This window comes from Staurois parvus, unplaced genomic scaffold (assembly GCF_062004578.1).
Source record: "Staurois parvus isolate SC_StPar_1 unplaced genomic scaffold, SC_StPar_1.0 ptg000349l, whole genome shotgun sequence".
Classification (NCBI taxonomy): Eukaryota; Metazoa; Chordata; class Amphibia; order Anura; family Ranidae; genus Staurois; species Staurois parvus.
The window spans coordinates 3085154-4068992 of NW_028318145.1; the positions used below are offsets into that span (position 1 = coordinate 3085154).

General features: G+C 40.7%; 5 protein-coding genes, 3 long non-coding RNA genes and 1 pseudogene across 13 annotated transcripts; 7 read left to right on the forward strand and 2 right to left on the reverse strand.

Moving 5' to 3' along the window:
• Positions 1-9351: 9351 nt before the first annotated feature.
• On the forward strand, positions 9352-34893 carry LOC149456749 (methyltransferase-like protein 21E). Of its 2 annotated transcripts, XM_089684530.1 has the most exons (6): positions 9352-9515; positions 11818-11882; positions 19096-19230; positions 24457-24617; positions 28708-28825; positions 34170-34893. In XM_089684530.1, exons 2-6 carry the CDS (start codon positions 11867-11869, stop codon positions 34580-34582), a joined length of 843 nt encoding a protein of 280 aa, XP_089540656.1. In that variant the 5' UTR covers positions 9352-9515; positions 11818-11866; the 3' UTR covers positions 34583-34893. The 2 variants fall into 2 exon arrangements, with proteins under 2 accessions (XP_089540656.1, XP_089540657.1); XM_089684531.1 differs by lacking the exon at positions 19096-19230 and having other exon boundaries at positions 9357-9515.
• Positions 10071-10185, forward strand: LOC149456750 (U2 spliceosomal RNA; annotated as a pseudogene).
• Positions 34894-141555: 106662 nt separating the features above from the next.
• LOC149456751 (protein-lysine methyltransferase METTL21C-like) lies at positions 141556-175662 on the forward strand. Its single transcript, XM_089684532.1, has 4 exons — positions 141556-142019; positions 152576-152730; positions 171244-171361; positions 171510-175662. The coding sequence occupies exons 1-4, from the start codon at positions 141851-141853 to the stop codon at positions 171902-171904; spliced, it is 837 nt and encodes a 278-aa protein (XP_089540658.1). The 5' UTR covers positions 141556-141850; the 3' UTR covers positions 171905-175662.
• A 9473-nt stretch (positions 175663-185135) lies between these two features.
• Positions 185136-272705, reverse strand: TPP2 (tripeptidyl peptidase 2). 3 transcript variants are annotated; one of them, XM_089684533.1, is made up of 30 exons: positions 272411-272703; positions 259005-259133; positions 256270-256365; positions 254302-254406; positions 251208-251332; positions 250692-250855; positions 249976-250130; positions 244524-244600; positions 243548-243675; positions 242812-242911; positions 241966-242114; positions 241697-241812; positions 238612-238780; positions 237076-237233; positions 234717-234793; positions 233131-233237; positions 229924-230078; positions 228050-228166; positions 226818-226918; positions 225615-225711; positions 224107-224244; positions 222953-223197; positions 219569-219647; positions 209802-209840; positions 202725-202876; positions 195349-195445; positions 192588-192718; positions 188659-188866; positions 186752-186871; positions 185136-186479 (listed from the first exon to the last, which is right to left on the reverse strand). In XM_089684533.1, the coding sequence occupies exons 1-30, from the start codon at positions 272699-272701 to the stop codon at positions 186390-186392; spliced, it is 3915 nt and encodes a 1304-aa protein (XP_089540659.1). In that variant the 5' UTR covers positions 272702-272703; the 3' UTR covers positions 185136-186389. The 3 variants fall into 3 exon arrangements, with proteins under 3 accessions (XP_089540659.1, XP_089540660.1, XP_089540662.1); XM_089684534.1 differs by lacking the exon at positions 209802-209840; XM_089684536.1 differs by lacking the exons at positions 185136-186479; positions 186752-186871 and having other exon boundaries at positions 188691-188866; positions 192577-192718; positions 272411-272705.
• LOC149456753 (uncharacterized) lies at positions 217828-223715 on the forward strand. Its single transcript, XR_016313808.1, has 4 exons — positions 217828-218004; positions 219085-219185; positions 221115-221278; positions 223543-223715. It is a non-coding gene; the product is annotated as an uncharacterized LOC149456753 (long non-coding RNA).
• An 18490-nt stretch (positions 272706-291195) lies between the features above and the next one.
• Positions 291196-339297, forward strand: LOC149456754 (uncharacterized). Of its 2 annotated transcripts, none has more exons than XR_016313804.1 (4): positions 291196-291328; positions 300911-300999; positions 320453-320641; positions 339027-339297. It is a non-coding gene; the product is annotated as an uncharacterized LOC149456754 (long non-coding RNA). The 2 variants fall into 2 exon arrangements; XR_016313805.1 differs by lacking the exon at positions 291196-291328 and adding an exon at positions 292510-292683.
• Positions 339298-348080: 8783 nt separating this feature from the next.
• Positions 348081-387821, forward strand: TM9SF2 (transmembrane 9 superfamily member 2). Its single transcript, XM_089684537.1, has 17 exons — positions 348081-348372; positions 353479-353546; positions 360161-360254; positions 366540-366664; positions 369491-369620; positions 369802-369926; positions 371024-371132; positions 372441-372520; positions 374239-374347; positions 377980-378112; positions 378381-378500; positions 379931-379988; positions 381088-381247; positions 385065-385216; positions 385699-385810; positions 386167-386338; positions 387171-387821. Exons 1-17 carry the CDS (start codon positions 348229-348231, stop codon positions 387236-387238), a joined length of 1959 nt encoding a protein of 652 aa, XP_089540663.1. The 5' UTR covers positions 348081-348228; the 3' UTR covers positions 387239-387821.
• Positions 387822-402447: 14626 nt separating this feature from the next.
• On the forward strand, positions 402448-899431 carry CLYBL (citramalyl-CoA lyase). Of its 2 annotated transcripts, XM_089684538.1 has the most exons (8): positions 402448-402596; positions 702106-702313; positions 814167-814355; positions 825994-826095; positions 838397-838490; positions 851932-852099; positions 869161-869285; positions 899164-899431. In XM_089684538.1, exons 1-8 carry the CDS (start codon positions 402553-402555, stop codon positions 899257-899259), a joined length of 1026 nt encoding a protein of 341 aa, XP_089540664.1. In that variant the 5' UTR covers positions 402448-402552; the 3' UTR covers positions 899260-899431. The 2 variants fall into 2 exon arrangements, with proteins under 2 accessions (XP_089540664.1, XP_089540665.1); XM_089684539.1 differs by lacking the exon at positions 814167-814355.
• Positions 773591-821347, reverse strand: LOC149456757 (uncharacterized). Its single transcript, XR_016313809.1, has 3 exons — positions 821139-821347; positions 814067-814338; positions 773591-775067 (listed from the first exon to the last, which is right to left on the reverse strand). It is a non-coding gene; the product is annotated as an uncharacterized LOC149456757 (long non-coding RNA).
• Positions 899432-983839: the final 84408 nt, after the last annotated feature.

A 983839-nucleotide genomic window follows, 5' to 3' on the forward strand; every position in this document is an offset into this window, starting at 1 on the left:
AGGCTGTCTTCCAAGGCTTCCAGGCAGGGGAACTAAAGACTCTCTTATGTATTAGGCCTTGTGCTTCATACATTCTGCTTAAGCCTGGTCAGGCATCTGCTTATTCAGCACAGTCGTTGAAGCCCTGATTCTTAAAATGGGAGCCCTAAAATAGTCATTCAGGCCATACCCACATACAGTCATTCTACCATTGCACTTGGCATTCTTATTTCAGGTGGTGTAAACAATGGAAGGTTCATCCCAAGAAATTAGTTTTTGTATGCATAATTTTTTTTTTTTTTTTTTTGCTTTCTGGCTTAAAGTGGTTGTAGACCCTTACTGTCCTAAATTGTTCAGTGTAGCTATTATTGCAATACCATATGATCTATATGCCCTAAAATACAAACATTTTTGTTGTTCTACCTTTTTCGGGTTTAAGTATTCCCTGTCATGTGATCACAATCCCCATGCTTTGCTAAATGAAAAGCGGTCGGTGGGTGTGTACAGACCAGAGCTGCAGAGCATAATTTCCAGGAGACCTTTTCCTGCCAGAGCTTGGTCATGAGTGAGCATGATTATGTGTGCTCATTTGTGAGCTTTGACATGATCGTGGATGGGGTTGGACTGGGTGGGACTGGCTTGCAGTGATCGACAGCACTTTTAGGAAGTATCAGTGAGCAGCCACATTCGGCTGCACAGATCAAACATCGTCGGCCACATCAAGAAGGGTTGCTGAATGGCTTGGTTGGACAATTTTTTCTGATCAGCCTTTAAGCAATCCAAAAAGTGCATAATACAAATGTTTGTTATTTATCAAATACAGTGGGGAACATAATTATTTGATCTCCTGCAGATTTTGTAAGTTTGCCCACTTACAAAGAAATAAAGGGTCTATCATTTTTATCACAGGTGTATTTTAAATGATAGAGACAGAATATTAACCAAAAATCCAGAAAAAACACATGATATAAATTGAGTTGCAGTTCATGGAGTAAGTATTTGATCCCCAAGCAAAACATGACATAGTACTTGGTGGAGCCTTGTTAGCAAGCACAGAGATAAGATGATCCTTGTAGTTGGTTACCAGGTTTGCACACACACAGGAGGGATTTTGGTCCACTCTTCTTTACAGATCTTCTGTAAATCCTTAAGATTTCTTGGCTGTCACCTGGCAACTCGAAGTTTCAGCTCCCTCCATAAATTTTCTGTAGGATATAGGGCTGGAGACTGGCTTGGCCACTCCATGACCTTAATGTGCTTCTTGAGCCACTCCTTTGTTGCCTTGGCGGTATGTTTTGGATCATTGTCATGCTGGAAGACCCATCCACAACCCATCTTCAGTGTTCTGGCTGAGGGAAGAAGTTCTTATCCAAAATTTTACAATACATGGCCCCGTCCATTGGCCCTTCAATGCAGAAAAGTCAGCCTGTACCTTTTAGCAGAGAAACAGCCCCAAAGCATAATGTTTTCACCTCTGTGCTTGACTGTAGGGATGGTGTTCTTAGAGTCATAGTCAGTATTTTTCTTCCTCCAAACATGTTGAGTCGAATGAATGCCAAAGGGCTCAATTTTGGTTTCATCTGACCCCAGCACTTTTCCCAATCCTTCTCTGAATCATTTATATGTTCATTGGCAAACTTCAGACAGGCCTGTACATGTGCCTTCTTTAGGAGGGGGACCTTGTGGGCGAAATCTTGCATGGAGCTCCATACTGAGGGCAATTGATGGTTATTTTGGATTACTTCCATTTGCGAATAATTGCTCCAACAGCTCTCTCTTTCTCACCAGGCTTCTTGCTAATGGTCTTGTAGCCCATTCCAGCCTTGTGCAGGTTTACAATCTTGTCCATGGCATCCTTTGTCAGCTCTTTGCTCTTGCCCAGGATAGTGAGATAGAATGAGATTCTGTGGACAGGTATCTCTTATACACAACCAGTTGTCGTTAGGAGCACCTTATTAACCTCTTCACGCTGACGGTAAGCAAATGTGTGGCCTCTCAGCGCCTGGGCCCTGACGCCAACCAGCCGCATGTTTGCGTACCATTTGTAAACAAACGTGCTGAGAGCGCATGCCCTGCGCACTCCCAGCACATAAGTCAGTGTCCCACGGAAAGGTCCTTGTGATCAGGACCTTTACGATCATGCGACTACCGTGACAGCTAATCACAGCGGTCACATGACCCTAAACCCTGCCCTGCCTACCAGCGTCAGAAACCTCTTAAAGGGCTGGGAGGCACTGGCATGAAGGGGTTAAATTGACAGGACTCATCTGTGTACCACATGAACACATAGTCAGTCTGTGGGAGCCAAAAATATTGCTGGTTTGTAGGGGATTAAATACTTTTACTCGCTGAACTGCAACTCCATTTATAACGTTTATATCGTGTTTTTTTTCTGGATTTTTGGTTGATATTCTGTCCCTATTATTTAAAATACACCTATGATAAAAATTATAGACCCTTCATTTCTTTGTAAGTGGGCAAACATGCAACATCTGCAGGAATCAAATAATTATTTTCCCCACTATAAATGCAGGGTTGATTTTGATTGGAATTCCACTTTTACCTTGAGTGCTTCAAGGGTAAATTGTTACAGATGTGAGAGAAGAAAAAGAAAATCTGTAATTCTCACATGTACAGTTGCAAGAAAAAGTATGTGAACCCCTTGGGATTACGTGGAGTTTTGCATGAATTAGGCATAAAATGTGCTCTGAACGTCATCTAAGTCACAACAATAGAAGAACACAGTCTGCTGAACATAATACTACACAAACATTACATGTTGCCATGGTTTAATTGCACATAACATGTAAACATTCACAGTGCAGGGAGGAAAAAGTATGTGAGGCCCTAGCTTAATGACTTCTCCCAGAGCTAATTGGAGCCAGGAGTGAGCCAACCTTGACTCCAATCAGCGTGATGATATTGGATGTGTTGCTGACAGCTGTCCTGCCCTTAAAAAACACACACCTGTTTTGGGTTTACTGGTTTCAAGAAGCACTGTCTGATGTGAACCATGCCTCGCAGAAAAGAGCTCTCAGAAGACCTACCATCAAGAATTGTTGACTTGCATGAAGCTGGAAAGGGTTACAAAAGTATCTCCAAAAGCCTTGATGTTCATGTGTCCACAGCAAGACAGACTGTGTACAAATGGAGAAAGTTTATCACTGTTGCTACTCTCCCTAGGAGTGGTCGTCCTGTAAAAATGACTGCAAGAGCACAGTGCAGAATGCTGCATGAGGTAAAGAAGAATCCCAGAGTGTCAGCTAAACACCTACAGAAATCTCTGGCACATGCTAACATTTTTGTTGACACATCTACAATAAGGAAAACATTAAACAAGAATGGAGTACATGGGAGGACACCACGGAGGAAGCCATTGCTGTCCAAAAAGAATATTGCAGCACGTTTGAAGTTTGCAAAAGAGCACCTGGATGTTCCACAGCACTACTGGCAAAATATACTGTGGACAGATGAAACCAAGATTGAGTTGTTTGGGAAGAACACACAACACTATGTGTGGAGAAAAAAAGGCACAGCACACCAACATCAAAACCTCATCTCCACTGTGAAACATGGCGGAGGGAGCATCATGGTTTGGGGCTGCTTTGCTGCCTCAGGGCCTGGACGGATTGTTGTCATTGATGGGAAAATGAATTCCAGAGTTTATCAAGACATTTTGCAGGAAAACGTACGACCATCTGTCCGCCAACTGAAGCTCCGCAGAGGATGGGCGATGCAACAGGACAATGACCCAAAGCATACAAGTAATTCAACAAAACAATGGCTGCAACAGCACAGAATACGCCTTCTGGAGTGGCCCAGTCAGAGTCCTGACCTCAACCAGATTGAAATGCTGTGGCATGACCTTAAGAGAGCGATTCACACCAGACATCCCAAGAATATTGCTACACTGAAACAGTTTTGTGAAGAGGAGTGGTTCAAAATGACTCCAGATCGTTGTGCAGGTCTGATCTGCAACTACAGGAAACGTTTGGTTGAGGTTATTGCTGCCAAAGGAGGGTCAACCAGGTACTAAGTCCAAAGGTTCACATACTTTTTCCTCCCTGCACTGTGAATGTTTACATGTTATGTGCAATTAAACCATGGCAACATGTAATGTTTGTGTAGTATTATGTTCAGCAGACTGTGTTCTTCTATTGTTGTGACTTAGATGACGTTCAGAGCACATTTTATGCCCAATTCATGCAAATCTCCATGTAATCCCAAGGGGTTCACATACTTTTTCTTGCAACTGTATGCTGGCTAGTTAAAACTCCACACACGGGAAAGCATAAGCGTGTTGTCACCATTCAAAAATTATGGCTTTGTGAGAGACACACACTCCTGGCTATTTTATCATGGATATATTTGTTATATACCTTTAGACATCTGTTTTTCAAAGTTCTAATAAAGCCACCTGGTCAGGTGTATGTTCTTTCAGTGTTTTACAAATACTATCACAATGGGCACTGCGAGTTTTGAGCACAAGTTATTTCAGGTACATATCTAATTGGGTGGACCTAGATATCCCCACTGCAGTCCGTGGTAAGAACTGAAAATCCCACTGTTGCCGTCAGTCACTGACATCAATGTCAGGTTGGTCGTGATACACTATATATTCTATATAGTAACACCTGTGCTACCCTACACTTTAAAATGATGAACAATTCTAGCTGCTGTCCTTAAACAAGTAAAAAGTTGTTAATATACAAATCATAAACTCCTATACAAATTATATAAGGCAAGACAGAGCTTATAACGTAAACCACCTTTAAGACTTTTTGTGCAAGTTATATACAGTACAGGCAAACTAAATCAATCGTGAAATTGTGATTGCTCTGTGTACTTATTGCTAGTCAAATGTGCTCAGAGGAAATCATGCTGCGTTGTGCCACTCAACATTCCACTGCACTCTCCGGATCATATTTACCCTTAGTATAATGCAAGAAAGTCAAAGAGCACTTCTTTTAACTGGACGTTCCATAAACTGGAATCTGCTGCACTCAGCACCCACTATATACACCATTAACCCGATCCTCCAGATCTTTCTAAGTATAGGGAAATGCACCACTGTCCCTCTAAGCCCTCTTGGACCACCAAACAGTTTTCAGCCAGAACATAAAGAAAGGGAAGCCTCTCATAATGCAATCTGCTTTTTATTAAACCCTGCACAGTAAGAAGTCAGTATTGCACTCATAATGTGAATATGCATAAAGGCCTTACGAATTGAAAACCAGGAACCTCTGCTGTGTCCTCCAGCGTCAACTGGAAGTGATGTAACCAGAATTCCCAGCCAATATAATTTGTATAGGAGTTTATGATTTGCATGATACACTAGCTTTTGCAGTAAAGTAAAGGAGAGTGATAGAGGTTAGTTAATCACTTGTAATGGACAATACTAATATCCCTTTGTGTTCAGAATTTCTGTAGTGTAAATTAGTACAATGCACTACTGTTAACAAGACTGGAAAGGAGTTACATAGCACAGTGTCGTTTTTGCCATGTGTTTCTTTAGCTATCTTCCCAGATGGTGGACATGATGGGTTCCATATTAATTACTGCTGACACTAAAATTTACTCAGGGAAGTTGAATTTAAAAGAGGTTAGAAATAGACCAATCCCTTCAGAAGCTAATCTTCACATGTTAAAATTGCAGGTGGTCCCTAAAACATTATTTTTTTTTCACCCACCAATACCATATTTACATAATTTCCTTGGTTGAAGGTTTCTTTTTTGCTTTGCATAATGCATTGGCTATTCAACTATTTAAAATATGCTTGTCAAACAGCCTGATAACAGCATTCTTATCATTTGTTATGACAGTTTAGCCAAGTGCAAACAGCTCAGCTAACTTAGGAACTTCTGTTCAGGAGGCTGATTTAGCAATGCTTGTAAAACTAAAAATAGTCTGCTTTTGTATACAGATAACTTCCACAAGATTAATTGTTATACCAGCAAAACGAAAAGTTCTCGGACTCCCTGCATTTTTTTCTTATTTGCTGTTAAATGTATACTGGAAAAAAAGTATTCATACCCAATCTTCTTGTATATGAAACATATTCATGATATTAGTGCACTGTTGCATATCTGGAAAATGTAAGAAGGCTTGGGGAGTGCAGAAAGTTTACTAAAATACAACCATTAGTGTATATATGTACACATTACAGTAATCACCAACCATTTCACACTACTGCTGCTGCACAGTCATGGGTCTTTCAGAGTGTTGTTGCACTTTTTCATGGCATATGTGTTTTTGGCCAGTGAATGAATAGCAAGATCTGCTATGATATTGTTGCTACTGGGAAGAAATTGGTAAGCACACAACCCCACAAAAAACATGATAAAAATGCATGTGCATGCATTTTTTTTAAATATCTAAGTGTCTGACAACACACTGATTAGCACTAAAAGAAGCGCATGCACCTCTTCAAAAATCGCACTGCACCATTTTGCATTGATGGGAGCGAGCATTGTAAAGAATAATGTGCTTTTTATTTTTATACAGAACATATCTCACTAATGTGAAAGGGTACTTATAGAGGCCCCTCGGCAACGTTTCTTGCTGCAGTCTAAACAGCTCAGAAAAAATGTATGAAAGCTTGTTGCTTTTTATACATCTACCTCCTTTAAACTTAGGGGCCAATTTAATAAAATATAACAAATGTGGTCTTGTTACGGCATGCTATTTCCTCATTTCAGTGATCTAAATCCTTTTTCTTCTTTTTTTTCAATACAATCTAAATTGTATAGATCAGTTTATCTTTACATGCTACTTTTAGCTGCAGGCAGACTATAATTCTGTTTCAGTGAGGTGTCTATTGAGGAGAGCAGGCAAAGTCAGTTGGTGAAAAAGTATCAATTTCTTAAGAAATAATGACCTTTGACAGTAAGTAGTCTGGTGATCTTAAAACACACCCTGTAGACTTCTTATTGCTTCCAGTTAGAGAGCCCCAGTAAAATATATGCCAGTGCTTAGAAGCTTCTCACAGTCACCACATTCAAACTTTACAAGTCTGGATGTGATTGGTAGCAAAGTAAGCAAAGAGAGAGGAATTTACCCAGCACAGGCTCATGGAAGTACCATCCTACTGTTCTCTTAGTGAGCCTGTTAGATGGTCTGTGAAGGTTCTTGCTGCATATTAATATAGAGAATTTAGATACGGGTATAGGTTCACTTTTAGATCAATTAGGGGAGTGGGTAGACATACATTTGCATCACTTGTTATTATAATTGTCAGTTTACATTCAGGACACAAGTAGTGTGGTGTCCCAGGTGGTCTCTTTGCATCAGGCATGTGGATTTCAGTGGGTAGCCTTAGATGTCTGGGCTTTGTATTCCTCAGTTCACCACAATGCTGGGATTAATGCCTAATATTATCTAAGTATACTTTCTATTCATCAGAATTACAGGAGTTCCTACTTCTATCAGTGGAATACCTGTTAACCTATAACTTTTTTATGTTTGATGGCCAATTTATAAATGGGGTGGTGGGAAGAATTATTTCTGTTTTCCCCCCACAATCCTTTTAAGCAGTTCATTGGTATGGTCATTACATAGACGATCTTGCAGAGCTTGCAGAAACAGAGCAGGCCTATAATGAGGACATTAGCACTCATCTTATTCAGAGAGGTTTTCATAGGTGGTCCATTAAAGTGTTACTAACCCAGGACCCTGCATTCACTGTATCTGGTCTCCCACAGTGCACAGAACATGGAAATGTAATTATTGTAGTAAATATAAACTGCTAAATACCTTTTCTCATTAGCAGTTAGAGCAGTCTTGTGACTTCTATCAGTGTCCAGCTGAGCACTGGTTAAAGCTTGTAGGAGAAGTTTTCATTCTCCTCTCACTGCCATATGGATTTCATAACCCCTGACCCTCTGTCTGGACAGTGCTGATTGGTCCTGTGCTGATCACATGCACCCTCCCAAGCAAAAGAAAAACTCTAGCAATACACACCAATCTGAGCATGTGCAGAGTGTCCCCAAGGCTCTTTTCTATCAGGAGATAAAATGGGGAAGAAGGGGAGGATCAGAAAAGTCAGAATCAAACATCCTTTTTACACAATGCAGAGAATTAACCCCTTAAGTTCCACAGTGAGTATAATAAGCATGCTTTACAGCATATACAGACGGATTTTATTGTTGTGGGTTTAGTAACACTTTAAAAGGGGCATGGTCTTGAAATAGGGAGGATTTATTGGCGGGTGGAAAAGGGGTGAAAGGAAGCAAGGGTACCTCATGGAGATCTTTCAGCACAGCCAGTCCCTTTTGTGACTATATAAAAGAATACCAATGGGTAGTGGCTATTATAAAAGGGAACTTGCCTGTTTTGTATTCAAACAACTTTTTTCTTTGATTCAGAACTTTGTATACTTGGTTGACATGTCTGGGCTCTTCCCAGAGGTGAACCATGAAGGAAATCCCCTCTGGATCAGTGGCAGTGATGGAGGGGGGTAGGATAGATGACATGGCAGTACTGGGGGGGTGACCAGTGCTGGAGGGTTGATGGGATCAGTGGCAATGCTGCGGGGTTGATGAGGTGAGCGGGGATAGGGAGGGAATAGGATCAGTAGCAGTGCTGGTGGGATGGGCCGAGTGGTAGTGCTGTGGAGGGGGGATGGGATGAGTGTCAGTGCAGTGCTGGAGAGGTGTGATCAGTGGCAGTGCTGGGGGATTGATGGTATTATGGTGGGGGAGGAATGGGATCAGTGGCAGTAGTGTTGGGGGGGATAGGATGAGTGGCAGTGCTATGGAGATCGCTTTGCCACTCTGTGTCTGCTTTTTTATTCAGTATTAATTCTGTTTTACATTGATACTTTTTTTGCATATTTATTGGAGCTGTTTTGTGTTTCAGTTTGTTACAACTAAGACCCAGGAAGGGGCTGAAATGCATCAGCCTTGCTTTGTATTAAATTTAAAGAGTATTCATGTGTTTTTCACAGCACAGTGAGTGAAATCAATGTAAGGGGAAGCTATTTTTTTTACAAAAAATAATGCAATGCAATATGCAAAGGTATTCTTTCGTCAGAGTTTAGGTCTACTTTTTTTAAATCGTCCTTATGCCAGAATGTATAACCTTTGGCTATTTCTTTCTTTTTCCAATTTTGAAGGATTTTTTTTGTACTCTGCCTAACATTTAATAAAAACTGCATTAAGAAATCAGTGTCATAATATCTCTGCATCATTACAATATCAAATAAAATGCAGCAGTTACACCTACAGGGATACAAGTTTCCTTTGCTTTTCTTCTGAGCTGTGGTCGCTGTACACTGTCTTGAGCACAACTTCACACTCAGCCTTTTTCTGGAATGTTGTGATAGGACGTTGTGTGGAAGTCGCAGCTGTCAGTATCAGGATTCATTAAGCCTTGCCCTTGTACGGAGAACATCACCATGACATTGCCAGTGTGTAACTTACACTAAGAGTACGCTGCCTCTGGAGAGAATATCCAAGGCCAACATCCAAAGTGTTTTTCGACAAGGAATGTTTTTGTTATCCTGACACTCCATGTCTCCAAGCGGTCCAAGAACAAGGTAATGTCATTGTCATACTATTTAGCCACTAGCTGAATGTCTCTCTGTTCTGTAAAGCTTTTAATAGAGGTCACTTTTAACAGATCACATAATCATGACAAGAAGAAACAGGTGGTTGACTGCGAAACTTGGCTAATATAACAAATCCAACATTCTAGCTGCTAAAATTATGGTGGATGGGTCCTTACAACTGTTACAAAAGAGTAATGACCTAAAAATTTGTATGCGTTTGTTCTTTTTTACATTAGGCTTTCACTTGTGTGCTTTGGAAGGAGAAGGAACAACAGCGCTTTCTGAGCAAAGTAGCTGTATAAAATCTCATTTATTAAAAAGTAATCATAATAACTCACAAGGGAAGACTTGTATAAGGCAGATCACTACTGGACCAACTCCTGCTTGTATGGTCCGGTGGTGGTGTGTATCCCAAGGCTGCATGGTCACACTGGGTGGATAGGTGGACTGGAGGCGCTGGGCTTCCGCGCTAGTAGTGGTGACGTCACCAGATCCGAACCCGGAGAAGCGGCTTGTGTGCTTTGTATTGATTATCATTAAAATATCGCTTCTCGGCCTTTTGGCTAAGATCAAGTGTAGTATCTGTTCTTATCAGTGTCCAGTGGGGGTGCTACCGACCATTCTAGTTTACGGGGATGGTTGTTGTACAGTACCCTCACTGGTATGATGGGGGTCCGGAAGGCTAGTACCGGAGGGACAGAAACCAGGGAGCGCCATGATTCGTTCTGGGGCCTTGGGAGTAATTCCTCTGGGGAGACCGGAAAGACCCAGTTCCTCCTGGTTTGAGCATGCTACCTTGGTCTGGCCTGGGGTCGGGGACGCAAAAAGTCCGCAAACTCAGTGCCCCCTGGGGAAGACGCTCTCAGGGGTGTCACTAGTAACACTTGGGTGTGGGACCCCACGGTGTGAAGATGACACATGGCCACTGTTTTTCACCTCTTTTTGCACAGCGCCCTAAGGACCAGGTCTTTTGGCTAAGTCCAGGGCAATTTTTGCTACAGGCCTCAGGGCCTGGTCTGTGCACTATTAGGCACGGTACCACTTTTTTATTTTATTCTATTTATTTAAACCACTCCCACGTTTTGTCACTTTTTGCTTTCTTATGTGTGTGTTTTTCACGGATGGAGGGTGTGGGTCCTCGGGCCTTACCTGAAGTCTAGGGGGAGGATGTGTGGCCATACGGTTCCTTCCTCCCCTGATCCCTAGGGGGTTTTCTCTTCGGGAGAACCCCCTTGCCTAGTACTGGATGTCCGGCTTCGGCTGGGCATAAGGAACGGTGGTCCACCAGGCCTTTTGGCCAGGAGGACCAAATGGGAACCTTGTCCCTGTCAGGAGCTTCGTGCCCCGGGGGATCGGGTGAACGGTCCAACCCTTTCGGGGGTAGGACAAACACACCCCTAAGTGCACGTTTTTCGTGTGTGTGTTTCTGCACTTGCACTTTTTTGCGGACACTTACGGGTTTTTACATTATAGTTCCACGTTTGCGGACTTAAAAAAAAAAAAAAAAAAAAAAAAAAATTGATTATCATTTTAATGCTGCATAACATCCTGGAAAACGTAAAGGCCACATAAACATAATCTGACAAAATGGTCTATATAAAAAAAAAAAAAAAAACTGCTATTAGTGATGTCAGATGCTCTTCGCTTTTTGACATGCTAATGTCTCTACAGAACTGGTCACAAAGTCTATGAACTTTGTCAAAGCAGCAACTATTGCAGAATAAAATATTTATATTTCCTTTGAATATTTTTTGTAGTATACATTTATGAAAATATAAATCTCAAAATTGAACTTTAATCAGAAATGTAAGTTCTTCTAGATCACTTCAGGCTGCCTCTTTTGCAGGTATAGCTATATAAAACATTAAAAATAAATGCCTATACCGTTTAAAATCCATTAATACATTGTATCACTCTGTTCTGCACATGCTCAGTTGCTCTCTATTTTCTGGACTGTGCTGAATTTGTAGAGGCTGATTTTGCTGACAGCTTAAAGATCTACTGCTGCTCAGGGGCTCTGGGTTTCAGCAAAATGGCAGACTCAAGCAAGAAGAAACAGGAACAATGCTGGAGGCAATTTACAGCACACACTGATTTTGGTAGCACAATTATTAATGTAGAATGTTCCTTGCTAAAGAACACTCATTTTTATCAACTTGTTAAAAGTAAAGTTCTACTTTAAATGGTAGACAAAAGCAATCTCCCAAATGGCATTTATTTCCACTAATATCTTATGGATTTTAGTTAAATTATCAAAAAGCTAAAACGGGCATTTAAATTTTTTTTACAGCTTTGAAAATTAAAGGTAACAAATAGATACTATCTTCAATAACATCAGAATGAGTGAGGACACAGGTAAGATCAATTTACGTTTCCATTTCTGATTCTATTTAAGGAACGCATGCTGAAATATACAACACTTATAGTTGAACCAGTGCATACCATAAATTACTGAAAGCTGAAACCTGCTCAGCATATACAGTTAGGTCCATATATATTTGGACACAGGAAGAATTTTAGTTTTTTTCAGGTATTTACCAAAACATATTCAAGCTATAGTTATATAATGGATATGGGCTTAAAGTGCACACTCTCAGGTTTAATTTGAGGGTATGTACATCCAAATTGGAGGAAGGGTTTAGGATATACAGCTCTTAAGAGTAGCCATCCCCCCTTTTTCAAGGGATCAAAAGTAATTGGACAGTTGAATATAATCATAAATAAAATGTTCATTTTTAATGTTTTGTTGTAGAATCCTTTACTGGCAATGACTGCCTGAAGTCTGGAATCCATGGACATTACCAAAGACTGGGTTTCCTCCTTTCTGAGGCTCTAACTGCAGCTGTCTTCAGTTGCTCTTTGTTTGTGAATCTTTCTGCCTTTTAGTTTTGCCTTCAGCAAGTGAAATTAATGCTCAATGGGGTTGAGAGCAGGGGATTGACTCAGCCATTGCAGAATATTCCACTTCTTTTCCTTCAAAAGCTCCTGGGTTGTTTTGGATCATTGTCCATCTGTACTGTGAAGCACCGTCCAATCAACTTTGCTGCATTTGGCTGAATCTGGGCTGACAGTATATCTCTAAACACTGCAGAATTCACCCGGCTGCTTCTGTCTTCTGTCACATCATCAAACACCAATGACCCAGTGCCACTGGAAGCCATGCATGCCCATGCCATCACACTGCCTCCATCATGTTTTACAGATGATGTTGTGTGCTTTGGATCATGAGCTGTTCCAAGCCTTCTCCACACTTTTTTTCCCTGTCATTCTGGTACAGATTAATCTTAGTTTAATCCATCCAAGGAATACTTTCCCAGAACTGGTCTGGCTTTTTAGATGTTTTTTGGCAAAGTCTAATCAGGCTTTTCTATTCTTCAGGCCTATGAATGGTTTGCACCTTGTGGTGAACTCTCTGTATTTGCTCTCGTGAAGTCTTCTCTTGATTGTAGACTTTGACAATGATACGCCCACCTCCTGGAGAGTGTCCTTCACTTGTCTGGATGTTGTGAATGGGTTTTTCTTTACCATAGAGAAGATCCTGTGATCATACACCACTGTTGTCTTCCGTGGATGCCCATGCCTTTTTTATGTTGCTGAGCTCATGTCAGGGCAGGAGACGAGGAACGGACAGGCAGGCCTAACAATGTAACGCACTGGCTGACGACAACCACCACCCACAGACCGAAGTCCCTCAGGGCGCGGAGTCTAAGTCCCAGGCTGCCGTTCACCAGGGCCCCTGATGGTGGGGATGGACTTGACGCAGCCAGGAACCAGGTCGCGGCCCCCGAGACACCTCAGCTGCGGTAATGGCCGCCGCCAATGGCGTGTAGCTGGTGGAAGAGACAAAAGAGTAGTCAGACAGGCCGGGGTCAACAACAACAGGACAAAACAGTACAGGACAGCAGACGAGAATCACAGGTCACGAGCCAGGTTCAGCAACAGAGGGTCAGATAAAAGGAGAATACAAAGAATAGTCAAGTCACAAGCCGAATCAGATACCAGGAGAGTCACGAGAGTCAGAACAGAGTAATAGCAACACAAAGACACAAGACACAAGTGCAAAGAGCATGTGCGGGCCACAGGCTTATATGTCATCAGCCACGCCCCTCTGGGGGGTGGACCTAAGAGACCTGAAGGCATAAAAGGATTCCCACCATGCACAGCAGAATCCAAGATGGACGCCAGCACATGGAGTAACATAACCTCAGGGAAAAGGTAGGACCTTGACAGTACCTCCTCCTCAAGGGCCCCTCCCCCTCCGCGGCTCAACAAAAGGTTTCTGAGGAAAGCGGGTATGAAAAGCACGGAGGAGGGCAGGAGCATGGACATCCGCGGAAGGAACCCAGGAACACTCTTCAGGACCATAACCGCGCCAATGAACCAGGAACTGTAATCGACCGCGCACCAATCGAGAGTCCAGAATCCGGCTCACCTCATACTCCTCATGACCGTCAACCCGGACAGGACGGGGCCGAGGCAGAGAGGTAGTGAAGCGATTGCAGATCAGAGGTTTCAACAGGGAAACATGAAAGATATTGGAGATCCGCATCCCAGACGGAAGGGCAAGGGCATAGGCCACCGGATTCACTTTGCGGAGAATGCGGAAAGGACCGACAAAACGGGGAGCTAGTTTGGGTGTGGGCACCCGAAGATTGAGGTTGCGAGTAGACAATCACACCCGATCGCGGACCTGGTATGAAGGAGCGGGCAACCGTCTGCGATCAGCCTGGAACTTCTGGCGCTGAGCTAAGTCCCTCAAGGCCCTCTGGATCTGCCCCCATGAAGAACGCAGGGCAGCAAGATGGTTCTCCACAGCCGGAATGTCCTGTGGTGAGAACCTCTCAGGTAATACCGCGGGTTGGAACCCATAGTTGGCCATGAAGGGAGACATCCCGGAGGAGGAGTTGACCGCCAAGTTCCTGGCAAACTCTGCCCAAGGCAGGAGATCGGCCCAATCATCCTGATGGTCTGAAATATAACACCGAAGGAATTGTTCTAAGGCCTGATTGGAACGCTCCGCAGCCCCATTGGACTGCAGGTGGTAGGCTGAGGAAAAGGAGAGACTAATACCCAAATGGGAGCGAAGGCATGCCTGCACCGTCAGGGTTCATGGCACTTGTGTAATGTCAGGGCAGGAGCTGAGGAACGGACAGGCAGGCCTAACAATGTAACGCACTGGCTGATGACAACCACCACCCACAGACCGAAGTCTCTCAGGGCGCGGAGTCTAAGTCCCAGGCTGCCCTTCACCAGGGCCCCTGATGGTGGGGATGGACTTGACGCAGCCAGGAACCAGGTCGCGGCCCCCGAGACACCCCGGCTGCGGTAATGGCCGCTGCCAATGGCGTGTAGCTGGTGGAAGAGACAAAAGAGTAGTCAGACAGGCCGGGGTCAACAACAACAGGACAAAACAGTACAGGACAGCAGACGAGAATCACAGGTCACGAGCCGGGTTCAGCAACAGAGGGTCAGATAAAAGGAGAATACAAAGAATAGTCAAGTCACAAGCCGAATCAGATACCAGGAGAGTCACGAGAGTCAGAACAGAGTAATAGCAACACAAAGACACAAGACACAAGTGCAAAGAGCATGTGCGGGCCACAGGCTTATATGTCATCAGCCACGCCCCTCTGGGGGGTGGACCTCAGAGACCTGAAGGCATAAAGGGATTCCCACCATGCACAGCAGAATCCAAGATGGACGCCAGCACATGGAGTAACATAACCTCAGGGAAAAGGTAGGACCTTGACAGCTCACCAGTGCGTTCTTCTTTCCTCAGAAAGTACCAAACTGTTGATTTGGCCATTCCTAATGTTGCTGCTATCTCTCTGATGGATTTGTTTCATTTTTGAATCCTTACAATGGCTTGTTTCACTTGCATGGACAGCTCCTTTGAACGCATGATGTAAGTTCACAGCAATAGATTCCAAATGCAAATACCACATTTAGAATCAACTCCAGACCTTTTACCTGCTTAATTGATGAAGAAATAATGGAGTAGCCCACACCTAGCCAGGAAACAGCTTTTGATTCAAAATTGTCCAATTTCTTTTGGTCTTTTGAAAAAGGGGGGATGGCTAATTTTAAGAGCTGTAATTCCTAAACCCTTCCTTAATTTGGATGTACATACCCTTAAATTAAACCTGAGAGTGTGCACTTTCAGCCCATATCCATTATATAACTATAGCTTGAATACGTTTTGGTAAACACCTGAAAAATTGTGCCTGTGTCCAAATATATATGGAACTAACTGTACCTGCCTGGTGCCCCATGGTCTAGGCCACAAGGACTTTCCCTGTAATGTTGACACTGTCATGTGACTTCCTCAGCATTCCATTATTAATAAATAGAATAGTGCAGTGCTAAAACAATAAATCAGAGTTCAATGTAAGCAACAGTCTGTGTGACTAAAAGTGCCAGGTAACTGGCAGGATCAATGGCAGTGCTCCGTGAGAAATAGCAGAATTACGCACTCACCAGATGCGTAATAGTTATACACATGAAGTATCACATCTAGGGATTTCCTCATCAGATAATGGTCTGGTCGGGGTTAGGTACTCATCCTTCAGTGTGATAATCAGCAAAAAGCCCAGGTATCAGATAAATTGGATTCAGGTACCAGAGGTCCCTTTAAGGGATAGGTAGAAGAGGGTGCCTATTTACAGGATATCTTCCTTCTCTGGGGCAGGCGACTGGATCTCAGTAGTGGGATGCCCATAGTGTAGTACTTCAATAAGGTATTTATTAGGAAAAAATGGTGTTTGCAAACATAAAATATTGGTAAAAACAGCATCAGGGGAGTAGGGATGAACTAACCCTCCAAAATCAAAGATGGCCACGGGCCTCCACGTGGCTCTGGCGGCTTAGTGTCACGACATCCTGGCTCCTCCTTACGCATTACGTGCGCACGCACTTCATCAGAGGTCACTTTTTTACCTTTTATTAGCATTCCATTATGGAGTGAGTGTCAGGTGATCTCTGTGGTTCTTTAAACCCTTTCTGGAGCAATGTGTGTGTTTCTCAAGGTCCTGTACAGTGGTGATATCTGAGCTGCTACAGGGAACAGTTCTCCTGGTGGCATGTGCAATTTCACCATTTTGCATAAGTTAGGAAAAAATCTATACATTCTGTTCTAATTTTTGATCACTAAAAAAAAATAGCACAAAATAAAAAAACCTTAAAGAAAAATTGTACCACATGATGAAAATGATAATAAGCCTAGCACACTTATTGAATCAGCAGTATAATTTCATATCTTTTTTACAACATAAACTGAACCCAGGACCCTGCATTCATTATATCTGGTCTCCCACAGTTCACAGAACATGGAAATGCTATTATTTTAGTAAGTATAAACTGCTAAATACCTTTTCTCATGAGCAGTCTTGTGACTTCTATCAGTCCACGGCAGAGCACTGGTTAAAACTTGAAGGAGTTTTCATTCTCCTCTGATTGTCCTATGAGGATGCAGGACCCATGGCCTCTGTCTGGACAGTGCTGATTGACCCTGTGTTGATCACATGTACTCTCCCCCCCAAAAAACTCTCTAGGAATACACATTAAACTGAGCATGTGCAGCTTGCCCCCAAGACTCTGTTCTATCAGCAGATGTATTGGGAACAGCAGAAGAAGGAGAGGATCAGAAAAGACAGGATCAAACATCTTTTTTACACAATGTGGATGATTAACCCCTTAGGCTCCATGGTGAGTATATCAAGCATGCTTTGCTGCATATACAGACTGATTTTATCGTTGTGAGTTTAGTAACACTTTAACCAATTGCCGACCACCCGTAGTAATTTTAGGCACTGTCACGTACCTTCCTTCCGGGTTCAGTGTCCAGAACCCGGCTGACTCCTGCTGTGATTGGACAAAGCAAAATTTTTGTCATCAGGTTTCAGTCAATGGTTCATGGCTAAGGCTTGCTGACTGGTTGTTCCCAATCACAGCCCAGAGTTCTACACACAACACAAGGCTCTGTACAGAAGGAAAGATATATGTTTTTCATGTGTCTGCAAAGCAGGGAGGAGGAACAAACAGATTTTTAGTAAAAAGCAGCACATATTACACACATTAACACTTGTAAGAGCACACTTAACCCCTTGATTACCCCGAGATTTTAACTTCTTCCCAGCCAGTGTGACAGTGTATAGTATTTTCACTAATTACTGTACTAGTGTCACTGGTGATGTCAGTGTCAGTCTACCTCTCAGCCAGCATCAGTTAGTGTCAGATTGCTTGCCACACTGTCAAAGTCCCACTATAAATGGCTGATCACCACCATTACTAGTATAAAAAAAAATTCCATTATATATATACCATAGTTTGTAGATGATATAACTGTCACACAAACCAATCAATATACACTTACTGGGATTTTGTTTTATCAAGGACATTTAGCAGAATACATTCTGGCCTAAATTTATGAAGAATTTGGTTTTAATAAATTTTAAAACAGAAAGTAAAATGTATTGTTTGTGTTTTTTTTTAATTTTCGGTCTTTTTTAATTTATATAATAAAAAATAAAAAACTCAGTGGTGATCAGATACCACCAAAAGAAAGCTCTATTTGTGTGAAAAAATGTAAGTTTAATTTGGGTACGGCATTGCATGGCTATGCAATTACCAGATAAAGTAGCTCAGTGCTGAATAGCATAAAAATGCTCTGCTCATGAAGGGGGCCTTCCAGGGCTCAAGTGGTTATATTTTGAACTTTTTTTTTAAACTGGTAATTTTTTGGAGAGCTGTAAAAAAAAAGAGTGTTCTGTCTCTCTCTGACAAAGAAAATACATTATTTGCACTGAGAGAAAAATGAAGGCTGCTACTGCTAGACACTCCCTGGCAATACTAGATGCCTGGCCATCTCTCACTTCAATATTTTCTGAGTCATGGACCTGTAAGGCATACCAGGAGTGTAAGAGTTAGATTAAGTTCACATGGTGTTGAAAGGAAGTACATTTTCAATTCTTCTTAAGCCACTTCAGACCCATGTTGCTTGCATTAAAAAGCATTATGTGATGGTATTTGTCACTTTTTTTTGTAAGGAAAACAATTTAGAGAGGAAATGTTCTACAGGAAGCAATCTGCTTTGAGGTGTGGTTGATTTACGGATTGTGATCTGGAGTTTTTGTCATTCCAACTTGAGGACCTTGGGGGGAAGAAGATACACCTTAAAATCTACAGCAAAGTTTGTAGAGCTTATCTTTTTCTTGTCCCATGTGCTGCCCCCACAGAAAGCTGACAGCCTGCAGAGGCTTTGTATTACATAACACAAGCGGCTGTAAACATACACATGACATCAGTTAAAGAGGAACTATACTCACCTTGACTCCAGCGATGCAACGTCCTGGAGCACTGCCTGTTTGCCCTTTTTTTATTTGTTACCTAAAGTTCCACTTTAAAAGACCCTTTTTAACTACTTCCCATCTGCCCACAGCCTATAAAAGGAGGATGGAAAACAGCACTGATGCTGGTTAACGTACCTGTACATGTATATGTGAAATGCTGTGATACAGTAATGTTTTACGATGTGATTTTAGTGTATTTAGTGAATGTCACTTTTTAACAGTTTTAAATTTCCTGCTGGTTTCGGCCCCCGTACTTCCTGTACGTCCCGACGCTTGCAGGGACTGGAATCCGGAAGACGGCCAGAGGAGATGGTCGGGGACGCTGCAGGGGGGACATCGCGGGAGTGCAGGACAAGGTAAGTGAAACAGGGATCCCAGAGCAACGCTGCAGGGTAGTCCCGAGTGTAGCTCGGGGTTACCTCTTTTGGCACTGATAATTAACCCCGAGCTACACTCGGGAATACCGCCAGGGAGGTTAATATAGCAAACATTCTTCTTGCAGCCAGTAGCTCATCACCATCTTACTACTTTGCTGTGAATAGGCTGTAATTTGACCTGTTTTTCAGAACATACACAATTGAATAGGCAGGGTACGCACTTCATGGTCTCTACTCTGCATATATAGCTCCATGTGAAGTTGCAGTTAGACTCAAGGGACACTGCAGGCATCAATAAATCTCCTGGACCCAATTCTCCAAGGCCTTCTCCGTCTGAACAAGAATGATTATGCTGTGGTAACCTCTGCCTCTACTGTGGGGATGCAGGGCACTTTTTGCGAACTTGCCCCAGAAGACGCATTAGGAGCCCTTCTCCCCCAACCCGCATAGTAGCCGCTTTGGATTCTGGTCGAGCTTATACTATTCTACCAGTTTCCCTTAAGCTACCAGAAAAGACTCTTCCTGTTTCTGCTACTGTGGATTCTGGGGCCTTTAGCTGTTTTGTGGACTCCTCATTTGCTGCCCAGCATGAGCTACCTCTCTGTGCCACGAAGAGTAGTTTCTCAGTCCATCTGGTATGTGGTTCAAACATTAAATCTGGGCCTGTATCTATCCTATGTTCTACAACCTCAGAGCACTGTGAGTTTTTACGTCTGGATGTTATGACTTCTCCTTTGATTCCAATTATCTTGGGTCAGCCATGGTTGAAGGCTCATAATCCCTGCATCGACTGGTCCACTAGGGAAGTGACTTTCCAATCTAGTTACTGCAAGAAGTTTTGTCTTCCTCCAGCAACTAAGCCAGGAGAAATACTCCTCAATTTTAATATAAACTTTGAAACTGCTAAACTGGTACCCGCAGTTTACCATAAGTACCTTAATGTCTTTAATAAAAAGAACACTGACTCTCTTTCTCCTCATAGACCATACGACTGTCCTATTGAACTTTTTACCGGGAGCTGAAACTCCCTTTGGACAAATTTAGCTGCTTTCTGAACTAGAATGGGAGGATCTGCATAAATACATTGATGAAAATCTTGACAAGGGGTTTATCAGGCCCTCTACATCACCAGCTGGGGCTGGTATTTTCTTTGTTGAAAAAAAAATGAAAAGACACTTCGACCGTGTGTGGACTACCGAGATCTTAATAATGTAACCATTAAAAACCGGTACCCCAGAACTATTCAAAAGATTTCAAGATGCATGAGTATTCTCCAAGCTGGACCTGATGGGAGCATACAACTTAATTAGAATCAGGGAAGGTGACAAGTGGTAAACGGCCTTTCGGGCTTGCTTTGGGCACTTTGAATACCTTGTGATGCCCTTTGGACTCTGTAAAGCGCCAGCTACTTTTCAGCACTTGGTAAATAACATCTTTTGGGACTTCCTGGACTTGTTCATTATCGTCTACTTAGATGATGTTCTAATTTTTTCTGCTTCACTAGAGATCCATCCTTTATGCAAAACCCCAAAAATGCAAATTCGAAAGACTTTCCATTCAGTTCTTGGTACTTATTATCTCTACAGATGGAATTGCCATGGATCCTCAGAAGGTGTCTGCAATACTCGATTGGCCGGTCCCCACTGATAAGAAAGTGGTGCAGCGGTTTGTGGGGATTGCCAACTTTTACAGAAAGTTTATTAAAGACTTTTCTGGTATCACTTCCCTGATTACGCAGCTGACAAAACACAGCACAGCTTTTTCCTGGACTTTAGAGGCTCAAGCTGCATTTGAAAGACTGAAGGGTTTCTTTACATCTGCACTTATCCTTAAACATCCTGATCTTGCATTGCCATATGTCCTGGAGGTGGATGCTTCTGAGAATGCCGTGGGGGCCATACTGTCGCAACGAAAGAGAACTAAGTCCTTACTCCATCCTGTTGCCTTTTTCTCTAGGAAGTTAAGTCCTCCAGAGAGGAACTATGATGTAGGCGATCGGGAGCTACTTGCCTTTAAATCAGCTTTGGAGGAATGGCGATACCTGCTGGAGAGAGCAGCACATCCTGTTCTTGTGTTGACAGATCATAAGAACCTTGAATATTTAAGGGTAGCTAAATGTCTAAGACCCCGCCAAGCCAGGTGGGCACTTTTCTTCTCTAGTTTTAATTTCCATATTACGTATCGGCCTGGGTCAAAGAATGGGAAGCCCAATGGCCTTTTTCAAGTGTTTCAAGGTACTGGGGTGCCTCCTGAACCTGACACAAATCTACCTGCTCAGAAATTCTTGTTATTACAAGCTGATCTCGTATCTCAGATAAAGACAGCAGTCCTGGATCATCCTCCACCTCAAGAACTTTGTCTCGAACTCAAGGAGGGCCTCTACTTCTATGATGAGCAGATCTTTATTCCAGAGCAATTTCAGACAGCAATTCTTTACATGTGTCAAAATCATCCTCTGGCAGGTCATTTTGGAGTTCATAAGACTTCACACTTAATTCTTTGCTCAGAAAGGATTTACCACCATCTTAGTGGTGGTGGATCGTTTGTCCAAGATGGCCCACTTTGTGCCTTTAAAAGGAACTCCTTCTGCTGCAGAGACTGCATCTGCCTTCATCAGGGAGGTAGTATGCCTACATGGTGTCCCCAGTAACATCATTTCTGATCATGGGGTGCAGTTCACTTCCAGGTTCTGGAGGTCCTTATTTGAAGTGTTGGGCATTGAACGTTTTCTCTCTTCGGCATACCATCCACAAACTAATGGTCAGACGGAGAGGACAAACCAGACCTCGGTGCATTCCACCACTAAACAGACACCATTCTTTGTGAATTATGGATTTCATCCTTCCTTTCAGCCAGATTTGCCTTGAGTATCTTCAGTACCAGCTGTGCAGGATCGCCTAGAATTTTGGAGGTCCAATAAACAGTTCTTGCAAGAAGCGATTGTTAAATCTCAAGCAAACAATAAAAGGTTTTTTGATAAGAAGAAGATGGGTAATCTGGATCTAGAACCTGGAGATAAGGAATGGCTATCCACTGCTAACTTAAAATTGACCTGTCCCTCAAAGATGTTAGGACCAAGATATATCGGGCCTTTTCTTTAAAGAGGCAGTGACTTTTGAGTTAACTGTGCCTAAGAGCTTAAGAATTCATCCTGTGTTTCATATTTCATTATTAAAATGGACTGTTTCAAACCCATTTCCTGAGGAACCAGAGGCTCCAGCTCTACTGCTTGCTGAAGGAAGTGAAGAATATGAGGTTGAAGCCATCCTAGATTACAGGAAGAGAGGGAATCAGTCTCTCATTACATGGAAAGGCAACAGCCCAGAAGATAATTGTTGGCAACCTTCCTCCTAACGTTCACGCTCCACGGTTGGTGCAGACTTACCTCCACCTTCATCATAAAAAACAGACTATGGTTGGCATCCAGAGGCTGCCCCTGGGGGGGGGGGGCAATGTAAGGGAATTCCTGTATGGCAACTGGCGCATAGAAATGCACAGGCGCACAACATCACGCATAGAAATGAGCATAGGCTACCTATAATATCAGCGCCGGTTGTCTTGGTGTGTTCCGGTCTCATGCTTATCAGAAGTTCCGGCAAGCCACGCACCCAGATCTTGCAATGAGCACTATGTTTCGGTCTTTCTGTTGCATGAGATCAATTTTGGCCTGATGTCAGAGTGAGTGAAAGGTGAGAGGAGATAAGAAGATATGTCACTGTGACTGAGGAGTTGAGTACACCCAGATGAGCACATATTTTCTTTTCTTGGGGTGAGCAGTTTTTTGCCCTGGTGTGGTGGAGGATCACTGAATATTACTAAAGAGGATATTCACGGAAGTGATACACATCACTGAGGGGATTATTTATGGACTCTTTAGTTTATCACTTGTATATGTTTTTCAAAAGAAGTATTTATGTTTTCTAACAATTATTAATTTAGAGACTTGCACTGCATTAGTAATTTGTAAATATATTCGGTATAAATATATGACTATAAAAGAGTTACTACCAAACAGCAGGCACCCTAAGGTAACATATAATACTATTCAGAGTCCTCAGAGAGCTGAAAAAGTACCCCCTCCCTGAAAGAAAAGACAATTTCTCATTGTGCAAATAATAGACATCAGGAAATTGCCATCTATTGTCACTCTATAGGCATCTTCATGGAACAATAAAAGGTCTCATTTGACTCTTTTCCTGACTACACATTTACTAGTTATTCAATAAGAGTACAAAATTTATTGTGTAGTAAGCCACAGCTACAAATCAGAATTCACTTTTACCAAGAAAGACCAGCACATGCTAGATTCACACTGGATGATATGAATATTAGTCTACTTTCTGTGTTCATTCTCTAACGCTTTATTAAATAAACCAGGTAACGTTTTACTAAACACAGGACCCTGCATTCACTATATCTGGTCTCCCATAGTACGCAGAACAGGGAAATGCAATTATTTTAGTAAATATGAACTGCTAAATACCTTTTCTCTTCAGCAGTTAGAGCAGTCTTGTGACTTCTATCAGTGTCCAGCAGAGCACTGGTTAAAGCTTGTAGGAGTTTTCATTCTCCTCTCGCTGTCCTATGAGACTGCAGGACTCCTGACCCTCTGTCTGGACAATGCTGATTGGCCCTGTGCTGACCATTTGCACTCTCCCAAGAAAGAAAAAAACTTTCTAGCAATACACACCAAAATGAGCATGTGCAGCTTGTTCCCAAGGCTCTGTTCTATCAGTCGGGGACAGTGGAAAAAGGGGAGGATCCAAGACGACAGGATTAAACATCCTTTTTACACCCTTTTTAACCCCTTAAGTTCCACAGAGAGTATAACAAGCATGCTTTACTGGATATACAGATTGATTTTACTGTTGTGGGTTTAGTGACACTTGAATGTCTTGGAGACATACAGTACCTTGTTTTCAGATGCTTTATTTGCTGGAAAATTAGGTGGTGTATCTAAGTGACACTGCCAGCTGTTTGTCAATATCATATTATAATATAATATCAAAACCTACTTTTAGAACTTTTAAATGCAAAATTGAATATCCACACACCCAAATCTTTTGTACAACCTCAGATTGTCAGTTTATCTAGTTTTCCTATTTGTTTATTTTTCAAATTTGTTTATACTGTGACCCTCTAAACTCAGTAGTCCTGAATGTATATGATATATAATGTCTTTATTTGATCTTCATTTGTTTGCAGATAGTCAGAGCAAAGATGAATGGCTAGTGCCCAAGATCTTGGAGCGGCGTTTTGTACCAGCATACCTTACATGTGTAGCTTGGGAAGGTTTCAACTTTGTGGGACATGAGATAAAAATAGTAGAATCCACAGACCTCTTTGGAGCAACTGTATGGCCCTCAGTAAGTATGAAACACTAATAGGGTCAGTCCATACATAAGTTGAATTTAAATTTTGGGTGGAGACAGGCTTGTTGAATCAACCAATGTCTTCATGTATGCATTGTAGATTCCAAAAGCAAAACCTCATTCCCTATGATATAGCTATAGTCAGGAAGGCATCTTTCTTTTCATCCCTCTCGATTTCACTTTCTTTCTCATTCTTTCTCTTGTTTTCCACTTAGTTTAAACTACCAAAAATGAGGCCTACAAAAGGAAGAGTGAGACTCTATGTTGTGAGAAGGGTACAAAGCCAGAAACAACTTTGGAGAAGTCTTATTAATATTAATTTGGGTAGACTTATCCTTAAAACTCCAAATAGCATGGTGGTTAGGATGCAAGTATCAAGTAAAATTGATGCTCATGCGCAAACTGTCATTTGCTGTAATGTCTTTTATACAAGAGTTTTCAGTTCTGTGCCAAATGATAATTGGATATCGACTGTTTTTGATTATGATGAGGTCCCACAGGCACTGGATACAAAATTACAATCTAGCACTTGTACTGCTTTGGTTGGCTTTCCACCTCAGGATGATCTTCCGGCAGGGCTTGGTTTCAGAATACAAAGGGATGCCCTCCCCCTCTTTTTTATTAATGCAGAAGTGATAAAGCAAAGTGAGAGGTAGAGCTTGACTTCTTCAGTCACAATCAGGTGGGCCCTTTTGTTAAGGGAATGGGCATTAGTGTCTGATTTCGAAATTGCATGCTTCAGAACCTTCAGAGTGCTGCTAGAGCATTTTAGAGCCTATAGAATGGAACCCCTGTCTTTTGGCCAACCTCCCACCCTAAAACAAATGATTGTCTGCAGCACCTTACAAAATTCATCCATGAGTGGTAGATCTCCCTACCCACAAAAACAGTGTGTGCAGAGTTACAACAATCTCAGCTTACCTACAGGTTTCAAGGTGGTGCTTCTGTGCACCTGTGCCATGTGATAGCTGTGGCTAATCACAGCTATCACAATTGTACACAATGGCACATGAATGGATGCCATTTATAAAAAATGATTGCTTATAACAGTGATCATCCCGATGAGGACGGTGATCCAGTTGATGCTGAAGTGCCATGAGATTTTGGCAGCCATCTTGATGTATATACTGTATATATAGGGGACCAATGTCTTTTGGCACGCCCCCCAGTGTTGCAGTGGGTAGGGAAAGAGCTCAACTGGGCAGAGAAAGCACAGATGCAGTACTAGGAAGAGGTTCCAGATGTGTATGGATGTGCAGGTTTCCTTTCCAGAGTGTCCACACTGCAGCATTCCCAGATTGAATTTAGCCGTGACGTTCAGCAGCAGCTTTGCGGAATCTAGCTACAGTTACTTTCCCACCACCCCATCCAATGGAGCACTTCTCTGGCACAGTGAAGTTGTAAGAAGAATTGGTATTACTGGAGAGTTGAAATCTAGTGCCTTACTAGTATTCTGAAGACAAGGAAAATAGCAAATCACAGCCTAAGTAGTGTCAACATTATATTTGACTGTTGTGCCCTGTTGGTTGACTGTTGGACTTGTTAAATCTTTTTTTCATAAAAAAAACAACTGACTGGTTACACACTGTTAATAAAGAGCAATTTTGTACAATGTAGGAAAAAAAGGGTAACTGAACACTGGATGAATAAGTAACAGCGGGAAGGATACTTGGAGTTAAGCTGCATAGAGCAATGAGTTGTTTGTTTGTTATCATTGTTATCATCCAAGCATATTCGCAGTAGTACTAAAAACTAGGCTTTTTTCAGTTGTTGTTAGTATCAAACTCTTCTGCAAAAAAAAACTTGAGTGTTTAATGTCACATTAAAGCATGGATGGGGATTATTATAGGGGATAATAAGATGAATAAAGGAATAGCACTTAGACCTGTAAAAGTTACACTAATGATATGCAGAGGAATGTTTTCCAAGTCAAGACATCTTGGAAACCTTATAACTGTATATTTGTATTAGAACATGCTAAGGAGGGTTAGGCACCGTACACGCAATGAAAATATCAAACAAATGATCATCCATTTTTTTTTGCATGCTAGTCTCATATTAATAATAAAAAGGTTACTAAAGTTACGAAAATTTTCGTACGACAGAATAAAAATTTGGAAGTGATGTCATGTATTTGTATTGTATTTTCAGACAAAATCTGTACTGATTAAACTAAAAGTATACGACCTGGTATCGTACGAAAAAAAAATTTGCGCTTGTGCCTTCCAATAATTTGGGATGAAAACTGTGTACTAACGATCAGATTATTGTACGATCACTTCGAAAGCTTTATTTTTTGTACAATTTCCTGATTCAGACATTTGTAAAACAGAATCCTTTGTATGTTTGCTTTTGAAGGATGTACCATATTTGGTCTTAATTATTGTGCTTATACAGAATGTTTGTGTGACTACTTGATGTACTGTATATTTCTTCCAAAAAAAGACCACAAATGTATCAATAGAATTTTAGATAAATGTGCAAACACAGGATTTCTTGTATGTATAGTTGAACTGTTTCCTATTAGCATAATTTGAGAGTGGTCATTTATTGTTTACTATTGAAATGCTTTTTACAGGTGATTTCACTGGTGATTGGTAATGAATAATAATAAAAAAACTGACAATTGGTGCATACCTCTTTAAACCGTAGGTTTGGGTATGCTTGGAGAACTCCAACATGACCAGAGAAATCTTCTGAGGTTTTGCTGCTTGGATCACAAATGGTTATCTTGTAGCTGATGTGAAACAAACTAATACATTACTGGAGAGAGCCTGAACCAATGCTAACTAAGGAAGATATATCTCTGCTAGAGCAGAACTGATCTTCTGTAATACGCTGTCCTGGAGGAGCCATGCATGGAAGGATAGGGAGAGCTCAGACTAGCCTCGAGCAGAACAGTCTGAGCACATACAGGAACCTGGCCATTGCAGAAATATTGTCTATAGGGCGGGGGTCTACAAACCTTCTAAACAAAGGGTCAGTTTACTGTTCTTTTGACTTTAAAGGGACAGTGCCCCATCTTTGGTACTAGGGGGAGGAATAGTGTCCCTTTTGTTGGTGTCCGTGGGAGAAATAGTGCCTCATTGTTGGCGTCAGTGGGAAGAAGAGTGCTCCATCATTGGCGTCAATGGGAGGAATAGTGCTTCCTTGTTGGTGTCAGTGGGAGGAATAGTGCCTCATCATTGGTGTCAGTAGGAGGAAAAGTGCCCTATTATTGGTGTCAGTGGGAGAAATAGTGCCCTGTTGTTGTTGTCAGTGGGAGGAATAGTGCCCCATCATTGGTGTCAGTGGGAAAAATGATGCCTTTTATCATTGGGAAGAATAGTGCTCCAAGGGCTGGATAAAGGCAACATTTGGCCCTGGGAATAGTGCCCTTATCATTGGTGTCAGTGGGAGGACTAGTACCTCATTATTGGTGTCAGTGGGAGGAATAGTGCCTCATTGTTGCTGTCATTGGAAGGAATAGTACCCCTATTGTTGGTGTCAGTGAAAAGAATACGTGCCCCATCATTGGTGTCAGTGGGAGGACTAGTGCCTCATTGTTGGTGTCAGTGGATGGAATAGTACCCCCATTGTTGGTGTCAGTGGGAGGAATAGTGCCCCATCATTGGTGTCAGTGGGAGGAATGATGCTTTTTATCATTGGGAAGAATAGTGCCCCAAGGGATGGATAAAGGCAAGCAAAAGGCACCATTTGGCCCTGGGGCCACAGGTTAGAGACCACATACTAGTCATTTGGAGATTGTGAAGATGGAATATAGAGCAAGTTGAACTGTGAGAAATTATGATGCGAACACATTGTATATATTACCACCAAAATTTCTAAGAAGATATATCCTGTATCAAAGCTGGTATATTAGGATTCTAGGTGTACAAACTTTTTGACATAAAAAAAACTACCTATAAATCGGAGTATCGATTTGGATAAAAAGAAATACCCGTGAAGTGCATTATGTTTATAGATTTTTTAATATCATGTTTGTACCCTAACGTAAAAGTTGTTGTAAGTTTTTTGTATTACACTTCAGTATGTTTTTAATACTTGATCGATATCTTTTGATATGTATTTGTGATCCCTACAGGCACTTGTACTTTGTTACTTTTTGGAAAAAAATGCAAAGCAGTTGGGCTTAGAGGACAAACGCATCATTGAAATTGGATCTGGAACCGGGCTAGTTTCTATAGTAGCTAGTTTACTGGGTAAGTATGATTTAATTTATTGGTTGGGATGTCACGATAAACTGTAGCAATCTGATTTTTAAAAGTCAGATCGGGTTAATGCGTTTTGATGTTTTGGATGGAGTGATAAATCCTTACATGGCCTCAGCTTGATATTGCAGTTATATTATTGTATAAAGTACCTTCTAATAAATGCTTCATAGAGATATAACCTAGAAGCCACTGGTACTGCCAGCCGAGCTCTCAGCCTATTGTTGACGTGTTGAAGATGAAGGGAGATCTCAGGATCTCTATCACTGTTGTAATAAGAGAAAACTGCAGGGAAAAGCAGTGAGCCAATTGCAAGAGAAGGATATGACATTTCTGTTGACATTCTGTGCACAGTCCACAAGTCACAAATTAATGCAATTATGTGTTCATTTATAACATCTTCTTGTATTTTATTTTTTAATCAACTTGGGAAGATACCTGAATTTTACTTACATAAAGAAGGAAGTCACTGCAAACTGTTAAGGACCTATTTGCCAAGATGCGCTGCAGCAAAGTAACATTATTATATAAATAAAAAGTAGTACAGGCGCGCACAGTTCTTGAGCAGGAGTATGTATCCAAACAAGAGGAGTGGATTGTGTCTAATGTTTTGAAAGATCGCAGTCTATTCTTTCCAATGTTACGATGGACTGCTACCCATCGTAACATTGGAAAGAATAAATTCCTCCTCAGTATGTATGAATGGTGCTGCTCAGTATTAATAAGATAGTGCTAAATACTTTCATAATGTGCTCAAAGAAACTAATATACTTCTGGCAAAAAAAAAAAAATATCCACATGTACCTATTTAAATATCCACGTGTCACTTTAAATGTGAAATGCACAACCACAGTACCAGTTGCAATCTCGAATGTGTTCAAATATAAGAAAAATGGAAAATATACTGGAAACAAAATATGCACGTGTACCTCTTCAAATATCCACGTGTACTACTTTAAATGTGAAATGCACAACTACTATGACAGTTACAATCTCAAAATATCCATGTGGACTTATTCAAATATCCACATGTACCACTTAAAGTGTGAAAGTGTACAACTACAATGACAGTATGTGAGGGGAGTCACTTTGGGTGGGAGGCCCATGGAACCAAGCTCACTTTGGAGAGGTGGGGAGACCCCTGTCTCAGCTCCCCATATCCCTCTTATGTGTGAATCACCCTGTGCCTGTTAGGCGTACAGGGTGATCTGTCCTAATATTGGGGTGGGGGGTTGTTGATTGTTTAATGTCATGGCCGCTCACACACTTCCTGGTAGAGGCATGATGTCACCAGCTCCGCCTTATGTGTGTTGTCAATCATGTGACTTCCTCAGGTAATTTTGTATTTCCTTTTAATAAATTCCTCCTGTTTGGACATATACTCCTCTTCAAGACATGTGAGTGACACTAAGTTCTATTTATCCATTGAGTTTTACTACAGGCAGACATTCAGTCTCTTGCCTCTCCCCCAAATAGCTGAAATCCGACTGTGAGATCAAGGAGCAGGATTTGGAGCCAATCAGGTGTGCTGCATGCAAATGTGTTAACAAGAAACGTGTTGACAAAAGGAGAAAGCAGAGCAAGCAGAAGGCAGACCCACCAGTCCGCTGCTGCTCTTTCACTGTCCATTCAGAAGGCTATGGTTGGGAAGAGGGCACCCTTGTATTTTTTATGGGCCCACTCATACCAGGATATGAAAACTCACCCTGCTCTGTGTTTTTTAATGCAGTTCAATACACGGTGTGCCTCATTGCGCTGAGGCACAAGTGCATTCTGTAGATGCTCCGAGGCGGAGTTCAATATTCATAGCATCATAACAATTTGTACCATGCACTGATTACTACTGTGCTTTGTGGTAATGCAAATGTCTTACTACACATTACCATAACACAATGGTGTCAACAGACCCAAAGTGTGATATCATCTGCCTGGCTGTACTGCATGGCTGTGTATGCTTTAGGACTGGAAGGACATAAATGCAAATCATTTGGTAGGTAAAACCGCTCCCTTGTATGCATTCCATCAAAAGTCCAGCTTTGAAGTAAATGAAAACCCTAAATATAACTATTCTTAAAAATGTTCCCTCTTCCCTCCTCCTATCTATCCTGCATAAACAAGGTCTGTGTAATTACCTAATTTTATCTTGCTCTAATCCAGTCACAGGGGAGATGAGGGAGCTCCAACAACAGCTGGGCCATGCGATGGGTGATGTCACAGCTTCTGGAATTCACAGCCATTGTTGAGCACTCACACAGAGTTGCAGGATCATGTGACCAGACCAGAGCAAGGAAAAGCTCGACAACACAGTCCCAGAGCTTCGGTCATGTGATCCTGTAAATCTGTGCAAGGGAACGCTCAAGAACACAGTTCCAGAGCTCTGGTCATGTGATCCTATAAATCTGTGCAAGGGAACGCTCGACAACACAGTCCCAGAGCTCCGGTCATGTGATCCTGTAACTCTGTGCAAGGGAACGCTCGAGAACACAGTTCCAGAGCTCTGGTCATGTGATCTTGTAAATCTGTGCAAGGGAACGCTTGGCAACACAGTCCCAGAGCTTTGGTCATGTGATCCTGTAACTCTGTGCAAGGGAATGTTCGACAACACTGGACCAGAGCTCCAGTCATGTGATCCTGTAACTCTGTGCAAGGGAAAGCTCAACAACACAGTCCCAGAGCTCCGGTCATGTGATCCTGTAACTCTGTGCAAAGGAATGTTCGACAACACAGTCCCAGAGCTCCAGTCATGTGATCCTGTAACTCTGTGCAAGGGAATGTTCGACAACACAGTCCCAGAGCTCCGGTCATGTGATCCTGTAACTCTGTGCAAAGGAATGTTCGACAACACAGTCCCAGAGCTCCAGTCATGTGATCCTGTAACTCTGTGCAAGGGAAAGCTCAACAACACAGTCCCAGAGCTCCGGTCATGTGATCCTGTAACTCTGTGCAAAGGAAAGCTCAACAACACCGAACCAGAGCTACGGTTATGTGATCCTGTAACTCTGTGCAAGGGAACGCTTGACAACACAGTTCCAGAGCTCTGGTCATGTGATCCGGTAACTCTGTGTTTTCGAGTGTTCCCTTGCACAGTCCCAGAGCTCCGGTCATAAGATCCTGTAAATCTGTGCAAAGCAATGCTCAACAACACAGTCCCAGAGCTCCGGTCATTTTTATATATATTTATTTATATTTATTGAAATAGCTCCGGTCATGTGATTCTGGAAATCTGTGCAAAGGAACGTATGACAACAGACCAAAGCTCTGGTTATGTGATCCTGTAACTCTGTGCAAGGGAACACTCGACAACACAGGAACCAGAGCTCCAGTCATTTGATCCTGCAATTCTCTGCAAGGGAATGCATGACAACAATCGGACCAGAGCTCTGGTCATGTGATACTGCAACTCTGTGTATGCGAGCCAGAGCTTTAGGATCATGTGACTGGACCAGAGCAAGCTAAAATAGGTAAATACACAGATCTTTTTTTATACTGGTTAGGCAGAATAGGTAGGCAGAGGGGTGGGGGGGCATTTTAAAGAACAGTTATACGTTGTAGTTAGATATCTTCCAATTTAACTAATGTACAGATTATACACAAAATAAAGGTTTTCCACAAAAAAAAAAAAGTGTTTATGTACAGTTGTGTTCAAAATAATAGCAGTGTGTTGAAAAAAGTGAATAAAGCTCAAAACCTTCTAATAGCTTTTATTTCCATACACACAAATGCATTGGGAACACTACACATTCTATTCCAAATCAAAACAGGAAGAAAAATATATCAAATTTGTGTTGTTCCTCTAAAAAAAATTGAAGAAAAGTGAATATTAGTCTGTTCAAAAAAATAGCAGTGTTTGTATTCTTCTTTACAAACTCAAACATTCACTATATAAACTGAAAAATGTTTGAAGATTCTGCTTTCCTTTGAAGCACTTACTTAATATTTAGTTGTATAAGCACTGTTTCTGAGAACTGCTGTACATCTGTGTTGCATGGAGTCAACCAACTTCTGGCACCTGTGAACAGGTATTCCAGCCCAGGATGATTGGACTACATTCCACAGTTCTTCTCTATTTCTTGGTTTTGCCTCAGAAACTGCATTTTTGATGTCACCCCACAAGTTTTCTATTGGATTAAGATCCAGGGATTGGGCTGGCCACTCCATAACATCAATCTTGTTGGTCTGGAACCAAAATGTTGCACGTTTACTGGTGTGTTTGGGGTCGTTGTCTTGTTGGAACACCCATTTCAAGGGCATTTCCTCTTCAGCATAAGGCAGCATGACCTCTTCAAGCATTCTGATGTATTCAAACTGATCCATGATCCCTGGTATGCAATAAATAGGCCCAACACTGTAGTATGAGAAACATCCCCATATCATGATGCTTGCGCAACCATGCTTCACTGTCTTCACAGTGTACTGTGGCTTGAATTCAGTGTTTGGGGGTCGTCTGACAAACTGTCTCCGGCCACTAGACCCAAAATGAACAATCTTACTTTCATCAGTCCACAAAATGTTGCGCCATTTCTCTTTAGGCCAGTCAATGTGCTCTTTGGCAAATTGTAACCTCTTCAGCACGTCTTTTTTCCAACAGTGGGACTTTGCGGGGTCTTCTTGCAGATAGCTTGGCTTCACATAGGCATCTTCTAATTCTAACAGCACTCACAGGTAACTTTAGACCTTCTTTGATCTTCCTGGAGCTGATTGTTGGCTGAGTCCTTGCCATTTTGGCTATTCTTCTATCCATTCGAATGGTAGTTTTTCGCTTTCTTCCACATCTTTCAGGTTTTGGTTGCCATTTTAGAGCATTTGCGATCATTTTAGCTGAGCAGCCTTTCATTTTCTGCACTTCTTTATATGTTTTCCCCTCTCCAATCAACTTTTTAATCAAGGTACGCTGTTCTTCTGAACAATGTCTGGAACGACCCATTTTCCTCAGAATTTCAGAGAGAAATGCACTGTAACCAGCATGTACAACATTTGCTGCTTTCCTTCCTTAAATAAGCGCAATAATTGCCATCTGTTTTTCAAAGAATGAATGACTTCACTAATAGAACTCCACACTGCTATTATTTTGAACAAGCCCCTTTCAATTAGTGATTCAATTACACAGAATCAGCAGCATGCATGTTATGACTGTTGTGTCTGTTGGATTTCTATTACTCTACTACACCTGCTAGTAAATTATTTGCCATGTAGAAATATCATTTCTACCAAAAACAGTAATTGATCAGGTTAGTGATGTCTGCTATTATTTTGAACACAACTGTATATAAAGAGATTGTGCACTTACTGAGTCTTGTTTTAAGTTTGAATTTTGACACTTATTTTCTTAATGCAGGAGCACAAGTTATAGCAACAGACCTGGAGGACCTGATTGGTAACCTACAGTATAATGTTGTTCGAAATACAAAACTGAAATGCAAACATGTACCACAAGTTAAAGAGCTGACTTGGGGATCCAATCTGGAGGAGAAATGTCCTGAATCCTCCTCACACTTTGACTACATCCTTGCTGCAGACGTAGTGTACAACCATCCGTACCTGAATGAACTTCTGGAGACATTTGATCACTTGTGCCAAGAGAAGACCATTATCCTGTGGGCCATGAAATTCAGAAAGGAGAATACCCTTATACAAAACAATTTTTTTCACAATTTTCAGAAACTGTTTGACATGGAGGCTATCTATGATCTACCAAGTCTAGGTATAAAACTTTACAAGGCAAGAAGAAGATGTACGTTTACTAAATAAAGATGGATCTGGCATGAAATACTTTGGTTAAAAATAGGGCATTTACAGGTATTAAACATTCACCTAATTTTCAACTTGGTCAGCACATAGCTTAAAATATCATTCAAACTGAGCTGCATCAGCACAGGAGATAAAATAATTTTTATCAACAAAATATATCAAGAAAATTATAAAAGATTAACTGTTTTTTTTCCAAATAATAAAAGATTTACTGTTAGTTTGCAGTTGTAGATTTGATCATGTTACTATCACAGAAAAAATGTTAATTCTTTAGAAATAAAAGTGAAATCAAAATTATATATTATAATTAGGACATGCCTATATTTGTGATTTTTTTTTTAAATTTATTTTACTGGAAACCTGACAACCCAATTCTAGAGAAACACAGTCACCTATAGTAGTTTATTTAGCAAGTGTGTGTGTATAAGATGGTGCAACGACATTATAGGTTGATCTGACAAACTGGAATATAGATTTGACGAGTATTTATGGTACAAATGACATCTTGAAGTGAATTATTAACGAGCTCTTGTAATATGTAATTTTATATGCTAACATTTGCATACCATAGTATAAAGCTTTCGTAGGAATTTATTCTGCAGGGAAATGCTACGCATGGCACACACATTATATCCTTACTGTATATGTTATGCCACACATGTCTAATGTTTACACTTGTTAAATTCTATATCGGTCACATACTATGAAGTAATGTGTGCACCATTCCCTAGATAGAACTAGCAATTCAAAATGTCATATGTCACTTTGTTCCTTTAGTTGCTCTTTCATGCCCGCTTAAGCCCAAGGGCTAATAATTAGTAAAGTATTTATATAGCATTTACCATATGCAGTAGAAAACTGGAGCAAGACATGGCAACCAATGACAGCCAATGACATTAATTTAGAAATGCCTTGTCTGATGGTTTACAGATCAATAAATATTTATGAATACTATTTCTCTTCATATAATATTATTGTTACTCTATTATGGATAGGTGGGGGAAAAAATATGTTTAACCCTTTCTCTGCCAGAGCCAATTTTGTGTTTTTACACACCTATTTAAAAAAATATTTTTAGGCCTGAAGACTACATAAAACCTCCAAAACATTATATATTTTCTGAAAGCAGACATCCTAGAGAAGACAGTAGTAGTTCCAATTTTTTTATGTCACATGGTATTAACACAAAGGTCTAGGAAATGCAACATTTCAGTAAAAATACACTAAAGTTAATTTTAGCGCACACAAGTGCAAATAATTACTAATTTTTTGTGAAATATAAAAGATGAGGTTGCCCTGAGTAAATAGATGCCCAACATGTCTAACCTTAACCTCTTGGCGTTGGCCGCACGCAAATGTGCGGCCTCCCAGCGTCTGGGCCATGACGTTGAGCGGCCGCACATTTGCATGCAATTAAGAAAAACATATGTGCTGAGAGCGCGCGCCCTGCGCACTCCCAGCACACATGTCTGGTACTCACGGAAAGGTCCCGATCTCCTCTTTCAATCGGGACCTTTCCTGATCATGTGACCACCATGACAGTGAATGACAGCAGTCACATAATCCTAAAACCCCGCCCCGCCTCCCGGCTTCTGAAACCCTTAAAGGGCCAGGAGGCGCCGGCGCCAAGGGGTTAAATTTGCATGCACCATCCATGAAATAGCAAACTTCAGTACCCTGGATTTTCTATAGGCATTGCTGTAAAAGCCCCCTATAGGTCATCAGTTTATGGTTATGGAGGAGGTCTGGTGCTAGAAATATTGTCTCACTTCAGCGTGTACAGTGATATTTAAGGTGTGTCGCAATTCACGTTTTCGTGCGTAGGCGCCCTCGACACACGTGTTCACGTTCGTACATGCATATATATATCGGGGACCTCAGAAATTTTTGGGGAGGGGATTTTATACGCTTGGGTGTAACACTGACTTTTTACAATTTAAAAAATAAATTTTTTTACTTAACTTTTTTTTTTTTCATCACATTGGGGAAAAAAAGTCCCCTATGTGATGATTTTTTTGTGACAAGTTCTCTTTAAGGAGACATTCAGGGTCTAAATGACCCTGGATGTCTTCTCTGTGATCCACTAAATGTAAGAACAGTGCAGAACGCATTGCAATACATTTTTTCCCCGCCATACTGGCTGGGAAAACTGACACCAGGACCCGGAAGTGACATTTAACAAGTCGCTTCCAGGTCAGCAACAAGAAGGGGAGAAGCGTGGATATGTGTCTGCCCAGCGGCACCTGCTATGTCGATCCTGGGCCCACAGATGAGCAGAGAGGTAGCACATTACCAAGGGTGTGTGGATGCAATTGGGCGGCAGCGCAGCCACCAGAATTCTTCCATCTGACAGGCAGGAGTCAGCTTGTCAGATCTGCACACACTCCTGGTGGCTGCAGCCACCAGGAATGTGTGTAAAACCCATATATGGGATGTACAGACCTGGAAGCAAAAGGATTAAACTGCTGCTGTAATTTTGTATAAGCATAATGTGGTGAAGAAGGAGGACAGGAAAAGGGCACAAAGTTCTTGCTGTGTATTTTATTTAATTCATACTCTAGTCCTAAATGAATTCATATCATTTCATGTTTGATGTAGCAGTTGCATAGTACATAAAGTAATGAATGGTACAGCTGTAATTCTTAAAATAATGCTTGTCACTTCACTCTGTTCTTCACCACCATAACGTGCCTTCCTAGAGCTGCCAAGCAACATGGATCATAGTGCGTACCTGCAAATCTGCAAAAACACTAAAAAGCACAAAGATGTGAACCTAGTCTTAGTAAAACAAAATAAAGCTCTGACAGGAATGTACAGTACCCAAACCACCCAATCAGAATCTGTTTTGTATTGCTATGACCAGGGGCGGACTGACAAGTCATGGGGCCCCCGGGCAATAGGGGATTATGGGGCCCCCGTGTCCTCGCCCACACCCAAAAAAGCCTATGAAAAAGCCAATGAAAGGTACCAGGGGCATCTCATGGGGTCCCCTACTGACCCTGGGCCCTTTGCCAGTGCCCGAGTGGCTAAATGGCCAGTCCACCCCTGGCTATGACTCTAGTTAAATCAGACTTTTCCCACCTTCATTAACTACTTGCCGACCCGCAGATAGCCAAATGACGGCTGCACTGCGGCCGGCCAGTTCTGGGTGGGCGTCATATGACGTCCTCCCAGAACGTGCTCTCCGGCGCGCATCTGGCGATCTCCATGATCTCTGTGTCCTACGGACACAGATGATCACGTGATGTGGTAAAAGGCCAATCACAGCGGCCTTTTACCACGTGATCAGCCGTGTCCAATGACACGCTGATCACCGGGAAATGCAATTGCCGGTTCTCGGCTGAACTTTCCTTGCGCTGTCAGATCGTGAGGAAAGTACTGCCGAGAACAGGCAGTTGTTAGAGCAGGGATCGGCACCGATCATCAGGGCACTGATGATCAGTGCCCTGATGATCGGTGCCCAGCAGTGCCACCCACAAGTTCCACCTACTTGTGCCCAGTAGTGCGCCCACTATCTCCTCCCACCTGTGCCCAGCAGTGCGCCCACTAGCTCCGCCCACCTGTGCCCAGCAGTGCATCCACCTGTGCCCAGCAGTGCACCCACCTGTGCCACCCAGCAGTGTCACACAAGTGTGCCCAGAAGTGCCACCTACCTGTGCCCAGCAGTGCCACCCACCTGTGCCCACCCACCTGTGCCCACCAGTGCCACCCACCTGTGCCCAACAGTGCCCATCAGTGCAGCCCAGCAGTGCTGCCAGTTAGTGGCACCAGTCAGTGCCCAGCGGTTGTGCCAGTCAGTGCCCAGCAGTGCTGCCAGTCAGTGCCCAGCAGCGCTGCCAGTCAGTGCCACCTATCAGTGCTGTCTATCAGTACCCATCATCAGTGTCACCTATCAGTGCTGCCTATCCTTGACACCTCATTAGTACTGCCTATCAGTGCCACCTATCCATGCCACCTCAGTGGTGCCTATCAGTGCCCTTCAGTGCTGCCTATTAGAGTCGCCTATCAGTGCCCATCAGAGCTGCCTCATCAACGCACATCAGTGAAGGAGAAAAATTTTATAATAGAAACAAAGAAACTTTTATTTTAAATTTTTTGCAATTTTTTGTTTATAGCGCCCAGCGGTGTAAAGCGCCCAGCGGTGATTAAATACCACCAAAAGAAAGCTCTATTTGTGAGAAAAAAATGATAAAAATTTCATATGGGTACAATCTTGCATGACCGCAATCTTTGTCAATCAAAGTGCAACAGCGCTAAAAGCTGAAAATTGGCCCGGTAAAGAAGGGGTATAAGTGCCCTGTAGGCAAGTGGTTAAAAATCAGCAGGCAGCTCTGAATGCTGATATGAAATCATCTTAAATTCATTATTAAACATTTTTTGCTTTTACTTAAAGGTATTGTTTTTCCACTTTCTGGTCAACTGAGGCAGTGGTGATGTAGCCAATGCCTCACAAATACATCCTGGGAAGGCTACATCACCTGTGCCTTCCCCCTCAGATGATGTACACAGTCACATGCCCAAGAAGGCAGAGCCAGTGTTCAAGGAAGTAAAGGGTGATAGATTCATCTGCCCTTGGTGAAAATGTCCACTCTCAGTAGAATGGAGATATAAGAAAAATAAGGTATGCACAAAATTAAAAGGGTGCAATTATATGTTTGTAGATTGCCAAACATTACTAAACATTTCTAAAGTAGCCTTTCTTGTGATTTTAGGATGGGGTGAAAATCCTCTTTAAGTCCTTATCTAGACAAAGTAACAAGCTTCCTGAGCAACAGGCATTATGAAGAGCGTGTACTGAACCTCCACAGAACCCCCACAGAATTGTTAAATTCCAACCATACACTGGTTTGAACTTACACAGGGCTAAGAATCCTGCCTCAGACCCCACAGTACAGATTGGTGATTGCTTGCTTAGGACCCTAAGGGTAAGTTTAGGCGTAGGGCTAGGGGGCAGTAAAATTGTGTGGGTTGAGGCACCTTTCAAGTACCCCCCAAATGCCCCCCCCCCCTTAAACTGCAAAGGCAGTGGATGGGGGTGTTTACATTCTGTGGTTGTGATGCTTTGATCTCCACCCAGTAAAATTGTGTGGGTTGAGGCACCTTTCAAGTACCCCCCAAATGCCCCCTCCCCCTTAAACTGCAAAGGCAGTGGATGGTGGTGTTTACATTCTGTGGTTGTGATGCTTTGGTCTCCACTCAGTAAAATTGTGATGGTTGAGGCACCTTTCAAGTACCCCCCAAATGCTCCCCCCCTAAACTGCAAATGCAGTGGATGGGGGTGTTTAAATTCTGTGGTTGTGATGCTTTGGTCTCCACTCAGTAAAATTGTGTGGGTTGAGGCACCTTTCAAGTACCCCCAAATGCCCCCTCCCCCTTAAATTGCAAAGGCAGTGGATGGGGGTGTTTACATTCTGTGGTTGTGATGCTTTGTTCTCCACTCAGTAAAATTGTGATGGTTGAGGCACCTTTCAAGTACACCCCAAATGCCCACCCCCCCTAAACTGCAAAGGCAGCGGATGGTGGTGTTTACATTCTGTGGTTGTGATGCTTTGGTCTCCACTCAGTAAAATTGTGAGGGTTGAGGCACCTTTCAAGTACCCCCCAAATGCTCCCCCCCTAAACTGCAAAGGCAGTGGATGGGGGTGTTTACATTCTGTGGCTGTGATTCTTTGGTCTCCACTCAGTAAAATTGTGTGGGTTGAGGCACCTTTCAAGTACCCCCCAAATGCCCTCTCCCCCTTAAACTGCAAAGGCAGTGGATGGTGGTGTTTACATGATGTGGCTGTGATGCTTTGGTTTGCGCCACATGTTGCGATCGGTGGGCAACAAGCCTGCCGAATGTGACCCATTCAAGGAAATGAGAAAGTGTCACAAATGTCCTGCAACCACTTGCAATGCATGCGGTTGTGGTGTGCTTGCTAGCAAAATGGGGTAAAACAGGTGATGAGGAGTCATATCGCCTCCTCACCACCAGACTATTGCCTCTGAAAAGTGATCTGAACTGGATAGCTCTTCAGAGGAGTGGGGGGTTTAGATGTAAAAATCTAGCCTAAACCAGTAAAATGAGGGTTTGTGATGGATTTGGTAAAATGCCTATTTGGTTTTCTGTTTAAAATATATATTTTATACATATTTACTTTTATACTTTTTAAATTTCTAAATATATGTGTTGTGCGTATATATATATATATATCTCAACCCCTCCCTTCGCACTGAGAGGACCTTATACTTAGACTTTGAGAATGTGAGGGGGAGTGAAAAAAAAAAGATAACGGGCGAGAAGCAAGCATCAAGTTTCTACATTTCTCCTATATTTCAGCCAAGCAAAATGTGCCTTTTAAAATGTGACTGTATTTAAGTGATAGTGACGTATACTCTATTGTTCTTTATGTATAAAAGGTTAAGCACCGCCCTGCAATAAACAGAGATGATGTGAAGGTGGTTGTACTGGACAGTTGTCTGTATAATTATTTTCCAGCGTGCACGCAATCTATATCTCAAAATTAGGAGCAGCAGCAGAAATCCTACCCTGAGCCCGATTGTGGTTCTCACAACCTTTTTAGCTGGTGCCCAACGTGGGGCCCCAGGTTTTAACCTTTGGAAGTCCGCGTGAGGGACTGAGCGGCTGGCCGGGACAGACCAAAAGGGCCTGCGCAACCCTAAGTATGGTAGGTACTTTTTATACTTACCACTGTACGATTTGTTTCTGTCCAGTCTTAGCTGCCAGTTTTTGTCGGCTTCCAGAGGTCATCTAGAGCGGCAGGTAATTTTTATTTCTCGCCTGGGGCTGTTTCACGAACCTGCCATTGGATCTCTGCTGACTGTGTATTTGTTCAGTGTCTGTCGTCCTGTGCGACTGTGATAACTCAGTAGACTGAAAGATAAGTTGCAATGAGATTTCTGACCAGGTGAGCTGGTGGCCCCTGGAAGATGGAACCTTGCAACGAGTTGCAATGAGATTTCTGACCAGGTGAGCTGTTGGCCCCTGGAAGACGGAACCTTGCAACAAGCGTCTACGGACGGTGACTTGGGGTTGACAGTGTGGGAGACCCCTGAGGGTTTAGTTCAGCTGCTGAGGCTTCATGGAGCGAGGGGCGGCAGGTGTAATATCCTGTTCTGAGTGTATTTATGGATTACTGTTTGTTCTGAGATAAGACAGAAAGCAGCGGAGTAGGGATATTAATCTAATAGTTGCCCGCGCTGCCTCTGAAACCGTTAGCTGAGACTACGGTGAAAGAACAGACAGAGGGAGAAGAGCTTGGATACCAGTCGAGTGACCCAGAGAGAATGGGGGAAGATGGGTCAGAAGATAGCCAAGCCACAGCAAGGATTGTTGGCATGTGATATTGTGAAGAGTAGAGAAGGAAATGAAGCAGTTAAAAAGTTATCTAAAGTAGCGAAAGTTTGTAAGCTGAAGGTCAACATTGCCCGACTTCAGCTGGAGGACTGGCGTAAACTATTGCAGGAACAGAGAGGAATGTTATGTGATAAAGGTTTGCTGAACGTAGCAGAAGCCTGGTACAAAACTGCAAAAGCGTTGCATAAAGAAGGATGGTTGGAAGAAATTCAAGAAAATGGCGATTGTATAATGTATGTGTATCACAAAATTGAAAATGGAAGTGTGCTACAACCACCGCCCTATGATGATAGAATTCAGAACAAAGGAGGCCAGGAACAGCCCTGCCCTTCATCTAACGCCCACTTTATGCCCACCACCCCAGCCCTGCCCAGTACACTTCCTGCTAGCAGCCATCTTGCTGCACCTGTATTGTCGCTTCCTGTCCAGCCCAGTGCACTTCCATCCGGCGGCCATCTTGGTACACCTGTAAGGCCTAAACAAGGCGTTTATCCAGTTCTCCCTGTTCTAAACCAGGATGGCTCCTACCACACTCCCGTTTTCCCCAATATGGAAGTGTCACCTACACAAGCCGGATACATGAATGACAATGTATTCGAGCCGAATGATCAACATCCGCAAGCAGGAAGGATGCCGATAGGTATGACTCCCAAACCTATGCCAGATGTCCAATTGAATGACGATGCATCTGAATGGAGTGATCGACAGCTGCAAGCGACAAGGGCGCCAATAGATTTGACTTCCAAACCCACGCACAGTGGAGTACAAACTAAACAGGAACAGTACACAAGACAGCCCCAACATTCAAGATTACCAGAAGCGGCACCGGTAATGTATGTCGCTTTTACCCCATCACAAGCAGCGGCCTTAGTGACGAGTCTGCCTGACCCAGAGAAACAGCCAATGCCCTTTTACCGCAGGGTAGTGCAGATACAAGAAACTTACTCAGCTGCTTGGAAAGACCTGCTCAGTCTATGCCAAATTAAAGCAGGACATGTTTTCTGGCCGGTTATGCAGACGGCCTTCAATGATGCCTGCCTGACAAGTGTTATTTCCTATTTTTCAGGCGTGGAGTTCTGTGCCCAGCTCCATGACTGGGCAAAGGAGAAATTGGCGGATCAGACTACCACGATTCAAGACATCACCCAAGATAAAGGGGAGTCTGTGGAGAAGTATTATGCCAGACTCATACAGGCCTTTGATGATCTGGGCTTCTCTCAATATGAAAAGGCACATACAAACATGCCCTCAACTGCTTTTGTCTCAGGGCTCAAAGAAGATATCAGGAAAGGTCTGATGGTGGCCCGCCCTGAATACCGCTCTATGAAGATGTCTGATTTACTGTTGGTGGCCAGAGGCATAGAAAACCAAAAAGGGAAAAAACCAGCGCCCCTTATGGTTGTCAATGATGAAGATCCCACCTACACTCGTCCACCATTTTTTAGATCCTCGTCTCAGCAGTTTGATCTATTGCTAGACCCAGGATCTATTTTTACATCCTCGTCTCCACAGTTTGATCTATGTTTAGATCCTCGTCTCAGCAGTTTGATCTAAATTTTGTTCTTCGCAGTTTGATCTATTTTTAGATCCTCATCTCAACAGTTTGATCTATTTTTAGATCCTCATCTCAACAGTTTGATCTATTTTTAGATCCTCGTCTCAACAGTGTGATCTATTTTTGGAACCTCGTCTCAACGATTTAATCTACACCATGTTCCAAATTATTATGCAAATTATATTTTTCTCATTTACCTAAATAATTGATGTAAATAATAGTGAGCATAATTCTCATGTTATCAACTATTAAGAGTACAATTCAAATTTTATTGAACAAACCTCCTAATGATAACAGTATTTTTTTTAAACATAAAAAACTTACAATGCACTGTTCCAAATTATTACGCACAGTAAGTTTCAAAACACTTTATAGGTTGTAAAGAACCGAAAATTGTCATTTGTTGTGTTTGCAGCATATTTACTGAAATCAAAAGCTATTTCAATCAAACTTTTAACAACATTTTAACTTTTTAAACATTTTAACAGGTCACGTTACATTGTAACATAGGACCCCTTATTTGATAGCAGCTTCACAAGTCTTGCATCCATTGAACTTGTGAGTTTTTGGACAGTTTCTGCTTGAATTTGTTTACAAGATGTCAGAATAGCCTCCCAGAGCTGCTGTTTGGATGTAAACTTCCTCCCACCCTCATAGATCTTTTGCTTGAGGTTTTGCCAAAGGTTCTCAATAGGATTGAGGTCAGGGGAGGATGGAGGCCACACCATGACTTTATTTCCTTTTATCCCCAAACAGCCATTGATGCAGAGGTATTATTTGCAGCATGAGATGGTGCATTGTCATGCATGAAGATGATTTTATTATGGAAAGCATAGTTCTTCCTTTTGTACCAGGGAAGGAAGTGGTCAGTCATAAACTCCACATACTTTGCAGAGGTCATCTTTGCACCTTCAGGGCCCTTAAAGGGGCCGACCAGCTCTGTTCCCATGATTCCGGCCCAAAACATGACTCCACCACCACCTTGCTGACGTCGCAGCCTTGTTGGAACAGGGTGGCCGTCCACCAACCATCCACTACTCTATCCATCGGGACCATCCAGGGTTGCACGGCACTCATCAGTGAACAGGAGTGTTTGAAAATTAGTTTTCATGTATTTTTCTGCCCAATGCAGCCGTTTCTGCTTGTGAGCATTGGTTATTGGTGGCCAAATAGAAGGTTTATGCACAGTTGCAAGACTCTGGAGGATTCTACACCTTGATGTCCGTAGGACTCCAGAGGCACCAGCAGCTTCAAATATCTGTTTACTGCTATGTAATGGTATTTTAGCAGCTGCTCTCTTGATCCGATGCATGGATCTGGCAGAAATCTTCCTCAATGTGCCTTTATCTGCACGAACCCGTTTGTGCTCTGAATCAGCCACAAATCTCTTAATAGTGCGATGATCACGCTTAAGTTTTCATGAAATATCTAATGTTTTCATACCTCGTCCAAGGCATTGAACTATTTCACTCTTTTCGGCAGCAGAGAGATCCTTTTTCTTCCCCACATTGCTTGAAAATGGTGCTCTGCTTAATAATGTGGAACACCGTCCTTTAGTAGTTTTTCCTTAAATTGGGCTCACCGGCCAATCTAATTATCACAGGTGTCCGAGATTGTTTTCAGTGATCAAAAGAGCCCTGAGACACAATGCCATCCATGAGTTAAACTGAAAAACAAAATATTTAATCTTTGTGACACTTAAATAGAATTTGCATAATAATTTGGAACACGGTGTATGTTTAGATGCTGGTCTCAACAGTTTGATCTATTTTTAGATCCTCGTCTCAACAGTTTGATCTATTTTTAGATCTCATCTCAACAGTTTGATCTATTTTTAGATCCTCGTCTCAACAGTTTGATCTATTTTTAGATCCTCGTCTCAACAGTGTGATCTATTTTTAGATCCTCGTCTCAACAGTGTGATCTATTTTTAGATCCTCGTCTCAACAGTTTGATCTATTTTTAGATTCTCGTCTCAACAGTTTGTTCTATTTCTAAATTTTGGTCTCCATAATTTGATCTATTTTTAGACCCTCATCTCAACAGTGAAATCTATTTTTAGATCCTCGTCTCAACAGTTTGATCTATGTTTAGATGCTGGTCTCAACAGTTTGATCTATTTTTAGATCCTCATCTCAACAGTTTGATCTATTTTTAGATCCTCGTCTCAAGAGTTTGATCTATTTTTAGATTCTCGTTTCAACAGTTTTTTCTATTTCTACATTTTGGTCTCCACAGTTTGATCTATTTTTAGATCCTCGTCCCAACAGTTTGATCTATTTTTTGATCCTTGTCTGAACAGCTCAATTGATTTTAAAAGCTGGTCTCAACAATTCAATCTATTTTAGATCCAGGATCTATTTTATGATCCTTGTCTCAACAGTTTGATCTAATTTTAGATCCTTGTCTCAACAGTTTGATCTATTTTCAGATCCTTGTCTCAACAGTTTGATGTATTTTTAGATCCTCGTCTCAACAGTTTGTACTATTTCTAAATTTTGGTCTCCACAATTTGATCTATTTTTATATCCTCGTCTCAACAGTTGGATCTATTTTTAGACCCTCGTCTCAACAGTTGCATCTATTTTTAGATCCTCATCTCAACAGTTTGATCTATTTTTAGATCCTCGTCTCAACAGTTTGATCTATTTTTAGATCCTCATCTCAACAGTCTGATCTATTTTTAGATCCTCCTCTCAACAATTTGATCTATTTCTAGATCCTGATCTCAACAGTTTGATCAATTTTTAAATGCTGGTCTCAACAGATTAATCGATTTTTATATTTGTTTCTCAACTGTTTGATCAATTTTTTAAAATGTATTTATTTATTTTAGATGCTCGTCTCAACAGTTTGATTTTTTTAGATCCTTGTCTCATCAGTTTGATTTTATAGATCCTGGTCTCATCAGTTTGATCTATTTTTAGATCCTCGTCTCAACAATGTGATCTAATTTTAAATCCTCTTCTCAACAGTTTGATCTATTTTTAGCTCCAGGATCCATTTTTATATCTTCTTCTCAACAGTTTGATCTATGTTTAGATCCTCATCTCAACAGTTTGATCAATTTTTAGATCCTTCTCTCAACAGTTTGATCGATGCTTTAGATCCTCCTCTCAACAGTTTTATCGTGTTTCGATGCTCGTCTCATCATTTTGATCAATTTGTAACGCCAGGAACTATTTTTAGATTCTCGTCTCAACAGTTTGATTTATGTTTAGATCCTCGTCTCCAAAGTTTGATCTATTTTTAGATCCTTCTCTCAACAGTTTGATCTGTGTTTAGATCCTCCTCTCAAAAGTTTGATCTGTGTTTAGATGCTCGTCTCATCGGTTTGATCTATTTTTAGGTCCAGGATCTATTTGTAGATACTCATCTCAACAGTTTGATCAATGTTTAGATCCTCGCCTCAACTGTTTGATTGATTTTTAGATCCTCCTCTCACCAGTTTGATCTGTGTTTAGATTCCATGAAGTGGCATCCTGCCATTTATAAATCCTATTAGTTTGGTAATCTCCCATATCTCTCATATACTTTTTATTCATTTTCTTTTTCACCTCGAGTTCCTTTTTTGCTATTTGTTCCTGTAATTGTTGCATCATATTACCATACTCCTTGTTCTCCTTCAATAATTCTATTTTACCTCTTATTTGTAATAATTTACCCTCTACTTTATGTAATTTTCTCTTCTTTCTCTCGGTAAGCATATGAAGCAATTGTCTCTCACAAGTTTAAAAAAAAAGCTTTCCATTCTTTCTCTGACTCCTCATCTACCAAACCTTCTTTAGGAGCTAAGTCCCATCTCAGGCGTCTAGGTGTAATATTTTCAGTGAGATATTTTTCAAAAGTCACCATATCCCACCATGATTGAATCTGTTTCTCCATGGCTTATCCAGCTCTTTTAATTAAATTCGCCAAATCATCTTGTGGGGGTAATCGTGAGATTGAAAAAACTTCTTACAAATTGACCTTCCGATTATTGACAAAGTTGAAAACATCCATTGTGAACCCAGTTATTAGATTTAAATATCAACCCCCTGTGATACAATATAATCCAACCTAAACAACACCATGCAATATATATCACCCAACTCTTGGTCGCCAAGACCTTTTCCTCCCCAGGAAGTCCAAATTATTTCCCAGCATCCAATCAAATCAACTCCATCAATGTATATCCTTCAGTGTCTTTACAATTCTTCAGGATTCTCTAAATTCTTAATAAAGGGACATCCTCCTCTTCTTCTTTTAACCCTCAAAAAATATCACATAGAGAGCGCACATAGTGCATTATCTATGCCTGACCATATAAATCAAACTAAAATATACTCACAAAAAGTGCTCAAAGCATGTAAAAATTTATGTGATATCCATAATTCCTACTCTTACCCTGTAATAATGAATAACTTGCTCAAATGTATTTCCAACTCGTGTGTTCTTGCTTCCAAATCACTCCTTCGGAATAATCGTTCCTTCCAGAATTTAAAATCCATATGCAGTCAGGTCCATAAATATTGGGACATCAACACAATTCTAACATTTTTGGCTCTATACACCACCACAATAGATTTGAAATGAAACAAACAAGATGTGCTTTAACTGCAGACTGTCGGCTTTAATTTGAGGGTATTTACATCCAAATCAGGTAAACGATGTAGGAATTACAACAGTTTGCATATGTGCCTCCCACTTGTTAAGGGACCAAAAGTAATGAGACAGAATAATAATCATAAATCAAACTTTCACTTTTTAATACTTGATTGCAAATCTTTTGCAGTCAATTACAGCCTGAAGTTTGGAATGCATAGACATCACCAGACGCTGGGTTTCATCCCTGGTGATGTTCTGTCAGGCCTCTACTGCAACTGTCTTCAGTTCCTGCTTGTTCTTGGGGCATTTTCCCTTCAGTTTTGTCTTCAGCAAGTGAAATGCATGCTCAATCGGATTCAGGTCAGGTGATTGACTTGGCCATTGCATAACATTCCACTTCTTTCCCTTGCTTTTGCAGTATGCTTTGGGTCATTGTCCATCTGCACTGTGAAGCGGCGTCCAATGAGTTCTGAAGCATTTAGCTGAATATGAGCAGATAATATTGCCCGAAACACTTCAGAATTAATCCTGCTGCTTTTGTCGGCAGTCAGATCATCAATAAATACAACCAGTTCCATTGGCAGCCATACATGCCCACGCCATGACACTACCACCACCATGCTTCACTGATGAGGTGGTATGCTTAGGATGATGAGCAGTTCCTTTCCTTCTCCATACTCTTCTCTTCCCATCACTCTGGTACAAGTTGATCTTGGTCTCATCTGTCCATAGGATGTTGTTCCAGAACTGTGAAGGCTTTTTTAGATGTCATTTGTCAAACTCTAATCTGGCCTTCCTGTTTTTGAGGCTCACCAATGGTTTACATCTTGTGGTGAACCCTCTGTATTCACTCTGGTGAAGTCTTCTCGATTGTTGACTTTGACACACTTACACCTACCTCCTGGAGAGTGTTCTTGATCTGGCCAACTGTTGTGAAGGGTGTTTTCTTCACCAGGGAAAGAATTCTTCGGTCATCCACCACAGTTGTTTTCCATAGTCTTCTGGGTCTTTTGGTGTTGCTGAGCTCACCTGTGCATTCCTTCTTTTTAAGAATGTTCCAAACAGTTGTTTTGGCCACGCCTAATGTTTTTGCTATCTCTCTGATGGGTTCGTTTTGTTTTTTCAGCCTAATGTAGGGTTGCTTCACTGATAGTGACAGCTCTTTGGATCTCATCTTGAGAGTTGACAGCAACAGATTCCAAATGCAAAGAGCACACTTGAAATGAACTGTGGTCCTTTTATCTGCTCATTGTAATTGGGATAATGAGGGAATAACACACACCTGGCCATGGAACAGCTGAGAAGCCAATTGTCCCATTACTTTTGGTCCGTTAACAAGTGGGAGGCACATATGCAAACTGTTGTAATTCCTACACCGTTCACCTGATTTGGATGTAAATACCCTCAAATTAAAGCTGACAGTCTGCAGTTAAAGCACATCTTGTTTGTTTCATTTCAAATCCATTGTGGTGGTGTAAAGAGCAAAAAATGTTAGAATTGTGTCAATGTCCCAATATTTATGGACCTGACTGTAGTGTAGTATTATCAACAATTATTATCATTCCACACTGTGCTCCAGTGATAACAGGCCACCAATGCATGAGACAATAAGAAAATCCACCACCTTCTAAACCATGCACCTTACCAAATAGTAAAGCAAACACAGATTTTCACAAATAGACTGCTCCGTAGCCAATATTGCTCTTGTTGTTCTGTCACTATGCCCATATGTATAGATCAAAACAGAATAGACACCATCTCGTAATATGTCAAAACAACTTCTAATTTATTAGATGACAAGCGCATACATGGTTGTAATGTACCTCAGCGTTATTTCAAATAATTTGGACCGGACCTCATCCAAAATGGCCACCACGCAACTTCCGGTTGGCGTCTGACGTCAGGAAGTCATTACGACTTTTTCAAAGGATGCGTCTGTCAGACAAGCGGCCAGCTTTATACTTTCATCCTGCCCTTACACAAGCCTAGGTCACCATCTTGGAATTGGGCTACAGCGCTGACTAAACTAAAATTCCTACACTCATCACAATATTTTATTAGACACTCCTAAAATATATATAAAATGAAATGGATCAACTAAAATTAAAATGAAATAAAATAAAATTAAAAGCATCCCCAAAGTGAACTTCAAGATAAAATATAAATTATAAAATAAATAAGCCTAATTACATCTAGTGGTGAAATATATAAATGACATCATTAAATGTTAACTCATCCATACAATGGAATTAATACCTCCTCTTCATCTATTTTTAATTTTATGGGTTCCCTATTTAACCACTTGCCTACCAGGCACTTCTACCCCCTTATTTACTAGGCATATTTTCAGCTTTCAGCGCTGCCGCACTTTGATTGACAATTGCGCGGTCATGCAACATTGTACCCATATGAAATTTTGGTAATTTTTTTCTCACAAATAGAGCTTTCTTTTGGTGGTATTTAATCGCCACTGGGCACTTTACTTTATGCGCTATAAATAAAAAAAGTGCAAAAAATTTGAAAAAAAAAAAAAAAGTTTCTTTGTTTCTATTATAAAATTTTTCAAACAGGTATTTTTTCTACCTTCACTGATGTGCGTTGATGAGGCAGCACTGATGGGCACTGATAGGCGGCACTGATGGGCACTGATAGGCAGCACTAAAGGGCACTGATAGGCAGTACTAATGAGGTGGCACGGATAGGCGGCACTGATAGACAGCACTAATGAGGTGTCACGGATAGGCGGCACTAATATGCAGCACTGATAGGCGGCACTGATAGGTGACACTGATGATGGGTACTGATAGACGGCACTGACTGGCATCACTGCTGGGCACTGACTGGCGGCACTGACTGGCAAAACCCCTGGGCACTGACTGGTGGCACTGACTGGCAGCACTGCTGGGCTGCACTGGTGGGTGGCACTGCTGGGCAGCACTGGTGGGTGGGCACAGGTGGGTGGCACTGGTGGGCACAGGTGGGTGGGCACAGGTGGGTGGCACTGCTGGGCACAGGTGGGTGGCACTGCTGGGCACAGGTAGGTGGCACTTCTGGGCACAGGTGTGTGACACTGCAGAGTGGCACAGGTGGGTGCACTGCTGGGCACAGGTGGGTGCACTGCTGTGCACAGGTGGGTGATCTTCTGGGCACAGGTGGGAGGAGCTAGTGGGCGCACTGCTGGGCGGAACTTGCGGGTGGCACTGCTGGGCACCGATCATCAGGGCACTGATGATCAGTGCCCTGATGATCGGTGCCGATCCCCGCTCTGACAACTGCCGGTTCTCGGCAGTACTTTCCTCACGATCTGACAGCGTGAGGAAAGTGCAGCCGAGAACCGGCACTTGCATTTCCCTCTGATCAGCGTGTCATTGGACACCGCTGATCACGTGGTAAAAGGCCGCTGTGATTGGCCTTTTACCACATCACGTGATCAGCTGTGTCCATAGGACACAGCGATCACGGAGATCGCCGGGTGCGCGCCCCCTGGGGCGCGCAGGAGAGCGCGTTCTGGGAGGACGTCCACTCAGAACTGGCCGGCCGCAGTGCAGCCATCATTCGGCTATCTGCGGTCGGCAGCTAGTTAAATAGAGTAAATATGGGAGTATATAATCACTGCACACAGTGAATAATACCTAACATATGAACTAAGAAATGGATATATACAATTTATAATAATTACAATCCCAATACACTGTTAACCCTAATGGATGTGTGATGTTACCAGGAGGGGGAAATAGCACTACATCCCATTACTGGAGCCCTATTACATGTATGATGCTATCCAGGAGGGGGCGATAGCACCACATCCTATTACAGGTATTATTCATATACCTCCAAGGACAACAAAAATCTATCAGATGGAAATGTCCCAGGATAGGTAATAAATGCTCCTCCAACCTACTACAGAATCAACACAAGTTCGTATAGTTAAGAGTTGGAAATGAAACAATTCAAGTCCAATTCCACATTAGGCCCTCTAGGTTTCATAGTACTGATCTCATACTGTATATCCAAAAGGATTCATTCTTTGAAATTTCCCTCCTTTTATTTAACCCCCTCCAATTATCCTCAATTTTATTGATTCCACAAAATGTTAATAGAGATGGGTCACAATTATGAACATCCCTAAAATGTTTAGATAAACTGTAATCTTTCTTACCCTTCTTTATATTAGTCACATGTTCCCTTAATCTGATGTATAGCTGTCTTATGGTGTGCCACACATATTGGAATTTACAAGGGCATTCAAGCAAATACGTTACACAAGGGGTGGTGCATGTAATGAACTTCTTGATATTATATTCCTTGCTAGTCATCTGGGATATAAAACTATCTATCTTCCTTGCTTTCATTCCTGTTATCCTACAAATATTACATTTGCTGCAAGGAAAAAAACTTTTTAATTCAAACATCTTCTTGTTACTTATTCTGGGTGGTGATACAATGCTCTTCACTAATTTATTTCGCAAGTTGGTTGCTTTCCTATAAATGAATGATGGTTTCTTGGGCCCCTTACTCCCTAAGGGCATAACCCTGAGGACGTGCATGCACATGAAATGCTTCGGGTGGAGCCACATTTGCTGACGTCACGCCGCTGCTGAAGTCCGGAGTGATGGCCATCTTGGTATTTTCTTTTGCATATTTACTTATTTGACTCCATGTGGATGCTTTTAACTTATAATTTATTTAAATAAATACTAAACTATATACCATTTCCTGGCTCCTGTGGTGAGCTATTTCCATTAGGACAAAGGCTTATCTTTCAACCAGTGCCCAAGACGAAGCAGTTAATTTTAACCTCTTGGCTGCCCCCTGCCTCAAGATGTGTTATGCTTGAATGCCTGTTACCAGTTTTATTCTGGTGAGTGCAAATCCGATAGAGGTGGTAGAGTCCCTTGTGTGATCAATACTATACTTGCACTCAGCACCTTTATTTTGTTGCACCTTATTGCTCTACAGACATCCACTTGGCATTTTATGGTTTCAGTATTTTATCAATATCACGTATAATCACGGACATTATCATTATCCGTTTATTTTACCTTAATCTTGCATTTTAGTGCGCGTTATATCTTGTAACATCGTGGACATTATTATATTATCCTGTTTATGATGCACTTCACTGTTCCGTTCTATTCTTTGAAGTTGATTTGCTGACAGATTTGCACTTTTATATGATGCACTTTACTGTTCCTCTCAATCCATACAGTTTATGATGCACTTAAATGTTCCGTTCAATTTTCAGAGTTGATTTGCCAATAGATTTACACCTTTATGTGATGCACTTTACTATTTTGCTTAATTCACCAGTTCTTTTTGATGCATTTCTAGCGCTGGACTTTTTTACATACCGTATTTTTCGCTCCATAAGATGCACTTTTTTCCCCCCAAAAAAGGGGGGAAAATGTCAGTGCGTCTTATGGAGCGAATATAAAGCGGCCGGTCCGGTATTTCCGCCGCCACCATGTCAGAATAGCAGGCCGGCCGCTCAGCTGTTCTCTGCAGCAGGAACTCACCTGTTCCTCGGTCCAGCGCTGTAGTCTTCCCGCAGTCTCTGATCATCTCCTGTACTGTGTCCGCAGTCTCTGGTCATCTCCTGTACTGTGTCCACAGTCTCTGGTCATCTCCTGTACTATGCCCGCAGTCTCTGGTCATCTCCTGTACTATGTCTGCAGTCTCTAGTCATCTCCTGTAGTGTGTCCGCAGTCTCTGGTCATCTCCTGTACTGTGTCCGCAGTCTCTGGTCATCTCCTGTAGTATGTCCGTAGTCTCTGGTCATCTCCTGTACTGTGTCCGCAGTCTCTGGTCATCTCCTGTACTGTCTGCAGTCTCTGGTCATCTCCTGTACTGTCTGCAGTCTCTGTTCATCTTCTGTACTGTCCACAGTCTCTGTTCATCCCCTATACTGTCTGCAGTCTCTGGTCATCCCCTATACTGTCCGCAGTCTCTGGTCATCCCCTATACTGTCTGCAGTCTCTGGTCATCCCCTATACTGTCTGCAGTCTCTGGTCATCCTCTATAGTGTCCGCAGTCTGTGGTCATCTCCTGTAGTATGTCCGCAGTCTCTGGTCATCTCCTGTACTATATCTGCAGTCTTTGGTCATCTCCTGTACTGTGTTCGCAGTCTCTGGTCCTTCTCCTGTACTGTGTCTGCAGTGTCTGGTCATCTCCTGTACTATGTCTGCAGTCTCTGGTCATCTCCTGTACTGTGTCCACAGTCTCTGGTCATTTCCTGTACTGTGTCCGCAGTCTCTGGTCATCTCCTGTACTGTCTGCAGTCTCTGGTCATCTCCTGTACTGTGTCCGCAGTCTCTGGTCATCTCCTGTACTGTGTCCACAGTCTCTGGTCCTTTTCCTGTACTGTGTCCACAGTCTCTGGTCATCTCCTGTACTATGTCCGCAGTGTCTGGTCACTTCCTGTACTATGTCTGCAGTCTATTGGTTCAGAATATTTTTTTTCTTGTTTTTCTCTTCTAAAACCTAGGTGCGTCTTATGGAGCGAAAAATACGTTATATAGTTTTATCTGTGCTTAGATGCTTGTCTCATCAGTTTGATAAATTTTTAGCTCCAGGAACTATTTTTAGATCCTTGTCTCAACAGTTTGATCTCTTTAGATCCTCGTGTCACCAGTTTGGTCTGTGTTTAGATGCTCGTCTTATCAGTTTGATCTGTTTTTCGCTCCAGGATCTATTTTTAGATCCTCGTCACAACAGTTTGATCTATTTCTAGATCCTTGTCTACACAGTTTAATTGTTTTTTTTTTAAAGCTGGTCTCAACAAATTCAATCTACTTTAGATCCAGGATCTATTTTTAGATCCTGTTCTCAACAGTTTAATCAGTTTTAGATCCGGGTCTCATCGGTTTGATCTATGTTTAGATCCTCATCTCAACAGTTTTATCTGTGTTTTGATTCTCGTCTCAACAGTTTGATCTATTTTTAGATCCTCGTCTCAGCAGTTTGATCTATTTCTAAATTTTGCCCTCAGTAGTTTCATATATGTTTAGATCCTCATCTCAACAGTTTGATCTATTTTTAGAACCTCATCTCAACTGTTTGATCTATTTTTACATTTTGGTCTTAACTATTCTACTTATATTTAGTATATGGATATATTTTAAGATCCAGTATCTATTTTTAGATCCTGGTCTCAACATCTCAACAGTTTGATCTATTTTTTAGATCCTGGCCTCAACAGTTTGATCTGTGTTTAGATCCTTGTCTCAACAGTTTGATCAATTTTTAGATCCTTTTCTCAACATTTTGGTATATTTTTAGATTCTTGTTTCAACAGTTTGATCTATTTCTAAATGTTGTTCTCGGCAGTTTGATCTATTTTTAGATCCTTGTCTCAGCAGTTTGATCCATTTCTAAATTTTGGCCTCAGCAGTTTGATCTATTTTTGGATCCTCTTCTCAACAGCTTGATCTGTTTTTAGGTCCTCATTTCAACAGTTTGATCTATGTTTAGATCCTCTTATCAACAGTTTGATCAATTTTTAGATCCTTTTCTCAACATTTTGGTATATTTTTAGATTCTTGTTTCAACAGTTTGATCTATTTCTAAATGTTGTTCTCGGCAGTTTGATCTATTTTTAGATCCTTGTCTCAGCAGTTTGATCCATTTCTAAATTTTGGCCTCAGCAGTTTGATCTATTTTTGGATCCTCTTCTCAACAGCTTGATCTGTTTTTAGGTCCTCATTTCAACAGTTTGATCTATGTTTAGATCCTCATCTCAACAGTTTTATCTGTGTTTTGATTCTCGTCTCAACAGTTTGATCTATTTTTAGATCCTCGTCTCAGCAGTTTGATCTATTTCTAAATTTTGCCCTCAGTAGTTTCATATATGTTTAGATCCTCATCTCAACAGTTTGATCTATTTTTAGAACCTCATCTCAACTGTTTGATCTATTTTTACATTTTGGTCTTAACTATTCTACTTATATTTAGTATATGGATATATTTTAAGATCCAGTATCTATTTTTAGATCCTGGTCTCAACATCTCAACAGTTTGATCTATTTTTTAGATCCTGGCCTCAACAGTTTGATCTGTGTTTAGATCCTTGTCTCAACAGTTTGATCAATTTTTAGATCCTTTTCTCAACATTTTGGTATATTTTTAGATTCTTGTTTCAACAGTTTGATCTATTTCTAAATGTTGTTCTCGGCAGTTTGATCTATTTTTAGATCCTTGTCTCAGCAGTTTGATCCATTTCTAAATTTTGGCCTCAGCAGTTTGATCTATTTTTGGATCCTCTTCTCAACAGCTTGATCTGTTTTTAGGTCCTCATTTCAACAGTTTGATCTATGTTTAGATCCTCTTATCAACAGTTTGATAGATTTTTAGATCCTGGTCTCAACAGTTTGATTGATTTTTATAGATCCTTGTCTCAACAGTTTGATAATTTTTTTTATAAATCCTCCTCTCAACAGTTTGATTATTTTTTTTATATCCTCATCTCAACAGTCTTGTTTATTTATTTGTTTTAGATCCTGGTCTGAACAGTTTGATCTATGTTTAGATCCTTGTCTCAACAGTTTGATCTATGTTTAGATTCTTGTCTCAACAGTTTGATTGATTTTTAAAAGCTGGTCTCAAAAAAATCAATCTATTTTAGATCCAGGATCTATTCTTAGAACCTGGTCTCAGCAGTTCAATCAGTTTTAAATCCAGGTCTCAACTGTTTGATCAATTTTTAAATGCTGGTTAAATCTATTTTAGATCCAGGATCTGTTTTTCTCGTCTTAACAGTTTGATCGATTTTTTTTTTAAATGTTGGTCTCAACAATTCAGTCTATTTTTGATCCAGGATCTGTTTTACGATCCTGGTCTCAACAGTTCAATCTTTTTTTAGGTCCAGAATCTATTTTTAGATCCTGGTCTCAACAGTTTGATCCATTTTTAGATCCTCGTCTCAGCAGTTTGATCTGTTTCGAAATTTTGGCCTCAGCAGTTTTATCAATTTTTAGAACCTCGTCTCAACTATTCGATCTATTTTTACATTTTTACTATTCTACTTATATTTAGAATACGAATATATTTTTAGATCCTTGACTCAACAGTTTACATCTTGACTCAAATGATTTACATCTTCATCTGAACAGTTTAATCTATGTTTACATCCTGGACTCAACAGTTCAATCTATTTTTAGATCCAGGATCTATTTTTAGATCCAGTTCTCAACAGATTGATCAATTTTTAAATGCTGTTCTCAACAATTCAATCTACTTTAGATCCAGAATCTGTTTTTCCTGGTCTCAACCTTTTTATTGATTTTAGATCCTGGTCTCAACAGCTTAATCGATTTTTAGATCCTTGTCTCAACAGTTTGATCAATTTTTATAGATCCTCCTCACAACAGTTTGATCGATTTTTTTATTTTTTATTTTTAGATCCAGTTCTCAACAGTTTGATCTATGTTTACATCCTCATCTCAACAGTTCGATCTATTTCTAGATCCAGGATTTATTTTTAGATCCTAGTCTTAACAGCTTAATCGATTTTTAGATGTTTGTCTCAACAGTTTAATCCATGTTTAGATCCTCATCTCAACAGCTTGATCTATTTTTAGATCCTCATCTCAACAGCTTGATCTATTTTTAGATCTTCGTCTCAACAGTATGATCCTTGTCTCAACAGTATGAGCTATGTTTACATCTCCATCTCAACAGTTTGATCCATGTTTACATCTTTGTATCATCAATTTGATCTATGTTTACATCCTGGTCTCAACAGTTCCATCAATTTTAGATCCTCGTCTCAACGGTTTGATTGATTTTTAGATCCTCGTCTCAACATTTTGATCTATTTTATAGATCCTGGTCTCAACATTTCGATCTTTTTTTAATCCTGGTCTCAACAGTTCAATATATTTTGGTTCATGGTCTAAACCGTTTGATCTATTTTTAGATCCTGGTCTCAACAGTTTGGCTTAAATTTAGTTCAACAATCTATTTTAAGATCCTGATATCTACAGTTTGGTCTAAATTTAGATCCTTGCCTCAAGTGTTCGATCTATTTTTAGATTTTGGTCTCAACTATTCTATTCATTTATATGAATTTAGCTGTTTTTAAATTCAGGGTCTATTTTTGGATTCTGGTCTCAACAGTTCAATCTATTTTTAAATTTTGGTCTCAACAGTTCGATCTATTTTTAAATCTTGCGCTCAGCAGTTCAATCTTTTTTTAGATCAAGGATCTATCCTTGTCTCAACAGTTTGATCTTTTTTTATATTCTGGTCTCAACAGTTCAATCTACTTTTAGATCCAGAATCTATTTTTAAATCATGGTCTCAACAGTTTGATCTATTTTTAAATCCTGGTCTACACAGTTCAATCTATTATTAGATCCAAGATCTAGTTTTAGATCCTCGTCTCAACAGTTTGTTCTATTTTTAGATCCAGGATTTCTTTTTAGAACTTGGTATCAACAGTTCAATCTATTTTTAGTTCCAGGATCTATTTTTAGATCCTGGTCTCAACAGTTCAATCAATTTTTTGATCCTGCTCTCAACAGGTCAATCTATTTTTTGATCCTGGTCTCAACAGGTCAATCTATTTTTTGATCCTGGTCTCAACAGGTGCATCTATTTTTAGATCCTGGTCTGAACAGGTCAATCTATTTTTAGATTCTGTTCTCAACAGTTCAATCTAATTTTAGATCCAATATCTATATTTAAACCCTGGTCTCAACAGTTCAATCCATTTTTTAGATCCTGGTCTCAACAGTTCAATTTATTTTTAGATCCTAGTCTTAACAGTTTTATATGTAATGTTAAACCCTGATCTCAACAGTTCAATCTATTTTTAGATCCTGATCTCAACAGGTCAATCTATTTTTAGATTCTGAGTCTATTTTTAGATCCTGGGCTCAACAGTTCAACCTTTTTTTAGATCCTGGGCTCAACAGTTTGATCTATTGTTAGATCCTGGTCTCAACATTTCAATATGTTTTTAGATCCACAATCTATTTTTAGATTCACAATTTATAGATTCAGGATCTATTTCTAAATCCTGGCCTCAACAGTTCAACCTATTTTTAGATGCTGAGTTCAACAGTTCAATGTATTTCTAGATCCTGGCCTCAGCAGTTCAATCTCTTTTTGATCTAGGATCTATCTTTTGATACTGGTCTCAACAGTTTAACCTATTTTTTAGATCCTGGTCTAATCAGTTTGATCTATTTTTAGATCTGGGCTCTATCTTTACATCCTGGTCTCAACAGTTCAATCTATCTCTAGATCCTGGTCTCAACAGTTCAATCTATTTTTAGATCTTCATTAGAGATGAGCGAAGTATTCAAAAATTCGATTCGGCTGATTCGGCGAATTCGCGGAATAAATTCGATTCGAGTCGAATATATTCGCTGCGAATTTAACTTATAAAAAGGGTGTTTCTAGGCTTCAGAGAGCCTTTATATTAGTGCAGAACACTGTACCTTTAATTTAAATGCCCTTGGAGTCTGCTGGGGAAGAGAAATAATACTGTCAGTCAGTATGACATGCAGATGAGTGCCGTCGATCTTAGAATCACCGCACACTTCACTCATTTGGGCAGTCACGGGGCCAAAACCAGAGTGTGGAGCCACAGTGTGGCGGTGGAGGCAGCAGCAATGGGAGGCCATACAGCACCCTATGACAAAATGGAACCCACCAGCAGTGTGAGGAGACCTGAAAGTGGCACATGGCAGAGTGTGGCGATGGAGACAGCAGCAATGGGAGGCCGTACAGGGACCCATGAGACACTCTGGACCTAACAGCAGCATGAGGAGGCGGTACGGGGGCCCATGGCAGATTACGGGCCTGGCAGCAGCAATGGGAGGCCCGTAATCTGCCAGCACCCTATGACAAAATGGAACCCACCAGCAGTGTGAGGAGACCTGAAAGTGGCACATGGCAGAGTGCGGCGATGGAGACAGCAGCAATGGGAGGCCGTACAGGGACCCATGAGACACTCTGGACCTGGCAGCAGCATGAGGAGGCGGTACGGGGGCCCATGGCAGATTACGGGCCTGGCAGCAGCAATGGGAGGCCCGTAATCTGCCAGCACCCTATGACAAAATGGAACCCACCAGCAGTGTGAGGAGACCTGAAAGTGGCACATGGCACAGTGTGGCGATGGAGACAGCAGCAATGGGAGGCCGTACAGGGACCCATGAGACACTCTGGACCTGGCAGCAGCATGAGGAGGCGGTACGGGGGCCCATGGCAGATTACGGGCCTGGCAGCAGCAATGGGAGGCCCGTAATCTGCCAGCACCCTATGACAAAATGGAACCCACCAGCAGTGTGAGGAGACCTGAAAGTGGCACATGGCAGAGTGTGGCGATGGAGACAGCAGCAATGGGAGGCCGTACAGGGACCCATGACAGATTACGGGCCTGGCAGCAGCATGAGGAGGCGGTACAGGGGCCCATGGCAGATTACGGGCCTGGCAGCAGCAATGGGAGGCCTTTAATCTGCCAGCACCCTATGACAAAATGGAACCCACCAGCAGTGTGAGGAGACCTGAATATGGCACATGGCAGAGTGTGGCGATGGAGACAGCAGCAATGGGAGGCCGTACAGGGACCCATGACACACTCTGGACCTGGCAGCAGCATGAGGAGGCGGTACAGGGGCCCATGACAGATTACGGGCCTGGCAGCAGCAGTGGGAGGCCCGTAATCTGCCAGCACCCTATGACAAAATGGAACCCACCAGCAGTGTGAGGAGACCTGAAAGTGGCACATGGCAGAGTGTGGCGATGGAGACAGCAGCAATGGGAGGCCGTACAGGGGCCCATGACAGATTACGGGCCTGGCAGCAGCATGAGGAGGCGGTACAGGGGCCCATGGCAGATTACGGGCCTGGCAGCAGCAATGGGAGGCCCGTAATCTGCCAGCACCCTATGACAAAATGGAACCCACCAGCAGTGTGAGGAGACCTGAAAGTGGCACATGGCAGAGTGTGGCGATGGAGACAGCAGCAATGGGAGGCCGTACAGGGACCCATGACAGATTACGGGCCTGGCAGCAGCATGAGGAGGCGGTACAGGGGCCCATGACAGATTACGGGCCTGGCAGCAGCAATGGGAGGCCCGCAATCTGCCAGCACCCTATGACAAAATGGAACCCACCAGCAGTGTGAGGAGACCTGAAAGTGGCACATGGCACAGTGTGGCGATGGAGACAGCAGCAATGGGAGGCCGTACAGGGACCCATGAGAGACTCTGGACCTGGCAGCAGCATGAGGAGGCGGTACAGGGGCCTATGACAGATTACGGGCCTGGCAGCAGCATGAGGAGTCAGTACGGGGGCCCATGGCAGATTACGGGCCTGGCAGCAGCAATGGGAGGCCCGTAATCTGCCAGCACCCTATGACAAAATGGAACCCACCAGCAGTGTGAGGAGACCTGAAAGTGGCACATGGCAGAGTGTGGCGATGGAGACAGCAGCAATGGGAGGCCGTACAGGGACCCATGAGACACTCTGGACCTGGCAGCAGCATGAGGAGGCGGTACGGGGGCCCATGGCAGATTACGGGCCTGGCAGCAGCAATGGGAGGCCCGTAATCTGCCAGCACCCTATGACAAAATGGAACCCACCAGCAGTGTGAGGAGACCTGAAAGTGGCACATGGCAGAGTGTGGCGATGGAGACAGCAGCAATGGGAGGCCGTACAGGGACCCATGAGACACTCTGGACCTGGCAGCAGCATGAGGAGGCGGTACGGGGGCCCATGGCAGATTACGGGCCTGGCAGCAGCAATGGGAGGCCCGTAATCTGCCAGCACCCTATGACAAAATGGAACCCACCAGCAGTGTGAGGAGACCTAAAAGTGGCACATGGCACAGTGTGGCGATGGAGACAGCAGCAATGGGAGGCCGTACAGGGACCCATGAGACACTCTGGGCCTGGCAGCAGCATGAGGAGGCGGTACGGGGCCCATGGCAGATTACGGGCCTGGCAGCAGCAATGGGAGGCCCGTAATCTGCCAGCACCCTATGACAAAATGGAACCCACCAGCAGTGTGAGGAGACCTGAAAGTGGCACATGGCAGAGTGTGGCGATGGAGACAGCAGCAATGGGAGGCCGTACAGGGACCCATGAGACACTCTGGACCTGGCAGCAGCATGAGGAGGCGGTACGGGGGCCCATGGCAGATTACGGGCCTGGCAGCAGCAATGGGAGGCCCGTAATCTGCCAGCACCCTATGACAAAATGGAACCCACCAGCAGTGTGAGGAGACCTGAAAGTGGCACATGGCAGAGTGTGGCGATGGAGACAGCAGCAATGGGAGGCCGTACAGGGACCCATGAGAGACTCTGGACCTGGCAGCAGCATGAGGAGGCGGTACAGGGGCCCATGACAGATTACGGGCCTGGCAGCAGCATGAGGAGTCGGTACGGGGGCCCATGGCAGATTACGGGCATGGCAGCAGCAATGGGAGGCCCGTAATCTGCCAGCACCCTATGACAAAATGGAACCCACCAGCAGTGTGAGGAGACCTGAAAGTGGCACATGGCAGAGTGTGGCGATGGAGACAGCAGCAATGGGAGGCCGTACAGGGACCCATGAGACACTCTGGACCTGGCAGCAGCATGAGGAGGCGGTACAGGGGCCCTTGGCAGATTACGGGCCTGGCAGCAGCAATGGGAGGCCCGTAATCTGCCAGCACCCTATGACAAAATGGAACCCACCAGCAGTGTGAGGAGACCTGAAAGTGGCACATGGCAGAGTGTGGCGATGGAGACAGCAGCAATGGGAGGCCGTACAGGGACCCATGAGACACTCTGGACCTGGCAGCAGCATGAGGAGGCGGTACGGGGGCCCATGGCAGATTACGGGCCTGGCAGCAGCAATAGGAGGCCCGTAATCTGCCAGCACCCTATGACAAAATGGAACCCACCAGCAGTGTGAGGAGACCTGAAAGTGGCACATGGCAGAGTGTGGCGATGGAGACAGCAGCAATGGGAGGCCGTACAGGGACCCATGAGAGACTCTGGACCTGGCAGCAGCATGAGGAGGCGGTACAGGGGCCCATGACAGATTACGGGCCTGGCAGCAGCATGAGGAGTCGGTACGGGGGCCCATGGCAGATTACGGGCCTGGCAGCAGCAATGGGAGGCCCGTAATCTGCCAGCACCCTATGACAAAATGGAACCCACCAGCAGTGTGAGGAGACCTGAAAGTGGCACATGGCAGAGTGTGGCGATGGAGACAGCAGCAATGGGAGGCCGTACAGGGACCCATGAGACACTCTGGACCTGGCAGCAGCAAGAGGAGGCGGTACAGGGGCCCATGGCAGAGTGGCGAAGCGTAAGCAGCTTAAATTGAAGGCCATACAGAGGCCTATGTTAAAATAATAACATGTTTGGGGCATGATTCATGGCGGATTTAGTCAGTTGTGTCAGGAACTGGTGGTTTGAAATCCAGACTAATCCACGCCTGATTCATTTTCACAAACGTGAGTCTCTCCACACTTTGGGTGGACAGTCGTGTCCTCCGCGGAGTTACAATACCTCCTGCCGCACTAAACACGCGCTCCGATGCCACGCTACTGGCCGGGCATGACAGCCTTTCAAGGGCAAATTCAGCTAGTTGGGGCCAAAGGTCAAGTTTCGTTGCCCAGTAGTCAAGGGGATTGTCTACCTCGGTTGGCAGGGTGCTGTCCAAGTAGGCCCAAGCCTGTTGTTTGAGGTCCTGCTCCAGGTCCACCTGATGCTGCTGCTGCTGCGGCTGGTTAGTAGTTTCCTCACTGCGCTGGTGAAGAAAGCTACTCATCATCGACTGCAGACTGAGGCAGCCGCTGCTGGTGGAGCTGCCACTGCTCCTACCACCCCACCCCTCCCCTGCTGCCATGGCAGCGGAACGCGAGTGCACAGGGCCCACAGTGTCTGAGGATGGACGTTGGCGCAGAAAGGCAGAGACCAACTGACTACATAGGTGGTTTTTATAGTATGTTATTTTGGCCTCCCTCTCAGCAGGTGTGAAAAAGGCCACCATTTTTGAACGGTAGCGAGGGTCCAACAAGGTGGACAGCCAAAAGTCATCCCTCTGTCTGATGGTTATTATTCGGCTGTCGCTACGCAAGCAACCGAGCATGCTATGGGCCATTTGTGCCAAAGAATGTGAGGGACTCCCTGCCTCCATCTCCACAGCATACTGCCACGGTGCGTCTGGGTCCTCTGTCTCCTCCTCCTTTTCTACCAGATGCTCCTGCTCCTCCACTCCTGTCCGCTGAGTGGAAAAACCACCCATTTCACTCAATAATTCCTGAGCACCAATGTCCTCCTCTACCTCCTCCTCTTCTTCCTGTCCTGCCCCCACAGGGGTCATGTGGCGTTGAGATCTGTGCGCCACGTCTACCGCACCCTGACCAGCCATTGTTAACAGCATTTGTTCCAGGACGTGCAACAGAGGAATGACGTCGTTCATCCCATAGTCCTGCCGACTCACGAATAGCGTGGCCTCCTCAAAGGGCCTGAGCAAGCGGCAGGTGTCACGCATGAGCTGCTGACATGTAAGTTACACAGGGGAGTACCTTTATCCGCTTGTAACATCAGGAAATCGGTGATGGCCTTTCGCTGTTCGTAAAGGCGGTCTAACATATGTAGGGTTGAATTCCACCTTGTTGCAACGTCGCAGATCAGGCGATGCTGTGGAATTCCGTTCTGCCGCTGCAGCTCAAGGAGGGTGTGCTTTGCGGTGTAGGAATGGCTGAAATGCATGCAAAGTTTACGTAACATTTTAAGGATGTCTTGCAGTGGGATGGTGGATTTTAGGAACCGCTTGACAACCAGATTGAACACGTGAGCCATGCATGGCGCATGGCACAACCTTCCTTGACGCAGAGCAGACACCATGTTCTTTCCGTTGTCGGTCAACATGGTTCCGATTTTCAGTTTGCGCGGAGACAGCCATCTGTCGATTTCTCTGTTCATTACACTCAGAAGTTCCTCCCCTGTGTGACTACGTTCGCCAAGGCATACCAGGTGCAGCACAGCGTGACACCGTTGCGCCCTGCACATGTGATATGCCGGTCGGGTAATGGGACTTGGCACGGGGGTGGCGGCTGAGGACACGGCGGAAGAAGAGGTGGTAGAGGCGGACATCTTTTCTGGACCAAGGACGTGCAAACGTGGAGGCAAAAGCGGCGTGACCTGTCCAAGTTGCTGGTGCGGCTGTGCCGGCACCACGTTCACCCAGTGGGCCGTAAATGACATGTACTGTCCCTGACCGTAGTTACAGCTCCACACGTCGGCGCTGCCGTGCACTTTGGCAGAGACCGACATGCTCAAAGATTGGCCCACCATCTCTTCTACATGTGAATGCAGGGCTGGCACTGCCTTTTTGGCGAAGAAATGCCGGCTTGGCACTCTCCACCGCGGCGCGGCACAAGCCATCATTTCTCGGAAAGGTGCTGAGTCCACCACTTGGAAAGGGAGGGACTGCAGCACCAGCAACTTGGACAGGAGGACGTTCAGCTTTTGCACCGTCGGGTGCGTGCTCGCAAACTGTTGTCTCTTGGAAACGGATTCCAAGAAAGACTGCTGACGGAATCCGTGAAGAGGAGTAGCAGGAGAAAAAGCATCTGAACGAGCAGAAGATGCCAACGAGCGACAACTCCCCTCAGCAGAGGTGTTGGAGCCTTGACTGGCTGATAGAGGGCGATTGACGTTGGGTGACGGAGCAAGTAACGGAGCAGGTGATGGAGCGGGGGCTGGGGCAGGCAGAACCGCCGTATCTTTATCACAGTTTTCCCAGGCCACCGAATGGCGACGCTGCATATGCTGACGCAACGCTGTAGTCCCAACATGGGCCCCCTGGCCACGCTTGACTTTCTGGCCACATAGTCGACATACGGCTACGTTTACTTCCTCGGGCGGCTTGACGAAAAATTGCCACACCGCCGAGTAGGAAACTTTGCCCCCGCTACTCCTCACTGGCTGACTGCTACTTCCTCCGTGCACACCGGCACTACTACTGGCCGTGGTGGTAGGCTGCAGTGGAGCTGGTGCTCTACTCCGTGGCCGTTTGCCTCCACTGACACTGCTGCGACCCTGCTGCCTCCTGGGCAACCCACAGACTGTTTTGCTCGCTGCCAAGCTGGCACCCTCTTCTCCTGATGATGCGGAAGCAATAGCCTGATGACGACGAGGCTGCCAAGTGCGATCAGCCTCATCATCATCAATTAGGGTCTCCGCCTCACTACTAGCCCCCTCGGCTGCGTGTGGGTCAGGAGACAGACCTGTCTCTAGACCGGCTACCGAGCCACTCTCCTCGCCAGTACTTCTTCGCCTGGCTGCTGAAGAGGCGGATGTCTCCCCCCGTTCCTGACCGCCCTCTGTTAGCTCTTCCTCACTGTACAGTGGGGCTGAGCCCACAGCATGCGATACTTCGCTTGGTGAGGGAACACCAAAGGACAGGGGCAGGTCGAGGACACGTGATTTCAGTGGGCTTGCTCCCGGGCCATGCCAACTAACGGTTGTGTCTGACGTACCCACCGACCGTTGGCTGTAGGTGTCAGAGGTGACCTGGGAAGAGGAAGATGACCGAGCCAACCAATCGATGACGGCAGGGTTGTCGGTGGAGACACGACCGCTGGATGACACCGGGAGCACTGGCCTCTGGCTGCGACTAGTGCTGCCTCGACCCCTTCCTCTGCTGCCACGTCTGCTCGCTCCTGAAACATTGCCTCCTCTGCCACTCCTCTGCGTGTTGTCTGACATACTCTTTAATTCAACGATTCTGTGTCCCTGAGTAACAATTCTGTGTCCCTGAGTAACAATTCTGTGTCCCTCAGTAACGATTCTGTGTCCCTCAGTAACAATTCTGTGTCCCTGAGTAACGATTCTGTGTCCCTGAGTAACAATTCTGTGTCCCTCAGTAACGATTCTGTGTCCCTCAGTAACAATTCTGTGTCCCTGAGTAACAATTCTGTGTCCCTGAGTAACAATTCTGTGTCTTTCCCTGAGTAACAATTCTGTGTCCCTGAGTAACAATTCTGTGTCCCTGAGTAACAATTCTGTGTCTGTCCCTGAGTAACAATTCTGTGTCCCTCAGTAACAATTCTGTGTCCCTGAGTAACAATTCTGTGTCCCTGAGTAACAATTCTGTGTCCCTCAGTAACAATTCTGTGTCCCTGAGTAACAATTCTGTGTCCCTGAGTAACAATTCTGTGTCTGTCCCTGAGTAACAATTCTGTGTCCCTCAGTAACAATTCTGTGTCCCTGAGTAACAATTCTGTGTCCCTCAGTAACAATTCTGTGTCCCTGAGTAACAATTCTGTGTCCCTGAGTAACAATTCTGTGTCTGTCCCTGAGTAACAATTCTGTGTCCCTCAGTAACAATTCTGTGTCCCTGAGTAACAATTCTGTGTCCCTGAGTAACAATTCTGTGTCTGTCCCTGAGTAACAATTCTGTGTCCCTCAGTAACAATTCTGTGTCCCTGAGTAACAATTCTGTGTCCCTCAGTAACAATTCTGTGTCCCTGAGTAACAATTCTGTGTCCCTGAGTAACAATTCTGTGTCCCTCAGTAACAATTATGTGTCCCTCAGTAACAATTCTGTGTCCATCAGTAACAATTCTGTGTCTGTCTCTGAGTAACAATTCTGTGTCCCTGAGTAACAATTCTGTGTCCCTCAGTAACAATTCTGTGTCCCTCAGTAACAATTCTGTGTCTGTCCCTGAGTAACAATTCTGTGTCCCTGAGTAACAATTCTGTGTCCCTCAGTAACAATTCTGTGTCCCTGAGTAACAATTCTGTGTCTGTCCCTGAGTAACAATTCTGTGTCCCTGAGTAACAATTCTGTGTCCCTCAGTAACAATTCTGTGTCCCTCAGTAACAATTCTGTGTCCCTGAGTAACAATTCTGTGTCCCTGAGTAACAATTCTGTGTCTGTCCCTGAGTAACAATTCTGTGTCCCTGAGTAACAATTCTGTGTCCCTGAGTAACAATTCTGTGTCTGTCCCTGAGTAACAATTCTGTGTCCCTGAGTAACAATTCTGTGTCCCTCAGTAACAATTCTGTGTCCCTCAGTAACAATTCTGTGTCCCTCAGTAACAATTCTGTGTCTGTCCCTGAGTAACAATTCTGTGTCCCTGAGTAACAATTCTGTGTCCCTGAGTAACAATTCTGTGTCCCTCAGTAACAATTCTGTGTCCCTCAGTAACAATTCTGTGTCTGTCCCTGAGTAACAATTCTGTGTCCCTGAGTAACAATTCTGTGTCCCTGAGTAACAATTCTGTGTCCCTCAGTAACAATTCTGTGTCTGTCCCTGAGTAACAATTCTGTGTCCCTCAGTAACAATTCTGTGTCCCTGAGTAACAATTCTGTGTCTGTCCCTGAGTAACAATTCTGTGTCCCTGAGTAACAATTCTGTGTCCCTGAGTAACAATTCTGTGTCCCTCAGTAACAATTCTGTGTCCCTCAGTAACAATTCTGTGTCTGTCCCTGAGTAACAATTCTGTGTCCCTGAGTAACAATTCTGTGTCCCTGAGTAGCAATTCTGTGTCCCTCAGTAACAATTCTGTGTCTGTCCCTGAGTAACAATTCTGTGTCCCTGAGTAACAATTCTGTGTCCCTGAGTAACAATTCTGTGTCCCTCAGTAACAATTCTGTGTCTGTCCCTGAGTAACAATTCTGTGTCCCTGAGTAACAATTCTGTGTCCCTCAGTAATAATTCTGTGTCCCTCAGTAACAATTCTGTGTCCCTCAGTAACAATTCTGTGTCTGTCCCTGAGTAACAATTCTGTGTCCCTGATTAACAATTCTGTGTCCCTGAGTAACGATTCTGTGTCCCTAAGTAACGATTCTGTGTCCCTAAGTAACGATTATGTGGCTCTAAAGTCTCTCTGGCCCTAACTCTGTCCCTAATACAGACAGGTCTGTCTCTCTTGAATGACCGCATGCTAATGGAGAAATGTAAGATGGCCGCAATTTATAGCTCCACCATTACACAGTGCTGGCTGGCTGGCTGCTGATTGGCTAATGCGATCACATGTCATGAATGAATGCATTATGGGTCAGCGCGCCTTGTCTGCGCGCCTTCCCAGAGATCCCCGCTCCGTCGCCACACATGTCGCCGCCATTTTTGGGAAAATTCGATTCGTGCATCCGAAGTTTGCTAATTTTCGGATTCGGCGCGAATCGAATATTTCCCAATATTCGAAACGAATTCCACTTCGCCATGTTCGATTCGCTCATCTCTAATCTTCATCTCTGCAGTTTGTTCTATGTTTAGATCCAAGATTCACCATTAGACATTGGTCTCAACAGTTCAATCAATTTTTAGAATCTGGGCTCAACAGTTCAATCAATTTCTACATTCTGGTCTCAGCAGTTCAATCTATTTCTAGGTCCTGGTCTCAACAGTTCCATCCATTTCTAGATCCTTGTCTCAACAGTTCGATCTATTTTTAGATCCTTGTCTCAACAGTTTGATCTATTTCTAAGTCCTATTCTCAACATTGCAATACATTTCTAGATCCTGGTCTGAACAGTTCGAACTATTTTTAAATTCAGGGTCTATTTTTGGATTCTGGGCTCAACAATTCAATATTATTTTTAGATTCTGGTCTCTACAGTTCGATCTATTTTTAAATCCTGCTCTCAACAGCTCAATCTATTTCTAAGTTCTAGTCCCAACATTGCAATACATTTCTAGATCCTGGTCTGAACAGTTCCATCTGTTTTTAGATGCTGGTCTAAACAGTTTGATCTATTTCTAGGTCCTGGTCTTAACAGTTCGATCTATTTCTAGAACTTGGTCTCAACATTTTAATCAATTTTTAGATCCTGATCTCAACAGGTCAATCTATTTTTAGATTCTGAATCTAATTTTAGATTCTGGGCTCAACAGTTCAACCTTTTCAACCCTCCAGAGGATTTAACCCCTTCCTGACCAGGCAATTTTTTGTGATATGGCGCTGCATTATTTTAACTAACGAATGTCATTTATGTACAGCGTTGCATGACCGCACAATTATGTCTTTTTTTTTTGCCACAAATAGAGCTTTCTTTTGGTGGTATTAGATCACCTATATATTTATTTTTTTGCACTATAAACAAAAACCCCCCAAAACTTAATAAAAAAATATATATTTTTGACTTATTGCTACAAAACATATCCAATGAAAAAAATGTAAAAAATCTAATTTCTTCATGAATTTAGGCCAAAATGTATTCTGCTATATATATCTTTGCTATAAAAGAAATTCCCAATACGTGTAAATTAATTGGTTTACGTGAAAGTTATAGTGCATACAAATGGCAATCAGCGACCTATACTGGGACTGCGGTGGGCATTCTGACACTGGGTGAGAACTGGCTAACTGCTACTGACATCCTCAGTGACACTAATACAGTGATCAGTGGTAATAAAAAGCACTGACTCATGACACTGGGCAGGAAGGGGTTAACATCTGAAGCAATCAAAGGGTTAATAATGTGTTATGTGTGTTTTACATTGTGTGTTGGGTGCTGTTTTACTTGGGGAACATGCTGTTTTGTATCTGCTTTTGTGCAGAGAGATGCAAAGCAGCATGTCCATACTGACAGGAGAGAGATCTGTGTTGTTTGCACACAGATCTCTCCCCTCTCAGCCTTGGTGATGATCACAGAGTCCTGGCCGGGAATGACCAGCCAGGACCCGGTGATTGACATCCCCACCCAGCAGCCAATAGCACCGTGGGTATGACGGAGCACACGCCCCCCTACCCAGAAATGCAAATCGCGTATATATACATGATTTCGCACAGCCGTGCCACTTTGTAGCAGTACTTCTGCTATAGGGCGGAGGGCAACTGTATGACAGTCTAAACAAGTACAAAATCCATTTATTATATGACATACAATTCTCATAAGAAACAAAAAAATGCCTTTACCTTGCTTGAATGCGCAGATCATCCTTCATTTGTGTCTTACATGCTTCCCCTCCCAGACACTGCAGCTCAATAAAGTGGGGTCTTGGCAAAAGAGGCAGCACTGTCAATCCAGACAGCAGTGAGTAGGACTAAGGGCCAGTTCACACCAGAACGTGGTGCAGGAAAGGCGGTTCTGTACGTGTTTCCTGAACTGCACCCAAAATGCACTGCCTGTGTGATCTGCTTCAGGTGTCAATAAATTCTTAAGGACAACCCAAATGCAGATTGCAAACGCAATTTGGATTTCAATTCAGCAGTGCTGTATGGTCTTCATAGTACAGATTACAGGAATCTACCACATGAAGTTTTAAACAAACTAAATTGGACTGCACAAATTAGTATTTAAAGTGAGAGCAAGGTTAAGAGTTTGGAAAAAGAATAAAAAGGGTTGAAGAGAACAGGGGAGCACGATGGTGGGCATTAAGTGATTCATGGATGAGATGAATAGGAATCTGGAATGTAATTCTATCAATATGTTGGAAGGTTTTTACATTTTTCAACACTCTACTAAGGCAATTTTTAACTTCAGAAAAGCTTAATATTGGCTTTTAGCCTAGACAATGTAATTTTTTTTTTGGTCGAGGAAGATACTGTATATTTGGTCGAGAGTACTGCTAACTTCTGCAATAAAGGCTCTCCATATCAGGTAGATCATTAGATGTGTCTACCTGAACTCAACTTCATCAGGAATGGAGACCACATTGGTTTATCCTGCATGTAAAAAACTGATTTAAAAGAAAAGACTAATATAGTTTATGTTGTGAGCTTGCAGGATTTCAATGTAATGCTTAATTTTTCTCTGCTTTAGAATGGTCTCCGAAGAACAGATGGGAGTGTCTTCCTTGGAAACTTAAACTGACACTAAAGCTTCATACAAACATGACTATACTTACCTGCTCTGTGCAGTGATTTTGCACAGAGCAGCCCTATTCCTTTACAGGTCCACCCCTCAAGCAGTACCCCTGGGGAAAGCCACTCGCCCTGATGGCATTGCTGTATGCTCATCCCCAAGCCGCTGCTCTATGGATCCATAAGACACATAGAGCCTTGGCTCAGCCCTGCCCCTCTCGCTCTCTCCTCATTGGCTCACTGGCTGTGATTGACAGTAGCGGGGGGCCAATGAGGAGGAAGTGTCCCCAGACAGCAGAGACTGTCAAGGTCTCTGGATTGGAGGGAGCTTAGGTAACAATTGGGGGAGGGGGGGGGGTGCTGCACACAGGTTTTTTTAACTTCATGCATAGAATACATGAAGATAAAAATACTTGAGTCTTTAGATCCACTTTAAATGACCACACTATACTCGTATGTATACATATGTAATTATGTTGCCTACAGTTGGGTATTCTGCCACCTTGGTCCAAAACCATTACAAATGCTATAAATGTTGAGATGGTCTAATGCGATGAACGTGAACCAAGCCTAATACTGCATATTATTTATTTATTTATTACAGGTACTTACAGTATATAGCGCCATCAATTTATGCAGCGCTTTACATATATATTGTACATTCACATCAGTCCCTAACCCTCAAGGGGAGTACAATCTAAGGTCCCTAACTCACATTCATATACAAGGGCCAATTTAGACAGGATCCAATTAACCTACCAGCATGTCTTTGGAGTGTGGGAGGAAACCAGAGTGCCCGGAGGAAACCCACGCAGGCACAAAGAGAACATGCAAACTCCAGGCAGGAGGTGCCATGGCTGGGATTTGAACCAACGGCCCTAGTGCTGCCAGGCGGAAGTGCTAACCATTTAGCCACTGTGCTGCCCCAAAATAAAAATAAGTTTCTCTGCCTAGGCTCACCTCTTTGATTTCTGCATGCTTTGTCCTGAAATCCTGGGATGGGGTTGTGACACTAACAGCAACAAAGCTTTTTTTAGCTTCCGATCCAACGATGGGTAGTAAGCTTACTGGAAGCTATTATGAAAAAGAAAAAGAGAGAACGCAATATTTTATGTAACATCATTTGCAAACCAGCTTGCAAAAGCTAGATCTTTTCTGGAAAAAAAATTAAAGAGACACTTTGAAAACACATCAGATCTAAATGAGGAAAAATATCATGCTGGATATCTATACTGATATGGACTGGGTAATGTGTTAGGAATGTAAGGATGCCCCATCATTTGATGGAAATGAAAATTATCAACCTACAGAGGACTGAATTCAAAGACACCCCGAAAATCAAAGTGAAAACATGATGCAGCAGGCTAGTCCATTTTGCTGAAATTTCACTGCAGCAACTCAAAATGGTACTCAGTATTTCGTATTTCCCCCACATGCTGGTATGCATGCCTGACAACGTTGGGGCAGGCTCCTAATGAGACGACAGATGGTGTCCTAGGGTATTCCTCCCAGATCTGGACCAGGGCATCACTGAGCTCCTGGACAGTCTGAGGTGCAACCTGGCGGCATTGGATGGACCAAAACATGATATCCCAGAAGTTTTCTATTGGATTTAGGTTGAGCATGGGGCCATTCAATGGTATCAATTTCTTCATCTTCCAGGAACTGCCTGCATACTCTCGCCACATGAGTCTGGGCATTGTCATGCACCAAGAGGAACCCAGGACCCACTGCACCAGTGTAGTGTCTGACATTGGGTCCAAGGATTTCATCCTGATACCTAATGGCAGTCAGGGTGCCATTGTCTAGCCTGTAGAGGTCTGTGCGTCCCTCCATGGATATGCCTCCCCAGACCATCACTGACCCACCACAAAAATGGTCATGCTGAACGATGTTACAGGCAGCATAACATTCTCTGCAGCTTCTCCAGATCCTTTCATGTCTGTCACATGTGCTCAGGGTGAACATGCTCTTATCTGTGAAAAGCACCAGTGGTTGACCTGCCAATTCTGGTGTTCAATGGCAAATGCCAATCGAGCTCTGTGGTGCCGGGCAGTGAGCACAGGGCCCACTAGAGGATGTCAGGCCCTCGGGCCACCCTCATGAAGTCTGTTTCTGATTGTTTGGTCAGAGACATTCACACCAGTAGCCTGCTGGAGGTCATTTTGTAGGGCTCTGGCAGTGCTCATCCTGTTCCTCCTTGCACAAAGGAGCAGATACCTATCCTCCTTATGGGTTAAGGACCTTCTACGGCCCTGTCCAGCTCTCCTAGAGTAACTGCCTGTCTCCTGGAATCTCCTCCATGCTCTTGAGGCTGTGCTGGGAGACACCGCAAACCTCTTGGCAATGGCATGTATTGATGTGCCATCCTGGAGGAGTTAGACTGCCTGTACAACCTCTGTAGGGTCCAGGTATTGCCTCATTCTGCCAGTAGTGACACTGACCCTAGCCAAATTCAAAATTAGTCAAAAACAGTCAGAAATATGAGGAGAAAAAAAATGTCAGTGGCCTCCACCTGTAAAACCATTCCTGTTTTGGGGATCATCTCATTGTCGCCCATCTAGTGCACTCGTTGTTAATGTCATTAACACCAAAGCAGCTGAAACTGATTAACAACCCCCTCTGCTACCTTACTGACAAGATCAATAATTTAACTGACTTGATGCTATACTCTGATTAAAAATTGTTCCTTTATTTTTTTTGAGTAGTGTATAAACTATATACCTTAGATTGTACGCCCCTTGAGGGTTAGGGACTAATGGGAATGTACAATATATATGTAAAGCACTGTGTAAATTGACGGCGCTATATAAGTACCTGAAATAAATAAATAAAACTCACCGGCCACTTTATTATGTACACCTTGCTAGTACCGGGTTGGATCCCCCTTTTGCCCTCAGAACTGCCTTAATTCTTCGGGGCATAGATTCAGCAAGGTGTTGAATACATTCCTCAGAGATTTTGATCCATATTGGCATGCATTTCTTTTGCCTTTCTATCATCTCGAACCAGTCTGCCCATTCTATGGCACAGCCTTTGATTGGCAGAACCTTCTCCAGATATCTTTACAGTTTGACCAAAGTTAAAGCTATTGTCAGTCAACTTAACCTCCACCTACACCAAGATGTAGAAATAGGAAGAGTCGGGTCATCTCTTCCTATTTCTACAGTGTGCTTTGGGTCTGGATGAACCTTTCCCCAGCCTGCATCCTCACTAGTCCAATTCATCGGACCTGGTTATCCTGAGCGGGCGCTACTAAGCACCTACCCACTTACACCATATTATTGCAAAAAAAAATATTACTAAACATATGCTCTAAATATAGATTAGTATGAAGCTTTAAATACTGTTCTTGCAATTAATTATTTAATTCTCTATTCTGAAAGCTTTTCTTAATATCATGTGACTGGCACAGCATCAATCAGCGCTGTGCAGACACAGATTTATACATCAGCAGAGTACTGGGAAACATCATGTGACCTGAATAGCAATGATTAAATAAGGTCATCAGATGATTTATTTTTTATTTTAAATTAAATACAATGGTGTGATCTTTATACATAAATAGAATGGATGATAGCAATTAAACATTGTATGTTTAGTATCACTTTAATCATAGCTACAGTAAGTTCTGCAAGACACAAAGCTCAGTACAAAATAAACCCCACCTCTTGTATAGGTGGGAACAATCCTGACTGCACCCAGTGTGCATGGAACTTGTCAGCTTAATTTTTTGGAAAACAGCCCCAGCCCAAGTAGAAAAGCCTGTTCCCCACCGATAGTCTGCAAAGAAGGACTGCTGCTCTGTGAAAAAGCAGCAGTCCCTCTGCAACTGGCTGACAAGCCCCCTGCTGAGTCAAACCTACATTTCTGCAATGAACAAGAAGCCTGAGCATTGATGCACACTGAATGTATTTAGGACATTTAAAAGGAACTGGGCTTTAACCCAACATTTCAGACCATCACTTTTGCGCAAACATCAGAACCCACAAGCATACATCAGAATAGCTTACTCTATTATCGAGGTGTAAAAAAAAAAAATTATCCCTTAGGGTTTTTTCACAGCAGATGCGTGGAAACTACGCTTGCAGCTACCCCAGGGCAAAGACAAGGCAAAATGCCTTGTTTCCTATGCTTTCAGCTCACACCACAGCATACTGTGACACACGCCACCACATTGCAATGCTGCTTCAGTGAATAGTACTGCACCTTTCCATAGCACACCAACAACCATGCGTTCGGTGTGAAGGAGCCCTTAATTAAAAACACTGCTCTGTTTCAACTCTGTGTTTTTATGTGTCTGGGTATTAAATAATTTAAGTTATTAGTTAGGGGAAAAGTACTGTAAACATGGATGCAACTTACCCAAATTAAACCCCAAAATTGGCTCATCTGGGTCTTGAACGTTTCCTGCAAATTAAATACAGGTACAGTAATTTAATAATCGGTAACATTTTGAAAAAGAAAACTGTAAAGCAGCCTGCATGTACAGGAAGAAGTGGTTTGTGAAATTTTGGATTACAGAATTGCAAATAGGCATATAGTCACAAAGAGAATTTAAGCTTGCCAATGACACTAGAGAACATATAAAGATGCAGTGCTTGTGAGCTACTATGGTGTATTTATATGAATTTGTGATGTGAAACAATGTGTATTAATCCTGTGGTTCACTTACACTTATGCAGGCCATAGACGGGTCGAAAATCAGCCGATTTTTCGTCCGAAAAAAAAATTGGCCGATTTTCGCACCGTTAATGGGTTAATTGGTCGGCCGCTTCTCGAGGTTTTGGCACATTTTTTTTATTGGTATAGTTGAAAAAAATTGGCCGATTTTGCCGATCGACCGATTTTCCCAGCAATGATGGTTTTACCGATCCTTTTACCGATAAAAAATCTGTGCATGAGCCGTGACCTGCAAGAAGAAGAAAAAGAAGAAGAAGAAGAAAAAGAAGAAGCAGTATTCCAGTCTGCTATTATATTTGGCATGAAAAAGTATTGCGGTTGGAACAATGTATCTATTTGTATCCGAATAAAACCATCTGTATCCTAAATGGATACAAATAGATACATTGTTGCAACCGCAATACTTTTTCATGTCAAATATAATAGCGTAGCTCTCTGAAAGGTGGTTGGTGGTAACGTAGGCCTATTGAACAACCGATTTTTCGTTTTTTGTTTTTTTTAAATGGCCGGTTTTCGACCCGTCTATGGCCTGCATTATACACACACCCATATAAATGTGTGCCATGTAATACTCCTTTAAGCGTTGTGATGTCAGAGCCCCTCCCCTTAAAGGAGTATAATACGGCGAGTACACACAGTGTGCAGAGCACACAGAAGACACCATTACTATACAAAAAGCGTTTTTTATGTTTTAAAATGTGAGTGGATCTATATTTGAAGCACAATAAATACTATAAAAAGGATAAGGCGCTATATTTATTCTTTTTGCATGGTACCTAAAAATATGGAGAAATAAGGAGAAGAGGAGAAGGAAGTGGAAAGACCCCTGGAGGAGAGGGAGAAATCCATCCATCCATATTAAATCATCAAAACAGGGATCAGCAAGCCAACGAGACCCCCTGTGGGAAAAGTTTATAACTACATTCATTTACCCATCTTTCTGGAATAAAGATAAAGCTTGAAAATTATCCACTAGTCCATATTAAGGACACAAGCTATTTTAGCCTCACTTAACGGTTTGGCTAAAAAATAAGGTGAGCGCATAGAAGAGAAGGAATATTATTCTGAAAATAATCAAGGAGTGGACTTTTCTGAATTTATATATTTGAATCTTGAACACTAATATATTTTATTTTAATTTACTTTATTCATTATTGATCACCATTATATTCTATTTATGAAAGTTTTATAATCAGAGCACAGATTGCACTTTAAAGATTTAGGTTTTAAGAATCTTTCTTATGTAAATAATGATTGTTATTTCATCACACAACACAATTAATATATTTTAGTGGAGCGTGACACTAATTTAATATAATTAACACTAGAGATCAGTTGGGTATGTAGGCATAATTCAAATTCTCTCAAGCATCTGTGCCAGTCAATATATGAACACTCGTGCTATGGTTCAGGTCTATGGGTTAAAGCTGGAAAGGTTAGTTGGAGGCATGGTTCTTAAACTTGTCCAAGATACCCTCACTGCCATTGTTGGTATGCATCAGTGAACAGTGTCCTGTAGACATAAAATGACCATTTAATTCACCAAATTAAAGTAGATCAGTAGATTGTCATCCATATGGGCACTGTTAGCTACAAAATGATCCAAAGGCTTGATAACATGCAGTGTTAAGTCAATCCAGTTATTAAAGACAAAGAACCAGAAGGCACTTTTAGGAATGACATGTGTTTACACTGAAATAAATACACATTTCTAAGGTGGAAGGTGGAAAAAACATAAAAAACTACAGGAATTGCTGAGTAATTTGTACTGCTACATTCATTTAAAATAATTTTTGAAGAAGACACATAATGCACACAATTTCTCAATATCAGAGACTACGTTTTTCACGAACTTTGACAGAAACAATTGAGTACTGTCCGTGATACTTTTTTTATTTGCACTAACATACAATTTTGAGGACAAGCTTTCGGGGTACGTCCCCTTCTTCCAGGTCCAAGCAGTACTAAAGAAAAGAAGAGGCTAGAGATAAGAGACAGCAAAAGTGAGGGGGGAGAGGGGATACTACACTCACACAGAGGGAGTCACGCTTGAGCTGATAGTCATAAAACTGTTGGATAATGATTGAGGAATCCCAAGTCCAAATTAAGGCCATTATCTCTTGTGTCAAATAGAATTATCATTCTTAGTTCAAAGGTTTTTCTTTCCTGAATGGATTTGAAATTTCCTTTAAGAACTAAAATATTGAGGTCTCCCAGTGTGTGGTATGGTTGTGCGAAATGGTGTCCCACAGGTGTGCAAAAGTCATCTTCTTTATGTTCCTTGATGGTATGTCTGTGCAAATTCATCCTTGTTTGCAACTTCTGTTCTGTTTCGCCAGCATAAGATCCTTTGCTGCATTTTCTGCACTGGATAAGGTACACAACATTACTGGAGGTGCAGCTGTATGATATGGAAATATTGAAGATCCCTTTTGAGTGTCTGACACTTTTTGATGGATTTATTTGGTTGCACAGTTTGCAGCGTTTTCTATTGCAGGGTGTGCTTCCATTATTTGTGACATCTTGATCAGAAGGAAGTTTCCTACTGATTAGTTTATTTCTGAGGTTGGGGGGTTGTCTGAAGGCCAGCATTGGGGGTTGCTGGAATATTTCTTTCAGAGTTCCATCCTCTGTTATGATGAGTTGTAAATCTTTGATTATATTTCTTATCCCTTCTAGTGCTGGGTTGTATGTGGTTACTAGAGGTACACAGTTGTTTGTTTTTTTCGCTTTGTACTGAAGTAGGTTTTCCCTTCGGGTTCTCAAGGCTGTGTTTATGCTGGTGTTGATAGTTTTGTCCTTGTAACCTTTCTTATGGAAGGCGTCTGCTAGTGTCCCGAGATGTTTATCTCTGTCTCTTGGGTCAGAACATATTCGGTGGTATCTAATGGCCTGACTGTGTATGATGGCACGTTTCATGTGTTGGGGGCAGGGGCGGACTGCCCTCGGCAGTGCCCGAGTTTCCAAATGGTCAGTCTGCCCCTGATTGGGGGTGGAAGCTGGAACTGTGGAGGTAGTTGCATCTGTCAGTAGGTTTCCTGTATATTGAGGTGTGAAGCATATCATCCCTGATGTATACTGTGGTGTCTAGGAAGTTGATGTGTGTGTTTGAGTATTCCATTTTTAGTTTGATTGACGATATGTTGGCGAAACAGGACAGAAGTTGCAAACAAGGATGAATTTGCACAGACATACCATCAAGGAACATAAAGAAGATGACCTCTGCACACCTATGGGACACCATTTCGCACAACCAGGCCACACAATGGGAGACCTCAATATTTTAGTTCTTAAAGGAAATTTCAAATCCATTCAGGAAAGAAAAACTTTTGAACTAAGAATGATAATTCTATTTGACACAAGAGATAACGGCCTTAATTTGGACTTGGGATTCCTCAATCATTATCCAACAGTTTTATGACTATCAGCTCAAGCGTGACTCCCTCTGTGTGAGTGTTGTCTTCCCCCCCTCCCACCTCGCTTTTGCTGTCTCTTATCTCTAGCCTCTTTTTTTTTTTTTCATCCCTTCTAACTTTCTGCTGAAACTTTGTGATTTGTATTTGTATAGTACTGCTTGGACCTTGAAGAAGGGGACATACCCCGAAAGCTTGTCCTCAAAATTGTATGTTAGTGCAAATAAAAAAAGTATCACGGACAGTACTCAATTGTTTCTGTCGCAAATGCACTAATACGGCTACAATCACCTCACGAACTGTGACAAATGCACTGTATTGCCAAAGGTATTGAGACGCCTGCCTTTACACACATATGAATTTTAATTTTAACTAAACAGCTCATCCACTCCCTCATCATATCACGACTCGACTACTGCAACTCCCTCCTCACTGGCCTGCCTCGCCGCTGGCTATCCCCGCTTCAGTCGATCCTGAATACGGCTGCCAGACTCATTCACCTTTCCAACCGCTCCATTTCCGCCACCCCCCTCTGCCAATCCCTCCACTGGCTTCCGATTGCGCAACGGATCAAATTTAAAATCCTAACACTGACGTACAAAGCTGTCCACCATACTGCCCCGAACTACATCACTGACCTAATATCCAAGTACCGCCCAACACGCACACTCCGCTCCTCACAAGACCTCCTTCTCTCTAGTTCCCTGGTCTCCTCCTCCCATGCCCGCCTCCAGGACTTCTCCAGGGTGTCACCCATCCTCTGGAACTCCCTGCCCCAACCCATCAGATTATCACCTACTCTCCTCTCCTTTAGGCGCACCCTGAAAACCCATCTCTTCAGGGAAGCCTACCTCACCCCCTGCTAACTTGCTGACCTCCTCCACTCTTCCTACCACTCCATCCCCCACAGCTATCTCCTCCTGTACCACTATCCCATCCCTTCTAGATTGTAAGCTCGAAAGAGCAGGGCCCTCGATCCCCTCATGTTTTGCATTGTATTGGTATTGTTCTGTCACATGTTCTGTCCCCCTTTGTAATGTACAGCGCTGAGTGAACTATTGGCGCTTTATAAATACTGTATAATAATAATAATAATAATAATAATGGCATCGCAGTCTTAGTCAGTAGGGTTCAATATTGAGTTGGCCCACCTTTTGTAGCTATAACAGCTTCAACTCTTCTGGGAAGGCTGTCCATAAGTTTTAGGAGTGTGTCTATGGGAATGTTTGACCATTCTTCCAGAAGTACATTTGTGAGGTCGGGCACTGATGTTGGACAAGAAGGCCTGGCTTTGCAGTCTCCACTCCTATTCATCCCAAAGGTGTTCTATTGGGTTCAGGTCAGGACTCTGTGCAGGCCAGTCAAGTTCCTCCACCCCAAACTCGCTCATCCATGTCTTTATGGACCTTGCTTTTTGCACTGCTGCGCAATCCTGTTGGAATAGGAAGGGGCCTTCACCAAACTGTTCCCACAAAGTTGGGAGCATGAAATTGTGTAAAATGTCTTTGTATACTGATGCCTTAAGAGTTCCCTTCACTGGAACTAAGGGGCAAAGTCCAGCCCCTGAGAAACAACCCCACACCATAATCCCCGCTCCACCAAATTTTATACTTGATACAATGCAGTCAGGCAAGTACCGTTCCCCTGGGAACCACCAAACCCAGACACATACATCAGATTGCCAGACAGAGAAGCATGATTTATCACTCCAGAGAACATGTCTCCACTGCTCTAGAGTCTAGTGGTGGTGTGCTTTACACAACTGCATCCGACACTTTGCATTGCACTTGGTGATGTAAGGCTTGGATGCAGCTGCTCGGCCATGGAAACCCATTCCATGAAGCTCTTTACGCACTGTTATTGTGCTAATCTGAAGGCCACATAAAGTTTGGAGGTCTTTAGCTATTGACTTTGCAGACTTTTGGATGACTTCTGCACACTGTGCGCATCAGCAAGCACTTACCCCACTCTGTCATTTTATGTGGCCTACCACTTCCTGGCTGAGTTGCTGTTGTTCCCAACTGGCTTCCACTTTGTTATAATACCACTAACAGTTGACCGTGGAATATTTAATAGCAAGGAAATTTCAATGATAGACTTATTGCACAGGTGGCAACCTATCACGGTACCATGCTTGAGTTCACTGAGTGCCTGAGAGCAACCCATTCTATCACAAATGTTTGTAGAAGCAGTCTGCATGCTTAGGTGCTTGATTTCATACACATGTGGCCATGGAGGTGATTGAAACACCTGAATCCAATGATTTGGAGGGGTGTCCCAATACTCTTGGCAATATAGTGTATGTTAATTAGCTCGGGTTCATGCCAGTGCAACTTGTCATGTGACTTGCTGGTTCGTAGTTGCATGACAAGTTGCATCCCATTACTGGCAATGGCCCCATTCTAATAGCTGTGGCTCAAGTTGCAGCAACTTTGAAACAGATTTCTGCACTATTTTTGTGCAACTTTACTGCGACTTGCAATAACATCTGTTAATGAGGTCACACTGAGTGACAGCAAACCACAATGAAGTCACACAGAATAATTGGCTGTCAAAGTTGAGTGACTTTAAATCTGCATTGATGTGAGCTGGGGTTTAGTATCATATGCAGAAGCAAAAGACAAGATTCAGGACTCTACAGAAGAGGATTCTACAGAAAATAAGCTTTTGAGACCCAAAACACAAACGCATTTCACTATTAGTGATAAAACCTTCAGGTACCAGAATCACACATTCATCAGAGGTTCCTTCTGACTGAGACAGGCTTATGCCAATATAGACAGACCCCTGCACAACACAATATAACTCTAGATAAACAAGTGCAATGGAGGAAAAGGCCTGTGTGGTCAACGGCATCATTTTGACATCTGTAGCATTTGAACTGCATTTGATCTGCTGACCTGCTTCAAGCAGGTTCTCCATTCTTGTTGACTCGGACACTAAGGAATACAGTCTATTCCCTAAAATAAGCAGAATAAATATAAAAACACTATGCAGAGCACACCTTTCTAAAACACATGCTGCAAGATACAATACAAAGCCACATATACGTCCCACTCTCACTTTACTTTCTTCACCCTCCTTCTTCTCCTAACCTCTGGGAATATCTCCCCAAACCCTGGTCCTCCACTATCTCATCCTCACACTAGGCACCCTCCTTCTTCCAGGAATTCACTCAATTTAATCTCTATCCCCATGCTCCTAAAAACCACCATCCCTTTTTCATGTGCATTCTGGAATGCACGCTCTGTCTGTAATAAGCTCACCTCTGTCCATGACCTTTTTGTCTTACACTCCCTTAACCTACTAGCAATTACAGAAACCTGGCTTCAAGCATCAGATTCTTCTTCTCCCGCAGCACTTTCCTATGGAGGCCTTCTCTGGACCCACTCACCCAGACCCAGTGGTCGGAAAGGTGGTGGAGTTGGTTTGCATCTCTCCCCACTAAGCACCTTTCAAGTCCTCCCTAACCCTCCCTCTCTATCCTGCTCTTCTTTTGAGACTCACTGCATCCGGCTGTTTTCTCCCATTTCTCTGAGGATTGCAGTGATCTATCAGCCTCCTGGACCGGTATCTCGCTTTCTGGATGACTTCTCTGCCTGGCTACCCTACTTTCTCTCCTTTGAAATACCCACTATCATTCTTGGAGATTTTAACATCCCCATTAATGTGAACAACCCAGCTACATCCCAACTCTTCAACCTAACCTCATCTTTTGCCTTAACACAATGGACACAGTCCTCCACTCACTCTGATGGGAAAACATTAGACCTTGTTTTCTCCCATCTTTGCACTCCCTACAAACTCACAAGCACCCCCTTTCCTCTCTCTGATCACAATCTCAACATCTTCACAGTGTCCTCGTCTTCAAACACCTATCCCTTCAAGCAGCAAACATTTACCCGCAAAAACCTTCACAACTTTAACCCTTCTCTTTTTCATTCTGCAACTGACCACCTCTATGACAGAATCTCTCCCCTGTCCGCGCCCCGACCTGGCCACTGCTGTCTACAACAGTTCACTTTCATCCACATTAGACTCACTTGCTCCTCTAACTACACGAAGTATCAGGCCCTGACCATTACAACTGTGGCAGACTGACAACACCAGAATTCTTAAGCAACATAGTCGTGCGTTGGAGCGATTGTGGAGTAAAACCAAATCTCAGTAAGCTTTCACCCTAGAAAAAATCTGCTTTCTTAACCTACAATTCCTCCGTCCATGCTGCCAAACAAACCTACTTTGTCGCTCTCATCAATAGCTTGTCATCCAGTCCTCGTCATCTCTTCTCTACTTTTAACCCTTTGAGGACCATAAGATTACGGAACGCCAAAAGAATCAAGTTTTTGTTTTTAAAGTTCGTACACTTCAGTTGCTGTAACTAAGCCATTTCATGAAATAATTGGCAAAAAGCTAGATCCATTTGTTGATAAGAAATAATATTTTGACTCAAACCAAAAAAAATAAAGTATTTTAAGTTCTTAATCAGATGATACAGGCAATTAAAAACATACGTAGCTTGGTCCTCAAAGGGTTAACTCTCTACTTTCTCCACCTCCACCCAGTAGCTCACTCACTGTTCACGAGATTGCAAATCATTTCAAAAACAAGATTGATGCAATTTGTAGGGGCATCTCCAATGCACAGACATCCATCCTATTTAGCATACCTTATACTAAATCACCCTCAACACTTTCCTCTTTTAACATTGCTACTACCGAAGAGGTCACTAAGGTTTTCTCCGAAGCCCTTTTTACTACCTGCCCCCTGGACCCTGCACCCTCACAACTACTACGGTCACCCTCTTCTTCTATCCTATGCTCCCTCACTCACATCTTCAATCTCTCCCTCTCTAACGGTGCCTTCCCCACCCCTCTAAAGCATGCACACATCACTCCCATACTTAAAAGCCCTCCTGGACCCCACCAACCTGAACAACTTAAGACCCATCTCCCTGCTTCCGTTTACCTCTAAACTCTTAGAATGCTTAGTCTACAATCGCCAGAGCTCCTACCTCACTGACAACAACCTTCTTGACCCTTTACAGTCTGGCTTTTGCTCACTACACTCCACTGAAACTGCCCTACTAAAACTCACTAATGATTTACTAACTGCTAAAAGCAATGGCCACTACTCCGTACTCCTACTACTTGACCTCTCTGTGGCTTTTGATACTGTTGACCATACCCTCCTCCTCAAAAAACTCCACTCTCTTGGCCTCCGAGACTCTGCTCTCTCCTGGTTCTCCTCCTGCCTATCGCAGCGCTCCTTCAGCGTTACCTATAACTCTGGCTCCTTCTCTCCACTCCCTCTTTCTGTAGGGGTCCCTCAAGGTTCTGTCCTTGGACCCCTTCTCTTCTCCATCTACACCTTCTCCCTTGGTCACTTGATAGACTCCCATGGCTTTAAGTACCATCTCTATGCTGATGACACACAAATCTATCTTTCTACTCCTCACCTCCCCCCTTCAGTCTCCTCTCGCATTACTAACCTACTAAGTGACATATCGGCATGGATATCACTCCACTTCCTCAAACTCAATCTTTCTAAAACTGAGCTCATACTATTCCCTCCAGCCCATGCCCCCTCCCCTAACATCTCCATCAAGATTAAGATTAATAACACAACCATCACTCTTTCCCTTCATGCCAGGGTATTAGATGTAATCCTAGACTCCCATCTGGCCTTTCAGTCCCAAATCCAATCACTGTCCAAATTTTGTAGACTTCACCTTCGCAACATCTCCAAGATACGCCCTTTCTTAACCTCTGAAACCACTAAGCAACTTATTCACTCCCTGGTTATCTCTTGCCTTGACTATTGTAACTCCCTCCTCATTGACCAACCTCATCGCAGGCTGTCCCCTCTTCAGTCTATCATGAATGCTGCTGCCAGACTCATCCACTCTAATAACCATTCCATATCTGCCACCCCTCTCTGCCAATCCTTCCACTGGCTTCCCATTGCCCAACGGATAAAATTCAAAACATTAACAATAACATATAAAGCCATTTATAACTCTGCCCCAAATTACATCACCGATCTTGTCTCCAAATATCACCCAAACCATACTCTCCGCTCCTCACACGACCTCCTGCTCTCTAGCTCCCTTGTCTCCTCCTCCCATGCTCGTCTCCTGGACTTCTCCAGAGCTTCCCACATCCTCTGGAACTCTCTACCCCAATTTATCAGACTGTCACCTACGCTGCTCACTTTTAGGCGATCTCTGAAAACCTCTCTCCTCAGGGAAGCCTATCCTGCCCTCAGCTAACAATGGAATCTTCTATTCCTCCTACCAGTCCATCTCCCACAGTTATTACCTTTTGTACCACTAGCCCCTCCCTTTTAGATTGAAATCTCCAAGAAGCAGGGCCCTTCTTTTTTTTTTTTTTTTTTTAATTTAAATATTTATTAAATTTTTCATGTTAATACAAAAACTCAAACAGGGAAGTAATTCTCATACAAGTATACATTTATAACATTTCTGTCTTTCCCTTACTTAAAACTCTTTTCTTTCCCATCCCACTACCCCTCCCTCCCACCCCTCTTCCCCCTCTGCAGACTCTATCCCATTCTATTCTCTTGAGGCTTTTTAATGTTATGTTAACATCCTAGTTTATGTTTTCTTATATCTCTCTTTCAATCCTGCTCTTTCCCACTTTTCCCATCTCCTTAGATACACTCCCATTCTGTCTTCCTGCATATGATATGATCTTTCCATTCTACCTATCTGGTTTACTCTGTTAATCCAGTCCACCTCCTTCGGTACCTCGACTTTCCGCCAAAACTTGGGTATCAACCCTTTCGCTGCATTCAAGAAGTACCAAATACCTGAATCTTTATATTTATTTACAGATGTCTCCACAACGTGTAGGAGACACGTCGTTGGATCTAATCCTATGTCAATTTCCGTTATTTCTTTAATCAACTTGACTATTGTCTTCCAAAAAGCCTGGATTTTCGGACATTCCCACCATATGTGAAACACCGTGCCTATATCTCCACATCCTCTCCAACACATATTTGAACTTTCCCCATTCATCTTGTGTTCAACACTTGGTGTGATGTGCCATCGTGTCACAAACTTATAATTAACCTCCACCTCTCTCATACTAACATTATCGTGTATCAATCTAAACATCTTTCTCTGTCTATCCTAATCAAACTCAACTCCCATATCTCTTTCCCATTTTGTCATAAAATTTAACTTTGTGTTTGTGTCTAATTCTGTGAGGATTCTATACACTTTTGAAACACCGTGCTTCCCATCCCTTCGTGTCTCCAGCAACCTTTCAAACATATTCCACTCCTGTTTTATTCTCAAAGGTTTCGGTAGTTTTCCAATAAAACTTTTCAATTGATGGTATTTCCACTCATCCATTCTAAAAAAAATGTCTCCCTTCTTCTCTATTAACTCTTTAAGTGATCTCAATTCCCCCTCCACCAATACATCTCTCAATTGGGTATCTTCCTTTCTGAACCATCTCCCCGAAATCTTGTTCTTTCCCGGAGGAAAGTACTCAGAATTCGTGAGAGGCATTAATGTTGAATTAAATTCCCATTTCATATTTTTATGTAAATTGTCCCATACCCTAAAGACATTTAAAGTGTAAATACTTGTGCTTTCTTTGGTTCCCCTAAACTGTGGTGGGACCCATATCATCTGACTCAATCCAATTCCACTAAGCTCATTCTCTATTGTTACCCAACTTTTCCCCTTATGGTTAAATGTCCAGTCATATATTCTTGCCAAAACCACTGCTTTATAATATCTCTTGACATCTGGTAAACCCAATCCCCCTTTCTCTTTAGTCCTACTCAATGTTTCATATGCTATTCTAGGTTTTTTATTCTTCCATATGTATCTTGTTAACATTTTTTTCATTATCTTAAAGAAGGCTTCTGGAATTTTAATTGGTACCATTTGAAATCTATACAGTATTTTAGGCATAATTACCATTTTGACTAAGTTTATACGTCCTATCCAGGATGGATTTCCTCCTTCTAGTCTTTTTAAATCTTCCCTGATCTCATTAATCAAAGAGATATAATTTACTCTATACAAATGCTTGGATGAGGCAGTGATTTTTATTCCTAGGTATTTTATCTCTTTTTCTCTCCAAATAAAGGGGAATTCTTTTTGTAATTTTTCTTTTTCATTCTTTGATATATTAATATTCAGGATCTCTGTTTTCGTTGGGTTAATTTTTAAATTTGATAGTTCACCGTACTCCTTCAGAATCTTCATTATATTTGGGAGAGTTATTCTGGGATTCCCCACATAGAACAATAAATCGTCCGCAAAGGCCGCTACTCTATGTTCTATGGATTCTATCTGAATTCCCTTTACCGATCCACTATTTCTTATTATTGACAGCAGAGGTTCGAGTGACAATACATATAGCAGGGGAGACAGAGGACAGCCCTGTCTTGTACCATTTGACATTCCAATGGGTTCTGATCTCTCCCCATTTACCGTGATGATTGCAGTAGGCTCCCTATATAGTTTACTTATCCACTCTCGCATTCTATCTCCTAACCCCAGCACTTTTAAGTTGTCCATCATAAAGCCCCAGTCCACTCTATCAAATGCCTTCTCCGCATCAATTGACAAGAGCACCACCGGGGCTTTCCCTCTTCTACTCTTCTGAATAAGCATCAGGGTTCTCAAGCCATTATCTCTACCTTCTCTCCCCGGTACAAAGCCCACCTGATCTCCGTGGATCCATTCAGGCATCAGATCTCTCAACCTGTTTGCTAACACCTTTGCATACAGTTTAGTGTCTGTGTTCAATAATGAGATCGGTCTATAGCTGGAGCACTGCGATGGGTCCTTTCCCTCCTTGTGAATAAGTACTACATGTGCCTGTAGGGATTCTCTCCTCATTTCCATCCCACCTCCCAGTGCATTCATATATTTCTCCAGTTTGGGTAACAATACTTCACTAAATTTCTTATAGTACCTAACTGTATAGCCATCCGGACCTGGACTTTTTCCCCCTCCTGTACTTCTTAATGCTATTTTAATTTCTTCCTGGGAGATTTCTACGTCTAGGGAGTTCAACTGTGCTTCACTTAGTTTTGGTAATCCCGCATTTTTTAAGTATGTCATCTTTTTTTCCTTAATTCCCTCTTGGATTTCCTTTAGAGGGTCTTGGGGGCTAATATTATATAACTTTTTATAATACTCCGTAAACACTTTAATAATCTCTTTATTTGAGTGGGCCAGCTCCCCCTTTGAACTTTTTATCTTTTCTATATAATTCCTATTTTTCTTTTTATTCAAAGCTCTCATTAAATATCTTCCTGGTCTGTCTCCCCATCTATACCTCTCGTTCAAAACCCTGTTGTATACTCTTCTCTTCTCCTCATCCATCAACCTCTCTAACTCCTCTTTTTTATCCAGTAAGTTCTGTCTCGTATCTTTTGTTATTTTCTTCTTATGGATCTGCTCCAAGTCTAATATTTCTTTTAAGAGCCCACTGACCTTCTCTCTTCTTTCCTTTTTCTTCCTTGCTCCAGCCGCAATCAAGATTCCTCTTATGAATACCTTATGACTTTCCCAGACTGTAGCTATCGATACTTCCTCTGTTTCATTCTCCTTAAAGTATTCTTTAATCTCTTTCTCGATTTTCTGAACTACATCCTCATCCAGAAGAAGGGCCTCATTTAACCTCCACCCTAATCCTCCCGTCCACCTTCTTCCCCATCTCAACTTCATCACGACCGGAGCATGGTCCGAGAACGTCCTTGTCTCTATGTCAATTTTTACCAGGTGATCTATTAGTTGATGGTCTATTAAGATGTAATCTAATCTCGAGTATATCTCATGTGCGTTCGAGAAGAAGGTATAGTCTCTGTCTTTCATATGCCTTATTCTCCAAGTATCCACTAGTTGATATTCATGCATCACTTTTTTCATATCTCTCAGAGCCCTACTCCCCTCTCTTTGCACAGGAGAGGTATTGTCTTTTTGTGGGTCCATACAAAAGTTTAGGTCTCCAGCTACTATCAAACGCCCTTTTTTAAAGTCCATTAATTTTTTCAACAAGCCCTTCATATACTTCTCCGAGTTTTTATTGGGACAATATATATTGGCTAAAGTACAGTCAATCCCCTGGAGTCTACCTTTTAAAAATAAGAACCTCCCCTCCGGGTCGGTTCTTCTATCCTCCAACTCAAATCTCATGTTCTTTGCCACACCTATTGCAACCCCTTTTGCTCTTTTAATTGGGGAATCTGCGTAGTACCATGTTGGATAGTATTTGGATTTCAATTTCACGTTTGCCTCTATCTCGAAATGCGTCTCTTGTAAAAATACCACTGACGTAGCCCTATGATGTAACTCTTTAAACAACCTAAATCTCTTCCCTGGACAACTCAGCCCGTTCACATTATAGGTTATAAACTGTAATTCTTCCATCTTTCCCAATTAAGTCCATCTCTCTTCCAGATTGCCTCTTCCTCTTCATCTCTTCTGTCCTGCAGAGTATTGACCCAATACCTCCTCTCCTCCCTTCCACCCACCCAACTCTCTTCCCCTCCCCCCTCCCTCCCCACCTCCCCCCACCCCTCCCATCCCCCCTTCTTTTTTCCCTACCCGTTTTTAGGCCTATAATCTGCCTACAAATCATTTGTGGATCTATTTCCACCATTGATTTAAAGTTTAGGGCGTCAGCTCCGCCTATGTACGGTTCACCTCTCCTCCAACCGCCCCGATTCCCTCTCTCTGTCAAAAAGTCTTTACTCTTTACCTCCCTGCCTTAATCGGAGCCTCCAAGCGGGTCTCGGCATCCGGAGGGGGAAGGCTAGGGGTGAGAGGGAGAAGTAAGAGAGAGAGAAGAAAAAAAAAAAAAAAAAAAAAATTCGTTTTCTACTTAATTCTCCCTCTCCTCCTCCTCCACCCCCGATGCCTCCCTCAGCCCGACCTGTTGCCAGTCCTCTTTTCTTTTAACATTTATGTTTCCTTTATCTTCTTCCTCTTCTTCCCAGCCAGCTATCTTCATTCTTTGCAAGTCCAGTCTATCACAAAAATCTCTTAAATCATCCGGAAATCTCAAATACGCTGTGACCCCATTTTTCCAGCCAATCAGAAATACTGAGGTACCCCATCTATACTGCACATTCTGTTTTCTCATTTGCTCCAACAGGGGTTTCAGGGATCTCCTTCTCCTTAGGGTCTCTACTGTTAAGTCCGCATAGATTTGGATAGTCAAGTCTCCATACTTAACTAATGGTCTTCCCTTGGTCTTCTTCCAGATCTCATCTTTGGCCCCAAAATTTTGGAACTGGACAATTATGTCCCTCGATCTTTCCTTCTCAGTAGCCCGTTTGAACTTTCCTACCCTAAACACTCCATCCAGGTCGATCCCATCAGATTCCGGTTTATCTCTTATGGAGTTTAGGATTTTTTTAACTAGTTCATATAGTATTTCCCCTTTAGCAGTCTCTGGGATTCCTCGTATTCTAAGATTACTCCTTCTTTCTTTATTTTCTTGAACTTCCATCCTATAGGTCAATTTTTTCTGGTTATTTTCTAATTGGCTTATTCTTTCCTTTAAATTATCTATTTTCTGGGCCTGGATTTTAACTTTCTTCTCCGTTTCTTCCATTCTCAATAGAAGGTGACCTAAATCATTTCGAATAGCTGTCATTTCATGTTTTATCGTTTTTTCCAGATTTTGAAACATTTCTGCCATCTCCTTCTTATTTGGTAGTTGTAGTTCACCTTCTGGTTCTTTTTTTCCCAAGCCCTCTACTATTTGTTGGCTACCGCTGCTATTTATGCCCAATGATAACCTAGGGCTATTTCCTGAACTAATGTCCATTTCCCCCTTTGCACCTTGGGCCCTTTCTGGTGTAGTATTTCCATAAGATGTAAATTTCTTTATTGTTCCTGTTTGGGCCCCTTTGGGCCCTGCTCCCTTGGAACCTTTGTTCTTCATATCCTCTATATATCTTGATAGCCTTGCAGTTTTTCCTATTTCCTTTACTCTCCTGGGACACCTGGACCTCCTTTCTTCTTCTTTTCTAACCCCTGGGAATCCTCCCCTCTTTAACCCCCTTGGACGCCTGTATCACTCAGGGGTTCACCATGCAATAGGCCCCCAACAGTTTTCACTCACCCTTCCCCTCTCCGGACGGTGGTTCCAGGCTTATGTGGAGGGCCTTCACTGCTGCTCAGTCCTGGGGGGGATTCCTTGGGGTATCCGATATTCAGTTTCTTTCTTTCCACCTCCTTTCTCTCTCCTTGAGGATGGTCTTGGGGAAGAAGAATAGCTGTCCTAATATTTATGGGTCTCCCTGACCCAGGATTAAACAGCCGGCCAGGGGGATAAAGGAAACTATAAGGTGGCAACACTTTATTTCATTAGAGCACCGACCAGCCTCCTCTCTCCCACCGAGGTCTTCCTCAGCTGGTCCCTTTCTCCTGCTTCACTCCTCCACTGGCCGCACAGCTTTCCAGTCCTGTAACACAGGGGGAGCCGACTTGTCACTGCCGCTCTGACAGGGAGCCGGCCGGCGTCTCTGTCTCCCAGTGATGCCTTGCGGCGAGCAGCGTGCTCACACCGCCCTGCTTCGTCTCCCCGGCAACCCGACAGCCGCCCTGGAGTCTCCGCAGCGAGATCACCTTCCGGAGGTCCGTGTCCGCTCTCCTCTCTCCTCCACGCGCCAGTCTCTCTCCGCTTGGAGCCCTCCTCAAGCAGGCAGGGCTTCACTCCATGAGGGTCTCGGAAGGTTAGTTTGGAGGTTATCGGAGAGCACTCACATCGTGCTCTCCGACGCCGCCATGTTTAGGCTCCGCCCCCCACCTGACAGATGCACCTTGATGGCCGAGAGTATCTAGAAGCAGGGCCCTTCTAACCCTCTTGTATTGAACTGTATTGTTGCTGTATTGTCTCCAGTTATATTTTAAAGCACTGAGCAAACTGTTGGCACTATATAAATCCTGTATTATAATAATAATAATATAGTAAGGGCATAAACTGTTAATCATACTTGTTCCACGTTCCAGCACTGGGTCGAGGCCTCAGTGTGCCTAAGACAGCTTCCTGCTTCTGTCGACACTGCAGCCAATCACAGAGTGGGCTCTGTCTTAAAGGGCTAACAGCTTGAACCCCTGCCCCCCCCCCAATCTCTTCACATCTCTTCCATGGGTTACAGCACTGTCATGCTTCATGCTTCATATGCTGCTGCTCCAGGTGGGTACGTCACACAGTCCCTTTCACCTCCAGTGTATCGAGGTGCAAGAACCGTTCAACTAGCCATGAGGAACAAATGCAATAGGATCCAGCGGGCTGCACACTGCATCCACTTTATTGACGATCCTTAAAATACCATATACAGCAGCAACAGATACCATGGGAGCAAGGAAATACAGTCAATGTATTTCATGCTGCTAGGGATTTTAATCAGAAATAAGCACTAGCACTAGCAGTGTGAAACACATTGGCTGTGTTTCCTTGCTTCCATTGTGTTTATTGTTGCTGTATATGGTGTTTTAAAGATTATCAATAAAATAGATGCAGTTATCAAGTGTGCACCCCTTTGGATCCTATTGCATTTGTTCCACTGCCTGCTCCAGTTGCTCTAACAAAATCCCAGTTATTTAGTCAGCTCCCTAATGTGGACAGATTCCTCTTCATTTGAATCTGAAACAGTGAATAAGTTCAATAATTAACATACTTCCATCAGAATGCAAACAAAAAGGACAGAGCCGAGTTATCTTCAAATCAGACCAACACTGGTCCCAGACTTTGTCTCCAGATGCACTTTCAAGTTTTTGATTCTCTATGAAGTTGTTTAAAGAGGAGACTCGAGGCAGGACATGCACATTGCATCGTTTTGTCGATTTATATGACAATTTATTGATATTTTGAAATATTAGAAGTTGTTTTTATAATTGTGATTGCAGCCTGTACTATTCTTCCTTTTTTTTATTTATGCGATGAATTAACTTAAGGCAGCCAATTCATTTTTAATGGGCTGCCAATGCAGCCCAGTTTGTCCAAAACCAGAAACGACCCTTTTTTCTGTAAAGCAAAGACCATGTAGTAAATGTAAATTTATTAGGCCATATACAGACAAACCGATTTGTAAAAATTTTTCTTAGATTTAATTCAGAACACTTTAGTTGTTAAAGGAGAAGTACAGCCAAAGCTCTGATATTCACCTCTCTGTGCCCAGAATGGCTGTGAGAACTCAGCAATCAGCAGTAATGCAAACATTGAGTTCTTACACTTAGAGTATAGGTAAGTATAATTGGGGGGAAAAAGCAATCCCATACTTCTCTTTTAAAGATCAGGATTTAAAATTAGTTTTGCACATGACAAAGTTACTCAATAAACACTTTCAGCTACAAAATGAGACCCAGGTTGACAAGATAATATAGAATTCAGGACTCAGCCAATCTGGTTATTCAAGCCAAGAAGCCAGGAAGCACTTTGAAGAATGGTAGGTACTTCACTACTCTATGCACACTACAAATCCCATAGTTCATAGTCTATTTTGGAAGTGAGCAACAGAGGGTGGCTATGTTCCTACATACAGTGGGATCATGGAGAGCAAATGTAGCAACCCTCTAATAGGAAGTCAGATCACAGCAGCAAAATATAAAGGAATTTAGAGGAGGGTGAAAGGTATTTTTTTTAGTAAATAATACATACATTAAAAATACATACTTTGATAAAAAAAAAAGCATATGTCAGATTTGTCATATTGAGTAAGTGAACTGCATCTAAATATTTAAATATCTAAGTAAATGATTGCATTGATGTGTTGCTTTTTAAGATTATATATTTTAAAAAGATTTCAAATGAAAGGTTTGAAAGTTGGAATGTATGAAATGGCACGTTGTCAAATATGAGTACATAAAATATGTCTCCGTGACTTGCCACAATGCTGGGTGAATACCAGTGTGAAATTCTGTTCTGGAGCAGGAGGGCTCTAATACCCTGAAAGCAGACAGCCTTAACAGTTTATATACAGCAGTTTCAATTACATCAGCTCAGCTGAAGCTCCCCTGACACATAAACAAGATGACTTATCACTTACCAACACAAAGGTCAATGACCCTCACCATGCATTCAGAAGAGCCCAAATCCTGCAAACAGCAGATTAGATTATGTTGTGCTAAATAGATATGTATCCTCTATTCTGATTTCTCATAGGATTACTGTATTGGTCCTTTATTGCTGCTCATCATCCTAAGGCTGCATGCACACTGAGCTTTAAAAAAAATGCCAGTTCCCTTGGCAGAAAAAAATGCTGATATAGAGCGTTTTTTTCCACAGTTTAGGTGAGTTTAGTAGAGTTTAGCGTTTTTTTCTGCCAGAATGCTCCAATCAAAAATGCAAACCAGAAGGGTTGTTTTTCCTGCCTCTAAACCAGGGTTTCTCAACCAGGGTTCCTCCAGAGGTTGCTAGGGGTTCCTTGAGCAATCAGCAACTTTTGCCTCTCAGGTAAGCTCCCACTGACACTATGGATCTTTTTAGCAATCTGTAATTCTTCCCAATGACCACAAGTGTAAGGTAAAAGTACGGCTTAGAGCTCTTATATTAAAGGGTATCTCTGGCAAATATGTAAAAGTGGTTCTAAAGCCAAGACTTTTTTTATCTTTAATGCAGGCATCTCCAAACTGAATGGACTGAATGTGGCTTTTTGCTTGCCATTATCTGACCCTTGGAGTACTATTCCTTCCACTGATACAAGGCACTATTCTTCCCACTGACACCAATGATGGGGCACTATTCCTCCCACTGATACCAGTGATGGGGCACTATTCCTCCCACTGACACCAATGTTGGGACACTATTCCTCCCACTGACACCAATGATGGGGCACTATTCCTCCCACTGACACCAATGATGGGGCGCTATTCCTCCTACTGACACCAATTATGGGGTGCTATTCCTCCCACTGACACCAATGATGGGGCACTATTCCTCCCACTGACACCAATGATGGGGTGCTATTCCTCCCACTGACACCAATGATGGGGCAAGATTCTTCCCACTGACACCAATGATGGGGTGCTATTCCTCCCACTGACACCAATGATGGGGCACGATTCGTTGCTCTGACACCAATGATGGGGTGCTATTCCTCCCACTGATACCAATGATGGGGCACGATTCATTGCTCTGACACCAATGATGGGGCACGATTCCTCCCACTGACACCAATGATGGGGCACTATTCCTCCAACGGACACCATCATTGGTGTCAATGGGAGGAATAGTGCCTCATCATTGGTGTCAGTGGGAGGAATAGTGCCCCATCATTGGTATCAGGGGAGGAATAGTGCCCCATCATTGGTGTCCGTGGGAGGAATAGTGCCCCATCATTGGTGTCAGAGCGAGGAATCGTGCCCCATCATTGGTGTCAGAGCGAGGGATCGTGCCCCATCATTGGAATACCATACCATATTGAAATCAAATCTTAAGTTTTTTAATTTTTATTTGGTGTGCGTTGGAAGAGGGGTAGTCTTATACAGCGAGTATAGCCCAAACACTATATTTTAACAGGAAAAGTAGGGGGTCGTCTTATATGCCCAGTCGTCTTATACGCCGGAAAATATGGTACTTGTACAGGCAAAACACAAAACTCCTGTAGAAGCAGCATTTTTTTAGCCAGTGTGCATGGAGCCTAAGGAAGAAAAATGAAAAGGGCATTGGGGATTGTGACATTATTCTATACCTTTTGTGCAATGTAAAGACTTTTTTGATACATCACTTACAGGACATTAAAGAGAACCTCTACTAAGAAAATATGTACACTGCTATTCCTGACCTCTCTTCCGATAATGTTACTTGGCTGTCATGCTGATCCAGTCTACCCAGAATACTTTTTGAGTCACTGACTTGGACAAGTATGCAGGTTGGGAGTTTTTATTTCATTATTTCAGTTTAGCAAACTCCAGCATGAAATAAAGAATATTTGTATAGCAACCTACAGAATTGTAATGTTGGCCTGTTATATGATAACATATTATTTGCTGCTTTTCTACTCTATGTGTCCTTTCTCTGGTATTTCTTTGCAGCAGCACCGTGTTGCTCTTCCAAACTTCAACATTCAAAAGAAAAGGAGAGCTGCTCATCATGTAAAAACTTCCAATCTGATTTATTTAGACTCTCCAAAAAACAGCACTTCATCCACATCATAGGGTCCCTATGTGTAAGCGCTGATAGTGAAACACGCCAGCCCTTTGTGTTCAACCAGGAGGAACTGTCTGTATTTTGAAGAGCCTAAATAAAACAGATTGGAGATTTTATAGAGTGAGTCCCTCCCCTCTTCTTTTAAAGTTGCTGTTTGGAGTTCTGATAGTAGCCAGAGCCTGCTTCTGAAGTTAAGGTTTGTTGGAGTGGTGCCTGCAACGGAACATTGGATTTCAGTTTTCAACCATGTAGCTCAGGGGTGCTCAACCTGTGGACCTCAGAGCCCTCTGATGTGACCCTCTACCTCAAACCAGGGAAGTGCATGCCTGTTGGCAACCTGTTGATCTAGACATGGGTTTGCCATCCTGCCATCCTACAGCATTAGAGTGCATAAAGCCAGCATCAGCAGTGAAGGAAGCAAGCAGCCACAGGGACAGTAGAAGCCACAAAAGACAATGCTTCCTTATTAGTGCCAACTCCTATCCCAGGAGAAGTGATACCAAGTGCACTTCGCCTGGGTTCTTTTTAGCAGCCTTGAGAGCAATGCCAGCAGAAGCTGGAAGATGAAAAAAAAGGTCAGCGCATTAAACAACACATACACTGCGCTTTTGCAATGGGCATATTAGCACCTAAAATAGGGTTACCTACTATTGGGCTGCTTTCACACTGATTCACGGGTGCATTGTGTGGGTTACCTTCACTGAGCCATTCACTTCTATTATATCCTGTGAGTTTGGTGCGCTTTCAGAAAGTGCACCACACATGCAAGATACAATAGAAGTCTATGGCAAAGCACAGCTAACCCGCAGTAAAGCTGCAGGTGCACTGCGCTGCACCTGCGGTGTAGGTAAACCACAGTGCATTATTGTGAAAGGAGCCTTATAGGGGGCTCATGACAGTAAGGACTTGTTTACATTTGCAGTTTGGGGGTGGTAAAACCACACACCCCCAACCACTGGTGTAGCATCAGGGGTCTCAAGGGTGACCCACTCCATGCTCCAGGGAGCCCTTGCAGCCTCCTTATTACATTCTGTTTTACACCTGGACAGGAGGGACATCGGGAACGACATATACAGGAACCCGTTCTCTCTACTTACCTCCTGCAACACCGAAAGCCAGCTTCTTCTCCTCTCTCTCAGCGGCTGCAGGAGGAAAACTTTCATTATGTACTTCAAAATGAAACAAAAATTGAAATTCTGAACCATTTAATTTCATTGTGGCCCATGACCAGTTACCAAATCACTTAAGTGGCCCTCACTCTTCATAAGGTTGAGCACCTTGTACTGTAGCTATTGCATCATGGGGCAGGTCTTGTCCCTTGGAGGTTTAATATTTCTAAACAACAATAGCTGTTAAAGCTGTGAACAGTATTAGGACTCATTCACACAAGCAGAAAAACGCTACTCTTAAAGGCATTTGTGATGATTTTTATGTCTGTGGACGCAGCTCTATTTTAACCAATAGTGTCCATGCCTTTGTGGTATTTAATTTATTGTAATTTAAGTTAAATTTTGTTTTTTAAAGCAGCTTTAAGAAGGTATAAAAAATGCTCCAAATCTGTGTTCAGAGAGGAGCTCACTAACATAATTTATGCACATAATTATAAACATGCATAAACGCATATAGATGCATGTATATACATTCTAGTGGCTATAATGAATGAATATGGATGGACTATAATGTGCTTCAAATGTTGCAATTTATGGGAGGTTTTGTGAAACTGTAAACTGACTCTTTAGTAGGCTTTACAGTTGTGTCCAAAATTATTCAACCCCCACTGAAATTGAGTGTTTTGGCCAGTTTGACATTGCTTTTGATCATTCAGTCATCTTGCTTACATTTACATTAAAGAGGCACTTGTAGGTCAGACAAATATAACATAACAGTTATAATGAAATAACCACAAATGTCTTTTCTGTGCTCACAGCATTATCAGTTTTATTCAACCCCCAAGTGACATTCAATCTTAGTACTTAGTACAGCATCCTTTTACAGTTATAACAGCTTTTAAACGTGAAGCATAGCTTGACACAAGTGTCTTGCAGCGATCTACGGGTATCTTCGCCCATTCTTCATGGGCAAAGGCCTCCAGTTCAGTCACATTCTTAGGCTTGCGCACTGCAACTGCTTTCTTTAAGTCCCACCAGAGGTTCTCAATCGGATTTAAGTCTGGTGACTGCGATGGCCACTCCAAAATGTTCCAGCCTTTCCTCTGCAACCATGCTCTAGTGGACTTGGAGGTATGCTTGGGATCATTGTCCTGTTGAAAGGTCCAACGTCTCCCAAGCCTCAGGTGTGTGACGGACTGCATCACGTTTCCATCCAATATCTCCTGGTACTGAAGAGAATTCATGGTACCTTGCACACGCTGAAGCTTCCCTGTACCTGCAGAAGCAAAACAGCCCCAAAGCATGATTGACCCTCCACCATGCTTCACAGTAGGCAAGGTGTTCTTTTCATCATAGGCCTTGTTCTTCCTCCTCCAAACATAGCGTTGATCCATGGGCCCAAACAGTTCTAATTTTGTTTCATCAGTCCACAGAACACTATCCCACAACTTTTGTGGTTTGTCCACATGGCTTTTGGCATACTGCAGTCGACTCTTCTTATTCTTTGGAGACAGCAAGGGGGTACGCCTGGGAGTTCTGGCACGGAGGCCTTCATTACGCAGTGTGCGTCTTATTGTCTGGGCTGAAACTTCTGTACCCACATCTGACAAATCTTTTCTCAGTTCCTCAGCAGTCACACGGGGACTTCTCTCCACTCTACGCTTCAGGTAGCGCACAGCAGTCGAAGTCAGCATCTTCTTTCTGCCACGACCAGGTAGCGTTTCAACAGTGCCCTTTGCCTTGAATTTGCGAATGATGCTTCCTAAGGTGTCTCTTGGTATGTTTAACATCTTTGCAATCTTCTTATAGCCATTGCCCTTCCTGTGAAGAGAAATCACCTCTTCTCTTGTCTTCCTGGACCATTCTCTTGCCTTCACCATGTTTGTAACCACACCAGTAAATGTCTAGAAGGAGCTGAGTATCACAGTCATTTTAAAGCTGCCTAATTGGTGCTTATTATGCTTGATTGCTGCTCGGTGACATCCACAGGTGTTTTCAATACCTGATGGAAAGCACCTGTATGAACCTCTGTTCTTCAGAGTGGTAGTCTTTAAGGGGTTGAATAATTGTGGCAATGAAGAAACCACATAAGAACCATTTACTACTGTATTACATAAACAATTGATGTCATTTTAGTTGCATTTGGGTAGTTACAACGTCCTTGTAGGATTTGATTCTGAATACAATTCCAAATGTACACTATAGTCCCTAAACCCCTTTACAGCATTGGGGGTTGAATAATTTTGGACACAACTGTAGATTCAGGATTGTGATTGTGCAAGAATCTGAATACTCACCCTTGACTTACTATAAATATGCAAATTTACCTGTACAAATTTGAACTCCCAAAAATTTAGGATGGCCAGGAACAGAGCCAAAAACTATGATCCCACCAACAGCAGGATGGATCAGTTCTCAAATTGCACAAATGCTAAAACCATTCAAAAGTTTCAGTGCTTTCTGAGAGACTGACTAACTCGTGGATAAATATGCAGATTTGGAGCTCTTTTGCCTCTAACTTCACTGGCTGCATGGTTGTTCTAGGTCAGTGAATCAACAATATTATAAAGGTATTGACACCAAGCCTAGGCAGATAGCATTTGCAGAAGAAGGTCAGCAATGTAAAGAGCATATTTTTTTTCAATACTTTTCTTAAGAGGGTCACCAAAATATATATAGAGTACAATTACATTGAATAGCCAGAACTGCTAAATATAACTCTAGTATTGTACAATGAATAAAATAACATCACTTGGTAACCAGTGCCCCAAGAGCTCCATTGCTCATGGGGTGAGAGTCAGCTTGAAAGATAAAATGTTTAAGAGTCCAAAGGGAAAAGTTTTAAATTTTTTGAACAGGGTGAACCTTAAGAGCAGGAGGGGAGGGAAAGGGATCTGGACAAAAATGAAAGTAATTATGGGTAAAGCAGGGAATAGGCATAGTTAAGATAGGACCTAAAGCAAAAACACTATCAAGGTTTGGACCAATCTCCCCTTAACTATGTTAGGTAGAATAAATATTTTTAAAATGATTTTACTTTCACGCTTCCTCCATATTCTTAGAAACTCTCAAGTGTATATACCCAAACACCGCTTTCAGGAACTTGACTCCATACTTACATTCTTTACTTGCAGAGGTAAAGCCACTAGAATAGCTAAAGACACCCAACAGTTGCCTATCCTGGAAGAGGGCTTGGCCGTTTCCAGCCTCCAAACCTGCTACATTGCCGCTCAGTTGGCTCATGCTGGTGGTTTTACCCTGAGACTAGTAATGCCACCTCTGCCCTGGAGGCAGCTAACCTTACCTCTTATGAATCCCTACAAAACATAATGCATAGGCAATCTACCATGCACTAGGAGAGCACTATGATACTGTCTGCCGCTACGTAAATTCAAAATATCTAAGGTGATTAATCGTAGGGAGGATCATGGGTGTTCTCCTAACGCTGCTCTCTGGCAAAACCTATGTCTACGGGAATTTTTCCTGCACACTGATGGCTCAGTCTAGGTAAGGTGGGGTGAAACTAGTTTTCCATGTATTCTCCCAAAGTACTTTTTGGTCCTTTTCAGACTTCCAATGGAATTATAATCTCCCATCCACAGCATACTTCAGGTATTTACAGTTATGACACACCACAGCTGCCCAATTTGGATTGACCAATGTACCCTGGCAGGTCTTTGCACTGAAAAAATTGCTGTCTCACCCCTCATCTCTACATGTTACTCTTACTTACTTCACTCCAAAACTAATAGGCTTTTGAATATGGAATCTCATGGAAGAGAGGATATTCCAAATCTCACAGAAGAGGCTTGGCAGGAAATTTTTAGGAACCCACAATTACTGTATCTCGTCCAGAGATAAGGTTGTTCAAACAAAATTCCTTTATCGCTAATATTATACTCTCTGTCTCCTCTTCAAATTTTATCATATAGTATGGAAATTCCCATATACAGTTGCAAGAAAAAGTATGTGAACCCCTTGGGTTTACGTAGAGTTTTGCATGAATTGGGCATAAAATGTGCTCTGAACGTCATCTAAGTCACAACAATGGAAGAACACAGTCTGCTGAACATAATACTACACAAACATTAGATGTTGCCATGGTTTAATTGCACATAACATGTAAACATTCACAGTGCAGGGAGGAAAAAGTATGTTAACCTTTGGACTTAATAACTGGTTGACCCTCCTTTGGCAGCAATAACCTCAACCAAACGTTTCCTGTAGTTGCAGATCAGACCTGCACAACGATCTGGAGTAATTTTGGACCATTCCTCTTCACAAAACTGTTTAAGTGTAGCAATATTCTTGGGATGTCTGGTGTGAATTGCTCTCTTAAGGTCATGCCACAGCATTTCAATCGGGTTGAGGTCAGGACTCTGACTGGGCCACTCCAGAAGGCGTATTCTGTGCTGTTGCAGCCATTGTTTTGTTGAATTACTTGTATGCTTTGGGTCATTGTCCTGTTGCATCACCCATCCTCTGCGGAGCTTCAGTTGGCAGACAGATGGTCGTACGTTTTCCTGCAAAATGTCTTGATAAACTCTGGAATTAATTTTCCCATCAATGACAACAATCCGTCCAGGCCCTGAGGCAGCAAAGCAGCCCCAAACCATGATGCTCCCTCCGCCATGTTTTACAGTGGGGATGAGGTTTTGATGTTGGTGTGCTGTGCCTTTTTTTCTCCACACATAGTGTTGTGTGTTCTTCCCAAATAACTCAATCTTGGTTTCATCTGTCCACAGTATATTTTGCCAGTAGTGCTGTGGAACATCCAGGTGCTCTTTTGCAAACTTCAAACGTGCTGCAATATTCTTTTTGGACAGCAATGGCTTCCTTCGTGGTGTCCTTCCATGTACTCCATTCTTGTTTAATGTTTTCCTTATTGTAGATGTGTCAACAAAAATGTTAGCATGTGCCAGAGATTTCTGTATGTCTTTAGTTGACACTCTGGGATTCTTCTTTACCTCATGCAGCATTCTGCGCTGTGCTCTTGCAGTCATTTTTACAGGACGACCACACCTAGGGAGAGTAGCAACAGTGCTAAACTTTCTCCATTTGTAGACAGTCTGTCTTACCGTGGACACATGAACATCAAGGCTTTTGGAGATACTTTTGTAACCCTTTCCAGCTTCATGCAAGTCAACAATTCTTGATCGTAGGTCTTCTGAGAGCTCTTTTTTTCTGTGAGGCATGGTTCACATCAGACAGTGCTTCTTGAAACCAGTAAACCCAAAACAGGTGTGTGTTTTTTAAGGGCAGGCCATCAACACATCCAATATCATCACACTGATTGGAGTCAAGGTTGGCTCCCTCCTGGCTCCAATTAGCTCTGGGAGAAGTCATTAAGCTAGGGCCTCACATACTTTTTCCTCCCTGCACTGTGAATGTTTACATGTTATGTACAATTAAACCATGGCAACATCTAATGTTTGTGTAGTATTATGTTCAGCAGACTGTGTTCTTCTATTGTTTAGACTTAAATGAAATTCAGAGCACATTTTATGCCCAATTCATGCAAAACTCCACGTAATCCCAAGGGGTTCACATACTTTTTCTTACAACTGTATCTGTGCTTTTTGGTCTGCGGTCAACACTTATAGGTATTATGTTGCTCACCCAACTGCCTAATGTTTGCAATCCTTTATGCTGCCTATTCGGCTACATAAATGATGATAGTCTCCCTAAATTACCTAAACTTCTCCTGCGTTTAGTACTTTTCTGTGCCAAGAAATCAATAGCAATGCATTGGGAATTGCAAATCCCTCTCATAATTACTCACTGGCTTAATCTAGTTAAGCAGGCAGTTCCCTTATGTAAACTGACGTACAATACGAGGCTAGAGGCTGTGCTAAGAAAGTGCACAAGATCTGGACCCCATGGGTAGATTCTGTGGCTACTATACCACCTGGTGGCTGATGTACTTTTGTTGGCCAAAGCACATCTATATAACCTTAGCTAATGCAAAGCTATTCTTTGTTTGCATGACTTATGGCCCTATGATATTCCTTTTTATTTTCGATTTATGGATCCTTATAATATTGCATATGTATATGCTCTGGTGTATTTCTCTAATTCGTGTGTGCTTTGATATAATATGATAATATATTGTATGGACATTTTGTCTCTGTATTGCACACTGTTTATACAAGAGCTTGCTTGTGTTTGTATTTTTCAAGAAAACAATACTACCTTAAAAAAAGATAGGACCTAAGGCAGGGGTGTCCAAACTTTTTTCAAAGAGGGCCAGATTGGATGAAGTGAACATGGTGGAGGGCCGAACATTTTTCCGAACATTCTTTGAACCATTACAATTAAATGCAAATAAATTATTTTATGCCAAGTTAATTGCAAACGACATACTTTTCCTTTCATAACATTAAGATCAACTGACAGCTGAGTTTTCACAATGTATTGAAAATAAATTTAAAAAAAACTTACCTGCACTAATGTGAAGGGTGAAAAAGGTAGCTGGAGCTGAAGTCTCTACTCGGCAGCCGGGAGGGGAAGAGAAACACACTTCACGCTGGAAGCCCGGCCCTGACGTCACCGCCCTCTGTCGCTCCCAGCGCGGCGCAGTCACGCATGCGCACTGCTCTCAAGCAGAAGACTGTCTGCCACAGAAGGGAGGGCCGTGCGACAGCCGCATTTACACAGACCAGGGAGAATGCTCCGCAGTCAGGCATGCGCACTGCCCTCTGCTCTCAAGCAGAATACTGTCTGCCATAGAAGGGAGGGCCGTGGGAGGGCCACATTACACAGAGCAGGGAGGGCTGTTGGAGGGCCGTATTAAACCGACCCCCGGGCCGTAAATGGCCCGCGGGCCGGACTTTGGACATGCCTGACCTAAGGTAAGGGAGAAAAAGGAGGAAGAGTTGGGGGAAAAGGCAAGTGCGGCCTCCTTGAGCCTTTGCAATATCTTTGAATCTTTTTCAAGTGTATAGCAAGTATTCAGGGGTGTATCAAAATTATTCTGAGTAAAACCATCTGGCAGTGTATTCCTCTGAATTATTTCTGAGAGCAGAGGTAAGGTTTTCCATATTTTGTACATAATTTACCCTAGCAAACCACTGCCCCAGTGCTCGTGGACTTGTTTGTTTCCATTTATAGGGGATACAAGCCCTCGCTGCATTTAAAGGATGGATAAGTACTGATTTTGTGTAGTTTTTCCTGAACTGTTGTCATGTTTAGGAAGACGGCAGCAGGATTAAAGTAAGTAGAGAGAGGTATGGTTGATTGGGGTACCCTGCTGCCAAGAAGGAAGCAACACCAGGCATTCCCAAAAAATATGTATCAAGGTGTCCTTTTGAGCATTGCATCACTAACATACATTTGTTGCGAGAACAGTTTGTTACTAGGACAGACTGTGTCCTACACCATTAGGTCATGATCTTATAAGTGGTCTCCTGGTATTTGCTACAAATGGAGGCTTGAGCAAAGATCATGATCCTGCATTTCTGGATGTCTGTGAATGTGATCTGTAAGTCTCATTCCTACTTGAGAAAAGATCTCGGCTCATGTCGGAGTATATGTTACTGTAAGTAGTAGCTGATAAGAATGCGACAAGGTTTGCCTGATTGTACCACTACCTCCATACAATTTTTTAAATGGTGTTTGGGGTTTTTGAACTGGTCAGGTTTGGGTAGTGAATGCATGAAGTGTAGTAGCTGTTGCTGTCTCCACAAAACCCCACACAGAAATATCGGGGACAGTGTAACAGGTGAATTCCAGTATCTATAAAAAGTGATGGCGGGATTTTTGAGACAACTTACACCGATTCCAATATAAAGTTCAACAAGTTTTTATTTCTTGAATTAACACAGTTTCAAATGTAGTCCAACAGTCCATGAAAAGCAATAGAGGATACCCCCACTTGTCATATTTAGTTGATCAGCACAACATACATTAAATCAGAGACACATAGTGGAAAAAAAACACCTCTCTTTCATATCTTAGTAGACACGCCATCAGGGGTTTAACTATCTTGACGCGTTTCTTGGATGGTATTCATTTCTTCAGGAGAAAACAGAGAGATGACAATAAACTGCTCTGAAACCCCCAAAGGGGGAAGATGACAAAGATCCCACCTAGATGGACCAAGAGGGGGACCCAAAACACAAGACAAAAGTATACTTCAACCAGGGGCAATGAACACCCATGAACAGCACCCAAGGCAGCTACACTATATTCTGGGAGCAATGCTTCAGTTTATCAGTGTAAGCCTTTAATGAGCTAGATGTCTTCAGAATAGAGAAATGTGTTAGTCAAAGATCTCCCATATAGTACTGGATTTTCTCTTCAACAGCTATCTGCTTTATGGAGGAGTGCTTTTCTTACAGGACAGGGAGAGCACAAGACAGCCCACACCTCCTCTCGGCTCTCTCCTCTAGGTCGCTGTCACTTCTCCTGTAGCAAGTTTCCACTTGTAAGGTTCATGACGGGAGAAGAAATGATATGAAAACACAATGGGGAGGGGGGGATACAATCATTTATACTTGGAGTGAGAGGTATGTGGAAGAGGAGGGATTGGGGAGTATTTGTGCTGGGAAGGGTAATTTGGGGGGGCTATCTGTGCTAGGTGGATCAGCTAGGAGGGGAGACTTTGGGGGGGATTTGTGCTAGGAGGATGTGGGAGGATTTGGTTGGGGGGAAAGTGTGCAAACCCAACTGGGACAGTGACTTTTGGAGGGGACTAGGGGCTAGCCTTCTGCCCACTGATTATGGCCCATGGAGGAGACTGGGGATTTTGCCTGATTCTCCTGGTCAGACCATGGAAAAGAACTCAGTTCACTCTCTGACCACATGATGAGAGCAGATCATTCTGTGATGATAGATAATAACATGATGAATGCTGAAAGCGAGGCTTGGATTAATTCTCTGAATAAAGACAATAAAGCTTCCCTTCTGGAGTAGATGGAAAGGTGTAGTATTGACCTGGTACAGGTTAATGGTCAGAGGAAATATAGGGGCCCTAGTGCAGACTGGGTTGGATAAGCTTCTTCATTTGGGGCAGAAAAAATGATCAGCAATCTCCTTCAAGGAATCTATGAAAATAAATTAATTCCACTTTTTCAGACTGTTGGAATCTTTTATGAGTTTTGTCTTGTGATGACATTTCTAGTGGACAGTGGGCACCTGAAAGACAGCTTGTGTAATGTACTTTGTATGTCCAGGGGTGTGAGCTTGTTGTCGGGTTGTCTGGGGTGGGCATCTGGCTGGTCTGGGTGCCTGGCTATTGATTAGCTTACTGTTATTTAGATCACTGTTGGCTGCTAGCTGTTAATTAGATTACTGTTTGATTAGATCACTGTTAAATGTCAGCTGTTCATTAGATGTACTGTTAGATGTACTGATGATATTACAGTTTACAGGTTGCATTGTGTAGGATCATGTGATCAAGCTCTTATCTGATTTTGTGTGGTATACATTCTGTGTCAATTTTTAATAAAGTTGCGTTCCTTGTTGCACCTAAGCTAGTGTCGCCTAGTCCTTGGGTGAAATGGCCAGCTATAATACCTTGGTCCTGTGTCCCAGTGGCGAGGAAGCAGTTCTCTGATGGAAGCACCCAGGCGGGGTGCCAGGCGGTCCATCACAGTAAGTATTAAGGCTAGGAGGGGGTTTTTGTGGGGGGGAGATTGGCGCTAAAGGGGGGATGGGGGGGGGAGTTGTGCTAGGAGAGGGGATGGGGGAATCTGTGCTAGCAGGGGATGAGGAAATATGGGATTGGGGGAGTTGTGCTAGGAGGTGGTTCTGCCCTATGAACTAAGTCCACATGATAACCAGTCAGCATAGTCTCCAGGAACAGACAGAGAGAGATAGAGAGTAAAACTTTGAAGAGAATAATGAGATATGCGATATGAGATATATAATCAGAGCAGATGTGTGTGTGTGTGTGTGTGTATAGGTTAAAAAAAAGAATCTCACAGTCAGTAAATTTGAATTTAAAAACAAATTTATTTTAAAAAAAAAAGTGTCCGATGTAAACCCAACATCAATCACATCATCACTGATGTAGATCTACCTCAGTCATGATGTGTTACAGCTAATGACGTTGACCTGTCGGCACCAGAATGTTGCCCCATTGTGGTGTTATGGTCAATGATGTCTCCAAGGATCCCCGCCACTGTGTTTACATTCTGACAGTGCTGGGGAGATGCTCTTTGCAATAGCAGTAGCGGCAGGGCAGTTTCAGCATTATAGTGGGTCGTTGTGATTGATGTGGATTGTAAAAACAGTGGCAAGATTCCTGGGTGGCATCATTGATCAAATATACTCATGACTATATTGATCAATGATGTCTCCCCAGGTCCCCAAGTGTAGGAGAGGAGGATCGGGGGGAGGATGAAAGGAAAAATCCTCAAATGGGGATACTAATTGTGGTCACCCTGGTTATAACTGGGGATTCCCTCAGTTTGGAGGGATTTCCTCTCACTTCCCGTTTTGGCTATGAGACAGGAAGCAATAGGACATAGAAGACAAGAAAAAAATTATATGAAAAATAAAATTTAGTTTAGTTCTGCTTTAATGGCTTGAATGCCAGGTAGGTGACAGATTGGAAACAATTGAAAACTTTTAAAATGCTGTAATTGATTTTTAAATTTTGGTGATTGAGATTATTCACGCCGTTAGTGGGGCCAGCCCGTTGGCCATTTTTCGTGGATCTTCTTGTTTATTTTTATCGGTCATGCTGGAAAATCCACGAAAAACGGCCATTTTCGTGGACATTGGTGGCAGCAACGGCAACTACCGATTTTTCGTTTACCAGCAGACAATTCGGCCGATAAACGGCCCGTCTATGGCCTGTTTAATACGTATGCAAACCATTCAAGTACCCACTTATTCTGATTGAGCAATTTACTTAATCCAGTTGATAAAAGATGAATGTACTGTATGTCTACCAGTATCACTTACACAGCAGCTCCACATCACAGTAGCAAGCTTACTGATGATAATCCTTGAATTCCATTCAGTATCACAATATTGTTAAGTATTATTTATTTATTTATTTATTACAGGTACTTATATAGCGCCATCAATTTACGCAGCTCTTTACATATATATTGTACATTCACATCAGTCCCTAACCCTCAAGGGGCGTACAATCTACCGTCCCTAACTCACATTCAAACATACACATACTAGGGCCAATTTAGACAGGATCCAATTAACCTACCAGCATGTCTATAGAACAAAATGTCAAAACTAAAACAATATCTCTTTACATCCCCACAGATATATAATTGGAGTGTGGCTTCATAGGGAAACAATAAGAGAAGCAAGACTGATCCAATTGTTATAGTACAAGGTTTCCTTATCAACAAATCGCTCCAGATACTTGCTCCTCCACTTTCCTGAAGAGATTGCGTACTGGTATGTAATGGTCTAATATTCTAGTAACAATTTTATCTCCCTACTCTAATACATTTTTATCTGGTGTCAAAAAAGGATTGATAGGCATATCAGTTACAAGTTACAGACAGGCTACATAGCATTTAGTTTCTAAACTGTGCAAACAAATGTAGGTAATTTCCTTAATGGCAATCAATACTTGGGATATATTGGGAACTAGATGTTACATAAAAAGATGTAAAATCTAATTTTAACCTTGTTTTTTTATTGCTTCAGTTTTTTTGGCAGAAGACGCTTTGTCTCTTTGCCCATAAAAACTAATTTTCTTTTAACTAGCCAATGTTTTATTTTGAAACACTACCTGCTTTACTTGCACAATGCAGTGTACACCCACAGCATCTGTCAGATGTTGACGAGTGAAGTCTAGTGCTGAGATGGTGCAACTCAATTGCTCATGTATGAGAGTTGCATCATCACATGCTGTCCTTTTGGCAAAGGAGTGGGAGAAGCTTAAACAAATCTAGTACCTGCAGCTGTGAAGCAGCAAAGGAGAATATGTAGCTGTAAGATTGGATAAAAATATATATCAATGCAGCTTGAACGTGAACTAAAATATGGCTTCTCCAGAAGCAAATTGCGATGGACTATGTATTAAGGCCTCTTTTACATGGGGCAGATTGCATTCTGATCAGCAAAGGATCAGTTCACAGATTGCCTGCTGATTGGAGCAGAGCAGGCAGATGACACAATGGAGTGTCCATGTCCATTCTGCAGAAACTGAGCAGACACAGACACATCCATGTGCACAAATTTTCTGCAGAGTGGACATGGAACAAGCCTGCTCTGCTCTAATGGCAGCTTGGAGCAAACGGATTCCACTGTCTGTTTACACCCGACTACCCTCTGATCTGATCCGATCCACCTAAACAGAAGAAGAGGGATCCCTTTCTATCTATTTTAGCAATCCACATCGGACCTGGAGGTAGGCGGGTGTAAATAGACACAAGTCCATTTACACCCACTTGTCCATAGCAATGCATGAAACATCTGACCAGATCTGAAAACTGAAAGGCAGACCTGATCAGATTGCCCATGTAAAAGGGGCCTAAGGCAGATGAAGATTGCACGGCCAAAGCCACATGAAAGAGAACTAGATAAATGAATAAGATCATTAGCACATTGAATAGCAGGACCCTTCAAGGTGTTTAATGCTCAAACCTGGCCAGAATGACAGCATGGCTCTATCATGTGGACATCTGCTCAAGAACCCAACTCTAAGGTAAGTCATAGGTTATACAATATTCTTTCCTTCCACCACAGGTAGAAGGAAAGAAAATCACCCAATTCCCCACTGAACACTGTCAGTATTGATGGGGGAATGCCTCTAGCAGCAATATTGTGTTCTGACAGCAGGGAGTCTTCCTGACCAGCAGAACATAATGATTACTGCTAGTAGCTATAGCCATGAGCAGTAATTGTATACTATAAATCTGACATGCTGGCTGTGCTGAAATCGATCGATGGATCTACTTTGGTAAATCAGCTTGCCCATAGATAGATCAAGTCTCAGCTGGTCCCTGCAGCACTGGCTAAGATTCATCCTTCTGTGACTAGCTTAAGCCTGGGAAAGGAATGAACACTTATGACCTTTGGTTGAAGATGTCTTCAATGACTGCAATTAGCAACACCCAACTGAGGGTGTGTCCCAAGTCTGGACAAAAAGGGCCCTGGTATGAGGGATTCAGTGAGAATAAGTATGTGTTAGACTAGAGAGAAGTCCCCTTTCTTCCACGTCTCCCATCTTCGTTACCCTATTCTTTTCCTCATCTCCCTATTTGTAAATAAATTCAACCCTTGTTTCAAGATCTAGTGGTCCTTTATAGGAATAAGGCACTCTAAACAGAGCACATTTTACAGTAACTGTCATCAAGAAAACAGAACAAATCAAAAGTTATATTTATAATAATGTCAAGTATGCTGTGCATCCCTCCCAACCATCCCCATTTAGTTTTGCTTTAGACCCCAGACATCATATGAGTGTCAATCATGTTTTAAGAAGACAACACTGGAACATCACTGATGGAACTAGCAGTAGGCTGGTTAGACCTTCTAAAACAGCAAACCTTTTCCCTCAATAAATGCTATATCGGTAGAGTCTCTTGTTCCTCCTACATAGATAATATACATGACTGGATTAATCCCAAAATACGACCATTTAAAAAGACCTTCAAAGATCAGACAATGCCTGCACATCCAACTACCATCTAAACTATATATAGCTAGTGTGTCTTCCATATGCAACTGATGCCCCTTCTCCATTGTGCTGTTCTTGAGATACATAATTAATTCTGCAAATCTTTATACTAACCTAGTAAATATATAAACGTATTATCTAAGCTACCTCTACGATGTCTTTATTTTCTAAACTGAACATTCCAAAAATTCTTACCACTTGCAGCCCTCTTAATTTAGCTGCCTACCTAAGAGCCCTGTGAAAAATGCCTCTTTACAAATTAGTGCTAAAACTACCACCTAAATGTGGCCTTGCAAGTCATTTATATGAGGGCATTTCTATAGTTGCATCACATTTTTATTTGTCTATGTATACATCCCAAGATTTTGTTCACTTTCAAAGCTGCCTATTGACATTATAGAGGTATTAACCCCCAAAACAAACTTTTTTTTTTATTGCAGCTTATCAATTCTTAGAAGTAAGTATGTTTTTTTACTTTTTGTTTTGCAGGCCAAGCTGTCCAGCAAAAGTCCTAGTTAGAGGGTTGAGACAAACTATTTAACGCTGACAGGGGTGCTTACAACGGTCAGTTTTTTTATATATATAAAATCTTTACCTCAAATAAAAAAACAAACTGTTGCTCTAACTGCTTAAAAAGTGTTAGCTGGAATTCGGCTTTCATTTGTTATATAAGTCTATCTAAACCTGCTACTGCATCAAATACTACCCTCTTGATTTAAAATGTTGTTTTACAGAGGTGACTCTATTGCTCCTCTCCTCTATTCCAAATGGAAACACTAAGATTGGAAGCAGGGAGACCCTGCGGTGAATAAAAAGTGGTTGGTGGGGGTAGGCTTTACACAGATACTGTCACTTTTCTGTGAATGAGCGAGATGACATTGTCCCTTTTGAAGGCTCATTGGCTTTTCAGAAGTAATTATTTCTTAAAATGTGAGTATCTGAACATTAGCTATGTAGAAAACTCAGACTATTATTCAAAAGTATTACTTTGCACTTCTTTGTCTCTTCCAAAAGAGTTTTTAATGCCTTCAGAAATATGGATTTTAGATCTCCTGACAGTCCACATCAGGTAAAATGTACTCTACAGGTAATACGAACCTGACTGGTCCCCTATAGGCCCTGTTCACATTTCGCATAGCAAGTACATGTGATTTACAGGCATTTCTGCCTGTTGCGCCTAGGGCAGCCCATTCATTTGAATAGGCTACCCTATGCATGTTTGTCGTGCCAAAGAAGTAACAAATTTTGGCTCTGAGACAGGCGCAGTTTTTTACACTAATTTTTCCATGATTTTCTGGCGTTTTGTCACATAACAATTGTGGCAAAAATCGCACCACATTTGGGGTGCCATTAATAATGAATGGCACCCATATGCACATTGTGCATTTTGCTGTAATTTTAGTGGGATTTGAAAATATGGGCAAAATTGTGCTGATTCTGTTCGTGATTCTAAATCGCTTAGATGTGAACAGGGCCTTAAAGCTTAGGCCTAGCAAAAATCTAAACTCTAAGTAGATTATAGTAGGGTGTATCAACCACCGAACTCCCATAAGATGACTAAAGTAATGAAATCTCCCTGCAAGATCCGTACTATAAGTCAACCCTAAAATGTTAATGGCAAGCTATCACTGAATATGATTATAGGGTTTAAAATAGTAGGCATCATGACTGCCTGTAAAGTGTGGGTTTTATATTCATCTCTTCACCTCTATTTTGAAAGGTGTTAAATAATGTGACATTTCATTGAAGAACAAAACCTGCATTAAGTGAAAGTAATAACATTTTCACAGCAAAACAATATATTCTGAATGCAATCCACATATTCTTTCCAGTGCAGGCCATCCACCATTGGGCACTGAAGGGAATTAATGCAACTATGTGCAGGAAATACAAATACTCCTTTAGTAATTTAATTCCTTAACTAAACAAAAATATTCACTAGGGTTGTATTTCTTGAATTCATCTTTAAATTAATATTGCCAGTTCACAAGTCCAGACATACCCCAGCATCGTTGGTAATTATAGAGGAGGTACTGTAATGAGAAGGTTCCTCTTACAGTCCTTAACTTTACACGAAGTGTCTGTAGAAAATCTATATAACATCTATTTCTAGTTTCTATTCTGGGAACAGCAGCTATATAACAACATATAATTCAGTCCATGGTCCATGCAATGGATGAGCAGCTCCCAAGTAGACAGGAATTAGACTGCACAGTAAGTAGAATTACCTAGAGTACATAGTAATGGGTTAAACATATATTTTGTATACATTTAGCTCAAATCAAAAAGCAATAATAATGTTGATATGATGGAAGACTCTTTAAGAAGTATTTCTAGGAATTTTAGTGCAGCACAGCCTGATACCTATGGTTTCAAGGGGTAAACATAATATTAGGAGTTAAGGTTATCGGGTTAAGTTAAGATTTCCACTTAGGGGTCAAGGTTAAGGTTCAGTGTTACATTTTTGGAGATTAAGTTTTAGGATTAGATTAGGAGTTGAGGATAGAGTGAGACTTGGTGTCAAGGTTTTAGAGTTGAACCTAAATTACAAATTTACAAATCAGCACAAGAGTCATAACTTTCATTTAGTATGATGTGTTCCTTGTGCTGATTTTTCTTGGTTTAGGAGAAATTTCAGGTTAATACAATAGGCAGGCTGTCAGGAGCCCTCATCAAGATAGCTTCTGTGAATGACACAGGATATTTGAATGGGGGCAGGGGCTGTTAATCATCCATTAGTCCCCTATTCAGAGATCCTATGTCATTCATAGAAGCTGTAGTACTGGGTAGGGAGGATGAAAATTTCTCCTAAACCAAGAAGAATCAGCACAAGGGACACATATTACTAAATGTAAGTTATGTCCCTTGTGCTATTAATGCTAAACTTAGGCTTTAATGGTTCATTTAGTGATTTGATCAAGTTATAAAGCTTGAGTAAGGAAATGGTTTAAATTTAGATTGTAAGCTCTCTGAGCAGGGTTCTCCTATTCCTAAATCACTGCGCAAACCATTGGCGCTATAAAAAAACGATATAATTTAATAATAAGAGATGACCTAGACAGGTAAACTTGAGAAGACCACTTTATTTCTTAAAACACTGCCTCAATAGCTAACTGGGATGAAGGCACTAAAAGCCAAAGTATCCACATGTTTCTTATAATGAAAGACACTTGCAGACTATCCTTGGTTGTCCATCATTGTTAAAACAGGATAGTGGTAAACATAGGGCTCTCCAGGGAATTTTTGATGTTTATTGTAAATAGAGTTTGGTAAAAGGACAAAATATAATAATTTGATCAAATGATATTTGGCATATCTTTAATTTTAGAAAATAGAGATAACAAAGATTGTTTTACATGTATCCAACCTACATAGTTTACTGTTCATAGATTAGATACTTATTCTTTTTCTAGTCTTAGATCTTCAAAAAGCTGGACTAGATGCTAACAAAATATGTAAAAATCACCACATCGATTTCATTTCAATGAGGTTTTTATTATTTGATATGTATTATTTTAGGTATTATTTTATATTCATTGTTCAAATACAAAAAAAGTTGTGATGTTTCATTCATATGACACCAGTTTACTAATCTTACAAGTAAGAAAAATAGATGAAAGTTAAAAATAGGAAGAGAAATTAAGAGTACCAAAAGAGCCTCACGTCCTCTAGCACAGAGAGGTATTTTGGGAAGAACTTTTATGTAAAGTTAAGGAAGTCCTAGTTGAAAAAAATATCTAAAGGAAAAAAAAAAGTCAGATTTAGTAATTTTCTTTCTCCCCCACATGGAGGTTTCACTGGCAATGTCTCCAGAGGTATCTGCCAAATATAGACGTGACTACTGGGAACTGACCCTCTTCATTGATCCTAATCCTACTTACAGCACAGACTTGTGTAGCATAATTCCTTTATCTGTACAGCAGAGAGTTGTCTCCGGAATAGTCTCTTTAAGTGATTTGTGATGCGTTTAGAAGATAAAGGCCCATTGCATGCACTGAATTAGAAAGTAACTTGTAACTTCATTATATGTATGACATATTTTTCAATACTTATTTTATCAGGGTTGAACTCTCCCATTTAGCTGTACAAGCTCATAGAGTACAATAAATTAGGGAAATAATACTAATTTTAAAATCAAGGATTTAAAGTGGTAATAGACGAAAATAAAACTGTATTATATTGCAGGTTATCAATTCTTAGATGTGGTGGCTGCATTGGGTTTCTTTTTTAAGCTTTTTTCCTTTATTTTCACCTTTTGATCCTGCCACTTCCTTTAACAGACCAAGCTGTCCAGCAAAAGTGGCAGTTAGAGGCTTGAAACAAGCTGTTTAACACTGACAGGGGTGCTTACAATGGTCCTTTTTTGTTGTTCAGATCTTCTTTATTTAAAGATAAAAAAGAAAACATTGCACGGATGGTATACCATATAACTGCTAGTAACAGTTGTCTTCTTACAGGGAGGGACATCATATATGAGGTACAAAGAATAACGTCCAAGAAAATATGGTCCCACTGTGTGCTTCATGGTAAATTATTAAGTAAAATACACAACAATCTAACAAGTAGAACCAAAAGAAATCATGATGAACAGAAAAGAGGATTCCACCTGTCCTTCACCAGCCATAGCTCGGGGTTCTGTAGGGACAAGTGGTTCCCGAAGAAAAGCAGAAACAAAATAGTTGGGGGGTAAGGGAAGGGATGGGGTGGGTCAGGTTCCCTTGGATTGATATGTTGTACTCAACAAGAACTAATGCAAAGGTCAGAGTGGGTGCTATGTCTCAAGGCTCCAATAAAGTTGTATCAAAGTCAGGAAGGAAGAAATTATTGATACCAAACTCGCTGATATTTGCAAACTCTATCATGCAGGGTTACCTCAATATTGCCATGGGCCATGATGATCCTATGCTTGGTTGCCAAGACACAAAGGGGTTTATTTACTAAAACTGAAGAGTGCAAAATCTGGTTCAGCTGTGCAGAGAAACCAATCAGCTTCCAGGTTTTTTTGCCAAAGCTTTACTGAACAAGCTACCATGCACAGCTGCACCAGATTCTGAGTGCATCAGTTTTAGTAAATCTACCCCAAAGAGTCAGAGTTTTCCTGCAATGGTCCTTGTTTATTAATTTATGTAAAACCTTTATACCAAAAAGGAAAATAAAACTGATGCTATAACTGCATAAAAAGTGTTAGCTGGAGTTCAGTTTGAATTTATTTGTCAAGTCCATCTAAATATGTTAGTACATCTAATCAATGCTGCTGGCCTAAGGTGTTTCTGTTTCTCCTCCATCCAGAGTGGAGACAACCTAAGAAAGGAAGTGTGTTACTGGCTGGATTATCAAATAGAAGAAAGGAGATTAAAGGAAAAAAAGGCCTAAAAAAGAAAAACTAATACAACCACTACATTTAAGGATTGTTAAACTGCAATACAATAATACATTTTAAATTTTGGATTTCATTCTAAGCTGTGAGAAATATACAAGGGACACAACCCACCTGCCTATTGCTTTTGTTTTTCACCCAGGCATTATATCACCCAGGCATTATATCACACACCCATTCTACTTAAAACTGCCTGGTCTCTGGCCAGCTAGTGTTCTGGGAACATCGTTGTATGGTCCACAAAAATATTTAGGCTCGATATTCTCAATTGTGCTTCATTTTGGATACTACATATGCAAAATCTTCTTTCAAAAAATAATTACACTGGGGTTGCTTTACTAAAGGCAAATAGGCAGTTAACTTTACAAGGGGATTTTCACTATTCAAAAGAATTTGCCTTAGCTCAATGAATAAGGTGAAGCTCTTCTGACTATTACTATTATTATTATGCAGGATTTATATAGCGCCAACAGTTTACGCTGTGCTTTACCTTGTAAGGGCAGACAGTACAATTACAATACAATTTAATACAGGAGGGATCAGATTTCCATCATCCAATTATGTGCAAGGAGAAAATACTGTTTTTTGTATTTCCTTGCAGGTGGTTGGGTGGATTTTCACCAAGTTTACTAAGCTAAGTAAAACATTTTCTTGCAGACTGAATTTCCTGTTGTGAATTGTGTCCGTTTATGGCACAGAGAATAGCTGCGATTCAGAGGATCGCAGCTATTCTCTGGTCATTCACAGTTTATGACACTCAAGAGATCAGCGGAGAACATGTTCAGCCCTTCACTGGCGATCTGTGTTCTCCCTCCAGATTCTCCAGCTCAGACCTAGAGAATCGGAGGGACCGCAAACTAAGCAGCGATAATTTACCTCTGTTTCGTAAACTGATCTTTTACTGTAATCTTGAGAGATTACATCACATGTGCCAATCACACTACCCCTTTCCATCATATGTGCCCATCAAAATATAGATAATGTATCTATAATGTATAAAGTCACGAGCACCTTAATCTGTGATGAAAGCTGATGGGGACTAATTGATAATTCTCTACATGAAAATACTGACGCATCTTTATGGACATCTATACATTTATTTATGCAATATAATATGTTTACATGATAATGTTGTCACTTTATTAATATATACTGTCTTCATTAAGACATCATTTTTTTTTACACTTTTGAGTGCATACCTTTGCGCTTTCATCACTTTGTCACTTTATCAATATTTGAGCGCTGCATCTTGATTTATATGTGCCCATCAGAGTGCCCTTTTACACAGTATGTGCCCATTTGTGCCCCCTTAACATAACATGTGCCCATGAGAGTGCCCCCTTAATATAAAAGATGCCCGTCAGCATGCCCCTTAACATAAAATGTGCCCGTCAGAGTGCCCCTTAACATAAAATGCCCGTCAGAATGACCCTTATCATAAAATGTGCCCGTCAGAGTGCCCCTTAACATAAAATGTGCCCGTCAGCATGCCCCTTACCATAAAATGTGCCCCTCAGCGTGCCCCTTACCATAAAAAGGGCCCGTCAGAGTGCCCCTTAACATAAAATGGGCCCGTCAGCGTGTCCCTTAACATAAAATGGGCCTGTCAGAGCTCCCATTAACATAAAATGTGCCCATCAGAGTGCCCCTTAACATAAAATAAGAGGCATTCTGATGGGCAAATTTTATGTTAAGGGGCACTCTGATGAGCACATTTATATTAAGGGAAACTGATGGGTACATTTTATGTTAAGGGGCACTCTGATGGGTAAATTTTATGTCAAGGGGCACTCTGATGGGCACATTCTATGTTGTGCCCACCAGAGTGCACCTTAACATTAAATGTGCCCATCAACATGACCCTTTAACATTAAATATGCCCATCAGACTGCCCCTGTAAGACTACACCCTACCTTGAGGGCAGACAGGAACTGCGCCGGGATCCTTGCTGAAAGATGCTTTTGTACAGTCAGGGAGCGGGAGCCGAAGAGACAGTGAGCTGCAAGGGGTGGGGCGCACACATGATGTCATGTTGCCATGATGACCGCCCTGCTCAGCAGCAGATCTGTCATTGCGGGCTGGGACCCGCAGAATGGAGCGCTGCTGGGGCTGTTCTTGGACCGCGGTCAGCCATTTAGTGACCGCTGGTCTAGGATGTTTGTAACAATAAATGTTTAAGGTCAGATATTATCTCTATCTGATGTTCTGTGATAGCTTAGAACGGGTTAAAATTTCGAGTCCAGACCTACTAGCCGGTCATAAAACTTACTCTCCACCAGTTGCCCCACCCAACCTTGCCCGGTTCTGCCCCCAACCCCACCCCGACCGCGCCCCCTTAAAGCTTATCAAATTACATTTTTCTTTGGAATAAATAGTCCAAAATATAAAATTGTACACAGTAATGTATATCCCAGCTCCCCTGTACTCCATTATAGTGATATGACATGTACTCAGTAATGTATATCCCAGCTCCCCTGTACACCATTATAGTGATATGACATGTACACAGTAATGTATATCCCAGCTCCCCTGTACTCCATTATAGTGATATGACATGTATACAGTAATGTATATCCCAGCTCCCCTGTACACCATTATAGTGATATGACATGTACACAGTAATGTATATCCCAGCTCCCCTGTACTCCATTATAGTGATATGACATGTATACAGTAATGTATATCCCCCCTCCCCTGTACTCCATTATAGTGATATGATATGTATACAGTAATGTATATCCCAGCTCCCCTGTACTCCATTATAGTGATATGACATGTATACAGTAATGTATATCCCAGCTCCCCTGTACACCATTATAGTGATATGACATGTACACAGTAATGTATATCCCAGCTCCCCTGTACTCCATTATAGTGATATGACATGTACTCAGTAATGTATATCCCAGCTCCCCTGTACACCATTATAGTGATATGACATGTACACAGTAATGTATATCCCAGCTCCCCTGTACTCCATTATAGTGATATGACATGTATACAGTAATCATTACTGTATACATGTATTAAAGGGACATTTTGAAAACACAACATATTACAATGGAGAAAAATATCATGCTGGATATCTGTACTGATATGGATGGGGTAATGTGTTAGGAACATAAGGATGCTAAATTGTTTGATGGAAATGAATATTATCAACCTACAGAGGACTGAATTCAAAGACACCCCGAAAATAAAAGTGAAAAACTGATGAAGCAGGCTAGTCCATTTTACTGAAATTTCATTGTAGCAACTCAAAATGATACTCAGTAGTTTTTAATGCCCCGCACTTGCTTGTATGCATGCCTAACAACATCGGGGCATACTCCTAATGAGAAGACGGATGATGTCCTGGGGTATTTCCTCCCAGATCTGGACCAGGGCATCACTGAGCTCCTGGACAGTCTGAGGTGCAACTTGATGGTGTCCGATGGACTGAAACATAATAGAGGTGTTCTATTAGATTTAGGTCAGGCGAGTGTGAGGGACATACAATGGTATCAATCCTCCAGGAACTGCCTGCATACTCTCACCACATGATGCCGGGCATTGTTGTGCACCAGGACAAACCCAGGACCCACTGCACCAGCGTAGGGTCTGACAATGGGTCCAAGGATTTTATCCTGATACTTTATTGCAGTCAGGGTGCCATTGTCTAGCCTGTAGAGGTCTGTGCGTCCCTCCATGGATATGCCTCTCTAGACCATCACTGACCCACCACCAAAACGGTCATGCTGAACGATGTTACAGGCAGCATAACGTTCTCCACAGTTTCTCCAGATCATTTCCCCATCTGTCACATGTGCTCAGGGTGAACCTGCTCTTATCTGTGAAAAGCACAGGGTGCCAGTGGTGGGCCTGCCAATTCTGGTGTTCAATGGCAAATGCCAATTGAAATCCATGGTGCCAGGCAGTGAGCACAGGGCCCACTAGAGGATGCCTGTTTCTGATTGTTTGGTCAGAGACATTCACACCAGTGGCCTGCTGGAGGTCATTTTGTAGGGCTCTGGCAGTACTCATCCTGTTCCTCCTTGCACAAAGCAGAGCAGATACTGGTCCTGCTTATGGGTTAAGGACCTTCTACGGCCCTGTCCAGCTCTCTTAGAGTAACTGCCTGTCTCTTGGAATCTCCTCCATGCTCTTGGGACCTTCTGGCAATGGCACATATTGATGTGCCATCCTGGAGGAGTTGGATTGCCTGTGCAACCTCTGTAGGGTCCAGGTATTGCCTCATGCTAACAGTAGTGACACTGATCCTAGCCAAATGCAAAACTAGTGAAAAACAGTCAAGAAAGATGAGTAGGGAAAAAAATGTCAGTGGCATCCACCTATAAAACTATTTCTGTTTTGGGGGTTGTCTCATTGTTGCCCATCTAGTGCACCTGTTGTTAATTTCATTAACAAGAAAGCAGCAGAAACTGATTAACAACCCCCTCTGCTACTTAACTGACCAGATCAATATCCCAGGAGTTTCATTGACTTGATGCTATACTCTGATTAAAAAGTGTTCCTTACATTTTTTTGAGCAGTGTATATGCAATTTTACCCAGAGTTTAGTGTCACTTTAACTAAGGACTACACAGAAGGTGTTTAGCTGTCAAGAGCCTCCAATTTAGAAAGGAATAGAAGGTCAAAGATCAATTGACCAATCCATCATACTGTCAGCTGGTATTAGAAAACCATTTATATTTAACCAATCTGTTAGCACCAGAACCTGTGCAGCCCGCTTATCAAAAATCTATTTATATATTGCATTGTTTTGACTGGAGAATAAATTAAATACAAAAACATAGGCCCATTTAGTCATGACAAATTCCAGCCCCAACGTCTATCGTTGCAGAATAGTTTTCCTTGGCAAGAGTGCAAAACATTTTGTCTGGTATTTGGTATCTGTAATGTGTCTACAAATAGAAACTTATCCAGTGGCTCAACTTGGTAGGAGATTACCCCAGGTATATAAATCAAGGAACTGGGGGTTAAAATTATGGCATTGTCAAAGTGGTCCTTATACTATCTGGCTAAATAAAAACATATGTATCCTATAAATTAATATACTAATATATCTGAAAAATATTGTAGTTTAAGCAGCATTAAACCCAAAAGAAAATATTTAATAAATTGCAGCTTACTGATTCTTAGATATGATGGCATTAGTTTTCTTTTTTATGCTTTCTTTCTATTTTCACCTGGTGATATTGCAGGTAAATCTGTTGTTTTCCAAAGAACAAGCTGTTTTGCAGATGTTTCAGTTACAGAGATTAGACAAACCATATAACACTGGCAGGGGTGCTTGCAATAATCAGCTTTTTTTTATTTATGTAAAACCTTTATCCAAAAGGAAAAGAATGCTGTAACTGATTATAAAATGGCAGCTGGAGTTTGGCTTCAGTGTGTTAGTGTATTTAAATCTGCTAGTACTTCTAACACTCCCCTCCCCCAGACTGACAATGCTTCTGTCCAAAGGTGCCCTCTGTGCTCCTTCATCCGGGGGGGGCACTCTAATACAGGAGTTGTGTTATTGGCCAGATCACCAGGTGAATATAGAGAGGGAAAAGGCCTAAAAAAGAAAACAAACACAGCCACCGCATATAATGATTGGTAAGTGGCAGTTTGTTAGTTTTTTGGTTTTGGGCTTATTACATCTTTAAAAGATACCTGGTAGGTATGTTGAATTGGCATGTAATAGGTGCTCATCATACGGAATCCTATTGAAGAACAGGTATCCATCCATGTCTAGATCATTTTCATGAGCTCATCACCATTTGCCAGCAGGATAAAATGGCATACTACATGTCTAATTATTTATTATTTATTATTATTATTATTATTATGATTATACAGGATTTATATAGCGCCAACAGTTTTCTCAGTGCTTTACAATTTAAAAGGGAGACAATACAGCAACAATACAGTTCAATACAAGAGGGATAGGAGGGCCCTGCTCCTTGGAGCTTACAATCTAAGAGGGAGGGGCTAGTGGTACAAAAGGTAGTAACTGTGGGGGATGGACTGGTAGGAGGAGTAGAAGAATCCATTATTAGCTGAGAGCAGGATAGGCTTCCCTGAAGAGATAGGTTTTCAGAGATCGCCTAAAAGTGAGCAGAGTAGGCGATAGTCTGATAAATTGGGGTAGAGCGTTCCAGAGGATGAGGGAAGTTCTGGAGAAGTCCCGGAGATGAGCATGGGAGGAGGAGACAAGAGAGCTAGAGAGCAGGAGGTCGTGCGAGGAGCAGAGAGTACAGTTTGGGTGATATATGGAGACAAGATTGTTGATGTAATTGGGGGCAGAGTTATAAATGGCTTTATATGTTATTGTTAATGTTTTGAATTTTATCCGTTGTGTGGAGTGGAGGGATTGACAAAGAGGGGTGGCAGATACGAAATGGTTAGTAAGGTGGATGAGTCTGGCAGCAGCATTCAAGATAGACTGAAGAGGGGATAGCCTGCGATGAGGTAGGCCAATCAGGAGGGAGTTACAATAGTGAAGGTGAGAGATAACAAGCGAATGAATAAGTTGTTTAATGGTTTCCGAGGTTAGGAACGGTCGTATCTTGGAGATGTTGCGGAGGTGAAGTCTACAAGATTTGGACAGTGATTGGATTTGGGGCTGAAAGGACAGATGGGAGTCTAAGATTACACCTAGTACCCTGGCACGAGGGGAGGGACTGATGATTGTGTTATTGATCTTGATGGAGAAGTCAGGGGAGGGGGCACGGGCTGGGGGGAATACTAAGAGCTCAGTTTTGGAAAAATTGAGTTTGAGGAAGTGGAGTGACATCCATGCCGATATGTCACTTAGTAGGTTAGTAATGCGAGAAGAGACTGGATGGGTGAGGTGAGGGGTAGAAAGATAGACTTGTGTGTCATCAGCATAGAGATGGTACTTAAAGCCATGGGAGTTTATCAAGTGACCAAGGGAGGAGGTGTAGATGGAGAAGAGAAGGGGTCCAAGGACAGAACCTTGAGGGACCCCTACAGAAAGAGGGAGTGAAGAGAAGGAGGCAGAGTTATAGGTAACGCTAAAGGAGCACTGCGATAGGTAGGAGGAGAACCAGGAGAGAGCAGAGTCCCGGAGGCCAAGAGAGTGGAGTTTTTTGAGGAGGAGGGGTTGGTCAACCGTATCAAAAGCCGCAGAGAGGCCAAGTAGTAAGAGTACGGAGTAGTGGCCATTGGTTTTAGCTGTTTGTAGATCATTAGTGAGTTTTAGTAGGGAGGTTTCAGTGGAGTGGAGTGAGCGAAAGCCAGACTGTAAAGGGTCAAGAAGGTTGTTGTCAGTGAGGTAGGAGCTGAAGTGATTGTAGACTAAGCGTTCTAGGAGTTTAGAGGTAAATGGCAGTAGGCAGATGGGTCTTAAGTTGTTCAGGTTGGCGGGGTCCAGGGAGGGCTTTTTAAGTATGGGAGTGATGTGTGCATGCTTTAGAGGGGAGGGGAAGGCACCGTTAGAGAGGGAGAGATTGAAGATGTGAGTGAGCATAGGATAATAATTACCAGTAAATTTTGTCAAAACTGGATTTCTGTCACCATGAGAAAATGGCATTGTATTAACAGGCAGAAGCCTCATAACAGGACCATAATGCCTGCCATACACTTAACAATATGATAGTATAATGACTGCTCAAATAAAAGATTCTGATCTATCAGCAGTCAGTTGCAATAAAAGGGTGGATTGTTCAAGAAAGGATCATTTCCACTGCAACAAATACACATAATGCTATTGAAGCTCATACGAAAAATCAGCCAAAGCCCCTCTACACACATGATCAAAACTCCTGATGACACTCGGGAACATTTAGACTGATATTATAGCTGAACTCCAAGAAATCAGTCAAATACTTTGATGAATTATATTTGCAAAAAAAAAGGATCTGCAATCATGCACAGCCACTATTGTGATCCAGAAACTCCTAGCACAGCCAGACTGTCCACTTACCACTTAGCAAAAACACAGACCCAGCTTGCTGACTGGACAATGCATACAGCAGTGTTTCATTGGCTGCTGGTGTTGAACCTCCCCTCCTAGTGTGAGTATTGCTGTGAGGGGATTACAAGAAGCTATTTTAAGACAAATTCTGGTACTTATACTAGATTAATTTAACCACTTGCCTACCGGGCACTTTTCCCCCCTTCCGGACCAGGCCAATTTTCAGCTTTCAGCATTGTTCCACTTTGAATGCCAATTGTGCAGTCATGCAACACTACCAAAACTACATTTTTCTAATTTTTTTTAGACAGATAGAGTTTTCTTTTGGTGGTATTTAATCACCACTGGGGTTTTATGTTTTACTAAACAAACTAAAAAAGACTTAACATTTTTGGGAAAAAAAGTTTTTTTTCTTAGTTTCTGTTATAAAATTCTGTAAATATAGTAAGTAATTTTTCTGCTTCACTGATGTGCGCTAATGAGGCTGCAGTGATGGGCACTGATAGGCGGCACTGATGACGAGGCACTGATGGGCACTGAAAGGCAGCACTCATATACGGCACTGATAGGCGGCACTGATTGGAACTGTTAGGTGGCACTGACTGACACTGATAGGCGGCACCGAAGAACACTGATAGGCGGCATTCTCTGGTGGCACTGATGGGCACTGATAGGCAGCACTGATTGCCACTGATAGTTGGCATTGAAAGGCAGCTCTGATGAGCACTGATATGTGGCATTGATGTGCACTGATATGTGGCATTGATGTGCACTGATGGGCACTTGTATGTGGCATTAATGGGCACTGACAGGTGGCACTGATAGAGCTACACTGATAATCAGAGCACTGATGATCAGTACCCTGATGATCAGTGTAAATGTCCTCTCTAAGGAATGCAGAGCACGCTGTCAGCGTGAGGAGAGGACTGCTGATAACTGGCATTCCCTATTTACATGTGACAAGATGTGATTGGACACAGCTGATCACATGATAGAGCTAACGTCATCGGCTCTTTACTGCGATCGCTGACCCGCTGTGTCCCAGGGGCACAGTGCACTACCGGTCACCACGTGACCCAGGGGGCACGCATGCAAAGCTCGAGTGGGAGGACATCATATGACATCCTCCAAGAACAAGAGAACCGCCGCCCTCCCGTTATTTTCTTATATGGCAGGTGGGGGGCGCTTGAAGAGTAACTCCCCTTCTGTTGAGAAAATAAGACATCCCACTCTGGTTTATCAATGTACATTGCAGGAGGTTTAGTAAACCTTGTTGCAGATTCTTACCTTTTGTTTTTCTGAAGAAATAGCTATTTGTTTGCCTGTGTCCATGTGCAATGTGAATGTGAATGGGAGTGAACACCTGCAATGTTCTAATGAGGAAAGTGGCAGGGTTTGCATCCCATTAGACGTGTTTTCCCATGACGCATCAAAACATTGTAGTATTTATAATCAGAGGTTACCCTTCATAATAATAATGTGTACATTATCAGTTCATCCAGCGCATCCAGCACCATTTTTTTAAACCCTAAAGATGGTAATGCATAGACATTGCGATAAAATAGATGTAGCAAGCATCAGCTGTGACACCAACAGTCATTGCATGTTCAGTGTCCTTTACACATATCATGTATGCCATGCGTTTATAGGAAACAAAAAGGTGCAATAAAGCTATGATTAACTAAATGGTAATTCTAAACACCAAACTCATGGAATCTTGAACATTGGCTGCTACTTGAATTGTTATGCGTTTTCATAAAGATGTACACATGGGCACTACCATACCCCTCTGTAAACAGTTTTGGCTTTTTTCACATAAAGGGTTTTGCAATACCCAATAATTATAACAGTGTGTGCTTAATGCAGTTTTATTACCATATAGTAGAGTGTAACAGTGGTTAGAGAGAATATACACAAACGAATGTAGGTGGGCTTGCAACCACACTCTCTTTGCTTTCAATTTACCAGCTTTGCCAAGAGGAAACATGTAAGGATGCTACCATCTCTCTCAGTAACTGCTCCACCCAGTGCTCAGACTCAAGAGTAGCCAAAATTCTCACATGAAGTACATGAAGTGCAGGAAAGGCCATGGCCATAACTAAGGACCGACGTGTCCGAAACGCATTGGAAATTTTTAGCCTTGTACAGTGAGGAACAGAAGTATTTGAACACCCTCCGATTTTGCAAATTCTCCCACTTAGAAATCATGGAGGGGTCTGAAATTCACATTTTGGTGCATTCCCACTTTGAGAGACAGAATCAAAAAAAAAATTCAGGAAATCACATTATATGATTTTTAAAGAATTTATTTGTCTTGCACTACTGAACATAAGTATTTGAACACCTGAGAAAATCAGTGTTAATATTTGGTACAGAAGCCTTTGTTTGTAATTACAGAGTTCTTGACCAGGTTTGCACACACTGCAACAGAGATTTTGGCCCACTCCTCCACACAGATCTCCTCTACATCTGTCAGGTTTCGGGGCTGTCGCTGAGCAACACGGAGTTTCAGCTCCCTCCAAAGATGTTCTATTGGATTTAGGTCTGGAGACTGGCTAGGCCACTCCAGAACCTTGATATGCTTCTTACAGAGCCACTCCTTGGTTATCCTGGCTGTGTGCTTCGGGTTGTTGTCATGTTGGAAGACCCAGCTACTACCCATCTTCAATGCTCTGACTGAAGGAAGGAGGTTGTTGCTCAAAATCTCACAATAAATGGTCACATTCATCCACTCCTTAATACAGTGCAGTCGTCCTGTTCCCTTCACAGAAAAGCACCCCCAAAGCATGATGTTACCACCCCCATGCTTCACAGTAGGGATGGTGTTCTTGGGATGCAACTCATCCTTCTTTTTCCCCCAAACACGACGAGTGAAGTTTAGACCAAAAAGTTCCACTTTGGTCTCATCTGACCACATGACTTTCTCCCATGCCTCCTCTGGATCATCCAGATGGTCATTGGCAAACTTCAGACGTGCCTGGACATGTGATGACTTGAGCAGGGGAACCTTTCATGCAATGCATGATTTGAAACCATGACGGCGTAGTGTTCTACTGACAGTGATCTTTGAAACTGTGGTCCCAGCTCACAATTTTGTCTCTGGTGTCTTTTGACAGCTCTTTAGTCTTGCCCATGGTAGTAGTTGGCGTCTGACTGACTGTGGGGTGGACAGGTGTCTTAAAGAGCTCAGACAGGTGCTACTAAGTTAGATTAATGAGTGGAGTAGAGGTGGACTTTTTAAAGGCACAGTAACAGGTCTTTGAGAGCCAGAATTCTTGCTGTTTCTTAGGTGTTCAAATACTTATGTTCAGCAGTGCAAGACAAATCAATTCTTTAAAAATCATACAATGTGATTTCCAGAATTTTTTTTTAAATTCTGTCTCTCAGAGTGGGAATGCACCTACAATGTGAATTTCAGACCCCTCCATGATTTCTAAGTGGGAGAACTTGCAAAATCGCAGGGTGTTCAAATACTTCTGTTCCTCACTGTACATGCTTCCATAAAAGATATATACAGTTGGATTTCATCCTGAGTGCCAGCCTTTCCTGAGCTTCACCAGCTTTGCCAGACCTTAGCAACAAGGCTTAAGATTGGGTGAAATGCATCAGATTTTTTTGGTGCTTACTTTAATAAAGTCCCCTGGTTCCAGTCTATGGATGCTATTTGTGAACTCAGTGGTTAGAGAGACCCAGAAAATTAGAGAAGATCACAATTTATTTTAGGCACACCATGGCTTGGATGGCATATCTTGGGAGGCTGGAGAGTATTTTCCATTGCAATCCATTTCTCAACCAGATAAAATGAGTTGGGAGCTAGTATAATTACAACAAAGATTATTTGTGATTTTTTTTATTTCAAAATGAAAATCATCTAATACATCTTTAATTTAAATCTCACTCTTTGTTATTACTAGTTTTTTCTGCCATTTACTATTATGTAATTCATGTAAATTACTTCAACATATTGTTTAATTTAAATTTCATCAATTGTAATAATTATAATTAATTCTTTCCCGTAGTGTTCCAGATCATTTATGCTCCAAAGCCTTTTCCTGAGAACACAACAGAAAATATAGCAGACTCTAGAAAAAAAAGCCATGTGCTGGTTTCTTAGCATAAGGCTTGATCTTCTGTTTATTCAGGACACTAGTTTAAAAGCATATTGCTGTCATTAGATTTGCAACCTGAATAGTTTGTGTTTGTGTTGACCTATGAAAATAATAGGTCTGCACTATTACTATGTTCTCAGAAAAATGAAGACCTGTGCTAAGTAGCTGAATAATGCCTATGTGAGCTGTTTCAAAATGGTTTTATTTTGTTCCGTTTGTAAAGCTGCTTTTTTAAAGGGGTTGTTCACCATGGAGAAAAAAAATACAAATACTACAAATACTGTAGCTGCTGACTTTTAATAAAATTACACTTACCTGTCCAGGGATCCAGTGCCATCCTCACTCGGGATAATTCTTCACTAGCCTTTGGGTTTCTGGTGCCGGCATACCAACAGGGGGCAGCCAGCTATGTTGCTCTTGGCTTCAAAGCCAGCTGCCCACTGCGCATGCACGAGCCACACTACACTTTTTGAATGATCCCTCAGTCATCTGGGATCTTTAATGTGTCCCAGAAGACTGTGGGGAGGGGGAGTGGAGAACTTTCATTTGGATCGCCTAGGTGATCCAAGTGTATGTTAGAACAGGTAACCTCTCAAAACTAGGTCCCTCCAAAAAAATGAATAGGGGAGGAGGACATAAAGTAGAACTTCCCTTTTTAGGTGAAGATCCACTTTAAATTCTGACTACTACCTTTAAAATCTAATGGTTCTCTATATGGGGTGGGGAGGGCAGATGAATGTTTCCTCTGTTCTAGTCCAGACCTGTACCTCTGTCCTTCTTTCCTATTTCTTATCTTTTTTTTTTCTTTCCTTTTTCTCTATTGAGGCTGTCGATCAAGACCAGTGGAAATACATTGGAAAGTCTATGGCTGAAACTGAGCTTTCCACTGACTGTTTATTTGTTATGTTGTTGGTTCTATTCTATGGCTACAGGGGCAATATTATTGAATGCTATGGTTCCAGGCTTAACTCTTCACCCCTGTGTTATCTGATGATGTTCATGGCCCACCTGAATTTTGCAGACTGGGGAGTGTGTCCATGTTTGGCTCTCTGCTATCTCAAATTTTTCTTATATATGCAAAGTATAATTTACCACTTTTAGTGGTTTTGTATTCTGTTAAAATAAAAATTGTTGAAAGTAAAAACTGACTACTGCACCAATGATTGCTGAAAATAACACAAAATACTGAGGAGTAGGTAATGTTATAAAACGAATACATGTGCTTTGTTAAAGTAGAACTCTTGACAAATTCTGTTTTGGACAGTATTAAAAAAATAACAATGACTCAGTTTTATGCAGATATCTGTGACTGCTTTGGGGAAATTTCTCCTCACTTCCTGTTCTAGTGACCACTATCAACAAGAAAGGAAAAAAGAGAAATCTTTCCAGCCAGGACACTAAAAGCCGTATAAATTCGATAGAGGTTATAACCCTTTCCTTAAACACGTTAACAGTTTTAGCGTGGTGACATTAAAAACCATACTTTCTGTCATTCTTCTGTAGTCTTTTTTTGTGGGGTTATGAGAAATGACCATCCTAAAACAGAAAATTGCACTACATGTAAGTAAATAAGAGAATAAGAACTTTTGCTAAATGGAAGAGTGGGTTTGATAACAGTTGGCAGTGCCTCCACCCAGGACAGGGATCTATGAATAGAGGGATTCCCTTCCTGGAAAATTAACCAGTAATCTAATCAAAGTAATTGGAAGCAAGGGAACTACTGCACCCAGCATATAACATTAACCATAAGTATATAGATGCACTCCAGAATGGAAATAATGCAAGGTTTATATAAGAAAAGATTAATAATAATAGTTGTACATCCAATGTACAAACAGGTGTTATCAGCAAAGGGCCCGATAGGAGTCTTGGTGGAATTGTGTACATATTGTATACCCAAGTATATACAGTATATTTATTAATATAATAACGGAGATATCTCCAAATGAATGTTGCAATAAGTTCAATTGCAGGTCCCTGAGGATGCAGTGTCCATCTTTGTTTTGGAGACCTGAAGACAAGATCAGTGGTAATGACAAATCCTCTAAATGTTGTTCAACCAGCCTGGAACGCAGTTTCTCACCAGCACAAACCGTGGAGTGGCACTGCAACTCAGAGTCAACCTATCTTCTCTGTGTCTTAGTCCCTAGTAGACTCTAATCTATCATTTAACTAGACCTCTAACTACCAGAAGTGGCTATTGTATGCCTAACCTGGCTCCAATCTATGCTGGTTATTGAGCTTTAAGCTAAAACTAGCGATAGAATCCCACACAATGAATATGTTCAACTACTAAAACAATCTGACCACTACACACATACAGTAGCACAGACATAGTTATCTGGCACTGTAAATGTAAAATAATAATAGGACAGAGATAAGTCTGTCACAAGGTTTTAGATGCACACTGAAGCTAATGGAAACTTCAGTTAAACTATTAGAACATAGGAATACTTGCCAAATAGTCTCTGCTTCTGGTCTCGGTGAAAATGCAGCAGGACCTTTGTGCTTAAGGTCATGTGGCTCAGTTCAATTAATATAACACAAGTCCTCCAATTAGGATTTCTGACCCAGTTAGCAGTGACAGGAAGTACCTGTCAGTAACTAACTAACTCTATGGTAATTAATAAGCAAAAGTTATTTACATATACATACATTAGAGGACAACAGATCCCTACACTTCAAATATTGTTAGTGCTCTATGGAAGCAACTTTTAATACTATTACTGTTCAAAAGGCCTCTTTCAGGTAGATGGAGATATGCTGTGGATCACTTTTCAGAGGGTGGTATAGCAGTGACTAGCAAGCCTTCAGAAGGCTTTACCACTGCCTATGTGGTTTTTTTTTTGTTTTTATTTTTTAATTGCTGAACAGCAGTTTTACATTGTGGGAATGTGCTACAACCCCACTGATCTCAAACGGCAAGTTTGACAGGCTGTCAAAACTCTTTAGCCCAAGGTAAAAATGCTGTGGTTGCCGTAAATACATCATGGCTATGGCATGTGTGCAGCCCTGTCAGGCTGTAATGTTGTAATGTTAGTATTAATATGGGCAACCGGGAGGCATTAAAACTGCAGCTCAGCCTTCCAACCCAGGCCACCCATATAAAAACAGTTAAACCAAGAAAGTTAAATTTAATGAAAGCACAGGGATCAACTAATTCTACTATGTTCAGAAGGACACTAACTGATTATACTACATTGAAAAGTGGATTATTACGCTGTTTATGTGCTTGCTATATTGGCTCCAACATACAAAAGAATGATAAACTACTTAGAGCTGTTCTGCCATTACTGTTGGTGTGTGCTGTGACTTGTTTCCCTTTGCCACTGTATTAAACACTCATCTATATTAATAAGCCATACACATAACCATCTTATATTCCCTTAAAGTGTATAAGTGTATGTATGACCAAATGTTTCTTGTTTTTTAGTTTTAGATAGCTTAGGTAAGGGTTAAAAACCTGTCCGACTGTCTTTTTTTTTTTTATGACAGTGTGCTAATTTAAATTCAGCTTCTTATTGCTCTATCTTGCCTGTGTACTCTGTTTCAGCATTTACTTCATATACAGCTTGGCAATGCCAGAAGGTCATTGAGCAGGAAGGAGTGTGGTCAATGGCCATTTCCCTAGTGGGGACCACTATTGTTTGTGTGCATAGTTTTCTTGAGACTTTGCAATGTTCTCAGTTCCTCTGTGCTGAATAAATTATGGCCATATTTAGCTGCTTTGGAAGACCAATATCAAAAGGCAGTGGGCTCTTCATATGCAGGATGTACATGGGGCAATAAATTATCCCCAGTAATGGGAGATGAGGGGAAAAAAATATTCTAGAAAATCAGTGTCCCATTGCAAAAAGTGTAGTAAAGTTGAGTGTGGGATCTCAGGGCAATGCTGAGGTGAAGCCAGGAAATATGGACTGGGGAGGATTCCATAATTATAGGAGGTACAAACAGGTAGTTCTTGTGTGGTGAGGAAGGTCTCTGGGGGCAATATACACTATATTGCCAAAAGTATTGAGACATCTGCCTGAACTTTAATGGCATCCCAGACCGTAGGGTTCAATATTGAGCTGGCCCACCCTTTGCAGCTGTAACAGCTTCAACTCTTCTGGGAAGGATGTCTACAAGGTTTAGGAGTGTGTCTATGGGAATATTTGACCTTTCTTGAAGAAGTGCATTTTTGAGATTAGGCACTGATGTTGGCTCGCAGTTTCCTCACTAATTCATCCCAAAGGTGTTCTATTGGGTTGAGGTCAGGACTCTGTGCAGGCCAGTCAAGTTCCTCCACCCCAAACTCGCTCATCCATGTCTTTATGGACCTTGCTGTGTGCACTGGAGTGCAGTCATTTTGGAATAGGAAGAGGTAATCTCCAAACTGTTCCCACAATGTTGGGAGTATGACATTGTCCAAAATGTTTTGGAATGCTGACACAATAAGAGTTGCCTTCACTGGAACTAAGGGGCCAAGCCCACCCCTGAAAAACAACCCCACACCATAATCCCCCCTCCACCAAACTTTACACTTGGCACAGTGCAGTCAGACAAGTACCGTTCTCCTGGCAACCACCAAACCCAGACACGTCCATCAAATTGACAGACAGAGAAGTGTGATTTATCACTCCACAGAACACGTCTCCACTGCTCTACAGTCCAGTGGCGGCGCTCTTTACACCACTGCATCTGACACTTTGCATTGCACTTGTTGCTGTAGGTCTTGGATGCAGCTGCTCGGCCATGGAAGCCCATCCCATGAAGCTCTCTACGCATTGTTGTGCTAATATGAAGTCCACACAAAGTTTGGAGGTCTTTAGCTTTTAACTTTGCAGACAGTTGGTGACTTACGCGCACTGTGTGCTTCAGCATGCGCTGACCCTGCTCTGTCCTTTTATGTGGCTGTTGTTGCTCTTGTTCCCAGTTGCTTCCACTTTGTTATTATACCACTAACAGTTGATCGTGGAATATTTAGTAGCAAGGGAATTTCATGGATGGACTTATTGCACAGGTAGCAACCTATCACGGTACCATGCTTGAATTCACTGAGCTCCTGAGAGCGGCCCGTTCTTTCACAAATGTTTGTAGAAGAAATTTGCATGCCTAGGTGCTTGATTTTATACACCTGTGGACATGGAGGTGATTGAAACACCTGAATGCAGTGATTTGGAGGGCTGTCCCAATACTTTTGGCAATATAGTGTTTGTTACTATGTTAGGTACTCCCTGCTCTCTGGTAGGTTTGTGCCTATATAGCAAGGGTGTGCAACCTTAAAGAGGTGGAGATCTACCTGATCAACATGGTAGAAATCAAAGATCACCAGGCACCTCCTCACCGCTTGATCTAAACCTTTAATTTTTGTACTACTGCAATCACATGCATTGCATAGCAATTATAGGTTTACACCAGGTGGAGAGGAGGCAAAATATTGTTTCCTCGTCACCTACCAAAGTCTCAGATAGCTTTTCAGAGGAGCAGCAGTGTCTGCTGCACTTGTGAATAAGGTCATTTGGCGGCGGCACCTATAGGGCTTTGTTCACATGTGAGGTTGGGGGTGGTAAAACCCTGGTTTTCCCACCCCCAAGCTCTACCTCCTTTAGCTGCAGAGGCAGCAGCCAAAGTTGTACACATGCTGCAGCAGAAATGATGCTCCTTGTCACTTTTGGTGAGCGCTACTGCCTGCCATTCGCAACCATTCAAGTAAGTGGGGTCACTCTGCAAGCACCCTGCAATTGCGTGCTTTTGTGGGGTCCAAGGGGTTAAAACAGGTAGTGAGGAAGTGATACAATGCCTCCTCACTGTTTGCTTTTACCCCTTGGTTATGCTATTGTGCCCATATAGATGCTGGGGTGCCTATATAGCTGATATTGTGCATGTATTTGGGCACAGCAGCATCTATATGGGCACAATAGCAGTTATATGGGCACGATAGCAGTTATATGGGCACAATAGCATCTTTATGCTATTGTGCCCATATAGCTGCTATAGCTGCTATTGTGCCCAAATAAATGCAAAATAGCAGCTGTATGGGCACAACAACATATATATGGGCAGAAAAGCATAAGATGCTATTGTGCCCAGTGCCACATAGCTCCTACTGTGCCGTTATTACAAATGTAAGACACTGTCACTGACCTTAACCCTCATGCAGCACTGCAAGGTCACCCCTTTTTGAAGAAGTCGGATGTGATGAAACACGCCAAGGACGTGGCGTCGGACATAGGCGTAAACCGAACATTACGGGGTGGTCATCTTGAGATGTATGCTGTTACTGAGGTTCTGTATGCTGTTACTGAGGGGACACATGATTATTGATCAAAGCGATATGCGTTTTAATTCCTTTTGATTGTAAACACAATTTTAATAAAATAGACCCATTTTAAATACATACTACACCATATGGCTTTTGTTTCTGACCCATGTTATGACGCCATGAGGATATTGAAAGCTGAAGTAGTGTCGGATGAGGGGAGCCATTAATATCTATGCTTGTGGATTGTACAGTCTGGTAACATGCATGGTTTGGAAGGTGGTGGTGAGTGGATTCACGTTGCACTAGTGTTGTGGAAGAGGGTAGCACTTAATAATATATACCAAACGATATTACACTATTATACATTTTTTCGGAGGTATTCCTTATGGAGGGAAGGACGCGTTTAGAGCATCAGTTTTTGTGAAATTTTGCCATGGAATGAGATTTAAAGCTATACACAAGTCTAGATAGGGTAAGAGTATTTAATACAGCCACTTACAAGTGGACATTGGGTGGAATTTTTGCACACATTATGCACTGGGTTTTGAATTGATTTTGTTTTATGAAATAGGGATAATGCACTATGTATAGTTTTTTTCTTTTTGAGGTACATGTGGATTATGAAGGAGTGATTTCATGAAGGTGGATTGATTAGGAGCATAAATTTGTATTGATTTGAGGATTTCACAGACGCTGAGGTTTTATTTTGACTTTGGACTTTCAGGGGGAGAAAGTGTGACTTTTTTGCATCTAGGGTGTTTAAAAAAATCTTCATTATTATTTTAGTGTTTTGTATCATACTTTTGGGTGAACCAAATTTTGTTATTGTATTAATTTATCTGACTGGTTTGTCAGCAGTTCAATTTTTTTAGTTCACTTTTGTGAGATTTTTGTTATTGTTTTTTGATCTACCAGTCACCCTACCGCAATCGACTGGTGGATATAGGATTTGCCTAGTCAGTCTAGGCCTAGCTGGTTCTCTTATAAATTTCAGGATTGATCCTTAGAATGTGGTTTGGGATTGTCATCGGGAAAGTTCTTAGGAAGTGTAGTAAGTCTGGATGGAAGGTCTACCATTGTCACTATTAGGAACCTGGTCATGACCATCAGCCAAAGCTGGGACAAGTGCATGTAGACAGGAAGTGGTTGCAAAGTGTCTGAGGCTGATATCAGCAACACTGAGGTACAAAACAGGATGAACAAAAGCTCAAACACATGTTTTATGAAAAAGAACCAATGTTTATGAGACACAGTACTTTATTGTCTCTGCCTAACCAAAACACATTTTTAAGTCTTGAATAGAATGGAAAAAGTATTAGAATCCCTGTCATTTTTTTCTGCTATCCCACGCTCCATTTCCCCTCTCTTACTGTCATTATGACATGAACTTCACCAGACAGGAACATCTGCTACGGGAGCACAGACAGCAATAAAAAACTTAAAGGGGTTCTACCCTTCCCCTTCTCTACTTGTCTGTCTCTGTTGCTCTTGAATATTCTCCCTCACTTCCTTTCTAGTGAAATTGTTGTCACTGTGACTGTAAAGCTAAGTTCACACTTCAGCTTCAGCTTCCTCAAGCAGTTTTTGAGCATTTGGACATTTTCAGATCTTGAGCACTTTTGTTTTAGCCAATGGAAAACAACTTACTAGGTGGAAAGGCAATAAACTGCATAAAACACGCACGTTACACATGAAGACCAAAAAGACCAAAAACACATGACACTGGACTTTCTCTAAAGCCTCATGCACATGGGCTCATGAAAATAAGCAGCATTTTTTCTGCCAGGATTTGGCAGAAAAAATGCCTCTAATGTTACAATATAATGCACATTTATATATGTATGTATATGCATTTATGTGCATATGGCTTTTGAGTGTAAGTACATTCTACTGGCCAGTAGAAAGATGACCGCCGCTCTGAAGTCCAGATACGGTGGCGTGACATCAGCACCTAAAGCCCTTCCCAATGCATTTCATGCACACGCACATCTTCAGGGGATACGCCATCGTGTCTGGACCTTGGAGCAGCAGCCATCTTTGTAAGCCCGGCTGGACTTTTTCTTATGATGCTGGTTTTATGTTATTTATTGGTCATTTAATTTTAATAAATACATCCCCACTGTCAGTAGAGATATCTGTGTTGTTTACCAATACAGATCTCTCTCCTGTGATCTGCTCCGCCAATCAATGGGTTCTGGCCATGAATCATTGGCTGGAACCCACTGATTGGCATGTGCTGGAACCAGTGACAGCACAGCCAGGTCAGGGGGCGCACGCACGCCCCCTACCCAGAAATAAACAATCACGTGTGTGTATACACACTGCTCAAAAAAATGAAAGGAACACTTTTTAATCCGAGTATAGCATCAAGTCAATTAAACTCCTGGGATATTGATCTGGTCAGGTAAGTAGCAGAGGGGGTTGTTAATCAGTTTCAGCTGCTTTCTTGTTAATGAAATTAACAACAGGTGTACTAGATTGGCAAAAATGAAATGACCCCCAAAACAGGAATGGTTTTACAGGTAGAGGCCACTGACATTTTTTTCCTTCCTCATCTTTTCTGACTGTTTTTTACTAGTTTTGCATTTGGCTAGGGTCAGTGTCACTACTGGTAGCATGAGATGATACCTGGACCCTACAGAGGTTGCATAGGCAATCCAACTCCTCCAGGATGGCACATCAATACGTGTCATTGCTTGTGTCTCCCAGCATAGTCTCAAGAGCATGGAGGAAATTCCAGGAGACAGGCAGTTACTCTAGGAATGCAGCAGATCAGCAGGACTGGTATCTGCTCCTTTGTGCAAGGAGGAACAGGATGAGCACTGCCAGAGACCTACAAAATGACCTCCAGCAGGCCACTAGTGTGAATGTCTCTGACCAAACAATCAGAAACAGATTTCATGAGGTGGTCTGAGGGTCTGACATCCTCTAGTGGGCCCTGTGCTCACTACCCGGCACCATAGAACTCGATTGGCATTTGCCATTGAACACCAGAACTGGCAGGTCTGCCACTGGCGCCCTGTGCTTTTCACATATGAGAGCAGGTTCACCCTGAGCACGTGACAGATGTGAAAGGATCTGGAGAAGCCATGGAGAATGTTATGTTGCCTGTAACATCATTCAGCATGACCGTTTTGGTGGTGGGTCAGTGATGGTCTGGGGCGGCATATCCATGGAGGGACACACAGACCTCTACAGGCTAGACAATGGCACCCTGACTGCCATTAGGTATCAGGATGAAATCCTTGGACATATTGTTAGACCCTATGCTGGTGCAGTGGGTCCTGGGTTCCTCCTGGTGCATGACAATGCCCGGCCTCATGTGGCGAGAGTATGCAGGCAGTTTCTGGACGCTGCCAGGTTGCACCTCAGACAGTCCAGGAGCTCAGTGATGCCCTAGTCCAGATCTGGGAGTAAATACCTCAGGACACTATCCATCATCTCATTAGCAGCATGCCCTGACATTGTCAGGCATGCATACAAGCACGTGGAGGCTATATGAACTACTGAGTACCATTTTGAGTTGCTGCAATGGAATTTCAGCAAAATGGACTAGCTTGCTGCATCATGTTTTCACTTTGATTTTTGGGGTGTCTTTGAATTTAGTCCTCTGTAGGTTGATAATTTTCATTTCCTTCAAACGATGGGGCATCCTCATATTTCTAACACATTACCCAGTCCATATCAGTATAGATATCCAGCATGATATTTTTCCCCATTGGGATCTGATGTGTTTTCAAAGTGTTCCTTTAATTTTTTTTTTTTGAGCAGTATATATATATATATATATATATATATAACTGTGTGATTCTGTGATTCTGCCCAGCTGGTCTGCGCTGTAGCAGTAGAACTCGGCAAGTGGATAGCCACCCTTCAACAGGAATTTGGTGATTTGGAGGAGGCTGAGAGCAACAGAAGATACTTTGATTTAAGACAGACTTAAACTAGAGTTTGGTGTCACTTTAATATTCCTTTAAAGGAGCTCAAGGGTTTATCCTTCACTTTAATTTTATAACATCAGTGTTGTAATAATAGCAATACAAACTTCATGTGAAAAATCTAATTTTGTGCTGTGAGTTCTGCATCTTTGCTGCCATCTCCTTTCAAAATGTCCTGGATTCCTTGCATGCTTTGCAGTTTCAACTCAATGTCTAGTCTAAGGACTACATATCCCATGGTACCTTGCTGCCTACAAGCAGTGATTTCTGAACTGACTCTGCCTCCTGAAACATTTCCTCTCAGCGCATCTGCACAAGGCAGGCTCTGTGAATTCAGTGACACAGCAGTGCTACTCACAGGACATAGTGAATATGTCTCACAGCATTCTAGGAAGTAAATGTGCGGGGGGGTTTCACAAAGTAAGTTTACAGATTTCAAGATCATTCAGACTAATAGGCGTAGGCTAGAATGAACTGAAATACAATGTGGAAATTAAAACGGTTGTAAAAATTAAAAACATTTTTCTAAAATAATACCTATTATACTTTCCTGCTCTGAGCAATGGAATTGCACATTGTGGCTTCAGACCTCCTCTTCTTGGCTCCACCGCAGACACTCTCTGCTCCTCCTCTTCTGTGTCTGCTACCATAGCAAACTGCTTGCTATGGGGGTCTGACATTCAGGCACAGTCCTAAGACAAGCTCTGTGCATCCATAGACACTAACACTACCTTAATGCAGAAAATGCATCAAAGCAGGGGTCTCCAAACTTTTGAAAGAAAGGGACAGTTTACTGCCCTTCAAGCTTTAGGGGGGCAGGACAGTAACCAGTGGAAAATGACCTAGCATCATTGGGATTAAGCAATGCCATTGGTTTCAGTGGGAGAAATAGTGCCACATTGTTGATGTTAGTGGGAGGATTAGTGCCCCATTGCAGGTGTCAGTGAGAGGAATAGTGCCCCATTGTTGGTGTCAGTGGGAGGAATAGTGCCACATTGTTGGTGTCAGTGGGAGGAATAATGTCCCATTGTTGGTGTCAGTGGGAAGAATAGTGCCCCATCATTGGTGTCAGTGGGAGGAATAGTGCGACATTGTTGATGTCAGTGGGAGGATTAGTGCCCCATTGCAGGTGTCAGTGAGAGGAATAGTGCCCCATTGTTGGTGTCAGTGGGAGGAAAAGTGCCCCATTGTTGGTGTCAGCGGGAGGAATAGTACCCCATTGTTGGTGTCAGTGGGAGCAATAATGCCCCATTGTTGGTGTCAGTGGGAGGAATAGTACCCCTTTGGTATTGTTGGTCGGAGAAATAGTGCCTCATTTTTGGTGTCAGTAGGAGTAATAGTGCCCCATCTTTGGTGTCAGTGGGAGAAATATTGCCCCATCATTGGTGTCGGGGAGAAATAGTTCCCCATCTCTGAAGTCAGTGGGAGGAATAGTACCCCTTTGTTATTGTTGGTGAGAGAAATAGTGCCTCGTCTTTGGTTTCAGTAGGAGTAATAGTGCCCCATCTTTGGTGTCAGTGGGAGAAATAGTTCCCCATCTCTGGTGTCAGTGGGAGGAATAGTACCCAATTGTTTTTGTTGTTTGAGGAATAGTGCCCCATCTTTGTTGTCAGTGGGAGGAATAGCGCCCCATCTTTATTGTCAGTGGGAGGAGTAGTGCTCCATCATTGGTGTCAGTGGGAGGAATAGTGCCCCATCATTGGTATCAGTGGGAGGAATAGTGCCCCATCATTGGTATCAGTGGGAGGAATAGTGCCCCATCATTGGTATCAGTGGGAGGAATAGTGCCTCATCATTGGTGTCAGTGGGAGGAATAGTGCCCCATCATTGGTATCAGTGGGAGGAATAGTACCCCAAGGGTCAGATAATGGCAAGCAAAAAGCCACATTCAGCCCATGGGCCGCAGTTTGGAGATGCCTGCGTTAAAGATAAAAAAAGTCTTGGCTTTAGAACCACTTTTACATTTTTGCCAGAGATACCCTTTAATATAAGAGTTCTAAGCTGTACTTTTACCTTCCAACTTCTCAGGGAGTGTGGGAATAGTGATGTTTGGTTCTAATTTGCCATCAGTCCTTAGTGCATGGAAAGGCAGAAGCTGTCACAAAGTGGTATGTGTGCTCCATCATTCGCCATGATCATACCAGTGATAGAATCCTACTAGTGTAGGGTTATTACTGCAGCAGGGGTGAAATATTGGGTTACTGACAGCAGTACACATGCCAGGAGAAGGCTTTGTGTCTCCTTCCTAGACGTGGATCAGATACATAATCAGGGTCCACACTGCAATCCCAGCCACAGCACCATCCATCTGCAATCTCCCCAACATCTCCTCCAGATCCCAGCCAGCCCCTAGGCTCTCAGGAGACCCCCTCCTAGCTCACAGACGATAAGAGGATGAGCTCCACTGACTGATCACTACTGCTTTGTCTTCTCCCCTGTGCTCAGGGCACCTGCTATGGATGCTGAGCGTTTGGAGTGTATGTCCTGTGTGCAGCCTGAGCTCTCCCCTGCAGAGGAGGAAGACAGCTGGGAGGGATCTGATGAAACTGTGGGTGATCAAGAGGGAAGAGAGCAACAAGAAGTGTCAGATCCCCAATTTTTACAGACCCCTCAACTGGGGGAAGGTAGGTACACGATGTGTGTGTGTGTGTGTGTGTCTGCCTGTCAGTGAGCTGATCATTGCATGCCAAGCTGGGTCCAGTCCCCTGATCTTGTCATCTGTCATCCTGATATTCAGCACTGATGACTTGGAGATCAGGCTACAGAAGTGCATGCATGCCAGCTCCCCCACATGAATTTATTATGCCTTTGCTTATACTGTATGTGTTGTAATCTATCAAGCATTTTAAAATACACAGGATCTATGATGATGTGAAGCTTTTCAAGCATTACGTTATATAATATTTACTGGGCAGAGGAATTCTGTGTGACTACCTGTAGATGCAGTCCTTGGAGCAGCACACCATTCTGTAATGTGCCTGCATGGTGAGCACAGCATGGAGGCTGCTCTGGGATTCTAATGAGGCAGGGAGACTGAAGATTGCAGGGCTTTTGTCTGTTTATACTTGATAGATAATATTTAGCATTTGTTGTTCCTCCAGAGACATACACAAAAGCTTTGTTTATGTCAATAATATACATATATTTACCATTGTAGCCAAATCCTTCATCACAACACACAGATGTCACATTTACTAAATTGTGTATTCATGTGGTGCATGGTAAAACTGAAATCCCTTAGTTTATAGTTCACTGTGCAGGGCTAGCTGCTCTGATGTGGTCAGAGAGATTAAATACTACAGGATATGGCTTTCTTAAAGTGTATCCAAACCCAATAGAAAAAATTTTATATATTGCAGTTAACCAATCATTAGATGTGGTGGCTGTATTAGTTTTCTTCTTTTTTTACATTTTGCTCCTTTATTTTTACTTGTTAATCCAACCACTAAGTCTTTTATTATTCAGTTTCCTTTACCGGGCCCAACTGTCCATCAAAAGTGGCATTTGGAAGGATGAGACAAGCCGTCTAACACTGACAGGGTGCTTACAATGATCAGCTTTTATTCATTTATGTAAAACCTTTATCCCAAAAGGGAAAAAAACTGTTTGCTATAACTGTTTATAATGTGTTAGATTAAATTCAGCTTTAAATTGCTTGTGAACTCCATCTAAATCTCCTAATCTAAGGCTGGCCATACCTTATACAATTTTCTGTCCAATTTCTGCCCAATTTCCTTTACATTTACCTTCTATGTAGTGCAAGAGCCTGTCTAATTGAATACAATTGAAACTGTTGTTAGGTTTGACCTCCTAATATATGGTTTTTGGTAAATCAACATCTCAACAAAAATGTATAATGTTTGGCCAGCCTAACCTTTTTCCCAGACTGACAAGGCTGTTGTCCATGGGTTTCTCTATTGAGCTTCGATTTAGTGAAGACACCCTAAGGCTGGCCATACATGATTAGTTTCTTTTCATCAAGCCAATAGATTCCCCTATCCACACAAATGAGGTAAAGGGAGGAATACACACACACTAGAACTCTGTATTCTGATAGCAGCACCCATGAATCAGTGGCTGCAGTATTCTTCTGCTGTATTCTTTTAGAACAACCCATGAGTCAGTGGCTGCAGATGATTGACTGATTGAAAAATTCCTAACATTTCCCTTTGACAGAATTTGATTCATTTCTGTTGAGAGGAAAGAGGCCACACTGACTGAAATTCAGATGGTTCCTGCTGTATCAGTGTATGGCCAGTTTAAGACATGTTACTGTCCAAATCAACAGGTGAACATTAGGGAAAAAAGCCTAATAGAAGAAAACCGATGCAGCCACTACATTTATAGATTGGTTAGCTGCAATATATTACATATTGCTGCATTAAAAATTCCCAAAAAGAAGGACTTATTACTGCTGCCATATGGATAGCAATGATCTCATTGAGAGGCTCTGCTCCTCTGATATCTGAGCCTCTCCTTCTAGAGGCTACTGAGACCAGCCACAGATATAAGCTAGCAACAGCACCATATGTAGTTAATCTTTGTGGAAGAAACCTTGCATGACATTTTATTTGCAGTCTTTTAGATGACTATATTTACATTTTTAGATAAATGAAGAATCACACACAATAATTTAGCCTGTTTCCTGAACCTGGAATTACTGATATAGTATTTGAGACTGTTACGTGTGTTAAAATAATGTACTATTTTCTTGGTATAGTAAAAAGTATGAGCGCTGTCATCACTATATTTGTGACACTGTGATTGATGTCTTCAGTCTATATTCGACACTGTGATCACAGTCTTCACTCTGTAGGTGACACTGTGATCGCTGTTTTCATTCTACAGTGAAGGAAATAAATATTTGATCCCCTGCTGAATTTGAATGTTTGCCCACTGACAAAGAAATGATCAGTCTAAAAATAGAAATGGTAGGTGTATTGTATCACTGAGAGACAGAATAGCAAAAACAAATTCAAAAGAAATGCGTGTCTAACAAATTATGCACTGATTTGCATGTTCATGAGGGAAATAAGTATTTGGTCCCCCATCATTCAGCAGGATTTCTGGCTACCAGGTGTCTTTCATACAGCTAACAAGCAGTATCTTAAAGGGAGTGCTGCTAATCTCATTTTGTTACCTGTATAAAAGACACCTGTCCACAGGAGCAATCAAACAATCAGATCCAAACTCTCCACCATGGCAAAGACCAAAGAGCTGTGCAAGGATGTCAGGGACAAGATTGTAGACCTACACAAGGCTGGACTGGGCTACCAAATCATAGAACATGTCCAGGCCCATCTGAAGTTTGCCACTGAACATCTGCATGATGCAGAGGAGGACTGGTTTACAGTGTTGTGGTCAGATGAGACCAAAATAAAGCTCTTTGGCATCAACTCAACTAGCCGTGTTTGGAGGAGGAGGAAAGCTGCCTATGACCCCAAGAACACCATCCCAACTGTGGATATATTCTGCTTTGGGGGTGTTTTTCTGCTAAGGGGACAGGACAACTGCACCACATCAAAGGGACGATGGACGAGGCAATGTACCGTCAAATCTTGGGTGAGAACCTTCTTCCCTCAGTCAGGGCATTGAAAATGGGTCGTGGATGGGTGTTCCAGCATGACAATAACCCAAAACACATGGCCAAGGCAACAAAGGTGTGGCTCAAGAAGAAGCACATTAAGGTCCTGGAGTGGCCTAGCCAGTCTCCAGACCTTAATCCGATTGAAAATCTGTGGAGGGAGCGGAAAGTTTGAGTTGACAAACGTCAGCCACCAAACCTTAATGACTTGGAGAGGATCTGCCAAGAGGAGTGGGCCAAAAGCCCTCCTGTGATGTGTGCAAACCTGATGGCCAACTACAGGAAACGTCTGACCTCTGTGATTGCCAACAAGGTATTTGCCACCAAGTACTAAGTCATGTTTTGTGATGGGGATCAAATACTTATTTCCCTCATGAACATGTAAATAAGTGCATAATTTGTTATTTATTGTTAATTTGTTGCTATTCTGTCTCTCAGTGTTAAAATACACCTACCATTCGATTTTTAGACTGATCATTTCTTTGTGAGTGGGCAACCATTCAAAATCAGCAGTAGATCAAATACTTATTTCCTTCACTATATATGTGGCACTGTGATCTTTGATTTCACTCTATATGTGGCACTGTGGGGTTGATATACTAAAATAGAAGAGTGCAAAAGCTAGTTCAGCTGTACATCTTAGCCAATCAGCTTCTAACTTTAGCTTGTTCAGTTAAGCTTTGACATTAAAACCTGGAAGCCGATTGGTTTCTATGGAAAAGCTGCACCAGACTTTGCACTCTCCAGTTTTAGTAAATCAACCCCTGTGGGCACTGTCTTCACTCTATATGTGATTGTTGTCTTTGGTTTTTGTGTGACACTGTGATTGCTGGCTTCAGTCTATGTGTGACACTAGGAGCACCCTCTTGAATCGACAAGTAACCTTAACTTGGCTTAGTGCCAGAGATTATCCTCTCCTCTTGAGGTTTGACTGGAATCGTTCATACACAAACTATCGAGCTAGTTTAATCAAGTAGTAATTTTTACCTTTGTTCATGTTTAACTTCAATTAATCAGGTTTAGAGGAATTCCAAGAGAGAGTTTTTTCCTTCAATCAGCTATACATTCAGATCCTATGTTTAATAGTACAGATTCAACATCTGTTAGAGATTCTGTTAGAGATTCTGTATATAGCCCTACAGAACAGACAGCGCAAAGTCCACATGTGTCTATCTACTGCATCTCTGCTAACAAGAAACAGGAACTTTATTATAGAAAAAAGACTGTTTCAGTTCACTAAGGGATGTCATCTCTTCATTGGCAGCTCTGGTCCACTTTTGTTTATCATGGGTTGGAAGTCTTTGCATCTCATCCCATGAATCTGGCTCTGGTTTTATTGCTACGAGAGCAACATAGGACAGATGTTTGGCTGGGATGCCTTTATTGCTTCTGGTGGATTTTTTGATCGAAGACTCTTATGATTTCTTCTTTTACAGTATTTGGATTGTCTGCATTAATTTCTATTTCTGTGTCACTTTGCTGCTTATCTTCATGTGACACTGATGTGGAATTTCCCTCGGTTTGAAGCATTTGTGTTCATGAAATTTTGAACATACTGAAGTTTCTTTGACAATTACACTTTTACTGATGGTTGCCTTGTTGGTGTATTGGTCTAGAATTCTGTATCCCTTTTGAGATTCACTGTACCCTATAAATACACATTTCTTTGTGTAAGCATCCAAGTTTTTGCTTTTTTTTTTTTTAAGATGTGCACATAGACTTTGCTTACAGAAATTTTCTAGATGGTTTAAAGCTTTTCCATTCCACAGTTCATATGCAGTTTTCTCAGCTGATTTTCTTGGCAATTTTGAAGATGGCATGCAGTCATAATTGCCTTCCCCTAGTATGTGGATTGCATATCTGCATTAAACAGCACGGTTCTTCCACTCTTGCAAAGAGTACGGTTCATTCTTTCTGCAACCCCATTTTGTTCTGGGTTGTAGGGTACAGAAGTAATATGCCATGCTTTCTGATAATCCTCTGTGTCTTATCACCTGTATTTTCTGTTCGATTGTCTGTGCACAATACACTTAGCATTTTGCCAAATGTGTTGCATACTTGAGCCAAATACTGTTCAAGTTTTTCTGGTACTTCACTTTTGTTGTGTAATAGATATAGTGTAGTATACCTGGAGTAATCATCTATAAAAGTGAGAAAATACCTGTTCTTTCTTGGAGTAAATTTTTCCATTAGATTGCAAAGATCTGAATGAATTCCTGAGTCCTGAGGTTTCTTAGCTCTGCTGTTACTCTACTTTGGAAAGGTTTTATTGTCATTTTTCCTTTTATACAGCTGGTGCACTGCTTTGTTTGATCACATGGACTAATTTTAATTTCCCTTGCATAGTCATTTTCTGTTAATTTCTTTATTATGTCAGGACTTCTGTGCCCAAGTCATTTGTGCCATGTGTGAATGCAGTTTGAATGTTTTTCCTCCCTGGAAGTATTACCCACCTCATTGCAGTTCAGCTGTCACAGTTTATCTATAATTTTAGCTTTTTGCAGTTTAGTTTGTTTTTGCATTCTAGCTTTCCAGATTCTGCAATCTGCTTTTAAATGGCTTTGTTTTTGCACGCAAAGCATTCACGTGTTTCCTGTTGCACCGTCACTATTAATGCTTACTTTTTATAATGCTTATATTAATCCACAAGCTTGTCCTCAACATATTCCGATGTCAGTTGCATCAATGACATGCATCAAGTGCTGTGACAAGTGTTTCATAACTTTCTCATAAACCACAAAATAATTGTGCTGTGACATGAAAATCTTTTATTTCTTCTGCTATACCTCTCAGGCATTTAACCATTTCCAAGGTGTGCCTTATGTAATCCCTCATATCCTTGCCTTTCATCAGCTTTGTTTAGTATAGCTTTCTACTCAAGTACAGTTTATTGCTAAGATTAGCTCTTTCATGCCCCTTTTGCAATCCTACCTACATTTGTTTAGTAGTATCACAATTATATATATGTATGGTTTGATCATCTTCTATACTTAGAGAGATTGTGCTGTGAGCTTTCTGATTTTTCTCTATCCACTGTTCTTGCCTGATGTAATTTTATACATTTCCAGGTACCTTCTCTTATTAGCAGCATTTTCATCTTGAATTTCCAAGACTGGTAGTTCTGGTTTGTCAGATTTGCAAATTAAAGCTTTGTTGCAGCTGTGTCACTGGCCATTTTCTTTTATTCTGTTGCAGTCTTCTTTCTGATGCTGTATCTTGCATGTCTTTTCTGTAGTAGGCTATAACTCGGTGTCTGAGCCTATAACCTGCTAAAGATTCTAAATATAGGTTAACAGAGCAGACAGTGCACAGTACACATGTGTTAATCTACTTACTTCTCTGCTAACAGGAAACAGGAACCTATAGAAAAAAGACAATAGAGTATTCAGTACCATAAATGCAGCTAAAAACTTATAAACACTGCCATCTACTGGCTGAAGAATATATCTCTACTGAGCATTGAAGTAGTTGTTGCAAAATACATTAACACTATTCCAACAAAATCTATACTGTTTTATATGAACATGCATCAATTTCTGCCTTGCCAGTAAAAGATGAGGAAAACCTTGGTTCTCTGTAGCCATATAGAACTAATATTAGAAGGGAAATGCAGCTTAAAGGAAACCAGTGGCAAGAAGCCACCATGTTATATGCTGATTTCAAGCTATTGAAAGTTATTGCAAGGACCATTTTGTTATTTATATAATAAAATAAATAAAACAGATGAAGCTGTAAAGTGATAGAAGCTGAATTACACACCAGGGATCCATATTATCACTTGCAAAGCTGTCACTCATTTTAAAGTGATAAAGTCAAAGACCAGCTTTACTGAGTAATTATTTATTATTATTGGAATAAGTGATAACATTGTGCTGCTTCTAAATCCTTGGGGGGAAAAAGATCTGCTTGGTCTCCATGTCTACCAACCTACAGCAACAAACACTAGCAAAAGTCTCCTACATATGTAGCCTTTGTCTTTTATAGTGATATATTAAACATGCAAAATCAAGCCATACCTGTAAAAGAAAAGATTACATACCTATCCTGCTGCCATGCCACTAAACATAGCCCAGATGGTGAGAAATCATCCCCCAAGGTCCACTGGGAAACAAAATCATATAGGAAATTTTAACTTCCCACTGGACTTCAGGGTCACATTTCCAGGATTGGAGTGATGTTCAGCAGCATTGTTAGCAGCAAAGGTATGTTAATAATATTAGTATTATTATACAGGATTTATATAGTGCCAACAGTTTGCACAGTGCTTTACAAAATGAAATGCAGACATTACAGTTACAATACAATTTGGTACAAGAGGAATCAGAGGGCACTGCTCGTTAGGGCTTACAATCTAAGAGGGGCGGTCAAGTGATACAAAAGGTAATAGCTGATGTTTTAAGTATATTGTCCCTTCTTTAAAGGTATGGCTTGATTTGGCAGGTTTAATATAGAAATAGTGTCACTTTACAGCTGAACTACATGCAGATAGAAAATATAATTTGTTCAACTTATTTAACCATTAGCCGCCCCGGCAATGGCCGAATGGCGGCCGGCAAAATCCATTAGCGTTCCGGGTGGACACCATATGGCTGCAGAGCCGCGCAGCAGCGCGATCTGTCACCGGCCGTGTACGTCGGACACGGCCGATGACAGATCTGAGTACCGCCCCCGTTGCTGATACCATGTGACCTGCTGTGACCAATCACAGCAGGTCACATGACAGTTGTATACAATGGATGGCTTCATTCATGCCATCCATTGTATACTAGTGTGTGTAGCTGTGATTGGTCACAGCTATCACATGCACAAGCTGGGCCAATCACAACCCAGCTGTGTCATGTGATTAGCTGTGGCCAAATCACAGCTAAGCACAAAAAAAAAAAAAAACCCTGAATGAATCCATGTCATTCAGGTAAATGCTTGCTTATAGCAAAGTAATTCTTTGCTATAAGCAAATTGTGTAAAAAAAAAAAAAAATACTATGGTAACATTGTACTACTTTGGTCATAGTGAAATATGAAAACAAAAACGTAAGAAAAAGAAACAAAAATAATAAAAAATTAAAAATAATACAAAAATTAAAAAAAAATTATATATATATTTTTTTTCATACTGTCACCAATCAGTGTCCCTGATCACCGCCATGCCAGTTATATGATGACGCTGTACTGCACTGGTGACAGTATGTAAAAAAAAAATAGTGAAAATAATTTTTTTAATTTTTAATTTTCCCAAAAATTATGACAAAAAATACAACTTCAAAAAACTCGCCATGCCTCTTATGAAGTACGTCGGACTGTCTACTTTGCAAAAAGGGGTCATTTGGGGGATATCTGTACTGTTCTGACATTCTTGGACCTCAAGAAATTAGATTGGCTGTCAGTACTTCAGGATTGATCAATTTTCAGATCAATACTATAGTTTGTGAACTCTATAACTTTCCTACAAACTAAAAAATACATCCTAATTTGGGTTATTTTCAACAAAGACATGTAGTAGAATACATTTTGGCCTAAATTTACGAAGAACAATTATTTATTTGCAAACGTTTATAACAGAAACAAAGAAAAGCGTTTTTTTTTTTTCAAAATTTTCAGCCTTTTTTTTTGTTAATTTAGCAAAAAATAAAAACCCCAGTGGTGAAAGCTCTAGTTGTGTGAAGAAAATGATAAAATTTTAGTTTGGGTACAATGTTGTATGACCGCGCAATTGTCATTCAAAGTGTGAGAGCTCTGAAACCTGAAAAATGGCCTGTGCAGGAAGGGGGTAAAAGTGCCCGGTATGGAAATGGTTAATAACAAATCAGTAAATATACATCTAAATTCAGCTAATGTAAGTACCTGAATTTGTCTTGATATTTTCTCCCGGTGATCCCCCTGTAGAGCAGACCTCTGACTCTCAGAGGAAGGGGCATTAGTGTAAATTGATTGAGGCTCTGCTGCGCTACACAACATGGTCAAACAGAATGATGACCTCATCCGTTTGCTGTTGCTCCATCTGTATGTTACCCCATTGGATGGATTTCCACTCGTTTTCTTTCTCAGTGTCCACTATGAATGGTACCAGTAAACAAGGGAATTCCTTCAAAGCAGGGAAAGAGCAGAAAAAAAAATCATGTCAGGTCTTCCTAACTCCCATTTACAAAACTAAAAAAAAATTGGTTGCAGTTACACTATAAGAGAAAAGATTAGAGAAGTAATAGGTGATGACAGAATATACCGTTTGTTCCTTTATAACTGAAGCATGAAAGCAGTATTAAACCAAGAAACAAAAATGTAATATATTGCGGCTTACCCATTAGTGATGTTGTGGCTACATCCATTTGATTTTCTGTGGCTTTTTTCCTCTCTGTTTTCACCTAGTGATCTGACCAGTAACATTCCTCCTGTATTAATGAGATACCACTGTGGATGAAGGAGCACAGGAGGTACAGCAAACAGCAGCATCATCAGTCTGGGGGGGGGGGCATGTTAAATGTACTGGCAGATTTGAATACAATAACAAGTTAAAGCCAAACTAGCTCACACTTTATAATCATTTACAACAACAGTTTTTTTTTCCTTCTGGGATAAAGGTTTTACATAAACAAATAAAGGAGTATAATTGTATGCACCTGTCAGTGTTAAATGGTTTGTCTCGTCCATATAAATGATACATTCTGCTGGAGAGCTTGTGCTTCTGAAAAACAACAGAATTGTTGGCTGGATCACCAGATGAAAATAGAAGAAAGAGAGCCTAAAAAAAGGAAACAAATACAACCATCATATCGAAGATTTGGTAAGCTGCAATATAATAAATGTTTGCTTCGCGCTTCTCTCCTTCCTCTTTTTTTTCTCCTCTCTTATGCTTGTACAAGCTCCAGATAATTATTCCGCAGAGCATTAGGCATGATGTCAACATCTTATCTCCTTTCCCATTAGCGATTTCCATGACAATCTACTCCCATATACGCTCTCCGCCACCTCCACTATCTCAAACCTGTAGTTTGGACTTCTGCTTAGATATTGTACGCACCCTCCTTTCCTCCATAGCACCATACTTTGAGACATTACTGTAGAACGCCTGGTGCCTCCTTGCTCTAATCGTTTGACAAGCACACTGGAATATTGCAGGCACAACCTTGTCGTGGTTTTACTCATCCAATTTGTTCATTTCTGCATTGGATTTCATGCTCTTCTGTATGATATATGTTTTGCCATATGACCTATGTTCAACCCGTTTGAAATTTTATTCTGTCTTGTATCAATCTGTGTGTTTTGTTTTCAATAAACACCTCTTTTTTGGAAAAAAATAAATGTTTGCTTTTGGGTTTAATACTGCTTTAAAGGCATACTTCATTCAGAATTGAAAATGTAGCCTTGGCATGCATGTAGGAAATACACCGTATCTGCGTATGGTTTCAGTTTTCAATCAAGGTGTCTGTTGATTGCGCTAGTCCCCTTTTCAGTGGGGAATGCACAGGTGCCAGTAAAACTTGCCTGCAGTGGACTGCACAGAGGTCACAATAGGACTTCCTGACTGTAACATAGTTGCAGTGGAAAACATCTACTGGCTGGTATTGCTCCTTACCATGAAACAATGTGTTTTTGTTTTCAGATGTCACATGTGACCTCAAACCATGTATCCAGCCCTTCAAGGCATGGGCTCCTACTGTCTACTCCTGTTTTGGGAAAGAGCACCTCTGGTTTGCAGGGTACGAAATTATTATCCAGGAGTCCTTGGAAGGTTACGCAGGAGTGATCTGGCCTGGGGTGAGCAACACTTTCTATTATGTGATTAATGCCATGTATGCAGTGTGTATTTACTTTACCTCATCTATATGTTCATGTATTTATTTAGTATGTGCTGGGACTTGTCTAGAAACTGGAAAGAGAGCTAAGACTAGATTTCCAACACAACCCATTGTATAAATTAGAAGACAGAGAGAGCGTCAGATGTCAAGTATATTGTACATGATTTGTGGTTGGAAAACAAAGTTCTTACCAATAACATCCTTTAAACTGGAAGAAAACCCTAACTATATCTAATCTTAAAAATGTTCCCTACAGCTCCTCTTTGCTATCGTACCCAAACTGTATTAAAAAAATCTGTGTACCTACCTATTTTTAATCTGCTCCACTCTGGTCACATAATCCTGCAGTTCTGTGTAGGGGAGTGCTCATCATCGGCTAAGAATTCCAGGAGCTGTGACAATCCACCAAAGGCTCCCGTGGCACAGTCATTGTCGCCGCTCCCTCCTTTTCCCTGCAGCAGCTGCTCACTGACACAGGGAAGATGGAGCTGCAAAATCATGTGACTGGAGTGGATTAAATTAGGTAGATATACAGATCTTTTTTTTTATACAGGTTGGGCAAGATAGGTAGAATATGAGTGAAGGAACATTATTAAAGTGATATTAAAGCCTCCCGCTGTTGTCTCAGCCAATGAGAAGGGTAAGTCTCCAGAGAGCCGAGGTTCTTGTGCACATCGCTGAATCATGATGGGGCTCAGGTAAGTGTTGGGGGGGAAGGTGCACACAGAAAGATTTATACCTTCATGCATAGAATGCCTGAAGATACAAAATCTTGGGCCTTTACAACCACATTCAGAATAGACATAGTTAGGATTTTCTTCCACTTTAAGATGCCCACTTTCACTTTCTACCTTGTATTAGAAGATGGCAGTCTTAAACTGCATTCTCTGCATTAAGGTAAAAAAACTTCCAATACTAGATTCCACCCACTCTCTTCCCCAACACATACCTGAGTCCTGTATTTAGCAGAATTAAATTATGATCTGTTAGACACTGTCAGGGAGCGTCTGAACAATTATTTAGTCAGCTAAATAGATAAAACCACAGTGCAATACAAAAATAATATATAACATTAATTTAACTGACTTATTTAATTATTTTGAGTTATTTTGCCAAGCAGAAATCTTTTAAAAAGAACACAATAAGATCGATGTAATTATAGACTGCGGCTTTCAAAAATAAATTATTATTTATTTACAATAAGTCACTTACAAACACCACTAACAGTTTGATTAATAGGCTGACACAGACACTATAATTTACAATGAATTGCTAAAGCCTTGGGATATTTGTTAAATTAAACTAAATATTTAATTTCCCCTATTGTAGCTATCCTTACTTGTTTATATAAAATTTGGCAGATAGTAATCTGCGTTTGACTAACTTGACCTGTGAACAAATTACTGGGTGAAGTTCCAATACGCAAATTAAAACAATCAAAATTTTTGGGGTGTTAGGATATCTAATGGGGAAGCAAATCAGCTAATATAAAATAATTGCACATAGAAAAATCAATAATATATATGAAACTATAGTTACTCTTTAAAATGGCAATTGGCTAGACTCTTCTAAGATGGCTGCCGAATAATGGGTAGAGTTTGTCTTCCCCAAAATGGCATCTAGCTAGGCTGGCGCTGTTCTGGCTTTAGTGAAATGTCAGATGATGGGACGGCTAGTTGATGTGATCTGATGGTGCAGTCTCCCAGATGATGCAATCTCTAGATGATGTGATGTGAGTCTTCTCTCCAGTCTACCTGACTTGCTATCTTATTGCGTGGCAGACAATACACTAAAATTTTGATAAACCTGGTCCAGAAGGTGCAAACTCTATGACTGGTGAAGCAGTATAATCAACTTCAGTTTTATAGTGGAAATGGATCTTATAAAATAATCTGTTTATAGGATAAATTAATATTTTACTATAACAAGCTGGACTGTGTGATTCTATCTAAAGTATATAGAATGCCTTGGAGAGTCTGGTGATTTCTAATTTATGATCAATTACTTTTTTTATGTAGTGGTAATTAAATGGAAATATCTGACTACAGATATGGCATAATTTCATAATCAAATATTATTGATATACATAAAATCCCCACACTATAAACTATTAGTAGGGTATTGCTACATTATAAAGTACACATTTCTAAAATAATAATTAAAAATAAACAATAACTATAGTAAGCTTAACAGTTCCTTTTAAGAAAATATGCTATTTCATCCTGATTATGTCTTTCTATATATCATCATGTTTTATACATAGAACCATTAGGGCCCCTTTTGATAATCCTTTCCAACATTGTACTCAACCATAGCATGGTTTTGTTTGATAAAAGTTAAGTTGACACTTGTTTCTCTTTCTCTGGATTAAACTGTTTATTAACCAGTCTCATCCATTTTGCTTGAGGTGATTGTAGCCGTATTAGTGCCCCGATACCCCGAAAGCTTGTCCTCAAAATTGTATGTTAGTGCAAATAAAAAAAGTATCACGGACAGTACTCAATTGTTTCTTTAACCAGTCTCAGAATGTTTTCTTTAAACTTCCTTTGTGTGCTCTTCCCAGCTTAAAAACAGTGACCAATAACTAAATGAACATTCCTTATTTGCAAACATTAAAGAGTTGCTCAGGGGCGGACTGACAACTCATGGGGCCCCCGGGCAATAGGGGATCATGGGGCCCCTGTGTCCTTGTCCAAACTCAAAGCACATCCAAAAAAGCCTATAAAAAAGGTACCAGGGGCATTTCATGGGGCCCCCTACTGACCCTGGGCCCTCGGGCACTGCCCGAGTGCTCGAATGGTCAGTCCGCCCCTGGAGTTGCTTGAATTAAGTCTTTGCTTTCTGAAAAAAAATGGTGAAGTTGTTGAGCGTTTGCAAACATGAGACAATTCCACCTTTCCCAGATATGCTATTCCCCTCAGGATCCAGGTATAATCATGTTTTCATGTCAATGTTCATGTTTAAACAACCTTGGCATTTTTTTTAGAGTCTTAGAGTTCTCAGGGTTAGAGGAAAAAATATTCACGGGTTCAGACTGAGTTAATACAGTAGAATTCATTAACAAGGTCTACATGGTAATTGTTATATGTATACATTTTTATTCATCAACAACACCAAATATGATATAGATCTTTTTTACAATTCTTTTAAGAGGCCTAATGTGTGTTACTAGCTTTCTGGATATAGGTGCGTTTTGGGTCCTTTTCCCTCAGTATAAGGTAACTCCATTGCTGCAGTAATTATTTATTATATACAATGATTGGCACTAGGAGTTCAGTTTCAGTTAAAAGAAAATAGGCTCACACATGTGTATTGCTTCTAGATTGTTTATGACAGACCCTTTGAGGTTTATTTACTAAAGCTGGAGAGTGCAAAATCAGACTCCCTTCTGCATAGAAACCAATCAGCTTCCAGGTTTCATTGCCAAAGCTTCATTGACCAAGCTGAGGTTAGAAGCTGATTGGTTTCTATGCAGAAAGGAGTCTGATATTGGACTCTCCAGCTTTAGTAAATAAACCCCTTTGTGACAGGGCTTAATTACAAGCCTTCTGCAGATCCTTCTAGTGGAGGGTTGCTGCTTGCTGCATTCCTTCTCAGCTGGTCTGTGTTCTGTCAAATGTTCTTGAACTGTGATTATCAAATGTCACACCTTCTATGGCTGCTTGTGGTGGTACATGAGATTTGTGAATTTTGGAGAAATGAGGTGGCATTGTGTTCAGTACAACTTCCCTACTTCCGCCACAGTTTGGAGCTTGTCAGACCTTACTTTCATTTGGGAAAAGTTAGATGAATTGTAGCATAAGATGCATTGCTGTGTTTATATTGTCAAGGTGGCACTGACACAGTACAAGTGACTTGTTCCCTTTATATATAACAGTGTATAATATGTGGAGTGAGAGCCCGAGTTTAAATTCAGTCTGTGAGGCTCGGTTTTACTGAAAAGCAGTGCAAGCCTGGATACAACTGGAGTATTATGTTTCACAAAGTCAACAACCTAGTAAAGAAATGCCTGCCTACTAAGATGAAATGTAAAGTACCCTACACCAGCACTTCCAGAACATCAGTGAATGATAAGGGTTTCATCCAGTGGCTGTAGGATTTACGTAATAGGTATAGTTCAAGACAGATAGATCAAGGGGGTATTCTGTACGAAATGACATGTCCAAATAAAATATGTGTTTCTAGGGGATGTATGTAATTAATATATTTTTTATGGTATTATTAGATATGGCCCTAGTTTGTGTTTACAAGATTGTCAATGCTGTCTCCTGCCTCTCAGGGAACAAAAGCTTTTGCTTTGTGTCTTCAATAGCATACTACTTAATTAGGATTACCTTTTTGTCTATAGGACTGGTAAAAAGGTGGTTAGCATACACTGCATCCCTGTTTGGTCAAAGGGCATTAGCATGCAAATTTGGAGTCTGTTTATCCAAAAGGCTAGCATGATGGCAGTCTTGATATAGTAGTAAACAGCATCCAAAAAAAAAGAAAAAAACACCCTGCAAGGTAAAGGCATAATGTGCTAGAATGTATTGCATACTAGCAGATTATGAAGGGTTTACCTTGATACGAAGCCCTCCAGTAGAGCACTCTCACGGCTCCTCGGGGCTTCCATCTTCACCCGGTCTTCCTACCGGGTTCATGAGCTCTTGCCAGCCGACTGATCGAGCTGCGATGATGCGTGGGAATCCCGGGCCACGGCACAGTGCTCTGAAGGAAGGGGATGAGTATGCCGTTCGTTCAGAGCAGATGCACCAGCTATCAGAAAGGGCTAATGTCTCCTAAACGGTTCACGTTTAGGAGACATTTTTACCTACAGGTAAGCTTTATTTTAAGCTTACCTGTAGGTAAAATTATTAAAGAAGTGTTACTACCACTTTAATGATTTAATTGCTGACCTACCCCTAAAAAATGGTGAGAAGTGGGAGCAGATTAATAATGTAGCACTACCCCCTTAGGGATTGCTGATGAATTTGGGTCCCCCTATAGTCCTGCACAGCCAGTCAGTTAGCATTTTCCACACAAGCTTACATTTATAGACAGAAATCAGGCCTTGAGCGTCTGTTTTGTTATTTTATTGAGGGGATTAAACTTGAATGGGGTAAGGTATATATAGGATGCCCAAGGGAACTGAAATCTGAGGACAACTTCCTGAACTATTCACAGCTTCTTTTCTCTGACACAGTCTCTGTTCGAGTGCTAGCCAGCAGCCCCCAATTGTATCACCCCAGACCCTAGATGAACTCCTCGTCATCCAGCAATCTGGAGACTTTCTTCCTGAGCAAAGGATCTGGCTCCTTTTCCTTTAAATGGATAACAGTCACTAGTAGAGGGCTAATCTGGTTTCCAACCAGAGTGCTTCTATCCATCCAGGGGGTGCAGGTGTACTCACTAAGATCCTTTCCTGTACTACTTGCGGAGTGGCTGCTGCTACCAGGCCTATCAGCTGGGCTGCTCCTTCCCTGCCATACAGGCGGTCCTTGCTCAGGGAGCCAGTGAGTCCTGCATTTTCCTCCATTCCAGCTCCAGGATCAGCTCCAGGATCACAGGCAGGCCCCATCCCACTAGGCCTCCTGGCAGCTTTCCTCCTCCAGCCTCACATCTTCCTGCTTCTCACTCCTCTCCCACCACCTCACTCCTGCTACTAAGCAGTCTCCAACACTTTTTAAGGGAGTCCAGCCCCTTGCCAAACCTTCTGTTGAGGATTGTCTGAGGTCCCTCAAAAGTGAAGCCAACCACTCCTCAGATCCACCCACTGCCTCCAAGGCCCTCCTTCGAAAGCTTCAGAGCAAGGGGAAATTCCAGAGGGGCTGGCTGCAGAGTCCCTCAGTCCTGACCAGAATTTGACCTCTCTGACTATCTCACCTGAGCTGCTAATCAGCTCCTCACATGCCATCAGGGTCTAGCTCCCCCTAGCTAAACTAGGAGGGTGCTACATAATATTGATGTTATTAATTAATGTCCGTAATATTACTAATTGAATCACCCCTGATTTTCTTACTTATTTGGCGAGCCTACTGCTATAAAAGGAACCTTAGGCCCTTTGACATAGACCGTTCACATCCTTTTGCTCTATGAAGAATATTGAATCAAACTGCCATATTACTGGCGAGTGGTACAGAAATCTTGCGTTATCAGCAAAACATTTTTTCCTTGTGTTATGCTTTCTAATAGTTATTTACTACAGCATTTTTAATACTGTAATGAGTCCTTATTAGGAGACATTTTGCTAACATATGGCCGTTATGTGCTTTAATGTTATTTCCTTAGCTGCTGTTGTGGAACGGTACAAGTCATAAGGCATAGAAATCACATGCACAATTCAAATGAACATCTGGACCTGTCTTGTGCATTGTTAGTCTAGCTGCCTTTGTAAATGAGAACTACAGGCAAAATACAGCCTTCAGTAATAACTAACAAGAATAGCTGCTTAGCCATGTCTTCACTGGGAGACATTTATCAATTCTGTTTCTCAGAAAGCCAATGCTAAACAGAAGCAGTGAGACAGATCATGCAACAGATTTATTAGAAGCTGACATCCTGAATCATAAATTCCTTACTCAGCTGCTGTAAAGTAGCATTGACACAGAATGAAACCTGACCATGTGTGTCTGTTAAAGTGAAAATCTGTCCCATCTTCAGTAATAAATCTGTCGCAGACCTGTGCAAATCTGTCACTGTTGGCTGCCCAGGAATACAGTCACACCCTGCATTGTAAACTTTCCCAAACTTTTCTGAGAGACAGGCTGATTGCTTCTATGTCTCTAATTTGTATTACAGTTGTCCTTTTGTGTTTTTGATGTTCTGTTTGACTTAAGCTGTATCTAAAGGCAAAACCTCTTATTTTTCTTATTTTTTAAATTGGGTAAAGAGGTTTTAATTGCTTTATGTTTTTTTTGCTAGTGAGATTCAATCCCTCTGCTTTTTCATGTGACAAATGTCATCAAAAATTCAAACACTTTAAACTGTCACTGGAATAGGAGAGAGAGGGGCTCTTAATCCAGAGACAACTGTCTGATAGGTATTCCCCCACTGGGAGAAATTTCATCTCACTTCTTATGGGGTGTCAGAGAAAACAAATGATGGGAAATCTTACAATGGGATCACAAAACATAATTGATGGGGTTGTCTATTACCCATTCTATCCAAAACTAAAAAAGATTTGTCTAGAGTTAAAAGCTATCAGTTTTTCCTGTTCAAAAAATTTTTTTTTTTTTCCAAAAAACAAGATACAAATTATCACACGAAAATGTACAGAGGAAAGGCACATAGGACAAACAGCAAAACATAAATCATACAAAGGCAAATGAGGTCCAACGCAAGACCAAACAGTGTGGATGAACTAGGCCACGACAGGGTTGTGCCTGCAATATTTAGGTATGCTTGTCAAGTGCTAAAAATAAAGAGACGTCTGGCCTTCCACCATAACGTCTAGCGATAAAAATCTGTAGGGGGGAGAAGAGCAAGTACGATGCCTATGTGAGAGTCAATACTACAGAATACGATGGTGGAATTGTGCGAATGTAGGAGTAATTTTCGTGGGAACCGCGAACGAATTGCGGGAAGTGATGCTGACAGCATACTCAGTGTGCTATCGGAAAAATTGTCCAAAACGTGTAAAAGCATATGAAAGAAAAGAAAAGAGAAGGCGAGAGAAAAAAAAAAAAAGAGGGACAGAAAGAAGAAGAGGGGGAGAGAGAGAAGAAAAAAAAAAAAAAAAGGGGGGAGGGGGGGGGAGGAAGGGAAGCAAGTGGGGAGGGCAAAATAAGAGAAGGGACAACCGTCAAAAAGATCTTATCCTCCAGACAAACAGTAGCGGGAGCGGTTGGAACCTAAGCTATCATCGGCGTCAAAGGAAAGCGTGTGTAACACAGGGGGGAGTATGATGGCACCCTCAGGTCAAATACCACTAAATAACACTATCAGGAAGTCCAAATTAGGTTTTAGACAGGTTGGTCCATGAGGGATCGATACTCCGGGGTAGTCAGAAAATGGGTCCAACAGGCCCATACATGAGAGTATTTCGTAGGAGTATCGCGGGCAGTCGCAACCAGTTCTTCCATGTCCGCCGGTTTACCCAAAAATTTTATTAAGAAGCGAAGTAACATGAACATAAAACCTATCAATTTTTATTTCAATTTTTAGTTATCGGAAGTAACCTCAAAGGTCTGTTGACTTGGTTTTGGTGTATATTCTTGACCGACCACTGTAAAAAAAAAAAAAAATTTGTGATCTTGCTTAAAGTTCACCTACTCAAATGCAGTGAAGACAATTGATATTTGCATCTGGAAACTGCAAATGCTAAAGTTTAAAAATACATTTGTTCTCCATTTTAAACTTGTGAAAGTCCTGTCTAGGAGTAGACAACAGAATATTACAACTGTTACCTCTATTAGCCACAAAAGCCTCTCCTGTGCTGCTTTCTGCTTTTTTTTTCAGTTTGCCACTGAGACTTGACTTTCTTAGACAATATATCTAATCTTCCAGCTATATACTTTTTCTCATTCTTGCACCGAAGGTACACTTGTCTTTTAAACCTAACTTCACTTACGTTCAGCTAAATACATGTTATTTGTATCAAAACAAAAGGCTTACAAAGTCTTACAGTTTGTATACTTTAGAAAGCAGCAGCAGCCTGAGTAGAAAGCCTGTCGCCTGCCAGCATACTACAGAAAAGAACCATTGTTCTCTGTGTGGAAGAAATGGTCTCTTTGCAGAGGTCCAATATGTTCCCAGACTGAGTTAGAGCTCCCCAATCAGCAGGAAGATTGAGTTTTCTATAGGTATGCTGTGGCCTTTACAACTGAGCAGTTTTTTTGTTATTAAAGTTGCTATTTCATGAATATGACATTGTTGGTAAAAATCCACACTTAATTACAGAATGTTCAGATGTAAAGTAGGTTAATTGAAAGTTGACCTAAAAACGTAATTTTATCATAACATTATAGCCTAGTATTTTTAATTAAAATATAGGACAGTGGTAATGGGAACACAATTCCAAAATTCTCATTACAGCTTTCAAAAATGTTTTCAGTTTAATAATCTGCAAAAGTTAGGGTTAGCTAAAACTTCATACACATCAGTTAATAAGAATGAGTAGCATATTTCCTATCTTTTTTGTATGAAAATGTTCTCTTATTTTTTTTTAAATTTTGTTCAGAGGCCAGGTATAAAGCACCCAGCTAGAAAAGAACATGCAAAGTTGTAACAGTCATAATGAAAAAGACAAACTTACATAATACAGTGCCTTGAAAAAGTATTCAGACCCCTGGAAATTTTCCACATTTTGTCATGTTACAGCCAAAAACATTAATATATTTTACTGGGATTTTATGTGATAGACCAACACAAAGTGGCACATAATTGTGAAGTAGAAGGAAAATAATAAATGGATTTCACATTTTTTTTACAAAGAAATATCTTAAAAGTGTGGCGTGCATTTGTATTCACCCCCCTTTACTCTGAAACCCCTAACTAAAATCTAGTGGAACCAATTGTCTTCAGAATCACCTAATTAGTAAATAGAGTACACCTGTTTAATCTCAGTAGAAATACAACTGTTATGTGAAGCCCTCAGAGGTTTGTTAGAGAGCATTAGTGAACAAACAGAATCATGAAGGCCAAGGAACACAGCAGATAGGTCAGGGATAACATTGTGGAGAAGGTTAAAGCAGGGTTAGGTTATAAAAAAATATCCCAAGCTTTAAAGAGGTATGAATACTTTTTCAAGGCACTGTATAAAGCAATATTATTAATTCCTGGGTTCAGTGGGACCCTAGAGTTCCTCCAGAGGTTGCTAGGGGTTCCTTGAGCAATGGACAATTCCCACCTCTCAGATAAGTAACCATTTGATAACAATGGTCTTTTTATTAATCTGTCAGGGGGATTTACTTCCAATGACTACAATGTAAGGAGCCCTCTTCCCAATTACCATCACACCAATGTATTGTGAACTGTAGATAAAGTAATTATAAGTAGTGGTTCTGTCACATACCTGATGGGAGACTGAAATGACGAGGTCGGCCTTGTGTCACTAGCCCTGACCCCGCTGATGTTGGAACAGAGGGAGGCTGGGACCAGGTGGACAAGAGCGCCAGTAGCTGTTGTTTGCAGCTCTTGCAGATGATGACCCTGGATCTTCTGATTCAGGCACAGTAGTAGAAAGCAGAGCAGGTCTTGTAGATTGCCAGGCGTGCGCCAGAGCAAGGCAGGTAGTGAGGGTAAGAGACAGGAGCAGTGTCATAGGAATAGCCAGGGTCACCAACAGTCAGGCAGCGTGGTACAGAATCAGAAGGAAGGCCAAGGCCAGGAGCAGAGCCGAAGTCAGGAACCAGTATCAATCAGGAGGGCAATCAGAGTCAGGTGATGAACAAGCCAGGTCAGCAACAAAGGAATCACACAGGAACAAGCAGGACACAGGGGAGCTGAAGACCAGTCAGTATCTAACATGGGGAGAGACACTCTTTAAATAGGCTGTCTGGCGCCAATCTTCGCCGTGCATGTGCACGTGCGTGTGCGCGATAGCTCATGTCTGCGCACGACTGACAACTCTTCTCCAGGAGTTCCTAGGCGCATGCTCATTTCTAATCGCGATTTGTCTTGCCGGAAATCCCTTACAGGTTCCCTACGTCTGTAAAGTTATTTCAAGGGTCCCTCCCGGTTAAAAATGTTGAGAAAGGCTGATATAAAGTGTTGCAGTATCCTCTTTGTCTGTAGCTCGCTGCAGTCTATGGGTGGCAACTGCTAGTCTGGTGACCCATGAAACAGTGGTATGCACACCTTTCAGTGCCACCACTAAGCCTGTTCTGAAAGGCAAGGGATCTCAGTTTTGTGATATCATCATATGATCTGTTGCTGACATTTTCTGCTTAGTCTTCTGCCCCTCTGCTCAAATTCAGCCTTTTACATTCAAACACAGCCCTGCTCAAATGCATGATTTTGAATGCAAAAATGCAGTGTTTGGCAATAATCAGTTATGTTTTGCCTGCAATTCAAATGTACCTCAGTGGGACATGCTTCATCCAAAGAAACGCAACACCAAGCAAAACAAATGCAGCCTCTGAACTGTCATCTACTTACCCAAAAAGTCAATAATTACCTAAATATCTGCATTTGATGTGTATTTCAAACAAGCTCTAAATGCACCAAAACATATGTATGTGTACATGAGCTCTAATTGTGTTGGGAACAGTAAGTTCTGTAAGTCTCACATATGTCATTGCCACATTCCAAGTCTTGTGATGGAAAGACTTCCTCAACTCCAGTGCAAGATTGGAGATCCACCATTTAGGGGAGCCCTTGGCCTGACTGGGCAAAAGCAGTATGTGATCCAGGTATTGGATTTGTTTGTTCCACATCTTAAGGGTCTTGGATCAAAGGGGTCTGGAGTGCAACTGGGCTAGGGGAACTGGCTTGAAGGAGGCCACCATGAGAGCCAGAACCCTTGTAGAAGCGAATTGAGGGGTAGTGTTGTAACTTGAGGGTCTGAGATCTAAACCTTAGGGAGGCAGTCTTCTCCTGAGGGAGGAAGATTCTGGCCTGGGATATATTCAAGATTATAACCAGGTACTCCAGATGATGAGAAGGCTCGAGGGCAGACTTTAGAATATTATTATCTATACAAAAGTTTTAAAGAACTGAATGGTTCTTTGGATGTTGGCAGACAAAGTTCTGGCTGAAGAGTTCTTCTGCCAGAGATCATCCAGGTAACCTGAGATAGGAATTCCTTGGGTTCATAGAAAAGTCAGAAGAGGGGGCAAGCACTTTTGTGGACACTCATGGTGTAGAGCAGAGCCAGAATGGCAGTGCCACAAACTGTAAGTGGTGGCCTCCTACAGCAAAATGCAGAAACTTATATAAAAATCAGGCAGAGCAGTGTCATAAACCAAACAGTGAAATAGTAAATAATAATAAATATACTAATAACGTTTAGCCCTCCACAAAGTGAAAGAAGCTTCTGCAGTGAAAAATGATATCTGTAAAAAGTCTCTTAAATTAAACGGGATCCATAAAACATCCTCCTATATTTTTCAACCTCTTGAAAAGGTGCCAAACTTCAACACTGTGTGTGTCTGCCACCTGAGTTTAATTATCCACTTACCAGAAGTATGTGACCTTGCTATTATTTCAGGTCTTGTGCACTTTTAGTGGGGTATCGATCCACTATAATTTTGATTTTTCTTCCAATTCACCATTGTAACAGCCACATCACATTGTACTCAGACAGCATATAAAAAAAGTTATGCAGTGCTTCAAATAGCAATATACCATTAAAAAAACACATTTTATATCAAATCACAAACAAAAACACAACTGGGAAAATTCACTCACATTTTATGGTGCTACAGTCTGCACTGATATAATAAGCTCCATTTGATTCACCCTCTGTGTCACTGCAACAAATCTATCACAGTTATATCAAATATCTTTTTACCAGTACCTCCGCATAACATTGCACCTCTGCTTGGCTCCAGAGTGCTACACTTGAAAGCTGTTGGAATGTCAGTACCAGTACGTTCCTTGGCCACACCTCCCGATGTGGTGTTTTATCACAAAAGAACTTTGTCTAGGGTCTCTGGAGCCAAGCAGAGGTGCTGTGAAGAGATACACATTAGTTGTGTTTTTGTCTGTGCTGTGAAATAAAAGGTGTTTTTAATGATATAATGGTATTTACAGTGCTGCATTTCTTTTTACATGCTGCTTGGGTACATTGTGATGTGGACTTTAAGGTGGTGAATTGGATCTAGTATACAGAATGTTAGTATATTTTCTATTATTAATTGTTACACTGTTTTGGTTTAAGATCCTAAATTACCTGATTTTTTATATGGCATTATTAGAAAGAGCAGATAGAGCACTTTTTTTGGTAATGTGGTTGTTTTCACATTTATAGTATTCTTAAAATAGTGCTGATTCTTTACATAGACATGAAAATGGGAATATGGAGATAGGCATCTTGTATGTCTACTGATGCCAGAAATTCTTCTTGTCTGAGGGAATTAATGACAGAACTTTGGAACACAAAGAAATCTGTTTATGAATTTTAAGTCCAGTAGATGCCCCCATTTGGTTTTGGGACTGTGAATAGGTTTGAGAAGAAATCCTGAAACCATATTAAAATAGACCTGGACAAATTGTGGCCTCAGGCATGCATTCAGCCCTTTGGCTGGCCCTGTCTGGCCCTTGATGCTACTCTCTGTGTAAAAAGAATTAATCGCTATCATAACTCAAATTAAAGCGGTTAGTAAACTCCCCTTGTTCTCTAATACCTACAGGTAAGCTTATAATAAGTCTCACCTGTAAAGTAAAGATCACCTAAACATGAACTGTTTAGGAGATATTTACATGTGTAGCAGCTGGTGATGTCACCGACACGTGTGCACTGCGCTCTCGATGGACAGCATGCCGTCCATTGACAGAGCTGTGTTGCAGCAGTGACTCCCGCGCACATGCATGGGAGTGACGTCATAGTGGCTCAGCCATTCAAATGGCCAGAGCCCGCAAGCCCAGATGGAAAACCAGGTGAAGATGGATTCCCTGTCAACGGTTACAGTGCGGTGCTGGAGGGATCAGTTTTTTAGGCAAGTCTGTCATAATGTGCTAGTATTCGGTGCATATTAACACATTATGACATTACCCTGTGGGGGGACCTTTTTTTATGTGGTTTACTACCCCTTTAATATTAAAACTTGTGAATAAAAAAAAGTATATGGTGTTGCACATGCATAATACCATGCAATCATTAACAACAACTTGTGCAATATAGTGAAAAAACAAATCAAGTCCAAAGGTTCAAACTGCTAAGGTGAAAACATACTGTGAATAAGTCTATGTGATAATCAGCCACCTGGACACTTCTCTTCACAAATCACTCTGTGCATAAAAAAATATATCACCAATTCATGTCATCCAATTGTGTTCTCATATGTATAGTACTATGCAAAAGTTTTAGGCAGGTGTGAATAAATGCTGTAAAGTAAATATGCTTTCAAATCAATATTTATTGTGAATACCCTTTGGATTCAAACTAGCATCAATTCTTACACTTGCATACTTTATACACTTGCACAAAGTAAGGGATTTTGTTGGATTAGAGTCAGGTGTATGATTAACCAATTATACCATACAGGTGCTTATGATCATCAATTTCATATGTAGGTTGAACCACAGTCATTAGCTGAAACTGAAACAGCTGTGTAGGAAGCTTAAAACCAAGTGAGGAACAGTCAAACTCTGCTACTAAAGTGAGTTTGTGGAAGACGGTTTATGTCACAGATCATACACCATGGCAAGAATGAGCACAGAAGGTAGTTATACCGCATCAGCAAGGTCTCTACCAGAGAAAGATGCCTAAACTGACGGGTTTCAAGATGTGCTGTTTAAGCTTTTTTGAAGAATCACAAAGAAACCCACAACATTGAGGACCCTAGAGGCAGTGGTCAGCCAAGGAAACTAAATGCAGCAGATGAAATACATCATGCTTACTTCCCTGTTACATTGGAAGATGTCCAGCGGTGCCATCAGCACAGAACTGGCAGGAACCAGAGGGACCCAGGTACACCCATCTACTATGCAGACAAGTCTGGCCAGAATGGCCTTCATGGAAGAATTTTGCTAAAAAAGCCATATCTCAGACGTGGAAGCAAGGCTAAGCAACTCAACTATGCATGAAAACACAAGAACTGCGGTACAGAAAAAATGTCAGCAGGTGCTCTGGACTGATGAGTCAAAATTTGAAATATTTGGCTGTAACAGGAGGCAGTTTGTTTGCTAAGGGCTGGAAAGCATAGTTGCCAACTAGTCCCAAAAACGTTTTTAGGGACACCCTTATTTTCTGTGCATCCAGAAAGCCACTGTAGGCAGGGCATTACTTTAATTAGGAGTGAGACATTCTTTTATTATAGGCGTGGCTTACAAAAAGCAAGGAAAAGAAAAATGCAGCTTAGCGCAGTGAAAAGTGGGTGTGGTTTAAATTATGTTAAATATTGGGTGTGGCTTAAAGGGGGTGTGGTTATGTGTGTTGTGGACCATTGAAGATCCCTGTGCTTTAATATCTCTATAGTGGGGTATGAGTAATCCCAGTCCTCCCAGTACATACCAGTAAAGAAGAACCCAGCAGCAGGCTGTTGTTCAGGGCTGACCCCATGTGTTGCAGCTAGATGGATATAATATTCCAATCCTATTATAGCTCCTCCCAGTACATACCAGTATAGAATTCTCCTATGGTGGGGTTGGAGGGATCCCAGTCCTCCCAATACATACCAGTGGATACCAATATAGCATTGTCTTATGGAGGGTATATGTGATTCCAGTCCTCCTAGTACATAACAGTATAGAAAAATTCCCTTATGGGGGGTACATGTGATCCCAGTTCCTCCCAGTACATAACAGTATAGAAGAATTCCCTTATGGTGAGGTACATGTGGTCCTAGTCCTCACAGTCCCCCCAGTACATACCAGTATATACAAATTCACCTATGGTGGGGTAGGAGTGATCCCAGTCCCTCCAGTACGTACCAGTATAGAAGATTTCCTCTACGGTGGGGTATATGTGATCCCAGTCCCCCCAGTACATACCAGTATAGAAGAAGCCGGCAGTGGCCAGTTGCTCGGGGGAAGAGCCTGGTGTGTCGTGGCCAATTGCGAAAGGTCCCCATGCGGTTGGTCATGTCCAGTAGTTTGGGGTAGACAGCATCGTTGTCTTCCTGCTCCCCAGGCAGTCGGTGGATCTGGCTGAGGATGTGTCCATCCACTATGTGGGGTTCCCCAGAGACAGGGACATGCTAGGCTTGGTGCCCTGGAGAAAGGGACAGATTTGGAAGTTTTTGCGATGTTTGGTTTGTCCCCGGACTCCCAGCTCTGGAGGATCCCCCCACAGGAGAAGCACGGCACCCAGTCCCCAGGAAGAAGAAGCTGGCCCAGGCCTGGTGATGGGGGGACCCTGAGCCTGACCAGTCCCAGAATGTCAGCAGGCGGCTCATCTCCCTCTCAATCCCAAACTTCACCACAGGAACCCAACACCTCCCACCCTGAGTCCATGGTCAACCGCTCACACTGCCCACAGTCACTGGGGGAGAGGAGCAGCGGAGGTTCTGGAGGAGACCAGGACACAGTCAGCATCACACCGGGGGATAGGAGAGAGCAAAACAGCAGTGGTGCCGGCCCTGTACATCTCTATGTTGCTTCACACACAACCTCACATGTGCACCCAGCAGAAGGCAGTCCAGGAGCTCCCCCTCGAGTCCCACCCAATCAGTCTTCAAGCCATGCTGGCCCTGCCCCTCGGGGATGTTCAGTCTGAGTGGAGCCACCTGTGAGAGCTCCTTGAAATGGGGGAGCAGGTAGGTGGGAGGGATTTCCATCCCTGGGAAGCAATGACTGGAGGTTTTCTGCCTCTCGAACAGCCAATCTTCTCTCTGAATGTTCCCATGTGAGTGACATAGTCTGCGCCGGGCACCTGCGGCACTGGCTGTGACTTTCCGTGATTTATATGGATTTTCTGGACTCGGCCCGGGACAACGTCAAGCCGAGACAGCTGTCAAATTTCCGTGATCACCCCAGCTAATCCGTGACTGTTGGCAATTATGAGAGAGCAGTACAATAATGAGTGTCTGCAGCCAACAGTAATGCATGGTGGAGGTTCTCTGCAAGTTTGGGTCTGCATTTCTGCATGTAGAGTTGGCGATTTGGTCAGGATCAAAGGTGTCCTCAATGCTTAGAAATACAGGCAGATTACCTATCCATCATGCCATATCATCGGGGAGGTGTGTGATTTGTCCACAAATTTATTCTGCAGCAGGACAATGACCCCAAAACATACAGCCAATGTCATTAAGAACTATCTTCAATATAAAGAAGAACAAGGAGTACTGGAAGTGATGGTTTGGCTCCCACAGAGCCCCGATTTCAACATCATGGAGTCTGTCTGGGATTACATTAAGAGACATAAGGATTTTTAAGGCAGCCTACATCCACAAAAAATCTGTGGTTAGTTCTCCAAGATGTTTGGAACAACCTACCTACCAGGTTCCTTAAAAAACTGTATGCAAGTGTACGCAGAAGAATTGATTCTGTTTTGAACACAAAGGGTGGCCATACCAAATACTGATTTGATTTGGATTTCTCTTCTTTTCATTTACTTTCCATTTTGTTAATTGATAAAAATAAACTATTAACACTTCTATTTCTGAAAGGATTCTTAATGTACAGCATTTTTTCACACCAGCCTAAAACCTTTGCACAGTAGTGTAGATCAGAAAAGGATAATAGATATTCTCACAAATAGACAAGATCAAAATCATTCAAAACAAATGAACAGTGGTGAGAAATCAAACTCCATAGAGCAGCTGTATCTCTCATTTGTATGCTGGCAAATACCTCACTCTGTGGTAAGGAGGCCACGCCTCTGTAGATACCTGATGATGTCAGGGGGATGTGGCTCTGCCCTCATGTGTTTATATCCCAAAGGCAGGACTTCATAGGACAGTGATCAGACACATGATATGTGATATATATGTTTGAAACACTGCACAATATTAGTATTATTTTAACATTTACTATTTATGCGTGTGAATCACAGGGTGTGCAAGCCTATTCATAATCCAAATAAGATTTTTGTACATTTGGTACTGTGCAGTAATAGCTAGGGAGTTTTCATTATTTCTTAGGAACTGTATGGTGTTTAATTGAGAACTGAAATGGCAGGGTCCACTACCAGAATAGACCATTACTTTTTAAAATATTTGCTGTAGGATAAATATCATCAAAAAGCTTAGAAGTATAGACCTGAAATCATAGTCATTCCTCATGAAGTGCACTATCAATCTGTGCATGTGTGGAAAAAGTCTTTTTAGACTTAGCCAGTTGCATACTACCCACAGCAGTCTGATTTGGCTGTGGAGAGTAAGGTGATGTTTGGCAAAGACTAGTGTGCACACCAAAATTAATGTTTTGACAGTGAAGGCATTTAGCAAGAAGCCATAGCTTGTATCTCAAATTAAAGGAAATTCCTCCACTGTCTCTGATACATAATCCTAACTAGGATTGTAATGTTGTCACCCCAGCAGTGATGTTACCCCTTGCCGAGTTCTCTTCTGCTCAATTATAGAACACTTCCCCCACTGTTTTTGTGATATAAGTTCAACAGAGGCAGAGAACACAGAAAGTTGGGATCTCCCTGGATGTCTGGTAGGATCAACAGTTATTATTATTATTATTATTATTATTACTACGAGTTTATATAGCGCCAAAGGGTTTGCTCAGCGCTGTACAATAGGGGGGGACAATACATGGCACAGTACAACAAAGACAGACAGCGTACGAGGTTATTGTATATTATTCATTTTGGGGGAAATGAGTGTGGATTGCAGGGATGTGCTTAGTGTTTTTTTTACTACACATAGACATATACTTTAGTGATGCACATGTGTATTCAGATCTCCATTGTATGTCACTTGTTACTCATCTCTTGCAGGCCAAGGCATTATGTTACTTCTTGGAAGAAAACCAAGATGGATTTGACTTGAGAGACAAGAAGGTTCTTGAACTTGGCTCTGGAACAGGACTGGTATCGATTGTTGCATGCATCTTAGGTCTGTGACTGGTCTACTATTTGGTGTGCTTAAACTAACTACAGGAGAGATTACATCTATAATTTAACCATATTTTAATAGTTTGTTTGCTTCAACATGCATCACTAACGCTTGTACAGTACAGTATGATACCAATTTCCTCTTCCAGGAGCTCACGTCATAGCAACTGACTTGCCCGATGTACTTGGCAATCTGAGATTTAATATGTCAAGAAACACAAGAGGGCGTTGTTTGCACATGCCCGAAGTGAAAGAACTGGTATGGGGTCAAGACCTTGAATCCAACTACCCCCAAATCACTTGTGCGTTTGATTATATTCTTGCGGCAGATGTAGTCTACCACCATACCTGTCTGGACCAACTTCTGGAAACTATGAAACACCTGTGCCAGCCTGGAACACAGTTAATATGGGCTAATAAATTCAGATTGAACACCGATTTTGATTTTTTAGCAAAGTTCAACAAGTCTTTTCAGACAGAAGTGCTGGCAGAGTTCCCAGATTTAGAGGTTAAAATCTTCAAAGCAAGACATAAAATAGATTAGACATACATGGCAAGTCATTTATTCATTAGGATTGTGTGTATTTTTAAATGACTAATATTTGTTGCCAAGTTTGCAGTAATAACTGTCAGCGACACCAGTAGCTGAATTTCTTATAAGTAGCTTAACATAAAGTAGAAGAAAGTATCCAATAATTCCATCATGAATTAAGAGTAAGGATTCACTAAATAAATACTTCATTTTAATCACTTTCATTAACACATTTTTCTACTTTTTAAAAGCTGAATTATGGGCACTGGCAAAAATGACATACAGTATACGATATGATAGTATATGATCCACTCTAGTCAACACCATGGAAGTGTGTCTAAATCTTAACACAAATTTCCATGTATTGCAGTTAAGTGGCCTTAAATGTGGTTGCTGTATTCGTTTTCAGACAGAGATCATTTTCAGTACGTACAGAAAATACCTGTAGATCTTGTCAGAAATGCATTGCCCTTGTCACTTCCTTTGAACTGAAAAAAGGCACAAATATCTTTATTTTTATCGGCTAAACTATTAGTCCCCTCAATCCCCTCATGTAATGGAAATAAACAAGGACAGATACAGTATGTTTAACTGCTTCCCGACCACCCTATAGGAGAAATACTGTAGTGCTACAGAGTGGCACGGGTGCGCAAAATCACGTATATATACGTGATTTTGCATTTTTGGGTAGGGGGTGCGCGCAAACCCTACCCGCTGCGCCATTCAAAGCCACAGCTGTCAATCATCGGGTCCCAGTCGGTGATTACTCGCCGGCGCCCTGTGATTTCCGAGGATCTCCGACGGGGGGGGAGAACTCTTTTGTTTACTAACAGTTCTCCTCCCTGTCACCTCGGGCACACTGCTTTGGATGGCTGTGCACAACACAGCCATCCAAAGCAGTGTGATTACAGTGAAGCACACTGACACTGCCCCCTAGTAAAACACTCCCAGCACACAGTTAACCCTTTGATCACCCCTCATGTTAATCCATTCCTGCCCAGTGCCATTAGTACAGTGTCAGTGCTTTTTTTAGCACTGATTACTGTATTGGTGTCTCTGGGGATGTCAGTGACACCAAGTCAGTTCCCCTCAGTGTCAGAATGTCCGCCGCAGTCCCGCTATAAGTTGCTGATCGCCGCCATTACTGGTAAAAATAAAAAATAAAATCCCAGTATATATACCGCCATTTGTGAGCACTATAACTTTCACGTAAACCAATTAATTTACACATAAATGGGATTTTTTTTAGCAAAGATATGTAGCAGAATACATTTTGCTATAAATTTATGACAAAGTTTGATTTTTTCCATTTTTTTACTGGACGTTTAATAGCAAAAAGTCAAAAATATTGTTTTTTTTTTTTTATAGCACAAAAAATAAAAAACGCAGAGGCGATCAAATACCACCGAAAGACAGCTCAATTTGTGGGGAAAAAAGAACGTAAATTTAATTTGGGTGCAGTGTTGCATGACTGCACAATTGTCAGTTAAAATAACGCAGCACTGTAACACAAAAAATGGCCTGATCAGGAACGGGAGTAAATCCTCAGGAAGGCAAGTGGTTAAAGTCCAGCCTGTCACATCCATGGCTACCTCCACCAATGGAGAAATGAGTGTAGACCTGGAAAAAGCTTGAAAAAAAAACAATGCATCAACCACATCTGGACTGATAAGCAGCAATAAATTAAATTTTTTGCTTTTATGTTTTTATATGCTTTAAAGCAAAACGAAACCCATTGATTTAACGGTTTTAAAAAACAGTTACATTCCCTGCATGTCGGGAATACTAACTGTCACATTTGCTCTCAGTCAAACTGTTAAACCATCAAATGGCTGGTGTCATAACTGATCACATGTGCAGCACCATGGCAGTTGCAGATCAAATAGATGCCAAGATGGCAGCTTTCTTGGCTGAAAAAGGCAGGAGGGTTTAGTTCCACTTTAAGCAGTCACAGTAACAGGTTTTCTTTTGGAAAAGGTAAATGAAAAGGCTGACCATTGTAAGTACCCCTCTGAGTATAACAGTTTGTCCCAAATGCTGTAGCTGTCATTTTTGCTGGTCAGCTTGGTCTGCATGTAAATGTTGAGAAAAATATAAATAAAAGCATGTGAATTAACAAAAAGAATACAAAGTATCATTACAATTATTAATTCCATACAGTTACCAGAATACAATATTTTCCTTTTAAAGTGAAATTTCACTAAGAAATCAAAGTTCTGTTCATTGCATTGCAAGGATTTTAGTCAACTTCACTGTAGACCTGTGCCTGCTCTGAGTTCTGCCTGCTATAATCACCTAATCAGTCTATGTGTCAGGAAAATTAGGAAATTACAGGAACTTACTGTGCATACAGAACACCCTATATTACCATTTTTATCAGCTTATACATTTATAACCGCTTCAAACTGAAATGGAAAGGAAATGTTAAATATCAATAAATTATAAAATTGGTCATGTTTAACAAGTTCTCACCCAGTCAATAGCAGATTGATGGCCAGTCAAGCCCTTCTTCCCTCCGGGTGGACGTCATATGACATCCACCCAGAGAGACGAAAGGTTTGACCGGCCATCAACGTCCTCTGGGTCACGCCGTTCATGTGTGCCCCTGGGGTACGCAGCACGGTGATCGGTGGTGCGCTGTATCTAAGGGATAAAGAGCTTATTAGCTCTTTACCATGTGGTCATCTGTGTCCAGCTGTGTCCAGTCACAGCTGATCACATGTAAACAAATGCTGGTTATCGGCATTTCGTTTCCTCAGAGCTGTCACTGTCTGTGCAAAAGGAAAGCCAATAATCGGCTTTCTTGTGATAGGGGACATTTACACTGATTATCAATGCAGTCCCATCAGTGTCAATCTGTGTCCATCAGTGCAGCATATCAGTGCCTATCAGTGCAGCATATCAGTGCCTATCAGTGCAGCCTTATCAGTGCAGCTTATCAGTGCCCATCCGTGCCACCTCATCGGTGCCCCTCAGTGTAGCCTCATTGGCGCACATCAGTTAAGAAGTAACTTTACTTATTTGCAAATTTTTAGAACAGAAACTAAGAAAGGGATTTTTTTTCATAATGTTCTTTTTTAGTTTGTTTAGCAAAAAAAAAAAAAACACTGGTGATCAAATACCACCAAAAGAAAGCTCTATCTACTCAAATTAATTTTTTATTATTTTTTTGAGACACAGTGTTGCATGACTGCACATTTGTCATTCAAAGTGTGACAGCACTTAAAGTTATATAGGTTGTATCGGCGTGTTAGGGCTCATTCACACCAATACTGTTTCTTAACATTATCATTAATATTATGTCACACATTAACATGTTAATTTCAGTGGACTGCCAACACACGTATAAGGGACCTAAAATGGACATGCACCATTTTTTCTGACACGGCACCTGGTAGTGGACTGTGGACTTCCAATATCTAGAGATTGTATCTCTGTGTCTCTGGCTGCTGTCAGGCAATGCCTGACCTAGTTACATTTGAAATTTTTCATGCAGCCAGGGAGTATGGAGAGTATTGTAACTTTGGAAGAACCAACAATTTTGTAGATTGCATCTTGTTGTAGGCTGCTGTAACTATTCACACCTTCATCATATATTGGGGTGTCTTCCATATGATTGTAGGCATCTGTGCCAGGCACCTGAAGACATGAGGAACAGACACTAAAGAGTAATAGGAAGAGTAGTCAGTACGAGTGCCTAGGATTGATCCTCCTCTGATCAGCCTTCCCAATTTCCTACTCCCATTCTGCAAAAAAAAAAAAAAAGGGAATCTCCCTTTAAAGTGCATATATTGAGTGTCCTGGTAACTCCTCCCTCAGAAAAGCAGAGTTACTCAAACTATGTAAAAGGGTGATCTGCATACGATATTATCATATCTGATGGTTGGCTGGTTTTGTATAAAGCTTTCATATTACATTGGGAGTTGGGTCCAGAATGTTCTCAGAGGGTACTTTGTGTTGGAGTCAAAATGGTTTATTTTCTAAAGCCGAAAAAGTGCAATATTAGGCTTGTGTCTGCATAGAAACCAATCAACTGCAAGGTTTTATTGACAAAGTGTAATTGAACAAGCTGAGGTTAGAAGTTAATTGGTTTCTATGCAAAATAAGCCTCATTTTGCACTCTCCAGCTTTAGTAAAAACACCCCAAAATGTCATGAATCTGGGTGAGTAGAGAATGTTCCATGTTCAGGATGTTGATAGAGGTCATGGCGGAAAAAAACGGATATTAGTGAAGATGGGGTTGAGAGGTCTATACCATGTGGATCAAGGGAGAATAGCAGGTGATCCCGGCATTGTAGTTATAGAGAGGCTAGGAAGAGACTGCATTGATTGGGGCCTATGAGTTGGTTCAAGCTATGGCAATGCTTACAGAATAGAGGAGATCTGTTTCTCCAAGACAGAGAGTCTTGTGATCTTCTGCATGGAAGCAATCTGCAAAGTCTGGCAAACCTGTTCAACTCATTTGTTTGGTTGTGGACAATGTGTTGATACCTATTCAGGGAGGTTTATATCAACAAATGAATGACATTGTCTGACAGTCTTATACGATTAAAGTAGCAGGGCATGGAAGTGCAATAGGGATTGCCTAAAACATATAACAAAGTCATGGAAGGATGTTCATCTTGAGGACACTGACTCTAGACAAAATAAAAATTGTGGAAAACAGCAAGGATAGTGCCAGAGGGTTCTAAAAAGTAAATGGAAAGTAGTTTTTTAGTAGTGACATCAATACTTTTTGTGTCAATGACACAAAAATGCATGTAGGTAAAGATTTCCTACTTTTCCCAAATTTCCCAGTATACATATCAAATTCAATTCAGCATAATAGCCAGTCAGCCAGCATTTTCAGGAGATCAGCACTGGTTGTATTGAGGAATATACAATGCGCAAAAAAATTAAAGGAACACGTTGAAAACACATCGATCTCAATGGGGAAAAATGTCATGCTGGATATCTGTACTGATATGGACTGGGTGATGTGTTAGGAACGTAAGGATGCAATATCTTTTGATGGAAATGAAAAGTATCAACCTGCAGAGGACTGAATTCAAAGACACCCCGAAAATCAAAGTGAAAAGATGATGCAGCAGGCTAGTCCATTTTGTTGAAATTTCATTGCAGCAACTCAAAATGGTACTCAGTAGTTTGTATGGCCTCCATGTGCTTGTATGCATGCCTGACAACGTCGGGGCATGCTGCTAATGAGATGACAGATGGTGTCCTGGGGTATTTCCTCCCAGATCTGAACTAGGGCATCACTGAGCTCCTGGACAGTCTGAGGTGCAACCTGGCAGTGTTGGATGAACCGAAACATGATATCCCAGAGGTGTTCTATTGGATTTAGGTCAGGCGAGCGTGGGGGCCATTCAATGGTATCAATTCCTTTATCCTCCAGAAACTGCCTGCATACTCTTGCCACATGAGGCTGGGCATTGTCATGCACCAGCAGGAACCCAGGAACCACTGCACCAGCGTAGGGTCTGATAGTGGGTCCAAGGACTTCATACCGATACCTAATGGCAGTCAGGATGTCATTGTCTAGCCCAGCAATGGGCAAACTACGGTCCGCGGGCCGTATACGGCCCGGTGGACCTTTTAATCCGGCCCGCGGAGCTAGGCTCCCGCTAGGCTCCTCTCACAGTGCGCCCTGGAGATTGCCGATCGGCTGCTAATGCCTGAAACTGGCACATGCGCAGATACGTCGAGGGGGACAGATCCTCACAGGAGACAGATTTTCATGCTACACGGGAACGGCGCGGGAACACGGCGAGAGGAACGCGCGGAGCAAAGGTAAGTGAATTGACACAGGGGGGACTTGGGGACTTAATATGGGGGATGAATTAATATGGGGAATGAATTACTATAGGGGGGATGAATTACTATGGGGGATGAATTACTATATGGGGGATGAATTACTATGGGGGATGAATTACTATATGGGGGATGAATTACTATATGGGGGATGAATTACTATAGGGGATGAATTACTATGGGGGATGAATTACTATATGGGAGATTAATTACTATGGGGGAATATTACTATACTTACTATGGATGACACATACACATCATTCATCTACTCTTGGTCCGGCCCCCGGGTCCAATATATTAATCCATTGCGGCCCTCAAGTCAAAAAGTTTGCCCACCCCTGGTCTAGCCTGTAGAGGTGTGTGTGTCCCTCCATGGAAATGCCTCCCCAGACCATCACTGATCCACCACCAAAACAATCAAGCTGAATGATGTTACAGGCAGCATGATGTTCTCCACGGCTTCTCCAGATCCTTTCACGTCTGCCACGTCTTCAGGGTGAACCTGCTCTCATCTGTGAAAAGCACAGGGCGCCAGTGGCAGACCTGCCAATTCTGGTGTTCAATGGCAAATGCCAATCGAGCTCTGTGGTGCCGGGCAATGAGTACAGGGCCCACTAGAGGCTGTCAGGCCCTCAGGCCACCCTCTTGAAGTCTGTTTCTGATTGTTTGGTCAGAGACATTAACACCAGTGGCATACTGGAGGTCATTTTGTAGGGCTCTGGAAGTGCTCATCCTGTTCCTCCTTGCACATAGGAGCAGATACTAATCCTGCTGATGGGTTAAGGACCTTCTACGGCCCTGTTCAGCTCTCCTAGAGTAACTGCCTGTCTCCTGGAATCTCCTCCATGCTCTTGAGACTGTGCTGGGAGACACAGCCAACCTTCTGGCAATGGCATGTATTTATGTGCCATCCTAGAGGAGTTGGACTGCCTGTGCAAATTCTGTAGGGTCCAAGTATCACCTCATGCTACCAGTAGTGACACTGACCTTATTCAAATGCAAAACTAGTAAACAACAGTCAGAAAAGATGAGTAGGAAAAAAATGTCAGTGGCCTCCACCTGTAAAACCATTCGTTTTGGGGGTCATCTCATTGTTGCCCATCTAGTGCACCTGTTGTTAATTTCATTACCACCAAAGCAGCTGAAACTGATTAACAACCCCCTCTGCTACTTAACTGACCAGATCAATATCCCAGGAGTGTAATTGACTTGATGCTATACTCTGATTAAAGTGTTCCTTTAATTTTTTTTGAGCAGTATATTTATTTTCCAATCTAGCATCTCTTGTGTAGATGAATACCAGATTCACCACATTCTGAATAGGTCTTGGTTGGTAGCTGGTAAACAATTAATGGGTTCATATTCCTCTTTTTGTTGGTCTCTGCACGCATGGAGGCTTGAAGAGGGACACCTAAAAGTATGAAAGCAAAACCATCACACGTTATTTTGCTGGTCCGTGAATGCAAGGGATTTTGCTCTGTACCTTGACCTGCATTTTTTTTCAGGCAGTGGGCTTTGTGTAGCTGTGGCTTTTTGTACGACGGTATCACAGTGTCACTCACACAGGGTCCAGGAGTCCCACCTTCAGACATGTGAATAGCCTGATGAATCTGATGACTAGAAGCTCTGGTTAAACTGAAACTTAAGTACTTTTAAAAAGTACATTAGAAATAAAGATGTCATTGCCAACATGCATGTTGCAGGCTCTGGTGCTGTCTCTTTGATCCTGTTTTTATTACCTAGTGAGTCCTGATTTTGTTTTTATTCTTCTTTTATTAACCATTAACCATCTTTAAGCTTCTTTCATTTTGTTCGCTCATTTTCTTTTTTGTCATTTTTTTTAAAAAACCGCAAATTTAAAAAAAAAACCTTTATTTAGTTTGAAAATAACCATGCTTTGTACCAGAATCATATTAGTTACACATTTTATTCTATAATGTGTACTGTTTAAAAAAAAAAATGAATTTTTTTTCTACAATAACTTTAACCAGTTCCCGACCGTGCTATAGCCAAAAGACTATTACAGTATGGTTGGCTAGTTCTGGGAGGGGTACATGGACATCCTCCAAGAACCAAGCCCCCTGGGGAGCATAATGGGTGCAATCTGTGTTTGCTGTGTCCTTCTAATCACGGATCCAGGTAAAGGGCCAATCAGAGCGCCCTTTTGCCATATGATCAGCTGTGTCCATTCACAGCTGATCACAGTGTAAATATGAAATGCCGGTTATTGGCAGTCCACGCTGACAGCACGTGATGAGAGGAGAGCTGGTAAGCTGCATTCCTCAAAGGGAACATCCACACTCATCATCCTGATGATCATTGTAGCCCTATCAGTGTGGCTAATAGTGCCTATGAGTGCTACCTTATCAGCACACATCAGTGAAGGAGAAAAGTCACTTATTTACAAAACTTTATAACAGAAACTAAGAAAAACTCTTTTTTTCAAAAGTTTTGGTCTTCTTTTGTTTAGCAAAAAATAAAAACCCCAGTGGTAATTAAATACCACCAAAACAAGGCTTTGTCTCAAAAAAAATAAATAGCATTTGGGTACAGTGTTGCATGAGTGCGCAAATGCCATTCAAAGCGCTGAAAGCTGAAAATTGGCCTGGGCAGGAAGGAAGTAAAATTGCCCAGTAGACAAGTGGTTAAATGTACACTAGGGGAAAAAAATACTTTTTGTTTTAGGATTGCATTAAAGAAAAAAATGTTTAGAATAAGACACCAAAAAAAGAAAGCCTTGGTCTATGGGGGTATGCAGGTGAGCGGGAAAGTGGTCAATGGCCCTTCAGGAAAACATATTCAGCCCATGTTATCAGGAAATGGCATGCTGCTCTATTTACACGCCATGCAAAGAAACGTTTTTATAATGTAAAAATCAATGGAGACTTTTTTTTTTTTTTTTTTTTAACTTTAATGGGGGAAAAAATGTTAAAAGATCTTTGCATAAAATGCAATTCTACAGCACTTACCAAGTCTGGGTTTTATTACTTTGAACAGTGTAGACATTCTTCCACTGGACAGGATGATATAGAGCTAGACAAGAGGGGTGAACCCATCAGCATGCTACTGCTTCAATGTCCAGTCACAGGCTGGAGTTGGTTCTGTTGCAGGCTGTATTGCTTATCTGCAGAATAGCGTTGAAACTGCCATCACATTAGTAATCTTGATGGTGGTGACAACTAGCCAGCAACAGGATTGCTATCTAAGATAAGATTTGTCATTGCAAGTAAAATAAAAAAAAAAAATTACAACTTAATTTTCAAGTGAAGGGTCTTTTCACATGGGGCGGGCCTTCGCCTGCTATCCGTTTAATCAGCAGGGGATTTGTCTGCTAATCCCTGCTGAGCAGGCGGATGACAGGTCCATGTCTGCTCCACTTATGCAGAGCGGACACAGACACAGCACGCACTCCTCTTTGGACAGCCAGCTGTAAAAGGATCCTATCCAATCCACGAGACCACAGGTGTTAAACTGGCGGCCTCCAGCTGTTGCGGAACTACAAGTCCCATGAGGTATTGCAAGGCTGACAGTTATAAGCATGACTCCCACAGGTAGAGGCATGATGAGACTTGTACCTACACAACAGCTGGAAGGCCATGAGTTTGACCCCTGCAGTAGATGGATCCTGTCTGTTTTTAGTAGATCGGATTTGATTGGATGTAGGTGGCAGCAAACTGACATGTCTGTTTACACCTGCCGCTCCACAGAGGAGAATGAAGGTTCCGATCAGGTCCATCTGAAAAACGGACAGGCAGACCCTATCGGTAAGTTCGTGTAAGAGGCCTAACTCCTCACAAATTAGGAGCACAAAGAATGCTTAACACTCACCTCCATACAAACATTATGAAAAGTAGATGGTAAACTGCACTAAAATAGCTAAACACTAACCTAATTGCTGGTTCCATATCCTAAGTTAATTTAGCATTTATTGCCTTAGTAGCCTGAGGTAAAAAAAACTCTGTCTATATCTATTTGTTCCTGTAGCCTCTGCCAATGGTAACAGTTGAAATAAATAAAACCAGACTCTACATGTACAGTACATGTATTTCAACTGAGTATTGTTATTTTGCCAGCAGCTGCTGTAAAGCTAGCTGTACACATTATGTGGTTTCCATTACTGTATGCAAACGTAAAGTATAGTAAAGGCAATTTTTTTTCCTTTGTTTTGGATGGCGTACTGGGGAGATTTCTTCTCATTTCCTGAGACACTGACTGCAACAAACAAACTCAATAAAATGGTAAAAGAATAAACCTCAGTGAAAATCTTCCCAAGTCCAGCATGTCCATACCATTTCCATCTGATGGGCTTAAAGTGACCCATTCATTCAAGGCTTAAAAGGCAACAAATAACAGTATGTGCAGAAAGAGGAGACACTATGTTTATATTTTCAGAGGTGCATGTCTTGAAACCCTTTAGCAAGTATTTGAGTCATATACCCATGTCCCCAGCCACACAGAGAGCTTCCTTCTGCTGAATGTCATAGTAGCCTTTCTCAACCTTTTAACCCCAGAGGATCCCTGAAAATAAATTTTAGGTGCTTGGGAACCACTTTTAAAACCAAGTCATCAGGTATCAGTGGAAAAAAAATGCCCCTTACATTGATGGCCAGTGGGATACTTGCTCCTTTACTGTATTGTCAGAATGTTACACCTTCAGGCACCCACAAAGATAATTGCTGCTGGCTCTACCAAGTGGTCTTGGTCCTGAAACTTGGCAAAAATAAGATGCGTGGTTAATCAGCCATAAACTCAAGAGCAACCTCTCAAGGGACCCTGGTTGCGAGTGGCTGTCCTGTAGTAAAGTATGAGCCATTGGATGAAGAGTAGCAGGAATTCACGCAAACCTGAAGTGTTGAGGCGGCTGGGAAGCAGCACTGTGGAGGCTTTAAGGGCTAGTTTATACTAGATGCAGTTCAGTGTGCTTTTTTTTTATTTTGCATCCAAAATGCATGCACAGTGTTTTCCAATGACCTTGGTTCACACTAGTGCAGTCAGTTTCTGACGCACAAAACAAAAGTAGAACATGCTGCATTTTTTGCTGCATCAAAACTGCACTGGAACTGCGTGTGGTGTGAGCTGTAAGAAAAAACGTATCCAGAGTACATTTTTGTAGTGTGAACTAGCCCTAAAAGATGTTACCAAGTTCAAACATTTCAGGTAGAAGCACAGAAAAATCAAGTATTATACAGCATTTTCATATATACACAGTGAGGAACAGAAGTATTTGAACACCCTGCGATTTTGCAAGTTCCCCCACTTAGAAATCATGGAGGGGTCTGAAATTCACATTGTAGGTGCATTCCCACTCAGAGACAGAATTTAAATAAAAAAAAAATCTCATTGTATGATTTTTAAAGAATTTGTCTTGCACTGCTGAACATAAGTATTTGAAAACCTGAGAAAATCAGGGTTAATATTTGGTACAGAAGCCTTTGTTTGCAATTACAGAGGTCAAACGTTTCCTGTAGTTCTTGACCAGGTTTGCACACACTGCAACAGAGATTTTGGCTCACTCCTCCACACAGATCTCCTCTAGATCTGTCAGGTTTCGGGGCTGTCACTGAGCAACATGGAGTTTCAGCTCCCTCCAAAGATGTTCTATTGGATTTAGGTCTGGAGACTGGCTAGGCCACTCCAGAACCTTGATATGCTTCTTACAGAGCCACTCCCTGGTTATCCTGGCTGTGTGCTTCGGGTCGCTGTCATGTTGGAAGACCCAGCCACGACCCATCTTCAATGCTCTGACTGAAGGAAGGAGGTTGTTGCTCACAATCTCACAATAAATGGTCACATTCATCCTCTCTTTAATACAGTGCAGTCGTCCTGTTCCCTTCACAGAAAAGCACCCCCAGAGCATGATGTTACCACCCCCATGCTTCACAATAGGGATGGTGTTCTTGGAATGCAACTCATCCTTCTTTTTCCTCCAAACACGACGAGTGAAGTTTAGACCAAAAAGTTCTACTTTGGTCTTATCTGACCACATGACTTTCTCCCATGCCTCCTCTGGATCATCCAGATGGTCATTGGCAAACTTCAGACGGGCCTGGACATGTGATGACTTGAGCAGGGGAACCTTCTGTGCAATGCATGATTTGAAACCATGATGGTGTAGTGTTCTACCGACAGTGACCTTTGAAACTGTGGTCCCAGCTCTCTTCATGTCATTCACCAGCTCCTCCCTTGTAGTTCTGGGCTGATTCCTCACCTTTCTTATCATCAGTGATACCCCACGAGGTGAGATCTTGCATGGAGCCCCAGTCTGAAGGAGACCGACAGTCGTCTTTAGCCTCTTCCATTTTCTAACAATTGCTCCAACAGTTGATCTATTTTTACCAAGCTGCTTGGCAATTGCCCCGTAGCCCTTTCCAGCCTTGTGGAGGTCCACAATTTTGTCTCTGGTGTCTTTTGACAGCTCTTTGGTCTTGCCCATGGTAGTAGTTGGCATCTGACTGACTGTGGGGTGGACAGGGGTCTTTAAAGAGCTCAAACAGGTGCTACTAAGTTAGATTAATGAGTGGAGTAGAGGTGGACTTTTTAAAGACACAGTAACAGGTCTTTGAGAGCCAGAATTCTTGCTGTTTCTTAGGTGTTCAAATACTTACTGTACTGCTGAAGTACTTAATGTACTTCAGCAGTGCAAGACAAATCAATTCCTTAAAAATCATACAATGTGATTTCCTGAATTTTTTTTTAAATTCTGTCTCTCAGAGTGGGAATGCACCTACAATGTGAATTTCAGACCCCTCCATGATTTCTAAGTGGGAGAACTTGCAAAATCGCAGGGTGTTCAAATACTTCTGTTCCTCACTGTATGTATATATATATATATATATATATATATATATATATATATATATATATTTTTTTTTTTAAGTAACTTGCAATGTACCTCTGAACATGCTAACAAATTTAACTAGTCATTTCCTTAGCATAGCCCTCTCCTTTTTTTGGGAGGGTGGAATTTCTTTACCTGCTATGTGATCACCAGGAGGGGGAGTGAATGGGAATATTATAGTCAGTAGAATGATAGCTCAGTCAGTTACTGGGCACCACTATCTCAAATGTCATGTCAACTATCACGGGGCTTTTGGATGTCTGTAGGCTTTCACATAACATACCTAAAATGTGTTAAATGCACAAAAAAATCATATGCGAAAATTGTTGTTGAAAAGTCTGGTGACCGGCTTTCTGACAAGACATGGGCTGACGAAAAGGTACGTTTTGAGACTCTTCTTTCTGCAGTCATTGCCATTTGCTTTTTTTTGATCCTGTGACCCAGGGTCACTTTAAAGTGCAGTGCAAACTTCGTATAGAATGGGAAGCCATGACTTTTGGAACCTTTGTCAGGCAGACATGACATTAGATATACTGTGTTAGCCTTCCACTTTATCCCAAAAAATCATATGTGGAATAAACATACACAGACAACTGTAGGTCCCATAATCATTTTATAATTGTAAAAAAACAAAAAAAAAAAACCCACTAGCATTTGTAACATTTTTTTCTGTGCATGACTCTTGTTTTATTTTACATAATTATGATGATAAACATATGTATAACTGTACAATATACCCGATTAAAGAAACATTAAATGCCTGGCACGTGTCTTTATTTTCATTCATATACAGGTTATGATACTGCCTAAAAGAAAAAAACTCCTTGATGACCGATATTTCATTTACATACAATGAAGAGTAAATGCTAAACTTGTAATAGTACAACTACTCAAACATGAAGGGTCCTTACTGACACTGATAACAAAAAACTCTGAGATCCATTTATCCCAAAAGTCAGTGGATGGTAAAATAACATCTGTGCATTTTTTTATTTAATTTTTTTTAAGAATTCTACCCAGCATTGCACACTAATCAGTGGGGCTTGATGACTATAAACAGTCTGCAGGCATTTACAGAACGTATTTCCAGTCATACACTACCACCTCCCTCAATCTCTATTTTTCCACCATTTTGCATAATGCAAAAGTAAAATGGCCCTACCCAGTTCATGCTTTTTCCATTGGAACAAAGCAATCTGGGGGGAAGCAGTGGCACTGGGCAGAAATTCAAGAGCACCACGTGGATAAATGCACACAAAGTGATTTTACTCCAATTCATCAACACTAAACATTGTTAGGTGGGATCTTCTTTTATATAAACTATAGCATGTATTTAAAGTGCACCTGTTGTCTACACATACTGAAGACAAACATTTTGTGGAGCAAGCTAAAATCTATTAAAATGTAGCAGATTACTGCACTAGAAACAATGCCAGTTGGTGGGCCCTTAGAGTAAGTTGCATTCTAATTTGCTCAGGCTAGAAAACTTCTACCTCTACATATGTGGGCAATGGATATGAATTATTTAAATATCCTTCTATAAATAAAATATTACTTTTTTGAATCATTCAGGCCTTCATAACCTCAACATAAAAATGTTAAAAATATGATTACTGTAAAATCCAGGTCTCAAGTTAAAAAATTACCAACAACACATGCAACAACCCTAGGCCATCCAAATACCACACACAACAATGCACATGGGTGCATTGGCAGATAAATACATAGTTTAACCATTGTATTAACAGAAAACATGCTTTAAAAAAAAAAAAACATAGAAGTCTTGGACAGCTAAATATTTTTATAATGTATAAGACATTTGTATCAAATGATATTGCAGCTGAAAGTTTAGAAAATGCTGTAATCCGGGGGATACATTACTGGGATCCAGTTTTCTGTAAAAGTAGCACAGTGGGTCCACCCAAGCAATTTCATTAACTGTGTGAGGGAAAAAACACAGTACATTATTAATGTATAATATGAATAAATATTCTCTCACATGAAGATACACATACTGAAAAAAACAAACAAAAAAACAAACCCCCCCCTCCTTCCTTTATTCACTCCTCCCAGTTTGACAGTAAACCTTCTAAGCTCTAATTACATGGGTCTAACATTTCTATTAAACACTGTAGAGCTAGTCCAGAATGATAAAAGAACCTGTTATGGAGAACATGTGGGAGCAACACAGTGAGAAAAACAATTCTTACCTGAACACAGTTTTTCCAGTTTTCTTTAGTTGGCTTTTCTTCTACTATCTTTGTTGCAGCTTTAATTCCTCGTCCATATAATTTATTTGCTAAAGCATGCTTATAGACAAACGGTAAAACCTTTAGGGAAAAAAAAAAAAAAAAAGACTAAAGTCTTACGCTCTAATGAAAAACTGAAATGCAAAATAAAATTGAAAACTAAAATGTTACATTTTTACATAACAAACCATAATGTTGTGCTAAATCACATTACAACAGTTCTAACAAAGTGCTACATTTTACAAAGTTCATCTTTAAAAAAAAAAAAAAAAAAAAAGTGCATTCCTTTTTTTTAAAATTTTTTATTAGGATCCTGTTAAGCATTGCTTAAGCACTGCTGATTGCGGGTGCAATCCAACGCTTCTTCCATGACAGGAAGAATCAATGAACCACCTAGTCTGCTCACCAGCACTCTGGTAGTTTACTGAACACTACAAGCCAAAAGGCTGCCAAGGCTGGAAGTAGTTGTAGTTTTCCCATCCACAGAACTCTGTGAATGAATGTGTTGGTGGGTGGAATTACTTGAGTTGTAAAAAACGTTTGGGGAGAAGATTCCCAGCTCAATGGCATTAGACGCAGCAGATCAGGGGGAGGCTGCAGTAGTGGGAACGTGTAACATGTTCCCAAAGGTGAACGTATCCTTTAAAGTGGTACTCCATTATTTTTTTTATTATTTTAAATCAGGTTAGAACCTCCATCACCTTTTAACTGTTGGCTGTTTCCTTACTGGACAGATGTAATTTTATGTCCTGTACAAGAGACACTTTTTTATTATGCTATAAAATACCCTTAACAGGCTTAATGACAGCAGTAAATACCTACCAGAGGCTGTAACCTTTCCTGTCTAACTATGTGATGAGGAACTGAATTAAGAGATAACATTTCAAACATTGACAGACGGCATAGAAATGTGTTAAGAGGCTCCAAGGCTTCCCTAAAATTGTAGCAGGAGATATTCAATGTAATGTTTGATTTGTACCTAGCTACTGCAGAAATATAAAAGGCAAGTAGCTCCAGAGGAGGTAGTGATCCCGTTCTAAAAGGGAATTTTAACTTACCTGTAAATGCTTTATTTAGGGAGTACAGTCTAGGACAGTCTTGATATTCACAGACCATGGACTGTAGGCTGGTACTTTCAGGTGATTGGACACTGGCAAAGTATTAGACGGCATGCCTCCTGGGCATCCCCCTTTAATTATACCCCATTTTGTGAGTTCTCAGTTTTTGTTTTTTTTAACTAAGCAATGCAATGTAACACTGGAACAGAGGAGAGGGTGGCCTGTGCCCTGTACTCCAATATATGAAATTTAGAAGCAAGCCAAAATTCCTTTCATCATAATTATACAGTACAGGACACAGGTTTGATATTCATAAACCCTAGGACATCCCCAAGCAATGAATAAGGGTAGGGACAACAGCAAGGCTAACAGAAATGTGCCAGCAGGCCCAACGATAACAAGGGTCAACAAACCCAACTCAGAGTGCTGCTGCAAGAACATTGCTGCTGAAAGCTGCATCTCAACCTGAACCTCAACCTTGTAGACCTTCGAAAAGGTATGAACAGAAGACCGAATGGCATGCCGCACACACTGGAAATCACTCCCGCCCTGGGAACCGCACTGCACTTGCAGTTCCCATGTGGGCTGCAATTCCAAAAACGGAGAAAGGACTTTTCCCTGCATTTCAGAAGGAACGGCAGCCCCTTCAAACGAATGCCCGCACAAAACACAGTTCACAGAGCCACATCCGTGTGAACCAGACCTGAACCCTGTGTGCGCTTCAATGAAAGAAAGACATATATTTTGGGTAATGTATATAAAGAAAGAGATATAGTACCATTGGTTTAATCAGATAACACAATTACTTACCTTTGAATCATATACATCAATCCATTTTGTAATTTCCCAGTAAGTATCATTTAAGGCCTCTAGAGCAGCATCTTGATCGTCTTCTCTCCCATCAATGTCACATGATGCAGCACCATCTTTGGACTGAAGATGGAGAACCTTCTCTGCCAAGCCACAGCCTTTTCGACACAGAACATCAATCAGTGTGCCCTTCTGCTTCTCCATGTCACTGAGAACGAGTATACAGTGAAGGGACAAGGTTAACTACCGAACAGCGAAAATACACACCAACTTAACAAGTCAGCATACACAAACACAGCAATTTTTACAAAATCCCTGCTAAAAGTTAAACCTGTATGGAGTTAATATATAACAAATATTTGCAAACTTTAAATTGCAGCTTTTTGTGAAATGGTGAAAATGGAAGGTACACAAAACTGTAAATAACCCAAATTTCTATACAAATCTGGAGGCTTTTTTTTCCCTCCTTACAGTTTTCAGAGTTGGTAAAAGACCCACCAAACCATATATGGCCCTGTTATATTTGCACCAATGTTTATCAAAACAATATTTTTGCTAAAAATACACTAACATCATAGCATAGCAGGTACAAAAACCGCAAATTTGACAAAAGTCCTGTAGAATATGAAAGCTAAACCTGTACGGAGTTAATAATCAATATTAAATTGTGCCTTTTTGTAAATGTAAATAAACAAATTTCACAAAAAATCTGGGAGGTGTTCATTTTTCACTTACAGCTTTCAGAGTTTATAAGTTACCCCCAAACCATACAATAGATGCAGAAAATGTTTATCAAATCTATATACAAATAATTTAAAAAAACACAACACTAAAATCTTTATTTGCACACATAAACACAACATAAGTTACAAAATTCCTGCTAAGGCTTTGTTCACATGAGGTGTACTAAAAGTGTATGCCCATATGGGGATGCACAGGTGTTCTGTGCATCCCTGTGCAGGCAGTCCCATTCAAGGACAGAGCTACTGCTTCCTATCTGACTGCATTTGGGGCCATGCACCTACACCTGCACGCATGACAGTGTGAGTTCAGGGACACGCACAGACACAGATGTCAAGTTGGGAGCAGTGGCTGTGTCCTTACAACTGCTGCATCCCAACTGACATGAATGGGACTGCCTGCACAGGAATACACAAAACACCTGTGCATTCCTGTGCAGCCCACTGTGTCCCAACTAACATCAATGAGACTTCCTGCATTGGGAGGCATGGAACATCTGTGCATTCCTGTGCAGCTAAACATGGACTCGCCTTAGGCCTTGTTTAGACTTGTGGTTGAGGGGGCAAAAATGCACAGTTGTGTTTTTGCCTCCTGCCAACTGCCAGCTTCTTAGGCAGGGGACACAAGTGTTTACATGCTATGTCTATGGCAAAGCTGACCTGACTTGTAGCGATCGGCGGGTGGCAAGCCCACCGAACACTACACATTCAAGTCAATGAGGAAGAGCAGCAAACACCCCATAACTGCATGCAATGCATGTGGTTCTGGCGCATTTGCCAGCAAAAATTTTGATTAAAACAGGAAGTGACAGGCAGTGAGGAGGCGTTGCATTGTCTGTCAGTAATAATATTATTATTCATTTATTTTTTTAAACGGGTCCAATTTTAGTTTTAATTTAATAATTTTTTACAGGTTTTATGGGGGTGAAATATCATGGGTCTAAACAGACCCCTGATGTCTCTTTTTTGAGACAAAGGGACTGAACACAGTCCTTTTCTCTGCAGCCTCAGCTGCACTGTAGGTGAATGAATAGATGTCTCTGTAGAGAGACTCCTTTTCATTCACAATCTGAATCATAGTAAACACAGTTTACTATGCTTCATTCACAAATTGAAGTATAGTAAACCCAGTTTTTTAATGCTCCAGTGATGAATGAACACAGGAGCAATACGTACCGAACGCTCAGTCCATATGCTGTACAGACCCGGCAGCAAGAGGGTTAATCCCCTTTAGCCAGACTGCTTGCCATCACTGGTCTCAGCTTGTGCAATGCATTGCTATGGAGCATACACAAGAGCGCACATGTCCTATGCACTAGCAATCTGGCTCCTGAGAATAATCCAGCCTCTTCTCAAGTAATTTAGAGCAGTTTTTTAGGGATAAAAAATAAATCCCATAGTGGAACTGCCCTGGAGTGAAAAGAATAGGGGTTAATTGGCAAGAAATATAAAGTAGGCAACCATAGATGACAGCCCTGACCCCACCCATAAGGCAAATATGCAGGTGTTTGACATGCCTTCAAGGCAAGACATGGGGAGGGAGAATGTTATTACCACAGAGGGTGATAAGAGCCCCATGGAAACAAGGCAGACAGGCTTCCAGGATACGTTGACCCCTTATAGCACAAGAAAAGGAGGGGGCCCTGAAAAGAACACTCTATTCTTTCAGAGGACCTTTTAAAGGAAGTAACCCTTTTGAGCACAAAGGGATGGCTCTGTGTGGACAAGAACAGCTGAGGAAGGCCCCAGAGAGGCAAAGAAAGTTGCAACTGGAGATGAAGAAGTACAAGTTCTTACAAAAGTTAGCGTACAAGGAGTGTAAAGGGCTAGGACCAAGGGCTAGTTGTTTAGGGATTCCAAGCAGAGGAAGTACGAGGAATGGAAACTATTTTTAGGATGGGCTTCCCCATCATCACACTCTGTGAGAATTACCTCACGATAGATTACAGAGTATGGGTGAGTGATCTGATTGTGCCCAAGAAAAAGGGGCAACAAACGTAGAAGTTACGATGTGTCTGAATTGTAAATATCAGGGATACTAGCTGGGGGATCTATGGCGACAGTGTGTTTGGTGAGATGGGTGGGCAAGTGCAGGGTCATCAACATCATGTGGAGAAGAAACAAAACAGGGAGAATTGAGTAGAAAAAAAAGTAACCTCCATACATAGTAAAGAGTAGTGTTTCAGTAACCTTGAGTGAGGAAGCTGAGAACCGGATGTCCCACAAAGAAGTCTGCCAACAAAGCAACTGAACAGCAGTTGTCAACTCTTTTTCTGGACAGAGAGCAGGCTCAGGGGCCTCGCGCACACACAATCACCAACATATTCAACCTAAAAACAGCTGGATCTAGATTTAGCCCTGGTTCACATTTGTGTAGTCTGCAATTTGCCCAGGCACGAGAGCCCATTCATTTGAATAGACTCCAATGCCCCGGGACACACAGGGAAGAAGTCCCTGCATTACTTTGGAAATCGCAGCCCACACGAGAACTGAGGTTCACAGTACAGTTGCAATTTCCAGTGCGGGCGGCGTGCCATTAGAATTCATGGCACCTGCCTGCGGGTCCCGCATTCCTCTGTGTGGGTGGTGCGGCTGCAGGTATTTGTGCGGGTCCTGCAGCTGCACCACCCGCACAGATGTGAACCAGGGGTTAGAGACTGTGAAACCAGTCTCACATGACTGTTCTGTAATTCCTGCTCCTAAAATGTAATAGTAATAGACACACTCCCTTTTTTAGAATACACTTATTGGTACTGTGTGTTCTCACCCTTACTCAAGCCTAGGTAACTGTTGGTCCCCCCCCCGTCCTTTTCTACGCTCATTATTCAAAACATTGTAATTTTGAAATCTTACAGTATGTCTACAAAGCTTAATACTGTGTGACCTTTGTTTTTGTTTTATGTTATATTCATCATGTAAAAATCAATAAAAATATTGAAAAAAAAAAAAAAAAGGATGATGTATCAAGTGACGGTCATCTTAGGTCTGTGGGTAACCTTATCTAGTACAAAAGGGGTCTGAGAACAAAAAGAATGAAGTCCCTATATATGAGTATGCGTAGAAACTTTGTGTGGAGAGGCATCAAATGCAAAGCCCTAGAAGCAATTTTATTAATCACAAAGACTGTGATTTGTACATAAAACAGATTTGGAAAAGGGTCAGAAAAGAAAATATTTACTGGTTAGGTACTTTTTTATAGTGGCCGCATCAGGTCTTGGATCGGACTTCATGGCAAAAAACAAGGCAAGAGCTGTCTGATCAATTCTAGAAATTACTTCCTCCGCAGCTGAAATTATTTCATTTATGAGCTTGATTCTTTCCTGGAATAAAAAGGAGCAACAATTAGAAGCAAACTAAACAAATACCATCCAAGCCCTTATAATATCAAGCAAGAGCTACATACTAGTCTCTCAAGCAACATTAATATTAGTTCAGAGCAATTAAAAAAAAACCAAAAAAACAAGAAAGCGTTTTTTTAATGCATATTAATAAAGCAAAGAGAGGGTAAGATTACACATTTCAATTACAACTGTTTATACAAGGAAGCAGGTGTTTTTATTGCCAGAGCTTGAGTGGTAAATGCAGCTTAATAAAAGATACAATGACGCTATAAATATTACTACAACACTGTGTTAATGGTCTTCTTGAAATGCATAAAAAGGACTATTAGATTGCATACATAGAAGTATTAGAAGGGCTTTTATATTTACCTTACGTATGCTGCTTCTGAAGAGCTCCCGTGACCAATACCCAAGCCTTTACTACAGAACAGAATTTGTTCCATGCAAAGTGAGTGTTCTATTCCTTCTATTTATCCTGATTTATGAATTCCTTACAGCTTTATGTTAACATTTGACTATAATGCCTCTTATCTGAAGCAGTCAAACAAGCAATTTTTGGAACCATCACTCCTAGTTGGAATACCCTCTAAAAAAGTCAAGCCAGCTTACAGTGGCAGTAAGCACATTCTACTGAGTATTACCTATAGCAAACAATATGACCACATCATGCTGTTCTTTTTTTTCATTCTTTTTAAAGTAAAAAAAAAGGTATACATGTTTAAATTCCTACAAAAGCCATTTTACTAAAACTAATAAAATGACATTTGTCATTTTACTCTACAGCCATTAATCTCAATTTCTCCTGCACACAATTGGCTCACTGCTTTGCCTAGAAGTCCCGTGAAATATGTGTTTTCAGTTTAGCATTTTAGAGTTTTGCACATATAGCTGCAGACACTGCTGCTTTTCTTGCTGCCATCACCAAGATTGATCAGGTGATAATAATGATGGCAGATCCCATCACGTGGCAGGTGCCAACAGCAACTAAGATTTCCAGTCCATAATCGGACAGCTACAGGCAACATATCCACTTTCCATTCATCCAGTCTTTATAGAAGAACATTGCTTCTTATAATCTGAAGTTAATAAGGCCCTATAAAAAAAAAAAAAAAAAAAGGTTTTCCTGAAAATATCCATATATATATATATCCATATATATATATATATATATGTATATATATATATATACACATAGATGGTTTACCATGCTGTGTTACTGGTAAGACGGGGGGGAATAATGCAAATAAAACTTGCAGCGAGCTTGTAACTGAAGATAGCTTGTGTTAAAGTATGGATTACTTACTTTTGATTTTGAAGTGCCCTTCCTCTGGTAATTTGCAAGGAAACACATAGTGGGTGCTTTAAATTATTAGGATTATATATTTGATCCTGATAATGCTACACTTTAAAACTGAAGTGTTCATATTATTATTATTATAGTTGTCCCAGATGAAAAAACAAAAAAAAACACAAAACGGAAGCTTTTAGCAAACAGGCAAGTTAACAATCACTGTATCTGACAGCACATAGTACATCCAGCAAGGATAGTACACATTAACAGCTGATAAGAACTGCATTGGCCTGCATACACTACCGAGTCCTATAGTATGTAAACAGTGCTGATGACATATGACAATGTATCAGATACAAATATTTTTTATATATATATATAAAATATTATTATTATTATTATTATTATTATTATTATTATTATTATTATTATTAAACAACCAAAATAAGTTCTAACCCTTCTCAAAATTACAGTTTTGGAGCTGGTGCTGTGGTTCTCCATCTATCCCTAACACGCTATGTCACAGTTCATGCCCAGAAAAGGTTGCTTGCCCAAGTTAAGAATAGTAAATTGCAGACACACACCCGAGATCCAAAGTAGACAGGAGACAATTAACCTATTGTAATGCTTTGGAGTTCTTAGAGGATAGAGTACAGTGTGGAAACTCATAGGAGGATGACTGTAAATACCATGCAGGGCCTCTGGGGTATGTAAACTCTAAGACCATAGAGTGGCAAGGCATAACTGCTTTTGCGATGCCAGTGCAGGTGGATATGATTTTGAAAAAAAGCTATAAAAATTAAATATTTATAGGACAATCCATGTAAATACAAGCAAAGAGCATAAAAAGGGCGGTGTTAGTAATTTATTCCTTAAAGGGAAACCATTCTGTAGTTTCAAAACTACTTTATTGTATAGCGGATATAAATGTCATTTTAATGTGCATTTCATAAGATTGCTATTTAAATGCAGATTTGGGAATACTACACCTAGCGGATGACTACTTGGTTTGAGTACCCATTCACACTAAAGGTGGTATGTTTGTGGGTTAACTAACCATATTTCAGATTCATGTGAATGGGTGTCCAATACACCACAATTGGCTAAAATCACTCCTGTTCCAAGTATGGCTAGCACAGAGTACCACAATATATGGTAGGCTCACTGGGGAGGGGTGTTAAGTGCAAATCACAATGATCAGCACCTCAGTTGACTGGTGTAAATGGGATCTGACTGTCGTAACTGAACAAGCAAGCACACATTTGCTTAAAAAAAAAAATCAACATTTTATTTTTTTTTTCATCTCAAAAATTGTTACCTTTTCAGAATCCAGCTGATGAAGCCTTGCAACATACAGGGGAAGATGGTTTGGAAAAGCTTCCTTCAATTCACTGAAGATATCATTGCTATCAAGCCTTCAATAAAAACATGTCAAAAGTTTATTTGCGCATAAAACCTACAGTATCAGAATGATACCTCAAAATATTACTGTCCCCCTTAGCCCCATCCACATTGAAATTGGTATCATCTGCCTGAGAAATCTCCAGAAACATTTGTCTCCTGCTTGCTTTATGTTAATACCATGGCAAAGCAACAGAGCCACACCATTTTTTTTAAGATTCTAAAAACAGAATATTTCTACATATAAAAAAAAAAAAAAAAAACTTAGGCCAACGCATTTCCTGACCCTCCAAACTCTCTTTCATCAGAGCTGATGAAGGGATTATTTGAAGATTTCCTCAAAAAACATTTGCTTAAATTAGGCCCTTCACAAGACCAACACAGTGTATCCATGGTTTTCATGCAGGTTACCCACACTTTTCCATAGACTTCTACCAGATCACGAGATTTGGGAGCGTTTTTTAAAGGTACACCAAAGATGCAGCATGCAGGACTTTTGGTACGCTTTCAGAAAAGGCGCCATTAACTCCTGATGTAAAAGAAGTCTACAGGAAACCTCAGCGGATAGAATGAAAGGGGCCTTATATGGAAAAATAAATATTCTGGCTTAGGACTAGGTATGGCACTCCAGTCGTTTTCCATGTGTGTTTCAACCAAAGTGCCCATTTGAGGCACCAGTCAAGAGACCCAACAGTTTGTAGATCCAGCAATTCAAATCTAGGTCACAAACTCTCCATGAGAATTATTTATTATTATTATACAAGATTTATATAGCGCCAACAGTTTACACAGCACTTTACAATGTAAGGGCAGACAGTACAATTACAATACAAATTAATACAGGATTCAGAGGGCCCTGCTCCTTAAAACTTACAATAGAAGAGGGTCAAGAGATACAAAGGGTGATAACTGTGGGGATAGGCTGATGGACAAAATACATGTACAGTTGTTAGGTGGGGGCAGGATAGGCCTCTCTGAAGAGATGAGTTTACAGGGATCCTTTAAAAGTGGGTATAGAAAACCCTTAGTGCAATAGACTTCCTGCAAAACAAATTGTGCGGCTAGCATATAATGTGTTCCCACATGTAAACCATAAAGCAATAAAAAATGCAGCGCAGCAATATAAACACAAATATGGTGCTAATAATATAAACATGCATATATGAATAGTTAAAACAGAAATTGTGTTTGTGGCAATAAATATGTGCTACACCAAATGTCTTATCAACGCATACACATAGATACCCATAGAACTGCACATAACAGTGCTGAAATGAATATAGTGCATACAAATACCAAATAAAATGTTCCTAATAGTGGACTGTCCCTTTAAATCTCAGATATCTTCACGTATGCTTGTGCGGTATATCTCCTATATATCGTGACCCAAATACACCAGCAACAAGTGTCTCATAAATAAAATCTCAAAACAATGGTGAACCGTTCCTTTAAACCCGCTGTGTTCCAAGTGGGTCAGTGTAATCACACTACTGCATACACGAATACGGTGCTCCAGGGTCACCCCTTAGTGCTCATCCACCTCCAAAACACTATTGCGCTCACCTCCAGGTTTAACCCGTAATGCCAGGTCAAACTACTCTTTTCCCTTTAACCTGAGAGGGTATACTGGTACACAGATCTTCACTACCATCAGCACTTTAAAATGCTCCAGAATGCTCCACAATCGTATGAAAAAACTGCTCCAAATAGTATAGTATTGCCAAGTAAAACGGACTTTATTAAAATAATCAAAATAAACGCACATTTAAAAGTGTCCTCCTGGGACACTACAGGATAAAAACTCACTATACAGTATGTCTTGTGAACAATGTATAGGAATCCCTCTTTCAAAATGGCCACAAACCGGAAATGCACATGCCACCAATTTGGAAAAGGGATTCCTGTACATTGTTCACAAGAAATACTGTATAGTGAGTTTCTATCCTGTAGTGTCCCAGGAGGACACTTTTAAATGTGAGTTTATTTTAATTAAGTCCATTTTACTTGGCAATACTCTACTATATGTAAAAGATAGGGTTCAGTGAGCGCTTAAGGATGGGAAGCGGCTAGAACACTAAAAAGGAAAACCATATAACCTTCTAAAATCACATAAAACATGTAGTGCAGCGCTATAAATAATAATAAAATATGATGCGGATGCCTGAAGCTAAAATACACAATATAAAAATAAACGCAGAAAATAATTAAACCGCATAAAATGTTAGGATATGAGAATAAAGTCCGTGTGACAGTATATAAGGAATAGGTAGTGTATATCTCAACACCTATGCACTATATGCAAATAAACAAATATTTCAATCAACATTCAAATAGTGCAGAGAGTGATGTTGGTATCAATATTCCGATAGGTGACTTCTCTAATCCCATATACACTATATACACTACCTATTCCTTATATACTATCACACGGACTTTATTCTCATATCATAACATTTTATTCGTTTAATATTTATTTTCTGTGTTTATTTTTATATGGTGTATTTTAGCTTCAGGCATCCGCATCATATTTTATTATTATTTATAGTGCTGCACTACAAATACTATACTATATGGAGCATTTTTTTCATATGATTGTGGAGCGAATTTTAAAGTGCTGACGGTGGTTAAGATCTGTGTACCAGTATACCCTCCCGGGTTAAAGGGAAAAGCGTAGTTTGACCTGGCATTACGGGTCAAATCTGGAGGTGGGCGCAATAGTGTTTTGGAGGTAGATGAGCACTAAGGGGTGACACAGGAGCACCGTATACGTATACCGTATACGTGTATGCAGTAGTGTGATTGCACTGACCCACTTGGAATACAGCGGATTTAAAGGGATGGTTCACCATTGTTTTGAGATTATATTTATGAGACACTTGTTGCTGGTGTATTTGGATTACGATATATGAGATATACCGTACAAACACACGTGAAGATATCTGAGATTTAAAGGGACAGTCCAATATTAAGAACATTTTATTTGGTATTTGTATGCACTATTCATTTCAGCACTGTTATGTGAAGTTCTATGGGTATCTATGTGTGTGTGTTGATAAGACATTTGGTGTAGCACATATTTATTGCCACAAACACAATTTCTGTTTTCACTATTCATATATTCACGTTTATATTATTAGCACCAGATCTGTGTTTATATTGCTGAGCTGCATTTTTTATGTATTTATCGTTTAAAAGTGAACAGAGATGGAGATAGTTGGACACATTGGGGAAGGGAGTTCCAAAGGATGAGAGCTGCTCTGGAGAATTCCTGGATGCGAGCATGGGAGGAGGTGACAAGGGAGCTAGAGAGCAGGAGGTCTTGGGAAGAATGAAGAGAATGGTTTTGGTTGGTATTTTGAGACCAGGTTAGCGATGTAGCTAGGGGCTGAGTTGTGGATGGCTTTATAAGTAATTGTGAGTATCTTGAATTTTATTTGTCGGGTGAGTGGGAGTCAGTGGAGGGACTGGCAAAGAGGGATAAGCAGATACTGAACGGTTAGTAAGGTGGATGAGTCTGGCAGCAGCATTCATGATGGACTGGAGGGGGGATAGCCTATGCAAAAGGCAAGCCAATGAGGAAGGAGTTGCAGTAGTCATGGCGGGAGATGACCAGGGAGTGAGTTAGAAGCTTTGTGGTGCCATTGATTAGGAAGGGGCGTATCTTGGAAATGTTGCGGAGACTGAGGCGGCAAGCTTTGGACAGCGACTGGATGTGGGGTCGAAAGGATAGTTCAGAGTCCAGGATTACACCTAGCACCCTGGCATGTGGGGGCGGGTTGATGGTTGAGCTGTTGATTTTGACAGAGAAGTCAGTAGAAGGGGCATGTAGGGGAGGAAATATTATGAGCTCAGTTTTGGATAGATTCATTTTCAGGAAGTGGTGTGACATCCAGGCTGATATGTCTGTTAGTAGATTAGTGACACATTTGGAGACAGAGTGAGCTGAGGGGTAGAGAGAGATTGTCATCAACATAGAAATGGTATTGAAAACTATGGGAGGCAATCAATTGACCCAGAGAGGAGGTGTAAATTGAGAATAGGAGGGTTCCCAGAACAGAACCTTGGGGAGCCCCAAAAGGAGAAAGGAAGAGGAGAAGAGAAAGTAGAATTGTAAGCAACACTGAAGGTGAGATGGGATAGGTAGGATGAGAACCAATGAAGAGCACAGGCAGAGACCAACAGAGTACAGGTTTTTGAGAAAGAGGGAGTGGTCCACTGTGTCAAAGGCAGCAGAGAGGTCCAGGAGTATGAGCAGTTAGTAGATCACTTGTAAGTTTGAGGAGAGCAGTTTCCGTGGACCGCTGAGAGCGAAATCCAGACTGAAGAGGATCAAGAAGGTTACTCTCAGTGAGGTGGTTGCTCCGTTGGTTGTAGATCAGGCGTTCAAGGAGTTTGGAGGAAAAGAAGAGTAAGGAGATGGGTCGTAAGTTAAGATTGGGGGGGTCTATTGAGGGCTTTTTAAGTATGGGGTTGACTAGTGCATGGTTTAGAGAATTTGAGAAGAAGCCGGAAGAGATTGAAGATGTGAGTTAGAGAGTATAGGATAGAGCCAGAGCGTGGCCGTAGCATTTGCGATGGAACAGGGTCCAGGGGGCACATGGTTATGTGGGCGTTAGAAAAAAAGTTTAGCAACCTCCTTCATAGTAGTGGGGTTGAATGCAGGAAGTAGTGATTGTCCCTGTAAATGTGCAGTATTAAGTAGGGGAGGTATCTGCGCATCACAGATCTCCTCACGAATAGTATCGATTTTCTTTTTGAAGTGATTGGTGATCTCCTGGGCAGTGAGTAAGTTAGTGGGTGGAGGCAGTGGAGGATGAAGAAGAAAGTTGAAGGTAAAGAAGATTTGGCGGGGATTCATTACATTATTTCATTTCATTACTCTCAAGTGTTCATGAGAGTAATGAAATAGGTCTGCTTGGCAGTGTGGAGGGCAGATTTATATTGGTTGCAGCCTTTAAGAGACTTCGTCTTAAGCCACATTTTTTTTGAAGCCTTTATGTAGGGGTCAGGGCCTGATTGCATGTAGGGAGGGGGACGAGCTTGTCTAGGGAGGATGACCGTGAACTGCTGTAGACAGAAGTGGCTAGATCTGGGCAGGACAGGGATGATATTTTGTCATAGAGGTGGTCAGTAGCAGAGTAGAGAAGGATTGAGGTGGCGAAGGTTTCTACGGGTAGCTGTTAAGTAGTTGGAGGGAGAGGAGGCAGGAGACAATGAGAGAGTGAAGCTAATAAAGGTAGTGATCAGAGAGTGGGAGAAGGTTGTTGGAGAGATTGCACGGAGTGTATAGATAGGCGAATACAAGGTCAAGGGTGTTGCCACTGGAGTGTGTAGATGCCTGTATCCATTGCTTCAGGCCAAAAGAGGTGGCTAGATTAAGAAGTTTAGAAGTAGCAGGAGTGTTCGCATTAAAAGGGATGTTGAAGTCACCGAGAATGATTGTGGGGATTTTAGAATAAAAGTAAGGTAGGCAGGCAAAGAAGTCATCAAGAAAGGTAGATACCGGTCGAGGGGGTCGGTAGATCACAGTAATTCTTAGGGAAAAAAAAGGAGAGAATAGATGTATACAATGTGCCTCAAAAGAGGAGAGTGTCAGAGAGGGAGGTGGGTGAAGTACTCAATAGGTGCTCTGTGGGGCAAGGAGGATTCCAACTCCACCTCCCTTACGTCCACTGGGTCTGGGAGAACGAGTCCAGAGAAGGCCACCATGGGAAAGGGAAGCAGAAAGAGAAGACAGAAGGGAGGGTGATGTATATAAACTGTGGGGTGGAGAAGAGGGATGAAGGAAGGAGACATTCAGGAGAGCAGACAACTGTCAGAAGGAGTGGTAAAAAGCACACGAATAGAGAGATGGTCACCTGCAGCCTGTTTGGTGCTTTTCAATGCAGTTTGCTATGTATGCTAGCTTCGTGCAATCTCTGAAGTGCAGTCTGAAGTGAAAATCACTTGTATAAAGCATCACTTCTAGAAAGTATCACTAAAGGAAAGAACTCGAGCAAAGTCCTTCCCCATAAAGGTGCTCTAGATTTATACTATTAAAGGTGGGGGTGGTTGGTTGTTAATTAATCTTGAGCGAATATAGGGATGGCTGGATAGTAGAGCAAGCTTTTGACAACTAAGCCAAGCTTGCAAGAGGGCAGAGAGAGTTGTAAAGATAAGACCAGCCATAACTTAGGTAAGACACTTACAGAGCAACAAACATAATGAAGCAGAAAGGGCAACAGATGGTGAAGGCAGCAACATACCAAAATGCACAAACACACAGTGAAAAATACACAGTCAGTGTTCAGTTCTAGGTGGATGTAAGCAGCAACATACCAAGATACACAAAAACACAGTGAAAAATTCACAGTGATGATAATAAACAGGAACACTCAGCGAAACATTCAAGTTTATGGCAGCATTGGCTTTTAAACATGCAAGAGGACAATTAAAAGAAATAAAATCTGACCACTGCTTTTAAGTAGGTCTAGCCTGTATAGGGTTTATACAAAAGTCCCCAACCTCCTTATCAGCAGTGTTCGGATACTTTCACACTGCTCCGTTGCAAAAATGCAGTAAAAACACATGCGTTTTTGCGGCATTTTTGTTGCGTTTTCAGTGAGTTTTTCACCTGTGAAAAAAGGACGTGACTCAAAAAATGCACCAAAAACACAACAGCAGGAGCATTTTTTATGTATTTTTGGTCGGTTTTAAATTTATTTCAATGGGGAGGAGCATTTTTGGTGCATGTTTTTTACTGCACCAAAACTGCAACTGACTGGTGTGAAAAGATCCAAAAGGATTTAATGGTCATTAATTGCTCTTCTGCTTTTGGTGAGGTACTAACTGAAGAAAAACTGATCAACGTAAAAGCAGCCTTATATGCACAGATTTTATATTTTGAGAGATTAATTCAGTGTGCGTGCACCCTTTTCCATGGATAAAGGGAACAAGAACACGTTTGAGAAAGGATTGCAATGGGCATCAGCAGCACATTCAAGTCACCTACTAAATGAGACAACTGATAGTGTCTGCCCTAACTTATTAAATACCCATCCAAGACACCAATATATTAACATTAACGAAGATGAGCATTTTTCTGCTATGTTGACATATTTAACTTCAAATGTAACTTGTTATTTAAATAGTTTAAGAAAATGAAAAAAAAAATATATTTTCAACTCCTCCCTGAATTATTGTGGCACAAAATACCTTGCAAAACATTTCTAACATTGTTTATTAAATTTTCCACTGTTTGAGTCATTAGGTGCCAATGCCTGTACAAATAATTCCATCATTCTCCTGACATACTTTGACATCCACTGAATCTTTAGGTCTCTGAGAGCGTCTGCAAATTCTTCTTTCACATCCTTCTCCTTTTCTGCTTCTTTCTCTTTGTCTTTGCTGCCATTCTTAGGTTTTGTTGATGAAGGTATCAAATGGTAGTGAACTGAAATCACATCCTGTAAAGAAAAGAAAAGAGAAAAAACAAACAAAAAAAACAGTTAAAAGGTTCCCAAGTAAAACAACCAAAAGGCTGTAAAAGTACACAAGGGTAAATACGTGTTAAAACAAGACAGGAAAAGATTGTTAATGTGACTACTCTAAACTGAGAAAAGCTGAACTCTGACACTAGTTAAAGCTAGCCAGAACCAGCATAAAGTAGATTAAAACATTGTCAGAATTAGTCTGTTCTAAGTATGTCCTTATTAACACACAATGCAAGAACCCCAGGATCTAAACCTTTAACCCTTTATTATGGCAGCCAGTGTTCAAATCTAGTTACAACTGATAATGAAGATCTGCCTGCACAGTATGGAATGAGTTAAATTACAGCAAACACAGCTGCCCAGCTAAGTTAAGCTATGTGAATGAGAAATAAAAAAAAACAAATAAAACAAATATAAAAAGTAGATGTTATCCCAATTTGGCTGCAAAACTGGAAATACACTTTAAACCAGCACTCAGATGAAATAATCACTAATGCAAATCAAGTAAGTACTGCTTTGCGCAGACAAGCTTACAGGAGGGGGGAGCACAGTCAGGATTGAATCAATGTGTTGCTGCTACTTTATCGTCCAACCAAATGGATAGGGCAGGTCCTGGACCCAGATCTGTTACCTTATAGTCTCTAACCCAGGCTGTGCTATCTGGCAGCACTGACTATAACATAAGAATTGTAAAACAAATTCTCTCCCAGGAAAACAGTTCACATTATATGTATTTGAACAGTGTATTTAACAATTTGCCTGGAGCTCAGCTTTAATATGTGACAAACCTGAAAAACTCAAACTGAACATAATGCAAAGCAGTAAAAGCAGAGGCTACCTCCAGTAATACCATGTATCAAAATGATGTGTAGATCTAGAGATACAAGCAGCTGAAGCTGTCAGCAAAAGTATTTTCTTGTAAAAGTCACCGGAAGTCATTCAGCTTCAAGTTATACTGTCACCTGTAGGGCAGCCCGTGATATTCCCTCCTACCACCAGCATGCCTAGTGTGACCTATGTCTCTCAACGGGCTCCAAGAAAAGGATTATATTGAGAGGACACTGAAGTCATTCATCTTTAGAACATCCGAAACCCACCCAACTGAAGGGTGGGAAACACAACAAACATAACCAGGCCTAGAAAAACAAGGAATGGCAGACTGCCTATAGTTTAATGTGCTGCCTAAAGCTGGTAACAAACTAAGTTGCACTGTCTACCTGGTAGAACATTTGAATAGAACATCAGGTGAGGCCCTTGCAAATCTGGGAAAACATCTGCTTCATGTCAAAAAGCCCAAGAGGCATTAACAGATCTAGTAGAGTGCACTCTGAAAAGCTGGAATCTGAGCTCTCGATCACGTAAGCTCAAATGATGGTCTGAGCTACCTAAAGATTTAGGCGGTGGAACGAGAACTGGTGTATACTTACATGAACCATCCAAAATGACAACGGAATCTGAAAGAAGTGGAGATAGCTCGAATCCCATCTAGACATGGGAGGGAATTTTTCTTTTGGCAAATTGAAGCCGGACAAAGGGGGCAGAACAATGATGTCCTGCTTGGCAAGAAGTGCTAAGCCTTAGAACCACCTTGTTCCTATGCAAAACCATAAAAAGGTTCCTTAGAGGATAGGGTGGCAGTTCAGACAGATACTCTCTGGCCTCATGCACACAGAGCTCAAAAAGTGCTTCTTATATAGATGGTCAGCTTTTTTTATGCTTGTAAAGCACCTTTATATTTGCCTGTGTGGCAATGCACATATAGGTGTTTACAGGAGTATTTGAAGAAGGGCATTTAAAGGCAGACAAAAAAAAAAAAAATTAAAGTAGGTACCAAAATGCATTCTGAGAGGAGCTTTTGAGCTGAAAGTGCATAAACGCGTCTAAATGCACGCATATGTATTCCAATAATGAAAATAAATTCATATTTTGGCCAAAGGAATGCTCAGAATGCCATACGTGCATACATATTATAAATAGAGGTGTTTTTTCTGCCAAATTCTGTCAGAAGAAATGCTGCTGTGCATGAGGCCTCCTGGCGATGGCTACAAAGAGTGACTAGAGAGGAATGTCTCTTAGGTCCCTTGCACATGGGAGTAGAAACAGCCATGTTTTTTCCTGATCTGAAAACAGGTGCACTGTTGTCTGTGAACAATGCACACAGCTGTGTAAAGAGCACTAATACAGTGATGAATAAAGCTGTAAAATAGTAACGTTTATGTTTGAGTACAGTAATTTACATGCATACCTATGTATATGTTTGTGTATATTGCAACAGTGGCAACACATCTATACGTAATGTCTAGACCCGAAGTATAAACATCAGTAAAATGTTACATCTATGTGCAAGAAAGGCCTAATGGGTTAAAAGTGTGGTTTCTGGTGAGCAGAGGGATCATATGCAAATCCTTTGGAGTCACAGGGTAACAGGGAGCTAAATAAGGGAGTACCTCTAAAAAAAGTCAATAGCCGCTGAAAGGAGATAAAAGGGCACAAAAAGGACTTTAGGGTCTCTTGCACACAGACCTAAACATTTACCCATGTTTATACTCAGATCTTGCTCACAAAAAGATCCTGAGTAAAATGTTCTGTAAAGACCTTGCATAAATGTACATATGCGTATACATTCTTAAAATTGATCTACATCCTCCTCTAGTTGCCAGTGTTGCAATATAGGCATACACACATATATGCGCATAAAGTACTACACTCAGGAGTAAAATTTTCTATTTTCGTTTTACGGCTCCATACTCATCCCTATATTACAGATCTTTACGCAGCTGTGTGCATTGTCCATAGACAACAGTGTTGATATCAGTGGTTTTTTACTCCTGTGTGCAAGAGGCCCAATAGCACTGAGAGCCAAACACTGGTTTCAGAACCAGCCACCAATAACATTCATTCATACTTCCAGGCAGACCTAGGCACCAGATAACTGTAGGTCTTAGGTCACTAAAGCAACCACAAACTTACAGCCAGTGAAAACTGCAGTGGACTTAAAGCGGAGCTCCACCCAAAGGGGGACGTTACGCTTTAAGCCTTTGCTCCCCGCTCCTCATTAAAGATTGGCACCTTTGGGGAGTGGGTACCTGAATTTGACAGGTATCCGCTCCCACTTCTGCTACGATCGCCTAGGCGATTGGAAGAAGTTGTCCTCCACCCTCCCTGCAGCTGTCACAGCCGGGTGCCCACACCAGATGCCTGCGCCAGGGAGAGAAGGTGGCCAGTGAAACCAGCGGTGGTGAGGACACCGCTGGACCCCAGGACAGGTAAGTGTCTGTATTTTAAAAGTCAGCAGCTACAGTTTTTGTAGCTGCTGACTTTTATTTTATATTTTTTTTTCCAGGTGGCGCTCCACTTTAAGGGTTACTGAGTGGGCCTGCTACAAGCAGTTTTTTTCTGATGTAACTTTTATGTCCAGTGGCAGTAAAGGGATTTAACCCAGCAACCATGAAGCAGAATGGCAATCTGTCCCCGATACACCAGATCCTGATGTTCTGGCAGAGCCCACTGAGCACCCACCACAAGTGTTACCAGGTTAGTTATCAAATCTATCACATCAACAGTAGCTGGCACGGTCTCTTAGTTTGCAAGCGATACCAGAAGACTGCGGCTCCTGAAAGAAAAACTTGTGGCAAAGACTGGAGTCAGAAGGCCTCTGCGTCAGATGGCTCACAAGTTGCTATGGTCACAGATAAATCTGATACAGATCGAGGTGAAGCACAGGACTGTGCTTGGGGCCTCTGCAGTTTGCAAATATTTGGGTGATTTGGTGCATATAGCTCTTGTATACCTGTAGTGAAAACCTCAGTTGAAAGGGCAGAGAAACCTGCCACATCCCGAAGAGCTAAAGTAGAGTCATGTAACGGAATAGAGACTCTAGAAGTAGAAAGCACTGCGTTTTGTGAATGGCCCCCGTAGTCTTTTGCGACTGGTCACATGTCGCAAAAGACTATAGGGAGGGAGATCAACTTCTCCTTCTGATCATCTAGGCGATAGCATCGCAAGTGGGAGAGGGTACCTGTCAAATTCAGGCACCTCCCCCACCCCAAAGATGCCAATCCTTAACGGGGAGCGGGGGACAAAACCTTAAAGTGGAACTTTCCCTTCTGGATCGAGCTCCGCTTTAATGAACTCTCATGATCTTTTAACTATAGAAAAAGCATGTTTAAATACATTAAAATCAGTTCTATGAACTGCAATCATTTCTGGCACAAAAACCCTTATTTCTTTATTCATTCCTTCTTTACTGCTCCTGTCCATAAAGATTGCTTATTTGGGTCTGTTATTTTAGTGAGGAGGCAGCAGAGAACAGCTGCCAAAACCCCCATTGTATAGTAAGTATGCCTGTAAACATTGAGAAAAAGAAAAAAAAAATTCTAATCATCTGTACCCAGGGCTGTGGTCAGTGAAATGAAGATGGAGCCTCATTCTCACCCCCAAGCCTCCACCTGCATCCAACAAACTGTGTATCACAGGCTCTAAACTATGCTGTGCCTTGCTCTGCTGGGAATGAGCAGAGTAAAGTCTGACTACACAGCTAGCCATTCTCCACACATGGGACAAAAGTACCACATGTATTCTGTCTCCTGCAATGACAGAAAACATTAAAGAGAAAGTGAAACAAATTCTTTAAGGCACAGGATATGAGGCAAGGTCTAAAGTATTCACCAAAACAAAACAGCTGGTAGCATATGAAGGTGAGAAGTTTGGAGGTGACCAGTGACTGTAGAAGTGCAACAGGAATGAACTTACGATCAGAGTTTCATGTGGTTCTGTGCAAAGTAGGAACAGCAGTAGCCAATGGGAAGATGCTTCCTCAATATGTATGATGGAAAAAAGTGCAGGTATGCAACACTGCACCCAGCAGATGACGTCAGTGCTCAGTCCCATCGCATTAACCAACTTCTGTGGTGGGAACTGCCAGGGAATTTAAAAAAGGCACCCAATGACCAGTGTAAATGAGGTAGCCTCCCAGGGTCCAGCCCAACTAGCCTATTCACTGAGTGAGTCTTTACAGGCTGAGGCAATGCTGGCAGCTCTGGACTGCTAATTTGTTACCAGAATTCCCTAAGCAGAACCCATTGTCTGAAGTCACTACCAGGCGATCTATCCCTGCAATGTGCAGATCAGAAGGGTCTGGATGCTGCACTCAAAGCCAAGCTTAGGACAGGCATGTCACAATTGGTTGCAATAAAAAAGTACTTCTCTAGCAATGATTTAAGAAACACAGAAACATTTTTTACTGCAGTAAAAAAAAAAAAAGAAGTGTGCTAGTAAAAATAAATAGGGGGGGGGGGGGATAGGCATGCTGGTAGTAGGAAGGGGTTATCCTGGGCTGGCCTAAATTTATTTCCTTTTTGCCAGTATGAATTTCTTCTGTAGGAAATGAAGGTGAATGACGTCAAGTGCCCCCCCCCCCCCCCCCCCCATGGATGAGAATGAAACAAGGTAGAAACCAAGATCAATAGGGAGGTTCCAGAAGTGGAAGAGGTTGGGACATGTGGTTTTCACTGAGGGCAACCTCTGCTTACACACTTTTTTCAGGTTAAGTTGAAATTGCCAAGGTTCGTGTAAGGTTTACATAAAAAAAGGTTACTGCTTTTAAATGTTCATTTACCAAGTTTTATTAAATGATAAAGACACATTTTCTAGAAAACGCAAAACGGAGCAATGCTCGAAGACACAGCAAACAGGTGTAGATAAAATAGGCAAAGTGCATTTTATGTGATAGTGTCTTGGAAATATTTTTGAATAGAAGTGCAGATGTTATGCCCCCATTGCAGAAAGTGTATGTTTGCAATTCTTGCGTCTTTAGAGAGAATTGTAAAAAATATTGGGAAGAAGTCAGAAATCTGGGAAATTTTTTTTTTCTTTGCGCTCCTGCTTTGTTTTGCAATTTTATGCCATACAAAAGCTGCGTATTGAACTACTCTGCCAATTGCACTGGTTCTTTGCTGAAACTACCACACTAATTTCCTTGGAAAACTATGTACAACTAAAGATGGCCCTAGATGGATCGAAATTTGGACGGTTCAGCAGGGACCAACTGAATTTCGGTCAGTGTTTGGTCCGTTCAGCAGAAGTTGAGCTTTACAAAAAAAAATAGGCTAGTCATCCTAAGGTTAGCAAAACATGCCCTTGCAGGGTAGTTATATGTGACCTGATAAAATCAAGCAATGTGATAAATTGCCAGAAGTGATCACTAGAAGACAGAGTTTTTCTAACATATTGAAAAATCTTTGTGACTGGCCCCTAATCATGTTTAAATGTAGAAAAGGTTTAACCCAACATGTTCCACATGTATTGACTGTACTTGGAAGAATGCTGTAGCATGACCTGACAAAGCAGCTCTTATTTGAGAATAAGTAGATACTCTACCAACCATTATTCTAAGCACGTCTTCCTGTGTGCAGCCATCTTTAGACATAAGATAGCACTTTGATCATTAGACAAATTGTTTATAATATGTGCAATTTCATGCCTGAATTTCTGCTTTAATCTGACGATACCCATAGAAATTATCAAGCACATGGATCAAGTAATGATCATCTAATGTCTGTGGTCTTCAAACTTACCACAGCAGGCTGTTTAAATTGCAAATACAATTCAAACAGTTTAAATCATTAAAAACGTTTTTCTTTGGGTTGTACTTGTGTATAACAAGTGTATACTTTGTTTATAAACACATTGGACTACCTAGCAAATCCACCTTATTCAACTAATAACCTTATGTCTTATGCTAGGGCTACATACAGGAATTTACTATATCCGTAAGTGTGCAAAATCGGAGACAGATGTTACTTTCTCTGCTACAAATCTGTCTTCAAAAAGGTGTTGGCGACAGATTCAAATGAACAGATATGCAGATATATGAGGTTAGAGTAACTGACAAGAGTACCTTTTTATATTTTCCTTGTCGCTTTGCTGCAGACTGCCCCTGGGAGTTAGAACAACATACTGTAAGAATACATGTACTCTACAAGGAATGGATAAACTGTCTCCCTACTATAGTAAATGGTAATACATATGGTCTGCTCATACGAGAACTTAAAATCTTCAAAGACTGAATACTTATTAGGTATTGCATTGCATTCATTCACTTCTCAGATTTTTATGTAGTGCAGCTGCAGTTTGGTGCATGTGAGACCCTCTTTACATGCATTATTGTTTGTTAACAGAAAATGTACCAAGACTGCGGCAATTTTTTTTAAATGCACAACACTAAAACAGAGGTGTGAATGTAGACACAAGTTTCAACTTTCCATGGAAAACAGGGCATTGTGAACTGTGCTGCCGTCCTATGTGGTCTACACATGTAATATGCTGCTCAAAAGGCCAGGCACTAGATCAGGAGTTAAAAGCCATTTGTGGCAGTAATATGGTCATTTTACCAAAAGGGACTTTTCTGGCTGGGATGTCTGCCTACCACATAATAGAGGTCAGGTTTTCTTTTTTAATCAATTCATAAAATGAATACCTTAATGGCATTTGGTTCTAGTGATGAACTACTGTTTATAACATTTTTAACATAATTATTCTATTCACTATTTTAATAATTATGATGGAGAACTGAACTGTTTTTCACTGTACTTGTACAAAACAGAAAACAAAATGTGTTTTTCTTGGGGACAGCCAAAATCTAAACTAGAGTATGTTAATGTACAAGAACAGCAATGGTCGAGGACAACTAGTCAGTTGCCCAAGTCACCCCACACTGTATTGGACATTTCTGTATAAGACAATGTAACACAGACTTTTCACACTTTGTAAGGTATATTTTTACACTTTCACCAAATAATAAACAACTTCTATATACCCAATATGAGTATGTCAACTATCAGGTAAACTGAAAATGAATAAGTTGAAAAGCAATCAGGCAATCAAGCACAAAAACTAATTTTAGAGATTAATTTTAAGTATTGCGCTCAAAAATACTCAAATTCTGATTTTCCACTGTAGACTGATATCACATTGCTTCCATGGCATTGCAGGAAAGCTTAGGATGAGACAAATAAGTAATACAGGACTATCAGGTACATACTCCTAAATAAGAAAGTTGAATACTTTCTATAAGCACCTTTATAATGCAAAACTAGCAGAAATCTACCTGGCAACAAATCGATAAGTTAAAATAAATTAATGCTCAAGAGACATTTTTTGAGAAGACGATGGATATCTTAATAGCTAGAATGGAAGTATAACCTGTGGGATAGTTAAAGACCTGTGATTATAGACTAATCTAACATTACCAGTTGTTCACAATATGTCTGTACATTCTAAATTCACGACATATATGATGGGGGGGGGGGGGAGAGAGCTGTCTGAAGCTCCACACAATAATATAATGTATTATTATTATAATACAGGATTTATATAGCACCAACAGTTTGCTCAGCGCTTTACAATATAACAGGAGACACTACAGCAACAATACAGTTCAATACAAGAGGGATGGGAGGGTGAAATCAAGTATCAGAAATGCAACTAAAATTCCTTTTGAAGTCTGTCATAAAGCCTTAGGCAGTGTCAAGGTTGCTAAGTTGTGTTTAAAAAAAAAATGCATAGACATAATTAGAACTTAGATTTGCAGAGATTTCCTGGGAATGGTACCAATCATATTTTGTAGTTAAGTGAGGCACCATGACCCATTTGTATATTTAATTAGGTGTTTCTCAACTATTAAAAGCATAAAAATAGCATTTTGTATTCACCATAAAATCCTTTTCTCATGGTCTATTGAGGGACACATTTTAATAAGCAAGCAACCTAGGGTTATACTGCTGCTTACAGGAGAACTGGACACTAGGCACATAAAAACCCTCTTGAGCCTATGACCTCTCCTTCCTTACACCAACTCAGCTGCAGCAGGCAATCCACAGAGAACATCAGGAGAGAGAAAGAAGCAGTGTTCCTCAAATGTAATGAAAAAAGGACTTGACATTGAATACAAAAATCCTATTTTTTCTATTGTTCATTGAGGAACACAGTTGATGATAATAAGCCACCTAGGGATGTCAAAAAACAGTCACAACAAAAAGGAATCCAAAGGCATTAATCACTTGCAGAACATTTCAACCAAAAATAGCATCAGCAAAAAAGACACATTGACCATGTAAATTTTAGAGAAAATATGTGCAAAAAGATTAGTTTGCAGCCTGATGGGGAACCCAAGGAATCCTTACCAGCCTTGTGGAATGAGCTTTAAAGTAAAATTACATGCAAAAGCAAACATTTATTATATTGCAGCTTACAAATTCGATGTCGGGGCTGCACTAGTTTTCTTTTGTAGGCTCCCGTCTTATTTTCAGCTGGTGATCTAGCTAGTAAGTCTTGTTTTTCAACAGAACAAGCTATCCTGCAGATGTAGACGTTCAGACAAACCATTTAACACCAAGAGGGGTTGCTGACAATGGTCAGCTTTTATGTAAAATCTTTATCCCAAAAAAAAAAAACATACAAAAAAAAAACATACAAAAAAAAAAACTGTTGCAGTAACTGCTTAAAAAAGGTGTGACCGCAAGTTTGGCATCAATTTCTTAGGCTAGGTTCACATAATATGTGAGTGCACAACTACTTGTAATTGCTAACAGCAGCACGTTTTTGGTGTAGGAAAGCGTGCAGACGCATGGGGATGCCATTCTCTTGAAGCCTGAGAACCTCTTCTGGACTGGATAAAAAAGGAGATCATTCTGCATCTAAGAAGCAGTAGCATAAAGGTAAACCAAAAAGGGTGAACCCTTGGCAGATGCCTGAATGGTAACAGAATATCCTCATTAAGGTGAAAAGCAGAAAACACTTAGGGTAAAAAGAAGGTTCTTGGTCTTAAACACTACAAGATTTAAATCTCAAAGTTGTAAAAGGAGACCTAGCAGGTTTTAACCCTTTGCATAAAAGTACAAACTGGCGAATGATTAGCAAGGGGACACCTGAACTCTGATGGTGAAAAGAACCAAGGGTTCTACATCCAAGCACTGGAAAGAATATATACACAGCCCACTCTAAAAGCATGTGGGAATGATAAACCCTGTTGGAGGAAAAATTAGGAGCTTTTAAACATGGTTGAGAATAAAGAATCTGAAATGCCCTTGTACTCAGAACCTGGGTCTGAACAACCAGGCAGTTAAAAGATAGCAACTGAAACAGGGCAATATTGAAGATAATAGATGTACCTGATCTGGTAGAGGCCATGAAGAATTGGCTAACGGGGGAACAGTGTCAGCGTACCACAATCTTGAGATAAATCAGAACTATGAAAATGACTTAAGTGCACTATGCCTCGGTCCTTTGAAGTAGATGAGGTAAAAGTTTCAGCAGTGATCAAAGTAAACTGATCGCACGATGTTGCCAGGGCATCTGCAGCAACCACTGTCAGGCCCTACGTCCTGAAATAAACCTGTCCAGCTTCTTGTTAAATCAAGGTGATAATAATCATAATCTGTGTCCTTCAAAGCAGACATATATTCTTAAACACCACCTAATGAAGAGACTTTCCCAGGTCCAGATGCTGTCCACCAAGAAAACCTGCCTACCAGTTTTACTCCCTGGGAATGTGTACAGCAGAAAATCCTAAAACATGAAAATTCCACCCAGGAATTTTGCATGTAATTGAGGATTGATGTTAGCCACAGCTCTGGCCCTGTCCGATTGAATCCAGACTGGATGGTTGAGGAGAACAGGGGTCCAAAGAAGTAATATCATAACTGGTTGCAGCTCTAGGATGTTGATTATTTAAGGTGGTTGTGATCAGAAAAAATCAAAGTTTACAAACAAGATGCTCCAAAATTCCACCCAAACCCAGAAGAAACCATCTGCTGTGACAACCTTCTATTGTAAGGGAAGAAATAGCCCTGCACTTTGACAATGCCAGAAACAGAAGCTACCATGACAGACATCCTAATTTGAGGATGTAACCAGATCATTACATCCAGAGAAAGAATGGAATTGTCCGACTCCCTGAAAATGTTAAGTCACAAGGTTCCTGAATGGAATTACACAAATTGACCGCTTCCCAGAATTCACATGCAGTTCAACAGGGAAGACCAAACGATGGGACTAAAGTTTCAGAAGCAGACTTTGCGATTTCATCAACTTCTCCTGTGTCAGAAGGAGGAAGAACTTGGTCTGAAAGTAATACAGGAGGAGGCCCTAGCACTCAAAGTGATGTGATAGAACCAGAATCCATCCAAAGGTCTCCAGTGTGACACAAAGGAGTCCAGGGCCAAGGAGGTCTGCTTTAGCTACATAAGATCCTCCAGTAATCTGATAACTGGAATGTCAGTGAGGTTAAGACAACCCAGAACTGGTGCGTGAACCTTGTGATTGCTCACAGGTCCAAGGTGAGGGTCAAGGTATGAGCCACAAACAGTAAGTAGTCATCAACCATAGCAACGTGAGGAATCACCAACAGAGAAGCAAGAACTGAACAGTTTCCATATGCAACTTGACATACAGAGAATCTTGAAATCCAACATAGAATGAATGCTTCTTTTGAATTTTAAAACTAAAAACAAGCTTGACTAGAAAAACCTTCACATTTGTACAGTTGAAGGAAAAAGGAATTGCCCTGGTTCATGAACCTTGAATGGCTGACAAACGGTCCACCCGACATTGATATTTTGCATTGCAACATTTTGGATGTTAGCAAAGTGGAGGACGAAAACAAAGCTATTTTGTAACCTTAAGGCAGCCCAAAGATTATGTGATTTTCTTTCCTTCCACCATGGGTGGAAAGAAAGAAAAACGCTCAATTCTCCTGTCAACACAGTCAGTGTTGATGGGGGGAATCCCTTCTGCAGCGCTAGTGTATTCTGCCAGCGGTGGAGCTTGGGGAGCCTACCCGGGCAGCAGAATACAATGGTTATGGCTAGCGGCTATAGCTGCTGGCAGTAATCACATGCCGAAAAATCAAACAGGCTGGCTGTACCCAAGTCAATCGATGGATTAACTTGAGTACAACCAGCCTTCCTATACATGGTTCGAATTTCGATCCAGGTATGGCTGTGCTTTACATACAACCTCCTACATCTGTGTGTGTCGGCTATGTGAGTTGCAAAAGCCATCAGGTGCCGCTGCTCCTCCGCTAAGATGGAGCATGGGGGAACCAGCCTTCATGCAGAGGTGGGTTTATCCTTTATTTACTAAGGGCGTTTAAAAACCCAGAGCCCAAGGAACTGGAAGATGTCTTGTAAGTCTGGGAACTGGAACCTGTTTTGAAGAAACTTTTTTTGATGCAGGATAATGTGTCAACCTGTGTGGGTAATCCTTAGCTTTGCACAGTTGAGATACTCTTACCCTAGCTGCAATTAATTTTATTTGTCCAGTGAAGAGCCAAACAGATAGCCTTCCACGAAGCATTTTACACTGTTACTCTGATGACCACCACTTAAGCCAGAGCACCCTGCAGATCTGGAATTAAGAAAGGGTTTAACACGACAATCTAGTCAATGCTTTGATAAAATGTCAACATTAATTGCCGCTAAATCGCTGATAGGCAATTTAAACCAGTCAGCAATGGACTGGGTAGCGAGTGCAGAGGCAAACATGAGTTGAAGATCCTACCAAGGAGTAGATGGATTGAGAAATTGCTTCAAGTGTGTGTAAATGTAACAGTGATTTTCTTATTTGCTCTCTTTTGGTCTGTTATAATAAAACACTTTCAATAGTTTATCTGTTTGACAAACTACAAAACACCTCCCCCTATTAAAAGAGAAGAGAGGGGGAGTGATATAGGCCTAACAGTGTTATGTACTCCTAAAACACTACTTATCCTAGGGTGACAACACTGCTTGTACGGTAGTCACCCTAGGACAGAAGTATAATAAAAGGATTTTCCGGTAAAAATAAAGAAAAGTGTGAAAAAAAGAAAACTAATGCAGAGCTCATATTTAAAAGAGGCAAGCTGCAATACTATCAATTTTTGTACTTGAATTATGATGCACTTTAGGGAAAGACACAGGTGGTAAAACTATGGGAAGAAATGCTGTCCCCAAAAGGATAGAGCAACAGGAATGATTTATAGGCAAGGAATAACAGAAACCTCCCATTTTAAAGTTGAGGCACAACCTCAATAACAGAGACAGTTCTGTTGTGCGGTTTCCTCCTCTAAGGAGAGGAGGGACTCGGCATCCAATAACAAGTCCACTGGAGGATCCTCAATAGAATTAAACATATTAGGCATCGGAGTTAGATTCCACTGGGGAATGTGGCAGTGGGTATTTTAAGACCAAAAGAAGAAGGGAGAAGAGGGTTTTAGAAACAGCTGGAGAAGCATACAGTTCTGACTAAAAAGGTGCAAAAAACAACAGTTATTTCCCCAATATCCAGCAGAAACTCAATAGCGGTTTATAGCAGACAAAAAAATTTAATAACAAAAATGTAAGTCAAAAAATGTCACAAAAAGAAAAGTGACATCCATTCTTCTAAGAACACCAAGTGAAACTGAGCAGGTGTGAGGTCAGAAGAGTTATAGACTCAAGGGGGCTGGCCTTTAGCTGTGCAAAATGTATTTCTTCAGTATGCAGAAACATAACTCTAGTTCGCTTAATACCTTCAAGGTGTATCCTTCAATGAATGATAAAGAGTCATTTTTAAATTAAAGTGGCATTCCCAACTAATCTTCACACCTTTACGATTGGGTAACATATGCGCACTCCTAGTAGAGAGACTGGGCAGTCAGTGACAGCCCTGGGTCTCCACAAGCGATCGGGACCTAGGGAAACCAAATCCCGATCACATGATCGCTGTGAAAGTGATCATTCAATCTGGAACCCGCTCCTGTGTTTTTCCTCTGTGAAGAAGATAAATAACTCACTTTCCCTCTAGCGACGAGGAGAAAATATGTTGAGGGAGATTTACTGAAACAGGTTCTCACAGAATCTGGTTCAGCTGTGCATAGCAAGTCTCCCTTAATGTATTTTCTCCTTGCTAAAGGGAAAGTGTGCTGTATATCTTCTTCACAGAAAAGAAACCGCACAGGAGTGGGTTACAGACTGAATGATCACGGTGACAGCCAATCAGAGGCTATCACAGCAATCGTGATCGGGATCTGGTCTAGATCACTTGTAGAGACCCAGGGCTGTCCCTGACTGCCCAGTCTCTATGCTACAAGTGCGCATATATTACCCGGTCATATTGTAAAAGCTTGACTGACCAAGCTGAAATTGAAGCTGATTGGTTACTATGCACAAGTGTACCGCATTCTGTGTGCACCAGTGTTAGTAAATCTCCCCCATTTTCCTCCCCTAGAGGACATGTCTGCAAAAAAATAAAGGTGGACTAGTTTAGTGCTCAATCTAGTGCAGTGAATGCTAGTGTGTTTTAGGCAAGAAAAAAATGTTTTATATTTATAAAGTGCCATTACGAATGTTTCAGTGTATTCAGGTAGGACAAAAAAAAAAAAAATGGTACTAGTTTCTTGGCCCCACGGGTAAAAAGAACAAGTCACACATGTGGTATTGCCGTGATCTTCAGAAGTAGAATTTGTTTTGCAGTTTTTTTGGTGGCGGTACATGGTAATGGCACAAAATTATACAGCTAAATTAAGGAAAAAAAAAAAAAAAAATACAATCTTTTTTACTATTTTGGGCCAGTTTTCCTTTGATAATAATAAAAAACAACTATCAGGGGATATCTATTAACATATCCCACCAAATGAAAGCCCAATCTGCCCTGAAAGAAAGAAGGTATAATCCTCCAGGACAAACTAAGTAGTTGCAATATGTACAGTTGTACCAACACATATCAAAGTTGTGAAATTGGGACTGGGCGTTATGGTCGGTTTTGACCCTGGCCATGGAGGGGTTAAAAATGATCTCCCCTCCTAGCACCTATGTTGACTAACTTCTGTAAGAGACGCATATACTTGCTTATTTTTAGGCCGCTGTGGTCTGGTCACATGATCCGGCTCCCCTGCCAGTCATCGTTGGCTGCAGGGAGAGGAGGGATCACTGACAGTGGATAGGCCAGAGGAGCCTATGGGTACCTGTGATGTCCCTGCTCTCAGGCATTCCAGTCATTATCAAATTCTCCCTCTGCTCCACTGCAGATGCCACTGACTGACACAAGGGAGATCACGTGACTGGACTGAAGCAGCCTGAAAATAGGTACCGTAAGTATATATAGTCAGCATAGGCATAAGGAGGGAGCATGTTTAGGATCAGTTGGGTATAGCCAGGAATTCTACTAACACCCAAATGCAGTGAAACTAAAACTCCTTCCCTTGCAGTGGGGCTGCACCTGTATTACAAGGTTCAACTGTTTGTTTGTGTCTAAGGGACAGGAAAACCAGTTTTATTACCTGAACCTCAACTCCTTAAGGTTTCAGGGGTGGACAGTGTTTTAGATGTCATCAAGACCAATGCAGGGTCCATAGCCTGCAAGAGGGAGCTGAGGACTTTAGTCTGCCAGAGTATAGGAGGGAAAAAAAAGGCTGTAGGGACCGGTCTAGCAGCCTGGAGGATCAAGCACAGTAAATAAAAAGTGCTTTGCCAAATCCCATAGATCTAAATGAGCAGTTTTAGCTTTCCTAGAGTTCAGGTATAAGTACACGCCTGATAAAAGTTATTGTCCTAAATACCTTTTAATACGTGTATAATTTGTAGTTGTACTGATTTAAGTGTATGTATAGCCATTTTTTTAAATTTTATTGTTTATTTTTTTTTTTTTACACTTTTTAATAGAAAGGGATTAGAAACCCAGTCAGGTTTATTTATTGGTGTCTGTATTCCTGCTGGGGAGACTTTCCCTTATATTTGTCCTAGTGGCAAACACTGGCAAGAAAGAAAAATTAAGGGAAAACCAAAGTTAAAATTGTCACCAAAAAGAAGAGGTAGGGGTAAGGGCTAACACTGACAAGCATTGTTTTCCTACATTTGATGTATGATTGGAACACACAGCGAACACAAGTCAGCAAAATCCCAGGAATTATAACTGAGCAGTACACTTGTCAAAAAACAAAACACAACACTAAGAGGGATATTCCCTTAATGTTTTTAGAGATATTATTACGTGTTTCATCTTGGTATGGTTTCTGTGTTCTAGACCAGAGGTTTTTTTACATGAAAATATTTACATTATTGTATGTCGGCAGTCAGTCAGAGATCGTGCCTCAGCCAGTCAGAGAAAGCTTTGTATGCAAAGAATACAAAGACACCTATGAATGGACCGACACTATTTTGTTTCAGGTGTGAAATGGAATTCTGATGGAAGGCTAACATCTAGGACCCAGCACTACTGAAGCTACATACACTTCATACATTGCTTAGAGCTTGGGTTACATTTGTATGTAAGTATATTCGGGGGGGAGCCCCCCCCCCTTTTTTTTTTTTTTTAGGTAGTCTGCCTGTCAGATTTATATAGAAACCTGGTGGCTGCAGCCATTGGATAAAAAAAAACCCTGCTGGCAGGTCCGTACATTGTACCTGGCAGCGAAAGGGTTGAAGCATTTGCCCGTCTACAAGTCCAACGCCTGTGGACACAGGTCCTTTGAGCACTTTAATATAATTTTAAATGCACTTTAAGCAAACAGATGAGAAAGCAGCAGACTGCTATTTTAGATTTTGTAAGCTACACAAAAAATAATAGCGCGGTTAGCTATAATGTGGTAAAATCTGATCAAAATTAGAAAAGATAAATGTGAAAAAAAAAAAAAAAAAAAACACTACTCACCGCTTTTTTGCCAAGTTCTGTCTTCGACAGCGTCAGAGTGCCACTGAGGTAGCAGCCTGGTCCAGCACCTTTAGGTATTCTGTTGAACAGAAGACAGAATATGAAATAGAAATATCCAGATACACCTACATTGTTACACACAGCTGCTCTGATGTTGCTTTCCAAGTTAAATTGGTATTTTACATGCACTTTCATTTCATAAAATGATATTATACCTGTAGATTCGTAGCAAACAAGGTTCCTTGAAGAAGAAGATGGTGTTAAAAATAAATGTTGCCTCAATTTTTTAGTTAGAACTGCACTCTGGAAGGGTGACATTAAACCCCATTTTTTGCACAAATGCCACACACTGTACCCATGACAGTCTACAATCATCCCCTTAATATCTGCCTCTGTGTATAAGGAAAATAAAGAAGTACAACTGTAGAATAGTTTGATGTTACTGAGGGTTTATGTACACTGATGATTGAACAATTGTATGAATTTGGCTGCCAACAATGAACGCCATTGTGAACTCATTTTGCAATCCAATTTCAATTACCAGCCCTGGGGTGTTTTGGCTTCTTTGGTCCTAGAGACAATAGTTGATTGCCCAAAGCTGGTCAGATAGATCATAATTTGGCTGGTTTAGCAGGAACCAAATGAATTTCAATTCAATCGACTTCGGTACAACCAGCCTGTCGGTATTTTTTGTGCGATCACTGCTGATGGCTATAGCCTCCAGCAATGATCATTGTATTCTGACAGCTGGGAAACTTCCCACTGTCAAAATACAATAGTGCAGCGGGAGGGATTTCCCCATCAACACTGATTGATGAGAAAATCAAGCGATTTTCTTTCCTTCAACCTGTGGTTACATCTTGGTGAAAAGTCAGACAAAGCCAATCTGTTTTGATGGTCCAAGACTCCACCCTTCATCAGGGATAGGAAGCTGGCTATAATCAAGGCTTATACTGGACACTCAATTCTGTGGCAGCACAGGTTATGACAGTAGTGTAATCTCCAGCTGACAGCCTGGAGATGAGAGCTTGGCTTTGTCTTCTCACTTTTTACCATTAACTAATAAACTGGACTTTAACTAAACTGTGGTGCTCTCAACTTTTTACACTTACTTTGTTAGATACCTCACATAAAAGAGATCTAGATCTATCTCCCTTTAACTGGAGATCAAACATGTTTTTCCGTTTTAGATCCAATGCTCGAAACACATTTTTTTTGACAAGTGTGTCTTCTATGGGACTGGTCACAGTCTTGGTAATCTGAGACTCAGGTCAACTATGGGGAATAGAAGACCATTTCCTGACTAAATCCTTTGCAAAAGGATAAAGTGCCAGGAAAAGTTTGGTGGCAAGAAATTGTTTCCCAGGGTGTTACCAATCTTTGTAGATAAAGATCCTTTGAAAGTCTGAATCTATGCGAACAGAGTCCAGACATGTTGGGAGAAGGAACAGTGGGCTTTCCCAATTCTAAAGTGGACCACAAAGCATTGATTAAATGGGTTCCTTCTATTTAGATGAAATTCAGCTGATGAACACTTTTCCTCTAGGGAAGGGAGGGACTATGTACAAGAAGGAACCCGCTTGTCTCTACACCAAAGTCTGCTGGAGAAGACAGAAGTGGGCGTTTTAACTTGTTCTCAGGAGGAGACACAAACTGCACTAACTGGGTCATAAATTCTTGAATGCCAGAAGAAAACACTGCTGCCGTAAGGTAGGTAGAGGAATGAGCAACTAAAGATGATAAGATTGCGGGTCAGAAATGGCCGATTATGCAGACAGTTTCAACTAGGATACGCGGAAAGCACAATCTTTCCCTGAGCCAAATTTAGTCTTGAGTTGGTGGATTGACTGCAGTCATAGGGCACCTACTTATTTGTTTAGTACCAGACATAGTTGCATTTTAAGAAATAGAGCTAACCCAATGCCCAAGACCTCCTACTCAAGAACCAGCTGAGCTGTAGAGGGTATTCCAATGCCACTACAGGTACTGTGAAAATCATCTGTCTGAGTCTTCTGCATCTTATGGTTCAGGCTGTCAGAGGAGGTGCACAGAGATTGTGAGTGGAGACGAAAAAAAATAAAATAAAATAAAGCAGCAGTGGCAGAAGTGCTAGTTCTCAGCATTGTTTCATGGGCAAACCCCCTGGTGAGAAGGAGAGCTGGAAGCATGTATTGTGCTCAATCAATGTTGCATCATCCATGTCTGACCCTAACAGGAGGAGCGGCAAGAAATTGAAAAAGGCAGTTTGAGCAAAACAAAGCTCAGCTGCTCTCGAGTTTCATGTAGATAGACATCAGCCCTGGACCTGTATAGCGCACTCTACAGCTATCTACACTGAACCAAGTGCCGAGATGAGCTCACAGAGGATCCAGTGCCTGAAGCAACATTACAGGCTCTCTCAGTGGAGTGGGGTCCAGGTAGTTCCCAAGGTTTTACTGAATTTGCACTGATCTGGACACACTGTTTCTACTGTTGTAATAGAACACAGTGAGAAGTTTACTGAGTAATCCAAAGTAAAACAAACTATGTGAATGCTCACCATGGATCCCTTATTTCTGAAAAATAGCAGCTGCTGTTTAAAGAAGTATCAAACCAATACTTCCTGACAAATAATAAATGGAATTATACAACAATGCTAGCCCGAAAGGTTATATCAATTGGTATCATGTGAAACCTAAAACAATAAATCATATCCCATCAGCGTATGTATATGTGTGTGTATATATATATATATATATATAAAAATAAATAAATAAAACAATTTGTTAATATGCATATAACAATAAATCATTGCAGATATGTCATAATTTATTGATATAACCCTTGGGATAGCACTGTTACATATTTCCATTAATTCAAAATAATAAACTAGTTTAGCAAAAAATTATTTCTCTGTAAGGTTTATCACCAAAGGGCACTAGCAAAAAAAACTGTGGTCTAAGGGAGTGTGGTAGGATTATAGGGGTATGCCCAGGGGATGTGTCCAGAAAATATTTGCCAGTGTCCAGTTACTCGACAATACCAGCCTATTACCCAGTGGCAAAGAATATCCAGCCTAAGTCCTGTAATGTACAATTAAGATAGGAGGGTGCTCACAAATCTCTAGAACACCATAAATAACTTTCATGATTCTACCAGTAGTAGTTGATATTAGAAAAAAACACCTTCCAATGTAAGCAAAAAAAAAAAAAAAAAATAGATGGGAAAGAAGCATCCAGTCTCATAAGGGCACTAAGTGCAATTAAGCAAGAGTGAGGTGGAAAGTGTTCTGTAGGTAGCAGTATAGCACTAGATTGCTTATTAGAAAGTGGTGTCCCTTAATGGATGATAGAAAAGATAACATTTTTGTTACAATAATTAATGGTTTGCTCACCGGCTACTTACTTATCATCAGGCAACATTGTAACGAAGAAAGGCTGGCTGTGTTTTGGTGGCAAAGTTATTGTATTGACCTTTTTCTTTCCCAAAAGAGCCAAACTGTGACTTTCATAAACATCCAAACTCAAAGTGTTTGACATTCTATGAGAAACCACAAAAGGAAGGTCTTTCAATCGTTCCAATTCAGATATCTGCTCATGGCGGACCTGCATTCGGATTGTATAATCTCCTTTTTCAAGTTTCACAGAATACTGGAATGAAAAACCACACAGAAGATCAAACATCATGTAATAGATCTGTAGATCTCCCATCGACTGCTTTATTCCCTAGTCAATGTTAGCCCTACCACCATCCTCAAATGATATAGTATTTCCAGTGGGTTTTTTTTAAATACATGGAAAAAGAAAGAAAAATATAATTATTTTTGTGTTAAAATACACCTGAATATAACATGCAGAACATTCAGATACATTAGGCACATGCTAAATGCAGCAGTGTGTACTGTAAAATATGTTTATGGAAAAAAAATTTAAATGCAATCAGGAGTGATCCTTTATTTACATGACCACTACAAAACTGAAGTTTGTTTGTTGCAGGTTACTGCACATCCTTGCTTCCTTCACTGCACTGCCGAAACTCACAGCAACAGTCTGATACAATCTAGAGAAAGAACATCTGAACCTTTCCTTCAACCATCAGCTTGCCAAAAAGATATTCTCTCCACTGAGATAAAAATGTAATCCTTTAAAAAGGCAAAGTTCACCTTAAAAAAAAAAATAATAAAAAAGGAGGTATATATTTTTGTTATTCAGGCACCTGCAAAGCATTGCACCACAATCAGCAGATCGCAGGTGCAATGTCAGGCTTCTGCAGACTCTCAGTATAGCAGTCTGCCCATACCTCAATTGCAGGAAGAATCAAACTACAAGCTGTCTGTCGAGGTGGCAGATGGTACTTGTAGTTCAGTTATCTGTGAATGAATGAATGACATGGCTGTGCTGGCAGAGCGCTGATGGGCATGCATGGGAAGATGATTTCACACCCGTTATCACAATGGAGGACCAGGGAGGTGTGGGCAGGTGACATGTTACACCCTGAATATAGGTTACCAAAGGTGAAGTTATCCTTTTCATATTAAGCCGAGAAGAGATCAACAATACCTGGTGCGGGTAGGCATCTCCTGCTCCCATCTGTCTTTTGTTCTGGTCGTAGATAATCCATAACTGGCTATCATACTCTGATTCGTACAACAACTCACAAAGCAGCGGGCAGCTAGGTGTCACTTCTCCACTTTTGGGCTTAAATTAAAACACATGAAGAACACTCACTTTATAAATAAATAATTTCATTATGAAAAAGTAAGTAGTTTTGCATATAAAATGCATAACTATGATTACATGGACCAGCCAACCGTTCCAACAACTCACATGCAAGAATTCATGCCAATTTATATTAGAATTCTTAGTATCCATTTAAAACAAAACAAAAAAAAACACCATGGAGATAACCTGTGGAAAAGTGAAGGAGAGTGGCCCCATCTGGCTTTTTCACAGTTAAAAAAACTTAACCATTTGGCTGGATTTCCAATTTAAAGTGTTTGTAAAGGGCAAAGGTTTTTAAAACCTCCAGTGTACAGCTTCCCTTGCACCCCACCTAATACTTACCTGAGCCTGATCTTGATCCAACGATGTGAATGACAGCAGCGGCTCTCCCAGGTCGCTCTCATTGCCTGAGATACAGCAGCGGGAGCCAGTGGCTCCTGTTGCGGTCAAATCACAGCCAGTGAGGAGAGAGCGGCACTGTCCCCATAGACATACTGAGCAGGCTCGGGAGCGAGCCTGCAAGAGTGCCCTAAGAGCAAGTAGTTGGCAGGGGACCAGGGCTGCTCTTTGCAAATCTAGCAGTAAGTATGTGTTTATTATTTTAAAGAAAAGAAAACTGAGCATTTAGAACCAAATTTTAATCACTTATTTGAAGCAGAACTGAAATTAAAAATTAAAATTATGGCCACTAAATTTAACTCAGAATTTTGTGGTGGAAAGGATTCACGGAAGCAGCTCTAGACTGAGGTAGGTATTGCAGGAAAAAACGTTTTTTTTGTTTTTTTTTACTTTTAATTATGCTATTCATTTGCAAGCCAAATTCAAGGAATTTAACCACTTAGCTACTGTCATACATTTTTCAACAGCGGATCGGTGGCTCTTTATTTCCCCTAAGCTAGATATATGGGCACTGTACCCAGTCAATCTGAGGGGCTGGGTACCATGTGATCGCTGTGATTAGTCATCACAGCATTCACATGGTACTATTTACACTTCTGATCCCTTCTCTTCCCCTTACAATAGGGGCAGGAGAGATCAGATATATGAATAGGCAGAGAATGCATGAATCAACTGCAGATCCATTCATTCATTCTGTTGCAGTGACAGAGGGATTTTTGTTTGTTTGCCTGTTTAACCACCTCACTACCACCATATGTATATATACGGCCTTGTCATGGGTAGTTATACCAGGATCATGGCTGCAGCTACAGCCATGATCCTGCATGTAATCGCTAACAGCTTCATTCACAAATGTTAAATGCCTAAATACACCAATGCAAAAGCAAAACAAATCCACTGCAGGCTAAAAAGGATTTTTTTTTTTTAATAATTAACTCACTGCTCACCTGATGGAAATTATAACTTAAAACTATTTCATATAATTGACGGTTGTTTGGCAAAATATCACGGGCTCCCAGAGGTCTCGTCTTGGAACTGACAGGCCTGTAAATAAACAGCTTTTATTAGCTAGATGCAAAATATGAATATTTAGACTCCTGTGCCCCCTTTTACATGAAGCAGAGATTATGAGGTTGCATACTAAAAAAGCAGCATTCAATTGACTGAGCTTAATAAAAGGATGAAGCTGTGTTCACTTCAATCATGTCTTAGCAAAAATCGCCCTCCCCACATATGATATGGTATTTAAAGTGAACATAGGTTCTCGCTACATAAGCCTGGTGTTCTAGCATTTCTTGTAAACTGGCCAAAACGGCACAAAGGCTACACATTGCACAGAAAATCGTCCCACCCTTTATGTAATCTAGCAAGATAAAAATGTGGCAAGGTAGGTGCATTTCACCTGCTTTAAGCCACTTTGCATTCCTACATCAGGATATAAGCCGTTCTGAAATTTACAAAAGCCCATTGACACAGGCTTTTATGAAAAGGTATCGTGTGATCCAAAAGGATTTTTTTAAAGACACACTAATTGTGTATGTAAAGAAATACAATTGCACATATTGGAAGATCTCTGCCACTCTGGTTTAAGTTACTTCAGGACTTTACAAATCCTAGAATGTGGAAAACATTGAACAGCTTCAAAAGTCTGCAAGAGTATGCTTACTGCTGACCTGCACAACATGTAGCACTTTATGAGGATGCCACCAGACCTGCATTGTTTAATGGATGAATGTATCAAGGAGGGGAAATTAAACCCCCTAGGGTCCAATCTTATGTTTCTTTTTACAGGTACATTGAAACGTTGTACAATGTACTAAACACATGTTAAACAATTTAAGTCAGGATTAGTTGCCATTACTCCAAGGAGCAACAGATCTCCATGCAAATTGGTAATATTGTGCTTGTGAAAAGATACCAAACCAGACAGCATAGAAAATCACATATAACGTCCTCATAAATTGGGAGAACTTAGTTAAGTGAACATGAAAATGTAAGCCTTCTCATACAAGAATCAGTAAAACTACCAAAGCCTATTAGCCACCATTTTCAGCCCCTACTGAAAACCGTGCAGCTGAAAACATTTGTTGCAGTCAGTATCCCATACAAGCATTTTAAAAGAAAACAAGAAAGTTAAAAAGGAAAAATACCTTAAAGTTTGTACCCAATTTTTCAAACTAATGCTGGGAGACAAATCCTCATACTTTAAAGTAGAGAATACATCAAAACGTGCTGTGCCTTCAGATGCATGCTGCAAAAATTAAAAATATATAATTATACAAGAGAAAGCAAACTAAACTAACAAAATAAACCCATATAGCTATTTGAAGATCCTAAGGAAAAAGTAGACTGCTCATATATGGGCAATATGCATTAAAGTGGTAGAAAACAAATTTTTGCCTAAAGGTTAGCTTACAATAAGGCTTATCTGCAGGTAAAAGGAATGTTTCTTAAACGTTCACCATTTAGGATATATTTTAGTGAGTGGCAGCCAGTGACATCATTGGCGCATTTGCTCTGAAGGAACAGCATGCCTTTGCTGTTCCTTCAGAGCTGTGTGCCGCAGAAGTGACATCATCACAGATTGGCCATTCAAGCAGCCGCAGCCTGCAAACCCAGAAGGATTGGGTGAAGATGGAAGCCTCTGCAGCTTTGACAGCGCACAGCTGGAAGGCTTTGTTTTTTAGGCAAGTCTTTTATAATGTACTATTATGCGGTGCATACTAGCACATTGTAATATTGCCTTGCAGGAAGAAACTTTTAGCGATTAGTGAATTGAAGCAAGACAACAAAACCTACAGTAGATGTTTCAATTTACTCAAATATATAAATTAAAGCTACACTGAACAGCGCTTATTCCAAAGCACAGTAAAAACAGTTATATACACACACATACTGTATATATTTATGAATGTATCACCAAACAAAAAACAATTAAATACAGACCATTGCCTTAAGACATAAGTCAAGAATATTGGGTACAAAATTTATAACAATCACAAAATTAACTTAGAACTTATCATACAGTTGACTAGCTATAATAAAGGCAGCAGCAGCGTGTTGATAAGTCATCACATTAACCTGTGCACTGCAGCAGCAGAGCCAAGCTGGCTTCTAAAGGTAGCTCACCTGCTCCCGGTTGAAGAGCTGCAGTGCAGAGTATTACAGGAGGCTAAAATCAAGTACTTAAACTAGCTGCACATCTGCAAGGAACTTAATTTTCATAATGCTAATATAATTTTATGTTTAAAAAATAGAACAGTATCTGCACAAAATAATTATATAAAGCTCTGCAAGACAATCTGAAATGTTCTCTCATATGATGACCCCATACAGCTGTAACTGCTGATTAAATATTACTGTAATGGAAGACAAAACTTACGATGTTCAGCTGAGATTGTCCACAAACAAGCCCATGAAAGGAAATCGAGTAATCAATATTCACATCACTGAGACTTGCCCACCAGCGTGCAATGCAAAATTCAATGGTTTTGCCACTCTGCAATAAAAACAAAGAAGAACCAGCTAAAAAAGTTAACACAAAAAAAAAAACAAAACAACACTCAGGGAAAAAAAAAACAACACACACACACACACCTAGAAAATCAAGGACATAGGCATGCAGACTGCTTCTACAAATATCTGTGAAAGAATGGGTCGCTCTCAGGAGCTCAGTGAATTCAAGTATGGTACTGTGAAAGGTTGCCAGCTGTGCAATAAGTCCATTTGTAAAATTTCCTTGCTACTAAATATTCCACGGTCAACTGTTAGTGGTATTATAACAAAGTGGAAGTAACTGAGAACAACAGCAACTCAGCCACAAAGTGGAAGGCCATGTAAAATGACAGAGCGGGGTCAGCCCATGCTTAAGTGCACAGTGTGCAGAAGTCACCAACTATCTGCAGAGTGAATAGCCAAACGTCAGATTAGCACAACAACAGTGTATAGAGAGCTTCATGGAATGGGTTGTTATGGCCGAGCTGCTGCATCCAAGCCTTACATCACCGAATGAAATGCGTTGGAAGCAGTGGTGTAAAGCACACCTCCACTAGACTCTAGAGCAGTGGAGACATGTTCTTTGGAGTGATGAATCACGCTTCTATGTCTGGGTTTGGTGGTTGCCAGGGGAATGGTGCTTGCCTGACTGCATTGTTCAAGTGTAAAGTTTGGTAGAGGGGGGATTATGGTGTAGGATTGTTTTTCAGGGGTTGTGCTTGGCCTTTTAGTGCCAGTGAAGGGAAGTTTTAAGGTGTCAGCATACCAAAACATTTTGGACAATTTCATGCTCCCAACTTTGTGGAAACAGTTTGGGGATGGCCCCTTCCTGTTCCAACATGACTGCGCACCAGTGCACAAAGCAAAATCTATAAAGACATGGATGAGAGAGTTTGGGGTGAAGGAACTTGACTGACCTGCACAGAGTCCTGACCTCAGCCTGATAGAATACCTTTGGGATGAATTAGAGTGGAGACTGCGAGCCAGGCCTTTTCGTCTGACATCAGTGCCTGACCTCACAAATGTGCTTCTGGAAAAAATGGTTAAACATTCCCATAGACACACTCCTAAACCTTGTGGACAGCCTTCCACGAAAAGGTGAAGCTGTTCTAGCTGCAAAGGGTGGGCCAACTCAATATTGAACCCAACGGACTAAGACTGGGATGCCATTAAAGTACACACACACACAATGGTTGATGTGCTTATAATTAGTACCTGTACTGTTAACACATTAAAGGCACACATTGATATGTTTGGAAGCCCATTGAAATGAATGGGCTGTCAAAACTGCAAACATGGATAAAGTAGTGTATGCACTACTTTTGCAAATACGCGGTACTGCAGTTTCATGCTGTTTGGTGGCCGCAAGCACACTACATTTGGAGTGGCCAGCACTTTAGTTGTGGGAAACATCCATGAAATGTGCCTTTCCTGCACCACGTTCTGGTGTGAACAGGCCTTAAATCAAGATAACAGAAGCAGTTTAAAAAAGATGTAGAAATTTGTCTACAATTTTGTAGAAAAAAGCCTGCAGGAATTCAAAGTCACTGGTTCAAGCTTGCTCTTCAACACTGTCCACTGCCATTAAATCTCCCCATAATTTTGAGAGACAGTCATGGCCAGTATAAATAGAGGCTTTTATAGAAATGCTTTAGCAAAAGATTTTACCACTGCTTAAGCTATGGATGCAATTAAGAAAACAAATTATAGGACGACTCTACATTCATAGCTTGCTGTACCACAAATACAAGTATGTCTCACCAGAACAGGAAATGCTTCTGTCACTGAGCCATTTTCAGGTAAAGAAGTGAATTTGTAAAACTCATGACTTCGGTAAGCCTTCTGCTTAACCAGCTGAACAGCATGCAGAACAAACTTAGAGGCCACATCAGAAGAACGGGAAGTCACATTAACCTCTGGAAAACAGAAAGTTGACAAAGAGAAACACTTGTTTAAATGATATAACCTGCAGTGTTTTACAGTATCATTTTTAATATTGTGGAAATGCAATTGAAGTGAAGTGTATCTGTAGCCAATTTTGAGAAATCGCCACTACATCTATCTCTACAGCAGGCATAGAAAAGAATCACTCCCCTTTAAAATCACATTTTGTTGATTTGCAGTCTGAAATGAAGACAGACACAGTTTTTGTTTTATCCCTCTGTATTTACTAGGGATGCACCAAAATTTCAGCGGCTGAAACATTTGCTGAAAATAGCCCTATCGGCATTTTGCCAAAAGGAAAGAATGAGCCGACGTGCCAAACTGAGAGACCTGGCCCCAATGAGGGGCAGACTGACTATCGGGCTGGGATTTTTTGGGGGGCTGTGTGTACTGCAGATGGGGGAGGGGAGGCAGTAGAGGAAGTAAGCAGTGAATACAGCAAGGGAGCAGTGTATACAGACAGGCTCCTTCACTTGCAGCAGCTAAATGTCATTGCCGGTTTTTACATGCAATTGCATTTTTTCTTCATTATAGCTCCCAGAAGGAGCTCTCATTTGCCGCTAAGTAAACAAAGGGGTGACACCGACTTTTGTTTACTTTAGCGGCGGGGCAAATGACAGCTCCTACTCAGAGCTATAGTAAGGAAAAAAAAGCTAGTAATTGCATTTAAAAACTGGCAATCCCATTTAGCAGCGGCCAGTGAGTGAGCCTGTCTGTATACACTGCTCCCTCACTGTATACACATAAAAAAACCTTCTCGGTGCAGCAGCTCCTCCAGCCCCCCCCCCCCCCCAATACTCACCTGAGCCCCCTCTCGAACCATTGCTGTGCACTGGAGTCTCGGCTATCCCGGGACTCCCTCTTCTCATTAGCTGAGACAGAAGCAGGAGCCATTGGCTCTGTGTGTGAATGGACATGTGGAGCAGCGGATGCCCCCAAAGCAAGCTGCTTGCTGTGGGGGCACCAGACAGGAGGGAGGGGCCAGGAGCACCAGCAGGGGACCCAAAAAGAGGATGATCTGGGCTGTTCTGTGCAAAACCAATGCACACAGCAGGCCAGTATAGACACATTTGTTATTTTTTCTTTAAAAAGCTTTAAGAATCCCTTTAAAGACTGCAGTCCACAAACAGTCACCATCAAATTTAACTGAACTTGAGTAGTTCTGCAATAAAAGAGTGGGCAAATATTGCAAAGTCTAAATGTGCAAAGTTAGCAGAGACACATCCCAACAGACTAAAGGCTGTAATTAATGCAAAAGGGGTTTCAACAAAATACTGACACAAGGGAAGATCCGTTTTCCAACTCCGTGACTCAGTTTTTTAAGTTTTAGTTTTTATTTCGTTTTTTTTGTTTTTTTTCCCCTGACATGTTGGTGTTCTATCTTTCACTTGGATGTTGTAAGAGTAAATACAGCTGGATAAAAACAAAAACTGCGCCTGTCTTCATTTCAGGGTGCTAAGCAACAAAATTTGATAATTTTAAAGAGGGGGATGATTCTTTTCTATACCCACTGTATATATTTGTTATGTGTTCCTTTTCACACAGCATACCAATAAACAGGAATTTTGAATTATCTGTAAATTCCTTAACTACTAGCACAGGAAAAAAAAACAGACAGGAGGGGGCAAAAATACAGAAAATGTAACTGCTAACAAGTCAGTCCACAAAATACAAGGGTTAAGAACTGAAACAAAGCTTGAGCAACTTGAGGCCAAAGCTGGCATCTGCTTAGGCTTGAACACCCACCTATTAAAATTTAGAGAATCTGTGAAAGATGATCAGGTGACAGCCTTGCAAATCTGAGATACAGATACCTGCTGTGGAAAGGCCCAAGAGATACCAGTAGATCTGGAGGAATGAGCTTTGATGGAGAAGGGAAGAACCCTTAAGTGTGTAGGTCCTAGAAACTGTCCGACTGACCTGAAAGTGGTGGAGTGGGAACCAGGATGCTCTCTAGAAACAGGCAACAGAGAGAGGGACTCAGTTTTGTAAGCAGAGGTTGTGGCTGCTAGATAGACCCCTGAAAGCCCTTATCACATTAAAGCAGTGTATGGCAATTTCCTTGGCATGTCCTCAAAAGGTTTTGGTCTCAAGACCACCTTGTCCTTGTGCAATTCAAGAAAAGGCTCTTACAAGAGCTGCCAACTCAGAAATGAGCCCCACAGATGTAATGACCACCAGGAAGGCATACCTACATTTCCAATTGGTTCAAAAGAACCAAGTTCATTTTCCAGGGTGACACAGAAGGCCGAATGTGGGGATTCATATGAGAAACTTTTTGTGAATCTAAGTCTGGCCTGTTTAAAAGAGGCCAAGGCTTGTCTACCAGAAATTTGAGAATGTGTGAAGCACATCCTTCTGGGCGAATCTGGTGTAATAAGAATTACAGGAGCCCTTTCTACCTCAATCTTCAGAGGGAAGGCATACATCAGTCTGAACTGAGTCCACAGAATCACCAGGGCTTCTACTGGGAAGCCCAGAGAATCCCTGGTCTTGGCTGCAAATCGGTTCGGCTTGCTAATGAACCTAGAGGCCAAGATGTCCACATCCCACCTTTGAGAGAGACCTTTAAAGATTCCTGGAGGCAGAGACCATTCCCCAGGGTCTGTACACTGGCGACTTAGGAAATCCGCTTGCCAATTGTCCAATTCAGCGTTCTGGAGGGCCAAGAGCTGCTAAGCGTGTGTCTTCCCAGGAGAGTATTGCACTTGTTTCTCTTAGGGTATCTTGACTTCTGAAGACCCCTGATGGTTTATCTATGGGTGTCCCCATGGAACATGGCTTTCTATGGAGGCACCCACCGAAGAGGGGGAGCCTGTAGCTCCAGTGCGGGATCCCAAAAGAGGAGCATCTGGGCTGCTTTGTGCAACACCACTGCAAAGAACAGGTAAGTATAACATGTTTGTTATTTTAGTTAAAAAAAAAAAACCCCAAAAAAAAAAAACACACACAAGATTTAATGTTGCTTTAATGTTGCAGAACAACATAGTAATGTGCGTGGCCACCAGTCAACATTTATCTTACCAGCCCAGGTTGCACCTTGAGGAACTTCTATGAAATGACGCTTTATTTGCCCAGATTTGAAAAGTACATCTTTACACTCCAAATCATACAATGCAGACTCGCTGAGCCTATACAGTACGGAAATTAAAAATAACAGTAAATAAACTTGAGAAAAAATTCACGTTAAAAAAAACATAATTACCAATTAATCAATATGTTTGAATATAGATTTGCTAAGTTGGTGATGCAAGATAATGTTTAGATGGACTGGAGCACTCTTTTCTGAATATTTTCAGTGCTGATATCGATATCAGATATCAATGAATTCCAGGGTTAGTTCACCTTTAATAACCACATGTGCATGCAGGTAAGGAGCACTTCTAGATAAAAACAAACTGCACAGTTTTCACAAAAGTTGAATGATGCCCTTGCTATAGGTTTAGGCTATTTATGTACCTCCCAAGGCCAAGCTTCCAATGTGCCTCCTTCCCTGCATAGGCAATTCTTTTGTAAAGGTAAAATAACCCATTAAGATCTCCACATATATGCAGATTATGCATTTGGTGTGTGACAGTTTATACAAAAATAGAAAGTATCTTGTTACAGTTTTGACAAATGGAGTAAGTTAATGTTAACTTAAAGCGGAACTTTACCTATAACAACTTAATAAAAAAATAATTAATGTTCTTTAATAAGGAACATACATAACACATTAATAATTATGCTACAAAAATTAGTGTGTGCTGTAAATTGTCTCCAGCATTGGTCCGATTTCTTCTTGCTGAAGGCTGCCATTCTGCTGAAGCCCAGAGACCTTGAGCAGCAGTAAATCTTTAGACTGTCAGCAGATCAGCCTCTAGTGGCTCTGATGTTAGGCAGTGTCAAAAAAATAGAGAGCAACTGAACATGTGTAGAGAAGGGTGAGACAGTGTTTTACTGCACTTTAAACAGTATGAACACTTATTTTTAAACGTTTTACATAGCTATATCTGCAAAAGGGGCCAGCCTGATGTGATCTAGCAGGACTTAATTTTCTGGCAAAAGGACCGCCAAGTAGTAGTTTATGTGATATTTTCAGCATTAAGGGGGTGGACAGAGTTAGGGTCAAGTAGAAGGTGTAAATTTCAGGTTATATTGGGTTTATATTGTAAAGAGCTGAGCAAACGGCGCTATATAAATCCTGTATAATAATAATAAAAAAGTGTTTACAGGCCTGTCTTGAGCGGCTTTTGGGCTAGTGTTGATAACAGTTTAAAAGACTCTTCCAAGATCATTAAGAATACACTGACACATGCATTTGACATGCATCAAGTGGGTGTGGCATTCCCATGGGCTTGTTTGAGAAAGTAAAACCAGGCCGAAAAAGCCCTTCACCAAGAGAAATATGTGGGCTATCATTGCTGACCTCCTGAAAATGTTGGTTGTCATGCTGATGTGGTTGCTGCAGTACTCTGAGTCACTGAGCCAGAACATATATGCAGATCAGGACCAAGTTCCCTCTGAATTTTCTGATCTATTTGCTTGTGGTAGGTTAGTGACTATCTCTGTATTGCTTCCACAAAACAAATCCATATATAAAACTGATAACTTGTTCTGCCATTACTCACCTTGCTGGTATGACAACCGTTATAGGAACTCTGAATAATGGACCAGAAGTAGGGGCACATATATCATATCCACATATCTGCAAACAACAGTCGTATAAATATTATTGCATTTAATTTATGTGAGTAACTCTATTCTTGGACAGTGTCAAAGTAGGTTTATGTAAGCTAATGAGTATTAAAATCACAGTTATCTGTAAATATTTTAAATATTACAAAAAACATGCAATGTAAATGGTAACTTGAGTGTCTTAACCTAAACTTATGAGACAATCGTATATCTGTGGCACCTAATTACATATGCAATTCCTGCAAATAAAAAAAAAAAGTTACTAAACATCCTGCATACATTTGTAGGCCAAGTGAGTGAGAAAGACCTATTTAAAACCTATTTAAAACTATCCAAATCAGAAAGGCCCCTGTAGTACATACAGTAGCTGCTGGTAGATCTAAAGAAGATTATATAATCAGATTGTAACGTGTGTGGTGAATTTTAAAGAGGATTGCTCTTGGTGACAGATTTGTACATCTAGGAAATCCTTAAGGAAATTTTCTGGCATACATGCTAAGTGATGTACAAATTTACTACTCAATTATCTCTGGCACAGATCAAAGCACTGCCTCTGATAGGGCTTTAATCTCTTCTCTTCAAAAAGACAGAGCATGCTTTAAATGCATTTTCCAGGGTCAGCATCTACTTTCAGAACTTTCAGGCAGGGAGGACGGCAGGTGTGACAAAACACATAGGGCGGAGCTTGTTGTGGTCAGCGCACAACCAGAAGTCTGTGGGAAGCCATTTTGATGTTACTGGCCGATGCCTGTTTACAAGGGCTTTTACTGCTTTTAAAAGTGAGTGTTCTACTTTTAAAATAAGTTACAGTTTGACTGGTATACACTATGTAAAAGCACTCTTTTTTTTTTTTCCAATCTTCGATATGTTAATACTGGGATGGATGCATGGGTGAGGAGGTTCTCCCAAGTGCATTCTGTGATGGTTATGGTTCCCCTTGCTTTCTGATGACTCCATCTAAGATGATTACCATGATGACCTGCAATTAAGGTGTTGACCATTCTTTAATTAGAAGGTCATATAGATCTGGTAAGCCTTGCATGGTGTTACCTGGTGGAGGATCCTTTAACTTTTTGGGAGATATCTTTATCTCATAGCTGTTTGTGGATTGGTATACTACTCATCACATCCTTGATTTTGGGACTTTCATATTTTTCTACTTCACTTGTGGATTTCGATAGTTTCGAAGCATTGGATGTATATCAAAAATTGCACATTAATAATATTTTTTACATTTATGAAGTAGTGCAACAATTTTTTATTTATTTTTATATAAACCCCGTTGTCCGCAGTTTTTGGACGTATTCACAAATATCTGAAACTGATAATCTGCTTGCCTGAAGACTCTCCCCCTGCAACTTCTACAGTGATACAGTCTGATCACTAGAGTGGAGGAGGAGCTACTCTCTTCTGCCAGCAGCAGACTGATATCATCTCAGCCCAGGAGCAGGTTACCTAAAGCAGAGCTCCAGTGTCTGGCAAAAAAAAAAAAAAAAAATACAGGTCAGATGCTAATAAATTTTAGCTGCTGTCTTTTCAAAAACAGCCACTCACCTGGCTTAAGATCCAGGAGTGTCCTCACCGCAGCCGGGTTCACCGGCCGTCCTGTGTCCCCAACATCCTAAGTGTGGACACTGCGCATGTGCAAGCAGCGCAATGCATTGTGAATGGTCCTGCAGTCCTCTTGGACCTGTCACATGTCCCAGAAGACTGCGTTTGAGATCAGTCTGAGGTTCTTCTCACTTCCTTTCTGAGATGCTTCCTTATTCCTATTGACTTATATAGAGAATTTTAGGTTTCCTGGAATTTCAAAATAACGTTGAGCTTTCAAAGATTATCTGAGGTCAGTGGTATAATAGTTCTTCCACCACCAGCCTTAGCACATAGACAGCATTCCTACCCCATTTTGCACAGTTTTCACTCGATTTTTGAAGAAACAGTTCGCACCTAACCCTCGGAAACGACTGAGTTGGTCAAATCCCACTTTGGATATGGAAAACTGCTGGCCTTGAGACAGGATAAAAACTTTGAAACCACTTGGAAACCTTGGATTCAGTGGGTGGGACAAGTTTGATATTGTGATACTTGTTATTACAGTTCTAATACGGTCCTTACATGCTGCATGCCATTGTAGTTATTTTTACAAACTTATGGCTTTCCCTTACCTGAAGTAAAAACTTCTATTTAAATACAACATCCTATGACATCTTAACATAATTGGTGGATAAGCATAGAAAACCAAATCAGTATTGTATTGAAGAAGACATTCACAGATATGTGTAAAATGCCCACCTCTGCATAATGCACCCCTTCTCGCAGACCTCGGGGATCTACACGGACATTTATGTGTCTACACTGGTTCATCAGCTCCAGGTGGCTAGGATACTGAATCCAGGTGGCACTGGATGTAAGCGCCAAGTGAAGTTGGAGGGAAATTCTCTCGAAATTACCTGACAAAACACACATAATATACAGTGAATCATTTAAGAGACATGTTCGTTTTGCAATGACAGAGAAGATGAAAGATTTCGCATGAATATATGATTTTTGACTGGCCTGTAAAATCCTTTTCCTGGAGGAAACCAGTAAAGGACACAGGTTCCTTTAAAATTATGAAGATGGGTACATATGTTGACACCTTCAGGTGGGGGGAACATTTTTTTTAGAACAGACCACAGAACCCCCATGTACTCCAAGAAAAGAATAAATTACAGGTAAGTAAAAAATTCTTTATTTCTTAATCATCTAGTACAGAACAGAATCTTAATTATTATCCATAGGATGTTTCGAAAAAATTAAACTGAGTGTTGGGCCTAAAAAAAAGGGAATCAGATTCCCAGCTCAAAGAGCGACTTGAAGCTCCTTACAGCCAAGGCCAGTACATCCACCTGGAAAATCGCAGGTCAAATGCAAATATGAGAAACGGATGCCTGCGCTGAAAAGCCCAAGGGGTACCAACTGAACAAATTTAGTGAACCTTAACAGGGAACTGAGAAGGACTCCTATCCTTCAAGGCACAAGTCTTAGTGATAAATTGCCCTCTTGGACCAATGTAACAATGTAATATACTATACCTGGCTGAAAGCTGTAAATCACAGAAGCACACATCTCTATGTGCAATGTGGAGCACCTGGTCATGTTGCATTCTGAATACAGGTGGTCGATCATTCAACACAGGTACCATTCAGAAAATGCTTTGCATTTCCTGAATGAATGCAAAAGGTTCAACTGGATGGATTTGTGTCTTTTTTACAATTAGAAAAATAGAAATGTAACTAAGTTCTCTGATTGGATGAGGTGGTGAAGTAGGGAAGTAATGTCATGCTGCTCTCCGCCTCTTCCAATCAGAGAGTACTTTGTTTTCTGAATTAATGCAATGAATTAAACCATTCCAGGTATGTTTCCCAAAGGCACTGCTTTGGAGGGGTTGGTGAATTTGGAAGCTTCAATCCTACTGAGACAATGCGGTCAATGATGCAACAAGGGGAAGAGGGGATTTCTACATGTGCAGAACCAAATAAAGTCTCCAATCTTCTTATATACAGTAAGCCTGAATCCTAAGCCAGAAACCTGCTCTCAGAAAGAGGTCTTCTATCCTCTAAGGACACTAGAAAAAAAAACAAAAACTGGAGGATTACAGGAACCAGGAGTTATATGTACAGTTGTAAAAACTTTGTTTGCTAGTGTTCTCCCCTGAAGGTGGCAACATTTAACCCATGGTCAATATTTAAAGGAGCCTGTGTACTGTACAGCTAAGAAGTAAATCTTACTGCATTATTATTCACCCATTTTATAACACCACCCTTCTACAGTATTACTGCAGCTTACCTGTATTTTCTGGGAACATTGGCTCAATGCCCACACCATGGTCTGAGGGTGCAGCAACCTGAACTGGATCCCTGAGATAAATTCCTCGGCCATTTCCAACAGAAACTGTAAAACCTATCTTATTGATTAATGAGGTGTTCTGCATGAGGTAGTCATAGGCTTTGTCAACCTACAAACGAAAAACATATAAATCAATAAAATAATGTGTCTGCCTCGCACACGCCCCCTACCCGAAAATGCAAAATCACGTATATATACACACACACGTGATTTTGTGCACCCATGCTGCCCTGTAGCAGTATTTCTGCTATAGGGCGGTAGGGAAGCGGTTAACCTATTAATAAAACTGAACGCCAGAATAAGCAAATGTTGAAATACAAGAGGTATGTGTATTTTTACTTGACACTTGGTGTTCTTTGTGTATTTCTTCCAGGTCTGTGCAGCAATCCAGTGTGAATCTTTGCCTCTGTACAGAAGCTTTATGTAATAAAGACCAGTCACTGTTGCTGTCCTTGTGCAGTGTGACTGGTCTGGTCTCCACCCCTCCCTGCGGTTTTCTGCAGGCAGCCTGTAGTGGGTGGGGCCTGCAGGGCCCCTCCCACAGCTCTGCACAGGCCCATGTACATCACAGTGATGCTACTTCTACAAGGCGACAGCTGGGTGCACACAAAAAGTCGTTTTATATCCTTTGTGGCTACTGAAGAACACATTTAAATAAAGGTTTTTGTGCCCAGAGATTAGCTCAAACCTTTCCTTAACTCCCTCCTCCTGTTAGGCATTTTCATACCAATTTACTCTTTTACCCACTATGTTATAAAGAAGAAAAAAAAAGAAAAAAAAGAAAATGTATACTCAAAACCAAAAAGAACTGCACTGCCTGCAGCTCACAAAGTGGGCTAAGATGGCATCAGTTGAGGAGTGAACTTCCTCCACCTAAAACTTGGAGAACATATGAACAGAAGACCAGGTGGCAGCCTTTACTGGATCTGTGAACATTTCTTGGGCTTTTCGGCATCCAGCCACTATTACTCAGATTTGTAGAATATGACTTGACAGGACTGAGTGGACACATACAATTGACAGATGGTCTGAGTCACCGAAAAATGGTGGAACGAGAAACAGAATACCCTTTACAGGGACCATCAGAAATAAGAAACTGAAAACCAGTCTATCTAGCAGTAGCTGTAAGGTAGACATGCAAAGTAGGAACTACATCAAGAAAATAAAAGGGAAATACAGCCGGACAAAGAAGGATGAAAAAAAAAAAAAGTCCTGGTTTCGGTGAAAGAGAGATGGAGGCATTTTTAAAGCGCTGAGAGAACCAGATTTTGTTCCCATGGGGCATTTCGGTGATCCGAATCTGTGACTTCTACACTAGAAAAAGGCATGGAAGTCCACATTCTGCGAGGTCTAAATGCTTTTGATCCCATTCTTTGTCTAAGGCTCTTGTACCGAGAATCTCGTCGCTCATCCTGGGTCTAGTACTGCTGGAAAATTCAAACTAGCCAAAGTTCCAGAACATAAATAAGGATTGAAGGTTCCTTTTGATGTCAGATTCCCTTGTGATGACAGGGTGTCCAGGACTACATCCCAGCCTGAAAAACTGGCATCCATTATTAAGATCTTCCAGGAAATTGGAAGAAAGGACTCTCTGAACTCCAGCACAGTATTCCTAAGCTACAAGGCCAGGGACAACCTTGGTCTTTGGGGTTAGGTAAATTGATCCATCCAAGGGCTGAACAACATAAAATTACTCCAGAAAAGAAAGAAAAAAAAAAAAGGGAACAAGAGCGCAGTACACTGCCAGCTGAAGGAATGTAAGCAACTGTCACCCATTTAAATTGGTCAGTAGAACTATATACTAGTGACATGGCCACCAGAGAGCCATGAAATGTGTTCTTTTTTAAAATCTGCTTTCACAATCAATACATAACTTTATGGTTATACAAAATGAAATTTTCTTTCCACATGGGTGCCTCTGCTGAGCACACTTTTGGTTCCTTTTTGGGGCCCTATCTTCCATACCCAGGATGGCAGAATGTTATGTTAAAGGGGTCTGAAGCAGATCTGGGCAAATGGGATTGCTTCTACAGGAGGCCAACATCAGCCCCAGACCTCTCAACCAGAAGCAAAGAGCTGAGTGACTCCTGGACGGAAATCCATTCTGAGAGTGTAGAGTTTGAAGCTTCTCCTTAGGAAGAAAACTCTAGCTTGACCAGTGTTTAGAATGAGACCTAGGTATTCCATGTGATGAGTTGGCTACAGTGCAGACTTGAAGGTTCAGGATCCAGACAAACCTTCAATCAACATTGTTGGCAAAGATTTGTACCAACTGCTCGTTCAACAGGAAATCATCCAGATATCCAACAATGGGGATTGCTCTGGAAGTGCAGCAAGGCTACCACAGGGGTCAGTACCTTGATGTACAGTCAAGGTGCAGAAGCTAGACTAAATAGCAGGGCCACAAACTAAAAATGCCATGTCCCACAGAAAAGCAAATTACACTGATGTGCTGGAAAAATAGGGACAAGTATGTCCTTGAAGTCAGAAAGTCTCCCCGATGAGAGGAGGTGATGACAGACCTAGTGGGTTCCGTGCAGAATTTTTGTACTTGAATTAAGACAATCAGACATTGAAATCAATGATGGGGCTGTCGCCCCCTTTTGATTAGGAAACTGGGTGGAGTAGAACCCTTGAAACTGTTCCCACCACAGGTACTGGGGTGTTGAATCCCTGCTCCGGAAGACATGTGAGGGCTGTATGGAGATCTGCTAATCTGTGGGGTGACACAGGCAAGTCGAATGCCATGAACTGAGGAGAGGGATGAGGCAGAATTCTAGTATGTAGACACTAGAAACCACTTGTTTAGTGTCCCAATTTTACCTGAAGATGGCAGTATAAATCAACAGTCTCTAAACAGCTGTGTCCCTCAATGGGCAATAAAGTAAAGTCTTTTACGCTGTGAAATTACAAAAACAGCAGTGTTGATCTGAAAGTCATTATTTAAAATGTTTTTTTTTTGCCCCCATATACACAGCAAGTTTTATAGAAGAGAACATATTTGTGTTTCTAGACAACGAAATACCTGAATAATGCCGTGCCCTTGGGCAAAAACTTCAATGTTTTCAGCTTTCAAAGCAGTATTCTCCAACGCTCTTCTCACTGAATGCACAGTGTAAGGAACACCATTTGCTTTAAGACCTGATAAAACAAAACAAAAAAAAAAAGTATGAACACAGTATTTAAATTTTGCACACAACCACTGAAGGTAAAAGGCATTATGTAAACAAGAGGCACAAGAGATTAATTATGCATTTCACAATCTTCTACTAGAAGTGTGCAAATTATGCTTGCCTGATAATACTAGTGCAATGCCTCCACAAGCATTCGGAGAAGACATGGATGTTCCATTCATTAGCTGAGTACCCCGCAATGTCCAGTTTGGCACGGATGCAATAGCTCCTCCTGGAGCACTAATACTGACTCCAAGAGCTCCATCAGTGCTGATAACATCAAAATAATAATAAAAAAAAAACAAAACACAGAAACCTTATTTATTAAAATGCAATTAATATAACACAATGATTCTTGTACATGTATTACTGTTGGAAATATTACTAAAAAGTTAAAATTAGATAAAGATACAACCCACTGTGACAAAGGGAAACTAAGATTATAGGAATCAGCCAGCATTCAGGCTAATCATATGTCAGTTGTAATGAGAGAGTTGCTCTATTATTTAAAGGATGCCACAGAAGTTTGGCTGTAACGTTCTCATACAAATTTCTTTGAATGCAAATTTCAATTTTCACTGAACACAACCGCTAGGGTCCATTGTAGTATGAACCCAACTACCTTCATATTAAAAGGGAATGTATACCCAAAGCCCATTTTATGGTACGTTAGAAATCTGTATACAGTGAGGCACAAATTTCATAGGCAAATAATTTATTGTGAGATTGTTGCAAAGTTTTTTACCTGGAAATTCTGTCAATAACAGCACGTCCTGTTACAGGACGTCCATGCTAAATCACTGCCTCTCAATTAGCAGCAGCATTGTCAGCCTACCCTGTGTGCACCTTTGGCCAACTGAAATGGCTCACATTCAAACATGTGAAACTTTAACCTAAAATCACTTACTTTGCCATAGAACAATCTATGACTCCCTAAGACTAGTACAGATCTTAGATAAAAACATACCTAGGACCTCTTGAAGACCATGTGTACTGATTGGCAGGAAGTTTTTCACGTAGGGAATATTCTGCAACCATCATGTCCGGCGAAACATAGGCACCCACACCTATTAGGTAACAGGAACACAATACTAAGATTTTCCAGCCTTCTTAGAGTATTATGTAACAGGGTCAATCATCACAAAATATTGACAGAAGCACCAAAGTAGAAATAAAAGACAGGGAGGTCAATTCACCAACCCATGTATCATTTACAGTAGCGACCATTATTTTCACCCATGCAGCTGTTTTTCAGCTTGCTGCCTGCATCAGCTGAAACTGGTTTGAGTAATTTAATATTGCTTTGTCATTGAACATAAAGAGGAATAAATTTTAATTGATTTGATGGCTGTGGAAGTGGAACTCCACAACAGATAACGGTTCTAACAGCCATGTAAAACTGTAACACTGTAAATCAGTGAACATTCTATGTACTGCATGTGCATTCTGGAGTGCTTCAGCATGAGTCCATTAGCATTTACAGTACTTATTGTTGATGTTGAATTTTAAATGAATGAGTGTTACTAGAACACAACAGTATGACGTCAGCCTAAGAGTATTACATTCCTACCTCTTTCCCTGTCCTAGGAATTAGCACTGCATTTGTATTTTGGGTTAAAGTCTTAACATTTTTTTTGGGGTGAGAAATGGGGGCCACAATTTAAAAAAAGCATTGCTGTTTTCCTGAAAAATCACCAACTTACCAATGACACTGGAGGTAGTTCCACCTGGACAGCCAACAGTGGAAAGACATGGACCATTATTTCCAGCACTTGACACATAAATGATGTTATGCTTCCACACTGCTTCATTTATTGCCTCACATACTCTCCTGTATAATGACAAATTAGGTGAGAGAAGCGATTGTACATTTATAACATGCAACCTATTCAAAATTTCTGAAGGGACTGCATACTCAAATAGCCAAGCAACTTAGGTTCAAATATCTCCTTTTCAAATGACTGACAGTCTTCCTTGGCTCCTTAGCCAGCAGCTTAGCATCCAGAATTAACTGAATTTGCTGAAATGTGAGTGTGGGTTGCTTCTGAAAGCACAACCCAGTACAGCAAAAGTAATCATCCGGACAATGACTATCACATGCACATGCAAGTACTGTGACAGCAACACAGGCAACCATGGGTGTCGCAGCTGATTATAAATAGCCATGAAGCATGGAGTAGGGAATATATTAAGCCATGTGTGACTAGCCTAAAGGCGAAATCCACAAAAAAAAAAAATTATACATACATACATATATATATTAAATCCACTTTTTTTTGCAGGTAAAAAAACTGCTTTTACTTTTTCCTTTTTTTTTGTAGGAGCCTGGAAAGCACAGCACTCTCAACCAGATCGCAGGTGCAATGCAGCGCTCCTGCAGAGTGTAAGCTGTAAGGCTGTCGGTACTTGTAGTCCATGCATTCACAGAACGGATTCACGTTAAGCAGTGAGCAGCTGCAGTGGTTGGAACATGTTACATGTTCCACCCTAAAAATGAGTGAAATGTAACATATTCCCAAAGGTGAACTTATCCGTTAACATAGCATATAATTAACTGCCTTCTGAAAGAGCAGCAGTCATAATTTTACCAAATCCTTCACTGTGGTCAACCTTCATCACAGCCAAAGTTTCTGCATGCACTGATTTTATCCATGATGCTTAGGCTTGTCAGAAACATACCCAGAATTCGGCCAGTGTGTTGCTTCACCATAACTGTAATTGACCAGGTCACATTTATACTTTATTGCTTCAATCATCTGTGAAAGAGAAAAAAAAAAAAAATGTTGCAGTACAAAAGGAGTACCAGACACACAAAAAGAACAAGTCAGTTAGTTGTAACCCCCCAGGGAAAGCTGTATCACACCATTAAAAAAAACCTTAAAAAGCAAATAATGAGTTGCAAAGTCCTAGCAATCAAAAAAGCAATACTGAGCAGTTTGAGTACTAAAAAGGAAACAAATGAAAGACTACTACTAAAAAATTCCTGATAAGGCTGTGTATAAGTGAAAAAATAGGGTAACTATTTGGCAGCCAGGGGGCTGGGCAGGTTCAATATACACTCACTGGCTACTTTTTTCGGTACATCTGTTCAATCTCTCTCTCTCTACTCCTCGCCTCACCCCCTCTGTCTCCGCCCGAATCACAAACCTACTAAACGACATAACAGACTGGATGTCGCTCCACTTCCTTAAACTGAACCTCTACAAAACCGAGCTCCTAGTCTTCCCCCCTGCCCCCAGACCACCCCCCACTGACTTCTCCATCACGTCCAACAATGCCACTATCAGGCCCACCCCGCAGGCCAGAGTACTTGGTGTCATTCTGGACTCCAACCTATCCTTCCAGCCCCAAGTCCAATCACTAACAAACTCATACAGACTCCACCTCCGCAACATCGCCAAAATCCGCATGTTCCTAACCCCAGAAACCACTAAGCAGCTCATCCACTCCCTCATCATATCACGACTCGACTACTGCAACTCCCTCCTCACTGGCCTGCCTCACCACAGGCTATCCCTGCTTCAGTTGATCCTGAACACGGCAGCCAGACTCATTCACCTCACCAACCGCTCCGTTTCCGCCACCCCCCTCTGCCAATCCCTCTACTGGCTTCCGATTGCACAATGGATCAAATTCAAAATCCTAACACTGACATACAAAGCTGTCCATCACACTGCCCCAAACTACATCACCGACCTAATATCCAAGTACCACCTAAGACGCACACTCCGCTCCTCTCAAGACCTCCTTCTCTCTAGTTCCCTGGTCTCCTCCTCCCATGCCCGCCTCCAGGATTTCTCCAGTACATAACCTATCCTCTGGAACTCCCTGCCCCAATCCATCAGACTATCACCTACTCTCCTCTCATTTAGGCGCATCCTGAATACCCACCTCTTCAGGGAAGCCTACCCCACCCCCCGCTAATTGCCGACCTCCTCCACTCTTCCTACCACTCCATTCCCCACAGCTATCTCCTCCTGTGCCACTATCCCCTCCCTCCTAGATTGTAAGCTCGAAAGAGCAGGGCCCTCGAACCCCTCGTGTATCACATTGTATTGTTTTCGTACTGTCGCATGTTCTGTCTCCCTTTGTAATGTACAGCGCTGAGCGAACCGTTGTCACTTTATAAATACTGTATAATAATAATATAATAATTGCTTGGTAGCACAAATTCTAATCAGCCAATCACATGGCAGCAACTCAATGCTTTTAGACATCTAGATGTGGTGAAGACGACTTGCTGAAGTTGAAACTGAGCATCAGAATGGGTAAGAAAGGGGTTTTAAATGACTTGGAACATGGCATGGTTGTTTGCGCCAGATGGGCTGGTATGAATATTTCAAAAACTGCTGATCTACTGGGATTTTCACACACAACCATCTCTAGGGTTTACAGAGAATGGTAGTTGTGTGGACGAAAATGCAAAACACATTAAAATGGACATCAAAACAACACAATGCATAACCCCCCCCCCCCCCCCCAATGTCTGTCAATGTGCAATAGAGGTGGTAGGAATCCAGGGTATACCTAAAGTAGTCAACAAATACTATAAACATGCAAAAATGTGGTTCTCATATGTCCTAGCCATTTGGCTCTTGGTAAGAAAGTCTCACCCATGCAGAAACAGGCTATCAGCAGAGATATTCTTGAATAACCTTATGTGGCCATCATCCTAGTACGGACAGCAGTGAGCCAAATACTTCTGCTAGACTTGTCATCCTACCAGAACTGTTGCTATACCACTGTGTAATCATTTGTGAAGCTCTGCTGTGAGTGATTTTTAACAAAACATTTGAATAAAAGTAATATAGTTCATGTTTGTCAACACCAAGGGCCAAATTCATCTAAGTTTTAATTACCATACATTTTTGCACCTTCAAACTGCAGTGTATACAGAAGTTCTGTACCACCGTTTTGAAGTTATTTTATAAAAATCCTGTTTTCTTGCAATTTAGGTACAGTGTCCAGCAAGTGCACCATACAGACTAACAGCACCACACCCTATATTCATGTTATGTAGGGTTTTGATAAATTTCACCCAGAACGGTTTTAAAAACCTATGGGCCACCACTACACAGCCTTTAAATAATTATATACAGTTGCAAGAAAAAGTATGTGAACCCCTTGGGATTATGTGGAGTTTTGCATGAATTGGGCATAAAATGTGCTCTGAACATCATCTAAGTCACAACAATAAAAGAACACAGTGTGCTGAACATAATACTACACAAACATTAGATGTTGCCATGGTTTAATACTACACAAACATTAGATGTTGCCATGGTTTAATTGCACATAACATGTAAACATTCACAGTGCAGGGAGGAAAAAGCATGTGAGGCCCTAGCTTAATGACTTCTCCCAGAGCTAATTGGAGCCAGGAGTGAGCCAACCTTGACTCCAATCAGTATGATATTGGATGTGTTGCTGACAGCTGTCCTGCCCTTAAAAAACACACACCTGTTTTGGGTTTACTGGTTTCAAGAAGCACTGTCTGATGTGAACCATGCCTCGCAGAAAAAAAAAGCTCTCAGAAGACCTACGATCAAGAATTGTTGACTTGCATGAAGCTGGAAAGGGTTACAAAAGCCTTGATGTTCATGTGTCCACGGTAAGACAGACTGTCTACAAATGGAGAAAGTTTAGCACTGTTGCTACTCTCCCTAGGCGTGGTCATCCTGTAAAAATGACTGCAAGAGCACAGCGCAGAATGCTGCATGAGGTAAAGAAGAATCCCAGAGTGTCAGCTAAAGACCTACAGAAATCTCTGGCACATGCTAACATTTTTGTTGACACATCTACAATAAGGAAAACATTAAACAAGAATGGAGTACATGGGAGGACACCATGGAGGAAGCCATTGCTGTCCAAAAAGAATATTGCAGCACGTTTGAAGTTTGCAAAAGAGCACCTGGATGTTCCACAGCACTACTGGCAAAATATACTGTGGACAGATGAAACCAAGATTGAGTTGTTTGGGAAGAACACACAACACTATGTGTGGAGAAAAAAAGGCACAGCACACCAACATCAAAACCTCATCCCCACTGTAAAACATGGCGGAGGGAGCATCATGGTTTGGGGCTGCTTTGCTGCCTCAGGGCCTGGACGGATTGTTGTTATTGATGGGAAAATGAATTCCAGAGTTTATCAAGACATTTTGCAGGAAAACGTACGACCATCTGTCCGCCAACTGAAGCTCCGCAGAGGATGGGTGATGCAACAGGACAATGACCCAAAGCATACAAGTAATTCAACAAAACAATGGCTGCAACAGCACAGAATACGCCTTCTGGAGTGGCCCAGTTAGAGTCCTGACCTCAACCCGATTGAAATGTTATGGCATGACCTTAAGAGAGCGATTCACACCAGACATCCCAAGAATATTGCTACACTGAAAAAGTTTTGTGAAGAGGAGTGGTCCAAAATTACTCCAGATCGTTGTGCAGGTCTGATCTGCAACTACAGGAAACGTTTGGTTGAGGTTATTGCTGCCAAAGGAGGGTCAACCAGTTATTAAGTCCAAAGGTTCACATACTTTTTCCTCCCTGCACTGTGAATGTTTACATGTTATGTGCAATTAAACCATGGCAACATCTAATGTTTGTGTAGTATTATGTTCAGCAGACTGTGTTCTATTGTTGTGACTTAGATGACAATCAGAGCACATTTTATGACCAATTCATGTAAAACTCCACGTAATCCCAAGGGGTTCACATACTTTTTCTTGCAACTGTATGTAGCTGAAAGATATATAGCTAAAGTGAAAATATTTTTTTTACCTTAATACATTCTCTGCATTAAAGGCAAAAGGATTCCCCACTACTCGACCTATCCACCCCCATCTAAAACACTTACCCAACTCCTCTCCCACCTCCAGCACTGTCCCAGCTGCAGCAATGCTCCTCCCACTTCCTGGTCTCACAAAAGATACTTACAGCATCGGGAGCTGTGGGCTCCTCCTGCTGCTGTCAAAATCTTGTGAGGAGGTAACAGTGGCCTGGCTTACCGGCACTGTGTGTGTCTATAGACACAGTCTGGCTTGGGAGCGCATGTGCACAGGTGCCCCTTAGCACCTGGCTTGCGAAAGGGGGCACTCGCAAGAAGAAGCAATCAATGCTGCCAAAGAGGAGGTAAAGGAACACTCTGTGCAATATTGTTGGACAGCGCAGGTAAGTATAAAAAAATTAAAAAGACAAATTACTTCACAGCTAATAGACTCTAAAAATTGTGGGAGTCGGATTAGAAAGGTGCAAACTGTAAATACCTGCAGCAAGAAAGACATGTAACTGAACTCACAGCTGACCATATAAACTCAGCTTACATGAAATAAGATCAGACCTGCTTGAAAAAGTAAATACACATTTGCAGAATAGGGTATAAAGCAGACAATCATGGTACCGTGGCAGAGTACTCCTCCTAATCAGATGTCAGACATGTGTTTTACATAACATAAGACTTCTTAAAGCACAAGTCTAAGGAAGTAATTTTTCTCTTACTCACTAACCAAAAAACACCAAATTCTTTCTGATCCTATGCTCTGTTCCTGACCAGGTCTGTGCAAGCAGACACTGAAAGAATGTATTTAGGGATGAGGAACTGCCATGAACCAGACCCCATCAGCTGTGAAGGAAAGAAAAAGGAGCTCTAGAGGGACATGGCCCAACATTTCCATCCACTGCACTGAGCAACTCCAGTAGGGAAGAGCAGTAAACAAAAAAAGTGCTGGTGATTAGCAGTGGAAAAACTAGTAAACATGGAGCCAGATTTCTTTAGCAGTTCTCCCACCCAGGACACCAACCTCCTCCTACTCCTGTGCAGCTCCAATATGTCCACACTTCCATCAGCACAGCTCTGCCACACTTCAGACATGGGGGACAGGTAGAAAAGCAAGGGCCGGAGAGGTCAGCAGGTATGCCTTGTCAACACCACAGATCCTGCCAGGGGAATTTGGCATAAGAGGGGGCTACTCAGCATGAATGCAGGCCGTCAAGGGTGGTAGAAGGCAGAAAAGGGCAGAGCAAGGCTTCTGGGGTGCAACACCCCTAATGACCAGAGCTTGCTTAATGGAAATGGTCATGAACAAAGTAGAGCTTATTTTAGACTCCCAATACAAAGTTATATGCCATACCGCTCTAATAAGTCCTGTGCCAGTCTCCATTGTGCTGAGCCTAGTATCACCGATCTTTATAGCTAGGATCTGGGCCCCTGGAGCTACACCATTTCTTTCAGGTTCATCAGGAAAATAACCAGCAGCAATACTAGCCACATGTGTTCCGTGAGCACCTGTAATATACACACAAATATTACAATTACCAACATTACATTTATATAAAGAATAAGAGTCATCTGAAGAATCTAAAAGATTTAGTGAAAGCTCAGCATTGAGTGTACAAGCTGCTAAGTATACTGTCATCTTAGTTTATTTGTTTCAGGTACTTATAGAGAGCTGACAATTTACAAAATGTTATATACATATAATCACATTTACAAAAGTCCCTGCCCTCAAGAAGCTTACATTCTAAGGTCCCTAACTCACATTCAATCATAATGGCTCACTGTGCCAGTGTGAACTTAAACCGTAAAGTGGGAAGCAGCATTTAAGCTGTGCCATTGCAGGATGGCAAATACAAGATCAGCAGTATTTACAGAATTAATGTCAAGTTAGGATTTTACTAAAATAATAAGTCTGTTATGCTATACAAACAACTCAACTTCACAGTAGTGACTTTTGTATAATGCACCCTCTGGCATAAACAAGTCAAAGAAAAAAAAAATTAAGCCATAGCAGTCACATCAGTGGCAGTAAAAACAGTCTAGACAAGAATATCAAAATTGAGACCTTACCTCCACTTGTTACAATAGACAGCAAATTCCCTTCATCATAAATGTTCACTGAGTAGTTTAGCATTTCTGATGTACCAAATGATGCATATTCTTGTATTTCTCTGTAACTCCCTAACACAGTGCAAGCTTCAAGATCCCCACATTCACTTGTGTCCATGCAGGCACTAGAAGGAAAAAATAAAATACCCAAATTCAGAAATTCTTATCTCTGAAACCTAAATGTATTATGGGATCTTAAACAAAAATTACATATTATCCTATAGTGGGAGGACAAGCAAATGATCAACTTTTTTTTTGGTCATATATACATTGTATCATATGTCACATTTATAAAACCCACTTAGTATCCAGGTTTTATGTTGCATTGCCCAGCTAAAATCACATTTACTGGCACCCAGATTTTCCCATCCGAGCTACAGTAACCTTCAACATATTTAGATTTGTCAGCCACAATCATTTGTTTTCAAATAGCCAACTGATTTTTCAGTGATCCACTAGGTCCCTCTAGGGACTTACCGCCACGTTTCCCCATCATGCCACACCAAACAGTCGTACACTGGACCCGGGTCACTATACTTCTTCTCAAATGAGTTTAGCAGTTCTACTTGATTTTGAACATCTTCCTTGATCAGTTTTCCCATCTATAGGAAAAAAAAAAAAAAGTTGATCTCAATATAAAGTAAAAAAAATTCACAGCTCTAAAACAGGCGTGTGTACCAGAAAACATGGTTGTGCAATTAAAGTGGAAATAATGCTATCCTGCCTTAAATGAGCAAAAAAAACCCCAAAAAACAAACAACAAAAAATAATCACTGTACACTAACCAACTTTAATCCGCCCTGGTCCGGTCACATGATCCCACAGCCCTGTGTCAGTGAGTGGCTGCTGCAGGGAAGAGGAGGTTGCGCTGACAACAGTTGGACATGAGAGAGTATGGGTGAGGTCAAGGCTCCCTGAATTCTTGGCTGTTGCGGAGAGCTCCCTCACACAGTGGAGCTGCAGGATCAGGTGACTGGACTAAGATAGAGTATACAGATCTTTCTTACACCGGATAGGCAACATAAGCAGCAGGAAGGGGAGGGAACATTTTTAGGCATAGTTAGTGTTAGGCTGGAATTCCACTTTAAAAAGGTCCATTACTCATAGGCCTTTTGGGGTATTTAAGGTCCTTAGCACAACTGCATTCTCCAAAAAAATTCTGCTGGACACCTTTTTAAGCAATAAACAAGCATCCACTTACTTAGACTTAGATATTTTCAGCACTGAGAGAACCGTCAGTTAGTGGAAGGATCACTAAACATTTGGGTAGCCCAAGCTAATGTAGGAACATGCCATTATATTTCAGTATAATAAATGTAACTGGCCCAAAGACCTATTCTGAAAACAATTATTCAGGTACACTTCAAAAGTGCACATTACGCTTAGCAATTTTCAATATGCTGATTTACCTATGCATTAAAAAATGCACAAAAAAATTTGGATTAAGTAGAATACTAAATCACAATGAGTATGAGCTACATTTAGTTATCAGAATAAGGACTCTCTAGGGTGTTCAAAATGAAAAAAAGCACACACTTTTGAATACGGAATTAAAAACGTATCCTATAAGTGAACCTGGGCTTAATCCATGCAGAGCAATGCAACAAGCCCACATTGATGAAAACTCACACAGCAGCACATATTTACCTTCCTTCCACTCACTTGCTGCTGCCGTGTTCTGCCCCAGGAACAAAATTTAGATTCTGTGTAAACAATGAGTTATAGCTTACACAGGTCTAAGGTCTGCATGGTGCAGACTTTAGCTGTGATCGGTTGCTTGATTACGGTTTCAAAAGCAGGTCCGAGAACATAATCAAGCAACTGATGGCCAGACTGCATAGCTAAACTCTACACAATGCAGTGTCAGCTCCCTCCATGAAACACGCTCATCTAAGGAGTTTCCTGTGATGTTTTCTCACAGTTTTGCAGTCAGCAGGAAGTTGATGTATCACCTTCATTGCTGACTGTTATGAAGAGCTGAAAATGCTGAAAAAAAACAGCTGCAATTACTGGGATGGGCTGGATAGGCGCACATTTTCAAAGTAAGAAAAATATTTTAGTACTAAAACATTTTGATTCAGCAGTTCATGCTCTTTATTAATAATTAATTTAGTGAATATAATAATAATAATAATATTTAGTGCAGCGCTACAACATCAAAGACAATATACTTAATACTTGAATAAGTGATATGAGATAAATAAATCTATAAATGTATAAAACATGCAAAAACCCCCAAAAAAAACAATAATATGGTGATAAGATCAATGCGGATCTATTTAGTGCCAAACAACACTAAAAGTGCCCAGTAATGTGTAGTGAGGTCCTCTCCACGGCCTCTTAAAGTGCAATCAGATAACTCAACATAAGTGGCCAATAATCTCTACTAAAAAATAAATAAATTATATATTTTTAATTCTTATCAAACAACCCCTGAACACCCCTGCAAATGTAGGATATCTGTGAATCCCCTAATATAGGGGAATAAATACCACACAAAGTGACCCATGCTTATATCAATATATAAAAGAAAAATATATATAAATGCAGTGACCAATTCATGAAAACATAAAAATAAAAAAAATATAAAAATAAAAATCTCTAAATGTCCAACAATCTTATATGAATTGTGCTCCAATAAAATTCAGAGTGATACAGTGATCATGTGTTCACACCAGCTTCACGAATCCTCAGTGGCTAAAATGCCCCCTCACCACCTCCTTTTAGCGACCCACTGGGCCACCTTACTTTCAGGATCACCCCAGGATCCTTCACAGGCAGTATCTGGTTACTGGATGGTATCCAACCATAATCCCCCTCTCTGGTGGCACTTAGGCTTCTCCAGTCCTCTCCCAATATAAATTTCTGCTACATAGTAAACTCTGATAAAATTTAAAATCTTAAAATAAAACCACACTTTGCTCCTTCAGCTTCTGGCCCATTACAGGGTATCTGGACTACATTAAAGACAATTTCTTCAGACCTGTATTCTGATATCGGAAAACAACCTAATCCAGTCAGGTAGGAAAATTGCTTAGCACTATCATATTGTTTTGTTTTTTTTTTGTTTTTGCATGTTTTATACGTTTATGGATTTATTTATCTCATATCACTTCTTCAAGTATTAAGTATATTGTATTTGATGTTGTAGCGCTGCACTATTATGATTATATTGCACAAGCTTGAAAGGTATTAACTAGAGTGTTGGCCACTGTAGTACACACTGATCACTCCAAATAAACACAGGAGGAATTTTTTAGTTGGTTTTAATTTAGTGAATATGACGTTAGCACTCCTTTAAGAAAAGGAAACAATGTATGCCAACTCTGTAGCAAGTGTTCTGTTGTTGTTTTTGACATTATTGTAGGTTAGCACAGCATATCAGTAGCTGGCTCTAGCAGTTAAAAGTTACAGTGGCATGCTGAAGGATTTTACAGATCTGAAATCCCAGAATAAGGTAAATAATATTGCTTAGTATAGTAAGCAATAGCCTTTGGCAGACAACTGCTCTAATAAGCTACAACACATTACCACATCATACAGGCTTCTATCACTCAAGTTTATTTCCGACCTGGGTTTGACTGCTAGAGCCTGTGTCAATCTCCTCCTGCTTCCTGCATGCCTCTGCTAGTATGGCTCGATGGGTGGGATCCCACAACTTCTCTTTTCGCTCTTTCTAGAACAGCAAAAAACAAAAGTTCATGTAACAATGTCAAACAATAAATACTGCCAAACATAAAATTTCAAATCACAATAATAAAATCCAATTCTACTAAGGTTATGTGTATTTATTGTTTATGGTTGTAACACTTGAGAAATTAAAGAAAAAAAAAAAAAAAGTGTGCTAGTATCAAATGGATTTAAGGCACCAACTATTTAACTTTAGCACTAGAGCAGTTTTTCATTTTTTGCACATGCAGAAGTGCAAATATCTGAATTTTTGGCTAGAATATTTACCTTAAACCCACAGAACATGATATATTTTATTTTCTAAAAGCAGAGGCCCTGCAGGGTAAAAAAGACAGCTGCTGCAATTTTTTTATGACGCATGATATTTGCGCAACTGTTTACTAAGCACAATTTCAGGAGAAATATAAAAAATGTTTTGGTAAAATATTTTTAATAAATGAGGTTGCATGAAGTATATAGATACTAAACATGTACCCAAAAATCTAAATAGGTGAGGCTTTAAAAGCTTTTACAGCTCATCAATTTAGAGTCAAGTGTGAGATATGGTGCTAGGGTTATTGCTCTCACTCTGACATTTGCCTCACATGTGTCATGATGTGATGGTATTAGGCAGATGACAAGTACTATTTATGGAGACACTGGGGGTCCAAACGGCTCCCCTGCCTTCCAAAGTAACTACCCGAGCAGAGATCTGCTCTATTAGATGTATCCCTGGCTGTATCAGTTAGAGAATGACGGCTCTAAAACCAAAGTGAAGAAAGCATTGTTGCCTCCGACTTCATTCCAGGCAGAGGAGATCATAGAATGGATGTTCCTCTATCTTCCATGGCCCTCTGTTTTGAAGTCCTCCAATGTTTGTGATCATGGTCTCTCGATAAGGGCCAACGTTGGTGAACAACGTGGGTGGAGGAATTGCACCATCCACCCTGTGAAAATGATCAGTGGCTATACAGCTGCCAGATCACTTCCACTTTGAAGCTTGGCACAAGCTCTTAACTGCTGCTGCAGCTTGTGCTTAACCCTTCACTCTTTTGGACATACATGGTATGCCCAAGAGCAACTAGTTAAAGAAAAAGTCTGGCCAAAAGATAAAAAAGCTTTTTAAATCTCCCAGGGAAACCAGTGACAATCACAATGTGCAGAGGTTGCTCAGCAGTGTTGCTGGATAGCGGCTATCTGACCACACTGGAAGGAGATGGAGCTACCGCTGACAGTCCCTCCTTCTGTGAAAGCTGCCAGACGAGAGGGGAAAATCTGCAGGTCTGCCATCTCATAGTAAAGCCCTGTGTCTCCTATGATTGCGTGTGAGCACAAACCAAAAACGCCTACCCACCAGACAGCAGCCTGCTATTTCAGATCAGAGGAGAGAGAGCAAAATTGTAAAATGTTAGTCGCTTGTGTTGTTGTGAATGGCCACGCTGAACAACAGGGTCACAAAAACACAAGCCCATAACAATCTATACCAGCTACTACAATAGACTAGTGCTGTGTTAAGAGTAGCACCTTGATGAAAGTAAAAAGGTGCTGGACGCCACCTGCACCAGTTCCAAGTTAGTGTCTGCTGTTAATTTGGACAGTGACCACCTAACATGGCACTGTTGTGAAATTATAGTGTTTTCCTAAAAAAACTCTTTTTACCTTCGGACTATTTACCACCTTTGTGTTTTGTTGCATTGTTGCCTGAAATAAATGGAAACATGTCAAAGTACAAGTCAACGCATGTCGACTGTTGTTACTCCAGTCACAAACAGAAAATATCCCTGGTTATGAAGATGTTAATGTATAAATTTAAGGCCACTGTTTTGTTTTTACGATAGAAGTGTTTTGAAATTACTATTTTTCACATTACCTGCAGTCGCTCTTTGAGGGCCTTTGGATAAAAGTCAAATCCATTTTTTACACCAATATGATATCTGCCTGAAGGATTTTTCCAGCTTGTGGGAATCTACAAGAGGGAAACACATGGCTAGCAATCTTCTACGAAAACAACCAAATATAATGCTACAAATTATCTACAAAGAACATTATACAGGGGCACCATAGTATAAATTATGGCTCATGGATTACCTAGAGGGCAAAAAAAATAACAATTCAAACAGTCTGCTTATTTAATGTCAGAAGAATACCAGCTATAAATAGGATTATTAACGCTGTTCTACAATAGATGCAGCATTTCTCAAAGTAAACCCAGGAAGCTCTGAGTCAGGATAAGACATCAAGGATGTCTATGCTGCTCACAGCAAACTATGCTTTAGCTGCATTGCATTTGCTGAAAGAGTTTCAGTTCTGCACATACTACACCGAATATGTTCCCTGAATGCAACACAATCAATGTTTACTGACAGCTGCAGCAAGGATAAACATCAATAATGTCTGACCCTGCCTATAAGACATGTAGTGAATGAGCTGTAAAAGCAACTTGCTGAATTTAAGATGTTAAGGCCTACAATATATATGATTAGGAAATGCTTTGCGGATCTGAACTCAATGAGTGAATACCACATCCCACTGTGTTAAAAATAAAGAGGTAAACCTTGAACTGGATACATTATGTAAATCTCTGCTGTTAACACAGACCGTTTGATGGTGTAACTTTTTTTTTGCTGGCAAGCTGGTAGGTGTGCTGAGACACACACTGGGGAGGAACCCCGAGCAGCTGTACATAGTAACCAATCAGCTACTAGCTTCAGCTTGCTCAATTAAGCTTTGAAATAAAAGCTAAAAACGGATTGGTTGCCATGGACAGCTGATGCAGATTCTGTTTGCTCCAGTCTTAGTAAATTCCCTATTTGTCTTTTTTGTGCTGTGCCAAGTCCTTCCATGTGCACCTTGCTCTAGGGACCTGTTTCCACCAGAACACGATACAGGAAATGCAAGCACTGCACAGCGCTGGAATGCATTGTTTTTACGATCTGCTGAGGGTGCAAATGAAATGTTAATGGCACCTCAAATGCGATTTCAAATGTAGTGCCTATGTGAGCACCAAATCACATGGTAACTCAGTACCATGCAATTTGGTGCAAGGTGTTTTTAAAAAGTAGTGAATGCACTGGATCGATCTACAGCCCATTCAAAAAATTAGGCTGTCTTCCTGGTAGCTTGGAAAACAGTGGCTAGGGCAGGGCACCAGGCATTTCTTAACTTTGCTGAGGTCAAACAGCATCCTATGGGAACCATGGTTCACAAGAAACTCACATCTACCCTTAAATATACCCACGTCAAGCTCCTGAAGATCTGGGACTCGTGGATAGTCTTCCACCAGTCACTTAGGCCTGGACCGTTCCTTGCTTTCTATATGACTACCTGCACAGTTTGCTCAGAGTAGGGCAGTGAAATGGATCTCATGCAGGCATGTATTTCTAACCCCCCCACCCCCTTCCATAGGTAAGTCTTTCCTCTTCTTCCATTTTCCTTCTATTCTTCCCCTCATGAGCTGTGATAGACAATAGGCAGCGGTTTCTCCTCTTTCTTTCCTTTTTGCCTGCTACTAAACTCCTCCCCTGGACGTTGGCACCCTTCTTGTCTTTTATTTGTGTCATGGCAAGAATTTTTGGGTATATTTTCCTACTGGATGATCTTCAGTATTGGGTCTTCCTTGGATCTGTTTGCTTATCAATCTCTTTTCCCCCAGTATAGTCTTATGATGTAATGTTTTTGGATCTAGATGGATTGTTACCCTGTACTTGCTTCTGTTATACTATGCTTTGTTCTGTGCAATGTTTTTTATGCTCTCTCATACCTTTTAAAAACCCAATAAATTCTTTGTAAAGTAGAAAGTTTGGCTGCAGAATTGCACAGAAACCTGGCAAGTGTTCCTGTGTGATTCAGGTGTGAACTGGTACTAAAAGAGCTAGTTATAAGTTGGAGTGGTTGCCATTTTTGTTTAGTTTGTTGGAATTGGTTAGGGGACACATTGGATACATTTGGCTACCATTGAGCGGGGATTCATCAAGACATACCTGCCGTTAATTTATCCATTGCTAATTATGCTCCAAAATGGAGATTCAGACCAGTCAGATACGCACTTTATGGAGGGATCTTAACAAGGCAGTGTGGCTTCTACATTTATTTGAAAATATTGTGCATTTAAAACCTGTATTTAAGTCAGACAATGTAATTTGTTTGCTGGCTGCAGGACGATGCATTTTTTTTTTGTTGCTGTAGATAAACAGTAGTGTTCTCTTCACATAATTCACACACACACACACACCCCCTCAACCCAGTGGTATACTCTGTCCTCCTCACATCAACCCCACTTCACATCCCTACTCCACAGTACTGTCCTCCACCCCTTCCCCTCCACAGCAATGCCCCCCCCTTTACATCATCCCACAGCACTGCACAATACTGTGCTGTTATTCCACACTTGCTCCAGAAATGTTCTGTCTCCTGCTGTCCACTATGCTGTTATAACAGCAGTGGAGGATGGAGGGAAAAGAAGTGGCTCCTAAATGGTGTGACTGGGTCCAGATGAACATTGGCTAGGTCCGCCATTTAGTTTTGCCTGCTCTAGATTATGTAATAACCTACCAAGCAAATATAGGCACTTGTACACCATCTAAGATAAGTAGCATGGAGCTTTACCTTTAATGTCCTTCCGGAAAGGCCAGCTAAAACACCATCTTTTGGTTCAACCACAGTACTCGTGCATACGTCACCACTTCCAGTTGTATCAATGATATCAATAATCTTGGGTTTCCCGTCTGTTGTTTGCTGAGAGGGAAAAAAAAAAAATAGTATTAGCGACTTTAGAAAGGAATTTACTGCCACTAGATCACCATAGCTGTTGCTGGTTTGTGTTGAAACTTTATTCTTGTAAAAAACTGGAAATTAGCTCTGACAGATAACAGAATGCCTTAGAATATTCTATACAGGTTCATAATGACCAAGGTCCAGCTACAATTTAAAGGATTAGCTCACCTTTCCAACAAAAAGGTATCATGCATTCAATCTTCCCCACTAAAAAAAAAAAACAAAAACAAAAAAAAAAAACAACACACTGCTTAGCTATGAAAAAAGGGAGTTTTTTCCCCCCATGCCATAACTGTAGGCCTATCGCCCAAACAGCCATAAAAATTTCTAGTTGAGTGATTAGATTTCAGGAAAAACCATACGTTAGACATGCACTCCCAGCTACAAATGGTATGGCCAAGGGAGGGGGGGGGGGGGGGGGGGTGTAAGGAAAAAAATTGGAAACAAATTTTTTTTTTTCCCTATTTTCCAAAGCTGTTTATTTTTTCTGGAAAAACTGGGGGAAAAAAAAAAAAAAAAAAAAAAAAAAGGAGTGTGGAATGTGTTCTTTCGATAAGTAATACCATGGTATTCAAACTATATAACATGAAGACCTTAAAGTGCTTCTAAAGGCTCGTGGTTTTTTACCTTCATGCATAGAATGCATGAAGGTAAAAAACCTGTGTGCAGCCTCCTCCAATACTCACCTAAGCCCCCTATCGATCCAGTGATGGGCACTGGAGTCTTGGCTATCCTGGAACTCCCTCTTCTCATTGGCTGTGACAAAAGCGGGAGCCATTGGCTCCCACTGCTGTCAATCACAGCCAGTAAGCCAATGAGAAAAGAGAATGGGCGGTGCCGAGCCACAGGTCCATGTGTGAATGGACACACAGAGCAGCAGGTGTTATGTTCTATGTTGTGCCCATCAGAGTGCCCCTTAACATAAAATAAGGGGCACTCTAATGGGCACGTTATGTTAAGGGGCACTCTGATGAGCACATGTTATGTTGTGCCCATCAGAGTGCCCCTTAACATTCAATCTGCCCATCAGAGTGCCCCTGTAAGTCTACACCCTACCTTGAGGGCAGATAGGAGCTGTGCCGGGATTATTGCTGGACGCTTGTGTACAGGCAGGGAGCAGGAGCGACAGTCAGCTATAGGGGCTGCGGCACACACGATGTCATGTTGCCGTGATGACCGCCCTGCTCAGCAGCAGATCTGTCATTGCGGGCTGGCAGTCCAGGCAGCAGCGCTGCTGAGGCTGTTCGCAGACTGCGGTTCACCATTTAGTGACCACTGCTGTAAAGCATTGCAGCAGGGATCAGCAGATCGTGGGTGCAGTGTCAGACTCCTGCAGACTGTCAGTGTAGCTGTCTGCTTGTACCTCTGAGACGGGCAAGCAGTTACTGAATGACAGAAACATCAAAGGATTACCCAAGCGCTCATCAGTGCCATGGTAGTTCACTGAGAACTAGAAATCATCAGCCACAATGGATATTAGTACTTGCTGAACATGTTACACCCCAATGACAATAGCCAGCGATCGAGACCCCAAAGCTGGCAGCCCACAGGAGGTCAGAGACCAGGCAGCGAGCTTGGGAACGCCGCATCTAAGGAGCGAAGGCGACTATTGTTCTGCTTTAATTTACAACTTGGAATAAACAGTGTTAACAGCTATTGACTAAGGCTTGTTACTACCTGTTGCCACTGACATGGATATTGAATTTACAGTATATCGCCCAATGCCAGGGACATGTAGTGCCGGGCAAGTCGTTTTTTTTCAATCTTTAGCCCTGCTGCGGGCAAGCAGCAGGGCTCACCCGTCAGGTGGAAGCATTCGGGCAGCAGGGCTCACCCGTCAGGTGGAAGCATTCGGGCAGCAGGGCTCACCCGTCAGGTGGAAGCATTCGGGCAGCAGGGCTCACCCGTCAGGTGGAAGCATTCGGGCAGCAGGGCTCACCCGTCAGGTGGAAGCATTCGGGCAGCAGGGCTCACCCGTCAGGTGGAAGCATTCGGGCAGCAGGGCTCACCCGTCAGGTGGAAGCATTCGGGCAGCAGGGCTCACCCGTCAGGTGGAAGCATTCGGGCAGCAGGGCTCACCCGTCAGGTGGAAGCATTCGGGCAGCAGCGCTGCCGCTGGTTGCTGCCACACAGTGCCAGTCTCTCTCCCCAGCTATGTCTCCCGGGCTCCGCTTGCCTATTTCAGGGTCCTAGATCGTTTTACCGCTGTCAGCTAGAGGGGAGGGAGGAGAATGCACACGTTCGCTCCCCTCCCCTTCTTGCCCTGACCTGGAAGAAGTGACGTTATGTTGTCACTTCCGGGTCCCCGTTGAGAGATTCCCAGTCATGGAGGCCAGGAAAGGATGTAATGCGGTGCAATGTGCACTGCATGACATTCAATGGAGCAGAGGGGAGATGTGCAGGGTCTTTTAGACCTTGGATGTCTCAATAAAACAAACTGTCACCAAAATTTTTATTGTAAAAAATAAAAGTTACACCCAAGCAAAAAACGTCTCCCCCCCATCCAAAAAAAATTGAAGTCCCCTGCCTCCACATATACCACGGGTGTGGAAATTTTTTAAAAAACTACTTGTCCACGAACTAAATCGGTGTCCCAATCTACTTGCCCTCATAGCAATCTACTTGTCCTGATAAAAAAAAAAAATGTTTTTACCCAAAACTGTATTTAAATCTGCTTTAACCCCTTTGCGCCGGCCGCACACAAATGTGCGGCCTCCCGGCGTCTGGGCCTAGACGCCGAGCGGCCGCACATTTGTGTCCATGTAACTAAATACATATGTGCTGAGAGCGCGCGCCCTGCGCGCTCCCAGCACACATGTGTGGTACTCACGGAAAGGTCCCGGTCCGCTCTTTCGAACGGGACCTTTCCCGATCATGTGACTGCCGTGACGCATCATCACGGCGGTCACATGATTCCTAAGCCACGCCCCAACCGCCCCGCCTCCCGGCGTCTGAATCTCTTAAAGGGCCGGGAGGCATCGGCGGGAAGGGGTTAAGTAATGTCTGGAACTTTTAAAAACAAAAAGGGCTTTATGGCGACTTAAATGTTTAATATTTTTAACATTGCGCTGTTTATCTCCTCCTCCCCTCCCTTCCTCTCTTCAGAACAGCACCCGGGGACTAGTAGGGAGGGGAGAGACCATGCAGTGTAATGAGCACTGATTGGCTGCTCCTCAGGAAAGGGGAGTGTTGGGCTTATCCTTTATCCATTTTGCTGCCAGAGCCATTTTTGAGGTATTTGCACACGTTTAAAAAATAATTTAAGGCCTAAAGATTACACAAAACCTCCAAACATTATATATTTTCTAAAATCAGAGATCCTAGAGAGTAAAATAGCAGTAGTTCCAATTTTTTATGTCACATGATATCACAAAGGTCTAGGAAATGCAAAATTTCAGTAAAAAATACACTTAAGTTAATTTTAGACCACAAAAAGCAATAAACTATCTAATTTTTATGTAAAAAAATAAAAGATGAGGGAGTAAACAGATATCCAGCATGTCAAACCTTAGAAAAAGGGGAGAGGAGTGGATGTGTCCCTCCCCTATACCACATTCCACCGGCGCACACTGAGCCAGTCCCGGGCCCGCAGATGGGCAAGTGGAGCCTGGAACATATAGTGGGCAGGGGGTGAGGCTGACACTGTGGGCTGTGTGGAAGCAATCAGGCCCAAATACTTCCACCTGACAAATGAGCCCTGTTGTTTGCCCGCAACAGGACTGAGGGCAGAAAAAAATACCCGATAGGAATTGCACATCCCTGTATACAAACGTAAAATCATACACTGGGGCACGTACGTATGAAAATGTCGACTGCAATACACGTTACATATCACCGCGCACGCTAGGATGAGAGCGATAATTCTAGCTTGAGACCTCCTCCATACACTATACTGATGACCTATAAGGGGCTTTAAAAATGTTGACTATAGAAAATATAGGGTACTGAAGTTCGTCGCCATTTCACGAGTGTGTACAAATTTAAGGTTTGACATGTTGGATATCTATTTACTCGGTGCAACCTCATTTTTTATATTTTACAAAAAAATAGGGTATTTTATTACTTTTTTTGTGCCCTAAAATTAACTTATTTGTATTTTTTTACAGACGTTTTGCGGTAATATCATGCAACATAAAAAATTGGAACTACCATTATTTTATTCTCTAGGGTCTCTGCTTTCAGAAAATATAACATGTTTGGGGGTTTTATGTAATCTTCAGGCCTAAAAAAAATGCAAAAACGTCTCTGTCAGCGAAAGGGATAAAGGATAAGTCAGACACTCCCCTTCCTGAGGAGCAGCCAATCGGTGCTCCTTACACTGCAAGGTCTCTCTCTTCCCTGCTAGCCCCCGGGTGCAATGCTGGAGAGAGGCAGGAAGGGGAGGAGGAGATAAACAGCGCAATGTAAAAATTATTACACGTTTAAGATGCCATAAAGCCCCTTTTGTTTTTAACCACCTCCTGTCCGGCCGTTGTATATAAAATGGCCGGATGGTGGCAGTGCAGGGGCAGGTGGCTGTTTATAAATGGCCTCCACACCCCCTGCTTGTGCGCGCTCCCTGGGAGCGCGCAGCACCGCGATCCGGTGCCCGCTGTGTCCTTTTGACACAGTGGAACACCGATCGTCGTTCGGGACCTCTGTGCGAGGTCCCGATCATGTGATCACTGATTGGCCAATCAGTGATCACATGCAGAGTAGTAAGCAAGATGTCACTTCTGACATCATTGCTTACTACGTGTGAAATCTGTGAATGATCACAAAGGTCATATGGTACAAGGCTATTCACAACCTTGTACCATGTGACAAGCTGTGACCAATCACAGCCTTTATGGGTGTAAAAGCAATCAGTGTAAAAAAACAAAAACAAATTCATCAACCCCCACAAGTAGTACAGTGTCACCATGGTGACACTGTACTGCTAGGGTAACAGTATGTAAAACAAAACAAATAATATACAAAAGTAAAATAAAAATGTAAAAAAATGTTTTTAAAAATTATAAATTTTTGGTTATAAACTAATTTGGGTTATTTATTTTTTTACTAAAAAGATAACTGAATACATTTTGGCCACAATTTATGATGAAATATTATTCATTTATAAGAAAAACACTTTTTTTCAAAATTTTTGGACTTTTTCATTTATATAGCAAAAAAATTAAAATCCCAGTGGTGAATAAATACCACCAAAATAAAGCTTCATCTGTCTCAAAAAAATGCTAAAAAATTCATATGGGTACAGTGTTGCATGACCGCGCAATTGTCAAAGTGTGATAGCACTGAAAGCTGAAAATTGGCATGGGCAGGAAGTGGTTAAAAGCCCCAGACATTCCTAAAATCACCTCCGATTTAAATACAGTTTTGGTTAAAATCTATTTTTTTTTTTTTTTTTTTTAATCAGGACAAGTAGATTGTCATGAGGGACAAGTAGATTGGGGCACTGATTTAGTCCCTGGACAAGTAGTTTTTTCAAACATTTCCACATTGCTGCACTGAGCACTGTATAATGCATGCCCCCTGGTATGTGATATGTAGGGGCAGCTTGTTACATTGTTACACCGCATTGCACAGTTTACCTTATGTTTTTCTAAAGTTATTGAAAGATCAATAAATGACATTCTATTCAACTCTGTGCACCCCAGCACATTGTAACATAGTGCACTGCATCCTAAAGGATCAATTCCCCTTTCCCAAAACACTTCATATGCAAATAAGGAGCTTCTGTAGATAAAAGCAAGCTGTGCTTGCCATAGGTGTAGGCCAGTGGTGGGCAACCTTTTTTTTCAACTGAGCCAAATCTCGCCAAAACCACGATTGAAATTTATTTTGAGAGCCACATTTTTAAAACTGAAAATACATCCCCCATATAGTAATTCATCCCCCATATAGTAATGCATCCCCCATATAGTAATTCATCCCCCATATAGTAATGCATCCCCCATATAGTAATGCATCCCCCATATAGTAATTCATCCCCCATATAGTAATTCATCCCCCATATAGTAATTCATCCCCCCTATAGTAATTCATTCCCCATATTGTGTCAATTCACTTACCTTTGCTCCGCTCGTTCCTCTCGCCGTGTTCCCGCGCCGTTCCGGTCTTCAGGGCGGACTGTGAGAGGAGGAGTTCGTCACGCTGCCCCGCCTACATCCTGACAGCCAATGTTTGCCACGCTCCGCAGGCCGGATTAAAAGGTCCGCCGGGCCGTATACGACCCGCGGGCCGTAGTTTGCCCATTGCTGGGCTAGCTGCAGAGTCCTGACTTTTGGGGCGGCCGCCCGAGAGGAGGGAGGGGAGCGGGCACCCGGCACACAGAAGAGCCGCATTAGAGTGTGTAAAGAGCCGCATGTGGCTCGCGAGCCGCGGCTTGCCGACCACTGGTGTAGGCCATTTACATACCTCCTGATGTCTGACTGGAAAACCCTCAGGATGTTGCTAAGAGAGGCCTAGCTGTTACTGTACCATTACAGGACCCAGCTCTTTCTCTGATTTAAACCTCCTCATATGCACTCTCTGTCCTGATGCATTAGCTCTGGCCTCAGTGTTTGACAGCTCACCCCTGTGATGGTGAAAGTAAACAGTAGCTAGGCCCCCCTTAGCAATGTCCTGGGGGTTTTCCAATCAGGCTTTATAAGGTAAGTAAATGACCTACAGCTATAGCAACAGCACAACTTTAAGGCTTGTTCACACTTGACTAAATTTCTAACTCTTAACAAACGCTCCTATAGCATTAGCATGGACGTTACAGACGTTAACCACTAGCCTACAGGGCACTTATACCCCCTTCCTGCCCAGGCCAATTTCCAGCTTTCAGCGCTGTCACACTTTGAATGACAATTGCGCGGTCATGCAACACTGTACCCATATGACATTTTTATCAATTTTTTGAGACAGATAGAGCTTTATTTTGGTGGTATTTAATCATCTCTGGGTTATTTTTTCTTAAACAAACCAAAAACCACTGAAAATTTAGAAGAAAAATGTTTTTTCTTAGTTTTTGTTATAAAATTTTGTAAATAATTTATTTTTCTCCTTCACTGATGTGCACTAATGAGGCTGCAGTGATGGGCACTGATAGGCTGCACTGATGGACACTGATAGGTGGCACTGATGGGCACTGAGGAAGAGGCACTGATGGGCATTGACAGGCATCACTGATGGGCACTGAAAGGCAGCACTGATATATGGCACTGATAGGTGGCACTGAAAGGCAGCTCAGATGGGCACTGATATGTGGCATTGATGCGCACTGGTAGGCACGGATATGTGTCACTGATGAGCACTGACAGGTGGCACTGCTGGGGCTACACTGATCATCTGGGCACACTGATCATCAGTGCCCTGATGATCAGTGTACATGTCCCCTCCGCGGAATGCCGATTACCGGCTCTCATGCTGACAGCTCGAGAGGAGATAAATGCCGATAACCGGCATTACCGATAACCGGATTTCCAGCTGATCACATGACCGAGCCAACATCTTCGGCTCTTTCCGTGGAACGGTGATCCGCGAGACACAGTGCACCGCCAATAGCCGCGCGCTCCAGGAGCCACGCTCCAAAAATGCCCTATGCACAGTTTTGAGGAACTGTACAAGCGTTAAAACCGCACCACAAACACCTATAATAAACTGTAATGTTATTAACGCGCCACACCAAACTACAAACGCCTGCCAGCATGTTTGCGGAGCATCACCATAGACTTGAATGGGAGGTGTTGAAAGGCTTCAAACTCCTCCAGACTGAACAAGAGGCTTCAATTTTGAAGCAACGTCAACAACCTCATGTTTTGAGAATGTGAACAGCGCTGTGTGCTGTCCATAGTAGTATTTGCATAGGCATTTGAGGAGTGTTAAAAACGCCCCTCAAATGCCCGCTTCCAATGCCAGTATGAACTAGGCCTTAGTCAAAGCTGCACAGTTTGTTATTATCTACAAGGGCACCTTTTATTCAATTGAACCAGCAAAGATTCGATCCATCTACGATCAGGCTGGTTATATTGAAGTCGGTCCATTGATGAACTTCAGTAGAACCAGCCTGTTGGATTTTAGGCATGCGATTACTGCCGGAGGCTATAGTCGAGGGCAAACCACAATAGCACAGCGGGAAGGATTCCCCATCAACATTGACTGTGCTGATGAGGAAATCCAGCATCAATGGCTTGCTTTACAAGCTCACCTGTAGGTTAGAACAAAGCCCAAGTGTCCTCTCACATGGGCGTTGCTTTTTTTTTTTCATCAGTTCAGTCACGTTTTTAATCAGTTTATATCCGACTTTGAAATCATGCGACTTTGATGTGGCACGATTTCAAAGTCGGATGACATGCCGATTTCAGGTGTGATTTGCAAGACATCTGAAATCAATTCACAATAGGAAATAAATAATTAAAAGCATGCGGAAATTAAGTAGTGGTCCAGGCACTTTGTATGTACTGTATAGGAATGGGTGGCCGCCAAGTCCCTAACAACCCTTTCTGCTAATCACCAGTGCACACTGAGTATCTTGGAGGCTGTATTGGATCTGAACGGAGCTAATATCGTCTGGACTTTTGTCCTTTACTGATATCTGGTGGTGGAATTGAAAATTGATCCTCAATTAAAATCCTTTTTCCCTACATTTTCCTTGCTACTTGAATTGCAATATTTGACAGATGGATGTTTGATGTCCATTGCTTCCTTTCTTATGGTTGTGAACGTATAGGTCAAATAGATCTTTGTTAGGTTATACCTATATATCCTAAAGCATTTAACAGATGATATCTGATGCCCATTATATCCTCTACAACTGTTTTGGACGTGTAGACCAATTAAGATTTTTTAGGTCATTTTCTTCTAGCTCTGAGCTTTCACATCCAGGACTGCCTTGGCATAGAAATTTCCTCAAAAATCTTCCCTGAAGAAGCTAGTGAGGGCGAAACATGTAGGGAGTATACTACATTTACCTAACCAAGTATGAATCTCAGTTGGTATTCTTAGAATTGAAATAGTTTTTATATCTTTTCCTTTCTTGTTTTACCAAAATATGAAATAAAAATTATATAACTTTTAATGTGTGGTATTCATGTCTATGCACCCTGAAAATCCCATCTTCTCTATTGATTATTTGCAATTTTAAGAGATGTGGTGCAATAATCATATCTGGTCACTTGCTCGCCACTTCACTGTTTCACAAGTCCCTAACAACCTATAAGTCATCAGCTGTCAGCGGGGTTCCCCACTGACAGCTGTATGTAAACAAAAAAAAAAAAAAAAACAATTTGCCAGCAATTAAAAAATAATTTTAAAAAATGGCATGGGGTCCCCTACCTCCACACCAAGCCCTTCAGATTTGGTTTGGATTTTGAGGGTAACCCCCACGCCAAAATGTAAAAAAAATTGGCGTGGGGTCCCCCCCAAAATCCATACCAGACCCTTATCCAAGCATGCAGCCCAGCAGGTCAGGAAAAGGGAAGGGGGGTGGAAGATGGAGTGCCTCCCCCCCTCCTGAACCATACCAGGCTACATGCCCTCAACATGGGGGGGTGCTTTGGAGCACAGAGCTCCCCCCTAAAGCACCTTGTCCCCATCTTGATGGAGACAAGGGCCTCTTTCCCACAACCCTAGGCTGTGGTTGTGGGGGTCTGCGGACAGGGGCTTATCGGACTCTGGAAGCCCCCTTTAGCAAGGGGGCCCCCAGATCCCGCCCTCCCCCATGTGAATGAGTATGGGGTACATGGTACCGCTACCCATTCACAAAAAAAACAAAAACTGTGGTGTAAAAAAAAAAAGACAGGAGACAGTCTTTGACAAGTCCTTTATTAAAATAAGAAAAAAAAAATGTCCCCCGAACAATGATGCCCGCCACCACCCGAAATAAAAAAAAAAAAAAAAATGGCTCCGCTCCCAACGCTGACTCTGACTGCTCTGCTGCCTTGACAGTTCTTAAATATGTAAGGAGCGGGGTCATCATATATGTGCCCCCGTGTCACAACATTTACCCAGCATGCCACGGGGTCACAAGAGTGATGTCACCACCAGCGTCAGGAGCAGAGCCTTTTTCTTTTTTTTTTGGGGCGGCGGGCATCGCGATTGATGTTGGATCCTCTTCGGGGGACATTCCTTTATTTTCCTTCTTTTAATAAAGGACTTGTCAAAGACTGTCTCCTGTCTTTTTTCACACTACTTTTTTGTGAATAGGTAGCGGTACTGTGTGCCCCATACACATTTTGCAGGGATCTGGGGGCCCCCTTGCTAAAGGGGGCTTTCAGATTCCAATAAGCCCCCTGCCCACAGACCCCCACAACCACAGCCTAGGGTTGTGGGGGAAGAGGCCCCCCACCCCAAAGCACACCCCCATGTTGAGGGCATGTGGCTTTGTATGGTTCAGGAGGAGGGGTGCTTGCTCGTTCCCCACCTCCTTTACTGACCTGCATACAATCCGTTGACATCCATTTTTCGTCCGTTTTGGGCTTTTTTGCAGACGAAAAATAGGGTTTTCTTCCGTTCAAAAAACTGGATGTTAACGGATGCGGACATGACTGGATGATCATCCGTTTACATCCGCTAGTCCATACAAATACATGGATGTCTGTTTTTCATCCATAACGGACAGATGAAAACCAGACACACAGAACGCCCGTCTGCCTCAGAGCTGGCTTGATAGTTCTTAAATATTTAATGGGCAGAGCCACCCAGTGGCATCATGCGTGTGGGTGGCCCCACCTCCTTGTGACATTGACCCAGCATGCCCCAGTTGATGACACTACAAGGTGGTGGGGCCACAAGCATGATGTCACTGGGTGGCCCCGTCCCTTACATATTTAAGAACTGTCAAGCCAGCGGAGCAGGCAGACGGCAGGGAGCCAGTGTCGGGAGCGGAGCCTTTTTTTTTTAAAAATTCTGTTTCCGGGTCGGCAGCAGACATCGTGATTGATGTTGGATCTACTACGGGGACATTCTTTTAGTTTCTTTCTTTAAATAAAGGACTTGTCAAAGACCGTGTCTTGTCTTTTTTCACACACTTTTTGTTTTTTGTGAATGAGTAGCAGGACTATGTACCCCATACTCATTCACATGGGGAGGGGGCTGGGATCTGGGGGCCCCCTTGTTAAAGGGGGCTTCCAGATTCCGATAAGCCCCCCTGCCTGCAGACCCCCACAACCACCAGCCAGGGTTGTGGGGAAGAGGCCCTTGTCCCATCAACATGGGGACAAGGTGCTTTGGGGGGTAGCCCCCCCTGCCCCAAAGCACCCCCCCATGTTGAGGGAGTGTGGCCTGGTATGGTTTGGGGGGGAGCTCGCTTGCCCCCTTCCTTTCCTGACCTGCCGGGCTGCATGCTCGGATAAAGATCTGGTATGGATCTCGGGGGGAACCCCACGCCTTTTTTTTTTAATTTTGGCGTGGGGGTTCCCCTCAAAACCCATACCACACCTGAAGGACTTGGTATGAATGGAGAGGGGACCCCATAACGTTGTTTTATTTATTATGGTGCCGGTTTTTAAATGTAATTACTGCTTTTTTTTTCTTCACTATAGCTCAGAGATTCAGCTGTCACTTTCCCTCCAGCTAAAAGAAAGAAAGTTTCCTTTTAGTTTATTTCCCCCAGTTTAAAGAAACAATGCTTCCTTTTAATTTCTTAAAAGAAACAGTTCCCTTTAACTCCAGGGAAAATGACAGTTAATTCTGTGAGCTATAGTGAAGAAAAAAAAAAGCCGGCAATTGCATTTAAAAATCGGCACCATCATACACTTCGTATTGCGAAAAGAATTGGTAAACCGAGGCATTATTTTCAATGGATTTTCATTCGTTAACCGAAAATTACGTTAAGGGAAGCGTTCGTAAACCGAGGTACACCTGTAGTCCATGTTGATTGAGAGAGTGAAGTTCCGCTTTAAGGGAAAAGAAGACATCTGGGGCCTAAAAGACCCTAGATCTCCCTATAAAGAGGGCCTGTCACTGCCAATGTTATCACAACGGAAGTGTCAGAAATGGTGTTGAAGAGGGGATTCTGACAATAAGAAGTCACCATACACTGATCAGCGCTGTAGCTGATTTGCTGCACGTGCTGATCAAACCCAAATTTTCCAACATTTCTGATGGTGGGCTGTTGATCACTAGGGTTTTAGCCAGGTGGACCAGTGAGTACCTTGGTCCCTATCAGGAGCAGGAGCGGACTGACCATTTGGAAACCCGGGCACTGCCCGAGGGCCTGGGGTCAGTAGGGGGCCCATGAGATGCCCCTGGTACCATTTTCATAGGCTTTTTTGAGTTTGGGCAAGGACACAGGGGCCCCATGATCCCTTATTTCCCGGGGGCCCCATAAGTTGTCAGTCCACCCCTGATCAGGAGCCTTAGCCCCAGGGGATCAGAGCTAGGGCCCAACGTACACCCTGTGCACTTTTTCGTGTGCTTCACTTTTGTGTACTCACTTTTTTTTTTGCACTGGGTGTTAGTTTTGTGACTGTATTCACTACACTGTGGGACAAAAAAAAAGATCTCCTGTTGAAAAGGAGCGGTCATAGGATGGTCATTGTTTGGAAACTGGGCTTGTCCCCACTGAACTGACTGAATTTAGATTCATGTAAAGCTTTAAGGCTTGTACACACAATAGGAAAATTGTATGAAAATGTTTGTATAAGGATAGATCATCAGATAATTTGATCTTTAGTACACAGCTTTCGAGAGCCGATCACAACAATTCATGTGACAATATCCGAAGGGACAAGTGCAAAAAAGTGTTCTCGTATGATACCAGATCATACGATTTTTGTTTAACCAGTGCAGTAGTCATCTGAAAATAAAATACATTACATCACTTTAGAGCTTACTTTCTTTTGTACAAGAATTTTTCATAAGTTTAGTGCCCTCTTCATTATTGATATATGGAGACTAGCATTAAAAAAAAACCAAACCATGTACTGGGCATTAGGGTCTGTGCAGATCAGACAATAGAGGGTGGTGTCAATGGGGTCCTTCCAATTGGAGTCATTGGATAGTCTCCAGTCTTTGTGGGTGGAAGGGAAGAGCATGGAGTGTAATGGCATGCCCCAGCTGTCATCTGTAGGACAGGGGGGTAGGTGACATCAGGGATGGGTAGATGACTAGCAGTAGAGGGCTATGAAAGTGGAAGTACTAGCCCCTTATATATCCTGTACAGAGGACACTTCCTCCTTTGGTGTGTACAGCCAGCACAGCACACAGCTCATCACACCTAGGCCATGGCACCACCACCCCGGCTCACCCCCCCTCCACAATGTCTATACCTGCATCCCCGGAGCCCCCGGGTCCACCCCGGTGTCCAGCACAGCAATCAGCACCCCGCGGCCATCGTAGTTTGGGTACCGAGTGAGAAACGAGGCTGCCCCGGTCTCCTTTTTGGGCAGCAGGCCATGGAAGGGGAAAGTCTCTTCGGTGCCGGCAGCCATGATAATGACAAGGAAGAGGGCCGATCTTAGATGGCAGTTAAGGCAAAGAGATAGCAGCAACCTTTCCCGGCAGTGCTGCCTTCCAGGGAGACGTAAGACAAGGTGGCCACGCCTCCTCACATTGAACATACGACCAAAGAGATGGACGGACACGGTGATTGACGTCACCAGCTCCACCCCCCGATCTAAGGCGGAAGGGACAGCATAGAGCAGGAAGCGGAGAGGGGGCGGGATGTGGAGTATGCTCAGCTGTAGGTATCACAATACAATGTAGAGCAGTGCTGGGAGAGGAGCCTATGGTGCGACCACTCGCCTCTCCAAGGGCTACACATTATAATCTCCTAATTCAATACTACACGGAGAGTCTACAGACATGCTGGGAGCGTGGTAACAGAGACTGCACACATGCTACCATAGAGACCGGGAGCACGGTAACAGAGACAGCACACATGCTACCATAGAGACCGGGAGCACGGTAACAGAGACAGCACACATGCTACCATAGAGACCAAGAGCGTGGTAACAGAGACTGCACACATGCTACAATAGAGACCGGGAGCACGGTAACAGAGACTGCACACATGCTACAATAGAGACCGGGAGCACGGTAACAGAGACTGCACACATGCTACCATAGAGACCGGGAGCACGGTAACAGAGACTGCACACATGCTACCATAGAGACCGGGAGCACGGTAACAGAGACTGCACACATGCTACCATAGAGACCGGGAGCGTGGTAACAGACTGCACACATGCTACAATACAGACCAGGAGCACGGTAACAGAGACTGCACACATGCTACAATACAGACCAAGAGCGTGGTAACAGAGACTGCACACATGCTACCATAGAGACCAGGAGTATGGTAACAGAGACTGCACACATGCTACCATAGAGACCAGGAGTATGGTAACAGAGACTGCACACATGCTACCATAGAGACCAGGAGTATGGTAACAGAGACTGCACACATGCTACCATAGAGACCGGGAGCACGGTAACAGAGACTGCACACATGCTACCATAGAGACCGGGAGCACGGTAACAGAGACTGCACACATGCTACCATAGAGACCGGGAGCACGGTAACAGAGACTGCACACATGCTACCATAGAGACCGGGAGCACGGTAACAGAGACTGCACACATGCTACCATAGAGACCGGGAGCACGGTAACAGAGACTGCACACATGCTACCATAGAGACCGGGAGCACGGTAACAGACTGCACACATGCTACAGTAGAGACCGGGAAAACGGTAACAGATACTGCACACATGCTACAATACAGACCAAGAGCGTGGTAACAGAGACTGCACACATGCTACAATAGAGACCGGGAGCACGGTAACAGACTGCACACATGCTACAATAGAGACCGGGAGCACGGTAACAGAGACTGAACACATGCTACCATAGAGACTGGGAGCACGGTAACAGACTGCACGCATGCTACCATAGAGACCGGGAGCACGGTAACAGACTGCACACATGCTACAGTAGAGACCGGGAGCACGGTAACAGATACTGCACACATGCTACAATACAGACCAAGAGCGTGGTAACAGAGACTGCACACATGCTACAATAGAGACCAGGAGTATGGTAACAGAGACTGCACACATGCTACCATAGAGACCAGGAGTATGGTAACAGAGACTGCACACATGCTACCATAGAGACCAGGAGTATGGTAACAGAGACTGCACACATGCTACCATAGAGACCAGGAGTATGGTAACAGAGACTGCACACATGCTACCATAGAGACCGGGAGCACGGTAACAGAGACTGCACGCATGCTACCATAGAGACTGGGAGCACGGTAACAGACTGCACGCATGCTACCATAGAGACCGGGAGCACGGTAACAGACTGCACACATGCTACAGTAGAGACCGGGAGCACAGTAACAGATACTGCACACATGCTACAATACAGACCAAGAGCGTGGTAACAGAGACTGCACACATGCTACAATAGAGACCGGGAGCACGGTAACAGAGACTGCACACATGCTACAATAGAGACCGGGAGCACGGTAACAGACTGCACACATGCTACAATAGAGACCGGGAGCACGGTAACAGAGACTGAACACATGCTACCATAGAGACTGGGAGCACGGTAACAGACTGCACGCATGCTACCATAGAGACCGGGAGCACAATAACCGAGACTGCACGCATGGTACAAGAGACTGTCAGGCTGCAGACATCCCACGATAGAGACCAGGAGCATGGTACAAGAGACGGTCAGGCTGCAGACATCCCACGATAGAGACCAGGAGCATGGTACAAGAGACAGACCAAGAGCGTGGTAACAGAGACTGCACACATGCTACAATAGAGACCGGGAGCACGGTAACAGAGACTGCACACATGCTACAATAGAGACCGGGAGCACGGTAACAGACTGCACACATGCTACAGTAGAGACCGGGAAAACGGTAACAGATACTGCACACATGCTACAATACAGACCAAGAGCGTGGTAACAGAGACTGCACACATGCTACAATAGAGACCGGGAGCACGGTAACAGAGACTGCACACATGCTACAATAGAGACCGGGAGCACGGTAACAGAGACTGCACACATGCTACCATAGAGACCGGGAGCACGGTAACAGAGACTGCACACATGCTACCATAGAGACCGGGAGCACGGTAACAGAGACTGCACACATGCTACCATAGAGACCGGGAGCGTGGTAACAGACTGCACACATGCTACAATACAGACCAGGAGCACGGTAACAGAGACTGCACACATGCTACAATACAGACCAAGAGCGTGGTAACAGAGACTGCACACATGCTACCATAGAGACCAGGAGTATGGTAACAGAGACTGCACACATGCTACCATAGAGACCAGGAGTATGGTAACAGAGACTGCACACATGCTACCATAGAGACCAGGAGTATGGTAACAGAGACTGCACACATGCTACCATAGAGACCGGGAGCACGGTAACAGAGACTGCACACATGCTACCATAGAGACCGGGAGCACGGTAACAGAGACTGCACACATGCTACCATAGAGACCGGGAGCACGGTAACAGACTGCACACATGCTACAGTAGAGACCGGGAAAACGGTAACAGATACTGCACACATGCTACAATACAGACCAAGAGCGTGGTAACAGAGACTGCACACATGCTACAATAGAGACCGGGAGCACGGTAACAGAGACTGAACACATGCTACCATAGAGACTGGGAACACGGTAACAGACTGCACGCATGCTACCATAGAGACCGGGAGCACGGTAACAGACTGCACACATGCTACAGTAGAGACCGGGAGCACGGTAACAGATACTGCACACATGCTACAATACAGACCAAGAGCGTGGTAACAGAGACTGCACACATGCTACAATAGAGACCGGGAGCACGGTAACAGAGACTGCACACATGCTACAATAGAGACCGGGAGCACGGTAACAGACTGCACACATGCTACAATAGAGACCGGGAGCACGGTAACAGAGACTGAACACATGCTACCATAGAGACTGGGAGCACGGTAACAGACTGCACGCATGCTACCATAGAGACCGGGAGCACAATAACCGAGACTGCACGCATGCTACAACAGCGAACAGGAGCATGGTACAAGAGACTGTCAGGCTGCAGACATCCCACGATAGAGACCAGGAGCATGGTACAAGAGACGGTCAGGCTGCAGACATCCCACGATAGAGACCAGGAGCATGGTACAAGAGACTGTCAGGCTGCAGACATACCACAATAGAGACTAGGAGCATGGTATGAGAGCAGGGGCGGACTGACAAGTCATGGGGCTCCTGGGCAATAGGGGATCATGGGGCCCCTGTGTCCTTGCCCAAACTCAAAAAGCCTATGAAAAAGGTACCAGGGGCATCTCATGGGGCCCCCTACTGATCCTGGGCCCTCAGGCAATGCTTGAGTTTCCAAATGGTCAGTCTCCCCCTGTACGAGTGACTGTCAGAGGCTGCAGACATCCCACAATAGATAGACTAGGAGCATGGTACAAGAGACTGTCAAGCTGCAGACATCCCACAATAGAGACTAGGAGCATGGTACAAGAGACTGTCAGAGGCTGCAGACATACCACAATAGAGACCAGGACCATGGTACAAGAGACTGTCAGAAACTGCAGACATCCCACAATAGAGACTAGGAGTATGGTACAAGAGACTGTCAGAAACTGCAGACATAAGACAAATCGATAGACTAGGAGCATGGTACAAAAGACAGAGGCTGCAGACATACCACAATAGAGACTAGGAGCATGGTACAAGAGACTGTCAAAGGCTGCAGACATACCACAATAGAGACTAGGAGCATGGTACAAGAGACTGTCAAAGGCTGCAGACATACCACAATAGAGACTAAAAGCATGGTACAAGAGACTGTCAGAAACTGCAGACATCCCACAATAGAGACTAGGAGCATAGTACAAGAGACTGTCAGAAACTGCAGACACACCACAATAGAGACTAGGAGCATAGTAAAAGAGACTGTCACAAACTGCAGACATACCACAATAGAGACTAGGATCATGATACAAGAGACTGCAGACATGCTGCAGGAGATACTCATAGATTAGAAGCATGGTATAAGAGATTGTCGGAGACTGCAGACATTTTACAGGAGATAGAGGCTAGGAGCACAGTACAAGAGAGTGTCTGAAACTGCACACATGTTACAGGAGATAGAGCTTAGAAGCATGGTACAAGAAACTGCAGGCATGCTACAGGAAATAGAGGTGCATGAGACTGTCAGAAGCTGCAGACATGCTATAGTACAGTAGATAGAGACTAGGAGCACAGTACAAGAGACTGCAGACATGCTGTAGGAGATAGAGACTGGGAGAATGGTAGAAGAGACTGCAGGCATGCTACAATAGATAGACTAGGAGACTGCAAACATACTAGATGCGATAGAGACTAGGAGTACGGTACAGATGTCTGTCGGAGTCTGCAGACATGCTATAGGAAATAGACACGGAGATCATGGTACAAGAGTCTGAAGACATGCTACAGGAGATCAAGACTAGGAGCATGGCACAAGATACTGTCAGAGACTGCAGACATGCTACAGGAAATGGATATGCTAGGAGACTCTAGATATGCTGCAGCAGATGGTCAGAGACTAGGAGCATAGTACAAGAGACAGAGATTAGAGACATGCTTTAGGAGACGCTCAGAGATTTAAGATACATTACATGAGACTGATAGAAATAACAGTCATTACAGGTCCAATTGTGCTCAATGTACCCCCTGCCCCCATACCACTAAAAAAAGTAAGAAAGTAATAAACCCAACTATTTATGGTGCCATCAAAATACTTAAGGGCTGTAGCTTAGGAAGACACCTCCCTGTGGTTTGTGTCTGTACGTTTATGGTGCCATCAAAATGCCTTAAGGCTGTAGCTCTACGTTTATTAGGAAGATACGTCTGCACTCTACGTTTTGGTCTGTTGGCACTTATGCATGCACACCAGTCTCTGGTCAAATGACAAGGAATCGGGCCCTTTTTACTGACATTAACAACAAAAATATGTGAGGTTAGTCTTTTTGCTGGCCAAAAACATGTCACTGCCAAGACTACCAGAAAATGGCATGTTTTAAGAGAAATGAATCAAATGAAAGTAGTCTAGGTGTTATGCCATCTCCAAGTGGTCATCACTAGTAACCAGTTATTAGGCTGCAGGACAGGTTAGGAAGTACACTGCTATTTTTCAGCAGGAAAGACAACAGGTATATTTCCAGGGTACTGCTGAGGTGCAATTAATATTTCTAGATGTTATAGATCCTAGAGGGCGGCACAGTGGCTTAGTGGATAGCACATCTGCTTTGCAGTAAATGGGTCATGAGTTTGATTCTTGACCATGGCGCTGCCTGCATGGAGTTTGCATATTCTCCCTGTGCCTGCGTGGGTTTCCTCTAGGTGCTCTGGTTTCCTCCCACACTCCAAAGACATGCTGGTTAATTGGCTCCTGTCTAAATTGTCCTAGTTTCTTCCCTGGCCATGCGGGATCTCTTGCATGGTAGGGGTTGGGGAAAGACCTGGCAACCTACCCTGTAAAAATAATTGCTAAGACAATTCATAGAAAAAGTCGCTTGCGAGTGACGGTCCATGCAATCGCCAAGGGTCGACTACAACTGAATGGATAGATAGATCCTAGAATCACTTTTTGAGTCCAGATCCCCTTTTTGTCTGTAGTCAGACTGCAGTGAGCATAGACCCCAGCCAAGGCCAAATGGTTTCTTATTTGGTGTGAGATTTTGTACAAACATTTTTCAGTACAAATATGATAGGCTACAAAAGCTGTATTTGACGTTTTTAAAACTAAAGTTTTTACAATTTTCATACTGAGGGATAAAATACATTTATCTTCCAAATTAGATAAAATCTGAAGTAATAATTTTAATTTAAAAAAGTACAGCATTTAACCTTTTGAATGGGCTGTCCTAAAGTTAGGCTACGTTCACACTAGCTTTGTCAGCAGGCTTCAGACAGGCACATGGCAGCACACAGTGCTGTTCACATTTAACCTCCCTGGCGGTATTCCCGAGTGTAGCTCGGGGTAAAGTTTCAGTACCAAAAGCGGTAACCCCGAGCTACACTCGGGCTTACCATGCGGCGTTGCACAGGGATTCCCTACAGCGCTTACCTTGTCCTTCGCTCCCGTGATGCGTCCCCTGCAGCGTCCCCGGCCATCTCCTCCGGCCGATGCCGGCATCTGGCTTCCATGTTCCGGTCCCTGTGACGTCGGGACGTACGGACGCCGGCGGCAAATTTGAAAATTAAAAAAAAATTAAATTTTTTTTTAAACGATTATTTCATAGCAAAACATTCCTGTATGAAAGCATTTCCCATACATTTTGTCCCTACTGCTTTGTCCTGTGCCCTGCCTGTATTTTGACTGTTCTTTCTGCCTGGAAACTTAGAAACGTCCATGGCGTCCAAAAAGTGTCCCTTTAGGTCAGTGGTGGGCAACCTTTTTTTTCAACTGAGCCAAATCTCGCCAAAACCACAATTGAAATTTATTTTGAGAGCCACATTTTTAAAACTGAAAATACATAGGATGGTACACTGTTTTTAGTTTCAATAAGTTTTTATAGTAATTCATCCCCCATATAGTAATTCATCCCCCATATAGTAATTCATCCCCCATAGTAATTCATCCCCCATAGTAATTCATCCCCCATATAGTAATTCATCCCCCATAGTAATTAATCCCCCATAGTAATTCATCCCCCATATTAAGTCCCCAAGTCCCCCCTGTGTCAATTCACTTACCTTTGCTCCGTGCGTTCCTCTCGCCGTTTTCCCGCGCCGTTTCGGTCTTCAGGGCGGACTGTGAGAGGAGCCTAGCTCCCCTCACGCTCGTCACGCTGCCCCGCCTACACACATCCTGACAGCCACATCCGCGGGCCGGATTAAAAGGTCCTGACTTTTGGGGCGGCCGCCCGAGAGGAGGGAGGGGAGCGGGCGCCCGGCACACAGAAGAGCCGCATTAGCGTGTGTAAAGAGCCGCATGTGGCTCGCGAGCCGCGGCTTGCCGACCACTGCTTTAGGTCAAAAGCGGTTTTAGACTGGCTAGAGAACAGCGATAGTAAATCAGAACCACTTGCAGAGTTGAGTGATAATGATTCGTGGGGAAATTCATCATCAGACACTGAAAACGATTTTGCGACTTTGCTCATTGATGTGCGAACTTGGTGCTATATTTCAAATTTCAGTGTTTTTGGTTTGATTATATTATTGAATTAAATGTATAATTATTATATTATTATTTTTTATGAGTATTTATTCAATTCTAATTTATTATTTCGTGTTTCAAGTTTTATCATATCCGGAATGTTTACTAGACTCTTGTTCGGACAGATTTCAGGGAGTTATTCCTAAATTACAGGCCTACAATAAAAAAAATACATATTTGCATGCAAAAAAATGGTACCGCTTTGAGCACCAAAAATCTGAAATAATCATACCGCCAGGGAGGTTAAAAAAACGTTCGCGTCGCAGCAAAACTGACGCCTCGTGTGGAGTCAGGAGGAGTTGAAGCCTCCCATTCAAGTCTATGCTGCCGGTTGCGGAGCGTTAATACCATTTAACTTCATTATAGAAGTTTGTGGTGCGGTTTTAACGCTTTGTAAACGCCTATCAACCACCTCAAAACCACCCAAATGCCTGTCAAACGCTATAGGGGCATTTGGCAAGAGTTAGAAATAAAGTCAAGTGTGAATGAGCCCTTAAGGAATAATTGCTGACAATATAATGTGTCTTTATTTAAAGCAGTAGTAAACTCTGCTTTTGAAGTTGTCTATAATAAGGCTTACCTGTAGGTACAGTGAATATCTCCTAAACTTGCAGTGTTTAGGAGATATTCACACTGGATGTAGCTAGTGATGTCAAAGCCTCATGAGCGCCGCCATCCCTGCCATGCCATCCCTTCAGAGCCGTGTGCCGTAAACCGCGATGCCCCTGAGCATGCGCAGGAGTGACATCGCGAATTAGCCATTCAAAGGACCAGAGGCAGAAAACCCAGAAGGAAGACCAGATGAAGATGAAAGCCCTGTCAGTGGTGACAGTGCACAGCTGGAAAGCTTTGTTCTATGGTAAGTATTTCATAATGTTCTAGTATGCGATGCACATTACTGTATGCCATTGCTTTTCAGGGGATTTTTTTTTTTTAAGAAAAGCAGCAGTTTACTAGCACTTTAAAGACACATAGAGAGACCAATATTAGCATGCCTCCCACACTCTATATCGAACTGCAGGCAGCAGTTGCAGCTTAAAGTGGAACTTTACCCATAACAACTTGATAAAAAAATAATGTTCTTTAGCAAGAAACATACATTCCACATTAATAATTATGCTACCAAAAGTAGTGTGTGCTGTAAATTGCCTCCAGTTGTGCTGAAGGCTGCCATGTTGCTGAAGCCCAGTGCCCTGCACAGCAGTAAATTGTGAAGCAGAACTAAACCCATAAATTTAATGGTTTGAAAAAACAGTTACATTCCTTGAATGCCGTGATTGCTAACTGTAACATTTGCTTGCGCCCTCAACCGAATCGTCAAACCTTCAAATGACTGGTGTCATAACTGATCACATGTGCAGCACAATGGCAGTTGCAGATCAAACAAAATCATCTTCCTCTAAAGGATAGGAGGGTTTAATTCAGCAGATCAGCCTCTACAGATTCAGCAGTGAATAACTGAGCAACTCAGTTGCAACTGAGTGTGCAGAGCAACTGAGTGTGCAGAGCAGGGTGAGATGGTGAATTATTGGATTTTAAACAGTGCAAATGCTTATTTTTAATGTTTTACATAGCTATACCTGCAAAAGGGGCCAGCCTGAAGTGATCTCGTAGGACTTAAAGTGGTTCTAAAGGCTTAAGGTTTTTATCTTCATACATTCTGTGTTTGAATGTAAAAAAACCTCTGTGTGCAGCAGCCCCCCACTCCCCTAATACTCACCTAAGCCCCCTCTTGATCCAGTAATGTGCACTGGAGTCTCAGCTATCCCAGGACTCCTCATTGGCTGAGACAGGAGCGGGAGCTTTTGGCTCCCACTGCTGTCAGTTACAGCCAGTGAGCCAATGAGATGAGAGAGGGGGTGGGGCTGAGCCAGGGCTCCATGTGTGAATGGACACATGGAGCAGTGGGTTCCTGCATAGCAATCTGTGTGCTGTGGAGGCAGCTGACAGGAGGGAGGGGTCAGGAGAGCCTGTGGGGGGGGGGGGGACCTGAGAAGAGGATCCAGGCTGCTCTGTGCAAAACCACTGCACATGGCAAGGAAGTATAGACATCTTTGTTACATAGTTAGTCTGGCTGAAAAAAGACAAAAGTCCATCCAGTTCAACAATTAAAAAAAAAAAGTTATAATCCTATACCCACAGTTGATCCAGAGGAAGGCAAAAAAACCCAGCAAAGTATGATCCAAATTTGCTCCTGCAGGGAAAACAATTCCTTCCTGATCCCCTGAGAGGCAATTGGATATTCCCTGGATAAACTTTACCTATAAATATTAGTATCCAGTTATATTCTGTGTATATAAGAAAGAATCCAGGCCTTTTTTTTAAAGCAATCCATGGAGCTGGCCAGAACCAACTCTTGAGGCAGTCTATTGCACATTTTCACAGCTCTCACTGTGAAGAAACCTTTCTGTGTTTGAAGATTAAACTTCTTTTCCTCCAGATGTAAAGAGTGCCCCCTTGTCCTCTGTGATTACCTCAGGATGAATAGCTCTACACCGAGTTCACTATATGAACCACTGATGTATTTATATATTGACCATATCCCTCCTTAATCTCCTCTTCTCAAGAGAGAATACATTCAGTTCCTCTAATCTTTCCTCATAGCTGAGCTCCTCCATGCCTCTTATCAGTTTGGTTGCTCTTCTCTGTACTTTCTCCAGTTCCCCAATGTTCTTTTTGTGAATTGGTGGCCAAAACTGAATTGCATATTCCAGATGAGGTGTTATTAATGATTTGTACAGGGGTAATATGATATCTCTCCCTCTGGAGTCTACACCTCTTTTAATACAAGAGAGGATTTTGCTCGCTTTAGAAACCACAGCTTGGCATTGCATGCCATTATTAAGCTTGTGATCTACCAGAACTCACAGATCCTTCTGGACCAATGATTCCCCCAGTTGTACCCCCCCCCCCCTAGTATGTATAATGCATGCATATTCTTAGCCCCCAAGTGCATCACCTTACATTTATCAACATTAAACCTCATTTGCCACATAGTTGCTAAATTAAACAGTGCATTGAGGTCGGCTTGTAAATTGAAGACATCCTGTAAGGACGTTATTCTACTGCACAGCTTGGTGTAATCTGCAAAGACTGAAATGGTATTTTTAATCCCAGACCCTATATCGTTTTTAAATATATTAAAAAGTAAGGGTCCCAGCACTGAACCTTGGGGTACACCACTGACGACCCTAGACCATTCAGAGTATGAATCATTAACCACTACTCTCTGAATATGATCTTTTAGCCAGTTTTCTTTCCATTTACATACGGATTTTTCCAAACCTGTAGACTTTACCTTACACATTAGCCATGTGTGGGGAACTGTGTCGAACGCTTTTGTAAAATCCAAGTATACCACATCCACAGCCACCCCTCTGTCCAAGGTTCTGCTCACCTCCTGATAAAAAGAAATCAGATCTGTTTGAGAACTTCTGTCTTTCATGAATCCATGCTGTCTGTTGCTTAAAATTTTTTTTCCAGCAAGAACTCATCTATGTGGTCTTTTATTAAACTCTCCAGTATCTTCCCAACTATAGAAGTTAAACTAACAGGTCTATAATTACTTGGTAAAGATTTTGATCCCTTTTTAAATATTGGCACCACATTGGCCTTGCGCCAATCCAGGGGTACTATGCCAGTCATTAAAGTGTCCCTAAAAATGAGAAACAATGGCTTTGGAATGACAGAGCTCAATTCTTTAAGGACCCGTGGGTATATGCCATCCGGTCCAGGTGCTTTATTCACCTTTATACTGTCTAAATATTTTTGGATCATATCAATTGTGAGCCAATGTGGATCATCTGGAGCTCTGTTAATACCATGCCCATTATGGACAAGAGCTCTCCCATGCTTCTTTGTATACACAGAGCTGAAGAAGGTATTAAATATATTTGCCTTCTCTTTGTCCCCAGTCACCCACTCTAGATCATTTTGTAAAGGGCCTACATGCTCGGACCGGACCTTTTTACTATTAATATATTTGAAGAATTTGTTGGGGTTTGTCCTGCTATCTTTTGCAGTCTGTCGTTCGTTTTCAATTTATGCGGCTTTTATTTCCTTTTTGCATATTGTGTTATATTCTTTACAATGTTTAAATGATGATAACGTTCCCTTTATCTTTATATGTAATAAAAGCTACTTTCCTATTATCTATAGCTTTTTTAACTTTGGCCGTAAGCCACATAGGTTTGATTTTTAGCCTTTTAAACTTGTTGCCCATGGGAATATATTTTGCAGTGTGTTCACATACAGTCGTTTTGAAGAACTCCCATTTCTGTGTTGTGTTCATCGATGCCAATATTCCCTCCCTGTCTAACCCTTTTTCTTAAAAAAAAAAAAAATAAGCCTTTAGAATCCCTTTTCTGACTAAAGTTCCACTTTAATAAATAAACACAACATTACAACAATATAGAAAATAAGGGTAAATGTGAGCGCCTAAAGATACTTAAAAAGCAGCCAAGCACAAGGTAACCAAGCAAAACCTCCAATAAATGAAACAGACTAATGTGTGGAGCTAAGATCAAAGAAATATTCTATAAGTTAATAGATATACATAAAATACACATAAAAAAATGATTGCTGTTAAAAGTTCATCAGGTGACTCAAGTGCTCAATAATCATGCGTCTTCCTGGACCTGGTGGATGTACATATAGGTGTGTAAGCAATGCGCACTCACCAGAAAGCGCATGTAAATGCGCGTTTAGTAATTATATGATGTCATCAAATGGTCATCATGGGATGATGGCAGGAATCCTAAGCATTTCCTCTATGGGTGGATGGATTCTGAGGTATGGATTCACTAGTATCAAGGTCTTCCAGAGTTCCCTTTTATGGGATAGGTGGGTGCAGTCCTCTGTATCTAGTGGAGGCTCCCTCTCTGGATGTCAGGACAGCTGTAAATCAAAAACTCCTCAGGGGAGTCAAAGCAAAAGGATGCCCATAGTGTAGTAACTTTGTAAACATTTATTGGTTTCCAGGTTAAAACAAACAGCAGGGCATGTAAAACCATGTGGACTAACCGTCCAGAGCTAAAAGATGGCCGCCAGAGCGCCTCGTTGCTCTGACGCCGTTGACGTCACGCCGCCAGAGCAACGTGCTGAAAAAGACCTGGACTCTTCGGATATTTCTCTCACATTACGCTTGAAAATATACAGAAGACCTGCAACCAATTAAAAGATTTGTTCACTGGCTTTCTCCTATCCTCAGATTTTTCATCCTTTCTGTCAGCCCTATGGATGGTCGACAAATTCCCCCTGCCAAATCTTCCCCCTTAGGCTAGCAGAAAGGTGAAATCCGAGCGGAAACAAACTACAAGGTAAAATTTCTTTGACATTTAACCATGTTGGACTGCACCTGAAGATGTGTGCAGGCCAGAAGAAAGAATATTCTGACAGTTAGTTGAAGAACCACAAGATGGCACCCACATTAAAGCCGTAGAATCCCTATCAGCAGAGTCACCAGTATAATTTTCATTCTGGACAGGGGGACTAGGTACACTAACAACTGTTCTAGAACCAGGTAAATTATCTGTTTCTAGCTGCATCCAGTTCCCTCATTGTCCTAACACTTCAGTAAATAAAACAGTTGTGGAGGAAACTCACCAGCACCGGGTACAGACAGAAGAGGTCCTGCATGCTGATCCACCAAAGGGCAGATTACTGGGACTCATCTGCCGCCATCTAGCTGTCTGTGCTCCCAGTGTTCTGACCTTTATATTGGCGATCTTCTGGCTTGACCTCCACTTCCATCAAGTGTTCCTTAACTACCAGGCAATGCCTCTTGCATTGGAACCTGTCTTCTTGCGGCAACATCCCCAGCTCTGCTTCCAGCAGTGCTGCACCTGCAGAGACAGTGCAGGGCGGTGAGTGGGAGTATCGCTTGCGCTGGGAGCACCACCTCTTTACCGCCTACCCCCCCCCTCCCAGGCTGGAAGGGAAGTGACTCCGCACCTTCCCTGACCTGAAGCTTTAACTGCCAGATGACCTTCTGCTTCCTCCGGGTGCAACCTGTGGCTACAATCCACTTCCTCTTCAGTTGGCGATGCTGCCTTGGCGGTGGCAGCTTCTCTGGCCTATTCTTGACTCGGAGAACGTGGTGAGTCCAGGTGTCCCCATCTTCCTTGCTGGCTCTCTCGATGAGCGCCTCAGGAGTGATGCCATTCTTCAGCCTCAGAAGGTGCTGTTTGCTCTGTGGAGACTCGCTAAGCACCACAGATTATGCTTTCCAAGGCGACTGATCTAAGGGAGAACTAACCCTCCTTTCTTAGCCCTGTACCTGGCTTCCAGAAGGTTCCAGGAGTGAAACGATCATCTGACCTCTGGAAGGTCAGAAGACCTATTAGTGGGCTTCTCACTCACCCCAATCTGTGGGGGAGACTTGAAATTGTGCTGCCGCGGGGCCTGCAGCCTTTTTCCCTCTTTTTCTTCATTGTCTTCTGAGTTAAAATATCACTAAAGGCAAAATTTTTTTTGGTTTTGAACAAAATGGAGATGGATTCAAACACCTGTCAGGTATTTATTGCTACCTCTGCCCCTATTAGGGGAATTCACCCTCTCTATTTTTCCTACTTACCATTTTCATCAAAAGTAAAAGTGAAAGAAAATCCCAAATTTTGGGTTGTCCTCAGAACAGAAAATGAGGGGAAATCTTCAGTGGGGACACTAATTATGGTGATCTGGGGGATCCCAATGGATTCCCATAATTTTCAGGGATTTCTTCTCACTTCCCATTTTGGCTATGGGACAGGAAGTGAAGGTAAATCTCCCCAATGGGACACAGATGGCAAAAAAAAAAACTGTCAGGGGTATAGCCCTCCATTACTCTATCCAAAATGAAAAATAAAAGTTTTGCCTATAGTTCTACTTTACCATAAGCAATTATCTGACAGAATACTGCTTAATAAAGAAGCATTAAAGTGGAACTTTAGTTAAAGAAATTAAAATGGGCAAACAGTCAGGAATTATAATGCAGAAGAGAAATGCTTTGTCTCTTCTGCATTAAAGTTACCTACGTGCCTGTCCAACCCTGTACAGCGAGCTGCACATGCGCAGCTCATTGTACAAATTTGGCGATGCCGAATCTGACCGATCTCCCACGCATGCATGGGAGTGATGTCATCCATGCCTGGCCAATTACAGCAGCCAGCAATCGAGACCCAGAATCCGGCTGCCCGAAGATGTCAGCAGCCAGTTGGGGAGCTCTGGGACACTGCATTGCTGGAGAAAGGGTAAGTATAGTTCTGCTTTAAGAATACATTTTACTGCATTCTTAAATGGTCAATATCTCTGCAAATGAACTTTAAAGTGGAGCTAAACCCACAGATTTAACTGTTTCGCATGCCATGAATGATAACTTATACAGTTGCCAGTGTGCTTAGTTAGTGCTCAACTATACTGTCAAGCCTTCAAGTGGCTAGTGTCATAGCAGATCACATGTGCAGCATCCTGGCAACAGCAGATCAAACAGAGACTAAGTTGGCAGCTTCCTTGGTTGGAAAGGAGTGATACTAAGCGCACACTGTTTTAATTTACATTATCCATTCTCTTTCTGTATGAGGATGATGCCACTGTAATTATTTTGATTAAAAAAACAAAAAACATCTAAGCACCTTTTTTCCTAATTGTTATAGAACTGGCACATGACCCAGCTCTTTCCCAGCCTGTCTGCATGAAAACAGTGGCAGGAGGAGGATCTAGTCCTCTCCTGCTGGTCACATCTTAAAAAAAAAACAGCATTTGGGATACAGAGTAAAAATAAATAAATAATGTCAAAAAACTGTTTTATGTTGTCAAATATATCCTTAAAATAAAATCTTTATTATTTTTGGCAATAATATGGTGTGTCTCGCCCATCCAGCCTGTGTCTTAGAATAGTAGGGGGGCAAATCCTTCGTCAGTTAAGATGTAATATCCCACCCTCCTTGTGTTTAGCTGGTTAGTGGGTGGAGATGAACTGAACATGTGCACTAGTTGCCAACACTGCTCTGCAAATTCCCCAACTGCATTGGAGACATGGGCAGGAGGGGGAGACTCAGAACAGCAGGATCAACCAGCTTTTTTGCATAATATAGAAACTGAATCCCATAGTAACTTAATGAGTATGAAATTATGAAGACCATGTAATACAGCATTTATTGACATTTTTTATTGATGTGGGTTTAGAGACACCATAAGTGCATACATAACTATCCCTTTATTAAAGGAAGTGTTTAGTGGTTTTTCACATACTTTATTTATTAGGGACACTGCAATCCTCATGTTTAGCATGCATTAACGAATGCGCGTTTGCACTACGTTGCAATTTACATGTGTTTCATTGTTCTTTTTAGATGTGTTATAATGAGTTTTTTCATTTAAACAGTCTTTATTTAAAGGAATATTTCCTGTTAGGTCACTTCACCTTCTTCTTTACAATAATGTTTGATTTTCAAGTTATAACAAGCACAAAGTTGCCCACACAGGGGGACAAAACAGTTGTACAAAGTATTATTCAAACAAGAAAAGAATGCACATAAAATCAAACAAATCCACAGAATATACGGGACTCCAGGCCGGTAACAAAATGTGCAGGGTCTGGTAGATTGCCCAGAGGCCAGAAGTCCAATTGTACTTGCATTAGAGAAAGAGAAGAGAAAGTAAAAGCTAAACAGGAGAAGAAAGGAGGACGAAACAAAAGAGGTGGGGGGGGTGGGAGTAGCCTTTGCAGACTCAGGACCAACATAAGACATATGTCACAAGCGGTCTAGACAGACCAGGTTTATGGTGGGCAAAGAATAGTTAACCCAATTTTCACAAATCTTAAGACATTTGGAGTGGGAGTCATACAAAATGCTAGTCATTTTTTCATTTACCATTAAGGTGGTCGTGCTGTCCTTCACCCCCTGAAATAGGACTGATGGTGTCTTCCAGGCCTGAGCAATGGTCCACTTAGAGGCAAAAACCAGGTCAGAAGCTAATCTGTATTGATATGCAAAAAGAACTGGAATAGAACAATGTAGAAGAGCCAATTTAGCATCTTTCTGAATTGTCAAATAAAAAAAGAGTATGCAACAGGCTAAAAACTCTGGACCTGAAACTCATTAGATGCGGACAAGACCACCATATATGTAGTACATCCCTTCTTTGACACAGTTCCTGAAACATCCGTCACTGTATCCAGTGATTGCACCGGCTAGTCTAGCAGGTACCCAATACCAGTGCATGAGTGCTTGATAGGCAGATTCCAAAAGAGTATGTGTTAAAGGAGCACTTTGTCACAGTCGTCCAGTGCCCCAGATCTTTCTCATTTGCCAGGTCCCATTCCCATTGTGTGACTTATGTGAGGGATGATAAATGCGGTTGGGTGCTTAAAGATGCATATAATGATGAGATAAGGCTCTGAAAAATTCCGGTAAAGGGGCATCATGTATTTCCTGAAAGGAAGCCCATGTCAAAAAGGTACAGGTTGTCAAAAAGCATTATTCATCTGATTTGAGCACACATTACTAGCTGTGTGGAGTCACTTTGGAGAACCTTCCTAGTTCATTTACGATGTCTGCATTTACAAGCATTATCATAGTACTTGCTATTGCTTTTTGCCATTTTAAGATGAGGTACTAGTCAGAGGTGTTTTTTCTTGGTGTATCTTCTGATGACATCCCCAAACATCCCCAGTTTGGGGATGGGTGTTAGGTGGTAACCAAGGTTATGACCAAATCCCTTACAATTTCATACTAAGGTCAATAACCTTCAATAGGTACAGGTGGCATCCTAGCAACTGGCAGTTTAATATTTAGAATTATATTCCAAACGCAAAGATACCAAACATAGCGTACCCTTATCACCCAGGATAAAATAGACTGCTTCTTCTCTCTTGTAGGTACTAATATAGGGATGTAAGGTCTTGTGTGACTCATATTAAAATGATCTGCCCGAATATATACTTCATATTAATGTGCCCAGTTCCTGCTGAAGTTTATGAATTGTATGAAAAATTACTCATGTGGAATGTATTTTTTATAACATGCTCTAGCCCTAATGGCCTAACAGGCCATGACTGACTGAGTTATTGTTTTATGATCGGGCAGAGGACAACGGGTTTTCAAGCAGACCCCCTGGAACCAGACTAATTAGCGGTTTACAGCCCTGGAGCTTTATCTAGCTGTGTTTTATTTAGGATAAGAGGCCCTTTTGACCTCCATTCAACTTACAGCCTCACATTCCATTCAAAAGGGAGGAGGGAGGACAGGAGGGAACATGGCTGAGACCTAACAAGATGGCTGTCATGTACAGCGCCCATGTCTCTAGTGCGCACAATCGTCACATGCTGCACTAAATTTCTAGGCTTGGTTCACACCAATGCGTTTTTTAGTGCTTTTTGCAGAAATGCACTACAGTCCATTTAACATGGTTTCCTATGGGACACGTTCACATCTATGCGTTTTTCAGCTGCTGAGTTTTTTTGGAAAGGGTCAGAGACCTTTTGGTTCAATAGACTTCATTGCATTTTTTAATCTTCCCAGCAAGAAGTTGGTCAAAAAAAAAAAAAACATAAAAAATGCAAAGTGCAAAACACATCAAAAACGCATGACAGTGTCAAAAATACTAAAAGCACTGCAAGGAGCACTGCAGAGATGGATCAAACGCAAACTACATTGGCGTGAACCAAGCCTTATACAACCTTTAGGTTACTGCGTCTCCTATTTTCAAAAGCCAATATAAGGTAAATATAGAGGATATAAAATCACTTGTATAGTTTAGCCAATTTTTCTCTGCATATTAGATCTCTATGGTCTGTGTAACTGGGGCCATGGCAGGGATGTGTCGTTTACCTACATAAAATATGCTAAAAGGTGTCTCCCTTTGTCATTTTAGAGAATTGGGAGGTATTTGATAGTCGTGGCTTGGAGAAAATGGGTTGAATGACGCTGGCTCTCATTTAACCTGCATTACTTGGGAAATCTAGTGATGGAAAAGAAGTACTGTACTGGACAACTGTTTTGTGAAGGTGAATATTACAGCAAAAGCTGCTTTTTTCTCTTCAAATGGACTACCGTAATTATTTCATTTTATTTTTGACTGCTTTTATATTGTGTCGTATTTCATCGTGCCAGCAGGTGGTGCTCTAGTCTTCTTTTAACATATAAAATATTAGCTCAATATCACCTATGCTAAAAGAAATACTTTATAGAACTCAATGAGTTCATTGTTAATCCCTTATCAGACATGACATCTACTGAGCCACATCATTAAATAACCCATAGTGCTTTGGCAATACACTGTCATGCATGAAATGTTTATGCAGTGCTTTTCCAGGTTTGGCAGTGGACTGATGCTCATGCCATCCTCATGTTCAGAACCAGTCTATGGGTGTGATGACATCAGGAACGGTCCACTGCACAAGACCACTAGACTGCAGGATGCAGGAGTGGCAAGGCCTGGGAGGATTAGAGGATTAGGTAAGTATATCTCTGCTCTGCAATCCCCTAGACAAAAATGAGTTGATAACCTGTACTGTGTGGGCATAGCCCCACTGCATGGGTGAAAAAAAAAATGTTTCAAGTAATCACAGAATGTTGTTGTGTAACATCTGAGCAGGTGCAGTAGGGTGTGTAAATTGCACACCTTCCTGCACCTGCAAAGCAAAACACGCTGCTGCTTTGTGGAGATGCATGGAGGTACCATTAGCCTGGGTTCACATTAGAATGCAACAGTATCACAACAGCAATGGAAAACTCAGCCTTTCATTAAGGCCCTGTTCACATCTAGCGATTTGGGATTGTGTGCTGTGCGGAATCGCCGCGATTCTGCCCACAATTCCAAATCACACTACAATGCTGGCACTGGAAAATGGCAACACACGTGACGTACTTGTGTTCAATTCATTTTTCGCGGCACCTCAAAACGTGGTGTGATTTTGGAGTGTTTGTTGTGTGATAAATTGCTTAACAATCTCAACAAAACCACACCACATTTCGATGCCACTAAAAATGAATGGAACTCAAACACGTCATGTGTGCTGCATTTGTCCAGCATTGCAGTGCAATTTGGAATCATGGGCAGAATCACAGCAATTCCGCCCATGATCCCAAATCGCTAGAAATGAACAGGCAGCAATGGAAGACTCAGCCCAGCCTCAATCACCAACTTTGCCAGTTTCTTTCTTTCCACGCAATCTCTTAGACTGAATGGAATTCAGCAGCAGCACACAGCAGTGGTAAGCTAGCCTGGCCCTGAGGAAAACACAAGAGAAAGAGGGACACACACCTGAAGTCTGGACTGATTGGAGAGGACTCAGAGGAGAGCAGCAGCCAGCACTTCATCCATGCGACGGGCAGCATTCTGCACTGGTAGAGGACCCAGGTAAATCTCCTCCCCCAAGCCAAAGGATGGAGGTGGAACTGCATCCAATAGTAATAAAGTGGCTGGCGGGGCGGACGCCAGCCGCTCCTTCTCTGCTCAGTTGGCAACCAGAACCAGGTGGGCAGGACAGACGCTCCCATTTTGCTCATTGCTGCTACTTTGGATGGGGGTGAGAAGCAGTGAGTGTCACAGTCCAGACTCAGCCAACAGCTTCCTCCCTTGGCCCATGGCCCAATCCAAGCCTGACAGTAGTACACACTGCCCTGTGGGCGGTGCCAGTCTGGACTCCGGTGGTGTATAGAGAGAGACAGCAGTGAGTGAGTGCCTGCTTCTGAATGCCATCCCAGCATTGCACACATGCCTTACTATGACAATTAACACCCGCCTCTGCCTGCCGCTGGGGTCAGTCCAGAAATCAACTGCATGGTGTCCCTGCTCTGCTGCTGGCTGCACATGGCACTAGTGACAAGCAGCACAGCAGGGACACCATGCAGTTGATTTTTGGCAGGATGCTCTTGGAAGGGGGGAGTTGAACCCCCCTTACCCCCCCTTATCTGCGTCACTGAGCTAAGTTAAAAACCTGCGGGGTGTGCGTGAACAAAGCACACCTTTGTGCCCTACAAGCAGACATTATTATCAGTAAATAAATGCTGACCTTCAGAACTGCTACACGTAGCTTAATAAAATGAAATAGCTTATTAGCAAATTGTCAGCTGCAGGTTCACATTAGGCAAAGTTATTTTGTAAATGACCAAAAAAAGACAACTCAGATACAGCATACAGCATATCTAGCAGCTTCAGCAATGGAAGGAAAGTGTAAAAAAATCAGTATTAGTATGTGTGACGGGAGTGACTTTTGGGGGTGGGGGGACCCCTGTATCATCTTCTCAAATTCCTCTTATGTTAGGGGACAGGGTGAAATGTTCTAATATTGGTGTGGGGGTTGTTCATTGTTCTCTGCCATAGGGCTGCATCCCATTGTTCTAGAAAACTATTATGAGATGCATGTGTTCCACTATTGTCTACTGCCAGGTGGTGTATCCCTTTGTTCTATTATGTGTCTTGGTTTGGTGGGGGGGTGTTTCTGGCAGCCCTTCCCCCTGATGGGGATGGCCTGTGATGTGTTTCCTGTTCCTGGTTGTATTTCCCCGCCCTGTGTATATATCTTGTGTTTGTGTTAAAATAAAGCAGTTGACTTCCTGTCCTAAGAAGAGTCTGATCCTGTCTTATTTCCTGCATGATCAGCGTGTGGTGTCCGGGGATTTTGTGTACGGACAGGGAAGCTGGAGTGTAACGGAAATACCCAAGTGTGGTCTGGGTCCAGTTCAGTTACAGTATGATTGGCTTGCTGTCTGCCTGTGGATCAGTGCTGCCTCAAAGGATTGTCTTTTTGCATTTTTGCACAACCTGCTTTTGAGTGATGACATAAAAGTCATGTGGCAAACTGTATCAAATAGTAAGTGTAAGGAGCAGGTGTTGTTAAGTACTGCTAGGAGAACTACATGCTAATTATGTGTTTTGGGTCTTTTAAGCAATGATGTAAAGAACAGTTACAGTTGGGGTTTTAGGAGAATAAATGATAAAAAAAAGTTCAGAGTTTAAAATATACACAGTCCCTGTGGCACAGACAGATTTTGTAAAAGTGTCTCTCATGCATTCTAAAAGTGGTGAAGAATGCGCCAGATTCATGTATCTGTCTAGAGCATGTACTTGAATTTGGCTAATGCTGCACCACTTTTAGAATCCATACAGTAAGAGACACTTTTGCAAAATCTGTTTGAGCCAGTTTTTTCTCTGTACACCAAAAGAGAGTTGGTCTTAATTAGCTCCACTCTTAGATTTGGGACATTCACGGTGACACAATATAGATATGTTGCATTCATTGTGACACAATGTAAAAGTTGTGCATTTTAGAACTATCTGAATTTGGTGCTGTCAGACCCAAAAGTGTTGCAAATGCTTCATGAATTTGGCATAATACATTAAAGTGGTAGTAAACTGAGGCAATACAAAATCCGCTGACAGGCAGGGCTTTTATAACAAAAAGACCCTAGAGGTCTCTTCTGTCATTAATCTCCCCCTGCCTGTCAGAAGGTAATGTGATTTGAGCTGCACATGCACAGTTTGACCACATTTATGGCCTGCTCTGGATGTGATTCCTGTGTACATGTGTGGGAGTGAAATCACAGCTACCCGACCATTCAAGTGGCCAAAGATTCTGAACCTCAGAAGGAAGAATGGGTGAAGATGAAAGTGAAGGGGAGGCATGACAACGCAGCACTGGAGGGCTCTGTTTGTAGGTAGATCTGTCATAATGTACTAGTATGCAGTGCATACTAGTATATTATGACTTAAACCAGCAGGAGGACCAGTTTTTACATTTTCTACGAGGACTTTACTAACACTTTAACAAGAGAGTTTGATGCCAGTGGTGCAGTATATTTATTGCATTTCCCCTCAGTGTGTTTTTTCCTATTTTATGGTACAAATAGCCTAAAGTAGGGTTTCTCAGCCAGGGGTCCATGGAACCCTAGGGTTCCTCCAGAGGTTGCTTGGGGTTTTTTAAGCAATGAGCAATTTCTGCCTCTTAGATAAGTTCCCAGTAGCACTATTGATCTTTTAAGCTATCTGGATCATTCTTCCTACTGACCATCACAATAATGTTTCATGAGTTGTAGATATAATAACTTTTAAAAGGGGTTCCCTGAGACCGGGACTTCAAGGGTTCCTCTGTGTTGAAAAGGTTGAGCAAGGCTGGTAAACCAATATCCTTTTTGCTCAGGTACTGAGATACCAATAATAACAATTCTTACAGCATGGTAGCATGGTAAAGAATAAGTTATCTTTTAAAAAAAATAAAAATAAATACACATCTTTTTGCAGGTAAAAAAATGTGCATTTATTATTTTTTTTTATTAGGAGCCTGCAGAGCATTGCATTCACGATCAGCAGATCACAGGTGCAATGCAGGGTTCCTGCAGACTGTCAGTGTAAGCTGTCTGCTCATACCTCATAAGAGCAGGCAATTACACACTGAAAGGAAGAGTCAATGAACTACCTAGAGAGCGCCCTGGTAGTTCACTGAGAATTACAAGCCTTCAACTGCACATGCTGATGGTAGTTGTTCTCTCATTCACAGAATGGCCAGGTTTTTATAAAATTGTGATTGCAGGTGCAGGGAGAAGATCCCTGACCCGTTGTCACAGGGAAACAGACAGAGACAGAAGGATTTGCGGCAGCAAACCCCTAGAAGATCTATGGTTAGATCTCCAAGATGTCTGGAACAACCTGCCTGCCGAGTTCCTTCAAAAACTGTGGGCAAGTGCTCCTAGAATTGAAGAACTGATGCTGGTTTGAAAACAAAGGGTGGTCACGGCAAATATTGATTTGAATTGGATTTCTCTTCTGCTCATTTACTTTCCATTTTGTTAGTAAATAAAAATAAACTATTAACACTCCTATTTCTGAAAGCATTCTTAATTAACAGCTGGCTCTAAATTTTGCACAGTACTGTATGTCTCAGTTAATGACCTGCCCATAATAAATCACTACAAAATCTATGGAAATTTACTAGTGGGATTTTTGAGGTACAACTTACAAAACATTCCAATATAAAATTAAAAAAACTTTCATTATATGTTAACAGTGATTAAAATTAAGCTAAACAATCCATAAAATAGTAGAGTAGGAAATACCTCCTTGTGTAACATTTTGTTGATCATCACAAAATACATGCAAGAGTTGTATGGTGAAAAAGACCATCTCTCTTTTTTATTATCTTAATACACAGACAATTACATTGTTTGGCACGTTTCTTGAATGATAATCCACTTGATCCACTTGGGGGTGAAGCTAAGTCCCCCTGTGTAAGTCTATGGAGTTTGGCTCCATAGACACACAGCTTGGGAGCGCGCAGACACTATGTGCCTCCATAACAAGCAGCTTGCTATAGGGACACATGAAGAAGAGGAGGAGCCAGGATCGTTGCCCTGTGAACCGAAAAGAGGAGGATCGTGACCACACTGTGCAATACCACTGGACAGAGCAGGTGAGTACAATATGTTTGTTATTTTAATGAAAAACATTTTTATTTTAGTAACACTTTAAATGTTTAACAATCACTGAAGAAAAGCAGCTACAGAATCTCAGCTTGGCTACATTTATACTTCAATTTTGCTCCAGCTCCAGCAATCCAGCTCTGCAGCTGGTCTAAAAAATTTGTTTGGCACTACTCTAGGTTCTGCAATGCAGTTATGCCATATAACTGACTGTGTAGTCCGAGATTATGATGGTGCATGAGCGTAGCGTCAGGGGTCTCAGGGGTCACAATTATGACCCCGCTCATGCTCCTAGGGGGCTCGTGTTGTCTTCCTGTCACTTTGATGGGCAAAGCCGAATCCAGAGAATATCGGAAGCTCTGAGTGCTAGGCTTTTGGCTCCATTTTCAAATCCTGAGCAGGAGAGTAGCGGGGGAAGGATGGGGTGAGGCCAGCCCTGCTGGATGAGAAAGTGTCAGTGCTGACAACCAGGCGGGAATGGACACCTAGCTTGCACCGGGCTGAGCAAAGGAGGAGAGCACTGTCCAGGAGCTGGTACTGCTGTCATTGGGGAGGTAAAAAGATACTGGTCGGATCCATGCAGAGAATAGACACACACCACCCCTCCCCACAACTCCCGCTGACACAAATTCTCACAAAATCCTGTAACACCTCCTGAGGAGCCCCCAAGGGACTGCGGGCTCCAGAGGCTCCAGATTTTACTGTGATAGTTTGAGCAGAGGGGGATCTGGACGGGTAATCTGTCATTGTCAGCATGGGGGGGGGATCAGTAATTCCCTGGGGAGCCATGTGCTAGGGCACCTGAAGGTGGGGGTCATCCCTGATGGGGAAGGGGGTCATCTGTCATTACCTGGTGGGGGAGGGGGTATCTGTCATTACCTGGTGGGGGGGTCATCTGTCATTACCTGATGGGTGGGAGGGTCAACTGTCATTGCCTGGTGGGGTGAGGGAGTCATCTGTTATTACCTGATGGGGGGACATGTGTCATTACCAGGAGGGGAAGTCATCTGTCTTTACAGGAGGAGGGGGCCATCTATGGTCAGTTGAAGTGGGGGGCTCTTGAAGGAGGGGTCATCTGTCAATACCAAGAGGAGGCAGGTGTCATTACCAGGAAGGGGGATGTCACTTTTCCCTAATATCCTGCACTTCCATATCACTGCAGCCTGACCATAAGAGCGGTAATAACAGATAAAAGAAAGGTGTTTAACCAATTGCCTACCAGGCACTTTCACCCCCTTCCTGCCCAGGCCAATTTTCAGCTTTCAGTGCTGTCACACCTTGAATGACAATTGCGAGGTCATGCAAAGTGTTGCATGACTGCCCCAAAGAAAATGTTTATATTTTTTTTTGACATATAGAGATTTCTTTTGGTGGTATTTAACCATTAGCCGCCCGGCCAATGGCCGTTTGGCGGCTTCAGATGTGTCTCTTCACTCCGGGTGCTCCCGCACATGCGCCGTTTGCGCTAATGCAGAGCGGCGCAGCAGTGCGATCTGTCACCGGCCGTGCACCTCGGACACGGCCGATGACAGATCTGAGTACCGGCTCCCGTTGCTGGTACCATGTGACCTGCTGTGACCAATCACAGCAGGTCACATGACAGTTGTATACAATGGATGGCTTCATTCATGATGCCATCCATTGTATACTAGTGCCTAGCTGTGAATGGTCACAGCTAATCACATGCACATGTCATGTGATTAGCTGTGACCAAATCACAGCTAAGCACAAAAAAAAAAAAAAAAAAGAAAGCTGAATGAATCGATTTCATTCAGGTAAATGCTTGCTTATAGCAAAGTAATTCTTTGCTATAAGCAAATTGTGTAAAAAAAAAAATACTGATCACTTCCCCAAAGTAGTACAATGTTACTATGGTAACATTGTACTACTTTGGTCATAGTAAAATATGAAAAAAAAATCTTAAAAAAAATAAAAAAAATGTAATAAAATATTAAATATAATAAAAAAAAAAAATATATATATATTTTTTTTTCATACTGTCACCAGTCAGTGTCCCTGTTAACCGCCATGCCAGTTATATGATGACGCTGTACTGCACTGGTGACAGTATGTAAAAAAAAAAATAGTGAAAATAATTTTTTTAATTTTTTAATTTTCCGAAAAATTATGACAAAAAAATACAACTTCAAAAAACTCGCCATGCCTCTTATGAAGTACGTCGAACTGTCTACTCTGCAAAAAGGGGTCATTTGTGGGATATCTGTACTGTTCTGACATTCTTGGACCTCAAGAAATTAGATTGGCTGTCAGTACTTCAGGATTGATCAATATTCAGATCTATACCATAGTTTGTGAACTCTATAACCTTCCTACAAACTAAAAAATACATCCTAATTTGGGTTATTTTCACCAAAGACATGTAGCAGAATACATCTCGGCCTAAATTTATGAAGAACAATTATTTATTTGTAAACTTTTATAACAGAAACAAAGAAAAATGTGTTTTTTTTTCAAAATTTTTGGTCTTTTTTTGTTAATTTAGCAAAAAATAAAAACCCCAGCGGTGATTAAATACCACCAAAAGAAAGCTCTAGTTGTGTGAAGAAAATGATAAAATTTTAGTTTGGGTACAGTGTTGTATGACCGCGCAATTGTCATTCAAAGTGTGAGAGCGCTGAAACCTGAAAAATGGCCTGGGCAGGAAGGTGTAAAATTGCACGATATTGAAACGGTTAAACATCACTGGGTTTTTTTATTTTTTACTAAACAAACTAAAAAAGAAAAAAATAAGTTTTTTTCTTAGTTTTTGTTATAAAATTTTGTAAATAAGTATTTTTTCTCCTTCACTGATGTGCGCTAATGAGGCTGCAGTGATGGGCACTGATAGGCTGCACTGATGAGGAGGCACTAATAGGTGGCACTGATGGGCATTGACAGGGATCACTGGTGGGCATTGACAGGCATCACCGATGGGTACGGAAAGGCAGCACTCATATATGGCACTGATAGTTGGCACTGAAAGGCAGCTCTGATGGACACTGATATGTGGCTTTGATGTGCACTGATGGGCACTTGTATGTGGTATTGATGGGCATTGACAGGCGGCATGATTGGGGCTACACTGATCATCCCTGATGATCAGTGTAGGCTTCCCCTCTCAGGAATGCTGATTACCAGATCTCCTCACACGCTGTCAGCGTGAGGAGAGGACTGCCAATAACCGGCATTTCCTTGTTTACATGCGATCAGCTGTGATTGGGCACATCTGATCACATGACAGAGCCGACGTCATCTGCTGTTTAGTGTGATTGCTGCATAGAGTGGGAGGATGACGTCCTCCAAGAACGAGAGCCGCTGCCTGCCCGTTATTTTCTTATATGGTGGGCAGGAGGCGGTTAAAAAAAAAAAAAAAAGTGTGATATTTGCAGTGGCACACTCTAATCAGCCCCCCACCCAGCCCAGTGCAGCACCCCCTTCCTGCACCTGCTCAGCCTACACGTGCAGACAAAGTGGGGGCAGGCAGGCCACACTGTGAACTGCTGGGTGAAAGTGGTGGGCTTGTATGTGGATCTGAAAGTTAGAGGGCCTGCCGAGTTTCCTCTTTTACATACAAACCTACCGCTTTCACCCGACAGCCCCCACCTTGTGTGCACATGCAGATGGCAGCAGGAGAGAGAGAAGAGAGAGACAGCCACCATACAGCTATTATATCTTGCGCACGGTGGAAGCTAGTGGGAGGCCCCAGGTCAACTTTTGCATCAGGGCCCACAAGCTTTAAGCTACACTTTTGTGATGGTGGCCTCTTGCAAAGTTCCCATCTAAGCACACCTGCTCCTGGAGACCAGGACTACTGGAATGACAGAAGGGTAGGTGCCAGGAGACTGGAGCAGTGAACTTGAGCTTGGAACAAGGGTGTAGATATGGTGGAGGTTAGAGGGTCCAGCCCCCCCCAGAGCGTCCATACAAAGTGCAGCAGCTAAGCTATTGTAGCCTTCCAGCTGCAAGATCTGCACAGCCACCTGTCTCCTCCACATGCTGATAGGACAGTGCAGAGGAAGAGCATATTTGCCCACAGTCCAACAGCAGCTGCATCCCAACTGCATCCTGGGATTTGAGCCATGCCATAGGGACAGCTGTAGTGTCTCCCTACTTCTGTATGTATCTATGTTTGCAGCAGGATGCCGGCACTGATACGCTTTATGTTTCAGCAACCAGAACTGAAATCAACACTCAATTCAAATCAAGCAAAGTCCCGGCCTGGAGGGAGAGAGAGAGCAGCGTGGGAGCCTGTGGACAAGTAAGTGTTCAACACATGGGCGGGGAAAGGGCTGCGATTGAGTGGTATTTAAATGTAACCCCCCATGACCATCAATGCAAGGGTGTGGAGATTGTGGTTTAAAATGTCACTGAATCTGCCATTACAACCAATGCACAGGGGGTGGGGACATTACCTTTCACTGCCATGACCACCAATGCAGGATGGGAATGGGGGGGCAAACTTTCACTGCCACTGCCCCCCCTCAGCATTGGGGGTGAGTGGGAGTGAACGTTAATCCTCCATCCCCTACCCACCATGCATTGGAGTTCACAGCAGTAAAATTTTAATTCACCATCCCCCTTCTGCATTTGTGGTCATGCAGTGAAAGTTAAACCCCCCACCCCACCTTGGTGATTATGGGGTTAAATTCTAATGCCACTGACCAATGTGGGGGTTGGGCTTAAAGGTGCTGGGGAATAATTTTGCATCTACTGACACCAATGGTGGGAGTTATTAATGCATCCACTGGCACCAGTGTTGAGGGTTATTATTGCGTTCATTGACACATGTACTGGGGGTTATTATTGCATCCATTGATACCAAAACCTAGGGTATTATTGTGTCCACTGACCCCAATGCTGGGGGTTATTACTGTGTCCACTTGCACCACTGCTGGGGGTTAGTAATGCATCCACTGACACCAATGTCGGGGATTTTTCTTTTGTCCACTGACTCCAGTGCTTGGGGTTATTGTGTCCACTGGCACCAATTCTGGGGTTATTATTACTACCACTGACACCAATACTGGGCTTATTATTACTGCCACTGAGACAAATGCGGACGTTATTATAGCCTCCACTGACACCAGTGCTCGAAGTCTTTCAAGAGCGATCTGCAGTGGATCTATTTTTAAAGAATTTTGCAGGCATGGCTGACAGGCATTCAGGAGGCGACAGTGCCGCCTTCTAAAACACTGTTTGTTTTTTGACAGCTGAATGGGCTTTTTGAATGGAAATACTGCACCACTGAGGTGGGTGCATAATCCACCTCAGCCAATCAAAGGAAGCCTTGTACTCACTGATACAATACAAGAATTCCTGTGATTGGCTGAGCAGTGCTCAGCCTGACTCAATTTTGTTCTGGCAGCAGATAGGAAATAACTGCCCTGCTGCTGGAACACAACTTTCCATACTGTATGCAGCTGAGGCTACAAACAGTTTACACAGCACCAACAGCGAGCACATCCATTAGCAATGGAAACTGTTCATTTGGACCAATTTGGCCCAAACAAACTATTTAACGAGCATATCTAAATAATTGAAGATCAGAGGATCAGGCAGAAGGATGGTCAGGCAAGCCAGGGGTTCAACAGGAGACGGTCAGCAGAGGTCAGGATCAAAGCAGGGTCAGCAACTAGGCAGGAACACAGGATACCAGGTACAGGGGCTCATGGGAAACATACACCAAGGCCCTGACTGCAGGTCTGGCCATTCCTTAAATACACCTCCTGCAATCAGCCCCAGGTGTTGGCTGATTGCAGGAGTGAGCTTCTGGCTGCTGAGAGCACCCGCTGGTCAGCCCTGGTACTGCAGCCCACACGGCAGGTGAGTCCCACCACCAGTGCTGAGTCCATTCCTGACAGGGAGCCTGTCTGACCAGATCCTACCATAGCACATCCAGTTGAGTGCAAGGCTGAGGGACATCTCTAGCACCCACATCTGTAGAAGAGAGGATCCAGTCCCAGGCTGTACCTTAAAGGGAACCTCCGCTTCTGGCATATTTGACCCATGCGCATTAAGATTGTGCTTCTGGTGAGTGGGCAATCTTTCCATTTGTCGCACATCACCGGATTATTCTGATGCACACCACAATATAGATATACTGTATATTTATCAGCATCAAGGTGGACTGTCACTTGAGATACATCATATTACTTGGAGAATCCTCCTATTCAGATATTGTGTCGCTTTCTTGAGTCAGAACGAGATAGCAATATAGTTTATTGTATATTTTCTGTTTTATATATTTTAGAGTGCTGCACTCATTTTATATTGTCTGATTTGTTAAGGTTTGTGCTTCCTTTTCAGTGCATAGCTGCTATCGTAAGCGCTAGCTTGATTTCTTATTTTTCTACGCTGCCTAAGGCTGTACAGCCTAGGGAAAAAAATAATCTATGACCCTGGCTTGGAAATGCAGAAATCCACCCAGAGGCACTATGGAATTAGGTCGCAAACTATGATCAGCAGCAGCAAGGCCGATTGGTACAGAATCATGATCAGGTTCTAGTTGGGAACAGGCAAGAGTCAGTAATATGCTGGCAAAGAGTTACACAGTCAGACGTCCAGGCCCAGGTAAAGAGACAAAGAGAGCAGCAGACATAACAGGCAAGGGAATATTGAAGAGAAGCCTATCCATAGTTGGGTTATTAGTAAGATCAGCAGGTTTCCAGGAACACAGTACACAGGGATGAGAGTTGAAGACAATCCAGCAATGAGACTAGGAAGGCCTTAGGTTTTACTAGTCTGCCGGATGCCAGGATCTGTGGGCACACCTGTGCATGAGCATGCGCGTGTGTGTTCTTGTCCTTGCATGTCTTGTTAAACTCCTATGCCCATGAGTATGTGCACATCCATGAGCACTTGCTGCAAAAGGTTCCTGACAAACCAGCTCTAAGGCTTGCAGCCAGAGCCCTGCCAATGCTATGGGCAACTTACAGGCAAACCTTCCCTCATTTTATTCATTCCTTTGTATGTCTCAGGTTAGGAGTTCTGGTAGATTAGAGCTGGTGGCCACACTTCAAAAAAGGGTCTTGACGTGGCAGTGTGGCTCCCAATATGTTTGCAAATATATGTAATAAAAACTTCTGTTTTAACACAAAAAGTTGATAGAGTGTAGAATTTTCTTTTCCTTTTTTTCTGGCTAATTGGTAAATGTGCTGGGAAACATTTTGTATTGTATTTTTCTGTGAACTGCCCTGTCCATGTACACCTTGATATACATTGATTAAAGTAGCTGCCTTTTTTGTTTTATAATCCTAAGCAAAGTTCTCCTGTCAGGTCAGGAGATCTGATGTGCTGATTATACAGATAGTTCAGTAAACAGTAGCACATACCATGAGCAGAACTGCAAGCACAGTAGGCTGGCTGGTACTTGTGTTGCACCGCCACAGATGTCAGCAGGGCAACAAAGACTGGTGTGTTGGAGGAGCAGGACAAGCAGCTGCAGCGAGTGGGATAATACAGGAGGGTCAGGCAGAAGCGTAGTCCAGACGCAGTGATACACGAGATCTGAGTTCAACTGGTACACAATCTTAGAGAAGAGAGCAGGATCAAAACAAGCTGGGTCATACATGGTAATACACACAGCAAATACAATCTGGGTCATGCAAGTGCACACTAGGTAGCGTCCGCTATCACATGCACTGGTAGCTTATGCAACAGGTGCTTTAAACAAGGACAGCAGGAAGCTGGACAATCACCATTGTGATGAACACAGATGTCAGACCCCTGCCCTTCTCACCAACTCATGACAAAGGACTGGTCAATCTCACACCACGCTATCACATACAATGTCACTCTCAGCTGCACACTGCACAAAGATTTTCCAGCAGCAGAACCGTAATCTAGGTGTCAGCAGCCTGAGAGCGATTGTCACTGGGTTAACTAAGCAATTAACTCTTTAAGCTACCACCACCAGCTTTTTACTGAGGAGGAAACTCCCAATCTGAGCAATAACAGCTATGATTTTAGAATAAACGTCTACAACACACACTGTCACCACGGACAGGTATGTTCAGAGATGTATTATAACACTCTTCAAGAGACAGGGATTCTTTAGTTTGCCTTAAAGACAATTCAACACTTTTCAAAAGATGGTTTAATAATGAAAAGATCAAAATGTTGCAAATGGAACAATAAAATATTTACAGAAAAAGGGTGTTACAACGAAATAAAGAGACAACACAGCAACATAGAAATAAAAAGTAGTTGAAAATGAAAAATACTTGAAAAATCCCTTGGTTTTAGCAGAGTCTGACTGATCAAGCAAAAATGTTACAGTGGCTCTCTCAAGTCTGGTTAGTTGTTCCTTGGTTGATGTTAAACCAAGAGCTGTCAAAAGGTCTTGACATTCCATTTTTCTGTGGTATCAAAGGGGTGTTAACAGAGACCATCTGACCAATCATCCAGTTTAAAGGGTGGTGGCTGGGAGGTCCAAGTCCCAAATACAGTTTCCTTTAAGTATTCATATTTCTGAATACCTACCATTTACAGTCTGCTAACATGCAGAATATTATCCAGCATGAAATTAGATTCCAAATAGGTATAAATATGACAAGTTCCGGATATCTAGTTCTCATAGGAGGGGTGTAGAGGCTTAATCCACTCTGGTACCTCCTAGCATAGCAGAGTTTCAGTTCAAAATGCTGCAAATTAACTGAGGGATGGAAATATGTCCTTACTATGGCTGTGCTGTTTGTATTCCATGAGTTATGAAATATGCTGAAGTTTTAGAATCTTGGCTGCTAACCATTCTAGCTGAAATGTGGATTGGCTATTCCCTTCAGCTGAACTATTCACGAGAGGATAATTGTTAGTTCTCTGTATTGCTCAAGCTTGGAAGAGGACAGTTTTATTAGGGTTTTCAGGCTGAAATTGTGGATTGGGTAATGGAGAGGTCTGGGTGTCCAGTCAATGGATTGATAACAAGGTCCTGGCATCAATTAACAGTTTGTATATTGTATAAGCTGAAGGATGGGGGGTCACTGTGCAATGCTTCCTTATGAAGAGATAGCATAGGAGACTTGTGACGTGAACAAAATGACTGCTACCAATACAGCTATTCATGTGCCCAGTACGCACGGCCATCACAACCATTACTTCCAGGTAGAAACTGTCTCAGGTGGAGTTTGCTCAGCCTCAAAGGAACAGCCTGAATCCTGGTACTGCCAGTGAGCAGAGAAAAAGTCCTAGCCCTATTGTATATACTGTATGCAGAAAGGAATATGTAATGACATTTAAAAATTATACTTCGTCTTGAAATTTATGTGTATCTCTGGGATTAGGGCTCGTAATTTAGAAATATCTTGTGTGCACTGGCCGCTACATGTTGCACTTTACAGCTTTTCTTTCATCTGGTTGTTCCTGATCCTTTACAGACCTACAAATGGTATTGCTGTATTTTGTGTAGTAGTGTATATAGCAAACAAAAATGTATTTAAGCTAGTGACTAGGCATAAAGAATGGACTATAACAAAAATCTGCAATTTACTTATACTACAGCATTTAAATAATTTAAAACAAATTAATATTTCCCCCACAAATGTGCTGATTTACTCAATCTCACCACTGTTTTTGTGAAGTTGGGTACCTAAAAGCAAATTTTTTAAAATTATATTTTGACTATTATTAATACCTAAAACATAGTTTCTATTTTAAACATTGAAATACTAGTTTTATTCACCAGGGGTCACCAGAGACTTCAAATTTGCTTACTGACAAATTGAGTTGATATATAATCCTGCAAAAAGAAAAAATCATGAGTAGAGTTTGGTGGGGAGGGGAATGTAAGGAGGATGGCAAAATGACAAATATTTTTAATGCTTGTGTTGTGGCAAAACATACAAATTTATTTTTCTTTTGCAATGCCATGCCATGTGTTGCAGATACTGTAAACCCTGTTTTTCAGTTTTGTTTTTCAGGATGAGGAAGGGGGGAGGATTATTATTATTATTATTATTATTATTGTTGTTGTTTATATTATTTACAATACTTTTATTAGATGATATAATTATTATTATGTTTATTATCTGCAACATATTCAAAGCATCATACCTAAACAAAACCATAAAGAAAGTTATTGATTCAGGAATTGTATTTTCTTATATACTGCTATTCCTTTCCTCTAAGGATGTACAGTATGTGACTATCCTTTTATATATTGTCAGCACTGGCAGGCTGGACGCTTTTTTGGCACAAAATTAAAAAGACCAAAACAGTACCAAAGAAATCAAATCATAACTTCACATTTCTTAGTCAGTTAAATCAGAATACAGGTATCAGGATCAGGAATATGTGCAGGAACGTTGTAGACTAGAAGGCATTGATTTTACTATTAAGCAGGTAGCCCACCTGATGTGAAGTGTGCTCTTACTGCGCATGCGCGAGTCTTCTGCCCTACTGCGCATGCGCAGCCGCACGCTTCCGCGCCTGCGCACTCGCACCGCTGCGGCTCGAGGGGATCCGTCGCCGTCGCACCACTGCACGGCGACAGGATCCCTGACAGTATTATCTGAGAGACAATAGCCACAAATTGTGTTCAGTGGCTGGACAGTATGTAAGCAGTTTGGTTAGGTTGTAATATAAGAGGGAGAAACAAGGTAGGTAGTAAATTGAAATAGAAATTAGAGTGTTTTATTTGAGAGACTTTAGCTATACATATTGTACGAGAAAAATAATATATAAATTTCATTTATGTACAGTGTTACATTACCATGCAATTGTCAGGTAAAGTAACGCAGCTCTGTATAGCAAAAAATGGTCTGGTTGTGAAGGGGCGTAAGTCTTCCGGAGCTCAAGGGGTTACAAAAATAATAAATGGATATCGTTTTGCAGTTATTATTTGTTTTATTAGAAGCCTGTAAAGTGATCAGCAGATTGCGGGTGCAATATAAGGCTCCTGCACACTGTCAGTGTAAGCTGTCTGCTCGTCTGCAATGACAGGAACCATCGATGAATTACCTAGAGCACTCACCAAGGCTCTGGTAGTTCACTGTAAACTACAAGCTGTCAACAGGCTGAGTAGTTGTAGTTTTCCCATTCACAGGCTTTTTTTATTGTGATTGTGGATGCAGGGAGAAGATCCCCGCCTTACTATCACTAGAGGTGGCAGATCGGGGAAAGGATGCAGCAGTGGGAACATGTTATATGTTCCACCCTAAAAACGGGTGAAACATGTAACATGTTCCCAAAGGTGAACGTATCCTTTAATGTTTTGTAGGTTTGTTATGTTTAGTTCTGACTTGTTAGTACAGTATAGTACTGGAGCTGTCATCCTTAAGTAAAAGTAAAATCATAATGATAAAGGGGTGTTGCAGGGCAATTTATGTAGTTTTAAACCACCTGAGAGATTCTTTGTCTCTGAGGGACTGTGAGGTGATGTGTAAGGTGTCTGTGATTAAGTTTTTGTATTCTTGATGGATTTTGAATTTTGTTTATATTATGAAAACTGAAATAGGAGGTACTGGGAAAAGTAGGTTGGGTTGGAACACAGAAAATTTCCAGGTTTACAGCAAAATAGTAATGTGATTGGACTGCCTTGATTGTTGCCCTAAACAAGTGGTTAGCACTTCCGGCTACCAGCACTAGGGACATCGGTTGAAATCTCAACCATGACACTACTTACCTGGAGGTTACATGTTCTCCCTGTGGTTTCCTCCCACACTCTAAAGACATGCTGGTAGGTTAATTGGCTTTCTGTCTAAATTGGCCCTAATACATTATCTCACAGAAGTGAGTACACCTCTCACATTTTTGTAAATATTTTATTATACCTTTTCATGTGACAACACTGAAGAAATGACACTTTGCTACAATGTAAAGTAGTGAGTGTACAGCTTGTATAACAGTGTAAAATTGCTGTCCCCTCAAAATAACTCACACACAGCCATTAATGTTTAAACCGCTGGCAACAAAAGTGAGTACACCCCTAAATTAAAATGTACAAATTGGGCCCAATTAGCCATTTTCCCTCCCTGGTGTCATGTGACTCGTTAGTGTTACAAGGTCTCAGGTGTGAATGTGGAGCAGATGTGTTAAATTTGGTGTTATCGCTCTCACTCTCACTCCCATACTGGTCACTGGAAGTTCAGCATGGCACCTCATGGCAAAGGACTCTCTGAGGATCTGAAAAAAGAATTTTTGCTCTACATAAAGATGGCCTAGGCTACAGTGGGGCAAAAAAGTATTTAGTCAGCCACCAATTGTGCAAGTTCTCCCACTTAAAAAGATGAGAGAGTCCTGTAATTGGCATCATAGGTAGACCTCAACTATGAGAGACAAAATGAGAAAACAAATCCAGACAATCACATTGGCTGATTTGGAAAGAATTTATTTGCAAATTATGGTGGAAAATAAGTATTTGGTCACCTACAAACAAGCAAGATTTCTGGCTCTCACAGACCTGTACCTTCTTCTTTAAGAGGCTCCTCTGTCCTGCACTCATTACCTGTATCAATGGCACCTATTTGAACTTGTTATCAGTATAAAAGACACCTGTCCATAACCTCAAAGAGTCACACTCCAAACTCCACTATGGTGAAGACCAAAGAGCTGTCGAAGGACACCAGAAACAAAAAATTGTAGACCTGCACCAAGCTGGGAAGACTGAATCTGTTGGTGTGAACAAATCAACTGTGGGAGCAATAATTAGAAAATGGAAGACATACGGGGGTGTGTCCAAGATGGCGCCGGGAGCAGACGCTTCTTTCTGAAGCTCCGGCACCCTAATCCTCCATCCGTTACCATCCGGGATACGGAGGCTGCCCACAGCGGATCCCCGGCTGCCCAGACACCATCCGACATCTGAGGAGGGGTGTCGAGTCGCTCTGCCCCTTCTCTGAGCATCTGGGGCGCGGGGCGGATTGAGGCCTACCGCGGCGTGTGAAGCCACGGTGTTTCCTAGATCTGCGGCTGGAGCGGATCGCCGTCGCGGCCGGACTGCCGCCCTATCGCCTTGCCCACCAGCCCCTGGAGTCCCCTGGAGTCAGGTCAGCTATTGGGGCAGGTTGGGTGGGCTCCTGGGGTCCTCCTGGTGGCCTGGTGGACTGTGCTGTGTCCCTGCAAGATTCCAGCAGGATACTGGAGGTCTGACCTGCTACAGGAACGGTGCTGGCTGGGAGAGGGCATCCTCCTGCATAGTCCCCTTCCCCAGTGGATAAATCAGGGATGTCTGGGATATTTTCTGGCAACCTCTACACAGTCTGCATACCTGGCCTATATATCATAACCATCTATATTTCACTGACTGTAACATTATGTTGAACCTTCTGTGAATACCTCCCCGGCGGGGGACACGTACACGAACCAAGGGGGAAAATGCCGGAGTGACCTCCTTGGGCCGCGCCACCGTGACATTCTTCTTGGCCATTGGGCTTCTACACCTTAACATTACACTTCAATAGTCTGGGGGTGACTTGGAAATCTGTAGACCGCTTTCAGAAATGCACCGCACTCCCCGCACTAAACTTAAACACCGGGCCAAACAGCAATCCCCTTTACAAGGCCACATTGCCAAGTTGATACCTAGCCCGCCTGAGCCTGATGATAACACCCAACTTCCAGGGGACCCTGAGTCTGATGGCGATAGTCAGCGGCAATTCCCGTCGGGGATGGTTGACCCTCTTGAACATCATCCCGAAGCCTTACTACACAAATTCCGTGCTATAGTGCGAGAGGAGATTACTGTTGCTTCGCGTAAATTATCTTCTGATCTGGCGAGAGGCCTAAAAGAGCTGGGTCTCCGCGCCCACCAATTGGAACAACACATGGATCTGGCAACTACAGTCCTGGAGGGTCACGAACAAGAAGTGGAGGATCTACATGCTGAGCTGGATACTTTGAAAAATAAGTTGGAGGATGCTGAGAATAGAGCTCGCAGGGATAATCTCCGCATCCGTGGAATCCCGGAGGCAATCACCGATTTGCAGGGCACTGCAACTGCCCTTTTCCAGGAGCTGGCCCCTGAGATTCCTCTGGAGCGTCTGGAGTTTGATCGTATCCATAGAGCTCTAGCACCTAAGCCCACGGAGGGTCCTCCCAGAGACATTATTATTAAATTCCACTTCTATCGCACTAAGGAACGTCTACTGCAGGCAGCTCGGAATCGTTCGGCTTTGGAGTTTCAAGGTCATTCTGTCCATCTGTTCGTGGATCTGTCCCCCGTCACGATTGCCAAACGTCGCACCTTGAGACCTTATCTTCGGATTCTTCAGTCAGCTGATATTAAGTACAGATGGGGCTTCCCTTTCAAGCTTTCATTTTCCTTCCAAGGTCGTCAATTTCAAGCTTCTACGCCAGCGGATCTCCGGCGTCACTTTCGGGAGCTCAACTTGGAGTTGCCACAATCCCAGAGTGAGGAGACTTTACTACCTACGCGTCATCAAAATTCTCAGTCTTTACGTAAATCTCCTCCTAGTCAAAGTGGTTCACAGGCTCTTCGATCCTTACAGGCCCAGCGCTTTCAGGAAATCTCTGCGACCTGATGTTTATGTAGCTTAGTCCCATGTGGTTTATTTTTTTCTCGCCACCACTCTCTGGACTTGAATTTAGATTTGTTCAGGGATTTTATATTTCCGTGTGCCATATCTCTTCCGGTCAAGAGTGGATGTTACTTTTCTCTACATTGATTGGTTGAGATCTTTATTGTCTTGCGAGTTTTGGATTGCCTATTCACAGGTGTATTAGCCTTAGTTGTTTGTATAATGTTTATATATTCTATATCAATGCCGAGTTGTTCCGGTGGAGGGTCGTGTCCCCCTCCGAGCTGGCTAGTGGTCTGGTCTTCTGTCCCGCCCGCTACCTAGCCTTTATGTGGGTGTTTTACCCACAGGTGATTACTATATTGCTTGAATCAATCTCTATGATTTACAGATATCTTGCTTGTGTATTAGAGGTCTTCTTGTCCTCTCTTTTCTTCTTCGTTTCTTTCTCTTTGTCCTTTGTCATGTATGTCTTGTGTTTTTGCAAATTTTTGTTTCCAGGGCTCCCGGGGATCGTGGTGGATTTTATCTTCCTTCCTTTTAGATATCCATGTCGTTGAACTGGTTATCACTGAATGTCCAGGGGATGAACTCTCCACAGAAACGGGTAAAGATATTTAAGTTTCTTCGGGCTCGCAAAGTTGACATTGCTTGTTTGCAAGAAACCCACTTCTCCACTACTTCTGCCCCAAAATATTTTGATGCACCTTACCCTCAGATATTTCAAGCTACTGGTCCCACTAAACAGAGAGGTGTATTGGTTGCCTTCCATAGTAAAACTCCATTTGTCTGTGTGAAGCGTATTGCTGATCCCAATGGCAGATACCTTCTGCTCCAGGGCACGATCCATGGAATAGATGTTACCATAATGTCTTATTACGCTCCTAACGTCAACCCTGGACCTTTTCTGTCACATCTATGTTCTCTCCTGGCCACACATCAAAGGGGTACGCTTCTGATGGCGGGGGATTCAAATTTAGTGTTAAACCCTGCACTTGATAAATATCCGACAGAACGCTCTGACCCTTACACTTCAGTGAAGTCCTTTGTACGGACGTTAACTACCTATGATCTGGTAGATTTATGGCGTGAATTTCATCCTCAGGGGAAAGACTACATTTATTATTCACACCCTCACCATTCTCATTCTAGAATTGATCATGCCTTTGTTTCACGTAAACATCTCCCTCTGGTTCGTTCTGTCTCTATCCTAACAGTCCCATGGTCAGACCATGAGCCTATTTTGGTTGTCTGTCGAGCTCTCCTTTGCAGGCCGACCTTCTCTTCATGGATAATGAATGATTCCTTGCTTTCACTGAAGGAGATTCAGACGGAGCTACATTGTAAGTCTCAGGAATATTTCCAATTAAACTCAGGTTCTGTCTCTTCTTCGGTAACATTGTGGGAAGCGTACAAGGCAGTTCTTAGGGGGCATATTATCCATATAGCTTCAAGGCGAAAGAAGGAAAGACAGCTTAAGCAATGTCAGTTAGAATCGAAGTTAACTTCCGCGTCAGCTCAGTTTAAACAGTCACCTTCCCCGTTAAATCGTAGAATGTTGGATCAGGCTCGCTTAGAATTAGATCTGTGTTTAACAGATGAGGCTGAGCGCTCCTTGCGTTAGACTCGCCAGAAGTGGTATAGCAAAGCTAACAAACCAGACTCTATGTTGGCCCGTAGATTGCGTTCTTTTGCACAACACCCCAAACCGATATCTTTACGTACTCGTCACAATACCCTTACGAGCAACCCAGTAACGGTTTTAGAGGAGTTCCGGCACAGACTAGCTAAACTTTACTCTGATCCCACCCGGGCCGACCCTCAGTCTATTTCTGACTTCTTATCTAGTTTGTCATTACTTACTTTAACGTCGGCCCATAAGGATCTGATGGATCGAAATATCCAAGTATCTGAGGTTTTGCAATGTATAGCGGAACTGAAAACAGGCAAACGCCCAGGTCCTGATGGATACACGGCACTATATTATAAGAAATTGGCTGATGTGCTCGCTCCCCACATTGCCGCTATGTTTAATGCGGTGAAGGGAGGTTCAAATTTTTCCCCGGACTCTTTAACTGCTAATGTGGTTATGATCCCTAAACCGGATCGAGATCATTCTTCCTGGGCTAATTAGGCCTATCTCTCTTATCAATATCGATATGAAGATTCTTACTAAGATTTTGGCTACTCGATTGAATTCCTTCCTTTCTCGTCTGATTAAAAAGGATCAGGTGGGATTTGTTCCCCATAGGCAGGCCGGAGATGCTATCAGACGTATTTTACAATTGCAACATTTGGCCCATACTCGTAAAATCGATATGATGCTCTTATCCTTAGACATCAACAAGGCTTTTGACACTTTATCCTGGCCGTATCTCCTGTCGGTCCTCCATCGTTTTGGTTTCGGCCCTTCCTTCCTACGATGGATCTCTTCGCTATATACATCCCCTCAAGCGAAGCTTAGATACTACGGATTTGAGTCTTCTACGTTCTCGGTTGCTAGAGGTACTAGACAGGGCTGCCCGCTTTCCCCTTTACTTTTTATCCTAGCCCTGGAACCGTTGGCAGAAGCAATCCGTATACATCCTGATATTAAGGGAATTGATGTGGCAGGCTCCCAACATAAATTATCGTTGTTTGCGGATGACATATTATTGTCAATCTCGAATCCGGGGGTTACTTTGCCTAATCTGCTAGCAGTTCTCGATTCCTTTGCCACCCTCTCAGGTTTACATGTCAACCCAGCTAAATCAAGAGCTATGTCAGTTACCCTCCCACCACCACTTTTGACTACTTTGAAGCAAACGTTCCCTTTCCAATGGCTTTCAGCCTTACCATATCTAGGAATTAAGCTTACCCCGACATATGATGGACTGTATCAGGCTAACTTTCCCACTGTTTTTCATGAGTTGACTGAGTTTTTGTCCTCTTGGTCTCATTTCCCGTTATCATGGTTCGGCAGAATTAATGCAATCCGTATGACCTATCTTCCTAAACTACTATACCTATTTCGTGTTCTGCCAGTTTCAGTACCTTCGCATGTATTGCGTATACATCAGCGAAAACTTTTGTCCTTTATTTGGGGCTCCTCTCGACCTAGAATTAGTAAACATATTTTATTTGCGCGGCGGAATGTGGGCGGGTTATCTGTTCCTAATCTCCAGTCCTACTATTTGGCGGCTAATATTGCTCCTTTAGCTCATATTCATGCTTCTCACCATTTCCCCCTGTGGGCTGTAGTAGATATGATGGACTCTCACCCGATACCGCTCCCCTCCTTGCCCTGGCTCCCTAATTCTCAGCGTCCACCTAACCTTAGCCCAACGCTGACTCTTTCGCTTCGTCTTTGGGATTCTGTAAAATACTCCACTGGCCTTATCTCTCCTCATCTGCCTCTGATACGTCTATTGCATAACCCATTATTCCCTCCGGGTAAGGATAACCCTAGGCAGTTTGTCTGGTGGCAGACACATGGTTTTTATGATGTCCATTCACTCCTATCCCCCACCAGAATACTTACCTTTGACACTTTGCGTTCTTCTTATAACATTCCCCTCCGAGAACATTTTGGTTATCTTCAACTTCGTCACTTTATTCATTCTCTAATACGTACGCATCCAGGATCATACCGTTTATCCCCTTTTGAAAGCCAGTGTAGACATAGACCTCATGCTCCAGGTTTGATCTCCCTGATTTATTCTTCCATTATGTCTTATAGAACCCCTCCGGTTCGTTCTTATCATCAGCGTTGGCAGTCGGAATTAGGGGGAACCCTGGATCAACAAGACTGGCAACTCATGACCCAAACATTATCTAAGTGTTCCAGGAATGTCATTATTCTTGAGAATGCCTACAAAATTCTATACCGATGGTACTATACGCCTGCCCGTCTGGCTAGTTTTATCCCTACCTATTCCCCGGTTTGTTTTCGGGGATGTCAACAATTGGGTACCATGGCACACATCTGGTGGACTTGCCCTAAGGTAAGCAGGTTGTGGATTAGGGTATATGCACTCCTCCACACTATTCTTCATACAGACATTAAGCGTAATCCATATGAAGCTCTTCTATTTAAACCACTTGAGGGCCTTCTCCGCTCTGAACGGCAGCTGGCATCACATTTATTTATGGCAACTAAATTGACGATTGCGAGGGCTTGGAAGACTCCTGTCCTTAGCTTTGAGGCTCTCAAAAATCGGATGAACTTCATAATGGTCAATGAAAAACTGACGGCCATATTGTTGGATACCCATACAAAATTTCTGCAGATATGGCGTCCCTGGCTGGATATAGCTCAGCCCTCGAGATTCGACCAGTCCCTTTTATCGATATGAGGATGGATTCTGCTGTGATCCCCCCGGAGCCCCTCCCTCTCCCCTTTTTTTTTTTTGTGTGTCTGTGTGTGTTGTCCATGTCTCTCTACTATTTGTCTTTTTCTACTCTTCTGTTTACTCTGTCCTTAAACATAATTTACAGATTGTACCTGCTGTTCTCTGCGCTGCATCCGTAAAGCTATTTATGCAATCTAGATTTCTTTTTAAATCCTAGGTCATGAATATGTACTGTTTTTTGATGCTGCCTTTTCTCGGGCCTCTCCTGTTTATTATAATGTTGATGTAGCAATACTTCCCTTTGGAGTTTACATTATCATTGACCCACAAAGGTCTGTTACCCGTTCCCTCCCAACCTCCCTCCCCATCCCTTCCCTCAGGGCACCTATGTAAACTTTTCAGATTTTGCCTTTATCGATGCATGCCTTGCACCAGCTTCCCTTCATTTATTGTAATATGTAAATGTTGGTCATTGAATTTTTGCTACGATTGTCTGTTCATCTTTGCTTATTATTCAATAAAGCTTTTTGTAAAAGAAAATGGAAGACATACAAGACCACTGATAATCTCCCTCGATCTGGGGCTCCACGCAAGATCTCACCCCGTGGGGTCAAAATGATCACAAGAACGGTGAGCAAAAATCCCAGGACCACACGGGGGGACCTAGTGAATGACCTGCAGAGAGCTGGGACCGACGTAACAAAGGCTACCATCAGTAACACACTACGCCGCCAGGGACTCAGATCCTGCAGTGCCAGACGTGTCCCCCTGTTTAAGCCAGTACATGTCCGGGCCCGTCTGAAGTTTGCTAGAGAGCATTTGGATGATCCAGAAGAGGATTGGGAGAATGTCATATGGTCAGTTGAAACCAAAATAGAACTGTTTGGTAGAAACACAACTCGTCATGTTTGGAGGGGAGAGAATGCTGAGTTGCATCCAAAGAACACCATACCTACTGTGAAGCATGGGGGTGGCAACATCATGCTTTGGGGCTGTTTCTCCGCAAAGGGACCAGGACGACTGATCCATGTACAGGACAGAATGAATGGGGCCATGTATGGTGAGATTTTGAGTGCAAACCTCCTTCCATCAGCAAGGCATTGAAGATAAAACGTGGCTGGGTCTTCCAACATGACAATGATCCCAAACATACCGCCCGGGCAACGAAGGAGTGGCTTCGTAAGAAGCATTTCAAGGTCCTGGAGTGGCCTAGCCAGTCTCCAGATCTCAACCCCATAGAAAACCTTTGGAGGGAGTTGAAAGTCCATGTTGCCCAGCGACATCCCCAAAACATCACTGCTCTAGAGGAGATCTGCATGGAGGAATGGGCCAACATACCAGCAACAGTGTGTGCCAACCTTGTGAAGACTTACAGGAAACGTTTGACCTCTGTCATTGCCAACAAAGGATATATAACAAAGTATTGAGATGAACTTTTCATATTGACCAAATACTTATTTTCCACCATAATTTACAAATACATTCTTTCCAAATCAGCCAATGTGATTGTCTGGATTTGTTTTCTCATTTTGTCTCTCATAGTTGAGGTCTACCTATGATGCCAATTACAGGCCTCTCTCATCTTTTTAAGTGGGAGAACTTGCACAATTGGTGGCTGACTAAATACTTTTTTGCCCCACTGTATAAGACGATTGCCAAGATCCTGAAACTGAGCTGCAGCATGGTGGCCAAGACCATACAGCGGTTTAACAGGACAGCTTCCACTCAGAACAGGCCTCGCCATGGTTGACCAAAGAAGTTGAGTGCACGTGCTCAGCGTCATATCCAGAGGTTGTCTTTGGGAAATAGTGTGTGAGTGCTGCCAGCATTGCTTCAGATGTTGAAGGGGTGGGGGGGTCAGCCTGTCAGTGCTCATACACTGAACACTGCATCAAATTGGTCTGCATGGCTGTTGTCCCAGAAGGAAGCCTCTTCTAAAGATGATGCACAAGAAAGCCCACAAACAGTTTGCTGAAGACAAGCAGACTAAGGACATGGATTACTGGAACCATGTCATGTGGTCTGATGAGACCAAGATAAACTTATTTGGTTGAGATGGTGTCAAGCGTGTGTGGTGGCAACCAGGTGAGGAGCACAAAGACAAGTGTGTTTTGCCTACAATCAAGCATGGAGGTGGGAGTGTCATAGTCTGGGGTTGCATGATTGCTTCCGGCACTGGGGAGCTACAGTTCATTGAGGGAACCATGAATGCCAACATACACTGTGACATACTAAAGTCTCCCTTTGGAGACCGGGCCGCAGGGCAGCATTCCAACATGATAATGACCCCAAACACACCTTCTAGATGACCACTGCCTTGCTAAAGAAGCTGAGGGTAAAGGTGATGCACTGGCAAAGCATGTCTCCAGACCTAAACCCTATTCAGCATCTGTGGGGAATCCTCAAACGGATGGTGGAGGAGCGCAAGGTCTCTAGCATCCGCCAGCTCCATGATGTCATCATGGAGGAGTGGAAGAGGACTCCTGTGACACTCTGGTGAACTCCATGCCCAAGAGGGTTAAGGCAGTGTTGGAAAATATTGGGGGCCACACAAAATATTGACACTTTGGGCCCAATTTGGACATTTTCACTTAGGGGTGTACTCACTTTTGTTGCCAGTGGTTTAGACATTAATGGCTGTGTGTTGAGTTATTTTGAGGGGACAGCAAATTTACACTGTTATACAACCTGTACACTCACTAATTTACATTGTAGTAAAGTGTAATTTCTTCAGTGTTGTCACATGAAAAGATAGAATAAAATATTTACAAAAATGTGAGGGGTGTACTTATTCTGTGAGATACTGTATGTGTATATATGAATCTGAGTTAGGGACCTTAGATTGTACGCTCCTCGAGGGCAGGGACTGATGTGAATGTACAATATACATGTAAAGCGCTGCGTAAATTGACATTGCTATGGAAGTACCTGTAATAATTAAATTTATTCACTGAAGGGATATAAAAATGTAAAATGTGGGCATTGTCTTCATAGAACTGTCTTTATTATTATGACATAGATAATATTGTATTTTAGAAGCCAGTAATGCAAAAATTCACATACATCCTGAGAGTTCTAATAAGTATATGTTGTAACAGCAGACTAAATGGCTACTTTGCCCTATTTTAACCACTTCCCGACTGGCCGTTGCATATAAATGGCCGGACAGTGGCAGTACAGGGTCGGGTGGCCGTTTATGAACGGCCTCCCCGCACCCTGCTTGTGCGCGCTCCCTGGGAGCGCGCAGCACCGCGATCCAGTGCCCGCTGTGTCCTCCGGACACAGTGAAACACCGATCGCTGGACGGGACCTCTGTACGAGGTCCCGATCATGTGATCACTGATTGGCCAATCAGTGATCACATGCAAAGTAGTAAGCAAGATGTCACTTGTGACATCATTGCTTACTACGTGTGAAATCTGTGAATGATCACAGAGGTCACATGGTACAAGGCTATTCACAACAGCCTTGTACCATGTGACAAGCTGTGACCAATCACAGCTCACTCTGTATTTCTCAATGAGTGCAGGAATGCACACAGAGAGAAAGAGAAATGATTGTTTTTACATCCTATATGGGTGTAAAAGCAATCATTGTAAAAAAAAAATAAAAAATCTGCATCACCCTCCACAAGTAGTACAGTGTCACCATGGTGACACTGTACTGCTAGGGTGACAGTATGTAAAAAAAAAAAAAATAAATAAAAAATAATAATATAAAAAAATAAAGTAAAAATGTAAAAAAAAAATGTTTAAAAATTATAATTTTTGGTTATAAACTAATTTGTTTTTGGTTTTTTTTACTAAAAAGATAACAAAATACATTTTGGCAAAGATTTATGATGAAATATTATTTATTTGCAAAATTTTATAAAAAAAACACTTTTGTTCAAAATTTTTGGACTTTTTTATTTACATAGCAAAAAAAATAAAAATCCCAGCAGTGAATAAATACCACCAAAATAAAGCTTTATCTGTCGCAAAAAAATGGTAAAAAATTAATTTGGGTACAGTGTTGCATGACTGAGCAATTGTCATTCAAAGTGTGATAGCGCTGAAAGCTGAAAATTGCCCTGGTCAGGAAGGGGGTAAAAGTGTCCGGTCTGGAAGTGGTTAAGGTGTATGTTCAACTTTAAAAATAAAAATAAAAATCTCACTATGCTGTCCCATATCAGTATAGCAGCCTAGTGTGCTAAACCTACCTACCAGCCTAGGCTTCCCATCGCGATGAGCTCAGCAATTGCACTAAGAGAGAACATATCATGTGCAGCCCAAAAGAACAGGATGGTGCCCCCCTCCTGTGCCACTGGGAACGCTGGTTCCAAGGGCTGCTCCATCCCTACAATACCTCGGGACAGAGCCCATGCTGGCTGCATAAGATTCAAAGAAATTTCTTCTAAATGTGGTCATGAACTTTGTTGTTTCAATAGAAAGGGAGCCCTTGCTGGTTGGTAGGTTTAGCGCACTATGCAGTCCCATATGGGTATAGCAGCACAGAGTATATTGTAAAGATGAACCTACAAAATGGTGTTTTTTAAAGACAAACTAAAAGGAATATTTATAAGCATCAGGAAGATTTAATGATGCTTTGTCTGAATAACCAATAAGGCTATAGTCACAGTGGGATTACGTTTTACCTACAAAATTACAATCAAGACACCATACGGCTTAAACTCTCATGAAAAGTGTCTAGCGTCACAGTCTGCTTTTCACCATCAGTGTAAATGAAAATCAAGATATTAATTTTATGACTCATTAGGAAAAGGTGCATGTTAATGTGCTAGATGTTTGATGATAGGTCTAATAAACAGCATCCTCACATCTCTGATAACATTTAATGAATATCCTGTTGTTTGAGCAATTCCCTGCAGCCAATCAAGTTTGTCTTTCTTCTATCTTCTCCATAGGAAGTTCTCAAAAAGCCAGGAAGCTCACATTACTGGCTGTAATTTGACTTACAACTTTGCTATGTGCTTCTAATTCACTGATCTGAAGCTCATTCCCTGCTGCTGGAAGCTCTTGCATTCATGGGGATAGCTGTCTTTCATTGGCTCTTGCACTGGTGGAATAATTACCCAGTTTTCCGAACAGCTCAGGTAATTAAGTCCTATATTCTGTAATCACTGCACCGCATGTCATAGTTGAACGATGATGAACACAATGGGCAAAACTCCAAGGCTGGTCTGTGCATCTAAAAAGAAAATGCTGTTTCTTTCAATGTTAGCTAGAATGATTACATATTTTCAGTGTTTGCTTGCTTATGTTAGTAATGTTTAAAAAAAAACCTCAACAATATCAGCCAAAATTTAAAAGCTATATTGCTGTCTCATACCTTCAACTTTACCTTGCATTTACCTGATTTTTGTAGTCAGAAAGTGGTTTAAAACAAATATTTTGTTTCCCCACCTCTTCTGTTTCTGGTGATAACCACTTGAGATGCTTTTCAGCTATTATCATATTAACTTTTTTTGCATTGGTTGATACCTATGGGAGTGGTGATACTGGTGAAAATATAGTAATCTTAAAGAAATACCGCCAAAGCTCTTTTGGCTGTACTTCTGTGGATCACAGGAGTGCAGTTCATTCTGCACTCCTGTGACCTGTTTTGAGCCGACAGCAGGCTGAAGCCTGCTGTTGGCTGCCGTCACTCAAGTCAGTGCAGGCTGGGCAAAGATTCTGACTTCGTAGTTGGGATCCACCCCAGAGTCTGGAGCTGCACCCGGCTCAGGCTGTCAGCAATCTGCTGAATGTCTGAGCCAGCCGCTCCCTCCCCCCCCCCATCCACAGCCCAGCGCTACAATGATCTCTGGGGGGGCAGAGGAGAGAACGGTGACTGACAGTCACTGCTCTCTGCTCAGAGCGGCTGTATTAAAAGAGGTATAGACTCCAGAGAGAGAGATATCATATTACCCCTGTAGAGATCATTAGTAACACCTGATCTGGAATATGCAGTTCAGTTTTGGGCACCAATTCACAAAAAGAACATTGGGGAACTTGAGAAAGTACAGAGAAGGGCAACCAAACTGATACGAGGCATGGAGGAAATCAGCTATGATTAATAGAGCCAAATCTTTTTATGCTGTGTACTTTGATGTGATTTTCCTTTATATTCATAATCCATCATTTGATATTTATAATTGAACAGAGTCATTCCAGGTTTATCCCCTCTTTTAAATTATAACCAATAATAAAAAAAATATTTTTAACTCACACTCCTGATCGGCACATAACCATTTTTACGTGGAGATATAATCTCCTTCCATTCGCCTGGCTAGTAGCTAGGAGGCGCCATATACATATACTCATAAACTGTAATGAAGGCATAATCTACCACTGCATATCAATAATATTTTATCCAGTATTGCTGAACCATAAATATGGAAGGATTATTGGCAATTAATCAGCTCCCTGTTGTGGACGTTTTCTCCTCTGTTCAATTATCTACCTGATGTATATGCTGTTGATTCCTTATGTGAACTGATCATCAGTAAAATGGCCACCGCCGGCGCTCACTGCGCATGCGCAAGAGGTCCATTCTCGCTACCAAGCGAGCTTAAAGAAAATGGCAATCACTGAGCATGCGCGAAACGTCCGCTATGACGCGGCCACTACGCATGCGCACCGATCAGTATAAATCGTTCTTTCTTTGAATGGGCACACTCCCTTTGAAAAAGTGTCTGAACATGAAAGGTGTTAGGGAGGTGCCCCTAATCATTGTGCACACACCGCATGGCCTAGTTCAGGAGTGTCCAAACTTTTTTCAAAGAGGGCCAGATTGGATGAAGTGAACATGGTGGAGGGCCGAACATTTTTCCGAACATTCTTTGAACCATTACAATTAAATGCAAATAAATTATTTTATGCCAAGTTAATTGCAACTTTGGACATGCCTGGCCTAGTTGGACGGCCGGCGGCCATCTTGGAGTTCTATGTAAGTCTGATTCATCCTTTATATGTTGCTATTTTGTCTAATAAAGACATACTACACCATTGGAGGCTTTCTCTTGGGCTCTTTTTCCTTGTGAGCCCCCTTTTTGAAGGTGACACCTGTTGACCTGTGGCTTGGTATTGTGCATGATCCCCCTGGTGGCTGTTATCGGCATCTCTGGAGGCTGGATACCATATCCGGATTTATGACACCTGGTGGTTGCAGCGCTAATGACTTCAACTGTCTGCAGTGTTCCAGATCCAGAGAATCAGGAGTAGGTCTTATATACTCCATGCGCAAGTGATTGCGCTATCTGGTTAGTGCAATATATATCCATTTCCACTATCACAGGAGTCACGGATATTCTTCATCACAAGTTAATTGACTTTATTGCACTTGTCACTTTACACATCCCATTTCATTGGGATTCAGCACCTTTTATGATATCTAAGACTTTGGTATAGATGATTGCTTGTTATAGTTATACCAGCGCTGCATAGTTTTTATACTTACCATTTTGATTTGTGGGTCCTTGAGGTTTACCTTCATATGCCAGCAGCTATTTATAATACTCACCCAGGGCTCGAATATTTCTGCTTTATATGAGGAAAGATTAGAGGAACTGAATTTATTTTCTCTTGATAAGAGTAGATTAAGGGGAGGATATGATCAACATGTATAAATACATCAGTAGTTCATATAGTGAACTCAGTGTAGAGTTATTCACCCTGAGGTCATCACAGAGGACAAGGGGGGCACTCTTTACATCTGGAGGAAAAGAAATTTAATCTTCAAACACGGAAAGGTTTGAAAATGTGGAATAGACTCCTTCAAGAGTTGGTTCTGGCCAACTCAGTGGATTGCTTCAAAAAGGGCCTGGATTCTTTCTTAGATACACAGAATATAACTGGATACTATCATTTATTGTTAAAGTTGATCCAGGGAATATCTGATTACCTCTCGGGGGATCAGGCAGGAATTTTTTTCCCAGCAGGAGCAAATTGGATCATGCTTTTCTGGGGTTTTTTTTTCCTTCCTCTGGATCAACTGTGGGTATAGGATTATAACTTTTTTCTTTTTTTTATGGTTGAACAGGATGGACTTTTGTCTTTTTTCAGCCAGACTATGTAACGCAGCGATCAGCAGACATGTGATCACTGAGCTTTCACCCTTAGAGCCAATGGGGGACAGATGCAGCATTGGACCTATGCTGCATCCACCTAGGTAAGTGTAATGAGGGGAAAAAATAAAAAGCCATTGATAAATAGCAGTATGCACATAAAAAGGTAAGTAAAGGATTAGGTCAATCACAGTTCACTAGACAATATGTTCACTAGGCTATAGTAGCATAAAATGGAGTTCTATGCAGCTAAATTAGAGTAAACCTGGTAATCCACAAAATCAGCAATAAGTAGTGGCATTAGAAAACAGTAACAGCAATGATATTCAGTACTATGATAACTCCTCTGTAATCAGTAGGCTATAACCACTTTAAGGTTCACTCATTCATATGAATGACAGCAATTAAATATGTAACTCCCTACAGGGATACCCCTTACCATAGACAATAAGCAAAGTTCTTGTGAAGCAGCTATCCGAGTGAGCAGTCTTTAGCCCTGGTTCTTCAGCTAGCGCTGGGGCCCAGTCTTTACAGTGGTGTATATGAGTACAGTCCCAGTAAAGTCTGCATGCAGTAATTAATGCTGCTAGTTAGATGGCCATTCCCTGTGTGCTCAGTCTCTGCTATCAGCAACAGGTTAATGGCAGCTCTCATCTGTGATACAGAAACAAGGGTCCTGCTGTTCTGATGTCATCTCACTTCTGGAACTGTCTGGGACAACTCCAGTCCCTGGCACATGGCTGCAGGCTTGTAGCAGGTTGAGGTGCACACAGGAGCAGCTCCCCACAGCAAAGAATACATCTGTCAGTATTCAGTCTGTGAAAATACAGCTCTCTTTCTCTTTTTACCCAGCTTGCATTGGGAATTGTGATCCAATAGTCCATTAACTGCCATATTAAAGTTTCTTTCCCAGGCTTCACAGCCGGCTCTTTTGTATGCAGCAGACTTAGTATCAGGAGGATGAGGTAACAGTATCATGCCTCCTGAGTCATTTTCCGCTGAAAATGCACATAACATGTTACTATACTCCTGCTGCCATGTTCTATAGAGACACAGAAGTACAATCAGTGCAGCCCGTTCAAGCCTCCACCACCCATAAGAGACAGAAAGACTACAGCTGTCTCTTCTGTATGCAGCATTCCCTCTCCCTGTCCTCCTGCCCTCTAGGGCCTAAGCAAAGCTGACTACATCTGTATTCTGGTAGGGTATCTAGACTACTGCACTAGGCTCCAACCAACCTGGCTTTTATTTATACTGTGTGTATATATGTACAGTCAGGTCCATAAATATTGGGACATCGACACAATTCTAAAATGTTTGGCTCTATACACCACCACAATGGATTTGAAATGAAACGAACAAGATGTGCTTTAACTGCAGACTGTCAGCTTTAATTTGAGGGTATTTACATCCAAATCAGGTGAACGGTGTAGGAATTACAACAGTTTGCATATGTGCCTCCCACTTGTTAAGGGATCAAAAGTAATGGGACAATTGGCTTCTCAGCTGTTCCATGGCCAGGTGTGTGTTATTCCCTCATTATCAGAATTACAATGAGCAGATAAAAGGTCCAGAGTTCATTTCAAGTGTGCTATTTGCATTTGCAATCTGTTGCTGTCAAGATGAGATCCAAAGAGCTGTCACTATCAGTGAAGCAAGCCATCATTAGGCTGAAAAAACAAAACAAACCCATCAGAGAGATAGCAAGAACATTAGGCGTGGCCAAAACAACTGTTTGGAACATTCTTAAAAAGAAGGAACGCACCGGTGAGCTCAGCAACACCAAAAGACCCGGAAGACCACGGAAAACAACTGTGGTGGATGACCAAAGAATTCTTTCCCTGGTGAAGAAAACACCCTTCACAACAGTTGGCCAGATCGAGAACACTCTCCAGGAGGCAGGTGTATGTGTGTCAAAGTCAACAATCAAGAGAAGACTTCACCAGAGTGAATACAGAGGGTTCACCACAAGATGTAAACCATTGGGGAGCCTCAAAAACAGGATGGCCAGATTAGAGTTTGCCAAACAACATCTAAAAAAGCCTTCACAGTTCTGGAACAACATCCTACGGACAGATGAGACCAAGATCAACTTGTACCAGAGTGATGGGAAGAGAAGAGCATGGAGAAGGAAAGGAACTGCTCATGATCCTAAGCATAACACCTCATCAGTGAAGCATGGTGGTGGTAGTGTCATGGCGTGGGCATGTATGGCTGCCAATGGAACTGGTTCTCTTGTATTTATTGATGATGTGACTGCTGACAAAAGCAGCAGGATGAATTCTGAAGTGTTTCGGGCAATATTATCTGCTCATATTCAGCCAAATGCTTCAGAATTCATTGGACGCCGCTTCACAGTGCAGATGGACAATGACCCAAAGCATACTGCAAAAGCAACCAAAGAGTTTTTTAAGGGAAAGAAGTGGAATAATTTGCAATGGCCAAGTCAATCACCTGACCTGAATCCGATTGAGCATGCAATTCACTTGCTGAAGACAAAACTGAAGGGAAAATGCCCCAAGAACAAGCAGGAACTGAAGACAGTTGCAGTAGAGGCCTGGCAGAGCATCATCAGGGATGAAACCCAGCGTCTGGTGATGTCTATGTGTTCCAGACTTCAGGCTGTAATTGACTGCAAAGGATTTGCAACCAAGTATTAAAAAGTGAAAGTTTGATTTATGATTATTATTCTGTCCCATTACTTTTGGTCCCGTAACAAGTGGGAGGCACATATGCAAACTGTTGTAATTCCTACACCGTTCACCTGATTTGGATGTAAATACCCTCAAATTAAAGCTGACAGTCTGCAGTTAAAGCACATCTTGTTTGTTTCATTTCAAATCCATTGTGGTGGTGTATAGAGCCAAAAATGTTAGAATTGTGTCGATGTCCCAATATTTATGGACCTGACTGTATATATATATATATATATATATATATATGCACACTATATTGCCAAAAGTATTGGGTCATCCCTTCAAATCATTGGATTCAGGTGTTCCAATCACCTCCATGGCCACAGGTATATAAAATCAATCACCTAGGCATGCAGACTGCTTCTACAAACATTTGTGAAAGAAAGTCCATCCGTGAAATTTCCTTGCTACTAAATATTCCACTCTCAACTGTTAGTGGTATTATAACAAGGCAGAAGCAACTAGGAATAACAGAAACTCAGCCATGAAGTGGTAAGCAACGTAAAATGACAGAACGGGGTTAGCGCATGCTGAAGCACACAGTGTGCAGAAGTCACCAACTGTCAATTGCTGAAGACCTCCAAACTTCGTGTGGCCTTCAGATTAGCTTAACAACTGTGCCTAGAGAGCTTCATGGAATGGGTTTCCATGGCCGAGCAGCTGTATCCAAGCCTTACATCACCAAGATCAGATGCAGTGGTGTAAAGCACCCTGCCACTGGACTCTAGAGCAGTGGAAACATGTTCCTCTTTTTGGTCTGACAGACGTCTATACAGAAATGTACTACTTAGTTACTAGAAGTGTTAAACAGAAATGCTGGTAGAAAGAAAATGTGGTGAATTCTTCATGGTGCATCACAGGGGTTTGTACTTCATCTACATACCTTAGACCAAGGTGTCCCTCTTTCTCATCTAGGAAAGTTGGGCAGTATGTGAATACATATTTCTGTAACAAGAGGTACAGAACCACTTTAACCTATTCTAAGCTAAACCACACTCAAGTGCCTACTTACCTATTTCTGATGACAGTGGTTATCCTTGGTTCAGAAAGCCTCTCTGCACTGCCCATGTCCGCGCTGAAACTTCCTATAGATTTGATTGGGGGCCTCATTCTAATGGGTATGGCCTAATGATGTCAATAGGAAGTTACTGTGTATGTACAGGCAGTGGCAAAAAGCCTTCTGAACCAAAGATGTTGTCAAAAAAACTGAGTTCATGACGATGCTCAAAGAACTGTGCATGTGCACAGAATGGTCTACAGAAGTGCACAAAGTCAAGACTGTGCGTGTATCTATATGTGAGCATTTGCATGCATGTGAGCATGATCATGCACATTTGAACTGGCTTTGGTGCCCAGTGAACTATTTAAAGCACTGCAAGATTCAAGATCATAGCGGAGTGGTCCTCAGGTCCTGTGGCTCATGAGCAGATCCATCTTGTTATTGTGATGTACCAGATTTGCTCTCTGACTATATCTGATCTCCATCTCTCTAGTACCTGTCCTCTGGCTTGCTTCTTATATTTGAACCTGTACCTCTGCTGCCTCTCGTTGTCAACTTCTGCCTGTCTGACCACGTTCCTGCCTCCTGCTTTTGCAAGCCCTTTGATGACATTCGGCATGAGCTCCTGTTCTTCAGCTTGTACTCCATCGCAAGATCCAGTTTCTCTGCTGACCAAAACCTACTATAGGCACTCGTGACACTCCATGTCCTGTCCTACCCTGTTATCAAATTTGGGGAAGAACAAGACAGATTTAAGGGAGAGCCCTCTCATCAGTTTGGCCTCTACCAGGTTGTTCAGCCAGCTAACAGGATGTGAATGCTATGAAAGGCTTCCAACGTTGATCAAAATTAAAAAGTACTGTATGTAAAAGCCAGCATTTTTTTTTAGTTTTGCCTTGAATGTGAAAGGATTAGATTCCCTGTTTCATTGCTGTCTGTGCCCCCACTGTGAGCATTACCCTAGTTATTGGTCCTGGTGACCAATGTCTACAATTTATAAGTTGATGAGAAATTCAAACTTTTAGATTTAAAAAAAAAACAGGAGGTAAAGGGAAATGTTCTAATGGAGACACTATTTCTGTTAACAACTGTTTCATGAAGGAGCATCCACTCGCTTTGGAGAGATCTCCTTTTACTTCCAGCATTATCCCTTGGACAGGAAGGGAAATCTTCCCAATATGACACAGACATTGAAAAATAAACAAACAAATAAATAACCAAAAAACTGACGTGGGTCACAATCATTCCCTAATTTAACTAAAGCATAAATGTTGGCTTTGCATGCTCTGTTATTTTTATGAGAGAATGTTTTTCAAATATGGTAAACATTTTATGTTGGTAAACATAGATCATATAAATATTTTTTTTCATTTTGTGACTTGTGAAACCGCTTCTCCGGGTACTGCTATAGTTCCTGTAGTCCAGTATTGAGTGTAGCAACTGGCAGTTAGGTTGCCAGCAAATGCTTCAAGGTCTCCTGCAATTCATATTCATATCTAATAGCCCAGCAGCAAGAATGGTAGGCTGACCTTGCTGCTACTAATTGCAAATTGCAACCCGGAAATGCCGTTGTGCTGTTACTGGCAGGATCTCCAGGTAGGAAAGTTTGAAAATGATTTTGCTTAAGAAACCTGTATACAGTAAAGAGTAATGCTAAACATACACTGTGGGTTTTTGAAGTAACCTGGTTTACGCATCACTTGCAATAATGTAGCAGAGCAACAGAACTGTGTAAAAAAAAATAACTTGCCTGAATAATGGTCAAAAGAACTTGTTAGGGCGCACAAAAGATTTTCCATGTTTAGGGATTGTTTACTTCTCATTGACATGTGATTATTCTTTTACTATATGTGCCCTAGAGTTTTAGGACTGTAATGTTCTACTGTTACAGTGGTCATGGCAACAAAAACAGATTTGTAATGTTCTATTGTTATGTATGAGAGATAAGGCCATCTGAAAGAAGTTTTGCACAGAACTGTAAGAGTTGATCTGCTGATAAAGCAACTGTGACTATTGTCGAAGATAAACTACAATAACTACCTCTTGAGAGGCTGGCCACAAGCAGCTTTATTTTGGCAAGCAGTGCTCCCTTTTTACTTTCATTGTTTGCAACTGGCAGACCTGTTTTTTTTCATTGTGGTAACAATGATAAGCCCCTCCAGATTAGAAAGTCTTTTGTTTGCTGATCCTGTTCCTTCCCTACACTTTAGAGTAGTGTATATGGACGTTTATTACCATGAAGGAGTCACTCACATGTGAGAAGAGTATAGAAACAGGTTTTGACACTCCAGCAACACAATTCAGTGTGGTGTGAGCAGGGCACACCACACTTTGTCAGGCGTGTCAGGATCCCATGCTTGACAAGGGGTCCTGCAGGACTCCAAAACGTTGAACTCTTTTGTTTGCGATGTGATCATACTTCAATAAAAAAAGTTTGGGGACAGCTTATGTATGGGGGCACTCTGATGGGGACAGCTTATGTAGGCTGGCACTCTGATGGGGATACTTGATGTAAGCGGGCACTCTGATGGGGACACCTGATGTATGGGGGCACTCTGATGGGGACAGCTTATGTATGGGGGCACTCTGATGGGGACAGCTTATGTATGAGGGCACTCTGATGGGGACACTTGATGTAAGCGGGCACTCTGATGGGGACACCTGATGTATGGGGCACTCTCATGGGGACACCTTATGGAAGGTGTTCTCTTTTTTTTTTACTTGAAATTAAAAAAAACATATAGTGACTGGACCTCCTTAAATTTTAATTCATTACCCCTATTTTACATTGCAGGAATGTGCACAAAATTACCATGTAGTTTGGTCCAGTGTGATTTTTAAATAGGTTCTTTTGTGTTTTTACATGTAGGGCAGCCTATTGAAAAGAATGAGCTGCCCTATATGTGCTGCACAAAAACAGGAATGCTCCATCACATCTGCAAATTCATGAATGGAGCCTTAGGGCTGGTTATACTTGCAGTAGTTCTTAGAAGAATGATTTGCATGAAATCACTTTCAGAGGGCATTTGACAGATGGTGAAGACACATTACGTTGCCTCCTCACTGCCTGTTTTAACCCCCCAAAATCCTGCACTACCGCAACAAAACTGCATGAATTGCATGCTGTTGCAGCTCAGCCGCATTATCTTACATGGGTCATGTTCAGTGGGCGGTACTGTCTGTAAAACAAGAGGGGGGATCATTTTCGCTTCACATGTGTATACCCCCATGGCTCAACTTTCTGTTTTCAAAGCCCCGTACCCCCAGTCCCTCAACCACAAGTGTAAACAAGACCTTAGGGGCTTGTTCACATGGGCAGACAAGAGGGCAGCAGTTCAGCTACGTTTTTACTGTCCCATGAGCACCCACCTGAACAAGGAGATGCAGTTGCTCTGGGCTGTACACATGCCATGGCCTGATGCTTTGTTTCATGGCCATGGCAAAAAATAAGTGAAACGGAGTCACACTTCAACTGCTTGCAATGAACACAGCTGCAGTGCAGTGGTATAAAACAGTCAGCAAGGAGATGACATATCATCTTCTCAATCAAACGCCCTCTGAAAATCTGCCACGGATAATTTTTCAGAGTGGCAACAATGATAGCTGCACATCTGAACATGCCCTTAGAGCCCTTTCAGCACTCTTTCCTCACTCAGAGCCCCCCTAGGTTACATAGCTACATAGTTAGTCTGGCTGAAAAAAGACAAAACTCCATCCAGTTCAAAGTTATAATCCTATACCCACAATTAATCCAGAGGAAGGAAAATAACAAAACCAGCAAAGCATGATCCAATTTGCTCCTGCAAAGAAAATTTCCTTCCTGATCCAATATTCCCTGGATCATTTTTACCTATAAATATTAGTATCCAGTTATATTGTGTGTATCTAGAAAATAATCCAGGCCTTTTTTAAAGCAATCCACTCTTATCAATTTGGCTGTTGTTCTCTGAACTTTCTCCAGTTCCCCAATGTTCTTTTTGTGAATTGGTGCCCAAAACTGAACTGCATATTCCAGATGAGGTATTACTAATGATTTGTACAGGGGTAATATGATATATCTCTCTCTTCGTCACTGTTAGACCCTTATCTGTGCATTTTTTCCACAACTATTGGTAGTATTTCAGTGCTTGTGATTTTTGCCATAAGCACTGGATGACCTTTTTCCTGTCACTGCTGTTAGGAAAGGGGGTGGGGGCTAAAGTCCCTCCGTTTTAAAACTGATAGGAGTCATTCTGTCAGAAAAGTCCAACCAAATATGGTGAAGCATGCCAGGATGATGACAAATTCCTCCTTAAAAATGTAATGTTTGTTGTAAGAAATATTCATATGTGTACAAACAGTAGCCTTTCCACAGCTCTTTTCATGAGTTTAACATGCTCTGAGTCATCTAGAACTTGTATGCAGACCAGGAATTCCAGTATTTCTTGCTTCACACTTATTCTAGTTTTTACTTATGAAGTATTAAAGAGAGACAATCAGCATTACATGACAGGTATGCAATTAGCACCTTTAGAAAGAAGTGGTGAATTCTTTTGGAATCAAATCCCTCTGTCCCTCAGTACCCCTCATTTGTTCCTCTTTTTGGTCTGACAGACGTCTATACAGAAATGTACTACTTAGTTACTAGAAGTGTTAAACAGAAATGCTGGTAGAAAGAAAATGTGGTGAATTCTTCATGGTGCATCACAGGGGTTTGTACTTCATCTACATACCTTAGACCAAGGTGTCCCTCTTTCTCATCTAGGAAAGTTGGGCAGTATGTGAATACATATTTCTGTAATGACAGGTTTATTGTAAGAACCCTTGCAGAACTGGTTTCCTTAGAAATACTGTAGCCTACTATTTCTTGTCTTAAAAATAGAAGTGAATGAATGGATAGCACTGTGTCTGTGAAAGGTTAGAGATGGGCATGGAAATGCACTTGTTACATACGGTATAACAGAGTTCGCATTGTGCTGCTTGTCAGAATATTGACAGCCCTGATGACCAAAAGAAAGTATTTCATTTTCTAACGTAGACCTGCGCATGTGCACGTGCAAAGCTCACCTCTTAGTTTTCCCTCCTCCAGCGTGGAAAGGCCCTTGCTCCCCTATGTTATGGCTGCCATGTTCTCCACCATTTCTCCAACATTTGACGGTTTTGTTCTTTGTTTAGTTGGCCACCAACTCCTATGCAACGGAATTACATTATTCTCCCATTCAACTCCACTCTTGGCATCTTACAGATGAGGGTTATAACAGTTGTCAACTGTAATGGCTATTTTGGGCCTATAGTAATTTTCACCATCTTGGGCCTATAATAATTTTTAATATTATTGTGAACTTCTGATAGGGGTCTCAATTCCTGTAACTTATTTACCATCTGTTGCATCACCTCAACACCCCCCTTAGAAGGTTTCCTGTAGAGGTTTATGACAGTAGGGCCATCAGGCTGAATAAGCCCTAGTGTCATCATTTCTAACACCTCCTAGGGAGTATTGTCATAGATTTTCCTGTGGGAACTGGTTTCAAAGGACATATGCTTCCTGGACATTGGCCTATCTTAAATTCCATCTGATGAACTACAGTTGGCCAATATCTTTCACAAATCACAGAGCCCCCCTTTGAATAGAAATGGCAAAATATTGGAACCTATTGAAGGGTGTGACTACCTGGAATGGAGGGGGTATAAAGTATGCCATAGCTCACATTTCTGCCTCTTTGTCCCCTTGCCTCTTTGGAAGACCAGTCATCAGGATGTCTGCGTAATGTATTATTCTGTTTTTTTTTCTGTAACATTCTTTCCTGTAGTCATCTTTCTTTGTATTGGTAACATTCTGTATTTGCATTGTAATATTACTACTTTTAGAGTTACAACAGCTATATTATATTTTGTTGTCTTTGATTGATAGCAAGCTTCATTTTCTGTGTAAATAAATTAGATCTTTATTTTTTGCACAGTTGTTATCCTTTGCTATTAACATTATTGGTATGAGCCACATGAGGACTGGCTAAATTCATGTCTAGACAAAAGGTTGTAATCACTTATTACATTTACAATCTTAGATAGAACAAGTGAATAAGTGTGGTAGCAAAACCGCCAAAACACAACATACCAGACTGAAATTCACTGACATGACACTCAAATTTTATTGGCATTTCCAAGAGTTACAAAACTACAGTTTTAAGTGCAAAGTTTAGTATTTAGGTTACAAACAAGTACAATATGCAATTAGCAATGTGATTTAATGTAGATATTAAGGAAAAAAAACATATTTCTTATTTTATTTTCAATATAGTAAGTAAGTAGCTCAGGGACAGGACTCAGGAGGGCAAGAAATTAGAATGGGCAGGCACACACAGATGAAATTGACTCTCACAGTGACACTGACAGCAGTGTGCAACAGCACAGATGATGATGACACCTCACTGACGTGACACGTCCCCTCCAGAATCACAGTAAGGCTTCGTTCACACCAATGTATTTTTTAGTGCTTTTTGCAGAAAAACACTACAGCCCATTAACAATGGTTTCATATGGAACATGTTCACATCTATACTTTTTGAGCTGCTGCATTTTTGGAAAAGGTCAGGTGCTTTTTAAAAGCAAAAAGCAGCATTAGTGCGTTTTTGCAGCGTTTAGCATTTTTATTCTGCCCAGCACAAAAAAAATCCACTTTACTTTAAAAAAAAAAAAAAAAAGCTGAACAAAATTGCGGCACAAATGTGTGTAGAAAAATTAAAAAGGAACTGCAAAAAACACTGCAAAACGGACAAGAAGCAAACTGCGTAGGTTTGAATGGAGCCTTACAGTCTCTCTCCACATCAAGTGGTGGTCCTTTCAGTCCACACAGCACTGACAGTGCCTTGCTCCCGTCCCGCAGACTCACACATGAATCTCTGAGCACTCCGCTCAGCCCCCTTGCACCATGACATCACACGACACGCTTCAGCTACTGCCTCCGTCAGACCTTTCCCGCCCCCCCCCCCCCCACCTGAACGCACTGTAGCAGGCACTCAGATGGTCTCAGCCAGCTCTGGAATGGAACTGCGCATGTATAGTTATGAACCGAACGTAATAGCAATATTTTTAACTGCCAACCTTTTCCTGTCACTGTCATTTACTGGCAGGAGAAAAGTGCCGTTTTTTTACTAGCTGCTAGTGTAAATTTACTGACAGATTGCAACACTGGTTATAACTTTGCTGTTCAGGCACCCCAGGCAGTTTACAAAAAATAAAAAAAAATAAAATTGCTGGAAGCAGAGTATAGATGTCTTCTCTACCAAAAACTTTACCTTATAGCAATTTTTTTCTGATCCTCTTTAAAAGTGATCCTGTCAGCGCAGTAAAATAAAATAAACTAGCTGAACCCTATAAAAGAATGAACATATGAGTTGGCCGCACTCCAGTTCTCTTTGGTACCCTATAAAATAAGCAGCGGTGTGTAAAATTTTCATTCTCTTGAAGAACTACAGGTGCTGGTGTTATCAGTACTTCTGAGTGCCAGTTCACATATATACGGATTGGATGCCGTTCAAACCGCATCCAGTCCTCATGCCCCGTGAAATAACATTGCTTCCTATGGTGCCTGTTCACATATGTCCTGTGCACTGGCAGTTCAGATTCAGTGCGGATTGAAAAAGAGTACTGCCCGGTCTCTGAACAGTGTGGTCCATTTCAGGTACGGATTACAGGCTATTGATTTCTATGGGAAAGTTTCTAAACTGCATATGTGTGAACAGGATAAAATCCTGACCTGAACCTGATGTAAACCTGACCTGAACCACTGAACAACTACTGTGTAGATTAGCTGTGAAACCTGAGCTTCAATCCGCACCGCACATGCGTGAATCAGCTCTTAGTGTATTGGATAGCGTGTATCCCATTGAATGCTGTGGTTCCTCCTGCTGATACCCTACAGTGCTACTGTCCTATGTAAGAGATGGTAGGAAGAACCCCAGCACCCAGTGGCAGACACCCTATCTGATACAGCAGTGCAAGGATCTCTTCAATAGGATGAAGGTTTAACACACCACCCACCATGAAGGTACGTATGAAGCTGCATCCTTTACAGGGTGCCTTGCTTATTATTATTTTTACAATGCTTTTTATTTACCTGCAGGTCTGTGTAAGGTTGCATTTACACAGGCAGAAAGTACCCTCCGGTGGATTCCTACAGCAAAGTATTCTGTGGATAATTGCAACTGGGATCCCAAGTGTCCTGATCAGTGGTGGCTGCTCAGCCTGTATAACACAGAAATGCATTCATTTAAATAGGCTGCCAAAAGCCCCAAACAGATTTAGAATAGTACTTACTGCCTTCTTGGTAACAACAAGCAATGCAATGCCATTCCAAGTGAGGATTTGTTTACACTCAAACCTAATGATGTGGTATAAGGAGGGCAGAGACTGACAAGCAGGGCAAGATGATGGTGACTGAGAGGGAGTAAATGGGATCTTCTGTAAAGTAGGGGTACTATAGCCCCATTTACACATCCGGCACATGGACAGCTGCTGTTAGGAACAGGTAATCAGTCCTGGATGCAATCTTTCTGTATCCAAGGCTAGTAATCTGTACCTGGCTGCAGTTAATGACTGGATGAGCGGATACACGCTAACAGCAGCAGACAACCATGACTCTATTCAGCCTCTCATTGCTTTGTACATATTTGTGATTCACTGATTTTTGAGGCAGAAATCTGCTGACGGCCCCAATCGTAGGTGGGCCTAAATTTGTATGATTAACCAGTTTAGGACCACCCCATAGCAGGTGTACTGCGCTGTGCAAAATCACATAAATATACATGATTTTGCATTTCTTTACAACTTACCTTTTCTTGGAGTGGGTCTGGGACAACTGCGAATGTCCCAGTTTCAGGCAGGATCAATCGATGATAGCAGTAGTTCTATCATCGATTGATCGTGCCTGAAACTGGGACATGCGCAGTTGCTTCAGGCGGGACATCTACATGGGAGACACATTTTGCCGCTACACCGTATAGGTTGCATGCTGACGATCCCCGCTTCAGCACATGATTTCCCAGGACACACAGTCATCTACTTCCAATGCGCACAGCCTGTAAGAGGACCTAGCCTTCTAGAGCTTGAGCTTCAACCCAGAGGCCTTCTATCAGGCACACAGCCTATTGGTCTAGCACCTCTACCAAAAGAACTCCTCTAGAACTGTTCTCATATTTTTTCTTTAGACTTGATCTGACCTTCAGCACTTGGAAGCCTTTTGCAAACCAGCAAAAACACAAGGCTTGAACTGCATTCATACTATACCACTATGAAAACAGGACAGAATTGTGTATTTCTGCCCACGCTTTCAGAAACGTGGCAAAAACACGCAACGCACTTGTGGTACCATTACGTCTTAATGACACCCTAAATGCAGTGCCATTTTGCCATGCTTGTTGCATAGCAAAGTGCACGTCACCAAAACTGACTGACTCATTGCCAAAATTTGACTCATGAAATTCTTTGAGTGTTTGTTGCGCATAAGGCAGCTCTTTCAAATGAATGGGCTGGTCTATGCATGACACGTGGAATCGAGCATAAAGACACAAGTGGGAATGCATGTTCCAGCCTCACAAAATGTGAATGGGGCCTCAGGGAACACATCCTTACTACAGTATATATTATATAGTGAGGACCGGTTTGAAAGCTATTGCTTCATTTATTTTATTTATTTATTTCAGGTACTTACTGTATATAGCGCCGTCAATTTACGCAGCACTATATATATATATATATATATATAGTACATTCACATCAGTCCCTAACCCTTAAGGGGTGTACAATCTAAGATCCCTAACTCACATTCATACATACACATACTAGGGCCAATTCATTCCACTTGGCAGAATACATTTTAGGTTTTTGCCCATTTTTATTCATTCAAGGAATAGAAAACAGAATGGTTTATAATAAGTCCATTACAAAGATGCAGTTTTCTCAATGATCAAATACTATAGCAACTAAAAAACCATTTCAATATAAGGCCCTGCAGAATAAAAGATAAATGAATTTCTCTCAAACATGTAGCTGTTCATAATATAAACAATGCTAATATGATCCATCAAACCGCAATCAATTTTTTATCTAACATTCTCCTAACAGGTATAAATAGTACATATCAGGCTCCAACATTAATTTATTCTTTTATTAGCATAACTGTATTAGGGTGAGCTTATAGAACCGTAATTGGTATTGGTAAATGCATAAGGAAAGATCAGTTTGCTAATCACATTTCATATGAAATTCAATTCAATTGAAGCATGCTGAAGAACATAATTAAATGATCTGTTCATTATCTTGCCTGATGTAATTGCTGTTAGTAAAAGACATGCAGTATATGAAACTGTACCAATTTTTTACAGTATGTACTCAAAAGGTACACAATATAGCAATGTATGACAGCTCCTGTTTGCAGAATCTCCAGTGTTCCACTGAATAATCCTAGAATATACCTTGTGTACGCATTAAAGTTGATTTAGCAGCATCATTTATCTGTATATTTTTTATGCTAAGTACATATTAGGTAATGAGTCAGTGTAAACTCACAGACATTTATCTTTAACAGAGTTCATTGCATTTCCGCTGACAAAGCCCTTATCAGATTTTCTTACAGGAGGGGAGGATCATCTATGTGCAGGCATTATGAATGTTTGTAATCTACTTCCTAGACTGAGATGCTGGTTCAGAGATGATACAATGTAGAGTTTAAGTCCTCATGCAAACTGCACATATTTACAGCGGCTGTTTTTGGCAGGTTTTTTTTCTACAGCCAGTAAATTTCCCAGCATGTGATCCCATGTGTCCATGCACACATAGACTGTAATCAGCGTTTTTTGGCAGGGGTGTTTTTTGGCTGGAAAAAAACCCTCAGAACAGAGGAGTTTTTTAGCTGTAAAAGCGCTCTAATACTGAAAAATGCGGCAAAACGTGGCAAACCAGCGTTATTGGACTTTTTTTGAGTTAAAAAAACGCTAAAAAACACAAACGTGGCTAAACACTAATGCAAAAATGGTAAAAAACTCATGTTTTTAATGTGACTTTATACAGTGAACGTTATAAGCGTTATTAAAATGCCCAGTGTGCATGGAGCCTTATGCCTGTTAGACATGTGCACGTCGGAAATTTATGCTTTGGATGCATCCATTCATGAAAGAATTTAATTTCGTCATATTTGTTATGTTGAACCAATTTATTTTCAGAATTCGATTTGTATCTTCGGCATTTGTGGATCTGAGTGGATTAAAAAAAATTAGCATATTTTTTGAAGATCACTGTATATATTGGGTAGATTTAATATTCATATATCAAAACTATTCTAAAGGATTCAATATTTTCGGATGCAACAGTATAAATCATGCAAAATTCGGTGGCCCCGAATTTTTCAAACCTAAGAAATGCATTTCACTGTGAAACTGAACTGACTGACAGACAATTACATATTCAGTTTAAATCACCAATTTACTTGAATCCGAATTACTGAACAAATTTGAAAATTGAATTAGTTTCGACATAGGCCCAAACTGCTATCGCCTCATGTGACATCATCCAAATAAAATGAATTGAATGAATGCATTTGCTAATTTCATTATAACTTTTTTCGGATTTGTTGACATTTTTTACTATATCCATTTGGAGATTTGTATACATCCTAATCTCCAAAAATTTTCATTTGAAAATTGATTTGTTATGAAATTAACTTTATATGCCTAGTGCTTGTGAATTTTGCCTGTTTTCACAGATGTCTACCACAGATCATACACTTTCTGGGGCCCCTCACCTTGTGATTTGCTGTAAAGTTACAATTTTGCAATATGTTAATGGTGGGAGAAGAGACTGCGGAAATGCTTCTACTGGCTAATGCAGACTGGAAACATCATTTCCTCCAACAAACAGTCACTGAAATGGAACCGAAGAACTGTTTGTAAAGCAAAGTAAACTGTATCCAAGTGTCACAAACTGAAAATGCTATTTAGTTCATTTGTAATATTCAATGCAAACTCACCCATCAATTAATACCTCCATGCTTTATTTTGTTGAGGCCCAAAATGATCAGGTAAAAGCACAAAGATGCTTTGATGCTTTGTTATGGGACACAATAAGACATAATCCTATGCACTTACAAAATGCAATCATCATGTCACATACCTGGTTGAATAGCCTGAAAGCTCTGGCTCAGGGACTGCTGGTAGTGACACAGTGGCCTCAATAGCATGGTACGGTATGAGTGCCTGTAAGGTGTCCAACAGAATGCGCCGGTAAGTGGCTGGTGCTTTGCCAAGAACTGATCAGATGGCCAGGACAGCAGATGACAACAGGTGCAGGCCAAGGTCAGCTTTATTAATCAGGCAGATGAGCAGAAGGTAGAGCAAGATCCAGGGACAAGCCGAGGTCAGGGCAGGTAGCGTTCAAGCATGGTCAAGAGAAGTCGAGGCAGTCACAGAAGTCAGATACAGGAGCTGGCACAGGAACACAGGAAACACTGTAGATCAGACAGCAACTAACTAGGGCAGCTGCTAAACTTAAAGTCAATTTGGCGCCAGTATCAGCAGTGGGTGTTTGCGCATATGTGCACATCTGTGCACAGAAAAACAAGCACCCGCAGCCCCGCACCTGCGCATGCAACTTCACTTGTACTATGGGCAGAAATGGCCTGACACATCAATATAGCGGTTCCAGCAAATTAAAAATGTGCCAATCTTAGGGGGTATGAAAAATTGTTCCCAGGCCCCCATAAAAATATTAGCATATGATGGGGCAAATGTGCAACCCATTGCTGACCCTTTCAGATGTTTGTAATGAGACCCCTAAAATTATTATTTTCCAACACAATATGAATGGCATCTATTAAGAAACATTTTTTCTTCTCACTTATCACAGTGCTCTCCAAAGCCTCTTTCACAGCTTTAATACCTCTGTCATGCTCTATTATATTATAGCGTGATTTCACATCACAGGTGGCAATGAACTACCCATCCTGCTATTCGATTTGTTGCAGGCACTTCAAAGTGTCCTTAGTAGCTCTCAAATATGATCCCATCCCAGAGGGAGAACGCAAATTACCATCAGTTTATTATTTAAGCTTGTCATTTCTTTCTCTGCTTTCACTGCTTAGCAAAAGTTATGTGAAAGTCTAATCCTAGATAGGAAGGGGAGCACAGGACATACAGTATGTCCTTACTAAACCATAGCTTTTATTAGCACAATCGCTAAAATTGCAGCAAGAGAAGCCTACATGCTTTGATAAACAGCTTTAGTCATAGCAACGCTGTGCTATGATTAGAGCGGTTTGCTGAAAATGTAAGCTTCTCTTTACTGAATTTTACAGGTTGGCTAATAAAGGTTATGGTTTAGCAAAGACATATGTTGGGTGCTCAACTTCCTATCTTGGATTAGTATTGCTTGTTGGGGATTAGCACCCCAGGCTGTAGCGCCAACCTCTACACCTACCTCGTGCCTGACATCAGAAATGGTGTGTCTGTACTTAAACCCTAGCCAGAGTTACCATCCATTGTGTAAATAATTAAACCTCACAATAATTGTGGCTGAGCTCTGCCATTCAAACTTCTGTGGAGCAGCCTGCAAATCAGTGGCCCCTCCTCGCTCTTCTACGTTGACAGCAGCCCAGAGCTTCACTTCTGCCAGCTCTCTGTCATATCCCTCTCAGTCTCTCCTGCATGTTTTGCCCCACAGCTGAACCTCACCCCTAAATATTCAACATTACACTCGTGCTCTGAGTTAGGTATGCCTCTAGGTCTTGAGCCCCATCTACTCCCTTAGTGGATAACTGTTCATGCCTGCCCACATGTTTAGCCAAACATGCTTTATTTTGTATAAAGGTGATTCAGCGAGCGCTAAGATGATGAGAACATAAGCTGCTGATACACTACAAGGAAACCATATAACCTCTTGAATATATACAATATGAAAAAGTGCAGTGCTAATAAACAAATTAAATGTGCTATATCAGAGACTGGCCACACCCTCAAATAGACAGTATGAAGTCCATAGGAACAATGTCCGGTAAATGACAAATGGATGAAATGGTGACTTTGTTACTCCCAATGAGGCACTCGTCAAAACCGTGTAGGAAATATAAGAAATGCGCACTCACCAGATGCGCATTAGGTAAGTGCAATATTAATAGCCAGAGGTCCCCTCTTATCCTGTGGAAGGTGCAGTTCACACTGTACAGGCTGTCCCACAATACTGGCGCCTCGAAAGATCTTTTCTACTGGTGGAAGCTGCGATGGGGATCAGCTTATATGAGTTACTCTCCTCTGGGCTTCAGGGTGGTCACCATATGGTCCTGGGGGGTTAAATGCTCGATGTGGAGCAGAGAATAGTGACCATAGTGTAGTAGGTCAAAATATAAATTCTTTTATTAATGGTTAAAAGTGATGAACATACATAAAAGCAAATGGAGGCTATTGCAAATGAAATGTAGACAAAGCATGCAGCAAAACCGTTCATAAACCATTTAGAAAAACTGACCAGCTGGATAGTTACGGGGGCCACCGGACCTCCTTGATGCGGTGGCGTGACGTCTCAGGCGTGTATGGCTCCTCCTTAACACGTTTCGCACACAAAGTTCATCCTCAGAAGGGGTGATGACAAAAGTTATGGCATCACCCCTTCTGAGGATGCACTTTGTGTGCGAAACGTGTTAAGGAGGAGCCATACACGCCTGAGACGTCACGCCACCGCATCAAGGAGGTCCGGTGGCCACCATAACTATCCATGCTTTATTTTGTATTGCTGTTGAATAGTTTTCTTAATTTCCTAGTTGGGGAAAAAGATGTCTCCAAGACAATGAGTAAGGGGAAATCTCTTCAGTGGAACAGTGAACAGCAGTTCACTCTATTCAAAGCTGAAAAAAAAACCAGTCTATAGATACGCTTTATAGTATAAGTTCATCTTTTCAGAAAAAATAAAACACTCTTCCCGTGCCCTGGTCCCCGTTGTACTTACCTCCATGGATGATGAGCAGTCAGTGCCTACACAGCTGGAGTAGTAGTCCAGTCCAGGGATTTGAAATCCCCACTCTCCTTCCTCTTATTCCTGCAGGGCTTCAGGGACAGCTCAGAGCGATTCTGATTGGTCAGCACCAGGACAGAGAATCATTCTCATCCTTCCCTTGAAAATCTGCATTAGGCTAGGTTCACACCTATCCAGGTTGTGTTTGAGCCGTTTCTGCCTTTGCGTTTTGCTCCTGCATTTTTGCTGCGTTCCGCGGGGGGGGGGGGGGGGTCATTTTTTTTCTTGTTGCTAGGCAGATATAAAACGCAGCAAAAATGCAATACATGCTTTTCTGCAGCGTTTCCATTGAAGTCCATAGAGCCAAAAATGCAACTTTTTGCGTTAAAAAAAGTCCCTGAAATGCACCCGGTAAAAACACGCAGATGTTAACATGTCCCATAGGAAATCGTGTTAAATGGCCTGTACTGCGTTTCTGCAAAATGCTAAAGAAAACGCTTCGGTGTGAACCTAGGGTAAGGAAGGGGGAGAAGAGCAAGAATTTAAGTCCCCGGACTACTACAGTGGGTGCGTGGGCACTGGCAGCTCATCAGCGATAGAGGTAAGTAAAGCAGGGTGTAGGGTGTTCATTCACTTTTTAATTTTTTTCTAACAAGTTGAACTAATTCTTTAAGCATGCCCTTTAAGCGAGTTTCAATATTCATTGTAATGTAGCCATGCCCATTTTTTGCTGCTGCATGCTTTACAAACCACATATCTATTCACCAAGATATCCCTGTTCTATATACATGTACTATATCCATGCTCATCCACACCCACTTTTTTTAGGTCACATTGCACCCGTCCCATTCAATTTGCTCTCAGTCAACTACTGGCAATCCTAACTCTATATCAAAGAATGAATAGTGCCGATCTCTAATTCACTCTATATACAGGTGAAACTCGAAAAATTAGAATATCGTGCAAAAGTTCATTTATTTTAGTAATGCAACTTAAAAGGTGAAACTAATATATGAGATAGACTCATTACATGCAAAGCAAGATAGTTCAAGCTGTGATTTGTCATAATTGTGATGATTATGGCTTACAGCTCATGAAAACCCCAAATCCACAATCTCAGAAAATTAGAATATTGTGAAAAGGTGCAATATTCTAGGCTCAAAGTGTCCCACTCTAATCAGCTAATTAAGCCATAACACCTGCAAAGGGTTCCTGAGCCTTTAAATGGTCTCTCAGTCTGGTTCAGTAGGAATCACAATCATGGGAAAGACTGCTGACCTGACAGTTGTGCAGAAAACCATCATTGACACCCTCCATAAGGAGGGAAAGCCTCAAAAGGTAATTGCAAAAGAAGTTGGATGTTCCCAAAGTGCTGTATCAAAGCACATTAATAGAAAGTTATGTGGAAGGGAAAAGTGTGGAAGAAAAAGGTGCACAAACAGCAGGGATGACCGCAGCCTGGAGAGGATTGTCAGGAAAAGGCCATTCAAAAGTGTTGGGGACTTTCACAAGGAGTGGACTGAGGCTGGAGTTAGTGCATCAAGAGCCACCACACACAGAGACGGATCCTGGACATGGGTTTCAAATGTTGTATTCCTCTTATCAAGCCGCTCCTGAACAACAAACAACGTCAGAAGCGTCTTACCTGGGCTAAAGAAAAACAGACCTGGTCTGTTGATCAGTGGTTCTCTTTTCTGATGAGAGCAACTTTTGCATCTCATTTGGAAACCAAGGACCCAGAGTATGGAGGAAGAATGGAGAGGCACACACTGCAAGATGCTTAAAGTCCAGTGTGAAGTTTCCACAGTCTGTGTTGATTTGGGGAGCCATGTCATCTGCTGGTGTTGGTCCACTGTGCTTCATTAAGTCCAGGGTCAACGCAGCCGTCTACCAGGAGATTTTGGAGCACTTCATGCTTCCTTCCACAGACGAGCTCTATGGGGATGCAGACTTCATTTTCCAGCAGGACTTGGCACCTGCCCACACTGCCAAAAGCACCAAAACCTGGTTCAGTGACCGTGGGATTACTGTGCTTGATTGGCCAGCAAACTCGCCTGACCTGAACCCCATAGAGAATGTATGGGGCATTGCCAAGAGAAAGATGAGAGACATGAGACCAAACAATGCAGAAGAGCTGAAAGCTGCTATTGAAGCATCCTGGTCTTCCATAACACCTCAGCAGTGCCACAGGCTGATAGCTTCCATGCCATGCCACATTGAGGCAGTAATTGCTGCAAAAGGGGCCCAAACCAAGTACTGAGTACATATGCATGCTTAATACTTTTCAGAGGTCCGATATTGTTCTATGTACAATCCTTGTTTTATTGATTGCATGTAATATTCTAACTTTCTGAGATGGTGGATTTGGGGTTTTCATGAGCTGTAAGCCATAATCATCACAATTATGACAAATCACGGCTTGAACTATCTTGCTTTGCATGTAATGAGTCTATCTCATATATTAGTTTCACCTTTTAAGTTGCATCACTGAAATAAATGAACTTTTGCACGATATTCAAATTTTTTGAGTTTCACCTGTATACTATTATCATTGCATACACCAAAAATCCTGCCTCATAATACATACACTCTTGGTATACAGCAATCATGCACAAATGTTTTCCAGTGTGTATTTAGTTGTGCACAGGGGCGGACTGACAACTCATGGGGCCCCGGGCAATAGGGGATCATGGGGCCCCTGTGTCCAAACTCAAAAAAGCCTATGAAAAAGGTACCAGGGGCATCTCATGGAGCCCCCTAATGACCCCGGGCCCTCCGGCATTGCCGAGTTTCCAAATGGTCAGTCCGCCTCTGGTTGTGCATGGAGCAACACTCCTGCCCTCAGGCTCACAGCTTGGCTCCCCTCTGTGCTCTATATAGTGTGATGAGGTCACTGTGGGAACTCTGTCTTATGTGTCAATAAGGACATCATGGCTGTACTGCTGGCTGCAATATATTTGTGCATGATCGTTGGATACCTGGAGTGTTTTTATTATGATACATGTGAGTGCGTGGCTGTTACATTTATGGCACGCTGTATGTCATGAGAGTTTGAGTGGTTATACCGGGATGATGCCTGCAGCTGCAGTCATTATCCCGGTATCTTTATTTTCAGCTGGCAATGGACTGTTTTTTTAAAAGTGATCCTAGCAGTTAATTAGCCACTGGATCCCTCCACCCACCTCCTTTCCAGGCTATCCCGTCCTACCGGGCAGCCCAGGAATGCAATTTCACCAGCTAACCATAGAGATGATTGAGGACCAGAATGTCCCTGATTATCTCTATGGTCCAAGAAATCGGAAGCAACAAGTATTTTGTCACTTCCAGTTTTGCTGGGTGTAAACAAGCCATTAGTGGCTTGGGAGAGCATCGGATCAATCGATCTTAGTTTGACCAGATGCTTTTAAGGGCAGAGGAGAGATCTGGGTTCTGAGAAACCCCAGATCTCTCAGTAAAGAGTACCTGTCACTAAGCTATTACAAGGGATGTTGTTCAGAGGATTTACCCCCCTTCCTGACCAGGCCATTTTTTGCAATACTGTGCTGTGTTACTTTAATTGAAAATTGCACGGTCATGCAACGTTGCACCCAAATTAAATTTATGTCCTCCTTTTCCCACAAATGGAGCTTTCTTTTGGTGATATTTGATCACTTGTGCGTCTCTTATTTTTTGCGCTATAAACAAAAAAAGACCGACAATTTTGAAAAAAATATATATTTTTAACTTTTTGCTATAAAATATATCAAGTAAAAAAATTTAAAAAAATCTAATTTCATTATAAATTTAGGCAAAAATGTATTCTACTATGTCTCTGCTAAAAAAAAATCCCAATACATGTAAATGAATTGGTTTACGTGAAAGTTATAGTGTTTACAAATGGCACTATATATACTGGAATTTGTTTTTTTTATACTAGTAATGACGGCGATCAACGACTTATAGTGGGACTGCGGCGGGCATTCTGACACTGGGCGAGAACTGTCACTGACATCCCCACTGACACTAATACAGTGATCAGTGCTAATGAAAAGCACTGACACTGTACTAATGACACTGGGCAAGAAGGGGTTAACATCTGGGTGGGGGGGGTCAAAGGGTTAACTGTGTGCTGTGTGTCTCACATCATGTGCTGTGTTTTACTGTGTAAAACACAGTGTGCTGGAGCTGACAGGGGAGAGATCTGTATTGTTTACATACAGACCTCTCCTCTGTCACTGTTCCTCAGCGATCCCTGGGTGCCAGCGGAGAATCTCTGATCAACAGCTGTAGCCGACAATGGCACGTGTCCCTTACCCAGAAATACAAAACCATATATATACGTGATTTTGCGCAGCCCTGCAGTTCTGCTACAGGGCGTTCGACAAGCTGTTAATTACTAATCAGCCACAAAACCTGTGTAATTAATATGTGTTCGGTTTTAAAGGGATGAAGTGGCAAACCTAAGCAAAGGTCATCAATGGCAGACAAAAAAAATAATGTTCTACTGCGCCCTTATGCAGGCCATAGATGGGTCGAAAACCGTCCGTTTAAAAAAAAAAAAAAAATAATGAAAAATGGGTCGTTCAATAGGCGACGTTACCACCAACGGTAAAAAAAAAAAATCGGCCGATTTTCATCCCATCTACGGCCGGCATTTAATTACTTCTGTCCCTTGCAGAGAGCTCCGCTATTATATTTGACATGAAAAAGTATGGCGGTTGCAACATTGTATCCATTTCAGATACAGATGTTTTTATTTGGATACAAATAGATACAATGTTGCAACCGCCATACTTTTTCATGTCAAATATAATAGCGGACTGGAATTCTTCTGTTTTCTTTTTTCTTTTTCTTTCAGGTCACAGCTCATGCACAGATTTTTTTATCGGTAAAACGATCGGCCGATTTTTTTTCCGGCTGAAAAATCAGCTGATTTTTGACCTGTAAAAATCTCACAATTTTTCTTCCGATAAATGAAATATCGGTTGGTCAGAGAGCCAATGTAACCACTAATTACAACAAAAATCGGTGGATAAATTCTTTTAAATCATAACGTCTATAGGAAATGATGTCGTTTTTTTGTGCGGAAATTATGTCGTTTTGGTAACCTTTGTGGCCCTCCCTCTTACTGCTTTGTATCCTGCCAACATGTGTCAATAAAGCTTTGCTGCTTTAAAAGTATATTGCTGTTATTATATATATATATATATAGATAAAGTTTTATAGGTGTTAACTGTGACATAAATTCATTTAATTGTGGGGTAATTTGGAACAGCACAATAAACATAGAGGATGCATGTTCTTCTGTACATCACACACAAAGGTAAAAACACAGAAATTCAGGAAATAATGTTCTGTTTACATGCTAGAACTTTTGACCTTTCTCCCGGAAAAGAAATTTCATTCCTTGAGAAACTTTTCTTTCCAGGTCACCGCACATGCGCATAAATTTATCAATTAGAAATTTGGTTTTACCACCAATGGGATGAAATTCGGTTGTTTTTAAAAAATTTACCAGCAGGACCGATAATACAAAATACAAAAAAAAAAATTAAAACTGCCGACACATTCCGAAAAATCGCAGGATTTTTCACAAGTCTATGGCCTGCATTAGTTTACTTCGTTTGTAGCCGTGCCATTTAGGTATAGCTCCTCTTCAGTACAAATCTGTTTCACGTTCTACAAAGTGTTACACAAAGTTCCAAAGTCGTTATTTGGTTTCCAAATAACTGATACAACACACTTTGCTATTTCCGCATGCCGTTACTATGGGAACCGGATTCCGCACTGCTCCCCACGCCCCCATACCATCATGTGACACCCACATCCTGCAGCTCGGTTGAGAATACGCGGAGTGTGGCTGTTGGAAGCGGGACGCGCATGTTCGGTGATGTCAGAGCGGGTGACGTGGTCTGAGACTGGGAAGCAGGAAGTGATATCTTTGTGAAGTGCAGGCTCTGCTACTGAGCGCCGGGAAGGACCCTATAATGGCGAGCTGTCAGCGTACCGGTCTGCTCGTCCTATTGCTGGCACTTAGCGCCTCTCTCCCGAGGCCTGGGGCAGCCTTCTACCTGCCTGGCCTTGCTCCTGTCAGCTTCTGCGAGCCGGGAAAGGAGACGGAGGAGTGTAAGGTGAGCTGTGACATCCGAGGCCTCCCCACACCACGGACTTCCTTCCTTCCTGATGGACAGTCCACGGACTGCACTGCACAGCTCACCTCTGGATGGGGACTGTGCATTGATTTTAGCGGCACTCCCTTCTATTCAGAAGGATAGAATCTTCCTCCACTCATAGCTTTCCGATTTATTTAAAGAGAGTTGTTTTGTATATGATGACCTGTATTGTCTGATGGGATGCTGGGAATGGAATCTTCAACGGTTTTGAGGAATTTCATTGTCAGTTTGCTGCTTCTTAGTGATTCTAAACTCACAAGGGATTTTTACATTCTGCCCAGGTTCATGCCAATGTGGTGCAGGAAACACTGAATCCTGTGCGTTTCCTGCATTGCAATCGCATCGCGTTCATGTGGTCTGGTGCGGGCATCAATGATAAATTGACACCCCAAAACAGATTACAAAAGGCAATGTGATTTGCAGAAATTGGATCGCATAGGTGTTCTCACCCATGCATTGCGATTTGGGTGCGGCTTTAAAAGACGCTCCTGCACCTTTTTGGTGTGGATGTGATGCAAGCCGCACAAAATGTATGGCTCAAATCGCACTTCACAGACATTTGCATGTAATTTGCACAGGAATGCGGTGTGATTTCTGCAAATTTCAGGTGGTATCCTCCACTGCATAGTGTGAACCCGGGCTAAAGAGGAGTTCTAGGCTCCCACCAAAAATGTCAGCAGTTACAAATACCGTAGCTGCTGACTTTTAATATACAGACACTTGCCTGTCCAGCATCATCATTCCGGGCTAGTTCTAAAACAGCCTCCGGGTTCCCGGCTCCAGCATTGATATTAAGGGAAACCAGGCATGAAGCCTTGTGGTTTCACAGCTGGTTTCTCACTGTGCATATGCAAGTTGCACTGCTGCTTGTGATTGGTCCCGTAGTCTTCTGGGACCTGTGAAGTGTCTCTGAAGATTGGGGGGGAAGGAGGGGGGCCGAACTGCAGGCTCAGTTCTCTGCAGGGAGCTGAGCCAGAAGTATTTAAAGTGCCATCCATTTACGCAGCACTTTACATATTTATTGTACATCAGTTCCTGTCCTTATGCAGATTACAATATAAGGTCCCTAACTCACATTAATACATACACATACTAGGGACAATTTAGACAGGAGACAACATACCAACATGTCTTTGGAGTGTGGGAGGCAACCGGAGTACCTGGAGGAAACCCACTCAGAACATGCAAACTCCAGGACACAACTTGCTATGGGGGCACCCAGAGGAAGAAGATGCAGACAGTGCTGCTGGGGGATTCCAGTTAAGAAGGTAAGGGGCTGCTCTATGCAAAATCGCTACACAGAGCAGGTAAGTATAACATCTTTTTTATTTTAGGACAAATAATCCTTTAGAATCACTTTAAAGCAGAACTTAACCCATAGATTTAAGTTTCCCAAAACAGTTATATTCAAGGCCTCCCATGAATGATAACTGTCACAGCTGCTTGTGCTCTCAGCTGAACTTAGTCCATCGAATGCTGGGGTAGTAACGGATTACATGTCCAGCACCATGGTAGCTGCAGGTCAGATGCTAAGATGGCAACTTCCTTGGCTGTATCGGCTAGGAGGGTTTAGTTGAGCTTTAAAGCAGAACTAAACCCATCATTTTAACAGTTTAAAAAAAAAAAGTTACATTCCCAGTATGCCAGAATTGTTAACTGTCACATTTGCTTGTTTTCTCAACCAAACTGGCAAACCATCAAATGGCTGGTGTCATAACTGATCACAGTTCCATGGCAGTTGCAGATCAAACAGAGATTAATGCAGGCCATAGATGGTTCGTTTATCAGCCGATTTTTCATTCGAAAGAATAATCAGACGATTTTTGCACTGTTAGTGGGGCAGTGGTATCGGCCGATTTTCATGGTTTATCGGTCATGCTGGAAAATTTGTGAAAAACGGCAGATTTTCGAAATTATTGGTGGCAACATCAGATTACAGAACGAATAATGTTTAGTTTTTTGGACAAAAAATTGACAGATAAGCAAACCGTCTATGGCCTGCATAAGATGTCAGTTTCCTTGGCTGAAAAGGACACGAGGGTTTAGTTCTGCAGAACTGACCCCTCCTATCCTTTTCAGCCAAGGAAACTGCCATCTTAGTATCTGTTTGAACTGCAGCTGACATGGTGCTGCACATGTGATCAGTTAGGACACCAGCCATTTGATGGTTTGACAGTTTGATTGTGAACACAAGCAAATGTGACAGCTGGCTATTCTGGCATGCTGGGAATGTAACTGTTTTTTGAAACTGGTAAATTGATGGATTTAGTTCCGCTTTAAGGCAGAGCTCCAGGAATTACATGGCTTACACCTGTAGCAAGAACATTATTCAAATTTGGTTGAAGCTGCAGAGCTTTATATTCTACGGATGTTCCTTATCTGCATAGGTTTTTTTTGCTAAAGGTGAAAACTATGCTTTTAAATTGCTTGAGGTGATTGTAGCCATATTAGTGCACTTGCAACGAGAACAACTGAGTACTGTCTGATACTTTATATGCACTAACAATCAAATTTTCCGGACGAGCTTTTGGGGTATGTCCCCTTCTTCAAGGTCCAAGCAATACTAATACATGAAGTTTTAGCAGAATGTTAGGTATAACAATCTCTGAGAAAAACTGCAAAAATAAGAAAACAAATGTATACAGCAATGGTAATAAAACTTGGCTAGTTGGTGAGATAAGGCTGGGGGAGGGCAAAGGGAAGTTACAGATTTCAGAAACTTGTGTAGTGATTAAACTGACTGCATCATGAAAAGTAAATCATTTTAAAATCCTTGATATAACCTCTTCTCTAAATAGGATATATAGATATCTAAAGAACTCTTGTGTTGAAATCGTTATGATGAGTTGTAATTTTTGTGGGGATCAAAGTGCTGTTCACACCCTTGCTGTTGCTTCCTGTAGAATATAAATGTACGGTGACCTGCTCCATTTGCTGGAACCTGATAAACCTGTTGCATACATCAGTTTTTTCCAGCTCTGGCAGGTGCTGATTCTTTTCTTTGTGCTTACCTATATAAGATGGTAATGGGTAGATTTTTTTTTTTTTTATGAGTTATCGGAATACTTGGGGATTCTGTGTTGCTCTTAAGAGCCTAGTCACACTTGTCAGTTTTGTTGCAGCCAAAGTAATGCATTTTGCTGCATTTCAAGTAGAAACCCTGTTCTTTCCTATTGGGTTGGTTTACATATATGGATTGCAGTTTTATCTGAAAGGTAAAGGGAAACTGTATTAATATATTCTTATATTAACTGTACTACGTGTTTGTGTGCACCTTACCATTCATACAGAACAGTTTGAATCCAGCCTGAGATTTCAAAGGTTACTTCACCTTTTACCAAAAACTGCCTATGCATCTGTTAATAAAAACAAACTGCGCAGCTTTGACTAAGGCTAGGTTCACACCTATGCAGTTTGCGTTTGACCTGTTTCTGCATTGTGTTTTTGCACCTGCGTTTTTGCTTTTTTTTTTTTTTTTTTTTTCCCTTGTAGGCAGATTTTCTGTAGCGTTTCCATTGAGGTCTATAGAACCAAAAACGCAACTTTTTGCATTAAAAAAAAAAAGTCCCTGACCATTTCCAAAAAATGCAGGGATGAAAATGCAGGTATGTGAATGTGTTCCATAGGAAATCATGTTAAATGGACTGTAGTGCGTTTCTGCGAAACGCTTCGGAAAACGCTTGGGTGTGAACCTAGGGTAAAGTTGAATAATTCCCTTGCTATAGGTGTAGGTCATTTGCATACCTCCTGAAGCCTGACTGGAATACTCCCAGGACTTTGCTATGTGAGGAATAATGGTTATTGTGCACCTCCTCCATCAAAGGAGTGACCTCTCAGATTCTGAGCTCAGAGCTACTGCATAGGGGAGAGATGGCATGTGAGGGGGTTTGAATCAAAATGTGATTACTATTATGGCTCTATGTATTTAACAAAAGAAAACAGAATGCGTGTTTTGTGTACAATTCATGATCCTATTCTCATATTCAAAACTGAATTCTAGGCAAGCATTAGCAAATTATTTTAAGTGCATGCATAATCTTCTGCAGTGAACAGAACTGAATGAAATGCATCTGCTGTTGTGAACAATTTGGAAGCAAGACCTACTCAATCAGTTTCAGTATGTTTTTAGTAAAACTATGAAAATAGAAAACATTGCAGCATGTTTAGATGCCTATGTTATAGCATTGGGGTAGTTGTCCCAACAATGTGTGGATAAACCCATGATAGAGCTATGCTTCTTATCCACTGGTCTGAGTGGTTTCAGCATGAACACTATCCATTAGAGATTTTCCCTCTCTACTGCCAGATCTCTGCAACTGTCTTTAACACCTTGTTTACCAAGACTCGCATCTGCTGCTGTATTCATGCGCTTGCAATTGATTTTTTTTTCTTTTCAGCCAAATCTCTGCTGTCAAGTAAAATGAACCCAGGCAGCTGGTCACTTTTACAGTACGCTGAATGGACTGCTAAGTCCTCCTCATGAGCTGCAAATGTGACACTGATCCAAATGCAGTATTTCCAATGCACTCGTTCCTGCAAATGGCTATTCACTATTTGCAGTGACCACAGGCTGGGAACCACAGACCATCCAAGTGAAATATCACCAGCACACCAAGGATTTCTCAAATGGGTCTAAAGCTTTATTTTGTTCTCACATGATAAACAGAAGTAACGTTTCACTTGCTCGATGAAGGGACCCTGCTTGGCTCCAAAACATTGCCTCTTTGTTTATCATGTGACCACAAAATAAAGCTTTGGGCCCTTTTGAGGAATCCTTGGTGTTCTGGTGACATTTCTTTACTTGCAAATGTGACACTGGAACAAGAAATAAGGGAAGGTCTCTGTCAAATAAGCTGTAAAAACTCTACTTGGGTTCTTTATATATTTTTTTTCGTGAGAAGTGATTTATGCAGTGTCTGCTTTTGCCAGGCACTGAACAGATATGAAACTGTTAATTCATGATTGCTTTTTCACAGCTATATTTCAATGCATGCAGTTCTTATGTAACAATGGCATTATGTGCACTATACTTTCTTACTTACTTGGACTTTTTTCCCCCCTCAGTCTGATATAGAGCTGTTTGTGAACAGACTTGACTCTGTGGAATCAGTGCTTCCGTATGAATATACTGCGTAAGTGTTTAATTTTATTTGTATGTATTCAGAAATGGTATCGGAAGTTCAAATATATGATTAACACGTTTTGGCTTTCCCATGTACACCACAGAGATGACTTTTCTAGAATTTAAGGGCCAGTTTACTCTACAAAAATGCATTCCGGATACGTTTTTGCTTACAGTTCACACCACAAGCAGTTCTGGTGTAGTTTGCTATGTTCCAGTATGGTTCTGTGCAGACAAAATGCAGCAAGTTCTATTTTTTTTTTTTTCTGCATCGGAAACTGACTGCACTAGTGTGAACCCGGGCCATTGGAATACATGGAAAACACTGTGCATGCATTTTTGATGCAGAAAAAAAGCGCACTGAACTACATCTCGTATGAACTAGCCCTAAGGATAAGTTCACCTTTCGAACATGTTACACCCATACATAGGGGTGCCTGCTTCACTTCCTTTGTCTCCCCTCACTGTGACAGCTGGCAGGGGCTCTTCTTTCGGTACCTGCTGTCACATTCAAAATTGCAACAGCTGTGTGGAGCTCCACCTGCATCATTCATTCATTCACAGGGATCTGTAATGAAGAGACTATGGGATCGTTCACACCCTGGTGCAGAGATGTCAGTTTTTCTGCACACGTTCTGCAAGGACACAACAAAATCAATTGTTTCCTATGTGTCCTGTTCACACAACACTAGTATCACATGCAGATTTTTTTCTGCACAGGAATCTGCAAAGTGTATAAAACTCATTGAAGCACACATATAAACTGATGTCTCTGCATGTGAAATCTGCGCGTCAGTTTCTATCAGTTTTTCTGTACATATGGTACGAGCCCTATAAGTCCCATTTGTCACTGCAGCAGATGATTCGTTCTCAATGGAATACGAGAATGCTGATTAGCATGCTGGTAGTCTATTCCAGCCTTTTTCAACCAGGGTGTCTTGAAGTTTCTTCAGGGGTGCCTTGGCAAAATGCCTAAAAATTGTCTTTAAGACAGCAGGTGGATCAAGATATCGTATGTACTCTCCAGCGCTTCAGGATATGCACAGCCAAAAGGGAAGCCAAGGGTACCAGGACAGCGACAACCAAAGGACATGCTCCAGGGGTGCAGCCCTCCTCAGATGGGGAAATCAGCCACTGGATAGAGAGAAAACAGGTGGCGCACACACCTAGTGCATTATCCAAGGTTTATTGTATGAAGTGAAAGAATAATAAAAACATACTCACTGACGAAGCATGTATCTAAAAAGCATAGAAAAATGACAATGGCCACAACGGCAGGCAAGGTGTTCTCACTGTCAGTGCGGGCAAATGGCTGACGCGTTTCGGGGACGAATCCCTTTCTTCAGAGCTAATGACCAGCCTCTGAAGCAGATGTGTGATGAATGGAAAGTGGGAGCCTTGCTGTTGATGCCTGAGTGGGATGGTGTGGGAGTGTGCTTTATGCCTGTGGGGAAATGGCTCAACAGCAAGGCTCCTACTTTCCATTCATCACACATCTGCATCAGAGGCTGGTCATCAGCTCTGAGGAAAGGGATTTGTCCCCGAAACGCGTCAGCCATTTGACCGCACTGACAGTGCGAACACCTTGCCTGCCGTTGTGGCCATTTGTCATTTTTCGATGCTTTTTAGATACATGCTTTGTCTGTGAGTATGTTTTTATTATTTCACTCCTCACAATAAACCTTGGATAATGCACTAGGTGTGTGCGCGCCACCTGTTTTCTCTCTAGCAGGTGGATCAAGCCTGCCTTTAAGTTACACAAGGCCAAAGGTTTTTCTTTGGGCTCCTTTATAACCTAGCCATCCTAAGAACCAATGACGCCAACCATTGATATGGAGGATGTTGGTCTCCTTTACGGAATCCTTGTTTGACCCTCCCCTGCCCCTCTCTGTTAGTAATAGGGTCAAATTTGCTGAGTGATGGAGAGAAACTGAGGGAGAAGTGAAACAATGGAATACTAGTCAGTATCCATGTGCAAAAGTGTATTTGCTTTGGACAAATAAATCCCCTCTAACCTTGGGTGTCCTACATGTGTGAATGTTGTTGTATTAGGTAAAACTGTTAGAATATTTTTTTACATTTTAGAATGGGGTGCCTTGAGACGGTCTGTAATTTTAAAGGGTTCCTCAAGGTTGTTCATAACTTTTAAAGGGTGCCTTGACTGAAAAGAGGTTGAGAAACACTGGTCTATTCACACTCCATCCAGCTTTGTAACTGACAGCCCGTACAGAGGTAAGGGCACAAAGCTGGAGTGGGAGTCTCTTGAAGTCTGACATTGCACCCATGATCCACTGATCAAGGGAGCAATGCTTTTCAGGCACTTTTAGTGAACAAATGGTAAATTTGCACATATTTTTGCAGAAAAATGTTTTTTTATTTTTTATTTTTTTCTAAAAGGTGAACTTGCTCTATTAGATGAGCATTTATTGATCTACTACGTTTAGGAGCACTTAATGTGGAAACTCGTTATAGAAGGCTCCAAAAACTTTACAGCTATAAATCAAAACCTAAAATGTTAAAGCTGAACAGGTGGCAGATATAAAAGACATTAATGTAGCTCTGTATTATTTTAATCCTTAAAGTGGTTAAGGTTATTTTGGTTTTTTTTTTCCCCTAAAATAAAATAGATGTTATACTTCTCTTTCTCTTTGCAATGGTATTGGTCCCTTACCTATATTTTTTCAGTCATCTGCCAGTGCTGTCTACTTCTCTTCTCTGAGTACCCACTCAGCAAATTGTGTGCAGGCATTCTTCTGAGCCAGGCTGTGTGTGTCCACAGACACACAGTGCAAGTCGGCCATGCCACCCACTCCTTCCTCACAGGATTTGACTGACAGCAGTGTGTCCTGCGAGAAGAGGAAGAGAGCAGCACTGGGTTGAGAGAGGATTTAGTTAAGTGTTTAGGAAAGGGAGGGGAGGGGGAGGGTGGGGGCAGAACAAACAGGTAGTGGTACTTTTTTTTTTTTTTTTTTTTTTTTTTTTTTTTAAATGTGCGGAATGCTTTTAAGGTAAAAAAAAAAAGTTTTTATGTAAATGTATTTTTTGTGCAAGTAACTGAACTTGACTTGGTTTCAGCTTCTTGAAAGCTCCTGTATATCTTGGACTTTAGACTGGAAAAGGGAGAAGGCACACAAGGAGACAGTCAATTGTGTTGATGAGACATGCTGTTAGAAGAGAGCAGAGAGATTAGCTATTTAGTCAAGTGCTCCTTTTTGCACTGTCAGATCACAAGACCTGTACAGCCCAGTACACCCAAGCTGAAAATCGTCCAGTTCAGCAGGAGTCCAGTCCCTTCCCTCTGTCAAATTGTCAGGGAAAGATCCTTGTGACAGCATCACTTGTTTTGATGCAAGGGACCTTTTTTTTTTTTTTTCTTCCAACCTACTGTGTGTACGAAGCATAAGTGTTGCTTAAAGTATGTCACCTTTTATAAAAAAAAAATAAGTGCAATTTTTTTTTTTTTTTTGCAGGTAAAAAAATGTGCAGTTATAAATTTATTTGTCTGCAGCCTGTAAGGCATTGCACCTGCGATCAGCAGATCACGGGTGCAATACCAGGAACCTGCGGACTCCCAGTTGGCTGTCTGTCAATACCTCCCGTATGGGCAGGCAGTTACTGAATAGCAGGAAGAGTTATTGAACTGTAAAAGCACTCACACCAGCACCCTGGTAGTTCATTGGAGAAGTAGAAGCTGTCGGCCACAGGGGCTGACGGTAGTTGTATTTCATTCCCCAAACTCTGAATGAATGATGTGTAGTCAGTGCTCTGCACAGCCACACTGTTTGTTTTTAAACTCTGACAGTGGGTGCAGGGAGAAGATCCCAAGCCCACTGTTACAGGGAGAAGTGGGATCGGGGGGAGAGGAGACAGGAGCTAGACCATGTGACATGTTCAAAACTAAATATGGGTGGAACATATAACATATTCACATTTAGAAAGGTAACTCCTTTAACTGCAACAGACAAAAATTAGGTCTCCGGGCATGCCAGGCAGAACTGTGCTGTGTCACCTGTGCAAACCTCTGGACTGAGTGGGCAGAAATGCACCCCCTTATGGTTTTCATCTGCATATTTAAAGCAAAGCTAAACCCATTGATTTAAGAATCAACTATTTCAAACAGGTGCATCCCCGGCATGTTGTGAATGCTGTCACATTTTAACTAAACTGTTAATCCATCAAATGACTTGTGTCAACTGATCGCATGTGCAGCACCATGGCAGTTGCAGATCATACAGAGGCTAAAAGACCGCTTCCTTGGCTGCAAAGGATAGGAGGGTTTAGTTCCACTTTAAGGCTCCATTCACACTTGTGCCACAGACATGGGACAGTTGGTAAGGTGGATGAGTCTGGCAGCAGCATTCATGATAGACTGCAGAGGGGATAGCCTGCGATGAGGTAGGCCAATGAGGAGGGAGTTACAATTGTCAAGGCGAGAGATAACCAGGGAGTGAATATGTTGCTCAGGTCTGGCTAAAAAAAAGAAGAAAGTCCATCCAGTTCAACCAAAAAAAAAAAAAAGTTATAATCCTGGGCATGAGGGGAGGGGCTGGTGGCTGTATTATTGATCTTGATGGAGAAGTCAGGGGAGGGGGCACAGGCTGGGGGGAATACTAAGCTCTGTTCTAGAAAGATTGAGTCTGAGGAAGTGGAGTGACATCCGTGCTGCTATATCAGTTAGTAATGCGAGAGGAAACTGAAGGGGTGAGGTGAGGAGTAGAGAGAGATTTGAGTCATCCGGTATAGAGATGGTACTTGAAACCATGGGAGTTTATCAAGTGACCAAGGGAGGAAGTGTAGATGGAGAAGAGAAGGGGTCCAAGGACGGAACCTTGAGGGACCCCTACAGAAAGAGGGAGTGTTGAGGAGGAGCCAGAGTTAAAGGTAACACTGAAGGGGTGATGTGATAGGTAAGAGAAGAACCAGGAGAGAGCAGAGTCTCAGAGGCCGAGAGTGGATTTTTTTTTAAGAGCAGGACAGAGTTCTTAGCGCCATCTAAATTTAAAGCTGCAACTTGAAACTTACACAGTGTTTCCTCCTTGCTCCTGGAGCATGGAGGGATGAAAGGGATGGCTATTCTGATGTTCTGGACAGAACTAGTTACAGTGAACCTTTACATTCCTAAGCATAAACTTTTCTTCATAAATTCTCCATCAGCTGTTTCGGATGCACTCATTTTGCAAAAATGTGCACCTAAGCAACGAATTATTGCTTTTATGAGTAATTAAAATTTCGACTTTTCAGAGTCCGCAACTAAGACGTCTTCTCCATTTCTAGTCTGGCCTCACCTTCGCTATGCTGTGGAGATGGTTGTGTGTCTGGAGACAGACTTAAAGGAAAAGTTCACCTTTCTTATCCCGACAGTCTTAGCGGCTGTCAGCTTGTAGTTCTCAATGAATTACCACGGTGCTGTGGAGTGCAGTGGTAGTTCATTGAATTTTCCTGTCAGTATTTGCTTACCCATACATCCCATACGGGCAAGATCTACAGGAGACCTGCATGGCACCAGTGATCTACTGGTTGCTGGTGCAATGTTTTACAGACTCCTGCAGTAAAAAATAACTGCAAATTTTTTTTACCTGCAAAAAAATGTGTATCTAATTTTTGTTACCAAAAGGTGAACTTATCCTTTAAGGGCCAGTTCACACCACAAAAATGCACTCCGGATGCGTTTCGAATAGGTTTTTTCTTAGTTAACACCACACTCTGTTCCGGTGCGTTTTTAGTGTGGTGTTTTTGTGTTTTTTTTGGTTTTTTTTTTTGCTGTGTTCCAGAGCACAGTTCTGCAACATGTCCTACATCTTCTTTTTTTTTTTTTTTTTTTTTTTTTTTTCCTGCAGCGGAAAAGGACTGAAATTGACTGCACTGGTGTGAACTAGGGTCATTGAAACACATAGGAAAAAACGTGCATGCGTTTTTTTTTTTTTTTTTTTTTTTTTTTTTATGCAGAAAAAATGCACTGATGTGATGTAGCCTTTAAGCAGATTTTTTTTTTTGTTCACTGATTGTAATGTAGTGAGTTGTTTTATAAGCTGAATAGTTCATATTTGACATCAATTTTGGTAAGCTTTGACAAAGGAAAGGGTTGAACCTGTTGTGCCAGTGCCGCATGGACCAATTTGGACATGATGTAATTTTCTTAATTTTCATTTAAATTGGAGCTACTGTGTATTAGAATTATGTGTTACAGGCATTAACACAGCCTTTTTTGCTTCTAATAGATACATTGATCTTCCACTTCCTGCAATAGGATTGCAGGTACTCAGAATGACAATGCTGTTCGTTCTGCAGTGAATATGTAGTTTTAAGTGAATGACAGATACACCCTTATGTGAAATTTTTTGATTGGTTGCAGGAGGAAGGTTTTTTTTTCCCTTTTTATGAAAATTATTTTAAACCATATGTATGGTGAGCACCGTAGGCATCCTTGTCGGCATAATGGTTTGTCCCAACCTCTGAAATTGTTATTTTGTTGGACAGCTTGGAATGTATGAAAAAAAAAAAAATAAATAAAGGCAAAACCATTTTTCATTATAGTGGGTCATAAATTATTACGTAACTTTACCAATTTGCACCACTGCCTTTTTACTGCTTTTTACTTGTTAATTATACTTCCTTTTATTTAAGGTTTGATTTTTGTCCGGCAAAGGAAGGAAAGCGTCCATCTGAAAACCTTGGCCAGGTGTTGTTTGGTGAGCGAATTGAACCCTCTCCATACAAGGTTTGTGCTTAGTTTATCAAGTAATAAACATTCTTTAGGGATAGTACTGACAACTTGCTGTTCTTGTGTTTTCATGTCCTGTTGTGCACCACTGAATATTTTTACACACGTGATATATGCCTGGTTCCTACAGGGTTTGGCTTGTAAATGATAGTCTGAAAATTTAACGTAGGGAGCATTTGAAAATACTCACCTTTCCTAGGGTCCTTAAAATTTTTAGCTCTTGTGTGGAAGTGAATGCTGGCTGTAGCTTTGAAAAAGCTTTTTTATTTTTTTTTTTTTTTTTATCTAGCTTAAGTAGTGCTAAAGCCTTCAATTTTTTTTCTTATTTGTACAGTACAGGACACAGACTTGATATTAGACCCTGGGTTAAAGGCTAATACTTTTGGGTGACTGAGCACTGGCAAAGTTTTTGGGGATATGCCCCTGGGTGTGCTCAGATAACCCTACCCCACTTCTTAGTCCTTAATTTGTTTGCTAATTTGCTTGTTTGTGTGCAAAGGTGATAGAGATCTTCCTCCTTATAGGTGATCACTCTTGGCTTAATTGGTTTATTATTTAACTTCAGGTTTTTCAACCAGCTCTTCAGCGGCTTAAGTTACAACAATAGAAGCCATGTATCCGGATCAGTCCAACCTTGGTAAAACCTCAGGATCTGTACCCAGACCCTGTGTTTTGGGGATGGCATGTATTGTTGCTTCAGGCACAGGTCAGACAGGTTAAATCCTGTTCCTCTGATCATTACTGTAGTCCTATAGCAAGTATTAAGCAGAATATTTCATTTGCTTGCTTTACACTGTGCATCCTGAATAGCATGCATTTAAATCTTACAACTATCAGGAAACTGGGAAAGTGTTTAAGATGTATACAGTGTTAAACCTTCCAAACATTCAAAATTCAGCCACCCAGAACTTAGTCTCAGGTAAATGACCAGGTGTTACATCACACCACAAGTTACGAACTTTACTGCCCTTTATAAGGTACTCTGGCGTTTCCTCCCACTCTTTTGCCATGAGGACTTCACTACAGTACGATCACACCTGGGTTCACAAAAAGGTAATCTGTTCTGCTAGCAGACCCTGGCATTTCAGCCTTGAAATTAACATCTCACTGTACCTATAGAAGATGTTCATTCATTCAGAGATTCTGCTGACAAAGTCTGAGATGCATTCAAAGGCTTTCTTTACTCTTGGAGGCCTAGCTCTGAAATCGGCTATTGCTACATTGTCAGTTTGTCAAACTGCAGCGAATTGGACTAGAGCAATGGACAACCAACTGGATCCATTATTTCAGTACCATATCTTAATGGAGAAATTATAGCAGTTACCTTCTGCCCACCTCATCAGCACTTTCTGCTCTTCGCAGTAGGAGACTAACCTTTCCAATTTGTCGCACTGCCTTGTGCACTCATTCTTGTCCTCTTAAAGCGTAACTGCACTGTATTTGAGCATCACAAACCTTGAGCGTTATTTAATTAATTTTTAGTATTTAAAGCAAACTCATCCATCCATCCATCTGCATGCTTTTATTTTGCTGTGAACAAACACCCCCTAGCATTTCTGGCTGTGACCATCTTGAGTAAGGGCAGATGATTCATGTAGCATGTACTTCGTGTAATCCATTTGCCCTTAGCTCAGGCAGGAGGGTAGGCTTAGCTAAGAAAACCCCTCCTCCCCTCCCTGGGGAATCCTGGGATGTATGACGTTTGCCTAGGCATGGAAACTAGGAAATAGCTAAAGAAATGTAAAAAAAAAAGTTTAAGTAAATATAATAGACTTCCCTATCTATTTACTAATGCTAGCAGCATAAGGATTGAAAATAGTCAATGTTGATCGCGAGAGTGAAATTCCACTTTAAGAACTTTTCTGAAAGACACCTCTCCAGGACTATTCTGACACTTCAGGCTTACAGCTGGATAATCACGTTTCAAAAAGTCAAATCTCCAACCTTCCCTTTGCCTGTAGTACTTGGGTCTCATTCTAGACACAGCCCAAGCAAACGCCTTTCTTCCAGAAACAAACTGGTCAGATCTCATGCTTGAGCCTTGAGGTCAAATAGGCATATGTCTGTGAAATTATCCATGATGGTGCTGCGCTTCATATTGGCTTCCTTCAAGGCTTTTCAATTCATGCAGCTTGATTAAAGGCCTCTCGAACACAACATCTTATTGGCATGGATAACAAATGCTCCTTCTCTGGACCTGTCAGTGCTCCCATCCAGCCAAGTAAGAGACCCCTAGCTTGATGGATTTTCAAAGCAACCCTGTCAATGGGAAAATCGCTTCTACCATTTCCCTAAAAGGTGATGACAACAGATGCATATCTGTTGGGCTGGGGAGGAGTTTTCTAATCTTTCACAGTGCAGGGAACATGATCACCCAAGGAAACCAAGCTCCCTATCAACATCTTGGAGCTCAGAGAGATAAAAAAGGCTCTGTATGACTGTAACTCTCTTCCACAGGGACATCTATTAAGGTGAAATCAGACCATCACCAAGGAGGCCAGGAATCTTAGAGCCTTAAATTAAGAAAATCTGATTATCTCATGTATGAAAAACACTGGTCCAAGGGTAATTGGCTCTTTACTCCAATATCTTCTACTTAATGTCAGAGATGGGTGATTCTGGACATGTATATCCTGGCCTCCAGGTTCAACAAGTTACCTGTTTGTGGCCAGGATCAAGGATCCTCTAGCACTGACATCAGCGGCTCTGATATTTCCATGGATTCAGTTCAGATTAATCTATGTCTTTCCTCCAGTTTGAATTATGCCTTGACTGCTCCGCAGTATAGAGCAAACCAGTCATTCTCATTTCACCAAACTGACCCAGAGGAACCTGGTACATTTTTGGACTTCTACAAGACAACCCATTGCCCCTTCCAACAGGCCAGAGATGCTGTCTGTGTCCCCATTTCATCCTGCTTCTCATTCACTGGCTTTAATGGTATGGTTGCCCACGTCTTGAGGGATCTCCGAGTCTCATCCCCACATTGCTAACAGCAAGAAATCCATTTCCAGAAAGATCTACTCTCAGGACATTGCATTAGGCATCCTACTTCAAAATCCACGATCAATTGGTGGATAAGACAACTTATCTCAGGAACTTACACCTTAAAGGATAGAGCACCTCCTGCACTGATGTGTGCTCACTCTACCAGGTCGGTGGGCATTCTGATATAAAGCCTTTGCTTCCTGTTTTGTAAGGCCGCCTTGCTCATACATTTTTAAAGTTCTTTCAGGTAGATGTTTCTTTGCAGTGCAGCTTTCAGTCACAATGTTCTTGCAACTATACTCTTGAGTTGGGTCTGTTGACCCTTTTTACTGTTTGGCCTGTTGTCACAGTTTTATTTTTTTTATTTTCTCCCCTGTTGTTGCCCACCCTTCTTGTTCATTGCTTGCATATGACTTTGTTTCTATGAATATCAAACCTGTGTGCTGTACTGTATGATTAAGATAAATAGAATTTTGGCTTGCCTTTTTAAATTCCATATTTTGCTGTAGAGTACAGGACACAAGCCACCCTCCTCTCTGTTCCTGTGTTTCTCTGTTTGCTAAGAAACTGAGTACTCATGGACTAGGGTAGGTTTCTTGGGGGATGCACAGGGGGCATATCCACAAAAGCTTTGCTGGGGTCCAATCGCTTAAAGGTAGCTACCTGAAGCCTTCTATAAATATCAGCTTGGCCGCCGTCTACTACAAGTAGTTTTGAAGACTATCTGGTACCCCTGTTGGCCAACTAATTTAAATCCTTACTCAAATAGCAGTCTTTCTACCTGGAAACTGACTGCCATGATTCCTAAACCAGACACCAGACTCCCAGTGGTCCAACCGCCGCTTCATCTTACTCATCATGTCAAACTGTTTGCAAAGATACTTACTCTCATACTTGCCTGGCTTAGAGGCTCTTTGGTGCGTAAGGACCCTGAGGTAGGCACTGTTGACCAAATCTATGGAATATGAAATATAATATTTCTCTGATATAATTTGATTAACCTTAATGAGAGTTCTTTGACCAAGAGTGAAAGGTTTAACACAACAACCAAAATTTATTGGTGAATAGTAGGGAGGTCTAAACTAACATACCACAATCTATCTATTTAACAATAAGAAAAAGAGAAACAAAATGTATATGATTCACCAAATGAATTAAAGCATATACTATTCATACCCTAAACCCACAAACAGCAAGACAAACAACACATACGACAATCATGTATACATGTAAGTGCTATAGAAATGTCCTGATATTTACCAATGGTGTAGCATGGGGGCCCCCAGGATTGGTGGATCTTCTCTCCTGTCTTCCCCCAAAACCTACCCTGATATGCACCTATCTCCCATAGACTTGCATGGGGCCATCCTGATTGGTAGAACTATCCAATCCATCTTCCATATCTGACGCATCTCATCCAGGATTGGACAGTTTCCCCATCCCATATCGCTTACATAACTCAGCCCCATCCTAGAGCCTCCCCTTTTAGTGATAAAATTACATATGCCAGGTCATGGCACCGAGGCGTCTGGATCCAGGCTTTCTCCTCAAAATTCCCTCCATTATTGAGAGTTTGGAGGGAACCTTAGGTCATAGCCTGGTAAAACTGCATTCCCCAGATAGCCATCACCATTGCATATCTAAAGAGAGGGTACTTTGAACTGGCCCTCATACAAACAGAGATTTAAATGGCCTGGTCTAGATTGTTATGTGGGCTCCATAAAGTCTGAGATAAGGTAGTTAATTTAGTGGTTGCCCCCTCTCACATAATAGAACATTCCTTGTGACATGCACATGTTTACACACCAAACATTCCTCCAATACAATACAAAGCTATCTCTACAACTTGATCACTTGTTTCAATGTCTATGTACAACACACCGCTATCAAACCAAGCTCTGATATTTCCAGCTTTGTAACTTGGTTAACATATAGTTAGAAAAATATCTATTTACAGTTGCTGATGAAGATTATACATAAACCCCTCATAAGTCAACAGCACATAACATTTATATAGAGCCACTGTATTATTGCACGCAATACATACACGTCATATCCCTGCAAACCTCCTGTCCTTGGACATTATGTATGGCATTTGATACCATCTCCTGACCTCACATTCAATACATCTTACAATGCTAAGGCTATGGTCCTAACTTCATACAGTTGATCTCTTTGCTTTGCGAATGCCCTTAGGCATACATTAGATACACAGCCTACAAGTTGGAATTTTTTCCAATATCTAGAGGGATGAGGCAAGGGTGCCCTCTTACTCGTCTTCGCAATAGCACAACGTTTCTGAAATAATCCAAACATTCGAAGTGGCGGGTACCCAACACAAACTCTGTATGTTTGCGGACGATGTTCTGTTATTGATCCCCTACTAATCTATTCGACAGGATTTTTATATGCCCTAAATGAGATTGGGGTCTGGGAATCTCAAATTTTGTCATGTATTTTTATGCAGCCCAGTTTTCCGTACTACTTAAATAGCATGCTACCAGGATGTACCTTTCTGGGTTACTCTAGAGGCAGCGGATTGCGATCCGTTCATGATTGATAACCTGCTGAGGTTTACCTCACAGGAACACAAGGTACTCATGAACCCAGTCACCCTTGCTCCCTGGCTGTTAGGGATAGGTTGTAATGGTCCTGTAAATTGATATCGCGCTATACCCTTGTACTAATTTCTGTGCCACCTGGCGTTTTACCCAGCGTAGACCTATCTTCTTTTCAACACTAGACCTATTTGAAACTAATGAGTTTACATCAGTTGGTCACTTCAATGGTAGTCAAGCAAGCCTTTTTCGATGTTACAGTAGCAACCTGTATGACCAGGTGCTCTGTTACCTTCAGGTTGAGCATTTTTACACCAGTTGTGACCAACTATATTCTGATCTTCACCAGATGAATATATTCAGGCATCTTTGCTCTTCTGACCCTCACACAAGGGCTGCATGCCATGGCGTAAACATCCCCTGGGATGCCCTTTCCCCTATCCCCCTCTTCCTTTTCCAGGTCTTTCCCTTCTTTCCCTACTACCCTCCCCTCACCTCTTTCTCCTCCTGCTTTTCTTATGTTCAGTACTGTTTGATAACTGTATCATATTTTTGTGGAATTACTTTCTGTGCTTTTACATGACTCACCCACCCTCCCCGTGTGGAGGTTTGTCTAAACCATTATCTTGCGGGGGTTTTATTCAGGTTTTTTTTTTTTGTACTGTACTTAAAATTGTAAATAAAAATAAACCTTTTTGAACAAGAATATCAAACATACTTAATTTTTCTTTTGCAGTTCAAATTTAAAGAAAATAAAAAATGTGAAGATGTTTGTGTTAAAAAATACAGTGCAGATCAACAGAGTAAACAGAAGCTGGAATTCTTGAAGAAGAGTATGCTACTTAACTATCAGCACCACTGGTAAGTATATCTACTATTTTTATTTAAATTTAAGTTGTTGACAATTGTTCTGGACCAGTAAAATGCTTGACTTCTGTAGCATATTCACATAGTGGAAAGTGCATCAACAAAAAAAAACACCATTTCCATGAACTTGATGGCAAAAATGTCATTGTGTATTTGAGGCAGACCTTGCAGTAAAATGCAATAGGTTTTATTTACTAAAGCGTGAAAAATTGGAAGCTGATTGGCTATCATGCACAGCTACACCTGATTCTGAGTGCACCAGTTTTAGTAAATCTATCCCAGTGTCTGATTATGCTGCTGGTTTTAATTGCTAGATCAAAGGAAGAAATATGAGAAGTGGATGCCTGACCCTTTTTGTCCTTGATATGCAATACGGTATTTTCAACAGTACATGTTACCTCCAGTTATAAATACTAACTTAAAATGTCTGAATTGTGATCTCCATTCAGATTTGTAGCTTCTTCCTTTTTAGTGGTTCTAGCCCCAATTCCAAAAAAGTTTGTACGCTGTGTAAAATCCATTTAAAAACAGAATGCAATGATTTGCAAATCTCATAAACCCATATTGTATTCACAGTAGAAAGTAGAAAATATATCAAATGTTTAAACTGAGAAAATGCACCATTTAATTAAAAACATTAAAAAATAAATAAAAAGCTAATTTTGAAACTGATGGTCACAAAACATCTGGGACAGAGCAACAAAAAGCTGGCAAAGTTAGTGATACTAATGTGGAAGAGCTGGAAGAATATTTTGCAACTAATTAGATTAATTTGCAATAGGTCAGTAACATTGTTGGGTATTAAAAGAACCTCTTAGAGAGACAGTGTCTCAGAAGTAAAGATGGGAAGAGGTTGCCATCAGAATGTATTAGTCCTGCCATGCTTTTCTTCATTTTGATGTTTGATTGAGGTTTATAATTATCATTGTGGTATGCCCTGTGTGGTATTCAAAGCCTGTTTAATACCTGTACTATACATTCTCAGTTGTAGGGGGAGTAAGACACTTATTTTCTTAAGCACAATAGTGCTGAAGAGTTGTATTTTTTTATACAATTTTGGTGTGTGTGTGTGTGTGTGTGTGTGTGTGTGTGTGTGTGAAATGAATAAAAAAAAAAAAAGGGGCAGAGGTGCACCAGTCTATGAAAAACTGTGTCTAAACATTGTTGAACAATTTCAGAATAATGTTCCTCAATGTAAAATTGAAAAGCATTTAAATATGATAAACCGTACATAATATCGTAAAGATTCAGAGAATCTGGAGAAATCTCTGTGCACAATGGACAAGGCCAAAATTTTCTTTGGTCAGACAAATTGAAAATTTTGAATATATGTAAAAAACGTGCGCTAGATCTGTGTGGGTGGAGCAGCTAGCATGAAAGGCAATGACCTCAGAACCTTCTAAATGCAATATATTAACATACAGCGCTAGGATGAAAAGTCTTATCCTACTTATCCTAAATCATTACCAATAACAAAACCCGTATGGCATACGGATATATATAGCATCTCTTGATATTTGAAGAAATTACATTAAACAACACTCTGAATGTGTGGTAAACTCGTGACAGTCTTTCACAGGTCAGAATATCAATGGTGACATTGGTTGTACGTATAGGTGTAGATTACGCTAACCAGATAGCGCTAATTATAGCGCATATGAATGATGATACATGGGTCATCTGCAGTTGGACATCTAGGATACGGATCGTCTGATGGACAGCCACAGGAATTCCAGCCTATCAGCCACTCTTCCAGATAATAGCAAAGCGATCAGGATCCACCAGAGGGAGCCAGCGATCAGGATGTCATCACAGGTCTTAAACCCAGCATCAAGGAGTATGTAGTATACACGAAATCCACCAGAGGGAGCCGGCAATTAAGATGTCATCCAGTGGTCTCCTTTTAAGAGGTAGGCTCATAGAAGAATGAGCCCAAGCACAGAAAATGCCATAGTGGAACACTGCTTTATTGTGAAGAACATCAGTTAAAAGGAATGACACACTTGTTAAACACTTTTGGCACCTAGCAAGCTGAGGGGTCCATGTGGTAGAGTCACTGAGAGCCGCTTCCTGACATGTTTCGTGCAATAGCACGTTTTCAAAGAAAATTGAAAATTTTGGCAAGCATGGGTACTGCATCCTCCAGACTTATGAAGGAGGGGGACTTTCCGGCTTATCATTAATGTGTATGGTTTGGGCAGCTTGCATATGTGCAAAGGCGCAATCAGTGCTGCATGATTTATCCAGATTTTAGAGCAGCGTATGCTCAGGCAAGAATGGGACAACATTTCCTCTCCCAAAACTCCAACTGGTCTCCTCAGTTTCTAGGTGTTTACAGAGTGTTAAAAGAAGGGAATGCTACACCATGATAAACATGGCCCTGTCCCACCTTTTTTGAGATGTGTTGCCATCAATTTCAGAATGACCTTATTTATGTCTTTAAAATTGATACATTTTCTCAGTCTAAACATTTGATATGTTTTTTTCTGTCATTCATTCTGTTTTTATGTATATTCTGTTTTTACACCGTGTACAAATTTGGAGTTGGGGTTGTATTTGTTTATCAAGCAGTGTGTGCGCCATTCATGTAGACTAACTTCTTTGATTACAGGGTAAGGCATGTGGAGAGTCTGTTTTACACACCTCAGATGCTATGCAAGTAAATTTTTAGTTGTGAGATCCACAGGTATATTGGGAAAATAAATATTTATCTTCAAATTTACTTTACGCAGGAATACGTGTTATACCTCTATTTTCTCTTTTTATAATTGTTTGCAACCTTTACATTAAAATGATTCATCCACTATGTCTATCTTCCAGGATTATTGACAATATGCCTGTTACATGGTGTTATGATGTAGAAGAGAAACAAAAGTTTTGCAATCCTGGCTTTCCAATTGGCTGCTATATTACAGAAGATGGACACCCTAAAGATGCATGTGTAATAAATGTGAGCATTTCAGCAGTGATTGAGCTGCATCCCTCATTCTTGCCTCTACAAACACAGAGCTATTTTGTTTTAATTGACAAAAGTAATAGAAAATAGAGATTTAAAAAGCTTGTAGTATTGTCATAGCTTTCTAAAGAATTGATATTATTTTGAAATGTAAATAATAATCTTTCATCTACAGTCTGAATTCCATGAGAGGGATACTTATTATATCTTTAATCATGTGGATATAACTATATATTACCATGTGGTAGAAGATGAAGCAAAGGGGTCAAGATTGGTTGCTGCTAAACTTGAACCTAGAAGGTAAGTTATATCCGTTTATCTGTTTCTTGTGCAGCTAAAGAGGAGACCAAACACCTAAAAGATGCACATTAAAATATCTTCTTTGGTGCGAATTTAAGTTTCACCACTCGTATGTTAACACAAAAACTTAAAATATTGCATACAGTCCTTTTTAGATGTGGTGGCTGCATTATTTTCCTTTTTCAGGCTTTTTTGTTCCTTTTGCACCTAATTATTCTGCCAGTAATATTCTTTCCCTGTCCTAAAGTGACAGTGCTCACTCAATCTACATCATTCTGTACTTTAAAAAAAAACAAAACAATTCTGTTACTGCATCTAAGGACTTGTAAACCACAGCATATAAACATTTTTATTTTTGGATAGTTTTAGATATGCGTTAATCTTTTGACTGTTTGTTTTTATGTGGTGAACTTACATGGCTCTGCAAAGCCATACAAAGCAGTGTGCTTGCAGTGAAACACATACACAGCCTACATAGTAAACCAGTTGATCGCCCCACGTTAACCCCTTCTTGCCCAGTGCCATTAGTACCGTGCCCGTGCTTTTTATTAGCACCGGTCACTGGAGAGGTCAGTGACACCAAGTCAGTTCTCCCCAGTGTCAGAATGCCTGCCACAGTCCCGCTATAACTTGCTGATCACCACCAATACTAGTTAAAAAAAAAATAAAAAAAATTATATATAGATAGATCACATATTGGGATTTTTTTTCCTTTAGCAAAGACGTAGCAGAATACAATTTGACAAAATTAGATTTTTTAAATTTTTTTTTTTTTACTGGACATGTTTAATAGCAAAAAGTAAAAAAAATATATATATATATTCTATTTTAATAATTTTTTTTTTTTTCAAAATTGTCGGTCTTTTTATGTTTATAGCGCAAAATTTAAAACTGCACAGGCGATCAAATACCACTGAAAGAGAGCTCTATTTGTGGGGGAAAAACTATGTAAATTTAATTTGGGTGCAGCATTGGAGGGCAAGGCATTAAAATAAACTGCTGGCTCCTTAAAGCGGATTTGTCTATTCCATAGCATTGATGTAATTTTACTTTTGAATGAATGTTATTTTGTTTCCTTTTTGTATTCTATAATATAGCTACAAGCATACTCATTCTGACAAAGCGGATTGTTCTGGTCCTCCAATGGAAATTAAGAACCAGAAAGATGATGTTGAAATCCGATACACTTACTCTGTTACTTTTGAGGTATTTGTTACATATATTTTTTTTTGTAGATTTTAGACTTGTTATTAATAGGCAGCTCCAAGCAGCCATGTCATGGCTCAGGGTACACACATTGCTTTTTTACTCCCCAACAGTCATGGGTTCTAGAAGCGGTTTGTTTTCTTACAGTATATTTTAGTTAAAAGTGTACAAGAACGACTTGCTGATCATCATTCAGTGAAATATAGTGTCCCAATGTTTGTGATTTACAATTTCCTTATGCCAAGGATTGGTTGATAGAGGTTAATAGGGATTTTAGCCCACACCAAGAGTGGTCCAAGTAGACGGTCCAGGAAGTTATTGATGTGAGTGTTCTTTTATACACCTTCCTAACTTTTGTTAAAGCCATTTTTAAAGTATTTTCTACTTTTTGTATTCCCGGTTAGCTAATACACTTAAACTACCACCAGCACAAGACCATCAGAGCTGGATATACTTTGGGTTAGCAATCCAGCCGTGGATAAACTTATTCTGCTTTTCTTATCCCTTTTTTTTTTTTTTTTTTTTTTTTTTTTTTTTTTTATTGTAAATTTCATACTATTGTTTAAAGTTTTAATAGGCGATGCCTTTCATTAATGATATTTTGTAGTGCAAACTCTCACATTTACTAAGACTTCATCAGGCACGGTTACATGCCATATTGAAAACTGATGAAGGAAGATGTCTTTACAGATACTTGCACTGTTTTGTTAAAGTGACTGTTTTAAAGCTGATGTCTAGGTATGTTTTTTGTGTTTTTTTTTTTTTTTTTTTTGGGTCTGTTTTTTTTGTTATTGTATAATTCCTACGGTCCAGCTTGGACCAATGTAAGTATGCATATCTCATACCTGAGCAATGGCTATGGAAGCTGCAATTTACTGCAGTAGTCGCTGCTATTACAGTAATAATTGTGATCATCTGGGTCCTGTGCGGAGTGTCTTACCTTCTGCTTAGTAACCCCAGGGGTTTGCGTGCTATTCACTGCTGACATTCACAAGAACGCCTTGTATTGTTTCAATGGATACAAAGCGTTCACTGATTGGGTGAGGAGAAGACACACTGCCATCAATGCCCCACCTCATGCAATCAGAAAACATCTTGTGTATATATTGGAAAAATAAAAAATACACCATGTTCTTTGAATGGCGGCAGTACCGAGCAAGCAATTTCCCCTCCTCCCCTTCCCTATGCAGTAAGGAAGCTTCCTCAGCGGTCCTTTAGGCATTAGATATGCATACTTGCATTGGTCCAAAATCATACCTAGAAATCCACTTTAAGTTGTATTTTTTGTTTTTCCCCTTTGCTGTATAGGAAGAAAAAAAGATTCGATGGGCTTCAAGATGGGATTACATTCTTGAGTCTATGCCACATACACACATTCAGTGGTTTAGGTGAGCATATAATTTGTTTTATATATTTCTTTTACGCAAGTATGGATTTGCTTCAGATATGACTAGTGTTACAGGCCCTGGATTCCTTATTAAAGTTAATTGCACAACCCTTTTCAGTTTCCACTCCCTTTGGTACATCTTAGGGTAAAAGTGCAGCGTTTCCCTGTTTGATATAATTACTCAATGCATGGAGCAGCATCTGTGTAGCCCCGCTGAACTCCAGAACTCTTGGCAGGAGAAAAGCTGTTTTAAAAACAATGTAAAGCTGCATATTGCATGGCTGTTTTAGCCACATCAAGTGTTTTGAGCTTTAATGAATTCCATTAATACAGGGGAATTCAAGTTTTTTATTTCTCTACTCCAGCTTCCTTCCAAAACGCACATTTTTGTGTGTTTTATATTTTATTTTTATTCTTCACTGTGTGTAAATGCTCCTCTTCTAATACGCCTTCTGCTTTGACTGCAGAGATACCATATACTCAGGTCTATGTTGACAGTGCGCTCTCCAAGTTCTTAACTTGTTGACCTTAATCCACACTAACTGCTAGTTTACACCAACAAATGTGGTTCCCGACTATGTGAATACCATGACTGCTTGAGGTACAACCATGGGGAAGAAAAGCTTTGTGGTGTTTGTGTAAAATAGATGGAGAAAATGAGTGTTAAAAAAAACAAACAAACAAACAAAACAGGCCTGTACTCTTCTCCCCTCTAACGCTACAGCAGACCTTGCTGATCCTTTTTGCCTAGTCTTCTGGTTTCAGGATCTTTGGCCACCTTGATAAGCTGTGTGTAAAATGATGTAATTTTGTGCATGTGCAAGAGCTCGCTCATCCCGACACATGCCGGAATTATAAATTTGAGTGGCATGTGTGCAGTCCTGTGTACATTGTCAAGAATGTGAAAAAGAGGCAGATAAGAAACCTGTATTGCAGAAGAAATATAGTACATTGCTTCTGTAATAAAGAAATAGCCTGCCTGGTCACCCATTTTTTAAATTTTATTTAAAGTTCCACTTTGACTGACTTGTTCTGATGCTTCTAAATTGGCCTGTGCATTTTAAGCTCCAGTGACCTTCCTTGAAGAGTTTAAAGTGTATTTAAAGGCCAAAAATGTTGTTTTTTTTTTTTCCCTTTTGGTTATGTCGGGTGTTTATTACCTTCTGTGTCCCCACTAATGACATTCTCCATCCCTGTCCTGGGAACCATTTTCACTGGAAAGTTAACAAGCAGAAAAATCCCAAATTTTGAGTAGTCACCAGAACAGAAGTAGAGGCGATAATTTTTAATTGGAACTCTTTTTCTCATGGCAACTGTCTATGCTTGTTTACCTCATTTTGTAGAAATTAACTGCTACTTCCTGTTGTGTCTGCAAGACAAAGTGAAAATAAATATCTAAAAATAAGCAGAAGAAAGAAAACCATTCTCTGCTCCTTTTTATGTAAATAAAATCTTTACACTTCTTTTTTTTTTTTTTTTTTTTTTTTTTTTTTACTTTTTTGAGGTTGATGTAAAAAAAAATATTTAATATGCAGGTCTTATGTTCTGAATCTAATTTTGTGTCTTGTGTGCTTGGTTGTACAAGTTCTAAAGTGAAATTAGACATTTCATATGGAGTTTCAGAACTTACTCTTCTAAATGAATGGCATCTTGCAGACAGGTTTATTTTCCAATAATTAAATGATGAAACCTGTTTGTTTGGTTTTTTTTTTGTTACAGTATAATGAACTCCTTGGTGATTGTGCTTTTCCTGTCTGGCATGGTTGCTATGATCATGCTGAGAACACTGCATAAAGATATTGCAAGATACAACCAGATGGACTCTGCCGTAAGTAACTGGAGCACAAAAATTCTACACCTACAGTTTCAGATCTTTTTGTAAGCTTTCAGTACAGCGTATAAGCCAGGGGTACTCAACACGTGGCCCATGGAGCACTCTGATGAGGTCCGCAACCTCAAACCAGGGAAGTGCACTCCCGGGGTTAGCATACTGTTGATCATGATCTGGGTTTGCCGACCCGCCATGTAATTTAGCAATAAAGGTCTAAATACCACTATTAACCACTTGCCTACCGGGCACTTATACCCCCTTCCTTACCAGGCCAATTTTCAGCTTTCAGCACTGCCGCACTTTGACAATTGCGCGGTCATGCAACATTGTACCCATATGAAATTTTGATCATTTTTTCCTCACAAATAGAGCTTTCTTTTGGTGGTATTTACTCCCCGCTGGGCGCTTTACTTTTTGCGCTATAAATAAAAAAGTGCAAAAATTTTTTTAAAAAAAAGTTTCTTTGTTTCTATTATAAAATTTTTCAAACAGGCATTTTTTTCTCCTTCACTGATGTGCGTTGATGAGGCAGCACTGATGGGCACTGATAGGCGGCACTGATGGGCACTGATAGGCAGCACTAAAGGGCACTGATAGGCAGTACTAATGAGGTGTCACGGATAGGCGGCACTGATAGACAGCACTAATGAGGTGTCACGGATAGGCGGCACTAATATGCAGCACTGATAGGCGGCACTGATAGGTGACACTGATGATGGGTACTGATAGCCGGCACTGACTGGCATCACTGCTGGGCACTGACTGGCACAACCCCTGGGCACTGACTGGTGGCACTGACTGGCAGCACTGGTGGGTGGCACTGGTGGGCAGCACTGGTGGGTGGGCACAGGTGGGTGGCACTGGTGGGCACAGGTGGGTGGGCACAGGTGGGTGGCACTTCTGGGCACAGGTAGGTGGCACTTCTGGGCACAGGTAGGTGGCACTTCTGGGCACAGGTAGGTGGCACTGCAGAGTGGCACAGGTGGGTGCACTGCTGGGCACGGGTGGGCGGAGCTAGTGGGCGCACTGCTGGGCGGAACTTGCGGGTGGCACTGCTGGGCACCGATTATCAGGGCACTGATCATCAGTGCCCTGATGATCGGTGCCGATCCCCGCTCTGACAACTGCCGGTTCTCGGCAGTACTTTCCTCACGATCTGACAGTGTGAGGAAAGTGCAGCCGAGAACCGGCACTTGCATTTCCCTCTGATCAGCGTGTCATTGGACACCGCTGATCAGGTGGTAAAAGGCCGCTGTGATTGGCCTTTTACCACATCACGTGATCAGCTGTGTCCGTAGGACACAGCGATCACGGAGATTGCCGGGTGCGCGCCCCCTGGGGTGCGCAGGAGAGCGCGTTCTGGGAGGACGTCATATGACGTCCACCCAGAACTGGCCGGCCGCGGTGAAGCCGTCATTCGGCTATGCGCGGTCGGCAAGAGGTTAACTACACAATCCAGCAACCAACAATATATTATTATTTAAGGTGCTTAAACCTCTTAACCGTGTAAGTACAATAGGTTTTAGTGTATAGAGTAAGCACAGAAGTTTGTATTCTGCATATACTGTACTTATAATTATATAACAGGCGCAGATAAAGGAGTATGTCATCAAACATAATATAGCAAAGCTATTCAAGCCACTGATGAATCATCACAAAATACATGCATGTGTATAGATACAGAGAGCTACACTTAAAACATAGAAGAGCTGATGTTCAGAAATACATACAGGAATTCAGTGTCCAGTATACAGTAATAAAAAGGAACCCCAAGCCAGACCCTGGTAAAGAGGGGAGAAGAAAAAAATGTTTCAGGGATGTAAAAAAGAAAACCAAAAACCCTTTCTCAACCTCCTCCTACCTTGCCGACCCACCATCACAGAGCAGCAGTGCAGTGAGCTGGCAGCAGAGGGAGAAGGAGCTGTCGCTACAGAGGAAGCATCAGCTTATGTGGCTCCTGTTCCCTCTGCTGCTGGCTCACTGCACTCTGTTGCTCTGGGATAGCAGATCGGCAATGTAGGAGGTTCTTGAGAAAAAGGGTTTTTGTTTATTTTTTACTTTACATCCTTGAAACATTTTTTTTCTTCTCTCTTTTCACCAGGGTTTGGGTGATACCAAGTGCACGCCTTCTCTATTTCTTTTTAGTAGCCCGGATAGTGATGCTGGCAGCATCTGCAAGAGGAATAGGGCAGTGTTTTAAACACACACTTCTGGGCATAATAGCTTTTGCAATGGGCATATTAGCACCCATAAAAGGGTTAACAACGATTAGGCTTCTTTCACCGTTATCCGCGGGTGCAGCATAGTGCACCTGCAACTTTCCTGAGCGTTATCTGGACTGAGCTATAGACCTTCTATTATATCCTGCTGGTTTGGTGCCCCTTTCAGAGTGCAGCACACCCGCAAGATGTAATAGAGGTCTATGAAAAAGCGCAGCTAGCCCACAGTAAAGCTTCAGGTACACTGCGCTGCACTAGGAGTGCAGGTAAACTGCAGTGTAACAGCAGCCTTATTGGGGGATCAGAGCAGTAACCGCCTGTTTAAATTTGCATTTTGGGGAATAAAACCTTTATAGTTCAGTATGGCCCACGACTGGTTACCAAATAACTTAAGTGGCCCTTGCTCTTCAAAAGGTTGAGCACCCCTGGTATAAGCAATGGTTTTCATTAGCTGGACCCTTGCAGATTTTTTATTCACAATCTGTGTGCAAAGATGCCCTTTTAACTGTGTGAAAATTACCATACAATTTAGTCTGATGTATAATTTCCTTTTTAAATTTACCAAACTTTTGCAATATAAGGGCCTGCGTTAGCAATGCATTTATTTTGTCATTCAGACCAGTGTGTAAAACTTACAAGAATCTAGAATTTTAGGGTATTTTTTACACATGCATTTTTTTTTTATTTATTTTTTTTGTACTGGTGTAGAAGAACCACATAGGCTTTGAATTTGGAAAATTAAGCTATTAAAAACCCAAATTATTATTCTGTCAAAAGATATATATCTAAATCCCAAAAGCAAAAATGTATTATATTGCAGCTTGACAGTTTTTAGATGTAGTCGCTGTATTTTGTTTTCTGCAAGTACATAAAAATATCTATTAATCAGCCAAATACCCAGTGAGCTTTTAACTTCAGTGTGCTACTTCCTCTGCTAAAATCTTTAGTATTCTCTGCCTATTTCTGTTCTCTCCTGTGATCTTCAGAACACCTCCCTCTGAAGTTATGGCTATAAGGAGATGATCTGTAGTCCAATTCAGGAGTGAGATGCCTAGGGTATTAATGCCTGCATATATACAGTACAGTGAGTGAGCGTGGTCATCCTTGAAGAGGAAGTATGTTGATGGCAGCATCACCAGGTGAAAAATGGAAAGACTGAAAAAGGAAAACTAATGTAGCTACCACATCGAAGGACTGGCAGGCTGCAATATGTTGCATTCTTGGATTTATATACAAATTAATGCTTTGTGGAATAGTCTTTTAGATGTCAACATTACATATTTTTTGTTGATTGTTATTTAAGTATTGTATGTGACTGATTTTGATTAAGTCTTATGTACTATAACTTTTTTTAGCATGCTTCAGATTGTATGTGACTTCATCCTTGTGTTCTGTTTATATGTCTTTTAGGAAGATGCTCAGGAAGAGTTTGGTTGGAAACTGGTGCATGGTGATATTTTCAGGCCTCCAAGAAAGGGCATGCTGCTATCAGTTTTCCTTGGTTCAGGCGCTCAGATCTTGATTATGACATTTGTCACCTTATGTAGGTATTACCAGTGTTTGAACAAAACTAACTGCAGTAATACCAATTAAACAAATGCAGTAAACCTGTCACGACAGATTCATTTCAAATATTTCTGCTAAAGAATATTCAGTACATGTAAATTATACCCTTGGCTACTTGTTTAAAGTAAATTGTGGCATACATTGGTAGCAAAAAGGATACTGAAAACTTTATGTATTAAAAAAAATATAGTGAATTAGGACTGCATAAAATTGATTAATAATTATATACATTTACGCTCTTTCAGTTTTTGCATGCCTTGGATTTTTGTCTCCTGCAAACAGAGGAGCTTTGATGACATGTGCCGTAGTTCTGTGGGTGCTGCTTGGTACTCCTGCGGGTTATGTTGCTTCCAGATTCTACAAATGTAAGTTGAGATATTAAGAAATGCCCTGGCATTAAAAGATCACCGGTTTGTTTAATGAATGTTTAATGTGAATACGTTGTATACCCACTTTTTTTTTTTTTTTTTAAGTGTACTGGTACTATTATTATTATACGGTATTTATATAGCGCCAAAAGGGTTTGCTCAGCGCTGTACATTAAAGTGGGGGACAGTACATGAGACAATACAGTAACAAGACAATATACGAGAGGTTTGAGGGCCCTGCTCTTTCGACCTTAAAATCTACTATAAAAAACTGTTAGCAGTATGGTGCTTTGTAACTGCAAGTTATTGCTTAGTCCTTGGTTACCGTTGGTAATGTTGTAAGCATAGATTGCCTTGTATTTGTTCATGAATTAAAATGTAATCATTTATGTATTTTAGCACAGATGAAAAGACAGATTTATCTGTATTAAAAAAAAAAAAAAAAAGTTACATTGGTTCTAAATGGTGATTAATATTGCATTATAACAAACTGTGGATATACATGAATCCCCCCAACTTGGATCTTACATGATCTTGGAAAGAAACCTAAAAAGCTAACATTTTGGAATTTTACAAACACAGATAATTTTACAAAAACAGATATTTTAGGCTAAGGCTGCACTCCTGAATAAATCTGTTTGCTGCTAAGAGTTTTAACTACTCATTGGAGGTGTTTTTCAACCTATTTAAACCCATGTGTTACTAGTAGTTTAATCTCTCAGTAACCAATTTAACCGCCAATGTACCATAACCTTTTATGCCTCATCTATGTTCTTCATATTGTGTAAGGGCAGTGTGTACGCAAAGCTTTTAAGCTTTTAACAAGGTTTGAGCAGTATTGTTAAAATTTAAGAAAACTTCAGTTCCAGTTTGGGAATGTTTAAATTCCAATTTTTATTGTGGATGCTGACTGTCACTTTAAACAAGCTGCTAGTAGGCTTTCAATAAGTCTACTTGCAAGACTTGTTTAAAAATGACAATCCATCACTCCTGTTTAAGATATGTTTTTAACATTTCCAAATTGAAACTGAATAGTTCTTTAAAGTTTTCAATAAAACTTTACTTTCTGTACATTCGTCAAATGCCCATCTGCGGGCCTGGGACCAGCACGGGGGGGGGGGGGGTAGCTGAGCTATTCTCCCCTTGTTGCTTACCTGTAAGCCATGTGTAAAATGTCACTTCCAGTTTTACTATTCTCTTTATTTAAAAAAACCAATACGACTTTGATTCGGGTGTTGCGGAATGACCACTTGTGTATACATAGCTTTATAGAGACATTGGACTTTAAAACTAAAATACAACAGGCATGCTTTTGGAGCTGTGAAGTAAGATGTGACTTTAATTTCATGTAGGTTTTTGCATGAATGTAAACTGTTTGAATATGTGTGTTTTCTAACACGTTCCTTGTTTTTGTCTTTTAAATACAGCATTTGGTGGTGAGAAGTGGAAAACTAATGTTCTGTTGACTGCATTCCTGTGTCCAGGGTATATATTTTTGTTTGGGGTTTTTCGTTTAGTAAAAATGCTGTAAAATGTCACAGCTAATGGTTTGCAGGGGCTTATTTCTGTAAAGAATAGCCCAAGCAACTTCTTTTCAGAATGAATTGTATATGTAAAATAAAAGTATTGTTTAACCCTTCCTGCTGATCGTGCGTAAATCTGCATGTCTATCTTTGTACGGGACCTAGCACAGAGGTTGGTCTCTCGCCAGGAGTCCTGGGTCTCCTACTAACAATCGGGACCCGGGACTCCTGGCCTCCCTAGCCTCTGATTGGCTATCTCCATGATCAGTTACTGTGAGGCCCACTCCTGTGTTTACTTTCTCTTTTGAATGAAGAGAAATTATAGTGTTTATCTTAATCTCCTGCAAGAAGAGGAAGATACAAAGTGTGTAAAAAACAAAAAAACAAAAAAAAACCCTAAAAATTAAACCTAAAGAAAAAAAAAACGCTAGATCAAGGTTTGATCTAGGTCCGTACCAGGATTTAGGGTCAAGGTCTGGGTCAAAAGGTCACAGTCAGTATATTTTGGTTAGAATTAAAAAAAAACAAAACAAAAATTAATCTGTATGTTAGTGTTCGTGTGTTTTTAGGTAGAATAGAAAAACATTTAGGTTGTACTATGGTGGGAGGATATGGTAATGGAAAGAAATATACAGCTAAATTTAAAAAAAAAAAAGTTGAGGGTTTTTTTTTTTTTTTTTTAGTTAAGATATCCATTACCATTTTACCACAAAATGAAAGCCCAATTTGTCCTGGAGAAAAAAAAAGGTATAATCCACCTGGTTACATTAAGTAGTTCCGATTTTATATATTCAGTTTTAAGAACAATATCAAAGTTGCAAAATTGTGTTTAGGCATTAACATTTGTTTTGCCCTCAGTCACTAAGGGGTTAAAACTATTTAAGAATTCCTGATAAAAGATTTTTTTTTTCATGAGCACAAATATACATCTTTTTCAGTTCTAATTTCTGCCTTTTTGCCAAGTACCTGTCAAATTATTTTCTGCCTTTAGATTAAAGAATGCATACTTCAGAGTAATCCTGAAGCTTAACGAAATGTATATTTTATTTTTGTTTGTGTAGGATTGTGTTTGCTGATTTCTTCCTGATGAACCTAATTCTTTGGGGAGAAGGATCCTCTGCAGCCATTCCATTTGGTACTCTTGTGGCTATCCTGGCGTTGTGGTTTTGTATCTCTGTCCCGCTGACCTTCATTGGAGCCTACTTTGGATTTAAAAAGAATGTAAGTATTTCACAACCTTATGGATTATACTCAAAGGTATACACTGCTTGTTTCCTCAGATACAATCATATGTTGGTTATTAAGAATTATCTAGTTTGAGAGGCTGAACATTGGCTTATATTGTTGGTTCTGATTACAGCACATTACATAACAGCTGATGCAGGTAGACTAGAAGAATCCATGAACTACAAGGGCCCTCACAGTTCATTCAGAACTCTGTGAATGAATGTCGCAGCTTAGCCATTCTGTTTTTCAATTATGACAGCAGGTGCGGAAAGAGAATCCCCTGTCTGCTGTCAGAATGGGGGATCGGGGAGGTGCAGGGCTGCTGCATTAAGTAACATGTTACATCATGAATATGAGTTTAACATGTTACTAAAGGTGAACTTATCCTTCAAGTTTGACACCAATTGATTATTATTTGGCCTGTTTTTGTTGGTTGATTTTAGATTACACTCATTAGAAGAGTGTTCCTCTTTAACCACTTCCCGACCGGCCGTTCTATATAAATGGCCAGACGGTGGCACTGCAGGGTCGGGTGGCCGGTGGCAGGAGCTGACAGGGAGCGGAGCTGTTTTGTTTACAAACAGTTCTCCTCCCCTTCGTAAATGCTCGGCAATCAATGGCTGGGATCTGGTGATTGATGGGCGCATGAGCCCCCTACCCGGAAGTGCTAAATCGTGCACCCGTGCCACCCTGTAGCAGGTAGGTTAGGTCACGTTTTACCAAAAGACATCCAAAGTAGGTAAGGGATGTCTAGATAAAAATACACTGTGCAACTTTGACTAAAGTAGCATAATGCCCTTGCTATAGTTATAGGCCATTTACCTCCTGAAGCCTGACTGGAATACTCCTCAGGATCTTGCCAAGTGAGGCCTAATTGTTACTGGTCACCTCCAACATCACAGGAGTAACCTTGATCTCTGATTCAATCCCCCTCATATGCTGTTCTCTCACCTGGTGCAGTAGCTCTGAGCTCAGCATTTGACAGCTCACTTCTGTGATTGTGGAGGTGAACAGTAGCGGCTAGACCTCATTTAGCAATGTTCTAGCAACATTTTGGGAGGATTCCAGTCAGGCTTCGGGAGGTATGTAAATGGCTTACACCTACAGCAAGGACGTTCAACTTCAGTCAGAGCTGCAGTTTTTTTTGTTTTTTTTTTATTTACAGACACCCCTTATCTGTATAGCATTTTTTTGCAAAGGTGAACTAACCTTTTAACTTGAAATGGTTACACATGGAAGTCGACATTTTTTTATTTTATTTTTTTACCCTATCAACTCAAGACACCATTTGTGGTTTGTAACTTGAACTACACTGAGCTGCCAGGCCTCTTAGTTGAGGGGATAACCACCCTTGTAGAACATCTACATCTAGGTATCTATATAGCTTCTAGTTTACAAAACACATTATGCTTTGAAACAAAATTAATGTTACTTAACTGCTTCCCACCTATTATAATATGAAGGCTGAGCAGGAGCGCTGACATCTTGGGTGGATGTCATATGATGTCCTCCCAGGATCATGCCACACGGGCTGCGCTACAGTGCAGTCTGTCACCCGCTGTGTCCACTGGACACCGCGATTGACAGAGTAGTGTACCGGGCCAGCAAATCACATGGAAATTGTATACAACTAATGGCTTCCATTCATAGCCAGAGTACTCTTGCGTTTGATCTCTATGATTGGTCACAGTGATTAAATGGTACAGATAGGACCTCAATGTATGACTCTGTCATTCATAAAAAATGGTTGCTTATAACAGTAATTATTTAAAGGAAAAAAAATCTTCCCAGGGTGGTACAGTGACACTATGGTAACACTGTATTGCTCTAGTCAGTGTATTGTAAATCAATTGTAAAAAGAAAAAAATTGTAACAGTCTTAATAAAAAAACTTTTTTTTTTTCCTTACGTTTACATACTGTCACCAGTCAGTGTCCCTGACTAAACAACCCCGGAGTCCTCAACCAAATACTCCTGTTGACTCTAGGTTTAATACATAACCTCTTGGTGCCGGCCGCACAGAAATATGCGGCCTCCCGGCGTCTGTGCCTTGATGTCGTGCAACCGCACATTTGCGTGCAATTAAGAAAACCATATGTGCTAAGAGCGTGCGCCCTGCGCGCTCCCAGCACACATGTCCATTACTCACGGAAAGGTCCCGATTTCTTCTTTTGATCAGGACCTTTCCCGATCATGTTACGGTGGCCACATGACCCTAAACCCCGCCTCATCTCCCGTCTTCTGAAACTCTTAAAGGGCCGGGAGGCGCCAGCGCCAAGGGGTTAAACTGGTGCGTAAGGTGAGATTTTACTTCTGGGCTATAGCTGCATTTAGTAAATCAGCCTTTGTGCTTACTAAGGGTTCACAAAAGGTTCTCCTTGCCTTTTTGCTCCAATTTTGCTAGGTGGATCAGTTAAGGCCTATAGTCTGAAAGATAGGGTTCCTTCCTTCCCTTTTTAAGACACATTCAAACTAGATCTGTTAGTGCCTCATGGGCTTTTCAACATCGGGCATCTGTTTCTCAGATTTGCAAGGCTGCTAACCTGGGCTTCTGTTCACATGTTTACATTCTACTTGGTGAAATGTAATGCCAGATACTGCGGCAAGGTGCTACAAGTGAAGTCTGAGTTTATCAAGCCCTTCTTGACCTGTTTATGTGGACCTGTTGGCGTTGGTACTTTTGCCCACCCCTCAGTTGGACTGCTTTTGGATGTCCCAGTCGTAATGATTTTGAGAAACCTGTGTCGTCATGTATTGCACTATAAGGAAGAGTATTTTGAAAAACTGTTTCCTGGAGTAAAGGACCCAAAAACTGAGGCTAGCCAGGAGTGTGAGGGGGTTAAATAAGGTGAGGTGTCACTACAGTTTTTACAAGTGTCTAATCATTTAGAAGGTAGCTGCATATAACCCAGTTTTAATAAATTAAAGACGCCTTTGTACTGTCCTGTACTCCAGGAAATTAATTTTACTAATAAGTCAAACTTCCTGGGGTTAAAAAAAAAAAAATCTGGGGAGCGATCATTCACTTTCTGTAGACCTAACCCTAATTGAGCAACAAGACAAAGTGGTTCTAAAGGCTGATTTTTTTTTTTATTTTTTTATTTTTTTTTTTACCTTATTTATTATTTATTTATTACAGATACTTATATAGAGCTGTCAGTTTATGCAGCGCTTTACATATATATTGTACATTCACATCAGTCCCTAACCCTCAACCTTAATGCATTCCCTGCATTATAGAAAAAAACATTCAGAATGTGCTCTCCCCCCATACTTGCCTGGCTCAGGAGAAAACACACGAGTGCACCAAGAGCAAGCAGCTTGCTAATGGAGCATTCAGTGGGGAGCAAGGGGCCAGGAGTATCTGAGGGTCTACAATTACCTGTTTTTAGGGTGGAACATGTAAACGTTCCTGCTCCTGCAGCCACTTGGGGATCTGAGCACCTGTGAAAGCCGTAAGAGTTCCCTTTTCCAGCTGTCACATTCATTCAGAGTCCCCAAGGAATTCCCTTAATTTGCATGGATTTTCTCACTTTCTGTTTGGCTATGGGACAGGAAATGAAGGGAAATCTCTGCAATAGGACACAGATGATGAAAAATAATCGTCAGATACAGTACCTTGACTCAAAGTTTTTGACTGCAGATTTTGGTGTACGTACAGTTTTTTTTTCTCTATTGTCCCCTTTTTGGATAGAGGATGCTATTTTGGTGTCTGGAATATGTTTTAGTGTGCTTCCTTTTTTTTTTTTTTTCTCCTGTTTAAAAGCGAATTGTAGATGGTTATGTAATAATGTATTCACTTCTTTTTGCAGGCCATTGAACACCCTGTCCGCACAAATCAGATCCCTCGTCAGATTCCTGAACAGTCATTTTATACAAAGCCATTACCTGGTATTATAATGGGAGGAATTTTGCCCTTTGGCTGTATCTTCATACAACTTTTCTTCATTCTTAATAGTATCTGGTAAGAAGATATCCTTTTGTTTTTTGTTGTGGTCTCCTATAGCTGTGAAACCCATGTTTCTTCTAGGAAAAGCTACATTGATTGACTTTGGCAGCAGTTTGGCTAAGATAGGAGCCTCTGCTTCTACATATCCAAATGAAGCAATAACTTATGAGGTCATTTTTCTGTCATGGATTGTATTTATTTGAATGTAATATTTTATCCTTTTAATTTAAACCTGAGAACATCTTTAACATCTTTTACTTAGATTTTGTTTCAAAGCATTGTGCTTCTATACTGTAAATGCAGTGTTGTCTCTATTCGTAATAAATGGTGTGATTTTGCAGAAAGTCTAACTCCAGCCAAATCCTTCATTTTGTTTTGGCTAGAGCAGGGATTGTTAGAAGTTGTTGAAGTTTGACAATATTTAATGAAAAGTATTTTGTGTACCTTGGTGATTTGCTATGTGACTATGACTTATTTATTTATTTATTTTTTTTAAGGTCCCATCAGATGTATTATATGTTTGGGTTCTTGTTTCTCGTATTCATCATTTTAGTCATCACTTGCTCAGAAGCCACAATATTACTGTGCTACTTTCATCTGTGTGCTGAGGTATGCAGTTTAATTTTCAATGTGGTGATATTGGCATTTCTCAAAGTAATGGGTAGATGTCGCATTGCTGCTGCTGCATAACATTATATTAGCAAGACATTGTTGCATATTTATAATTCTTATTAGCCATGTACTGGGATGGAAACGTTCTTTGCTCACCTCAGTTTTAGTTATTGGTAATATACAAAGTGCAGTAATCTACAACAACCGGATATCTGTGCGCTTAGTTCTGTTACTAAAATAATTTGCTTTGGGATACTATTGTTTTCACATCACTCTTTGCCTTTTGGTGTGGGTTGATCTATTTATTTTATTTATCTTATTTGCCAGTAATTTTTTCTCCTCCTTTCTCTCAGGACTACCATTGGCAGTGGCGCTCATTCCTCACCAGTGGCTTCACAGCAGTTTACTTCCTAGTGTATGCAGTGCATTATTTTTACTCCAAACTGCAAATTACAGGAACTGCAAGCACCATCTTATACTTTGGATACACTATGATCATGGTTCTCATATTTTTCCTTTTTACTGGTAAGATGCTGTTCATATTTAATGGTGACCGGCAAACACCTACTTGTGTGTGTTTATTTTATTTATTGCAGCGATGTACCTGACGAGACACCCCCCCCCCCCAGCTTTTTTTAATTCTATTAGCAGGAACAAAATGTATAGACTCAGTAGAACTGTCAGTTGTTGCTGGGAACTTCTTCAGCAGCCTGACCCAGATGGAGGGAGAGTGGGAGAAGCAAAAAAATTAAAAAAAACTGTCATTGCTGTCAAGTCAACCCTAGATGTCCATGCATAGGTAGCATTATTATTATTGCATTTATAGCCAACAAGGCAAATTCATTTTCTGCTCAATACTGTACTTTGGTTTTTTTGTTTTTTTGTTTTTTTTATTTTGGTTGATTTGTTGTTTCTAATTCTTGGAAATGCAATGTTGGCCATCTGTCAAAGAAAATGCATAAGAAGGGGTTATTTTTAGAAAGCCACATCAGAACAAAGTAGACCCAGAGCATTCTGCCATTCTGATTCACTTTTACTACTGTAATGGGAGCCTCTGCTCTAGGCCTCATGCATAGAGGACATACAAACATCCCTTTTATGGGCATATAACTTTTTTTTCTTTTTTTTTTTTTCCCCAGCTTCTTTGTTTTTTCTAAACTTTATACTACTTTTGACAGGTTAACTTGAAGCTACCCAAGCAGATTAGATTTTTCTAAATACTATATTATGTTTTAGACCTAGTTTTACCTGGAACAATTTGGTCTTGCATCTTTCAGCGCTTGTTAAATTCTATGCTCACTGATACATGTGCATTATAGGGATATAACTGAGCTTTTACTTTTTTTGTGTATTTTAGGCACAATCGGATTCTTTGCCTGCTTTTGGTTTGTGACAAAGATCTATAGTGTTGTGAAAGTGGACTGAGTAGCACAACAGTGTGTAAAGAATGCAAGAAGAACTTTTACTTTAAAATCTTTAAAGCTGTGGAAACGTATTTCCTTTACAGTATTGTCATCTACTTGTGGCATAAAAGCAACAATCTCTCCAACAGAAGCATTTTTGTTTTCAAATGTAACTCACTTTATTTTGGTTCTTTTGCATTGTGATGTTCCTGTTTGAAAAAGAAAACTACTTAAAGATGTATGCTTTTGTAAATATAATAACTATGCGGTAATTGAAATTGACACTTCTAACAGAAGAAAAAAGGTGTATGTAATACACAAATATCCGTACTATTAATAAAATATCTGTAAATACAATTTTGCTTATAGACTTCTAGGTGAGATGAATTGTTCTTGAAACAGGTCGCTACAGAATGTGTTAAACTTTCCTCTAATGTCCTTTTTATTTCTGGTTGAATATTATTTTTTATACTGGGTAAAATGTCCTTACTTTGGTTTCTTTTACTGTTCATTTTCCAATTAGTGATTTGAAGCCTTTAAAACTATGTGCCTCCAGGTCTTTGGATTTTTAAATTTATAATCTTAATAAATACTGTAAAAATGTGTTTTTCATGGTATTATATCTGGAATACAATATAGTCTAGGAACTACAATATATGCTGTACAGTGTTCAAATAATGTATATGTGGTCTATTGGGTTCTTGTCAATAGCACTATAGTGTGAAATGTGTGCACATATCGATCTATCTACATACAAACAGTTGTGTTCAAAAGTTTGCATACCTTGGACAATTGTATACAGTATGTACCATTTTAAAGAAAACATGAGTAAGCAGGCAAAACACATTTCTTTTATTTTGATATGGGATTCATATTCAACTGTAGGCCTTAACAGAATGGCACAATCATAAAACAAAACATGGCAACAAGAAAACAAATGAAATGGCCTCTGTTCAAAAGGGTCTGCCTACCCTTAGTTCCTAATACGGTGTAATGCCCCCTTAGCATCAATAATGATAGTGTGCAGTCTTTTGTAATTAGTTGTTGAAGAGGCAATTTTTGCAGGTGGTAAAGCTGCCCATTCCTATTGGCAGAATGCCTCCAGGTCATGCAAAGTCTTTGGTCGTCTTGCATGAACTGCATGTTTTGAAATCTCTCCAGAGTGGCTTGAAGATAAAGGCAGGAGACTGTGATGGCCACTCCAGAACCTTCACCTTTTTCTGAAGTAACCACTGGAGGTTCAGCTTAGCCTTGGACATTTCAGCATGAAAATGACCCTAAGCACAAGAGCATCCCATGCCCAGCTTTTGTGCAGAAGAATGCAAATTGTCTGCCAGTATTTTCTGAAAACCTGCTGCATTCATCTTACCATCAATTTTTAAGATTCCCCGTGCCTTTTAGAGCTCACCCCCCCAAAAAAAAAAAAATCAGTGAACCACCACTATGCTTCACAGTGGGGATGGTTATGGTCATGGTGCGTATGGCTGTGCTCATAAAGCTCTATTTTGGTCTCGTCAGATTACAGTGTGCCAGAAGCGCTGAGGCATGTCAAAGTGGTGTTGGGCATATTGTTACTGGGCTTTTTTGTGGCACTGGTGCAGTAAAGGTTTCTTTCTGGCAACTTGACCATGCAGCTCATTTTTGTTCAAGTATCTTTGTATTGTGCTCCTTGAAACTACCATGCAGTCTTTTTCCAGAGCAGCTGCATTTCTCCTGAGGTTACCTGTGGGTTTTTCTTTGTATCCAGAACAATTCTTCTGGCAGTTGTGGCTGCAAGCTTTCTTGGTCTACCTGACCTTAGCAGCAAGAGATCCTCAAATTGTTCACTTCTTAAGTGATTGAAGAGTAGTGAGTGGTATATTCAAGTCTTTATAAAGATGGAAAAGGATATAAAAAGATGTACAAAGTTCCATTACCTTGTTACACAGGTCTTTTGACCGTTCTTTTCTGCTCGCCATGGCTCAGTATCTAGCCTGCTCAGTGCATCCACGTGAGCGCTAACAAACTCATTGACTATTTATAAACTGACACTAATTGCAATGTAAAAAGAACAGATGTGGGAAATTAACTTTAATTGCCATTTTAACGTGTGTGTCACCTTTTTGTATCTGTACCAAGGCCAAATATTCCAGGGTATGGAAACATTTGATTAGGGCCATTTTGGGAAATTTCTGTTATTTTGATTTTAAAAAGGAGTCAATCAACTATGTGATAATTTAAATGGCTTCATATGATCACCATCCTTTAAATAAAAGTTTTTTTTTTTTTTTTGTTTTTTTTGGCATAACCATTCTTATTTTCAATATCATTGTCAAAGTTTAACGATTTCTGCCAGGGTATGCAAACTGTATACACAACTGTATACATTTTATATTCTCTATGATGGTTAAACTGATGAGAAGAGAGTAAAAAAAAAAAAAAAAAAAAAATACACTAAGATCATTTACATCAGATGCAGCCAGGTTCATTTTTAAATGCAGTACAACTATATGCAAGAAAAATGAATGTATCCCAGTTAGCTTAGTTTACACCAGTGGGTATCACCATGCACACTGTTGTGAGAACAATAATTTAATTATAGGGTCATTATTCAGTTTTAACTAAGCTGTAAAGGCTTTTAAACACTTGCCCTCCAGAGGATTTACCCCCCCCCCCACCCCTTAATGACCAGGCCTCTTTTTGCTACTCAGCGCTGCACTAATTCAACTGATAATTGTGCGGTCATGCAATGCTGCACCCAAATGAAATTTACGTTCTTTTTTTCACACAAATAGAGCATTCTTTCAGTGGTATTTGATCACCTGTGCGCTTTTTATTTTTCGCACTATAAACAAAAAAAGACTGAATTTTGAAGAAAAATGATATTTTTTACTTTCGGCTCTGAAAAAAAAATTATAGTAAACTCAAAGTTAGTTATGAATTTAGGCCAAAATGTATTCTGCTACATGTTTTTGGTAAAAAAAAAACAAATAACAAAATCACAATAAGTGTATATTGATTGCGTTGTGTGAAAGTTATAGTGTCTACAAACTATGGTATAGATACTGCAATTTTCGACTTTTTTTTTTTTTTTGCTATACAGCACTGCACTAGTTTAACTGACAATTGCGCGGTCATACAATACGGTACATAAATTAAATTTTTGTCCTTTTTTCACACAAATAGAGATTTATTTTGGTGGTATTTGATCACCTGTGCGCTTTTTATTTTTCGTGCTATAAAGAACATTTTTTTTAAACTATTTTTCTGATTTGTCATAAAAAAAAAAAAATAATCCAAAAAACTAAAATTTGTCAAATTTAAGGCCAAAATGTATTCTGCTACGTTTGGTTGCTTTGTGTGAAAGTTATAGCGTCTACAAACTATGGAATAGATAATTGTATTTACACAGCTTTTACTTTGACTGCCCATCACATTTCTTGAGGTGCTAAAATACCAGGATAGTACAAACACCCCCAAATGACCGCTTTTCGGAAAGAAGACGCCCTAAGCTATCTGCTGAGAAGCATATATATATATATATTTTTTTTTTTTTTCCCCAAAGTTGTCATTTAAATGATATTTCTCACACATGTCATGGGTATATGTGGAATTACACCCCAAAATACGGTCTGCTACTTCTATCGAGTATGGGGATACCACATGAGATTTTTTTTTTTTTTTTTTGGAGCCTAGCCGTATACAGGAGTCTGAAATCCAATGACCACTTCGAAAGCCTGAAGGTGCGTAACTTCCTCATTTTACTTCATCACTACCTATCACATTTTTGTAGACACCTCAAAGAATTTAAAAAGAGGCATGAGGAGTATTTGCAGATCTAATTTTTTTTTTCCTCACAAGGTATTGAAATATAAAAAAAAAAGAAATGCCCAGCCTTATGCCACACATCACTTACCTCTTCTAACCACCTGAACATCAATCCTTTTCTGACACTTTTTTTTATTCACATGAATAAAATCATCAGTATTTTTTTTACTAGGAATTAATTGAAACTCCCAAACATTATATATATTTTTTTTTTAAGCAAGCACCCTAGTGAATACAATGGTGGATGCTGCAATTTTTGTTTTATGTCAGATAGTATTTGTTCAGTGATTATTTTTTTTTTTTTACACTTTTAGTGCACAAAAACACAATATATTGGCCAATTATTTGGTAAAATATAAAAGATGATGGTAGGCCGAGTTAATAGATACCAAACATGACCTGCTTTAAAACTGTGCATGCCCCGTGCAATGGCGACAAGCTGCATATGTTTTTAATATCCATAGGCAAAGCTTTACAAGCTACCATTTTAGATTTACAGAGCTCTAGTGCTAGGATTACTGCCCTTGATCTGATGTTCATGGTGTCCACACAGGTGGGAGGCGAGGGTGCTTTTTTTATTATTATTTTTAGACTCCCTTTTTTCATTTTTTTTTTATCACTTTTAATGCTATCACAGGGAATGCAAATATCCCCTATAACTTCAATGACCATTGTCATATTCTTTTTTAAGAAATATGGGGTCTGTCAGGCTCTAGATATCTCCTCTGCCCTTACATTATCTAATCAAACCAAGATCGGTGTGATCAGATGCTTTCCCAATTTACAAATGGCGCTGTTTATATCCTGCAAAACTGAAGTGATGAAATGCTCGTAGCTTCTGATTTCTTAGCCTATAGAGATGATTGGCACCATTCCAGTCTCCAATCAGCTCTATGGTCAGCTGGCAGAAACACCAGCTGCATTCTCAGGTTCCCCCCATAGCATGAGACTGCCCGAGAAGGCCGTTGAAGGTAGCGGGGGAGGGGGGCATCATCTCCCGTTGCTTGTAGAAGCAATCTTGCAGCTAATTAGCCACTAGGATTGCTTTTACATGAAAGCCATTCGTCAGCTGATAAAAATTATACCAGGATGATGCCTGCAGCTGTAGGCATCATCCTGGTATAACCATTTAAAGTCCAATGATGTACCAGTATGTCGCTGGTCCTTGTTTGGTATATATTCTATGTTCTTTTTTTTTTGTATGCAGCCTGTGGGCTGAATGGGGGGAAAAAAAAGAGAAGACAGCTCTGCCACAAAAAGTGTGTGGTATGCCTATCATTAGAATATACTGCCCTGCATCCACCCACTTCTAATGGTGGGCACACATTAGGTTGCATGGTGCCACATGTGCCAATTCCAAGATTGTAAAATGTCTAAATAGTGGCACGCTTGAATAAAAAATTGTCCATTTATAAGTGGTACCCCATATGGAAAAAGGATGACCCCAAGTCCCAAACTATCTTGCTATTACTCCCAATGTAGTCTGGATGCTCCACCTGACTATCTTTTCCCTCATAAATCCGAAACTCATTGGTCTTATACATCTTGACCCCATATCTGGCGCGCTTGCTGGGGAGAAATTGTTTGAATGCAAGGCGGCTAGAAAAATTAATGAGGGACTCATCTACACAGATGTTTTGCTGGGGAGTATAGACATCTGCAAATTTTTGGTTAACGTGATTTACGAGGGGCTGAATTTTGTGGAGGCGGTCAAATTCAGGGTCACCCTGAGGATGACAGAGTGTGTTGTTGAAATGCATAAAACACATTATACTCCCCTATCTATGCCTGGCCATAGCAGCAGAGAACAAGGGCATATGATGAGTCGGGTCTGTGAACCAATACAACCACAATTAATTTTTTTAATTTTTTTTTTTTAGTAATGCCCATGTTGATTGTTAGATCCAAAAAAAAATTTAATTCAGAAACTGTTTTCGGTTTCCATGCGAATGGTCTGGCAAGGTTTTAATTTGGGTTGGCGGCGATAAATTGTTGTGCATATAAATTGCTATGATCTACAATCAATGCATACAGATATTCTGTGAAAATCATCTCCAAAAAAATCAAGGGGAGTAGTTAAATTTGCTGTTTCCAGCTGAATTCTGGGTTGGGCTGTGAATGGGGGAAGTATGGGTGCTGCAGAATTTGCAAGCACATCTGGAAGGATACTAGGGGCTGTGTGCGAATTCTTGGTGGCTGCCAGACACTACTTGTGCTCGCCACCACACCAGCTTGTACTGCACTTATGGGACTCACCAAGTGCTACTGCAGTGCTGGTATGTGAAAGAACAGGATGTACTAGGCCACTGGTGCTCACCAGTTCACCAAAAGGTAGCGCGGCACTGGTACTGGCACTCTGCTGCATGTGAGAGTCATCAAAATTTACCGGCAAGTGCTAACAGAGATCAGGCCTGATTCTGCAAACACTGCGGTTCTGTGTGCAATGTATCAAGTGACAGTGACCTACTGACACTGCACTTGCTGGGGCAGAAGGGGGGGGGGGGGTAAGTGTAGGGGCTAAATGCAGGTGCCAGGGCTGATCCTGCTAATGCATTTTTGGGGACATTATACTAATGTGAACGCTGATATAGTGTTGATCTGATCAAAAATATTGATCTGTTCAGATACTATACTAGCAATGGAGGTTTATTGTGTATGAGCGTGTTCCTGGCAATCAAGGGGTTAAATGTGAATACTGGTGTACTGACGGGCAATCTGAAGCTATCTGGGAGGGGCGTGAAAACCGCGGGAGTGCGAATCACGTATATATATGTGATTTTGCGCACCCATGCTGCCCTGTAGCAGTATTTCTGCTATAGGGTGGTCAGGAAGCCGTTACAGAAGCTGTTTTTTGCGCATCGCTACATTATTTTAACTGACAATTGTGTGGTCATGCAACACTACACCAAAATTAAATTTACGTCCTTTTTTCCCCACACATTGAGCTTTCTTTCGGTGGTATTTGATCGCCTGTGCATTTTTTAATTTTTTTGTGCTATAAAAAAAAGAAAATTTTGAGGGGAAAAAACAATATTTTGGACTTTTTGCTATAAAACATGTCCAGTAAAAAAATCTAATTTTGTCAAATTTAGGCCAAAATGTATTCTGTGACATGTCTTTGCTAAAAATAAAAATCCCAATACGTGTAAATTAATTGGTTTACGTGAAAGTTGCAGCATTTACAAATGGCGGTATAGATACTGGATTTTTTTTAATATACTAATAATAGCGGCGATCAGCAACTTATGGTGGCAATCAGCAACTTACTGTGGTGGACATTCTGACACTGAAGGGGGGGGGGGACTGTCTTGGGGTCACTGGCATCCCCAGTGACACCAATACAGTGATCAGTGCTAAAAAAAAAAAGCACTGACACTGTTCCAATGGCACTGGGGAGGAAGGGGTTAACGATGAGAGGCAATCAAAGGGTTAACTGTGTGATGGGAGTGTTTTACTAGGAGGCAGGGGTGTGTGCTTCACTGTAAGCACACTGATTGGGACGGCTGTGCTCAGCCATCCCGATCAGTGTGCCCAAACTGACAGGGAGGAGAGCTGCATTGTAAACAATTCAGCCCTCCTCCCTGTCTGTGTTTGCCGGCAACCACCAGGCTAAAATACCACGAAAAGAAAGTTTTGGGTGCAGCGCTGCATAACTGCACTAGCAGTTAAAGTAACACAGTGCCGAATTGCAAAAAAAGGTCTGGTCATAAAGGGGGTAAAATCATCCAGAACTCAAGTGGTTAAAGCATACCTGACTTTGGATGCCAAGTAGTCTTTAGTGCAATTGCATATACAATTTTAAAGCTTATCTAAACCAAAAACCTATTAAAATGTAGCTCATTGGTTCTTAGATGTCGGTGGTTAAGTTTTTTATTCCTTTATTTTCATGTGGTGATCCAGCCAGTAAGACTTCTTTTTCAATTTACTTTAATAGACCAAGCTATCCAGACAAAATAGCAGTTAGTGTTAAATGGTTTGTCTCAACCCTCTGACAGGTGTTTACAAACGTCCGCTTTTATTCATTTATGTAAAACCTTTATCCAAAAAAAACAAAACAGTTTGCTGTAACTGATTATGAAGTGTTGGTGGGTCTTTAGCTTCAATTTGTTTGGAAAGTCCATCTAAATCTGCTAATCTAACTCTACCCTCTCCCCAGACTGACAATGCTGATGTCTAAAGGTGTCTGTTTTTCTAATTCATCCAGAATGTAGACACTCTAAGACAGGAAGTGTTACTAGCTAGATCACCAGGTTAAATAAAGGAAACAAAAGGCGGAAAAAAGGAACAAAAAACGAATGCAGCCACTGCATCCAAGTATTGGTATTACTGATATACAGTATATTAAAGTTTTGCTTTAAAATGAAAGAAAATATTGGATGATTAGCCACAATTGCGAGGTGTTGCCCACAATTTTCATTGCATGCTGTACTAAGGTCTACAGAGGCTGCCTGCAATTGTTTGCTTCCTTCTGAAAATACCAGTCAATACCAGTGTAGCAACAAAAGAGTATAATTTAAATACACTTCTTAAACAGTGATTATAACTCTGTGCACACAAAAAAAACATAAACCAATCAAAATTCCAGTCTGAGCTATAACCGCTGGTGCCACTACTCCTCCACCAATATGAGCTCACCAGACCACAAGCTGCAGGTAAACACAGCAGAGACAGCATGGGATGACGCAAATCCTGTGCATGCTCAGCAGTCATTCAACCTGATACACAAGGACCATGCCAATGATTTAAACTGAGCTTTTCATGCACAGAAGGCAATGAGCAGGTAGCTAAGTTTATTTTATTACAGAAGGACTTTGCATGCCTACCTGCTTGTAAGCTTTGTCATTTTGACTTAAATTCTGCTTTAAAACAGGGTGTGTTAAGGCACTACAATGGACTGTGATCAGGGACTAGTGAGTGTCCCAATACACGTTACAATCTGACTATACAATTTTTATACAATCAACTGTAGATTTACCAAAACTAGGTAATATGGGCACCTACCTACTCTGAAAAATGAATTGGTATCCTATCACACAGGCCCTTGCACCGCTTTATATTTAGTAGATCTAAAAGAGATTGCACAGTCAAATTCTATGTAATGGGCTTTAGGCCTCTTGTACATAGACGTAAGCATTTACTGATGTTTATACTTGGGATCTTGGTAACAAATCCTGAGTATAGTGTTTCATAGAAACCTTCTGTATGCATTCGTGTAGGCTTGTAAATGTGTGTATGTGTATACACTTGTTCATCCTTCAAATTCTTCATCCTTTTCTAGTTGCTGGTATTGCAATATACTTTCATATAAACGTCATTTACTGAGCTCGAATGTAAAATTTTCAATTTCTATTATATGTCTATGATCTCATCACAGTACTACTGATCTTTAGGCTAAGTTCTCTCTGATGTGATGCAGGAAATGCACAGGAATCGTGTTTCCTGCATCACACCACATAGCAATCGCACTGTGTTCATGCGATCTGCTGCGGGTGTCAAAAGTTAATGACAAAAGCAGTGGGCTCCCTGCGAGGAGAGAAAGTGGGGATTTAAAATCCCCAGACCTGTGAAGTGTCTTTCTCTCCTCTCCTTGCAGGGATGACCATACAGGCTAGACAGCTTCTGATTGGTCAGCACGTGGTGGTGCTGACCAATCAAAAGCAGTCTAGCCCATACTGTCTTCCCTGCATTTCAAAACCCCAGCTTTTCCTTCTGTGACAGCATGGGATCAGTGCAGGAAGGTTTACCTTACCGCTCCTGTGTGAACTCAGGCTATGACAAGCCTGGGTTCACACAGATGCAGTGGGGAAACTGCATGTGATTTGGATAGGAATCACATTCCTGTTCAAAATGCATGCTATTCTTTTCGGTGTAATTTTCATCCATACATGTTGTATTGGCACAAATCGCACCACAAAGTATCAGTACTCGGTATCGGCAAGTACTTGACCGAAAGTATCAGTGCTCGTACTCACCGATCAAAAAGAGTATCATCGCATCCAGGGCCGTGGATAAGGAGATACCACCAGTCGTCCTGTACGGGGTCCAGGCCAGCAGGGGGGCCCAGGTAGCTGGATGAATTGGATGTGGGCAGGGAGGGTGATCAGCACAGTGGGGGGGGGGGCAATTACTGGAACCGATGCCCTGTATGGCTCTCTATGCAGCATCTGGAAGCTGGATTCTTCTTCTCTCCCTCTCGAGAGCCATATAGGGGATCGTCTGCTGATCACCCTCCCTGTACACATCTGATTCACCTAGCTGCCTGGGCCCCCACAGTGCCGGCTTCCCTCTTTTCCTTCCCACCGGCAACTGCAAGCACACAATAGATTCCTTCAGAATGGAGAGTTGGGGAAGAGCCTGATAAATGTCACATTAAAGTGGAGTTCCACTAACTCTGTAAAAAGATAAAAAGTCAGCAGCTACAAAAACTGAATTTTAAAAAACAGCCACTCACTGTCCCACGATCCCGTGTATACCTAATAAAGAGATCAGTTAGTGTATATTGATGGGACATGATTTTGCTGCATCTATGCTTGGTACTTCATGTAGTGATCTGGGTACCAGCAGCTGGTCTATCCCCCCTATTTTTAGCCCTAACCACATTCCTTACCCAAAGGAATAACCTACCCAAGTTGCAGTATATATGAGCAACTAGAGGTAGCAGCCTGACATAGTAGTAGCCCAAACATGGTGATCTGCTGATTAGACTGTATCTGGTGCCAACCAGCTCATATTCACCAAATGCTCTTTATGACTATCTAAGCCAAGTGGGCAAAGTCTATGAGCTCTGTGAAGAGGACCACCCTTGGGGTACTACGGATTGAGTTTACATCAGTATTTTTACATCCACTACCAATGCAAAAATGTACTGTTTGTCTGTTTACATACATTTTCTGTCTATTCAGTTTTTCTTTTAGGGAACAAACATAGTACATTGATCAGTTTAAAAAAAAACAAATTTTGACAGATGCGGATGTAAATAGATGGTTATCTGTTTACATCCATTTTTCCATAGAGATGCAGTGATGTCCATTTTTCAATGGATGGATGAAAACGGACAAATGCGACACCCATGTATAAGGGTTCTTGTGGTTTAAAAGGTGCCTTTTATCAGTATGGCTCTATCAAGTTCCATCTGACCGCCTGATTATCACTTCTGTTCATAAACACCACATGATGTGCTAGTGATTATCAACTAATGTTCTGAATACATAATTTCATCTGACATTGTACCATCAGGGGAAGGTTCCCTTACCATCTGACAGTCATGCAAAGCCAGTAATTGATCTGACAATTGATAGATCTTATGACTATCTGCCGCTGTCTGTGGTATTAACACGGACGTCCATACCTCTGACACTGACTAGCTGTTTTTATCATATAGTCATATTTTTAAGGTGTTGCGTGTTACATTGTCAATTTTTCTATTATTACTATATATAATTTTGCTATACATCTGTAATACTAATGTAGCACTACCCCCAAAGGAGCTGCTTGTATATGTTCCATGGGCTCCCCTTGTTTCACCTTGCAGCCAGGCAGAGTGTATTTCTTCAGCCAAATACACTAATACACACTTCCGCTCTCTGTCTTCAATGACCAATCTAAGGCAGTGTTTCTCAACCTTTTTTCCAGTAAAGGCACCCTTTAAAATTATGGACAATCTCAAGGCACCCCATTCTAAAATGTAAACAAATATTCTAATAGTTTTACATAATACAGCAACATCCACACATGCAGGACACCCAATATTAGAGGTGATGTATTCTTCCAAAGCAAGTATACACTATATTGCCAAAAGTATTGGGACGCCTGCCTTTACACGCACATGAACTTTAATGGCATCCCAGTCTTAGTCCGTAAGGTTCAATATTGAGTTGGCCCACCCTTTGCAGCTATAACAGCTTCAAGTCTTCTGGGAAGGTTGTCCTCAAGGTTTCGGAGTGTGTCTATGGGAATGTTTGACCATTCTTCCAGAAGCACATTTGTGAGGTCAGGCACCGATGTTGAACGAGAAGGCCTGGCTCTCAGTCTCCGCTCTAATTCATCCAAACATGTTCTGTTGGGTTGAGGTCAGGACTCTGTGCAGGCCAGTCAAGTTCCTCCTCCCCAAACTTGCTCATCCATGTCTTCATGGATTTTGCTTTGTGCACTGGTGCGCAGTCATGTTGGAACAGGAAGGGGTCATCCTCAAACTCTTCCCACAAAGTTGGGAGCATGAAATTGTGCAAAATGATTTGGTATGCTGATGCCTTAAGAGTTCTCTTCACTGGAACTAAGGGGCCAAGCCTGACCCCTGAAATACAACCCCACACCATAATCCCCCCTCCACCAAACTTTACACTTGGCACAATGCAGTCAGGTAAGTACCGTTCTCCTTGGTAACCGCCAAATCCAGACACGTCCATCAGATTGACAGACAGAGAAATTGATTTGTCACTCCACAGAACACATCTCCACTGCTCTAGAGCCAGTGGTGGCGTGCTTTACACCACTGCATCCGACGCTTTGCATTTCAGTTGATAATGTAAGGCTTGGATGCAGATGCCCAGCCACGGAAACTCATTCCATGAGGCTCTCTATGCAAATCAGAAGTTTGCACAAAGGTTGGAGGTCTTTAGCTATTGACTCGACAGACAGTTGCCAACTTCTTCACAATGTGCGCTTCAGCATGCGCTGACCCCACTCTGTCATTTTATGTGACCTACCACTTTGTGGCTAAGTTGCTGTTGTTCCCAGTTGCTTACACTTTGTTATAATACCACTAACAGTTGACCGTGGAATATTTAGTAGCAAGGAAATTTCATGGATGGACTTATTGCAAAGGTGGCAACCTATCACGGTACCCCGCTTGAATTCACCGAGCTCCTGAGAGCGACCCATTGTTTCACAAATGTTTGTAGAAGCAGTCTGCATGCCTAGGTGCTTGATTTTATACACCTGTGGCCATGGAGGTGATTGGAACACCTGAATCCAATGATTTGGAGGGGTGTCCCAATACTTTTGGCAATATAGTGTACTTTTGCATACTGTTACTGACTAGTATTCCAATGTTTCTCTTCTCCTTCCGTCTCCCAGCTAATGTGACCCCAGTGCTGATGGAGAGGGGCAGGGGACGGGCAAGCAAGGATGATGTGCATGCACACGACATCCTCCTTATCAACTAATTATGTAATTGGTTGTTAGGATGCCGGAAGCTGTAACTAAAAGGCAGGATTGATCCACCTGCTGGTTGTATACAAATTTTGGGCAGTTTTTAAGCATTTAGCCAAGGCACCCCTGGAAAAGCCTAAAGGCACCCTGGTTGAGAAAGGCTGGTCTGGAGACAGGGGTGGACTGGCCATTTGGAAACTTGGGCACTGTCCGAGGGCCCGGGGTCAGAAGGGGGCCCCATGAGATGCCCCTGTACCTTTCTTATAGGCTTTTTTGAGTTTGGGCAAGGACACAGGGGCCTCATGATCCCCTATTGCTCGGGGCCCCCACGGGTTGTCAGTCCGCCCGTCTGGAGGATATTTTGTTTTTGGAGTTTTAATGTAGAACTGGGGATAGGGATGAGGAATTGTAGTAGGATACTCCAAAATGAGAACTATTCACACTGAGGACATCTAGCTGATCTCTTAGTTGAACACTTATGAAGTCTTGGCTGACAGTAGATAGCAGACTTCCTTGTAACATACAGCAACAAGTAGTTTTAAGAGTGAGCAAAGCCTTGGAATGAAGCCCTCCTGCAGCACACTGTCACTGTTGACAGGGCTTCTACCTTCACCTGGTCTTCCTTCTGGCCGCTTTACTAGCTGAGCTGAAATGATGTCACTCCCACGCACGTACATATTCACCAGCACACCACAAAATTTTGATATGGTCCAAAATGTTTTTTTTATTCCAAAATGATCACATCACAAAGAAGTGCAATGTTTCAAAGCCGCGCACGACGCCTTTGTCGGGTATGTGATGATCATCACATGCCTGGCGAAGGGGTCCTGCTCGGCTCCGAAACATTGCATTTTTCTTTGTGATGTGATCTTTTTGGTCCATATTGGGATCCGTGGTGTGCTGGCAAATATGTACGTTTACCTATGATGTTTCCAGCCCCAGCTGGTAGTTGCTACAGCACCCTCTATTGATGAGCCATACTTCCAAGAATGTATGCAAAAGGAACATATACTCCCTCTTAGATTGTGGGCTCCAAGGAGCAGGGCCCTCCTAAACCTCTTGTATTGTTGCTCCCGTTATATTGTAAAGGGTTGAGAAAACTGTTGGCACTATATAGATCCTGTATAATAATAATACTCCTGCGTATGTCTCGGCCGTGACACAGAGCTGAAGGAACGGCACGGGTAGGTTGTTCCTTCGGAGCGCATGCTCTGGTGATGTCACCAGCTGCAGGGACACTGAATATCTCCTAAATGATGCATGTTTAGGAGATATTCCTCGTACCTAAGGGTAACTTTTATTATAAGCTTACCTGTAGGTACAAGTGTCCATTGGGAGATTACTAAAAGTCAGAGGCGTCCCTAGGGTTGGTGTCACCTGTTGTGGTAACACTTGGTGACACCCCCTCCAACGATCCCCGCAGAATGGATCGGATCTGTGGATTTAGCAGAATGGATCGGATTCCGATCCATTCTGCTCAATCCGCAGATCCGATGCATCCTGCGGGGATTGTCGGCTTTCTTTACAACTTACCTTTTCTTGGAGCAGGTCCAGGACAACTGCGCATGTCCCGGTTTCAGGCGGGATCAATCGATGATAGTAGTTCTATCATCAATTGATCGTGCCTGAAACCGGGACATGCTCAATTGCTTCAGAGGGACATATCCTCATGGGAGACACATCTTTCCGATACACCGGTGTCACCCTGCAGGATCGTCGGCATACAACCTATACGGGGTGACTCCGGACCTGCTCCAAGAAAAGGTAAGTTGTAAAGAAAGCCGATGATCCCCGCAGGATGGATCAGATCCATCCTGCGGGGATCGTCAGCTTGCTTTACAACTTACCTTTTTGTGCAGCGGGTCCGGTGTCACCCCGTGTAGTCGGTGCGGACTGCACTCCCCGCACCTGCCTCGGGATGCCACTACTTAAAGTGCCTTATTACAATGTAATAGTGTAAACCAGGGCCGGACTGACCATTCGGAAACTCGGGCACTGCCCCAGGGCCCGGGGTCAGTAGGTGGCCCCATGAGATGCCCCTGGTACCTTTTTCATAGGCTTTTTTGAGTTTGGGCAAGGACACAGGGGCCCCACAATCCCCTATTGCCCGGGGGCCCCATGAGTTGTCAGTCCGCCCCTGGTTTGAACCCAGCCTGATATTTGTGGTACTGCCAATGTGTAATGTAAGTTGCCAACGTCTGTCACTCCCCAGCAAGCACTACCCCACAGCTCGCCCTAGACCGCACACCACAGCACTGAGCCACCACGCCTCAGGTAACCTTCGTTTACCTACAGTAGCTGCTCTTATATAGTGCGGGACCCCGCCTCCTTCTCCCGCGGCCCCTCCCACCAATGTGAGCGACTCTCGGCCAGCGGAAGATGGCGTTCCTGCAGACTTTGGGGCTCCCCTGGAAGGTGACACTGTAAGTAGATTTCCACTGGTGGAGCGGAAGTGACACAATAACTGCACTGACGGCTCTCATGTGTTGTCTGCGCCATCCTGGTAGAGAGCGGGAGTGGCGGAGTGCTGTGTGTGGCTCCTGGCAGCGTCTATCAGGAAGGAGTACTAAGTCAGCTGTGGATCTGAGGAGTGCTCAGCCATGGATAGTGTGCTGTGTTTATGTCCATGCAGAGTCCTCATTCACACTGTCCTCCCTGTTATTCCTCCATTTTATCATTTATAGGACGTATAAACTCAACATATTACCGCAGCTCATGACATGGTGGATCTCACTCGTGCCTTTACCTGTGTTTAGTTACATTCAGTTTAGCAGCCCATTTACACCTGTGCGTTGTGCTAAAGCGCTTTTTTGTTTTGTTTTGCTAATTTTCTATGCAACTTGAAGGGGCTGCACTACACATGGCAAACAACCCAAAACAAGTTCCCACACTGTTTGGGTGGTGATCTTTACATGTTTGTTTTGTGACAAAAGACACACTTGAGGCACCAAATAACGGCCCCACAATCCTCTCAGGACAGGCAGGTGTGAATGGGACCTTAGAGAAAACATATACATGCATTGCATTGTGCACCCTTCTTACACCCATCATAACATGTAAACAATGAAGTAAACACACATTTTGGGCTCTGTTCACATATAGGTGTTTTGAATTGTGAGTGGAATTGCCGCAATTTCAAAATGCTCTGTTAAAAAGCCAAATCGCACATCAGTGTATTCAGGTGCCATTCGATTTAATGGCACCTGAAAACGCAAGGAGAGTCTGCTGCGTGACAAATCGTGCTGACCAAATCATGTGGTGCGTGTCACCTGAAATAAGTTCCGGAACTTCTTTTGGGCGACGCGTGACAATTGCGTTAGAATCACCTTGCGTTTTTAGGTGATATTGAAATGAATGACACTGATGTGCGATTTGACATTTTAACAACGCATTTTGAAATTGCGGTGATTCCGCCCACGATTCCAAACACCTATATGTGAACGGAGCCTAAAATATGCATTTATTTCACTATTTGCATATATTATGATGGGTGTTACTGTTGTTAACATGTCAAATCACACATCAGTGTGTACAGGTGCAATTCATTTCAATATCGCCTAATACTGCGAGGCGATTCTAATACAATTGTCACACGTCACTCAAAAGAAGTTCCGGGACTTCTTTTGGGTGATACGTGCCACATGATTTGGTTGGCACAATTTGTTGCACAGCAGACTCTCCTTGCATTTTTAGGTGCCAATGAAATGAATGGCACCTGATTACCCTGATGCGTGATTTGACATTTTAACAGCACATTTTGAAATCACGGGCAGAATCGCGTCAACTAAAAATGCCTACAGGTGAAACTCAAAAAATTAGAATATCGTGCAAAAGTTCAATTATTTCAGTAATGCAACTTAAAAGGTGAAACTAATATATGAGAAAGACTCATTACATGCAAAGCAAGATAGTTCAAGCCATGATTTGTCATAATTGTGATGATTATGGCTTACAGCTCATGAAAACCCCAAATCCACAATCTCAGAAAATTAGAATATTGTGAAAAGGTGCAATATTCTAGGCTCAAAGTGTCCCACTCTAATCAGCTAATTAAGCCATAACACCTGCAAAGGGTTCCTGAGCCTTTAAATGGTCTCTCAGTCTGATTCAGTAGGAATCACAATCATGGGAAAGACTGCTGACCTGACAGTTGTGCAGAAAACCATCAGTGACACCCTCCATAAGGAGGGAAAGCCTCAAAAGGTAATTGCAAAAGAAGTTGGATGTTCCCAAAGTGCTGTATCAAAGCACATTAATAGAAAGTTATGTGGAAGGGAAAAGTGTGGAAGAAAAAGATGCACAAGCAGCAGGGATGACCGCAGCCTGGAGAGGATTGTCAGGAAAAGGCCATTCAAAAGTGTTGGGGACTTTCACAAGGAGTGGACTGAGGCTGGAGTCAGTGCATCAAGAGCCACCACACACAGACGGATCCTGGACATGGGCTTCAAATGTCGTATTCCTCTTATCAAGCCACTCCTGAACAACAAACAACGCCAGAAGCGTCTTATCTGGGCTAAAGAAAAACAGACCTGGTCTGTTGCTCAGTGGTCTAAAGTCCTATTTTCTGATGAGAGCAACTTTTGCATCTCATTTGGAAACCAAGGACCCAGAGTATGGAGGAAGAATGGAGAGGCACACACTGCAAGATGCTTGAAGTCCAGTGTGAAGTTTCCACAGTCTGCGTTGATTTGGGGAGCCATGTCATCTGCTGATGTTGGTCCACTGTGCTTCATTAAGTCCAGGGTCAACGCAGCCGTCTACCAGGAGATTTTGGAGCACTTCATGCTTCCTTCCGCAGACGAGCTTTATGGGGATGCTGACTTCATTTTCCAGCAGGACTTGGCACCTGCCCACACTGCCAAAAGCACCAAAACCTGGTTCAATGACCGTAGGATTACTGTGCTTGATTGGCCAGCAAACTCGCCTGACCTGAACCCCATAGAGAATCTATGGGGCATTGCCAAGAGAAAGATGAGAGACATGAGACCAAACAATGCAGAAGAGCTGAAGGCCGCTATTGAAGCATCCTGGTCTTCCATAACACCTCAGCAGTGCCACAGGCTGATAGTTTCCATACCACACCGCATTGAGGCAGTACATATAGATTGTAAGCTCCAAGGAGCAGGGCCCTCGAACCCCTCGTGTATTGTTACTGTACTGTCTCGTGTACTGTCTCCCATTATTATGTACAGTGCTGAGCAAACCGTTGGCGCTATATAAATACTGTAATAATATGCATGCTTATACTTTTCAGAGATCCGATATTGTTCTATGTACAATCCTTGTTTTATTGATTGCATGTAATATTCTAATTTTCTGAGATTATGGATTTGGGGTTTTCATGAGCTGTAAGCCATAATCATCACAATTATGACAAATCACGGCTTGAACTATCTTGCTTTGCATGTAATGAGTCTATCTCATATATTAGTTTCACCTTTTAAGTTGCATTACTGAAATAAATGAACTTTTGCACGATATTCTAATTTTTCGAGTCTCACCTGTATATGCGAACGGAGCCTTAAAGCTGAACTCCAGGATAAGCAAATATTGTCTAAATACATTTATGATGTGTATTCTTACTTGATTCTTGTTGTGGATCTTTGAAGCTTTGCCTCTGTGCAGAAGCTTATTGAAATACAGACTGTAGCTCTCTTCTTGTGCTAGGTGGCTGGTTTTCTTCCCACCCCTCTTGTAGTTTTCTGGAGGTAGCCTGCGGTGGGTGGGGCTTGTTGTTGGTTCCCTCCCACAGCCCTGCTTTCTGCACAGACTATGTATAGCATAGTGATGATGTTACTGCTACTTTTGGCTTTGAAAAGGCATTTGGTGCACATGTATGTTTTTTGTGACTATGGAGGAATATATTTTTTGTGGCAGGAATTCAGCCTCAAGGGTGCTTGCGCACAGTCTTCATGTGTGGATGTCAGATCTTCCTGCCAGAAAGTTCCTGTACAAAAACCCTTTTTTTTTTTTTTTCCTGATCTAAACACAACATTAGTTTATTGATTAGGGCAGCACAGTGGCTAAATGGTTAGCACTTCTGCCTGGCAGTACTAGGGTCGTTGGTTCAAGTCACAACCACAGCACCACCTGCCTGGAGTTTGCATGTTCCCCCTGTGCCAGCGTGGGTTTCCTCCGGGTACTCCGGTTTCCTCCCACACTCCAAAGACATGCTGGTAGGTTAATTAGATCCTGTCTAAATCGGCCCTAGTATGTGTATGTATGAATGTAAGTTAGGGACCTTAGATTATATGCCCCTTGAGGGTTAGGGACTGATGTGAATGTGCAATATTTGTAAAGTGCTGCATAAATTGACGGTGCTAAATAAGTATCTATAATAAATAAAATTTAGGTACCTGTGTTTAGAGATCATTGAAAGCAATAGTTACATTCAGATTAGTTAAAAAGTGCCTGCACACATAAAAACATGGTGTTTTTGGCACCTGTGTGCAAGAACCCTAATTATTACATAAACTTTAAAGTACAACTAACACCATTAAAACCCAAAGCATTACAGCTTACCAGTCATTTAGATGTGGAGGCAGCATTTGTTTTCTTTTTTAGGATTTTTCCCCCTCTACAACCCCTGGCAAAAAGTATGGAATCACCACTCTTGGAAAATTGTTCATTTAATTGTGTAGAAAAAAAACTAATCACAGACTTGCCTCAAAATTATTTTCATTTAACATTCCAACCTGCTGACTTTAAGTAACACAGAAATAAAAAGAAAGAAAACTGTAGTCAGTTGCAACTGTTTTCGCAGATCAAGCAGAGGAAAAACATATGGAATCAATTCTGAGGAAAATATTGTGGAATCATGGAAAAAAAAACCTACAGTACACCACTAGTACTTTGTTGCATCACCTCTGGCTTTTATAACAGCTTGAATTCTCTGAGTCATGGATTTAACTATTGACAAACAGTATTCTTCATCAATCCGGCTCCAACTTTCTCTTATTGCAGTTGTAAGATCAGCTTTGCAGGTTGGAGTCTTGTCAAGGACCATTTTCTTTAATTTCCAAATTCCTGAAAAAATGATGTCATCATTACCAAACATCCTTTCAAATGATGAGTAAGAAAAAGAAAAGTGTCCAAAATCTTAATATAAACTTGTGCATTTATTGAAGATTTAATGATTGTCATTTCCCCTGTACCTTTACCTAACCTGCAACCCCATATCATCAAGGATTGTGGAAATGTGCATGTTTTCTTCAGACAGTCTTTATACATTTCATTGGAACGGCGCCAAACAAAAGTTCCAGCATCATCACCCTGCACAATGCAGATTCGTGATTCATTACTGAGTACCACTTTCATCCAGTCATCCACAGTAAAGAGTGCCCCCTTGTCCTCTGTGATGACGTCAGGGTGAATAGCTCTACACCGAGTTCTCTATATGAACCACTTATGTATTTATACATGTTGATCATATTCCCCCTCAATCTCGTCTCGAGAGAAATTCAGTTCCTCTGATCTTTCCTCATAGCTGAGCTCCTCCATGCCTCTTATCAGTTTGGTTGCCCTTCTCTGTACTTTCTTCAGTTCCCCAATGTTCTTTTTGTGAATCGGTGCCCAAAACTGAACTGCATATTCCAGATGAGGTGTTACTAATGATTTGTACAGGGGTAGAATGATATCTCTCTCTCTCTGGAGTCTATACCTCTTTTTATACAAGAGAGGATTTTGCTCGCTTTAAAGACCGCAGCTTGGCATTGCATGCCATTATTAAGCTTGTGATCTACCAGAACTCCCAGATCCTTCTTCACCATTGATTCCCCCAGTTGTACCCCCCCTAGTATGTCTGTTGCTTGCATATTCTTAGACCCGAAGTGCATAACCTTACATTTATCAACATTAAACCTCATTTGCCACATAGTTGCCCAATTAAACAGTGCATTGAGGTCAGCTTGTAGGTTGAAGACATCCTGTAAGGACGTTATTCCACGGCACAGCTTGGTGTCATCTGCAAAGACTGAAATGGGATTTTTAATCCAAGACCCTATATTGTTTATAAATATATTAAAAAGTAAGGGTCCCAACACTGAACCTTGGGGTACACCACTGACGACCCTAGACCATTCAGAGTATGAATCATTAACCACTACTCTCTGAATACGATCTTTTAGCCAGTGTTCTATCCATTTACATACAGATTTTTTCAAGCCTGTAGACTTTACACATTAGCTGTGTGTGGGGAACTGTTTCAAATGCTTTCGCAAAAATCCAAGTGTACCATGTCCACTGTCACCCCTCTGTCCAAGTTTCTGCTCACCTTCTCATAAAAAGAAATCAGATTTGTTTGACAACTTCTGTCTTTCATGAATCCATGCTGTCTGTTGCTTAAGATATTTTTTTCCAGCAAGAACTCATCTATGTGGTCTTTTATTAAACTCTCCAGTATTTTCACAACTATAGAAGTTAAACTAACAGGTCTATAATTACTTGGTAAAGATTTTGGCCCATTTATGAAATATAGGCACCACATTGGCCTTATGCCAATCCAGTGGTACTATGGCAGTCATTAAAGAGTCCCTAAAAATTAGAAACAATGGCTTTGAAATGACAGAGCTCAATTCTTTAAGGACCCGTGGGTGTATGCCATCCGGTCCAGGTGTTTTACTCACCTTTATTCTGTGTAAATATTTCCGGATCATATCAATTGTGAGCCAATGTGGATCATCTGGGGCTGTGTCAATACCATGCCCATTATGGACAAGAGCTCTCCCATGCTCCTTTGTATACACAGAGCTGAAGAAGATATTTAATAAATTTGCCTTCTCTTTGTCCCCAGTCACCCACTAGATTATTTTGTAAAGGGCCTACATGCTCAGACCGAACCTTTTTACTATTAATATATTTGAAGAATGTTTTGGGGTTGGTCCTGCTATCTTTTGCAATCTGTCATTCGTTTTCAATTTTTGTGGCCTTTATTTCCTTTTTGCGTGTTCTGTTATATTCTTTGTAATGTTTAAACAATGATAGCATTCCTTCATTTTTATACATAATAAAAGCTCTTTTCTTATTATTTTTAGCTTTTTTAACTTTGGCCGTAAGCCACATAGGTTTGATTTTTAGCCTTTTAAACTTGTTGCCCAAGAGAACATATTTTGCAGAGTGTTCACATTCAGTCTTTTTGAAGAACTCCCATTTCTGTGTTGTGTTCATCAATGCCAATATTCCCTCCCAATCTAAGTCTTGGAGAGCAGCTCTCAGCCTTGGGAAAATTAGCTCTCCTAAACTTGAGCGTTTTTATTTTTCCCGTATGTGCTTGGTGTTTACAGCTAACAATAAATGAAATCATGTTATGGTCACTGCTACCCAGATGTCCTTTTATGTGGACATTCGTAATAAGCTCTGCATGGTTTGAGATTACGAGGTCCAGCAGAGCATCATGCCTAGTTGGGGCCTCTGTGAACTGTACCATAAAATTGTCCTGTAGTAGGTTAGTACATTTTTGCCCTTTAACTGTTCCTGCAGTACCATTACTCCAGTCAGTTTCCGAGTAGTTAAAATCCCTCATTATTATCACTGTCCCAGCCCTTGCAGCCCTTTGGATCTGTGCAAGGTGCGAGTCTCCACCTCCTAATTAACACTGGGAGGCCTATAACAAACAATGATTACCTTTGTAGTATGTGCATGTGCAGTTCCACCCATAATGCTTCAGCCTCATCACACTCTTTATCAACTAGGTCCTCTTTCACACTCGCTCTGAGATCACTTCTCACATAGAGACAGACACCACCACCTTTCCTTTTTAACCCCCTACCCAGAACTGCAAATTCACATGTATATATACGTGATTTTGCGCCCCCATGCTGCCCTGTAGCAGTAGGGTGGCGCGGAACTGGTTAATGTGGAATGTATGTTCCTTGCTGAAGAACATTATATGTTATCAAGTTATTATGGGTAAAGTCCTGCTGTAAAACAGCTGAAAGCTACTCCTGATAATAAATATAAAAAATTAAATAATTATTACTCTAAGATGCATGTGCAATCAGGGTCTCTAATCCCCACACTGTCCTTCCACTGTTGAAAAATGCTAGTGATGGTGGGAGGAGTTTTGCAGGGCTAGCACATCTTCCTTTCACTGTGCTAGCATCTGAGTCTCCCACACAGTTCCCATGATTCCACATTCATTATTCACTAGCATAACTCTACATTAATCAAAATGCAATAAGAAATAAAGAATTATTGACCAAAAATAAAAATGAATATAAAATAAAATAAACAAATGGACCTTTTAGTAATGATCTAGCACCTCCAAGAATCTATGGACACTTTATGATTTCTTGTTTGACATATGTTTTAATAATAAGGCGACTACATTAAACATTTTATGAATATTGTTTTTAGTTTATGAGGTGTTTTTATTGTACAGTAAGCCAAGAATGGGTCCTGGACTGGTGCTATGTGGTGCCAATATTTTGGGTTGTGGTCCCTTTAAATGTTTTGTGTACTCGGGTTTCACCCATGATGGGTGAAGAATTCTAGGGTAGTAACAAAAGGAAAAATATACCAAAGTTCAAAAAATCTCAAAAATAACTTGAGATTTTGAGAACGCCCGATGGGAGGGGCGAAACGCGTTGACGCATTTCCGGTTGTTACTCCTTACGTCTGACGTCACTTCCGGTGAGTGGAGCGCACGCTGAGCGGTGCGTTCCAGCGGCCATCTTTTGGGATCTGTAGATGTGTGGTCTCTGTGGAGCTTCTGCTGTAACCTGGAGCTGTGATGTGAGATTCCGTGGGAGGTTGCCTTACATCTACTGTTCATTTGGAAAGAAGCTGGTCCTAATAAATATGCCTTTTTAAAGTGATTCTAATGTGAGTGGCCTTAATCCTTGATTTCACTTATGAATGGTGTTTTGCAATATTACACTATCTGAGATTTTTTCTCCCTGGTCGGATGGTGGAGCCTATGCTGGAGGTGAGGATTCCTACAGAGTGGATACGAAAGAGGGTTTAGGAGCCCATAAATTCCTTAAAGGCGTTTCATTCACCTAAATCTGGTGAGTGCATTTGATGTTGGTTTTCACGGGTGGAAGGTGGAAGTTTCTTTATAATAGAAGAAGAATTTGAAAATTTCTTTTGGCACACAAAAAATATTTTTGAGATTTTTTGAACTTTGGTTTATTAATTTTGATGGACTTCACTATTAATTTAATTAATTATAAATTAATTTTCTATATATGTTTGCACTTTGTATGTTGATTTGATGTAGAGGTCTATGTTTGCGCTGTTTATCTTTATTTTTCACTATTTGTGTTGATCACATTGCACAGCAGCAGGATAGAACCTGAAGTAGGGTGTTTCACTGGGCGCAGGAAGAATTTTTAGTAACAAAAGGAGATGACTGATTCTCAGTCCTCTCGACATTAGTAGTGGCTTATTTGGGAGCCAGGATTTTTGTAGGTCCGGTGTGATATTCGGGTGGGAAAAAGACCTCCACTCCTGACTGCAGGGACTCTGGTTCCTACAAAATTAAGCAGCCTCCAGGAAGCAGCACAAATGGCAGGAAGCTTCTAGTCCTGTGAGTGAAGTAGGAGTGGTGAGGAGACTTGGCTTTGCGCTGGGAAAAGCTTACAAACCATTTGAGGCTTGATGCTGCCAGCCCTGGGGTAAAGCCTTAAATAAACTTTACATGTTTGATATTTTTATTTGTGCTGAAGATATGCTGACTTTTGAGTTATGTTTTCTGAAGTTGCATTTGCTGCTGTTTGCTTTAAAAGAAAAATAAACAACTTTATGCCGAAACAAATGGCTTTGCATGTGGTCCACAGAAGCTGTACCCCTGAGCTTTATAATATATACACATTCACCTATATAACTAAATATGTTATTATATTTTACATTTCTCCAAGGCACGGTGGTAAGTGGGGTATAGTATATGTCAGTCAAAGCTATTGCCATGCCCCTTTGAATGTGTGTTACAATGAATATTATTTCCGCGTCCCCGCCACCCTATAGTAGAAGCACTGCTACAGTGCAGAAGAGCTGCGCAAAATCATGTGTATATACAGTATATGTGATTTGCATTTCAGGGTAGGAGGCGCACGTGCTCCGCTCTACTCGTGCCTCCATTGGCGGCTAAGGTTGTCAATCACCGGGTCCTGGCTGGATATTCCCCACCTACACCCGGCAATCGTCGGGCAAAGCTAACAGGGGAGAGACCTTTGTGTAAACAACACAGGTCTCTCTCATGCCAGCAAGGACATGCTGCTGTGTATTTCTCTGCATAGCAGCACACAACGTTAAACACACACAGTACACAGTTAATCCTTTGATCGCCCCAGATGTTAACCCCTTCCTACCCAGTGTCATTAGTACAGTGTCAGTGCTTTTTATTAGCTCTGATCACTGTATTAGTGTCATTGGGATGTCAGTGGCAGTTATTTAGTATCCACCCAGTGTCCGAATGCTCACCGCAGTCCCACTATAAGTCACTTATCGCCACCAATACTAGTATATACCGCCATTTGTAGACGCTATAACTTTCACGTAAATCATTTAATTTACACTGGGATTTTTTTTAGCAAAGACATGCAGCAGAATACATTTTGGCCTAAATTTATAATGAAATTTGTTTTTTTAATTTTTTACTGGATATGTTTTATAGCAGAAAGTAAAAACATTTTTGTTGTTTTTTTCAAAATTGTCGTCTTTTTTTTTTTTTTTTTTAGCACAAAAAATAAAAAGTGCAGAGGTGGAAACATACCACCGAAAGAAAGGTCCAATTGTGGGGAAATAAAGAACATAAATTTCATTTATGTAGAGTGTTGCATGACCGCACAATTGTCAGTTAAAGTAAGGCAGCACCATATCGCAAACAATGGCCTGGTCAGGAAGGGGGGTAAATCCTCTGGAGGGCAAGTGGATAAAAGTGTTATTAAACCCACAACAATAAAATCAGTCTGTATATGCGATAAAGCATGCTTGTTGTACTCACTGTGGAACTTAAGCAGTTAATCCTCTGCATTGTGTAAAAAAGCCGTTTCAACCTGTCTTCTCTGATTTTCCCCTTCTTCCACAGTCGCCAACCCATCTGCTGATAGTAAAGAGCACTAGGAGGCTCTCTGCACATGCTCAGATTGTTGTGTATTGCTAGAGAGTTTCTCTCTTTTGGGGGGGGGGGATGTGATTGGCACAGGATCAATCAGCATTGTTCAGACAGAAGGTCAGCGGTCATACAGCCTTATAGGACAGTAAGAGGAGAATGAACACTCCTACAAGATTGACCAGTGCTCTGCTGGACACTGATAGAAGTCACAAGACTGCTATAAAGTGCTGATGAGAAAAGGTATTTAGCAGTTTATATTTACTAAAACAATTGCATTTCCATGTTTTGTGAACTGTGGGAGACCAGTTATACTGAATGTAGGGTCCTGGGTTAGTAACAGTTTAACCTCCCTAGCGGTATTCCCGAGTGTAGCTCGGGTTAAAATGTCAGTAGCAAAAGCGGTAACCCCGAGCTACACTTGGGCTTACCATGCGGCGCTGCATAGGGAGCCCCTGCAGAGTTTACCTTGTCCTTCGCTCCCGCGATGTGTCCCCTGCAGCGTTCTCGGCCATCTCCTCCGGCTGATGCCGGCATCCGGCTTCTGTGTTCCGGTCCCTGTGACGTCAGGACGTACGGGCGCCGCCAGCAGCGGGAAATTTTAAAATGAAAAAAAATCATTTTTTTCAAAACGAATTTTACATAGTAAAACATTGCTGTTTCAACGCATTTCACATACATTTTATCCCGAGTGCTTTGTCCTGTGCCCTGCCTGCATTTTGAGTGTTCTTTCTGCCTGGAAACCTAGAAAAGTCCATGGCGTTCAAAAAGCGTCCCTTTAGGTCAAAAACGGGTTTAGACCAGCTAGAGAACAGCGATAGTAAATCAGAACCACTTGCAGAATTGAGTGATAATGATTCGTGGAGAAATTAGTCATCAGACACTGAAACCAATATTGCGACTTTGCTCAGTGATGTGTGAACTTGGCGCTATATTTCAAATTTCAGTGTTTTTGGTTTGATTATATTATTGAATTAAATGTATTATTATTATATTATTATTTTTTATGATTATTTATTAAATTATAATTTATGATTTTGTGTTTCAAATTTTATCATACCCGGGATGTTTAATAGACACAGATTTCAGTGAGTTATTCCTAAATATTACAGCCTACAATAAAAAAACTACATATTTCCATGCAAAATAATGTACCGCTTTCAGCACCAAAAATCTGAAATAATCATACCGCTAGGGAGGTTAATTGATAGCCTGATTTGTACCTTGATCTGAGGTATGTGACTTTACAGGCAGGGAATAGCTTGTACGAAGACTTTTTAGTGGGTGGGGCATGAGTGTGAGGGTGCAGTGGGTGGAGTCTTCTATTATGATTGACACTAGGGAATGTAAGTCTTGTTATGGCAATGCCCCCAGTAAGGCCACACTGTAGTCCAGAGAAACAGCATAACACACAAGGGGACAACGGAGGCATTTGGAGACAGAGGAAGCTGCGTTGTCTCCTGATTAAAGGAAGAGGACATGAGGGCTTTTGGCTTCAGGGTGAAAAGGTACATTTCTAAATATCCTTACTTTTATATGTAAAACAAAGAGTAAAGCCAGCCATACACGGGTCGATTTCCGATTTGAATTTGAATTTGAGTGATCAGGCATGTTGGAATTTTGTTGAAAAACAAACTTATTTCGAATCAATGATGGAAGAATTGTGCAAGAAATATAAAGCTGTGACCTGGAAAGAAAATAAAATTCTTGACCACGAAAATTCTTTTCTGTAGCAACACAAGGTGAAATTGAAGGCTTGGTTGGTTGAATGTCGAAATCAATGGTGGAACCATCGGATTACAAAACCACAAAATTTCTGATTTTCTAAAGAAAATTCTTTCAGAATTCGACCCATGTATGGTCTGCATATCATACTTGACCCCTTCGCGCCAGCGCCTAGCGGCCCTTTAAGGGTTTCAGAAGCCGGGAGGCGGGGTGGAGTTTAGGGTCATGTGACCGCCATCATGGTGGTCACGTGATTGGGAAAGGTCCCGATCGAAAGAGATTGGGACCTTTCTGTGAGTACCGGATGTGTGATGGGAGCCTGCAGGGCGCACACTCTCAGCACATATGTTCTTTTTTAATAGAACGCAAATGTGCGGCCGCTTGGCATCTAGGCCCAGACACTGGGAGGCTGCACATTTGTGTTCAGCCGGCATGAAGAGGTTAACATATTGCAGAGTTCCATTAAATATTGATTTTCTCAGCTTGACCATAGTTCTACTTTACCTTTTTATTACCAAGCAGAACCACTGTTAACCATTAACAGACCGACAAGCTTACTCACCAAGATTCAAGCAGTCACTTCTTTCACCAACTATATCATTGTTCACCAATTGCTGTCCACTCACGAAGTGGGCGACATTACCTCATAACGATTGACTGCAAAAATAGAGCTAAGGGTGAAGTGAAAGGTTACACACATTGGCCAGCTGTTTTCCCGCCAAAAAATTTGTGACCAAGCACTCAGCTGACTGAAGAAAATCTGCCCAGCAGCTGAGGTAAATCCTCCTAGCAACAACAGGCAGCTTGTAACATGAAACATGAACCAGAAAGAAGCAGCAAAGAGCCCCAGACAGATGTACTTAGAGGAGACTTCTAGCTATGTACTGTTAAGCAGGCCATAGACAGGGCGAAAACTGGCCATTTAAAAAAAAAAAAAATCGTTCAATCGGCCGACGTTACCACCATTGGTAAAAAATAAATCGGCTGATTTTCGTCCCATCTATGGCCAGCAAATATAATAGCAGTGCCCCTGCAGAAAGCTCTGCTATTATATTTGACATTTTAAAGTATAGCAAAGTTGCAACATTGTATCTATTTGTATTCATTTCGGATACAGATGTTTCTATTCGGATACAAATAGATACAATGTTGCAACCGCAATACTTTTAAATATCAAATATAATAGTGGAGCTCTCTGCAGGGACACCGCTATTATTTTTGACATTTAAAAGTATTGCGGTTGCAACATTGTATCTATTTGTATCCGAATAGAAACATCTGTATCCGGACTGGGTACAAATAGATACAGATGTTCTTCTTTTTCTTCTTTTCCTTCTTCTTGCAGGTCACGGCTCATGCGCATTTTTTTTAATCGGTGAAAAGCGGTCGATTTGCCCATCATTGCCGTGAAAATCGTCCATTTGACAAAATCGGCCGTTTTTTTTCCCAACATGACCGATTAAAAAAATGTGTCAAAATCACAAGAAACGGCCGACAAATTCACCCACTAACGATCCGAAAATTGGCCGATTATTCTTTTGGACGAATTTTCGGCCGATTTTCGACTCATCTATGGCCTGCCTAAGGCTCCGTTCACACAAGTGTGGCTTCAGATGTGACTTGAGTGGCATAGAATCGCATGAAAAAGGGAATCATATTGTTTTCAATGGTGCCTGTTCACATGAAAGAAATTCAGCATGGTGTGATTTTGGAAAAGGGTCCTGTATTACTTTGGTTCGATTGCAGCACAATTTTGGCCCCATAGAATATGCAAACTTCTAAATAATTGCACTGAAATCGGATCAGAATTGGATCGCAGCAGTGTGAATCTAGCCTTAGACATAACAGGGTCATGACAGATGTTAACCACTTTGTGCCAAGGGTACGCAAATATGCGGCTCTACCGCAGGCAGGCCTTGACACTGAGAGGCCACATATTTGTGTACCCAAATGTAAATAGACCTGTGAACGCTTGCATTTCCCTGCACCATTACCAAGCCAGTATCCTCTGTTGCAGTAATGGTTTGAATCATCCATATGCCCTTATGAAGTTCATATGTACACTGGTGGTGGAACACTGAAGTGGATACATGCTTGAAGTGGCTTTTCATTGAATTTTTGGATTTAGAATTCTTGAGGAATGTACACTCTTTTTTTTCACTATCTTTGGTATATGCATTAGTTTATGTATGTGGTTGGGTCCACAGAATTTGATTGCATGTTTTAAAAGGCACAATTACATTTATTTATTCACTTGAGTTAAATAAAACACTATGGGGTTGATTTACTAAAGCTGGAGAGTGCACAATCTGGTGCAGCTCTGCCTAGTAACCAATCGGCTTCCAGGTTTTATTGCCAAATCTTAATTGGACAAGCGAAAGTTAGAAGCTGATTGGCTACCATGCGCAGCTGTACCAGATTTTGCACTCTCCAGTTTTAGTAAATCAACCATGTTGTATTTTATTTTTTAATTTTGTGTACATTTATTTATATTTTTCTTCACTTTTCATGCAGACAAAGCTGTCCAACAAAAGTTACAGGGGTTGGGACAAATGAAAGAGATGCTTCAGAAGCTGCAGAAATATATATTTTTTCTTTTCAAAGATTTATGGCTTGTGTAGACAGATTTTGTTCAGGTTCTCCTGGGAATGCTAAAGCAGCTTAGAAGGTGGTTAAGAGCAAGTCAGATGCAACTGATAGGGAACTCAGATGGAACTAGGAAGCATCTCAGACTGTTATCAAATGCAAGCTGAATTCACTTAAAAGTACACTACCCTTTATACTGTGAATAAAAGCTGGCTGTTGTAAGTTTCCATGGCAGTTTCAGGGCTTGTTCATAACTTGTTAGTGATCTGCACAGCTCAACACATGGAAAATAGAAAACCATTTTTTGTGTGTGTCCTATTCACACCATACGTGTGACAATGTGTGCTGCAGAAAATTATTGCATGTACAGCAAATATAAAAAGTCTACACACTCCTGTTAAAATGTCAGGTGGTGTAAAAAGAGACAAAAATAAATCATTTCAGAAGTTTTTCCACATTTGATGTGACTTACAGTTGTGGCCAAAATTATTCAACCCCCAATGCTGTAAAGGGGTTTAGGGACTATAGTGTACATTTGGAATTGTATTCAGAATCAAATCCTACAAGGACGTTGTAACTACCCAAATGCAACTAAAATGACATCAATTGTTTATGTAATACAGTAGTAAATGGTTCTTATGTGGTTTCTTCATTGCCACAATTATTCAACCCCTTAAAGACTACCACTCTGAAGAACAGAGGTTCATACAGGTGCTTTCCATCAGGTATTGAAAACACCTGTGGATGTCACCGAGCAGCAATCAAGCATAATAAGCACCAATTAGGCAGCTTTAAAATGACTGTGATACTCAGCTCCTTCTAGACATTTACTGGTGTGGTTACAAACATGGTGAAGGCAAGAGAATGGTCCAGGAAGACAAGAGAAGAGGTGATTTCTCTTCACAGGAAGGGCAATGGCTATAAGAAGATTGCAAAGATGTTAAACATACCAAGAGACACCTTAGGAAGCATCATTCGCAAATTCAAGGCAAAGGGCACTGTTGAAACGCTACCTGGTCGTGGCAGAAAGAAGATGCTGACTTCGACTGCTGTGCGCTACCTGAAGCGTAGAGTGGAGAGAAGTCCCCGTGTGACTGCTGAGGAACTGAGAAAAGATTTGTCAGATGTGGGTACAGAAGTTTCAGCCCAGACAATAAGACGCACACTGCGTAATGAAGGCCTCCGTGCCAGAACTCCCAGGCGTACCCCCTTGCTGTCTCCAAAGAATAAGAAGAGTCGACTGCAGTATGCCAAAAGCCATGTGGACAAACCACAAAAGTTGTGGGATAGTGTTCTGTGGACTGATGAAACAAAATTAGAACTGTTTGGGCCCATGGATCAACGCTATGTTTGGAGGAGGAAGAACAAGGCCTATGATGAAAAGAACACCTTGCCTACTGTGAAGCATGGTGGAGGGTCAATCATGCTTTGGGGCTGTTTTGCTTCTGCAGGTACAGGGAAGCTTCAGCGTGTGCAAGGTACCATGAATTCTCTTCAGTACCAGGAGATATTGGATGGAAACGTGATGCAGTCCGTCACACACCTGAGGCTTGGGAGACGTTGGACCTTTCAACAGGACAATGATCCCAAGCATACCTCCAAGTCCACTAGAGCATGGTTGCAGAGGAAAGGCTGGAACATTTTGGAGTGGCCATCGCAGTCACCAGACTTAAATCCGATTGAGAACCTCTGGTGGGACTTAAAGAAAGCAGTTGCAGTGCGCAAGCCTAAGAATGTGACTGAACTGGAGGCCTTTGCCCATGAAGAATGGGCGAAGATACCCGTAGATCGCTGCAAGACACTTGTGTCAAGCTATGCTTCACGTTTAAAAGCTGTTATAACTGTAAAAGGATGCTGTACTAAGTACTAAGATTGAATGTCACTTGGGGGTTGAATAAAACTGATAATGCTGTGAGCACAGAAAAGACATTTGTGGTTATTTCATTATAACTGTTATGTTATATTTGTCTGACCTACAAGTGCCTCTTTAATGTAAATGTAAGCAAGATGACTGAATGATCAAAAGCAATGTCAAACTGGCCAAAACACTCAATTTCAGTGGGGGTTGAATAATTTTGGCCACAACTGTATAAATTGTGCAACTCTGTTGAACAACAAACTGAAATCTTTTAGGTGGAGGGAAGTTAAAATAAAAAAACTAAAATAATATGGTTGCATAAGTGTGCACACCCTTAAACTAATACTTTGTTGAAGCACCTTTTGATTTTATTACAGCACTCAGTCTTTTTGGGTATGAGCCTATCAGCATGGTACATCTTGACTTGGCAATATTTGTCCACTCTTCCTTGCAAAATCACTGCAAATCTGTCAGATTGTGAGGGCATCTCCTATGCACAGTCCTCTTCAGATCATCCCACAGATTTTCGATCAGATTCAGGTGTGGGCTCTGGCTGGGCCATTCCAAAACTGTAATCTTCTTCTGGTGAAGCCATTCCTTTGTTGATTTAGATGTAAGCTTTGGGTTGTTATGCTGAAAGATGTAGTTGCTCTTCATGTTCAGCTTTCTAGCAGAAGCTTGAAGGTTTTGTGCCAATATTGACTGGTATCTGGAACTCTTCATAATTCCCTCTACCTTGACTAAGGCCCCAGTTCCAGCTGAAGAAAAACAGCCCCAAAGCATGATGCTGCCACCACCATGCTTCACTCTGGGTATGGTGTTCTTGTGGTGATGTGCATTGTTGTTTTTGCACCAAACATATCTTTTGGAATTATGGCCAAAAAGTTCAACCTTTGTTTCATCAGACCATAACATTTTCCCACATGCTTTTGGAAGACTTTAGATGTGTTTTTGCAAAATTTATCCAGGCTTGGATGTTTTTCTTCATAAGAAAAGGCTTCCATCTTGCCACTCTACCCCATAGCCCATATGAAGAATTTGGGAGAGTGTTGTCACATGTACCACACAGCCAGTACTTGCCAGATATTCCTGCAGCTCCTTTAACCACATGCCGCCAAGCCACTGTAGAAATACGTTGACAGGGCGGCACGGCTGGGCAAAACCACGTTTTAAAACGTATGTTTGCAAAACAGTTGGGGGCGTGTGCGAGGCGTGCCGCCGCCTTACCTGTCCCGCCGAACACGGCTGCGGATGTCAGTCGCCGGGTCACAGCCAGTCGTTACCGGCTGTGTCCCGCTGATTAGCGGCAATCACTGACAGAGCAGGGCTGCAGTAGCTCTGCTCTCTGTCAGTTCCCTGTCAGCTCCTGACATGCTGAGCAGGAGAGAAGAGTTTATCTCTCCCGATCAGCTGTCCCCCGTACAGTACACACCCCCGCCCCCTAGTAAAACACTCCCAGTTAACCCTTTCAGTAAATAAAGTTAACCCCTTCCTCCCCAGTGCCATTAGTCAGTGTTTTTTTTTTTTGCACTGATCACTGTATTGGTGTCACTGGGGATGTCAGTGACCCCAAGTCAGTTCCCGCCCAGTGTCAGAATGTCCGCTGCAGTCCCGCCATAAGTCGCTGATCGCCGCCATTATTAGTATAAAAAAAAATTAAAAATCCGAGTATCTTTACCGCCATTTGTAAACGCTATAACTTTCACGTAAACCAATTGATTTACACGTATTGGTTTTTTTTTTAGCAAAGACATGTCGCAGAATGCATTTTGGCCGAAATTTATGACGAAATTTGATTTTTAATTTTTTTTTACTTTACTATGTTTTATAGCAAAAATATTGTTTTTTTTCTCAAAATTGTCAGCCTTTTTTTTTTTATAGCGCAAAAAATAAAAACTGCACAGGTGATCAAATACCACCGAAAAAAAGTTCATAAATTTCATTTATGTACCGTATTGCAACACTGCGCAATTGTCCATTAAACTAGCGCAGCGCTGTATAGCAAAAAAATGGTGTAAATTGCAGTATCTATACCATAGTTTGTAGACGTTATAACTTTCACACAAAGCAATCAATATACACTTATTGGGATTTTTTTTACCAAAAACATGTAGCAGAATACATTTTGGCCTAAATTTATAACTAAATTTGAGTTTACTATATATTTTTTATAGCTGAAAGTAAAAAATATAGTTTTTCTTCAAAATTTTTGGTCGTGAAAAATAAAAAGCGCACAAGTGATTAAATACCACCGAAAGAAAGCTCTATTTGTGTGAAAAAAGGACGTAAATTTCATTTGGGTGCAGCATTGCGGTGACCACGCAATTATCAGTTGAATTAGTGTAGCGCTGAGTAGCAAAAAGAGGCCTGGTCATTAAGAGGGGTAAATCCTCAGGAGGGCAAGTGGTTAATGTTGCTGTAGGCCTCTTGGCAGCCTCCCAGACTAGTTTTCTTGTCTTTTCATCAATTTTGGAGGGACGTCCAGTTCTTGGTAATATCACTGTTGCTCCATATTTTCTCCACTTGCTGATGACTGTCTTCACTGTGTTCCATGGTATATCTAATGCCTCGGAAATTCTTTTGTACTCTTCCCCTGACTGATACCTTTTAACAATGAGATCCCTCTGATGCTTTGGAAGCTCTCTGAGGACCATGGCTTTTACTGTAGGATGTGACTCAGGAAAGACCTACTAGAACAGCTGAACTTTATTTGGGGTTAATCAGAGGCACTTTAAATGATGGCAGGTGTTTACTGACTCCTATTTAACATGATTTTGAATGTTATTGCTTAATTCTAAACACAGTTACATTCTCAGTTATAAGAGGGTGTGCACACTTATGCAGCCACATTATTTTAGTTTTTTTAAGTTTACTTCCCTCCTTAAAAGATTTCAGTTTGTTTTTCAATTGAGGTGTACAGTTTATGGGTAACATTAAAGGTGTAAAAAGTTAAGAAATGATTTATCTTTGTCTCATTTTTTTACATCACAGAAACCTGACATTTTAACAGGGGTGTGTAGACTATTTATATCCACTGTATTCATACAGCGCAACTCTTTCATTGCATGTTACCACATCACAACTTTTGCAAGATCTTGTGGTGCATAGATTTGTTTGAAATGTAAGTTTGTGACTTTGTGGTATTGCACTTTCTGCCTTGCAGCACATGGTTTGAGTCCCGATCAGGAAACTATCTGTATGGGTTTTCACCGGGTACTCCGGTTTCCTCCCACACTTCAAAGACTTGCTGGTAGGGGTTCTAAAATTTGGCCCTAGTTTGAGGTTCTACTGATATTACCCACGACAGCTGCCTCACCATCTGCCACACCAGTAGATAAAGCGCTTTGAGTCTCCAGAGAGAAAATTGCTATAGAAATATAAACTAATAGTAATTAAAATAAGTAAACCCTGTGGTGGGTTGTAATAACACTTTTCCTACACAACATACATCAGCACACGTGCAGACTGGTGTGATCGAGATTTTATATTTTGTCCTAGCTGCTGTTACTGCCACTTTTCCTGCATGATCAGCAAATACCAGATGGAATTGGCAGACTCGGATGAACTGAAATCTCACTGCATTGGACTGAAGCTCCAGCCCTTTTTTATATTTTTTTATATGAAGAAACACAGATCTTTCAGGTCTTGTGAAACAATTTGCCACTTTGTATTCCAGCACTTTGACATTGCTACAGCAGGCTGTCAACTCATTGTTATCAGAAGCATACTGCTGGGACAAGCCTGAGGAAGCTGAAACTTATTCCCCAGAAATATGACTAGATACGGAATGTTTTAACCACTTGCCCTCTGGAAGATTTAACCCCCCCCCCCTCCTGATGAGGACATTTTTTTGCTATATGACACTGCGTTACTGTAACTGACAATTGCAAAGTCATGCAACACTGTACATTATATTTATGTCATTTTTTTCCCACGAATAGAGCTTTCATTCGATGGTATTTAATCACCTCTGCATTTATGTTTTGGGCTATAAACAAAAAAAGATTGACAATTTTTTTTACTTTTTGCTATAAAAAAATTAAATGTTTTCTTAAATTTAGGCCCAAATGTATTCTGCTACATGTCTTTGCTAAAGGAAATCCCAATAAGTGTATATTAATTGGTTTTATGTGAAAGTTAGAGCGTCTTACAAAGGCGATATATATAGTGGATTTTTTATTTATTTATATATACTAGTTATGGCGCAATCAGCGAACTTATAGTGGGACTGTGGCTGGCATTCTGACACTGGGTGGGAACTAACTGCCACTGACATCTCCTGTTACACTAATACAGTGATCAGTGCTAATAAAAAGCACTGACCCTGTACTAATGGCACTGGGCAAGAAGGGGTTAACATCTGGGGTGATCAAAGGGTTAACTGTATGTTAGGGACTGATTAGATTGTGTACTGTGTTGTGTTTTACTAATGAGACCTGCTGCTTTCTATCTCTCTGCTGTGTAGAGAGATAGAAAGCAGCACATCCATGCTGACAGGAGAGAGACCTGTGTTGTTTACACACAGATCTCTCCCCTCTCAGCTTCACTGGCGGTCACCAAGTCCTGCCCAGGAATCGTTGGCCGGAACCTGGTGATTGACGGTTCCCCACTTCGGCGTTGCAAGTAAGGGAAACCAAAAATTAAGCCTTGCAGCTTCACAGCTGGTTTCCTACTTGCATGCGCGAGTCATGCTGCACCTTGAGATAGTTCCTGTGGTCTTCTTGGACCTGTTAACTGTCTCAAAGGACTACGGAGTGAAGGAGGGGAGGCTGAACTTTTGGCTCAGTTAAAACTATTAAACTGAGCTTGAAGTGGGAACGGGTACCTGTCAAAACCAGGTACCTGCTCCTCCCCCCTGAAAAAAAAAAGTGCCAAATGTGGCAGTGGAGGGGGGAGAAGGCAGACAAGCAAAGCTTCCCTTTTTTTGGGTGGAACTCAACTTTTAATAAACATCCACCAATCAGGAACAAGGCAGGGAAAGTCACTACCCACCCCCAGATGCACCTGATCCAAGGAGTGAAGCAGACAGGGCCAGTATCATTCGTTGCTCAGCAATCAGCCCACTAGCCAATCAGAACCTGAATCACTGACCACGCAAAGTTAACTGGGTTTACATTTGCACAAGTAATACAACTTAGTATCTCAACAGTTTGACTTGTTTTTGTTTGGATCCTCTCTGTAACGTATTACCAATATCTCAGGATCTCCTGCAAGATGCATATTTGGTATTGTCTAACAGGGAGGCCAGTTACTCTGATTTTCATATCCCCCAAATTGGCTGTTTTTCCTTTTCATGTCAATTTGTACAATTAAGGCTACATTCACACTAGCTTTGTCAGCAGGCATCAGACAGGCGTTTGGGAAGCGTTTTTAACGCTTCTCATATGCCTCTGAAAATTCTGCACATGGCAGCACACAGTGCTGTTCACACGGAAGCGTTAGCATCGCGGCAAAACTGACGCCTCTGGTCGAGTCAGCGTTTGCGGTGCAGTTGCGATGCGGTTGCGAGGCATTTGCTTAGCGTTAATACCATTTAAACTTCATTATATTAGTTTGTGGTGCGGTTTTAACGCTTGGCAAACGCCTATCAACCGCTTCAAAACCATGCATAGTGAGTTTTGGGAGTGTTTGGCAAGAGTTAGAAATAAAGTCAAGTGTGAATGAGCCCTAAGTCTGTCTTAGGAATTATGATGTCTGTCTTAGGAATTATGAAAAAGACTATTTGTGCCTATTTGTGCAGTTTGTGGCCTGTAAATGTATTACTGATGTTGTAAATGCTGACACTTTTTCCAGAGCAGCCTGTATTTTTCTTGTGGTTATCTAAGGGTTTCCGTTTGTTTCCTGAACAATTCTTCTGGCAGTTATGGCTGCAATCTTTCTTGGTCTACCTGACCTTGGCTTGGTATCAAGAGATCCCTGAACTTTCCACTTCTTAATAGGTGATTTAACCATACTGATTGGCATATTCAAGGCTGTGGACATCTTTTTATGTCCTTTTCCATCTTTATGAAGTTCCATTACCTTGTTACGCAGGACTTTTGACAATTCTTTTCTCATCCCCATGGCTCAGTATCTAGCCTAGTCAGTGCTTCCACGTAAGAGCTAACAAACTCATTGACTATTTATACACTGACACGAATTGCAATTTAAAAAGCCACAGATGTGGGACATCTGACAACTTCTTATTGGCATTTTAACCTGTGTGTGTCACCTTGTGTGTCTGTACCAAGGCCAAACATTCCAGGGTGTGTAAACTTTTAATCCGGGCTATTTGGGTGATTTCTGTTATCATTATGATTTAAAAAGGAGCCAAACAACTATTTGATAATAAATGGCTTCATATGATCATCATCCTTCAATAAAAGAGGATTTTTTGGCATGATCAGTCATATTTTCAATATCAATGCCAATATTTCACAATTTCTGCCAGGGTATGTAAACTTTTGAGCACAACTGTAAGTGAACAAAAGCAGATGAGATGCAGTAATATGATGAATGATAATTTGCACTACTTAGAAAATAAATGTACAGTGTTGTCAGGCATCTGATGGTTCAGGGATATGATCAAGCTGATGGAGAGACGAGATCATTTGATAAAATCTTACTGTTTTTAATTGAACTTTCTAACTGTCATAATTCTCCATATTGGTCACTTTTCTCCCATCAAATTAAAGGCTTTCTTCAAGAAATCTTGTTTGTTTAATTCATTAGGGATGTTGGCACTCTGTGTATTATATCCCTTCCTCTCTCTATTGTTTGTTTAATTTTGATTTTCATCCGATGAAGGGTGTTTGCAGAGTTGGTGGGATTTATTGACCAGACACTGGAGTAGAGATTAATAGTTCATGGTACATCACCAATGTATTTCCAGACTAATTGCACTTGTGTGGTCTGCAGTTTTTTTTTAGTTAAACATATAAATAATTTTTAGGTTTGTATAAGATAATTAACGCTATATTTTATTTTGAAACTTTGTAAAAATTTGCTTTTCTGCTGGCTATATCTCTGTGACTACTGACTTAATTGAGGCTATTTCTTCTTTATTTTTGTTTGTTTTAATACATTTTCTAAAGAGAATTTAAAAAAGATGGTAAACTTGGTCAATACAATACAGGAAAACATTGTAAAATACAATTAAAGGACAACAGTAAAGTAACTCAGTTGTTTTTTTTTATTTTCCAGTTAATATTCTACATCCATATATACTTTATATGTGTCTAATGCGTTAATGTGTCAAATTCCTTGTTGGTTGAACTAGATGGACTAGTGTCTTTTTTTTCAGCCGCACTAAGTATGTAACTATGTAATGCATTTCTGAAGGGTGGAATATGGAGTAAGGCAGGGCAGAGATAGTAAGAGAATATTCCCCCTCCCCCCTTCTCCAGATCTGCCATAGTATACAAATAAAGTGAAATGCATTATTTTATCTAAAAGGGGTACATAGCTGTTAATGTTATTTTTTGTAAACATTTGGCTTTTTTAAAAAAAAATTTCATCCTGTTTATTAAAAAAAAAAGATTACCGGTAATTAAAAGATATTGCCTTTTTTAACAGTTTTTTTAAAACTTTTTTTTTAGTTAACTTTGCTGTATTTATTGACACATTTTTCATGAGTCATAAATGGACTTTGGGTGACTAGTCCTGCACTAGAACAGTGATTACCCAATTACATCTAATATGCCTTTCCCTCTTCTTCGTCTGTGTGTTTTAGTTCAACAGCTATGTTTGCCATTTTTCAATAAACACAGTTAAAAAAAAGAGGTTATCAGTTATGCCTTTTAGCTGCTTGATCATTTATAAATCTGATGAAAAATGATTTCTCCCAAAAGAACTTGCATACAAATTTCAGTGCACTATTTCTTTTTAAATAACTTTCTTCTACAAATAAAAAACCTCATGTAGGATTTGACCAGCAGGTGGTGCTGTAGGTAAAATCTAGAGTTCTTGTAAAGCCAAAGAACTGTATTTCAGTGGGGACCTATCTATGTATAAAGATGTGTGTCAATATAAACAAAATAAAATGCATTATCCCTGAAAATATAACATGCTACTAATTGGTCTGCTTCAGGGTATAATTTGAAAAATGAACACTAGTCCATTTCATGTTGTATTTATTGTTTGTACAACAAGAATGACAAGAATGATTTTGTCTTCCTATATAATCACTGAACTGTATTTGTTTGTAATTGTTGAGATGTGTAAATCAATAAAACCTTTTTTTCCCCCCAAATAATGATGTGGGGTCTGTTAGCTAACAATTGAGCAGCTTCTTAAAGTTCAACATCACTATTTTATGAAAGAGAGCCTATGGTGGATAATAGGATAGGAAAACCATAGAAAATAACCTGAAGATCAAGTATTTGGTAGCTCCATCAAAGGGCTAAAGTGTAGCTTAGTCCACTCCGGAGCCTCCCAGCATGACGCGGATCAGTACTAAGCTGCCTACATTTTACATCTACATGCCAGGGAGGTATCTAGTGGTAACTCACTCAAGTGCTGATAAGTGGAAGATCCACAATTGGGAATAAGGTAATAGTGCAAGATTATAGCCTATAATAGGTGCTTCAAATTGTGCTGTGCTACCTTCAGTTTTATGTCATAATTCGGTGATTCTGGAGGTGAGGAAAATTGATAAGACTGCCAGGAGAAAACATTAGGACAAGGTAAACATTTCAAGCTGTGAGCTCGTAGCTCTTTGAATAGCATTTCACATTTATTAGTCTTCCCTTTTTGCTGATCTATATTTGTTAAATTATTTAACCTTTTTATTCCAAGAAAATTGTTTGAAATTGATTCTCCTCAGTCTTCCTTTTTTTTGCAGCATTTTTCAGCACTGAAACAGATTTGATTTTGTTTCTTGTCACTTTTATTAAATAATGGTAATAGCGACCTAAAGGTGAAGCACACTTAATTTCTTTGCAGAATGGAAATGAAGAATCTGAGAGGGCATTGAAATTGATTTGTATGCTTAATACTTCTGCATTTAATGTTTTTTTCAGTATGGTCTTTTTTTACTTTCTAATATTTTTTACTCTTACATATGGATATAGTGTGTGTGTGTGTGTGTGTTGTCACCATAACAACATCTGCAAACAGTAATAAAAACTGTTAAATAACTGTTACATTTTAAAAATATGTATGTAATTACTTCTCTGAGCCCGTACCCATACACCAGAAGATCTATCCACTTTACCTAATTTAGTTTGGGTCTGTGTAAGTTAATTATTTTACATTTGACCATACTTTGTAGGGATACATACCTAAAATATCTAGACATTTGGCTTGTAGTCGAAGATTCTGGCAACGCTGAGAAGTGCAGTGATTGAATAGATGCATTTTACAATCCAGCACAGCTACTGAGCGGATGTAACTCTTCTGTTCAACACCAAAGCTACAAGACGGCATTTTGTCTCATGCACAGGGTTACAAGACAGTGGCTGGTGTGTGGTGCAGTCCAGCCTGATCAGCGCATTGCACAGTTCCATTTTTTTAAAAAAAAAAACAAAACTTTTTTTTGTTTACTTTTATTAAAGAGAATAAGAACAAAAATATCAATGTATCCATAACAAAATATATAATATAATGGAACAAGTAAAGGGACTTGATACTCATGATGCATAGACAGACCAAAACATGGTACATATCAGGTGTGAGATACGACAGTAGTAATACATTTAAGTGAGGAAATATAGCTAGATCTAGATACAGAATGTAGAGTCATTTAGGAACCAGAAGGTTATGCTAGACAGAATTACCTATAGCTCAAGGCGTTTGCTAGCTCAAGAAGGTTGAGAAGAGCGACAGGGCCAATAACATTAGGGAATAAGGTACTTATGGCATGTCCAAGGGTCCCACTTATCCTTTCTAAATACATTTTATTGAGATGTCACACTGACATCTCATATAGTTCAGTTGCCCACTGTGCAGTTCAGTGCCCAGTGCATCTCACTGGTGTGAATGGGCCCTAACCACCTCATCTGCAACTTTATAGAAACTTGTAGATCTCTTCCATCACTTGGGGAAGGACTTTCAAAACGTTTCCTAATGTTTCATTTTCTACTGAGTTCTCTGTAGGACATTTAAAAAAACAGAATTTATTTCTGCATTGTCTGAAAATTATTGTTTCTTGTAATTGTTGAAAAGTCCAATGAGGTTTACATTGATGTATACTCTGTGTATACTGTATGGGTAGCTGTGCTATACAAGGATTTCATTATCTATATTAAATTAGGTTTGATTTCCTGTGTTTAGAGGTGGGTCAGTTTATGGTGAATGCAGTGGTGTTTTTTTTTTGGCAATCCCATATAAACCATGTGTCATCTTCACACATCCTTGTATACAATAACAACCTTAGTTGTTGCCTTTATTGTAGTAACTACAGTGATGTTGCTGTCTGCAATTGGTTTGTACTTGCTTCATCATGTGTGAACATGCCTTGGCTGGAGTGGAGAGGGGTAGGCAAGAAATGAACGAGGCAACCATTAGAGATTGGCTGAAACAAGTTTCACAGTTTGGAAGGATCGGTTCTCAATAATATTTTTCCTGATTCTTGTCCTGCTTGGTAAAACAATCTGAGTCTTTGGTTTAAGGCACATGTGAATGCACTTTAATTAAAGGAAACTGATAAAAAACAAATATAATGTGTTCCATAATTTCATACTTGTATTTAAAAAAATGGTTATTTATATTTTTTTCTGTCTTTTAGTTAGCAGTCACATTACCACATAGTCTTTTGTATGTTCCTTAGCAGGGGGCATGTCAACTCTGTAAGTGTGCAGGCTGTTTGTGAGGTCAAACACAGCATGAGAAGTACTGTCCTGTCTGTTTACATTGCTCCCCAAAAGAGTGGGGCTTCCGCATTCCAGGATATTTGTGACATAACATGCAGAAGGGTATTACTTTCACCATCTGTTTAAGTTGCAGTTTGATAGTGAAATTTCGTCTGGGAGCCACTGTCAACAACCTGGCAGTGCTGAGTGGGGGGAACGTGCCTGTAATCCTTGCAATATAGATACAGACACCCCATGGGTTTCTGGTGGAGCAGCCTTTAGGCTACATTCACATGGCTAGCAACGGATAATTTGCTGCTACTGATCTTCTGCTATCAGATGTCTGCTATTGGTAACTTTGTTATATTTGACTTTTTGTATTTCATTATACCTACATTTAGGCTAGGTTTTTTTTTGCACTCAGTGCAGCCTATTGAAATGAATGGGCTACCCTAAATGCAATGCATGGAAACGTGCAAAAAAGCTTGTGCATTCTATCACACCAGCACAATCTATTCTTTGCACTTTGTCATTTCTGAATATGTTCTGCCTAAAGCTGACCATAGATGGATCAAATCTCGGCTGGTTCAGCAGGAAACGGCTGTGATTGGATCCATCTATGGGCAGGCTGATTGTACCCAAGTCGATCAATCAATCAACTTGGGTGCAACCAGCATTTTAGCAAACGATTCTTGCAATTGGCTGTAGCTGCTAGCACTAATCATTGTGTTCTCCCAGCAAGGATGGCTCCCGTGCCCCACCCCCATCAGGAGGAGAACAGAATAGCTCCGCAGAAGGGATTCCCCAATCAGCACTGACTGTTGATTGGGAATCAAGTGGTTTTCCTGAAAATCTCATAATCTATGGCCTGCTTTACTATTGGGTTTAACTCTATGCTGTCTAGCTTTGTTCCTCATGACTCTGAGACCTTTGTTTGTAAGACTGTGGACAGAATCTTTTTGTATTGCTTTATATTAACCCCTTTTCATGTTGAAAATGAAAACATACACGTGGATTGAATTATAGCTTTCTGGTGTGCTAACTCTTTCATTATATAAACTGTTATTGTTTTGGGGTTTTGAGAGGAAACCCTGATATTAGTTACAACACCCATTCCCTTTCTTTCATATACCCTATTGCTTGTGCTTTTACGAGTGTGGACGTCCCAACACGAATACCACAAAAAAAATCACAATACACGACAAACCACATCCACAAAACAAAAATACCAAACTAAACTGAGCCTTGCATATTTAAAACACATTCTTATCTATTCCTTCCCTCTGATCCAAAAACAAAACATTTTTTATTTATGCTAAAAGTCCACAGCCTCTTTCATGTTCTTTACAGTTCGGTACCAGACCAGGTACCTGAAGCAATTCCACACAAATAATTTGAAATTTGCTTAGCACTCCCCTATGCTGAAGATTAGTTGTTCTACTTTCAGATGTAAATTGACTGCTGATACCTATGCCACCTCCTAGATGTCCAAAAATTAAAATACACTATATTGCCAAAAGTATTTGGACACCCCTCCAAATCATTGGATTCAGGTGTTCCAATCACCTCCATGGCCACAGGTGTATAAAATCAAGCACCTAGGCATACAGACTGCTTTTACAAACATTTGTGAAAGAATAGGTCGCTCTCCGGAGCTCGAATTCAAGCATGGTACTGTGATAATTTGCCACCTGTGCAATAAGTCCTTCAGTGAAATTTCCTTGTTAATATTCCATGGTCAACTGCTAGTGGTATTATAACAAAGTGGAAGCAACTGGGAACAACAGCAACTCAGCCACGAAGTGGTAGCCCACGTAAAATGACAGAGCTGGGTCAGCGCATGCTGAAGTGCGCAGAAGTCACCAACTGTCTGCAGAGTCAATAGCTAAGGACCGGCAAACTTCATGTGGCCTTCAGATTAGCACAACATCAATGCGTACAGATTTTCATGAAATGGGTTTCCGTGGCCGAGCAGCTGCATCTAAGCCTTCCATCGCCAAGTGCAATGCAAAGCATTGGATGCAGTGGTGTAATTCTAGAGCAGTGGAGATGTGTTCTCTGGACTGATGAATCATGGTGCTCTGTCTGGCAATCCGATGGACGTGTCTGGGTTTGGTGGTTGCCAGGAGAACGGTACTTGCCTGACTGCATTGTGTCAAGTGTAAAGTTTGGTGGAGGGGGGATTATGGTGTGATGGTTGTTTTTCAGGAGTTTGGCTTGGCCCCTTAGTTCCAGTGAAGGGAACTCTTAAGGCATTACCATACCAAGAGATTTTGGACAATTTCACGCTCCCAACTTTGTGGGAACAGTTTGGGGATGGATGACCCCTTCCTGTTCCAACAGGACTGTGCACCAGTGCACAAAGCAAGGTCCATAAAGACATGGATGAGCGAGTTTGGGGTGGAGGAACTTGGCTGGCCTGCACAGAGTCTTGACACCCGATAGAATACCTTTGGGATGAATATGAGCGGAGATTGTGAGCCAAGCCTTCTCATCTGACATCCGTGCCTGACCTCCCAAATGTGCTTCATGAAGAATGGTCAAACATTCCATAGACACAGTCCTAAACCTTGTGAACGGCCTTCCCAGAAGAGTTGAAGCTGTTATACTCAATACTGAACCCTACGAACTAAGACTGGGATGCTGTTTAAATTCATGTGCGTGTAAAGGCAGGCTTTTGGTAATATAGTGTATTTTAACCACTTCCCGTCTGCCCTATAGCAGAAATACTGCTACAGGGCAGCACAGGTGCACAAAATCACGTATATATACGTGATTTTGCATTTCCGGGTAGGAGGCGCGTGCCCTACCCGCGCCATCATGATTACTCATCAGTGCCCTGTGATTTCCAACGATCCCCAATGGGGAGGAGAACTGTTTTGTTTACTAACAGTTCTCCTCCCTGTCAGCTTGGGCACACTGCTTTGGATGGCTGTCACAGCACAGCCATCTAAAGCAGTGTGCTTACAGTGAAGCACACTGACATGGCCCCCTATCTAAAACACTCCCAGCACACAGTTAACCCTTTGATCACCCTTCATGTTAACCCATTCCTGCCCAGTGCCATTAGTACAGTGTCAGTGCTTTTTTTTTTAGCCCTGATCACTGTATTGGTGTCACTGGGGATGTCAGTGACACCAAGTCAGTTCCCCCCAGTGTCAGAATGCCCGCCTCCTGCCCACTATAAGTTGCTGATCGCCGCCATTCCAAGTAAAAATAATTTTTAAAAAATTCCAGTATCTATACCACCATTTGTAAACGGTATAACTTCAAGTGAACCATTTAATTTACATGTATTGGGATTATTTTAGCAAAGACGTGTAGCAGAATACATTTTGGTCTAAATTTATGACGAAATTTGATTTTTTTTATTTTTTTTACTCTACATGTTTAATAGCAAAAATTCAAAAATATTGTTTTTTTTCTCAAAATTGTTGGTCTTTTTTATTATAGCGCAAAAAATAAAAAATGCACAGGCGATCAAATACCACCAAAAGAAAGCTCAATTTGTGGGGAAAAAAAGAACGTAAATTTAATTTGGGTGCAGCATTGCATGACCAAGAAATTGTCAGTTAAAATGACGCAATGCCGTAATGCAAAAAATGGCCTAGTCAGGAAGGGGGGTAAATCCTCAGGAGGGCAAGTGGTTAAAGGCTAAGTTCAGGAAAAAAATGTCTATTTATTTATCACAGGGCAAAACATTGCACCTGTAATCAGTGGATTGTTGGTATAATACTGTATCAGGATACTGTAAACTTTTCTTCCCACTCTTGCAGTTGGAGAGCTGGATGAAGTGTCAATGAACTATGAGTGTGGTGTTTAACTTCACACATTTTCCATTGAGAACTACAAGTCTGTCTGGCGCATGTTGTCACAGGGGGAGGAGAGCAGCATCTATCTACAAATATAAAATTATAAAATGTTCATTTTTGGGTAGCATAGACTTTTAACCTAAAGCCTACGCCCTTTTTTCATTTTAAATAGAGTAGAGGAGGGTTAAAAATGCTGCCTTTATTTGTTTGCGCTCCATGTCCTGTTATGGAGATTTCCGTTCACTTCCTATCCTGTAGACTTGACAGGAAATGGGAGGATATCTTTCCAATTTGAGAAATATCCCCTCTTAAGCTCACCACATGTCAATCTACCATCATATCATATCATATATCATACCATCTACCAACAATTATGTAGTGCAAGGGCCTGTCTGATTGGATACAGGTTGATTGTATGGTAGGTCTTTGTCTTACATGGTTTGGGTAAATCTGAAGTGAATTGTATAAAGATTGTATGGTGAGATTATACAATTGTCCCTATTGGAAGATTTTCCTTCTATTCATGTTCTGGCGGTAATTCCAAATGTTGGATTTACCGTTGCCTTTATATACCTGGTGACATTGAGGATCAGAGAGCAAATCTCCCTAACAGGGACACCGCAATTAAAACCTGACAGTGGTTTTAACCCTTTACCCATCCATTCAAATCTAAAACTGTTGCCTTTAGTTATAATTTCATGTGTATCTTAGTTATATAATTTATTAAGTAGAATTTTAATTGGTCCATACTCCCTATCTTGTTGCTTTAAAATAATCAAACAGCTAAATGTTTACTCAGATTCTTTAGGGAAAATGGTTTACATTTTTACATTTTACTAGATAAAATTTCCTTTTTTCTTGAAAGTGATCTCTTAGGGAGGCTCCAGAGGGAAATGAAGCGTACAAAGGTTGCAAAATATATAGAGTTGCATTTTTAACAGTTCCTGCATTTTATATTAGATAACATTTAGATTGAGGTGGTTTTTTTGGTGACCTAATTTCCCTTATACTGTACTTTGAGCTTGGCACATCTGCACCTCATTTGTTTAAAGGACTTAATGAGAAACTTCAAACAGTTTACATGTCAATTACAAAGAAAGTAAGGCTTTTACAGTTCCAGTAATCTGTCCACATTGCTGATCACAACATGATCCCAGGTGGGCATAACTCAAGACAGATGACATTCCAGGAGCACAATTACAAAGAGCTTATATATTTTTAACACTAACAAGATGTCACGCTAAGTAATGCTTGATTCAGAAAAATTATGTTAATGCAAATTCTGCTTTAGTTGATGTCATCGATAAACTGCATTGTGCATCACTACTTTATACACATAAAAATGGAAAAACTATCTTGAAAACATTGGGTGGTATCCATATAAAAGATTTTAGATATCAGTAGTTCTGTCTACACTTTAGGACATATTATAAGGGGTCAGCCAGTAGCATGTTTTGAAAGGCATATTCATATGATTTGGAATGTGTTGCCTAGTGCAGTCCCAATATAAAGACAAGGCTATTTGGCTTATTTCGTACAATGTTCATTCACACAACTGTGAACATTAAGGTGGTGCATACTGAAAAAGGGTATCGCGTTTTTTATATATTGCTTTACATTAATAAACCCCTTTATACACCTACCCCTTATTTCTTGTTACTGTATCATTTGATATTTTAACTTCACTGCTTTGACATCTTGTTCTTTCACTGTACTATTATAATTTTATACCCTATGTTATGTAATTATTTCATTCTAGTTGCTTTTCCAAAGTTTGATAAAAAATATATTGTACATCAAAAAGAGTACTGCATGCAGTACTCTTAATCAGCACAGCATACTGCAGTAAAAACCACCACATCCCAACACCACTGTGAATAGAACTTGTCACTTTGTCCTACCAACACACACCAGCATACAGCACAGCTGCTGGAGTGAATCAGCCCAATTCTGTTTGCAACAATTCTATTACGTACTGTTAATTGAAATTAAAATGATCCCATTGAAAATGTAAGCAGTCCAAGTGAAACACAAAAAATACAATATATTTCTTATTCCATTATTTTTGTATTGGTTGTATAGTAGAAACATGTGCTAAAAAGTAATGGAAGTATAGCAGTTTTGTTTCAAAACATGACTTAATGTTTTACCAAAAATCAAAACATACTGTGATATCTAAATAAGACTATCCAGTTTCACAGCGGGAAGGCTTGGGTCATAGTCAGCCTCAGAATCAAATGCCATTCTAATAAGATTATAGACAGTTCCAAAGATCCAAATTATGAAAACTGGTTAAAACTGAAGTCACAATCTGTACATGTCCAGTACTAATTTGTTCTTTATGTGCACTAGAAAAAATTCAGCTGCTAGCAGTCTGCTTCTCTAATAAATTGCTGCATTTGTACAGACTAACAATAAATGATTAACACATTTATAAAGTGACTTTGTGTTTTACACAGCAATGTGATTGCACATTTGATTCCAACACTATGGGGTTGATTTACTAAAACCAGAGAATGCAAAATCTGGTACAGAAACATATTGGCTTCCAGTTTTTTTTTGTTTTTTTTTTTGTTTGTCAAAGCTTAAAGTGATACTAAAGTCTTGTTTTTTTGCTTTTTTTTAAAAAAAAATAACAAACATGTTATACTTACCTGCTCTGTGCAGTGGTTTTGTACAGAGCAGCCTGGATCCTTCTCTTCTCTCGTCCCCTGCTGGAGCTGCTGGCTCTTCCCTCCTGTCAAGTGCAAGATTTGGTAAGGCTTATCTTTACAAAAAATAATGTTGGCACAAACCCTCAAAGAACATACACACTTTCTGGATCTAAGTTGCCTTGAAATTCCATCATTTAAATGATGGGAAAGAATGCAATGGTTTGCCTGGTGCAATCACCACAGGCCTGGGACATTTGAATGGTCCCCTCCTTGTTCTTTGGTTATGGCTCTTTATGGTTCCCTTAGAAGCATTATCTCTTTTTTCCCTCATGTTTACATTTTGCTTTGGATTTAATTATTTTTTTCTCACTGTCTATACCGTCTTGTTAACTCTTCTCATGTAAATGTCCTTTTAGGACTGGATCACTTCTCTTTACTATCTCATGCTATTCCTCCAGTCATTTATTTCTTTGTCACAATGTGGCTTTGGTTTTGATTTACTAAAGGAATAAAGGCAGTTTAAAGTGAATGTTCGTATACTAGATGAACTTGTGTTCACATTGATTAACTAATAATATGCAAGGAAAATGTAATTAAAAAGCATGATTTGCTTGCACATGATTAGGTATTCAAAGTGAACACAGTTCACTGACTTTCACTTTCCAAAGTCAATGAACCCATAGGGAGAGATTTACGAAAAGTGAAGCATGCAAAATCTGGTGCAGCTGTGCATAGTAGCCAATCGGCTTCTAACTTCAGCTTGTTCAATTAAGCTTTGGCAAGAAAACCTGGAAGCTGATTGGTTTCTGTGCAGAGCTGCACCAGATTTTGCGCACTCCAGTTTTTGTAAATCAACCCCCAGTGTCACATATGACCAGACTAACACCTGTTTGTTTATAAAGACTTTGCAAACGAGTTCTGTGGCAGCTTGTTTTCTGTAGCTCACCAGCTAGTTTACCAAATACTTAAGCTGGAAATTAGACATTTGCGATCTAGAAAATGGGTGTTTTTTTTTAACACCTAAGGTAGAGAGCACATTTTAAAAAACTGAAGCTAAATCCTGCATGAAATATCTCATCGCTGGTTCTGCAAAAGTCATCTAAACAGAAGAGACTTGTATTATAAGTACTCAAGTATACTGCTTTAATAGTTCTGTACTAATTTAGGAAATGTTTTTCTTTTTTGCCATAATTATCTATTTACCAATTTGTGGAACAGATCTATACAATAAATAAAAATAATGTATAAGCTTCCATGCACACTTGAGCTGATCACCTTTTGGTTGTTTTTTCAGCATTTGTGCATGTTTTTGTGCTTGTTTAAGCCTTGAGTTATTTTCTTTCCTTTGTTGACACTACAGTTGGGTGTAAACAGGCACCACTGAACATAATGAAAATCCTAGTGTTGAAGTGCTGAAGCGGTTCTGATAAAGCATCAAATCGTTATCAAGTGCAAATGGGCCCTAAAACTTGTGGAATCTAAACAAGCTGGATAAAAAAAAGAGCCAATTAGTTTTTTGTTTTTTTTTTTAACTAAGCTGACATGCAACATGGTTATAGCTAGAGAAAAAAACCTACAAATGTTCCATTTTGACCTCATTTTTAAATAGAATACATTTTTTTGGTTGGTATTGCCATCACTTTATCGATTGACTTTGCTCCACAGTCTAGAAAAGGCTGATCTATAACAATGCCTATATATTCTATGTTAACTGATGTACTATATCATTATTTTCTACCTTATGCATGTGTACTTTTTCATTCTCTCATAAAGTTCTTTGTAAAAGGCAGCAGTGAGTTTCTGCTATTAGCAGCACAGGCTCCAGTTTTTTATATATACTGCATGATGGATTTTTATGCAGTAAAAGTTCATCATCAGTACATTTACTACAGAGGGTTTTAGACTTACTGAGATGTTTATTGCATTGTGAAAGTGCACTTTACCTACTATATCTGCGTATGTAGGGTTTAACACATAGCTCATGCCAATATGCATAGACTGTATGAATACTGTGTGGGCTAGCTAAAATATTGAGTCCCCTGCTCCAATTAACCTGTATGTGTGTCAGACTTCAGTTGGTTAATCCCAGGCAGATTCATGATCATTTACTATCCCCAATACCAGTTGTAGACCTAATCCATCATGTGCTGAAAAGAGGGGGAATGTATATGTGGTCTTCATGACATTCCCAGTGTAAATGTTATTTGCTGCTCCCATTCAGGGCTTTTGTACTGAGGGAAGTTCAATGCTTGATTGAAAAAGTACCTGAAAGTAGAATTTATGGGTGTCTTGGGTCCCTGTGATTTGCTATCATATGTGTTACTAGTGCACATTTTAACCCTTGTGGGCAACTAAGGCAGCCAGTGGATGATTTTGTCTTAGGTTAACTGACCAAATATACATTTCTAGTTTTCACACATAGAAGTGAATACTTTTTATAAGCTCTGTTTATGGTCGCTGTAAAGGGTGAGAACTGTATATATGACCACAGTAAAGATAAGATTTGCATATGTTCATTCAAATCTAATTTGTTGCTGTCCCCTAAACTCTTGGCAGCTTTGCCCAAGCCTGATTTTAAATAGCTAAATCTGTTTTATGTATATACCTTCTTGGGGTTCTCTGCACAGAAGTGCTCCTTTCACTTTATTGCTGTCCACAAAACCTATAGATCTAACCCAGTGTGCATTCTTAAAGTAGCAGAGAATGTGCCAATACTTCTTCACTATCCAGTTAGCAAGGCATAGGAGGTCTGTGACTTCAGCTGTCATTTCCTATAGTCACCCATCTGATGGGAGAGCACTTCACCATCAATTTATGAAGCACTTTACACACTATTAATTCACATCAGCCCATACTCTCAAGAAGCTTACAGTTTAGTCTCACATACATGGACCACTTTAGACAGGGGCCAATTACCCTACCAAAGTGTCTTTGAAGTGTATGAAGAAACTCACACAAGCATTGGGAGAACATGTAAACTCCATGCTGATAGCATCCTGGTTGGTATTCGAATCGAGGCCCCTAGTGCTGTAAGGCATATGTGCTAAGCACTTAGCCACCCATGTTTTCATGGGTAGAAAATTGTTGAACTGCACACAGATGGGGCTTGCAGCCAAAAGAATAAGATAGAACATAAATGTGAGGCTTATCACTGAAATCCTGAGATATTTACATCAGAAATATGAATATGAATGCAAGGTCTAAAGGGGGCACAGTGGAGTGTTATTTCTTATTATTGTAGTTCTGCAATTCAGTAATAGAGTGACAAAAACAATGATAATGTATTTAAAACAGTAACACAATGAATATAATCGGACATCATTTTTAACTGATCTGGCTATGATATACTAAAATATAGTTGCTCTAGCAGTCATAATGTTTGTCATGTATAACAATTTAAATTATTACTGAGTTTAATTATTGAGTTGCAGTGGTCAGTGTTGGTAAGTTTGCTTGTGTTTGTTCCCTGCAGTGCCATGTTTAGGTTTTAAAAATAAGCTATGTATATGTGCAACTCAACTGCTTCCCGACTGCCCTATAGCAGATATACTGCTACAGGGCGGCACGGGTGTGAAAAATCATATATATATATATATATATATATATATATATATATATACTTGATTTTGCATTTCTGGGTAGGGGGTGAGCGCGCGCCTTACTCGCACCGCCATTCGTGGCCACAGCTGTCAATCACCAGGTCCCGGCCGGTGATTGCCAAGCATCTCCGAAGGGGAGGAGAACTGTTTGTAAACAAAACAGTTTTCCTCCCCGTCAGCTCCTGAAGTGAAGCACAAACACATGGCCCCATAGTAAAACACACCCAGCACACAGTTAACCCTTTGATCGCCCCTCATGTTAACCCCTTCCTGCCCAGTGCTGTTAGTACAGTGTCGGTGCTTTTTTTTTTTTTTTTTCTAGCACTGATCACTATATTGGTGTCACTGGGGATGTTAGTGACACCAAGTCAGTTCCCCCCAGTGTCAGAAAGCCCGCTGCATTCCCACTATAAGTCACTGATTGCCGCCAATACTAGTAAAAATAAAATAAAAACATTCCATTATCTATACTTCCATTTGTAAACGCTATAACTTTCACGTAAACTAAACTACACGTGTTGGGATTTTTTTTTAGCAAAGACATGTAGCAGAATACATTGTGGCCTAAATTTATGATGAAATTTGATTTTTAAAATTTTTGTACTGGATATGTTTAATAGCGAAAAGTCAAAAATATTTTTTTCTCTCAAAAATTGTTGGTCTTTTAATTTTTTATAGCGCAAAAAATAAATGCACAGGCAATCAAATACCACCAAAAGAAAGCTCAATTCTTAGGAAAAAAAGGACATAAATTTAATATGGGTACAGCGTTGCATGACCGCGCAATTGTCAGTTAAAGTAACGCAGTGCCGTAATGCAAAAAATGGCATCAGGAAGGGGGGTAAATCCTCAGGAGGGCAAGTGGTTAAACTTATGTACTATTTTCCTATTGTATTGTCAATATTTGGTGTTTCTATCTAATGTTATTAGTAAACATTTGGAAAAAAAGGCCTCAGGTATGGATTGTGCAAGTGGTTGTTTAAAGTCAGAGCACTCTGAAAATTTAGCGAATAGACCCGTCTTGTACAGAATGACATGTAGCACATGGCTTTGTAAACTTAAACTTGACCTATAAAAGTCGATCCAATATACCCTGCTGCTGTGGTGATATTATTAGTATCCTTTACAAAGCCAGCCAGACAGTGTATGGCCATGAGACAATAATTAATTCACTTTATAAACCTTTGCTTTGTAAAGTTCGTGTAATTAAGTGACATGTTTATTAAATCTCCAATAATGCAGCTAACCATATGTAGTTATTTTATTACGTTTGAAACCTATACGGGGTCTGCTGCTAATATGCACTTCACAGAGATGTAGTTACTGCTTCAGTGTACTGAAACAACAGCATATTTAACAATATCCACACTTAAAATACTCTAGGCCACAAGTTTGTTTGGAAAGAACTAGCGTATCCATGATGGTTCAACCACTCTTAATCCAATTGTGAATCCACCATTATTGTAACCAAGAAGCTGAAAACATTAGTTTCTAGTAGCTTTGTAAAATAAGTTAGCATATGTGGTATAGGTAGATAGTTGTTAAAGTGGAACTCCAGGAATGAACTATGCTGCAAACTTGCATTGGTTCAGCTTGAGCTCGATGTAAGTATCCATATATATAGGGGCGGACTGACAACTCATGGGGCCTCCGGGCAATAGGGGATCATGGGGCCCCTGTGTCCTTGCCCACACCCAAAAAAGCCTATGATGAAGACAATGAAAAGGCTATTTCAATTCTTACTTTGTGGAAATGTTTGTTTAAACACTGCATGGTTTATGGACTTTCAATTGATTTATTATATACAGTTGGATTGATTCTGCACAATATCATTGTTTTCTGACTGCATTGCTTGTTGGATGGACTATTGATGTATTGGTTTGAAGCACCTTTATTGCTTTTGCGCAGCATTTTCATTAATTATTTCAAATATTTATATAGTTATTGATGTATTTATTTAATGCCCTTCTTTTTTAATTGTATGGATTATTTGTTATGGTACAAATTATTGCTTTTTTAAATCTGTTATTTTGGATACTGCTGTATGTTGCATATACAGCCATTCAGAGAATGCCTTGTACTTTAAATGAATACAAGGCATTCTCTGATTGGACAAGGTGGAGAGGAGGGGTGGATGGTGATACACTTTCCACCTTGTCCTATCAGAAAAATCCTTGTATTCATTAAAAACATAGAAGACATTCTCTGAATGGCACAGTGCCAAGCGAGCCACCCCCTGCAGTCAGTGTGCAGAGGGAAAGCAGATGGAGCAGTGCCTGGAAGATCATGGCTATTACTGCTTGTAATGCCAACTACTACAGTGGTATTCAGCACCCCCAGGAGCTCTCCAAATGGAAGATATGAAAATTTCTTCAAGCCATCAGTAAAGTTAATTGCTGGAGTTCTGCATGAAGAAATAAACACAGGTCTATCAGGCTGTATTTTGTATGATTGTTTAGCTATATATATCTGAGAAAAACCCATGGCCATTGGAGAACTCCTTCTTCTTTGACCTGACACATTCGTAATGTTCAAGGAGATACAATTTTTCAGCATACAAGCCATTTTTAATTTGTTATATTTGGCTGTGAATTTGTTTTTTTCAAAATGCAAAAGCCTCTCTGCTTGATACACAAGGGCAGAGATGCCCTCTACTGTAACTCCTTAGTTACTATTTACTAAACCCCATTCTGGTGGTTTAGAATGTACTACCATTTATTGCTGTCTTTTATGGATACACATCTATAAACATAATTTGCTTGTCGATCAAAACTTTGGAAAATATCCTGGTTATAAAGAGGGTGTTCTTTCAGGCGATGTTTGTGTGACTTTTTTTACTAGACAACGTTTATCAGCAGGGTGCGGATACAGTAGCTGCCCATATTTATTTGTAGTCTGCTGTGTACATTCAAGGTGCCAGTATTGTGGATTGGCTTGGGTACTACCAGTCCTTTAAATATGGCCATAAATTGAAAGAGCAGGCAATAGGACAGCTACTTTAATTAGACAGGAAACAGCTGAATAGAGTACCATCTGTTCATAATGAGCTGCAAGGCCACAACAATGCATTATGAAAAATCAGGGCATTGTAAATAAAAATCCTCAGCCAATTGCAAACCAGTTTTCAAAATGACACTATTTTCCATTGCTTACTTTGAGCAAGGGCTTGAATATCTATTTCCACGTTTCGGATCTTATTTTCCCTGCAAGTAGAAAGTAAAGGTAGCTTATTGTGCTTTTTGTTTTCTGTACTGTTTACCCAATACATTTTGGTACCTAATTGCAGTGTTCTTTATTATCACTAGATGGCACTGCTACATTAATACACATCAGGTCCTGCAGAAAACTCCCAGCAAAGTCCTTGAAAATGTTCTTGATCCTTTCTAGCAAGCTTTGATGCTTCTTTATCTCTAATGATAACAGTGCACTGATTTTATTTTTAATAGCCCCAGGGCAGGCTTACTCACAAAATAATGAAAGAAGGAAACAGTATCTCCCATTCCCTATGGGTTGTCACATATTTTACCCGTGGCCAGAGTAAATAGAGAAAATGTGTATTTTAGCAAATTCTGCATTTATCAAATAGTTGGCAGGCTTGAATGAAAAACTAACATGAGATATCACACAGCCGACACATTTTTTTGGTACTAAACAAATACAACAGATTATTATAGTTGTGCGTATACTCTACATGTGTGTAAACAGTTGTAATTGCATTTGAAACTTCTATTATACTTGATTATCACTGGATGGTTTCTGCTTTCTATATTTGGATGTAATGATGATGGAATGTATGGTGGTATTGGGTGGCATATCACATTTTTTATGAATGCTCCCAGATTAACTAAAGCCAGATATGCGATAAAAAAACTAAAATGATATGACTTGAATTATACACCATATTCTGGTAGCAGAAAGACTGGATAAAGGTGCTTTCTTGTTATTTGTTATGCCTTCAAAAAGGTGCATACTGGTAATATTATCTACCAAAATAGCATATATATATATACAGTATATAATTGTTTCTTATATTTTAAAGTAAAACTTTAGTCAGAAAAGTCCAGCTAGATCACTGCAGACTGTCCCCTTTTGCAGGTATAGTTAAACATTAAACTTAAGTGCACATACTGTTTAAAATCCAGTAAACCAATGTATCACCCTGCTCTGCACATTTTTTTCGGTACAATGTAGAGTCCAATCTGCTGACAGCCTAAAACTTTACAGCTGCTCAGGGGCTCTGGGCTTCAGCAAAAAGCAGCCTCCAGCAAGAAGAAACAGGAGCAATGCTGGAGGCAATTTCCAGCACAAACTAAGTTTGGTAGTATAATTATTAATGTGGAATGTTTGCTTCTCGCTAAAGAACGCTTTAAGTAGTGCTTTCCGGTAGTAATAAATTATCTTGTACATGTTTTTTTTCTTCTAATATACCCTCATATGCTAGAGAATACCTGCTGATACTGCCACTTACCCCCTCTTCCTATTGAATTTTTACCAAGCATAAAAGCAAATGTGTGCTGGTGTGGTCTACAGGCTGCAGTACAACGTCTCTGTAATCAGCTTTGCCTCCACATCCCGTCCAGCCCTGCTTTGCTTGAATGACAGTTTCTACTAGCAGCAGGTTCACTGTCAAAACTTGCTGTGCATTACCCATTTTAAGCAGTGGAGATTAGCTGACATGTAGTCCCTGGCTTTATTCAGCTGCCCATCCTAAGGCAGTTGAGACACACACTCCACACTTGGGGAAAGAGGACAGGAAAGGAAGCCATGGGGTTACGAGACCGTGGAATAAAACCCCAAAAATAAGGCACATAAAGACATTTTAATACAGCTGTAGAAGGTGAATTTAATTTCAATACTGTCCTTTCTCTTCACTGACTTCACACATACTATAAATAGCTGTAGATCTCCTCCAGATTTACGAGTTCTACTTAACTCTTGCTGACAATAAAAGGTCTAATAATGGTATCAAAATGGGAAGGATATTGAAAAAGAGTTTTATATTGTCTTTTTATTTGCACGCAGCACAACAAATTGTTCACTTTTGCTAAAGATGGTATCAACTTCGCCTGATGAGTATCTCATCTTGAATGTTGAAGTTCAGTTTTTGGGCACAAGTTCATAAAAAGGATGTTGCAGTGCTGGAGAGAGTGCAAAGCAGGGCACCTTCACTATGAGGATAGGTTGGGCCCCCTTCACATGACCATTCCGATCAGGTGCGGCTGTCAGTTTTTCAGACGGCACACTTCCACCACCTCCTGCGCTCGAGGCCTCGGATCAGAGAAGTGTCAATCGAGTAAAATTGTATTGTTCATCCAACACTGATCAAAGGTTATGCAGCTCTAACATGAAGCTGGGGAAGCTCTATATTGACTGTAGTAGAGAACAAAAGAAAAGAGCGCACTAACGAGGCCGTCCTGCTCACGAGAGCGGGCTGGGCCATAGACCAATACTATACTCAGGGGTAATTAATCTCTTTGTGATTAGCTCTGAGGAAGAAGGGATCTCCCTTCGAAACGCGTCAGCTTGACCAAGAGTCTATTTCCCTTCCAGATGGAACTTGCACGTGTCTTCTAACCCTGTGTTGGTTTTGGATGTTATATGCCTTTTTTACTGCTACTCTTATGAGTATAATTTATCAATAAATACATGAATTGTTTACTGAGGTAATGTGCCAGGTTAGTGTGCTCTTTTCTTTTGTGTTCTACTAGAGTTTTTCAGGCGGACCTGATCAGACTGTTCTTTCATTTCTCTGGACTGGTGGGTGTAAGTGGATTTGTGTCTGTTTACATCCTCCTACCTCCAATCCACTAAAAACAAACAGAAGAGCATCTGTCCTCTTCCGTGTAGTTGGATTGAAGGTAATCGGTTCTAAACAGACACCTGACAACCCATAGAGCAGAGCAGGCTTGGTCTATGTCCGTGTTGCATAAATTGACATGGAACTGTCATCTGACAGATTCCCTGATGAGCAAAGCAAATCCACCCCGTGTGAATGGGACTTAACTGTACTGAATTTATTACCCCTTGAAAATAGGTGATTAGGAGAGACATTACCACAAACTCTTACTGACCTTTAAAACCCTACTGTCTCATTAAATTCCAGTTAAGAGGCTGTTCTGCATGGTATGGACCAAACAAAAAAGTCTTCTGATATACTACTAATTAGAGTTGTCACCAGTAGTTTTTTTAAACCACACAACCTCCCCAAAAGCACAGGCACTCCATTGCACTCAGCCCAAAGGGAATTTGTCATGATAGAAATATAGGAACTGCCACTGCTGGCTTTGTCTTTTGAAGGTGCAAGCTCCAAGATTATCATTTTTCTCCTTGATAAACCACTGAATGAGTTTTTGACTTGGAGTAAGTGTGTGCATGATGTTGATATGCATTTGACTATTCCAGATAATTGGCTCACCAGGTAGTTAAAGGCTAAGGCCACGTTTTAGACCAGGTTTCATGCTACACCTATAATTAGGATGTAACATGAAGCAGTGTTGCATACAACACCCCCACACCTTGTTCCCTGCCTTGATCATGGGGTGCTTTATCTGTCAGAAAATCATCATGTATTGTATTTAGTGCAGCTGTGTGTGGTGTGTTCTTTGACTTGACTTGGTGTATGATGGGACTTGCACCTTAAAAACAAATCAGAAGTCCTGCTTCTGATTTGAGATATGTTCTGAGTCTTGCAGTGTCTAATCGCATTATTTAGTGGCCAATTGATGTTGAGATCCTTCATTATTTTTTATAGTGCAGGCACGTTTTTTCATTGCACTGCAATACAGTACAGTGATCTGAATGGTCTACAGAAATATCAATTCATTTTTTTAGTGTTTCTGTGTCAAACTGTGGTAGAAAATATATAACTTGAATATAAATTGGGCCTAGCAGTTACTTTTACCACATGTTGAGGTTTGCTTTTAAGGCATGTTTTTTGTTCATGCAATGTAGTAGTGTGCTTAAAAAGAAATGCAGAAAAAATGACATACTATACAGTATGGTAGTACTAAAGCTTCCAGTTGCCCAGCATAGAAATTCCAGCATACATTGTACATTGTTTTGAACCATTACCAGAGTGGAAGAATGAAGTGAACAGCGCTACTACCTATTGTTTTACCTAAAATGTAAACAGTATCTTAAAATGCAGAAAAATATATCCTATAAGCAATATATCAAAATTGCAATATATCAAATAAACAGTATCTCAATGTGAAATTTGCATAAATTGTGCAAACATTCATATGATTAATAAAGTGCACTATAGTCTCATATAATGAATGTCCAAACACAAAATCCAAAAACTCTTTGTGCAAGAAAAAAGTGTCCCATATACTGTCTAATGTAAGATGGAATAATCTTGTGTGATACAACAAATATCCTTTACAGATATTATACCAAATAGTGCTCTCTACCACCACGTATACTTAATAAACTCACCAGAGAAAGATGCTGGTAATGATATAAACAAGCTGATAATGCATATGACCCTGGGAGTGAGGGTCTGCAGCTTGTCCCAGATTAATAGTTTTCTCTTAAGGACCTCTCTAAAACTGCCATTCCATATGTCTCATATCACATAAAAGAGGAAGAAAAATGAACTCACAAAACCATCTAAAACGTTTTATTCTGTGTAAACAATCCAAACACTCACATTGATGTGTGTCTTCACTGGCACTAGTGTAGAAAAACTAAAATGGATAACCAAGCCACCATCCCAGGCCGCAAGTAAGAACCCAGCGTGCATGGTGACGTCACATCCAAGCCCTGCCAAGATACCAGAGTGTTGAATGGTTTCTACATGTGAACTGCATTTTTGTTTTTAGCGCAAAACACCATTTATTGCAGAAACAGTGTGAATAGTCCCTAAACTATACAATCCTCCAGAATCTACACAAATCAGCAGCATTACCATCTGCAGTCATGCATCACATATGTGCCAATCATTATGAATGCTAAATAAATGTCAACATGTGATTACAGAACATTATAACTGATAGTCTGTAGCTGGTAATACAAGCTTTTTGATGTTTAGATGACTGAAATGATACTATGCATACTTATGAAGAGCTAAACTAAACAGTACTGGCCAAATGTATATGGTGAAAAAAATTTTAGTAATGTTTATTTATTGGACAAAAGCAGTAATTGTGTGTTTTGTGTATGTTTTCTTTTTTTAAGATTTGTAACATTTCTGTTGTCACTTTTTATTTTTAGCAAGTACTACTTTTTGTTTTGCAAATCAGAATAAATTAAAAAGGGAAATCCCTACTACTGCTAAATTGTAGCATAAATATTTATCAATTTTTTTGGTAAATATGAAATCTTGAATATGATCATTACATTTTCTCCAACTAGCAGGTTGTGTTTTTATGTGTTTACCAATTTAATCATAATTGTTTTGCTGGAAAAAAAAACCCTGATGTACTATTGAACGCTAGCAGAAGCTCAGATTGCTCACACAGGTTAATAAATCAATGTGAGATCCCCATCTCTTAAATTGCCACTTAAGTCAAAACCTTTTCAAGAGAGTGGAGAGAGATTAGAACCCTTGTCAGGTTTTTCATGTTGTGTGTGCCCCTGTTAGGGAGATTCACACTGTTTATTTGTCCTGTTTACTGTTCTCATTGAAAGTGAAAGTAAAAGATTTCGGTGACACCCCCAGATTCCTTCACTTTGACAATCCCATATATAGTTTTAGACTCGCAGGTATGATGGCGCACACATGGTTTTTTTGCGTGTTTTGGGCAGCCCATTATTTTAGGGTTTGCCCTACACATAAGAAACACGCAAAAGAAGTGCCTGACCCATTTTAAAAATCGTGCCATGGCAAAAGACATAGTACTGCGTGCATTAGCTAGATGTGTGGAGTGCCATTAAGAGCAAACCCATATGCAAAAAGGCAGCTCATTTTTGTGCTTTACTGGAAAGCGGGCGATTTTGTGCACATTCTCACACCACACAGATATGAACAAAGACTTTTGTTAAAGAGAGATTCAATCTTAAAGAAAAGTGCTACTGTTGGCCTCTCTTTAGGAAACCTAGAATGCAATGGAGAATTAGTGTCATTGTAGCACCCTATATTTAATATGTATTTATCAAATATACAATCAATAAAAATGGTACAACAATGTTTGTCATCAGTTTATACACTTTAGGAAAAACAAAAAGCAACTCTAAACCATTATAGTTTCCCTATATTGAAAAGCACTTATGGCATATACAAAGTACAAAATGCTGTGGTAAAATGAGCCACAACACGCAGTAGTGCACCATGCAGGTATTAATGTTTTGCTGTGTCATTCATTTTAAATGGCACCCTAATGCATCCCCAGAGCCCAACTTTGTTACAACACAGAGCACCACAGCACTGGGATGTGCATTTTCTTGTAAACAAATGCAGCAGGACTATTTATTTTGTGCACTAAAGTGTATTTTGAATGGTCTACCCAATGCAAAGCATAGAAATGCATGCATTGTGGTGCACTGTATTCTGGTATAAATGGGTTCTTAACATGCACGATACACAACTGTCATCTGTGCAATTTGTATAGTAATTTAGTTGCAATGTACTGTCAGTTATCATGATTGTTGTGTAACTGCCTTACTTATTTAGTCTGGCTGGCTCCAGTACAGATAACCTGGGCACCCATACATAAGGACAGCAGATGGAATGTTGGTTTCTCGGTGACTGCAAAAAATGTAACTTCCTCACTGAGCATGTTGTATTTCTGTATTTGATGCTTTGATCTGTAGTCACATCTGAAGGAAGGACACATCTTTTGGTGAAGACACATGGCACTGCATCTGTGAAAACACAGCTGTATATAGAAAAACAAAAGTACAATGGCTTTGCTGTGTCAGTATTGCAGCCAGTTCACAAAATATTGTCTTTTGATAGATATTTCAGACTCCTAATTTATACCCTTGTTTACTGAAGTTCCTCCTTATTTTTGAACCGTACATGTGGGGAATTAAACCCATATGTGTCATCTTAGGATAGCATTCTGGCCTGTGAGCATGTGCTTATTCTCTAATTCCATTTAACAAGATTATCCTTTAGCACTGAACATATTGGCACCAATAGATTGCACTGACATTATTTTTTTTTATAACCAAATATGTTTCTTAAAAGAAACCTTTGCAAGTGTGTATTTATAGGGTTTACTAAAGACAAATATGCTATTCACTTTGGAAGGGAAATTTTACTTTGGTCCAGTCATGCGCAAGCAAAATAATTTTTGTTTTTTTATTTTCCTTGAATGTGGTTGGGTATTATTTGCAAAGTGAACATTACCACATTTACCAAGCAAAAGGAACATTCCCTTGCAAGTTGAACAGCTTGTTTGCCTTTAGTAAATCAACCTCTATGCATGTTTAGCTATGACAATTTTTTCCACATGCATAGAAATGTAAAAGACTAAGTAGCTTTAGTAATTACTCTCTTAAAGTGCTGTTGATGCACAGGGAGTAAAGATTTATATGGGATCTTACATAAATACTCCCTGCAAGAGTAATGGTATGCATAGAAACCAAATCTTTGTCATTCAGTCCTAGCATGTTTGGCATGTTCGCTCCGACACCAAAATCTTGTGAAAAGTAGATAAGCAGTATTGATCATTTTCAACTAGATTCCACCAGTTCTTGGTGAAAATGCCAGTGCCATATCTCCAGCCTATGTTATAAAATATTCATGACGTAGTGTAAGATAAGCTTGCAAGTGATCTTTTCATTGTTTGTTTCTTAGTGAACTCCAGGCAGATATTTAAAACCGTGCTTAGGCAGTAATGCATTTGTTTGCAAAAATTAAGGCCGCCTTCAGTCCTGTGTGATCTGTTGCAGTGTGTTATTGTGAAGGTGGTAGCATGCATTAAGGAAGCCAATTTGTTTAGATGGGGTCACCAACAAACCTCATTAGATGATAAAAAAAATTACAAGACCCATGATCAGTAGAATTACTTCTGTAGAACCAACCTTCCCATACATGGATCAAAATTCAGCAAATTCCTACTGAACTGACAACATTTTGTATGGCTGGCTGTATGTCATGGATGAACCCTGCATAGGTGGACTTTGTGCTGAAGGGTCAGCACCTTGAGTCCATTAGAGGTCTTAAGCGTTAACAATGCTGTCATTCTTACATTGTTAGCATTCTTTCAGGAGTGGAGAGAACAGGGATAACCTCATCAAAGTACTTGTGTTTCTTCATTGTCCGCAGGCAAAGGATTGTCATTGTCAGCAGGCAGAGGATTGGCCAGTGTTGTACAAATGTATGTATTTCAGTATTATGTATTATATATATTTAGCGGTTTTCTTGGAGTTCAGCCTAAATAAAAGTCATATTTATGGGTCTTGTGAAAATATTTTACTGGGCAAAATACTCCCAAGCTTGTGCAGTGAAAACAACGCCATCGTAGTTTAAAATTGTGCAAATTGCCATGTATTGTTTTGTGTTATGGGTAAATTGTGAACCAGATTGGGTAGAATTTAAACAGATATTCCATGAATTATATATGTAACATCCTTTATGTGCCTTAAATTACTTACCCTGTTTTACACATACCGCGCTATAATCTCCACACCAGTCTTCCCTCTGTTGGCTCTTACAATCAGATATAAACCCCAAAAATTTCCAGTCCCAGTTGTCCCTTTTAGATTTTTATATTCTTGAACATCTTGTCTTGATTATTTTTAATATAAGATACAGCAGCTACCATAGCATTTTAAAGTGGAACTTTAGTCAGAAAATTAAGTCCTGCTAGATCGCTTCAGGCTGGCCCCTTTTGCAGGTATAGCTATGTAAAACATTAAAAATAGGTGCCTATACGGTTTAAAATCCAATAAGCCACTACCTCACCCTGCTATGTACATGATCAGTTGATTTCTATTTTTAAGCACAGTGCCAATTTTGTAGAGGCCGATCTGCTTACAGCTTAAAGATTTACTGCTGCTCAGGGACTCTGGGCTTTAGCATAATGCAGCCTCCAGCAAAAATAAACCAGAACAATGCTGAAATCAATTTACAGCAACACACTAATTTTGGTAGCATATTTATTACTGTGGAATGTATTCTCCTTGCTAACGAACATTTTTTTTACCATGTTTTTAGGGTGAAGTTTCACTTTAAGGTTCTCATAGAATAATAGCACCCATGGCTGTATTCACATATAGATTTATAAAACACTGCATTGTAGTATACATTTTAGTATGCAGTTTACTGTTTTAAGCATTTGTTTTGTTTTGGTTGAGAAGAAGAGTAACAGATGCAGGCGCAAAAAATGCAGGAATAAACATGCAAAAATATTTGTGTCACATGTTTACAGGTTCTTCCTTTTGAAATCTATGAGAATAAAAAACTCTCCACAGCTCCAAAACAAAGCAAATGAGTGCAGATATATGAATAGCCGTAATAGAAAAGAATGGGACTTCTTGATCTTGAGTGCCATTACACATTGGGATATGCATGAAAATGAGGGACAAAATACTCAGGCATGACTGGGGGCTGAAGGACAGTATTTTTATTGTGCCCGAAAGTACTCTCTGGCCAGACTGGAAATTGAAGCCTTAAGATGTCGAGAGGAAACGCAACCTACATGGTTGTTACTTTTATTTATTTTTTTATCAAAGCTTTGTTGTAATCAACCACATTTCCTCAATGTTCTGAGAGACTCTACTAGTGGTGCAGAGAAGCATCAATGCATTCCGTCTGCAGGCTGACATTTTGTTTAAATTAAATAAATTGTAAACATAATCACTGAAATTCTATGTAAGCTTTAATTTGTAATTTCAACAGTGAAATGTTTTTCAGTTTGCAGCTTTCATTAAAATATCTGTTGATTTTGCTATGAAGGTCTTTGTCCACACTTCCTGTTATAAGGTGACAACACTCTCCTGTCCTCCCAATTGTCCTTCTACATTGTCACCCTCTTACAAGAACTTTTGAAGGAACCTCAACAGACGTTATACAAGCAAGTTCCACCTTCCATCAGGAAAGTCACCCTGAGCAATGCGGTGCAGACATCACTGGAGCACATGCATGTAGATAGGAACATGCTGAAAAGAGGCTGCAGGAGATCAGCACTGAGATGAATAATGGTGAAAACAAATATTTTATGTAAAAAAAGGGCAATTGTTTATGATACACAGTTTGGGAAACGTAATGTCATGAAGCCTGGGTTCACACTGATGCGGCACGGAATTCGCAGCGGTTTCTGTGTGAATTCCGCACCACATCACAATCGCACTCCGTTCATGTGTACCGCTGCTGGTGTGTATGTTAACAACACCCCAAAATCAGTTCGCAAAATGCGCTGCGATGTGCAGAATCAGATCGCATGGGTGTGAATATCTATATGATCCGATTCTAGTGGGATCAGATTCTAAAAACATGGTAAAAATGGTCCTGCACCTTTTTGGTGCAGATGTGGTGCGATCTGAGCCATACGAAATGTATGACTCAAATTGCACCGCACAGAATTTGCATGTGATTTGCACAGGAATGCGGTCAATTGGAATTTGCATCTACTTTAGTTTTTTTTAAGACATTTATCACACCAATTGCAAGCAAACTTGTCTTGCCAGTGTGGATGTAATTAGTGATACAGGAAACAAAGGGGGGATGTGTTATATGAGATAATAATTTAGAGCATTTTAAACTTTGGAGATTTTAAAATCATAGTAAATTTACAAATATTAGAGGGATAGCATTAGCTTACTGGTTATTTCATGTGTTGCCTAAGATTGCTCATAAGAACTAGTGTATTTTGTGGGAATTGTGCTTGTGTGCTGGGGTGGTAGCATGATAATATAGGTAAAGTAGTATGGTTTCAGGATTTATTATCTGATAAATTGTGCATCATTTGATTTAACATTCAATATTATTTTGGAGTTATGTATGTATGTGTTGGATCCCCCAGATTATTTTCTCCATCAAATGCTTGGTGGAAATATAGGGTTTTACTGCAAATGATGTGGGAAATTTGTTTCTTGTTCATCAGGGCCAAGGAGAGGACCAAACTATTGCACTGTCATGGGGTGAGATGGGGCATTAGGTTTAAATAGGACCATCCCAAATTAAAAACTATGTATATCTTTACCATCTGTATGTATGTTCGCACATCTAATTGCTGTTCCCATGTCCACTACATTTGTTAAAAGCTGCATGTGAAACCAGCCTGCTTTTTGGTTACGTCAAAGTATCAGGATGCAGCATTTTATTTTATGCTGTAAATAGTTGCCATATATTGAGGTTTTCATCTGTTTATTTCAGCATGAGATCTTATTTACTAATAAACGGGTATAACAAGTCCATTTTCATAATATAAATCAGAAATTATGTAATATGGTGTGTTAATTAAATAGACCAGGCAAGGTTGCATTGGCACTAAAGACTGCCCTAAAAAGTGGTGCTAGTTATGAGACAAAGCTGATCTTTAAGGCATCATTCATTCTTGTCCTAGAACTATTCCCAAAATAATGTAGTAGTAATGTAGTAGTTAACAGGAACAAAAATGTGACAGGTTCCTATATTTCTGGCCATGATTTGAAGATTAACTTCATAGTGCACATCACCATTACTAAATCACATTATGATTATTATTAGTAGTATTATTGTTTAAATAGTTACCTAAACCTTTCAAAAATGGTGTGTACCCCAGCCTAGGCTTGATCACATGGTCTCTAGCTTTCAATCATTACTGCAGAGGGTATACTGTTTTCAATACACAGTGAGATAAAAGGATAATAAAAACTGCCCCACACGTACATACATAATTACAAATTATACATAAAATTGTTTAAGTATGTTAAAGTGGAACTTTCCCCAAAAGGGAAGTTCCGCTTTAAGTTCTCCCCCTCCTCTTAAACCACATTTGGCATATCATTTTTTTTGGAGAGGGAGCAGGTAACTAGTTTTGACAGGTACCCACTTCTGCTCAGAACGCCTAGGCAATCCCAGTAGAAGTTTGGCCTCCCTATTTGCCTGCAGCGTTCTGGGACATATCACAGATCTCCGAAGACTGCAGAACCATGCACAAAACGCTAATACGCAGTAGGAAGCCAGATGTGAAGCTGCAAGCTGTCACAATCGACTTCCCACACTAAAGATTTTTTTACTTATTTACTTTTATAGAGTGAAGAATGGCTTTAATATACATTCATTTTACTTGCATTAGATTGCTCTTCTTCAAGGATATATCTCAAATACTTAAAAAAAAAAATTACTTTCCCTTTAAGAAAAATCAGTTTTGTTAAGAATGTTTGAGCTGTAGAATTTGCATTGCACTCTGCATAGACTTTAGTAAATGTTTGTTAACTCTGCCAAGTACGGCTGTAAAACGTTATTTGAATGACCTAAGTGTGTTCGTACTTTCTCCAATTCCCCAGTATTTTATTAAATCATATTGACTGCTTTTACTGCTTTTAGCAGGGAAGGGCAGTACTCTGTACGGTGCATTTTGCTAAGTGATCAGAAGGGGTCACTCTATCCTTTGTATATGTACCCAATGTCCTAGCTATACCACAAGCAGGCTATAAAAGACACCACAGTTTTAATATCCTCATATCCTGTATGTATACCACATACAGACATGTAACAGAAATATTTATTTTTAGTGTAATCTCTTTCATCTTTCCATAAGAACATTTTAAGACATGGATTTGCTTTATATTTGACAATGCATGATGTACATTTAGCTCAGGCTGTAATTTTAATGGAAACAGAGTATAAATTTCAAATTATTGTTGTAAATTTCATTTATTTTAATTTTGCTATTTGATACTTTTAATGTAGGATGTTTGCTCACATAATATATAGTTTATATTGTAAACATACAGTATAATCAAGCTAATTTGGAACACAGTTAATGCTAAATTCAAATAGATTAAAAAAAAGTATTGTGCTATCATTTTAAAAAATAGGTTTTAGCTATACTGTTCATTAAAAACATAATGAAAAATACTGTATTTCAGTACAAATACTGTATTTTAAAATACAAAATAAAAACAAAGTTACCAAAGGTACTGATATTTCCTGTGTGTTCTGCAAATCAAGATTCTACGAATATCTTAATCCTAGTCCACTAAAATATAGAAGTTATGCTATTGAAATAGCTCACCTGTTTTATCAGCAGTCCTTATTTTGGAATAAAAGTAGCACAAATTTGGTTCATCATTTGCTTACAATGTAGCTTTTCCAAGCACATTAATTTTTTTGGCCATATATGTTAAAGAAGCACATTTCACAATTTCAAACTGCTACAGCGAACCTGTCACAGATTAAATGCAGTACCAGCATTGTAGAATTGATAGAAACATTGTAGTTTTTTTTAATATTTTGTAAAGCCGTTGCTGAGTAATCAGCCACAGAGCATGAGTATTTTTGGAGCCTTTGCTTAAAATATTACTATTTCTCAGCAATCTGCACAGAATCAGAAGCTCTTAACACTGCTCTGTGCCCATATTCTGGAAATATCTATACATATTGGCTATGTTCAGAGTGATTTTGGTATCACACGTTACCATTACTGTGGATACTTGCAAACTCTGCAGAAACATGTTGTTTTGTATAATTAGTAAATGTCAGCATGCCCAAACAATCATTTCTTAAGCTTTTACATTTGAAGCAAGAGAAGTGTTGCAGAGCAGATTAAAAATGTACATGTATCCTGTTATTGCTAGGTACTCAGCAGTGGAAAACAGTGGTACTGGTGTTTTTATTTTAAATCACAGAGAGTCTAAAATAGTATCTTTTTAAGTCTTTGAAATAAATGATTTACTACTTTTTAAATTAGAAATTCAGTTATGTAATTGCCAATATTTGTATTAGAAATCTTTAAATAATGTACCTTTCATTGCAAATCTGCGATATATATTTGGTATTTATTATCTATAATGCTTCATATTTGTTTGTTTATTTTACTTTTTCAACCCAAAAAAATCTGTAAGAGAAAGTGAAAGCGAAATACAAAAAAAAAACAGATTTAGAGATCAAGAAGTATATTTGCAAAGCAAACTGGCAAATTTGGTGATCTCATCTTTTCAACAAATTTTGTTGAATTTATCACCTGAATATGTACACACGGGATTGTATGACCTGATATGAAATTGCATGCAGTCGTGAACTTTGTTCTCTGTAGATTAAAGAAATCTGCTTACACATATATTTTGGTGAGCTGAAAAATGTCATCTCACTGAAAAAAGAATTTGTCAGATTTAGGTAATTCTAACTTGCTAATCATTATTGTAGAAACTGCTGTAAGTGCTCATAAAATGTGGATGGTTGTGAAAGTGACCGTTTTGTACACAGCAAAGTTAAAAGAGAAAAAAAGGCTTTGGCGTGTTACAGAATATGACATATCCTGGCACATTAACATCTTTAACTACGCTAAGTATTACTGTCATGTTGGATTACTGTTGTCAGAAGCACTGCTTGATGTTGATGACAGTTACGCAGATAAAGCAAATGTTCTGTTAACTGATAACAGTAACCATGAGCTGCATTTTAGGATTTGTAATAAAGCATGAAAATGACAGAATGTCAGTAATCTGCTAATGTACACTTTTATTGAATTGTGTTTTGGATGGTATCATACCCTTGAAACTGGATTTTGTCAGCAGAACATTATATAATACAATATACTGTTTTTATTACAAAGATTTCCTGTTTTAGGTGAAATAGAAGATTCTCTGACCTTGTTTACAAAGCAGGATAGCTCATAACAAATGTTAGGAGACCAGATTCTGTAAATCGCTAAAATAATTGTTTTTCCACACATCATCCATTTCACTGTAAGACTTTGCCTGCCTTTTCTCTTTAATTTATGACGGTTGGACATTGAAAATTGCAGTGGCGAAGTGTAAATAAATAGTGAAAATTAGAAAGATGGGTGAAAATCAGCAAAAACAAGGACAATGCAGCAGAAGTGGAAACAAATACACTATATGAACAATTTCTTTCTTCAGTTCCCCTCCTTTTCAAAGTAATGGCTTTTTCCATGTGTACAGTGACCTAATGTTGGTGAATAGATGGACATACCATTTTTATATTTTTGGCAACTAATTTCTGGAAAAGTTATTGTATTGCATGGTGGGTGTGTGTGTAATACTGACTCTTTAGAAAAGCTGTGTTTTTGTGTTTGTTCAGAGTTTATATTCTTGCTTAAGACTATGTTCACGTGTTTTAGGTGCAATTTTACATACCTTGTTAAGGAACCCATTAAACTGATGTTGGTGGAAAATGCAGGCAGTAAACCAAATATGCAGCCTGAAGGACTTTTCCATCTTCATCTCAATAAAGCACATCAGTGTCGTCATGTACCACTGGAAACAAAAAATTTTTTTTCAATACCATGCAATATTACTGTACTGGAAATTTTTCCTAGATTTACCAAGACCTCAGATTAGTCTGTTTGGTTTGAATGTGTGGGAATTATTAAATATAGGTTTTATAGCATTATACATCATCATTTCATCATTGTTCTTGGATGTGGATGACCTACCAAAATTTAGACAGCTCGATCTACAGAACAGCATATATTGCCATAAGAAATGTGGTTACCTTATTTATTGTTTTGGATACTATATTTGTGTCAGGAATAATATGTGTTAATGAGAGTGGATTTCCTTTCCTTTCTAATGTAGAACTTCTAATTTACACTCAGATGATTATAAATTGGTTATGTGCTATGTAGTAATAGTAATAATTTTTTAAAAAAGGTATGTTTTTAATCTACTTTACACAAGATGTGAATACTGTGAAAGCATACAACATGCTGCAGGTTACTGGCTCTTCATCAGATCTTTGAGGAAAAGGCCAGCAAATTCAAACTTTCACTTGTGTCTTCCTTGCACTATACAATAGCTAAACTGTAGCACTTCTTTTTTTTCCCCAACAAAGTAGAACAAGCCATACATGCTCTTTGAATGTAACCACACTTGTTTGAGAAAAATGGAAGAGATATTGAGAAGAGGCTCATTAGCACAATCATTAAAAAGAAATTGTTGGCAAACGACAGTATGCAAACTGATAAATTAGCAATTTGTGGGAACTTCTTTACCTGCAAAAATATGTTGCACAAAGTGGCTTGGCCAGAACTTTATTAGACTGTAATTGGATAAGTAAACAAGCAGCAGCTTAATGATGAGGTCGACTTTGTGATCTCTCATCCTGTCAGTGAGCAGACTTTGTTAGATTGACACAAAAGTGTAATGCAGCGAGGTCTGATTGCTAGCGTACTGTGCTGCCACTATTTTTTATTCTACCTAAAGTTTATGTATTTATCCCAATTTATTATATTGAAGTGTTGGAATATATTTAAACTGTCAGCCTAAGGATCTTGTTTTAGGACAGGTACTGTATGCTAGAAAATATGGTGAGTTGTAAGGATTTAATTTGATTTTACAGTTTTTTTTTTTATTACATTACTGATATTCTGGAAAGTCACATATATTCAGATGAGGCCACAATGTTTTTTGGTTGTATTCACCAGAATGAAGCCACATAGATATGGGGAAGCCTTCATGCACAGTGTATATTTGATCCACAGCCACTTTATATATAGCGTAGCCCAAGTAATTTATTTTTAGCAATAATGGAATTTTCTAGTAATGAACACCCATGAGGCTTTAGATTAGTGGTAACCCCGACTCCTCCATGAGAATGTGCTTTTTCCATTTTGCTGTTAAGATAATTAATTTGAGCATTTACTATGGTAATACACATTATCATCAATTAAACTGCTATTCATTGAAAAGCTGTAATCAGTGTAAGTAATGACTAGATATAGAAATTTTTATTTATATGTCACTGTGAAACCATACACCAGAGAAACCAGATACAATACGCGGAAAAGGAACAACTATATTCTATGTTATATAATACACTGAGAATTTCCAGTAGTAAGTTGGCATGAAACTACCATTCCAAAAGCTTTTAATACAACCAATGTGTATAATAATACAGAAGCACCATTGGTTTTGTAACCATATATAAATACTAGTGGATTTGGTCACACAACATAAAATGTATCCAGATTTTGTGCCAAGTATTTGGTACCTTGCTCTGCTCTCCTCCTTTACCAGCACAGAAATATGGCAGCTTGAATAGTTTTCTGCTTTTTCTCCAGCAGTCCAGAAACCAGCAGGTAGGTTAATTGACTTCTGCTTAAATTGGCAAGTGAGCATGTAGTTGTGTGACTGTATTGAGGACAGATTGTAACTGCACTAGATTAAGACTTCAGTCTCTACCTCAGAATATGTTCAGTCCTTATAAAATAATAGTATTAATGTCCAAAACTTTGCTATATATAGTGCAAATTCTGTTGATTTCCATTAAAGCGATCCTTCGCATTATGTAAGGCGGACAAGGTGGACAGTAGGTTAGGCTTTCTGCCTTGCAGCTCCGGCATCCAGTTTAATTAATCAACGGTACCATCTGTGTGAAATTGGTATGTTCTCCATGTGTTTGTTCTTCAACTAACGTTTGTTGAAAGGTTAATATTGTTTGGGACAGTTTAAAGCTGAACTCCAGGGCAATGTAAAGAACACCAATTAATGTATTTATTGATGCAAAAAAGTTAAATAAATATTACACGCTGAACTCCCAGGCTTACCAAAAACTATACAAATAAAACGCAAAAATGGAGCTGTTTTACCTGGCAAAGGATTTGTATTTTTGTTCATCCAGCTCCATCACACCACACAATCCGGACCTGTTTTTTCTCTGCTGCAATTCAGTAAAACTTACAGGTCTGCATACGTTTCCCAATACTTGGACTAAACAGTAAATGGAGCAGCACTCTGATGATTTCTCTCTGTCACTTTGTTCTTTCCTCATATGAGCTTACTTCTTGCACAGATGATTGGCTGTTTGTGCTGCATCTCCCTAGTAGTGAAGTACAGTGACTGCAAGAAGGTGATACCAAGTCAAGTTCAGGTATTTTCACTGTTTGCATTTAAAAAAATTAAGGATACAATTAAAATGCACCAATGTGACTGTTAAATCCATCTGCAGTTCAACTTTAAACCTTTTCCTGACTGAGACACTTTTGCATTTATTTGCACACGTTTATAAAATCATTTTAGCTCTGAAGATTGTATAAAACCCCAAAACATTATATATTTTCTGAAATCAGGCACCCTAGAGAAAAAAAAATAGCCATTCCAAATTTTTATGTTACAAAATATTAGAGGCAAAGGTCTTTTCAAACTTTCAGTAACAAAATACACTAAAGTTAATATTAGGGCATTTTTTGGTATAATGTAAAAGATGAGCTTTTGCCAAGTAAATAGATACACAACATGTCAACCATTAAAATTGCATGTGCTTGTGAAATGACAAACTTCAGTACCCTATATTTTCCATAGATAACACTTTAAAAGCCCCTACGGGTTATCAGTTTAGATTTACCCAGGGGATCTGGTGCTAAAATTATTTCTCTCACTCTGGCGTGCTCGGCGATATGTAACATGTATATCTCCCCTCCTAGATTGTAAGCTCCAAAGAGCAGGGCCCTCGAACCTCTCGTGTATTATATTGTCATTGTATTGTCTCATGTACTGTCCCCCACTATAATGTACAGTGCTGAGCAAACTTTTTGGCGCTATATAAATACCATATAATAATAATCTCAATTGACGTTTTCATGCCTAGGCACCCTTGATGCATGCAGTTACATTTGTACTTCCATGTATGTGGTAGGCCTCAAAAAAAATTGGGGGCATTTTATGTGTTTGGGTGTAACTTTAATTTTTTCAAATTTGAAAAATTTTTTTTTACTTAACTTTTTTTTTTATCACATCTGCACAAAAAGTCCCCCATCTGCTGATTGTTCTCTTTAACAGTTCATAATGCATTAAATTCTTCCCCAGCCATACAGGCTGGCATGATGACATGGGGACTCGAAAGTGACATTTTACATATCGCTTTCGGGTCAGCAAGAAGAAGGGGAGGAGAGCAGATTGTTGTTCGCTCGGCTCCCTTTCCTCTACCTGGAAGCATCCGTCATGCCGGTCCCAGGTGTATTCGTGATTTTACATACACTCCTGGTGGCTACGTAGTCGCCCGATTGCTTTCCTTTGACAGCTGGCAGTTGGATTGTCAGATATACAGTACACACACTCTGGGTGGCGAATGTGTGTAAAACCCCCCCCCCCCCCCACTGATATCAGGTCTGTACAACATACACATTGAGGGGTATGAACCCTTATCAAATTTTTACTGCCATGTTTGTTCTTGGTGGGGAGATTTATGCTCTTTCTGCATCTGTTTGACCACTGTCACTGGGACTCAAGTGAGGAAAAAGACAAAATTTTGAGTTGTCCGCACAGGAATAGAGTTGAAATCTTCCAGTGAAAACTGTCCTAAGATGGCGTTTGTCTCTCTTTGGAGAACTTTTCTTGCAGTACAGCACAGATTGCAAGTAAAACCCCTGTACATCCATAGTCAGAGAGAGAATCGTCGCTTAATGACCAATCAGGCTCTGCAACAACATGCGTGAGCTAACCGTGAACAAAATGGAGATAGTAAAGTGAGCAGAGTTTTAGAGCTGAAGGTGTTTCCAAATCCTGTGATTAATACTTTAGCTTATCATAAAAGTCCCACACCTGGCTGTGCTGCAGGCAGGGGATGGCTGGATCATGGCACTGGCTACATAGAAGTACAAATCATTTGTCATTGGTTTCCATGTATATATTTAAGCGGTGTGTTTTTAATGGAATTACTGAGAGTTCTTTCTTAAGGCTTGTTCAAACCAGCTTTCATGGTGAAACACTGGTGAAACACTGGGGACTGGTGTCCATTACGCACCACACTGTTTTTTTTTTCAACATCTTCCCACTGCAGCCCCCTGGCTCTTTTAGATAGTCTAAATGCCAGGAAACAGAGACAGGCATTTCAGTCATGTGACCCCTGCAATTCACTTTCACAGTGATCACATGATCAGAAGGTCTTGATCGCAAGTATGCATCTGGAGCTTCCTGTGACATTTTAGTTACTATGCCTGGAGCGTGCAGTAAGTGCACTCTCAGTACAGAAAACCAGTCCCAGTGGTTACATATCCGGCCGCATGGGGTTAAAGCCCACCCAGCAGCCACATATATGCGCATGGCTGACGAGAATAGGTTAAACATACTGAAGTGTTGCTAAATGACACTTTATTAAAGTTTACATGGCATGTTTTGCATTTTTATGCAGTGTATCACACCTCCCCACAGCATTGTTAGTGTGAATAGCGCGCAAGAAAACAACTGTTTTCTATGTGACTTGGCATTGAAGCCGCCTTAATTGGTACAGATCAGGTTGTGTGAACAAGTCCGTAAGATACTAGGAGATCATCACCTGATCCAACCAATGTCTGATGCTTCTGGGAACACTTGCTGATATTAAAGCACGTTATTCTCTTTTGTGATTTAAAAGGAGGATATCCTATGGCATGGGTGGACTTTCTTGGCCAATTGCTATTATATGTGTGTGTGTATATATATATATATTGTGACAGGACGAGACTCTGCCACGGTGAAATTGGCCATCAAAAAAACACGGGGTTTGCACCTTTGCCAAGTGCAGGACAAGGAAGCATACGTTCTGAATGGAGAAAACTGCTTTTGCATCTTTCTCCAGGTTTTGGTAGTCCTGGATCGGGCTCCCTAGTTTGGAGATTCCATAGTGCTTTGGGCAGGACGGAATCTCCAACCCAGTGTCTGGGTTTTGTGGAGAAACAGCAGGGTGTGTGCCGAGGTGCACAGAGCCCTTATAAGGGAGGTTTAGGAATACCTCAGGGCTCCACTGAAGAGAGACAGGAGGTCTCCTACAAAAGTCAGAGAGGCTGCAGGTGGCAGCCGGAGTATGAAGGTCTGCAAGAGACAGTTAACGGCCCGAGGAGCTGTGTGCGTCTGAGTTAATGGCCTGAGGACTTGGTCAGAGGAGTCATGTGCGGCTCTAAGCTGTGTGGTCAGAAGGACCAGTAACTATTAACAGCAGTGCTGCTGAAGAGTAGCTAGGTGGGCTAGTATTTTCATTTGCATTGTGTATATTTTGCTGGAGAAGAACCCCTGCATTGAAACATTGTGTTTTGGACTTTCCTTCTTTTCCTTTTAGTAAAAGTGGGCTCCCAAGCCGTGAAAAATAGTTCATGACTGGCATGAACTCACTTGCAAACGCATCTACCATTGAGCTAAACATCCCCAAAAAAATTGAAGTAACACTTTTTTTAATCAGAGTATAGCATCAAGTCAACTAAACTCCTGGGATATTGATCTTGTCAGTTAAGTAGCAGAGGGGGTTGTTAATCAGTTTCAGCTGCTTTGGTGTTAATGAAATTAACAGGTGCACTAGATGGGCAACAATGAGATGACCCCCAAAACAGGAATGGTTTTACAGGTGGAGGCCACTGACATTTTTTCCCTACTCATCATCTTTTCTGACTGTTTTTTACTAGTTTTGCATTTGGCTAGGGCCAATGAGTTTGCACGGGCAGTCCAACTCCTCCAGTATGGCACATCAATACATGCCATTGCCATAAAGTTTTCAGTGTCTCTCAGTACAGTCTCAAGAGCATGGAGGAGATTCCAGGAGACAGGCAGTTACTCTAGGAGAGCTGGACAAGATCGCAGAAGGTCCTTAACACATCAGCAGGACTGGTGTCTGCTCCTTTGTGCAAGAACAAACAGGATGAGCACTGCTAGAGCCCTACAAAATGACCTCTAGCAGGCCACTTGTGTGAGTGTCTCTGACCACAAAATCAGAAACAGACTTCATGAGGGTGGCCTGAGGGCCCGATGTCCTCTAGTGGGCCCTGTGATCACTGCCCGGCACCATAGAGCTCGGTTGGCATTTGCTATTGAACACCAAAATTGACAGGTCCATCACTGGTGCCCTGTGTTTTTCACAGGTGAGAGCAGGTTCACCCTGAGTACATGTGACAGATGTGAAAAGATCTGGAGAAGCCATGGAGAACGCTATGCGTGACCATTTTGGTGGTGGGTCAGTGATGGTCTGGGGAGGCATATCCATGGAGGGACGCACAGAATTCTACAGGCTAGACTATGGCACTCTGACTGCCATTAGATATCCAGCATGATAGTTTTCCTCATTGAGATCTGATGTGTTTTAAAGTGTTCCTTTAATTTTTTTTTGCACAGTGTACGTGTGTGTGTGTGTGTGTGTGTATGTGTGTGTGTATATATATATATATATATATATATATATATATAAGATTCTTCTCAAATGCAATTCCAACGGTCACTAAGCAGCCATATTTGCAGTATTTGAAGTGCTGTATACAGTGGGCCCTATAGAAAAGTAGTAGGAGGCAACTAATTAGTTACTGAGAAAAACATTACTCTTTTCTCTTTTAGTTTTTAATAAATTAATCTCTAGCTTTTTTCTTTTCCCGTGTCTTTATTATACATACTTTATTAAAACTGTCTCTTTCCAACAAACACAAATACCACAACAAAATCACAATACAGGGCAAACCACATCCACAAAACAAAAATACCAAACTAAACTCTTCCTTGCATAACTAAAACACATTCTTATCTATTCCTTCCCTCTGATCAAAAAACAAAACTTTTTTTATTTACTCTAAGGGCTCATGTACACGGGGCGTTTGGAAAACTCTTTTGAACGATGGAAACTGCTGGAAAAAGTAGGTTAAAAAATGTCAGTTTAGCTGCATTTGCATACCGCGTTTATGCATGTTTGCGTTTAGAAGTATTTTTAAAAGATAACCTCAGAAGACCTTCCCAAATGCCCAGAATGCACTGAAAAATAGTAAAAAATTAACTATTCCAGACATTTTGAGAGGAATAGAGAGAGCAGAAGCAGAGAGAGCAGTATGCGTTGAGATTACCTGTCTTCTCTAGTTGTATTCACTATGGATCCCATCATGAGCATAATGCAGCACGTTCTACCATTTTTTCCTTCACACGAAACCTGGAACTGACTGCGCTTGTGTACTAGGTCCATTTGAATACATGGAAAACGCTTTGCATGCATTTCTGATGATGAAAAAAGGCTCTGGACAGCATCTGGACATGGAACAGTTAAAAAAAACGCTACTAAACGCAAACTCTTATAAATGCAGTTAACTTCGTTTACAAGCATTTGATGTTTGAAACACCAGTAAAATCTACTACTGAACACAAGTTTGGTGCGTTAAAAAAAACTACTGTAAACAAAACTGCCTGTAAACGAGTGTAAACAACTATGTGTACATGGACACATAGGAAAACATTAGGGAGAGTTTAGGGGCTGCTGAAAAAAATGCTGAGTGTACATGAGCCCTAAAAGTCCCAAGCCTCTTTCATAGTCTCTACAATTCAGTACCAGACAAGGTACCTGAAGCCATTCCACCCAAATAATTTGAAAATTGTTTAGCGGATGTGAAATTCTATAGTCCTGTTGACCGTAAATAACTCTGTTACTCTTGGATGTCAAGACAGAGGGAGTCACCTTTTGATATCTCTGACCATTCATCTTCTTCAACATTGCCTATGTCTCGAGACCATTGCTCCCTGTGTATCAGGTATATCCCATTAGATATGTATGGATTAGTATGTTGTATACAGAGGAAATTGTACTCTTTGTGTGATCAGACAATAGCAGAGGCTTTACTACTGGGATCTTATAATATCTCATAGGTATTATGTTTTCCTGGGAGCCTATTGCATGGTGCAGTTGTAAATGGGGATACAAACTTTAGGAATCAAGAACTTTTCATATATCTACTTACATTATGTTAGGTAATCATTGTGATACAATTTCTCAAATCTTAAAATACCCTGTTATTTTCAAAGGGCATATCCCTTCAACTTTACCAGTTCCTTATACATGAAGTATACCCTATTATCCCTGATTATTCCTTAACCAGTCTCTAAATTAGAAAATGGGTCACCACTTGGAGAATAGAAACAATCTCCTTCTTTAGCACCACTAATAGGTCTACCTTTCCACAGCATGCACTAATCAACTGTTATAGAGGGTGAATCCCTTACTGCAACCCACAAAATGTTGTATTTGCTCAGCTAAATAATACATTTATGGATTAGTACCACTTTAGTTGGATGCTGTAATGAAATTATCAATCCTAAATATTTGATGGGGAGGGAGTGGCTGGCTCAGGTTCTCAGTGGCTTGCTGAGAGGCTGAGCCAGGTGCCGCTCCAGCCTCTGGGGTGGCTCCTGACTTTGCAGTCAGGATCTTTCCCCAGCCTGGACTGGCTGAGTGATGTCAGCTGACAAACTGAAAACTGGTCACAGGAGTGTGGAACGAACTACACTCCTGAGATCCACAGGAGAAGTACAGCCAAAAAAACTTTGGCTGTACTTCTCCTTTAACCAATTCAATACCGTGCAATTTTACCCCTTCCTGCCCAGGCCATTTTTCAGGTTTCAGCGCTCTCACACTTTGAATGACAATTGCACAGTCATACAACATTGTACCCAAACTAAAATTTTATCATTTTCTTCACACAACTAGAGCTTTCTTTTGGTGGTATTTAATCATCGCTGGGGTTTTTATTTTTTGCTAAATTAACAAAAAAGACCAAAAATTTTGAAAATAAAACCACATTTTTCTTTGTTTCTGTTATAAAAGTTTGCAAATAAATAATTGTTCTTCATAAATTTAGGCCGAGATGTATTCTACTACATGTCTTTGGTGAAAATAACCCAAATTAGGATGTATTTTTTAGTTTGTAGGAAAGTTATAGAGTTCACAAACTATGGTATAGATCTGAATATTGATCAATCCTGAAGTACTGACAGCCAATCTAATTTCTTGAGGTCCAAGAATGTCAGAACAGTACAGATATCCCCCAAATGACCCCTTTTTGCAGAGTAGACAGTCCGACGTACTTCATAAGAGGAATGGAGAGTTTTTTGAAGTTGTATTATTTTGTCATAATTTTTCGGAAAATGAAAAAATTAAAAAAATTATTTTCACTATTTTTTTTTACATACTGTCACCAGTGCAGTACAGCGTCATCATATAACTGGCATGGCGGTGAACAGGGACACTGACTAGTGACAGTATGAAAAAAAATATATATATATTTTTTTATTATTTTTAATTTTTTATTACATTTTTTTTTTTTTTTAAAGATTTTTTTTCATATTTTACTATGACCAAAGTAGTACAATGTTACCATAGTAACATTGTACTACTTTGGGGAAGTGATCAGTTTTTTTTTTTTGCACAATTTGCTTATAGCAAAGAATTACTTTGCTATAAGCAAGTATTTACCAGAATGAAATTGATTCATTCAGTTTTTTTTTTTTGTTTTTTTTTTGTGCTTAGCTGTGATTTGGTCACAGCTAATCACATGACGTGCATGTGACCTGCTGTGACCATTCACAGCTAGGCACTAGTATACAATGGATGGCATGAATGAAGCCATCTATTGTATACAACTGTCATGTGACCTGCTGTGATTGGTCACAGCAGGTCACATGGTACCAGCAACGGGGGCCGGTACTCAGACCTGTCATCGGCCGTGTCCGAGGTACACGGCCTGTGAGAGATCGCACCGCTGTGCCACTCTGCAGTTGCGCGAACTGAGCATGTGCGGGAGCACGCCAAATGGCGTGCACCCGGAATGCAGAAGCACTTTTGCCGCCACCAAACGGCCATTGGCCGGGCGGCAAATGGTTAATAACATTGGCTGTATGTTTGGGGTCATTTTCTTGCTGCAGAATAAATTTGGGGCCAATCACATGCCTCCCTCATGGTATGATATAATGGGTAAGTATCTGCCTGTAATTCTCAGCATTGCGGACACCATTGATCCTGACTAAATCTCCAAGTTAATTTTCAGAAATGCAGCCCCAAACTTACAAGGAACCTCCACCATGCTTCACTGTTGCCTGCAGACACTCATTACTATACTGCTCTCAGCCCTTCAGGAATAAAGTGCCTTCTGCTACAGCCAAATACAGTCAAAAATATTTTTGACTCATCGGTCCAGAGCACCTGCTGCTATTTTTCTGCAGCCCAGTTCCTATGTTTTCTTACACAGTTGAGTTGCTTAGCCTTGTTTCCATGTCGGAGATATGGCTTTTTGGCCACAATTCTTCCATAAAGACCACTTCTGACCAGATGTCTCCAGTCAGTGGAGTCCCACTGGTTTCCGCCAATTCTGTGCTGATGGTACTACTGGACATCTTCCAATGTGAAAGTGAAGTAAGCATGATGTGTCTTTCTTCTGCTGGATTAAGTTTCCTTGGCAAACCGCTACATCTATGGCCTTCAACGTTGCCCAATCAATGTTGTCCTCAATGCTGAGGAATACAGGCAGATATTATTTATCATTCCGTACCATGAGGAAGAAATTTGGCCCCACATTTATTCTGCAGCCCTTTTATTCACAATAGGAATTTCTTCACAACAGGATATAGAATATCTCTAAGTAGACCTTAAAATTCAGGGTGGAGGGGGTAAGGTGGGAGGGGACGCAGCTATGTGCCAAATATTGAAAAATATAAAGTGCATTTGGTAGCTAAAAATATCCACTCATTAGGAGGTGTTCCTCTGGGGAAATTTGGGATAGAAAATATCTGGGGATTATTATAAATCCTAGACTTGGCAATAGCACGCAAAGCCAGGCTGCAGCTTGCAAAGCCAGCAGACTACTATCATTTGTTAAAAAGGTATTTACTGAAAAGATAAAGTTATAGTTCTAATACTTTCCAAAACACTGGTTTGGCCTTCAGAATGCAGTTCAGTTTTTTCACCAATTCTCCAGAAAGTTGACATTCATGAAGAGAGAATTCAGTGAAGGGCAACAAAATGTTTGGGGGTGGATGAAGGACCTAAGTTACGAGGAAAGATTACAGAAAATAAACTTATCCTCCCTGGAAAAGAGGCTCTTCAGAGGCGATACGATAATATTTATTTTATATAGATTTATTAAAGGTTACTACAGCATTTGAAATAAACTTTTCAGTTTTAGTGCTTTGAAAAAGACACAGCCATAAGATGACTGGATGAAAAAATAATTAATTTTAGACTTTGTAGGGGGTTTTTTACTGTCAGAACAGTAAAGATGTGGAACTCCCTTCTGCAGTCAGTGTAGTTAACTTGAAAAAAAAAAAAAAAAAAAAAAAAACTTAGGCGAGTTCCTCAGCAACCACAATATACTGTATAAGGGATATTCGAATCTATAGTGACAAGTACAAATACACATACATACAAATATAGGTTGAACTTTTTTTGTTAATTTAACCTTATCAACTATGTAACCATGTGCTGGCTCGTTCACATGCCCCTGGGCAAACCACTCAAGCCTAGCTCCCACCATATCCCCCTTCAATTGTGCAGTTTTTTTCATTGTTCAGCATTCCTGCAACATCCTGTAGTAATCCTACTGGTGTATGCATTTATTCCATTGGCCTTTTTGGCATTCCTGCTGGCAGCCAAATGCTCTTGCACAGATGAGGAAGAAAGTAAGATAATAAACTAGACTGGTTGTACAAGTAATACTGGGCTGTGCTGATACCAGTAGTGCTCCTTTGCAGGGTACTGGGCTATGGTGGTACCTGTTGTGTTCTTTACAGGATGCAGGGCTGTGCTGGTATCAATAAAGCGCCTGTACAGCGTAATATGCTGGTACCAGTATTGCTCTTCTATAGGCAGGGTTGAACTGGTAACAAAACTATGCAGTTCCCAGACCCAGCACGGGATGCTCAAAGCACCACAGAAGTTGGAGCCACACAGCACAGGATAAGCAGGGCCCTTTGAATGCAAGGAGTTGTACATCATAGAATACTTAAAACTCCTTGGTAGCTGGAAGCCACACTGAGCGCAGGATAATCAGAATCCTGCTGGAGCCAGGACATCACATCACTTCCTCTTACTACACCCTTCTGGAACACTATGCTGCAAGAGTCTGACAACGTTCCAGAGAATACCATGTTACTAGTGGCTACTGCCCAGAGGAATATAATATTGTCAGATGCCGCCATTTCACAGGGAACAGCTGCCACAATAGACCCCCATATAACGAAAGACACCGTCATTTGTTCTGATACAACGTATTTATAGAGTAGTAACAGTTTCTGCTTCTGGTTTAGCTTTAACTGCCGGAAAGCATTCTCCCAACATGCTCTAGGAACTTATCACTGCATTTGGTTCCTGCTACTTACTTGCATGCACAGGAGGTACATTTTACCTATGTCTTAATGCCTTTGCCTGGCTCAAAGATCCAGTGTTAAAGCTTTAAAGAGCTGTTAAAGAGTTCCAGCAGAAAAAAAAAGGTCAGCAGCTACAAAAACTGTAGCTGCTGACTTTAAAACTACAGCCACTTATCTGTCCCTCGGTCCAGCGGTGTCCTCACCACTGCTGGTTTCACTGGCTGTCTTCTCTTCGTGGCGCTGGCATCTGTAGTGTGGGCACCTAGCTGTGACCGCTTGCAGCTTCACAGCCAAGTGCCCACTGCACATGCACGAGAAGTGCTGTGCTTTGTATATGGCCCCATACTCTTCTGGGACCTGTCACATGTCCTAGAAGACTACGGGGAGGGAGGACCACTTCCGCTTCCGATTGCCTAGGTGATCGCAGTGGAAGTTGGAGCAGGTACCTGTCAAATTCGGGTACCCGCTCCCAAAAGATGCCAATCCTTAATGGGGAGCGGGGGACAAAGCAAGTGGAACTTCCCCATTTGGGTGGAACTCTGCTTTAAGTCTACAGTAATATATACATAGTTATTATGTATGTATGTATTTTTGCATTAGAGGTCAAATGATCTTTCTCACTTCACAGCATATATTTATTTTTGCAGAGCAATTTGTAATTTTTAGGTCTTCTGTTCAATGTATGATATATCTAAAATCTGGAATAGAAAAATGATTTGTAATGGAACTCTTGCAGATTCAACCTTTTCACATGCTTTTGAATGTAATTAATTGTTTTCAGCTTCCAACATCTCAGTTTGATCAGTAACTCAGGCATGCATACAGCTTCCAAAAATAACAGAACTTGCATATTGAATAGAATGCCTTCTTCAACTGTGAGGAAGCCAAAGTAAGGTCATATGCTCTAAATATATGTGATTTTATATTTAAGTTTGAGAATCTTCTGTCTACTGCTTTGAGGAATACTGCATACATTATTTACAATAAGATGAAGTAGATGAAAACAAGCTGGGAGTGACGTCTATTAGTTGATCGTATAGACATGAGGTAATGATTGTCACACGATAGCTGCGCAGCCGTTTATCAAATACAATTTAAAAAAAAAAATACACTAAATAAAATGAATGAATTTTGGTGCACACAAACACAATATAAAACACCTTAATTTGGTAAGATATCAATGATCATGTTGTATTGGGTAAATAGATACCAAACATGTTAAGATTTAAAATTGTGCACGCATGTGAAATGGTGACTAACTACAGTACCTAAAATTGTCAATAGGCCATGTTTTAAAAGCCTTTACAGGTTATCAGTTGAGAGTTAATACGTGAGCTATGGCATATTACTGTCACTCTGACATTCGTGATGATACCTCACATGTGGTGAAATCACTGTTTACATATACATGTTGGACCTACATTTGTGATTGCATTTGTGTGCAAGAACAGGGGAATGAGGGTGCTTTACATTTTTTTTTAATACTTTATTTTATTTAAAAAATGTTTTACACTTTTTTTGCATTTACCTTTATTGCTATCAAAAGGGGAGAACAAGTCCTTTGAGATAGATTTGGGTATTAACAGGTACTCTTTATTGAGACATCAGGGGTTTATTAGACCCCTGATATCTCCTCTTCCCTTCAAAACATCTGTTCAAACACAGATTGTGTTCGATCAGATGCTTCCCTGGATGTATTGGCAAGGGAATAACCGCACTGAAACTGGAAGTGATTACATCCTTGTCACTTCCAGGTTTATTAGTCACAGAGGAGATCAGTGAATGGATGTTCTTCCATCTCCTCTGTAGGCAGTTGACCCAGCCACTTACAGTGGTCCAGGACTGCCCTTTCTGAGCACTGTAAAATTGATCAGATGGCTGTAAAGCCACTTAGTTCACTTTTACAGGAAAGCCAGTCACCGCAAATGCAGCCATGATCCTGCTGCATGTTTTTGAGGCTATATATTTATGTACACTGGACAGCAAGCAGTTAATCAAAAATGTACCATAGTACTCTTTTGAACTGCACTGTGTGTATTGCTTGTGGTGAGGTCACTGGAAACTCCTGGACTTGCAACATGTGCTACAGCCATTGCCAGTGAACCACATTGGAGCTGGCCAGAATACTTGACAAAAGAACAGTGCTGGCTCACAGGATCACACAAAAATGGTGACAATACTACCCCAGTATTATGAGCATGTGTAAAGCATTATCACCTTACTACAGGAAGTGCATAGAGAGCAAAGAAATGGGCAGAATCACCAAGGAATTGCTATGCTTTCAATGCTAACAAATTATAAAAGTCATTTAATATTGCATTTAAATGCTAGGAAAGGTAGCCATTTATGGAGGATTATTTTTTGATTTTGCAAATGTTTCAACTGTTGTATATTGTACAACCAATTATTACTGTTAACTGAAAAAAAAAAATTGCAATCTTTAGAGATTCATGGACATGCTACTTTTCACACATTCCCAGTATTTTGAAGGTGTGTACTAGAGGCAAATAACTGTAGGCATTACCATGCCCTTGCCCTCTTTATTTTAAAGCGGCTGCATAGCTTTGTTGGCAGTCATTGAATCAAAGATTGTCTCCTTTTAAATTAAAGGAGTTTACAGACATACACTGGCTACTAAAATGGCTTCAAAATGTTTTTCTTCCTTGGTACAAGGTCTCAAAGAGAATGTATAGGGTTTTTTTTATGGGGGGGGAGGTGGTGTTTTTTTAAATTTGGCACTCAAAAACACGTTTTAAAATATTTTTTATATGCTCTTCAGCTGCAATTCAGCTATTAAAACCGATACCATCTCTTACATGTCTAAAATAAGTAACTTTATAAATATTTCCAACAAACATTTTGGGATTTTGTGTGTCCAGCCAGGGGGGCCGAAGCCTCTCAAATTTACTTTTGTAAAGTGGGACCGTCTGGCAAATAAGCCTTTGCTAGCTGCTTAGTGTTCAGTGATCATAAGATTTCCAGTTAATAGCTTTGAATTTATTTGCATGGAAGAATAAAAGGTGAGGAAGCAGTTTGGTACGATTATGTCTGAACCTTGAAAATACGCTAACAAAGACCAAATACGGTTGCATATATTCAGTTAATGCAAGAAGAGTAGCAATTCGATTGGTAATCTCAGACCAGAATGGTCCTGGTTTGGCACAGTCTCAGATCATATAAACAAAAGTGCTGTGTGTTTGGCATTTATGGCAGGTGGGGGAATGTTTTTTTCCCATTTTAAACAGTTTGCGAGGTGTGTAATATACATAATGCAAATATTTTAACAAAGTTTAACATTAGAGTATATACTAGAAGTAATGGGATATCCTGCCAGGCTTCCTTCAACAGACCAGAAAGACCTGCCTGTGATTGTGCTGTTGTCTAGGAAAGTCTTCTAGTTTTAGTGTGCAATAAAATGTAAATATTAGCTTTGTTGCCCTGGCTGGAGTAACAATTGCTCCAACTTGGAGGTGGTTAATGCCACCCTGACTAAAACTAGTTGTTTGACCGCTGCATGTCTGACTTATAGATATTGAAAGTTTGCAGAATAAAGTAATATCTTTGAAATAATAAAAAAAAAGGAAAGAATACACCCCTCACAGTATACGTTTTGGAGATATTTAACACCACAATATGCCCAAAAGGTATCATCCTGATTTTTGAAGAACTTCATCAGCTGCGGATTATGTCATAAAGAGCATAGGAGATTGCATTGTGTGAGAATCTGACCATGTACTTTAGAAATATGGAGGATTCACAGTGACCTACAGTGTTCGTGTATGCAGACGGGTGACTCAGATATATATACACTCACCGGCCACTTTTATTAGGTGCACCTCTTCAATTGCTGGGCAACACAAATTGCTAATCAGCCAATCACATGGCAGCAACTCAATGCATTTAGGAATCTAGACACGGTGAAGACGACTTGTTAAAGTTCAAACCAAGCATCAGAATGGGGAAGAAAGGGGATTTAAGTGACTTTGAACATGGCATGGTTGTTGGCACCAGACAGGCTGGTCTGAGTGTTTGAAAAACTGCTGATCTACAGGGATTTTTCCGCACAACCATCTCTAGGGAAATAGAAACTCATCAGACCAGGGAGCATGCTATCAGCACGGTAAATAGTTTTAACAGTGCAGCATATATGCATGTGGCCGGGGCTAAGTGGTTAAATTGGGTATACCTTTCAATGGGGAACTCCTCTAAATCCAATGTCTTATTACTGGGAAAGGAGGCAAATGCTACTGCTATTTCTTCAAAGGTAATAGGTGCATCTAAAGCTAGACACTGCTGAGTGAACCATTTAGATAAAGTGGTTTGTGAGTCATTGTAGTAATCCACTCACATGAGGTAAATTGGAAAAATCGCTGTATACAGAAACCAAGTGATTCATTTTCCTTCTCTGACGATAACCATGTGGTGGAAACATGTTGGGAGGAGTCTACGGTTGTGGCATCATTGCGCATGGTGGCGGAAATTGCAGTGACACCATCTTGGTTTCTGTATACTCTGGTTTTCCCATTTGTCTCCTGTGAGTGGATTACAGCAAACATTTTTATGATTTTAAGATTTTCAGCACTTTTGCTGAAGTTTGTCCTGTTTCTTTTCCTTATATGCCATATGAATGGAGTCATAGCAGACTTGAGTAGCTGTTGGAGATATTGTGGCTGGGTTATCATGAGGCACATTTGATGTCTATATGTTTTGGTTTTTCCATATGGCTGGAGCCATATTAAACCTGAATTGCCATTTGGACAACTTTGGAACTTTTTGCACTTCACATGTATAGACTCTTTATTGATCTTTGTTTGTTTTTATTTTTAATTCAGTAATACATTTAATTCAATAATACATTGCTGGTTTATCTGCATTAGTACAAATAGCAACTTAAAGTAATAGTGCACCAATTTAGTGAAAAATAAACATGTTCTACTTACCTACTATGTGCAAATGGTATTGCGCTTTCTCCTCCTGTGACCCCAAACATTGTGACTGCTTGTTACTATTATTATGTTATTATTGTGTATTGTCTATCAATGTGCAGAGCCTGATTTGGGAGTGAGCCCACATGAGACAGCAGTGTTTATAGAAAGATTCCACTATGCTTGAAAACAGCCTTCCATGAAAAGCTAAAAAGAATGAAGCTCTAATCTTCATAGAAGAGAACATTTGAAGAAATAACAGAAAACTCATTCATGGAGGAGAAAAAAATGCATGTCCATGAAGGAGGTAAAATGAGCTACATCAGGAGTGCTCACCCTTTTGAAGAGCTAGGGCTACTTAAGTGATTTGGTAACCAGTCAAAGGCCACAATAAAATGAAATGGTTCAGAATTTCTAATCTTATATTTTGTATAGCCTAATCAACATTTTCCTCTGCAGCTGCTAGGGAGAGGAGGAGAAGCCAAACTTCATTGGTTGCCAGAGGAAAATGGAGAGGATCGGTTCCTGTATATGCCACCCCCACTGCCCATCCTGTCCAAGTGTAAAAAAGAATGTGACAGGGAAGCCACATGGCAAAGGGCAGGGATTTACTGCACCAAACTGCAAATGTAAACAAGCCCTTACTGTCCTGAGCCTCCTATAAGATTGTTTTCACAATGATTGCACTGGGGTTTACCCACACTTCAGGTGCAGCTAAGTGTACCTACGGCAATCCTGTGGGTTAACTGCACTTTGACATAGACTATTACTATATCTTGTGGGTGTGGTGCACTTTCAGAAAGCACACCAAACCCGCAGGATATAATAGAAGTGTGCTTCCCTGGTTTGAGATTGAGATGTTAGAGGGCTCCGTGGGCCACAGGTTGAGTACCCCTGAACTACATCTTTGTCAGACTAAATCACAATGGTCTGTTGTAGCTAGAAAATAATGCTGCACTACTGTGCTTTCAAATGTATAGGATGCTTTACTGAGGAGCAGAATTTACAGATATTCTTTGCATGCTGTATGTCATATTATTCAGATAAATATGAATATGTACAGCTGTGTTCAAAATAATAGCAGTGTGTTGAAAAAACTGAATAAAGCTCAAAATCCTTCTAATAGCTTTTATTTCCATACACACAAATGCATTGGGAACACTACACATTCTATTCCAAATCAAAACATGAAGAAAAATATATCAAATTTGTGTTGTTCCTCTAAAAAAAATTGAGGAAAAGTGAATATTAGACTGTTCAAAAAATAGCAGTGTTTGTATTCTTCTTTACAAACTCAAACATTCACTATATAAACTGAAAAATGTTTGAAGATTTTGCTTTCCTTTGAATCACTTAATTAATATTTAGTTGTATAAGCACTGTTTCTGAGAACTGCTGTACATCTGTGTTGCATGGAGTCAACCAACTTCTGGCACCTGTGAACAGGTATTCCAGCCCAGGATGATTGGACTACATTCCACAGTTCTCTATTTCTTGGTTTTGCCTCAGAAACTGCATTTTTTATGTCAACCCACAAGTTTTCTATTGGATTAAGATCCAGGGATTGGGCTGGCCACTCCATAACGTCAATCTTGTTGGTCTAGAACCAAGATGTTGCATGTTTACTGGTGTGTTTGGGGTCGTTGTCTTGTTGGACCTTCTTTGATCTTCCTGGAGCTGATTGTTGGCTGAGTCCTTGCCATTTTGGCTATTCTATCCATTTGAATGGTAGTTTTTCACTTTCTTCCACGTCTTTCAGTTTTTGGTTACCATTTTAGCTGAGCAGCCTATCATTTTGTGCACTTCTTTATATGTTTTCCCCTCTCCAATCAACTTTTTAATCAAGGTACGCTGTTCTTCTGAACAATGTCTGGAACAACCCATTTTCAGAATTTCAGAGAGAAATGCACTGTAACCAGCATGTACAACATTTGCTGCCTTCCCTCCTTAAATAAGGGCAATAATTGCCACCTGTTTTTCAAAAAATGAATGACCTCACTAATAGAACTCCACACTGCTAATATTTTGAACATGCCCCTTTTAATTAGTGATTCAATTACACAGAATCAGCAGCATGCATGTCATGACTGTTGGGTCTGTTGGATTTCTATTACTCTACTACACCTGCTAGTAAATTATTTGCCATGTAGAAATATCATTTCTACCAAAAACAGCGATTGATCAGCTTAGTGATGTCTGACTGCTATTACTTTGAACACAACTGTATATATATATATATATATATATATATATATATATACATACACGCACACACTATATTGCCAAAAGTCGGACGCCTGCCTTTACATGCACGTGAGCCTAGTCTACGCTTTAATTTACTGAGCTCCTGAGAGCAACCCATTCTTTCACAAATGTTAGTAGAAGCAGTCTGCATGCCTAGGTGCTTGATTTTATATACCTGAGGCCATGGAGGAGTCCCAATACTTTTGACAATATAGTACACACACACACACACACACACACACACACACACACACACTATTGCCAAATTATTATTATTATACAGGATTTATATAGGGCCAACAGTTTGCTCAGCGTTATACAATATAACGGGAGACAATACAGCAACAGTACAGTTCAATACAAGAGAAATAGGAGGGCCCTGCTCCTCGGAGCTTAAAATCTAGGAGGGAGGGGCTAGTGGTACAAAAGGTAGTAACTGTGGGGGATGGGCTGGTTGGAAGGGTAGAAGATTCCATTATTAGCTGAGGGCAGGATAGGCTTCCCTGAAGAGATAGGTTTTCAGATGCAAATCATTGGATTCAGATGTTCCAATATATATATATATATATATATATATATATATATATATATATTAACCACTTGCCCTCCAGAGGTTTTACCCCCCTTCCTGACCAGGCCTTTTTTTGCTATTCGGTGCTGCACTATTTCAACTGGTACTTGCGTAGTCATGAAATGCTGTACATAAATGAAATGTATGTCCTTTTTTTTTTAGTACAAATAGAGCTTTCTTTCGGTGAGGTTTGATCATCTGTGCTCTTATTTTTTGCGTTATAAACAAAAAAAATGAATATTTCGCCAAAAAAAACATATTTTTTACTTTCGGCTATAAAAAAATATATAGTAGACTCAAAGTTAGTCATAAATTTAGGCCAAAATGTATTCTGCTACATATTTTTGTAAAAAAAAATCCCAATAAGTGTATATTGATAGCTTTGTGTGAAAGTTATAACATCTACAAACTATGGTATAGATCAGGGGTGGGCAAACTTTTTGACTTGAGGGCCGCAATGGGTTCATATATTGGACCCGGGGGCCGGACCAAGAGTAGATGAATGATGTGTATGTGTCATCCATAGTAAGTATAGTAATATTCCCCCATAGTAAGCATAGTAATTAATCCCCCATATAGTAATTCATCCCCCATATAGTAATTCATCCCCCACAGTAATTCATCCCCCATATAGTAATTAATCCCCCATAGTAATTCATCCCCCCTATAGTAATTCATCCCCCCTATAGTAGTTCATCCCCCATATTGTAATTCATCCCCCATATAGTAATTCATCCCCCATAGTAATTCATCCCCCCTATAGTAATTCATCCCCCCTATAGTAATTCATTCCCCATATTGTCAATTCACTTACCTTTGCTCCGCGCGTTCCTCTCGCCGTGTTCCCACGCCGTTCCGGTCTTCAGGGCGGACTGTGAGAGGAGCCTAGCTCCCCTGCTGCCCCGCCTCACGCTGCCCCGCCTACACACATCCTGACAGGCAATGTTTGCCACGCTCCGCGGGCCGGATTAAAAGGTCCCCCGGGCCGTAGTTTGCCCATTGCTGGTATAGATACTGCAATTTACAATATTTTTTGCTGTACAGTGCTGCACTAGTTTAAATGACAATTGCGCGGTCATGCAATACTGTAAATAAATGAAATTTATGTCCTTTTTTCAAACAAATAGAGCTTTTTTTTGGTGGTATTTGATCACCTCGGGGGGGTTTTTTGTGCTATAAACAGTAAAATACTGAAAATTTTGAAAAAAAAAGATATTTTTTACTTTCAGCTATAAAAAATATATAGTAAACTCAAAGTTAGTCATAAATTTAGGCCAAAATGTATTCTGCTACATGTCTTTGGTACAAAAAAAAAATCCCAATAAGTATATATTTATTGCTTTGTGTGAAAGTTGTAGCATCTACAAACTATGGTATAGATACTGCAATTTACCCATTTTTTGCTATGCAGCGCTGCTCTAGTTTAACTAACAATTGCACGGTCATGCAATGCTGTACATAAATGAAATTTTATGTCCTTTTTTTCACACAAATAGAGCTTGCTTTTGGTGGTATTTGATCACCTCTGGGTTTTTTTTGCACTAGAAACATAAAAACACTGAAAATTTTGAAAAAATTATATTTTCTCATTTTTGTCATAAAAAATATCCAAAAAACTCAAATTTCATAATACATTTAGGCCAAAATGTATTTTTCTATATGTCTTTGGTAAAAAATCCCAATAACTGCATTTTAATTGGTTTGTGTGAAAGTTATAGCATCTACAATCTATGTTATAGATCAGGGGTATTGAATTAAAATTCAAGGAGGTCCGGTCTCTCGTCACCGAGGTATGAATAGGGTGTGCCCATCAGTGTGCCCCCTAACATTTGGTGTCACCATCAGAGTGCAACATTACTTCATGTAATGCTATCACATCAGGTGTGTCCATCAGAGTGCTCCATTACATAAGTTGTCCCCATCAGAGTGCCCCTTTACATCAGGTATCCCAATCACAGTGCCCCTTTCCGCAGTATGTGCCCATTTGTGCCTCCTTAACATAACATGATCCCATCAGAGTGCCCCTTAACATTAAATGTGCCCATCAGAGTGCCCCTGTAAGACTACACCTTACCTTGAGGGCAGACAGGAGTTGTGCCGGGATCCTTCTTGAAGGATGCTTGTGTACAGTCAGGGAGCGGGAGCCGGAGAAACCGTGATGGCAGGTGTGAGCAGATCTCCAAAATACTCACCATGCTTCTTATCAAATTCCTTGGGGTGTCTACTTTCCAAAAAGGGGTCATTTAGGGGGGGGTTTGGTGCTATCCTGGAATTTCAGGGCCTCCAAAACTGTGATAGGTAGTCAGGAAGTGTAATGAGGAAATAAAGCCTGTGACAGGAGTCACTTTGGGTGGATGGCCCATGGAACACAGCCTCTTTAGAGAGGTGGGGAGACCCCTGTCTCAGCTCCCCATATCCTTCTTATGTGTAAGTCACCCTGTGTCTGTTAGGGGTACAGGGTGGAATGTTCTGCTATTGTGTAGACATGTATAGGTGGGGGTTTTTCAATGTTCACTGCCATGTGGCTGTATCCCATTGTTCTATTGTGTGTCTGGCTTGGGAGCAAACTATTATGGGATGTATGTGTTTGTGCATTGGCTTGGTGGGTGGGGGGTGTTTCCGGCAGCCATTTCCCCTGATTGGACTGCCTGCTGATGTGTTTCCTGTTACTGAGTGTGTGTTTCCTGTTACTGAGTGTGTATTTCCCTGCCCTGTGTATATATCTTGTATCTATGTTAAAATAAAGCAGTCTGTCTCTTGGAATCCTTTAAGTCTGGTGCTTTCTCCTCTTGTATGGTCAGCGGTGGTGTCCATGGATCTGTGTTCGGACAAGGAAGCAGTAGTCTAACGGAAATACCCTAGTGCAGTCGGGGTCCGGTTCCACCAGAAAGTCCTTTAACTGCTTTCCCGCCCACCCGCAATGCATTGCGGACGGGCAGTGGCTGCAGGCAAAGCGACGTCGCTTGGCTCTTCCAGGTTTGGACCACATGTGTTCGCCCCCCCTGCTGACCCCCGTTGTCATTCGTTTTAGGAGGTGTATGTCAGAAGGTCTTGGCCAGTGATTTTGCCAGGACTCTGTTGATCTACAGCGAATGGAGATGCAGAGCTGTGCCTGTATTTGTAAATACAGGTACAGGATCTAGCTGGTTCTTCTCTCCGTCGAACAATATTGTTCCAGAGAGAGAAGAAAGACATCACACGTGAGTAAAAGCAGCACACTGCACCCACACATGTTAGAGACATTTTAACCCCTTGATTGCCACATTTAACCCTTTGATTGCTCCCTGCCACCCTGCCAGTGCCCTTAGTACAGTGTCAGATTTTTCACTGATCACTGTATTAGTGCCACTAGCGAAATCAGACAGCGTCAGGGTCAGTTAGCGTCCCTCCCAGCCAGGGTCTGATAGCATTAGATTCCCCGACCACTATTGCATTCACTCTATAGGTCACTGATCACTGTCATTACTAGTATAGTGTTTGTACGGATCCATATATTGATCACGAACAAAACTATACCAGTGCTACCTTAGTATTCGTGTCCTCAAAAATGCAGTGTTAGCAGGATCATCCCCGTTCGCTGCCAGCACTAGCACTTAGCCCCAATGCTCCCTGCAAAAAGTGCAGTGTCAGTATAATTTCTGATCACTGTCACCTGTAATACATTGCACACAAAACTGCAGTGTTCACAGAATCAGGCCTGATCTCTGTTAGCATTTGCCAGTACATTTTTTTTGTAGTGGTTCAAGCAGTCCCTGACAGCCAGGTGCTCTTTTTCCTGTGACTTGCACGAAGTACCTGTAAATTTAGAGTCCAAAATGTCCAATGAAAGATACACTAGTGAAGAGGCCTACAGGATTCTGAGCATGTCAGGTGAGAGCGAAGGGGAAGACTCCCTGACACTACCAGCCCCAGAATACGAACCTGTAGACAGCAGCGGCGCCCTGACAGGTAGCTCGGACGATGGAGAAGAGGTCCCTGTTAGGATCAGGCATACCCGACCTCATGAAGCTGAAGTGCTAGGATCACATGACCTGTCTCATATGTAGTAGAGTGCCAGTACTAGTGCTGCACTACCTTTTGGTGAACTGGCGAGCACCAGTGGCCTAGTATATCCTGGTCTTTTTTATACCAGCACTGCAATATCACTTGGTGACATGGAGAGTCCCATAAGTACAGTACAAGCTGGTGTGGTGGTGAGCACAAGTAGTGTCCTGCAGCCACCAAGAATTTGCACACAGGCTTGTAGAGCCCCTAGTGTCCTTCCGGACGTGCTTGCAAATCCTGATTGGCAGCCCACAGATTCTGCAGCACCCGTGCTTCCCCCATTCCCTGCCCAACCTGGAATTCATGTGGAAACAGCAAATTTAACTTATACCCTTGATTTTATGGAGCTGTTTTTCACAGAAGATTTGTACAATTTGATTGTGGGCCAAAGTAATTTATATGCTCAACAATATATCACTGCAAACCCAAATTCAAACCTTGCCAGACCATTCACAGGGAAACCCATTACGGTTTCTGTATTTAAAACTTTTTTTGGCCTAACCCTCAACATGGGCATTACAAAAAAGAATGAGTTGTGGTTGTATTGGTCCACAGACCCGATTCATCATATGTCCGTGTTCTCTGCTGCCATGACCAGGTATAGATATGAGACGATAATGCGCTTCATTTATTTAAGTGATAACACACTTTGTCATTGTCATGCACCGCCCAGCAGGATCTCTAGTGACCCACAGAACGAGATTCCCCAGGACGCGGAGTCTAAGTCCCAGTCTGCCTTTTCACCAGAGCCCCTGATGGTGGGGATGGACTTGGTGCACGACTGAAACCAGGTCACGGTCCCTGAGTGCACCAAACCGTGGTAGAGGGGTCCCGCTGAGGATATGTGCCAGGGGTGAGCCTGATGTGAAGAGGCTGACAGGTCAAGGACGCATGCGGGATGGATGGATGACAGTCAGGAGTGAGCGTGGTCAGACTAGCCGGGTTGGTAACGGTGGAGGCAGATCGGTACAGAGCAGTAGGCAAAGAGTAACCCGGTCACGAGCCAAGGTTCAGCAACAGGAGGTCCAATAACAAAGGGGCAGGCAGAGGAATAGTCAGGGACGAGCCAGGGATCAGAGCAGGAGAAGGTCAACAGGAATCAGGACAGGCAGGGACGGCAACTAGAAATGCACTTCAGAAAACAGGTAACAGGAACTAGACCTTGTGGCAATCTGATCACCGCCTGGCTAGTTTAAATAGTGCGCCCTGCACAGTCACTGGTGCTAGGCGCGCGCCCGCGTGCATGAGGTGCTAGGCGCGCGCCCGCGTGCACGTGGGCCGCAATTGCCGCAGCGGGCACAATTGGTGCACCTGGCACATTGGTGCGTCTGGGCAATCTGCGCACGCGCAGACCCGTGCGCCGTGGCGAGACCCACGGTCCCTGACATTGCCCCCCCCTACGGGCAGCCTCCGGGTGCCCAACCGACCCCTTTTTAGTGGCTGGTTCCGAAAAAATTCCCGAACAAGTCTTGGGGCATGAACGTTTTGTGCCGGTTCCCACGAATTTTCCTCTGAACCATAACCCTTCCATTTAACAAGGAACTGAGTTTGGCCTCTCCTTTTCCTACAATCTAGGATTGCATCTACTTCAAACTCCTCCTCCCCGTCGATGTTTATAGCCTCCGGAGGTTTAGACCTACGATCCGGAATGTGGTCTGGTGTCGCCGGTTTTAATAGAGACACGTGAAAGACCAGATGAATTTTAAGAGATTCAGGGAGTGTGAGTTCGTAAGCAACTTCATTGACCTTGCGTCTCACCCGGAAAGGACCCAGGAACTTAGGTGCCAGTTTCCTCGATGGACAGGACATTTTTAAATTTGTCGTGGCTAACCAGACCTGGTCCCCTGGGTGCAAGCATAATTCCACTCTTCTCTTCCTATTAAAAGTCCTTTTATTGTCATCCTGGGGCTTTGCCATTGCCTCTTGCAACACCTTGCTATTAGAGGAAAAAAAAATTAACATATCCTGCGTAGCAGGACCTGCGACCTCCGGAATCACGTCTGGCAAGAATATGGGATGAAACCCATAATTCGCAGAAAATGGGGATTGCTTCGTAGCAGAATGACTCGCATTGTTATGTGCAAACTCCGCCAGTGGCAGGAGCGTTAACCAGTCATCTTGGAGGAAGGTGGTATAGCATTTGAGGTACTGCTCCAGGGTTTGATTTGTCCGTTCAGTCTGGCCATTGGTTTGTGGGTGATAAGCTGATGACAACGACAGCTTAATTCCTAGGGTTTCACATAGGGCCTTCCAGAATCTAGACGTGAACTGAACCCCGTCTGACACAATATCCTTGGGGATCCCGTGGAGTCTTACCACTTCCTTAATAAAAACCCGTGCTGTCTCAAGGGCCGTAGGCGTGCTTTTTAATGGTACAAAATGGGCCATCTTGGACAAGCGATCTACGATCACAAAGATTGCTGTGTGGTCCTGAGAGGGTGGAAGTTCCACAATAAAATCAATAGAGATCATTCTCCATGGCCTGTCAGGTATTGGCAAAGGACATAGTAGACCCCAGGCCTTGTTCCTAGTAGGCTTGTTCCTTTGGCAAATGGCACAGGTTCTAACATATACCTCACAATCCTTGACCATATTTGGCCACCAGAATGTATGTTGTAATAGCTCTAGGGTCTTACGTACTCCAAAATGCACTGCTAACGGGTGATCGTGGCAATAGCCCAGTACCAATGTACTGGCCTCCTCTGGTACCACGATATGACCTTCCTTCCAAAAAAACCCCTCCCTATTCAGTAAGGGAACTCCGGGTGGACTTGGCATTCCTACGGATGCGGTTTGCAGTTTGGAATGGAGCTCGGTTTGGAGGACTAGGAAATTCCCCGAGGACAGGATAGTATCAGGTTTGGGGATCTCTTCAGGGTCCTCAAACATGCGGGAGAGCGCATCGGGCTTTGTATTTTTTGACCTTGATGTGTAATGTAAATCTCGAAAAGAAAAGTGCCCACCTGGCCTGACGTGGTCTTAAGCGCTTCGCCGTTCTCAAATATTCTAAGTTCTTGTGGTTCGTGAAGATTAATATTGGGTGTATAGCCCCCTCTAGCAGGTACCTCCACTCCTCTATCGCCACCTTGATCGCCAGGAGTTCCCTATCCCCGATATCATAGTTCCTTTCCGCAGTGGTCAACTTCCTAGAAAAGAAGGCCACTGGGCGCATGAGCTCCTTAATGCCCTTCCTTTGAGACAGGACCGCCCCTACTTCGTTCTCGGATGCGTCTACCTCCAGGATGTAAGGTAAGGAAGGATCCGGGTGGCTCAGGATAGGAGCTGCGGTGAACAATTTCTTTAATGCTTCAAATGCTACCTGTGCTTCAGGTGTCCACTGGAAGCGGACCCCCTGCCTAGTCAGCTGGGTGATGGGGGATACCAGACCTGAAAAGTTCTTTATGAATTTTCTATAAAAATTGGTGAGGCCAATGAACCACTGAACAGCCTTTTTATCAGTAGGCACAGGCCAATCCAAGATAGCCGAGATTTTCTGGGGATCCATGGCCAGTCCTGTGGTGGAGATGGTCAGTCCTAAAAAAAGAAATGCTACGCTTTTCAAAACAGCACTTGTCTGCCTTGGCATACAAGCCGTGTTGGCAAAGTTTTTCCAACATGCACCTCACGTGACCTCTATGGACCTCCAAGGACGGGGAGAGGATCAGGATGTCGTCTAAGTAGACGACGACGAAGATATCCAGATAGTCCCTGAACACATCATTTATGAAATGTTGGTAAGTGGCGGGTGCATTACATAGGCCGAAGAGCATGACCAGGTACTCGAAATGCCCGAATCTGGTACAGAATGCTGTCTTTCATTCGTCTCCCTCTCTGACACGGACTAGATTATAGTGAACCTCCCATATCCAGTTTGGTAAAGACAGAAGCTGACTTTAATCTCTGAAACAGTTCGGGGACCAAAGGAAGAGGGTAACGGTTTTTAACTGTTATTTTATTTAATTCCCGGTAATTTACACAGGGTCTTAGGGATTTGTCCTTCTTCTCCACAAAGAAAATACCAGCCCCAGCTGGTGATGTGGAGGGCCAAATAAACCCCTTACGGAGGTTTTCGTCTATGTAGTCCTTCAGTACCCCTAGCTCCCGCTCTGACAAGGGCCCAAAAGGTATTTCAGACCCCGGGAGGAGGTCAGTTGGGCAGTCGTAGGCTCGGTGCGGAGGAAGAATATCTGCCCCCCGCTTGCTAAACACATCCAGGTAACTATGGTAGGCCCAGGGAATGACTTGAGCCAGTTCTGCATCTGTATCCATACATAACAAGGCCTGCGGAGTCGGGGAAGTCTTAGGGAGACAATACTTTTGGCAGTAGGGTGAAGTGAATTGACCCCGCCTTCCAATTAACCCAGGGATCATAGGCTCGTAGCCAAGGGAGCCCCAAGATAATTGGGAACAATGGGGATGCAATGGCATCCAAGGGAAGGAATTCCTGATGGTGGGTCGCCACTGTAGTGCGAATAGGTGGGGTTTCACGGTCTAATACCCCTGACCTAATACGGGACCCATCAGCCAAGAAGATATTTAACCCCACCTCCTTCGTCTGTAGGGGAATCTACTGCTGAGCTGCAAAGTCTAAATCTATAAAGCAGCTACATGCTCCGGAATCCACAATTGCCGTTGTTGACACAGTTCTCCTAGGAAGCTGAAGTGAAATAGGCACAGCTAGATAACTGGTGTTGCTAGTACCACTGGAGGCTACCGTAGAAAAAACAGGAGAATTTGCCTATCTTGGCTGGAAAGGTACGCACCACATGGCCTGCTTCCCCACAATAAAGGCAAAGACGGTTTACCTGATGCTTATGGCGTTCCTCAAGTGTAAGTGAAGGCCGTGTCCTTCTTGATGACCCTGGTCCAGGTGCATCTGTAGACTCCTGGTTCCGATCATCTAGAAGAGAATTAGGCTGGGCCGGAGCACGAGGTGGTATCCGGGTTGCCCTCAGACTTTGGTTGGACCTTTCCCGCCTGCGTTCCCGCAACCTGCAGTCAATTTGGATCGCCAAGGTTATCAAGGCCTCAAGAGTATCGGGTATGTCTACTCGGGCCAGCTCGTCCTTCAGTGACTCATATAGACCCATGCGGAATTGGTGACGCAGGGCTGCCTCATTCCATTGGGTGTCACTACCCCAACGCCTGAACTCGGAAGCATAGTCTTCATTCACCTGCGTGCGTGAACGTTGACCCTGTGCCAATTTGTAAACAGCGGTTGTACCATTCATGTGAGGTATCTCTACAAATGTCAGATCAAGGGCAGAAATTCTAGCACTAGACCTCCTGTAAATCTGAAGTGGTATCTTGTAAAGGCTTTTAAAGCGTTGCCTATGGATATTAAAAATGTATGCAGTTTGTCTCCATTGCACAGAGCATGCACAGTTTTAAAGCATGCGAAATTGGTGACTCAGGGCTGCCTCATTCCATTGAGTGTCACTACCCCAACGCCTGAACTCAGAAGCATAGACTTCATTCACCTGCGTACGTGAGCGTTGACCTTGTGCCAGTATGTAAACAGCGGTTGCACCATTCATGTGAGGTATCTCTGCAAATGTCACATCAAGGGCAGAAATTCTAGCACTAGACCTCCTCTGTAAATCTGAAATGGTATCTTGTAAAGGCTTTTAAAGCGTTGCCTATGGATATTAAAAATGTATGCAGTTTGTCTCCATTGCACAGAGCATGTGCAGTTTTAAAGCATGTCATGTTTGGTATCTATTTACTTGGCATAAAACATAATTCCTGTGTATGAGTGACACCACACAGACTTCCGCCAGCTTTTCCTGAGGGCACTCAGCTTGCTTCGCCTGAGAGTTGTCGTTGATTGACGATTATACATACCTAAGGAAAAGAAAAGTTTCTGGTTCTCTTTCGCCTCCTTACTTTTGCTTTGAATGCATTTACTCTGCGGTATGTTTCAAAGGAAATCATTGGTATTGTAAATGTGCGGCTGACACTTCTTTATACCACATAGTAATAAGGAATACTGTTCCTTGCCTGAGAAGCCTTTCGTAGAGCGTGCCTGAGCCACTCCACACAGCAGAGCTGGACACTATGGCTTGCGGTGGATATGGCTTAGAGTTTTGGAAGTCCCGGACCCTGAAGACATCCCACATTATGGCATTGGCGTTTTAGCTGTGGTGGAACTTATAGCAGAACCATTTTGGGTACTTGCACAAGCTTATATTTTTGTAAGGTTAAAGGTAGTTGCTGAGAGTCTTGCAATTATCCTTTGTTGCTCAGTCACTGTAATTCTGGTGCTTCTCTTTCCTCAATGGGGACTTATCATATTTTCATTCACACAACTTTTTATTGTGTTTTAATGAGATAACTGGCCATATCTTACCTGGAGAGTGTTGTATTGCCACTTTACCTGTCCGTGAGGGGAGACTACTGTGGAGAGAGGGGACATCATTCCAGAGGAGTCTCTTGCATGGAGGATCCTAGAGAGTGATCCAAAAGCGTTTTGACCCTTAGTAGGTCGAGGCATTGAGGTGAGCACGTTATTCAGCCACTTATGTATACGTGTTATTACTCACTTGAACACGGGTGTTTTTGGAAGATTAGGTGTTTTTGAAAAAACACCATTTTTTGGACTTTTCATGTATATTTGGAGAACATGCGTGGTTCCTGAAGTTCTAATATACTCACGTTGGGACATTATTCAAACACTATCACGCATGTGTTTGTGTACACTGAAGGAAATAAGTATGTGATCCCCTGCTGATTTTGAATGTTTGCCCACTCGCAAAGAAATAATCAGTCTAAAAATCGAATGGTAGGTGTATTGTAACACTGAGAGACAGAATAGCAACAAAAAATTCAAAAGAAATGTATGTCTAACAAATCATGCACTGATTGCATGTTCATGAGGGAAATAAGTATTTGATCCCCTATCACTCAGCAGGATTTCTGGCTACCAGGTGTCTTTCATACAGGTAACAAGCTGAGATTAGAAGCAGTCTCTTAAAGGGAGTGCTGCTAATCTCATTCTGTTACCTGTATAAAAGACACCTGTCCACAGGAGCAATCAAACAATCAGATTCCAGCAGTAGTAACCAACAGCTCTCGGCAAAGCCTGTGAGAGTGGGGAGAAGAGGAGAGAGCCGCAGCAGATGGGCACAGCACTGGATCAAGTGAGGGGTCAGGTAAGTTTAGGGCAAAGGGGGCAATACTTTAACCTAACATTGTTTAGGCTTTCATACAAACTGAATGGATTATTTAGGCAGGTTTTTAAAGTGGTTTTAATCAGATAGGACCCTATACTACATAATTGTTGGTAGATTTAAAAGCAGCTGAACAGTCAGACCTGTATGCTGTAAAGCCACCCAGACACTTCTACAGACCATCCTTATGCCCCCTACTTGAGAAAATGCAACATGTTATTAGGTAAGGTGATAGGTGTGGTCTTCTGTTGCTGTAGCCTATCTGCTTCAAGGTTCGACATGTGCGTTCAGAGATGGTATTCTGCATACCTTGGTTGTAACAAGTGGTTATTTGAGTTGCTGTTGCCTTTCTATCATCTCGAACCAGTCTGCCCATTCTCCTCTGACATCAAAGCATTTTCATCCACGCAAATGCTGCTCACTCAATGTTTTTTCTTTTTCCGACCATTCTAAAACCCTAGAAGTGGTTGTGCAGGAAAATCCCAGTAAATCTGTAGTTTTTGAAATACTCAGACCAGCCCGTCTGGCACCAACAACCATGCCACATTCAAAGTCACTTAAATCCCCTTACTTCCCCATTCTTATCGGTTTGAACTTCAGCAAGTCGTCTTCACCATGTCTACATATCATAATTCATTGAGTTGCTGCCATATGATTGGCTGATTAGCAATTTGCGTTAACAAGCAATTGATCAGGTGTACCTAATATAGTGGCCGGTGAGTGTTAAATATATATTATGGTCATAGAGGTACATGCACAAATGAAAGCATTGAAAATATTGAAATGTTACCTATGATTATTTACTCTGTAAAAATGTGGAAAGTTTAAAAAAAAAAACTTTAAAAAGGAACGTATACAATGAAAAAATAGTAATTAAAAAGAATAATGAAAAATATAGTAGTAAATAATAATAGCAGAAGTATACAGTTATTCTCTCATATGTATACAATTTTTTTTTAAACTTGCATAGTATCAAATGACACATTCATTCATTTGACTAAATACTGTTTTTAATATACAAAAATATATTAGAATTAGAATGTCAAATACAATGAATGAATAAATAAAAAAAACAAAGTAACACCTCCTGGCTCTGAACTAGCCATATTATAAATATTTACCATCATCAAGAACAATTGTTTGTTGATAGAATATAAACAGAAATCCTTGTGATGGGATATTCTATGAGCCCAAATCTTTACAATTTTAAGGAATTCAAGGCAAACTTGCTGCCTTTGGCTTGCTCCTTTTGAAAATATTAGTTACCTTGCTGTTTCTGGCTTCAGTGATTCTGTCACGTACCTGGTGGTGGAGCCCGATGTTGAGAGGTGTTCTCTTACACAGCCTGCTCAGTATATGTCACGATCAGGGGTCAGGCTCAAAGACCAGTTGCTATAGCAGTGGAAGGCCTTACCTGAAACCAGCAGGATAGGTACACAGGCAGGTCACCATGGCAGAGGAGTGGGATCACCCGAGGTGCAGAGTCTAAGTACCAGCCGGTGTTCAACAGAGCTCCTGATGGTGGAGATGGATTTGGCTGCATGTTAGCACCAGGTCACGGTCCTCAGGATCACCCCACCAGGAGGAGAGCAAGCATAGGTCCAGTAGCGTATAAACAGGTAAGGATCAAACAGAAGCGTGGTCAGTAAACAAGCCAAGATTGGTAAGGAGCAGTCGCAGGTTGGGATCAGGCAGAAGCGTAGTCGAGAACAAGCCATGGGTCAATAACGAGTGATAGCAAAATACGGAAAACAGCAGAGACAAATAAGGAGCACGATACTGGCTGGAGAGCACAATAATCTGCCAAAGAGGAAGTGCAGAGACATGGCTTATATTAGGAAGTTCATGGGAGGAGCAAAGGGTTTAAGGTTCATGATAAACAAGGTCAAGGTAGGATCATCAAAATAATTGTCAAGGGAGCTGTCCAGCATTCCTGGTGGCTCAGCAAGAAGAAACACTGCCACTCACCACAGAAGGCCCAGGTTCGTACCCAGGCTCTGACAGTATCCCTGATAGAGTAAACAGGAGGCAGAGAGCTCATAGTGGCTTGAGTGCCTGACAGTTCTGCAAAGTCCAGTGCGAGCCTGTACCAGGTGCAGGCTGAGAAGCAGATGAGACGTCCATTTTTACCGAAATGTAGGCTGGACTGTGGATACTGAACCGCAGCTGTAGCATCCTGGCAGGTCAAAGCCAGTTAGACGACAGGTACTTGGAAAGCTGCAGATAGTAGCAGGGTCAAGCAAGCTGGGTCTGGTGTATCCTGACCTCTGGAAGGTTTTACCCCTTTCCTGACCAGGCCATTTTTTATTATTTGGCATTGTGCTACTTTAACTGGTAATTGCATGGTCATGCAATGCTGTTCCCAAACGAAATGTATATTCCTTTTTTTCCACACAAGTAGAGCGTTCTTTCGGTGGTTTTTTTTTTTCACGCTATAAATTAAAAAATACCAACATTTTTAAAAAAGTGATTTTTTTCTACTTTCTGTTCTAAAAAAAAATACAATAAACTCAAATCTCATCTTACATTTAGGCCAAAATGTATTCTGCTACATGTCTTTGGTACAAAAATACGTGTATATTGATTGGTTTGGGTAAAAGTTATAACGCCTAGAAACTATGGTGTATATATATTGGAATTTACGCAGTTTTTACTTTCTGACTGCCTATCACATTTCTTGAGGTGCTAAAATGCCAGGACAGTACAAAAAAAAACCCAATTACCCCTTTCTGGAAAGTAGATACCACAAGGAATGTGATAAAAGGCATGGTGAGTATTTTACATATATAATTTTTGTCACAGGGTTTTGAAAAAGAAAAAAAAAACATTTTTGTTTTCTTTCTTCATTTTCCAAAAACGTGGCAACAAATGAGAGCCGCAAAATACTCACCGTGCCTCTTAGCAAATACTTTGGAGTATCAACTTTCCAAAAAGGGGTCATTTGGAGGGCTTCTACTATCCTGGCATTTCAGGGCCAAGATTAGAAGCACATTCTTCTACTTCTCCCGAGTATGGGAATACCACATGTGTGAGACTTTTTGGGAGCCTAGCTGTGTACTGGGCTCGAAACCAATGCCCACCTTGAGGCTTTCAAAGTGCACAATTTCCTCATTTCACTTCCTGACTACCTATCATATTTTAAGAGGCCCTGAAATGCCAGGATAGCCCCCCCCTGCAAATTACCCTCTTTTTGGAAAGTAGACACCCCAACCCCAAGGGATTTAATAAGAGGTATGGTGAGTATTTTGCAGAATAAAATTTTTACCACAAGGTTTTGAAAAAAAAATACATTTTCATTTTCTTTCTTCATTTTCCAAAAACTTGCGGCAACAAATGGGATCTGCAAAATATTCACCATGCCTCTTAACAAATACCTTGGAGTGTCTACTTTTCCAAGAAAGGATAATTTGGGGGTGTTTTGTACTATTCTGGCATTTCAGGGCCTCCAAAACTGATAGGTTGTCAGGAAGTGTAATGAGGAAATAACGCCCTTTAAAAGCCTGAAGGTGCTTATTTGATTCTGGAGTCCTGTATATGGCTAGACTGCCAAAAAGTCTCTCACATGTGGTATCCCATACTCGGGAGAAGTAACACAATATAATTTGGGGTGTAATTCCACATATACCCGTGGGAGTAATACCGTGTAACAACTTTGAGTGGTTATACCAGGATGATGCTTGCAGGAAAATTACAAATTTGTTGTTTTTTTTACACAAAGTCCAGGGATGTACCAGTACATTTCTGATCCTTGTTGGACATATATGTTATGTTTTCTGGGGGGCATATGCTTTGTTTTTTAATTGAAATTTGTGCCCACTGACCACGCTAGGCCCCCATGCTTGAGAATATATATTCTTTTGATTTTTTTAACTGTGGATGAAAAATCTCCTCCAGCAGTGCTACAAGCGTTGATGTGTGTATTCTGAGAGCAACATCCTGTTGTCAGAATAAACAGATTAGTGCTGCAGCTGACTGGCATTCCTGCAAAGCAAACAGCAACGGTTAACAATAAAACATTAACTATGTGCCAAAAAAAGAAAAATATATATGCTGAAGCATAGGAGTTATCTGGCTACTGACCACCGCAGGCCCCCATGTTTGTGCATGTACATTCTTTTTTTTCCAACTACAGATAAGAAATCTCCTCCAGCAGCGCTTCAATCACTGATGTATGTTTTCTGACAGCACACCCTGCTGCTGTCAGAATAAACAGATCAGTGTTGCAGCTGAATGGTGTTCCTACAAGCAAACAACAGTTAACAGTAAAACACAGTAATAACAGAACAATAACTCAAAATGATTATTTTTGTTTTTTTTTTATTTTTTTTAACTTTTTTGTAACTTAGAAAACTTGTAAACTTTCCAGGCTGTGATTTTAGGATCTCTCAAAATGCCATAGCCAGTTTCCTGATTACCTAACATAGACTGTGCCGTGCTATGCTAATACTCCACTAGTGTGTGGTAACAACGGAAGCAGTCCTGGAGGCAGAGGCTATGTTGACAGGAAAGAGAGACAAAATAATGGTGTCGTGTCTAATTTCGTGGCTGCTACAGACACATTTTTTGGGGGGGTAATTTTTGGGTTGGGGTACCAGGAATGGTATCAGGAAAATGACTCTCATGCAGTCAGCTTACTGCATCTAGGTCAGGGGTTTGGGCCACAGCACCTTCTGGATACAAAAGGGCCGTGGATACAAAATGCTCTCTTCCTGAAATTTTAGGAAGGATCCTCTTTGTCCAGTTGCTTTCTAAATTACAAAAGCATTGTACAAAGCCAATTGAAATAAATATACAGACACTTTTTTGTACCAGTTTCTGGCTTTATGGGAAAATAAGTATGGCTTCATCATCTGATCGTTGAAGTCCATCGCTCCCATGTTAAGGTTATAGTCATGGACACAGAGGGGCTTCTCAGCAACACCACATACTACGCAAATTTGGACTGTCATGTTTGCGTGAGTGGAACACAGGACGAAAACATCCCAATTCTCCTTCAACTTCACTGTGAGCAATTTATAATTTCTCAGGCAGGCTTTCTACCCCTTTTTAAGTTGAGTATTTACAAGCTGTCAGGGGAAGCCCTGGCGATTAGGTCACAGGGTGCCACATGAGCCAATTGCAAGATAAATGTCTGTAGTGGTACACTTGTAGGAAAATTGTCATGCACAAGTGGTACCCCTTATGGAAGAAAGGTGGCACTAAGTCCCAAACTCTCTTGCCACTGCTCCCCATGTAGTCTGGGTATCCAGGGGCTCCACGTGTCTTTTCCCTCATAAATCCAAAAATTACATGTATAGCCTGTTGCCTTCTCACAGAGCCTATACATTTTGACCCCACATCTGGCACACTTGCTGGGGAGATACTGTTTGAATGCAAGGCGGCCAGAAAAAGTAGGGACTCAATGCAGATATTTTGTTGGGGCATATACACATCTGCAAATTTCTGGTTAAGGTGATTTACGAGGGAACAAATTTTGTGGCACCAATCATATTCAGGGTCACCCTGAAGAAGACAGAGTGTATTGTCGCTGAAATGCATAAATCATATTATATTCTCATGTCTATGCCTTGCCATGGCAGCAGAGAACAAATTTATATAATGAATCAGGTCTGTGAACCAAATATGACCACGACTTATTCTTTTTAGTAATGCCCATGTTGAGGGTTAGGTCCAAAAAAAAAATTTAAAATTGAAAACCATGATAGGTTTCCATGTAAATAGTCCAGCAAAGTTTGAATTTGGGTTGGTGGTGATGTACTGCTTGGCATATAAATTGCTTTGGTCCACAATCGAACGATACAGATCTTCCATGAAAAACATCTCTAACAAATCAAGGGGAGTAGTTAAGTTTTCTGCTTCCACCTGAATTCCGGGTTAGATAGTAAATGGGGGAAGTACGGGTACTGCAGAATCTGTGGGCTGTCAATTAGGATTTGTGAGCACATCCGGAAGGACACTATGGGCTCTACAGGCCTGTGTTCAAATACTTGGTAGCTGCGTGATGCTACTTGTGCTAGCCACCTCACCAGCTTGTACTGCATTTATGGGACTTGCCACGGCACCAAGTGATACTGCAGTGCTGGTGTGTCATAGACCAGGATGTATTAGGCCACTGGTGCTCGCCAGTTCACCAAAAGGTAGTATGGCACTAGTACTGGCACTGGCTACATTTGAGAATCATCATGCAATTCTAGCACCTCAGCAACCTGGGCCCTGGGTCGGGTACGCCTGAACTTAGCAGGGACCTCTTCTCCATCATCTGAGCTATCTGTCAGGGTGCTGTTGCTCTCTACAGGTTTGTATTCTGAGCCTGATTCTGTCAGTGAGGACTCCCCTTCACTCTTATCTGACATACTCAGAATCCTGTAGGCCTCTTCGCTAGTGTGCCTTCCTTTGGCTGCTAACGCTGCAGTTTTGTGTGCAATGTATCAGAAGTGATAGTGATCTACTGACACGGCATCTGTTGGAGGATGGGGGGCAAAGGGGCTAAATGCTGGGGCTGGCAGGTGTCGGGCCTGATCCTGCTAATGCTGCATTTGTCAGGACACGTTATACTCTTGTTATTAACTAGTATAGTTCTGATCTGATCAAAGATACTGATCTGTTCAGATGCTATACTAGTAATGGAGGTTTAGAGTGTGTCTGTGAGAGTGTTCCTAGCAATCAAAGGATTAAATGTGATGGTGATAGTGTGGAGGGCAATCTGATGCTATCTGGGAGAGCCACTAACTAACGCCAAAGCTATCTGAAGTTGTCCATGACACTAATATGGTGATCAGTAAACATCTGTACCCTGTACTAATGACACTGGTGACAGGGCAGTGAAACGTTTAACTGGGGGCGATCAGGGTGTTAAAATGTGTCTAACTATGTGTTTTAGTGTCAGTGTAGTGCTTGTACTCACATAGATCTGCTCTCTTCTCTCTCTGGAACTGAAAAGGGCTCCAGGAGAGAAGATTGCATCATTTCCTGTGCCTGTGTTCTGTAAACACAGGTACAGGATGATCTCTGATTCAGTACAGCCGATCAACAGGTCTGGACCTGATTACTTATCAGCACTGGACCGAATCACAGCATCACTGGGCCAGGGACACACAGGTAGTGAGGAGCACATATTTGATGGTTATATGCTCTTTAAAATAAATGTGTGCACAGTCTCATACTTGAAAAGTAGATGGCATATCCTAACAAAAGCTATTCACCCATTGCTACTGAAACTATAGGAATTACTGTACATGACCATTTTTAGGGTTGATTTACTAAAAAGAAATAGTTTATTTACTTTGTAAAGGAGTATTCTTTTTGCAAGGGAATTTTCTTTTATTTTAGTGGATGAGGCAAAGCTCTGCTGACTTCCACAATCCAATCATTTGCATGCAAAAATACCACATTCTATAATCTAAGGGAAAATTCCCTTGCATAGTGAAAAAATGCAAACAAACCATTTACCTTTAGTATATCAAAACCCTTTGTCTCTCAGTTGCACTACTAAAATCTACCTGGAAATCCCTTTCTTTCTGTCGCGTTGTATTTCTTGAGAGCTGCTACACAAGAGACTTTCAAATGTGCAACCGAGAGACCAAAGCTCTGCAATTCAATACAATTAAAAGGTGTTTCAGAAAGTAGTACCAAATAATATCCTCTCTTTCATTTATGGAAAAAGAGAATAAACTGCTCAGCTATCATTCATTCATGAGATTGGAAATTGTTGACATTTTATACCTCTGTTAGATTTATCTCATGAGAATAATCCCTCAGCGGTTTCCCTAAAATCTCCTGCAGTAGCATGAAATGGCTATTTTATCTCTAAGAGATTTTTTTTTATTCTCAGAGATTAAAAAGCGCCTGTGTAGCCATAGCCTAAAGGTGCTATAAACTGAACACATCAAATACTAGCTGCTGGTTTCCGTCATATTCCAGCAATCATCTCACAAAAGCATTGTTGGAAAAACAATACTTTATCATGAAAAAAGAGAATATGTGAGACAGGCCAACGTAACACTTTGTTGCTGACCAAGGGATAAAAATTACAAAGGAAAATTCCCACTAAAACTATTGCCAGTGAAGGCACCAAATGTCCCCAGACATGATTAATAATAAACTTTTGTTAAATGGTTGTTTATTGGTGAACTAGTGAAGGCTAAACTTGGTCTAAACTTTAAACTAAAGTAGCAAAAATGTTCAAACCCATTAGCAAACCATAATTCATTTAACCTATGAATAAAAACAATTTGTTTTTGAGCTTGTCCAACAAAGTGATTATTAATACAGTAAAGTATTTGAATAAAATGTTTTGTTTTTTTTTGTTTTTAATTATTTCTCTTAAATTCCAAATACTGTGGTATTGACCATTACATAAGGATGACCTATATGATTATCTAATGGGAATATTTTTAACCAAATTAGCTAATAATTGATGCTACATTTGTATTTAGCTATAGAGCAATTCATGGAATGCTTACTGCTAGGAGAAAGAACTCATATGAATCAATTTTTATTTTTATCTTTTATTTTTTTATACATCACTGTTAGATTTTTGAGTACTTTGGGAGCATTGGGAGACAGTTCCTTGAAGACAGGTGATGGTGATACTTCCAAAAATTTATACCAGAGTCTTGAATTTACCATTATTTTGCTGAACGAAGATTACTGTACATTATTAACTAGCTGCCGACTGCAGATAACAGAATAACGGCTTCACTGCGGCCAGCCAGTTCTGAGACACAGTTGATCACGTGATGTGGTAAAAGGCCAATCACAGCGGTCTTTTACCATGTGATCAGCCGTGTCCAATGACATGCTGATTACCGGGAAATAACATTGCCGGTTCTCGGCTGCACATTCCTCACGCTGCCAGAGTGTGAGAAAAGTACTGCAGAGAACTCGTCAGTTGTCAGAGCAGGGATCGGCACCGATCATCAGTGCCCTGATGATCGGTGCCCAACAGTGCCACCCACCAGTTCCGCCCACAAGTGCCCATCAGTGCCGCCCGCCTGTGCCTAGCAGTGCTGCCCACCTGTGGCCAGCAGTAGTGCCCATCAGTGCCGCCAGTCAGTGCCCAGCAGTGCCGCCAGTCAGTGCCCAGCATTTGCTCCAGTCAGTGCCCAGCAGTGCCATCAGTCAGTGCTGACTTATCAGTATCCATCATCAATGCCAGCTCATCAGTGCCGCCTATCCATGCCACCTCATTAGTGCTTCCTATCAGTGCCCATCAGTGCTGCCTATCAGTGCAGCCTCATCAACACACATCACTGAAGGAGAAAAATTACCTGTTTGCAAAATTATATAATAAAAACAAAGAAACTTTTTTTTTTCAAATTGTTTGCTCTTTTTTTGTTTATAGCGCAAAAATAAAACGCCCAGTGGCGAGTATATACCACCAAAAGCAAGCTCTATTTGTGAGAAAAAAATGATAAAAATTTCATATGGGTACAATGTTGCATGACTGCACAATTGTCATTCAAAATGCGATAGTGCTGAAAGCTGAAAATTGGCCTGGTAAGGAAGGGGGTATAAGTGCCCGGTAGGCAAGTAGTTAAGGGACTTACAATCTGGTGGAATTTTCAAAGTTGAAGCACAGTGGTAAATGATAAATGAGGTCTTGGGCACTTATAAGAATATATTTTAAAAGATTTTAATGCATCATCTATTTTCAATTTTTGGAACCATTTTTGGGCACTTTTTTTTACTGGTTTTCAAGCACTCAGATTTGAGGTCAGAAATATTTGTTATGTTTGAACCTCAGTAAAACATTTTGTCCATTAAATGTGATTGTGTGTAGTAAAACAATTTACTGTATTTTAAACATTTGCACATCTATCATGCAATATGCCAAACTGAGACTACCATCTTTTTATTTTGTATATACTCTGCTTTCAGGAAACCTATTGTTTTGGTGTTATTGATACATTTTCAAACCAATAATATGCATTGAAATAGAAAAATCGGTGTGGCTGTAAAAGTGTTAATAGTTCTGTGTTGAGGCATTGCACAAATGAAAACACTGAATATAACATTTACAATTATGCCAACGATTTGCTTTTTAAAAATGTGGAAAAAACCTTAAACTGTAACAAAAGAATAGAGGAATAGTAATCCTGGCAAGTTAACCACTTAGTGGCCACTAGCAGTAGTTTCAGAAGTAGTGTAAAGAAAAACCAGTCATGGGAGAAATTGCCATTGCAGAACCCCTTTTTTGAAAATGTTAGTTGCCTGCCTGATTCTGACTTCAGGGCTCAGGAATATGAGGAAATTTCAAAGTGAAAGCACAGTGGTCATATAAAAGTAGTCTTGGGCATTTTTGGGAAAAATATTTCAAATATGTTAGGATGGATTAAATGATTGTGCTTAATTTGAATGCTACAACTACATTTAGCTAAATGATCTCTAGAACAGATTATGAGCTTGAAATATAACTTTTGTAGCACAATTAATTTATTGAATGAGTTATATTGTATAAGATGATTTCTGTATACATTAAAGGTGAACATTTTACATATGACACATGGATAGAACCGACACACTAATTGTAGAGAACAGAACAGTGATATCAGCATGCTGTTACATTTATGTTATAGTGCACTGTATTGCCAGTGTTACATCCATCACTAATCCAGTGAGATATAGCTGGTGTGGCTTGATGACACCACACAGCCTCTTTTCAAAATTTTTTCAGCCAGGCCTTTGCATGCAATCTGCACCCTCTATTCAATCATATATAGAATTTGTATTCTGCGTTATATATGAGATTGAATAGAGAGTGCAGAGCACATGTACTGGCAAAGATTTTGACAAGTAGCTGACAAACTGAATAGCCCAGTAGATATCTTGCTGGATTGGAGACAAGTCAAGATATGCAGGGGCACTACTATGTAAATGTAACACTTTTAACATTCAATCTTTCTATTCTTAAATACACAGCTGTATGTTGTTATCACAGCTATATTTTCACCTCCCTGTTTTGTTGCACATAACCAGGATGATTACTATTCCAAACATCTGTTAGCACCTGTGAAACCTACTGCTCAGTATCTGAGTCACATTATCTACTTCCCCAATTCCAAAAAAAGTTGGGGGCACTGTGTATAATTTACATAGAAACAGAATGCAATCATCTGCAAATCTCATAAATCCACATTTTATTCTCAGTAGAAAATAGAAAATATCAAATGTTTAAACTGAGAAAATGCACTTATTTTGTCCATCTGTACACAATCTATGGAAAAATAAATGGAACAATCTATTCGCCAAGGCTCTGCACACTTCAGAGCCTTCTACAACAAGATCTAATTTTGACCCTATTGAGCCCCCACTATTTAAAGCGGTATTAAAGAATAAGTTCACCTTTTTTACAAAAAATAATAAATGCACATGTTTTTGTAGGTAAAAAAATGTTCATCTATTATTTTTTGTTTCTGGAGCCTCAAAAGCATCTGCAGATCGCTTGTTCAATGCAGGTCTCCTGCAGACCTGTCACCTGTACACCTGTACACCTTGCTAGTGCCTACAAAATATCTCCCACACCTTTACACCATCACCACCACCAGCGTGAACCATTGATACAAGTTAAGATGGATCCATGCTTTCATGTTGTTTATGCTAAATTCTGACCATCTGAATATCGCAGCAACCAGTCTGCCCATTCTCCTCTGACTTCTGACATCAATGAGGCATTTTCATCCACAAAACTGACAGTCATTGCATATTTTCTCTTTTTCAGACCATTTTCTGTAACCCCTAGAGATAATTGTGCATGAAAATTCCAGTAAATCAGCAGTTTTTTAAATACTCAGACCAGCCCGTCTGGCAGAAACAACCATGCCACGTTCAAAGTCACTTAAATCCCCTTTCTTCCCCCATTTTGATGCTCGGTTTGAACTTCAGAAAGTCATCTTCACCACGTCTAGATGCCTAAATGCATTGAGTTTGCTGAGTAGCAATATGTGTTGCCAAGCAATTGAACAGGTGTACCTAATAAAGTGGCTTGTGAGTATATATCAGCTTGCTCATATGGGATGTACGGGCAAGCAGATATACTGACAGGAAGAATTCTGCTCTGCAGTGCTGTAGTAGGTTGCTGAGAACTACAAGCCAACAGCTGTAAAGCCTGTAGGGACTTTTAGTTCATTCATTCACAGAACATCTTGAATGAATGACAGCCGGGTGGACGAAGCCCTGCATGGGCAGGTTTTTATTAAATTGTGGTAGCTAGTGGGGAGCAGAAGATCCCCTGCTAGCTGTCACAATGGGGAGCAGGGAGGAGCAGGGGCCAGTCTGTTCATAACATGTTACACCCTGAATATGGGTGTAAAATGTTACGAAAGGTGAACTTATCCTTTAAACCCAAAGCCAAAAATGTAATATATTGCGGCTTACCAATCCTTAAATGTGGTGGATACATTAGTTTTCTTTTTTCAAGCTTTTTTTCCTTCTGTTTTCACCTGGTAATCTGACCAGCAACATATCTTCTGTATTATCATGCTTGAGGGTACAACAGTTAATCTGGGGAGTGTTAGATGTACTAGAAGATTTTGATACAGTAACAAATTGAAGCAAAAGTACAGCTCACGCTGCAGTTACACAAGCAGTTACAGCAACAGCTTTGTTTTCCTTTTGGGATAAAGGTTTTAAATAAAAGCACCCCTGTCAGTGGTAAATGATATGTCTCAACACTCTTAACTGATGCATTCGCAGGAGAGCTTGTTCTGTTGAAAAGCAACAGACTTACTGGCCAGATCACAAGGTGAAAATAAAAAAAACTAAGCCTAAAAAAAAATGAATGCAGCCATCATATCTAAAAATTAGTAAACTGCAATATATAAAATGTGAGCTTTTGGGTTTAATACCACTTTTTCCCTATGAAATTCCATATGACTCAGAATTACAATTTTTTATTTCTGATTGACAGGCATATAGGGTCTTTTAGAGCTCTTATGGCTGCAAAGACCTTCCCAATACCCACAGTATTTAAAACATTCCTGGAAACAACCTATAGAATCATGGCTACCTCTTGACATTAGGAATTAGCTTTTCCCTGTGAAAATAAATTTATTGATAAGTGTTCTCCTCCCACTGTTGACACTCTAATTATCCATTAAAACAAGCATAACAAACAAGTGGATGATGTTTATGCATTTGAAAATTTGACTGATAGATATTTAAACTCTCTAGGTCCCAGTTTGAATTATCTAGAGTGGCTCTCCATTCCCTGTCGATGGTTACTCATCTCTGTGATTCCATATCACCTTAGATCACATCTATTAAAGTAGACCCTTCCATCTGAAAGACAAACCCAATGTCCTGAAGGCTTTGAAATAAATGTCTGGAGCCCTGTGGTCTCATACATGCGTCAAGGCTCATCTCACATGGGTGTTCATATGCAGAGGGCACTTTGGCTCTGTGCATAGTACATCACACATATGCCTAAGGCTCAACTGATTCTTTCCTTTTAGGAATATAGTATCATTCCTGGTACCTTTGATCATTTAAGTCTGTGCCTGCTTCAATGCAGGAGATCAGTAGATGGAGTAGAAGAACTCCATTTTCCATCTGCTTTCCATTCAAGTAGCAGATCTCTAGGCCAGAAGTCTTCTGTCTCATCTGCATAGCCCTCTGTAACTCCTACTTCTGTTCATCCTGCTGTGTCTTTCCTTTTTGGCAGTTTAGATGCTCAGGCTTCCCTTTTGTAGCTTCCACTCTAAACCCTTGTATCAGACATTTTTGTTATTTGTAGCAGACCCTCCTGGCATTATTGCATTACTGCACCCAATAGTGCTTCTTTCGAAATTTGTTTGGATTACGTGCGACATGGAATCTCATCTTGGGGATGGTAGCTCTCCTCTACTCAGGGGGTACATTTCCATCACAGTTGTTTGCACCACTTGCACTGCTTGATGTTCTTCAATCTTATCCCTCTCTTGAGGGATCTCATGACCTGCAAGATCAACAGGGATCACTTCCTAATGCTGCTTTACCTCTGTATGAGCCTGACCCTTCAGCGTTCTTCAACAGTATGGGGCCCTGGTGCTCTTTCTTGACATTCCTCTTCACTAAATAGAGTTGGTGTCTTAGATTCTTGCAGTTTGTGCTAAGCCAAGGGTTCAATCATCTACACTACTTGAGTATAGCAGATGTTTTCTCATTCTTCTTTTTCTGGGTTTTTGGATTATTGGGGAGCCCCATTTTACGTAGCCTCCTTCTCATGCTGTCCCTCAATCCCATTTGTATTCTCCTTCTGAGTTAGACGGTCTGGAATTTGGGCAACAAACTAAACTGGCCCTTTTGGACCAAAAAGTTCTGCAAACTATTTGATGGATTCTGGTCAAAATGATCCTATTTCCTTGTCCTTTTCTTAAGGCCTCACTCACTACAGCATATACATGTGGAAGGGCCATATTAGCCCGCAGGGGATGCACAGGTGTTTTGTTCGTTCTGCTGCAGGCAGTCCCATTCTTGCCAGTTGGGACACAGTGGCTATATGGACACAGTCCCTGCCGCCAATATGACGGCTGTGTGGGTACACAGCCCCGAATGCACACGGTCTACATTCAGGGCTGTACACACACACCCAAACGGTTGTCAAATTGAGAGCAGCGGTTGCATCCCAATGTCTTTTTCAAGACTTGCCTTGTTTGTCCAAGCTTCTTTTTCCTGAAGTCTTGGGTTAATAATGATAAGCTTAGGCCTTTCCACCAGTTGTCCTAATGTTTTTTTTAATTGGACATAATGGGGTTGATTTACTAAAACTAGAGAGTACAGAATCTGGTGCAGCTCTGCATAGAAACCAACCAGCTTCCAGGTTTTTTTTGTAAATGTTTAATTGAACAGGTTGAAGTTAAAAGCTGATTGGCTACTATGTACAGCTGCACCAGATTTTTCTCTCTCCAGTTTGAGTAAATCAGTCCCATATGTCTTTTGAACATTCTCTGCAGGATTGACCCAATAAACAATTATTTTTTGTTGATCTAGGTTTTTCTGCTGTTATGGTTGTTTTGTCCCACCTGTTTTCGCTGTGGTGGATGATCAGTTGTCCTCCATATTGCCAACTGGGGCTCATGATTCCTCAGGGTGATTGTTTTACCTTAATATTATCTACCTGTTTTGGAGCACCATATTTGATTTCCCTTCATTGTTGAGTTTTTTTTTTAGGTGCTGATCCATTGAGATACACTGGTTGTATAACATTTTTGTACTTACCTATTAAAGGTCCTGCCTCTCTGTGTTGTTGGTCTTCTGTACTGTTTGCTTACAAAACTGAAGCCTGATGGTTGGAGGTGGGGTTCTACAGGGGCTGACTTAATGTTTTTATTTGTTTGCCAGTGTCCCAACCTTCCGAAGCAGTGTAAATGGTAAATACAAAAATATTTTTTTTTCTCCATCCCGCTTCTGTCATACTTTAATTTAAAATAAATAAAAGCGTAGGGTATTGAAGATTCTTTATCAGTTGTAGCTTTGTAAGTTAGAATAAAGGTCACAGGAGGCAGAGGATTCTTTTATCCTTTTTTTGCGGCTGATCTACTGCAATCTCTTTGCAACCACTTTCTGTCTACAGGAGCAATGGTGGACCATCCTGTGCAATGGGACATGGAAGTGCAAGTGAAAGGTTGAGAAAACTGGAAAAAAAGGTATTTTATAAGCATAACTGGAAGAGCCTTTTTAAAAAAATTGGGAGGGGAAGACTCAGTGCAAGTTGCATATAGTGTAGTCCAGTAGTAATTATTATTATTATAATACAGGATTTATATAGCACCAACAGTTTGTGCAGCGCTGTACAAAATGGAGGGACACAGTACAGTTGCAATATAATATTGTTAAGAGGGCCCTGCTCATAAGAGATTACAATCTAATAGGGTGGGGCAAGTGGTACAAAAGGTAATTACTTTGAGGGATGAACTGAGGGAAGAATTAAAAGTAATTAAATGTTTGCTAAATTAAATTACATGTTTTGGTAATTAACCACTTCCCTTCCGGCCCATGTACATAAACGGCCAGACGGGAGCGCTGCCAGAGCGGGTGGTCATTTCTAAACTTCCCCCGCATCCATTGCCTGTCCATGCTCCCTAGGAGCACGCAGCACCACGATCGGTGCCCACTGTGTCCTGTGGACACAGCGGAATACCGATTGCTGTACAGGACCTCTGTGTGTACACAAGATGCCACTTTCTGACATCATTGCTTACTACTTGTGAAATCTGTGAATGATCACAGAGGTCACATGGTACAAGGCTATTCACAACAGCCTTGTACCTTGTGACAAGCTGTGACCAATCACAGCTATCACAGTATTTCTCAATGGCTACAAGAATGCAGCCAGAGAGAAGGAGAAATGATTGCTTTTATAGCCTTTATGGGTGTAAAAGCAATCTATGTAAAAAAAGAGAAAAAAATCTTCATTGCCCCCCACAAGTAGTACAGTGTCACTATGGTGACACCGTACTGCTAGAGTGACAGTATGTTAAAAAGAAAGAAAGAAAAGAATAAATAATAATATAAAAATGTAAAAATAAATTTTAAAAATTATAATTTTTGGCTATAAACTAATTTGGGTTTTTTTGTTTTTACTAAAAAGATAGATAAATACATTTTGGCCAAAATTTATGAAGAAAGATTATTTATTTGCAAACTTTTATAAGAAAAACACTTTTTTTTTTTTCAAAATTTTTGGACTTTTTCATTTATATAGCAAAAAATAAAAATCCCAGTGTTGAATAAATACCACCAACATAAAGTTTTATCTGTCTCTCAAAAAAATGCAAATGGGTACAGTGTTGCATGACTGCGCAATTGTCATTCAAAGTGTGATAGCACTGAAAGCTGAAAATTGGCTTGGACTGGAAGGGGGTGAAGGTGTCCAGCCTTGAAGTGGTTAAATGTTTGCACAATTCAGTGTATCAAATGCACTCACAAGGAGATCATGGTAAATGAGCAGTACAAGGGTGTGTAGATATCATGGGTCGATTGTCACATTGGTGAGGGTAGGTCTACTGATTCAGGCGTCCCCTCCCCTGGCTAGGGGAATCCAAAGATGGAGCTCTGGGGTCTTCTGACCACCACAGAGGAGGTATGGAAGAGAGCTTGGCTCCAGATTAGCCTGCTATCACACCAGATCCCATTGGGTCCACCCAACGCTAATGTCACTCCTCGTGCATGCGCAAGGACATGTTTTGGAGAATCAATCCCCTTCCTTAGCCTGCCTTGGGACTGCCGTCACTAGAAGAAATAGTCACTTTGAATGGGCAGGTTATACTGTAAAGTGCTACACAGGGACTAAATGGACCAAGCTCTATCATGAATTATATGAAGAAATACGAGTCCCAAATAAAAACACAGTGCAGACATAGTTCTTTGCAAATTTTGCAAATAATATTTCTTCATAAATTTTGGTGAAAATGTGTTCTGCTACATTTCTTTGGTTAAAAAGTCTGAAGTTATAGAGTGTACAAATGATGGTATATACTGTATAATTGAAATTTACACTGGAAAACATTTTTTTCAAAAGATTTGCTTCCGGGAATACTTTTGGTGATTATGACAGACCCTTCAAACTGAACACAAATTTAATTTCAGAATTACTGTATTACATGGGAATCTTGATAAATATGAAATTCACTTTTAATGACAATAATTAATTTTTTTTTCCATAGTGTTTCTGACATGCTGCATGAGTTGAACAGGGCTGAAAGTGTTTTGCTGCTGATTTTCATTTGTGTCCAATGCATTTCGCTGCAGTGTCCAACAATAATCAACCAGCACTGGTGAATTCCCATTGCTCTGATACTATTTTTCCTGTAGAAACCTTGCAACATGTTCATCACTAACTCCACCTAGATTTTTGCAAAAGAAGTGTGAATGCAGAAAATGAATTTATTCTAATTATCGTTAACATCCTTGAATGCTTTCCTATTCTCTCTGGTGGCACTAATAGATCTTCAAACCTTTTGACGTTGAGGATGTATCTGATCTCTGGATCAACAAAAATGCCTTTCTTAATCTTGATATAAAAGAAGGTGAAACTGTATAACAAACAGTGACACCACAGAGGGGAAATAGTAATAGCAATAATTGTTCCGTTTGCTAACTTTACCAATTGGATGTGGGTCACAGTACCCAAAAATACCCCATAAGGAAAGAAGGTACTTACTAAATGACCCAATTAGTTTAACTGAAATAATAGCTTTATTGAAAAAACATATAAATGTTTATGCAATTGTATATAAACAGATCAAACAATGTCTCCACCCGTCGCCTGTTAAAAAAGTTAACTATTGGGTTGCCTTTTGTTGATTCAGAGTCTATTGATATATCATTCAAGGGACTTGACATTGTGCATTTTTAACATCTAACCCAGGGTTTTCTAATCTTTAAGTGACAACATTGTCATGTTTGTAATAGGTGATGGGTGGGTACATTGTTTGATCTGTTTTTACACAATTGCATAAACATTTATATGTGTTTTCAATAAATCTTTTATTTCAGTTAAACTACTTGGGTCATTTACTAAGTAACTTATTTCCTTATGGGGGCTTTCCCCCCATAAACATTTTTTTTCTTCCTTAATATTGGCATCAGTTATTCTTGGAACCATCTGTCTCAAATAATGAAAACCTTCACATTCTTTGTGCACTGCTTTTATGAATTTTTCATAAGTCTGAGTTTTATGTGAAGCGGAGGCAAAAATATCTTTGTTGGGTCAACAAGTCATTCATGTGCCTTGTTTTCTGTCCTGGAACCAAATTCTTTCAGTGTGGGCATTTCTTTTTATTATATTGCAACTCTCTTGCATGGCTGTTCTATTTGCATACAGTGTGTAGCAACAGTACTTGGTATATCCAAGTTGCATTCTAAGCAATAGATTAACTACTTTTAGATCACCACAGATATTGTATTCTTTCATGTGTGCAGCATAGCCAACAGGTGTTTAAGGGTGTACATTGCCATTGTGTAACAAGCCTCGAGGCTTAACACTGATGAATCAGTAAAGATACACCATTCTAATAGGTCATGCCCGCAACCCAAAGCTGTGAACAAACTGTCAATGTCTACAGCAAATGAGGTTGTCAATCTGTACAAAGAATTTTTCTAAATGATCTTGGTGGCTTTGAAAGACAGGAATTTTGTGTACCTGGTGATAACAAACTCCATCCATGCAGACTTAAACCCAGTAGCTCCACTTTGATGTTGACAAACCTAAATCCCAGAACAGGTTATTTAATTCTGACTGTGTTATGAGATAACGCTCACCAAGCATAAACAGTTTAAAATCCTGATCATTGTCACTGTCTGTGTCTGGTTGGTTACAGCATCTTCATCTGTTTTTTCTGAGCTCTATTTCCCTTGTGGCTTCAGTCCTGGCAGATCATTGTTGTGGGACATTGGTCTCATGGCTGAAGGCATATTGGTTTATTCAGTTTTCTTTTTTTTTTACTTTTTTTTTTTTTTTGTTTACATTAATTAGACAGAAGCAACAGTCTGCCACGTGATCATTCTGTTCTTGCCATATCATTGGGATAACAAACATCATCTTTTCTTTTGGATTTCTCTGATCAAAGTTGTAGGATCAACAGCAGATCTTGCACAGCAAATGTGGGGAGCCCAGACCAAAGTACAGTTCATATGCTTTTTTAACAAGTTCAGTCATGCTGTGTCTTTGAGGATTAAACCACAAATGTAGTAGAACATATCATGGCTGTTTCAAAATGGGAAAATGGGTTGGACAATTCTGCTGTCACCAGATGTCCTGTAGCAAGTCTGTAAATGGCTTACATGTTATGTAAATTACATATACATTGATAATGCTATGCCTTGAAACAATCATATCAACATAAATGGCAGCTGATATCAACAAAATGAGTAACATCTTTGTATGCAAGCTGCTTTAATAGCCTTCCCAGGCAGCATCCATCCAAAGTAAGCATGCCTAGGCATGCCCAAACCATACAAGATCTACAAATGTTATGAAGTATGTCCTGAGTGCATGCCTGGACATTCATGAACTACACACCATATCTTTATAATGTAAGCAAAAAAGTAAACCTAAACTATTCAGGTGAAACTTGAAAAATTAGAATATCGTGCAAAAGTTCATTTATTTCAGTAATGCAACTTAAAAGGTGAAACTAATATATGAGATAGACTCACTACATGCAAAGAAAGATAGCTCAAGCCGTGATTTGTTATAATTGTAATGATTATGGTTTACAGCTCATGAAAACCCCAAATCCACAATCTCAGAAAATTAGAATATTGTGAAACGGTGAAATATTCTAAGCTCAAAGTGTCCCACTCTAATCAGCTAATTAAGCCATAACACCTGCAAAGGGTTCCTGAGCCTTTAAATGGTCTCTCAGTCTGGTTCAGTAGGAATCACAATCATGGGAAAGACTGCTGACCTGACCGTTGTGCAGAAAACCATCATTAACACCCTCCATAAAGAGGGAAAGCCTCAAAAGGTAATTGCAAAAGAAGTTGGATGTTCCCAAAGTGCTGTATCAAAGCACATTAATAGAACGTTATGTGGAAGGGAAAAGTGTGGAAGAAAAAGGTGCACAAGCAGCAGGGATGACCGCAGCCTGGAGAGGATTGTCAGGAAAAGGCCATTCAAAAGTGTTGGGGACTTTCACAAGAAGTGGACTGAGGCTGGAGTCAGTGCATCAAGAGCCACCACACACAGACGGATCCTGGGCATGGGCTTCAAATGTCGTATTCCTCTTGTCAAGCCGCTCCTGAACAACAAACAACGTCAGAAGCGTCTTATCTGGGCTAAAGAAAAACAGACCTGGTCTGTTGCTCAGTGGTCCAAAGTCCTCTTTTCTGATGAGAGCAACTTTTGCATCTCATTTGGAAACCAAGGACCCAGAGTATGGAGGAAGAATGGATAGGCACACACTGCAAGATGCTTGAAGTCCAGTGTGAAGTTTCCACAGTCTGTGTTGATTTGGAGAGCCATGTCATCTGCTGGTGTTGGTCCACTGTGCTTCATTAAGTCCAGGGTCAATGCAGCCGTCTACCTGGAGATTTTGGAGCACTTCATGCTTCCTTCCGCAGACAAGCTTTACGGGGATGCGGACTTCATTTTCCAGCAGGACTTGGCACCTGCCCACACTGCCAAAAGCACCAAAACCTGGTTCAATGACCGTGGGATTACTGTGCTTGATTGGCCAGCAAACTTGCCTGACCTGGACCCCATAGAGAATCTATGGGGCATTGCCAAGAGAAAGATGAGAGACATGAGACCAAACAATGCAGAAGAGCTGAAGGCCTCTATTGAAGCATCCTGGTCTTCCATAACACCTCAGCAGTGCCATAGGCTGATAGCTTCCATGCCACGCTGCATTGAGGCAGTAATTGCTTCAAAAGGGGCCCAAACCAAGTACTGAGTACATATGCATGCTTATACTTTTCAGAGGTCCAATATTGTTCTGTGTACAATCCTTGTTTTATTGATTGCATGTAATATTCTAATTTTATGAGATTGTGGATTTGGGGTTTTCATGAGCTGTAAGCTATAATCATCACAATTATGACAAATCACGTCTTGAACTATCTTGCTTTGCATGTAATGAGTCTATCTCATATATTAGTTTCACCTTTTAAGTTGCATTACTGAAATAAATGAACTTTTGCACAATATTCTAATTTTTCGAGTTCCACCTGTATATAAGAAGAAATTGACAAAACAGAAGATTTCTATAAAATGGTACATAATATTACAGATTATTTGTGTGATTAGCAGTCAAAAATCTATCAGATACTCCCAAAAATGATCATGATGCAAAGTCGTCATTGTCTTGTGTTATCAACCATGATATTTTAACTGCCAATCTAATTTCTTGTGGCCTCAAAATGCCCTCACAGTACACACACCCTAAATGACACCTTTTGCAAAGTAGACACTTTAGGGTATTTAGGAAGAGGAACGATGAGTTCTTTGAACTTGTAATTTTATATTTTTCACAAAGTGGTCATTGTAGCAAATTATTCCTCATATACAGTAAAAGCGCACTTAAAGTTTCACTCCAAAACAGATTATTTTACTGCAGTATGGTGAATATGTGTGAGATGATTTCACTGCCTGTATTTTGTTATAGAAGTTGTCAATAAATTACATATCTATGTTCCTGACTACCTATTATTTTTTTGGAGGCCCACAAAACAACCACATTTTGGAAAGCAAGAGTACTTTTGAGAGTCATGATGAATCTTTTGAATATTTCATTTTTGGCCACACATTTTTTGAAAATGTGGAAAGATAAATAAAACATATTCTCTGTACAATGTTGTTGATTTTATAACCTGTGATTCTTTAAGTGCAGTTGTCTGCAGAGAATGGATGGGATTGATGTCTCACAGGACCATATTCTGTGGGACATGCAGTTGGGGACATTGCCGGTGGTAGGCAGAAACATAGTCAGAAAACAGCAAAGGATTGGTCCAGGCAGTAGGCAGAAACATGGTCCGCAAAAAGTCAAATGACCAATCTTGGCAGGCCGAAATGTGGTCGATTAACAGACCAGGGTCAGTTCAGGTGGCAGGCAGAGAATCAGTACAGACACCAGGCATATATGGCTTCCGCATTTATGAAAGGAGTGAGAGCCATCTGGTGCCCCCTGAATGCTCCTCTTACACTGGCCTGGTGATACTGTGACTGGTGTGGCAGCATTCAGAAACACTGTTGCTGGCTTACACTGGTCTGATGACACTGGGGCTGGCGTGGTGCTGCTGTCTGCACCTATCTGGCAACACTGGCACTGGTATGTTGATGATCAGGAACACTGTTGCTGGCTTACACTGGTTTAATGACACTGGGATTGGTGTGCCTAGCAATTAGGGACATTATGGTTGGCTCTGATGCACTTTAACAAAGCACAGCTGTGAAAACAGGAACACACCATTTCATCCTACAGTAGATCTGTGTGTGAGAGGAAACAGTGGTGACTGCAACATGCAGCCTTCAATTAGATGTGTGATCCCTGTGATTGGTCACAGTCATCACTTGGTACAGGGCCAATTTAATTTACCTTGTATTCTGTTCTATGACCTGCTGTGTCCAATAGGTTAGGTGATCACAAAGTGCGCTTGTGCATGTGAGAGGGAGGTCACGCAAAAGAACTGCAAAGGGGAGGCCATTTTAAAACCGCCTCCTGCCCTCAGAAGACAGCCGTCAATGACCAGATAGCAAGTTATTAATGAAAGGTGTAGGTTAAAAAAAAACGTTGAAAATGATTTGCAATTTAATTAATAAGATGAACATTATTTTAATGATTGGGTTTAGAACTACAATGTACTTTAAAGAAGCACCACCAAAAGTACTCCTGTATGGCATGTGACATGTAAAAAAACAAACAAACTGGTAAACATTTGTATTTAGCAATTTAAACAGATCTGATTTTTCAAACAAATATCCTGAATTTAATAAGTTTGGATGTATTTAGCGTTTGCATTTTCCTTAATAATTACTGAGCTAAAATGTCTTTAAAATTTTATATATATGGTTTTTGGTTGTAGTTGGAAAATTATAAACCTAGTGGAAGACATCTATGCTGGCTTCATACAGACACACTCCTATCTGTTGCAGATATAACTTGACTGTAGGAAACAATAAATGCATACTGTTTTTAGAAAGATATGAAAGTCCATAATTGCTTATTGTTCTTATGCTGACATGCTCTAAAATGTGAAGACATCTGCTCAGTATGTGGAGATGTTTAAATGATGATTCCTTCACCACTCCTACTCTCTGATATGCTTGGATTTTCCTTTTAAGTGTGAGTTGTGCTGTTGGGCGTTGCTTCATAAAGCTGGGATGAGAGAATAGTGCCTCAATTGTGCTGCAGTAATTGCATAAAACGGTCTACACCTGCAGAGTCCACTGTGGGCCACGACACGGCAGGAGCCTTGGCTTTTCCCTGCTCGGCAGTAGTGAATTAGTTTGAATATTACTCATTTTCCCTTAACCCTTGTAGAAAGTCTGCATTTTCCCCTTCATCTAAGCCTTAGGGAAATTGACCTGCAATATTAACACTGAAAAGTACTCAGGTCTTAACGTGACAACTTGTGCTGGTTTTTCAACCTGAGTTATTGCAATTTTTTGCTGACATTTGAAGACGTTCTGCTTAAATAATGATTGGTATATTTGTGGAGTTGGAAAAGCATATCACAAGCCAAGTCTAATTCAAATCTCTTCCTATGGATTACACATCAAAGCTATACATTTTTATTTAAATGTATCTCATTTAAAGGCAATAACAGACTATACAGAAACATTTTAATGTTTTTTATAACAATATAGGTATGTTTAAACCCATTCTTTAATGCAATAGAAAAAAGAAAAATAGGTTTATAAGCGTTGTCAAAACATGTGAACTTTGGTGGTGTAGGCTAATGCATTCAGCAGTAAATTATCTATAAATGGAAGATACACAAATTTATAGGCCTACAGCCACAGGTGGTACACCATGCAATGACAAAGTGTCATATGTTTATATCTAGATGTGTCTAATTTGAAAACTACCCTTCAAGCTTCCAGTGTTACATCCAAAATATAGATATTGCTATGGAGCTATCTACAATCAAGCCACATGTGTAATATGTACAAATTAATAGGTATAACCTAAACAGGGCTGTCATGCTGGCCAAATAGATAATAAGATGGCTTGCTGATAGTCGTAGGCTGCCTCTAGTTTTCTATCCACACAAATTGCTGAAAAGAAAAAAATTTAATACACTTCTAGTTTGTAAAGATTGTGACAGTTGTGAAAATATTCTATGAACACATAGAAATGATCTGAGTTTTGGCATAAATAGCTCCAAAATATGATTGTTCATCAGACATAATGATAAATAAAAACAATCAAACAAGCATGCACAACCAAAAAGATCAATTGCTGCTTAACTAAGAAAAGAGTTCTTTGTTGTTTTCTTTTTCTTGCTTGAAAGGAAAGTATTAAAATTGGCCATTAAGCAAAAATGTATTGTTTTTGGTAACTGCTTCCCATTCTCTGTAGGTCAACATTTCCAGGCATGGGTACCCATCTACAGTCCTCATTGACAACTAGGGGTGTACACAGGTGTATGCTCCTAGTTGTGAACCACATTGACCAGACTAATTATTGGTAAAAATCTGCACAAGGAGATAAATAATAAGCTGAGGTGGGGGTAAGGTTGATTAGAGTAGTTTACCTCTGGTGGGCTTGGGAGAGAAGAGGTTAGTATTAGTTCAACCACAAGGCATATTTGCCATATTTGTAGTGTGACAAATGCATAATGCATATGCTTAGTTATGCAAATATAAAACTGATATAAATAAGAATAAATAATTGTACTGACTTTAAAATGCACATAAAATATGCAAAGATAGATGTGGCATGCTTGTTAGCAAAGGCAGAAACTTTTAAAATGCAATTTGGCGGGTTGATAGTTTCAGCTACAAAACATGGATCTTGTCAAGTGAAATAAACTAGCAAGGGGATTTCCATTGGAAAGCCAGCAGGCTTTAGTATAAAACAGTAAGTTTTTGTTACTGTCTATTTCTTTACTGTGATTTACAATTTTAGCAACTTCCTTAAGCTTTTTAAATTTGTATTGTGCATTATTGGTGGGAAGAGCTCCCCCTCATATACTGCAATAGATTCAGGTGCAATAGCTTCAGCATGTGAAACAAATCCTCTTACTGGGACCACCATGGTTTTTTCATCATTGTCTTTATCCCAATATTCTCTTTCAAGTGTATGTCCTTGCTTGTGATGAAGTCAATACAATTGATTTTACCACAAGCAATTTAATAATGCACTAAACTTCACAGATTCTTTATTTAATATTGTTTTAGGTTTAGTTTTGCATAGAAATATACCCTTACTTTCTGTCTGTTTGATGGGTTCAAAACAGAACCGGAAGTGAGGCAAACAAGTCTACATCAGGGAATTAAATTGCAATAAAGCACTTTTTCTGCTACAGTAGACTAGAGTTAAAAGATCTTTCAGCTTTTTAATGCTGTCTGTTCCCCAGTTAGGAAGATTTCCTCTAACTTCCTAGCAAAGTGTTGAGTGTAAAAATAATAAACAAGGGGACATCTCCCGAGTGGAGATACAGACAGCAACAAAAACATGTCAGGGGCTCTGAGTTTTCTTCACTACTCTTCTGCACAAATATAGTCTGTTGGAATGTTTTGGACATGGCTTCAATCATGGCCTGTTCTCCTTCAGGTCCTCTAGTCTTGTAAAATTCTAGGTTATTTGTAACCAACCAGCTTGTTATGGGTAGGTGTTGGGGGTCTTCTGGAAATTCACATGAGTGTGGATACTTAAAGGATACATAAGTGGGTTTGGTCCATATTCGGTCGATATTATCAAGGCGTATATCACATGCTAAGCAGCTTTTTTGCATAAATGCTCAAAATGGTATAAATATATACTTGAAATGTAAACAGTATAGCTCCTTCTTTCTTTCTTTTGCTAAAGTGACTGACACACACACACATATATATATATATATATAGACATTACATTTTCACCACATGTCGGTAATAACCCATGCAACTCATATATAAAAAGAAATAAATACATTCAGTTATGTGTAATAAATAAGTATTGAACACATGAAGAAAAGGAGGTGAAATCTATCAGTAATTAGAAAGCAATCCTGCCCCTTGTCAGTGCATACGGGCAGCACTTCCGCCTGGCAGTACTAGGGTCGTTGGTTCGAATCCCAACCACGGCACCACCTGCCGGGAGTTTGCATGTTCTCCATGTGCCTGCGTGGGTTTCCTCCGGGTACTCAGGTTTCCTCCCACACTCCAAAGATATGCTGGTAGGTGAATTCGATCCTGTCTAAATTGGCCCTAGTATGTGTATGTTGAATGTGAGTTAGGGACCTCGAATTGTACTCCCCTTGAGGTTTAGGGACTGATGTGAATGTAAAAGCGCTGTGTAAATTGACAGCGCTATATAAGTACCTGAAATAAATAATAAAATAAATTCATATCAGCTGGTTTAGTTTAAACTGATGGCTTATAAAAGGATGTCTCAGTACCAAGGTGTCACACAATAAACCTCTCATGATGGGTAAAAGCAAAGAGCTCTCTCAAGACCTTTGCAACCTCATTGTTGCAAAACATACTGATGGCATTGGTCACAGAAGGATTTCTAAACTTCTGAATGTTCCAGTGAGCAATGTTAGGACCATAATTTGTAAGTGGAAAGAACATGATTTCACCATAAACTGGCCAGAACCAGGTGCTCCTCATAAAATTTCTGACAGAGGAATGAAAAGAATTATTAGAAACGTTGTCCAAAAGCCAAGGACCACTTGTGGAGAGCTTCAGAAAGACCTGGAATTAGCAGGTACAGTTGTTTCAAAGAAAACAATAAGTAATGCACTCAACCACCATGGCCTGTATGCACGCTCACAAGACTACATTGCTAAAGAAAAAGCATGCTGAAGCTCGATTAAAGTTTGCTGCACAACATTTAGACAAGCCTGTGAAATACTGGGAGAATATTGTCTGGTCAGATGAGACCAAAATTGATCTCTTTGGATGTCATAATACTCACCATGTTTGGAGGTCAAATGGCACTACACATCACCCCAAAAACGTCATACCAACAGTGAAGTTTGGAGGTGGGAACATCATGGTGGGAGGCTGTTTTTCAGCATACTGTACTGGCAAACTTCATGTCATTGAAGGAAGGATGGATGAAAAAATGTACCAAGACATTCTTGATAAATATCTGCTGCCATCTACCTGGATGATGAAGATAAAACGAGGGTGGACATTTCAGCAAGACAATGATCCCAAACACAAAGCTAAGGAAACTCTCAATTGGTTTCAAAGAAAGAAAATTAAACTGCTAGAATGGCCCAGCCAATCACCTGACTTGAATCTGATAGAAAATTTCATTGTTCATTGAAGAGACCCACGGAACCTCCAAGATTTAAAGACAGTTTGTGTGGAAAAATGGGCCAAAATTACAACTGAGCAATGCATGCAACTAGTTTCTCCATACAGGAGGTGTCTTGAAGCTGTCATTACCAACAAAGGATTTTGTACGAAGTATTAAATACATTTCAGCATGTTCAATACTCTTTCCGTGTCATTCCATTTTATTATACACATAACTTAATTTCTGAACTTATTTGTTTTGCTTTCTTTGTATGTATGGATTGCATGAGTTGTTACCGATATGTGGTGAAAATTTCATGTCTATAGCACCTTTAGAAATATATTTACTAAGAAAAATGCTGACATGTTCAATACTTATTTTACCTGCTGTGTATATACACTATATTGCCAAAAGTATTGGGATGCCTGCCTTTACACGCACATGAACTTTAATGGCATCCCAGTCTTAGTCCATAGGGCTCAATATTGAGTTGGGCCACCCTTTGCAACTATAACAACTTCAACTCTTCTGGGAAGGCTATCCACAAGGTTTAGGAGTGTGTCTATGAGAATATTTGACCATTCTTTCAGAAACACATTTGTGAGGTCAGGCACTGATGTCAGACGAGAAGGCCTGGCTAGCAGTCTCTGCTCTAATTCATCCCAAAGGTGTTTTATCTGGTTGAGGTCAGGACTCTGTGCAGGCCAGTCAAGTTCCTCCACCCCAAACTCACTCTTCCATGCCTTTATGGACTTTGTTTTGTGCACTGGTGCACAGTCATGTTGCAGTAGGAAGGGGTCATTCCCAAACTGTTCCTACACAGTTGGGAGCTTGAAATTGTCCAAAATGTCTTGCTATTCTGACGCCTTAAGAGTTTCCTTCACTGGAACTAAGGGGCCAACTCCAACCCCTCAAAAACAACCCCACACCATAATCTCCCCTCCACCAAACTTTACACTTGGTACAATGCAGTCATGCAAGTACTGTTTACAGCACTGCATCCGACGCTTTGCATTGCAATTGGTGATGTAGGCTTGGATACAGCTGCTTGGCCATAGAAATCCATTCCATGAAGCTCTCTATGCACTGTTGTTGTGCTAATCTGAAGACCACATGAAGTTTGGGGGTCTTTAACTATTGACTCTGCAGACAGTTGACGACTTCTGCGCACTGTGCACTTCAGCATGCGCTGATCTGCTCTGTCATTTTACGTGACCTACCACTTCATGGCAGAGTAGCTGTTGTTCCCAGTTGCTTCCACTTTGTTATAACACCAGTAACAGCTGACCTTGGAATATTTTAGTAGCAAGGACATTTCATGGATGGACTCATTACACAGGTGGCAATCTATCACGGTACTGTGCTTGAATTCACTGAGCTCCTGAGAGCAACCCATTCTTTCTCAAATGTTTGTAGAAGCAGTCCACATGCCTAGGTGCTTGGATTTATACACCTGTGGCCATGGAACTGATTGGAACTGCTGAATCCAATCCAATTTGAGGGATGTCCCAATACTTTTGGCAATATAGTGATATATATATATATGTGTGTGTATATGTATATATATGTATATACACACACTACTCAAAAAAAATTAAAGGAAAACACATCAGATGTCAGAGGGGAAAAATATCATGTTGGATATCTATACTGATATGGACTGGTTAATGTGGTAGGAACGTAAAGATGCCCCATAGTTTGATGGAAATGAAAATGATCAACCTACAGAGGACTGAATTCAAAGACACCACAAAAATCAAAGTGAAAAAATGATGCAGCAGGCTAGTCCATTTTGCTGAACTCAAAATGGTACTCAGCAGTTTGTATGGCCTCCACATGCATGTATGTATGAAGTCTGTTTCTACTTGTTTGGTCAGAGACATTCACACCAGTGGTCTGCTGTAGGTCATTTTGTAGGGCTCTGGCAGTGCTCATCCTATCACTCTTTGCACAAAGGAGCAGATGCTGGTCCTGCTGATGGGTTAAGGACCTTCCACGGCCCTGTCCAGCTCTCCTAGTGTAACTGCCTGTCTCCTGGAATCTCCTCCATGCTCTTGAGACTGTGCTGGGAGACCCAGTCAACCTTCTGGCAATGGCACGTATTGATGTGCCATCCTGGAGGAGTTGGACTGTCTGTGCAACCTCTGTAGGGTCCAGGTATCGCCTCATGCTACCAGTAGTGACAATGATCCTAGCCAAATACAAAACTTGTGAAAAACAGTCAGAAAAGATGAGTAGAGAAAAAAATGTCAGTGGCATCCACCTGTAAAACCATTCCTGTTTTGGGGGTCATCTCATTGTTGCCCATCTTGTGCTCCTGTTGTAATTTCATTAACGCCAAAGCAGCTGAAACTGATTAACAACCCCCTCTGCTACTTAACTGACCAGATCAATATCCCAGGAGTTTAATTGACTTGATGATATACTCGGATTAAAATGTGTTCCTTTATTTTTTTGAGCAGTGTGTGTGTGTGTGTGTGTATATATATATACAGTTGTGTTCAAAATAATAGCAGTGTGTTGAAAAAAGTGAATAAAGCTCAAAATCCTTCTAATAGCTTTTATTTCCATACACACAAATGCATTGGGAACACTACACATTCTATTCCAAATCAAAATATGAAGAAGAATATATCAAATTTGTGTTGTTCCTCTAAAAAATTTGAAGAAAAGTGAAAATTAGACTGTTCAAAAAAATAGCAGTTTTTGTATTCTTCTTTACAAACTCAAACATTCACTATATAAACTGAAAAATGTTTGAAGATTTTGCTTTCCTTTGAATCAATTAATATTTAGTTGTATAAGCACTGTTTCTGAGAACTGCTGTACATCTGTGTTGCATGGAGTCAACCAACTTCTGGCACCTTTGAACAGGTATTCCAGCCCAGGATGATTGGACTACATTCCACAATTCTCTATTTCTTGGTTTTGCCTTAGAAACTGCATTTTTTTATGTCAACCCACAAGTTTTCTATCGGATTAAGATCCTGGGATTGGGCTGACCACTCCATAACGTCAGTCTTGTTGGTCTGGAACCAAGATGTTGCACGTTTACTGATGTGTTTGGGGTCGTTGTCTTGTTGGAACACCCATTTCAAGGGCATTTCCTCTTCAGCATAAGGCAGCATGACCTCTTCAAGTATTCTGATGTATTCAAACTGATCCATGATCCCTGGTATGCGATAAATAGGCCCAACACCGTAGTATGAGAAACATCCCCATATCATGATGCTTGCGCAACCATGCTTCACTGTCTTCACAGTGTACTGTGGCTTGAATTCAGTGTTTGGGGGTCGTCTGACAAACTGTCTCCGGCCACTAGACCCAAAAAGAACAATCTTACTTTCATCAGTCCACAAAATGTTGTGCCATTTCTCTTTAGGCCAGTCAATGTGCTCTTTGGCAAATTGTAACCTCTTCAGCACGTCTTTTTTTCAACAGTGGGACTTTGCGGGGGCTTCTTGCAGATAGCTTGGCTTCACATAGGCGTCTTCTAATTGTAACAGTACTCACAGGTAACTTTAGACCTTCTTTGATCTTCCTAGAGCTGATTGTTGGCTGAGTCCTTGCCATTTTGGTTATTGTTCTATCCATTAAACAATATCTATTAAAGCATTTGCGATCATTTTAGCTGAGCAGCCTATCATTTTCTGCACTTCTTTATATGTTTCCCCCTTTCCAATCAACTTTTTAATCAAGGTACGCTGTTCTTCTGAACAATGTCTGGAACGACCCATTTTCCTCAGAATTTCAGAGAGAAATGCACTGTAACCAGCATGTACAACATTTGCTGCCTTCCTTGCTTAAATAAGGGAAATAATTGCCACCTGTTTTTCAAAGAATGAATGACCTCACTAATAGAACTCCACACTGCTATTATTTTGAACATGCCCCTTTCAATTAGTGATTCAATTAAACAGAATCAGCAGCATGCATGTCATGACTGTTGGGTCTGTATATTTCTATTATTCTACTACACCTGCTAGTAAATTATTTGCCATGTAAAAATATAATTTCTACCAAAAACAGTGATTGATCAGGTTAGTGATGTCTGACTGCTATTATTTTGAACACAACTGTATATATATAAAATCACTTAATTTGTTGAATTTACTCTCCCTCTGGACTGGACATCAGTTCTCCTGGGTTCTCTTCCACATCACTGTTCCGTCGATATATATATATGAGTGTTTTTTTTACATACTCTTTATAATTTGGCAGTTATCTTCTGGTAAGGAGTGTACAAGGGTGGTGGTGGTCACACATGTGGAGGTGTATAGCAGCCTGAGTGAAAGTGGTGTTGAAGTTTAAGCTCTTAACCTCATAAGCACCGTACTGGCATTATTTTTATATGAACTGTTTGGCACATATATATGAAATTTTGTATGATCTGATTGGTACCTTTATGAACTGTTTGACACAGGATCATATACTGTATATGAATTGTTTTCATGCATTTATTAGCACATGAACACTTAATTTGATATGTTTGTTTTGAATTTGCACATTGTATATCTTTTTTGAGCACTTTGGCATTTTGCAGATAGTGTTATTATTTAAAGGGTCAGCACACTTGTTATTGGAATATACCTGTATTTTAGGATTAATAAAATGTGTCTTTTCATTTATAGTGTTACTAAATCCACAGCAGTAAAATCAGTCTGTATATGCAGGAAAGCATGCTTGTTATGCTCACTGCAGAACCTAAGGGGTTAATCCTCTGCATTGTGTAAAAAGGCCCTTTAATCTTGTTTTGTCTGCCCCTCCTCTTGTTCAAATGTCCACCTGATCAGACAGACTGAACCCATAGCTACATGCACAGGCTCAGTTTAGTGTGTATTGCTAGAGAGGTTTTTCTTTCTTGGGAGAGTGCATGTGATCAACACAGGGCCAATCAGCACTGTCCAGACAGAGGGTTAGGGTTTCAAATCCTCCTAGAGCAGAAAGAAAACTCCTACAAGCTTTAACCAGTGCTCTGCTGAAGTCACAAGACTGCTCTAACTGCTGATGAGAAAAGGTATTTAGCAGTTTTTATTTACTGAAATAATTTCACTTCCATGTTCTGTGTACTGTGGGAGACCAGATATAGTGAATGTAGGGTCCTGGGTTTAGTAACACTTTAATCCTTCAGACATTGTTTTTTATTAAATTGTCCAAAACGTCACTGTTAGTGATGTATAAATGTTGACTTTTTGTCTAAAGCCAGTAGCTAACACCTCATATCTCTAACCACTACCACTTGGTACTCAAAACACAGTTTTTACAACATATATGTCTGTGTTGTCTGTGCCATACACCCATTATAGATTTTTTTTCTTTGGATATATATCACTTTGTACTTATGTATGTTTTCCAACCTGTATAGAGCAGTGACAAGTGACCATCACAGAAAAAGCAGAGTTATCTGACATGTAGGCTGTAATTGACCACTTGGCTTCACCGTCTTTGAGCTATGCAAAACATAAGATAGTAGCACACAGCAGGGAAATAACTGGGTCTTGGAGGACAGATTTTAGCAGACTTTTTGTTCATTACTTGTCAGTTTGCATGCTAAATACTTAATATTTGGCAGTGGTTTCTGTAAACATTGGCAATGGAAAAGGCTGCTTCAAAGATTGTGGCATTAAATTAATTTGGATGTATTTGTGATAAAAACAGAAGCATAGTGAGTGCTATTAGAGAAACTGAAATTCAAGAAAATATGGCAGTACAGTTCAGGTATATCCTAGTTATTATAAAAACAGGAAAACATCCCCTGATAACCAACATGTGCTTCATACCCCTGACTTTATTGCAGTACTTCATTCAGAACCAGCATCATAGCGATGTGGTGATTGATGCTATAGGGGTGTAGAAGGACAGTTGCTACCTATGGGCTGGGTAAGCAGTGCATTTTGATGTGGTGGGTAGACTATGGGCTGGCTTTGCATAGTAGTTACTGCAATGGTAGGGGCGTGCAGTGCATATTGATGAGTCAGGCAGGAATTGTATTTCCAGTGTCATGTCAGTGGCAAAGTGTGGGAATCAGACACAGCTGGTGGAACAGGAGCAGCTCTTTGTAGCCTGCAACAGATTGAGTTTTGCAGCTGAACTCCAGAAACTATGCTGTGGCTACCTCTTTGAGGCACTGAAGAGATACTTTCATGTTGCAATGGTGGTATGTCTGCCAGACTCTCTGGCTCCTGCTGCCTGTACTGATGAGTACTAGATGACAATGCAAGCTTGTGAGGACAGCCCAATCAATGCATGTATTATACTGGTGTGGCATAATTTTAGTAGACATCACTGTTGATCCATCCATATTATTTCACTGTTGATACCATCTTAAATGTCAGTGTCTAAATTTTCAAAAGGAATAAAACACATTGTGCGCATGTTATATTTTTTTCATTTTTAAATAGTCCATGTGTTGCTATGAATGAAGGATTGGTGTTTCATAAACACCCCTAGTGCCTGCTTAGCCAAGGAAAAAACAGTAGTGGTATTTTTCCAGCCTGTTCAATCCTTTTCTCCTCACAAATGTCTCATTTTTAGTGTTGTTGACTTTTAGAAATTAAAAGATTTTGATGAGGCTTGGGGCATAAGATTGTGAGGTGTTGCAAAGAATAGAGGTAAATTGGACAGTTCTACTTGCAGGCTCTGCATGAATTAAAGTAGTATTAAGTCCAAAAGCAATAATTTACTGTACTGCAGCTTACCAATTCTTAGATGTGACAGCGGTATTCCTTTTCTTTGGTGTTCTTTCTTCTATTTTCAGCTGGTGATCTGACCAGTAAGTCTGTTGTTTTTCAAAAGAACAAGTTGTCCTGCAGATGTATCAGTTACAGGGATGAGACACACCATTTATCATTGAGAGTGGTGCTTTCAATTATCAGCTTTTATTCATTTATGTAAAACCTTTATCCAAAAGGGAAAAAATAACTGTAAGTGCTTATAAGGTGTTAGCTTGGGTTTGGCTTCAACTTGTTAGTGTACTTAAATCTGCTAGTCCATCTAAGACTCCCCTCCTGCAAGAGAGCAATGCTGCTGTCCAAAGGTGCCCCCTGTGCTCCTTCATCCAGAGTAGAGGCACTCTAATAGAGGAGGTGTGTAACTGGTTAGATCACAAGCCTAAAAAAAGAATATGAATGCAGCCAACACATCTAATGATTGATAAGCTGCAATATATTATATTTTTTTACTTTAGGGTTAACAACTTTTTACATTTTTAAAGTGATTGTAAAGGTTCTTTTTTTTTCTAACAATTAAAAATAACAAATAACAAAAACAGTTGTGCTCAAATATTTGCATACCCTAGCATAAATCAAGAAATTGTGCATTGATATTGAGCATATGACTGATCATGCCAAAAAGAAGTGACCATATGAATCCATTTATTTTCACATAGTTTGGCTCCTTTTTAAGTCATAATGATAACAGAAATCACCTAAATGGCTCTGATGAAATTTACATACCCTGGAATGGTATGAAAAATTTGGGAATCTGTTGATACCAAGCCAAGGTCAGGTAGACCAAGACAAATTGCAGCCACAACTACCAGAAGAATTGTTGCAGTACAAAGAAAATCCCATAGGTAACCTCAGGTTAAATACAGACTGCTATGGAAAAAGACAGTGTGTTTGTTTCAACAACAATTTTGGGGGGGAGGTTGTGCTAGGAGGGGGATATAGGGGGAGTTGTGCTAGGAGGAAGAATGTGTGGGGGGATTAGTGCTAAGAGGGGTAATTTGTGGGAGGGGGGTTTACAACCTACAGACAACTGATTTCTGTCTCATAGAGTACATTTTAGGGCTTATTCACACCAAATGCAGTGCAGTAACGTGCAAAATCACATTTTCCCATATCGCACAAACACTCTAACTCTCCTCCCCACCTCCCAAACCACCCTTCTACCTACTCTTCTTAAGCGGTATCGGCAACTACTTTAAAAAAAAAAGTATCAGTACTCGTATTCATTGTTTAAAAAATAATGGTGTTGGTGTATCTCTAGCTATAACCCCCTGTAAGATTTTTTTTCACCATCTATGTACCATTGCAGAGATTTTCCTTCACTTCTTGTCCCATAACCAAACAGGAAGTGAGAGGAAATCACTGCAAATTAAGGGAATTCCTTGGGGAACCCTATGTCACCAGAACTAATGTCCCCATTGGAAGATTTCCTCTCTATTATTTTTCAGGGAACAACCCAAAATTAGGGATTTTCTTTTACTTTCACTTTCAGTGATAATGGTAAATAGGACAAATAGAGAGGGAGAATCTCCTTAACTGCTTCAGTTCCACCCCATAGCAGAAATACTGCTACAGGGCAGCAGCTGTGTGCAAAATCACGTGTATATATATATATATTATTATTATTATACAGTATTTATAAAGCGCCAATAGTTCGCTCAGCGCTGTACATTACAAAGGGGCACAGAACATGTGACAGAACAATACCAATACAATGCAAAACATGAGGGGATCGATATATGTATAATATATATGTATGTATATATATATACGTGATTTTGCATTTCCAGGTAGGCCGCAGCCGCCAATCACTTGGTCCCGGCCGGTGATTACTTGCCAGCGCCTGGTGATTGCCGAGGATCTCCGACGGGGGGAGAACTGTTAGTAAACAAAACAGTTCTCCTCCCTGTCAGCTCCGGCACACTTCTTTGCATGTGTGCACAGCACAGCCATGCAAGGCAGTGTGCTTACAGTGAAGCACAAACACAGAACATTGTGTAAAACAGCACACAGTTAACTCTTTGATCACCCCAGATATTAACCCCTTCCTGCCCAGTGCCATTAGTACAGTGTCTGTGCTTTTTGTTAGCTCTGATCACTGTATTGGTGTCACTGGGGATGTCAGTGACATCAAGTCAGTTCCCCCTAGTGTCAGAATGCCACCATAGTCCCTCAGTTCCACTATAAGTCACTGATTGCCGCCATTACTAGTAAATATAAAAAAAAAAAAAAAAAAAAAAAAAAAGCTCAGTATATATAACACCATTTGTATAACTATAACTTTCTTGTAAACTAATTAATTTACACATTTAGGGATTTTGTTTTTAGCAAAGACATGTAGCAGAATATATTTTGGCCTAAATTTTTGAGAAAATTATATTTTAATTTTTTTTTACTGGACATGTTTAAAAGCAAAAAGTCAAAAATATTTTTTTTTTTTCTCAAATTGTCAGTCTTTTTTTTTATAGCGCAAAAAATAAAAACCGCACAGGCGATCAAGCATCACTAAAGTAACGCAGCGCTGTAATGCAAAAAATGGCCCGGTCATGAAAGCGGAAAATCCTCTGGAAGGCAAGTGGTTAATGGGGGTACAGACAGCAATGAAAACTGACAGGGGTTCTAATGCCTCTCCACTCTATCCAAACTAAAAAAAATCTTTACCTTTAGTTATACTTTAATGAAGAAAATTCATTCAAGTGTTACTAAACCCATGGTCCTACAGTCACTATATCTGGTCTCCCACAGTAAACAGAACATGGAAATGCAATTATTTTAGTTTTTATAAACTGCTAAATACCTTTTCCTATCAGCAGTTAGAGCAGTCTTGTGACTTCTATCAGTGTCCAGCCAAGCAAATGTTAAAGCTTGTAGGTGTTTTCATTTTGCTCTAGGAGGATGCATAACTCCTGACCTCTGTCTGGACTGTGCTGATTGGCCCTGTGCTGATCGCATGCACTCTCCCTGGAAAAAATAAAACCTCTCTAGCAATATACACCAAACTGAGCATGTGCAGAGTTGTCGTCACATGATATGTCTTATCAAGAGATAAGAGAGGGACACTGGGAGAAGGGGAGGATCAGAGAAGTCAGGATCAAACAGGGTTTTTACACAATGCAGAGGATTAACCTCTTAGGTCCTACAGTGAGTATAACAAGCATGCTTTACTGCATATACAGACTAATTTTACTGTTGTGGGTTTAGTAACACTTTATAAGTGAAGCCTGTGCAGGGGACTGTGGTTAATGTGGAAATAAACTGGCTGTTGCTAGCAATACCACAAATGTATGAAATGCAAACAAATGTGTGAATACAAACATAAATAAATGCTTAGCTGCCACTAGTGAGTGAAAGTGCCACACTATGTTTGTGGTAGTAGCCCACACATAAACATGAACCTCTATATCATATAAACTTAAATGTGCCCCTCCTCCTCAGAATCTTGCTACAACTTTATAATAGGGTGAATAGTTTTATATCCTGTGTGCTTGGACCAATACTGTCAGTTGTTTTGCATAAGTGATATATTATTTGATTAGTGTACCAATCATGAACATCAATTCTCCCAATATAAATCAATGCATTCAAAACATCAAGCTATAAATATACTAATAAACACAGTGCTCTTGTGTGCGAGTTTTATAGTTCCCATCTACCAATAACGATATTCAAATATTCATGAGAAACTTTCCCCATCCACATCCAATGTGAGACTAGGTGATGCCATGACAATCTTCTTATCTGTAAAAACACTGTGTTGGGTGCTCCACTTAGTGCTCCCCCTCCAGAGCCCCACTCACCACAAGATGTTGACCACCTGCACAGGTAGGTCAAACTGCACGTTTGGTGCTTCAGCACACTCCTGTAGCAATCGGCTGCTTGTATGATCTTGATGCCTCTATCCGCTAGTTACGGCCTCCATATGCAAAAAAACTCCAGAACATCCACAATACTCCTGCACCACCATAACAAACATCAAAGGAAAGCTTCCATAGTGTAATACTGTCTTTATTAAGTAAAAACACTTAAAAATGCACTTACATATAAAGCATGTGTATGGCACTTTAAAAATCCTAGGATACAGCAATCCTCTCTATTCCCTCTCCAGAGACAAAGTGGTGCTATCAAGCCCCGCCCTACGTGTTTTGTCGTATGACATCAGGAGCGGCGGGGCTTGATAGCTTTTTTCTTGCCAAAGATTTGTTTTTTCCATTCATTCATAAAATTTACATAGCTCTGCCCCACAGCACAGCTCTATCTATCCTTCTTTGCTGTAGTTTCATTTTTAATACAGGTCCTATCCTCACTATGTGACTGGTCAGTGAAGGGAAAAGCAGCAGACGATGAACTAATATCTCAGTAACTGTTTTTCCCTCCAATCTGCATGGCTACTTCCTCTGCAACACTTACTTGCTGCTTTTACCTCCCCCAACAATGAGTTCTGCTGTACAGTAGATTGCTTACTTTACTTACTTGCATCTATTCTAATATATAATAATGTATTTCTTCACGGAGTTCAGCTCTAAATATTCCTTGACTTGTTTGGGAAAATGACAATTTGGGAAGCAGCTTACATTATACATCAGACTTATATATTGTTCTGCAGATATTTTCTTGGCTATCATGCTGTTTTTCAAGTTATCCACCCGGAAATACTATTGGGTCCTGGAGTTTGTGCAGATTTGCATACAACTTCTGCATCTTGTCAAATGTCATATTGTTATACACTTAGCTGGCCAATTATAATTTTGAACATGGAGATCTGAATATGAGCATTCCCATTTTATAATAATTTAATTATTATTTTATTATCCCAGCATTTATTTTCGTTATTTGTGATGCTTGAGTAGGGTTAGAATATCTGTTAGTTTTCTAATGTTGTCATGGGTAAAGACAGGTGGTGTAGATTTTACTGGAGTGCGCAAAATCTGGTGCAGCTGTACATAATAGCCAATGAGCCTCTAACTTCGGCTTGTTCAATTAAGCTTTTGACAAAAAAAAATGGAAGCTGATTGGTTTGTGTGCAGAGCTGCACCAGATTTTGCACACTCCAATTATAGTAAATCTTCCCTGGGGTGTTAGGGTGTTACAGGGAAAGGAGGTGATGATAAATATTCTCAACATGGACCCAGATATAACCTTAGGATTTTAACCAAAACTGAAAACACACATATGCACAAAGATTTTTTCCTTGTATGAGCAAACATTTGTAACTACGGGACACTTTGGGGGAGATTTACTAATAGTGGAGCACGCAGAATCTGGTACAGCTGTGCATGGTAATCAATTAACTTTTAACTTCAGCTTGTAAAATGAAGCTTTGACAATAAAACCTGAAAACTGACTGGTTTCTGTGCCAAGCTACACCAGAGAGAATCCCCCTAAGTTTTTTTTTTATCTCTTTTTCAGTGTTTATTTTTTACAACAAATAGTATGTATTATTATTTATCTTAGGAGCACTATAGGTGATGAACTCTGAACTGGAGATAATTGTTCAATATAAATAATAGAGATAATTTTAAATGTTTCTTGACATTATCATCGTCCATCTTCAAAGTGGAGAATGTTTACCAGACTTGCTTTCATAGGACTTTTGGTTGAATTATTGGCAGACTTGTGGTTGAAGATACTCTATAAACAGGGCTGGTGACACTGGCTAAGAGAACTTGCATGAGCATGGTTAAAAAAGAGTGAAACCTTTTGAAGTTTCCCTTTAGGTGACTCGTTGGTAAAATAAGTGGTTATTAAAGTAGGCTGAAGAGTGTGGTCATGTCAGTTCCTACAAGACATCAATGAAAGGAGATTGCTGATGTATTTTGATACAATGGAAACATTGAAGGGAAACATATTTCACTAGTTATACCTGTGGAAAGTGGATTTACCCCACTTACAAAAAAATATTTTTTTTAAAGTCCTGATATCTGGGCAAGATGCAGGCTTCCTCACTAGACTAGGGACTGTATGTTTGCCATGTAGATTGCATGTATGGCATATAGACCTCTTAGGGCTGTTCTCTTGAAGATACTAATGACCTAGCAATTCCATTTCTCTTTGAAAGAGATAAGACAATACTGACAACAAAGTTTGACTACTAATTGGGACTTTCTGGGAGTGTAGGTGTGCTGCTGTCATATTGACTACACAATATCAGTGGGTGTAGGTCATAAATCCCAGTCTGGAAATTTCTCCTATGTTTTTAATGTTAATGCTTGTTTGTGATGGGTATGACATAAATTTTGAGAATAACCTATCCCAAGAATTACCGCTTGTTTAGTGGCCAATGGTTTGCAGTCCAGCTATTGCTTTCTTTTATAATGGGCAGATGATCAACTGTTTTATTTTGCTAGGAGGAGAATAGCTGTAGCAAAATTCTAAAAAGTTAGTTCTTTTCAACATTTCGGTTTGCTATTTTATTCTAATTCTGCTTACTTTGTTTAGTCAACATTACTTGTTCTGGCAATGTATGTGGTTGTAAATAGCTACTTTTACTTTCCTTCTTTAGTTTAATTTTACAGACACACACATACACATGCATATTACGTTCACCATTTAAAATCAGAATATACAGTATGCATATAGCACGGCAACTGCACATGTATAGATTATGTACAAGCACATTCACCTCACATAAAACAGTGTTTATTTACAATGTAAGCACATACACTTACACACAAATACATAAGAGTTTATACAGTCTACAATATGTTATAAACAAACCATTTCTTTGTGTAGAATGTTTTCTATTTGTGCACAAAGCCTCATTTAAAGAAAAGTAACATTTTGTATCAACCAGACATGCGTAAGTATTTGTCAATATTTATTTAATCATTACATTATTAAGTTCCTGATGGGACATAGTACTGTACTTTGTTTCATCATCCCAGGTGCTCTGTAACAGTAGCTGTGATGTCGGACAGGACGCCCGCTCCCTGGTGCATGGCCATCTGAAGGCTGCTTTGATAGCATGCACCTGTCTACAGCTCACAGCACATGTTCAAGACAAAACTGGCAAGAGGAATGGGGAGAGTGGTGAGAAATGCCAGCCTCCCATCCTTGTGCATTCATCTTGCTGAAACTTGCCTTAGGCAAGTGCTGGGAGCCAAAGACAGATGTTTGCTATTGGGGTGGTGTCCTACACTCCCATAAACCTTAAACGTCTTAATAATATAGTTTAGAGCTGGCCATACACTAGTAGATTTTAGAGTGACTGTTCATACAAACATTTGTAAAAAAATTCTTAATTCATTCAACAACTTCATGAATGGCATTTGAAAGCACTTTAGAATGTCGTTTGCTTAAAGGATAAGTTCACCTTTGTGAATAGTACATGTTCTACCCATTTTTATCACTGGTTTCTACCCTTACTGATCTCTGGTGCAATGCTATATAGGCTCATACAACAAAAAGTAATAAATGCACATTTTTTTACCTGCAAAAAAAATGTGCATTTATTATTTTTTATAGAAAGGTGAACTTATCCTTTAAACATTCAATTTTGGAACAAATATACTACCAAAACAAAACCACATACACTATTAGAAATTTATTTGAGAAAATTTTTTGATCCTGCTCTTTTGAATTTTTCTCATCACTGCAGTCAAAAACAAGCACTGATTTGACCCCACTAATGATTAGAAAATCTAACTAAGGTTCCTAAAATGATCATTTCTACTAGTTTATGGCCAGCCTTTACCTTTTGACACGCTGGTTTAATTTTTTTTTTTTTTTATTTTGATCTCCACAGAATTATCTTTCTACTCCATGTTCCAGGGTGTTACTTAGGCTCAGTGGAATTGATTAGTCATTTATTCAGGAAACAATCTAGTAGTAGCTATAACATATTGAAGATGATATCTGCCCTAGTTATGTTTAACCATAAAGTTAGTGTACTACTGTAGTTTAGCTGTGAATGATATTGGCTGTTTAAAATTTACTTACCTTTCAAAATATTTGACTGCTTTTCCATCCTGGCTTTTCTATTCAACTTAATTTGTTACTCCTTTCTCTTGCCTGCCATGCTGGTACAAGACATAGGTGTCCGTTTATGAACCAGCAGTAATAGATCGCTGCTCAATTCTCCGGCATTCTCGGAGAACACAGTTCTCCTGTGAATGCAGTTTATGAAGCAGTTCTCCGAACGAAGGGAGAACGGTCTCCAAACGCTGGAGAACGGTCTACAAACTCTGAAAAACGGCTCATTTTACTATAATGTCGCGAGAATACAGTAAAAGATTAGTTTACTAAGCAGAGGTAAATTATCTCTGCTTAGTTTTCGGTCCTTCTGATTCTCCAGCTCTGGGCTGGAGAATCTGGAGGGAGAACACAGATCTCCAGAGAAGGGCTGACATGATCTCCTGAGTGTCATAAACTGTGAATGATCAGAGAATAGCTGAGATCTGTTGAATCGCAGCTATTCTCTGTGTCATAAACGGACACCATAGACACAAGATTATAAGTTTACACACACATGGTCCTGGAGGATACTAATAAACCTGTATCTTGCCCCAACATTCTTACAACTGAACATAACCTTTGCAAATGATGTTACAAGTGCAATTTTTTTCTTTCTGAAGCCATATGCAATGACCATACAGTACCATGGCAAGTAAGAATAATGGAATTTGTATACTTGAGACTTGCATTTGCAATGCTTCCCCATTTTTAAGAGTAACAGAGCTGATTTATGAGAAGGTGGAAGAAATAATAAGTTTCTAGAGCAACCAGTCAAGATTTAATTTTGTAATCCTTTGCGGAAATTGATTGGTGGTATCTTATTGGTTATTAGCAAGAAATGTTCTAGTTTAAAAATTTTTAATAAAAAAGCATGGTTGTTATTTATTAAAAAATAGGAAAGGTATAGAAATGTAAAAGAGAAAACCACTGATGGTTGCTCTGCAAAATAGTGAAAACTCCTGATGGATAGCAATTACAAATTAAAAGTAATAGCAGAAGGAGTACTGTACAGTGTGCTGATGATAAGTTTAATAGGTTGCATACAAATCTGTTTGTGTATTTTATTGTGTAGCAGATGGTATTTGGTTAACCATTTGAATCAGCGCTCTTTATCAGTTGGAAAGATACACTTTTCATATGCAACCTGCATAAACATTACAGATTGTAGTAGGTCCAGGCTCCTCGTCTGCTTTAACAAAGGAATCTAACTAAAAATGGCATAATTTCTATGATATGCCACAGTTCAAAGACCCATTGAAAAAATAAAGTTCTGATTGTGCTTCTAATGAGTGCTCAAATACACTTTGGCTGAGGATATTAAGACTCATGTGTTTGAATTTCGTTGGCATACATGTCTCCAAAGAGAGACTAAATGGTTTTCTTGGTCCTCTGCCTAAAGTGTTTTTGGGACCGTCTGCGCCTGTATGTTTATTGTATGCCATTCATTAAAGACTATTATTGAGTCTAATTGCATTTGATCATGATATGTTTGGCAAGATGGTCTACAGTTGTTTATCATAATTATGTTGTCCGGAATGCCTATGAGAAAATCACAACTTAGTGGCTGTATTTGCTCCCGTTTTATGTGTACATAAAACATTTAATGGTTGGTTCTACAAAAGACATTTAAATTCAACCATAGGCAGCCTGTTTTTCAGTGAATAGCCTACCTATGAAAATTAAAAATATTATTTCCTTAGCCTTTTGAGCATTGTAAATCCTTTATATTTTTCTTTGATGTGTTCTGTGTGAATGTGTTGCTTCTGAATATATGAAACCTCTAACCTGAACCTCTAACCTTGTGGTTTATCCACAAAATAAACATTGGTTATTGTTCCAGAGGAGCTATGTTAAATTTCTATTTTTCCTAATTGGGAAAGAAAATGCTTTTCAATATGTTGTAGACTGTTAGCTGCTCTGTTAGAAAAAAATGATCAGAGCAGAAACTTGTTTTTTCCTTCGCAAAGAGATATTTTTTCAAGAGCAACACAGTTGACTAAAGGAGAACTTTGGGGAGATAATAAAATATACCATTTAATTCAGTTACATACTCCTTTAAAAATGAATTGTTTGTACATACAAAAAGTATACATGCCTGAATCTATCTTTATATGCACACTCTATGGCAGCACTCTGGAGGGGGAAGAGTCAACATGAGGATTGGGCTCTACTGCCTGCACATGTGCTGACTGAGGGAGAGAGCAGAGTGAGCAGAGTTGATGATCAATGTGTTGCTGCCTTTATATTGTCCAGTCAACAGGCCGCAGGTTGGGAGGTGACACCCCTATATACCACCACAACCATAATAAAGTGATGTAACCTTTCTGACTGTCCTGTGTGGTAGAGGTGTATGCATTACCTTTGGCAGGTAACATGAGTATCATCTGTGTGTTCAACTGATTTCAACATCAAATTATAATTTAAAAGAGAGCTTCAGGATATATACAGTGGCAAGAAAAAGTATGTAAACCCCTGTATGTGAAGTAACTGGTTTTCTGCAGTGATTTGCCATACAATGTGAGATGATCACCATCTAAGTCACAACATTAGACAAACACAAAGTGTTTAAGCTGATGACATACAAACAACTCTAATTTATTGTCTTTATTAAACACACCCATAAAACATTCACAGTTCTGGAGGAAAAAGTAAATGAACACATAGACCCGAGGTGTCAAACTCCATTTCATTTTGGGCCACATCAGTTTTATGGTTGTCCTCAAAGGGCCAGTTGTATCTGTAAGACTAGATGTCCAGAGCAATAACCACCCTTAAATCAGATGTCAAGAGCCCCCCGCCATCAGAAGCCAAGAGTACCCCAAGTTGGGGGGGAGCTGGGAAGCCGAACATGCAGGACCTGGAGGAGGATCAGAGGAGGGCTGGAGTAAGCTGCCAGAATCTGATGAATGTTGAGACAAGGGGAAGAGGTACAGGATCTGTAGGAGGAGTTCTGTCATCATCTCTGCTGTTGACTGTTGAGACTGGGCAGGGGGGGCAGAGACGAGCCTCTCCACGGCTGCGCAGAGAAGCACAGGATCTGGTGGAGGAGTTCTGTCCTCCTCTCTGCTGCCAGTGTTTAGGCATATGTCAGTCAACGTTAGACAAGGTTAGACAAATGGTCTATAAATGGAGACAGTTTAGTACTGTGACTACTCTTCCTAGAAGTGGGCAACCAGCTAAGGTGACTTCCAAGGCACAATACAGAATTCTTAGGTCTCACTCACTCTTGAGCTCAAAAACTTTTGAACTTCCTTTTTTTTCCCTCTGCCTCTAAACTCCCCTCCATGTTAACCATGTGTCCATGCACATCATAGGTTTTTACAAGAGTTTAGAGGCAGAAGAAAAAAACCTATCACTTGTGTGTTCAGGAGAGGTGCGCTATGGCAGAAAAAAAAATGTTTGACACACCTAAACGTATGTAAATACGCATTAACTCTAACCGCTGTTAGCGCTTCAGGATTTGTTCATTTTAATGGCCAGAATAAATTAGTATTCTGGCCAATAAAATAAATAAATACCAAAGCACTTGATATGCCTAATCTTGCAGCTGTTTTTCTCCTGCCAGGAGAAAGTTTTTAGAAGAGCCCCACTGTGCATGAAGCCTTAATGAGGTAAAGAAGAACCCACAAATAACAGCTAAATACATTGCATCACTGGAACTGGCAAACATACCTGTTCATGAGTCTACCATATGTATTTCTTTGAACAGGCAGTGTGTCCACCATGGAAGAAGCTGCTGCTCTCCAAAAGATGCTGCTGGGAAAATATTTTGTGGACTGATAGGAAAAAAAGTTGTTTGAGGAGAATACTCCGCACTATGTATGGCACAAAAAGGGCATAGTTTACCAACATCAAAACATCATCCCAATGGTGACGTATGGTGAAGGGAACATCATGATTTGGACTTGCTTCACTACCACAGGGCCTAGACCACTTTTAATCATTGCAGGAAAAATGAATTCCCAGGTTTGCCAAAATATCCTGCAGGATAATTTCAGGGTGGCTATCCACCAGCTGAAGCTTAGCTGGGTGATGCAGCAAGATAATGAGCCTAAGCATCAAGGTAAATCCACCATAGACTGGCTTCAGGAAAAGAAAATGCACCTTTTTGAGTGGCCCAGTCAGATCCCAGAACTTAACCCCATAAAAATGCTATGGAATGACTTCAAAAGAGTGGTTCACACCAGACATCCTAATAATATGTCTGCGCTGAAGAAGTTTTGTAAAGAGGAATGGTCAAAAATTCATCCTGAATGTTGTACAAGTCTGATCCAGAGCTACCAAAAGCACTTTCTTGAAATCATTGTTGTGAAAGGAAGTTTGACCAGCTTTTAACTGCAAGAGTTCCCTTACGTTTTCCTCCAGTTCTGTGAATGTTTAATGAATGAGAATGTTTAATGGACACATTGCTTTTGTCTTTTGTCATGACTTGGGTGAGAATCAAGTCATATTTTATGCCAAATTATTGTAGAAAAACAGTTATTTCCAAGGGGTAACATACTTTTTTTTCACTATGATAAAAAAGGACAGAGGTAGTTAATTGTGATGTATTAGTTATACTATAAATATGATATCCTTTCCAAGATACAGCTCCCTAAAAACTGTGCCAGGAGTACAGCAATACAGTTACTAAAGGCATAGAGACTGTGCACTTTGCAAGTCCAGTTGCACTCATTTTCCCCAGAGCTTAGTAAATGTTGTAAAGCTCTGCTGATTTTTATCATCCAGTCATGTGCAAGCAGCAGTGCTGTTTGTGTTTTAATTTCTTTTTATTGCACCTAACTGGGTATTGATTCCAAAATGAAGCTTTACAGCATTTATTAAACTCTGGGGAAAATGAGTGCAACTGTACTTGAAGAGTTCAACATCTATTTGCCATTACTAAATCCACCCCTATATCTTGCTATCAGCGAAATAAAAAAAAAGACTACACACAACAAAAATCAAAGATAGAAAACAAGCTTCATCATTTGGGCTTCTAGTGACATAGTTGGCTTGATCTCTTCCAAAATTGATCTGTTAGTTTTAAAGGCTGTCCACGAGACGCATAAAATCTTTCTCCAGCACCAAAGCTCACATGAATTATTCTTCTTTCTATCCTTTTTAAATTGTGTTCAGCTTTCATAGCTTTAATTGACAACTGAGAAAATGAGCGAGTGGACAAGTCTGATCTTCGTTTTCTTTACCTTTTAATACTTGCAGCCATGCTGCACTGGTCTGGTGACACTGTGACTGGTATGGTGGTGAGCAGGGAAACTTGGGCTGGCTGCACTGGTCTGGCAAATCCGGGATTGGTGTGGTGGCAATCAGGAACACTGTGGCTGCCTCTACTGGTCTTTTGACAAGGTATTTTTGTGACTAGCAAGCAGGAACACTGGCTGGTTATACTGCTCTGATAATACTGTGGCTGATGTGGCAGTGAACAGGGAAACTGGCTGGCAACATTGGGAGTGTAGATAAAGTCAAACACCATGGGTGGCTTTACTGGTTTGGTAGCACCATACTGGTGTAGATAGTGAGCAGATATATCGTATACCAAACCAGGTAGCAATCTTACCCTCAAACTATTGTCTGATTGCCTTTTAAAACTCATATTTAAAAAAAAAAAAACTTTGCCAAACTCCTAACCAAAAGACTGAATCATATTCTCACACACATTATCCACAAATTTTAATTAATGGACAATCATGAGTAAACACTAGAGAAATGATCGACATGAATGATAAAATTGATAGCGCCAAGGAAGTGGTCATGATTCTTAGTTTTGAAGTCAGAAAGCTGAACCCTTAAATTACATTGGATTTCAAGGACCCTTTTTGACTGTGTCTAAAAATCTCTACTCTACTCCTTCAGCCTTATTAAAATGTATTCCTGCTCCTTCCCCCTTCTAAATTTGTAATAGCACTAGGCAAGGGAGCCTTTTGCTTCCTTAATTCTTTACATTAAACCTCTTCCAGCTTATATAGTAAATTGACAGATATTTTGGCAATTCAAATTAACTCAAATGCATCACTCTTTGCAGATGACAAACTCTTGACTATAGACCCACTGACATCCCCATCTAACCTACCAAATAATTGTCACACTTTTCCTTCCTCTCTGGTTATAAGCTAAATACATGCGCATCAGATATACTCCAAATTAACATTCATACAGAGATAAACATTCTAACCGTAAAACTGTTTTGCCTATAATTGGAAATAACAAAAGATAATCAAAGATAACAAAAATATCTTGATGTCTGTCTTACTTCTCACGCATTTATTAAATAAAGCAAAGTACACATTTCTGTTCTGGAAGCTCAGAAATTATTTATAAGACTCCATTCACATTAGCGCGTCTCCAAAGGCACGTGAATTCCAGTGTGACTTTGGAATGCGACTTTGATTATTATTATACAGGATTTATATAGCTCCAACAGTTTACGCAGCGCTTTACAACATAAGGGCAGACAGTACAATTACAATACAAATTAATACAGGAGGATTCAGAGGACCCTACTCATTAGAGCTTACAATCTAAGAGGGAGTAACGTGGCTTGTGATGCGACTTTGATCTGCCTTTATATTCACTGAACTAAAGGCGCATCAAAAGTTGTACCAAAGTAGTGCAGAAACTACTTTCAAGTCACTGGCGACTTGAATGGTAGTCTTTGGGAAACATGGGGGGTGACTTGGCATGCAACTTTGGACCCCAAAATCGCATGGCGAGACGCACAAGTGTGAATGGATTCTAAAAATCGAACTCTTAAATTATATTGTATAGGTTGAATAACATCAGTTAAGATGACAATTCTGCCACATAAATTCTTTCTACCATCTAAATTCTTATTCACCTTTTTCCAAATCAAACATTTGCGTACAATAATACAAACTCCCTAACATTCTCATTTAAAAGCCTTTGTAAAGATGGACCAACTCTGAAAGTATAATCAAAGAAATGCTATCATCATTTGAAAGTTACAAAGAATATAACAAAGTATGTAAAAAAGGAAATCAAGGCCACAACATTTCAAAACAAATGACTGGCTGTGAAAGAGAGTAGGACCAAAATTCTTCACATATATTAAAAGAACAAAGGTCAGATCTGAGCATGTAGTCCCGTTTACAAGAGTTTGTGGCTGGGAAAAAGAGAAGGCAAATTTATTAAAATTATATAAATCCTTCTCTGTGCTTAGAACAAACGCAAAGAAATATATTTCAGTAATAAGGGTGAAAAAAATTGAATAAAAATCCAAATTTATATGGGACGCTGCTGCTGCACAAACTTCTACCCATAAATAAGAAGAAACAATCCAGTGAACACTAAATCATACAAGCAGCGCTGTGTGAACAGTGTAAAACATCAGTGAATATAAAGTATCAATTATTCCATCGAAATAATAATAATATTCAGATGTCAATGAATTTGTTCAAGTAAAGAAATTACAATAACATCCTGTGTAATGCAAAAGTCCAACTAATTATCTTCAAAGTTTCAACCTAATCTTCACACCAATTGTCACCATCAGTGCCTGAAGTGCCTCCACCAAAAATTAGACACACTCACCAAATCACTATGCCTTTCGTTAATTAAAGCTAGGCATACACACTTTTAATTCCAGGACCATCTGTCTCTGCAACTCCAATTAGTCCTTAAATCACTAAAATAGGCTACCAGTCTCTGCAGTATCCATAAAAGTAAAATAAGAAGAAGTTAGATAGTGTGTTACCTTTTAAAATGCATATTTTAATAATACAGACATGCACTTACAAAGATTAGTATTGTATGTGTAACCACTGCTGGGCGGAGATCCTAAGATACAGCAACTTAGCAGGTAACTCACTTGGCATTTGGAACTGTTGGGGTGACAAGCTGAGACACCACCATCCCCGCCACTGATGCGTTTCATTAGCATGGACTTTCTCAAAGGGCTTTTCTAATTTTTAATGACTGGTTTTGTACCCTTAGATTGGCCAAAGGGGTTGCCTATATTTAAAAAGTGATCAAAGTCTTTACCAAGTAACTACAGAATGGTTAATTAACGTCTATAGTCAGGAAGTTAGGAGTATGATAAAAGACCACATAGAAGAGTTTTTGCTTGAAAACAATATTATAAACAGCATGAATTCACAAAGTACAGAAGAAACAAATTTTGTTTTCTTTTTAATGAGGAAGCAAAAACTTTGGCAACATAGTGGCTGTGAATATAGTATACTAACGTCTATAGGCTTAGAAAATTCAGTTTATAAATAGTCTGGAAATGGATTCAGAGAGTAGTAAGCATTAGTAATACTTCATCTAGAATATGCAGTTCAGTTATGGGCACCACTTCACAGAAAGATATACTTACAACTAAACTCCAGACAGATATAAAAGGCACAAATGAATGCAGTTCTGTGTCCATTGTGGACAAGACGCATGCTAATAGGAGGAGAAGAGAGAGTGCCAGAGAGATGAGTTCATCAGTCTGTAGTTTCTTCTTTCACTGACAGTTACAGGATAGAGAAAAGATCTGCAAGTGAAAGTGAACTTGCGCTGGAGGAAAAAAAATATTTTCCCCTGCTAAACAGGGCTGTCTTAGAAATGGAAGGACAGAAATACAAATCCTTTAGTAAGTAAACAGCTCTAATATGTGTGACCGTTTTTTTTAGCTGTTTTACCTGAAATTCTGCTTTAAAGCCCTGCTTCTGCCAAAGTGACTGGGGTTGATTTTTTTTTTATGCAATTTAATATTTTATTTATTTTTCAGGTTACCATTTCATGTATACAAAAGCTAATAAAACAAACATATTCATAAAAATATTTTCAATTTCATATATCCATATATCAAAACATTACCTACAATTCCTCATATTCCTCATACTGAAGCTCCCCCAACACTCCGCACCTTTGACCTTACTACCATCGAAGAAGTCTCCCAGATCCTCTCTGATGCCCGCCTCACCACCTGCCCCCTTGACCCTATCCCCTCACAACTCCTACAACCTCCCTCCCCCTCCATCCTACGCTCCCTCACCCACATCTTCAATCTCTCCCTCTCCTCCGGCACTTTCCCTTCCCCTCTGAAACATGCACACATCACCCCCATACTTAAAAAGCCCTCCCTGGACCCCAATGACCCGAACAACCTCAGACCCATCTCCCTGCTCCCATTTACATCTAAACTCCTCGAGCGCCTAGTCTACACCCGCCTATGCTCTCACCTCAACGACAACAACCTCCTCGATCCCCTACAGTCCGGCTTCCGTCCCCTACACTCCACCGAAACTGCCTTACTCAAACTCTCCAACGACCTGCTAACCGCCAAAGCTAATGGCCACTATTCAGTGCTCCTACTCCTTGACCTCTCTGCGGCCTTCGACACAGTCGACCACCCCCTCCTCCTCAAAAAACTACACTCCCTCGGCCTCAGAGATTCTGCTCTCTCCTGGCTCTCATCCTACCTGTCACAACGCTCTTTCAGCGTTACCTATAATGCCACCACCTCCCTCTCACTCCCCCTCTCTGTTGGGGTCCCTCAAGGCTCTGTCCTCGGGCCCCTTCTCTTCTCCATCTACACCTCCTCCCTTGGCCAACTCATACACTCTCACGGCTTCAACTACCACCTCTATGCCGACGACACACAAATCTATCTCTCAACCCCCCACCTCACCCCCTCGGTCTCCACCCGAATCACACACCTGTTGAGCGAAATATCAGACTGGATGTCGCTCCACTTCCTTAAACTGAACCTCTCCAAAACCGAGTTTCTTGTCTTCCCTCCAGCCCGGACGCCACCCCCCATTGACTTCTCCATCATGTCCAACAACGCCACCATCAAACCCGCCCCGCAGGCCAGAGTACTTGGTGTCATTTTGGACTCCAACCTATCCTTCCAGCCCCAAGTCCACTCTTTAACTAACTCGTGCAGACTCCACCTCCGCAACATCGCCAAAATCCGCACGTTCCTAACTCCAGAAACCACTAAACAGCTCATCCACTCCCTCATCATATCACGACTCGACTACTGCAACTCCCTCCTCACTGGCCTGCCTCGCCGTTGGCTATCCCCGCTTCAGTCCATCCTGAATACGGCTGCCAGACTCATTCACCTTTCCAACCGCTCCGTTTCCGCCACCCCCCTCTGCCAATCCCTCCACTGGCTTCCGATTGCGCAACGGATCAAATTCAAAATCCTAACACTGACGTACAAAGCTGTCCACCATACTGCCCCGAACTACATCTCTGACCTAATATCCAAGTACCGCCCAACACGCACACTCCGCTCCTCACAAGACCTCCTTCTCTCTAGTTCCCTGGTCTCCTCCTCCCATGCCCGCCTCCAGGACTTCTCCAGGGTGTCACCCATCCTCTGGAACTCCCTGCCCCAACCCATCAGATTATCACCTACTCTCCTCTCCTTTAGGCGCACCCTGAAAACCCATCTCTTCAGGGAAGCCTACCCCGCCCCCTGCTAACTTGCCGACCTCCTCCACTCTTCCTACCACTCCATCCCCCACAGCTATCTCCTCCTGTGCCACCATCCCCTCCCTCCTAGATTGTAAGCTTGAAAGAGCAGGGCCCTCGATCCCCTCATGTTTTGCATTGTATTGGTATTGTTCTGTCACATGTTCTGTCCCCCTTTATAATGTACAGCGCTGAGCGAACTATTGGCGCTTTATAAATACTGTATAATAATAATAATAATAATAATAATAATTACCACTCATCTAGTAAACTTTTACCCCTCTCTCTCACCCCTCCCACCCGACCCTCCCCCCCCTCTCCTTTCAGCCCTGATTATGCATTTATCTTCAATAATTGCTAATCCACACTTAATGTTACTTTAATTCTAAAGTTATTGTACATATTCTAGGTACAGGCTTGATTTTTTAATTTTGCCTACTTTTTCCACCTTATACGGAAAACCTCCATTTTATCTTCCTCTATATGATAAAGTTCCTCTATTCAATACGTCTTCTCTATTCTATCCACCCAGTCCTTTATTTAAGGTACTTGTTGTTCTCTCCAAAACTTGGGTATCAAGCCCTTCGCTGCACTCAAATAGTACAATAACCCAGATTGTTTATATTTTTTTTATGAAAGCTCGGTACAATATAGAAGACAGGTCTCTGGGTCCTTTGAGATATTAATCTCCGTTATTTCTTGAATTAAACGCACAATACCCCCACAATATTCTTGAATTTTGTGACACTCCCACCATATGTGAAACACAACACAACCTCTCCCTCCACATCCTCGCCAACACAAAGGTGAATTATCTCCGCTTATTCTATGTGCTACACTCATTGTTATATACCATCTAGCCAAACACTTATAATTCATCTCAACCTCTCTCATATTTACATTTCCATGAATTAAACTATATATTTTCTTTTGTTTTTCTTCATCCATTTTTACTCCTATATCCCTTTCCCATTTCTCTATAAATAGTGGTCCTTTAACTGTAACTAATCCTGTAAGAATCTTATATATTTTGAAATCCCATGCTTCCCATCTCCGCGTGAATCTACTAAGTGCTCAAAGGGGTTCCAATCTTCTTTTTTTCGTAATGGCTTTGGGAGGTTCCCTATAAAGTTTTCAGTTGACCATATCGCCATTCGTCCATCCTGGAAAATATTTCCCTCTTACTTTCTAATTCACTAAGTGTACTTATTTCCTCTCCCTTCATTATATCTCTTAATTGGACATCTTTCTTCTTTATCCACTTCCCTGTGATACTTTCCTTACCCGGTGGAAAAAACTCTGTGGATCCTAATGGCATTAACAGTGAATTATCTTCCCATCCTACTTGTTTATGCAAAGCATCCCAGACTCTTAGAACATTATACGTAAACAAACTTATACTTTCTGTTAATCCATGATATTGAGGGGGTATCAAAATAATTCTACTTAAATTCGTGTGACTTAGAGTGTTTTCTATTTTTACCCAACTTTTCCTGTGCATTAAATGTCCAATCATAAATTCTGACCAAAATTACTGAGTTATAATATCTTTTCAGGTCTGTCACTCCCAAACGACCTTTCTCTTTGTCTCTACTCAGAATTTCATAACTTATTCTAGGCTTCTTACTCCTCCATATAAATCTTGTTAAAAATTTTTAAATTATTCTAAAATACCCCTCCGGTAATTTGATTGGTATCATTTGAAATTTGTATAAGATTTTTGGAACAATTATCATTTTTATCAGATTTATCCGTCCCACCCATGACTGACATCCCCATCCTAGTTTCTTTATTTCATCCTTAATCTCATTTAATAACGAGATGTAATTTATTCTGTATAAATTCTTTAGAGATACAGTTAACTTTATACCTAGATATTTTAATTCTCTTTCTTTCCAAACAAAGGGGAATTCCTCCTGTAACTTTTTTATTCTCTGTCTGTAAAAGGTTTATATTTAAAATCTCTGTTTTAGTTAGATTAATTTTTAGATTTGACACCTCGCCATATTCTTTTAAAGATTTAATTAAACATGGCAATGTTATCCTTGGGTTTCCTACATAGAACAGCATATCGTCTGCATAAGCTGCCAACTTATGCTCCGTCTCTCCTACCCAGATTCCTTTTATATCTATATTATTCCTGATGGTAGCCAAGAGCGATTCCAGAGATAATACATATAACAGTGGAGACAAAGGGCATCCCTGTCTAGTTCCGTTCTGCATCCTAATGTATTCTGATAACGCCCCATTAACCATGATTGCTGCCGAAGGTTGACTATATAATTTCCCTATCCATTCTCTCATTCTAGGTCTCATTTCCAGCACTTCCAAAGTATCCAACATAAATCCCCAATTTACTCTATAAAATGCCATTTCAGCACTTATTTAATAAGGAAATCGGTCTATAGCTTGAACAGTGAGTGACGTCTTTGCCTTCCTTATGTATGAGTACCACATGGGCTTGTAGGGATTCCCTTCCAATTTCCATCTCTCCTCCCAAAGCATTCATATATGTCCTCAATTTGGGTAGTAATATTTCTTCATATTTTTTATATCTCACTGTGTATCCGTCCGGTTCTGGACTTTTCCCGGAGCAGTAATTTTTAGTGCTGTGTGTATTTCTTCCTAAGTTATTGGTATTTCAAGGGATTTTAGCTGTTCGTCACTTAATTTCGGCAATCCCGCCTTTTTTATATATGCCTGTCTTCTTTATGTTTTTCTTACTTCCTCCTCTTCTATGGTACCATGGGGTTTAATATTATATAGCTTATTATAGTATTCTTTAAACACTTTTACTATATCTTTGGTTGAATATACTGATTCTCCTTTGTTATTGTTTTTTCCTCTGAGCCCTAATTAAATACTTTCCTGGTCTATCTCCCCATCTATACCTCTCAATTGCCATTCTGTTGTACACTCTCCTCTTATCTTTCAGGAAATTATTTAATTCTTCTCTTTTATTTATTATTTTCTGCATTATCTCTTTTGTTACTCTATTTTTATGTATCTGCTCTAGATCACAGAGTTCACCCAAAAGCGCATTTATTTTATCTCTTCTTTCCCTCTTTTTTTTGGTCCTATCGCCATTAGGATTCCTCTAATATAGGCCTTATGAGCTTCCCACACCGGGGCTATCGTCACTTCCTCAGATTAATTTTCCTCAAAAAATTGCTCTATTTCCTTCTTCACCTTCTGATCCGTCTCCTGATCCTGTAAAAGTGTCTCATTTAGCCTCCACATTTTTCCTCTCCTCTGCTCATTTCCCCATAGTAATTGCATTGTGACAGGAGCATGATCAGAAATCGACATAGCTTCAATATTTACTTTAACCAGAGACTCAATAAGTCTATGGTCCAACATTATATAATCCAGTCTTGAATACATCTCATGTGCAGGAGAGTAAAACGTATAGTCTCTGTCCCTCATATGCTTAATTCTCCAAATATCCACAAGTTGGCATTGAAATAGCATCTTTTTTAACCTTTTCAAAGGCCTACTACTCTCTCTCTGCACTGGAGAGGCCACATCCATCTGTGGGTCCATATAAAAATTGAAATCTCCTGCCACAATCAAATTACCTTTTTTAAAATCCATTAATTTCCTTAAAACATATTTTAAATATACCTCCGGTTTCTTATTTGAGCAATAAATATTTGCTAATGTACACTCTCTATTTCCTGCACTCCTCCCCTCAAAAACAGGAATCTCCCTTCCGGATCTACCAAACTATCCTCCACCTCAAACCTTATGTTTTTCGCGAATGCTATTGCCACACCCTTTGCTCGTTTAATTGGAGAGTCTGCGTAGAACCACTCAGGATAATATCTAGACTGTAGCTTCACATTATTTTCCTGTACTAGTTGTGTTTCTTGTAAGAACACCACTGAAGAGAATTTATGCTGTAGTTCTGTTGTGTATCCTAAATCTCTTCCCTGGATTATTTAAACCTTTAACATTATAGATCACAAATTAATCTCTTCCATTCTTTTCTCACTTCCTCTCATCCTTCTTTTCCCTTCTCCTTTCTCACTCTCTCTTCTCCTTCTCTTCCCCTTTGTTCGCTAAAGCTTCTCCAGACAAATTTACCCCTTATTATCCTGCATAATCTCAGGCCGCCCACAGCCCCCCCTCTCCCTCCTCCCCCTTTTAGGCCTTTAATTTGCCTCTGAATCATTTGTGTCAATGTCCCACCTCCTGATTCTACCATAGAGTGGAGCTCTGACCATATACACCACCACTGTGAGTGTCCCCTCCAGTGTCCCGCCATATCCTGATCTCTCAAAAAAAGAAAAACAATAGTCTAGGGAAGATGAGGAGCGGGCAAAGAGAGGAAAAAGGAAAAAAAAAAACACCCACGGTATTCCCCCTCTCCTCTTCCCCTCTCTGCCCGACCCCTCCACTCTCTATTCCCAATTTCAGGGGGCCCTCCCTCTCTCTTTTCCTATGTCACCTGTCTCCCCTTCATCTTCCTCCCAACCTGGAATAACTATTTTCTGTATTTCTAGTCTCTCACACAAGTCTCTTAAATCTCCAGGAAACCTCAATCTTGCTGATATATCATTTTTCCAACCGATTAAACAGGCTGGAAATCCCCATCTGTATCGAACGTTCTGCTTTCTCATTTGTTCTAGTAATGGCTTCAACATTCTTCTTCTTGTTAATGTCTCTGCTGCTAGATCTGCAAATATTTGTATATTTATTTCACCATATTTTATTATTGCTCTTCCTTTTATCTTCTTCCAGATCTTTTCTTTATCTTGATAGTAATGAAATTGTACAATTACATCTCTCGGATTTCCCTTTCTTCCATCTTGCTGTTTTAATCTTCCGATTCTATGAGCTTAATCAATTTTAAAGGGCTCTAATGCAGATCTATCCATTACTATATCCAACATTTCTTCTATTGTTTCCATCAGATTTTCTCCTTGGGGAGTCTCTGGGAGACCACATATTCTTAAGTTGCATCTTCTGTCCCTATTTTCCAGACCTTCCATTTTGTATAGCAGATTTCTTTGCTTTTTTGTCATTTCCGTCATCAGTTTTTCTAATATCTGTATGGCTTGGGCATGTTTGTCTATTTTTTCTTCCGTCTCTTCCACTCTAGAAAGTATCTGCCCCAAGTCATTATGAAGTTTCGCTATTTCTTGTTTTATGGATTTTTCTAGTCCTTTAAACATTTCTGCTATTTCTATTTTAGTGGGCCACTGTGTGCTCCTTTCTTGTTCTCCTGTGCTCTCCCAAATCTCCATTTTTTCCGTATCTCCATCTCCTGTGATTTGGCTAATATTAGCCATTCCTAGAGATAATCTAGAACACTCTCCCTTATTATTTTCAATTTCATCTCCTCCATTTATTCCTGATTGTCTCTCCGGTGTCCCTTTTCCTTGTGGGGATATACATTTCTTAATTGTAGTTGTTTGGGAGACTTTTGCCCCTCCCCTTTTGTAGATTTATTCTTCATATCTTTTTTCTTTTTCTCTTCTCTCTCCTCCTACACCCTCCTTCCCTCCCTGCTGAGTCCCAAGGGATAAACACTTAAACGTTCAGCTCTTCAAAGGAAATATCCTTTAAACTTTCTTATCTTCTCCCCCTCTATCAAAGTCCACAACTCCTTCAGCTTTTTTTTTTCTTCTTTTTCCTCTTGTCACTTCTTACTTAATAATTTCTTTTTTACTGGGAACCTCCTACATACCCCTTCCCCCTATTAACTATTTCACAGTTCCAGTTCATATTCCAGTATATTTGTGACAATACAATTCATCTGCCGTTCTCACTCACCCTCTTGACTCCTTTTTCCTCCTCGGAGGGTGAGGCGGCTTCAGTGTTCTTTCTCCTGGCGGTTTACAAATTTCAGTGTTCCCTCAGCAGGCACTTTCAGGGGGAGCGTCTCCCATGTTTCCCCGCAGGGTCTCAATGTCTCCCACAGATGTCCGATGCATGGGAGGGGAGAGCCGGCGTTTCCTCCCCTCCTGATACCGGACGGCTTTCTCCTCTCCTCCCAGTGCTCCTCTGCGCCGGGTCACATGACTTCCCAGCATCCTCCCAGCTCCACTCCAGTTGCAAGGGATTGCCGCTCTCCTCCTCCAGCTCAGCTCCGTCTGTCCCCGCCGCCCGACTCCAAACAACAGCAGAGCCTGCGGGACTCACACAGCTCCAGGGGGGCTTGTCCAGGTGACCTATAGTAGGGGTTCCTGCAGGGATTGCGCGGGCATATTTCCATTCATACGGCGGGACCCTGAAGGTGTCTGGTGTCAGGAGATCTCACATTGATCTCCCGTTTGGCACCATGTTCTGGCTCCTCCTCCTCTGAGTATAGCCCTCCGGATATTCTCTCTTGCTCCGACTGAGGTTGATTTACTAAAACTGGAGAGTGCAAAATTTGTTGCAGCTGTGTGTGGGAGCCAATAAGCTTCCAACTTCAGCTTGTTCAATTATGTTTTGACAGGAAAAAACTGGAAGCTGATTGGTTTCTCTACTCAGCTGCACCATATTTTGCACTCTCCAGTTCTAGTAAGTTTATCCCACTATGCCCTGTAGTGGTGCTGAAGTCAGTGGAGGGGACCAGTGAGTACAGTGAAGTAACAAGGTTATTGATACTACAGGGATTGTCAGTTTCAGAAGAAACTTAGGAAAGGGATCTCTACTTAGCAGAGTGGTGTTTGTCAGAGTAGGTTACAGGAGAGGTATATGCATTTTTTTTATATAGGCGCAGCATTTCTTGGATGATTTTGTTATGTCATAGGGTCACTTAAGCTGTTCTTAGCTTAAATGTAGTTTAAGGCCTCATGCACACAGGACGTAAAAAAACACTGCTTTTACAGGCATTTTTTTTTTTTTCAGCCTGTAACCACACCTCAATGTTAGACTTGCATACATAGATGTTTACAGGCTTATTAGAACAGGTACATATAACCCTTTTTCTGCCAGGTATGTAGGTCATGCGGAACCTGACAGCGGGGTTTTTTTACACACAATCCGGTGGCTGCAGCCAATGGGATTGTATGTAAAACTGACACTGCTGTGCTGCCACCCAGTTGCTTCCACACCCCCCCCCAGTAATTGTGTGCCCCTCTTACGAGTGTGCCCCCAGCCATGTATTCTTCCAGGCTCCACTTGCCTATCTGCGGGCCCGGGACCGACATGGCAGGTCCCGGCAGGAGAAGGGGAGGGAGGAGAGCGGAGGTGTGTCCCTTCTTGCTGTGACCCGGAAAGTGACGTGTATGACATCATTTCCGGGTCACCTGTCACTTTCCCCCACTAGCATAGCTGGGAAGGAATGTATTGCAATGCGATCTGCATTGCAATACATTCAGTGGAGCCCAGAGGAGACATGCAGGGTCTTTTAGACCCTGCATATCTCATTACAGAGAACCTGTCACCAAAAAATCATCAAATACGGGGATTTTCAGGAGAGGAGCTTTAGGGTAGAAAGAATGCTGATCACGCCTAAGCACTAGCCGTGCTTAGCACTTGAGCATTCATTCATTCCAATGGCCAGAATACAAGAATAAATTAATCTGGCCAATGACAGCAATAAACAGCCAAACAGTTAATGCATTTAACTGCACCTAAATGTGCAGTTTTAGGTTCTTTTTTAAGCTGCTTTTGAACACTTATTGAGAATATGAGGTTATCTGTTCAAAAGTTGAAGGTGAACCAGAAGTGAGTCTTTTGAAATGATAATGCTCTGAAGCACACCAACAAATCCAGCAGAGACTTAATCAGAACGTTAGAAATAGAGTTATGGACTGACAAGTCAAAGCAACATTTTTAGTGAGATCTTGAAACCGGTAGTTCATGCAAAAAAAAAGCACAAACATCTTTCAACTGAAGAAAATTCGCAAGGAGAAGTGGTCATAAAAGCCCACAAAAAGTAATTTTTTTTTCTACAGAGGGCATTACCAACTTTTGCTGCCAAGAGTGTAGTTACTTTTTCCACAGTACACCAAAAAATCTGTTGATATTTTTGTTGAATAAATAATTGAAAAGGTAAATTTATTTTATGCTATTCAAAATATCACATTTATCTGTAGGTGCTGTTTTATAAAAAAAACTAATGCTTGCCTGTTCAAATATGTTAGAATAAGAATTCTCCACCACTATATAACACCTCATCCAACATAGAAGAGTGGGCGCCTTAGGCCTTCCAGACTTAAAAGATTAATTACAACACTGCTACCTTATTGACACAACTTAAACACTGGTTCTCCTCCTCTTGTAGCAATCTATGGGTTGAAATTGAAAAAACGTGTTCAAGTACCCAATCTTAATCTATTACTACTAGCGGATGCCTGCAAGCAGCTTACACTGACTAATTTTTCCCCAACTTTACACGCATCAATATTGGCTTGGAGGATGCTTCTTGGTCAAGCAGAACAAGACACATTGAAAACTCAGATCAGATTACCTATAGATGTACTTGAAATATTATTGCCATATCTTCCCATCAAGCAATGGATAGAAAAAGGTATGCGATGGCTAGATGATATAATGGATAATAACAGGATCAAACCATTTATAATTTTACGCTCTCAATATGACTTCCCTTTAAAAAAAACATTTTACTCATTCTTGCATAGCCACCTTTATATCTAAGCATCCTCCACCTACAGTGCTTATAAAATCACAGGTGTGGAGCTTCTTCACTACCACTACGAGCAGATGTCAAGGTACTTCCTTAATCTATAATGTACTTCAAAAGAAACAAAAACTTGTTAAATCCCCACCTATGTTAAAGTGGGAAGCCGATTTGAACAGTTTTCAGTCCTCAAAAATGGGTCATGGTTTTCAAGTATAATTACACAGCATCACACTGTATTAACCATTGGGAGCTTTCCCAGAAAATAGTAGCTAGGTGGTATAGAACTCACGAATTAGCAAAATATTATCCTACCCTATCTCCCCTCTGTTGGAGAAAATGTGGCTACCACGGTTCAATATATTCTGGAACTGCAAAAACCTGAATAGTTACTGGAGGAAAATTTTCTATATCATAGCAGACATTACAGGAATTCTAAATAACCCAGATCCAGCACTAGCGATCTTACATATAGGTATAGACCAATATCCTCCTTCCTACAGAGTTGTAATCATTCACATCCTATTGGCAGCTAAATTAGTTATTTCTAGACACTGAAGAAACATACTTTCTCCTAATCCCTCAGATGTTCTGATGCAGGTTAATCTTAACTATAACAAATTGCTAGCCATCAGGAATGCAACCTACCCTTCCTTCAAGAAGAACTAGAAACCCTGAGTTACATGGTATTCAAGATAATGCTAACGTAAATGGTATATGTAATTCTACTTCTAACTCTGCTGATAAACTCACTACATAGTTTGTATGTTATATGAATACATTTTGATTGTTATGCAATGGCCCCTGTGTGGTCTCATCCGCAAATGTACACCACTGTAGCATTGTACTTGCTAAAGATCTGTACAACTCTACAACTCTCTTTATTCATGGAAGTTTCTGTCTGTATGTCTTTAAAGTTCAATAAAAAAATATGTTGGAAAACAAATATGTATAATAGTTGACAGTTTCAATAAGGTTGTGCTTAATTTTTCACATTTTTGTAGAGAAGACAAGAGCTAAGTTGAGAATCACAGCCCACACTTATATGATACAGTACATCAGCCCTTTCAGTGATAGTCATGTGTCCCTGTTTACTGCATATGTACATGTTTACAGATAAAGATGACAAAACGTTGAAGTCTGCTTATCAGCAACAGTACTTTTTCAGGAAAGGATTACATTTGAAACAGCAGAGGATTATATAGAAACCATTATAAGGCTTTTTAAAATGGAGAGTGGATATTGCTATCTACTCTGCTTTATGCTTGTTATACATTGTGGCCTGCATCTTATGCCCCATTCATAAAATGTGGACTAAATTGCTCAGAAAACCAGGCTCCCCTTCTGTTTCTTTTTTATGTAAACAGCTTGTAAGCAAACATTGAATGCCATTGTGCCACCCCCCGTTTCAGACTTTTGAAGCTTGAGGAGCACATTTGTAAAGCAGGTCACTGTGCAGTATGGACAGACTGCTGCTTTTTAAATGAGCCTATTCTGCATATTCCACCCTCCTTCCCTCTACACTTAACAAATTCTGTTGCCTGTGACCTTTTGGGATTGTTTATATCCCATGCACCAAGTTTCCCTTTCCTTGCTGTGCTCATGCAGTTCCACCTCCCAGCCAAGTTCATGGTCTCATAAATGTATATGGGAATGTAATGCTTTGGCGCAGCCATTAGAGGGAGTTTTGCAATGCAGGATGTAAGCAATTCCGAAATACCATGGCTGATGGATCTAGAAACTACAGATCTGTGCTGAAATGCAAGCAAATTTTGTTGCCTAAAAGTATCTGTGGTATTAGTTGTATTGTTCTCTGTGTCCTAATGAAGCCTTGATTTCTTTGTAAGTATAGATTAAGCCCCACCCCCTCTTGACACTTAGGCTGGCCATGCACTATACAATTTTCTGTCCAATTTCTGCCCAATTTCCATTGGCTTTACCTTCAACAATGTAGTGCAGGGGCCTGCCTAATTGGATACAATTGAAAGTGTTGTTTAGGTTTGACCTCATATTATATGGTTTTTGGTCAATCTAAAGCAAATTTCTCAAGAAAATTGTATAATGTATGAGCAGCCTTAGCCCAGCACGTGTCATTCAGCAGTGAAACACTGAGGCTTTACTGGTTAATAAATCTCTGGCATTTGACATGACAGGGGCATGGTTTTTCAGCAAAAATCATAGGGCTCAAGCTTGATTCGGAGAGAAGGTAAGGCTATGTACAACTTGGGCCTAGAATCCAAAGGATATAAGGTTCACTTTTTACACAAACACAAAGGAGTCAGTTTGGCCATTCTTACAAGTACGTCTGGAAATTATTTAGCTTCAATGCTACTTATATGTTGCTGCACAACTGAGAGTTTAAGCTTTAATTATATATATCTACTTGTTACAAATGAATTTTCTTAAACACAAATTAAATCTCTTTTGCTACTAGGTCTATTTTTCAACTGCCAAAACACCTATATTTGATTTTACATGTTAAAATTTGAGCACTATTTTAGCCACTCATTTAGGAAGTTTAATTAACTGGAATCTTTGATGTCCTGCTGGGGGAATTACTTTGGATTAAGAAAGGCAACATAAAAGATTTCTTGTTCCGATTTAATTAAGGTTTATTAAAAGCTGGAAAAAGTGCTCAGAAAAAACGGTTAATTATGGATTGATTTCCCTTCTTGCTTACATAAAAACAAACAGGAGCCATTTTATCTTGCTTACCTTGATTACTCATTTGCATATCTATGCACCTCCACAGTCATGTTTTTAAAATGGATTAGAATGGCTAATTGCTGGACAAATAAAATACAGTTTTACATTTATGATTGACACTTACAACTTCTTGGTTTTAGTGTAATAAATAATAAAAAGTTGTCCATAGCTGATTATGTTTCTCTCAGAAAATAAGAGGCTAGCAGATATCTTCTTGTACTTAAATTCCTTTACCAAGTACAAAGATTATCATCCACAGTCTCCCCTGTCCCTACGAGTGGGAAAAATGCAGCTGTGTGATTTGTGCCATTGACCACTGGACATGCTCGTTTTCATGTTGTAGAAGGTGAAAAACAGCCTGATCCTCACAAAGTAATGCTTTGTATCAGGTACCTAAAGGTATACCGTCCAACTGTCCCAGCATAGGCGGGACCATCCCACCCTCCTGCTGATCCAGGCTGTATCCCGGAGCCTAGATCTGAAATTGGTTCCAGCACTGGGCTCCATGAATCCTCCTGCTTCAGTCCTAGGCTTCGATCCCCCTGCAGAAAAACTGGTTCTCCTCTTCTTCCTGTGGATCGCTCTGCAGAGGGATCAGTTCCAATATCTTCATCCCCTGTTGCTCTAATTAGCACCCCCCCCCACTGCTTTGATTTCCTTTCTGCAGTTTTGCCAGATTCTCCTGTCATCTGCTGCAGGGAGAGCCACACAGGAGGATCAGTTGCAGTTGTGCTATCCCCCCCTTTCCTGGAGCCCACCCCTACTTCACTTTCTGACCCCCACCTTGCAGCTCTGATCTCTCCATGTGCATCCCCAGCACTGCTTCTGGCTCTCCTCCTCTCCCTCCCACTGACTGCTGTGGAGCACAGGAGGATTGGGTTTAGGATGGAGTGTAGGAGGCCGATTAAATATGTCATGGCTTTTTTTTCCTGAATGAACAACTGAAACATAGTAAGCTGTGTTTACTATGCTTCAATTTGTGAATGAACAGGAATTTGCTCTGTACAGAGTGCTTCCTATTCGTTCACTGTCCAATGCAGCTGAGGCAGCAGAGAAAAGGACTGAAGAGTCTATGTCCTTTGTACTTTTCTGGGTCTCAAAAGTGAAACATCAGGGGTCTGTTAGGACTCCTGATATTTCACCATAGCCGTCAAATAGCGATGTTCAAAAATGTGAAAAAAATCTAAAAGACTGTGCTTTGGGCTCTGAAGAGTATTTGGCATTTAAATTGCTCTTCAGGGAGCATTTGACAGGCAGTAGGGAGGTGTTGTATCACCTCCCTACTGCCTCCTTTAATGCATTCAACCCCACTTTAGCATGCTGCAACCATAGCTGCTAGCAAAAATCACTGTGTTCTCCTGGCATGGACAGCTCATCTCCCCATGTCCCCACTAGGAGAACACAATAGCTCCACAGGAGGGATTCCCCCATCAACACAGCAGCTATCAAGGGATAAAGTGATTATACAGGTTAGATCTTATTTAATGACTAGAGCTTCTTCACTTGTATATCTTAAACAAGAACACGGTGACCTGAGTGCTTTAGTTCTGAAGACATCTTGAGACTATCCACTGTTTGGGGCAAGTCATCAGTTAAAATTAAGTTACATCTAGAATGTACACTGCTCAAAAAAAATTAAAGGAACTCTTTTTAACCACATAATCATAAAGGGCAGTGCAGCGCTGTTAAATGAATGTGCAAAAATTCCTAATAAACAAAATTAATAATATATCTTAATTCATATAAAGTGCAAATCATGCAAATATTGCCACAACATTAAACCATAGATGCAATAAATATAAAGTGCAAAAGGACATATAAGACCACAAATGAGTGGTTAAAGTGGCAAGTATGTGAGAAAAAGTCCAAACAATAGACTTGAAGATCGTAGCAGATCTCAGCTAAAGGTGCTCTATTCCTCTAGATCAGGAGTGACAAATGATGTGACTGAAAATAAGTGAATTGCGCACTCACAAGATGTGCGCTATAAACACGCATTTGAGATAACTTTTGTCTCATCCGGTCAGCTAGATCAATCATTCCCAGGTATGGTCAGGTTCCTGCTCCTGTTCCTTGATTTGAAGTCCACCTGTGGTAAATTGAATTGATTGGATTCAGTCACAGTACTGAGTACCATTCTGAGTTGCTGCAATGAAATTTCAGCAAAATGGACTAGCCTGCTACATCGTTTTTTCACTTTGATTTTCGGGGTGTTTTTGAATTCAGTCCTCTGTAGGATGATAATTTTCATTTCCATCAAACGATGGGACATCCTTACCTTCCTAACACATTACTCAGTCCATATCAGTATGATATCCAGTGTGATATTTTTCCCCATTAAGATCTGATGTGTTTTCAAAGTGTTCCTTTAATTTCTTTGAGCAGTGTATATGATCAAGATGATAAAAAAGAACGGCAATTGCATATATTCTTTGATATATTTACAAATTTATTTTGAATAAGAAAGGTTTTATAATAACACATCTCTTGCTGCAGACTGTTAAAATAGTAGAGGAGAAACAGAGAAGCAATGACTGGCACAGGATGTGCAGTATATCCAGTCTGAATATCCAATAATATTCTATTTCAGGTGCAGCCTATCGCCTAAAATTGGCTAGGATTGTGCTGCTTAGATTCCTTCAGAACCCAGACACAAGCTAGCATGTTTCATTATGTAGAGATCCCCTTGCAACATACTGTAGGTTCTAAACCAGTGGTACATCTAATGATTGGTGCAAGATCCATCCAAAGTGATCTTTGGTAATATTAGATAGTATATGACACAGATCTAAATGTTTTAGTTAGTTTAGTTGAAGGAAACAATGTATTGCTTGAAAAATTATATTCAGATTTAGTTGGCACGAGGAATATATACAGTATACTGTATGTGGATATGCTAAAGGTTACTTGAGGTAATTTGACAAAAAATCAGGAGGGACCTGGTAAAGATAAATTTTATAAAGGTACACATGTTTTAATAAAGGCCATAAGCATTGAACTATAGTAAAAATGCTAGTCTGATAAAATTATTATTCAGCAAAAGAAGCTCAGGAAGGGCTTGCAGCAAAGAGACTACCATTTCAAAGATACCATTAGCATTATTATTATACAGGATTTATATAGCACCAACTGTTTTCTCAAAATGAAGGTAGAAAACAGTTACAATACAATTTGATACAAGAGGAAACAGAGGGCCCTGCTTGTTAGCGCTTACAATGTAGGAGGAAGGGTTGAATGATACAAAAGGTAATAGCTGCGGGGGATGAGCTGATAGAGGAAATAAAAGGCAGTTTACTAGTTAGAAGCAGGATAGGCTTCTTTAAAGAGAACAGTTTTCAGGGATCATCTAAAGGTGGATAGATTAGGAGATAGTTGGACAGATTGGGGTAGGGAGTTCCATAGGATGGGAGAAGCTCGGGAGAAGTCCTGGAGGCGAGCATGGGAGAAGGTGACACAGGAACTAGAGAGCAGAAGGTCTTGGGAGGATTGAAGACAGTGGTTTGGTAGATATTTTGAGACCAGATTAGTGATGTAGCTGGGGGCAGAGTTGTGGATGGCTTTGTAAGTTGTTGTTAGTAATTTGAATTTTATTTGTTGGGTGAGTGGAAGCCAGTGGAGGGATTGGCAGAGAGGGGTAGCAGACACTGAGCGGTTGGTAAGGTGGATGAGCCTAGCAGGAGTATTCATGATTGACTGGAGGGGAGATAGCCTCTGTAAAGGTATGCCAATGAGGGAGGGAGTTGCAGTAGTTGAGGCGAGAGATAACCAGGGAGTGAATTAGGAGCTTTGTGGTATCATTGGTTAACCTCCCTGGCGGTATTCCCAAGTGTAGCTCGGGGTAAAGTTTCAGTACCACACAGCGGTAACCCCAAGCTACACTCGGGCTTACCATGCGGCGCTGCTCCACGATCCCTCGATCACTTACCTTGTCCTGCGCTCCCGCGATGTCCCTCCTGCAGTGTCCCTGGCAATGTAATCCGGCGGATGCCGGCATCTTTCATCTGGGTTCCGTCCTCTGCGAGTGTCGGGACATACGGGGGGGGAACGGCGGGAAATTTGAAAATGACAAAAAGTGACATTCACTAAAATCACATAGTATAACATTACTGTATCAAACCATTTCACATACATTTTGTCCCTAGTGCTTTGTCCTGTGCCCTGCCTACATTTTTACTGTTCTTTCTGCCTGGAAACTGAGAAACGTCCATGGCGTCCAAAAAGCGTCCCTTTAGGTCAAAAGCGGTTTTAGACCAGCTAGAGAACAACGATAGTAACTCAGAACCACTTGCAGAATTGAGTGATAATGATTCGTGGGGAAATTCGTCATCAGACACTGAAAACAATTTTGCGACTTTGCTCAATGATGTGCGAACTTGGCGCTATATTTCAAATTTCAGTGTTTTTGGTTTGATTATATTATTGAATTAAATTTATTATTATATTATTAATTTTTATGATTATTAAATTATAATTTATGATTTCATGTTTCAAATTTTATCCTACCAGGGATGTTTACTAGACTCTTGTTCGGACAGATTTCAGTGAGTTACTCCTAAAAATTACAGGCCTACAATAAAAAAAATACATTTTTCCATGCAAAAAAATGTACTGCTTTGAGCACAGAAATATGGACATAATCAGACCGCTAGTGAGGTCAAAAAGGGGCTGTTGTGGAGGTTGAGATGGCATGGTTTGGACAGGTTTGGATGCGGACCTGAAAGGATAGTTCAGAATCCAGGGTTACCCCTAGCACTCTGGCATGCGGGGATGGTTTGATAGTGGTGCTATTGATCCTGACCGAGAAATCAGGGGAAGAGGCACGTGGGGGAGGAAATAATATGAGCTCAGTTTTGGATAGATTGAGTTTTAGGAAGTGGTGTGACATCCAGTCTGATAGGTCTGTTAGCAAATCGGTGATACTTGAGGAAACTGATGGGGTGAGTTGAGGAGTAGAGAGATTTCTGTGTCATCAGCATAGAATTGGTATTGGAAACCATGGAAAGCTATCAGCTGACCCAAGGAAGAGGTGTAGATCGAGAATAGGAGAGATCCAAGGACAGAACCTTGGGGGACCCCGACAGTAAGAGGAGTAGGAGAGGAGGAAGTAGAGTTGCAAGTGACACTGAAGGTGTGGTATAATATGTAAGATTCGAACCAATGGAGAGTACAGTCACGGAAACCCAAGGGCGTGGTCAACTGTGTAAAGGCAGCGGAGAGGTCCAAGAGTAAGAGTACAGAATAGTGATCGTTAGTTTTAGCAGTTAGCAAGTCGTTTGAGAGTATTAGGAGAGCAGTTTCTGTGGAGTGTTGTGGGTGAAATCCGGACTGAAGGGGATCGAGAAGGTTATTCTCAATAAGGTGGCAGCTCATTCAGTTGTAGACTAGACGCTCAAGGATTTTGGAGGAAAAAGGGAGTAAGGAGATGGGTCTTAGGTTGCTAAGATTGGTGGGGTCCAGCGAGGCCTTTTTAAGTATGTGAATGACTAACGCATGTTTTAGAGAGTTGAGGAAGATGCCAGTAGAAAGGGAGAGATTGAAGATATGAGTTAAAGAGTGAAGGATAGAGCCAGAGGGTGACCGTAGTATTTGTGAGGGAACAGGGTCCAGGGGACAGGAGGTTAAGTGGGCTTTAGAAAAATGTTTACCAGCCTCCTCTATAGTAGTTGGGTTAAACAAGGGAAGTATAGATTGTGCAGGTGGACAAGGAGTGTAGGGTGAGGGAGATACCGTATTTTCCGGCGTATAAGGCGACTGGGTTTATAAGACGACCCTCTAATTTTCCAGTTAAAACATAGGTTTTGGGCTATACTCGTCGTATAAGACTACCCCCCCCTCTGAGGCAACACCATTTAACCCCTAGCCTACAGGGCACCTATACCCACTCCCCCCCCCCCCCCAGGCCAATTTTCAGCTTTCAGCGCTGTCACACTTTGAATGACAATTGCGCGGTCATGCAACACTGTACCCATATGAAATAGGTGGCAGTGGTAGGTGGCACTGATGGGCATTGACAGGCATCACTGATGGGCACTGAAAGGCAGCACTGATACATGGCACTGATAGGCGGCAATGATAGGCGGCACTGTTGGGTGGCACTGACTGGCACTGTTAGGCAGCACTGACTGGCACTGATAGGCGGCACTGATGCGCACTGATAGGCGGCACTGACTGGCACTGATAGGCGGCAATGATGTGCAATGATAGGCGGCACTGGCTGGCACTGATAGGTGGCACTGATTGGCAGCACTGCTGGGCATTGACAGGCATCACTGATGAGCACTGAAAGGCAGCACTGATACATGGCACTGATTGGTACTAATAGGTGGCACTGATTGGCAGCACTGATAGGTGGCACTGACTGGCACTGATGGGTGACACTGAAAGGCAGCTCAGATGGGCACTGATATGTGGCATTGATGTGGCACTGATGGACACTGACAGCTGGCACTGCTGGGGCTTCACTGATTATCAGGTCACACTGATCATCAGTGCCCTGATGATCAGTGTACATGTCCACTCCGCGGAAAGCCAATTACTGGCTCTCCTCTCCTCTCGAGCTGTCAGCGTGACAGCTCGAGAGGAGAGAAATGCTGATAATCGGCATTTCCCTGTTTACATGTGATCAGCTGTGATTGGACACAGCTGATCACATGACCGAGCCGACATCTTCGGTTCTTTCTGTGATAGCTCTGTCCGAGGGACACAGCATCGCCGCGCATGCGCAGAGAATGGGAGGATGTCATATGAGCCAATCACAGCAAGTGATGTATTCTATTAATGAATACAGAGCCTGCTCGGATTGGCTGTGTCAGAGAGGCGTGCTGATGATGTCTCAACTTCAGCCAATCCGAGCAGGCTCTGTATTCATTAATAGAATACATTGCTCACCGTGATTGGCTCAGCGCGGTACAATGTATGTAGCTGAAGCTACCATACAGTATTACCACACATCCAGTGTTCTATACCCGGCATATAAGACGACCCCCAATTGTTGGGGTATGTTTTTAAGTTAAAAAAGTCGTCTTATACGCCGGAAAATACGGTATCTGTACAGTGGAGATCTTGTCACGAATTGTATCAATCTTATTTTTGAAGTGATTAGCTATCTCCTGGGCAGTGAGTGAGTTAGTAGGTGGAGGTAAAGAAGAACGAACTAGAGAGTTAAAGGTAGAAAAGAGATAATGGGATTGTCCGAGAGGGTGTTAATGAGAGTGATAAAATAGGTCTGTTTGGCGACAGGAGTTGTATTTTTGAAGGGAAGATTTATATTGGTCGAAGTCTTGCTGAGTCTTAGTCTTACGCCATAAGTGCTCCAGAGCACAGTTACGTTTTTTGAGGCATCTGGTATTGTCTGTTTGCCAGGGCTGTAGCGGTCAGGGCCTAATTCTGTGTTGTAGTGAGGGTGGCCAATATGTTCATGGCGGATGACTGTGAACTGTTGTAGACTGAAGTGGCCAGGTTGGGGCAGGACCAGGCTATGATTAAGTCATAGAGACGATCTTTTGCCAAAAAAAAAAAAGAGAGGGGTTAAGATAGCAAAGGTTTCTACGGGTAACTGTTTGGTCGTTGGAAGACAAGGAGGAGGAAGCCAAGGAGAGAGTGAAGCTAGTAAGGGAGTGATCAGGGAGAGGAAAAGGAAAGTTGGTGAGGTCGCAGGGAGTGAGTAGAAGCATGTGTCCATTGGTTTAGGTTAAAAGAAGTGGCTATGCTTAGGAGTTTAGAAGTAGCAGGAGTGTTAAGATTAACAGGGATGTTGAAGTCACCAAGAATGATAGAGGGAATTTCAGAAGAGAGAAAGTAAAGCAGCCAGGCAGATACATCTAAGGCAGGGGTCTGCAACCTTTAAGACATAAAGAGCCACTTGGACCCGTTTCCGAAGGGAAAAAAAAGACTGGGAGCCGCAAAACCATTGCAACATTTATAACAAATCCGACACTGCATATATTGCAAAAAGCACTCTGGTCATGAAGGGGGTTTAAGGGCCCAGTAAGCAAAGGGTTAATCAGGGCCACAGTGTATCTTCATAATCACAATCATAGCCTTAGGTCAGTGGTGGGCAACCTTTTTTTTCAACTGAGCCAAATCTCGCCAAAACCACGATTGAAATTTATTTTGACAGCCACATTTTTAAAACTGAAAATACATCCCCCATATAGTAATTCATCCCCCATAGTAATTCATCCCCCATATAGTAATTCATCCCCCATAGTAATTCATCCCCCATATAGTAATTCATCCCCCATATAGTAATTCATCCCCCATAGTAATTCATCCCCCACATAGTAATTCATCCCCCATAGTAATTCATCCCCCATATAGTAATTCATCCCCCATATAGTAATTCTTCCCCCATAGTAATTCATCCCCCATATAGTAATTCATCCCCCATATAGTAATTCTTCCCCCATAGTAATTCATCCCCCATATAGTAATTCATCCCCCATAGTAATTCATCCCCCATATAGTAATTCTTCCCCCATAGTAATTCATCCCCCATATAGTAATTCTTCCCCCATAGTAATTCATCCCCCACATAGTAATTCATTCCCCATAGTAATTCATCCCCCATAGTAATTCATCCCCCATAGTAATTCATCCCCCACATAGTAATTCATCCCCCACATAGTAATTCATCCCCCACATAGTAATTCATCCCCCACACAGTAATTCATCCCCCACATAGTAATTCATCCCCCATATTGTCTCAATTCACTTACCTTTGCTCCGCGCGTTCCTCTCGCTGTGTTCCCGCGCCGTTCTGGTCTTCAGGGCGGACTGAGAGAGGAGTTCGTCACTCTGCCCCGCCTACATCCTGGCTGCCCCACCTACATCCTGACAGCCAATGTTCCATGCTCCGCGGGCCGGATTTTTGAGGAGGGAGGGGAGCGGGCGCCCGGCACACAGAAGAGCCGCATGTGGCTCGCGATCTGCGGCTTGCCGACCACCTGGTGGGCAGTGTGCTCCGGAGCCGCAGCAAAGATGAAAAAGAGCCGCATGCGGCTCTGGAGCCGCGGGTTTCCGACACCCGATCTAAGGGATCACAGAGGAGACATGCAGGGTCTAAAAGCTTGTGTTCCACCGGGGGGGAATGGACGTCACCGGAAGTGACATAGATACTGTCCAATCCTGTCTCAACATGTTTCACCCTTCTAGAAACTGGATGCCAGTGTATAGCACCATAATATGGGAGTGAGCGTTTTATTGGAGGTTGTGGCCATTGTGGTTAATAAAGTTTTTTTAACTGGTTGCACAGTGATGTTGTTTTCTGTGGTTCTTTTACCTTCCCATGTTATTGCATTGGAGCCATGAGGTAGATGTGGAGAGTCTGGGATCCTGAGACTGGTCACCAGACACAGTTTTTTGGCATACAAAATAGTGCTTACTAACCCATTACATGGTAAAGGGTCTTAGGCATCTGGCTAGTTTTTTAGTTTTAAAGGGGCATGCGGTATCACCTGCACCAAGAAAATACTGAGCACTGAACAGCATAGTGTGGACTTTCTTAGAGCATGTGTTCATACAAGTCATATATTTTTTGGGAATCTTATATGAAAGTGTTGCAATTATTGATTTATTATACATCATTGAGTTTGAGCAATTTATGCTATATTCATATAGCGGTGCTCTGCTTTTTGGATTGTTTTAGTTGATCTGTGTCAAGTGTGGGGTGCACTGTTATTTAGAGTGACTGGTGGAGTTTAGTTTATAAATTACTCATTCCACAGTCATTTTTTCTTGTTGTTAATGACTGTCCTTTGCCCTGTCTCTGTGAAGTACTAACATTGACTGAGGGAACAGAAACAGGGCAGATCTAGCTAGGACTTAACGAAGTAGCACTAAACAGGAGAGGAGGGTAGTGGGAGAAACCAAAGTCATATAGTAAACAGGTTTTATTTAATGGTCCCAAATTTCCATTAGATGTTAGCATACTACTGAACAATAGATGCAGTTCAATACAACAAGCAAAAAATAATGTACATGGAACAGAACGTGGTCAAAGTTATAAAAGATTTCACATTAATTTATAAGTTGATAAATGTAAAAACTGATGTATAAATACCTCTTCTAAAAGGTATCCAATGTTATTTTTAAAGTTATACTAGTATATTTATGTTGTATCTTTTTCATCTGGGCTTGGCCGATATTACATCACATTGACCTTCATTTGCACTTATTGGACAGTTTCTAAACCTGCAAAAGGGTAATAATGAGATCCAATCAATTTTCTATAAAGGAGTGAAAATCAGAATAATTCCTCATGTACCACTGTCAGTTCTGGACTAGGATTATTTTGAAACCCACACATGCATATAGTGCTTGACCTAGCATATCCATAGCCCTATCTATTGTTATGTGCAAGTACACAAATTGCTAAGCATAATTTGAGTTTCTTTCTCTTCCAGATTATACCTCTTGGCTGCTGCTTCTAAGCTTAGAGCAGCAATCAGTTAAGAGGCTGCTTAGACCTTTGACACCTTTTGAACAGAGTTGACAGATGTCTGAGAGATACAGTAGATTCCTCCTCCTGTATTTGCCTTTTATATTGATACCACGCCTGATAGGCTATGAAGTATGGAGTTTGTTGATCTGGTAGTTTTAGCTCCCCTCCCCCTAGGCTAAGTGTGCTGAGATAAAGATTTTATTGCTCAAAAGTGGAGTTATCAGACAGATACCCTTGCTACTGCTATTATTATTGTTTGTGGGAAACTGTTAAATAATCAATTGTATAAATCCAACATCATCCTATTATCTTATGTCAGAGAAAGATTTTGTTAGGGATTCTTCCAAATTCATGTTAACACTTTTCCCTTTCATGGAGTGTCTTTGTGTTTGTTATAACCTTATGGGGTTGATTTACTAACAATGAATAGTGCAAAATCTGGTGCAGCTATACATGGTAGAAAATCAGCTTCTAACTTCAGCTTGTTCAATTAAGCTTTGACAAAAAAAATGGAAGCTGGTCACTATACAGAGCTGCACCAGATGTTGCACTCTCCAGGTTTAGTAAATCAACTCCTATGATAACAACAGGTGCCAGAGAAAATGGTGGGGAAGATCTTTTTGGGAGCTAGTAATGTAGGTAAGTCGGTCTCTAGGTCTTTATTACAGGCTTTATTTCCAATAACCAAGAGTTGCTGGCATTATACAGGGTCTTTCATATTTTACAAAATCAAAAGTGAGTGCCGTTATAATTAGCTGTTGAGGTCTTCACTGAGGAAAGTGGTGTCTCAGTGAAGAAATATTAAGATCACTGGGATTTTTTGTTCTTTAGAGGTAGACCTTTTCGCAGACAGAAAAACCATCTAGCGCTGCATGTTTCATTTATTTGTATTTCCTAATGACCTGCAGTTTTCGTGTCCTTTCCAATGGGAATGATTCCAAAGGTACAAACAAAAACAGTTCTTGAGTGATAGTGATTGTGGCAAAGTCATTGAAGAGGACACTGTACATCTTATTCTTTTGAATGTTGCAGAATACTTCTTAGAGTCTTCACTTAAAAAGGAGCATTTTTTCTTAATAGCTGATAATTTACCCTTAGGTCCTGCTTCTAGAGATGACATCCTGAAATTGTAATTGCAAATCTTAGTTTGAAACAGTTTGTCTGCCAGGTTATTTGTAAAATTTGTAAGAATTTGTTGTTTGCTTTGAAAGGGACTAACCCTATGGCATATGTGATTTCTAGATGGATTAGTGGATGTGTTTCAGGAGAAATTTTACTTTAAAATTAAAAGAGTGTGCTGCATGGTTGGTGTACACTTCAAGAGCCCAGTTTGACTCCAGACCTATAGAATAGTTATGTTGAGCTGCCACAAATTCATAAAATACTGATGTCTGTATGTGATGGCATGCCAAGATTTGTCCTAAAATTGATTTATCTTCATTCTGTAGTTATAGAGGAGGAGGTGAATGTTTAGGCCAGTTAGCTTACCTAGTTAGTAAAGCAAGTTAACTGTAAAGTACAAATGTATGAAAATACTACTGTAGGTTTTCTTATGGGATCCTATTCACACTGCATCCCTTAAAAAGAAAACAAAAAAAACCTTACCTCTCAGATGTGTGTGAGAAGAAGGCCTCATAGCGGATTGCAAATATTTTTCAACAATTTCAGTGTCTCTGTGCCTATAGACTGGGAATGCACTGAGCTATCCCTCATTAACATACAATGCAGATTCTATATTTTTAACCCTCTGTTAATAGTGTTCAAATCTGTTAATTTCAATGTTCAATTGGTAAGAAGATTTGCCAGCATAGTATAGACAGGGTTAATTGTGGTAAACATTAACTCCCTGACCCCCTTGCACTCCACAGGAAATTCTTTTTAGAGGTAAAAAGTAAGATAAAATGTAAGCAAGTAAAAAGCTAAGCAGACATTTTCAAATATTTTTTAAAGTTATGCAGTGAGAATAGCATAATAAATATAAAGTAGATGGTATCCCAATTTGACTGCAAAAGTGGAAATAGACTTTATGGGAGTGGGATGAGGCTTGTCATTTCTGTGCTAATCTCTGTAATCCTAACTGTTCTTTACCTAGCATGTCATCTTGTACAAGTGTTTCTGGTAACCGAGAAAAATTATGTAATTAAAAAAAACCACAAAAATTATTCACGTATTTTCTACACTTTAGGAAGAATGGTAACACTGATTTCTGTATAACTGAACCATAAGAATGGGAATGTAATGTAAATGGAGGAGTAGTGAGAGAATTGGTTGTCCTAATCTGCCTCACCCTCATGCTTCATGCAGCATTTAAGCAGTAAAAATATTTAGAGCTAAGCCCTTCCATCTAAAAGGTCTGTGGCTGTTTGCAGTCTGAACTTGGACCACAGATTTAAACAACCCTGTAGACATTTATGGCTAAATATTTTGTTTGACACAAATAAGCAGGTGACCTGTTACCTCTTACAGCATGGAACACATCCCCCAGCTCCTCACTATTAGGAATGAACTTGGGTTTGGTCTGGACCCGGACGGAAGCTGCCAGTGCCAGGAACTTGCCCCTTCGTGTATGTGGAGCTGTGGGGTCAGGAATGCCCTGGCAGAGGCTTACTGGGCTGGCACTGACAGCTTTCTTCCAGATTCTGACCTCTTTACCGAATAAAGGACAGTTCTCTGGGTGGCACATACATCCCATCACAAACCATGCCCCTGCCCAACCGGGACTGTAGAATCCTTTATACATAAGCCTGGTATTTCTATTGATATCTCTTCTTCCTGAAATTGAGGACAGTTCTACAAAACTGCTAAGCCTGCATAGAGGTAAGATATGTAGGTAGGCACAAATGTTACTGCATGCAAAGAGATTATAATGCAGAGGAAACCTAGGCACACTATACTCTTGCAGAACGTTCTACAGAATTTGAAAAAAATCCACTATCATATGAAAACAAATTTAGCCTGTTTGCCCTTAGAATGGCTAAAATGTAAACAACATTAACAGGGGATTTAAATACAGTATCTTAACCTGTAACAATATGAGTGTGAGTATTCAAACTCTTCTTTATTTTGTTTATAACTTAAGGTACAATTGGGAATAAAGAATGATGTTGAAGCTAGCAAGCTCACCATGTTTTTATGGTAGGAAAGCTGCCAGTGCTATTGATTGCATTAGTGGAATCTCAGGTTTTGCTGCACTGCGGCAATCCTAGAAGAAGTTGGTACCATCTCTCTTAACACCCATCTGTGCTGCTGGCTGGAGACCTTCTGAAGAACTAAAATTAATGTACCATTAGTGAAAAAAGCCTGTCTACTCTGCTTGGATTATTTTTCCTCTTTATTTCTTTTCATAGTTTAGGCATTATAAACCTTGGCATCTTATCTGGTGTGAAATATCCAATATGTTGTGCTACTTAACCTAAGTAAACATTGTGATACTGCACTCACTATTTTTGTACACAGTTCACCATTGTTTCAAAGAAACTAATATTTTTTAAAATTGAAATGTAAAACACTTGTGTTTAAAAAAAATAATCTCGAATGCATTTCAGCATAATTTCCTGAACTTATTTTTGTACCTTTATTATAGAAAACAGTTTTCCTTGAAATGGTTTAATATATGGCTTTTGTTTGAGACATACAGAATAACCAAACTGTTTACTTGGAAAGTGTATGTATAAATACAGTACTTAACTTAATATTATTTTGCATTTTGCTGTTGGGAACTGTGCATGTATATCTGAAGATATTTGCTTTATTTTAATGTCTCTTCCCCATTCTAATGAACTTTACAACCAGACTATTTGATCATGAGTAAGCTTATGAACAATGCAAATGGAATTGCCCCCTGATGGTAAGGAATGGGGACCAGATGGCCCTTAAAAGGTGATAATTAGGAAATATAGCATATTTGAGTAGCAAGAAAGAGAGAAACTTGTTAAAGACAGTCAATCTGTTGGAGGCAATGTTTCTTAATTATATCCGTTTCCATTTTGAGCTGCTGTAAAGAAATGTTTCCAAGATTATTGGATGTGTATCTAAAATGTACAAATAATTTAATTCTAGGCAGTTTAATATAATACTTGGAGATTCAGGTGTGAGGAGAATTACATAATTGTAAATGCATATAGAGTTTTCTTATATTAGTTAATAAAGTTTGGTAGCTTAATGCTCTCTAGTAATTGGCTTTAACTCCTGTTTTAAACAACTCCTTAACATAATGCAGAATGTTACCCCACTTTGATGATGTTATACGTGTTGGATATTGTTGAAGAGTAGCTATTGGCCTTATTCAAACACAAATTCTGACTATTATCCATCACTGAAGACCAAGTTTTGAAATTTGTAAATGCAATGCTGCATTTCTGATTTGTATTTACAACATCTTTACCTAGCATAAGTGACAATATACATATTGTTGGTCTTTACCATTTTTTAAATGTATCTTTTAAGTGGAACATTTAGGGTTTTGTGCATCTGTACTGTGTGTGTGTGTGTGTATATATATATATATATATATATATATATATATATATACACACACATTTTTTTTTAATGATGGTTATTCACTTTTGGTAAGGTAAATGTGAAATATTGCACATTTAATATTTGAATATGTTTTAGCCAGCAGGACATGCTTGAGACTATCAGTCTCTTGTGATATGGCTGTAGTTTATGGGCTTTATAAACTGCAGTTAGATAATATATACTAGGACTAAAATAACAGAATTAATTATTCTGCGCTTTTACCTCTGCAAAAAACTCCCTTTATCAAAGGTGAACACACATGATTATAAATAAGAAATAAAATCATCCATTAATTATGTATATATACACAACAGAGCAAGGAGTGCACTGTTGTGGGAAAGGAGCTCTGTGTGTGTTGTAAGTCGCTGTGGATTTGTGAGATAGCGATAATTGTCAAGTTTGTGAACTGTTTTGAGGCTGTGCTCTGATCTGCGCTGACATCCCTCCAGATTGACTTTTGGGCAGTACCTTAGTTTAGAGCTTGTTTGAACATGCAATATATGTTGTTTTAATAAATTGGTTTTCATTTAGAAAACACTATGGAGTTTCTCTGTTTCTTTTGAGCTTTAACTTCCATAAAAGGATCCAGAAGTGGGTGTTTGTCATTAGCTGTTCCCAGGAAAAGGGGAAATGCATTTCAGACCTTGTATAATTTAGAGGTCCATCTTTCAAGATGAGAGCGTGCCCACAGGGGAAGGTGAAGGTCACATTTTGGATGGTTTTCTGATTGCCCTATGATGCACTATTTCAGGATTTAAAGATATATACTATAAATGAAAAAAAAAAAAAAATATATATATATATACACTCACTGGCCACTTTATTAGGTACACCTTGCTAGTACCAGGTTGGACCCCTTTTTGCTTTCAGAACTGCCTTAATTCTTCATGGCATAGATTCAACAAGGTACTGAAAACATTCCTAAGAGATTTTAGTCCATATTGACATGATAGCATCACGTAGTTGCTGCAGATTTATCAACTGCACATCTATGATGCGAATCTCCCGTTCTACCACATTCCAAAGGTGCTCTATTGGATTGAGATCTGGTGACTATGGAGGCTATTGGAGTACAGTGAACTCCATGACATGTTAAAGAAACCAGTTTGAGATGATTTGAGCTTTGTGACATGGTGTATTATCGTGCTTGAAGTAGTCATCAGAAGATGGGTACACTGTAGTCATAAAGGGATGGACGTGGTCAGCAACAATACTCAGGTAGGCCGTGGCGATTTAATATGTTCATTTGGTACTAAGGGGCCCAAAATATGCAAAGAAAATATCCCCCACACCATTACACCACCATCACCAGCCTGAACCTTTGATACAAGGCAGGATGGATCCATGCTTTTATGTTGTTTACGACAAATTCAGACATACCATCTGAATGTCGCAACTGAAATCGAGACTCATCAGACAAGGCAACATTTTTTTCCCATCTTTTATGGTCCAATTTTGGTGAGCCGGTGAGAATTATAGATGGTTTTTAGCTGACAGGAGTGGCACCCAGTGTGGTCTTCTGCTGCTCTAGCCCATCTTCTTCAAGGTTCGTTGTGTTGTGCATTCAGAGATAGTATTCTGCATACCTTGGTTGTACTGAGTGGTTATTTGAGTTACTGTTGCCTTTCTATCATCTCAATCCAGCCTGTCCATTCTCCTCTGACATCAACAAGGCATTTTCATCCACACAACTGCCACTCACTGGATATTTTTCTCTTTTTCGGACAATTCTCTGTAAACCCAAGAGATTGTTGCGCATGAAAATCCCAGTAGATCAGAAGTTTTTGAAATACTCAGACCAGCCCGTCTGGCACCAACAACCATGCCATGTTCAAAGTTACCTAAATCCCCTTTCATCCACATTCTGATGCTCTGTTTGAACTTCAGCAAGTTGCCTTCGCCATGCCTACATGCCTAAAGTCATTGAGTTGCTGCCATGTGATTGGCTGATTAGCAATTTGTGTTACCAAGCAATTGAACAGGTGTACCTAATAAAGAAGCCGGTGAATCTGTATGTGTATGTATATATGTGTGTATATACAGTTGTGTTCAAAATAATAGCAGTCAGACATCACTAACCTGATCAATCACTGTTTTTGGTAGAAATTATATTTCTACATGGCAAATAATTTACTAGCATGTGTAGTAGAGTAATAGAAATCCAACAGACCCAACAGTCATGACATGCATGCTGCTGATTCTTTGTAATTGAATCACTAATTGAAAGGGGCATGTTCAAAATAATAGCAGTGTGGAGTTCTATTAGTGAGGTCATTCATTCTTTAAAAAACAGGTGGCAATTATTGCCCTTATTTAAGGAAGGAAGCTAGCAAATGTTGTACATGCTGGTTACAGTGCATTTCTTTCTGAAATTCTGAGGAAAATGGGTTCTGAAGAACAGCGTACCTTGATTAAAAAGTTGATTGGAAAGGGGAAAACATATAAAGAAGTGCATAAAACGATAGGCTGCTCAGCTAAAATGATCGCAAATGCTTTAAAATGGCAACCCAAACCTGAAAGACGTGGAAGAAAGCTAAAAACTACCATTCGAATGGATAGAAGAATAGCCAAAATGGCAAGACTGAGAGACCATTTAAAGGCTCAAGAACCCTTTGCAGGTGTTATTGCTTAATTAGCTGATTAGAGTGGGACACTTTGAGCCTAGAATATTGCACCTTTTCACAATATTCTAATTTTCTGACATTGTGGTTTTGGGGTTTTCATGAGCTGTAAGCCATAATCATCACAATTATGACAAATCACGGCTTGAACTATCTTGCTTTGCATGTAATGAGTCTATCTCATATATTAGTTTCACCTTTTAAGTTGTATTACTGAAATAAATTAACTTTTGTACGATATTCTAATTTTTCGAGTTTCACCTGTATTTAGTAAGATTAACGCAAGTGTAAATCCAATGGCAAAAGTGATGTTTTGTTAAATTTTTCTAAAATATGCCACACTGGCCATGCCACACATCAGATATACTATTCCCCTTGTCTGACAGTCAACATAGTGCTGTGAAGCAAACATTTTCCCATTATGTATCACACTGTCTCCACTCTTGTCTATGCAAGAATATTAATTACCAGTACTACATTTCTATGTCCTTTTTTAGTACACAAGTCCCCTCTCTGTGTACTATTGTAATGGTTATGAATAAGCCTATCCCTAATGGAACTGGAAGTTCTGAACACCATTTTAGGAGTGTCTTTACCCTCCACAACCTTTGCTTTTTGATATGCCTTCTTGACAATTTTTATACTATATCCTCTTCTCATTAGTCTCACCCTCACCTGTTTAGCCTTGTCCTGAAAATTGGTATATTTTGAGCAGTGCCTCCTAAGATATTGAATTAATGGGCTGTGGAGGGGTGGGAGCGGCTGGCTCAGACTCTCGGCAGCTTGCTAAGAGCCTGAGGCAGGTGCAGTCCAAGCATCTGGGTGGATCCTGACTTTAAAGTGAGGATCTTTCCGGAGCCTGGACCGGCTTTAGCCCACAGTCCGCTAAAAACAGGTCACAGGAGTGCAGAACAAACTGCACTTCTGTGATCCCCAGGAGAGGTATAACCAAAAATAGCTTTGGCTATACTTCTCCTTTGATATTTAACCCATGCAGTTTCTGGAAATTCATTTCTAGGACTCGTTTAAATTAAGAAAATGTTATCTACAGTTGCAAGAAAAAGTATGTGAACCCCTTGGGATTACGTGGAGTTTTGCATGAATTGGGCATAAAATGTGCTCTAAACGTCATCTAAGTCACAACAATAGAAGAACACAGTCTGCTGAACATAATACTACACAAACATTAGATGTTGCCATGGTTTAATTGCACATAACATGTAAACATTCACAGTGCAGGGAGGAAAAAGCATGTGAGGCCCTAGCTTAACGACTTCCCCCAGAGCTAATTGGAGCCAGGAGTGAGCCAACCTTAACACCAATCAGTGTGATGATATTGGATGTGTTGCTGACAGCTGTCCTGCCCTTAAAAAACACACACCTGTTTTGGGTTTACTGGTTTCAAGAAGCACTGTCTGATGTGAACCATGCTTCGCAAAAAGAGCTCTCAGAAGACCTACGATCAAGAATTGTTGACTTACATGAAGCTGGAAAGGGTTACAAAAGTATCTCCAAAAGCCTTGACGTTCATGTGTCCATGGTAAGACAGACTGTCTACAAATGAAGAAAGTTTAGCACTGTTGCTACTCTCCCTAGGCGGGGTCGTCCTGTAAAAATGACTGTAAGAGCACAGCGCAGAATGCTGCATGGATTGTTGTCATTGATGGCAAAATGAATTCCAGAGTTTATCAAGACATTTTTGCAGGAAAACGTACGACCATCTGTCCGCCAACTGAAGCTCCGCAGAGGATTGGTGATGCAACAGGACAATGACCCAAAGCATACAAGTAATTCAACAAAACAATGGCTGCAACAGCACAGAATACGACTTCTGGAGTGGCCCAGTCAGAGTCCTGACCTCAACCCGATTGAAATGCTGTGGCATGACCTTAAGAGAGCGATTCACACCAGACATCCCAAGAATATTGCTACACAAACAGTTTTGTGAAGAGGAGTGGTCCAAAATTACTCCAGATCGTTGTGCAGGTCTGATTTGCAACTACAGGAAACGTTTGGTTGAGGCTATTGCTGCCAAAGGAGGGTCAACCAGTTATTAAGTCCAAAGATTCACATACTTTTTCCTCCCTGCACTGTGAATGTTTACATGTTATGTGCAATTAAACCATGGCAACATCTAATGTTTGTGTAGTATTATGTTCAGCAGACTGTGTTCTGCTAATGTTGTGACTTAGATGACGTTCAGAGCACATTTTATGCCCAATTCATGCAAAACTCCACGTAATCCCAAGGGGTTCACATACTTTTTCTTGCAACTGTATATATGTTAAATCATGCCAGAGATCTATAGACAGGGCCTCATAGGAAAACTATTTGCGTCCCCACCCTCTTAGGCACAGATTAGCATATGATGATGCCCAACATGTCTCCAATGCAACTACAAACATAAATAGTCATCAATAAACTGACTTGCATTTTTCTTTTCCAATAAAATAGCAATAAAATAGTCTGCCTTCCCAGAGGGGATACTAGTGTCCCAATCGGCTGTGTATGGAAGTATGATATCAAGTTCAAGCCCTATAGCTTGCAACCTCATTAGAATTATGCTTGAGAAGGATTCCTAGAACCTTCTGGTCGTATACCGGGTGTGAAAGAGAAGCACGAAAAGAAGGAAAGGCAGGAAATAAAGAAAAGGGAAGAAATAGTCCAGGGGAAAGTGATCTCCCAGGAAAGAGAAGAAAATAATAGAGAAGGAAGAAAAATAGAAAAGCAATAAGCCAAATAGGCCTCCATTGACCCCTGCTCATCCAGTTCCCTTAGTGTCATTCCACTATGCAGATGACTTAAATATTCAGGCCATGGATTCTGTACCCTATCAAATTTGGCCTGTCTATCCCTTAAAATATTTACCAGTTTATCATGGAGCACGATTCATGATATTTTTGTTAATGGCCACAACAAAACTCAGTGTCTGGGATTTCTAAGCACGAGCTATGGTAATTTTTGCAGCCATTGACTTGCATTTTTAGTTAGACACCCCACTCCCAGGTGATAGATGTAACTGGGAAGGAGGGGATCCTTATGTGTTTTTGGCCAAGTGTAAATCATGGGCATGCTGGGGTGCTCAGTAAACAAATATTTAATTGCACTTTTATCAGTCGAGTCTGCCATATATGCTCTATAAAGGATGGGCAGAAATTTGCATTGAAAACTGTTACTACATTCTGGGGAAATTTGACAGTACCATTCTTTATTTCTTAAGTTAAAAAATAGACAAAAACTCAGACCCAAGTTAAAAAATAGACAAAAACTCAGACCCAAGCTAAGTACCTCATTTTCATGTATTGAACGTTAGTAGGATGTTAAGTTATTTACACTTAGCTGTTCTTTTTGTTCTAAACTTTTGTGATGGCTCCCAAGTGATGTGACCCTCCACCTGAATTACTCCCAACAGGGAGAAGGGTTGATAGTATATATTTCCATTGCTGAAAACCTGCACATTTCCTGTCCGTGCCTAAGATACCATATTCTCTGATGCATGCATAGCCAAATCATGTGGCTATGTTTGACTTTGTGAAAAATTCTCCTCCACAATGGTTTATACCTTCTTCAGATGCAGGATTAGTTAGCATTAATTTTCCTGGGTGTGTTGCCATGTGTCTTTAGCATATGTGAGGTAATAAAATAACATTTGGGGGGAGAGTTATTAAGACTAGATCACTCAGAATCTGGTGGAGCTATGCATGGTACCCAATCAGCTTCTAACTTCAGCTTCTTCAATTAAGCTTTGACAAAAAACCTGAAGGCTGATTTGTTTCTATGCAGAACTGCACCAGATTTTGAATGCGCCAGTTTTAGTAAATCCAACTATGTATCATGCCTATCACTTCTAATTTTTATGTCCTGTGTGTATGTATTCTTCTATGTGTCTCTTCAGCTGTTGTGTAGAGTGTGACGATAGAGAAGAATAAGAAGATGCTCTAGATTCATTCAGAATGTGTCTGTCCTGGTCTCTGTATACATGTGATCTCAGTATTTGTTGCATTGTCCATTTGAAAGCCAGAGTGCTGTCAAGTACTTTGGATGGAGGCTGAAATGATGAGAGGGCTCCACTTGCAGCTCTGGTCCAAGCAACCCTGATTATGAAGTTGGAGGAGCAAGGTACAAAGTGGCACGGGTGCTGGTGACCAGGTAGTAGTAGTATCTGGATGGCAGCCAGCTGTGGTGGAACCACACCAGGAGAGGATTGTGGTTGGCAGTCTGCAAGGTGGCACCCAGGAGAAGAACGTTGGCAGCACACTGTGGATCCAAGATGTAGTCAAGAGACAAGCCGAGGTCGACACAGATGGACAGCAAGGACAAGGTCAATAGCCAGGCCTGGGTCATACACAGAGGAGCAGGAATAAACGTAGTCAAGAGACAAGCCAAAGTCAATACCAGAAAATAGCAGAGTGTGGTCAGATATTAGCTGAGGTCAGAATCCACAGGCAAGGTCAGGAGCAAGCTCGGTTTGCAACAGGAGATCAGTCTGCAAGAACAGGTGCACAGGACCCCAGTTCACGGGGAGCTGAAGAGCATCCAGTCATTACCAGACATCAGTACTTCCTTTAAATAGGCAGCTTGACCGACTGCTGTTGTAAGTTACTATGTTCTCTACTTGTACATTTTTTACTCGTTTGTATATTTTGCAGACGCTAATAAAAAAACTTTTACTGGTAAAAAAAAAAATAGGCAGCTTGGCGCCATTCCCAAGGTTAAACATGGGTGTGAGCGTACGCTCGCCAATGTGCCTGCATCCGCATGCAGATGCACCGACATATGCGTGCAATCTGCTTACAGGCAAAAGTCCTCTGTCTGTGTGCCGGCACATGCACACGTCTACTGGCTTCTTGAATGTGTCTCTTAAAGTTATTTTAAAGTCTTTTTTTTTTAATTAAACATTCCAAAGCATATGCCGCACTAATAAAGTGATTAATCAGTGTATTAAAATAGATTAACAGTCCAACATATAATAAAAGTCCATGCAAAGCAATGTGTCCACCACTTGTGTAATAATTTCTCAGACAATGGTGCTGTTCAAACATAAATCACCCAGGAGCTCCTTCCACCATGGCACCTATATGTGCTTACCTCAATAAGTGTGACTCTCAGCAATAGAAATCAAAACACACTTAATATGAAGACCCTGTGTTCCAAAGCCTCACTGGGATGGACACTCAGCACTCCTCGGGAAACTTCATAATTGCTCAATAATGCTCAGCGAGATAAAAGGAAAGGAACAAGAAAGCTCACATAGTGTAGATCTATATATAAAGTTTATTTAAAAACTGTTAAAACCCCTCACATTCTCATAGAGAAAAGACAGCATTCAATGTTACAATCCCAGGATTACGATAGCAGCCACACATCTTCCGTCCCGCCCTACATACGTTTCATCATAAATTACATCATCAGGGATACAGGAAGACCATGTGTCACCACCTCCTTAAATAGGCATACCAATTACACCAGATCATGAAACACAGCTTGTTTAATTAATCTGCCATTTAAAAAAATTTTTTGATTTTTTTTTTCAAGTAATTGATTAAGTTTGAGCATGAAGGTATTTATGTATGCTATAAATGTAAGGCATTAGTGAGACAATCTTTGCCAAACATATTGCTATGTTGATGTCATTTTGTAGATCTAATACCTTTTTTGTTTGAGAAATAGTCTAATCCTCCAAAAGTATTGGTTAGAAAATAAAATTATTAATTGAATATCTGATATTTGAAAGCAGATATAATTCATATAAACCAAACAGGAGGTTTTGCAAAAGTTGAAGGTTATTGACCCTAAAGATTCATGTGTATAAAGAAAAAGAGAACTCTGTAGTGGCACACAATCTTGTGAAATGCTATTTTAATAACGTTTAACATAAACAAGAATAAAATTCTGTAGATTTTTACAAATCTGTTTATTTTACCTCTGATTATTCGTACCTTCTAACCATGTTTTCCCCCCAGCCCGTGCCCCCCCCCCCCACCCTCTCCATCACGACCAACAACACCACCATCAGTCCCACCCCGCAAGCCAAAGTCCTAGGTGTCACTCTAGACTCAAACCTGTCCTTCCAACCCCATGTCCAATCGTTGGCAAACTCATGCATGCAGGCTCCACCTCCGCAACATCTCCAAAATACATTTGTTCCTAACCCCAGACACTACTAAACAACTCGTTCACTCCCTTATTATCTCACGTCTAGACTACTGCAACTCCCTTCTCACCGGCCTAACTCATCGCAGACTATCCCCGCTTCAGTCTATCCTGAACTCAGCGGCCAGACTCATCCACCTTACCAACCGCTCCACTTCTGCCACCCCCCTCTGTCATTCCCTCCACTGACTCCCGATCGCCCAACGCATTAAATTCAAACTACTAACACAGACATACAAAGCCATTCATAATACTGCCCCAAACTACCTCACCGACCTGATACCCAAATACCACCCTACCCATAATCTTCGCTCCTCACAAGACCTCCTACTTTCTAGCTCCCTGGTTTCCACCTCCCATGCCCGACTGCAGGACTTCTCCAGGACTTCCCCCATCCTCTGGAACTCACTACCCCAATCCATCAGACTGTCACCTACCCTCCTCACTTTTAGGCGCACCCTCAAAACCTATCTCTTCAGGGAAGCCTACCCCGCCCTCACCTAACAGCCAATCTCCTCCACTCCTCCTACCACTCCATCCCCCACAGCCACTTCCTCCTGTACCACTATCCCCTCCCTCCTGGATTGTAAGCTCGAAAGAGCAGGGCCCTTGAATCCCTCGTGTTTTGTTACTGTATTGTCTCATGTTCTGTCCCCCACTATAATGTTCAGCGCTGAGCAAACCTTTTAGCGCTATATAAATACTGTATAATAATAAATACTGTATAATAATAGTGTATTGGATGGTTTGTGTCTTATGGGCTCCATAGCTGAAGCTGCAATTTACACACACAAAAAACAACCCATCGAAGTGATTTAACCTTTATCAGATACTGTAGTTTGTTTCAAATAGACAAAGCCAGCTATGAGGCAGGCTGTTATATCTGTGCTCTTTGCTAGCCCACAGTGGTCAGAGAATTCTGCCATATACAAATATTTGCATACTGTAATGTAGCAAAATCCTAAACATTCATCTAGTAGATATATGTTTCAGGTCATCTTTAGACAATAAAACCACGAAGCACCACAGAATTGGTGAGTAAAAATGTTAAAAGGTGTTCATTTACAGAGAAAAGTACTGTCACAAGATATTTAACTGGGCCACCAACGAGAAGTTACAAGGCACATATGATCTCAGAAATTACAGTTGGAGGGGGGCCGTACTGTGGCCAGTGGGAGTAGAACATTCCTCAGCATCCGTGCCCCATCATTGGTTTTAATGGGAGGAATGGTACCCCTTTGTTGATATCAAGGAGAAGAATAGTACCCCATTGATGGTGTCAGTAGGGGGAATGGTTTTCCATCATTGTCAGTTGGTGGAATAGTTCCCCGAGGGCCAGATAAAGGCAAGCAAAGGGATACATCCGGCCCATGGGCTGCAGTTTGGAGATCACTATTCTATAGTGTGTTCTTGTCTCAATCCAGAGCACTAAGTGTAATTTCTGTTTTCTGCCTTGTTCCTTTGCTATCAACATCAGTTTTCCTGGCTCCAAGAGAAAAAAGGTGATGGGGAGGGAGCTCCAGCAGAGTGACAGCCTCAGCTCTGTTCCTGTGAGCTGTGTGGAGGGGGGAGTGTCCCTTCCCTCCAATCAGCTCTCATATCTCTCCTTACTGAGTGTAACTTCACCTCCCTGTCCCCTGCTTTTCAGAGTTGAGAGATGCTGTGTAAATTCTGCACTTTGTTTGGATGTAAGGAAAAGACAGATGTAGATAAACGGGTACAAATGATATAGGAGGATTTGTTTCATCTCTGTGTATCATCTGAGGCCATTTCCTTCACTGGATATATGTGAGGGTTTATAACCTCTTTAAGTCAACACCCTCTTCTGATTAACATCTTTTCTGACCATTTATCATCTGAGATTGGCATCAAGCAGCTTTTCCCCTTCCACAGCCCTGGCCTTCAGGAAGCACTAAGATTTTGGTCACACGACTACTAACAAAAAGAAAATAGGCATTTTTTTCAATTACAAACCCTACAGAGTATTAATATTGTATGCCTGTGCTATACCCTATATTATTGTAAAATGCAGCGTTCATATACTGTATGCTGTACAGTGGTTATTTGGAAGATTGTGTAGAGTGCTATGAGTAGTAGTCTGCATTTTGGATGATACTGTATAATGTCAGGTTAAAAAAGGTAGACTGCTGACTGAGGGCTGTATTTTTCAACTATATGAAAATGTGTATAAATGTCACAAGGAAGGGTACATCACTGTATTAAATTTTTCCAGGAATGTTGGTCATGTGTTCATCCATAGCTATTAGAAAGCAAATCCATCATACAACTCTTCCCTTGAGCTATTCATTACATCATTTTATTTCTTTGCAGATTTTTTGTACTAGAGAGTAATCACTGCCTTATTGCTTTCATATATACTATATTTCACTAATTAAAACCTTGCTAATAATTTCTCATTCACCACAGAGCATTTTAACAGATGCTGTTCTCTGTCACTTGGTCTACAGCATGCTGCCAACTTTTTCATCTTGGTGAAGTAGCAGAGGTCAGGACTGTCCAGCTGGTGGCACATAGGATGAAGTTGGCACAAAATATCTTTTTGTCTGGTTGGTGACCCGGAAACTAGAACACACCCTGACTTTCTATTACATTTCTATCACTGCCTGTATATAGAGTCAGTATACTTTATTTTATTCATAAGGAAAAACGTACATTTATTTTGATAAATATGCTGGCTCATATGGGGTTGATCAAATGTATCAAGGATAAAGGATAAATATCACTATCTGTTTAAACTTGTTTTCCACTTTCAGCATTATGTTGATTTTTAGAAAACTATTGTGTGCAGAGATGAAACTATACCATGCACTTACCAAGAACTGACTGGAAGTATGCTTTTCTGTATTCTTCAATCTTATTACAAAGGCTAACTGACTGGTTTCCCTTCAAGTCTCTCTAAACTACATTTCTCAAAATTGTTACCCTTGTTTCACTGTTTGCATTGTAAGCAGTAAATTACAAATTTATAAACATTCCAATATTTGATTAAAGTGAACCTGTCAGCTCATAAAAACTGTCCAGGCTAACAAAACTGCTGAAATGCAGGCAACTGCTTGTAGTGACTTAATGTACCTGGGATAATCCTCAAGACAATTCCTGTATCTGCTTTGCACACTTAGATTCCAGGCCCATTATGTATGCTGGGTCTTGACTTCTTTCAAAAATGAATACTAAGCCCAAACCACTTGTATTGCCAAGTCCCAACCACCAACATTCAGGAGTTCATTTCCAGATCCCCAGTAGCCAGAAAATGCTCTGTGATGGGACTGGTAAATGGCAGGCAATGTATACTATGAAGTATTCATTGTGTGTTTTATTTGATGGTTGCTTGTGGAGCTACCTTACTCTGTAGAGTTTCTACTATCAGTGATAGTGAGACAACTGAATATCCCAGGTGAAGAAAACTGAAAGCCTCTATAGTAACAGTGGTTTTGTGAATACTTTTTTTATTTGCATTTATTTATATTTATTATAATAATTATTAATGTTTTTATTTTTAATTCTATGAGAGATATAGGCACAGGAAAATCACATAAGGTAGTAGCTCTCAGAAATGTAGAATAAATATATATCCAGATGTATAATCCAGTAACAGGTAATGTAGAGATAGACCACCGCACATGCACGTAGGGGTATTAGCCCAGGTGCAATCCATGAAAAAAGTATGTAGAATATGCAGCATGGAGAAGGTGCATTCAACGAGACTTACAGCAGGAGGAATTTTCCAATGTAGTTTAATCAATGTCAATGTTTCAGCGGGGCATGGCCTGCCTTTCTCATGACAAATACAGTTGTGACACAACAGGTATAAATTCCCACAACCCTCCCACCACTAGCCCCCAGAGATGGTTCACCAAAATAAGTGCATGAAAAAAAAACAATACATAACTAGAATTAATCATAGATATCTCCTACTATAAATGATAGCAATGCAGATTAACTGCTGTGGAAATTAAGTAGCAAATGGAGGGAAAGGCAAAAACAAAATGTAGGTGCTCAAAAGACATAGTGCGAGTGGAAAAGAACCAAACAAATGCTCCGTATTGCAATACACCAGTAGGCAAATCTGTGAAAGAAGGAGAGAGAAATGGACAATTTGCCATAAAGATGGCCTCAGAAGAAGCAATTATAAACTTTTGCAAGACATAGACCCCAGTGTCAAAGAGAGGGAAGTGCACCATACAGGAAGACATGTAATCAGTCAAGGATATCTGTTTAGATTGGATTGTACTGTTCATGGTCATTTTGCCTGATATCTTTATGGCAGGTTGTCCATGTTTCTCTCCTTCTTTCACAGATTTGCCTACTGGTGTATTGCAATACTGCAATTTTGTTTTGTTCTTTTCCACTTGCACTATGTGCTTTGCTCTCCGTGCTTTGAGCAACTCCATATTGTTTTATTTATTACAGGTATTTATATAGTGCTGTCAATTTACTCAGCGCTTTATATATATATATATATATATATATATGTGTATTGTACATTCACATCGGTCCCTAACCCACAAGGATTAGATTTACAATCTAAGGTCCCTACCCTCACATACATTCTAGGGACAATTTTAGACAGGAGCCAATTAATTTACCAGCATGTTTTTGGAGTGTGGGAGGAAACTGGATGACCCAGAGGAAACCCCCACAGAGAGAACATGCAAACTCCAGGCATGTGGTGCCGTGGTTGGGATTTGAACCAATGGCCCTAGTGCTGCCAGGCAGAAGTGCTAACCATTTAACCACTGTGTTGTCCTATTTTGTTTTTTCTTTTCCCTCAATTTGCTACTTTGTTTCTATAGTATTTAATCTGCAATGCTATAATTTTTTTCATGCACTTATTTTTGGCGATGTCATCTTGGATGGTTGATGGTGGGAGGGGTTGTGGGAATTTATACCTGTGTGTGTCACTACTGTATTTGTCTTGAGAAAGGCGGGCCATGCCCCACTGAAATGTTGACATTGATTAACTAGTTGCCGACCGCAGATAGCCGAATGACGGCTACACTGCGGCCGGCCACTTCTGAGTGGACGTCATATGACGTCCTCCCAGAACGCGCTCTCCTGCGCGCCCCAGGGGGCGCGCACCCGGCGATCTCCGTGATCGCTGTGTCCTACGGACACAGCTGATCACGTGATGTGGTAAAAGGCCAATCACAGCGGCCTTTTACCACGTGATCAGCGGTGTCCAATGACACGCTGATCAGAGGGAAATGCAAGTGCCGGTTCTCGGCTGCACTTTCCTCACGCTGTCAGATCGTGAGGAAAGTACTGCCGAGAACCGGCAGTTGTCAGAGCGGGGATCGGCACCGATCATCAGGGCACTGATGATCAGTGCCCTGATGATCGGTGCCCAGCAGTGCCACCCGCAAGTTCCGCCCACCTGTGCCCAGCAGTGCGCCCACTAGCTCCGCCCACCTGTGCCCAGCAGATCACCCACCTGTGCCCAGCAGTGCACCCACCTGTGCCACTCTGCAGTGTCACACACCTGTGCCCAGAAGTGCCACCTACCTGTGCACAGCAGTGCCACCCACCTGTGCCCACCAGTGCCACCCACCTGTGCCCACCCACCAGTGCCACCCACCAGTGCAGCCCAGCAGTGCTGCCAGTCAGTGCCACCAGTCAGTGCCCAGGGGTTGTGCCAGTCAGTGCCGCCAGTCAGTGCCCAGCAGTGATGCCAGTCAGTGCCGTCTATCAGTACCCATCATCAGTGTCACCTATCAGTGCCGCCTATCAGTGCTGCATATTAGTGCCGCCTATCCGTGACACCTCATTAGTGCTGTCTATCAGTGCCGCCTATCCGTGCCACCTCATTAGTACTGCCTATCAGTGCCCTTTAGTCCTGCCTATCAGTGCCCATCAGTGCCGCCTATCAGTGCCATCAGTGCTGCCTCATGAACGCACATCAGTGAAGGAGAAAAAATACCTGTTTGAAAAATTTTATAATAGAAACAAAGAAACTTTTTTTTTTTCAAATTTTTTGCACTTTTTTTATTTATAGCGCAAAAAGTAAAGTGCCCAGTGCCGATTAAATACCACCAAAAGAAATCTCTATTTGTGAGAAAAAAATGATCAAAATTTCATATGGGTACAATGTTGCATGACCGCGCAATTGTCAATCAAAGTGCGGCAACGCTGAAAGCTGAAAATTGGCTTGGTAAATAAGGGGGTATAAGTGCCTGGTAGGCAAGTGGTTAAACTGCAACTGTTGTAAGTCTCTTTGATTTCACCTACTGCCTGCTGCATGTTACAAGTAATAGAATCCATATAATATCCAGTATTGGTTATCTATAGCCTGGAGCACATTTACTTGAATGGCAATTAGGTTTTTTGTTCATTTTTGTACGAATAATGACTTTTTTTGGGAATAGGAATGAACGGGAGTACAATGTCTCACAGAGTTCGTACTGAGGCATGTGAGTCAAAAAGAATTAATTTGAAATACAGAATTGTAAAATACATGGTAAGACAGCAGTATAAAGAAAGCCCCACTCAACATAATGTTTAAACCTCATGATTAGAGGCAAGCACGTATTAGGAAGACTGAAAATCCAATAATTATTTAAGGCATGTGGAACCATATGACCAGTCACAAACAGAAGACAAATGATGGAAAAGATGGAAAAATGAAGAAAAGAACAAAAAGCCATTTAGGATTTTGAAATATATCTATACCTATCTGTATAGGGGCACCTATACTGAAGGGATTTGCTGGGATGGGGTTTCTACTTTACTGAGGGGGTTGCCTGGGAGGGGGGATTTAGTGGTGTTAGAGGAGATCTGAACTGTGGGGGATATCGGCTTGGGGGGTGATTTGTACTGGAAAGAGGGAATAAATGTGGTTGTACGCTGTAAAGTGGCCTGTATGGGGAGGTGGAGTGTACATAAAAAAAGTACTGCCCCCAGGTGGCAGATGTGCTAGATATTAATAAAACAAAGTGAGCGCTTCCTGGTGTAGCAGCTAGCACATCAAGGTAACCAAACGAAACCTATAAAGTACAATATATATAATAAAGTGCAGCGCTATTTTAGCACTGCACTTTATTATATATAGATGTGCTAGAAATGCCACTGGTAATGCTAGTGGCACACTACATCATATCTTTAGTTTTTCACTATGTCCATAGTTACACTCTGGAAATTGCTCTGATCTCCAGCTTAATCAGTAGCCACTTGGAGGTTCAATCAAGGTTCTGTCTATCAAGGTATTAAATGGGTTAAAGCAACCTCATGGCTGCTGCTGCTGCAACCATAAGCTTGGTGTAGATTTTTATAGCCGGTGATGGACTTTTAGGTAAAAGTGATCTGAGTAGATCTAAAGTCGCCCAATTACTTTTATGGGTCTCTGAAAGTGCCCCCCACCACGGGAACCCAAAACCATGGTAAAATACACTAAGTTCACTGATCCACCTGTGGCTTTTTGTTTAGCTGCAATGGAAGGCAGGAGAGACATTAGGGATCTAATAGACCCCTGATATATTTATAAAGAGAGTCTGTCACCTTCCTATGCTATCACATAGTGGGTTTGTTAGCCATCGTGTGATAGCAATAAAGATAAAAGAAGATAAAAATTAGTGTTATAATAAATTGTAGTTAAACTAATTTTAAAAATAAATTTAAAATCACCCTTGTTACCCCTGTAGATACTGCGCTTCAGTCAAGTAGTGTAAGGCCTGCACGTCTAAGTATACATAAATTGCAACACATGTGTGAGGTGTTGCTACAAATGTCAGGTTGAGAGCAATAATTCTAGGGCAGTAACTCATGGTTAACTCTAAACGTATAACCTGTAAAGGCCTTTAAAGCATTGCCTATGGAGAATTTTAGATTTTTAATTTCATGAGCACACACAAAATTGGGTATCCTATTTTCTTTTTTTGCACTAAAATTCATTTTTATATTTTTTCCTGTCAATATACATTTGATAAACAGCTGCGCAAATATTGTGTGGCATATAAAATTGTAACTGCCACTATTTTATTCTCCAGGATCTCTGCTTTCAGAAAATATGTAATTACTTTAGAGTTTGAAGTAATTTCTAGCATAAAATGCAGACTTTAACATGTTTGAAAAATTAATAAATTGCCCTGATGAAAAAATGGTGTGAATGTAAACCCAAACAATGAACCCCTATCAAATATACTATTAACCACTAGGGGACCGCCCGCAGTACATATACTGCTACAAGGCGGCCCCTGTGCTCAGGATCAAATATATAAACGTGATCCTGCATTCAGGGTAGGGGGCGAGCGCGAGGCTTGTGACTGCCCTACCTGCGGGTATCAATCTCCGGGTCCCGGCCGGTGATTACCCACCGGAGCCCTGCGATTGCCGGCAAACACTAACAGGGAGGAAGGCTGCATTGTTTTCTATGGAGCTCTCCTCCCTGTCAGCTTTCAGCACACTGTTCCGGGATCGCTGAGCTCAGCCTTCTGGAAAAGAGTGTAACAGAGAGGTACACACCCCTGCCCCCTAGTAAAACAATCTCCTCACACAGTTAACCCTTTGATTGTCTCCAAAAGTTAACCCCTTCCTCCATAGTGCCATTATTACAGTGTCAGTGGTTTTTTTTTTTTTTTCTTGCACTGATCACTATATTGGTGTCACTGGGGATGTCAGTGACCCCAAGTCAGTTCCCACCCAGTGTCAGAATGTCTGCCGCCGTAAGTTGCTGATCGCCACTATTGCCCGTCAGTAGACTAGTCATCACATTTAACCCCTTGATAGCCAGAAACATGCTCATACACAATAAACCTCCATTGCTAGTGTGGTGTTTGAACTGATCAATATCTTTGATCAGATCAGCACTATACCAGCGTTCACATTATTGTAGCGTCCCCAAAAATGCAGTGTTAGCAGGATCAACCCCAGCACCTGCCAGCACCTGCGTTTAGCCCCTACGCTTACCGCCCCCCCTTTCTCCCCCAGCAAGTGCAGTGTCAGTAGGTCACTGTCACTTGATACATTGCACACAAAACCGCAGTGTTCGCAGAATCAGGCTTAATCTCTGTTAGCACTTGCCTGTAAATGTTAATGACTCTCATATGTAGCAGAGTGCCAGTACTAGTGCCGTGTTACCTTTTGGTGAACTGGCGAGCACCAGCGGCCTAGTGCATCCTGGTCTTTCACATACCTCTTAGATTGTAAGCTCCCAGGATCAGGCCCTCCTAACCCTCTTGTATTGAACTGTATTGTTGCTGTATTGTCTCCCATTATATTGTAAAGCGCTGAGCAATCCTGTATAATAATAATAATAATAATAATAATAATAATAATACCAGCACTGCAGTATGACTTGGTGACGTGGAGAGTCCCATAAGTGCAGTACAAGCTGGTTAGGTGGCGAGCACAAGTATTGTCCCGCAACCACCAAGAATTCGCACACAGGCCCATAGAGTCCCTAGTATCCTTCCAGATGTGCTTGCAAATCCCGATTGGCATCCCACAAATTCTGCAGCACCCATACTAGTCCCATTCACTGCCCAACCCAGAATTCAGATGGAAATAGCAAATTTAACTACTCCCCTTGATTTTTTGGAGTGTTTTTTTCTTGGAAGATCTGTATGTATTGATTGTGGATATATAAATCCTGTATAGTAATAATAATAATAATCACCGCCAACCCAAATTCAAACCTGGCCTGACCATTCGCATGGAAACTCATTACGGTTTCCAAATGTATTATTTTTTTGGGCCTAACCCTCAACATGGGCATTACTAAAAAAAGATAATTGCGGTCCTATTGGTCCACAGACCCGATTCATCATATGCCCGTGTACTCTGCTGCCTGGCCAGGCATAGATATGAGAGTATAATGTGTTTGATGCATTTCAACGACAATACACTCTGTCGTCCTCGAGGTGACCCTGAATTTGACCAGCTACACAAAATTCGGCCCCCTCGTAAATCACCTTAACCAACAATTTGCAGATGTCTATACTCCCCAGCAAAAAATCTGCATTGATGAGTCCCTCATTAATTTTTCTGACCGCCTTGCATTCAAACAATTTCTCCCCAGCAAGCGTGCCAGATATGAGTTCAAGATGTAGAATATCTGTGAGAGGACAGCAGGCTATACTTATATGTTTCGGATTTACGAGGGAAAAAAGAGTCATGTGGAGCCCCCCGGATGCCCAGACTACATGGGGAGTAGTGGCAAGATAGTTTGGGACTTGGTGTCATCCTTTTTCCATATGGAGTACCACTTATACATAGACAATTTTTATTCAAGCGTGCCACTATTTAGATATTTATACAATCTTGGAACTGGCGCATGTGGCACCATGTGACCTAATGTGTGCCCACCATTAGAAGTGGGTGGATGCAGGGGGGTATATTTTAATGGTGGGCATACCACACATTTTTTTTTTGGGGCAGAGATTTCTTCTCTTTTTTTCATTCAGTCCACAGGCTGCATACAAAAAAAAAGAACATAGCATATATACCCAACAAGGACCAGCGACGTACTGGTACATCACTGGACTTTAAATGGTTATACCAGGATGATGCCTACAGCTCCTGGTATAATTTTTTTCAGCTGGCGATCGGCTTTCATGTAAAAGCAATCCTTGTGGCTAATTAGCTGCAGGATTGCTTTTACAAGCAGCGGGAGATAATGCCTCCCCTGCTGCCTTCCACGGCCTTCTTGGGCAGTCCCGTGCCATCGGGGGAACCTGAGAATGCAGCCAGTGTTTCTGCCAGCTGACCATAAAGCTGATTGGAGACCAGAATGGTGCCAATCATCTCTATAGCCTAAGAAATCAGAAGCTACGAGCATTTAATCACTTCAGTTTTGCAGGATATAAACAGCGCCATTTGTAACTTTGGAAAGCATCTGATCACACCGATCTTGGTTTGATTAGATAATGTAAGGGCAGAGGAGATATCTAGAGTCTGATAGAACCCAGATTTCTCAAAAAAGAATACATGAAAATGCCCATTGAAGTTATAGGGGATTTTTGCATTCCCTATGATAGCATTAAAAGTGATAAAAAAAAAAATTAACGGGATAGTGTAAAAAAATCTAAATAATTAAAAAAAAAAACAGTACCCTTGACCCCCCGAGCACGCACGCACCTGGGTTCGTGAGCGTTGACCCTGTGCCAGTATGGAAACAGCAGTTTCACCTTGCATATGAGGTATCGTCACGAACGTCAGATCAAGGGCAGTAATTCTAACACTAGACCTCCTCTGTAAATCTAAAATGGTAGCTTGTAAAGGCTTTTAAAACATTGCCTATGGATATTAAAAGCATATGCAGTTTGTCGCCATTGCACGGGGCATGCACAGTTTTAAAGCATGTCATGTTTGGTATCTATTTACTCGGCATACCATCATCTTTTATATTTTACCAAATAATTGGCCAACATATTGTGTTTTTGTGCATATAAAGTAAAAAAAGTATATTTAAAAAAAAATTGCGTTTGAAAAATCGCTGTGCGAGTACTATGTGGCATAAAAAATTGCAGCACCCACCATTTTATTCACTAGTGTGTTTGCTTTAAAAAATATATAATGTTTGGGATTTAAATTAATTTACTAGTAAAAAAATACAGATTTTTTTCATGTGAACAAAAAGTGTCAGAAAAGGCTTGGTCTTCAGGTAGTTAGAAGAGTGAATGATGTGTGGCATAAACTTCTAATGCTGAGCATAAAATGCCCCCACCCCCCAAAATGACCCCTTTTTGATAAGTAGACATTACAATCAATTTGCTGAGAGGCATATTGAATCAATAGAGGAATTTATTTTTTTTAACACAAGTTTTTGGAAAATGAAAAACAAAAACATTTTTTTTTTTTTTTTTTACACAAACTTGTCACTTAAATGATTTATTGCTCACACATGCCATGGGTATATGTGGAATTACTCCCCAAAATACATTCTGCTACTTCTCCTGAGTATGGGGGTACCACATGTGAGAGATGTTTTGGCAATCTAGCCAAGTACAGGACCTCAAAATCCAATAAGCACCTTCAGGCTTTTAAAGGGCTTTATTTCCTCATTACACTTCCTGACTACCTATCACAGTTTCGGAGGCCCTGAAATGCCAGGATAGCACCAAATCCCCCCAAATGACCCCTTTTTGGAAAGTAGACTCCCCAAGGAATTTGATATGAAGCATGTTGAGTATTTTGCAGATCTTGTTTGTTGCCACAAGTTTTTGGAACATGAAGAAAAAAAACAAAAACATTTTTTTTTCTTTTCTTTTGGGTCATTTGGGAGTGTTTGTGCTATCCTGGTATTTTAGCACCTCAAGAAATATGATGAGCAGTCAGAAAGTAAAATCTGTGTAAATTCCATTATCTATACCATAGTTTGTAGATGCTATAACTTTCACACAAAGCAATAAATATACACTTATTGGGATTTTTTTTAACTAAAAACATGTAGCAGAATAAATTTTGGCCTAAATTTATGACGAAATTTTAGTTGTGTTGGATATTTTTATGACAGAAATGAGAAAATATCATTTTTTAAAAAAAAAAAAAATTTTTCTCAAAACATTTTTTGTTTATAGCGCCAAAAATAAAAAGTGCACAGGTGATCAAATACCACCAAAAGAAAGCTCCATTTGTGTGAAAAAAAGGACAGAAATTTAATTTATGTACCCTATTGCATGACTGAGCAATTCTCAGTTAAACTAGTGCAGCGCTGTATAGCAAATAAATGGCGTAAATTGCAGTATCTATACCATAGTTTGTAGACGCTATAACTTTCACACTTATTGGGATTTTTTTTTACCAAAAAAATGTAGCAGAATACATTTTGGCCTAAATTTATAACTAACTTTGAGTTTACTATATATTTTTTATAGCCGAAAGTAAAAAATATTGTTTTTCTTCAAAATGTTCGGTCTTTTTTTGTTTATAGCACGAAAAATAAAAAGCGCACAGGTGATCAAATACCACCAAAAGAAAGCTCTATTTGTGTGAAAAAAGGACGTAAATTTTGTTTGGGTACAGCATTGCATGACCGCAAAATTATCAGTTGAATTAGTGCAGCGCCGAGTAGCAAAAAGAGGCCTGGTCATTAAGGGGGGTAAATCCTCTAGAGGGAAAGTGGTTAAAAGTTTTTTGTTGTGCAGTATCTGATGAAGTTCAAAAATACCTGTTGATCTAGCCAGAAATCCAGTAAGCTTGTAATTTCCTGTGCACTCTCAAACAGTCTTATCAGCCCTGCCCAGAAACGCAGAGCACCTCCCCCAATGTTATTTAGTTGATTTTGAAGGGTGGTTGTTCTGTAGTCAAAATAGGGAGCAAGCAGTTTACAGTGAGCTCTGCTCCTCCAGAGAAACTGTACAGTGAGTATGAGTAGGTGTCATAAGAACAGGAAGGAATACCAGGTGAAAAAAAAGCCAGAAAAAGAAAACATTTGCCTACCACCACATTATAGGACTGGAAAGATGCAATATAATATTTGTTCTTGGCCTTACAGTGCTGTGAAAAAGTATTTGCCCCCTTTCGGTTGTGTTTTTTTTTATTTGCATATTTGTCAAACTTAAAGATTCAGATCATCAAACAAATTTTAATATTACACAAAGCTTGAGGTGATTGTAGCCATATTAGTGCATTTGCGACAGAAACAATTGAGTACTGTCTGTGATACTTTTTTTATTTGCACTAACAATTTTGAGGACAAGCTTTTCGGGGAGTGTCCCCTTCTTCAAGGTCCAAGCAGTACTATACAAATCACAAAGTTTTAGCGGAATGTTAGAAGAGATGAATAAAAAAAAAAAAGAGGCTAGAGATAAGAACACAGCCTTGAGAACCCGAAGAGAAAATCTACTTAAGTACAAAGAGAAAAAAACAAACAACCGTGTACCTCTAGTAACCACATACAACGCAGCACTAGAAGGGACAAGAAACATAATCAAAGATTTACAACCCATCAAAACGGAGGATGGAACTCTGAAAGAAATATTCCAGCAACCCCCAATACTAGCTTTCAGACAACCCCCCAACCTCAGAAATAAACTAATTAGTAGGAAACTTCCTTCTGATCAAGATGTCACAAATAATGGAAGCAAACCCTGCAATAGAAAACGCTGCAAACTGTGCAACCAAATCAATCCATCAAAAAGTGTCAGACACTTAAAAGGGATCTTCAATATTTCCGGATCATACAGCTGCACCTCTAGTAATGTTGTGTACCCTATCCAGTGCAGAAAATGTAGCAAAGGATCTTATGTTGGCGAAACAGGACAGAAGTTGCAAACAAGGATGAATTTGCACAGATCTACCATCAAGGAACATAAAGAAGATGACTTTTGCAGAGCTGTGGGACACCATTTCGCACAACCATACCACATAATGGGAGACCTCAATATTTTAGTTCTTAAAGGAAATTTCAAATTTATTCAGGAAAGAAAAACTTTTGAACTAAGAATGATAATTCTATTTGACACAAGAGATAAGGGCCTTAATTTGGACATGGGATTCCTCAATCATTATCCAACAGTTTTATGACTATCAGCTCAAGCTTGACTCCCTCTGTGATGTGAGTGTTGTCTCCCCCCCTTTTGCTTTTTCTGTGTCTCATCTCTAGCCTCTTTTTTTTTTCATCTCTTCTAACATTCTGCTAAAACTTTGTGATTTGTATAGTACTGCATGGACCTTGAAGAAGGGGACCCTCCCCGAAAGCTTGTCCTCAAAATTGTATGTTAGTGCAAATAAAAAAAGTATCACAGACAGTACTTGATATTACACAAAGAAAACCCAAGTAAATACAAAATTCAGTTTTTAAATGATGATTTCATTAATTAAGGAAAAAAAGCTATCCAAGCCTGCCTGGTCCTATGTGTAGAATTGCCCTCTAAACCTAATAACTAGTTGTGCCACCCTTGGCGACAACAACTGCAATCAATCCTTTCTGGCAATGAGTTATTCACATCTCAGTGGAGGAATTTTGACCCACTTTTCTGTGCAGAATTGTTTAATTCAGCCACATTGGAGGGTATCCAAGCATGAATAGCCTGTTTAAACCACAGCATTTCAATCAGATTTAAATCCGGACTTTGACTAGGCTACTCCAAAAGCTTCATTTTGGGTTTTTTTAAGCCATTTAGAGGTAGATTTGCTGGTGTGTTTCAGATAATTATCCTGCTGCATAACCAAGTGCACTTAAGCTTACGGTCACAAACTGATGACTGGACATTGTCCTTCAGGATTTTCTGGTAGAGTGCAGAATTCATGGTTCCATCAATTATGGCAAGTCGTCCAAGTCCTGAAGCTTCAAAGCAGCCCCAGACCATCACATTAGCAACCACCATGTTTAACTGTTGGTAGGATGTTCTTTTTATTACATGCAGTGTTGTTTTACACCAGATGTAACAGGATGTACACCTTCCAAAAAGTTCAACTTTTATCTCATCATTCCACCGAATATTTGCCCAAAAGTCCTGGGAATAATCAAGATGTTTTTGGCACATATGTCCGTATGGCCTTTGTGTTCTTATTGGTCAGCAGTGGCCTTCGTCTTGGAATTCTCCTATGGATGCCATTTTTGCCTAGTCTTTCTTAATTTTTAAACATGAACACTGGCCTTAACTGAGGCAAGTGAGGCATGCAGTTGTTTAGATGTGGTTCTAAGTTCTTTTATAACCTCTTGGATGAGTTGTCGTGTTGTTCTTGGAGTAATTTTGGTAGGCCGGCCACTCCTAAGAAGGTTCACCACTACCCCAAGTTTTCTCCATTTGTGGATAATGGCTCTTACCTTGGTTTGCTGGAGTCCCAAAGCCTTAGAAATGGCTTTGTAACCCTTTCCAGACTGGCACATGTCAATTACTTTGTTTTTCATATGTTCTTGAATTTCTTTTGATCATAGCATAATATGTTGCTTTTTGAGATCTTATAGCATGCTTCAGTTTGTCAAACAGCTTGTATAAATGTAATTTCTTAATTCAACAGGTCTGGCAGTAATCGGGCCTGTGTGTGGCAAGTGAAATTTAACTCCAATTTCCAAAAAATGTGGATAATCACAGTTCATTCATGATTTTAGTGGGGGAAATGAAAGGTAATTACTTTTTCACATAGGGCTAGGCAGGTTTGGACAGCTTTTTTCCCTTAAAAACTTCAATACTGGCACTTCTACCCCCTTCTTGCCTAGGTTAATTTTCAGCTTTCAGCACTGTCGCACTTTGAATGACAATTGCATGATCATGCAACACTGTACCTAAATGAAATTGTTATAATTTTTCACACAGCTTTCATTTGGTGGTTTTATTTTTTACTGAATAATAAAAAAAAGACCAAAAATATGTTTTTCTTAATTTTTGTTATACAATTTTGCAAATAAATAACCTTTCTTAATAATTTTAGGTCAAATTGTATAGAACATTAGAGTCCACAAACTATGGTATATACAGTATATATATGTGAAAATCATCCAATCCTGATGTACTGACAGCCTCATTTTTTGAGGCCTGAAAATGCCAGGATAGTACAAATATCCCTCAAATCACCCCTTTATGGAAAATAGACAGTCCAAGGTATTTTAGTAAGAAGCATGGCAAGTTTTTTGAACTTGTAATTTTTTGTGTCACAATTTTTTGGAATATGAAGAAATTAAAAAATATTTTTTTCACATTTATTTTAACATTGTCACTAGTCCAGTACAGTGTTATCAAATGACTGGTGTTGTTGTGATCAGGGACACTGACTGGTGACAGTATTTTTTAACACACTGTGACCAGAACAATACAATGTTATCATAGTAACACTGTACTACTCTGGGGCAATGAGCAAGATTATTTATTTATTTTTTACACATGATTTGTATTGCATATTGTATTGATATAAGAAACCATTTTTACTGAATAAAACTGGTTAATTCAATGTTTGTTGTGATTAGCTGTGACTGGCCGAAGCTAATCACATGGTACAGATTGGCTTTGATTGGCCCTGTCTATACCATGTGACCGGTGTGACCAATCACAGCTAACAACACAACTGTATACAATGGATGACATGAAAGGAAGCCATCCTTTGTTTACAATTGTCATGTGATCTGTTGTGATTGGTCACACTAATCACATGACATTGGCAGTGGACCAGTCAGTCATCGGCTGTATCTGTTGGACACAGCCAGTGACAGATCACACCGCTGCGCAGTGCCTTCTGAGAGGGCATCATATGATACCCACTCAGAAGGAGGAACGTCTCTCCCGACCTATAGCAGATTGACAGGAAGGTGTTAATAAATTAAATCATCATTTAAAAATGCATTATGTGTTTACTCTTTGTGCAATATTATTATTCATTTGATGATTTGAATCATATTAAGTGTGATAAATAAATTTTTCACAGCACTGTAGACACATTTTAATGTTTATATGATCCTCAGCATAAAGTAATGGCATCTTTTTTTTTGGAAGATATTTAAAAACTAATTGTGTGAATAACTAACTTCTTTTTATTGACTTAATCCACACCTGAACTGGTATTTGAAGTGAATATTCACACAATTTACTTTTGTGAACTCCTTTAGTAAATCAGCCCAAATACTATTAACCACATGCTGCCCAGCCACTGTATAAATACGGCGACAGGGAGGCACGGCTGGGCAAAACCAAGTTTTAAAACGTGTGTTTTGTAAACAGGTAGGGGGCGCGCATGAAGCGCGCCCCCGATAACAGCCGCGGATGTCAGTCACTGTGTCACAGCCGGTCGTTACCGGCTGTGTCCCGGCGATTGGCGGCAATCGCTGACAGAGAGCACAGCTGCAGTAGCTGTGCTTTCTGTCAGTTCCCTGACAGCTCCAGGACAAGCTGATCGGGACAGAAGAGTTTCTGTCTCCCGATCAGCGGTGTCCCGTGCAGTACACACCCCTGCCCCCTAGTAAAACACTCCCCTCACACAGTTAACCCTTTCCCTGAAAAATAAACAACCCCTTCCTCCCCAGTGCCGTTAGTACGGTGTCAGTGTTTTTTTTTTTTTGCACTGATCACTGTATTGGTGTCACTGGGGATGTCAGTGACCCCAAGTCAGTACCCCCCAATGTCAGAATGTCCGCCGCAGTCTTGCCATAAGTCGCTGATCGCCGCCATTATTAGTATAAGAAAAACTAAAAATCCCAGTATCTTTCCCGCCATTTGTAAACGCTATAACTTTCATGTAAAGTAATTAATTTACACGTATTGGTTTTTTTTTTAGCAAAGACATGTCGCAGAATGCATTTTGGCAGAAATTTATGACTAAATTTGATTTTTACATTTTTTTTACTGGACATGTTTTATAGCAAAAAGTCCAAAATATTGTTTTTTTTCCTCAAAATTGTTAGCCTTTTTTTTTTTATAGCGCACAAAATAAAAACCGCACAGGCAATCAAATACCACCAAAAGAAAGCTCAACTTGTGGGAAAAAAAAGGATGTAAATTTCATTTATGTACCGTATTGCATGACCGCGCGCGCAATTGTCCGTTAAACTAGCACAGCGCTGTATAGCAAAAAAATGGCGTAAATTGCAGTATCTATACCATAGTTTGTAGACGCTATAACTTTCACACAAAGCAATCAATATACACTTATTGGGATTTTTTTTACCAAAAACATGTAGCAGAATACATTTTGGCCTAAATTTATAACCAACTTTGAGTTTACTATATATTTTTTATAGCTGAAAGTAAAAAATATAATTTTTCTTCAAAATGTTTGGCATATTTTTGTTTATAGCGTGAAAAATAAAAAGCGCACAGGTGATCAAATACCACCAAAAGAAAGCTCTATTTGTGTGAAAAAAAGGACGTAAATTTCGTTTGGGTGCAGCATTGCATGACCGCGCAATTATCAGTTGAATTAGTGCAGCGCCGAGTAGCAAAAAGAGGCCTGGTCATTAAGGGGGGTAAATCCTCAGGAGGTCAAGTGGTTAATGTTGGAAGTAGAAAAGGCAACATTGGTGCTGACCATGATGGGTCAATATAGATTCATTTTTTTCTTTTGTTATATTTTTGATTTTTAAATGATTTGATTTTTCTTTGATTTTATTCCACATTGGTACTGTTATATCATTTACTAAATAACAAAATAAATTAAATTGAAGAATTGCTGAAATACATATAACATGTTTGTTACTTTTAAAAATAAAATTTAATCCTTTACAATCACTTTAGTTTTTGAATATTGTAGGTTTCAGTGCAAGAAAATGTAGCTGTTATTGGCATGACAGTAGTATGTTTTTGTTATAATTCTTTTCATCTTTGTGATTTGATGTGTTAATTTCACTGTACAGGGGGTATTATGAGATTAAGATTTGGCTTTGGTAAGTGGGTTAAGGTTAAAGTTAGAAATATTGTATATTTATATGCAGACTGTTATTCTTGGCTAGAAAGTACAGGTGAAACTCAAAAAATTAGAATATTGTGCAAAAGTTCATTTATTTCAGTAATGCAACTTAAAAGGTGAAACTAATATATGAGATAGACTCATTACATGCAAAGCAAGATAGTTCAAGCCGTGATTTGTCATAATTGTGATGATTATGGCTTACAGCTGATGAAAACCCCAAATCCACAATCTCAGAAAATTAGAATATTGTGAAAAGGTGCAATATTCTAGGCTCAAAGTGTCCCACTCTAATCAGCTAATAAAGCCATAACACCTGCAAAGGGTTCCTGAGCCTTTAAATGGTCTCTCAGTCTGGTTCAGTAGGAATCACAATCATGGGAAAGACTGCTGACCTGACCGTTGTGCAGAAAACTATCATTGACACTCTCCATAATGAGGGAAAGCCTCAAACGGTAATTGCAAAAGAAGTTGGATGTTCCCAAAGTGCTGTATCAAAGCACATTAATAGAAAGTTATGTGGAAAGGAAAAGTGTGGAAGAAAAAGGTGCACAAGCAGCAGGGATGACCGCAGCCTGGAGAGGATTGTCAGGAAAAGGCCATTCAAAAGTGTTGGGGACTTTCACAAGGAGTGGACTGAGGCTGGAGTCAGTGCATCAAGAGCCACCACACACAGACGGATCCTGGACATGGGCTTGAAATGTCGTATTCCTCTTGAGCAACAAACAACATCAGAAGCGTCTTACCTGGGCTAAAGAAAAACAGGGATTGTGAAAAAGAGGTTCACAAAAAAGTGGTTACATCATGGACAGAATGCAATATACAGAATAATTTCCAAACAATTATGCTTTATTACACAATAATTATAGACAATAGGGTAAATACCCTGGTTTACCATCACCTCAGTATGAGATAATACACAAAGACCTAAAATCACATAAAAGCAACATCAAGACCAGTCTTTTATAGATGTGCTGCATATGCAGTAACAGACATCTGTCTAGTGCATCTGCAGCACCAACACATTGGTTACGCAACCATCAGGGAGTGTGTCACAAAATTGTACCATAAGGTATATACTACACAGCACTATGCAATAATGGCTGATATCAGGCACCATATATGAATGAAATAACCCATAACCCAATCAAGGCAATGTGGGTGAAAAAATTTAAAATATAAATGGGGGTACGGATGTTCCTGTAATGACAGGATAATGGAATAGTGGCAATGCAGCCCTTATGCAGGCCCTATGTAAGGCACGAGTGAGTGGTGGACATGTAAAGATTCACAATAGACATGCCCATATGTGAACAACGCAGAGTCATTCATAAAGTAATCACTGTAGGTATCCTTGGTGAGATAAAGATGATAAAGATGGCAGGGCCCTGCTTCACGGGGTTATAAGATAATAAGCAAAAAACGCTTGTTGTCCTCATAGGACTGATGTAACCATATTCCTCCTTTTGTAAAAATTCCTCCAGATATAAAATGGACCATTGTAATAATATGTTATTCCACCTGGGGTCTCTCCACTCTATCAGTATATTGTATAGAGGAGATGGATGGATGGATCTCTCCCTTTTCCCTCCAGGGGTCTCCCTCCACCTTTAAGTAGCCTCTGTTCGATTTATCTCAGATGGGTATCATAGGAGAAAAACAGAAACCATGGTGCCTTATCCTTTTTAAATGGTAATTTATTAGTGATCAGATTTGCCACTCACATGATAACACTCTTCCATGAGCTAGTGAGAGCATTGCCTGTGGTATCTGCTATACTCGCCGTTCTGATCCGAGACAACGTCGTGACATCAGAGCCCCTCCCCTACGCGTTGCATCACCAGGTCACGTGACTTGGATATCACAACTTTCATAGCTATATTTATATATGACGGCTGCAATTTTATTGTAGTCCGCATGCGCGCGGCCATTTTCCTAAGGTCTCATTTCTATGTGATGTATCCTCCAGTTATTGCATGCATCGGACTATAATTGATAAGACTATTACTCTGTGTTGTCTGACGTAGACGGACTATTTGGCTGTATACCATGATATCCAGGCTTATGCTTAATCAATATGTGCATCATATATAACAATTCCCAATTATATTATAATTATATTAAAAACAACCAACTGCATTATTAAAATCATTATCAGCTAAAATACCTTTAATCTTATATTTTAAAATTTCTCTATCACTAATTATTTTTAATCACCCCATACATGTCATTAATTATAACAATTATATCTTATTAAAAAATATCTTATTAAAAAATACATATAATAAAAAGCTAACATTTTTTATAAAATTCATACAACTAAGAGTTACATATAATACATACGTTTCTGAAAAAAGGGGGTATAATGCGATATTTCTGATAGCATATCCCCATACTCTTGTTCTGTGTGTCCACGTGTATATATGAATCCATCTAGATTGCACCTAAATAATAAATTATTAATTCAACTCCTAGTGGTGGATCCTAGTCTCTACTACCCCTTAGGACATTGTAATGGATATTTAAGTAAGATAAAAAATACAATTGAAAATATTATACTTAATCTCATTATTATATAAATATATGCTTGCTATGAGTTAAAATATTTAAAATCTAATGTTATCCCAACATGATATTTAAAAATTATCGATAAAGCATGTCAAATCAAATTCTTTATTTAACCCATTCGGGGCTAAACATCCCATTTCATATATCCACTTGGATTCCTTTTTACTTATTTCTCTAATGATATTGTCACCTCTCCAGTGTTGGGTGTGTTTTTCTATACCCCAAAATTCTAAACAACTAGCATCTTTGTTGTGGTATCATTTAAAATGCTGTGACAAATGATGGTATTTATAGCCTCTGTTAATGTTGTATACATGTTCCTTAATACGTTCCCTCAGTTATCTCTTAGTGCGTCCTATATAAATTAAGTTGCATGGACATTTCAAGGCATAGATTACCCCTTTAGTGTCGCAAGATATAAACTGTCGAATTTTGTACTCTTTCCCATTATTGCTATTATTAAATGTAAACCTTCATTTGGGATTGTGTGTTACTCTGCTGCAACTGTAACATCTTCCACACGCATAAAACCCTATGCCTTGAAAAAAGCTAATATTATTATTCCTGACTGGAGGTTCTAATATACTTTTCACAACCTTATCTTTTATAGTAGGGGCTTTTTTATATATGAATCTCGGTTTTTCTGGAATAATATTTTTTAATTGTTTATCCAGTTCTAAAATCTTCCAATGTTTATTGATTATTTTTTGAACTGCTTTATGCTGTTTATTATAATGTAGCACTACCGATAATTCCTCTTCTTTAGTATTCTTCTTCAGTTTATTGGACAGCATATCCATTCTATTCATCAATCCCATCTTTTTTCTCTCTTCCTCTACTCTCTCTTTATTGTGATTAATACACAATTACTATACTTTTGGGGGTGTCTTAAACCTGCATGTGAAGTTTTGCATCTGTATGATATAATATTACAAAAGTGACATTTAGATAAAGCTATTGAGGGTACCCCTACAACTATCTACAACAATATGTATTGTCCTTTTAAGAAAAATAAAACGGCATAGGTTCCCCTCCAAATTCATACCAGACCCTTGTCCAGAGGTGTGCAACCTGGCTGGCAAGTAAGGGAAGGGGTCAGCACGCACACCCCCCACCCTGAACCCTACCAGGCCATATGTCCTCAGCATTGGGAAGGTACCTTGTGGGGAGAGGGGGGTGGAAAGCCTCTACATGAGGCACCTTGTCCCCTTCTTAATGGAAACCGTGAACTTTTCCCCAGGTCCCTAGTCCAGTGCTTGTGAGAGTATGCTGGGGGTAGTGACTTATTGGAAGCCCCCTTTAAAATATGGAGGCCCTCCAAACATTCAACCCTACCACCTATGTGAATGAGTAAAGGATACATAGTATCCCTTTTACTTTTTGGTCAGTGATATCAGTGACATTCATATAGGTGGTGACAGATACAGTATTTAGATGCCAATTTTTCTAAATAGGGCTTTCAGATTCTGATAAGAACCCCCACATTATCTATACCAGGGATGTGATAATGAGCCTTTGTTCCTATCAACAGCGGGAAGAGGAACCTTACTGGGGGGAACTTTGCCGCCCCCTCTGCCAAGGTACCCTTCTAATGCTGAGAGTATGTTGCCTGGTATGATTCAGGAGGAGGGGGGGCATGCTCTCTGCCCTCCCCTTTCCTGGAAAGCCAGGCTGCATGCCTGGATAAGGGTCTGGTATAGATTTGGGGGGGGGGGGGATTCCCACACTGTTTTTTCCTGTTCTACTAATAGTGCATGCCAGATCCTTATCTGTGCATGCAGCTTCGGTGGTCAGGAAAGTGAAGGTGGTGAGTGTGTACCCCCTCCTAAAACATACAAGGCAACATGCTCTGCAGGAGAAAAAAAACACAATAAAAAAGTGTGGTTTCTCCCTGAAAAGAAGGTTTGAGAAACTATTAAACTAAGGTTTGGGGGGGGGGGATCATTGAGAGTTATACCATGCAGTGAACAAGGGCAAATAGTGCAGGTGTGGGCAGAGTTGTGGGGGGGGGGGGCTCAAACCACATGATAGAGGAAATAAAGTATCCAAGACTAATGCTAGTAGGATTGCTGAATCTTAACTGTAATCCAAGAGTGGACAAGGATAAAATTATATAGGCTTACACACAATTAAAATGTATGCACACAAATTCTAGAAGTTGTTAATTAAATGGAAGAACTAGAATTTCTGATATTTGAGTTGGATTTTGACTTTGTAAGAGGTGATTGTAGCCGTATTCGTGCACTTGCAGCAGAAACAACTGTGTACTGTCTGTGATACCTTTTTTATTTGCAATAACATACAATTTTTCAGGTCAAGCATTCGAGGTGTACCCCCTTCTAATGCTTGGACCTTGAAGAAGAGGGTACACCCCGAAAGCTTGTCCTGAAAAATTGTATGTTAATGCGAATAAAAAAGTATCATGGACAGTACTCAAATGACTGTGGGAATATCAGAAATCTGGTTTTACAGCTCACATGCCTGGCTTGCAACTATCCAAGAGTACACTGTATTTCAGAGGGATGGAGAAGAGAAAGGGGTGTGCCTGTATGTTAAAGTGGAGTTCCACTCACTCTGTAAAAAAATAAAAGTCAGCCGCTACAAAAACTGTAGCTGTTGACTTTTAAAAAACAGCCAATCACCTGTCCCATGATCCTGCGGTGCCTCTGCTGCAGCCCGTTTCACCGGCCATCCTGTATTCCAGGCTCCGACATCTTCAGAGTGGACACCTGGCTGTGACAGCTTGTGGCTTCACGGCCGGTTGCCCACTGCACATGCGCGAGTAGCGCTGCGCTTACTGAATGGCCCCGACGTCTTCTGGGACCTGTCACGTGTCCCACAAGACTATGGGAGGGAGGATAGGAGGACAACTTCCATTCGCCTAGGCGATCGCAGCGGAAGTGGGAGCGGGTACCTGTCAATTTCAGGTAACCACTCCCCAAAGGTGCCAATGCTTAAAGGGGAGCGGGGTACCAATCTTTAAAGCAGAACTTCCCCTTTTGGGTGGAACGCCACTTTAAGAGCGATTTTGATAGCAAATGTGAGAGACATCACCAAGAGGACTAGTGACAAGGTGGAGTCTTTTTGGCTGGGGCTTGAAAGATATAAAACAAACAAATTAATTGTGGGTGTATACTATAGACCCCCTAACCTTAACCACTTCCATACAGGGCACTTTTACCCCCTTCCTGCCCAGGCCAATTTTCAGGTTTCAGCTCTCTCACACTTTGAATGACAATTGCGCGGTCATACAACACTGTACCCAAACTAAAATTTTATCATTTTCTTCACACAACTAGAGCTTTCTTTTGGTGGTATTTAATCACCGCTGGGGTTTTTATTTTTTGCTAAATTAACAAAAAAAGACCAAGAATTTTGAAATTTTCTTTGTTTCTGTTATAAAAGTTAGCAAATAAATAATTGTTCTTCATAAATTTAGGCCAAAATGTATTCTGCTACATTTCTTTGGTGAAAATAATCCAAATATATCCCATAGTTCACAAACTATGGGATATATCTGAAAATTGATCATTCCTGAAGTACTGACAGCCAATCTAATTTCTTGAGGTCCAAGAATGTCAGAACAGTACAGATATCCCCCAAATTACCCCTTTTTGCAGAGTAGATAGTCCGATTGTTCGAAATTTTTTTGTCATAATTTTTCAGAAAATAAAATTAAAAAAATGATTTTCACTATTTTGTTTTACATACTGTCACCAGTGCAGTACAGCGTCATCATATAACTGGCATGGTGGTGATCAGGGACACTGACTGGTGACAGTACAAAAAAAAATTTATATTTTTTTTTTTATTATTTTTAATTGTTTATTACTTTTTTTCTTTTTTTAAGATTTTTTTCATATTTCACTATGACCAAAGTAGTATAATGTTACCATAGTAATCAGTGATCAGTGTTTTTTTTTTTTTTTTACACAATTTACTTATAGCAAAGAATTATTTTGCTATACGTAAGCATTTACCTGAATGAAATCTATTCATTCAGGGGTTTTTTTTTCTGTGCTTAGCTGTGATTTTGCCATGGCTAATCACAGGACACAGCTGGGCTGTGATTGGCCCAGCTTGTGCATGTGATCGCTGTGACCATTCACAACTAGACACACTTGTATACAATGGATGGAATGAAAGAAGCCATCTATTGTATACAACTGTCATGTGACCTGCTGTGATTGGTCACAAGAGGTCACATGGTACTAGCAACGGGGCCGGTACACAGATCTGTCATCGGCCATGTCCTAGGTACACAGCCGGTGACAGATCGTGCCGCAATGTGCGTTCCTGAAAGGACGCCATATGGTGTCCACCCAGAGGGACGAGCTGTTCACCCAGCCGCCATCTGGCTATAGGCCGGGTGGGAACTGGTTAAGGATGAGAAGGAAACCCATAATGTTTCAAAGTTAGAAAAGGCCGAGAGGCAGAACAGTGTTATAATCATGGGAGACTAAACTGTCCTAATATTGAGTGGGCAGATGGCGCTGCACACTCAACTAAGGCTCATGATTTATTGAACATAGACAAATGGTGGAAGCTTCAAATAATGTTCTGCTGAACTTACTAATTTCAAACTACACAGAACCGATTGCATATGTGGAAATGAGGCAGGGGCGGACTGACAACGCATGGGGCCCCCGGGCAATAGGGGATCATGGGGACCCTGTGTCCTTGCCCACACTCAAAGCACACCCAAAAAAGCCTAAAAAAAGGTACCATGGGCATTTCATGGGGCCCCCTACTGACCCTGGGCCCTCGGGCAGTGCCCGAGTGCTTGAATGGTCAGTCCACCCCTGAAATGAGGGATTATTTTTGCAGCAGCGATCACAGATTAATTATGACTGCCATAAATTAAAGGAAAGGGAGAAGAAGGGTAGAGCAAGAACACTATGGGGGAGATTTCCTAAAGCTGGTTCACTCAGAATATTGTGCATCTGTGCATGGTAGCCAATCCGCTTCTAACCTCAGCTGGTTCAATTAAGCTTTAGCAATAAAACTTGGAGGCTGATTGGTTTCCATGTAGAAGTACACATGATTCTGAGTGAAACAGTTTTAGTAAATAACCCCCTATGTTTCAAAAGCACTAACGTTATTAAAATGTTACTAAACCCACAACAGTAAAATCAGTCTGTATATGCAGTAAAGCATGCTTGTTATATTCACTGTGGAACCAAAGGGGTTAATCTTTCGCATTGTATAAAAATGCTGTTTGATCCTGACTTCTCTGATCCTCCCCTTCTTCCAGTGTCCCCTCTTATCTCATGATAAGACATATCTGCATATGCTCAGTTTGGTGTGTATTGCTAGAGAGGTTGTTTTTTTTTCTTGGGAGAGTGCATGTGATCAGCACAGGGCCAATCAGCACTGTCCAGACAGAAGTCAGGGGTTCTGCATCCTCCTAGAGCAGAAAGAAAACTCCTACAAGCTTTAACCAGTGCTCTGCTGAACACTGATAGAAGTCACAAGACAGCTCTAACTTCTGATGAGAAAAGGTAGTTAGCAGTTTATATTTACCGATTTCCATGTAGTGTGTACTGTGGGAGACCAGATATAGTGAATGCAGGGTCTTGGGTTTAGTAACACTTTAAGCTGTGCTCCATACTGCCTGCTACTAAATAGGATTATTTTTTTGTGCCAAAGAACACTGAAGAAAAGTGGGAGCATTTTTAAAAACATATTAAAGAGAGGTATTCATCAGTGCATTCCACTAATCAACAATTATAAACGTACAAAAAGTAAACCTGGGTGACTAAATAATAAGGTAGAAAGGCATATTAAAGAGGAACTAAACTGCCTCTGAGCACCACAAACCGAAAATGTTATTTAATTCATTTTAATTATTCAAAGCAACTCACCCATCCATCCATCTCTTCATTTTTTATTTTGCTGAAAACATTTGAAAAACACTCCCTAGCATTTCTGGCAATGGCTATCTTGAGTAAGGGTAGAGGATTCATGTAGCATTTACTTCCTGGAACCTCTCTGTCCTTAGGCCAGACATGCAGGCAGGAGGGTGCGCTTAGCTGAAAAAGCCCCTCCTGAAGACTCCTGGGATGTATGACATAATTTTGCCTAGGCCTGGAAATCAGGAAGTAACTGAAGAAATGTAAAAAAAAAACCAGTTTAAAACAAGTAAATTTAATATCTATTTACCAATGCTAGCCGCGCATGGATTACAAAAAGTGAATGTTGGTTGAAAGAGTTTAGTTCTGCTTTAACGAAAGGAAGCTGTCCTTTAAAAAATTTAAGACCAAAGGGTCACCATCAGCATTCTAAAACTATAAAGAATGGAGTAAGAAATGCAAGAGAACGATCAGGGCATCAAAAATCGATTATGAGAGATACTGTATATTGCTGAAGAGCATAAAGAACCCCCTAAATTACTTCAAATATGTTACTAGTAAAATGGCTAGGTCAGAACTTAGCCCCATAGAAAATAATCTGGGGAAGTTGGTCACAAGCGACAGGGAGAAAGCAATGGTATTAAGTACATTAATCTCCTTAATTTATACAAATGAAAAGGAGGGGTATTAGAAAAAAGACAGTAATGTTTTATTAACATTTTTATTGTACCTTGGTGGCTGTGTTCAAGAAAGACTAGCAAAAGTTTATGTGAATAAATCACCAGGACCAAATGGCTTATGCCCAAGAATTCTTGAACATGTTATAGCCAGACCATTGTTGCTCATTTTTGAGGACAGCTTATTAACTGGAATCGTAACGGCAGATTGGTGAAAAGCAAAGGTGGTACCATTACACTAAAAAGGGCCAAGATATATACACTATATTGCCAAAAGTATTGGGACACCCCTCCAAATCATTGGATTCAAGTGTTCCAATCACCTGCATGGCCCCAGCTGCATAAAATCAAGCACCTAGGCATGCAGACAGCTTCTACAAACATTTGTGAAAGAGTGCATCGCTCTCCGGAGCTCAGTGAATTCAAGCATGGTACTGTGATAGGTTGATACCTGTGCAATAAGTCTGAAATTTTCTTGCTACTAAATATTCCACGGTCAATTGTTAGTGGCATTATAATAAAGTGGAAGCAACTAGGAACAATAGCAACTCAGCCATGAAGTGGTAGGCCACATAAAAAGACAGAGCATGGTCAGTGCATGCTGAAGTATACAGTGCACAGAAGTCGCCAACTGTCTGCAGAGTCAATAGCTAAAGACCTCCAAACTTCATGTAGCCTTCAGATTAGCACAACAGTGCGAAGAGAGTTTCATGGAATGGGTTTCCATGGCTGAGCAGCTGCATCCAAGCCTTACATCATCAAGTGCAATGCAAAGCGTCAGATGCAGTGGTGTAAAGCACGCCGCCATTGGACTCTAGAGCCAGAGCTTCTTCAGAGAAGCCTATCCTGCCTTCAGCTTATAACCAAATCTTCTATTTCTCCTATCAGTTCATCTCCCACAGTTATTACCTTTTGTACCACCAGCCCTTCCCTCTTAGATTGTAAGCTCCAAGGAAAAGGGCCCTCCTTACCCTCTTGTATAGAACTCTATTGTTGCTGTTTTGTCTCCCTTTATATTGTAAAGTGCTGAGCAAACTGTTGGCGCTATATAACTCCTGTATTATATTATTAATAAAAATAATAGTAGTGGAGACGTGTTCTCTGGAGTGACAAATAATGCTTCTGTCTGGCAATCCAATGGACGTGTCTGGGTGTGGCGGTTGCCAGGAGAACGGTATTTGCCTGACTGCATTGTGCCAAGTGTAAAGTTTGGTGGAGGGGGGATTATGGTGTGGGGCTGTTTTTCAGGGGTTTGGCTTGGCCCCTTTGTTCCAGTGAAGACATTTTGGACAATTTCATGTTCCCAACTTTGTAAGAAAAGTTTCCTTTTCCCCTTCCTTTTCCAACATGACTGCACACCAGTGCACAAAGCAAGGTCCATAAAGACATGGATGAACGAGTTTGGGGTGGAGAAACTTGACTGGCCTGACCTCAACCTGATAGAATCAACCTTTGGGATAAACAGAGCATAGACTGCAAGCCAGGTCTTCTCGTCCGACATCAGTGCCTGACTTCACTGGCTTCTAGAAGAATGATCAAACATTCCTATAAACACACTCCTAAACCTTGTGGACAGCCTTCCCAGAAGAGTTGAAGCTGTTACAGCTGCAAAGGGTGGGCCAACTCAATGTTGAACCCTACGGACTAAGACTGGGATGCCATTAAAGTTCATGAGCGTGTAAAGGCAGGCATCCCAATACTTTTTGCAATATAGTGTATTTGGAAACTGTAGACCAGTCAGCCTAACTCAATATTATGTAAACTATTGGAAGGAATAAGGGACCATATCCAAGAATTTTAAATAAAAACTGTATCATTAGTCATATCATTTGTAATAGGCCTGTGAAATACACTTGTCACTGTAAGTGATAGAAATACATTTTCGAATGAAGATAAGGCATTGCCAGGTGAAAGTTAGTCTGACAATATGCATGACACTATACTTTCAGTTAACCTCTATGAGTAGTCCTGTAGTGATAGAGGACCAATCTCCTTTGCCCAGAGACAACCTAAACCCAGCTAATAACCTTAGTTTTATATAGGAGAAACTAAATTACATCTTGAATTCATATGAATAATAATAGGTATATATGATTCATATATCATGCTTAGTCTGTACTTAAAGCAAAACTAAACCCCCCCCCACAAAAAATTGGTAGTAGTTAGGGATTTTTGGCAGAAGAGATTTTACATGTACATTGCCAGCCCCAATCCTGGCATCAATAAAATGCCAAGATTGGAACCAGGTGCTCGCACTATGTAACTCCAGTGCGCATAGACAAGAGGTACGTTAGCAGTGGCCACCCAGTGGAGGAAGAGACAAAACAGTGAGCAGAAACAAGTAATATAAAGGTTGGCAGCAGTGCATGAACAGTAACAAAACATGTTCATGAACGGTAACAAAACAATATGCTACTTTATAGTAATACATGGCTATTTTCCTTTTGGGTTTCTTGAAGGTGCACTATTTGTATCTTTCCTGCTATATGAGCTATGCAAGAGCCTTTGAGGAATGTACCTTCTCTTCTGTTATGCCATTTACATCGACTGATAATTTGTGTATGGTAACCTTTTTTAAAGCTTATTTGAAATAGGCAGCCAGATTACAAATAAGCTAACAACCACAATTTTATATTGTTTTCTACACTTTCCTCTTATAGCGACAACTACACTGTAGTTAGACCTAGTGCACCAGGTAATCAACACTCAGTAAGGCCTGGTCTGACAGGCTTTTTTTCCTCTTTTCTTTTTCCTCTGAAATAGAGGTCAGTGTGAGGATACTCATGCTTGAGGGGTGTGTTTATCTCTTACATATATAAACATAAAGCACTGGAGTAGGCAGGACGGAAACATACTGAGAGAGAGAGAGAGAGGGGGGGTATTTTAAGGTACTCCAAGCAAACATCATTGTCAGAGCATATCGTGCAGGGTATTAACTTTTTTTTTTTACTGCTGTCCATGACTCCACGTTTCCTTTCTCTATGATTGCAGGGCAAGAAAGGAGAGACTGCATGACCACACATGCTGTGACTGAGATTTCTTTTTTTTTGCTTTCACCTGATGGGTGATTATAGTCAGCACAACTTCATCTCATTCACTTTGCATAGTGAACATACTTCACTCCATTAGTAGATCAGCCAAGCTGTTCATGTTCTGAATGTTCAGTTTGTAAGGTCAAGCAATTGTCAGGCTCAACAAATTTCAATTGACCTGCTAACACTCTAAGGCTACGTTCACACTAGCTTTGTCAGCAGGTGTCAGACAGGTGTTTGGGAAGCGTTTTTAACGCTTCTCAAATGCCTCTGAAAATTCTGCACATGGCAGCACACAGTGCTGTTCACACAGAAGTGTTATCGTCATGTCGCGGCAAAATTGATGCCTCTGGTCAAGTCAGGAGGAGTTGAAGCCTCCCATGCAAGTCTATGGTGCCGCTCCGCAAATGCCTGGCCGGCGGTTGCGACGTGGTTGCGAGGCATTTGCGGAGCGTTAATACCATTTAAACTTCATTATAGGAGTTTGTGGTGCAGTTTTAATGCTTAGTAAATGCCTAGCAACCGCCTCAAAACCGTGCATAGGGCGTTTTGGGAGCGTTTGAGGAGCGTTATAAACGCTTCACAAACGCCTGTCGCTTGTCAAACGCTATACGGGCATTTGGCAAGAGTTAGAAACAGTCAAGTGTGAATGAGCCCTTACACAGCTAAAGTTTCGGGCATTACTTAAATAGAAGGCAAATATATATATATATTTAAATGAAAATAAGTAAGTCAACAATAATGTAGATTCCTGTATGACCTCAATTCCTCAACTAGTTATATTTAAATTATATTGTTTCATTGTGTTAAAATATCAGCTTTGAGTCTCAGTTATGGTATCGTTTTATGTTTCTTCTAACAAGTCTCCATTTTATAGCACAACACCAGAAGGTGTTAGCGTACGCTCAAATCACTGTTTAAATGTTTATAAAGTATGCCACTCAGAAAATAACCCTGATACTCTTTACAGTAAGCCAAAGTGGGAGTTTAAATGTATATTATTAAAGGCAAATTGTTATTTAAATCTAATAAAAGGTTTGTTGTTGTGCCTCAATATTTTTATTTAATCTTCAGTAGAGATATTAGCTATATTCTTTGTTGTTCTGTTTGATATCCTTATATAAAGATGGATAAATAAAATGATGATTGTATAATAATGTAGCAAATGTATACACCTTTAGCAAATGTAAAAACTAATACCTATTTTATTAGTACGACAGTTTATCAACTATTGCTTATATGGTTGTAAATGTAAATTAAATACTTCTTTGTTTACCTGGTATCTTCTAAAGAATAGTGTGCAAGTTTTTATTATTTTCAGATTAATAGATGCATTTTTCCACAAGCACTGTAGGAGTATAAATTCTATAAATATAAAATTCTGTGCTCTTGATTATCCTACATTTGCTTCAACACTTCAGCAATTATATATATATTTCCTGACAGCTCCATGGCCACACAGCTGGATAAGGAGCCCCCCCCCATATGCTATCAGGACCTAACTCATAAATTCACCTGCAGCCTTGGTGTTCCATTCTGTTTCCACACTCACTCCAGAGAGGGTAGCTTCTGCATATCTGGCTGGGAGTCAAAGCAAAAGCCAGCACATAATGTCAGTGGAGAGCGTCGTGTCAGGATGCTTTCTAGTGTTTTGGGGATTGTGCCATCCATACATGTCTTATGGGCACTTGTTGGCTCCTCTTTGGACTGTAGGTACAGCTTTGGTGATGGACACATAGTCCTTCAAGGCAAGCATTTCAGGCCATATTTGGGAGATCTTTCATCTTACATGTCTCAGATTGGGCCACATAAATTGTCTCACTCCAGCAGATCTGGTAGGCTCAGTTGAACTCTCGCCTCCTTTCAAGTTGGGTTTCTGGACTGATAGCAGTCAGAGGGCCTAGCTCAGAAGATATGTCCTGTATGAAAGCGAGTATAAACTTGTGGTTGGAGAAAAAGAATCTTCTGTAATGTTGTTCCCATCTGATGACCTAGTGGCTGGTGGTGCAGTCAGACACCAGCAAAGTAGTTGGAGAGCCCTAATTCAGGAGCAATGGGCTGAGGACCAATGGCCTTTTTCAAAGGTTTGAGATGGTGTCCAACATCCTGGAGTTAAGAAGAGACTTTCAGGCTCTTAGCCTTCAGTCACCTCATCCAGGGTGGACCTGTGCTGGTGAAGTTAGACAGCACAAAGACTGTGGCCTACATCTGGAAACAAGGGGGCACTCAGTGTCTCCCTCCTGAAGGAGGTTTCTCAATAGGCCCAAGTAAATATCCTGCAGCTATCTTTTGCCTATATGCTCAGTCTGAAGAATCTTTAGGACAAACTATTTGTCCAGGACAATCGTGTTCTACAATGAATGCTCCAGACTGCCACAGTCTTTCAAGAACTAACAGGTTTGATAATTTCTTCAAGAGGTAGACCTGTTCACATCCCCGGTCATAACCAAGTTGCCGAAGTCCTATTCCATGGTCCAGCATCCACAAGCAATTGGGGTGGAGGTGCTGATCGTAGAGTGGATCTCCAGGACAGCTTATGCCTTTCTGCCTCCCCCCTCTGATTCTCAGCTTCCTGCTGAGACTGTGGCAGAGGAAGGTGATAGTCTGGTGATCCCAGATTGGTCAAAGGGGCCTTGGTACCCTCTGCCCCTCCTATTGAGTGTTAAGGATCCATTACCTCTGACGGTAAGATCATATCTTCCCCAAGTCCCATTCGTCCAACATCTGACAGGCTCAAGCTCATGGCTTGAGTCTGGAGAGGCAGAGGCTAATAGTTCTTGGATGCTCTGTAAAGGTTTGGAATACTCTTATGAAAGCAAAGAAGAACCGCATTAACAGTGCCTATGGTAGAATGACATAAATTCACAGATTTGCTGCTCATCAAAGTTTTACACTGGACTCTTCACAAGTCTGTCACGTTCGGATGTTTCTGCAGGCAATGTTTCTTGATTTAGGTTTATGCATAAGTATGCTATGGGCCCTCATTTCAGCTATCTCTACCTTCAACGGCATACCATGGGCATCCAACACTTAATTATACAGTTCTTCAAGCTGCAACTTGGTTGAAACCTACCTAAGAGATTGTTGTTTGTGAAGTAGGATCTCCCATTGGTGTTGGGTTTGTTTGCATCAGATGCCTTCAAAGTGGCCCCCTATGGTATTTCCTACAGAAAACTGCTTTCCTGGTGGCAATTACATCAACCAGAAGAGTGTCCGTATTGGTGACCCTGGGGTTTAAAGAACCCTTTTTTACATTCTTCCCGGACTGGGTGTTACTTAGGCTGATGCTCAAGATCGTGCCTAAGTGACCTCAGAGTCCATATCACACAAAAAGTTGTCCTTCCTACATCCCTCTTGGGGAGTACCCAAGAAGTTAGCCCATCAGATGTGGGCCAGGTTTTAAAATGTTACATCAAGACGACATCTGGCATCAGGAGGTCGGAGCACTTTTTTGTCATTCCAGGTGGAGCGTGTAATGATTTCACAGCTTCCATCAAGATTGCCTCTTAGTGAAGCTCATCTCCTTGGCCTACAAGTTGAAAGGGTCGGTTGTGCCAGGGGTATTGCATCATTGTCTGCTCGAAGGGTCTTGAGTCTCATTACTGTATAGAAGCAATCTTAATGACAGTTGAGCTTGGCAGAGGCATTCTGGCTTCTGCTTTTAGCCAGAATTGAGGAGTGTGTACTATTATCCCTCCCCTATGTGGCTAGTTAGTTTCCAACTATGCTGACATGAAGCTGTCAGGAAAACTGACAACTGAATGACAAATACTTACCGTTATTTTCCTTTCTGATGCGCTCCATGTGTCAGCACCTGTGGTAGTGAGCTCTCTGATCCACAACCTGGGGTTCCCCAGGGTGCGGAGTCGCAGCTCCCAGGTACACCCAGCTGAGGTAGAGGAGACCGCTAGCGGGAGCAGGGTACAATGGGAGAAGACACAGGGAATCCAGTAGGCAAGCCGAGGTCAGGACAGGCGGCAAACAAGCAAGGTCAGGAACGAAGCCGGGGTTGGTACACAGACTATAAGCAAGGTCAGGAATGAAGCCGGGGTCGGTACACAGATGGACTATACAGGATTCACAGGAGAAACACGTGGGAGCTCCGACAACAGACGTTGCTCAGGCAAAGTGGGACAGACTGAGCATGTCTTAAATAGACAAGCCAGCTCGAAGGCGGGCCAGGAAGTAATGGAAGGGAAGGACATAAAGCCAGAGGATAGCAGACGACGCCCACAGGTGAGTACAGACAACACACATGTGAAGGAAACAGGAACAGCAAGGAGGTAAGACTAAACAAACAAGAGGCTGCAGGCTAACTTGTGACACCATGTCAGCATAATTCCCACCTAGCTTGGTAGGACTAGTTACTGAACGCCAAGGCTGCAGGTGGGCTTACATTTATGAGTTAGGTCCTGATAGCGTTGGGGGGGCTTACCCAGCTGTGCTGACATGGAGCGCGTCAGAAAGGAAAATTACAATATTTGTCATTCAATTTTTCGATATATCATTTGTCAAAATGAAACATTTGGACTACATATGGTTTTCTTAAAGAATTTCATTAACTACTTGCTGACAACCCCATGTATTTATACTGTGGGGCAGCGGCTCTTCCGTGCCGGATCACATATACAGTTGTGTTCAAAATAATAGCAGTGTGTTGAAAAAAGTGAATAAAGCTCAAAATCCTTCTAATAGCTTTTATTTCCATACACACAAATGCATTGGGAACACTACACATTCTATTCCAAATCAAAACAGGAAGAAAAATATATCAAATTTGTGTTGTTCCTCTAAAAAAATTGAAGAAAAATGAATATTAAACTGTTCAAAAAAAAAGCAGTGTTTGTATTCTTCTTTACAAACTCAAACATTCACTATATAAACTGAAAGATGTTTGAAGATTTTGCTTTCCTTTGAATCACTTAATTAATATTTAGTTGTATAACCACTGTTTCTGAGAACTGCTGTACATCTGTGTTGCATGGAGTCAACCAACTTCTGGCACCTGTGAATAGGTATTCCAGCCCAGGATGATTGGACTACATTCCACAGTTCTTCTCTACTTCTTGGTTTTGCCTCAGAAACTGCATTTTGTATGTCATTATAGCTGAGCAGCCTATCATTTCTGCACTTCTTTATATGTTTTCCCCTCTCCAATCAACTTTTTAATCAAGGTGCGCTGTTCTTCTGAACAATGTCTGGAACGACCAATTTTCCTCAGAATTTCAGAGAGAAATGCACTGTAACCAGCATGTACAACATTTGCTGCCTTCCTTCCTTAAATAAAGGCACCTGTTTTTCAAAGAATGAATGACCTCACTAATAGAACTCCACACTGCTATTATTTTGAACATGCCCCTTTCAATTAGTGATTCAATTCCACAGAATCAGCAGCATACATGTCATGACTGTTGGGTCTGTTGGATTTCTATTACTCTACTACACCTGCTAGTAAATTATTTGCCATGTAGAAATATAATTTCTACCAAAAACAGTGATTGATCAGGTTAGTGATGTCTGACTGCTATTATTTTGAACACAACTGTACACTGTATTGCCAAAAGTATTGGGACGCCTGCCTTTACATGCACATGAACTTTAATGGCATCCCAGTCTGAGTCCGTAGGGTTCAATATTGAGTTGGCCAACCCTTTGCAGCTACAACAGTTTCAACTCTTCTGGGAAGGCTGTCCACAATGTTTAGGAGTGTGTCTATGGGAATGTTTGACCATTCTTCCAGAAGTGCATTTGTGAGGTCAGGCATTGTCAAACTAAAAGGCTTGGCTAACAGTCTCTGCCCTAATTCATCCCAAAGGTGTTCTATTGGGTTGAGATCAGGCCTCTGTGCAGGCCAGTCAAGTTCCTCCATCCCAATCTCACTCATCCATGTCTTTTTGGACCTTGCTTTGTGCACTGGTACACAGTCATGTTGGAACTGGAAGGGGTCATCCCCAAACTGTTCCCACAAAGATGGGAGCATGAAATTATACAAAATATCTTGGTATGCTGACGCCTTGTGAGTTCCCTTCACTGGAACTAAGGGGTCAAGCCCAATCCCTGATACACAGCCCCACACCATAATCCTCCCTCCACCAAACTTTACACTTGGCACAATGCACTCAGGCAAGTACTGTTCTTCTGGCAACTGCCAAACCCAAACACATCCATCAGATTGCCAGACAGAGAAGCGTGATTTGTCACCCTAAAGAACACATCTCCACTGCTCTAGAGTCCAGTGGCAGCGTGCTTTACACCACAGCATGTGACACTTTGCATTGCACTTAATGATGTAAGGCTTGGATGCAGCTGCTAAGTCATGGAAACCCATTCCATGAAGCTCTCTACACACTGTTGTTGTGCTAATCTGAATGTTACATGAAGTTTGGAGGTCTTTAGCTATTGACTCTGTAGACAGTTGTCGACTTCTGCGCACTGTGCACTTCAGTATGCGCTGACCCTGCTCTGTCATTTTACATGGCCTACCACTTTGTGGCTGCGTTGCTGTTGTTTGCAGTTGCTTCCACTTTGTTATAATACCACTAACAGTTGACTGTGGAATATTTAGCAGCAAGGAAATTTCACGGATGGACTTATTGCACAGGTGGAAACCTATCATGGTACTACGCTTGAATTCACTGAGCTCCTGAGAGCGACCCATTCTTTCACAAATATTTGTAGAAGCAGTCTGCATGCCTAGGTGCTTGATTTTATACACATGTGGTCATGGAGGTGATTGAAATACCTGAATCCAATGATTTAGTGGGGTGTCCCAATACTTTTGGCATTATAGTATACACATACACACGCACACACACGCATTCTATATACCTTTTATTTTTCTTTTATTAGAAGTGATCAAAACATCTCTGTTCTCAGCTACATAAGGCAGCATATGGGTTTTGGTTTACATGATCTGGCATTTCCGGGTAGGAGGTGCATGCCGCCTCAGCTGTGCTGTCATTCGCTACAGCACAAGACGATCAGTGACCAAAGATTTATAGCCGGAACCCGCTGAGCGAATGACAGAAGAGATCCCTCTGTTGGTAAACAACATAGGGCTCTTTACCACTGCACCAATGTAGCTGCTTTTTTTTCTCTGCAAAGCAGGGAGTAAAACCAGTCACATACATTAGTAAAAGCAGTATACTTTTATATTAGCACTTATCACTGTATTACTGTCACTGGGGATTTCAGTGTCAAGTAGCCAGTTCCCAAAAAATGTCAGATTGCCTGCCACAGTATCACAGTCCCACTAAGTCGCTGATCATCGCCATTACTAGTATAAAAAATAAAAATCCCATTATATATTCCATAATTTGTAAATGCTATAACTTGGGTATGTTTTCTGTTTTATATTTGTATTTAAAAAAATATTTTTTTCACAATTTTGTCTTTTTTGATTATATAGTACAAAATAAAAAAAAAACCTAGTGGGGATCAAATACCACCAAAAGAAGGCTCTATTTGTGTGAAACAAAAATGCTAGAAATTTCATTTGGGTACAGCGTTGCATGACCACACAATTGCCAGTTAAAGTAGTGCAATGCTCAATAGCAAAAAAGGGCCTAGTCATGAAGGTAGTAAAATCTTCCGGAGTTTGTGATTAACATAGTCAGTGACTACTTAACATTAAGCAACTATTGTGCAATATAGCATAAACAGTGCAGTGTTCAGGAGTACGTCACATACTGTACAGCCCAAGATGCAGAGTGAAGAAGTCAGTTAATGTATCCTACAATTACAAGCATCGTTACTGGAAAAATTGGCATGACAAATATTTAATGCACTAGGTACAGAGCAACGCCATTAATTACATAGTGAATACATATAGATGAATACATACAATCACATAGAAAATAACGTGACTTCATATGATCTTATAGAAAACACTTCCATCCTTTGTATGGTGTTTTTTCTTTTGGTTTATCTTCATACATGGATAGTCAGTGAGTATACAAAGTTGATCTTAAGTACATAAATAACAGAGTATTGTTTTACATTAGATCATATCCCTATTACCTTTCTTTACTTTAAAATGTGTTCCATTTATTTAACTTTGAAAGACAGGGATAGTGTGATCTTAGAGATCCTATACATCAGTTAGTAATATTGAGTCAAACTTACCACTTGGGATCACAAGCTTGTTTGCCCTCCAATTATTTTTTTTACTGACATTTGCAATACGCACCACTTAGACATAGAAAGTAGGCCACCTCAACTGAGTACCTATGCCAGGCTTAGGCTTGGCTAAACCTTGGATAGGTTTTAAAGTGAGGCAGCCTACCCTAGTTCATTGAGAAAAACTTTAGGAATGCACATCTGCTGGCTGGGACATTTTAGCTGACCTTTCTTGCCGTTAAAGGTTGCTCTGGGTGGGGGGAAGCTGTAAAATCACATGACCAAGTGCAAGGTATAGAGGGGGAAGCATCACAATACTGATGCTTTCACTATCATGTTCATTTACCATAGACAAATATCAGTAAACTGGGGGTCACAGAGTTTTCTCTCCTTTGTTAAACCCTCAGGCACGTTTCTGAATGTGAATATCCATCCAGATAGATCAATGGCTGCCTGGGAGAGGGAGAACCATAATGTATTAGGGGCTTAGCCATGTATGATATTATACCCACTGTCAAGAACCTAAAGACCACTCTGCAAAGTAACAGGATTTACATAAATGTGTTATTCCTGGGAAAGAATCTAAGCCTATGAAGTAGATGCTGTTCCTGGATGATGCTTAAAAAAAGATGCTGATGGCCATGCTCAGAGAAAGGAGGACAAAAGTGTTGACAGGGTTGTTGTGATCTGTTTGAAAGGTTAAAAACTTACTTATATTACACTTTACTACACTATATTTTACTTGGCATGCACGCCTTTAACAAATATCTGATGCCAGATCCACTGGTGAAATGCTGCTTAAAGCTTACTGAAAACTTTGCAAGCACTTGTTTGCTGATGCACATTCAGGGCCCAATGAAATCAATGAAAACACATGAAAACTCATTTCAGTATGTAAGCTGGTCTCCATGCATTGCAATATTTCAGACATTACAATAGATGTGAAAGATATCTAAAGCTGGCAACTAATATTTCTATATGATTGTACAGTCCCTTTATAATCTCCTTTAGAATTTCTAACTACTGTGTTTTTTAAGGACCTACGTGAACAATCGAATAATTTTTTTTCCAGTCAGGTAGGCCATTGCTCAAGTAATTGTTCATCTAAAGGAGATTTACAGTAACAATGTAACTTTCCTGGCAATTTCAAAATAAACAGAAATAGTTCTCATTCACATTTGGCTGACCATTTTCACATATTTATATAAAGCACATTCAAATCATTATTCCTTCTAACTTTGTTTTCTTCTACATTAGTAACATGTTTGAAACTGAGGAAGCTTTGTTTTACAGTAGGATGGCAAACTTTACACTTCCCATTTAGAGCAAGGTATTAAAAGGAAAGCTCAAGAATTCTTGGCAGTAAGTTTGAAATAGAAAACAATGTTGGATAGACTTTAATTACTTATTTTTCTTGACATCTGATGGCCACCTGCAAGTCAAGAAAGCTATTAAGGAATTTCAATTTCTTTTTGCATTTTTTTTGCACAGGATATGCTGTCCTCCTTGTCATGCATGATGTGGGAAACTTGTGATGTTTAAAAATTAACATTTTTCAGATTTTCATAAAGGATCCAAAAGAATGTATACACATGTTGTTTTCTAACTTATTTTATTATTTTGTTTGGAACCATAATATGAAATTTAGAGACAGTAGTGCTCAGTAAACATTTAGTCATTATCAGCATAATTAGAATTTGATAGCTTGATCATCCCAGGAGATCTGGAAAGTGTGAAATAATTTTGAACAAGTATAAAAAATATCTAGTAAGATTTATTTGGGGCAGTTTAATAAAGCATTTGCTTTGGTAGTGCTGGCGTATTTGAAAAATTTGCTCCTAACTTATGAAAGCATTACAACAGTTTCGTTAACAGTTCTAATGCATGCAACAGATTAAAGTAGCTCTTATTTGCGCTACTTTCAAAATCTCTTGCTATGTCTGCAACAAATTTCTACCAAAAATTTCCGGTCAGTTCATAGATGAGGAAACTGGAGGTAAATAAATATGACCCTAAGCTGGCATATAGAGTCAGATTAGAGTGCTCAGAATTGGACAACAGTGTAGTACAGGACAAGGCATGTTTTCTTTGTTTAAAAGAAAAAAAAAAAGAAAAGGGCCGGGCATGTTCACTTGCAACACTCCCCCCTTGTCACTGGTGCTGGAATGCTGTGAGTTGCATAGCTCTTTTGGTGCTATAATGCCAGCATTCTAGCAACAAATGTAGTGGGGCTGAACAATGACAGTGGACAGAGCCTGATGGGTGATGTTGAGAGACTAGTTTTTCATGAAGTGATTCGCTGTCATTGACAAGGGACAACAGTGAGTGGATTCCATACCTGCTAGCGGGCTGACTCGTGGCTATGATATCTGCCCACTGCCATCCTCTGTCAATCATTAGGAAGACCAAGCTCATGGGGATCTAGTCTCTCAACTTTCCCATCAGGTTTCACCCTCTGTCAAGCTAAGGGGTGGGGGACCTGATGAGGAACTAGTGTCTCAACACTAGACACCTTCCACTCAACAGCTCAACTCTACTGGCAGACTTTCCAGTCACTGAAGAGGCTTTGTTGCTGTGCCTCTCTACATGACAGGTGACATTGCAGGGCACGTTGCTCAGTAATGTTGATCCTGTGATTTTAGCTGGCTCAGTGCTACACAGCTGCACTGAGGATGGAGGAGTATGCAGTAAGAACACTCCAGCCTCAGTACTGTCCCCACATCTCCATTCTTCAAGTTCATGAACAGGTTTCTGATATATACATGGATCTATTGAATGTGTTTGTTTCATGCATTATTTAGTAAATTAAGTATGACACATGAAACAGACAAGCCAGCTGCAGTTAGACCTCAATGCACATCAGTCACCCAAAAGTTGCACTAAAAAAATAATTTCCATTGTTCAACACCCAAACTCTCTCACTGCATAAAGTTGTGACATTAGAAAACATCATCTACGGCACCTACTGTGGAGTGGTGGAAAACCACCTTCTCAAGAAAGTAAGCATTCACATGATTGTACTGTATACTGTGGTGAGATAGAGGGAGGCCAACATAAATAAAGAACCAAAAAAAAAAATATTATTAAAAGCTAACAATTTAAGAATGCCTCCATTAACCCCCACATCCCAACTAATACATAAGATGTTGCAGTTGACATTGTGCCCTAAATGCATACGCATTAAGCACTGATATAATTATGCTCAATGTTTTTCAGAATTGCTGCAATGGAAAATCTTTGGAAACTACATTGTTACTTAAATTCCAATTCTCACAAAAACAGCATAACTTTAATGCAACACTAATATTTCATGCTGAAAAATGTATTTTTCCATGTCATTGCAGTGTAGAGATAATGAAAGGGAAGCAAGCTCTTTTGTTTCAGGCATTACAACTCCTCTTTCTATGCAAAAAAGTGTAGTAAGAATGCATTGTCAATTATATTTTGAGGTATATATCAGGGCTGCACTATTAATGTACTCAGTAGGAATAAGTAAAAATTCTGATTTTTTTTTTTTAATTTCGACCCATCCCAATTGAAATCCTATAAAATAAAAAAAAATAAACAAACGCATCCAGTGGAAATTCACTTCTACAGGGCATGGTGGCAGGCTTTCGTACCTACCAATTTCGACATTCCCTGTTTTTGATATGCCAAGAAGCACAGCTTTGCAACTATGGCAATTTGTATGGGACTGTCTTAAGGCTATTGCCTGGTTTTGACAGGTGGCTGTGGTGGGTTAAAATCACACCTCAACAGTCTAGTTTTTCCTACTGACATTGTCCATGTGAAAGGGATCCTAGAGTTTCATGTCATCTCCTGGACTTAAAAAGGCAGTTTATTTTTCTGCAAGGACTTACACATACAACAATTGTACAGTTTATATTTTATAGGGGTTCCTCTGTGTTGTATAGAAAAAGCGCTGCTATGTGGACAAGGTGCACAGTGATTAGAAACCATGTTAAAATCACACTACTTTATGCAAGGTCTTAGACACCAAAAAAACGTTCATCATAGTTTCACTGAGAATCTGTGATCTATACGTATTTTACAACAAATATTTTCTTTTGTGTTGTTTTTGAGCCCCATCATAACTATGATTTCCCAAAATAGATCTAATTTCCTTCTTTATGTCCCTGCACAGTGTTTTCTTTCACTCATCTTGTGTTACCAGTTTAGCAGTGTCATCAGCTTTAATAACTAAATGAGCCAGCAACCCCACTAGAGGCTGAACATGTGCAGCAGGTCCAACATGAACACTGCTGCTAATTAGACAGGTAGACATGCTGTGGAGGCACCAGAATGAATACTGTGTTTTTTCTCTACTAAACACAATCTCTCATGTCCATCAGCAGCTGCCTCTCGAGCAGGGAAATCGAACGTGCGCTCAGTTTGGCAATAAAACAAGTAAATATGGCAAGAGAGATGTCTTAAGAGACGTGTCCTTGTGCTTCAAGTAATATGGGTGGATGGATTTTTAACCTTCGCAGCATTGATTTTTTTTTTTTTTCTCAGAAAAATTTACTCAGTTCTGACATGACTGAGGATAGTGGCAACTTAAAAAATAAGGTACAAAAATACACAAATGGTAATTTATTTTCTTAGGATGAAAGTAAAAAGTGAAAGTATCTTGTAAAAATGCAATGAAAGCAAGTACTGCCAATTTTGTAACTGTGCTCTGATCAGTCATTTGGAGTTGTTCTTCCATGATAAATAACATTTATGGAGCTGCAAGTAAGCTGAACTAATTAGTTTGCAATGCATGTGTGCATCATTATTTACTATAATAAACATATATATATATATTTCTACATTTTTTTTTACTATATTAAACAGAATGATAACATTTATCATAGCAATAAAAGTAAAATCTAAGAATAAACAAATGGGAAAATGCATTTTTAGTTCAGTTCACTTTGTCTTTATCAGATAATTTAAATATTTTTGAATGCTTTGTAGCTAGTTGTATAATTGAAGATTGGATCATGACATTTACTAAACATTTTATAATGTAGTAATAATTATAATAGTAATTACAGCTGGAAAATAAATGTGATTGTCAGCTGTATTAAAGAACAGAAAACCCTGATACTGTTGACTATATAGACTAGTTAACATTGAAAATTTCGAGTTTAGGGGAAATGCTTTCTGAGTTTTCTTGGAATTGCAGTGAGTTCATTTAAAAGGAAAGCTTGGGATTCTTTAAATGATAAAGACGTGGGAAGATAATGGACCCATTTAACAGCTTCACTTTGCTTGATGTATGAAGGTGGATTGATGAGTAATTCCCATAACATTTTGCTGGTGGTTTAATACATAGCATCATTACCAAAAGAAAGGACCAAAAGAATTGCAGAGGACAAGGCACTGAGACATTTTCCCCATTTGCCTTTTAAGGAAGCTCGTCTTTGATGAGATATAGCTGCAGGCTATCGTTTTACATTTTATGTCAGCTACCTTTGTAAGAGACTCATTATTGATGCCGAGTTCTGTTTTAATTCACACATCTCTGCTAATCAATTACAGCATTTATCCATTAATCAGGTATTTTGACAGGGTCAATAAGTGGTTTTCACTTTTGTGATCTTCTTCCATGTTAGTCAGTAAATAATAACAGTCAATAGAGTAGAGTAGCTTTTTTTTTCTCAGGCTAATGAATGAAAGAAAAGGTACCAGTTGCATTTAATACCTTTTCCATGCATGGTGATGCCTATTTATGAAATTCGGTATGCTCTGTTTAAAACGTATTCTTTTACTCAGAAAAATTGGGCAGATTTATAAAAAGTGAAGCAAATAAAAAAAGGAGGTGTTGGTCATACCCACCAGCCAACTTTTTTGTTTCACTGTTTGGATTTAAAGCAGAGTTCAAATAATATAAAAATGAATAGCCTATAAAAAGATAAAAAAATAAAGCCAGTTTTTGCTGCAATATTAAGCAAATCCAGAGATTACTCTTGCAATACTTTTTTTTTTCTACTTTTAGATGTTCTCATTCTGTTGGCCAGCATTATTCCACCCTCTTTCTCTGAATCCAGGTCATCCTAGATCCCCCTCACCTGTGACTGGAGAATGAAAGAAGAAGCAGCACAGTGATGATCTTTGTCATGCTGCTTTGTCCCCCTATCAGCAGGCTTCCTGTCAGCACATGGACTGATTGGCTCCTTGTGCTGCTGCTTCCTCTCAAAAACCAGCTCTGCTGCGCAAGAGGCTGATACCAGGTTAAGTTCCATAAAAAAAAAAAATTGATGCAGTATTGATTACAGAACTACATTAAATTGTATATTAAGATAACACCTGATTGGTTTTGTTACAAACAACAGTATATTCTTTCTTTGTTCTGGAGTTCATTACTAAGGCCCATTATAATTTGAAATCACTCATTAATTAAGCCAGTGAAATATTTTTAAAAAACGGTCAAATTTCAGTTTTTTTCTTTGTTAGTGGTGTCTATGTGGTTGTTAACTACAATTAATACATCAAAAGGGTGCTGGGTTGGTTAATGTATTATTGCAGATACATTGTAAGATATCTTACAAATTAAAACAGTCAGACTTTTTATATTTTGATAGGAGGTGTAAATGGTGGATAGAATAATTTAATTATGGTAAAGTTTTGCAGATCACCTCCTGTACCTTGGATGATGGTAACAGGTTTCAGTGATCTCTTTATGACAGATGTACCAACATCTAATTGTTTTTCATCAAGTGCATGGAGAAAGGACACTTCTGTAGATTTTTCAATTCTTATCCGTGTCATTTAGCTGTCTACCCCATTGTCTGTGCTCCTTTCTCTCATTCCTTTTTTCAGCAATGAGTTGTGTCATTCCCTCATGATCAGCACTTTTGTTGTCTTTGTTTTTGCTGTACCTCAGAAGTCCATCTTTCCTTTCATCTCCTTCCCATTCATGCATGAGGGAACAGTTGTGCTCTGTTGTGGGGATGTTCCGCTGGATTTCAAACAGTAGGGTTTCTTTTTACACTCTTCTGAGCAGTACAATGGATTTGAATGTCTGTTGCAGAATGCACACACTAATATACCAGGTTATTTTGTCTCAAAGAAGTCAATAAAACCTCTACATTTGGTCTTCTGTTGCTTGCTTTTTATCATGAGACATAAATCTGTTAGTTTCAGTTTGAGCGGTATTAATTTCAGAATTAAATTCAGGGATTTAGTTAACTTGTAGTTAGTGCAGTGGAGCTGGCATTTGACTATTTTCACACCAAAAGACTTGGCAGTCTACCAGTCATAAGAGTGTGAAGTCTCAGCCAGATCTAATTAATGTGGAGTGTGTGGGGGGGTGGGAGTGATCTGTGATCTTGGATTTGTTTTGGCAAAACTTTTTTTAGTGCTCTCAAAAAGAGGCTGAATGTATTTAGTTTACACTTTTTATTCAAACGTTTTTAGGTGCCAAACTTATGATCATTAGAAAATAGCCAACAGACAAGAACCGGGTGCCAATGATAGCTACTTTTGTATTATGTGTAAGAACTTTATCTAGTTCTCCTCTTTAATATCATAATAACTAAAAAACACTATTGAGCAAGAGGTACTTTTTATGTCTTTTGAGCATCAGCTCTCAAACCAAACATTAAAGCAACTTTATCATTAAAAAAACTGCTAAAAGGTATAACGTGTAGGCACTTAGAGGTGCATAATAGGGTGGACAAGCCATGGGGTTGATTTGCTAAAACTTGAGAGTGCAAAATCTGGTGCAGCTGGGCAGAAAAACCGGTCGGCTTCTAGTTTTTTTTTCTGTCAAAGCATAATTGAACTAACTGCAGTTAAAAGCTGACTGGCTACCATGCAGAGCTGCACCAGATTTCGCACTTAATAGTTTTAGTAAACCTCTATGTTTCTATTAGAATGGGTCAGAATTTTGCTGTAGCAGAGGGGACTTACAGGATGCTTTCACTTTATACCTGATAACAGATTTTTTTGAGGGTTGACAGAGTTGCCTAAATGGAGCTTTGGTATCATGTAAGTCAAAATGTGGGATATATTAAGGGAATATAGTGCTGTGTAACTATTGAAAGCAAAATTAGCAATTTCACTGTTAATGTGTAGTTTACTTGCTCTGGTACATTTGAATGAGTTTTGAACTTGTTGCATTGAAGTTATTACTCGCTAAACATTTACCAAACTGAAACAAAAAAAGTAGTGCCGAGTTCATACAACAAAAAAGGCCTCAGAAGAAATATTGATGAAACATGTAGGGCTGACAACATCACATATTACGGAATGTGGAAACAATCTCCCTTTGGGAGTTTGATTTGCACAGTGCTGTCTGTGCTTTTATATATGTGAGTTGCATGGTTTTTAATAAATATACCATTCATTTTATACTATGTGGATCGTTCTCTTCCATGCACATTTACCCAAGTGGCTGCCAGTATATATGGTGGACTGAAGTGGCGATGTCATATTTGCAGGATTTCAGCCAATCACTTTCAAGCGACTGAAAGTGATTACATGACTTCTCACTTTGAGGGTCATACCATTCCAGAAAGCCTCTGACCTGTGCACTGGTGTGGAAGCATGAGTGTTTTTTTTTACATTATATGAAGAATATTTAATTTACAATACATGGTTGAGTTCCTTTGTCTGCAATGACATTATGCTATAGACATACAGTTAGGTCAATATATATTTGGACACAGGCAAAATTTTCAAACTTTTGGCTCTGTATGCCACCAGAATAAATTAAAACAAAACAATCCAAATTAATCTGAAATGCAGACTTTCAGCTTTAATTCAAAGCTGAAATTCAACTTTAATTCAATATAAATATCAAGTACAAATTTTAGGAACTGCAACCATTTTTATACACAGTCCCTCCATTTTCAGGGGCTCAAATGTAATTGGAGAAATGAATATAATCATAAATAAAATGCTCATTTTTAATATTTTGTTGAGAATCCTTTACTGGCAATGACTGCCTGAAGTCTGGAACCCATGGACATTACCAAAGACTGGGTTTCCTTCTTTCTGATGCTTTGCCAGGCTCTAACTGCAGCTGTCTTCAGTTGTTCTTTGTTTGTGGGTCTTTCTGCCTTTAGTTTTACCTTCAGCAAGTGAAATGCATGCTCAATTGGGTTGAGATCAGGTGATTGACTCGGCCATTGCAGAATATTCCACTTCTTTTCCTTCAAAAGCTCCTGGGTTGCTTTTGCAGTGTGTTTTGGATCATTGTCCATTTGTACTGTGAAGCGCCGTCCAATCAACTTTGCTGCACTTGGCTGAATCTGGGCTGACAGTATATCTCTAAACACTGCAGAATTCATCCGGCTGCTTTTGTCTTCTGTCACATCATCAGTGAACACCAATGACCCAGTGCCACTGGAAGCCATGCATGCCCATGCCATCACACTGCCTCCACCGTGTTTTACAGATGACGTTGCATGCTTTGGATCATGAGCTGTTCCAAGCCTTCTCCAAACGTTTTTCTTCCCGTCATTCTGGTACAGATTAATCTTAGTTTCATCTGTTCAAAGAATGCTTTTCCAGAACTGGTCTGGCTTGTTAGATGTTTTTTGGCAAAGTCTAATCTGGCTTTTCTATTCTTCAGGCTTATGAATGGTTTGCACCTTGTGGTGAACCCTCTGTATTTGCTCTTGTGAATTCTTCTCTTGATTGTAGACTTTGACAATGATATGCCCACCTCTTGGAGAGTGTTCTTCACTTGTCTGGATGTTGTGAATGTGTTTTTCTTTTCCATAGAGAGGATCCTATGATCATCCACCACTGTTGTCTTCCATGGACGTCCATGCCGTTTTATGTTGCTGAGCTCACCAGTGCATTCTTCTTTCCTCAGAATGTACCAAACTGTTGACTTGGCCGCTCCTAATGTTGCTGCTATCTCTTTGATGTATTTGTTTAGTTTTTGAAGCCTTACAATGACCTGTTTCACTTGCATGGACAGCTCCTTTGAACGCATGATGTTGGTTCACAGCAATAGATTCCAAATGCAAATACCACACTAAGGCTGGCCATACATTATACAATTTTCTATAGAAAATTGCTTTAGATTTACCAAAAACCATATAATATGAGGTCAAACCTAAACAACACTTTCAATTGTATCCAATTATACAGGCCCTTGTACTACATAGTTTAAGATAAATCTGAAGGAAATTGGGCAGAAATTGGACAGAAAATTGTATAGTGTATGGCCAGCCTTAGAATCAACTCCAGACCTTTTACCTGCTTAACCGATGAAGAAATAACGAAGGAATAACCTACACCTAGCCATGAAACAGCTTTTGATTCAAGTGTCCAATGACTTTTGGTCCCTTGAAAAAGGGGGGTGGCTATTCTTAAGAGCTTTAATTCCTAAACCCTTCCTCCAATTTGGATGTACAAACCCTCAAACTAAACCTGAGAGTGCTGCACTTTCAGCCCATATCAATTATATAATTATAACTTGAAAATGTTTTGGTAAATGCCTGAAAAATTTCCAAATATATATGGACCTAACTGTATATACTAGACTGATAAAAGTTTGCTTTTTTTGTTTTATGGGTGCTGCAATTGAGTTTGGGTTTATTTGAATTTTCCATTTTATATCTAATGGTGTGGTAGCTGTTTGTTTAGGGATTTTACTCTTTAGCGTACATTTTTATTTTAAATTTGAAGTTAAACTGTATAGCCCCAAACTAGATCAAAAGTTTGTGAACAAAGAGTGACCAGAGACAGGGAGGCATCTGCTTGTCCTCTGTTGCTGATTATCCTTTAAGTGCTGGAAAAGAAGAAGTCCTTTTTTCCTCTTCTTACTGATGGGTTGGCCGATTGTTCGGAGACCCTAAACACGAGAAGGTATACTGTGAGCATATTTGAAGAATTACATAACGCTAACACCCAAATGTGCACATAGGCAAGAAAGAACCCCTATCTCCTGTGTTTATATGTGGGATAAAGAAATACTTCTTCTGAAAAGTGTTAAAAAAGACACTTCTAGACGTGTCAGTTTCCTGTGTCCCACAATGTGCTGACTAGTTCTTCCTGCAGTATTTCTTTAAAATAATTATTGTATTCAAAATAAATCAAATTTGAGTAATAAACAAAATTAAACAGTCCTTGAGACTCTCATTTTAGGAACACCTGAAAGCTGCTGAAAGGTATTCTCCACATGCTCTGAAGAAGGGGTCCTTCAGTTTTCTTAAACATTGCATTGTAGTTTGATTTATTCCATGTGCTGCTTCAGGAGAACACATAATTAAGAGGTGGGTTTGTATTAAAGGATAAGCTCACCTTTGGTATAATGCTAATATGTTTCATATTACACCTGTATTTAGGGTGTAACATGTTACCTTTAAACAACCCCCCCCCCCCACACACCCTCCTCATGATCCTCCTTCAGGATAGCAGGCAAAGGATCCACTCCCTGCACCTGCTGTCACTTTTCAGAAAGGATGCTGCTGTGGGAAAAGTATTTTTTTTATTATTTTGAGCAATAAATGTGGCCAAGAAGCCATGAAACACACTACAGTAAGTGGACTGATCTCTTGAAATGTCCAACATTAAATGCTGGATACTGTGGCTATCTTTCTCTTTTAATTTCTGTAAGCAATACCATAATGGTCTATTATGCTGAGACTAGGGTTCTCTATGGAACATAACATATCTTGCACAACTCCTTATTCTTCTGTTTGCTGACCACTGTTCTTTATGATTTTCACCATGTACAGTATTTGGGTCACTCCATCTGCTGACAGATCTCAATCATTCTTCACAGTTGCCTGCATCTGTCTACAGTTTAGAAACCCTAAACTGTCGTCTTTTGGCGGCCTTTGGGCATCAGTATCTGCCCTGTTTAACCACTGTGTACTTTATATTTAGTTCAATACATATTATCTCACTTTAAGCCCTAGTGAATGGGTGTTGTCTGACCTGTGACAAAGTGTTGTATCATGTTTTGCAAGTAGAAGTTGGATTTAGAGAGATAACATTTATTGAACGAACTAACTAAAAATATTGCATGGCAAGCTTTTGTGACACACTGGCCTCAGCATTTAAATCAAAATTTCTAGTATGGTACAACATGCTGCTCTTGACTATGGTTAGTATATTTTGATGATGAACTCTTGCTTCAGTCACGCTTCAGTCTTAGATTCACCTGCAAAGAACCTCCATCGTGATTCACAGTTTCCTGCATACATTCATCAATCTACTGTTCTCAAGCCCCAAATTGTCTTGTACGATACAGATATTTTACATTGTGACTAAGCACGCCAGTGCACCTGCTGCTCTTTATTTTGCCTTCCAGTCTTCATGTTTTTGTGTATAGGTAAGCTGTTTGACATTACTTTCATCTCAGAGGAATGGCTTTTGATAACAAATTTCTAATAAAGACTGACAAAAACTGATATATACAGTATATTAACTAAATACACAAATCAAGTGCTGCCTGGTCACAAAAAAAAAATTATAACAACCACAACATCAATAAGTTCATATCCACTCGTTTCGTCTCATAAATGAAGTCAGGTGCAAAAATAGTGCAGTTTCTTATTGTGCCATGTAATATGTTTTAAAGTGCAAATATTTTGTGCTGTGCTCCCCGCACTCACCGACAGTTGTGGACTCTTAGATATACACTGCTTCAAAAAAAATTAAAGTAAAACTTTGAAAACACATCAGATCTCAACGGGGGAAAATACCATGCTGGATATTTATACTGATATGGACTAGGTAATGTGTTAGGAACGTAAGGATGCACCATCGTTTGATGGAAATGAAAATTATCAACCTACAGAGGACTGAATTCAAAGACACCCTGAAAATCAAAGTGAAAAAAATATGCAGCAGGCTTGTCCATTTTGCTGAATTTTATTTCAGCAAATCAAAATTTTACTCAGTAGTTTGTATGACCCCCACATGCTTGTACGTGTGCCTGAAAATGTCGGGGCATACGTCTAATGAGACGACGGATGGTGTCCTCGGGTATTTCCTCCAAGATCTGGACCAGGGCATCACTGAGCTCCATCACTGACAGTCTGAGGTGCAACCTGGCAGCATTGAATGGACCGAAACATGATATCCCAGAGGTGTTCTATTGGGTTTAGGTCAGGCGAGAATGGGGGCCATTCACTGGTATCAATTCCTTCATCCTCCAGGAACTGCCTGCATACTATTGCCACATGAGGCCAGGCATTGTTGAGCACCAGGAGAAACCCAGGACCCACTGCACCAACGTAGGGTCTGACAATGGGTCCAAGGATTTCATCCCGATACCTAATGGAAGTCATGGTGCCATTGTCTATCCTGTAGAGGTCTGTGTGTCCATCCATGGATATGCCTCCCCGGACCATCACTGACCCACCACCAAAATGGTCATGCCGAACGATGTTACAGGCAGCATAACATTCTCCACGGCTTCTCTGGACCCTTTCACGTCTGTCACATGTGCTCAGGGTGAACCTGCTCTCATCTGTGAAAAGCAGAGTGCGCCAGTGGCGAACCTGCCAATTCTGATTTTCAATGGCAAATGCCAATCGAGGGTCCAGGTATCGCCTCATGCTACCAGTATTGACACTGACCCTAGCCAAATGCAAAACTAGTGAAAAACAGTCAGAAAAGATGAGTAGGGAAAAAATGTCAGTGGCCTCCGCCTGTAAAACCATTCCTGTTTTATTGGTTGTCTGATTGTTGCCCATCTAGTGCACCTGTTGTTAATTTCATTAACACCAAAGCAGCTGAAACTGATTACCAACCCCCTCTGCTACTTAACTGACCAGATCAATAGCCAAAGAGTTTAATTAACTTGATGCTATACATTGATTAAAAAGTGTTCCTTTAATTTTTTTGAGCAATGTATATGTAGGTTTCCTCCCACGCTCCAAATACATGCTGGTAAGGTAATTGGCTCCTGTCTAAACTGTCCCCAGTATGTGTATGTATGAATATGAGTTGGGGACCTTAGGTTGTATGCTCCTTGAGAGCAGGGATTGATGTGAATGTCTAATATATATGTAAAGTGCTACATAAATTGGTAGCGCTATATAAGTACTTGTAATAAATAAAAATAAATAAATAATGATTTGGAGGGTTTAAGTATATTTCCAGCTAAAAATGTACATTTTAACATGTGCAAAAAATTAAAACAATTGGTCTGGCAGTGAAAGGTTTAAAGGGAATCTGTCAATTTGTCTGTTCACTGCAAAGTGAAAGATTCTCTTTTTAGGGTGCCTCCATCCACTGATATTCTATTCATCTGCAGGAGCAATGGAGAATACCTGGAATTCAGTGCTCTGGCTAAGCGACCAAGTTGAATGTTCATCTAGATCAGCCTTTTGCAACCTTTCAACAAAAAAGAACCCTAGAAATAACTTTCGGGTCTCGGGGAACCCCTCATAGAAATTATTACATCTACAATTCATGATACGATAGTGTGTTTGGTCAGTAGGCAGAATGCTCCTTACTGGGAAGAATTACCCCCTTACAGATAGCTAAAAAGATCAATGGTGTCAGTGGGAACCTATCTGAGTGGCAGAAATTGTCCATTGCTCAAGGAACCCCTTGCAACCTCTGAAGGAACCCTGGTTGAGAAACCCTGATCTAGATTATATATATAAGTAGTTTTTAATAGATAAACATTACCATTTCTCATGTTTCATTGGTTTTAACCAATCAGAAAACCATATTTCCTAACTTTAACTTTCCATAATTTTTGTCAGTGGTGATTGGTAGTCTGCTGAATGAATGCATGACAGCATTTTATTGCATCTTAATTACTGACAAAGAAATCTGAAGGTGAGCTGTGTGTTGAAGTGTGGATCTCACTGGTGGCATGGATTCTAGAAACTGAGCTCAATGTTCTGGAAGGCAAATATCATTGGTGACATGGACAGTGCAGTGGAAGTTCTATGTGCTGGAATGCAGATCTCCCTGGTAACCTAGATATTGGGGAATGAGCTCCATGTGCTGAAGTTCAGATCACTCTGGTGACATGGACAGTGGGAACTGAGACACCTGTTTTGGGATGCAGCCCTTGGAAGTGTACTAAGATGTGAACTGTGTGTACTTGGGAGAAGACCTAACAATTCTCTACATATGCACTTTGTGTCTAAAGGAAATCAGATCAGTGACTTTGGGAAATATACCGTAAACAAATATGTGTGTGTATATATATATATGTATATACAGTCATGGCTAAAAATATTGGAACCTGTGAATTTTTCTCAAATATTGTATCACTTCGCCCAGAAAATTGTTGCAATTACAAATGTTTTGGAATTCTCATGTTTATTTCTTTTGTTTGTACTGGTATGACACAAAAAAGTAGAGAAACAAAAAGCCAAATCTGACACATTCCTTGCATAACCCCAAAAATGGACTGGACAAAATTATTGGCACCTTCTCAAAATTGTAAGAAAGAACTACATTCCAAGTTTGTGATGCTCCCCAGTTAACAGATCTTAGTGTTCCTGTGTCCACTGTCTGCAACATCGTCAACACGTTTACATCCCATGGCACTGTAGCTAATCTCCCCGGACGTGGACAAAAGAGAAAAACGTAATCAAAGATTGCAACAAAGGATTATTCGAATGGTGGCTAAAGAACCTCGATCAACTTCCAGACAAATTCAAGCTGACCTTCAGGCACAGGGTACAACTGTGTCAGCTCGCACTATATGTCGTCATCTGAATGAACAGGGATGCTATGCTAGGAGACCAAAGAGGACCTCACTGCTGACACAGAAACATAAAAAAGCCAATTTGGAGTTTGTCAAAACTTACCTGGGGAAGTCAAATTTTGGGAGAATGTGCTGTGAACAGACGAAACAAAATCACAGCTTTTTGGTAAAGCCCATTGATTCTACTGTTTTCAGAAAAAGAAATGAGGCCTTTAAAGAAAAGAACAGTCCCTACAGTCAAATATGGTGGACGTTCACTGATGTTTTGGGGTTGTTTTGCTGCTTCAGGCACTGGATGTCTTGACTGTGTGCATGGCATTATGAAATCTGAAGACTTCCAAAGAATTCTGGGGTGCAATGTTGGGCCCAGTGTCAAAAATTTGGGTCTCCGGCACGTCAAAAAGCACCTAGAATGGTTTGAGACAAAGCACTGGAGAGTACTGAACTGGCCAACAATGAATCCAGATCTCAATCCCAAAGAGCACCTGTGGAGAGATCTCAAAACTGCAGTTGGGAAAAGGAGCCCTTCCAATATGAGAGACCTTGAGCAGTTGGTGAAAGAAGAGTGGTTCCAAATTTCAGTAGAGAGGTGTAAGAAACTCGTTGATGGGTACAGGAAGCGATTGTTTTCAGCTATTTTTTTCCAAGGGGTGTGCTAACAAATATTAAATTGAGGGTGCCAGTAGTTTTGTCCAGTCCATTTTTGAGGTTTTGCATGGAATGTGTCATATTTGGCTTTTTGTTTCTCCATTTGTTTGTGTCATACCAATACAAATAAAAGAAATAAACATGAGAACACCTAAACATTTGTAATTGCAACAATTTTCTGGGCAAAGTGGTGCATTATCTAACAGAAATGCAGGGGTGCCAATATTTTTATACTAATATATAATATTTTTTATGTATACAGTGGGGCAAAAAAGTATTTAGTCAGCCACCAATTGTGCAAGTTCTCCCACTTAAAAAGATGAGAGAGGCCTGTAATTGGCATCATAGGTAGACCTCAACTATGGGAGACAAAATGAGAAACAAAATCCAGACAATCACATTGGCTGATTTGGAAAGAATTTATTTGCAAATTATGGTGGAAAATAAGTATTTGGTCAATATCAATAGTTCATCTCAATACTTTGTTATATATCCTTTGTTGGCAATGACAGAGGTCAAACGTTTCCTGTAAGTCTTCACAAGGTTGGCACACACTGTTGCTGGTATGTTGGCCCATTCCTCTATGCAGATCTCCTCTAGAGCAGTGACATTCTCCCAATCCTCTTCTGGATCATCCAAATGCTCTCTAGCAAACTTCAGAGAGGCCCGGACATGTACTGGCTTAAGCAGGGGGACACGTCTGGCACTGCAGGATCTGATTCCCTGGCGGCATAGTGTGTTACTGATGGTAGCCTTTGTTACGTTGGTCCCAGCTCTCTGCAGGTCATTCACTAGGTCCCCCCGTGTGGTCCTGGGATTTTTGCTCACCGTTCTTGTGATCATTTTGACCCCACGGGGTGAGATCTTGCATGGAACCCCAGATCAAGGGAGATTATCAGTGGTCTTGTATGTCTTCCATTTTCTAATTATTGCTCCCACAGTTGATTTGTTCACACCAAGCTGCTTGCCTATTGCAGATTCAGTCATCCCAGCCTGGTGCAGGTCTACAATTTTGTTTCTGGTGTCCTTTGACAGCTCTTTGGTCTTCACCATAGTGGAGTTTGGAGTGTGACTGTTTGAGGTTGTGGACAGGTGACTTTTATACTGATAAGTTCAAACAGGTGCCATTGATACAGGTAATGAGTGCAGGACAGAGGAGCCTCTTAAAGAAGAAGGTACAGGTTTGTGAGAGCCAGAAATCTTGCTTGTTTGTAGGTGACCAAATACTTATTTTCCGCCATAATTTGCAAAAAAATTCTTTCCAAATCAACCAATGTGATTGTCTGGATTTTTTTCTCATTTTGTCTCTCATAGTTGAGGTCTACCTATGATGCCAATTACAGGCCTCTCTCATCTTTTTAAGTGGGAGAACTTGCACAATTGGTGGCTGACTAAATACTTTTTTTGCCCCACTGTATATCCAGAACATTGCAGTTAAGTCCACGTAAAATTACAACATTTTGTTTAAGAATTTTCCTTATATTCTTTACATTTTCTATTACAAATCAATCCACCCTACTTGCACCGCTGTGTGAAAAACATGCAAAAATAATTGAAAGACTGTGTAGTAGCCTCTTGATTATTGTGATAAGTAATAGAAGCTTAAGCTTAATGAAGTACTTACACGGTATGACACTGCTACTAATTTGAATAGTCAAATGTCTAATGACATGCAGAAAAGCTATAGACCTTGAACTAGTGAGCTTCTTCATAAGCTAATTAAATCAATCCATGTAAGAACAGAGAATATTAGATGGTGATTTTTGTACATTAATCAGTTGCTTAAAAGGATGTATGTTACTCACCTCATAGATTGTATTCCTTTGTTTGTTTAATACAGAAAATTGTGTTCTTCTTCCTCTAACTAGCATGTGATTGTCTTCCTTCTACACGTGTACTCTGCTTTTCTACCGATCGAGTAGGAACTGCTTAGTGTGGCTCCTAGTAAACAAATATGTTCATTTGCTTATTTGAAGGCAAACCTGTTGAAGTGATGAAAAGTGCAGAGATAGATGTGTGGGTGCAAGGGGCAGACACAACAATCCTCATTAGCTTGTTTCCTCCAATGCAAGCATTTTTTCACTTTGTTGAGAATTCAGAAAAAAAAGTCAATTCATTACATTCCAGCTGTGAACCTGGTTTGAATTGGTGTACAGAGGCAATCAAGGCATACTTAGCAAAACAAATCTTTCCACAGGCAATAAAAATCTCAACAACTTTCTTGGAATGTACAAGTGTTATGTATTGAAGCCAGTGGAGTCCTTTAACATTTCATTTTTTTTCTAGCCATATGTAAAAATATTTATGAATTTACAAGTTTTAGAATAAATGCATCTATGAAGACTGAATACATATATGCATGTTTGTGGCATTCATACTGTTAAAGTTTTTGGAGAGTTTTAATTTGACAATCTTAGTATGCATAGAGTTCATGGAGGGGGCCTCAGCTTGAAGAAATTAGCAGGCTGTTGATTTTGCAACAATGCCTCTAATCAATGTTTGACAGCAGCCATCTGATGGTGTTTTGATTAATTGTTAATTAGTCATTTGGAGAATTTATCCAAACAAATCTATATACTGATAGATTGGACTTTCTGTTTCCTGGAAAGCCACGTGTTCTGTGTTCTGTGTCCTGCCCGTTTCACATGCTAACTTTCAATCAAAAAGGTTGTAGTTATTTTTAAAATAAGAACTGTGTGGCATAGATGCCCCTATATAACAAAGAATAGGTCTCATTTGCAAAGTTTCCTAAGAACTGTTCGTAGTACATAGTACACAAAACCAAATCACATTCCACAATAATGTGTTGTGTTATCAGATAAGAGCTCCCGAGCAAAAACTGACCACTCTTGAGGCACTTTGATGATTGAGGACTGTTACATTTCAGGTTTCTAGTGGACTGAAAAAGTGCAGTCACTATATTAACATTTCATTTCCATCTAATTTTAAAGCGGTAGTTAAGTATTTTTTACTATATAAAAAAAATGGGCCCCCTGAAGGTTTAAGTCATGATGTACCAGTATGCACTGCAGTACAGAATCTTCAACCACGTGAATGGCCGGGCAGCGGTGATGTCACTCCCGCATAAGTGCATGTGAGTCACATTACTGCGGCATGCAGAGTGGGCTGTAACTGTGGTCTGAACTGTGCATGTGTGGCTCATATTACATTACCCATTGACAGGCAGAGAGGAGATTTATGACAGAAGAGACCTCTAGGGTCTCCTCTAATATACAATCCGTGCAGATCAGCAGATTTTGTATTGCATATGTTTACTACAACTTTAATCCACCTTATTTTTCTATGTGGTCTAATTTTTGCGTGGGAGTGCAGGCCGCATGTTATCCCTCTTCCCCGAATAACTATACTTCAATAAAATTTAAATAATGACACACACACACACAATATTTCTTCTTTTGGCATAAAATTTTGGCCGCAGCACTTTTATTGGTAATTATACATAATATAATTTATTCAAAAGGCTTACACTTTAATTATCAATCATGAATAAACTTGCTCAGTCTTTAAGGACTTGAGCTATCTGAAATAATTGTATCAATAAGTCGCCCTTTTCTATAGAAAAGGTGACACAAACCACATAAATAGTGCCTTGTGACAAGGGAGGGAGGGTGGGGAGCCCGTTGGCCAACTCTGACCAACTGTGGAGAAATTGGTCATGGAGTGCCCTTTATATAATGAGCCCCTAAAATTCCAGAATGTTCCAGGTCACGTGATTAGTCTCTTCCCGCTTTTTTCCTTGTCTGATTTCTTAAAGGGGCCCTAACCTAATTGCTAGCTATCTCAAAATTTTTTTTTTTCTAATTAACAAGGGATGGCGTTCGTATGCCCATGCTTTCGTGGTCTTATGTTAGAGCCTCGTTTTTCATTCTTTGTTGTCATATTTTTTTTTTATTATTAATGAGGATGAAGGAGAAGGACTAGAAATCTGAGTGAAACTTCACAGCAGCTGTTTGTTGTATCCGCCGCAATAGAAGGAAGTATTTTCAGGTGATCTCTCTTTTTTCTATGCTATATAACTAGAGGTGTATGAGTTGCTCTTCATCCTCACCATGCCCCTTTAATGTTGAAAGCTTAATTTGGAAACGTTCCCAGACAGCTATTTGAAAGTTTTCCAGTCAGGAGTTTCATTCACAAGCAAAACACTGCAAAGAATGCAGGATGGTTTTTCTGCCTTCTGGCCCCTGCCATGTTCAGAGTGGCATAGTTACCAGCATGTGCCAGTTGCCATGGTTGCCAGCTGTAAGATTGGGCGTAAAGAGCATGATCTGCATTCAGTATAGTGTTTTGTTAGTTTGCTTAGATCTATAGATTCAGGGGTAATAAATTGATCTCACATGACAAAAATCCATAACTCTCCATGCAGTGCTGAGCACAACCACTGATCTGTAACTTATGAAAGTGGGGATAAGTCCTCCCTATTAAGTGTACTTTTAAGGCAGTATTTTTAGAACAATATCTTTCTTTTGTTTTTTTTTTATGGTTTTCAATGAAATTCATGAATAGATTTCTTTATCTTTCCAAGGAAAATATACAATCTAAATCTACCTAACAATAGCATGTCCATATACTGTTGGTAGCATGCAGCAAGCAAAACAAGTTGCTATCTATCTTTCTACCGCCTTTCTGCTTTTTTTTTTTCTTTTTCATTGCTTTTGTGTTTTTCTAAACAGTTGGTGGGAAAATGATATTGTTTCGATCAATGCTAAGCATGAGCCTCCTGATGCACTGTCACAAGAGGTGTTATCACTGAAAAAATTTAAACGATCTAAAATGTAAATAGTTCTAGCTACTGCAATTTGCAATATAGTGTGTTTAAAATAAAGGGAAAGGAATACAGCCCTTCTGAAGAGCAATCTGTTTGATTAACATCATAGGTTCCTGCAATTGCCCAATATGTATTAAATAGTGTCTTCAGACTCAATAATATTCCAGCCTGTAAAGGCTCCTAATTTAAAAACTTGAAATATTAGCAGTCCTATAGCCTGCATCACTGAAGGTTTGCACTTTTTATTTTGGGATGTTTTCAACTGCCACCTTTTTTTTCTCCTTTAAACCTGATTGATTTAGATTTTTCTCACTCCTGAGACATCAGGTGTAATTTAGTTTTTTTTGCATTACAAACACCGTGCCATGTGGATTTAGTGACTTTAAGGTATTTAAAGTGAGTGTTTAGGGTACTGAGTATTTGAGACAACCCAGAGTTACCTGGTGAAAGCAGGTGCTATTTGCTTTTTAGTATTGTACCTTATTTTGTACGCAATGTAATCTTCTGATATTTACCTTGGCATCGGATAATTTGACTAGTGGCATCAGTGAAATGCCAGACATCATCGTCCAGAAACACGTTCCTCCCTTTTATTATTTTTCTTTGTACTCTTTCTGGCTTAATGAATGCAGAGCTGCATTAATTACTGTCCAGTTACCTATTTATGTGACAACCAGGAAAGTAGCATTTTGAATGGGAAACATTAACAATGGTAATCTCAATATTTCATTCAGTAAGCATAGAAAAATGTTCCCCTGTAAACTACTTTGTGTTGGCTTAGTAACATGTACAACTTAGAATCTTATTGTTGACCAAAATTTAGTATAGATCACTTGATTTTATAGGAAAGTAAAAATGTAGGTGATACCTTTTGCATGAAGAAATGATGTATTTTGAGGTGCAAACTTAGTTCCCTTTTTTAAGTACGGTTCTTTTCTTCACTTACATGTTACCTTACCTTTAACCTAATTTAGTGAATCAACATATTCTGCTGCTATATATTACATAACTCTGCACAACATCCCCGCTCTTTGCCTTGCTTTACTAAGCCTGTAGGTCTGGAAATCGAAATCTCGGTAATGATAGTTATTTTTGGAAAACACCATTTTCATGCTATTACAACAGTTAAGGACCATAGTTTCAGTGTGAGTTAGAATTAAAATAGCAGCTATTTTCAAAGTTTGTATTTCTATAATCAGTACTGTTTAGCCCTTTTTTTATTCACCATTTTTTTGCCTTGTAACATACAGTATGACTTAAGAGCAAAACTAAAGCTCCAAAAGCTTTTGAGACAGCTTGTAACCTTCTCCCTTTCATCATATATAGTGTGAATTAAAAAAAAAAACTATGACTACCTTTGTGTAAATAATCAATACAAATTAATTTGGAGGATTGAAAAATTTAAGAACATTCAAGACAGATATGATTGGAGGATGAAGGATTAAAGTGAAAACAGTGTAAATGTATTTTGAGTTAGAATTGAAGATTTAGCAGACAGTAATTTTGATGTGATATATGTTTTGAATATTTTCTGTTGAATGGCTTTGCTATTATATTAGATACAGAGTTTTGTAGATTGACCACAAGAAGCAGCTCTCAGCACATGGTGGCTTGCAGCAGATCTCAGCAGGACAGTGTTTAATTCACTGGGTGGGTAAGTATGCTATTTAAAGAGTCCAGTGGGTCAGTTGACTCAGTGGATCTCAATGGGTCAGTTGTAAAGTTATAACTGTACAACTATTTTATAGAATTGTAAAGGAGGAGACAAAACCTGCATATGTAATTAACAAATATGGCTACCCCATGTCCATGTATAATTCTACACTATAAAGGCTTCATGTTCCCTTTAAGCAAATTTAATAAGTACAAAGCAATGAAAGCAAATTTAAAGAGTAACTTCTCTGGGTATTCAATGTACATTGCAGGGATTTTCATTTTCAATAATCTTTTGTTTTTATAGTAAGTATACAAAACAGGAGAGAACTTTACAAATTCAGATTGGTGCCACATTCCATAGACACATAAATGTATATAATATCAGTCACTTCTTTCAGCTATACAAAACCACTGTCAAATAGTATAATCATAGGTCTCCTCAAAGTAGGTCTCCTCGAAGCCTATACCACCTGCTCAGTTTGAGTTGTGGTAGGGTTAGGTTGACCTGTACCCTCCTATCCAATTCTATTATATTAAATATTTGTCTTCACAGGTGCACAGCAATTAAACATTTAAGAAAATTGATCAGGTCCATTGCAGGGATTTTAACAAACCATATTGCAGATTCTGTTTCTGCTCTGAAGAAATAGTGTATGTTGTGTGCAGAGTGAATTTGAATGGTAGTGACTTTTCCATTATTAATCAGCTAATGTACTTGCGGTGTTCCAATGAGGAAATGCGCAGGGTCTGCATCCCTTTAGAAGTGCATAACCCTTTTGGAAGTATCTCACTGAATTTTTTTGTTCCAGAAATCTGTATCTTAGTGCAGAGTTCTGAAAAAATCAGTGAAGCAATCACACAAGCAGGAATGACATTTCTGGGAATGTTCTGTACACCAGCTGTGTACAGAAGGTCTCCATGTTGCCATATTGCATTGACTTTTACAGAAAACTACAGCAGCTGAAGATTGAAAATAAAAGATAACTTTTAATATAAATTGCAATATGTCTGTCCCTCCCTCTCTCTCCTCTCTCTCTCCCTCCCCCCTCTCCCCTCTCTCTCCCTCTCTCTCCCCTCTCTCTCCCCCTCTCTCCCTCTCTCTCCCCCTCTCTCCCTCTCTCTCTCTCTCCCTCTCTGCCCCTCTCTCCCCCTCTCCCCACCCCTCTCCCCCCCCCTCTCCCCCCCTCTCCTCTCTCTCCCTCCTCTCTCCCCCCCTCTCCCCCCCCCCCCCTCTGTTTTTTTGCACTAAAATGGAGTTACCTTTTCACTACAACTTGATGTAAAATTAAATTCATAACTTTTACTATGTGTTAAGTAGCAAGTGTAGCTAGCTAGTATTAATATTTATAATGTAAACAAATAAATGAAATAAAATGTAGTAGCTAACAAATTTTCACTCTGCAGAGAGATTATATCGCACTCTGTTTTGTTCAGCACTTTATTAATAAAGTGGGTTGAATTCTGAACTGGCACACTGCTTATCTAGTGAGTTTTTGCCTGACGATGAGCTTGGGAGATTTCTGGAAATATAATGGAGCCCATCGAGCTGATAATAGAAGATGCTTTACAGAGGGGCTTGGGAGTGGATGCCTTGCCAGGTCTTGTACAAAACCCAGGTGTAACTATGCACATCTGTCCCTGCCTCATTTGCCTGTAGACCAGCAGGGCACAAATCTCTGTACCAGGATAGATATGCTGACTGCTTTTAGCAGAGTCTAGGGAAAGACCCTTTGCTTTCTTTGTGCTTGTGTTTTTCTTTTAGGCAATCTCTCACACTGATCACATAGATGGAATGTTGGCTACACTATATAGGCACCTGCTGTAAGCAAGCCCAGAAGCAGCTGCCTGTCCATAGGTACACCAAGGATCTGGCACTTTGTGTGCAATTTACATGTAATTTTAAATACCACCTCTAGTTAAATCTCCAGCTAGTACAGCATTGTCTTTATTATTTTTTTGCATGTTTTTCTAGTCAGTCATTCAATTTGGATTTCCAAACAGCTCCATACCCATCATAAGGGGCCGCAAAACAACATTGTACCCCACAAGGCTTATTCCCTTGCCACCTAAAAATGTCTGCATTTGCAGCCTTTCAGTCTTTCACTTGGAAAAGGTTGATTTACTATAACTGGAGAGTGAACAATCTGGTGCAGGTCTGCATAGAAACTAGTCAGCTTCCATTTATTGGGGCTTTTTTTGTCAAAGCTTTATTGAACAAGCTGATTGGCTACCATGCACAGCTGCAGCAGAATTTGCACTCTCCAGTTTTAGTAAATCAACCCAATGTGACCTCATCTTCTAAGTGTAAGGCTGCAAATGCAGACATTTTTGTGTGGCAGAAGCATACGCTTTACATGAATGTAATGCCTTATTTAAATTTCATTTATTAGTTAGTTAAGTATAAAATAAACAGGATTGCCATTTTCGTTCCTTTTTTATTTAATAATTTTGGAAACATACATTTTTATGTTTAGAGAGCTTTAATTCCTGGCAGCTGTTTTTTGTTTTGGCAGCCACAACTGTTTAGTCTCATGGCTAGCTCAGGAAGGACTACACCTCTCATGCTGCTTTATGCTAATTTTATACAGCATGGATGTACACTGAGACTGTGTTGTCTATGTCTGTCTCAAACCAAGGAGTGAGTTGCTCTCAATAACTTGACTGGTATTTTCCTTCTTGATGTATAAACACTGATGGATCAAAGTGTCACACCTGCACTACTGTTGCCTTTGTATCGTGCCATGTCAAATCTATCTGCGATTGACAGATATTTCCCAACCCATGTTTAATTGACTGCAGCTGTTGCTCAGTGTATTCTGAGAGGGCGGGTTCTGCTGTTATAATACATTGTTTCGGCAGAGGGGATTCCTCCATACAGTGTGTCTGTGTGGATGAAGGAATCGGTTATTCGTTTTTGTTCAGCCCCCACCTCCCTAACCATCTATGGCCACCATCTTAAGTAAACCATCCACTGCTGATATTATGAATATAGTAGTGGGGCTGTAAGATGGAAGGGTAGGCGTAAGCACACAGGATGCAAATATTTCAACATGAGTCCAAGATCCATATTTCTAAAAACATAGTTCTGTTTTTTTTTTTTCAAATAATTTTTAAAATTAAATTAAAAATAGAAAAGTGCATATGTTAAAAGTGATAGTAACTATTTCACTCATCATTAAATAAACAAAAAATACTCTTGCAGCTAAAAATCTAACACCAGTCAGTTTTTCATAGCTGGCACAAAAACATGGCAAAGGGCCAAGCTCTTTCTTAGTTTCCGTTCGATAGATCACCATATTATCAGTCGACAAATGTTTTTTATTGTTGATCCATATGTTGCTATTATTTTTACAGAAATCATATTGCTTTGATTTTTGTTGAAGCTCTTCCATACATTCTTGTGAAATGTTGTTTGTGCATGTAGTCATCCATCTGTTATTGGCGTGATTTTCTGGCTGTAAAAGAATTATCTTTGATGGAGTTGAAGATATAATTTTATGTTAAAAAACAGTACAATTTTAAAGTGTAAGAAGGTGGAATTTGCATTGCAAATATTGAATACTTTGCTGTGCCTTTAGATCTACTAGCAAGTGTTTATGGATAATTTCTCTCATATATACGCTGTGTCTTAATTATAGATTCTGCTTTCAAAAGTGTATCAGAGCTTCTCATTACTAACTGTGAATTAAAAGAAAAGATGATGAATTTTCGGTGTGCTGTAGTAATGGTAGAAACCAAGGGGTTTACTTATTTTAAAAAATGTATAGCTATTCAATTTATCCATTGAATCTGCATGTACATATGTTATGTGCTAATTGGAAAACAAAGCGTATTATTTAGACTATTTTTTATTTTCTGAACCAATGTTCTTTTATTATGGGCAGTAGAAAAGTACTGTATTATAGCCACTAGATGGCGCATAGGATACACATTGTCTTTGTATCAAGAGATACAATGGGGTGGGACCAGGGGCAGACTGACCATTTGGAAACTCGAGCACTGCCCGAGTGCCCGGGGTCAGTAGGGGGCCCCATGAGATGCCCCTGGTACCTTTTTCATAGGGTTTTTTAAGTTTGGGCAAGGACACAGGGGCCCCATGATCCCCTATTGCCCGGGGGCCCCATGAGTTGCCAGTCCGCCCCTGGGTGGGACTAGCCTGACCTTATTGTTAAAGGGCTATTTCAAATTCTGATAAGCTCCCTGCACGCAGACCCTCACAACCACTGGGCCAGGGTTGTGGGGAAGAGGCCCTTGTCCTCATCACCATAGGGATAAGGTGCTTTGTAAGGGTGCTCCATGTGGCTTGCTATGGCTCAGGAGGGGGAGGTGTGCATGCTCGCCCACCCCTTCCTTTCCCAACCTGCCATGCTGCATGCTCGAATGATGGTCTTTTTTGGGGGGACCCTATTTTTTCCTGTTTATTTGCATAGGGTTCCCCCTTAAAATTTCCCATTCAGGACTGGTATTGATTTGGCCAGGATCCTTTGTCTTTTTTGGGTGTGTTCTGGTATGTATTTTTAGGGGGAACACTGCTATATTTTTTGTGGGGAATCCCCTATTAACATCTAAATTAGACCGTTAACTAGGATAAGGGACTAATATACTGTAGATTAAGGGAAGCCACAGAAGTAATGGGCCAAATTTGTAATTTGTTACCTTTTCTTTGAAAATGTCAGTTTTGTGTTCAGATTCTCCACTTTGGAAGCAGGTTAAGGGCACTACCCCCCCAGGCATATTTAAATGAGTTTTGCATTTTTAATTGGGACCTTACAGCATTGACAAATTTGCTGCTACTCGCCAAATGGAATTTTTAAAACATTTTTTGCTTAGGTCTGTGTCCAACAGGGCAGTGCCCAGCTCCCTCCATGCCATTTGTTTCACAATTCCTTGCCCATTAGCCTAGAAAATGGCCATTACTGTTTTTTTTTAACTCTTGGCTCCCATCCACATCAACAGGGTTCAGATATGGCACCTGAACTTTAATCATGAACTGAACTCATTCCTTCATTTCGTATACTGTACATTCTCAGTATCCTTTCTGCACTTCATTACATACTCAAACACCTAGTTGGTCCAGTATTAGAATAAAATTGTCATAACAGAAATATGGGTACTGCCCTCATAGACCATTTTGTAGACAAGGTGCATAACTGCAATACCTATTGTCCTACTTTACTACTTAAACCGGCTACAGATGGATCAAAATTTGGCTAGTTCAGCAGGGACTGGCTGAATTTCAATTCATCTATGGCCAGTCCCACTCCAGAGAAGTTGATCTAATGATTGGCTTCTCTCAGACAGGACTGCCGGAAAATTTTCACTAGATCAGTGCATGCAGCTAATGGCTGTATGCGCTAATCAGTGTATTCTGACAGCTGAGGAGTCCCCACTGTCAGAATACAATAGTGCAACAGGGAGATTTCCCCATCCACATTGAATGTATGGATGATGATACTGAACCTCTCCAAAACCGAGTTTCTTGTCTTCCCTCCAGCCCGGACACCACCCCCCTTTGACTTCTCCGTCACATCCAACAACGCCACCATCAAACCTGCCCCGCAGGCCAGAGTACTTGGTGTCATTCTGGACTCCAACCTATCCTTCCAGCCCCAAGTCCAATCTTTAACAAACTCGTGCAGACTCCACCTCTGCAACATTGCCAAAATACGCACGTTCCTAACCCCAGAAACCACTAAACAGCTCATCCACTCCCTCATCATATCACAACTCGACTATTGCAACTCCCTCCTCACTGGCCTGCCTCGCCGCTGGTTATCTCCACTTCAGTCGATCCTGAATACAGCTGCCAGACTCATTCACCTTTCCAACCGCTCCATCTCCGCCACCCCCCTCTGCCAATCCCTCCACTGGCTTCCGATTGCGCAACGGATCAAATTCAAAATCCTAACACTGACGTACAAAGCTGTCCACCATACTGCCCCGAACTACATCACTGACCTAATATCCAAGTACCGCCCAGCACACACACTCCGCTCCTCACAAGACCTCCTTCTCTCTAGTTCCCTGGTCTCCTCCTCCCATGCCCGCCTCCAGGACTTCTCCAGGGTGTCACCCATCCTCTGGAACTCCCTGCCCCAACCCATCAGATTATCACCTACTCTCCTCTCCTTTAGGCGCACCCTGAAAACCCATCTCTTCAGGGAAGCCTACCCCACCCCCTGCTAACCTGACGACCTCCTCCACTCTTCCTACCACTCCATCCCCCACAGCTATCTCCTCCTGTACCACTATCCCCTCCCTCCTAGATTGTAAGCTCGAAATAGCAGGGCCCTCGATCCCCTCATGTTTTGCATTGTATTGGTATTGTTCTGTAACATGTTCTGTCCCCCTTTGTAATGTACAGCGCTGAGCGAACCATTGGCGCTTTATAAATACTGTATAATAATAATAATAATAATAATAATGAACCTATTAATTAGAAAAAAAAAGCTCCATCTATCTCCAGTTTAGTAAGTCATTGACCCTTAGAACTTTCAAACTGCATTCTTGTTGTGAATTAGTAATCATCAATTGAAAACAGAAGCTCAGCATGATGACTAAATGATTGTGCTTGGTCATGAAACTAAAATCACCCGTGAGCTTGCTTCCATTGCCTGTTGTGTTCCTATTGAGGTGGCAGATCGCTAATAATTTTAGTCAAAAAGTTTAAAGTCTGCCATTCCTAATTTCTCTGTGAAATTAGGAATGTCTGTTATATTGAACCTCTGCAAACAGAAGTTCTGAGGGCACTTGTCTTAGTCAGAAGTTGTTATCTGCATACTTATAATCCAGCATAAGAAAGCATTGAAGAGGGTCAGCATGACATTCAGAAACAGCCATCTTACAGTAAAGCTGTGATTTGCCAATGCAGTAAAGAGTAAGAGTCCTTAGCCCTGTGTAAGCTCCATCCTGCCATTGCCCTTTTCTCCTGTTTTCTATAATCATAGAGTCAGCTGCTGCCAATGGGCCAAACCTGTGGTTTGCAACTTTTAAAACATATTTGATTAACTCCTTTGCGCCAGCAGCACACAAATATGCGGCCTCTTGGCAGCTGGGCCTTGATGCCAAGAGGCCACATTTTTGCATGCCTGATGTAAACAAACATGTGCCGAGAGCACTCACCCTGCAGTTACCGGCACCTTACGGAAAGCTCCCAATCGCAAGTCCGATCATGTGACAGCCAATCACGGTGGTCACATGACCCTAAATCCTGCCCCGCCAATAATGGTGGTTGAATGATCCTAAACTCTGCCCTGCCTCCTAGCATTAGGAACTCCTTAAAGGGCTGGGAGGCGCTGGCGCCAAGGGATTAAAGTGGTTCTAAAGGCTGAAAACCTTTGGAGGGAGTTGAAAGTCCGTGTTGCTCAGCGACAGCCCCAAAACATCACTGCTCTAGTGGAGATCTGCATGGAGGAATGGGCCAACATACCAGCAACAGTGTGTGCCAACCTTGTGAAGACTTACAGGAAACGTTTGACCTCTGTCATTGCCAACAAAGGATATATAACAAAGTACTGAGATGAACTTTTCATATTGACCAAATACTTATTTTCAACCATAATTTGCAAATAAATTCTTTCCAAATCAGCCAATGTGATTGTCTGGATTTTTTTTTCACATTTTGTCTCTCATAGTTGAGGTCTACCTATGATGCCAATTACAGGCCTCTCTCATCTTTTTAGGTGGGAGAACGTGCACAATTGGTGGCTGATTAAATACTTTTTTGCCCCACTGTGTGTGTGTGTGTGTGTGTATGTATATATATATATTTTTATTTTTTTTTTATTTTTTTTTTTTCACAACTTTGATTAAAATAAACTGGTATCTTTAACTAAACAGTTCTATGGAAAAAAGTGATTCAGTATTCTGTATGTGGGGTTGTTAAATTATGCTTCACAATGCTGTTTTGGTGTGTAAGCTTTATCTCTTTAAAAAACTTACTACCTAGACTTTCTTGAAAACTCTAATTGCAGAAGCAGAAGTGCAGTATTTTTCTTAAGGGCCTATTCATACCGTGGACATAGTGTGAATTCAGCTTCCATAAAAAAAAAGTTTGCAGACTAAGTTTAGAGCCTAGCATTGATTGATCTAGAAATGCAGTGCAGTTGTCAAATAGTTCACTAACTTGGCATAAAGTAAATTAATTGCTAAGAACTACACTTTGGTAATTAGAAGTATGAGATGTCTGCCTGGGTAAGGTATATACCTGAGGAATAGCTTAAACAACCACATAGTGCTTTTATTGAAGAGAGAGAGAAATGTGTGCATTTATTTTTAACAGGATGATAGATATACAAGTGAATTGATGTTGCTATTTAAATACCAATGTAATTGTGTTTTGGGAAGTCTGATGGAGTGAGCAGTTCTAAGGCAGTTTGCAATTTTATTTAAAGGTTCTGTCATTACTTTTTTTACAGTGGCAATTTAACATCCCTCTTCCTGCTCCTGCTACCTCTTGCTCAGCCAGGTATTCAGGTCTTTTTATACCTGTTGATTTATGACACTGTTAACTATTATTAATGCTATGTGAATGCAAAACCCTGTCTCATTTACTTCATTACCTTTTATTACTTGAGTTTTGTCTCCCTTTGTCTGCATTTATAGATTTTTTTTTCCCTTATAATACTGGCGTAGTACAATAGTGAGCAGCAATACCACTCTGCAAATTTTCTACTAAAGATGACTGCACACTTTCTCTGCTCCTTCACATTTGTTGCACTACATTTAATTCTTTTATTTTATAGGAGATGGTTTTCTAAATTTTTGCAATCATTTTGTGTCTGATATACCTCTTTCACCTGAGCTGCCACACATGTGCTTGCCATTATGGGTCATCATGCATTTTTTTATCATGCCATGGCCCACAGCATATACCATCATAGGCCTCTTCAAACAATATGGACATGTGCAAATGCTCCCAGTTTATAGAAGGTAAGAGTGTAGGGTGCAGTGAGGACATCCAGTAGAGTGCAGGTATACTCTATTGCCCAGACTTTTATTAGAGTTAACTCTAAACAAAACATTACATGAAAATGGTTTCTTATCCAAGAGATTGGTAGGCAGAAAAGACAGTTTCCTTGGGTGACATTTTTTAAATGTATTGTTATTGTGTACTTTAGTTTGGCACAAAGGGCCCATTAAAATCAGACGTGTGTATGCCCATCTTACAGTTGAAGCAAAATGCATGAAAAAAAATAAAATTAATTATTTTCTACAGGACTAGTTCTTGCCAACAGTAAAGTGTCATATTATTGCATATTTTGTGAGGTGCTCGGTGTGGTCAAATCTGTTTAATGGGGCCTTTAAAACCTGCAGTATAATGCATGGAAAGGCAGGTTACTTTGTGAATGAGCCCTAAGCATCTATAACATACCTGCAACAGTCCATACCTATTGTCTGCAGCAAGGGATGACTAGGTAGGTTTTTATTTTCTGTCTAAGAATATAAGAGAAGGAGCAACATTTCAGAAACACTCCACGGTGGATATAGAGTACATAACAAGTGCAGACAGGACTGGTTTAATTTTAAAAAATTGTCCTAAGCCCACCTGGATGGTAAATGTTAAAACAGTTTGGCTTGTGGTACTTTGAGGAAGTTCATTTCTTTTCCAAGACCTTCCTAGACTTTGAGTGCAAAATGAGCTTAGATATGTAGCAGGAAAGAGACCATAATATATAAAATCCCTCTTTATAGTGCTGGCTTATTATTTTGATCTGTGAGCATGGATGGGGGAATTGATTAATTTTCTCTCTCTCATGGGCTGAAATTTGAGCCATCTATAGAGGCCTCTATTTGTCCGTGAGGGTGCTCATGACATTTAGGGATCAGTAAGTTCAATATTTATTGTAAAAGGCTTGGGTGCCCATCGCTGCAACCTTTGCTCCCATTGACAAGTGGTGGAAATCCCTCTCAGAGCGTCCTTGATTCTAGGTAGTGGTCAACTCATACTGATCTATCTCCTCTGTCCTGATTGGCTATGGCAGTCTATATGAGCATTACAAGCCCAAGGCTATAAGCTTGTGATAGCATTCTGCTTCTTACCTCCTGTACCTGGTCTGTACAGTGATTGCTACTGTTGCTTGACCTCATGCCTGACCCTTGCCTGAATACAAATTACTCTGCTGATTGCCACCTGACCTGACCCTTGCCTGGATAATGAATATGCCACTGATTTCCAATTGCCCTGAGCCTAGCTTGGATGACGAACTCTGCCAACTTCTAACCAGTCCTGACCACTGCACACTTGGAGTCCAGCCATTACTAGTCTTTGTTACTCTTGCATACAATAACTGCCTTGAAATGGCATGGTAAGGGAACTCTCTCTCTCTGATGTTTGCTGGAGAGATTCTTGATTCTACAAAATAGCACTGCATCGTAAGCCTTGGGGACATCCAGCAGTCTTAAGGGAAAATTGGCTATAGATGAAACTGTGCATATGGCTCACTAATTTTGGAGAACAGGATGAAAACTGGTAAACCTTACAAAAAGTTGAGATTTTCATTTACATGACCTGCCTCTCCCTGAACAATGGAAAGAAAAGTTTCTGTTTCTGAATCTATTGAGATTTTCAATGAAGTAATGTTGTGGGTGTTAATAATCCTAATATATATTTATCTGGCAATCTAGTTGCAAAAGTAAAATAGAAACTTTTTGCCAACATTTTAATCACTTCATACAGTTTTTCAGTGTGTAAAATAGTAACTGAAGTATCGATAGTAGTTTCCTGAAATGTAGTTTCAGATGTCTGTCACTTCACTGCCTACTTTTAAATACATTATATGGTATTAAACAACTAAAATAGTGTGTTTTTCACTGGTCCACATGGAAAATTTCCATTAAAAGTTTTTCACATCTGATATGGTAAAAAGAACCTTTTTTTAAATGTTACTGGAGGCTGCTTTTAATTTTTTAATGCATCTTTAATGTATTTAACTATTTCCTACCTCCCTAAATAGTACTAATATAAAAGTTATTTGGACATTCTATCAGATCAACATACAAATTAGCTGTATGCTGCCATAGAAACTGCAAACTGGCATTTTGCGGCCTTACAAGAATTCTGAAACTTTCTAATGTCGTAACTGTTCTTCGCTAACACAAACTAGTAAAAGGCTGCTTTGTGCTTTTTATTAGTTTACCATACAGTAAAATAGCATGTTTTTTACACAGACCATGGAAATGTCTACAGTTGTCAAAATATGGACCAACAGGACCATAAAATCACTTGTTTGCTGTATACTAGATTAAACTTTTCAAAAAATAATAGTTAAAATTTGTTCACACTTGTGCCAACCAAATCTGCTGCCGGAGCCCTGAGAAATACTGCTACTTGATATGGGAGAAAATGTGACACTCTCTCTTTCCCCCCTTTTTCCCATGATGCAGAACTCGATGCTCTACTCTTCACTTCACTCTTTTAGTCTCCTCTTGCATTACTAATTTGTTTACTGACATTTCAGGATGGTTGTCCCACCACTTCCTCAAACTCAATCTTCCTGAAACTGAGTTCATAATACTCCTGCCCTTGTCCTCATCAAGATCAGCATTACAACTATCAGTCCCTTCCCTCATGCCAGGGTACGAAGTGTAATCCTGGACTCTCACCTGTCCTTTCAGCCCCATATACAATCACGGTCCAAACCTTGTAGATTTCACCTCTGTAATATCTCCAAAACATGCCCCTTTTTAACCATTGAAACCACTAAGCAACTTATTCCCTCCCTTGTTATCTCTCATCTTGACTATTGTAACTCCCTCCTCATAGGCCTACCTCTTTGCAGGCTATTCCCTCTTGAGTCTATCATGAATGTTACTGCCAGACTCATCCACCTTACCAACTATTCAGTGTCCATCATCCCTCTCTGCCAATCCCTCCACTGGCTTCCCATTGCCCAATGAATACAATTCAAAATATTGACAATAACTTACAAAGCCATTTACAACTCTGCCAATCACCAGTCTTGTCTCCAAATATTACCCAAACTGTCCTCTCTGCTCCTCCCAAGACCTCCTGCTCTCTAGCTTCCTTGTATCCTCCTCCCATGCTCATCAGCAGGACTTCTTCAGAGACTCTTCCATTTTCTGGAACTCCCAACCTCACTCTGTCCGGCTATCTCCTACTCTGTCCACTTTTAGGTGGTCCCTTAAAACTCATCTCTTCAGGGACCTATCATGCCTTCAGATAATAATCAAATCTTTTATTTCTCCATCAGTTCATCCGTCACAGTTATTACCTTTTGTTCCACTAGCCCCTCCTTATTAGAATGTAAGCTCACAGGAGCAGGGCCCTCCAAACCCTCTTGTTTGGAATTTGTATTGTTGCTATATTCTCTCCCTTTATATTGTAATGCGCTGCTCAAACTGTTGCCGCTATTTAAATCCTGTATAATAATAATAATAACGTTTTATATCCCTAAGTAAATTTAGGCTTTAAAAAAAAGTCTAAATGTGCAGTGGAATTTGTGTGTAATCTAACAATGAAGTGTAGGTAAGCAAAGTACAGTAGGCTATAGTGTCTCCCATAAAACACATCTTTTTGTTTGGTAAGGATGGACAAAGTACATGCTTGTTTTACCCCAGGTTCACACTCAAGCGTTTTCTGCCGAGTTTTGCAGAAATGCAGTACAGTCCATTTAACATGATTTCCTATGGGACAGGTTCACATCTCCGCGTTTTCACCCAGTGCGTTTTTTGGAAAGGGTCAGGGACTTTTTTAAATGTAAGACATTGCTTTTTTGGCTCTATAGACTTCAGTGGGAATGCTGCAGAAAAGCATGTACTTTTGCTGCGTTTTTGTTGCATTTTGCGTTTTAAATCTGCCTAGCAACAAGAAAAAAAAAAAAACACAGTGCAGCAAAAACGCAAGTGCAAAAACGCAAAATGCTATGCAGAAACACCTCAAAATTAACCTGCATAGGTGTGAATCTAGACTTAAACAGAATTTCTTTAATGGAATTTCCTTCCAGGTTAATCTTCCAGGTTAATAGGAAGGTAATATATGTGTGTTTTCCTGCTTTGTAACTATTTATCAGAATAGTGTTTACCCCATAATATACATTTTACTCAATGATGGCAAAAGAACACACATATGTGTACAAACATTTTGCTTTAATTACTGTAGAACACAAAGAAGAGAAGCGTAATTGAGATGAGTGGTCCACATCTGTCTCTATAGTAAATTTCCCCAACACTTGTCTTTCTGTTTTCTTTTTCCCTTTTGCTCATCAATAAGGGTGTTGTAGGTTTTTGTCCTGAATTCATCAGCTGATCCTCCTCTTTTCTTTCACTACACAATAAGCACTTGGAAAGGAGGATTTTTGCATATTCCTCCCCTTTCCCTTTGAGATGTTGTTGCTGACCAACTTTAAAACACTGCAGTATTTAGGAACCCTGCAGTGCCATTTTAAGTACTTGGACCTGCAAAGTGCCCCAAGCAATAACTACCTGAATTGCTTTTAATTACACAATATAGCTGCATCATCTTACTTCAGATTCCTTTTGATTGATGCTGTAAGGCAGTTGTAACCGCAGATGATGGGATTAAGTGCTCTTGAAGTGACTTTAGCTTCTTGTCGGAACAAAGGGAAAGAAGAGAACACTCAGTCTCTCCTTTTTTTGAACAAGCTGCCTTTTTCACATGCTATATAAAGAAATACAATTAACAAACATTACCCATAGAGGAAATTGAAATGTACATTCAAATGAGAACTGCTCTTCACTGCAATTAGACATATATGATCCAAGCTATTCTGGCCATTCATTAATGTTAATTGTTCAAGAAACTAGCCACAGAAGAAATGATAAAAATTAAGACCACAACTGTGGTTATTAGCATGTGTGATAAAATGCATGAACTGCAGCTGTAGCAGTTCAGCACATTAGAAGGTGTATTTTTATTAAGCAAATATTGTGTTTAGACTCTGTTGTGAGCTGTCAGTGTTTGCACAAGACCTGCTGTTGTTTATAACAAACAACTTATATCTTCTTTTCTTAATTAGGCACCATTATTGTGCAAATCCTGGTGTTTTCTAATTTAGGATGCTGCTCCCTAGCTGTGCTTTTCTTTGCTTTTATTCCTTGCCTTGTCTTTTATTCCACACAAAAGCTCTATTTATGGATCTGCTTATTGCAAAACACAATCATAAGCATATGCCAGTCATATTATTTCTTAGCAAACATAGCAGCTAGGCTAGACCATCATATAACAATTATTTTTACTGCTTATGAAGTATTACGAAGGATATACTGGGTCACACGTTCTAAGGAGTGTCAAACTGTGTTACTTGAAATGTAAGTTTATTTATAAGCTGCTTAATAATGGATCAAACTCTTTGTAGTTATAAGTATAATATTTTCCATTCATTTGTATCTATCTATTCTGAAGAGTTTGTTTCATCAGGCAATACCATGAGTCAGTCGTATGCGGGCCATACACTAGTAGGTATTCAAATGTACATTCATATACAATACATTCAATGAAAATACGTTCGATGGCCTAATGAATGTCATTCAATAGTACTTCAGTGGTACACTCGGGCTTACCATGCGGCGCTGCTCCACGATCCGTTGATCACTTGCCTTGTCCTGCGCTCCCGCGATGTCCCTCCTGCAGTGTCCCCGGCAATGTAATCCGGCGGATGCCGGCATCTGTCATCTGGGTTCCGTCCCCTGCAAGCGTCGGGACGTTCGGGGGACGGAACGGCGGGAAATTTGAAAATGACAAAAAGTGACATTCACTAAAATCACATAGTAAAACGTTACTGTATCAAACCATTTCACATACATTTTGTCCCTAGTGCTTTGTCCTGTGCCCTGCCTGCATTTTTACTGTTCTTTCTGCCTGGAAACTGAGAAACGTCCATGGCGTCCAAAAAGCGTCCCTTTAGGTCAAAAGTGGTTTTAGACCAGCTAGAGAACAGCGATAGTAAATCAGAACTACTTGCAGAATTGAGTGATAATGATTCGTGGGGAAATTCGTTATCAGACACTGAAAACGATTTTGAAACTTTGCTCAGTGATGTGCAAACTTGGCGCTATATTTCAAATTTCAGTGTTTTTGGTTTGATTATATTATTGAATTAAATGTATTATTTTTATATTATTATTTTTTATGATTATTTATTAAATTATAATTTATGATTTTGTGTTTCAAATTTTAACATACCCGGGATGTTTACTAGACTCTTGATCGGACAGATTTCAGTGAGTTATTCCTAAAAATTACAGGCCTACAATAAAAAAAATACATATTTCCATGCAAAAAAAGTACCGCTTTGAGCACAGAAATATGGACATAATCAGACCGCTAGTGAGGTTAAGAAATCAACTGAACATTCTTAAAACCAAAAATTTCAAACAAAATTCTACTAGTGTATGGCCAGGTTTAGAAATCTATAGATGCCATTTCATTCTTATATTAAAGAGATTTGCTATAGGAATTCAGCTTACAATGCATATCAAATATTACAGCTTATAATACACTAAAATTGCTTATGAGCAGGGCCAGGGATAGGGTACCCAATGACAAATAGAGAGGGTGAATCTCCCAAAAAAGGGCACAGACAGCAATAAAAATAGTTGTTCAAATCCATCTCCACTCTGTCCAAAAAATTTTTTTAAGTTTTATTTTAAAGAGTAACTCCACTTTTGTTGATAAAAAAAAACTCCCCCTATGAGTGAGCAATGTACATTTAAAGGATTTTAACAAACTTTGTTGCAGAGTCCTACCTGTTTCTGTCCTAAAGAAAAAGCTGTTGAATCTCAATGGGAATGATGTTTCCATCATTAATCAGCTGATGCACTTGCAGTGTTCTAATGAGGAAGGTTGCAGGGTCTGCATCACTTTAAAAGTGATTTACTTACTATTTGGGAATATCTCATCAAAAATTATTTTTTTTTGTTGCAGAGGATGCCTAAAATCTGACTTTTATCTTTATGCAGACTTCTGGGAACATCAGTAAGCCAATCATGCAAGCAGGAAATTATATTTCTGGGGAAGTTCTGTGAACCATCTGTGTACAGAACACCTCTAGGTTGCCATATTGCACTGAATTCACACAAAAATACAGTGACTGTAGATTGAAAAGGAGAGGTAATTTTTTATAATATTCAATATGGATTGTGTAGCAATTGTATATGCTATAATATTTTTTGTTTCAAATTTTTTTGTATTTGCTATATTTTTTCCTGCAAAAGAGTTACCCTTTTAGTACTGAATTGTAAATCACCTAACCAGTGAAATCATGTTATTTATGCTTTTCCATTTGTTGTATTTGTAAAAGACACTTCTTGCAATACAACAGCATAAATTACATACTTAAAAAAAATATAGGATGAAACCAGCCTATATCCCCACATTCAAGAAATTATTGGTATACAAAAATAAAATAAAATAAAAATTATTAAACCAGTAATTAAATATTTAAACCAAGCTGCCGTTTTAATAACAAAAAAAATCTGTAAAAAGTACACATAAACAGCGATATGTCAAAACACAATGTCCAATTGATATAACAGGATAAAGGAAAGAAAAAACTTCCACCAAAAAAAATTATAAAATAAAATTATAATGTGAAAAGTTCAATTCATTCCAGTGCTAAGTGTCTCCTTAAGATAAAGTGATCCGCCATCCATGTGATCCTGCAGTGATTAACACCCCATAAACACCAAAATAAAGTTTTATCTGTCTTAAAAAAATGCTAAAAAATTAATATGGGTACAGTGTTGCATGACTGCGCAATTGACATTCAAAGTGTGATAGCACTGAAAGCTGAAAATTGGCTGTCACCCTCAGAGGAAGTTAGTTATGACGAAACGCATCAAGCCGTGACATTCCATGACGTCAGCAAGCACGCTGGGACCACGTGGTGAGAGCATGTGATCGTTGTTTTAAGATCTTACCAGTGTGCGGTGAGACTGTCACTAGCTGCTGTAGTCGGCGGCCATTTTATTGGAAGTATATATACAATGTGCATTACCATGTTACTCAATGTGAGTGCTTTTCTTAAGGGGGGTTTTCTATGGCAATAAACGATTGTTTTTACGGTATCATGTTATGTGGCTGTTTTATTTTGCCCACATATGGAACTGATATTTCTCAATCTGAATGAGGAGATCAGCGTATGAGATACTAATAATCAATTGATTGGAGATCCTTTTGGGCTGCTGGCTGATTATCAAGTTCGAGATTTCACAACCATTCATTATTAAGGAGATTAATTGAATTCCTACTGATTTTCCACTGCTGGTGTCAGGGATTGCGGGGCTCGCCGCGGCGCACGGGTCTGTGCATGCGCAGATTGCCTAGGTGCACCAATGTGCAGGCACTAGGACCTGGGCGCCCGCGGCGGCAATTGCGGCCGCGCATGCACACTCGCACACGCGGGTGTGCCCCTGGCACCAATGACGGTGCAGAGCACGCTATTTAAACTAGCCAGGCGGTGATCAGTTTGCCGCAAGGTCTAGTTCCTGTGTATCTGTCTCTAAAGTGAAGTTCCTAGTTGCCGTCCCTGCCTGTCCTGATTCTTGTTGACAGTCTCCTGCTCTAATCCCTGGCTCGTCCCTGACTACTGCTCTGCCTACCCCTATGTTGTTGGACCTCCTGTTGCTGAACCTTGGCTCGTGACCCGTTTACTCTTCGCCTACTGCTCTGTACTGATCTGCCTCCACCGTTACCGACCCGGCTTGTCTGACCACGCATACTCCTGACTGTCATCCATCCCGCACGGGTCCAGGACCTGTCAGCCTCTTCACCTCAGGCTCACCCCTGGCACATACCCTCAGCAGGACCCCTCTACCACAGTTGGGTGCACTCAGGGACTGCGACCTGGTCTCAGTCTTGCGCCAAGTCCATCCCCACCATCAGGGGCTCTGGTGAAAAGGCAGTCTGGGGCTTAGACTCCACTTCCTGGGGAATCCCGTTCTGTGGGTCACTAGAGATCCCGCTGGGCGGTGCATGACAGTACCTTGCGGCCATGACTGAGCCTGGAAGGGGATCTTCCCCTTTGGATGATATATGCCAACACCTGGTGACACTCACCCAAGGGGTTAAAGCCCTACAGGAGGGTTATACATATCTGGAGGACCGCATTCAGACTGTAGCCTCACTGACATCTCCGACCAGGAATTCTGGGGAACCTCCTGTGGGAACAGTGGTCTCAACACCCGTACCGGAATCCCGTGTTCCCACACCGGAACGTTTCAATGGGAATCGAAGCAGATTTAGGGCATTTCGCAACTCATGCCAACTATACTTTGACCTTCAGCCACGGACATTCTCATCAGAATCCGTAAGGGTAGGGTTTGTCATTTCCTTACTACAGTATGAACCCCAGAGCTGGGCCCACCGCCTATTAGAGACCCGTCATCCGCATTTAAATTCGGTAGCGGTATTTTTTGAGGCGATGGCACTATTGTATGATGATCCGCAGAAGGCAGCTGCGGCTGAGACAGCTTTACACACTCTGAGGCAAGGTCACCGAGCAGTGGAAGACTATGCTTTTGAGTTCAGGCGTTGGAGTGGTGACACTCAATGGAATGATGCGGCCCTGCGTCACCAATTCCGCATGGGGCTGTCCGAGTCGCTTAAGGACGAGCTGGCCCGAGTAGGCATACCCGATACTCTGAAGGACTTGATAACTTTGGCTATCCAAATCGATCGCAGGTTGCGGGAATGCAGACAGGAAAGGTCCAACCAAGGTCTGAGACCAACCTGGATACTACCTCGTGCTCCGGCCCAGCCTAATTCTTAACCGGAACCCGGAGTCTACAGACGCACCTGAGCCTAGGCCATCAGGAGGGACGCGGCCTTCACTAACACTTTAAGAACAGCAGAGGGTCAGGTAAACCATCTCTGCCTTTATTGTGGGGAAGCAGGCCATGTGGTGCATACCTGTCCAGCCAAGATGGGTAAGTGTACCTCTGTTTTTTCTGCGGTAGCCCCCAATGGTCCTAGCAGCACCAATTATCTAGCTGTGCCTATCTCACTTCAGCTTCCTGGAAGAACTGTGTCAACAACGGCAATTGTTGATTCTGGAGCATGTAGCTGCTTCATAGATTTAGACTTTGCAGCCCAGCATCAGATTCCCCTACAAACGAAGGAGGTTGGGTTAAATATCTTCCTGGCCGATGGGTCCCATATTAGATCAGGGTTAGTAGACCGTGAAACCCCACCTATCCGCACTACAGTGGCGACCCACCATCAGGAATTCCTTCGCCTGGATGCCATTGCATCTCCCTTGTTCCCAATTATCCTGGGGCTCCCTTGGCTACGAGCCCATGATCCCCAGATTGATTGGAAGGCGGGGTCAATTCACTTCCAGTCACCCTACTGCCAACAGTATTGTTTCCCTAAGACTTCCCCGGCTCCGCAGGCTTTGTTGTGTATGGATGCGCACGCAGGACTGGCTCAAGTCATTCCCTAGGCCTACCATAGTTACCTGGATGTGTTTAGCAAGCGGGGGGCAGATATTCTTCCTCCGCACCGAGCCTACGACTGCCCAATTGATCTTCTCCCGGGGTCTGAAATACCTTTTGGGCGGATATTTCCATTGTCAGAGCGGGAGCTAGGAGTACTGAAGGACTACATAGATGAAAACCTCCGCAAGGGGGTTTATTCGTCCCTCCACATCACCAGCTGGAGCTGGTATTTTCTTCATGGAGAAGGACAAATCCCTAAAACCCTGTGTGGATTACCGGGAATTAAATAAAATAACAGTTAAAAATCGCTACCCTCTTCCCTTGGTCCCCGAACTGTTCCAAAGATTAAAATCAGCTTCTGTCTGTACCAAACTGGATTTGAGAGGTGCTTATAATTTAGTCCATATCAGAGAGGGAGACAAATGGAAGACAGCTTTCCATACCAGGTTCGAGCACGTGTTCAGGGACTATTTGGATATCTTTGTCGTCGTCTACTTAGACGACATTCTGATCTTCTCCCCGTCCTTGGAGGTACATAGAGGTCACGTGAGGTGCGTGTTGGAACAACTTCACCAACACGTCCTGTATGTCAAGGCAGACAAGTGCTGTTTTGAACAGCGCAGTACAGTGATCCCTCGTTTTTCGCTGTTAATGGGGACCAGAACCTCCCGCAAAAGCTGAAAAACCGCGAAGTAGTATTTGCCCCTAGGAATTTTTGTGTATGCGGGTACTGTACAAAAATGTTTTAAATATGTAAACATCATGGACAAGACTGGCGAGATACAACAAGGGAAGATGCTAAGTGAGGCTGCAATGATGCGCAGACAATCAACTCACAGGGATAAATCCACTCGTACTCTTATTGGTCGATGTCACACCGGAAACCAATCACACGCCTTTATGAAAGCCCGTGGTATGTACAGTACTCTGAGTCAACTCATCTCTTTGGTTGACATGCAGGGATCCTTCTCTTTTGCGCATCAACATGAAACAACACTCCTTTCCACAATGTGGCTGCTGACCCGCGAAGTACTGAAGCCGCAAAACATGAAGCGTGAAGTGGCGAGGGAACACTGTATTTCTTTTTTAGGACTGAATATCTCCACCACAGTGGCCATGGATCCCCAGAAAATCTCGGCTATTTTGGATTGGCCAGTTCCCACCGATAAAAAGGCTATTCAGCGGTTTATTGGCTTCGCCAATTTTTATAGAAAGTTCAGCAAGAACTTTTCAGGTTTGGTGTCCCCCATCACCCAGCTGACAAGGCAGGAGGTTCGCTTCCAGTGGACATCTGAAGCGCAGGTAGCATTTGAAGCGTTGAAAAAATTATTCACCGCAGCTCCTATCCTGAGCCACTCGGATCCTTCTTTACCTTATATCCTGGAGGTGGAAGCATCCGAGAACGCAGTAGGGGCAGTCCTGTCTCAAAGGAAGGGCATCAAGGAGCTCATACACCCAGTGGCCTTCTTTTCTAGGAAACTGACCACTACTGAAAGGAACTATGATATCGGGGATCGGGAACTCCTGGCGATCAAGGTGGCACTAGAGGAGTGGAGGTACCTGCTAGAAGGGGCTATACACCCAATCTTAATCTTCACGGACCACAAGAACTTAGAGTACTTGAGGACGGCAAAGCGCTTAAGACCACGTCAGGCCAGGTGGGCACTATTCTTTTCGAGATTTACATTCCACATTACCTATAGGCCAGGGTCAAAGAATACAAAGACCGATGCGCTCTCCCGCATGTTTGAGGATCCTGAAGAGATCCCCAAACCTGATACCATTCTGTCCACGGGGAATTTTCTAGTCCTCCAAACCGAGCTCCGTTCCAAATTGCAAACCGCATCCGTAGGAATGCCAAGTCCACCTGGTGTTCCCTTACTGAACAGGGAGGGACTTTTTTGGAAGGAAGGTCAGATCGTGGTACCCGAGGAAGCCCGTACCTTGGTCCTGGGCTATTGCCACGATCACCCATTAGTAGTGCATTTCGGCGTACGTAAGACCCTAGAACTATTACAACGCACGTTCTGGTGGCCAAATATGGACAAGGATTGTGAAGTATATGTTAAAACCTGTGCCATTTGCCAAAGAAACAAACCCAGTAGGAACAAATCCTGGGGTCTACTACGACCTCTACCGATACCCGACAGGCCATGGAGAATGATCTCTATCGATTTTTTTGTGGAACTTCCACCCTCTCAAGATCACACAGCAATCTTTGTGATTGTGGATCGCTTGTCTAAGATGGCCCATTTTGTACCATTAAACAGCACGCCTACGGCCCTTGAGACAGCGCGAGTGTTTATTAAGGAGGTGGTAAGGCTCCACAGAATTCCCAAGGATATTGTTTCAGACAGGGGGGATCAGTTCACGTCTAAATTCTGGAAGGCCCTATGTGAAACCCTAGGAATTAAGCTGTCCTTTTCATCAGCTTATCACCCACAGACTAATGGCCAGACTGAATGGACGAATCAAACCCTAGAGCAGTACCTCAGATGCTATACCAACTTCCTCCAAGATGATTGGTTAATGCTGCTGCCGCTGGCGGACTTCGCATACAACAATGCGAGTCATTTTGCTACTAAGCAATCCCCGTTTTTTGCGAATTATGGGTTTCACCCCATATTCTTGCCAGACCTGATTCCGGAGATCATGTTTCCTGCTACTCAGGATATGTTACATTTTTTTTATTCCAATAGCAAAGTGTTGCAAGAGGCAATGGCAAAAGCCCAGGATGATAATAAGAGGGCTTTTGATAGGAAGAGAAGAGGGGAATTAAGCTTGCACCCAGGGGACCAGGTCTGGTTAGCCACGACTAATTTGAAAATGTCCTGTCCATCGAGGAAACTGGCACCTAAGTTCCTGGGTTCTTTCCGGGTGAGACGCAAGGTCAATGAAGTCGCTTACGAACTCACACTCCCTGAATCTCTTAAGGTTCATCCGGTCTTTCACGTGTCTCTAATAAACCGGCGACACCAGACCCCTTTCCGGATCGTAGGTCTAGACCCCCGGAGGCTATAAACATCGACAGAGAAGAGGAGTTTGAAGTAGAGGCAATCCTAGATTGTAGGAAAAGGAGAGGCCAGACACAGTTTCTTGTTAAATGGAAGGGGTATGGTTCAGAGGAAAATTTGTGGGAACCGGCCCAAAACATTAATGCTCCAAGACTTGCTCTGGAATTTTTTCGAAACCAGCCACTGAAAAGGGGTCAGTCGGGCATCCGGAGGCTGCCCGTGGGGGGGCAATGTCAGGGATTGCGGGGCTTGCCGCGGCGCATGGGTCTGCGCGTGCGCAGATTGCCTAGGCACACCAATGTGCAGGTACTAGGACCTGGGCATCCGTGGCGGCAATTGCGGCCGCGCATGCACACTCGCGCACGCGGGCGCTCGTCTGGCACCAATGACGGTGCAGGGCACGCTATTTAAACTAGCCAGGCGGTGATCAGATTGCTTCAAAGTGTAGTTCCTGTGTATCTGTTTCTGAAGTGAAGTTCCTAGTTGCCGACCCTGCCTGTCCTGATTCCTGTTGACCGTCTCCTGCTCTGATCCCTGGCTCGTCCCTGACTACTCCTCTGCCTACCCCTATGTTGTTGGACCTCCTGTTGCTGAACCTTGGCTCGTGACCTGTTTACTCTTCGCCTACTGCTCTGTACCGATCTGCCTCCACCGTTACCGACCCGGCTTGCCTGACCACGCATACTCCTGACTGTCATCCATCCCGCATGGGTCCAGGACCTGTCAGCCTCTTCACGTCAGGCTCACCCCTGGCTCATACCCTCAGCAGGACCCCTCTACCACAGTTGGGTGCACTCAGGGACCACGACCTGGTCTCAGTCTTACGCCAAGTCCATCCCCACCATCAGGGGCTCTGGTGAAAAGGCAGACTGGAGCTTAGACTCCACGTCCTGGGGAATCCCGTTCTGTAGGTCACTAGAGATCCCGCCGGGCGGTGCATGACATCTGGTTACTCACCAGCTTCTGGTGAGTGTTGAATCCAGTGGGGTGTTAATCACTGCAGGATCACATGGATGGCAGATCACTTTATCTTAAAGAGACACTTACCACTGGAATGAATTGAACTTTTCACATTCTAATTTTATTTTATAATTATTTTTTGGTAGAAGTTTTTTCTTTCCTTTATCCTTTTATATCAATTGGACATTGTGTTTTGACATAGCGCTGTTTATGTGTACTTTTTTAGTCACTGTTTACAGATAAATTACATAATGTTATATCCATCACATGATCATTTAAACAGATCTTTAATTGTCGTTTAGCTTTTGCAACATACTAGCTACTGCAGTCATATTTCCAGAAATTACACAACCTTGGTGGCTTCACAGTTTACAAAATTGAGAGGTTATAGGAATTTACTATTGGGAAGCTGGAAAAACATCTTTTGCCAAATATGCACATGGTGCAATTGTTGCACTTAAATGTGCCTCCAAATTTAATTTTCCTTTTTTGATAATGTACTAAATGATCACTAAAGGAGGTGGCCCATTTAAATTAAATTTGTGGTGTAAGTGTAATTAATTTGGCAGTTTGTGCATCAAACTGCAGCCAATGCCAATGTCTCATTAGGATTTTCCCTATGGTAGCATGTTGTCTGGAAAATGTAGTACAGAATCTAGTTTATAAAGTATCCGATTCAACTAGTGTGCACAGTTCCCTGTATCCATTTATCCGATGTTGTAGGCCTAAAATCGGTAGGCTTTACGTAGATGATACTCTTTATAAATACGTTCAATTAAACTATTACGTAATGCTTTTGCTTCTTTTTGTTAACCAGCAAGGGTACAGTTTCTTGATATAAGAAGATATTGTCCATATGAAATTTTTAATATTGTACACTGGGTGTCTATTATGGCTTTGTAAAACGATGTCATTCTCCATCAGTTTATGAAGCAAGGTACAGTTTTATGTAAATAATCTTCTAAGCTGGTTTTAAAAATATTGCTTTGTATAATTTTTCATTTTCTATCTAAAATGTATCTATAGTCTAATATTTACACATTATTTTCCAGCCCTTCATCCTGCTTTTTATGCTAGGCAGTGGTTGTGCTGTATATATGATATAAATTAGTGCAGCGCTAAAATCATATGTAAAACTAAAAATAATTCAAACAACGTCCATAAAGTCTATGAATTGTGATCGTAGAAACTAGTAGGTGCTGGTGGTGTTCCTTGGAAAATGATAGAAATGCGCACTCACCAGAAATAAATAAGGTATAAGCATTGTATAAAATCCCTCATCAGAGGTCTGGTCAACGGTCTGGTCAGCTTGGGCAATCCTCCCTTCCGTGTGATGACAGGATTTCAATGAAGAAGAACAAGATCCAGGTAACCAGAGGTTTCCTCAAAGGGGCTGGCTGGAAGGAACTGCCTGTTTACAGGAAATCTTCCACCTCTTGTTTTGGTGCCTGGGTCTGAAAATAAGTACTCCTCTCAGGGAGTTTAGGGAAGGATGCCCATAGTGTAGTAGATTATCAAAAGAACTTTATTGTAAACATTCAAGGTATCCAAATCGCGATAAGTAGTAAAATAACATCCAGGTATAGTGTAAACTAACCCTGTGGATACAAAAGGTGGCCGCCGGGCCTCCATGTGGCTCCTGCGGCGTAGCGTCATGACGTCCGGGCTCCTCCTTACGCGTTACGTGCGCACGCACATCATCAGAGGAACCAGAGGAATGTGCTGTACATATCTTTGAGATGCTGCTGCCCTACTGGAGACTCTGCTCTACCTCTGTAGCCTATATTGTATATCAACTTTTGCGATTGCACTGAGCTACTGAGAGACTCATCTAGTAGCTAATCTACAAATCCCTGTATTTAATATTATAAAAAAAGGTAATCTTAAATCCTAAAGACCAAACAGGTACAAGGTCTGCTCACTTATAATAAATCCTTTTGGACCTGGGTTCACTACCTTGCATGCCAACACACATTTCATTATGGGGATGCCTTACACATCAACAAAGGTGCATGTAGCATTTTTTCCTTAATTTTGTGTTGCACTGCAATACAAGTACAAGTATGTGAGAAGGTGCATTGGGGTGCCATTCAGGACGAATAGCACTGCATTGCACCAATGCATATAACGTGCATTACCATATGACATTTTGAACAGGGCCTTAAAGTATTTGTATAGCTATTTTTTAGTTTTAAAATGAAGTAGGCCCATATTATATCTGTCAGTTTTCATTGCTATGTTCCCGCTGGGCATAACTATTTGCCTAGGTGATTATTATTGATACTGAGACAAAAACTGCTGTTAATTCCAAAAAGTTATTGTGACATCTATAGGAGAGGGGATTTCCCTTTACTTTGTAAAGATTTATATTGGCTTTTTTGTGTCTCTGGGACAGGGAGTGATGGAAAATGTCCCCTTCACAGTACACAGAGAGCCAAAAAAAAAGTGATGAATTTTGAACTTTCTTTACTCTATCCAAAACTAAAAAAAAAGGGCTATGCATACACTTAATACATTGATCTCATTGTCAACATTTAACCTTTGAGCATTACTGTTGCCAGTAGTATTACAACTCTAAAAGTCAGACGATGATGGTTATCTCTGATCTACTTTACGGTGATAGTGTAAGTGCAAAGCCATAGACCATTACCAAAAAATAACCGTACGAAGAAGGGAAACAGTGAGACTGCATTTTGTGTGGGCCCAGCAGACCTTTTATTTGAATGAGCTGCTGAGCTTCCTGAAATGTAGAGGAAAGGTTCCTGCACCATTTCTGGAATTGCAGCCTGCATGGGAACCACAAGTGCAGTATGGTTCCCAGTGTTGCAGCGATTTTCAGTGTATGCGGTGTGCTATTAAGATTATTGGCACCCGCACGCATCTCCTGCATTTTTCTGGGTGGTTATGGCTGTGGGAACAGGTGCGGACCTGCAGCAGGAACCCCACACACAGATTTGAACATAACCTGAAATATTAACTATATAGTATCGATGTATTTTAACATATTATTATGTATTTGTTTTAAATAATAAGTAGAAGAAGATAAAGAAGATGATAAAAAAAGCTTTTTATTCCCCCAGGTGACCCTGTGTACATGTCACATGTCCTTGTTCGGAGCTGTGCAGGGGTTGCTGAGCACCATTTTTATATAGCTGGCCCTGCCGTCAGCCACTGCTATCTGATAACACTGAACAATGGAGATGGAGTTCTGACTGAGTGCTAGAGAAGAAGCGGTGTGACAGGTAGTGCACATTTCACAGGTAATAGCAATTCCAGCTCTCTCCTCCTCTTGAGCTTCCAGACAGAACATTCAGCTCTGCCTTCTCATCTCTTACAGGGACTGTTCACACCAGGGCACTGTGTTTAGTTGAAATTGATAATCTGCTACATGAAGCATTATTCTTCCAAATTCAGTTATTTACCTCCCTGTGTAGTGCATAAAATGATCTTGCTTGGAAAAGCTCAAATGCTTCTTAGTGCAGATTGTGCCCATCTGAACCTGCAACCCACTGGCAGCTATTCAAGGCAAAAAGAGTCTAAATTGTCAGCTGGTGTTGTGAATGATTGAGACTGGAGCTTGGAGAGGAGCACATTAACAAAAACACAAGCAGACAACAGAACATACCAGCTACTGCACTAGTCTCTCTAGAACAAGAGTAATACCTGGCTTGTGCTGTTGTTGGCTTATGTTTTTGTGAACGAAAGTCTTCCTCTTCACCTGCAATCATTCACAATAACACATACTGACATTTTCCTCTATTTCTTTCCTGTAAAGTGGGCAGCAGGGTCCGGGCTAAGTCTGCACTAACAACACTTGTATTGAGCATTTTCATACACTACACATAGAGATGAATACATGGATATACAAGGACAATGCTGCATGTAGGAGATTTTCAGAACACTTCTAAGCACAGTGCCCTTGTCTGAACAGTCCCTGTGAGAGATGAAGAGATGTGGGAGCATCTCAAACTTTGGGATGTGGAGCTACAGCCAGCACTTACAGAAATGTTATACAAAATCCACAGCATATATTTGAACAGGGACAAGTGCTATGTGCACATGGTCCCAGGGGGGATTTAACCTCTTCCTACTCGCACCGGTGTCCCTTTAAACAGTTCTAAACTCCTGGGGGGCAGGAAGGATTTTCAATCATGTGACCACTACCATGTACTCCAAATAAAGAATAGTCTTTGACAGCTCAGTCTTTGTGTTGTGAGTGCACTCACAGCACATAAACACTAACTACCCAGTGATGCATATACAGTATGCAATGTGTGTCTTTTAAAACCCACCCTTATGCCTCCGCTTATATGTGTTAGGCAGTTGTAAAGGGCTTAACAAGCTTTTTATATATCTTTTGATGATACTTTTTATTTGACAATTATTACTGTACTTTAAAGTGCTTGTACAGGCTCAAGGTTTTTTACGTTTGTGCATTCTATGCATGAAGGTAAAAAACCTTTTATGTGCAGCAGTGCCCCCAGCCCCCTCAATACTTACCTGAGCCCCATCGAGATCCAGCGATGTGCACGACAGCCTCAGCTGTCCTGGGTCTCTGCCTCCTTATTGGCTGAGACAGCAAGAGGGAGCCATTGGCTCCCTCTGCTGTCAATCACAGCAAGTCAGCCAAGGAGGAGAGAGAGGGGGCAGGGCCAAGCCGTGGCTCCATGTGTGAAGCAAGCTGCTAGCTATGGGGGCACCCAACAGAAAGGAGGAGCCAGAAGAGCCTGCCGGGGACCTGAGAAGAGGATCCAGGCTGCTCTGTGAAAACCACTGCACACAGCAGGTAAGTATAAACATGTTTGTTGTTTAAAAAAAATAAATAAAGAACCTTTAGTATCACTTTAAGCAATGTTTAGCATTTACTATTACAGATTCATTACATTACCATTTTTATGTATTATTGTCATAGTGTATTTACTTTCTATAACAAGGGTGATTCTAATTATTTAAAAATATTTGTCAACCATTTGCTGAATTGCAAATTGTGTAACTCCAGAATAACTCATTATCCTTTAATGAAATATATTGGCATTATTTTATTTACTCCTTAGCCAATTTCTATTCTCATATTGTTGTATACTGTTCTTTGTTGGGTTTTTTTTGCAACATTTATTTGCCACATTGCTATTACATCCAGAGTTATATTTGAAGTCACATCTGAGCTGCAGGGTGGTTGTTCTCTATAATAAGCAAGGCATAAATCTGGAAGAATTTGGAGTTGAGCAATTTTTAAAATTGCGTTTGGTAAAATTACCAAATAAATTTCCAACTTCTTATTTATGCCTAGCAATCCCTGTATGAAGAACAATGTAGGTTTAGCAATATACATTTTAACTGTGCTGAGTGCCATTGAACAGCATCTTTCAGTACATCAGGACATTGATTTATTCTGTAGCATTTGGACTCAACCTCAGCTTAGCAAGATATCATGTGCAAATGCTGACAAGTAATATGTCCCTTACCGTGTACTCTGCTTGACTCCAAATATTTCATGTTTCAGTGGTTTAACATAAGCGTACTATTGGGTATTTTAATGGGTTTACAGCTAAATACGTTTTTGCAAGGCTGAGAAGTTGGCTATTAGTCAACTTTATTTCTGGTTATATCTATCAAATTTGCAAAGTCTTGAATATGCAGCTTCCTGTTGACTTCCTTATTTGCTAGTATATTTTCTCATCTGAGAGTAGCAACTGGAAAACAAGGATGAGGTTGCAAGATAAATTTTTTCCAATAATGGATGAAATGTATATACTGATTAAATGATAGTAGATTATGATAACAGATATGCTGAAGGATAAAAAAATATCTAGAATTTAGAAAGTTTTAGGACTTAATTAGAAGTAAAAACACCATCCACATTTCTGTGTCTCAGCTTTCAAGCCTACTTAGAAAATTGTTCACCCATTGTAAAAATTCTGTGAATGTTATTTTCTATATCTTTATAGTTAAAAACGCAAAACTCCTGGACTCTTGCGGGCCCATTACCGCATATTGTATGCAAAAATATAGTGCATCTGCACAAAAGTCTTTATCCATATTTAAAGCCTTTAATACAAAGACCTGTGTGTGGATGTACTACAATTTTGCAAGCTTGAGCATCTTCTGAGTTGCATCCTGGCACCAATCACTGAATAAGGTGTGCACTTGTGAATTACAAGTACTTTTTCTATATATATAATGTAGGAAAATGTTGTTTTAATATTTAATAAGCAGTTTGAATTATTAGATGTTGCTATGGTGAGAGATACTGTATGTGACATGTGGCAGTTCTTGTATACCCTAACTGCAGAAAAATTGACTCTTAACAGGAAGTAGCTGCACCTGATTTTGCACTCTACAGTTTTAGTAAATCAGCCCCGACATTTTTAAACTGATGTTTTATGTCTCTTACATGTATCATCTTCTTTATTTTCTTTTTACACTCACTGTCCACTTTATTAGGTACACCTTGCTAGTGCCAAGAAAATATCCCCCACACCATTACACCAGCCTGAACCGTTGTTACAAGGCAAGATGGATCCATGCTCTCATATTGTTTGTGACAAATTCTGACCCTAGCATCTGAATGTTGCAGCAACCAGTCTGCCCATTCTCTTCTGACCTCTGACATCAACAAGGCATTTTTGTCCACACAACTGCAGCTCACTGGATATTTTCTCTTTTTCAGACCATTCTCTGTAAACCCTAGAGATGGTTGTGCATGAAAATCCCAACAGATTAGCAGTTTTTGAAATAACCATACCAACCCGTCTGGCACCAAGAACCATGTCATGTTCAAAGTCACTTAAATCCTCTTTCTTTCCCATTTTGATGCTCGGTTTGAACTTCAGCAAGTCATTTTCACCATGTCTACATGCCCAAATGCATTGAGTTGCTGCCATGTGATTGCCCGATTAGCAATTTGTGTTGCCAAGCAATTGAACAGGTGTACCTAATAAAGTGGCCGGTGAGTGTATATTGTTAACAAGCATTTATTATATGACTAAGGCTTCTTAGAACACTCTGAATTTTTTTTAAAAAAGAGAGTTACCTTCTTTCAGGTTTACTGCCAATACATGAAACTTCTGACAAGGGCTAAGCCACTGCTGTCATTCACTTCTGGGTGTAAATTTTATCCTCAGCTACTGAAGTCTGTAAACAGGCTTTTTACAGCAAAGGAACTAAGTGCACAGAATTAGGGAGGCCTAAAGCCCCACCTCCTGAAAGCAAACAATTTATATATAAATGTTATTTTATTTTTTAGTTCTAACCATGACATACTGTAAAAAGAAAATGTGTACAAAACCACTATTGAAATTTAATCAGTTCAAGTCTAGGGAATAACCTAAAATAGTACAGAGGTAAGCATTAGCTGTCAGAAAAAAAGGAAAAATAGAAAGCCAAGGTGTCAGTGAGTACAGCTTGCTTTAGCATACAAAAGCACTTGAAAACTGGAAGAAACTCTAACCAAAGCAGGACAGCAGACCCAAAGCCACAACAGAAAACACATTTCTGAGACCATTGATGTCTACAGTGATAAATACTAGGGGGAAAAGTAACTGCACATAAAGTATGGTCTATTACAAATAATACATTTTAAACAGTATCTTAGGAAACAAAAGGAGATCCAAAGATGTGATTAAATATGCAGCACATACCATTAACACCCCTTCCTGCCTATAATATGCATATATGCTGCAGCAAGGAGGAGCACCCTATTCAGTGCTGCCACATATGGTTCACACTTTTGTGTAGAGAACACAATCAATCACACATCCACAGCACTTTGAAAGATCTTGCACATTCCCAACCCAAAAAAGCCATGAACATATGTGACACTGTAGAATAAAGGCCCACCGACCTGCAGCCACATGTATGCATACAGCTGGCAGATACCTGTTTTCCAATTCTAGGTGGCCTTACCTCCATAGGTGTGTGTCTGGATACTTTTCCTGTTTCGGAAAAGGTTAAACCACCAACACAATTCTCAATAGTCCTAAAACACTATTCGACTTTTGGATCCCTTCCTGACCACAGTATGCTTTTCTATGTCCACATGAAATATAAAATTTGCTCTGGCTAGTTAGAAAAACTCTGGTCACAAAAGGGTTAACACAATTGTGTAGCATATTTGAGCATATCCCCATACCCATATAAAAACATGCATACTAACAAATTCACCATACTGCAAACATCACATTATTTTTCAATTAACATGCGAGTGTCAATAAGAAAAAACAAAAACTTGATGACAATGAAGGGAAGTATACAAGGTCAAAAATTGCCTGTTTTTCTTCCTTTTCTGTCATCAGAGTATGCACCCAGAAATAATAACTCCACCAAGTAGATCATCTTGAAATGGCAAAGGCCAGCAGTGTAATAATGCCAGCAAGGACAGAGTGGCCTCCTTAACCACTTCCTGTCCGGACACTTTTACCCCCTTCCTGTCCAGGGCAATTTTCAGCTTTCAGTGCTATTACACTTTGAATGACAATTGCGCAGTCATGCAATACTGTACTCATATGAATTTTTTACCATTTTTTTTGAGACAGATAAAGCTTTATTTTGGTGGTATTTATTCACCCCTGGGATTTTTATTTTTTTTACTATGTAAATGAAAAAGTCCAAAAATTTTGAAAAAGTGTTTTTTTTATAAAATTTAGCAAATAAATAATATTTCATCATAAATCTTGGCCAAAATTTTTTCCGTTATTTTTTTAGTAAAAAAAAAAAATCCAAATTAGTTTATAACCAAAAATTATAATTTTTAAACATTTTGTTTTACATTTTTATTTTATTTTTTTATATTATTATTATTTTTTTTTTTTTTTACATACTGTCACCCTAGCAGTACAGTGTCACCATGGTGACACTGTACTACTTGTGGGGGGTGATGAAGATTTTTTTTTTTTTTTTTACACTGATTGCTTTTACACTCATATAGGATGTAAAAGCAATCATTTCTCTTTCTCTCTGTCTGCATTCTTGCAGTCATTGAGAAGTACTGAGTGAGGTGTGATTGGTCACAGCTTGTCACATGGTACAAGGCTGTTGTGAATAGCCTTGTACCATGTGACCTCTGTGATCATTCACAGATTTCACACGTAGTAAGCAATGATGTCACAAGTGACATCTTGCTTACTACTTTGCATGTGATCACTGATTCGCAGGGGATCAAATATTTCCCTGACTGTATATATATATATTTATGTATTTATGAAATTCACCAGCACAGCAAATGATTGTTTGTAATATGATTATATCCTATGATCGTAATCTCCTTCAAGTGGCCATAATGTTTTGGTTTTTTTTTTTTTGTGGGATTTCAGGAAAATACCACATAATGACCACTTGATGAAGCTGAAGATCATAGGAGCTAATCATATTACAAACAATATGGTGATCATTAGCTTTGCCTGTGTGAATGTTTAAGGTATCCACATAGTAAATTTTGTATACATAGACCCCTAAGTGTCAGCAAAATATGCTTGAAACCACTGTAAAACAATGGTGCAGGTCCAGTTACACTTAAAGTTGATTATTGGTGCCCAAATCCTGTGCAAATATAGGCTGTGATTGGGTATTCTTAGCAAAGTGCATTTTCTCCAAATTCACTAAGCTAATTTCCCTATGCATAGTGAAAATTCCCTTGCATAGTGAAGTCTTTTTGCCTTTATTGAGTCATCATTTTGAGGCTTTGATTCTGATGTATCCTGAATATAATTCTTATCCATTTCATCCAAGTGTTTTATTTTGTTTAAAGACACAGTGTCTACCATTAGCTAGTTATGTTTAGGATATTTTCATGTAGATAGAGTTTAATGGACCTCATGCTTCAAAAAAGTGCTAGAAACAAAAGTGGCTGTAAGGTCTGTGACAACTAGTCAGTTTCTTCTTTACACCTTTTTAATGTGTTTTTTTCCTATTAATATTGGATAAACTAACTAAATTGTTTTACATGTTAGTTTCATTTGACTCCATCCATATGTACAACTGTTTAATCTGGGTTGTGTACATATGTCTGTGTAAATTTGTGTTCAAACAATTCAGCCCCATGATTTCTTCAATAAAATCTCAGTTTTGTTGTCAGTATACATAGGAGGTACGGTCTTTTACCTGGGGCCATGACAAGCTATAAAAACTCTTTTTGTGGACTTTTTATGTATTTATCCCTTTAGTTATGGTGTAAAGATCCCAAGCTTGTTCAGCTTAACCTTTTAAAGTGCCCCAGGATATACCTTATCACAAAAGATTTAAAGCCTTAATATGTATAGCTTGAATGAGTAAGGGGGGGGGGGCTGTTATAGAAACTTTCAAATGCATTAAGAGTCCAGCAAAGTTTGTAAGGAAGCTAGTTTCATAGAAAGTGAAATGCTAAAAAAAAAAAGGTCAGGCTTTAATCCTGCTAGAAGAAAGACTGAAAAACATCTGGGATAGATAAGGCTATTCTTGAACTGAAATAAGCCTAAGGATTTATAGATGTCTGCCCGTTAAAAGTAGACCGCCTAAATTGGAAGACTAATTGGTTCTTATCTCCGGTCAGATTATAAACTAACCTTCCATACAAATAAAAGGAATCCAAAATCGCATCCCAACATAACCATCACTGTACTACTGTTAAGAAAGGCATGAGGTACCATGGACATGAGATGATTGTCCATTAAAGCTGGATTGTTTGCCTACACTATTTAACATCTTGTGACATTTCCTGACCAATTTTGGGAGATAAAATTGGTCATCTAAGAAGGATATTTATAACCAGTCATATGAGTCAGCTCAAAACCAATTACTGTGAGCAAGACCCAGTAGAGTTGCATTCTATGTTCTGTTTTTAACTCTCAAGCTAATAAAGAAAGCAGGCAAGCACTCCACATGTATGTGCTAATTATTTTCATGTCTGTTTCTCGCATGTAACCCTGAGAGCATAGATCTGTCATATGTTTATCGGTGAGCTGTCTTATTTCACTATGACAGCAATAGGTGAGTCTGTTCAGTGCAAAACATGTATGCTCAGCCCCATATGAGTGTTTATGCCACAATTATTCTAGAACATTTTTTTAAATTCAAATCATTTTTCTTTTCCATGTATTTAAAAATCATACATTACATTATATACATAACCAATTTCATATGCCACCCTTCCATTGCAACTGCCCCCCCCCCCCCCCGAAAAAAAGCCCAAACTATAGGACACGTATACCAAAATACAAAACAATTATTTCCATATTTTGAACAAAACAAGTTACAGAAATTTTTTTTTAAATTCCAAATTCGGGTGCCTGTCTAGGAGCATCCACCCATGGTTTCCATACCTTTTCAAATTTACCTGAACACCCTCTCCATATGTAGGCAAATTTTTCTCTTATTAGCATACTATTAACTGCTCTCAACCAATCTGCATAAAAGGGCGGTAATGGGGCCATCCGTTTCTGGGCAATCAACTTTCTATCCTGATAGAGACACCGCAGTCCTGCCACCTGTGTTGAAGCGGGGGCTACTTGGTGTTCCATATAACCCAACATACATAGCTTAGGTCCTGCCAGAAGAGTTACTCCAAATACTGAGCTTATTGTATCTACAACATCCACCCAATATCTACAGTACAGTTGCAAGAAAAGGTATGTGAACCCCTTGGGATTACGTGGAGTTTTGCATGAATTGGGCATAAAATGTGCTCTGAACGTCATCTAAGTCACAACAATAGAAGAACACAGTCTGCTGAACATAATACTACACAAACATTAGATGTTGCCATGGTTTAATTGCACATAACATGTAAACATTCACAGTGCAGGGAGGAAAAAGTATGTGAGGCCCTAGCTTAATGACTTCTCCCAGAGCTAATTGGAGCCAGGAGTGAGCCAACCTTGACTCCAATCAGTGTGATGATATTGGATGTGTTGCTGACAGCTGTCCTGCCCTTAAAAAACACACACCTGTTTTGGGTTTACTGGTTTCAAGAAGCACTGTCTGATGTGAACCATGCCTCGCAGAAAAGAGCTCTCAGAAGACTATGATCAAGAATTGTTGACTTGCATGAAGCTGGAAAGGGTTACAAAAGTATCTCCAAAAGCCTTGATGTTCATGTGTCCATGGTAAGACAGACTGTCTATAAATGGAGAAAGTTTAGCACTGTTGCTACTCTCCCTAGGTGTGGTCGCCCTGTAAAAATGAATGCAAGAGCACAGCGCAGAATGCTGCATGAGGTAAAGAAGAATCCCAGAGTGTCAGCTAAAGACCTACAGAAATCTCTGGCACATGCTAACATTTTTGTTGACACATCTACAATAAGGAAAACATTAAACAAGAATGGAGTACATGGGAGGACACCACGGAGGAAGCCATTGCTGTCCAAAAAGAATATTGCAGCACGTTTGAAGTTTGCAAAAGAGCACCTGGATGTTCTACAGCACTACTGGCAAAATATACTGTGGACAGATGAAACCAAGATTGAGTTGTTTGGGAAGAACACACAACACTATGTGCGGAGAAAAAAAGGCACAGCACACCAACATCAAAACCTCATCCCCACTGTAAAACATGGCGGAGGGAGCATCATGGTTTGGGGCTGCTTTGCTGCCTCAGGGCCTGGACGGATTGTTGTCATTGATGGGAAAATGAATTCCAGAGTTTATCAAGACATTTTGCAGGAAAACGTATGACCATCTGTCAGCCAACTGAAGCTCCGCAGAGGATGGGTGATGCAACAGGACAATGACCCAAAGCATACAAGTAATTCAACAAAACAATGGCTGCAACAGCACAGAATACACCTTCTGGAGTGGCCCAGTCAGAGTCCTGACGTCAACCCGATTGAAATGCTGTGCCATGACCTTAAGAGAGCGATTCACACCAGACATCCCAAGAATATTGCTACACTAAAACAGTTTTGTGAAGAGGAGTGGTCCAAAATGACTCCAGATCGTTGTGCAGGTCTGATCTGCAACTACAGGAAACGTTTGGTTGAGGTTATTGCTGCCAAAGGAGGGTCAACCAGTTATTAAGTCCAAAGGTTCACATACTTTTTCCTCCCTGCACTGTGAATGTTTACATGTTATGTGCAATTAAACCATGGCAACATCTAATGTTTGTGGAGTATTATGTTCAGCAGACTGTGTTCTTCTATTGTTATGACTTAGATGACGTTCAGAGCACATTTTATGCCCAATTCATGCAAAACTCCACGTAATCCCAAGGGGTTCACATACTTTTTCTTGCAACTGTATATAATTTAGGGTATTTCCAAAACATATGAATGAAACCTCCAGAAGCCCCACACCTTGGACATATGATGTATCTGGATGTCTCCCAAACAGAGACAATTTCTGTGGTGTATAATATGCCCTATGTATTATAAAGATTTGCATCAATTTTTGTTACAAGTTTAACCTCCCTAGCAGTCTGATTATGTCCATATTTCTGTGCTCAAAGCGGTACATGTTTTTGCATAGAAATATGTATTTTTTTTATTGTAGGCCTGTAATTTTTAGGAATAACTCCCTGAAATCTGTCCGAACAAGTCTAGTAAACATCCCGGGTATGTTAAAATACTAATATAATAATAATAAATTTAATTCAATAATATAATCAAACCAAAAACACTGAAAATTGAAATATAGCGGCAAGTTCGCACATCATTGAGCAAAGTTGCAAAATCGTTTTCAGTATCTGATGACGAATTTCCCCACAAATCATTATCACTCAATTCTGCAAGTGGTTCTGATTTACTATCGCTTTTCTCTAGCTGGTCTAAAACCGCTTTTGACCTAAAGGGACGCTTTTTGGACGCCATGGACATTTCTCAGTTTCCAGGCAGAAAGAACAGTAAAAATGTAGGCAGGGCACAGGACAAAGCACTCAGGCCAAAATGTATGTGAAATGGTTTGATACAGTAATGTTTTACTATGTGATTTTAGTGAATTTAGTGAATGTCACTATTTGTCATTTTCAAATTTCCTGACGGTTCTGTCCCCCATACGTCCCGACGTTGCAGGGGACGGAACCCAGGAGACAGATGCCGGCATCCGCTGGAGGACAATACAGGGGACACTGCAGGAGGGACATTGCGGGAGTGCAGGGCAAGGTAAGTGAAGAAGAGAAGCTCTGCAGGGTATTCCCGAGTGTAGCTTGGGGTTACCGCTTGTGGTGCTGAAACTTTACCCCGAGCTACACTCGAGAATACCGCCAGGGAGGTTAATAGATCCATTGACTCTAAAATATGGTTCCACTGCTCATCTATCAGCTCTCCCACGTCTTCTACCCATCTTGCTCTACATGAAAGGTCCACCTCCTTTTCCAACGCTACTAGATGTATACTGGCATACGGATTTGATTTTAACCCTTTAGTGGAAGTAGCTTTTTAAAAAAGGGGAATTACTCGAGTCCAATGGTACGGTTTTAAACTAAAACTACCAATGCATGCCTTATCTGCAAGTATTGGTAAAAGCATTTATTCAAGAGACCAAACTCATCTCTCAACTCAGGAAAAGAGTATAGAAGAGTATAATTGCTAGAGTCGTACTATTCCCTTCTTCCAGTTATTAACGTTCTCTAAGCCACCAAGCTCTGATAAGTTTTTATTATCCAAAATAGGGGAATACTCTATGAACCCTGTATAAGGAAGTGTGTTGTCCGCCAGTACTTAAATAACAAGTAAATTGTACGGCATTGTAGCTCACACCTTAATGACACTGCCTGTAGTGCTTGAACCAGTGTAGAGTGTGGGGTACAGACCAGCATTTTTGTTAGGCCGTTGGTCCTTTTGACAATCATTGCCTTAATGTGGTTAGTTTAACACAAGTAAATCTTTCTCTGATAAAGAAAAACTGCCTATTTACTCAATAATCTTGCAGTCAGAAAGATATAATCCTGAATCACTTTTTTTAAGCACTCTTGTATTCAAAAGCTTTAGTAACCAGTGATTGTGATCTTTACCTGTATTTCACTGCATCATGCTCTGGTTAAAGGGTATTAACGAGATATGGGTGTGCAGTGCAGTTGGTTCTCACCTTTTCATGCTTACATAGCCCGCTTTTGCAGTCTGCTTTGAGAGCACACATGCTCCCAAATGAGGGATCACTTAAGTCAGGGTAGTAAAGCAAAGAACCAAGCCCAAGTCCAAACACAATAATGTATTCTATAGCAACTCCTAGATTGTAAGCTCAAAAGAGCAGGGCCCTCAAACCCCTTGTGTATTGTTTTGTTACTGTATTGTCTCATGTACTGTCCCCCACTATAATGTACAGCGCTGAGCAAACCTTTTGGCGCTATATAAATACTGTATAATAATAACTTATGAGTCCTTCGATATGGTGACTGCACTTGTTTTCTTTTAAATAAATAATTTGCGCTAGTAAATGTGTATAAATATATAAATGTATATAAAGAAATCATCAAATCATAAGTCCAGAAAAAAATATATATATGCCAATACCACAAAAAAATATAAAAAAACTTTTAAGTGCAAAAAACTTTTGTGCAAAAAAAGTGTCTAAATATGAAAAATCACCAAAAAACCTTGATAATATAATGGCAGATCATCCATAAATATATCTTCAGAAACAGAAACTCTGCAACACACCGATCATCATCGATCGAAATAACAGGATGAAAAACTTTATAGTTAATCGAAAATCCACTTCTCCAATAGATAAAGGACCACCTTCAAACGTATCCATGGGGGGAAATGCCAAGCACTTGAGAGAAACAGAAAGACTTCATGGTGCAATATTATAAAAACCAATTCCTTTATTAGGTACTCATTGCACTTACTCAAGAGGTGTCCCAGCCGACACCAGCATCAACAGCATAACAGCAATCACATAAACGAGCCTGGCTACTCAGCACATGCGCAGTAGCTGGCAGCCAAAAACGTAATGACGTCACATCAATCAAGCTCCGCCCTACGCGTTTCGTCATCGACGTCCTCACGGAGCGGATAGATGTGAGACGTCTCAACCTCCTTAAATATTCACTCACAGGAAACGAACAGCTGACATCAATGGGGAATCAAGCAAAAGCAAGCCGCCCCACAGATGACAGGAGTCCACAAAGGATATACAATGTATCCAATATATTTGCCATCACAAGCAAAAAAACTTTAAAACAAGAGAACAAAAATAGAATAAAAAGAAATTTAAATAAAACACTAATGATAAATAAATTAAATAAATAAATACATTAACGGGCCTGCACCCTCTAAGACTGTGTTTCAAAAAGGGAACTTAAAGGGCCAGTAACACTTTAAACACAAATAAAGGGGAACTCTAGTAATAATACAAAAATAATGCAAAAATTGTACAAAAAACATACAATCTCCCATATATCATCTTTAAACAGTTGCCTATATAAAAATATACTTAAAATAACATAAAAATTAAAAATTTGTGAGAAAACAATTCAAATCTATATCGACATTTAACCCAAATGGTTGCAAGGAATTTAGTTCATAAATCCAAAACGTCTCTTTTTTGGAAATCTCATTAACCAAATCCGAGCCCCTCCAATGGGGTTTTACCATCTCGATCCCATAAAAGGTAAGTAAGCTCGGATCACAATTATGTACCAATTTGAAATGTTTGGATACACTATGTTTATCAAATCCTTTTACTATGTTTCTTATATGTTCGCCTATTCTTGTTTTTAAACATCTCCCAGTTCTCCCAATATATCTCAAATGACATGGACATTCTAAAACATAAATCACATGTGTGGAATTGCATGTAATCAGGGATTTAATATCATATTCTTTTTTGGAAAATGAAGAGCAGATATAAATACCTACTATATACTATTTACCAAAAATACACAAAAATAAGGAGAACCCTCCGGGGAGACCCATTGTGAGTGGGATAAATTCTTTATTTGCAAGAGTTGGTGAATATGTTGATACTTTTCTGAAAAACATTGTTATGACAAATAGGGCTTTTTTGAGAGATGGTGGACATCTTATTAACATCCTTAAAGAATTACATAATGTTGATAATTGTATGTTGGTTACTATAGATGTAGAATCTTTATATACTAACATCGATCAAAATGATGGAATTAATGCGGTAAAATGGGCCCTTAAACATAAATCACTCCTGAAAAGATCGCAGAGGAAATTTGTTGTTGAATTACTTGAATTTGCGATGAATAACAATTTCTTTTGGTACAACAACACTTTTTTTCAGCAATGTAAGGGTGTTGCCATGGGAGCTAAGTATGCTCCCAGTGTGGCAAATCTGGTAATGGATAAATGGGAGGAAGAAAGTATTTTCAATAAATGGCCAGAGATGGCGCTATACAAGAGGTATATTGATGACATTATAATGGTATGGGATGGATCCAGAGAAAAGCTCGATTCCTTTATGGAATATATTAATATGAACCGCTATGGATTGAGATTCACTGTTATGAGTGATTTTGAGCAAATTAATTTTTTGGATCTGGTCCTATATAAAGATAATGGCCAAATTTGTACCAAAACTTACTTCAAGGAAGTGGACAAAAACAGCTATATACCTATTTCTAGTGGACATCACCCAAATTGGTTATATAGCACTCCAAAAAGTCAGTTTACCAGATTAAAAAGAAATTGTAGCGCTAACAAAGATTTTTTCGATCAATCTGAGGTGTTAATTGAAAGATTTATAGAGAAAGGGTATGATAAGACCTTTTTGATTAAAGAGAGAAATTCGATTAGTATTAAAGATAGGGAGACGTTTCTTGGAAATAGAAAGGCTCATTTGGGATTTGAAAATAATGTACCCTTTATTACCAACTATAATATGCAATACAAAAATATTGAACGAATTTTTAAAAAATATTGGCCCATTTTGTTAAAAGATGATATACTAAATAAATTCTTATCTAAAACTCCTAAATTCATTTATAAGAAAAATAAGTCTCTTAGGATGAAACTGGCTCGCAATGTCATCGAACCCCCAAAAAAGTTCGATCTGTTTCCAAATTTAAATGGTTTTTTTCCTTGTAGGAAGTGTAAAGTTTGTAGGACTGTAAAAGTTGGTAATAATAAAAAAAGAAAGTCATTCTGCTCTTCATTTTCCAAAAAAGAATATGATATTAAATCCCTGATTACATGCAATTCTACACATGTGATTTATGTTTTAGAATGTCCATGTCATTTGAGATATATTGGGAGAACTGGGAGATGTTTAAAAACAAGAATAGGCGAACATATAAGAAACATAGTAAAAGGATTTGATAAACATAGTGTATCCAAACATTTCAAATTGGTACATAATTGTGATCCGAGCTTACTTACCTTTTATGGGATCGAGATGGTAAAACCCCATTGGAGGGGCTCGGATTTGGTTAATGAGATTTCCAAAAAAGAGACGTTTTGGATTTATGAACTAAATTCCTTGCAACCATTTGGGTTAAATGTCGATATAGATTTGAATTGTTTTCTCACAAATTTTTAATTTTTATGTTATTTTAAGTATATTTTTATATAGGCAACTGTTTAAAGATGATATATGGGAGATTGTATGTTTTTTGTACAATTTTTGCATTATTTTTGTATTATTACTAGAGTTCCCCTTTATTTGTGTTTAAAGTGTTACTGGCCCTTTAAGTTCCCTTTTTGAAACACAGTCTTAGAGGGTGCAGGCCCGTTAATGTATTTATTTATTTAATTTATTTATCATTAGTGTTTTATTTAAATTTCTTTTTATTCTATTTTTGTTCTCTTGTTTTAAAGTTTTTTTGCTTGTGATGGCAAATATATTGGATACATTGTATATCCTTTGTGGACTCCTGTCATCTGTGGGGCGGCTTGCTTTTGCTTGATTCCCCATTGATGTCAGCTGTTCGTTTCCTGTGAGTGAATATTTAAGGAGGTTGAGACGTCTCACATCTATCCGCTCCGTGAGGACGTCGATAACGAAACGCGTAGGGGGGAGCTTGATTGATGTGACGTCATTACGTTTTTGGCTGCCAGCTACTGCGCATGTGCTGAGTAGCCAGACTCGTTTATGCGATTGCTGTTATGCTGTTGATGCTGGTGTCGGCTGGGACACCTCTTGAGTAAGTGCAATGAGTACCTAATAAAGGAATTGGTTTTTATAATATTGCACCATGAAGTCTTTCTGTTTCTCTCGAGTGCTTGGCATTTCCCCCCATAGATACGTTTGAAGGTGGTCCTTTATCTATTGGAGAAGTGGATTTTCGATTAACTATAAAGTTTTTCATCCTGTTATTTCGATCGATGATGATCGGTGTGTTGCAGAGTTTCCGTTTCTGAAGATATATTTATGGATGATCTGCCATTATATTATCAAAGTTTTTTGGTGAAATTTTTCATATTTAGACACTTTTTTTGCACAAAAGTTTTTTGCACTTAAAAGTTTTTTTATATTTTTTTGTGGTATTGGCATATATATATTTTTTTCTGGACTTATGATTTGATGATTTCTTTATATACATTTATATATTTATACACATTTACTAGCGCAAATTATTTATTTATTGGTACACTTTATATATGGTGATTTTTTGCAGCTGGTACACTATTAGTAAGTTATATAATTTTGACCATAGGCGCTATTATTAATTTTTCTTACTTGTTTTCTTTTGTCAAGCTCTTGTGCTGCAATAAAGCCACACCCAATTTGTTTGCAGCAGGGCACTGCACTATCTGTACATCTCTGCAAAAATGCCTCTCTCTTTTTGAAGTTCTAAAGTATTAAATCTTATTTATATTGTGTTGCTATGGTTTTACTTTAATATTAATAAGTTATCAGATGCAATTCAAACTTGAACCTGAAAATGAGCATATATTTTTGGGGATATAGTACTGTAAATATTAGTTATGTGTAATGGTGTGTATCCCATTACCTGCTGGTGTCTGCTTCCCCTCAGTGCCTGTGCAGAGTCACAGATTACTGTCCTGAGTAGCTGCCTTCTGGCAAGAGTTACCTGTAGTGAAGAAAGTTATGACACCCACTTTCCCTTTTCTGCCATTCCCAGAACTTGTCTTCAATCTTACAATGCATCACATTCTGTAAATGGGTAAAGGGGCAGTTAATGGCATGTCCTCTGCCCATTCACAGAATGCAATATAGTGTTGGATTTTAGTAATACAAATTCTATTAACAGAGAGATCAGAAGATGATGGATGACACAACTTTTCTTTGTAGCAGAGACTACAATTCACTCTCACAGATGGTCACTAAGGACAATATCACTATTAGGAGACACCGAGAGAAGGATTTTTAGCAGAAACAATATATGCAAATAATGGGATTTGGTCAAACATTCCCTTAGACACACTCCTAAACCTTGTGGACCTCATATATATATTTTAATCAGAGTAAAGCATCAAGTCAATTAAACTCCTGGGATATTGATATGGTCAGTTCAGTTAAGTAGCAGAGGGGGTTGTTAATTAGTTTCAGCTGCTTTGGTGTTAATGAAATTAACAACAGGTGCATTAGATGGGCAACAATGAGACAACCCCCAAAACAGGAATGGTTTTACAGGTGGAGGCCACTGACATTTTTTTCCCTACTCATCTTTTCTGGCTGTTTTTCACTAGTTTTGCATTTGGCTAGGGTCAGTTTTACTACTGGTAGCATGAGGTGATACCTGGACCCTACAAAGGTTGCACAGGCAGTCCAACTCCTCCAGGATGGCACACCAATACGTGCCATTGCCAGAAGGTTTGCTGTCTCTCAAAAACATGGAGGAGATTCCAGGAGACAGGCAGTTACTCTTGGAGAGCTGGACAGGGCCCTAGAAGGTCCTTACCCCATCAGCAGGACCGGTATCTTCTCCTTTGTGCAAGGAGTAACAGGATGAGCATTGCCAGAGCCCTACAAAATTACTTCCAGCAGGCCACTGGTGTGAATGTCTCTGACCAAACAATCAGAAACAGACTTCATGAGGATGGCCTGAGGGCCCGACATCCTCTAGTGAGCCCCTGTGCTCACTGCCCGGCACCATAGAGCTCGATTGCCATTGGCCATTAAACACCAGAATTGGCAGGTCCGCCACTGGCACCCTGTGCTTTTCACAGATGAGAGCAGGTTCACCCTGTCCACATATGGCAGACGTGAAAGGGTCTAAAGAAGCCTTGGAGAACCTTATGCTGCCTGCAACATCGTTCATCATGACCGTTTTGGTGGTGGGTCAGTGATGGTCTGGGAAGGCACATCTATGAAGGGACACACAGACCTCTACAAGCTAGACAATGGCACCCTGACTGCCATTAGGAATTGGGATGAAATCCTTGGACCCATTGCCAGATCCTATACTGGTGCAGTGGATCCTGGGTTCCTCTGGTGCACGACAATGCCCGGCCTCATGGGGCGAGAGTATGCAGGCAGTTCCTGGAGGATAAAGGAATTTATACCATTGAATGGCCCTCACGCTCGCCTGACCTATATTCAATAGAGCACCTCTGGGATATCATGTTTCGGTCCATTCAATGCCACCAGGTTGCACCTGAGACTGTCCAGGAGCTCAGTGATACCCTGGTCCAGATCTTGTAGAAAAAACCCCAGGACACCATCCATCGTCTCATTAGGAGCATGTCCCGATGTCAGGCATGCATACAAGCACATGGGGGGCAATACAAACCACAGTACTATTTTGAGTTGCTGAAATTAAATTTCAGCAAAAAGGACTGCATCATTTTTTCACTTTGATTCTCGTGTTATTTTTTAATTCAGTCCTCTGTAGGTTGATAATTTTCATTTCCATCAAACAATGGGGCATTATTACGTTCCTAGCACATTACCCAGTCCATATCAGTATAGATATCCAGCACGATATTTTCCCCAGTGAGATCTGATGTGTTTTCAAAGTGCTCCGTTAATTGTTTTGAGATATATATATATATATATATATATATATGTATATACAGTGAAGGAGATAAGTATTTGATCCCCTGCTGATTTTGAATGTTTGACCACTCACAAAGAAATGATCAGTCTAAAAATTGAATGGTCGGTGTATTGTAACACTGATAGACAGAATAGCAACAAAAAATTCAAAAGAAATGCATGTCTAACAAATTATGCACTGATTTGCATGTTCATGAGTGAAATAAGTATTTGATCCCTTAACAAAACATGACTTCGTACTTGGTGGCAAATCCCTTGTTGGTAATCACAAAGGTCAGACGTTTCCTGCAGTTGGCCACCAGGTTTGCACACATCTCAGGAGGGATTTTGGCCCACTCCTCTTGGCAGATCAACACTTTCAATCAGTCCTCCTCTTCATCATTCAGATGTTGAGTGGAAAACTTCAGAGGGGCCTGGACATGTGCTTTCTTGAGCAGAGGGACCTTGCAGGCACTGCAGGATTTCAGTCCTTGTTGGCGTAGTGTGTTACCAATTGTTTTCTTGGTGACTGTGGTCCCAGCTGCCTGGAGATCATTGACAAGATCCTCACGTGTAGTTCTGGAATGATTCCTCACTGTTCTCATGATCATTGACACTCCATGAGGTGAGATCTTGCATGGTGCACTACACCTAGGGAGACTGACATTTGTTTTATGTTTCTTCCATTTGCGAATGATTGCACCAACTGTTGTCACCTTCTCACCAAGCTGCTTGGCGATAGTTTGGTAGCCCAGGCCAGTCTTGTGTAGGTCTACAATCTTGTCCCTGACATCCTTGGACAGCTCTTTAATCTTTGCCATGGTGGAGAGTTTGGAATCTGATTGTTGGATTGCTCCTGTGGACAGGTGTCTTTTATACAGGTAACAAAATGAAATTAGCAGCACTCCCTTTAAGAGAATGCTTCTAATCTCAGCTTGTTACCTGTTTGAAAGACACCTGGTAGCCAGAAATCCTGCTGAATGATAGCGGATCAAATACTTATTTCCCTCATGAACATGCAAATCCGTGCATAATTTGTTAGCCATGCATTTATTTTGGCTTTTTTGTTGCTATTCTGTCTCTGTGTTACAATACACCTACCATTCGATTTTTAGACTGATCATTTCTTTGTGAGTGGGCAAACATTCAAAATCAGCAGGCGATCAAATACTTATTTCCTTCACTATATATATATATATATATATATATATATATATATATATATATATATATATATATAAAACCTCAGTTTTAAAGCTCATCCCCAGAGAGAAAAAAAAATCTCACTCCACCACCCTGTACCTAATCTTTATTTTCTATTGCAAAAAAATTAACAAAAGTCCCAGTTACCTACTTGAAATTAAATGGTCTAAAGTTTTATGTTACTGGAGATTCAAAAACTATAGAGCCCTGACATCCAGGGTACACCAAACAAATACAGACTGCAGAAAACAGTGAAAGCAAGTAAACACTTTTCATATACTTGAGATAACCAGAGAATATTTGACCAGGGTTTGTAGATGAGCATCAAGACATTCAGAGATGTGTGAGTTCAAAGCTGCACCTGCCAGAATGGACCAACACATACTGGCAGGCTTGTCAGCTTTCAGGGAATTAAAAAAAATGAAGTGAATCAAAACCTAAGTGACAGTTCTGTTTATTGCAAAGATAATGTCATCCCTCAACAACCAACAGAATATTTATGTTTACATTTATTAGTGAAATTGACCTTTGGTTAGGGGTACATGCTATCTTCAGATGAATGATTAACCACTTGCCCTCCTGAGGATTTACCCCCCTTAATGACCAGGCCTTTTTTTGCTGTTTGGCGCTGCACTAATTCAAATGATAATTGCGCGGTCATGCAATGCTGTACCCAAACTAAATTTATGTCCTTTTTTTCACACAAATAGAGCTTTCTTTTGGTGGTATTTTATCACCTGTGCGCTTTTTATTTTTTGCGCTATAAACAAAAAAACCACGAAACTTTTGAAAAAAAACAATATTTTCTACTTTCAGCTATAAAAAATATATTGTAAACTCAAAGTTAGTCATAAATTTAAGCCAAAATGTATTCTGGTACGTGTTTTTGGTAAAAAAAATCCCGTGCATTAGCGGGCAAACTGGCGCTATCTAGGAGGGGCGCTAACACTATCGGAAGTCACCAGTGACACTAATACAGTGATCAGTAAAAATCTGTTCACTGTAATCAATGACACTGGTGACAGGGCAGTGAAGGGGTTAACTGGGGGGGAGGGGGGCGATCAAGGGGTTAAATGGGATTTCTGGTGCACTAGCGGGCAAACTGGCGCTATCTGGGAGGGGCGCTAACACTATCGGAAGTCGCCAGCGACACTGATACAGTGATCAGTAAAAATCTGTTCACTGATCAATGACACTGGTGACAGGGCAGTGAAGGGGTCAACTCAGGGGGGGGGGGGGGGCGAACAAAGGGTTAGACGGGATTATTGGTGTATTAGCGGGCAATCTGGCACTATCTGGGAGGGGCGCTAACACTATCGGAAGTCGCCAGCGACACTGATACAGTGATCAGTAAAAATCGGTTCACTGATCAGTGACACTGGTGACAGGGCAGTGAAGGGGTTAACTGGGGGGGGGGATTAAGGGGTTAAATGGGATTACTGGTGTACTAGCGGGCAATCTGCCGCTATCTGGGAGGGGCGCTAACACTATCGGAGGTCGCCAGCGACACTGATACAGTGATCAGTAAAAATCGCTTCACTGATCAGTGACACTGGTGACAGGGCAGTGAAGGGGTTAACTGGGGGGGGGGAGATTAAGGGGTTAAATGGGATTACTGGTGTACTAGCGGGCAATCTGGTGCTATCTGGGAGGGGCGCTAACACTATCGGAAGTCGCCAGCGAGACACTGATACAGTGATCAGTAAAAATTGGTTCACTGATCAGTGACACTGGTGACAGGGCAGTGAAGGGGTTAACTGGGGGGAGGAGATTAAGGGCTAAATGGGATTACTGGTGTACTAGCGGGCAATCTGGCGCTATCTGGGAGGGGCGCTAACACTATCGGAAGTCGCCAGCGACACTGATACAGTGATCAGTAAAAATTGGTTCACTGATCAGTGACACTGGTGACAGGGCAGTGAAGGGGTTAACTGGGGGGGGCGATCAAGGGGTTAAACGGGATTACTGGTGTACTAGCGGGCAAACTGGCGCTATCTGGGAGGGGCGCTAACACTATCGGAAGTCGCCAGCGACACTGCTACAGTGATCAGTAAAAATTGGTTCACTGATCAGTGACACTGGTGACAGGGCAGTGAAGGGGTTAACTGGGGGGGGGGGGTGATCAAGGGGTTAAACGGGATTACTGGTGCACTGGCGGGCAATCTGGCGCTATCTGGGAGGGGCGCTAACACTATCGGAAGTCGCCAGCGACACTGATACAGTGATCAGTAAAAATTGGTTCACTGATCAGTGACACTGGTGACAGGGCAGTGAAGGGGTTAACTGGGGGGGGCGATCAAGGGGTTAGACGGGACTACTGGTGTATTAGCGGGCAAACTGGCGCTATCTGGGAGGGGCGCTAACTCTATCGGAAGTCGCCAGCGACACTGATCAGTAAAAATCGCTTCACTGATCAGTGACACTGGTGACAGGGCAGTGAAGGGGTTAACTGGGGGGGGGCGATCAGGGGGTTAAATGTGACCTAGAGTGTTCTAACTGTCAGTGTGTAGTGTTTTACTCACTGTTTGGATGTCTTCTTCTCTGTCTGGAACGGAATGTGTCCAGGCAGAGAAGAATGACATCATATCCTGCCCTGTGTAAATGTCAACACAGGACAGGGACCGATCATGTGATTTCAGCCAGAAATCACTGGCTGAAATCTAATGATTGATCCCTCCTGGATCGAATCCTGTCACCCGCGGGTCGGCGGGAGCGCGCGCGCACCCCTACCCGCGAATGTGTCGGGAGTGCGGAGCACACGTATATACACAATGGCAGGGCGGCAAGCGGTTAATTGCGCATCTGGTGAGTGCGCAATTTTTCTATTCCCTGCACGACACCAAGTTTATGCCTTATTGGGAGTACCTGAGTCACCTTCCCGATTGTACCTTTCTAAAGAGTACTATAGAACTTTTATACACTATTTTCCGGACTTTAAAAATTATGGTCTTATCATATTTCATTATTTATGAGTATATGTTGAGCCTCAGGCATATACAGTATACACATATATTGTTTTATTAGCGCTGCACTGTCTGGTTTTTCAACATTTTAGAGGGTTTTAAGGTTTCCTTTTAGTGCATTTGCTGCTCCAATTGATTACTCCTAGCACTCGCTGAATCACTTCTTATATGTCTGAAACACTAAAATATGGTTTTTGGTCAAAAATACACTTTATGTAAAAAAAATATTGTGGCTTTTTTTTTTCATTTCTTAATTTTCCAAAAAAAATGACAAAAAAATTACAACTTCAAAGAACTTGCCATGCCTCTTACTAAATACCTCAGACTCTACTTTGCAAAAAGGGGTAATTTGGGGAATATCTGTACTGTTCTGACATTTTTGGGTCCCTGATAGATACATAAAAGAGGAAAAAAAACCCTATGGGACTTTATTGCAGCAAACTAACACATTACACATATACCCAAGAAAACTTTTTTAAAAAGGAATATCAGCTTTATTACAGACATACTTGTAAAAAAATACATCATTTTTAAAAAACAGCTCTGACAAATATTACAAAAAACTTTTTTCACAAAATGAGAGAATCCCCAAAAAAGGGATAATGTTACTCTGACCATTCCACATTGTTGATCTTCTTCAGGGGGCATAGATACAGAGAGAATTTCTAATGAACACATAGAAGTAAATCATAATATGCATATATAGACAATTAGTCAATAGCATTATATCATTACCATAATAGTACTTACAAAAAATAAATATTTGTCAGAGCAATTGTAAGATGATGGCATCCAGGATGAAACCGCATGAACCAAAGCCCCAACGGAGTGGACACTCAAGGAGAACAAGAGTGGTCAGATGTCGATCCCATGGAGCCAACAGCAACTAGGGAACATCAGATCACCCTCTACACCTTCTACGAACATCACAAAAAACAAAATGAATTACATGCAAGACTTATCTCATGGGCTTAAAGGATGATACTCAAAGTGATATAGAAAAAGGAGGACTAACCATGTTGAAGCATGGGCAATACGCATAATAGATTGAAGTATTTTTCATTCAGTGGTGAAGATATCACTGGTCCCACAGAACCGCAACTCGGGGCAATTAATTAAAAGAGTGAAATACTTTTTTCTTCAATGGTGAAAATGTCACAGATTCCATAGAACAGGAGCCCAAGATAGTTGAACTGCGATGGAAATAAAAAGATTATGAATATACTGGCACAGATAGCCATTTATTATCATGTTAATTTGTCAGTACTCTCACCGTTTGGTGTGATTTTTATTATAGATACTCTATCTGGATACAGTTTTGCCTGTTGAGATTTTTTTTATTATATCTCCACACCTTATTAATCTGAGGCAAAGATACTTCTACATTTCTATATTGCAGAAAGTACTGTGGATAGCCATAATAATGATTAATTTTTAATACTATCCAAGGCAGTCTGCCAGTATATTCATAATCTTTTGATTTCCATCGCAGTTCAACTATCTTGGGCTCCTGTTCTATGGAATCTGTGACATTTTCGCTATTGAAGAAAAAAGTATTTCACTCTTTTAATTAATTGCCCCGAGTTGCGGTTCTGTGGGACCAGTGATATCTTCACCACTGAATGAAAAATACTTCAATCTATTATGCGTATTGCCCATGCTTCAACTTGGTTGGTCCTCCTTTTTCTAGATCACTTTGAGTATCATCCTTTAAGCCCATGAGATAAGCCTTGTATGTAATTAATTTAGTTTTTTGTGATGTTCATAGAAGGTGTAGAGGGTGATCTGATGTTTTCTAATTGCTGTTGGTTCCATGGGATCAACATCTGACCACTCTTGTTCTCCTTGAGTGTCCACTCCGTTGGGGCTTCGGTTCATGCGGTTTCATCCTGAATGCCATCATCTTACAATTGCTCTAATATTTATTTTTTGTAAGTACTATTATGGTAATGATATAATGCTATTGACTAATTGTCTATATATGCATATTATGATTTACTTCTATGTGTTCATTAGAAATTCTCTCTGTATCTATGCCCCCTGAAGAAGATCAATAATGTTGAATGATCGAAACGCATCTGGATAACTTTCTCCCTTTTTTGGGGATTCTCTCATTTTATGAAGACATTTTTTTGTAATATTTGTCAGAGCGAATGTTTTTTTAAAATAATGTATTTTTTTACAAGTATGTCTATGTAATAAAGCTGATATTCCTTTTTTTAAAAAGTTTTCTTGGGTATATGTGTAATGTGTTAGTTTGCTGCAATAAAGTCCCATAGGGTTTTTTTTTCTTTTATACAAGAAATTAGATTGGCCTACTTCAGGATTGATCTTCAGATATTTTCAGATATATGCCATAGTTTGTGAATGCTATAGCTTTCTTACAGACTATATAATAAATACTGATTTTGGTTATTTTTACCAAAGAAATGTAGTAGAATGCATCTTGGCTTAAATTTATGAAGAACAATTATTTATTTGCTAAACTGTAAAGCAAAAATAAAGAAAAATGTTTTCTTTTTTTCTTATTTTTCGGTCCTTTTTTGTTAATTTAGCAAAAAATAAAAACCCCAGTGGTAATTAAATACCACCAAAAGAAAGGTCTAGTTGTGTAAACAAAAATTATAAAAATTTATTTTGGGTACAGCATTGCATGACTGCGCAGTTGTCATTCAAAGTGTGAGAAAATTAGCCTGGGCAGGAAGGGGGTAAAAGTGCCCGGTATTGAAGTGGTTAACATGTATCTAAGCCCAAAATGAGCCCTTTAATTTTAAGCATTATTAAATCCAAAACAAAAATGCAATATACTGCAGCTTAGCGATTGTTAAATGTAGTGGCAGCATTAATTTCCTTTTTTTCTTTTACAAAAAGCTTTATTGAATAATAAGCAAAAATAAACAGACAGTCAAAGCAAAAATTCAATGACCAACAGTTACATATTACAATAAATGAAGGGAAGCTGGTGCAAGGCATGTATCGATAAAAGCATAATCTGAAAAATGTATATAGGTGCCCTGAGGGAAGGGGTGGGGAGGGAGGTTGGGAGGGAACGGGTAACAGATCTTTGTGGGTCAATGATAATGTAAACCCTAAAGGGAAGTTTTGCTACATCAACATTATAAAAAGCAGGAGAGGCCCGAGAAAAGGCCGCATCAAAAAAATAAAACCGTACATATTCATGACCTAGAGTTTAGAAAGAAATCTAGATTGCATAAATAGTAGTGTGGAAGTAGCGCAGAAAACAGCAGGCACAATCCGTAAATTATGTTTAAGGACAGAGTAAACAAAAGAGTAGAAAAAGACAAATAGTAGAGAGACATGGACAACACACACACACAAAAAAAAGGGGGGGAGGGAGGGGCTCCGGGGGGTCACAGCAGGATCCATCCTCATATCGATAGAAGGGACTGGTCGAATCTCGAGGGCTGAGCTATATCCACCCAGGGACGCCATATCTGCAGAAATTTTGTATGGGTATCCAACAATATAGCCGTCAGTTTTTCATTGACCATTATGAAGTTCATCCGATTTTTGACAGCCTCATAGCTAAGGACAGGAGTCTTCCAAGCCCTCGCAATCGTCAATTTAGTTGCCATAAATAAATGTGATGCCAGTTGCCGTTCAGAGCGGAGAAGGCCCTCTATTGGTTTAAATAGAAGCGCTTCATATGGATTACGTTTGATGTCTGTATGAAGAATAGTGCGGAGGAGGGCATACACCCTGATCCACAACCTGCTTACTTTAGGGCAAGTCCACCAGATGTGGGCCATGGTACCCAATTGTTGGCATCCTCGAAAACAAACCGGGGAATAGGTAGGGATAAAACTGGCTAGACGGGCAGGCGTATAGTACCATCGGTATAGAATTTTGTAGGCATTCTCAAGAATAATGACATTCCTGGAACACTTAGATAATGTTTGGGTCATATGCTGCCAGTCTTGTTGATCCAAGGTTCCCCCTAATTCCGACTGCCAACGCTGATGATAGGAACGAACCGGAGGAGTTCTAGAAGATATAATGGAAGAATAAATCAGGGAGATCAGACCTGGAGCATGAGGTCTATGTCTACACTGGCTTTCAAAAGGGGATAGACGATAAGGTCCTGGATGCGTACGTATTAAAGTATGAATAAAGTGACGAAGTTGAAGATAACCAAAATGTTCTCGGAGGGGAATGTTATAAGAAGAACGCAGAGTGTCAAAGGTAATTATTCTGGTGGGAGATGGGAGTGAATGAACATCATAAAAACCATGCGCCTGCCACCAGACAAACTGTCTAGGGTTATCCCTACCCGGAGGGAATAATGGGTTATGTAATAGACGTATCAGAGGCAGGTGAGGAGAGATAATGCCAGCGGAGTATTTGACAGAATCCCAAAGACGAAGCGCAAGTGTCAATATCGGGCTAAGGGTAGATGGACGTTGGGAAATAGGGAGCCATGGCAAGGAGGGGAGCGGTATCGGGTGAGAATCCATCATATCTACTACAGCCCACAGGGGGAAATGGTGAGATGCATGAATATGAGCTAAAGGGGCAATGTTAGCCGCCAAGTAGTAAGACTGGAGATTTGGAACTGATAACCCGCCCACATTCCGCCGCGCAAATAAGATATGTTTGCTAATTCTGGGTCGAGAGGAGCCCCAAATAAAGGACAGAAGTTTTCGCTGATGTATACGCAATATATGCGAAGGTACTGAAACTGGCAGAACACGAAATAGGTAAAGTAGTTTAGGGAGATAAGTCATACGGATTGCATTAATTCTACCAAACCATGATAACGGGAAATGAGACCAAGAGGACAAGAGTTCGGTCAACTCATGAAAGACAGTGGGGAAGTTAGCCTGATACAGTCCCTCATATGTCGGGGTAAGCGTAATTCCTAAGTATGGTAAGGCCGAGAGCCATTGAAAGGGGAACGTTTGCTTCAAAGTAGTCAAAAGTGATGGTGGGAGGGTAACTGACATAGCTCTTGATTTAGCTGGATTGACATGTAAACCTGAAAGGGTGGCAAAGGAATCCAGAACTGCAAGTAAATTAGGCAAAGTAATCCCCGGATTCGAAATTGACAATAATATGTCATCCGCAAACAACGACAATTTATGTTGGGAGCCTGCCACATCAATTCCCTTAATATCAGGATGTATACGGATTGCTTCAGCCAACGGTTCCAGGGCTAAAATAAAAAGTAAAGGGGAAAGCGGGCAGCCCTGCCTAGTACCTCTGGAAACCGAGAACGTAGAAGACTCAAATCCGTAGTATCTAAGCTTCGCTTGAGGGGATGTATATAGTGAAGAGATCCATCGTAAGAAGGAAGGGCCAAAGCCAAAACGATGGAGGACCGACAGGAGATACGGCCAGGATAAAGTGTCAAAGGCCTTATTGATGTCTAAGGATAAGAGCATCATATCGATTTTACGAGTATGGGCCAAATGTTGCAGTTGTAAAATACGTCTGATAGCATCTCCGGCCTGCCTATGGGAACAAATCCCACCTGGTCCTTTTTAATCAGACGAGAAAGGAAGGAATTCAATCGAGTAGCCAAAATCTTAGTAAGAATCTTCATGTCAATATTGATAAGAGAAATAGGCCTATAATTAGCCCAGGAAGAATGGTCACGATCCGGTTTAGGGATCATAACCACATTAGCAGTTAAAGAGTCCGGAGAAAAATTCGAACCTCCCTTCACCGCATTAAACATAGCGGCAAGGTGGGGAGCGAGCACATCAGCTAATTTCTTATAATATAATGCCGTATATCCATCAGGACCTGGGCGTTTACCCGTTTTCAGTTCTGCTATACATTGTAAAACCTCAGATACTTGGATATTACGGTCCATCAAATCCTTATGGGCCGACGTTAAAGTAGGTAAGGGCAACCTAGATAAAAAGTCAGAAATAGACTGAGGGTCAGCCTGGGTGGGATCAGAGTAAAGTTTAGCTAGTCTGTGCCGGAACTCCTCTAAAACCGTTACTGGGTTGCTCGTAAGAGTATTGTGACGAATACGTAAAGATATCGGTTTGGGGTGTTGCTCAAAAGAACGCAATCTACGGGCCAACATAGAATCTGGTTTGTTAGCTTTGCTATACCACTTCTGGCGAGTCCAACGCAAGGAGCGTTCAGCCTCATCTGTTAGGCACAGATCCCATTCTAAGTGAGCCTGATCCAAGAGTCTACGATTTGACGGGGAAGGTGACTGTTTAAACTGGGCTGACGCGGAAGCTAACTTCGATTCTAACTGACGTTGCTTAAGCTGTCGTTCTTTCTTTCGCCTTGAAGCTATATGGATAATATGTCCCCTAAGAACTGCCTTGTATGCTTCCCACAATGTTACTGAAGAAGAGACAGAACCCGAGTTTAATTGAAAATATTCCTGAGACTTACTTTGTAGCTCCGTCTGAATCTCCTTCAGTGAAAGCAAGGAGTCATTCATTATCCATGAAGAGAAGGTCGGCCTGCAAAGGAGAGCTCGACAGACAACCAAAATAGGCTCATGGTCTGACCATGGGACTGTTAGGATAGAAATAGAACGAACCAAAGGGAGATGTTTACGTGAAACGAAGGCATGATCAATTCTAGAATGAGAATGATGGGGATGTGAATAATAAGTGTAATCTTTCCCCTGAGGATGAAATTCACGCCATAAATCTACCAGGTCATGGGTAGTTAACGTCCGTGTAAAGGACTTCGCTGATGTGGAAGGGTCAGAGCGCTCTGCTGGATATTTATCTAGTGCAGGGTTTAACACTAAATTTGAATCCCCCGCCATCAGAAGCGTACCCCTTTGATGTGTGGCCAGGAGAGAACATAGATGTGACAGAAAAGGTCCAGGGTTGACGTTAGGAGCGTAATAGGACATTATAGTAACCTCTATTCCATGGATCGTACCCTGGAGCAGAAGGTATCTGCCATTAGGATCAGCAATACGCTTCACACAGACAAATGGAGTTTTACTATGGAAAGCAACCAATACACCTCTCTGTTTAGTGGGACCAGTAGCTTGAAATATCTGAGGGTAACGTGCATCAAAATATTTTGGAGCAGAAGTAGTGGAGAAGTGGGTTTCTTGCAAACAATCAATATCAACTTGGCGAGCCTGAAGAAACTTAAATATCTTTACCCGTTTCTGTGGAGAGTTCATCCCCTGGACATTCAGCGATAACCAGTTCAACGACATGGAAATCTAAAAGGAAAGAACATAAAATCCGCCACGATCCCCGGGAGCCCTGGAAACAAAAATTTGCAAAAACACAAAACATACATGACAAAAGACAAGGAGAAAGAAACTAAGAAGAAAGGAGAGGACAAGAAGACCTTTAATATACAAGCAAGATATCTGGAAATCATGGAGAATGATTCAAACAGTATAGTAATCACCTGTGGGTAAAACACCCACATAAAGGCCAGGTAGCGGGTGGGACAGAAGACCAGACCGCTAGCCAGCTCGAAGGGGGACACGACCAGCCACCAGAACAACTCGGCAGTGATATAGAATATACAAACATTATACAAACAACTGAGGCTAATACACCTGTGAATAGGCAATCCAAAACTCGCGGGACAATAAAGATCTCAACCAATCAATGCAGAGAAAAGTAACATCCACTCTTGATTGGAAGAGATAAGACACACGGAAATATGAAATCCCTGAACAAATCTAGACTCAAGTCCAGAAAGTGGCAGCCAAAAAAAAGAAAAGAAAAAAATCCACAGGGGACTAAGCTACATACTGGCGGCCAGCTTCCAAACATCAGGTCGCAGAGATTTCCTGAAAGCGCTGGGCCTGTAGGGATCGAAGAGCCTGTGAACCGCTTTGACTAGGAGGAGATTTATGCGAAGACTGGGAATTTTGATGACGCGTAGGTATTAAAGTCTCCTCACTCTGGGATTGTGGCAACTCCAGTTTGAGCTCCCGAAAGTGACGCCGGAGATCCGCTGGCGAAGAAGCTTGGAATTGACGACCTTGAAAGGAGAATGAAAGCTTGAAAGGGAAGCCCCATCTGTACTTGATATCAGCTGACTGAAGAATCCGAAGATAAGGTCTCAGAGAACGACGTTTGGCAATTGTGACTGGGGACAGATCCGCGAACAGATGGACAGAATGACCTTGAAACTCCAAAACTGAACGATTCCGAGCTGCCTGCAGTAGACGTTCCTTAGTGCGATAGAAGTGGAATTTAATAATAATGTCTCTGGGAGGACCCTCCGTGGGCTTAGGTGCTAGAGCTCTATGGATACGATCAAACTCCAGACGTTCCAGAGGCTTCGGGATTATGTTCAAGAGGATCAACCATCCCCGACGGGAATTGCCGCTGACTATCACCATCAGACTCAGGGTCTCCTGGAAGTTGGGTGTTATCATCAGGCTCAGGCGGGCTAGGTATCAACTTGGCAATGTGGCCCTGTGAAGGGGATTGCTGTTTGGCCCGGTGTTTAAGTTTAGTGCGGGGAGTACGGTGCATTGCCGAAAGCGGTCCACAGATTTCCAAGTCGCCCCCAGACTATTGAAGTGTTATGTTAGGGTGTAGAAGCCCAATGGCCGAGATGAATGTCTCGGTGGCACGGCCCAAGGAAGTCACTCTGGCATTTTCCCCTTGGCACCCCTGATTTATCCACTGGGGAAGGGGACTATGCAGAAGGATGCCTTCCCCCATCCAGCACCCGTCCTGTAGCAGGTCAGACCTCCAGTATCCTGCCAGGATCCTGCAGGGACATAGTATATTCCACCAGGCCACCAGGAGGACTAAGGGAGCCCACCCAGCCTGCCCCAATAGCTGACCTGACTCCAGAGGTTGGCGGGCAATGCGACAGTGCGGCAGTCCGGCCGCGATGGCGATCCGCTCCGGCCGCGGATCTAGGAAACACCGCGGCTTCACACGCCGCGGTAGGCCTCAGTCCACCCCGCGCCCCAGATGCTCAGAGAAGGGGCAGAGCAACTCGACACCCCTCCTCAGATGTCAGGTAGAGTCTGGACAGCCAGGGATCCTTTGTGGGCAGCCTCCGTACCTCGGATGGTAACGGATGGAGGATCAGGGTGCCGGAGCTTCAGAAAGAAGCGTCTGCTCCCGGCGCCATCTTGGACACGCCCCCTCATTTCCTTTTTTTAGGCTTTTTTCTATATTTTGCCATGGTGATCTGGCAAGTAATACACTTCCTGTCTGAGGGTGGCTCCACTCTGGATAGGAGAGCAGTGGGGACACCTTTGGACAACAGAATTCTTAATCAAGGGAGAGGGTAGTGTTAAAGCAACTAGCAAATATAGATGAACTTGACTAATAAATTAAAGTCATCTAAAAGGTTTTCTTTCATTACAGCAACTTATTTTTTTCCTTTTGGTAAAGGTTTTAAATAAATTAATGAACGATGATCATTGTAATAACCACTGTCAGTGTTAAATGGTTTGTCTCACCCCTCTAACTGCCATTTTTGCTGGGCAGCTTGGTCTTATAAAGGAAGTTGAAAAAATCAGACTTACTGGCTAGATTCACAGGTGAAATAAAGGAAAAAAGAGAACAAAATGCATCCATCACATCTATGAATTGGTAAGCTGCAGTATAAGAAACCCCAGAAAACTAACCTCCAACAGTATATTAGCCCATGTTCCATATTTTTGCAATGTCCTAACCCAGAAGCAGATTGAATTCTTGCATGTCAGTGCCAGGAAATACCAACACTACGTTACAGCACCAATAACTACTGGTCCACTTTGCTGTTAAATGTATCTGTTCCAGAATACAATTTTCTTAATAACACTAAGATACTGTAAATAATTTTTTTTCCAGTTTTTAACACCACACACATTCATTTACAGTGGGGCAAAAAAGTATTTAGTCAGCCACCAATTGTGCAAGTTCTCCCAGTTAAAAAGATGAGAGAGGCCTGAAATTGGCATCATAGGTAGACCTCAACTATGAGAGACAAAATGAGAAAAAAAATCCAGACAATCACATTGGCTGATTTGGAAAGAATTTATTTGCAAATTATGGTGGAAAATAAGTATTTGGTCACCTACAAACAAGCAAGATTTCTGGCTCTCACAGACCTGTACCTTCTTCTTTAAGAGGCTCCTCTGTCCTGCACTCATTACCTGTATCAATGGCACCTGTTTGAACTTATCAGTATAAAAGACACCTGTCCACAACCTCAAACAGTCACACTCCAAACTCCACTATGGTGAAGACTAAAGAGCTGTCGAAGGACACCAGAAACAAAATTGTAGACCTACACCAGGCTGGGAAGACTGAATCTGCAATAGGCAAGCAGCTTGGTGTGAACAAATCAACTGTGGGAGCAATAATTTGAAAATGGAAGACATACAAGACCACTGATAATCTCCCTCGATCTGGGGCTCCACGCAAGATCTCTCCCCGTGGGGTCAAAATGATCACAAGAATGGTAAGCAAAAATCCCAGGACCACACAGGGGGACCTAGTGAATGACCTGCGGAGAGCTGGGACCAATGTAACAAAGGCTACTATCGGTAACACACTACGCCTCCAGGGACTCAGATCCTGAAGTGCCAGACATGTCCCCCTGCTTAAGCCAGTACATGTCCGGGCCCATCTGAAGTTTGCTAGAGAGCATTTGGATGATCCAGAAGAGGATTGGGAGAATGTCATATGGTCAGATGAAACCAAAATAGAACTGTTTGGTAGAAACACAACTCGTCGTGTTTGGAGGAGAGAGAATGCTGAGCTGCATCCAAAGAACACCATAGCTACTGTGAAGCATGGGGGTGGCAACATCATGCTTTGGGGCTGTTTCTCCGCAAAGGGACCAGGACGACCGATCCATGTACAGGACAGAATGAATGGGGCCATGTATCGTGAGATTTTGAGTGCAAACCTCCTTCCATCAGCAAGGGCATTGAAGATGAAACATGGCTGGGTCTTCCAACATGACAATGATCCCAAACATACTGCCCGGGCAACAAAGGAGTGGCTTTGTAAGAAGCATTTCAAGGTACTGGAGTGGCCTAGCGAGTCTCCGATCTCAACCCCATAGAAAACCTTTGAAGGGAGTTGAAAGTCCATGTTGCCCAGCGACAGCCCCAAAACATCACTGCTCTAGAAGACATCTGCATGGAGGAATAGGCCAACATACCATAACAGTGTGTGCCAACCTTGTGAAGACTTACAGGAAACGTTTGACCTCTGTCATTGCCAACAAAGGATATATAACAAAGTATTGAGATGAACTTTTGATATTGACCAAATACCTTTTTTCCACCATAATTTGCAATAAATTCTTTCCAAATCAGCCAATGTGATTGTCTGGTTTTGTTTTCTCATTTTGTCTCTCATAGTTGAGGTCTACCTATGATGCCAATTACAGGCCTCTCTCATCTTTTTAAGTGGGAGAACTTGCACAATTGGTGGCTGACTAAATACTTTTTTGCCCCACTGTATTTACCAGATAAAATAATAACAGTATATGCTGGTAAACATTCTAGCAAAGAAAGAACTGTAAAATCCTTTCATTCTTGCTTTCAAAAAAAATGCTGTTTATACTTGCCAAGAAAGTTTTGGGAATGCTTTAAATCATAAGGTTTTAGATTTGCGCAATCACAAATATATAAGACCCAGAGCATCATTAAGTAGATGCATGTAACTGTAATTAAAATTAAATAAATAGTTAAAGTACAATTAAAATTTCTTAATTAAAATGAAATTTGTCATGCCAACATTAATTTTTGCCACATCATAAAGACATATTCCTTAACTTAAAAAAGCATAAAAATAGTTTAACATTGTACAAATGTTTGTAATTCCCAAATCCCTGATTGTTTGGAATTGGGGTCATTTAAAGTTTTAAAATATGGGAGAATTAGGAGAAATAGGAAATCAAAGTATAAGCAAGCCAACCAGTAAAAGTAAAATATATATACATTTTTAACATAGTTATAATAATTTATGCATAGCACAAAAGAAAACACAAAAATATTATAGAATATATTCATTTTTAATCTGTCTACCAGGACAACATGGTCTATTATTTTTGTCTGTAATAGCAAGCACATAAAGTCAATGAATTGCTAAGTTATTTACAAAAATATTGGCTTTTATTATATATATTTTACATCACAATGCAGGACCTATTAATGTTATGATTTCATATACTGAGATTCAGGTTTTTTAAGATGTGTGTTTTTTTTGTTTTGTTTTGTTTTTTTACAGGAAGTGTGCTGCATTTGCAAGTGGATTCCTGAGAATACAAAGAACCAGCTGTCTGTACTCCCACATTCGTACAGTTCACAAGTACATACCTCGAAGAGCTGTACTATATGTACCTGGAAATGATGAAAGAAAAATCCAAAAAATAGCTACTCTCAATGTAGATTGTGCAGTGCTAGACTGTGAAGATGGTGTAGCTATCAATAAAAAGGTATGTCATTACATATTGTTTTAATAGAAAAAGATCTTTGGTAAATGTCAAATCTAAATATAAAAAAATCCAGTCACTTTATAGTAACCTCAGTGCTATAGAAAAGGTCCTAAACAGTCATTATCAAGCCTAGTATTTGGAGGCAGCGTACATTTCAAGGGTCTACAATGGCATGACCTGCATGGGAAATCTTTTCTTTAAATAATATGTTACCCCAGCATTTCATATTCCTGATATGCGCCTGTTGTACCTTGTACTTATGTTAAAAGGTATCCTGGGAGCACAGTTTACCTGTCCTCCAATGATCAGACCTGTTCTGACATGCTCCCCCCCTGCACACCCATTCACTGGGAAGATCAGTGTCTTGCTGTTTCTCTACCCCCACCTCTCTAAGGCCCTTATGCAGCTGAACCACAAACATAAAAGGGGGTGCACCAGCCATGTGCGTTACTGTAAATCTTTTTAATTAAAACCTGGAATCCATTATACTCACAAAAAGAGAAATGGCACGGGTATATACAATAACCAAGAAACCACCAGATGCATGTCCATCAAATTAGGCACGGCTAATGCATTTTAAGGGCCATGCCCTCTTCCTCAGAGCAAACCAAAGCCCATACAGTATGCTGCCTTATGTAGCAGAGAACAGAGATTGTTTGATCGCTTATAATAAAAAGAATAAAAAGGTATATAGAATGCGTGTGTGTTTGTGTGTATGTGTATATATACACTATATTGCCAAAAGTATTGGGTCACCCCTCCAAATTAATGGATTAAGGTATTCCAATCACCTCCATGGCCACAGGTGTATAAAATCAAGCACCTAGGCATGCAGACTGCTTTTACAAACATTTGTGAAAGAATGATAGGTTGCCACCTGTGCAATAAGTCCATCTGTGAAATTTCCTTGTTAATAAATATTCCACGGTCAAGTGGTATTACAACAAAGTGGAAGCAACTGGGAACAACAGCAACTCAGCCACAAAGTGGTAGACCACGTAAAATGACAGAGCGAGGTCAGTGCATGCTGAAGCACACAGTGCGCAGAAGTCACCAACTGTCTGCAGAGTCAATATCTGAGGACATCCAAACTTTGTGTGGCCTTCAGATTAGCACAACAGTACATAGAGAGCTTCATGGAATGGGTTTCCATGGCCGAGCAGCTGCATCCAAGCCTTACATCACCAAATGAAATGCGTCGGATGCAGTGGTGTAAAGCAAGCCTCCACTGGACTCTAGAGCAATGGAGACGTATTCTCTGGAGTGATGATTCACGCTTCTCTATCTGTCAATCCATTGGACATGTCGGTTTGGCAGCTGCCAGGAGAACGGTACATGCCTGACTGCATTGTGCCAAGTATATATATATATATATACACACACACACACATTTTGCCTGTCATTTCTATTTTAAACTGAGTGGGTTTTTTTTATAAAGTAGGTAATCACACATACTTTAAGAGTTCAAAAATCTAAAAGTCAAACACTAGAAATTCAGAAACATCAGGGTTTTTTAAAACATTTTATAGTAAACTGATGTGTACAGTCAGTTCCATAAATATTGGGACATCGACACAATTCTAACATTTTTGGCTCTATACACCACCACAATGGATTTGAAATGAAACAAACAAGATGTTCTTTAACTGCAGACTGTCAGCTTTAATTTGAGGGTATTTACATCCAAATCAGGTGAACGATGTAGGAATTACAACAGTTTGCATATGTGCCTCCCACTTGTTAAGGGACCAAAAGTAATGGGACAATTGGCTTCTCAGCTGTTCCATGGCCAGGTGTGTGTTATTCCCTCATTATCCCAATTACAATGAGCAGATAAAAGGTCCAGAGTTAATTTCAAGTGTGCTATTTGCATTTGGAATCTGTTGCTGTCAACTCTCCAGATGAGATCCAAAGAGCTATCACTATCAGTGAAGCAAGCCATCATTAGGCTGAAAAAACAAAACAAACCCATCAGAGAGATAGCAAAAACATTAGGCGTGGCCAAAACAACTGTTTGGAACATTCTTAAAAAGAAGGAACGCACCGGTGAGCTCAGCAACACCAAAAGACCCGGAAGACCACGGAAAACAACTGTGGTGGATGACCGAAGAATTCTTTCCCTGGTGAAGAAAACACCCTTCACAACAGTTGGCCAGATCAAGAACACTCTCCACCTTAACAAGTGGGAGGCACATATGCAAACTGCTGTAATTCCTACACCGTTCACCTGATTTGGATGTAAATACCCTCAAATTAAAGCTGACAGTCTGCAGTTAAAGCACGTCTTATTCGTTTCATTTCAAATCCATTGTGGTGGTGTATAGAGCCAAAAATGTTAGAATTGTGTCGATGTCCCAATATTTATGGACCTGACTGTATTTACATTCGTAATTAAAGTAGTTGTAAATGTAAAACTTTGGTTGTTTTTTTTTACCCTAATGCATTTTCTGCAATATTTAAAATGTCCCTGCACTCGGCCTCAGGGGGCCTTATTGACACATGACACTTCTTTTCCTGGTGGATTCCCTGAAATCCTCCTAAAGAAGTAGGTACAGCCCTCAAAACACATCTATGCCTATGAGAATCATTTATGTATATTTGTTTAATAATTTTTATTAAGGTAATAAGAAAGGTTATAAAACAATACGCCCATAGAATAACAGATGGAGGTCTAACAATAGACAATTGCATGGAGTAGCCCTATACTACATATGAACCGTAATCCATGTAAGGTGGATATTTTCATTACACTGACATTATGAAGTCAAGTAGAGGAAAGAGAGGGGGAGAGGAATAAGAAAGGGAGAAAAGCAGGGTAAGATGGGGAAGGAGCTTGGTCTCGGTACCCACATTTCGCCACAGTATCATATATTTTCTGTATAACCAAAATAGGAAAGTAACAAAGGCAGAAATCGTATCAATCAGCTTTAGACATAAGCTCCACATAGGTAGAAGTGTAGGTAAAAGTGAACCAACAGGCCCATATTTCGTGTGATTTGGTAGCCAAATTGCGAGATTCACAGGTAAGGTCTTCCATTTGGTATGCCGTATGTGGTCAACTATACATAGCCATTGTTGCACCTTGGGGATGAGAGATTGTTTCCAGTATAGTGGAATAAGAGATTTTGCTGCATTTAAAAGGCGAGGTGTGATAGAGCGCTTATACCAGCCTATTGTTTCACTCATACAGTGAAAGAGTACAACCCATGGCTCATTAGAGACAGTATACCCCTGAATGACGTTTATCCAATGTAGGATGGCAGACCAGAAAGGGGGTGTATGCGTGGGCATTCCCACCATATGTGGGCATGTGTGGCAGTGTGCCCACATCCCCTCCAACAAGTGTCAGATACCTCAGAAAATATTTTGTGAAGGAGGGCAGATGTACGGTGCCATCGTAAACGAAGCTTGAAGTTGACTTTCACAGTTTTGGATGAAACAGAAGTGTGGGTCAATTGTAATATGGTGGAGTGTTGGTCATCAGATAATGTACAATGAAGATCACATTCCCAAGCTTCCAAGTATTTGGGATATGTTGCAGACTCCAGAGAAAGAAGAGATTTCTAAAATTGTGAAGCCGTTTTCTTTGGAGGTTGTGTAACTGAGAATGTGCTCTCCACTGGGTTGAAATCAGAAAAGGTACGCAGAGGTTTCCAGAGAAAGAAGAGATTTCTAAAATTGTGAAGCGGTTTTCTTTGGAGGTTGTGTAACTGAGAATGTGCTCTCCACTGGGTTGAAATCAGAAAAGGTACGCAGAGGTTTAGGAAGAGCTTAGATAATGGCACCATCCCATGCTTATACACAACATGTTAAAGCAGGAGGGGATCATGTGGGAGCCAGGTGCGAAATTGTGGGTCTATACTTCCAGATACAAAATAGGAGTGGCTTACTGAGGCCCATAGAAAATCCCAGTAGAAAATCTCAGCTGGTCACATGACCAGCTATATTTTCTATGAATAGAATCACAGACCATGAGAGAAGAAATGCTAAGGGGTGAGGTGACCTCTGAGAGAACACAGAACTGCCTAGGCATCAAAGGTAAAGTAAATAAGGTGAAACCACTTAAGTCATGTTCCAGCTGGACCTATAATTTAGAATGACTGTGATATTTAAAGTTGGAGATGCAATATCACTGCTAAGTAATACGTTTAAAATCAGGTAAAGCTAGACCACCAGCATGTTTTAGTTGGGTAAGCACAGTATGGGAGATCCTGGGTTTTTTCCGATTCCACACATATCGTAGGATCAAGGAATGTAGATTCAAAAAGAAACTAGGTGGTACTTTATAGGGCAACATTTGAAAAATGGAAAGCACTGTGCAATATATTCATTTTAATAATGTTTATTCTGCTTAAACATGAGTGGGCCAGAGAGGTTCATTTGTGTAAATTCTGTCTAATCAAATTTAACAGTGGTATGTAATTCAATATAAAAAATTAGTAAGGCAGGGTTTACAGCGAATGGTCCCAAAAAGAGAAAATATCCAGTGAGTGACAGTTGTGTTAACGAAAATGCCTTGTTGATGTCAGAGGTTAGAGGAGAATAGACAGACTGGTTCGAGATTATAGAAAGGCAACAGTAACTCAAATAACTTCTCGTTACAACCAATGTATGCAGAATACCATCTCTGAATGCACAACACTTCGAACCTTGAAGCAGATGGGCTACAGCAGCAGAAGACCACACTGGGTGCCACTTCTGTCAGCTAAGAACAGGAAACAGAAGCTACAGTTTACACAGGCCCACCAAAATTGGACAATAGAAGATTGGATAAATGTTGCCTGGTCTGATGAGTCTCAATTTCTCAAGAGATGATTGTGTGTGAAAATCCCAGTAGATCAGCATTTTTTAAAATACTCAGATCAGCCCGTCTGGCACCAACAACCATGCCATGTTCAAAGTCACTTAAATCCTCTGTCTTGCCCATTCTTATCTTTGGTTTGACCTTCAGCAAGTCGTCTTCACCATGTCTAGTTGTCTAAATGCATTGAGTTTCTGTCTTGCGAATGGCTGATTAACCATTTGTGTTACCAAGCAATTGAACAGGTGTACCTGTATGTGGCTGGTGAGTGTGTGTGTGTGTATATATGTATGTACAGTGAAGGAAATAAGTATTTGATCCCCTGCTGATTTTGAATGTTTGCCCACTCAAGAAATGATCAGTCTCAAGAGGGATTTTGGCCCACTTCTCTTGGCAGATCCTCTCCAAGTCATTAAGGTTTGGTGGCTGACGTTTGGCAACTCAAACTTTCAGCTCTCTCCACAGATTTTCAATCGGATTAAGGTCTGGAGACTGGCTAGGCCACTCCAGGACCTTAATGTGCTTCTTCTTGAGCCACTCCTTCATTGCCTTGGCCATGTTTTTTGAGTCATTGTCATACTGGAACACCCATCCATGACCCATTTTCAATGCCCTGGCTGAGGGAAGACGGTTCTCACCCAAGACTTGACGGTACATTGCCCCGTCCATCGTCCCTTTGATGCGGTGCAGTTGTCCTGTCCCCTTAGCAGAAAAACACCCCCTAAGCAGAATGTTTCCACCACCATGTTTGACAGTTGGGATGGTGTTCTTGGGGTCATAGGCAGCATTCCTCCTCCTCCAAATATGGCGAGTTGAGTTGATGCCAAAAAGCTCGATTTTGGTCTCATCTGACCACAACACTTTCAACCAGTCCTCCTCTGCATCATTCAGATGTTCAGTGGCAAACTTCAGACAGGCCTGGACATGTGCATTTTTGAGCAGAGGGACCTTGCGGGCACAACAGGATTTCAATCCTTGTTGGCGTAGTGTGATACCAATTGTTTTCTTGGTGACTGTGGTCCCAGCTGCCTGGAGATCATTGACAAGATCCTCACGAGTACTTCTGGGATGATTCCTCACTGTTCTCATGATCATTTACACTCCACGACGTGAGAACTTGCATGCTGGAGAGTTTGGAATCTGATTGTTTGATTGCTCCTGTGGACAGGTATCTTTTATAGAGGTAACAAAATGAGATTAGCAGCAGTCCCTTTAAGAGATTGCTTCTAATCTCAGCTTGTTACCTGTATGAAAAACATCTGGTAGCCAGAAATCCTGATGAATGATAGGGGATCAAATACTTATTTCCCTCATGAACATGCAAATCAGTACATCATTTGTTAGACTTGCATTTCTTTTGAATTTTGTGTTGCTATCTGTCTCACAGTGTTACAATACACCTACCATTCGATTTTCAGATTGATCATTTCTTTGTGAGTGGGCAAACATTCAAAATCAGCAGGGGATCAAATACTTATTTCCTTCACTGTATATACATTACTGTGACATAGTAATGGACAAAATATTGATATGCCATATGTAGCATTCACTATGCAGGGGTGTCCTATAATAAATTTTGTAAAAACTATTATAGTTTTTTTTCAGCACCTTTTTAAATCCACAGTCTCCCTAAACTTTTGTTTAAAGGATAATTTGACTTTTTAGACAAAAATAATAAATGCACATTTTTTGCAGGTAAAAAACTGTGCATTTATTATTTTTGTTTAAAGGAGCCTGGAAAGCATTGCATCAGTGATCAGTAGATCGCTGATGCCATGCAGGTCTCCTGCAGACCTGTCAGAATATCTACTTTCTGCACGGGATGTACAAGCAAGTAGACATTCTGACAGGAAGCTTCAATTAAGTTTGTTGAAACCTACAAGCTGACAGCCACCAAGGCTGTTAGGACTTGCAGTTCATTCATTCACGGACGTCTGTGAATAAATGATGCGGCCATGTGGGCGGAGCCCCGCACAGCCGCACTGTTTTCAAATTCGACAGATAGTACAGGGAGACTTCTCCCCATACTATCTGTCAGAGGGAGGGTTATGGATGGAACATATAACATGATCCCAAAGGTGCACTTATTCTTTAGCTTATATAGGATGTGGTGTTTAAACAATGGCCCCACTGTTTTTTCAAATTTCTAGTGGAACTTTGATATTATGTCCATGTATAAAAGTGTTGATACACCCTAACCAGAAGAAGGATTGATAAGGTCCAGGTTAGTCACAGAAGAGCTTTGTCATTTTCATCCATAAGAATATATGGTACATTCTTTATGTGCCCAGGTATTTGGTATTTTTGATAATTTTACCTTGCAAGTGAAAGGGGAGTCAGATTTTACAGTGGAGAGGTCTTGCAGAGATAAAGAAATTGCTCAAGAAACCAAATATGACAAATTATTTGATGGATGAGAAGTATGTGGTGAGGTAATACTGTATATATTAAGAGATCATCAGCATATTGACAACTTATATTGATGGTTATCAAGTTGAATCTTTGGTATATTAGAATTATCATGTGGTTCATTGACCAGATGCTCCATGAGGAGAATGTACAGTGGGGATCGAAAGTTTGGGCACCCCAGCTAAAAATTTGTATTAATGTGCATAAAGAAGCCAAGGAAAGATGGAAAAATCTCCAAAAGGCATCAAATTACAGATTAGACATTCTTATAATATGACAGCAAAAGTTAGATTTTATTTCCATCATTTACACTTTGAAAATAACAGAAAACAAAAAAATGGTATCTGCAAAAGTTTGGGCACCCTGCAGAATTTATAGCATGCACTGCCCCCTTCGCAAAGCTGAGACCTGCCAGTGTCATGGATTGTTCTCAATCATTGTCTGGGAAGACCAGGTTATGTCAATCTCAAAGGTTTTAAATGCCCAGACTCATCTGACCTTGCCCCAACAATCAGCACCGTGGGTTCTTCTAAGCAGTTGTCTAGAAAACTGAAACTGAAAATAGTTGACGCTCACAAAGCTGGAGAAGGCTATAATAAGTTAGCAAAGCGTTTTCAGATGTCAATATCCTCTATTCGGAATGTAATTAAGAAATGGCAGTCATCAGGAACAGTGGAAGTTAAAGCAAGATCTGGAAGACCAAGAAAAATATCAGACAGAACAGCTCGCAGGATTGTGAGAAAAACAATTCAAAACCCACTTTTGACTGCACGATCTCTCCAGAAAGATCTGGCAGACACTAGAGTTGTGGTACACTATTCCACTATAAAGAGATACTTGAACAAATATGGTCTTCATGGAAGAGTTATCAGAAGAAAACCTCTTCTACGTCCTCACCACAAAAATCATCGTTTGAACTTTGCAAATGAACATATAGACAAGCCTGATGCATTTTGGAAACAAGTTATGTGGACCAATGAGGTTAAAATTGAACTTTTTGGCCGGAATGAGCAAAGGTACGTTTGGAGAAGAAGGGGCACAGAATTTAATGAAAAGAACCTCTGTCCAACTGTTAAGCATGGGGTTGGATCAATCATGCTTTGGGGTTGTGTTGCAGCCAGTGGCACAGGGAACATCTCACGAGTAGAAGGAAAAATGGATTCAATAAAATTTCAGCAAATTTTGGATGGTAACTTGATGCCATATGTGAAAAAGCTGAAGTTAAAGAGAGAGGATGGCTTCTACAAATGGATAATGATCCTAAACACACCTCAAAATCCACGGGGGATTACATCTAGAGATGAGCGAAGTATTCAAAAATTCGATTCGACTGATTCGGCAAATTCGTGGAAAAATTTCGATTCGAGTCGAATATATTCGCTGTGAATTTAACTTAAAAAAGGGTGTTTCTAGGCTTCAGAGAGACTTAATATTAGTGCTGAACACTGTACCTTTAATTTAAATGCCCTTGGAGTCTGCTGGGGAAGAGAAATAATACTGTCAGGCAGTATGACATGCAGATGAGTGCCGTCGATCTTAGAATCACCGCACACTTCACTCATTTGGCCAGTCACGGGGCCAAAACCAGAGTGTGGAGCCACAGTGTGGCGGTGGAGGCAGCAGCAATGGGAGGCCATACAGCACCCTATGACAAAAATGGAAACCACCAGCAGTGTGAGGAGACCTGAAAGTGGCACATGGCAGAGTGTGGCGATAGAGACAGCAGCAATGGGAGGCCGTACAGGGACCCATGACACACTCTGGACCTGGCAGCAGCATGAGGAGGCGGTACAGGGGCCCATGGCAGATTACGGGCCTGGCAGCAGCATGAGGAGTCGGTACGGGGGCCCATGGCAGATTACAGGCCTGGCAGCAGCAATGGGAGGCCGTACAGGGACCCATGACACAATCTGGACCTGGCAGCAGCATGGGGAGGCGGTACAGGGGCCCATGACAGATTACGGGCCTGGCAGCAGCATTTGGAGTCGGTACGGGGGCCCATGACACACTCTGGACCTGGCAGCAGCATGAGGAGGCGGTACAGGGGCGCATGACAGATTACGAGCCTGGCAGCAGCAACTTGGACAGGAGGACGTTCAGTTTCTGCACCGTCTGGTGCGTGCTCGCAAACTGTTGTCTCTTGGAAACGGATTCCAAGAAAGACTGCTGACGGAATCCGTGAAGAGGAGTAGCAGGAGAAGGAGCATCTGAACGAGCGGAATATGCCAACAAGCGACAACAGGGGCCCATGACAGATTACGGGCCTGGCAGCAGCATGAGGTGTCGGTACGGGGGCCCATGGCAGATTAGGGGCCTGGCAGCAGCTATGGGAGGCCCGTAATCTGCCAGCACCCTATGACAAAAAATGGAACCCACCAGCAGTGTGAGGAGACCTGAAAGTGGCACATGGCAGAGTGTGGCGATGGAGACAGCAGCAATGGGAGGCCGTACAGGGACCCATGACAGACTCTGGACCTGGCAGCAGCATGAGGAGGCGGTATAGGGGCCCATGGCAGATTAGGGGCCTGGCAGCAGCTATGGGAGGCCCGTAATCTGCCAGCACCCTATGACAAAAAATGGAATACACCAGCAGTGTGAGGAGACCTGAAAGTGGCACATGGCAGAGTGTGGCGATGAAGACAGCAGCAATGGGAGGCCGTACAGGGACCCATGAGAGACTCTGGACTTGGCAGCAGCATGAGGAGGCGGTATAGGGGCCCATGGCAGATTAGGGGCCTGGCAGCAGCTATGGGAGGCCCGTAATCTGCCAGCACCCTATGACAAAAAATGGAACACACCAGCAGTGTGAGGAGACCTGAAAGTGGCACATGTTTGGGGCATGATTCATGGCGGATTTAGTCAGTTGTGTCAGGAACTGGTGGTTTGAAATCCAGACTAATCCACGCCTGATTCATTTTCACAAACGTCAGTCTCTCCACACTTTGGGTGGACAGTCGTGTCCTCCGCGGAGTTGCAATACCTCCTGCCGCACTAAACACGCGCTCCGATGCCACGCTACTGGCCGGGCATGACAGCCTTTCAAGGGCAAATTCAGCTAGTTGGGGCCAAAGGTCAAGTTTCGTTGCCCAGTAGTCAAGGGGATTGTCTACCTCGGTTGGCAGGGTGCTGTCCAAGTAGGCCTAAGCCTGTTGTTTGAGGTCCTGCTCCAGGTCCACCTGATGCTGCTGCTGCTGCTGCTGCTGCGGCTGGTTAGTAGTTTCCTCACTGCGCTGGTGAAGAAAGCTACTCATCATCGACTGCAGACTGAGGCAGCCGCTGCTGGTGGAGCTGCCACTGCTCCTACCACCCCACCCCTCCCCTGCTGCCATGGCAGCGGAACGCGAGCGCACAGGGCCCACAGTGTCTGAGGATGGACGTTGGCGCAGACAGGCAGAGACCAGCTGACTACATAGGTGGTTTTTATAGTACGTTATTTTGGCCTCCCTCTCAGCAGGTGTGAAAAAGGCCACCATTTTTGAACGGTAGCGAGGGTCCAACAAGGTGGACAGCCAAAAGTCATCCCTCTGTCTGATGGTTATTATTCGGCTGTCGCTACGCAAGCAAGCGAGCATGCTATGGGCCATTTGTGCCAAGGAATGCGAGGGACTCCCTGCCTCCATCTCCACAGCATACTGCCACGGTGCGTCTGGGTCCTCTGTCTCCTCCTCCTCCTCCTCTACCAGATGCTCCTGCTCCTCCACTCCTGTCCGCTGAGTGGAAAAACCACCCATTTCACTCAATAATTCCTGAGCACCAATGTCCTCCTCTACCTCCTCCTCTTCTTCCTGTCCTGCCCCCACAGGGGTCATGTGGCGTTGAGATCTGTGCGCCACGTCTACCGCACCCTGACCAGCCATTGTTAACAGCATTTGTTCCAGGACGTGCAACAGAGGAATGACGTCGTTCATCCCATAGTCCTGGCGACTCACGAATAGCGTGGCCTCCTCAAAGGGCCTGAGCAAGCGCAGGTGTCACGCATGAGCTGCCAATGGCTGACATCTAAGTTACACAGGGAGTACCTTTATCCGCTTTTAACATCAGGAAATCGGTGATGGCCTTTCGCTGTTCGTAAAGGCGGTCTAACATATGTAGGGTTGAATTCCACCTTGTTGCAACGTCACAGCATGAGGAGTCGGTACGGGGGCCCATGGCAGATTACGTGCCTGGCAGCAGCAATGGGAGGCCCGTAATCTGCCAGCACCCTATGTCAAAAAATTCAACACACCAGCAGTGTGTGAGGAGACCTGAAAGTGGCACATGGCAGAGTGTGGCGATGGAGACAGCAGCAATGGGAGGCCGTACAGGGACCCATGAGAGACTCTGGACCTGGCAGCAGCATGAGGAGGCGGTATATAGGGGCCCATGGCAGATTAGGGGCCTGGCAGCAGCAATGGGAGGCCCGTAATCTGCCAACACCCTATGTCAAAAAATTCTACACACCAGCAGTGTGTGAGGAGACCTGAAAGTGGCACATGGCAGAGTGTGGCGATGGAGACAGCAGCAATGGGAGGCCGTACAGGGACCCATGAGAGACTCTGGACCTGGCAGCAGCATGAGGAGGCGGTATATAGGGGCCCATGGCAGATTAGGGGCCTGGCAGCAGCTATGGGAGGCCCGTAATCTGCCAGCACCCTATGTCAAAAAACTGAACACACCAGCAGTGTGTGAGGAGACCTGAAAGTGGCACATGGCAGAGTGTGGCGATGGAGACAGCAGCAATGGGAGGACGTACAGGGACCCATGACAGACTCTGGACTTGGCAGCAGCATGAGGAGGCGGTATATAGGGGCCTATGGCAGATTAGGGGCCTGGCAGCAGCTATGGGAGGCCCGTAATCTGCCAGCACCCTATGTCAAAAAACTGAACACACCAGCAGTGTGTGAGGAGACCTGAAAGTGGCACATGGCAGAGTGTGGCGATGGAGACAGCAGCAATGGGAGGCCGTACAGGGACCCATGACAGACTCTGGACCTGGCAGCAGCATGAGGAGGCGGTATATAGGGGCCTATGGCAGATTAGGGGCCTGGCAGCAGCTATGGGAGGCCCGTAATCTGCCAGCACCCTATGTCAAAAAATTCTACACACCAGCAGTGTGTGAGGAGACCTGAAAGTGGCACATGGCAGAGTGTGGCGATGGAGACAGCAGCAATGGGAGGCCGTACAGGGACCCATGAGAGACTCTGGACCTGGCAGCAGCATGAGGAGGCGGTATATAGGGGCCCATGGCAGATTAGGGGCCTGGCAGCAGCAATGGGAGGCCCGTAATCTGCCAACACCCTATGTCAAAAAATTCTACACACCAGCAGTGTGTGAGGAGACCTGAAAGTGGCACATGGCAGAGTGTGGCGATGGAGACAGCAGCAATGGGAGGCCGTACAGGGACCCATGAGAGACTCTGGACCTGGCAGCAGCATGAGGAGGCGGTATATAGGGGCCCATGGCAGATTAGGGGCCTGGCAGCAGCTATGGGAGGCCCGTAATCTGCCAGCACCCTATGTCAAAAAATTCTACACACCAGCAGTGTGTGAGGAGACCTGAAAGTGGCACATGGCAGAGTGTGGCGATGGAGACAGCAGGAATGGGAGGCCGTACAGGGACCCATGAGAGACTCTGGACCTGGCAGCAGCATGAGGAGGCGGTATATAGGGGCCCATGGCAGATTAGGGGCCTGGCAGCAGCTATGGGAGGCCCGTAATCTGCCAGCACCCTATGTCAAAAAACTGAACACACCAGCAGTGTGTGAGGAGACCTGAAAGTGGCACATGGCAGAGTGTGGCGATGGAGACAGCAGCAATGGGAGGCCGTACAGGGACCCATGACAGACTCTGGACTTGGCAGCAGCATGAGGAGGCGGTATATAGGGGCCTATGGCAGATTAGGGGCCTGGCAGCAGCTATGGGAGGCCCGTAATCTGCCAGCACCCTATGTCAAAAAACTGAACACACCAGCAGTGTGTGAGGAGACCTGAAAGTGGCACATGGCAGAGTGTGGCGATGGAGACAGCAGCAATGGGAGGCCGTACAGGGACCCATGACAGACTCTGGACCTGGCAGCAGCATGAGGAGGCGGTATATAGGGGCCTATGGCAGATTAGGGGCCTGGCAGCAGCTATGGGAGGCCCGTAATCTGCCAGCACCCTATGTCAAAAAATTCTACACACCAGCAGTGTGTGAGGAGACCTGAAAGTGGCACATGGCAGAGTGTGGCGATGGAGACAGCAGCAATGGGAGGCCGTACAGGGACCCATGAGAGACTCTGGACCTGGCAGCAGCATGAGGAGGCGGTATATAGGGGCCCATGGCAGATTAGGGGCCTGGCAGCAGCTATGGGAGGCCCGTAATCTGCCAGCACCCTATGTCAAAAAACTGAACACACCAGCAGTGTGTGAGGAGACCTGAAAGTGGCACATGGCAGAGTGTGGCGATGGAGACAGCAGCAATGGGAGGCCGTACAGGGACCCATGACAGACTCTGGACTTGGCAGCAGCATGAGGAGGCGGTATATAGGGGCCTATGGCAGATTAGGGGCCTGGCAGCAGCTATGGGAGGCCCGTAATCTGCCAGCACCCTATGTCAAAAAACTGAACACACCAGCAGTGTGTGAGGAGACCTGAAAGTGGCACATGGCAGAGTGTGGCGATGGAGACAGCAGCAATGGGAGGCCGTACAGGGACCCATGAGAGACTCTGGACCTGGCAGCAGCATGAGGAGGCGGTATATAGGGGCCCATGGCAGATTAGGGGCCTGGCAGCAGCTATGGGAGGCCCGTAATCTGCCAGCACCCTATGTCAAAAAACTGAACACACCAGCAGTGTGTGAGGAGACCTGAAAGTGGCACATGGCAGAGTGTGGCGATGGAGACAGCAGCAATGGGAGGCCGTACAGGGACCCATGACAGACTCTGGACCTGGCAGCAGCATGAGGAGGCGGTATATAGGGGCCTATGGCAGATTAGGGGCCTGGCAGCAGCTATGGGAGGCCCGTAATCTGCCAGCACCCTATGTCAAAAAATTCTACACACCAGCAGTGTGTGAGGAGACCTGAAAGTGGCACATGGCAGAGTGTGGCGATGGAGACAGCAGCAATGGGAGGCCGTACAGGGACCCATGAGAGACTCTGGACCTGGCAGCAGCATGAGGAGGCGGTATATAGGGGCCCATGGCAGATTAGGGGCCTGGCAGCAGCAATGGGAGGCCCGTAATCTGCCAACACCTTATGTCAAAAAATTCTACACACCAGCAGTGTGTGAGGAGACCTGAAAGTGGCACATGGCAGAGTGTGGCGATGGAGACAGCAGCAATGGGAGGCCGTACAGGGACCCATGAGAGACTCTGGACCTGGCAGCAGCATGAGGAGGCGGTATATAGGGGCCCATGGCAGATTAGGGGCCTGGCAGCAGCAATGGGAGGCCCGTAATCTGCCAACACCCTATGTCAAAAAATTCTACACACCAGCAGTGTGTGAGGAGACCTGAAAGTGGCACATGGCAGAGTGTGGCGATGGAGACAGCAGCAATGGGAGGCCGTACAGGGACCCATGAGAGACTCTGGACCTGGCAGCAGCATGAGGAGGCGGTATATAGGGGCCCATGGCAGATTAGGGGCCTGGCAGCAGCAATGGGAGGCCCGTAATCTGCCAACACCCTATGTCAAAAAATTCTACACACCAGCAGTGTGTGAGGAGACCTGAAAGTGGCACATGGCAGAGTGTGGCGATGGAGACAGCAGCAATGGGAGGCCGTACAGGGACCCATGAGAGACTCTGGACCTGGCAGCAGCATGAGGAGGCGGTATATAGGGGCCCATGGCAGATTAGGGGCCTGGCAGCAGCTATGGGAGGCCCGTAATCTGCCAGCACCCTATGTCAAAAAACTGAACACACCAGCAGTGTGTGAGGAGACCTGAAAGTGGCACATGGCAGAGTGTGGCGATGGAGACAGCAGCAATGGGAGGCCGTACAGGGACCCATGAGAGACTCTGGACCTGGCAGCAGCATGAGGAGGCGGTATATAGGGGCCCATGGCAGATTAGGGGCCTGGCAGCAGCTATGGGAGGCCCGTAATCTGCCAGCACCCTATGTCAAAAAACTGAACACACCAGCAGTGTGTGAGGAGACGTGGAAGTGGCACATGGCAGAGTGTGGCGATGGAGACAGCAGCAATGGGAGGCCGTACAGGGACCCATGACAGACTCTGGACCTGGCAGCAGCATGAGGAGGCGGTATATAGGGGCCTATGGCAGATTAGGGGCCTGTCAGCAGCTATGGGAGGCCCGTAATCTGCCAGCACCCTATGTCAAAAAATTCTACACACCAGCAGTGTGTGAGGAGACCTGAAAGTGGCACATGGCAGAGTGTGGCGATGGAGACAGCAGCAATGGGAGGCCGTACAGGGACCCATGAGAGACTCTGGACCTGGCAGCAGCATGAGGAGGCGGTATATAGGGGCCCATGGCAGATTAGGGGCCTGGCAGCAGCTATGGGAGGCCCGTAATCTGCCAGCACCCTATGTCAAAAAACTGAACACACCAGCAGTGTGTGAGGAGACCTGAAAGTGGCACATGGCAGAGTGTGGCGATGGAGACAGCAGCAATGGGAGGTCTCCCATTGTCCCAACATGGCCCAAATAGTCCCAACATGGGCCCCCTGGCCACGCTTGACTTTCTGGCCACATAGTCGACATACGGCTACGTTTACTTCCTCGGGCGGCTTGACGAAAAATTGCCACACCGCCGAGTAGGAAACTTTGCCCCCGATACTCCTCACTGGCTGACTGCTGCTTCCTCCGTGCACACCGGCACCACTACTGGCCGTGGTGGTAGGCTGCAGTGGAGCTGGTGCTCTACTCCGTGGCCGTTTGGCTCCACTGACACTGCTTCCACTGACACTGCTGCGACCCTGCTGCTGTCTCCTGGGCAACCCACCGACTGTTTCGCTCACTGCCAAGCTTCCACCCTCTTCTCCTGATGATGCGGAAGAAATTGCCTGATGACGACGAGGCTGCCAAGTGCGATCAACCTCCTCATCATCAAGTAGGGTCTCCGCCTCACTACTAGCCCCCTCGGCTGCGTCTGGGTCAGGAGACAGACCTGTCTCTAGACCGGCTACCGGGCCACTCTCCTCGCCACTACTTCTTCGCCTAGCTGCTGAAAAGGCGGATGTCTCCCCCCGTTCCTGACCGCCCTCTGTTAGCTCTTCCTCACTGTACAGTGGGGCTGAGCCCACAGCATGCGATACTTCGCTTGGTGAGGGAACACCAAAGGACAGGGGCAGGTAGAGGACACGTGATTTCAGTGGGCTAGGTCCCGGGCCATGCCAACTAACGGTTGTGTCTGACGTACCCACCGACCGTTGGCTGTAGGTGTCAGAGGTGACCTGGGAAGAGGAAGACGACCGAGCCAACCAATCGATGACGGCAGGGTTGTCGGTGGAGACACGACCGCTGGATGACACCGGGAGCACTGGCCTCTGGCTGCGAATAGTGCTGCCTCGACCCCTTCCTCTGCTGCCACGTCTGCTCGCTCCTAAAACATTGCCTCCTCTGCCACTCCTCTGCATGTTGTCTGACATACTCTTTAATTAAACGATTATGTGTCCCTGAGTAACAATTCTGTGTCCCTGAGTAACAATTCTGTGTCTGTGCGAGTAACAATTCTGTGGCCCTAAGTAACAGTTCTGTGGCCCTCAGTAACAATTCTGTGTCTGTCCCTGAGTAACAATTCTGTGGCCCTAACTAAAGTTTCTGTGGCCCTAAGTAACAATTCTCTGGCACTCAGTAACAATTCTGTCTGTCCCTGAGTAAAAATTCTGTGGCCCTAAGTAAAGTTTCTGTGGCCGTGAGTAACAATTCTCTGGCACTCCGTAACAATTCTGTCTGTCCCTGAGTAACAATTCTCTGGCACTCAGTAACAATTCTGTCTGTCCCTGAGTAAAAATTCTGTGGCCCTAAGTAAAGTTTCTGTGGCCCTGAGTAACAATTCTCTGGCACTCCGTAACAATTCTGTCTGTCCCTGAGTAACAATTCTCTGGCACTCAGTAACAATTCTGTCTGTCCCTGAGTAAAAATTCTGTGGCCCTAAGTAAAGTTTCTGTGGCCCTGAGTAACAATTCTCTGGCACTCCGTAACAATTATGTCTGTCCCTGAGTAACAATTCTCTGGCACTCAGTAACAATTCTGTCTGTCCCTGAGTAAAAATTCTGTGGCCCTAAGTAAAGTTTCTGTGGCCCTGAGTAACAATTCTCTGGCACTCCGTAACAATTCTGTCTGTCCCTGAGTAACAATTCTCTGGCACTCAGTAACAATTCTGTCTGTCCCTGAGTAAAAATTCTGTGGCCCTAATTAGAGTTTCTGTGGCCCTAAGTAACAATTCTCTGGCACTCAGTAACAATTCTGTCTGTCCCTGAGTAACAATTCTCTGGCACTCCGTAACAATTCTGTCTGTCCCTGAGTAACAATTCTCTGGCACTCAGTAACAATTCTGTCTGTCCCTGAGTAAAAATTCTGTGGCCCTAAGTAAAGTTTCTGTGGCCCTGAGTAACAATTCTCTGGCACTCCGTAACAATTCTGTCTGTCCCTGAGTATGAATTCTGTGGCCCTAACTAGCGTTTCTTTGTCCCTAAGTAACAGTTCTGTGGCCCTGAGTAACAATTCTGTGTCTGTGCGAGTAACAATTCTGTGGCCCTAAGTAACAGTTCTGTGGCCCTCAGTAACAGTACTGTGTCTGTGCGAGTAACAATTCTGTGTCTGTGCGAGTAACAATTCTGTGGCCCTAAGTAAAGTTTCTGTGGCCCTCAGTAACAGTTCTGTGTCTGTGCGAGTAACAATTCTGTGTCTTTGCGAGTAACAATTCTGTGGCCCTAAGTAAAGTTTCTGTGGCCCTAAGTAACAATTCTCTGGCACTCAGTAACAATTCTGTCTGTCCGAGTAACAATTCTCTGGCACTCAGTAACAATTCTGTCTGTCCCTGAGTAAAAATTCTGTGGCCCTAAGTAAAGTTTCTGGGGCCCTGAGTAACAATTATCTGGCACTCAGTAACAATTCTGTCTGTCCCTGAGTAACAATTCTCTGGCACTCAGTAACAATTCTGTCTGTCCCTGAGTAAAAATTCTGTGGCCCTAAGTAAAGTTTCTGTGGCCTTGAGTAACAATTCTCTGGCACTCCGTAACAATTCTGTCTGTCCCTGAGTAACAATTCTCTGGCACTCAGTAACAATTCTGTCTGTCCCGTAGTAAAAATTCTGTGGCCCTAAGTAAAGTTTCTGTGGCCCTAAGTAACAATTCTCTGGCACTCCGTAACAATTCTGTCTGTCCCTGAGTAACAATTCTCTGGCACTCAATAACAATTCTGTCTGTCCCTGAGTAAAAATTCTGTGGCCCTAATTAAAGTTTCTGTGGCCCTAAGTAACAATTCTCTGGCACTCAGTAACAATTCTGTCTGTCCCTGAGTAACAATTCTCTGGCACTCAGTAACAATTCTGTCTGTCCCTGAGTAACAATTCTCTGGCACTCAGTAACAATTCTGTCTGTCCCTGAGTAAAAATTCTGTGGCCCTAAGTAAAGTTTCTGTGGCCCTGAGTAACAATTCTCTGGCACTCCGTAACAATTCTGTCTGTCCCTGAGTAACAATTCTCTGGCACTCAGTAACAATTCTGTCTGTCCCTGAGTAAAAATTCTGTTGCCCTAATTAAAGTTTCTGTGGCCCTAAGTAACAATTCTCTGGCACTCAGTAACAATTCTGTCTGTCCCTGAGTAACAATTCTCTGGCACTCCGTAACAATTCTGTCTGTCCCTGAGTAACAATTCTCTGGCACTCAGTAACAATTCTGTCTGTCCCTGAGTAAAAATTCTGTGGCCCTAAGTAAAGTTTCTGTGGCCCTGAGTAACAATTCTCTGGCACTCCGTAACAATTCTGTCTGTCCCTGAGTATGAATTCTGTGGCCCTAACTAGCGTTTCTTTGTCCCTAAGTAACAGTTCTGTGGCCCTGAGTAACAATTCTGTGTCTGTGCGAGTAACAATTCTGTGGCCCTAAGTAACAGTTCTGTGGCCCTCAGTAACAGTTCTGTGTCTGTGCGAGTAACAATTCTGTGTCTGTGCGAGTAACAATTCTGTGGCCCTAAGTAAAGTTTCTGTGGCCCTCAGTAACAGTTCTGTGTCTGTGCGAGTAACAATTCTGTGTCTGTGCGAGTAACAATTCTGTGGCCCTAAGTAAAGTTTCTGTGGCCCTAAGTAACAATTCTCTGGCACTCAGTAACAATTCTGTCTGTCCCTGAGTAACAATTCTCTGGCACTCAGTAACAATTCTGTCTGTCCCTGAGTAAAAATTCTGTGGCCCTAAGTAAAGTTTCTGTGGCCCTGAGTAACAATTCTCTGGCACTCCGTAACAATTCTGTCTGTCCCTGAGTAACAATTCTCTGGCACTCAGTAACAATTCTGTCTGTCCCTGAGTAAAAATTCTGTGGCCCTAAGTAAAGTTTCTGTGGCCCAGAGTAACAATTCTCTGGCACTCCGTAACAATTCTGTCTGTCCCTGAGTATGAATTCTGTGGCCCTAACTAGCGTTTCTTTGTCCCTAAGTAACAGTTCTGTGGCCCTGAGTAACAATTCTGTGTCTGTGCGAGTAACAATTCTGTGGCCCTAAGTAACAGTTCTGTGGCCCTCAGTAACAGTTCTGTGTCTGTGCGAGTAACAATTCTGTGTCTGTGCGAGTAACAATTCTGTGGCCCTAAGTAACAGTTCTGTGGCCTTCAGTAACAATTCTGTGTCTGTGCGAGTAACAATTCTGTGTCTGTGCGAGTAACAATTCTGTGGCCCTAAGTAAAGTTTCTGTGGCCCTAAGTAACAATTCTCTGGCACTCAGTAACAATTCTGTCTGTCCCTGAGTAACAATTCTCTGGCACTCAGTAACAATTCTGTCTGTCCCTGAGTAAAAATTCTGTGGCCCTAAGTAAAGTTTCTGGGGCCCTGAGTAACAATTATCTGGCACTCAGTAACAATTCTGTCTGTCCCTGAGTAACAATTCTCTGGCACTCAGTAACAATTCTGTCTGTCCCTGAGTAAAAATTCTGTGGCCCTAAGTAAAGTTTCTGTGGCCCTAAGTAACAATTCTCTGGCACTCAGTAACAATTCTGTCTGTCCCTGAGTAACAATTCTCTGGCACTCAGTAACAATTCTGTCTGTCCCTGAGTAAAAATTCTGTGGCCCTAATTAAAGTTTCTGTGGCCCTAAGTAACAATTCTCTGGGACTCAGTAACAATTCTGTCTGTCCCTGAGTAACAATTCTCTGGCACTCAGTAACAATTCTGTCTGTCCCTGAGTAAAAATTCTGTGGCCCTAATAACGTTTCTGTGGCCCTAAGTAACAATTCTCTGGCACTGAGTAACAATTCTGTCTGTCCCTGATTATGAATTCTGTGGCCCTAACTAGCGTTTCTTTGTCCCTAAATAACGATTCTGTGGCCCTCATTAACAAGTCTGTGTCCCTGAGTAATGGTTCTCTGTCCCTAAGTAACTTTTCTCTGTCCCCAATTATCGTTTCTGTGGCCCTAACTCTGTCCCTGTCCCTAGTACAGAGCGGTCTGCCTCTGTTCAATGACTGCAGGCAAATGAAGAATTCCAAAATGGCCGCTATTTATAGCTCGACCATTACACAGTGCTGGCTGGCTGGCTGCTGATTGGCTGATGCGATCACATGTAGTTGAGGAATGCATTATGGGTCAGCGCGCCTTGTCTGCGCGCCTTCCCAGACATCCCCGCTCCGTCGCCGCACATGTCAGCCGCCATTTTCTGAAAAATTTCGATTCGCGTGTCCGAATTAGGCTATTTTTCAGATTCGGCACGAATCGAAATTTTTTCCGATATTCGACTCGAATTCCACTTCGGATACTTCGATTCGCTCATCTCTAATTACATCAAGAGGTGTAAACTGAAGGTTTTGCCATGGCCTTCACAATCTCCTGACCTCAACATAATTGAAAATCTATGGATAGACCTTAAAAGAGCAGTGTGTGACAGACAGCCCAGAAATCTCAAAGAACTGGAAGACTTTTGTAAGGAAGAATGGGCAAAGATACCTCAAACAAGAATTGAAAGACTCTTGGCTGGCTACAAAAAGCGTTTACAAGCTGTGATACTTGCCAAAGGGGGCAGTACAAGATATTAACTCTGCAGGGTGCCCAAACTTTTGCAGATGCCATTTTTTTTGTTTTCTGTTATTTTGAAAGTGTAAATGATGAAAATAAAATCTAACTTTTGTTGACATATTATAAGAATGTCTAATCTGTAATTTGATGCCTTTTGGAGATTTTTCCATCTTTCCTTGGCTTCTTTATGCACATTAATACAAATTTTTAGCTGGGGTGCCCAAACTTTCGATCCCCACTGTATAGCAAGGGGGATAGGGGTAGTCTTCGCAGATGCCATTACAGATCCATATAGATTCTAAAAGGAGTCAACTGACACAAATTTCAAACAGAGGGATTGTGATAAAGGGCTAGTATTTTTTTTTTGAAGAAGAAGATTGGATCTGTTCCGATTTGGTGCAGGGTTTCTTATAGAAATCTCCAATCTAATGCCTTTTTCTGCATCAATAGAAATATGGCAGGCAGGGATCTTGCAACTCTGGGCATGTTCAATCAAAGATAAAGTTTTATAGCCCACTTAATCTAGGTGGATGAGATCAGGAATAAGAGGCATGAGCCTACTAGCAGCGATTTTGGAGTATAGTCTTATGTCAATGTTTTTGAGAGAGGTGGGTCTCCAACCATTGCAGGAAGAAGAATCTTTACCAGGGTTTTGAATAACTACAATATGAACCTCAAGGGCTTGAGTGGGAAATAGGTGAGTGAGTGATATGGCACTGAATGTTTTAGTAGGAAAGGAAGTAAGGGAATCCTAAAAAAAAATTGTAAAAGCAGAAAGAAAGGTGATCTGGACCCAAGTTTTACCCATCTTCTAGCATTTGATCATGTAATTAATGTCTTCCTCTGGAAAGAGTTTTTCCAGCATTCCCATAGTTACCTTACTATGGTATCCAGATAAAGGTCAATCACACAGATAAAATCCTTTGCTAATATGATAACACCCACTGCAATGTTCATATGATTCCTGAGGTAATAAATATTTGACAGAGTTCTTGGTTCGGAATGTACAAATTCTCAAGCATATGTTTTTGTAACCAAGGAGGATTTTGACAAATAAAAATGTGTCCTCAGAATCTTATTTCATCTCAAGCAGTTGATATGACCTGTTCAATGATTTTCTCTTTCTATCTAATCTCTTCATAAATACCTAGAGGGGTCCGGAATCTTGGGTCCAAGAACTCTAAAGGACCTTTCAGTAAGAAGCTTAGTAGAGGGAGAATAGGGAATAGAAAATACCCTGAAATGTGAGATTGACATGAGGCCTTTTGGCCTCTGAAAGGCCTAGAATCTAATAATTTTTTTCAGTTTCACTTTTCACAAACATCAATAGCTGATATAGCATGATCTGTTTTGCAGGTAGTAGCTTTGTTTCATTCCCCTCCATTGCAGTCCATTGGCTTTCCAAAACAGAAATTCATATTTGGGTGTCAGATAAGCATTGGCCTTGTTGAAGGACTTCGAGTGTTTCCCATAACTTTCCAATAATTTCTGGTAGGTAGTGAGCAAATGTAGGCTTGTAAGTCCTGAGCAGCCACTGAGGTGAGGTCCAGAGATTATTCTATATGTGATTCTGAAGCATAATGCAGGGTTGGGTTTCCCAGGCTCCCAGGAAATACAGAGGCAGCTGCATGGTAGAGGAAGCTGAAAATGTGGGTGCCAATGTGGTTTGCAATTTGTAGTCTGAAGGTGTACACAGAGGATTTCTGTTTCTTGCATCTCCCCATCATGGGCGGGAAAGTAAGTATAACCTGAGGTAAAGTGCTGGAAGAGTGCCCTCAACCTGTAGGAGGAAGGAAGTTTACAATCCCCATTTTTAATTGCCTGATATTACACATGGAGCAGGGAGTTTTGTGACAGTGCGAAGCCCTGCCAATATAAAAATAGTTGGAAAAACAATACAGGGTTTGCATGTGCGCAGAGTGCAGAGTGGAGAAAACTGTTTTTACAGCTTTCTCCAAATTTTGGTATTCCTAGATTGGGTTCTGTAGTTTGGAGATTTTGTAGTGTTTTGGGAGGAAAGAAATATCTAAGCTAGTTCCTGCTGAAGACCAGCAGGGTGTGTGTCCAAGTGCATAACCCTTATAATGAAGATTTGGGTATAATTCAGGGCTCCAGGCAGAATGAAGGTGTGCTCTTGTCTGAAGGCAGGTGTGTTCCTGTCTGGAGACCAAGGCAATCTATTCAAGAGACAAGACAGTACTCAATGTAAGAGAGATTCCTTGTCCATTGGACTGAGAGAGTTGGGACATATGAGAGATTATGGGAGACTGCAAGAGTCTGGGAGACTAAGAGAGTTGAGGCAATTAGGAGAGAGTCCAGGGGATTGAAGGAATCTGTGAGTCTCAGAGGAGTGAGAGAGAGGAGAACTCCTACCTAAAGCCCAGGAGTGGGCCTCTAGGTGATGGTAGCAAGGTGATGTAGCTAAGGCTGAGTACCCAAGAGAGTCAGGTGGCCTGGACTTCTCTAAAAAAAAAACTATCAACTATCAATGAGCTAACCAACCCCGATATCACTTTAGCTACTTTATTGCTTTGGAATAGGGATGAAGCATTTGAGTCTCAAAGTGGTTGGTTTAATGAAAGAATTAGGAAATTTAAACAATTTTTCATGTACTTCTAAAATGCAAACAAAAAGTGTTTTCCTTAATCTTACATCGCAGGACACAGAGTACTTTATATTCATGATTAGTTGGCTTATGCTGCCACCTTCAATTGAATGGACATGGCAGACACACAGATTTGAGGTTGTCTCTTGTGAAACCCTCTTCTTCCAAAGTCACTGAATTTGGGTCCTAGCATCTGCCTAAAAATCCCAAATCCTTTCCCGTGCATCCTCATTTGCAGGAAGTTAAAGGATAAGTTCACCTTTTGGACAAAAATAATAAATGCACAATTTTTTGCAGGTACAAAAATGTGCATTTAATATTTTTGTCCAGAGGAGCCTGGAAAGCTTTGCACCAGCGATCAGTAGGTCACTGATGCCATGCAGGTCTCCTGCAGACCTGTCAGAATATCTGCTTGCCGTACGGAAGGAAAATGTTCCACACATCCACCAGCTCCGTGATGTCATCATGGAGTGAAAGAGGACTCCAGTGGCAATCTGTGAAGCTCTGGTGAACTCCATGCCCAAGAGGGTTAAGGCAGTGCTGGAAAATAATGGTGGCCACACAAAATATTGACACTTTGGACATTTTCACTTAGGGGTTGTACTCACTTTTGTTGCCAGTGGTTTAGACATTGATGGCTGTGGGTTGAGTTACTTTGAGTGGACAGCAAATTTACACTGTTATACAAGCTGTACACTCACTACTTTACATTGTAGCAAAGTGTCATTTCTTCAGTGTTGTCACATGAAAAGATATAATAGAAAATGTTCAAAAAAGTTAGGGGTGTACTCAATTCTGTGAGATACTGTGTGTGTGTGTGTGTGTGTATATATATATATATATATATATATATATATATATATATATATATACAGTTGTGTTCAAAATAATAGCAGTCAGACATCACTAACCTGATCAATCACTATTTTTGGTAAAAATTATATTTCTACATGGCAAATAATTTACTAGCAGGTATAGTAGAGTAATAGAAATCCATGCATGCTGCTGATTCTGTGTAATTGAATCACTAATTGAGGGGGCATATTCAAAATAATAGCAGTGTGGAGTTCTATTAGTGAGGTCATTCAATCTTTGAAATCTGGGTACAGTGCATTTCTCTCTGAAATTCTGAGGAAAACGGGTCGTTCCAGACATTGTTCAGAAGAACAGCGTACCTTGATTAAAAAGTTGATTGGAGAGGGGAAAACATGTAAAGAAGTGCAGAAAATGATAGGCTGCTCAGCTAATATGATTGCAAATGCTTTAAAATGGCAACCAAAACCTGAAAGATGTGGAAGAAAGCGAAAAACTACCATTCGAATGGATAGCAGAATAGCCAAACTGGCAAGGACTCAGCCAACAATCAGCTCCAGGAAGATCAAAGAAGGTCTAAAGTTACCTGTGAGTACTGTTACAATTAGAAGACACCTATGTGAAGCCAAGCTATCTGCAAGAAGCCCCCGCAAAGTCCCACTGTTGAAAAAGACGTGCTGAAGAGGTTACAATTTGCCAAAGAGCACATTGACTGGCCTAAAGAGAAATGGCGCAACATTTTGTGGACTGATGAAAGTAAGATTGTTCTTTTTGGGTCTAGTGGCCGGAGACAGTTTGTCAGACGACCCCCAAACACTGAATTCAAGCCACAGTACACTGTGAAGACAGTGAAGCATGGTTTCGCAAGCATCATGATATGGGGATGTTTCTCATACTACGGTGGTGGGCCTATTTATCGCATACCAGGGATCATGGATCAGTTTGAATACATCAGAATACTTGAACAGGTCATGCTGCCTTATACTGAAGAGGAAATGCCCTTGAAATGGGCGTTCCAACAAGACAACGACCCCAAACACACCAGTAAACGTGCAACATCTTGGTTCCAGACCAACAAGATTGACGTTATGGAGTGGCCAGCCCAATCCCCGGATCTTAATCCAATAGAAAACTTGTGGGGTGACATCAAAAATGCAGTTTCTGAGGCAAAACCAAGAAATAGAGAAGAACTGTGGAATGTAGTCCAATCATCCTAGGCTGGAATACCTGTTCACAGGTGCCAGAAGTTGGTTGACTTCATGAACACAGATGTACAGCAGTTTTCAGAAACAGTGGTTATACAACTAAATATTAATTAAGTGAAAGCAAAATCTTCAAACACTGCTATTTTTTTTGAACAGTCTAATATTCACTTTTCTTCAATTTTTTTTAGAGGAACAACACAAATTTGATATATTTTTCTTCGTGTTTTGATTTGGAATAGAATGTGTAGTTTTCCCAATGCATTTGTGTGTATAGAAATAAAAGCTATTAGAAGGATTTTGAGCTTTATTCACTTTTTTCAACACACTATTATTTTGAACACAACTGTATATATATACAGGTGAAACCCAAAAAATTAGAATATCATGCAAAAGTTAATTTATTTCAGTAATGCAACTTAAAAGGTGAAACTAATATATGAGATAGACTCATTACATGCAAAGCAAGATAGTTCAAGTCGTGACTTGTCATAATTGTGATGATTATGGCTTACAGCTCAGGAAAACCCCAAATCCACAATCTCAGAAAATTAGAATATTGTGAAAAGGTGCAATATTCTAGGCTCAAAGTCTCCCACTCTAATCAGCTAATTAAGCCATACAACCTGCAAAGGGTTCCTGAGCCTTTAAATGGTCTCTCAGTCTGGTTCAGTAGGAATCACAATCATGGGAAAGACTGCTGACCTGACAGTTGTGCAGAAAACCATCATTGACACCCTCCATAAGGAGGGAAAGCCTGAAAAGGTTATTGCAAAAGAAGTTGGATGTTCCCAAAGTGCTGTATCAAAGCACATTAACAGAAAGTTATGTGGAAGGGAAAGGTGTGGAAGAAAAGGGTGCACAAGCAGCAGGGATGACCGCAGCCTGGAGAGGATTGTCAGGAAAAGGCCATTCAAAAGTGTTGGGGACTTTCACAAGGAGTGGACTGAGGCTGGAGTCAGTGCATTAAGAGCCACAACACACAGACGGATCCTGGACATGGGCTTCAAATGTCATATTCCGCTTGTCAAGCCGCTCCTGAACAACAAACAACATCAGAATCGTCTTACCTGGGCTAAAGAAAAACAGTAGAAGAAGATGAAAGAAAGAGCGCACAAACCTTGCACATTACCTCAATAAATAGTGACTAATTTTATTATTAAGGAAATATACTCACAAAGTGATGGTATAACAGGCATAAGTAACCATAATCCAAACAGGGTTACTTTCTTCTACAGTTTTATCAAGCTTCCCCAGCTTCATGATAGAACTGCACAACCTCTGATCACCAGCGGATGAATACACAACACACTGCTTGTTACTAACGCCCGTTTGATCTGAGTCTTTGAGAGCAGGAGATAATGGATCTTTGGTGACTAAAGAAAAACAGACCTGGTCTGTTGCTCAGTGGTCCAAAGTCCTCTTCTCTGATGAGAGCAACTTTTGCATCTCATTTGGAAACCAAGGACCCAGAGTATGGAGGAAGAATGGAGAGGCACACACTGCAAGATGCTTGAAGTCCAGTGTGAAGTTTCCACAGTCTGTGTTAATTTGGGGAGCCATGTCATCTGCTGGTGTTGGTCCACTGTGCTTCATTAAGTCCAGGGTCAATGCAGCCGTCTACCTGGAGATTTTGGAGCACTTCATGCTTCCTTCCGCAGACGAGCTTTATGAGCATGCTGACTTCATTTTTCCAACAGGACTTGGCACCTGCCCACAATGCCAAAAGCACCAAAACCTGGTTCAATGACCGTGGGATTACTGTGTTTGATTGGCCAGCAAACTCACCTGACCTGAACCCCATAGAGAATCTATGGGGCATTGCCAAGAGAAAGATGAGAGACATGAGACCGAACAATGCAGAAGAGCTAAAGGCCGCTATTGAAGCATCTTGGTCTTCCTTAACACCTCAGCAGTGCCACAGGCTGATAGCTTCCATGCCACGCCACATTGAGGTAGTAATTGCTGCAAAAGGGGCCAAACCAAGTACTGAGTACATATGCATGCTTATAATTTTCAGAGGTCCGATATTGTTCTATGTACAATCCTTGTTTTATTGATTGCATATAATATTCAAATTTTCTGAGATTGTGGATTTGGGGTTTTCATGAGCTGTAAGCCGTAATCATCACAATTATGACAAATCATGGCTTGAACTATCTTGCTTTGCATGTATTGAGTCTATCTCATATATTAGTTTCACCTTTTAAGTTGCATTACTGAAATAAATGAACTTTTGCACGATATTCTAATTTTTCGAGTTTCACCTGTGTGTGTGTGTGTGTGTTTGTGTGTGTGTATATATATATATATATATATATATATATATATATATATATATTATAAAATCTGTTGAAGTCCATTTCTGAAACTTTCAGCATTCTTGTTTGTAATCTTAGAACAACCTTGGTATCCATAATTTGGTCAGGAAGTCAGACGCTAGTGCAGGCTTGAGGACCACAAACACAAAATGTGTATTCTTTTTTTGTGCTATACTAGCACAGTTTATTAGTGTGGAAAAAAAATATTATAGATGTAAGAGAAGGAAACCAGTAACTAAACTATAGAAATTCCCTTCCTTGATTTACTATCAATGATGAGCTCTTCAAATTAAGATTAATAAATGCAAACATGGCTTAATCTGTTTAAATTTTGCTTAATCTTCCTTAAATGTAAACAACATTTGCGATGCCTTTGAGATGGAAAATGATTGGACTCCTGAGACACTACTTATGCTGTTCAACATTTTCATTTCACAACTTCAAAGTGAAATTTATATATTTATAGCGGGTGTTAAGTGTAGCTAGATGGAATTTGTTTCTTGGCTGTTTAGTTAAAACCAACAGGGATTAAATTAGAGTTTATAGCTCTTGGTAAAATGTGTATATTTCCTTACTGCCAAATAAGATTTTAGATCACTGAAAACATAATCCTATTACCATGTTGATAGATGCAATGACATAACATCTTACACATTTTTATGGATTAACTGCAAATGTATTAATAATGACTGTTTTCTATTAGCCCTTCAAAAGTGACAGTAATTGACACAATGTACTACAATACATGGATTCTCTTAGTTGGCAGCTCAGTGAAATGGCCCTGTGTTTTCCACCTGACAAACTTAAACTCAGGGGACATAATATCATATTACAATTATGGAAATGGAAGACAGAGTGAAACAAATAAGACTGCCACAAGCTGCCATCAGTGCCACAAGCGAAAAAAAAAAAGAAAGGGAACAAAAAATATCATCTGTGTTATCAGTTAAATAATAAAACCTCTAGGAAGATATAAAATCAGTTGCTTTGATACTTCATTTGTTATATTATTTTTCATAAATACCTGTGTAATGTATTTTTATTATCTACACAAAAACAGTTTGAGTCCCCCTTTTATGTATTTCTAATTAAAGGATAAGGTCACCTTTTGTAAAAAAAAAAAAAATAATAATAAATGCACATATTTTTGCAGGCAAAAAAAAAAGCATTTATTTATTTATTTTACTAGAAGTCTGCAAAGCATTGCACCCACAATCAGCAGATCGTGGGTGCCATTCAAGGCTACTGCACACTGTCAGTGTAAGCTGTCTGCTCATACCTCATATGTTATTGAGTGACAGGAAGCATCAATGAACTACCTAGAAAGCTCATCAGCGCCCTGGTAGTTCATTGAGTTTCTGTACTTGTAGTTCTCCCATTCACAGAACTCTGTGAATGAATAACATTATTATAAACATTCACATCCCACTCCACATTTAGTCTGAATTGGGAGAAGGCACATAAATCCATCCAGTTTCCATTTTCGACATCCCTCTTTTAATCCAACCTCCTCATCAGTGTGAGACATATTTATCAATCCCCACAAACAGGGACCCAGTTGGATCCTTATTGTGTACTAATGCGTAATACTTGTACATTCTGTGTCCACTGAAACCTTGCCTTATATTTCCCACATGTTCATTTAGACAAACATGCAGGGCCTGGACGGTCCTGCCAACATATTTTGCAGGCCACATTGGCACTGCAATTGATATACTACATTATGAGTAGCATAGGTGATAAATGATTTCATGGACTAAGACCTTAAAGTGACAATTGACTGAAAGAAATTAACTATACTATTCAGCAGTAAATTGACCTTACATACTGCACATTTCTTTACATAAGTAAAAACCCATTAGGTTACAAAAAAAAATGGCCTGACTGGAGGGTCCACTACATTATGAGAAACCCTGTCTCTCAGGGCTGGTCTGAAAAGAACACTTGGTCTATCAGGTAAATGGGGGCCCAAATAATGAACATTCTTAAAGTGGTTGTAAACCTCAGACATGAATTATGAACAAAGTGTATCCCTCTATAGTGTGTACTTGTCTCCATCTGGGGCACTAAGTGTAATTTCTCTCTGTTGCCTCATTCCTCTGCTATCAGTATTAGTCACTTCTGACAAGTTTTCCTGACACCAAAAGAAAAAGGTGACAAGGGAGGGACCGCTAGCACACAGCCAGTGATTGACATCCTCAACTCTGTTCCTATGTGCTGTGTGAAAGTGGGTGTGTCCCTTCACTCCTATCAGCTCTCAGAGTTCTCCCCCCTGATGTGATTTCAGCTCCCCGCCCCCTTATTTTCTGAACTGAGAGATCTTGTGTAAATTCTGCACTTTAAATAGATGTAGAGGACAGATGGCTGCAGATAAACAGGTGCAAATTATATAGAAGATTTTATTTAATCTCTATCACCTGAGGCCAGTTACTTCACTAGGTATATGTAATGGTAATGTTGGACCAAAAAGCAAGTTAAGAAGGAGAAACAAATTTTGAGCATTCTTAAACAAAATATTATCTGCACAACCCAATAAGTGCTTACAATAATGAAATCAATAGTGTAATCCTATTTAATCAAGTAATTAGTGTTTCTGCTCACACTGTAATGTGATTCCCACATCCAGCAATATGCAATGTATCAAATAGTGCAGCGCAACTTAAAACTAAAATACAACCTCATATGCATTAATCTGTGAAAACATACAATAAAATAAGAATAAAATTATCATGAAACAATGATACAATGTTTCTTCTATTAATGGCTTCTCAATGTTATAGATGCAATCAATACCAATGGATACAGTGATTATATTGAACAAAAAATCCATAGATAAAAGTTCTTCATATATACTAATATGTGATATACAGTCTTGTGTTTCTTCTCCTGTTAAATCAATCAACCACTAACATGCTGCACTTATGTTGTACATCAAACGCAACTCCTTGGAATCTGAAAAGGCTTTGTTATTGTGTCCTCCCACACTTTTATATGTAACTGCCAGTGAGTACCACCACCATTAAAACTCTGTGCTCGCCTCAATATATTGACCTATTGTGTATAAATAGGTCACCATCCCCTTTCCCCTTTAAGAGGTATCATCCACCTTCTCAGGATGCTTCTGCAATTAGCACCTGGACACCACCTCCTCTCACGCTGATACGGACCATGACAATCCAAGTACCTCCACCGACCCTGCCGTCCAAAGGGAATAAGAGCTTAACGTGGTGTTTTAACATTTTAAAACAAATGGCACTTTATTAAAATCAATGTGCTATCCACTCCCATAATAAGTGCATGTTGGAATACAGTGTTCATGTATTTTGTGCAGAAACTACATCAGTATTCAGTATAGATATATTCTTCAACCAGTAGATAGCAGTGTTTATAAGTTTGTAGCTGCATCTATGGTATACACTCTGTATTTTCTCTGAATAAAGTTTCCTGCTTCCTTGTTGAAGTGAAGCAGGAAAGCACATGTGGACTGTGCACTGTCTGTTCAGTAGGGCTATATGCAGAATGTCTAACAGATTATGGTCATAACCGGCTACAACAAATAAGTGCAAGATGCAGCAACAGAAAGAAAACTGCAAGAAAGTAAAAGAAAATGGTCAGTAACATGCAACAAAGAACTACCAGTCTTGGAAATTCAAAATGAAAATGCTGCTAATAAGAGAAGGTACATGAAAATGTATAAATTAAGTCAGGCCAGAACGACTTGGGCACAGAACAACTGACATAATAAAGAAATTAACTGAGAATGACTATACAAATGGAATAAAAATTAGTTCATATGATCAAACAATGAAATGCGCCAGCTGTATAAAAGGAAAAATGACAAGAAAAGCCTTTCCAAAGCAGAGTAACAGAAGAACCAAGAAACCTCTGGACTTCATTCAGATCTTTGGTGTCCAATGGAAAAATTGACTCCAGGAAAGAAGAGGTACGTTCTCACTTTTATAGATTACCCCAAGTATACTACACTATATCAATAACACAAGAAAAGTGAAGTACCAGAGAAACTTGAACAGTATTTGGCTCAAGTAAGCAACAAATTTGGCAAAGTGCTGAGTGTATTGTTCACAGACAATGAAACTGAATATACAAGTGATAATGCACAGGCAATTCTCAAAAAGCATGGCATAATATTTCAAACTACTGTACCATAAACCCAAAACAAAATGGGTTTGCAGAAAAAATGAACCGTATTCTACGAGAGTGGAAGAACCATGCTGTTTGATGCAGATATGCCAACCACCGCATCTGATCTCCAAAATCAACTGCCAGGAAAATCAACTGAGAAAACTCCATGAACCATCTAAAACTTTTTGGAAGCAAAGCCTATGTGTTCATGCCAAAAGAAAAATGTACAAAATGGGATGCTTCCAAGAAGGAAAGTGTACTTATGGGGTACAGTGAATTTCAAAAGGGATACAGAATTCTACACCAAGACACAAAGAAGGTAACCATCAGTAGAAGTGTAATTGTCGATAAAACTCCAGTGTGTTCAAAATTTCCTGAAGTAACACAAACGCTTCAAACTGAGGGAAATTCCACAACAGTGTCACATGAAGATAAGCAACAAAGTGACACAGAAATAGAAATTAACAAAGACAATCTAAATAGTGTAAAGAAGAAACAAGGCCAAGAGGCAATAATCAGGAAATCCGCCAGAAGAGATAAAGGCATACCAGCCAAAAAGCTGTCCTATGTTGCTCGCATAGCATTAAAACCAGAGCCAGATTCATGGGATGAGATGCAAAGACTTCCAACCCATGAGAAACAAAAGTGGATCATAACTGAAATCCGAAATGGGACTAATATAAAGAGTGGTTGTTGTGTGGGGGTGTTGGAATATAGTGTTCATGTATTTTGTGCAATAACTGCATCAGTATTTTGTAGAGATATATTCTTCAACCAGTAGAAGGCAGTGTTTATAAGTTTGTTGCTCCATCTATGGTAAACTGTCTTTTCTCTGAATAAAGTTTCCTGTTTCCTTGTTGCAGTGAAGTAGAATAGCATATGTGGACTGTTTATACAGAGTTGCTAACAGTGCAGTAGAAACCAGCAGTGCACCACCTTAAAAGCACTTGTATACATTCAAATACATGCACCGTTTAAGAGACCTCAGCATCACCAGTCACTGTAATCCAGCGGCTACTTCCAAGTAACATGATGACATCGCTAGGCCCCTCCCTGTTATGTTTCATCACCGCCCACGTAACTTCTTCAAAGGGTAAAACCTATTTTTACCTTAAAAATGTATTTCATTTTTATTTTATTTTTTTCACAGATTGATGCATATGAGTTTTAAGTAGCACTGCACTATTTGATACATTAAATCTTGAAAATAGCTGGTTTCATTTGGGTGCTGGCAGGTTATAATTTGTTTATTCTGTCAAAATAAAGACTTTTAGAGTTGCATTGGTAAATTACCGTTAAAATAAATCATACTATGCTTGATTTTTTATCCCAAATCAAACTAATAATTTCATGCTAAAGCCCACAATATATCCCTTTAATGATCTCATTTTCCATTGCTTTGTTTAATTAATTTTTTCCTTTGTTGTGGTTCACTTAAAAAAAAAAAAATTCACAAAGCATCACTATTTTATTTGTGAAAATAGATCAGAGTGTCTTTTTTTTTTTTTTTTTTTTTTTACAAACTGGTAATTGATTGTCTAAGAAATGTCAACAATGCCTTATTAACCCATTACCAATCATGGCTAAATGAATATGGTCACACATAACAGTAATTGGTCTAAAGGTTTTTCTCACCATAGACAAAAGTGAGAGCCCAAACATCTGTTTGGGAAACAGCTACTTTTGGTGGAATGGTATAGGCAGTTCAAATACAAAGGTACTGTTTGGTTTGAAGTTGAATAAAAGTGTGGGTTGCCTCTTGTTGTTTTTTTCTTAAAGCATCATCATCTGTAGAAGTCTTTATGATAATAAAGGTACATATTGTAAATTCTAAGTTTGCTTGTTACAGTTAAAAGGGTGTTTGAATGACCACTTTTCTTATTTAAAAATACCATATTCAAAATTTATTGTTATTCGGTTGGTGTTCCTTAAATGATTAGTCTTTTATGTGCTTAGAAAGATATGTGTGGTGGTCAAACATAAAAAGCTGCCGGTAAAAGCACTTAATCCATAGGAAAGGAATCAAACATACAAACGAACACGCCTGCTCTTCCCTTTTCATGTTCCGTGTGAGCGCTTTGGATTATCCTGTTTGAGTGAGGAAAGCCATTGACAGTGTTGATGGTCAGAACAAATGATTACTCAACACAAAAGTGTTAAGAAGGATTACGTGTTTGGTTTGTCATTTTGTGATACAGCTGTAGGACACAGTCAAACTCTTGTCGAATTGTTACAAGCTGAAAATAGTACAATAGATGTTTCTGTATGAACACTACCTATTCAGGAGGCTTTTTTTTCAAGGAGCAGTATGCTGAGAGTAACCTTTTGTAAACAGGTCTTTCAGGAAGTGTTCTAACATAGACTATGTTATAAGAGCTGTCATTGCCTTCTCTTATACCCTTATTCCCTCAACTAACACATCAAACAATCATGTTATACATTTCACAGTTTCCTTGTTTTACATTCTCTTGTTTGTACTGATTTGTCTGACTATGCTATAGTCATTTAATCCTTGTAGTAAAAAGGTTATCTATGGCAGATAGATGGTTATTGAAGAGGAGTGATGAGATAATCATTCTTGGGGGGCCTTTCCAGACGTAAAAATATTTGTTTGAACTGCAGCCATATTTGTTGATGATTAGTAATGACTCTATACCAGAGACCAGATTATTTACAATTGTGTTTTTGCTTTCTTTTTCATGATTGAGGCGCTTTTGGCTCATCATACCTTGTCTCTTACCTCTAAATGCTATTTCACATCTATGTGATACTAACATGATAGAATTATTTGTGCAACATATTCATTGCATTTACTAGTTTTAAATAAAAGTGTGCTTCTGCAACTTCAGTAATTTTGCCCAAATTATGTGTATTGGTTATATACAGTATACTTACGGTATGTTTTTTGTTGCTATCAGCCTGATGTTGTTAGATATCAGCACAGAGTTTTGGTTCAGAAAACAAGTGAAAAATAAACCGTTCCAAAAATGTTCCCAGACTGCTGTCATTTGCCAGAGTGCATGCATGTAGACAGGAAGTGGCTGAAGGAGATCAGCAGCGCTGAGATTCAACAAAGGATGAAAAGTGTAAAAACTGTGTTTAACCCTTTCTCTGTGAATGATGTACCCCACATGTCATGACTTTAAAAGGGTTAAAGCAAAATCAGAGCTGCAGTAGCAGGCTTCTGGTATCAATCTACAAGTCTACATTATGTCCCCCTGCCCAGCACCCATACAAATGGCTACAGGGATCTTCTTCAGCTCCTGGAAGTCTGGGTCAGGAACAAATTTGCTCAAAATGACCAGGGAGGAAGATTGGTGAAAAATCTATTAACCGATCCCTTCTCTGTGGAGTAATCCTGTAAGCACGCTCTGCTTTGAGTACTTCCAGGTTCATAGCTCTGGCCAAGGAAAGAAACAGACCAAGCACAGGTTTTACTCTATTTGCTAGGATAGAGGGCAGGAGAGTTTCATTAAAAGAACCCGTCACCTGCTGAATGCTAGAACACAAGAAAGAGCCTTAAAACAGCAAAAAATTCAAATGTAAAAAGTGTTTTAAATATTAAACTCTAATAAAATAAATGAAGACAAAACAAAAAAAAATTACACCCCCCCCCCTTCCCAGATCTCACCATGCACACATATACATGCACACACATACCTAAGATGCACATTTGCATATAAACAGTGATTGGGTATCAGTAGTATTGCTACACATGCCAGAGTGAGAGGAATAATTATAGGGCTATTATCTATGGCTATCTTTACATTTTTATGAGCTGAAAAGGTTTTTAAAGCGTCACCTATTTTTTTTTTGCCATTTTGTGAGCTTGACATGTTTGGTATCTGTCTACTTAACCACTTGCCCTCCAGAAGATTTACCCCCTTAATAACCAGGCCATTTTTTGCTATTCGGCACTGCGCTAGTTCAACTGGTAATTCCGCAGTCATGCAACACTGTACCCAAAGAAAATTTGTCCTTTTTTCACACAAACAGAGCTTTCTTTTGGTGGTATTTGAGTACCAATGGGTTTTTTTTTTTTATAAATTCAGGCCAAAATGTATTCTGCTACATGTTTTTGGCAAAAAAAAATCCCAATACATGTATATCAATTTGTTTGTGTGAAAGTTATAGCATCTACAAACTATGGTATATATATTGGAATTTACACAGCTTTTATTTTCTGACTGCCCATTACATTTCTTGAGGTGCTAAAATGCAAGGGCAGTACACCCCCCCCCCCCCCCCCGATGACCCCTTTTTGGAAAGTAGAGAATCCAAGGAATTTACTGAGAGGTATATTGAATCAATGGAAGATTTTATTTTTTGCCACACGTTTTTTGGAAAAAACAGTTTTTTTTACACAAAGCTGTCACTTAAATGATATATTGCTCACGCATGCTATGGGTATATGTGGAATAACACCCCAAAACACATTTTGCTACTTCTCCCGAGTATGGGGATACCACATGTGAAGGACTTTTTGGCAACCTAGCTACATACAGGACCCGAAAATCCAATGACCATCTCCAGGAATTCAAAGGGCACATTTCTTCATGTCACTTCCTCACTACTTATCACAGTTTCGGAGGCCCTAAAATGCCAGTATAGTACGAGCACTCCCCCAAATGACCCCTATTTGGAAAGTAAACGTCCCAAGGAGAGGAAGGCATGGTGAGTATTTTTCAGATATCATTTTTGTCACAGGATTTTGTAAAATAAAAACAGAAAAGAAAAAACACATTTTTGTATTCTATCGTTTTCCAAACACTTGTGGCAATAAATGAGATCTGAAAAATACTCACTATGACCCTTAGCAAATCCCTTGGAGTGTCTACTTTCCAAAAAGAGGTAATTTGGGGGGGTGCTTCTACTATCCTGGCATTTCAGGGCCAACATTATAAGCATATGCCACACATCACACACTCTTTTAACCACTTGAAGACCAAGCCTTTTCTGATGCTTTTTGTTTATGTGAAAAAACATTTTTTTTTTACACTGTCCCTTCCATTTTTTTTTTTTATTCAACTTTTATTGTTATCACAGGGAATGTAAATATCCTCTGTGATAGCAATAAGCAATGACAGGTACTCTTTTCTGAGAAATCTGGGGTCTATTAGACTCTAGAACTCTCCTCTGCCTTTAAAGCATCCGATCACATCAAGATCGATGTGATCAGATGCTTTCCCAAATTTGAAATGGCACTGTTTTTATCTGGTGAAATGGAAATGATGAAATGCTCATAGCTTCTGTTCTCTTAGACCATAGAGATGACTGGAGGCATTCCAGTCTCCAATAGGCTCTATGGTCAGTTAGAACTGCTGGCTGCATTCTCGGATTCCCCTGTGGGACAGGAGAGCCCAAGAAAACCATGGAAGGGGGCGGAAGGGGGGCGTCCCTTCCCGCTGTTTGTAAAAGCAATCCAGTGACTAATTGGCAACTAGGATTGTTTTTACATGAAAGCCAGCTGAAAAAAAATATACCAGGATGATGCCTATAGCTGAAGGCATCATCCCAAGATAACCAGTCAAAGTCCAGCAACATACCAGTACATTGCTGGTCCTTGCTGGGCATATATGTAACAGCAGAGAACATGGATACATGATGAAACAGGTCTGTCGACCAATATGACCACAATTCATTCTTTTTTGTAAGGCCCATGTTGATGGTTAGGCCCAAAAAAGTTTTAAATTCAGAAACCGTGATAGGTTTGCATGCAAATTGTCTGGCAAGAGCTGAATTTGGGTGGGCGGTGATGTATTGTTGTGCATATAAATTGCTTTGGCCCACAATCGGTTGATATAACTCTTCCATGAAAAACAGCGGAGGGGCAAAACGCTAGTGCTGACAGCAAACAGGGCTGATCCTGCTAACACTGTGTTTTTGGGAACACTATACCAAGGAGGTACTAGCATAGTTCTGTTCGTGATCAATATATTGAGCCATAAAAACACATATACTAGTAATGGAGGTGATTAGCGACCTTAAGCTTGAGTGCGATAGTGTGCGGGCAATCTAACGCTAGCTGACCATGGCTGGGAGAGGAGCTTACAGATCCTGATGCTATCTGATGTCACTAGTGGCAGCAATACAGTGAGCAGTGCAACATTCTATATACTGACACTTGCTAAAGGCCCTGGCTGGGTGACAGGGTGATCAAAGAGTTAATATGGGCGATCAAAGGGTTAAATGTGCTAATCTAACGTGTGTAAAATGTAGTGCTTTTAGTCAGTGTCGTGTTTTCTCTGCTCTCCGTGCGAAAAATGAAAAATAATGTTCTGGCAACCAAAGAGTTAAAATAATCACACCAGTTTATAATACAAATAGAATATCCTTCATTTAGGGAGTACAGGTATACCTACTTTAACCCCCTAATATATTAGCGAATACTAATTAAACCCTGAAACAGCTGCCAGTCCTCAGCTTGGTGACAAAATCTGTTAAGCCTTTCTCAGTAAGGCTTCTTAATGTGTTAAACAAGGTTTTTACCACGTGCTTAAAACATAAAACACATAACAGGTCCACTTTCGTGCACAAATATTTTACAGGCATAAAAAGAAGCATATATGTATACAGAAATCTAAGGTTAAGTTTTTAGATGTGCAGCTAAATTTTCTTGCCTATGAATCTCCTCACATTTGCATTGCTTTTCAGAGATGTTTGGGGCAATCGACTCCTCTTCACCTCCTGTTTTAACCCCGTAAATGCCTGGCGCTGCCTGGCAAAAACAATAGGGGGGGGCACTTTTTTGCCACAGGCGTGAAGCAAAGCATCGAAAACATGGAATGTGAACACCTTGTCTACTACGTTTGCAACTAAAATCGCAGCTCAACGGCATGTTATTAATGCCCCTAAATTGAAGATTAAATGAGCCCATAAACAGCGGAGTTTTTTTAACCCGTGTATTCCTGCTGAAAATGGCCATTAAATGTATGAACAACTGTAATGGTTTTGGGTTATAGTTAGTGTATATAAACAACTATAAAGCTATATATATATCTATAGTGCCTTATGAAATTTTCCACATTTTTCATGTTCCAACCAAAAACGTAAATGTATATTATTAGGACTGTGTGAAGTGGAAGAAAAATGATAAATGGTTTTCAAAATTTTTTACAAATAAATATCTGAAAAGTGTGCAGTTTTCTGGCTTTTGCCTTAAGCGAGCCATAGATAATGTGCATTTCTTTCTTGCAATCACAGTCAGTGTTGATGGGGAAATCCTTCCCACTGAGCTATTGCATTCTCCCGGCGAGGAGACCTGTTCCCGCCAGAGAACACAGTGAATATTGCTAGTAGCTAGAGCCGCAATAATCGCATAAAAAAATCCGACAGTCTGGTTGTACCCAAGCCATACAACAATCTATTAGGGTACAATCAGCCTACCCATAGATTGTTCAAATCTCGGCCAGTCCCAGGTGAACCGGCTGAGATTTGAACCATCTATGTCCGGATTTACTTTGATTAAAACTTGGGACTGAGCTATCTGATGAGTCATTGTTGATAAGTCATCCATTTATTTACATGATTTACAGAAAGAACCTGAAAACCATGAAAAATATTCTAAGCCTCCACATACATTAACCACATGCCGCCCAGCCACTGTAGAAATACGTTGGCAGGGCGGCACGGCTGGGCAAAACCACGTTTTAAAACGTGTGTTTTCAAAACAGGTAGGGGGCGCGCACGAGGCGCGCCGCCGCCATACCTGTCGCGCCGATCATGGCCGCGGATGTCAGTCGCCGGGTCACAGCCGGTCGTTACCAGCTATGTCCCGGCGATTAGCGGAAATCACTGACAGAGAGCACAAATGCAGTAGCTGTGCTTTCTGTCAGTTCCCTGACAGCTTCTGACACGCTGAGCCGGAGAGAAGAGTTTATCTCTCCCGATCAGCTGTCCCCCCTGCAGTACACAACCCCGCCCCCTAGTAAAACACTCCCCTCATACAGTTAACCCTTTCACTGAATAATAAACATAACCCCTTCCTCCGCAGTGCCATTAGTACAGTGTCAGTGTTTTTTTTTTGCACTGATCACTGTATTGGTGTCACTGGGGATGTCAGTTCCCCCCAGTGTCAGAATGTCTGCCGCAGTCCCACCATAAGTCACTGATCGCCGCCATAAGTCGCTGATCGCCGCCATTATTAGTATAAAAAAAATTTAAAATCCCAGTATCTTTCCCGCCATTTGTAAACGCTATAACTTTCACGTAAACCAATTAATTTACACGTATTGGGGTTTTTTTTTAGCAAAGACATGTCGCAGAATGCATTTTGGCAGAAATTTATGACTAAATTTATAGCAAAAAGTCCAAAATATTGTTTTTTTTCCTAAAAAATTGTCAGGCTTTTTTTTTTATAGCGCAAAAAATAAAAAAAGCACAGGCAATCAAGTACCACCAAAAGAAAGCTCAATTTGTGGGAAAAAAAAGGATGTAAATTTCATTTATGTACCGTATTGCATGACCGCGCAATTGTCCGTTAAACTAGCGCAGTGCTGTATAGCAAAAAAATGGCGTAAATTGCAGTATCTATACCATAGTTTGTAGACGTTATAACTTTCACACAAAGCAATCAATATACACTTATTGGGATACAAATACATTTTGGTCTAAATTTATAACTAACTTTGAGTTTACTATATATTTTTTATAGCTGAAAGTAAAAAATATTTTTTCTTCAAAATTTTTGGGCTTTTTTTGTTTATAGCTTGAAAAATAAAAAGCGCACAGGTGATCAAATACCACCGAAAGAAAGCTCTATTTGTGTGCAAAAAAGGACGTACATTTAGTTTGGGTGCAGCATTGCATGACTGCGCAATTATCAGTTGAATTAGTGCAGCGCCGAGTAGCAAAAAGAGGCCTGGTCATTAAGGGGAGTAAATCCTCAGGAGGGCAAGTGGTTAAAGGATGGCTGCTAACTATTAATATGCAATACCTAATGTTTATTTGGCATAAAAGGAAAAATATTATTAAAACGCTACTGTTTTAGTTCTGACCTTAAATTAATAACTACATTAAGTACATAGCTACTTGACAGTCTCTTTTAGGAAGCTTCATATATAAAGAGCTTTTTTGTGCTGTCACTAGAGAAACACAATTGGAAATAAATGCATACAGCACGTCATCAGTAGAAACATCTTACTTTCAGGCTTCCATAATTGTACACAGAAGATGTCGGGTAGAGTATGCCTCTAGGGTCATTGTCTCTTTAATTAAAGGAACACAACCAAAGGGAGTGTATAAAGTGTGTGGCTTGGGATTCATCCTTGATCAAGCACTGAACCTGAAAGCTCTGACCGAAGTGTTGATCAAGGCTACTCTCTTGTTACTGATCATATAGTCGTCATGCATGCAGTCACTTCCTCCAGGCTACCCTGTTAGAAAATCTGATTTTGATTAATTTGGGGACTTTCACTGTCATGAGTTGTTTAGGTTGGAAATTATAATGATTATTGTGATATTGACATTAATTTGTAGCTATATATGCATTTAAATTATATTTTCCATTTTTCATAATGCCATTGTTTCATACCTTCTAAAATGGTAAGTTTATGTGCGATTTGCTCAACACTTTATTTGGATATAATCCTTCCTGACTGTAAGCTGCATTACCTAGACCTGTTTTTTTGTTTTGTTTTGTTTTTCGTACAACATGCATGATTTGCCATTTATATCTAGTGCCAATTGATCAAAATACATAACACTGGCTTAAGATCGTTGTTTTAAGCTTAACATTTTCCAGCCTGTCTGAAATTTGGATGGGGTTTAGAAAAGCTACTGTTTGCTACTTAATGGCCACAGTTTTGTACAATTCCAGTCTGAATCGTGCAAAACATTTCATGAACTTTCAAAATTCCCTTAGTGTTTTGCATTGCTTTGCTTAGTAAAAACTGGCGTAGATAAAAGAAATAGGTAAGGACATGTTTTCTTTTTGCTACAAGTGGCAACGTCAGTCCAGATTAACTGAATTAGAAATTGAAATCATAATTTGAAGTACTATATTCAAATAAACATATCATTTCTACCCATTTGTGTACATGGGCATTTAAAATATGTTGGGTTCTTTTTATTTCAGACACAGCTCTGCTTTAGATAATCAGCAACTTGGTATAGTGCAGTGTTTCTCAACTCCAGTCCTCTTGGACCCCCAACAGGTCATGTTTTCAGGATTTCCATTATTTTGCACAGGTGATTTGATCAGTTTCACTGCCTTAGTAATTACCACAGCTGTTTCATCTGAGGGAAATCCTGAACACATGACCTGTTGGGGGTCCATGAGGACTGGAGTTGAGAAACACTGGTATAGTGTCTTCTGCAATATTAGAACTTTGGATGTAACTAAAAACAAAGGAGTCCAGGGGCCAGCCTCTACTGTCTTCCCAGTTGCAACCATCAAGCACATGCAGTTCCTTGCTGAATGCAGGTTTGACTGCGTCGGCCCTGTTTCCTTGTGGGCAGCCTGTGAGGCTCTTTTCCTAGGGGGCACATATGGTCAGCCAGCCTGATAGTCTGTCATGCAGCAAGTATTGTTCCATTTCACTTAGCCCCACCTTCTCATGCCCCATCCTCTCCTTCCCTCCCTCTCTTTATTGCGCAGGTGGTAAACATATAGAAGTGCTGTAGGCTTCAGGGTTCCCATTAGTGGAATTACTGAAGTAGGAGATGGGGGGCATTGTGCTTTAGAACATCTGCCCCTTTAAGATACAGCTGTATGGACGCAGAGGAAGCTATGGCTGAATCCTTCATTTAGGGCAAGAGGTCTGGTAGCAAGAGGTGTGGGAGCAGCAGATGGGCACTAAAAAATTATCTTAGCTGACAGTGAGTGCCTAGGTGGTCACCAGCTGCTGCAACCAGGACTGCATACCCTCCCGTCTGTGCCTCTGTTGGGGACCTAACCCTACATTGTTATAGTTTTGTTGGCATTGCAGAGGCAGCATGTCAGTGAGGGGGGTCAAGTCCACCGATTTTTGTGGTCCAAATACAGTATGCCGATGCAGAGGACTGAGGGCGAGTTATTTGACAATGCTTGCAAATCCTCGAATATCATAACAGTCTGGCATCACTGCAAACCCACAGTATCAGTCTGTATTCAGATGCTGGCAGAGATAGAGCATATCTCACTTCAAGATACAATGTTGCATACAAGTAACACTGCATGCTGTATTCAACTGTGGTGTGAAATAAATGAAAAGCAGACTTTCAGCTCAAGTCCCGATCGGTCACGCCCCTCTGACATTGGGCCCGCATAAGATTTAATCATAGAGGCCTTTGAACGCTCACCAGTGGTATCCCTTCTACCCTTTGATTCCTAACCTTGGGTATTTTTTCATGTACATTTTAGAAGGTTTTGTTTCTTGGGTAAAACTGCCTCTTCCTGCTGTGTCTTCAGAAGATTCCAAGCAGTAGTATTTTCTGGCAACTAGCCAGCAAGGGGAGAAGTCCTTCACATTACTCTGCAATAAGAAGTTGGTGTTGGCACTAGGTCAGGAATATGATTAAAACTTTGGATTACCCTTCTGCAGTGTCTGATGCGTGAGTTTGAATTTTCCACCAAAGTTTTTCCCTTCCCGTTTACCTATAGAGAGTGGAAGCGACTGTTTGTTATTCCAAGGTGCTTTTTGGCACCTTATCCCTTTAAGGAATTTCTTACTAATTAGTTGTTGTGTCTGACCGTGGAAAATCCCTGAGATTCTAGCAGTAGTTATTCTGATGGTGGATGATCCATCCTTCAAAGATTCTACAAATAAGAAGGGGAAAGCAGTCACTAGACCACATGGTTGCAGTATTCTTGCTGCATCCAGATTTAGCATGTACAGGTTTCACAGGGTCACACGTAGTAAGCAGTGATGTCAGAAGTGACATCTTGCTTACACCTATTCATGTGATCACTGATTGGCCAATCAGTGATCACATGATCAGGACCTCACACAGAGGTCCCGTACGACGATCGATGTTCCACTGTTTCCAGAGGACACAGCGGGCACCGGATCGCGGTGCTGCACGCTCCCAGGGAGCGCGCACAAGCAGGGGGTGTGGAGGCCATTTATAAATGGCCACCCGACCCTGCACTGCCACCATCCGGCCATTTATATACAACGGCCGGACAGGAGGTGGTTAAAAACAAAAGGGGCTTTATGGCATCTTAAACGTGTAATAATTTTAACATTGCGCTGTTTATCTCCTCCTCTCCTTCCTGCCTCTCTCCAGCATTGCACCCGGGGGCTAGCAGAGAGGAGAGAGACATTGCAGTGTAATGAGCACCGATTGGCTGCTCCTCAGGGAAAGGGAGTGTCTGACTTATCCTTTATCCTTTTCGCTGACAGAGACGTTTTAGCACTTTTTTTTGCATAAGTTAAAAAATCATTTTAGGCCTGAAGATTACATAAAAACAGGGAGCATGCACAATCCAAAATGGCGGGTGCTGTGCTTGAAGTGTTGGTAAACTGACCTAAGCTATTTAGAGTCACATATCTGGGCCTACCTTTTCAGCTAAGAGGCATTCTTATCATTTGCAAGGAAATTTGGACAAGAGAACCAAGTCCCACTAAGCCCTTTACCTATGCAGGTGGCAAGCATTACCTGGCCATCTAAACCTGTGAAATTCATGGAGAAGCTCACCTCCTCTGTTTGAAGTCCAGCTGAAGGTGAGGGGGAACTTCTAGTGTATGTGGACTTTTGGTTAACCTGTTTACCCAACAAATAGGTTTGTGAGTTGGTAGCCTTGGGTCAGTGTTGGCTGTCTTATTTCAGAATCTTCTGGCATTGCTGCTACTTGCCTGCACCTTTAATCAGAGTGCTATACACTTCACCACTCCAGTCAGACCACTGTTGTTACGATGTGACTAACCTGAAATTGGACTTTTTGCAGCTTTGCATGTGAATGAGAGGAGGAGAGCACTAGAGAGTGTCTGGAAAGCAGGATTCTACCCGACGTGATTAAAAAGGATAATTTAATAAAACATGCAGGTGAGGGGACATCTGATGGATGGGTTATCTTCAGAATATATAACTTCATATATACAAATATACTTGAGATTGCTTGTGAGTAGCCTATATAGTACTACAACTTGCCTGTAGTTAAGGATAAGAAACTATATATCTCTCTTTGCATGTGGACTGAGTAGAAGAGGATTTAAAGAATTGAAGTAATCAAGAATAATATCTAGGGAATCTGTAATGCAACGCTGGACACAATAACCAAAAACAAGTCATACTCACACAATACACAGGTAGTCCCACACACAGGTACGTTTAACCAGCATTTACACCATTAATTATTCCAAGCATGTGAGAGACCTACAACCAAATGAACACCTGCCCTGGCACATTATAGCATTCACTCGGCACTCCAATAAATAACAAAATCCAACTGCAGTATTCTTGCACTGTCAAAACCTCCACTTTTGTTATCACATGACACACAGGAGGATATATCTTATAGTCATCACAATCTGCATAATAACACACACCAATAATAATGCGAGCATTACAGCATGAAATAGATACATCTTTTAACAGTGTCACAGCATAGAATTAATACATTACCAAAGCCATGTGAAGGAACAGACCCCATTGGAACCATAATGCACAGGGGAACATGGTGAAGCCTTAAACGTGACCAATCGATGAGCCCATATAGCCTTGGCAAGAGTCCCAGTGTCAGAGCATCTCTTTTCGCATAGGAAGGCTGCTACCTGACCACGTTCAGGCTCCTCGTTTTAAGCCCTGTTTTTGGCAATTTTCCCAAAGTGGGCGGGTGCCATGCCCACTCTGGGAGGAGCAAGCAGAAAGGTTCCATGATGATAACAGAGTCCCGCCCAGCCACTACACTGAATAAACAACGTTATCTAGTAATATCACACTTTTGTCTCAAATCAGCTTCTTATCTACCCTAAACTTAAAGATTTTTAACTTCTCAAACAAGTAGACATCTTTAAATGCACAAACAAGTTCTTATCTAATTTAAGCAGTCTAATATAACATTTCTAGATGTCACAAACACGTTCAATCTCACACTGTGTATATACACTGTATATACTGTGTGTATGTATATATATATATATATATATATATATATATATATATACAGTTGTGTTCAAAATAATAGCAGTCAGACATCACTAACCTGATCAATCACTGTTTTTGGTAGAAATGGTATTTCTACATGGCAAATAATTTACTAGCAGATGTAGCAGAGTAATAGAAATCCAACAGACCCAACAGTCATGACATGCATGCTGCTGATTCTATGTAATTGAATCACTAATTGAGGGGGCATGTTCAAAATAATAGCAGTGTGGAGTTCTATTAGTGAGGTCATTCATTCTTTGAAAAACAGGTGGCAATTATTGCCCTTATTTAAGGAAGAAAGGCAGCAAATGTTGTACATGCTGGTTACAGTGTATTTCTCTCTGAAATTCTGAGGAAAATAGGTTGTTCCAAAAATTGTTCAGAAGAACAGCGTACCTTGATTAAAAAGTTGATTGGAGAGGGGAAAACATATAAAGAAGTACAGAAAATGATAGGCTGCTCAGCTAAAATGATCGCAAATGCTTTAAAATGGCAACCAAAACCTGAAAGACGTGGAAGAAAGCGAAAAACTACCATTCGAATGGATAGAAGAATAGCCAAAATGGCAAGGACTCAGCCAACAATCAGCTCTAGGAAGATCAAAGAAGGTCTAAAGTTACCTGTGAGTACTGTTACAATTAGAAGATGCCTATGTGAAGCCACGCTATCTGCAAGAAGCCCCCGCAAAGTCTCACTGTTGAAAAAAAGACATGTGCTGAAGAGGTTACAATTTGCCAAACAGCACTTGCCTAAAGAGAAATGGCGCAACATTTTGTGGACTGATGAAAGTAAGATTGTTTTTTTTGGGTCTAGTGGCCGGAGACAGTTTGTCAGACGACCCCCAAACACTGAATTCAAGCCACAGTACACTGTGAAGACAGTGCAGCATGGTTGCGCAAGCATCATGATATGGGGATGTTTCTCATACTACGGTGTTGGGCCTATTTATCGCATACCAGGGATCATGGATCAGTTTGAATACATCAGAATACTTGAGGTCATGCTGCCTTATGCTGAAGAGGAAATGCCCTTGAAATGGGCGTTCCAACAATACAACGACCCCAAACACACCAGTAAACGTGCAACATCTTGGTTCCAGACCAACAAGACTGACGTTATGGAGTGGCCAGCCCAATCCCCGGATCTTAACCACTTGCCGCCCTGCCACTGTAGAAATACGGCGGCAGGGCGGCACTGGCAGGCAAAACCGCCGCCGCCGCCCTATCTGTCCCGCCGTTCACCGCCAGGGATGTCAGTCGCCGGGTCACAGCCGGTCCTTAGCGGCTGTTTCCCGGCGATCGGCGGTAAACAGTGACAGAGAGCACAGCTGCAGTAGCTGTGCTATCTGTCACTTACTTGTCAGCTCAAGGACGAGCTGTTCGAGACAGAAGAGTTTCTCTAATCTCCATCAGCGGTGTCCCATGCAGCACACACCCCCGCCCCCAGTAAAACACTCCCCCTCACTCAAATAACCCTTCCCTGCAAAATAAAGTTAACCCCTTCCTCCCCAGTGCCATTAGTACAGTGTCAGTGTTTTTCTTTTTGCACTGATCACTGTATTAGTGTTTTTGGGGATGTCAGTGACCCCAAGTCAGTACCCCCCCAATGTCAGAATGTCCGCCGCAGTCCCGCCATAAGTCGCTGGTCGCTGCCATAAGTCACTGATCGCCGCCATAATTCACTGATCGCCGCCATAATTCACTGATCGCCGCCATTATTAGTATAAAAAAACCCTAAAAATCCCAGTTCTTTCCCGCCATTTGTAAATGCTATGACTTTCACATAAACCAATTAATTTACACGTATTGGGGTTTTTTTTTAGCAAAGACGTCGCAGAATGCATTTTGACAGAAATGTATGACTAAATTTGATTTTTGCATTTTTTTTTTACTGGACATGTTTTATAGCAAAAAGTCCAAAATATTGTTTTTTTTTCTTCTAAATTGTCAGCCTTTTTTTTTTATAGCGCAAAAAATAAAAACTGCACAGGCGATCAAATACCACCAAAAGAAAGCTCAATTTGTGGGGAAAAAAAGATGTAAATTTCATTTATGTACCATATTGCATGACCGCGCAATTGTCCGTTAAACTAGAGCAGCGCTGTATAGCAGAAAAATGGTGTAAGTTGCAGTATTTATACCATAGTTTGTAGACGCTATAACGTCCACACAAAGCAATCAATATACACTCATTGGGATTTTATTTTTACCAAAAACATGTAGCAGAATACATTTTGGCCTAAATTTATAACCAACTTTGAGTTTACTATATATTTTTTATAGCTGAAAGTAAAAAATATTGTTTTTCTTCAAAATTTTTGGCCTTTTTTTGTTTATAGCGTGAAAAATAAAAAGCGCACAGATGATCAAATACCACCGAAAGAAAGCTCTATTTATGTGAAAAAAAGGACGTAAATTTTGTTTGGGTGCAGCATTGCATGACCGCGCAATTATCAGTTGAATTAGTGCAGCGCCGAGTAGCAAAAAGAGGCCTGGTCATTAAGGGGGGTAAATCCTCTGGAGCTCAAGTGGTTAATCCAATAGAAAACTTGTGGGGTGACATCAAAAATGCAGTTTCTGAGGCAAAACCAAGAAATAGAGAAGAACTGTGGAATGTAGTCCAATCATCCTGGGCTAAAATACCTGTTCACAGGTACCAGAAGTTGGTTGACTTCATGCAACACAGATGTACAGCAGTGCTCAGAAACAGTGCTTATACAACTAAATATTAATTGATTCAAAGGAAAGCAAAATCTTCAAACATTTTTCAGTTTATATAGTGAATGGTTGAGTTTGTAAAGAAGAATACAAACACTGCTATTTTTTTGATTTAATATTCACTTTTCTTCAATTTTTTTTAGAGGAACAACACAAATTTGATATATTTTTCTTCATGTTTTGATTTGGAATAGAATGTGTAGTGTTCCCAATGCATGTGTGTGTATAGAAATAAAAGCTATTAGAAGGATTGTGAGCTTTATTCACTTTTTTCAACACACTGCTATTATTTTGAACACAACTGTATATATATCTTCTTAATGTGCTCCAAAAATACCAATAGTGACTGGTGCTCTTTAAAGTGCTGTTCAAGCTGTGACCCCTTTTTGGACATAATCACCAGATTAGATGGACCCTTTGCTCTCACATCTGGGTCCAACAACACTTTGTCTGCTGGTAGATAATGTGATCTCCCTTGTTTCCTTTACATCAGGTCATGCATTCAACATATCCTACTGTCTTAAGGAAATCGAAAGGAGAGAGGAGGCCCCCATAGCATAATACTGCTTTTATTATAAGATCAATTAAAAGTAATGCACTTACAATATATCATAAACAATGCGCTTCAACTTGCCGGGCAATAAGGACAACCTCGGAGCTCTGCTGCTTGCGTGCGTTCCACCGGACAGGACGTGATGTCACCTGAAAACGGATTTACTGTGTATCTGTATATATATATATATATATATATATATATATATATATATATATATATATTCATGAGGGAAATAAGTATTTGATCCCCTATCATTCAGCAGGATTTCTGGCTACCAGATGTCTTTCATACAAGTAACAAGCTGAGATTAGATGCAGTCTCTTGTAACCTGTGTAAAAGATACCTGTCCACAGGAGCAATCAAACAATCAGATTCCAAACTCTCCACTATGGCAAAGACCAAAGAGCTGTCCAAGGATGTCAGGGACAAGATTGCAGACCTACACAATGCTGGACTGGGCTACCAAACTATCGCCAAGTAGCTTGGTGAGAAGATGAGAACAGTTGGTGCAATCATTTGCAAGTGGAAGAAACACAAAACAACTGTCAGTCTCCCTAGGTGTGGTGCACCATGCAAGATCTCACCTCGTGGAGTGTCAATGATCATGAGAACAGTTAGGAATCATCCCAGAACTACACGTGAGGATCTTGTCAATGATCTCCAAGCAACTGGGACCACAGTCACCAAGAAAAAAATTGGTAACACACTACACCGACAAGGATTGAAATCTTGCAGTGCCCTCGAGGTCCCTCTGCTCAAGAAAGCACATGTCTAGGCCCATCTGAAGTTTGCCACTGAACATCTGAATGACGCAGAGGAGGACTGGTTGAAAGTGTTGTGGTCGGATGAGACCAAAATCAAGCTGTTTGGCAACAACTCAACTCACCGTGTTTGGAGGAGGAGGAATGCTGCCTATGACCCCTAGAACACCATCTCAGCTGTCAAACATGGTGGTGGAAACATTCTTCTTTGGTTGTGTTTTTCTGTTAAGGGTACAGGACAACTGCACTGCATCAAAGGGAGGATGGACTAGGCAATGTACCATCAAATCTTGGGTGAGAACATTCTTCCCTCAGCCAGGGCATTGAGAATGGGTCGTGGATGGGTGTTCCAGAATGACAATGACCCAAAACACATGGTCAAGGCAACAAAAGGAGTGGCTCAAGAAGCACATTAAGGTCCTTTAGTGGCCTAGCCAGTCTCCAGACCTTAATCCGATTGAAAATCTGTGGAGGGAACTGAAAGTTCGAGTTGCCAATGTCAGCCACTAAAACCTTAACGACTTGGAGAGGATCTGCCAAGAGAAGTGGGCCAAAATCTCTCCTGAGATGTGTGCAAACCTGGTGGCCAACTACAGGAAACGTCTGACCTCTGTGATTGCCAACAAGGGATTTGCCACCAAGTACTCTCATGTTTTGTGAAGGGGATCAAACAGTTATTTACCTCATGAACATGCAAATCAGTGCATAATTTGTTAGACATGCATTTCTTTTGAATTTTTTGTTGCTATTCTGTCTCCCAGTGTTACAATACACCTACCATTCGATTTTAGACTGATCATTTCTTTGTGTATATATATATATATATATATATAGTGATATACACTTGGACAGCTGCACCAGTTCAGACACTATTTTAGTTTGTATGGGAATAGCTATAGCGCATTTAACATTGGTTAAATTTGTCCAGTTAGTGATTATCTAATGCAGGGTTGTGTCCTTCAATGAATGAAAGAGATCTCAAGATATTTTAAGTGTCCATGTACAAAAATGTAGAGAAAGGGCATGTTTTATTTGAATATAGTACTTCAAATTATAATTTAAATTAATATTCCTATTACATTTAGTTAATCGGGACAAAGAACACAAAGACAAGGATTTTGCTGTGACAAATCCTATCTTAGTTTTTTTTTACTTTGCACAATAAGCTATCCTTCTGAAAAGATTGTTGTAAAAGTCCTTTTTCCCATAGTTTTTGGAGCATGTTCCTAAAAAGAATATTTATTAATAACTTTTTTGGAAATAATGTTCATGAAATAAATTTTTTTAATCAAAACAGTGGCTTAAGACATATATAAAAGCATATTTCTTCATCATTCTGCACCAGTGGAGGAACTGCATTTAAATTGAGATTTTAGTTGTATTTGTTTTTTATATATATTTGATATAGACTTATAAGCTTACTATAAAACACTGTTGATAATTAAGCCCATTGTTTTGGGGGGGGTTTTTTTTACACTTTTGCAGCATTTACAGCCTGTTACATCACCAAACACTATGGAATAATGTACCACTCGCTACTTGTTAGTGTCATCCTGTATATTTTAAAATCCGCTTCCGACAAATAATGTAGGGAGTCAAGGAGTTTAATCTGACTCACATCTGCGCCCCTGTTCTTGCGATCAAACAGTCCCTTGTCTAGCAGACCTTAAAGTCCTCCTGATTGCATTCTTTACTTTGGCCTGTGTGTCAGAAGATTCCCAGGAGACGTATATGGAGAAATCCAATGTGAAACATTTGAGCAGACAGCAAGCTGCCTACTTGTGCTGTGCTACCTTTGGAACACTTAGCTTTGAGAATGAAGAAAGGTAAATGTTTGGCTTGTTCACTCCCCTATGGCAAACATTATTTTTCATTTATTTTCCGTTAAATAAACACAATTGAACTATAATTCTTCATCTGAGAATTATGGTCCTAGCGGTATATTCAGGAAAACTATATCTCCTATTAATTAACCTAAAGTCTGTCTTAAATGTGACATTAAAATTAGCAGATTTTTATGCCAATCGGCACTATTTATTAGATTTGACAATGGAGGCTTTTAGACATATCTGAAGAATCTGCAAATTCAGATTCCATGTTGACTATCCTTGTTGCACAGAGACAGAAAAATCAGGCCTATTATAGCTTAAAGTAAAGCTAAAGGCAAAACGTTTTTTTTTTTTTGCCATTTTAGGTAGAGCATGGGAGAGCTAGATTTTTGCCATCTGTTTCCAATTGTAGAGATTTGACTTCACTTCCTGTCCCATAGCCAAAACAGAAAGTGAGAGGAAATCCATCTAAAGTGAGGGAAATTGTTTGTCACCAGGGTCACCAGAACTAGTTTCTGTAGAAGATTTCCCTTTTATTACTGTTCTGATGACAACCCAAAATTGTGAATTTTCTTTTTCTTTCTCTCTTAGTGATAATGGTAAACAGAGCGGGAGCATCTCCTTAATGGAGCCACAGACAACAATAAACACCTGAAAGGTGTGTTCAGATCCCTCTCCACTCAGAAAATCATGAGCTTTATTACCCATCCACTGTACATATGCATCCACGATGGTCTGAGGTTGTGTGCTGTGAGTGCACCCACTGCACACTCCCAGCACACTGACTGAGCTATCTCATATCGCAGTCACAGCTTCTGATTGTGAGCCAGTAGGATAGGCTCCAGATCATTTGACTGCTGTGACAGCAAGTCATAGGAGTCATGTGATCAGAACGCAGCTCTGCCTCCCAGCATTAAAACCCAGTTAAAGGGCAGCTGGCAGCCGTCATGAAGGGGTTAATATACTAAATAAAAAATTAATTAATTATTGTGCAACATAATGTTTAATCTGTTTTAACTACCAGCGGTATAAATTGTTATCTAAAAGACAAAGACCATTTTTTTAGCTGATCACCTGAGTTTTCACCCACCTTGTGTACTACTGGTCACCTCTCTATGCTCTCTCTAGACATGAGTCCATCAAGAAAGTAATTGTATTCATAAAATGTCACTGTGGTATAAAAAACACAATTTTAACAGAAGATAAAAATAACACCATTTAATGACAAAATGTAAATAAATGAAGAAACATTCTAAATTTAAATTCGATCACGGTGTAATTTTAGCACAAAAAAATGGAATGAACGTGAAAGTTTTGTATATTAGGCAAGTACTAGAAATCAATTAATCATCCATACACTGTCTATTAGCAGTAAATGCTTATCAAAATGTAAAGTTTCTTTCCAAATAGAGAAAATTATTATATAGCCAAACAACCCAGTCCCACAAAAAAAAATTGGCAACTTCACCTCAGTGATTAATGCTGACAAATTCGTTTTCTTTGCAGATATGGTTTTTGAAGGAATTGTTTTCTCTTTTTAATTCGCTAGAACTGGAAACTGATAGACATGCAAGACAGTGTATTTTCTGTAAGCAAATGTTGGATGTATACTGCCTTTGCTATAGTCTTCTTATTACAGCTCTTTAGTTGGGCAAGTAAAATGCAAACCTCTGTGGTGTCCAGAAAGACAATTCTGGTCTCTAAACAGCCAATTAAGTGTCTTTCTTGGTCTACCATCTGCTTCTCCAATTTTCTGTAATCTTAGCAGATTTCCATTCCCTTGTTTACTTTATGATACTTGTGCCAAATATTTATCCTGTAGTGAGAAGCACCTATGAATGTATGAAGAAAAAGCACCTATTTTGAGTATGACAGTAATTGCAAGTAGCACAATACTTTTTCTCAACAATTGTCATAACTTAAGAAAATAAGTATCCAGTATAGAAGAAAAATACACATGGTAAATGTCAGTATTTTGATTCTTTTTCTGAGGTCTTCCAGGTATGACTATTGGCTAGATGCAAGCTCTTAAGTGACCTGTTTGTGGATATCCTTGCACAGGTTGCAATGCTGTGTAGGCTCTTTGGAATGCTGCAAGTTCTTCAGTAAACCTGCCCATAGTTGGTTAGTTTTATTTTGCAGTTAGCAAGCAGTCTGAACGGAAAAAAGCACAAGCGAGGTGGGAGGAGGACCCCCCCCATCAAGAAACTGTATTGCAGCTACAGATCAAGAGAAAAATTTCCCTTTGACAGAATGTCCCTTTGACAGAAATCGATCAAAATGATCAACTTCTGAAGTGCAGGGATGGCCACACACTAATCGAAATTCACCAGTCCCTGTTGAATCGACCAAATTTTGATCAATGTATGACCAGCTTACGTATCAGCATATTCTGGATGACTCACTTAGATAGGTCCATACATAGGGTTGATTTACCTAAAGTAGAGCATGTTCACTTTTCAATGTTAGTCGTGACTTTTCACTTACAGCATAATGAATAAGATGCAGCTTTGCTGACTTTAATCATCCAATATTGTACAAGCAACAACTATATTTTTATCTTTGCATATGATTGTGTATTCTTTGATAAGTATATTTTCAGCTAGCTTCAATGCATTTAATAAAGTATGTGAAATGTCACTTTTCAAAGTAAACATGCTGTATATTTTTAGTATGTCCAACACACTGTGTAAGTCTAACATTGAAAAACACTTATGACAAAGTTTTATGTATTTTACTATGTGTATACATAGTGGTTAATATATTTTATTTTCCTAAAGAAAATATGACATTAAATGGCTTGCTACCGATTCTCCCTACTGTGAATTACCCTCAAAGTTGGAAGGTCTGCTTGTATCCTTTCACTTATAAGGGCCCATTCACACTTGACTTTATTTCTAACTCTTGCCAAACGCCCCTATAGCGTTAGAGAGGCATTTGGGAAGCATTTTTAACGCTCCCCCAAACGCCCTATGTGCGGTTTTGAGGCAGTTGATAGGCGTTTGCTAAGTGTTAAAACTGCACCACAAACTCCTATAATGAAGTTAAATGGTATTAACGTTCTGCGAACGCCTCGCAACCACGTCACAAACGCCTGCCAGGCGTTTGAGGAGCGGCATCATAGACTTAAATGGGAGGCTTCAACTCTTCCTGACTGGACATGAGGTGTCCGTTTTGCCACAACGCTTCAGTGTGAACAGCACTGTGTGCGGCCATGTGCAGAATGTTCATAGGCGTTTGAGAAGCGTTAAAAATGCTTCCCAAAAGCCTGTCTGACGTCTGCTGACAAAGCTAGTGTGAACGTAGCTTAAGTATGAATATTTGTGGCAGAAAGGTGCAGCTCTGCTGGGCAGTGCTTAGTAGGAGCTACACTACACATTCCTGGTGCTATTGGATTTGTAGCAGCTTGCAACCCTACTAGATCTATTAAGGGTGGACTCATGCTTGACATTGTGGAAATGCATGCAGTTTTGTATGTTTCTGATACCTGTTATGACATGCATGTTTATGTATTTAAGGGCCTGTGTCAGAGGTCTTTTGTTTCTGTCTGAACTGCTTATCTTCCCATTCAAGCCTGTGGGATTACAAACTCTGGTTGAAGTTAATTAAAAGCAGGTCAGAAGGAGGTCAAATCAGTTGCAATTCACCTGTAAAATAATTCTGAACAATCTTCAAAGCATCTCAACCTAAAGTCAAAATCAAGCTTATCGACTCAAGCTATAGCCCCTCAACACAGACCCTAAGTGGGATTTGCTGCACTTCACTGCATGAATTTTGGCTTTCTGCTGATCATAAATATGTGCATGTTTTACTGGGATACTATTAATTTATGTGGACCTCAAATATGCACATTAATACATAAACATTCATGTAGACTGCCTTTTTGTAACACACTGCTACATTATAAAAGGACCTGAGTGATGTATATGACATTTCTTCTTGCTGCGGTCTCCTCGTACTAACTTATTGCGTTATACAACAAGGATCTGATTAGATCGGCATGCAGCCTCAGCAGCAGTGGACAAGCTGTTGGTGGATGATCAGCCAGAGAAGCTGATGGGATTTGACAGGTGTGCTCATGTATTTATTTTCATTTTTCGAGGAATCAGGATATAAAAGCCAATTCAAAAGACCATATTGAATAGATAAGCAGCTAAACATTAATTTTGCTTAATAATTTTGCATAGAGTACCAAGTAACACGCATCCATCCTAAATTTCAGAAGAAGTCTTATATTTTTACCCTTGTATTCTAATTGAAATACCCAGTAGTATCTGTTCTGCAGATTGTTTATCTGTAGGGAAATTTATCTGAAGCACCAATATATGTATTTTCTAAAAAGCTTCCATGAAACTCACAATCCATACTCAAGTGCTAAAGGACCTTATCCTGTGGTAAATAATTGTTCAAGGTACATTAAGTTCCAATAGAACTGCAGTTAGACAGTTGTATTCCCAGTCTTGTAGCTTTCTTAGGACTGGAAGAATCTTCAAACACTAAAAGACAAAAAAGAGAGTTCACCAGCTTTGTGCAACACCTTCATGTTATTAAAGTTACATCAAATATTCACACAGTACTTTTAAAAACAGCAATAAATTACAGTATCCATCCTGGTGTGGATCACCTCAAGTCTCCAAAATATAGATGCTGATGGCACTTTAAGGGCCAAGCTCTCTCTTTCAGAGCTGACTGACCTGCACAAGTTGTACATTTAAATACGTTTTGGGGTTTTCAGGAAAATACACATACATTCTCACCTATATACAGCAGCATTAGTGTGATGCTGCAGCTGTCCCTCTTTGGCTCTATGACCGAGAACTGAGCTATCATGTGACTGTCAGTCACTGCTCTGCACTCAGGCACTCCAGTGTTCACTGAGAGAGCAAGAAGAAGAGAAGTAAGTGTACTCCTGTGACCCACAAGAGAAATATGACCAAAAAGGTTTTGGCCATACTCCTCTTTTAACTGCTTGCTTCCTGGGGCAGGTTTTTAATTTTTCACATACATGTTAAAATCTTTAACATTTTTTGCTAGAAAATTACTTAGAACCACCAAACAATAAATAAAAATATATATACAGTATATATATATATATATATATATATATATACAGTATATATATATATATATATTCTGAATGCAGAGGCCCTGGAAAATAAAATGGTGACTGTTGAAGTTTTTTATGAAACATGATATTCGTGCAGTCGTTTATCAAACACTAAACTAGATTAAATAAATCTTAGTGTACATAAACACAATATAATACCCAATTTTGGTAAAATATTATGTGTCGAGTAAACAGATACCAAATGTGTCAACATTAAAAATAGCACATGCCTGTGAAATGGTGACAAACTACAATACCTAAAATTGGCCATAGGTGTTGCTTTAAATGCCTTTACAGGTTATCAGTTTAGAGTTAAATGTGAGCTCTGACTCTAACTAGAATTATTGCTCTCACTCTGGCATTTGCAGTGATACCTCACATGTGTGGTGCAATCACCATTTATATATGCATGCCAAACCAGCATGCATGTTTGTGTTTGTATGTGAGCATGGGGAGGATGGGGGTGTTTTTGACTTTTTTTTTATTTTTTCTTATTTCATTTTAAATTTTCTTTACACTTTTTACTTTTTTTTTTCCTCATTTAACTTTGTTGCTATCACAAGGGGTGAACAACACAACTATGATAGCTTTGTGGGGAGTGAAAGGCACTCATTTTTGGACCCCTGATCCTTCGTTTGCCCATCAAAGCAGTCAGTCAAACAGAGATCTGTTTGATCAGCTGCTTCCCTGGTTTTACTGTCCAGGGAAACACAGCACTGAAACCAAAAGTGCCAAATTCCTCGTCGCTTCCAATTTCATTCATCACAGGGAACAGCTTCATCTCATCTGTGTGCTGCCAACCCATCCCCGTACAGTGGTCCATGGCTCCCCAGTGAAACGGGAATGCCCAAAAATGGCAGATTGAGGAGGTGGAGGAAGTCCTCTTCCAAACACTGTAAAAGTTATCAGGCAGCTGTATAGCCACTTGGATCACTTTTACAGTGAAGCTGAATGCTGGCTGAAAAAAAAAGATATCTACCTGCAGCCAAGATCCTGGTATAACCACTTGCTGCTGAGGGTGTAAATATACAGCCTGGGCAGCAAGAGGTTAACTAAGTCTTTTCACTTTAAAAACTTATTGTGGCCTCTTCCTGTGATTTGCTTAGAATGTGTGTCTAAACAGCTTGTAATCAAATAGCAATGAATAGCATAATAAAAATGCTAAAAAAAATAACACTACACGTGAAATAGCTTTTATATACAACTCCGAATTAAACTGTAAATACTGTACTGTAAATGCAATCATTGTTTGATTTATAGCAAATCCCATTCATCCTACACTTAGCTAACAGTATTAAGTATAAATGTAGACTTTGTGCAGATCAGTTGAGACAGTAAGCTGCTGAAGAGATCCTATAGTTGGTCATTTGTATTTTGAAGACTGGAAGTGATTAAAAACCAGCATAGGTGCTGTATTTTATATGCTATTTTCCAAGCACCTTTGTCAGTATTTGAAGTCATTTTATGCAAATTTTCTTGAAGAAGGTGTTACACAAGGCTGGTTCACTCTATTTTTGCCTTTTAACCACTTGCCCTCTAGTGGATTTACCCCCCTTCCTGACCAGGCCATTTTTTGCAATACAGCGCTGCTTTACTTTAACTGACAATTGCACGGGCATGCAACGCTGCACCCAAATGAAATGTTTCCTTTTTTTCCCACAAATAGAGCTTTCTTTCGATGGTATTTGATGTGCATTTTTTCTTTTTTGCACTTTAAACAAAAAAAGACTGACAATTTTGAAAAAAATATATGTTTTTGACTTTTTGCTATTAAATATATCCAGTAAAAAAAAATGTAAAAATCAAATTTCGTCATAAATTTAGGTCAAAATGTATTCTGCTACCTGTCATTGCAAAAAAAAAAAAAAATCCCATTACGTGTAAATTAATTGGTTTATGTGAAAGTTAGTGTTTACAAATGACGGTATATATACTGGATTTTTTGTTTATGTTTTTACTAGTAATGGCGGCGATCAGCGACTTATAGTAAGACTGCGGCGGGCGTTCTGACACTGTGGGGGAACTGACTTGGTGTCAATGACATCCCCAGTGACACCAATACAGTGATCAGTGCTAACAAAAAGCACTGACACTACTAATGGCACGGGGCAGGAAGGGTTTAACAGGTGGGGCACTCAAAGAGTTAACTGTGTGCGGTGTGCTATTTTACTATGCGGGCTGTGTGTGTGTTTCACTGTAATCATACTGCTTTGTATGGCTCTGCTATAATGAGCCATACAAAGCAGTGTGCAGGAGCTGACAGGGAAGAGATCTGTATTGTTTACATACAGGTCTCTCCCCCGTCAGTAATACTCCCCCGATCTGTATTACATACAGTAATACAGATCGCCAGGTGCCAGCAGGGAATCACCAGCCGGGACCCGGTGATTGACAGTCGAGGCCGCAAATGCAAAATCACGTATATATACGTGATTTTGCGCACTCATGCTGCCCTATAACAGTATTTCTGCTATAGGGCGACGCAGAAGTGGTTAATGAACTTCTCTTATTTGCTCCCTTTTGGTCTGTGTTAAACCTAAAAGCAAACATTTATTATATTGCAACTGACCAATTCTTAGTGGTGGCTGTGTTAGTCTCCTTTATAAGGCTTTCTTTCTTGTGATCCAGCCAGAAAGTCTGTTGTTTTTCAAAGGAACAAGCTGTCCAGCAGAATGTATCAGTTTACATGGATGAGACAATCAGTTTATCACTGGCAGGGGTGATTAAAATGATCAACTGTTATTTATTCATGTAAAACCTGTATCCCAAAAGGAAACAACTGTTTGCTCTATCTAATTATAACGTGTGAGCTGGAGTCCCCCCCGCACTGAATATGCCGCTATCTGCTGTGCCTCCTGTACTCATTCATCCATAGTGGTGTCTCACTAATACATGAGGTGTGTTACTGGTCAGATCACCAGGTGAAAACAGAGGGGAAATTTGCCAAAGAAATGAAACTGATGCAGCCACCACATCTAACGATTGGTAAGCTGCAATATATTACATATTTGGTTTTGGGTCTAATAATATTTGAAAAGTGTTTTGTTTTATCAGTCCATTAGATACAAGCCTTCTGCAAAGACTTTATTCCCCATACTATCTGCATGACCGATGGAACAGAAGTGCTTTAGGTTCGTTATGAAATAATCTCTGTACTAGCATTTCACATGAGAGAAAGTTCTGTTCTGTGTCTGTTCTAAAAAAGTAATTGCCTTTAGCAGTGAACCAGCTTTCAATGTAATTTTCCAAGTGCAACTTGAAAACAAAAGGAAGAATTTTAGTTACCGCGGATAACTAGATCACATTTTCTTTAGCACACTTTCATACATGCAGCTTGCTGTTCCTTTTTAAATGCAAAGCCAGCTCCTAATGCAAGGATCCTAACGTAACTTTGGCTTTATTTTAATGACTTGGTCTTTAATAGATGAGATGCATACATGCAATGCAGTTTTCATAGGACAGAATTTTCCATCTCATCAGAAAAGCAGAAAACCAGTTGATAAAAATGTAAGTAATAGGAAATGTTTTTTTAATTACTGATTTTATATTAAATATGTTTTTATTTTTATATAAATAGTCAGTTAACGTGACATTACAAATCAGTTTTTCATTTTCTTTTTTTTTTGCATAGGATGTCAAGCAAGGCCCATTTTGTCTGCATGTGAGGATTGTGTAGATTTCAGAGTTTGATGATATTTGCAGCACTCTCCTTAGACTCGTGGTAGTAGCTTTTAGTTGTCACATCTCTTCCCAAGTCTCATCTTTGTTTTTTTATCCCATATGACAATCAAACCGATGCCACTGTAATCCCTGGAAGTTTGGAATTAATGAAGTAACTGCTGAGCTGCCGCCACGGAGCCTGGTCCTACACTATACTGTACTTCACACTCGATTTAATCTCCAGATGGTGAGACCGTGCAGCCCTGCCGTGAGGGACCACCTCTTTCAGTGGAGTGTGAAAGTGGACGGATGTTGTTTTCCTAGCAGATCGCATCATTCAGAGCTCAGATCTTGTGACGATGATTAGTTATTAGCTATAATGAGCGCCAATTGAACAAACTGCACGCATATTTTCTCCACTAATTTCAGTGCCTGGCCAGGTCTGTGGCTCAGTGATGGGGGAGGGTAGGCTTTGTGCATTTGTACGTCACTATACCCATTGTCTTCCCTAGGTGGTAGTAGCTTATGGTAACTAAAGTATAATAATATGCCCTTATTTCTGATCAATGTGATGCCAATTCATTATAACAAATATATTCATAATTCAACCTTGTTGGATGAACAAAGGCTGATAATTATTATTTATGTATCTTATATGATATGTTAAAAGAAGTACATTCATGTACAAGTGTCTGTCATTTTTTTAATTTTTTTTTTTTATTTTTGATTATTTGTGTATATGCAGAGAACGGGTCTTAGAGATTCTTTTTAATGGATTTAAAGATACCTTAAACTTTAGAAACACAAGGAAAATATATAAGCGTTTAAAGAAATTGCCATTTTATATGTGATTTTCTTTTATTATGGCACATAAACCCCATATGAATGACAATTAGTTTGTTTTAAAAAAAATACGCATATTTTTGAATGATACGAATATCTTTTTTTGTCATGTTGTTTTCAGTGATGTTGCATTCCATTGATGGCTGTATATCACATCTCACAGCTTGTCTCCTGATGGTGGCAACTGTGGACCCTATGCCTACAACCTTGGTGTTAATATAGTCACTTGTAAACTCCACCAGAAGCCCCTATGACAGGGTGACAATGCAGGAGGACAACTGGGAGGCAGTAACAGAGTGGTGTCATCCTTGTGGACTCCATTGGAAAACCTGTCATTGGGAGATAACTCAGGATTACAACTGAGAGACATTGTCGCCCTATAACAGGAAGTGTCTGAACAAGGACCTTCATGGCAGGATCATTAGTTATTAATTTAATGAAAGTTGCAGATTTAAAAATATTCAAATTTTGAAATGGTGTAGCGCTTATCAATACATTAACACAGCGTTTTTCAACCACTGTGCCGCGGCACACTAGTGTGCCATGAGATATTGTCTGGTGTGCCGTGGGAAAAATTGCCTCGGCTCACAAATAGACGGGCAAACTACGGCCCGCGGGCCGTATACGGCCCGGCGGACCTTTTAATCCAGCCCACGGAGCGTGATACTGTCAGGATGATCTGTCCCCCTCGACGTATCTGCGCATGTGCCGGAGATTGCCGATCGGCTGCTAATGCCTGAAACTGGCACATGCGCAGATACGTCGAGGGGGACAGATGCTCATAGGAGACCTACACCGGAACGGCGAGAGGAACGCGCGGCGCAAAGGTAAGTGAATTGACACAGGGGGGGCTTGGGGACTTAATATGGGGGATGAATTAATATGGGGAATGAATTACTATAGGGGGGATGAATTACTATATGGGGGATGCATTACTATGGGGGATGAATTACTATGGGGGATGTATTACTATGGGGGATGAATTACTATATGGGGGATGAATTACTATATGGGGGGTGAATTACTATATGGGGGGTGAATTACTATGGGGGATGAATTACTATATGGGGGATGAATTACTATGGGGGATGAATTGCTATAGGGGGGATGAATTACTATGGGGGATGAATTACTATGGGGGATGAATTACTATATGGGGGATGAATTACTATATGGGGGGTGAATTACTATGGGGGATGAATTACTATATGGGGGATGAATTACTATGGGGGATGAATTACTATATGGGGGATGTATTACTATGGGGGATGAATTACTATATGGGGGATGAATTACTATATGGGGGGATTAATTACTATGGGGGATGAATTACTATATGGGGGAGATGAATTACTATGGGGGATGAATTACTATGGGGGATGAATTACTATATGGGGGATGAATTACTATGGGGGATGAATTACTATGGGGGATGAATTACTATATGGGGGATGAATTACTATATGGGGGATGAATTACTATATGGGGGCTGAATTACTATATGGGGGATGAATTACTATGGGGGATGAATTACTATGGGGGATGAATTACTATGGTGGATGAATTACTATATGGGGGATTAATTACTATGCTTACTATGGGGGAATATTACTATACTTACTATGGATGACACATACACATCATTCATCTACTCTTGGTCCGGCCCCCGGGTCCAATTATAAAATACTTTATTATTTCATAATAAAGTAATTATAAAATAATTTCTTTGTGTTTGATTCCTATTCAAGAGAATTACTTTATATATAGTCAATATAGGCACAGAGGTAAATTTTTTTAACATTTTCTAATGGTGGTGTGCCTCGTGATTTTTTTCATGAAAAAAGTGTGCCTTTGCACAAAAAAGGTTGAAAAACACTGCATTAACATATACAATATGTCACACTTATTTGTTTTGAATAATAAAACAAAAATCATGCAAGAAACCAAAATGTCTCGTGCAAAAGGTCTCTATACTTCTTCCTTTAAACATAACAATCTGCACATAAACTCTAGTGAAAAATGAGTTGTGCTCTCATCTTCAGAATATGACCCAAATAACATGCAAAGTAAAAAAAAAAAAGTTTGCGTCTCCTTTAACCACTTGCCCGCCAGAAGATTTACCCCCTTTCTGACCAGGCCATTTTTTGCGTTATGACGCTGCGTTATTTTAACTGACAATTGCACGGTCATGCAATACTGCATCCAAATGAAATTTACATTCTTTTTTCCCATGAATAGAGCTTTCTTTAGGTGGTATTTGATTGCCTGTGCATTTTTAATTTTATGTGCTATTAAAAAAAAGTACGACAATTTTGAAAAAAAAACAATATTTTTTACTTTTTGCTATTAAACATGTCCAGTAAAAAAATTTTAAAAAATCAAATTTCATCATAAATTTAGGCCAAAATGTATTCTGCTACATGTTTTTGCTAAAAAAAAACCAATACATGTAAATTAATTGGTTTACATAAACGTTATAGCGTTTACAAATGGCAGTATACTGTATATACTGGGATTTTTTTTATTTTTTGTTACTAATCATTGAAAGGGAATTGATCCTTCCTACGACCCCCGTCTGTCCCTGGTAGACCAGTTACCTCCCTCGGAGCTCTGGAGCCCTTCCTGAGAAACAAGAATGCACACACCAACACGAGGTAGTATCTCAGAATGAGCTGTCTTTATTGTCTACGCAACAGCTTATATGTAAAACTCAAACAATGCATAGAAATATAAGAGCCAATCAGGTTGTACCACACGTACATCATGAAATTCAAGCGTGATGAAAGTTCCCCAAAACCTCCTGTTTCTACATTATCTCTAGCTACAGTTTGTGTGACAGGATGCACCTAATCGCAGGTTTGAGACACAGATGTTTTTCTTGATAAGTCTCTAGAAAAAGGGGAAGTTCCACATTACAGAGAGAAACGTAACTTAATCTTCACAGTATAAGAGAACAAAATGGATGCAGTGCATAAAATGGCAGTGCATAAGCTAAATACTGATTCCTTCAATCCCCTCTTAGGTCACGCACGTGGCCTTACACCCTAGTTATTGGTCGGTACTTAGGGCCCTTGTTATGTCTCTTGTCAAGGGACTGATACCACATAGTTTTGGTGATGGTGGTGTCAATAAGTTTCTGCACTAGGCCCCGGATACAGGGGATACAACAGCAACCACACAGAGTTAAATCTGCAGCAGCCATCACTATAGAAATTAACATAGTTTTCATCAGGGTTCCCCATTTACCAAACCATGTTTCAAACAATCCAGCTAGTGGATTTTCTACTCCTGAGTTTTCAGCTAATTCTTCAGATAGCATTTGGAGGCCTTGGAGGGCCTTTGTAATACTTCCGTCAGGGGCAGTATTATTGGGGATAAAAGTACAACAGAAGGGACCAAACATTTTACATACTCCTCCTTTCTCAGCTAATAGCATATCAAGGGCAATACGGTTTTGCCAGGCAGTGAGGGATGTTGCATCAAGCTGGCTAGAGACATCCTTTAAAGCATTTCTAGTATAATTAACAAACCTCTGTTGATTATAATAAATGTAGTTTATCCAATCCACTTTTTTGTTAGGATGTACCCAAATGGCAATAGAGGCAAACCCTGCAGCAATCTGGTCTTGGGCCTTAAACTCATCAGGGACCCCTCTTGGGACCACAATGAAATCTATATACTATAAACCCTATTATCAAAAGACCCTTGGGGCACATGCTCTTAATTTGATCCCCTACCCTGATCATATAAAAAGGCATGAGGAGATGGGTCAGGGCACAGCTTCCTCTCCATCTGTTGGGAAGTCTAGCCCTTAATTTCTTATCTCCACACAACCACCACACATCTGACAGTTGCTGCCGTTGATCTTGAAATCATTCCTTCTGGTAGCCTGCAGATTTGAGGATGGTTTTAATACAATAATTAGGTGGGAGTGTGCCTAAGTCTCTACCTTCAGTATCATTATGCTTAAAACAGGTGAAATTTCCTGGTACCGACTTAGCGGTCAAAGGTAGATTCTGTAATCTGGTAGCAGGGAATTTCCTAAGAACGTTAATGCATTCTTTATCAGTGACATTTTATTTGTACATTTTAATTAGACAGGATACATTGGTTTCTTCTTCTAAAAAGGGAACAGTGGCCACTAATGGGCGGGCATTGGCACAGGAGAAACAATCTCCACCACCCTTGTTCTTAGTTGTCCACCTAACCCATTCTATCCATTCATTTGTATCTCCATATCCTGTTTCAATACTGAGCTGTTCCTTGTAGGTAAAATTATTTTTTAATAGGTTTTTAAGCCTTGCATTAGGGAGTACCAGGGTTCATTGGGGCCTGTACTTCTGAGTTATTAGAGGTGACCTTGATCCTAAATTTGACTTTGGTGTTCTTACTTGCGGGTACAGCGACACTGAGGGCATAAGTCCCTGAATCTTTCCTTTTTGGCTTAACAAGGGTCAAACTTAGGGGATTGCATTTCTTTTGATTGGCACATTCAAGGGCGTTAAGTCTAAAATGACTTAGGGTTATTCTTTCTACAAGGTCTTTTAAGTTTTCAGGAACTATGGCATCTCTTGAGTAGTAACCATCCATAATATCTGTGGTCCACCAGACATCAGTCCAGTAGTAACATTTAGCGTTCCCACACATATAATTTTCATAATCACCTTTTGTATACATTAAAGGGATGTGATTACAGTCCATAACCTCACATACGGCAAATTTGACCATTGTAGTTACCCCCTCTTGGACCGTTAAAGTGTATATACCCTCATATCTCTTTTTATTCTACTGGTGGAATGTGTGTCTTGGGTAAGTGCAGATAAGCTTGGGGGGCTTTCATCATTTTTTGTTACCACAGATACCTTTCATGACACCTAGGTCATCTGGGTGGTAAATACAGTTAGTAATGGTCCATACTGGGAGGAATACAATCAGAGCCAGCAGGATCAGAAGACAAAATGCCTTCCCAGAAGTCTGTGGTGCAATAATCGTGGTCATCTTTTTCAGAGACTGTGACACCTGCTTCGCTCTCTTTGTCTTTGTCCTTGTCTTGCATCTTAGGTGTTTGGTTCACCTTCTTCACATGACTGGCGTGGACCCAGGACTGTGAATTTTCCACCAGGATAGCTGTTCTGGTCACCGCAATCACCTTTGTAGGAGGTCCGAAGGGATACTCTTGCTTCTTATTTTGGCTCAAATGCTGGACCACCACTGTGTCTCCGACCTGGGAAGAATGGGTTGGTTCCTGTGAAGAAAAAGGAAAGGTGCAAGCAACATTTCTCTCAACCTTGTCCAAGGTTTCAATAAGTTTTCTCACATATTCTTCGTGAATCAGATCTAGGTCCCTTCTTTCTACCAATAATGGTTGTCTGGCTCAGCTTCCCAAGGAGTTGGGAATGGCCTACCCATTAAGACTTCAAAAGGAGAGTAGCCTGTCTTCTTGGAGGGAGTCATTCTTACCTCTGCCAGGACTGCTGTAAGGACTTTCTTCCAATTCGCATATGTACCTGAGGTGGTTTTCCTTATTTTATCCTTGAGAGTCCTATTCATCCTTTCCACTATGCCTGCACTTTGAGGGTGATAAGGTATATGAAACGTCCAGTCAATCCTGAGTGTTCTCACCAGATCTTGGCAAACCCTGGCCATAAATGCAGGGCCATTGTCTGAGTTAATTTGGAGTGGGCATCCCCACCTAGGAATAATCTCTTGTGTGAGAATTTTTACTACTGTCTGGGCATCTTCTTTTGTGGTCACAAATGCCTCGGTCCATCGTGAAAATGTCCACGATTACCAAAAGATATTCCTGATTCTTACCTATCTTGGGCATGTGTGTGAAATCTACTTGTAGGTGAGTGAATGGTGTTGATAGGTAGGTCAAGTGCTCATGATTTGTGAGGGTTGTTTGGGTTATTTCTTATACATGTAATGCACCTAAAAACATATGCCTTTACAAGAGAGGGGAGCCCTGGGATGTAGAAGTCTTTGTCCAAAAGTTCACATGTAACCTGCCATCCCCTGTGGCCTACCCCATGATACTGAGAAATGAAAAGTGGTGCACTTGCTACTGGTATACATGGTTTCCCCTCTTTCAAGTAAAGTCCAGTTTGTGGGTCTTTGGTTACACCTACTGCATTCCACTGTTTGATGTCCTGTGTCATGGCATATGTCTGTAAATCCTGTAATGTCTGATCCAGGAGTGGTCTCTCTGGTGCAAGTAATGGCATCTGCGTGTTAGCAGCTTGAGAGGATGCTGCTTCTTTTGCTGCTCTATCTGCCAAAGCATTTCCTTTTGCTATGTCAGTTTGTTCATTTGTATGAGCTCTACAGTGTAAAATAGCAAGGGATCTTGGTAACTGTATAGCCTTCAATAAACCTGCAACAAGTGAAGAATGGGAAATGGACTTGCCATCCGCTGCTATGAATACCCTTCTTTCTCAGATTTTTCCGTGGTCGTGAACGACCCCAAACGCATATTTGGAATCTGTGTAGATGTTCACATCTTGACCTTCAAAAAGCTGGCATGTTCTTGTGAGGGCTATTAGTTCTGCAGCCTGAGCTGACTGGTATGGGATGGGTTTTGCTTTAAGGATTTTGTCTGGTAGCTGTACCACAGCATACCCAGCATGGTAAGTATTGTCATTTGGCCTTGAACAGGAACCATCCACAAATACATTTTGTGCATGTGGGAGAGCTACAGAAGACATATCCTGCCTGGGGGATGTATCTTGATGGATGAGATCCAAACAGTCATGTTTTGGAACAATCTCATCCTGTTCACCTTTTAGGCCCAATAAGGCATTCAAAATCGGGTCTGGGCCTGAATTTGGAGAGGATTATTTTATCCTTAATTTGGGATTGGACAAAAGTATGACCTCATAGCCATTCAACCTTTGGGCTGACATGTGCTGGGTGTAGATATTTTTTAACAGGATAGATACATTGTGTGTAGTGCGTAAAGTGGTATCATGTCCCAGAGTGAATGATGTAGCCATTTCCACCACCATTGCACAGGATGCTAGGGCTCTGAGACACGCAGGCATGCCTTGAACCTGTACTGGAACCATCTTTGATAAAAAAGCAACAGGGCGAAGTTTGTTTCCATGTTCCTGAGCTAGGACTCCCACCATTGTTTTACAGTTGTGCCTAGCAACTAAGTGAATCATCTTGCCATAGTCAGGTAGTCCAAGACCAGGAGCCATTACCATAGCATTTTTCGAATTCACAAAAGCATTACACATTTCTTCAGACCATTTTATACAATCTGGCATATCAGAACCTGTGGCTTGTCTCAGGAGATTATCATAGTAGGAACAGTCAGGTATCCATTGGCGGCAGTAACTAATCATGCCAAGAAAGGTGAACATGCCCTTCTTGGTCAATGGGTGGGGCAGACCCATGAGAGCCGCAGCTCTCTTTGTACTGACTTTCCTTTCTCCCTTTGTGAGGACAAAACCAAGATATTCAACAGTTTCCTGGCACCATTGTAACTTTTTCTTAGACTCTTTATGACCACATTCAAACAACCAGTTTATAAGATCTACACTGTCCTCCTGTCCGGCTACCTGGTTTGGGCCACAAAGGAAGAGGTCATCCATGTACTATAGCAGGACGGAACCATGGCGGGGAGTCCAGGGAGTGGCCTGGAGCACAATTGAGTAGACTACAGGTGAGTCTACATAGCCCTGGGGCATTCTACACCAGGTAAGTTTCTGGTTTTTGAAACAGAAAGCAAAGATAGGCCGTGTCTCCTTATCAACAGGGATGGAAAAAAATGCATTCGTCAGATCAATAACAGTAAAACATTCTGCATCGGATGGAATGGATGATAGGAGTGATGGCACATCTGGCACTATTGGGGCAATGGGGACCACCAGATCATTTATGGCTCTCAAATCTTGCACGAATCTGTAACTGCCATCCGTTTTTGTTTACGGGATTTATAGGAGTGTTGTAGGGGGAGATCACTTCCTCAAGGGTTCCTTCCCTAAGGAAGTGCTCCACCAAGGTTGCAATGCCCTCTTGCTTTTCTTTTGACAATGGATACTGTTTGTGATATACGGGTGTTGACCCTGGCTTCAGAGTGGCCCTATAGGGAGTACATGAAATAAGACCTACATCTAAAGAACTCTTAGCCCACACCTTGTCGTCTACTGCTCCTGGAAGTAGGGTGTGTGTATCATCTGTCATCATTGTCATGATGGGTTGTATTAGGTATCTTAGTGGATTGGGCTACAACTAGTAAATTAACTGGGCAGTTGGGAATGATTCTGAATGAATGATGCATCAGGATGATACCATGTACATGGTCAAAAATTAAAAGGGGAGGTGTTCTATAGGTATTGGTGAGTATCCCATTTATTCCCATTGAAGGTTTAGCATTCATTTTCTCTCCTTTGTAGTAGTCCTCACTAAGAGTACTAAAAGTCGCACCTGAATCGAGGAGAAAAGGAATCAACATCCCATTTACATGCAGCGATATAAGGGGTTGTTCCTTATCGGAGTGAGAGACAAGGGGGAATGCTGGGATACTATGTTCTGGGCAGCTTAATTTATTTTGTGACTGGTTCTGCCAGGTGACAGGGAATCTCACATTTGGTTGAGATGATTCCCCGTGCTGCTGGTTCTGGGTGGAAATCTGCTGAACCTGGCTCTTGGACTCATATGGACATTGACTTCTCCAATGATCCTCAGCTCCACAATTGAAGCCACCTGTGTTTCTTCCCTTATTGTTTCCTCCTCTCTTCCCCTAAAACGACCCCTGCCACTGCCTCGGTTATTAAAACCACCCTTTCCTTTATATTGTAGATTTCCTTGGGGCGGTGGACCTCCTTGGAAGTACCTTAGATTGTACGCCCCTTGAGGGTTAGAGACTGATGTGATTGTACAATATATATATGTAAAGCGCTGCGTAAATTGATGGTGCTATATAAGTACCGGTAATAAATAATAATAAATAAGTGGGCAGCGACTACCTTTGGCACGTCAAAACAACCAGCAGTGTCCTTCTCTGTTAATTTTTACTGAAATTTGTTTTACTGTCAACATTAAACCGGGTTTTAAATTGGACAAAAAGGTCTGAATCAACAAACTGTGCATATTATCTTGTAAGTCCTGCTTTCTGTGTCCAGCTGTCATTAAATCTTTTCCAGAAGTCTAATACAGTTTCCCCTGATTTCTGTTTGCAAGCTACAGCCATGGGGAGAGATGATCTGGTTTTAAATGCTCTTTCCATTTCTTTTGTGATTTCATCCCACATAGTTGTTCTCCCCCCCCCCCCCCTCAGTGTTTATTTTGTAATTTGTGGCAGTGACGCTACTGTCTTGTACCGCTGATATGGACTTAACATTATTCCATTTCCAAGAGGTGGTGTGCCCTACAATCCCATCAATGATAAGGCGCATGTCTTCCTGTGTGTAATTTCTTCCATTACATGCCTTTTTTAAATAGTTCACAGTAGCCAGTGAGGATACAGTGGGTTTAGGACAATGTTTAATGATTCTATTTATATCTTCAATCTCTATGGGTTTCTTAAGAAGACTGTCTCCTATCGTCATAAAGGGCAATTGTAATGTAGTAGGATCAACACCATAGCGGGCACCGTCTCGAGTATGGGAGGGACTCAGAATGTCACCTAACCCTGCGGCGCCAGCCAATCTGACTGTTGGGGACCCCGAACTGGAGGGTGCCTCAACGAGAGAGTCATCGGCTTCAGAAGCTGTTGTAACTCCAGCTCCACTTTCCGCTGCAGGAGGTAGTTGTAGTTGACTGGGGTTGGTGGACCCAGAGGTGCAGTAGCATTTTGAACGGCATGATGTCCGGCTAGGAAATCAATATCATCCTTTGTAAGACTAGGGTAGATTTTGTTGGGCTTTGGGACATAAGGGGGAGGTGATTTGGAATACGGCATAAGGGGATGTGTTGGTCTATCTATCTCTGACTAACACTCATGTAATTTTCGGACATCCTTATTATTAGGGTTCCCTTTTAATTTCTTCTGTTTCTTCTTATCTCTCTTATACCAATATGGGGCATATATAAGCTAATTTTCTCCTCCCTTCCTCATGTAGTTTATATCCTATCCAGGGTCACCCCATTACCAGGGAAATGCCTATCTCCTAGACAAAGACCCTTTTTTACCATATCCATATGAAAAGTGTCATTGTCTCCCTCCCGCGGAAAGGGGTCTACACTACCCATTATTTCTGTCCATCCTGCCAGGTTGTCCACCCAAGGGTCAATTAAATAATAATCTGTCCCACATATACGGGCTACATAATCCTTACACTTCTCATTACATTTGGGATCAGTATATCTTCCTTACTCTTACTGCTTCCCATTATGACAGTGGAGAGAAGCCGCCTTACCTTGCAGTTCCCCTTTTGTCCACACAACAAATTATCTTAGACTTCTACGCGACAGAGAGAAAAGCAAAGAGACTTTAGGACATAAACTGGTCAACCTGGACTGTCAATTTTAATTTCTTCCCAAAAGAAATTTTACTTCTGGTCTCTCCAAGAGACTCCGGCACTTCCCAAAAGTGCAAATCGCCTGGCCACTGGCGTCTTTATGACACGGGGTCAAAATTTTGTATTACGGGGACTGAAGTGTTATCAGAGCCTACGGCAAGTGAATATTTGGCAAAAAAAATTACAAAATCTACTTACCGCAGGGTGATTACTTCATCCTGGGATGAGCCCCCCCAGCTGAAAGTAAATTGGTCCTTCCTACGACCCCTGTCTGTCCCTGTTAGACCAGTTACCGCCCTCAGAGCTCCGGAGCCCTTCCTGAGAAACAAGAATGCACACACCAACACGAGGTAGTATCTCAGAATGAGCTGTCTTTATTGTCTACGCAACAGCTTATATGTAAATCTCAAACAATGCATAGAAATGTAAGAGCCAATCAGGTTGTACCACACGTACATCATGAAATTCAAGCGTGATGAAAGTTCACCAAAACCTCCTGTTTCTACATTATCTCTAGCTACAGTTTGTGTGACAGGATGCACCTAACCACAGGTTTGAGACACAGATGTTTTTCTTGATAAGTCTCTAGAAAAAGGGGAAGTTTCACATTACAGAGAGAAACGTAACTTAATCTTCACAGTATAAGAGAACAAAATGGATGCAGTACATAAAATGGCAGTGCATAAGCTAAATACTTATTCCTTCAGTAATGGCGGCGATCAGCAACTTATAGCAGGACTGCGGCGGGCATTCTGACACTGGAGGGAACTGACTTGCTGTCACTGACATCCCCAGTAACACCGATACAGTGATCAGTGTTAATAAAAAGCACTGGCACTATACTAATGGCACTGGGCAGGAAGGGGTTAACATGTTGGGTGTTGAAAGGGTTAACAGTGTGCTATGTGCTGTTTTACTAGGGGCTGTGTCTGTGTGCTTCACTGTAAGCACACTGCTTTGCATGGCTGTTCTGTGCACAGCCATACAATGCAGTGTGCAGGAGCTGACAGGAGAGAGGATTGTTTTGTTTACAAACAGTTCTCCCCCCGTCGGAGATGCTCAGCAATCACCAGGCGCCGACGCTCGGTAGGGTGCGTGCACGCCTCGCACGCACCCCCTACCCAGTGATGCAAAATCACATATATACATGAGTTTGCACACCCTGTAGCAGTACTACTGCTATGGGGTGGAGGGGAAGCGGTTAAAGCAAATCGTCTGCTTTCCAGAAAGATGCCCCTTAGACTCAGCTCCTCCTCTGAACACAATCAAGTGAAAAGAAACAATCCATAGTGCTTCAGCTTTGTTTAAAATAATTTTATTTATGACACTCAAAGTACAGTCCATGCACATTCTCATAGTGTTTATATTGCACCCTCCTATCAAAGCAAAGATAGAAAGAAACACTGCCAGTCATTGGCTCTGGCAAGCCGCATAGATACCGAACGTTTTGTATCTACTCCGTGCATGATGACGTCTTTCAAAGGCTTTGTGAGCCTTTTTTCAGAAAGAGAATACAGCTGTGACAGCGTATATATTTTATCACTACAAGTTTCTCTTAAAAAATGTAAGTCTCTAAACAAAGGCACAATGTGATTGGTTGATACCTGCTACATCACCTTTCCTTTCATCTTCATAAATGTCACTTTGACATTCAGGTAATGGTGTAAACAGAACCCCTGTTTTCATTATGCTTTTCAGATGTGATAGTTTTCCTTCTGAGAAAGCGCTTGACTCTAAGGCTAGGTTCACACTGTTACGGGTGTGTGAATCGTAGCTGTTTCCACACTGGCAACCACCCACAGCCAAAACGTTCTGCTCTTTAAAAACACATGGGGCTGACACTCATTCTTAATGGCACCCCTACACACCTAAAAACGCAGAGTGTTTGCAGTTAAGAACCGCAAAAGCACCATACAATTTCACAGCCACTGTTTTCAAAATGCTGCAGAAACCTTTTTCCTGCGTGAATCACAGGCACAGCAGCCTATTCAAATTAATGGGCTGCCGAGCCCACGCAAACGCAGCCTGCAAAGCCACAATAGTGTGAATCTAGCATAATGTGGGTACAGTATATCAGGGCTACAAGCTTCGTTTCTCATAAGGCTCCTCCATATCTGTGTGTTTAAAATTGTGTCCGTCCATAAACAGATGCTTATTATTGTATTGCATGTAGAGTGCATCCACACTTGCATGTGAGTTTTGGAATACACTAGGCACTGAATATCCACTTAAATGTAAACCGAATCATTGAATAACATGGTCTAGTTCTCATAGACAGTTATCATGAAGTGCACGGCTGAGGCCCTCAGGTGTTAATAAACCCTCTTCTTTATCATGAATGATGTCAATGCCCATACAGTTTTCTAATTCAAATTTTCTATCTAAGCCTTCAGAACACCTGAACAGCATATACTATAGTAGTTAAACTTGTAAGTGTTCTTAATGCCGTGAGAATAAATATATTCATACCAGGGGCGGACTGACAACTCATGGGGCCCCCGGGCAATAGGGGATCATGGGGCCCCTGTGTCCTCGCCCACACTTAAACCACACCCAAAAAAGCCTATGAAAGGTACCAGAGGCATCTCATGGGGCCCCCTACTGACTGACTTTCCAAAAAGGGGTCGTTTGGGGGGTTTGTTGCTATCCTGGCATTTCAGGGTCTCCGAAACTGTGGTAGGTATTCAGGGAGTATAATGAGTAAATAAAGCCCTTTAAAAGCCTGAAGGTGCTTATTGGATTTTGTGGTCCTGTACTTGGCTAGACTGCTAAAAAGTCTCTCATATGTGGTACCCCCATACTCAGGAGAAGTAGCAGAATGTATTTTGGGGAGTAATTGCACATATACCCATGGCATGTGTGAGCAATAAATCATTTAAGTGACAATTGTGTGGAAAAAAAAAATATTTTTTTTTTTGTCATTTGTCATTTTTTTTGTCATTTTCTAAAAACTTGTGGTAACAAAATAAATTCTTATATTGACTCAAAATGCCTCTAAGCAAATAGTTTGGGGTGTCTACTTTCCAAAAAGGGGTCGTTTTGGGGGGTGGGGGCATTTTATGCTCAGCATTAGAAGTTTATGCCACACATCATTCATTCTTCTAACCACCTGAAGACCAAGCCTTTGCTGACACTTTTTGTTCACATGAAAAGAATCAGTATGTTTTGGTAGGAAATTAATTTAAACCCCAAACATTATATTTTTTTTAAAGCAAACACCCTAGTGAATAAAATGGTGGGTGCTGAAATTACTTTGAACCCCCAAACATCATATATTTTTTTTAAAGCAGACACCCTGGTGAAAAAAATGCTGCAATTTTTTATGTCACATAGTACTCGCGCAGCGATTTTTCAAACGCAAATTCTTTGAAACAAATACACTTTTTTTACTTTTAATGCGCAAATACACAATATATTGCCCAATTATTTGGTAAAATATAAAAGATGATGGTATGTAGAGTAAATAGATACCAAACATGACATGCTTTAAAACTGCGCATGCCCTGTGCAATGGCGACAAACTGCATATATTTTTAATATCCATAGGCAACGCTTTAAAAGCCTTTACAAGCTACCATTTTAGATTTACAGGTCTAGTGCTAGAATTACTGCCAAGGGTCAACGTTTGCGCACGCAGGTGCATGGGGGGGGCGAGGGTGCTTTTTTTTTTATTATTATTTTTAGACTGTCTCTTTCATTTTTTTTTTTTTTTAGCACTTTTAATGCTATCACAGGGTATGCAAATATCCTATAACCTCAATGGGCATTGTCATATATTCTTTTTTGAGAAATCTGGGGTCTATTAGACTCTAGATATCTCTTCTTCCCTTACATTATCTAATCTCACCAAGATCGGTGTGATCAGATGCTTTCCCAATTTATAAATGGCACTATTTATATCCTGCAAAACTGAAATGAAGAAATGCTCATAGCTTCTGATTTCTTAGACTACAGAGATGATTGGCACCATTCTGGTCTCCAATGAGCTCTATGGTCAGCTGGCAGAAACTCCAGCTGCATGCTCAGGTTCCTCCAATGGCACGGGACTACCCGAGAAGGCCGTGAAAGGCAGCGGGGGAGGGGGCATTGTCTCCCGCTGCTTGTAAAAGCAATCCTGCAGCTAATTAGCCACTAGGATTGCTTCTACATGAAAGCCGATTGCCAGCTGAAAAAAACAATACCAGAATGATGCCTGCAGCTGTAGGTATCATCCTGGTATAACCATTCAAAGTCCAGTGATGTACCAGTACGTTGCTGGTCCTTGTTGGGTATATATGCTATGTTCTTTTTTTTTTTTTTTTTTTATGCAGCCTATGGGCTGAATGGAAAAAAAGAGAAGAAATCTCAGCCAGAAAAAGTGTGTGGTATGCCCACCATTAGAATATACTGCCCTGCATCCACCTGCTTCTAATGGTGGGCACACATTAGGTCACACGGTGCCACATGCGCCAATTCCAAGATTGTACAAATGTCTAAATAGTGGCACGCTTGAATTAAAATTGTCCTTGTATATTTGGTACCCCATATGGAAAAAGGATGATACCAAGTCCCAAACTATCTTGCCACTACTCCCCATGTAGTCTAGGTATCTGGGGGGCTCCATGTGACTTTTCCCTCGTAAATCTGAAACTTATATCTATATCCTGTTGCCCTCTCACAGGTCTTATACATCTTGGCCCCATATCTGGCACGCTTGCTGGGGAGAAATTGTTTGAATGCAAGGTGGCCAGAAAAATTAATGAGGGACTCATCAGCAGATTTTTTGCTGGGGAGTATAGACATATACACATTTTTGGTTAAGGGGATTTACAAGGGGCGGAATTTTGTAGAGCCGGTCAAATTCAGGGTCAACCCGAGGACAACAGAGTGTGTTGTCGTTGAAATGCATAAAACACATTATACTCTCATATCTATGCCTGGCCATGGCAGCAGAGAATATGGGCATATGATGAAACGCGTCTGTGGACCAATACAACCGCAATTCATTTTTTTTTAGTAATGCCCATGTTGAGGGTTAGGCCCAAAAAAATTTTTAATTCAGAAACCATAATGGGTTTCCATGTGAATGGTCTGTCAAGGTTTGAATTTGGTTGGTGGCGATAAATTGTTGGGCATATAAATTGCTTTGATCCACAATCAATGCAAACAGATCTTCCATGAAAAACAGCTCCAAAAAATCAAGAAGAGCAGTTAAATTTGCTGTTTCCACCTGAATTCTGGGTTGGCAAGTGCTGGGTTGGCAAAATTTACCGGCAAGTGCTAGCAGAGATCAGGCCTGATTCTGCGAACACTGCGGTTTTGTGTGCAATGTATCAAGTGGCAGTGACCTGCTGACACTGCAATTGCTGGGGGAGAAGGGGGGAGTAAGGGTAGGGGCTAAAGGCAGGTGCTGGCAGGTGCCAGGGCTGATTCCGCTAACACTGTGTTTTTGGGGATACTATAACCGTGAACACTGGTATAGTGCTGATCTGATCAAAGATATTGATCCGTTCAGACACTATACTAGCAATGGAGGTTTATTGTGTATGAGTGTGTTCGGGCAATCTGACACTATCTGGGAGGGACGTGAAAACCATGAGAGAGCAAATCACGTATATATACGTGATTTTGCGCACCCATGCTGCCCTGTAGCAGTGTTTCTGTTATAGGGTGGTCAGGAAGCAGTTAAAGCAGTGGTTTGCATTACCGTGCTGCATCACTTTAACTGGCAATTGCGCAGTCATGCAGCGCTGCAGCAAATGAAATGTACATCCTTATTTTCCCACCAATTGAGCTTTTTTTCTGTGGTATTTGATATTTCGGACTTTTTGCTACTAAACATGTCCAGTAAAAAAATTTAAAATTCAAATTTCGTCATAAATTTAGGCCAAAATGTATTCTGCGACATGTCTTTGCTAAAAAAAAAAAATCCCAATACGTGTAAATTAATTGGTTTACGTGAAGTTATAGTGTTTACAAATGGCGGTATAGATACTGGAATTTTTTTTTCATATATATATATATGCTAATATTGGCAGCAATCAGGAAATTTGTCATAAGACACTGAAAGTGATGACAGCGACGATTCTGCGACTGAGCTCAGTGATGTGCGAACTTGGTGCTCTATTTCAAATTTCAGTGTTTTTGGTTTGATTTACATTATTGAATTAAATGTATTATTATATTCTTATTTTTCATAATTATTTTATTATAATTTATGATTTCGTGTTTCAAACTTCTTTATCATTTCCAGAATGTTTACTTGTTTGGACAGATTTAAGTTAGTTATTTCTAAAAATTACAGGCCTACAATATAAAACAACAAATTTCCATGCAAAACAATGTACCGCTTTGACATTCAAAAATATTGACATAATCAGACTGCCAGGGAGGTTAACAGACAGATTGCACTGCAAACAGGAAGCCTTACAGTACTCAGAAACCCACTACAAAGATCTGATCTGCAGAAATTTGAGAGTGACAACCATCATTAATCTGTTAAAAGCTTATGTAAACCCAAAAATAAATGTTTCATGCAGCCATATATGCAAAAATTTCAAATTAGATTGAAAGTGTTGCCTCCCTAGAATTGTCCATTATAAAGTGTGATGCATTGGCGCAGTCTCCATGCCCCCAATGACATCACCTTTGATGAAATGCGTAGGACAGTGCAATGTCGTGACATCATCATGCTAGACCAGAAATGTGTCATCGTGTTCCTGAAATCAGGTTTTCTGAACAGCACTATTTTCTGACTTTCAATGTGAGTGGTTTTAATTTATTTTTTAATAAATCATTTGTGCATTTACACTATATGATTCCTGACCCTTCTTTTTCCTTTTGCTTGCTGTTTATCTACCAGATCGGTTGTGAATTACAAGGATAAGAGCTGCCAAGTTTCTTATCACAGCAAGTGCTCTTTGACCACTTTCATTTAAGGGTTAATTCCATTCTGGTAAGCCTGTAATTTGGCCACTGTGGATATGTGAAGGTGATGAGGAAAGCACAGTTGCAGATTGCACTTCTACAGTGTTGCACTCTCTCATGCAGTGGATTGTTATGAAAACTTTCACTATTTTTTCCACTTGATATACTGTATATGTTAGTGCATTTCACATTATTGAATTAATATATTTTTTTAGTGATCACTTGTTGCATGTTTTGATTAGTACTACATTTAAACTTATTTGTCCATATATTGCTGTTTACCAATCCATAAAGGCCAGTTCATACCCGGATTGTATGGGAACAGGAGTGCTTTTAACTGTACATTGGCACCTGTATGCAGATCTAAAGGGCATCACGTTCACCTGCAGTGCAGGAAACACACCATTCCTGCACTGTGTTCTGATGTGAACTGCTCCTCAATGTAGTGGATGCATTAGTTTTCTTCTTTTCTTGACTTATCTGTCTCTTGCAGACCCCTTCATATCAGTGTTCGGGAGGGGCAACAGAAGGCTAATCAGGCTGACAGGAAGAGAGAGCAGAATTCCTGTCTGGTCAAAGGCTGGGGGCAAGTCTTACTGCTTAAAGAGGAGATGCCATCTTACGAGATCTAACTTTTTAAATGAAAACCTTGTAGCAGAAGAGTAAAGTTATTACTTAGGATTAAATGATGCAAGTTTAATAGGAATCTGCCTCTTCCAGGAGTGTCAAATCCCTGTGTGCTGGTCCTAAGTGCTGCTGCACCTCCACCACCTTCTACTTGCCTATGATAGAGGCTTCAAACACAGTCGCAGGCTGAATCAAAGTGCAAAAACTTGCACACAGGACTGCCAGCACCTGCTTTTTCTAAATCAGCATTGACAGCTCCCAGTTACTGACAACTCAGAGAGAACTTTAGCCACTCTGACTTTGTTTATATTTACTCATCCTGTGACTATCAAGGGTTACAAGACTGAGCAAATGTAAACAAAGTCAGAGTGCATACATTTCACTTTCCCGAGATTCCCTCAGTAATGTGGTAAATGTGGGAACAAATTGTTTTAAAGAGCAACAATAGAATACTGTTCATATTAATTTTGCTCTACTGCTGCAGGACTTTAACACAGCTACCTTTTCATCTGTGTAATTGGATGTTTGCCTGGGGTTTAATATTTTCACAAATTACAGTACATTGTAATTGTCATTTAAATGTATTACAATTAACAATTCTCTGAATGCACTTCATATACAAAGGCAATGAGGATAATTAGTTAATTGAGTAAACCCTGTCTGTGTTCACTTCAAATACCCAATCAGGTTCTGAGGAAATTAAAGTGCATCCAAACCCAAAAACAATAATGGAATATATGACAGCTTTCCATTTATTAAGCTGGCCATAGATGGAGCAATTTTCTTTCCTGCAACTATGGGAATCCCTCCCGCAAAGCCATTGTGTTCTCCCAGTGGGGGGGGGGGGGGGGGGAAGGGGAGCCGGCCCCTCCAGGGAAACACAGTGATTACAGCTAGTGGTTATAATAGCTGCTAGCAATCATCACATGTAAAATCCGACAGGCTTATTGTACCTAAATTGACCGATCAACTTGGTTGGGTACATTCAGCCTGCCCACACATGGTTCAAATCTTGACCGGTCCCTGCTGAACTGGCCAAGATTCAGACCATCTATGGCCAGCTTTATATGTAATGAATGCATTCATTTGATTTTTTTTCAGGCTAAGAGTATTTTTAGCATAGAAAATACCTAATAACCTTGCCAAAAATACAGTATGTTTGTCCATTTCTGTGAGCTCAAAACACAGCTTTAACAATGTTATTTTATAAGCTATCTGTTCTATCAGTTACCATGTAATGGGGATGAACAATGGCTGACATGTTTGAAGTCTAACCTGTATGACAAGCTTGGCTCCTTTCCTTGATACAATGAAGAAGTGAGATGAGATACTAGTGATTGGTGAACCTGCTTGGGTTCGATTTGTAGGCATGTTCAGCAAACATGACCAAAAATCCAAAAACTGTGAACTTTAATGCAAACCCCATTGAAGTCAATGGAAGAAGAATCCTGAAAACCAATTCTCACCATTTTCAAAGCTAATAGGCAACGGATTGTCAAAAAAGGGCATAGGGAGCTGGGTACTGCCAGGGCACACATATACCAAAGCAAACAATGAAAAAAAATACTATTCAGCAGTTTTTAATAAGGCTTAACAAAATTAAAAATACACAGTGCCTTTTTAACTGCTCCACGCCCATAGGAGGTACCTGTATGTCCTTGGGTTTCAGCGGTTATACAGCGGTTATACTGGAACCATGGCTGAAGCTGCAGTCATAACCCTGGGATCTGTTTTTTTCAGCCATCGATACTGAAAAATGTAAAAGCAATCCAAGCAGAGATGAGCTAAATAGCCACTGGATTAGTTTTACATGTGGCCTTCTGCCACCTTCCCTGTCTTTCTCATTCCTCTTGGGAGCCCGGGACTGAAGCCAGTGGTTCTGCAGGCTTACCATAGTAATGACCGTGGAGCAGAACTTCCCTGATTATCTCTTATGTCCTGTCCTGACCTGTTAGGTTGTTCATCCCTGTGATAGTAATAAAGTTGATCAAAGCAAAAAAAAATTAAATTAAAAAGCCCTTGCCCTCTCCCTTGTGCTTGTGTGCAAAGATGAACACGCACTTGGATCCCGCACGTATATGTGAACGGTAATTGCACCACACATGTGAGGTATTGTTACAAACATCAGGGTGAGAGCAATAATTTTAGCACTGGAGCTCCCATGTAAATCTAAACTGGTAACCTGTAAAAGCTTTTAAAATGTCACCTATGGAGATTTTTAAGTACATTAAGTCCCTGACTTACAAACATTCGAATTGCGAACTTTCACAGATACGAATGGACCTTGCATTGCGAACATTCATAGATGCGAACAAATCGCGGAAGTAGCTCACATTTCTAACGCACGTTGTCACAGTTGTGCTGCTGTGTGCTTACTGTACAGTGCGATAGTGTACTGTACAGAGCCCAGGATGTCCGGAAGCAAGAGGAAAAGCAGTGGTGATGTGGAGGGGACTGCTAGGAAGTGCAAAACAAATAACCATGGTGCATAAGACTCACTTTATCGAACTTACAAACTAATCCGATTTATGAACGTTCTCCTGGAACGGAACTCGTTCGTAAGTCAGGGACTTACTGTACCATAATACGCCACCATTCCATGGGCATACACAATTTTAAACCAAGACATGTTGGATATCTATTTACTTGCACAACATCATATTTTATATTTTACCAAATAATTGGTTTTCTAATGTTTTTGTACATTAAAATATTGTGTGAAAATAAAAAATTGCAACACCCATTTTTTATTACCCAGGGCCTATGCTTTAAATATATATATATAAATAATGTTTGGGAGTTCTAGGTAAATTTCTAGGGGAAAAAAGCTAATTTTTACATTTATCTGAGAAGTATCAGAATTGGTTTGGGAATCAAGTGATTAAATAACGTGTGGGGAATGTCTTAACCACTTGCCCTCTAGCAGATTTACCCCTCTTAATGACCAGGCCTCTTTTTGCTTCTCGCTGCACTAATTCAACTGATAATTGCGTGGTCATGCAATGCTGTACCCAAACAAAATTTACATCCCTTTTTTCATACAAATAGAGCTTTCTTTTGGTGGTATTTGATCACTTGTATGCTTTTTATTTTTCACGCTATAAACAAAAAAAGACTGAAAATTTTGAAGAAAAACTATATTTTTTACTTTCAGCTATAAAAATATATAGTAAACTCAAAGTTAGGTATAAATTTAGGTTTAAATGTACTTTGCTACGTTTTTGGTAAAAAAAAATCCCAATAAGTGTATATTGATTGCTTTGTGTGAAAGTTATAGCGTCTACAAACTATGGTATATATACTGCAATTTACGCCATTTTTTTGCTATACAGTGCTGCACTAGTTTAACTGACAATTGTGCTGTCATGCAATACAGAACATAAATTAAATGTCTGTCCTTTTTTTCACACAAATAGAGCTTTCTTTTGTTGGTATTTGATCACCTGTGTGCTTTTTATTTTTGGCACTATAAACAAAAATTTTTGAGATAAAATTTTTTTTTAAAAAAACATTTTCTCATTTCTGACATAAAAAATATCTAAAAAAACTAAACTTTCGTTATAAATTTAGGCCAAAATGTATTTTGCTACATGTTTTTGGTTAAAAAAATCCCAATAAGTGTATATTTATTGCTTTGTGTGAAAGGTATAGCATCTACAAACTATGGTATAGATAATGGAATTTACACATCTTTTACTTTCTGACTGCCCATCACATTTCTTGAGGTGCTAATATACCAGGATAGTACAAACACCCCCAAATGACCCCTTTTCGGAAAGTAGACACCCTAAGCTATCTGCTGAGAGGCATATTGAATCCATTGAAGATTTATTTTTTTTTCCACAAGTTTCTGGAAAATGACAAAAACTTTTTTTTACACAAAGTTGTTATTTAAATTATATATTTCTCGCACAAGCCATGGGCATATGCGGAATTACACCCCAAAATACATTCTGCTACTTCTACCAAGTATGGGGATACCACAGGTGTGAGACTTTTTGGGAGCCTAGCCACATACAGGAGCCTGAAATCCAATGACCACTTTGAAAGCCTGAAGGTGTGTAACGTCCTCATTTCACTTCCTCACTACCTATCACAGTTTCGAAGGCCCTGAAATGCCAGGATAGCACCAAACCCCCAAAAATGACCCCTTTTTGTAAAGTAGACACCCCAAGGAATTTAAAAAGAGGCATGGTGAGTATTTTGCAGATCTCATTTTTTCTCACAAGGTTTTGAAATATAAAAAAAGAAAAGAGAAAATATGTTTTTGTATTTTTTCTTTAAATTTCAAAAACTTGTGCCAACAAACGAGAGCTGCAAACCCTGCACAATACTTCTTATCAAATTCCGTGGGGTGTCTACTTTCCAAAAAGTGGTCATTTGGGAGGGGTTTGGTGCTATCCTGGCATTTCAGGGCCTCCGAAACTGTGATAGGTAGTCAGGAAAAGTAATGAGGAAATAAAGCCCTTTCAAAGCCTAATGGTGCTTATTGGATTTTGGAGTCCTGTACTTGGCTAGACTGCCAAAATGTCTCTCACATGTGGCACCACCATACTCGGGAGAAGTAGCAGAATGTATTTTGTGGAGTAATTCCACATATACCCATGGCATGTGTGAGCAATAAATCATTTAAGTGACAATTTTGTGTAATAAAAAAAAAATGTGTTTGTCATTTTCCAAAAACTTGTGGTAAAAAAATAAATTCTTCTATTGATTCAACATGTCTCTCAGCAAATAGATTGGGGTGTCTACTTTCCAAAAAGGGGTCATTTTGGGGGGTGGGGGCATTTTATGCTCAGCATTAGAAGTTTATGCCACACATCATTCATTCTTCTAACCACCTGAAGGCCAAGCCTTTTCTGACACTTTTTTGTTCACATGAAAAAAATCAGTATTTTTTGGTAGGAAATTAATTTAAACCCCAAACATTATATTTTTTTTAAAGCAAACACCCTAGTGAATAAAATGGTGGGGCTGCAATTTTTTATGTCACATACTACTCGTGCAGCGATTTTTCAAACACAATTCTTAAAATAAGAATACACTTTTTTTTACTTTTAATGCACAAAATCACAATATATTGGCCAATTATTTGGTAAACTATAAAAGATGATGGTATGCTGAGTAAATATATACCAAACATGACATGCTTTTAAACTGCGGATGCCCCGACAAACTGCATACGTTTTTAATATGCATAGTCAACGTTTTAAAAGCCTTTACAAGCTACCATTTTAGATTTACAGAGGAGGTCTAGTGTTAAAATTACTGCCCTTGATCTGATGTTCGTGGCGATACCTCACATGCATGGTGTAACTGCTGTTTCCATACTGGCACAGGGTCAATGCTCACGAACGCAGATGCGCACGTGCATGGGAGGGCGAGGGTACTTTTTTTTTTTTGTTATTTTGATTTTTTTAATTATTTTTGCATTGTCTCCCGCTGCTTGTAAAAGCAATCCTGCAGCTAATTAACCACTAGGATTGCTTTTACATGAAAGCTGATCGCCGGCTGAAAAAAACGATACCAGGATGATTCCTGCAGCTGTAGGCATCATCCTGGTATAACCATTCATAGTCCAGTGATGTACCAGTACGTCACTGGTCCTTGTTTGGTATACAGTATTACCTCGGTTTACAAATTTAATTTGTTCTGCAGGACATTTCGTATGGCGAAAAAGTTGTAAACCGAAACACTGTTTCCCATAGGATTGCATTGAAAACCAAGTAATCCGTTTTGAAGTTCAGAAAAACAGTAAATGCTACTAAAATACCGTATGAGTTTTTTTTATTAACTCATGTGGTATTTTAGTAGTGACAACCATGTGTTAATGTTTCATCTGTCAGCGGGGTTCCCCACTGACAGCTGAATGTAAAAGAATTGCTGGCAATTAAAACAGCTGTAAGGTGCCAATTTTTAAATGTAATTACCGTTGTTTGTTTGTTTTTTTCTTTGCTATACAGTAGTTCTGAAAATCAGCTGTCACTTTCCCCCTCCAGCTAAATGAGTTTCTTTTAGTTTATTTTCCCAAGTTAAAAGAAACAATGTTTCCTTTCAGTTTCTTAAAAGATACAAAGTATCCTTTAGCTCCAGGGAAAGTGACAGCTAATATTGTGAGCTATAGTGAAGAAAAAAAAAAGACGGCAATTGCATTTAAAAATCAGCACTGACATACACTTCTTATTGTGAAAACAATTTGTAAACTGAGGCATTATTGTCAATGGATTTTCATTTGTAAACCGAAAATTACGTTAACAGAGGCATTCGTAAACCGAGGTATTACTATATATGCTATGTTCTTTTTTTTTTTTTTTTTTTTTTTTTTTTTTTTTTATGCAGCCTGTGGACTGAGTGAAAAAAAGAAAATCTCTGCCAGAAAAAGTGTGTGGTATGCCCACCATTAGAATATACCGCCCTGCATCCACCCACTTCTAATGGTGGGCACACAGGTCACACGGTGCCACATGCGCCAGTTCCAAGACTTTACAAATATCTAAATAGTGGCATGCTTGAATACAAATTGTCCATGTATAAATGGTTCCCCATATGGAAAAAGGTTGACACCAAAAGGTGACTTTTCCCTCGTAAACCGGAAACTTATAAGTATAGCCTGTTATCCTCTCACAGGTCTTCTACATCTTGACCCCATATCTGGCACGCTTGCTGGGGAGAAATTGTTTGAATGCAAGGTGGCCAGAAAAATAATGAGGGACTCATCAATTCATTTTTGCTGGGGAGTACAGACATCTGCAAATTTTTGGTTAAGGTGATTTGTGAGGGGCTGAATTTTGTGGAGCCAGTCAAATTCAGGGTCACCCCGAGGACGACAGAGTGTATTGTCATTGAAATGCATAAAAAACACATTATACTCTCATATCTATGCCTGGCCATGGCAGCAGAGAACACGGGCATATGATAAATTGGGTCTGTGGACCAATACAACCGCAATTAATTTTTTTTAGTAATGCCCATGATGAGGGTTAGGCCCCAAAAAAAAATTAAATTCGGAAACCGTAATGAGTATTCATGCGAATGGTCTGGCAAGGTTTGAATTTGGTTTGGCGGCGATAAATTGTTGTGCATATAAATTGCTTTCATCCACAATCAATGCATACAGATCTTCTGTGAAAAACAGCTCCAAAAAATCAAGTGGAGTAGTTATATTTGCTATTTCCACCTGCATTCCAGTTTGGGCAGTAAATGGGGGAAGTACGGGTGCTGCAGAATTTGTGGGCTGCCAATCGGGATTTGCAAGCACATCCGGAAGGATACTTGGGGCTCTACAGGCCTGTGTGCAAATTCTTGGTGGTTGCGGGACAATACTTGTGCTCGCCACCGCACCAGCTTCTACTGCACTTATGGGACTCACCACGTCGCCCAGTCATACTGCAGTGCTGGTATTATTATTAATATTATTATTATAATACAGGATTTATACAGCGCCAACAGTTTGGTCAGCGCTTTACAATATAACTGGAGACAATACAGCAACAATACAGTTCAATACAAGAGGGTTATGTGGACCCTGCCCCTTGAAGCTTACAATCTAAGAGGTATGTGAAAGACCAGGATGTACTAGGCCACTAGTACTCACCAGTTCACCAAAAGTTAGCATGGCACTAGTACTGGCACTCTGCTGCATATGAGAGTCATCAAAATTTATCGGCAAGTGCTAACAGAGATCAGGCCTGATTCTGCGAGCACTGTTTTTTTGTGTGCAATGTATTGAGTGACAGTGACATACTGACACTGCACTTACTAGGGGAGAAGGGGGGGTAAGCCTAGGGGCTAAACACAGGTGCTGGCAGGTGCCACAGCTGATCCTGCTAACTCTTTTGGGGACGCTGTACTAATGTGAACGCTGGTATAGTGCTGATCTGATCAAAGATATTGATCTGTTCCGACACTATACTAGCAATGGAGGTTTATTCTGTATGAGCGTCTTCCTGGCAATTGAGGGGCTAAATGTGATGACTGGTGTACTGACGGGCAATCTGATGCTATCTGGGAGGGGAGTGAAAACCACGGGAGTGCGAATCACGTATTTATATGTGATTTTGCGCACCTGTGCCGCCCTGTAGCAGTATTTCTGCTATAGGGCGGTCAGGAAGCAGTTACATAAGCGGTTCGTGTTATGGCGCTGCTTCACTTTAACTGACAATTGCGCGGTCATGCGATGCTGCACCAAAATTAAATTTACATCCTTTTTTTCCCATGAATTGGGCTTTCTTTGGTGGTATTTAATCGCCTGTGCGTTTATTTTTTGCGCTATAAAAAAAAAGGCCGACAATTTGGAGAAAGAAAACAATATTTTGGACTTTTTGCTAGAAAACATGTCCAGTAAAAAAATTTTAAAATCAAATTTAATCATAAATGTATGCCAAAATGTATTCTGTGACATGTCTTTGCTAAAAAAAAAATGTAAATTAATTGGTTTGCGTGAAAGTAATAGCGTTTACAAATGGCGGTATACATACTGGATTTCTTTTGTATACGAATAATAGCGTCGATCAAAGACTTATGGCTGCAATCAGTGACTTATGGCGGGACTGCGGGACTGTGGCGAACATTCTGACACTGGGGGGGAACTGACTTGGGGTCACTGACATCCCCAGTGACACCAATACAGTGATCAGTGCAAAAAAAAGCACTGACACTGTACTAATGGCACTGGGGAGTAAGGGGTTAACATTTTTAGGCAATCAAAGGGTTAACTGTGTGAGGGGAGTGTTTTACTAGGGGTCGGGGGGGTGTGCTTCACTGTTACACACTGTCCCGGAAAGCTAAGCTCTGCTCTCCAGAACAGTGTGCTGGAAACTGACAGGGAGGAGAGGTGCATTGAAAACAATGCAGCTGTGCTCCGTGTCAGTGTTTGCCGGCAATCGCCGGGAACAGGAGGGTAATCACCCGCCGAGACCCGGTGATTGACACCCACGATCGGCGCCGCAGGCAGGGCGGTCATGCGCCTCGCGCGTGCCCCCTATCATGTAAACAGGGTGATGTTTATAAACGTGTTCCTGCCTACAGTGGCCGCTTTGCGGCAGTAAATGTACTGTGAGCTGTCCCCTAGTGGTTAAACCCTCCTGTAAAGTGGCAATAAATTGATAAAAAATACAATTCAGCAGAGAGAAGCTATTTTAATAAGACTTAAAAGGCTTATTTAAATATACACAATTCTTTTAATTAGATTTCTTGGGGGATGCTTTAAACTTGCACATTAAGTGGCGCACCTGCACAATGTACTAAAAAAAGTGACAATTACAAAGAAAAAAATATTTTTAATTTGCTGCTAAATTACATTTTCCAGCCACTATGTTTTGTTTGTAAAACTGGCAGGAATTCTGGTATGGACTGTAAGGAGGGTCCCCTACATAAAAGGGTCTGGTATGGACTATAAGAAAGGACCCCTACATAAAAGAAAAATTATGTGGGGTTCCCTCTAAAATGCCATTTCAAACCTTTAGGGTCAGATAAGGGCATGTGTTATGGATTTTGGGGGCCTCCGCATTTTATTTCCTTTGTATGGAGTATGCATTTTGTGGGGGACCCCATGTTTTGTTTTTTTGGGTTTTTTTTAGAAAAATATTTCTTATGGGGCACCATAGGATAACACTAAATAACTATGCTGCTGCCAGCATCCTAGCAACCAATGACATCATCAGTTACTAGGACACAAACAAATGGCCCACACAGCTTCCTTGGTTGCTAAGATTCAGGCAGCTACAGATGCACGGCCCTAAGTAGGAACCTGTCATATTTAGTCGAGGAAGTAATACCCCCACTAATTGTATGACTTCCTGTAGCAACTGGTTGTTCATTTCAGCAGGTGGGTGAACAGGCTAGTTTATCCATATCCATGTTGGCATACAAACAGCAAGTTTGAACCCAATCCCTAGCAGACACAAAAGGACAAGAAGAGTCTTTTTTACAGCAGGTGAAAATAAAAAGGAAAACGCATGAAAAACTAGTGCGGTCACCACATTTAAGGTTTGGTTACCTGCAATATATATATTTTTTATGTTTAAGTTATGCTTTAAGGGAATTTTGTATACTTTTTTCATATTTCCTTAGTTGTTTTGTTTAGGGCAAAAACATTAAAATGTAAAAAAAGTTTATTTCCTAGTCATACAGTACAGGACATAGGATTTGTAGTCATTCACACTGGACTATATGCAGCTACCTTCTGGTGACTGACCACTGGCAAAATGAGAAGGTTGCAGGGACATCCCCAATATTCCCCTCCAACTCACACCTAGCCTTTGTTTTTTGCTAGTGTCCTTAGATGATGAACCCCTTCTGTATTGAAAGAAGCATACCTTCCTCCTATGGAGGGTTTTCTCTCCATGATGATGAGTCTTCTACAAGGGTGATTCTCCTGTCAAGATTCCTGTGGCACCAGAAGTATTGTAGCCCCTTCCTCATCTTCTGGACTGGTTGACTACTCAGCAGAGCCTTAGGGGAGCACATCCGGACCCCACTGGATTGTAGAAGCAGCTTGTAATATTGCTGACATGCACTGGATCCTGCTGTGGGCACTACCCTTGGCATTCAGTGCAATGCATGGAGTTAACTTCAGGGTGCTTTAAAGGTGCCTGCAGCAGAGCCCTGTCCATGAAGACACCTTGTAAGGGATCGCCCGGCGGTACCACTAGCACTCCACTGAATAGACATCCCCAGCGCACGGAATCTAAGTCCCAGAGTGCTTGTTCACCAGGGCCCCTGATGGTGGGGATGGACTTGGAGCACCCCGAGACCAGGTCTTGGCTACTGGGTACATCCGTCAGTGGTAATGGTATGCGCCGAGGGCTCCCACGGAAAAGAGTCTGATATGAGGAGGTCTGAAGACCCCACTGCGAGGGATGGATGGATGAGTAAGGTCAGACAGGCCGGGTCGGTAACAGAGAGGACGGTATGGTACAAGGCAGTGGGCAGAGAATAGTCAGGTTACACGCCAGGTCAGCAACAGCAGGTCAGATCCAATAGGGGGCATCCAGGAGAGAGGTCAGGCAAAGCAAGGGTCAGGACAGGAGAATATAGCAAGGTCAGGTACAATCTGGGTCAAAAACTTACAGGGCACAGGTTCGCAGGATACAGGATGCAGGTAAGACCAGAAGGCACTGAATGACAGCTCAGGGCCATTTAAATATCCCGCCCTGCGGCCACGGCTTCTTCTGCGCATGCGCAAACTCGAACGCCGCGGCCGGCCCAGACCTAGTGCCCGTGTCCCTGCACAGGGCGGCGCACTGCACCTGCGCCGGGACCATCGCTGCGGGGATCGTGGAGATCCCTGACATTGCCCCCCCCCTACGGGCAACCTCCGGATGCCCACCCGATCTCTCCACCACGGGTGATCGCGAAAAAACCTCCGGACAAGTCTGGGTGCATGGACATTATGGGCTGGTTCCCAAGAATTGTCCTCAGGGCCATAGCCCTTCCATTTGATTAGGAATTGGGTCTGGCCCCCCCTCCTTCGGCACTTCAGGATTGTTTCTACCTCAAATTCTTCTTCTCCTTCGACCGTTATGGCCTCCGGAGGTCTAGATTCTTGTTCAGGGAAGGCATCTGGGATCACTGGTTTCAGCAGGGACACATGGAAGACTGGGTGGATCTTGAGTGTGTCAGGGAGGACAAGTTCGTAAGCCACCTCGTTGACCATCCGCTTAATGCAAAAGGGGCCTATAAATTTAGGTCCCAATTTCTTTGAAGGGCAAAGCATCTTTAAACTGGATGTCGCTAACCAAACCTTCTCCCCAGGCCGCAACACCAGATCTCCCCTCCGTTTCCTGTTGAATGCCTTCTTGTAGTCCTCTTGGGCCCGACTGATGGCCTCTTGAAGTTTTTTGTTGTTTGCGGAAAAAAACGTTACTACATCTTGTGTTGCTGGAACTGGGCATTCCGAGACCAAATCCGGGAGGAAGACGGGGTGAAACCCATAATTGGAAAAAACCGGGGACTGCCCCGTTGCTGAATGGCAAGCGTTGTTGTACGCGAATTCCGCCAGGGGTAGAAGTGGTATCCAGTCATCTTGAGCAAAAGATGTGTAGCATCGCAAGTATTGCTCCAGGGTCTGATTGGTCCTTTCGGTCTGTCCGTTAGTCTGAGGGTGGAACGCAGAGGAAAGGGACAATTTGATGTCCAGGACTTTGCATAATGCCCTCCAAAATCTTGACGTAAACTGGACCCCTCGGTCCGAGACAATGTCTTCGGGGACCCATGCAGTCTTACAACCTCACGAATGAATACTCGCGAAGTCTCGGCTGCCGAGGGAGTTTTCTTCAATGGAATGAAGTGGGCCATTTTGGATAAGCGGTCCACGACCACAAGGATTGCCGTGTGGTCTAGCGATGGTGGAAGCTCGACTATAAAATCTAGCGAGATTCTTTGCCAAGGTCGTTCAGGAATCGGTAAAGGCCGCAGCAGACCCCAAACTTTGTTCCTTGATGGCTTGTTCTTCTGGCAGGTGATACAGGATCTTACATAGCCCTTACAATCTTTAGCCATGTCCGGCCACCAGAAGGAGCATCGGAGAAGCTCTAGGGTCTTTTCTGGGCCAAAGTGCCCCGCCATCGGGTGGTCATGGCAATGTCCCAAGACCAGGGTTCGGGCTTCCTCCAGCACCACGGTTGTGGACGCCTCCATTATCTTGGAACGAAGGTCCGACTGAAGCGCCAAGAAGTTACCCGAGGACAGCATAGTGTCGGGCACTGGGATCTCCTTGGCGTCCTCGTACATGCGTGATAACGCATCTGGCTTTGTATTTTTTGATCCATGCCTGTACGTGATGTGGAAATTAAATCTCGAAAAGAATAATGCCCATCTCGCCTGTCGTGGGCGTAAACGCTTGGTGGTCCTCAGGTATTCCAGATTTTTGTGATCTGTAAATATCAAGATGGGGTGCACGGCACCTTCCAGCAGGTACCTCCATTCCTCTAACCCCGTTTTGATCGCCAGTAGTTCTAGATCACCGATATCGTAGTTTTTCTCCGCGGGGGTAAGCTTCCGTGAGAAAAATGCTACAGGATGGAGCAATTCCTTGGTGCCTTTCCGCTGGGAAAGAATGGAACCTACTGCATTCTCCGATGCATCTACCTCTAAGATGTAGGGTAGGGCGCCGTCTGGGTGACCCAAAATGGGTGCGGAGGTGAACAGCTTCTTCAAGGCTTCAAAAGCTTCCTGAGCCTCTGGTGTCCATCTGAACCGAGTTCCAAGCTTGGTTAGCTGAGTAATGGGGGAGACCAGACCCGAGAAGTTCTTGATGAACTTCCGGTAAAAGTTTGCAAACCCGATAAATCGTTGGACGCCTTTCCTGTCCGGGGGTTCAGGCCAATCCAGAATTACAGCGACCTTCTGAGGGTCCATCGCGACCCCCGCGGTGGAGATAATCAGGCCCAGGAAAGTAATGCTGGATTGTTCGAAGCAACATTTATCTGCCTTGGCGTACAACCCATGCTGCCGCAATCGCCCCAATACCCTTGCTACATGTATTCTGTGTTCCCCCAAGGAAGGTGAGAAAATCAAAATGTCATCTAAATAGACGATAACAAAGATATCCAGGAAGTCCCTAAAGATATTATTCACAAAGTGTTAAAAAGTGGCCGGTGCATTGCACAACCCGAAAGGCATGACCAAATATTCAAAGTGGCCGAAGCGGGTGCGGAATGCCGTCTTCCATTCGTTCCCCTCCCTTATGCGAACCAAGTTGTATGCTCCCCTCAAATCCAGTTTTGTGAAAACCACTGCCGCTTTTAAACTTTGAAATAACTCCGGTACCAATGGCAGTGGGTAACGGTTCTTTATTGTGACCCTGTTCAACTCCCGGTAATCGATACACGGCCTCAAGGTTTTGTCTTTTTTTTCTACAAAGAAAATTCCCGCCCCTGCCAGAGAAGTGGAGGGGCGGATGAACCCCTTCTGGAGGCTGTCATCGATGTATTCCTTCAGGGCCCCCAATTCGAGCTCCGAAAGGGGGAAGATTCGCCCAAAAGGAATCTCTGAGCCGGGTAACAGGTCAACGGGACAGTCATACGGGCGGTGGGGGGGTAGAGTATCGGCTCCCCATTTACTGAACACATCTAGAAACTCATGGTAGGCTGCAGGGATTACCTGTTTTAAATCGGCATCCCCCTCAGAGCACAGGAGGACCTGGGGGGCCACCAGGCTCGAAGTGCGGCAGTGTTTCCGACAGTATGGGGAAGGGAACGAGATTACCCCGGTCTCCCAGTCAATTTGGGGGTTATGGGCCGTAACCATGGGAGCCCCAAAATGACTGGGAAAAGGGGCGATGCAATAGCATCCAGGCGGAGGAGTTCCTGGTGCTGGCCGGCAATGGAGGGGGTTTCCTGGTTAATTACCCCCGATTTTATCCGGGAACCATCGGCCAAAAATATATTGAACCCTTTTTCTTTTAATTGGAGGGGAATACCCTGCTGGTGAGCAAAATTAATATCCAAGAAGCAGCTGCATGTACCCGAATCAACTATGGCCGTCACCTCCACGGTCCTTTCTGGAAGCTGAAAGGAAAGGGGCACCACTAAGTATTGGGATGGACTAACATTGCCAATAGGCAAGGAAGAAGAGGTGCACTTACTCAGTTTCTGCAGACAGGATCGTACCATGTGACCAGCTTCACCACAGTAGAGGCACAGGTTCTGGGATCGTCTGCGCTGGCGTTCCGCTGGAGATAATTTAGGCCGTGCCAGGCCAAGCTGCATGGGTTCAGGAATATCTCCAGGTGGCAGGTTCTGGATGTTTGGCCTAGTTGTTTGGCTGGGACCTTGAAATGACCCCCAGGTACTTCCATGACCCTGACCGGACCTCTCAAACCTGCGTTCCCGCAGTCTACGGTCAATCTTAATGGTCAGTGCAATTAAGTCTTCTAATGTCTCAGGCACCTCTACCCGGGCGAGTTCATCTTTCAGGGCTTCTGATAGGCCTATACGGAACTGATGCAAAAGTGCAAACTCGTTCCAGCGTGTGTCCCCCATCCAATGCCTAAACTCAGATGCGTATTCCTCCGCGGCTCGACGGCCTTGCCGGAGCGTGTACAAAGTGGCTTCAGCCGAGGCTGCCCGCTGTGGGTCATCGTATAGGATAGCCATTGCGTCAAAAAAATTGTCAACCGAACTTAGGTGAGGGTCATTTTTTCCCCCCAGTCGGTGAGCCCAGTCTTGGGGCTCACCCTGCAGGAGGGAGATGACGAACCCCACCTTCACGGATTCAGTCACAAAGGTCCGTGGTTGTAATAAAAATAAAGAAGGCAGGACTCACGGAACAACCTGAAGCGTGTGCGGTCCCCGTGGAAGCGTTCTGGTATGGGTACTCGGGGTTCGTCCGCAGGAAGTGGTGTGGAAGCCCCAGAAGCTGGTACAGGGGCCGCTACGGCCCGGGGGGGGGGAACCGCGGCCTGTGGGGCAGGGACAGATATAGTGCAGGTCTGGAACTGATTCTCAATCTGTAGACATCTGTCCTGCAGGGCCGATACGGCCTGTGTCAAATTAGATAGGTGCCTGCAGATTTCCTAAAGCGGAGAGCGCCCTCCTCTAGACTCAGTCATGGCCTTCTGGTACTATAAGGGACCGCCCGGCGGTACCACTAGCACTCCACTAAATAGACGTCCCCAGCGCACGGAATCTAAGTCCCAGAGTGCTTGTTCACCAGGGCCCCTGATGGTGGGGATGGACTTGGAGCACCCCGAGACCAGGTTGTGGCTACTGGGTACGTCCGTCAGTGGTAGTGGTATGCGACGAGGGCTCCCACGGGAAAGAGTCTGATATGAGGAGGTCTGAAGACCCCACTGCGAGGGATGGATGGATGGATGAGCAAGGTCAGACAGGCCGGGTCGGTAACAGAGAGGACGGTATGGTACAAGGCAGCGGGCAGAGAATAGTCGGGTCACACGCCAGGTCAGCAACAGCAGGTCAGATCCAATAGGGGGCATCCAGGAGAGAGGTCAGGCAAAGCAAGGGTCAGGACAGGAGAATATAGCAAGGTCAGGTACAATCCGGGTCAAAAACTTACAGGGCACAGGTTCGCAGGATACAGGATGCAGGTAAGACCAGAAGGCACTGAATAACAGCTCAGGGCCATTTAAATATCCCGCCCTGCGCTGCCATTGGTGCCCAGCGGGCGGCCGCGGCCTCTACTGCGCATGCGCGAACTCGAACGCCGCGGCCGGCCCGGACCTAGTGCCCGTGTCCCTGCACAGGGCGGCGCACTGCGCCTGCACCGGGACCATCGCTGCGGGGATCGTGGAGATCCCTGACACACCTGCAGGGGTATGCCTTTCATGGAGGGTAAGACCAGGATGGAGTATATTTCTCTGCAGAAGCTTCAACAGTGAGTACAGGGCAAAAGCCTATTAAAAATGCATGCCCAGAATACCTTTTTATCTCCTAAGCCCCTTGGTGTGTGCTATTAATTACCCTTCTGGTGGCCTTGGCTGAAAGTCTTGAGCACCGCTTTCACTGGTTAAATTTGTGCCATTTCCTTGTATTGTTTTGCCTGTGCCTGGTACTACTGTGCCAGTACTTTGCAACTCAAACCCTTACTGTGCATGTTCCACCCTTTTGCTTATGCCTTGCTCTCATTTGGTTTGCAGCAGCTGGCTGCCCTACCTTTTCCTATTTCTGGGTGCACTTTCCAACTTGTAACAGCTACCAGCTCTCTTCCTTTGCCACAATGTATCCGCTTCTCTGTACTACCTTGAATTGACTTTTCCTTCCCCCTCCACAGCAGCAGAGGTTGTGGGTAATCCTCAAGGGACAATATTTTACAGCCAAGGAGGATCATGAGTGCAAGAAAAAAGGCAGATAAACGTTTTAGGTCAGCACTTATCACCAGTGGGAATAGTAGTTTTTCTGCTTAGAGCCCTAGTGCCCTTTACTTTTGACAGTTGTCCTCAGCAGTATGGCTCCCTGCCTTCCTCTAGCCATACTGCTGACCTGTCTGGTCAGTTGAACTCCCATGCAAGAAGTGACTTGAGCAGAGACACTTTGAAGGCAAATTCCTATTGGATATATCCTTTGACAAGTACAACAAGGAGATTGCAGGGTATAGGAGTATTCTTCCCAAGAAAAAGGAAGTTCATGCCTCTACAGGCAGAACTTTTACTCCTGAGGTTAGAAAAGGTTACCTTCATCTGTCTCAGTCTTCCAGTTCCAAATCTAAGGCAGAAACACACTTTCAGAAGAAGACAAAGCCCTCCAAACCATCCAGGACTGGGGACATCTGTCGGCCTTCTTGTCTCAGAAAATCCTGGGTCCAGAGTGTAATTTCCAGGGGCTAAAAACTAAAGGTTCACATTCTGTTTTTTTCATATTTTTAAACTTAGCACTCTCCTCATTATGGTGGATGGATCTACTTACTGCTGTCCAGCAGCTCTTGTCTCCGTATCAACAGAACGCTTTCAAGGCTTTTACTCAAACCTTTTTATGGTTACAAAACCAAATGGAAGAGACGGGCCCATTCTGGATATGAAGACTCAATTTGTTTCTTGAGGTGCAAAAGCTACACATGGAAACTGCCAGGTCAGTCATTGTCTTCGTCCTCCGGGGGAATTTTCTGGCATCAATAGAGGTTCAGGATGCTCTGGGATACATTCCCATCATTCCTCATCAGCATTATCTGCTTTTTGTAGTGGGTAATCAGCATTACTAATTTGTAACCCATCCCCATTGTCCTAACTACATCCCCCTACCCTTTGGGTTTTCACCAAGATACCTGCTCCAGCCTTCACACTGCCTGTGCTCAGGGGATTTATGTTATGGGGTACTTGTATGATCTCCTGTTAAAGGGCTAGTAATCTTGTTAGCTAACATCCAGAAGACTCTGCAGATCTTCAGTTAGAGTCTCATTCTAAGGAAGTCATTGCTGAACCCATCTCAAGAATTGGAGTACCTGGCAAGATGTTACACACGGTCCTGTCCAAACTCTTCCTGCCTTACATCAAACTGCTGTTCCTCAGCTCTCATGGCCTTGTTTGTTCTATTTTAGAGATGCATGGCCTCTCATTCCCTAGCTAAGGCCTTTGTCCAGGGTGTAATGCACGTATCTCCCCCTATATGTTATCCTGTGACTCCTTGGGACCTCATTCTGGTTCTCTTGGTTTTTCATAAGCTATCTTTTGAATCCATTAGAGTTATTCCTTTGACCTCAGTAGTAAGGTGGGCTGTCTTGTTGCTATCACCTCTGGATGAAGGGTCTCTGAAGCAGCAGCCTTGTCCTTTAACCACTTCAAGTCCGGACACTTTTACTCCCTTCCTGTCCAGGCCAACTTTCAGCTTTCAGCTCTGTCACACTTTGAATGACAATTGCGCAGTCATGCAATACTGTACCCATATGAATTTTTTTGCATTTTTTTCAGACAGATAAACTTTATTTTGGTGGCATTTATTCACCACTGGGATTTTTATTTTTTTTTTGCTATATAAATGAAAAAGTCCAAAAATTTGGAAAAAAAGTGTTTTTCTTATAAAATTTTGCAAATAAATAATTTTTCTTCATAAATCTTAGCCAAAATGTATTCAGGTATCTTGTTATTTAAAAAAAAATAACCCAAATTAGTTTAATTATAACCAAAAATTATAATTTAAAAAATAATTTTTTTACATTTTTATTTTATTTTTTATATTATCATTTATGGGTTTTTTTTAACATACTGTCACCCTAGCAGTACAGTGTCACCATAATGACACTGTACTACTTGTGGGGGGGTGATGAAGATTTTTTTTTTCAATGGCGGGCGCCGTTTATGAACAGCAACCTGCACTTACACTGCTCCCGTCCTGCCGTTTATATACATAGGCCAGATGGGAAGTGGTTAAGGAGCTGTTCTTAGTGTTGCACAAGTACAATGTTATTTTGAGACCTAAAGCCCCCTTTCTCCTGAAGATGGTCTTTTCTTTTCACATCAACAGGATGCTGTCCTTCCTTCCTTATGTCTTGCTCTGAAACATCCAGTGTCTAGACATTTTATATGATGTGAAAGTTTACCTCTCAGCTACTGCCTCTTTTAAGCAATTGGATTCCTTTTTTGTGCTACCTGAGGGGTCCCACCAGAGTCCCTCTGCTTCTCTCTCCCCCATTGCTTTGTGGGTCAGACCAGTTATCATTTAAGCTTATGGTTTAAAACATAGGGTTCCTCCATTTTCTGGTAAGGAGCTCTTTACCAGGTCTGTTAGTGCTTCATGGGCTTTTCTCTCACTTCCTGTTTTGACTATGGGGCAGGAAGTGAAGGTAAATCTACCCAATGGGACACAGCAAAAATTAAACTGACAGGGGTTATAACCCTCCCTTATTCTATCTAAAATGAATCGCCTATAGTTCTACTAACCTCTCTAACTGTGGACAGGATGGTGTAATTCATCCTTAAAGAGGAACTAAAATCTGCAAGCTGTGCCCCAAAAATGATAGACTGAGCTACTCACAAACATTCCTTGTGCGCTCTCTGCAGCAGCCATTTCCACAGTTATTGCCTTACCATTCTTTGTTCTGTACTTTCTCTATGTGGAGATGGCCATCTTGGTATTGACATGTTTTTTGATTCCTCATGTCAGAGTCTCCAGCAAAGACAACAGTGAGTGACCAAATCTCACTCCAAAACTCCTAAGACTAATGGTCAAAGGCAGCAGTGCTTTAGATCTAACAGATATACAATTTTGAAGTTGTAGGCACAGGAGTTTTTGCCTATGTACACCCACATACCAGGAAATGCACTGCTATTTTTACATACAACTAATGCACAATCAACATTTCTAGATCACTCCTGTAACATATGAGATCTTTACTTTTTGGGTTCACTTCAAAGTACTGAGAAAAAAATATTTACCCTTTTTATTTTCTATCAGATTGTTTTGCTCTTCCTTCAGTGAGATGGCTTGTTGGCAGCCTTCTAATCTGTAATGTAAACACAGAGCAGTTGCACAGGAGGATGACCAAATGCAGAGACTGGACTTCAACAACTTCACTGCATCTTACAGTATGTGAATTTGAAGATGAATTGTACCACAAAGTCTAAAATTAATATTACAGAGGGCTGATTGACTGATTGTTAAGGATTTGCAAAACAAATGAATGTCTGTAGCTCGGTCATGGTTCTACTTTGATTTAAAATGCATGCATCACATGAAACAATATATTAATCTAATATTTGCATTAGGTTTAGTGAAAATAAATTAACTTTTTCCATGAATGTGATGCAAAGCCTACCAAGCATTGTGGTTATTCCACATCTTACGAGACTGTGTATGTACCTTGAACAGTAAACGTGTGGTAAGGTTCAGCAAGATGCAACCATAAAGCAGAGCCTGCATGTGTAATGAGCACATGTTATTACGCCTGCCTCCATCTATATGCCGGTACATAGTTATGTCATATAGAAATAAGGTTTTTAAAATATTACCACACACTGGTAAGCTTATCTACTCAGTATTAAGCTGATCTCTTTAGTAGTGTATCAAAATCTTTACAAAGATAGCAGTTTATTAAAAGCATACATGCAAGGTTGTTGTTGTTATTCTCTGTATGGCAAATGGACAAGGAGGTGCTAATGTTCGGTAAGGACATGGTATCTGTTTTATAGGAAACTTCGGTAAGAGATACCACATGTCCCTGTTTGATGTTAGCCTTGTTAAAAATACTAACCAAGCATTTTCATTCCTCTAGACTAGGTATCCCTAGCTGGTGTTTTATGTGTCACATGTGCCCCTCTCACTCATTCTCTGAGGCTCTTAATGGTTCGGAAATTTGACTGCTCCCCAGCTGTTTGCAGCTGATAAGTTATACTTCCTTACATAATTTACATAACAGCTAAGTACTAGAGAGAATGTTTTATAGTCTAAGTCTCTGGGATTAAATATTGTAAATTGCAATTTGTATTATAATACATTCCAAGGTACTATATTAAAATTTTGAAATTAAGTGGGTGCAGCCCTCAAGAGACATAGGGGAAACCATTCAACTTCCAGGTTTTATGGTCAAAGCTTAGTTCAACAACCTGAAGTCAGAAGCTGAATGGCTACCATACACAGCTGCACCAGATTCTAAGTGCTCCAATTTTAGTAAATCTGCCCCATAATGTGCCCATAATAGACATAATCTGGCCCCCTTAAAAATTCAGTCCTCCTAATTTCACCCATTGTTTCATCTGAGTTTGACACGCCTTCCCTGGACCATGATTCTAAACATCAGTAAGTGGTTACAGTGACATAGGGTTACCCTATTATGAATGGTGATTACTTTGTATCTTTAGATGCTACTCCCTCTGATCATAATGACTGGTTTCAGCTTGGTGTACATGTTATGTCTCATATATTGGCTTTGCCTAATGGCTTGGCTCTTATTACCAAATGCTTCCATCTGCAAATTGCAGCATGTCATACATACTTTTTTTCTTCACTAAACAGTTATTGTTGTAGGGTATACATTTTGAAAACTTCTGCCATTCATAAAACTCCTTCTGCAATTGCTAGTATGCAAGTCAGTATAACTGCTGTAAGTATGTTGAGAATGCTTTAAATTTTATTTCAATCTGCATATTTCAGAGGAAAAAAAGAACACCAGTAGCAGGAGGATGTAACCTGGGAAATCTGTATACAAGCTGAGTACTGTTTCTGTAATTGAAGGGAAGCAAGATTAGGTTATGTAGGTAGGGGAAGGAAGGGGTAGAGGAGCTGCCAGCACAAACAGAATGATATATTTCAAGAAGAGTAGAAAGATTTGACGTACAAAAAGGGGAGTGAAGATGTGCTAGTAACTGACTTTCTGAAGTAGTCAAATGAATTTACTAGCAAGTTCAGAGGCATATTGCTCATTTCTGGAAAGGAAAAATGCTGCAAGTAAGCATTTAAAATAGTTGTAAACAATATAAACAGAAGAGTATCTTTATAATCTGCTTAATTCACTGCTTTACTGTACATACTTCTTTCTGTAAAACATGCAGACAAAACGGCAATGTCACACATACAAATTTAGACGACTTTGTCAAAAGTCAGTAGCTAAGTTCTCATGTCTGTTCCTCTGGCTACTCCTGAGACCTTAGACAAGTGACTTTCACAGCAATGATGGGGATATCTTCACCTTCTCTATGTTGTGAAAGATCCAAGCAGACTTGGCCAGTTTTTTTCTCACGGATAATGGAGAGTTGTTTAAAGGTTTAATAGCTCATATTGGCAGCAGATAATTAAATACAAAATAGCTTTTTGTGACAGCTAATTTATATAGATTTTTAACAACTATGGAGTTTTTCTTCCAACTTAGTGGCTCCTGAGGAAATAATTGAGGTGGCGTGCTCATTTATTCACCAAGCCTAGATGCAGGCACAGGCCCCTTTCACCCACATTTCCAAATACTGCCTAGGTTCCTGGACAAAACCAGGGAGTACAAATTCCTCAGCTTCCCTCCCTCAGCAGTCTCAGAGAGGCCACACGTGATAAGGCATAGGTAGCTGGACAAGTATTCCGCAGTTAGATGAGAGGGCCCCCACTGTCAGAACCCATTTGCGGGCTGCCAGGCTGGAGTCTGTTAGCAAGTAGCTTCTTCAGAAGACCCAGCTACTGTGTGGAAACTCTTGTTGCTTGCACAGTACTCTAGATGCAGTGGTTGGCCCTTTGTCCTTGAGTCTTGGATCCTTTCAGCTGTTCACCTGCGTTATTTACTGTGAGGGACAATGTTTATGAAGTTAATCACAAGTAGCTATGTTCCGAACTGTTTTACTGAAGCAGTGATTCTCATCTTTACACTCTGTTGTTATATAGACTATGCTATGCAGCTGCATATTGCCCTGATGTATGAGCAACTTTCATTATTCTGCAGTGTAGGCATGTTTTTTTGATTTTTTTTTTCTATCCTGACCTGTTCTGTGTTATTGCTTGTAAGTCTGCACCTGTGTAGTAATCTGTAAATTACAGTTAACTCACTGTCTGATTATTTGTCCAACCTATTATGTTAAATATCTGCCATTAGTAAATTTCCCAAACTGTTTTATTACTTGGCAACACAAAGGGTGTGCTTAAAGCCCAACTCCACTGTTCACAAAGGTATGTTGGTGAGCAGTATAAAACAATAAAAAAGCACTTCTTAGGTACTATGCACCCTGACTAATTGCTTGCCAATCCAGCATTGATATTTTTCTGGGTTAAAAATGTTTTTTTTTTTAAATATAGTTGTGGGGCGTCATGGGAGGGTACATAAATGCTGGAATTGGGGTTTGATTCATGCATGATGCTAGAGTCCCATCTGTCAGGGTGTGACCCTGTTATTTTATAACCTTAAGAAACTAATTTACAACCTCTAATATCCAGATACTTTACATTGGGAAGTAGCATCACATTATTCATTTATGTAATGATATCTGTATCATGCAACTGTGGTTTTCCTTATTCAACCATGCAGATGGCAGGATCCCATAATCCTATCACTAGGGTTTGTGTTTTTCACTTACCTGAGTCCTCTATCGATCCAGTGCTGTGCCCAGCTGCAGGTCTTCTCTCCCCTCCTCCTGCTCTCTCAGGCTTCACTGACAGCAGTGAAAACCATTGGCTCCTGATGCTGTGTGTCTTAAGAGGAGGCTCATGCATAATATCTCAAAATAATTAGATTGTGAAAGGCATCCTGTTACATAATAGTATAAATCCAAAATATATAGTATAAATCCAAAATTCATTGAGTCAATGCCCAATTATCACATTGTGCTTTAGTTTGCATACAAAAGCATGGCTTTCAAAAGTATCCAATCTGACAAGTCATATCACGAAGTATGGTAATAGTAAATGCACTACTTTGTCACTAGCAAGTCACTTTTTTTTATCTCAGAAAACTTCTCTTGTATATGGTTCCCAAGAACACTGCACTGTTACATTATTCTGTATAGCATCTGTTAATCATCACTCTACAAAATGACACCCAGTATAAATAGGCTAGTATCAATAGGCCATATGTTGTAAAGATGTCTTACTGGCATGCAATATGCAAATAATAATCAATGAAAGAAAGCATATTGTGGTCTTTAGTAAATCAGATACACCACAGACAGCTCACTGCAACACTCATAGTGGGAATCAGTCCAATACATCACCTTGTCTTCTATACAGTGTACAGTATTCCACCTGACTCCAATTGTACTTTTATGTTCATCAAATTTAAAGTTGCTGTCTGACATGGATATCCCACATGTAGTTAGCAGATGAACACTGCATGTGCAATGCATTTCGTCACCTGGAGTGGTGACTTTCTCAAACAGAAAACAGCACCTGTTGTGACATTGAATGAGGCTTAAATAGCCATGGGAAGGCTTTGAGATACCATTCACTTCACTTCCCATCTGTGTTATTTCCTCCTGGCCTAGCATAAGGAAAATATGTAAATTCTGCCCTATAGGTAAAAAAAAAATAAAACTTACTTGTGCCTTGACAGAGAATGTATATCTGGTCAAAATGACAAAAAAAAAATCTGCCCAAAATCTAACCAGAAACCTGTACTCTCAAATAGTCAGAATAGGGATTCCAAAACCTCCATGTACAAAAAAATATGTATATGTATATCTGGTATATATGTAACATATATAATGACATTCTTAACTTAAAGGGTCGCTTAATCCTGTCAATAAAAACATTGGCAATTGCAAAGTGATAAATATTGTATATCTTTAGCATTGCAATATATACAATGCCTCAAAAACGAGTCTTCCTTTTAGCCAATGCCAATGTTGTTGGAGGAGTCTTTTTACTTCAGTTTATTTTCTATTAAACTTGGTAATAAATCTAATTGTACTCCTTGTTCTAATTTATTAGTACACAAGTTTATTTTCCCATCTATGATGACTCTCTTTTGCTTATGGTACGCAGTGATTAATGTTCAACTGTCTCATTGCTTGAACAGTTTCACAACTCTCCTATTTTTACCAAATGGAATACCTCATATACTGTAAGGCTGTGGAGGTGGAAACTTGTATGCAGGATATTATTTCCTGCTGTAAGCTTGTGATAAATGATATGGAATATGGAACCATCTTTTTATTTTATGATAATGTTAACAAGAAACGTAAGACACTGTTAGTTTCCATGGTAAACTGTTATATCTCCACAATAGTGAGTAGTTATGACTTTGTGCCAGTCAAAAAACTTAAAATGTTGTCTATGTACCTGTGCAACATTATGTGACACTGGTACATAGTGAAATCCTCCCCTAAAACAGGTCCTGCTCCTACCCCACAGGGGTAGGAGCATATATGGAAGCACATGTGGTTCCAAATGCAGTCCCCTGCACCTGGAGGTAGTGGGTGCAAGCAAAAATAAATCTAACAATCACAATGTAAAAACATAGATATCACATTCAGGAAAGAAGTAACACACTAAACACCACACACACAAATAGAGCTTTCTTTTGGTAGTATTTGATCACTTCTGCTCTTTGTATTTTTTGCACTATAAACGAATAAAGACCAAAAATGTTTTAAAAAAATATTTTTTACTTTTTGCTTTAAAACATATACAATAAAAAAATAAATTTCTTCATAAATTTAGGCCAACATGTATTCTCCTACATGTCTTTGATATAAAAAAAATCCCAATAAGTGTATATTAATTGGTTTGGGTGAAAATTGATGGCATATATACATGGAATTTTTTTTTAATTCTAGTAATGGCAGCGATCAGCAACTTATAGCAGGACTGTGATAGTACGGCAGGCATTCAAACACTCACTGACTCTGACATCACCAGTGACACTAATGCAGTGATCAGTGCTAATAAAATGCACTGTCACTGTACTAATGACACTGGGTAGGAAGAGGTTAACATCTGGGGCAATCAAAGGGTTAACTGTGTGCCTAGGGAGTGTTATTATTGTTATCGGCACATCCTTGCTGTCAGGAGAGAGATCTGTGTTGTTTACATACACAGATCTCTCTCCTGTCACTCCTCTGCTGATCAGCATGTTCCAGCCATGAATCATTGGAATCTAAGGGAGCAAATGACAGCGTAGCCAGGTGGGCAGGCACACGCGTCCCCCCTACCTGGAAAAGCAAAATTATGTATGTACAGTATACATCATTCTGCGCAGCCAACCCGCATTGTAGCAGTAAAATTACAGTGTGCAGTTGGTTAGAGAAAGTGACTTATTAATAGGGATGAGGTTCACATTCACAACTACCATGTATTTGAGGTGAACCCTTTGTGTTTGAAGTTCATAGCCTCAGCTAATTAACCACTTCAGTACTGGGCCAATTCTGACACTGGTCACACATATTTAAAAATCGACATTGTTTTGCTAGAAAATTATTTAAAACCCCCCAAACATTTTTTTTTAATGCAGAGGCCCTAGAGAATAAAATGGTGTTGCAATTTCACCGCCCGCAGAAGTAATTGAGTGGCTGTTCAACTACTTGAATCACTTATGCTAAAAAGGGAATCGCCATCTGTAAATGGCGCAGGCATCATCCTAGTATAACCACTTTCCTCTCAGGATACCATATGACGTCCACTCTGGGAAAATGGTTAAAGTGGTTCTAAAGGTTTATTTTACTTTAAAATAATAATTGCATTGTAATTACCTGCTCTGCGCAATGGTTTTGCACAGAGCAGCCCTAATCCTCCTCTTCTTTGGTTCCCCGCCAGGGTTTCTGGCCCTTTCCCCTTTCTCTGTGCCCCCAGACCAAGCTGCTTTCTCTGGGCACATTTGTGCATGCTTGCTCCCAAGCCGGCTCTGTGTGTCTATGGGACACACAGAGAATGGCTCAGTCCCACCCCTGCTCCCTCCTCAATGGCTCCTGCTGCTGTGTCGCAGCCAATGAGGAGGGAGAAACCTGGGAGAATCACTGCTTTTGGGGGAAGCTGCACACTAAATGTTTTTTATTTTCATGCATAGAATGCAAGAAGGTAAAAAACCTTCACCCTTTACAACCACTTTAATGGTAGAGTTCAGCACACTAAATTTAATGGAACCATAATTTACTTCCTGGCCATTGGGTGTACCTCAACTGAAATAGAAAAGCCAAAAATGGGAACTTTATGTGTCAGCCCCCTCACTATAAAAGTGTAGGTCCCCATCAGTCATTTGTCAATGTGCATAGGAAAGGATTAGGGAGAGCTGACAGTCTTTGTAGGGAGAGTTAGTTGCTACACTGTGCTGTATTGTACTAAATTACTGTGGATTTCATTTTGGTAGGCTGCAAAATCTTGCGTACCCTCCACCTGTGTTTACAGCTCAGAGTACCAACATTTTGTTTTTAGGGCTACCTCTGTGTGTGTGTCAAAAACAGCTGTAGTTGCTATGTAACTGCTGATCCCCCCAATCCACCTATTGCAGTTTTCTGTGTTGTTCTATTTTTTTCACATTTAGCTATTTTTTAGTTTGCTAGGTTAAAAAATTGGGCTGGGTTTTAGTGTTTCATGGTTTATTTTTTGGGAGATGTTTATTTTGTATTATCCTCTGTTGCTAGAGCCTATTTTAATTTCAGGGTGCGCAGTGTGCACTCGTTGCTAACACAGGCAAAACTGCCCTTTGTTTTCAATACAGAACTGCATACTTGTATGGTTAAACAGTGTGCACCAAAGCACCACATATTAATCCCTAGAGGTAGTGGGGAGCAAGCAGGTTCTGCAGGTCTAAGCAGCTGTTGGGCCTCACCATCTAAAGGTAGGGTGTGTCTACCTTTTTATCTCAGTATAGCCATGCTACAGAGCCACAGTATGTAGAGGAGGTGGTTTATTAGCTGCAAATCTGCCTTCTCCCAGGTTAAGAGTGGTCAGCTGCTGATAACACTCCATCTATTTCCTCTTCCTCATCCTCCTCCTTCTCCTTCTGCTAATTAGCCTCTTAAACTGCCAATATAAAATTAGGTGAATTATTTAATCACAGGCTCATTCACGTGATGCAGGAGGGTTATCTTGGTCTTACACAACCATTGCATCTCTCGTATATTGGGGATGAGGAAGATAGGGCCATGATCATAGAGTAAGGGGACATCAGGCAGGGAGGGGCAAGAGGGAATACTATTCCAGCAGCTGGAGCATACTGCAGTGTGGGCTCCAGTGGTAATGGAAGGGGTGGGTAACCAGACTGACCAAACCGTTTAGGGGTGCCTCTGGAAATGATGATCGTTCTGAGGGAGAGGCAGAGGAACAGTGAGGGTGGATTTTCTCCAGGGGCAGGTGCAGCTTGCAAAGGAGTGGAGGGAGTGGCTGTTATAATCTATCTGTCGGAATTGCCCCGCAAGTGCAGACCACTGCTATACCCAGGACCAATCCACAAGGATTTGAATTCTGGGCCTTTTTTTAACCATATCTGCTGCAGACAGTACCCTTATGGTCTGCAGACTCTGCCAGCAGCAGGTCATCTGTGATAAAATTATCAACCATTTGGGTACAACATTCATGAGGAATTTGCATGACTGTGCACCAGTGAGCTCAGTGGAAGTAGCACCCCAATGAGACAGGTCGGCAGCAAAAGGCCTGCATTTTTTTTCCTCATTCCTCACTCTAGCGATGAGGAGAGGGTGGATGATGAGGTGGGAAACCATTTATGGCTGCCATTGAATTCCAGAGGCAGACCAGCAGTGAGAGATGATTTTCTCAAGGAGCAGGGGCAGCTTGCACAGGACTGGAAGTGTGGCCAACCTAATTATTTGGCAGTACTGCAACACAGGAGCCCACATGCATGAGAAAACACATGGCTCTGCACCACAGACCTCACTGGGAGCAGCACCTGATGAGATAGCAGTAAAAAGCCCACACTACTACTCATTTTCTACTTTCTAGATCTCTCCCCTCTGCACATCATGCTTCTGCTGCATCCACCACATCTTTGTCCTCTAGTGACAGGAAGGGAAGACTCACAAGAGGTTTCATGTCAAAAAAGCCATGTAACCATGATGAGGAGGGTCATGTAAGTGCTTCAAGCTTTGCAGAATTTTCCTACATTTAGCCCATCATCTCCAGCAGCATACTTCCCAATGCAGGGGTATCTTCCACACCTGGTGAAATGGAAGCATGAAATGTTTTCAAATCACCCCCATACCCAGCTCCTTATTAACAGCTTGGCAAAACTGCTGGTTTTGCACTGCTTCCATTCCAGATTGTGGAATAGCCCCTTTTGGGAGTTTATGGTCTATGTTGCATCACAGTGGCAATGATTCTGTTGCCATTATTTTGTTTAAAATGCCATCCCTGCCCTCCACCAGTATGTGAAATGTAATGTATCAGTGTCACTGGACCAGGCTGTCAGTGGTATTGTACACATGACAACAAACATAGTATTCAAAGAAACATTGACAGGGATAAAACATATCCTTCATAGCACACTGGGTCATCCTTCCAATGGGTCTGAGGCCGCACAGCAATAGTTGCCTGGAGGGCAACGTGCCCTGTCCCAGGCTGGAACAATCCTATACAGGAAAGACCCAAGGCCAAGTGTGCTCACAGAATATGTACAGTTACCCAGCATGCCATCAGAGCCAATCTCTTTGGGATAGGCCAGGGCTGTATCAATATTCATGCTGCAATCTGCATAGCTCCACACCTATTATCCAGAAACTGATCAACAATTATAACCACACTGTCTACGATGTGGCAACTAAATTTATCTTTCAAAATACAAACTGCATCTAAGTATCTAAACCTAGAACTTATTTAGGAGGGTGCTACATCAGTATCGTGGATGTGATACCCTACTGTTTTATAACTCACTTTTGGTTATAAAACAATTTTTAAGAATTTACCTATTTGGATTTTATGGCCTGATGATAATGTTAGGTATGTTTTTTAAACACACCATCAATTATTTGGTATCAAAGATTTGAAAGTAGTGTTAAACCCTCAGTGTTTTATATAACAGATTGGGCCCAATAAAATTAAACATTCCCCAGTAAACTATTTGTTAAAATTCCTAGCCCTGTATTTGCACTTTACAACTTTCAATGCTGCTGACTCCTGTGCTCCACAACTTTAGTTCCTGCACGAATGGGTGACTACATATGATGCTGAAAGAGAAAAGAGCCATCCTGAAATGGGAAACCTGGGGCAGAAGTCATGGTACCAGCTTAAACTGGCAAGGATTTAAAGATAAAGACATTTCATACTCAGTAAACGATTAAGTCAGCTGCTGAAAATGCTTAAAAATTGAGAGTTTAATATCATGTTAATATTTTCTCTGGCATAGCAAATCATTATTACATTGTTTTTCCCATTTGGAGCAATGCGTTCATATGCTCCAGATATGCTCACAGACTGTAAAAAAATGGTAAACCCAAGTTTAGTTACGTATTGTTCTAGCTAGCAGGTTTGCCTTATAAATCATTGTTCTACAGGCTTCTGTTTTCTGTGATCCTGATCTGGGAGATCCAGCTTGACAATTTTAAGCTACTGTTTCCTCACTCTTCATAACTCGGGCCACATTTTAAAGCATTCCTACCTTGTTTTATGTTCATCTGTTTAACATCTGCTGACTTCTGTTGTCCTGATGAATAGTATTGCAGTGAAATTTTATTTCTCTTGCTCTCATTTTGCCCTTAATATTCCCTGTCTGCCCTTCTACATAGGTGTAAAGGATAAGTTCACCTTTTAACAAAAATAATAAATGCACATTTTTAGCAGGTAAAAAAATGTGAATTTATTATTTTGTGTTTCTTGAGCCTCTAAAGCATTGCACCAGCAATCGGCAGATCACTGGTGCCATGCAGGTCTCCTGCAGACCTGTCCGTGTATCTGTGTGCTCATACATCTCATATGGGCAGGCAGATACTTACTGATAGGAAGACTCAATGAACCACCACAACACTCCACAGAGCCGTGGTAGTTTATTGAGAACTACAAGCAGGCAGCCGCAAAGACTGTTGGAACTTGTAGTGTTCTCCTTCACAGAATACTGTGAATGAGTGATGTGGCCAGGCAGGCGGAACCCTCATGGCCGTGTTTTTTAAAAAATTGTGACAGCTAGCGGGGGGGGAGCAGATCCTCCGCTAGCTGTCACAATGGGGAGCAGGATAATAGTTTTAAATGGATGTGTACTTTTGACCGTCCTATGGAATGGATAGTGGGTATTAAATTTATAACTGCTTTAATAAGAAGGATATCAGGTGACCTGACTGGATAGCTGAATTTATAAAATATGAATATTAAACAGTTCATGGCTCATTATTTAGCAAGTTCATGGCTCATTATTTAGCACTGATACATTATGTTGCATTAACATTACTAGCTTTATCCTGACGCCATGGAATTTCCCTTAATGTGGTGAATGCCATCAAGCTCTCCTGACTTCCATCATCCAATCATGTGCAAACAAAAATACTTTTTATTTTCCTTGCACTTGATTTGGTATTCTTTGCAAAGTACATTTTTATCATATTTACTAAGCTAAGGGAAACTTCCCTTGCAAAGTGAACAGCCTATGTTCTATTGGTTAATAAACCCCATTGCTTGAGTTTGCATATTCTTTACATGCCAAACACTACATTTAGGATAATGTTTGTGCTTTTCAGTGAAGCAAAATGTATTGTGTATTGTACCTGCTTGCTCTTTAGAGAATACCTTTCTACATTTGTTATAATAATAATAGTTGTTATTATAAACAGTAGTAGTGATAAAAGAAGTTCTATTCATAGAATTATTCTGGTAGAAACAATCTGGCAAAATGCAAGGATACATTTTTTTTTACCACTACTAATAGCAATAATATAAATAGTGCATAAATAGACTATTGCATATGTTCCATTTTCCTCTCTCATAAACTGAAATAGCATATTACCGATTAGTAACACAGGGTTTTAATGCATTGCTGTTGTACACACTTACCTTAAAATATACTTGAGTCAGTGGAACTGAAATTATCTGCCCAAACATTTCTAAAATGAACACTTCAAGAAACCTAAAGCTGTTTATTTATGACTACTAGGTTGAAGCCCGAAAGAATATTGTTAAAACACTTGAAGAATGTGATCTTGGCAACTCTGAAAAGTGTGTCCGGATTAATTCTGTGTCCAGCGGCCTTGCAGAAGAAGATCTGGAAGTCATCTTACAGTCAAGAGTCTTACCCTCTTGTATCATGCTCCCCAAGGTTGAGTCTGCTGAAGAGATAAATTGGGTGAGTTTCATATCCCCTTTCTTTAGTTTGCAATATCTTCCAGCCTAGCAAACCTTGTGCAGTAAACAATGAGTCTGATTAAGCAAAGGATCTTAAAATGTTCACACAATAAATTGTGTGAAGATTTACTTCAATTATCCAATCATGTGAAAAGAAAATCCCTGTTCACTTATTTTATCCGCACATGATTAGATGATTGAAGTGAATATTCACACAATTTATTGTGTGAACATTCTCTAGTCCCTTAGTAAATGAACCTCATTATCTCTTTGCAGTTTTGACATTTTTATATATACAATAAAAATAATTAAGGTTCTAAATATAAATAAAAAGCAGGGGGAGGGGCTTTTATGTACTTTGAGATTTGTGCCAAGAGGGCAAATCAGAGATGGAAATCAACAACCTAAAAAAAAGTGTCTTCTAGCTTATAGATTGAGTTATTGCTTAGTATAATACATTTAATGTTTAATTAGTACTAAGTTGTAAACATGTTAGTTTACAGGGACATAAAGTTGTTAAACCAAAACACCTTGGCTAGTTATGGTAAGCTCTCGGAGAGCCATGGCATGCTACAGTACAATCATAAAATATTTACTGGGATATAACAAATTTATTGTACTTATATTGCTTCAAATTTAAACATATACATAAAAATAGTACAGCCTGTCCTCAAAAAATCTACAGGCTTTGGCAACCATGTGTAGATCTGATACAGGACCCCCAGCCAGCAGGTCAAATCCAGGAGTAAGCCAGCCCCAAACATATAATGAGTTTACCTAAACTAAAACTAATAGATTTATTTCTTCAGTGTGGACATGGAAGTTTGTAATGTGGGAGCTTCTCTCCTTTGGTTGAGTCTCCACACTGACACCCCTATGCAGTGTTAAAAATATTAGTTGGTGCCAGAAAGCCATCAGACTAATATGTGTGTATGTATGTTTAGGTTTTCTGTATGCTAGTTTAAGGTTTTTTACACAAAATGTCTTAAAATGCAAAAATAAACATCTTTAAAAAATCAGATGTCATGATAATATGAATATAACTTGTAAGAACTGAATATTTTTTATTGTGCAGCTACTTAAAGTAGATTTTCCAGGTACAGATTTCTAGAAATTTGTGCCAAGAAATCAGGGATATTTGGAAAATAACAAGTGTGTTTTTTATAGACCCTACTTGGAATTATGCAACAGACACTTCTTTATTGTAATGCTTAAAATGTTTTCAGTACCACCAAGATGTGTAATGTGCTAAAGGATTTCTCCTGTCACTATATATAAAATAATGTACATAAATTATAAAAAGTGCAAAAAAATATGGGTACCTAAGTTATGTTTTGTATCTGAAATTTATAGATAAAAAACTAAAGATTTTTTTTTAGTTCAATACTTTTTAGCTTAAGCAAAAGTTTTTCATTTTCTATACCATTATTATTTTCTGTAGTCTACACCCTTGCCAATAATAGCTAAGCAGTACTTAGGATTTTATCTGTCAGTCCATTTACATAATTGCCCCACTGTGTTTCCATCTTGGACTCCTTAGTACATTTGATATATCAATGTATATTTAAACTGTCATTTTCATGTGAAGGAATAACATCTTATGTTCATTCACACACATACTACATTATTAAAGGATCTCTCTATCTAAAACTGATCTTTCAGCATTACCATTCAGACTATCTGATGATTTTTCTGTCTCTGAGGGTCTGCAGTGGCAAATCCTCTATGTTTAAGATCCTAGGACTGCAAATCTTCTTTGAACACTACAAGAGGGGTAGTACTTGCTCTGTTGGACTGTTGAAATTATTTATTGCAACAGGAGGTGTAGGAAACTCAACTTCCCAAGGTAGTAGAAACAGAACCACATGAAGTCCATGTGTGAAAATGATCTTTTGGGGACTCAGTCCACAACACTCCACCAATAATAAAATAGCACTTTAAGGTGTACATACCCTTGTGTGATATTTCAGTATAAGTATTTACACCTTTTAATATAGAACAAATCTTAAGAAAATAAATTAAACATATATAGCACATAGTTTAGTGCTATAACATTTAAAACATGATATTTTGAGCTAACATAAATTGTCATTGCATCCAGGTTAACGAAAACCCATATTCAGAAAATGGCTGCTTACTGCTGAACTTTATTTTGAAAATGCTAATTACCTGGTGGTTGTTCCATACTTTCTGAGTCACTGACCCAGAAAATTTATACAGATAAGGAATTATGACTTTATAAAGTGAGCATTCCAGGTCAGTAACTCAAAGTATTGAGTCTAGAGGCAGCCAGTTATCTAGCATTTTCAGAAGAAGGTAGTAGTGGCAGTTTAATTTCTGCCAGTAAAGATGTCTTTTTTTTTTTAAAAGGGACAGAAAATGAATATATACCACTTCATAACAGAGGTCTGACATGGTGTACATGCATAGCTTAAAAGTGAAATTATTTTGTTGTAATAATATTAGCCGTATTGCTGCATATAAATGAATCCCTCAGTTTATTTGGACCAAGCTTGCAAAGAACTAGACTTGCTTTGGTTTGCTAGAAAGTAAAAAAAAAAACTCTTTTATGTAATAATTTTGCTAAATGATATATCACAAATACTTTTTTGCTGATAATGTTACACCCTTCCTTGAATAAGCTAAGCCCTGTTACAGTCATATGTGCATACACCGTATAGCCAGATCAGGTGCATGCCAACATTTTAAGAAGCATAAATTAAAGAATCTGGTGGTCATATAAGAATGTATATTTCAAATGTATTTGAATACACATAATGTAACACAATCTGCACTTTGGAATAAGGTGCTATTTAACCAAAAATGCTGCATTTTTTTAATAAAGTTGTTTTACAAACCTATATGATTCTTTTTTTTCTTTTTTTTACTGTACAATGCCGATAACAGTTGAGCTTTTATCAAAACACAGTGCTGACCTCGAGTGCATTAGACATTGAGAAGAGTATAGTGGATTCTGGCTTTATACACACCCACACATACGCACACGTATTACTGAAATCTGAATCTCAAACATAAATATGATCTGCAGTTTTCATTGTTTGAATTTGCAAATGTGAGCCATCCAGTGCTTTAGAGGTGATTCTTCTTCATCAACAGACACATTTTGTTCAGTGTTTTCACCTATACAAACTGTAACATTTATTTTCATTGACAACATTACACAGCAATTTATAAGAAATATCATACAAAGTCTCTTTATTTCTTTTTTTTTTTTTTAATTTATGAGGGTTTATGCAGTCATTTCAAAGATCCACGCCTTTCCCCAAAGTATATCACTTACTGCTGTGTGTCCAGATTTAGAACTAATTAGTTAGTTATAATGCATATACTGTAGAGTAGGCAATATCCCTCATCTTACGGTCTGTCATTGTATAACAATCTTCTATTGAAATGACAACCCCAAAGAGCCAGCAACTAAACCTTCATGCATGTATTAATATTGCACTTGTAATCATTTGCTAAGTAGCATAGTACATCCATATACCATAACCTTCATATACAATAACCTCTTAAAGGTAGTCAGGATTCGAATATTATCTCACCTCTAAAGAGAACCTTTGGTTGCCATTGGTTACAAGACTTCACTGCACTTTACGACATTTAGTTGCCAAATCCATCATGGTAGGCAATGTATCATTGAATAAATATTATTGGCCAATAGCTTTAATTAATATATTATACAGCAAATCTAAGCATTTGAAAATTTAACTGTTGAAGAACTAGAAATCCCAGCAAGCCCTGTGAGGAGCAGATTGTCCACAGCATTATAGTGTGTGAAATGGAGGAAAATACATCCATCCCTTTTATCAAAATCTGCTACATGTAAGGTTTAGAAATCATTTTACTGTTGAAATCCATGCTACCATTTCTGAATAATCATCATTGAGAAATCATGAATTTTGGCATTTATTTAAATTTCACTTTTGTGGAAATCTTTAAAGTAGCAGTATGGGGCAACACTGTCTGGGTGTTACAGATAATTATTCAACATGGTCACATTCAGTGTGATTTTGTAATAGTAATACAGTCACATAACATGTTCTTGTTATCTAATTATTAACCCTGCATGAACAGAGTTTTTTTTCTGTTGGACAATGATTGGAATTGACATTTTGAATAAAATATTAGTCAGCTTTCCTCTGACACACCTAAAAATTTAAATATGTTTATACATAATTACTTTGTTAAGCTTTATGTCAAAAAGTATGACAAAATGACCAGTTATTAATTTTCATTATCACAGCTACTCAATGAGTTGAAAGTCAGTTCAAAACCTTGTAATATGTCTTCTTAGAATAGTGCAATATCATACATCAATATAGTCAAGAGAACACATCAACATGAGAGACAAAATTGCTTATAAAGAAAAAAAAGGGACAGGGTCACTTCTCAGGGCACCTGGGAGAGCAAACAGGAAGCTTTTAACTAGTGTTTTAATTAGCACAGATATTATTTCCTGAACTGTTCTCTACTTCTTCTTTTTTTAATTGCTGACAGGTGTGTTTGTGTTTCATGACTGCGTTTTCAGCCAATAAAATCCTGGAAATGTTAAGTGGCATGTCAAATGTCTTTACAAAACGTGTAAATAATCTAATTGCACAAAAGAAATTATAACTAGCAAATTAATTGCAGCATGTCATTTTTATGATGCCATGTAAAAGATATTGTACCTTTAGCACATTACGTTTAAATATAGTGCACATTTCAGGTATATTCTATACAGATATAGGCAACCAGGTGCATGCAGTGCCACATGAATGGCTACTATACATTGAGAAAATTATGAGAGATGTTCATAGCCATTAATTAAAAAAAAAAGGGGGGGGATCTCAAGGTGTAATCTTAAAAATAAAATGAATACATTTTGGGTTATTTGTTACTAGCACATGTTAAATAAATACTTTGTTTTCTCAGTTTCCAGTTTAATTTATTTTTTTTCCTCTTCTTCTGATATTGTTGTCAACATTTGGTTAACCCTATGACTATACAATGAAATGTGAATTTTGCTTTGGGGCAACAGATGCATCTTATACTTTAAAAGAAAGTAATTGTAATATAAAGACATTGTTGTTCTTGCTTTTCATTCCAAATGCAGATACCGATTTCCATTGTCAGGTGATTTTTTTTATTGGGCCACAAGCCTGAATATGCTAGATTGCAGTGTTTACTATGTGCAGACAGTGGACATATTACCTCTTTTTTAATCTGTCTAAATATTTTAATGCTACATAGTGTTACGTATAACCTACAGTTTCATATTATTTCTCTAGCCTTGAATTATATTTTGCAGGTCACAACACTGTGTCTGAGTTCAGCAGAATAAGAACCTGCTGTGTTTTACATTAGTCACTAGCCAATCGCCTGCAATGTGCACTAGTGGTTTGCTAATCTGTTAGTGATGCCAGATTTTCCAGAAGGCAATGTAGTTTTTTGTGCCTTTTGTTAGTAAATTATTTGCATTGTCTTGGCCTTTATGCTATTGGTTGGTTCACAACATATAGAACCAATCCTAATATGTTTATATCTGAACACATGGTATATTATGACAGCCTGGACTGTAAAAAGTGTTATGGCCTAAAAAACTGAGACTGAGGTGCTGGAGAAAAGGTTGCTTAAATATTGACAATTATTGATTCATTATCACTATCACAATTATCATATATTTTATTTATATATTACCTAAAAATGTATAAAATACATAATGTAGCCGTTCAACAGAAGCCTTTCATGGTGACTTAAAATTTAAGAGAGTTAGGAATTTAAGGTATTTGTGTTATGAATATAACATAGATGAGGATTTTTTGATTAAAGAAAACAATCTAGCAGTTGAGCCTTTATGAAGATTTATCATAGAATATTGTTGTTTAATGTGGGATATTACAATCTCCATTAAACAAATACATCAGTTTTTTTTTTGCGTTCTCTGAACTAGTTTTTTTCCCAAGTATGCATATAAACAGTATATTACTCTAGTAGGATACATATTTTCCATAGCTATAAAGACATTTGACTTTTAAGTGCTTACTGTATAAGGTGTTGCAAATTCTACTGCAGATTGGATTTTACAGAATCTTCAAAACCATTCAACAAACTATTTTATATATTTGGTAATAATTCCTTTAGCATAGCGATTACCCCACAGGGGAACATTAATTGCCATTTCCCAGAGGTAAATGATTGCTGAATGTATTCATACAGGTTCCAGGGAACATTGTACACTGACCCATGCACTAAATAACATGGCTATTCTGTTAGTTATGTGTGTTGGGATTTAAGCATTCTTGGTGACAACTGTCCTCCACTAACTAATGCAGGGGAAGTAGTGCTGAATAAAAGAAACAAGCTAGGAATAAAAAAAAATCAAAAGGGCAATATTTCTACCAACTGTACTGTAAACCAACCAGGCTTGTGGAATATGTTCCGCTTCACTGAGACTTAGCCAAAACCGTTAAATGTTTTTATATTCTGGTTACAGTTTGGTGTGATCTCACACAATATGAATATCTCTACCTACATTTGCAGCCATCATTTATTTTTAGCATGTCAGATCAGATTTCTTCTAGGCCTTCTAACAGTTTGTCTGCACTACATTTTAACTACTATTTAATTTTACTCTAGTAACATTACCCTGAAAATTAGCTGGTTAAATTAAGATCATGACATACAATACATACATATAGTAGATGTATACAAAAGAGCAGGTCACAAGAGCTTTGAAGATTTGCTTTACGGCTATTACAAATCATCACATGGGGTTACTTACTAACTCAGTGCAGACACTCCCAGACTGCCTTTAGACTTTTCACCTGGGCAGAGTTTGCTACGATTGCTCATGTTCCAAAGCCGCTTTCTGCCAGTTACGTCCAAGATTCAGTGTGCTTTGCAATGGCTTTCATTCCTCTTCTTTCAGTTAGGGGTTAAGGAATTAATTTAATATATCTAAAAATTGGCCGCCCCTTCTAAGCTTTTTCCTCCTCACCCCTTCCTAGCCAGGAAAACCACATTCCCCTCCTTTCTCGTGGTTAACCTTTATGTCTAAGATAATTTTAGCAAAGAAAATTTTTAAAAATCAGCTTTGGTTGCCTGCCTCCTCCTCTCCACACTCTCCACTTTCTCTTTCCGCCACTCAATTCACTGAAAAGCCTTTCATCTAAAGAATGTGTTACACATTTTAACACCTTTTTTTAAACTAATTCTTTTTTTATTGAAGTGAAGAGATTTTTTTTATTACACCAGACATCCTTTTTTTTATTCTCTCATTTTTATTTATGCAAAGCATAAAACCTGGAAGCTGATGCACAACTGAAAGATGGGCTTACTTGTTTTCTTTTGTGCTACAATCCCTTGCTTTCCTTTTGTCCTAAGTATGGGTACTTGTTTGACTGGCATGGCTTATTGGAGAATAACAAGCGTAACTCTACCTCTTTTGTCATGGGACAATTCTCCCACAAATCTTGAACAGTGGGCATTCTTCCTCGCACACTATTGGGTGTGCACTGGAATTGAAAGAAGTGCTGAAGGCTGCTACTTCATCCCCTCCCCAATCTCTTTGTGTTTTTTTCTTCTTCTATCACCCCCTCCCCAACACCTCCTCACTTTGCCTGGCCGGAAACATTTAATTGTCCCCTTTTTGCAGAGAAAAAAAAATATTAATTGAAAGGTGCCCTGAAGCTCACCTTTTAAGTTTTATCACTAAGTAAATATTATGTGTCAGAGAAGAACGAGTTAAATTCTTTGTAAGGTTTAAAGATTTTTTTGGTGGAAAGGCTAATGTAACATTTTAGATGTTCTCTTCTGTAAGCCGCTCTCATATTTCCAGGTGGTATGATAATGTATGTTGTACAGGCTTAAAATCAGCAGGGAGGAGACCATTTTCTTCTGTGCTAAGACCTTCTACCATAGAACAAAAGTCCCAAGCCCCAGCATAACATGTGCTGTGTTTATCAGTTATGTCGACTGAGGTAAAAAAAAAAAATTGTAATTATTGCAGGAATGTTGTGCAATATTTATTGTTGCGGTTTGTATTGTCTTCGTTTTTGAGTTTGAGTTATTCATTTTTGTTCCCGTGTGTGTTCTTTAATAAGCTTGTATTTTAGAGGATGGATATTTTACGTATTTCAGAGATGTGATGTTTTGATTTGGTGAAAGAGGGGATGGTTCAAGTGATGGAGAAGGGGGGCTGTGGGGAAAAAGCTAAAAGGGGAAGAACTAACACCTCTAATCCAGCTTCTGGTAAATAGGCTGCCAGCTTTTAGAATGAGTTTCCTTTCTATTAGTCAGAATATTATGCTAAGCCTTAAGCATTAGTTTTTTATGTTGCCATAGCAGCCCTGTTCCTGCAGGGTTGTGACCTGTGATGATTACAGTACAAAGCTTATAGGGTCTTGAAACCCCCTTTGAAGATGAAAAGTCTTTGATGGTTTATATTTATGCAAATCTCTTAGATATGATTTACCCAACTGAGATTGAATAGAGAGATGATTAAAATTCTCAGTTCCTTTGATATCCATCAATGGCTGAATATTTCTTGAAAAAAAATGAATTGGACAAACCTGTCATTTTTGCCTGTTTTTTTTTTCATAAAGAACTTTATTGTACCTGTTAGACATTTCTTATCTTCCAGCAAATAGGAGGATTCCCATCGATTATGTTTAATAAGCGTTGCTTTATTTATTTATGTTGGTCATTGAGAGTTTTCTCCAGACTGTGCTGTGTACTATGATTAATTATTATTATTGTTATTATTATAAAGAATTATTAATGGAAACAAACCCCATTTCCAGAAGCTGAAATAGACTCATTTTAATTCCTTACTTTGAAGTTTTACTACAGGTAGACTATCACTTATACAGAAACCTGAAGATCTGGAATATATGTCCATAATATGTTGCATATTAAGATGTCATGCACACAATAATGCTAAACTTTCTCTAACCCTACCTCTGTACATAACACAGTATCACTAATGATTGAGGTACGGGAAGGACAGGCACATTAAAGCGGAGTTCCACTCAAAAGCAGAAGCTCCGCTTATTTTCCTCCTCCCTCCACCGCCATATTTAGCTCCTTTTGGGGGGGAGCGGGTAACCTTGTTTTGGCAGGTATCCTCTCCCACTTTTGGCTCAGTTCGAAGCAGCAAAGTGAGCTGGATGTTCGGCCCCCTCTTCCCTCCTGCAGTCTTCTGGGAACTTTCACAGATCCCAGGAGAATGCTGGACCAATTAGGAGGCGCAGCCTGACTCGCGCAAGCGCAGTGGACACCAGGCTGTGAAGCCGCAAGCTGCCACAGCCTGGTGCCCACAGTTGAGATGCCGGCACCGTGGAGGGGAGAAGGGACGGCGCGGATGAGAACATCGCTGGACTCTGGGACAGGTAAGTGTGTGTTTATTGAAACTCAGCAGCTACAGTTTTTGTAGCTGCTGACTTTTAATAAACACAAAAACTGCTGGAACTCCACTTTAAACTCTATGTACTTCTCATATATGATAATCATTAAACATATCACTTAGCAGATGGCATGAATGCATGACTTTACTTAGCATGACACCTTGATCTGCTCTGACTTCATGCAATACCACAATATAGTTTGCATTACAGGTTCGGGCATTCTCATGCATTATGTATATTTCTTTGTAGCTACTAATGCGCAGAAAGTGATTCTTAAAGTTGACATGACTTGCTGTTTTAAAGGTATTTTTTAGAAATGTTTATTGTGCCTAAGCAGGATCCTGAAAAATCTAGCTTTTGTCTTGAATTTCTTATGAAAAGGAACGGCGCACTTCCTGATATGCATAGGTACATAGGTGCTCCTGTGTCCTGCCCCTCATAGCTTTATATCTGCAGAGTGAGATCTAAGATACTGTTGTTCTGACTGCTAGTATTGGGATTTGCTGATGTCATTACTGTGCTATTCACTGTTCTCCTTGGAGGTTGTGACATGAAGAGGAAAAACCCTGCCTCTATGAAGATGCTCTCTCCACACAGAGACACAGTGCAGAACAAGGTATGGCAAGTCAGTAATGGGGAAAGGATCAGCTGCAGGAAGAACACAGGCTATAATGGTGAATATTGTGTCATCTGCTTGCTTTTTTGGGCATACTTTCCACAGTTCAGTTTCTCCTTAAAGTAAACCTTGGCTGTGAGAGAATTGAGGGCTGCCCATGCTATCCTCTTTCTGAAAATAGTAGTTCCCTGGCTGTAATGCTGACCCTCTTCAATAATTGAAAAGCCATAGACCTGGTACAGTACAGCAAAGTCAGAATAACTTCTGATTCTGTCCTTACTTGTATACTTGTTCTAGATCAAAATCTCAAACTACTGAAATCAGAAGTTCAGCATGACAGCCAGGAAACTATAATTTGCAAAATGAGAAGTCGGCAATGGCAGCCTTCATGCTTCTCCTAGGGAAAGTCCACTTTAACTGCTTTGTAACTTCAGCCTGTAACTTTACACTCAAATTAAATATACTTTACTTCTACAAGACTTTATTTTAGGTCACGTTTTTAAAACACCAACGTGTTGCAATACAGAAACTCTAGAAGGGCACATTTCATACTGCCTCTGCCTGCTAGTGCAGATATATGCATCATAATGTCTGTTTTGTAGTGCCTACCATATCAGCTGCCAAGCCCTCCTCAGGTTTTATTGTCTCCTTTGTCAAGACAGGAAGTGATGGATAATCTCTTTAATGGGAGTGCAGATGGATCTGGATGAAGGAGCAACAGAGACACCTCTAGACAGCAGCATTGTCAGTCTGGGGGGAGAAGAGTGTCATATGTACTAACAGATTTGAATACAATAACAAATTGAAGTCAAACTCCAGCTAATATTTTATAAGCAGTTGGGTTTTTTTTGGGGGGGTTGGTGGTAAAGATTTTACAAGATAAATAAAAGCTGATCCTTGTAATCACCCCTTCTAGTGGTAAATGGTCTCATCTCTGTAGATTAATTCTGCTGGAGAGCTTGTTCTTTTTGAAAAACAACAGACTTACTGGCTAAAACTCCAGATGAAAATAGAAAAAAAAACTAAAATAGAAAATTAATAAAGCCAGCACATCTGAGAAATGGTTATCTGTGACATAATAAAATAATTACTTTTGGGTTTATTACTGCTTTAAAGCTACATTAGCCAATGCTGCTATTCCAGTGAACAGAAATGTGTTATTTGGATAAAAACAAAGTAATGTCTAAAATAAAAATTGAATGGTTACGTGTAGAGGTTAGCAATTGTAAACAGATGTACTAAAAAGAGTATACGACTATTTTCAGGTATAATAAATTAATGTCTGTCCTTAAAAAATCAAAGTTAAATTTCCTTTGATGCATAGAGGTGCCTACATAATTCTAAGCTGAACTAACACAGGAAAAAACTGTCAAGTGTTAAGTGTACCAAGATATACATTACCTCAGGACCTGAAAGTGTTAAAGAATACCATCATTATAGTTAGCCTTTACTGTGATTTACTGACACCCAATTATTGTGATTCAATGTATATGATATTATAGTGCATTCTGATGTTTTTCTGATACAGTTTCTCGACTGCTTTCCACTTCCTAGGACTATAAATTACATTATATTTTTTTAGAATATAATAAAGGAAAAATTCATTTTTATTTCAGTTCGCAGAAAAGTATCTACAACACTTAAAAGGTAGAAAGCTTGCACAGCCAATTAACTTGGTCACGTTTGTTGAAACTGCCATAGGACTACTCAACTTTAAGGTAAGTGTACAAGAGAAAATATACAGCTACCACTACAAGATGATTTCTGATTGGTTGTTGAGATTTACTGCATAACCCTTTAGTGCCCATATTCATCTGCATTTTGGGGTGTTATGTTGCCTGATGCGATTTCTTTTGAAATTGATGGAAACACATCAAAGTGCATGTCAGTGCCTGCATTGCTGTACATTTTTACCACTTAGTGCAATGCACTTTACATTGCACGTCAATGCGTGTCCTAACACAAATCCGCACATTCACTTTTTTGGGTTGATGCAAATTAGCTGTTCACTTTGCAAGGCAATTTTCCTTTAACATAGTGAATTAGGTGAAGCTCTAGAAGGTTACTGGTAAGTTTAACCCCTGGATTTTTATAATGCCTTTAATCATTCAATCATGTGCAAGCAAAAATACTGTTTTGTTTTTGTTTTCCTTGTACGTGTTTGGGTATTTTTTACACCATATTCACTACGTTTTGGGAACATTTCCTTGCAATGTGAACAGCTTACTAGCCTTTAGTAAATCAACTACTTTAGCTGAATGTGACACTGTATTCTGTATTAAATTTTCATTAACAATGATAATGCACAAAAATTGTAAGGAAACATTTTATAGCAATATGTTACATATTCAGCATGTTAGAATTCAGAGATGTACACATTTATACATATACTGTGACTTCTGCAGACAACCTTATCAACCCTGCTCAACTGATTTTATGATAAAATGAAATATTCAGAACTGGGCATAGTTGTATCTCTGCGATTAGACTGGTACCAGAGATGTCTGTTTGTGACATAAACATGCCTTTTTCAACAGGCAATTGTACCTGTAAATGGAAAATACCTTTCTTTAAAGCTGATCTCCAGGGAAATAAAAAATAAATACACTTGTAATAAGGCATCCCCTATACTACAAAGGTTAAATGCTCATTTTTCCCTAGGGTACCAATAAAAATAAAATTTTTCTATCTTATCCGTGGTTCCCACAAATTCCTCATTCCGTGTAATTGGTCCATTGCAGCCACTTCTTGTCGGCACTCTAGACTTATGGTAGCTACTGTGAGGTCTCCACATACACTATATTGCCAAAAGTATTGGGACATCTGCCTTTATATGCACATGAACTTTAATGGCATCCAAGTCTTGGTTCATAGGGTTCAATTTTGAGTTGGCTCTCCCTTTGCAGCTCTAACAGCTTCAACTCTTTTAGGATGGTTGCCCACAAGGTTTAGGAGTGTGTCTAATGGAATGTTTGACCATTCTTCCAGAAGTACATTTGTGAGGTCAGGCATTAATGTCAGACAAGAAGGCCTGACTCGCAATCTCCACTATAATTCATCCCAAAGGTGTTCTATCAGGTTGAGGGCAGGACTCTGTGCAGGCCAGTCAAGTTCCTCCACCCCAAACTCGGTCATCCATGTCTTTATAGACCTTGCTTGGTGCACTGGTGCGCAGTCATGTTGAAACAACAAAGCGCCATCGACAACCTGTTCCCACAAAGTTGGGTGCATGAAATTGTCCAAAACGTCTTGGTATGATGACGCCTTAAGAGTTCCCTTCACTCGAACTAAGGGGCCAAGCCCAACCACTGCAAAACAACCCTACACCATAATCCCCCCTCCACCAAACTGTACACTTGGCACAATGCAGTCAAGCAAGTACCATTCTCCTGGCAACTGCCAAACCCAGACACGTCCATCAGATTGCCAAACAGAGAATGGTGATTTGTCACTCCAAAGAACACATCTCCATTGCTCTAGAGTCCAGTGGTGGTGTGCTTTACAACACTGCATCCGATGCTTTGCATTGCACTTGGTGATGTAAGGCTTGGATACAGCTGCTCGGCCGTGGAAACCCATTCCATGAAGCTCTCTATACACTGCTGTTGTGCTAATCTGAAGGCCACATGAAGTTTGGAAGTCTTTAGCTATTGACTCTGCAGACAACTGATGACTTCTGCACACTATTATTATTATTATCATACAGGACTTATACAGCGCCGACAGTTTACTCAGCGCTTTACATTATGGAGGGAGACAGTACAGTAACAATACAGTTCAATACAAGAGGGATTAGAGGGCCCTGCTCCTTGGAGCTTACAATCTAGGAGATGCGCTTCAACATGCACTGACCCCGCTCTGTCATTTTATGTGGCCTACCACTTCGTAACTGAGTTGCTGTTGTTCCCAGTTGCTTCCACTTTGTTATAATACCACTAGTGGTTGACTGTGGATTATTTAGTAGCAAGGAAATTTCACGGATGTACTTATTGCACAGGTGGCAACGTATCATGGTACCACGCTTGAATTCACTAAGCTCCTGAGAGCGCCCCATCTTTTGCAAATGTTTGTAGAAGCAGTCTTCATGCCTAGGTGCTTGATTTTATACACCTGTGCTCATGGATGTAATTGGAACACCTGAATTCAATGATTTGGAGGGGTGTCCCAATACTTTTGGCAATATAGTGTATAATGCAAGACCATCAGTCCTGCATTGCAAATAAGTACAGCATAGGTCTGCCCACAAACCTGAGCATCAGAAACACAAGGTGGGCACTGGCTGCCAGTGGGGAAAAGGATATTTAAAGTAAAATGCTTTTTACTGGTACTCTGAAAAATTTATAAAAACACGTTGCTAAATATGCCGTCAGAGAACAAAAATTTGGTGTCGTTGGGCATCCTCTTTCTCTAAATAGAAAACATGGAGAGACAAGGCTTCTTCAATGGGATACCTGACACATTTCAGAAAAAGTTCATCACTTTCATCAGGGGTAGATTAAAGATGAGGATGGTAAGATTGGATTTTACAATGTATTGAATAACAATAAAAATTTTATGCAAGTCTAATCATATACATGAATTATATGATATTCAGTTACATACATACATATATACCATCCAAGACATATGCTAGTACACCAAGAACAGCCATATCTAAAACTGTCTGTCATCATCCGTTGGCACCACAAGTGGACCGCTAAGCACGGATCCCCCAGGAGGCACAAAAGTTCCCACACTGAGGCTACCCCAGCAGAGCCACAGCTGAGCTGAAAGATGTAAACAAAAACTGGTGTATAACATTTATATGTCAGACAGACTTATGAAAGATATCCATTGAAATCAATCAGAGAGTGCCTGAGTATAGAGCCGGAAAGCCAGCCATGAATGGCTCTCATTTAATTGCAATCTACCATAGGGGGAATATAAAATAGCTTGAACCAAAACAATATCCTCATAAACAAACATTCAACCTTAACAGTACATGAGAAATTTTTATCTCACCCGTATGTAGTGGATGAGGTGGGAGGCCTAGTAGCTGTAACAAAAGGTGGACCAGGAGAATCCATAAATAACATAAAAATAAAGAGTAAGAGTGGTTACTGGTACCCTAGGCAAAAGGAAGCATTGAACCTTTGCAGTAAAAAGGGAGCACTACTGCAAGGGTAGTGTTTTCATATCCCTGAACTTCAGCTTTAAATTAATAAAGCATGCCTAATGTCTATGGCTACACTAAAAATGAACCAGTCATTAATGGGCATTTGTAGAAACTCTTCACTGAAATCCTTATAACAGTTCAGCCCTACTGCTCAGGGGAATACGTGACTCTGATTCTTTACATGCATTCTTTAGTTGTTAGAGCAGAGATGTCAGGTTGTAAGGTCCCCATAGATGGTTTCTAGCCTTCTGCCTGATCTCAGTATTAATAAGAGACACTCGTAAAGCCCTCACACAACAAAGGTGTTGTCAGGATTACATGAAAGAAAAGTAAATGTTTTGTTAACAAACTGCTTTACCCCATCCAGCAGCCTGGAAAGAGTTTATCGGTTATGTACATTAGAACTGAGCATAGACAGGCAGCCTATATAAGGGGCTTAAGCTGCAAATACATTATTTCATTTAAATTTTTTCATTTAAAGAACATGATTGATTCTTCACTTGATTGCTAATAGCGGGGTCAAATTGATATTTGTTTTTAACATTTGTTCAGTTTTCTAGTAGTAAATTGGGTCAAATTGCCATGTTGTTGTTAACCACAGTGAAGAAAAAATTTGAAGGCCCAGGATGGAAAATTTTTCTTCAACAGTCTTATTTAAAGGGTAACTCCCCTTTGGTGGAAAAAAATAGCAAGTAAAAAAAATAATAATATACCATATACAATTGCGATTCAAGTCATATTGTGATTGAATGTTATTAAAAATTACCTTTCCATCTTAATCTGCATCACTGTAATTTTCTGTAAAATGCAATGCAGAATGTGTAAAGAACACCCCCAGAAACATAATTTCCTGCTTGTGTGATTGGCTCACTGATTTTTCAAGTCAGATTTTAGGCATCCCCTGCAACAAAAATGGAATTTTGGTGAGATACTCCCAATAGGAAATCACATCTAAACCCTGAAATTTTTCCCATTAGAGCCCTGCAAGTGCAGCAACTGTTTGTTAGTTAGGAATCTACTCCCATTAGATTCACTTTGCACATGGACACAGACAATCAAACAGCTCTTTCGTCAGAATAACAAAAGGTAGGAATCTGCAAAAGAGTTTGTTAAAATACTGGCAATGTACATAGATTGCCCAGAGAGAAATGTTTTGTTTTCTCAACAAAAGTGGAGTTACTCTTTAACATAACAGTTTTAATTGTTTCAGCTTGGAAAATTCAATTATTTCCAAAATTGAATTTTTAAAGCAAATTATATTTTGAAGAACTTTCCAATAACATTCATCAGGTCATTAAATGTATTAAGAGTTTTTTGGGTTTTTTTTTTTTTTTTTACAAATTTTCATATGAATATTCCTTGTACTACTAATAAATGGCCAGTTTTAGTTGAAATTGTTTCTTTTACAGGGGAGAAAATAAGTCACAAGGTATACAGGTTTTATATTGTCTTCATGAAGCCAAAGTATCCCCAATGGTTGCCACAAAGTGAGAACTTCTACCAATGTGTATTATGGCTCATTCACACCAGTGGTCAGGGGGTGGTGAAACTCTACAGTTAGATCACTGTTATCTCCCAATTTGTAATGAATAAAAATTTAAAGAAAACATTGCAACCCCAATTTCAAAAAAGTTTGGACTTTTGTGTAAAATCTACATTAAAACAGAATGCAATGAATAGCAAATATCATAAACCCATATTTTATTCACAATAAAAAAAAACTTATCAATTGTTTAACCGCCTCCCACTCGCCATATAGTACAATGACGGGCACAAGGCGGTTCTCTCCTGGGAGCACGTCATATGATGTCCTCCCATTCTAACCACGCATGTGCGGCTCCGGGAGCACACAGCGCGGCGATCAGCGGTGCGCTGTGTCCTTCGGACACAGTGGATCACCGATCAACAGAAAGAGCCGAAGATGTCGGCTCAGTCATGTGACCAGCTGTGTCCAATCACAGCTGATCGCATGTAAATAGGAAAAATGCTGGTTGTCACGCTGACAGCTCAAGAGGAGAGGAGAGCCAATAATCGGCATCCCTCAGAGGGGACATGTACAGTGATCATCAGGGCACTGATGATCAGTGTGCCCTGATGATCTGTGTAGCCCCAGCAGTGCCACCTGTCAGTGTCCATCAGTGCCAGCTGTCAATGCTCATCCATGCCACCTGCCAGTGCCCATCAGTGCCACATCAATGCCACATTTCAGTGCCTACCAGTGCACATCAATGCCACATATCAGTGAGCTGCCTTTCAGTGTCACCCATCAGTTCCAGTCAGTGCCACCTATCAGTGCTGCCAATCAGTTCCATCTATCAGTGGTGCCAGTCAGTGCCGCCTATCGGTGTGCATCAGTGCCACCTATCATTGCTGCCTAACAGTGCCATATATAAGTGCTGCCTTTCAGTGCCCATCAATGATGCCTGTCAATGCTCATCAGTGCCCATCAGTGCCACCTATTAGTGTACATCAGTGCAGCCTATCAGTGCCCATCACTGCAGCCTCATTAGCGAACATCAGTGAAGGAGAAAAATCACTTATTTACAAAATTTTATAACAAAAACTAAGAAAAAACTTTTTTTTTCTTCAAACTTTTCAGTGGTTTTTGGTTTGTTTAAGAAAAAATAAAAAAACCCAGATTTGATTAAATACTACCAAAATAAAGCTCTATCTGTCAAAAAAAAATGATAAAAATGTCATATGGGTACAGTGTTGTATGACCGCGCAATTGTCATTCAAAGTGCAACAGCGCTGAAAGCTGGAAATTGGCATGGGCAGGAAGGGGGTATAAGTGCCCTGTAGGCTAGTGGTTAAACTGAAAAGAAGTGCTATTTTAAGAAAAAAAAATAGGGTAATTCTGAAATTGATGGCAGCAACATGTCTCAAAAAAAGATGGGACAGGGCAACAAAAAGCTGGCAAAGTATGTGTTAATAACAAGGAAAAGCTGGAAGAACATTTTGCAACTAATTAGGTTAATTGGTAACAGGTCAGTAACATGACTGGGTATAAAAAAGGCACCTTAGAGAGTCAGAGTGTCTCAGAAATAAAGAGGTTGACTAGTCATTGAAAAGCTGTGTCTAGAACATGATCCAGATACACCGCCATCTTCTGTAGGCCAAAGCTCATTTCAAATGGTCTGTTGCAAAGTGGAAAACTGTTCTGTGGTCAGACTAATCCAAATTTGACATTCTTTTCGGCAACCATGTTATCAGTATTCAGTTCAAAAGCCTGCATCTCTGATGGTATGGGAGGGGGGGGCATTAGTACATATGGAATGCACAGCTTGCATATCTGGAAAGACACAATCAATGCTGAAAGATGTATCCAGGTTTTAGAGCAGTATATGCTCAGGTCAGAATGGGACAACATTCCTCTCCCAAAACTCCAGCAAATGGTCTCCTCAGTTCCCAGATATTTACAGTGTTGTTAAAAATATAAGGGATGCTTTTTTTTTTGTTTTTCAATCGGACCTGTACTTTGCCAGCTTTTTGTTGCCTTGTCCCCACATTTTTGAGACGGTTTGCTGACATAAATTTCAAAATTACCTTATTTTTTTCCTTAAAATGTAAATGTTCTTATTTTAAACTTTTGACATGCTTTCTATTTTCTACTGTGAATACAATATAGGATTATGAGATGCAAATCATTGCATTAAGTTTTTATGTAGATTTTTCACGGTGTCTCAACTTTTCTGGAATTGAGGTTGTATGATTCTCCTTTAATAAAAGATCAGAATCCAGACATACTGTATTGAAAGCCAATCAATCAAAAGTGCAAGTCCCATACAATGATAGGAGATATGTTCACCTCCAACATGAGTGCAATAAAACATCTAAAATAGACTTTTTAAGCAGGCAAATAGAGAAGCCAGTCATTGATCGATATTTTTCTTTAATGGCTAATAACTATGGTTTCAGTTATTTCAGTAGTACCTTGTTCAAGTCAAATTGTAGTTTGTAGTTTATATTGTAGTAGAATGAGCTTACTATTAATACAGCTACATAACGCAGAGTAAATACACCACTTTAAAAAATTATTAGATCTTTTGAAAGTGGCCAGACATAAGGTATCCACATCTATTAACAATAATGGAGGAATTTTTCTTTTTTCTTCATTTTTTTTTCAGTTGTAGTTTATGAAGTCTGAGTCAGGAAAAAAATTACACCAGTATTGTTTATGTGACATTTTTCTTTATGTAGGATACGGCCTAGCCAAAATATGCACTTTTCATTTTTCATAAAGCATATAATAATAACATATAATTAGACTCTGCTGTTTAAATTATCTGTACTTGGTATTATCTTCATCTAAGAGTGAACCTGTAGCCAAGCTCACTTCAGGTACTTACATATTTTAACCACTTTATTACCAGGAACTTTTACCCCATTCCTACCCAGGCCAATTTTCAGCTTTCAGCACTGTCGCACATTGAATGGCAATTGTGTGGCCATGCAACAGTGTACCCAAACTAAATTGTTATTATTTTGTTTACATAAATAAATCTTTCTTTTGGTGGTATTTGATCACCACTAGTTTTTGCGAAAATTTGGGGGGAAAAAACTAGTTTTTCTTTGTTTCTGTGATAAAATTTTGCAAATAATTGTTCTTTATAAATTTAGGGCAGAATGTATTCTTTGGTGAAAATAACCCAAATCAGTGTATATTATTTAGTCTGTAGGAAAGAGTCCAAAAACTATGGTATATATTTAAAAATCAATCAGTCTTGCTGTACTGACATCTCATTTCTTGAGGCCACAAATGTCAGGACAGTACAGATATTCCCCACATTTTTGGAAGGTAGACAGTCTGAGGTATTTAGTAAGAGGCAAGTTTTTGAGGTTGTTATTTTGTGGAAAATAAAAAGAAAATGCTTTCATTATTTTTTTTTTCTACATGTTATCACCAGTGCAGAAAAGTGTCATCATACAACTAGTGTGGCGGTGATCAGGGACACTGACTGGTGCCAGTAAGAAAAAAAAAGTTATGTTTTTTTTTCAATTTTTTTATTAAATTTTTTTTCTTTTATTTATGATTTTTTTTATAACACACTATGACCAGAGTAACATAATGTTAATTTTTTTTTACACATTATGATTGCTTATTGCAATAGAATTCATTGCTACTGTATGAACAAGCAGTTTATGGAATTAAATTGATTAATTCAGTTTGTTTTGTTGTGATTAGCTGTAATTGACCACAGTTAATCACATGACACAGATGGGCTATGATTGGCTGTACTATGTGATCACTGTGACCAATCACGGCTAGCAACACAATTGTTTTCAATGGGTGGCATGAAAGTGAGCCATCCATTGTTTACAGTTGTCATGTGACCTGCTGTGATTGGTCACAGCGGTCACATGGTTCCGGCAACAGGCCAGTACACAGATCAGTCATCGGTAGACACAGCTGATGGACACAGCCAGTGACAGATCTCGCTGCAGCATGGCCTTGCAGGCGCACGCAGGGTGGCGATCCAGGGGGACGCCATATGATGTCCACCTGGATCGACGAATGTCCCACCAGGCTGTCATTTTACTATTGACTGGGCGGGAAAGGGTTAAACAAGCAGTAAATGAGCTTTGAAACAATGTATCTACTTTACTCAAGGTTCACAGCCAAAGCACTGAAGTCCTTCTCTCAGCTTTGCTATTCATCCTGCTAACTGTGTCTAAGCACCTGTTCTATATTTCTATCAGAGATTGTGTAGTGTTTTTCTATTATTGAAACAGCACTATTGTCATATATATATATACAGTGGGGATCGAAAGTTTGGGCACCCCAGCTAAAAATTTGCATTAATGTGCATAAAGAAGCCAAGGAAAGATGGAAAAATCTCCAAAAGGCATCAAATTACAGATTAGACATTCTTATAATATGTCAACAAAAGTTAGATTTTATTTCCATCATTTACACTTTCAAAATAACAGAAAACAAAAAAATGGCGTCTGCAAAAGTTTGGGCACCCTGCAGAGTTAATATCTTGTACTGCCCCCTTTGGCAAGTATCACAGCTTGTATACGCTTTTTGTAGCCAGCCAAGAGTCTTTCAATTCTTGTTTGAGGTATCTTTGCCCATTCTTCCTTACAAAAGTCTTCCAGTTCTTTGAGATTTCTGGGCTGTCTGTCACGCACTGCTCTTTTAAGGTCTATCCATAGATTTTCAATTATGTTGAGGTCAGGAGATTGTGAAGGCCATGGCAAAACCTTCAGTTTACGCCTCTTGATGTAATCCCCTGTGGATTTCAAGGTGTGTTTAGGATCATTATCCATTTTGTAGAAGCCATCCTCTCTTTAACTTCAGCTTTTTCACAGATGGCATCTAGTTACCATCCAAAATTTGCTGAAATTTTATTGAATCCATTTTTCCTTCTACTCGTGAGATGTTCCCTGTGCCACTGGCTGCAACACAACCCCAAAGCATGATTGATCCAACCCCATGCTTAACAGTTGGACAGAGGTTCTTTTCATTAAATTCTGTGCCCCTTCTTCTCCAAACGTAACTTTGCTCATTCCGGCCAAAAAGTTCAATTTTAACCTCATCGGTCCACAGAACTTGTTTCCAAAATGCATCAGGCATGTCTATATGTTCATTTGCAAAGTTCAAACGATGATTTTTGTGGTGAGGACGTAGAAGAGGTTTTCTTCTGATGACTCTTCCATGAAGACCATATTTGTACAAGTATCTCTTTATAGTGGAATAGTGTACCACAACTCCAGTGTCTGCCAGATCTTTCTGGAGGGATCGTGCAGTCAAACGTGGGTTTTGAATTGTTTTTCTCACAATCCTGCGAGCTGTTCTGTCTGATATTTTTCTTGGTCTTCCAGATCTTTCTTTAACTTCCACTGTTTGTGATGACTGCCATTTCTTAATTACATTCCGAACAGAGGATATTGACATCTGAAAACGCTTTGCTATCTTCTTATAGCCTTCTCCAGCTTTGTGAGCGTCAACTATTTTCAGTTTCAGTTTTCTAGACAACTGCTTAGAAGAACCCATGGTGCTGATTGTTGGGGCAAGGTCAGATGAGTCTGGGCATTTAAAACCTTTGAGATTGACATCATCTGGTCTTCCCAGACGATGATTGAGAACAATCCATGACACTGGCAGGTCTCAGCTTTGCAAAGGGGGCAGTGCATGCTATAAATTCTGCAGGGTGCCCAAACTTTTGCAGACGCCATTTTTTTTTGTGTAAATGATGGAAATAAAATCTAACTTTTGTTGACATATTATAAGAATGTCTAATCTGTAATTTGATACCTTTTGGAGATTTTTCCATCTTTCCTTGGCTTCTTTATGCACATTAATATAAATGTTTAGCTGGGGTGCCCAAACTTTCGATCCCCACTGTATATATATTTATATATATATATATATATATATATCATGCGCCATTTTACCAAAACATATTACATAATTACTAGAGGGGAGCACGGCAAATTTCAGTATAGAAAACTGCCACAGGTCCACTATGGTTTGGACTTGGCATAAGAGATTTGTGAGCAGACAAGCGTTGTGACTGTGTGTTCTTAAATCTAACAAAGTATAAAATCCAAATGTGCAAATAAAAACAATTATGAGGCAACAATCAGCATTTCTCATACAACTAATCATAATCCTAATAGAATTATTCCAAAACCATAATATGGAAAGTCCAGAAAACAAATAAGTCCCAAAAAAAACAAGAAAGCATTTCCTCTTGAAGTGACACCAAACTCTGTAAAAAAAAAAAAAAATTCCATTCAAGTATGTATTCTCAACTCAGAAAGGTACCTTATTGCTCTCGACCTCTTCCAAATCTCCAGGTTCCTTTTTTCTTTTTTTCTAGTGGAATCTGACTTCCTAGTGGCTGATTATGCTCATTCTCCTTTGTTCCACTGTAAGGTCAATGAAGGCTTGTTTTAAAGTTGTACTCTGGGCAAAAACATTTTTACCCCACACCTCAATTCCCTACCCCTCTAACCTATGCTGGCAGGCATTTTTCCCTTTTATCTGGTGAAGAAAGCAATACTTGCCTAAGTGCCCCATCCAGGTCCTTTGCCGCAGCTGGTTCCGATGTGGTGGACTGCTAATTCTGTGCTGCAACACAGCTGCAATGCTGGCACCCCAGAAAACCAGTCCCTTACCATACCCTTGTGATGGCATCAGGCCCCCACTGCCAGCCATGCAATAGTCAACCACTTCACATAGGCAGTGTCCACGTCACATAGGTGTCCACATCACATAGGACACCCAAAAGACGACTCTTCAAGTAAGTCAATAGGTGAGGAGAAGAGTCAGGCCAGCTTTAAAGCTTATTTACTGCTCTGAAAGAATCTGTAAATACTTGAATATCCATAGAACAACCACAGAATAATTTTAAACTTTTAGGATGGCCATATAGTATACTACGTTAAACAAATTAAACAACTTTTAGCCAGTTGCTGAGACCAAAAACAATCAAGTAGATTTAGGCAACCATCACCAAAAGTGATTGTTCATTTCCATGTTCTAGAAGTTGTTTTAGGTAGGTTACCTTGCTCTTTCTGGACTTTTTTATGATTGAAAGGCATCTGCAATTGATACAAAATTATTGATAGCATGGCCAGCTTTAGCATTAGTTTTACTTTGAAAAGTATAGTGTGTCAGTGTGCTGAAGCTATGCTCTCCAAGATATGCATTATATGACTATATGAAGACAACCAATGTAATGATAGAATATGTACAGTACATGTAATAAATGAATATGTAAACTATTGTTGACTGGCTTTACATAACATAATTGTTACTACAGATATAGTTCAAATTTAGCAAAAGAAGCAAAATGAGTCAATGGGCTCTTTGTGCTATGCAAGATGTTATTTATGGTTTTGCTTACATTTAGAATGTTTGTGAAGAAGCACTACAGAGAGGACCTCAAGCTGGCTTGCACCTAGATGGAGTCGTCTTTGGAGCAGAAGATTTTAGAGCCAGTATAGGTTTGAACTAATAAATTCTGTAATAAGGATGTATATATATATATTTTGTGAGTTTTCATTGCCAGCACACAATGTCAGGGCTGCTGTTAGAAACCACATGGCCCCATACAGTGAACCTGACAGCCCCTCCCCCCACCAAACAACACAGGTTACTATGCTTCAGTTGTGAATGAACACAATGAGCTATCAGTACCAATCACTCATTGTGTTCATTCAGGAAAGGAAGGGCTGTTAAATGTGACATATTTGCTGGACCCTTCCCTCACTCTCCATCCAGAAGGATCTTATTGTGTGCTTGCTGCTTTCGGTGGGAAGGAGAGGAGGGAAGCTGGCAGTACTGCGGGGCTGGGCGCACACAGGGGTGTCTGGACAGCAGAGGGAAAAGTATGGTGTACAGGTGGAATGGTGATGGGTGTGGTGGGGCAATAACTGGAACCAATCCCCTGTATGTCTCTGCAGCAGCTGAAGGCCAGTGGGAGGAGAAGCATCCAACTTTCCGCTGCTGTAGAGAGAACGATACAGGGGATTGGTTCCAGTAATTGACACCCCATGCCCTCCCTGTGCATGTCTTTTTCACCCCCCTGCTGGCTTGGGCCCCTCACAGGGGGACTGGTGGTACCCCCTTCTCCATGACCCTGCACAATGTAATGTTATACCACTGGTTGTAATCAAATCCCACTTTTCTATATGAAATAAAAAGAAAGAGGACACTTGAGTCTGGATGTCATGTGATAGAGCCAGAATATATACTGTCCATTTGTACTCTACATACTTACCTGCTTTGTTTCATACAGTTTTGTATCAGAAATAACACTGTTGTTCGCTTTCTTTGGTATGTACATTGTATTCACTATTCACTTGAACAGATATCCCGAGTTATTCTCTCTAAGCCTTATCAGGTCCATTCACATGAGTGCTCTGCAATAACCTGTGTGTTACTGCACTGTGGTGTTGGCATTAGCTGAAGTTTGGCTTCAGTTTGTTAGTGTATTTAGATTTGCTAGCACATCTAATACTCACCTCCTCTCAAGCTGACAATGCTGCTGTGCAAAGGCGCCCCCTGTGCTCCATCATCCACAGTGGGGGCACTGTAATATAGAAGGTGTGTTAACTGGCGAGATCATCAGGTGAAAACAGGAAAAAAAGCCTAAGAAAACTGATGCAGCCATCACATCTAAAGATTGGTAAGATGCAGTTCTGTACATTTTTGGTTTTGGATTTAATACTACTGTAAAGTAAAATATAGCTCTCCATCTCAGTTTGTTTATATCCAACACAGCCTTGCCTGCAGGTTGTAATATTTGTGCTGAAGGAGCCTACAGACATGACCTTACTATCTCCCAACCTGACCAATGACAGTTGGATTGGAGGTGATCATATACTTGTAGGTAGTCTACATCTGCAATAGCCCCCACTACAGTCTAAAGGAAGGATTCGGTTGATAGTTTGAACATTAGCAACACATTTCAAAAGGAAAAGATTTGGTTGGCCACACATCTTAAATCACCTTTATTATGGATCCTTCAATAAAGTCGTAAAACCTATAAATGCAGCTGAAAACAACAGCTAACATGTTTCAGGCTTATTCATCACTTATTCCTAGCTGAGAAAACGTTTTTTCAGCTATGAATAAGTGCTGAATAAGTGCAAAGAGCATTAGTTGTTGTACTCTGTTCCCTCTGTGGTATTTATGACAATATGATTTTCGCTTATTAATGTTTATTCAGCGTTTATTCATAGCTGAGAAAATCTTTTCAGCTAATAAGCATGAACTGCATTAGTTGTTGTCTGTTCCTGCTGCTGTATTTATGACAAAATGGTTTTATTGAAAGATCCATAATAAAGGTAATTAAAGACATGCGGTCAACAAACTCTTTTCCTTTTCCTATGAAGACAGCTACGAGCTGGGCCAACACTTATTAGTGTGATAGCGGCAGTATATTACTGGACCGGCCTGGAACGATGCTTTTCTCTTTGATTGGCAACACAATACTTTTATTTTCCATGCACAGGTCAAGTCAAACAAAATGTAGCTTTTCCTGTTCTCCTCCCTTAGAAGCAATACTTGTATATAACCACTTGTGCGTTTTTATGCAAGATTTTTTCGATGGCTTGGATTATGCCTGCACAAAATGAACGTATGCCTGCAAATAAACGTATGTTCTTAGCTAGTTTAAAATGTTTCTAAACCCAAGAAACAAATATATTGTATTGGAGCTTACGAGACCTTTGATGTGTTGGTTGTATTTTATTTTCTTTTTCCAGGGTTTTTCTTTGATTTCACATGATCTTGAGAGCAACACACTTCCTGTCCTGGGGTGACAATGCTCACTCATTGTACTGTAGGTATGAAGGAGCAGAGTTGTTACTTTAGAACAGGGAGTGTGTTAGGATTACAGAACACTTACCATCTCCTCATAATATAGGGTGTGATGTTCTGTAGTTCAGAGAGTTGAACTGTTCAGGCTGCATAACTCTGAAGAGTGCACAGGAACATACAAGCTCACTGGATTTCTGGCAGACAGAACATGTATTTTTTCACTTACGGAACTGTTATAACAGTAGGCTTTCAAATGTAAATTTAATAGATCTAAGGAAAGCAAATAGGAGAACTTAAAGAATATGTAAACCCAACATTTCATATTCCTGATATGTGCCTGCTGTACAATGAACTTGTATGAAAAAGTATCCTGTTTTCTTTGTATTACCTACTTTGTGGGAAATTCCTGATGTTCCTGCCAGTCCCTCTGCTTTCCTATTAAAAACTGACCATACTAGGCAGGAGAGCCCAGCCCAGTCAGTGTTATTGCTGTGCTGGAACTCAGCCTCTCTTCCAATTTTCAGACTTCTCCTGCCATGTCCCCTTCTGCTCAGCCATTCACTGGAAAGCTTAGTGTGCTGCTGTTTCTCCTCCCCCAGCTGTATATGCAGTTGATAACAAAGGGAGTGTGATCACTTATTTACAGTGTGTATGTAAATGTGTGTATATATATATACAGTATATATATATATATATATATACACACACACACACACACAGATGCTTTGCCTTTCACTTCTATTTTAAACTGAATGGGAATGTACAAGGTTAGGGTTTACATATGCTTTAAGTTGTCATCCCCTAGCTGATCAACTTGTAGAGAGTTATCACAAGACTGTGGGAATTGTTGAGAGCTTCCACTGTATTGCTATCAGTTTCCTACCATAAAATAGGAGAAATTTAATAAGAGTACTGAGTGCAGCATCCATCTGGTGATATATTATTACTAAACTTTGTCACCTTTATCCAAAAAGGCCATACTACATAATCTAGTTGTCGTGTGGAGATGCAATGTAAGTATTCATACTGCATTAACCTGCCCCTGGACAACAACACCAAGGCCAGAAAGTCTCACACAGTCTATTTCAATTCCTTGTGAGATAAGAAGGTTATGTCCCTAATACTCTTCATTTTGATGTAATTCAAAGTTGTTTCTCACCAACTGATGAAAAATAAGGAGTAATAAGTAGAGACCAGCTACTTTAGGGAAGGATAGAGGAATACTGTATATGTAAGCCAGATTTTTTTCATTTGTGAGGGGCATTACATTAAGCATACTGTATATACTGTATTCTTTTTAAACATTATATACTTAATCGTTTCAAATATCCAGTCTCTCAGGGTAGGAGAATTGGACGAGTCCCAGAGAGTAGCTATCAGTTTGTGTTCCACAAAAAGTGATCTCACAATAGCCAGTATCTGGTTGGGGTCTAAGTCATTGGGGTTCACATACCCTAAACAGTGTCTAAGGTCAACATAGTTCCATATACATTATTTAGGGTATCCAGCACCTCCTGTCAATAACAATAGAGTTTAGGACATTTCCAAGACAAATGTATAAAATATCCAGGGGATTGAGCACATCTTGCGCATTGAGAATGGTTCCTACAGCCATTTTTATGCAAAACTTCAGGAGTACGATGGACCCTATAGAGAATGAAAAGCTGGGTCACCCTATGAGTTGGGGATAGTGAAACCAGCTGTACATTCTGCAGTACTTGATCCAATATATCTCTTAAGGGTACATTCATATCCATCTCCCATCTATGCCTACAAGGGGCAAGGAAATTAAAAATACATTTCAGTAGCAACTAAATACATACCTGGGAAATAAGCCCTTTAGTAGTGTGTGCTCTCAGGAAGCTCCCTATTAGTCCAGAGAGGGGTGTATCTAATATTTTAGTAGATTGCTAGACCTTGTATAGTGAATACAACATAAGATAAGTGGACTAATTAGGCAGTGGAATAGTAGAATCAAGGGCCAATAAGAGGTTACAGTTGAATACTGTCTCTTAAAACGTATGGAGATGCACTTTGTTTCTGGTTCCATATTGGGTCGCCACAGCTTTTATAATGCCAGGAATTAGGAACTGATTATTCCGCTTTTGGCTGGACAAAACTATTAAAAATTCCATCCGCAAACCTCTGATGAACATATCTGAGATTTCCCTGTGCCCATAAGTAGCCCTCCTGCAACAGGTGAAACTCCCTAAGCAGATGTTTCAGCCATTAGAAGGGTTCAGGCAGTATTAACCCCAAAAACAAACATTTATTTTATTGCAGCTTACCATTTCTTAGATGTGATGGCTGCATTAGTTTTCTTTTTTAAGGCTTTCTCAACAGAACAAGCACTCTTGCAAATGTAGCAGAGTTTTGAGACAAACCATTTACCATTGACAGGGGTGCCCACAATGATCAACATTTATTTATTCATTTAAAACCTTTATCCCAAAAGGAAAAATTATGTTGCTGTAACTACTTGTCTAACTGCAGTGTGAGCCTAAGTACGGCTTAAATTTGTTAGTGTATCTAAATCTGCTAGTACATCTAACACTACCCTCCCCCCAGATTGATAATGCTCCAAAGGTGCCCCTGTGCTCCTTTATCCAGAGTGGAGGTACTGTAATACAGGAGGTGTGTTATTGGCCAGATTATCAGTTGAAAACAAAGGGGAAAAGCCTTAAAAAACTAAAACTAAATTTAATGCAGTCATCACATCTAATGATTTGTAAGCTGCAATATATTACATTTTTTTGGTTTGGGTTTAACCACTTCCAGTCCGGACACTTTTACCCCCTTCCTCTCCAGGCCAATTTCCCGCTTTGAATGACAATTGCGCGGTCATGCAACACTGCACCCATATGAATTTTGTTAGCATTTTTTTGAGACCGATAAAGCTTTATTTTGGTTTTATTTATTCACCACTGGGATTTTTTTTTTGCTATATAAATGAAAAAGTCCAAAAATTTTGAAAAAAGTGTTTTTCTTATAAAAGTTTGCAAATAAATAATATTTCATCATAAATCTTGGTCAAAATTTATTCAGTTATCTTTTTAGTAAAAAAAAAATAATCCACATTTTTATTTTATTTTTTTATATTATTATTTATGTTTTTGTTTTCTACATACTGTCACCCTAGCAGTACAGTGTCACCATGGTGACCCTGTACTACTTGTGGGGGGGTGATGAAGTTTTTTTGCACTGATTGCTTTTACACCTATAAAGGCTGTAAAAGCAATCATTTCTCCTTCTCTCTGGCTGCATTCTTGCAGCCATTGAGAACTACTGTGTGAGTTGTGATTGGTCACAGCTTGTCGCATGGTACAAGGCTATTGTGAATAGCCTTGTACCATGTGACCTCTGTGATCATTCACAGATTTCACACGTAGTAAGTAATGATGTCAGAAGTGACATCTTGCTTACTACTCTGCATGTGATCACTGATTGGCCAATCAGTGATCACAAGATCGGAACCTCACACAGAGGTCCTGTACGACTATCGGTGTTCCACTGTGTCCGGAAGACACAGCGGGCACCAGATTGCGATGCTGCGAACTTCCAGGGAGCATGCACAGTCCATAATGGCAGGCACCATTTATGAACAGCAACCTGCCCCTGGACTGCCACTGTCCGGCCGTTTATATACAGCGGCCAGACGGCAAGTGGTTAATACTGATTTAGGTCAACTGGCGTATCTCCAGTCCAGTGACTTTGCCTAGGCTGATACACTATATTGCCAAAAGTATAGGTACATCCCTCCAAATCATTGGATTTACGTATTTCAATCAACTCCATGGCCACAGGTGTAAAAATCAAGCACCTAAGCATGCAGACTGCTTCTTAAAACATTTGTGAGAGAATGGGTCGCTCTCAAGAGCTCAGTGAATTAAAGCGGGGTACCGTGATATGTTGCCACCTGTGCAATAAATCCATCCGTGAAATTTCCTTGCTACTAAATATTCCACGGCCAACTGTTAGTGGTATCATAACAAAGTGGAAGCAACTGGCAACAGCAGCAACTCAACCATGAAGTGCTAGGCCACATAAAATGACAGAGCGGGGTCAGTGCTTGCTGAAGCGCAGAGTGCGCAGAAGTCGCCAACTGTCTGAAGAGTCAAAAGCTAAAGACCTCCAAACTTTGTGTGGCCTTTAGATTAGCACAACCGTGCATAGATCTTCATGGAATGGGTTTCCATGGCCGAGCAACTGCATCCAAGCCTTACATCACCAAGTGCAAGCATTGGATACAGTGGTGTAAGGCACAGTGTCATTGGACTCAAGAGCAGTGGAGACATGTTCTCTGGCGTGACCAATCATGCTTCTATGTCTGGCAATCCAATGGACGTGTCTGGGTTTGGCAGTTGTCAGGAGAATGGTACTTGCCTGACTGCATTGTGAAAAGTAGTGGAGGGGGGATTATGGTGTGGGGTTGCTTTTCAGGGGTTGGGCTTGGCCCTTTAGTTCCAGTGAAGGGAACTCTTAAGGCGTCAGCATACCAAGACATTTTGGACAATTTCATGCTCCCAATTTTATGGGAACAGTTTGGGGATGGCCCCTTCCTGTTCCAACATGACTGCACACCGGTGCACTAAGCAAGGTCCATAAAGACATGGATGAGCAAGTTTGGGGTGCAGGAACTTGACTGGCCGGCACAGAGTCCTGACCTCAACCTGATAGAACACCTTTATTATTATTATACAGGACTTATATAGCGCCAACAGTTTGCTCAGCGCTTTACATTATGGAGGGAGACAGTACAGTAACAATACAGTTCAATACAAGAGGGATTAGAGGGCCCTGCTCCTTGGAGCTTACAATCTAGGAGGGAGGGGATAGTGGTACAAGAGGTAATTAGCTGTGGGGGATGGAGTGGTAGGAGGAGTAGGGGATTCCAGTATTAGCTGGGGTCGGGGTAGGCTTCCCTGAAGAGATGGGTTTTCAGAGTGCGCCTAAAAGTGAGCAGAGTAGGCGATAGCCTGATAGCTTGGGGTAGGGAGTTCCAGAGGATGGGTGAAGCCCTTGAGAAATCCTGGAGACGAGCATGGGAGGAGGAGACAAGGGAGCTAGAGAGTAGGAGGTCTTGCGAGGAGCGGAGAGTTTGGGTGGTATTTAGAGACAAGGTCGGTGATATAAATAGGGGAAGTGTTATGAACGGCTTTATACGCCATTGTTAGTGTTTTGAATTTTATCCGTTGGGCAATTGGAAGCCAGTGGAGGGATTGGCAGAGAGGGGTGGTAGATACAGAGCGGTTAGTAAGGTGGATGAGTCTGGCAGCAGCATTCATGATGGACTGGAGTGGGGATAGCCTGCAGTGAGGAAAGTGTTACAGTAGTCAAGGCGAGATATAACAAGGGAGTGAATGAGTTGCTTAGTGGTTTCCGAGGTTAGGAACGGTCATATCTTGGAGATGTTGCAGAGGAGAAGTCTACATGATTTTGTCAGTGATTGGATTTGGGGCTGAAAGGACAGATTGGAGTCTAGGATTACACCTAGTACCCTGGGGTGAGGGGTGGGACTGATGGTAGTGTTGTTGATCTTGATGGAGAAGTCGGGGGGGGGCACGGGCTGGGGGAAATACTAGGAGCTCAGTTTTGGAAAGGTTGCGTTTGAGGTAGTGGAGTGACATCCAGTCCGATATGTCACTTAGTAGGATGGTGATGGGATTGGAGACTGAGGGGGTAATTCACCTTTGGGATGAATTAGAATGGAGACTGCGAGCCAGGCCTTCTCGTCCAAAATCAGTGCCTGACCTCACAAATGCACTTCTGGAAGAATGGTCAAACATTCCCATAGACACACTCCTAAACCTTGTGGACAGCCTTCCCAGAAGAGTTGAAGCTGTTATAGCTGCAAAGGGTGGGCAAACTCAATATTGATTCCTACGGACTAAGACTGGGTGCCATTAAAGTTCATGTGTAAAGGCATTCGTCCCAATACTTTGCCAGTATTGTTTATAATGTCATCAGTCTACTGCAGGCAGCAGGAAGCATTTCTGCAATTCAGTCTCCCTACTGATCAGACTGCAACATTGTAACTGTAGTAAGTCACAAGGAGAGAGGCTGGAGCAGGGACTGATTTTTAAACACAGCTAAGAACTGCCATCTCTGAGCCAGCATTTCAGTCCAGGAAGTAGATGATCCGATCCGATATAATTTAGCATGCACCTAACATGAAAAAACACATCTGATGAAGAGTCTGGTACCATCCCCCTGTTCATTGAGAGCACTTCAGTGTCTATAGCTGTTTTAGCCCAGTAGTCAGCAAAGTAAATTCCCAATAACAAAGCGAAATCAAATCAGAAATTCACAGAAGAAAGATTTCTGATAAAATCAATAGAAGAAACTTTGTGGTGCCTGTTTATCAAGACATCCCCCCAACATAAAGCTAGTTCCAGAGTTGTCAGTTCAATGTCAATGTTTTTTTCCCCTTTTTATGGCTTTTCTAATATGTGTAATGCCTGCATGCATGGATGTGTACAATTGTCATAAAGTCCCATCTTTGTGAAGAATGGTGGAAGGAATGTGTTCCACCTTTATGACTCAACCTGCAGCCTGTATAATCTGATCTCCCTGCTTTTTAGATCTATCGCATAGCTGCAATATGTTACCAACGCATGAAAAATACATTTTATATTTTGATATCATAATCAGAAGATAAGCTCATCTTTCTGACCATGTTTTATGTTATACCAGTATTGAGGATGAAACATGATCAGAGTCCAATGCCCCCCCTCCTTACAGAATCCAGGGGTTCTTCTCCCTACCATCTGCTGTCATTGTTGAATTTGGATCAGCTGTGAATGGCTCTGGTCATACACAGCTGCATTCATAGATTGCTGTGTAATTCATTCACAGGAATTTGTGAATGAAAAAAAAACTAAAAGTCTTGTCTGCTTGTAGCTTGTAGTTCTCAATGATGCACAAGTGCGGTGATGATGCCACACTTGTAGTCCATTGATACTTCTTTCTGCCCCAAAACTAAAGGTCCATACATCAGTATCAAACTGCAGTTGGAGGAATACTCTGCAGGAACCTAAGCATTGCACCCACCATCCACTGATCGTGGTTGCAATGCATTGCAGTTTTCAATGCAAAAACAAATTTTAAAATACACATTTTTATTGATCAGTATGGGTGCATTTCTTCAATCCTTTTTTTTCTCTTTAATTTCTTATTTCTTGGTTGGCTGGTTTCATGCAGTATAAATCACAACATATATAACTATGTAACTGTTTACACTGCAGGCAGTGCTGCACTTTGAAAAGTCCTGCATACTGCATCTTTCATGCAGTTTTTCAAAAGCACACCAAAAAGGCAGTTTCAATTGTAAGTCAATGGGAATGCAGCAAAAGAACATCAGTGTGAAAGGGCCCTTAAGCTGCACAAAAGCACACGAAAGTTGCATCAAAAGCACATCAGTGAGGGCCCTTATTTACATTGTGTTTAAACCTCAAGCAGTGTAATTTAAGAAAAGGGATCATTTTAAAATACTGCGTTGGAGGAACAACAGGTCTGTATTTAATGTTTGACTAGGCTTGCTTTAGGATCATCCTGTAGTTTTCCTTTTTTTAGTTAGAGGTGTTAACTTGCAATTGATCTGGCAGATTCATGATCGGTAGATGTCCTTGAATATCACCAGTTTGCTAAACTTTTTTTTTTTTTTTTGGAAAGCCAAAAATAAATATGCACACCAGCGCATCAGATAAATGGGTTAGATGCCACATTGCTGTAGGTCTATGACCATGCCCCTATAATACTGATAATAAACTATTATTTTTTTTCAGCAACAGCTCTGTGCTTTAGATAGGGATGCAACAAAAATGGTGTTATCTCTGTCAAAAAATCAGCTTGGTGCTCACAGGCAGAGACGTAGCGTCAGGGGTCGCACCTGCAACCCTGCTCATGCTTCAGGGGGCCCGGTCGGCCGCTGCAGGTCTAGTACAGTGATTCTGCACTGAACAATCTGTGTAATAGAAAGCCGGATCTCTCACACTGTGACTGCCCCAGGTAAGCAACAGACCTCTTTTTGGGAAGCCTCCAATCAGCACTTTCAGCACTTTCTAGTACTCAGTCAGGGCTTCTTGTGGGAATAAGTAGTATAGCTACTGCTCTTGCTGCCCTTGTGAAGAATAGACCAGGATCTCAGGAATGTGAGGAGAGAGCCCAACTCACAGCTTCCTTTTGGAATGCACGGATATCCAGTGTGCAGCCCAGCAAGACCACAACAGCTTTAACTTTTGCCAGGCTGAGCAGTGATTTAATGCAACAATCAGGAGGGGGTTGATATATACATGGAGGGGGTAATATGTACAAGGAGTGGATAATATGTACAGGAAGGGGTAATATGTACAAGGAGCAGATAATATGTACAGGGAGCAAATAATATGTATAGGGAGGGGGGTAATATGTACATGGAGGGGGTAATATGTCTAGCAGGGAGTAATATGTACAAGGATGGGGTAATATGTACACTGAGGTGGTGGTGATATGTACAGGAGGGAGCACTGTGTATAGGGAGAGAGTAATGTGTACAGGAGGGGCATATATGTACAGGAGGGGCATTGCGTACAGGGAGGAGGGTGATGTGTGCAGGAGGTAATGTGCACAGGCATTTTCTTTCATCGATCCATCGATTGACTTCAGTGTAGCCAGCCTGTCAGATATTTTTATACATGCAATCACTGCCAGGAGCTATAGCCACCACCAGTGAGCATTGTGTTCTGCTGGCTGGGAAAGCTCTTCACCTAGCGGCAGAACACAATAACGTTGCAGGAGGGATCCCACCATCAACACTGACCTGTGGTCAAAGGAAAGAAAATGATATAATCTGTCAGCTGCCTAATTCCTCAGATTCTTAGTGTCTCTAAGAAGTGGCGGCGTGGTAGTTGGGGGAGCCCACAAGCTTCAAGCTACGCCTCTGCTCGCAGGCACCCCCCTTCAGTGCCCAATTAGAATGACAGGTCCGTGGGCAATTTGTGTGCAAATTTCTTGGTCCTTTAGATATCCTGTGTAATCCTGTATACCCTTACCTGGTTATCTGAAACAAAGAAAAAAATAAGACTGGCTTTGTCAAATTTTCTAAAACTTGTAAAAAGTAGATACTGTGAATCCTCTGTTTTTATCAGTCCCACACTAGGTGTCATTCTCCTTTGAGAACCATCAAGGGCTGAGTCGAGCATCACTGTAAGCTTGGCAACATATCGTTAGAGGTCCAGGGCTATGAAATAACAGGAGACTCCACAGTCTAGTTTCCAAGCTGTCATTTCAATAAATGATCACCAGGAAAATTGTAAAAATTCTTGTTACAGTGTTGCCTATTGAGTGTACAAAGCAGTCAGCTGAGCCATAAAAATGCCCCAAAATCCTGTCACTTGTCTGGACAGAAAAGGTGGTCCTTTTTCATTGTCATAGTAGAGAACTAAGAGGATCATGGGTTCAGTGTTGGTTTGGCCAAGGTTAAGATTGCTCTAATACATCACTGACTGTTCTGTAGAAGAAGGTGGCCTTCTTGAACTTTCTTGATTTGTAGAATGCCCTCCATTGTAGGTACAAATCTATTTTGGCATTGCGAGCCACAACCTGTTACTTGCTTTTGGTGTTCAAACATACCGTATATGTGCTTGTATGGATTGTTTGCAGATTTTAGAGTGTCCATAAATATGAGAAGTTCTCTATAAACCTGTAAGATCTGCTCTGCCAATCTTGCTGTTTTATTACAAATATAAGAGTAGAGGGGAGGAAGCGAGCAGCACAGCCAGTACCCCTTACCTCAGAGTAATGATCTAAATAGGTTTTTAAAACAAATCCATTGTTTCCTGTAAAGAATTATCGTCCAGAGACCATCTGCTTGCTACCATGGACAGAAGGTCTAGCTAGATCAGTTCATTGTTAAAGTGTTACTAAACCCAGGACCCTGCATTTACTATATCTGGTTTCCCACAGTACATACAACATGGAAATTTAGTAAATATAAACTGCTAAATACCTTTTCTCATCAGTAGTATTGCAACTTCTATCAGTGTCCGGCCGAGCAGTGGTTAATCTTGTAGAAAGAGTTTTCATTCTCCTCTGACTGTCCTATGAGGCTGTTTAACCCCCTGACCCTCTGTCTGGACAGTGTGTTTTGGCCCTGTGCTGGTGACATGCACTTTCCCCAAAAAAAAAAATCTCTAGCAATACACCAAACTGAGCATGTGCAGCTTGCCCCAAGGCTCTATTGTATCAGCAGATGGATTGGGGACAGCAGAAGAAGGGGAAAATCAGGGAAGACAGAATCAAACAGCCTTTTTACAAAATGCAGAGGATTAACCCCTTAGTTTCCACAGTGAGTGTAACAAGCATGCTTTACTGCATATACAGACTGATTTTACTGTTGTTTAGTAACACTTTAAGTCATGCCTATATGCTTTGTCACCATTGTCTACACTGTTTCATTACACAAAATATTACAGTACATTCAGTTAATGTGTACAAATAGTTTCTAGTTAATTTCTCCATCTTATTACAGTTGTCAAACATAATACCTAATGTTATATTAATGGTAATTAAGTGAACTATGAACGGATGTCATTGTATTTATTACTTGTATTTTACTGCTGTTTGCCTTGTTTTCTTTGGAATGAGTGATTGTGGGGAATCCGAGACATATGCTGATCAGTATATAGGAATGATGGATTAAAATGTGCACCCTGCAAACATGCACTGGGCATATTATCCAAAGCACCTGCTGATTCTTCTCAATTTGTGTCATAAATACTGCATTTCGGACTATGTTTTACTGTAGTCCTAATTTGTTATGTTTGTGATGATGGAGAGCTCACTCATAGACATTCAGCTATGATATGTCAAGTACATGTAAGATGACTATTATTAACCATTATCAATGTCAAAAAAACAGATACACGTTGTTTTCGTTAATGATATAATTAAATCATTTCCTGAAAGTTGCCAAAATAGATGCTTGTATATTTAGTAAATCCATCAGTCTGTTTTTTTAAGGTTGACTGAGATTTGCTTACTTTTATCACATTAGCTGTTTTGAGATTAGTATTATAAAATGTACCTTCTAAGTCCAGTATATTTGACGTTGATCCTTAACGCTTGCATATCCATATTTTAAAGGTGCAACAAGCAGCAAAGACACTCATGATGTCCTGTATGCCAGGCAGAAGATTATTGTTGTTGCCAAAGCATTTGGACTGCAAGCCATTGATCTTGTTTACATAGACTACAAAGATGGAGAAGGGCTTCGGAGACAGGCAAGGGAAGGAGCCCTGATGGGATTTTCTGGTATGCATTCCTAATTATATATTGAAGTATTTCTACTGTTTAATGACCGTCAGAATAACAGTAATGGTGGCATAGCAAACCAGAGTAAATCATATTAGGGGATTGTTAATTTATTGCATATGAAAACCACGTTTTACTTTGTGTTAATGTGTACTGTATGTTTTAATGTCATTATTTGAATTTAAGACGTTCTATCTCACAGGAATTTTTCAAAAGCATGTATTACATACAGCGAAATGCAGCTTATGCATAAATCTGAAAATGCATTCATAATTGTGCAGATTTACTTATGAAAATCTTAGATTTGCCCCTTATTTAGCATTCCCTAATTTAAGTCTGATACTTCAGCTTAAAGTTAGCCATATACTGTACAATTTTTGGCTGGTTCATCGGGAATTTGCATTGTGGGTGGATCTGTCATCCCTTTCCCACCTGACAACCAAAGGTGTCAGCTGGAAAATCATTGGCCAAGCCAAGCTGCGGCAGGAGATTTGTCCATCCAAAGTGTGGATGGTGGAATCTGCTAGATTTTCTGTTTAGCCCCTATGCTGAAGGAAATCATCTAATAGCTTATAGCCAGCATTCTGTTGAAGAAGAATCCTTATGTGTCACTCATGTGTGGGTGGCAGTAGGTCTTCACTCTTTTGAAGAGCTCAAGACCACTGTTGTTCAACACTTTTAGAGAGTATGTGACCTTGTAGCTTGTAGTCCCTGTCACTATAGAACATAATAGTGACCTGGGGTTTGACGGGAGGAACTGCAGCACTGAGCATGGGAGGCATGAAGCAGAGGCTGGACCTCTTCAAGAGTGTGAACATTTACTTCACCTCCTTCTGATCACATAAGTATAAAGCTCTTCCTTCACAACATGCCTTTATTTTCATTTTCTCTTAGGGATTTCTCACACACACGTGACCGGAGTGGGGGATGGTAAACCAGGCTGCTAAGCCACTGTAATTTTAGCATTACAGACAACAGAGCCGAGGCTGCAAGCCTTTTAACTTGGAAATTTTAACTTGGGCTGTAGAGACATGTGCAGAATGAAAAAAATATTTTTGTTTTGTTATTTAAATCATTTTGTTTAGTTTAATTAGTTTCATTTTGTTTATTTGAAATTGATTCGAATTTTCTGAATTTAGTTAAATTTTACCAAATTTGGAAAATTTGCATCGAATTCAAATTGAATTTGAATTTATTCTATTCAAAATTTGCATTTCGGAAAATGGTTATATTTTTTCTATTTTTTATTTTCTATTCTGTGCTTGTCTATTGTATTTGAATTCTGTTTGAATTGAAATTTATTCTATTAAAAATTAGAATTTTGGAATATTCTTTCTATTCTATTGTTGTTCTCTTATATTCTGTTCTATTGTAGTCTAATCTATTATTTTCAATTCTATTCCTTTATTTTTTATTCTATTTTATTGTATTCTTTTATTTGCTATTCTATTCTGTATTGTTCTAGGCTATTCTTTTCAAAATTCAAATTTTGGAAGGCAGCTATATTCTATTCTAATCTATTTTATTTTTTCTATTCTTTTCTATTCTATTCTATTTATTTCAATTCTATTCTATTTTTCACTTATTTTCTATTCTATTTTATTATATTCTTTTATTTTATACTCCGTTTTGCTTTATTATTTTCTATTCTTTTATTTTCTATTCTATTTTGTTTTATTCTTTTCTATTGTATACCTTTATTTTCTATTCTATTTGATTTTCTATTATTTTCCATTCTGTTTCTGTTCTGTTTTACTCTATTTTTTCTGTTCTATTCCATTCCTTTATTTTCTATTTTATTCTATTCTCATTTTTAATTTGTTTCGAATTTGAATTGAATTCGTTTTTAATTTGAATTTCAGTCGAAATTTAGTTTCATTATTTTGGATTTGTTTAAATTTGTTACTATTGTAATTTGGATAATCGGATAAATTCAAATTTCTGAATAATGAAAAATTTGTCCGAATTTTGATTTGGAATGAAACGAACGGCACATGTCTAGAGATCAGTGGCGCCGCACCACAATCGCAAGCTAAACATTTGGCTCGCAGTTGTGGTGTGGTCCCACTATGTAAAAAAAACAGACATCAGGAGGCAGCAGTAGTGCCTGCTGAATGCCTGCCAGCTGCTGCTATATTGACCTCTGAAAAGCTGTGCACTGTGGATTAGCATTACTACCAGTGTGAAATAGCCCTTAGTAGCATCAGGTTCATTTCACTGTTTGAAATCTTTGTTTCTACATATAGTTTGTAATAATTTATTTTATACCAGTCATGTTTACTCATTATGTATGCAGGCTCTCTAACTGCTTTGCAGAGCTACACAGTGTTTGTGGTTTACTATCCCTTTCTCTGCCAACCCACTGAAAACAATGCACCTATGTGGCTGATATCTTAAAAAATAAGTTTTTATATTTAATACAATAACAAAATTTTGGAAGGATTGGAACCTGTGTCAGGTTTTTTTGTACTCTGATAATGAAGAACATTTTAGCAGCACTGAAAAATGCATCAGGGTGTTCCTGACAAATACAGTTGTGAACAAGGCATTCTGGTGATCCAGACACCATTGCCAGCTGCTATAGGTATGTCTTTACTACCAGTGCAGTTAGGCAGTATAGCTTGCATAGGTTCTGCCTTTTCCTTGCTGGCAATGAAGGAAAAACAGAACGCTGCTAACATCATCCCTGTGCCCATTGCTAAACTGGTACCTGTGTTCAAAGCAGCTGAGCATTAATTGCTCAAATTGCTGGCCTTCCTTTATCCTCTCTCAAGTGCTGCTGCACACAAGATTATACAAAGCAAAAATAAAGACAGAATTTAGGTATTTTAACTAGCTTAATTAAAAAATAAGGGATTTTAATTATAACATTTAGCCCTCTTTTGCAGGGAATTATGAGAATGGCCCTCCCCAAGCAGGATATTGCACTAAACCTATAGGTAAATACCAGAACCAGAACCTTCGCTAAGTGGAAGAGTGGGTTTGATAATAAAGTTGGCAGTACCTCCACTCGGGACAGGGATCCGTGAGCAGAAGGGATTATCTTTCGGGAAATTACCCAATAATCTAATCAAAGTAATTGAAAGAAGAGGAGCTACTGCAGCCAGCAGATAGCATTAGTAATAAGTATATACTGTAGTTACACACCAGTATGGGAAGAATATGAGCTTTTTATAATCAGAGCTTAATAGTAATACATACATTTAATGTACAAAATCTACCTTCTGGGCTCCCAGATGTTTAATCTAGATGTAGCCTATTCTGGTTATTTAGCGCTGAGCTAAACCTAGCTATAGAATCCCAGACCAGAAAGGTAACTCAAATAATAGAGCCTGCACATAAACTTGTTCACTTACTAATATAATGGAAGGTGAGCACTACCCACTACACACATATAGTAGCAAAGACCTAGATATCAGGCACTATGCATGTGAGATAACAATAAGACAGAGACTCATCTGTTACTCGGATTTAGATCAAGAAGTTATGGGCAGCTACAGTTAAACAGCCAGAACACAGGAACAACTACCTAACAGTCACTGATTCTGGCCTGGATAAAATACAGCAGCAGCACCTGTGAAAATGTGATCTCTAAAAACCCTGCTGGGTTTTTTTTAACCACCTCAATACTGGACACTTTCATCCCTTCCTGCCAGTTTTCTGCTTTCAGTGCTCTCACACTTTGAATGACAATTAGTCATGCAACACTGTACCCAAATTAAATTTTTACCATTTTGTTTAGACAAATATAGCTTTATTTTGGTGGTATTTAATCACCACTGCGTTTTTTACTTTTTGTCATATAAATGAAAAGAAAAACAGCATTTTTTTCTTACTTTTATAACATTTTGTAAATAAACAATTGTTCTTCATAAATTTAGGCCAAAATTGAATCTGCTACATTTCTTTGGTAAAAAAATAACCCAAAATCAGTGTATATTATTTAGTCTGTGGGAAAGGTATGCAAGTTATGGTTCATGTACATGTAAATTGATCAGTCTTGATGTACTGGGGGCCTATCTCAATTCCTGAGGTCCTATTATGCCAGGGCAGTACAAATACCCCCAAAATGACCCCTTTTTTGAAAATATACATCCCAAGGGATTTAGCAAGAGGCATGGTAAATTTTTTGAAGTTGTAAATTTTTTCCACAATGCTTTGCAAAATAAAAAAATTAAATAAAATTTTTCCCCACAAAATTGTCACTTTAACAACGTATTTCTCACATACGGCATAGGCATACTTGCAATGACACCCCAAAACACATTATGATACTTCTCCCAAGTAAGGGGATACCACATATGTGAGATCTTTTTCCCAGCCTAGACACATAGAGGGACCCAAAGTCCAAGAAGCACCTTTTGGGTTATTAGGGAGCATAAATTACCTAACTACCTATCACACTTTTGAAGGCCCTGGAGCACCAGGACAATGAAAACACCCACAAAATGACCACATTTTGGAAATCAAACACCTCAATGTATTTTCTATGAGGCATAATGAGTCTTTTAAACATGTCATTTTTTTGCCACACGTTTTTGGAAAATGTGTAAAATTAAAACATGTTTTTAACAAAAAGTTGTCATTATATAAGATATTTCTAACATACTACGAAATCACCCCAAAATACGTTCTGAGAATCCTCCTGAGTATGGCGATACCACATGTGCAGGGGCGGACTGACCATTTGGAAACTTGGGCACTGCCCGAGGGCCCGGGGTCAGTAGAGGGCCCCATGAGATGCTCCTGGTACCTTTTTCATAGCCTTTTTTGAATTTGGGCAAGGACATGGGCCCCATGATCCCCTATTGCCCGGGGGCCCCATGAGTTGTCAGTCTGCCCCTGCACATGTGTGAGACTTTTTCACAGCCTGGCCACATAGAAAGGCCCAAAATCCAATGAGTACCTTTAAGCTTTATGGGGCATAAATTACACATCCAATTTCCTGACTGCCCATCACATTTTTGAAAGCCCACTGAGGACACTGACAGAACTTGACAGTCCTCTAGGGATGCTGACAGATATTGATGGTCCACTAGGGACACTGACAGATGTTGATGGTTGACTGAGACACTAGCAGATGTGGAATGTCCAATAGGACACTGACAGATGTTTAAGGTCCACTAGGGACACTGACAGATGTTGATGTTGCAGTGGGACACTATTGCAGATGTTGATGCAACACTGGTACAATGTGACAGATTTTTTGTGCACTTGTACACTGTGACAGATGTTGATGGGACACTGGTACATTGTGAAAGAGTTTGTACACTGTGAGAGATGTTGATGGGACACTGGTACACTGACAGATATTTTTGTACACTGACAGATGTTAAAGGTCCTCTAGGGACACTGACAGATGTTTATGTTGCAATGGAACATTATTGCAGATGTTGATGTGCACTAGTACATTGTGACAGATGTTGATTGGGCACTGGTACACTGTGACAGATGTTTTTGTGCACAGGTACACTGTGACAGATATTGATGGGACACTGGTACAGATGTTTATGTGCACTTAGGGACAGATGGTGCATGTTGCACTGGTGGAAGATGGCTGCATTGTGTTTGATCTGTGTGTAGCTGCACAGTAAAATCAGCAGTTACGCACAGATCGCTGACAGGCTGCAGTGATCCCATTCTCCCTCTCCTCACTGAGCTCAGAGAGAGAGCCGATACAGAGGCATGTGCCTGTTTACATTTTGTGATGGCTGTGATTGCACACAACCATCACATGATCGGGGGGGGGGGGCAATCAGAGAGCCAATGTCCCGATTTGTGATGCGCTGTGTCAGAAGAGACAGCCATCACAGGATCATGCTGCTGCATGACCCCTGGTTCTGACAGGATGTATGGGTACATCCTGTCAGCATGGCGCTTGTCCCACTGGTCATTTATGTACGGTGGCCGGGTTGGAAGTTGTTAACCCAGTCTCCCAGAGACAGGAAGTGAATACAGAATTAACTGTGTAATATTAAAAGCACAAGTGTTCACAAATACAGACAGTAGAGGGCATATCCCTGCATAACATAATGGGGTTATATTTGGTGAGTATGTTTTCTTACAGTCAGATTCAAAAATATTGGGACATCAACACAATTCTAACATTTTTGGCTCTATACACCACCACAATGGATTTGAAATGAAATTACTGTATTCTGTATTCACTCTGGTGCAGTCTTCTCTTGATTGTTGACTTTGACACACATACACCTACCTCCTGGAGAGTGTTCTTGATCTGGCCGACTGTTGTGAAGGGTGTTTTCTTCACCAGGGAAAGAATTCTTCGGTCATCCACCACAGTTGTTTTCCGTGGTCTTCCGGGTCTTTTGGTGTTGCTGAGCTCACCGGTGCGTTCCTTCTTTTGTAAGAATGTTCCAAACAGTTGTTTTGGCAACAACTGGGTTGGGTTTGTTTTGTTTTTTCAGCCTAATGATGGCTTGCTTCACTGATAGTGACAGCTCTTTGGATCTCATCTTGAGAGTTGACAGCAACAGATTCCAAATGCAAATAGCACACATGAACTGAACTCTGGACCTTTTATCTGCTCATTGTAATTGGGATAATGAGGGAATAACACACACCTGGCCATGGAACAGCTGAGAAGCCAATTGTCCCGTTACTTTTGGCCCCTTAACAAGTGGGAGACACATATGCAAACTGTTGTAATTCCTACACCGTTCACCTGATTTGGATGTAAATACCCTCAAATTAAAGCTGACAGTCTGCAGTTAAAGCACATCTTGTTCGTTTCATTTCAAATCCATTGTGGTGGTGTATAGAGCCAAAAATGTTAGAATTGTGTCGATGTCCCAATATTTATGGACCTGACTGTATATCTGCTTGGAATTCAGCTATTCCTACTCCTACATTTTTATTTGTTTATTTTTAAATGCACTTTATGTTTCTTTGTCAACATAAATCTTACATTGTGCTGTTGGGTAATGGTATGTAATGTGATCTGGACCAAAAAAGTAGATATATGATAAGTTTAATCGTTCATTTCTATGATGAAACTAAAGTAAATTCAAGACCATTCAGTGTTATTTAAACTTTAGTTGCATTTTTCACAACATTATTCAATACAAATGGAAAGTATTAACAAACAAGACATTTGCTAGCATAGTAGTGTAGACTAAAGGCAGAAATTGGAGCCATGGGTACCTCTGTCAGCACCATCTGTTTTTGTACTTCCATAGGCAGCCATTACTTTATATTTACCTATGGTGCATTTCTGTGAAAGACTATGACTACAAATAAATAACACATAACTCCTAAAGACATTTACTTTGGCGCTAAAAGTAAAAGACTTCTGACTTGCTGAAACAAGGACAGGATGCCAACACTCTATCAATTAAAAGGTTGAGAACATAAATTCTGCATGAATGGCTACTAATAAGTGAGTTGATCTTTGTCTAAAACTAAAGTCCTATTTAACAAATTACATTTAATAACAACATTTCACACATTCATGTCATAATACGGGACATTGGTGTCGGTTGTACTGTCTTGAAAAATAGTCATACATATACAAAAGTATGCAAACTCCAGGGCCGATATGCTCATCATGCCTGTGACATTTCTTTGGTAGCATTCCTTCTAAATAAATAGAATATAAAATATTCCATTGAACAGAATTATTAGGTCCAAGCAGAAGCTGTAAAAATGATAAATAATACAAATAGAGATTATGTTTCTATCAGGAAAGCTAATGTTGCTCTTTTGGTGGATACAAGAACACCACTCCACATGCAAGGAGAAAAACTCTAGTGAAGCTGCTCCAACCTCTCAAAACTGCTCCACGGGACCTACAGTGAGCACATACTTTTTGATGTTTCTACTTAATTTATTTATCCCCCCTACTTAAACAGTGCCCCTATATTACACAGCACTTTACAGAGGGCAGAGAGCAATTCATGTAAGTGGTTTATGCCTCCTCCAGATTGGGCAGTCCCAGCCCTCACCTCAATGTTTCTCCGAAGTCTTAAAGTGGACGTAAAGTCTTTTTTTTCAACTTGTACCTTCAGGTAAGCTTATAAGAAGGTTTACCTGTAGGTACACTGAATATCTCCTAAACGTGCATGGTTTAGGAGATATTTACATTGCATGCAGCCGATGACATCAATGCCGCATACCTGTGCCATCCCTTCAGAGCTCTGCCACAGCCAAAACTCCCGTGTGCATGTGCGGGAGTGACATCATTGTGGCTCGCCCAGTAAGAGGGCCGGAGCATGTGAACCTGGAAGGAAGACCGGGTTTACTACCACTTTAGTGCAAATTTACAGGTAGAATAAAGTAAACCTAATGGTGCCAAATAACAAAAATGTCATCACAAACACAATATATCAGCAAGTGTATCCAAATTTCTTAAAATCTGAGCTTGGTTTTGGTGTTTGCCAAGGTTTAAATCTCTATTTATCAGAGCACAAGGGGAATCAACTTGCTCTGAGAAATATAAAGGAAAACCCATCTATCTATACAATATCGACAACTCTAAGAGCATCATAAACAACAATAATGAACCCCATCCCCTAAAAACATTTACATTAAATGTGAACCTGTGCTTTACCCATGTCAGACATATGTTAATAATTAGAGGGCCAGAAACTATTATTGTTTTTTCCTTTAGTGTGCTTGGCTGTCATTTTTCTATGAAAAGAAACTAGCTAAAAAGTCCCACTGCATCTTAGAGATTAAGATATTGGGTTAAACATGCACAATTTTTATTCTGATATTTTAAACCAGGATAGCAAGGTTTATAGACAGATGGCGATAACAGAGCCTGATGGAAGGTCACAGTAAGCATTTGCTTGAAGGACAAAATGGTTAGTTTAGTTGGTTTTATTTACAGAATGGCTATATACCAGCAAAAGTATAAAAAGGCAGACTTTTTCATAGATAAATATAGATTTCACTATCAATACATTTTTGCTTTGTTAGATCAAATGTGTAACATGGGGAGGCATATCAGTTGATGCCAATATCAGACAGAAGCACAGCATGGTCAGATAGTGCATTCCTGCCAGTCAAGACATGCAAGTGAAGAGTGATGAACACACTAAAATATTCATATGTGCAATAATACAGCACCTTTATGACACTGGAGATATCACAGAGGTATGTGACTGTATGAAATAACATGGCAACAGGCCAAGTCCTTCTGTGCTGAACATGGAGCTCCAAGGTGAATTTCCATATGCCCTTATTCCAAATTAAGTGCATGCATGGGTCCTTAGAACACAAACATACTTATTGCAATAATACTCATTTATATTTGGTACAATATATGATAACATATATGCTAATTTATATTTAGTACAGTATATAACAGTAGAGATGTTCAAAATAGAAAATGAAAATGCCAGATTGTTAGATTAGGACAATATTGTGTGATATTGTTAATATGGGGCTGGGTCTAGTCAGGTATGCATATTATCTGACTTGCATATACAGTAGAAGCTGGTATAGCTAGAGACAGCAGTAGAGCAGAGATGTAGTAAAATATTCAACCCAATAAACTACTTTGCAAAAGTTGACAGGTTTGGGCAATGACCAAAATGTAGTATATGAGTAGATAGTAGTTTGGAGTCTGGATATTTATCAGCTATTCAAAAGACAACTGTGCAATATTAATGGGTGTTAGCCCACAATAATGGTACCTACATCCTAATACAAATTTACAAAAAATAGAAAACAGCGGCAACAGGATTCATTGTGGATTAAACATCTTTTTGGCATGAGACGGTATCATTGGTGTGATTGTAATGCAGCCTATTAAGAGGGACTTTTTAATCTTTATTTCTGTTTTAAACAGCAAAACTCGTTTGGAATAAAAATTATGTAGTTTTAACCAATAAATTGATGTTGTGTCCTTGTTGGTACCAAGAAAATCCTGTTGCCCTGTTGTTTTCTATTTTTTGTAGATTTATTAGCTATTGTTTTTATAATGTTTCAATACTGAAAAAGATTACTATAGATGACATTAACTTAAACAAGCAATATTATACATGAATCTTTTAAAGAGATCCATAAAGTGCACCTGTGCCCAGACTATAGACATTAAAATATTTACACATTCTTAAAAATCGGTAATAGAGTTTAAAACAAGCCATTACTGACCTCTCCAGCTGCATTTAATGTGAAATTTTTCAGTCTTAAAGATCCCAACAACTTGAAAACAACTCTTTGTTGCTTACAGTAGAGGGCTGAAAGACTGTTAAGATTCTGCTCTCCAAAAAAAGCAATTTCAAAGCATGTGTTGTGAACTTTGAAAACTAATCAAACATTCTCATAGGTACAGAGATGAATGAGGGCTTGTTTTAAATTGTTTTACTGCCTGTTCAGAATATGTAAATACTTGAGTAACCAAGCACTAAACTATGCTGGAATGCTAGCAGTGACACATGCTGGAACTTTATTTATAGACACGGGAGATGCCACTGTTTTACATGGTGAACCTTTCATTTCTACTGAGACATAGGAGACACTAGTGAGGTATATTAGGACTTAGACTTCAAATCCAAGACACACCAGTGGGGAATACAGGGAATTATAATACTTTTGGCAATAGTAAATTCACAAATAGACATGCTGGAATTTGTATAAAGTTCAAAGATACCAGTGGCATATGCTTGAACAGATCTACAGATCTAGGAAAGAGACCAGTGAGGCACATTGAGAGATGTATTTGTACAGATCCAAGCGTGAGTTAAGCAAGGCATATTGGGACTTAGAGATACAGTATGTCAGTGTTGTATATTGGTAGTTGAAAGTACAGAGGCTTACAAGCACTGCTATCTAATATAAGAGCTATATAGACAGGAGACTATAGAAAAGTGCATATACAGACACATAACTGTACAGTACATGTCTCCCCGTGATGTGAACTAAAATTTATAGCAGAGCTATAGTGTGACTTACAGTTCTGAAGCAAAAAGATGTCACTCAAATGGCTCCTGTCATTATCAAATGGGTGCTGTTTCTATGCAGTAGCTCCCCACGTATATAATCATCATGAAAAAATGTTGCCGCACACAGCATATATCCACTGTCCTCCAAAAAGCTTTATTGACCCAGATGGTGAAAACCAGACCCCCACCTGGATCCTCCCATTCTGATGCTTTTTACCGAACACTAAGGTTAAGCCCATGTATTGCATATAAATCCATCAAAGTGGGAGGATCCAGGCAGGGTCTTGTCTTGACCATCTAAATATATGATATGTATGGCTACATTTTTCCTTGATGACAATTTTGAAGCAGCAAGCAATGGTCAATTCTGTGACTGAAATATGTATATTTAGAATGACAAAAGTCTCTAACGTTGAGCTCCAAATGTGCTTTGAGTAACTCGGTGTTTGATCATATCGGCTATGTTTTGCTCATCTTCACTGGTAGGAAGTCAGCTAGGCATGGCTGCCTAGCTGCCATACTTACAATACGTCTGTATCTCTGCCACTCACTATGCTATGAGCAGCTAATGAGGGCTGGTCATTTCTCCATTGTTCTGATTATTACCTCTGTGAGTAAATCACAACTTACAGAAAGTCCAGAGTTCACATCTATGCATTTCCTGTGATATAATACATGCTTTTATCTACAAATGAATGCAGGGATAGACAGTTAAAGTAGAACTCCAGCATTTTGCTTTTCCCATTCTAACCAAAATTTTTTTGGTTTGGATAGAATGAGAAAGGGCTTCAAACTGAGATTGGTATTACTGTCTTTTTCTCTAGGGGGCTTTCATCCTCACTTCATGACATTTGTCTCCAGGCCAGAAAGTAATTGAAAACCCTGTGGTTGACAATTGTCACTAGAACAGGAAGTGAAAATATCGAAATTTGAACATCTATTTTGGCGGCAGCTATCAAAGACAACATCTCTCTTTGTTTTACAATTTCTATCACATTATTGTTCTGTCTGTAGAACATAATTTTTCACATAGGGATATAGAAAACAAAATGAAACTGAGAAAAGTGTTATCTGGAGTACTACCTTAACTGATATCTGTGAAGGCTGTTCAGATCAACACTGTGCATACCAATGTAGTAAAAGAAATGTCCCAGCACTTCCTCCTGTGGCTCCCAACAGGATGTTTAGGGTTGTGGATGTAGCATCAGTTCACTGCCTCCTCTAAGATCAGGAACTGAGCAATCAAAGACCACTGATTACTCAGTTCTTGGTCTTCAGTGAGCAGAGAGGCAGTGATTGTCAGTCGCCAGCTCTCTGCTCTGCCCCTTCAGTGCTCAGAGGAGGGCTGAACTGTGGAGGGGGTGAGAGCGACTGGCTCAACCTCTCAGTGGCTCACTGAGAGGCTGAGCCAGCTACCAGTCATGAATCTGTGTGGATCCCAACTTTAAAGACAGGATTTCTCCAAAGCCAGGACTGACTAAAGCTGGCTGTCAGTAGAATATAGGTCACAAGAGTACAGAACAAAGTGCACTCCTGTGATCCCCAGAAGAAGTAGGGCCAAGAGCTTTGGCCCTTCTTTTCCTTTAATGTTTGTGGACAGTAAAGCCTCAGTTTATATAGCAGTGACATGGCCTTCCAGCGACCACACCATGGCCTTAAAAAGAGAAAACACCACATTTAGGTAGAATTCCAGATAAAGCTTAACTAGTCTTTTAAATGCTCCCTCTCTCCTAATACCCATACTAACAAACCTGTATAAAAAGGATGTATATATTTACCTATGTTGAGCTCACTCCATTCCGTCATATAATCTGGCTCCCCCTGTGTCAGCCTGCAGAAGTTGCATGGGAGAGGAGGGACCACTTCAGGAGAGACAATGGCTTGAGGCACTGCAGGTTCACATTGCAGCATGCATTATTTTTTAATGGGATGTAAAATGGAGGCCATGGTATTAAATAATACTGCACTGTCCAGCAGACAGCAGATATCTCTCCACTCTAAATTAGCCCCTTGGGAGGGGAGATTATCCAACTGTTGTCCACCCAGTCTAGAATGTAGCTTTTCACATGCAGAAATTGTGGTGTGGCACTGGAACTCACAATTAGTTGGTCTACTCTGACGTTTAGTTTCTCCCTGGTTGTTTCTAATCTGACATGCAACCAGACCTCTAACTACCAGAAGTGGCTGTCGAATGCTTAACCAAGCTCTAGCCCAGTGGTCGGCAAGCCGCGGCTCGCGAGCCACATGCGGCTCTTTACACACTTCAATGCGGCTCTTCTGTGTGCCGGGCGCCCGCTCCCCTCCCTCCTCTCGGGCGGCCGCCCCAAAAGTCAGGACTCTGCAGCTAGCCCAGCAATGGGCAAACTGCAGGTTTAATCCGGCCCACGGAGCGTGGCAAACATTGGCTGTCAGGATGTAGGCGGGGCAGCGTGACGAACTCCTCTCCTCTCACAGTCCGCCCTGAAGACCGGAACGGCGCAGGAACACGGCAAGAGGAACGGGCAGAGCAAAGGTAAGTGAATTGACACAATATGGGGAATGAATTACTATAGGGGGGATGAATTACTATGGGGGGGATGAATTACTATATGGGGAATGAATTACTATAGGGGGGATGAATTGCTATATGGGGGATGAATTACTATGGGGGATGAATTACTATAGGGGGGATGAATTACTATATGGGGGATGAATTACTATGGGGGATGAATTACTATATGGGGGATGAATTACTATGGGGGATGAATTACTATATGGGGGATTAATTACTATGGGGGATGAATTACTATATGGGGGATTAATTACTATGGGGGATGAATTACTATGGGGGATGAATTACTATATGGGGGATGAATTACTATAGGGAGATGAATTACTATATGGGGGATGAATTACTATGGGGGATGAATTACTATATGGGGATGAATTACTATGGGGGATGAATTACTATATGGGGGATGAATTACTATGGGGGATGAATTACTATATGGGGGATGAATTACTATGGGGGATGAATTACTATGGGGGATGAATTACTATATGGGGGATGAATTACTATGGGGGATGAATTACTATATGGGGGATGAATTACTATGGGGGATGAATTACTATATGGGGATGAATTACTATGGGGGATGAATTACTATATGGGGGATGAATTACTATGGGGGATGAATTACTATATGGGGGATGAATTACTATGGGGGATGAATTACTATGGGGGATGAATTACTCTATGGGGGATGAATTACTATATGGGGGATGAATTACTATGGGGGATGAATTACTATATGGGGGATGTATTTTCAGTTTTAAAAATGTGGCTCTCAAAATACATTTCAATCGTGGTTTTGGCGAGATTTGGCTCAGTTGAAAAAAAAGGTTGCCCACCACTGCTCTAGCCTATGCTTTCTATTGAGCTGTAAGCTAAAACTAGCTTTATAATCCCAGACCAGAAGAAACCGGGTTAACTAAAATAAGAGGAACTGCATATAAACCCGATTGCAATAAACAGATTCACCTATTAATATACTGGAAAGTGACCACTACACACATACAGTAGCTATCTGGCAATGTGCATGTGAGATAATAACAATAGGACAGAAACTTGTCTATCACTAAGATTCAAATCAAGACATTATGGGCAGCTGCAGTTAAACGGCCAGAACACAGGAACAATTTCTTAATAGTCTCTGCTTCTGATCTGAGTGAATATATAGTATTGCAGTAATGTAGTAATGTCAGCTACTCTCTCTCTCGACTTCTTCCTTCTGGGTTTTTTTTTAAGCCATCCCCCCAGAGACAGAAAGTGTTAATACATAATTTTACATAACACTGTGATATTAGCAGCTAACAGTAGAGGGCAGCAGATCCCTACACCCCTATGAAAGTATTATGGCTAAACACCTGTTTATTATGATTAAACATAGTTTTGCAGTATGGCTGTCACCACTGGATGCACAGGAATTCAAGCAAGGCTATCTTTAAATTGCAACATATATAGAAAGAAAATCTCTGAGTTTGATGTTATATTTACTAAAAGTAAATTAAAAATAAATTCAAGTAAATTAAGCTTGTGAGACATGGGTTTACATCTCCAAGTGCTGTATGATATATGCCAAACCATGTCTAACGCATAAGGATGAAGAACATAGCTAGAGAATTGGTGTGTTGTGCTGATAAGAGGAGCAGAACTTCTCCCTATTGTGCCGTACCGCATACCCTTAACTCAGGTGGTCTGCCACAGCTGTTTAGTTAACGTTGAAGTTAAACGTTTAGTTAACGTTAAAGTTGATGTAGTGTAAAGCCAACAATAGGAAGCACAGCATACTGCCATCTGTGAGCTCAGTTCTGATAACAACTGGTCAAGGTGCATTAGAAATAATGGGCACAGTTGTACCTAACACTGAGAAAGTTTAATCCTCTTATACAAATGTATAATGCTGTTTGAATCCAACTTTACTATTAATTTGTCATGATTATCCTTGAAAAAATCCTACCTTGCTGTAAATAAAAACAGAAGTGAGAAATCATTCATGTTTTATTTACAAGATCCCATTAAACAATGCAGCTACTTAGCACAGCACATTTTAGACATTATGTACAGAGTGATGCTGAGCCACATACAAGCACACCTTGCTTTGTTACAGCTAAAGACCCTTATACAAAGAGTTAGAATTATGCCTTGTAATCCTGTTGTAGCTGACAAATTGACCTAGAACAATATATCGAGTGGTGTTGGATACCTGAGCAGACAATAAAGTCTTTAAATTTGAACAGATTATAGAGCTTCAGTGAAGTGTCACATTTCACCTAGTTTCTGTACATGTTAGATTTTCTGAATGGAGATTTACATGAAAATTGCCTACAATAAAAAAAAATATATATATAATTTTTGGAATTATAGATGTAGTTCAAACCCAGAGATATTCTATTGCACATTCCTGCTGTTAGTAGTATATTTATTTTAACAGGAAATGAAAACAAAATTTTTCATTAGCTTTTATTATTTTCAGTCTATATTCTAGACCATTTTTGTAAAACAAATATTAAACACATTCTTGCAAATTGCTGGATCTCCTGCAGACACAAGGCTGCATGCAAAATGTATTTTTAAATAATGGATTAAATGATTATCAAAGTCAGCATTAATACTTGATGCTTTCAAGGACTTAAAATTACCTCTTGCGACCAAATGAAAATCTCTTCGTTTAAAGACGGATTATGATAAATTAAAAAGACATAAACAGCACAGGCAATGTGTCAATGTTTGTCCTCTGTAGTATCAGTGCATGCAGATGCGTTATTTTTTTATTCTCGGTTACAATACAGCTAATCATGTTTAGTGTTCACTAGCTGGCAGAAACCTTTTTGTATTATGAAAATACGTTTTAAACATAAGCTTCCATTGTTTAAAATAGTTTGGGTTTATTTACAATTATTAAGCCTTTGCATTGCATTTACATCACAATATACTGTACAATGTTAATATGTGGGGGCACAGTTTGGTCTTTCATACAATGACTGTATATGTTTAAAACCTTTAGTCAAAATAAAAAGAGAACCCTCATAAAGTATTAATATATGTGCTTCACCTTCAACATTTACTGTAGCATTTATACGGAAATTGTAACTGTTGTTCATGGGATCTTTGGTGGGAATGGTAAAAAAGGAGACCGGTATCATTTAACTATATATTGTGTTTTCATGACTTTGTATCTTTCTTATTGAAAGTACATAATGTTTTTTTTCCTTACAGGCTTCACATTTAACCTGTTTAATAGCACAGTGTCCCTCTGCTTCTAACAGAGTTTATTCCAGCCGCAGCCCCTTTTTTGCTAGCTAGACAATAAACCAAAAAAATGGGGCTCCTTTTTTTGTTTGCTTTAAAACAGAACTGATTATTTGTATTCTTTTAAAGCGCACTGAATTGAGTCAAGGCTGCATTTATCCTTCCATGCCTCCTGAGCACAAGGAAAGGATTCATGCTGCTTTGGAGTGCCAGGGATAAAAAAAGAACGCTATTACAGTAATTATTTGTTATTATTTAATGTCTAGTCCGGGAGGCATTCTCCATCTTTGAATGTTTGACACATTTTGCGTGAACATCTGTTGTTGATTCATGTTTCTGGTGTTATTAATCTTCTTGTAGGTAAGCAGGTGATTCACCCAAGCCAGATTCCTATTGTCCAGGAGCAGTTTACTCCGAGTGCTGACAAAATAAAATGGGCCCAGGAATTGATTTCTGCTTTCGAAGAGCACCAAAGATTAGGAAAGGTAAAAAAAAAAATAGTCCAGTGTCTCACCATCTTTACTTACTACATGTGATTTGTATAAGTGATAAAGTTTTGTTTTTTGTTTTAGTACGTACCATAGTTTTTTGGGTTTTTTTTTTGGGCTAGCTTTATGTGTTAATAGAAAACCCCCCAATGTCTCCCATCTTTTGACATTTTTTAACCTTAGCTAACTTTGGTTTAGCAGTTTCTTTGATACTTATCATTTCTCCTTTCCACATCCTTTTTCCATTTTTTCTATTTTCTGGTTTGGAAACTTTCCACATATCCATAGTAAACACAAAGAGTAGATTTCTATTTAAGGCTTACTTGTCGAGCAGGAGGCATGTGCGGTTCCTAACCAAAATTAGCCGTGTATTCAACTTGTAAAATTCTAATCAAGTCAGATTGAAGTCAGATTGAAGAAAAGAACATTTGAGATGGTTAGCAGTATTAATCCTGTGTTATGCCAGGTCAGGATTTGATGGCCGTATAATTCTTTTTAATTGTAATGATTAAGAAATAACTCTGTGTGGAATATCAGTTTGGAAGTCAAAGATTTGGATATATACAAGGAAGCAAATTAACACTGGAAAATGGTTGTTGCTAATTTACTGCATCATTGAGCCTCACGTTTTCTGCACTGTGGGTTTCTGCTATGTAAATATTGCAGTAGTGAAGCACAATCTGTCGCCACTTTGTGCCAGTAACACTTAAATTAGGAGTCGCCTGAAGGAAGGTTTTATGCCAGTTTTAGCATTGTCTACTAATTATCTCTTAGTTTATTTGAAATAATCCCGTTTGCTACCCTCTACAAAACAAGAAAAATGCCATATTTTTTTTTAAATGCACTATGGACATCATAGTGTACCTTACCTCATACCTTAAATCGTTAAACAGAAATTGCTCAGAATTGTGTATCATCATGCTGTGTATAGTAATTAGTTGCATATGGGGTCTGATTTGCAAAGAGTACACTCAAAAGACTGTCTAGTTGTCCCAGATAACAATCCTGTTTTTCACAAAGCTTAAGTGCACTTTTTTATTTTACAATTTTCTATCATTTCAAAAGAATCACAATTTAGTCTACATGTGTAATTTCCTCTTGCACAATACATCAACTCTTTGCATGCACAGTAGTGGGTTGCTATAAAAATAAGAATACACTGCAGAATTCACTCCAGCTAGGCTGCCTGCGCATTGGCATAAGATTCGAATACAACGTCAATCACTGCAGCATATAGAACCCAAATAAAGCAAAAGGAGAGATGCCGCATGGGGGACACACTTGAGGACAAAAGGTTAAGAGTTAGGAGTTGCATGGCTATTAAGATGTTCTGTATACTAAAATTGTACATGATCATGTAAAGCTATTGGGTATACTGGGAAACTGTCTTCTATTTAGGTAGAGCCTCACTGTTCAAAAACTAAGCAGCCTAGCCACAAAAAATACTGTCAGCTTGCTGCTTACATATCGGTGTCTGGTATTTACTTCAGAACCTAATGCTAATCACATTTTGGATTTTTGGATTACATTGCTTTTATACAACACTGGAATAAAACAGGCCCTGTAAAAAGCTAATTGTTCCATCAACCAATCATTGCTCCAATAAAGTTCCATAGACTGTTTTTTATGTTTCGTTTTGTTTTTTTGTTAGTCATGCATTATCTGAACAAAGATTAAAATAATGTGTGCATAATTCAAAAATAAACAAGTATAAAAATATGTACCAAATCTATCGATTCTAACAAAAAAATAAAGTATAACATATATTTACTTCCTACTTTTATTAAAAAAAAAAAACACTGTGAACATGTTAACTCTTGATACTCTGCAGAGGTAAACAATGACATTTTTAGATCAACCTGTAGGCATCTGTCTGCCTGATATCATAATATGCAATCTGAATTGAAGGTAGAAAGAGTATCAAAACACTTGCCTTAAAAATAGCTTGAACAATTCCCAGGGCTGCTAAAAAAAAATATGTTCAATTAGATTATACCTTATAGAAGGAAATCTATTCTGACAGACCGGTCTGTTTCTATTGTAGGTTTATCATGTTTAAATAGAATCTCAGTAGTCCAAGGAAATATTTGAATAGTTATATATTTAGTTAGGTTGAGAAAAGACACATGTCCATTAAGTTCAAATAACAGCAAAAGAAATATTAATAAAAAACTGCATCCTTATTTATAGCAATACGCTTAGCCATCACCAGAAAATGGAAGTATGAACACCCTCCTAATATACAAGAAACGATTGTTATTTTAAACCATCGCTGCCAACTTGAACATGCCTTTGCCAGGGCACATTTACAACTACCTAAATTTCTAAGCAATTGGAGTTCTTAGATACAAGACCCTAAAAGCCCCAATAACCTATCTTAATATATATAATTATAGATAAACTATACCTCCCCACAAGATATCAAGGACAGTGATGCATGCCTCTTGGACCGTTAGGCCACATAATGATAACCTTCCTATTCCTTCACTACTAATTATCTTACTACTCCTTTATTACATATATCCACACTTAATACGATACATCTTGAATTCATATACAACTAATGATATATTGTACTTTCTTTCAGAATCATCATTGTGACAATTTATGTTTTTCTTTTTCTCTCTGATGACTGTATTGCTGTTTAAACTGCACTTTTTATTTTTCTTGTTACACCTGGACCATCGGACCACCAAAATTTCACTAAAAATTAAGTTTAAAAAAAAAACCTGCATCCTCAAGGCCTTAAAACTGCAGATGATCAAAGAGAAAACATGGGCCAAACAGTTCTATCATGAAAGAAACACATTCTATCATGATTTACTGAGGCAATCACATACTCCTTGGATCAACAATTTATGGCGTTATTTCTTATAAATATTAATAGCAGTTTTATTTTGTGCTATTAGAAAGACCTCCATTCTTTTAAAAGCAAGCTACCAAGCTTGCCAGAACTATCTAAGTCTTTTCAACAATGTTACAGCTGTTACTGTAAAGAAGCCTTTCTATTTGCAGAGATTAAAACTCTTTTGCTCCAGGTGAAGTGAGCATCCCCTTGTCATTTTAAATTACTGTAAATTAAAACAGTGTTTACTGCAGCAATATTTAAACAATTGTGCATTCACATTTTTTTACTATCTGCCAAGCTTAAAGCAGAAGTATAGCCAAAGCTTTTTGTTTTTCTTCTCTTGTGGGTCATAGGAGTCCTTACTTGTGCTCTCCTGTGACCCAGATTTAGCTGACAGCCATTGTTGGCTGACATCTCATAGCTGCTTCAGGAGTCTAAGCCAGCTGCTACCCCTCCCCTTTCCAGCCCAGTGCTCCAGTGAGCATTGGAAGGGAAGAGAGCGGGGACTAATAGTCACCTCTCTCTGCTCAGAACAGACTGAGAACTGAGTGATCAGGGGTCACATGATCGCTCATTTCTCAGGCTTAGAGCTGGTGGGGGACAGTTGTACCATCAGACTGATGCTTCAGCAGTGAGGTGAGTGTAGCTGTCTGTTTTTTTTTAATTCCCACGCTTCACATTTAAATCATCTTTAGAACATTCATATATGTTCATACATGTTTAAAGTAAATCTGTACTGAATGAATCATGTAACCTACCATTACTGACCTTCTTCCAAAAAAGCCAGTTGCCTGACTGTCTCTTGTTTTAGTACTTTCAGAGTCATTAACCTGGAACAAACAGGCAGCAATAAGGGTAGGCTGCTTATTTCGCTTACTACATGTTAACTCTTTTATGCTTTTATGACTCTTTTTTTTTTTTCCTTTAGGTTTAAATGCCCAAAGCCAGTGTAGCAGCATCAGTGGGTGTTAGTCAACTTGACAATAACTCTATGACTATGTTTGCAGTTTTTCATTAGTACTAATATATTCTTAGACAATTAAAAAAATTAAAAGGGGCTTTAGGAACCTCCATATATCACTAAAGTAGATTGATTTCTAGCAACCAAAACTCCATTATAAAGAAGATGAGTACAGCATAATTATTTGTACAGTTGTAGCAGGGCTTTGCTTCCTCATGTCATAATCTCAAGCAAGTAGAACACTGAGCAGCACAGAAGTGACATCACCAAATCTACTGAGACTAGCATTCAGAGACAGCAGTGCCTTGGATCTCATATTGCAGATATAAAATTGTACCTAGCAATCTTCTTGTGCCAGAAAGTGCACTGCTATTTTTCAGAAAGACTTCAAGACAATAGGTAGATTTTTCAGAGAACTGCTTAGAACAATTAGCATTTCTAAATATATAACAGAACTTAGAAAAGTTTTACTTCACAGTTCAGGTCCACTATGCGTGCTTATTAGATCATAACCGTTATATTGAAATAAGTGTGGGAAGCCCTGTTAATGACATGTGGAATTAATATAGCTTAGAGATTGTTTTGTAAAGATGGATGGATTGTGCAGTAGTCCAAACTTTGTGAATTTGATGGTTATCATTGGTAGATTTCAGGCATTTTTAAATAAATGTCCTTTAAGACTGGCATGATGAGTCTCAATAAATATTTTGTTGTCAAATTGCTCAAGAGAATAAAACGTTATACACGGGACAATTTACAATGATCAAATGTTGACAGTGGATCACTGATTGAAATGCTGAGTAAACACTCCACTTATTAAACTCGGTTAGCCAGTATCCACCGTCTGCAGTAGGCAAAAATATCGCTCACAGCACCTCTTCATCTACTGACATATAGGGATTGATTTACAAAAAGCAGATAGGCTTTTCAATTTGCAAGGGAATATTCCCCTAGCTTAGTGAATTTGGTGTAAATACTTTGCAATGGATCACAAGCAAAGAAAAAAACTGTATTTTTGCAAATTATTGGCTGATGGAAGTCAACAGAACTTCACTCACACCTCACTCTCTAAGCTAAGGAAAGCTTCCTTTGCAAAGTGAAGGGTTTTTTGTCTTTAGTAAATCAACCCCACAATATGGAGCTAGACCAAAGCTATTGTTTTTGCCACTGATTTCTTGCCGTTATGGAATTGTGTCACTGGAATGGCATATTCCAGTGTTGATGCCTAAAGTGTATCTAAACCCAAGAACAAAAATTGATAAAATTCCAGCTTGCCAGTCCTTAGATGTGGTAGCTCCATGAACAGATGGTCAGCAACAAGTAGCAACTGACTTTTGAACACCCCACATTTAAGAAGAGGCCTTAAATTTGGAGTGTTCAAAGCAAACTCCCCCATCCATCCATGTCTACATGCTTTATTTTGCTGAGAAATCATTTTGAAAAACACCCCCCAGCATTTCTGGTCATGGTCATCTTGAGTAAGGGCAGATAATTCATGTAACATTTACATCCTGTAAAGTGACTGGGTCCTTTTTCTTTTCATATATTTTCATATTCTGTGTGAAACAGGGTTCGGATGATCTCTTCAAGCATCCCTTTTTTTGCCTCAGTGCAAATAAATACTATACTTATTGTTATCTGCTGTTCTGTTTTGTGGTATTGGAACTCTATATGCACTACTTTCCTTGTTCACAGTCTCTGTAGTAACCCTTTGAAGGCATGCTTTAGAATTTACTGCACCACCGGCTGTATTGTTGTTAACATTGGGGGGTTTCTTGGATTTACTTGTATGTGCTGCAAACATTCAATAAATGTTTGCGATTAAAAAAAAAGATTAATGGTTAGGTTACAATGTATGTATAGGCAAAACTTTTTTTTTTTAGTTTTGGAAATAGTGTGTGGAAGGATTAGACCCTTTGCCATATTTGGGCTTTACATACAGTACATTTTATGTTACCAGTTAAGCTGAAGTATTGGGCATTAGGTTTACGGTTTAACCAGAGTTCCACCCAAAAGTTGAAGCTCCACTTATCTGCCCCCCCTCCGCTGCTACATTTGGCACCCTTTGAGGGAGAGGGGGGGGGACAGGTACCTGGTTTTGACAGTTACCCACTTCCACTTCCGGATCAGTTAACCGTGGCAAAATGAGCCTGATGTTCAGCCCCTCCTGCAGCCCTCTAAGAAACTCAACAGGTCCCAGAGGACTATATATAAGGATGATTGGTGCAGCGCTTAAAATATAAATACTAAAAGATAGTGCTATTAAATCACAAACCAACAAAATATTGATATAATCACTAATGTGACTAGTGAAAAGTGATAATAATCCAAAAATAGGTGACAAACAATAGTGAAAGGGTCACCTTGGTGCCCTACTACAGTGAAATAACTGAATATAAAATCAATACAAAAACGTGTTGGTGTCCTTTTTCATCTCATAAATCTTCAAAGCAAATACTCTTTAGTCCATAAATCACAAATAAGTGTTTATCAAAAACATGCAACTTGTATTATGTGGTAAATTCATGCAAGTGCCAGCACACACTTTATCCACTCCAGCTGCAGTGCCTCCTCACCTCCTTTATGTGACCTCAAAGGGCCAAATAAGCATTCAGGATCATTCTGGATCCTTCACATCACCGGCTTGTAGCTCTCCTTTTCCACTATATCTCCGGAAAGCCTAGGATCACCTATGGTCTCCTGGTAATGTTCCTCCTCCAATACCTCCTCCTGGACCCTCTGTATAGGTACTCTGTGGGGTATATTACTCACAATCCCAGTGAGTAATAAAAGAGATCCTCCATAGTGCAGTATTTTAAACAATGCAGTCTTTTATTTAGAAACAAAAGAAGTACACTCACATGTCAAATGCAGTCCCTTCCTCCTGCTGTATGTGGGTATGCTGCATCCATGTGGTACTTCCTGGGTGTAATGGGTGTACTAAGATGGCGTCCTACAGCGGAAGTGCGTCACTCGCCCTGGAAGCTACCTACGCGTTACGTCACGTGGTCTCGTGACTTCCTCTGGGTTTGACCTGCTGCACCATTCATCCTTATGTTTATTTATTGATTGGTTATCACATTTCGGTGTTGGCTGCTAGTGATTAGGGCTTACTTCCATATCAGCGCAGGAGGATTTCCTGTTTATTTTGTAAGGTCCCAGAGGACTGCGGCCCATTCACAGAGCACAGTGCACTTCGTGCATGCACAGTAGGAAACTGGCTGTAAAGCTGCAAGGCTTCACTGCCGGTTTCCCTTAGTCAGGATGGTGGTGCCAGTACCCGACAGAATCGGCTCAGGGTGAGGACACCACTGGATGCCTGGACAGGTAAGTGCCCTAATATTAAAAGTCAACAGTATTTGTAGCTGCCGATGTTTAATTTTTTTTTGGGGGGGTAGGCGGGGGCCAGAACTCTGCTTTATGGGGCCATTTTGGAGTTTAGGTTAAGTGTTGGGTGTGGGTTAAGTTTGCATTAATTGTTAAGGATATTAATATACAAGGGACTTTTCGTGGGGCCTAACAGGTAAAAAATCTGGTTGTATGCCAACAGCATCTGCTAATGTATTTATTCAGTGACTTCTAGCATAGGGTAAATTGAATTTTATGTCCATGTTTTAAACACTGTATAAAACATTGGGATTGATTTATTAAAGGAATACAGACTGTTCACTTAGCAAAGTGAATGTTCATTATGGGAAATTACAGGGGTTGGATAAAATTATGGAAATCATTATCTAATATGGTGTTTGGCATCCAAGGTGGCCTGAAATCTCCTGGGAATTGACAGACACAAGTCTTGGATGGTAGATAATGGAATCTGATACCGCTCTTCATGCAAAAATAATTCCAGTTCTTGCAGAGATAACAGAAGCGGAAAACGAGCCCAAACCTTGTTCTCCAAAATTGGCCATAGTGGGTCTATGATACTGAGGCCTGGCGACTACGGCACCCAGGGAAGGTGCGAGACTTGTTCTGCATGCTCGTCAAACCACAATTTGACAACACCAGCTGTGTGAATTGGAGCATTATCATCTTGGTAAATGACGCTGTCTTCGGGAAACAATGTCTGCACCATGGGGTGCACACAGTCAGCCAAAATTTGTGCATAGTCGCTGGCAGTGACTCTACCTTTCAAGGTGATGATGGGGCCTGCAGAATACCAAGATATGACTGCCCAAACCATGATTGTGCTACCACCATGCTTTACCATTGGCACAAGACAGTCCTGGTCGTAAGTGGAAGCAAAAGAATATTACATCACTACCGCTTTCACACCTGCAAATCATGTAGTGGTTCCATATTTTTGTCCAACTCCTGTAAGGTTCACCATGAAAAGTGTATGTTTACTTTGCTCATTAATATCATTTTGACTGATGGAGAGAAGGTTGCAATATCGCTGAGGCTTTTCCTGCTGCAGAATAGTTTCCCTCAAATACTGATTAAGAACAAAGATGCCACAAATGATAAAGCAGTGTAAAATCCCACCAGCAGCAAAACAGTTTAATGAGCCAGATGAGGCTGAAATTTTAGAGACAAAGGACAGATGTTTTCATCAAGAATTAAGAGACTGCAGATAATAAGGCAGGCCATAGACAGGCCATCCTGCTGATCTGGCCGAGATTCAAACCATCTATAGCCGGCCTAAAGCAGTGTAAAATGTCAAGTGGAGGACAGTTGTGATCAAGGAAAATGGGCCTAACTGGTAAATACCTAACTTTATGTTTTTATGGGAATAGGGGGGTGTGGTAAATGTGAGTGAAAGAATATCAGGTGATTTAGGTGCACACTGTTTTTTCTCTGGGATTTTTTTTTTCAAAGGTATGCTGTGAACAAAAGGCAACTCCATGAACAGATGGTCAGTAACAAGTAAGCATTGTATTTTGAAGACCCCAAACATAATGAGATACCTTACGTATAGAGTGTTCAGTCTCCAGATAACCGAGTAATTCTGCCATTACCTTACTTATTGTCCCAGGGTAACATCCGTATTGAGCAGCGTTGTCACCCTAGGTTCAATCTAAAATAAAAAACAGCCTATTTATCAACCTAAAATAAAAAATAAACACAACATACACCTCAAAAAATGGAAATTCCAGAATGCCAGCTCCCTCCAAAATTAAAGTTAAACTTTGCGGATGGCACTGTGCCTCCCTCACTGTAAAGGTCGAAACCAGTGCAGTGTATAAAAATAATTTAAATAGGTTCATACTAACCAATGTTCTGAAAAATGATCCGTGGTGGATTGCTTTTCAGAGCATGGCTAAGCAGCAACTGTCAGGCATTTGGGAGGTGATCCTGCTACCTCCTGAATGTCTTTTCTTTTTTTTTTTCTTTTGTTTTGGGGGGGGGGCACTGGGGGTTGGGTTTTTTCCAGATTATGATGGCTCTAATTTGCCACAACCGTGAACCAAGCAATTTCAGCCTTTTAAATAAGTATTGCATGTCATAACATTTTTTTTGTCTCTATTTCTGGTGAACTTTCCACTTTCCCAGCCATATTGGACTTTCTTAAGGGCCCATTCACACCTTTCCAGTGCAGTGCCTTGCTGTACCAAGCACACTGTGTGCAATACCATAATGCATTTTAAAGCAAATTAATGCACATCACATAATGCACATAGCAGGGTGCAATCCCAATCATTTTCAATGGAACCTCAGTGCACTAATGCAGCTCCAATACACATGTGCTGCCATGCACCACAACATGTGGTAACACAATGCACCTAGAGACCAAGGTTTGAATGGGTCCCAAAGGTTAATTGTACCTGAAGTGACCGAAACACATGTATATAAAAGTGAACATGCCCTAAAACTGAAGGTATTGGTATATTTTCATCTGAGCTCAAAGTAGGGCATGTCAGTTGCAGGCAGATATGTACCAGTCATCATAATCCTGCACTTAGAATAAAGCTATCCATGCTGTTTGAAGAAGACTTTGTTCCTTTAAAATAAAAAGAAAACTTAGCATACACATGAATAATGCATTATTATCTTAGAATCTTATCTATAATATGCTGCAATTGTTTAAATTTAGTATGTCTTTTTTTTAGTTCTTTTGCTACAATCTGTGTTACCCCTTGATGACAATGCATCCCTTACCTTTCAGTCTTAGATAATATGTATACCTTCTGTGACTCTTCTTCAATTGCTCTGTAGAATTGTTCAGAAATTACATTTTTCTCTTTGTCTGAATGTTCTGCATTTTAAAGTAGTTTTCCATTGGCATGATGATAAGGTATCTAATCTAGACTGCTCAGAATGTATCTGGGTCACTGTGTGATTCTATTCTGGCTAAATTTTAAAGCGAAGATTTTTTTCTAGCCAAAATATATATTAGCTACTGTGCACACCTGCGTTCTCTCAGTAGGATGTTTGTCTCTTGCTTGAAGGGAATTGGGGAGAAAAGGTTTTATAGCACAGGATGCTGTTTTTATTTTGTTCCTGATAATTTGACTTGATTCACTTTAATTTTTGGTTTTCTTTAAATGTATTGAGGAAAGAAACAAAGCAGTAAAGCTGCCACTACACTATATATATGTTCGCTGGCATTTTTTGCAAACAGAAGAACATGAATTTTTACTTTCAAAACATTTTTTTTTTAAACTTACGGAGATGTTTGTAGAAAATTGTAAATAACATCTTTTGACGAGATGGTGTTTTAGAACAAGGGTGTCAAACTCAGCATTATGGTTGTATTCAAAGGGCTGGTTGTACTTGTAAGACTATATAAATGTTTTTACTCTTTATCATATTAAATAATTATTTATTATTTATTTATTTTAGGTACTTGTATAGCGTTGTCAATTTACGCAGCGCTTTACATATATATATTGTACATTCACGTCAGTCCCTAACCCTCAAGGGGCGTACATTCTAAAGCCTCTAACTTACATTCATACATACACATACAAGGGCCAATTTAGACAGGATCCAATTAACCTACCAGCATGACTTTGGAGTGTGGGAGGAAACCAGACTACCCAGAGGAAACCCACACAGGCACAGGGAGAACATGCAAACTCCAGGCAGGTGGTGCCATGGTTGGATGCATCTGCATTTGATATTACTGGTTTAAGTAATAAATTAAGACTGTAACTGTGAAGGGCAAATTCAGACCAGCATGGAGCCCACTCACACTCCTGTAGCAGATGAGGCAAGTCTGAAAAGGAGGGTCGCACACCACTGGTATCATCCACAAGGAACTTTATTGGAGATTGCTCAGACAGAACATGACAGCCAGGGGTAGCTCCAGAAAATTTTTTTTGGGGGGTACTAAGTATGTGCTGGGAGTATAAGTAGGGCCATGATTTAATGGCCATGGCCAAAAGTGGGTGCGGCCATATGTGGGCGTGTCTGAAAAGTGGATGTTTCTTCACAGTCTATCCCCTTTGTATAGACAAAATAGGGCCTTGAGACACACAGAATTGATTGTTGGAGTAAAACAAGCCCAAATGCAACCAACAATTAAAATGAAAAACCCCAGCAAGTGTCTGGGTCAGCAATAACATTCGGTATAGCATAATAACTGAACCACAAGCATGGCACATTAATGAACCACAAGCATGGCATTAATGAACCACAAGCACGGCACAATAATGAAGCACAAACATGGCACAATAATGAACTGCAAGCATAACACAATATTGAACCGCAAGCATGGCGCAATAATGAACCACGAGCATAGCACAATAATAAACCTCCAATGTTGCGCAATAATTGACCCCTTAGCATGGCACAACAATTAATAATGCACATTCCTGGGGCTTATTACTGCGCTGTGCTGGGATTTAACTACCAGAACTACACAATAATTAACCCCCAACATTGTATAATATTAACCTCCAGGATTATAGCAGTGTGCCCCTTTCATTGTGAAACATACGACAGAGCATATAGAGTGAAGGGGTCAGCACTATGTAGCATATAAAGTGTGGGAGTCAGGACTAAGTAAAACAATAGTCAGTGTTCCCCCTCTACAGTTGTGGTCAATACGTACAGTGGGGGGGGGGGGCAATGAGCAGCCTACAGTAGGGACAGTGAGTAGCATACAGTGGGGGGGGAGCATTGAGCAATATACTGTGGAGGCCAGTGAGCATGCAGTACAATTCATACAGTGGGGGGCAATGAGTAGCATACAGTGGGGGGGAAAGTGAGTAGCATACTGTGGGGGGAGCAGTATACAGTGCAGAGCAAAAGTAACCCCTTAGAGTGCCCAGAGCAAGAGTGAGCCCTTAGATCAGTGCCCACATAGACCAGGTTTCCCCTTTAGAGTGCCAAGATTAGTAGTGACCCCTTAGAGTGCACAGGGCAAGAGTGACCTTTTAGAATGCCCAGAGCAGCAGTGAGCCCTTAGAATGCCCAGAGCAGGAGTGACCCCTTAGAGTGCCCAGAGCAGGTAGGAGAGTGCCCCCTTGGAGATCCAAACCAGGCATGCCCCTAGATTAGTGCCTGCCATGCCACCACCATAGATGAGGACTGGAGAACACCTATCCCCGTCCCAGCTCAGCAGCTCCATAAGGAACAGGCACTGCCTGAACAGTGCCTGGTGTGGCGAGGAGCGGGGGCAGCCTGTTAACAGTAAGACATTCCATATCCTTCCTGCATAGATGAGGACTAGAGTCACTGTTCCTCCCTCCCCCCCCCCCCCCTCCGCCCGTCCCATCCCGTCTCAGCAGGCAGCTCCATAATAAGGGAACAGGGCAAGGCAGATGGTTTTGTGGTGGTGAGGGGGGCAGGCACAGCCAACTTGGATTTCCAGAAGAAGTAATCATTCCTCCTCAGGGTCTGGAACAGGGAAAAAACCCTCTTGTCCTGTGCCTGCAGCAGCTCTATAAAAGGAAACAAAGGGAGAGGGGCAGATGAGGCTTGCATAGAAGGAGAGTTAGAGAGCATAATTACCTTCCTCCACAGGCTGGGCAGCGAGCCTCTCCCTCCTTCCTTTCTTTAGCACAACTGGCACATAAAGCACCCCCAAGTACCCACTTCATGCCGCCCCTGGGTTCTGTCAGGGTATTCTGTCTGAGCAGTCTCCAGTAAAGTGTATTTGTGGATGATAAAAGCGATGTGCGACTCTTCTTTTCAAATAGTAAAACATTTTATTATTTTCAGAATAATTATAAGCAGATGTCCAGAGCACCTCATCCCCCCACCCTTACATCAGAAGTCAAGAGTCTCCCACCCTCCCTCATATTAGAGTGCACCCCCCTTACCTTGTGCTGCTGCTGGGACGTAGCTGGTGGTGGAGCAGGGAAGCAGAAAGTGCAAGGTCTGGAAAAGAACCAGAGGAGGGCTAGAGTCAGGTGCTGGAGTCTGAGACAATGGGAGGCAGAGATGAGGGGGTACTGTGGCTGCACTGGGAGACGCAGGATCCATCAAAGAAGTTCTGTCTTCCTCTCTGCTGCTGACTGCTGAGACAAGGTAGGGGTGGAGATAAGGGGTGTGCTGCAACTGCAGGAGAGGTGTGAGGGTCAGATTTGGCCCACGGGCCACGTGTTTGACACATTTTTAAAAAATAATTCACATAAAACTCTAATTTAAGGCTGTAGGATCTCTTAGATTAGAGCCAGATAGAGTGAATATAACATTTTCTTGGTGTCCTCTTTTTGATCCCTGTGTTGACAAAATGTTCTTATGGAGGAAGTGATGGCTCAGTATCTCCCGTCTCCACTGAAATAATTTATTCTAAGTCAGAAGAGTAAAGTCGTAGTATTGACAGATCATTGTATATTGTTCACTCAGTATACTATTTAGTCAATTTGACGCAGTTCATAACTTGTTTTCTTGTAGACAAGTTTAGAATGTTGACTTAACTGCGAACATACCGAAAGTTCGACCGAGAACTTCGAACAGGGACAGTTTACCGAGCGGTATCTTACTGCATCTGATTATGCGGTAAGATACCACTCAGCTAATAAAATACTGCTTGAGTTATATTATTAAGTCACACAGTATTTTAGTAGTGAAACTTTCTTTATTGTTGAATGTCAAAAGAATTGTCAGCATTGCCTGACAATTAAAAATGTTTTTTAAAAACGGCTACGTCAAAAGTTTTTTTTTTTTAACGGTGTGGGGGGTCCCTCCCAAAATCCATACCAGACCCTTATCTTAGCATGCAGAATGGCGGGTCAGGAAAGGGGGGGACAAGCAAGCACCCTCCCCTCCTGAACCATACCAGGCTCCATGCCCTCAACATGGGGGGGGTGCTCCCTCCTCCGCCAAAGCACCTTGTTCCCATATTGATGGGAACAAGGGCCTGTTCTCCACAACTCTGGCCGGTGGTTGTGGGGTTCTGCGTGAGGGGGTTCTTATCAGAATCTGAAAGCCCGGTCATTCGTTCTTATTAGAATGTGAAAGGCCCCTTTAAATAGGGGGACCCAGATCCTGCCCCCTGTGATCCCGCCTCCCCCGTGATCCCGCCTCCCCCATGAATGAGTATGCAGTACTGCTAACCATTCACAAAAAAAAGTGTTGTAAAAAATGAAAGGAGACAGTCTTTCACAAGTCCTTTATCAGAAACAAAAATTTAAAAAATTTAACCCGAAGTAGATCTAATGTCAATCACGATGCCAGCTGCCACCTCCGACCCAAAAAAGGAAAAAAAAATGCTCTGCCCCCAAAGCTGGCTCCTTCCTTTCCGACAGCTGCTCCGAAATGATAGTTCTGATATACTGTGATGATGTCACAAGGGAGCAGGGTTACCCCTTCCCCATTGTGACATCATCATGCACTGTGATTGGCCAAACATTGCACCTGACCTGTGGTCAGGTGCATTGCTTTGGCCAATCACACTGCACTGTCAGGTTGCCGTGTATTACACTGTTCAACAAATTTTTATTTTTTGCCAGTTTTGGAAACAAAAGGATCCATTTCTTAATGAATTTCACATTCTGAGTTCAAATATAACAATGAAATTTGTCAATTGGCTCTAGTTTTTCTGTAAACGGAAAGTTTTCTACTATAGGCGTAATGACTACATAATGCACAATAATTATATAGATAGACGTCTTTCCACAAATATAAAGCAAGTGATATTGACTACATAACAAAGCCTAAATGGCATAATATATTGCATAGGATTACCAAGAAAAATTATAGCCATAAGCTAAGTTGAATCATTTTAATACTTAGGATTCTCACTAGTTTTGTCTTCAGTTTGTGTCGGTTTTGCTTCTCTTGGCTTTTCTCTTGTATTCGAGGAATTCGAGGAATTGTATTCGAGGATGACTACACGCTTCAGGTTCTTCCTCACTAGACTCAACCACGAAGGATTCTGGTGCTTTAGGAATTGGTAGCCCCTCTCCATGAGGAACTGGACGTATTGCCGATGGAATATTTGGATATTGCACAGATAACTTTTTCTTCTTATTTAGCCCTTTTGTTGGAGGCACCATACAAAAGTAACAATTACTAACATGATCTGTTGGCTCTCTCCAAATCATTGGCACAGCGAAAGGCATAGATGCCTTTTTTCCATTCAACCATTGCTCCAGTGCCGTCCCACAAGAATTGCAGCATATATGTGGTGCCCAGCTCTTGTCCTGGTCTCCTATCTTGCAGCCAAAATACAAGTTGTATCATCATTCCTGTTATCCTCCTTTTTTGTGAGATAAAAGTTATTTCACCGCAGATATAGCAGAAATTATCTGCTTTATTCACACAAGTTCGAGGCATTACTGAGTAGCCTATATAAGCATAAAACGAAATGTAAAGACGCTGTCGAACTACAATCAGCTACAGATACTGCAGCTTTTATGCAGTGAAGTGATGCAATTAAAGGCTAATATTGCATCATCTCAGTATACATGCAATTTTCTATTGGTCACCAGTATCAATTGCGCAATATGCAGCTGAAGATGCATCATAATTTTGAATGGCTTACGTCATTAGATGGGTGAATATATCATGGAAACTAGAGCCAATCAACATTTTTTAGGGTCATTTTCATTTTCAGCACCCCAAAATTATGTAAGATTAGCTAATTTTATGCCCAAAACTTTTTACCTGTTGAACAGTGTTATCAGCCCACCAAACGCCCTTACTGTTCGTGTGTTCAGCTCGAACATGAAGCTTATCTCTAGTATTCAACAATCCTTTGGTATGGGGTTTCTTTTTAAGCAAGATTTCATTACATTTTGCTTTGAAAATTAGACATCAGAGAACCTATGTTGGTGAGATTTATTGGGTGAGATGTAAGCTTTGTAAAGGAAAAACATTTATATGCATAGAACTAAATGTATGGTTTTCTAAAAATATTTGTATTTTTGCAATAAGAAATCTGTAGTTGGTTAAGGCAAATCCTGTAGCCATTTGGTGATAACTACTGTATAGTATATGTTAAATAGCTGTTTCTGTCAGAAATTATTAATATTTGAAGGCCACTTTTGTTGGATTGATGTGGTTTGACACTATTGTGTCTATGATTAAAAACTGGATTTTTAAAAAAATTTTGACAAGGAAATTTAAAGTGGTCCTAATGGTTTTTTACACTTGGACAGGATGGACAGCAGGGGTGGCATATGCAGGAACCGATCCTCTTCATTTTCCTCTTGCAACCTCTGAAAGCCAGCTTCTCCTCCTCTCCCTCCCATAGGCATTCAGTGGCTGCAGGTGGAAAATGTTAATTATGTTATTCAAAATAAAAAATTAGAAATTCGGAACCATTTCATTTAATTGTGGCCGTGACCGGTTACCAAATCACTTGAGTGGCTCTCACTCTTCAAAAGGTTGAGCACCCCTGATTTAGAAGCACTCTTGGTTAACCTCTTATGTCAAAAAATACATTCTTAAAGACGAACTCTTGATCTATGATGTTAAAGGAGGCCTTAATGATCTCAAAAGTAAAGATGTTTTGCTAGTAAAAAATTCCTTGTTTGTAGTAACTACAGAAGCCCATTGCCAGGGACCTTTTAAATAATCACGTACGGATAATTCCCCACTGCTGATGACCATGTAGTTTTGATATTGTAACTTTGGTTTTATTTCAAACTGTTGTGTGTTTGGATTTTTAGTCAATTATTCCTCAAGCTTGTCATGCTTTGCTAGCACTGCTATTAGCACAGTTCAAACTATGGTGAATCAACAAGCTGTAGTTTCAGTATGGGACTGAAGTACAAGGAGTGCAAAGGAACAACTGTTCTTGGATCCGGGAAGTCAGGGGAGATAGCTTCTGTTTCCTTCTATTTAAAATGTGTTTGCGTACATTATATTCTGTGTGGGATAAAGCAGAAATTCGCTTTCCTTTTTATTTTTTTTTATTAGTTATCTTTAGTAGGCTTATAAAAATGTTTTTGATATGTAGGACCCTCGTTTAAATTATACCACATAACCCTGTAGGTTTTAGTTACATCTCTGGCTCCAAACACTATGACAATCTGGTTCTCAAAAGCAAGAGTATTGTATTAAGATTAAGGTATGCATCTCACATTATAATGAGCATTAAATCTTGAGACTCATACAGGATACACATTTAACAAAGCTTCTGTTTTTCATACAGACATTGCTGCAGAACATCAAATCACCTCCCTCCCTTTTGTTTGTAATATGCTGATCAGAGAAACCCTGATTGTAATGTAGGAAAGTCATTGTGAAACACCCTTACTGCAGGCTGATTATTTAATATCTCTCACATCTGCAATAATATGAAAAGTCTTTTAAAGCCACCTATCAGATTTAAACCTGTATTAGAAGATTAAGCGGAACTAGTCCAGGCTTTAGTAACTTTCTCACAGAAACCTCAGATTAAAACGGAACCTGTAAGAATACACTATGCTGCTGGCATTTCTTTCCTGTCTTTTAAAAGTGCAGGCTAAAGTCTAGTCATCACAATAATGGTTTCACTATGCACTGGGTCATTGAATCGCTAGGTAGTGAAGCAAGGATCAGGATGATGTGTCTGAAGCTGAAGAAACAGATCAGAAATAACATCTCCCATTTCTATCCCCACAGGTAACCTAAGTAAACATTCTCAATAGGCTCACTGATTGGTTTAACATGCTACCTAGATTTTTTTTTTAATGTGAATAAAATAATAAATAATTCATCAAGCTGCAGTAACATTAAATTGCTTTGAGCCTATGGTTTAAGTGTATCAATTTTAAACTGTTGTTTTATATGACTTATTTGTATATACAATCTTTGTTTTACAAATAAATATTTATTACATGACATTGGATTCCCAAAATACCATGGGTCAGCTAAAGAGAGAGATTCTGCCTGCTTTTCAGTTGCCTATGTATGATTAAATTCTTGAAGTGAACTGCATGATAAGAATTGGCACTGTTCCTATCACTCATTCGAGTTCTGTGAAGCATTCAGCTGAAATATCTGATTATGTGAAAAAGAGACTGGATAGAAGACCAAATATTTTTAACATGTAATATTTTATATTTCCGTACAGGGCTTTTTTTCCTCAGAGAATCGGTGCAGAAACTTCCCCTTCTTAGTTACCCCTTTTCTGCACCCCTTACCCACCTCCGAGCACTCTCCCTTGATTCCACCCTGTACCCACCTACTAGCACCGCTTTTAGAGAATGCTTGTGGTGCTAAGTAATGTGCATGGCATTTGTTAATGATAACAAGAAAAGCAGTAAATTAGATCCCCTGCAGTCAGCAACAAAGGACCCCCAGCAATAATAGATCCCCCCAGCAACAATATATTTCTGAGCAACAAAAGACTCCCACAGTAACAATAGAACCCCTGCAAAATATATCCCCCACACAATAGGCCCTCCCTCAGCAACAATGGACCCCCCCTCAACAAAATACCACCCCAGCAAAAGTAGATCCTCCACAGCAACAATAGACTCCCAACAGCCAGCATCAATAAATCCTCTAACAGCAAGCAACAATACACCCCTCCCTCAATAGCAGATCCCTGCCAGCAACAATTGATCACCCCAGCAAGACAACCCCACCCCAACAACAATATATCCCCCACCAGCAACAATATACCATCACAGAAACAATAGACCCCCCCATGCAAAAATAGGTTCCCACCAATGATAATAGACCCACCAGCAGCCAGCATAAATAGACCCTCCAGCACATCCCAGCACCCCTTGCCATTACATACATTCAGTGCTGGAGGTGCTGGAACTGCGTTGCACTGCGTTCCTGCTGAAAAAATACCCTGGGTTTGTGTATATATTGCTGCCCACTAGTTGGAGTTACACAATTTAAGATTAGCTATTGTGTGATAATACAATCTAGTTTAATAATAACAAGGCTATGGAGGGTATGAAGGCATAGAAACAGAAATCATTTTCTATATTTTTTGGGCCTTATTCGTTAATCTTTTCAGTCGTTTTAATTCCACCATGCTTTTATTAAAATTCTTGCCAGTCAATGGGGACAAAATTTTTAGACCCTATGGTGTACAGACCCCCAAAGATTCTGATTGTTAAAAAGATTCCTTCTGCTTTACTTTGTTTTGTATTAGATTGTTTTGTGTTTAAGCCTTCTACAGCTCTTTCATTAGATACTAGTTATATTCATTCCTATTACTAGCAGTACAGTAGAGTATATCCTGGTCTCTACCTATGGAGTTTCTGGCTGTATTTACAGTTAGGCAATGCATTGTACAATTATCCTTGGCACTGAATTCCAGGGAGAGGTATACAGTACATCCCGTACCTCATGTCGTCTGTATTATGAAAGCCCTGTACTTGAGCCAGCTTGAAATTAGTGGTTGTCCTTGACTACAACTACAAAATGTTTTTAACCTAAAAACTGAATTGTAACATACATAGAATCATTGTAGATGCTTTGTACATGTATGTATTTTCTTACATTTTTCTATCAACCAACTGACAAGCTGCTTTTAGATATATTTAGCAGAGAATCCACTTTGAAAATGAATAAAATCAGTTTCCATGTAATAATAGATATGGGGTATACCTTCTTCTTTGACAAGCACAATTAAGAAGATTTTAGATTGCTTAAAGCCTGTTCACTAACTGGCTTGCTGTATTAGGGAAGAGAAAAAAGCAAAAAGACAGATCAAAGACGGTTATCGCAAGAAAACATATGCTCCCCCACATCTTCATCCTAAAATCTGATCACCAGGCTGAATGCTGGTTTACAAGGAACTTTCAGGGCATGAATATTCGATCTTATACAGTCTCTCTGAATCAAGATGGATAGTTGTTAGAATGCTGTAAAAGCATTACAATAATGCAGTGTCTTAATGGTGTTACAAACAACGTAGTCCAGAGTTTGTTGTCAGCACCGTTGAACATTTTTTTTTTTTTTTTTTTCAATGTCATGGTAAACAGTTACTGTTTAAACTCTTAATATTTATCTATCTTGACAAGATACTGGTAAAATGTTGCTTAGCTTGATATGTGTATGTCTTGTGTAAATTATATGCAATGCGCTTTTTAAAAATAACTCTATATAGGAATTTGAAGTTGGTGTTTTTGTACCTACAATCTCGCCTTTACGGCAGAATTCCAGCCTCACACATTTCTGTCTTTCTGGTGCTTGGTGGAAAACTATGCTGCTCTTGAATGTCATCCTTCTCCTCTCTGTGTGCATCTGAATATTCTTTGACATGAATTGCAGCAGGCACACTTACTGTCTCTTTCACAAGACCCACTGACTGTCCCTGGGCTTCAGGGGGTGCTATTCACTGCTGTGGTGTCCTATGTGGAGCACACAACTTCAGTAGAGCCAGTTTCATCTAGATGAGAAAGAGTTGCTGTGGAATCCACACTTTGTACACACTGAATCCTAGGACTCCAGAACTGCAGCTAACAGTGTAATGTAAATAGCTTTATTGCCCCCTTTTTGAAAACAGTTATTTCTCTTAGTGTGTAGAACTGAGAAGGGTGATTTGCTGTGTAGGTGATAATACGTGGAATGTGTGGAAACACATGCAGCACACAGCATCCAGTTATATCATATCTGTCTTACAATGGTTACATTTAGGCAAAGCTGTGTCATCCACTTTTGAGTGGGCACTTCTGCAGTGATGTGCTAGCTCCACCGACTCCTTCCACAGTCTAGTGCAAAGCAAGATAAAAAGAGAAAACCTGGTCATGTGACCCCTTTTTTCTCTCTTTACGGTAGAAAAGCTCAGGTAGGTATAAAAATTAAAGTAGAAAGCTGCACAACATGCAGGGAATGGGGATTATAAAAATATAGACTGCTGCAAGCTGCTTTAATGGCATCAATGTTATTATCAAAAACATTGGGTCCCAATACATACTCCATCAAATCCATGCTTTCAATACGCTGCACTGATGGTGGCCAAAAAGCTGGAAATAGCTGTAGGCAGTTTGAAATAAATGGCTATACAATATTTGCAATATTCGCTTGTGGTTCTGGATGTGCATCTAGCTGATGGGGCATAAAGCAATGATTTGCATGGCTCTGCCCATTACCCTTCATTGAGGAGTAATATCTTCTCTTCTACACACTGGGGGAGATTCACTAAAACTGGAGCACTCAGAATCTGGTGTAGCTGTACATGGTAGCCAATCAGCTTCTAACATCAGCTTGTTCAATTAAGCTTTGGAAACAAAACCTGGAAACTGATTTCAATGGCTGATTTTTCTGGCTTCCAGATTTTGCAGTCTCCAGTTTTAGTTAATAACCCCCACTGAATTGGTTGGAGGGCTTTTTTTTATTTTTAGTTCCTTCTCGCCACAACCTGTATGGTTATACTTCCACTATTTTTGCATAAACTGTATGTAAATTGGTGAGTTATTCAGATTTCCCATGGCTGTATGAGTCAGAGGAGGGGAACACAGCCTTTTTTTCTCTAACTCTTGCAGCTCCATGAAGTTTCAGTTAGACATAGACGGACGTAGTCAGAAACTGAAAGGTAACTGTGGGACATCCTCAGTAGACTCCCCAGCTAGCTATTTACATTATGTATCATTAAGGGCTTGTTCACACCATGCTGCAGAGAAGTCACTTTTTCTGCACGCGTTCTGCAAGGCTACAACAAAATCAATTGTTCTCTATGTGCCCTGTTCACACCACAGCACTAGTATCACATTCAAATTTTTTTCTGCGAAGGAATCAACAACATGTATAAAACTCATTGGAGCAAGCATGAAAACTGATGTAAACTGGTATCTCTGCAAGTTAAATCTGCAGATCAGTTTCCATCAGTTTTTCTGCACGTATGGTGTGAACAAGGCCTAAATCACTCTACATTCATATTTTCATTGTAAAGTAAAAGAGAAAAAATTTAAAAAGATTAGTCTATAAACTTTAAACATTACTGGGATGTAAACAAGCTTGTGGCTGCTCATGGCTGCCTTCAGGAAAAGAGAATAGAATGTAGAGGAGAATAATCCATTAATAAATGTCTCATGTGATTAATGAACCTGGAAACCCTCAGCTCTGAGTACTTCCAAGTTCAGAGCTATCTGATCCTGGCCAGTAAGACTGGGAAAAAAGATGATCAAGCACAGTAAGTTCTCAGTCTTGTTGGGAGGAGTGCAAAGGAGGCATCAGGAGTCCAAAAGACAAAAGCCACCATAAAGAGTACCTCTCACTTCATTTAGGGTATTGCATAGTGGCTTGAAAAATTTCAAAAAGTGTTTTAAAAATGTAATTATATTAAAATAAATGAAAAAACCTTTATGAAAACAAAATCAGAATGCGCTTAAATTATAAAATTCATATATCGTGCACAAAAGTCCAAACACCATAAATTTAAATAATCAAAAAAGTCCCCAGTGAACAAATTCTTATTCATGCAAAATCCAACGAATTTCTTCTTAAAGAACACCGTGTATTAATCCACCACCAGATGAATGGAATGAACTCACCAGAGCTAGATGCTGATCAAATTATAAATCAGCACAAGCGTATTTGCTCTGGGAGCGATGAAAGAATCCAAGGAAGCAACCCTCTGTAAATTGAAATCCAGACACCAGAAGCAATACTCTGCAGCCACTCTGCGGTATGGCCAGGACCCCTTATAAGTCGATCATCCTCCACATAAATGGTAATATCACTCCAAAATAAAGGAAAGGCATGATGGTGCAGTAAATAAAAACTGTGTATATTTATTAAAACTCCATTGTACTCACAAAACAAGTGTCCACCTGACACTGGTATAACAAGCGGTAAAGATATAAGGAATCGTATAGTGGACGAACTCCGTTCACTGCGGACACCTCGCCGACAGCTGCAGGGAACGTCCTGACGTCATCCAATTAAGCTCCGCCCTACGCGTTTCGTCACTCCGACGTCCTCACGGAGCGGCAGTGAGGACGTCGGAGTGACGAAACGCGTAGGGCGGAGCTTAATTGGATGACATCAGGACGTTCCCTGCAGCTGTCGGCGAGGTGTCCGCAGTGAACGGAGTTCGTCCACTATACGATTCCTTATATCTTTACCGCTTGTTATACCAGTGTCAGGTGGACACTTGTTTTGTGAGTACAATGGAGTTTTAATAAATATACACAGTTTTTATTTACTGCACCATCATGCCTTTCCTTTATTTTGGAGTGATATTACCATTTATGTGGAGGATGATCGACTTATAAGGGGTCCTGGCCATACCGCAGAGTGGCTGCAGAGTATTGCTTCTGGTGTCTGGATTTCAATTTACAGAGGGTTGCTTCCTTGGATTCTTTCATCGCTCCCAGAGCAAATACGCTTGTGCTGATTTATAATTTGATCAGCATCTAGCTCTGGTGAGTTCATTCCATTCAACTGGTGGTGGATTAATACACGGTGTTCTTTAAGAAGAAATTCGTTGGATTTTGCATGAATAAGAATTTGTTCACTGGGGACTTTTTTGATTATTTAAATTTATGGTGTTTGGACTTTTGTGCACGATATATGAATTTTATAATTTAAGCGCATTCTGATTTTGTTTTTTTACTTTTCACCAATTTTTTTTGGGTTAGAGGTTTGCTGCTTTATAGGAGTAATTATTGTTGATTGGCGCTTTCTTTTATATTTTTGTAAAAAACCTTTATGGCTCATCAATTTAGCATTACCCATAAATAATAGCCCTAGAATTATTTCTTTTATTTTAGTTTTTTAAGAGTCACCTGGAAAACATTGGGTTTTGGAGTTTTTTGCCATTTCTAGTCAACAAGCAGTTTTAATTCTTAACATATTTGTTATCTATTAACTCATTAACTTAACGTGGTTCTAAATGCATAAAAAGGTTTTTTTAACCTCTTCACGCCAGCGGAACGCAAATGTGCGGCCTCCCGGCGTCTGGGCCTAGACGCGAGCAGCCGCGCATTTGCGTTCTATTAAAAAAGAACATATGTGCTGGGAGCGCGTGCCCTGCGCGCTCCCAGCACACGTCCCGTACTCACGGATAGGTCCCGATCTCCTCTTTCGATTGGGACCTTTCCCGATCATGTGACCGCCATGACATGACCCTAAACCCCGCCCTGCCTCCCGACTTCTGAAACCCTTAAAGGGCCGGGAGGCGCCGACGTGAAGATTATTAACTTCATGAATCTATATTACCCCAACCCCCCAAACTCTAAATACTTACCTGGCACTACTCTTGATTCAGTGCTGTCCCCACCAGCAGGCCTGCTATCCTCTCTTCCTGTATTCTTTGTTTTTACTGAGAGCAGCCGGAGCCATTGGCTCCCGCTGCTGTCAGTCAAATCCTGTCAGGAGGGAGTGGGGGGTGGCCCGGCTCAGGATTGAGCCCACATGAGTGGCTTGCTATGGGGGCACTCAAAGAAGAAGGCAGGCCAAGATTGCCAGCGAGGGGTCCATTACCATAACAAATGTGCATTTGTGTGTTATTTATTTAGATTTTTTTTTACCATTCATATGTAAAAGTTTTGTTTTTTTATTATTTTTGTAAAATCATATTATGAACAATACACAAAGTAAACAAAGTTCTTCTTTTATGCTTGGTACACAACAAGCAGTGTAATTTTAGCTTCATTAGGAACACGATAAACTACAAATTAACATTCAACAATAACCAATCAACCAACAACACTTTTGATCTTTAGTAACTTTATTGATTTGAATCAACTCTGTCAGTAGAAAAAAAATAAAAATAAAATGCAACCTTCAAGTAAAAGTATTCATACTTCCTCTCACACTGTTTATGCCACCAATCTCCACTCTCCAATCTCCACTGTATTAAAGAATTTGCAGAATTCGACAATTCTTGGAGTGTTGGATTTTTTACCCCCCACTTTAGTCTGCGGTTCCTCCTGCTGAACACTACATAGAGACATAAGGTCTGGTGGATTAAACCGCTGAGCACAGCAGGGGGCCAGGCATCCCAGACACCCAAAAGTGTATCAGATTATGAAAATTCTTCAGCAGCTGTTTTTGTGTAATACAGTTCAAATCAAAGTAATATGAACTCTCTCTTTTGCAGAATGTACTTTGTTTTTAATTATCTTATTATTTTTTTTGTTTATATCTATGGAATATATAGAAAATTTAATAATAATTTTAAGACAATACTTCTAGAAGAAAATCTTGTTCATCCTTCAAAAGGTTGTATTTGTATTTGTAACTTCAGGTCCCTTACCTTACTAAATCACCCCCTCGTATGTTCGTTGTCAGTGTCTCACACTCTATTTTTCTTAGCTTGTTTTTCAATACTTGAAGAGCATGAAAGTGCAGGCACTATTGTTTCTTACCCAGCACAGAGCAAAGTGAAGTGAGCACCTAACTAAGCGTTCCTTGATATGAATATATGGTATTATCTTGTGCTTGATGTAAAGTAGAATTCAGCAAGAGCTTATGGGTCAGTGCTTATGTCAGCAGGGTAAGTGGGGTCAGTAGGAGCACACAACTCTTCTAATTTCTGGCTATATTGTTTTCTTTTGATAAAGGAAAAACTGAATTAAGGTTTGTAGGGATGAGGTTGCTGGGAGAACTTACGAGGTTCGGAAATAATGCTGCAATCTCTACTTTTTCTGCAAGCTGTTGCTTTTTGTCTGTACAGTCCTTGGAAAGCAGTGAGAACGCAGACACTAACGTCACCTTTCTTCAAGATAATATCTAACTTGGTTGATGACAGTTGTAGTACACAGCGAGGCTCATTTATTAGAGAACGGTCTGTTTAGTTAGGAAGGTGAATACTTACTGAGCTTGATAAGTAAGGTGAAGCGCTGTTCACTTTGGATACCAAATCATGAGCAATAATAAATAAAAGTCAGGATTTTTTTTTGCATTTTATTGGATGGTTGAAGTTAACAGAGCTCCACCTTATCTGCTAAGCTCAATGAAAATTCAGGGGGATATTTACATATACTGGAGCACACAGAGTCTGTTCAGCTGTGCATAGTAATCAATCGGATTCTAACTTCAGCTTGTTCTATTACGCTTGAAGCTGATTGGTTACCATGCACAGCTGCACCAGATTCTGTGTGCTCCAGATTTAGTACATTTCCCCATGTTTTCAAAGTAAATAGTCTGTTACAGTTTGGCCTAAAACAGTCCTGGATTCCATCTACTCCTGTAATCAAACAGGTTATCTGTATTTAACTATATTTCTCAGTAATAATGCTACAACCACAAATTAGCATGGCAGATAGACATGAAATTATAGCCTGTAAATACACAAAGAGTATAAACAGAAATATTGACTGTCTGACAGTAGAATATAATCAGTATATAGTGAGTTTATTAGCTACTGTTTAAGATATTGAATGTTTTTTTAACTAAAACATTTCAATGAAGATATCTCTTTAAACTTGTTAGAATTAGACCAAGAAATGTTATCTAAACCATTTCATTCATCATTTAATATAGATAACAGTAACTAAAATATAAAATGGTAGAGCTGTAAAAATATTACTTAGCCCCACATACTATAAAACCTTTTATCCCTAAATTATGTTCATTATGTTGTAGATATAATATATAAATGGGTACTTCTACACACATTTGGCTGTACGTCTTCAAAAATGTAAAAATAAATTATTAAAGGAACCCCTATAACAACTGAAATTTCAATTAATCTGGAATTAAAGCGGTAGTAAACTGCATCCAAAAAAGAAAATCCCCTGCAAGGTAAAGGCATAATGTGCTAGTATGTAATATGTACCTTAAAACGAAGCAGCACGCTGACAGGGCTTCCATCTTCACCCAGTTCTTCTTCCAGGTTGTGGGCTCTGGCAGCTTGAATGGCAGGGCCGCAATGATGTCATTCCAACACATGCACATGGGAGTCTCAGGACCCAGCACAGGGCTTTGAAGGGATGGCACGGGTATGTCATTCCTTCAAAGCACATGTGCAGGCTCTAAAAACAAAAATTAATATCTACTAAACAGTGCATGCTTAGGAGATATTCATTTTACCTACAGGTAAGCTTTATTATACGCTTACCTGTAGGTAAAAATTAACAAAGTTACTACTACTTTAACCTAGAACAATCCTACTGCAAACATTTTAGATCACCATACATGTTACAATGTAATTGTACAATCTCCTATGGATCTGTCAACAACTATGTAGTGCAAGGGCCTGCCTGATTGGATAAAGATTGATTGGGTAGGTTTTCATATCACACAGATTTTTTAAATTTAGGCCTTGTTCACACCATATGTGCAGAAAAACTGATGGAAACTGACACGCAGACTTAACTTGCAGAGACATCAGTTTACATCAGTTTTCATGTGCACTACAATGAGTTTTATACACGGTGCAGATTCCTGCGCAGAACATAATCTGCTTGTGATATTAGTGTTGTGGTGTGAACAAGGCACGTAAAGAACAATTGTTTTCTTTGTGTCCTTGAAAAACGCATGCAGAAAACCTGACGTCTCTGCACCATGGTTTGAGCAAGCCCTAAAAACTGATTGTATAGCCATATAATAATGTGTATGGTGACCCGTATACTGTTACACCTTTCTACTCTACAGCTAAACCTTTTCCCAGACAACAGAAATCTAGTCATATTACCATATTTTTTGAATGATTTAGAGAAACAAGCTGCTTGACCATAGAGAGAAAGCAGTACTGACTATCTGCAGGAGAACTGCAGAACAATAATATTATCTGACAAGCCTGGATATATTTAAACATATATATTTTGCTCTCTAATTCTTAATACAAAATTACACATTATTTTCTATATAAATGAATTTCAGCTTTTAACACTTGGCCTACATTTGGGAAATGCTATAATAATATTGTTTGATTGTCAACTAAAACCTATGTTGTTTTCTACTTTTGTATATTGCTTTTTTTGGTGTGATTTGTAAATTCCTTTTATTATAATAACTTATTAAATGCCAAATAAAAATGAATGAAAATAAAAAATAAATTATATATATCACTTAGGTTACCTTTTTTCTTGCTTTTATATTTGTAACTATGCACCAAGTGTCACTAATCTTTTCCATCAGGTAGTTGCTTGAAAATGAGAGAAAATATGTTTTGGTTGATTGATTAAAAGAAGTTAGGAATTTTCCTGGGATAAATTGTGTAAATATTCACTTAAATTATCAAATTATGTGCAGATGAATTAAGTAAACATTTAGGTTATTTTTAACACAATTTATTGTCTAAAGATTCTCAACGCTTTTAGTAATTAAGCCCAGGTTTTTTTCTAACAAGTCCTGTTCACACCAATGTGTTGTGAAAAGTCCTGTGCACTGCATTTTTGGAGTATTGACCAGTAATTTACCATTTCAGTCACCAGAATAAATTCCTTAAACAACAAAACAATCTTTAATGAATGTCAGTTCACCGTATTGCTACACAAATTGCCACTGACATTTTGCTGTGAACGGATGGGTACACCATAGGAAGCCTGTAGTCTAAAGCTAGGTAAGATAGCACAGAACAGCCATAAAATGTGGAACTGATTTTTTTTTTCCGTTTTATATAACTATTAATATGTTTTATTACTTGGAGCCTTTTTTTAATTATTATTATACAGGATTTATATAGCACCTACAGCTTGCACGGGACTTAACAACATAACAGCAGACAGTAGTACAGTTATAATATAATTCAATACAAGAGGAATCATAGGGCCCAGTTTACATATATATATATATATATATATATATATATATATATAAAATACACACACACAAACAGTGTCACTAAAACAAATCTATACCGATAACCATTAACTATACAGCAGACAACAAAAAAAACAGCATGAAAAATGTCACTGTCGTATTAAAGTATAAAATCCAAAAAAAATGGCAAAACAAAAGCACAGCTTTCTGATGAAGCAGTTCACTGACAATACACATCCAGCATTCATTGGCCAGCCCTGCCTTTGACTTTTCATGTAGTCTAGGTGTAGATAGGCTGTCTATCTCAATAATAGTTTGAAATGTTGAGGGGTATGTTTTGTACTTTTGTATTGTCATTTTTTTTAATTTGTTTTCTTGGATTTTATATGTTTAGAAAACAGAGCCATTTTCATAATTCTTTCATTATTGTTTATTACATGGTTAGGAGTACAGATTTGTTTTTAGGGACTTCTCTAGTTTTTGTATGTATATAACTATTTATATGTTGTCGTGAAGAGCAAAAAGGTACATACAGTAGGTTTGTGTTTCTATGGTGAGCATAGACATCTATCGCCATTAAAAATATCTGCAAAGCTAATCATTAAATTTGGTTTTGTGTTTTGTGTTATCTCTCTAGGATAACATAGACATGAGACAGTGCCTGCCAGACTCAAAAGATCGTTCTATAAGCAGTAACTATTTTATCTACCAAAATTCTAGTTCATACATTGCATATATAATGATATCATATAATATACAAATTATGCTTTTCAAGAAAGAAATTTGCATGTGTATTGCATGTGGTTGTTTCATTTTCTACAGATAATGAAACAAAATAGACATGCACATGAACTTTGTTAAGATGAGCTGATGTTCATTCAGACCACTCAATGTCTTCTGTCTACCTTCTTAAGTCTGCACACAGAATTGTCTCCAGACAGATGTGGTTTTCAGCAGCAGCCTATGAATGTCACTTGTGTATAGTGTCCTTCTCCTACAGGCCTGGCTCTAGTGGGTACTTAAACCCCAAAGCACTTTGTGATCACCTGTAAGCTGTTGTTATGTGTAAAGAAAGAGACATATTAAGCCCTGATCTGTGGATGTCTTCTTTTGATGTGTTGCAGGGTGCATTCACTTTCCATGGGAGCATGATAGACATGCCCTTGCTTAAGCAGGCACAGAACATCGTTACGCTTGCCAGAGCCATCAAGAACGAATGATGTGTTAAATGAAGCTCTCGCCAGGAGTCCGCTCCATACAGCACTTGTCTTCCATGCCAGGAGGGAGACTTGAGAAATGTGACCAGGGAGGCTTCAGTCTATTGATAACAGAATACTTACGCATTTATTTTCTGTACATGTATAGCATTCATTAAAATAAATGTCAAATCTAGTAGTTTTTTTTCTCCTTGCTTTCACCTCCCTAGCACTACCATTCATTAGTTTTCCCCTTATAAACATGTAAAAATGCCTTTAAGAGAGTGTGACAAGGGCTGAACTGCAATAAACTTGTAGAGTTATAAGGGTAACAAAGCAGGACAAGCTTCTGCTTCTAGGCTCTCCAGGAAGATTTACATGACACTGGAGATACTGCTACAGGTCATATGCTTCTTGTTGTTAACTGGCTTAGCAAAGCTGTTTTGGAGAGGTTAACCTAGCTTGTAGCAAGGGTAAATAAACATAACAACCAGCCATTGTCCCCTATTCAGCCTGTACTCTTATATTCAGGGCTAAAGGGTATTGAAGCTGCAGAGGATCAACTTGTGGTTGCCAAAGGACTCAAATGAAGTTTCAAACAGCAACAATCAGAGATTTTGTTTCTGTCCCTCATTAAATCATGAGCCTTTGTACCTCCAGCCACCAAGGACTGTTCTTTAAGAAATTAACAGAATGGAAAGTTTTAAACCATGCACCAACCTTTCTATGACCTACATAGAGGCAGTACTGCTGTCCTTACACACACTCCACAGGAAGGCTGTTCTGTTTATTTAAACATGTAAATAGAAACACAGTTTTAACCCTTCCTGAGAAGAATTCATCCTCCTTTATAGGTGCTGCTAGCAAAGGAATCCCACCTCTGACTACACTCAGGGTGTACAGTAAGTAGCTGGGGTATTTGGATGACCAGCTACACATTTTATGAGAGCTGGTTACATTTGTGCTGAACTTATTCCAACAATTCAGTGATCTGTGTCCTTACTATTTCAATGGCATTACCACATTTATACCATTACAGATTGTGTAATATGTAAAACATTTCATTTTTAACAGCAAATTGAGAGAGACATCCTAAGGTGTGAATGTGAGATCAGTGCTGGTTGGGCCTGGTAATTAGTGACTGGTCTCTCCAGATCAAGGATTACTTCAGGTCAAGGTTGACATGTCTAAGCTTTTCAAACTGTCAGCAAGTTTTTAGTTAGAGAAGACCTTCAGCTGACAGGTTCAATCATCATTGGATCTGTACATATTTATCCCCAGAGGCACGTGTGTATGGAAAGCGCTGTCTAACAGAAGGTAGCACTGGCAGGAATCAGTTACACATTGATATATAGAAAGATTGTTTATCATAGATTCTCATAACATGAAACGTATCCCTAAGTGTTTGGATTAGCTTAAAACTTCGAGTTTATTGGAATGGCTAAATTACTTTTATAAAACAGAATACTGTGATGAGCAAAAAGCATTCTTTTCTTTTATGGCCTCATGCACACTGGGCGCTTTTAACGCTACTCCTAGGGACATCTGGAATTTTTTTTCTGCCTTTAAACGACGTGCCTAAATGCATTCACGTGTTTACAGGTGTCAAACATATTTTCTTCCTCAACACCATTGCCAGGAGGAAAGGCATCTAGGAGAGAGCAAAATGTCCAGTGTACATGAGGAAAAAAAATATATGTCATGGGCTTTCTGGACAAATTTAAAAAAAAATTACAAGAATTTATTGCACAAATAAAATATTTTGAAGCATAAGAGATAATCTCCCCTCTATACATTTGGATTGATTTTCCTTCCAATCATTTTGTCTAGTTTTGTTTTATAGATGCATTTTAAAATTTCCTGATATGACCATCTTTTTTTCTTTACTTGTCCCCCTGTGTTTACTGTCCTTATCATTCATACTTTACCATAATATTTCTGTATCCTATTTTTGTTGTAAATAAAAATGTAATTTTAAAAAATAGTGGAAAATATACTGTTATACAGACAGTTATATTATTTTCTGTAACATATAGCCTGCTTATTACAGCAAATCTATCACATCCCATACAACTGAGATACTGCAGAAATAGATTTTGTTTTTGTTTTTCTATGCTGTCTGTCTTTGCTTAGTCATCAGTGGTTTTATTTTATATACCAGTGCTTTTACAGACCATAGTGAACTGATGAGAAACATCCTGAGACTGTGTCAAGGTGGTAACTCCCAATGTTAATTCAACATTACTTCATAACAATATTATGACAATCTTTGCAAACTATGGGGGCTGATTTACTAACACTGGTACACTCAGAATCTGGTGCAGCTATGCATGTTAGCCAATCAGTTTCTAACTTCAGCTTGCTCAATTAACCACTTGAGCTCAGGAAATGGCCTTCATGACCAAGCCATATTTTGCTATTTAGCACTGAGCTATTTTAATTGGTAATTGTTTGGTCATGCAACACTGTGCCCAAAATACATTTATATCATTTTTTTCACATACATAGAGATTTTGGTGGTATTTGTTCACCACTGGGTTTTTTATTTTTTGTTATATAAATGAAAAAAAAAGACTCATATTTAAAAAAAAAATAAACATATTTTTTACTTTATGTTTTAAAACATATGCAATTGAAATAAAATCTAATTTCTTCATAAATTTAGGCCAAAATGTATTCTGCTACATGTCTTTGGTAAAACAAAATCCCAATAAGTGTATATCAATTGGTTTGTGTAGAGTCTATAGTTATAGAGTCTATAAACTATGGTATATATAATGGAATACTTACACAGTCACTGTACTAATGACACTGGTTGGGAAGGGGTTAACATCTAGGGGCAATCAAAGGGTTAACTGTGTGCTTAACAGTGTGTAATGTGTTCTACTTTTTACTAAATATCTGCTTTGTCAACACAGGGTTCTCAGCTGTGATTGGACACAGCCGATCAGCAGTTCTCAGCCATGAATCACTGGCTGGAACCTGTTGACAAAATGCCACTGTGTCTAATCACAGTGGCAGTTGGCCGGGGGGGGGGGGGCAAACACATACCCATACCCTGGAAGACACTGCCAATGTACAGGTACGTGATTGTGCCTCTATGAGCCGCCCATCCGCAGTAAAATGTGGGTGGGCAGGAAGTGGTTAAAGCAGAGCTACAGTCAAAGCTGAAAAAAATAAAAGTCAGCAGCTCCACGGGGAGCAGGGGACCAGTACTTTAATCGTAAAGTCCCCTTTTGGGTGGAGCTCCGCTTTAAGCTTTGGCAATAAAACTTGGAAACTGACTGGTTTCTATGCAGAGCTGCACCAGATTTTGCAAGCTCCAGTTTTAGTAAATCCCCCCTATTTTTGAATAATAAACTGATGAATGCCTAAGGATGACAGGTTCCCTTATTGGTATGTAGTAAGACACCAGTATATGCATGGCACAGTTCCTTCAGCAGTATTGTGTGGGATTCCTTCCTTTCTCTACTTCTGTAAGAGCAGTCTTTGTTCAGCCTATGCTCATCTCGATTACACAGGATTGCAAGCAGATTATAGTCCTGTGCGCTGGACACTCCTGATTTGACTGAGAATAAATACATATGAAATCTGCTTGGAATAATCTTAAATTGACTTTTCCCAAATAATCCTCTCTTCCCACAGCCTGAATAGGAGCACACACTCTTATATAAGCAGTTGTCACTGATCCTCCATAGCACTGAAAGAGACAATTAACAGTGTATTAAATATTTTCACCGATTAGAACGAGAACACAGGAGGGACGTTCAGCGACTGATTACAGAGAGCTCATTCATCAACAGTTAATAGACAAAGCTCTACTTCTCAACCCTTGGCATTCATGTATACATAGCTTTTACCATGGTAAACACAGGTCTGGAGGTGATTTACTAAAAAAGGGTCTTTTACTTAACTTGCATTCATTCAGGTTTGCAAAAAATGTCTATTTTCCTAGTTCTTCTGAATTTGAGTTTTGAATTTGTAGTAAACACAGGATAGGAGAGGAATTGCAGCTTTTTTAAATTTGTCGGTGATGTCAAATAAAATTGTATGAATCTATCTTTCTATCTATGTAGGATTAGTTCCAGTATGTAGTGATGTGAATTCCAGTTGCAAGTCTTGTTTCTATGAGATGAGGCTACATCCTATTTCCATCCATCCATCATCAGTTTCTGTATGAAAGTTGATTCTGAAATGTCGCTTTGAGGTCTCTTATCTGTCTGTCTGTCTGTCTATTGACCAATCTATCTAGTCACAGCCTTGTCTCTATGAGGTCACCTCCCATGTGCTGACTGCATAGTTTAAGCTTACACAGCCCATCATCACTTTTGCGCACAACATGTTACTAAATCCCAGGTGACCAAATTACCGTTAACACTATTAAAACATTCTAATGAGAAACAATTACTTAGGAAATGAGCTGAGACATGATGGAGTGAGGCACACGGGGGCTGATCTTGTATATTGGTTTAATAAATCCTAGGTACATAACACTTTATCCTGTGTGTACACTGGAGAATTAAACTAAGCCTGTTTATGAGATGATTTTACATATATGTATTCTTTGATGATTCTCTATAGGACCCATATGGTGCAGTTTGTCGTACTGTCTAATGCAGTGCCGGGGGCTGCCAGTAATGTCTTAATTTATCTTGTGTGACACAATCTGTGTAGGACATTAGATCCTGCAGTAAAGTTGTGTGCTGGAGTAGCTTCAGCAATGTGTTTATCCTATCAGCAGTGTTTATGGGAATTCTAATGTTCCTTGTTCTCTTTCTCTAATTAGGACTGTTTCCTATAGGTGACTAAAGGACTCTTTTTAGGATTCTTCTGTCCCTCTATTTACAATTTACATTAGGAAGCTTTTTCCAGGTTTTGTCTTTTCAGCAGCTTTTCTGAAGGGACAATTGATGAAACAAAACAGATTATGAGATTAGCAGTGGGATTTTGTGCATATTAATGGTGGTGAAGCGCACCTAATGGGTCTGTAATTGCAGTTGAGGAGCACTAAAGTCATTCTAGTCCAAAGAAACCCCCCCCCCAGTGCTCTTTTTCCAGGGAACTTGGGGGAAAAGTGCGGTGTAATTATTACAGTCCCTGCACCCCTCTCCTCCTATTCCACACAATGAAGACTGTATTCTAATGTACCTAATGAAAGAGAACACCTTGTTTGGAGACTGGAGCTGCACACACAGTTCATACTTTCATTGCAGCATTATATACATTCTTTGTTGTCTTGTGTCTACATGTTTATTGATGTGCGCTGGTGCTAACCTGTAGTGGGATTATTCCTTCTATTGCTTGTTAAGTACGTACATTTTTCATGCAATTATACAATTTCACAATTATTCACAGAATCAATGATAGTAAGATAAAATTATAGCTACCACAAGAGCACCAAAAAGGCTTCACTGGAAATGTCAGAACTCATGGACAGACTGAATACATACGAAGAATAATGTATTTTTTTTATCTAATAAATTGAAAAAAATACATTGTAATTTCTAGTAACAAATTAATTTGTTATTTAATATTTGTTAATGTAATTTTGGTGTACCGTTTGTAATTACTTCACTCCAAATAAAACATCTTAAAATGAATTAAATAGGTGAACCTATGATTAAAAATTCGTTTGCAGATCATTTGCTACAAAGAGACCTGCACAGAATATTCACCAAGCAGAACAGGAGAATTTGTAAGCGTGAAAGGGATATGGTCACATCTGGATAGAGATACATGTATCAAGAGTATATAGCGTGTTCTGTAGGATCACTTCGTATAGGGATTTGTACAGCATTCTGGTGTGACAGTGCACTCACTGCCATTCCAGTATTCTTATCACACACCAAATCATGTTTTAAACAAATCATGTTTTCTTGTTTTGTGGCCTTTGTAAGCTTGCTATGTGTAGGATCTATACAGGCGGTGCATGAAAGTTCGCAATCGTAAAAATTGTTTTTGAGTAAAGAGAGTGGGTACACATCAGCATCCTAATATATTGAAAGTGACAGTTGTAAAAGAGTGACATTGATTTGTGATTAGGCAACTGCATCACTTGTCTGTGATCAGGAAAGTGTAACGTTGATTTGTGATTATGCAGGTGTACTCATTACATTGTACCTGGTGCTGGGGTCTTAGCCTGCCCCCCACCATTCCACGTGTTTCCTGATCACTGTAAACGGTAGCACAGATCAAAGCCTGCCCCTTGTCCCCTGGCGCCCAGGACAATCCAGGCTCTTTGTTAGCAGTTGCTAGGATGCCGGTAAACTAAGAAAAAGTGTCCGGGGCATGTTAATCAGATGGTTACAGTGCAACAATAATGTCTGTGGCTGTGTCTCTGCACTGCCGTCCCTCTCTTCCCTTCTTTTATAGCCCAAAGTGTAAGTTTGTTTCTGGCACAATGAGCCTTGTACTTCAAAGTATTCATGTAGGGCCACCTTCTGTAAATGCACTTTATGTATTGATTTCTTACTGCAATTAATCTGCTGGCTTTATTATTTCATTCTTCTGATTAATTGCTACAAAAAAAGGTTTGAAATCTTCAATGTAAAAATATAATTCATTAAAAATTATTTTTTGTTGTTGTTCTTAATCATGTGTGCAGTAGCTGCACAAACTGTTGCTGCTATATAAATCCTGTATAATAATAATTCTAATAGTTTAATGAGGTTTTTTTTCCTATACATAAAGGGTTTTTTTTATTTTATTATGGGTATAGGTTTGTTTACTGGGCCACCATTCCAAGGCTGTCCATAAATAGGAAGATTTCATAAACAGTCTTTTTGGGAACAGTCGTAAGTGTACTAACCGGAATACTTTTTGCCACCTCCTTATTGGCATGCATGTTTTTAGGGTAACTGATTGTTTTTTCTAATTGATTGTGCTTTGCACTTCTCAGAAAATTTTAACCAGTTGACATTAGGCATGTAACATATGGTCAAAAAATGTATTGAAATACACAGGGAATATGTAACATTATTGTTGCTTTGTATTTCCACTGTTCCATTTACTGTATCTGCAGATCAAAAGGGCTAAAGCAACCTCACAATTAAAAACAAATGACTACTTACTAACCCTTAGTTTACTTTAATCAGCCCTATTTAAATTTTGTTTCCACTTCTTCCATTTGCATTTATTTTCCTGTTGATTTTTGTATTCCTTTTTTTAAAAAACAATTGTTTTCTTTTTTGTTTTGATTCGTTTTGTTTTTAGTGTGAAAACCTAAAAACCACAATATTGAGAAAAGCTTTTACTTAATTTGTAAATATATTTGCAATGTTTTGCTCAAAATTTTAGTGTCACTATAAAAGGGAAAAATTATACAATAAAATGTATGTATTTAACTATAGTAACTATTTTTTTTTTTTATGGTTTTTTTTTGTTTATGGACTGCATGAAAAATAACATATTTTTCAAGCTCTGAAAACACACACACACACATATATATAAATTGATAAGGTCCATAGGGGATATACAAGTATGACAGCTGAAATGGTTAAAGTAAAACTACAGGCAAAATAAAAAATGACATGAATGTTAAAGTCTGTCAAAGCTTAAATACATCAGTTTTTGTTTATCTAAATCTCCCCTGTAATATAGTTCTGCAGTGAAATGCACATGTTGGCAGGGTAGTCTTTTTTATAGACATGTATTTTTAGATGGACTTTAAGTAAACAGCAAACAATTGAAAGCCCAGTTCCTCAATAAAAGCTGGTCATTGTAAGCACCTTTGGCAATGTCATAGGTTGTCATAACCCCTGTAGCTATCATTTTGCTGGGCAGCTTGGTATAGATGTGAATGTGGTGAAACATATAAATAAAGGCATATGGAATAAAAAAATATATATATACTTAATACTATAATTATAAGTATTTTGTACAGATACAAAAATACAATATTTTTTGCTATAGTGGGGCTTTTAGAATTGACCTGCTCTACATGCTAAATGTTAATTTATAGTGAGAATATTTATCAAAAATGATTGCCTACAGAAAATAGTTTTCAAACATCATTTTGACTGATATCTCCCATTTATCTGTTTTGCTTTTGTGTCTAGCATGCTGCAATGTAATTTGTGATTTTGAATATTTATTGAATCTTCATCAGCTGTTTCTAAAATTGTCCTGTCTATGAGCAGCCTTGTACTTTGCTGCCTATGATACGTATGGGATTCTAAGCTCTAGAAAATGCATATAGATATTTACTAAGCTCCAGCACACATCCCCATGGTGGTAATTGCCTGTTTACAGTCACATTTTTCTTGCCTTACAAGAACAGGCAGCATGAAATTTAAAACTAAGAAAAAAATATTTTTTATTTTGTTAATGCTGAACTGTAATTTTAAAGTGTTTTTTTCTTATTTTATATATTTAAGCTTACAAATATATCATTACCACTTTACAAAAAACAATATTTACTTGATTCTTTATAAACAAGAAAGAAATAATTATATATTTTAAATGCTGAAAAAAATTATATATATATATATATATACACACACATATACACACATATGCATACACACACTGAAAATTAGGTTTCAGATTCATAAAGGGAACATGGGTATTGCTATATTGTAGAAAGCTATGTAGATTCGTGGAACCCACCTGCTTCTCATGTAACAACACCCCTACAGATTCCTTTCTACATCTTGCACATATAAAAGTAGTTTTAAAAAATGTCTTCAGCCACAAATCTGATTGAAACTGGCCTTGAATGTGGTTGGAAATGCAGAAAACAGAGAGAGGACATTACACTGCTCAAGCTGTGCTCTTGCTCCTGAGCCTGTTAGATGGTCTGTGAAATCTGGATGCAGAATTCAGAATAAGATAAACTGACCTGAATATTCCTAGTTCAGTACAGTGCAGAGTTTCCTTGATGGCACCTCACCGATTGCCTTCACCTGATGCCCCAGAGAATTTGTATATCTTTTTGTGGTCAGGACTAAAAAAAAAAATAGATTGTAAATAAAATTATATTTTTTCAGGTAAGTATGAATTCACGCATATAAAAATGCTATTCTCTCATTATCACATTTGCATTTTTTGCTGAAAAAAATCTCTGGCTAAAATGTACACACATACCAATAAGTTAAAGCTTGTAAACATTTATACTTCAAGATGGAACCCTGCAAAATTTTAATTAGGGACAGTCTGAAAGAAAAGAGCCTCTGCTGTGCTCGCTCTTTAGAAAACCCATATTGCTTAGTGGATTCTGTGTCAAGGGTGCACCCTGTATTAAATGTTTATTTGCACAAAAAATATGTTCTACAATTAATAAAATCATTGTTATTTATTATTGAGTAGAGACCATGATACTTTTTATAGTTGCACTAACATCCTAATCACGTGTGATTAGAGTGTACACGATATGCTGTTTGCATGATACACTTGTTTGCTCATACCTGTGTTTATGAAGTTTGGTGTACCTTTATTTGCACAGATATAATTTTATAGAAGGTAATACACTATTATAAGTTTATTTTATTGAGGTTCACGGAGAATGATAAGACAATTGGAATTCCACACTCGATCATGAAAGGAGTGACATTTTGAATTTGATTGGACTTTGGAAAGACACTTTATCAGAGATATATTTTGAACACAATTTTTGGGACATTTATTTGATTTTATTTCATTATTTATTTTTGTTTTTTTATTTATGTGTGATGATTTAAATTTTGATTTTGTTGGTATTGGGATAGGAGTGATTTATATATGCAAAAGAGAAGGTTGGTTATACTAATTGCTGTATTATCAACCAAAACATTTTCTAGGTTTAGCATTACTGCAGACAATTGTACACCTATTTTTAAATAGCTTACAGCAATTACTGTAGATGCTAAACACTGTAAACAGAGAACACAGGTCTTACAAAAGGAGCCATTTTTAAATTGTCAGAGAGATCCCTTCCAATCATGCAGGGAAATATAATATAATAGGAAATGTGTCTGCACTCTACATAACTGAAGTAACACCAATTCAGTTGGCCACAGAGTTTCTGTTCCTGTTTTCTTTCTATAGTTAAATCAGTGATGGTAAACCGGGTATATACAGAGGGACTCAAGTGCAGCCCCCCGATATGTCCAAAGGATCATATAATATAATTTGTACTTAAATTGCAGATAGGCAGTAGATATATAAAAACAGATAAATATATAACTTTAAAGTGGTAACACATTGCAAATATTTTAATAAGATTTAATACACAGATCAATGCCTTTACAACCATTGCTTTAAATCAATTTAAAGTGATTGTACAATTTGTTCAGCACTTTGCATTCTTTGGGCCAGTTCACACCACATGCAATCCAGTGTGTTTTTTTCTGTATCAAAACCGCATGGAAAGTAGGTCATATGGTTTCCACTGGCATAGTTCACACCAGTACAGTCAGTTCTAGGTTGTTCCAGTTCCAGAAAAAAGTAGGACAGGCTGCATTTTTCCTGTACTGGACTGTACTTGAATGTGGCAAATGCATCAAAAACCCACTGGAGTGCATCAAAAGCACACCGCCAGGGGTGGACTGACAACTCATGCGGCCCCCGGCAATAGGGGATTATGGGGCCTCTGTGTCCTTGCCCAAACTCAAAAAAGCCTATGAAAAAGTTACCAGGGGCATCTCATGGGGCCCCCTACTGACCCTGGGCCCTCAGGCAGTGCCCGAGTTTCCAAATGGTCAGTCTGCCCCTGCACACCGCATACCAGTTCAGTGAAAAAAAAACAGGAAAAAAGAAGAAAAAAGCATTGAGAATGCATCTGAAAACGTATAAAACAGCCTAAAAAATGCACATGAAAAAATCAAAAATACATTAAAAATCTGCAAGCAGAAATGCATTCAGAACAGATCTGGAGTGTGTTTTTGGGGTGTGAACCGGCCCTCCCACTTTTTTTTCCAGCCACATCCATAGGGAGGGTTTTACAGCTACTGCAAGACCCTACAATCACCAACTGCTCATGTGATTATGCCAAATTCATGTGCAGCTAAGAGCAGGGAGCTTTTATTAGCAGCCATTGTTTCTGTGCATAAAAAATGCAGCTCACCTGCTTTTACTTGCATTAGGTGCTATTAGCTGTGTTTTATTTCATGTGACTTTTCAGCTGTCACCAAACAGGCCATTCATCTACTATTCATTCTTTTTTTTATTCTTTACTGCCTGCTGCATTGGTTTCTCTGCACTTTTTTTGTGCGGAGTGTTGCAAATAAATGCAGATATATTTCTGCACTGGATTCACACAAATTGCCCAACAAAAGTTTTTCTACTGTCTTGTGTGTTATTTGGGGAATTGATTGTCAGAAAAACAGTCATTATTGTTACTTTATAAGGCATGTGTCCATCCACATAAAAATAAATTAATAAAGAATGCGTCTATGCTCAATAAAGTCCTGAACAAAATGTATTACTTGTTTACTTCAGTATCGTAATATTCTTTGAGAAATACAAATTCCAAATACACAGCAGCAGCAATCTAACTCAGCCATGCAGGAAATAAACCTCCTCCTGTCAACCCTAAACCCGGGGCAGCCTACACACAAGGAGGACTCCCATCTCCTATTCATATTTCCTTTTCAGCTTCCCCATTCATTAACCTTACATTGCCTCTTAAAGGACCAACTTCCAAAAAACCAAGGTGATAGATATCTGCCATCAGAAATACACTATATAGCCAACAGTATCTGGACACCCCTCCAAATCATTGGATTCAGGTGTTCCAATCACCTCCATGGCCACAGGTGTATAACATCAAGCACCTAGGCATGCAGACTGCATAGGTTGCCAACTGTGCAATAAGTCCATTCATGAAATATCCTTGCTACTAAATATTCCATGGTCAACTGTTAGTGGTCTTATAACAAAGTGGAAACAACTGGGAACAACAGAAACTCAGCCACGTACTATGACAGAGCGGGGTCAGTGCACGCTGAAGCGCACAGTGCTCAGAAGTCGCCAACTGTCTGCAGATTCAATAGCTAAAGACCTCCAAACTTCATTTGGCCATCAAATTAGCACAACAACTGTCAGAGCCTGGGATCGAACCTGGGTCTTCTGCAGTGAGAGACAATGTTTCTTCTCACTGAGCCACCTGGAATGCTGGACAGCTTCCTTGACAATTCTTTGGATGATCCTGCCTTGTCCCTGTTTTCTCTTGAACCTTGAACTCCTTGCTCCTCCCATGAACTTCCTATATAAGCCATGCCTCTGCACTTCCCCTTTGCCAGATTATTGTGCCTTCTCTACTGTTCCTGCTGCCATCTACATCTACGTTACCGGCCTTTGGCTTGCTACTGACTATGATTCTGCCTCATCCTATCTACTACCATTGGAGACCGACCCTTGGCTTGTGACTGACTCCGCTTCTGTTTGATCCCTGAACTGTTTGATCCGCTTTTGGTTTCCAGCCTATTCATTCCCTGGTGGGGTGATCATGAGATCTGCTACCTGGCTTTCACACGCAGCCAAATCCATCTCCACCATTAGGAGCTCTGGGGAAGACAGGTGGATGCTTAGACCCCGCACCTCAGGTGAGCCTGCGTCATTCCCAGGGTGGGCCGCTGGTGTACCAATCCTGCTGGGTTTCAGGTAAGCCTTACAACTGCTGTAGCAACTGGTCTCTGAACGTGACCCAGACCGTGACAGAATAATCTGGCCCAAAACATGGAGGCCGCTATAGCAAATGCCATGGCTCCTGTCAGGCAGCAAATTTCAGAGCTGCAAGAGTTTGGTGCTACCTACCAAAATAAATCTTCTGAACTGCAAGGTGTAGTAGAGAGGCAACAGGGAGAGATTCAGTCTCTGCAGAGACAACTGCTGAACCGTGATGATTCTAGTTCACATATGCCCCAGCCCTAACCATCTAAGTTTAATGGAGACCGCCGCCATTACAGGGGTTTCCTTAATCAATGTCGTGTATATTTCCAAATGTACCCTGCTGTGTTTCCTTCAGAGAAAAAGAAGGTAATGTTTATTATTGAGCTTCTGACTGGGGAAGCTCTAGCTTGGGCCTCCCCTTATATAGAGCAGAACCATAGCATTCGGAACAATTTTGATACCTTTTTGACCACAATGAATCAGGTTTTTGATGATCCCAACCGTTGTGCTACTGCCGAAGCAAAATTGCATAGTCTGCGTCAGGGTAGACGCTCCGTCACTGAATATACAGCCGAATTCAGAAGTTGGATGGCAGATACCACTTGGAACCCTGCAGCACAAAAGAGCCAGTTCCGCCAAGGGCTTTCTGAACAGGTAAAGGATGAGCTTGCCAGAGTAGATATTCCTAATGATCTTGAGGAATTTATCCAATTGTGTATCCGAATCGATCAAAGGCTTACAGAAAGGAGGAAGGAGAGGTTGGGAATGTTTGGAGGTAATAGGGGTATGCATTTCTCTGTCCATTTGTTCAGCAGGATTCAAGAGTCTCTCTGGGTTCTAACACTCCTGAGCCTATGCAGGTTGATGCTATCAAGAGATCCATTTCCATTCAGGAGAAAGAGAGAAGACGTTCAGAGAACTTATGTCTATATTGTGGGGATTCTGGTCATTATGCAATTAATTGTCCTAACAAGGTTAGAAGAACAATTGCTGTGACTGATGTGATTGCGCCTGAACAAATAAACTCTATAAGCCAGTCGATCTCCCCGCTGATTCCTGAAGAGAATAAAGTGAACCCCCTGCTTTCTCATTTTGTTATCCCCATTAAACTGGTATCCGAGGGCCGTGAAATTTCATGTTCAGCTATGCTGGACTCCGGGGCTGGGGGGAACTTTATGGATATAGAGTTTGCTCACAACCATAATATTCAAGCCAGAAATACATTTACCCCTATTGATATGGAGACAGTTGATGGGTCACCCTTATCTTCAGGACCTCTTACCCATAGAATGGTTCCCTTGAAACTATTGTTTGAGGCTGACCATTGTGAGGCCATCTGCTTTCAGCTGATTACATCACCCAAGTTTCCCATCATCCTGGGCATCCCTTGGTTCTCCACTCACAATCCTTCCATCAACTGGGGAGCACGGACTATAGATTTTATGCCCCCCCCACTGTGAAAAACATTGCAAAAAACCTTGCCGACCAAGTTCATTACCGACCAAGGAAGCACAAAGTGATATAGCGGCTATCCAGTCATATGACAATTTGCCCACACATTACCATGTGTTCCAGGACGTCTGTGACAAGAAGAATGCGGATCTATTACCCCCTCATCGCCCAAATGATTGCCCCATTGAGCTGCTCCCAGGGGCAGAAATACCTTGTGGCCGCCTTTTCAACCTGTCGGAACCTGAATTAAAAGTACTCAGGGTGTGGATCGATGAGAATTTGGAGAAAGGCTTTATTAGACACTCAACTTCTCCGGCGGGGGCAGCCCTGTTCTTTGTTGAAAAAGACTCCACCTTGTGTCCATGCATTGACTACAGAGACATGAATAAAATCACTATTAAGAACCGCTATCCATTACCCTTGATCTCCGAAATGTTGGAAAGACTTTGTTCTGCCAAGATCTTTACCAAGCTTGATTTACAAGGGGCATATAACCTTGTCCGCATTCGTCAAGAAGACGAATGTAGGACTGCCTTCAGAACTAGGTATGGGCATTTTGAATCCTTAGTGATGCCGTTTGGACTTTGCAATGCCCCTGCAACGTTTCAGCATTTTATCAACGATGTTTTTCGTGATCTGTTGGACCAATTTGTGATTGCCTATCTGGATGATATCCTTATCTTTTCCAATAATAGGGAGGAGCACCGCAAACATGTTTGCACAGTTTTTGAAAGATTAAGGAAAAATAGACTTTACATTAAATTGGAGAAATGTGAGTTTGAACAAACCCAGATCCAGTTCTTAGGCCATATCATTTCTCCAGAGGGCGTGAGCATGGATCTCGAGAAAATCAAAGCAGTGGTAGATTGGTCAGCACCTGGAAATGTTAAGGAAATTCAACGTTTCGTCGGGTTTGCCAACTTTTACAGAAAATATATAAGACACTTTTCTAGAGTGATAGCTCCAATCACACAGCTTACAAAGAAAGGGGTACCCATCATGTGGACCTCTGAGGCACAAGCTGCGTTTGAAAAACTGAAAACTCTTTTTCACTTCTGCACCAATTTTGGTACATCCGGATCCTGAACTACCCTTTATAGTGGAAGTGGATGCCTCCAATTCTGCCGTAGGAGCGATCCTGTCTCAGCGAAGTGGTGAAAGGATGCAGCTTCATCCGTGTGCCTTCTTTTCCCATTTGATGTCCTCAGCCGAAAGAAATTACGACATTGGGAATAAAGAGCTACTGGCAATTAAGGAAGCCTTTTCTGAATGGAGGCATCTGCTAGAAGGGGCTGATCATCCTGTAACTGTTCTCACTGACCATAAAAATCTGGAATTTATTCGTTCGGCCAAGAGATTGTCTTCTAGACAAGCTCGCTGGTCTCCATTCTTTTCCAGATTTAATTTTATTATATCATATCGACCGGGATCGAGGAATGGTAAGGCTGATGACTTATCAAGGATGCTGTCCAAGCCTCCCCTGGAGGGCAACTCCGAATGTTCTATCCTAACACAAAAGAACTTCCTAGGGGCCACAAGTGCAAAAACATTCTTGAGTCTTCTCAAAGAGGGGTACGAGAATGACCCACTTCTCAATGATCTTCCTAGGGACATGAACCTGGTGTACAAGAATGGCTTTTGGATTCAAGGACATCATCTTTATGTACCTGAGTCTGTTCGGGTGGAAGCTCTCAAGTTAGTTCATGATTCCAAACTTGCTGGGCATTTTGGAGTTACTAAGACTCAAGAACTGTTGTCACGTTCCTTTTGGTGGCCGGGATACAAGAAGGATGTCAAACGCTATGTGGCCTCATGCTTGACCTGTGCACGCAATAAAATTCCCCGAGCCTCTCCTTTGGGGTTGCTTCAGCCACTTCCTTTTTCCATCGAGACCATGGGGGTCTATTTCTATGGATTTTGTGGTGGATTTACCTCCCTCAAAAGGAATGACCACCATTTTGGTGGTGGTTGACGTCTCACAAAAATGGCCCATTTTGTTCTAGTGAAGGGGGTGCCCACTGCTGAACAGACTGCAGAACTGATGGTTCGAGAAGTATTTAAACTGCATGGAACCCCTGATGATGTGGTGGCTGACATAGGTGTGCAGTTTGCTTCGAAATTTTGGAAAAGCTTTTGCTCAGCCTTAGGTGTTACAATCAATCTGTCCTCTGCTTTTCATCCCCAGTCTAATGGTCAGACTGAGAGAACTAATCAAATAATGGAACAGTATCTTCGATGCTTTGTCATTTATCTTCAGGATGACTGGGTGGACTGTCTTCCCACTGCAGAGTTTGCATACAACAATTCTAAACATAGTTCCACCTCTCAAAGTCCCTTTTACTTAAACACCGGTTATCATCCAGTTTTTATTCCTGATCTCCCTATCACAACTCTAATTCCTGCTGTTACCAACAGACTAACTACATTGCAGGAGATTCAGGAGAAATTGATTGAGACTTTGAGGGAAGCTCAGGAATATTACAAAAAGATGGCTGACAGACACCGGAGAGCACTTCCTACGTTTCATGTGGGTGACAAAGTTTGGTTATCAACAAAGAATTTGAAGGTGCATGTGCCATCTGCTAAGTTGGGTCAAAAGTTTGTGGTCCTTTTCAGATTTCTGCTCAGATCAACCCAGTCACCTTTCGCTTAAAACTTCCTGACAGTATGAAGATTCACCCGGTTTTTCATGTATCGCTTTTCAAACCATTTCATGAAAATCCTTTCTCTGAAAGAATTCTTCCACCGCCTCCACCTGTTGAGGTACAGGGGGAAGAAAAATATGTGGTGGAGAAGATTCTTGATTCTAGGATGTTTAGAGGAAAGTTGCAATATCATGTCCAATGGGAAGGATATGGGCAAGAGGAAAATTCTTGGGAGCCTGAGGAAAATGTTCATGCTCCTAGACTAACAAGAGAATTCCACCAGAGGTTTCCACACAAGCCTGGTCCTAAGACGTCCAGGGGATGTCCTGTGAGGAGGGGAGTACTGTCAGAGCCTGGGATCAAACCTGGGCCTTCTGCAGTGAGAGACAATGTTTCTTCTCGCTGAGCCACCTGGAATGCTGGACAGCTCCCTTGACAATTGTTTGGATGATCCTGCCTTGGCCCTGTTTTCTCTTGAACTTTGAACTCCTTGCTTCTCCCATGAACTTCCTATATAAGCCATGCCTCTGCACTTCCCCTTTGCCAGATTATTGTGCCTTCTCAGCCAATATCCCGCTTACTGTTCCTGCTGCCATCTACATCTACGTTAACAACCTTTGGCTTGCTACTGACTACGATTCTGCCTCATCCTATCTACTACCGTTGGTGACCGACCCTTGGCTTGTGACTGACTCCGCTTTTGTTTGATCCCTGAACTGTTTGATCCGCTTTTGGTTTCCAGCCTATTCATTCCCTGGTGGGGTGATCCTGAGATCTGCGACCTGGCATTCACACGCAGCCAAATCCATCTCCACCATTAGGAGCTCTGGGGAAGACCAGTGGATGCTAAGACAGGTGAGATGCTAAGACAGGTGAGCCTGCGTCATTCCCAGGGTGGGCTGCTGGTGTACCAATCCTGCTGGTTTAAGGTAATCCTTACAACTGCTGTAGCAACTGGTCTCTGAACCTGACCCAGACCGTGACAACAACATTGTACAGAGCTTCATGGAATAGGTTTCCATGGCCGAGCAGCTTCATCCAAGTCTTACATCACCAAGTGCAATGCAAAGCGTCGGATGCAGTGGTGTAAAGCTCACCACCACTAGACTCTAGTAATGACGTGTTCTCTGGAGTGATGAATCACGCTTCTCTGTCTGGCAATCCGATGGACGTGTTTGGGTTTGGCGGTTGCCAGGAGGACGGTACTTGCCTGACTGCATTGTGCCAAGTGTAAAGTTTGGTGGAGAGGAGATTATGGTGTGGGGTTGTTTTTCGGGTGTTGGGCTTGGCCCCTTAGTTCCAGTGAAGGGAACTCTTAAGGTGTCAGCATACGAAAACATTTTGGACAATTTGATGCTCCCAACTTTGTGGGAACAGTTTTTGGGATGGCCCCATCCTGTTGCAACATGACTGCACACCAGTCCTGACCTCAACCCAATAGAACACCTTTGGGATTAATTAGAGTAGAGGCTGCCAGCCATGCCTTCTCGTCTGACATCAGTGCCTGACCTCACAAATGCGCTTTTGGACAAATGGTCAAACATTCCCATAGACACACTCCGAAGCCTTGTGGCCAGATTTCCCAGAAGAGTTGAAGCTGTTATAGCTGAAAAGGGTGGGCCAACTCAATATTGAACCCTACGAACTAAGACTGGGATGCCAATAAAGTTCATGTGCATGTAAAGGCAGGCGTCCCAATACTTTTGGCAATATAGTATATATCTCTTCTGACTGGCATACTTCCCAAATCTGCTTCAACCCAGAAGGGGTGGAGGCACTAAAGAATGATGTATCTGGAAAGAGGTCTATGTTCCACCAAACTTGAACTCCTGAAGTGCTATAAACCAGAGCGTTAACCACTTTATTCTGGCAGATCCATGTCAAAGTCAGAGATCAACCTAAAATTTCTTCCCAAAAGATAATACTGGAGAAATTCCAGAGCCCGTTTTGTAGTCAGACATTCTCACTGCACAATGGCATAGTTCTTCTCAGCTGTGGTCAACATTCAGCTGAAGAAAACTATGGCATCCCTCATTGGGAGGTCTGTAATAACAGCAAAGTTTTGAGACTAACAAGCTACATCATCCTGTCTATGCTAAACCCAAGGTAGCCTACACATACAAGATTCCTTCCTACTCTTCCCACTTTAACTTCACCTTCTCTGATCATTCACCCTGTATTGGCTTTTAATGGTCCATGCTAAACCCAGGACAGCCTACATGTACCGAAACTCCCACCTACTCTTCTGATTTCCTCTTCCCCTTCCCTGTTCATTAACCCTGTATTGACTATCAAAGTTCTGGGCTAAACCCAGGGCAACCTAAACTCGCTCAAGACTTCCACCTACTCTTCCTATGGGAATCATGTTTGGGTGGAAGACAGCGCTGGACTGGTGCTGCTGGAGGCTGCCTTGTGGCACTGTGTGGAGGGTATAGGGAAATTTCTTCCAATTGGTTATATCCCAATTGTAGGTGTTGAGTAATAGGCTCTGTTGGCATCTAGGGTTGCTACCTTTCTGATAACAACAATGGAGGCGTTACTGTGGTACCTGAGGTAATAGCTACTTTTCCTATTCCTTTTTCCCCTTCCCTGTTTATTACCCCTGCATTTGATCTTAAAGGACCCACTTCCAAATATTCCTTCTAACTAGAACACTTGTCAAAACCCATTTATTAAAATACAACAAAACCATAATTCTTTGCAAAAGACTGCAATATGTCTTCAAGTTATTGCAAGGTATTCTTCCTGTCAAAAACAAAATACAATTTGCTTAATCGTACATCACAGGACACAAAGGAGTTAATTTGCATGGTTACATGGGTTATGCTGCCACCTTCTGATGTATGGACACTGACAGAAAATGGCAGGAATCTCTGCACAGGCATATCCCTCCTAGCTTTGCTAAGCCTCAGTTTGTGCTAGTGTCTGAAGATGATGGATTCCTCACTAAGCTTCTCTGAAGATCTCTTTTTTGGGGGGGGGCATTGTTTCTACCACTCCACATCTGTTCCTTATACTCCTTCTGGGGCAGAAATAGGCTCTATTCAAATTGGTCACTACAGCCAGCAGGCCAAATGGGACTGTACCTAGACCCCACATGCAAGAGGAGGAATATACTGTAATATCTGCTGTTTTGCATTGGATCCTGTGGGCAGCGACCTTCAGTGCACAGTGTACTTTTTGATCGTGGTAACAGGTCCATGGTAGTGATCCCCCTGGGGTGGAGTCATGTTACTCCCCACCTTGTAACCTCCGCTCCTTAAATTCTGGTCTTCTGTGTGTCCCCCCTACTCCCCTAAACACCATGGGAGACAGAGCCTTCTCCTGACACGCTCCAAAACTCTCGAATTCTTTCAAGGAATATCAGAGTGCCATCTTCTCTAAACTCATTCAAATCAAATTTCTTTTGACAAGCTTTCACTTAATGGTCCTCTCTTTCCTTTGTTTTATCCTGTGTCTTTTCTTTGTAAAGCCTTTTGAGATGCTACCTTTAAAAAATAAAAATTATTATTATTATTATAAATAATAATAATAATCCTTGGGTGTTTCAGTGGATACCCAGTTGGTTAAAGGATGCATATCATAGCATGGTTGTAAATGGAGTTTATCTGAAACAGTTTCTGTTATAAATTTTTGCAAACAAATAATCGTTCTTCATAAATTTAGGCCAAAATGTAGTCTGCTATGTTAATTTGGGAAAAATAACCTAAATCAGTGTACATTATTTAGTCTGTGTGAAAGTTAGAGTCTGCAAACAATGGGATACATTTATTGAGTCCATAAAATACCAGGACAGTACAAATTCCTCACCAAAATGACCCCTTTTTGAAAGTAGACAGTCCAAAGTATTTAGAAAGAGACAAGGCATCTTTTTTGAAGTAGTAATTCTTGTCACAATTATTTGGAAAATGAAGAAATTAAATATTTTTTTTCATACTGTCATCACTGCAGTACATCATAATCATATAGCTGTTGTGGCATTGATCAGGGATACTAACTGGTGACAGTATGTTAAAAAATAAAAAAAACTATTTTTTAAACATTTTTTTCTTTTTTTTAACATACTTTCATCAGGGTTAGGGACTGATGTGAATGTACAATATATATATGTGTAAAGCACTGCGTAAATTGACGCCTCTATATAAGTACCTGAAATAAATTAACTGTTGTTGCTTATAACAGTGATGATTACTGTTAAAAGCAATAGTTAACTGTCATGAATGGCTTTCCATTGATGGCAGCTTGCTTATTCTTGACTTGCTGTGATTGGCTACAGCTAATCACATCGTAAAGGGTGCCAGGTACCATGTGATAGCTGTGTGCCAATCACAACAGTCAGTAAGCTGTTCATGAATGAAACCCATTCATGACAGTTTGCTTACATAATATAATGTGATCGCTATGATTGGTCAGAGCAATCACATGATAGCCAGGCCGTTCATAGTGGCTGGGTACCGAGCATTGTGATCTGCTGTGTCCAGTAGACACAGCAGTTATGGGATCGCGCTGCTGCGAGCATGTGCACAGGTGACATACTAGAATGGCTCGATGCCTGGCTGTGTCACTCACTCTCAGTAGAAGAAATGACTGAAATAAAATAAGGGTGTGAATAAAGTTCAGGGCAGTATCTTCAATATAAACCTAAGGTCAAGAAGCAGAGCACAGGACCTCAAATTAACAGGATGAAAGTTCAAAAAACTATCTTCAGAAAATTGTATTTTACCAAAAGAGTAGTTAATGCTTAGAACACAGTTCCAGCAGAGGTAGAGAGTTGGTCAACAGTAAGTGTTTACTTGGGACAAACTAGAAGCAAATTTGATAGCATAATAAGGAATGATACGTATTAAAAGAGAGTTATCTTGTAACTTTGTTATTAGGCAAATGTAAACATGTTTGTACTGGATAACACATTTACATTATTATCAGGAGATAAACATTTTTTATGATCAAATAATGCCTAAAATCTCTTACAGCTCACACACACATACCCCCCACCAATATTTTCACTGTGGCACTACGGCAAAGCCACCTGTAACATGCAAGCAAAATTGTGTCTAATGAGTTAATGACAACCAGAAGGACATGACAACTGATTAGCAGTAGTTTCCTTCAAATTGTTGTTACTATAAAACATGCATGATCCAGTTGTTAGCCAAGTGAGGACCAAACATTATCACAGCAGTCATTTATTTGTTTACATATTGACACATATCCATTTACATTTACTGTATTAAATCTCCCATTGAGTTAATCAGCCATACCTATAGGAAGAACCCAGCCTGATGTAAACATCATATGCTTTACATTATGCATCACATAACTTTGCTGCATGTGCACAACTATAATATTGGATAAAGACTTTTCTGCTTGTATATGGAAGCTTGTGAGCAGTAACTACGCTCCAATTCTAGAAGTATAGGGAGTAATGGATTACTTAGGCCAAGTTGCCATGCCACACATCAAGGTGTTTGCAACATTAAAACATAAGGTAATTAAAAGGAAATGTCCCTGTCAGTAATTCCCTTTTGAGCATCGAGTCCATAGAAGCAGCCATTTTTGTCTTGAGTTAAATTCTGGGGCACTGTTTAAATTAAATGGTCTTGCTTTACTGTGACAAATTTTGTGTGCATTATATCAGCTTGGAAAAGTCTTCTTCAATCAAAACCTGATCTTATGGATGTTTTTGTTTTTTTGAAAAATTTCCTTTAAGTACAGATTTGCAAATATATCTATATAATCCAGGAAATCATCAGTCTCTACTGCTGAGGAGAACTTAGTGAGACAAGGACACAAGGACACTGAGTGGATGGATGGATTTTAGTACGTTTCTAGCACTCACCAGTATTTCACATATTTGGGACTACCCGTCCCATTAGGCTCAGTTTGCTTACTGGCTCTTAAACACAGAAGCAGTAGATATTGAAAATTAGGTCATGTAAAACCAAACATTTCTTTACAAAATATGAAGCAGAAAAGTGGTTAGGAGCATTTACTAAGACTGGAATGGTTGCACATTGGTATAGTCCATAACAGAAACTAAAGCAAGTGTGACAGCGTTGCAATCTTCGCTCCAATCGAGACAGCTCAACAAACCCAGTGCTCTGGCTGGAAGATCTCTGAATAAGCCATGATTAAGGCCTGAGCTGCTGAAACACGTTGCCATTTCATATAGCTGTATTCCCCTATCTTTAATAAACAATGACTGTTTGTTGATATCACTGTTGTGCCAGATTTTCTCCAAAGATTGCGTAGTCCAAAACAGGACAACTCAACAGAAGACACCTTGTAAAAAACGGCTACTTGGAAAACTAAGATTTTATATATTTATCGGAGAGCAACTTTTCTTCATATGGTATAGCTTTCCAACAGTTTTCCAAGATTTTTCTGTACTCTTCCCTATTGTGCAAAAGATCAGAGACCTGGCACTCTCCCCTGTGTCTTTTAGGACTGTCTGCTGCTGGGGCTTTGTGAGGAGAGGCATTAGCCACAAAACCACAGATGTCCCTATCTCCTTCACCTCAGTCACTTATTTAAGAATATTTTTTATTATTATATTATTTATGGCGCCAACAGTTTACGCAGCGCTTTACAACATAAGGGCAGGCAGTACAATTACAATACAAATTAATACAGGAGGGATCAGAGGGCCCTGCTCCTTAGAGCTTACAGGGGGAGGGTCATTTGATACAAAGGTATAAATGTGGGGGATAGGTTGATGGAGAAAATACATGTACAGTTGCTAGGTGGGGGAAAAATAGGCCTCTCTAAAGAGATGAGTTTTTGGGGAACGTCTAAAAGTGGAACAGAGTAACAGATAGTCTGACACATTGGGGAAGGAAGTCCCAGAGGATGGGAGCAGCTCTGGACATTCAATATCCAGAATATTCAAACAATCACAAATATTATATGTACCGGTACTCAATGCAGCCATACTGTGTATACCACAACTCTGGAAACCATGATGCACACCTTCTCTAAACACGTTGTTTTAAAAAATTAACAAAATCATGTTAATGGAAGATCTTGCCCTATCTCTATAAAATGAATATTACAAATTCTCCCAAACTTGGTATTCTTGGACACAATCAACTGACAAGAGTTTGTTTTTTAGGATCACATTTTTTTGTCACATGAACAGTACATTCATTGCATGGAGTTCATATATAATAAAAGCGAGCACTAAGTTAAGAACGGCTGTTGCACTGAGGTAAAAACCATAAATTGCCTTGAGTATAAAATATATAGAAAAAGTGCATCACTAAGATTATTATTATGACAAATATACATATAAAATATTTGTAATCATTAAAATGTCCACTTATGGGAGTAAAAATGAATAATAAAATAAATAAAATCGATAAATGTTCATAAATTCTTCAAACAAAACGCACTGTGGTTACACCTGCGTTTGTCACAAAACAATGGAAAATGTATAAATAAATAAAGCACAGTTCTTCCAAAAAGGGTCTCCTGATGACTATATTATTCCCAGTATGCTAGATATATTCAGGTGGTTGTGCCAGAAATGGATAAAATGCACACTCACCAGAAGTGCATGTAATAAGCTCGTTGTATCATATATAGGTGGTCTGTCAGGTTTCCCTTCTTAGGGTAGGTCTGGATGCAGCCTGGGGGTAATCGGCCCTTCTCTTGGTTAAGGATATATCAGGTCAGCCAGGACTCCCCTCTAGGACTCTGGGATGGTCATCAGAGGATAGCTGGGGGGTTAAAATGCTCGATGCGGAGCATAATGAAAGGGGATTCCCATAGTGTAGTATTTATAAAATGAAATGCTTTAATAGTGATGCATATAAAAGTCATAAGTAAAACATACACTGTGAATAGTGCAAGCGATGTATAAGCAATACAGTGAAATCGCTTATTAAGACACTGAACAGCTGGTACCGTAAAATGGCCGCCGGACCTCCGTCATCCGGCGGCGTTGCGTCTCAGCATGCAGGGCTCCTTCCTTGACGCGTTTCGAACAAAAGGTTCGTTCTCAAAAGGGGTGTGCTCCATGTGCACCCAGACGCCATTATTCTGCCTTATATAGGGATGGTGAAATGTGCTCTGATTAATGAGCACCATTTTGCCGGAGACCAAACGCTATTACGCATGTGCGAGCACCGTTTTTCGTTGGTCTGTAGGAAAGATAAAGTGTGCTCTGATTACTGAGCGCCATTTTGACAGAGACTGAGCGCTAATGCGCATGCGTGATAGCGCGGGCACCATTTTGCGTTGGTCTATGGGCGAGCTAACATGGAACCAAAGCTCAGCGGGGAATGCGCATGCGCGGGTGCCATTTTCCCTGTGTTTGCTTGGTACAGTAGGGGGGTCTAGAATGTTAGGGGAGATTTTATTTCTCAGGGAGGGCACTCTGCGGAAAACTATTTCATTTGATAAGATGGGGTCAGCCTTTAATATGTCCCAGTTTTTGTTAATAATCTTATTAACAATTTTGTATTGTGTTGAAAAAGTCATAACCAGGGGACAAAACAATCCCCTTTTTGGGGGGGACCAGATTGGATAACATAGAGTCTCTGTTAATATTGCCTACCTGGTTCATTTCTAGACTAAGTTTGGCTCCATCATAGCCCTTTTCAATAAATCTCTGTTTCAGGATCTCTGCTTTGGTGTAATATGTTTCTAAGTTAGTGCAGTTCCTCCTCACCCTCATAAATTACCCTTTTATATTAGCTAGCCATGTAGGGTGGTGGCAGCTGTCCTTAGGGATATAGCTATTCCTGTCTATCATCTTGAAAAAAGCTTCAGAAATAATACAGCCTCCATCGTTGATAAGGGTTACGTCCAAAAAATTTATTTCTTTATGTGTATGTGTAGGTAAGCTTAATATTCAAGTTGTTATTGTTAAGGGTTCCGAAGAAGTTGATCAGAGCTTCTCCTCCCCGCCAGAGCAAGGGATGTCATCAATGTAGCGTTTATAGAAAACGAGTTTAGGCCATTCTCTCGAGTATATAATATCCTCCTCCCACCTAGCCATAAACAGGTTGGCCAGGCTGGGAGCAAATTTCGCTCCCATTGCCACACCTCTGGTTTGCAGGTAATACATTTTAGTGAACCAGAAGTAATTGGAACTCATGGCGAAATCTAACAACTTGAGAATTAAATTCTTTTGTACTCTGGGTATGTGTTGTGTCTCATTAAGGTAGTATTCAACAGCGGACATTCCATCACTATGATTGATATTACTGTAAAGTGACGCAACGTCAGCTGTTACTAGATATGTGGTTTATTCTGGGTCAATTTTTATGACTTTGATGTTTTACTTATGACTTTTATATGCATCACTATTAAAGCATTTCATTTTTTAAATCATACACTATGGGAATCCCCTTTCATTTTGCTCCACATTGAGCATTTTAACCCCCCAGCTATCCTCTGATGACCATCCCAGAGTCCTAGAGGGGAGTCCTGGCTGACCTGATATATCCCCAGGCTGTATCCAGACCTACCCTAAGAAGGGAAACCTGAGAGACCACCTATATACAATACTACGCGCTTATTACATGCGCTTCTGGTGAGTGTGCATTTTATCCATTTCTGGCACAACCACCTGAATATATCTAGCATACTGGGAATAATAGTGTCATCAGGAGACCCTTTTTGGAAGAACTGTGCTTATTTATACATTTTTCCATTGTTTTGTGACATAAACGTAGGTGTAACCACAGTGCGTTTTGTTTGAAGAATTTATGAACATTTATCAATTTTATTATTCATTTTTACTCCCATAAGTGGACATTTTAATGATTACAAATATTTTATACGTATATTTGTCTTAATAATATTCTTATCACTGCACTTTTTCTATATATTGCATGGAGTTCAGCTTTAAGAAATATTTGACTGTATATTGAATGTTGATGTTTACAAAACAGCCAATATACACACACATTGGGGTTGATTTACTAAAGGCAAATAGTTTGGCAACTGAAAGTGCACTACAAGTGCAGTTGCTCTAGATCTAAGGGGGAAGCTTTGCTAATTCCTATCATCCAATCATGTGCATGTAAAAATACTGTTTTTTTTTTTATTTTCCTTGCATGTGATTGGGTATTCTATGCAAAGTGAAGTTTTACCTCATTTACTAAGCTCTGGAGCAACTGCACTTGCAATGCATACCCATTGTGTGGACAGAGTGGCTATGCAATTCCTTTTGAAATAATACTATATACAGTCAGGTCCATAAATATTGGGACATCGACACAATTCTAACATTTTTGGCTCTATACACCACCACAATGGATTTGAAATGAAACGAACAAGATGTGCTTTAACTGCAGACTGTCAGCTTTAATTTGAGGGTATTTACATCCAAATCAGGTGAACGGTGTAGGAATTACAACAGTTTGCATATGTGCCTCCCACTTGGTAAGGGACCAAAAGTAATGGGACAATTGGCTTCTCAGCTGTTCCATGGCCAGGTGTGTGTTATTCCTTCATTATCCCAATTACAATGAGCAGATAAAAGGTCCAGAGTTCATTTCAAGTGTGCTATTTGCATTTGGAATCTGTTGCTGTCAACTCTCAAGATGAGATCCAAAGAGCTGTCACTATCAGTGAAGCAAGCCATCATTAGGCTGAAAAAACAAAACAAACCCATCAGAGAGATGGCAAAAACATTAGGCGTGGCCAAAACAACTGTTTGGAACATTCTTAAAAAGAAGGAATGCACCGATGAGCTCAGCAACACCAAAAGACCCGGAAGACCACGGAAAACAACTGTGGTGGATGACCGAAGAATTATTTCCCTGGTAAAGAAAACACCCTTCACAACAGTTGTCCAGATCAAGAACACTCTCCAGGAGGTAGGTGTCTGTGTGTCAAAGTCAACAATCAAGAGAAGACTTCACCAAAGTGAATACAGAGGGATCACCACAAGATGGAAACCATTGGTGAGCCTCAAAAACAGGAAGGCCAGATTAGAGTTTGCCAAACGACATCTAAAAAAGCCTTCACAGTTCTGGAACAACATCCTATGGACAGATGAGACCGAGATCAACTTGTACCAGAGTGATGGGAAGAGAAGAGTATGGAGAAGGAAAGGAACTGCTCATGATCCTAAGCATACCACCTCATCAGTGAAGCATGGTGGTGGTAGTGTCATGGCGTGGGCATGTATGGCTGCCAATGGAACTGGTTCTCTTGTATTTATTGATGATGTGACTGCTGACAAAAGCAGCAGGATGAATTCTGAAGTGTTTCAGGCAATATTATCTGCTCATATTCAGCCAAATGCTTCAGAACTCATTGGACGCTTCACAGTGCAGATGGACAATGACCCAAAGCAGACTGCAAAAGCAACCAAAGAAGTGGAATGTTCTGCAATGGCCAAGTCCATCACCTGACCTGAATCCGATTGAGCATTTCACTTGCTGAAGACAAAACTGAAGGGAAAATGCCCCAAGAACAAGCAGGAACTGAAGGCAGTTGCAGTAGAGGCCTGGCAGAGCATCACCAGGGATGAAACCCAGCGTCTGGTGATGTCTATGCGTTCCAGACTTCAGGCTGTAATTTACTGCAAAGGATTTGCAACCAAGTATTAAAAAGTGAAAGTTTGATTTATGATTATTATTCTGTCCCATTACTTTTGGTACTTTAACAAGTGGGAGGCACAAATGCAAACTGTTGTACTTCCTACACCGTTCACCTGATTTGGATGTAAATACCCTCAAATTAAAGCAGACGGTCTGCAGTTAAAGCACATTTTGTTTGTTTCATTTCAAATCCATTGTGGTGGTGTATAGAGCCAAAAATGTTAGAATTGTGTCGATGTCCCAATATTTATGGACCTGACTGTGTGTATGTGTATATATATATATATATATATATATACATATATTCATTAATACATTTGCAAACTTAACAAAAATGCAAATAAAACTGAAAAAAATGTCTGCTACAGATTTTTCTATTGACAATATTTTAGCCTTTTGTGCCTAGAGCTCCATTTAACCCCTTCACGCCTAAGGGTAAAACAAATCTAAATGCCTAAGCACAATTCTGCAATGTTGACATGTGTTGGTAAAACTGTACATATCATCACAACTACTTTGTACATTCAGGTGGATTATACCTTGATTTTTTCAGGAGAAATTGGGCTTTCATTTGATGGTAAATGGTAATGGATAGCTCCTAATTTTTTTTTATTATCAAAAGAAAACTGGCCCAAAATAGTGAAAAAAAAAATCATTTATTTTTAAATTTAGCTGTGTGTTTCTTGTTACGACCATAACCTATCTCCATAGAACAACCCAAATTAAATTCTCCAGCTCTTGACGATTGCAGCGATACCATAGATGTCTATGTTATTTGTTGTTTGTACCCGTAGTACAGCCCAGAAACAATAGTGCGCATTTTGTTTTTCACCTAAAACACACTGACACTGACATTAATGCTAACTGACACTGATACCAATCTTGTTTCTAAATCCTGACCTTTGACCTTTAACCCTGACTTTGACCCAAACACTAACCCTGGCAATGAACTAGATCAAACCTTGATCTAGGTATTTTTCTTTATTTTTTCTCTTATTTTTTAATTTTTTTTTTTTTTTTTTTTTTACAAACTTTTTTTTATCTCTCTATGTCAGGAGTTAGAAAGATACAATGTATCTCTCTTCTCCATTCATAGAGAGAGAAAAAACAAGGAGGCCGGGCTGCACAGTGACTGATCACTGTGATAGCCAATCAGAGGCTATCACAGCGGTCACATGACCCGGAATCGGGAGTCCGGGTTCCGATCGTTAGAGCGGGACCCGGGGCTCTCAGTGACACCGCGGTCTCTGTGCTGGGAGCGTGCTGACCGGCGCGCTCCCAGCACAAAGACATGTACGCAAATATGCTACCCCACGGAAAAAAGCCCAGTTCCGTGAGGCCGCATATTTGTGTGACGTCGGCGTCAAGGGGTTAAAGTGAGAAAAAATTTCTAAGCTGCATCTTGGATTGGGTGGAGTTCGAAACATTTTCTTTGGTGTGTGTAGAGTGCAGAGAGAATGTAGGGAAGACCCTATAAAGAAGCCATATGCATGCAGGTTCCAGGGAGTATGAATGCAATAGGTTTCCCTTTATGCAACATATTCCCCTAGAAACTACATATGTTGCATTTTGCCCCTTAACTATGTTCAATCTGTGTGATCCATCAGTGCTAAATTTTCCATCACCTTTTAAAACAAACCAGTTTAAAATAAAAATTAAAGGAAAAACAATTGATCACATACCCTCTGTTCTCAGCTGCATAAGGAGCTCAGGGAGGAGAAACAGCAGCACACTGATCTTCCCAGTGAATGGCTGTGCACGGGGGGTGCGTGTCAGCAGAAGTCTGCTCATTGGAGAAGAGCAGGCTGAGTTCAAGCATAGCCAGAAAACTGACCACACTATGCTCTTCTGTCTGGTGCAGTCAGTGTTTAATAGGAAGGGGGGGGGGGACTGGCAGAAACAGAAGGTACTTCACACACAGGAAGAAATACAAAGAGAACAGTATACTTTTTTTATACAAGTACATGGTATAACAGTCACATATCAGGAATATGAAATGTTGGGTTTACATATTCTTGAAATTCATTATTAAAATGTAGTAGTAGGCACCAGGGGCAGACTAACAACTCATGGGGCCCCCGGGCAATAGGAAATCATTGGGCCCCTATGTCCTCGCCCACACTCAAACCACACCCAAAAAAGCCTATGAAAAGTACCAAGAGCATCTCATGGGGCCCCCTAATGACCCCGGGCCCTCGGGCAGTGCCCGAGTGCCTAAATGGTCAGTCCGCCCCTGGTAGGCACAATGCTAGTAACCCCTTGTGATTCTGAACTGTGACACCTGATCCCCTCCCTTTAATTGCTCATTCTCTCTGCTTTGTAAAAAAGAACACATACTGCACTGGAAGCTGATACTGTGCACAGTGCAGATAATATAAAATCTGTCATGGGAGGTCAGGAAGAAATTTCACTATAAGGCCCCTTTACACGAGGAGTCTTCTTGCTCAGCAGGGGATCTGTCTGCTGGATGGCTGGTTTGCATCAGCTCCATTTATGCAGTGTAGACACAGACACAGCCCGCTCTCCTCTATGGGCAGTCGGATGTTAACAGACCGCCTGTCTGTTTACACCTGACTCCATCTGATTCACTAGTCGGAATGGGAATAGATCCCCATTCATCTGTTTTTAGCGGATCGAATCAGATTGGATGTAGGTGGGTCCATTTACACCCACTGCTCCATAGAGAGAAGTGGAGGGTCTGATCTAGTTCACCTGAAAAACTGATTAGTCCACTTGTGTGAAAGGGGCCTTAAGGGTGCCAGCTTCAGCATCAAGAATGGGCAAGAGTGAGCAAGGAAATCTTTTCTTTACAATGAAGACATCTACTGAAATTTTGAACAGGGTGCCATACTGTATAACCTAAAGCTTCCTTTTGACTTATAACCAGGACAATGTTGCACTACAGTTCTTGAGCAAAACAGGCTTAGAAAAGAGCGCCAAGCCAACAAATACCTAATAAACCCCTTTCATACACCTCACAGATCCATGTTGCACACTTAATTTGCAGTCTGGCTCTTATAATAATAATTTCATGTTATGGAGTATTGGAGCACAGCAATGTAGCAGTAAATCTTCAATAAGTATAAATTATACAAAAGTCTATATCTGTACCATCTAATGATCTAGAGTTCTATAGTAAGTTGCAGCATCTTTTGAGCAATATTATCATGGTTTTTTTTTTTCATACAAAGAAAAATGCTGTTTATAATGGTAATTTACTTGGTAAAGGTGAACAAACAAAAGCACCATAGTAAACACAAACAACATTTACTTATTTCCTATGTCACACTGTGTTGTCACATTAGCACATAGCAATTTAATTACATTTTATCTTTACTTTTTATTCCTCTGCCAGTGAATATCATCATTTCCAGAATCCTTCAAGCTTAGAAATGAGTTTACTCAATTATTTAAAACCATAAAATATCATTTAAAGCTATTTGCAAGTGTTGTATTTAGGAAGAAACCTGTCACTAGTGTGGCTGCTCAGATTCGCTTATTGGATAAGATATTCTTTGTTTTTGAAGCACGCTGCAGTGTTCGTTGTTTTTCCATTAATGGACTCCATGTGAAATATCCTGTTGTGTTTTACGGCACAAATTTCAGGATATTGATATGCAACCATGTAATAATCTAAACTGTAGTTGCCTTGAACAAAGCAGGCCTGTGTCTGCATTATTGTACATTATCGCTATGAACAATAACATTCCTATAATTGCAGATGAATAATACATCCTTTGTTGAGAAAAGGCAGCCGCTTTGCTGCTAATATAATGCAACTTGCACTAATTAGATCTCCAGTTAAACCTATGCATGCAGTTACAAGTGGAACACATCCAGAGGAAAAATGAAGTGTTTTGAATTGGGTGCTGCAATTGTCAGGCCCCCATGTCAGTCCAATGGAATTATGGTAGAAAGGTAATCTCTCATAGCAATATTTTTCAGTAACATATTTGATAAGAATAGCTACAGTATTTACCTGTACTTTTTTAACTGATGCTCTTTGGCAAAAAGGCAAATATTTTACACATACTGTATTTTCAGCCTGTCTCAACTCAAAGTCTTTAATAACTCCAACTTTCGTGTGTGGCTAGTACTGTAGATACAATAGCAAGCAATGCTGCAATGGTGTTACTTACATATGCTTTTATAACTTCATAGACAAAAATGGATAATTCTGTCAGACCTTATAGGATATATCACAGGGAATATGGTCCAAGTAAGATTATGGTATGTGCATTTGGAAAGACTGTTATCAGAAAATGTCTTTTAAGAAAACTACCACTGATTTATCAGTTTTGCATGAACTTGCACTTTAAAGAAAAAAAATAATTCAATCTTAAAAACAATAAAGTGATATTTTATAGTTTAGAAGTCCTTAAATGTAGCAGCTGTGTTTGTTTTTTTTCCTTTATTTTCACCTGGTCCGTCCAGTAACACTTAGGGTGTCTCCACTCTGGAGGATCAACTGAGCCACCTTTGCACAGCAGCATTTTAAATTTGGGGAGAGGGTAGTTTTGGATTCACTAGCAGATTTAGATGGACTTGACTAACATGAAATATCCTGTTGTGTTTTAAGGCACAAATTTCAGGATATTGATATGCAACCATGTAATAATCTAAACGGTAGTTGCCTTGAACAAAGGAGGTGCAAACTTGAATTGGCTGGCTTTGGAACTGCGCATGTGTAATCTTTATGTAGCCCCCTCTAGGTAGATAGGAGTTTTTTGGTTAGTTAGTGGCTTGTTAGAAGCCTGGGATGAGTCAGCCTGGGAGTGTGGCAGTGAGGTTACCTCAGGCCAAGCTGGGAGGCTCTACAGGTCAGGGCTTCTGGTGTCCTCCCACTCTTCTAGAAACTACTGGACCTTTCTAGAAGAGGGGCCGGAGGAAGAGAGGAGACCTGGATTTGCATGTTTGAGGGAACCTGGCCAACCCCAGGCAGGAGGCCTGGCATGGTGGCTAGGACAACCCTTAAATGTGGGAGAGCCTGATCAACAGGGAAGTTGTTGAAGTCACATGAAAGATGGATTGAAGGAAGGTGCTGGTGTGGAGCCTGGAAGGGGGCCCCAGTGGAGGGGGCCTACCTACAGGCTGGAGCTGGACAGAAGGATCTCCACTGCCCTGCAGTCTGATTGGGAGAGACAGCCTGTCAACAGGGAAGGAGCCAACCCACTGTATAGCCAGAAAGCAGCTGCAACCCATTAAGCTACATGACAGGACAGTGTGAGTACTTCTACACCCCCTGGGCCATAGAAGGGAGAGGACTGTCTGGTGCAATTCCCAATGAGTTCTCATCTGGGACTAGTCCAGTGTAGATCTTGAAATCCCTTGCCCAAGGATATCCTCAGGACAGCCAGGTGGATGAGGAGAGCTTCATCTGGGGTCTGAGGAGGTTCACCAAAGGGGACTCAGTGCTCCTTACTAAGACTGTTGCTGATTTTTGTCCAGATCTTTGTACATTTTGTTGCTAAGAAGTTGTCCTTGAAGTTCATATACCCCTAGATCCCATCCAACTTGATACCGCTAATATAAATAACAAAACAAGCTCAAAGGCTGTTTTACTGACTCTGAAAGAAAGTGTGGAAAATGCGTGTTGCCAGGCTGTGTGGAGCTTAGGGGGACCCAGCAAAATCCAGTGGCCCTCAAGTGGATAGCGCTACATTTATTTGTTGGCGGAGGGGAGGATTTATAACTGGCACTTGATATTGTCCATGGACATTTAAGGATAGAAGCAAAACACCCCAACCCCCCCCCCCCCCTTTTAAGAAAAACAAAACAAGGCAACCCTGAAGAGCAAAGCGCTGAGACTGTATTTGAACAATTTCACTGCATCTCTTTTGAACTGTAAGGATGAATAGCTCCACAGAACCTGCAGCTCCAGAGGTAAACTGTGGCTTGTTTAATAACGTTTTCGTTTTTTGCTAGAAATGACTGTAAACCCTCCCAAAAAGTATATATTTTCTGAAAGCAGAGACCCTGAAAGAAAATAGAGAATAAAATGGCGGTAGTTGCCATTTTTTAAGCTGCACATTATTTGTACAGTTACTCATCAAACACGTACAGTTACTCATCCAAAACTGCAGATTAGATTTTAGTGCAAACAAATAAAATATTATACCCAATATTTTTGGTAAAATTAAAAAGATGGGTTTGTGTTGAGTAAATAGATACCAAAAATATGTGAAGTCTTAGAAAATTGCGCGTACCTGTAGAATCGAAAAAAAAACATTGCTCCCAGAATTCTCCATAGGCAACACTTGAAAAGCCTTTACAGGTCATCAGTTTAGAGTTAACTGTGAACTAAGACAGTAAAATTATTGTTCTCACTCTGATGTTTGTGACTGTACTTCACATATGTGCCACAAATGATGTTACATACATGTGCTTGCCCTATGTTGCACTTTTTTTTATGAGGCATGTACCGGGATGATAGGGTTGTTATTATTCTTTTTTCATTATTTTATATTTTGTTTTTGTACCCTTTTTTAGAATTTTTTTTTTTTTTTTTACTTCTTTGCCATCACATAAGAAGATTGTTAAGCTGCTATGTGATAACATGGTCAGATGACAGGTCCTCTGTATGGAGACTTTGGGGGTCTATTAGACCCCCAATGTCTCCCCTGCCCTCTAGTTGCATTCTCAACTACACAAGCCAAAGAATGACAGCTGCGACCCAGGAAGTGCCATAATATATGTAACTTCTGGGATCATTAGTTGCATAAGGGATGAAGAAATGGTTGTTCTCCAAGTCCCTCCTGCTTTCCCTGGGGAAGCAGTTTCCTGCAGTTCAGGGCACCCCAATAGAATGGGAGAGCCTGGGAACCACTGCGGGTGTTTATAAACATACTTTGGTAGACAAGTGGTTAAAGCTTATTTGTGGATTGTTAAGAATGTGTAAATATTTGAATACTCTTAACCTGGCCACAGGTTTAAACCAGCATAAATGTGCAGGTTTATCAATGCAAAATCTATATATGTCTGCTTAATTTACTTTATGTGCCAGCCTACTCACTATAAAAGGCTGGGATTACAACAGCCATGTGTCAGCGTGTGTTGGAGTAGTATATAGGGAGAGCTGACATTAAGGAGAGTTGGTTGCTGCTATACAGTGCTATATTATGCTACAGTACTGTAATTTGCAGTGTGGTGGGATACATATTATTGCATAACCCCCCCCCCCCCCTGTTTTGCTGTTTTTTAATTTAATTTTTATTTTGCATTTTTATATTTTTTACACCGAATGGTACTACCCAACAGGTACAGTCCACTGATATCCTCAGAGCTGGTCCACAGAGCTCTGCAGTTTGGGCCTTTTTAAATACATCTGCTGTGGACAGCAGTGTTTGCCTACAATGCATCACCCATTGTAAAACCACCAGCCGTTTGGGTACCAAGTGCAGAAAGAAACACATTAATCTGCACCACAAAGCTTGATAGGAGGGTCAGAGGGTTCGGTCAAGGGTGTGATGGATCAGGCATCCATTGGAAGAAGGGCATCCAGGGACAAGGCAGGCACAGACTGCCACCAGGCAGCCTCTTAGTTTTGCCCTTAGGGGCATAAAATCAAGGAGTTGGCCCCAGGCACCACCAATGACACTGTTCAGGTGCAAAAGGCCTCCTCTTCTTTCCTCATTCTCCTTCCTCCCACTCAGAAGATTCTCAAGCAAAATCTGCTGCCTTTTGTGATAGTGAAGGAAGTCTCCCAAGGAGTTTCAGAGCCTTATATTATACCACATCAAACTGGAAAGTGGGACAGTATGGGGGTCTCACTAAGTTGGGTCAAGCACAACCTTGTCGTAAATCTCCAACATCTAGCCTGCCATCTCCCACAGAATCCTTCACTAGGCAGTCAGCAGGCAGGATTTTCTCCCATAGATGCTGGAGCATAGGAAAATAATGTCCCCATTCCCAACATCTCAATGTCAGCTTGACAAAATTTCTGTCTGGCAGCTCCTCTTTTAATTCATGAAATTGTCCCCTTCCATGAGTTTTTAGCTTGCACTTCACCACACTGCCAGGTCCCCAGCCACTATCATTTTGCCCAAAAGACCATCCCTGCCTTCCACCAGCATGTGGGAAGGTTTCTGTGTTGCTGGAAATATGCTGGCAGGGTCAAAATGGTCACAGACATGTGGTCCAGCAAGCATGGGCAGGGATGCTATATACAGTGTATTTCACGGTACAATGAATCAACTTGCTGATGGCTGAAAAGGATGCATGATGGGGTACACCAGAAGTGGTGATGCCACCCATGTCTTGTACCTTGATGCTGATAACAGCACCTTCACCTGTGCTGTCAACTGTTACCCTTCCTCCTGGAGAACACCCTGTGGGTGGGGCAAAACGCGGTGACGCACTTCCGGTCCGCCGGCATTACGATTTACGTCACTTCCAGTGAGTGGAACGCACACCGAGAGGTGCGCTCCAAGCGGCCATCTTGAAAGTGGAATACATGTTCATCCTCTGAAAAACCGCAAGTCTGTGGGGTTCCTGCTACTACTATGGTTATGAAGATATGTGTGAGCCATTGAGGCTAATAAACAAATGCTTTTAACTTTCCTTGAACATGTGAGTGGCCTGGTATGACTTATTTTTATTGAATTTTACTGGCAGTATTACACTATGGTGTCTCTTTTTCTTGTACTGTTGGGGAGCTCCTGAAGGAGTGAGTTGGAGGAGAGAATCATAACAGTCAAGGTGGACAAAGAGTCCTGGAGAATTTAGAGGGGGCATAGGATCCCTAAAATCCTAAAAGGCGCATTACTCACCTATATCTGGTGAGTGTGGTTGATATTGATTTTTCACTGGTGGATGGTGGAAGCGCAGTTTCTTTGGGAGAAGATCTATTTGTTGTATTTATTATACACTTTTGGGAAGACGGACTTTTTATTTATATATTTATTTATGACACATTATTTATAAACACTTTAGATATTGTTGTATGTTAATTTATGGTGAAGAGTTTTGTGTTTTGCGCTGTTTATATATTCTTTCCTTACTGTACAGTATTGTCTGTTGGGATGCCACTCTAAATGAATGATAAGCACACCTGTTTTCTCTTAATTTGCTAGTTAGATCCTGTGTTTAGGCTTGGGTGGTGCAGCTGTTTGTGTTGGTCTGAGCATGTTATACACTTTTTGTTGTTACTCTACAGTTGCAAGAAAAAGTATGTAAACCCCTTGGGTTTACGTGGAGTTTTGCATGAATTGGGCATAAAATGTGCTCTGAACGTCATCTAAATCACAACAATAGAAGAACACAGTCTGTTGAACATAATACTGCACAAACATTAGATGTTTCCATGGTTTAATTGCACATAACATGTAAACATTCACAGTGCAGGGAGGAAAAGTATGTGAACCTTTGGACTTAATAACTGGTTGACCTTCCTTTGGCAGCAATAACCTCAACCAAACATTTCCTGTAGTTGCAGATCAGACCTGCACAACAATCTGGAGTAATTTTGGACCATTCCTCTTCACAAAACTGTTTAAATGTAGCAATATTCTTGGGATGTCTGGTGTGAATCGCTCTCTTAAGGTCATGCCACAGCATTTCAATCGGGTTGAGGTCAGGACTCTGACTGGGCCACTCCAGAAGGCGTATTCTGTACTGTTGCAGCCATTGTTTTGTTGAATTACTTGTATGCTTTGGGTCATTGTCCTGTTGCATCACCCATCCTCTGCGGAGCTTCAGTTGGCGGACAGATGGTCGTACGTTTTCCTGCAAAATGTCTTGATAAACTCTGGAATTCATTTTGCCATCAATGACAACAATCCGTTCATGCCCTGAGGCAGCAAAGCAGCCCCCAACCATGATGCTCCCTCCGCCATGTTTTACAGTGGGAATGAGGTTTTGATGTTGGTGTGCTGTGCCTTTTTTTTCTCCACACATAGTGTTTTGTGTTCTTCCCAAACAACTCAATCTTGGTTTCATCTGTCCACAGTATATTTTGCCAGTAGTGCTGTGGAACATCCAGGTGCTCTTTTGCAAACTTCAAACGCGCTGCAATATTCTTTTTGGACAGCACTGGCTTCCTCCGTGGTGTCCTCCCATGTACTCCATTCTTGTTTAATGTTTTCCTTATTGTAGATGTGTCAACAAAAATGTTAGCATGTGCCAGAGATTTCTGTAGGTCTTTAGCTGACACTCTGGGATTCTTCTTTACCTCATGCAGCATTCTGCGCTGTGCTCTTGCAGTCATTTTTACAGGACGACCACGCCTAGGGAAAGTAGCAACAGTGCTAAACCTTCTCCATTTGGATTGGAGTCAAGGTTGGTTCACTCCTGGCTCCAATTAGCTCTGGGAGAAGTCATTAAGCTAGGGTCTCACATACTTTTTCCTCCCTGCACTGTGAATGTTTACATGTTATGTGCAATTAAACCATGGCAACATCTAATGTTTGTGTAGTATTATGTTCAGCAGACTGTGTTCTTCTATTGTTGTGACTTAGATGACGTTCAGAGCACATTTTATGCCCAATTCATGCAAAATTCTACGTAATCCCAAGGTGTTCACATACTTTTTCTTGCAACTGTAAATGAATGGCTCCACAATGCACTGCACAGTGTGACAAGTGTCACAATGCATTGTGGTAACACTTGTTTTACTGCACCTCTTAAAGTGTTACTAAACTCAGGACCTGCATTCACTATATCTGGTCTCCCACAGTACACAAAACATGGAAATGGAATTATTTTAGTTAATATAAACTTCTAAATATATTTTATCATCAGCAGTTAGAGCAGTGTTGTGACTTCTATCAGGGTCCAGCAGAGCACTGGTTAAAGCTTGTAGGAGGAGTTTTTATTCTCCCCTGAATGTCCTACGAGGCTGCATAACCCCTGACCTTCTGTCTGGACAGTGCTGATTTGCCCTGTGCTGATCACATGCACTCTCCCAAGAAAAAAAACCTCTCTAACAATACACACTAAACTGAGCATGTGCAGCTTGCCCCCAAGGCTTTGTTCTTTCAGCAGATGGATTGGGGACGGTAGAAGAAGGGGAGGATCAGAGGAGACAGGATCAAGCAGCCTTTTTACACAATGTGAAGGATTAACCCCTTATGTTCCACAGTAAGAATAACCAGCATGCTTTACTACATATACAGACTGATTTTACTGTTGTGGGTTTAGTAACACTTTAAGTGTGAGACAATAGTGACGCTAGTGCTCAGTGATACCTGAGGACAAGTTGGACGAATTACTGTCCCAGACTTCTCTTCACATCTCAGATCTCTGAAAAAATGGTATGTATCAGATGTAATTATTAGAATAATATATAAGGCTTTAAAAAAAAGTTTGTAGTTAAAAGCTAAAATTAAGTCCAAAAATGCTTTTCTAGGGGCAGAAAATTCTATCGGTAATGTGAATTGTCCAATACTTAAAGTAGACCATGATACACAGAACAACAGCTGTGGTTTCATTGTCCCAAGTTACCAGTGTTTCATTGTAAGGCAACGGACCATGAAATAGAGTCAGTGCAACAGGACTGAAATGTTGGTGATTTGGGACAATAAAAGCAGACCATGCTGAATATTCCATGTGTGCTCTTCCTGGTCGTCTCCTAGAGCCAGGCTCCCCATGAACCCACATACCACTGTCCTGCAGCTCCAAAGACCTGCTTGAGTTTAATGTTCCCTCAACACAACCAAACAGCTAGTAAGAGCCAAGGGCCTGCCTGTAATTCACTGAGTTTTCTTAAAGCTTATATAAGAAACACTTTTACAGCACCTTTGAGAGTCTGCATTTTTTGTGGGATTTAAATATTCCCTAATTAGGTGTTGGCTTTCAGCAGAAAGAAAGTGAAGCCCCTGTTTCATTTACCGCTGCCTTTTTAATTCACTTCTCTCCATGTAAAAGAAGTAGGTAATGAAATGTTAAACATCTGCTGTTAAAGAATAAATGGCTGGCTCATTGCTGTGTTGTATGATCTCACTGACTATAGGTACTCCGCTTCTCTAGGAGTATACAGATTAATAACTGAAAAATAAAACTGTTCACTTAACAGTCTACACAGTTAAAAGATCTAAAGCTGGCCATACACCTTGCAATCTGATTTTACAATATTTGTGTGTGTTCCCTTTAGGTCTGACAGAACTATAAACTGTAAGGGCCTACCTATACAGTCCATTCTATTCCTACAAATTCCGGCTGACCCTTGCACTATACAGTTGTTGGTACCTACAGTATATGGAGATTATAAAATTAGATTGTATATGATCGGGAAATTTTGATGCCCATTATGTTACAACAACAACAACATATGGAGGAACAACTAAATGTAATTTAGTATCTAATTTCACAAGTCCTCTTTGTTCAAATCATGATCACCTTAGGTATGACTATTTTATGTCTACGTTGACTTCATCACAAACCAGCTATGTCAGGTCTGAATTTTTTGGCAAAGAAAGTTACTATGGAAACATTGCCCCTAGCTTTTACATCTAACCATTATAAATTGAAATGATTAAACAGATAGAAAAGGTATATGGCAGCATATTAATTAAAGTGTGTTAACAGTAATTATAAAGAAGGATGATAGTATTGCTATTAACATTGTTGTTATTATTATCGGTTTCTGTTCTAAATGTATCCTACACTAGAATGCAGCCAGAAATGAAAGCATTGAAACCAATACTAGAGGGGATGGGGGGGTTAGGATGTCAATCAGAAAGATTTCATATTTTTTTTCACTCTGCATTATGTTAGTATAAGGAGATGACTGATGTACATATTCCTTTAAAAAGCAATTATAATTTGTTTTATTTCATAAAAATGTATTTTATACTTAATGGCCAGTAATGGTCCCGATTGCGATCAGCTCTATATAAACTGAAAAGGTCAGTAGGACGAGATAATCCATGTCAGTGGGTGCTGTGGCAATATTTATTTCAATTACAAGTTGTTTGTTCTCATTGTTAATAAAGGCTGGCCAATTCCCCACTCAGACTCCGGAATACAATTTGCTTATATAGGGCTCTTGAGTATATAAACTGTTAGTTCAATCATTTTTGATGCTTTTTTTTGCCAAACGAACTGGCAATAAAAAGTAATACGGAGTGTTAAACAAATCAGAGCTATTAAACTACTTGCTTCTGATGCTTTCATAAAATGTTAATGACACATGCTGGAACAACCTGTTTTACAGCCACAGTTTATTAAAGCATGAAAAGGGCCGGAGATAATCTGTCTCCTCCCCATGTCTCTGTCACCCCCTCCTGCTTCTGTCTCCTCCGCTCTGCTGTCTCTCTTTCCCTCAGTCCCCCTCCTTCAGCCATGCAATCTTCTTTTCCCTGCTTTGGTCCTCCTATCCTTCTCCATCCTTTCTCTGTACTATCATCTTTCCTGCATAGCTCTCCATTCCCTGTCTGTTTTATCCCTTCTTTTTCTCTCTTTCTCACTACAATTCTCTCTACATTTCCTTTTCATCTCATTCCTTTCTTCTGTAAAGTCATTTGTTTGCCTACTCCTTATCATCTCATTTCCTTCAACCCGGTTGGACACTATTTTACTATATTTTGTTTTTCCTATATATTTAGACTGCTTGTTATTTAGCCCAGATGTAATTGGGTGTATGACTTCAATGGTTACTTGATGTAAAATTCTGTGTATGGACACGCTTCTCTCTATCTCCATGGTGTCATTGTGGTGTTCCAATGTAGGAAGATGAACAAGCCATTTGTGACCATTTACTAGTGTACTTTAGATTGTGTTACTGGATTTTATATCCCGTGACAAGTTTACAGAGGCGGATGTCTAGCAGTGAATAGGGATTGCACCACTAAAGCTCACTGAACACTTCCAAGACTTGAGACGGGTGCTTTTGGCTGCTACATTTCAATATTCATGGCATAACATGGTATACCATGTATTTCAATATTCAATGGTATAACATAGCATACAGGTATAACTTGAAATTTATCCCATTTCTGTAACAGAAATCAATATTTTGCAAATGAAGAAACATTTAACAAGACAACCTGACATTGTGTTGACTTGATAATTTCAGTGGCATTTTCATTTAGGGGATTTAGTAAGTTGAAAGTTAAAGGCCAATTAGGCATAATGGCAATAATTAGGGGGTTACATTTAAGGGTTAGGTTAAAGGAAAATATGTCTGCTTTGCTGCTTTCATCAAAAAAGTTTAGTTGACTAGCTGTCTTTGGCTAGAAAACTTTCTGGCCAGGAAAAAAGCATACAGATTTGAAAGTCAAACTTAAAGTGGTTGTAAACCCTCACATATGAAGTGACGGCCTCAGGTGATACAAACAGATGAAACGAGTCCTCTCACATAAGTTGTTCCTGTTTACCTGCAGTCTTCTCTTCTCTACAGCTATTCAAATTCCAGAATTTATAAAGCTTGTCTGAGTTGTCAGAAAATAGGGGCAGAAAGCTGACGTTACAATCTGCAGAGCTCAGAGAGCTGAGAGCTGATTGGAGGCAAGGGACACACCGCCCTTCACAAAGCACACAGGAACAGAGCTGAGGCTGTCAATCTGCTGGAGGTCCCTCCCCTTTCACCTTTTTTTCTCTTTGTGTCAGAAAAACTTGTCAGAAGTGATGCTGATGGTAGAGGAATGAAGCAACAGGCAGAAATGACACCTAGTGCTCTAAACTGAAAAAAGTACACACTATAGAGGGATATGCTTTGTTCATATTTCATGTCTGAGGTTTACAACCACTTTAAGTCAGAATTCCTAATCAGTCTACATTTTCTATATCAGTGATTCCTAGGCAATCTAGGAAGGATCCCCAAGACAGATCCTAATCTAGAGGGCTTAGCCACAACCTACATGATCCTGCAGTAAACCAGGAGACAGCGTAACTGAGAAATGCTGGGTGCATGCCTGCCACTTGACAAGACTGCTTTCTAATTGGACGGGCTGCTCCAATTCAGAGAATACAGATGGAAACACTCTTGTTGCAGTACTTGCAAATGCTATGGGGCTGTTAACCTCCCTGGAGGTATTCCTGAGTCTAGCTTGGGGTAAAGTTTCAGCACCACAAGCGGTAACCCCGAGCTACACTCAGGAATACCTTGCAGCATTGCTCCGGGATCTCTTCTGCACTTACCTTGTCCTGCGCTCCCGTGATGTCCCCCCTGCAGTGTCCCCGGCGATGTCCTCCGGCGGATGCCGGCATCTGTCTTCCGGGTTCCGTTCCCTGCGTCGTCAGGACGTACGGGGACGGAACTGGTGGGAAATTTGAACATTTTAAAAGTGACATTCACTAAATTCACTAAAATCACATAGTAAAACGTTACTGTATCAAACCATTTCACATACGTTTTGTCCCTAGTGCTTTGTCCTGTGCCCTGCCTACATTTTTACTGTTCTTTCTGCCTGGAAACTGAGAAATGTCCACGGCGTCCAAAAAGCGTCCCTTTAGGTCAAAATCGGTTTTAGACCAGCTAGAGAACAGCGATAGTAAATTAGAACCACTTGCAGAATTGAGTGATAATGATTTGTGGTTAAATTCGTCATCAGACACTGAAAACGATTTTGCGACTTTGCTCAGTGATGTGCAAAATTGGCGCTATATTTCAAATTTCAGTGTTTTTGGTTTAATTTATATTATTGTTTTAAATTTATTATTATTATATTATTTTTTTTATGATTATTTATTAAATTGTAATTTATGATTTCATGTTTCAAATTTTAACATACCCGGGATGTTTACTAGACTCTTGTTTAGACAGATTTCAGTGAGTTATTCCTAAAAATTAAAGGCCTACAATAAAAAAACGGCATATTTCCATGCAAAAAAATGTACCGCTTTGAGCACAGAAATACTGACATAATCAAACCGCTAGGGAGGCTATGAGATTGTGGGATTGTAAATGCAAAGTTTGCACCCGATGCAGTAGTTTTCAACAATTTGAATTGAACTGAAACTGTGAAATCAAACAAAACTATCAAAGGAAACAGGGTGGCAATGCATTGTTGCAAACCTCCTGCAACATTTTTATTAGTGACAAAACATGGAAAATTTACTGACGGAGCACATTTTTTTGTGACAAACTGAAAAATGACATTAAACTAAGACGATCAATATTTAAACAGTATAAACACAACATGGAAACACTGACAATACCCATAGCAAGTAATTTGACTCATTTACACTTACAAAAGTCAACACAGCATGACAAACTATCAGCCCCTGATATTTACTCACAGTTTTAAAAATCGCACTCATAAGAGCTCATGTAGTATGATTTATAAGGAAAACGTATGCTGGTGTTTCAATATACATATACAGAAAAGTGCAGCGCTGGTGTCTAAATCATATGGTGAAAACATATAAACACTCTACTGCCATTCATGCCATTCATGACTCCTTGGAACTTGGACTTCCTTGGAAGTCTTGGCCACAATTTTTGCTGATTTTAGATTCCTAAAATATATTGAAAAAAAAAAGACAAGAGAAAAAAAAAATAGGACGCGAAAGTGACACTGTGATTTTTGTGAAGCATGAAATGGGCCACTAACAGCCCTGTGTTGATTCAGTGAGGACCTGCATTGCATTCAACCTCGTGGCAGGATTTCAGAGAGAAGGGGTCTGACATTTTGTGCTGTGCGGTACGGAAATTGACCTCTCTTGGACATAGAGATGAGTGATTGGGCAGAAATGGGCAAAGAACCATGCTCTCAAACAAACGTGGTTGTTCCGAAAATGACATCAACCCCTTGGTGGCAAGAGCCCAGCTGCATCTGATATCTGATACACATAAATTCCTGCTGTGGATAAGTAACATCTTCTGGAGGGATTTCTGTATAGAGCTCAGTTGTTTCTGGCTTCATAGTGCATAGTGGTGGACGATTGTCACAGATGTACTCTTCACAGATGTCACCCCATTCCATTTGTTATGATTGAATTAAGCAACACTGTTGGACAGTTCACTTTTGGACTTTTTTTATACTTCTTTAATATCACATAAATTATAAGTTTTACACAGGAATATTTTTGTGTTGATATGTTTTCACCATATGATTTAGACACCAGCGCTGCACTTCTCTCTGTATGTTTGTTTTTTTTGTGGATGAAGTGGGTTCACCATTTTGTGCTAGCTGCTTGTCGATTTGTTTCTTTTACTTTGTGCTCACTACACTCTGACAGTTTTTTTGGAGTTTCTTTTACAAAGAGTTTTATTGAGGGTTAAGCAAAAACAAATCAGACATTCAAAATACAAGTTCAATGAACAACAAATATAAATTGTACTGGGCTAGTGGAAGTCTTTTCAAGATATACATTGATAGGTGCATACACTGAAATGTTTACATAAGAGTCTTTTAGATAAGGATGTGGGAAGGAAAGGGGAGGGGAACATTAAGCAAACCAATGAAGTTCACTAACAATAAAGACTCTATAAGAAATTATTTTACAGTATCAACATTATAAAAAACATGAGAGGCACAAAAAAAAAAAAAAAAACCCCTCCAGAGATTGATTCATGTTCTAAACCTTGGATACGTAAAGAGATCTAGGTTGCAGAGATAGTAGTACAGATATAACCCAGAAAACAGCAAACACAAACCGTAAAATATATTTAAAAGCAGATTGGACAGAAGGATAGAAGAGGACAAACAGTGGAAAAACACAGACAACAACAACATCAAAAAAAAAAAAAAAATAAGGGGGGAAGAAGGGCTCCGGGGCGCTCACAGCAGACTCCATTCTTATATCGACAGAAGGGACTGATCAAATCTTGAAGGTTGAGCTATATCCAACCAGGGACACCAAATCCGCAGAAATTTTGTATGGGTATCCAACAGTATGGCAGTCATTTTTTTGGAGTTTCAATATGCATACAGGTACCCTATTCCATATGTTCTAGATATGCTTGACAATATTACCCTATTGGTGTGACGTGAATGTCTTGCTCTCATGATTTTTTGGAATCTACCTTTGGACCCCATCACGCATCTGTTTGGTCTCCGTCTAAAAAAGGTTCCCTAAGACATTGACTCATTGCTCTAAACTGAAAACTTCCTACTCCACCCGTGAATATCAGAATTATAAACAGAATCAATTAGATCGAGCTGGTGGAAACTTAATGGCTAGACTTTATAATTTGCTCACTAAATATAATGAAGTATGGTCAACTTGGTTTGTTCATGCCCCCCAAAATAATTAACCCTCTTTGGAGCAGCCTCCCTCTCCCTTTGCCCACCCTTCTCTATTTTTTTTATCAACTTCTTTTTCTTTCTATCCTTTCTTTCAACATGCCTGTCAGGTGCATCTTTAGGGTAGTGAAGATGCTGCAAATTTAATTTTTCTTAGTGATACTTTAATATTTGGGAGATAGTCTTGGACACTGAAGTGTAAGGCTGTGGGGGACATGCCACTTTTTCTTTGGTTCAATTACCTGGTTTTTCAATTAAACATATGAAAAACTGCGCAGTGCCAAACAATGCAAAATAATTACACTAACTATGTATAAACACCAAAAGAATTCTCAAAAACATGTGTATAGCAAATAACAAATAATTATCACAACCCCGTTATTTGTGCAGCATATCCAAAAATCAGTGAAAAAATATTTCAATACAACTTGTGTATCCAAATGTTTATAAACGTTCACTGTGAAAGTGTACAGATCTGTAATCCTCCTTCCTTCACACTCTCAAGTTCATGAAGGAAGAAGAGTGATCATGTGGTGGATTATAGTTTCTTACACTTTTATAAAAATTTGGACACACTAGTTGGATTGCATTATTTTTTTCACTGATTTGTTATATATTGCACAAATATTTAAGATGTAACAACTATTTCTTATTTACTATAAGCATAGAAGATTATTTTTGGTGTTTCACGTGATTAGCCTATCTGTATTGTATTATTAAGAGCTGCACAATTTTTCATGTATTTAATGAATGTGCTGTTCTCTGTGTGTGAATCACAGAGTGTGTGCAAGTTTGCTGATATTATATATATATATATATATATATATATATATATATATATATACACACACATTTATTTTGTGCGGTAACATTCAGTTTTTTTATTTATTACTTATTATTCTGCCTTGTATTTCTCATAAACTTTTCAGGCTACTTAGGTCTGAAGCTGTTTGCTGTCGAGTATGGACCACTACCTTCATGTGTCCTGCTTGGTTCCCCTTTCTGGGTCTATTGCCCAGTGCTGCACAGTAATATATACTCTTGTTTTTGCCATATATCTTTCAGCAATTAAAGATACTTTAAAATTAAAAATATTTTGTAATGAAAAGAAATAATGTAAAAGACAAAATAAAGATAGAAAAGAGATTTATTAGGGAGTGGAAACAGTAATCAGAAACAAAGAAAGTAGAGGTCTACATCAGTGATCAACAGGACAATAACAAAATAGCTTTTTTTCTTTTTTTTACTTTCACCCCTTGTCATTCCTTATCAAAGATTAAAGTGTATATAGACTCTAACAATTAAATTCTCATATTTGCTCTCTTTTGGTCTATTAAAATTATATTGTTATATTAATTTTATAAGTGCAAAGTAATACCTATTGATCATGCCGGAAGTCCAGTTAGCTTGTGACTTCATATGAAGTCTATGTTACACTGAAATTCAGCTTGATATTATGTTATTGTAGCACTGCCCCCTTAGGGGCCGCTGGATTTGATTTTGTTCCCCCCATGCTCTGCACAGCCAGATAACACACATTTCCACACTTTTGCACACTGGAGTCAGTAAACAGTCCTTGAGCTTGGTTTTGTGATTTTTATTAAGGGGTTAAGAACTTGGATGGGGTCGAGGGGTATATGGGATGCCCGTGGAGCTGCAGAACTTTCTAGTGTACCTCCTCAGACCCCGGATGATTCCTCCTCTTCACCCAGCTGCCTGAGGGTATCCCTGGGTAAGGGGGGCCCAATAGCTGTTAATTTATAACAGTCCCAGATGAGTAGCTAGTTTAGTCTTGCTCCTGACTACCCTCTCCCCTTATCTGGTCTAGGGGTGTAAGAGTACTAACACTGTCCTCTCCTGTTAGCTTGGTGGTTTGGTGGCTGCCTTCAGGCCTTATGCTGGGCTGGCTCCTTCCCTGCTACACAGGCTGTCCTCCCCAGGAGACTTTGAGGCAGTGGAGATCCTCTTTTCCAGTGACCTGCCTGTAGGTGGGCTCCCCTCCCTGGGGCCCCCAGCCTTCCTCAATCCATCTTCCACCCGATACTGAACCCCCCCCCCCCAGGCTCTGCCACATTTGAGGGTTGCCCTGATCACCATGCCCAGCCTTCCTGCCAGGGGATTGGCCAGGGTCCCTCAAACATGCAGATCTGGGCCTCCTCCTCTCCTCTATCCCTGTTGCAGAAAGCTCTCCCTGGCCTGATAGAACCTCCCAGCTTGTTCTAAAGTAACCTTACTCCCTCATCCCCAGGCTGCTGCTCAGTCTCTGACTAACAAAAATTTTTTAACTAACCTGGAGGATGTTACATCATGTTAAGGAGATGAGAAGTGAAAATATGCTGTAATCCAAATCACAGAAAGTAGACAAAGGTGACAGTGTTGCACCTTTATAGATACAGTACAGTAAGTGACAGTTTTCACGCTAAGATAGGAAATGTGTTAATGGCAGGATCGCCAGATGAAAATAAGGAAGAGAGAGCCTGAAAAAAGCAATCTAATGCAGTCATCACATCTAAGGACTAGTAAGCTGTTTAATTTTCAGAGTTGAGTGAGGTGTTGGGGCGGCTTCACACTGCCCCGGTACAGATCCACTGCGCTATGCGTAAGGAGCAGGTAACCCGTTTCATGTGAGTTACCTGTGCTTTCATATTGACATCTGATGTCCCATGGTTTTGGTACAATTTCAGAAGGTACAACAAAGATGCAGCATGCAGGAGGTTTGGTGTGCTTTCTGAAACTTCAGCAAAACCGTAGGACCTCATAGAAATCTATGGGAAATAGCATCTAACCTGCACAAAAAAATGCAGGTTAGCTGTTTTTTAGAGTGCTTAGAGCCACTCTAAAGCCTATTACACACAATCAGAAAATTGTATGAAAAATACTGCTTATGACACTTGATATTTTCATTTGTTACAAATGATAATAAATGCTGTTTGATTCAATCTGAACAATTCTTTGTTAGGAATAGTTAACTGCAGGGCTTTTTTTCAGTGGGAACGTGGGGGAACGCAGTTCCGGCACCTTCAGCATTGAATATATGTAATGGCAAAGGGTGCTGAGGTATGCTGGAGGATCTATTGTTCCTGGGGTGGTCAGATGTTGCTGGGAGGTATCTACTGTTGAGGGAGGGGTTTATTGTTGTTGGATGTTGGCGGGTCTATTGTTGCTGGTAGCAGTCTGTGAATGCTGGGGTGGATCTTTTGTTGCTCGTATTTTGCTGCGGGGGATTTTTACTTTGTTCTCTATTCTCTAAAAGGGGCAGTATTGGGAGGTGGGTAGGGGGTGGAACCAAGGGCCGGTGCTCGGAGGTGGGTAGGGGGCAGAGACAAGAAGTGACTTAAAAGTGGGGAGTTCTTGTACCTATTCTCTGAGAAAATAAGCCCTGGTTAGCTGGCAGGTCTCACAATGAACTGACTGTTCATTGAAGAATGATTTTTCTTTACATAGGTTTTGACTATTTTCTGAGCGTGTAACAAAAGTATATAGCAAGAAAAAAAAGTGTATAACTTGCAAATTGCAAAAATGTGGTGAACCTATCAATAAACATTGATTTTCATATTTATTAGTAAACTGATGTTTTTACTATTCGATAAAATCTGTATATGAATGCATGTAATCTGCATATGTCAGTATAACTTTTACACGAGCAGAATTTTACTAAGATACAAAAACACAGTGTTAAACTACCTGGGCATTTCTTTGATGGGGGGGGGCTCCTCTGCCCGAGTGCATGTTTATGGGGCCAAGGAGTGAGGATTTGCCTTAGGTTTAAGCAATATATAATGAGAATTAGCATGAGGTTTCCTCTTCCCAAAGCAATGGGCACAGCATGTTCTAGCCAAATTTTGCAGGTGTATTACCAACATTTTCTTGCAGTGACACTTTAGGAAGTCACAGAAGTTTAAAAGATACCTTGCAGGATCAAGGCCTAGGCCTGTTATCTTAATGATTATGTTACAGACTTTGTCCCAGAATGGATGTGGAGTAGGGCAATCCCAGAAAATAGGCAAAAATGTTCCCTCTTCTTGGTTGCATCGCCAACACATGGGGAGGAACTTTGGAGAAGAGTTTATGTAGCTTTCTGAAGACTAGATACCATCTATTTAATATTTTGTAGCCTGATTCTTAAATTGTATTACTTTTGGATGCTTTGTGGGCAAAGTCAATTGTGTAGTTTTGTTGTTCTTTATTTAGAGCTTGTCTCAGGCTGTGCTCCTAAAGAGTTATATAACTTGGTGTATAGTTGTCTGATAGTTTGAAAAAGAGTGTATACCTTGGGGGAGGGTACATTAAGCCTCACTGTGTGCTTATCTAGGTGAAGGCAATCTAATGAAGTTATGGAAAAGATCATTTTATTTTTTTTTCATGGTTGAGCTCTGAAAGTGGCTAGGTTACAGTCAAGGAAATGGATAAATCTGATTTGTTCCAAATGTAGAATGACCGAGAACAATTGGTCTTCAAAGACACAGGGAAATATCTAGGAGCAAAGGCAGGGCTGTCAGATGTAAAGTATTGTTCCAAAGAACAAGACCCAAAGTCTACATTTTTTCTACACCAGTTTAGAACCCTGACAGTATGGTGAGCATTGGGTCAAGAAACCCAATGCCTCTACTCTTTTTTTGGCAAATATACTATGTGTGATATAAACGTTTTGGAGCCCTGCGGGAATTGAAGAAACAATCTGTCTATTGGCATGAGGAATTGTTTTTACAGTTGTACAAAAAAGAAAATCACATTATCACATCAAAGACCTCCATCTTTGAACTTTACATAGGTACAAAGATAATGGTACAGTGATAACTCCAAGAAGAAGTAGCAACAATAATTATCACACAAAGTGGTATATAGACCCATAATACGTTTCTACATGCTATTAACCTATGCAATGTATAGAATAATCCACAGTAAAAGTCATTTCAAGAATGAACATGTTCTGTTAGTGACTAATGTACCTAGTAGACACAACCACCCTAACTTGTTACCTGCTACAGCGTGTGAGTACTAGTTGCAATCTCCGGTGAACTTGGTTCTATCATGATAACTCTGCTTGGTTACTGAAGCCCATGATATGACACAAATCAACATTGAAATAACTGCTGTGTTGCCAAGGATAAGGAATCCAGACCTGGGATGGCTAGCCAAGGTTCTCAAAGTTTAGTGAATTTGTTTGAGGTACCCCTATGTTGAAAAATCTGTTGCGCTTTAAGCAATGTAGTATTGACCTGTGTACTCCAATCCTCAAACAATTGGGGGTTAGGGAAAGCAATTTCAGAACTATGGTTTTATGTGCTATAAATAGGAATCTAGAGGTAGGAGCTCTACAGTAACATCTGGTAGAAATGTTTCTTTATCCAGGTTCCCTAGTATACATGTCACTGGTTCATAAACAATTTTCCCTGGTTCACACTGATGGTGCGCAGAATTTGCAGCGTTTTCTGTGCGATTTCCGCACCGCATCAGAATTGCACCCCGTTCATGCAAACCACTGCGGGAGTGTATGTTAAGGTAACATCCCAAAAGCGGCCCGCAAAACGCGGTGCGATGTTCAGAATCAGAACGCATAGGTGTGAATACACATGCGATCCAATTCTAGTGCATACCAAAAAAGAATTTTTGGTGCGGGTGCTGTGCGATTAGAGCCATACAAAATGTTTGGCTCCAATAGCACCGCACACAAATCGAATGTGATTTTCTCAGGAATGCAGTGTGGTTCCTGTGCGAATCACATGCAATATACCACACCGCATATATGTGAACCCAGGCTTTGTGCCTGGAAAACTCTCGATAGTTTTTATTATCATACACCAGTAGCACACTTGTTTTGGGTATTTTCAGAGCATATGGAGGGGATCTGCCAGTGAACCTTGACATCGAGGACAGTCTGGGTCATCTCTATGTCTCCTTTGAAACAGTGTTAGGATAGTTCAATATACTCTGTGGATCACAAACAATTGAGATAATCTCAAGGTAAATAACAGCAACACCAACAACCCTTGATTCAATATGTTATGACAAGTTTTGTCAGTTATCTCCCCCCTTTCCTGCAAGGGTGTGGTAGATTACCCAGATATTTGTCTAAAAGATGTGTATACAGAAACGTGGCAAAAGCCATCATAGTTTATAATTATTTTCATCTCCTTCCAAACTTTTTGCAACATCAGGGTTGGGCACAAAGAGAAGTCAGCGAGACTGACAGCCTCCATTTATGCTATAAAATGGTATCTAGAGTAGCAAGACAGCAAGACGCTCTGATTAGGGTGAGCCATTCTCACTTTTGTTTGGGGTCCTTAGGTAGTTTAGTTTAGGTAGTAAGATTAGTAATCTGATTCTAGGATTTTGGCTCTTCCACATTAGAATTCTAATTAGGGAGTCTAATTTTAATACCACGTGTGCTTGTTTCACTTGGTAACCAAAAGCAGCTGGAGATCTTAGGATACTTCGTGCTTATGACCATATTTGATCAATAAAGTCAGGCAGCATCACCAACCAGTTGTTTACTTTCAGCAGCCAGCCTGGGGGCTGTCAGTTGCAGTGAGAGTCAGTCAAGGATGGTGGTGGAGCTTGTCATGTTTTTGTCATTCATGAATTGTTTATTTGTATATGGCAATGATGGATCTACATTGCAACGATTGACAATGGATTTATACCAGACTTGTTTTATATGGGACTTTATCATGGTGTGGATGTAATTATTTACTGTGTACATTTTGTTGTGAACCAGGAATGTGGACATGGGGACATGATACCTTGCTGGGAGGGGCCAGTGCTAAGGTCATGTGGCCTTGTATGGTTCGGGAGGGGGAAGGCATGCCTTTATCTTGGATAACGGTTGTCTATAGATGTGGACGGGAAGCCTAAATATCTAAATTTTTACTTTGTTAACAAATAGAACAACACCATCTGGGAATGGTCATTTAACAGCAATAGTTTTTTCAAAATGTCACTCTGCAGTAGTACATCCTACAGTTGCACCATTTCACATGCAGTTTGAAGGGATCGTCAAATCATTTTATTTACAGAAATTGTGTATTTTTAATGTTGCACTTTTAAGTCCTTGCAACAACAAAAAAACACTACCTGCCAAATAGTATTTTTCTTTTAATTATTTGCATTGGTACATATCCCCCATATTAGTGCCCAGCTACTCATGTCCTTTTTAACAATAAGCTGAAAGTTAACCTTGAAAAAGGACAGAAAAAATCCAGTTCAGCACTATGTTTGGGGTTCACAGATATCCCACTGGGTTCGACAAAAGTGGAGTAAAGTGTCAACAATAACCAAAAAAGTAAACAACAAATACAGTGAGAACATTATGCACAGAGGGTGTAAGTGAGTGACAGCCAGTATGTGCCAGATTGTGTCTGGCCGGTCATTAGTGCACATATGTTCCCTGCTATAAGGGCTATGCTCCCTGCTATAAGGGCTTGACTGCAAAAGCCAAGCTCTGAGTGCCAGGCATACTAAAAGTGCAACAACAAGTAAACACAAAACAATAACAAGTGTGCATTAAAAAGAACAAAACTTGTGGATATTCATTAGGGTACCACACACGCGCAAAAGAATTCCAACAGAGTGTGTATTGCAGACGTAAGCACTATACAGTCTCCTTGGTTGTTCCAGTATATCTTGCACAGTGGATACTTTTTGAGCTGTAAACACCTGAGGGTGTCTTCAAAGAGACATGGTCAATTGTAGAGGTTGACTACATCTCATCAGGTAAGTGGGATAAGGAAATAGCAGCAAGTATATTTCAAGCAGCCACTGGGATAAAGCGAGAGAGAATGAAAAAAGTACCTGGCCATGGCAGGAGGACATATTCATCTAATGTCCCCAGGAGACATGGTCAATTGTAGAGGTTGACTACATCTCATCAGGTAAGTCGGATAAGGAAATAGCGGCAAGTATATTTCAAGCAGCCACTGGGATAAAGCGAGAGAGAATGAAAAAAGTACCTGGCCATGGCAGGAGGGCATATTCATCTAATGTCCCCAGGAGGGGAGAGAGAATATGGTCTGTGGTATGATAAGTCCTGTTTCAGACCGGGCAGGGCATAATAGAAGTAATGTACTACTGTCTCAGAGAGGGTATGGTAGGGCATAGATTTCCAGGCTTAGGCAAAAGGGCTTGAAAGATGGAAAGAACAACATGGAGAAGTTTCATTACCTGGGCCACTGATGGTAGGCCTCATTAGGTTCTGGGTCTAGTATCCTGTTGACAGAGACTTGCAGAGTCTGGCAGATCTGTAGCTGTCCAATTCAACAGATCAATGGGATCCATAGAGAGGAGATGAAATGTCCCAGGTAGTTATTCTTTTGATACAAAAGAGAATGTAGGGAAAATATGTCACATTAAACTCATGAAAGTACAATTAGAATGTGCCTTTTAGATATTACCACTTATTAAGATAAATAGAACTAATAATTACTATTTTTATCACTATCCTACTATTGCACGTGTTATGTTCCATATATCACATGTCATTACACAGAAAATAATGTATTCAGTTCAATTAAAGTAATAAATACCACGCTGTTTATTAATGATATGTTTCTTTTGCAGGTGATAGACAATCTGAGATGAAGTTGAATCATGTACTACAGGCTACTGTTATAACTGTCTTCCACACCAGCAGGGCAAATAATCATTGATGATGGCTATTCTTTAGTAGGTATTTATAAAACACCTGCCAAAATGTGGCAATTCATTTCAACAACTTTTTGTCATTTTTGGTTTTTGATTTCTATCAGCTTATGGATGTGTAATATGACAAGAAAGGAAAGTAAAACTGAGCTCCACGTCCCATAGGGATGCACTATACACCCATGCACTATACATATATGCATTAAACACACATATACACATTAACCACACATTAACACATTAACCACATACAGTATATGCACACACACAAAACACATACCGTAGTTTCGTCATTTAAACTGTAATTGTAGGGATCTGCTGCCCTCTCCATCTGTATTTGTAAACAGATTTTGTGTATTAAATTCCACATACTTCCTGTCCCTGCTAACTGGATCAGAAACCCTGATTGGTGGACTGTAATGTTATATAAAGGGCAGTTTCTTGAGCATGTATCTAAATGTTTGTGATAGACTTATTTCTATCCTATAATTATCTCACATTTACAGTACCAGATAGTTAGGTCTGTGCTACTGTATGTGTGTAGAGGTCACATTCCAGTACAGTATTAGTAGGAGAACCTGTATATGGTAATAGAGTTTTTATACAGCACCTGTTATTTTAGATAACCTTGTCCCTTGTGGTCTGGGATTGCATCACTAGTTTTTACTCAGGACTCAATTATCAGCACAGGCTGGAGCCACGTTAGGCACCCGATGGCCACTTCCAGTTGTATGACATTATAAATTACTAGGGACTAAAAAGTTCCAATGCCACTCAATGGTTTCTACTGGTGAGAAGCTGCATTCTAGGCTGGTTGGACAACAGTTGGAGGATCTTTCCACCACCGATATTGTCTTCAGTTCTCTGACACAAAGACCATCTCCACATAGCAATCATCCTCAGAGGCCCCTGTATCTGATCATCTGGAGGTATTCCAGGTATACTTTATGTGCACATATCCACCAGGACTTTTGTTGGCCCTGATAACACTTGCTGATAACACCTGTTTGTACATTGGATGTATGTACGATAATAGATCCTTTTTTTTATATAAAGCTTGCATTATGTTCATACTGGCGTGCACCTACAGTATATACTTATGGTTAATGTTATATGCTGGCTGCAGAAGTTCTTCTGCTCTCTATTACTTTGTGATTATATTACTTGTAAATTAACCAGGAAGGGAACCCCTCTGTTCATAGAGGCTCTATTCTAGGTGGGGGCACTGACAACTTTATTATCAAATCCACTCTTCCACTTAGCAAAGGTTCTGCTTCCCCTATTTACTCCCAGGTTTAGTGCTCTGTTCTGTTTTGGGAGAGTTATTTCTAATACCCCCCTTCCCAAAAGAGAGCTACATAAGGTTAAAAAATAGACACCAGTCCATCCAGTTCAACATACAGTGTGTGTGTGTATGTGAGTGTAATTTGTATTCATAACAATTCCCATAGCCCTGCATCCTGGGGAAGACATTTAAACATTTCTGAAGTTATCGACACTCTTAGCTAGTAACACTTGCAGGGGGAGGCATTCTTACATTTTAACTGCTCTAACAGTAAAGAACCTTTTCTGTTAACCTCAAATCCTGGTTGTGTGTCCTCCTCAGGGACCTTAGAGTAAACTGTTTATTGCAGTTACTGAAGTCACTTTTGATGTTTGCACATTGTAATCATATCCCCTCTTAACCACTTCCATACCGGGCACTTTTACCCCCTTCCTGCACAGGCCATTTTTCAGGTTTCAGCGCTCTCACACTTTGAATGACAATTGCGCTGTCATACAACACTGTACCCAAACTAAAATTTTATCATTCTCTTCACACAACTAGAGCTTTCTTTTGGTGGTATTTGATGACCGCTGGGGTTTTTATTTTTTGCTAAATTAACAAAAAAAGACCAAAAATTTTGAAAAAAAACCCACATTTTTCTTTGTTTCTGTTATAAAAGTTTGCAAATAAATAATTGTTCTTCATAAATTTAGGCCAAAACGTATTCTACTACATGTATTTCGTGAAAATAACCCAAATTAGTATTTATTATTTAGTCTCTAGGAAAGTTATAGAGTTCACAAACTATGGGATATATCTGAATATTGATCAATCCTGAAGTTCTGAAAGCCAATCTAATTTCTTGAGGTCCAAGAATGTCAGAACAGTACAGATATCCCCAAATGACCCCTTTTTGCAAAGTAGACAGTCTGACGTATTTCATAACAGGCATGGTGAGTTTTTTGAAGTTGTAATTTTTTTTGTCATAATTTTTTGGAAATGAAGAAATAGAAAAAAATATTTTCACAATTTTTTTTTTTTACATATTGTCACCAGTGCAGTACAGCGTCATTATATAACTGGCATGGTGGTGATGAGGGACACTGACTGGTGACAGTACGAAAGAAAAAAAATTGATAATTTTTTTGAATTTTTTTTATTTTTTTATTTTTTATTACATTTTTTTTTCTTTTTTTAAAGATTTTTTTTCATATTTCACTATGTCCAAAGTAGTATAATGTTACTATAGTAACATTGTACTACTTTGCGGAAGTGATCTTTATTTTTTTTATTTACACAATTTGCTTATAGCAAAGAATTCTTTTGCTATAAGCAAGCATTTACTTGAATGACATCGATTCATTCAGGATTTTTTTTTTCTTAACTGTGATTTGGCCATAGCTAATCCCATGACACAGCTGGGCTGTGATTGGCCCATCTTGTGCATGTGATCTCTGTGACCATTCACAGCTAGCCACACTTGTATACAATAGATGGCATGATAGGAAGCCATCCATTGTATACAACTGTCATGTGACCTGCTGTGATTGGTCACAGCAGGTCACATGGTACTGGCAACGGGGCCAGTACACAGATATGTCATCAGCCGTGTCCCAGGTGCACGGCTGGTGACAATTCGCACCTCTGCACGGCTCTGCTGGCATGCAAACTGTGCATGCCTGAAAGGACACCATATGGCGTTCACCCGGAGGGACGAGGGTTTTTGCCGGCCGCCATTCGGCCATAGGCCAGACGGGAACCGGTTAAGCATCTCTTCTCCAAAGTGAATAACCATAATCTATGCTAAGTCTTTGATCTACAAGCACAGATCCTTTTCCATCACTGCTTCTCCCAGGGAAGCCTTTGCTCATGTTTAGTTTGCATATGTATTTTTGACACCCAAGTACATAGCTTTACATTTCTCAATATTGAGCCTCATCTGCCACATAGCTGCCCAACCCCCTATTTTGTCAAGGTGTTCCTGTAATGATGCTATATCCTGTGCCGAAGTTCTATCCCTGCATAATTTGGTATCATCAGCAAACACTGGGAATGAGCTCTCAATTCAACCTCTTCCTCATTAATTAAGAAATTGAACAGCACTTGCCCCAAGATAGAACCCTGGGGTGCACCACTCACAACTTTAGACCTTTTAGAGAATGAGCCATTTATCACTACTTTCTGGTCCCGTCCATGTAACCAGTTTTCATGTACATACAATTTCATCAACTCTTACAGACCTTATTTCATAGATGAACTATTTATGAGGTAAAGTATCAAATACCTTAGCAAAATCTAAATGAACACTATCCAATTTCTGACTTACTTCCTCATAGAAAAATAGGTTGGTTTGACAAGAACTTTCGTAAAACCCTGCTAGTTATCACTTAAGCCCCATGCACACTGGGTGTTTTGATAATGTTGGTAATGTTAGCTGTGTAATGTCAAGTTAAAAACGTGCATTTTTCAGCTTTTTTTTAGCATTTTTGCATTAGTGTTTAACGGCATTTGTCCGTGTTTGTGGTTTTTTTTTTTTTCAGAAAAAAACATCCAAAAACGCCAATTTGTGGAGTCTTAGCGCGTTTTGATGCATTTTTTCAGCATTAGAGCATTTTTGCAGCTAAAAGACTCCTCTAGAAACCCAGCCAAAAAATGTCCCTGCCAAAAAACATTGATCACAGTCTATGTGTGCATGGACACATAGGATAACATGCTGGGGGGTTTACTATCTCAAGAACAAAACATCAAAAGCCAAAAACAGCAGCTGTAAAAAAGTCCTGTGTACATGAGGACTTATAATACCTTTATCATAGACACATTTCTGTATAGAGTGCCTTATCATTCACACAAATATCTTACTACTATTGATTTGAGGCTGACTGATCTGTTGTTTCCTTGAATACATCCCATTCCTTTTGCGCCAATCAGTTGGCACCATTTCAGTCAGAACCGTGTCTTTAAAAATGAGAAATAACTGCTTATTATAGCTAAGCTAAGTTTCCTAAGGAAACTCACAGGTGTAAGTCATCTGGACCTGCTGATTTGTTTTTACGTTAAGTTTCTGTAGTCTCTTTTGTACTTGGATTTCAGTCAACCACAGAAGTACTTTCAGTGAAACATCAATAATATTACTATAAAGACTATCAAACCCGTCGTTTTCATCTGTAAAAACTTATGAGAAAAAATTATTCAATACATCCTCCTTTTTACCTGTCATCAGTAACCAGCCTCACGTGTTCACTTGGTATGGGACCTATCTGTTCTTTCATAACCTTTTTTACTATTGATATGTTTGAAAATATTTTTGGGATTTGTTTTACTTGCTGTAGCAATGTGTATCTCATATTCTATTTTAGCTGCCATGACTGCTTCCTTGCATTTCTTGTTGCATTCCTGGCATGCAAAGGGCGTCACTTCCACTTTATATTTTTAACCGGTTGCCGACCAGCCACAGTACATATACTGTGGCAGGGCGGCACCGCTGTGCAAAATCACATATATATACGTGATTTTACATCTTGGGTAGGGGGCGTGCATCCGCCCTACCTGTGCCACTGATCGCGGCCACTGGTATCAATCACCAGGTCCTGGCCGGTGATTACCCGCCGGAGCCCGACAATTACCAGCAATCACTGACAGAGATGACAGCTGCAGTGTTTACACTGCAGCTCTCCTCCCTGTCAGTTTTCAGCACACTGTTCCGGATTGCTTTCCGGATCAGTGTGTTCCTGTGAAGAACACGCCCCCTAGTAAAACACTCCCCTCACACAGGTAACACAGTTACAGTCACACAGTTTTTTGCACTGATCACTGTATTGGTGTCACTGTGGATGTCAGTGAACCCAAGTCAATTCCCCCCCCCAATTGTCAGAATGTGCGCCACAGTCCCGCAGTCCCGCAATAAGTCACTTAAAATATATAAATGCAGCTCTAAGGATAAAGTGCATAAAGCACAAAAATTTGCGCAAAAGATTGGTGAATCACAGATAGTCAACAAAGTGACAAGTGCAATGGTGAATGGAGCATAAATAAAGTGACAAATCAGTTGTGGATATTGTGGATACAAAACAATGTCAAAATGAATAATATGGTAATCTCTGAAAATAAAATATTCCTTAAAACATATAAACGCATGTAGTCCAGTGAATTGGTGAATGGATGAAAAACACCTAAAATACGATAAAAAGTTCAATACTCCAAAATCCAGTGCAGGTGATGTACATTCATGTGATGTAAGAAATGAAGTATGCTTGCACTTACCAGAAGTGCAAGCTTAATTCGCATATAAATATCATATCCCGAAAGAGGGGACCCTGGTGGTCATCATGGATCTGGTCACAACCTGGGGGAGGGGGGGGCTCCAATGGCACACACACACCGGACCGCACTCCAAACCTCGCAGCAAACCAATGCAGCACACAGGGACACTGGTATAGCTCCTTAGATGAATCCAGCCACTTTGCCTCACTTTGTACCAAAAGTACAACTCCACCTCAAATGGCTCAAAAAAAATTTAAGCCACCAAAACAAGGATGTGCTAATAGTGTAGTATGTTTATTTGGCATATGGCATAATACATCCATCATGGGTATCCACAGAGGTAAAACAAAAAACCATCTTGCATTCAATGGTCATGTATCAGCTAAAAGTTCAGCTAACAGATATATTAGCATTCCATAGCCATGTTCAGCTAAAAATTCAGCCAAAAAATATATTAACAGCCTGACATACAATCAGCAGGCTGACATATAATTGCCAGAATCAGCTTGAAAAAAAGCGTTACTGTATACAGCTGAGAAAATAGCATTGGCAGGCTGACAGGTAATACAAGCTGACATGTAAGAAAACCAAGAAGGCCGCCGGAAACCACGTGCGGACTCGGCGTCGTGACATCAGCGTGGCAAGGCTCCTCCCTGACACGTTTCGTGTAAAAACACATCATCAAAGGGATAGCCTTGCAGCTGACATCTATCCTATTTATAGGCATCCCGCGCATGTGCACTGCGGACACTGTATTGCAGATGCCTGCGCACCGTGGGCACCATTTTAAAGAAGCCCAGCAGGTCAAGTGTGTGAATCCAGAAACCGAGGGCTGCAGAATTATATATATGTATATATATATATTGGCAATATAAGATATTTAGGAGCCATGGGGATAAAAGGCATAAAAGAAAGTATTTAATTAATAACAGGCTATGTCATTAAAGCGATTCTTATAAAATCTATAAATATATAAATAACCGAATGACGGCCGCCATATTGTTGCGGGCCAAAGTAATATTTACTGTGTCACGATCGCACAATCGCCGCCACCAACATGCAACAATCGCACGACCACGACCAACAATACGTCACGCCCGCGGCATCAGACCACAGACCTTCTTACCAAACTCGTGACCAAAGGACCGGCCGATCTAAAACTGCGGTGTGACGCGCGTAACAAGGCCACACCCAGCTGCACCCTGCACAGCGATTGTCCAGCTAATGGGCTACAATTGGTGCCTGCAGCCTGAATGCGCTTGTTACTGGGTCAGGATAATTACGCAACTAACCCTCTACTGCCGCCACCACCACTTTTGTCGGAGACTGGGAAACTCCCGTTATCAAATATACACTATAATGATTGAAATATTGATCTATATAACACGGTCCGCAGGCCTGTTATACAGAGATTATAACAAACAATAGCGTCTCTTCAAGGAATTCGTGAATTGCAAGTAAGCGCTTAAAAACAGTTTAACACTTTCAGAAAGAAAGATTTATTACTAAAAGAGTCAAACAGGTGCAATGAAATATTTACAAAGAGATGTCACTAAAATATATATTTATATATAGATAAAGACCCACAACACAGCAAAGAGATAATAGGAAGGAAGTTACTTGCCAATATGCCTTTACGGTTTGTAAGCAGATCCAAGTTGCAGAGCGGAAAGGGTCTTTGATCTCCTGCTGTTACAATGTTAAGATCAGGAGATGTGTTTAGCTCACCTTAGGCTTGCCAGCCTGTCTTTTTAAAAATCCCCCTGCAAGGGGGGTGGCTCTGAATACTGGCCACTATGCTGTTTTGGGAGGGGTCAGTCGGGCGAACTCTGAATTAGAACCAACATCTGTCATAATCCATGACATGAAACATAGGGGAAAAAACCTGACTTGAGGAATGTTCATTTCATGCTGTCATCTTTAACTGTTAGGTTTTGTGAGGTTACAATCTTTTTCAACTCCGGGGAGAAACTGCCTTATCTGTTTTATGATGGGTGAGCCTACACAAGTTTTTGGGGTCAGTGCTTCCCAATGCTCTGATGAGCTGGCTGCTCTGAATTAGGTGAGGAAGGCTACACTTTCGCAGACTGATCGGCACTGGACTAAGAATGCCTTAACCTGCAGCTGACCCACACCATCTGTCACTGTGCCTCTCAGGAAGGGAGGGGGTACGGAATGAAGGATTGAGGAATACTCTAATAATAAAGAAAAAAAAGGGAACTCTGCGTCCAACTCTGATGAGCAAGTTTGCTACATACTGTCATATGGATCTTATGCTCTTATATAAGACTAAAGAAATGCAAATATGGTGAAGTATGGATGTAAAATAATGGAAGTATACCTCATTATACAGGTGAAACTCTAAAAATTAGAATATCGTGCAAAAGTTCATTTATTTCAGTAATGCAACTTAAAAGGTGAAACTAATATATGAGATAGACTCATTACATGCAAAGCAAGATAGTTTAAGCCGTGATTTGTCATAATTGTGATGATTATGGCTTACAGTTCATGAAAACCCCCAAATCCAAAATCTCAGAAAATTAGAATATTACATGCAATCAATAAAATAAGGACTGTACATAGAACAATATTGGACTTCTGAAAAGTATAAGCATGCATATGTACTCAGTACTTGGTTTGGGCCCCTTTTGCAGCAATTACTGCCTCAATGCAGCGTGGCATGGAAGCTAGCAGCCTGTGGCACTGCTGAGGTGTTATGGAAGACCAGGATACTTCAATAGCAGCCTTCAGCTCTTCTGCATTGTTCGGTCTCATGTCTCTCATCTTTCTCTTGGCAATGCCCCATAGATTCTCTATGGGGTTCAGGTCAGGCGAGTTTGCTGGCCAGTCAAGCACAGTAATCCCACGGTCATTGAACCAGGTTTTGGTGCTTTTGGCAGTGTGGGCAGGTGCCAAGTCCTGCTGGAAAATGAAGTCAGCATCCCCATAAAGCTCATCTGCGGAAGGAAGCATGAAGTGCTCCAAAATCTCCTGGTAGACGGCTGCGTTAACCCTGGACTTAAGCTTGACAGCTTGACAAGAGGAATACGACATTTGAAGCCCATGTCCAGGATCCGTCTGTGTGTGGTAGCTCTTGATGCACTGACTCCAGCCTCAGTTCACTCCTTGTGAAAGTCCAACACTTTTGAATGGCCTTTTCCTGACAATCCTCTCCAGGCTGCGGTCATCCCTGCTGCTTGTGCACCTTTTTCTTCCACACTTATCCCTTCCACATAACTTTCTATTAATGTGCTTTGATACAGCACTTTGGGAACATCCAACTTCTTTTGCAATTACCTTTTGAGGCTTTCCCTCCTTATGGAGGGTGTCAATGATGGTTTTCTGCACAACTGTCAGGTCAGCAGTCTTTTCCATGATTGTGATTCCTACTGAACCAGACTGAGAGACCATTTAAAGGCTCAGGAACCCTTTGCAGGTGTTATGGCTTAATTACCTGATTAGAGTGGGACACTTTGAGCCTAGAATATTGCACCTTTTCACAATATTCTCATTTTCTGAGATTGTGGGTTTGGTGTTTTCATGAGCTGTAAGCCATAATCATCACAATTATGACAAATCACGGCTTGAACTACCTTGCTTTGCATGTAATGAGTCTATCTCATATATTAGTTTCACCTTTTAAGTTGCATTACTGAAATAAATGAACTTTTGCACGATATTCTAATTTTTCGAGTTTCAAAAAATGTCAAAAAATGCTGTGCTAACAAATAAAAATATAGAAGTTTAAACATTAATCTTTACGAATAAAATAAAATTAAATATAGGAAAGAATATATAAATTTAGGAAAAATATATAAATATAAATAGGACAAATTACTTTTGAACATAAGATGAAAATTATTTTATTAGAATAAAATCAATATTAATAGAAAATACGCCATGTTCTGTCTCTCCAATCTGAGCATTGATAGTGTGATCTCTGTAACTTACAGTTGTTATAGCGATAACTTCAACCTCATTTGGATACCACAGTCAGTGACTCAATCAATAAGACATCTTGTAGATCTTGTGAAGTTTATTCCATAAACTGAGGGAATCTTACAACAATGAACATTCGATATGTCAAAAGATCATAATGTTTCTGCTTCTTGCCATGAGGCTTGCTGCAATGCATTTCTGGTAAAAGGCGTGGGATATCTATACAGCATTAACGAAACCAAAGGAAAGGGAGGAGCAGAAACAAATTATAGAAAACACTTAAAGGCATGTGACAGTCAATATGACAGTCATGTGAAACATGACATGCCATAAGTCACTGATCGCCATCATAGGTCGCTGTTTGCCACCAAAGATCACTAATCACATTATTAGTATAAAAAAAAAAATTCCAGTATCTATACCGCCATTTGTAAACGCTATAACGTTCATGTAAACCAAATAATTTATACGTATTGGGATTTTTTTTTTTTTAGCAAAGGCATGTCGCAGAATACATTAATGTCGCAGAATATATTTTGGCCTAAATTTATGGACATGTTTTATAGCAAAAAGTCCAAAATACAGTTTTTTTTTTTCTCAAAATTGTCAGTCTTTTTTTTTTATAGTGGAAAAAATAAAAACGCACAGGCGATCAAAGGCCACCAAAAGAAAGCTCAATTCATGGGGAAAAAGGGACATAAATTTCATTTGGGTGCAACATTGCATGACCGCGCAATTGTCAAAGTAACACAGCACCATAACACAAACCACTTATGTAACTTCTTCCTGACCGCCCTATAGCAGAAATATGCACAAAATCACACATATATATATATATATATATATATATACGTGATTCGCACTACCGTGGATTTCACTCCCCTCCCAGATAGCATAAGATTGCCCGTCAGTACACCAGTAATCAAATTTAACCCCTTTATTGCCAGGAACACGCTCATACACAATAAACCTCCATTGCTAGTATAGTGTCTGAGCGGATCAATATCTTTAATCAGATCAGCACTATACCAGCATTCACATTAGTACAGCGTCCCCAAAAATGCAACGTTAGCGGGATCAGCCCCGGCACCTGCCAGCACCTGCGTTTAGCCCCTACGCTTAACCCTCTTCCCCAGCAAGTGCAGTGTCAGTAGGTCACTTTCACTTTATACATTGCACACAAATCCGCAGTGTTTGCAGAATCAGGCCTGATCTCTGTTAGCACTTGTTGGTAAATTTTGATGACTCTCATATGCAGCAGAGTGCCAGTACTAGTGCCGCGCTACCTTTTGGTGAACTGGCTAGCACCAGCGACCTAGTACATCCTGCTCTTTCACATACCTCTTAGATTGTAAGCTCCAAGGAGCAGGGCCCTACTAACTCTCTTGTATTGAACTGTATTGTTGCTGTTTTGTCTCCTGTTATATTGTAAAGCGCTGAGTAAACTGTTGGCGCTATATAAATCCTGTATAATAATACCAGCACTACAGTATCACTTGGTGAAAAGAAAAACTAAAAATCCTCCTGCGCTGATACGGAAATATCCTAACCAATAGCGGCCAACACCCAATAATAATACCAATCAGAACAAAAAATGAAAATGAATGGTGCAGCGCTAACTACAAAAGTGAATAAAAATAAATGTGTTTCCATATAATCATAAAGTGCTAATAAATCAACAAACCAAAAATATACATATAACAATAAAGTGCTAATCAGAACCGTGATATAAAGTGGACAATACTAGTGTATGGGTCACCTTAGTGACCTAAAAATAGTGATAAACACAAATATATAATGAAATAAACTGGTGTTAAGTGTCCTTGGTAAAACAGTTTTGTCTTGCACATGGTCTGATGCTGCCACATGGTTGGGATTGTGAGTAATATACCCTACAGAGTATCCTTATAAAAGACAGAGGAGGAAGCATTTGGAGGCTGAACAGGAGACCGTTTATGATCCTTGGCTTTCTGGAGAGGTATTAGCCGGAGATATAAAGATATAAAGGATCCAGAGTGATCCTGAATGCTTGTTGGGCCCTTTTGGGTCACAGGAAGGAGGTGAGGAGGCACTGCAGCTGGAGTGGATTTAAAGTGTGCTGGCACTTGCACGAAGTGTTCACGTTTAACACATTGCATGGTGTTTTATCACATTTTTATCACGCAGCTGCAGGCATCATCCTGGTATCATTTATTTCAGCTGGCGATTGGCTTTCTGTTTCAATATTTTTATTAAGAAAGTTTTGTTTTTAAGAATATAACAAGCTCAAAATATGCCCTCGCAGGGGCAGAGCAGAACAATAACACATAAACAGAGACATCCTGCTGACTTGTATTAGTCAAATAACGAAATATCCAGTGACATCAAGAAGGGACGGCAAAAAGCCGAACCAAATAGCAGCGGTAATCCAACATAATATCGGAAAAAGAAAAGAAAAAAAAAAATGTTAGAAGAAAAGAGAGAAAATAAAACAAAAGGGAATCAGAAATAAAACATGAAAGAAAGGAAACTAGAAGGATCACGGATCCAGGGCTAGCATAGGGAGCAACTATAGTAGGCCATAACTAGTAGGAGGCAGGGATGGCAAGGAATAATGTATCCAAGGTTCCCAAACCTTACGGAATTCAGATGAGAATCATGAAGAATGCTAGACATCTGTTCATTGAACAACATAGCATTCATCCGGGTCTTCACCCCCCTGGAAGACAACGGAAGGGGTTCTCCAAGCTTAAGCTATAGCACGTTTGGCCGAAATAAATAGGTAGGATGCCAATTTCTGCTGAGACCTAGGCAGACCTAAAATTGGGCAATGCAGGAGGGCCCGCTTTGCATCCCTACGGACCGTAATATGAAATAGCGCTTGTAGCAAACCAAAAACCCTAAACCAGAAGCCTATCAATCGCAGGCACGACCACCAAATCTGCAAGACGTCCCCGCATAGACCACAGTTCCGGAAACACCTATCTCCACCAGTCGGATTAAAGTGAGCAGTCAGAGCCGGGACCCAGTACCACCGCAGGAGAACTTTGTAGGCTGCCTCAAGAGTGACTCTATTGAATAAACATTTTGCCACCATCCCCCAGGCCCTACGCCAATCCTCCGCCGCAATCGAGACACCCAGATCTCGCTCCCATTGAGAGACATAAGACAGGGTTGGTGAGGAAGACCTACTGTTAAGGGAGGCATAAATTACAGAAATGAGACCAGGGGACCCTGGGGAATGCTGACAAGCGTGTTCAAAGGGCGTTTTGCGGTAAGGGTATGTAGAAGTACGACGGAGGGATAGTACCCAGTGGCGCAATTGCAAATGCCAATAATATTCCCGTGACGGGACCCCCCTTGATTCTCGAAGAGACTCCCAGGATGGAAATGTACGATCGCTCAGAAAATCATGTACAATAACAAAGCCATGGGAGGTCCACCAAGAGAAAGAAGGGGGATGTGCTAGGCCTGGGGGAAATAAAGGATTCTTAAACTGTGAAGCATGATAGGGCTCAAATCCAGAGGGCGAAACTTAGGCGGGAGCCAAAGCAATGTAGTTAAGGAAAGCGGAGCACAGTTGGGTAATTCTAAGAGTACCCATAACGGGATATCTGTCATGGCATGAAGCATAGACAACTGGGAAATCTGAGCCGCCAAGTAGTATCTAGAAATGTGTGGAACTCCCAAACCTCCCTGTAATCTATGAGTATACAGAGTGGCTCTAGACGTTTATGAGCCCAAATAAAACTGAAAATCTGGCTCTGTAGTACACAAAGAAAAGACGCAGGGCCATGAATAGGGAGAGTATGGAAAAAGTACAAGATCTTCGTCAAGATAGTCATCTTGACAGCATGTATATGGCCAATCCATGATAAAGAAGGAAACTGCCAAGAATGAAGCAGGAAAGTAACAGAGCGCAAAAGAGATCTATTGGAAAGCCCCTGATCTTAAATTCTGTCCCTTAATTTCCAAGCTGCTAATTGTATCCTTTCTGGACATGGTAAATAGTGGATTAGAAAGATTATGGGTCAAATATCTTTAGTCTCTTACTGTTAGAACAGAGGAGACCCCCAACCTGTGAGTCCAGACTGGCAAGATGTAAACTGCCTGCACCTCCTCTTACTGAATACTCTAGAGTATCCTGATAATCATGGGAACCAGAGGAAAGATAAAGACTAATGGAAAAGTCTACTTTTGGGCTAACGCATCTGTCCCAGGGCACAAGGGTTGTGGGAGAAATACACTGGAAGTCAGTAGTTATGGTTGGAGGCCATCAGATTTTTCAGATAAACCCCCCACCTGTGCAGGATCCTGAATAAAGTAAAACTAAAGGCAAAACTTTATTTTCATTTTAAATTGAGTAAGGGAGGGTTATAACCCCTGTCAGTTTTTTCCATCTGTGTGAGTGAAGGAATAATTGGCTGTCACCAAGGTCACCAAAATTAGTGACCCTATTTGAAAATTTCTCCTAAATCCCTATTCTGGTGACAAGCCATGATTTGGGATTTTCTTTCACATTCACTCTGGGTGATAACGGTAAAACGGACAAATAGAGAGAGTGAATATTCCTAATGGTGGCACAGACAGAAAAAAAATCTGACAGGTGTACTAATGCCTTCTCACTCCATCCAAAGCTAAAAAGATTTTCCTTTAGATATACTATAAGTATTTGATGTTTAATGACCATTCCTTTGCATCTGGGAAATTGTGATTGAGAGAATCTACTATGGTGTGTCTCCTTCTCAGAATGTGGTCTGCTAACAAATTGGTTAAATTGTTATCTGCCAACTGGAAGATTGGTGCTGACTTCAGTAGAAAGTTAAAGCTGTGAGTCCAGCCTTGACTGTGTATGTATGTCACGATCAGGGGTCAGGCTGAGCAGTTGCTATAGCAATGTAAAGGCTCACCCCAAAACCAACAGGATAGGTATACAGGCAGGTCACCGTGGTGGAGGAGTGGGCTCACCTGAGGTGCAGAGTCTAAGTACTAACCGGTGTTCACCAGAGCTCCTTATGGTGGAGATGGATTTTGCTGCATGTTAGCACCAGGTGGCGGTCTTCATGATCACCCCACCAGGAGGTGAGCAAGCGGAGGTCCAGTAGCGTATTAAGTAGGTAAGGATCAAACAGAAGTGTGGTCAGTAAACAATCCAAGGTCGGTAAGAAACAGTTGCAGATTGGGATCAGGCAGAAGCGTAGTCAAGAACAAGCAAAAATTGGTAATGAGCAGTAGGAGGTTGGGACCAAGCAGAAGCGTAGTCGAGAACAAGTCAAAGGTCAATAACGAGTGGTAGCAAAATATGGATGACAGCAGAGACGGCAAGGAGCAAGATACTGGCTAGAAAGCACAATAATCTGGCAAACAGGAAGTTCAGAGACAGGAAGTTCATGGGAGGAGCAAGGGGTTCAAGGTTCATGACAAACAAGGTCAAGGCAGGATCATTAAAATAATTGTCAAGGGAGCTGTCCAGCATTTCAGGTGGCTCAGCAAGAAGAAACATTGCAACACACTGCAGAAGGCCCAGGTTCAGACCCAGGCTCTGACAATGTAAGAGATTGGTGTTGTCCAGCTGCAACTTGACTCACTTCTCTCGCAGAAGAGGCTGGAAATGACAAAGAGCCAGAAAAGTTGACCTCACCTTGATAACATTGGGGAATGTGCTTGGTGAGCTTGAACATCTTCTTTGCAGTGTCTGACCCAGGTAATAACCACCTGAGTCCTGGAGATTGGCACTGGAAGTCACTGTTATCCAGTATCCTGGGCTGAAGGACCTCCTCTAAACCAGACTGGCAGGCAGCATTCACCAGCATCTTCATCTGATCAGAAATCCAATTCAGCTGGGTAAGTTTTTTTCTGTCCCATTTCTGAAGAAATGCCAACTGAAATCTTTGGCGATACCACCTCACCCATGGGACTATTGGTTTGTAGTTGCTGGAATCTTCAGCAGATGAAGGCATTGGCAGTAACTTTCTGTAAAGAAGAACACCTCTCATAATTTTGTGTTGAACTGTATGCCCAGATATTCGAGATCTTGAGTTGGTTCTAGTTCAGGGGTGGGCAACTGTGGCCCTCCAGCTGTTGGTGAACTACAAGTCCCATCATGCCTCTGCCTTTGGGAGTCATGCTTGTAACTGTCAGTTTTGCAATATATCATGGGACTTGTAGTTCTACAACAGCTAGCTGGAGGGCCACAGTTGCCCACCCCTGTTCTAGTTGAATCTTTTTGTGGTTTTTTAACCAAATTAACTTGGATGGGAATTGAAGAGTTCAATCTCAATTCTGCAATGCCTCTTCTCTTTAGCTATCTCTTGAGAGGTCATTTAGGAAGTGATTTACCTGGACCCCATCTCACAGACATTCACCACTAAAACTAAAAGAACTATTGTAAATGTCCTTGGTGCAGTGACCATCCCAAAGGAGAGGCAGGAGAGTTGAAAATAATGATTTCAATGACAAACATGCAGGTACGTTTGGTGAGAAAGGAAGATTGATACCTGCAGATAAGCATCCTGTAGGTCTATAGAAAGTGGCTAGTCTTTTCAATGAACTAGCTTGATAATGGTCTTTATTGACACCATTTTTAACTCCATCATCAACTCTCAAAAAGATTTTGAGATCATTTAGATACAAAACTGGCCTGTAGCCCCCTGTGCTTTCAGAACTAGAAATAAGGCTGAATAGAAACCAGCAGGGGCACTGCTAAAACATGTGCCTCTCAACTCCTGCCCATCACCACAACCAATTGCCAGCTGGGATCTCTCCCTGCCATGCTGTCTGTCAGAAAAATATACTCCTGAGCCATGGTTTTCTGTTTTTACCCTTTTATCCTTTGTTTTCACCAAGTGATCCAGCCAGTAAGTCTGTTATTTTTTACTTCCTTTAGAAGACCAAACGGTCAACTGTCAGGAGACCTAACTGTTAAATGGCAGTTAGAGGGCTGAGACAAACCATTTAACACTGATGGGGTACTTACAATAGTCAGCTTTTTGTTAATTTCTGTAAAACCTTTTCCCAAAATGAAAAAATAAACTGTTGCTATTATTGATTTAAACTTGTTAGCTTGAGTTTGGTTTCAATTAGTTAGTCAAGTATATCTAAATCCACTAGTGCATCTAACAGTACCCTATCCCCAAATTGACAATGCTATTGTACAAAGATGTCTCTGTTGCTCCTCCATCCAGAGAAGAGAGACCCTAAGATAGGAAGTGTATTACTAGCTTGATCCTCAGGTGAGAATAAAGGGGAAAACCCTATAAAAAATGAAAACTAATCCAACCACTGCATTTAAAGTTTGGCAAGCTGCAAGATACTACATTTTTGGCTTTGGATTGAATGGTCAGGATGCAAGCCAGGGTCACATCAGAATTCAGCAAAAACAAGCCATGGTTAGGAACTAGACAAAGTCAAACTAAAAATCAACAGATACAAGCAGTGGTCAGAAACTAGCTGAGGTCAATAGCAGGAAGGCAGAGCAGAGACAAGCTCAAGGACAGACTGGGTCAACAATGGGGAAGCGGATCTCTAAAACAGGTTCAGGCTTCAAGTCCATCCACGCAAAGGTGCACACACACACAACCTGCTGGAAATTAATATATGTGTGTTAGTGTGGATGTGTGTTTGATGTTAATGTGTGTATATGTGTGTTTATTGTGTGTTAATATGTATATATTACTATGTTTAATGTGCCAGTATGTGTAAATGTGTGTTTAATGTGTTAGCATGTATGTGTTTTTGTGTGTGTTTAAATACAGTATATATGCATGGTTAATGTGTTAGTGTTTTCATAAAATGTGTGTTTAATGCGTTAGTGTGCACATTTTTGTGCTTAATGTGTTAGTGTATATTTCTTTGTATACATTTCTTCAAAGAGGAAAAATGCTGTATTAGATCTAAAAATTTCAAACAACACAGAGCTTATTTACATATGTGCAAGATAGAGACAGCTTATGAAATAGTGTTTATGGGGTAATCACAAGTGCATTAGTCAATGTATTTAATTGGGTAACAGACATAAAAGACCCAAATTAAAACCTATGAGGTAACATTCTAGTTTAAAAATAGAAATACATGACAAAAAACAGGTCTTTAACCACTTGCCCTCCAGAGAATTTACCCCCCTTTATGACCAGGCCTCTTTTTGCTAATCAGCGCTGCACTAATTCAACTGATAATTGCGCGGTCATGCAATGCTGTACCCAAACAAAATTTACGTTCTTTTTTCACACAAATAGAGCTTTCTTTCGGTGGTATTTGATCACCTGTGCGCTTTTTATTTTTCACGCTATAAACAAGAAAAAGACCGAAAATTTTGAAGAAAAACAATATTTTTTACTTTCAGCTATATAAAATATATCGTAAACTCAAAGTTAGTTATGAATTTAGGCCAAAATGTATTCTGCTACATTTTTTTGGTAAAAAATCCAAATAAGTGTATATTGATTGCTTTTTGTGAAAGTTATAGCGTCTACAAACTATGGTATAGATACTGCAATTTACGCCATTTTTATGCTATACAGCGCTGCACTAGTTTAACTGACAATTGCGTGGTCATGCAATACGGTACATAAATTTAATTTCTGCACTTTTTTTCACACAAATAGAGCTTTCTTTTGGCGGTATTTGATCACCTGTGTGCTTTTTATTTTTGGCGCTATACACAAAAATTTTTGAGAAATACATTTTTAAAAAAACTGTATTTTCTCATTTCTGTCATAAAATATATCCAAAAAAACTAAAATTTCATCATAAATTTGGGCCAAAATGTATTCTGCTACATGGTTTTGGCTAACAAATCCCAATAAATGTATATTTATTGCTTTGTGTGAAAGTTATAACATCTACAAACTATGGTATAGATAATGGAATCTACACAGCTTTTACTTTCTGACTGCCCATCACATTTCTTGAGGTGCTAAAATACCAGGATAGTGCAAACACCCTAAAATGACCCCTTTTTGGAAAGTAAGCTATCTGCTGAGAGGCATATTGAGTCCATGGAAGATTTTTCTGGAAAATTACAAAATCTTTTATTTTTACACAAAGTTGTCATTTAAATTATATATTTCTCGCACAAGCCATGGGTATACACCCTGTTCCAAATTATTATGCAAATTCTATTTAAGTGTCACAAAGATTAAATATTTTGTTTTTCAGTTTAACTCATGGATGGCATTGTGTGTCAGGGCTTTTTTGATCACTGAAAACAATCTCAGACACCTGTGATAATTAGATTGGCAGGTGAGCCCAATTTAAGGAAAAACTACTAAAGGAGGGTGTTCCACATTATTAAGCAGAGCACCATTTTCAAGCAATATGGGGATCTCTCTGCTGCCAAAAAGAGTGAAATAGTTCAATGCCTTGGACAAGGTATGAAAACATTAGATATTTCACAAAAACTTAAGCGTGATCATCTCACTATTAAGAGATTTGTGGCTGATTCAGAGCACAGACGGGTTTGTGCAGATAAAGGCACATTGAGGAAGATTTCTGCCAGATCCATGCATCGGATCAAGAGAGCAGCTGCTAATATACTATTACATAGCAGCAAACAGATATTTGAAGCTGCTGGTGCCTCTGGAGTCAAATGGACATCAAGGTGTAGAGTCCCCAGAGTCTTGCAACTGTGCATAAACCTTCTATTCGGCCACCACTAACCAATGCTCACGCAGAAATGGCTGCATTGGGCAGAAAATTACATGAAGACTAATTTTCAAACAGTCTTGTTGACTGATGAGTGCCATGCAACCCTGGATGGTCCAGATGGATGGAGTAGTGGACGGTTGGTGGACGGCCACCCTGTTCCAACAAAGCTGCGACATCAGCAAGGCGGTGGTGGAGTCATGTTTTGGACTGGAATCATGGGAACAGAGCTGGTTGGCCCTTTAGGGTCCCCGAAGGTCTAAAGATGACCTCTGCAAAGTATGTGGAGTTTATGACTGACCACTTTCTTCCCTGGTACAGAAGGAAGAACTATGCTTTCTGTAATAAAATCATCTTCATGCATGACAATGCACCATCTCATGCTGAAAAGAATACCTCTGCATCAATGGCTGCTATGGGGATAAAAGGAGAGAAAGTCATGGTGTGGCCTCCATCCTCCCCTGACCTCAATCCTATTGAGAACCTTTGGAGCATCCTCAAGCAAAAGATCTATGAGGGTGGGAGGCAGTTTACATCCAAACAGCAGCTCTGGGAGGCTATTCTGACATCTTGCAAACAAATTCAAGCAGAAACTGTCCAAAAACCCACAAGTTCAATGGATGCAAGATTTGTGAAGCTGCTATCAAATAAGGGGTCTTATGTTAAAATGTAACATGACCTGTTAAAATGTTTAAAAAGTTAAAATGTTGTTAAAAGTTTGATTGAAATAGCTTTTGATTTCAGTAAATATGCTGCAAACACAACAATTGACAATTTTCAGTTCTTTACAACCTATAAAGTGTTTTGAAACTTACTGTGCGTAATAATTTGGAACAGTGCATTGTAAGTTTTTTATGTTTAAAAAAAATACTGTTATGATTAGGAGGTTTGTTCAATAAAATTTGAATTGTACTCTTAATAGTTGCTAACATGAGAATTATGCTGACTGTTATTTACATCAATTATTTAGGTAAATGAGAAAAATATAATTTGCATAATAATTTGGAACAGGGTGTATGTGGAATTACACCCCAAAATACATTCTGCTACTTCTACCGAGTATGGAGATACCACATGTGTGAGACTTTTTGGGAGCCTAGCCACATACAGGAGCCTGAAATCCAATGACCACTTTGAAAGCCTGAAGGTGCGTAACTTCCTCATTTCACTTCCTTACTACCTATCACAGTTTTGAAGGCCCTGAAATGCCAGGATAGCACCAACCCACCCCCACCCCCCCAAATTACCCCTTTTTGGAAAGTAGACACCTCAAGGCATTTAAAAAGAGGCATGGTGAGTATGTTGCAGATCTAATTTTTCTCACAAGGTTTTGAAATATAAAAAAAGAAAAGAAAAAATGTTTTCATTTTCCAAAAACTTGTGGCAACAAACGAGAACTGAAAAATACTCAACATGCATCTTATCAAATTCCTTGGGGTGTCCACTTTCCAAAAAGAGGTCATTTGGGGGGGTTTGGTGCTATCCTGGCATTTCAGGGCCTCCGAAACTGTGATAAGTAGTCAGGAAGTGTAATGAGGAAACAAAGCCCTTTAAAAGCCTGAAGGTGCTTATTGGATTTTGGGGTTCTGTAGTTGGCTAGACTGACAAAACTTCTCTCATATGTGGTACCCCCATACTTGGGAGAAGTAGCAGAATGTATTTTGGGGAGTAATTCCACATGTGTGAGCAATAAATCATTTAAGTGACAAGTTTGTGTAAAAAAAAATGTATTTTGTCATTTTCCAAAAACTTGTGGTAAAAAAATAAATTCTTCTTTTGATTCAATAGGCCTCACAGCAAATAGTTTGGGGTGTCTACTTTCCAAAAAGGGGTCGTTTTGGGGGGTGGGGGCATTTTATTCCCAGCATTAGAGGTTTATGCCACACATCACTCACTCTTCTAACCACCTGAAGACCAAGCCTTTTCTGACACTTTTTGTTCACATGAAAACAATTTAGTATTTTTTGCTAGGAAATTAATTTAAACCCCCAAATATTATATATTTTTTTAAATCAAACACCCTAGTGAATAAAATGGTGGGTGCTGCAATTTTTTATGTCGCATAGTACTCGCATAGTGATTTTTCAAATGCAATTTAAAAAAACAAACACTTTTTTTACTTTTAATGCACAAAACACAATATATTGTCCAATTTGGTAAAATATAAAAGATGATGGTATGCTGAGTAAATAGATACCAAACATGACATGCTTTAAAACTGCGCATGCCCCAACGTTTTAAAAGCCTTTACAGGCTACCATTTTAGATTTACAGTACAGAGGAGGCCTAGTGTTAGAATTACTGCCCTTAATCTGACGTTCACGGCGATACCTCACATGCAAGGTGCAACCGCTGTTTACCGGCACAGGGTCAACGCTCGTGCACACGGGGGGGGGGGGGGGGCTGGGGTTGGCGAGGGTGATTTTTTTTTTTTAAGTCATTTTGATTTTTTTATTATTTTTACACTGTCCCTTTCATTTTTTTAAAATTACTTTTAATGCTATCACAGGGAATGCAAATATCCCCTATAACTTCAATGGGCATTGTCATATATTCTTTTTTGAGAAATCTGGGGACTATCAGACTCTAGATATCTCCTCTGCCCTTACACTATCTAATAAAACCAAGATCGGTGTGATCAGATACTTTCCTAATTTACAAATGGCGCTGTTTATAGATTGTAAGCTCGAAAGACCAGGGCCCTCGAACCCCTCGTGTATTGTATTGTTACTGTCTTGTCTCATGTTCTGTCCCCCTTGCTACTGTACAGCGCTGAGCGCTTTGGCGCTATATAAATACTGTATAATAATAATATCCTGAGAAACTGAAGTGATGAAATGCTCGTAGCTTCCAATTTCTTAGGCTATAGAGATGATTGGCACCATTCTGGTCTCCAATCAGCTGTATGGTCAGCTGGCAGAAACTCCGGCTGAATTCTCTGGTTCCCCCGATGGCACGGGACTACCTGAGAAGGCTGTGGAAGGCAGCGGCGGGGGAGGGGGCATCATCTCCCTCTGCTTGTAAAAGCAATCCTGCAGCTAATTAGCCACTAGGATTGTTTTTACATGAAAGCGCTCGTGAGCAGCATGGGGAATGGCTGCCTGACCTCCGCCACCGGGCACATTGTTTAATTAATCAACCTCCTGGGGAGCCGGTTCCATCCCCCTCCTTTGTCCTCACCCTCCGCTGACCCCCCCGCTACCTATGGGGAAAAAAAACACGGCCTCCTGCACCTCCAGCGCTCGATTACAGAGCCGGCCCGCTGATGCGGCCTACTCGTCGGCAGAAGCCCCGGCCTCAATTTTGGCCGCATTCCCACCGCTACCCTCGGGCTGCCCGGACGCCTTCTCGGACATGGAGAGCCTGCCTGACATCTCTGAAGACCTCCCACAGCCCCCTCTGCGGGACACCGACCCCCCACAGCCCTCCTTGCAGGACGCAGACCACCCACAGCCCTCCTTGCGGACAGCAGACCACCCACAGCCTTCCTTGCGGACCGAAGACCTCCCACAGCCCCCCTTGCGGGATGTTGACCTCCTGGCCAGGTTTAAGACCATGCTGCAGCAGGAGCTTCACACTGCTACCTCCAGACTAGCGAATCATCTCACCAAGGAAATTCACGAATTGGGCAGCCACACTGATGTTCTTGAAGATAAGATGGACACCGCGGCTACGGTGATTGAAAATCATGAATAGTACCTTTCAGATCTGAGAAGAGAGCTTGACACAGCTCTCCTGTGCCTGGAAGATTTTGAAAATAGGTCCCGACGGGGTAATCTTTGCCTGCGCAGCCTGCCCGAAGCCATCGTTGACCTCACGTCCACTGCTACCGCGCTTTTCAAGAATTGGATCCAGCGAAACCGATAGACCATCTGGAGTTCGATTGCATTAATCGGGCCCTGGGTCCGAGGAGGTCTGAGGGTCCTCCCAGAGACATCATAATTAAATTCACCTATTACCGTACGGAAGAATCACTCCTTCGCTCTGCGCGACACAAGCAGGATCTTCGTTTTCAAGGTCATCCATACCAGCTGTTCGCGGATCTGGCACCATCCACCATACAGAAACGTAGACAGATGAAACCCTTCACATCAGTCCTCTTGAACCGTCACATCAAGTACCAATGGGGCTTTCCATTTAAGCTTACATTCGCTTACCAAGGTCGGAGCCATGTTGTCCACAATCCGGAAGAGGCCAAGTCGACCCTGGAGGCGCTACACCTTCTGCCCTCACGGGATACCTCCAACAGCCCGGTGCAGCCCTCCAGTTCCCATCCTCCTTCATCTCAGCTGGGACGTATATAGGAGAAAGTTGGTAGCCGTAAACGCTCCCTCCCTAGTACCCCTCTGTTGTCCGGATCCTCCCGCTCCGATCCAGGTTGAGTATGGTTGGATGGGTAAGAATTTTCACTTTTCAGATGGCTTGATCCACTGCCGTGACTCTCCGCATTTCTGATGGGGCGGAGACCTTGACTGGCCCTTGCTGGGCGAACTTTTCCTATGTTTTTGTTGTTGCTTATTTTTATTATTCTATGCAATACTGGTCTGTACTGGTGGTGATCCTCGTCCCCCTCCTGCTCCTCGCGGTCCAATTTTGAGTTGAATTTTTCATTTTTTTTAATTTAAATTTTTTTTTTTTTTTTTATTTCAGCTAATTTTTTTGTTATGCTAGGATTTTGCTTATGTGGATCTCCGGCTCCTGCCGACTCCTTGGGTTTTTTTTTTTGGGGGGGGGCTGTTATTGTACCTCTTTATATATACCGGGGGCCTCCCTGGCTCATGCTCCTATGCCTTATATGATTGGTGCCGGCTTCCGATCTAACGGGGCCGTGACCCGGGAATGCCTCATTTCTATTTTGCTGATATGTCTGTGTACATGTTTACATTTTCTTTATATATTACGGTGTCATATTATGCATTATTAAGGTAACGTACTTAACGTTGTCTTTTTGCCTGATTTGTCCCCCCCCTCTTTTTTTCCCTCCTCCCTTCCCTTCCCCTTTTCTCTTTCCCTTTCCTTCCCCTTCCCCCTTTCTTCCCCTCCCCATGAAGGTTCTTTTTGTATTATGTTGTTTATGACGCATTCATGTGCCCCGGTGGTAGAGCCACCCCCTATGTGTGTTCTTACGGTTGGGACGCAATTTCCACTGATTGTGGTTTCGTTACACTACCTAAGAGTGTACATTTTCTTCTTCTGTCTCTTGTTTCTTGTCTGTTTTTTTTTTCTTTTCTCACGGATCTGGGGCAGCCCAGGGTAAGGTTGCATTTGAGGATTAGACCGTTATTCCTAGCGTACTTTGGCAGCTGAATTCCCTTGATTCAGTATGGCTTTAAAACCTTTGAAGATTTTCTCTCAAAATATCCATGGTTTTAATTCTCCGACCAAGTGTTCCATCATCTTAAGTCCCAGGACGTGGACATAGTCTGCCTGCAGGAGACAAGGTTTTCTCAATCCTGTGCGCCGTGCTACCTCTCCCACCATTATCCGACCTTTTTCTCTGCTTCGGCCCTTGAGAAGCATAGGGGCGTGGTGATTGCTTTTAGACACAATTTGCTGTTTACTTGCAACCTGGAAATAGCTGACCCCACTGGTAGGTATTTGCTCCTCCGGGGTACCCTTTGGGACCAGGAGGTGACCCTGGTGGGTTATTACGCGCCAAATAGATTTCAACACAAATTTTTTTCTTACTTGCTGATGGTGATTTCGCACCATCAATGTGGTAGCCTCTTATTGCTGGGTGATTCGAATGTTGCTGTTAGGTCGTGGCTAGGGATCCCTTCTGTCGGGTAATGGCGATCGACTTTTCTCAGGAATCTAAATTGTGTGCTACGCTGCAAGCTTATGGTTTGGTTGATGTCTGGCGGGAAAGGCATCCTACGTCGCGGGAATACACTTTTTATTCGGCCCCACACTTGATCTTTTGTAGAATAGATCACGTTTTCATTTCCTTCCAACATTTATCTTTAATTCAAAAGATTGTCATCTCGACCTCACACTGGTCTGGTCATGACCCATTGGTCTTTTCGCTGTGTCTTTCTGGTATGGCTAGGCCCTCTTTTCTGTGGAGACTCAATGAATCCCTGCTCACCGTTCAGGCTTCTTACTCCCAGGTTCTTTTGCACATTCAATCCTATTTTACGGACAATGTGGGTTCTGTATCCTCGGCCATTTCTCTGTGGGAGGCTCACAAAGCCACCATTAGGGGTCATTCGATTCAAATCGCCCCGTACAGGAAAGAGAATAGGGTGTTTGAATTGACCTCAAGATTGGCCGTGGTAGACGCTACTTGGAAAGCCTGCCTGACTACGGCCAATAGGAAGGCTCGAGATGTGGTGGATGCTGAACTTGATCTTCTCTCCACTACACAAGCTGAGAAGGCCTTACGTTGGGCCAGACATAGGTTTTATACATGCGCCAATAAACCGTGGCCAATGTTGGCCAAGAAACATAATTTGCTTTGTCACACGCATAAACCTGTTCAACTCTGAATGAGGGGCGGTAGCCTTACCTCGGACCCTGTGAAGATTACTCATAGATTTGCGGATTTTTTTGTCCTCTCTTTACCAAAAACCGAACACCTTTGTCGCTAAACATGCTCATAGCTTTTTTGCTGAGCTACACCTACCCTTTTTATCCATTGTAGCACGAGATGCCCTGAATGCAGATATCTCTGAATCTGAACTCTGCCAAGCCATCAAATCTTTGAAGGCCTCCAATGCTCCAGGCCCAGATGGGTTTTCTGGGCTCTACTATAAACATTTGACACTGTTCTGGTTCTTCATTTGAGGGCCTTTTTCCATTCTTTGAAGCAGAGTTCCCGGCTTTCTTTGGAGTCTCTTCAGGCGCATATTACTATGATCCCTAAGGAAACTGAAGATGCCTTTGAACCGCAAGCTTTCAGACCGACCTCGCTGCTAAACGTGGACTTGAAGATTCTAGGAAAGGTTCTGAGCACCCGAATTAAAAAGTATCTACTCTCACTTATTCATCGAGATCAGGTTGGCTGCGTTCCAGGGCGACAAGCTGCTGATAACATCCGTAAAGTCATCCATCTCATTCATATACATCGCCGCAGGATACCAGGGTTCCTTATATCCCTAGACATTTATAAAGCGTTCGATTCACTTTCTTATGAATATTTAACATACGCTGGTGACGCATTTCTGGCTTCGATCTCGTCTTTATATTCGTCTCCCTCGGCCTCTGGTAAATATGCAGGTTTTTTTTCCTCATCCTTCCCTATTTTCAGGGGCACGTGACAGGGATGCCCATTATCACCTGCTCTTTTTGTTCTCGCTCTTGAACCTTTAGCTGCAGCCATTCGAAATCACCCGGATATTTTTGGTGTCCCCTATGCCGGCACTCAATACAAGGCCAACTTTTATGTGGATGATGCCTTTTTGGTTTTCACCAATCCTCTCATCACTCTCACCAAGCTCCAGGTCATATTGGAACGTTTGTCGACTATATCTGGCCTTCGCATCAATTTGTCTAAAACCACGGCTTTGAATATTATGCTCCCTGCCGACCTGGTTGAACAGTTGCAGACACAATTTCCCTACCATTGGGCATCCCATTCTCTGGTTTATCTTGGCGTTACACTTATTTCCTCCAATCTGCCTTAATTTTGGCTAATTATTGACCCTAGGAAAATCTGCAAATTATACATCGAGTACTTTAAGATACTTTGACTTTTTGAGTTTGCTACATGCAACGCTTTAGATCCTTTCAAGTTTTCCCATGTTCTTAGTTTGCTGCACAACCAGGTATATTTGGAACTATTTTACAATAGCATTCAAGTCAAAATGTAATCACATTCCCCTCATATGGATAATAGATGTTCATTGAATCACTTAATTGTCAAATTCCTGAAGGTTCTACTAAAAAAGAAACCATCCAGAAAGTCAAGATGGGATCTTCCTTCGATCCTAAAGATAGCCACAGAAATGCCTTTCAAACTCCTATCTGACTCTTTATGGTATCTCACTCTGAAAATGTCTTTTCTAGTTGCTGTTGGCCTCAGCACTTAGCATTTGATAACCTTTTGTGTGTTCCTCCAAGACAAAGTAGTGTTGAGTGTTGAGCTATGTCAAACTTCCATCTAGGCATGGAGTGATCTTTGCTGTTCTTATTTCATAATCTTCAGTCAGAGGAAGATCGCCAACGGAATGTTTTAGATCTGAAGAGATGCATTTTGATGTACCTGGAGAGAACAGTACCTATCAGGAAATTAGAAAGACTTTTTACTTTTTTAAGAGGGACAAGAAAAGGTTAGCCAGCTTTAGCAAGAACAGTTGCAGCATGGTTTCTATGTTCTATGAAGATGGTCTACAAAATTCTGGCTCTGGACCCTCCTGGTTTGGATCTTGAACCATATTACCAGAACATCGGCTGCATGTATCCCTGACCTATGATGGTACATGGTGAGGCACCAGGAAAGGAAACTTTCGGTATGTATCTGATAAAATTTTTACATTATATATACTGTATATACACAAAAGAAATGGTGCTTTAGTTTGTTTCTGATCACAAATCCAAAATTATTGTTAAAACTAATACACCAGGGCATTGCTAATAAGAGCTTTAAAGAACAAGACAACGCTGACCTCTCTAGCTGCCTTTAATGTGAAGTTATACCCTCTGAAAACATCTAAAAAGTCCCATCCAAAACTCCAGAATCAGATTAACAGCTTAGAAAAACCTGCTGATTGGCTAGCAGCTTTCCAAGATCTGTTCTTAAAAAAATGTGTTGGGAACTGTGCAAGTGAATTTGTTAATCAAGCTTATAGATACAGAGATTAATGAGGGTTTGTTTAAAGTATGTTTACTGCTTGTTCAGAATGTGTAAATATTGGACTTTAGTGTGCATGATTTGGGCACAGGTTTACTTTATTTAACAGGCACGATCTGGGAGGACATCATATGATGTCCACCCAGTTCAACAAAAGTCCCACCCAGCCGCCATTGTGCTATAGGCTGGGTGGAACTTTTGTCAAACCAATTGGATGTCATATGATGTCCTCCCAGATCGTGCCTAGCGCAAGCCCACTGGGCCATGCTGCGGTGAGATCTGTCACCAACTGTGTCCATCAGACACAGCCGATGACTTATCAGTGTATCAGACTGCTCCTGGTGCCATGTGACCACTGTGACAGCAGGTCCCATGACAGTTGTAAACAATGGCTAGCTTCATTTCAAGCCATCCACTGTGTACAATTGTATTGCTAGCTGTGATTGGTCACAGTGATTACACGGTACAAACTGGGCCAATCACATCTGTGCCATGTGATTAGCTGTGGCCAGTTACAGCTAACTACAGCAAAAAAAACTGAATGAATCAATTTTATTTAGTAAAATGCTTGCTTATAGCACTGAAATTTCATTAATATAAGCAATCAGAATGAGCAAAAAAAACTGATCACTTCCCCAGAGTAGTACCATGTTACTGTGGTAACATTATATTGCTCTGGTCACAGTGTGTAAAAATAAATCTTAAAAAAAAGAAAAAAAGTAATAAAAAATTAAAAAAAAAATGTTTTTTTGTTTGCCACACCAGTTATATGATGAGTAGAACCATATTACTGTGGTAACATTATATTGCTCTGGTCACAGTGTGTAAAAATAAATCTTAGAAAAAAGTAATAAAAAATAAACACTTTTTTTGTTCGCCACACCAGTTATATGATGATGCTGAACTGTTTTGAATTTTTTTTTTCTTCATTTTCCAAACAATTGTGACAAAAAATTACAACTTCAAAAAACTTTCCATGCCTTGCTAAATACCTTTGGACTGTCTACTTTCCAAAAAGGAGTAATATGGGGGATATTTATACTGTCCTGACATTTTTTGGCCTCAAGAAATTAGATAGGACTTCAGTACATCAGCATTGATGATTTTCATATATATATATATATACAGTGGGGATCGAAAGTTTGGGCACCCCAGCTAAAAATTTGTATTAATGTGCATAAAGAAGCCAAAGAAAGATGGAAAAATCTCCAAAAGGCATCAAATTACAGATTAGACACTCTTATAATATGTCAACAAAAGTTAGATTTTATTTCCATCATTTACACTTTCAAAATAACAGAAAACAAAAAAATGGCGTCTGCAAAAGTTTGGGCACCCTGCAGAATTTATAGCATGCACTGCCCCCTTTGCCAAGCTGAGACCTGCCAGTGTCATGGATTGTTCTCAATCATCGTCTGGGAAGACCAGGTGATGTCAATCTCAAAGCTTTTAAATGCCCAGACTCATCTGACCTTGCCCCAACAAACAGCACCATGGGTTCTTCTAAGCAGTTGTCTAGAAATCTGAAACTGAAAATAGTTGACGCTCACAAAGCTGGAGAAGGCTATAAGAAGATAACAAAGCGTTTTCAGATGTCAATATCCTCTGTTCGGAATGTAATTAAGAGATGGCAGTCATCAGGAACAGTGGAAGTTAAAGCAAGATCTGGAAGACCAAGAAAAATATCAGACAGAACAGCTTGCAGGATTGTGAGAAAA

Coding starts and splice junctions, on each gene's coding strand:
- LOC149456749 (XM_089684530.1), top strand. Junction 19,231..24,456: donor TCGCGGGAGTGCAGGACAAG/GTAAGTGAAACA, acceptor ATTTGTTTGCAG/ATAGTCAGAGCAAAGATGAA. Junction 28,826..34,169: donor TATAGTAGCTAGTTTACTGG/GTAAGTATGATT, acceptor TTCTTAATGCAG/GAGCACAAGTTATAGCAACA.
- LOC149456751 (XM_089684532.1), top strand. CDS start 141,851: ATGGATGCTGAGCGTTTGGAGTGTATGTCCTGTGTGCAGCCTGAGCTC. Junction 142,020..152,575: donor GACCCCTCAACTGGGGGAAG/GTAGGTACACGA, acceptor TTTTGTTTTCAG/ATGTCACATGTGACCTCAAA. Junction 152,731..171,243: donor CAGGAGTGATCTGGCCTGGG/GTGAGCAACACT, acceptor CATCTCTTGCAG/GCCAAGGCATTATGTTACTT.
- TPP2 (XM_089684533.1), bottom strand. CDS start 272,701: ATGTTCAATGTGAGGAGGCGTGGCCACCTTGTCTTACGTCTCCCTGGA. Junction 242,912..243,547: donor AACTACCTCCAGTGTCATTG/GTAAGTTGGTGA, acceptor GTTACCTAATAG/GTGTGGGTGCCTATGTTTCG. Junction 202,877..209,801: donor GACAAGGAAAATATAAAAAG/GTACTCTTGTCA, acceptor TTTTCTTTACAG/GATGTGATTTCAGTTCACTA.
- TM9SF2 (XM_089684537.1), top strand. CDS start 348,229: ATGGCGAGCTGTCAGCGTACCGGTCTGCTCGTCCTATTGCTGGCACTT. Junction 360,255..366,539: donor TTGAACCCTCTCCATACAAG/GTTTGTGCTTAG, acceptor TTTCTTTTGCAG/TTCAAATTTAAAGAAAATAA. Junction 372,521..374,238: donor ACACACATTCAGTGGTTTAG/GTGAGCATATAA, acceptor TTTTTGTTACAG/TATAATGAACTCCTTGGTGA.
- CLYBL (XM_089684538.1), top strand. CDS start 402,553: ATGGCGTTCCTGCAGACTTTGGGGCTCCCCTGGAAGGTGACACT. Junction 814,356..825,993: donor CTGCTGAAGAGATAAATTGG/GTGAGTTTCATA, acceptor TTTTTATTTCAG/TTCGCAGAAAAGTATCTACA. Junction 826,096..838,396: donor TAGGACTACTCAACTTTAAG/GTAAGTGTACAA, acceptor GCTTACATTTAG/AATGTTTGTGAAGAAGCACT.